Source organism: Phacochoerus africanus, chromosome 8 (genome assembly GCF_016906955.1).
Source record: "Phacochoerus africanus isolate WHEZ1 chromosome 8, ROS_Pafr_v1, whole genome shotgun sequence".
Classification (NCBI taxonomy): domain Eukaryota; kingdom Metazoa; phylum Chordata; class Mammalia; order Artiodactyla; family Suidae; genus Phacochoerus; species Phacochoerus africanus.
The window spans coordinates 105,701,521-106,854,953 of NC_062551.1; the positions used below are offsets into that span (position 1 = coordinate 105,701,521).

Sequence of the window (1,153,433 nt, forward strand, 5' to 3'; positions counted from 1 at the left end):
ATCTCACTTTTCACATTCCAATATCTCCCAGCTCTACCAACACTCTTTTATTTATTTATTTATTTATTTATTTATTTATTTATTTATTTACTGGCTATGCCCACAGGATGCAGAAGTTCCTGGGCTAGGGATAGAACCCACTCTATAGCAATGACCTGAGCCACAGCAATGCCAGTGCTGGATCCCTAATGCACTGAGCCATCAGGGAACTCCCTTTCATGGTATTATTGATGTCAACTAGGTTAATAATCCTTTTAGTCTCCACTAAACTGTATCATCTCTGCTGTCACTATATGAGTGATGAACCCTTTTAATTAAGTACTATACAACTTTAAGAGATTTTTTTTCAGTAAGCCTCTGAAAATGGTGAACCCTTATTCTGGATTTGGCTGCAAATATCTTTATTTTAATCTTACTCTTGATGATATTTTAGCTGAGTTGGGATCAGTAAATGGATAATAATTTTTGCTAGCACTTTGAAGATAATCTTTCTTTCATTGTTTTCTATTATCCAGTATTGTTGATGAGACTATTTTTTAGTTTGTCCATTACTTTGTATGTAGTGTCCTTTCTCTCTCATAACTCTCAAAAGTCCCTCCTGTTCTTAATATTATGCAACTTTTATTATAATATGTCTGGGTGTGTATTTCTTTTAATTTATCCTTCTCAGTTTGAGAGGTACACTCTTTTTTTGTCTTTTTAGGGCCACATCCTCAGTATATGGAAATTATCAGGCCAGGGGTTGAATCAGGCCAAGGGTTGAATCAGAGCTGCAGCTGCCAGTCTACACCACAGCCCACAGCAACATGGGATCCAAGCTGCATCTGCAATCTACGCTGCAGCTTACGGCAACACTGGATCCTTAACCCACTGAGCGGGGCCAGGGATTGAACCTGAGTCCTCATGAATCCTAGTCCGCTTTGTTACCACAGCCACAATGAGAATTCCTGTAAGTTACATCTGAACTCTCAGTACTATCTTCTGAATCATTTGTTCCCTCTTCAATCATGTCCAGTCTACAGTTTTTCCCATATATTATTTCATATTTTAATAATTATATTTTGCATTTCTGAGACTGCCTATAGATTTTTTCCATAATTTTCCTATCTTGACATAGGTAATATTTGCCTATTTTGTTCATAATTTATTGGTCTTTTTTATTTTTTTTAATTTTTTGTTTATTTATTTATTTATTTTTTTGTCTCTTTGCTATTTCTTGGGCTGCTCCCGCGGCATATGGAGGTTCCCAGGCTAGGGGTCTAATCGGAGCTGTAGTCTCCGGCCTACACCAGAGCCACAGCAACATGGAATCCGAGCCGCGTCTGCAACCTACACCACAGCTCACGGCAACGCCGGATCGTTAACCCACTGAGCAAGGGCAGGGACCGAACCCGCAACCTCATGGTTCCTAGTCGGATTCGTTAACCACTGCACCATGACGGGAACTCCCTATTGGTCTTTTTTTTTAAAGAAGATATGATTCATTCATTCACACTAATTTTTTGTGGTCATTACTATGTTTTAACTTATTATTTTGAAATAATTTCAAATTTACAGTAAATCTGCAAGAATAATACAGAGAACTTCTATTTACCCATTACTCAGATTCATCAATTGTTAACACCTTGCCACACTGCTTTATCTATCATCTACTATCTACTCTATTTAAATACACTCGTGATTTTTTTTTTGAACCATTAGAAAGTTGCAGATATGAGACAAAAACAAAAAAGTTCCCATCATGGCTCAGTGGTTAATGAATCCGACTAGGAACCATGAGGTTGCAGGGCCAATCCCTGGCTTCTCTTAGTGGGTTAAGGACCCGGCATTGCCATGAGCTGTGGTGTAGGTCGAAGACGTGGCTCAGATCTGGCGTTGCTGTGGCTCTGGCATAGGCGGGTGGCTGCAGCTCTGATTAGACCCCTAGCCTAGGAACCTCCATATGCAGCAGGTGCAGGCCTAGAAAAGACCAAAAAAAAAAAGGAAAAGTTGATGTTCCTGTAGTCCTGAAATTTTAGTGTGTATTCCCTAAAAACAAGGACACTTACCCACATGACCTTAAAACAATGATCAAATCAGGATATTCCTCCATTATTATACAATAATGCTATTACCTAATCTGTAGACCTTATTCAAATTGTGCAAAATGTCCTTTATAGCATTTTTTTTTTCTAGTTTAGGATCCAATCCAGGATCATGCATTGCATTTGTAAGATGCTTGCAAATCTTCAACCTTGAACAATTCCCCAACCTCACTGTAAAGTTTTTTAAGGACTTTTTCATAAAATTAAATTCACCTTGAATAAAATAATAATGCCAGTTGTGTAGAGGACAGTACAATGAACCTCTATATTACCAGTATCCAGTCAACAAAAATTAAAATTTTGCCTAATTGCCTTGTCTACATTTTTCCCTTTGTTTACCCATCTCTATTAAGCATCTCTAAAAATATACGGATTATTTTTTCTTATATAACCACAATGTTATTATTACACTTAACAAAATGACAATAATTCTTGGAATTGTCTATTATAGAGACTACAATCAAACTCCATATTAGACTATTACTCAAACATTTAAAAACTACAAATGTCTTTAAAATTTTTTCATTGCTATTGTTTTACTGTCTGTTTTGTTTTTTCTAGAATAAGGACCTAAATGAGATCCATATACTATGTTGAGTTGTTATGTCTCATAAGTTTTTAAAAAAATAAAGCAGCCCCGCCTTTCCCTTCCCTTCTGTTTTAAGGCCATTGACTTTAAGAAAACTAGGTAAATTCTTCCTGCTCTAAAATGTTCCATCTTCTAGAGTCATTGATTTGCTTCTTTTCGGCATCATTTAACTTGTTTTCCTTCATTCCCCTACCCCACATAATTATTTTCTCTCTCTCTTTTTTTTTTTTTTTTTTTTGCCCTTTAGGGCTGCACCTGGAGCCTATGGAGGTTCCCAGGCTGGGGGTCCAATCAGAGCTACAGCTGCCGATCTACACCACAGCCACAGCAACGCGGGATCTGTGCCGATTCTGTGACCTACACCACAGCTCACGGCAATGCCAGATCCTTAACCCACTGGGCAAGGCCAGGGATCAACCCCACAACCTCATAGTTCCTAGTTGGATTTGTTTCTGCTGCACCATGATGGGAACTCCCCCACCATAGTTCTTAGAAAAGAAATTAGTTCTAGGAGTTCCCGTCGTGGCGCAGTGGTTAATGAATCCGACTAGGAACCATGAGGTTGCGGGTTCGGTCCCTGCCCTTGCTCAGTGGGTTAACGATCCGGCGTCGCTGTGAGCTGTGGTGTAGGTTGCAGACGCGGCTCGGATCCCGCGTTGCTGTGGCTCTGGCGTAGGCCGGTGGCTCCAGCTCCAATTCAACCCCTAGCCTGGGAACCTCCATATGCCGCGGGAGCGGCCCAAGAAATAGCAACAACAACAACAAGAACAAGACAAAAAAGACAAAAAAAAATTAGTTCTAGAGGCTTGATTAGATTCCAGTTTAAGCATCACCAAGTGAAAGCCTATATACAGATATACAATTGCTTCTATCATTCCTTCTCTTATAGTTTATTCATCAAGGAATTTACTTGAGGAGTTCCCTGGTGGCTCAGTGGGTTAAGGATCTGGCATTGTCACTGCTGTGTTATTGGTTTGATCCCTGTCCTGGGGAACTTCTGCATGTTGCAGGTATGGCCAAAGAAAGAAAGAAAAATTTACTTTGAAACTGATTCTGTTATGAATTGCTAATATACTTCCAAAACTCAATGCTAATCCTGCCCCATTTCTCATAGATTTTATTATTTTTTTGCCACATCTGTGTTAGATGGAAGTTACTGGGCCAGGGACTGAACCTGGGCCACAGCAGCAACCCAAGCTGCTGCAGTGACAAGGCCAGATCCTTAATCTGATGCACCCATTTCTGGTAGTTTTTAAGGACTATTTACTAGAGACTTCTGGGGGCTTGGGGGGGGTGGTGGTCGTAGAAGCCACTTAATTCAATAAAAATGCTAAAGTTTATTGAAAAAAGAACACCATATTGTTAACAATAATCAACATGCTGTATATTAGATCCCCAGAATTACTCATCTTACAACTGGAAGTTTGCACCCTGATCAACATCTCTCCATTTTCTCCACCTCTCAGCACCTCAGCCCCTGGCAACCACCCCTGTACTCCGCTTCTCGGCTTTTTTAGATTCTATGTATACATGATAACATCCAGTATTTGTCTTTCTTTGTCTGACTTATCTCACTTAGCATAATACCCTCAAGTCCATCCATGTTATGCAGTTCCTGGTGGCTCAGCGGGTTAAAGTTCAGGCATTGTCACTGCTGAAGCCTGGTCTGCTGCTGTGGTGCAGAATCACTGGCCCTGGAAATTCCACGTGCCAAGTGCACCACCAAAAAGAAAATAAAAGGGTCCGTTTACCTTGTCACAAATGGCAAGATCTCCTTTCCCATGGCTGAATAACATTCCATTGTGTATTATAAACCCATTTTATTTATCCATTCATCAGTATATAGGTTGTTTCCATATCTTGGCTATTGTGATTACTGCTACAATTAACATGGGAGTGCAGATGCGTCTTCAAGATCCTGATTTCATTTCCTCTATACCCAATTTGTTGAGAGGTTTTTCTTTTTTTTTTTTAGGGTGCACCTGTGGCATATGGAGGTTCCCAGGAGGCTAGGAGTTGAGTAGGAGCTGCAGCTGCTGGCCTACACCACAGACACAGCAATGTGGGATCCAAGCTCTGTTTGCGACATACCACCACAGCTCACAGCAATACTGGATCCATAACCCACTGAATGAGGCCAGAGATTGAACTCGCATCCTTATGGATACTAGTTGGGTTCGTTACCTCTAAGCCACAATGGGAACTCCATGTTGAGAAGTTTTATCATGAAAGTTTGGTAAATGCTTTTTCTGAATTCATTGAGTTAATCATATAATTCTTATCTTTCATCCTATTAATATGGGTATCACACTGATTCGCATATGTTGAATCATCTTAGCATCCCCTTGGTCATGGTATATGACCTTTAAAAAAAGTTTTATTATAGTTGATCTATAACATTGTGTTAATTTTTGCTGTACAACGAAGTGACTCAGTTATACATATATATACTTTTTCATATTCTGTTCCATTATGATTTATCACAGGATATTGGATAGAGTTCCCTGTGCTGTACAGTAGGACCTTGTTGTTTATCCATCCTATATACACTAGTTTGCATTTGCTAATCTCAAACTTCCAATTACTTCCCTCTACCACTCCCTGCCTTCCCCCTTGGCAACCATAAGGGGTATATGATCTTTCAGTGTGCTGCTGAATTTGGTTTGGGAATATTTTGTTGAGAATTTTTGCATCCACACTCATCAAGGATATTGGCCTGCGATTTTCCTTGCAGTGTCCTTTTCTGACTGCTCTCCCAGCCTCTTCCTGTCCCCCAGTCACACAGCTCATGACTCAGTCTCTGGATGGAGTGAGAGGGAACAAGCCTCTTTGGCAGCATCCTGCACAGCTGGGGAAGCTGGGTGCTTGCTCACATGCTCTCGCTTTCCCCCATGGGAGAATTATCGGGCTGAGAAAGATCTTTCTTGGATTTCAGCTGTACTGCCTTGGAGTAGTGGTTAATGTCGATAGTCAAACCATTCCTCTTACCCTCTTCAATGCATCCAAACTTTTTTCTTTTTTCTTTTTTTTTACTCCAATGGTGTGCTGGAACGTCTCTGCTGGAAACCTGGACTTTCACAAAGGCACTCTCATCCATGGGTGATTGCTCAGACAATGTCTTTCAAAGGCTTTTGGATCACAGCTGAGAGTGGTTGGAATCAGTCTATAGGCCACACTGCAAGGTCTACAGCTGGAACTCAGATCTGTACACCTGTTACCTAAGATACAGGAGGGCAAGACACCTGCCAGGGCCCTTTGCTTATGGCGCTGGTTCCCACAGGTCCCCACAAAGACACTTTGGTCTGGGGATGGGATTCCAGATTATAGCTGTTGAGGAGGACATAAACAAGGGATATTTTATTCACCCATGATGCTCCTTTCCAAGCCCATAAAGACTTGAATCAGTTTAAATTCTAAAAAAAAAATCCTGTCTTGCAAATTCTGCTGAAGAATGTCTTATGCAGACCATGTGACACTGCCCCCCAGTACAGCTGACTGGACAAAAGCGAGCACTTAGGCAACCATTAAAGGGCAAACACTCTTTGGGCTGGCTAGTTTACTTTGGAATGGCTGGAATCAACTAGAGGAGGGCAGTCAATCAGTTGTTTGCAGGAATTTGAATTTATATTGAGAAAAGAAGACTTTAACAGAAAGGTTTGTGATAAATTGTTACTGGTTCACAATGATTTGTTCCTTTTCTTGGTTGTGACCATGGCATGCAGAAGTTCCCAGGCCAGGAATCGAACCCAGTATCACCAGTGGATCCTTGACCTGCTGAGTCACCAGGAAACTTATGTTTTCTTTCTGAGCAGAAAGAATTGCAGAAGTGTTAGAAAATTAAAGATAAAAATTAAAGAGCTCATGGAGTTCCCGTCGTGGCGCAGTGGTTAATGAATCCGACTAGGAACCATGAGGTTGCGGGTTCGGTCCCTGCCCTTGCTCAGTGGGTTAACGATCCGGCGTTGCCGTGAGCTGTGGTGTAGGTTGCAGACGCAGCTCAGATCCTGCGTTGCTGTGGCTCTGGCGTAGGCCGGCGGCTACAGCTCCGATTAGACCCCTAGCCTGGGAACCTCCATATGCCGCGGGAGCGGTCCAAGAAATAGCAACAGCAACAACAACAACAACTACAACAACAAAAAAGACAAAAAAAAAAAAATTTAAAGAGCTCAAACCAGCAACCTGGTAAGAATTAAGAAACTTATGTAAATACTAAATTTAGTCATTACAAAATTTCTAGTGATATTAAAAAAACATACTTTATCAAGTAATAAGAATTTGATTGCCATGTTTCAATTATTTTACTTACTGATATTTCTTTAAATGAAGGATGAAGAGGTTATTTGAAGCTGAAACCCCAAATAATGACATGACCCATGGTTGTTTTGAGCCTATGAAAAACAACAGTGGCTATTTTCCTTTCTAACCTGGAGTCCCTGGCCTCAACCCAAGCTTTTAGGAATGGTGGAAGGGTAGGGTTAAGGCTGAATTTCCATTTCCCAGACTTTCTTACAGCTAGAATTCTGAATGTGATAGTTTTGGTTGAACAGATACACCTATATAAGAAAGGCCAAAGTGAGGTGGAGAGTGTGCTACTGCCAGTAGATAAAGAGGGTCATGACAATGATTTTTCTGAGGCATTGTTGACAGAGATCCTATTGTTCAGACACAAAGTTTGTAAGTGGCAAGAGGAATGGTACAGAGCATCTAATGTGGTGTGGAGAATCAGCGGTGGTGTAGCTTCCTGATCACAACACTCTCCTGATCCTCTCCATGTTGGCATGTTTTGGGATTGAGTGGTTTCTTCAACTTAAAACAGAAGCAGGTCTCTTGATTGACCTGGCTTTGCAATATAGCATTTGAAGTCATTCCTGAGAGCTCTGTCAGTTCTCAACAATTCCACACTCAACATTTTGTTAAAAAAAAAAGAAAAAGTTCTCTCTTGGTAAAACTGTCACTATATGCAGATGACATGATACTATACATAGAAAACCCTAAGGATTCCACAAAAAAACTGCTCTATCTGATAAATGAATTCAGCAAGTAGCAGGATATAAGGTTAACATTCAGAAATCAGTAGCATTTTTTAACACTAAAAGTGAAATATCAGAAAGGAAATATTAAAAAAAATACCTTTTAAAATTGCACCAGGAATTCCTGCTGTGGTGCAACAGGATCAGTGGTGTATTGGGAGTGCTGGGACGCAGGCTTGATCCCTAGCCCAGCACGGTAAGTTAAGGATCCTGCATTACTGCAGCTGCAGCATGGGTTGAGACTGCAGCTTGCATCTGATTCTTGGCATGGGAACTCCACATGCCACAGGAAGGCCAACCCCCACCCCCCAAAAAACAATAAAAACGTATGAATAAACCTGACAAAGGAGGTGAAAGATACACAGAACTATAAAATACTAATAAAAGAAATTAAAGAGGATGGGGAAAAAAAAAAAAAAAAAAAAGGAAAGATATCCCATGCTCCTAGGTTGGAAGAATACTGTTAAAATGGCCACACAAACCCAAAGCAATCTACGGATTTAATGTATCCCTGTCAAATTACCAGATCTTTTTAGGCGGGGGGCACACCTGAGGCATACAGTAGTTCCCAGGCCTGGAGTTTCCAAGGCTTGCTCAGTGGGTTAAGGATCCAGTGTTGCTGCAAGATGTAGTGTATGTGACAGATGTGGTTCGGATCCAGTGTGGCTGTGGCTGTGGCTATGGTGTAGGCCAGCAGCTACAGCTCTGATTCAACCCCTAGCCTGGGAACTTCCACATACCACCGGCGTGGCCCTAAAAAGAAAGAAAAAAGAATAATAATAAAAAAGGAAGTTCCCATGTCAGGTACCAAATCCAAGCTACAGCTGTGACCTATGCCACACCTGCAGCAAGCTCAATCCTTAACCCATTGTGCTGGGCCAGGGATCAAACCCACACGTCAGTAGTGAACCAAGCTGCTGCAGAGACAATGCCAGCTCCTTAACCTCCTGCACCACCACAGGAACTCCCCCATGACATTTTTCACAGAAATAGAATAATCCAAAACTTAAATGGAATCATAAAAGACCAGAATTGCCAAAGCAATCCTAAGGAAAACAAGCAAAGTAGGAGGCATAACTACTCCCAGACTTCAGACAATACTACAAAGCTACAGTAATCAAAATAATGTGGAAATTCCCAGGTAGCTCAGTGGGTTAAGGATCCAATGCTGTCACTGCTGTCTCTGGTTAATCCCTGGCCTGGAAACATCTGCATGCTGTAGGTGTGGGAGGGTGGGGAGGTCCTCTCTTGCTCAAGCAAGTTCTCTGCATTTTACTGGATTCTAATACATTACACTGTAAGATATTAGGGTCATGGTGATGGGTCTGAGAAGGTAGTAAGGACACTGCCCAGGACTGTGAAGGGACTGAGTTTTCACCCTACTTGCAAGTTAGCCTGCCAGTTTCACAGATCCTGGATCAGAGACAATAACTTCATACTAACAGCACAGCAAGCAGCGTGAACTTCATGTCTCCAATCACTGTCCTCCAAGTTCCCCAGGGGCAAAGCAGAGTGGTCCAGGTGGGTGCTGAGCATGCAGTGGGTTAGCACTGCAGCAGAGGAACCCAAAGTTTAGAGTACCTGAATCTTTTATAATTAGCTCAGGCAAACCTGCCAACTTTTGCCATGAAGAGAGCTGTTGTTCCTTATTATACAATAGCAAACAAACCTGCCTCCTTCTTGAGGGAAACAAGACATCTTCCAAAGGTGTTCACTATACAGATCTCCTTGGAAAAAGATAGTGTGGAACAAAGGCTATCAAAGCCTCTGCTCTCAAGCTGTGAGAAATGCGAGAGACCCATGGAGAACTGTTTCCCAATGGAGACATTAGCCAACTTTTCTTTTCAACTGTAGCCACTCTTGTTTGAGAGCACAAACCAGGTTTTATCTTTTAAAAGTTCACTTTAGGGAGTTCCCATCGTGGCACAGCGAGAATGAATCCGACTAGGAACCATGAGGTTGCAGGTTTGATCCCTGGCCTTGCTCAGTGGGTTAAGGATCCGGCATTGCTGTGATCTGTGTTGTAGGTGGCAGATGCGCCTCAGATCTGGCATTGCTGTGGCTGTGGTGTAGGCTGGCGGCTACAGCTCTGATTAGAGCCCTAGCCTGGGAACCTCCATATGCCATGGTGCAGCCCTAAAAGGACAAAAAAATAAATAAATAAGTAAATAAAGTTCACTTTAATCTAGAAATTTAACAAACATTTGTATACAGTCAGGGACTAATTTATAGCATGGTTTCTATTCATCTAAGCCATGAGAAAACACCATAGCAGTCATATTAAAGGTATCCATCCATAAATTACTTTTATTTCTCATTAAATGAGCACAGAGTCGTTAGCATATTAATAACAGATATGTTTATTATTACATATCCATCAGTGCGGCTTTTAATACCACTTGAAACATGCATATCATCCTAGAGACGAATCAGTTTTCCAGTGCTTCTTATCTGATACACATTACTGCAAAGCCATTATAAATTACTGAGGAGGTATTTGGTTAAAAAAATAAACAATAAATCATACTGCCTACACATGAATCAACTCTTGGTATTGGACAAGAGTTTAACAGTATTTATCTGGTAATTCCTATGTTAACTGGAAAACATCACAGATGTATTGCCATAATTTTCTTTTACATAGGTGCAACCTTCAACATATTTTGCAGAGTTCTATAAAGTCATTCATTATTTTACCAGGTAGTTTGATACAAAGATTGTATTCAAATTATGAAAGTCCGACAAACTTCTAAATATTTTAAATTAAACCAATTATCAATGAAAAACCCACTGACATAATTTTTTGAAAATACGTTTTTTCAAATTTCTATATTTAGTCATGGCAGTAAAATAATTCTCTCAAATTAAGGCACTAAAAGGGCAATGCAACTCCCATCAAAAGTGTTCTAAGAATAATTTACATTTCAAACAGTGCATACATTTCTTATATGTTTGTTAACTTAATGTCTTTATCACTTAAAAACCACAAAGAAACACATTATACAATTACAGAAATGATGTACCCCACAAAATGCTTTTAAACTTGGTTCTTTTGTACAGTTAGTTCCTAATGTCTCTAGTAGTAAAATAACTCAATATGGCTTGGCAAAAATGCATAGATTAAATGTAATTTTTTTTTTCCTTCTCCCATTCCCCAATCTACAAACTTGCTGAAACACATACAGTATTTTGTAAAGCATAATGTAAATATTTATTTTCCATTAAGTCCACCATGGGCAATCAACAGTAAGGCTTTTAAATTCTACAGTAAGGGCACTGAAGTCAAGTGCCCTCACTGCTTTCTTAAAATAGTTTTGTATAGTCTTGCAAGAGCACAAAAACTGAAGTTATTAAAAAAAAAATTTCAGTTGTCTCATTTTGAGATATTTTCTTTACTCCTTCCATGAGCTGATCTTGATAGTGACGGCCATTCCACTTGAAAGTGAAAGTCTCTTCCTCTCATTCGTATGAGGAAAACTGGGTTCTATCATGATTGAAAGGCGTTTTCTTAGAAATTCAAAAAGGCAGCACCTTTTTAAAAAAATATATCTAGCTAAGCTTTCCCTCAATTGTACTTGCATTACATAGTAATAATTAATCTAATCTACCTGTAGGCAAACCCGCAATAAAGGAAAAAAACAAAACAAAACACAACAACCCTCAGTGTGCTTTTTGTGCCAAAGCAAAGACAGAATAACAGCAATCTTAACCCTGAAGCCTGTGATATTTGTGTCAAAGGAACAGCCTGTCTGCTCTGCATGGTTCAAGACGCCTGGTTTATCAGGTAGCATCTCACACAATTCCACAAGGCACTAGGTCACACAATTAACTGTTGAGAGAAAAAAAAAAAAAAAAGGAAAAAAAAATGAAGAAATACATTCAGTATAAAAATACAAAAAATAAAAACTGGAAGGAAAGGTACATATAAATAATAATTAACTAATACACAACATTTGGAAAACAGGAAAAAAGAAAAATACACTATTATCTCCTTTTTGCTTCTACTTTGTTTCAAACACATTTTTTCCCCCACAAAGCTCTAAAACAATTTTATTTATTTTTTCCTCTTTTTATAGGGCTGTACCTGTGGCATACGGAAGTTCCCAGGCTAGGAGTCAAATCAGCGGCTAGCCTTCACCACAGCTACAGCAAAGCCAGATCCGAGCCACGTCTGTGACCTACACCACAGCCCATGGCAACACTGGATCCTTAACCCATGGAGTGAGGCCAGGGATCGAACTCATATCCTCGTGGATACTAGCTGGTTTCATAACAGTGAACCACAATGGGAGCTCCAATTTTAAGGTTTTTTTTTTTTTTTTTTTTTGCTTTTTAGGGCCGCACCCGAGGCATATTAAGGCTCCCAAGCTAGGGGTCTAATCGGAGATACAGCTTCTGGCCTACGCCATAGCCACAGCACTGCCAGATCCTTAATCCACTGAGTGAGGCCAGGGATCGAACCTGCAACTCATGCTTCCTAGTCGGATTCATTAACCACTGCGCCACAATGGGAACTCCCAATTTTAAGTATTTTAGATTCAGCTTTTATCCTATACAGGAGAGCAATGACCCAGGACTCTACAGAATGGATATGACTCATTTCGAAGAATCAGATAATAAGCAAAGAAGAAACAGGATAAATTAAATATGGTTTTAAGCTTTCTTGGAAAACCTGGGTGACATTAGCAGAGTGGTAAATCAATGTTGGGTCTCAGTTTCCATATTCAAATGATCCTCTTGATGTAGGGATTACACTCTGGGGAAAGCTGGTATTTGGTATAGGAAAAAAAACATAGGCTTTAGAAATGGATGAAAAAAAATGCGTTCCAGGAGTTTCTGCTGGGGCATAGCAGAAACGAATCTGACTAGGAACCATGCGGTTGTAGGTTCGATCCCTGGCCTCACTCAGTGGATTAAGGATCTGGCACTGCTGTGGCTGGCCAGCAGATGTAGCTCTGATTCCACCCCTAGCCTGGGAACCTCCAATATGCCTCGGATGCAGCCCCAAAAAGCAAAAAAAAAAAAAAAAAAAAAAAAGAGGAGTTCAACCTGACTAAGCCACTAATTAGCTGTATGATCTTATGCAAGTTGCTTAATTTCTGCAAGCTTTTCATGTGTTAAATGAGAACTTAATGAGAATGAGATATCAAAACCACTCCTCAAGAAAGGGTTTAATTATGCCCTGCAATTGCTTATTTTAGCATATAAGTACTTTCAAAAAAAATTCCATCAAAACCAGTTAAACTACCCTTCCCTCTCCCCCCTCAAAAGAAAAAAAGGGTACTTAATTGAGGACTTTACTTGTAACACTGATAATACCAAATAATTTTGGTTTAAAAAAAAAAATGTATGCCAGCACAGTTCAAAATAAGATGAGCAAAGTAGTGTTTTTTTGTTTTTTGTTTTGTCTTTTTAGAGCCACACCCGTCATATATGGAGGTTCCCAGGCTAGGTGTACAATTGGAGCTGTAGCCACTGCCCTACACCACGGCCACAGCAACAAAGGATAAGAGCTGCATCTGTGACCTACACCACAGCTCACAGCAATGCCGGCTCCTTAACCTACTGAGCAAGGCCAGGGATGGAACCTGAATTCTCATGGATGCTGGTCGAGGTTGTTAACCACTGAGCCACGACGGGAACTCCAAGATGAGCAAAGTTTTCTATTTACATTAAAAAGAGGTAAGCCACAGTTGTTTAAAACATTAAGAGCTAAGTAGGTACCAAGTATATCACAATCAATGACAACAAACTTGATACGGAAAAAAATTAATACATTTATAAATTTTCTTAGCTTCTAACAGGAATCAGTAAAATAATTTGTAAAGTCATTTCAAGTCATATATAAATACCTAAGCACAAATGATGCCCCTTTATGGGGAAAAGAAGAAATAGGCTTCAGATTTTAATAGATATTATCCAATCACATACTATTAAAAAGGTTAACATTTCAATCCTTACCTAGTTTTTCCAGATGTATTTTTGACCACTTTTCGGAAAGACTGATTTGCAGTGGATCTTGTAGAAAGTGTTCGAGGGGATGCACGAACAAAACTAGATGGTGGATTCTTAGGGATCTTCTTTACTAAATGAGTTACCCATTTTTTTTGTTCATCCTGAGAACATGCTAAGAGCAGCATATCTCTTGCTGATGTTACATCATAACTTACTATTTTAAGGAAAAAAAAGACTACAATTAAAATCATATAATACCTCAAAGAGCCCTATCAAATTTTTCTTACAATTTACTATGCTTAATTAGGCTTGGACAATACCTTTTCTTAGTTCCATTAAGTCAGAAAATTTAAAAACATTAGCCATAAAATAGTAAAAAAATAAAGTAAAATCAGAAATCCAAAAAAACTGCAGAAGTGAAACAAATAAATGCATCTTTAGAACACAAGTTTTCTTAAAATCTTAAAATAGCTTTAGCCTATATTCTATATCCTTAGGTTGCCTCTGCTAAACTAGAAGACATCTGGTCTATGATAGGGCACACTGGTCCAGGCACTGAAAACCAGACAAAACAAACAAACAAAACCAAGGTGGAGGTCAAAACTTAAGGGGGAAATACAGTAAAACTCATCGATAGCCCCTCTTTCCAACTTATAATTATTTTTTTCTTTTTTTTTTTTTACTTTTTAGGAGCATACCTATAGCACATGGAAGTTTCCAAGGCTAGGGGTTGAATCAGAGCTATAGCTGCCAGCCTACACCTGAACCTTTTGGCAATGGCTTCTCAACACCAAAATGTTACTTCTTACCATCTCTTCTAGACTTGGTATAGGAAGTGCTACACCTGAAGATTTCACTGGGATTAATTCTCTAATTTGTTAAAAGTTGTAAAAATAATTTTCATGCCTTACCTTTACAAGGAGAAATTAAGTCCTCCTTCTTATCTAAGTGATCTCTGTGGCACTTAACGTGGCATCTTCGACATTCTAGGGCAGGGGGTGGCTTAAAAACATGCCAGAGAGGTTTGGCACAGGCCTCACAGTTGGCAGGAAAGTGGTAGAGGGTAGGGATGAACTCATGGCCTTTGTGGTTTTGAAAATTAGTTTTTTCAGCTTGTTGTACTGGTTCCATTTCTACATCTTTTCTACATTCACCTTCATTTGCATATAGTATCTACATTTGGGAATGGTAAACAAAAGATTAAAAAAATGTCTTAATCTGTACATACAAGGTTCAAATGCATGAAAGTATTGGTGTATTTACATTTACCTCACAAAATACACTTAGTACTTTGGTAAAGGATCTTCTAAAATTATAATTTTGGATTTTTACCTGGAATATCTTAGGAATTTCTTCAGTTTCAGCTCTATACACATCTCCTTGGGTTACAGGTCGAACATGAAACAATTTACTAAAATGAAAATAAATATGATGTAAGCCATTATGAAAATTCATTTAAAACAAAAGCCACAGATATTTCACTGAGGAGAACACAGAGATGGCCAATAAGCACGAGAAAATATTAGTCATCAGAGAAATGCAAATTAAAATCACAATTAGTATCACTATACCTATCAGAATTTCAAAAATAAAGATAGTAGTAATATCAAATGTTGGTGATGATGCAGAGAAACTAGATCATCACTTACAATTGTGGTAGAAATGTAAAACTGCAGAGCCACTCTGGAAAAAGAGTATGGCAGTTTCTTAAAAATCTGTATGAAAGCCTGTATATGAATGTTCATAGCTTTATTTACTTACTTATTTTCTTTTTAGGGCCACACATGCAGCATATAGAAGTTCCCAGGCTAGTGTCAAATTGGAGCTGCAGCTGCTGGCCCACATCTCAGCCATAGTAAGTGCAGGACCCCGAGCCACATCTATGACCTATGTTGCAGCTTGCAGCAACATTGGATCCTTAACCTACTGAGCTACTGAGCGAGACCAGGGATCGTAAACAGCAACCTCACTGACACTACATCAGATTCTTAACCCACTAAGCCACAAAGGGAACTCCCACAGTATTATTTTTAATAGGCCAAAATTGGAAAAAAACCTGAAATGGTTAAACTGTGGTACCTTCATATGATGGACTACTACTCAACCGTGAAGGAAAAACTACAACTTGGATGGACTTCAGGGGAATTACACTGAGTGAAAAAAGCAGATCTCAAATGTTACATACTATTTGATTCCACCTATATAATATCCACCTATATAATATCCTTGAAATGACAAAATTATAGAGATGGAGAACTGATTAGCAGTTGCCAGGGATTAGAGAGGGGAACAGAAAAGATGCTTCCTATGGCTATAAAAAGGCAATATGGGGAATTTCCTTGTGGCACAGCAGGTTAAGGATCTGAATTATCACTGCAGTGGTTTAGGTCACTGCTGCTGCTATGGTGCTGATTCAATCCCTGGCCTGGGAACTTACACATGCTGCGGTGCAGCCCCCGCAAAAAAGGGCAATATGAAGGTCCCTGTGATGGAACTATTCTGTATTTTAACTTGGTGATGGGGTAGTGGTAATATGAATTTATACATATGGTAAAGGCATACAGGTTGGAAAGGAAGCAGTAAAACTATCACTATTTGAAGACGGCATGATCGTCTGTGTAGAAAAGCCCTGTGGAATCCACACTCATATACAAAATCTCTGAAACTAATAAGTTAGTAGCAAGGTGAGTATTCAAGGTCAATATATATAAAAAGTGGTGAACAAAACACCCTCCCCCCAAAAAACTAATCTCAACCACTACGTCTTAACAAACAGAAAAACACACTTGAGATCAATCAGAACTTAATTATAAAAACTAGAAAAATAAAGTTCCTAGAAGAAACTTTCACAACCTTTGGGCAGGTAAAAATGTCTTGGACAGACTAGCAAAAGGCAATAATCCTTTTTAAAAAGTGATAAATTGGTCTCCATTAAAAGATACCATAAAGAAAATGAATTACCAAACCACAGATTAGGAAATATTTGCACTACGTATTACTTTATTTTTTTGCTTTTTAGGGCTGCACCCAGGCTAGGGGTTGCATTGGAGCTATAATTGCCAGCCTACACCACAGCCACAGCATTTCAGGATCCGAGCCATGTCTGAGACCTACATCTCAGAAACGCTGTATCCTTAACCCACTAAGTGAGGCCAGGGATCTAACCTGAATCCTCGCAGACACTATGTTGGGTTCTTAACCTGCTAAGCCACAATGGGAACTCCACATGAAAAGACTCTTGGGATCATTAGTCATAAGGAAAATATAAATTAAAATAATAAGACAGCATTTCAAATCATTAGAATAGCTGAAAGTCAGACACACAACACCAAATGTTGGTTAAGATATGAAACAGCTGATGGAGTTCCTGTTGTGGCTCAATTTTCAACGAACCTGACTGGTATCCATGAGGATGTGGGTTTTATCCCAGGCCTTGCTCAGTGGGTGAAGGATCTGGCATTGCCGTGAGTTGTGGTATGATTGTAGACGCGGCTCAGATCCTGTGTTGCTGTGGCTGTGGTGTGGGCCAGCAGCTACAGCTCCACTTCAACCCCTAGCCTGGGAACTTCCATATGATGTGGGTGTGGCCCTAAATAGACAAAAGACCAAAAAAAAAAAAAAAAGATATGAAACAACTGAAACATATATTACTGGTGCGTATAAAATAGTATAACCATTTTTGAGAACTATTTGGTAGATTTACACAGATTAACTCTATGACAAAGGATTCCACTCCCAGTATTTATCCATGAGAAACAAAAACTTAAGTCCACGGAAAGAATGTTCAAGGTGGTCTCATTTATAATTGTCCTAAGCTGGAAGCCAGTAAAATGCCTATCAACAAAAGATTTTTGATAAACAGATATATTCATTCAATGGAATATTACTCAGCAGTAAAAAGAATAATTGATAAATACAGCAAAACACAATGCTGAATGAAAGAAGCCAGGCGCAAAAGAGTACATACTATACAATTCCATTAATAACAAGTTCTAGAATAGACAAAACTAAATCTCAGTGACAGAATTTTGATAATCTTTTTTTTCCCACCTCCCCTGAGGAGGCACAAGTTAACTTTTTAGGGTGATAGAGAAATATTCTTTACCTTGTACTGGATAGTGATTATGTGAGTGCTTACAACTGTCAAAAGTCACTGAACACTTAAGACATATGCATTTTATTGCATGAAAATTACATCTCAGTTAAAAGGTGAAACAACAACAAACTCTTACCAGCGTAAAAAGTATTTAACTTAATTGAAAGATGGCATTCTTATTAATGTTTATGCATTATTCCACTTAAGTTGATCATTTAAATTTTCACAACTAATTTTTTTAAGTTGAGAAAGAAAACCAGTACTCTCTGGTGATTGCTCAATTCTGTTTACATTCTAACTATAACTGGTTCTATATTACAAAGGAATGGCAATGCTTCATTTTAATTTTACATTCCTCTGTAGCAACCATCACACTTCACTTTGAATTTGTATTTTACTGCATTTTTTTTTTTTTGGCTTTTAAAGTTTTACTGAAGTATAGTTGATTTACAACATTGTTATAATTTCTGCTGTACAAATATTGCATGTTTATTTTCCCTACTACTAGTCTGTAAGCTCCTTAAATATGGAATTGTCTTACCACAACCCCTGTAATAATACAGGCAGAACTGCTTAAGAAATGGTTTTACGAGTTCCTGTTGTGGCTCAGCAGGAATGAATCTGACTAGGATCCATGAGGACATAGGTTCAATCCCTGACCTTGCTCAGTGGGTTAAAGATCTGATGTTGCTGTGAGCTGTGGCAAAGGCCAGTGGCTACAGCTCCAATTTGACCCCTAGCCTGGGAATCTCCATATGCCAGGGGTGTAGCCCAAAAAAGACCAAAAAAAAAAAGATACATTTCCTTATTAACAACAACCACATAATTATATACTCTTAGAGATACTTTATGAACTTAAAGCCAACAAATATTTGAAATTTACAAAGAAAATTGTCTTTAGAATACATCAATCAGGTATGTTAAAATTTCCTTCCCACATGTAAAATAAGACTTTTTTTTTTTTGCTTTTAGGGCTGTGCCCGTGGCATATGGAGGTTCCCAGGCTAGGGGTCGAATTGGAGCTGTAGCTGCCAGCTTATGCCACAGCCACAGCAATGCCAGATCTGAGCCATGTCTGCAACCTACACCACAGCTCACAGCAACACTGGATCCTTAACCCACTGAACGAGGTCAGGGATCAAACCTCATGGTTCCAAGTCAGATTCATTTCAGCTGCACCACGACAGGAACTTCCCTAAAATAAGATTTAACATAAAGTTGTTATTTAAATTTTTTATTTATTTATTTTTTGCTTTTTAGGGCCGTACCTGTGGCACAGGTACGTTCCCAGGCTAGGGGAAAATTGGAGCCATAGCTGCCTGCCTACACCACAGCCATATCAAATCCAAGCTATGTCTGTGACCTACACAACCACTCACGGCAACAGTGGAACCTTAACCCACTGAGCCATGATGGGAACTCCAATAAAATGTTTAAATAACAAAGTCAAAACGAAACAGTAAGTCTAAAAATAATTGATTATCATAAGTGAACACCTGAGAGACTTAAAATTCAATAAAAGGCAACTTACTCAATGTCCAACACCATAGATGGATTGGATTGTTCCTTATCTTGTTCATCATTATAGAACAAAATTTTTTTGCTGCTTACCACAACATACTGAAATGAGAAAAAAGGGGAAGACATAGAAGAGCAATGTTAACTTGGATTAAAGTGATAAGCATAATACTTGCCACTCATGTCTGGATTATATTGTATTAATCTAAAAACAACAGAGCAGTTAATACAAGTCCTATGCTTTAAATATAAAACATAAAATATATAACAGAATATCAATTAGAAAAAATGAGGCATATGGCACCTGTTTCTTCCAGCCATATCGTTTGATATTTCCTCTATTTGGTATTGAAAGCCAACCTTCAATTCTTGATTCTAGAAGAAAAAGAATATATAGTAATCAGCCTTAAACTGTCACAAAAGGAAAGGCTATTACAAGCTGTCTGACAGCATGCAGCAACAGGCATTTGAACACATCTAAATGAATAAGTGCTATAATTTGCTCTTTCATGCTTCAATCACACAAATCAACTTTAATGGCCATACATAATATTGCAGAAAAAAATTCCAAGCCATTTTCCCCATAAAATTAAAATTTAGTACTCAATTATAAAAGTATGAAGTAACAACAATACCCTTAACAGCCAGGCAAGACTGGAATGGACTGCAGCTTAAATGGGATATGATACAGAAGACTTTAAATATCATTTAACATTCATATAAAAAGTACTTAGCAAAAAAAAAAAAATGCAGCAAGTGGAACAAATCAGAGCCATGATTTACACAAGAAAGAGCAAGCAAAAGTATAGACATATCCTATTACTCACAGAAGATAAGAATAGAAGATAAATAAATAGGGAATGCAGGCAGAATCAACTAGATATAAAGAATAAGAGACAAGCATTTTATTTGTTTTCTCAGTACAATATTCCAATAAACTTTTGGTAAAACACCCCTAACAATTTCAATGTGTCCAAATTTAGTTGGCAAGGGCATCCGTAATTCTAGTGCTAAGTCCGATTACGATTCTTATCAAACTAAAGAAGTAAATAAACCCCCTTAAATTTGTAGTACCAGAGTCTAATAAACAGTAAAAGAACACAGAACTCAGTTGGTAAAATGGTTATTTTACCAGTTTCTGCATACCAGAAATTCTCAATCAAAGCACTTTATAATTATTACTGTTTAAATACAATTAATGTCCATTAAAAATATCTCAGGGAAAAAGATGGTCCCACTTAGAATGATTATTTTATATGAGATTAAAAAAGAACATTTAATTGTTTTTTAAGATCTAATTATTTGAAACACAAAAGAAGAAAAGAAACCAACTTTAAGTAACAATGCTATTATGACAGATTCGTGGCTCAAATCATGACTCTAATGGGAATATATATTACCTTCCTCCACATCACTTGAAAGTTGTAAACCTTCCTTGCAATAACAATAGGTAACATTTACCAAACATTATTTGCTAAGTGCTTTACAAGCAATATCTCATATCCAATCCATGTATAATCCCATTCACACAGGATATTACATTCCTAAGAATATAGGGTAAGATAGGTTCTATCATCATCCTCTATTTACAAATTAAGAGACTAAGGCACACCAAGGTGAACCAAATGCCCAACGGTAATCAGCAACTGTTAAAGCTCTAGGGTTCACCTAGGCAGAATAACTTCTGAGTTTAAATTCCTAGAGTGCAAAGCTACTCTGTCCTTAAACAATCTTTGCAGGAGTTCCCTTGTAGCTCAGTGGTTTAAGGATCTGTAATGTCACTGCTCTGGCTCAGGTCACTACTGTGGCATGGGTTCAATCCCTGGCCTGGGAACCTCTGCATGCCGCAGGTGTGTCCAAAAAGAAAAAAATAAAAATAAAAACAAGCTTTGCAGTTAACTGAATCAGGAGTAATGTTCTGTTTCAACATCTATGTACTTAATATCCTTTGCTTTTGTTATTCTCCTTCATCCAAACTGTCGTTGCTATTACAGTGGAAGAAATAATGAAAAACTTCAGTTCAAAATGACCCCTCTCCCAACTCTTTTTATTTGCTGTTATTTAGTTTATTAATAATTAATTTGTTCCATTAGTCACTAAGTTTTGTGAGAGTGGGGGACTATGTCCAACACTACTTTTCGGTATACTCCAAGGTATCTGACTCCACAAAGTAGGCACCTGAGAAAACTTTTTTGATTATTTTGCAATTCTGCTTTTTTTCTGAATTAGCCAATTAAAGTCACCTATTATTTAAATAATGGTTGTAATTTAAAAGACAAAGGGCTATTTTATATTAAATAATATAAAGAAGGCTGTTAATCATTCACAAATACTCTATTTTACAAAAGCAAAAAAATTATTGCTAGGAAAATTTCCCTTCAGTGTGCCAAAAGTAGCAGCTTACTAAAACTTACTAAAACTGAATGATGTGAAAGCCTTTAAAATCTTGACATTTATACACTGTATATGCTAAAATATCCCTACTTCCAAGTTATTTCTCTATGAGAATAAATGTCAGATATATTTATGATTTCCAGCTAGGTTTGGATTTACTTGTCAGTGTTTTCTTTGAATATATTCACTGAAATATATTTTCAATGAAGTGTACGTTATGATTTTGTCATCTAATGTTCCTACGGAAATTTTATACATCAAAGGCATTTTATGAAATAAGCCCAACTTTATATTTGCTCTAATGTAAATAAGAAATTAGGAACTCAAAAAAGATGCTGAATAGATGCGAAGGTTTCTGCCAAATTGAAACAATAATATGGAGTTCCTTGGTAGCTCAGTAGGTTAAGGATCCAGCACTGTCATTGCTGTGGCTTGGGTTGCTGCTGTGGTGCAGGTTCAATCCTTGGCTCTGGAGCTTCCACATGACACGGGTACAGCCAAAAAGCCCTCCAAAAAACAAAACCCCTAATAATATTATAGGAGGAATATATATTAAAATAACATACTTAATATTCCTCCTGATAATTTCCCTTCAGAGAAACACGTAAACTAAAATCAGCGATAACTAAGAAATACACATTAGTTCCTTTTCTGTTTTCTTTACCTCTGTCTTATGTGCAATATGCCAGTTTTTAAAAAATATATAAAGACTTCCTTTAAAACCATGACCACTTATGACCTAAGTGGCAATGTGAAAGTATAATGCATTAAGGGCTATCTTTTACATCACAGACACAGAAATCACCTTCTCCAGATAAAAGAAATGTTGAGGCCTTCTAAGTCTAGATTATTATCAATAACATGCTACATAAGTACAAAAACAGATTTTATATGTTTATAGAGCAATTTTAACTTACAAAAAAATTGAGGAGTTCCCGTCGTGGCTCAGTGGTTAACGAATCTAACTAGGAACCACGGGGTTGCAGGTTCAATCCCTGGCCTCGCTCAGTGGGTTAAGGATCCAGAGTTGCTGTGAGCTGTGGTGTAGGTTGCAGACATGGCTTGGATCTGGCATTGCTGTGGCTCTGGTGTAGGCTGGTGGCTACAGCTCTGATTAGACCCCTAGCCTGGGAACTTCCATATGCTGTGGGTAAGACAAAAACAAAAACAAAAAAAACTTTATATGTGTATTACTGAAATATCAGTAATTGACTCCTTTATGCAACTTAGAGTCAAACTATAAGGAACTCAGTATCAAATATAGCCACTTTGAACATCAAAACTAACCTCTGAAGACTGCTGAAGTTTACTTAAACTACACACTGCCTAAGAAACAAAGTTTGAGAACCATTTCAAAATATTTAAATTCAGAAGTGCTATAAAAAAGAAACAAAATCAATTAATGCTCAAGAATTCAAATGCACTGATTCTCTCCACTCATTAATTAGATTTGGACAAAGTCAGAAACTCTTATATTCTTTTTTTTTTTTTGTCTTTTGTCTTTTGTTGTTGTTGTTGCTATTTCTTGGGCCACTCCCGCGGCATATGGAGGTTCCCAGGCTAGGGGTTGAATCGGAGCTGTAGCCACCGGCCTACGCCACAGCCACAGCAACTCGGGATCCGAGCCGAGTCTGCGACCTACACCACAGCTCAAGGCAATGCCGGATCGTTAACCCACTGAGCAAGGGCAGGGACCGAACCCGCAACCTCATGGTTCCTAGTCGGATTCGTTAACCACTGTGCCACGACGGGAACTCCAGAAACTCTTATATTCTTAAATACTTGAAAAAAGACCAAAAAATCCACCATTCACAGGTTTAAGCTACAGAGTCTAAGATCAAGCTGGCAGAAAGAAAATGGTGCAGATAATCCACAGGAAGTAAAGAATATTAACGGAGTGCTGATAACCAAATGTTCTTTCTCTATTTTTGCTTTTTAGGGCTGCACTTGCAGCACATGGAAGGTCCCAGGCTAGGTGTCAAACTGGAGCTGCAGCCGCCAGCCTACACCACAGCCACAGCAACACGGGATCCGAGCCGCATCTGGGACCTACTCGACAGCTCAGGACAATGCCAGGTCCTTAACCTACTGAGCAAGGCCACGGATTGAACCCTCATCCTCATGGATACTACTAGTCGGATTCGTTTCCGCTGAGCCACTATGGGAACTCCCATCAAGTGTTCTTAAGGCTTCATCTATTTTACATTCTTTTCAGATTCTTAGGTCAATAGCTCCAAAAGGACACAAAAAGAACAAGGAAAGTGAGCCAGTTATATCACATGAGTCTTTTTGTCATCTAGGCAACAGGCAAACCTTAACCCTAGGGGGGTGAGTTTTATATTTATACAGTCTGCTAAGGACACAACCTGGCATAGACCCAAAAGGAGGGTGAAGACATAAGAAAATGAAAATAATTTTAAGAACTTCAAAGGGCTAAGTCAGAAGAAGGAGTAACCATTTTTCCTAAGCCTTTGGAATTAGGAAATTTAGAGGAGCGATTTAATCTAGTTAATGACAAGATGCCTGCTGAGATTACAAAGGCTGAGCTCTAGATAAACAAGATAACTAAATAAGAATTTTTATACTGAGTGAGGAAATCTAAGAGAAATAAAGTCATAGTATCAGTTTATCTAACTAACAACTTAAATAACTTCATTGAACTAAAAATAATACATATTTCAAAAGGCTTTTATTTCAATTTTTTAACTATCAAAGACCTCCCCTTTTTAATCTGTCATTTAAATTCATTTATTAATTTTCAAACTAAGTAATCAATCATTATTTTCAAAAAAATCTTTAAGAGTTCCCACTGCAGTGCAACGGGATAGACGGTGTCTCTGCAGCGCAAGGACACAGGTTCAATCCTGGCCTGGCACAGTGGGTTAAAGGAAATAGGATGGCAGCAGCTGCAGCACAGGTTGCAATGGTGGCATGGATCTGATCCCTGGCCCAGGAACTCTATATATCCCAGGGTGGCCAAAAAAAAAAAAAGAAAAAATATATAATCTCTTGCAAATGAAGAATAGATATTAAAATTCTTTACAAATCTTTCTAGATATGACTGCAACATTTTATTTATTTATTTATTGCTTTTTAGGGCCGCACCTGCGGCATATGGAAGTTCTCAGGCTAGGGGTCGAATCAGAGCTACAGCTGCCAGCCTGCACCACAGCCATAGCAACTCGTGATCCAAGCCTTGTCTGTAAGCTATACCACAGCTCACGGTAATGCTGGATTCTTAACCCACTGAGTGAGGCCAGGGATTGAACCTGCACCCTCATGGATCCTAGTTGGGTTCATTAACCGCTGAGCCATGAAGAGAACTCACTGCAAAATTCTAACTTTATTTGCCAGAGAATCTAGTAAATGGTTGACTTAGTACAGATTTTCAAATTAATAGCAAAATATCTGACACAGAGGTAAAACAACATTGATAAAAACTAGCCATTAATTTCTACCTTTAATACAATAGTCACAATCTCCAAAATGAAAAGGCTCAGCACTAAGAGACCTCTATAAAATTTCAATATTGAGAACACAGTAATAGAGAAAAAGACTATAACTGGTCTCCTTTTATAGAAATGGAGAATGACCACCAGCACCTTTTTTTTCCCTGGCCACAGCTGCAGCATGTGGAAATTCCTGTGCCAGGGACTGAACCCACACCATAGCAGCAACCCAAGCTGTTGCAGTGACAACAGCTTTACCCATTGTGGATCCTTTACCCATTTGTGCCACTGTTCTTCATTTGGTTTGAACTTCAAAAACCTTAAAAGCAAAATCTCAGAAAATACACAGCCATTCTAAATTACATGCTCAGAATGAAGCCAGGAGAAATACTTTAAAATCTCTTTGCTGACTGACTCCAGCATAGATTTATTAGATCAGGTTTCTGAAATCTAAAAGTATTATCTCACCTAAGTCTGCCAGTCAAACCACCTGATGATGCTTGAGTTCAGCCTTCCTGAATAAGCCAAGATGAAAGATAACACTCATTACCTTCCTCTAAACTCATCTTTCAATCCAAATTCTCTAAACTGCATTCACCAATAATGGACCGTCTCTGAAAGGTTTAACCTAACACAGAGAAAACCAAGGCACACAGAACAAGACATTATAAACAAAGTTAAAGGGAAATGGGTGGAATAAAGACAAAAACCTTGACAGGATATTTAATCTACACAGAGTAAAAATTTCTTTATCTAAGTAACTCTAGAAATACCTTGCAGTTAATGAAGAGGGAACTAAACTACAATTTCAGTTCAACAAGTGAAAGAATGCAGACAAATGCTCGTAAAAGTCATATTCTTTCTTAACTGATGATTAAGTCATAACTTTAGAGAGAAATTCCAACAACAGCTCAAGCTAGAGCTCCTTGTTAAATCCAAAGTGATCCAATGATAAAGATGTGCACTGACACGATTCTTAAGATGGAGGAGGTTTCAGAGAGTCAAAAATAGGACAACAGAAGGAAATGAAAGAATTTCTGGGAGTTCCCATCGTGGCGCAGTGGTTAACGAATCCGACTAGGAACCATGAGGTTGCGGGTTCGGTCCCTGCCCTTGCTCAGTGGGTCAAAGTTCCGGCGTTGCCGTGAGCTGTGGTGTAGGTTGCAGACACGGCTCGGATCCTGCATTGCTTGGCTCTGGCGTAGGCTGGCAGCTACAGCTCCGATTCGACCCCTAGCCTGGGAACCTCCATATGCCGCAGGAACGGCCCAAGCAATGGCAAAAAGACAAAAAAAAAAAAAAAAAAGAATTTCTGAAGCAATGAAGTAAGAAATATTTACTCCCTGCCCTCGCCTTCCCAGATATCTCATTTGGGGCTGGTAAAGACACAAAAGAATGAGGGGAGGGATTACATGTAATACAAATAAGAACAGAATTCACTTCCTACTTTGAGTCCCACTTTCTTGCCAATAAGAATAATATACGTTTTTCTAAGTAGTCTACCAAGTTTCTTATATCAAATTCTCAAAAAACAAATTAAGATCTGTTAAAATAGAATCCTATCATATCAAATGTGCTGCTTCATAAATCTTTTTATGCATTATTCAGGAAATAGATTAATTAAAGTCTATCTTCAAGTTTAAGAGCATGTAAACAAAACTTCCAAGACCCTGAATAAAGAATATGTACATCATGGAAGTTCCTGTTGAGGCTTGGCAGTAACGAGCCCAGCTAGTATCCATGAGGATGTGGGTTCGATCCCTGGCCTTACTTAGTGGGTTAAGGATCCAATATTGCAATGAGCTGTGGTGTAGGTCGCAGACACAGCTCATATCCCATGTTGCTGCAGCTGTGGTATAGGCCAGCAGCTGCAGCTCCGATTTGATCCCTAACCAGGGAACTTCCATATGCCAAAGGTGCAGCACTAAAAAGCCAAAAAAAAAAAGAATATGTACATCAGGAGTTTCCGTTGTGGCTCAGTGGGTTAAGAACCCGATACAGTGTTTCTGAGGATGCAGGTTTGATCCCTGGCCTTGCTCAGTGGGTTAAAGGATCTGGCATTACCACAGGAGGCTCAGATCCAGTGTTGCTGATCATTAAAAAAAAGAAAAAAGAAAGAAATGGGAATACACAGTACATCAAATGTGTGTGTGTATGCCTTTAAAATTTGTAATTCATGGTTTAGTATTTATCACCAATTAACTTCTAAATTGAACCTGTAATATGGGTATTGCTCATCTCTGTTAAAAACCCATAAATGCACTGTAATTTATAACTACAATGAACCCAAGAATCAATCTGTGTTTGTTTTTTAATTGATTCTCCACTGAGGGGAAAAAAAAGAAAAATGAGGGAAAAGTCTGAAATCTTAGCTACTCACTTTTGCCTTTACTTGACTCCCTGGTCCCTTCTCTGCATCTCCGAACCCCTTTTATCTATTTCTCCAAATTTGAAGTTTCAAGTCTGATTGAAGTTTATCACTAAAACACTAGGTAAGCTTCTATATAGAGCCACTGTGGTCCTAATTATTTAGTTCTTAGTTTTAGCACAAAAATACATAAAACATTAACTAACTGCTACTAATGAAGACATGTACAATTTTTCTTAAATAGTGAGAGCTGTAGCAGCAGCTTTAACTTTCGCCATAGAGTTAGGTTGCTCAATATTGACTCATAAACTTCTTCAAGTTTCTCTTTAGGTAGAGCCACTCAAATATCTTAATAGTTTAAGACTGCTTATGACTGCTTTTATTCTATAAAATGCATTAAGCATACATATATCAGACTGTGGCTATTAAAAACATAAATTCCTTCTTAAGAATCCATGGACAAAATGACAGGGAGGTAGAAAACTCAATGAAAGAAACCTATGATGTATAAGAAAACCTGAATGAAATATAATAGGAATTTCTTACCTGGAAGGTTTCCATCAGTTTCATCAGCACTAGGAAAACTCGCAACACTTGTAGAATCCGAAAGGTCCAAAAGTTTCGCCCGCAATTGTTCAATATCACTCTCTTTGCTAGCCAACTGCATCTGAAGCTCATTCCTGTGTGTACATTCTTCTACCAATTGCTATTTAAAAAAAGAAAAGAAAAAAAGAAAAACCAAGATAAGGAATCAAGGTCAAATTTCCAACACAAAGACATTAAAAATTAATGTAACTATAGTAAAATAAGTAATCTAGAATTGCTAATACTAAAAATTTACTGTAAACTTCATCAATGTTTACTATCATAGATTTTTTTTTTTGTCTTTTTAGGACTGCACTTGCAGCATATGGATGTTCCCAGGCTAGGGGTCAAATCGGAGCTGTAGCCACTAGCCTGCACCACAGCCACAGCAATGCAGGATCTGAGCTGCATCTGAGACCTACACCACAGCTCACCACAACGTTGGATCCTCAACCCACTGAGCAAGGCCAGGGATCAAACCCAAATCCTCTTGGGTACTAGTTGGATTTGTTTCCACTGAGCCACGACGGGAACTCCATTTTTTTTTTTTTTTCATATAAAGCATCTAAATCAAAAAGCAAAACCCAAACTTCTATTAAAACAATAGAAAATGCTTTTATGGCTCCAAATGATACAGAAAGCTTCTCAGGATGGTAGACTCGTAAGTGGTGGAGTCAGTGCTTGAATCTAACTCAAACTAGGATCAGAGATCATGTTTTCAATTTTGTGCTATTAAGTACCACAAAATTGTTTGAGGAGTTCCCACTGTGGCTCAGTGGAAATGAATCCAACTTGTATCCATGAGGATGCAGGTTAGATCCCTGGCCTTGTTCATTGGGTCGGGGATCCAGCGTTGCTGTGAGCTGCAGTGTAGGAGGCAGATGTGGCTTGGATCTGGTATTGCTGTGGCTGTGGCTGTGGCCATCAGCTGTAGCTCCGATTCAACCCCTAGCCTGGGAAGTTGCTCTAAAAGGCAAAAAAAAAAAAAAAGAAATACAGAAAAAAATATTGTTTCATATTTTGATTTCAGAAGAATCCTGACTAGAGAAAACAAAAAAGCTATAATAACGTCAATTCCTTTATCCCAACTACAGTCAATATTATACCAGCCATATTTCAATTTCAACCTAAAACCAAAGAGCCAAAACCCTTGGTTGTTTCTCCAAAAGTAGCATCTCTAATCAAGCAGATGCTAAGGGATAAAAATAACTCAAGTTTTAGTTAACAGGCAACAGAGTATCTTTCTAGTTTTTTAAGATTATGGTTTAAATTAGAGCAACAGTAATCAAACTGTGGAGAATATAAACCTAAATATGCATTTTTATATTAAAAAAAACTAAACAGGATCACTAGACAATAAGTTTGTAATAATCTCAATTTAAAATAATCCTATAAGCACACGCACACAAACCTTACCGCTTGCATGTCATTCAATTCCTTCTGATGTTTCACGACCATCTGGTTGAATTTCTCTCTCTCTTGGTTGAGTTCAAGTTGTAGCTTTCGATTTTCCTTTTCTTTCTTTCTCAAATCCTGTGTATTAGCTTTCTTTCTATCAATTTTAAAATCTTTCCGATTCATTATTTCTGCCAACTTGTTAACAGCCTATTAAAATATTGGAATATCATTAATTACGATCTTTATTGTAGCCATCTGATTTAAATCTCCACTAAAAATATATTTTTCTTCAAAATTAAGGAGGAGGATTTTTTTATGTATGTGAAAATGAGGAGAACCTAACGAAGGTTGGGATATGATAACTGGTAGCACAACTAACTTTTTTTTTTTTAGGGCCGCACACATGGCATATGGAGGTTTCCAGGCTAGGGGTCAAATCAGAGCTACGGTTGCTGGCCTATGCCACAGCCAAGCAACTTGGAATCCGAGCCTCGCCTGCGACCTACGCCACAGCTCTCGGCAATGCTGGATCCTTGACCCACTCACTAAGTGAGGCCAGGGATTGAACCTGAGTCCTCATGGATACCAGTTGGGTTCATTAACCGCCAAGCCACAAGGGGAACTCCAGCACAAGTAAATATTAATAACTCATTGTTCAAATGTAAGACCCACATAAGCTTGCAAAAATCCACTTATTATTCAACAATTACTCAGCACTTATTATACTGCCTGTAAACACTGACAGGCACTAGGTATAAGGATAGAAAATATAGCTGTGCCCCAAAGGCATCCTCATCTGATGGAGGAGCAGGCATTATAGCAGAGTGGTAAGTAAGAAGAGGCAGGCAAGCAGGGTGCTATGGAAGCATCTAACTGGTCCTGGGGTACCTGCATTTGTATCTACATGCTTCTCAACAAGACAAATAGAGTTGGATAAGCAAAGTAGAAATGGTATTGAGGAGGTGAGCCAAGGATGACACTACAATTAGAGGAAATAGTACATAGGCAAAAGGCTCAAGGTAATTTTTTTCTTTTAAACAAGGAGAAAAGTAGGGGAACAGGGCACTTGATTAGGCCATACTGAGGCCCTTTTGGATGTGAAAGGAGCTGTCAATATAGTTGAGGCTAACCTCTTTTGCCAGAAGGAAAAAATATACTCAAAATGAGACAGAATTATTAGAAACATGTGAAATTACCTAAGTAAACTGCCAAGTACATAAGTCATGGTATACTTGTTCTCTGGTAGACTAAAAAAAAAAATCATAGATTTTCCATCAAGACAGAAAAAAATTCGTGACCACAATCATTTCCATGTAGATTAGATCCAGCATAGGATAAAGAACTCTTGAATAATTTTTTTAATGGGGTAATAGCTTGTAAACATGTATTTACTGTTGTTGTTGTTTGTCTTTTGTCTTTTCTAGGGCTGTACCCACGGCATATGGAGGTTCCCAGGCTAGGGGTCGAATCGGGAGTTGTAGCCACTGGCCTAGGCCAGAACCATAGCAATGCCAGATTTGAGCTGCGTCTGCGACCTACACCACAGCTCATGGCAATGCCAGATCCTTAACCCACTGAGCGAGGCCAGGGATTGAGCCTGAAACCTCATGGTTCCTAGTCGGATTCGTTAACCACTGAGCCACAACGGGAACTCCTGCTTTTTTTTTTCCCAGTAGTAATTCTAACAAGTTTATTACAAGGAAAATCAAATGCAAATTAAATATTGTGAAGAAAGTGAAAAGGCCTTGTAATATCACTTCTCAAAGACCACTTCTGCTAAAGCCTTCTCTTTTCTTTCAATCTGCTAAATGTCTGTCCTAGACTTTTCCTTATGTATAGTCTATTTTACGTTAAAAATGGAATTGTTGTACATTCTGTACTGCATCTTCTTTCCCCCAACCACCCCCTCTTTTTTGGCCACCCCACAGCAAATGGAACTCCCTGGTCAGGGATGAGATCCAAGCCACAGATGTGGCAATGCTGAATCCTTAACCCACTGTGCTAGGCTGGGGATTGAACCTGAATCCCAGAGCTCCCAAGAAGCCACAGCAGAAACTCTGCAACTTGCTTTTTAAATTTAATACTATATCATATGTCATGGTAAATACTGTTTCTGTGTCATTATATGTAAATTTACTTAATTTTTTTATTAAAAAAATTAAAGTATAGCTGATTTACAATGTTGTGCCAATTTTTGGTGTACAACAAAGTGACCCAGTCATACATGTACATACATTCCTGTTCTTGTATTATTTTCCATCGTGGTCTATTCCTACTTCATTAATTTTTAATGGCTCCTTTGCATCCCATTGTATGGATGTATCATTATTTATCGGTACTGCATTGATGGATAGTTAGGTTACTTTTATTTTTTTCACTTTTTTTTTGTATTTTCTAGGGTTGCACCTGCAGCATATGGAGGTTCCCAGGCTAGGGGTCTAATCGGAGCTGTAGCTGCCAGCCTATGCAAGGTGGGATCCGAGACGAGTCTGTGACCTACATCACAGCTCAGCAACACCGGATCCTTAGCCCACTGAGAGAGGCCAGGGATTGAACCTGCAATCTCATGGTTCCTAGTTGGATTTGTTAATCACTGAGCCACAAGGGGAACTCCTATTTTTTCACTATTAAAGATGTTACAACATTTTATTTCTACCTATTTCTTTTGAGCATTTATAGAAGTATTTATACAGGATAAATTCCTAAATGAGCAGACATTGGGTCACAGAATATGCACATTCAAATGTTTTATTCTGTTAAATTGTTCTTGTATGAATGAACTTTCCCTATATGCTTATAATACACAAGGCCGAGTATTCTAATTTACTAAAATGTGCTGGCTTGACTGTCAAAAATACTTATTACTTTCATTTTTTTTTTTTTAGGGCCACACCTGCGGCATATGGAGGTTCCCAGGCTAGCGGTCTAATTGAAGCTGTAGCCTCTGGCCTATGCCACAGCCACAGCAACTCAGGATCCGAGCCATGTCTGCGCCCTACACCACAGCTCATGGCAATGCTGGATCCTTAACCCACTGAATGAGGCCAGGCATCGAACCAGCAACCTCATGGTTCCCAGTCGGATTCATTAACCACTGAGCCATGATAGGATCTCCAAATCTTTCAAAATATCTTTACTAGTTCTTTTTCTCTTAAGTGTCCCCTAGTTTTTCTTTTTTCTGTTTGATTATCTTTTTCCTACTTACCAATGCTCTTTATATTTATCTATATATGCTGTGAATATTCTTCCTAGTTTATTTTTTTTTAACTTATGTTCTTTTGGACTTGAATTTTTATATAGTCAATGTCAATCTTTTTCTTCATGGTCCCTGTTTTGTTATTAAAGGGAAGTAAAACCTTGAGTGAAGGATTTTCAACAGATATTAAAAGATTGCATTTTTGGGAGTTCCTGTCGTGGCGCAGTGGTTAACGAATCCGACTAGGAACCATGAGGTTGTGGGTTTGGTCCCTGCCCTTGCTCAGTGGGTTAATGATCCGGCGTTGCTGTGAGCTGTGGTGTAGGTTGCAGACGCGGCTCGGATCCCGCGTTGCTGTGGCTCTGGCATAGGCCGGCGGCTACAGTTCCAATTAAACCCCTAGCCTGGGAACCTCCATATGCCGCAGAAGCGGCCCAAAGAAATAGCAAAAAGACACACACACACAAAAAAAGATTGCATTTTTGAAAGATTTGATTCTTGAGAGGGAGAGTAGATTAGTGGTAAGCAGCTATTAAGTAGAAAATATTTTACTGTAAAAATCAACTAAAGCATACAGTACCTCATTTAGAATTAAAACTACTGGATAACTTAGTAAAATGACAAGATATCAAGTTTTATTATAAAAAATTTTATCTAACTGCATCATTAAACACAAAGCAAAATGATATATCCACCCCTATTAAGTTTCTCACTCATTCTTCTCTCTTGACCTTAGTCAAGCATGTGGTTTCTCTTCATTAGGTTTTCCTACTGTCAATTACAGGTGTTATATACAATTTAAAACACATCCTTTACTAATCAGTTGATTAGATGAACTAGCTTTCTCAACTCATTTGAAATCCAATTTCTTGAATAAGTCGTCAGTATACACTGAAGAAAAAATATTACATTATTTGTTCTAACGAAAAGTATGAACCTTCTAACCTCAGTTTTAAGAAAAAGGACATGTAGAGTGAATACTAACTTCTGCATATATGATTCACAAGTATAAACACATGGAAAAGACTGAGAGCATGTATACCTGTGTTTTAAGAGTTCGTTCAGTATTGATATTCTTTTCAAAGGCGGCCTTAAGATTACTGATCTCCTCCTCCTTCTTCAATTTATATTCTGTCAACAAATTATATAAAATGTTATGTATGGCACTAATTAATTTCTGCCTTGAAAAGTAACAATGTCCTTAATTATTTAAGTTAATATATACTATATAATAACTTTCAGTGACTTCATTGAGATAATTTTTTTCTCAGCTTTATTGAGGTATAATTGACAAATATAATTTTAAGATATAAAGGGTACAATGCGATGAGTTGATGTGTGTATAATTGTGAAAGGATTCCCCCACAATCAAGTTAATTAACACATCCATCACCTCATCTTTATCTTTTTTTTCAGTGAGGGGTGGTAAGAATAGGTTCTACTAAGATAATATTTAAGGCTACAAAGCTACTTAACATATGGAAACAAATATTTCAAAAACCTAATGGACAACATAAATAGCTAAAGATTTACCTCTGAACTTGATTTAACATTATGATTTTTTAAAAATCCTACATACCTTCCTCTGCCTTCCTCATTTTATCAGTTAGCTCTTCATTTTCTTTTCTTAGTAAATCAATATCTTTGGTTAGCATGCTGTTCGTTTCTTCGAGCTAAACAAAGCACAGAAAGTTATATGTACGCTATATAGTCTCTTTGTTAGTCTCATATTAAAAGCAATAACCTTTAAAAAAAAATACTTCCATCTTCTATAGATGAGGACAGGTCAGACATTGCTTAATTATAAAAATGTCTGGGGGAGTTCTCATTGTGGCACAGTGGAAACGAATCCAACTAGTATCCATGAGGACGTGGGTTCAATCCTTGGCCTCACTTAGTGGGTTGAGAATCTGGCATCGCTATGAGCTGTGGTATAGGTCACAGACACAGTCTGGATCCCATGTGGCTGTGGCTATGGCACAGGCTGGCAGCTGCAGCTCTGATTCGACCCCTAGCCTGGGAACTTCCATATGCTGCCAAAAAAAAAAAAAAAAAAAGGCTGGTTTCCAGTTTAAAATATGTGGATATAATTAAACTCAAAATATTTTATTTATTTACTTTTGGCCACACCCATAGCTTGTTGAAATTCCCAGGCTAGGGATGGAACCTGTGCCTTGGCTGTAACAAGAGCTACAGCAGCGACAGCACAGGGTCCTTAACCTGCTGAGCCATGAGGGAACTCCTAAAGTATTTTAAAACAATTGTTAGCTTCCAAAAATTATTTCAGTGTGTGTATGTATACACATACATATACATATGAATGAAAGGAATAAAAAAAATGTAATGAAAAGAGAACAAGACTAGAAAGTAGGAAATCAGTGTTTTAGTTTTCTAGCTCTGTGACCATCAACAAGTCACAATCTTTGTGGGCCTCAGTTTCTTCATCTAAATGATGATGATGAAAATGACAACTTAAAATGTTTGATTGAGTGTTGTATAGCTGTTAGCATAAATGACACCATCGTGGACCCACACAGTTCCTTCTGTACTTCTCCAACACTATGCAGGACTATACTGTGCAATAAAATCATTTCTTTGACACTAAGAGCTTTGTAGTTAATATTCTTTAATAATCGTTAGGACCAGGTGGCCTCCATGCTCTGGTGGTCCTCAAATAATGATGAAGACCTTTGCTGATGTGTTCCTGGTACCTGTGAGATTAGTTACCCATTCATAAATTTTTTTTCTTTTATTATCTTTATTTTCTTTTTGGCTGCCCTGAGGCACATGGAATTCCCAGGCCAGGGATCAGATCTGAGCTGTAGCTGTGATCTAAGCTGCATCTGCAGCAATGCCAGATCCTTAACCCACTGTGCTGGGCCAGGGATTGAACCTATATCCCAGAGTGCTCCCAAGATGCCAGCAATTCCCTTAAGCCAAAACAGGAATTCCCACAAATCTTTTTTTTTTTTTTTTGTCTTTTTAAGGTCGCACCCATGGCATATGGAGGTTCCCAGGCTAGGGGTAGAATTGGAGCTTTAGCCACAGGCCCATGCCAAAGCCACAGCCACGCCAGGTCTGAGCTGCATCTGAGACCTACTCTACAGCTCACGGCAATGCCAGATCCTTAACCCACTGAGCAAGGCCAGAGATCGAACCTGTGTCCTCATGGATGCTAGTCAGATTCATTCCCGCTGAGCCACGATGTGAACTCCCCATAATGCACTTCCTGTCGTTTTTAAATACTTACTCCCCCATACCCAAGGTTAACTATAAAATTGTCCCCACGAGTTTTCATTGTGGCTCAGAGGGTTAAGAACCTGACATAGTGTCCATATGGACATGGGTTTGATCCCTAGCCTCGCTCAGTGGGTTAAGGATCTGGTGTTGCCATAAGCTGTGGTACTGGCTGGCAGATGCAGCTTTGATTTGACCCCTAGCCTGGGAGCTTCCATATGCTGTTAGTCCAGCTGTAAAATGATGCTTCCTGATTGTTGTCTGTGGGATCCCACTCCGTAAGTTACCCTATAATAAGTGAACTGATCCATTGATTATACAGAGCTGCCTAACTTGTTTTTCAGTCTCAAGATATCTTCTCAGTTCAATGAGCACTTTTTGTTCTCTCTGTCCTCCAAATAATTACTTTCATACTATATATTCAGCATTCTATTTATATTATTTCATTTAATCTTCCTAAGAATCCTGTGGAAGGAGTTCCTTTGTAGAACAGTGGGTTAAGGATCCAGTGTTGTCACTACGGTGGATTGGGTCATTGCTGTGGCCTGGGTTTGGTCCCTGGCCCAGGAACTTCCACATGCTGTGGAAACGGACCAAAAATTTTTTTTAAAAAATCCTGTGGAATAGGTATCAATAGGTATAATTTCTATTTTATAGATAAAAAATCTGATACTTGGAAAAGTTAAAGCAAACTGCCAAGACCAAGTAATTTCTTAGGCGCAAAGCTGGAATTTGAACCCAGATCTGCTTATACCAGAGCACTTGATGGTGGCTTAATCACCAAGAAGAAAAATCTCTGCAATTCTCCTTTCCAGCACCGTAATTTATATGCCAGTATAAATTTCAGAAATAGGTAATGGCTTTTCTATAACGGATTTGTAGATACCTACGAAGAATTGTTCATCCCAAAATGGTTTCTGGCCAAAAAATCAGCTGCAATTTATTAATATAATAAAGCAAATGGATTTAAGCTAAGTATTTCTTCACATAAAATATATTAAGATCTAGAAAGAGAAAAAGATCTAATACACTGACTAAGAACTTCAGGAGTTCCTGTGGTGGCTCAGTGGAAGCGAATCTGACTGCTAATCATGAGGACGCAGGTTCAATCCCTAGCCTCACTCAGTGGGTCAAGGATCCGGCACTGCCGTGAGCTGTGGTGTACGTTGCAGACATGGCTCAGATCTGGCATTGCTATGGCTGTGGTGTAGGCCAGGAGCTGCAGCTCTGATTTGACCCCTAGCCTGGGAACTTTCATGTGCTGTGGGTGTGGCGCTAAAAAGACAAAAAAAAAAAAAAAAAGGAAGAACTTCAATCATTAACAGTTGTTTTGGATTGTATAAACTATTTCATATATAAGTACAAGCTGACCATGTATAAGTAAATAGTCATGCACAAACACTTACCCAAACACTTTAAAATGTGACCTGATTTAAATTAATTTTAATCACATAACTTATCACACTTACCCGACTAACTATGTGATCTTTATCCGTAATCTCTTGCCTATTTCTTGAAGCAGCTTTCTTGCTTTCTTGAGTCAATTCAAAATACTGTTCTTCCAGAAGTCCTCGAGCTAACTGCTCAGACTCAGCTTTTGTTTCTGCTAGATCCAACTGAGTTGCAAGAGTTTCTCTAATAGATTTAAAAGAGAAATGAATATAAACAAACTCAGTTCATCTTTTTAACTTATTATGCTTAAAAACACAATTATATTTAAATAATAAAAAGAATTAAATATTCTCCTGCTTAAAATAAACTTTGCATCCATTACAAACATTCTGTAACAGTAATGAATTTAATCTCTCACACTTAGAAAAACTAAAAAAAAAAATAAAGGACACTTTAATCTTGTACCTGCTATTCTGCTTAACTAAGAAGAGGTTAATAAAACAATGGCAAGCAGTATACTCCTGAAAAGGAACTTCCTGGGATCAGGAATAAAAGGTAGCATTGCACCTACCTTTGAGTAAGTCTTTGGCTAGCAAATCAAGAGGCCAGACCTGAGCCCTTACCCTGTTCTAATTGGGTAGAACATTGGGCAAGTTCCTTATACTTCCTGGGGCTCAATTTAATCAAATATTTAGAATGATAGAATTAAACTACATTATTTCTGAGGTTCCTTCCAGCTCTGAAATTCAAGGAAATTATGAAGACTTGTAAACAGATTGGCAAACTACTATAAACTATTCTACGAGTGCTCCTTGGGAATTATACTTTAAAGCTTTTCAGAACTGACATTCAGAGCACAACCAGATCACACCAGTATGCCTGTACTCCCCAAAGAACCTGTCTTCAATAAGTGATCTTGCATGACTGCAACCTCTATACACAGTAGGTGCTCAATAAAATAAATGTTTACTAAATGAATGAATCACTTCCACCTATTTTCTACTAAGGGAGTATTACAAATAAAATTTTCTGTCTCAAGCATAAAGTAACTAAAAATAATGGTAATAATATTCATTCATTTGTCCAACAAATATTTATTTGAATGTTCCTATGTGCCAAACACTGTTCTAGGAATTAAGGTATACAGCGCTAACAAACTCCTTGCTCTCAGAAAGCATACATTACTGGAGTGAGACAATTTAAAGAAATGAACAATGTATGCCACAGAGAACAACAATGAAAGGAAAGGTAGAAGAAGCTGTGAGGGTGGTTAATATTTTATAGAGTGTGGTTACTATTTTATAGAGGTGATCAAGGAGGCCTCTCTGCTAAGCTGACAACTAAGAAAATACATAAAGGAAATAAAAGAGCGAGCCAATGTATGTATCTGGGAATAGTTTTAGGTAGAGGAAACATCTAGTAACAAATGCCTAAATGTTCTGAAGGAAGAGTGAGAGATGGGGTGCTGGGCAAGAAAACAATATTGCAAGGCTTTTTAAAACAATACAGGGATTTTGGCTTTTACTGAGTATTCTGTTTTTATTCTACTTTTAAAAGATCATCCTGGCTGTTGATGAAGATAAGACTAGTAGGAGAACAATGACAGAAGCAAGGATACCAGTTAGGAGGCAAGTGAAATAATCAAGATTGGAGATGATGGCAGTTTGGATCAAGTTGGTAAATGATAAAAGTGGTGAGAAGTGATCAGAGTCTGAATATATTTTTTTAGTTATAGCTAGTATTTATTGACAGATTGCATGTAGAGTATAAGAAAAATCCAGGATGATTCCAAGTTTTGGATTTAAGCAACTAGGAATAAGAGAATAATACTGACAGGAAAAATATGGAGAAGCAGGATGGCAAGGTGGGGGAACAAGGCATTTTTTCTGCACATGTTACATATAAGATGGCTTATTAAACACTCAAGTGGAGATATCAGACAGACAGCTGGGTTTACAAATCTGAAATTCAGGGGAGAACATACTTGTACACTGATGCAATTTAAAGCCATGAGGCTGTATGAGAACAAGCGCGGAGTGATCCCTTGGGCCCTCCAAACTTTAACAGTCTCAGAGATGGAAAAGGACAAAAGAGCAAAAAAGGATGGGGAACGTTACCAAGTGTAATAAGAGGAAAAGAGAGTTCGATATCACAGAAGCCAAGTGAAGAAATTTTATCAAGAGATTCTGACATAATCAATTATGTCAACTGCTGCTATTAAATAAAATTAAAGCTGAGAACTGACTACAGTTTTTAAGTATGAGGAAGTCACTGGTGACCTTGAGAAAGGTTATTTTGGTAGAGTAGGAAGGCAGAAGTCTTGAGTGAGCTTGAGAGAAAATGGGAGAAGAGTACCTGATGATAAACATTATGTCACATTTCAAGGAAATGTGCTACAAAAGGAAGCCCAAAAGCCAGGATGCTACCTAGAAGTGGATATGCAGTTAAAGAAAAGGAGGTTGGTTACCTTTTAAGGAGATGTTTACCTGTATGCTTAGACAATAATGGGAATGGCTACAGAAAGGAAAAAAAATGATGTAGCAAAGATGAGAGAGAATTATTGGAGTTGTTATTAAGTAGGCAGAAAAGGATGGGATTGAGGAGCTGTTTGGATAAATTCATGTAAATTTTGTCCATCTACATTAATCAGTGAGGCCCTGATCTAGGTGTTGTGGATATACAATAGAGAATGGCAACAAAAATAAGTTTCCAGGGAATTCCCTGGTGGTCTACTGGTTAGGACTCAGTGCTTTCTTTCTTGCTTGCTTTTTTAGGGCCGCACCCATGGCATTTGCTAGGGGCTGAATCAGAGCTACAGCTGCTGGCCTGGACCACAGCCCCAGCAATGCAGGATCTGAGTTGCATCTTTGAACTATACCACAGGACACAGCAACGCCAGATCCTTAACCCTCTGAGCAAGGCCAGGGATAGAACCCGCAACCTCATGGTTCCTAGTTGGATTTGCTTCTGCTGCACCACAACAGGAAATCCAGGACTCAGTGCTTTCATTGGCTAATTCTACTCTCCTTAGTTGTCATCTGGGGAATGTTACCTGAATCCCGTATGGTAAAATGAAGGATCTATCCCTTCAATATGTTCCAATAGCATGTTCTCAAACCCACCTACCTTAATTGTTTACTGACTAGATTCTGAAGCACTTAAATGTAAGAAACATAACATATTAATAATTTTATCACTGACACAAAGCACAGTACACAGCCTAATAGTGGGGATCAATATATTTATCTTTTTTTTTTTTTTTTTGGTCTTTTTGCTATTTCTTGGGCCGTTCCCACGGCATATGGAGGTTCCCAGGCTAGGGGTCGAATCGGAGCTGTAGCCACTGGCCTATGCCAGAGCCACAGCAACGCGGGATCCAAGCAGCGTCTGCAACCTACACCACAGCTCAAGGCAACGCCGGATCGTTAACCCACTGAGCAAGGGCAGGGACCGAACCTGCAACCTCATGGTTCCTAGTCGGATTTGTTAACCACTGCGCCACAACGGGAACTCCCTACTTTTTTTTTTTTTTTAAGGAAGTTCCCAGGCCAGGAGTCAAATCAGAGCTGCAGCTGCCGGCCTACACCACAACCACAGCAACACCAGATTCGAGCTGTAGTTGTGACCTATATGGTAGCTCACAGCAACACCAGATCCTTAACTCACTGAGCGAGGCCAGGGATCAAACCTGCAACCTCATGGATACTAGTCGGGTTCATTTCTGCTGAGCTACAATGGGAACTCCTTCATTCATTTTACTAACTAAAGTTTAAATTTAAATGGCTACAGGTGACTAGTGGCTACCATACTGGACAGTGCAACTCTAGATTTAACCATTGATTTGCAAGAAACACAGAAGGGCAATGAAAATGTTCAACTAACTAAAAAAATAAAATCGGCAAAATCATAACTGAGGAAAACTATACAGGACAAATGATTTAGTTCCGTCAATAAATAAATGTCTTGGAGTTCCCACTGTGGCTCAGCGCATTAAGAACTGGACATAGTGTCCATGAAAATGTGGGTTCAGTCTCTGGCCTTGCTCAGTGGGTTAAGAATCCGGTATGTGGCAAGCTGTGGCATAGGCTGCAGATGTGGTTTGGATCTGGTGTTGCTGTGGCTGTGGTGTAGGCCTGCATATGCAGCTCTTGACTTGACCTTTAGCCCAGGAACTTCCATATACCATAGGTGTGATTATAAAAAGAAAAAAAGACAAAAAATGTCAGGATAGTAATTACTCTAGTGTTGGGCAGGGACAAGGCCATAGCAGGAGCCGGGAGAGAGTGGGCTTCTGAGCTAGATAGCAAGGTTTTGTTCATGGGTGGTGGTTATAATGATATTTGTCATGTAATTCATAAAAGTGTACAGGTAAATTATATATTTGTTTACTTCAACCATAAAAGTTAAAGCTGTCTGTTCTGACACTAGCTATGAGCAGTTGTTAGACTTACATAGCTTTATAAGATTACCTCCTCATAAGGTGAAAAGCACAGATGCAATGGAAATGAACCTGCATTAGGAGTTCCTACTGTGGGTCAGAGGTTAACAAACCCGACTAGCATCCATGAGCGATCCCTGGCCTCGTTCAGTGGGTTAAGGATCTGGCATTGCTGTGGCTGTGGTGCAGGCTGGCAGCTAGAGCTCCAATTTGACCCCTAGCCTGGGAACTTCCATATGCCGTGGGTGCGGCCCTAAAACACACACACACACACACACACACACACACACACACGCACACACACAAAAGAAAAGAAATTAACCTGCATTATAATATTAAGGGGAAGACCTTAAATACCTTTACCTAATATAAAATAATGACTTGCATCAATTTATTTCTTCACCATAAAGGGAAATTTTAATCTAAATCTGGTTTGATTTGTTCTCAATTAGCCCAATAAGATTTACTATTCCACTGCCATGAGAATAATGGCACATCTACTCCATATCTTAAAACTTTAAGATGCTTTGCTACAGTACTGATACTTATTCTAAAGTAAACTGGACATACTTTTCATTTTGCAGTTCCTGTATTTTCTTTAAATTTTCTCTGTTTTTTTCTTCAATTTCTTCCTTAAGTTCCTTTACCTGGGTTTTATAAAGTGTCTGCAAAACAAGTGATAAGAAAAATTAAGTGTTTGTGGTGGGTTAAAAACCAGTTTGATAGTTTATTATAAAGTTAACACATGAGCCAACAATTCCAGTACCAAGTATTTACCCCAAACGAATACAAATATATATCCATACAAAGTCTTATATATGAATTTTCATTGCAGCTTTATTCACAATAACTCCAAACCAGAAAAAAAACCCAGATATCTATCAACAGATGAATTTTTAAAACTGATGTACTCATACTCCTCCACAACAAAAAGGAATGAACTACTGATATATACAACATGATAAATCTAAAAAAGGTTAAGCTGTGTGAAAGCAACCAGGTGCTAAAGAGTAGGTACATGATTCCACGGAGAAGAAATTGTGGAACAGGTGAAAATAATCAACAGGACAGAAAGTACATCAATGGCTGCCTGCAGATACAGCTGGGTGGAGAAGAAGGAAGGCCAGGAGGGAACTTTTTAATGGCGAAGTAAAGGTTTTATATGTTGATTGTGGTGGCAGTCACACAGTATACACCCTTGTCAAAACTTACCAACGACTCAAAATGGGTACAATTTATTACACAGAAATTATACCCCAAAGGTTTATTAAATACTACATTGATTTGGGAAAAACATTATAAAAAAAACCTAGCAAGCATAACTTATTCAAAGGTAGTTCAATTCTTGAAGTGCACAACGTTAGAGAAATCACTTCTCTTTTGGGTGATGAAGTGGGAGGTTAGGAGAGGTAGAAGAAATACCTATAAACAAGATTTATCAAGTGTTCTGTTAACTTATTACACAACACTGATTCTTATAAAATTCACTACCTTTTTTGTCAATTCCATCAACAAATATTTAATTCACTGTTAGGTGCTGAAGTTAGAGTAAACTTCCCATTCCATTTTTTTAAAAAAATCTTTTTTGCTTTTTTTTAGGGCTGCAACTGTGGCATATGGAAGTCAAATCGGAGCTGTAGCCTCCGGTCTATACCACAGCTAGAGCTGCACCAGATCCAAGCTGAGTCTGCAATCTATATCACACCTCATGGCAACACTGGATCCTTAACTCACTGAGTGAGGCCAAGGGCTGAACCTGCGTCCTCATGGATACTAGTCAGGTTCTTACTGCTGAGCCACAATGGGAACTCCCCAATTCTAAAGTCTATGCATTTTTTTTAAACTACCCTTTTTAGTTTAAAAGACAAGGAAAAAAAAAATAGTAAGGTCCAGCAAATAGCTGTGGAGAACTACTTTTATACTCTACATTTAATTATCTAAGAAATAGCACTTCTCTAGGGAAAAAAATACATTTCTATGGGAATGCAAATGAAGAATGATGTCTAATTTATGTAGTTTAAATGTTTACAATTTCTAAAATGAAATAATCCATTTTGCCTTTAGGAATCAGATTCTCTTTTCTCTGACTTCAATTCCTGAATTTTATGAGTAATTAATGAGGAGATTAAAAAAAATCAGATTTGAGAGCCTACACTAAAGAAAACCTTAAATTTGGTTTATAATAGCTTATCAAATTTAACAGCATCTAACCTAGTTTTTCACAAGCAATGGAATAAATCCTAACTAAAGACAGGGTAATATTTCATATTGTTTTTACAGAAGCAAAAATCAAGAATCCATAGGAACCACAAGTCATTTGACATCCATCTCAAAATATGAAGGCAATGAATGATTGTTCTGTGGAATCCTAAAGGCAAGAAGATGTACATGATATTATAGACCACTTTTAAGTCAGTACCACACACTTTCAATAATTAGGGTTAATTTACACTCAAGAAAAGGTTTTTTTCAACAATCTTGAATGTAAAAAAAAAAGGTTTTAAACATGTTCCACTGACAGTACAATAAGCCAAGAAGAAATATCCAAAAATAGAAAGTCACCATGTTTATTAGGAGATAAGCAGAAAGAGCAGAGCATGAAGCTCTTAATTGCGTTAAATTCTGTAGAGTTTTAATAGTGTCCAGAAATCTGGGGAAATCATTATTTCCAATAATGCTCACACTTGGTTTCTAAGGCATGTTTACCAGTGCAACTCAAACTCCATGCATTTGATTACAATGCATAAAGCTCACAAGAAAGGTGGCTGCCATCTAACAGTAATGGGGCAGCTAGGTATACATTAAGTTGACATGGCATGCCACAAGCTTGGCAACCAAAAGAAATAAACAAAAATTCAAAGGTTTCAACAAAGCCTCAAATCATTAGCCATAAATTTTGATCAACAGTAGTAGTGAAAACAACTTGGCCTGCATTAAACAAAAAAGTGATTTTTATGGAGAAAAAGTTTAACACGCATAAAGTGCACACAGAGGTAAAGGAGGAAAAGCTTTTTAAACATTAGTTATACCTAAACTATATGTAGTTATGCTTATAGATGTATGTATGTAGGCCACTGTAATGTTCATGCATGAACCACACATGATAATACTGGCACTTGAAACCACTAGAGTTTGCTACCAGATAGAGCCCTTAAAAAGTTTTTTTTTTTTTTTTTGGGGGGGTCACACCCATGACATGCAGAAGTTCCTGGGCCAGGGATCAAACCGGTGCCACAGCAGTGATAACAATGGATCCTTACCCCTCTAGACCACAGAGAACTCCAACAAAGTCTTAAATGTAGCTCCAGTTTGAAAGGAATTCTGGAAATACTTGCAAAAACAGTCATGTCAACTTAAACATGAAAATAGATTCAGAAATTAAATGGAGAGACTGGAGGTAAGAAAGGGGAAAAACCCACTTTATAATCATTTGAAAAAGAATCACATTTCACATAAAAAATCTAAATACGCTTTTTTTTTTTTTTTTGTCTTTTTGCTATTTCTTGGGCCGCTCCCGCGGCATATGGAAGTTCCCAGGCTAGGGGTCGGGTTCCCAGGCTAGGGGTCGAATTGGAGCTGTAGCTGCCAGCCTACGCCAGAGCCACAGCAACTCGGGACCTGAGCCGCGTCTGCAACCTACACCACAGCTCAGGCAACGCCGATCGTTAACCCACTGAGCAAGGGCAGGGACGGAACCCGCAACCTCATGGTTCCTAGTCGGCTTCCTTAATCACTGCGCCACGACGCGAACTCCTAAATACTTTGTTTTGAGTCAAGTTTTGAAACAGTCTATATGTTAAAAATGATTCTCACCGAGAAATATTGCTCTGCTTCAAGCTGATCTTGTAGCTCCCGCATCTGCCCTTCATTTCCTCTGTATTGTCTTCAGACAAAAGAGAAAACAGTAAACAAATGTTTCTATTTACAGTAGACTATTATTCTTTGTTTCTTAAAGTTGCTAAATTAAAAAAAGTTTACTAAAATGACTTCTGTTTAAAAAAAACATCATACCTCATTACACAGTATTATTACACTAGTTATATTTGGTTAGGCCACATTGTCTGGTTCCATGTTATAAAAGCTCCTTATAAAATGATACTATGAAAAGAAAAAGGAACCCTTTTCTACTGAAGATCACTTTCAGGAGCGTATTAATTGTAGGTTAAACCAAAATGCAAAAATAAAAGATTTTGGGGGTAAATTTTTATAGAGAAAAGCTTTCCTGAGGTCCATTTAAAATGTCTTACGTAGTAAGAAAACAATTAAAAATTAACACATTTAGTAAATGAGAATTATTCAGTACTATATTTTATGGTCAATTAAGCAGAAGGGTAGGGTGGAAATGAAAACTCAGAAAATAAGAAGGGAGGCACTAAAAACAACTGAAAGGAGGAGTAACACAGATAAAGAGGCGAGTACATGTAAATACATACATGAAAACACTGCTCACAGAGAGGAACAGGTTCAAAAAAACAACCCAAAGACAGCTATTCAATGATGAACAATTCCATATGTAGCTGCTGGGTCTTCATACTAGGTAGTAATAACCTTTTATTTTTAGCATATGATTGACAAAAAGTACTCAGATGAATGCTGAACAGAAATTATTTTGGGAGAATAAAACTAAAACACATTACCTGGTAAAAACAGTGGCTCTAAAAGGTGGAAAGAATTTTACCAATACAAACCAACAACATCAAAACTGACAATTTTATTCAAGAGTTATAGTGTTTAAATGAAGCTGACAAATGAAGTTATATATTTGGGGGAAATAAAATCACATAATTATGCATAAAATATGCTCAACTCCGATATTAAATTTCTGAAGCATGGCCTTACACAAATTCTCAAAGTATTGCTTTGTCTCTGTTTTGAGTAATCAGGCATATCACATCTCAGAATAGAAGAAAAGGACATTCTGTATTTTGAGATGGATCAAAGAAACAAAATAAAACGAACAAATTCAGGGTCATCAAGTCTAGTTCTAGTCTCTAAATAAAGAAACCCTGAACAATTCCTTCCATAAGGTACTAAATCCTTAATAAAAAGGTTATTTTTGACTTTCTTAATGCTGGTATGAAGAGACATGACTTTTGTGAATATGAAAATCATGAGAAAAATTTTTTCCACCATAAACAGACTTGTTGTAAAGTCAGTGGTCTTTTTTTTCTTTTTTTTGGTCTTTTTGCCTTTTCTAGGGCCGCTCCCTTGGCATACGGAGGTTCCCAGGACAGGGGTTTAATCAGAGCTGTTGCTACTGGCCTGTGCAGCAATGTGGGATCCGAGTCACACCTGCAACCTACACCACAGCTCGCGGCAACACCGGATCCTTAACCCACTGAGCAAGGCCAGGGATTGAACCCGTAACCTCATGGTTCCTAGTCGGATTCGTTAACCACTGCACCACGATGGGATCTCTTAAAGTCAGTAGTCTTGATAATGTCTGTTTTCCCTCTTTTAAAGGCCTGTATTTATTTAGTAAACCTGTCCTTCCAAGACCTCAATTTCCTTGCAAACTTTCTTTGCAAACACATTTTTAAATTTTTTCTAAATACTTTTCCCTAAGTCCTTCGTTCACATAATCTATACACACATAAAATAACAAACACATAAGCGAATGCTGAACATATAAAGAAATCATGAATGTTATTTCTGAAACTTACTTTGTAAGCTGAGCTAACTCAAATTCTAATAATCTTTTTGCTTCCAATAATGTATTTATTTCCTGTTTCATCTGCTTTTGTAAACCTTTTAAATTGTCTGACTCAAATGCTTGAGTCTTCAATTCATTTTGTAACAATAGTCGCTTATTTGATTCCTGCTCCAGTTGGAGGGTTAGATTCTTAACCTATGAATGAGAAAAATAATTGTGATTATAAATCTCTTAAATAATTATTAGACATTACTGTAAAGAATACTAATCAAGTACATTATAATTCCTTATACAAAAAGACTATTAGTATTCTAAAAAGTCTCCTCTGGTTTCTGCATTTATTACTGTAGAAATTTATCATTAGGTCAAATTAATTCCCAAATTTCAGATATGAGATTTTGGGTCAAAATAAATCTGGTTTCTTTGTACTCTAACCTGTAAGGAAATTTTTGAGTAGGTAACTTTTTGGGGGGACATTCCTAAATGGTATTTAAATTTACCTGTTCATTCAGAAATGTTTATGCTCTAATCTATAACCCTTTGAAGTTTGCAAAACAAATTGAGTATATATTTAACTCAACTTGAATACTTATCAACTGCTTATTAGATGTTAGGGCTGAAAAACTTAAAATTCTTTTTTTAAAAAAATTCTTATGTTTATAATGCTTTACGATTTACTGTTTACTTTGCTAGTCCAACCACTGGCCATTCTCTGAATCCTAATGTATTCCTCAGATCCTCAACCATGACAAACTCTCCATTACTGCACAGTTACTGCACGTGCTGGTCTTTCTTACCTTCATTTATTCTTTCTTACCTTCATTTATTCTTTCTTCAGCTCTTAAATGTCATACCCTTAGTGAGACCTTTACCTCTTGGACATGATTAGTCCTAACACTCTGGTATGTCCTCTTTAAGTATGTCATATGCTAGAAGTTACCATTTTAGTATGTCTTTCCCTTTGGGTAGTAAGTTCCGCAAATGTCAAGACCACAGCTATCTTATTCAGTATTCTAACTCCTAGCAAAGAACTAGGCGGATAACATGGTCAAAAGTTATATGTACATATGTATTTTTCTTTTTTGGGCCATACTTGTGGTATACAGAAGTTCCCAGGCCAGGGACTAAACCCGTACCACAGCAGTGATCACTTTTGTCTTTACTTAAAAAATGTTTCCTCTACCAACGCAGGCTTCTGACGTTCACACTACCGCCTTTTCAGGTCTTACTCAACCTATAAAATATAAGTGATGTCCTATTCCTACCTTGTGAAGGCTTTTTTCCTCATTAGTCTAGTCGTCTTCTCTAATTGACAGATGTGGACTAATTACTTTCAGTCTTACAATTTCTAAAGTACATATACTAATCACTAGGATATAATGTCACTTTATTTCCTTATTTACTGCTTTATAAATGTGTACCCTGTGTTTTCTATCAACCTAAATCAGACAAGACTCTGCAGTTTAACATTTCTTTTGAAATCTAAAAGCATTGATCTTCTTTAGGATTAGGATTAACCTTCTTAATAAAGAAGGTTTTGTTTTTGGCTGTTTTCTTAAAAAACAAATGGTCAATTTCTTCAGGGGAGGGGCTGTGACACTTCCATACAGTTCTACTGTCACAGTGCAAAATGGTATAGAACCTGTGGTGTGAATGTTCAATAACTATTTGAAGATGAAAATTCTAGGAGCTAGGGATCTAATGGTGACTTCACAGCAATGAACATATACAAATGGTTGTTTTATTCAAATCTCCACCATGTTGTTTAAATCATAGGTAATTTTCAGTCATTAACAATGATTTTCTCTTTCATAAGATGAACAAAATTAGTTCTTATTTTTCTTACTTCATCCTCCATTCTTTCTTTATTTTCGGTCAAATGCTCTAGTTTCTGCTGAGATTGTTTTAGATCAACGTCTAACATGGAGCACTGCTTCTCAATTTGAACAACCCTATTTTCAGCTTTCTCTCGAGCTTCTCTCTCTTCCTTAAGCTTTTTCTCCATCTCTGTCAAAGAAAAAGTTATAAACATTTAAAGAAAGACTAATTTAATACTTTTCACTTTTTTTTTTTTTGGTCTTTTTGCTATTTCTTTGGGCCGCTCCTGCGGCACATGGAGGTTCCCAGGCTAGGGGTCGAATCAGAGCTGTAGCCATTGGCCTACGCCAGAGCCACAGCAACGCAGGATCTGAGCTGCGTCTGCAACCTACACCACAGCTCACGGCAACGCCGGATCGTTAACCCACTGAGCAAGGGCAGGGACCGAACCTGCAACCTCATGGTTCCTAGTGGGATTCGTTAACCACTGCGCCACGACGGGAACTCCAATTTTCACTTTCATAGGCTGTGTAAGACACATTGGTGCCAAAGATCCTTTTAGCCTTGGGATCTTTTAGAGCTACTCTTTACAGAAGTTCTAACATTATGAATTATTTGTATATTGGGATCTCTAAAGGAAGAGAGTCATAAAAATATAATTAATCCTCCAAACCCAGCCCATGACCAATGATACGAAAGATTATTCAGTGCCATCTTCAGATCAAAAGGTGAAAGTATAGCTGGAAAAAAGCAAAGTATCTAAGGAGAAAAATGGAGGTAGTTCAGATAAAAGTAAAAAAATTAGGTTGTGGTTACTGATTTATACCTAAGCATTGTTCCAGAAAAGTTTCAGGAGGCTTAAGGCTGCGATACTAACTTTATCTTTTATTTTTTTGGCATCGCCTGCAGCATGTAGGACTTCTTGGGCCAGGGGACAAACCTGAACGACAGCAATGACACTGTTGGAGCGTTAAACTGCTAAGCCACCAGGGAACTCCCAAACTTTAATTTATGCAAATCCAGATAAATAAGATTCCATGACAGAATATTTAAGCATTATCAGAAGATACTAGTCTACAGTGAGGTTCCAGTTTTTTGTTTGTTTGTTTTGTTTTTTTAATGGCAGCACCTGTGGCATATGGAAGTTCCTGGGCCAGGGACGGAATCCTAGCCATAGTGGCGTCCTACACCACAGCTGAAGCTATGCTGGATCCTTAATCTTCTGTGCCGGGCTGGGTATCGAATCTGCACTGTCACAGAAACAAAGCTGGATCCTTAGCCAACTGCATCTGAGCAGGAACTCCCGTAAGGTTCCTTTTTCGACATATGTTAACTAAGGTTCTGGAGGTTAATTTTCTTTTCTTTCTCTCTCTCTCTCTCTCTTTTTTTTTTTTAAGGGCCACACCCAAGGCATATGGAGGTTCCCAGGCTAGGGGTCCAATCGGAGCTGTAACCGCCGGCCTACACCACAGTCACAGCCAATGCTGGATTCTTAACCCAGAGGCAGGCCAGGGATCCAACCTGCCTCATGGATGCTAGTCGGTCGTTTCTACTGAGCCACGAAGGGAACTCCCTGGAGGTTAATTTTCTAGGATCTTGCAACTCCTAAGTTGCATCATCAGGATTCAAACTTAATAAATCTGCTTTTTCACTTTCAGACTGTCCTCTAGGTGACAAAATAGAAACCATCAGAATGGAGTTTTCTGAATAATTCCCAGATTTCTGGCTTGGGCTCCTGGATATTGAACACCACCATTATCCATAACCATGATAGTATCTGCATTTACTGAGCTTTCCATGCAGAGGCATTTTAAATGCGTTTTCCAATCTAGTTTTTTTTTTAAATAGTCATAGGGTGGCTAAGAGGCAAAGCATATTTGTTGGATTACAAACCTGGGCTCAGAAAACTAAATAGCCATTAACCAAGACAGTAAGAACAGGGGTAAGAACAGATAAGACACATAAGATCACAAGTTTTCCTTTAAATAAACTGAATTTAAGGTGCCAGATGACACTTCCAAGTTACAGTAGGTTAAAAATTGAGTAGAAGTGAAGGAAAGGAAGACATCTTTTTAGAAATTTGGTTATAAAAGGATGGAATAAAAGAGTGGCAATCAGTAAGGATCACAGGTTGCTATAAGGCTTGTCTTATTTTGTTTTTAAGATGGGAGACACTTGTGCATGTTTACAACAACTAAAGATTCAGTAGAGAAAAAAAGGTTGAGAAGAAAGAAAAGAAAAAGAAATAATAAGTTCAGATAAGAGACTGGATCTGAGTACAGCTAGAACCTCTTAGTGAGGACAGGAAGAGAATCACCCTCCTCTAAGATGAGAGGGAAGATAATGAAGATGGGCAATGCGGTAGGACAGGCTAAGTTAGAGAATTAGCTTCTGAGAAGTTCACATCTTTGCTTTCGCAATTTTTTAAAACAGGAGAATGTTCACCTAAAAGCGAATGATAAATGCCATAGGAAGCAAGGAGAGAAAGAGAAGTTTGGAAGAAGAAAATGATGAGTGATTTACATAAAAAAGACAGCTCAGCTGAGGCTGGAGACAATATACTAGGCTAACATCCATCTGAAGAACTATCTGAAGTGATGCAAGTGGCTGGCTAGTCTGATCTAGGGTTGTATTCAGAGGTATAATACAGTGGAAATACAAAGGAATGAAGGAGTTGAGGGTACAAAGCAAGAAAACAGGTGAATTAACAGACAATGAATTCCAGACTAGATCTTGAAGAAAATAAAGGAACAGGCTGAAAAACTATGAGAAAAGAGAATCCATTGACTTTTATAGGAAGTAGAGAGTAGTAGAGTAAGGGAACTAGTAGAGTAAGGGAAACTATGATTTTTAAAAATGAAAGATCTCAAAAAAGAATAAAAGGAAAGCACCCTTATCCCAGATCCTCGTTTACAATTTCTAAGAGTTTGAACTGCTATAAAAATGAAATTTTAAACAAAATAAATTTTTGGTTGGCATTATTTAAAAACCATTCACGTAGAAAATATTAAAACTGACACTTACCACACATTGCAACAGACTTTGCTTCTTCAATAGATTGATGTTTGTCAGTTAAACGAGCTTTGGTTACTTTATGTTCATTTACCTCTTGTTCTAACCGCTGCTGTAATGATTTAAGCTTATAATTTAAATCTATTTCTAAATTATTCTTTTCCTATAAAATGAGAAGGAGAGTCATGAGATATGCTGTACAAAAGGCACATCATTAAACCTTACATTCATTAATATCTCATAAGAGATAACATATAAATCACATTGGCCTGAAATGTGATACCATATTTACTTAAATATTTTTATTCAGCACATAATTTTATTCTTTCTTGTGTATTTCACGCTATTTATACTGTCTTACTTTAAAAGTCACAATAAGCACATATAATTAAAAGCAAAATGTCACTTTTCTTTACCCCTCCACTTCTTTCCATCTGAATCACTAGCCATGGCTCATGGTAGGACAGGGTTTTGTTGAGGAGGTTTTATTGCGAGGATCAGAAATGAACAGGACATTTCTTCAGTTCATTTAAACATTTTGTTACCTTAAAAAAATTAAATCACCTCTATTTATATTCGCATCTATATTTAAATTTACCTTGCTCCGATAAAAGAATAAGTCAAAATATATTCCATTCCTGTTTGGGTGCTTCTACTCCTCATTTTTCATTCCATTTCCATATTTATACCAGACTTAGACATCAAAAAGCTAATCTGAATGTGATAAAACATGTCTAAAGGATCAGTTAAATGGTGGGATTTTTGATCATTTACCTGAGGATCTAGAAAACCTACAACATTTCAGGGAGGTATACTAAATCTGCATGTTATCTATTTAATCATTGTCTTAGCCAGGTAGGAACAAAGGCTAACCAACGGCATTTGTAATTGTTAAGAAAATTCTACACGTAAAGGACAACTACTTTATGCTCTACTATTTTGCTAACTTTTTTTTTTTCCCTTTTCTAGGGCCGCTCCTGCAGCATATGGAGGTTCCCAGGCTAGGGGTCTAATTGGAGCCATAGCCACCGGCCTACGCCAGAGCCACAGCAATGCAGGATCTGAGCTGCGTCTGCAACCTACACCACAGCTCATGCCAACACTGGGTCCTTAACCCACTGAGCAAGGCCAGGGATCGAACCAGCAACCTCATGGTTCCTAGTTGGATTCATTAACCACTGCGCCACAAGAGGAACTCCTATTTTGCTAACTCTTAACAACAAAATGGAAAAAGTACACATGGTCTACTATACACCGATCTTTTATTTTCCTTCTTCCTAACCAGCAAGGTTCAGGATCTTCATCTTATCCATGTACAAAAATATGGGGAAAAAATTCTATATGAAGAGGCACCTCCAAACCAAAGCAAACTGTGATGATCAGATAGTATCAGATATCTAATACCCCTCAAGGGAATAAACAAATAACACAATAAAAAGACCAAAATAAGACTCATGTAGATCTCCAAATACCAGCCAACCATAAAAACTTTTAGAAATGCAAATATATAAAGATTAAGAGTGAATACTCTTCATAAAACCACCTTATAATATATGATGACCAGTAAATGTGATCTCATAGTTGGTATGTTAAATCATTTACCTTTTCTGAATGATTAAGCATGTCTTGAGCCTCTTTTCTTTCTCCTTCCACTCTTTCAAGATTATGTTTGAGATGCTTCACCTCCTCTTGTAAAGATGTAATTCGAGCTACCAAGTGAGAAGAAAGTTCAAGTCATACAATCATTAAAGGAAATCTTTATTTTTCCAACATGATAATTAAGATAAAAAAGTTTTAAATCTCCTGACAGAAATTTATTATGTATTTTCTTGGTAGTATAAACAATAATTACAATATACAGTGATAAAGATATTAATTAGCTGGAGACCATCTAGTACATATTCTTCACTTTACAAATGGTCCAGAAATCATATCTGAGTGCTCTTTTCTGCCATGTTATTAAGGCCAGTATTTAAGTGCTGTGGTTTTTTGTTGTTGTTGTTTCTTTGTCTTTTTAGGGCTGCACCTGTGGCATACGGAAGTTCTCAGGCTACAGGGGTCGAATTGAAGCTGCAGCTTCCTGCCTATGCCACAGCAACATGGGATCAGAGCTGTGTCTGTGACCTACACCACAGCTGTCCCTGTTCCTTAACCCACTGAGTGAGGCCAGGGATTGAACCCGTTTCCTCACTGGATACTAGTTGGGTTCGCTACATTTGAGCCACAAGGGAAACTCTTAAGTGCTTTTTATGTGCCAGACATTCCGAAAAGTGTTTAATTACTATTAAACTTAATGAAGCCAACCTCCATTGTTAAAGAAACTAAGTTTTAAGGAATTCAAGTGCTCTAACAAAGCTTAGTCTTAACCCACCTGAGGCTCATGCCATGTATGTAGCAACCCACATAGTTAGAAACTCTCCACATTAAGATATGTTTTAGATTTTACAAGGTTTTTTGGAGGGGCTGTGCCTGCTGCACGTGGAAGCTCCCAGGCCAGGGAGTGAACATGCACCACAGAAGTGACCTGAGGTATAGTGACACCACCAGATCCTTAACCCCTCACACCACAGGGAACTACAGGTTTTACAATTTTTTTGTTTTTTTGTCTTTTTAGGGCCACATTCATGGCATATGGACTTCCTGGGCTAGGGGTCAAATCAGAGCTACAGCTGCCAGCCTATGCCACAGCCACAGCCACGCCAGATCCGAGCCAAGTCTACGACCTACACCACAGCTCATGGCAATGCTGGATCCTTAACCCACTGAGTAAGGTCAGGGATTGAACCTGAAATCTCATGGTTCCTAGTTGGATTTCTTTCCACTGCACCACGATGGGAACTCCCAGGTTTTACAATTTTTAATGCATAAGTACTACATACAGTCAAATTTAGCAGAGGCAGAATCTAACATACATGAATACATTTTCTAGTTCAAAAATAAAAATCTATTTTCTGATTTTGTGATTCAATGTAGCCTAAGATTTGACAGGGAAATGGATGAAGCTCTCTAAAGAACCAGGAAAAATTTTGTACTTCTTAAAGTTCAGTGTTTAATTTGCTGTACTTGCCAAAGTCTTCAAGCCACTCAACCTGCCTCTCATATTTTATTATTTCTGAAGCAGTTCTTTAATGAACAAATTAATAATAAATCTTTGGCACCTGATAATGATTGTCTGCTAGGCTAGTTCTAGGATCTAGAGAGAAATGAAACAATTTTATTTACACACACAGACAACATGGTCAGATAATACGGCATTCTGTTTATGAAGGAGTATGTTCATACAGAGAAAGAAACACTTGCTAATTTCTTTCAAATGGCTGAGCAAAAATATAGTGTATGTTGTGTTTGCATGGAGAGTTAAAGCAAATAAATGTAGGTGTTTAAATGTTAAAGTGACATTTATTTATTTATTTTGGCTGCACTCGCAGGATGTGGAAGTTCCTGGGCCAGGGATCGAACCCTGTGCCACAGCAGCGACCCAAGCTGCTGCAATACTGTCAGCTCTTTAACCCGCTGCACCACAAGGGAACTCTTAACATGCAATTAAAAAAAATGCTTCTTCTGGTATTTATAATAAATAATAGGTTTTAAAAAATCTGTAGAAAGATAGTAAATTCAGATTATACTGAATTTTTCATGCAGTTGGCTTATATAAACCAACTCCCAAGAAGACAAAGTAATGAACACATATGGCTTGAATCCATTAGTGTCCGAGTAACTATATAAAACATATCTTAAATACAGTTTATTTTCCTCATTTACTGTATTTCTAAAACACACTAAGAAGAAGTCATAACTTGTCTATGCGATACATGAAAGCAAAGAAGCCTCATGTACAAAAAAACAGTGGAAGGGATAAGAACCAAAATATCAGGTATCAAGCTAAATGGATCACAATAAAGATTCTTGAGAAAAACAGGGAATAATGTCTTCAGGATTTAATCAATGTGTTCGACAGGCCACAATAAACAGCAGTGATCATAAAAGAAAAAAAAAAAACAAACTGGAGTTCCCGTCGTGGCTCAGTAGTTAACGAGTCTGACTAGGAACCACCAGGTTGAAGATTCGATCCCTGGCCTTGCTCAGTGGGTTAAGGATCTGGTGTTGCCGTGAGCTGTGGTGTAGGTTGCAGATGTGGCTCGGATCCCGCGTTGCTGTGGCTCTGGTGTAGGCTGGTGGCTACAGCTCCGATTCAACCCCTAGCCTGGGAATCTCCATATGCCGAGGGAGCGGCCCAAGAAAATGGCAAAAAGACAAAACAAACAAACAAACAAAAAAAAACTGTGCTACATGAAAAATAAGAAAAGCAAGACCTCCTTCTCATTGGAAGACAGCATTTAAGAGTAAAAAGGCCAATCATTAAGTGGAAGAAGATTATGGTAAATACGTTTGATGAAGGACTAACAGCTAGGACTTATAAAAACCAATAAGAAAAAGGCAAACAATCCAATGAAAAAAATGGGCAAGGGAGTTCCTGCTGTGGCTCATCGGTAACGAATATGACTAAAATCCAAGAGGATGTCAGATCCCTGGCCTTGCTGAGTGAGTTAAGGATCTGGTGTTGCTGTCAACTGCAGTGTAGGTCACAGATGCAGCTAGGGTCTGGTGTTGCTGTGCCTGTGGTGTAGGCCGGCAGCAGCAGCTCTGACTCAACCACTGTGATTACTTGGAGAAAAAGGGGTTAGTGACTAAGAGGAGGTACAAGAGAACTTCTGAGCTGCTGGTAATGCTCAGTTTCATGATCTGGATTCTTTTTACACAGGAGGTTTATGCTTTGAAAGAATTTCCAGGTACATATTTAAAATTTTATTTTAACATGTACATACATGTTAAGTTTCAACAACAAAAATCCTCACTTTGAAAAATCTATGTATGTTAAAATCCCCACATATGAAATCTACAAACTAAATTTGAGGTACTTCAACTACATATAAAAATTAAAAATAAATGAATGGGCAAGATACATCATGAAAATACATATTAAGATGAAAAATTGTCATGGTCAGATGTATTCTATATCATTTATAGTAATACAATTCTAATCCAGTAAGAAGATACAGAAGTCATTAAACCTTAACACACCAAATAACACTGCATTAAAAATATACAAAAGCAGGGTATCATGTAATATCTACAGCTAACATCATACTCATAGACAACACAAAAGGAAAACTAACACAATTCCATTTATTAGAGCATCTAAAAGAACAAAATATCTAGGAAAAATTTAACCATGGAGGCATAAGACTTGTACACTGAAAATGAAACAAAACTAAGCTAAAATACCTGAAATGAATTTAATTTTTTTAATTAAAAATGTTTTCTTTTGGTTTTTTTAGAGCCACACCTACAGCATATGGAGATTCCCAGGCTAGGGGTCAAATTGGAGCCGCAGATGCCAGCCCATGACACAGCCACAGCAATGCCAAATCTAAGCTACATCTGCAACCTACACCACAGCTTGCAGCAATGCTGGATCTTTAACCCACTGAGCAAGACCAGGGATCAAACCTGCATCCTTGGGTTCTTAACCCACTAACCACAATGGGAGCTGAAATTGGTTTTAAAAAGATCAAAATAAATGAAAGTATATTCTATGTAATGGATTGGAAGACTTAATATGTTAAGATGGCAATACTACCCTAAGCAACCTATAGTTTCAATGCAATCCATATCAAAATTCACAAATACTGGAGAGGGTGTGGAGAAAAAGGGAACTCTCCTGCACTGTTGGTAGGAATGTAAATGTACAACCACTATGGAAGAAGTATGGCAGTTCTTCAGAAACCTAAATATAGAACTACCATATGATTCAGCAATCCCACTCCTGGGCATAATTCCAGATAAAACTTTCATTCAAAAAGACATGTGCAGGAGTTCCCGTCATGGCGCAGTGGTTAACGAATCCGACTAGGAACCATGAGGTTGCGGGTTCGGTCCCTGCCCTTGCTCAGTGGGTTAACGATCCGGCGTTGCCGTGAGCTGTGGTGTAGGTTGCAGACGCGGCTCGGATACAGCGTTACTGTGGCTCTGGCGTAGGCCGGTGGCTGCATCTCCGATTGGACCCCTAGCCTGGGAACCTCCATATGCCTCGGGAGCGGCCCAAGAAACAGCAAAAAAAAAAAAAAGACATGTGCACCCATATGTTCACTGCAGCACTAGTCACAATAGCCAAGACATGGAAACAACTCAAATAACCATTGACAGATGAATAGATTAAGAAGATGTGATATATATATACACATACACACACAATGGAATACTACTCACCCATAAAAAGAACAAAATAATGTCATTTGCAGCAACATGGATGGAACTAGAGATTTTTATACCAAGTCAGAAAGACAGATACCATATGATATCACTTATATGTGGAATCTAAAATACTGCACAGATGAACCTATCTACAGAACAGAAACAGACTCACAGACACGGACATCAGACTTGTGGCTGCCAAGGGGGAAGGGGAGAGAGTGGGATGGATTGGGAGTTTGGGGTTCATAGATGCAAACTGTTAAATTTAGAATGGACAGGCAATGAAGTCCTGCTGTCTAGCACAGGGAACTATGTCCAGTCACTTGTGATGGAACACGATAAAAATATGAGAAAGAGTGTATACAGATGTATGACTGGGTCGCTCTGCTGTAGAGTAGAAATAGAACAATGTAAATCAACCATATATATGAATGAAAAGAAACACTTAAAAAAATTCCAAATATCCTTCATGCAGAAATGGAAAATCAGATCCTCAAATTCATATGGAATTACTTGGAACCTTGAACAGTTAAAACAGTATTGAAGAAGAACAACAAAGCTGAAGAACTCAAACTTCCCAATTTTAGAACTAGTTATATAGGGCTACAGTGATCAAAATAGTGTGGTACTGGCATAAGGATAGACGTATAGACCAAGTGAATAGAAATGAGAATTTAGAAAGAAAACTGTGTATCTATAGCCAACAGATTTCCAACAGGGATGCCAACACCATTCAATGGGGGGAAGAAGTCTCTTCAACAAACGTTACTGGGACAAACAGATATCCACATGTAAAAGAATGAAATTGGACCCCTATATTATTACCAGATGTATTTGTTTTGAGTTAAAAATTGACTCTAATTAGGTCAAAGACCTGAACAAAGGGCTAAAACCACGTAATATTTAGAAGACACAGGGAAAAATTCATGATCATAGATTTGGCAATGTATTATGAGATGTAACACATTATTTATAAGTGTATGCACATGATATGTAGCATAAGCAACATATATTAGGTAACTGGACTTCACCAAAATTAGCTTTTGTACATGAAGAAAAATGAAAAGACAAACTACAGAAGGGGATTAAATATTAGCAAGTCATAAACTTGATAAGGTCTAATATCCAGACTATTAAAAAAGTCAAAAACAAAAAGATAGAAAACTCAATTAAGAAATAGACAAAGGACAAGAACACGTTTCTGAAACAAAGGACATGTTTCTGAAGAGGATACACAAATGGCAAAAAAAGCACAGAAAAGATGCTCAACGTCATTAGTCATTAGGGAAATGAAAATCAAAACCACCACGAGACAGGACTTCGTATACATTAGAGTGGTTGTAACCAAAAATAGTTAACTACCATGTATCAGCAAGAAGTTGGAGAAATTAAAACCCTTGTACATTGCTGGTGGGAATATAAAATGATGCAGCTATTGTGGAAAACAGTTTGGAAATTCCTCAAAAGATAAACACAAAATTACCACATGAGCCTGCAATTCCATGCCTGTGTGTGTGTGTGTGTGTGTGTGTGTGTGTGTGTGCGCGCGCGCGCGCATAAAAGCCAACTCAGATGTCTATCAACAGATGAATGGCTGAACAAATATGGTACATACCTACAAAAGATTACTCAGCCATAAATGATGAAGTACTGATATATGCTATAATATTGATGAATCATAAAAGTGAAGGAAGTCTGACTCAAAAGGTCACGTATTATATGAAGTTATTTTTATGAAGTACTCAAAATAGTAATTCAGAGATATAAAAGACTGCGGGTGCTAGGGGCTAGGGAGAAGAGCATATAGGGAAGGACAGCTTAATGGGTTAAGTCTTCTTTTGGCCTATGAAAATGTCTTGGTACTAGAGAGACAGGTGATTGTACAACACTGTGAAAGTATTGAATGCCACTGAATTGTACACTTTTAAGCTGTTAATTTTTTGTTATATGAATTTCACCTCAATATAAAAACATGCAAAGCAAAAGCTGTTAGAAATATAAAGGGTTATGAGAAAAAGCTACAACCATAGTGATGACTTTTAAAACATGTTCTCGGAATATCAAAGAGACAATAAATGAAGTCTTAAAAAACTGATTAGTTTGATTAGAAAACTGGGGAGTTCCCGTCGTGGCGCAGTGGTTAACGAATCCGACTAGGAACCATGAGGTTGCGGGTTCGGTCCCTGGCCTTGCTCAGTGGGTTAACGATCCGGCGTTGCCGTGAGCTGTGGTGTAGGTTGCAGACGCGGCTCGGATCCCGCGTTGCTGTGGCTCTGGCGTAGGCTGGCGGCCACAGCTCCGATTCGACCCCTAGCCTGGGAACCTCCATATGCCGGAAAAAAAAAAAAAAAAAAGGAAAACTGATCTATTGTTTTTCCTCCAAAAAACAAACCCCAAAATATATGAAATAAAAACATACAATTTCCAAATGCCCATGTAACAGTTAAAAACAAAACAAAAATGCATCACATTATGATATACTATTCCCTCAATCTATTTCTCTATAGACATGAAGTTTTTTTTTTTTCATTTTTAAAGGGCTATAAAAAGCAAAAAAGAATACGTCACAGAGATTGCACGTGGTCCACAAAGTCTAAAGTATGTATTGTCCAGTTATATTTGAGAAGTTATTTCCCACATATAGGAAGAAGTTTCTGCTTACTAGTGTACATGGAGGGCATGCAATGTGGAAGTAATTGTGACTTTACCAGAAGCTCAGCCTTCCAAACTATAAAAAATTTATACCCAGGGGATCTGAAATTTCTTAAGGACCATAAAAAATTAACATAAAAACTGTATGTGTGTGTGTGTGTGTTTTAACCACAATGCACCTTTATGTATATGTTGAAGCTCATATAAGTTTTGAATATTTTTTAATTTAAATTGAAAAATAAACCTTAAAGGACGTACTGAAAAAGGATAAACAACAAGTCATGCTATGAATTTTTCTTAACTTCACCAATATCTAAAAAATAGAGTCCATTAAAACCATTGTTGATGAACACAGGGATGGTCTCTTCTTTGAAAGCAAGCACTTCAAAGCTCAGTGGTATGTGGAAAAACACAGACTTAAAGAATTTTAGAGTTGAAATTTATAGGGGTCACCTAATCTTGGTTTATAGACAAAAAACAGATCAAGGAAGTGACTTGCATACAGCTGATAAACTGTATATAAAAAGGCCTAGAGAAGCAATTTAAGGAAGTCAAATACAAGGCTTTTCTAATACATATAATGAGGATACATTTCTTGGTTATATTCAGATCTATTTTAAGCTTAGTCCCTGAGAAATAAGATTACACAACACTCCTCAGTGAAGAACCAATGGCAGATCCTAATTTCTGTTTCTAAAGTCCAAAAACTGACCCTGACCTTTCTCCACAGAATTATAACTAATCATCAAGCCCCATGAGACCTCAAACTATGTTCACAAACTATGTTCCCATCCTGTGATTTGGGTTAAAATGGACTGACCTATCCTTTGCTTTTCCCTGAAAGATTTGGCAACTTCCATACATATCTGATTTGATTAGGTAGTATGGTAACTGTTGCTTATAGAAACAGAATATAGAAAAATATGTGAGAAGTGATTAAAGCCAGGCATCTTGCTGAAAACAAACTGACTTTAACTACCATGACCAAAATTTTCCTTTATTCACTGTTAGTTATCCCCAGTCTTTTCCCTTTCAGACTTAAAACCACTGCTGATATCTCTAGTCCTAATTTTTCCAAGTATCTAATTCTTTATTTGTAATGAGATTCTGTTTCCTCAGTTGACTTTCAATTTCTACACACAGTGCATAAGGAATTCCCAGGTTTTAAGAGTGATAATCTTCTGTAACTGGATTAGTTCCACTTTAAAGAAAGACTTTTATGAGTTGGGTACTTTTTCAAATTAAGTTTTCAGTAATCTGGCTATAAAATATAAAATAGTCATATTACCTATATCACAAGGGTACCTGTGAGAGTTAAGAAATTACAACTTGGGAAGTTCCCATTGTGGTTCAGCAGTAACAAATCTGACAAGGGTCTGTAAGGATACAGGTTCGGGAGTTGCCGTTGTGGCGCAGCGGTTAACGAATCCAACTAAGAACCATGAGGTTGCGGGTTTGATCCCTGGCCTTGCTCAGTTGGTTAAGGATCCAGCATTGCCACGAGCTGTGGTGTAGGCTGCAGACGCAGCTCGGGTCCTGCGTTGCTGTGGCTGTGGCATAGGCCAGTGGCTATAGCTCCAATTCAACCCCTAGCCTGGGAACCTCCATATGCCTCGGGAGTGGCCCAAAAAATGGCAAAAAGACCAAAAAAAAAAAAAGGGGGGGGGGGTTCAGTCCCTGGCCTCACTCAGTGAGTTAAGATCTGGTATTGCCATGAGCTGTGGCGTAGGCTGCAAATGCAGCTCAGATTTTGCACTGCTGTGGCTGTGGCGCAGGCTGGCAATTGTAGCTCCCATTTGATCCCTCATCTGGGAACTTTCACATGCCATAGACACAGCTCTAAAAAAGTAAAGAAAGAAATTACAATTTGATACAAATTGTCCTGAAAGAGAAAGAATGCTAATCATTTCCAGTATTACCAAGGTCATTTTTCTTTTCTTTTTTTAAAAATTGTAGTTGATGTACAGTATTATATAACTTACAGGTGTACTACAGTGATTCACAATTTTTAAAGGTTATACTCCATTTATAGTTATCATAAAATATTTGCTATATTCCTCATGTTGTACAAAATATCCCTGTAGTTATTTTATAACTAATAGTTTGTACATCTTAGTCCCCTATTCCTACATTACCCCTCCCCACATCACTCTCTAAACTGGTAACCAGAGTGTGTTTTTCTTATCTGTGGGTCTATTTTTTTGTTTGTTTGTTCTAATAATACCAGTTTGCTGTATTTTTCAGATTCCACATATGATATCATACAATATTTGTCTTTCTCTGTCTGACCTTTTTCACTTAGCACGATGTCTCCAAGTCCATCCACGTTGTTGCAAAAGGCAATATTCCATTCTTTTTTATGGCTGAGTAGTATTCCACTGTATGTATATATATGTGTGTGTATATACATATACCACATCTTCTTCATCCACTCATCTATTGGTGGGCACTTAGGTTGATCCCATATCTTGGCAATTGTAAATACCGCTGTTATGACCACTGGGGTGCATGTATCTTTCCCAATTAGTGTTTTTTTTGTGTGTGTGTGGGGGGGAATATACCTAGGAGTGGAATCGCTGGTCATATGGTAGTTCCATTTTTAGTTTTTTGAGAAACCTCCATACTGTTTTCCACAGTGGCTGTGCCAATTTATATTCCCACCAATAGTGTGTGAAGGCAAAGGTCATTTTTTTTGAGGATAACATAATCAAAAATATATTACCTTAAACTAAAAAATTACTTATGTGGCCATGCCTGCAACATGAGGAGGTTCCTAGGCCAGGGATCAAACCCACGCCACAGCTATAACCAGAGCCACAGAAGTGACAAGGCTGGATCCTTAACCCACTGAGCCATGAGGAAATTCCAACTTAAAGATTATTAACATAGTAAATTTTATGTTTTTAGCTACAATTAAAAATAAAAAATTTAAAAATTATCTTCCACTGAGAGACAGATAAACAAAATATGGTATATACGACATACACACACAATGGAATAGAATACAACCTTAAAAAGGAAGAATTGAAATTCAATACATGCCACAACACGGATAGGTTCTGAAGACATTAAGCTAAGTGGAATAAGACAGACAAAAGGATAAATATTGAGGTACCACTTTTATGAAGTAGTCAAATTCATAGAGACAAAAAGTAGAATGGTGGTTACCAGGGGCTGGGAAGAATGGGAAATGAAGAGTTGCTGTTTAATGGGTATGATGGAGTTTTAGCCTGGGATGATGAAAAAGTTCTGAAGATGGATAGTAGTGATGATTGCACAACAATGTGAATGTACTTTATGCCAGTGAACTGTATGTTTAAAAATGGTTGAAATAGGGAATTACTGTTGTGGCTCAGCAGAGATGTTGTCTCTTTAAGGATGAGGGTTTGACCCCTAGCTTTGCTCAGTGGGTTAAGAATCCAGTGCTATGGCAACTGTGGCATAGGCTGCAGCTGTAGCTCTACTTCAACCCCTGGCCTGGAGCTTCCATATGTCACAGGTCCAGCTACTTAAAAAAAAAAAAAAAAAAAAAGTTGAAACAGTAAATTTTATACCCATGTTACCACAATAAGAAATAAGTATTACCTTGTAGGTCTCCAATCATCTCAGAATCACGACCTCTGTCTCTTCTTTCAGCTTCTAATACAGCTTGCAGCTGGTAATAATCCTTGTCTGTTTGTGATTTTGAATTCTCTAAAATTCTATTTCTCTCCTGCAGTTCTCTGTTAAGGGACTCCAGCTGAGTAATTGACTTGCTCATCTCAGTGTGACTCTTCCTTAATCTTACAGCTGTGTCTGATTCTGTCCTAAGTAAGTCATTGGCTTCTTCTAGCTAATTAAAACAGAAAGCAAGAAAATAGGTTTTTTTACTATTACACAATAAAATTTATTTTAATTTAGATTAAAAAAAAAATCTCATTCCAAAATCTTACCTGCTTTTGTAACTGTGCCAGCTTCTCATTCGCAAGCTGTGAATTCTGACTGACTTTCTTTAAGTCTTCCAACTGATCCTTTAATGTAGAAACTAGAAAATGAAGGAATGATAAGTTTTCATAGAAGAAACATATACATCCCTTATTAAAAAATGAAATGATTTTAGGCCTTAAAAGTCAGCCATTTAGTTCCAAATTCCATCCTGGGAGTACTTTTATTTTGAACTTATCAAAAAGTAGAGTACTGTTTTACAATATAGAATGCAAAAACAGATTTGTTTCTACTGTCGTTATATTTCAAAATTTTTTTTTGGTCTTTTTTTTTTAGGGCCGCATCCTTGGCATATGGAGGTTCCCAAGCTAGGGGGTCCAGTCAGAGCTGTAGCCAACAGCCTATGCCAGAGCCACAGCAAGGTAGGATCTGAGCCGTGTCTACGTCCTTCACCACAGCTCATGGCAATGCCAGATCCTTAACCCACTGAGCCACAACAGGAACTCCAGTATTTCAAATTCTTTTATTCCCTTGATAAGGTTAATCAATTAGTGAAATGTTACAAAGCTAGCATTAGCATTATCTATTTTTAAATAGTGCAAATCTTTGATTAGTTGAATTATTTATAAAATGGTACCCAATGGTATATAGCACAAGTCTTCCTCTATATCATCTCCCAGTCCCTCTGCCTCTCCACCCCAGCGGCAACTATTACTAATTTCTTGCATATCCTAATATAGTCTATGTATCTATACTCTAATATATAAAAACGAAACTATAAATGTTTTCATATGCATACCTATACGCGCGTACACACACATATTTAAGCATATATGGACAAGCAATGTTATTTTAAATCTATACGTTGTTTTTTTAAAGATGTATTTTAGAGATTCTTTTACAACAGTTTATAAGATGCTTTTTTCTTTTATAAAATATATAGTATTCTATCATACAGATGTACTAAAATTTATTATATCACTGACTACATTTAATTTACTATTTTTACAATTTTAAACAAAGCTAAAATAGCTTTGTTTATATATCAGTGTGTATGTGCACAGGTGTACATAAAATAAATTTTTAGAAATGAAATTACTGGATCAAAGGGTGTAGGCAGCTATTTAAAAAAAAAAATTTTTTAATGGCCGAACCTGCAGTATCCAGAAATTCCCATGCTAGGGATCAAATTGGAGCTGCAGCTGCTGGCCTACACCACAGCAAGACAGGATCTGAGCATTTATGACCTCTGCTGCAGCTTGTGGCAACGCTGGATCCTTAACTCATCGAGTGAGGCCAGGAATTGAACCTGCATCCTCACGGACACTATGTCAGGGTCTTAAGCCACTGAGCCACAATGGGAAGTCCCAGAAAGCTACTTTAAATTTGCAACACTACTACCAAAACACATAAAATTCTAGTTTAGTAGTTCTCAGATGTGGCTGCTTGTTAGAAGTGCCTAGAATGCTTATTAAAAATACTAATGCCCAGCTCACATGTCTAGATCAATTAAACTACTCTGAACAATTATATGACTACAAATTGGACAACCTAGGAGAAATGGACAAGTTTCTAGAAACACATAGTACATCAAAACTTAATCAAGAAAATATAGAGGAATTGCATTAGAATTTCTGGAGTTTAGGCCATCAGTTTAAAGTTTTCAAGGAGATTACAATATATACTGAAAGGGAAAAAAAATTACTACTCTAGCTAAAATATTAACCTGACTTTAATATGTTATAAATTTATCTTAGGACATGGGTATTTGGGTTCATGAGGTGTTTTAGGACTGTGGTTTCAAAAATATATCAGGAGTAAAAAATATTTATATATATATCATAGGCACTAAATTTAAGACTACCTCAAGACAAAGATCTCGAGGATAGTGTTAGAAATTCCAGTGTACTTCAAGGGAACTAACAATTTACCTTCATTTTCTACATTCCTCCTCTTCTCATTTTCCTGTTCTGCTTTTCTTTGGTACTCATTAATTCTGTGCTGTAGCAACATTTTCTCCTTTTCGATCTGAGACAATGTAGATTCTAGATTTCTTCTTTGATTCCCCTGAAATTATGACAAAAGTTACCACTATAATTAATACTCTTCATTTATTTAGAGAAATACTCTGCTCTTTTTGAAAAAAAGTTACTTAACATAGATTTTCTACTTTACAAATCAGATAATACTTCCTAACGGTAACTTTCTAATAACAGAATTAGCTTGCCTTAGAAGAAAAGCGAGAATCTCCTTATTTTGACTAGATATACAAAAATTTCAGATTCTTAGCATCTATGAATATAAAAAACACCCTATTAATCTTATCAGATTGAATGTAATTTCATTAGTTTAAGATGAACAGATTGCCTTATATTACCAATATTTTGGATTATTTACATTCCTACATTTCAGATATGAATTACAAAAGGGATCAGATAATAATTACATATTTTATAATTAAATGATGCAAAACTCAAATGATACAAAATGAAACATTGTTCAACCTCACCAGTTCCTGTGTGAGGTCTCCCTTAATCACCTCCCTATAACTTGTCTAAGACTTTCCATGTATGTACCTACTAGTGCATGTAAAAGTAGTGAAAGAAATACTTATATAGAAAATGAAACTAAGGGGAAGGGAGGATTGAAGAAAAAAACACTTCAAATTTCACAACTTAAAAAATTTTACCTTCTGTTTCTGAGTCAACTATCAGTATCTCCCGCTTTTGATGATTCATTTTCAAGACTCCACAATGGAAAACCCTCAATAGTGTGTGCTTTTCTAGGCTTTCCCATCTTTAAGCAAAACTCAACCTTTAAATAAAAGATACTATCCGAGAGACATGGTAAAACTGACAGGGATCATCTAAAATCATTCTAACTTTTATCATTCTAACTTTTATTTTTTCATTTTAAATATTTGAAATAATTCTACATTTCAGAAGTTGCAAAGACAGGAGTTCCCGTCGTGGCGCAGTGGTTAACGAATCCGACTAGGAACCATGAGGTAGCGGGTTCGGTTCCTGCCCTTGCTCGGTGGGTTAACGATCCGGCATTGCCGTGAGCTGTGGTGTAGTTTGCAGACACGGCTCGGATCCCACGTTGCTGTGGCTCTGGTGTAGGCTGGTGGCTATGGCTCCGACTAGACCCCTAGCCTGGGAATCTCCATATGCCACGGGAGTGGCCCAAGAAATAGCAAAAAGACAAAAAGACAAAAAAAAAAAGAAGTTGCAAAGACAGTACATGTACTCTTCCACTAAGTTTCCCCTAATATACATAACAATGGTACAAAAGGAGAAAATTGGTATCAGTATAAAGCATGCCTTGCTCTTTTTTTTTTTTTTTAGGGCCTCACTGTTCCCAGGCTAGGGGTAGAATCAGAGCTGCAGCTGCAGCCTATGTCACAGCCACAGCAATGCCAGATCCCAGCCTCATCTGTGACCTATGCTGCAGTTTATGGCAATGCCAGATCCTTAACCCACTGAATGAGGTCAGGGATCAAAACTGTATCCGATATACTAGTCAGGTTTTAAAACCACTGAGCCACAATAGGAATTTCCAAATTCCCGCATGTCTTAGTTCAGTCATTTTATTTCATGTGCAACTACCACCATAATCAAGATACAGAACTGTGTCATCAGCACAACTATCTTCATCCAGTCACTACTTATTGCCACAAACACACCCCTCCCCCACTTTTCCCACCACCCATAGCCCTGGCAACCAATAACAGGAGGTCCTCCAACTGTATAATTTTGCCATTTGAAAATGCCATATTAGTGCAATCACACAGTATAGACCTTTTGATATTAGCTTCTTACATTCAACATAATACCCTTGAGATCCATCCAAGTTGCTGTATGTAACAGCAATTCATTTTCCCAGTCTATAGCTTATCATTTCGTCCTCTCATCAGGGTCTGTCACAGAGCAAGCACTGTTAGTTCTGATGAAGTCCGATTTATTGAATTCTTTTTCCTTATATGGATCATGTCTGTGGTATACTAACTCAAGTTGCAGGTCCCAAGGATTTCCCTTTAATAGAAGTTTTATATTTTTTACGTTCCTATTTAATAAATCTATCCCTTTTAATTTTTGTGTAAGACACGAAACTTAGGTTGAGGTTCATATCTTGGCATGGGAATACCTAATTATTCAAGCACAACTTCCTAAAAAGATCATCCTTCCTCCACTGAATTGCTTTTGCACCTTTGTCAAAAATAAGTTGGCCATAATTGAGGGATACACATCCATAGTTTTCTTTTCTTCTTTTTTGGCCATGTCCACAGCATGTGGAAGTTCTGAGGCAAGGGATTGAACCTGTACCACAGCAACAACCTGAGCAGATGCAGTGACAACACCAGATCATTAACCCACAGCACCTCAAGGGAACTCTCCATTGTTTTTTTTGTAGTACTATCTTTGATAGGTTTGGGAATCTGGGTAATTCTAGCCTCATGAAATTACTGGGGAATGTTCCCTTCTATTTTCTGGAAGAGAGTGTAGAATTGGTGTTAATTCTTCAAACACTTGGTGGAATTCTCTAGTAAAATCATCTGGTCCTGAAGATACTTCTGGGGGAGTTTTTAAATTATGAATTCACTTTAATAGTTACATGGGGCTATTCAAATAATGCATTTCACTTCATGTGAGTTGTAGTACTTTGTATTTTTGGAGGAATTAGTTCATTTCACACTTACATGTTTAGAATTGTTATTCCCTTAACTTTCTTCTTTGATATCTGTAGAGTGTGTAGGGATATGTCATTTTATTGCTGATAATGATCATTTGTATCCTCTTTCCTTTGACAATCTCGCTAGAGGTTTGTCAATTTTGCTGATCTTTCCCAATGGCTAGGTTTCTATTTTTGCAGATTTTTAAAACTGTTTTCTCTGTTTTCAATTCCATTGATTTCCGCTCTTTACTTTTCCTTCCCTGTCCTTGCTTTGGATTTATTTTGCTTTTTCTCAGTTCTTGAGGCAGGAGTTTAGATAAGTGATTTGAAACTTTTCATCTTTTAAAATGTTAACATTTGGTGTATAAATTTCCCTTAGAGCACTATGTTAACTGCATCCCACAAATTCTGATGCCTTATCTTCATTGTCATTGTTCTAATATTTTTTAAAGATGAAAACTTATAACTTTGAAGAATAACTTCATGAGATATAAGTAACAACCTAAAGTTTGAGACTTTGCTCTTTGGAATATTTAGAACTGCACTGTTTCGTTTCCATGTGCTTGTAGCCTTGCTTGATACCTTTCTATTATTCGTTCTAGTCTGGTGACATTTTGGTTAGAGAACACACTTTGTATGATTTTAATTCTTTGTAATCTGTAAAAGTTTGCTTAGGCTGTGGTCTATCTTGGTGTGTGTTCTTTGAATGCTTAAAAAGAATGTCTTTTGCTGTTGTTGGGTGGAGAGTTCTACCAGTGCTGAATGGATCCTCTTGGCTGATGGTGTGGCCGAGTTCTCCTATGTTTGCTGATTCTCTGTCTAGAGAGTGGTACTTAAAAAGTCTCCAACAGTCATTGCAAATTTGTCTATTTCTCTTTTCCATTTTTTCAGTTTTTGCTTTACATACTTTTTAGCTCTTTGTTTGGTGAATACAAATTTAGGAATGTTATGTCTTCTCAGAGGATTGATATTTTTGTCATTATGCAATGTCCCTCTCTGCCCTGAAGTCTACTTCACCTGATATTGATATTGCCATTACTGGCTTCTTTTTCCTAATGTTTACATGATGTATTTTTAACTTGCCTATACTGCTGTATTTGACAGCATATGTAGGTGGTAATTAAAAAAAAAATCTCTCACAACTGTCTTTAATTGCTGCTGCATTTAATTTAATATAATTATTGATGTTAGTTAAGCCCCCCATTTTGTTTTCATTTTATCCCATTTTCTCTTTTTTGTCTTTCTATAGGTTATATGTTTTTTAAAATTCCATTTGATTTATCTATGTTTTTAAGTGTATCTTTTTGTATAATGTTTAATCAGTGGCTGCTCTAGGTGTTACATTACTGCTATTGGCATATTACCAATTTGATTAAAATATAAAACCTTACCTAACTTTATTCCCATTCATAGTTATCTTTTTTAAAATTACTTAATGAATTTTATTACATTTATAGGTGTGCAACAATCATCACAACTAAGTTTTATAGCATTTCCATCCCAAACCCTCAGTGCATTCCCCCACCTCACAAGCTGTCTTATTTGGAAACCATTAAGTTTTTCAAAGTCTATGAGTCAGTATCTGTTCTGCAAAGTTCATTGTGTCCTTTTTTTTTAAGATTCCACATGTAAGTGACAGCATTTGATGTTGGTGTCTCATTGTCTGACTGACTTTACTTAGTGTAATAGTTTCTAGGTCCATCCATGTTGCTGCAAATGCCATTATTTCTTTCCTTTTAATGGCTGAGTAATATTCGGTTGTATATATGTACCACATCTTTTTGATCCACTCCTCTGTGGATAGACATTTAGGTTGTTTCCATGTCTTGGCTCTAGCAAATAGTGCTGCAATGAACCTCGGAGTACATATGTCTTTTCAAGCCACAGTTTTCTCTGGATAGATGCCCAGGAGTGGGACTGCTGGATCACATGGTAATTCTATTTTCAGTTTTCTGAGGAATCTCCATACTGTTTTCCACAGTGGTTGCACCAATTTACTTTCCCACCAACAGTGTATGAGGGCTCCCTTTTCTCCGTACCCTCTCTAGCACTTACTCTTTGCAGGCTTTTTGATGATGGCCATTCTGGCTGGTGTAAGGTGGTAGTCATAGTGGTTTTGATTTGCATTTCTCTAATAATGAGTGATGTTGAATATCTTTTCATGTGTTTTTTTGCCATCTGTATGTCTTCTCTGGAGAACTGTCCGTTTGTAATTATCTGAAATATTTCTTCTACATACATGGAGAACCACACTTGATAATGCTGTAATTTCTGTTTCAACTGTCAAATGTAACATAAAACACTTAAAGAGAAGGAAAGTGTATTTACTCATATTTTTACTCTGCTATTGTTTCTTCTTTTCTGGTATTTTAAGATTCCTTCTTTTATCATTTCCCTTCTCTTTAGAGAATTTCCTTTGGCAATTATTTTAGGGGAAATGCACTGGTGTCAGTTTCTCTTAGTTTTCCTTCATCAGAATATTGTGGTTCTCATTTGGGAAGAATGAGAATTTTTAGTTGACAGTTCTTTTTTTTTTTTTCCTTCAGCCCTTAAAAAAAGCAGTGCCACTTCCTTTGTTCCCCATGGTTCCTAAAAAGAAATCTACTGTCATTTGCACTGTTCTTCCCCTCTATGTTATGTCTTTTGTTGTATTTGAGATTTCTTCTTTGATGTTAGTTTTCAGAAGTCTATTGTGTGTCCTGGTGTGTATATCTTTGCGTTTATCCTTTTTCTGGTCTTGTCTTTACAGGTTAGTGTCTTTCCCCAATTTGTAGAATTTTCAGCCATCATTCTTCTGCCCCCTTCTTCTTCAGCAATTTCAATGACACAAATGTTAGAACTTTACTGCTAGAATCCTAGAGGTCAATGAAGCTCTGTCACTTTTTTTTTTACTGTTATTTAGATGAGGTAATTTTTATTGTTTTATCTTTTAAGTTCCCAGATTCTTTTCTTTTCTTTTTTTTTTTTTTGTCTTTTTGCCATTTCTTGGGCCGCTCCCGTGGCATATGGAGGTTCCCAGGCTAGGGGTCGAATTGGAGCTGTAGCCACTGGCCTACTACGCCAGAGCCACAGCAATGCGGGATCCGAGCCGTGTCTGCAACCCACACCACAGCTCAAGGCAACGCCGGATCGTTAACCCACTGAGCAAGGCCAGGGATTGAACCTGCAACCTCACGGTTCTTAGTTGGATTCGTTAACCACTGCGTCACAATGGGAATTCCCCAGATTCTTTTCTTTATAGCCTTTACTGTGCTGCTGAACCCATCACTTGAATTTATTTCAGTTATTATAACTTCTGGTTGGTTCTACTTTACATCTTTTATGTCTTTGTTAAAACTTTCTACTTCTTTGCTATAACTTTGTAATTTAAAATTTTCATCTGTTTCAGCTATGTTTGTAGTTGCTCACTGAAACATATTCACAATAACTCCTTCAGATCTGTGTCAGATAACTTAACCATCTGTATTATCTCAGTGTTGGTATCTGTCTATTGTCTTTTTTCATTCTGGTTGAGATTTTCCTAGTTCTGGTTACGATGAGTGATTTTTCTATTGAAGCATGGACATTTTTAGTATCGTACAATACTCTGGATTTTTTTTTTAAAGTCTTCTACTTTAGCAAGTCTCTTCTGTCACTGTTCTGGTGGGACCAAGGAGGTATTGCCTCATTTCTCTCAAATGGGGGTAGAAATCTTGGTTTTTCCACTTGGCTTTTACTGAGTGGCTCCTCATCACTGCCAGGTGGAAATGGGAGTTCTGCACTCCACTAGGCTTCCACTGATAATACCACGGCTGGGAGGAGGGTACCTGGTTACTGCTGCCTACATGACCTCCAAAGACACTGCAGTAGGAATGGGGGTTCATTTTTTCAGTGCTGAAAATGTGAATGATCTATTAGCCTCTTCTGACACTACCACAACAGGGAGTGGGAGGTGTGCCTTGTCCTGCTGAGAGGAAATGGAAGATTAGATATCCACATGGTCCTCAATGACACTATCTGGGGAAGCAGGGAGGCTTGTCACTGCCTAGCAGAGACGAAAAAAGTCCCTCATTGGACCTTCCATGACATCACCCCATCAGGGGGCTGGAAGTCTGGGCTCCTCCCTCAGTCTCTGCTGGTGGGGCAAGGGGTTGTATTTTTTTATGTTGTGTTTGGTGAGTAGAGCAGTGATTGTGTAAGTTTTCTGATTTGCTAGCCTGCCCTTTTCCTGGTCCTTTAGCTAGAGAGTGGCTCTTCTTCTCTGTGCTTATTGGTATTCCCAGATTGCTGGCTTCTCCAGCACGCAGTCTGGAATACCCGCTGAGGAAAGAAAATCCATAGTATTCATTACCGTGTCATTTCTGGAGACCCAAGTACTCTAGCTGGTCTGTTTTCTCTCAATCTTTTATAAATTTTTTATGTTTTTTAAATACTTAATGTCTAGAGGTCTAAACTGTAATTTAAAGCTGAACTCTCTTTAGTGGGAAAAATAGGGGAAAGCACTTTCATTCCATCTTTTCAGAAGCAGGACTATTTTAATTTTATAATTAAGATCTCTTTCTACCTTGAATTTGGAAAGCTGAATAACTTAAACCTAGCACACTTGATTTTTATGTGTTCTAGAAATGAAATAAAAAGTGGAGGATATGCAAAAAGGATTTCTTAAACACTTAGAGTCAAATATATAGTGCTATGCTAAGTACATATTGACTAAAGGCAAGTTGATAAAATATTATATATATGTAAATCTGCCCAGATGACTATATGTATATTCAAGGCTACAGAAAAGAGGACAAAAACAAAAAAATACAAAAAACTGCCACCATTGACAGATGCTATTAAGAAAAGAGAAAACTGGAGTTCCTGTCATGGCTCAGTGGTTAACAAATCCAACTAGGAACCATGAGCTTTAGGGTTCGATCCCTGGCCTTGCTCCAGTGGGTTAAAGATCTGGCGTTGCCATGAGCTGTGGTGTAGGCTGCAGACGCAGCTTGGATCCTGAGTTGCTGTGGCTCTGGCGTAGGCCAGCAGCTACAGCTCCGATTTGACCCCTAGCCTGGGAACCTCCATATGCTGTGGGAGCGGCCCAAGAAATGGTAAAAAGGCCAAAAAAAAAAAAAAAAAAAGAGAGAGAAAATTAAGATAGCACAAAAACCATCAGAAAAATTAAACCTAAAAAGGACAAAGGATGTATTCAATGAGAGGACTCTTGAAAGATATTTACAAGGTAAAAGGAATAAAAAAGTGTTATGTATTTGCAAACAAACATATGAATCATAAAATATTTAAACTGTGTTTCCCTGATAGTAAAAAATTTCTTACTAGGTTAACCATGGAAAAGATGAATAATCCTAAAATCCATATATTTCCCACTTGATCATATAAAATTATGTTACTATCAGTCCCTTTGAAATTTATTCTCCCCTGTTTCCTGCCTGTCTCTTTCTGCTCTAGTTCTAGATTCAATTTCTGATCTCTTATGCCTTTCTTACTTTTTCAACCATTAAGAACCACTAAACTGAAATTTAAGTATTAAAATTTCAAAATGGTTCTAGTATACAACGGCTCAAAAGAAACTAATGTATAATCTAATTTCACTTTAACCTGCAGCTCCCAAGTGAGGCTTCTGTCACAATTTTTTGGTTCTACTATGTATTGCAACCTATAAAAGTCAAATGTAATTTTCTCACAAAACAAAACAATCTGAAAGAGGAAAAGACTGTCAAAAAGGAAAACTTCTGGTTAGAAAACAAAAAATACCTCTTCATCCAATTCTTTCATTATCTTGTCTAGCTTTATGTTTGAAGTTCTGTAAAAACAAAAGCAATATAGATTAGAAATATGTTTATCTTTTATTGCCGGGGTGAAACACCGTATCACTTACTTTTCCATTTCGCTAAAATTTCTTAACTTTTTTTTTGTGCTGTGGATCCCTTTGGCAGTCTGGCAAAGCCTATGGCTTTTTCTCAGAATATTTTAAAAGCATAAAATAAAATACAAAGGATGAAAAGAAACCAAAATATTGAAATACAATCATAAACTAAAAAAAAAGTATGATTGGAGTTCCCGTTGTGACGCAGCGGTTAACGAATCTGACTAGGAACCATGAGGTTGCAGGTTTGATCCCTGCCCTTGCTCAGTGGGTTAAGGATCTGGCGTTGCCGTGAGCTGTGGTGTAGGTTGCAGACGCGGCTCGGATCCTGCGTTGCTGTGGCTCTGGTGTAGGCTGGCAGCTACAGCTCCAATAAGACCCCTAGCCTGGGAACCTCCATATGCCGCGGAAGCAGCCCAAGAAATGGCAAAAAGACAAAAAAAAAAGTGATTCACAATATATGTGTTTTATTAATTATTAAATCACAAGACCTAGCGGCAGTAATTTCAAAGTAGTACTGAGCATAAATGGTACTTAGAGATAACTAACAAGGACATTATAAGAAAATACTTGTGATTTCTACTGGTAATAAAAAAGTCGCAGCTACTGCTAGTAAGTGTGGATTATTGACTATTTTATTAATTAAATAAAACACTGAATTTCAGTTAAAAATTACAGAAAAGATTTACTTTTCTTGCCCAAGTTTAAGGCTCTTGAACTCCATCCACGGATGCTTTAGAAGTCAATGGATTCTAGGTTAAGGATCCTTGAATTCCCTCATGCAATACTTGCTACTAAACAAAGATTAGCCATTTAATATAAGATTAAGTACATGAAGGAAAAAGTAGCATATATAAAGCAGTTTATCACTTAGCAACTTGGGCAAAAATTTGAGAAACACTGAAAGTGTGTTATTCCATCACAATTCATTTCTCCTTCTGCCATATAACCCAACCCACAATACCAATCTGCTTCTCCTCTATTATCCCTAAGGAAAGGACATAACCTGGGATCTTCCATTCGTCTTCCTCCCTCCTTATTCTTATTTATTTGGATAAATGCTGCCTAATTAATCAGAGCCCCCCTTTTATTGCCACACCTGTAGCCTGCAGAAGTCCCTGGGCCGGGGATAGAATCTGAGCCACAGGAGTGACAACACTGGATCCTTAACCCACTGAGCCTTCAGGAAGCTAACAGAGGTCTTTCTTAAAAGCAATAGCTTTGATTCGCTTTTTTACTTTCAAGTTTAATAAATGTTAATGTCTTTTCATCACCCTTAGGATAAATCCCAAATTTCTTAGCTTTTCAAAGACAGTCTTCTTAGATTTAGACTCTGTTGATCTTCCCAGCATCATCTCAGATTACTCCCCAACCACACACACACACATTTTTAAATGATTATTGGCCAGTTGGCCATTCTTTTTTGGGAGGGGCCCCACTCAAAGCATTCAGAAGTGTCCCGGCTGGGGGTTGAACTTGCACCTCAGCAGCAACCCCAGCTGCCACAGAGACAATGGGTGATCCTTAACCTGCTGCACCACAGTGGGAACTCCAACTCCAAACCCTTTCTTTCTTTTTTTTTTTTTTGGCCTCTCCCTTGGCCTGTAGATGTTCCTGGGTGAGGGACTGAATTTATACCACAGGTGCACAATGCTAGAGCTTTAACCCGCTATGCCACGAGGGAACTTGACTTTGGTTATTCTTATTTCTTCCTTACATTGGTCCCTAACACCACCACTGCCACATTTGGCATTTGTCTTTCAATTTTAATTACAAAACCAGCTCAACAGTTATATAATAATATCTACCCATTTCTTCTCCTTATTTCTGTTTGATATTTAGAAATTCTTTCCAAATCCTGGGCTCAGGTATAATTATTTCCTTATATTAAAGAGCTTTTCCTTAAAAAGTTTGTATTATATGCTTAATATAATCTGTAAATATGCTTATTTAATCTGTAAGAAAGCATAGTCAGTGAGAATTTTACTTGTTTGCTCTTCCCTTGTCACAAACACAGTTTTTCCCTTTCCTTATTTTGGATACTTAACCTCTGTGTTACCTATTTTTTATTTATTCAATACTACCCACCAACAATATAATTATAAAACTTTATTACTTGTAATTAATAAGTAACTCACAGCATTATGCTAGGTTTTAAAAAATTATCTTACTCTTTCCATATTTTCATAAATATACAGGCTCTTTTTAAATTCAGACTGTGGCAAAAAAATTCTGAAACAAATACTACTCTAGAGAATCTCAGTGGAAATTAAAGAGTGTCTACATCAAAAATTTAGAGTTTTTTTTTCTTTTTTTTTGTCTTTTTTTTTTTTTTTTTTTAGTTATTTCTTGGGCCACTCCCACGGCATATGGAGGTTCCCAGGCTAGGGGTCGAATCGGAGCTGTAGCCTACGCCAGAGCCACAGCAACACGGGATCCGAGCCGCGTCTGCAACCTACACCACAGCTCATGGCAACGCCGGATCGTTAACCCACTGAGCAAGGGCAGGGACCGAACCCGCAACCTCATGGTTCCTAGTCGGATTCGTTAACCACTGCGCCACGACGGGAACTCCAAAAATTTAGAGAATTTTTTAATCTTCAACAACATTTACATTTTTAGACAATACCTTATTTAATGTAAACTAATTTGCCCTTTCTAACAGATAATTAAAATGGGAGAGAAAATAAATAAATCAGGCCCTACGTGAATATTCTTCACTGAATGTATATCAGTAGCAACCTTCATATCTCTGCCTTACTTCCATCTACTTTCAAGGGCTTATAGAGTGCAAGCTTTAAAATAAGCATTTGCTATACAACTTTTAATGTGAAAAACAAAGTATATTCTCACCTGCACTTCTGCTCCATTTCATCTTTTAATTGCATTTCATTATGCAGCTGTTCTTCCAACTTATAAATTGTTTTTTGCAAATTTTCCTGCTTTAATTAAAAACAAAACAAAACTCATTCTACTAGGAATATTCATACAGAATTTAAAAATATCAAGTTTATGTTACCATTTTACACTTGTTTACAAGGAAATTATCTGGCCCAATCTTACCATTTTCCTTTCTATCTGAAATTTTTATTATTAGTTGAACAGGCATTTTTTCCCCAGCACCTACTAGTATGTCAGGCACTGTAGCAGGCATTAGTAATAAAAAATTTAAACAAATTTGGTTCTGGAAGTTCCTGTTGTGGCTCAGTGATAATGAACTTGACTAATATCCATGAAGAAGTGGGTTCAATCCCTGGCCCCACTCATTGGGTTAAGGATCTGGTGCTGTTGTGGCTGTAGTGTAGGCCAGCAGATGCTGCTCCACTTTGACCCCTAGCCTGGGAACTTGCATATGCTGCGGGAACGGCCCTAAAAAGCAAAAAAAAAAAAAAAAGAAAGGTCCCTGTTCTCATAAGGCTAATAGTAGTTAAGTAGTGGGGCACAGGGGACTACGAGGGTGAAAAGAATCCATAAAAACTCCAATACATATACACAAAATATTACAATATCATGTGTTAAGTAATGATACATTTATATATAAGGTGTACTTGAAGGAGAAAAGAGGTCATATCTGATTTTGCCAGGAAAATGTAATGTTTTAGATGAGACCTACAAGAGGTATTTACCAAGCAGAGAAATGAAAGAAGTACATTTTAGCTAGAACAAATGAGTCCAAAAGTAGAGATAAAGAAAATATGACATATTTGGAAAATGGGAAGAAATCAAGAATAGGCAGAGCATAGAACATAATAGGAAGAATGAATCACATAAAATCTGAAAATGTGACAGGGATTATGATCCTTGCTTGTATGCAAAAAAGTAGTTGGGTACTTTAACCTAACAGCACTTAAAAAAGGGAAATGACAGGAGTTCCCGTCGTGGCTCAGTGGTTAACGAATCCGATTAGGGACCATGATGTTGCGGGTTCAATCCCTGGCCTTACTCAGTGGGTTAAAGATCCGGCATTGCCGTGAGCTGTGGTGTAGGTCGCAGACACGGCTTGGATCCCGTGTTGCTGTGGCTCTGCCATAGGCCTGCGGCTACAGCTCCGATTAGACCGCTAGCCTGGGAACCTCCATATGCCCCAAGAGTGGCCCTAGAAATGGCCAAAAGTCAAAAAAAAAAAAAAAAAAGGAAATGACAGGAGTTCCCTGGTGGCTCAGCAGGTTAAGGACCTGGTGTTGTCACTGTTATGGCTTGGGCCATTGTGGTGGTGTGGGATCCCTGGCCCTGAAACTTCTGCACATGGCAGTTGTGGGGGAAAAAAAAGAAAGAAGGAAAAAGAAAAGAAAAAATAAAATGGAAGGGAAATGACAGAGTATTATTAGCATTTTAGAAACACCACTTCAGTAACAATGAGGTGAACAGATTAGGAAGTTCCCACTGTGGCTCAGCAGTAACGAATCCGACTAGTATCCATGAGGATGTGGGTTTGATCCCTGGCCCTGCTCAATGGGTTAAGGGTCGGCACTGCCGTGAGCTGTGATGTAGGTTGCAGACGCAGCTCGGATTCCAGAGTTGCTGTGGTGCAGGCTAGCAGCTACAGATCCAACTCAACCCCTTGCTTGGGAACTTCCATATGCTGTGGTTGCAGTCCTAAAAAAGAAAAGAAAAAAAAAAGGTGAAAAGATTAAGAGAGCAGAGAAATTCTAGACAAGCAACCAATTAATAAGCTATTGAGACAATTCAGGCAAAAGCAGTACATAGGTACAACAGAAGGCAGAAGCTGTAGGAATAAACAACTGTCAGATAGAATGCAGAATTTATAACCCAGCAACTTGTTAGAAATAACAGAGTAGCGTTACAAAAGAAAGGTGACAGAAAAAGAACTGATGGAGAGGGGATGGAGAGAGAAGTGTGAGTTTAGCTCTGGCCTAGCTTGAGGTGTCTGAAAGACGTGCAGGAAGAGAAGAGTTCAGGTGTGGAGCTCAGAGGAACAAGCTGGACATGCATGAGATTAACTACAGAAAATGAGCAGAGAGCCAAGATCAGAACTACCCTGAGACATATTTAATAATTGAAGTGGGGCTAGGGTGGGGGTGAAAGGAGAAGGAGAGGAGATCCTGCAAAGAAGACTGAAAATAAAATCCAGAGAAAGGAAGAGAAAAAAAAAAAAAGGGAAATAATAAGAACATGAAAGTTCTCAAAGTTCCAAGGAGGAAGGACTAGTCAGTGTCAAATACACCAAAAAAGAAAAAATAAGATATGAAATGAAAAATATTCATATCTGGGAGTTCCCGTCGTGGCGCAGTGGTTAACGAATCCGACTAGGAACCATGAGGTTGCGGGTTCGGTCCCTGCCCTTGCTCAGTGGGTTAACGATCCGGCGTTGCCGTGAGCTGTGGTGTAGGTTGCAGATGTGGCTCGGATTCCGCGTTGCTGTGGCTCTGGCATAGGCTGGTGGCTACGGCTCCGATTCGACCCCTAGCCTGGGAACCTCCATATGCCACGGGAGCGGCCCAAGAAATAGCAAAAAGACCAAAAAAAAAAAGTTAAAAAAAAAAAACTCATATCTGGCAATTACAAAGTTGTTCATCAGCACCTCTGCTAAAAGGTTTTCAGGAAAGAGTTGAAAATTAAACTAGTTGACTTTTGTTCTAAGTTAACAGAAATAGTAGGTTCACAAATGTTTTCTTCTTTCCTTGCGATCTTACCAGAGTAAAAGATAAAAGCCATTGATAGAACCTTATGACAATCACTATTGCACAAGGGCAACCCAAAGAAAACACGATTCCACTTAATTATTTTTTAAGTCCTAATATACTTCCGATCTTACAGCTAAGTAATACAGTGAGAGCAGGTGACAGCAGCTCCTTATTGTTACCTTCTCTAGATCAAATGTGCTGTTAATTTTAAAGATTTCTTAGCCCCTATTATCTATATAACTTGACAATTAGCTCTACAGGGATGAGAATTTTAAAAAGAAAAATGGCCCTGACAGTTAACAGGTATTCACATAGTTCATTCCCCCTTCTCTCACTTTCCCTTCCCATCACATGTTCTCTTACACTTAAGAGTAACTATATGAAAGACAAAAAGAAGAATTCTATCAGTTTTTAAAAGTGATTGCTGCTGGAGTTCCCATCGTGATGCAGTGGAAACAAATCTGACTAAGGACCACGAGGTTGCGGGTTCGATCCCTGGCCTTGCTCAGTGGGTTAAGGATCCAGCATTGCTGTGGCTATGATGTAGACTTGCAATTGTAGCTCCAATTTGACCCCTAGGCTGGGAACCTCCATATGATGCAGGTTCAGCCCTGAAAAGCAAAAGAAAAAAAAAGTGATTGCTGCCTACTCCTAGTCTCAGAAACCTGTAGGCCTCAGCACACAAAGAGTTCAAAGAATGCTCTAAGGATGGCCAGATAATTATTTTTGGCATATTTGAAAGAAATCCTGGTTAAAAGAACCTTTTCAAATTTAAGCATGTAAAAAATTTTTTAATACTCTGTTTCATGAACATGAGCTATACAGACAATAAAAAGGACTCATGTTTCTAGTACTTACTTCCTACAGGAATTCACTTTTCAGTGGTCAATGAGATGATGCTCACTGCCCTGGGTATTCTCCATCTGCCTCCTCTCCCTTCCAGTCTTGAAGATCCAACCTCCACCCTTTTTTGCCTTGAAATCTATAGACTGCATTATCTGGGTTCCCTTGTCCTATGAATTTAAGGTTGGTTTCAGCCTACAGGGGACACTACCCAGAAATCAGTTGGGAGAAATGAAATATCCATCCTCCTCACACTCTTCTTGCCTTACTGTGGCTCTGGCAGTTTTCTGTGTTCTACGTTCTATGGTTGTCTTTCATAATTCTATACATTCTTTCTGAGCTGTGGTAACAAGACTTGACTCTCCTTGCCCTTGCAGACTAGAGGCAATGGCTTCTCATTGTTGTCAATCAACAAGCGCTTTAGCATCCTTTATTTATTGCTCACCTTGATCCTGCTCATTGCAGGAAGGGTAACAGTCCCTTCATTAAACTCTCTTCATTTAGTGAATGAAGAAACAAAATGTGATACATACGTATTACAGAAATGAAATTCTGATACGTGCCACAACATGCGTGAGCCCTGAGGACATTATGTTAAATAAAATAAGCCAGTCACAAAAAGTCAAATATTGCATGATTTCACTTATGGGAAGTACTTGGAACAGTCAATTCATAAAAGACAGAAAGCAGGATAGCAGTTACTAGGGGCTGGAAGGAGAGTGCAATGCAGAGTTTAATAGGTGCTAATATTTTAGTCTGGGATGAAGAAAAAGTTCTGGAGACGATGCTAGTGACGACTGCACAACAATGTGAGGGTATTTAATGTCATTGAACTGTATACCTAAAATGAATAAAATGGTAAAATTTTATGCTGTGTAAATTTTATCACACACAAAAAAAACTTTTTAAAATTTTTTGAGTGTGCTGTTTCCCAGTCAAGACCCTTACTGATTGGTTTATCAATGTATCGTTTACCAACCATCTCCACATACAATATCCCATTTGATATTCAAGCAAGAAATAAAACTGGAAAAGAGACAGCAGGTAAACAGTGCTATAAAAATTTAAATCATTAATTACATACTCAGAAGCAACACATGTTTACTTCGTATCATGCACACAAAATGCATTATCTACAAAACAAAAAAATAACAACAAGAAAATACTTACCAAGCTTTTATCCACATTGGAACTAGTTCTGTTATCGTTAGGATTTGCTGCAGATAAGTATCTGGGAGGAAAAAATTTTTAAAAGAAAACAAAAAAACAACTTCTTTAATATCCAGTAACAACCAGTAACAAATACTATATGCCTATTTTCTGTTCAGTATTGTACTTGCTCTGCTTTTAAGAACTGAGTGCAGGTTCATAATTCTTGCTTTTTTTTTTTTCAGGGCCATACCCATGGCATGTGGAGGTTCCCAGGCTAGGGGTCAAATCAGAGCTACAACTGCTGGCCTATGCCACAGCCACAGCCACACAGGATTTGAGCCACATCTGCCACCTACACCACAGCTCATGGCAATGCGGTATAGGTCACAGATGAGACTTATAGGTCACAGATGAGGCTCGCTCGGATCTGGCGTTGCTGTGGCTCTGGCATAGGCCGGCAGCTGTGGCTCCCATTCGACCCCTAGCCTGGGAACCTCCATATGCCACAGGTGCTGCCCTAAAAAGAAAAAAAAAAAAAAACAAAGGAAGGGTAGCTGTAATAACTTCAATTTAATCATTATTCCAAGAAATTCAAATATCTAATACTATTCTGATGGAGTATAATTTGATTAGAAGCACACTTTTTTTTTTTTTTTAGGGCCACACCCGTGGCTAGGGGTCAAATTGGAGCTACAGCTTTTTGCCTACACTACAGCCACAGCAACAGAGGATCCGAGCCGCATCTGCAACCTACACTACAGATCACAGCAACGCTGGATCCTTAACCCATTGAGCGAGGCCAGGGATTGAACCCGCAGCCTCATGGTTACTAGTCAGATTCGTTTCTGCTGTGCCAGAAGTACACATTTTAAAATGAATTTTTATCAAGTATATTTAACCCATCCAGTTAATGCTGCCATATAGTTCACTTTATATATTGCTATAGCATTTTGTTCAGATTTCTATCATGTAGGATATGCCAACCTACTATTTCTATCATGTGGTATTGTAAAATTTATCTATTTCCTCACTAGGACATAAGTATTTCAAGAGAAGGTATCTTATTAATTATTCTCCCTGCACCTTGATGCCGAGTATATACTTGACAAAGAGTAGGTTGTCAAACATGTCTGCTGAATGAATGAACGCCCAGCAACAAAAATAATATTAAATGTTTAACTTATATCTCAAGTCCTTTAGCTCATATTAAATGAAAATAATAGCTAACACTGAGTGCCTACTCTATGCAAAGCATTTTTCTAATTGTTTTACTGTGTTTTGATTTACCGAACCCTTACAATAACCTGCAGACATATTATTACTACCACCATCATTCTTCTTTTTGAGGAAATGAAGACATAAAAGGTGAAAGTTATTTGCCCAGTGTCACAGGGTATGACATGATGTAAAATAAACGATGGTGAAATCATTTAGTAGTCTGAGGGAGGAACTGCTTAATTTTTGAACAATTAAAAATTACAGGACTTTTGTAACATCAATATAGTGATGATAATGCTAAAAAATTTTGTTGTTCCAAAATGTGTTATAAAATCAGAATTCTTTGGATAACATAATTAACCAAAATATCAGTATTAACAGAATCTTTTGATCTATTAATTATTGTAACTTGAAGATATGTATGGTATCATTCAGCAAAGAATTTCTGAAAAACAATATCCTGACCATGGATGAGTATGAAAGAAATTAATATGAAATACTGGAAATACCATGCATTGTTGAAAAGTGGCATATTAATATATCGCTTTATATACCACTAAAGCTACTTTAAATGATCTTAAAGTGATTCTTAGCTATCCCTAAGAAAATATTATGACTACAACAAAATCAATATCTACTCCGAAAATCAATATTTAGCGTACTTACCTACGATTGCTATAATATGTAAATCCTACAAAAGGTAGTTGATTGCCAACAAAAGCTTTAGGTATAGGGAATGTTTCTTCATCTCCTTTATCTTCTTCCAAGTCATCAAAGTTACTTGTGTCAATGTCACTACTTAAATCAGGTACAACTGGTGCCACAGCTGAAAAACAGAAACAAAATTAGTAGTTCACTTCAAATTTAATACAAAGTGAGTCAATGATTCCATTAAAGCTACTAACGATTTCCCATATACAAATAACTTATAAACCACAAATTCAAAATGGGTTGAATCCTATTACAGTAAGCTTTACTAGAATTATTAACCAATGGGTATTGATCATTAATTACATAATTCTGTGAACTGATTATCTTCAAAGTCACCTATAATCATCATTTATACTTCAAGGTTAATTTGAATATTATAAGTCAAGCATGATTAAAAGATATGCAAAGGCAGTCAGGACTACAGAAAAGACTTTTCAGAAACTATGTAGCATAACAAACTGTACTCAAAGTTGATTAGTTTCAAAACAAGTATTTTGTCTGTTAAGGTCTCTACAGCAACTTAGAAATCAAAGTTACTTTTTAACAATCCTGGGTATAATAATTTGTTAATGAAATATTTCTACTCATCTAAATGATCAGTATTTCCCTACCCCCCAACTCAGTATCTCTATAAGATTAAGTCACAAAGAGCAAAGTATTTTTTTTAATTGAAATATAGTTGATTTACAATATTGTGTTAGCTTCTGGTGTACAGCAAAGTGGCTCAGTTATATATTTTTTTTCTCAGAGTCTTTTCCATTATAGGTTACTACAAGATACTGAATAAAGTATTTCGAATTATATTTTACCTTCCCTGAATTCAGTGATTAAGAGACAACTCAGTGAAGTATTTATGAAATGGCTGTTTGGAAAAGACAGCGGGGATACAAAACCTGAGCACAGAACCTTGTTTGGGAGCAAGACCCATATATACTTAATAATATAAAACTGTATGTGGCAATGCAAATCTTTATGACACTGAAGAAAATACCATATGAAACCATTACTCCTAATATCCCCTAATATCCCCTTTTGGAGCTTAACTATGCCACACAAAGTACATCTAAAAACAAATTTCAGGAAAAATATTTTTAGTTTAAAGATACAGGAGTATAATAAAAGTCACTGAAATCTTATCATTAACATATTCAGTAATTATCTTAGACACAGCCATCTCATTTTCCCTTAGAGAAAAAGATGAAGAACAAAATAACTGACCAAAAATAACTGACCTGGTTTTACAATCTTAACTTCTTATATAAAACAATCATTTTCTATTGATTGCCTATTCCAGGCAAGAAATAATTATTGTTATACATTTCAAATACAGTGAAATAGCAGATGAATTTGGGAATGAAACAATACATTTAAACAAAAGAAGCTGTAATACTAACAGTGAATGAGAAAAGTTTCCTTAAAGACCAAGAAAATTGCCTGACTAGACAGTTCTAGTTTCCCAATATTAATTGCCTAATTTATAATTTGTAAAACGAGGGTTAAAAAAGAGTTGTCCCTCCTTACGAAGTACATGGTTTTGGCATAAATTTTACTTTTAAACGGTGGTTCACAATCAGGGACAATTTTGGCCCTTGGGGGATATCTAGCAATGTCTGGGTACATTTTTGGTTGTCAAAATTGGAGGAGGCATGCTACTGACATCTGGTGGGTAGAGACCAGAGATGCTGCTTAACATCCTACAATGTTCTGGACAACCCACGCCAGAAATATTTCTCTGGTCTAGTGTTGAGGCTGAGAAAACCTGCTTTAAACTTAAAAATCTGATTTAGATTTTTAAAAGGAAGCAGAGCAAGTTTTGGTGAATTTTCTTTTGCTGTTTCAGGTGGATCTAGTCTCTTCATAGATGACATACCATTTCAGAGGAGTTTTAAAATGAGACAAATACTGGAGTTCCTTTGTGGCTCAGTGGCAACGAATCCAACTAGTATCCAAGAGGATTTGGGTTTGATCCCTAGCCTTGCTCAGTGGGTGAAGGATCTGGCATTATCATGAGCTGCAGTGTAGTTCACAGATGTGGCCTGGATCTGGTACTGCTGTGGCTGTGGTGTAGGCTGGCAGCTGTAGCTCTGATAGAATCCCTAGCCTGTAAACTTCCATATGCTGCAAGTGCAGCCCTAAAAAAAAAAAAAAAAAGAGAGAGAAATACTGAGATATAAATATGAGAAATCCTGGGAGAATTATAAATGTAATTATTTCTGATTCCTAATTAAGATGTTAAGACTTTACATAATACCTTATAATCATGCCAGAACTAATACGAAGATAAAACGAAGGATAAAGATAGCTTTACTGAATTATCAATATACAGTATTCCATTTTTTAAAAATTTACCTTTTAATAAGTAACTGGTAATAAAGGAATCATGTTTCATAAAAAAGAATCCAGCTGATTCAGCTGATGTTACCAAAAATGGTAGAGTGGGAGCTCTAAGAAGCTGCCCTTACACTGAAGTAACAAACCATTAAATCTGCAAAACTATCAAAACAACCTATTTTTTTTTAAATTCAGAAATCTAAGAAAAAACTTATAATAAGCAATGAAATGTTTAACGAGGTAAGAGGCTGCTAATTTTGGCATTTAAGGAGCTGTCATTAACTGCTGAGATAATGGAGAGGGGACATAAATGAGCACACATAAAGAACACAGACTTTAAAAAATAATTCAAAAAGTTACTAAACAGGAGTTCCCGTCGTGGCGCAGTGGTTAACGAATCCGACTAGGAACCATGAGGTTGCGGGTTCGGTCCCTGGCCTTGCTCAGTGGGTTAACGATCCGGCGTTGCCGTGAGCTGTGGTGTAGGTTGCAGATGTGGCTCGGATCCCGCGTTGCTGTGGCTCTGGCGTAGGCCGGTGGCTCCAGCTCCAATTCAACCCCTAGCCTGGGAACCTCCATATGCCGTGGGAGCGGCCCGAAAAATAGCAATAACAACAACAACAACAACAACAAAAGACAAAAGACAAAAAAAGTTACTAAACAAATGGATGGCTGGGGACTACAAATCAGCAACAACAGCAAATCCTACAAGGATGGAATACTGATTCCAGAGCTACAACATTTGGAGTTCTCTGGTGGCCTAGTGGTTAAGGATCTGGCGTTATCACTGGCATGGGTTCAATCCCTGGCCCAGGAACCTCCACATTCCGTGGAAAAAAGCAAACTAAGACAAAACCCAAAAAAGAGTTACAACATTATAGTCTCCAATATACAACAAAAAATTAGAAATCATGTAAAGAAACAGGAAAAGAATGGCCTATTTACAAGGAATAAAGAAAACAACAGAAAACCTCACTGGGAAAACAAGACTTTGGATTTACTAAACAAAGCCTTTAAATACATGTCTTAAATATGCTCTGAGAGCTAAAGGAAACAAAGAACTAAAGGAAACCAGGGCATGATACCTTAACAAATAGAATATATCAATAAAAAGATAGGAAAACAAATCAAATGTGAACTCTGGCACTGGAATGTACAAAAGCTGAAACTAAAAATGCACTAGAAAGGTTCAACAACAGATTTGAGCAAAAGAACCAGTGAACTTAAAAGATAGGACAGCTGAAATTGTCAAATGTGCCAAACAGAAAGAAGTAAATGGGGCCTAAGGGATTTCTGGGATACCATAAAGCTGACACACATGCACGCGCATACATGTGCACGCACGCGCTCGCTCTCTCTCGCTCTCTCTCGCTCTCTCTCTCTCTCTCTCTCTCTCTCTCTCTCGGAGTCCCAGGAAAGGAGAGAAAGGGGCAGAAATAATATTTAAAGAAATAATGGCTGGAGCTCCTTTGTGGTGCAGCAGGTTAAGAATTGGGCATTTCACTGCAGCAGTAGGGTTGCTGCTGTGGCATGGAACTTTCACATCCTGTGGGCACAGTGGGAAGAAGGAATGGAGGAAGGAAGGGAGGGAGGAAGTGTGAAAATGAGCCAAATCTACTGGAATATATAAATCTACACATCCAAGAAGCTCAATGAACTCCACGTAAGAACCCAGATCCACACCAAGACAAATTATAATAAACTTTCAAAAGACAAAGACAGAGAGACTATTAAAAGCAACAAGAGAGAAGCAACTCATAACATATAAGCGATTCTCAGTAAAATTAACAGCCAATTTCTAAGCAGAAACCTTAAAGGCCATAAGGTAGTGGAATAACAGTTAAAGTGTTGAAAGAAAACAACTTTCAACTAAGAATTCTATATCCGGAAAAATTATTCTTCCAAAATGAAGGAGAAATTAAGAGATATCCAGATAAAGAAAAGCTGAGTGTTTGCTGCTAATAAACTCGTCCTACAAGAATGTTTTAAAGGGAGTCTTCCAGGTTGAAATGAAAGGATACCAGACACTATTTTAAAGCCTTACAATCAAAGAACACCAGTAAACATAATTACATAGGTAAATGTAAAAGCCAGCTTTACTGTAATTTTATTCTGTAACTCCACTCCCCTACATCTAACTTAAAAGACAAATGCACAATAAATCTATGTTAATAAGCACACAATATATAAAGATGTAATCTGTGATAATAACAATATAAAGAAAGGGAATGGCTTTGTCTAAGAGCAGTTTCTTTCTTTTTTTGTCTTTTTGCCTTTTTCTAGGCTGCTTCCTGTGGCATATGGAGGCTCCCAGGCTGGGGGCTGAATTGGAGCTGTAGCCCCTGGCCTACGCCAGAGCCACAGCAACGTGGGATCTGAGCCACATCTGCAACCTACACCACACCTCACAACAATGCTGGATCCTAAACTCACTGAGAGAGGCCAGGGATTGTACCGGCATCCTCATAGATGCTAGCCGGGTTCGTTAATCACTGAGCCATGAAGGCAACTCCTAGGAGCAATTTCTGTTGCTATTGATAGTAAACTGTACCAGCTCAACCTAGATTGTTATCAAGTTAGAATGTTAATTATAACATCCAGGGTAATCACCATAAGAAAATGACTAAATAATTTATGAAAAAGGAAGAGGGATTCAAAACGAGAAAAAGAAATCCACTAAACAAAACACAAAAGGCAATAATGTAAGAATTGAGGAACAAAAAGAAAAAATAAAAAACTGAAAATGAAAAGGACAATGACAGAAGTCTTTCTGTGCAGTATTCACTTTAAATTAAAATGAATTAAAATGAATTAATTTCATTGATTGAAAGGTAGAGATCAGAAGAATAGATTTAAAAATTGATCCAATTACATGCAGTGTGCAGACTCACTTTAGATCCACAGATGTAAATGGGTTAAAAGGAGAGAGTTCCCACTGTGGCACGATGAGATCAGCAGTGTCTCTGCAGCACCACAAGGCAGGTTTGATCCCCAGCCTGGCACAGTGGGTTAAAGGATCAGGTATTGCTGTAGCTACAGCTGCATATATACTCCATATACTACTCGGTGGCCAAAAAAAAAAAAAGATATTCTACAGATAAAAGAGCTGAAAAGTAGCTATACTAACACTAGACAAAATAGACTTTAAAAGGGTCAACTCATCAAAAAGATACAATGATCGAAGTTCCCATTGTGGCGCAGTGGTTAACGAATCCGACTGGGAACCATGAGGTTACGGGTTCAGTCCCTGGCCTTGCTCAGTGGGTTAAGGATCTGGCGTTGCCGTGAGTTGTGGTGTAGGTTACAGATGCGGCTTGGATCCTACGTTGCTGTGGCTCTGGCGTAGGCCGGCGGCTACAGCTCCCATTAGACCCCTAGCCTGGGAACCTCCATATGCTGCAGGAGCGGCCCAAGAAATGACCAAAAAAAAAAAAAAAAAGATACAATGATAAACACATGCATTGGAGTTCCCTATGTGGAGTGGCTGGTTGGGAATCTGGCATTGTCTCTGTGGAATGCAGGTTTGATACCCGGCTTGGCACAGTGGATTAAGGATCTGGTGTTGCCACAGCTGCAGCTTGGATCTAATCCCTGGCTCGGGGACTTTGATATACTACAGCTACAGCCATAAAAAACAAAAACAAAAACATAAATGCATTCAGCAATACAGCTCCAAATTTAAATGTAAATAAACATATATAAAATATAAAAGAAACAACTCTATCAGATTCTTCAATAATCCACTTTCAGTAATGGTCAAAAAATCTAAATGGAAGATGAATAAGTAAATGAAAGACTTTGAAAGACTATAAACCAAATATAGATGTAGAATAAAATAAAATTTTAAAAAAGCAGTCAAATTGTAAACACATTCAATGTAACTGTTACGAAAATTCTGTCCTTCTTTGCAGACACAGAAAAAACCATTTGAATATTTATATGGAATCTCAACATATCAAAAATACCTCAGACCACAGCAATAAAGTATCTCAATAATGCAAGTCACAAATTTTTTGACTTCTTAGTGTGTACAAAAGTTATGTTAACACTATACTATAGTTTATTAAGTGTGAAGTAGCATTACGTCTAAAAAAAATATACAGGAGTTCCCGTTGTGGCTCAGCGGTAACGAATCCAACTAGTATCCATGAGGACGTGAATTCGATCCCTGGCCTCGCTCAGTGGGTTAAGGGTCCAGTGTTGCCGTGAGCTGTGGTGTAGGTCGCAGATGGGGCTCAGTGGCTGTGGCTGGCAGATACAGCTCTGATTTGACCCGCAGACTGGGAATTTCCATATGCCTCAAGTGGGGCCCTTAAAAAAAAACAAACCCCCAAACCAAAAAAACCCTTGCTAGCTCCTAAATTCTTTATTCATGAAGCCTACACTGATGATGTCTCCCATGAGAATGTAAAATTCTGAGAAGACGCTAGACCTAACTGATCCATGAACCTTAAGTAGTATATATGTGCACGTACATAATTTGTGGGTGTTTTTTTTGTTTGTTTGTTTGTTTTTGGCTTTTTAGGGCAGCACCCATGGCATATGGAGATTTTCAGGCTAGAGGTCTAATCTGAGCTATAGCTACTGGCCTACGCCACAGCCACAGCCACGTGGGATCTGAGCTGCGTCTGTGACCTACGCCACAGCTCACAGCAACGCTGGATCCTTAACTCACTGAATAAGGCCAGGGATTGAACCCGAAACCTCATGGTTCCTGGTTGGATTCGTTTCCACTGAGCCATGACGGGAACTCCATTTTGTTTTTAACAAAACTGAAAACTCACTGCATGATCTGACAGTTACCATCTTAAGTGTTTGCCACTAGCTAAAGGTAGATAATGGCAATATTTTATTTCAAGTGAAATCATGAATGGTGAAGTGCATTGCAAGTAACCATATATTATATTTAACACAGCATTATTTATTAATAATGTGTTATTTCATGTAATAAAAGTTATCATTTTGTCTTCCCTAAAATTTAACTGCTGACAAGTGAGAATTCCTTACATTTCTAGTCTATATAATCCTGAATAGTGAAAATCTTTAAATGGTACATGGTATTGCACAAGATCAGACTCGGGAGTCTTGTCATTTGCTAGCAGTGAGACCTAAAGCAAACTATTTAGGTCTTTTCTTTCTACTGTCTTTTATCTGTAATTTCCTGACATTTCTTTAATTCTATCTCGAGTGGAAAAAGTAATTTTACAATCTTAATATTTTGTGCATCTAAATTAAGAATGAATAAATCAGGAAGCTCACAGAAATTCTGCCAAAAACCCAGCTATTTTGTACCCTGCTCCCACCCACCAAGGAACAGATGGTGAAGATTAACTGCCATTATAACTTACAGACATGTAAGCAGTAAAATTACCAAAAGAACTTTTATTTGCAAAACAGTAAGAAATTTTGCCAAGGAAAATTAGAGAGGCCAAAAAAATTAAAAAGAATTATAACTGTTATATAACTATAAAAAACTTAGCAGGTCAGAGAGGCCAGTTCAGAATAAAAGTATTCCTGGTATTTTAGGGGTGGGAAGTAAAGAAGGGGTAGGAAGAGGGAAAGGGAAGGAGAGAACAATAAGTTCCATAGACCTCAATTTTACTTTCTTTTTTTTTTCACAATAAGCACAAAATAGGAGTGATTACGATTAGGAAAAGCTCTCAAAGTGTTTAAGTACATTAAATCTAAGTAGTCTATAGCAAAACCATGGATAACAATGTAGATCAAAAAAGGTACAGAAATGATAGCAATACTACTAATAAAATAACCTATTTATAGAAATTTCTTTAAGGTTCATTTGATTTAAATCAATGACATAATTCATTTTATTTACTTTTTCATAAATATGGTTATATTAAGTAGGTATAACAATATCAAAAAATGCCATTGATTGGGACATCACAATTCCACTAGACTATGAGGTCCAACAAGGAAGACCTTTTGCTGGTTTGATCACTACTATTTTCCTAGTGTCTGAAACAGAGTAGTGCTTGGCATATAGCAGGTGCTCAATAATGCTTATTGACTAGGTTGCCTCTTCTTCTAATTAATATAATATCAGTTTTTTCTTTTTTTTTTTTTTGGTGCACCTGCAGCATATGAAAACTGCCAGGATAGGTGTCAAACAAGAGCTACAGCTGCTGGCCTATACCACAGCCATAGCAACACAGGATCTGAGCTGCATCTGCGTCTGCGCCGCATCTGCAACCTACATCACAGCTCATGGCAACACCGTGACCCACTGAACAAGGCCAGGGATCAAACCCACATCCTCATGGGTGCTAGTCAGATTTATTTCTGCTGTGCCAGGACGGGAACTCCTGAATATCAGTTTTCATCACACAAAAGGAATTATACCTTCCCTGTTTTTTAGAGTGATTTATTATGTTGTACTTCTGTAGTTATTTATATGTTGCTTGACTTTGAAAAAGAAAGAACAGAAAAGATACTTTGTATTTTCTTCGGTCCTCTTTTAAAATTTCTATTTATAATCATATCTGTATGTTCTCAGCCTTCTGAAACTTCACTAAGAGCATAACTTGAATAAAAGTTTTTCAATGCAACTATTCATCATGTCACTCTACTCTGCCTTGCAACAGTTTCTCCTGCAGTGTAAAGACAATAATCATGTCACACTTGCATACGAAGAGGAGGAAGTTAACTATTAATAAATTCTCCCAAGGTCAAGCTGATCCTATAGCTTCTCCCAACAGCAGGTCACTCAGTGTTATTCTCTATAGCAGTATAATTTCTTAATTTGCAGACAAATTTCTTACTTCCCCTTTTCCCTTCTCAATTTTGTATCTTAAAACGATGAATGTACTGTACCTGAAGGCAATATATTGATTTCCTTTAAAATATCTGATAACAAGGATATGTCAATAATATTGGCAAACCTAACAAACCTTCAAAATTAGCAAGATTTCTCTTACCTGAAAGGAATCTCTCTCGAACTCAACTAGATAGGCAGATCTTAAGAAGAATACATAATTTGTAACTTGCTAAAATCCACACAGCTGAGCTCATTCTATTACTCTGTTCATTGTAGTTGCTATAGCAGGAAATTAGTGCCTGATATACACTATCCTTTCTCTGGTAAGCGTAAAAGAAAACAATTCCTGACATTTCAGCAAGGGAAAGATGAATTCTTGGCCTCCCAAATCCACAAAGACAATGGGAACTTTTCATGCCATCATGATTTTGATTCAGCTATGTTAAGTAAAGTTTTCTATGAATCATCACTTTAACTTTTCTTTAAATAGGTAAGTATTCTAAACTGAAAATTAACTTCTTGAACACTACAAATTTTTATTTCTCGATTGCAAGCTGCAAGCCTGATGGAATCAAGCATACCATAATTTCTTATATCCTGACACAAGTTAAATTCTGATAGAACCTCCTTATATTTTAGGTTTAGTAAAAACAAGAGAATATTTATTTTTCACAAGAAATATATTTTAATTTCATTACCTATTACTTGTCAACTTCCTCTACAATGAGATACTAAAGAATAAACAAAGAGCAATTCAACAAAGATCAAATATCACATCATGACTGCTGAGCCCAACTCCATTACATGTATATATGTCATTTTGGTATCTTGAATGGGACAGGAGAGAAGTAGCAGTACAATTTTCCCAATGTTATCAAATATTCTCTTTAACCATTAGCTAGATTAGGACAACAACTAAACAACATTTGTGTACTTTGGATTTTCATCAGATATACATATATGTTAACAAGAGAGTTCCAACAGACTGTTTACAGCAATTGCTTTCAAATAATCACTGCAAGAGAAAAGAACTTACTGTCTCGGAGTGTTTCCCAAGCCCACTGGTCATTTTTGAAGAAGAGATGTCGCTTGATTTCTTCTACACCATTTCGCCCTAATCTCACCTCCCTGAAAAGACAGGGAAGAAGAGTCATCAATGATTTAAGACACTATTACTAAACTTGTTCATATTTATTTGTGAACATAATGCTAAATCTGTGCAGGATGATAAATACAATTCTATGTCACCTTAAAATTATATTCCCAAGATAGGCGTCTAATGAGAGGTGTAGCTGCCAGCTTATGCCACAGCCACAGCCACATCAAATCCAAGGCACATCTGAGACCTACACCACAGCTCATGGCAATGCCGGATGTTTAACCCACTGAGTGAGGCCAGGAACCAAACCATCCTTCTCATGGACACTAGTTGGGTTCGTTACTGCTGAGCCACAACAGGGACTCCTATGACATAATTTTTAGCTTACATAAAAAATAAGATGAAGACTGAGAATATTAAAGATTTTTTTCTGAAGAAAAAAGACACAAAACCCAAAGCTTTATTGATACTCTATGCTTTTCTACTGACAACAGAAATCCAAATGAATCACTCACCTTGCTTCATTAGCCTAATAAACTTTCTAGATAGGTTTTTTAAAATATTGATAAAGGTATACATTTTTGCAACTGAGAACTTTACTTCCCACCAGGAGCTAACAAAAATTCCAAAAGATGTTTGAAATTTAAAATTTCCATTTTATTCTCTATTAATGCTTCTGACCAATCAAAACCCAATGACAACTAATTCTTGATATTACTGCAAAATTGAAAGCTTAAACAGGAAAAGTTACTCATTTTTGGCCTCTTCCGTAGGCAAAGAAATAAAATAGTTTAAATTGCGCCTTTAGCTGAGTTGGAAGAAGGAACTTGGTACCTTCTGTTTTAGTAGAATACTTACAAAACAACAAAAACACCCTGAATCCCAATTTTTTCACGAGTTTAAAAGATAAACTGCTTTAGATATAATGAGATATTTTAAAGAATCTTTCCCTGACTCCCACAGACTAGATTAGGGAACCTCTCCATGGGTCTATGGCCCACAGTACTTAGAGTACTTATCTCTCTGTACAATAAATGTCTCGTTTGCTTGTCTATTTCCCCCAGAGGACTATGAAGTAGTGAAGTACAGTGGCTGTGTACCTTGTTCATTTCTATATCCTTAGCACCTAACACACAACAGCTTTTATTCTATACTATATTTATATAGTGCTTATATTAAAATGCAAAAAATTAATTTTTAAATTTTTAAAAAACTCTTGTCTTTTTAGGGCTGCACCCGTGGCATATGGAAGTTCCCAGACAAGGGGTTAAATCAGAGCTGCAGCTGCTGGCCTACCCCACAGCCACAGCAATGCCAGACCTTTAACCCACTGAGCAAGGCAGGGGATCAAACCTGCATCCTCATGGATACTAGTCAGGTTCGTTACTGTTGACTCACAATGGGAATCCCCAAATTTTAAAAACTATATATTTCAGGCTCTAAAGGACATACTGAAGGAGGATAAATTAATTTTAACCAAAGTGAATCTGAAATTGAAACATCAACACACTAAGCCTCTCCACTACTTAAATTAACAATGTATATTAAACATTATCTTAGTAAGTCATCTGGTTCATATTTAAATTAAAAAAGTAAACCGGAATATGCCATTTCTGTTTCTAAACCATTTACGTGCATTTACATTTAAAAAAATGCTTCTTAAAACTGGAAGACCACATCAATAAAGGAAGGAGATAGGAAATATTACATACTTTTTAAATATACTTTGCAATATCCACTTAATTTCAACAAGCACATTCCATACATAATTAAATCCTTCCCCCAGCTCTACTGAGGTATAACTGGCAAATAAAATTTTAAGATATTTAAAGTACACGATATGGCAATTTGATATATGTACATACACACTGTGAAAGGACTCCTCCATCAAGTTAATCAACACCTCAATCACATCACATATTTACTTTTCTTTTTTTTGGCCAGAGCAAGAACATTCATTTAAGTTCTACTCTCTTAACAAATTTCAATTACAGAATACAGTGTCATCTCAAATGGCATCGACTGGAAGATGCATCATTATTTCTCTATCACTAGGAAAAAAGTTCCCAACTGATTAATACAAGCCATTAACTGTAAGATGCACTCTAATTATACAGATGTTAACATGTTAAAAAGAAAAACCTCAGACTCAATAAAGTATACCATCATTTTTATACCTAGAAACAGTTTTAAAATTTAGCAATGGAGGAAGACCATCTGGTCTAGTCATCAGAAAAGAATCTATTATCTCAATTTCTCAGGTAAGGCAAATGAGTTGAGACACAGAAAAGCCATCTAGAAAAAACTCATTAAAATTATATTAGGTTTCACTGAAATGAATGATTTGGGGAAGGGTAACATGTTTATTCCGATAGTTCAAGTATAGGAGCTCAGATATACACTTTAAAAATTGAGCAGCAGGAGTTCCCACTGTGCTCAGTTGTAACAAACCAGACTAGCATCCATGAGGACACAGGTTCGATCCCTGGCCTCACTCACTGGGTTAAGGATCTGGCATCACGCTCTGTGGTGTAGGTCACAGATGTGGCTCAGATCCTGAATTGCTGTGGCTATAGCCTAGGGTGGCAGCTGTAGCTCAGATTTGACCCCTAGCCTGGGAACTTCCATAAGCTGCAGGTGTGGGCATAAAAAGAAAAAAAAAAAAATTATTTACCTGTCAGTAAGGAAGGCACAAATAAGATTTTTTGCTTCTTTTGATATATCATTATCATCAGGGAAGGTAAGTGAATTTTTATGATTCATAATCTTACTGTAAGTTCCAACCAAAGAATCTGCATAAAATGGTGTATCACCTGACAAAGAGATGGGAAAACAAAAGCAAATTAAGATACATCTAAAGAAATCAGTTTCAAAGGAAAAGAGTCAATGTTATCTGTTTAAACATAATTAAATATACATAATCTAAACCTAATATATAAAAAGTAACACATCAAAAGCTTTTCCAAGCCTCTAAATAGCTTGTCAAAACACACAAAGTAGGTTTGGATTTGTCTGTTTCCCACAGACAAAATCAACACTGCTTAATGTAATATTTTACTAAAAGAAGCCAAGTCTAAGTTCAGATATGAACAACTATGTGAGAGGTATAAAAAAATCCTCCTTTACTTACCAACAAGCATTTCATATAAAAATACTCCAACTGACCACCAGTCACATTCTCGTCCATAATAACCATCGCCACCTTGAGACTTTAATACTTCAGGGGAAATATAATCAGGTGTTCCAACTGCTGTATCACATCGTACCATACCTTCCTAAAAATAGGTCAAATTTTCAATTAAGACAAAGTCTCAATTATTTAATACAAGTTTTTTCTTAATATAACCTACAGAACTCTAGGTCTTTGTGTTATAAAATATCCTATCAAAATCTAATGCAAAATTGACAAAAATTAATAAGCAGCTTAATCATATATACATATTATATATACAATACATTCATAATATATTTGTGTACATGTATATGGCTGCAGCAGCAATTTTTTTTAGTAATAATACCAGAAAGATGCACTATTTATTATACCCTCTAGTTGTACTGATATGATGATCTCATCTTAAATGCAGAGAATAAGTATATAAGCCAACGCAAGTATATTAAGGGGCTGATAGGATGAAATCACTTGTTAACATTAATATATAAATGCTGATTTTTTTTTTTACTAAAATAGTTGTTCAATTTAACTCTGCTTGAAACTGACAAGAAAACATCTAAGAACTGACTATACAAATATAAAATGGGGAAACATGTATGGGAAAAGGCATAGTAATGTTAAGCCCACTGCTATCTCTCTAATATTGCTTTATAACCCTCTCTCCCAAACAAACAAAAAAAGTTATATATACCTGTTACTTACTTTAGCTAGTATTAATACAACAGAATTATAGACGTTCACACAAAAATTCTGACAGTGTTTTCCTTTTAACAAATAAACACAACTTTCTGGCTTCTATGATAAGTTCCGAAGAATATAAACTGTTTCAACTTGAAAATAAGGCAGATAGTTGCTATTTCAGCTATGTATATACGTTCTTTATTATACTATTAATCTTCTATGATTGACTCCCAAAATAAGCAGTAAGAACTTTTACATGTTTAATAGAAGGCTAAAACACTAAAAATTATAAATATTACTGAAATCCAGTTTATAAAAGTCTAGTTTTTTTTTCCCCCCTTTTTCAATTTTATTTATGGAAGTCTAATTTTAACACTGGTATTAGTATTTAGTGACATTTAAACCAATTCCATTTACTAATAGTGGATTATTATAGAGTTGTTTTAAAAGATTTAGCAAATCTGGCAATCCACACTTCCCCTAAATAGAGAAGGAAAAAAATACTTATGAGTTACTAACACAACATTGAAACCATGGCATCTAGTTCAACAAATAAGACAAGGCACATTAATTCTGTGCAAGTCCAGATATGGTTAGTATATTCTTAAAACATGCTATTCTTAAAAAGCGTCTATCTTGAATTAGCAAAATTAAGTTAAAATCTAATTATTTAACCTTATTCATCTTCATACAAGTACCAAAATCTGCTAACTTCAAATGTCCAGATTTATCCAGCAGCATATTATCAGGCTTCACATCTCTGAGGAGGGGGAAAAAGGTAGAGTTATCTCTGAAACAGATCAGAAACTAATAAAAATTATATGAGGCAGTTATTTTGTGTCACATTTCCTCACTCAATTTAGATAAGGTCACCTTTGATGTATATGTGCTCTCTATCCATATCTATAAACTTCAGGGAAACTCTCTCCTATGTTAATGCCTCAAGAGAAAACATACAATATTCCTTTTTCTTTTAAGCAGAGTTTGATTCTTCCAAGAGGAAAATCAAATAATTTGAAAACAATCACAAAAAATATAACATTCAAACACACAAGATAGATAAATATATAAAAAGTAATTGAGGAGTTCCTGTCGTGGCTCAGTGGTTAACGAATCCGACTAGGAACCATGAGGTTGCAGGTTCAATCCCTGGCCTTGCCCTGTGGATTGAGGATCCGGTGTTACGTCAGCTGTGGTGTAGGTCCCATACGCAGCTCAGATCTGGCATTGCTATCTATGGCTCTGGCATAGACCATCAGCTACAGCTTCGATTCGACCCTTAGCCTGGGAACCTCCATATGCCATATGCCGCAGGTACGGCCCTAGAAAAAGACAAACAAACAAAACAAAACAAAAAAAAGTAATTGAAACACACAAGATAGATAAATATATAAATAACCCCAGAAGAAGGTCTAAGTCACTTCCATTTTTATATCCTTGGCATTGAGCACAGCAACCACACATAAAATTCAAGTGGCATTTACAAAACAAATGAAATTATTTTTCTAACAAATAAATATAATCAATTCATTAATTTAAAGCAAACTGACTTATATGTTAAAATCTGTATAAAAACCAATCAAAAGTCAATTAATTTGTATATAAAGAATTAAAAGTGTTAAAAACCAGCTTATAGATTTTACTTTTCAGGATACCATATAAAAGCTATAAAATCAGGTTAGGAAATATTTAAAAATACATTTATATCAACACTAAAATGATTTTTTTCCTCTTTTTTGGCTACACCTTCAGCATATGGAAGTTCCTATGACAGGGATCAGGAACTGAAGCTGCAACCTACGCAACAGTTGCAACCTAGCCAAAGCTGCAACAATGCTGAATTCCTTAGCCACCGGTACTGGGCGGAGGATGGAACCCTCACTGCTGCAGAGACAACAGTGGATCCTCAATCTGCTGCACCACAGTGGGAGAATGAAATGTTAAAACCACAAACTGCAAAGTTTTAAATTCTGAAATACCACTCATGTCATATGGGAGAATGGGTGGATTTAGAGTGGGAAATGCTAATCAATAAAGTGTAAGTGCTGATTTTTAGTTTCTCTTCTCTTTAACAAATGAGAAAATTTAAGGCATTTAGATCTTTACCTATGAATAAAACCCATGGAGTGGATTGCATCCAATGCAAGGACTACTTCTGCAGTATAGAATCGGGCCCATTTTTCAGGCACATCATAGTTGCTCATTAAGTTTACAAGATCTCCACCTGGCATGTATTCCATTACCATGTAGAGATAACGATCATCTTGGAATGCATAAAATAGCTAAACAAATATAAAAAACAAAGAAACAAATTCATTAAGATTAAGCAAAACTGCTTCATTTAAGAATTGTCTAAAATACTAATATAAGATCTAATTAAAATAATCAAATTGCAATAGGTTCTAAGCGCTCTTTAAAAAAAAAGGAAACAAACACAAATGTAAACAGTACAAAGACCTTTGCATATGCAAAGGAATTATTAACTGTGGTTATTTCTGAGGAATGAGATAGAGACTTTTTTTTCTCTAAACCTTTCTTTCTTTTCTTTTTTTTTCTTTGTTGGCCACCCACAGCACATGGAGTTCTCCGGCTAGGGATCAGATCTGGCAGTTGCAATCTATGCTGCAGCTGTGGCAGTGTTAATCCACTGTGCCAGGCGGGAATCAAACTTGTGCCCTGGTGCTGTAGAGACACTGCTATGCCACAGTAGAGACACTGCTATGCCACAAAGGGAACTCCTCTCTAAACCCCTTCTATACTAACTGAATCTTTTTTTGGTGGTGGTGGTGGGGGGGGAACCACATTCATGGCATGTGGAAGTTCTCAGGGCCAGGGATCAAACCTGCACTGCAGGTGCAACTATAATCCTTTCTAGAAGAGTATATGGGACTATACCTTACCTGACTTTTATACTTGCTACCTAGTCTGTGCCTGGATGCCTGGCAGTTGGCAAGTGCTTAATGAACATTTAATGAATAAAAGCACAAATTAACCTATAAATTGAGGATGTAGTTAACAGGGATTAACTGCCTTTCAGAGTTGTTAAAAGACTAGCAAATGTAAAAAGCACTTAGTACAACAGATGTTCAATAAAGAGTAGCAGTCAGTAGGAGGAGGTGCAGTAACAGTTAACAAAGAACCAGGAAGAGTAAGGTCCATTGATACGAAACTGGCAAAAACATCAGGCATAAATATATGATGAGACCAGGGTTGAAGTTAAACGAAGAGCAGATTTACAAAAGAACATTTTAAGTAAACATGACATTAGAATCAAGTTAAAATAAATAAAATAAGCCCTCTAGAAAAATTATAACTAATTTACCTAGGCACTTATGTCTTAAAATTCTTTTGTTTTTTTTTCCAATACTCTTGAGAAACCTAAAGCCAACACAATATTATTTGGAAGCCCAGCTTAACTTTTTTCCCTTCATCTCTCCCATTGCTTCCACTTCATAAATTAGAGACACACATAGGTAACTTTCCTCCTAGAGATGATTCAATAAAATTAAATTTTATGATTTTAAAAATAGTGGTATATTAGACACTTTTGTAATTGACAGTAACTTCTCTATTACTGTGCTAAAAACCAAAGTTTTTCAGATATTTTAAGTTACACATTAGTAGAGCAACAATGAAACAACAGCAAAAACATACCTGCACAACCCAAGGACTATTAGCAAAAGCCATGATGTCCCTTTCTTCCCAGAAAAAAGCAGAATCAGATCTCTTAATCATTTCAAATTTGCTGAGAAGCTTCATAGCATATACCTTCCTTGTGGATTTATGTCTTACCTTTAAAATGGAAAATGAAAAGTAATATTAACCTTTCATTAACACTTAAAGCTCAGTGTTTCCCAGAAGAATCTACTAAATAATTTTTTGGGGGCCACAACTGTGACATGCAAAAGTTCCTAGGCCAGGGATTGAACCCATGCCACAGCAGTGACCCAAGCCACAGCAGTGACAACACCAGATCCTTTAACTAGGCCACTAGGGAACTCCCTACTAAATAATTTCAACATCTTGTTAAACGACTTAACATTATTGGTCTAGCTATTTTAATTCTTTCTCTTCTGAATTATCACAATTAGACAATGTCAAGGCTTTCATTACCAGATGTAGCAATGTTAGGAAAAAAAAATCTTTATTCCCTAGATTATGGTCCACTTCCCCTCCTCCACCCTGCTATGTATGCTACTTTCTGTTTATAAAACTTACTGTGCCACAACACTTTAGAGAGTGTAATATTAACAATAAAGTTTTCTCTTCTGACGCCTGAAACCTCTTCCTTAGTCATGCCTGCTTGGGGAAAATATTTCACACTACTGCTCAAAAAACTCTAGGCTTTCAAATCCTTAGACAAGAATGTCTAGAGCAATTTAAAGCAACAATTTTATAAAAACAATTCTTGCCCAAATAATATATGTTAAATACACAAATGGATTTTTAAAAGTTTTTTTAAATCTCATTAAAATAACCTACCAATTGAACTTCTCCAAATGCACCTCTACCAATCACTTTCACTACTTCATAATCTTCAGCTTTCATTCGTAAATCTCTAATTTTATTTATTGTGTCTTTATCTGTATGAAAAGAAAAGTTTATAATTTTAAATCACTGAAACATTATAATTAAAACTGCTTATTTTACATTCAAGTTCTTGAGAAGCAATAAAAAACAAAAATGTTCACCAGGAATTATTTGATATATGTAAAATATAAAGTTGTAAAATAGAGAAATGTTCAGTGCGCTAAGAATTGTTTTAAATAAATTCTGGAATGACTTCACTCTAGCTATTAAAAGAGTTTTGTTAAAATCTGACTTACTAGAATGTCTTAAAAACAAGTATGGAGTTCCCATCATGGCGCAGCGAAGACGAATCCAACTAGGAACCATGGGGTTGTGCGATCGATCTGTGGCCTCGCTCAGTGGGTTAAGGACCCGGCATTGCCGTGAGCTGTGGTGTGGAGCGTAGACTCAGCTTGGATCTGGCATTGCTGTGGCTGTGGTGTAGGCCAAGAGCTACAGCTCCGATTCTACCCCTAGCCTGGGAACCTCCATATGCAGCGGGTGTGGACCTAAAACAGATAAAAAAGACAAAAAAACAAAAACACAACAAGTATTATACCACCAACACAGTGAGGATAATTAGTTAATTAGTTCCTGGTATTTAAGTATACATCTAATTTGAATTGAGGGGTCACAGGTAGATATTTTAGACTGATGAAATAAAGTATTTTTTAAAAGATTATTTTTTCTATTATAGTTGCTTTACAACTTTACGTCAATTTCTGCTGCAGAGCAAAGTGACTCAGTCATACACACACATGCACAATCACACACATTCTTTTTCTCATATTATCCTCCATCATGTTCCATTACAAGTGACTAAATGTAGTTCCCTGTGCTATACATCAGGAGAAATAAAGTACTTTTTATCAAATCAGTTTTGATGATCCTTTTAAAAAGATATAACTTAAAATATCAAACGATAAAAAATCATACTTATTACATTGTCTATTTGAGTATATTTTAACTTAAAACACACAGTGGGAATCATTGCAATTATTTATACAAACCTATCACACTACAAACTACAATAATTTACAAATCCCCACTGGATAGATATTCTAATTCCAAATTTGGTCAGAGATTAAAATAGGGCTATTTTAAACCACATGGGTCAACATTGGCATGAGATTACATGGAAAAGCTTCACATTTCAGAGCTGTACAAAATACAGAGCAGCTATTAAACTTAGGTTCTAGTTTATAATAAAACTTGCATATAATATGGTCTTTCTTTTAAAATGCACATTTAAACCTGTGTTTGTATACATTATGACTCATAAATGTGTTTGTATATATTATGACCCAAAAACACACGCAACAGAGAGCAAATTTTCACAAAGGGATAACATAAGTGCATTTAATTTGAGGTTACCTATTACAAGATGCACTAGTAAGATATAAACAATAATCAATTAATTTACTGCACAAACATTTATGTCAACCATACATGCTCTATAGTAATCACTGTAGATATATAAACATAACTTTAAAACACAGCTCCTTCTCTTACGGATTTCAAAAAAAAAAAAAAAAGAAAGAAACAAAGAATAATACCAAAAAATGCAATAAGGAAAATAAGCACAAGCACAGAGTTTGTGAAATATCAAGAATGACACCAAATCAAGACTGCCTGGGAGGGAGGTGGCTAGAAAAGGCTTTCTACTAGGGGTGACATTACCTGAAACAAGTCTAAAATGAAGAGTAGCAGTTAGTTAGCTGGGGAGAAGAAAAGAGAATATAACAGGCAGATGGGAAAAAATAAGCAAAGGCACAGCAGAACTGTACTGCTGGAGTGATCAGGTTTGTGGGAAGGACTGGAAGGAGAGACTGGAGAGCCCCAACTAATTAAGGAACTTGAACTTTACCTGTAGGCCAGTAGTTGTAAAATTATTTAATCATCAAAAATGTTTTTCACATGAAACTTTAAAAGCAATATGAAAATATGCAAATAGATAAAAGAAAAGTGCTCTACTTCAAGAGGGCTGTGGTTGTAGGAGGCGTCAGAGAAGGCTAGAGCCTCATCTACCTCATAAGCTTCCTTAATGCAGGCCTTGATCCTGCTCTATCTGTTGGGAACTGGAAAGAACAACTGGAAAACCACTACTATGCATTGGAAGCCATGAAAAGAAATAAGGTATGTAAACAACATAGTCAAATTTACATTTCAGCTAAACTACCCTTAGGAGTATGTAAGAGACAAATTCAATAAGCCAAGACTAGAGGGGGGTAGAATGTTAAGAGTATCGTAATACTCAGATGATAAGACAGTCCTGAACCAGGATAATGTATTATATAATAGCCAATGTGGTTGAGAAAGGATCACTGGCCCTAGTTACACCATGTTTAGAGCCATACCTAGGCTGTAAAGTTTGTAGTCTGAGTTCAGAAAATATCTCTGCTGCCAATTTGTACGGAAAGGGAGATCTTACTTCTTGTTTTAATTTCTGACAGTACAGGAAGTTACAAAGCAGCTCAACATTACTTATGATTCAAACATTAGTTGTTAAAATGAATTTATTAGATTTAATTTTTGCATAAAAGTACTGTCATCTTGTAATTTTTTTTAGGTTGAATACATTAAGAAACATTATTAAGTCTGGAACAAAAACTAATTTCCAAAGTTACTGTGCAATGATAATTCAATGATAGTTGAGAGTGGTTCTCATTCCAAAAAATTTTCATCCTGGTCCTTGTCTCAGTCAGCTCATCTTGCCATGCAAAATACCATAAGTTGGGTGGCTTAAAAAGACATTCATTTTCTCATGGTTCTAGAGGTTCAAAGTCCAAGATCAGGGGCCAGCATGTTTGGTTTCTGTTGAGGTCTTCCTGTTTCTTGGCAGCCAGCATCTCTCTATGTGCTCACAGGACCTCTTATGTGCTGCACAGGTAAGGACACTACTCCCATCACTAATCCCATGTCATCAGAATCCCACCTTTTTGACTTCATTTAACCTTAACTGACTCTTGCTTGGCCCTACCTCCAAATACAGTCACATTAGTGTGTTAGGGCTTCAACAGGTGGACTGGGGGCGGGGGTGAGTCAACACATACATTTTAGTCCATCAAAAAAAAAAAAATCAAAATGAAACGTTACCACTGTTATGTCAGTAACGTGTATGCAAAGATAAAAAGGGATGTTCAGCTTCAATTTGTCGAAAATTTACAGAACTGATAATAGCTAAGTCCATGATAATGCATGATGTTTACCAACTAATACTATGGATCAATAATGCACAACAGATTCATATACTTTCCAAGAAGTAGTTGCTAATGTGTAATAAAATGAATAACTTACATTATTAAAACACCTGTGTTTTCACAAGCTTTGTTCAACTAAGCCATTTTTTACAACATATGTAATTTTAACTACCATCACTTTTAACACATCTTAGCAGACTCCACTTCAAGCAGTACCTAGTGTTTCCTCAATTTCTTAAAAAATATTCTTGCCTTATTCGTTCCATGCACACTACCCACAGAAGCTAATTCTTCAATTATTTTGAACTCAGCATCGACTCCTCAAATAAACAAGAGTCAAGGAAAATCACTCAAAACTGTCTTGTTTTTTTTAATTGGCTTTTGTTGTTGCTCCCAATGTCCTCAATTCTTTGAGCACCTGTTCTAGCCAAAAAGCTAATAGTCTCAAGCAAGCTTTTCTCTCTAAATGCATTTGTTTTGCTGGCACAAAATTCACCATCAGTGAAGCCCTTTCCCTGCCTGGCTAACAAATATGCTACTTGTAAATTTACATAAGCCCACAGCCTCATTTTCCTTTTTTTTTTGTTGTTGTTGTTGTCTTTTTTTGCTATTTCTTTGGGCCGCTCCCGCGGCATATGGAGGTTCCCAGGCTAGGGGTCCAATCGGAGCTGTAGCCGCCAGCCTACGCCAGAGCCACAGCAACGCGGGATCTGAGCCGCGTCTGCAACCTACACCACAGCTCACGGCAACGCCGGATCGTTAACCCACTGAGCAAGGGCAGGGACCGAACCCGCAACCTCATGGTTCCTAGTTGGATTCGTTAACCACTGCGCCACGACGGGAACTCCCCTTTTTTATTTTTGTAAAGAAAATTCTGCTGTAATGAGATGCTCCATTTTAAGTTTTCTGGTTTCTTTGACTGTTGCTTTCCTGTGAGTTGGGATTATCATGGTGAGTGCTTATTCTGGTAATGTCAATGCATACTGTATTCTTTTAGCACAGCAATAGTGACACTGAATAATGAACACAATGCTTCTGTCATCTAACTTGATGAACTAATCCATACTTCATTGTGTCTCAAAATAACATTCGGGAGTTCCCGTCGTGGCGCAGTGGTTAACAAATCCGACTAGGAACCATGAGGTTGCGGGTTCGGTCCCTGGCCTTGCTCAGTGGGTTGACGATCCGGCATTGCCGTGAGCTGTGGTGTAGGCTGCAGACGCGGCTCAGATCCCGCGTTGCTGTGGCTCTGGCGTAGGCCGGTGGCTACAGCTCTGATTCGACCCCTAGCCTGGGAACCTCCATATGCCGCGGGAGCGGCCCAAGAAATAGCAACAACAACAACAACAAAAAAGACAAAAGACCAAAAAAAAATAATAACATTCGAAGTTCACTTTTCTTCTGATATCATGGGCATGCACTGGCAATGGAAAATAAATAAAATACTGTGGTATGGTGATACACGTGGAACACTACTGAGTTGTAATTACGTCACTGTGATTCACAGTATGCTGAGCAGCAAGGTGAAGCAATGACAATGCCATGTATGATTCTATCACAGCTACTCAACTCCCCAACTTGCGTTGTAAGCACAAAAATGGTGAGACAGTACATAAAAGAATGAGTTAGCTATGTCCCAATAAATATTTATGAACACCGCTGAGATCAGAATTTCATATAATTTCCAAGTCATGAAATATTCTTCTTCTGACTTTTTATAAATTATTTCAAAATATAAAAGCCATTCATAGCTCATAAGCCATCTAAAAAGAGGTGGTAGAGGAGTTCCCATCGTGGCGCAGTGGTTAACGAATCCAACTAAGAACCATGAGGTTGCAGGTTCGATCCCTGCCCTTGCTCAGTGGGTTAAGGATCTGAAGTTGCCGTGAGCTGTGGTGTAGGTTGCAGACTCGGCTCAGATCCTGAGTTGCTGTGGCTCTGGTGTAGGCTGGCGGCTACAGCTCCGATTCAACCCCTAACCTGGGAACCTCCATATGCCGTGGGAGCAGCCCAAGAAATGGCAAAAAAAAAAAAGGTGGTAGGCCAGATCTGGCCTGTGGGCTCTAGTGTGCCAACCCTGCACTAATGGTAACTCAGTTTCCCTCTGAAGACCCTACTTCCCCTACAGCACAACAGTAGTCCCCTTTACACACCCTCCCCCAACATGCTTTATACCCGACCCTGAAAGTGGGACAGGTGAACTCCACTGCCATCTCTATACACCCACATGAAATCTACCAGCTTTGAGTTTCATGTTTATTAGATTTTATCTGCTATTACTCCTCATTGTTGCTATAATCCTCAGGTCCTAACATCCCATTGTTAGACAATTTTAGTTCCCGGTTTACTGACTTTCCAATATTTTTCTTTTTCAAATTAAATTTTTTTTTGCTTTTTAGGGCCCCATCCATAGCATATGGAAGTTCCCAGACTAGGGGTCGAATTGGAGCTACAGCTGCTGGCCTACACCACAGCCACAGCAATGCTGATATAAGCTATGCCTGTGACCTACCCCCCAGCTCACGGCAATGCCAGATCCTTAACCCACTGAGTGAGGCCAGGGATTGAACCTGCATTCTCATGGATACCAGTCGGGTTTGTTACCACTGAGCCACAATGGGAACTCCCCAATATTTTTCTTTTTAATTCTAAGGATGTTAATATATCTATAAATGATACTTCTAATAACCTGGACTCTTTAAATGATCTTCTCCTCCACCTTATCTTAGCCACTGTTTCCAGGGCCACATATTAGACCTTGCCATTATCAGTAATTATAATCCTCCCATAACTTCAATTTGAAATCCTATACTGTCTAAGCACTCCCTCAGTTTTTTTTTTTTATATTTTATTTTTATTTTTGTCTTTTTGCTGTTTCTTGGGCCGCTCCCACGGCATATGGAGGTTCCCAGGCTAGGGGTCCAATCGGAGCTGTAGCCACTGGCCTACACCAGAGCCACAGCAACGCGGGATCCGAGCCTCGTCTGCAACCTACACCACAGCTCACGGCAACGCCGGATCGTTAAACCACTGAGCAAGGCCAGGGATCGAACCCGCAACCTCATGGTTCCTAGTCGGATTCGTTAACCACTGCGCCACGACGGGAACTCCTCCCTCAGTTTTTCTATGTCGCTCGGTACCTCACCGCACCGAAAGCTTCTTTTTCTTATCTACCCAGCTTAAATTACATGATCAATTATTACCATCACTCATCTGCATATACCTTCAATGCCTTGGCTCTTTTCTGCTTCATTATACTTAGTTTGGCAAAATCGTAATTCTAGTTAAATCTAACTCTATGTCAGCACCCATGCAGTTGAATATGTCTGGATAAACACATAAAATCTAGTGATTGACCCCACTTTAAATTTGTAATTGCAGGAGTTCCCGTCGTGGCGCAGTGGTTAACGAATACGACTAGGAACCATGAGGTTGCAGGTTCGGTCCCTGGCCTTGCTCAGTGGGTTAATGATCCGGCGTTGCCATGAGCTGTGGTGTAGGTTGCAGACGCGGCTCGGATCCTGCGTTGCTGTGGCTCTGGTGTAAGCTGGTGACTATAGCTCTGATTGGACCCCTAGCCTGGGAACCTCCATATGCCTCGGGAGCAGCCCAAAGAAATAGCAAAAAAGCCAAAATAAATAAATAAATTCATCATTGCAAACATAAAGCTTGCCATTAATTCTGTTGGCAATAATATATTTCCTTAGTCTATTCACTCTCCCACTCTACTAGAGACCATATTTCACATTTTCTTCTCTCTTCTCAAACCTTCTACAGCTCTCCCACTGATCCTCATTCATACTTAATGAAACTTGTTGGCTATTACCCTGAAACAATTAGAAGAACACTGCCATAGACTTACCACTAAATAGATGTATTTATATTTACACATTCACATTCAACCACAAGCATGTGCACTTATATATTTGGTCTCTTGACTTTTTAACAGTAGGAGAAGACTGCTATCTTACACCAATCTCTCCATCAATGATGTAGCCCTTTCTCACCAGATCAAGGACACTGCTCCAGCAATTCTCTCCTCTTTCTCCTATATCATTAAACTTTTCCCTTCCTAAATGGACTGTATCATGCTATTTTCATTTCTACCTTTAACAAAAAAACAATTCTTTTGATGCCAGTTCTCACAAGCCCCATTACCAACCCCTCTATAACAGAATTCCTCAAAAAGCTGTCTATACTCTACCTCTAAATCTTCATATCTGCTCATAAATCCATTCCAGGTGGTCTTTGCCCATTACCTTTCTTTCCAAACTGCCTGTCAAAGTCACAGGTGACCACCATGTTGCTAAACCCAACAACCAATTCCCAGTCCTCACCTGTAGCTTTTAACAGTTTGATCACTCTCTCCTGCTGTACTTTCTTTACTTCCAGGATACCACATGCCTACAACAATACTAACAATTTTTTTTTAATGTCGATTATTACTTCTCAGTTGCCTTTGCTGGTTCTTCCTCTTCTCTGAGATTTCTTAACACTGAAGCTTCTAAAGGCTCAGGCTTGCATGGTGTTTCTTCTTTATCTGCACACATTTATTTGGTGGGCTTAAAAAGCACTGACATGTCAACAACTCCTAAATTTTTATCTCTAGGTCAGACCTCTGTCTTAAACTTCAGATTTATATATTTAATTGCTTACACAATACATCCACTTGGTTAACAGACATCTCCAATTTAATGTGTCTGAAACTGAAGAGGTGTTTCACCCAAAGCCTCCACCTATGATTTCAACATTTCAGCTGATGGGTCAATTTTGCTTGGGGGAAAAAACCTAGAGGCATTTTCTTACACTCCACATCCTATCTTTTAGGAAAACATGCTGGCTCTACCTTTAAAATATATCTGGAACCTGATAACTTCTCACTCCCTACACTGTTACCATGCTGGACCAAGCCACCCTCATATTCTCTTTGGATTACTGCAATCACTTCTTAACCGATTTCCTGGTGTCTATCCTTGCCTTGCAATAGTATATTCTTAACACAGTGTGATATTCTTAAAACACAAGTCAGGTCATGTCACTTCTCTGCTCAAAACTCTCTAAAGTCTTGCCATCTTACCCAGAGCAAAAGTCAAAGATCTTACAATGGCTTACAAGACTCTACATGACCCACTCTCCCTATTTCCTTCCTTCTCTGACATCATCCTACTACTCTCAACCCTGCTTATTAACTCTCTCCAGCTGCAATGGTTTCCTTGCTACTATTCAAACTTGCAGGTACACTCCACTCTTATTTTGCACTGGCTGTTCCTCTGTATGCCATTTTCTTTCGTCAAACATCCACATGGCTCTCTCTCTCAACTTCTTCAACTCTTTACTCAAATGACACTTTTTTGGTGAGCCCTATCCAAGTCACCCTACCTAAAACTGCAAAGTGCTCAGAACTTCTGATCCTTCTTACAGTGTTCCATTTTCCCCCATAATAAATTATTAACCTCTTTATTATTTATAGAATTTAAAGCAAAGTAATACTTGCAAAATTATAAATGTGGTAAGCTTTTATTACTCTAAGATCAATAAGCACAATTGTGTAACCATCAGATCCTTTTAACAATTTCTGATTGTCAACTGTGTTGAGCCAGGCGATACTGACAGAAAGCTAAAAATCAGTGAAGTGAGATAATACCACACAGCCTAGTTAGTAAGGAATGAAATGGGCCAACTGAATCACAAATAAACACCATAAGTCTTGACTGGCCACTATCTAGCTAATCACCTCTGAACAATCACAAGTTAGAAAAAGAGGCAGTACAGAAAGGCTGTTAATTTAGTTCCAGAGTTACAAAAAATTTAAAAATATTTCAGTCACAGAGTTCCTGTCATGGCACAATGGTTAATGAATCCGACTAGGAACCATGAGGTTGCGGGTTTGATCTGTGGCCTTGCTCAGTGGGTTAACGATCTGGCATTGCCGTGAGCTGTGGTGTAGGTTGCAGACGCAGCTCGGATCCCAAGTTGCTGTGGCTCTGGTGTAGGCCAGCGGCTACAGCTCCAATTCGACCCCTAGCCTGGGAACCTCCATATGCTGTAGGTGTGGCCCCAGAAAAGACAAAAAAAATTCAGTCACATACAGACTCTTCAATCTAACTTTCTAAAGAGCAAACGGATGGTTTTTCTTAAGGGTCTTTAAAAAAAAAAAGTCACACTTTATACCCAATAAATTCTACTTCTAGGAATACGTATACATACAATGGGAGTATTAGAAAACATTTAAATTGTGTTGTTGAAGAATAATTACATAGAATGATGTTCAACATACGATGTTGAGCAAAGAAACAGTTTAAACTGCATGTGGTATATGAACTCAGTTTTCTAAAAACACAAATAAACACTGGTATATATGGACAGAAAAAGGCCAAGAGAAAATATACCAAAATAATAAAAGTCATCTTTAAGTATGGTGGAATTATAGATTAGATTATTCCTCACATTTTCCATACATTTCAAGTTTTCTATAATAACTCTGTTGGCTTCTAAAGAGAAAACAATATATTTTGCCACTTAAGAGCCTCGATTATAAAATGCATCATCTTATGTACCACTATAGATTCTAAAACACTTTCAGATGTTTAAAAAATGTTTTTAAAAATGACAGAATAGATAAAGCATGGTAATAAAAGCTATGCAAAATACACTATCTGTCCAATATACTGCTACTCTTTGCCTAAAGAAATTCAATATATGGAGTTCCCGTCGTGGCGCAGTGGTTAACGAATCCGACTAGGAACCATGAGGTTATGGGTTCAGTCCCTGATCTTGCTCAGTGGGTTAAGGATCCAGCGTTGCTGTGAGCTGTGGTGTAGGTCGCAGATGCGGCTCTGATCCCGTGTTGCTGTGGTTGTGGCATAGGCTGGCAGATGCAGCTCTGATTAGATCCCTAGCCTGGGAACCTCCATATGACACAAAAGTGGCCCTAAAAAGAAAAAAAAAAAAAAAAAACACCAATCTTGGATTTGGCAATGATATTTACATACAACACAAAAAGCAGAATCCACAACAAAAGTAAATGACAAATGAGACTTTACAAAAATTCAAAGCATTTGCTCTGTCAAAGACTCTCTTCTGAGTCTGGGATAGCTTACTGATGCCCCTTAAGTATGGACTGGACTCGTGACCAGATTCCAAAGAAAAAGGAACAGAAAGGAAGAACAGTAACTTTCCAAGAGAGAAGCCTGGCAGACACTATCTTAAAACAAGTGATAAAGGTTAATATTATCATTAATAAATCATGATGATATCACATTTCCCAGATATAATGTAATGAGAAGCGTATTTCATCTCTGTGGTACTCATTCCCCAAACTCATAATTGCAATCTAATTATGAGAAAACACCAGACAAAACCAAACTGTGGAAAGTTCTCCTAAATACCTGACAAATAACCTTCAAAACTGTCGAGGTCAAAAAAACTGAGAATGCTCACAAATTGGAGGAGACTAAGAAGACATGACAACTAAATACAATGTGATATTCTAGATTGGATTCTGGAACCCCCCAAAAAGGAGATTAGTGGAAAAATTGTTATCTAAGTAAAGTTTGTAGTAAATAGTAATATACCAATTTTAATTTCTTGGTTTTGTCAATGTACCATGGTTATAATAAAATGTTAACACTAGGGATAGCTGGGTAAAGGGCATACGGGAATCCCTGTACTATTTTTGCAACTTTTCCATGAGTTTATTCCAAGATAAATAATTTATTTTAAAAGAGAATGTTTAACATTTTTTTTTTGAAAATCTACCTGATTTAGTAATATTTATTTATAATAACTTCAAACAAGATTATATACCATCCTAGGTTATATTGCATAATATATCCAATTTTGTGGCTCCATTAAAAAATTCTGACTTTTATACAGAATTTTTTACCTTCTGGTGTAAAACTGTATTTTGGCAACATATATCAAAATGCAAACTGGATGTAACTTTTGACTCCACAATTGCCGAAGTTCATTTCATAGAAAGGAAGAGCAAATATTAAGTTGTATACACAAAAAATGTTAACTACATTTTTTGTAACAGCCTTATTTATAACAGTGAAAAACTGGGAGGGGACTAAGTGCCCACTACCACAGTAACAGCTTTTTAAACTATGGTACATTCATTCAAAGGAATATATGTATTCACTTAAAAAAATGTATTTTCCATAATTACTGACATAAAAAGATATTCTGCAACTTGTTTTTCACTGAACACACTGTGGACAGCTGCCAGAAATGTTCTGATTTTTATTTGGGTTGTTCTAACTTTTTGCTCTAACAACAATTTATATCTGCCATGATGAACATTCCTGTGTATTTGCAGAGCAGTTTTTGCAGGATACATTTCTTTAAGTAAGTATTAGGTTATGCTCATGAACATTACTAGTTTTAAAATACACTGTACAGGAGTTCCCGTCGTGGCGCAGTGGTTAACGAATCCGACTAGGAACCATGAGGTTGCGGGTTCGATCCCTGCCCTTGCTCAGTGGGTTGACGATCTGGCGTTGCTGTGAGCTGTGGTGTAGGTTGCAGACGCGGCTTGGATCCCGTGTTGCTGTGGCTCTGGCGTAGGCTGGCGGCTACAGCTCCGATTCGACCCCTAGCCTGGGAACCTCCATATGCCGTGGGAGCGGCCCAAAGAAATAGCAAAAAGACAAAAAATAAAATAAAATAAAATACACTGTACAAATGCCCTCCAAAATGAATAAACCGATTTCCACTCTCACTTAATTACTCACAAATTCTAAATATTATTAATTTTTATCTTTCAGATTGTGGAGATGGGGGGAGGGTGGTTATTTTAACCCATATTTCTTGAAATCTCAATGCATTTGTCCAACTGTTAATTGCTCAGTGGACATTTTAATTTTTTCTCCTTTATACTACACGATCAGTAGCTTTGCCCATTTTTAAATTGTTTTTCTCACTGACTGAAAGGATCTATTCATATATTAGGAATATAATTCTATCATATATGTTGGAATTTTTGCATGTTGTAATAAATATAAAGATTACTGACAAACACATAATATATGTTCCCATATATGGAAGTTCTCATATCATATATGTTTGTCAGTAACCTCTATATTTATTTTTCTTTATATATAAAGTTTTGATATGGAGAAAAACCTACCAATATTTCCTTTACAGTTTCTAACTCTGGCATTCTGCTTTAAAAACAAACAAAAAAAGCCATTCTGTACTTGAAGACTATAAATATAATACCTATAATTTCATCTGGTGTGTTTGGACTTTATATTGGTATATGTTGTGAAGTGGAGACTGAATTCATTTTCTCCACATATATGGATATCTAATTGTCTCAAAAAAAATTACTGAATAATCTACTTTTTCACCAATGACCTAACTGCTCTATTAAACTTACATCAAATGTTCATATAGTAAAAAAAAAGTATGCTTTTAGACTGTCTATGATGATCTACTGGTCTTATGGCCTTCAACAAAGTACCACTTTTGAGTATCCAGTTTGAAAAAATAATCCCAAAATATTATGACTGCAATCTGGCCCCCCGACCTCCAGAAACGGAGATACTTTCACTAAAGTGCTAGAATTACCTAACTACACAAGCCATTCATAGACTTCATAAGAAAACATGTAAAAACCCTAACACATTCAATACTTTCTGGTTGGATATGTCCCACATTAAGGCAGACTCTTAGATGTACCTTACTACTTAATTGTGGAGAAGGAAACATTCAATGCCACTAACCAAACAGTAGTTTTACTGGGTTTTCTTTTGGCCGGGGTGGGGCGGGGCCTTCCTGAAGCACGTGGAAGTTCCCAGGCCAGGGATTGAACCCACCCCACAGCAGTGACCAGAGCTACTATATGTAGTGACAATGTTGGATTCTTAACCTGCTATTCCACAAGAGAATCCTTACTTTTTTTTCATCACTTGAACATCTTGAAAATGGAATTGTATACTGCACAGTATATGATCATTATATCTATTTATATCCTCCTCTCAAGAAACTTATCTGCTTTATTTTTGGCCATGCTCACTGCACATGGAAGTTCCCAGGCCAGGGATCGAACCCCAGCCACAGCAGTGACAAGGCCAAGTCCTTAACCACTAGGCTACCAAGGAAATCCCCAAATTTATCTGCTTTAAATGCAGAAGTAGATTATATAAAAAATAAATATAAATTTTACTATTTCACAATTTTTCTTCCTTAGAATTTCCCCACAAGTGTAGACTTCTAACTACGTTTAACTTTATATTCAAAGCACATGAAAAGCATCTTTAATTTTATTACAGATAATGTAGTATTCATTTTTCAATAGTACAATACATGATTTTACAAGTGTAATGAGACAATCTTCGGAGAAATTAGTCAAAAACATTAAAATGAAGGCTCTTCTACAAAGCATTAAAACTTTTGATGTTTTGTTTGAATTATTGGTTTGTTGGTTTTATTTTATTTTTTTTTTATTTTGTTCCTTTTCCTTCTCTGGCTGCACCCATGGCATTTGGAAGTTCCCAGGCCAGGGAATGAACCCGAGCCACGGCAGTGATGATGTCAAGTCCTTAACTACTAGGCCACCAGGGAACTCCACAGTTTTAAATTCTGAATTAATTTTGTATGTGGTATGAAACAGAAGTCTAAAAGAAGTGGCTTACCTGTTCATTTTCTTAGCAGTGTCATTTGAAGAGAAAAAGTTTTGAATTTGATTAAAATTTATCTTTTTAAAAAAAAAAAAGTGGTTTGTGCTATTTGTGTCCCATCTAACAAATTCTGGCCTAAACAAAAGCACAAATATTTTCCATGTTTTATTCTAGAAGTGTAACCAGATTTAACTCTCATATTTAGCTCTATGATCTATTTTAAGTTGATTTATATATATTGCAAAGTAAGGCTTGAGTACTGAATTACCTTGTCAATTTTGTTGAAAATCAATTGACTATACCTATGGGTCTGTTTCTGTTCTACTTATCTATATATTTATTCTTTCATTTCATTATACTGCCTTGATCTTGAAATCCAATAGTGCCAGTCCTAACTTTGTTCTTATTTTCCAAAATTGTTTTGGCTGTCCCATTCCCTTGACATTGCCAGATGAATTTTAGAATTGATGGTCATTTTATATAAAAAAAAAAAAGCTTTAGTTTACATAGACTCTAGGGATAAATTAATTTGGGATCTCTTGACATTTTAATATTAAATTGTCCAATCCATCAACATTGGGTAACTTTTTTATGTTTTTAATTTCTCTCAGTAATATTAGTTTCCAGTTTATTCTTCCATGTATTTTCTCAAATTCATCCCTAAATTTTTCACGTTTTTGTTTCTACTCTAAGTGGTGCTTTATTTGATACAATGTCAATTATAAATTTTATATAGTGGTATATATGGTAATAAACTGCTTTTCATATATTAACCTTCTAGCCTACAAGCTTGTTGAACTTATTTAATTAGTTCTTATAGCTCTTTCTGTAGAATCATGAGGATTTTCTATACAGAAAAGCATGTTATCTAAATAAATAAAACATTTTTGAACCTTCAACTAAGTTTGAAATCCTAGTATAAACCCTACTTGATCACAATTTTTACCTGATGCTAGATATGATTTGCTAAAGTTTTTAATATTATTTTCTGTACTTTTCTCCAATCTAAAAACTAGGCTAAACTACATAGGTTTATCAGCCAAATAGTTTACTTTAGCTTTATGCTTTCATTTTATTTTACTTATTTCCACTGCGGCTACTGATGTTTATAACATATAAAGCAAACAATATTATGAAAGCAGCAATGTTGCATAGCAAAAGGAGTAACAGACTTTTAAAAACATATGTTCCAATTCTTGCTACCCTATTTCATAAAATCACACAGCCCCTACTTTGAACTAACAAGCATTTATTCTTTTGCCTTCCATCAAATAAGGAATGTTCAAGTTTCTCCATCTTTTTAGTTATTTTGCTATACTGTTAAGTAGAGAGGTGAAACAAATTAAACAGCTATAAAATTTTTCTGCAATTTCAGTAAGATGTGAGAAATTAAGAAGACTTTTATACTTAAAAAGTTTCTAATTCAGAATCTGGTAGCATATTTCAAAATAAAATTAAAGCTGAATAAATATTTTTATAAAAAAGAAAAAAAAAATCTGAGGATTTCCCACTATGGCACAATGGGATCAGTGGCATCTTGGGAGTGCTGAGGCACAGGTTCGATCTCTGGCCCTGCACAATGAGTTAAGGATCTGGCATTGTCACAGCTGTGGCTTGGGGCATGATTGTGGCTCGGATCTGATCCCTGGCCAGGGAACTCCTTATGCCATGCGCAGCCAAAAAAGACAAAAAAAAAAGAGAGAGAGAGAAACAAAACACACAAAATTGATAAGTAAAATTCTGAGGCAAAATTTCAAAGTATAGAAATGATAAAAGAAGTTAAAGACAAAGTAAAAAGGATTTGACTATTTAGAAAACTAAAATTTTTCTAACAAAACATACATAATCAAAATTGAAAGATAACACTAAAACCAACCTCTTGTCAATATGCATGGTTTAGGAACAGAGATAAAAAATGGAGTGGGGAGGATTTTATAATCTAAAATCTTACTATCAATTCTTTAAGATAAAAAGTTTGAAACTATTTCAGTAAGTTCTCTAATCAAATTTTAAATGATAGTATCTAATTTCAAAATCAAAAAAAGGTTTTTATAAAAGAACATTTATAAAACTATTAAATAAGCCACCTTTCATGGAGCAAATTCTCTTATCTCAGTGATAGGAGAGATTTTCATAGGTAATCAATTCTTACCTGCAGGTATTAAAATATAATAGCGAATTCATTTATAAAAGAAAAATAAAAGATAAATGTAACATTAATGAAAATCAATGTAAATGGATATTTATTTTAGCCATTTACATTTCATTGCCTTCTCTGCAAAACATTTTTTTTTTTGTCTTTTTAGGGCCACACCAGCGGCATATGGAGGGTCCCAGGCTAAGGGTCGAATTGGAGCTGTAGCTGCTGGCCTACACCACAGCCACAGCAACTCGGGATCCAAGCCATGTCTGCAACCTACACCATAGCTCATGGCAATGCCAGATCCTTAACCCACTGAGCAAGGCCAGGGATCAAACCCACATCCTCATGGATATAGTCGGGTTCATTAACCACTGAGCCATGACGGGAACTCCAAACATCTGCAAAATATTTTATAGATTTTCCTGATAAGCAACTAAACTGACTGAAAGTTTCTTACCCATTTCATCCTCATTTGATGTAGATATTATTGATGAAACAACCAGAGTAGACAGAAAGAAAAAAAGAAGAAAATGAATTATCTGTCATTATATACAGTCTGTTTTTAACCTCCATGAAAAAATTACTTACATCTGCTTAAAAAGTTGTCAATATTTTTGTTTTTTCTTAAGGCAGGAAAATCCAAATCATACACCAAAGCATCCAATCCATCCTAAACAAATAAACAAACAAAGTTAGTTTTTTGGCTCACACTATGAACACTTTTCTTCATAGTAAAGAATGAAAGAAGTAAAGAATAAAACATGCTTTAACATTTAATTTGCCCTCTCAGTCATCTTGCATTCATGTAACACCTTCTACAAGGTTACACAAATATTGGGAGAAGAGAAAATTTATTTTTAATTTCACAGAGTTTTCACCTTCTAACTCTCCCTGGCAAAAGAGCAGCAAAATCACCACAAATTGGCTATACTCGACTTCAACTCATGCCTTTTCCCCCATAAGGGCATGGACTTTTACTTTTCATTTTCCCTTAACTACTGCATTTATTTATTTCAGGCACTGATTTTTAAAAAAAACGGCAAATATCTATTTTTCTTTTTCCCTTTTTTCAGCAGCACCTGTGGCATATGAAAGTTCCTAGGCCAGGGGTTGAATTGGAGCTACAGCTGCAGTCTATGCCACAAGCCATGGCAACACCAGATCCAAGCCGCACCTACAACCCATGCAGCAATGTGCAGCAACTCCAGATCCTTAACCCACTGAGAGAGGCAAGGGATTGAACCAGCATCTTCACAGAGACAACACTGGGTTCTTGACCTGCTAAGCCACAATGGGAACTCCAAAAATGGCCTGTATTTTTTACTACAAATATTTTATAAGGCAGTAACTAAATATTAGTTCCTAAAATGTGAAGTTTTGTACAAAATAAACTCTGCATTTAGATACATTTTAATGTATTTTTAAAAATAAATATCTACAGTTTTCATAGGGGTCTTTTTCTTTCTTTGAAGCACTTTCCAGGGCAACCATTAGTAAAGGACAAACATGAGCTTTTACTTTTACTTTTTTTTCTTCTGGCTGCACTCATGGCATGCAGAAGTTCCCGGGTCAGGGGATGCACCCATACAACAGCAGCAACCTGAGCCACAGCAGTGATAATGCCAGATCTTTACCTTGCTGAGCCACCAGAGAACTCCTACTTTTAAGGGGATATTTAAATATTATCTAAGGAAGTGCAGGGCAACGCCAAGGTGGACCATTAGTGTTGAAGCAGAAATGCATCTATTCTGATTGTATCTTGTCATGTGGTAGAAGCAAAGGGAACATTCAGATAATCCCCCAAATCTTCATTTTACTTAGCTGGGGAATTCAGTTTGCTATAACACAGCCTAAGAATAAAAACAAAAACAGCAAAGGAAAACTTCTGGAGACCATGTGCAGTCATGTTCACAAAAGAATGAAGAACCCAAAGCCAGAGTATATACTGGCTTTATGCTTATTGTTAAAACAAAGGTGTGAATAACTCAGCTATTTTAGAATACTTAAAATATTCCCCTAGGAAACCAAAAGACCCAGTCAAATTTTAATAGGCTTTAAAATACATCACTGCGTAAGGTGGAAACTGACCATGGAGAAGACAACTAGTAATACTAATAACTGCTTGAAGAGATTAACCCACCCTATTACTGGCTTTTTGGAACTCAGAGGTTTTTTGCAGATCTGAAGAAAAATTTCCTCCACCGCACAAGTTCATCTATCCTTGAGATACATTTCTTAGAATCTCAAAAGCAATTTGAATATTTCTGTTAATTTTTACAGAAGAGAGATGAGAACTTTTACTTAGTCTAAATTGAAAACCAATTCAATAAATATTTGAATTCACTATTTTCTAGGAAAAGGTAAATTAAATATGAATATATTTTTTTAAAAACACCTTTGACTAGATTTTAAGTTCTTTAAAGCAGAAATCAGAGTTAACATCTCATTTTAGCCCATAGCACCTTGTAGAGTGTCTTGAACAAGTGGGCATAAAATGTACATTAAGCCAATAATTTTTATGCTCCATAGTAAAGGCATTATGTTACTCAAGAAATAATACTTTTCTTAGATTAGATACTAAGTTTCAGTGCATTGTATCACTCCAAAAAATTATAGATTATAGAGCAGTACAAATAATATTAGCTACACAAGAAAAATTTTTAGGCTGAATTCTGATAAAAGTTATCTGGGAAATACAAGTATTATTGCAATAATATCAATATATTATTATACTTTAAGAGCTCCTAGTAAATAGCGACTTCCAAAGATACTCTAGTTTGTTTTATCTATCTATCTATCTACCTTTGCTTTTTAGGGCTGCACCCATGGCATATGGAAGTTCCCAGGCTAGGGTTGAATTGAAGCTGTAGCCGCCAGCCTACATACAACACAGCCACAGCAATGCGGGATCCAAGCTGAGTCTGCAACCCTACACCACAACTCACGGCAAAGCTGGATCCTTAACCCACTGAGCAAGGCCAGGGATCAAACCCACAACATCATAGTTCCTAGTCAGAATCATTTTCACTGTGCCACAACAGGAACTCCCTTTCTAGTTTTAGAAGGGTAAGAACATCTACATTTATAACAGCTTAAATTGTTTTCTTATATCAAACATTAAAAAGTGAGGGACATGTATATTAAATTTTACTCACATGTTCTCTTCAGTAAATATACTGAAAACAACTGCCCCAATCTTACTCCAAATAAGTTTTTTTAAAGTTACTAAATGTTAGAAAGAAAAGAACCTCAAAAAATACCTTGTTTAATCACCTCATACCAAAGTCAAGGCCAATAACAATCAGAAATAGTAACCGACTTTTCCAGTGCCACACAGCTAGTTAGTAAGTAGTATTACAATCAAAACACAAACTCTTAGTCTAACAGTTACAGAAATAATATGACTATGATAAAAACATGATTTTAAAATCCTGGATTTCTTTAAATTGAAGTTAGATTGAAAAATAAACATGTATATTTAAATCCAAGATGTATTATTCAAAAATTAATAGAAAATCATATCATTTTTCTAATTAAAACTAGAAAGTACACTGGTTAAGGATCAAACCCAGTGTTCTGGTTCAAAACTATGTTTTCTTTTCTTTTCTTTTGTTTATGTGTGTGCATGTGTCTTTTTAGGGCTGTACTCACAGCAAATGGAAGTTCCCAGACAAAGGGTCCAAATGGAGCTGCAGCTGCTGGCCCACACCACAGCTATAGCTATGCATCTGCAACCTACGCCACAGCTCTCAGCAATGCCAGATCCTTAACCTACTGAATGAGGCCAGAGATCAACCTGCATCCTCATGTATACTAGTCAGGTTCATTACCACTGAGCTATAGCAGGAACTCCCTATGTTTTCTTTAGTACACCACTATTTACTCTTTTGCATGACCTTCCCTAATCTACCTATTAAAACACTTCTTGTATTAGAGTTATTTTTCACTTTAATCTTCATAGCTAGACTTCAGAATCTGTGAGTAAGCTAAGCCCCATAACTGAGCATGTTTTACTCATAGCGTGGCAGATACTGCTGGCTCTTTGACCACAACTATTTCCCCCTTCTACCTTCCTAATTCAACCCTGATTTTGTTCAGGTTACCCACCCTCCTCCATAAGATTATGAGTTTCCAAGGAAGGGAAGAACTTCCTGGCTCCAAGAGGTCACTTCTGCTTAGTTGAATCTAAGCCAAACATAGAGGCCTATTACTCCTGCCAGCGTTCATCCTAAATATGGGAACATGGTAATAATCTAGCAAATGAAAAGAAACATGTAGGAAAACCTACAGAAAGTCTTCTGGGGAAAGTTTCTTCTCTCTTGAAAGAGATACATGTAAGACAGTCTCCCTCTCATAAGAAATTGTTATATATGTATGTGACATCTTAAACAACAGTAGCCACCTTGTGACCTCAAGATAAGTTGGGAAGTGTCAAAGCCAAACAAAATGAGGACAACACAGACAAAGGATGGAAAGAACCTGGGTCTCCGATGATGTTTGTTGAATCACAGAATTAAACTCTCTGGAGCCTATTCTTCCTGTGCTTTCTTGAGGTAATAAGTTTTCCTTATGGCTTATCTGAATTTGCATTGAATCTTCTATTTCTTGTGACTAAAAGCATCCTAATTCAAACACTTTGTAAGGGTTCAATAAATGTCACTGAATGAAAATAGCATGAACTGGAGTTTCTGTTGTGGCACAGTGGAAACAAATCCAACTAATCATTAAGATGCGGGTTTGATCCCTGGGCTTACTCAGTGGGTCAGGGATCTGGCATTGCCATGAGCTGTGGTGTAGGCTGGTAGCTATAGTCCGATTGGACCCCTAGCCTGGGAACTTCCACATGTCATGGAAATGGCAAAAAAAGAAAACAAACAAACAAACAAACAAACAAAAAACAAACCCCAAAACAACAAATCCTGAGGCCAGGGGTAAGACAAGGGTGACAAAAAGTGTCACTCTTTGGTAAACGTTGTTTGTATAACTGGATAGCACTACAGGAGAAGAATGATTTTTGAGTCATAATAATAATAAAATGAATTCCAGATGGGTCAAAAGAATTCAACCACGAAAAAATAAAGCAACAGCATTTTAAAGAAAAAAAATATATATTTACATGTTACTGTTGGGAGGACAAGTCACATAACCTTCCTGAGCCTCAGTTTTCTCTTTTGTAAAATGGTGATGATAACTAACTACAACTCAGAATGAATTTCTGAGAGTTAAATGAGTAAAATACATGAAATGTCTGACCCTTAAATAGTTCCACTTCCCACTCTTTATTTCTCTAGCAGACATTTGAAAGTTTTACAAGTTAGTCTCACTATTGATGGAAATGACATAAAGAGGAAAATAGATGTTTAGTCATGTGGTCATAAAACCCTATGAGTAAATATTAGGTCATGATTGTTCAACCCTTCCCAGTGTAGCAATCCCATATGCAGTTTTAAAAATGTGTTGTTGCCTTTTTTTTTTTTTACATAAGGCATCTAACTTTTGCTTGACCATGGAATTCAATCATGCATTTGTTAATGGAAAACTAGCTGCTTCCATGAACTTTTTACTGTCACTAGGTGTCTGGACCTATCACCATATACTTTAATTTTACAGGAGTAGGAGACAGTATATGGATTTTCAATATCATCCATAAGAAAACTTATATGATTTTATCAGAGAAATAAAATGGGCAAGAAGGTATTCGCCTAGCATAACCTAAGGCATATACCAACAGAAGCTAAGAGAGTCAAGACACTAGGGTTGGGGAAGGGAATTCAGGCTTCCACTTTAATGCAGTGGAGAAGCTACATGAGGTAGGAAATGTCTATATCTAGCCATAAACTTAGGCAAACAATCTTGACTGTTATTCGACACTGTGAAGGTCTGTAAAATAATGAAGAGTAAGACTTCTCACTTCCTAAAGTCCATATTCTAGTACCAGGATTCAGGACCTTAACAGAAATTAACATTTCTCTACGTGCAAAAACAATTCACACGGAATGACAGTCAAAGCATGTAGTCCTTACTGTTCCTTCACTTAATTTTAAGATTTATCCAAGAAACCAAGCTACCCTCTACTTTCTACTTTTACAACATGTCCACCATATAGCTCTATCATCAATATAAGAACTGCAGAGGAGGAGTTTCCATTTTGGCTCAGTAGGTTAAAAACCCAACTAATTTCTGTGAGGATTCGGGTTTGATCCCTGCTATCACTCAGTTGGTTAAGGATCCGGCACTGCCACAAGCTGTGGCATAGGTCACAGATGTGGCTCAGATCTGGCATTGCTGTGGCTATGGCATAGCCCCGCAGCTGCAACTCTGATTTGCCCCTGAGCCTGGGAACTTCCTTAAGTCACAGTTGCAGCTGTAAAAAAGAAAAAAAAAAATTGCAGAGGAGTAAATATATGAGAGAAGCCAATCAATGTCAAAGAATTATAATAGATTCTTTGCTACTTACAGTTGAATAATGATAGTAAACCAGTTGCAGCTGTGTATTTTGAAAGAAGCTAGTTGTACTGGAGGAGTACTTTCACATAAGCAGAAAGACAGGCATAATTAACAAGTATAACATTTTACAAAAATCTCTAAAGAGTGGACATTGTCATATTTCTTAAGAAGTGGTATTAGGAGGGGGAAAAGCGCTGGTTGTGTTATCTCACAGCAGAGTTTAAGCAAAGGAGAGATAGAAGAAAATTATTCAACAAAACACTGATGCAAACTTTAGTCTTTGGATAGTTCTGAATTACAAAAGTAAGAATCCTGTGTAAAATATCATTTAGGATTAGAGCCATTAGTAATAACACATCTGCTATAAGGTATGAAAATATAATGGCACTAGCAAAGGAAAATATACTATGTATAAAAAAACATTCATTTTCAAGTAAAATTTTCAAAATCTAAATTGTTACTACTCTAAACAAGACATATTTTTTTGAGAAACCACCAACAAATCCAGTAAAACTATGGCAGTAAAATTAGGGCCTCTGAAAACCAAACTGCTTCTAAAACAGGGTGACTTTTTTTTTTTTGGACTACTGTCAAATGTTTGATGACAGAGGATTACCATTTAAAGAAAATATTTTTGCTACTAAAGCAAAATGTAAACTTGTTAGTAAAGAGATAAGGAATTTCTCAAAATTTAGTACTGATATGAAAATGAAAACAATTTCCTCAGGGAATTTTTAACAATTTATGATATTAAATACAATTAAAATTTGTTTAACCAATGTGACATTACTATATACCTGCCAATGTTCCCCAGGACAATTATAATACAAAAAATTAAGTATTCCAAGTACTTAGTAAAACATACAATAGCTCTTCCCAATCAACCTCAAACTACACCTTTCTAGCCTTTTATCTACATGTGTAAATCTAGACTTGAGCCATAGTGTGCTACCAGTCATCTCCCAAAAAGGCCACACTCATTCTACCCCACTGCCTTTGCACCTGCTCTCTTTTTCCAGCTGGGCTGTGAATATTTCTTATATTCAGACTGCCTCAAATGTCACTTTGTGCTGCCTTCCCAAAGACTCTGAGAAGACGTTAATAAACATCTTCTATGTGCTTCCTATTTCAGGAATTTCCATATTTGTTATATTATAATTATTTATTTATAAGTCTGCCTCCTCTGTAGGAAAACAGGATTAGTAATAGTAGTAGCAGTAGTAACAAAATACTTCCTGTCTCTGGCAGTTTACTGGTTAGTAGTTAGAAAAAAATAAATAATATAGATGCTTCGGTATTATAAGTAGATACTACATAAACAGAGAAATGACTGTTTAATCAGTTGGGGCTTCATAAAGGAAATGACAGTTGAGTTGATTCCTTTTTTTTTTTTTTTCTCTTTAACCATTTTTAAAAGTTAGAGTTAATTTACAATCCTGTGTTAGTTTCAGGTGGATAGCAAAGTGATCCAGTTTTATATACATAAGACTTATTATAAGACATTGAATACAGTTCCCTGTGCTATACAGTAGGTCCTTGTTGTTTATCCATTTTATATATTATCTGTTAACCCTAAATTCCTAATTTATCTCCCCTCTCCTCACTGCTATCCCCTTTGGTAACCATATATCTGTTTTCTATTTCTGTTTGGTTAATGAGTTCATGTGTATCATTTTAAAATTTTCCACATGTAAGTGATATCATATGATATTTGTCTTTGGCTGAAATCACTTAGTATGATAATCTCTAGGTCAATTCATGTTTCTGCAAAGAGTATTAATTCATTCTTTTTATGGCTGAGTAATATTCCATTATATATGTGTGTGTGCATGTACACACACACACACACCACACATCATCTTTGTCCATGGACATTTAGGTTGCCTCCATGTCTTAGCTACTGTATGCAAATAGTGCTGCTATGAATACTGGGGTGCTTGTTATCTTTTTAAATTAGTGTCTTCTTCAGATAATATGCCTGGAAGTGGGATTGAAGGATCATCTGGTAACACTGTTTTTAGTTTTTTAAGGAACCTCCATACTGTTCTCCATAGCGGCTATACCAATTTACATCCTCACCAACAGTGTAGGAAGGTTCCTTTTTCTCCACACCCTCTCCAGCAGCATTTACTACCTGTAGACTTTTTGATGAGGGCCTTTTTTTTTTTTTTTTGGTCTTTTTAGGGCCACGTCCGTGGTATATAGAGGTTCCCAGGCTAGGGGTTGAATCAGAGCTGTAGCTGCCCTCCTACACCACAGCCACAGCAACATCAAATTCGAGCCACAGCTGTGACCTACACCACAGCTCAGGCAACACTGGATTCTTAACCCACTGAGTGAGGCCAGGGATCAAACCCCAGTCCTCATGGATACTACTCAGACTTGTTAACCTCTGAGCCATGACAGGAACTCCAGTGATGGCCATTCTGACCAGTATAAGGTGATATGCCTCACTGTAATTTTGACTGGCATTTCTCCACTACTTAGTGATGATACTGAGCAACTTTTCAGGTGCCTGTTGGCTATCTGTACGTCTTCTTTGGAAAAATGTCTATTTAGGTCTTCTGCTTACTTTCTGATTGGGTTGTTTGGGTTGTTTTATTTTTTTTTTTCGGTGGGGGGGGTGGTTCTCAGGGCCACACTGTGGCTTATGTTTCCAGGCTAGGGGTCGAATTGGAGCTGGAGTCACTGGCCTGTGCCACAGCCACATGAGATCCGAGCCTTGTCTGTGACCTACACCACAGCTCACAGCAATGCCAGATCCTTAACCCACTAAGCAAGGCCAGGGATTGAACCCGTGTCCTCATGGATACTAGTAGGGTTCATAAGCTGCTAAGCCACAATGGGAACATCCTGGGTTTGGGGGGGGGGGTTATGTTAAGTTATCCAAGATGTTTGTATATTTTTGAAGTTGATTACTTTTGGGTAGCATCATTTGCAAATATTTTCTCCCAGTCATAGGCTGTCTTTTGGTTTTGTGTATGGTTTCCTTTGCTGTGCAAAAGTTTTTATATTTAATCAGGTCTCATTTGTTCGAGCTAATCTTTAAAGAACAGAATTTAAAAAGAATAAGATGGAGGTGGGGCAAGGCAATCTAGAGAGAAGAGAGGCACAGAAAATTTAGAGAATGAGAACAGGATGCTCTAGAGCTCCATGAGGTAAGAAGGAGGAGGTACAGGAAACAAGTGCCACAATTTCTGTAAAAAGTCACTATAGGACATTAGCAAAACGGTGGACTAGGAAACTCAACTCTTATTCCCCTACGGAAACATAAAACAAACCAAATAAATAAATAAATAAATAAAAACCAAACCAGAAGCTCTCTGAATCAACTTCGTAGGAGCTCAGGAAAACAAAGGTTTAAAGTAACCAAGGCCACATGGAATCAAGTAAAAGCTATATTCAAATGGTAGGAAAGTTTTGTGATATGTTTACTCACTATTGCCTTCCTCACTCTCAGAGTGGGGGTGGTCCAGTTGGTTCCCACTTTCCCCACCTTGAACAGGAGGGAATGGAACACTGTATATGTCTGTTCTAACCTGCCAGGTGGATGTCTGAAGGACCAAGGCAAGGACCTTGTCTCTGCTTTGTATAACTAAGAGTACTGGTAGAAAAAGCAGTAGAGGCATGGCTCATAAAAGGTACAGCTACAAACCCCATAGACATGTGAGCAAAAAGATTATAACAGATGTAAAACAGACCATGTAAGCCTAGAGGAGAGGCTCTCTGGGAAAATTTTTTAAAGTTCACTATCAACCTTAAATCTAATTCTTCTCACAGTGAAAGGGGCATAAATTAGCTTACAGTGGGTAGAAAAGTTAACACAAAAGGAACAAATGAAATAACGGCCAAAAGAATGAGAAAGATTAAAAACCTAAACTTGATGAAACACTGTTAAGGTAAAAAAACAAACAAACAAAACATATTTTTAGAAAAAAAATGACTGAGGCTCCAAAAACTGTAAGGACAGAATTAAGATACAAAATTGAGGGAAAAACCTTATAAAATAGAAAAAATAGGAGTTCCCATCATGGCTCAGCAGTTAATAAATCTGACTAGCATCCATGAGGACGCAGGTTCAATCCCTGGCCTTGCTCAGTGGGTTAAGGATCCGGCATTGCCATGAGCTGTGGTGCAGATCACAGATGAGGCTTGAATCCTGCGCTGCTGTGGGCTGTGGTGTAGGCTGGCAGCTGTAGCTCTGATTTGACTCCTAGCCTGGGAACCTCCATATGCCTAGAGTGTGGCCAAAAAGCAAAAATAAATAAAATAAAATAGAATAGAAAAAAACACTCCTATGTAAACAGTATCCTATCAAAAGGACATGGGGTCACATCCAACCTAGAACACTTAATAGTCACATGACCTTGAGTAAGTTATCTAACCCTTCACAGCCTCAATGTTCTCATCTGTAAAATACGGATAATAATAAGTACCACGTAGGGCTGTTGTGTAACGAAACTGATATATCCCAATAAGTTATAGAAATATGTTCACAGGTAATTTCAAAGAGGATGCTCCTATCACTTTCATAGTTTATAGATAGAGGAGAGCACAAGCTGGTTAGACTTTGTGAAAAAGTTCAGATGGTTCAATTTTGCTTTGGGGACAGAGTTTCTTTTTCAAATTCATTAGGGGAAAACCAAAACATGTCATATATTTAGTTAGTAGTACTAGGAAAACATTAAAAAAAAAAAAGAAAAGCTTAGTCAATTTGTAAATGGAAGTGAGAAAACCAAGCTTATTTTCAGCCAATTACACTTGACCAATAAAAAATGAAATGTACTTTTCCCTCCCAGTCTGAAACCTTTCATTGAGCCAAGAAAAGGGCTTGGGGAGTCTTTATTTTTCAGGGTCCTTTTTGCAACTGGGTTGGCACATGTCAAAGAGCCAAATTTATTAGTTATTTTAATAAACAATAGTGTGTGATCTTCACTATTTAATAAAGAGGAAAAGGATGCAAAGTAGTGCTTCCTTTCAAAGGCAGCAAAATGAATCACTTAGCATGTGTGTTTTTGTGCTTCATGACACCTTAATCAGCACTTTTAGTTACAACGTTGTATTTTTTTCAGAATGATTGTATTTTGCTGTTGAATTACAAAATAAAATAACTTTGTTTAAAAAAACCCCAAAACTTGGAGTTCCCATCATGGATCAGTGGTTAACAAATCTGACTAGGAACCGTGAGTTGCAGGTTCAATCCCTGGCCTCACTCAGTAGGTTAAGGATCCAGCGCTGCCGTGAGCTGTGGTGTAGGTTGTAGACGTGGCCCAGATCTGGCATTGCTGTGGCTGTGGTGTAGGCCGGCAGCTACAGTTCCAATTCAACCCCTAGGCCTGGGAACCTCCAAATGCTGTGGGTGCAGCCCTAGAAAAGACAAAAAGACAAAAAAAAAAAAAGCAAAAACAACTTGAGATCCTATTGTGACTCCACAGGTTAAGAAGCTGACATAGCATCTCTGAGGATGTGGGTTTGATCCCTGGCTTTGCTCAGTGGGTTAAGGATCCAGCATTGCCACAAGCTGCAGTGTAGTTCACAGTTGCAGCTCTGATCTGATACTGCCCTGGCTATGGTGTAGGCTGCAGCTGCAGCTCCAATTCAACCCCTAGTTGGGAACTTCCATATGCTTCAGGTGTGGCTATAAAAAGGAAAAAAAAAAAAGACCAACAGCTCATTGCTATCTTCTTAAAGTTCCTATACAAATTTTCCTAAGGCCAGACCTTGATTATAGCGGAAAAAAAAGAATGAACAGAGACTCAGAGACCTGTGGAATCTTAACAAGACTAAACACTTAAGTCACTGGAGGCTTAAAGGAGAAAAGAAAAATAATGGGACTAAAAAGGATTGAAATAAATGAAGGCTAAAAAATTCCCTAAATTTAACAAAAGACATAAACCTATATAGATTGAACAAACTAACAAGACATACTGTCAAATTAGAATTCTATATCCAGAAAAAACCAATAAAAAAAATCTCAAGTGACAAAAAAACTAAGAGATTTGTTACCAAGAGACCTATCCTAAAGACAATGGTGTAAGAAAATTTTTATTTATTTAAAAAAACTTTAATTGAAGTATAGCTGACATCATTATTAAAGGAAATTCTTCAAATAGAAAGAAAATGATAAAGAATTCTGGGATATCAAGAATGAATGAAAAAGTAAAAATATGGAAAAATACAATACACCTTCATTCTCTAGAAAGTTGAAGCAGAAAATTTTAACATTACCTGTTTCTCACTGTATGTAAGGAGATTATAAAGATGAATATATTATATACTAGCAGGGTAAAGGAATATAAAGGTGGTAAGATTTCTACACTTAAACTAGTAAAATGTCAACACCAATCAAATGTATAAGTTATCTATGTCCAATACTTAGAGTAACCAATAAAAAAGCTGTGCAAAAAAATACACACAAGGAGTTCTCTGATGGTCTAGTGGTTAAAAATTCAGCATTATCACTGCTGTGGCATGGGTTTGGTACCTGGCTGGGGAACTTTCACATCCTGAGGGCAAGGCAAAAAAACAAAAACCCACATACAAAAGCACTATAGGTAAAGAAGCCTGTTTTCCCTGGTTGGTTGGAAGAATACAATAAACATTCATTTTTAAATTTTAATTCTGGCATATAAGATTATATCATAAGCTGCCCAGGATAAAATCTGTAGCATCTACGTGTGTACCAGCCCACTGTGATACAGGCGTTTTGGTCTAAAGGGACTTTTTCAAAAGCTCAGTGACTCAAAGAAAGATTGTAAAGAGGCACATGCCTTTCAAAGCTCTCACACTTCTGACTGGAAAGGAATTCTTTCCTTCGAAGCCTCTCCAGCTTGTGTGAGCAGCTGGGGAAGTAAGGTGATGGTACTTCATTATGTGAAGACCCCTGAGCCAAGAATAACTCAAGTCTGAAGAGGCTTCCACAGGACGTCCAGCCCCTGTTCATATTCCCCGCAACACACACACAGGGAGGCAACAACAGTCATCAGTTGCTTTAAGAAGGGATATGCGGCTAGAATGGAAAGAGGTCTTAGCTGTAAAACAGCGGCTTGGACTTCCAGTTGCAAGAAAGGTCCTGAGGAGATAACATGTGACTGTAGTTAACAATACAGTATTGAGGAGTTCCTGTTGTGGGTCAGTGGTAATGAACCCAACTAGTATCCATGAGGGCATGGGTCTGATCCCTGGCCCCTGATCAGTGGGTTAAGGATCTGGCATTGCCATGAACTGTGATGTAGGTTGCAGATATGGCTAAAAGTAAATCTTAAAAGTTCTCTTCATATGTAACTCACTACACAAGCAAGCTAAAGAAGAAAAAAATCACATATCATGTGCAGGAAAAGTACTTGACAAAAATCTAACACCTATTCATGAGAAAAACTTTCAGAAAACTAGAAAGAAAGAGAAAAAAACCTATAATATCCCTCAAAAATCAAGAACAAGGCAAGGATGTCCTCTCTCACCACTCTTATTCGACACAGTACTGGAACTCATAACTGGCTCAATAAAGGGAAATAAAAAGCATATAGTTCAGAAAGAAGAAATAAAATAAAAAAGTCCGTATTTATAGATAATATGATTGTCTAAGCAGAAAAATCACAAGGGGCTACAGAACAAAAAAAAAACACACCTAGAAGTAATAAGTGAGTGCCATAAGGTCATGAGACATATGATCAACATGCAAAAACAACTACATTTTTATATATTAGCAATGAACATGATGAAATCAAAATCAAAAATCCATGCCACTTAATTTACTCAAATAAAAGAAATATTTAATCTAACAAAATATACATAGGACTTAAGTTAACAATTATAAACTACTGATGAAAGAAATTAAAAAAAAAAATTTTTAAGATGTAGGAGTTCCCTAGTGGCCCAGTGGTTAAGAATTTGGCATTGTCACTGCTGTGGCTTGGGTTTGATCCCCAGCCTGGGAACTGTTGCATGCTGTAGGCATGGCTGAAAGCAAAGCAGGTAAGTTCCTTGACAGGAGGATATAAATGGATATAATGACCATGTATCATGTAGTATACAACTCCCCTGCTGCTCCCAGCACAAAAAATGATCTAAATAAATGGAGAGATTTACGGTGTTCATGGATTGGAAGACTCAACCAAGTAAAGACATCAATTCTCCCAAAATTAACATATAGGTTTAATACAATTCCTAACAAATCCTAGCAAAAATTTTCTAGATATTGTAGATACAGGCAAGATTTTTCTAAAATTTATATGGAAAAGCAAAGGAACTAGAAAAGATAAAACAATTTTGAGAAAGGTGGAAGAAAAACTGTACCTAAGTTTAAGACTTACACAGCTACCACAATCAGGACAGTGTGCCATTCATGGAAGGACCAACATACAGTCCTTCTTTGGTATGTGCAGGGGATTGGTTATAGGACCCCTGCAAATACCTAAATCTGCAGATGCTCAAGTCCCTCAAATATAATACCATAGTGTTTGTATATATCATATGCACATCTTCCCATATACTTTAATTAATTAATTAATTGTCTTTTTAGGGCTGCCCCGCAGCATAGGGAGGTTCCCAGACTAGACGTGGAATCGAGCTGCAGCTGCTGCCCTACACCACAGCCACAGCAATGCCAGATCTGAATCCCACAGCTCATGGCAACACCAGATCCTTAATCCACAGAGCGAGGTCAGGGATTGAACCTACATCCTCATGGATACTAGTGAGATTTGTTTCTGTTAAGCCAGACGGGAACTCCACTCCCATATACTTTAAGTAATCTCTAGATTATTTATAATACCTAATACAATGTAAATGCTATGTAAACAGTTGTAAATACAATGTAAATGATATGTAAATAACTGCCCACTCTCAGCAAAAAGTTTTACTTTTTGAAAACTTTCTGGTTTTTTTCCCCCAAATATTTTTAATCTGCAGTTGGTTGACATCTGTGGATGTGGAACTTGTGGCTACAGAGGGCCAACCATTGTGATCAATGGAACAGAACAAAGAACCAAGAACTAGACCTGCGCAAGTATAGCCAAATGATTTTTGACAAGATGCAGAGCAATTCAATGAGTAAAGGTACTCTTTTCAAAAAATGGTGCTGAAAAATGGGATACCCATTAAAAAAAAAAAAATGAACCTCAGGAGTTTCTGCTGTGGCACAGTGGATTAATGATGTGGCATCTTTGTGGCAGCACCAGTTCAATTCCTGGCCCACCACAGTGGGTAAAGGATTCAGCATTGCTGCAGCTGTGGTGTAGGTCGTAACTGCAGCTCAGATTCAATTCCTAGCCCAGGAACATCCATTTGCCACAGATGCTGCCAAAAAAAAAAAAAAAAAAAGGAACCTCAATCTAATGTCACACTTCACACAAAAATTAACTCAAATTGGATCACTGACTTAACTGTTAAAATGTTTTGGAAAATAATGGTAAAATATTTGAGACCTACAACTAAATGAAAGCTTTTGAGACATGACACAAAGTATTATCCATTAATAATTCTGTTGATAAAATGGCTTAAAGACTTAAACATAAGACATGTTATCATAAAACTCCTAGAAGAGAACACAGGCACAACATTCTCTGACATAAATCATACAAATGTTTTCTTAGGTCAGTCTCCCAAGGCACAGAAATAAAAACAAAAATAAAACCTAATCAACCTTACAAGCTTTTTTGCACAGCAAAGAAAACGGTAAGAAAAACAAGACACCCTATGGAATGGGAGAAAACAGCTGCAAATGTTTTATATATTTTGGAGGGCTTAATCTCCAAAATATACAAAAGCTCATATAACTCAACAACAAAAAAACAACCCAATTAAAAAATGGGCAGAAGACCTAAATAGACATTTCTCCAAAGAAGACATATGGATGGCCAGTAGGCACATGAAAAAATGCTCTACACCGCTAATTATCAGAGAAATGCAAATCAAAACCCAGTGAGGTACAACCTCACACCAGTCACAATGGCCCTCTTTCTATAAGTCTACAAATAACAAATGCTGGAGAGGCTATACAGAAAAGGGAACCCTCCAACACAACTGGTGGGAATGTAAACTGGTACAACCATTATGGAAAACAGTATTGGAGGTTTCTCATAAAACTAAATATAGAGCTACCATATGATCCAACACTCCCACTCCTGGGCATATATCTGGACAAAACTACAACTCAAAAGGACACATACAGGAGTTCCCATCGTGGCTCAGTGGTTAACGAATTCAACTAGGGGTTCAATCCCTGGCCTTGCTCAGTGGGTTAAGGATCCAGCGTTGCCATGAGCTGTGGTGTAGGTTGCAGATGCAGTTCAGATCCTGCGTTGCTGTGGCTGTGGCATAGGCCGATGGCTACAGTTCCAATTAGACCCCTAGCCTGGAAACCTCCATATGTCATGGAAGCAGCCCTAGAAATGGCAAAAAGAAAAAAAAAAAAAAAGACACATACACCCTTATGTTCACTACAGCACTATTCACAATAGACAAGATATAGAATCAACCTAAATATCTATCGATAGATGAACAGATTAAGAAGTGTGACACATACACACAATGGAATACTACTCAGCCATAGAAAAGAATGAAATAATGCCATCTGCAGCAACATGGATGGAACTAGAGATTCTCACACTAAGTGAAGCAAGTCAGAAAGAGAAAGAAAGATATATGATATCACTTCTATGTGGAATCTAAAATATGGTATGGATGAACCTATCTATAAAATAGAAACAGACCCACAGATATAGAGAATAGACTTGTGGTCGCCAAGGTGGTGGTGGTGGGGGGAGTGAGATGGACTGGCATTTTGGGGTTAGTAGATGTAAATTATTATATTTAGAATGGTTAAGCAATGAGGTCCTACTATATAGCACAGGGAATATATCCAATCTCTTGGGAGAGAACATGATAGATGAATATGAGAAAAAGACTCTATCCATCTATCTATCTATCTATCTATATGTATAAATAGGTCACTGTGCTGCACAGCAAAAACTGGCACATTGTAAATCAACCGTTATTTTAATAAAAGTAATTTTTTTGATAAACTACTTTGTCAAAAATAACAGCCTTCAGAGTTTCCACTGTGGTGCAACAGGACTGGTGGCATCTTGTTGTCTTGGGGGCCTTGGGACGCAGGTTTGATATCCAGCCTGGCACAGTGAGTTAAGGATCTGGTGTTGCTGCAGTTGCGGCTTAGATCACAGCTGCAGCTTGGATCTGATGCTTGGACCAGGAACTCCATATGCCATGGGGCAGCCAAAAGAAAAACAAAAACAACTTTCACTTTTCAAAAGATCCAGGGAAGTGGATCAAAAGATCCTCTAGGGAAAAATTTTCGCAAACCACACATACAAGAATACTTGAAGAACTCTCAAAACTCAACAACCTGATCAGAAAATGGGCAGAAAACATAAAACAGATGTTTCACTAAAGAGGATATACTGATGGCAAATAGATGCATGAAAAGATACTCAATATCACTAGCCATTAAGTAAATGTAAACTAAAGTCATTATGAAATATCACTATACACTCCTTTAGAACTAATATGAAAAAAGTTACAATACCAATGCTAATATGGATGCAGATAAAATGGATCTCTCATACATTGCAAAGGGGTATGTAAGTATTTGCACTCATGGGCATTTATTTCAGAGAAATGAAAATGCTATATATGCAAAAACCTGTGGATGAATGTTCATTGCAGCTTTACCTCTAGTAGCCAAAAAAACCAAAAAACAACAAAAATTATCTTCAATAAATGAGTGGCTAAATAAATTGTGGTGCATCTATGCTATGGAGTAATATACCGCTATAAAAAGGAATGAATTACTAATACCTGCGACAACAAGGATGCATCTCAGGGGCATTATGTGGCATGAAAAAAAAATCTCAAAAGTTCATATACTGTATGATTTCATTCTAATAACATTCTTCAAGTGATAAAATTAGAGATGGAGAACAGATTAATGTTTCCAGGGGTTAGAGATATGAGGAGTGGGGGGATATGACTATATAGGAGTAACACAGGGAAATACTGTGGTGATGAAATAGTTTTGTATCTTGATTGTAGTTGTGGCAACAGGAATCTACATATGTGAAAAAATGGTATAGAACTATACGTACACATTGAACTAACTGCAATTTCCTAATTTTGATGTGGCACTATAGTTACGTAAAATGTAACCATTGAGGGAAACTGGGCAAAGGGTGCACTAGACCTCTTTGCACTACATCTGCAACTTCCTAAAAATCTGTTTAACTACTTCAAAACAGAAAGTTAAAAACACAGACAAATGACAGATGCCAATAGCAATATGATACATAGGTTGGAATTATCTAACAAAGACTTTTTTTTTTTGTCTTTTTGCCTTTTCCAGGGCCACTTCCCATGGCATATGGAGGTTTCCAGGCTAGGGGTTGAATCGGAGCTGTAGTCACCAGCTTACGCCACAGCCACAGCCACGCGGGATCCGAGCCGCGTCTGCAACCTACACCACAGCTCACAGCAACGCCGGATCCTTAACCCACTGAGCAAGGCCAGGGGTCGAACCTGCAACTTCATGGTTCCTAGTCGGATTCGTTAACCACTGCGCCACGACGGGAACTCCCTAACAAAGACTTTTAAAACAGCTATTATTAAATTTTCCTCTGGAGTTCCAGTTGTGGCTCAGCAGGTTAAGAATCCAACTAGTATCCATGAGGATACAGGTTTAATCTCTGGCCTTGCTCAGTGGGTTAAGAATCCAGTGTTGCTGCAAGGTGGCTGAGGTCAGAGATGCAGACTGGATCAGGTGTTGCTGTGGCTGTAGCATAGGCCAGCAGTTGCAGCTCCGATTAGACCTCTAGCCTGGGAACTTCCATATGCCCCAGGTATGGCCCTAAAAAAGAAGAAAAAAAAAAAGTTCCCTAGTACATATATAACTGAATCACTTAATTGTACAGCAGAAATGATCACAACATTGTAAATCAACTATACATCAATAAAACTTTAAAAAATGAAAAATAAAATAAAATGCTCCCCCAAATAAGGGCAAACATTCTTAGAATTAATGGTTAGATGGTATAAGGGGAAAAAAAACTAAATGGAAAATTTTAAATGGAAAAGTGCAATGACCAAAATAAAGAACATACACTCCATATACTTAATAGCAGCATAGAGATGACAGAGCAAAGACTCAGTATGCAGGCATACCTCAGAGAGAGTATAGTTTGATTATAGACCACCGCAATAAAGCAAGTCACGTAAATTTTTTGGTTTTCCAGTGCGTATAAAACTTTTGTTTACACTATAGTATAGTTTATTGTGTGCAATAAATTACATTATGTTCTTAAAAAAACAATCCATATGCTTTTATTTATTTTAAAATACTTTATTGCTAAAAAAAAATGTTAACCACCATCAACTGAGCCTTCAGTAGTCATGATACTAACATTAAAGATCACTAATCACAGATCTCCATAATAAATAGTGAAAAAGTTTGAAATACTGCAAGAATTACCAAAATGTAACACAAAGACACAAAGTGAGCAAATGCTTGAAAAATGACACCATTAGATTTGCTTGACACAGCACTGCCACAAACTTTCAATTTGTAAAAAAAAATGCAGTATCCACGAAGTGCAACAAAGCAAAATACAATAAAATGAAGTATGCCTGTACTTGAAGATACATCAGTAGAAATTATCTAATCAACAAAGAGAAAAAAAAATGGGGGGGAAGGGCCCACACTCACAGCACATGGAAGGGGTTGAATCAGAACTGCAGCTGCCAGCCTATGCCACACAGCACAGCAATGCCAGATCCGAGCCACATCTGTGACCTCCACCACAGTTCATAGCAACACCGAATCCTCAACCCACTGAGCAGAGCCAGGGATCAAACCCGTGTCCTTGTGAATACTAGCTGGGTTTGTTACCACTGAGCCACAATGAGAACTCCAAAAAGAAAAAAAAGTTTTTAAATGAACAGAGCCCCAGAGACCTGTGGGACAAAAACGGACAGGGGAACATTTGTGTTGTTAGCATGCCAAAAGAAGAGAAAGAGTTTGGGGCAGTAAAAATATTTGAAAGTTGAAAATCTCCCATATTTGCTACTGATTCAAGCTCAGTGAACCCCTAGAGGATAAACCCAAAGGAACCTACTTCTAGACACATCATAATCAAACGGCTGAAAATTAAAAACAAAGAAAATACCTTGAAGACAACTAGAGGAAAATGACATTACTTACAGGGGAAGAATGAATTGGATAACAGTATATTTCTCACCAGAAACTGTGTGAAACCTCTGAAAGAAGTGGAACACCACTTTTAAAGTATCGAAAGGAAAGAAGTGTCAATCTAAAATTCTACTGCCACTGAAAATCTCTTTTAGGGATAAAAATGAAATAAAATGAAATAACATCCTGATAGGAAGGAAAATATGAAAATTCATTCAGCTGATCTGCTGTTAAAAAAAAAAGCTACTTAAAAAACAACAACAAAAAAAACTCATGAAGGAAGTTCTTCAGAGAGAAGGAAAATGACAGCAGAAAGAAATCTGGAACAACAGACAAGAAAGAAGAAACGATAAATATCTATTCTTCTTCTATTGAGTTATTTAAAATATGTTTGATCACTGATGACAAGAAGTATAACATTTTCTGATGGGGTTTTTAATGTATGTATAGGTACAATACATTAGACAACTACAACATAAAGGGGAAGGTGAAGGGGCATTTATGGTGGTAAAGTTTCTAAATTCCTTGATAAATTCTAGCTTACCCATTCTAGATTGAAAAGTTGGCAAGTATCATATTTCAGTATATACAGAAATCCCTAGAACAGAAGCCACTAAAACAACAAAAGCTGAAAAATATAATAAAAAACACAACAGATTGGGAGTTCCCATTGTGGCTCTGTGGTTAATGAATCCGACTAGGAAGCATGAGGTTGTGCGTTTGATCCCAGCCTTGCTCAGTGTGTTAAGAATCCTGCATTGCCATGAGCTGCGGTGTAGGTCGCAGACTTCAGCTCATATCCCGCATTGCTGTGGCTCTGGCGTAGGCAGGTGGCTACAGCTCTGATTGGACCTCTAGCCTGGGAACCTTCATATGCCGTGGGAACAGCCCAAGAAATGGCAAAAAGACAAAAAAAAAAAACCCACAACAGATAAATTACAGTGGATACTAAAAATATATATAAATAGCCCAAAAGAAGGCAAGAAGAAGAAAACAGGAACGAGAGCTATAAAATAAGTAATAAAATGGGAGATGACCCCACAATACATTAATACTACATTAAATGTGAACAGTCTTAACACACTGACAGATCAACAGAATGAATTTTTTTAAAAAAATCATAACATGCTAATATCAACATTTTTATGAAAATTAATGAATGGTATTATTCTATATTTAAAAAATCATTTTTGTCTGGCTGAGTAGAAGACAGATGAACTCTCATATCTACTGCATTCAATCTGTTACAATACATTGTCTTGGTTGAACTGTGAAAATCACTTAGAGATGTAGTTGGAAAAGAAAAGCATTTTCACAGCATTTTCAGATAGTTGTGAAAATTTTTTGCTACTAAACCAAACTTGACAAGACATGTGGCTGTTTCTTTTGTTTTTTTGGGTGTTTTTTTTTGGCCACGCTAATGGCATGTCAAAGTTCACTGGCCAGGGGTCAAACTCCGTGGCACAACAACAACCCAAGACACTGTAGTAACAACGCCTGGATCCTTAACCCACTATGCCACAAGAAAACTCCTTAAAGGTTAGTTGCAATATAGAATCTGAAACTGCATCAATGACTTTTTTGCACTCTCTTTGCAATATTAAAATGTACTGGTCTATTTTGTACTTTGAGTAGATCTTTTACTCATGGATGATTTTATAATTTTTCTTTTAGAAAATCTAATTTTCACCTAAAAGCTCTAATTTTATTACTGACCACAAATCTTATCAGTTGTTTTCCAATCATCATACTTTGAAAGTTCAGTCAGCAAGGTCTTTTCCAACTGACAAATACATACATATACATATATCTATATATACACACACACACATATATATACATATACGAAGCCATAGACCGATACATCCTTCATATTCAAAGTAGAGTGCTTTGTGTACGTTACAAACTAAGTGAAATACATTTAAATTGAAAAGTATGGGGACTGGTAAAGAATGGGGTAGGAAGATGAAATATGTAGTAGCAGGGAAAAGATCTTGCAAAGTGTTTGACTAGGTTTGAGGGGTACAATAAGTTCTGCAGTATTTTACCTCAGAAGCAGTGGTCTACAACTTGACTAAATGAGGGGGTGGGAGTCTACTCTTTGATCAAACCTGCAGTATATTTACTGCAAGGTTCAAAAAGCTGTCCGATAAAACATTTTTGTTGGATTTGACATGCCTAGAAAGTGAGCATTGATAGGCAATCTAAGCCATGAAGTAAGGTCATCTGAAGTAGAATAAAAATTTTATACAGAATTGGTATAAAATATGGGATGACTTTGTGAGAATGTTAAAAAAAATAACATCTGCGTATTTGGTGAAGAGATTACTGTCCTATAACAGAACTGAATATTTATCAGGGGCCGAGGATGGGATAGAGGATTGACTGCAAAGAGGTATGAGGGAACATTTAGGGTAATGGAAGTGTTCTGTATCTTGACTGTGGTAGTGACAGTGGTTATACAGCTGTTTGTCAAAATTCCTGGAACTATAAACCTAAAAAAGATGAATTTTACCTTACATAAATTATACCTCAGTAAACCTGACTTTAATTTTAAAAAAGAAAAAAAAACTTACTTGGTGCAAGGATTAACGGTCCCATGACAGAACTAAAGGTTTGTTTGCTGCTGTCAGTAACATGGCCTTGCTTTTTAGCAGGAACAAGGTACTGGGGAGTTACAATGATGTTTGAGGGTAACACTATTTGGATTCTTCATCAGGTTTTATTTCCTGTCCACCCCACTAAAATCATATCAACCAATCAAAAGAAAACCAGTTTTTTCAGAAAATGCTCATTCTTTTTCATATAATCTGTTTTTTCTTTAAAAAGAGAGAAACTACTTTTTTAAAGTGGAATTAAGTTTTTTTTCTACCCAATCTTACTTCAATTTATTTTCCTCATAGCAGCTTCCTAAATGAAGCATATGCAGGAGGCATAGTGTCTAGCTACTTGGCAACAATCCAGTTCTTCCCAAATCTGGCTATGCAATCACTTAGGCCCTGTTAAGAATATAAATTTCAGCATACTATACCTCCCAACTCCAATTTTCTTATGGTAAGGCTGTGGTGAGGCCTGCAAGAATTTGTATTGGGTTTTTATGTGGTTGATCCAGGAAAAAGCATTTGGAAATCTTTCACCAAAAAGACTTATCATTAAGGCAAAGCAGCATACCAGCACCCTTTTGTTAAAGGACCACATGTTATGGTCTTAAGTTGGTAGTCTTAGGCAACTAGTTCACAATACTTACTCTAATGTCAGAGAACTTAAAATTTAATAAGAAAGTTATTTCCAGGAATTCCCATTATGGCACAGCAGCAACGAGCCCAACTAGTATCATGAAGATGTGGATTTGATCCCTGGCCTCACTCAGTGGGTTGAGAATCTGGCATTGCCATGAGCTGTAATGTAGGTCACAGATACATCTCAGATCCTACATTGCTGTGGCTATGGTGTAGGCCAGCAGCTATAGCTCCAATTTGACCCCTAACCTGGGAACCTTCATATGCTGCATGTGTGGCCCTAAAAAGCAAAAAAAAAAAAAAAAAAAAAGCACTTCCAAAAAAGGTACTATAACTTGGGTTTCTCTTAATGAGGAGACTCCAACTAATGTAGTAGATATTTGTTGTTTGGCTCTGCCCAGCATGTCATTTCCCTTTACCTTGGAAAAGAAACAACTCCAATTTCCATCCTTCTCTCATGCAACTCTAATACTCTATCCTGGAATAAGCTAACTCACTCCCAGTTCTTAGACTGGAGCACATGAGAGAGGCCTACACCTACCATCATACATTCTTCGCACCACTGTGATTGGTTCAGATATGGGCAAATGACCTGAGTTGGCCAGATAAGTTAGAAACCCTATTTGAAGGTCAGAAGAAAAGACTTTTTCTTCTCACTGTACCGAACAAATAGTCTTAAAAGCTAATGACAGGCATCTTACAACCACAAGGAGTTATGTATATGAGAAGTGAGACAATACTAAAGAAGCAGATTTGGAAAACCAGCTCCCAGTCACATCATTTGAGCCCTGAAAAAGGACATTCCTAAAGCTAGAATCTACCTATCAAGTACTCAGAGGCACTAAACATTCTTTGTTGTTTAAATTAATCTAGGTTGAGTCTTCAATCCTTTATAATAAAAAGACTCTCATTACTATAGATAAAAGGGAGCAGAATCTCAATGGGCCCTTAGCCTTCGATTCACTAAATTCAGTGGCTATTCCTCCACTACTTGTAAGAAGGAGGAAGGACAGGGCAGGGGACTGAGAATGAATGCTACAATTACAAATTCATTTAATTATAATAAATATTTACTCTAAAAGTACTTATAAAAGCTATATGACATTAATAACTTCTTCATGCTCTTCTACTCAAAAAGGTTGAGTTGGGTAATGCCAAAAGACCAGGTAACAACCTAAAGTGGCATACAGGAAAAAAGCCTGGGGACAGACCAGAAGAGCACAGGGCATGAGGGCAAAAAAGGACCAAGGGATAACCATTTATCACCAGCTTATACTACTGTTTTTGTGATGTTTCAAATCCTGATTTCTAGATGATTACGTTTAACACTTACCACCACCCCATGAAATAAACTATTATTAACTCTATTTCACAGACTGAGAAAACGGCTGTTGAATAGAGTTTAAGCGACTTATCCAAGATCAAAAGAAAGGGAAGGAGTGCTATAATGAACATCTGTGTGATAGTTTGCCCTGTCCCACTGCTCTTATTTTCCTGGGAACTGCCTCCCCATTCCACAGCACTCCGTGATCCTTATCACATTAGCTGAGGGGCAAGCACCCAAACTGAACCAATGCATCTTTTGCTCCAGAGTTCTGGGTTTGACACTCCAAGATCTAAAGTCTGTGGCTGAAGCTAAGGCTCTTAGATATAAAGCTCCAGTGCTCTGGGCAACCTTATTTTCCACAAATGACTAAAACCCATCTACAATCAGAGACAACGAGAGCACAAAGAAAGAAAAAGAGAATAAAGAGAGAAAGGTTTGCTTGCATTTGAGGTCCAGGTCTCAATTCTTATTGAAACTCAATTTAATCTTTACTTTTAATGAGATCTGGTTTCCCTGAATCTATAAATTCTTCTTTTCTAAGAAAATTTAAGTTGACTTCTAAGATGAATAATTGACAGAGTTTGATTTAATTCAGAGAGAAAGAATGGGAATGGGGGCAGGAGGAATAATCATTCACAAAAATCAACAACTAATAACTGCCCAGAATTACTAAGCCCTCAAGAAATTCTCACTAGAGAGGTTAGATTAGCACCTAAAACACTCATACGAGATAGTTCTGATCAAGTTCTAAACTACATGAGACAGATTATAAATACTACAGAAGTTCAAAACAGAAAATAACAATGTTAACATAGTTGTGGCTTATGTTAGACTATAGAGATGAGAAAATTGGTGAGGAGGACAGAACTCAAAGGAAAAGAAAGATAGGGCCTGGTAGGAAAGAGCAAGCAACATGCTATAGAAAGTGAGAAAATCTACGAGTTCTCTTGCAGCACAGCAAGTTAAGGAGGACCTGGCATTGCCACTGCTGTGGCTAGGGTTGCTACTGTGGCACGAGTTCAATCCCTGGCATGGAAACTTTCCATGCTGTGGGCATGGCCAAAAAGGAAAAAAAAAAAGGAAAAAAGGAAAGTGAGAAAATTTACTTGTAAGATACAGTTAGTCTGGAGAGTGGTAGGAATTAAGACTAAGTAAATAGGTATACTAAGACCACATGACAAAAAGCACTAAAACTGAAGAAAAAAAAAGATATATTATGGATTATATTAGCTAAATGCTAGGGTGTCCCACTAAATCCAAGAATACTGGGCTGAAAATTTAGACTTGTGTAAGGCAGCAATAATAGAAAGCAAAGATCAGAGTCAGGAAATATTTCAAATAAAGAATACTATTCTACTCTTCTCTCAAGTTGCCAAGTACCAGTATTTATAACTACAATGGAACCTTCATCAAATGTGTCACATAAAGGTAGAGCAAGGAAAAGCAGTAACTATTAACACCTGATGAAACCACAGCACTTACATATAAATTATTTAATCCTCACAATTAAATCTATAAAGCAAATGTTATCATGAATCTCATTCTGTAGATTAAATATATTCAAACTCCAAGAAGTTAAATAACTTGTCTAAGATCACACAACTAAATAAAAATTTGACCTGTGGAGTGGGGAGATGGATAATAATACACTTGGTCAACACAAAAGTCCTTTTTCACAGGATAAATTATGAAGACATAGAATAAAGACAATGATGATGATAATGACAGCTAACATTTACTAAATGCTGGGAATTATGCAAAGCATGTTATGTGCATTAGCACATTTAATATTTCTAACAGCCCTATAAGAGTCTATGATTAATCTTACTGGAGAATGAGGTATGTGTCTGAATACTAAAAAAGTTAAGAACTGTGCCCAAACTCATGAGGCTACTAAGTGCTTGATCTGACTGGGATTCAAAATCACAGTTTGACTCCAAAGCCCAGGCTCTTAGCCACTATGTTTCACTGCCTCCATGACTAAATATAATTGGAAAAAGAGGAAATACAATTAGGATGAGATAAGTAAACACTTTGAGTAGATGATAAAAATTAAGAGAAACATTTTCTTTGTCCTACTATTAAAGAAGTATTAAATTTAAAAAAAAAAATCCATGAACGAATAGAAGACCACGCTTTTCCCCACTCTCATTTGTCCCAGGGTACTGCACTATCTCTACTGATTTCCTTAAATATTGTCTATACCTTTGGAAAAAGTCACTTTCTTAAATTTCCCTTAAATACCCAATTTGTGCCATATCTAGCATACTAAGCCTCTAAAATACCCTACTGTGAAGAGTGGCAATTAAAAAGAAAGACTGACACATTCATATTGTAATTTATGAACTCTAAGCAAACTGCCCTATAGATGACGAAAGTTCTTAAAATCTTATGTTGTTAATAAATGTGAAAGGAATGATATAATAACCATTATTTTGTTTTCCCTAATAACACCTTCCACTAAAAAAATCATAAATGGATGGAACCATTAGGTGAAAGAATGATAAAGGATCTTACAAAGGAAGTTATTATAGCCTGCCATCACTTGAACATACGGATAAATCTTAGCATCACCAAAAGGTAGGTCAGCCATATATCCATGCCTCTTGATGTGATGTAAAGAAGATACAGAAACACTCTTGACTAAAAGGCTGAAATGGTTAAATCAAGCTTTTAGATATAACTACCAATTTACAGGAAATATGGAAAATACAGGAACAAGTTAAATGATATCACAAGAAAACCAAAAGAAAAATCCAGAATGTGAAACACTGTACAGCATAATGACTAGCTAGCTTTTTCAACAAGACAACTGAGGAGGGGCAGGTAAGAAGGGAGAAGGTTAGAGGAGATTGGGGGGGGGGGGTTGGAGAGACTGCTCTACATTAAAAAGAGACTTAAAGGAATTCCTGCTGTGGCTCAGGAGGTTAAGAACATCCTACTCCCCATCCCACCCACAAAGGAATTCCTGCTGTGGCTCAGGAGGTTGAGAACACCCTACTCCCCATACCACCCATGTGAGGATGTGGGTCCAATCCCTGGCCTCTCACTTAGTGGGTTAAGGTACCAGCACTGCCAAAAGCTGCAGCAGAAGTCAAAGATAAGGCTTGGATCTGGTATTGCTGTGGCTGTGGCATAGGCCTGCAGCTGCAGCTCCAATTCAACCCCTAGCCCGGGAACTCCATAGGCCATAGGTGTGGCTGTAAGAAAAAAGAAAAAGAGACTTAAAGACCCAACCAACAAAAGCAACATGTAGATTTTGGATCTAGATTCTAATAAAGCAACTGCAAAAAAAAAAGACATCATTTTAAACAACCAGAGAAATTTGGATATAAACTGGGAATTAATGGTTAGATATGATAATGGCCATTGTGGTAATGTGAGAAAAAAAATTTTTTTGCCTTTTTTATGTCCTCTCCTGTAGCATATAGAAGTTCCCAGGCTGGGGTTGAACTGTAACTACAGCTGCTGGCCTACGCCACAGCCACAGCAACGCATGGGATCCGAGCTGCATGTATGACCTACATCACAGCTCACTGCAAAGATGGATTCCCTGATCCACTGAGTAAGGCCAGGGATCGAACCGGTATCCTCATGGATACTAGCTGGATTCATTTCCACTGTGCCACAATGGTACTCCCCCAAAAAAGTTTTTAGAGAGATATTTATTGAAGTAGGTAAGGGTGAATGATAATATCTGGAATGTGCTTTAACATATTTTGGCAAGAAAAAGGGAGACTGATGAAGCAACTGTGACCAAATTTTGAAAATTACAGGACTGGAGCAATCAGATTCACTATACTACTTCCCCTACTTTCGTGCATGTTTGAAAATTTTCACTTATAAAATTACCAAATGAACCAAAAATCCATGTTCTTTCCATCTCAACCATAGTTTTCAAATTCTGATTTTGTTTGTCTGGGCATGGGCCCAGGTTCCATTTTTAACAATTCCTCAAGCAAATCTGGTAGAGACAAGCTACAGACTCAAATCTGAAAATTATACACTTACACTACTTTATCATAAGTCTTTAAATATACCCCATCTTAAAGAAAAGGCATGATCATCTCCCCTTCAAGCCTTACCCCTCATATCTGTTCATAACTTATCCTTTTCCTGAGACTATATATTCCATGAAGGCAGGGCTCTTTGTTATTATCCACCATTCTATGTCCCCCATGCCTGACAGAGTACCTAGCACATAGTACATACTAAATGAACATTTGTTGAATGAATGGACAGCAAAGAGAAAAAAATAAGAGTTAACTGCAAACCGCTATTTCAAGATTAGTTCAAAGGAACAACCTGAGATAAAATTTCAGTTTCTTGCCAAAAGTCAGCATAGGAAATATGGGATAAAGACTGTAAATAAGTTATGGGGATAACAATAAAATTAAAATTAAATAAAAATAAATGTAGGAATAAAGGGGATACACAGGCTAGCCTACTTTTAAAAATATAATACAAGAGGAGTTCCCGTCGTGGCTCAGTGGTTAACAAATCCGACTAGGAACCATGAGGTTGCAGGTTCAATCCCTGGCCTTGCTCAGTGGTTAAGGATCTGGCGTTGCTGTGAGCTCTGGTGTAGGTCACATACGCTCCTCGGATCCCGCATTGCTGTGGCTCTGGCTCTGGCCGGTGGTTACAGCTCCAATTAGACTCCTAGCCTGGGAACCTCCATATGCCGCAGCAGTGGCCCTAGAAAAGGCAAAAAGGCAAAAAAAATAAATAAATAAAAAGCAAAAAAAAATATGATACAAGAATAAGACAATCTCTCATCTAAGACATCAAACTTTGGAAATTAATTTGAACACTGAACTTCACACTGTTTAGAAACTACAATGAAAATGTGCTCTTACATTTCACAATTCCAAAAAAGGGAGGGCAGATACATTAGAAAAGTAAACTAGTACATGCATACATTTTAATGGAAATACAAATGAGTAACTCCATTACTACTTTCTCTGTTCCTATTCTTATACTTCAATCTCATTTAAGTTTTTAATTTCCCTTCTTAAATAATAAATCAATAACAGAACTTTTTTATGGGATTATAACAAATAAAGACACATAGAATTTTTAGAGACACAATGGACATCAGCAACTATATAGTCCAACTATTCACTGGGGAAACTGAAGCCCAGATAAGAAAAAGATTTACTTGGCTACACAGAGAGTCACCTGCAAAACACGGATATGCCAATGCTCTAAATGCCCAGTCTAGTGTACGTCTCACTCACTATACCATGCTAACAGGATATTTTAAAAAATATTTTACAGGAGTTCCCATTGTGGAACAGCAGAAATGAATCCAACTAGGAACCATGAGTTTGAGGGTTTGATCTCTGGCCTCGCTCAGTAGGTTAAGGATCTGGCGTTGCCTTAGGCTGTGGTGTAGGTTCCAGACCCGGTTCGGATCCCACATTGCTGTAGCTGTGGTATAGGCCAGAGCTATAGTTCCAATTCAGCCCCTAGCCTGGGACCCTCCATATACCGCAGGTCTGGGCCTAAAAAGGAAAAAAAAAAAAAAAAATTTCCATTGTGAAATGCACTAGTATCTGTTCGTCTTGTTCAGAGTAATCATCAGCTATGTTCTGGGCTAAACCCACATTAAATGGATGTACCTCTTTATTATTATTATTGTTATTATTATTATTGTCTTTTTGCCATTTCTTTGGCCGCTCTCGTGGCATATGGAGGTTCCCAGGCTAGGGGTTGAATCGGAGCTGTAGCCACCAGCCTATGCCAGAGCCACAACAATGCAGGATCTGAGCCGAGTCTGCAACATACACCATAGCTCATGGCAACGCTGGATCCTTAACCCACTGAGTAAGGCCAGGGACTGAACCCGCAACCTCATGGTTCCTAGTCGGATTTGTTAACCACTGAGCCACGACGGGAACTCCATGTACCTGTTTTTAGTGAAGATGGGAATGGAGGAGGGGAGCTACCAGACTATTTTCAGCAAGAGAACGCCATACGTAATATTTCCTGAATGTGGACCTTTCTGTCATGTCATAATAGAATCTCTGATTTTTACCATATAAACACAACATCAAAACTTATAATCATGAAATAAAATTGTCGTTATGCAAAATATAATCTAAAACCAGGAATTTACTCTTTGTTCATTACAAAATGTTATATGTGGTTCCTTCTTCTGTATTAAGAATATTTCTGACTCAAGAGATTAAATGAATGGCCCAATTCATGTCTCAGCTGTTACTCTGAGCCACCTCTCTATACACTCACAGAGTTCTTGTAGTGCAAAAAGGCCTATTTACAGAATAGTGAAAAGTATAAGATACACACAGAAAGCAAGTTAAAATAACTAAAATCTCTGCAAACCAACTCCCAACTGTCTTTTTTATCAATATAAACCTTTGGCACAAAGTAGGTATGTTAAAAATCATGACTAAATGAATAAATAGACTCCAAAAGCCCCTCCCCATTCTACTGAGCCATCAAATAGAGCCATCAAAAGGTCTCTATTTTCAGCAGCAATTGGCTTGGACAGTTCAATAAAGTACAGCTGGGTTATAAATTTACAAGCATGGTTTCAAGTGCCAAATAAATTATTCTGCACTTAAAGAAGACAATAAATATCAATTTCCAACCTAAGCACAGTGACTAGCATATAAAAGGAATACAATAAATATGACAAAAATAATAGTTACCAATTAACAAATGCTGTGTTATATACTATGATAATTACTTTGTCTATATTATTTAATCCTTATGAAAATCTAGTGTTACTATCCTTCCACTCTCCCAAAGTTGAAACAAGCTTTTAGAGATTAAAATAACTCACCTAAAACCATCTAGTAAGTACATGGCAGAGCTTACATTTGAATCCAAGTTTAGACCCTACACAAAGATTTGCTGAATGAATGAAGTAATTTGTTTAAAAAAAAAAATTGTGCAACATATTAACATCAAAACAGTCTGGTCCAAACTAACCAGATATATAACTGATACTGGTAACACCCATTAAGTCATAAATTATGAACACTGGCAAGTATATACCTTTAAGGCCCAAAGATTTAATGACCGCAAGTCTTTTCATTCCACCAACAGTAACCACAAATGTGATCAATTCAACTGACAGGACACACAGAGGGACTCTACAGCAATAATCCAGAATCCGGAATGCTTGCCACAATCTTTTGAAATAATCCAACATGTGACCTAGGGTTGTCAAGGCTAAAGTACACAACAAAAGTTCCAGTTGAGTTGAGGCACACTAGCAGTGTTAACAAAACAGGTAAGTTATGTGGGACAAGGCTTATTATTTTGGAATATTAGTAATCTAAGTAATAACATGACATCCAAGTAGAGCCGCCTAATAGCCAGTCAGATATTTAGGATTTAAAAATAAACAAAAAACACTAAAAAATAAATATTTGGATATCACGGGTATGGAGACAACAGCAGTTGAAGATGTAAGAATGAATGAACTCTCCAAGAGAGGTGAAGAGAAAGGTTAAGTGTTACAGGCCAAAGATTGAGGCTAAGAGAAAAAGTCAGTAATGAAAAGATGGGAAAGCACTAGATCAAGGAAGTCCAGAAAAAGAAAATTTAAAGAAGAAAACTTAAAAAACCAGAAATTTCATTTACATGTGCCTTCTACATTCTGAAAAACTGACTAATGAAAGGTGGTAGCAACAAAAGAAAGTGAATAGCAGAGTCAGAATTCAGTATGCACTGTGCAACAACTACTGGTTCCCTTCCCTCCATGCTACCCATTCATTGCTACAACTCCACCTGCTAAACAAAACAAGAAAAAAAAATGTTAACTGGCATCCTGAAGCAATGTGCTAAAGATGCTATAGTCAGATAGCAAGTCAGATTTCTTGTCTTTTCAAGAAATGTTATGTCAAACTTTAAGACAAATATATACCTAACTTTCCTACTAACCTACCTTTGTTTTTTCCTTTTCAATTTACAAATCATAAGCCTTTTTTCCTCTGGAAGAATTAACCTTAATTAAAACCCATCACTTACTGTTTTCAGAAGTATTCAAAAACACCGAGAAATTCTTAACAAGCCTGAGATAAAATAACCCTAAGGTTGAAAAAAAGTTGGAAAAAGGGAAACAGCTCTTGATAATCATTATAACAGGGACAGTAAGAGAACCATTACGAAGGACACTGGAAAGAATCTGACTTACAGACCAGAGTTGAGTAATTTGTATGTATGATTTAGGAAACAAGTGAATACTTACCATAATATTATCTTAGTATCTGCAGACTACTTTAGCATTGACATTTGCAATATGAAAAATGGGTTTAGTCTAGTTCTTAAAATAAATTGTATGTTCAAGGAAAGGTTAAAGAAGTCATTTATCAAAGCTTCTCTCAGCTACATTGTAACTATTAAAGCTCATCACTAGTATCTCAACCAAAAAAGCTGTTTTCTTTGTGGGTGAGGTGGGTTAAAAGACCTTTGCCAGAAAACTATTCTGAAACCAAAGGGTGTGGCAGCTTTCATTTCTAAAGAGTAGATCTAGGAGTTCCCGTTGTGGTGCATCGGAAATGAATCCGACTAGTATCCATGAGGATGCAGGTTCGATCCCTGGCCTCACTCAGTGGGTTGGGGATCCAGCAATGCTGTGAGCTGTAGTGTTGCCAGACACAGCTCGGATCCAGCCTGGCTGTGGCGTTTGCCAGCAGCTCTAACTCCGATTTGACCCCTAACCTGGGAACTTCCATGTGCCTCAGGTGCAGCCCTAAAAAGCCAAAAAAAAAAAAAGAAAGAAAAAGAAAGTGGATCTAGTCAAGTAAGTGGAGAATAAACATAATTTGACAACTTTGTTTTCTGAGATTTCAAAAAAAAATTAGAACTTGAGGTTTGCACATGGCACAAAATGCATACTCACTAAGTATCAGTTAAATAAATCAAGAAAGACCCAAAATAATAGAGAAAGGCAATCAATTTAAAAAGGGTATTGTTCCTACAATACATGAGATGTCCAAAGTGCAGATAAGGAAGAAAAGACTCACTGAAAAAGATGGAGTTGCATTCTAAATGGCTGAATGAATGAATGCTCAATGATAAATGTAAACTATCATGCAAAGAAAATTCATGCTAGATGCTGTAACCTGGAAAAGATTTTGCCTCCAAAGAAAAATGCAAGCTTTACCAACCTCAGATTAATATAACAAAATATCAACAGCTATCAATAAACAATTATGGATAGTTCCCATTGTGGCTCAGTAGTAACGAAACTGACTAGTATCCATGAGGATGGGGGTTCAATCCCTGGCCTCATTCAGTGGGTTTAGGATCCAGTGCTGCTGTGTGCTGCAGTGTAAGTCACAGATGTGGCTCAGATCTGGTGTGGCTGTGGCTGTGGCATAGGCCAACAGTTACAGCAGCTCTGATTTGACCCCTAGCCTGGGAACTTTCACATGCTGAGGGTATGGCCTAAAAAGACAGAAAAAAAAATTACGGAACTAAACGGAAAGGGGGAGGAGGGGTCTTGGATACTTGGCTGTTCCAACTCTGAGGCAATGACTGCCTGCCTACTTTCTTGATTCTTTCTCTTCGTTCTTTTCCCCTTTTATCATTATATCAGTTTCCACTTGTACCTCTGTGCAAATGGTTTTCAAATTGTTGCCTTTAATTATGAGCTCAGTTTCATGTCTCCAACAGTCTATAGATCACTTCTTTGTAGTTGTCCCACTATCCCCTCAAACACGAATCTAATATTAAATTAACCTGTTGCCTATTCTTCCCAAATGATTTCCAAATGTGATTTCATTATTTTCACCCATGTTTTCATCAGTCTCCCTATAACTCAGGCTTAGAACTGTTAGAATAATCTAACAATTTTTTTGGTTCTCTCTTCTCCCCAACCTTGCCGATCAAATTCCATTAATTCCTCATTTCTCATTATAATGCTTCAGTTTGGGGCTCCAATCATTTCTGGACTATTACAATAATTAAAAAAAACAAAACGAACAAAAAAACTCCCAATCTCTCCCCATCTCCAGTCTCTTTCCACACAACCCATCCTGCACACAACTACCAGATTCATCTTCTTCATTCATCCTGGCACAGTCTTGTTTATAAACACTTAATAGCCACAACATACTGAAGAAAATCTAAATTCTTTAACCTACCAGTCAAATCCCTCACACTCTAACGCCAATCTGTCCTTCCAACTTTATCTACTGTTCCCCTAAACACTTCCTGGCCAGTCACATTTCCACCCTCTATTCTTGTTATCTTTCACTCCCTCTTTGAATGTTCTCCATCTAAATCCTATCCATGCAGCATATAGCATACTCTGGCTCTCAACTCACAGAGAGTTCTTCCTTTCAATATACAAGAATGTATATTACCTATACCAAATATTTGAAATTTATCACATATTTCCTCTGTGAAGTGTTAGCTTTGTTTTTGTGTATGTGTATAAGATTAGGACTTGTTTTTCTAAACAGATTGGGACTTTTAAGGAAAGACTCCATGACTTATATTTCCTTGTATCCTCCACATTTCAATAAATTTGTGACGTTCCCAACAAATGAAGCTATGGCAATAGGGTAGAAGACAACTAAAAACAAACCCCACCAAACAACAACAAAAAAATCTACTAAACCCTCCTTGTAATGGAATAAGGAGATCAAAAAGCAATGTAAAATCACATATACAAGGAAACTGGACAAATATTAAATGAAGAATTAGACATCTTAAGAGTTACAGAGATTCTTCTTAGAAAGATATGTCCTAAATTCTTCCACTTCTCTCATTCGATAAAATGTTTTCAATTGTATTAAGCATTAACCCTCCTTTTTGTTTCTCAATATGAAGAGCATGCACAACGTGGGTGAGACATTTCAAACATAAAGCCCACAGTTTATTTCAGTCAAGGATGCTCAGAGTAACTTAAAAAGCTGTGGGGAGAAACTTTCATGTAGAACCATACACATTAAAAAACATACACAGGTATTTGAGAGTAACTGAAATGTATGTTAATTTTAAATGATCTACATCATTTCCCTGATTCAAGATGAGATTTTAAAATATTACTTCTCTGGAGTGGAATTATTTAGTTCACTTAATTCTAATCCCAAATATTGTGTACATCTAACACCTATCCCTGAGAAGGTTGTAAATCACTATTCATATACATACTCTTTGCAACCTTAGAGATTATATGGTTGTGCATGGACCAAAATAGAACTACTATATAACTTTTAGTTGTTCAGTAAAATAAAAAGAAAAACTTCCTTACAGATGGTTTCCAACTATTACTATTAGGGGAAATTGACAAAACTTAAGAATTCCAATTATCTACAATTAATTGTTCATGCTATAAACCACTGAAGAATTTTTAAAATCGTGTTTTGGCCTTTCATATCATAAAAACTTCTTTAGAATGTTTCAAAAGACATAATGTTAACAGGTACAACACTACCAAAAAAAGGGCAGTTATGATAAAATATCTGTGCAGGACTTCTGTAATCAACAATATTGTAAAAGACTTTAATGTGATGACCTATCATCAGTTATCTTGGATTTTTACACTTAGTAGTCCAGCAAAAAAGTTCCCTCAGACTCAAATCACCTATGACACTTTGGCTCAAAAATCACTTCCTCAATATAGATTCTACATTGTCACAAGTCTAAAAATTAAACACTTAAGGAGGTAAATCGCTGAAAATGGAAAACAGTCTTTTCCAATCTTACTGTCAAACCGATCAGAAAGATTAATATTACTAAAATCGCCAATCAACAAACTATACACATAGTAATAAGCTGGACGGGGTAACTATGATGCCTGCAAGTTTATTAAATGTCTTTTGTGTAATGATGAACTGAGTCAGAACTACAAGTTGAGAGAGTAGTTAGTACAATGATAAACAGGGCCACAGCACGAGATTTTAGTGGTACTCCAATATTCTTCACAAACACCACCAGATTTTGGTGTTTTCCACACCTGAATTTTTCTTTTGCCGATAACCAGACTGAAAGCAAGAGGAAGGAAATAAACAGAGAACCTCAGACAAGCAAAAGAGAACAGGGCTACTTACCAGCAAACAATCTGAATTCACTTCCGATTTGGGATCCCGCAGCAAGTTGTCGATTTTTTCAAACCGAGTCTCAAAACTGTCCCCAGTCGACATGTTGCTGCTACTGTGACAATACCCTCGTACCAGCACAAGCAGCGGAAAGCAATTTCAGCCAACTTCCTCCGGCGGTGGGTTCGCGGCCGCCGGGCGGAGGAGCCGGAACTCCAGGGTCACCAGGTGCGCGCGGTCCCCCTCCTCCCCCTCACTAAGGGGATCTCCGCTCTCCAGACCCCGGACCGGGGGCGACGGCGACCCACAGCCGCTCGGATGCCCAAAGTAGCATCCCACCCGGCAGCCCCTCACGACAGCCGACAGCGCCGTCGCCACCAGACTTGTCGCTCCAGGCAAATGCTTCAGCCTAGCGGGCCCCGGCCGCCTTGGCCATGTAGAGTTCCCGGTCCCGAGATGGGCAGGAGGGGGTAGAGAAAGAGAAGCAGGGTGGAGACTCCTCCGGGCAGCAGGGGAGGGAGAGGAGGAAAGGCGAAAGCGAAGGGCGGGTGCGGAGCCGTGCCAGCTGCCGCCGCCGCCGCCGCCGCCGCCGCCTGGGCCCCCGGCTGGGCCCGCTCCGTTCTGAGGCGCTGGAGGCGGTCTAGCCCTGCATCCCCGGCACCACTTGGCCCGGCCCGACGCACCGACCCGCGCCGGCCAAGAGCTGGTCCCCGCGGGATAGCTTCACTCTCCCATTTTGTCCTGGCGCTGCTGGGGCTGCTGCTGTGGCGTCCGGCGGGGCAGGGCGAGGTCGGTGCCCGATGGAGACTTAGGAGAGGACAGGCTGGAGAGCGGCCGGTAAAGGAGATGAGAGTCGGGTCCTGGCGGCTGCTGCTGGGGGAGCTCCTGGGAGGCGCTGCGGCCCCGGCTGGGGAAAGGGCGAGTCGCGGCGGCGAACGCTTTGGGGGGTGGGGCGAGGGGGGCCGTGAGGGACTAATATGTCCGCCTTCCTGTTCAAACAAACGGAGACCGCCGGCGTAGACTGCGCATGCGGGGCGCGGACGTTCGGAAGGGGAACCAGGCCTGCCTCGCGCGCGCGCGCGCGCGCGCGCGCACTCCGGCGCCTCCGCAGGGCCGGGCGGGGCTGGGTTGGGCGGGGCCGGACAGAAGGCGTGGCGCACCCCGGGCTCCGCGGGCGGGCGGGGTAGGCTGGCAGCGTAACCCTCACGCCGGCAGGGCTCTAGGGAGCCACGCAGCGCTCAGGAAGCGGCTGTGAGGGTCCGGGCTGGGGAGGAGCTCTTGCTGCCTCTAGTCGCGTCCTGGCCGCTGCCTCAGCTCCGCTTCCTCTGGGCTGCAACCGTCGGGTGAATTCTGGCAAGAAAGAAAGGGTGCCTGTTATTGTTATTTTGGAGCTAAGTGGGGTTTTGTTTTTGTTGTCGTTTGTTTCTTGTTTTAAGGGCAAATACCTTTCCGCCGGCAGGCATCAGCATTTTGGCACCACCGGTTTCAGGTCTTCAGTAGTACTGAGTGAACTCCACATGGTTTAACTCGCCTGTGCTTCCATGGGAAAATTACGAAGCAATGCAGTTCATAACCCTCCAAACCGAGCGTGTGTGTCAGGGGAGCATTAAAATATTGACTTCGGAAGATCTAGTCAGTGGAAGTCAAACTCAGTTTAGTTTAAAAAACAAGCCAAATAATAATTATAATCTCGTAGGAAAAATCCGTATTTTTAAGTTAATGTTACTAGTTGTCTCACACCATTGTAGTTCACTTATTGATGCGTAATCCTGACGTTTCAATTTCAAAACATTCTGTGAAACTTGGAATTGTGATTTTACCAGACCAAAGTAGAACGTGAAAATAATGGGCATTTCCTCTTAAATAAGTTGCGTCATTGACTGTACTGAGAGAGTGAGACTGTTCCCCAATCTGCTGATAAAGTTATGTTGCTCACTGCTTTCAGCAGGAAATCTACCTTAATTCGTATGTAATCAATCTTTAGTTTTGCTCATAGGTCAAATGAAGTATTGCCAGAAATAAAAAATGTAGATGTTTTATCCCATACTGGAAAATGCTACAGATGAACCAATTGTCTTTGTATGTAAAAATCACTGTGCAGCGTCTGAACAGTTCACCAACTTTCTGAAGTGAGTCAGGGTTTAGGAAAATGTTATATTATTTGAAAAATGTCTCTTTTTTCATTGCATTAGATACAAGAAATAGATGTAAAATCCACTGTATAAATCAAGATAGGAAGGAAGTCCTCACAAGAGTCATATCAAAAACAACTAGATGGGGAGTCCCCGTTATGGCTCAGTGGTTAATGAATCCGACTAGGAACCATGAGGTTGTGGGTTCGGTCCCTGACCTTGCTCAGTGGGTTAAGGATCCGGCGTTGCTGTGAGCTGTGGTGTAGGTCGCAGACAAGGCTCGGATCCCTTGTTGCTGTGGCTCTGGTGTGGGCCAGCGGCTACAGCTCTGATTAGACCCCTAGCCTGGGAACCTCCATATGCTGCAGAAGTGGCCCTAGAAATAGCAAAAAGACAAAAAAAAAAAAAAACCTAGATGGAATTCAGGTATTTCATTAAATGCTTTTGCAGTGACTTTTCTTGGTTCCAGTGTTTTAAGCCAGTCATGTGAATTAAATTTATTTTTAAGCGTAGGGCTTAAAATAAATCTGGCAGTTGCCTTAGAATAAATTTTCTAAACCCTGCTTGTCCTTTTTTATTACCATTTTTAGGTAGTCTTAGGAATTTTGTTTTTTTCTCAGAGAACTGTGAGCATTATGCTGCTTTCCACTTAGACACATGAAAAAATGCAGCTAAGACAATTCATGAGTGGCACTGAAAAGTGGGACTGAAAATCAATCTAGCAAAGCTACCAGAAATATATGTGAGGCCTGTTTTACTGATCCACAAGGCTATTCTGATTATTGTAACCTATGAGGTGTCTTTTACATTAAGATGGATGGACTCTGTATCAGTGTTTTTGTTTTTTAATAGAAAAATCCTCACCTGTAAAAGAGTAGAATCATAGGACATTAAAGTTCCTTTCCAACTTTAAAATTCTATTGTCTAATTGTTACTAGTCTCTTCAAAAGTATTGTGAATATCTGAGATCACACTTGAAGAATAAGTTAAGATCCTAAGTGCAATTGCAAGCTACTGATTCCATGTATAAATATAAGAATATAATATTATTATACATAATAATAGTAAGTGCTTACCATGTTTTAGGCACTATTTCTTACCTATCTCATTAAAACTTCAAAAGAACTCTGCTATGATTATCTCTACATGGCAGATGGGGAACAGGTACAGAAAGATATGTTACTTGCTCAAGGTCATGACAGGCCCAGATTGGAACAGTGACAGTCTGACTCAGCATCCCCAGTTGTAACTGCTGAGTATGATAACACTATCCAGTCTTAATACAATAACGAGTATTTACATAGCACAGATTTATTTATTTTTTTTCTTTTTTGTCTTTTTAGGGCAGCAAATAGAGGTTCCCAGGCTAGGGGTCTAATTGGAGCTGTAGCTGCCAGCCTACACCATAGCCACAGCAATGCCAGATCCAAGCTGTGTCTGTAAACTACACCACAGCTCACAACAATGCCAGATCCTTAACCCACTAAGCAAGGACAGGGATCAAACCCACAACCTCATGGTTTCTAGTCAGATTCGTTTCCACTGTGCCATGACAGGAACTCCTACATAGCACAGATTTAAATGATTCCGTATAAAAAAGGGAATTTTAAAATTTGCAATATAATCCCTATGATTACAGTCCCTAGAGAAAGATGTGAAATGATTTTAGCAAAATGTGAATAAAAAGGACCTTGACAAAGTTTAATAACAGCGGCTTGACTAGAGGTTCCCAAACCCCGGATCCAAGAACCAATGGCAGGAGTTCTTCTTGTGGCTCAGCAGCTAACGAAACCAACTAGTATCCATGAGGACGTGGGTTCGATCTCTGGCCTTGCTCAGTGGGTTAAGGATCCAGTGTTGCTGTGAGCTGTGGTGTACGTCACAGACATGGCTCAGATCTGGCATTGCTGGTGCTGTGGTGTAGGCTGACAGCCACATAGCTCTGATTAGACCTCTAGCCTGGGAACCTCCACATGCCATGGGTGTGGCCCTAAAAACCAAAAAGAAAGTGAAATGTACTTTCCTTAAGAAGTAAGTGGTACAATTTTTTTTGATGTTTTCACGTGGAAATTTAAAAATTACAAAATGTGCAACCCATGCAAATATATAAAGTTAGTTATGCTTTAATTTTTCTGGTTTTGGAAATTCAAACATCTGGAAATGTTTAGATGATTCCTAGAACCTAATGAAGTGACTGTGGTGCTGAAAGGATTTGAATGAGGTCTGTTTGGGAGAGAGCATGGAAAAAGTAGAAAGATTGGGGTGTAGACTTGTGTATAGTGAAAGACAGTTAAGTTGAGCATTCTTTTGCTTTTGGTTATTTGGTAGGAAATAGATTCCATTTAATGTTTATGGAATTTATTTCATAAACACTGATGTGGTAGCTAGCTTCCAAGGATGGCCCCCAATGAACCATGTCTCCCAGTATTCATGCCCTGCTGGAGTACCTCCCACATTCAGTCTGGGCTGGGACCTTGTGATCTGCTTTAACTAACAGAATGCAGCAAAAATGGCACTGTGCCAGTATCAAGCCTAAACTTTAGAGCTGGCCTGGCAACTAACAGTTTAGTGCTCTGGGAAGTCCAACTCAAATGAGATCACCATGGTGTGAGGAAACCAGAGTTGACTATCCACATGAAGAGATGAGTTGGAAGAAGACTGAGAAATCCAGCAAAGCTTGAGAACAGAGACTCCAGACTTAAGACTCAAATCGAGTTCATTCCAGCAGCACCTGGCCATTTGAAATGCCCCCAGATGACACCATATGCAACACAGACAAACTAATAACTCCTCCAAGCACTGCCCACACATCAGAATCATAAGCATATAATAACATGGTTGTTACTTTGAGCCACTAAGTTTTGGGGTAGTTTCTCAGCAGTTGGATAACAAAAACAGATTTCAGGGGAGAAAAAATTCATAGTAAAATATGTATATAGACATATATTGAGAGTTACTTTGTACCTTTTTTTTTTTGTCCTTTTAAGGCGTCACCCTTGGCATGTGGAAGTTCTCAGGCTAAAACAGCTGCTGGCCTACACCACAGCCACAGCAGCAGGGGATCCCAGCCGTGTCTGTGACCTAAACCACAGCTCATGGCAATGCCAGATCCTTAACCCTAAGCTGCTGAGCGAGGCCAAGGATGGAACCCACGTCCTAAAAGATACCAGTTGGGTTTCTTACCACTAAGCCACAGCAGAACTCCCTTTTGTACATTTTAATGTTACCAGTACAAGGAAGGGGTCCACAATGAAATTTTGTAAAGGAATAACAAATTAACTCATATTTTTTGTCTTTTTTTTTTTTTTTTTGCTTTTTCACGGCTGCACCCGCAACATATGGAGGTTCCCAGGCTAGGGGCTGAATTGGAGCTGTAGCCAGTGGCCCACACCACAGCCACAGCAACGTGGGATCCGAGCCACGTCTGCGACCTACACCACAGCTCATGGCAGTGCCGGATCTTTAACCCCCTGAGCGAAGCCAGGGATTGAACCCACATCCTCATGGATCCTAGTTGGGTTCGTTAACTGCTGGGCCAGGAAGGGAACTCCTGTCTTTCTTTCTTTTCTTTTTTTTTTTTTTGGCCTTTTTATGGCTGCACCTACAGCATATGGACGTTCCCAGACTAAGGGTTGATTCAGAGCTGCAGCTGGAGCCTATGCCACAGCAACGCCAGATCTGAGCTGCATCTGCGACTTCTGGATCCTTAACCCACTGATCAAGGCCAGAGATCTAACCCATATCCTCATACATACTAGTCTGGTTCTTGGCCTGCTGAGCCAACATGGGAACTCCCTTATTTTTTGTCTTTACTTCAACAAACCTCTGTACAAAAGGAATGTAAAAGCTTTTTAATCAAATTAAGGAACGCGTCCAAATTTTAAAAAACATTATAAAGTTATCATATTTCCATATAAACATTTTCACCTATATGTTTGTATTTTCTCAATTTAGTGCAATTGTCTATTCTGTCTTAAAAACATACCAAAAATTCAGGTAAATACTATAAACTACATATCAATTGTGATTCAGTGTCATAAATTGCATGTAATTTCAAAAATGCATACCACAAATGTGTTAAGAATGTTATGTGGCTAAGTTCCTATAGAAACTGTAGCTAACATTACCAAGAAAGTATGATACTTATGTTTCTTATAATTTTCCAAAAGGACATTCAATTTTTTTTTTAATGTAGAACAGCTTCTCTTGACTCCGAACAACTTTAGTAAACAAAAAGTTGTGAAAATTTAAATTCTGTCTTAAGAGGTTGATTTTAGATGATTACTATTTACCCCAAAGTAGTTTACATGTACGTATTCTTCTCCATCTGTGAAGTCAATCAGGAAGAATATGTTCCTTTACCTAGGAGTGCTCTTGAGATCAGCCAAGCTTTCCTTTTCCTTCCACAGAATATTCAGGCTTGGGAGTCACTGTAGTTGGACGTTTTTACATCGCTCCAGCCTTGGTGCTGCCTAGGCAGAGTAAGGGGTGTGGCATCTATCAAGGTTACCACAAGGAAAAGTTTAGGGCATGCTGTGAGCACACGGTGCCCTTAAGGGCTTCTCTTGACTCACCCTGGAATGTCTTCCTCTAACATCTGTTTTTTATTTCTTTGAAGCTGCTATTCCATTCAACTGAAAAATACTTGCATTGACCCTAGAAACAGAATGGAGAAATGGAAGGAAATAGATTTCTGTAAAAGTTACTTCTCTGCTCCAGGTTATCACCATCTTGGGGACCCTACTGTTACCGCACTCACAAGCTCAAGCATGTAAATGTCTGATATTACATTTTGTTGTTGTTGTTGTTGTTGTTGTTGTTGTTGCTATTTCTTGGGCCGCTCCCGCGGCATATGGAGGTTCCCAGGCTAGGGGTTGAATCGGAGCTGTAGCCACCGGCCTACGCCAGAGCCACAGCAACGGGGGATCCTAGCCGTGTCTGCAACCTACACCACAGCTCACGGCAACGCCGGATCGTTAACCCACTGAGCAAGGGCAGGGACCAAACCCGCAACCTCATGGTTCCTAGTCGGATTCGTTAACCACTGCGCCACGATGGGAACTCCTGATATTACATTTATTCCAAGGACGAGGGCTGTTATGTTTGTGGACCCCCTGACATGATGTATGCATGATCGCAGTAAGAGAGGAAAGCCCAGATCAAGGAGATAATAACAGATACATGTAGCTGGTCACATACTCTTTTCCATTTTTTGCAAGAGCCTCCTGTCCAAAATTCCCCCTTTTACCCATCAGCCCTCCACTGAGTCCCATTTGTGTGCTTTCTAGCCTACCGCTTTTTAGGTTCTTAGGTCTTCCTCTTTAGGGCCCTTAAATTGGTGAATTACCTTTTTTGGCAATGACAGTCTCTTCACTCAGTATCTACTTCCCCCTCTTTTTTTTTTTTTTTAATCACAGCTTTTATCACTCTTCATAGTCTCAACTTTAAGACTTCCACACCAAACACGTGGAAACAAAAAGTCTATTTTCTGACATTTCATAATTTTCCCTCCTTTCTATCATTTAAAGACCTCCTGAAATATCCTCCCTAAAAATCTCTGTAACTGGAAGAGAGGAACTAACTCCTCATGTTCACCCATCAACATATAAATATTACCTTTGTACACTCTATATTCTTTCTTAATAACCATGACCCTTTATAAACTTAACTCTTTTTTATCTGCAGACAATGTTAGTACTCTGCTAGTGGGATTTATACATACGCTCTTGTTTATGTATTCTTGTCATTGCTGCTTCATACATTCCCTAGGGCCTAGGCTAGGACTTTAAAAGCAATAATCATGTTTTCCTTTTCATTATAAAAATAGTACATGCTTATTTTTAAGATTTTTGGAAAATATGGAAAAGTAAGAGAACAAAATTCATCCATATTCCCACCACTAGATTACAATCACTATTGATATTTTTGGAGTTTTTCTTTTAATTATTTTTTTTTCCCCTGCAAAGTTTTGTTTTATACGCTATATGTACAATTCTTACATACTGTTTTTTTCAGCCTATATAATGATTTTTATAAGCATATTTACCTTAAAAATAACTTTTAATACCTGCATAATATTCCATTCCAGAAATTTACTGTAATTTATTTAACCATTATTCTGTTGATCCTATAAATATTGCTACTGTAAACACCTTTGTGCATAAATTTTTCTTTACTTTTTTTTTTTTTGTCTTTTTAGGGCCGCACCCAGAGCATAGGGAGATTCCCAGGTTAGGGGTCGAATTGGAGCTATAGCCACTGGCCTACACCAGAGCCACAGCAATGCCAGATCCCAGCAGCATCTGTGACCTACACCATAGCTCAGGGCAATGACAGATTCTTAACCCACTGATAGAGGAGGTCAGGGATTGAACCTATGTCCTCATGGATGCTAGGCAGATTCATTTCTGCTTAACCATGACGGGAACTCCCTAAAGCATTTTATTCACTGAAAATTATTTCTTTAGAAATGGTTCTCAGAGGTGGGCTAAAGCATTTTAAACACTTGATATATTTTGCCAAATTGTTTCTCAAATAGCAATGCAAGTTTACACTCCAACTACTAATGTTTATGTCCCTTTTTATCATCCTCTCCTTGGCACTGGATGTTTCATTATTAATATCTTAGCTCATTGTTTTATTAATTTGCCTATATTTGATTACAAGGTTGAGTATATTGCCATATGTTTGTTAATTAGTTGTTTTCTTTTTCTATTAATTAATTTGTAATTTGTGCCTATTTGTCAATTGGGCCTTAGAATTTTTCTTTTTGATTTGTATGACTGTATATATATATGTATATGTGTACATATGTATGTATGTATATATATATGTATGTCTTAAGGGTATAACTTCTGTTTTAGAATTAAAAATTTTTACCTTTTTTATGTAATTTTTTTTCATTATAGCTGGTTTACAATGTTCTGTCAGTTTCCTACTGTACAGCATGGTGACCCATTTACACATACATGTATACATTCTTTTTTCTCACATTATCATGCTCCATCATAAGTGACTAGACATAGTTCCCAGTGCTACCCAGCAGGATCTCATTGCTTATCCATTCCAAAGGTAATAGTCTGCATCTATTAACCTCAAGTTCCCAATCCATCCTACTCCCTCCCCCTCCCCCTTGGCAACCACAAGTCTATTCTCCAAGTCCATGATTTTCTTTTCTGTGGAAGGATTCATTTGTGCCTTATATTAGATTCCAGATATAAGTGATTTCATATGGTATTTGTCTCTGTCTTTCTGACTTACTTCACTGAGTATGAGTCTCTAGTTCCATCCATGTTGCTGCAAATGGCATTATTTTGTCCTTTTTTAATGGCTGAATAGTATTCCATTGTGTATATATATCACATCGTTCTAATCCAATCATCTGTCACTGGACATTTAGGTTGTTTCCATGTCTTGGCTATTGTGAATAGAGTTGCAATGAACATGCGGGTGCATGTGTCTTTTTTAAGGCAAGTTTCGTGCAGATATATACCCAACAGTGGAATTGCTGGGTCATATGGTAGTTCTAAGGATACTTTTCTAAGGTACCTCCATACTGTTCTCCATAGTGGTTGTACCAGCTTACATTCCCACCAACAGTGCAGGAGTGTTCCCTTTTCTCCACACCCCCCTCCAGCATTTGTTATTTGTGGACTCATTAATGATGGCCATTCTGACTGGTGTGAGGTGGTATCTCATAGTAGTTTTGATTTGCATTTCTCTAATAATCAGTAATGTTGAGCATTTTTTCATGTGCTTGTTCGCCATCTGAATTTTACCTTTTTTAATTTAAACATTTTGAATGTATTTTTGACAATTAAATACATACTTAAAAATTCTATGAAATCTATGATTTTTTAAAAGAATTTCTTTTATTATTTTTATGTTCAGAAAGTCCTCCTATCTTCCAAACATTTGATATATATTTCTATTTTCTTCTGTGTCCTTTCCCCCACCCTGTCATGGCTTGCTTTCTATATATTAAAAAAAATTTTTTTATTATAGTTGATTTGCCATGTTCTGTCAATTTCTGCTATATCTATATATATATTTTTAAATTCTAATTGATATGCATTTTGGTATATTGAATAAGATGAGAATCTAATTGTATTTTCTCAGATTGCTGAACAATTCTGTTAACACAGTTTATTAAATAAGCTTGCCTTTCCTTATTGATTATGTTATTCATTATCCCACATTGATTACAATATCTAATTATATTTATTCCTGAACTATTGTATTTCATTGTAGATAAAGTAATTCTACCAGTATAATAATGTAACTATTGTTATGTGGTGCGTTTAATAGCCCAGAAAAGCTGCTTTTCCTTTGTTACTTTTCTTTTAAAATAGTTCTTTTAACAGTTACTCTTATATATGATTTTTAGAATAATTTTTCAAGTACCTCCTCACTCTACACTCCATTCTATTACTATTTTAACTGAAAATACTTTAAATTTATAGCAATTTGGAAAGATCTTTATAACAGTCCATCTTCCAGTTCAAAAATCAGTAACTCTGGATTTCCTGTCATGGCTCAGTGGTAATGAACTCGACTAGTATCCATGAGGATGTGGATTCCACCCCTGGCCTTAGTGGTAAGGTGGTGTTGCCGTGAGCTATGGTATAGGTCACAGAGGCAGCTTGGATCCCATGTTGTTGTGGCTGTGGTGTAGGTCATGCCAGGTAGATTCGGTAGATTTGACCCCTAGCTCAGGAACTTCCATATGTCGTGGATGAGGCCCTAAGAAGACCAAAAAAAAAAGTAACTTTTATTTATTCAAAAAATTTAAAAAGATTTCTAAACAGAGTTTCACAGATTTTATCACCTAAGCAACACAATTTGTCACTGGAATTTTTTCTGGATATTCTAAAATTTTGGTTACTTAGTGAATAGGAACTGCATTCTGTACAAAGGCATATTATTGAATTTGATATATTTAATGTCTTTTACCAAGTCTTTTTGCTGAATTGCTGTAGGGCTTTTAAAATTTTCTTAATTGTTTTGAAACTCTTTTTTTTTTTTTTTTTGCTATTTTAGGGCCATACCCTCGGCATATGGAAGTTCCTAGGCTAGGGATTGAATAGGAGCTGTAGCCACTGGCCTATGCCACAGCCACAGCAACGCCAGATCTGAGCTGTGTCTGCGACCTACACCACAGCTCATTGACAATGCTGGATCCTTAATCCACTGAGTGAGGGCAGGGATCAAATCCGCATCCTCATGGATCCCAATCGGGTTTGTTAACTACTGAGCCATGAAAGGAACTCCTGTTTTGAAACTCTTAAATATATATTGATAACTACCATATTTCATTGAGTGTATGACATAATCGATTGTAAGATACACAGTAATTTTACATGCTATTGAAAGGAGGGAGCACTAACAAACTCTGGAAAACCATTGCTTCTGAGATGTATCTAAATTTTAGAAAGGTTAAGATGAGAAAAAAATACAAATTATAGATTTCTGAATAATGATGATTGGGCTTCTTTCTCACCAATTTCAGGTCTCACATCCATTTCAGGTCTTTGTGTCTTAGCCAGAGCAATAGAGGTAGATGACAGGCATCCTTGCCCTTTGCCAGTTTTCCACAAAGATAATTCATCTTTAAGTGCAATGTTAACTTTCAACTGAAATAAATACTCATATTTATCACTTTGAGACAGTATAATAAGATACCAGTGTACTGGCATCAGTCAAATCTAATTTCTTATTTGCTATATTTACTTTTATTTGCTTATCATTTTTCTTAAATTGTGTCACTTTTTAAATGTAAATTTAAAAGTAAATTAGTTTAAGATTAAGAAGGAACTCTTACATCATTATACAGGATGGAAAAAGAAAATCATTTCCCATAAATAGAAGGTAACCATAGCTTTTTTAAAAAAATAACACAAAACAAGGTTATAAATACTCTGTTTATGTACTGTTGCTTGCTTAAGACTCTGAGCATAATGCTAACTTTTATTTTTTTTTAAACTATATTAGTAAATATTAAAGATACATGCAAGACTGAAACTTGGAAGTAATCAGATTACAAAGAGAATTGAAATAATGTTCTCACTATAGTTAAAACTGTCTGAGTCACAGGTGAAAGAGTCTATCCAATCAGTTTTTGAAACTTTGCTAGGAATGTATTTCATATTTTATCAAATGTATATATGGCATGTGCATTTGGTATATGTTGAAGTTATTTTATAGCTTTTGTTTTATTTAAGTTAATGACTGATATTTGTATCCTATAAATAAGTTGCTATTATTATGTTACCCTGTAGCATAATCCTGGTGTAAACACACACGAGCACACACACACACACACACACATTCATTCTAAGATATAACGAATCCTATTTTCTAATAGTTTATTTAGGATTTTCCCGTTAGTATTTACAACTGTATTGCCAGGATTTTAGGGATTTTGTTAGAGTTGTTACAGTACAGAGAAATCAACTTGAGCCTATTTAAGCAAGAGAAGAAAGTCTAGTTGGACATCAAGGGGGCTGAAATCAGAGTTGAGAAGCGTAGATGACCCACTGATACACTCTCAGACTTGCCATCTCTGCTTTTTGCAGGCCTACTTTATTCTTTTCCCTATGTCCACGAACTGATTTTTTTCCTACGTCTCCTTCATAAAGCCAAATATAGCAACTTTGGCATCATATACATACAATGAATTTAAGAACTAACAGAGTTTGAGAAGTATCCCTTGTTCCAATCCATACTCCATAAATTTTATATAATTAATTTTTGAACAGTTAATATGTATATCTAACATATAAATCCAACAGATACAATATGGTACACAATAAAAAGTAATTTTTCCTCTCACCTCTGTCCACAAGCTACTTATTCCTTCACACAAAAGGCAATAGCTGGAGTTCTCCTGTGGTGCAGCAGGTTAAGGATTTGATGTTGTCACTGCAGCAGCATGGTAACTGCTGTGTCACAGGTTTGATCCCTGGCCCTGGAACTCCCATGGGTGTGGCCAAAAAAGAAAAAAAAAAAAAAAGGCAATGGCTATTCAGTGTCTTGACTCTTTCTTCTATTTTTTTCTTTTTACCTCGGTACCTGCAATATATGGAAATTCTCAGGCTAGAGGTCAAATCGGAGGTGCAGATGCCTGCCTATACCACAGCTACAGCAACACCAGATTGGAGCTGTATCTGCCTATACCACAGCTACAGCAACACCAGATTGGAGCTGTATCTTTGACTTATGTTGCGGCTTGTGGCAATGCCAGATCCTTAACCCACTTAGCTTGGCCAAGGATCAAATCCACATCCTCATGGACACAATGTCTGGTTCTTAACCCACTGAGCCACAACAGTAACTCCAGGAATAATTTTTTTCTTTCTTTTTTTCTTTTTTGGCTGCCTTATAGCAAGTGGAGTTCCCCGGCCAGGGATCAGATCTGAGCCATAGTTTCGACCTACACTGCAGCAGCACCGTATCCTTAACCCACTGGGGGCGGGGGGGTGGGGGGGCAGGGATCAAACCTGTGACCCAACACTCCAGAGATGCCACAGATCCCATTGCACCACAATGGGAACTCTTGAATTCTTTCCATAAGTGCTCAATCATTCATCCAAGCTAGGGGTCAAATCGGAGCTTCAGCTGCCAGCCTATATACCACAGCCACAGCAACACCAGATTTGAGACTCATCTGCAACCCACCTTGCAGCTCAAGGCAATGCTGGATCCTTAACCTACTGACTGAGGCCAGGGAAAGAAACTGCATCCTCGGGTTTTTAACCTCCCTAGCCACAACGGGAAATCCTGTATTTTAAATTTCTGTATTTGCTTCTAGTCCTTGTAGAGAATCTGTTTTCTTGCATTTTAATTTTTACTCATTTTTGAATGACCTAAAGTAAAACCTTAAATTATTTTATTTTTTTCTTCCAGTTTTATTAAAGGAGATTTCTTTCTTTTTCTTTACTTTTTTTTTTTTTTTTTTTTTTTTTGCCATGTCTGTGGCATGTGGAAGTTCCCAGGCCAGGGACTGAATCCACACCATAGCAGCAACCCAGCCCATTGCAGTGACAATGCCGGATCCTTAACCCAATGCACCACAAGAGAACTCCTCTTCTAGGTTTATTGACATGTAGTTGACATACAGCACTGTACAAGTTTAAGACGTGCAGGTAATGATCTAATTTCCATACATCATGAAATGATTACAATAAGTGAAACTCCATCTCATCTAGTATAGATATAAAGTTAAAAAAACAGAAAATAATTTTTTTCTTGGGATGAGAGCTCAGGATTTCCTCAAAACCTTAAGAACATGCAGTAGTGTTAATTACATTTATCATGTCATACATTACATTCCTAGTATTTACTTATCTTATAGATGCAAGTCTATACCTTTTGACTGCCTTCATCCAATTCAACCCCTGCCTCTGGTAAACCACAAATTTGATCTCTTTTTTCAATGATTTCGTTGGTTGATTCATTGGTTGGTTGGTTTTTGAAGTATACTTGACCTGCGACACTATGTTAGTTCCTGTTACAGAAAATAGTGATTCAATATTTTTATTCATTTCGAAGTGATCCCCATGGTAAATCTAGTTAGGATATGACACCATAAAAAGATATTACATTGTTATTGACTATATTCCCCACACTATACATTTCATACCATGACTCATTTAAAATGTTGAATAATTTTTTTTTCCTTTTTGTCATTTAAGGGCCGCACCCGAGGGACACGGAGGTTCCCATGCTAGGGGTTAAATCGGAGCTGCAGCTACTGGCCTACACCATGGCCACAACAACTCGGGCTCTGAGCTGCGTCTGCAACCCACACCACAGTTCACGGCAACTCCAGATCCCCAACCCACTGAGCTAGGCCAGGGATCGAACCCTTGGGTTTGCTAACCACTGAGCCTAAGGGAACTCCAAAAAAAACCTTAAGTAGTTTTAAAATGAAGACTATCTAAGTGAGATTTAGTATATCTTTAAGAGTGATTGTTGTCTTCACATATCAATGAGAACATGGATAGATACTGTATTTTAGGTTCATAAATCGTTGTCCTAAAAATTCATTAGATTTATTTCACTATCTCTTTTAGACTTAGTGCTATGGAAAAAGTAAAAGACCAACCTGTGTTTTGCTACTTTATAGTCAACATTTTCTTGCTTAGTTCTTGCAGGATTCTTTGTATATTTCTGAAACTCAAAAATTGCACTGGAATAATCTTAAGGATGGATCTCCTATAATTTTTTTTTCTGAAAGAAGGAACTCTTTTAAAGAAAGATTCAGGTCTTTCTTCACCTTACTGAAATTTTCTTATGTATTATTTTATTTCATATGCTCCATTTATCTCATTTTCTTCTTTCGGAGCATCTATTATTAATTAATACTTAGGATCTCATCTTTGTCTTCCTTATCTCTTTTTATTTTTCTTTGCTCTTTTCTGATACACTGATTTGATTTGCTGCAATGAGAAGTCTGCTATACATGGCCTCCAGAATGGATTTTGTTACTGCATTTAAAAATTTCGTTTTCCTTAAAGACTTTTTAGCCTATTTTCTTTTCACCTCAATCTCTTTTTATCTCATCTCAGTCTGTATTTTTTTTATCCTATTCTCTCTTTTTAATATGTGGTTTATATTTCATAGGCATGATCTTTTTTATTTTTTTGCTTTTTAGGGCCACGCCTATGGCATATGGAAGTTTACGTTGTTTATATTTCATAGGCGTGATCTTTTATTTTTTATTTTTTTGCTTTTTAGGGCCATGCCTACAGCATATGGAAGTTCCCAGGCCAGGTGTGGAATCAGAGCTGCAGCTAACAGCCTATACCATAGCCACAGCAACGCAGGGTCCTTGCTGTGTCTGTGACCTACACCACAGCTCATGGCAATGCTGGATCCTTAACCTACTGGGTGAGGCCATGGATTGAATCTGAGTCCTCATGGATACTAGTTCATAACCCACTGAACCACAATGGGAACTCCTGGCATGTTTTTTAAAAAGGTATATCTAGTAAAAGGCACAAATCTTAAGTGTATAACTCAGTGGAGTTTATATACATTTACGTGTATGTATGTTTACTGTGTGGATGCCAGCACATCGTTTTAGAACACTTTCAACATTCCCAAATATTTCCTCATTCCCCCTCCCCATAAATAGCTCACGAAGTTTAATTTATATTTGATTCCTATAACCATAGTTTAGTTCTACATGATTTAGAATTTCATAAAGATGAAATCATATAGTATGTAGTTTCTTTGTTTTTTATAGATTTGGGGGGCATTTTTTAATTGTACTAAATAAATATATTTACTTATTAAATTAATTTATTTAATATATATAACAAAATTTACCATTTTAACCACTTTAAGTATACAGAAAAGTAGTATTAAATATACTCACATTGCAGAATATTCATCACCATCATCCATCTCCAAAACATCTCATTTTCTCAAACTGAAATCCTATACCCACTAAACACCAATTTCCCATACACCCCTTCCCTCAGCCCCTGGCAACCAGTAATCTACTTTTCATCCCTATGAATTTGGTACTATTTATAGTACACGAGTGAAATACTATTTCAGGTACCTCAAATAAGTGTAATCATACAGTATCTACTTTTTCCTTTCTTTTTTTTTTTTTTTTTTTTGGCCATACCCACAGTATGTGGAAGTTCCTGGGCCAGGGATCAAACCCATGCCACAGTAGCAACTCACTGCTGCAGTGATGATGCCAGATCCTGCACGGAAAAAAGAACCATGATATCTATCTTCTTGTCTCTGACTTATTTTGCTTAGCATAATATCTTTAAGTTCCTCCATGCTGTGGCATATGTAAGAATTTCCTTCCTTTTTAAGGCTGAATAGTTTTCCATTGTACGTAAATACCGCATTTTCTTCATTCATTCATCCATTGATGGACATGTATTTAAAAAAAAAAATCTTCCTAAAATTTCTTCCCATTCCTGTAGTAAATATTAAAGAATTTTTTTAAGTTCTTAGATTATTTTTCTTGTCTTATAATGCAGAAATTTATTCCATAGTTCTCATTCCCTACCCCACCCCCACAGTCTCAACTTTGAGTTGGGAGAAAAATTTCTAGGCCCAGAGTTGAAAACATGCTGTTCAGAGTGTTGCTTTTTAGTTCTTTCACCATCTAACTTAGGTACTGATGGATTCTCCTTCTCTAATATTCTTCTGTGAATTGATACGCACAGGCCTTATTCTAGTTGTTACTGCTTAGCAAGTATTTCTTTTGTGAAGCTCTTTTGAAATGAAGTAGAATCACTTCCCAATTCTCTATTAGAAAGAGAATGTTTAACCGAGAGAATTTAACTATTTACTCTTCTTTAAGGACATTGAATGGTATGTGACAACTTTACCCCCCCCCCCCCCAGCTTTCACTGCTTTTAGGGCTCCTCTATCTCTACCTCTACCTGAAACTCTTTTTTTTTTTTTCATAATTGTTCAATTAAATTTTTCTTTTTTTCCTAATTTTTTCTTCCAGTATATCAAGATATAATTAATACACAGCACTGTATAAGATTAAGGTGTTACTTTACCTGAAATTCTTTACTTTTGAGAGGACTACCTCTTCCAAGGTCTTATTCTCTTATTTTAAGCTTTATTGTGTACTGGGCTTGTAGAAACTGAGCTGGTGGAGAGGGGATGTTAATGACAAGAAGGGTCACTGTAACCATTCAGAAATCTGTTTCCACACAGTGAAAGCCGTGGTTGCTTAGCTTTCTTATTAGTGAAGCTCTGTGTTCCCAAACCATGGGCAGTGAAGGGAATCAAGGCGAGGCATGACGCTGAGTTCTTTCTACCTCATTCACAACTGTGCTTTCCTCATTCAAAAGATGCTGTATGCCTCAGACATCCATTCTGTTTCTTAATTTGGCACGAACCAAAAATTTAATAATAGAAATACCTCCAGGATTCTTCTTTATGACTTTTATCCTTTACCTCAGGGGTGACTGTCCATTTTCATCTTTTTGTACTACTTCATAAATATTTAATGGAAGTTGGGAGATGAACCATTTTTTCCTGAATTCCAGTTTCTTAATGCAACTGGGAAACTGGCTTACTTTTCTGTTGAGCCACCAGTAACTAAAGTCTTCCAGTAAGGTTTAGGCAAAGATCAAGAGTATTCATAGATGAGAAAAGATGAACCAGCTTTTAAGAGTCACGTGAGTGATTACTCCAAAACACCAGAACCCCTTAGTGGTAGCTAGGCCTCCTTCACCACTTGGACCAGCGCAGGCTTCAGGGTGTGCCCAGGCAGCTTGTACCCCACTTTGTTAACTAGCACCCCTGCGTGTGGCTCCCTCCCCTCCCCTGGCGTGTGGAATGAGGCCTCGTGCTCCTACGGCACCCAGAGGATTCAGAGGGTATAAGCGGCGCTTTGTGAACACCTTCTGGATCTGGACTCCAGTCATCACAATTCCCTTGTAAAGGTTCTTCAGGTGGGGGTTATCATCTCTAATCTCTTCCTTTGGAACACACTGTGTCACCTCCAAGATGCAACTTCCAGCACATCCTTCAGAAGCCCTGAATGCCCTATAGTTTTTTGCTACCTCCACCAATTTTTGGCTCTTCTGCTGCAAGTTCTCAGTATCTGCCAAAGCTTGCTTATATTTTCCCGTGGTCTCTCTTGGCTGCTCTTCCAGCTTGACCTTCTCCTCCATGAGTGTCTTCTCTGTAGAGGGAAGATCTGTCTTCTGTTCATTCTGACCCATACCCTCGTCCGAGTTCTGGCCACTGTTCTTTTGTTTTGTAACTGAGAGACACCACTAAAGCCAGGAAGCTGCGCTATGCCAGGCTAATGCACAGAGCCACGGTCACTGCTGCAGCCATCAGCACTGCATGCACACCGAGAGATGAACTATTAAATGCCGTTGTTACTCAGCCATCCCTGAAGTGTAGGTCCAAGATTGTTTAATTTACTTTATACAACCTGGGTGTTATAAGACGCCCAAGGAAGAGTCTCTTCCTCACTGGCTTGATACCTTATGTATAATATTAAAATAATCTCTTTGGTTAAGTACTTGCCGTTCTCAAGAGCCTAATAAAAAGCGAATATTCTCCAAAGGGGTGAAACAGGTCGGTATCATCTTGGTTTGATAACTTTAAGTCATCAAGCAAAGTACTCTGGCAGTGAGGGAGTAAGGCACAAAAACTGGTAACAGACAATGTTACAATTTCCAGTATTCAGACAAGTACTTTAAATCAGAAGAGCAGAAACACTTTTACTGTTCTGAGCTTCCCATAATGCCCCCAGGCAATCCTGGAAAAGTCCTCAGTATTTCTTATCTAGAATATCTCGCCTGTCTTACAGCATGAAGGAGAAGAACTGGAAAGCACCATCTAAGACGCTACTGCTGATCAACCCAGGCTCTTTACTGTAAACTGGTGGCTTTCTATTTTTGTTTTGTTTTGTTTTTACTGATGCAAATCTCAGTTGTTATGACATCTTATGACACAGTCCAATAAGAAAAACAGATAAAAGTGGGCTGCTGTAATTGAAGCAGGGAGTAGTACCAGGGTGTCCACCCTCTCTCCACTACTTTTGGCTGGGAAAAGGCCCCATGGAATGTGTAGAGTTCTGAGTAGCATAATTTCTAAATCACTATCCTAGACATCACTAAAGGATGTTTGTGCAAACTACCCACTGAAGAAGAGTATGAGAAAGGGCATCAAGACATTTCGGCATAACTAGAATGCTTGAGCTCTGACTTTGTGTATTATTTTAAGAATACATTCGATTGGGATTGTCTATACTTAGCACTCTTACTCCCTCCCTACTCAGGCAACAACTACTGAGGGAGTTCCACTGGGCCATGCGATCATCAAGACATTACTCTTCCATTTCATTTTATATTTCTTTACAAACACCTTTAAACATTTTTTTTCTTACATCTAATATCAGGATGTGGCTTTCAATTCCAACCAAGTTAGAGTACATACACTATGGCCCATCTCACCTGTTGATTACAGTTAAAACTCTGGACAAAAAAACACAAAAATAATCACCTGAGGACCCTTAAGAGTAAATGAAATCAGGTGCATTGTGGAGTGGAGTCAAAACTTGAAGATGCAATACATCTGAGAATGAGTTTTCCAGTTTTCTCCTCTTTTCTCCTGTGGCTTTTCTCCAGGTACAGGCGCCAGGTGCAGAACTGTTCAGTAGCAGTGTTGCAGGCACTCTGAAACTCTATACAAAACCTCACCTTTTTGAACAGAACTGGGAAAGGGGGCCTCTGCAGGGAAGAGTATGGGTGGAATCCTGGTGAGAAGCAAGCTGAAGAAAAAAGATGTCTCAAAATTGTGTATGAGGAGTTCCCGTTGTGACCCAGTGGAAAACAAACCTGACTAGTATCCATGAGGACGTGGGTTTGATCCTTGGCCCCTCTCAGTGGGTTAAAGGATCCAGCATTGCTGTGAGCTGTGATGTAGGTTGCAGACTTGGCTCGGATCCTACATGGCTATGGCTGTGGTGTAGGCCAGCAGCTGTAGCTCCGATTTGACCTCTGGCCTGCAAACTTCCATATGCCATGGGTGTGGATCTAAAAAGCAAAAAACAACAAACTGTTTAAGAAACTAGACAAGTCCCTAGCTTACCCTTGAGCTGCATATGCATGGGACAGGCTCAAAGCAGCACAGCAAAAGCTTTGAGAATTGAGCTAAGATTTAAACCACCACCCAGGTCTTAGACTAACCACTCAGAGGTGTGTATGGTTGAACAGACCCAAAGTAGCATCAACAAAGTTAGGAAATTGAACTAGAATTGGAACCACGGCCCCCAGAAAGTGATTTTTGTTGTTATTGTTCTAACAATCTGTTTACTATTTATTTATTTCTACACAGAAACACCCTTCCCCCGCACACACACACACACACACACACACACACACACACACACACACACACACTGAGGAGGTTATCTGGTGTGTGTCACAACCTGGGGCCTGGAGTCTGAAGTATGAGTTACCCTCCTCCCTCATTTTCTGGCTTAGATCAGGGCATAGACCAGACAGAACTGGCATGTTCTTTTGGATACTGCATAGGGAGGGGGACCCAGACACACCCAGGAGGGTTGGTTGGCAGGCTGGGAGATAAATTCTCTGGATAGCAGCACTCTTACTTCAGAAGGGGATTGGGAGTTGGCTGGGAGTGTTGCGGGGTCAGGGTGGGAGAAGTTAATTTGATGGAAGAGTTATTTGTAGGTTTCAGAGAGAAATGAACCGAGTTCATTGATACTGGGTCATGGTATCAGCAGGGTCTGTAGACACTACTGTACATCTTTATTGTCGCAAGGGAAAGGTGACATAGGCATCATAGCCAAAGAGGCTCGCAGCAATTAGGCCTAGTACCCCTGCAGTGATTCTGGAGCGGCTTCCTCTCTCAACAAGGACAACAATGGAGGTGATCAGGTAGAGGATGGCTGCTATAAAGGCTCGGAAGAAGTCACTCCAAGGCCAATGAATGAATTGTATCTTGGTGTGCAGGTCACACATATAGACAACAAAGAAGATACAAGTGCAGATCAATTCAATCACCGACAGAGAGGAATATCCTGGTGCTGATGCACTGAAGAGAGTCAGAATTGACACGCACATTATAATCTGAGCAAAAAGGAGAATTCCCTTTTGGGTGCACAAGAAGTTGGTGCAGGTGGTCCAGCAGCTGGGAGCAGATGGGTGACGGGAATCTGCCATGGCATAGGCTGGAGTTCCTGGGGAAAGGGAGGATCTGCTTGCAGGTTCAAGGCTGGTGCACACCCAGTTGTCTTGTCTGTCGTCTAGAAAGTGATTTTAAAACTTGTAGGCTGAAGCTAACTGGTTCAATCACCTGCCAAAACAGTAATGATGATAATAATAATAACAATAACCATTATGAATATCACCCTTTAGAGAATTTTAATAGAATTCACATTTATACAATTTAATATTAAAAAGTCAAGAATATAATCCATAATTTTTTTTTTCCTTTTCTAGGGCCGCTTTCTGTGGCATATAGAGGGTCCCAGGCTAGGGGTTGAATCGGAGCTGTAGCCATTGGCCTATGCCAGAGCCACAGTAACGCAGGATTCGAGCTGTGTCTGGAACCTACACCACTGCTCACGGCAATGCCAGATCCTTAACCCACTGAGCAAGGCCAGGGATCGAACCCTCAACCTCAAGGTTCCTAGTCAGATTCGTTAACCACTGCGCCAGGACCGGAACTCCAATCTACAATTACTTGATAAGCAAAGAACCATGAAAGTGTGACCAGTTCTCAAGGGAAAAGACATAGAAGCCAACCCCAAGATGACACATATGTTGAAATTATGAGAGAAAGGCTTTAAAGCAGATACTACAATAAGCTTCATGAGGTAAAGGTAAATACACATGAAAGAAAATTAATATAAAGATAGGAGATCTTGCAAAGAAAATAAATTACAAAAATGAACAAAATAGTATAAAAACATACAATCTCTGAAATTTAAAATTCACTAACAAGCTCAATAGCAGAATGAAGATGACATGGAAAAGAGTCAGTGAACTTGAACACAGATTAACAGAAATTCTCCAATTTGAAGAACACAGAGAAAAAAAGATCAGGAAAAAACAATAGAACTTCAAGTCATGAGACTCTACAAAATGTCTAACATTTACAACAATAGAATCCTTTAAAGAAACTGGTGCAGAAAAAATTTTTTGAGGAAACAAGGGCTGAAAACTCCCCAAATTTGGTGAAAAACACTAACTTGCAGATTCAAAAAATTCATTGAACACAAAACAGTATAAACTCAAAGAAAACCATACCTAGACACATTATAATCGAACTACTGAAAAATGAATGTAAAGAAAAAAATCTTAAAAGCAACTAAGGAAAAGCAGTACCTCTATAGGAGAACAATGATGTTAGTAATGATGGATTTCTCATCAGAAACCACGGAAGCCAGAAGATAGTAGAACATCTTTAAAATGATAGGAAAAAAACTGACAACCAAGCATCCTATATCCAACAAATATATCCTTTAGGAATGAAAGAGAAATAAAGATATTTCTAGATGAAGGTAAACTGAGAGAACATATAGCCAACTGAAAGAAATGCTAAAGTAAATTCTTCAAACTGAGGGAAAATTATACCAGATGAAACCTTGGACATTAGGAATCAAAGAACAAAAACAGTAAAGTCTGAGTATATATAGAAAACTGGGGGGGGGGGGGGGGGGTTAATGCATGTTAAATTAAAATATATGATAACTATAATATAAAGTGAGGTGATTAAGGGACTTATATGATTGTAAAGCTTCTAAATATTAAATAGTAAAATATTACTCTAAGTATACTCTGAAATGTGAAGTATTTCTATTATATTATTTAGAGCAGCAGTTCTCTACTTGGAGTAATTTTGTGCACCAGAAGACAACTGGCAATGCCTAAAGGCAGTTTTGACTGCCATAATTGGGGAAGAGGTGCAACTGGTATCTAGTGAGTAGAGATCAGAAATACTGTTAAACATCCTACAATGCATGGGACAGCTGTCCAGAATGGATAATTATTTGGTCCAAAATAGAAATAGTACTGAATTTGAGAAACTCTTCCCTAGAAAAACCCAGAAAGAAAGAGGGAAAGAGGGAAGGAGGAGAGAGAGAACACCAAAAAAGCAATAGATAAAATAGAGTAGAATACTAAAACTATTCAAATTATTCTAAAGAAGGCAGGAAGGAGGGAACAAGGAAATGAAAAAAGCAGACAGAAAAAAAAAAGGAAGAAAGCACAGCAAAATAATAGACCTAAACCTAACCACACCAGTAATTACATTAAATGTAAATAGTCTAAATATACCAATTAAGAGATTGAAAATGGTCATTAGATTTCTAAAAAATCCACATGCTGGTTTCAAGAAACTCAGTGTAAATATAAAGACCTAGATAAATTAAAAGTAAGAGGATGGAAAAAAGTCACAAACAATAATCCAAAGGAAATTTGAACGGCTGTTTTAATATCAAAGTAGACTTCAGAACAAGGAATATTATTTAGGATTAAAAAAGGATATTATGGATTTATAACGTGGTCACTTTACCAAGAAGACATAACAATTCTAAACGAGTATGCACCTAATAACAAGGCTTTATATAAAACACATGTAGCAAAAACAAACCTTGACAAATTTAAATAAAATCATACAAAGTATGTTAATAGACCATAATAAAATTATAAATCAACAGAAACATATTTCTTTTTTAGTTTTACATACTGATGTCAAATTGTTTGATCACCAGATGCTGAAAAACTATCCTTTCACCATTGAATTTCTTTGTCATCTTTGTCAAAAATCAATCAATGGACCTATTTTGTATGAATGTACTTCTGGACTCTCTGTTCTATTCAATTGATCTATATGTTTATTTTTACCAGGACTACCTGGTCCTGATAACTGTAGCCTTATAAAAAGTTTAAATCAACTAGTTTAAATCAATTTCTATTTCAAAGCTGTTTTGGCTATTGTAGGTCCTTTGTTTATCCATGTAAATTTTAGAATCAGCTTGCTGATTTCTATAAAATACACTGTAGAGATTTTGATGAGATTAAATTACATCTATAGATCAATGAGGGAAGAACTGACACTCTAATAATATTAACTCTTCCAATCCATGACACATATATTGTCCACTTATTTGGGTCTTCTTTTATTTCTTACATCAATGACATGATTTTTAGCATGTATATTATCTACTCAAATATATCATATTTTTATACTATTATAAATAGTATTCTTTTCAAATTTTAATTTCTATTAGTTTATGCTACTTTACAGATGCACAGTGGATGTTTGTACATTGACCTTAAGTTCCATGACTTTCCTAAATTCACTTATTAGTCCCAGTAGCTCTTTTATACATTCTTAGGAATATTTTCTTTGTTGTCAGCCTAGAGAGAGAGATTTCTCTCTCTTTTAATCTGTATTTACTGGAGTTCCTGTCGTGGCACAGCGGAAATGAATCCAAGAACCATGAGGTTGCGGGTTTGATCTCTGGCCTCGCTTAGTGGATTAACAATCCATGCCATGAGCTGTGGTGTAGATCACAGATGCGGCTAGGATCTGGTGTTGCTGTGGCTGTGGTGTAGGCTGGCAGCTGTAGTTCTGATTAGACCCCGAGCCTGGGAACCTCCATATGCCACAGGTGTGGCCCTAAAAAAACCAAAATAAATAAATAAATAAAAATAAAATATATACAAAAAAATCTATATTTACTTTATTTCTCTTTCTTGTTTTATTGCTTCAACCTCCAGAACAGTATTGGATAGAAGCAATGAGGGTAGTCATCTTTTCCTTGTACCCATCATAAGGAAAACATTGTCTTTCACCATTATGTTAATTACAGGTGCCCGCTATTAAAATGGGGGCTTTTAAAAATTCTTGGCTTGATAAGCTTTTGAAAAATTCAAGTATGGATGTTTTTTTCTGTACCTGTTGAGATGATTGTGTGGTTTTTCTTCTTTATTCTGTTGATATAGTAAATTACATAGATTGTTAAATGTTAAAACAACTTCCCACTCCTTGGATAAACCCAACTTAGCATGAAATATTTTCCTTTTTATGTATTTATGGATTCAATTTACAAATGTTTTTAGAAGTTTTTTTTGTGTGTGTGTCTATGTTTATATTTCCTTCCTTCTTTCCTCCCTCCCTCTCTCCCTTCTTTCCTTCCTCCATTTCTTCCTTTCTTTTCCTTTTTTCTTTGTGTCACTATCATGGTAATGTTAGTCTCATATAACAAGTTGGGAAAGAGTCCTTCTACTACCATTTTCTGGTAGAGTTTGTGTAGAATTGTTACAATATCTTTAAATGCTTGGTACAACTCATTAATAAAACCTAAATTTTCTTTGTTGGAAATTTTGGGCCATAAATTCAGTTTCTTTAGTAGATAATCAGGTTATCCATTTCTTCTTGAGGGAGTTTTGTTAGTTTATGAGAATTGATCTTTTAATGGCCACACCTGTGGCATATGGAAATTCCCAGGACTAAGGTTTGAACTGGAGCTACAGCTGCCAGCCTGTGCCACAGCCACACCAATTCTTGATCCAAGCCACATCTGTCACCTACACCATAGCTTAAGGCAATGCTGCATCCTTAACCCACTGAGCAAGGCAAGGGATCGAACTCCATCCTCATGGATACTATGTCAGGTTCTTAACCTGCTGAGCCACAATGGGACCACCAGAATTGGTCTAGTTCATTTAGATTTTTATATTTCTGGGAATCAGTCTTTTTCATCATTATCTCCTACTGTCCCTGTAATATTTATATTGTCTCTAGTGATGGACCTTCTTTTGAGCCCAATACTGGTTGTTTACATCATCTCTCTTTTCTTGGGCAGTTTGGCTAGAGATTTATAAAATTTACTAATCTTTTCAATATTGCATAACTATCACCAGCCTCTATTTCTAGAACTTTTTCATTTTTCACTATCCCAAATAAAAACTCTCCATCCGTGAAAAAATAACTCTTCCTTCCCCTCAGCCCCTTGTAATCTCTATTCTACTTTCTGTCTTTATGAATTTGCCTATTCTGTGTATGTTTCTGATTCTTTAAATTTGTTAAGATCTGTTTTATGGTTCAGACTATGGTCTGTCTTGGTAAATATGCCATATGCATTTGAAGAAATTGTGTATTCTGCTGATGGTGGAATATTCTATAAATATAAACATGGTCAAGTTTTTCTTTTGTACACTTTTTTTTTGTCTTTTTAGGGCCACACCCTTAGCATATGGAAGTTCCTAGGCTAGGGGTCGAATTGGAGCTGCAGCTGCTGACCTATGCCACAGCCATAGCAATGCCAGATCTGAGCCCTGTCTAAGACCTACACCACACAGCTCCTAGCAATGCTGGGTCATTAACCCACTGAGCGAGGCTAGGGATTGAACCTGAGTCCTCATGGTTACTAGTTGGGTTCATTACCACTGAGCCACAGTGGTAACTTCTTTTATACACTACTGATATTCAATTGTTCTATTGATTCCCAAGAAAGAAATGTTGAGGACTGCATGTATTAATGTGGATTTCTCCTTTAGTTCTACTGGCTTTTGGTTCATATATTTTGAAACCTTATTTTTAGGTGCATACACATTTAGGATTGTTGCATTTTTTTTGATGACTTACTCATTTGTAACTATGTAATGCCTTGCTTTAATCCGTGCTAATACTTCTTTTTCTAAATCTTCTTCAGTATAAACTCTCCAGATTCATGAACTGGAAATACTCCATCTCACACTCTGCAGTCACATATCTTAATCTCATTTTGTCAGATAAGTATAGTAGTTTATATGTTTCCAAAAATGGAACTATTTGGCTTACAGAACAAGTTGAGAGCTGTGTAGTGACTGAAACATATGCCCTTCAAATATGAGGCAATCTCATATAAGCAAAAGAGGAAAATTTTAGAAAGCATTTTATGGTGGTAGTTGAGAAAGTTTATTGAATGAAATTTGAAATCCCGTATGGAATCTTTGTTGTACTTTTTTTCCTTACATTTTAGGATCTCTAGTCTGTTTCCTTGGCCTGTACTTCTCCCAAACTAATGTTCTAGTAAACATCAGTGGGACTGAGCATTAGAGTGACCCCTAATGCCAGAGTACACAGCCTCCCACTCCCTAAATGCCAACTTAAATTCCCGAGGGAGCCAGAATTGACTTTATCTCTATTTCTGGATCTTGGAATAGTGGAGAGTTTTGTTAGGTTGTTTTTAGTCCTAACAAGGCAGCACTAGTTATCATAACTTGCTGTTTCAATGGTGGAGAAAATAGTATCCTCTCATCACTATTTATGACTTGTTATTTCCCTGGCATGGGACTTTGAAAAGAAAAATGAAACATTACAAACCAGAAAACAGTTCTTACTGCCTAGAGAAAGGGAAAATTATCCTTGAGATTTGGCAGAAAAATTAAGTGATGAAAATGTGTAGTCTGAGTCTCAAATTTCTCACCTGAAATATAAGGATTATGATAATGCCTGCCTCAGATGGTTGTTGTGAGAAACAATAAGATAACTGATAAGAGGAGTTCTCTTGTGGTGCAGTGGGTTAAGGATCCACCATTGTCACTGCAGTGGCTTGGGTCGCTGCTGTGGCATGGGTTCAGTCTTTGGCCCCAGAATTTATGCATGCTGTGGGCACAACTGAAAAAAAAAAAACTGCTAAGAAATAACTTAATAAGCTGTAGGACCCTAAATATTAGTTATTAATATTGCTCTTTTTGCATGCTTCTATAAGATTTATCACCTTAAAACAGTTTTAATTGGAGAAGTTGATTCTTTCGCTTAGCTTATATTTCTTTCAAATTCCTTTTGTACTTTATGGAGAGAAGCAGCATTTCAGTAATTTATTTTCTTTCAGTTTTATTGAGATATACTTGACATATAGCACTGTATAAGTTTAAGGTGTATAGTATAATGATTTGACTTACATATACCACAAGCAAATTACTTTTGAAAGTCCATTTTTTTTTTTGTCTTTTTGCCATTTCTTGGGCCGCTCCTGCGGCATGTGGAGGTTCCCAGGCTAGGGGTCGAATCGGAGCTGTAGTCACCGGCCTACGCCAGAGCCACATCAACGCAGGATCCGAGCCGCGTCTGCAACCTACACCACAGCTCACAGGCAACGCCGGATCATTAACCCACTGAGCAAGGGCAGGGACCGAACCCTCAAGCTCATGGTTCCTAGTCGGATTCGTTAACCACTGCGCCACAACGGGAACTCATTATTCTTTATACTAATTCTTCTGCTTTCTATTTTAAACAAGATGATTCAATCTATCCCTATTATTTTCATGAAGCCATGCTCATTTAAAAGTATTTTAAGAATATATGTCCACAAGTAACACGGTACATCTTATCTTTTAAAGACTAAATTTGAAAAGCTAAAAATCGTTCCTCAGCTATTTCTAAAATACTTTGTCCCTAAAAACCAGTCTTCAGGTTCTCAAAATTCATATCCAATCATCACCAAAGCTCAAGATGTGTGTGTGTGTATATAAATATATATATCTGTTTTAGATAAGGCCAGTTGGAATAGTCTTACTGCGTAATCCACCTCTTTAGTCTATGCAAAGCATAAAGTCTCTGCACATAGTGTATGTGTTTTTTGAAATGTGAGGTTGACAAAAATAATTTTAATTTGCACAAATTACATCAATAATTCAAAGATTTTAGTGAGCTTCAGCATCAACTTTTTTTAGCATCATGTATCAACATGAACATGATTGTTTATAGACATTACAGGAAATAATGTTGAAAGCATAACCTGGAAAACTGAAAAAAAAAAAAAAGTTCTCCAAATCAGCTTGCCTATTTGGAATTTTTTTTTTTTTTTTTTTTTTTTTTTGGCTGAGGCATGCAGCAGCTTGATGTAGGATCTCAGTTTCCAGACCAGAGACTGAACCTGGGATGCAGCAGTGAAAGCACTGAATCCTAACCAGGGAATTCTCTAGAATGCTTTTTTTTTTTTTTTTTTGGCTGCAGTTGTGGCATGTGGAATTTCCTGATACAGGGATCAAACCTGACGGGGAAGCAACCTGAGCTGCTGCAGTGACAATGCCAGACCCTTAACCTGCTGCACCACAAGGGAACTCCTGGAATTCCTTTTTTTTTTTTTTTTTTTTGGCTGCACCCACTGCATATGGAAGTTCCCAGGCAAGGGATCGAATCTAAGCCACAGTTGTGGCAATACCAGTTCCTTAACCCACTGTGCTGGGCCAGGGGTTGAATCTGCACAGCGCAGAGACAATACCAGATCCTTAACCTGCCGTGCCATGAGAGAACTCCAGAAACACAATTTAAAACAAGGTCTCTCACATGCACCCGCATGTTCATTGCAGCACTATTCAAAATAGCCAGGACATGGAAACAACCCAAATGTCCATCAACAGAGGATTGGATTCGGAAGATGTGGTATATATACACAATAGAATACTACTCAGCCATAAAAAAGAATGACATAATGCCATTTGCAGCAACATGGATGGAACTAGAGAATCTCATACTGAGTGAAATGAGCCAGAAAGACAAATACCATATGATATCACTTGTAACTGGAATCAAATATCCAGCACAAATGAACATCTTCTCAGAAAAGAAAATCATGGACTTGGAGAAAAGACTTGTGGCTGCCTGATGGGAGGGGGAGGGAGTGGGAGGGATTGGGAGCTTGGGCTTATCAGACACAATTTAGAATAGATTTACAAGGAGAACCTGCTGAGTAGCATTGAGAACTTTGTCTAGATACGTTGCAACAGAACAAAGGGTGGGAAAAAAAATGTAATTGTAATGTATACATATAAGGATAACTTGATCCCCTTGCTGCACAGTGGGAAAAAAAAAGCTGAAAAAAAAATAAAACAAGGTCTCTGACTTTGTAGTCTGCTAATTTGCATATTTTTATATGTATTTGTGTGTGTCAATATACAAGTAAAGACTAATATTTTCACTTATATTAAAAGATAAAGCTGGGAAATTTTTTTCCTCTAGTATGTAGTTTAAGAGACCAAAGAATTATATAATTTTTAAGGTTTTCCAAAAAAATTTTTTTAAATTTCTTTTTGTCTTTTGTCCTTTTAGGGCCTTTTAGGGCATATGGCGGTTCCCAGGCTAGGGGTCTAACTGGAATTACAGATGCCAGCCTACACCACAGGCACAGCAATGCCAGATCTGAGCCACGTCTGCGACCTACATGGCAACACTGGATCCTTAACCCACTGATCGAGGCCAGGGATTGAACCTACAACCTCATGGTTCCTAGTTGGATTCGTTAACCACTGAGCCATGACGGGAACTCCGTTTTTAAAAAATTACATGGTCATTTTAACAGGTGTGTAGTAGTATCTCATTATTGTTTTAATTTTCAACTCCTTAATGACATGATGTTCAGCCTACTTTCATATGCTTATTTGCCATCTGTATATCTGCTTTGGTGAGTTGTCTGTTAAAAATCTTTTGCCCATTAAAAAAAAATCAGATTGTTCATTTTCTTATTGTGTAGTTTTAAGAATTCTTCGCAAATTTTGGATAACAGTCCTTAATCAGATAGTTTGCAAGATATTTGCAAATATTTTCTGCCATTCTGAGTCTGCTCATTCTATCAACATCATCTTTCTTTTTTTTTTTTTTTTTTGTCTTTTTGCCATTTCTTTGGGCCGCTCCCGCGGCATATGGAGGTTCCCAGGCTAGGGGTCGAATCAGAGCTGTAGCCACTGGCCCACGCCAGAGCCACAGCAACGCGGGATCCGAGCCGCGTCTGCAACCTACACCACAGCTCACGGCAACGCCAGATCGTTAACCCACTGAGCAAGGGCAGGGACCGAACCCACAACCTCATGGTTCCCAGTCGGACCCATCAACCACTGCGCTACGACGGGAACTCCCAACATCATCTTTCTTAGAGTAGAAGTTTTTAATTTTAATGAAGTCCAACTTATCAATTAATTCAGTTCATTCATCATGTCTTTGGTATCATTGTATCTAAAAAGTTATCACCATACGCAAGATCATAGGTTTTCTCCTATGTTATCTTCTAGGAATTTTGCATTTTACATTAGGTCTGTGATCCATTTTGGCTAATTTTTGTGAAGAGTGTAAGGTCTGTGTCCAGATTCATTTTTTTGCATGTGATATCCAGTTGTTCCAGTACCATTTGTTGAAAAGACAATCATTGCTCCATTTTATTGCCTTTGCTTTTTGGTCAAAGATCAGTTGACTATATTTATTTCTATGCTGTCTGCTCTGTTCCATTGGCCTATTTATCTGTTCTTCCACCAATACTAAACTGTCTTGATTATTTTAGCTTTATAGTAAGTCTTGATTAGCATTTTAGACCATTAACATTTAATGTAGTTATTATTATTTTAGGACTTGAATGTGCTATTTATTTTTTCTTTTATATTTATCTCTTTTTTGTTTCCCTGTGTTTTTTTTTTCCTGTTTTCTAATGGGTTACTTGAACATATTTACAATTCTATTATTATGTACCTGTGCATATATCACTTTGTATTTTTTTTTAGGTATTACCTTTTACATATGCACAACTTATCGCAGTTTACTGGTGTTGACAATTTATTAGTTTTAAGTGTAGAAACTGACAATTTATTAGTTTTAAGTGTGGCACAGGGGAAACGAATCTGACAAGAAACCATGAGGTTGCGGGTTTGATCCCTGGCCTCGCTCAGTGGGTTGAGGATCTGGCATTGTCCGTGGGCTGTGGTGTAGGTTGCAGATGCGCCTCGGATCCTGTGTTGCTGTGGCTGTGGTGTAGGCTGGCACCTGTAGCTCTGATTCAATCCCTAGCCTGGGAACCTCCATGTGCTGCATGTGCCACACTAAAAAGCAAAAAAAAAAAAAAGTATACTGTGCTTCTATCTATCTATCTATATCTATCTATCTATCTATCTATCTATCTATCTATCTATCTATCTATCTATCTCCTTATTATCCCTTGTATTTATTATTACTATTATTATTTGGGGGGGGGCCACATCTGCAGCATATGGAAATTCCCAGGTAAGGGGTCAAATCGGAGCTGCTGGCCTGTGCCACATCCACAGCAACACCAGATCTGAGCTGCATCTGCAACCTATGCCACAGTTTGTGGCAACACTGGATCTTTAACCCACTGAACAAGGCCAGGGATCGAATCCACATCATCATAGACACTAGTCAGATTCTTAACCTGCCAGAGCCACAATGGGAACTCCTACTATGCCCTGTTTTTAATATATTTGTCTTAAATATTTCCTCTATATGCATTAGAACCACATCATCAGTGAGACATCATCCCAGGTTTACCTGAGCAAATCAAAGTCTCCATTAAAAGAAGATGAAACATCAGAGGCTATACTTCTATTGGTCTGTTGCCTATGGGGGCCTACTGAGACCTGAAAGTGGTCCTACAGCTACAGATATCAAGAATATAGGAATCTCTGTCCTCCAATCTCGAAACCTGCCAACTACCTGAATGAACTTGGAAGAGGACTCCACGCCTCAGATGGGAATCATAACCCCAGCCAATATCCTTACTTCATTTCAGCCTCATGAGGCCCTGAGCAGAGGAACCAGCTAACCTGTACCTAGACTCCTGACCCACACCACTATGAGATCAATTTCATATTGCTTTAAATTGCTATGTTTGTGGCAGTTTATTACACAGCAATGAAAAACTAATACATAGTTTCTACTTTTGAACTTCATTAGGTGGAACTAGAGCAGTTTTCAGTCTAGTGCTAATTTTGTCCCATTACTGAAGCAAATCCATTTCTGTCCAAATTTTTGTGAATTACGAGGTTTTTTCACTCTGACAATGGGAATATAAACCATTTACATCAATGGATTAACTCCAGGGATTATTCCTTTTAATCCTTTTGGCTGTTCTTTCTCCAGCTCCAGGTGGTTTCCTCACATGAATCTCTTAGTGTTTAGCTGAAGACTCCAGAAGGAGTCTTTTCAGGTCTCAGGAGTTCGTTCTTTTGCAGACTCAGTACTTGTCCTTGAACACAATCCAAGGAAAATGGACGCCCTTGAGGCTCCCAGCTTCAGCTCCTTGACTCAGGAAGACAAGTGGACTCTTTCTGAACCATGGTCTGGAAACTCCAAGTAAGTTGAGACAATCATAGGGCTCATCTTACTTGTTTTCTATCTTACACCCATCACTGTCCTTTGTTATCTGTGTTTAACATCTTGAAAATATTTTATAGAATTTGTCTGGTTTTTCAGTTGGTTCAGGTGAGATGATAAATCTGCTTCTAGATATTCCATCTTGGCTGGAAGAAGAATTCCAATGCTACACTGTACACTTTTAAATCTTCTTTTCTTTGCTCATTGTGTTCTCTTTTCTATATTATCCACTTGGTGAACTCCTTCTCATGTCCCAAGGCCAGGTCAAATGTTATCTTCTCTATATAGCCTAGTGTCAACCTCCAGGAAGGAATAACCTCTTCTTTATGCTCTCATGGGTCTTACTGTAGCATATTTCTACTATCAGTTGCATCATATTTAACCCAATTGCTTAATCAGGTGTCTGATTTTCCTGTTGGGATGTGAAAGGAAGTGTTTTTCACTCAAAGGACAGTGCCTGTATCCCAACAAATCAGATGCATGCTAGGATGGGACTACAATGAAGAAAAGATATATTTCTTACCATTAGGGAATTCATAACTTGGGGAGAGGATATCCTTTCTGGCCAATAAGCAATCATGATGCCATCAGAGAGTGGTATGTACAAGATGCTGTGTATTGTAGGAAGAAACATCACAAAGGAGAGGAGTTGGCTAAACATTACAGAAGTGTTATGCCTCCATCCGGAACTTGGGAGCTAAGTAGGAATCTATACGTAAAAGGCTAGTTAAAAGAAATGCTGACCCATGTGGCTAGTGGTAACAAATACGACTAATATCAATGAGGACTTGGGTTTGATCCTTGGCCCCGCTCAGTGGGTTAAGGATCTGGCGTTGCCTGTGAGCTGCAATGTAGGCTGCAGATGTGGCTCAAATCTGGCATTCTGTGACTGTGGCATGATTCAGCTCCTAGCCTGGGAACTTCCATATGCTGTGGGTGCAGCCCTACAAAAAAATGAAAGGAAAAAAACTCCACACTGAGTAAGCAATGGGTCAAAATACAGGGAGATGTAGAGAACATGGTGCCTTTGGGTAAGGGTAAATAGCTTTTAGCATGGCCATTTCAATACTGTTTTTTTCTCTCCACCCCCACCCCCCACAACATGTGGAAGTTTCCCCACCAGGGATCAAACCTGTGCCATGGCAGTGACCTGAGCCGCTGCAATGACAATACCAGATCCTTAACCTGATGTGCCCAAGATAACTCCAATGCTGTTTTCTTTATTCGCATTCGGAAATGTTAAAGAAAAGTAAACCAAAGCCACTTTATCCCTCAGTATTTAGTGAGTGCCTATTGCATGCCATGTTTTGCTAGATTCTTAGGCTGTAATGATGAGCAAAAAGAGGATCACTCCAATCCTTGAACCTATGTAACTAATGGCCAACATCAACTGCTCTATTGCCTAATACAGACTGTATATGTAGAATGAAATAGCATCCAGTTATCTTACCAAGGCAGGCCAAGTAGTTCTTATGATGCAAAAACATGAAACATAAATTCCAGGTTGCATTTTTTTTTTCCAGCACACTATTAGTCCACTTTTCATCACGGTTAGCCTCAGCATCTGCCCTGTGCTTAGGGAATACAAACTAATGCTAATATTAGCTTTATCAGCACATAGGAATGAAGAGCAGAAGGAAGGAAGAAAAGAGGAAGGAAGGCAAGTTTGCTGCCCTTGAAGGCAATTAAAATATTTTTTTAACCTCCTGTTTTTGTATTATCCATGCTACTCTTTTTAATTGGTCCATGATATTTAGCTTAGCTTAGAATAATATTGAACAGACTCTGTTTCACATCCCTGGCTTTCTCTTCTATCTATAGAGACCTGTATTCATAGAAAGTGAGTTTCTCATGGGGAGTTATTTGCAATTTTGATAAGCAACATGGTTTAGTCAATGTAAAACAAATCTAGGAAGTTCCCTTGTGGCACAGTGGGTTATGGATCCAGTGTTGCCACAGCTGTGGTGCCGGTTGCAACTGTGGCTCAGGTGCGAACTCCCACATGCACTAAAACGACAACAAAAAATATGAAAGAATAAGGAATTTAGGGGGGTGGTTGAGGATAGAGGTGTTGTCCCTGTTACTAAAGAACTGCTATTTTCTCGGCATTGCATGCATGTTTCAAAAATATCTTAAGAGGATTTTGTAGATCATTTTTAAAAGGAGAGGGAGAAGAGTTTGATACTAACTTCTGCTCTGATCTCATGGAGATGCTTTTTTTTTTTTTTTTTTTGGTGTAATGTATTCTTCCTCAAAAGGGCAGAATCCAGGCCTGATGCAGTGTGAGAGGAGTTAGTCTGTTCTATAAACTGTTAGAGAGATTTAAAAAATAGGCAATCTAATTGACTCATACATGGCTCACAGCCATGTAAATGCTTGCAAAATTGCTTCTTGCGCATTAGTAGTGACCACAGAGAAGCAGAAGTAAAATGGAAGCAAGCAAGACAAGGACTCTTAGGAAATCTTTAACAGGACTTTAAAACTTTTGTTAAACTTTTGGTCTGAATCTTGTCAGTTCTACAACTGCCCTTTGGAAAATTAAATGCATTTAGATGAGCATACTGCAAGTCAACATTCACATACTTTGCCTGCAAAATAATACTTCTTTGGTGATAACTTTCATTTTCTACAAATACAGTGTCTTCCAGAATCAACTGCTGAAGAGAAAAAATTCCCCTCCCCCCCGCCCCCGCAAGAACTGCGGCTACATCATTATTAGGATATTTGTAATCTGCTTTAAACATATTACTAAAATAGAAGTTGACATAACTACTGAGTTTGCTGTTTACATTTAATTTAAGGTTTTCCTGAAAATAAAATATATTTGGGTGTTTATTTAAGCTATTAACCACATATAACTTTCTCTATATTCACTTTTATTTTTGGCCACACACACAGCATATGGAAGTTTCTGGGCCAGGGATCAAACCCAATCTGCAGCTGCAACCTATGCCACACTGAGGCAATGCTGGATCCTTAACCCACTGCAAAGGGCCAGGGATCAAACCCATACTGCCCCAGACACAAGTGGGATCTTAAATTAAGCCATTGCACCACAGTAGGAACTCCTACATTCACTTTTAACAAAGATTTTCTTTCACTGTCTTCTTCAAGACTCTCTGTCCTATATGATTGGCTTCACCTGGGATTATTTCCTAGGGTTCTTTATGTCTGCCAAAACTTACCTTACACACTCAGCATCATTTGTTTTTTCCTTGTCAAGTATACTTCAAAAAAACCTCATTTGTTTGTGCTTTTCTTTCACTAATTAATTAACATAATCAGCTGAAATATGATACCATTGGTTTGTAGTTTTAATCTCTAAATTATTTGGTTGGTCACCAACTTGAACATAGAGATTATTTCCTTCTGTAAGACCACATTCTAAAAGCCTAAGCTGTCATAATGATAACTATGTACTCAACATGTTCTTTGTTATAAACAATTATCTCCCTAGTTACCAAAGACATTTCTCAGGTATACATTTGAATTTTTTTTTTTCTTTTTAGGGCCAAGCCCACGGGCATATAGAAGTTCCCAGGCTAGGGGTCAAATTGGAGCTGTAGCTGCCGGCTTATGCCACAGCCACAGCAACGCTGGATCTGAGCCACGTCTGTGACCTACACCACAGCTCACGGCAACCCGGATCTTTAACCCACTGAGCAAGGTCAGGGATCAAACACGCAACCTCGTGGTTCCTGGTCGGATTTGTTTCCGCTTCACCACAATGGGAACTCCTCCATTTGAATTTTTAAACTCACTTTATAATTTGTTTCATCACTCTCCTTGTCAGTTTTTAAAAATACGAATTCACTAGAATTTTATATCATTTTGAGTCAAAATGAAAGATTGAATTTCTTTTAGCAACTAAACTAACAGCTAAAATTCATTATTAAAGTGATTTTTCTTTTGGCTTCTGGTTAATTTAGCTATGAAAATTTTTTACTTTTTAAAAAAGTTTTAAATTTTTTTGCCTTTTTTTTTTTTTAAGGGCCGCACCCGGGGCATATGGAAGTTCCCAGGCTAGGGGTCTAATTGGCACTATAACTGCCGGCCTACACCCCAGCCACAGCAGCTCGGGATCCAGGCCGCATCTGTGACCCACACCACAGCTCATGGCAACGCTGGATACTTAACCCACTGAACAAGGCCAGGGATCAAACCCACAACCTCAGGGTTCCTAGTCAGATTTGTTGCTGCTGTGCCACGACGGGAACTCCCTGAAAAAATTTTCAACGTTTGGTGTATGTGTGTATAATGACCCACTAGAATATGACACCCACTAATAAAAAGAGTTAAACTATTTTAAAGGGATAAAAGTTTTAAGTATTTAATTTTTCTTTTTTTTTTGCTTTTTTTTTTAGGGCTGCACCTGTGGCATATGGAGATTCCCAGGCTAGGGGAAAATCAGAGATGTAGCTGCTGGCCTATGCCACAGCCACAGCAATGCCAGATCTGAGCTGCGTCTGTGAACTACACCACAGCTCACAGTAACACTGAATCCTTAACCCACTGAGCGAGGCCAGGGATCGAACCCAAAACCTCATGGTTCCTAGTCGGATGTGTTTCTGCTGAGCCACGACAGGAACTCCTTAAGTTTTTAATTTCTTTTTATGCAATCATTATATAAAATATATAACTACATATAACTTACGTAATATATATATTATAATATATAATATATAAAACTATATAATATATAACTATATATATATATATATATGGTTTCTGCCCTGGCCTCATAAAATTTGCCCTTTATGCTATCTCATAGCTAGTTCCAATCATCTGAAACTTCCTATGGGTCTCTTGAGATATTCTGGACATTTTCCAGATCAAAAATCCTTTCAATCATTCTCACAGAACTGAGTAATTACAATTAAAATATGTGGGAAAAGAGAAGCTACCACATTCAAATCACATGCAAGGAAATGTTCTGTCCTCTTTCTATTGGTCTTTGTGGCTTCAAATATAGAGGCAGAGATCAAATGAAATTTGGGGAAAATACTATAGTTAACCCAGGAAGGTCAGGTGGGGGAGTGGTTGAGGTGGGGAGGGGCAGAGCTAAAGTAGGGCTTTATTCACTGCCACCACATTTTTCATTCTTCCTTTAGGAGAGCCAACAAATGAAGAAACATGTTTAGCCCACCCTAGAGGAAGAGTAGACGTGAAGAAATTTAACTCCTACATTTCTGACCTTTTAGCTTCCAAACCACTAGCTTCTTGGCAGAATGATTTGGTTTCTCCTCCACTTCCAAGTTTACATATACTAGCTTAGCTTTACTCTGGAACAGCAAGGCTGTCACTTAAGTCCTGTGGGTGAGCCCTTTACCTGTGTTGACAGAACTCCACGGGGCAGGCCAGGCAAATGAATCTGCTTGTTGCTAGGACACCAGGCTGTTTCCAAGGCAGCAGGCACTGCTGTTTGCTGTTCTCCTAACTAGCACTTACACCTGTTCCTTGAGAAATATGCTTGTTTTCCTTCATTACAAATCAAACACTTAGTGGGAAATAACATAATTTCATGGCTGCAACTTCTCTTTGTTTTTCCAGGAGTAATATTATACACCAAATACAATTTGATTTGTGGAAGGGAAATTCACATATCCATATAACACCTAAGTTTGCATACGTAATTAAATGTTTATATGATTGAGACATTGGCATATGTATTTTTAGCCTATCATGTGCCACCAAGGATGTGAGGCAATAAAATGTATTCTGAGGCCATCCCAACATTTGTCTTACATGAGCTCATGGGGTGACTATCTTTTCATGAATTTTTCAAAGATTACACACTGATGGCTTCCTATGGAACTCACCATATTCCCCTCTCCTTCTAGCATCTAATTGTCACAGAAATTGCCATCATGCTGCCTATGACTGCCAATCAGGGCTGGGACCTTGATGTCAAGGTATACAGTTTAAGGAGACCTTCACTTTCAGGGACATGAAAGTACCCTGTTGCCAACATTTACCCAAAGGTGGTACATACCTGTGTCAAGTGTACTGTGATTTGTGCAAGAACAAGTCTCGTTACTGATGAAATCATGAATTCCAGGGTTCCTAATCTCTCAACAAAGTTTTAACTCCCTCCTTCATTGCCTCCCCCATAATCTAAGACTAAAGCTAAGACTGTGGGAACCAGGCTGGAGAACAATTTGACAGACACAGCCTAGCAGACACATCCCTCTCCCCTAACACTGTCCAAACAGGATCCTTGGTCCTCCATGTAAACAAACTTCTACAGCTCAAACACTGCTTCTTGAAATACGCCCTCGTGTTCACCTTGGATTCTAGGTAAATAAGGTTCCAGTTCAAGATGAAACTAGCACATAATTTCTACTTTTTGGAAAACAGTTTCACTTGATACAGGATCAACCTAATGTAGCCTTAAAGGTTGTTGATAATTTAATTAGCATATCTATTGGATAACTGAGAGTTTGGCCAAATTGACAAGATTATACAACCAAACAGGATGGATTGCAAAGATATGATGACTCAGCATTACTTAAGAGAGACGAGATTCTTGCAAAGTGTCTCTGCATCACCTGAAAATACAGCTCAAAGAGTTTGCCTTCTTCTTGCCAGTCAGTTCAAATTTCAAACGTCTTATTCTGTAGGCTCACTTAGCTTTTCTTTCTCTGCTTCCATCAGGGGCAAGAGTTGCCTAGAGGCATCTGGACTCCTTTCCCAATACAAATAAGAGGTCCTGTACCTGTCGAGGAAGTATAGAAAAGGAGCCGACACTCCTTACGATAAGGGTTTATGATCTGAGTAGTTAATGCTGCTTCATCTGACTTTGACTTGACCCAAGATTCTCACCTGCTTCCTGTTAGCTGCTTTCCTAAACAGGACCACTCAAACCCAGGACATTCTAATTTAGGTTCTTATTATCTCCTGCCTATACACTACTGCCTCCAGTTTGTCTCACGCTGATGTAGCCAACATTATGATCAGATAACCTCCTATTCTCAAAAGCATGAACCAATTCCCTAGAGCAGAGGTTGACAAGCTACAGTGTGTGGATTAAATCTAGCTGCCGGTTTTTTTCTGGCATGTGAACTAAGAATGGTTTTTATATGTGAGTATGGGTAATGCATTTGTTCATACAGCATGCTAACTTTGAATCTTGATTAAGTAAAATGTGATTACTCAAAGGAATTTCATACATTAGGCCTCTATTACAAAAAGTAATAATAATAATTATTATATTTTGAATTTCATTATGGAAATTTGTTTTCTCGCTTGTATAAATTCTTACATAAGGTCCATGATTTTCCTCTTGATTCTCAAAGCCTAAAATATTTGGGGTCTGGATCTTGATAGAAAAAGTTTGCTGACCTATGCCTTGAGCACATTCAGTCATTCAAACCCTTTAGCCTGAGGCTTGAGAACCTGCATGATCTTCGCTCAGCTTCTTTACAGTCTCACCCTGGATCCCAATCGGTGCTTCCACTGACCTATTTCATGTTCTATGTTTTCCTGCCTGTTTTCTTGTTTTTTTGTTTTTTGTTTTTTCCTTTTGTCTTTTGTCTTCTTAGGGCCGCACCCGCGGCATATGGAGGTTCCCAGGCTAGGGGTCAAATCGGAGTTGTAGCTGCTGGCCTACACCACAGCCACAGCAACACGGGATCCGAGCCATGTTTGCGGCCTACACCACATGGCAACATCAGATCCTTAACCCACTAAGAGAGGCCAAGGATCGAACCTGCAACCTCTTGGTTCCTAGTTGGACCTGTTTCCGCTGCGCCATGACGCCATGACGGGAACTCCCCATGTCTGTTTTCTTTGTGCTATTCTCTTCCTCTGGAATCTCCTTCCTCTCCCATCCCCGAATATTAAAGTCTTCCCTTTTCGGTGAGTTTTTCCAAGATTTCCACTGTCTGATTGTACATTCTTCTTATGTGTTCTCCTATTGCACGATGTACTCAAGTATAATCAGCCATCAACTAATGAGGGTAATAGACTATATGTGTGTTGGGAACAAGAATGGAGGAAGAGAAGCTCCTGTTTTGGTTCGGCAGGTCAAGAATCTGACTAGTATCCATGAGGATATAGGTTGGATCTCTGGCCTCCCTCAGAGGGTTAAGGATATGGCACTGCCGAGAGCTGTAGTGTAGGCTGTAGACACAGTTCAAATCTGGCATTGCTGTGGCTGTGGTGTAGGCTGGCAGCTGCATTTCCACTTCAACCCCTAGCCTGGGAGCTTCCATATGCTGCAGGTGCAGCCCTAAAAAAAAAAAAAAAAAAAAAAAAGAATGGAGAGGGAGATAATGCAGGATGTCACAGTCAAAATACGGTTTGAAGTGGGTTTAAAGCAAACTTATTTGGCTAAGATTATACCTGGTGTACAGAGAGCACATTTATTACTTGCCTTTTCAGCAGCCATTCACCCACCTTGTAACCACAGTCTAATTTCTAGCCTCAGGTCACCTGATCTGAAAGGAAGGCACTCTAAAAGTAAGGTACGTGACCTTGGCTTAAGCCAATCAGAGCATTACATTTCCTTTGCCAAAGGGGTCACGGTGGACATATGACCTCGGCTGATCCAGAGTGAATCTTGGGACCTTCGCTTGGAATAATTGGAAATATGAAGTGGAAATATGCAGCCTCAGGCAACCATCTTGCAACCAGGATGAGAGAACCTCCCAAGAATGAAGTCAGGATAAAGGAAGCAGAGCCAGGAGTTCCCGTTGAGGTGCATCGGAAACGAATCCCACTAGGAACAATGAGGTTGCCGGTTTGGATATCTGGCTTCACTCAGTGGGTTAAGGATCTCTCGTTGCCATGAACTGTGATGTAAGTCAAATATGTGGCTTGGATCTTGCGTTGATGTGGCTATAGGCCAGCAGATATAACTCTGATTAGACCCCTAGCCTGGAAATCTCCATATGCCATGGGTGTGGCACTAAAAAGAAAAAAAAAAAGGAAGCAGAGTCAGAATTGGAGAGAGAAAAACAGAAAGCTGATAACATTTTTTGGTTTTCTGTATCCAGCCACGTCTGAAACTAGACCTGAAGTTTAGCTAGCTTTTTTTTTTTTTAAAATGATTTTTATTTTTTCCATTATAATTGGTTTACAAGTTCTGTCAATTTTCTACTGTACAGCAAAGTGACCTAGTCACACATACATATATACATTCTTTTTCTCACATCATGTTCTCACACATGTTTTTCTCACATCATGTTTCATCACAAGTGACTAGATATAGTTCCCAGTGCTATACAGCCAGGTCTCATTGCTTATCCATTCCAAAGGCAATAATTTGCACTTATTAACCTCAGATTCCCAGCCCACCCTACTCCCTCCCCCTCCCCCTAGGCAACCATAAGTCTGTTCTCCAAGTCCATGAATTTCTTTGCTGTGGAAAGGTTTATTTGTGCCATATATTAGATTCCAGATATAAGTGATTTCATATGGTGTTTTTCTTTTTCTTTCTGACTTACTTCACTTAATATGAGAGTCTCTAGTTCCATCCATGTTGCTGCAAATGGCATTATTTTGTCATTTTTTATGGCTGAGTAGTATTCCATTATGTATATCCTCATCTTCTTAATCCACTCATCTATGGATAGACATTTAGTTTGTTTCCATATCTTGGCTATTGTGAATAGTGCTGCAATGATCATATGGGTACTTGCATCTTTTTCAAGAAAAGTTCTGTCTGGATATATATCCAAGAGTGGGATTGCTGGGTCATATGGTAGTTCTATGTATAGTTTTCTAAGTTACCTCCATACTGTTTTCCATAGTGGTTGTACCGATTTACATTCCCACCAACAGTGCATGAGTGTTCCCTTTTCTCCACACCCTCTCCAGCATTTGTTATTTATGGACTTGTTAATGATGGCCATTCTGACAGGTGTGAGGTGGTGCCTTATAGTAGCTTTGATTTGTATTTCTTTAATAATCAGTGATGTTGAGAATTTTTTCATGTGCTTGTTGGCCATCTATATATCTTCTTTGGAAAAATGTCTATTCAGGTCTTTTGTCCATTTTTCAACTGGGTTGTTGGTTTTTTTTGCTGTTGAGTTATATAAGCCATTTGTATATTTTAGAGATTAATAAGCTCTTGTCAGCTGAATTGCTTGAAACTATTTTCTCCCATTCTGTAGGTTGCCTTTTTGTTTTTTCTTTATGGTTTCCTTTGCTGTGCAAAAGCTTGTCAGTTTGATTAGGTCCCATTGGTTTATTTATTTATTTTTAAAATTTTATATATATGTATTTTTTGTTTTTTTTGCCTTTTCTAGGGCCACTCCTGTGGCATATGGAGGTTCCCAGGGTAGGGGTCTAATCAGAGCTATAGCCGCTGGCCTATGCCAGAGCAACAGCAACACCAGATCCAAGCCATGTCTGCAACCTACACCACAGCTCATGGCAACACTGGATCCTTAACCCACTGAGCAAGGCAAGGGGTCGAACCCACAACCTCATGGTTCCTAGTCAGATTCATTAACAGCCATGACAGGAACTCCCATTGGTTTATTTTTGCTTTCATTTCTGTTGCCTTGGGAATCTTAACCTGAGAAAACATTTGTAAGGATGATGTCAATAGCTAGCTTTTTAAGTCCCCCCCCCCCTTTTTGATTAGCTAGTTTGGGTGGGGAATCTCTGCCACTAGGAAGCATAGGATCCTTATAAAAGAACACATTTATCAGTCTGTAATTATCATTCAAAAATATTGCAATGGAGTTCCCTGGTGGCTCAGCTGTTAAGGATCTAGCATTGTCACTGTGGTGGCTTGGGTCACTGCTGTGGCATGGGTTCAATACCAGGCCTGGGAACTTCAACATCCTGTGAGCATGGCCAAAAAATATTTCAAGACTACAAATACAGTTGCCTGGATGAAAGCATGCCATTAAATACATCATGTAGGATGTTGGCTGTGTCACAGTGTTCTTTTACTGCCATTCTCTTCTCTCCTAGCCAACCCTGCAAATCTCATGCAAAAGTTTACAAAATAAATTCATTAAAAAAAAACCCTAAAAACTAATCATTTGACCCCTTATCCATATGAAATTTAAGAAGACATTTATCTCCGTGCAAATTGGAAAGCGATGGGTTGTTACGGAAAGCGATGGGTTGTTACTAGGTTGACATATTGTGGCAGATACTGTAGTTCATAACAGTACACAGAGGTTTTCATTGATTCACCTTTATTTTTGTGCTTTTTAAGTATAGATATACACATATATATGTGTTGGGAATGTACATCTATATTTTCCATGTTTAATCTCAAACTGGATTAATCCTCTGCTAATTTATTGAGAATTAATTCTATTGTATAGAACTGGCCATAGGTAGGTGGCACATGGGAATAATTTAAAAATACCCTTAATATTAGAACTTGCTCTCCTAGTCTTAATGGTATAATAGAGGCTAGACTTACCCTCCCACTTTAAGCAGCTAGAAAACTGGATAAAACTTATAAAACAATGTGTTTTCAGAGAGTGGACAACAGGCAGCGCAGGACAGCAAGCCCTGAGATAAGGGAACAAATGCGTTGAAAGCCCAGCAGTAACCCCAGCTCACAGGCCACAACGTAGGGAGGAGGAACACAAATTGAGCCCAGTAGTGTCACTGAGTTGGAGCCAGAGCTGGGAGCTTGAAAACAAAGGAACTAAAATTTATGGGATGAAGCATCAGAGAAGAGCGAGCTGCCCAGAGAGAGACCATTGTGCTCAGAGATTTTCAGAGTCCCTCTGGAGATTTAGGCTGAGGGTGAGGAAACTACCAGGCAGAGGAAAGAGCCCTAGGAAAGAGGCAGGAAGAAAAATCCCTAGAGGATTATCTGTCCAGGGCTAAGAATAGTTCATGTTCCCATCAGTGCTGTTAAAGTCCTCAGAAGGGCACTGTCTCAGCAGTGAGGTCAAATTAGCCCTAGAGGCAAGGCTGTGATGACAGAGCAGATCAATGGGCGTCTGAGGCTGGGGGTAAAGAGGGAAATTTACTGCTGTTCTAAAACTGGATTGTGGTGATGAGTGTACAATCGTGGAAATTTACTAAAAAATCATTCAAATGTGCATGTCCAATGCGCATATTTTATCACATATACATTTTATCTCAATAAAACTGTTAACAAACAACCACCTTCCCTCCCCTGGCTCTGTGGACACCCCTATAGCACTGAAGGCATCTTCAAATATCTTTTATAATTGGTACCATGATTTGGGTACGTGAGCGTGTCTCTTACATTTGACTGTTAAGTTCATCAAAGGTAAGGACTGTATTTGACACATCTTCGTAATCTGTCAGCTGGGTTCCTGAAAATAAAAAAATGTTCAGTAAAAATTTGTTGAGAGTTTTATGACGTATTCCTTGCTTCCTGGATTTCTACCTTTGGCTCTTCCTTGCTAGCCCAGTTTTATTGTATCTCATATTCTCACACCACCAATACTAGAAATATAAAGCATATTATTATCATTTGCTCTAGAATTTTTTTGTACAGTGTTCTAATGAAAAGGCCCGTTAGAGATCATTGGACAGCAGGATCTGAGAGGCAGTCAAATTGAACAAGAGACAAGGACCAATTTGTGTTTCTTATTGAATTGGAAGTAATTTACACCATGCAAAAAAGAGGAAGTGAGAAGAGGATAGTGTTTTTCTAAATCTTACTGTTGTATTTACTCAAACTATTCCTTCTCATTTTCCATAGGCTACTTTAACTTTAAAAGGAGAAAAAAAAAAGTAAGACGGCCTTTTACCCATCTGATTTATGGCATAAAAAAAAAAAATCAAATTGTTTCCAGAAATCTGAAAGTCTACAAAAGAACACACCTTGCTCCAATCAGGTGTCAAAACAAACATCAAAAAATTCATAAAACCCACTTCAAACATAGTATTGCTCTGAACCAAAATTCTTGGGGAAAAATTAAAACTGAGAAAATATGAGTGTTCTACGTAAACAAAATTAAAAAATAGGGCATTATACAGAGTTCCCTTCATGGCTTGGTGGTTAACAAACCCTACTAGGAGCCATGAAGATGAGGGTTCGATCCTTGGCCTTGGTCAATGCGTTAAGGATGCGCCTTTGCCATGAGCTGTGGTGTAGTCACAGATGTGGCTGGGATCTTGGTGTTGCTGTAGCTGTGGTATAGGCTGGCAGCTGTAGCTCTGATTAGACCCCCTAGCCTGGGAACTTTCATATGCCATGGGTGCGGCCCTAAAAAGCCGGGGGGGCGGGGGGGGGGGGAAGGAAGGAGAAAAAAGTACAAATTAAGCAAATTAGCATCTAGAAAGAAGCTGAGGAGATGGAATGTCAGGGAAGATGCACAGGCACCTGAGATGAACCCACTGTAAACAAAGAGTCACTCTGATTAGAAGTCCTCTCCACAAGGATTACTAACTTGAGGTATTTGATCTGTGAACTTTGTGACAGTAGAAGTGACTGGTTACCCCACATTAAAATAACATTTAAACATAGTTTTAGAAATCATTCTGCTAAATACTAGTCATGGATCAGAACATGGGATGTATAATTTAGGGGCTGCTACCAGTGATACGTAGTGAAAGAATGCTTCTCAGACTCTAAAGAAATAGTTATTTTACCTCTTATGCATTGACTCATAATAAAAACCACCTCTAATTTTACTAGTGATCTGCTTTTATTTATTTTTTGGCTACACCCATGGCATGTGGAAGTAACCTGAGCCAGGCTACAGGATGGAACCTGAGCCACAGCAGTGACCTGAACTGCTGCAATGACAATGCTGGATCCTTAACCTTCTGCGCCTCCAGGAACTATGATATCTGCTTTTTAAATCTGGAAAAAAAAAAAAAAAAGATGTGGCTACATTAAAGTTTTCTTCCATAACCTGGAGAAGATCAAGAATCCTTCCTTTCAGCTCTCTGGACTTCAGATCACTTTTACCTTTTACAATCTTCAAGGTCAGCTGCACTCTGTATACATTATCTCAGCCATCACCATCTCCTCACTTTCTTTCCCTCATCTTTCCTGACTCAGTGGCTGCATTCTCATGCATGCTGGTGAAAATAACAACGTACAAGGGTCCACAAGAACATTTTGAAATACCAGCACTGTGTGAACTACTTATTTGACAGGTGTGACTGCTAAACAGTAAAGGCAATAAACAAGCAAACTCATGGAAGTGGGGAACAGACCTGGGGTTGCCAAGGGGAAGGGGTTGGGAAGAGGATGGACTGGGAGTTTGGGGTTAGTAGATGCACTGTTTGAGACCAGGGTAGTTAGAATTGAAGAGCCAGGCCTGCTATTAATAAACTTTTTTTTTTTTTTGCCTTTTCCAGGGCTGCACCCGCACATATGGAGGTTCCCAGGCTAGGGGTCGAATCGGAGTTGTAGCCGCCGGCCTACGCCACAGCCACAGCAACCGAGGGATCCGAGCCATGTCTGTGACCTACAGCAGAGCTAACGGCAACGCCGGATCGCTAACTCACTGAGCGAGGCCAGGGATTGAACCCACAACCTCATGGTTCCTAGTGGGATTCGTTAACCGCTGAGCCACGACGGGAACTCCCCGAAACTTAATTATGGGTACAACCACTATGGAACAGTATGAAGGTACCTCAGAAAACTAAATATAGGAGTTCCTATCCTTGCGCAGCGGAAGCGAATCCGACTAGGAACCATGAGGTTGTGAGTTTGATCCCTGGCCTCGCTCAGTGGGTTGGGGATTTGGTGTTGCCCTGAGCTGTGGTGTAGGTTGCAGACACGGCTGGGATGTGGTGTTGCTGTGGCTGTGGCGTATGCTGGCGGCTACAGCTCCGATTCGACCCCTAGCCTGGGAACAACCATATTCTGTGGGTGCGGCCCTAAAAAGACAAAAAGAAAACTAAATATAAAACTACCATATGATCCATCAATCCCAACTCTTGGGCATATATCTAGACAAAACTTTCATTGAAAAAGATACATGCACTCCTATGTTCACTGCAGCAATATTCACACTAGCGGAGACATAGAAACAACACAAATGTTCATTGACAGGTGAACAGATTAAGAAGATGTGGTACATAAACACGATGGAATACTACTTAGCCATAAAAAGAACAAAATAATGCCATTTGCAGAAACATGGATGGAACTAGAGACTCATATAAGTGAAGTTAAGTCAGAAAGAGAAAGACAAATACCATATGATATCACTTATATGTGTAATCCAATATATGGCACAAAAGAACCTACACACAGAAAAGAAACAAACTCGGGAGTTCCTATCCTGGCTCAGTGGTAACGAACCCAAGTAGGAACCATGAGGATGTAGGTTCCATCCCTGACCTCACTCACTGGGTCAAGGATCTGGACTTGCGGTGAACTGTGGTTTAGGTTGCAGACACAGCTGGTATCCTGGGTTGCTGTGGCTGTGGTGTAGGGTGGCAGCTATAGCTCCAATTCAACCCCTACCTGGGGACCTCCAGGGGGTTTTGCCCTAAAAAGCAAAACAAAACAAGACAAAAAAAGAGACTCTTAGAAGGGGAGAAGTTTGGTTAGCCCAACATTAGGTTGATACTTTCACATTATGAGTAACAATGATAGATTATTATCATGGCTGGAATAAAATTTTGCATCATGAAGAATTTAACTTTAGGGAGTTCCTATTGTGGCTCAGCAGTAACAAAGCCAACCAGTTTCAAGGAGGATGTGGGTCTGATCCCTGGCCTCGCTCAGTGGGTTGGGGATGTGGCGTTGCCTTGAGCTGTGGTATAGGTCACAGACGAGGCTCAGTTCTGGTGTTGCTGTGGCTCTGGTGTAAGCCGGCAGCTACAGCTGCAATTTGACCCCTAGACTGGGAACTTCCATATGCCACGGGTGCAGCCCTAAAAAGCAAAAAAAAAAGTATTTTAAAAAGTTCAAAGTTAATTTTTTATAATAACTAATAACATTGAATGATCTCAAAAAACCAATCAGTAAATCCAAATAAAGAAGACATAAATTAGCAATATCATGGTTTCATTACAGATTACAACAGTGATATGTTGGAACTACCTGTAGTTCCTGCTCAAGATAGCAAACTATGTACATGTCTTCCATCTCTACAAACTGAAATTGGCTATGGTCTGATGATATACACCATGGAAAATGGCAAATATTATAAATCGAGTGGGTTTTTCCAGACCACTGGTTTAGCAGCACATCACAGGACCAAAAAAAGAATTAAAAAAAAAAAACGACAGTAATTATAACAATTTTATACCAATAAACTTGACAATTTAAACAATATATTCAGATTCCCAGGAAAACAAAACTAAATTTGAAAAAGAAATAGAAATTGTAATAGTCCTATATTTATTAAAGAAATTCAATCTGTAATTGAAAATCTGTACAGAGCAATCTGTAAGGCCAGATGGCTTCTCCTCAAAATTCTTTTCTGAACAAAGAAAAAGTAGCACTGCTTTAATACAAACTTAAGATAGTAAAGAAGAAAAAAAGAATTTAATTTTACATATAGGAAGGCAAACTACAACTTTTAACTTTGCAAGACTTTAACTCTTAGATCCTTGAGGATTTGTGCAAAAAGTCACTTGTTGGTGTATTCTCAGGGGACTGCTATCTCTCTAGACTTTGTGATACCTTGTTTACTCATTCTTCAAGATCCAAATCAAAGAAAATATTTAAGTACAAGAATGTTCCTCAAAACATTACATACCATATAGAAAGTTGTAAATCCACCTAAATATCCTACAGTAGAGGACTAATTAAATGAGAGATAGTATTTTCCTATTCTGGAATACTATTTGGCTATCTTCACTGTTTCTAATAGTTAATGATATGAAAAATGCTCATGACATAATGTTTATTCAAAACAATAACTAATTCAATAACAAAACTGTATATAAAACGAACTCAATCCATACACCTGCACACTAAGAAATAACTGCAGAATAACAATGGTTTTCATTGAGTGAAATCATCAAATAATTTTAATTTTCTTTGAGAGATTTTTCTATATTTCACACTTTCTCTACAATGTATCTGCTGCTTTCAAAATTAAAAAGAAACCCAATAACCTATATTATAACTTTTTAAAGATCCAGATCAAATGTTTCCTCTCTGCGGCCTTCACCAACAGGTGTTAATTTCTCCCTCTCTATGTTCACATAACACTTGGTATATCAGCTCTAACCATTCACCACTCGGATCCAGAATGATCTTCCTAAAAAGTAAATTTTATGACCCAGTAATTCCACTCCTAGTGTACACCTAAGGGAAATTAAAACATATGACCATTCAGGGAGTTCCTGCTGTGGCTCATTGGTAATGAACCCAGCTAGTATCCATAAGGCTTCAGGTTCTATCCCTGGCCTATCTCAGTGGGTTAAGGATCCAGCATTGTGCAGAAATGGCTCAGATCTGGCGTTGCTGTGGCTGTGGCATAGGCCGGGGGCTGCAGCCAAATCCCTGGCCTGGGAACCTCCATATGCCACAGGTGTGGCCCTAAAAAGAAAAAAAAAAGACCATTCAAAAACTTGTACACAATTGTTCATAATAACCAAAATGTGCACACAACCCAAATATCCATCAATCAATGAACAGATAAATAAAATGAGGTATATCCTTGTATGGGTGGTAGGTAAACCACTGGAGGTCTCTATTTTAATCCCCACAATCTGTGAATATATTATATTAAATGGAAAATGGGGTATTAAGATAGCAGATAGAATTAAGACAGCTAATCAACTGATCTTAAAATAGGGAGATTATTCTGGCATATCCACCTGGCTCCAGTGGATAATCACCATAATCCTTAAAAGCAGAAGAAAACGCTGGAATTATGTAATGTCAGAAGGACTCAGCCTGCTGTCACTGGCTTTGAAGATGGAGCAAGGGAACTACAAACCAAGGAATGCAGACAGCCTCTAGAATCTGAAAAAGACAAGGAAACTGATTCTCCCCTAGAGCTTTGAGAAAGGAACACATCCCCTACAGCACCTTGATTTTAGCCCAGTGACACCAATATCAGACTTCTGACCTATAGAACTGTAAGATTATGAATTTGCATTGTTTTAAGTGACCACATTTGTGACAGATTGTTACAGCAGCAGTAGAAGATGAAAACAAATAGAAAATTATTCAACAATAAAAAAGAAATGGATACTGATACATGCCGCAATATGGAGAAACTTTGAAAACATTATGCTAAGTGATTAAACCTAATCACAGAGCATGACTCCATTTATATGAAATACCCAGAGGAGGCAAATCTATAGATACAGAAAAACTAGTGATTACTTACACTTGGGGTGAGGTAGAAGGTGGGGTGGAGTGGAAAGTGACTGTTAATGGGCAAAGAGTCTCTTTTTGGGGTAATGGAATGTTCTAAAATTGATTGTGATGATGGTAGCATAACTCAGAGAATAGGCTAAAAACTGTATGGTAGGTGAATTACATCTCAATAAAGTATACATATATACCCAGATCTATATGTAAATATACATATGTGAATGCATATATAGATACATATATGTATACACATATACATATTATGTGATGAAAAATCTTCAGGGTTTGGATAAAATGCAAACCTTTAAAACAGTACATACAGTGCTTCATTAGCTGGCCTCTATTTATCCCAGCTGTATTTCTTTCCACTTTCCAATATGTACCTGAATATCCACACGTACTAAATAATTTGCAATATTCTTCATGTTTGTACCTTTGCAAAAGTCGCTTTTATGCCTAGACTATACTTATCCCTCTTCTTCCTCCTCCTCTTGTTAGTTTTGCAAAGCTCAGTTTAACTTTCACTTACAAGAAGGTTTTCCTGCATCACCGCACAAGGTTAGGTTATGTACTCATGGGTAATTTCTTCTCAATTTGTCTGTCTTCTCTATTAAACTGTAGGATCCTAAAATCTTATGTCTTATTCTTATTAGCTAGTATAGGGTCTGGCACATGCTGGCAGTAAATTGATTCAACAATATTTACTGATGAATTGATATCTCAATGACAGTACTCCTTGTATTATATTATACATTATTAGTTTTTATCCTCATCTCTTCAATATATTGTGAGCTTCTCACCCTTATTCATCTTTGTATTCCTCAGGCAATGAAATCACAGGTATAGAATAGATATTTTATGACAGAGTAAATGGATGGATCTTATACTTAATCATTTCTAGGCACCTCAACAAATTTATCAGATATGACTATGCAGAAAAAAGTTAAGCCTTGGCTATTGTATTTTTTTCCTTTTTTAGGATACTTTTCTCTTTCTTTCTCCCTCCCTCTCTCTTTCTTTCTTTCCTTCTTTCTTTTTTCTTTTCAGGGTTGCACCTGGAAGTTCCTGGGTAAGGGATCAAATCCGAGCTGCAGCTGCCAACCTATGCCACAGTCACATCAACAATGGATCCCAGCTGCATCTGTGAGCTACACTACATCTTGCAGCAACGCCAAATCCTTAACCCACTGAGCAAGCCAGGGATCAAATCCGCATCCTCATGGACATTAAGTTGGGTTCTTAACCTGCTGAGCCACAACGGGAACTCCATTAATGGCTTTCTGAAAGCCCCCAAATGTATTTTTTTGAATGACAGACTATGCTTCAATGATATGATTGATTTAAATACATCATATTTAAATACATAAGTGTTTGAATATATGTTATACATTTATAAATATATTTATGTTATATATTATACACATATATTTATATATTTAAATATAATAAATATTTAAACATATGTTAATATGTATTATATTTAAATATATGATAACATATATCAGTAATTTATCTAATTCATAAAGAAAAATTTTATAATATGGAGAAATATAATAGGCTCCAGATGATTAAAAATCTCACACAGTTAAAGTAATTTAACAATTGAACATCTTTCCCCCAACACACACTGATTCAAAACAATTAGTCTTTGTTAGTAGGATATGATAGAATCCCCAGCAGCAAATAGAATTTGCTGGTCCATTATACTAACACAAAGGCTGTTAGAATGTGCGTGCCTGGTGAGTAGTAAGCACATTCAGGACATTCAGGGGTCAGGTGGAACAGTGTTTGTTATAAAGGCAGTCTCTAACAGTCTTTATTACGGAAGCAATAAATACTTTCACAGAACTAATCTCCATAGTCATTGTATCCCAGAGAGTGTATATCATTCAAATCTGAATGGCTACCCTTGGGTAATCAAATGTATTTTCTATATAAGATAATAATAAAATGTTAATTGTGAAAGTGTTGCAAGTGACAGTTGATTCAGGAACACTTATGAGAAATAACCATATATCCATTCACAGAAGAGCAGAACAGGGCACAGAAATGCTAAGTAACTTGCTCAAGTTCTCAGTAGTAAAAGTGGAAAAGTCCAAGCTGGTACCAAAGTGTTCTGTTGCCTGCATTTTTTCAAGATGTGCATTGGAGAGCCAAAGTCATATTGATCAAAGGATTATAACGACATCATGTCTATTGATTAAGGGTCCAGTGACCATCTAACTTAATGACATGAGATGCTAGAATAAATGGACAGTCCCAAATTTGGGTTTCACAGATATTTCTTCCTGACCTCATGGACTGAATCAGGCCACATCTCCTTGCTTGGCAATGGCACTGCTACCAGATATTCAGAAGTGGGCGATAGAGGCTTAAAGGAAGTGGCTTGTCCTTGAACAAAGTTCTTCCTCCTGGCTTTTTAGACTGGCTAAATTCATAACAGCTTTCAGAAAACTTATGCTAGTTTACTGAGTACTTACTGTGACCAGTCATTGTACATTTTACACATTTTATCTCATTTTGTTTTATCCCCACAATAATTCAGGGAAATGCATACCATTCCTATCATCACATTTTACAGATGAGGAAACTGCAGCTTAAGGGAGGTAAATAATTTGTTCCAAGTCATGAGGTACCAAGAGTTGGATGCAGAATTCAACCCCAGAGAGTAAGACTCCAGAGCCCAAGTTATTTATTCTCCTGCCTGTGAACATGAGAATTGTTGAGGCTATTCTATAATGAACCCTCACTTTCATGCCTTTCATCATCGGATCTAGCAGTTAAGACCTCCACAAAGGTTTTGCATGGTTTCAGACTAAAAAAACAAACAGCAAAAGTAATATATTCCTTTTGGATTTTAAAAAAGTCTGAGATTTAACATGACGATAGACTATTACTCAGCAATAAAAAGGAATGGACCACTTATATTTGCAAAAACACAAATGAATCTAAAAGTATTATGCTAAGTGAAAGAACCCAGATTCAGAGGACCTTATATAATATGACTTTATTTATATGACATTCTGGAATAGGTGAAAACTATAAGGAACCAAAATAAATATATATCAGTGGTATCTCAGGATTAGGGATGCAGGGAGAGGTTAACTACAAAAGAGAACAGGGAGCTTTTGGGGGTGATGAAAACATTCTGTGAACATTTGTCAAAATTCTCATTTTGTGCACCTAAAAAGGTGAATTTACTGTGCACAAATGATAATGCAGTAAACCTGGCTTTAAACAATAAATGAATAAATACAGTCTCTAATGCCGTTTTCAAATCTCCATTAGTGAGACATAACCATCAGTGAGTTGCAAACTCAGTTTTGGCGTTGTGATTGGCATTTTTTAAAAAGTGAAATATAATAGGAAATATCAGAGTCATTGCATACTGTAGAAAGAAAACTGTTTATGAAACATTTGCACTGGGGAAATGTATCAGGAAAACAGACATTCCCATTGTCAGTGTGTTTTTAACAGAGGGAATTTTAATACAGTCAATTGGTTGCACACATGATGAAAAAGTTGAGAAGCAAAATAAGGGAAGATGAGGCAATTCAGAGATCAGTAAATGGCAGAAACCATAACACCCAGGGACCCAGGGGCCCAGGGACCCAGGAAGGGAGCAGTGTAGCTGGGTCCTTGTAGTTGGGATTATCCAGGAGAAACTGAAATCACAGGGGGCCTATCTGGCTGGAGCTGGAACAAGAGAGGAAACTCAGCCACTCTCAATGATGTGCTACATGCAGAATATGGGGAGAATCTTCCCAGCTTTTCCATTCCTCCCACCCTCCAGTGTCATAGCAGGGCTGTGCATGGATGGGACCCAGCCAGAAGTCAGTACATAACCTAGAAGCCTCAGAAATACAGCCCGTCAGGATCAGCATCCCTGTGACACAGCAGAGGAAGAGCAAGAAATGGATTTGAGAGCAGATAGGCAAGGGACTCGTACAGCTAGGAAATAAAAGGTATTTCTGATTGACCATCAGATTTAAAAAGGTTTAAAAGACATTGCTTTAGAAGACAAAGCTATTCTCTATTTTATGCTATTCTCTCTTACAGAATAAAATAAATAAAGAATAAAATCACAATTTGATCATTAGAAGATGCCAAACTTTTGCCCTTTTTTGATGTGTTTGAAAAAGATAGTCTGAACTAACAAAGTTGAATTGGGAGACTAACCTACTTCTCCCATTGGCTTTGAAGTAGTCATACAAAAGCTTTTGGAGTTCCCAGCAGAAACGAATCCGACTAGGAACCACGAGATGGTGGGTTCGATACCTGGCCTCGCTCAGTGGGTTAAGGATCCGTCGTTGCCGTGAGCTGTGGTGTAGGTCGCAGACTCAGCTCAGATCTGGCATTGCTGTGGCTCTGGCGTAGGCCAGCAGCTACAGCTCTGATTAGACCCGTAGCCTGGGAACCTCCATATGCCACAGGTATGGCCTTAAAAAAAAAAGACAAAAGACCAAAAGAAAAACACAAAAGCTCTTAGTAGAGGAGATAATCTCCTAGCAGATGCAGGTGAAGTTTAAGTTAGGAAAAACAGCCTGGGGACAATGTATAAAAGTGGCAGATATGTAAACAAAGGAACCAAACATTCCTCTTTGATAATGTACAAGAAAAATAATGGTTAAAAATTGGCAAGCTGTCAGCAATTATCAATATGACCCCTTTGTAAAATTCCTGGATCCACAAAGAACAGTGGCCAAATTTCATCAACACTACCTATCCTGACTCTGAAGATGATTTGCTTCCTCTACTTCCAAAGCTTTGACCTTGAGTTATTTTGGGGTTTCTGATTCCAAGAAATGGTTCTCAAGGCTCTCTAATTGAGTCAGATCTAATGCTTAATCCCTTGTGTTTAAAAACATGCAGTGCTTACTTTTTGACTTTTTAATCTATAAGAGTTGTGCAGGGACACGATACTTCGATCTGTCCCTTTTCTATCTGGGCTCCTTCAATCAATCAGTCAATCAATCATTCAGTTATTTTAAAGTATGGTTTTGGTAATATTGTTTTAAACTCAATGATACCTCATGTGTCATTATCAAGAGGTTTTTTGTTTGTTTTTTGGCCACAGATGCAGCATATGGAAGTTGCCAGGCCAGGGATCGAATCCATGCCACAGCAGTGACAATACCGGATCCTTAATCATTAGACCACAAGGAATTCCGCAAGAGTTCTTTTTACTTTTTAACTTTTTTCTTTAGGGCCACACTCGCGACATATGGAGGTTCCCAGGCTAGGGGTTGAATCAGAGATGTAGCTGCTGGCCTATGCCACAGCCACAGCAACTCGGGATCCGAACCACATCCGCGATTTACACCACAGTTCACGGCAACGCTGGATCCTTAACCCACTGAAGCAAGGCCAGGGATGGAACCTGCATCCTCATGGATGCTAGTCAGATTCGTTTCCACTGAGCCATGATGGGTATTCCACAAGAGTTCTTTTTAAGGGCAATTAATATGTGCGGAAAGACTGGATGATGAATGGATAGTTGGGTGAATGGCTGGCTGGCTGGCTGGATGAGTGGAGGCAATGTGAGTCTCAGATCTACACTTCAGCCAGGCTGATGGAAGTCTTCAAAGCCAGATTCCTGATTCTAATCAAGGATGTAGTTTAAAGACCATCAGAATGCCACTGCGCTGCCATCTAGTGGTAGCTCAACCCACATAAAGGAAAAGTCCATGCAGAAAAGCTTGAATTCAAAATGGCAATGAATATCATAATTCTTTTTTTCTGGTTGCAGCTGCTTATAATTGCCTCTGCCTCTTTTCATCTGGATATCTTTTAACATTTAACCTTGACTGTTTAACACATGTACAAAAAACATTAGCAGCGTTATATCAATAGGTATTATCAGCTCAGGCACCATAGTGGGATAGGTCCTCCTTGATATGATAAATGCCAAAGATCTGTTTGTATTTTGAGACAGTCAAAATGGGCCCATGATTTTTTTAAAAAAAACATTATAATCACCTGCTTTCAAAGAAAAACATGATAATTTTAATGCTTTTGTACTTCAGTTTCATTTTGATGGTTCTCTTTATTTATTTTTATTTTTAATTTTTTTATTTTTTTAGGGCTGCACCCACGGCATATGGAAGTCCCCAGGCTAGGGATCGAATTGGATCTACAACTGAGGCCTACACCACAGCCACAGCAACAGAGGATCTGAGCCTCATCTGCAACCTCCACCACGGCTCACCACAATGCTGGATCCTTAACCCACTGAGTAAGGCTAGGGATTGAACCCACATCCTTGTAGATCCTATTTGGGTTTGTTAACCACCGAGCCACAAGGGGTACTCCTAGAATAATGTTTAATCAAATATCCTGTTTAAATATCCAATGCAGCCAAGTTGACACATGAAATTAACCAGGACATGTTCCTTGGCGAAGGCCTATTTTTATACTCTGTGCTGTGCTCTCAATGGACTCCTTTAATCTGTAGATTTATGTGCTTCAGTTCTGAGAAATTTTATTGAATCTTTTCTGTGAATATTTTCTTACACACTTTTTTTTTTTTTTTTTTTGCCCATGCCTGCTGCTGTGGAAGTTCCCAGACCAGGGATTGAAGCCATGCAGCACAGCAACCCCAAGCTACTTCAGTGACAATGCTGGATCCTTAACCCACTGCACCACAAAGCAAATCCCTTATACACATTCTTTGCTCTGTATTTCTGTATCTCCTATTATTAGGATTTTAGACCTTTTACTTGGGCCTCCAACATTCAATCTGCTTTTCTTATTTTTCATCTACTTTTACCTTGTTTTCTGGAAAATGTCTGTAATTTTTTCTTTCAGACTCTTTCTCAAGTGTTAATTTTTGTTATCATATTTTTAGTTTCAAGAGATTTTTCCTTTCCTTTGAGAGAACGTTCTCTTTTAAAACAGTATCCTATTCTTCTGTGTAGCAATACCTTTTCTTATCTCTCTCAAGATATTGATGGGATCATTTCTTTTTAAATTATAGTTGATTTACAATGTTCTGTCAATTTCTGCTGTACAGCAAAGCAACCTAGTTATACATATATATGCATTCTTTTTCTCACATTATCCTCCATCATGTTCCATCACAAGTGATTGGATATAGTTCCCTGTGCTATACAGCACAGAATTTCTTTTAAAAAGTGTTCTTTTCTCTTTCAAGGTTTATTGCCTCAAAGTTGCTTTTTTCTGTTTATTTCTTTGGTTTCTATCTTTCTCATTGGAGGCTTCCCTTAGATGTCTGGTGATTCTTGGCTGTTTTCATATCTTTCATATCTTAAAAAGCTGCTTGCATGCTCTGAGCAGGAAGCAGAAAGGTGGCACGTGTTGAATGTTACCTTTACACAGAGAGATCTGGCCAGATTTCGTAGTTAGGAACCTTCCCTATCAGTATGTTTAGATCTGTTGTATTAGGCTGGTCAAATTCCTCAAAGGAAACTTCCCCTCTCTTTTCTTAAGGACAGGACTTCTGGTTTGCTGATTAGGAGATGAGGCCAAGGTGTCTCGGGATGCAGATGTAGAGGTTTCCTTAATCTCTGTCATCAGTACTATATACTCTGCTTTCAGTCATGCCTGGTGTCCTCTGATTTAATCTCTCCTGAGGGCAAACCTCCCCAGTCTCACCAGGTCTTACCTGGCCTCACCAGTGGTGCAGCTGCAGAGCAGGGAGGAGACCTGGGCTCCAATTACTTAACAGACTCCCAAACTGATGATCCCTTTTTCAGCCCCTCTCCACCCCACTCCCCTGCTTCCACACGCTGCCACTACCTGAGCCCCTTGGAGACTGTAGTGTAAACTGGTCTGGATGTCAGCTTTCCCTGCTGCTGACTTAAGGTTCTGTTTTGGGGTGGTTTTATAAGCCATTTATTATCTCATCTGTTTTCTAGCTTCAGAATCTAGCTCTCAGTGCCTCCTCTTCCTTTTCTCTCCATCCTTGTGGGTTTGTGCCTTTATGACAATCACCTCACTGTTGTTTTAGTGGGTTGTGAGAAGAAGCAGAAGCAGGTACCCACTATCTTCACCTGAAAGGCTTCCTAAGGGATCTTTAAAAATAACTTGTTTATGAAGTTCCCGATTCATTTTAAAATTCTCTAAATTTTTTTAAAGTACAGAAGTCGTTTGTTTTCTTTTTTTAGTCGAACATAATTAACTTTGTGTATATGATTCTTTCCAAGATTAAGAAGTATTTTTCCCATAGTGAGAGTAGGTAAATATCTAGTTGGATCTGCCTAAAGTAAAATGGCCACATAGCCATGTGGGTTTTTCTTTTTTCTTCTTCTTTTTTTTTTTTTTTTTTTTTTTTTTGGCACCAGCTCCCCATCTTCTATTAGTGATAATATCCTAGCCCTCTTTTTAGAGTGTCTCCAGTGCCTTTTGGAATCCCAGCGATGGCATCTGCTCAGCCAAGGCCTTCCTTTTCTTTGCATGGCAGCTCTGCATGCCTCAGGCCTTTCCTGATCCCATCCATCTCATCAAAACCTACGTGTCCAGGGTCTTATTTCATTATCCTCTGCTCTTTCTTAGCTAACAAAAGGTACCACAAGCTATTTCTGAGGAACTTTATGTTCACGACTGGTTTAATCTTTACAACAACCTTGTGTGATTGAATTATTAGTCCCATTTTACAGATGAATAAGTTGAGGCTGAGAGGTTAAACTATTCTTGTTCAAGATCACAATACTAGCAAGTCCAAGATGGTCTTCAGCCTAACAGCTCTGAGCTACTACATACAGTCTCCCTCTACTAGAAAATATTTATTTTGCCAGCTCACACAATAAGACATTGAAAACTTTTAATGGTTATTTTTCAAAACAATGCTTTAAACTGAATAGTGAAAAATTCAAATACAACAAACGTTTTAAGCAGCAGGGCCTTTCACTGCCATTTAGGGTTACCTTCTTCCAGCCTGCCCTACAGAATGCAGCGTTGATTTGGCATTTTTAACACTGCAGTTAAAGATTAGAAAAATAAAGCCATCTATGACCATGAAAAGCTCTGTGGAAGCTACGTTATAAACCATAGCTGAGAAAGACTAGTTTTTTCAGCAGTGTATTTAGATATGTTGGCATGTTATTAGACACATACTTGAGCCCATTCTGCATTTCACCCCTGTGTTTTTCAATTCAAAGAAGGATTTTTATTCTTCATGGAAACAAATGATAACAATATCATAAGCTATCTTCTCTAGATTATTTCCATCTAAGGTTATATAAACACAGAGTATTTATGATTTAATACACATTTTTTATCCTTACTGGGCTAAGTTGGTTTCCAAGAAAGAATAACAGAGGATTCCAGATCTTCTCCAGAGATTCAGTATTATCTCTCCTCCAACCCAGAACACTCAGCTCTTCAAATCTGACACCAAGTTGATCAGATCCCCTACTTTCTCTCACGTACTTATTAGACTATCATGTGCATTGAATGTGACATCAAAATGAATAAGACAATGAGGCTCTCTTCAATGAGCTCATGGTCTGGAAAAGAGAGACACAAAACTATAATATAATTACAGGGAGTATCCATCATGGTACAGCGGAAACGAATCCAACTAGGAACCACAAGGTTGTGGGTTCAATCCCTAGCCTTGCTCAGAGGGTTAAGGATCTGGCATTGCCATGAACTGTGGTGTACGTTGCAGATGCGGCTTGGATCTGCTGTTGCTGTGACTGTAGTGTAAGCTGGCAGCTGTAGCTCCAATTTGACATCTAGCCTGGGAATCTCCATATGCTACGAGTACAGCCCTAAAAAGCAAAAAAAAAACAAAAACAAAACCAAAACAAAACAAAAAAACCCCAAACTATAATTTCAATGAAAATACATTAAAAAATTCATTCCTAGAGAGAGAATATGGATTTTTTTCTTTTATACCTGCAGACAAACAATGGAGGTTTCAGACTCCTCTGTCACTCCCTCCCAACCCCAAAACACAACCAAACCTGAATCTTCTCACATCTCTGCCTTCTCCTTTCCAGTAAATGACATTTAGGTAGTTTTTCAGGCCCCAAACTTCTGCTGTCAATGTCCATGCTTGTCCCTTCCTCTTTGCTCCCAATCCAATCTATCAGCGGGTACCACCGGTTCAAACTGCAAAACACATTCGGCAGTCAACCATTCCCCATTTGATGGCTACTCTGCAGATCCAGGAGCCATCATTTCTCACTTGGACAGCTGCAGTACTTCCCCAATGGATTCTGCTTCCACTTCTTCCATTTTTGCTCCATGACAACCTATTCTTCACAGAGCAGTCAGAGAACATTTTTAAAAGTGCACACCAGGTTGTTACAGCCATAGTGGTGTAAGATGGGGGTTGATCGCCCCCCATCACTAGAAAACTGGACAAACTATATCAGACAACTGTTTTCAGACATTAGACACCTGGCAGCACAGGACTATTATTTCCGAGACAAAGGAAACAATAAGGTGACCCCTATGGTTGTCCTGGTTACCAGAGGCAGTTTCCAGGCCTCAAGCAGACAGCACAAATCCAAACAGATCCTGGAGGTCTTACTGAAGTGAAGAGACAGATCAGAGTTTGGTGAGGCCAAGGCAGCTAGAATTTGTGGAGCACCGTTTTTTAAAAAGACTTTACTTTCCACACGAAAACACCTTGGTTCCCAGGTCACAAATCAACTGACTGTTTAAATGTGAGACTATTTCTCAGCTTTCAACTTCAGTTCCCTTTATCTATTTATCAATCACTACATCCTTATCATGCTGTCTTAATTTCACTCTCTCTCTAAACAGTCTTGTGATAAGATAATGTATGTCTTTGAGCTTCGTTCTTTTTCAGGTTTGTTTTGGCTATTCTAGGTCTCTCACATTTCATAAAATTTTTAGTGTCAGTTTATCAATATCTAGAAAAAAATCTATTAAGATTTTAGTTGGAATTGTGTAGAACTTACAGATCTTTTATAAGATTATTAGTGAATACTGTGTCTTTTAATCCATGATTATGATGTAACTCCATTTATTGTTTTCTTTACTATCTCAACTGTGTTTTGTATTTTTCAGTGTAGAAGTCTTGCACGAATTTTGTAAATCTATTCATAAATTGTTTATATTTTTGATGCTATTGTAAATGGTATTAAAATTTTTATTTTCCAATTATGACAATAAACAGAAATATAATTGATTTTTGTATATTGACCTAATATTCTATGACTAAAATTCAGGTTTTGGACCTACTAGTTTTTCTGTACATTCATTTTGGTATTTCTTTATAAATGATCATATCGTCTGTGAATAATGACAATTTTACTTATTCCTTTATATTCTTTAGTTTCATTGTGGTCAGGGCCCATACTTTGTAAATATCAATATTTTTGAAATTTCATGAAACTTGTTTTATGGCTTAGCAGGTGGCCATGTTGGTGGATGTTCCGGAAACACTCTAAAGATGTTTTCTCGTTGTCTCTGGCATTCATTTCTTCTCACAAAATATCATTTCCCTGATGAAATGCCATCATATACCACTGTTCCTCCATATGCAATGTTTTTCACTGATGGCTTTCAAGAGTCTCTTTATTTCAATAGTCTCTTTTTGATAGTTGAACTATGAAGTGTGTAGTTGTGATTTTCTTGTATTTATCTTGCTTGGAATTTGTTGACCTGCTTGGATATGTAAGTAGATTATTTCCATGAATTTTTTTTCTTTCATCTGTTTTTTTCTTCAGCTCTTTTTGGATCTTATTTGTTTTCTCTTTTCATTCAAAATGTGTAGAGATTTGGTTTAGTGTATTCACTAAACTTAGTGAACAAGAAAATTAAAAGCAGGAGACTTCTATTACTTTTTGTCTGCCCTGTATTCCTTCCTTTTTGGAATTGCCATTTTCCAACTCCATGTGACTTTTTAAAAATAAATTCATATATATTTGTACACCCATGTTCACAGCAGCATTATTCACTATAGCATAAAGGTGGAAGCAACCCAAGTGTCCATCAGCAAATGAATGGATAAGCACAATGTAGTATACGCACACGATAGAGTACCATTCAGCCCTAAAAAAGGAAGGAAACTCTGAACATGCTAGATCATGGGTTCTTGAGGACAACATGCCAAGCAAAATAAACTAGTCACATACACACACTACTGTGTGATTCCACTTATATGAGGGACCTAGAGTCATCAAATTCATAAAGACAGAAAGAATGGTGGCTGCCAGCAGGGAGAAGGAGGAGATTTTTTCATGAGGATAGAGTTCCAGTTTCACAAGATGAAAAGAGTTTTGAAGATGGATAGTGATGATGGGTATGAAACAATGTAAATGTACTTAATGCCACTGAATGGTATGCCTAAAAATGGTTAACATGGAAAATATTATGTGTAATTTGTCAATAAAATTTTTGATTTAAAAAAAGCCTAACAGTTGTCCAGCCTCCTTGATAGTCATTTTCAAGCTACTAGGATCATAGGTCAATTTGATGCTGAAGACTATTAGAGTCTCTAACAGGGCATAGCACTGTCGACATAAAGACACAGAGCCGGGACAGCTCAAACTCGGACCTCACTGAATCCTCACAGAGACCAGGCACAGAGAGCAAAGAGAAGTGACTGGTCCGAGAACGCACAGCCTCTAAGGAAAAGAGCAAGACCAAGGATGAGAATCCAGTCCTGGAACCAGAGCAATATCTCTGGAAGGTCCTTAGTCAGGCCTGGATAAGAGCCATCTCTGTGTCACCATTCATTGGCAAGGGGCCTGGCACATAGTAGGTGCCCAACAAAAATGTGTTGAATAAATGAAATGTGCTGAACTAGGTATGATATTTCCTCCTGAGCAGTTCAAGATTAACGAAGGAGTGTGGTGGTTTTGTGAAGTATCACCTTGGCTGCGGTGGAGGGGCTCCATGTCCCATAATTCACATCCTGAAGGTTTCCAGTTAGAAAAGACCACAGAGGCATGTCATAAGACATTTGGAGGACGGAGGCGAAACAGAAGCCACTTTTGTGTTTTCTTGCGCAGTCTGGGCAGGCTCGGCTGTAGCTCGCCCGCGCTATCTGCTGGCTCACTCGATTGACGCGGGGCGAGGCAGGGGCTGGGCTTGCAAACGCTCGCCTTTCCCTGCAGCTCCGTCAGCCTCCTGACGCCTGAGTGGATGTGAGTTAGCTTCCACAGAAAGATCACTGGCTTTCTCAGGAAGGACACTCTGAGATAGCGTAACTTTCAAGAAGCTTTCTCCAGGGAGGAGACCTTCCTTCCACTGGGCTTTCACAGTATTTGCTTCTATATCAGTATCTACATTCTTCCTTGTATCCAAGCTACTTGTTTTAATGACTAAAGTACGAGTTCCTGAAGGAAAAGTCCTCCCCACATGATTCTGAGAAGGCTATAATCACTTACGGCTTTCTCTTTACTGCTATTGGGACGTACCAGACCCAAGTTGACCAATCAGAATATTTCCTCCCTCTGGCCACCGCGATTGGCTCCAGTGATAAGTTCGGGATCAAAGTCAGCCAATCGGAATTTTCTGGAGGTCAGTGTGCCAAGGGAGGGAAAGAGGTTTGTTCTTTTTTCAATTGCCATTACCTTTAACATTCAAATTAATCCTACAATATATATTTTTTTCTTTTTTTGCCTCTGCGTGAAAATGAAGTCAATACAGTAAAGTAAGATTCAGACTTGGAGAGAGCCCACTGAAGACACGGTATTTGGATCCAGCAGTGCCTGGAGCCAGCCCATCCTCTGAGACGCCGGGTTATCTGGCAATGAAGTCTAACCCATGTCGCTTTCGGTAAAGTTTCTATTCCTTGCTGATGGAGTCCTGGTTAATATAGTTAAATAAACAGAACATGTATTTATTTGGTACTACAATAGTATTTATGTAAATAGACCTTAAAAAGCAACCTCTAAAATGCTAATCCTTTCAGGAAGCTGCTTTGATGTTGAAGAAATTGTATCCTTTCCTTCTAATATATTCTATACAAATCCAAACTCAAACTGCTATTTTTTTTTTCCTGCAAAGCATTAACGATGCCTTTTCTATCCATGTTCTTAATTTATACTGTATACCCTTCCTGGGCAATCTTATACACTCTCATTGTTTTTCAACCACCTCTATGCTGATGAAAGTAAATTCACATGGCTTGCTTAATCCTCTCCTCAAAGCTTCAAGAATCAGATATCCAATTGCACTTTACTATTTCCCAAGCACTTCAAAGTTAACCTGTCAAAAATGAATGAATCATCTTCCCCACTAACCATGCTCTTTTTATTTTAACTTAAAAATATTAATTGATGAACACACAATCTACCTGACCTCTAAAGGAAGGTGACATCCTTGACTCTTTGCCTTTCACCTTCTATGTACAATCAAGCCATCAAGGCAAACTATTGATTTTTGTCTTCCAATTTATTAAATGCATTTTCTCCTCTCACTACTACCATAATCTATTACAATAACATACAATTTTAGTCTCAACCTGCTCGCATCAACTTCCCCCAAGAACAGCCACAGCTCTGTCTGAATCACAGGGGTGTCTCTAGAGTGGCTTACCATTACATAGAAAGTGCAAACAGTTGAACTTGGGGCACAGCTGGAGCAGCTGAACTTGCTCCATTGTGATATTATGACTTGAATCACAATATCATGCTGTTACTTGATTTTCCTACCTTGACTCATACTACTATCTCTTTTGACAGCAATGCTCTTCCCACCCTTGTCATTTGTGACTGCTCCACTTTTCTTGAGTATCAGCTCAGAAAGTAGTTACTTCATGGTGCCACTCCTGAGTTTCTAGAACCAGATTAGAAATTATGGTCTATTTACCACTATCGTCATAACTACCACAGTGACCTTTTTCACTGGCTTCCCTCATTTGTTTTTGTGCTGCATTCAATGTATTGCAGGTGGGGTAAATTAATGAAAATATTAGTCAAGGTTACATATACTCCTAATAAACACTAGATGTCACCCTTTTGTTTTGTTTGAACACATGAACAGCTACTGATTCAGTCTCTTAAACTCGTTTTGTTGTTGTCGTTGTTTAAACGTCCACACCCTTGGCATATGGAAATTCCTCATGCCAAGGATTGAATCTGAGCCACAGCTGTGGGCCATAGCTGAACCTGTGGCAACGCAGGATCCTTTTAACCAACTGCCCAACTCTCAACATTATGAGTTAGCATCACCAGCCCAACTCATATTTGCTGACTATCAGAAATACATGGATTTCAAAAAGCATGTAATTAATTGCATTCCTTTGAAAAATCATGGAACTTCAGAAAAGATTGAACAAATTACCTTAAATTTTCTTCTAATCTTTTTGTTTTGTAGATGATAATTTTATTTTTTATTGAAGTATAGCTAATTTATAACATTATATTAGTTTCAGGTTACAACATAGTGATTGATATCTTTATAAATTATACTCAATTTAATGTTATTATAAAATATTGGTTATATTCCCTGTGCTGTGCATTACACCTTGTATCTTATTTATTTTATACCTAGTAGTTTTTACCACTTGATCCCCTTCACCTATCCTGGCCCCTTTCCTCTCCCCACTGGTAACCACTAATTTGTTTTCTGAACCTATAAGTTTGTTTCTGTTTGTTTTTTAGATTCCACATGTAAATGAAAACATACAGTATTCATTTTTGTCTGACTTACTTAACTAAGTTTAATACCCTCCAGTCTACCCATGTTGTTGCTAATGACAAATTTTCATTCTTTTTTTTATGACTAATGATTCCATTGTATATATATACCACATCTAGTTTATCCATTCACTTGTTGATGGATACTTAGGTTGCTTCCATATCTTAGCTATTGTAAATAGTGCTTCTATAAAAAGTGGGGTGCTTGTATCTTTCTTTTTTTAAATTTTATTTATTTATTTTTTATTTTTTGTCTTTTTGCCATTTCTTGGGCCACTCCAGCGGCATTATGGAGGTTCCCAGGCTAGGGGTCGAATCAGAGCTGTAGCCGCCGGCCTACGCCAGAGCCACAGCAACGCAAGATCCGAGCCGCGTCTGCAACCTACACCACAGCTCACGGCAACGCCAGATCGTTAACCCACTGAACAAGGGCAGGGACCGAACCCGCAACCTCATGGTTCCTAGTCGGATTCGTTAACCACTGCGCCACGACGGGAACTCCTGTATCTTTCTTAATTAGTGTTTTCATTTTCTTCAGATAAATACCCAGGAGTGGAATTGCTGTATAGTATGGTAGTTCTAATTTTAATTTTTTGAGGAAGCTTCATATTTTTTTTTCTTTTTTTAAAGGACTTTTAAAATAGTTATTTCCCCAATACATTTTTTTCTACTGTACAGCATGTGACCCAGTTACACATACATACACACATTCTATTTTCACACATTATCATGCTCCATCATAAGTGACTAGACATAGTTCCCAGTGCTACACAGCAGGATCTCATTGCTAATCCATTCCAAAGGCAATAGTTTGTATCTATTATCCCCGAGCTCCCCAACCACCCCACTCCCTCCCCTTCCCCCTCGGCAATCACAAGTCTCTTCTCCAAGTCCATGATTTTCTTTTCTGTGGAAAGGCTCACTTCTGCCATATATTAGATTCCAGATATAAGTGATTTCATATGGCCTTTGTCTCTCTTTCTGACTTACTTTACTCAGTACAAGAGTCTCTAGTTCCATCCATGTTACTGCAAATAGCATTATTTCATTCTTTTTTATGGCTGCGTAGTATTACATTGTGTATATATACCACATCGTCCTAATCCAATCATCTGTTAATGGACATTTAGGTTGTTTCCATGTCTTGGCTATTGTGAATAGAGCTGCAATGAACATAAGGATGCATGTGTCTTTTTCAAGGCAAGTTTTGTCTGGATAGATACTCAAGAGTGGAATCTCTGGGTCATATGGTAGTTCTATGTATAGATTTCTAAGGTATCTCCATACTGTTCTCCATAGTGGTTGTACCAGCTTACATTCCCACCAACAGTGCAGGAGGGATCCCTTTTCTCCACACTCCCTCCAGCATTTGTTACTTGTGGACTCATTAATGGTGGCCATTCTGACTGGTGTGAGGTGGTATCTCATGGTAGTTTTGTTTTGCATTTCTCTAATAATCAGTGATGTTGAGCATTTTTTCATGTACTTTTTGGCCATCTGTACATCTTCCTTGGAAAAATGTCTATTCAGGTCTTTTGCCCATTTTTCTATTGGGTTGTTGGCTTTTTTTGCTGTTGAGCTGTATAAGCTGCTTTTTACCATAGTAGCTATACCACTTTACCTTCTCACTAACAGTGTACTAGGGTTCCCTTTTCTCCACATCCTCACCAGCATTTATTATTTCTTGTCTTTTTAACAATTGCAACTCTGACAGCTATGAAGTGGTATCTCATGTATTTTGTTTTGTTTTTTCTCTTTTTAGGGTTGCACCTGTGGTATGTGAAAAGCTCACGGTCAGAGTGTCAGCTGCTGACAGCCACAGCAACGCCAGATCTGAGCCACATCTGTGACCTACACTGAAGCTTGCAGCAACGCTGGATCCTTAACCCAATAAGCAAGGCCAGGGACTGAACTTGCATCCTCATGGATACTAGTTGGATTCTTAACCCACTGAGCCACAACAGGAACTCCTTAAGATAATTTTTAATTTAATTGACATACAGCTGTGTCAAGGGAACTCCTCATGTGGTTTTGATTTGCATTTCCCTGATGATTACTTATGTTGAACATCTTTTCATGTGCCTACTGGCTATCTCTAAGTCTTTTTTTGAAAAATGTCTCTTCAGGTCTTCTGTCCATTTTTTGTGTGTCTGTGTGGCCACGCCAATGGCATGTGGAAATTCCCAGGACAGGGATCCCACCCCTGCTACAGCAGTCACAATTCCAAATCTTTAACCATTGGACCACCAGTAAACTCCTTTTGCCCAGTTTTTTTTTTTAATATTGAGTTGTATGAATTCTTTATATATTTTGGATAGTAACACTTTATCAGACATAAAATTTGCAAATATCTTCTCAGTAGGTTTTTTCATTTTGTTGATGATTTATCTCACTTGGAAAAAGCTTTTAAGTTTAGTTAGGTATCATTTGTTTATTTTTGCTTTGTTTCCCTTGCCTGAGGAGACAGATCCAAAGAAATATTGCTAAGACTTATGTTGAAGAGTGTTCTGCTTCTGTTTTTTTTTTTCTAGGAGTTTTATGGTTTCTGGCCTTACATTTAGGTCTTTATCCATCTTGAATTTAGTTGTGAGAAAATGTTCTAATTTCCTTCTTTCACATGTAGCTGTCCAGTTTTCCCAACACTACTTATTGAAGAGAGTGGATATTTTTACTTCCATTGTCATAGATTAATTGACCATATTGCATTGGTTTATTTCTGGGCTCTCTATTCTGTTCCATTGATATATGTGTCTATTTTTGTGCCAGTATCATACTGTCTTGATTACTGTTGATTTGCAGTATTGTCTGAATTCAGGGAGCATGATACTTTCAGCTTTGTTATTTTTTTCTCAAGATTGCTTTGGGTATTTGTGGTCTTTTGTGGTTCCATACACATGTTAGGATTATTCTAGTTCTGTGAAAAATGTCAGGGGTATTTTAATGCCATGTGTATTAAAGCTATAGATTGCTTTGTGTTGTATGGACATTTTAACATATAAAATCTTTTTTTAACAATATAAAATCTTTTAATCCATGAACAAAGGATATCATTTATTTGTATCATCAATTTTCTTCGCCAATGTCTTAAAGTTTTCCGAGTAAAAGTTTTTCACCCCCTTGGTGAAATTTATTCCTAGGCATTCTATTCTTTTTGATGTGATTGTAAATGGGATTGTTTTCTTGCTTTCTCTTTCTGACAGTTCACTATAGTGTATAGAAAAGCAATAGATTTCTGTATATTAATCTTGTATCCTGTGATTTACTGAATTCATTTATTTTATTTTTATTTTCATTTTTGTCTTTTCGAGGGCCGCACCCACAGCACATGGAGGTTCCAGGCTAGGGGTCTAATCTGAGCTGTAGCCGCCAGCCTATGCCAGAGCCACAGCAATGCAGGATCCAAGCTGTGTTTGTGACCTACACCACAGCTCAGGGCAACGCCTGATCCTTAACCTACTGAGCGAGGCCAGGGATTGAACCCGCAACCTCATGGTTCCTAGTCAGATTCTTTTCTGCTGTGCCACGACAGGAACTCCTGGGGTGTGATTTTAAAAGGTATTTTTTATATTCCTTTTCTGATATTTCCTTGTTAGTATATAGAAATGCAACAGATTTCTGAATGTTAATCTTGTGTCCTGTTACTTTGCTGAATTTGCTGATCAATTCAAGTAGTTTTTGTTTGGAGTCTTTAAGGTTTTCTATATATAGTATCATGTTGTCTGCATATAGTGATGATTTTACCTCTTCTCGTCCAGTTTGGATACCTTTGTTTGTCTGATTGTGTCTAGGACTTTCAATACATTGTTGAATAAAAGTGGTGAGAGTAGGCATCCTTGTCTTGTTCAAGATTTTAGTGGGGGAGTTCCTGTCATGGCATAGCAGAAATGAATCCCACTAGTATCCATGAGGATGCAGGTTTAGTCCCCAGCCTTGCTCAGTGGGTCAGCGATCTAGCATTGCCATGAGCTGTGGTGTAGGTTGCAGATATGGCTCAGATCCTGTGTTTCTGTGGCTGTAGTGTAGGCCAGCAGGTGCAGCTGCAGCTGCAATTCAACCCCTAGCCCGGGAACTTTCGTATGCCATGAGTGCAGCCCTGAAAAGAAAAAAGAAAGAAAGATAGAATAGATTTTAGTGGGAAGGCATTCAGCTGTTTTTATTTTTTATTTTTATTTTTTGCTTTTTAGGGCCACACCCATGGCATATGGAGGTTTCCTGGCTAGGGGTCTAATCGGAGCTATAGCTGCCAGCCTATGCCACAGCCACAGCAACGTGGGATCCAAGCCATGTCTGTGACCTACACCACAACTCACAGCCACGCCAGGTCCTTAACCCACTGAATGAGGATGGGGATCCAACTGCAACCTCATGGTTCCCAGTCAGATTCGTTTCCTCTGCGCCATGACGGGAACTCCGGCATTCAGCTTTTTTCCTTTGAGTATTATATTGGTTGTGGGTTTGTCATAAAAAGCTTTTATGATGTTAACATATGTTCCTGCTATACCCACTCTGGTAAGAGTTTTATCATGAATGGATGTTAGCTTTTGTCAAATGCTTTTTCTGCATCTATCGAGATGATCATGTGGTTTGGGACTTTTCTTACTGTGGTATATGACATTGATTTGTGTATATTGACCTCCATCCTTGTGAACTTGAGATGAATTCCACTTGGTCGTGGTGTATGATCTTTTTTACGTGTCCTTGGATTCAGCTGGCTAAAATTTTGTTGAGAATTTTTGTGTCTATATTCATCAAAGATACCAGCTTGTAATTTTCTTTTTTTGATAGTATCTTCATCTGGTTTTGGTATTAGGGTGATGGTGGCTTCATAGAATGTCTTTGGGAGTGTTCCTTCTTCAGTCTTTTGGAAAAGTTTAAGGATCATTTAATTTTTTTTAAGTATTTAAAAATATTTCCTATTTACAGAAAGACTCAAATTATATTCATTTTATTTTTCTTCTTAAACATAATAATCTCCCAGTTTACCAACTTTGTAAATGATTCTGCTCTCATCTAATTATTACGTTGTTTGAGATTTTTCTTGTTTTCTGAGGTAAGTTTGTATCACTATAAACTTCCCTCTTAGAGCTGCTTTTGCTGTATCCCAAAGATTTTGGATAGTCATGTTTCCATTTTCATTTGTCTCTAGGTATTTTTTAATTTCCTCTTTAATTTCCTTAGTATTCCATTGTTTATTTAGTAACATATTGTTTAGCCTCCACGTGTTTGTGTTTTTTGCATGTTTTCCCCCTTGTAGTTGGTTTCTAGTCTCACAGTGTTGCGGCTGGAAAAAATGCCTGACATGATTTTGGTTTTCTTAAATTTACTGAGGCTTATTTAGTGGCCCAGCATGTGATCTATCCTGGAGAATGTTCCATGTGTACTTGAAAAGAACGTGTATTCTGCTGCTTTTGGATGGAATGTGCTCTATATATCAAGTCCATTTGGTCTAATGTATTATTTAAGGTCTGTGTTTCCTTACTAATTTTTCTCACTGGATGATCTGTCCATTGATGTAAGTGGGATATTAAAGTCCCCTAATGTTATGTGTTACTATTGATCTTTCCTTTTATGTCTGTTAATATTTGTCTTATATATTTAGGTGCTCCTATGTTGGGTGCATGTTCATTTATAATTGCTATCTCTTCTTCTTGAATTGATCCTTTGATCATTAGGTAGTGCCCTACTTTGTCTCTTGCAATAGTCTTTAATATCTATTTTGTCTGATATAAGTATTGCTACTCTGGCTTTTGTTTCATTTCCATTTGCATAGAATATTTTTTTCCATCCCCTCATTTTCCATCTGTATGTGTCACTAGATCTGAAGTGAGTCCCTTGTAGATAGCATGTATATGGATCTTGTTTTTTTATCCATTCAGCAACTCTGCCTTTTGGTTGGAGCATTTAGTCCATTTGCATTTAAAATAATCACTGATGTGTATGTTCTTATTGCCATTTTGTTAAAAGTTTTGGATTTGTTTTTCTAGGTCTTTCTCCTACCCCTTTCTTCTTTTGTTCTCTTCTAGTGTGATTTGCTGACTATCTTTAGTGTTACGTTTGATCCTGCCCTTTCTTTTTTTTCTGTATATATCTATTATAGAGTTTGCTTGCAGTTACTTCTCACCTAAAAATTTGTGGTCATTCTTTTTTTTTTTTCTGTCTTTTTTTTTTTTTTTTCAGAGCCACACTGGTGGCATATGGAGGTTTCCAGGCTAGGGGGCGAGTTGGAGCTGTAGTTGCTGGCCTATGCCACAGGCATAGCAATGCCAGATCCCAGCCGCATCTGCACCTACATCACAGCTCATGGCAATGCTGGATCCTTCCACTGAGCAAACCAGGCATTGAACCTACATCCTCATGGATACTAGTCAGATTCATTTCCACTGGACCACGATGGGAACTCCAAAATTTGTGGTCATTCTTGATTTTTCCTTTTCTCTCTTCTTTTATATGGAAATCATTAACAAAGACTATTGGTTCTGCCTCCAAAATATATCTCTGATTTATCTACTATTTATCTCCTCTGTCACCACCCTGGTCACTGACCACACAGCCTTCTTGCTGATCTCCCTGCCCCAGCCACTAGGCACCCTCAACTCTGGGGAAAAAAAGACCAGGTCCATTCTAAATAATTCTAATAGTTCCCTTAAGGAACAACTCATGTAGAAACTTCTTGTAAATTTGAAATAATCTCAGTTAACATCCTGTAAAGAACTATGAAGCACTTTAGGTGACTAATCCTGGGAACATCACAGTTCCATCTCAGGGCTTCAAGAAAAGAGAATTTGATATTGCTATCTTTCTGTCAGAGTGGATGTTACTGACAATGTTCTTTTCTTTATTGTATTTTAAATAATCTGAACTGCCAAAATGGGGTTATATATATTAATGAAAGAATCTTGAAAGTACTTCTTTTATGGCAATAATGCTTTTTGTTATACAGAATGCAGCTTCTGTAAATAATTGAAAATTTCATCTGCTTATTTTAATCAAACAGTTCAGCCTCTTTGAAATTCATTTTGTTGGAGAACATATATTTGACGAGCCTCCAGTTCCAAGCTGATTTTTAGTGACTGAGTTAGAAACAGAGTAACATTTACTCCTTTCCTACTTTATAAGGTAATTTCTCCTGTAAGACCCCTAACATAGTAACACATAGGAGGGGTTAATCTGTTAAATTTTCCTGACATTTATTATTAGCTTCATTTAGGAGATCAAACTTGAGCCTGAAACTAAACATCATTTGTATTTTGTTGCCCAGCCTCAGTTGCTGCCCAACTGAGAATCATATTTAAAGGAATTGGAATGAAGTGTTCTTGTCATCTTCAATTTTCCTTTGTCTCTTAGGGTCTTCTGAGTCTGGTTATATTTTGCCATGTGCTTTGACTCAGTGTCTTCTTTCATTCTCAGTTTACCACAGAGAAGGAACATTAAACATATACAAACTATCTGAAAATAAGATATAAGCACCACTTTTAATGCATAGTGTTTTGTTCCCAAATTAAAATTGTTTTCTAATGTTTGTGTAAAGCTGTATAGACATATAGCTTTTTTTAAAAAAAGTTATTAGTTTATTTAAATCATGTAAACAGTATGCAGAGTTCCCGTCGTGGCTCAGTGGTTAACAAATCCGACTAAGAACCATGAGGTTGCGGGTTTGATCCCTGGCCTTTCTCAGTGGGTTAAGGATCTGGCGTTGCCGTGAGCTGTGGTGTAGGTTGCAGACACGGTTCGGATCCTGAGTTGCTGTGGCCCTGGTGTAGGCCGGCTGCTACAGCTCTGATTAGACCCCTAGCCTGGGGACCTCCATATGCCTTGGGAGCGGCCCAAGAAATGGCAAAAAGACAAAAAAAAAAAATCATGTAAACAGTATGCAATTTCCCACTCTCTCTCTCTCTCTTTTTTTTTTTTTTTTGGTCTTTTTGTCCTTTTAGGGCCACATCCACAACATATGGAGGTTCCCAGGCTAAGGGCCAAATCAGAACTGTAGCCACGGGCCTACGCCAGAGCCACAGCAAAGTGGGATCCGAGCCATGTCTGTGACTTACACCACAGCTCACAGCAATGCCGGATCCTTAACCCACTGAGCAAGGCCAGAGATCGAACCATCATCCTCATACATGGGTTCGTTAACTGCTGAGCCGTGATAGGAACTCCCTAGATATATAGCTTTTATCCTTAAGCCATACTCCAAAAATATTTTTTCCAATATTAGATAAAGGAGATAGGAAAAACTGTCCAGATTATGGTAGCCCATGTTATATACAGTCTTATCTTTGATACATCTTCCTTCTCTTAATATGTTTTTAATACTATTGGTTACCATTTTTTGAACATATTCTATGTGTTATTTGCTAAACTGGGCACCTTCTGTGTTTTCTCATTTAACTTATTTAGTCTTCACATCAACCCTATGAGGTTTTACTATTCTCCTTTACATTTGAGGAGACAGAAGTTAATGATGTTAAATAATTGCTCAGAGTCACACAGCCAGTATGTATGTAGCAGCACAAGGACTCAAGCACAATTTTTCCTGAACCCAAAGTATGTTTGCTTGTTTTTAACCACCCTGTATGTCCTTTTATGCCTTTTCCCTCAAAGTATTCTCAAGTAGATTATCATGTGAATAACTTACAATCTTCAAGTGTTTGGGAGATTTTGAATCTTTGGCAACTTCTGTCACTTTCAATGAGCTAGTCTAAAATATAATGAAACACGGAAGACTTATCTGAGTCAAGTGGACAGTTTTAGAAAGCACTTACCAAATTGTCTTTTAAAATACAAAAAAAGGGAGTTCCCGTCATGGCTCAGTGGAAAGGAATCTGACTAGCATCCAAGAGGACACAGGTTCGATCCCTGGCCTTGCTCAGTGGGTTAAAGATCTGGCTTTGCCGTGAGCTGTGGTGTAGGTCGCAGAGGTGGCTCAGATCTGGCATTGCTGTGGCTGTGGTGTAGGCCAGCAGCTACACCTCCGATTTGACCTCTAGCCTGGAAACCTCCATATGCCACAGGTGTGGCCCTAAAAAGACAAGAAAAATAAATAAATAAAACAAATTACACAAAAACCCCAACCAAACGTCAAACAAACAAACAAAAACCAAGACATACAATGCATTTCTCAAATTTAACCTGAGAGATTAAGTACCTTTTTGAGTACTAAAAAAAGTCCTTCCCCATTTTCTACAGTTTGTGCCCATGATAATTGACATAAAAGCTGGAATCTGGTAGATCACTCAATTTTTACTCTGAGGTCAGGAAGAATCCTGTAGATGTCTTAGAGCCTCACAAGGCTCCAGGGCTATTAGTCCTCTGATCAGACCACTAGGGAAAACTATGAAAGTTTAGATTGATAGATACACTGAAGGAGCAGCATCTCAAGACTCCAATATACTTAATGAGAAAGGACAGATGATCACAAGTGAAGTCAGTGGACCATGTGTAAGGGACCAAAGAGGTGCTATACTGAGGTGATATCCAAGTCAATTTATGGCTGTAGCTATCATCTTTTTTTTTAAAAAAAGAATAGAAACATAATGTAACTAGCAAGAGTTAATTCATTTATTTTATTTGCAGAATGTCACTCTTTAATTTCTGTTATTCTCTAGAGGTTTGCTTTACTTATTTTATAAATGTTGGATATTAGATGAAAATTTTACTGAAGACTGAAATATTGTCCATTTAAACTGTGACCAGAATTATAGACACATATAACCTACTTTTTATCCCTTATATTACCTCCAGGGAAAATGTTAAAATCAAATTTAAATTTTAACACTAAATATATCTTTTCTTTCCCACTATATTAGCTGTGATATTCAGTCATAACTAAAACAACAACAATAACCCTGGAAACTAGATTCCACAGAACTTAAAGGGAAATTCATTTTGTACTGAATATAAGACAAGTTAAATTTGGAATTTTAAATTATGCATTCTAAGGCAATAATAAGAACTTTTAATAACTATTTTGTGTTTCTAGTGAAACAAATTAAAAATACTCAATAACCATCTCAGTAAGAAGGAGAAACAAACTATGTAAACCTATAGGTCTTTAAGAAGTTAGAAGATTTTAGAGGGGAAAATATATAGGCTTAAAAATAATAGTTGGAACATTACTGAAGCTATTGAATGAGGATTTTAGGTTTCCTTTCTCCCCTGACCAAGCAAAGCAGTGCTATTAAGGGAAGTAACACCTATTTAAAGGATGTTAAGAAAGTAAAATTTTGTTTTGTTTCACACCACTAGCCTAACATTGCAGCATGAAGTTGGTCAGATGACACCTTTTGTAATTACGGTGGCAGATGCTGGTCTGTATAGAGTCCCAAGAAAATTCCAGGCTCTGGGCTTACAATCTTGGTTTCTCTTTGATATGGAGGGCTAGAGAATCCTCCCTGCCTGTCCCCAAACCCTTCATCTCACCATTCCTCTTCCAAAAGGCAGGTTCAGCAAAAACTCAAACTTTTCTTTCTTCTTTCCTTTAACCAACCTTATTTCTTCCAATTTCCTGTTTCTTAATTTGTAATCTATGTTTTATTTTACCATCTTAGTCTCCTTTACCTATGTTCTCTTTTATCCTTCTATTGTCCAAGAATTTTAACCCAAGATTTAATTGTTTAGTGGTTATAGGATGGGTTTTGCATTTAAAAGAGGATGTCATTTCTCATGCATATTACCTGTAAAAATCATGTGACAGCTATACTATTGGAGCCTATTGAACTTTACAGCTTAGTTTCAATCACTAACCACTGTTAAACCTTAAACACAGCATTTAGCTATGTGTTAAAAGCTAATTTACTTTTTTTTTTTTAAGGGTCGCACTCACAACATATGGAAGTTCCCCGGTTAGGGCTTTTATCGGATCTACAGCTGCTGGCCTATACCACAGTCACAACAACGTGGGATCCAAGCTGTGTCTTCCACAGCTTATGGCAATGCTGGATCCCCAACCCACTGAGCGAGGGGATCTAACCTGCATCCTCATGGATACTAGTTGGATTTGTTTCCACTGCGCCACAATGGGGAACTCCCGTAATGTGCTTTTTTAAATGCCTTCATATATTGGTTTCCCAATGTATATGACCTTTTTTAATGTTAATGTAGATTGAAGAAAATTTGTTGTTGTCACTGTTTTATTTGAAAATAGTATCGTGCAATGATAGGAGCTCTGAACACTGAGAGAAGGTACACCACAGTAATACTAAACAACAACAGCAGCAGCAGCAACAACAAAGGAAACAAGCCTGAGTACTTAAAGCTACTTGAAATAGCTTTGATTTGTGGAGACTGAGTATACACTCATTTGATTTGAATTTGCAAATGAATTATACTTTGAATCTGGCCCCAGCCTTATAACCCATTCTGCCTTATCTTTGCACAGAGCTCAAGGATTCTGGAAACAACAGCAGTGTGAAAACCAAGACTAGCACAATGACTGACAGTTTCTAGGGTTCCTTATGCTGCTAGGACGTTCCATTCAGACATGAAGATCCTTTAGGGAAATGAGTATGCTTATCATGATCTCTCCTTTTCTAGAAACTGCAGGTTATCGATTAAATTCTGACACATAGAATCATTTCATGATTTCTGAGGGTAATATGTCCTCATTACTGTGTCCTAGAGTCATTCTTCCATTCATTCCACAGGTATGTGTCTGATACAGGCACACATGATACAGATGTGACCAAGACACCAAATCTCTGATTTTACAAAAGGATGCATGGCTCATCCTCACCCTCTTAGAGCGAACCTACTCATTCTTTGCTGGAGAATCTTGTCAGAGCCATCTTGATATACGCTTGCAAATGTACTGTCACAATTTTGAATTATTTGAACCCATTCAGTTTGTTTCTAATCCTGCTTCCACAAAACAAAGTTATTTGGATGGTTCATTGTTTTCTTCAAAGATCTCACCTTAGAATTAATAATAATAGTGATAAGGTCTGATAATTAATTAGAACTTACTATATTCCAGGTATCATGCTAAAAATATCACACATATATTTTCTTGTTTAATCCTTAGACCAGTCTGTGAGGCATATACTGTTACTATTATCCCTCATTTTACAAAAAGGGAAACTTAGCCTTTGAAGGAATGTAAAACTTTGCCAAGATTGTGCCTAGTAAGTGGTAGAAAATTGAATTTGGATCTATCTGATTTCAAAGTTCCAATTTTTTTCCTATTCCCCTCTGTACTTAATTTAAAATTAGCATAGATATTTTTTTCTGTCATGTGAATCATTAACAGAACTGTTTAATCTTATATTTTAAAATATACTCTTCAGGGCTATCATTTTCATTTCTAGCCCTCTCCCAGGCCAATTTAACCAAATTTATTGATTTTTTTTTTCTTTTTAGGGCTGCACCTATGGCATATGGAAGTTCCTAGGCTAGGGACTGAATCAGAGCTGCAGTTGCTGGTCTGTGCCAGCCACAGCAACTCAGGATCCAGCCACATATGAAACTTACACCACAGCTTATAGCAACAGATACTTAACCCACTGAGAGAGGTCAGGGATCAAACCCATATCCTTATGGACTATGTCAGGTTCTTAACCCACTGAGTCACAGTGGGAACTCCTGATTGGTTTTAATAAACACCTTCCATTGTTTACCCACTTAATTAATGTGTGGCAAGTGGACTGTGCTGTCTGTCTTCTGGTCACCACCCTTCATATTATTATCTGGCTTCTAGCTTCCAGCTTCTGGTAAAATACAACTTGATGCTTTTTTGTTCCTTCTTTCCTTCCTCCCTCCCTCTCTTTTTCCTTCCTTCCTTTCTTTTTTACTTTTGAATGTGGAAGTTTCCCACCCATGGATTGAACCCAGGTCATGGCAGTGACCTGAGCCACAGCAGTGGCAACACCAGATCCTTAACCCACTGAGCCACCAGGTAATTCCAATATATTTTTCTCTTGAGGTGAGTGATGATCTCATCCAAACTGAACTTTTGATTCTAGGTTTTCTCTAATTAATAAGGCAGTTCTCAGCAAATTGGCATCTGACTTGTTAATGACTTACTTGTACAACTGTATCCATTTTACCATTCAATACTTCCAGGTTCTCCCGCACATGATATCCTGACTTTTCCCATGGTGACAGTCATCAAAGCTCATGTTCAGCTTGTGTCAGATTTCCTGAGGAGGGAGTGGGGACAGGGATTCTGACAACATCTGAAGAGAATATAAATAAGAGTGTTTGCTTCTGTAATGGTGAGTAAACATTAAAGTTAAATTACTGTTACTTTTTATAACTAGGTCATTCTGACTTATGACTAAATTTGTTTTCTATTTCAAGTTCTTCACCACATGAATGCCTTTATTCTTTTTAGGGCTGCACCTGTGGCATATGGAGGTTCCCAGGCTAGGAGGGGCCTAATCAGAACTTTAGCTGCCGGCCTATGCCAGAGCCACAGCAATGCCAGATCCGAGCCGGGTCTGAGACCTATACTGCAGCTCACAGCAACACCGGATCCTTAACCCACTGAGCGAGACCAGGGATCAAACCCACAACCTAGTCAGATTCATTTCCGCTGTGCCACGACGGGAACTCCATGAATGCCTTTATTCTTGAAGTTCATTGGGCTCTAATAGCACAGGAAACAAGAAGAGAATGTCTAATTTCATTAAGATCTTTTATAGTGCATTAATCAGCTCTTTTCAAATCTGCCTGAATCAAAGCCTAAGGAGAATTCTTTTGGCAATACTATTTTACTTCAAGGGATGCTTGCCATGGCTTCCCGGGTTTACATAAGGAGAATAAAAGATGACTCTTCATTCCCCTAGATGCCACATTTTGCCCATGTTTCTCCCATAGTGAATCAAAAATAAATAAATATAATTTAACAGCTCAGAAAGTTTATCTCATTTGAAAGAACTTTTATAATGTTCTAAATGACAGAGGAGATGGGACATGTTTACAGACATTGGCTATTTTTGCCTGTCCAGAATCATTTTCGCTTCTTTGGGAAACAATGTCTGAATTTTCCTTTGTAGTAATATTCCTGAACCTTTCTCAGTGGGCGTGTTCTGTATCCACGTGAGACCCTGCATCCACATTTTCTCAGGTCAAGGCATGACCATGTGACCCAGACCTAATTAATCAAAGTTGCTGTGATTGGTTCAAGAGTGAGTATGTGACCCTCTCCAGGCCAGTAAGAGTCAGCCTTGGGTCTTTTCTGAAACAATGGAGAAAAAAAATGCATTCTTTCTGCTGAGTTTACTAGGTCCTTCAAATGTAACTTCAGAATTGCCCCTGGTCACCTTTGCTAATACTGCCTGAGCTCATTCTCTCAGAGGAAGGCAGGGCTAAGAGATGAAGACTGACTTGTGATGATGTTGTTTAAGCACCTAAGTTCAAATATGTTTATAAGTTTTTTAAGTCCTGCTCTACCCATAGGTTCTTTATTTATATTGAGTATTAAAAAAAAAATCCCTTTTCCATTTAAGCTAATTTGAATTGGGATTCTGTCACTTGCAACCAAGATAATTCTGACTAATCCAAAGACTAAAGGTAGAAGGAATCAGAAGTACATGATAGAGTTAATCTGTTCTCCAGGAAATGATAGTCTGCTTAGAAAGGAGAGGCAGGCAGCACATGTAAAAATAAAGCGGATAATTAAATGTCAAATTATATGGTGCAGACTCTCAATGCTACATAACTTTAGAAAATACTTTCTCTGAAGTACCCGAGAGAGGAGGTAATGGAGAAGGTAGAAACTGAGCCAGCCTTAAAGGACAGAGAGGAACCTGAACAAGAGAAAAGGTCAAGGGAGGGAATTCCAGGTAGGAAAAGGCTGAAAGCAGAATACTGAACTGCAAGCAGTTCGGTTCATGATGAGAGTAGGGTAATGAGATCAGCCAGACTGGAGTGGCTGTAGTGTTAGAGGCCACTGACAGTAAAGCTGCAGAGGTGAATGGGATCAGGCATTGGCCTTGAATATTGAACAGAAAATTTGTAGTGTTGGGGAGGCAGCCATTAGGGAACCACTATATAAATTTGAATGGGTGATTATTAAACAGGAACATGTACCTGACAATGTTGTGAATGATGGGTAGATTGGGAATATGGGAGAGACTGAAGTCAGTGTGACTAGATTTGTAGCCACTTTAGAGGTTAAACATAAGAGATTGGCCAATTTCCTATTAGAAGGAGGTTTTTCATGGCCTTGGTTAAATTTGTTCATAGGTATTTTATTCTTTTTGATGCAGTTGTAAATGGGATTGTTTTCTTAATTTCTCTTATAGTTCATTTTTTGTATATATAAATGCAACAGATTTTTGTGTATTGATTTTGTATTCTACAAGTTTAGTGAATTTATTAGTCCTAACAGGTTTTTGATGAAGTCTTTATGGTTTTCTATATGTAATGTTGTCATCTATGAAGAGTGACAGTTTTCTTTCTTCTTTTTCAATTTGGATCCCTTTTGTTTCTTTTTCTTGCCTAATTTCTCTGGCTAAAACTTCCAATACTATATTGAATAAAAGTAGTGAGAGTGGGTATCCTTGTCTTGTTCCTGATTTTAGAGGAAAAGCTTTCAGATTTCACTATTGAGTATAATGTTAACTGTGGCTTGTTTCTTTATTTTAAAATACTTGTGGTTTACAAGAATGATGAGATGATGAAGAGTAAAGCATAATTAAATCCTTTTGAAGTCCTTGGTCAACAGTATAGCAACTATATTAAAAAAGCCAACTGAAATAAAATATAGTATTAGAAAACATCAGTACCTCAAGTCTTTATACCAAGATCAGAATGTTCTAAGGCTTATTAACCAGTTGGCTTTTCAAATATATAAGACAAATCACTGTGATTTGGTACCTGGTCTCCCTACCTCAGCCAGTTAAAGCCACAGAGTCCCCATCAAGAATTTCCAGCAGAAGAAAAGTGAAAGCAAATAAAACATTGTTAAAAGTAGGTTTAACTGTTATCTTTGAATTGTCTACTATCCACCCCTGCCTTTCAATTTCCACCAAACTTGTTCAGGTTCAGACCCTCAGAACCCTGCCCTGGGCTATTAAATTGGGTTCCTCCTTATTTCCTTGCCTTCTCTTTTCCTTTCCAGTCCAACTTACGTATTGCTGCCAGACAATCTTCCTAAATTACAGCTCAAATAATACCAATTCCCTGCTCCAAAAAGTTAACAATTTCCCATTGCCTTCCAAAAGCTTTAATGGAATTTTCAAGGTCATCCAAATGTATGTACTCAACTTCCTCCCCCCAGTCTCATTTCTCAGCACGTCTTGCTTGCACTGCACACTCTACCAAATCAGCAGGAGCATAGCTTTTCTGCCTGTCTGCCTTTACTTACACAATCTCTATACCACCACACTGATCTCTACCTACTAAAATCCCCCCATTTCCTTCCAGACCTGACACAAAAACTTTATAAAAAACTGTTTATCTCTAAAGGCTGTACCTTCGCTCTCCTTCTGTCTCCCATAGCTTTCTGTTTTAACCTCTTAGCACACACGTTGCTTTTAGTCTCATACGAAATAGCTGACTATGTCTCTTTCCCAACTTGACAATGAGCAATTTCAGGGCCTTGATTTTATTTGTTAGCCTCCATAGCACCAATACAAACTTTACTTTCATCAGTATTATACATGCATATAGTTGAAAGAGCCAAATAATTCTATAAGGCTTATTAGGAAAATTAGTTCTCTTTCATTACTTCCCCTCTCATCTAATAATGTTGCTATTTACCTCTGAATAATACTACTATTTTTAATGATTTTTTTTTCTAGTTTTTTTTTCTTTTTCAGGGCCACACCCACAGCATATGGAAATTCCCAGGCTAGGGCTCTAATTGGAGTTACAACTGCCAGCCTACGCCACAGCCACAGCAACGTGGGATCCAAGCTGCATCTGCGACCTACACCCCAGCTCATGGCAACGCCGGATCCTTAACCCATTGAACAAGGCCAGGGATTGAACTTGTATCCTCATGGATGCTAGTCAGATTCGTTTCCACTGAGTCACGATGGGAACTCCTGTCTAACTCTCTTAACACATTTGATATGCATCAGGTGTTCCATCAATTTAATCTTCTTAAGAAGCCTTCTCTGAACTCTCTGGTTTGTTTTAGTCTGTACCAGTTGTCATCTATCCTTGATAGGTAGGCATTATCTTGGGATTTTTTCATCATCATCATTCTGAGGATTCTGTTTGCCTCTCTATTGTGTTGGATCCTTTGTTTCCTATACCCGGTATCTTGTATGTTTATGATTTACCCCTTTGTTTAAGTGGAGTATATTCTCTAAGAGTTTTCTGAGAAAGAAGGCATGAAAGGTAAATCTTCAAGACATTGTATGAGTGAAAATGTCTTTATTTGCTCTTTCCCCTTAATTGATAGTTTAGGTGGACCTAGAATTATTATTTAGAAATAATTTTCCTTCAAAAATCTGAAGGTACTTCTCCACTGTCTTCTAGATTTCAGTGTTGTTGGGAAGTGTAAATCTATTTTCATTCTTTTTTAATTTTTTATTAAAGTATAGTTATTTATAGTGTTGTCAGTTTCTCCTATACAGCATAGTGACCCAGTCATACATATATATATATGTATATATACATTCTTTTTCTCATACTCATATATATATATGTATATATACATTCTTTTTCTCATACTCATATATATATATGTATATATACATTCTTTTTCTCATACTCATATATATATGTATATATACATTCTTTTTCTCATACTCATATATATATATGTATATATACATTCTTTTTCTCATACTATCTTCCATTATGTTCTATAATGTATATATACATTCTTTTTCTCATACTATCTTCCATTATGTTCTATCCCAAGAGATTGTATATAGTTCCCAGTGCTGTACAATAGGATATTCTGGTTCTTGATGCTTTGTATGTAACCTGTTTTTTTCTCCCCAACAGCTTATAGAATTCTCTCTTTATCCATAATGACATGCTTTTTGGTGAGTCTATTTTTATTCACCGTGTTGGGCCTTTTCAGTTAAAAGTTTTGTAATATTCATTTCTAGAAAAATTTTTGAATTCCTTCTTTGGTGACTTTTCTCCTTCCATTTTCTCTGTTGTCTTTCTGGAACTTCTGTTTGATATATGTTGGATGTCTAGGACTGGTCTTCTAGTTTTCCTAACTTTTCTTTCCAATTTTTCATTTCTGGCTTTTCTGCTTTTCTTTCTGGAAGAGTTTCTAAATTTTATTTTATAATTTTCCATTTAGATTTTTATTTATACCATCACATTTTTAACTTCCAGTAGCTCTCTTTATATCATCCCATTCTTTTGTGTATTCAATATCTTATCTCTCTGAAGATATTAATTCTTTGACATTTTCATCACCATGCATAGTTCTGTTTTCTTCAAGTTTCTTTTTCTGTTTATTTGTTTTGGTTTTTATCTTTCATGTTAGAGACTCTTCTCCAATATCTGGTGTTCTTTAGTTATAAACTCACATTTAAGAGAAGAGCACTAAGAAGCTGACAGGAGTCTCTGATCACATGGGTGCTCGATATAGGATGATCTGGCACTTGAGGAATCTCTCCATCAAAACCTTTATGTCTTTCCTCTTGGAGAAGTTTGCTTTCCCCAGAGAAGAGATTCTATTCACCTTCCTGGAGGGTAATTGCTTCACATTTTTGTTACAATAAAAGAAATTTAATTCTCATCATAGTTTATAATAAAAAAGTAAAATTAAATGCCACTGCTGCTGAATATTTTAGCTTGATATAATTTATAATTTGTTTATAATATAGATGCATAAGCACAACCCAGCTCTATTTATTTGTCCAGCCTCATCTCCTGCTAACCTTCAACCACATTATTTGCTTTCTCTATTCCTAGGATACTCTGTTTCTGCCACCCTCACCTTTAACTCAAGCATACTTCAGGTCTCAGTCTACATGATCTATTTCTCAAGAAATTTATCACTGCTTCTCTAATCTAAGTTCAGCTTCCCTGATAGATGCTTTCAGAGATCTCTGTATTTTTCTTTGAGGACACATATTATAATTGTAATCATGGTGTTCTCTGTATGTCTGTCTCCACCAACATATTTAAACTTGGCAGGTATCTTGATTACTTATGCACCATTTTTCTTTCTTTTTTTAATGGCTGTACCTGTGGCATATGGAAGTCCCCAGGCTAGGGGTCAAATTGGAGCTGCAGCTGCAGGTCTATGCCACAGCCACAGCAACACCCAGATCCCAGCCACATCTGCAGTCTATACAGCAGCTTGCAGCAATGCTGGATCCTTAATCCACTGAGCAAGGCTGGGGATTGAACCCATGTCCTCACGGGGACTAGTTGGGTTCTTAACCCACTGAGCCATAATGGGAATTCCCTTATGCACCATTTTATCCTCAGCACCCAGAAAAGTGCCTGGCACATAGTGACCACTTTTTTTATTTGTTAATCAACTACATGCATATGATTAATAACTTTCAGCCTAATAAGCCAAATTATTGGCCTGACTCTGCCAAAAGTGAAATGGAAAATTGAGCAAATTTATTTATAGACCACTAAAATAATAGTATATTAAAGGTAGTTTTTTAAAAAGGTAATAGCCCAATGAGTGAAAGTGTATTTGTTTACATATGTTCTGCCATATAGCAATCAAGAACTGGGCATCTTAAAGAATTAACAAATTGATGTTTCCTGAAACTAGAATGGACAGCCTACCTTCTTTGCCTCAAATCCTGTCTCTCCTTCAGTGTTCACTTACTATCCTATTTTCTTCACAAAATCTTCTTTTATGATCAAAACTCCTGGTAACTTTCCCCCTTCACTGAATTTCTGTTGCATTTAAAGTTCAAGGCCTCCAAGTCAGCACTGGATCATATAGAACACCCTGTACTGTTCACAGCTGTTTTCAATGTTAGTCTTATGTCACTTTTGGGGGAAACTTTAATTAATTAATTTTTAAATAATGATATTAATTTTTTCCATCATAGCTGATTTACAGTGTTCTGTCAATTTTCTATTGTACAGCGAGGTGACCCAGTCACACATACATGTATACATTCTTTTTTCTCACATTGTCATGCTCCATCACAAGTGACCAGGAGTTCCCGTCATGGCGCAGTGGTTAGCGAATCCGCCTAGGAACCATGAGGTTGCGGGTTCGATCCCTGACCTCGCTCAGTGGGTCGACGATCCGGCGTTGCCGTGAGCTGTTGTGTAGGTCGAAGATGTGGCTCGGATCCTGCGTTGCTGTGGCTCTGGCGTAGGCTGGGCGGCTACAGCTCCGATTAGACCCCTAGCCCGGGAATCTCCATATGCTGCAGGAGCAGCCCAAGAAAAGGCAAAAAGACAAAAAGACAAAAACAAAAAACAAGTGACCAGACATAGTTCCCAGTGCTATACAGCAGGATCTCACTCTTTTTAGATTTTAAATCCCTGGAAGGGAGGAACCATACCTTTATTCATCCTCTGTAACCCCACAGTGTTGATAGCAGTGCTGCAAACACAACACAAATTGGCTTGTTTGTGGGCAAAAACAATAAATTAATCTGACAATATTGGTCCATATCAATCAAAGATGTGTTTATAGCAAAAGGTATATTTTCTGGGAATAGTGGAGGACCCCACTTTGTGGCTACTTGGTTTGTTTAAACCTTTTTAGTACAGAGTTTGTCCTCTAACCAAATTTGGCCTGGATCACCAGTGACAGAGAAGGATAGGGAGTTTCCTTTTCAACATTTCTAGTATTGCCAGAAAACAGGCTAAAACCTAATTGGAACTATCTACACTCTGGTATCAGCTTCTTTTTGAGAAGGACAATTTAACTGAATGTCAGAAAAGCACTGCTTTGTACTTTTGGGGAATGTACTTAATCTGAAGCCAAATAAACAGAAATAAAGCCAGGCTTTCATTTTATTATTAAGGCCCATTTGATTGCCAAATAGATTTGGGGGATGACATGTACTTGTCTTACTGATTTGATGAAGTTCTCCCTGAATCACTGGAATGTTGGCGGGTTCAAGCAGTATCCTGTGAGCAAGGCAGCCTAGCTTACTGTGGGCCCCTAGACAAGACTGCTAAGAGGGTATTGCTGGCCATATAGGCAGAGAAAGAGGGAGTTCTGAAGGTAGAAACAAGGTGAAATGCTGGATTCCTTTTCCAATCTTTCAGGCTATTTTTCCCTACTCTATGCAACTAGTCATTTGGTCATTTAAAACTGTTTCTTGAGAATCTATCATGTGTCTAAGGTAACTCAAAGGAAAGTAAGAATTAATTCTAGCATTCTAGGAGCTTGCAATCTCTTTAGGGTGATAAGATATACACACGGGGCAGGTAAGTAGCAATAGATGACAGAATTTGATTACTTATTGATCACAGGGAAAATCACTGTGAATGGGAGTTGTCAGGGAAGATTTTGTGGGATGGTTGGAAACACTACTGAACCTTGAAAGAGATATTTACAGTGATATTTTCATAGCTAGGACATTAACAGGTAGGTAATTTACCCTCCCAAATAATTTAATGTACCTCAGATGCCTAGTTACTTAATATACACAAACTGATTTAAGAATCAGGGAAGACTGGAGTATGTAGTATTTTTCACCAAGGGTCTAGCTGCAGAAACCAAGGCAAGTGTACATTGTTTTTATCTATGATCACTGATAGTCTGTCTTTCTTTCTTTCTTTCTTTCTTTCTTTCTTTCTTTCTTTCTTTCTTTCTTTCTTTCTTTCTTTCTTTCTTTCTTTCTCTTTTCCTTTCTATGGCCATACTTTTTAAGGCATGTGGAAGTTCCCAGATTAGGGGTCAAATGGGAGCTGCATCTGCAGGCCTATGAGGCAGCTTGCAGCAACACTGGATCCTTAACCCACTGAGCGAGGCCGGGAATTGAACCTCCATCCTCATAGTGACAACGTCACATCCTTAACCTGCTACGCCACAACAGGAACTCCCAAAACAAAGTTTCAATAGGAAGAAATAATTGCAATTGATTTTAAAATAAAAATACTGTGTGGTGGAGTTCCCACTGTGGTGCAGTGGGTTAAGGATACAGCATTGTTGCAGCCATGGGGAAGGTCACAGCTGCAGCCTGGATTTGATCCCTGGCCTGGGAACTTCCATATGCCTTGGGTGTACCTGAAAAAGAAAACAAAATACTGTGTAGTTTACCTTCCGATGAGTCTCTCTAAGTAAATAAAGAACTGTTTCTTTAAGCCAACTAGTTTATCTCCAAACCCTCACTTCCTATAAAAATGAGGATAATGAGGTCTAGAGCACTGTTTCCCAAAGAGGTTCTGCAAAATGTTAATAAATGCTAGGCAATAAAAGGGCTCCATGATCATGGAAATTTCAGAAACATTGGGTTAAACAAAGTTGTACTGGCTTCTTAAAGAATTTCTTGAAGTCTTTAATATGATTATTTGAATTATAAGTTTTGAAGATAAGGGTAGATCATATACCATTTCCCAGACTTATTTGACTATTGAATACTTTTTTCATGAAATGCCGCATAGGTCTATGTTCTGGAAACTAAATTTGAAATAAGAATAATTTCAAATAAATAAAATTTCAAATAAATAAAAATGCTATGATTCTTCATTTGTACATTAAATGTGTATTTGTAGATCTATATGAAACAATTATTTTGCTAGAGCTAATATCACTTAGAATTATAAGAATCATATGACTTTTATACATTGTAAATTTAAAGAACATCTTCATTTTCTTCCTCAGATAATCCAAACCAAATTGTAGTTATGGGTAAATCTGTATGATACTAGAATACTGAAATTGTGCCAAGAATCTAATTGAAGCCCAATAAATTTTTTTGGTATTAATTTTATAGTCTCTTGATTCTCTAGTGTTTTCTCCAAAGATACTGCCTTAGAGACAACTTTTTTGTGCTTAAAATTTGTCCATTAAATGGGCGCTGCTTGCTATATGGTAGAAAATTACCTGATTAAAATAATGGTTAAAACTCAGAAGAGTTATCTTTTAACTAAATGCGGCCTAGAGCTTTATTTGTGGGTTTACCATCTGAGAACTGCTAAGGAATTGGTTTTTTTAAGAGACCAAAAAGAAGCCAAGTCACATTTGTTTGTTTGTTTCAAGAATCTGCAAACATTCCCTTTTACGTTAGAAAAAACTTACTCTACACTGAGATGTCATAGCCTCTGAAGTTTTTTAAGACCCCTGCTGATTGACCCTACCCTTGACCTTAGCTCCAAAGCCCAACTCTATTCTAGCATGCTGATATAGAGAATTTATTTATGTTAGCAGTGGGGAGTCAGAATTCCAGGAATATTCTTACAAAAAGCTTCCAAGATGTATTTACCAAATCTTCAACTCCACATGATTGGAGGCCTCTGCTAACAAATAAAGTGAATACGAGTGAATAGTATCAAGGGCTACGTGGATATTGGACCCAGAGGAATGTGAAAGAGTTCCACTAGAAGTGGCCTTTTTGATCATCAAGGAAATAATTTTAAAAGGCATATTTAAATAGCAGGTACCTTTTTGGTAAACAAGGTGTGGGGAGTGATCCTATAAGTAATTCAGGTAACATTTATCAAAGCATAGAGGCAGTCTTAGGGCCAGTTCTCCATTTGATCTGCCTGCCTCTATCTGTTGATTCCTATTCTTTCTCATGAATCCTGCTAATTTTATTATAGGATTATAAAGTGCAATTTACTATGCATTTTTATTTTTTAAAACACTTAAAATTCAAACTGAATAACATGCTCATTAAACATTTGTAAAATGCTAAAAATACAAAAAGGAAAAATTAAAATTACCCATATGGTACTAGCTAAACACAGCTACTATTAATAATTTTGTAAATTGTTTTCTTTGGGGAGGGGGCAGAGTCTATTTTCCTATGCTTTCAAAATATACTACTTTATTATAAGAAATTTCCCTATTATTTGATACATTTTCCTAAGATTTTACTACAAAAATTTTGAAGCATAAGAAGAGTCGAAGAAAATATTTTACTATGAACACACGTATTCTCATCACTTAGAGTCATAGACATAGTTAACATTTTACTACTAACGCTTTGTCGCATTTCTATCTATCCACCCATCAATCCATGTTATTTTTGATAGATACTAATTTCATTGATAGTCCTTGGAGTGAAATATAATTGTCTTTCAAATTATTTCCCTGGGGAGTTCCAGTCGTGGTGCAGCGGAAACGAATTGGACTAGGACTGGGGTTCAATCCCTGGCCTCGCTCAGTGGGTTAAGGATCTGGTGTTGACGTGAGCTGTGGTGTAGGTCGCAGATGTGGCTCAGATCTGGTGTTCCTGTGGCTGTGCTGTAGGCTGGCAGCTACAGCTCCAATTAGACCCCTAGCCTGGGAACCTCTATATGCCACAGGTGTGGCCCTAAAAATAAATAAATAAATAAGTAAAAAAATAGAAATAAAATTATTTCCCTATTTTTTACTAATTGCTAACTTCCCACTTTTCCTGTTTTACACAAGCTTTCATAGGAAGCATGAACTTCTATAGTTTAATCATAGTTTTTGGCTAGAGTACTAGAGTAGAGGAGTAAGACTGAAAAGATAGATAGGGACCATATTGTGGAAGGCTTTGAATACCAAGGAAATTACACCAAAATGTATTGTAACAGCTGCATTCTTGGAATAAGGTAGGTCAGACAATTATTAGGTAACTGACCCTGGAAAAAGCATTAAATTTTTCTGAGGCTCTATTTCCTTGTCTGTCAAGTGATGAGAGTATTACTTGTCTAGTGGGTAACTGTGAAGATTAAGTAACATGTAAGCACACTATCTCTATTTCATAAATAGAAGATTTCTCAAAACAATAATTTCATGAAAAATTTAGGAAAAATTCCTTGAAGGATTTACAGTAGTAGGACGGACAAAAAAAAAAAAAATGATCAGACTTGGATTTTAGGTGGCTTAATCTTGTAGAATTATGTGTGATGGATAAAAGTAATGGAAAAAATGTTATAGAGAGGTAGGTTTGATTCAGTTTAACAGAGATTTACTGACTATGCCTGAGACACAGCACTATGCTAGATGCCTTGGAAATAGAGTGGAGTGAGATTTTGACAGTTACCACAAAGGTTTTAATGGGTAAAACAATGATGTGAATGTGCTATACAGCTGAGCAGAATTCATCCATCGATCTGTCTATCCATCCATGGTCTATCTGATCTATTCATCTCCTTCCCTATACTACTCATGGTTCTAGATACCGAAGATAAATCATGGAAAAAACAGACAACAATCCTTGCCCTTATTAGTCCACATTCTAGTGGAAAAGACAGATAATGTACAAATAAATACTAAAATATAGAGAGTAATAAATACCTTGAAGAAAAATAAAGCCACGTGAAGGGATAAAGCAGTGTAAAGCAGTGATGAGGGTACTAGTTCAGACAGCCTTTGAGAATATGCTAAGTAGAGAACCAAAAAATACTAGGCAGAAAATGTGCTACTTGTTGAGTGAACAGATTTCTAGGTAGCACCAACTGAATGGCAAATACCTGAGAGGTGGGCTTGGAGGATCACTAGGGAGGAGAATAAATGTGACTGGAATGGAGAGAGTCAGGGAATGTGGTAGGGAACCAGGTGGGGCATTTAGGCCTTGGTAAGGGATTGGCTCTTGTTCTGAGTCAATGGGGAGTCACTTGGGAGTTTTGATAGGGGAGTGATGTGATCTGTCTCAAACTTTTCATTTATTTATTTAATACTTTATTAAAAAAATTTTTTTAGGGCCCCACCTGAGACATACAGAAGCTCCCAGACTAGGGATCTAATTGGAGCTACAGCTGCCAGGCTACACCACAGCCACAGCAATGCCAGATCCAAGCATGGCTCATGGCAACACTGGATCCTTAACCCACTAAGCAGGGCCAGGGACTGAACCCACATCTTCATGGATACTAGTCGGATTCATTACTGCTGAGCTACAGCGGGAACTCTTGTCTCAAATTTTAAAGGTGATCCCCTTGACTCCTTTGTGTAGTACAGACTAGAGAGAGATGGGAGTTGGGGGTGGGGATGGGGGGAGGACAAATGAGTGAAAACTGGGAGGCTGCTGTGACTGTTCAGGGGTCTCAGAAGAAGGTGGTAACAGTGTAGGGAGTAAGAACTGGTCAGACAGGTGCATATTATCAAGGCAGAGTCAAGATGATTTCTCTATGTATTGAATGTGGCTGGGAAAGAATGAGAAAAGTCAAGGATGACTCCAGATATCGACATAGAATGATAGGAGTATTAACTAATAGAAAAATGTTGGTTCATAAAAAAATAATAGAAATAGAAAAATATAAATAGAAAAATGTTAGTTAATAGAAAAATGAGCAAAGAGTTGTGGCAGCACATAAGGACAAGCAGTTACTTTTGACTGGGGTTATGGAGACAGAGTAGATGAGCACTGAAGGGTAAACAGCCTTGCTTTACCCAACAGGCAACTAGGGTGCAAAATTGAGGGGAGCTCTCACTCCCATGGTGGTGGAAATGTAGGGCTAGCACCAGAAAGTGGTGTCTTGTTACACTTTGCATCAGAGGAGACTTGTTTGCACTTAGTCCCTGCTCTGGTGCTCAAAGAAGAGTAACCTGGGCTGAAGAAAAGTCAGGTGCAAAGACAGGTGCTATAAGAAGTCCACTAAGATGGCTGCAATTCTTTGGACAAGAGGAATTAAAGGTGTTGGGAAACCAGAGAAGCTTCTAGGCTATAAGGCCCAGGCAGCTCCCTATCTTCTCCTTTCGTGTGTGGGGGGGAGGGGAGGAGCCCCAGGGCAGACTTCTTGTCTTTCCTTTTTTATGTTGTTATTGTCTCTAATCCTTTTGTCATTTTCTTTATAACAAGACTGACTGTAGAGTCTTGGAATTTCCATAAATTCCTTCTTCCTCAAATGCCCAAGGGCAAACAACCTGGCCCTTAGGTTTTATGGAATTTACCTTTAATCACTAAAGAATCTAATAAACATAGAGATAGTAGAAAGTTGAAAAAGTCCTCATATCCAGATTATGAAAAAAGCTCATACAACTTAATGTCAAAAAACCAAACAATCTTGTTTAGAATTGGACAGAGGTTCTGAATAAACATTTTTTCCAAAGACATACAGATCACCAATAGGTATGAGAAAAGATGTTCAATATCACTAATTAGGGGAATGAAAATCAAACCCGCAATGAGGTACTACCTCACACTTGTTCAAATGGCTGTTATCAAAAAGACAAGAGATGCTGGCATGGATGTCGAGAAAAGGGAACCCTTATGCCCTCACGATGGGAATGTAAATTGGTAAAACCTTTGTGAAAAACATTATGGAGTTTCCTCAAAAAACTCAAAATAGGACTACCTCACCATCCAACAGTTCTATTTCTGGGCAGTTACCTGAACAAGATGAAAATACTAACTTCAAAAAATATATACACTTTCACATTCACTGCAGCATTATTTAAAACAGGCAAGGTATGGAAACAATATAAATGCCCATTGATAGATGAATGTATAAAGAAAATGTGACCTATATTTATAGAAAATGGAATATTATTCAGCCAAAAGAAGGAAATCTTGCTATTTGCAACAAGGATGGATCTCAAGGGCATTATGCTAAGTGGAGTTAAGTCAGACAGAAAGACAGATACTATGTGATCTCACTTATATGTGAACTTTAAAAACAAAAACAGAAACACACACAAAAGATCCCCAAACCACCCCAAACGCAAAAGAACAAGCTCAAGGATTCAGAGAACAGATTCGTGTTTGCTGTAGGAAGGGCTTAGGGAGTAGATGAAATGGGTAGGAGTCAAAATATATAAACTTCCAGTTATAAAGTAAGTAATGTGGCTATATTAGTATGGTAATCTCTAGGTCCATCCACGTTGCTGCAAATGGTGTTATTTCATTGTTTTTATGACTAATATTCCATAAGCATATCATTTTTATCACTAACAACCTAGCCTGTAGGCCAAGGGAGACTATCAGAGGTAAGATGGAAGGAGAGGAGGAACTGATTGCTACATCACATGAAAAGAGTCTGTGACATAGAAGCTTCACTGTGCATAACACAATCTTCTTGAATGTCAAAAGCTAAAAGAAGACATGCTTATGGGGAAATGACATATCAAACTTGGTAAGAGTGCATTAATGACAAAAAAAAAATTCCACACACAGCTGAGACTGCTAAAATTCATTTTATCTTTTAAAAAATTGATAATTATTTTTTCTTTTTACGTTCCCTAATTCTTCTATCCCATACTATTCTTCAGCAAACAAAAGTAACTTCAAACAAAGACAAGTAATGGTAACAAGGAAATATCAGCATGGAACCTGTGTGTGTATAAAAAACTGGAAAGTTATAAATACATGAAAAGGAGCAAAGAAAAACTCGGCTTCTCAGAAAATCTACTGAAAGAAACATAAAAAAATCCCAACAACTAGTTTTGTATGGTCAAAAAGAAATTATAGATATCATGATCTTTTTATACAAAGTATTTAAAAAGAGATGCAAGCATGTAAGGAGGATGATATAAACTAAAGAGTTTAAAAGCCACTTAGTATAATGCTCCCAAGGTTCACAAATGGTCAGAATTTCCTTCCTTTTTAAAGCTGAACAATAGTTTATTGTATTGGACTTCCTGTCATGGCTCAGTGGTTAACGAACCCGACTAGGAACCATGAGGTTGCGGGTTCAATCTCTGGCCTTGCTCAGTGGGTTAAGGATCCAGTGTTGCCATGAGCTGTGGTGTAGGTTGCAGACATGGCTCGGATCCTGCGTTGCTGTGGCTGTGGTGTAGGCCAGCAGCTGTAGCTCCTATTAGACCTCTAGCCTAGGAACCTCCATATGCTGCAAGTGCAGCCCTAAAAAGACAAAAAAAAAAAAGTTTATTTTATTTATATACCACATTTATCCATTCATTTCTCGGACACTCAAGTTACTTCCAACTTTTGACTACTGTGAATAATGCTGCTATGAATAATGGGTGTAGAAATATCTTTGAAAATCTGCTTTCAATTTTTTTGTGTATATACTCAGAAGTAGAATTGTTGGATCCCATAACTAATTCTATTTTTAACTATTTGAGAACTGCTATACTGTTGTCCATAGTGGCTTCACAATTTCATATTCCCACGAACAGTGAGTACAATAGCGGTTTCTAATTTCTCCACAATTGTCAACAATTGTTATTTTCTGTTTTGTTATTGTTGTTGTCGTTGTTGTTGTTAGCATCCATCCTAAATTGGTGTGAAAACGCTTTGTGGTTTTGATTTGCATTTCTTTGATAATTGCTTGGTGTTGATCATCTTTCCATATGCTTGTTGGACATTTGTATGTCTTTGAAGAAATGCCTATTAAGTCCTTTACACATTTTTTGATTAAGTTTGTTGTTGTTGAGTTGTAGTAATTCTTTATATATTCTCTATTTTAACCCCTTATCAGATATAGGATTTGAAAATATTTTCCCTCAGATATTTTCCATAGGTTGCTTTTTCACTGTTGATTTTGTCTTTGATAAACAGAAATTTTAAATTTTAATGTAGTCCATTTTTTCCTATTTCTATTTCTGTTACCTATGTCTTTGGTGCCATATCCAAGAAATTACTGACAAATCTAATGTTATGAACCCCTAGGTTTTTATTTATTTATTTATTTTTAATGATTTTTTTCCATTATACCTGGTTTACAGTGTTCTGTCAATTTTCTACTGTACAGTAAGGTGTCCCAGTCACAAATACACATACACATTTCTTTTTCTCACATTATCATGTGCCATCATAAGTGACTAGATAGTTCCCAGTGCTATACAGCAGGATCTCATTGCTTATCCATTCCAAAGGCAATTAGTTTGCATCTATTATCCCCAAATTCCCAATCCATCCCACACCCTCCCCCTCCCCCTTGGCAACCACAAATCTGTTCTCCATGCCCATGAGTTTCTTTTCTATGGAAAGGTTCATTTGTGCCAGATATTAGATTCCAGATATGTGATTTCATATGGTATCTGTCTTTCTCTTTCTGACTTACTTCACTCAGTATGAGAGTCTCTAACTCCATCCATGTTATTGCAAATGGCATTATTTTTTCCTTTTTTATGGCTGAGTGGTATTCCATTGTGTATATATACCAAATCTTCCTAAATCAATCATCTGTCGATGGACATTTTGGGTTGTTTCCATGTCTTGGCTATTGTGAATAGAGCTGCAATGAACATAAGGGTGCATGTATCTTTTTCAAGGCAAGTTTTGTCTGGATAGATACTCAAGAGTGGAATCGCTGGGTCATATGGTAGTTCCATGTATAGTTTTCTAAGGTATCTCCATACTGTTCTCCATAGTGGTTGTACCAGCTTACATTCCCACCAACAGTGCAGGAGTGTTCCCTTTTCTTCACACCCTCTCCAGCATTTGTTATTTGTGGACTCATTAATGGTGGCCATTCTGACTGGTGTGAGGTGGTATCTCATGGTAGTTTTGTTTTGCATTTCTCTAATAATCACTGATGTTACGCATTTTTTCCATGTGCTTGTTGGCCATCTGTGTATCTTCTTTGGAGAAATGTCTATTCAGGTCTTTTGCCCATTTTTCCATTGGGTTGTTGGCTTTTTTGCTGTTGAGTTGTATAAGTTCTTTGTATATTTTAGAGATTGAGCCCTTGTCAGTTGCATCATTTGAAACTATCTTCTCCCATTCTGTAAGTTGTCTTTTTGGTTTTTTATGGTTTCCTTTGCTGTGCAAAAGCTTGTCAGCTTGATTAGGTCCCATTGGTTTATTTTTGCTTTTATTTCTGTTGCCTTGGGAGACTGACCTGAGAAAACATTTGTAAGGTTGATGTCAGAAATGTTTTGCCTATGTTCTCTTCTAGGAGTTTGATGGTGTCTTATGTTTTAAGTCTTTAAGCCATTTTGAGTTTATTTTTGTGCATGGTGTGAGGATATATTCCAGTTTTTTTTATTTACATGCAGCTGTCCAATTTTCCCAGCAATACTTGCTGTAAAGACTGTCTTTTTCCCATTGTATATTCTTGCCTCCTTTGTCAAAAATTAATTGACCAAGGTGTCTTGGTTTATTTCTGGGTTCTCTATTCTGTTGCATTGGTCTGTACGTCTGTTTTGGTACCAGTACCACACTGTCTTGATGACTGTGGTTTGTAATACTGCTTGAAGTCTGGGAGAGTTATGCCTCCTCCTTGGTTTTTGTTTCTCAAGATTGTTTTGCCTCCTCCTTGGTTTTTGTTTCTCAAGATTATTTTGGGTCTTCTGTGGTTCCATATAAATTTTTGGATTGTTTGTTCTAGTTCTGTGAAAAATGTCATGGGTAATTTGATAGGGATTGGGTTGAATCTGTAGATTACTTTGGGTAGTATGGCCATTTTTACAATATTAATTTTTCTAACCCAGGAGCATGGAATATCTTTCCATTTCTTTGAATTCTCTTTAATTTCCTTGATTAATGTTTTATATGTTTCAGCATATAAGTCTTTCACCTCCTTGGTCAGGTTTATTCCCAGGTATTTGATCTTTTTGGGTGCAATTTTAAAAGGTATTGTATTTTTGTATTTCTTTCCCAATATTTCATTGTTAGTATATAGAAATGCAACTGATTTCTGAATGTTAATCTCCCCAGGTTTTTAATTTGTGTTCTCACTATTCATAATTTTAAACTAATCTGAAATTGCAACTTAGATTTATTTTCGTTTAGAAAGATTTCTTAATCATCAAGTAGGTTTATCTTAGTTTTCTCTTTATAATTAATTTACAGCTTTCCAATTTTAGGGTAAAAAGCTATGGCCCATACCCCAGATTTCCATTCTTTAAAATTTGATAAGATTTTCTTTGTGGCTTAGAATATTTTAGCATTTGTATATATTCTTAGACTTTAGAAAAGAATGCAGGTGCTATGGTTTTATCTCTATGTACTATACATATGTTTTCTTGCTTTATCCAAATCCTCTCTTTTCTATTTATTTTTGGTCTTTATGATCTGTCCAGTTCTTAGAGAAATGTGTTAAAAATTTTAAATAAATTCTTCTTTTATTCCCATTCATTAGTTATTTAAATATTTTGGTGCTGTAAGTTTACACTTTAGAATTAGCTGATTAGGGTTTGAGGTTCATGTCTATCTACCACTGTGTAATAGACACTGAGAACACTTAATCTCTCTAAAGCCTAGTTCCTCATCTGCAAAATGGAAGTGTTAGCCACAGTCACTCCATAATGTTGTAAGGATTACTTGAGAAAATCTTCAGTTGAGTACTTGGCATGTAGTGAGTGTACAGTAAATGTTCACTGTTCTTCAATGTAAATTGGTTTTATTGTCCTACTTGATATTTACTTTTTAATCATGACTTTCACTTTGATTTTATATTGCTTCTTTTTTTGTCTGCATTTGTTTATAACTTTATTGACTTCACTTATTTTCAATCTTTCTGTGTCATTTTATTATAGGTATAATTTATAAGGAGAATTTAGTTAAATTTTCTTTTGTTTTTTTACTCAGAGGTTTTTGTCTTTCAATAGAGAAATTTAGCTCAGTTTATTAACATTAAGAATATATTCATACATTTTATTTTATTATTCTTTATTGCTTTTCCTCTTTTCTTGACTGTTGTAGTTTTAGTGATATTTTCTTTGCATATTTATTTCCTTCACTGTTTGAAAGTTCTACAACCAATTGTGGTCATTATTTTTAAATTAAAGAAAATCAAACCAATATATGCTTATAAATATCAAGGGAAAAAAGTGATCATTCTTTATGCCCTGTTTTCTTCCCCAAAGTGATGAGACTTTTCTTTTTCTTTTCTTTTTTCCCTGCACCACAGCAGCGACCTGAGCTGCTGCAGTGACGGTGCTGGATCTCTAACCTGCTGTGCCACAAGGGAAGTCTAAGTCTCATTTGTTTGTTTCTTTTTGGCTATGCACATGGCTTGTGGAAGTCAAGCCACAGCAGTGACAAAGCCAGAATCTTAACCCCCTGTACCATAAGGGAACCCCTAATGAAATTTTAACAGTTATAATCCTCTCTCCAGGAACCCATACCGCCTACCTTTGTTGAAATAAACTGGAATTTAAATCCTACATTATTTTTTATATTTTAATTTTTGCTTTCCTATGTAATAATCCTGTTTTAACATGTACCTTAGATTTTATAAAACCATTATCAATAATTATATTTCACTGGGTTTTTACTCTCCAGTATGTTTTGTATACCCTATTTTCCTTTTTACTGAGTTTTTATTTAATTGCAAGCAACATCAAAGATGTCAATTTAAAAATGGAATGCACACAGGAGAAACAGTATTAATACAGATAGTAGAAGAAAATTTAGAAGTATAAATGCAGTTCTTTTTGAACTAATGTTGTCCTTTCAAACTGAATACACACATTTACATTTCAGGAAATTTTTCTTCTGCTATCTGTATTAATACTGTTTCTCCAGGGTGCATTCATTTTTAAATTGAGATATAATTTACATAGAGTAAAATTCACCCTTTCAAAGTGTACTATCCAGTGGTTTTTATGTATTTACAGAGTTGTGCAACCATTACCGCAATCAGTCTTAGAGCATTTTCATCATCCCCCCAAAAAGAAACCTGTATCTGCTAGCAGTTACTCTCTATTTTTCTCCAAACTTCTTAGCCTAGGCAACCACCTATCTTTATGAATTTGCCTATTCTAGATATTTCACATAAATATAATCATATGATATATGACCTTTAATGTCTGGCTTATTTTACTTACAGTGTTTTCAAGTTTCATCCATTTTGGAGCATGTATCAGTACTTCATTTCTTAAAAATTACTGGGAGTTCCCTGGTGGCCTAGTGAGTAAAGGATCTGGCATTGTCACTCCTAAGGCTCAGGTCATTGCTGTGGCACAGGTTTGATCCCTGGCCCAGGAACTTCCCCATGCCATGGGTGTGGCCCAAAAAATTACTGAATAATATTCCATTTTATGGATAAACCACATTTTGGTTATCCATTCATTGGCTAATGGGCATTTACACTGTGTCCACTTTTTGGCTGCTATGGATAATGTTTCTGTGAACATTCATGTACAAGTTTTTGTGTGACTATGTGTTTTAAATTCTCTGGGGTATATATCTAGGAGTGGAATTGTTGGATTATATTATAACTAATTTTTTGAGGAACTGCCAAACTGTTTTCCATGTAAAATGGCTATACCACTTTACATTCCTACCAGCAAAGTATAAGGGTTCCAGTTTCTCCACATCTTTGTTAACATTTGTTATTACAGCTTTACAAAAATTTTGAGTCTCTTTTTTATTATTATGGAAAACTACGCATCACATGATATTTACCATTCCAGCCATTTTTAAGGGTAGAGTTTAGTGGCATTAAGTATTTTCACATTTTCGTGTATTCATCTTCATCCATTACCAGAACTTTTTTCATCTTCCCAAACTGAAACTTAACCTTAACCCTAACCTTAACTGTATCCATTAAACAATAGCTCCCCATCATCTCCTGCTCTCTCCAGGCTCCTCATCCCCAACCTAACCACCAATCATTCTACTTTATATCTCTAGGATTTTAACTATTCTAAGTGGAATCAAACAGTATTTGTCTTCTCGTGATTGGTTTATTACAATTAGTACAATATCACCAAGGTTCATCCACACTGTTGCATGTGTCAGAATGTTCTTCCTTTTTATTTATTTATTTAGGGCCATCCCTATGGCATATGGAAGTTCCCAGGCTACGGGTCAAATCAGAGCTGTAGGTGCTGGCCCACACCACAGCCACATCGACACCAAATCAAGCCACATATGGAAACTACACTGCAGCTCAAGGCGATGCTGGATCCTAAATCTACTGACCAAGGCCAGGGATGGAACCTACATCTTTATGGTTACTAGTCGGGTTCGTTACTGCTGAGCCACAACAGGAACTCCCCAAACAAGATTTTTTAAAAAGTTTTCTCCTGTCTCCTGCATTAATTCCATTTTAGTTCAGTGATAGCTGCTCTAATTTGTTCCTCTTCCTCCAAATCGTGGATCCTCTCTTTATGGTTAGTGATTTTTTTTATATGCTCATATTGATAAGTGGAGATCTAGATCATTTATCATCAGTAACTGAAATCCCATCTGGAATTAGAAAGACCACTGTTCAATTCCCCATGGTGGGTCTTACCCTCTGTGATGATAGTGGTAGGCTGTAGGTTGGTTTTCAGTAGAGAAACCAGTGAATTGGCTTTGAGAATGAAAGCAATATCTTGGTTATGGTGCACAGGCTGCTGAGCTACCAAGTCTCAAACCTTAAGTTGAGAGAGAAAGGAACAGAGTGAGGAAGCAAAGAAATCAAGTATTTGAAACTCTGTCCAGGAAAGAACTTTACATATGACTATTGGCACATAGAACTCAATGGAAGCAAATAAAAATGAAGTCTAGTAAGTGTTCGAGGGAATTATACAGCCAAATCAGCCACGAACCTGATCCTTAAATAATCTTTAACTGTAAAAGAAGTTGCAAGACTCATAACTTATAGCAACAGGAAATGGACTGTGAAAACTGTGATGTCTCCAAGGAGGGCTTACTTAGTTCCCAATGACCATATAGATATGACCATGGAGGATAGTGAACAAGGAAAGGCATTCCAGAGTGTGATGCCAAGGGCAACAGAACTTACTGCAAAAGGGTATTCATTCTTGAGAGCAGAACCAGGATGTAATCACAGAACTTCTCCCATCCTGAAGACAGAAGATCTTCCCAATAATTACTCTGAAGGATTCCATCATTTAAATGAACCCTGACTGCTATGAGTCTCACACTTTTCACTGAACTTGGTTCTAACACAGTGTATTTATGGAGATGGATTTGAGAATCACTGTTGTGGAGAAGAGAGGAAGGATTCATAGATGACAGCAGTTAACATTTTACAGGGTGCTAGGCACTATGCATTGTCTCAGTGTGCACAGCTACTCCCTGAGGTATATACTATCATGATGCTATTCTATAAATGGGGACACTAAAATGGAGTCAAGTAACTTTGTCAACAGTACCTAACAGGTAATCTTGGAGCCAGGATTCAAGACTATGAGGCCTATCTCCAAAGTGTTCACTCTTAACTCTGGGATATTTTATAATCACATAAGTCTACTGGGCATGATGAGGGATAGATAAACCTCAAAAAGCAGACAAGACACATACACAAACAAATTCAAGGCAAGGGAGTGTGTTGTCTAATAAAGGAGATACTGAAATTTTTCAAACTACCAGAATATAGATAGATCGCCATCACTGTTTTTTGTTTTTTTTTTTTCCCACCACCACTAACTTTTAACCTTCTTAGGGACTTGTTTTGTTTACTGATGAATCACCAGTTCCCACTTTACCATCTGGCTCACAGTAGGTGCTCAATAAATATTTGTTGAATGAGTGAAGAATGAAGACCAGAGTTCTGTAATATTAAAGTCCTTGAGCAACTGTGCCAAATTTACCTTTACATCTCTAGTCTAGTGTGTTTGGTGCTCAACAAATGGTCCTTGAACTAAACTGAAAGAAAACTGCACTGTGGTTTTATGTAAAGGCTGCTCATTGTTCCCAATTTCCTTATCTTTAAAATAGAAAGTCTTCCCCTCCCCAACTCTACAGGCTGAGTGAAGCAATGGGTTTTCAAAAGATTCTTTAACCTCTTGTGAGCTTAGTTCTTAGTTCATATTCACAGAGGTGAACTTGAAATCTCAGGTTTCTGGAGTTCCTGGTTGTGGCTCAGTGGTTAATGAATCGACTAGGAACCATGAGGTTTTGGGTTTGATCCCTGGCCTCACTCAGTGGGTTAAGGATCCAGAGTTGCCATGAGCTGTGGTGTAGGTCACAGATGCCGCCTGGATCCAGCGTTGCTGTGGCTCTGGCATAGGTGGGTGGCTACAGGTCATCAGCTACAGCTCCAATTAGACCCCTAGCCTGGGAACCTTCATATGCCAAGGGTGCGGCCCTAAAAAAGACAAAAAAAAAAAATCTCAGGTTTCTACTTTCTTTTCCACATGCTAATCAGCTGCACCTTTCTGTGTTGTAGTCGTTTAAAAACCACATTGATCTCATTCACTAAGCCAGTATTGTGTGCAAGATCCAGAACTGTGGCAATACAGCAGTGATTGAGAAAGCCATAGTTCCTGCCCTCATGGCACACAAAAGTGTTCCTATGAGTTTTAAAAGACTGGACAATAGGGATTTAATTGTAAAATTCCTTATGCCCACAATGAACCATATATATATATATATATATATATATATATATATATATATATATTTAATGGCAGTTGGGCATGTGTTCTCAGTGGAGGAGAGAGAGAAGACAATCCAAATCACAAACAAATGGCTTACTTTTTGCAACTCACAACTGAACTATGCCTTGAGTTATTTTCTGACAGTTCCAGACTTCCAGTCAATTCTTTCTGTATGGACTGAAAGAGAAAACAAAAAATGCATTTCTGTTCTTAAAAAAGAAAAAAGGCCAAGATGAGCAGACAAAATGAACTGACTTAGAGATCATGTGAGATCTACTTTAATTAATGCTGTCTCTAAACTATAATTGACAGCGATACCGTAACTACAGACTGATAACCAACCCGCCCGAGGCTGGGCACCGCTTCCCCACTCCCACGAACCTGCTGATCTACCCGAGGCTATACTGGCCCCAAAGGCACTACAGCTAGATCAGCCTTTCTCTACCTAGACTTCCGCCACGTCCAGCATGGAGCTGCTTCTTGCAGTGTGGGCGACTCAGTAAGGGAGTCTAGTCGCCTGTCTCTGGCAACAACGACAGTTTTAAAAAGTGGAGCGCCAGCTCTAATCACAAAGCCCCACCAGCTGTGAAAAGTGGAGCTACATCTGTCCCTATCGGGAGTCAGCATCTCTCAGGGACGTTTGCCCCCGCCGCGCCCGTCAAGGCGCTGGGCCCGCGGTTAGCGGCTGCCCCCCGGCGGGATGGGGGGCGTGGCCCTCTCAGTCTAGGAGGCTCGGAACTAGCGCCGCGAGCACCGGGGACTGGGGGTCCGGGGGACGTGTTCATCCAGGAGGTGCCCAGGGCTGCTCTGGCCCAAGCTCCTGGGTCGGTTTGGTTTTGTCCCCGTCCTGCCCCCGCCTACCCACCCTATCCCCCGTAAAGCAAAAGGCCAAGGCTTTTTGACCCACCGCCGCCCAGACCGAGTTCGCGCTTAGGGCCCTCTCGCCGCCAGCCAGCGGACAGAGAAAACAATCGCGCAACGAGGCGAGAGCACTCTGTGAACGAAGGCGGAATCGGCGAGAAAATCATTTTTCTTCTTGGCGGCGCGCGTCAGCCGCCCGGGGGGCAATGCTCCTTCCCAGAAGAGCCCCCGTCCACACCCCGCCCTCCACACCCCGCAGCGGCCACACACCACGTCACGGAGGCTGCGGATTTAGAAATGGAGGCGCGGCACACTGTGCTGAGGGCTGCAACCTGGGTTGGGGGCGTCCTCGGAGGGTGGGTAGGGAACCGTCCGCTCACTCCACTCCAGGAGGGCCGGGAGCCCTGAAGGGCCCTCGCGGGCGCCTAGGCGGCGGGAGGCCGAGAGGCGGGGCGGAGGGAGGGGGCGCGGGGGTCCCCGCCGCGGAGGTTCTGGGGAAGCGGGAGGGGCAGCACCTGAGGAATCCGCCTCCGGCCGCGGCGGCGGCCGCCTCGCTCCGCCCCGGGGAACTGAGCGCGCGGCAAGCGAGCCTGCCAGAGAGACGCCAGCCACCGGCGGCGCTAGCACCTCGGAGGAGGGCGGCCGAGCGAGCTGAGCGCGGCGCTGCGACCCGACTGGGGGTGGGGAGACGAGCCCCGGCCGAGGCGCGGGCCACCCCCGGTCCTCTGCCCTCGCGCGCTGCCAGGGCCAGGTGAGCGGCTGTGGGGATTCGGGGCGCGTGGAGGCGGGGAGGTGAGAGGTCGCCAGCCGGGCGCGAGCGCCCGCCTCTGTCCGGCAGGAGCTGCCCTTTGGCGGGTTGTGGACACCCTGCCTGCGCGGGGAAACGCAGCGGCTGACTTTTTCTGACGGGCTCGGAAGGCGGAGCGGGGGTGTGAGCGCCGGTGCGTCTGTGAGGCGAGGGCGGGCGCTGGTGCCAGCCGGGGAGCGGACACCTCACGTCAGCCGCCTGAGGAAACCCAGCCGGTGCGGTCCGCGCCCGGAGGCCAAAGGCCTGTCACCCCAGCTCTCGGCGCCGCCTTTGTGGCGGGAGCGAGGGACCGAGCGAGGCTGCGGCGCGGCGGAGAGAGCCCGGGACCGGTCCTCCGGGCCCGAGGGCCGCCAAGGGGGTCTCCCGGGCGGGGGGCCGCCAGGTCGAGAGGGGTGGAGGTGACGGGAGGGGATGGAGAGAGCTCAGCTGGAGGAAGTTGAGAGCTTCCAGCCGTGGCTGGGCGTTTGCTCAGTGTCCCTGGGCTCTTTCTCTCCACACCAAATGTCACTTGGTCACAAGCGCGCGCGTGTGTCCTCCATCATTTCCATTTTTCTGCGAGTGGCTAAGCACCACTCTTGCGCTGAAGGAGACACAAAGGGCCGTGTTGACAGCTGACCCTGACATAAGTGGACAGCGAGGTTCGGTGTGTGCCCTGGCCGGGGAGGGGGATGAGGAGGCGGTTTGTTCAAGTTAATCAGTTGCCTCAGTCACTCTGCCGTCCGAGCTCCATGAAGAGAAGCGATCCGTGCAGTTGCAGTTCCTCGCGTTTCTCAGTTAAATCGAGCCCACGTCAGGTCCAGAAACCGACTCTTTTGCGCAGGGACGGCTGCTGCCTCTCGCGGAGGCAACGGATCGCGGAGCAACTCCGCGATCGGCTCCTTCCCTCTGGGACCGTGACTGTTACAAGGTCCTTATCATTCCCACCCCGGCCATCTGCCCCGGTTGAGAAGATAGAAACCAAATTTTCATTTCTGCTTTTTACCCCTTTAGAGTTCCGCCTCGACCTCGCCCTTGAGGTGGGAGATCCCACTTCAATCTCATTTTAAAATATAGCCATTTAAATATGGGCAAGAGCTTGTCCACAAAAGGTTTTTGAATTAAATGCCCCCCTTAGAAACCTCTTTCCTCTATTCATTAAAACAAAAACAAAAACAAAACACTTTAAAGCCTGAAATTCTCTTTGAGTTTTGTGACTGTTTTGGTTCTTTTTTTTTTTTTTTTTTCCCGGAATATTTCTATGTAGTTTTACAAATTGCAACACCGAAAACATTTCATGGACAAAACAAATTAAATTGTTTTATCGAAAATAGTAATTGAACTACGTGCATGTAGGCATGTGTTTAAAGGGAAATTTTTAATGAACGAATATTGGAAAATTATATGCATGGGGTAAAAATGTCAAACAGCAGTGAAAAGTAAGCCCTCTATTTCCGACCCCAGACTGCCGATGCCCTAACCTCTTCCCCAGAGGCAACCACTCTTCTCAATTTATATCCTTCCATAAAGCCTTCCATTAGAATGGAATTACACTGTGGAAATAGTGGCTGAAAGGAACTGAATGTATAAAACTGAACTGTGTGTTAGTGGTGATGGCTCTTAATTTGATATCCACTTATGACGATATTAAACCCTTTTATTTGGTCTAAGGCACTTATCAGTTAAAGCGCTAAAAATCTTAGAACAAAGTATTCAGTGGAAAGCAGAACTATTAAAGTGTTATCTCCACCTCCTTCTATCACCAGTTCCTTTACACTTGGTTTTTATGACCCTTGTTGGATTTTTCCTCCATTTTGGAACTCTTTCTGAAGTAGAGCATGAAAATATAGTTTATTCTGTCCTGTGCAATGCATATCTTAAGACATTGCAATGACATACAAATACTCCCATTGACAAGAAATAATTTAAAATTTTCAATGGTATGGTAGAAATATGAAGGCCAAGTTTAACACATTTGTCACATCTTAGTTCCAGGCTTAGATTTGCCATAAACTAGCTAAGGAAGTAACTTTTTAAGATATGCTTTTGTTTCCTCCCAAGTTAAATAAATAAATTGAACCATATGGCTTCTGAGCATCCTTCTAACTCCAAAATTCTATGATTTTTTTGGTAAAATGGTGGTTCTGTATGCGTCCCAAGAATGGTGGAGGATAAGCCAGTTGGATCTGTGGCTATTAGACAGTGGAGTGACAAAAGAAAAATTCCTAAATGTTAGATTCATAAAGAAGTTAGAGGTGTTTAAACAACATTCCTGTTCTATGAGATTGATATCATTGGAGAACGGCTACTTTACTTTCCCACAAAATGTCTGTTTATGTTACTGATAGAGGCCAAACCCTGTGTTCATTGGGCCTCTGTGCATCACCTTCTATGGCTAAGGAGAGTGAATTCTCTTCACAGCTCACGGTACCATTTCTAGGGAAATTGCTTTTACCAAACTCTTACTTTCTTTTCGGTACAGTGGAGAGAGAGCCAATCCTAAACACTAGACCACCAGGGAAGTTTTCGGTACAGTGGAAATAAAATTCATGGACCTACTTCAAAGAGACTTGGCATAATTTAATTAGTAATTCTCAAAGTATTTAGAATATGAATACTTCTTATTGCCAAACTATTTTAGTTGCTTTAAGTATGTAAGTGTTAACTTAGAGATCATGTTCTTAGTAGGAAACTTTTCTAGTCTCTAAAGCACCTGCAACTATTGAGTCCTGGATGGGTGCAGGGAGCTGAGGAGTAATTTCAAAGTTATGAAAGTAAAAAGAACTAGTAGATTTAGTCACTATATATGAGCTCAATTAAGGGATTTCAAAAGTACACCATAAGTGGTGGTTGCAAAAATTATTCATGTTAAGAAGGAGCTCTCATATTTTAAAGCTTCAGAGTCACTAATAAAGAATATTATGTGATTAGTTTGAATGTCTGTAATATAAATAAATTATAGTAAAGTTTTAAAAATTGTTTGGTTGGGGTGATAAGAATATGAATTAGAAGGACAGATTTGTAAGAGTGCTTAATCTTGATTGACCAAACTAACAAAAACAAAGAAAATTAAATATTAATAGTGAAGTTCTTCTAAAATGGAATAGATTTTTTTCCCCAGCTTTCTTTCCAACCTTGCTGTATGAATATGTTTTCTTACAGGTGTCTTATCATTTTGCAGGTACATTTGTAGTCTTATTTTTTTCACAAACATTTTTCTATAATTTACTATTATTTGGAGTTAATTTATTGTGTCATAATTTACTTAAGCTCTTGTCTATTTTATGATTTTCCAGTATTTTAAAAAATATAATGACCATCCTTATGAATGTGACTGTCTTCTTCTTCTTCTTTTTAAAAAAAACCTTTAGAATTTCTTCCCTAGAGAGGCAGTGCAATGTAGTTCTAAATAGATTGGTTCTAAATTTAAAGGTTCAGTGTCCAAAACTTAGCTCCATCACTTACGGGCAATACTGAGCAAGTAACTTTTCTTCTCAGAGCTTTCTAATCTGTAAAGTGGGTATAGTATTAGCTCTCTAAAAGGTTAAGATAAAAAGCAGGAATGCATGAAAACACATGTAAATGGTAGGACTTGTTTTTATTAGGAGATTTCCCAATTTCTTATAATTTCCAAATTACTTTGCAGAAGGATTACATGAATTTATACTTCATTAACCATCTTATGTGTGTTCATGTTATTCTAAACATTTATATTATTGTGACTAATTTGATTGATGTAAAATTGTATTCCTTTGTTTTGATTTGTATTTCTTTGGTCTTGTGCAAAGTGGGGGATAGTTTTTTCAGCAGTATTGCTACAGTTTTCTATATGGTGTTGTGGAAATTTCATCACCTCAGTCATTTTGAACTAAACTATCAGGCAGGCAAATAGGACAGTTCGGTTACAACACTAATGCCTGAACCAAATTTTCCAATAGGTTCTTCTTTCAAATTAATTGCAGTTTTCTTGTAGTTTCAGTTGATGCTAATTATTATTATTATTATTATTGATCTTAAAATATAAAATATAGCTGTTTAAGTTAATAAATCATGTTATGTATCAATTTTGTTTAAGTGAAAATGCAATCTTCTCTTTTTTCCCCTTGAGGGGCTAATTTATAATTATCATTATTGTGATCCAATTTTGTGGATTTTTGCTAGGAATGCTTCTTAAAACTTGGAGGGAAAATTGGAGAAAGTTTCATGATCACTAATCATGTTATCTTTTGGCTACAAATGGATAATGAAGTTATATCCTCTGACTTGAGTTCTTATATAGTCGAGGTAATTTAGACTACACAAAAGCATGCCCTTGTAAGTTCTGGAGTTCCAGCTGCCCTGATATTTCTGGCAAACACACACCCAACGTGGATAACAGCAGCTCTTTGTGCTCCTGAGCCCCAGGAGGGCTTCCTATTGTGTACTCTTCCTTCCCTCCCATTCTTGACTGACTGGTGATAGCAACTCCTCCAAGTCCAGATGTGAAGCTCCCATAGGGACGCCTTTCTTCTACCCAATTCTGTATCTACCCCACCACCCACCCCTTCAGTACCTTTGCTTTTGTCCTATGACATAGAGAATTCACTATCTTTTCAAGGTTCTGGTTTCAGATATTATTTTTAATTTATCTCTATGCTTTATGAGTGTCTTCAACAGTCACTATAGCAGAGACTTCAGGCCCGATTAGCATAGATTAACACATAATCAGCACTGGATAAATGCTTGTTGCTGTGAACCTTATCTTGTATGGTCTTCTCTATTCCTGGGCATGGTTCTCTTTTTATTGTAAAAATAAAAAGCAAGCTCCAGTTGTGTGCTGGATTGTTGTGTTTGCCTGTATTACCAAGGTTAGGAGTTAAGAAACCTGCTTGCTCTGGCTCTTTTTACTTCTTGTGTGTTTAGAGGAGAGTCTTAACTCTTGTACCTTTCTTTTCTTCTGTTGAACAGGATTAACAATTAAAATACCGCTCTATCAACCTGCACAAAATTGTTATGAAAATAAAATGAAATAATTAATGTGGATATGTTTTAGGAAAAAAGGGTGTACAAAGTCATACTGTGTTGTCAGAATTACACATTATCACTATGCTTCCATGAGTGTTCGTATCTTTGAGAAGCCCTCATCTCAATGTGGAGCTGCACTTGGAGCTTGGGGTTAGATGAAAATTCTTGGGATCCCACCCAAACTCATGGGATGGGGCCTACTGTTCTTCAGTTTTTTTGTTTTTGTTTTTGTCTTTGTTGTTGTTATTTTTTTGTTGGCCAAGCCTGTGGCATGTGGAAATTCCCAGGCCAGGGATTGAAACCACGCCATAGCACCAACCCAAGCCACTGAGTGACAGTGCTGAACTCTTTACCCACTGCACCACAGGGAAACTCCTGTGTTTTGGCAGCCCTTATGATGCTGAACCACTGCTCTAAGGAGTAGGAAATGTCAACAACCACTAGAAAAGTATTCTTATGCTACTTAAATGTAAGTTATAAGATAATCCAGAAATATCATGACATCACTTTTGTGAGCTATGAAATGAAAATAAACTATTATCATTAGCTGCTCTTTGCCTTTTAATCTCTCAAAACTTAATTCAGAGCAGGAATTGTAAACTCAGGTGTCTTTAGGGGTCAAACAGGCAATTTGAATGAATGAAGCAGGCAATCTATAAAATTGTAGGAGATGATAAGTTCTGGTGGGCAAGAAAGCCTGAAGATGGCGCAATATCTAAGGGTCCACTGATTTTTGTCCTATGGGAGTTTGTGTCACCGTTGCCAGATCTTTTGATTTTCCAAGTAGAGCTGGAAATTCATATATTTACATGAATTTAAATGTTGACAGAAGTTCCTGTGTAGCACAGTGAGTTAAGGATCTGGCATTACTGTAGCTGTGGCACAGGTTGCAGCTGTGATGCTGGTTCGATCCCTGCTTGGGAACTTCCACATGCCATCGGTGTGGCCAAAAAAAAGGGCAACAATACCTTTTAGAGAAAACATTTGGACCCAACAAAACAGATAATTTCTGACTTCACAATTAATTAACATGGGTGAAAATATTTGCATTCGAATGAATATAATGACAGAAGAAAAGACCCCTTTAACATTATTAATAAAGAATTGCACATGAAAACCCCACAGACATATTTCAAGTTTCAGATTATAAAGATTTAGTAGATCAGCTGAACTAACTAGTAGACATCCAGTATTGGCAATGCAGTAAAGAAATGATTATTATCAGAGTTACCTGATGGCTCAGTGGGTTAAGGATCTGGTGTTGTCACTGTTGTGGCACAGGTTCAATCCTTGGCTGGGGAACTTTCACATACCACAGAAGTGGCCAAGAAAAACCCAAGAATTTCTTAAAAAAAGAAATGGTTATTGTTATACACTATAAAATGAAGGCAAATTATTACAACTGTTTTGGAGCAACTTGGCATCATGTATCAAGATTTCAAATTTCTGTACCTACCCTGTCCAATATGATAGTCCTTTGCAATGTGTGGCTATTTAAATTTAAATTAATTAACATTATATAAAACCAAAGATTCATTTTCTCAGTTGCAGTAGTCACATTTTAAGTATTCAGTTGCTGCATGTGGCTTGTGGCTGCTATTTAATTGGACCGTGACAATATGGAACATTTCTGTCATTGAAAAAAGCTCTTATGGACAGCTCTGGTCTAAACTCTGACTCAAAAATTTCCCTTGTAGGAATTCTTTTTTTTTTGTCCTTTTTTTAGGGCTGCACCCACAGCATATGGAGGTTCCCAGGCTAGGGGTCTAATCAGAGCTACAGCCGCCGACCTACACCTCAGCTCACAGCAATGCCAGACCCTTAACCCACTGAGCAAGGCCAGGGATCGAACCCACAACCTCATGGTTCCCAGTCGGATTCGTTAACCACTGCGCCACCCCGGGAACTCCCCTTGTAAGAATTTATAAGAAAGAAATAATTGGACAAATTCACAAAGGCGGATAATAAAAACATCATCTAAAACATTATTTTTGAGAATAAAACATTGGAAACAAATTAAGCATCGTGTTTTTACTAACATCTAGGTTGCAATAACTATCCACAATATACTGTTATTTGAAAATACGCTTATTGTAGAATGACTTTATTTCTTTGGATAGATAGCTTAGGTACTAGAGATTACAGAACAGTTTTTCTCTCCCAACAAATAATTGTAAGTACAGCAAAGCTTTTCCTTTTAGCCTCTAGATTGACTCATAGTATAGTAGGTTGACTCTCACTAAAGAACAAGCAGAGGCACTTGAGAACTCTCCAAGCTGCATCAGTATCAGCTGAGTTCCTGTTAGAAATTCAGTCTCAGATCCCACTCCAAGCCTCCTGAATCAGAACCTCTGGCAGGGCCCAGGAATCTGTGTATTAACAAGCTCTCCACTTCCTGCCTGTATCTGTGTCCTATCACTGAATCTCTTAAGCGTCATTTGTTTTATCTTGGCCAAGTGAGATCTCCTTGAACTCTATCCAGGCACCATTGTAAGTGCTTCAGAGGCTGCAGTGAAGAAAACTAACAAACACCCCTTCCCTATGGAAATCAAGCAATAATAAGAAAAAAATGAGTAAAATAGGTTGTATTTTAGTTAGTGAGAAGTGGTTGGGAGGAAACTGAAGCAGATAGGGACCTTAGAAAATGGGATGGGAGTGGGGATTCTCTCCAGTGAGGACCTGATAGGTGCGAGGAACTGAACCTTTGGGAGTTTAGAGGAAGAGCATTCGTGGTGGTCTTGGGAGAGAGGTCTGACAGAGGAGACCCCTGTGCTAGGAAGGAGAGGAGTGAGGGAGTGAGGGGGATTAGGTCAGAGCGGTAATCTAGATCTTTTGACTTCAAAATTCTTTGTTCTCTCTAGTGTATCACACTCCTCAAATTCTTTGGTTAATCAGTTTGTAAAGAGATCAGACATCCTTAAATTCACTGTTTTTCAGTGTGATCTGTCAACACCTGCCTTATTCGCCTGGGGTGCTTGTTAAATGAGGATTATTGGTCTCTTGACCTGCTGAATTAGAGTTGCTGGGGTGGGACCCTGGAATGTGCATTTTAGCAGTCTTCCCAGGTGATTTTTACGGGAACCACTCCTCACATTTATCATTCTATAAGTTTAGTGTTTATAGAGGAGGTGTGCCTAAAATTCTCACCACTGCCTGTGAAGATCACAATGAGAAAATGTAATCCATAGAGTGTCTTACTTCCTGCATTTTTATTTATTTATTGGTCTTTTGTCATTTTGGGGCCACACCAGAGGCATATGGAGGTTCCCAGGCTAGGGGTCCAATCAGAGCTGTAGCTGCCGGCCTACACCACAGCCACAGCAATGCCAGATCCTTAACCCACTGAGAAAGGCCAGGGATTGAACCTGAGTCCTCATGAATACTAGTTGGGTTCGTTAACCACTAAGCCACGATGGGAACTCCACTTCCTGCATTTTTAAACTGATTAAATCAACACTACTTATAGTAAGTTTGTGTGTACAACTCTATTGGAATATTCAGGGACTGTAAGACTATTGCCATAATTCCAACCCATATCAGAGGATTGGGGAACATTTTCACTTGAGGGTTCTGTCTTGCCCTCATCTAGTCTGCTCTGTTTTTTTTGGAAAGGGTGAATTTAAATGTATTGGATTTTTAAAATCATGTTCTTTTTTTCTTTTCCATCATCTCTTCCTTTCTTCTTAAAATCTAACTATCCTAGGTTGAATACCATTAATATTTTGGTTGCCATTCTTTTTAGGCATTCTATGCATATTTATATATATTCAGCAATACAAACAACTTTACATAATAGGGTAACTGTTTTTTAAAGAACTACTCAAGTCTTTTTAAAAATTCAGGGAAAATTTCTCTTTTTACCCTCCCTTTTCACTCCAACAATGTGGCCAATCTACTATTTATTTTGTCAAAACTTTTTCCATGGTCCTGTAACCTTATATATTTTGTATATTTTGATCATCTTATATATACGATCATATTTCATATATAAAGTTTCTTTTTTCACTTAATGAAACACAAAGGGTATACCTCTAAGTCAAATGATATAGCCCTTTTTTTTTAACTTTTTTAAAAAAGTTTTACTTGTGGTTTAATTGACAGGCAGAACACTGCGTATACTTCAGGGGTACAATTTAATAAGTTTTGATGTATCTATACACCCATGAAACCATCATCATAATCAAGATGAAAACTCCTGTATCACCTCCAAAGTTTTTCATGCGCTTTTCTAATTCCTCTTTACTATATATCTCTACTTCATAGCCCTTTCCAACCACTGACCTGTTTCTGTCACCATAGGTTAGTTTGAATTTCATATAAACTAAATTATATAGTTCTTTGGGGGAGTCTGGCTCATTTTACTCAGCATAAATGTTCTGGAATTGATCCATGTTGTTTTGTGTGGAGTCAGATGATATAGTTCTTATTTATTCTCTTAAATGACTACGTAATATTCTGTGGTATACATATTCCACAGTTAACCACTAATTTTATTTAAGGATATTTATTTTAACTAAACAAGAAACCAGAGGTGTATACTAAATGACAGACATATCTGATTATATAATTTAAAAACATTTTTGTAAAGCAAAAAAGAACTGTAAACAAATACCATAGGCAAATGATAGATTGGAAAAAAATCTCTACATGTTCAGGCAAAAGGCTACTTACTATCTTTGATGTATAAGGAACTCTTAACAAAATGATAATAAACTATTTTCTAAAACATGATTTTTTTTTTTTTTTTTGCTATTTCTTGGGCTGCTCCCATGGCATATGGAGGTTCCCAGGCTAGGGGTCGAATCGGAGCCGTAGCCACCGGCCTACGCCAGAGCCACAGCAATGCGGGATCCGAGCCGCGTCTGCAACCTACACCACAGCTCACGGCAACGCCAGATTCTTAACCCACTGAGCAAGGGCAGGGACCGAACCCACAACCTCATGGTTCCTAGTCGGATTCGTTAACCACTGTGCCACGATGGGAACTCCTAAAACATGATTTTAAAATTGTTTAAAAATGATATGACTAGATCATTCGCAGGAGCACAATTCCTAAAGGTCAATAAATATGAAAAAATGTTTAGTCTTATCAGTTCTTGGAAAATGCAAGTTAAAAATAATAGTAAGCTACACATGATACCTACTTGATATTAATATAGAACTTTAATACACGTTAAAATTTCCAGCATTAGCTTCTTTACTTTACTTTCTTACTTTAGCTTCTTTACTTTAGCTTTCTTTCACTGAAAATGTATGCTGCAACTCCTTTCTGTAAAATTATAGTAAAGCTATAAAATGTAATTGTTTTCTGGGGTTTTTCATTTGTTCAGAGAATTTGAGGGGAGATTGACTTTTATTCCCTTTCAGACTCAGCTCATGGCACAAAGGGTGAGAAAGAGCTTAGAAAATTGAAGTTTGATGTCAACTGTAGGATTCTTTATTCTAAATGACTCTCCTCCATTTGAAGATAGAAATTTTGGGATTTTAGAGCCAGGGAGAGGAAAACAGTGCCTCAGGGTTTTACTTGACTTCCCAAGGTTACTCAGCTACTCCTCTGTTCTTTCCGCTTTACTCCTGTTCTGCAGTGTCTTCTCCTACCTTTAACTGCAGCTTAATACAGAGAAACTGCATCTCAATACATTATTTTTACATTTTCAAAAAAGTATTGAATATACAACATTTATTTTTTTATTTAATGATTTTTTTTCCATTATAGCTGGTTTATAGTGTTCTGTCAATTTTCTACTATACAGCAAGGTGACTCAGTCACACATACATATATACTCCTTTTTTCTCTGAATATACAACATTTAGAGAAATTATATTCTTTAAGTTGTTTAGATTTTCAGTAGAAATAATAACATGAAAGAACAATATGAAAAATCAGGAAAGACACATATAACTTACAATCCTACTACACCTACAAAATGAGCTGCTTCCCAGTTTTGCTTCAAGTTCTTATCTATATGCATTAGTGATTTTGCAAATGGTAATATTTCATGAATATTTCCAAAATCTTTGGTAACTTTGACTTTCAGATCTTTTAATCTGGTCTGCTTGCCTCTATCTTTCCTTTCTTCTGATCTTTTTTTCATGCATGTTATTTTTAAGCCTTGAACATTGTTTTGTATCAGTCTCAACCTCAATCAAATGCCTTCAATGACTTCCAGTTGCCTACCTTAGCATTTCCCAGAGGGTGTCACCCTAAACATTAGTATTCTTGTCTAATGCTGTCATCTGCGTAGAAAAGAAAAAAAAAAACTGTAAATGTGTTAAACAGTTATTAATTCCTTATATCCCTCAAATATATGGGGAAGGAGAGAGGAGGGCAGTTCTAGGTCCTTGATGATGTTATCAAGGACCCAAGTTCTCTTGGTCATTCTCTACTGTCCTTAGTTTGTTGGTGTTTGTCTTCCGTCTTGTTCTTTCATTATACCAAGGTATCAGCTGCATACCCAAGCCTCACATAGCTTTAACTGGAGTCAGAAAAAGGTTCTTTTTCTTCTAGCTAAATGCCTTTTAAAGGATTTACCCACATGCATAGATGTACCAAATCCCACTGGCAAGAATTTGCCCTATGCTTATGTGTAAGCCAGTCAATGACAAAGAAAATAGAAATACCATGACTGGTATAGAATAATCAAGATTGACCTCTGAGCCTGGGGAAAGATCCACTCTCTGAGGTGAGCATAAAACACTGGGGTTTTTAATGTTGAAGAAGATCAGGAAATGGCGTGATTAGACAACTAGCAGTATGTGCCATGAAATCCAGTTTCCTCAGTTCCCTTCAGGGTTCTTCATGATCTGACCTCATGGTAATCTATTATAAAACCTCCATTTTAGACATGCCAATCACTTGTCTCTTTTGCCTTTCCCGTGTACATTCCTACCCATGGCTTGACACACATTTCTCTTAGAAATCACCTCCTATTAAATAGTGAGAGCTAGCTCTGGCTATTTAAATTAAAATTAATTAAACATAATTAAACATTTAGTTGTTCAGGCATACTAATTACTTTTTAAGAGTTTAATGGCTACATTTGGCTAGTGGCTACTGTATTGGACAGTGCAAGTATAGAATATCTCTAACGTCACAGCAGAAAATTCTCTTGGACAATATAACTGTATAGAGATTCTTGAAAATCATACCTATTATTTAATACAGTGTTTGCCAAACTATAGGCACCTATATCAGAATCAACCAGAGATGCTGTTTATTTTTTTCTCCCAGTTTTATTAAGCTATAATTGACATACAGCACTGTATAGTTTAAGGTGTACAGCATAATGATTTGACTTACATATGTCATGAACTGATTACCACAAGAAGTCTGGTGACTGTCCATTTTCTCATACAGATACAAAATTAAAGAAATAGAAAAAATTTTTTTCATTGTGATGAGAATTCTTAGGATTTACTCTCAACAACTTGCATATATAACACACAGTAGTGTTAATTATATTTCCATGTTGTACATTACATCCTTAGTACTTATTTATCTTTTTTAAATTTTTAAAAAATGATTTTTATTTTTTCTATTATCGTTGGTTTACAGTGTTCTGTCAATTTGCTGCTGTACAGCAAAGTGACCCAGTCACACATACATATATATGTTATTTTTCTCACATTATCCTCCATCATGTTCCATTACAAGTGACTAGATATAGTTCCCAGTGGTATACAACAGGATCTCATTGCTTATCTATTCCAAAGGCAATAGTTTACATCTATTAACCCAGATTCCCAGTCCATCCCACTCCCTCCTCCTCTCCCTAGGCAATCACAGGTCTGTTCTCTATGTTCTTGAGTTTGTTTGCTGGTGTTCTGTAGAAAGGTTCATTTGTGCCATATTTTGGATTCCAGATATAAAGGATATCATATTGTATTTGTCTTTCTCTTTCTGACTTACTTCACTTAGTCTGAGAGTCTCTAGTTCCATCCATGTTGCTGCAAATGGCATTATTTTGTTCTTTTTTATGGCTGAGTGGTATTCCATTGTGTATATATACCACTTATTTATCATGTAACTGAAAGTTTTTACCTTTTCATTGTCTTTATCCAATTCCCCCTCCTCTCACCCCCCCACCCACCTCTGGTAACCACAGATCTGATCTCTTTTTCTATGAGTTTGTTTGTTGTTTGAATAATTGATCTATAGTACCATGTTAGTTCCTGTTACAGAATGTAGTAACTTGATATATCTGTACATAGTGATGTCTCATTACCATCAGTCACTATACAGAGATATTACATATTTACTGACTATATTTTCCACACTGAACATTTCACATCTGTGGTTCATTTATTCTGCAACTGGAAGAGTGTGCTTCTTAATTTCCCTCAATTTCTTTCCTCTATCTTCCTCTGGCAACCACCTGTTTGTTCTGTCTATGACTCTCTGTTTTGTTATGTTCATTTATTTTTTATATTCCACATATAAATGAAATCACACAGTATTTGTCTTTCTCTTTTTGACATATTTCACTTAGTGTATAGTACCCTCTACATCCATCCATGTCTGCAAATGGCAAGTTTTCATTCTTTTTTATGGCTAACACTCCATTATATGTGTACATATGTTTACTCAACATATCTCCTACATCTTTTTTGTCTATTCTTCTATTGATGGACACTGAGATTGCTTCTATGTCTTGGCTGTTGCAAATAATGCTGCAGTGAACATAGATGTGCATACGCCTTTTAGTGTTTTTGTTTTTTGGTTTTATTAGGGCCACACCTGGGGCATGTGGACGTTGCCAGGCTATGGGTCAAATCAGAGCTACAGCTGCTGGCCTATGCCACAGCCACAGCAATGCCACCTACACTGCAACCTACACTGCAGCTCATAGCAACGCCAGATCCTTAACCCACTGAGCAAGGCCAGAGATTGAACCTGCATCCTCATGGATACTAATCAGGCTGGTTAACCCCTGAGCCAGGATGGGAACTCCTGTTTTTGGTTTTTTTGAAGACTCTCAATACTGGTTTCCCTAATGGCTGCACAATTTACATTCCCACCAGCAGTGTACAGTGCTCTCTTTTCTCCAAATCCTCTTATTTGTGGTCTTTTTGATGAAGCCATTCCAATAGGTGTGAGGTAATATCTCATTGTGGTTTTGATTTGCATTTCCCTCATAATTAGCGATGTTGAGCATCTATTCATATGCCTGTTGGCCATATGTAGGTCTTCTTTGGAAAAATGTCTATTAGTCCTTGACTATTTTTTAATTGGCTTGTTTGTTTTTTTAATGTTGAGTAGGAGTCCTTTATATATTTTGGATTTTGACTACTTACTGAATATAAGAAGATGCTATTTAAATGTAGATTCTGAGTTCTAGGAGTTGGCCCTAGGCCACTTTTAGGCCCCTAAGAGTTGAAGAACCACTGTGAGGTCTAGTTTAGTTTAATTTATTTATGGACATATACTAAATATTGAATTTTTCATTAATTTTCTCCTACTCTAAAATTTTTTGGCATTTGTAGTTTATATATATCACAGGTTTAAATTTTCATTTTAGGCATTTATACTCTCTATTTCAGAAAGCATTTTTTTTTCTGAATATTAGAGTGTAAGCCCCTTGAGAGGAGGTACTATGCATTTTCCAAAATGTCTGATACAGTGTTGGATACATAGTAAATACAAAGTATCAATTGGTTAATTACATTGTGCAGAATTATAGTCTACAGTCTATTTAGTTGGCAGTTCTTTGAATAGTCCCACTGTTGTCTACAGTATTGGAGATGAGAAATGGATGATGGTAAGGGTATTTCCACAATATTTTTCCTCAATTTCATTTGTTAGAAATAGACCTAAAAATTCTGGTTAGATTTCTAACAAATATTATATGATGATGTTCTCTATATATATGGTTTAGATTTGCAGCATTTTAAAAAATGGCTATTTGAAAAGTGCTCAATTCCTTGGTTCTCTTGTGGAATATAAACTAATCAAACCTCTGGAGCCATAGCTGATAGAAAAATTTTCTATTGCAACTAGAGAATCAAGATAGCCATCCTCCTCAACTTTGATGATTTAATAATCACCTGAGAATTGTTGGAGCAGGCGGTTAAGGTTTTGGTATGTGAGAGAATGACTAGACCTGTATCTTCACAAGTCGCAGCACACTGAAGCATCAAGTTGGACTAATAATAAACCAACACTAGTAATAGTAATGTTACTAGTAATGGTACCCATGAGCAGCAGCATCTCATTTAGGACTAATATAAGGACATGTTTCTCTTTCATTCTCCTGTGCATAATTTCATAGATTGTATTATTCTGTGGGTTGAAGTGAAAACAAACAACAATACTCTCTGGTAGGTTCCTTACCTGATAATGCAAAATCAATCAATTTTTTTTTTTTTTTAGAAATAAAATCTGTTTTGAGCAAATAACTATTTTCCTCTGAGAGGCTTGGTATACTTTTGATTTGAAGACAGTTGATTTGTAACTGGATTCCCAGACAGTCACATTTCTGAGATAACGGATCAATGCACCAAGCATGGTGCCTGGTACAAAAGAGATACCTCAGAAAATGTCAGTTCTTTTTCTTCATCAGAATTGCTGAATGACAAGCCTCAGACTTCATCAGAGAGTGGCAATTAGTATTAAAGGTTTTGCCTCCCAACTAATATTACCAAATTCTTCCTTTTCTAGAAAAGTTTGACCATGTAAAAATCACCTATCTCCCCCTTGTTCATATAAATGGTACAACCGAGGAGTTCCAACTATGGTACAATGGGATCAGCAGCATCTTGGGAGTGCTAGAATTCAGGTTCTATCCCTGGCCAGGCACAGTGGGTTAAGGATCTGGCACTGCTGCAGCTGCAACTTAGGTTCCAACTGAAGCTCGGATCTGATTCTTGGCTAGGGAGCTCCATATGCTGTGGGATAGCCAAAATGGGGAAAAAAAAAAAAGTAACAATCTAATGTTAGGTGTGATATTTTCATAGTATGTTGGTCAAAAGATGTGTAGGAATTGTTTGATATTGGCAGGTATTAAATGCACAATCTGTATCTAAAGCTAAAGCTCTGTTGGAGTCTGGAAGTGTAGTGTCTGGGTTATGGTATTTCAGATATTCTAAGTGTTTGAGGTTTTTCGCCATCATAGAGACTCCTGAGTCATTGGTATGCCTTATCTCAACTTCTGCCTCCAGAACAGGAAATATGACAGAACAGTGTAATACATCCCATAGTTGTGTATCTGGAATATCAGAGAGAGAGTGTGTATATGTTAGAGAATGTGTGTAGGCACAGAACATAACCTTTAATTGAAAATAACCGTAAAGGAGTTCCCGTCATGGGACAGTGGAAACGAACCTGACTAGGAACCGTGAGGTTGTGGGTTTGATCCCTGGCCTTGCTCAGTGGGTTAAGGATCCTGGTGTTACTGTGAGCTGTGGTGTAAGCTGCAGACACTGCTCAGATCTGGTGTTGCTATGGCTCTGGCTACAGCTCTGATTAGACCCTTAGCCTGGAAACCTCCATATGCTGCGGGTGTGGCCCTGAAAGGACAAAAGACAAAAAATAAATAAATAAATAAATAACCATAAGGATCTTTATGACCCATATACACTTCTCTGCATAGTCCTTTCCTGCTATGTAATAATCTAATCTATAGCAGAAATTGGTAATTTAACCCAATAAATTAATAAAAATTAATGTACACTACTTCAGGCATTGTACGTATGTGATTTCTAATCTTCACAACAGCCTTGTAAAGTATGCATCATGATTCTCATTTTTAAAGGTAAGAAAAACTAAGGCTTAAGTAAATTTCAAAGAGCTCAGGTAGATAATACATAGAAAAGTCAGAATTCAAACCTATGGCTGCTTGATTCTAAATCTTTGTTCTTTCCTCTCTGTCGCATTCTTGGGTACATGTCTTGTGACACAACTAGAAGGTAAGACCTGGATATCAGGAATTGTACTCTGTGGAAAATATTGCTGCTCCTGCTGAAGACAATGTAGATGGATGCTAAGGGACATATTAACGCTTTCAGACAACTAAAGGATCATTTAGTACTGTATTTTTGGGAAATATACTGTACCAAGGCTGTATCTTGGTTGGTGAGGAGTGTATTGGAGGTCAAGTCTTGGATTTACTCATCAGATTTGAATGAAATTTGTGTCTGGAAGTGCTTTTGTCTCTTTTGCTCACTACTCCTTCTCCACACCTAGAACAAGCACATAGTTGCCCCTCGATAAATATTTGTCAACGAATGAATGAATGACCTCTTTAGGGAACTGTTAGCTTTCTTTTGTGGCTGTAGAATCCATCCTTAACCAAACTTCTTTCAGATCTAAGTGACTGACTCCAAGAGAGCTGGGAGAAGGGAAGGAGATGGAAAACATAAGCTTTTCATTTTTACTGGCAGTACCAAGATGAGTTAGTGACTTCCAAAGCTAAGTTAGTAGCATTACCTTTTGAATAAAGGATGCTGATGAAGAAAATTAAATCCACAACAATACTGTGGCAGAGATGAAAGGAGATACATTTTATTTTCTCTTCTTTTTGAGTTTTAAAAAATGACGATGTCTTTTTAATCTTTCATGCATGTTCAGTTTATCATCATATTTACTTACAAATTTACTTACATAATTTAGGTAATATGGGCTTTAAATCTGTCAATAAATATTCTAGTTAATAAAAAATAATTGAAAGCCATATATTTCCAGGATAATACTGCATAGTGGAAAAGAACCATGGAATTGCTAGTCTGGAAAAAAAGTGTTTTGAAAAATGGGACAAATGTTCTGTATAAATATTACAGTTCATTTTGTTCATTTGATTTTAAATTGATAAGACTCTCCAAATCAAAATGCTATGAGCTTACTTTAGATACTGTTATATAGGAGGTTACCAGACATCTTCATGGTGTTTACCCTTGGGAAGCTAAAGTTCTAAATTTCACATATTGCAAACAGACACCATAATTCTATCTTAAAGTTTTTGTTCAGCCTGTACTGATTTTTTTAAGGTTTCAAAGTAATAATTGGCAGCAGCAATTGTAATGTAAAATTGCCTCTCAATTTTCATTTTGATAAACAGTAATTACTGCATCAGATACATTTATCACTTCCTTAAAAATGTTTTTTTTCTTCATAGATTTCCTGAGCAAGAAGTTTATATCCAGTGGGGGTAACAGAATTCTCCACTGGGCAGGAAATTAATAATAAAAGTCAACTTAATAAGTCTTTATCAAGTACCTATAATTAGGATAGTGCCTTGGAGAGAGAGAAAGGAAAATAAAGAACTATCCCTGACATTGGGGACGCCTACAGTCTAGTTAAGACAGTTGTGTGGCTTTAGATTCTTATCTAATTTTGTTTAAACTCTGTTTCCCAAATCGTTACTCATATAGTAAATGATTTATATAACATAATATAAAGGGTGTTATTTATTCTATTGCCAAGTACCAAAATTATAAAAAGAAATCAGTCGAACTGATATCTGGTGGAAATTTAATGTCCATTTCATTTTTAACTAGAAGGCATTTTTAACTTTGTTTATGAGGGATTGAATGTAGAATTTGAAACAGGGCTGGTGTTGTTAAGGAACTCCTGGTATGAGTCTCAGGTTTGTTAGTAGAACTTTATGGACATTAAGTATTCAATTCTTATCTCTCTCTCTCTCTTTTTTTTTTTTTTTTGGAGAACAGAAACTAATTTTAGTAGGTAAGCGCCTTTTGAGATGTTCTTTATGTGGTAAATATAAGGTATGAGAAATTATCATTTAGAGAGAAAATGAGTGAAAGCTTATTTTGGCCTTCAGTCTTAAAGCATATTTACTGTCATATGAGTAATACATTGCTATTTTACTAGTGCATATAGATTATATTGAGAAGTAATAAACATTTAAAGCATCAATCATAAAGCATTTTCTTATGCATACAATTCATTCTTTAGAAATTTGTTTCATGGGAGTTCCCTTTGTGGCCCAGTGGAAACGAATCCAACTAGGAACCATGGTTCATGTCAATTTATTATCAGTGAAAGCTATGCACACTCTAATTTGGCCCTTGATATAAGTTTCTTAGTATGTACACTAATAAAAAATAATAAGACTAATCAGTGCCATATTTATCATAAATATGTTGCCCTTTTTGCAAATGTTCTTTGAATTGAATGGAATTAAATTTTCTGCCTGATTTGTGTACCACCAGAGAAAGAAAGATATATGTTAAGGAAGGGAAGAAAAAGAGAAAAAGCAAAGACTTAAGGGGTAACTAGAACTCAGTACTTGCACATTAATATTTTAGCTTTAAACTCTGTTACTGCTTTATATTAGGGCTTATTAAAGAACAAGATCATAATTTAGTCTGCTAAATACTAACATGTTACACTTATGTAGTCATTGACTGTTGTTGATATAGGTTTTTTTTTTTAAATCTTATTTAAAAACTGATTTTCCAGAAACTTATATGCATGAAAAGTCTCTTCTGAGTCAATTTTTATCAGTAGAATTCTATTTTGAACTAACTGTTGAGAGATACTTTTCTCTTAACTCTTATATTAAGTTGAAGTATTAGCATGTAAATCCTATTGCAATGATGTATAAATAAAACTGACTGATTAAAAATAGTTATATAGGCACAGTTTTCTCTCTCCTAAGAATTAGAGATTTAAATCATTGAAAACATTCATGTGTGTGGGATGGTTATGACAGATTGTCCAGCTGTCTTTGTGTGTGTTTCATTTAAATGTAAATTTATCTTAGAGACTCTAAAGATGAGCTCAGAAGGTAGAGAATTTTAATTTGAATAGTCATTTTCTTTTTTTTGCATGAATAGTGAAATACATTTGTATTTTGCACTAAAGAAAAAAAAACTTGTTAAACAGACTCAGCTACCTTATTTAAAAGGTTTTTAATGGATTATTAATTTTTCTCAGCATTTTTTCTAAGATGATATAGTCATATTAAAAGAAAATTAATTTGTGCTCTATAAAAGCACATATGACAATTGTTCAACAATTTCCGGTATGATGCTGAATATTATTTTGTATTACAAGTTGCAGAAATACACTTCAAATAAATCTGAGATTAAAAAAAAACTACTGAAGTTAGCAGAAGCATGCTGACGTGTGTATCACACACACACACACACACACACACACGCACAAATATATATAAAGTACTATGTATGTATTTAGACTATGTTTTAAACCACTGCTGAAAACTCAGTCTGATACTGTAATTTTAACTCAAGTTCCAGGAACAGTTTCTGAGGACTAGTTTTTGGAAAAGTTTCCCTTTAAGATAGAAGACCAAGGTTTGAAACTCTGTTAGTTGGCTTCATTTTATACTTACTTGTTGGCATTGTGTGAGCTACCATTAATGTTGTCTTAATGATGGTTATTTGTGCTGACTTTAGCTGACTTTTCTACTTCCCTACAATAAAACAGACCATTTGTGTGAGTTGCTTTGATTGCATATTTTGAAGTCATTTTTGTCTTTAGCCATTGCATTACAGGCCTGTGATTATCTTGTGTAAAAAAAACAAACAAATAGACCAAAAACTCTTTGATCTCCCCTAACCTTTCTATATGTAAATTTTGGAAGACAGCACTGTGGCATACCAATAAAATGTACTCATTGACATTTCCAAAGTAAAGTCAAAGGATTATAAAGTTTAGTAAAGGAATTGCTATTTGTTGGTTGATAAAATTTACTTAAATCACATAAATGTAAGTACTTCCCAAGCAATCACTAATAGAGTCATGGGTTCTCTTCAAAGAAAAGAACTTTGTTTAAATCTAAAACCCTATGTTAGGAAATATGAATGAGTGTTTAATGAGAGAGCCTGAGGGTTTTTTTGTTTGTTTTTTGTTTTTTGGAGCATGCATGCAGCAAATGGAAGTTCCCAGGCTGGGATAGAATCAGAAGCGCAGTTGCTGGCCTACACCACAGCAATGCCAGATCCTAGCTGTGTCTGTGACCTACACCACAGCTCATGGCAACGCCAGATACTTAACCCACTGAGCAAAGCCAGGGACCCAACCCGCATCCTCATGGATACTAACCACTAAGTCAAAACGGGAACTCCCACCCAAGTTTTTATTTATACCGTTTTTAAATTGTATGTTTCCATAGATTGCTTGCAAATTATAAGACATAATTCTGCATGTTTTATTTTAATTAGTAGTTGCTCCTTAGAACTTAAAATTGTGTTTTACAGTACTCAATAGGGATGTGAAATGTGTATTTACAGCAGTACAAGGTCAGACACATTGGTTTATAATAAAAAATTGGTGATTACCTTTGTTGGTAGCCTGTCACTGGTAAAAAGTGTTCCTGGGTTACGAACCACAAGGCTCTGCAGGGTGATGGCCCAGTGGTCAACCTGTAGAAAATGAGTGTGACACATCAGTTTTCTCTGGATTCATTTCTGTTTTGTGTCACGGTTTGAGAAAGAAAAAAAAAAAAGATGAGAGCAAATCAGTATGAGTATCTTAAATCATTCCTCCTGCTAAAACTCCATGGCATGGCTAACGAACAGGCATTGAGTTTTCAGAGGTATTTTCCTTTCAATAACTGCTGCATCCTCTTTTAATTTTTTATAAAGACATTCTGTTTGAGTTAAGTAGATAGTGTTGAGGTGAGGGATGTTTTAGGTCATCCTAAGATGTTTTTACCTTATGCTCAGAATTATTACCTGGTAACCAAAAATGCTGCCTGAATCTCTTTCTGTAGTGCCAGGCAGGGTGGAGGATGAGGAGAATGAAACTTGAATCAGTGACCATCTGGCCCAGATTTGGCTGATTTCCTGTGCATTGCCCTTTGTTTCGGCCAGACAATGGATCGTTCCTTTTGCAGATAAGAACTCTGTTTGATGACTTTGTGCTGAATCAGCAGGTTTGGTTTGGGATTTCAAGCGTAGACTCATATTGAATCTTTTGTTCTGACATCACTAACTTTGTCTTCATTTATTATAAAAATATTCTTAAGGAGCTTTTCTATAAGTTTAATAGAGTGGCAGAATTGCAGACAAAGTCAAATTAAATAATTGAGAATGTAGCTTTCTGGTTTGATAATACCTATCTCAAAGATTGAAAAGTTCCTTGTTCTTAGCTTCCAAAATTATCTCTCCGATTGTGATTTTTGATGAATCCTTCTGTAGTCTTGTCTATGTCTGAACTTGAACCTTTGATGAATTAAATTTAATGTCCTAAATCTAGGCTAGGCTTTTATGATGTGGATATGTAAATGGTTAAGTTTTCTGTGACATCTGTTGCCATATATCTGCAAATTACATCTTAGGGTGTTAGAGCTATTTTCCGTACTTTAAATGCTACCTAATCATCACAAGACTGTTAAAAAGTGGTTACTGACTAGAATCAGGCGCTTTTGTTGCCCTGCCTTATAAGTAAGCCAACCATCAGCTATTGTAGGTTATCTCAGAAGCACTAGAGATCAGAGTGTGGTTAAGTGTCATTTTTCCAGAAGACAAGAGGAAATTTCAGTGCTACCATTTTGCTGTGTGGCCAAGAAATACAGACTACTCATTTTTATCATCTGAAGTTTTAAGAGGATTGTTGGCAGAGTTTAAGTCAACCTTTTAACTTAACTCATCTCTTTACAGCTGAATTGCTATCTAGCAATCCAATACAGAATTTTCTCCAGACAGCTTTTGCTGAAACCACTTATAACTTTTAAAATTAAGCATCTGACAAAAAGGAAATCTGATCTGCTTTGAGATCTAATCTGTAATTCTTTTGTGTAGATAAAGGAATGTTCTTTAGGTAGAATCAAGGGGACTGATCGTAGGCAAAAAGCTTCTTAATAGTTAGTTCCGCTGGGATCTAATTAAGTAGCAGATGGGACCACACAGCACAGTGCACTGTCATTTGATGTAATTAATTTTAGGTCCGCTTGCAGTGAAAATGAACAACGACAAATGGCACACCATCTTAGTTTGCATCCATATGGAGCACTGTCTATTCATATATGTTGCTCCTTTCTCTTTTAGATCTCTTTAATCGACTGCCTGCTCTATTTAAGGCTAATGGGGCCTTGGAATTGCTTGTTTGGTTTAAATGCATGGGTGGTTGGGAATATGAGAGCGTTATGGATGTTAATTGGAGTGGAATATTCAGATTTATGGAACTGGTTACTTAAATCACGGAATAGGTAGAACTAAAAAGCTGCAACGATAATACTAAAAAGCTGCAATGAAGACAAGTTCTACTTACTTTCCCCCTCTGCTTTAATCAGAGACTAGTTTAGGGAACTAGTTCGAGGTGGAGGGGAAGGTCTTATCCTTTTCTCCCCCTTCCCCCTCCCGTTCACCCTTTACCCCCCAACCTCTGACTCCCCTTCAAATCTCACGGAGGACTCAGAGTCTCCACAGAGGCTTCGTTGCAGATGCCTGGAAAGTTTACACTGCAGAGAGTTGTTTTGTTTGGCATGGCTAATCAGGAGCCAGGCTGGAATTGCTCGTAGCTGTCATTCAGGTTCTGTTTCAAAGTCCAAGGACCTGCTGGGAAAAACAAAAAGCTAATGAAAGCTGACTGTATTTAGGCCTCAAATCTGTAGAATCTGAAATGATGTCCTGACAGTGTATTCTTATTCTTCCACATTCTTGCCGTTACTAAGGTAACAGATTTTTTGAGGCTTTCCATCTTCATTGTCAAGTATTTGCTACACTTATTGTTGTTTTTCAGATTAGAGCAATTCAGATTATCTCCTTTTGAGATGAAGGAAAAGAGAAAAATAATGGAAATAAAATGTCTGAATCAGTTTCACCAAATGCTAGTTAGGATCAGTTTTTTGTCAACATCTTACAATTCTTAGATTCGTAACACATTTAAATTTAGGACAGGATCAACTTCCTCGGCTTTGTCAGTACTGTGTGTGTGAAAATCCCATTTCTATCATGTAAAATAGTAAATATTCATTTAATCACTAACAAATACGTTTTTATGAGAATAAAATACATACACACATACACACACACGTGTGTATATATGTGGGAGAGAGAGGTGGTTAGATACCCTGTCTTTAAGATTTTCCTTATTGAATAATGAATCAAATTATACAAAACACTGATGTGCTTGAATTCTTATCTGTAGACAAGAAAATTAAGTAACATGAAAAGATAGACTTTGATGAATATATTTGCCCCCCAAATTGGCCTTTTAATATTTGTTTTCATGGAATGTTTTGCCGTGGTGATTAGCACTCCTGTATATAAAAATGCTGTTGTTTTTATAATCAGGAAACCATTGGGCGCATATTATCTATGGCATATGAAATCAACAAAAAATAATTTCTTAAAGGCAAGGTGTTCTTTGGATACACTTTAGATTTGAGAATCCCCAGGGATGTTTCTCAATAGCATTATAGCCTTTATGAATCTTCTTGACAAGATGTTGACTCATTGAAAGATGACACAGTTTGTTTTTATAGGCTTATTCAAGTACTCTTTCCCTGTGGCAATAATTATAATATTGAAATGATCTAGTTTTAATACCGATCAGATCATAGCCCTCATTTGGTACTGACACAATGAAAGTCTAAATTCATGGGGAGAAGGTCTGGTTTAATTTTCTCTTAATGCAAGAGAGTGGGCAGCTGGCCAACTGGAGAAGAACCAGAAAGAGCCTGGAAAGAGAGTTGTTCAAAGAGTGTCAGAAAGCCCTTATTTTAATTTCTGTATCTTTGCTCATGCTGGCTTCCCAGCTTGGAATTTTATCTTTTTTCGTTTTCGCCTATTTAATCCTGCATTTATCAGGGTTCAGCTCAGGTCCTTCTTCATCCGTTAAGCCCTTGTCCACTTCTCTTGCTGTCCAGAGAGTAAGAGATACAGTATCCTAGCTGATCACAGTCTCTAAAGAATTGTAGTTTGGATATGTGATTAGGATGAGGAAGTTATGGAAGAAAATGACAAATGGAATAGACAGTTTGAAAGGGGCAAGTTTAATTCAGGGAAATTTAGAGACAAGACAGCTTTCTTCTAGGGCTGACCTGCATCTGGAATTTGATTTACTCTAATTACCTTTAAAGCAGTGGTTTGCTGTGGTTCTGCAGAGCTGCAGGCATTCTGGGCTGTGCCTTGGGCTGCAGGGGGTAGAGGAGATGGGGGTACAAGCGGATGCGCTAAGGGCTCCCTGCTGTTCCCAATGGAAGAGTTCCACTTTTAACTGCTTTATGTATTGGGTTTGTGTCTACTATTTCTTTTAAAGGCACATTGCACTGCTTAAAAGAATAAGGTTTTGAAAATCATTACTGGATAGAATAAAAAAATAGATGAGAGTTTTGATTCAACGTGGGATAAAATGTTTCAGCAATAAGAGGCTGCTTTTGTGAAATGTGTGAGTTCCACATGAAGTCAGAAGCTTAATGGCCCTGACAAGGATGGTGGAAGATTTCTGCTTACGGGGAGTTGTGTTGGGTCCTCCCTAAGTTTCTTGCAGTTCCCAGGCTGTGTGGCTGATTTCTTCTTTGACTGCCAGTATCAGATGACTTGGCACTTAGCTGTTCTCAATTGGTTATTTGGGTAAACTCCATGTCCCCATTAAATCATGAGGCTCCAGAGAGGAGGAACAATACCTTTGGATTCTTCAGATCCTAGCATAGATGTTGGGGCTCAGTAAATACCTGTTGATACAAGAAATAACTGCAAGAAGCACATGCTTGATTGCCTCTTCCAATTATAAAGGGAGATAAGGAAAGGCATTTGCAGGAATTTTTTTTAAACTATTGCTTTCTGCCCTCTAGGAATAGTTAGTAGAAATGACAGAAGAGATTTAAGATTAACATGTATGTGTGTGTGTGTATATATATATATATATTGGCCAGGAGGCCAGAATACCATTGTGTACTAACTACTGTGTCTGAAAAAGTGAATATGACCTCTGCCCTCTCCCTTCTCCTCTACCCTCCCCCCTGTGGGGGGTGCTGCTAACAGGTGAAACTTTGAATGTGGAAATCATGACTCTCCATACTGAGAAACTGAGACGTAGCAAGAGGGCGAAGTGAGATTTCCAGCTATCCCAAGCACAGATAAGGGGGTGCAATACAAAGCTCACATCACCAGCCTGGACTTCAGATTTTTTTATTTTTTATTTTTCCTCATGATTCAGTTGGTTGTGATGTTAGTGAGAGTAGAACTAAAGGGTATGAATTACAGGAACATTTTCCAGATGCAAGACTGAATCTAGTCATCATGATAGAATTGATAGGGGCAGGCAGGTACTTGATGAACAGTGTTATCTCAAACAGCTCTTTCACTCAAAGGAGAACGTCTATATTCTCTTTGTACTGGGTGGAAAGGACAGTGTCTCTCCCTACCCCTACCCTGCCATGCATGGCATATTGCCTTGTGCCTAGTAGACACTCAAGAAGTGCTTTTTTTTTGCCATTTCTTGGGCCGCTCCTATGGCATATGGAGCTTCCTAGGCTAGGGGTCGAATTGGAGCTGTAGCCACCGGCCTACACCACAGCCACAGCAACTCGGGATCCGAGCAGCGTCTGCAACCTACACCACAGCTCACGGCAATGCCGGATCCTTAACCCACTGAGCAAGGCCAGGGATCAAACTCACACCACTGAGCCATGACAGGAACTCCTCAAGAAGTGCTTATTTAATTGAGCTGAATTTTATTAAGGGATCTTTCAGAGCCAGATACCAATTGTAGTCCACACTGTAGCTGGTGTTATTCATCATCATTGCTGGAAGTCACCACTAAACCTCTACAAACTCTGTAACTAAGTTTCAGGATGACACATTTCATGGTGTTTAATATCTTAAAATTCAAATGGGGAATTGGGGAGTTCCCATCATGGCTCAGCGGTTAACGAAGCCAACTAGCATCCATGAGGATGTGGGTTCGATCCCTGGCCTCGTTCAGTGGGTTAAAGATCCGGCATTGCCAGTGAGCTGTGGTATAGGTTGCAGACAAGGATCAGATCCCTTGTTACTATGACTGTGTCATAGGCCAGCAGCTACAGCTCCAATTGGACCCCTATCCTGGAAACCTCCATATGTCACGGGTGCGGCCCAAAAAGACAAAGAAAGACAAAAATTAAACAATAAAACAAATGCAGAATTGAAAACACAAACAGGCTTATGAAAGCTCTCTGTCCAAGTAAGAATTCCAGCAATAAGGAAGGCTTGCCATACCTACCCAGGGATGCCTTCCTTAGGTAGTAGTTATAAATCCAGACTATGTGTGTTATAATGCTGATTGCCTTCTGGAGCGCAAATGTCGTAAACAGAAAGTTTGATGGAGGAATTCCCATTGTGGCTCAGTGGGTTAAGAACCTGACATTGAAATGAAATTGAAGAGGTCATAAAATCACTCCCTACAAGTAAAAGTCCAGGACCAGATGGCTTCACAGGTGAATTTTATCAAACATATAAAGAGGAATTGGTGCCCATCCTCCTTAAACTCTTTCAAAAGGTTGAAGAAGAAGGAATACTCCCAAAGACATTCTATGATGCTACCATCACCCTAATTCCAAAACCAGACAGAGATACCACCAAAAAAGAAAACTATCGCCCAATATCATTGATGAACATAGATGCAAAAATTCTCAACAAAATCTTAGCCAACCGAATCCAACAACATATCAAAAAAATTATACACAATGACCAGGTTGGGTTCATCCCAGGTTCACAAGGATGGTTCAACATACGCAAATCAATCAGCATCATACACCACATTAACAAAAAAAAAGTCAAAAATCATATGATCATCTCAATAGACACAGAAAAAGCATTTGACAAAGTCCAACATCCATTCATGATCAAGACCCTCGCCAAAGTGGGTATAGAGGGAACATTCCTGAATATAATCAAAGCCATTTATGATAAACCCACAGCAAATATAATACTCAATGGGGAAAAACTGAAAGCCTTCTCACTCAAATCTGGAACAAGACAGGGATGCCCACTCTCACCACTGCTCTTCAACATCATTTTGGAAGTCCTAGCCACAGCAATTAGACAAACAAAAGAAAGAAAAGGCATCCATATAGGAAGAGAAGAGATCAAACTGTCACTGTATGCAGATGACATGATATTATACATAGAAAACCCTAAGGACTCAACCCCAAAACTACTTGAACTGATTAATAAATTCAGCAAAGTAGCAGGATATAAGATTAACATTCAGAAGTCAGTGGCATTTCTGTATACCAGCAATGAAATATTAGAAAAGGAATACAAAAATACGATACCTTTTAAAATTGCACCTCACAAAATCAAATACCTCGGAATACACCTGACCAAGGAGGTAAAGGACCTATATGCAGAGAACTATAAAACTTTCATCAAAGAAATCAAAGAAGATGTAAAGAAATGGAAAGATATTCCATGTTCCTGGATTGGGAAAATCAATATTGTAAAAATGGCCATACTACCCAAAGCAATCTACAGATTCAATGCAATCCCTATCAAATTACCCAGGACATTTTTCACAGAACTAGAACAAACAATCCAAACATTTATGTGGAACAACAAAAGACCCAGAATCGCCAAAGCAATCCTGAGAAACAAAAACCAAGCAGGAGGCATAACTCTCCCAGACTTCAAGAAATACTACAAAGCCACAGTCATCAAAACAGTGTGGTACTGGTATCAAAACAGACACACGGACCAATGGAACAGAATAGAGAATCCGGAAATAAACCCTGACACCTATGGTCAATTCATCTTTGACAAGGGAGGCAAGAACATCAAATGGGAAAAAGAAAGTCTATTCAGCAAGCATGGCTGGGAAACCTGGACAGCTGCATGCAAAGCAATGAAACTAGAACACACCCTCACACCATGCACAACAATAAACTCCAAATGGCTGAAAGACTTAAATATACGACAGGACACCATCAAACTCCTAGAAGAAAACATAGGCAAAACACTCTGACATCAACATCATGAATATTTTCTCAGGTCAGTCTCCCAAAGCAATAGAAATAAGAGCAAAAATAAACCCATTGGACCTCATCAAACTGAAAAGCTTTTGCACAGCAAAGGAAACCCAAAAGAAAACAAAAAGACAACTTACAGAAAGGGAGAAAATAGTTTCAAATGATGCAACCGACAAGGGCTTAATCTCTAGAATATATAAACAACTTATACAACCCAGCAGCAAAAAAGCCAATCAATCAATGGAAAAATAGGCAAAAGACCTGAATAGACATTTCTCCAAAGAAGATATACAGATGGCCAACAAACACATGAAAAAATGCTCAACATCGCTGGTTATAAGAGAAATGCAAATCAAAACTACCATGAGATACCACCTCACACCATTTATTAATGAATGGCCATCATTAATAAATCCACAAATAAGTGCTGGAGGGGGTGTGGAGAAAAGGGAACCCTCCTACACTGTTGGTGGGAATGTAAACAGGTACAGCCACTATGGAGAACAGTTTAGAGATACCTTAGAAATCTATACATAGAACTTCCATATGATCCCGCAATCCCACTCTTGGGCATCTATCCGGACAAAACTCTACTTAAAAGAGACACGTGCACCCGCATGTTCATTGCAGCACTAGTCACAATAGCCAAGACATGGAAACAACCCAAATGTCCATCGACAGATGATTGGATTCGGAAGAGGTGGTATATATACACAATGGAATACTACTCAGCCATAAAAAAGAATGACATAATGCCATTTGCAGCAACATGGATGGAGCTAGAGAATCTCATACTGAGTGAAATGAGCCGGAAAGACAAAGACAAATACCATATGATATCACTTATAACTGGAATCTAATATCCAGCACAAATGAACATCTCCTCAGAAAAGAAAATCATGGACTTGGAGAAGAGACTTGTGGCTGCCTGATGGGAGGGGGAGGGAGTGGGAGGGATTGGGAGCTTGGGCTTATCAGACACAACTTAGAATAGATTTACAAGGAGATCCTGCTGAATAGCATTGAGAACTTTGTCTAGATACTCATGTTGCAACAGAAGAAAGGGTGGGGGAAAAATGTAATTGTAATGTATACATGTAAGGATAACCTGACCCCCTTGCTGTACAGTGGGAAAATAAAAAAAAAAAAAAAAAGAACCTGACATTGGGTCTGTATAGATGTGAGTTCAATCCCTGGCCTCAATCAGAGGATTAAGGATTCAGCATTGGCACAAGCTGTGGTGTGGTCTGCAGATGTGGCTCGGATCCAGTGTTGCCATGGCTGTGGTATAGGCCAGCAGCTGCAGCTCTGATTTGACCCTTAGCTGGGGAACTTCCATATGCTATAGATGTAGTGCTAAAAAGAAAAAATAATAATAAATAAAAATTTTAAAAAGAGAGGAGTTCCCGTCATGGCTCAGTGGTTAACGAATCCCACTAGGAACCATGAGGTTTTGGGTTCGATCCCTGGCCTCGATCAGTGGGTTAAGGATCTGGCGTTGCCATGAGCTGTGGTGTAGGTCATAGACGTGGCTCGGATCCTGAGTTGCTGTGGCTCTGGCGAAGGCCGGCAGCTACAGCTCTGATGAGACACCTAGCCTGGGAACCTCCATATGCCTCTAGGAAAAAAAAAAAAGACCAAAAAAAATTTTTAAAAGAGAAAGCTCATTGGGGAAGGGCTCTCAAAGATAGTCTAATACCCAGGTCTAGGCTACTGATGGAAAAGAAATTGGCTGTCCAGAGATACTTAAAGAGCAAAGCCTAGAACATAGGTTATTGCATTCCTGAGCTAAATGTTCATTCATAATGCTGAGAGAATGCCTTTATTCATTCTGTAAATTTTTCATAGTATTTAAGGAATGGCCATTCTTCTCACAGCTGTTTTGAAATTTGGGGATTATGCATAATTCTGAAAATGTTCAATATAGCCTTAAAGCTGCTAAGCATGTTTTAGGGCTTCAGCTAATAAGAGGGCACTTCAGGTGTCAAGAACATCACAAAGCTGCTTACATAATATATAAGATAATATCATAATGCCTTAGGCAACAAGTATCTTATGCTAATGTGGTGAGACTAGAACACCCATGTAAAAAAATTTTTAAGACAATTAGGACAACTGATTTGGAAATTGTGTGAAAAAATAAGTATTGTTTAAGCATATTAAAGCATGCTGAAGCCAATTTTTAACTCATTTAAGAGAATACATTACTTTTGAAGACTTTAATAAACCTTAGTTAAATGTGCATATTTATATGATTCTTAACCACAGTTCATTCTTAACCACAGATTCAATGTCAATCAATCAAGCAACATTGTTGAGTTATGCTAGGCAGCTCCAGAGAGCAGAAATAGAATCAGGATAAAAGTTTCACAGAAGAAGATTTAAGTACATAACAAGACAGAACTTAAATCATATTTTACCTTTAATTAATTAATTAATTTATTTATTTATTTTTAATTAAAAATTTTTTTATTTCCCCAATACATTTTTTTTCCTACTGTACAGCATGGTGACCCAGTTACACATACATGTATCTATTCTTTTTTCTCACATTATCAGGCTCCATCATAAGTGACTAGACATAGTTCCCAGTGCTACACAGAAAGATCTCATTGCTAATCCATTCCAAAGCCAATAGTCTGCATCTATTAACCCCAAGCTCCCAATCCATCCCACTCCCCCCCCCTTTAATTTTTAATTATACCAAAGAGCCTAATAGTTAAAATTAGGTCTTCTGTCTCCCAGCCACCCAAATTCCCTATCCAGAGATAACTCCATCTTCTTGGATAGCCTCCCTGACATGTTCTGGGCATGTACATGCATACAGGGAAGCATACTGAACACAGTTTGGTTCTTTGTACTTTCACTCACTTAGCTGTATTTTAGAGATTGACAAAAACCTTTCTGTTGACTAGTGCTCTTCAGCAGTGAAACAGACTGTCTTGTGATGTGGCTGAGAAGTGTCACCTAAGTGTTGAAGAAAGGCTGGAGGATTGGCTCTGAGGAATGTTAAATGGATTCCCATTCTGGGTGGACATTGGCAGTAGATGACCTCCAGGGATTCCCCTTCTTAAATTCTATGATATAGTTAAGTGCCTACTAAGTGCTAAGCACTGGGGTCAAAAAAGAAATATAATAAACATTATTCCAAAGAAGACATATGAATGACCCATGAACACCTAAAAAGATGCTCAATATCACCAGTCAAAACCACAGTGAGCTATCACCTCACCTCTGTCAGAATGGCTATTAGCAAAAAGATAGCAAATAGCAAGTGTTGGTGAGGATGTGGAGAAAAGGAAACCTCTCCTGCACTTTTTCTGGGAATATAAATTGGTGCAGCCACTGTGGAAAACAATATGGAGATTCCTCAGAAGTTAAAAATAGAACTGCCATATGATCCAGTAATTCCACTTCTAGAATTCCACTTTCTTCCACTTTGAAGAAAACAAAAACACCAATTTGAAAAGATATTTGCACTCCCTATGTTTATCACAACATTATTTACAATAGTCAAAATATGGAAGCAAACTAAGTGTCCATCAATAGATGAACAGATAAAGAAGATGTTTTATATATGTGTGTATATACACACACACACACACATATATATTTCCACTGGAATATTACTCAGCCATAAAAAGAATAAAATCTTGCCATTTGTGACAACATGGCTAGACCTGGAGGGTACTATGCTAAGTGAAATAAGTCAGAGAAAGACAAATATTATATGATTTCACTTATAAGTAGAACCTAAAAACCAAAACAAATGAACAAATGTAATAAAACTGAAACCGACTCATAGATACAGAAAACAAACAGGTGGTTGCCAGAGGGGAGGAGATGAGTAAAATAGACAAGGGAGATTAAAAGGTATAAACTGCCAATTACAACAGAAATGAATGACAGGGATGAAATGTACAGCATGGGGAATATATTGCATATATTGTAATGGGAACTATGTCAATAATACTCTCATAACTTTTTATGGTGACCATGGTAACTATACTTATCATGGTGATCATTTTATAATATATAGGTACTATGGAACTAAAATGCTATGTGTAAAGAAGTAAAATGTTGTAGGTCAGTTATATTTCAACTAAAAAAAGAACTATAAGGAACTTACATTTCAGTTGGGAAGACAAGCTGTAGTTCATATATACACCATCGGTGTAAATGTGAAAAAATTCTATAAGACAAAATTAATGATATTGCAGAGTTATATATACATATAGTTGTAGAATGAGCCAGGTAGAGGACAGTAAGTGCCATGAGTTAATTAAAGGGTCAAGAAGCCTGAGGAGGTAGGATTGTACCTGAGCGTTGAAGAGTTGCATTTGGATGGACAGGGAAATGCTGAGCAGAGTGGTTTGGCAGAGTTGTAGGAACACTTGAAAGTGAATGCAGGGCCAGTGGGTAGGACAGTATGAAGGTGGTGGAAGTATGAAGTCTATGGGGAATAGAGCTGTTGGGTTGAGACCATGTTGTGAAGCAGGTGAATTCCGGCTCTGAAGGGCAGCCCACATTTAGGGAGTAACAAGGGCCCACTCAAAGTTTTGGAACAGCAATGTGACAGTATTTTAGAAAAGTGAATGCATCCTATAGTATAAATATGGACTCAGGGTAAAACGGACCTGAATATTAGTCCTGGCGATAAAAGAGAAAGAGGATCAAAAAGTAAAATGAAAAGAGATACGATTGCTGATTGAATTTTGGAGTCAAGGGAAAGGAGTGAGAGACTGATGACTCCATGTCTTCAAGCCCCATTGCCTGGGGGAAGAAATGGTGCCATTAACAGAAAAAGGAAGACAGGTATCAGTATTTTGGGGGAGAGGGGTGATGAATTAGATTTTACATTAAGGTTAACACGATGCAAGAGATTCAGTCAAAACGGTGTAGTTGAAATAGTGGGACTAAGAAATTAGAATTGCAGATGACCCCATCCCCAACTCAGTCTTTTAGACCCAGATGGCCCCCTCCACAGTGCCCCATCTTCCTGCTCAAGGAAGCTGAACTCACCTCAGACTCAGTTTGAGTGGAAGGGAACTGTTTACTAGCAGCAATGTAATGGCCAGTACAGGGAGATGTGAAAATGAGTAGCCTTTTGTTATTTGACATGAACATTACATTTTATCTCTATGGAATGTGTTTTATCCTATTTTGACTGAGAGTCATTTAAATCCTTGATACTATTTCGGCTTGTTTGATTCTGAAAAAGAGGTTGAAGGTAGTGTTCTAGTGGGTTAACCTCTACTATAGTACTGCTTTCTTTACTGTTGTTAATAAATGTAACACTTACATTTGAGGAGTTTGAAATTTAGTGAACTAGTTTGTATCCTATGGCATAAATGTACACGCCTCTCTTTTAGCAGTTTTGACATTGAAATGTAGTTATCTGAAACTTCTGTAACATCCCAAGGGGGAAAGTATATGATATTTAAGGGTGAGGGATAAAGTGTATTTGCCCTGAGGAACTGGTGTAAACTCTTCTCTGTTGATAAGAGAATGTGAAAAAAGATCCTTGTATCCCCCTTTTTATTTACTGTGGTTCCCCAGGAGCTAAATCTGATGCTGAACTATATTGGTTTGTAATTTTTGTTTCTTCTCTTCTAGACCTGAACTTTCTCTTAACTATTCTGTTACACAGCATATATCTCTAATTATAAGACACTGTGCATCTTGCTGGGGGGAGAGAAGGTATAAATAAATTAAATGTGTTGTAACTATTAAACTAGTCTCAAAGGGTCAAGTCCATGTCCCCTTAGCACATGGGATAATTCCAAGTTCACAGTAGATACTAAAAAATATTTTGAAGTCTCAAAAAGGATTCAGAAAAGTCAGGGAGGCTATTTGAAAGGGAAAACTAGAGATGTTATCTTGAAAGAAGCGGCATTTATGCTAGACTGAGATATGAATAGAATTTCGACATGCTGGTGGTTTTTTTAGGTAAGGGAGTAGCACAAGCAGAGATGTGGAGGCAGGAAAATGTGGGGAAATGGGCTATGCTCTTGTAGTGGTGAGTAATCCATTTTGGAGAAGCATGAGGAAGGAAAATGGAGAGGTGGGAGGGGAGCCTGACTCAATACCAGGGTTAGGATTATCATCTGGGGCTATTACTTGCTCTTGTCTCTTTATCATCTTGTCTGGGCTATGGCTCCAGAGTCCACATGTCCAGGGTGAAAGAGTTCACAGGGACAAGAGAGCACACGACCACTACTGTCTTCTCTCATCCCGCCCTTGACTCTTAGTCATTGACTCTAATCCTTTACTTAAACCAACTTAGCCGTGATGTTATTTTAACCCTGTTTAAAACCCAAGCAGTCCAAAGGCTGGTGGACAATCTTAATCAAACTTTAGTTCACTTACCAGGAAGCTGTGAACATAAAACACACTTATACTCAGAGGAAGCAGGGACGCCCCCCCCCCCAAACACAAAAAATAGATTATTTGGGGGAGTTCCCTGGTGGCTCAGGGGGTTAAGGACCTGGCATTGTCACTGCTGTGGCTTGGGTCACTGCTGTAGCTCTGATCACTGCTGTGGTGTGGTTCAATCCCTGGCCCAGGAAGCATGCTACAGGGTGTGGCCAAAAAACAAACAAACAAACAAAAAGATTATTTCATTACTTGAAGTTTATGGGTGAAATATGGAGGGAATAAAGATAAAAGCTTTTATTTATTAAGCATTATATGTTAAGCACTCATCTTAGAACTTTATAATGATTATGTCGCTTAATCCTTATCACCATCCTTAGAAGCATATACTGTTATTATCTCCATTTTAGTAATGAAAAAAATGGACAAAACTTTAGTAGCATTTAAGTTCACACAGTAAATGCCAGGGCCAGGATGTGAACCCAGGCAATCTGACTTCAGAACCTGAGCTTTTAGCCAGTGCATTATACTGACTCAGAAGCACATTAAGAAAGTGTGAGTGATAAACATGTTGTTCTATATGCAATAGATGATGACAAAAAATTAGGAGTTAATGTTAAATTAATAGACCTTGATGTTTCAAGTTTCATGAACTGAGTGGCCATCGGACCACTGAGGGCTTTATTTTGTCATGTCAATGTTTAAATAAAAAATTATCTTTGAGGAGTTCCCTTGTGGCACAGCATTTTAAGGAGCTGGCATTGTCACTGTAGCGGCCCAACTCACTGCTATGGCTTGGGTTTGATCCTGGCCTGGGAACTTCCACATGTGGCAGGCATGGCCAAAAAAATAAAAAATAAATAAAAAATAAAAAAACAAAAACGAGAATTATCTTTGAAAGCCTTTAGCTTGGGTAAGCCCTTTTCTTGTCCTGAATATTCCATATCACCCCACATGTTTACGGCACTGGCAAACATGTTATGCCAGTATGTTATGTTAGTTCAGAATGTAGTTGTGTTAGTTCAGAATGTGGCAGTCACAAAAGTCCCCCTGAGTCAAAGAGAAGAAAGAAGGGATGAGGATGCAAGTCCCCTTTATCAGGAGAGGGAAACCGTTCCCAGGACCCCCTGCAACACACCCCTTAAGTCACCTTAGCTAGAACTGGGCTGCATGGCCAGCCCTTACTGCAGTGAAGACTAAATGGTGGGGAACAGGATTTTCATGTCGAGCTTAGACCAGTCAAAATCCTCACCTGGAGCTGTGTGCATTAGCACACCAACACAATTGGGGTCCTATTAGCAAAGAATGGGGATCCGCATTAGAAAAGGGACAAAGAATGTCCGTCATTGTGTTCTTTAAAATTCTGATTGACTATGTACTACCCTCATAATGGGATGATACATCAGAATGAGCAACCACTTTCACAAACATCCTCAGAATTTCAGCTGGCTTCCTCATTATGACTTCCTGACACTTCGGTCCATCGTGGAGAGGTTCTTGCCGTTGCTCAAGGATCCAGGCTCGTTCCATCTTGTTCAATTACCATCTTCAAATTCCATCAAGATTGCTCTGGAAGAAGGAGGGAGTATGGGGAAGGCACACAACACTTAAGTGTCTTGGCTGTCACATCAGGCACATTCCGTTATGAGAACTAGGAAATGTTGTTTGGCCATGTCTCCAGGGAGAGGAAGTGGGTTTAGTGAACCTCTAGTCATCTGCTGTCACTCTGAGGTTGAGTGAAATCTAGTTGTCATTGGAGACAGTTAACAATATAGATAAAGGCGTGCTTTACAAAGGTGAGATATATGTTTCTCAAGAAATTATAAATAAATGACATTAACTATCTTTCAATATTTCTTAAAGGGATTTCACTGAATATTCCTTTTTATAGAGAGTTAAAGTATGGAGAGTTAAAGTCTCAAGAGCATTATTTCCAAAAACCTTCCTGACCTCTCAAGACAGCAAGCAGCGAGGTGTTTTACTTCTCTTATGTGCTGCTCCTTGGCTGTAATAGCCAGTGGGCAAGTATCTCACTTGGCTGTAAACTCCAAGAGCGCACAATTCATTTTTCAATCACCAGGGTTTAATGCCAAGAAAGTAATCAGTTAACATGTAATTGAATGAATGATTGAATGGATAAATGCATGAATGAATATATTAATAATAGTAAAACTTCAAATCAGACTAAAGGGAGAAAAGGCTAATTTTGAATTCATGAAGATTTTGATTTATAAAAATATGTTTTTCTCTTTATGAGTATAAATGATCATTTGAACGAGCTGTTCACAAATAACATAGCATCTAGTTGTATATGGATGTTTATCAGGCAAAAATCTTAAATTTTTCTATAAATAGATTAAATACACTTGAATTTGAGTGGCCTTAAATTTCATATCTGTGAATAAGTTAGTGAGATTTTGGTTTCACTAGTAATATTCATAATACTATTTTAGTTTTCTGTTCATTAATTCAACCAATATTCGGTGAGTTCTTACTCAAACAGAAGACACTGATAAACGCACTAGTCTGTAATTACATAGCTATTATTATTATTATTATTACTTTGCTTTTTAGGGCTGCACCTGCAGCATATGGAAGTTCCCTGGCTTGGGGTCAAATCAGAACTATCTAAAGCTGCTGGCCCACACCAAGGCCATAGCAATGTCAGATTCCAGTCTGCATCTGCGACCGACACCACAGCTCATGTCAATGCCCGATCTTTTACCCACTGAGCAAGGCCAGGGACCCGACCCCATGGATACTAACTAGTTGGGCTCCTTACCTCTGAGCCACAATGGGAACTTCTGCATAGCTATGATTTATAATTAGAATGAGTGCTAGAAAGGCAAAGAGGTACAAGGAGTGCATAATATTTTATTTTCATTTTTTTCACTAAAAAAATATTTTTTATGGGAGTTCCTGTCATGGTGCAGTGGTTCATGGATCCAACTAGGAACCATGAGGTTGCAGATTTGATCCCTGGCCTTGCTCAGCGGTTGAGGACCTGGCGTTGCCGTGAGCTGTGGTGTAGGTTGCAGACGCGGCTTGGACCCGAGTTGCTGTGGCTCTGGCATAGGCCGGTGGCTACAGCTCCTATTAGACCCCTAGCCTGGGAAGCTCCATATGCTGCAGGAGCGGCCCTAGAAAAGGCAAAAAGACAAAAAAAAAAAAAAATATATATATATATATATATATATATATATATTTTTTTTTTTTAATGTCTGCAGCCATGGCAGATGAAAGTTCCCAGGCCAGGGACTGTATCTGAGCCACAGCTGCAGCCACACCCGATCCTTAAACCTGCTGTGCTGGGCTGACCTAAAACTCCACAACTCAAGTCCCTGCCGTGGGATTCTTAACCCACTGTGCCACAGCAGGAATTCCAAGAGTGCATAATTTATATTGGAGGAGTTCCCGTTGTGGCCCAGAAGAAATGAACCTGATTGGTATTCATGAGGATACCTGTTCTTTTCTTAGCCTCGATCAGTGAGTCAAGGATCTGGCGTTGCCATGAGCTGTGGTGTAGGCTGGCTTGGACCCCAAGTTGCTATGGCTGGGATGTAGGCTGGCAGCTGCAGCTCTGATTCAACCCCTAGCCTGGGAACTTCCATATGTTGTGGGTGTGGCCCTAAAAATCAATAAAATAAAATAAAATAAAATAACTTATATTGGAGACTCAAGGACATTTCTGAGGAGGTTGAAATGGAAAGGAAGAGTGAAACAAAGCTAGAGGAGAATTGAGAAAGAGCACCTTAGGATGTATGAAGTTTCTTGGGGGAATTGCTTGATGGTTGTGAGGACCTGAGAAGAAAGTCAGGGCCATTAGATTGGAGGGAGAAGCTGACAGGTAGGCACGGCCATGCCTCCTGGGCCTCAGGGGCCAAGTTAAGATGTTGGACCTTTGCTTTAATCCATTAGTTCAAGTGATTTAAAAAGACGAGAAGAGTTTAGCTGTTTTAGATAGCAGCAGACCCTGTAGCCTGAACTTTTAGCTGCCATAAACCAATAAAATATATAAATAAGGAAGATCATTCTAATCATGGATATAAAGCCAAACAACAAAAAAAAAGTTTGGTTTATTTGGCGTTCCCATTGTGGCTCAGTGGTAACGAACCTAACTAGTATCCATGAGGACATGGGTTTGATCCCTGGCCTCACTCAGTGGGTTAAAGGATCAGATGTCTCCATGAGCTGTGGTATAGGTCACAGACAAGGATCAGATCCCACATTGCTGTGGCTGTGGAGTAGGCTGGCAGCTGCAGCTCTGATTCATCCCCTAGCCTAGAAACTTCCATATGCTGCAGGTGCAGCCCTATTAAAAAAAAAAGTTTGACTACCTAGACATATATTTATTTAAACTTTCACATTTCCCGCAAATATCCAATATGAAAGATATAAATAAGAAAAAGAGTTTGGTAGTGTGTATAATAAAGTATTAATATTCTTTGTATGTAAAGCATTCTTACAATCAATAAAAAAGAACTAATCCTCCAAGAGAAAATGGTCTAGGGCAGGAGTCAACAAACTGGTCCTGGACTGAGTCCTGTCATTCACTTGCATATCATTCATGGCTGCTTTTGAGTTACAACGGCAGAGTTGAATCATTGTGACATCAAAGGCTGCAGTGTTTACTATCTAGCCCTTTCCAGAAAAAGTTCCCTGACCTCTGGTGTGGAGGAATATCCACTTTTGTTGGTCTTGAAGGACAAGAGGAAGTTTCTTCCATTCGGCTTTAGGTGGTTCGGTCAGCCTCTGGAGGTCCCTTTCTCACTTCCATCCTCTTATATTGAGCTCATCTTGGGATGAGTTATCAGACGTGAGTACCTGTGGGCATTTTGTTCTCTTGTGCACTCGTTGCTATTAGGTCAGCCTCCTGTTGACCTGTCTTTCTAACCTTACCTTCCTCTGCAGCCCCACCTCTTCCATGGGGAGCAAACTATGTAGAGTCTTCGGTGCTTTCAAGACATGTTCTCTGGCTTTCATCAGTGCCTGACTCTCCAACCATCTGCTTTTCTCTGCTCTTGCCATCCAGGTTGTTGACTTTTGCTAGAGAAATTCACGTAACTAGGGCAGTTGGTGATACAACTACATTTATCACCTCTTACCTCTACTAGGAACTTTGTCCTGAATTACTACATGACCCCACGTTGGTTCCTTCCCAAGTACATCTCATGCCTGCCTTGTCTAAACTTTCTTCTCTCATTTCACCATTCCTGTTTCTTTTTTAGCTCTCTGAAAGTGAACTTGTTTCTACATCACAGAGGAGAAAAAGAGGGCTTCATTCAGTGAATGCTGGATCCCAACCTCTTCAGATTCCTCAAATGAGGAATCCATTTATGATACCTTCTTCCTACTTTATTTCCAACATTTACTTCTAAACTGTTTTCTTTCCTATAGTTTAAACCTATTTCATCTCTGTTCTTCCTATAAAAAATGAAGGAAGGAAAGAATAAAGAGAGAAGGAAGAGACAGAGAAAAATGAGAGAAAGACAAAGGGGAGGAGGGAAGTAGGAAAAAGTAAGGAAAGAAAGGTAGAAAGGAAGCTTTTTAATGATTCTTTGGACCCTACGCTCCTCACTAACTGTCCCCACCCCTTTGCAGCTGAGCTTTTTGAACACCTGCTCCCTACTTGTTACCGTTACATAGCATCATGTGCTTTACCTTCCCATGAGGCTCATGAAGGCTGCCTGGCCAAGTTGCCACACAGAGAGCATCCCTCCCATCCCTGTCTTATTAGACTCATTTGAGCTTATGATACAGCTGTTACTTCATTCTTAAAACTTGCTTTACTTTCTTTGTTGATACTGCTCTCTTCTGATTTTCCTCTTTCTTTTCCCTCAAGAGCTCTGTGTGCTGCCGCTTATTTTCCCTCCTTTTAAGCAGCCTTTCCATCCTTGGTCCCCTCTTCTCTCCTAGGCTATCTCATTATCTCTTTGCTACTGACTCAAATCTCTGCCCCTACCCTGGACCTTTTTTTCAGACTCCTCAGTCAAGGGCCTACTAGGATATCCACATGCCTGGATGTCCTAAGATCACTGCAGACTGAACACAGCAAAATTCATCTTCCTGTCACCCCCTCATGCCATCCACACCATGCCATTCTCTCTCCATCACACTATGTGAACCACTGTGCCATAATCCTCCGTGACTTGTCTCTCTGCCCAGCTCCATTCTGAGCTTCTCAAGAGCAGGGACTACAACATAAAACATTCAGTTTTGTATTTCTGTGTTCAGTACATTGGGTTTGCTCAATAAATGTGTGACAGAGTGGAAGAAAGGAAGATGAGTGAAAACAAGAAAGGATGAAACCAGTTGAGGATTCAAGTGTTCCCAGCAAAAATCATGACTAATCAATCAGTAGACTGTCCCCTGAAATGAATTGAGGATGGGTAATTGGCTGAATGGCAAAGTGCCAAAAACATTCTCTTTTCCTAGGGCCCATTGATAAAACAACAAAAACTCAATGAGGCCTTTTGAAACTGATTAAACAGCTTTGACAGATGACTTTTTATTTAGTATTGAAGCCTTTTAGGCTTGTAAATTGTTAGATACGGAGCTACTGCAGTCTTTTCCTCATGAAGTTCAACAATAACCATCGAACATTTTATATTTAGCACTTAGCACTGTTTCATTTAGTACCTGAATTCTTGGTATCTGGCAGCACTGACAACATAGTGTAAAATGTTCTGAGTGTAAAATGTTCTAGCATCAAGTGTTCTTGGAATGTTTAAGTCAGAGTACTAATCCTTGAGCAATTTGTAACACCACCTATAAACAGGCAAGAGAGAACACTGGTCATATTGTATTACAAAGTAGAGGAATTATGCTCTTCAGGGATCAGATTTGAATTAATAAAGTGGCAATCAAAAGTCATAAAAAAAGATGTGTATACCTGAGGCCAGGAACCAATCAGTTGTATATCGTGAAACCCAGATTGTTTAATGCCAATAATAATGCTTTATTTTTCAAAAAAAGTCAATTCAAGACTTTTGGAAATTTGAAATTAATGAATCTGGAATATCCTAACAGTCACATTAGAATAGTAATAGTTCTTACACAACTGAACAATGTTCTATAAGGTAAATTATCTGCAGCTAACTTCATGTTTCTTTAAATTTTTTTGACAAATATTTATTATAAAAGTAAGTATTCAGAGTCTAAGTCTTCCATAGGGTAAAAAATTATCATTAAGACATTACTAAATCCATTATTTACATTAAAGTAATACCAACAATGCAATTTGCCTCATTACCTCAAACCCCTTCCTTTTTTCTTTTTTCTTTTTTTCCTTTTTTTACGGCTGTACCTGTGGCATATGGAATTTCCCAGGCTATGGGTCAAATTGGAGCTACAGCTGCCAGCCTATACCACAGCCACAGCCACTCGGGATCCCAGCTGCATTTTCGACCTCCACTGCCGCTTGCAGCAACACTGGATCCTAAGCCCACTGATCGAGGCTAGGGATCAAACCCATATCCTCATGGTACTAATTAGGTTCTTAACCTGCTGAGCCACAATGGGAACTCCAAACCCCTTCCTTGATTAAATAAAATATAACATTTTAGAAAGTTTGGGAGGTAGAGAAAAAGGGAATCTGTAATCCCAACTTCAAACAGCATTTTACAGGTTTTTTTTTTTTTTTTTTTTAGAGCCGCATGCGTGGTGTATGGAGGTTTCCAGGCTAGGGGTCCAATTGGAGCTACAGCTGCCGGCCTACACCACAGCCACAGCCACGCAGGATCTGAGCTGCATCTGAGACCTACACCACAGCTCACGGCAACGCCAGCTCCTTAACCCACTGAGTGAGGCCGGGGATCAAACCTGCGTCCTCATGGATGCTAGTCAAATTCGTTTCCATTGAGCCACGATGGGAACTTCTACAGTTTCTTCTATTATTAACATCTTGCATTCATGCAATATATTTCTTGATGAATAAATTTTATTTATGAATGAATATTGATACTTTATTATTAATTAAAGTCCATAGTTTACATTAGGATTCACTCTTTGTGTTGTACATACCTATGGGTTTTAACAAATATTTAATGCCATTACTGTATGGTACAGAAGTTTCACTACCCTAAAAATCTCCTGTGCTCCACTTTCTATCCTTGCTCCCCACAAGTCCCTGGCAACCACTGATGTCTCAGTAGTTTTGCCTTTTCCAGAATGTTAATATAGTTGGAATCATACAACTATATTATTTTCGAACTGTCTTCTTTCCCTTAACAATATGCATTTACATTTCCTCCATGTCTTTTTATAGCTTGTTATCTTGTTTCTTTTTAATCATCGAATAATATTGCACTGTAAGGGTGTACCTTTTGAAGAACATCTTGGTTACTTCTGGTTTTGGTAATTATGAATAAACCTGCCATAAATATTTGTGTGCACTTTTTTTGTGGGTGGAGCTAAGTTTTCAACTCATTGGATAAAGTGTATGTATTTCAATAACAATATCTACCTGTTATTGTTTTAGGCATGTATTCTCTTCTGTCCCTGAATATAGGAATGAAACAAATGTTTAAACACATTTTTCTCCCTGCAGTCTCCGATTTCTCCAGATTGCTTTTCATTTGTTTGTTTTTGTCCCTATCTTCTATGTCTGAGGTGTTCCTCAGTTGTCTGGTGATCCTGGTAGTTTGGTCTTCTTTAAGAGAAATGCCCCATAAAGCTGGTAAGAAGCTCTGATTCCATGGTGAGGCCTGCCACCTGTGGGCCATTTCACTAAGAAATATTCACTATTGGTATGTTAAAACTTTCGTCTTGGACTGGTTAGATTCCTGGGAGAAAAATCTTCTGACCTTCTCAGTTGATGGTGTAGGACTGGGTATCATCTTTCTGGAAGCTGGGTTGGAGAAGAGGTCTGGCAGTGGGTGGACTCAACTTTTAGTATAAAAAATGTTCACCTAATCCCTGTTTGCTGGCAGAATGGTACTGCCCCCCTCCCCCCTGGCACCCCCCTCCTCCTGCCACCAACTGTGCCTGTCCAACTTTTTGCAGATGCAAGAGATAGAATTACGTGCTTGGACTTGGGGAAGGGCTCTGGGGACTCATCTGATTCTTAAAAGAAAATTTCATTTAATCCTTCTGTTTCTAACCTCACCTTTATCCTCATATCTGGAACCTAACCTTGCAGTGCCTCTGGGGGAGGTATGTGGTTTACTGTGTAAACTGGCTGTTTCTAAAACTTGACATGAGACTCAACTTTCTCAATTCTGTGAGGTCATCTGCTTATCCATCTGCTTTCCAGTTCAGAATTTTTGTTGCTGTTTCTTTTGCTTCTGTTTTCTTTTGTCCTTATGATTTCAAGCCTTTAAAAAATCCTTTGCTATATTTTTATTTAAGTTTTGGCAGGAAGTAAAATTAACTGTATTTATATACTCTGCCATATTTATATGAAATTCCTGTATATCCTTTTTTAAAAAGAAGGTAAAACAAAAACCCCTCTCTATATGCAATAGATGTTAATTGGTTTAAAACATCAGAAAAAAATTTTAGTTAATATTATCTACTGATAATATTATGGACCACTGCATAAAATTTTGGTTCATGTCCGTTTTGACTTTTCTGTATGAATGTATAAACATGTGATTTATTTTTATAATTTTTTGTTTGTATCAAAATATAATTATTTTTATAGAGATAGAAAGCAGATCAGTTGGAGTTGGAAGTGGGGATTGGCTGGAAACATGAATGAGGGAAGTTTTCAGCATGATGGAGATGCCCTAAACTTGGATTGTGGTGATCATTGCATAATGTTACAAATTTACTAAAAATCATTTTATAGTATATAATCATAAATTTGCTTTAAAAATTCCCTACTAACCAACAAACAAAACAAAACATGGGTTTATCATACCACATATATCCCTGTTCACTTAAAAACTTGTTATGAACACTTTTCATATCACAAATTTAGAACTATGAAATAGAAATTATAAATGTATAACTAGCAAATTGTATTTCTCCTAGCTCTCTTCCTTTCATTTTGCAAAATATCATATAAAAATATCATATAAAATTCCAGTTCCATAATACATTTTTGCATTTCTTTTCCCATTATTGTTCATATACTTATATGTTGATGCATAGTTATAATTATTACATACAGTTTAGCAATGTGATTGTAAAACAGCATCCTGACATTTTCCCATATGTTACATAATTATTGTTGACAGTTACAAAGTACTCTACAGGGTACATGTATCATACAGTAATTATTATATCCTTATGTTAGAACATTTAAGCTCTTTCAAAGTTTATATTGTTAAAAATAGTGATATAATGCATAAATTTATGCATATAGCTTTTTCTTTTAAAAATTATTTATGGGAGTTCCCATCGTGGCGCAGCAGTTAACGAATCCGACTAGGGACCATGAGGTTGTGGGTTCGATCCCTGACCCTGCTCAGTGGGTTAAGGATCTGGCGTTGCTGTGAGCTGTGGTGTAGGTTGCAGACGTGGCTTGGATCCTGAGTTGCTGTGGCTCTGGCGTAGGCCAGCGGCTACAGCTCCAATTAGACCCCTAGCCTGGGAACCTCCGTATGCCACAGGAGTGGCCCAAAGAAATAGCAAAAAAAAAAAAAAGAGTGGCCCTAAAAAAAAAAAAAATTATTTATGGACTTCCCGTTGTGGCATAGCGAAAACAAATCCGACTAGGATCCATGAGGGTGCAGGTTGGATCCCTGTCCTCGCTCGGTGGGTTGGGTCCAACATTTCCATGAGCTGTGGTGTAGGTTGCAGACTCAGCTTGAATCTGGCATTGCTGTAGCTGTGGCATAGGCCAGCAGCTGTAGCTACGAATCGACTCCTAGCCTGGGAACTTCCACATGCCATGGGTGCAGCCCTAAAAAGCAAAAACAAAACAAAACAAAATTTACTTAGGATAAATTCTTAGAAAGCCTCTACTGCTCTTGAACTAAAGTAAACATAAATAACTTCAGAGAAAAATAAATTGGCTTTTGTATAATTCCTTTTTAATTTATTTTAGAAGATTGCATGAATGGTGAAACTATCATCTGTTACTGTTACCTTTTAAGTTGTTCTGTTATGGCTTCTGGTATTTTGCTGAACATACTTTTAAGATCAGGTATACTGATTTGAAGAAGTGAAGAAAGGCAGGATTTCTATGTGGAATAAAAAGAAGAATAGAACAGAAAAAAAAAAAAGAACGGAACAGCTGCAACAATCTCACAGTGCTTTTACTTTACTCAAATTTTCCAAATTGAAGGGGAGCAGTACTATTTGGGTAGCTCAGATTTCTCTGTTTATCATAAATAATTATCTGTATTTGGATAGCTCATCACCGGCTTGTAGCTGTGCTTTACTGAATGTACGCTGAGAAGCATTATTTAAACTAAAAACTTAGTTAAAAATTTTTTTAAATTAGCATCTGTGGATTACCCCTTGGCCACATGGAGAAGAGACTGGGCATTCTGGAGAAGCTCCAGGAGTTCTCAGCATCCACTGAAAACACCACACCCTTTATATGAGCAGGTACTCAGATCCCTTGAGGCAAGGAATCTGAGGGTTTTGTTCTGAAATGAACAGCCACCTGCAGCCTGACACTGTCTTTAGGACATTGTGTTCAACACTGCACGAGTTTGATGATAGGGCCACAGGAAGCCCAAGATCATGTGGGCTCCTGAGAAACACTGCGTGCCATCTGCAATTTTCATTGCACTTCTCTCTGTGCCATAACCAGGGCATGACACCCGGGACTTTATCATGAACACTTTAAAGGGTGATTGTAAAGATTATCCAAATTGTAAAATTAGCTCCTTCCTCGTTAACTACTTCTCTTTCTCTCCCCTCTTGAGTCCCTGAGTGACCAGGAACACCCAACATTAGGAGCAGGGAGCATTCCATTTCCTTCCCCGTTGTGTACAGTGTCCATTAATCTTTCACCCTCCATTTATTTAAAAATTTTTTATTAAAGTATAGTAGATTTATAATACTGTGCCGATTTCTGCTCTACAGCAAAGTGACCTAGTCTCACACATAGACACACACACACACACACACACACACACACACACACACACACATATATATATATATATATTCCCTTTCTTATATTATCTTCTCTCCTGGTCTATCCCAGGAGATTGGATATAGTTCCCTGTGCTATGCAGTGGGATCTCATTGCTTATCCATTATAATGATCTAAAAGTAATAATTTGCATCTAGTAACCTCAAACTCCTGGTCCCTCCCACTCCCTCCCCTCTCCCCCACCCCCTTGGCAACCACAAGTCTGTTCTCCATGTCTGTGAGTCTGTTTTCAACCCTTCCTACCCTAGATATTTCATATTTTCTTTTTATTTTATTATTTTCATTTTTCTTTTTTTTTCTTTTATATGGCTGCATATGGAAATTCCTGGGCTGGGGATCGAAACAGAGTTACAGCTGAGGCCTACTGCCACAGCCACAGCAACACTGGATCCAAGTCACATCTGCAACCCATAGCAGCTTATAGAAACACCGGATCCTTAATCCACTGAGTGAGGTGAGGGATCAAACCTGAATCCTCAGAGACATTATGTCAGGTTCTTAACCCACTGAGCCACAACAGGAACTCCCCATATTTACATTTTATATTTTCAAGGTGCATCCGTGCTATAGCATGTATCAATATTTCATTCATTTATATCACTAAATACTATTTTATTATTTTCCTTATCCATTCATCAGTTGAAGGATATTGGATTGTTTCCTTCTTTTGGACGTTATAGATAATGCTTAATGCTGCTCTAAGCATTCATATGCAATTTTTTATGTGAATGTATATTTTCAGTTTTCTTAGGTGTATACCTAGGGCTGGATTTGCTGGGTCATATGGTAATTCTATGTTTAACATTTTGAGGAGCCACCAGACTATTTTTCTAAGTGGCTACACCATTCTTTGTTTCTACCATCAGTATATGAGGGTTGCAATTTCCCCAACATTTGTTACTGTTTGTCTTATTTTAGTCGTCCTTGTGGGTATGAAGTAGTATTCCATTATGGTTTCCATCTGCAATTACCTAATAGCTAATGATGTTGACCACTTATTTATTTTTTTGGCTATTTAATATGTCCTCTTTTGGAGAAGTATTTGTTTAGATCCTTTGCCCATTTTTTGTTTGTTTGTTTGTTTGTTTCGTCTTTTTGCTATTTCTTGGGCCGCTCCCGCAGCATATGGATTTTCCCAGGCTAGGGGTCCAATCGGAGCTGTAGCCACCGGCCTACGCCAGAGCCACAGCGACGCGGGATCCGAGCTGCGTCTGCGACCTACACCACAGATCATGGCAACGCTGGATCGTCAACCCACTGAGCAAGGGCAGGGACGGAACCCGCAACTTCGTGGTTCCCAGTTGGATTCGTTATCCACTGTGCCACGACGGGAACTCCCCTTTGCCCACTTTTTTATTGGTCTGTTTGTCTTTTTGTTGAGTTGTAAGAAATCTTTGCATATTCTAGATGTGAGGCATTTAACACATTTATAATTTACAAATGTTTCCTCCCATCCTGCGGGCTATCTTTTCATTTTCTTGGTGGAGTCCTTTGAAGCATTGAAGCTTTTAATTTTGATAATGCCTGGTTTATCTGATTTTGTCATCTGTGCTTTTGGTGTCATGATTAATAAACCATTGCTTCATCTTAGTCTCAGAGATTTACATCTATCTTCTCCTCTAAAAGTTTTATAGTTCCAGCTCTTACATTTAGGTATATGAGCTATTTTGAGGTAATTTTTAGGTATAGAATAAAGCCAGGGTCCAACTTCACTCTTTGTATGTGGATGTCTAGTTGTTTGAGCACCATTTTTTTTGTTGTTGTTGTTTGTTTGTTTGTTTTGCTATTTCTTTGGGCCGCTCCCACGGCATATGGAGGTTCCTAGGCTAGGGGTCGAATCGGAGTAGTAGCCCCCCGGCCTACGCCAGAGCCACAGCAATGCAGGATCCGAGCCGCGTCCGCGACCCACACCACAGCTCACGGCAATGCCTAATCGTCAACACACTGAGCAAGGGCAGGGACCGAACCTGCAACCCCATGGTTCCTAGTCGGATTCGTTAACCACTGCGCCACGATGGGAACTCCTTGAGCACCATTTGTTAAAAGAAATTCTCATCCCTTGATTGAATTATCTAGGAACCCTTAGCACAAATCAATTTACCAGAAGCATAAAGTTTTTCCCTGGCCCCTCAGTTATGTTCTGTTGACCTACATGTCTATTTTATGCCAGTAGAGTACAGTCTTGATTACTATAGCTTGAGATTAAATTCTGACATTGCAAGTGTGAGTTCTCCAACTTTATTCCTTTTGAAGATTGTTTTGGCAATTTTTGGTCCCTTGAATTTCTAGGTGAATTTTAGGATCAATATGTCATTTTTTTCTAAAAAGCTAGTCGGGATTTTGATATAAATTGCACTGAATTTGTGGATCTCAAGGTCTTGTTTCACGTGGTTGCTTTGGGCATCAAAGCGGCATCTTATGAATCTGCCTTTCTTATTCCTCTCCCAGACAATGCAGTTATCATTGCCCTTAGTCCTGAAAGACAAGAAGAAAGACTCATATCAACATTCAGATAAACGTTAGCAGTCCAATGTGGTTTTTCTCTGCCTCAGTTTCCTCAAATATAAAACACGGTTAATAAGTGTATTTATGTCCACGGATGTTGTGAAGATTAGATGAAAGAATCCATGTGCAGTGCCCAGCAAGCACTCAATGCTATGCATCATAATAACAATATACTCCAAGGCATTTTGGCATCCAGCTGATTCTTCAGGTCCTTCATCCATTGGCCTCAGCTCTTACCACTGTCTCAGGTATGATCTGCACTCCAGAAAAACCTGCATCTATCTGATTCTCAAAAGCCCAGTTTCTTCCCACTACACTGACAGATGTTTGATGAATTAACCATAGAAAATAAGGGGGAATACTTAAATATGTAGCAAAAGGGACATTTTCCACTAAGAAAACTTTCAAGAAAAAAAGTGGCATTTCTAGTCTCCAAGGAAGTGGAGGATAAAGAAACAGCGTTGGAACATGTATTTTTTAATCCTTAAGAAATTCAGTTTCCTAATCTTGGCAGACTGGGATGATCATTATTTAACAGCCAGTCAGAGGCTGACAGATACAGGAAAACCTGGGTGTCCAATGAGATGAAGTGTTGGGTAGAGATTATGTGTGTTTATTTTATTATGATCTGAAAATACACATGTTCTCCCACTTGCAGGAAGAGTCTTCTCCCTTTAATACCCAACTAGGTCTGTGCCTCAGTCTAGCCCCTTTCCCAAGGGTCTGAAAACTGGTAGGTGATACATATTCTCTTCTGGCTTTGTCACCTTTCACTCTGGAATATAGCTCTGGGTTTCTGAACTTCTGATCAACTTAAAGAAGTTAATGTTAATATTGTATAAGCAAAGAATCTTGTTAATAGTATAAATGTAACCTGAACATTTCTTTAAGTACACTGTCCTTTTCCTCACATTGGAAATTTGACTTTTTACATTTGCTTTTTGAGTTAACAGCCGTACAATATAATACAATCCAGTGGTGAGAGAATGAATTTGCTTAACAGTTTCCAGTTTTTATAAAGGATATAATAGTTTTTGATACAATTCCTACAGACTTCAAGGAGGATGTTTATGGGTAATAAACTAATGAGGATTTTGGGGGGTGTGTATGTGTGTAAAACTCATCTCATGTTCATTTCTTCATTCTCCACCTCATCCTATTAGCTGTTGATGCCTTATCCATCCTTATCTCAAATGCACCCTATTCCATAAAGCCATCTAGACCCTCCCAGCTGGATGTGAGATGATCTTCTTTGAATTTCTGTATAAACGGAGGTTTATAAATCTCTCAGAACACCTACTAGATGTCACTTTGGATAACAGTTATTTGAGTACTTATATTATTTCCCAACTAGGTTATAAACTTCTTGAGTCTAGGCACTGGGTGTTGTTAATCTTGGTAAGTCCCTTGGTTAATCCCTCCTCCTCTAGTTCTTTGAGCATTCAGGGTGTTTAAATATCTTTGTTAAATGCAATTCTGGCTCAAGATAGAAGGAATTTGGCAAGATATCCACCTCAGTCAGCCGCCATTTTTGCACACTTGATCATAACAAATTTCCAATAGATTACTGTATTTGTTCTGTATACAAGTGCCAGGGTTTATAATTCTTGCAGAAGGCACTGGTGGAAGTCCTCCTACAGATAAGGAGATGATGTTGATGAACCTACACCACTGATAAAAAGAACAAACCAACTAGAACTTCCTCATAATGTTGTCCTTGGGGTTAGTTCAGTAGGAGCACTTACTTAAATATTTCTCTAACAGAAACAACTCATTAAGAGCATGAAAAAAGGAGTTCCCATTGTGGCTCAGTAGGTTAAGAACCACATAGTATCCATGAGGATGTGGGTTTGATCCCTGGCCTCACTAAGGGGGTTAAGGACCTGGTATTTCCATGAGCTGTGATGTAGGTCGCAGACGTGGCTCAGATCTGGCGTGGCTGTGGCTTTGGTGTAGGCTGGCAGCTGCAGCTCCAGTTTGACCCCTAGCTTGTGAACTTACATATGCCACAGGCTTGCCCCCAAAAAGAAAAAAAAATGTGGGGAAAAATCCCTTCGAGAATGCCTGGAAGGGGCCCTAAATGGATTAACCCTATATTAAATTCCATGCCATAGTAAGTTGTCATCTAGCAAGATTCCAGTGGGCAAAGCAACTAATACATGTATATAATAGATAATGATGTTTGCTCCTGTGGCGGAGTGAGTTCTTACAACTTAGTATTGCCTTCAGTGGTCAGATTACTTGGAACCCTCCATATTGGATAAGGAAGACTAGGAAAATAACATTTAATCAAGCAGGACTGTACATTAAAGCAATGCTTCTCAAACTGTGTGTAGTGAAGCACCAGTTATTCATTTTCCATTCAGGTAGACTAATAATTTTGTAAAATATGACAGGCATAAATAACTAGAAAAGATGAAATTTAAAAAGGCATAAAAAATGTAGTCTCAAAATGTCTTTTGAGAGCTGTACCCACAGCATATGAAAGTTCCCAGGCTAGGGGTCGAATCGAAGCTACAACTGCTGGCCTACGCCACAGCCATAGTAACATGAGATCCGAGCAGTGTCTGCGACCTTCACCACAGCTCACAGCAACATCGATTCTTGGCCAGAATCGAACCTGCGTTGTCATAGATGCTAGTCAGATTTGTTTCCGCTGAGCCATGATGGGAACTCCTAGCCCCCATTTTTAAAATAGTAGATCCAACAGACTAAAATTCTTCAGTCAAATTGCTGGACCACACTTTGAGTAAGTGTGACTTAGAGGGTGGGCTGCTCTGATGTGTCCACCTGGTGCTTGGATCACCTGTCCAAGGTGATTAGGAGATCTGTTTGACTAGAATAAATGCTCAGGGGTAAGAAAAGATGCTTGTGTCTCAAGGTGAGACCAGGCTGAAAATTGAGCCTAGTCTTCATTCTGTAGGATGAAATCATTTGAACAGAAAGAAGTCTATAATGTAATAAAAATGGTATCTTTGGAAAAGATTTTTATATAAGGGTAAAGTGAAACACAGTGAGACTTTCAAGAAAGTCATGAGAGTTTAAGCAAAAGATGAACAATAAATACCTGGTCCAATCTGAGACTACAGAGAGGAAAATGGAAGAGGAGCAGAAATATTTACTGACTCCCTATTATATACTAATTTCTTTTTTAAGGGCCACACTTGTGGCATGTGGAGTTTCTCAGGCTAGGGGTTGAATCAAAGCTGCAGTTGCCAGCCACAGCAACATGGGATCCGTGCTCTGTCTGCAACCCTCACCACAGCTCACAGCAGTGCCAGATCCCTAACCCACTGAGCAAGGCCAGGGATCAAACCTGCATCCTCATGGATACTAGTCGGGTTCGTCACCACTGAGCCACAACAGGAACTCCCCGTGTACTAAATATAGTACTAAGCTCTTTGCATAGGCTATCTCATTTCATCTTTACAACAATCCTGTTTAGTAGTACTATTAACCTCATTTTTCAGATGAGGAAACAGGCTCTAAAAGGTTGAGTAACTTGCCCTAAGGTCACTTTAGATGACAGGAGTGATTTTCACATGTTTGGAGTATGTAATCCAGAACCCAGATTTCTTGGGTTCTTAAATGAGTACCTAAATACAAAGGTTTTGGCAAATCTTGCTTAGCATTTTGGGCCATGGACTTGAGGATTATTACTGTCCTTGGATACCAGATAGTCTGCTAACCACTCTTTTCAGCACTTCAACTGTTTCTTGTCTAAATTTTTTTGTCTTTTGTCTTTTTAGGGCTTCACCTACAGCATATGGAGGTTCTCAGGCTAGGGGTCTAATAGGAGCAGTAGCCGCCAGCCTACACCACAGCCACAGCAACGCCAGATCCAAGCCACATCTATGACCTACACCACAGCTCACGGCAATGCCGGATCCTTAACCCATTGAGCGGGCAAGGGATAGAACCCGCAACCTCATGGTTCCTAGTCAGATTTGTTTCCGCTGTGCCATGAGGGGAACTCCCTCTTGTCTAAATTTTTAAGGGTTGGGCCTGAATCAAAGAGATAAAATGGTTTAATAAGAGTTACTTCTGAGGGTTTTAGTCATGGCTGGAGCAAAATAACCCTGTGAAGTAGAGTGAACCTAGAGAATATGCAAATGCTGGGCCAGAGATTCTGATTTCCAATTTTTAAGTGGCATTTTATAAATCTAATTCTGATCACATAGGTCTGTAGTCTCTCCATTGGGTGAAGTATTTTGCAATGGGTTCCTTGACTTTCCAGATAAGCTTACCCTCTAAAAGATCAATTCTATGAGACTTTTTGGGAGTGTGAGTTTTTTGTTTGTTTGAGAAGTAGAATAGAGCGTGTAGTTAGTCATACCTGCTGTTTTTTCCCATACCAGAACTTAGAACCAGAACTTGTACACATTGTTCTAAAGAGCTGTACCCTCCACTGCACTATTGGTACTCAGTCAAAGTATAACTCCTCAGAAGGAGAGGAAGTCTTTTGATAAAATGGAGTACAGAGTTCATTGCCATTTGAAATACATATTCCATAATACATGACCTAAATATTTTTAATTGTTTATTATCACACATGCATATCAACCCCATCATCAGATCTTCATTGAAATTATCTATTTTTCTTACATGTTACTAACAATAAATTTTAATGTAAAAAACAGACCCAAGGTGTTTGTTTCCTGCAGCAGCCAAGTACCTTTGAACTCACTCCCACCTTTAACAAGAAAAACACTGCCCTTGAATCTATTTTTGTACAGGCATGAAAGCTAAAAGTTACCATCTTTTCATTTGGGTAGAGGTGTTGATCTAATGAAGTGGAGGAAGAGGCTGTAATAGGTTTTAGCAGCTTTGTGATAAGAGAAAAAGAATATCAAAATCAACCTAAGCCTATCTGCATAAAATAAATTAAAAATTATTTCAGCTTATTAAAAGTTAGTGTAATATTATTTCCTTTGTTGCTGTTGTTTTGCTTTTTGTTTGTCTGTTGGTACATAAGACATTTGGGGTTGTGTTAACTGAAAATAGTCCATAAGGATTTTTTTCCCCTCAGATAAACAAGAAGACTATCCAGAAAAGCAGTCTTTTTTTTTTTTTTTTCCTTTCCAGTTTGGGGAAGGGGTATGTGTCTAACTGTGGAGCAAAGTTCTACAACCCCTCATTTCTCCAGTGAATGCATTTGTCCCACTGCAGGGCTGCAGCCAGATTTCTGCTTTTGGACCAAGTACCACTCCTCTGAGGTGACTAGTCAGTACTGCGTATTAATTAATGAATGGTGGTGAGCTCAGCTTTGAAAAATGCCAGTGGGGTTATTTCTTCCTTTTCAACAGTAAATAAAGATGAAAAGGCTACATTTCATATTAATTAAATATCATTGTTTTCATAGTTTGTCTCTGAGCATAACATCAGGAGATTTTTAAGAACTGAACTAAAAATATCTTTTTAATCCTTTTTTATACAGTTGACTTTTTTTTTTTTTGGCCTTTTTTAGGGCCCATCTGTGGCATATGGAGGTTCCCAGGCTAGGGGCTGAATTAGAGCTACAGCTGCTGGCCTACACCACAGCCACAGCAACGCAGGATCTGAGCTGCATCTGTGACCTACACCACAGCTCACGGCAATGCTGGATCCTTAACCCCTTGAATGAGGCCAAGGATAGAACCCAAGCCCTCATGGATTCTAGTCGGGTTCATTAACCACTGAGCCACAATGGGAACTCCACAATGGATACTTTTAGATAAACTCCAAGGAAATGTGAGAAGTTATATTTAAGAAAATCAGCTCTCCTCTACTTTTCTCACATTCTCTGGGTGACATTTTACCTGTCTTGAATTTAGTAGAGGGAATTACATTGTAAAATAGAACTTTGGATAGTATTTAAGAGGCTGCTTTTGCCCAATACGCATTATAGTACTTATGTAAATGGACAAGAATAAATCCCATGTAGTTTTTTTTTAATAGTGAAAAACAGTGAGGGATACAAAAATGTTTTGTTTACTTTTGCAGCATATACTTTGGGAGGTTGATAAAGTATAATGCCAATAAGGGCATGATGAAATGTCTGCTGTAAGGCATTTTATAGTCAGAAATAACATTTGAGGCAATGTTTCACAGTTTACAAAGTGATTTCCTTTAAGGTATTCTTCATAGCAACCCACATGAACTAGATATGACTATCCCCATTTTGAAAGGAAGACAGTTACATTATCTTTAACATCAATGATAGCCATGGCAACTAGGCCCTTTAATTAAAATAAGCATACACACCCATACACTATGTACGTCCCAAGACGACTGTCATGAGGATGGTGAGGGATCATGTGGTAGCAAGTCCTAGATGTACCAGAAGAGAGACATGCTTCTCACATATAAGGTACTCACTCCCACCTCTCTTGTTATTCTTCCTTCTCCCCAGGGGCAATGACTGTGGCCATTTTTCTTCCAGATTTCTTCCTTCCATTCCCAAGTCCATGCCTGGCAGGGAGTATGGTGGGTAGCCCTTGATTTAAGAGGCTTGCTTTGGTTTTATAAATTACTCCTTTTTATCACTGAGCCTGTGGGTCACCGTAATTGTTTTGGGCAGACTTAGCTTATAGTGACTTCCTCCTGACTGAAGAATTGAAACAAATGGCATGGATTTTGTAAGGTGGCTGTGCTTTCTTTCTCCTTCTTGTTCATCCTTCCCCGGCTGAGGATGAGAAGGTGAAGATTGTACATCATACCCATCAGTTAGAGATTGAGCTACCCAACCCACTGAGGGGACTTTAATTTACAGAAAGGAAACTGCTAACAGCTATCTCTAAATTACAATGGTGAAGATTTACCAGAGGGAAGCTTCGGTAAAATATGCTTTTTAGTCTTGTCCCTAATAAGTGTATGTACCTATTAGGGTATAATGTAAACTACCATTTTGCTGAAACCGGCTTACATAATAATTTTGTGCCGCTGGTTAACTCCAGTTTACTTTGCATTTAGTCTTGCCCTTGATTTTGCGTAAGAAGGGGAACACTGGTTTATCTGGACTGTGATAACCTGGATTATTTCCTGCTTTATCTAGGCAATTAAGTCAGAATTGTATACATTTGTCCATGGGTGATAGTTGTTGGTGGCATTCCATTACCATAGCAACAGGCTTCATTCTTGGTTGCTACTAATTGCCTCCAGAATTATGAGGGTAAGGAGGTTTTCCAGCTGACAGTGCACAGTGTTTGTAGAAAGTACAAAAAGGGCTCTGTCAGAGCTCTCTATTTAGAACCAACGGCTCGGGGGCCACAATGACTGAGATAGATGTGTTACAAGAACTTCCCAGTGACTGTGCCTGACTGTGGTTGCTGACAAATGCTATACTGCTACTTGGCTTCTGGGAAACGGAAAAGGTATTTGGCCTTGGAGTGTTTCTGTGGAAAGTATAATAGCATGAACACCTGGTTCCCTATCCTGCTTCTTCAGTCAACTGCCCAATGGGTCATTTTATTTACATTCCAGATGTAGCCAATAAAGAGAATGAGGTGGCTTCAGTGAATTCTAATGGTCATACCATATTCCTTTCAAGGATAAAGTAAGTCTTTTAGCTTTTATTTCGAATAACTTGCTTATATTTTGTATGAAATGGATGATTAATCTTGTGGTATTTAAACCACTAAGTGTGTTTTATCTTGATATCACAATATAACTGATATGGCTTATATCTAATGTAAATGTTACTTTGAAATATTTCAGTTTATATTAAATATATAAAATAAATAGTTTATATTAAATATTAAAATAAATATTTTAGTTTAAAATATGTTACTTTAAAATAATATAGTGCTTATCTTATCCCTTAACTGCTGGGCACATGGCTCCATTTCTTCTTCTAAATCATGATTTGGATATTTAAAAAAAAAGAAAGAAAAGAAAACCCCAGCTTGTTTATAATAGAACATCTCAAGTTTATGGTGAAGGTTTACTATAGTCTCAAGGTGTGTAACACTTCACAGAGTTGTACAAGTGGTATTATTAGCTGTCATTTAGATATTTTCCTTTGTGAAAGTGCTTTATTACAAGCAATATTTGTCCTACTACAGGATGTTTTTCCCAAGAAATTCATTCTCTAAAGGAATTCTCTATATCTTCCCACTGATGTTATTAACCCAAATGATTCCTAGGCCAATATTCTGTCATATTCTTCAGCCAGGTGAATCACGCGTCGTAATCTGGCTGTTTCATCTCCTCTCATGCTTGCCCAGGCTGTGCCTGAGTTGCACAGGGGACTTGCCTCATTGTTCTTAAAACCCAAGCATTCTCACATCTCAGTGACTTTGCACATACTGTCCCCTCGGCTGGCCTGGAATGCACTCCTGCTCCTGCTTTCCCAGACACTTGCCTGAGGAAAGCTGGGCTAGTTCCGCCTCAGTGTTACCTCTGCCGTGAAGCCTCCTCTGACTCACTGTCACCCCTGCTTTAGGATCACCTGGGACATTTCCCTGTTGGAGACATGTCTGTTTCACCATTACAAAGTAAGTGCTTTTTTTCTCTTTTGTGTTCCTAACACTTGATACAGTACCTGGTAGTCAGTATGTGTTAGATGAATGAATACAGGGTTAGAGAAAGCCATTATTTTTATTCTTTTTATCTTCCTTTATACTTCTAAAGGAGGGCGGAAGGGAGGGCCCCATGTTGTCTGAAGATACTGTGAACAGGATGGCTTTGTATAAACAACATGCTAAAACTGTGAATCAGCCAACTTTGGACAGAACTGTCAAGTAGGCAAAGTAGCTTGTCCCCTGGGTTCCCCTTGTAGGACTGAATTCATGCATGTCACTGGGGACTCAGATCTTAAAGAAAAAGAATAAGTTAAGTATAGACTACTTTGGGGCGTGAGGGGTGGGCTGTGGAATTTCTGGGGACCCTGAAACACCACCACACCCCATGTGTATAGCTCTTGCTGTGTAACAACACCAAAAGTTTGAGAAATTTATAACGAGTAGCAGAAGTCACACTTGTGCAATAAGAATCACTGGCCTACATAGTTTCTCTGAATACTCTCTAATATGAACTGTAAATGTTCTGATGGGTTTTCAGTTTCTTCCTCTCTGGGAAGCTGGTGGTGGCCTTTACTGAGTAGCCCTAGACTGTTCTCTGTCATGGTCTGGGTTAAACTCTGTGCCATGCTGACTTGCAAGGCTTTGTATTAGGCATGTCTGTCCCTTGCTTGAGAGCCTTAATTACAAATCAGAAAAAAGTCGAAAAGTCCTTGTCTTTTATGAATGTACATGCTCAGAGCAGGCTCCAATACTATGTCCTCACACCAGATTTCTGTAGAAGGCTGTCCTTCCTTTGCCTACTGCTAATTGTTCACATTTTCAGTTTATGGTGCTGCCATTTTGTGCCTCTTTCTTTTCAGTATTCTCTTGATTAGATGCCTTTTTTTCTGTGAGATGAGCATGCTTTGTGTGGTGTGGCAGCAGATGGAGTGTTTTAAGCTGTTTCTGAGGGAAGTGCCCCTTCCTATTTGGAATTCGAGTTGAAAGGGGATCTCGCATTGCATGGAACCTTAGTATGTCCCGACTGGCACCCTTAGACCTGCCCCAGTACCAACAGCTCCAAGGCACCCCTGTTTAACTCTTCTATTGGTAAGGTGGAGACAAGAGGACCAGAGAAGCTGTATCTGTACATGGCTGTAGCTTTGAAGAGTTTTATCTGCTGGGGCAGTTTTATGGTAAAATTTCCAAGGGCAGAACCAACAGGCTTTATAATACTGTGTCTGCTGGCTCTGTGACTGCAGACGTGATGACCTGGGTCTCTATATGCTTATAAAAGATACTGTTTATTTCATAAGGTATTCTTTTGTAAAGTGGAAACCAAAGCAAGCAGAAGTGCTTTCTTTTTTTAGATGTTTTAAAGTACCTGAATGATTATACTTCCAATAATAGATAGGTATAGTGTCCTTAAAAAACTTCATGTCATAGGCTTAAATAGGATTCTTTTCTGTCCTTTGAAAAATCATTACAGCTTCATCATCTTCATTTCTTATTACATCAGATGAAGGGAACATAGTCAATGAAAGGTCAGATATTTGTGTGGCATATACATAATGTCAAAGCTAGAAGTGTCCACATTAAAAATATATTTTGCTACTTTTGAATATATAAAGATTATAAGAAAACACCTCCAGGGTCTAATAATAGCTATTGCTGAGTAAGCATTAACTATGTGTTTCACTAATAACTCACTTTGTCCTCAAACCATCTGTATGAGGAATTGGGAATTAGAGAAGTTTAATACTGTGACATGGCTGAAGTCTGCAACCAGGATGTCTGAATCCAGAATCTGTTTCCTAATGGCTTGTGTTAACTGGTGACTAGAAACTGTAATAGAGGCTAAATAATTAATATCGCAAGCTCAATAAACATTTTTATAACAAGAACAAAAAAAAACCCTTATGGGCTTTAGAGGAAAAGGTGGAAGCAATAAATGAGAAAGAAACAAACTAGGGATGAATATGAATAAAGACAAGGTAGATAGAATGATTTACTTGAGAAACCTTGTTGGATGCTACCAGGATCAGTTAGGAACTCCATCCAAAGCAGTTTGCTGAGCTTGCTTGAAGAGGTCCTTTTCCCTTAATGGCTCTGTCACTTGTATAGAAAACTGTACTCCCAGTCAAAGGCACAGACAGTTCTTTTTAAAAGAGAGGTATGATTCATATACCATAAAATTTAAAAAGCATTTTAAAGTGAAGAGTTCAGTAGTTTTTTCTTTTTTTTTTTTTTGTATATTCACCAGGCCTCACAAACATCACCACTTGACAATTCCAGAACATTTTCATCACCCTAAAAAGAAACCCATTTCTATTAGCAGTCATTCCCCATTCCCACCTTCCACCAGCCTCTGGTAACCACTCATATTATCTACCTCTGGATTTACTTATCCTGGACGCTTCATATGCATACAGTTGTACAGTATGTAGCCTTCTATGTCTGACTTCTTTCACTGAGCCTATTGTTTTCAAGGTTCATCCTGATTGGAGCATGTATCAGTGCTCCAGTTCCTTTTAGGGCTGAATTGAGAAACATGGTTCTGGACCAGAAAGTCAATGAGCAAAAGACATTCTGTTACTTTATGCTGTGGAAAATTTTATGGAGTGGAATGAATGCCATTCTAGGCCAGGTCCTGAAGTTTGGTGACAGAGAAAGACCACAGGAATGTTAACTGTAATCATAGTTAAATGTATTGACTTGATGCAGTGAAGGAGAGGACATGGCAACGGGACTGTGGGACATCCAGAGAGATACGGGTCTCTTTGTCAGGTTTGGACTTGGCTGAGTGATTTTAGGAGGGACAAGGGAAGAGATGAACAACACTGGATTAGGTGGTATCGTGAAGCAGGGGCAGTTTAATACGTGGGTATCTCAGGGATCTTTGTTCAGGGTGGGCGAGGAACAAAGGAAGGCTGGGGAAGTCACAGGGGAGGAAGCAGGATTCCCCAGAATGGTCTTGCAGCCTGATCTGGCCTTGGGAGGAATTTTTTCTCTTGACCATGCTGTTGGCCTTGTCTGAGAATGTTGGAGACGTCACAGAGCTGATTTACACGCTCTCAGGGGAGAGGGATACACTCTGGTTCTGGGATTAAGGGACAAGTAGACTTGGCAAGATTAGGCAAGTAACTCACAACTGAACTACCAAATAAGACTGACCTTCACCCATGGTGGTGACATCCCTTCGCATAAAATCTTAATGGTCTTCTGGCAGAATAACTTTATGAATTTTATCAGAAGTCAAGGAATTTGACTTCTCAACCAACTCATATGAATAAGCACCTTTTATTCATTGCCTGCCTTGTGATGGCCTTCATGCTGGGAATTTGTATATATTTCCTCTGGTAGGTTTTAAAATTAATGAAAAATTAATCTTTCTCATGCAGTCAAATGAGTATGTGTAAACATGCCTGTATTTGTCGATACTGTCACACATTTTCAAACTCTCTGTAGTGAGTGCTAGGCTCTAGGAATAAACAAGGTGATCCCTGCCCAAGAGGTTGAACAGTGCTATTCAATGAAATATTCTGTGATGATGGCAATGTTCCATTCTGCGTGGCCCAATGCGGTGTTCACAGCCACACGTGCCTTTGGAGCACTTGAAATTGGCTCATGGGATTGAAGAACTGAACTTTAATTTTAAATTTATGTTTAATTTACTTAAGTAGCAAGAGTGGCACATGAGGCTAGTGGTGATGAGTTTGGACAGCATGGCTCTAGAAATGCACAAAAGAGGGAGTTCCCATTGTGGCTCAGCAGAAATTAATCTGATTAGTATCCATAAGGACACACATCTGATCCCTGGCCTGGCTCAGTGGGTTCAGGATCCAGTGTTGTCGTGAGCTGTGGTGTAGATTGCAGATGCATCTCAGATCTGGCGTTACTCTGTGGTATAGGCTGGCAGCTGCAGCTCTGATTGGACCCCCTAGCCTGGTAACCTCCATATGCCACAGGTGCGGCCCTAAAAAGCATAAAAAAAGAAACAAAATAGAAATGCACAAAGAAGAGAAAGAAACATAGGTGCTCACAATTCAGGGTGTGCTATGTACTCCAACACAGGTCCTTCCAGTGTGTTCTAGGGGCACAGGAGACAGCCTGGTGGTGGAAGTGACAGGGGAAGCACCAGAGGAGAAGAAGTAGCATGGAAGTGAGACTTTAAAATAAAATAGTAATAATAATTATTGTTATACTAATAATAGTATAAGAGAAGGAGGGGAGGAAGTTGAAAGGGTTCATTCAGGCAAAAGGCATATGTGCAGAAGCATTGAGGCATTAGACATAAGCATGCAAGTTCAGCAAAAGGTGTGTGGCTTGGTAGGGTCTAAGTGTAGGTCTGTAATATTACTGTAATGTTACTATGCTGTGGCTTGGCTTTGGTAATTAAGAACAAATTTATGGAGTTCCTGTCGTGGCACAGCGGAAATGAATCCGACTAGGAACCATGAGTTTGTGGATTCCATCCTTGGCCTCACTCAGTGGGTTCAGGATCCAGCGTTGCTGTGAGCTGTGGTGTAGGTCACAGAAGTGGCTCGGATCTGGCATTGCTACGGCTGTGGTGTAGGCCAGCGGCTGTAGCTCCAATTAGACCCCTAGCCTGGGAACCTCCATATGCCGTGGGTGTGGCCCTAAAAGGACAAAAGACAAAAAAAAAATTACCATTTTTAATACTTATTGTGTGGTATACATTGTTGGAGAAATGGCTACATTTATCGTTTAAAATAGATGCATGAGTTGCCCTTATGATCCCCGTTTCTCAGAGAAAACCAAGGCCTAGAAAGGTAAAGGAATTTGCCTGAGGACACAGTTAGTGGACAGTGTTAGGATTTGAATCCAGACCTATTTTACTTCAGAGATGAGTATCTTTATCAGTGACCCTCCATCTCTCAATTTCAGTTTTTCTCAATTTAGAATTGTGATGGATTTCCCTTTGTCTATCTTCTATGACTCATTCTTATTACTAGAAGCCCACTAGTTTTTTGTTTTTGTTTTTTAATTTTTTGATTTCATGTTGACAATGTTTCCTGGCCAAAAGACTGATATGAGATAGCCTATTCCATTAACTAAGCATTTCATGAACTCTGGTTTTGAAAAATACCTATACTGACAATTCCTTTCTTTATCTGTATATTTATGGCACCAGGAGCCTTTTCTATCCTAAAATGGAGTGGTTAGGGAATTAGTCTGTTAAATTGGAGGACTTGGTGCATTCATTCCCAAATTTGAATGGGCTCCTGTGACCGTTGTGCCCAGAGAATTCTTGCTTCCCCACAGGGGGATGGCTTGTTATTTGAGCCTCTCCACATCTTACCCTAAAGGTCATGACCCTGGGCTCCGGCTTCTTTCTTCCTTTTGGCCCTTTTCTAAGAGCAAATCTTAGTGACTGGATGGAAGCTTTGCTATTCTTAACTGAGAGATCTCTGCACCTGTCTGGCAGGCATGGTCAAGTCCTAAAAATCTCTCTTCCTGGCTGAGAAAGTACTTGTGCTCTATGAGCACTTTTTTGTTTTGTATTTTTCTCTACAGACACAAAAGAACGCACTTGCTGTCATTTGCTGAATTTCTCTGAAAGTGCATCCCAAAGTCATAGCGAGGTGAATCTAAAATTTGTACCTGCTGGGGCTTGAGCGTGTGAAGACGAGTAATAAACAGCACCTGTGTGGAACAGCACACACCCCACTGCTGATGCAGAACAGAGGATAAGGATGGGCTGGGCAGTGTTAGAGGGTTTGAGAGGAGGCAGCAGATACCCAGGGTTAGATACTTCACAAAGGGAAGGCCCACGTCAGGTCCTACGAGGAGGGAAGTGTCTAGTAGAGCAGAGATGGGGCAGAGATACAGGGTGAGGGGAATAATGAGAGAATAGCTTGGCTGAAAGATAAAATACAACTTTGTCTGCACCCTGAAATCACCTAGGGAGCTTTAAAAATAATTCTCCTAAAGATTCCGGTAGGTCTGAGTTGTAGCCCAGGCAGCTGGCTTTTAAACCTTTGGGGTGATTTTAATGTCCAACCTTGGTTGAGGGCCATTGCCACAGTCTCCTCACTCAGGGGAGTTCAGTCCTCCTACCAGAAGAGCTGGCCAGATCTGGAAGCTTCTTAGAATGCTGAATTTCAAGTCCCATCCCAGACTTGGTGAATCACAATTTTCATTTTCACAAGATCCCAGGTGGCCTGTATGCACAGTAAAGTTTGAGAAGCATGGCTGTAGAGAAAAAAATGAGAGATATGGTTGCAGAGGGCAGATTAGCTAACCAGATTTTCCTAGCCCTTATGCTGGGCTAGGAATGAATTCCAGGTGGGCAGTGATACTGTTTTGCCCTCAAGCCATTAAGGATGCTTGTACATCTTGTTGCAAGAAGTCTCTGGTTATCTATATGTGCTCCATAAATATTCTTGCATTTTCTCTGGGTGCCTTGAGGGAAAAAAGGCTGGGCAGCACTAGCTAAGGAGTTGGACTGCACTCTAACAGCAGTGGAGATCCCCTGAAGATTTTTTATCAGATGGTGTTATATGTACTATGCTGTGGTCTAGAAAGATTTTCCTGACAGAGGCATGTAGAAGGGACTGGCTGGGGGGCTATTCTACAATCTGAGAGACATGGCAAAGGACAGTCACAATAATTCCCACATAAGGTGAGAGAGGCATGGTCATGCTTAGGAATCTGTATAACATGTAAATACCTGCCCCCAAATCTTCAGGGCAAAGCTTGAAGGGAATTACAACAGATTCCTTTGTACCTTTTTAGAGATACCTTAAAACTTGCTGTTTTATTTTAGTTTATCTTTGTGTGGCATTCTCTCAAAGAGTCAGGAACATTTCTGTTGATTAAAATCTACTTGGCATAAATTAGGTCATAAACATTCAGCCCTCACTCTGCAGGATCCTCTAGTTCTTGGTGGGTGGGATCATCTGACTTGAGGGTTATTAGTGATTTCAAAGGAGAAAGGAAAACAATGATGGTCATCATTCGGTGAATAGGCAGCAAGGGAGAATTTCAGGAAATGGAAAGGTTAAAAGTCCAAGTATGAAAGGCTGACCGTTGTGGGGACTCAGAACAATACATTCTAGTTGGGACAACAGTTACAGGGGAACCTGTATATTCCAGGAGATTATTTTGTTTGGGAAAAAATGTTGAAAGTATCCATTTGCTAAGTTTCTTATTCTTAGAGGCCAAGCTAAAGTTGTCCTCTTCCGTGAATTCTTTCCTAGTCATCCCAGGTCATAGTTTGCTCTTTCTCTCTTTTCTTCTCTTATTTCCTAAAATGCTTTTTTTTTAAATTTTTATTGTATTGATTTACAATGTCCTGTCAATTTCTGCTGTACAGCAAAGTGACCCAGTTATACATATATACATTCTTTTTCTCATATTATCTTCTATCACTTTCTATCACAAGAGGTTGGATATAGTTCCCTGTGCTATACAGCAGGATTCATCACATATCCATTCTAAATGTAATAGTTTGCATCTACAAATGCCAAAATTCTTTGTAATGAGTCAACAAGCTTTGGGTTTTTTTAGTCCTGATATTTGAAAAGTACTACAATACATACTTATTTTATAATAATTCATTTGAGTTTATTTTATTTTTCTTATTTATGAAGGTATCCTATATCCCTCCACAGATTATAAGCACCTTGAGGACATAGACCATGTCTAATTCCTCTTTGTTGCCCCTGGGAATTTTTTACTTTATAAAAGTCAAAAATTAGCCATTTGACTTTATAAAGGTCAAAAATCTAGCTCTTCTTGGGGTGCTCATAATTGAGTGTACATGATCAAAAATAGTTTGCCATATACATTTTGTTTTCCAAGTTTGTTGATGTTTCCTTTGAAGAAAAAAAATATAGGGGTGGACAGAAGGCTGAAGAATCTTCAAAGATACAGTAAAAATACAGTGTGAATTTTAAACTATAGTCCGCAGTTTAAAATTAAGCCAAAAGAGTACCATCAGATAAAATCTCTTTTGTGCTTTCAGTGATTCATTTCAAAAGAGAAGATTTTTTTAAAATTATAGACACATAGTTAATTAGTAAGTAGTCCTGTTTTCCTAATCTTTTAATATGGTACCCATTTTTCTTAGTTGCTTTTCTCATCTTGCCATTTGGGTTTCTTTTTCTTGTTTCTTTCAGTTTGGAAGTCTTACCATTTGTTAGAGGAAGGTAACTCCTGATTATGTTTGTAGTCAAGAGTGTCACTAGTCATGTGGGTGTGACCCCCTAACACATTTAAACTGCTAGATTGTGTTTTATGGGAAATCTGTTGAACTTAAATTCTTCCACCATTTTAGTTTTAAATCATGACATGCTATTTTAATGCCTTTTCTTGGAATTAGGAAAACTAGTATTTGCCCACATTCAAAAGGGGTATATATTTTGAAACTCAGGATATTGAAAAATTGTCAGTGTCACCTAAATTTTGTGGGGAACAGGGAATTATTTCCTGTAGTCTGTCCTGGTCTTTGACATTATGGTAAAAAGAGGCATGTATTATATAGAGAAAACCAGACAGAGCTTGATCAGAAAGAGTAAAACTATTTTGCCAGAGTTAAATTTTTAAAAATATAACGGAAAAGCTTAAGATGGGAAAAACCTTTTAAAAGAATTCCTTAAGGAGTCAATCAGTAGTTTATATCCTTCAGAAATTTGTTGTGTTATAATAATGAACAGAACAAAAATAACCTATTTCCTAACATTAGCCTCTCTGCCTGCTGAGGTCATCAGACTTGTTAATGCAGTTTAGGCTGCCCTCTGTTGTGTGATGCTAATAGGAAATGGATCATTGCAGTTCATGGGGCCCTTAGCCATTTTGGTTCATGATAAATGGCTGACTTTAAGTGACATCCCTTCACTGATTTCCCACTATTCATCACCTGGAAGAATGGAACCCAAACATGAAGTTGATTTTGAAGTTGTCAAGAGTTTCACTGTGGTGTAAATCCATTGTAAGCCAAGGTTTTCATTGATTCAGGAAGAAATGGTATCAATGAAAACACTCATAAATGTTTTATGCTCCTATTTTTCTTTGATTCAAAAGCCAGTTTTCTATTTTATCCTCCTCTAACTTCTGTTGCCTCTTCCCTTTCCCCTCCCCCTCTCCAAACATTCTCAGGTTTTGAAAAGTCCCTAGATTTTTATCTTTGCAGATGCTTTGATGTAGTTATGTTGGGTTTTTTTCCTATAAAATCAGCTCAAAATAAGCAAAAAGAATGGAACATATTTTAATTCATATGTCTACCTACATGCCAGGAATTATGCAAAACTAGTACGGAAAACTTTTCCCTGCTATATTCTTGCTCTTATGCTATTTTCTCCCCTTTCTCATCACCTTTTCTTGAAATACTATCTGGAAATACCCCCTGTACCCCATCTCGCCCCCAACACAAACCATTCCTGAGTAGGGAGAGAAAAGGCTGCCTATCTGAATAAAGCTATATTATCCTATAATTAGGCTCTTGCTTTCAGAAAATTATTCTCCAGCTTGATTTCAGGAAGGCCTTTCTGGCACTGTAAGGGTTACCCAAGATCCAGCCATGCCTAACATATGCCTAAAGGAAGTTTGAGTCTTTCCCGTGTCTCTGTGTTTAGAATGTAAAGCCTGTATTTAATTCAGTAAGTGTGATGCCCTCCATGTTGTGGGCATTTGGAGAATGTTTGATAATCTGGCAGAACACTGTTCAGAAAAGAAAATATAAATGTTCTTGCAGGTTGTCTTAGAATCATTTAGTGCAATTGAAATAATTTGCCATTTATTTCACCGGTTCTTAATGGAATTTTAGCCTCCCTTATCTATGAGCATTGTTGGAGTGAGGGCGACAACAAGTCATTTTGTTTGCTTTGTAGAACTTAACAGGAGGAAGTGTATCCTTGGTTGCTGGTATCCTGGGAGGGAAGCCTGCAGAAACTCCCAGAGGCTGTCTTTTGACACAGAACATTTTAGTTCCGGGCAGATTCCCACCCCCACCTCCTGACCCCCCAAAGAACTTTAGGCCAGTGAATTGAAAGCATTTGAGGTGGCCAAATTCTTTTCATGCTCTAGAACCCCAGACACTGGTGAAATTTTCAGAGAAAGCCTAGAGGTGGTAGAACTGAAACATTAATGAGGTCTCCTTTGGTCATTTTTTTCCTATTGAAAGAATAGAAATAACTATGGGACCTGATTTCATTATGTATCTTAGATAAATCCTATCAGTCTTTTATTGCTGGTGGTGATATCTCATCAGAATGAACAAAATTTTTTTATTCTCAAATTTGTTGAACAAGGAATCACTAATTTGGAATACTTACTCCACATGGCTCAAGCCAATTACCAAATCTTTAAAATGGCCAGTTCTAATATTCTACGCTAATCTATTAGGACTATGTTGAAACATCTCCAGCATTTAATTTTTGGCTTGCTTCTGCATGGTGTGGCCAGTGCTGACATAGAGACTGGGTCAGGAGGATGTTGCTAAAGGGAGAACAGAGGAAGGGAGACAGAGAGGAGGAAACTTCGAGAAGGGCATGGACACCCTGGTAGACCACATACTTTTAAGAGCATTTACCACTTCTTCACTCTGCCACATGAAAGTGAACATTGATGGCCTTTTGCTTTCTTCCTTCTCTCTTCTTTTTTTTTTCTTCACCTCCCCTCCGCCATCTCTCTATGTGGGTATAAATATGTTGAAACTAAGGAAAAGCAGACTAGAACCTGAGATGTACAAGAATTTTTTTTTTTTAATTTTTTCCTTTGTTGTTGTAGTTGTTGTTGCTGTTGCCACCTCTTGGGCCGCTCCCGCGGCATATGGAGGTTCCCAGGCTAGGGGTCTAATCGGAGCTGTAGCCACTGGCCTACACCAGAGCCACAGCAACGCGGGATCCGAGCCGCATCTGCAACCTACACCACAGCTCACGGCAACGCCAGATCGTTAACCCACTGAGCAAGGGCAGGGATCGAACCCGCAACCTCATGGTTCCTAGTCGGATTCGTTAACCACTGCGCCAGAACGGGAACTCCAAGAATTTTTTTTTTTTTTAAGCAGGAGTGGAGTGTCATGGGGGTGGGTTTGGAAGGTTGGAGAAACACACCTCACCACCCAAAGGTTGTCTCAGGATTGAATTGCAATAATATACTTTTTTCAGGTAGGTGGACTTCATATTCAGAGGATTTTAATGATCACTTTCAATCTATGTTGCCAGCCTTTTGAATACAACATGTTCTTGAAGTCTAGATCTTCACATGGGCACTTTTAAAGTGAAACTTCAAGTGTTTATACACTGCATTCTCACCCCCTGGGTGTAGTTACTACCTTTTATTAGACTTGCACAGAAACCACCAAATAATCTCTTAGAATTAAACTAAAAGTAGAAAAAGAAGTTCCCAAATGGAAAATTACTGTGCTTTGGGAGGTTGTCGTTATTATTATTATTATTATTATTATTATTATTATTTTAAAATGTAGTCTGAGCAGGACTAAACTATTAAGCATAAATATAACATTTTCCAGGGACTTTCTAATTGGTTTTGAAAGTCTCACTAAAGAATAGGTTAGCTGTTAATGATCTCCTCTCTTCACTCACTGATTCAAAGGTGTGATGTTAGTTTTACCCTGTAGGCTGTAACTCTGCTTCTTTGCACTTCAAAAAGATCTAAGGTCACTGATTATGACTTTGCCACTTCCTGCCCTATTGATCTTACAAAAAGGGTCTTGTGGGGGTTAGACCTTACTGTAAAGAAATCAGCCCAAGTAAAAATTCTTCATATTTGCATGTCTATTAAATTCAACACGTTGGCTTTTCATTTGAACCTGTTTTAATGTATAATTTGTAAGGTACTACTTATTGAGACTTTGGAGTTCCATGTTTAGGAGCTAAAATGCTTTTTGCCTCCCTTTGCTCCCTTTCTGAAACCATGATGAATCATGTATTGAGTAAGATGTGTGGATGAATGTGTAGTTGAGTAAGAAAGCCAATCAACCAGGAGTTGAGATTGTATTGAGGAACAACCAGTCAGAAGTTGCTTATATTTCTATGAAATTCTATTGACCTACCCCCCCCCCAACAAAAGGCATTATTTACACCTTTTAGTCAGGTGCCCTTCATAGAATTTATTCTTCTTTTGATGTAGCAGCACTGGCAAGTCTTTTCTGAGGTTGCCTCTTCCTAGATATCATCTTTGAGGGATGACTGTGTTCAGACTTGAGCTAGCAAATCATACATCTGCTTCTGAATCAGTACAGCATTTCAAATCTTCATTAGCTAAGCCCATAGTCTTATTTTCCTGATTGTGGTATTCTCTGCTACAAGGAATTATCAGTCATACAGTTTTGGGTGGAGGAATACTTGAGCTAGGTTGGTAGGAACATCAAGTGAACAGATCAAAAATGATATTTCAGTTTTGGGTTTTATGGTTACTACCTCACACCATCCTGTGTTTTTCAGCACTTCAGTGTGTGAGGCACAGTAGCCTCCAGAGTAAATTTAGACACAGCCCCCACTGCTCTTGAGCCTATTTGTCTAATAAAATTTTTCATTTGGACTTTGTAAAAGTATGTCTGACCTCTGCCTAGAACTCCAGATACATACATACCGTTGTCTACTTTCACCTCCATTTGGATATCTAATCGGTTCTCAAGTATAATGTATATAAAATGCAACTCTTGATTCCTCTACAGCTCCACCTACCTCATCCTTGCTTTTCTCCTTTTCTTCCCCCTTTCAGTAAATGACAATACATAGTCACTTAAATAAAAAACCTAGGAGTTGTTTTTTAATGTTTTCTTTCCCTGAACATATCACCATTGAATTTGCCAGCAGGCCTGTCTCCAGAATAGGGGCCCTCATCTGTCCACTTCCCACCATATATATATACAGCTGCTTCTGAATCAGTATAGTATTTCAGATCTTCATTAGCTAAGCCCATAGTATTGTTTTAATGATTGTGGTCATTCCAGCTACCATATTCTCTTACTTGACTGCAGTGGCCTTCTCTCTCCTACTGTCTCTTCTCCATTGGAGCCAGAGTTATCCTTTTAAAGCAGAGATCATATCCTGTCTGTCTCAAAACCCCCATGGCTGGAACAAAATCACTCCTGGAACAAAATCGAAATTCCTTTCTCTACAAGGCGCTTCGTGGTCTGGCATCTGGCTACCTGGACTGTCTTATCTCCTATCATTTCCCTCTCACTTACTGACCTTCTTACTGAAGCATCCCCAGCTTATTCCCACCTCAGGGCATAAACCTTAGCTCTTCTCTATCCCAGAATGCTCTTTCCCCATAGCTCCACGTGGCTGACTTATTCCTATTGTTCAAGACCTACCTATCAACTCCTTACCTGCCAACTCCTCAGAGAGGCCTTCCTTGAATATTTCACCTAAGTTGTGCCTGACCCTCCCCTGTTTCTCTTCATCACATTACCTATTTTATTCTTAGATAAAAGATCACTAGCTAAATTTTCCTACTTATTTATTTACCTTTTTATTGTAATTCGCCATCTCCCCTAGAATGTAAGCTCAAAGAGGCCAGGAACCTTGCCTATCATATTTGCTGATGTACCCCCAGTACTTGCAACCCTGTTTGGTATGTGCAGTAGGTGCTCAGTAAATACTTCTGGTTGAATTCATGAATAAGCACATTTAGGTCCCTAAAAAATATAAGCTACTGAATCTGTAAATGTAAGGTAGGTTATATTTTAGTGGAACTACTCCTGCCAAATGTTTATGATAATTAAGTGACCCAAAGGCCAGGGAATGGACCTTTCTCTTCTGGTTATTCTATTAATTTGTGGCAAGCAAATGAGATTGGCCCTTGTAGTCAGTTGGCTTTTCTCTTGCAGTATCTTTGCATATAAACTAGTCATCATTTATCAGTTGTTCATATCTTTTATTTGCAACTTGCTGTGAGTGTTACATGCTTGAACAACAGTACAAAGTGTACTCCTTGCAGATAAGAGTCTGAAATTGTGATAAGTGCTCATTTTGACAAGAACAGCTTGCACTGAACAGGCAGTAGCCATGCATATGTCTCTCTTGAAAAAAAAAAAATCAAATTCCAGACTGAGTGTGGTAAGCAGCAATTCATTTAACTGTAAAGATTCTGAATATATAATGATTTTCCAGGAATCGATGACTATATAGATAAGGAACACTTGAATATTCATTTTGTGACTGTAAATCTTTGCCAGTCAAGTATAATATATCGAATGTATGCCTATGTTTAAGGTCAAAGAGAGGAGAAAACCAAAGGGTTTGTTTTTTTGTTTTGTTTTGTTTGCTTTGCTAAAAATGTCAATAGACTGCAGACCACAGACTCCCCAAAGTTAAAAGATGATAAAGATGTTTTGTTTTTGTTTCTTTTATTTCTGAGGTCAGAATCAGAATCCTTTTTAGCCTCTTCTCTCCAGTATTCCATTGTGTTATTTTCTGTCATTTGATGGATAATGTTTTCTTGTCCACTTTCTTAGGAAAAGTACCCGCCCTCAGGGTAAAGGGTTTTCTTCACTGACTTTCTTCATGAGGTTTTCCCAGTCCTCAAGTGTCTGTGTTTTTACTGCATGGCAGTAAGTTTTTTCTTATGAGTTTTGGGCACCTTTCCTTCCCCCTATTCTACTGACAAATCTCCACATACTGAGTTCTGCTATATTCTCTAACAATAGAGGCTTTAGTTATATGTAGCAATATATTATCCTTTGATCAGTTTTCCTGATGGGAAGAACCACACCTTCACCTCTAGCCAGGAGTCTGGAGTTGGTGAATTCGTGGCTGAACTTCAAGTCTGGAAGAATTAAGGTTCATAATTTACCTGTTATTTGAACTTCACTTTCCTCTTAATTAGGATTTGATTTTTGGCCTGGCTGAAATCCCATTTTTAATTTAGAGTGATAGACTAGATTTAATTTAGAGTGATTGTCCTAACACTCAGTTGCTGACCATCAATATGGAATAAGAGTTTAGAAGTGATTCTTTCTCATTATATCATGGAAAAATTGGTGAAGAGTTAGCATTTTACACATTTCCAAGACACCACCAGTTCAGGGATAGCTTGTTGACCTGTTGTTAAGGGAAACTTCCTTTTGCCCATCTCTTCTACTCTCTACCCTTCTTTACTGTCCCTCTCTATACCCCCTGAGGATTGCAGAAGGGCTCCTGTGCCCTCTGCCTTCCGCCAATGCCAGAGTCCCAGTAGGAGATCCTGGGGAGGGAGACTGAGGTCAGGCTAATTGCCCTCCTGGCTCCCTCCTCATGGGGTTGCCCTGGGCTGCCTGTGGCCCTCGACCTAAGGTCATTGTTCTTCCCTCTAAGACTTTCTCCTTTCAGGTTCCTGTAATCAATCCTGCCTCTCATCTCTTTCCTCCAGGACTGGTAACAGTGTTGCTGCCACCAGTACTGAATCACAACAGTATCTCCAACACTGTGTCCACAGCTTTGCAAGTCCCTTTCAAATAAGTCTCCACAGATTATCCTAATTTAAATGTTGCCTGTGGAATGGATTAGCAATGAGATCCTGCTGTGTAGCACTGGGAACTATGCCTAGTCACTTATGATGGAGCATGATAATGTGAGAAAAAAGAATGTATACATGTATGTGTGACTGGGTCATCGTGCTGTACAGTAGAAAATTGACAGAACACTGTAAACCAGCTATAATGAAAAAAATAAAAATCATTATATTAAAAAAAAGTAAAAATAAAAATAAAAAATAAAAATAAAATTTAAAACCCAGTGTTAAATACTATGGAGCAGAAGTTCCCAATTATTTTTGGTTTTAGGAACTCTATATAGGAGCCCAAAGAATTTTTAAATGAGTTCTATCCAGTGGTGTGCTGGTAAACCAGTTCTTCAAAATCAGTCTTTTTTTTTTTTTTTTTTTGCTTTTTAGGCTGCACTCACGGCATATGGAGGTTCCCAGACTAGGAGTCAAATTGGTGCTATAGCTGCCGGCCACAGCCATAGCCACAGCAATGCCAGATCTGTGACCTACACCACAGCTCACCACAACACCAGATCCTTAACCCACTGAGTGGGGCCAGGGATTGAACCCACGTCCTCATGGATACTAGTTGGGTTCATTACCACTGTTTTGCCGAAAACAAAAGTTTTGATTTGTGGCATTTGCTGATTTCTGTGGTATAAACTCCCACCATGGACTATTTCAAGCTATGAATAGCTCTCTGGCAAACTGATAGGAGCCAACTCCAACATATCACTGTAAATCTCTTGATATTTACCATATTTTACCATACTGATACTTAAAACTAAGATTTTAAAATATTTGTTTCATTTAAAAATAACAATAATCATTCATAACATGGTAATATAAATAAAAAATTTTTAAGGCCACATCTGCAGCATATGGACCCAGGCTAGCGGTCAAATTGGAGCTGTAGCTGCTGCCTTTGCCACAGCCACAGCAATGCCAGAATCGAGCTGCATCTGTAACCTGCACCACAGGTCATGGCAATGCCAGATCCTTAACCCACTGAGCAAGGCCAGAGATCGAACCCACATCCTCACAGAGACTATGTTGGGTTCTTAACCCAATGAGCCATAATGAGAACTCCATAAATAACATTTTTATGAAAAACAACTTTTCTAAAACAGGAATAAATTCGGTGACAAGAATATCATTGTTTTACATTTTTTATAAGTCCTTTTAATATCTGGCTTAATAGAAAAACTGAGTTCTCATATCTTCTTCCTCATTCAATCTATTGCCATATCCCATGTCGTGTAGCCTCTGGAAGACTCCACTATATACTCTGTAGAGAATGAGTGAAGAAAGATAAATTCTATCTTAGTATTATTATGAAAACAGTTTTGACCTTGCAGATGCCCTGCAAGGATCTTAGATGCCCTTAAGGGTCTCTGTAGGAAAAAAAAAATACACAAAATAAAAATTTTAAGGTGGAAATTTTAAATAGTAATAAAAGTCTGACAGAACACTATAAACCAGCTATAATAGAAAAAATTATTATAAAATAAATAAATAAAATAGTAATAAAAGTCAAAAATTTTTCCTTTTTTGCACTTCAAGCATTGTTTTGTATAGCACACTTCTTATTACAGACCTATTGCTGTAGAGGATGAAGATGGACATAAGGCCTTTGGGTTTGGGGAATAGAGGGCTTGTATTGGCAAAACTTGAGAAAGCAAAATCCATCAAGGTGCACGTATATAAGTAATGTTTACAAGGACTGAAGGGGGAGTGGTGGAGGGTGAGGAAGTCAAGACAAACTTCTCTAACACTCTGTGAGGGACAGGAAGACAATAATTTTCTTGGCCAGGCAAAGACTAGGTAGAAGAGACATTAGAAGCACTTGAAAAAGAATGTAATAATCAAGACACTAGAAAGAAGCTAATTAGTAATGCAAGTATTAGTTATCTTTGACTTTTCTCACAAGAACAAAATAAACAAAACAAAGTCCTTGGCACATACTTTGGAGACTGTCTGAGAACTGTGTTTTTATAGCAAAGTCGGGTGATGCAAATAGTTAATAGCTGCATGGAGCTTTGTTTATTCTAAGTAGGTCAGAACAAGTCATTCTAGTGGTTCTGAGTTGCCATGACCTAGGAGAACTGGCCTCTCCTTTTGCAGATAGGTACTCCTATTTGCAAATGAGCATATTTCCACAAATGAGCCATCGAAGAAGAATCCTTGGCAAGATGATAAATTGTGCCCAAGTGGCACCCACCCACCTGCCTGCTAAGTATTTCTTTCCCTTCTCCAGGCACATGTGCTGCTCAACAAGGGAACTTTATCCTAAAGATATTATGCTCAGCTAGATACTGCATAATCCCCAGAGAGGGCTCAGCCGATAACATGTTAAGAGGTCGAGCACGCACAGGCATTTACATTTTTGCTGACCACTCTCAGCGGGAGAGATTTCAGTAGCCAAAAGAAGACAACTCTGTTGGTAGAATTTTAGTGACTGAAAAAAAAAATGGAAGCCAGGCAGGTAATTGCCAAGGAAAACCATAGAGGCAAGGGTCTATCCCATCATTTGGGGGGAAGGGGTGGAATTTAACACATATTGTAAATTATGACGACAACAAACATATATTTTGTTCAGCACCAAATAAATGCCAATAACTGTGTTATGAGTGACTCATGTTACCTTACTTAGTCCATGAGAGAACCAGCAAGGTAAGTGTTATTATCAACACTGCAGAGGCTGGGGCTCTGAGAAAGGAGGAAACTTACACAAGGTTGACCAGCTAAGAGGCAGAAGAGGAAAGCAAATCCACAGACACAGGCTCTTCTCTCTTTTATCCGAGTTACAGAAGACAGCTATACCAGTGACCATCCAAGACTACAGAGCATTTAAGACATTTGTTTTTTGTTTGTTAAATTTTTTTTTTTTTAGGGCTGCACCCATGGCATGTGGAGATTCCCAGGCTAGAGGCCGAATCCGAACTATAGCTGCTGGCCTACACCACAGCCACACAACGCTGGATCCTTAACCCACTGAGCAAGGCCAGGGATCGAACCTGCATCCTCATGGATACTAGTTAGATTTGTTTCCACTGAGTCACAAGAGGAACTCCTGGTTTGTTAATTTTTGAATGTAATTTTATAACAAATTAATTGTGCCAACGAACAGTGAGAAAGTATCTGGGTTGTAAATGATTTCTCCCTTTTATCTTTCCTTTAACACTCCAAAAATACATCCATCAAACTTGGATCCAAACCACATTTCTTAGAATCTTCTGAAATTCTTGGCTCAGCTTTTGTCTTTTCCCAAAGCTAAATTACACTGTCATTGCCCCATCTTTATGGACAGTTAAAAAAATAGTGATGGCCTTTAAATTTTCTCTCTCTCCTCCCTGCACATGTAAGGGCTTTTCCTCATATATAGGAATTTTAATTTTTCAAGGAAACAAAATCACAGATTACCAACCTCTTGCTCATCCCATTGTCAAAAAGTAGGCAATTCTTTTCGCTGCCTGGCTGAGGCAGAAACATCAAAAGAATTTCTGCAGGAGGAATTGCTTGGTACACAGGAATTGTTTGTTTTGCCTGTTTGTCTTCTCTTCTTGTGTCTGCTATCAGTGATTTTTCACCAGGGTGGCTTAATTATTATGGTTTAAACTCCAAGATGCTACAGTAAAAGTGCTTCTACTCTCTGCCACAGTTTCTTTCTAACACTTGCTATTTACAGAACTCATTCTTAGAATCTCAAAGTGACAGGAGATGGTCTGGGAAGATTGGAATGGTCCCGTTGGCTTTGTCAAAGCTTAGGCGCGTGCACTTAGAGAATCAGTAAACTCCTTTTAGCCCAAATGATGAATTATTCTTCCCTGAACAATCAGTACCTGGTGCAAAGTTAATTGACACAGAGTAGGTACTTGATAAATGTTTGTTAAACAGACGAAAGAGCAACAGCTTGATCAAGATGTCAGCAGGAACACCAAAAAAAAAAAAAAAGACACTCGAGGCCAGAACACTTTACTTGTGAAATGGGGAAGAACGTATTGTACATTTATGACTACTCAGTATCCTCTAATCTCTTGTTTTATGGTTTATATCCTGTGATAATTAAATTCCTTTATTAAAGTATAGTTGATTCTCAATATTTTGCCAATTTCTGCTGTACAGCAAAGTGACCCAGTCGTATATATATACATTCTCTTATATTATCTTCCATCATGGTTTATCCCAAGAGACTGGATAGAGTTCCCTCTTCTATACAGTAGGACTTCATTGCTTATCAATTGTAAATGTGGTAGTTTGGGAGTTCCCATTGTGGTGCAATGAAAAGGATCTGACTAGTATCCATGGGGATGCAGGTTTGATCCCTGGCCTTGCTTAGTGGATTAAGGATCCGGCGTTGCTGTGAGCTGTGGTGTAGGTTGCAGATGCATCTTGGGTCCTGAGTTGCTGTGGCTGTGGCATTAAGTCGGTGGCTACAGCTCCAATTGACCCCTAGCCTGGGAATTTCCATATGCCTCAGGTGTGGCCCTAAAAATTTTTTTTTAAAAAGTAATAGTTTACATCTACTAACCCCAAACTCCCAGTCCATCCCATTCCCTCCCCCTCCCTCTTGGCAATGAAAAGTCTGTTCTCTATGTCTGTGGGCCTGTTTCTGTTCTGTAAATAAGTTCATCTGTGCCCTATTTTAGATTCCACATATAAGTGATATGTGATATCATATAGTATTTGTCTTTCTCTTTCTGACTTACTTCATTTAGTATGAGAATCTCTAGTTGCGTCCATATTGCTGCAAATGGCCTTATTTCATTATTTTTTAATGGCTGAGTAGTATTCCATTGTATATATGCACCACATCTTCTTTTTTTTCCTAGATTGTTAAAACTTTAGAATACCTTTTTTTAATTACTCAATGAATTTTATTACATTTATAGTTGTACAACAATCATCACAACCACATTTTATAGCATTTACATCCCAAACCCCCAGCACATCACCCCACCCCTCAACCTATCTCATTTGGAAACCATAAGTTTTCCAAAGTCTGTGAGTCAGTATCTGTTCTGCAAAGATGTTCATTGTGTCTTTTTTTTTAGATTCCACATGTAAGTGATAGCATTTGATGTTGGTGTCTCACTGTCTGACTGACTTCACTTAGCATGATAATTTCTAGGTCCATTCATATTGCTGTAAATGCCATTAGTTCTTTCCTTTTAATGGCTGAGTAATATTCCATTGTGTATATGTACCACATCTTCTTTATACACTCCTCTGTCAATGGACATTTAGGTTGTTTCCATGCCTTGGCTATTATACATAGTGTTGCAATGAACATTGGAGTATGTGTATCTTTTCAAGTCATGGTTTTCTCTGGATAGATACCCAGGAGTGGGATTGGTGGATCAAATGGTAGTTCTATTTTTGGTTTTCTGAGGAATCTCCATACTGTTTTCCACAGTGGTTGCACCAATTTATGTTCCCACCAACAGTGTAATAGGGTTCCCTTTTCTCCACCCCCTCTCACCCCTTACTGTTTGTAGACTTTTTGATGATGACCATTCTGGCTGGTGTAAGGTGGTACCTCATAATGATTTTGATTTTCATTTCTCTAATAATGATGAACATCTTTTCATGTATTTTTTTGGCCATCTGTATGTCTTTGGAGAATTGTCTGTTTAGATCTTCTGCCCATATTTTGATTTTTGTTTGTTTTTTTGGTATTGAGCTATAGAAGGTGTACCACATCTTCTTAGTCTGTTCGTCTGTTGATGGATATTTAGGTTGTTTCCATGTGTTGGCTATTGTAAATAGTGCTGCAGTGAACATACAGGTGCATGTATCCTTTTAAATTGTAATTTTGTCTGGATATATGCCCCCGAGTGGGATTGTTGGATCATACGGTAGTTCTATATTTAGTTTTCTGAGGACCCTAAGTGATGTTGAGCATCTTTTCCTGTGCCTACGGCCATATGTCTTCTTTGGAGAAATGTCTATTTATGTCTTCTGCCTATTTTTTGATTGGGTCGTTTGCTTTTTTTTTTTTTTTTTTTTGCTGTTGAGTGGTGTGAGTTGTTTGTATATTTTGGAGATTAAGCCCTTGTCAGTTGCATCATTTACAGGTAATTTCTCTATTCCTTAGGTTGTTCTTTTTTTATTTTTTATTTTTTTAATAGTTTCCTTTCCTGTACAAAAGCTTGTAAGTTTGATTAGGTCCTGTTTCTGTGATAATTTTAGGTTAGGGGTTGGCAGACTTTTCTTTAAAGAGTCAGAAATATTTTAGACATTCTAAGCCAGCCATATATGCTCTCTGTTGCAGTGACTCAAACCTTGCTGTTGTAGTTCGAGAGCAGATGTCCCCAGTATGAAAATGAATGTACAGAGCTGTGTAATAATGAAACTTTATTTTAAAAAACAGGCTGCAGGCTGGATTTGGGCCAAGAGCCATGGTTTGCCCGTTCCTGATTTTAAGGATTGAAATTTAACATATTGCTAAAGAATATCAAAAGATATTTTGTAGATGTTAACTAGATTTATTGTGGTAATCATTTCTCAGTATGTACAAATATTAAATAATTATTTTGTACATCTGGATGTAATATATTACTTATCAATTATTCCTCAACTTAAAAAAAGATAGTTTATGAGTCCGCTTCCTACCTTGACACAAAATGACCATGTATAAAATTCTTTAAAAGTAGGCATAGTCTCTGTAACCATTAACCTACAGGTCAGTGGAACTGGTGTGCAGGTGGAGGGTAGAGAGAGAGAGGTAGGGGTAGCCCTTAGAGAGATCGCCCATAAATCTAACCATTAGTTTTAAGATGTTGGATGTTAAGAGCTTATACCCTTTGACCTAGTAATTTTTCTTTTTAAAAAAATTTTATTGCAGTATAGTTGACTTACAATGTATTAGTTTCAGGTGTACAGCAAAGTGAGTCAGTTATACATATATAATTTTTCTGTATAGTAATGGACAAAAAGAATGGATATATATTTTTTCCCATATAGATTATGACAAACTATCAAGTAGATTTCCCTGTGCTAAACAGTATGTTCTTGTTAATTATTTCTTTTATACAGTGATGTGTATATGTTATTCCCATCCTCCCAGTTCCTCCCTCCCCCAACGCTTTCCCCTACGATAATCTGAGATTGGTTTTGAAATTTGTATGTTTGTCTCTGTTTTACAAACAAGTTCTTTTGTATCATTTTTATTAAATTCCATGTATAAGTGATATCATATTATATTTGTTTTTCTCTGACAAAGATAATCTCTAAGTCCACCTTTGCTCCTACAAAAGGCATTCTTTCTTTCTTTTTTATGGCTGAGTAGTATTCCATTGTATGTATGTACCACATCTTCTTTATCCATTCCTCTGTTGATGGACATTTAGGTTGCTTCTATGTATTGACTATTGTGAATAGTGTTGCAATGAACATTGGGGTGCATGTGTTATGGTTTAGAATTAGAATTATGGTTTTCTCTGATATATGTCCAGGAGTGGAATTGATGGATCATATGGTAGTTCTATATTTGGGTTTTTTAAGGAACCTCCATACTGTTCTCCATAGTGGTTGTACCAATTTACATTCCCAACAGCAGTGTAGGAAGGTTCCCTTCCAGTAATTTTCCTTCTCAGAGTATATTGTAAGAAGTAATCAGTAATGAAGGCAAATATTTATGCACAGATGTTCAATATATGTCATTTAGGAATCACTTAAATGTTCAGCATTAGAAGAATGGTTAGGTTATTAATGATATATCCACATGAAAAAATATATTTGCCACAACATTTTTTGGAACTCAAGGCAGGAGGAAAAGAATGGAGGCTTGCAAAGCATGTCTAAATATTTTAAAGCTATAAATCAAGCTACCAGACTGAATATGTTTCATACTCCTGTTTTGACATATATATCTTTTAAATGACCAGGATGGCCAGGCTTAAATTTAGAATTCTCAGACTCTTTGGAATTCCATGTTGGAATGAGGTACCATCAGTAGAGCCAGCCCCTGACTCTTCCTGGCTGTGTTTCAGTCCAAGAGGAGCCTTACCCACGTTTGTGAGGACACCCAATCTTCATATCCAAAGTCCAGCAACACCTGGAAGGCACAGTGCTATGCAGTCAGCCTCAGAGGACAAGCCTGGAGAAGAGGTCTCAGCAGGGCCTTTTAGTCATGGAATCTCAGGATTCCAAGTACCTCAAGAATGGTCTAGAAAGATGACACAGACTCTGTGTGTATACACACTCCCTTCCCTTGGACCCCTCGTCTTGTGGAAAGGAGTATATAGCAAGAGAAGGGCTGCAGCAGAGCTGCTGTGAAACACCGGATCCAGGGCAAGGGAACTTATTCCTGCTTTAAGGACAGTATTGCCCATTGCAGTGTCTAGTAAAAGGGTTTAATAAAGTGAAAAATATTTTCCATATGATTTTCTGTGAAAGAGGTTTAATAGTAAATGTGCAGACTGATCTCAATTATATGAAGAAAATATATACAAAAATGACTGGAAGAGAAAAAGCAGAATTAGAAGGAAACATAGTGACATGTTAAATGTAATTGTCTCTGAGTGCTGAGATTAGGGTGTTTTTTCTTTTAAGTACTTGAACTTTTTCTTACTTGCCATACAGCTCTTTTTCTCCTTATGGGATCACATCCCAATAACCCTAACCTACCAAGCATCGTAGCTTAGTCTAGCCTACCTTAAATGTGCTCAGAATACTTACATCAGCCTACAGTTGTGAAAAATCATCTGACACAAAGCCTATTTTATAATAAAGTGTTGACTCTCTCAATTAATTTATTGACTATTATACTGAAATTAAAAAAACAGAGTGGTTGTCCGGGTAGACAATGATTGCAAGCATTTTGGTATTTACCCTTGTGATCATGTGGCTGACTGGGAGTTGAGTTGGCTGCTGCCACCCAGCATCACAAGAGAGCATCCTGGAGGAAAAAAGGCAGGGGTGGGGGGAGTTCTCACTGTGGCTCAGCAGGTTAAGAACCTGACTGATATCCATGAGGATTTGGGTTCAATCCCTGGCCTCCCTCAGTGGGTTAAGGATCTGGCATTGCCACAAACTGTGGTATAGGTCATGGATTTGGTATTGCTATGGCTGTGGCACAGGCCTCAGCTGCAGCTCTGATTTGATCCCTACCAAGCCTGGGAACTTCCATATGCCACAGGTGCGGCCCTAAACAAAACAAAACAACAACAATAACAAAATAACAAGAGAGCATCCTAGGGCATACCACTAGCCTGTGAAAAGATCAAAATTCAAAGTATGGTATCTACCAAATGAATATCCCTTTTGCGCCATTGTAAAGTCAAAAATCTTAAGTGGAACTATTGAAAGTCAAGGACCGTCTGTATTTCCTAAAATGAGTGTGCTGTTGTGTTGATAAACAGGAGAAAAATAACATAAAACACTTTCTAAAATTTTGACCAAGTGTATTACAAAGGTAGCATAGTGCTACAATAACTGTTTTTCTTTATCATAGTTCTCAGGAGGCTAGAAAAAGTTATTTTTTACTCTTCTTTTTATATCTAAAATAGAATTTATTACTTTTATCCCCCTGCATTCCCACAGCACTCGGAAATTCCTGGGCCAGGAATCAAATCTGTGTCACAACAGTGACTTGAGCCACAGGAATAACAATGCTGGATCTTTAAAGCTAGGCAACCACTGTGATGGAAAAAATAAAAATCATTAAAAAATAAAAAAATTTTTTTAATTAATGAAGCTAGGCAACCATGGAACTCCCTTATTGCCTTTCTTTTCTTTTCTTTTCTTTTTTTAATATTGTACCAATATATCTACATTCGCTTTCTTGTACTATCTTCCATTATGGCCCATTCCAAGAGACTGGATATAGCTCCCTCTGCTTTACAATAAGACTTTATTGCTTATCCATTATAAATGTGTAATAGTTTGGAGGTGCCGTCGTGGTGCAGTGGAAACGAATCCAACTAGCAACCATAAGGCTGCAGGTTTGGCCTCGCTCAGTGGGTTAAAGATCTGGCATTGCCTTGAGCTGTGGTGTAGGTCACAGATGAGGCTTGGATCCTGCGTTTCTGTGGCTGTGGTGTAGGCCAGCAGCTGTAGCTCCAGTTGGACCCCTAGCCTGGGAACCTCCATATGCTGTGGGTGTGGTCCTAAAAAGACAAAAAAAAAATTTTATTCAATAAAAAAATAAATTCATAGTAGTTTGCATCTGCTACCCCAAACTCCCCATCGTCCCACTCCCTTCCCCCTCCCCCTTGGAAACCACAAGTCTGTTCTATATGTCTGTGAGTCTGTTTCTGTTTTGTAGATAGGTTCATTTGTGCAGTATTTTAGATTCCACATTTAAGTGATATCATATGGTATTTGTCTTTCTCTTTCTGACTTCACTGAGTATGAGAATCTCTAGTAGTATCCATGTTGCTGCAGATGGCCTTACTGCCTTTCTTCTGATGAAAATCTTATAATGAAGGATTTCTTAAAAATGTGTAGAGGGGAGTTCCCTGATGACTCAGCTGGTTAAAGAGCTGGTATCATCATTGTTATGGCTTGGGTCCCTGCTGTGGCACAGGTTTGATCCCTAGCCCTGGAACTTCCACATGCCATGGACATGGCCAAAAAAATAGGGAGAAGAAGGCAGTGTGGGACAGTGGGAAGAGAGGGTAGACCTTTTTTGGGTCTTATCCTGTTTACTAGCTCTGTTACAGCAGGGAAATATTTCAGCTTCTCTGAACTTCAAGTTCTTTTTTTGTAAAATGGAGATAATAATGGCTAAATCATAAAATGTTTGTGGAGAGGTAAAGTAATAGCATATGAAGAGGACTTGGTGTGCATTGGGCCATCGGTATTACTTTGCTGTCTGTACCACCCTTCCCCCTTTCTATGATTTGTGAACCAGGAGTAGAGCAGAGACAGATGTGCTCTTCTGAGGATGTCTGCAAATTAATGGGAAAGAGAACACATAAAGCACAGAATGATCAGCTAGAGAACAGTCTCCAAAGAAAAATCTAAGTACAAAGAGTGAAACTAAAATGAATGTGTTTGGAGGTGGAGGGAACCATCGGCAATTCGTTTCGTTTTCTTTTTTCTTTTTCTTTCTTTTGGCTTTTTAGGGCCACATCTGCAGCATATGGAAGTTCCCAGGCTAGGGGTTAAATTGAAGCTGCAGTTGCTGGCCTACACCACAATCACAGCAATATGTGATTCGAGCCACATCTTTGACCTACACCACAGCTCGAGACAATGCTGGATCCTTAACCCACTGAGCAGGGCCAAGGATTAAGCCCATGTCCTCATGGATACTAGTCAGCTTCTTTTCCGCTAAGCCACAGCGGGAACTCTGGCAATTCATTTTTTCTGGTTCTGGTGAGAGCTTCACCCAATAAATGATGTTTATGCATAGATGTGAAGATAACTTAGACCAGAATACTTAAACCCAGAACTCCCTGGAGACCATGACTGGGCTTTCCATGATCTTGAATACATTTATTAACTGGGTAAACAAGTACTCACAAGAGACACATATCTCTTCAAAATTCACTTAGAAGCTGGATGGAGAATGTAACTATTAATTTGACTGTAGAGTAACTTCCTGGCTATAGCCTGCTTATTTCAGTAAACCAAGGAAACATATATTTGTGACAAGCAAAAAGCAAATCGGCCGCCTTTAGCATTTGTGTTATTGGAGGCTTCCGCAAAACTGGGACATGAGCAATTTCCTTTTGTTCCAGTCATTGTCTAAGTGATGAAAGAGAGAGGTCTCGCTAAAATTACAGAAAATCAGAAAAGGCACAATATTATGTTTAGAATACTCTCAAGATTACAGCTGAAATTTGTCACCCAGATCTTTTTGTCTCTGCCAAATGGTACTGACTTATTTTGATGGTGGCTGAAGAGATGAAGCCAGCATTAATGGACAGAACACCAGGCACAAAGGTGATTATTCCTACCTTAGCCACATACTTTTGTGTTCTTGGGATTTTCTGAGCTTGCGTTCTCCCGTGTTAACTGGCAGTAACAACTACCTCTTGCTATTGGGCTTTTGTGAAAGAGAGTAGGCAGTGTTTCTAGAAGTTGTTTTAGGTTGCTAAACAGAGAGAAGAGAAATACAAAGTGTATTTACATCAGTTATTGCTCTGACTTTTTAAAATTTGTCTCACTACCATTTCTTAGCAAGTAGATAGTTTAATGAGATAGGCCTCTTTTTTCCTAATACATTTTTAAATCCCCTTATTTCAAGTTATATAATGTTTAAAAAAATTGTAAACTCATTATATAATAATTTTGTAATTGTAAAACAAATGTAAGTTTATCAATTATATTTCATGGGACTAAGAAACATGATCTCCTACTCACATTCTTTCCAGCTCTGAAGTGAAAAGCCATTGAGCTGACCTGGGGTGAATTTCGCCTTAACTGCTTATATCTGAGTAACCTTGGTTAAGTCCCCAACGCTGCTGATTTGTTTCCTCATATAGAAAATATCCTCATATAGAATAAATCACGTCCTCTAGGATTGGTATAAGGGTTAAATGAGATGGTACCTGTGATAATAGCCATTTCAGAACTTGGTATGTAATAAGTATTCAGCAATGTCTAGACAATCTTTAGATTTATCTGTTTGATCAGGCCACAGAAAAAGAAGGAAGATTAAAAATAAATAATAGTGGACTAGTCCTTAAATTCAAATAAAGACTCTGAGATCCTTAGGGTGTCTTATACAGTTTTTGGCCCTTTTCTTCCAAAATAGAGACAGCAGAATGACCTTAAAAGTTTTACTTTATCCTTCCTAGATTTGTTTAATTACATGCAAGATTCTTCCAAAGAACTGCTACTCTGACCTTAACAAAGCCACATCTATGGGTCAAAACATAGTCGTAATTGGTCTCTGCCTTCCAATACCTAAAATTTAGAAAACTCAAAATAATGTAAATCTAATGATTATGAAACTCAGATACTTTTTTTGTGTGTGTTATGTTTTCTGCCTTCATGAAGAGGGAATAAATGAGATGTCAGAGATTTATTCCAAAAACAATCTGTGGGATGTGTCAGATTCAGATTATAATGATAACTCTTTTGACCTCCTAAGAGTTACCAGGGTTCTCCACATGTAAAACATGCTCACCAGAAGTTCCTGTTGTGGCACAGAGGATATAAATCAGACTAATATCCATGAGGATGTGGGTTCAATCCCTGGCCTTGCTCAGTGGGTTAAGGATCCAGTGTTGCCGTGAGCTCTGGCATAGGTCACAGATGCGGCTTAAATCCTTTGTTGCTATGGCTGCGGTGTAGGCCAGCAGCTGCAGCTCCAATTGGACCCCTAGCCTGGGAACTTCCATATACCACGGCTGTGGCCCTAAAAAGAAAAAAAAAAAAAAAGCTCACCAGATGCCCATGGGTAGCACACTGGTAGCTGAATGATCATGGCTGTTATTCAGTAGCCCAACATTTCTCCTTCCAGGAATCATTCGTTTGTTCCTAAATATGTGTTTGCCAGTTGTTATTATAAATGCACAATTTAAATAGACATTAAATAACCAATGAAATATAAATAAAAGATAGTTATTGTTTCTATGAAAACTAGGTTAAGCAATTTGGATAGACTTGGTAAAGGTGACTTGCCAGAAATAATTCCTGCAGAAATAGGTTTGGTGAAGTTACTGTAAAAGATATTGATAGGAAGGATCAGAAAAATCTAGAAGTATTCTGGACCCATATTATTTCATGTTTCACTCTAAGATAGAAACTAGAAATTATAGATACTGCATTAAGGGTATGGTACATCAAAGGAATCTACAAACAATTGACTCACAACCCATACTTCATTCAAAGATGGCAAATGAATGGACATTTACATGTTTCAAGTTAAATGTACAAATAGATCTGTGTGTGTTTAAGTCTACACTTTATCAGTCAGGGTTCAGTTAGGGAAACAGAGCCACTGTGAATGTTATGTGAATAAGGAGTTTATTTTAGGAATTAGAAATTGCAAATGTGGGAGGAACTGGGAAAGGAGAGTTCTGAAAGAAAAGCAGAAAGAAGCTCATGGAGTCACTAACAAGTCATCCTAAAATACTGATGTGGAAGCCAACCATGGCTGTTCCTGAGGTGAGACTTCTCCTCAGGGAGAGGTCTATGGGGAACTGTCACCTCAGGGAGGCTGCCTCGGTGGAGCTGCAGCCAACCTCTGCAGGTGGCCCTGGAATCATTCTCAGACAGGAGTCAGGACAAAAAGCTAGAACAGAGGAGAGCAAGAACAAGTGAGGATCCACATTGGCACCTGTGACAATCTGTCACTGTTTCTGAGTGCAGCAACATGCCAAGGGTAGTGGCTGTTTCTTTACCCCCACCTCCCAAATCTCACACCAACATCCTCCCATCTCCCAATTCTAATCTAGAACAATAAAGAGAAGGAGATTTGGGGAAACCAAAGGTTAACCAAATTGACAAAGCCCAACCCTACACACCCCCCTTAACTGATTCTTTCAGTTAACCAACTAATCATGGGTCCAAGTTATTGGGATAAAGAGGGATTCTACTGTTGTTAATTCTACCATCTACATGGAAGTATGTTGATAAATAATGTTAGGAAATTATGCCTTAAGGTCTTATCATCTACTATTGTGTCTTCAGAATTAAGAGTCAAAAGTTGGGTTATTAGGAGATCCCATGGTGGTGCAGCAGAAACAATCCGAGTAGGAACCATAAGGTTGTGGGTTCAATCCTTGGCCTCGATCAGTGGGTTAAGGATCTGGCATTGGTGTGAGTTGTGGTGTAGGTTGAAGATGAGGCTTGGATCTGGCATTGCTGTAGCTGTGGTGTAGGCCAGCAGCGGTAGCTCTGATTCAGCCCCTAGTCTGGGAACCTCCATATACAGTGGGTGCAACCCTAAAAAAGCAAAAAAAAAAAAAAAAAAAAGTTGAATTATTAGATAGTTCTAGAGTTTGGAGTAATTTATCGGGTAGTATTTCCAGTTTGTTTGTTTTTTTCCCCTCTTCTCTTGGAAATCCCATGATGGCAATTAGCAGGAAGAGGAATATTTTTTAAAACCTCCAACCTTGACAAGCCTAGATAATATCTGTAACCCCAAACTGTAAGGCGAGAGAAACCACTCCAAATACAGTGAAGGTGGGACTAGGGCATGGGAAGATCCTTGTATCTACAGATCTGAAAAAAAGCTGGCAGAATAGTAAAGTAAACAGGACAGTCTTAAGTGTAAAACCAATAATTCTTTGTGTGGAACAATAAGAATGAGTGTGCAAGTTGATGCAAGAGCTTCCCTGGAGCTGGTTTGGCCTGAAAAAGAAGCAAGATTGTTGAGACTGCATATGAAATATCCAGAGATGCAAACTAATGTATTTGGAGTAGATAAGCAATGAGATCCTGCTGTATAACACGGGGAACTATATCTAGTCACTTGTGATGGAATGTAATGGAGAATAATGTGTGATGGGTCACTTGGCTGTACGGTAGGACTTGACCCTATAATGGAAAAAATAAAAATCATTTAAAAATTTAAAAATCAAATAAATAAAATAAAGTAATTTAAAAATACCAAAAAAGAAAAAAATGTCCAGAGAAATAACATTTGTATAGCCATCTTTGAACGAAGCAGAGTATGGAGTGGGGGGACTCTTATTTCGAATAGTCCTTTAATTACTGCTCTCTTCTGACTGAGGAACAGTTAAAGCTAATATAATATACACAACCTTGTGTTAAAGAATAAATTCCTTCTAGCTCAAACTATGATCCTAGTCCTTTCCCACATGAATATTCTCTAAATATTCCTAGAAAAACTCAAGAATGAATAATAACCAGGAGTTCCCGTCGTGGCGCAGTGGTTAACGAATCTGACTAGGAACCATGAGGTTGCCAGTTCGGTCCCTGCCCTTGCTCAGTGGGTTAATGATCTGGCATTGCCGTGAGCTGTGGTGTAGGTTGCAGATGCGGCTCGGATCCCGCGTTGCTGTGGCTCTGGTGTAGGCCAGTGGCTATAGCTCCGATTCGACCCCTAGCCTGGGAATGCCATATGCCGGGAGAGCGGCCCAAGAAAATGTCAAAAAGACAAAAAAAAAAAGAATGAATAATAACCAAAAGGGAAACTGCACAGAATATATACCAAGTTACAATCAGAAAAAGGGAGAAAAATGGCAGATGAAGAACACTTACAAAAAAGAAATGTTGCCTCAAATGAACATGTAGAAAGTGTCACCAAATAACTCATATATTAAATATATAAATAACTCATATATTAAATATACACATATATATAGTTTAAAATTTAATCACTGCTTAAAAACAAGTGCTTAAAGTAGAGATACAAGAGCCCAGGCAGCTGAAGAATAAATATGATAAAACTCAGAAAAGAAACAAAGGGAAAAAAATACTTTAGCAACAAAGTCCACCTTAAAAAAGAGAGAAATTCTGAAAGCATGGTAAAGAGGATTGAAAAGAGAAAGCAAAATGAAGTAACAATAAAGTTTAAAAGAATTACATGGAAAAATAATACATATGGACAACAGGCAAAATAAATCTGGTATCTGTATAACTACAATCCCTAAAGAAGATTTTTTTAAGGATGAAAAAAAATATTTAAAGATATAGTTTAAGAAACCTAAAGAAATCATTGATCAGCAGATTGAAATGTAACTTCCCAGCTTTTAAAAAATTAAAACACAATAATCAACATAAAGACATATCCTAATGAATGGAATGGATTTCAAAGATAAAGGCAAGAGGATTTAATTTATCTATAAGGATGGAAATCAAGTCAGCCCGAGACTTCTATATAGCAGTATTCAATTGTAAAATGTAGATGATATATATATAGAGATCAGGAGGGAAAAATTCTGTCTCCCTACCTCCAAATTTCACACTCAGACAAAATATTATTTAACCTTTAAATGTAATAAACAAACATTTTTAAACCTGTAAGGACTCAGGAACATATCTCCTAAGAGTTTTTTGTGACCACTGGTTAAACTGTCATAGGATCATCTGAGGTACATCAAAGCTGTTTAACTCTGGAAATAAGACTTTAAAATATCTGAGAAAAGAAATAAAATTTAAAACCTAACTGATATAAAAAAAAACTCAGGGTAAATGAGGAAGGAATGTTGTAGACTATTGAGGAACACTGACTTCCTCATGTTTTATAGCCAATGGTCAAAGATAGGATTCAAATCAAGAATAGAGGGATAAGTGTAATTTAAACTATGAAGGTAAAAATGCAGAAAAAAATATAATAAAATCAGGTGGAAGAGTAAAGACTGGGAGAAAGAAAAGAGTAGAAATATACTAAACTTGTCATTACTCACAGTGTGGAGTCAGTAGATGAAGTACAAAGAAATAGAAGATTAAATGTGATGAAGTTATAAATAACCAAACACAAAACACTTCAAAATTACCATAAAAAGCATACACACATACAGAAAGCAAATACAGCTCACATTGAAAGAGATTTTTTTTAAACCACACTTGTGACATATGGAAGTTCCTGGACCAGGGATCAAATCTGAGCCATAGCTGCAGTAATGCCAGATTCTTAACCTACTGTGCTGACAGGTTGGGGATTGAACCTGCACCACCACAGAGACAACACTGGATCCCCAACTGGCTGTGCCATAGCAGGAACTTCAAAACTATTTTTAAAAGAGAGAAACAAGAAAAATAGCATAATATAAAATATGATTTAAAGTTGAAATTAAACCTATCATGTAATTAATTCATTCAAGAACTGTTTTTTAGTATCCATACTATGTGTCAAGCATTGCTCTAAGTATTGACACATTTAATCCTCAGCATAGCTATTTAGTAAAGAAACTATTATTACCCACATTTTATAGATGAGGAAATAGAGCAACAGCAAGGAATAGTGACTTGCTTCCTAACTTCACCACTGATAAATGAAATAAATAGGATTTGCATACAAGTAGTTTAGTTCCAGTGCTTGAGTTCTTAACCACTATGCATTGCATCCCTAGATGCAGCTAAAGCAGCTTTCAGAGGAACACTCGTTGCCTAAAATGCATAAATTAATAAATGGAATAGACTTAAAATGAGTGAATTGAGCAACCAACTGGAAGTTAGAACAACAAAATAAATCCAAAGAAAGTATATCAAAGCGTAATAAAGGTAGATGCAGAAATAAATAAATTAGAAGACAAAGAAAGACAACACTAATAAAGTGATGCTGGGAGTTCCCGTTGTAGCTCAGTGGTCAAAGAATCTGATTAGGAACCATGAGGTTGTGGGTTTGGTCCCTGGCCTTGCTCAGTGGGTTAAGGATCCGGCGTTGCCGTGAGCTGTGGTGTAGGTCGCAGCTCGGCTCGGATCTGGCGTTGCTGTGACTGTGGTGTAGGCTGGCGGCTACAGCTCTGATTCAACCTCTAGCCTGGGAACTTCCATGTGCTGCGGGAGCGGCCCAAGAAATGGCAAAATAAATAAATAAATAAAAATAAAGTAATGTAAGAACTTGATCTTTGAGGGGGGAGTAAGATTTTTGATAAAAATGTTAATACAAAAAGAGGAAGAAAGTATAAATCACAAAATAAATGCTAAAGAGGAAACAATCACACACAAAAGAAGATTGGTTAAAAGAATCCTAAGAGATAATGTTGATCCACTACACAAATAAATTTTAAAATATGAATGGAAGGAACAACTGTATAGACAAATACGAATAATTAAAATTGACCTCAGAAGACAAAGTGTGCAAGCTCACCAGTCACACAAATAAAATAGAGAAAATTGTTTAAGAGCTCTTCAAAAAACATGAATTCCAGATTTTTCATGGGACAATTCTATTAAACTTCTAAGAAATGAAATTTTCAGTTACATATAAACTACTTGAAAGAAGAAAATATTTAATAAAATTCTTTTTGTGATGTTATCATGACAGTGATATCAAAACCCAGCAAAGACAGCACAAAATGGATAACTACAGGTAGTTCTAAAGCATTCCAAGAGAACAATGTAGTATTACCAAATGGAGCTTATTCTAGGTATTCTAGAATTTTTCAAAAAATTTTCTACATCAGGGAAATAGCATATAATTATTTCCTCAGATGTTGAAAAGCACTTTACAAATTCAAAGCGGCCCTTGGTTGAAAACACCTTTAAAAAAACCCACAAGAGGGAGATACTTCCATTGCATGATACACTATTCCTTTGCATGATATACTATGTGTCCAACCCCAAACCAGCATCATGCTTAATGGGGCAATATTAGAAACATTCAACATAAAAAATATGAATTCCAGATGTTCACTATTATTGACTTGATTTACCATCACTGTGGGTCTCTAGATTATGCAACTAGAAAAGGGGGGAAATATTTTATAAATAGGAAAAGAGGAGGTGAAACTATCATTTTTCATATGATGTGATTACCTCATAAACTTATGAGAATCAACTGAAAGCTGTGATAAACAATGAGAATTCAGGAGTTCCCGTCGTGGCACAGTGGAAATGAATCTGACTAGTATCCATGAAGATGCAGGCTCGATCCCTGGCCTCACTCAGTGGGTTAAGGATCTGGCGTTACCATGAGCTGTGGTGTAGGTTGCAGATGCGGCTCGGATCCCGCATTGCTGTGGCTGTGGTGTAGGCCAGCAGCAACAGCTTTGATTAGACCCTTGCCTAGGAACCTCCATATGCCCTAAAAGGCCCTAAAAGGACAAAAGACCAAAAAAAAAAAAAAGAAATTCAGAAAAATGGCTGAGTATATACTTTATTATTATTTGCTTTTTAGGGCCACACCACGGCATATAGAGGTTCCCAAGCTAGGGGCTGAATAGGAGCTGCAGCCGCCAGCCTACACCACGGTGACAGCAACGCCAGATTCTTAACCCACTGAGTGAGGCCAGGGATCAAACCTGCATCCTCATGGATCCTAGGAATCCATGAGCCACAAAGGAAACTCCTGAATATATACTTTAAAAGTGGAAATAAGTTGTGTTCTTTTATATGAATGTGAAAGCAATTAACTAGATGACATACTAGAAGAAAAGATATCATTTAGATTAGCAAGAAAAGGGGAAAAAAACCTACTTGGTATTAAACTTAAAGAGAAGTATACTTGATGTAGACCAGTCGTTCTGGACCTGACCAATTTTGCTCCCCAGGGGACATCTGAAAACATCTAGAGACATTTTTAAATGCCCAGTGTCAAGAGTGCTGAGGTTGAGAAGCTCTGATCTAGGTGAGAAAACTTTAAAATGCTGCTTAGGACTACAAAGGAAGGCTAATCATGGTCTTGGATAAGAAGTTCCAAAATAGTAAAATATAAAATTTCCCTAAATTAATATATACATTTAATAACAAATTATAAAATGATTTTTTTAACCAGAAAGGTGATGTTAAAGTTATATGGAAAGTGGGAGTTCCTATTTAGTATCCATGAGGATGCGGGTTGGATCCCTGGCCTTACTCAGTGGGTTAAGGATCTGGCACTGACTCCAGCTATGGTTTAGGTTGCAGAAACAGCTCGGATGTGGAGTTGCTATGGCTGTGGTGTGGGCTGGCAGCTGTAGCTCTGATTTGACACCTAGCCTGGGAACTTTCATATGATGCAGGTGTGGCCCTGAAAAAGACCAAAAAAAAAAAAAAGTTATATGGAAAACGAAGCAAGAAATTCAAAAAACATTTTAAAATAAGTACAATAATGGTGTATAGGACAATCTCAGATATTAAAACATGTATGAAACTATGACAAATATAACATTGAATACATTGTAAGAGACTCAAGCACATACTGAAATTCAGAATGCAATAAAGACCTTTCAGTTCCCATTATGGCTCAGTGGGTTAAGAACCTGGCATAGTGTCACTGAGGATGCAGGTTCAATCCCTGGTCTCACTCAGTGGGTTAAGGATCAAGAGTTGCCACAAGCTGCAGTGTAGGTCACAGATGTGGCTTGGATCCGGTGTCTGTGGTGTATGTAGCCTGTTTGGCCCCTAGCCTGGGAACTTCCATATGCCACAGGTGTGGCTGTAAAAGAAAAGAAAAAAGGAAGACCTTTCAAATCAAAGTGAGAAATTTGCACTATTCAGTAAATGGGCTTAAGGTAAATGGATGCAATTGGAAAATAAAATTATCCATGTTCTGTATCTTAAAAATAAATTAGAAGTGAATTAAATATCTAAGTACAAAAATTACAGTAGTAAACATGGGACTTTTTTTTTCTTCAAGTTAGAAAAGGACTTTTTAAGCTTGAAAATAAAAGAAAAATTGATAAATTCAAATATATAGAAATAAAAATTGTATAACAACATAGCTGAAAGCAGAAGATAAGTGATAAATTGAAAAAATGTGTAACATGTCACAGATAAAATGGCTTGTTTCCTTAATTTGTGAAAAGTGCTTCTATATCAGCCAACAAAAAGTGGGAAAATGGTAAAGAATATGGACAGACATTTCCTAGTAAGGAGCTTAAATGGTTCTTCAACTTGAGAGGATGCTTAACATCACTTATAATAAGAGGGATACAAATTAAAACTGCAGTGGGCTATTGTTTTTCCAGTTTGTTTTCTCATTTCAATATCCAGTGAAATCACGCTTGTTTATTTTTTCTTTCTTTTTCTCTCTCTCTCTTTTTTTTTTCTTCTTTTCTTTCTATGGCCATACCTGTGGCTTATGCAAGTTCCCAGGCTAGAGGTCTAATCGGAGCTTCAGCTGCAGGCCTAAACCACAGCCACAGCAATGCCAAATCCAAGCCACGTCTGCAATCTATATCGCAGCTGCAGCAACTCCAGATCCTTAACCTACTGAATGAGGCCAGGGATCGAACCAGTATCCTACCTGATCTTTATCCTGTATACTGGTCAGGTTCTTAACCAGCTGAGCTACAATGAGAACTCCTGTTGTTTTTTTCCCAATTCAATTCCAGTTGCATAATCAGAGTTCTAAAAGTTATGACCCTGTGCTAAATATGGTGAAACATACAGGCTCTCTCATGCATTGTTGGTGGAAATTAATATAACTTCTATGAAGAGCAATTTGGTGATCTCTAGCGATTTTTAAATGCACATACCCAGAAATTCCTCTTGCAGGAATTTATCCTACTGAGGTTTGAAATGGTTGTGTATACAATTAGTCATTGCAGCATTCTTGGTAATAGGCAAGAAGTGGATACTCACTAGTGAACTGGTTAAATGAATCATGGAATATGATTCAACCAGGAAAAAAAAGGATATGGAAGCACTTTATATTCTGATGTGTAAAAATGTCCAACAAAATAGTGTTTGTAGTATAGTACCATGTGTGTCAATACACACATACATTATTTAATTATGATATATGTGTGGCTATGTATTTATATTATAGTTATATTCCCTCTTCCCTCAGAAGCACAAACAAGAAACTGGTAAAAGTGGTTGGCCCTAGGAGAGGTATTAAATTGTAGACAAGTGGCTTGTCTGTGAATGTACATTGCCCACTAAACTAGTAATTTTTCTTTTTTTATGATTTGTATTTTTTCCATTATAGTTAGTTTACAGTATTCTGTCAATTTTCTACTGTACAGCAAAGTGACCCAGTCACACATACATATACATTCTTTTTTCTCACATTATCCTCCATCATGCTCCATCATATGTGACTAGATATAGTTCCCAGTGCTATACAGCAGGATCTCATTGCTTACCCATTCCAAATGCAATAGCTTGCATGTAATTTTCTTTTTAATTTTTAAGAGAAGTATAGAACCCACATCATTGGGAAGTAGAGTTGCCGATTTTTCCAGAGAATCATGAATATATAGATTATTAATTGTTTAATAAGTATAACTGTTGATTATTTGGTTATTGTCAACATCTTAGTTTGGGATCAAGCTATAGACTAGAACCACATTCTCCTAAACTAAATGGCTCCAGATTGTTTTGTATTTTAAGTTCTTCTTGTCGCCTTTTAAAAATCATTTTTCTATCTTCATGGTCAGTGTCAAACATAAAGCTTCACTTTTTGTTTGGTTTTCTTTTACTGTCATTGTCCTTGCCCCATCATTTCATTCCTATGAAATGTCTATCAAAAGCAAGGAATCATATAAGCAAACTTCTTCCCACTGTGTCTAAAATGAGAGGAAACAAGTTTCGGTGATGCCTAAGTGGCTCCCCTTGAGTGAAGTGTAAATACTTTCAGAATGTGAACTTTGTGCTGTCTGTTGGGTCTGTTTTTATACTTGTTTGCTTTCTTTTAGACACTGGATTGTATATCCAGTAGTTGATAATGCTGGGTCAGTGACCCCTAGAGAAAGAAGTTGTTACTGTATTCGAATTGTTGGAAAACTTGGGTGTGTACATAGGTAATGCTTCTTACAAATACTATTTAACAAAATGACTGTAACCCAGCACACTGATGTTCGGTTCACATTGACTGAACCTGCTGAAGAAGCACTGTATTACCCTATCATTCTGGACAAAAGTAAAATCTGCATTAGAGGAGTTCCCATTGTGTCTCAATTGTAACGAACCCTACTAGTAGCCATGAGGAGCGGGTTCAATCCCTGACCTCTCTCAGTGGATTAAGGGTCTGGTGTTGCCATGAGGTGTGGTGTAGGTCACAGATGTGGCTCAGATCAGGCATTACTGTGGCTGTGGCATAAGCCAGCAGCTACAGCTCCGATTTGACCCCTAGCCTGGGAACCTCCATATGCTGTGTGTGTGGTCCTAAAAAAATAAATAAATAAAAAATAAAAGCTGCATTAGAGAACGTGGTTTGTGGGAGGTTGAGTGAAGATGCATCTCTATTGCTATGATGTCCTGGGGCGGGTGGGGTGTGTTAAATATTGATTAAATATGAAAGGTATTGTTCATCTGCTAAAATAACAGGAAACTGGAAATTCGAGGTAACTGGCAATTTTTGTATAAACATCAATCAGAAAATAATTTCTGTTTCAACCCTTCCTAGTGAAAATGTGTCTAATTAGTACACTTTCCTGCTCCAGAAGGAAACCATACCTGACATAAACTAGTTGCCACAAATGAGGACTCCTTGTGGCTCCTGGAGTTACAGTTCTCAACAGCGTTTGTCACTACATCGTGGTAGAGCTGTGGATTATGATGACTTAATACACAAGACTAACTTTTCATCACTCTCAGGGTACTCACTGGGATTTGAGAATGATATTCAATAAAAATATTGGTAAGGGTATGTTTTCTTGATCTTTATTTTATGTCCAGTTTAGACATAATTTTATAGTTTTTGAGCTTCCCAATGTCACTTAATTAGTAGAGGAATTGTACTTAAGTCTTATCTATTTCTGCCCAGTTAGGCTAGGGAAGTTGCCATAGAGCTTATAAAGATAGTATTTGTTGTGGGAGTGAAACTTCTAGTCTGAAGTTTTTTGATAAAATAATTGTTATCAGGAGTTCCCGTCGTGGCGAAGCAGAAACGAATCCAACTAGGAACCATGAGGTTGCGGGTTCGATCCCTGGCCTCACTTAGTGGATTAAGGATCTGGTGTTGCTGTGAGCTGTGATATAGGTCGAAGACATGGCTCTGATCTGACATTGCTGTGGCTGCGGTGTAGGCCGGCAACTATAGCTCCAATTTGACTCCTAGCCTGGGGAGTCTACATATGCTGTGGGTGCAGCCCTAAAAAGACAAAAGACAAAATAATAATAATAATAAATGTTATCATAAGTTTATACAGATTGGCAGCTATTCTTCATCTTAGTTGGGCAAATAACCAAATGTCTTTTCGTCCCTTTCTCTTATGCTTAAACCTGGCTTAGACAGGAGTTGAATTAAGTGAAATAATGGCCACACAGCTCAATGCTGTATGGTATAGGATATTTTATTTATCATGCTGGCTTGTTGTGAAGGTATAGCCATATAATTTTTGGCCCTCAATAAATTATAATAAATTGAGAGAGTCCAATGATAAGTAAAACTACTTACTAAATGTCCTGAAACAGGGCATTATTAATATATTATGTATGGTAGAATTCTATGCTAATCTTCAAGGATTGTGTCATAGATCATCTTTAGCATATCATAAAGTGACTTGAAAAAGAGCAATGTGTACAATATAATACCTACACACAAAAAAACTAAACCAAAAAAAAAAAAAAAATCCCTAGGGAATAATAGGAAAAATGTTAAAAGAAGTTGTTTCTGCTGCAATTACATTTGACAATGAGCAACAAAAAGCTAAGAAATAGTGTGTGGCTTAAATAAAATAGAATTTATTTCTCTCTCACTTTTAGGATCTTCCAGGGGAAATAGTCAGGGCCTGAGATGATCCCAGGCTCTTCCCATCTTTTTTTTTTTTTTTTGTCTTTTTGCCATCTCTTGGGCCCCTCCCACGGCATATGGAGGTTCCCAGGCTAGGGGTCGAATCAGAGCTGTAGCTGCCGGTTCCTAGTCGGATTCGTTAACCACTGAGCCTCGATGGGAACTCTGGGGTTCTTCCCATCTTTTGCTCTGCTATGCATGGCTTCTATTCCTAAAGACACCTCAGGGTCCAACATAGCTGAGCGCTGGAGTGCCAGCCATCTGGTTCACAGCCCTTCCCCACCCTCAGTAGCAATTTTATATTCTTTTTAATCAAAATTAATGTTCTGAGTAATCATGTAGTATTGTGAGTAAACCAAATTGCTCTTCATTAAAATGTCATTAATTTGGTTTACATTTGTAACATGCTGGTTAATTGTTAATACAGATCATCTTTTAATCTGATGTAGATGTCCATAAAGCAATAACATCAGACTAGGACTGCTGCCACCTTCCAAAAAGTGTCCATGTTCTCTTTGGCCTGGACCTCTAATGTCTGAAGCCGATCATTAAGCTAGTTCTCCCCATTTAGAAACTTCCCTAGCAGTAAAGGAGACATCAACCAGCCTCTTGTTCCTTCTTCCTCTTTCTCCAAACGTGCTCTCATTTCCCATTTGGCACCCGTAGCCTTTTGGCAGATGTCTGCTCTTTTTTTTTTTTCTTTTTTTCACCTAGCTGTCTCATCCTTAAAGATGGGTCTAGCCACAAAACCCTCTGAGCCATTCAGTTCATGAAATAAACCATGAAATTTTGAATTTCTGGGGCAACTGTTAAAATTAGAATTTATAGTGGGTGTCACAGGATTCCCTTGAAAGGAATTAAAGGACTACCTTATTAAAGACAAATTGAAAAATGTTATTTTCCTAAGGTTTCAATCTATTCTTAGACTCTCTCAGGTGTTAGTGACAGAAGGCACACCAAAGGTCTTAAGGCCATCATATGACAGTCTATAAATGTATCAAATTAACATATTATACACCTTAAATTTACACAGTTGTATATAACATATATCCAATTAAAAGTTAACTAAAAACCCTCTGAACCTTAGGGTTCCCTGGTGGCTCAGCAGGCTAAGGATCTGGCATTGTCACTGCTGTGGTGCAGGTTCGATCCCTGGCCCTTGGGTTCAGCCAAAACAAACAAACAAAAACTGAACCCACGTTAAACCCATAAAAACACAAAAACAAAAACTAATTGATAAACTAATGCTACATAAGAAAAGAAAAGCACCTTCAGGTATTTTATTCTACAAAATCACATACATAGAAACCAGCACCTCCCCCTTTCCTGCTTCCTTCAAATTAATGGCATGACATTTACTCAAGTGCTCAAATGAGAAACTTCCCAGTTACCCAAACCTTCTCCTCCCCTCTTCATGTTCTATGTCAAATGAGGCACTGAACTCCATCTACTCAGCATCCCAAGACTTGCGTACATGGCATTGTAGCTCCAGTCTCCTTGTTGGCCTTCATTGTCTCCTGGACCATTTTAATTTTGTTGTTCCTCTTCCTGTTCCCATCCCAGTGTCTTCCATTTGGTGCCATGAATTATCTTTTGGAAAAATAAATTTGATCATATTACTATTTTGCCTAAATCTTTAAGGATGCCCTATATCCGTTCAGAGTTTTTTCTTTAAAAGCCTAATTGTCTTTCTTAACACAGCTTCCCCCTCTAGCTAACTTCTTGTCATTGTGCCTTCATGTGATCTATGACTCAGACACACACAGAGTGACACAACTGTTTGACCCCACAACTCTTTTCTGTGAACACCCCCCTTCTCTATCATGCAAACTCTTGCTCATCTTTGAAGTCCTAACCAAGTGTGGCCACCACCCTCATTCCAGTCTTCTTGAATACTGTGCACGTTCTCCCTTATGCTATATGCAGTTGCCACGTCAGTCCCTCTGAGTTGTGAGCCTCTGGGTGGTATGGTTTATTCACAAATTGTATCCTCAGCATCCATGGCACTGTTTGGCAATGACAGAAACAAATAAGTATTCATTGAATGGCATGGAAATAAAAACAAGTACAGAATGTACTTTGTGTATCCCAGTAAGACGCCAACCTGAAAACAGTGCCAAGACAACCAGGAAACCAGGTGGTAAAGCTGAGCTGGATGAGGCCAAACCAAGCACACACAGGCCTGCGGTGGTTCATATGGAGCCCTGAGAAATTGCCTGTTGCCAGCCCCCATGACACCTTATCCTGCCCTGTTCTTTGCTTGTCCTGCCTAATTTCCTCATTCATTTCTCTCAATAGCTTGAAAGTGTCCATTTAGCTCAATCTATTGGGTCTTCTCCTTAGTACCAAAGGTCACTGTATCATGTGTATGTGTGTGTGTGTGTGTGTAGATAAATTTCCAGAACTAGAGCTAGATGTGTCCACTTAGAGATTTGTATGAATGTGGGAAGAAAAAATACTACAGGGAATGAGAAATAATCCACTGCTTTCTATTGTTTGCCAAATATTAGGATTCACATTTAATTTTCTCAACATCCTGTGAAGTGTACACACCACTATTATTCCTACTTTACAGTTAACCTAGGCTGAGAGAGACTGAATTGTGTGCACCTTTGGTGGGGGGGGGCTTGAATCCAGTCAATGCATGCCTTAATCTAGAGGTGTTCTGTGATCATAATTAGTCTTAAATATTTGTAGTGGACCACATTACAGCTGATCCTCATCTTACAAAGATATCTCTGAAGGGCAAAATAATGAAATGTTTGTTTTCCCCTCAGTTTTTGTGAACACGGGTGGGTTTTGTTTTGTTTTAAGCTTTCCTTTAAAGGCTTTATTTTTTTAGAGCAGTTTTATATTTACAGCAAAATTAAGAGGAAGACATAGAGATTTCCCATATATACCAGTAGGTTTTTCTCATCAAGGATTTAACTCCAGGGTTCATTATAAGCAAGAGGATATTCCTATTGAACTTAGACTTCTTTATTTAAAGCAATTTTATTTATCAGTATTTTTTGTGCATATTGTTTACTAATGTCATATCACCATCCTTTAAAATTCTGTTAATAATTCCCAGCTCATGAACTTGGACTTCTTTAAATTGAAGTATAGTTGATTTACAATATTATATTAGTTTCAAGTGTACAGCATAGTGACTAAATGTCTTTTACAGATTTTACTCCCTTAAAAGTTATTATAAGATAATGGCTATAATTCCATATACTATACTGTATTTCCTTGTTGCTTATTTTTTTTATGCATGGTATTTGTGTCTCTTAACCCTGTATCCTTAATTTGCCCTCTGCCTTCCCTCTCCCCTTTGGTAGCCACTAGTTTATTTTCTATATCTTGAACTTGGACTTAATGTCAAGGACTTCATTGCTTTTCCACCCAGAGAGTACAGGAAGATTTGCCTTTCCTGCTCCTGGGCCCTACACACCTAGCCTTGGGCAGCACTAACAGCCTGTCACTCACTTTCCATTCTAACCAGTTAGCATTTGTTGATCTTGCTTAACAAGATGCTGTATGGTATATAACTAGCAAATAAAAATGATGAAGATTGATTCTTGCCTACTTTCTCTCCCCTCTTCCCCCCCAGCTCCAACACACACAATCTTGTTGCAAAGACAAGTTGTTCATACAAGAACTCTTATCCAACAAAGTGGAGCCGGCTGTTGGTGATGTGAGCCCTTGAAAGATCTGTGGGTCCTTGGCTGGTGAGAGAACACTTCGGAGCCCCCTCTGGGGCTTTGTGTTACTTTCATTACCAGCTCATTCTCTGCAGGCTTCCAGCTTCTTTACGGTAAACCCTAGGGTATATTCTGTATCCTAACTGCTTAGTCTTTATCCACAAGGATTTTCCTAGTCTTTATTCTGGATAGAGCTCTTTTTTTAAACTAGTCCTGAATATAACTCTGTAATTTAAGAAAAACCGAAATGAAGCTGCTCTTTGCAGACACGTGGGTCTTGGCTTAAGGACAGCTGCCAGTTATTTGCTCTCCTTTGTTGGAGGAGATAGGTCAGCTGGAGAAGAAGGCCCATGGTGGGTCGGGCAGTGGCAGCATGTCCTTCTAACTGTGCCCAGGGGAGTGCCAGTGAGCTGGGCCCTGGCCTATGGCCTGGCCTCACTGTTTGGGGATTGCAAGGATAAACAAATATTTTCACAGGGTGCGTCCAGAACTGAGTAGTCAAGGTCATTGTGGTGCAAACAGAACACATGGTGTCAGTGCGTCCTGGGGTCTGGGCTTAAGTGGCCTTTCTTGGCAGCATCTCTAAGGAACACAGAGCATGCTGTAATCTCTGCTGTTGATATTGGGTGGACTCTTTCAGCTTAGTGAGACTTCTAGATCTTTTTGCATTTCATGTAGTTTGCGTTGTAAGTTGAGCCAGACTTGCACTGTCCTTGACTGGGCCTCTGCCCAGGATACCTTGCTTCTCCGCTTGGAGCTGACTGCTGGTGCTTGTTTATTAGTTCCACCCAAGAAAGTAGCAAGTACTCATAAGGCATTTCAAATGGTCTTTGGTTGGTTTTCTTTCATAGGCCGGAGTAAGCATAGACATAACTACCTCTCGCTTTGAAAAACTTTACTAGAATGAGTCTGAAAAGAATTTTTTTAAGGGTGTGTTTGTTGTGCTTTTTTCTCTACCACACCTGATTTTTTTTCAGTTGGTAACTTTTGTGGTTTTGGAGGGAGTTCTTTCCAGGTAACCATGATATAGGTAAGAAGCATTGAGTGACTGTCAGGATAAGAAGTATCAGAGTTTTCTTGTTTTCTAATGGGATGTCCATCTACATCGAATATATAGTACACAATGTTTTCTAATAAATGTATACTATTGCATAGCTTTGGGAATTTCTTTTTTCTAAGTAGACATCAGGCTAACTCATCTGCAAAGTGTTTATCTGATTCAAAATCAGTGCCTTGTCATTAGCAAACTTCACTTACTAGTTTTAGTCAAGTCTAAGCTGCACAATGGTTGAATTGGTGACTATTATATTTGTTTAACTGCTGTAAAGTAAGTTTGCAACAATAGATGCTCACACTTAAATAGGCCTGCAGAGCACTGGGGCCCTATCAATCATGCAGAGATTTCCCTCCTGCTGTCCCTTCTGATGGACAATTCTGCTGATGTGGATATTCAAAAAGAAGGGATCAGGAAGAACAGATGATGGATAAAGACAATCTTCTGTCTCGAGAGGAAATCGGAGAAATCCTTTTAAGGAATTTCTTTGTCATGGTGTCAGAAGATTAATTATGCTCGTGTGAGAACAGCTTTCTCATTGGGTGAAAAGAGACGTTATCCTTCTGACTTGTGACAGAAGGTTTTCAAAGAAAGAGAGTTAAAGATTTCAGCTCTGAAATCTTCTTATTCTGTTGTCTTCTAAGTGTCCTCCAAGACCCTTGGATTACATCCATGACATTGTGACACTCAACAAGTAATTAATGAATCGGGAATTTTTGTTTCAAGCAACTCCTCCTCCTGTTCCTCATGCAAATCTCTTCAGAGTTCTGAATACCCAAATTTATGTGTCAGGTTTTAAAATAACATAGTAGTAGTATAAGTGATAACTTATTACAAGCTAGGAATGGCGTCTTGTTATAGGAACATAGAAGAGACACTGCAGTACAATGCAAAACTTGTACTACAGATTAGTAAACACACTTTTTAACAGGGCAAATAATTCTACAATCTAAAAAGGTATCCTGAAAAAAAATCAACTCTACTGTAGAATTTAATCTGACTGTAAATAGTGATACTGTTTAAGATATTTACATTCCTTAAAAGCTCTCTGAGCATAATGAATCAGTATTCAGAAAAACCTTTGAAAGTTAGACAAAATACATTGCATAAAATACAACACTAGTGGGCTGGGGGATGCACTGAGGGTTTGGGATGGAAATGTTATAAAATTTGGTTGTGATGATTGTTGTACAACTATAAATGTAATAAAATTCATTGAGTAATTAAAAAAGAAAAACTATAACGGTGAACTTATTTCAAATAACTTTATCTTCCAGATAACTGCAGCCTTGAAACTTTAAAAAAAAAAATGTGTTTCAGTGAAAGATTTTCCTAAAATACATACTTAACACTCTTTTTGAATAATGCAAATTAACTTACTCAGGGTCCTAGTTTTGTTGTTGTTGTTTTTGTTTTGTCTTTTTGCCATTTCTAGGGCCACTTCTTCGGTGTATGGAGATTCCCAGGCTAGGGGTTGAATCGGAGCTGTAGCCGCTGGCCTACGCCAGAGCCGCAGCAACGCGGGATCCGAGCCGCGAGGGTCCTAGTTATAAAGATCTACTGTTGGCTTGCACTGAAACACAGTGATGTCCTCAGTGACTGTTAAGTATTTAGTACAGCGCTATTTGTTTCTACACTAATGGTCTGAGCAGCCATATTTTTATTTTTGTTGTCCATTTTTAATAGATATGGAGTCTCTTCAAATAAATTATCACTTCTCCTTGGAATATGTGTGTCATGTTGCTGGTAAACTGCTCTTTTGCTTTATATCTGAGTGTAGCCTGTATCTATTATATAAGCCAGTTACATTCCTTCATTATATTCCTGTAAATTGTTAATTTTTCTCTTATTTGGGGTTCTAGGCTAGGTGGTTGAGGATTCCCAGGAGTCTGACTTCTGGAAGGAGGCATTACTCCATACACACACTGTATACACATGCACACACAGACACACACTTACTAATTGTATCAAATATAGGTACTGTGTATAAAGTATCATTTTAGAGGCTCTGTGAATATGTATCACCAGTGGTAGGCTTTTACATCTGAGTCTTAAGAACAGATCTACCGTGACCATCTCCCCTACCTTTCCTGGGGCCCCCAAACCACTGTTGTAAAATGGTAGCCACACCATAGTTTTAAATGGAAGTCAACTACTAAATTGAAAAAAATCTCTAAACTGAGCATTAAATACTAGCTGATGTTAGTAACTATAAGTTTTGTAGTAACTGTAGTAATTGTAGAACCAGATTCAGATCTTTGGGAGAATTTGTAGCAAAGACTAATGAGTGAGTTTTATCTTAATTCAAACTCGATAGTGATACTTAGGTGAATAGATTTAAGTTCACAATTTGGAATTCTTAACTTTCAACCAGGATATAAAATTTGATATATTAGCAATCTATTTTCAGTTTGAGTTTTTGAAGCTGATAAAGTGATGATTTTCTTGAGCACATATGTAGAAGAAACAGTTTCAGGAAATAAAAATCTGAGCATAGATACAATCCTTTTCTCCTTCCTTTTCTCCTTCTTTTACAAAGAATGAACATTTTGTGTTTTGTCTTTCTGACAGAAAAATCATCCTGTTATGCCACTCTTGCCCTCTTTTTTAACAGGATGAGTTAACCTTTGAGAGGGCTTTAATTGTTTTTTTAAATATTTTATTATAGTTGATTATAGTGTTCTGTCAATTTCTGCTGTGTGTAACCGAGTTACACACACACACACACACACACACATATATACATTCTTTTTTTTTTCACATTATCCTCCATCATGTTGTATCACAAGATAGGCTTTAATTAAAATTGGAGATAATTTATCAATGACATAGAACATCTGAAGGAAAAAAAAAACCACGGTTTACTAATTTTAAAAAATATATAGCCAGTTATAGAAAATGTTTCTCTCTTTGTCTGTCTGACCCTGCCATTAAAGGATAACAATCAATTCATCACCACCAGCTGAATGAATTCAATGGAAAAGAACTTCAGGTTTTCTCCTTCCTAAACCCTTGCTGAGTTGTTCTGGCAGTACATAAAAGTGGGTCATTTGTACCTAAAATACTTTACTGATGCTCCATTAATCTTAGTGAGGATGTCCTTTCTTTTTCTACAAGAAGTGGGGTGTGGGGATACTACGGGGGAGGAGAGGAGGTAAGCTTTAAAATAGATAGGTAGATAATAGAAAATGCCATGTAATATTTTGTAGCCTGGCCATTTATTTATTTATTTCTCTCTCTCTCTTTTTTTTTTTTTTTTGTCTTTTTGAGGGCCGAAACCCAAGGCATATGGAAGTTCCCAGGCTAAAGGGTCAAATCAGATCTGTAGCCGATGGGCTACCACAGCCACAGCAACGTCAGAACCGAGCCACGTCTGCAACCTACACCGAAGTTCACTGCAACGCTAGATCCTTAACCTCCTTAACCCACTGAGCAAGGCCAGGGATCGAATCTGTGTCCTCATGGATGCTAGTCAGATTCGTTTCTGCTGAGCCATGACAGGAACTCCTACCTGGCTGTTTAGAAAATGAATACATGCTTGGAATATGAGATTGCTCTGTGGTGTATTTTGTATTATTTATTAATAGCATATAATATCTTCAGCACTGAGAGGAATGTTTCAACAATTTGTGAAAAAGATAGCATATGTCTTTGCCTATATACCACAGAAAATCTTTAGTTTAGAAACAAATGGTGTGTTGGAACAAAATACTGTGAAAAGATAAGATGAATCAAAGACAAAAGATGTTTTTCTTTGGTTATTTTGTTTTAAATGTAAAAGCTCTATCACTGCTTCTTGTACATGAAGATTAAAAGGGAAAATAAAGTAAGATTTGAGAGTTCTCAGTTGTTAGATGTTTAAATTAATTTTGTGAGACCTAGATTAAAAGTCTCTGTAATGTCCTTTGTGTTTCCTAAAATAACTTTGTTAATAAGTTGTTTTCTGTGTAAACAGAGAGGATGCTAGATGAGCAAGAGGCTGCCTTGACCTCTCCTCTTGGTCCCCTCTTGATTGGCAGGTTTCAAAGATTAAACTAGCTATAGATGAGATGTAATCATTAGTGACTTGACTCCTTTCCAGGTCCCTCTAAAAACTGCAATAGCCAACTTTGTTCATTTGCTAAGAAAGAAAGAGAAGCTATTCCCTGACCAGTTTGGAAAGGGGAGCAGCCACTGTCTCCTTCCTTCTTACTGAAATAAACATGCTAAATGGAAAAACAAACGTAAGTTCTTCACATCTCGTACAAAGCTTCCTCCTTCATTGAAAATTCACATGCTCCCTTTTCTATGCCTGCTCATGCGAATCAGGTGTCTTCGTTCCTTCTGTAAAGTAACTTGTGTCACTGTAATAAGGAAAGACCCTGGCTGCTCTCACAGTCTAAGAACATCATTATATAGAAACAAAGTAAACGTCCTCAGCACTGGGAATGACATACGTTCCAGCCTCCCACATACGTGTTAGTAAAGTGACAACGATACAGCCAGAAGTCTTGAGTAAGCAGACAAATTCTGCCGGCTACCCATCACATTGAGTCAGGTTATTCTTATTTGTGTGTATGAACTTTACTCAGTGTGACTAATTTTTCTGTTTATTTTCCTTTATGGAATACACCAGCAGTGGCAACCCAGTGTAAGATATCACAGGCAGCTATACCACTATTTCTAAGGCACACTGGCATTTACTAACCACCAGCATACTACTAGTCATCAAGATTTATCTTTGCGGGCTCCTCGTAGGTCTTTCTACCCCCACCTCCACCCTCCTATGCTCCTGGACCACTTCCTGAGAACTCCTCTTCTTGCTGGCATTCTTTCTCTAATGAAATACTTTAATGATTGGTATATAGTAATATTGCAATTTTTTCTGTTCAACTCTTCAATGAAATAGCATCATTTGCAGACTCCTTTACCTTGGAATGCCACCAACTTGGTGCCTCTTATTCTCATAGTTGAATATTCCACAATGTTCTCTAAAAATATACTCTTTATCTAACACAGGATCCAATCATCATTACTTAAAGTTTGGTTAGAAGTCCTTTTGGAAGGAAAATTGGAATACAAAACCTAGAGCACTGGGCTTTTTCCTTTGGGTCCTAAACTTAATGTTTTATCCCAACAATTTCGATGAGGTTTTATGAGAACAATATTTCCCAGGACATTGCTGGGATTCTTTTGTTTGTTTTCAATGTTCCAATTGAATAATTTTGTAAAGATTTCATGGTTAAAATGTAGTGGATGAACAATGTTTATACTTTTTCTTTTTTTAATTAAAAAAAAATTGGAGTTCCCGTCGTGGCGCAGTGGTTAACGAATCCGACTAGGAACCATGAGGTTGCGGGTTCTGTCCCTGCCCTTGCTCAGTGGGTTAACGATTTGGCGTTGCTGTGAGCTGTGGTGTAGGTTGCAGACGAGGCTCGGATCGCGCGTTGCTGTGGCTCTGGCGTAGGCCGGTGGCTACAGCTCCGATTCAACCCCTAGCCTGGGAACCTCCATATGCTGCGGGAGTGGCCCAAGAAATAGCAACAACAACAAAAAGACAAAAAAAAATTGGGGGGAGTTCCCTTCGTGGCTCAGTGGTTAGCAAATCCGGCTAGGAACCATCAGGTTGTGGGTTCGATCCCTGGCCTCACTCAGTGGGTTAAGGATCCAGCATTGCGGTGAGCTGTGGTGTAGGTCACAGACACGGCTCGGATCTGGCATTGCTGTGGCTGTGGCATAGGCTGGCAGCAACAGCTCTGATTAGACCCCTAGCCTGGGAACCTCCATATGCCGCGGGTGCGGCCCTAGAAAAGACCAAAAAAAAAAAAATTTTTTTTTGGCTGTGCCCATGGCATGCAGAAGTTCCCTGGGCCAGGAATCAAATCCAAGCCACAGTAGTGACAACCTCGAATCCTTGAATCCTTAACTCCTTAACCACTAGGCCACCAGTGAACTTCTATAATATTTTTCTTTTTTCACTTTTTTTTTTTTTTTTTTTTTTTGCTTTTGCTTTTTAGGGCCATACCTGCAGCATATGGAAGTTCCCAGGCTAGGGGTCAAATTGGAGCTGTAGCTGCTGGCCTACACCACAGCCACAGCAATGCCAGATCCTTAACCCACTGAGCGAGGCCAGGGATCGAACCTGAAACCCCATGGTTCCTAGTTGGATTTGTTAATCACTGGGCCATGACAGGAACTCCTTCTCCCTCTTTTTTTATCCAAATAAGTGGTTTTCAAAACTGTAACATCATAAAATCAAGTGGGTTAGCATTGCCTATCTGGCAGTGCTTTCTGGGGTATTCAAATTTCAGATTCCTCAGTCCTTTCCTAAAACTAGTGACTCATAAGTGTCTGAGGAAGAAGATAAGGAGTATTCACAGTAAACATGTTCCTCAGTTGATTTTGTCTCAAGTTAAATATAGTCCACAAATGGGAATATCCATTCTATTCTTTTTTTTTTTTTTTTTGGTCTTTTTGCCTTTTCTGGGGCTGCTCCCGTGGCATATGGAGGTTCCCAGGCTAGGGGTCCAATCGGAGCTATAGCCACCGGCCTACGCCAGAGCCACAGCACCTCGGGATCCGAGCCACATCTGCAACCTACACCACAGCTCACGGCAATGCTGGATCCTTAACCCACTGAGCAAGGCCAGGGATTGAACCTGCAACCTCATGGTTCCTAGTCAGATTCGTTAACCACTGAGTCACGACGGGAACTCCCCATTCTATTCTTTTTTTTTTTTTAATTTTATTATAGCTGATTTACAATGTTCTGTCAATTTCTGCTGTATAGCAAAGTGACCCAGAATATATATGTGTATATATATATATATATATATTCTTTTTCTCACATTATCCTCCATCATGTTCCATAACAAATGATTCGATATAGTTCTCTGTGTTATACAGCAGGATCTTATTGCTTATCCACCTCAAATGCAATAGTTTGCATCTACTAATCCCAAACTCCCAGTCCATCCCTCTCCCTCCCCCTCTTCCTCCCCCTTGGCAACCACAAGTCTATTCTCCATGTCCATGAATTTGTTTCTTTTCTATAGATAGGTTCATTTGTGCCATATATTAAATTACATATATGAGTGATATCATGTGGTATTTGTCTTTCTCTTTCTGACTTACTTCACTTAGTATGAGAGTCTCTAGTTCCATCCATGTTGCTGCAAATGGCATTATTTTGTTCTTGTTTATGGCTGAGTAGTAGTCCATCATGTATATGTACCACATCTTCTGAAACTACATTCGTTGATGGACATTTAGGTTGTTTCCAAGTCTTGGCTATTGTGAATAGTGCATCAGTGAATATAGGGAGCACTTTTTCAATGAAAGTTTTGTCCAGGTATATGCCCAGGAGTGGGATTGCTGGATCATATGGTAGTTCTATGTTTAGTTCTCTGAGGTACCTCCATACTGTTTTCCTTTCTGTTCTTCCTCACTGTGACTCCTTACTTCTCATCACCATCTGACCAGACAAGTGATCTTCAGGGCCTCTCTGGGCCCCGCAGGTCAGCAGGACTGATTCATTCCACCTCGGGTTGCCTCTATCCATAGCTGTGATCACTTTTCTCCATACTCTTTCTTCCCATGGTTCTTCTTGGTTTCTTCACTTTATATCAAAAATAAAGAGCACTTTATCTTCCAACATCAGCTTACAGCCCTCAAATCCATTAGGAAGTTTCTCTCGAGGAAGATTTTCTCAGAGCAGATAATAGAATGAAAGGTTATAAGGGAGAGTGAAGATCATATTCCTGGATGAAAAATTGTCATTCTGGGTTGTATTAAATTCATGTTATTAGAAAAATACAGTGTTTAAAAAATGCAAATAGTAGAGTCAAAATGTACTTAATTGTGCCGAATGATGTAAGAATGAGGCAGGAATCTCATTTTCTTTTAGTCTGACTTCTGTAGTAAACCAGGAATAATATTTAAAATTGCTTTAAAATCTAAAGCAATTCTTCATGGGTGTCATTCTAACCTCAGAATTTTCTAATTAGGGATTTTTCCAATTTGTGTAAGTAAACTCATGTTTAACCAACCTAACCTTTGTTAGCTCTCTTTTGAGTTTTAATTAACAATTTTGATAATGGTTTGGACCATTTTACATATTCTCCTCTGTTGCTTTAGAGAACATAGTGTGACTGCTTAAAGAGCACAACATATAGGGTTTGAAGGATATAGATTTGAATTGCAGCACTGCAAACTTTCTTAAACAAGTTAGTCTTTTGGAATCTGTGTTCTCATGTAACAAATATAATAAGTATCTTAGAAAGAACTGTGAGGATTAAATGAAGTGAGTGTATCCAAGTTCCCCTTATAGTTCTGAGGGGTTGTTTAGAAATCTGGGTTTAAGTGAGTTGTTGGTTGCATGTCATGATGATTAGGAAACCTTTCTCACCTGAGGCTGGGACAAGATTTTTAGGTCTATTATTTTCAGGAATTTTTCTTTGACCAACTTAAAATAATTATGTTCTTATAAAGATCTAGAACCTAGGACATGTAATTGGGTTTCACTTTTGTTCTCACTGCCTTTTTTACCAATATAAGATACTTTATTAATGAACTCCAGAGGCAGCATGTCCCTCTGGCAATCACCCTAAGTGGTATGAGTTTGTTTGATTGCAATTTTTTATTTCTTCTGCTTGCTTCTAAGATCTCTTGCAGTTCAGCCTGTGCTCCTATCCCTACCCCCAGGAGCTGATGATAAAGGAATGTAATGTGGTCTCCACCAGGAGAACCTCTCAAATAGCGGCACAATGGGAAAAAAAAATTATTTCCGGAGTCAGAGAACATGTATTTGAGTACTTGGCTGGTGATAGTACAAAGATGAACTGAGATAATATACATGCATGAAAGAACTCTTTAGGCTTATTCTTCCTATGGTTAAGGATTTATATAAGGGTGGGTATGAATATTGATTGTATATCTAATATATGCCAGGTGCTTTGCATTTATTATCTTCTCTATCTTAACCCTATGAGGTAGGAGATACTGTTCCCATTTTACAGATAACTAGCCATGAGCCACTTGATTGTAAAGTAGCAGAGCATGATTTGAATCAGATTTATCACTCACCACCCTGCCTGTCTCTGTTGCATTGGTCCTCCTCCTGGAGGAGAAAGGGAAGGAGGAGATGAGAAAATGAAGGAGACTATCCATGTATGCACTCCACAGACAAGGAACCATCTGAGAAAATATGGTCCCTGGCTTGAAAAGGCTTATTTCTGCCACTGTCTTTGTGACAAAACTGAAAAGGCCAAAGAGGCCAGGACACAGACGAAGTTTTCTTCAATTGAGAGCTTGTGGGGGCATGGGTGGGGTGGGGGGTGATCCTCCTCTACCACCAACTTGGAACGTGGCTCAACCACAAGTCCCTTTACCTCCATACTTCTTTTTTCCTCTCTTAAACAAGAGTGATTGGCTGATTATTATGTGTGTGACTATTATAAACATTGTAAACCTTATTATAAGTTTATTACGATGATTATATAATTTTTAAACCTAGAAGAATAGAGAAGCCAAACAGCCTTTTGAAATTCAGATTCATGGACCTTTTCCAGAGTTTTTCCACTGGAACACAAATGAAGTAAAAAGTTTTCACCTAGCCTAAAAGCCTTAGGTGACATCAGCTCATTGAATGTAAACTGTTTGCTTCCTAGTCTGGGCAGCCTTGCTTATGACGCTATTAGTGTTTGACAAAACAATGGGAGTGCCTCTCAAAGGGAAAGTGGGAAAGTGGGAGTTAAACTATTTCTGTTCTTGGTGAGGGCTGATCATTGTGATCAAACAAAACTGAGGACATGTGATGAGAAATGTTTTTTTTTTTAATATTTTTTTTTATTTTCCCACTGTACAGCAAGGGGGTCAGGTTATCCTTACATGTATACATTACAATTACATTTTTTCCCCCACCCTTTCTTCTGTTGCAACATGAGTATCTAGACAAAGTTCTCAATGCTATTCAGCAGGATCTCCTTGTAAATCTATTCTAAGTTGTGTCTGATAAGCCCAAGCTCCCGATCCCTCCCACTCCCTCCCCCTCCCATCAGGCAGCCACAAGTCTCTTCTCCAAGTCCATGATTTTCTTTTCTGAGGAGATGTTCATTTGTGCTGGATATTAGATTCCAGTTATAAGTGATATCATATGGGATTTGTCTTTGTCTTTCCGGCTTATTTCACTCAGTATGAGATTCTCTAGTTCCATCCATGTTGCTGCAAATGGCATTATGTCATTCTTTTTTATGGCTGAGTAGTATTCCATTGTGTATATATACCACCTCTTCCGAATCCAATCGTCTGTCGATGGACATTTGGGTTGTTTCCATGTCCTGGCTATTGTGAATAGTGCTGCGATGAACATGCAGGTGCACGTGTCTCTTTTAAGTAGAGTTTTGTCCGGATAGATGCCCAAGAGTGGGATTGCGGGGTCATATGGAAGTTCTATGTATAGATTTCTAAGGTATCTCCAAACTGTTCTCCATAGTGGCTGTACCTGTTTACATTCCCACCAACAGTGTAGGAGGGTTCCCTTTTCTCCACAGCCCCTCCAGCACTTGTTATTTGTGGATTTATTAATGATGGCCATTCTGACTGGTGTGAGGTGGTATCTCATGGTAGTTTTGATTTGCATTTCTCTTATAACCAGCGATGTTGAGCATTTTTTCATGTGTTTGTTGGCCATCTGTATATCTTCTTTGGAGAAATGTCTATTCAGGTCTTTTGCCCATTTTTCCATTGATTGGTTTTTTTGCTTTTGGGTTGTATGAGAAATGGTTTTTAAAAAATAAAATTTCCAGGGAAAGCTTATCATTATATCTCAATTTCGGCTTTAGGATTTTAGGATCGTTTAAATGATCAGAACCACTTTTGCCCATTTGCTAATCTGCTATTGATAATGAGGGAGGGCAGTGGATCTTTAAATACCTTTGTACAATTTCAGACTGATTGATGGTCTGAACACTGAAAATGTTGAGTGGAGGCCCATTTGATCTAATCTTACACATATTGTCAGAGACCAAGTCTTACCAGACTTTCAATAAGTAATCGTTTCTATTTTACATCAGTGTTATTAGTCTTAACAAAATGGATACTTCAGTGAATAAAATGACAGAAAATATTGGAAATTATTAAATTTATTTAACGTAATTTCTTATCTGCCCCCCCAATAAAAAAACAAACCAACAAACCACAGCCTTTTTCACATAGAAGTTCCTTCCACATTTTAAAATTTAAGTATCTAAATCATATCTGAGTTTAAACTTTAAAAGTCAAACAAACATGTAAATTGATGGAAAGTGTTCAGGAAATTATATCATGGCCCACTGTTTTGCTTCTTCTCTTATTGGCCTTTCACACCCCAAAAGTGTTTCTTATTTTCTGTGTAAATGAGGTACCAATGTGGAAGAAAAATTTCTTACAATTGGAGAAATTTAAATTTCTCTAGTTGATATTTAAAGTAGCACCCATAAGTAGATGGTAAAATTGAAATGATGTGTACGACAAATTTTAAAGTCATTATAGGCCTTTAAAATGTCAGGGAGATTGAAAGGGAAGAGGTCCCTGAGACTGGTTCATGAATTTTGGTCGTGAACACATATTCAAGAATGTGTTTTTTTGATCATGGTTTTTGATCCCTGTTCTTCTACGCCTCGCTGCCTCAAACACAACTTAGGTAGAATAATTTTTTTCTTAATAATTGCACTTAAGTACCTGATGATCTAATGAAGACAATTTCTTAATGTGTCAAAATGAGTTCTTTGTATCTTACTTGAACCCTTTGTTGCCTTAAGCTAATCTGCTTTAGGGTTCTTAAATCCAGGCAGTTTACAATGCAGGCTCTAGCAATGGCATTCATTTGGAATGCTGCCTTTTGTTTACTAGCTTTCCCAGACCCTCTCGGCTTCCTTTGGTCATCTGGTGTCTTACTAATGTGATTGGTACTCCTAGGCTCTGCAGGTAGCCATGAGCCTTTATATGTGGGATTTACAATGGGACTCACCACCCTGGCTGCTAATGAAGGGAACCACGGGGATTTTGTTTTGTTTTTTTTTTTCAATCTGTCTTCCAAAAGAGTGAAGGAAAATTGTGTTCTGGATTCACTAATTCTCCTTGCTTTCCGTTGACTTTAATTTTTACAATTTAGTAAATAACTGTGGTGCAAAAATACAAATATTTTCTTTAGGAGTCAGAATGTTTCCTCTGCCAGCCCTTCATGCTAATCACTAGAATTGTTTATTATCGAACCTGGAAAGAACAAAGTGGGGTCTCTGTTTAAACTCAACCAACTGGCATTTCACCTTCATCTGTTTTTGTCTTTCAGGGATTTTTCACCAATTTGGTCGTTTTTTTTAAAAAAAGCAGAGGATTGGGAGCCTTGAATTCTAGTATCAGCCTTGCCATTTAGTACTTCTATAATTCTGAGTCACACTCTGATGATTTCTCATCTGGAAAAAAAAGGAAAGTACTACCAGAGTACACTTGAGATCCAAGATGATATTTCATATTCTATCAGCTTTCTTTTCTTTTTACTACCAAAGTGCTTTTTCATTTGATTCTTGGGTAAACCTACATTGAAAAACAAACTTGCATCTGATTAAATGTTTTAACCAGTAGCCAAAGCAATAGGTCAGTATCAGGCGTCAGTGTCTTCATCTTAGAGGTGATATGCTTTCTAGATTATAACCCAGTTTTATGGTTAGTGGGATTTATTTGCCCATTTTCCTATAGTGAAACCTGGAGCCCATGTTTTAACTGTATTTTATGAGGCAGTGGTTCTCAGATGTGGTTTAAAGGTCTCACAGGGGTCATGGAATCTTTAGATTTTAAGATGAGAAGAGACATCAGCAGTCATCAGGTCCAATCACTTGAGTTTTACTCATGAGAATTCTGGAGGCCAAGAAATTCTTAGTAACCCATCCATGGTCACAGAACCTAAAAAGCTGCCAGCGGGGCCCACCCAGACTCCAAAGACAAAATGGCACGTACCTGGGGAGGTGTCCTAATTATGTCTTAATGGAAAACAGAGAATGAAAGCTTGAGAGGAGGGACTGTTTATTCCAGATCTGAAAACTTAAAAATCACTGCTTGATATTAGATAGTTGGTTAGTTTCTACATTGAGATTTACAGATTAAAGTCAATCCAGGGGTTCCTGTTGTGGTTTATCCATAACAAATCTGACTAGAATCCATGAGGACTCAGGTTCGATTCCTGGGCCCCCTCAGTGGGTGAAGGATCCAGCATTGCTGTGAGCTGCAGTGTAGGCTGGCAGCTGCAGCTCCATTTCAGTCCTTAGCCTGGGAACTTCACATGCCTCGGGTAGGGCACTGAAAAAATGACCAACAACAAAAAACTTAGGAATTAAATCCTTAGAAATTGATGACAAATGACATGAGCAAGCAAATCAGGATGAAGCAAATCAGGTCTCTACCTTGCTTAATGAGGACATATTGTGCATGGGACAGTTCCTGCTCTTAAAGACTTTACAGTCAAACCTGGAGATAAACAAGTATACAGATAATGCTGTTCCTGGGAATAAAAATGATTTTTTAAAAATATGAGAGTTTTTCAGGTTTCAAAGGACTTTTTGAAGATTTCAAGGTTCAAAGGGGGAGATGGATGTAAATAGAATCTGATTTATTTATAAATAGGTGAAGTGTTCATTAGTGGGTAGATTCAGGGTACTCTGTGGACTCCTAGGCAAGGTCTTAAATCAGACTCAGAGGAAAGAAAAGAACTAGTAAAATAATGAAAATTTGGCAAGTTTTCCTATTCTCAAGTTAGTGATTGCTATGAGAGAAAATCCTCCAACCACTCAGGTTGATATCACTGTAAATTCATCATCTCTAACCCTAAATATGACTTAATTATATATTTGACTGCCCTTGATGGAGTCCCTCTCCTTTTTCTCTAAGCAATTATTTTGAATCTATTCTCTTCAAACCTTACCCAACTGCCCTTTTCTCAGCAGGGTTCTCCTCTCACTTCCAGGAGCCCCTGGAATTGCCTTGACTTTAGCTGACCTCTAAGAACTAGTGATGCCAAGCGCTTTATCTCCAACCCTGCTTCCCCCTAAATGTCAGATTCATCTATCAAATTACTGCTGGACACCTCCATTTGAATATTTCACAGCTGTCTCAAAATCAGTACATCTAAGATTTGAATGCATCACTTTCCATTCAAAACTTAATCAGACAAGACATCACCATCCTCCCCAAATTGCATTTTAGAAAAACTATTTTGGCTGGAACATGCCAAGTGCAGAAAGAATATCCAGTTAGGAAGGATGCAATAATGTAAATCACTACTGCTTGTCATAATACATTTTATGTAATTGCACAAGAGATAACATAGTCAAGTGATTTAGAACATGGCTTTGAGGAATTCCCTGGTGGCTCAGTGGGTTAAGGAGCCACCATTGTCATCACTGTGATTCTGGTTTAATCCCTGGTTCAGCAATTTCTGCATGCTATGGGCATGACCAAAAAACAGACAACATGGCTTTGAAGAAAGATGGATCTGTGTCTGATTCCTGACACCACTATTCATCACCTGGCCATGTGACTTTGAGCAGATTATGAAACTTTCTAAGACTGAGTTACCTCACCTGAAAAAATTGGGACAATAACAATATCTTAGGGTATTCCAAGGATGAAATGAGATATCACTTATGAAGCTTTCAGCACTGGTATCCCTAAGATCTATGAGGGCAAAGGCAATTTGTAGCTCATTCCCCATGGTATCTACAGACACAGAGAAGGTTCTCAATAAATATTTGTTAAATGAATACATGAGGTTCCAGCAGGCTGGAAATGAAGTACTGACAGTAGCAATGGAGAAAAGCACAGCAAGGTAGAGACCTGGGCTTCATGCTGATTTGCTTGCTCATGTCATTAGTCATCAATTCCTAAGGATTTAATTCCTAAGTTTTTCTCAGGTCTAGCCATCATCTGAAACTACCATAACTGCACCCATGCAGGCATCATGGTCTATCTCCAGGACCAGGATGAAAGTTTCTGAACATGCTCACTGCATGCAGTTTTGCCTTCTCACAATCCCCTTCCAGTCTGACATTAGAGGAATCTATTCAAAACTGAAATGTGGAACATGTCATTCCTTTGCTTACACTTGTTTGTGTGGCTATTTTTTATCTATAGGATCCAGTCTCACCTCCTCACACCTGGGCCTTCAATACATTGTATGTAATTGCATGAAAAAGAACATGGTCAAGTGATTAAAAACATGGCTCGCTTTCCTAGCCCTCCCTCTCTCCCACTTGGAGTCTAGTAATGACAGATTGGTCTTGAATTATACTGGGCTATTTCATGCTTTTGAAAGGTGCCTGCTTATTCTTTCAACACTCTTCTCTCCTGTATCAGTTAGGATTACATTTGTTCACAAATGACAGGAAACACTAAATAGCAAGTTAAAAGTTGATCCCCCCCACACACACATAAACATGGAGGTAATTGTCTAAGGCTGGTAAAGAATCACAGCTGTCGGAGTTCCCATCATGGCTCAGTGGTAATGAACCCAGCTAGTATCCATGAGGACATGGTTGGATCCCTGGCCTTGCTCAGTGGGTTAAAGATCCAATGTTGCCATGAACTGTGGTGTAGGTCTCAGATGCGGCTCAGACCCCGAGTTGCTGTGGCTGTGGCGTAAGCTATCGGATACAGCTCCTATTCAGCCCCTAGCCTGGGAATTTCCATATGCTGTGGATGCAGCCCTAAAAAGACACACACACAAAGAATCTCTGCTGTCACCATGGACCCAGGCTCCTGCCTTGTGGTTCTGCCATGTATGCATGACTTGCATCCTGTTCCTCTCTTCCTTCTCTCCTTCCTCTAGAATCTCATTGCTTTAGTCATCTCCTCTCTTCTGCATCATCACCTCTCCCTTTTTTTTAGGAGAGAATCCCACCCTACAAGCATCCCTCCATCTAATTACCCTGCCTTCCGACCTTTCCTAGCTGACAACTTATTTCCATCCTAGTTCACCACGCTACTTGAAAGAGTAATTGCTACATGTCATGGCACGTTTTCATTCTTGACCCACCTCTCTTACCTATTGAAACTGTTGACCACCTGCTATGTCTCCAAATCCTCTTGTCCCTTGGCCTTTACAACCCCATTGGCTCCTGGTTTCCTTCCTCCTGCTCCTCTCCGTCTTGCTTTGCTGGGTTTTCCTCTTCCTTTGTTGACACAGAAATGATGTTTCTCGGGCTTCCCACCTTGACCCTCTTACTCCACATGCTTTCTCTGCAGAGATAATCCCTAGGAAATCTCAGCAGTACTACTGTCACCTATCTGTGTGGCAGCTGTCTATACTCAGGGTCTGTCTGCCTGTTCAGTCCCCATTCCTGAGTCTTAATTTCTAGCTGCCTACTGAAAGGGTTCCTCTTCTTTGTTCCTTGTGCCTTGATTGTGGGCAGTCCCACACAAGTGGGATTTATTTATTTATAGTCTTTCCTATGTATACATTCATAAAACTGTATTTGTTACTGTCCATTTACCTACAATAAAACTATAATGTGAGGAGTTCCTATCGTGGCTCAGCTGTTAGCAAACCCGACTAGCATCCAGGTTTGGTCCCTGACCTCACTCAGTGGGTTAAGGATCTGGTGTTGCCATGAGCTGTGGTGTGGGCTGGCGGCTACAGGTCTGATTGGACCCCTAGCCTGGGAACCTCCATAAAGCCACAGGTGTGGCCCTAAAAAGACAAAAAAAAAAAAAACCAAAAAACCTATAATGTGAAAAGGTAATACTTGTCAAATAAGAAAGTCAATTATTTTGCAACTATCAAATGTTCGAAGTCAATAAAGATAGTATTAATGATGATAATAATAAACAGATGTAGGGCTTAAGGTTGCAGTATGCATAAAATTTTAAATAAGTTCTTGTAGAAAACTGGAAAATAGATAAGCAGGAAGAAAAAAATTACATCCTATAAACATATCACCCACTATTTACATTTTTATATAAATTTATATAAAATTTACATCATATTGTTTGGATTTATATCTTTAGCTCTTTATTTTAATAGGTTACTTATATAATTTTCCTTGTAGAAATAGGAATATATTGATTCATAATGTATTTTCCATTTCATATATTACGAACATATGTCTATGTCAAAAATATGCTTTTTTTTTTCTTGCTGCACCTGTGGCATGTGGAAGTTCCTAGGCCAGGGATGGAACCCGGGCCACTGCTGTTATGCCAAATCCTTAACCTGCTGTGCCACAAGAGAGGTTCCAAAAATATACTTCCTACAGCTTCATAGAGTTCCATTTATGAATGGATTTGTGAGGTAAATAAGACAATGTACATGAGGTGCATGTTAGGTACTGAATAAGTGGTAGTGGTTGTTGCTATTACTATAATGTGTTTAACTCTTCCCATGGATGGAATATTAGGTTGTCCCTCCTTGAGTGGGGGTATTAATGTTTTATCATATACCTAATATGCATTAACTCTTTTCATTAGCTAGAAAAAAAATTCTTTTCATTTGTTTTAGGTCTTGAATATATGGAAGTTTATATGTTCACTAGTCGCATCTATCAACCTTATTTATCATTTGTGATTTCCAGGCTTAGAAAGATAAATTCTAAGATACTATAATAAATCTTGGTACATGATAAATATCAGTGTAAAAATATTTAATTCTGTTTCCTCCTAGTTTTTGTGTGGTTTGATGTGGGTATGCTTGTAAATGTATTTAGGTATAGATATTTAAATTTAATCCTTTTCCTCTCTGGAATTTATTTTCAGTGTCTAATCAAGTTGTTTGTTAGCTGTTACTTTTTAAATTGTTAATCATGACTTCAGCATAATTAAATGAACGATTGTCCTTTCTCTCTCTCTTTCTCTCTCTCTCGCTCTCTTTTTTTTTTTTTTTTTTTTTTTTTTGCTTTTTAGGGCCGCACCTGCAGCATATGGAAGTTCCCAGGCTAGGAGTCAAATCGGAGCTGTAGCTGCTGGCCTGCACCACAGCCACAGCAACGCAGGATCCAAGCCACATCCGCGACCTACACCACAGCTCACGGCAATGCCAGATCCCTAACCCACTGAGTGAGGCCAGGATGGAACCTGCGTCCTCATGGATGCTAGTCAGATTAGTTAACCACTGAGCCACGACAGGTGCACCTGTTGTTTCTCTTTACTTCTTTATAATGCCTCCATTATCATATAATAATTCTTATAAAGTCTTTTTGGACTGTCACCAATGAGCTTCTCACTCGGTATTTTTAAATTACTAAAGTATTAAAACAATGTTTTTGAGTGTCTTTTATGTAGGAGGGCCCTACTATAGGTGCTGTGATTTCAGTAACAGGCAAAACCAGAAAAACTTAGTCCCTATTTTCAATGTATCTTAGAACTTAGGGAGAAAGACAAACTTTAATCAGTTGATCATACAAATTATATAGCTCAAAAGTGAATTAAAAGTTAAGGAGATAAATAAGGTTCTATGAGAGCTATTAGCAAAGGGCTGAGGAGATCAGGGAAGCAGTGCTTCAGCTGGTATCTAAAGGATGCGGGGAATTAACTAGGCAAAAGTAAAAGATAGAATGGGGGATAGAGGCAGAGGGAACATAAGTGGAAGTTTGGGTCAGTGTTGCTGGAGCACAGCATTTAGGGAGGGAACAGTGCAAAATAAGCCTGGAGAGATAGGCAGGGATATTTACAATATTGATTTTTATCCTCAAAGCAATATAAAGCTTCAAAGGTTTTTAGCAAAGAGTTGGCATGATTATATTTGCACTCTAATGCAGAGAAGTGATTGGAGGGTGCCAGAGAGGAGGCAAGGAGAGCAACTAGGGAAGCTGGTCCTGACTATTGGCAAGAGGCCTCAGTTCCTATCTACAAGGGCCACTCCACAGAGCTGCTTGGGTGTCTTTACAACATGGTGGTTGCCCTTTCTTACAGCAAGTGATTCAAGAGGTCAAGTCAAAAACTTCGATATCTTTTAAGACCTTGGAAATCCCATACTGCCACTTGTTTCATATTTGGTTGATTACCTAATTCAGTCCTGATTGGATGTGGGAGGGGATTACTTAGGAAGGGAGAATCATTGGGGCCATCTTGGAAGATGGCTGCCACAGACTAAACCCTGTGGAACTCCAACACTTCTTTGCTGGGTAGTGTATTATGGAAGTGCAAAGGAAGTTGAGAAGTAGCGTAGGGAAGGAGCAAAACCAGAAAGTAGTCAGATGAAATCCTGAGGAAGGAAATTTCAAGGAATATACTCAGAGGTCATGTTAGATGAGAACTGAAAAATGTTCTTTGGATTTAGTGGAATGGAATTAATAGCCAAAAGCTCTTTCTTCATACTATGACTTCACACTGATTTTTGATTAACCTCCCCAGTAACCTTTTTTGAAAATATTTTTCCTGTCTTTTCTTTGATACTCTTCCTTATGAATTTTGAACATTTTCATAACATCCCCCCCAACTTCTTGTAACTTTTATTGAAATTGTTTGTTGTTTTTTTTTTTTTTGAGAAACAGGTATTTTTGCAAAGATTAGGCTTCTCTTTTAGAAACTTAGTGTGTTTCTCTGTGTATAAATTTTCACTTAAATCACCTAAATAGAGAGTTCCTTATATGGCTCAGCAGTCACAAATCCAACTAGTATCCATGAGGATCCAGATTCAATCCCTGACCTTGCTCAGTGGGTCAAGGATCTGGCATTGGCATGAGCTGCCACCTGTGCCGTGGGTGCAGCCCTAAAAAGATACACACACACACACACACACACACACACACACACAGAAAAATCACCTAAATAAGTGTTGGCAATTTAAAAATTGATATTATCACCTCTCTGCCACTGAGATGATTCCTAGAGTTCCCTGGTGGCCTAGCAGGTTAAGGAACTGGCATTGTTGCTGCTGTGGCTCAGGTCACTGCTGTGGTGTGGGTCCAGGAACTTCCTCATGCTGAGGGCATGGACAATAAAAAAGGAAGGTGAATGGGATCTTTTCCTATTCCCCATTATAACCATAGTGTTTTCAATCTGAAAATGTATTACTTTTTTCCCTCATTTTATGGATAAGGAAACAGACCCGGGGAAGGCAGGTGACTTGGCTGCAGTGAGAGTATTGGGAACCACAGATCTTGAACATTCAAATCTTATTGTGCTACATTAATAGGAAGTCAAGTTGCTTACCCAGTCAAACCTTGCTAAATTTGTTAAATTTAATATTCCCTTAAGTATCATTTTTCTTTGTATCAGATTTCACAGTAATAGCATACATTTTGAGCACATCTCCAGTGTTTAGCATTGTCATTTTGAAATATAGTGTCATAACCTGATAAACTGCCTCTCATCTCCATTCCATTCTCCCAAGGCCTAATTCCTACCAGACAGGAACTATTTCTTGTTTGAGGTCTAAATAGACCTAACAATCTATTGCACTGGATAAATATTTAATGAAGATTGAATATTTCCTCTGTGGTGGATCAATTACTCATGTTGACTCTCTAAGGAAAGCTTTTTTTTTTTTTAATGTCATGTGATAGGTTAAGAAATTTGGGAGTTCCCGTCATGGCTCATTGGAAACAAATCTGACTAGTATCCATGAGGACGCAGGTTCCATCCCTGGCCTCGCTCAGTGAGTTAGGGATCCAGCGTTGTGTTGCCATGAGCTGTGGTGTGGGTCACTGATGTGGCTTGGATCTGGCATTGCTGTGGCTGTGGCGAGGCCAGCGATACAGCTCCCATTTTGACCCTTAGCCTGGAAACTTCCATATGCCAAGGGTCTAAAAAGACAAAAAAGAAAAGAAAAAGAAATTTCTTTTCCTGAATATTGTTGTTGGTGACAAAATTTGTTTCAGTGAGGTTTTTTTTCAGCTCATTTTTTTTGGTTTATATATGCAGATAGAATTTTTTTGTTACTTCACACGCATATCTGAGATTCATTGACCTGGTCATATACAATAAAGTCATTTGCTGTGCATGTTGGTTTTTTCATGATTTGTGGTGTTTGGCGCTCTGAAAGTGAAAAATATTTGCTAATGAAGTATAAAATAGTCATATATTTTTAATGGAAGAAAAATAATTTTTATTGATAAACACCTCCAAAAACATAAATAATTCTTTTATTTTAATTAACAAAAATTTGTACTTCTTGTATGTTTAGCTATCAGTCATATTTAATTTTATTCTTTTAAACTTCTCTTAATTTATATTAGGTTTAAATGAAATACATTTATACTGTGAAGTCTCTAAATTTATAAAGTTGTTGCAATAGCTTGAAAGTTTTCATCTTGTAAAACTAGAATAGCTTAGTGGAATCATTCATTTAGGGCAAGTTGCTGATGTGGCATTCAAATGGAATTTATCAGAATCAATTAGAAAAACAAACTCCTCTCATTTAAATGAAAACAGAAAACAGTAACAGGTAGGGAAAAGGGTACATATATTTTTTCATCTTCTCTGAACATATAAACATAATTTTGAAATAGAAAAAATTCATGCCTAGTGACAAAATAGTCTCCACTTTTAAGGAGTAGCTTCACTATTTCACATATGATAACTTCTGGAACCCGTAATTCAATTTAAATAACTGATGATGTTGTTCGGTGTTTATTTTACTAGAGGAAAATTGTGTGTGTGTGTATGTGATGACAGTTCTCATAGGTATTTGATAAGAGGTGTAGAATAAGTCAGTTGAGTCGTAGTGGTCTGATATCTGTTTTTAAGTTCTTTTTGACCCAGGAGTCTGTGACCTGTGAAATCTCCACATTTTTGGATTTGTTAAGATATTTTATAGTGCAGAGATTTAAATTTACATGAACATTACTGCAAGAAGTTGGCTGATGTAGCCCAAAAGTTACATACAAGTGTATATTGAAAAAGTTTAAGTTCTGACAGCAATCAACATGTGTGAGAAGAGGGAGGCTAATGTTAAGGAAGTTTCTTCTCCAGCTTATTACAGCAAAGAGAACCTGAAATTTAACCTGATATTTTCAATGTTCTAATTACCTCAGCAGCATTCCATGTTGTGAAAGCATCGCCAAGAAAATGTACTCAAATCTTGAGTTACAAACTGTTCTTACATTTGATTGGAAGGAACGTATGAGTTGTTTATAAGGTATTACAGATCCAAAGTGGCTCAAATGAAGGTCGAGACTTGGGGGAGGGTTCGAGTCAGGGAAGGGAAGCTTCCTAGACATTACAGCTCTGTCCAGAGGCCAAATGGGAGATAAATCACTGCTGGCCACCTCTCTTATTATTGAAATGGTTCAGCCCTGGGGTTTAACTGAAGGACTTACAGCGTTTTGAAGTGCAAATAGGATGGTGAAGGGTAAACCCTTTTAGGGCTTCATTTTGATGGATTTTTTTCCTGTGTGGATTTCTGGCACTGACTGTGATCTGGAAGAAGCCCTGAAAAAAGAAGTTTTGTTTTGTTTTTGATCAATCAGGCAATACGAACTTTCCACAGGGGTGTATTTTCCTGCATGCAATATTGATCCTATTGTGTTTAAAAGTAGATATTTTAATTGAGTCTTTTTTTGAGTTTCTGCAATGCAACTGTCATTTCAAGGTCATGTCTCTTTCCCAATATTAATGCCAAAGTTTTGGATCAGGAGTTTTTTCAGAGAATTACTTAAGGTCAGTGTTAAACAAAGTTGTCTAGTTAAAGATCAAGTCCATATTAGAACAAATCTTTTATGTATTAATAAGCAGTCTATAATTACTTAATTTTTTCCCCAATGAGTTATATAATTGTATATATTCGTTTCATTATTTTATGTGTTATATTTTTCCAGTATTAAAATAAAAACCAGAAATTCTGAGATTGTGAAGCATTCGTACTATTTTATTTGTACAGATACACTGAAGTGTTTGAGGAAATAAGGGAAACAAAAAATGTTTAAGAAAAAGATGTTGATTTACCAAGTTGAAAATTTTTCTTTTATCCTACAAATAATTCAAATGTAGGAGACAAAAAAGTATATTTTAAATTTTATGTTTTTCAAGTAAAATAGGGATGAAGAGTCATTAGTGACTCCAAAGAAAAATAATTGTATCTTAAGGGTTTTTTTGTGCAAAATTTTAAAGAAAAATTGAAATATTTGTATTAAAGAAATAATGTCATTATAAATGACATTTCTTCTTAAAAATAAGGTTAACAGAACTTTTCTTGAGCATTTAGCTCTTTATTTTAGATTTAACAAAGATATTTGTTATCATTCACCCTGTTTGAAAATAACGTATTTATTTAGCTGCAGCAGAATTTTGTGTTGCTTGAGAGCTATTATAAAAACAGGTTGTTAATCTTCATAATTGACATTGATCACACAATGTTCTTAATTGCCCTCCAAGTCAGTTTTTGTTTTTCCATTCTTCTAAAATTTCTCTTTACTGTATTTATCTAAATGTTGGTGTTAATTTAAAATTAAATTTAAATGCTAGAGTTTAAATTTGCCCTTTGCTGCATTAAGATTTTAAATAAGATACTTTAAAAAATAAAAACCAAAACCACAAAAACCTAGATGGCATCAAGCAGAGTCCCCTGCATCTACAGCATCCATGTCATTAGTTAGTTGCAGGGAGATATTAATATGACCTTTTCTTTGTTATTAAAAAAAAAGAGAGAGAGAGAGAGCTCTAGTCCTTCCCAGAATCCTCTTGTTAACTATATCTTTAACCCAAGCTGGAGGTTGTCTGATGAATGAATGGTGAGGGTTTTTTTAATGAGCTGACATATTGTTGACATTGTATCACAGGTTGCTTTTTAATTTCTAATGTGTATTTAATTTGCAAAGCATGCATATGCATTTCACAGCAGTAGAACCAAGCCAGCATTTCTGAGTCTAGATATTGCTTTATGCAGACAGGATGGGTCAGGCTTAAGGATGCTGTACAATGAATCTTAAATTTACTGAAACACATGTGAATGAATTTCACTTTGAATATTGTTGAATGAAAGAAGATACTCGAGAAAGCGCCCCCCCCCCCCCCCCCCCCCCCCCCCCCCCGCCACAAGAACTTCTCTTGCCTCTTGGCAAGTGAATTGCCCCAATATAAAAGCGTTGAGGGGGGAGGAAAGTGAGCCACAGAGTGAAAAGGCAATCCACAAATAATCACTCTTTTCTGCCTTTGATTGTGTCAGATTTTTTTTGTGTGTGTGGCAATTGTTTTCTTTTTCGCTTAGAAGAGGTTTATGGTCCAATGTCTGTCAAGTCAGCCCCTGTCTTAAGGTTGCAGTTGTATTTCTCTCTGGAGTTCCTAGAGGTGATGTTATCTTTTGTTCACTCAGCAGTGTGGTGGTTCCTGAGAGCATCTGTCACTTTAGGCATTACAAGATGGATGGGTCTCCAGTGAGCTGCTGGTTGAAGCAAATGGTGAAATTAAGAAAAGACAAGGGGTTTCAGGGTCTGCAGAGAGGACAGACAACAAGGAAATACTGTTAGAAATCAAGAGTAAGCTGAGCAATAGAGGAAGAGAGAGCAAAGATGGATCAGATGTCCTTTTATAAACGTCTTGGAAATCAGAGTTTTGGGGTGGCTACTGTGATCTGAAGGGGACATCTGCATCATGGTAAACAATTCTGTGCTTCGGATTTTCGAAATGTGTTTGGACATTTTTAAAAAGTGTGGGGAAAATGTTGGCAAATTATAATGATATGGAATGTTTTATATAAGGATTTTGCTATTTGGGGAAGTAGTCTTAAAATGTAAAGATTTAAAAATTCTTTAATCTGTAAAATTTTCTTTAGATATGTTTTTCTTTATGCTTTCTTTCCTCTTTTTTTCTTTCCTTGTAAACATTTGAGCATCAGTAGAAAATAAAATGTTTGAAAAATTTAAGCTACATAACTAACATCCTTACTGTTTATTGAAGCTTCTTTGACATTTTTACAGGGAAATTCTGAAAATTCTATGTTCCCGTCCTAGGGAGGCTAGGGACAGATATTATGTTAAGTAAGCTTCCACTTAATTTAATAGGCTCTTTAATGAGAGAAATATAATCATTATCGATCTGTGAGAACAAGGTAGAGATTTTGTATCATGTTTAGAAATTCACTTTGTTGGTGAAAGTCAAAATTTGTGAATCTCAGCTGATACAAAGTCCCTCCTGTGGAAGAGAAGGAACAGGAAGCAGGTTAATTGAGGAGTAAGAAAGGGGAAGTGGGGGTGAGTATGTGGTTGAAAAAAATGATTTTGTCAAACTTTTTGGCATTTGTCTATGAAAAAGACCATAGGTTGAAAGGCAAAGAAATTAAGATGATTAGAAGCTTTAAGCTATACAAATGGTGGAGTATCTTCCTTCTCTATGGGTGTAAATAATAGATGAAAGAGTAAGTGACAACAAAGGATCAGGTCGTTTAAGAGAATATGTGCAGCCTGAATAGGGGTCTGTGGCCCGGGGCCAAAGGTCTTAGCTTTGAGTGTAATTAGAAGAAAATACAAAAATGTCATTACTAGCAGGTGAAGTGTGCAGCACGTGGCCAAAAATTAGCAATTTTAGACTCTGGAGCTATTGGAATTGGATTACTGACTTTTTTAAAAATCATTAAGGTCCTTGTGGAGTCATATAGTTTCATTGGCAGTAATGCAGTTTGACCTTGCTGACCATATGGGGTAATTTTGGTTTGGATGTTGGGAGCAAGACTCCTCTGATTTAGAAAAAGATGTCTATTTGGGGGTGAGTGGGTGAGAAAATAAATGAGATTGAAAATCTGGGTCTTGTATTTTTAATTATTCTTTTGCTTGAAGACATTTTTCTGACAGTAAAAGAGGTAGGATATTTTTATTTCAAAATCTAAAATGGTTCTTTTCTCTTTCCTCTCTTTCAAGTTGGCATAAAAGGAGAATAAAATGAAAACTTTTTTAAGAAAATATGTGTTAACATTATTTTAAACATTTTAGTGTCGTGAGTATGCATTTTGAAATTAGTACATTCTTAGGAAAGTCCTCTTTTATTTTCTTTTTAGACACAGTAACAAAATAGAAATACTTCTAAGTTATGTATAAAAATAAATAATGATTCGTTTTTACTTGAAGCTTTATGACTATATTTCCTTTCTTTTTCATGCAATAGTTTATATTGACCATAATGTAGTTAGCATAGAGAATAATATGCACACTGTAATTTTCAACCAGTTATATATAACTATAATTATTTAGTTTAATTTTTTTCTAGGAATACACTACTCAAAAGGGTAGGAAACACTAGCTCTTTTTAATTTTGCAGGCTTTCTTACTTGGATAATATTAAAGCATTCATTTGAAAAAGTAGAAAAGTAATTTTAATCAGTATTAGTTGTCTTAAATTTTTGATAGTTCTTTGAGAAGATAAATTTTGGTCAAGCACCAGAGATTATAAAACTCAAACTCCTTAGTGTAAGAAAATTATCTTCCACTAATTTCATTCCCCCAAATAAAAATCATCTGGAGCTTAAGCATTATGGTGACTCCTGTCCAAAATGCAGACTAAACAGATTTATTTAATTTACATTTAGTGGAGGGAAATCCTAAGAACAGAAATTATTTTTGAGTGTATAGAATAAAGAGTGATCATTTGGGGAGTATTTAAGAAGGAGGAGTATCTGTATTTGCCATTTATGATATATATGGAGTTGTGTAAGACTTGGATAATCCATTTCTAATTGGAATTTTTGTTGAATTGTAAATATTTAAATTACTGTTTTGTGGAATATAATGCTTTTGGAAATTAATTCATGTCTTTACATATATATATTATTTTTTATGTTTTTGCAGGTACAAAAAAGCTTTAAACAAGTAAAATCTAGGCAACAGGCTCCCTGAAGTGTTGACAGCTCAACTTAATCATGAACGTGACTCAAAAATGTTAATAAATAAACCAAGGTATTGTACAATTATAATATGCCCCCTTTTCCAAAGTTTTCAAGATCAAAATAATTTTGGAATATATTTAGAATTTAAATAAAGCTGCTGTCTTTGGTAATTAAACTGGTTCCTCTACCTCCATTTCTTCTCTTCCTTGCTTTCCTCTCCCCTCCCCCATTCTCTCCACCAAAAAAAAAAAACAAAAAAAAAACCCAAAACGCTTTCTCAGCTTTAAGGTTTTTTGTTTTTTTTTTTCCTTACAGCAGCCTCTGGGTTATATTTCCCCGTATACCTAAACTAAGACAGTACAAATTCAGTTCTTGATTCTGCTTTGTTGATTGTTGTTTTATCTTTCAAGTTGTCTAATAAGAGAGACATCTAGATTATTGTCCTCTTCAGAAAAACCCAAACCATCTCTAATGATCACATATATTTAAACTTTTTTATCATATAATTAGGATCCTAAGATGTAGGTTTTAAAAGCTTTATAAACATTTTCTTTTTCTATTTTCGGAAGCCTTTTTATTTAGAAAAGAAAAAAGCCAATACTGTCTTCCCCCCCACACCGCCCTCCACCCCCATATCAAAGTAAATCAAAAGTTTGCTTAGAATTGAGAATTTAGGGATACTGTTTAAGGTAACTATGGTTTCTCAGGGCATAACCCAAGACCAGCTCCCTCCTTTTGCAAGTTACAACGTGCCTAAATAGCCTGGCATTTCCAAGAGAGGCCAAAGATCTTTTCCTTTTTTATGACCTGTTGTATCCTTTTGAGGCCAAAAAGAACAAGAGGGTCATTGCCACTTCAGCCCTGTCCCTGTTTGTTCCTTCATAGCGACTACACAGATCCTGAAACCTAGTATTGGCTTAACATTTGGGCCTGGAACATCTGGAAAAGGGCCTGAGAGGGAGCGGAGGAGACCCGAGAGGGAGAACTGTTGCGTTTTGTTACACCAGGTGCTAGGAGGAAGCAGCATTCCCCTTTTTGATATGGGAGGCAAATTCTGCAGGCCCTGGAGTTAGGCTTCAACAATTGAAGAGGTCAAAGGACAGCTGAGTGGGGTCAGTGAGACACCATGGGGTGTATTTTGTTACTTAGTAAAAGGAGCAGCCTCCTAAAACCTTAAAGGATTCTCTTGAAAATCTGTGTTGTGAAAAGGTTTTATGAGTCTCATGGCAAAAACTCCTGATTTATCTAAGGAATGCTTGCTTTTGTCTAATGGAAGGATAATCCTTACCAAATGTTGGCAACTACTATAAGAGTCAATATAGGTCTGAAAGAACAGTTAGGGTTTGAGTATACTTTGCTTTCCAAAATGTTTATCGTTTCAATGCTTGTCTCTCAGTGAAGAATTTTACAGTGTTGAAATATCACCTTTTTCTTTCTTTGGAGCAAAATGTGGCAAGAATTTGGTGAGAGGTGGGGTAGGGGTGGGGTAAGGAATGAGCTTACATTAATTTTAAAATTATTTTAACAAGCTTTTGACTGACTCTAAAGCAAGATATTATTAACTTTTAAAAACACCAAAACTTAACTCTAAAAAATTCTTTGAATTTATTTTTAACAAAAAAGGGGAATCAATGAAGTGCCATTTAGTCTTAGGATTACAGAAGTTCTTTTTTTTTTTTTTTTTTAATTTAGTCGTATATCATAGAAGTGGGTATCAGTTGATGAAGAACCTTAAACCTGGGGCTTCCCCCTACTGTGTTTCTTGTGCATTTTGTAGTAGTAAGAAGAAAATCAATGTCAGAGTCAAGAATAGAGAATAAGAAAAGCAAATAAAGAATTTTCTTTTTGAATGGAAATGGAGACAGAGGGGAAATTTGCCTGTGGTAAGAGATCTTTGCCACACAACCCATGACCTCAAGATACCACTTATGTGATTGAGGAGACTTTGGAAATGTATTGCTACCTGGCAGATAGGTAGCAAAAGGCAGAGGAATTTGGTGATATTTTGATGTTCAGTTTATACACTTTATATGTGTGTATAGAAGAGGAGTGTGTGTATTGCAACATGTATAGTAAGGGGGAAAGATAAAATGACGGCTAGTATAGAAGAGACTTTATTAAGCATTTTCGTGCTAATTTCTAACTTTACAGTAAGTTGGAATTACATGTGTGTGTATGAATTTTTCCAATTCTTTTAAATAATTATCCATTTTAAAGCCACATATACCTAAATGTAAGGCTTAGCTGTGCAATATGCTGTGTCTATTTTCTCAAGGTTAAAGTGCCTTTCAACAACTAATTCAGAAACTTGTGTAGTGACTGATAATTGCCTAGAGAAAACCCACAGCTGTTTAAGTAGCATTGAAATTGTGGCAAAACTGACAAATACAATTAGCAACGTTAATAAGATAAGAAGATGGAAAGTCAGGGGCAAATGACAGAGTGGAAAGATGAAGGTAGTAGGAGCAACACATCCGTTGAACAGAATGTTCATGGTGGCTTTGAATTGCCAGTGCTTTTTCTTTTAAGCTCAGCCCCTCTTTTACCAGCAGAAGGGTGTTTACAAATTAAGTAATTCATATATGCATGTTCAATCCTACCTTATATCTGACTTTGAAAGAAGACAGCAGTAGCAGCTAAGAAAACCAGTCAGATTTTGCTGATTCTAAAGCAACGATTTTCTTTGCAGTGCCTCTTAAAAATCAATTTTAAATGTATTTCTATTTGACTGTAATTACTGTGAGGGGGAATTTCTTTACCCCTCTTTGCACCCTTATAATTCTTATTAGTCAACCACACACATTACAAAGAAGACCAAAGCCCTGTTTCTAGATTTAGTGACTCAGTATTACCAAAACAAAACAAAAAATCTGCAGGTCTTTAATGTGTTCTTACTAATTATATTGATCTGGTTAATATTCATAGCCTGCTTTCCAAACAGCTTCTTAGGAAAATTAAATGGGGATAGGTAAATAAGAAAAATTAGGCGAATATTATATGGAAAATGATTAAACATCTGTGTTCTTCCCATTATGGTTTTTAAAGCATCCAATGAAATTTGGAAAATTATCCTAGTATCTTTTGAAATTCTACTCTGCAAATGGGAAATTGGTTTTTGCCTCTGGTGTTTTATGCAAATTTTAATGATTGTCGTGATAAATCCCCATAAGTTTGTTCTTGGAAACCTTGGAGACTCTGAACTGAGTGTGGCAGTCTTGATGGATGTGGTAAGCCACACTTTGGAAGCATTTCTGGTTATTTAATGTTTTCTGTTCTGGATTATTGACTCTTCTCCCTGTTGAAAAATTGGTCTCTGGTGACATGGTAGAGGTCACACGTTTCCTATTATTGTTTTGCTTCTTTGATCTAACACAGGGATTGCCTCTGGTAATTATACTAGTTCCAGAGACTCTTGACGAGATGTGTTTATTTTACAGAAGAATTTCTGGTATTTCAAGGAAGAAAGTAAAAATTTCCAGTAGTAACTTGTAACTCCTCGTCACAAAGGAAAAATAGCATTGTCCTTTATCTTTTAATTATGATACTTTTAATATAATCATTATGAAATGTATTGGCATATTACAGGAATTATTTCTATAGCAATTTAAGACATATTGCATATCTTTAAATATATTGGTAAAAAATTTTAATTTTAGAGTAAACTTTCTAAGGTTAGGTTTTTATGTCAGTACTTAAAATACTTTTGGCTTCAGAAACTGTCAAAAGAGAGTCACCCAGATTTAAATGTAAAGAACTATTTAAAGAAGTTGGAAATTTTGTATTTTAATCTGTTTGCATTCTCTAAAGATTTTCAACAAGGAAAATGAATAAAAATGAAATAGAACACTTTTGTTTTGAATGCATCATTAATTTTGTCCTTTTTTTGGAATGTGCTTGAAAAGAGATAAAATCTCCTCAGACCTGTTTAATGTGAAATTGGATAAAACACAAAAAAGTTCAATATATTCTTTTTTTTTTTTACTCAACTACAGTTGTAAACAAAATATTTTGCCCCAAGCGATTTCAATTTAATGGAGTCAGACAAATACTAGACCCAACTAATTATAATTAAGAGCAACAAATATCAGTTTAAAAGAATAAATTAAATGCAAAACGAGCACAAAAGAGAGAACTGTGACTATGTGCTTGCAAGAACCATGTTTGATTTCTTGGCCTAGTAGGTATACATTATCTATCGGTGAATATTTTTTAACAGAGAAAGGGCCGGTAAGCAGTAGTGCCTATAGCAAGTAATTTTCTTATACAAAGTCAAAGAATCTGATAGCTATAAGGGACAATAATGACTTGTATATATGATTATAAAATGTCTTAATAAATGAAATGTATATACTACCAAATACCAGCTTTTGGAACTTTTACATTTGTTCCTAGAATAATGCCCCCAAGTCTACTGCAGTGTCCAGCACATACAAGGAAGCACATCTTACTTTTCTTAGTATCTTCAATGTAGAACCAAGTTTTAAAAATAAAAGAAAAAAAACAGAGTTCCCATCATGGCGCAGTGGTTAACTTATCCGACTAGGAACAATGAGGTTGTGGGTTCGATCGCAACCCACAACCTTGCTCAGTGGGTTAAGGATTTAGCGTTGCCGAGAGCTGCTCAGATCCCGAGTTGCTGTGGCTGTGGCGTAGGCCGGTGGCTACAGCACTGATTAGACCTGGGAATCTCCGTATACCGAGGGAGCAGCCCTGGCAAAAAGACAAAAATAAATAAATAAATAAACCTACATATCACCTCTAACATTTACTGCGCATTTACTTTGAGCCAGGCACTACTCTAAAAACATTACATGTTTAGAAAACCTCATGGGTTCTCACAAAAGCCTATGATATCGATTGTATTACCCCATTTTACACATGAGAGATTAAATAACTCGCCAGTATTGCACATGGTAGTGGGTGCAGGATTTGAATTAAAGTCATGTGACTCCAGAGCCTGTGTGCTTAATCACTTCAGTAGTTGGATATCTATAAATGCTGCCTGGCCGGGTGGATGATTGTTAAATTTTGGAAAGTGAGTCACAACATCTGTATGGGAAAAGATAACAAAACAAAAAACCAACAAGTTGGAGTTCCCGTCGTGACACGGTAGAAACGAATCTGACTAGTATCGAGGACACAGGTTCAATTTCTGGCCTCGCTCAGTGGGTTAAAGATCCGGCATTGCTGAGAGCTGTGGTATAGGTCGCCAGTGCGGCTTGGATCTGGAGTTGCTGTGGCTGTGGTGTAGGCCAGCAGCTGTAGCTCCAATTTAACACCTAGACTGGGAACCTCAATATGCCTCAGGTGTGGCCTTAAAAAAAAAAAAAACTGACAAGTTATATGAAATTGTCTATGTACTGTTATGCCTGGCATTCAGTCAATCAATTGTGCCTTTTAAAAAAAATTCAAACCCAAAACAACCACACACACACAGATTGTATCATTTTCATTCTCACCTTTTTTTCTTTATCTTTCCTTCCCTCCTTCCTTCCTTCCTCTTCCCTTCCTCCCTCCCTCTTTCCTTCCTTCGTCCTCCCTCCCTTTCTTCCTTACTTTTTTTTTTTTTTTTTTAATTTTATGGCCACACCTCAGCATGTGGAAGTTCTTGGGCCAGGGATTGAATCCAAGACACAGCACGTGTGGCAATGCCAGATTCTTTAACCAACTGAGCTAGGCCAGAGACTGAACCCACGCCTCTGCAGTTAGGTTCTTAATCCACTGCACCAAAGCAAGAACTCCCTTTTCTTCTATTTTCAATAGCTTGGTTTAGTGAAGGAAAAAAACTAACATGGCCTTTTGAGTCTAAATTTGAATTCTAGTTCTGTCACAAACTTTGGCTCCTTTGCAGAAACTAGATCAGCCACTCTGTCCACGTGTCCCTCTTTCTGAATCTGTTTCCATGTGGTTTCATTTAACTTGGTCCTCCATCCCATAAATGAAAGTTTGCTCTAGAGTTTTGACTACATTTCTTAAACCCTTTGGCAGAAATTCATCCTAGGTGTTGTGTGTGCTTCATATCACCTCCCATGGGGAGGCACAGGGTGTCTCATTGCCTCACTTGTAGTGATTCTAAACTTTATCAGTGGTTCAGGAAGTGACAGCCTAATTCCTCCCCACCAACCTTTTATCTAATGGTTTCATTTACTCTTATTGCCTAAATGAATTTTGCATTAAGGGTTGCAAAGTGGTAGTTTTTTTGTTTGTTTTTTAGGGCTGCAGGTACGGCATATGGAGGTTCCCAGGCTAGGGGTCAAATTGGAGCTGCAGCTGCTGGCCTGCACCACAGCCACAGCAATGACAGATTCTAGCTGTGTCTGCTACCTACACCACAGCTCACAACAATGCCAGATCCTTAACCCACTGAGCGAGGCCACAGATCAAACTGCATCCTCATGGATACTAGTTGGGTTCGTTACCTCTGAGCTACAAAGGGAAGTCCCTCTACATTTATTAATTGAAATTCTTCATGGAAAAAATAAAAACTCTCTCAAGAACCAGGACTGCTTAGTTTCTTTGAAGTACAGGAAGACCAGGATAAATGTTTCATTATTTCCATTCCCTTTTAGTAGCATTCAATCAGGTGCTTGGTTTAGGGTTTGTTTGTTTTTTTTTTTCGAGGGGGGGGGGTTGTTTTGTTTTGTTTCCCAAGAGGAGTTCTGTTTTTCCTCTTGAGGAGCAAAATTAATTTGTGAGTTTTAATATCTTAAATATGCTTTGGTCCATTCCATTTATTCTCTTTTATGTTCAACCCTTCATGTTGTTTTCTGTGTCTTTTGACATGACCCCTTCATCTCTGATGGCTTCTTTACTTTCTGGTGCAAGGCTCACTGTGTGTACAGTCATCCCTCAATATCCAAGGGAGGATTGGTTCCACCATCTACCAGAGATACCAAAATCCACAATGTTCAAGTCTTATAGTCAGTCCTTAGTATCTGTGGTTCCACATTCACAAATTCAGCTAACCACCTAATGTGTAGTTCCTGATGTAGCATTTTGTGCTCCAGACCTGGAATTGGAGCCTTCAAGGAGTCTTGGTTCTTTTCAGCGGGAATGGTATTAGGAAACCACGGACCGAGTTCCCTTTCTGGCCCAGCAGGTTAAGAACCCAACATAGTGTCCATGAGGATGCAGGTTCAATTCCTGGCCTCCATCAGTGGGTTAATGATCTGGCGTTGTCACAAGCTGTGATGTACACAGATGTCGCTTGGATCCAGTGTTGCTATGGCTGTGGCATAGGCTGGCAGCTATAGCTCCGATTTGACCCCTAGCCTGGGAACTTCCATATACTGCAGGTGTGACCCTAAAAAAGAAAAAAGAAAAGAAACCACAGAGTATTGGGAAGTGCTTATTGTTATTGTTGTTGCTTCTGGGACTTTTCAGTAGACAAATCTTGGAACTACAAATTTGAAACCTAAAAATTTATATATCCCTATCTAGCACAACTTAATTTGCTGTTAAAACCAGGCAGTTCTAGGGTAGTATCTCAGATATAGTTCTTTTTCTTTTAGCATATGCAGTCCTCCCTGGGTATCCTCAGAGGATTGTTTCCAGGACCTCCCAGATATCAAAATCCCAGATTTTCAAGTCCCATGTATAAAATGGCTAGTACAATTGGCCCTCCATACCTGTGGGATTCTGCATCCTCAGATTTAACCAACTGAGGACTGATTTTGAGGTTGGATGTAGAAACTCACACATATGAAGGCCAACTGTACATGATTTTTTTAAAAAGTAGCAGTTTTCTTGTTCTTACTAGTCACAAACTATGATTAAGCCTTTTAAAAATATTTTTTCCTTATCATTTATCTTCTCCAAGTAATTGGTTTTAAAAGTCAACTTTTATTAGTAACCCAAGTGCAGTACCTTGAAAATATTTATACTTGGTCAAAGATCTTGTTGAGGGAGATGGTTGGACTAGTCCAAGTGTTTCAAACCTGGGGGAAAATATTTTGGAGTCTTATACTGGAAGGTGTAGTAAAAACACGAGATCTTAATGGAAGTTCTCAGTCTAAGCACTGGAATGAATTTTATTTCCTCTGGAATCCTGAAGTACCAGCAAGGTATGGGGGAGGGGAGTTCACTTCGAAGTTCTGTTGTTCTTGCCATCTTTTTGAGTAATAATTCCATTTATATAGCTATCAATATTTTTTAAAATTGAAGTATAGTTGATTTACCATGCCGTGTTAATTTCTGCTATACAGCAAAGTGATTCAGTTATACAAACATATATATATATGTTTGTATATATATATATGTATGCACACTTTAAAAAAATATTCTTTTCCATTACAGTTTATCACAGGACATTGAATATTGTTCTCTGTGCTACACGGTAGGAAGGATCTTGTTTATCCCCTCCATGTTTAATAGCTTATATCTGCTAACCCCAACCTCACATTCCATCCTTCTCCCAACCCCCTCCCTCCCCCTTGGCAAACACAAGTTTGTTTCTTATGTCTGTGGGTCTGTTTCTGTTTCGTAGGTAGGTTCTTTTGTGCCATTTTTTTGATTCCACATATAAGTGATATCATATCATGTTTGTCTTTCTCTTTTTGACTTACTTCATAATGTCTATTTTTAAAACTAGGAATAATCACAGAGTTAGAATTAGTTCAGTTGCTATATGATATTTTCCTTTTCATTTACTGTGTTACGCTACAATATTGTTAACTACTTTAAAAATTGAAAGATACCACTAAGAAAAAAGAAAGATCATTTAAAAACAATGCCATCAATAAATAAATACTAACAGTTTATTGTATGTACTTTCTAGCTTTTTTTTTCTTTTTTGCATAAATATTATCTTTACAAGAAAATATATTTATTAAATTTCTGGTAAATCCATATCGAATTAATATCATAATCTTTTTCTTGTGACTCCTGCTTACCTAAATTGTCTTGCCATGGATGGGGGAGGAGAGTTGAAATAAATTGAGTTAACTTTTTTTTTTTTTAGTTTTCTTTTTAGAGCTGCACCTGCAGCAGATGGAAGTTTCCAGGTTAGGGATTGAGTCAGAGCTGTATCTGCTGTAACAGCCACAGCAACACAGGATCCAAGCTGCATCTGTGATCTACACCACAGCTTGTGGCAATGCTGAATCTTTAACCTACTGAGGCCAGGGATCGAACCCGCATCCTCATGGATACTAGTTGGGTTCTTAACCTGCTGAGCCACAACGGGAACTCCAAATTGTGTTAACTTTTTAATGGTAACAGGGAAATATCTAAAATCTAGCACTTTTTTTTTTACACTGGTGTGAAAAGAAAGACAAAGGAAGATACATTTCTCAAATTCATTTCTTTTTATCGTTTGAGCTTTAGAAAACTTTCTCGTCTTTGCTAGATAAACTGTAATTTCTTTTAGAGAAGGGAAAATTGGAGGCAAATAGGAAGAATTGTATAAACATTCCTAATATTTGGGGCAGTTGATAATGTTTATGATTTCTAGATTTGCCGCATAATGAATTAATGAAACATGACTGCATATTCTAAAGTTAAGAACAATGGGGAGGAACGGGTATTGTCAAGAGAATTCTCCAGATCAGGAGACATGATGCAAATTGATCTGATGCTCTGGAGTCTAGGGCAGATCTGTGCTTCCCCACCTGTATGTGTGCAGAGCTCACCCTCTGCATCCATGGGTTCTGCATCCAAGGATTCAGTCAACCTACCCACTTGCAGAGCCAAGTGTACTAGTCTTTTCATATAAGGGACTTAAGCATTCACGGATTTTGGTATCCACCTGAGTCCTGGGACCCATTCTCCAGAGATTCTGAGGGGCAATGTAGTTATTCTTTGTGAAGTGCACTCTGTCACCTTTACCTTTAATCTGACATTTACAGTGAGGCTTGGGGTTTTTTTTTAATTGAGAGGAGAGGTGGTGTTTTTTATTTGTTCCGATTTTTTAAGTTGTTGCTTGGTTTTGTGCCTGTTAGTCCCATATCCTACTTTAAAACTGCCTTGTCAGCCTTGTCTGGCAGCCGTGATATGTGTAGACAAGCAAACCCAAATCTTCTCTTTTTTTTTGTCTTTTTTGCCATTTCTTGGGCTGCTCCCTCGGCATATGGAGGTTCCCCAGGCTAGGGGTCAAATCGGAGCTGTAGCCGCCGGCCTACACCAGAGCCACAGCAACGCGGGATCCGAGCCACGTCTGCAACCTACACCACAGCTCACAGCAATGCCGGATCCTTAACCCACTGAGCAAGGCCAGGAATCGAACTCATAACCTTATGGTTCCTAGTCAGATTCGTTAACCACTGAGCCACAGACAGGAACCCCCAAAAACCTTCTTTCTTAATTCTATTTATTTATTTATTTAGGCTTGGCAATTGAGTAGTATCCATTTACCCAATTAGGTTATTATTGTAGGTGTTTTAACAATGAAGGGCATCCATGATTAGATAGCCTGAGACAACTGCTGCTGTAGAAGACTGATTAGATTCCACTCCTGTCTTGGCCATTTCCTCATAGTATAACCTTGGGCAAGTTCCTTAACTCTTCTAGGCTTCAGTTGTCCTAAAAATGGGGGCAGTGATAGTACATTCCTGGTAATTCGTAAGTTCTCCATATTACTGTTTTATTATAATGGTTCAAAGAAGAATGTTCCCTTTCATGTTTCTTGGCAATCATGACGATGATGATTGCTACTGCCGTTACCACTAGACCATTACCAGCTATATCATCTGCCTGCTAGACACCTACCACGGTGCTATGTGCTTCACATATGACTGAACATTTGAAAAGTCAGAATATATATATATTCTGAAATCCAATCAATGCTTTAATGCTAAAAAGTCTTTGGGGGAATTAAGTACACAGGAGACAAGGAGAAGTTTTTCCTTTAACTACTGTACAACTAATTACTGCATTAATAATACAGTAATTATCAACCATGAAACCATTGACAAAAAGGAAATAAAAACATTACTGATCAAGTAGAAGCCTCCCTCAGTGCATATTGCTTCTCCTTTCTGTTTCAGCAGAAGAACTGAGGAGAGGCACCCCCTGTTTCCCCAGCTACTCTTCTCCTTACTGATCCAGTCCGGATTCCTAAAGCTACCAGTGATAGAGGTTCCCTGTTTTATTCTGCCCTCTTCTTTTGACCGTCTTTCTGCAGAGAAGGGGAAAGGCTAGAAATGGGGCACCAAACCAGGCTGATTTAATATTTTTAACTAGAATAATATTTATTTGATATATCTGTCGTATTGCTCCTTAAACTATGTATAAATGAAAGGGATTGAGCTTGTGCAATCTTCCACGTATAATTGGGCACGCCTTTATTCAGCCAAAAAGATCTTTTAGAGAATGTAAGTTTTCAGTGATGAAAGAAAGATAACTTGGTGAGTAGGTAATATATTAAGAAGAGGCAAGATTTCCAGGCATTTAGTGATCTGGAGAAAGGCTGACCATCCACCTTTGAAGTTATTCCATTATTTTCCATGGGTAAGAAATCCCATGGTTGACTGTACTAGTTCTTGGTATTTTTCTCCCTTCAGTGAGGAAGAAAGTTGAAATGGCTATTGGATTTTAACTTATGCATAAACTAGTAACACAGCATATTTCTCCTCCAATCTTTATCCCGTTCTGGTCATGTGTGGTTCTGTTGAAAATTAAATTGCTTTTTATTTTTGGCCATGTCCATAGCCATAGCATGCCTGGATTGAACCCATGCCACAGCAGTGACAATGCCAGATCCTTAACTGCTAGGCCACCAGGGAACTCCAAAAATAAATTGCTTTTGAGCTTTAAAAAAATTAAATGTTGGCGTTCCCGTCGTGGCTCAGTGGAAACGAATCTGACTAGCATCCATAAGGACTCAGGTTCGATCCCTGGCCTTGCTCAGTGGGTAAAGGATCTGGTGTTGCTGCAGGCTGCGGCAGAGGTCACAGATGTGGCTCAGATTCCTGAGTTGCTGTAGCTGTGGTGTAGGCCAGCAGCTACAGCTCACATTTGACCCCTAGCCTGGGAACCTCCATATGCCACAGGTGTGGCCCCCTCAAAATAAAGCCAAAAAAGGAAAAATTAAATGCTTATAGTTATAGTGGTGGGGTTTGTAGATGCTTGGACAAAACTTAGTGTATCAGGAAAATTTCCTTTGACAGGCTTTGTTGATTTTCTTTCACTTATACCACTTTTAACTGAGTATTATATGTATACCTTGGGGTATATATTTATTATAAGTAAGAACCTAGTAATTTATTTATTTTTAGTTTTAGTGGATATAATTGAAATATAATGTTGTATTAATCTTAGGCGTACACCATAATTATTTGACATATGACTAGGTTACAAAATGATTGCAACAATTAAGGTAACATCCATCACCTCACATAGTTATAGAATGTTTTTTTCTTGTGAAGAATAACCTGGTCATTTAGTTTTTTATTACCTACCAAGGGAAAGGTTGCCAAAATATGATTCCAGTTTTTCCTCCAAATCATAGGAATCTCTAACAAAACTTCGATAAATGAGACACTAATGGAAATCTCTGTATGCTATTCACTAATACCAGGAATCATGTAGGAAGCCTTCTTTTCTATATATAACGGCAGTCCAGGGCCACCAGAATCTCCTGTGGGGCTCATTGTGTGAATCTGGGAAACCTGAAAGGAGGGCTGTGATGTTCTCTGCATCGCCCCTTCTCTGCTCATGAGTCACCACCCCTGGATCTTGGCTGCCTTTTCTTGCTGAGCCTGATAAACACTCAGGTTCCTCTCAGCCTGTTCTCTACAGAGTCCGTCAGAGTTGGAGATACAGATGATATTTAATATCTATCCCCTCTCTTTGATGAGATAAGTGGGGCTAAGATATTCTCAAAATTGCCTTTTTTTTTTTTTTTAGAACTGTACCTGTGGCATATGGAAGTTTCCAGACTAGGGGTCCAATTGGAGCTATAGCTGCCAGCCTCTACCACAGCCACAGCAGTGTGGGATCCAAGCCACATCTGCAACCTACACCATAGCTCACAGCGACACCAGATCCTTAACCCACTGAGCAAGGCTGGGGATCAAACCCACATCCTTGTGGATGTAGTTGGGTTCGTTACCGCTGAGCTACAATGGGAACTCCTCAAAACTGCCTTTCTTGAAATGAGATTTACCCAAGTTGAACCCATACTCTAGGAGTGCAGGGTTTGTTGTCTGAGTATTGAGTGCTGGGTCTGACCTTTACCAGCAGAGTAATAGTGAGCAAGTCACTTGGCTTCTCCAAGCATCAGGTTTTTTAATCTGTGAAGTGGGAAGAGGTTAACTTGAGGAAAAGAGTTAAACAAAATAATTTTTAGAAAGTGCCTAATATACTGTCTACCCAACAGTTCTCAGACTTTTCATCTCATAAATGCTTTATACTGTTAAAAAAACAAATGTGGATTATATTTATTAGAAATTAAAAATGAGGATAAATTTTAAATATTTATTTTATTAATTTAAAAAGTAATAATAGGAGTTCTCTGATGGCCTAGTGGTTAATGATTTGGCATTGTCACTGCTGTGGCTCAGGTTTGATCCCTAGCCCAGGAACTTTTGCATGGCTATGGTCACAAAAATTAACAACAAACCTATTACATATCCACATTAATAACATTTTAAGTAAAATGACGATGTTTCCTTTAAAAAGTTAGTGAAAATAGTAGTCTGTCTGCTTCTGCATTCAATCTGTTGCAATATCACACATCATATAGCCTCTGGAAATTCCACTATGAGTGTATGAGAAAATGAGAATGAAAAAGGGAAATAATACCTGAGTAATACTTTGAAAAGAGTTTTGACCTTATGGACCCCAGAAAGGGTCTTGGGGACCTCAGATCATACTTTGAGAATTGTTGGTATGGCCAATACAATTAGTTATTATTGTAAAGATGATTGCTTCAAAACTTCTTGTTCTATACTTTCCTAAAGGGTCTCAAATAAGATTGTGATGAAAACTAAGCAAAAGAAATAACATTGTTTTTCAAATAAATACTGAAAATGCATGAACAAGTTCATTGAATTTTAAAAGGCTCGAATCTTGCTCTCAAGAATTTATCAAATATATTATCATAAAACTTTCATTTTTTTGTTCCAGAGAAGAATCATTTTGCTTCCTAGGGTATTAAGATATTAGTAGAGAGAAAAGTAATTCAATATTTACTCAGAAACCACTGCTGGTGTTCCTGTGGGGTTATGGCAGCCCACCAGTCGAAGAAGGTGTGGCTCCATTGTCACCATGCTGAGCTTCATGACTGACAGGTCAATCTTGATTTACTGGTTGGAGAACCTTGACTTAAAGCATTTATTACAGTTTGATTCTCCGATACAAGATCCCTTAAAGGGGCTTTTTGAAATGGGTTTGGACTGTAAAGACAAGAAGCAAAAGTGATAGAACAGATAAATTGATAAGTTGTCTTAAGAAATATAGGTAAAGGTCATATAGTTCCTATCTTAAGATAGATGAATATAGTTATATCAGCTACACATGTGCTTTGCAGACGTATAGCCCTCTAATGATATCAATTTCTCCTTTCTCTCTTTTTCTTTTGGGGGGTGGTGTAGACCATGGGGAATTCATATGCTGGGCAGCTGAAATCTGCTCGATTTGAGGAAGCTCTTCACAACTCCATAGAAGCCTCTCTCAGATGTAGTAGTGTGGTACCACGACCAATTTTTTCCCAGCTGTACCTGGACCCTGACCAGCATTCTTTCTCATCTGCAGGTAAGTTTCTCAATCCCACACGTTTCTAGACTCCTTTAAAAAGAAGGGGAATTCCAGATCTGGGGACCTGTGAAATAAGTGGGTTAAATGTTAGCTAATGCCAGTCTCCCTGTCCTCGGATATCTTTCAGAACTGCATTTTTCTTTGGGTTATTTTCCCACAAGCATCTTTTTTTTTTTTTTAATTAAATTAGCTGTGATTTATTTGCTTACCCAGATGTCAAACCCAAGGTGGAGGATCTGGATAAAGATTTGGTACACCGCTACACTCAAAATGGAAGCCTGGATTTTTCTAACAATCTAACAGTTAATGAAATGGAAGATGACGAAGATGATGAAGAAATGTCTGATTCGAATAGCCCACCAATTCCCTATTCACAAAAACCTGCCCCAGAAGGGTCTTGCACTACAGATGGTGGGTTTCCATTTTGGTGTTCTGTTTTGTTTGTTTTTTCTCTCCAGTTCCTCTAATATTGTCTGGCTAGTCTCCAGTCATTGCACAGGGTCCTCAAGGCTGGAAACCAGTAATTACAGAAAGGAATGAGGAATGATTATGCTCTCACTTGCATTATGGCCTGTGACTTCATAGCAGGTGTCTATTAAGAAAGACAAGCATTATCGCCCCATCTTATAGATGAAGAGACTGAGAATCTCTGAGATGGTATGTGGCAAAGGCAAGCCTAGACCTAGGTCAGGACTTTTTCAATGCTTCGGGTGCTTCCTGCAAGAATGCTACTATATTAGGAACGTTTCAAAAGTGTTCTTCCTACTTCTTTCTGTCCGACTCTCAAGACAGCAACAGGGATATCAGGTGTTTTATGTTACCTTTCCATTTATTTCATCCAGTGTATTGTTATCTATAGGTAATTAAAATGAACATATTTTGATAATCCCATTTTATTTATCTCATCAACCTTTTCTTCTGCCAAGGTATTAATGACACTTTTGAAATGAAAATCCTACATAAAACATTTTCAGCATTTAGTCGTCTTGGTAATGTAACAACGTAAATTATACTCTCTCCCCTCCATCTAGTGGTATACAGTACTGTTTTCTGACCATCCTAGCCTGATGTCTAATTAGTTCATAATTTGATAGTTTATAGCTTGTCCATAGCTCTTTCAGCTTGGCTCATTCTAAGGTAGTTCTAAGAGTCTGCTCACTCAGAGGCAGAACATCCCTGAAATGTTCCTTATGAAAATGACAGTGAAATAGGGCAATGAAGTGCCTGGATTTGTTTTAGCATACCACCTTTCCTTCGTGGGAAATCCTCTATTTACCTAAATCTTAAAGGAAGGTAAAGCTATTTTTAGAGGCAATTTAGATAAGCAGATACTTAACACCTGATGGGCTTCTGGGGGTTACCATTCAGATGTAAATTTTGGTTGCTAATTTCTTATGTAAATTATTGGAATAGTGTAGGTTCCTACCCTGCTGGGAGGCAGTTGATTGTCTAAAAGAGGCCACCAAATTTTAAGCCTCCCAATACTGCTTTGATTACTTTAGTTTGTGTTTACAGCTGTTTCAGTAAACTTTCCCTTCCCCCATTTAGATTACTCTGTAACCTTCAAGTTGGAGATAATTGGAGAATGCAAATCTGGTTCTGTGAAGTGAAAACCTTGGCTATTTTCTTAAGGGAATGCAGATGAAGTTTACAAAGTAGGACTCTGTACTGTGACTCCTCTTTAAAATCTTTTGCTTGAAAGAGTCTTGGTTTTAAGGCAGTATTTTAATATTACTCTCAGAAAAAGAAACTTGTTTAGGGGCAGGTTTGTCAAATAAATTGCTATCTGTGTGCCCAGTAATATATCTTTCTTTCCTTGCATACACTAAACAGGCTTATATCCTTCCTTCAGGTACTCTTTTCCAGGTCTTCCAATAGCCTCTAGAAGAAAGACCCTATCTTTCTTTCAGAAGTAGTTTAGATGTCATTTATTTAATTTTATTTAATTATTTATTTTTGTCTTTTTTGGGCCACACCCACAGCACATGGAAATTCCCAGGCCAGAGGTCTAATTGAAGATACAGCTGCCGGCCTACGCCACAGCCACAGATCTGAGCTGCGTCTGCAACATACACCACAGCTCAGGCAACGCAGATCTTAACCCACTGAGCGAGGCCAAGGATTGAACTGCGTGCTCATGGATACTAGTCAGATCCGTTTCCGATGAGCCATGACGGGAACTCCAGAATTAGTTTAGATGTCATTTAAAATTAGCCCACAAGGGAGCAATAAGGTTTCTTTTCATTTCATTTGAGGTTTTGAGACTTAATATTTGATCTTTATTGTATTTGTATTCTGACATATTTCTGATAGTGGGGAAATAGAACTTTGGATCCTGCAGATTTTGAAATACACTTAGATTTCATAGATTCTTTAGCTACTTCTTTACAGACACACAGCTTATTTTTAATCCTAAAAAAAAAAACAAAAAACCCTATTTGTATAATGTGTTTTTTTCCTTAATTGGGAATCCCTGATGACACATTTTATAAATAATTAGCTGCTCTGAATCCCAAGAATGAAGGTCTGGAGGAAACATACCAGATCCTTGGTAGGTGAGCATATTCTCAGAATAAGTGCAAACTGAATTTAGGAATTTCCCCTGATTTTGGAACTCTTTCTGGCCTTGGATCAATTTCTTCCTGATCCTGTTCCAGGACTCAGCCTTGCTTTCTCTTTCTCTCCTATTCTTCTTCCTCTTAATTAAATTGCCTCTATGGCTTATGTTAGTGACTAAATGGAAGACAAGAAGATAAAATAGGACATTTTAAAAATAGACTTTATTTTTTAAGAACAGTTTTAGATTTACAGAAAAATTGAGAAAATAGTATAAAGTTTCTATATATCCAAAAGTTTGCTATGTTGTTAACATCTTATATTATTAGTTATTTTAGTAATAATTAAAGTCCATAGTTTATTCAGGTTCTTTAGCTTCTACTCAGTGTCCTCTTTCTGTTCCAGAATCCTATCCAGAATACTACATTAGATTTAGTTGTCATGTTTCTTTAGGCTCCTTTTGGCTATAAGAGTTTCTCAGACTTTCTTTCTTTTTTGGCCATGCCTATGGTATGAGGAAATTCCTGGGCCGGGGATTGAACCCGCGCCTCATACTGACCCTAGCCACTGCACTGACAACACCAGATCTCTTAACTCACTGTGCCACAGGGGAACTCCCAGACTTTCATTGTTTTTGATAACCCTGATTATTGGTCATAGGGATTGTTAGTTAAATATATTCTAGGAGACTTTTACTGGTATTTGTCTCATGTTTTTCCTCCTGATTAGACTGGGGTTATGTGTTTGAGGAAGATCACAGTGGTAGAGTGCCATTTTCATCACCCTGTATCAAGGGTACATACTATCACCATGATTTATGACTGTTGATGTTGACCGTGATCACCTAGCTGAGACAGTGTTATCTCCACCCACCACCCCCACCCCACCCCGTCCTGTCTCCGGACTGTGGAATAAGTCACTACACTCAGCCCACACTTAAGGAATGGAAAGTTATGCTCCACCTCCTTGAAGGCAGAGTATCTGCATTAATTATTTGAAATTCTACTGCATGGAAATTCGTCTCTTCTCCTTCGTTTGTTAATTTATATAGGCATTTATTTATATTGTTATATTCATGGATATTTATTTTATATTTGGAATTATAATCTAATACTACTTTATTTTCTTGCTCAGAGTTTTCCAGTTTGGGCCACTGGGAGCAATTTCAGTTGGTTCCTGTGCCCCTTTTGTATATTTCCATCATTATAGGGTTTTTTTTTTAATCATAATAGGACACTTTCTCTTTTCATTTTCACAAGCACTTCTTGAAAAAAAATTTAAGAGGAGGACATTTGTTTCCTCTATGAGAAAACGTCCATCTCCTAGAATCCAATCATAATTTGATAATATTTCTTCTTGCCTCTAGGTGTCCTCATATCATAAGTGGGAAAACCTTCAAAGGCTGTAGTGTGGAAATCTACCTGTGCTTCTTAATTAGAGCAGACTGTGTAGTTTTCATTATGTCAGATAAATCACTCTGAAATCATCTTTCTTTCAGGGAAAATCCTGCTTTCTTCATATATTTTCCACACTGTGTTTTCTCTACTCCATCCCTGTTTAGCCCAGAACCAAAATTGTATTTTTCCCCCTTAATCATTCTTTGGCTGTGTTGCTTTGAGAAAGCTCATCAGAAATGTTGCTCTCTAATCACAGTATACCTTTGTGGCTTGCAAAGCCATGAATTTTAAGGATTCATCATTACTTGTGAAATAGGTGGGTGCTGACATGGCTGGCTAGGACTGGTGTGTCAAGTGCCTCCTAGGACTCAGCCTGGAAAGTTGGTGATGAGACTCAGCAAGGGCAGGCCAGGAAGAAGCAGGCCAGGAGAGGGTCCTACATCAGACCAGGGATGGTGGCACACTCTGTGAGTCAGAGTGATGTCAACAAGGACAAAGCAGGCTCTAACCTGGAGTCCAGAGATCTGGGTTCCAGTCCCAACTTCTCAGGTTGCTGGCTATTTGACTTGGGCTGTTTTCTTAACCTTTATAGGCCCTAGTTTCTGCATCTACATACTAAAGAGATTGGGGTAGATTAGTGTTACACAGTCTTTGCCTCACAAATCTCCCTTACCAGTAGGGAAATTTTGAACCCCTTAGGAATTTTTAGACTAATTGTCACTATATGGCATGTGATGAAGAAAAAGTTTTAAGTAGAAAGTATTTATTATAGATCAGCATATTAATATGCTCTTTGATTATTCTTGCATGAGAAAAAAGTATGCATTTTATCAAGTAATTATTTAATTTACTTTAAATGTTGTATAAGAAAAGCATATTTTGTTGACAAATTCAAAAATAAAATGTTATGCTTTGGGAGTGGGGTGAGGATGGGGAGCCAAGTGTATTTAAATATTTCCCACCTTCAAAAAAAAGTCAATACCCAAACTTTGATATTTCTGCATTTTAGAATAAAAGGATGTTCTAGTTTATTTTTTATTATTTTTGCTTTACACGATTAAAAAGTTTCAGGTTGCTGTTTGCAGAATTTCTCTGCAAATAACATACTGCCAAAATAGGTAGTTTTTTCCTTCTTACATGAAAAGTCAAATTAGATTACAAAATAACTAAAATTTTACCTTACATTTGCTTTTTCTTTTTTCTTTTTTTTTGGTGCCCTGGAAGATATTGGTTCATTTTATATAATTTTATAGTGAGTGGGACTAGGGTTGAATCTAACTTTGATATGTGGCAAAGAACATCTTAGGTACATTTATAAAATGACTATGTCCACCAACACAATCCACGTTCCCTGAGCTTCCCATTACTAACCAAAAGCCCATTATGAGTATAAATTAAGCAACATATCAATTCATGTGACTGATAATAAAAGCAATTTAAAATTGTGTAATTAATCAAAACAACACACTGATATGAGATTCAATCAAGTGAGTCCTGGGTTCACTTAGCTGATTTCCACTATCCCTATGTAGGTAGCATGGAAATCCCTCAGAACATTCTGTTTTAAAAATAGGATATTAGAAAAATTATTTGTTTTTAGAAACCTGATTCCTATATACAAGGTTCCATATAGCTCTGATATTCTAAAAAGCTTGTAATAATTTGCAAATTGGTACAAATTGGTACAAAGTTGTCTACTCTTTCTAATATGGAGTGAATGAAAGTTTTAAAAGTTTGCAGTACTACTTCTTAGAGACAGAGAAAGCTCCTCAAGCATCCTGTTTTCAATAGGTAATCAGTAGGTAACCATGAACATCTAATCACTGAATTGTCTACACCATTCAGAAAGATATTTCATGTGTTCTGCCTTTTGGAGAAAGGCAAAATAAACGTGCTGCCTACTAGAGAAGATATGTTTCTAGGTTTATTGTCTATACATGTAAATAATTTTTCTGGTTAGAAAAAAATAGTGCTCCTTTAAGGACTTTAAATGCCTCCTAGGTTTAGTATTTTAGAATTTCATTGAGAAAGTCTGTGTCCACTCCTCATGGTTTTAGCTCTAGATTACAATTTTTTGTAGCTTTTCTCTTGCCAAGTTGAGTAATAATGCTTTTCAATTGTTTTTATGTAGCAAACTTTCCATGTCATGCATCACTGGACATTATGGGACTCATTATATAACACCTTAGACAAACACTCTCACCTTTCTGAGCCTTAGTTCCTCCATATATGAAAAGGAGATAGTGGTACCTAGCTAGAGTTGTCAAGAGGATTAAATAAGATAATCTGTACTGGATCTGGCTTATGTTAAGTGCTCTATAAAATTTTAACTACCATTAATATTATCAACATCATCACCATTAATTCCCAACTTTCAAACCTGGAGTCTTTCTGCTTTAATGGAGGTGGGGACAGAGATATTTTTAAGAGTTCTGGGTATCTATAGGTTCTAAAAAATGTTTGTGAACAGATTTCATTATATAACTCACATGTATAAATGACTATTGTTCAAATAGACATAGATGACATTATGAATGATAAAATGCAGATTCATTTAAATTGTTAAAAGAATTCACAGTAACATTTTGGTATTTTTTCTCAATTCAGGAACATTAAAAGTTAAATAGGGATCTGCGAGCTTGAAATGGTTGAACCGTATTGTCTTTATCATTTTAGTCTTTCATTTATTGACTTTTCCAGTTTCATTATGTCTGCTTTTGAGTTTTAATGATACAGACCATACAGCAGATTCCTATGCACCACAGCTTCATACAATGTTTGGATGATATTTCCTTTTTATTTCCCTTTACTAGATGATGGCATTTGGTTAACATCATAATATGAATTGACACCGGGAGAGTCTAGCATGGGGTTCTTGCCTACTTGGTGTTAGGTAAAGATGGTGGTCTCCTCAGGTTTGTTTGTGAGTTAGGTATCCACCTTCCATCCTCCACAACTCTGAAACAGCATTTATTCATACTTTTATTCAACCACTTTTGGTTGCAAGTGATAGAAACCCAACTCAGACCAGCTTAGGTAGAATTAAGATAGTGGAAGAACTCCAAACAAAAGGTTTCAAGAGCAAACCATGGAAAAGGCAGATACAGCTGGGCTCAAGGATCCAAACACTGCCAGATCCCCTTGAGCCTCCTGTCTCTGCTGACCTAATCCTGTCTCTGCTGACATACATACCTGTCTCTGATGACATACTGACATACTCACAGGACAAGAAAAAGAGTGCCACAGAGGAAGCCAAGCCATGGTCTCCCTGGCTCCATGTTAAGAATCCTTAGGAAAAATTGGCCTGGTTTATGTCAGGTACCCACACCTGGACTGATCAATATGGCTGGAAAGGCATATTCCAGTGGCCCAGATTTGACCAGGTGCCAGCTCCTACTCAATTTGGAATATGACAACTGTCCAGGGCAATCACATAATTACAGTGCAAGGAGGATCATCTCCCAGAAGATGTAGAGATTGGTGCTTTGTAGCAGAGCATAGCTGTCCTCTGTGATGTTGTTTTATAATTGTCAGTTCCTTATACATTCTTCCAACTGACTACCAGTAATTTCTTAGAGGAAGATATATTTTGTTCAGCTCTATCTCCAGGCCCAGGACAGCACTTGCTGCAAATTATTTTCAATAAATGATGAAGTAATGAATTAACATAATACATTATGGTATACAAAGTGATTATGTCAGGTTTTCCATGTCTTATTATGTCTTATCAGGTGAAAATTACCTGACAGTTCTGAGTCTTAGTTCTGCCATATTCATTGATGATTCATCAAACTCTGAGCTTCACTCTTCCTATGTGAAATGGAGAGTGTCTATATTCTAGGATTAGCCCCATTTAGAGAAGTGAATATGCATTGAAAGTAAAAATACTATATCATAAAAAGTATGTATTTTTTCAAAGTTTGCTGTGTGTTTATCATTTGCTTACTTATGGATCACAAAATATACTCATTAGTGTTAGCTAAAACAGTTGGAAAGACCTCCACTTAGTGTCTTTTCAAGCTTTGCTCAGAGGAGCACATATTTGTCTTTTGGTTGGAATACATGGACTTTAAATTTAGTCCTTATGGGCGATTCCCACAGGGAAATCTGCTTTCTAAGTGGGAGATGAGGAGTTATCACTTCTCTAAACAATCCACTGTCTCATTTTCATCTGTTCTTAGGTTTTTGTCAAGCGGGAAAGGATTTGCGTTTGGTTTCTCTGTGTATGGAACAAATCGACATCCCAGCAGGATTCCTCCTGGTGGGCGCGAAGTCTCCCAATCTTCCTGAACACATCCTGGTGTGTGCTGTAGACAAGAGATTTCTACCAGATGATCACGGGAAAAATGCACTTTTAGGTGAGTGTTTCACACCTATAAAATCCTTCTGAGATAAATGAATTAAGATACAAGCTTATTTTAAATTATCACAGAACGGAGTACCTGTTGTGGTTCAGTGGGTTAAGAATCTGACATAGTGTCCACTCGGATGCGGTTTCGATCCCTGGCCTTTCTCAGTGGGTTAAGGATCTGGTATTGCTGCAAGCTGCGTTATAGGTCACAGATGTGGCTCAGATCCCAGCATTGCTATGGCTGTGGTGTAGGCCTGCAGCTGCCTCTCTGATTCAGCCCCTAGACTGGGAACTTGCATATCTCACAGGTGTAGCCTTAAAAAAGAAAAATAAACAAGTAAATACATAATCACTGAATTTTTTAAATCACAGAATTATTTGGGGACTATATAGCTGAGTTTAAGTGAAAAACTTTTTTTTTTTCATTTAGTAACTTAAAAGTTAGCTCTCCGTTTTTATTCATTCTCAAAATGTTCACCTTAATGAAGAGGCTTTTTTAAAACCAGGCATTAAAGGGCTGCATACAACTTATCAAACAATATTTTGTAAAACAAATGAAGATTCATACTTGACAAGATCATCGATCTGGACCTGATATCAAGTCAACTCTTAATTCACCTGTGGATTATCCACTTTGCAAGTTATTGGTAGCTTTTCCATACCACCCATTATTCTAAACTACATTTAATTGATGTGATTCTCACTTCATCTTTAGCATTAGCTCAACCAAGATAACTAGGAATATGCCTATGATGTAAAATGCATAGCTTTATCTCAGAATTGTTTTACTTTCTGACATTACTTTGAATCTGGCTTTTTTTCCTACAGCATAGCTTCCCTACATTACAGGAATAACAACGAGTGGATTTATTTTTTAATTATTATTCTTGTTTTTGTTTTTTGTCTTTTTGCCATTTCTTGGGCTGCTCCCGCGGCATGTGGAGGTTCCCAGGCTAGGGGTCGAATCAGAGCTGTAGCCACCGGCCTACGCCAGAGCCACAGCAACGTGGGATCCGAGCTGCGTCTGCAACCTACACCACAGCTCACAGCAATGCCCGATCCTTAACCCACTGAGCAAGTGCAGGGATCGAACCCGCAACCTCATGGTTCCTAGTAGGATTCGTTAACCACTGCGCCACGACGGGAACTCCTTTAATTATTATTCTTAATTGAAGTATAGTTGACTTACAACATTGCATTAGTTTCAGGTGTACAGCAAAGTGATTCAATATTTGTACTCCATTAAAAAGCATTACAAGATAATGGCTATAATTCCCTGTGCTGTACAATATATTCATGTTGCTTATCTATTTTGTACTAGTAGTGTGTATTTCTTAATCACATACCCCTAAGTAGCCCCCCCTTCCCTTTACCCGTTGGTAACCACTAGTTCATTTTCTATACCTGAGACTCCTATTCTGTTTTCTATGTACATATAAGTGATATCATACATTATTTGTCTTTGTCTGAGTTATTTTATTATGCATAATACCCTTTGGATCCATCCACGTTCTTACAAATGGCAGAATTTCATTCTTTTTTATTGCTGAGTCATATGTCATCACACACACACACACACACACACACACACACACACGCACATATTTTCTTTATCCATTCACCTGTCGATGGACACTTAGGCTACTTCCATCTCTTGGCTGTTGTCAGTAATGCTGCTTTGAACATTGGGGTGCATGTCTTTTCAAATTAGTGTTTTCACTTTTTTCAGCTATATACCCAGCAGTAGAACTGTTGGATCATGTAGTAGTTCTATTTTTAGTTTTTTGAGCAACCTCTATTCTGTTTTCCACAATGGCTGAACCAATTTACATTCCCACCAACAATGTGGGAGGGTTCCCTTTCCTCTGTATCCTTACTAACATTAGTTATTTGTAGACTTTTTGATGACAGCCATTCTGACAGGGGTGAGGTGATATTTCACTGTTGTCTTGATTTGCATTTCTCTAATAATCAGTGACTTTGAGCATCTTTTCATGTGCCTGTTAGCCATCTGTATGGAAAAATGTCTCTTTAGGTGTTCTGCCCATTTTTTGATTGTGTTGTTTATTTTTTTGATACTAAGAGGTATGACCTGTTTATATATTTTGGATATTAACCCCTTTTTTTGGTAATATCATTTGCAAATATTTTCTCCCATTCCATGGGGTGTCTTTTCATTTTGTTTATGGTTTCCATTTTACAAAAGCTTTTAAGTTTAATTAGGTCCATTTATTTATTTATGCCTTTGTTTCTTTTGCCTTAGGAGATGGATCCAAAAATATATTGCTACAATTTATGACAGAGTTCTGCCTGTGTTCTCTTCTAGGAGTTTTATGTTTTGGGTCTTAAATTTAGGTCTTTAATTCATTTTGAGTTTATTTCTGTATATCATGTGAGGAAATGATCTAATCTCATTGTTTTACATGTAGCCATCCAGTTTTCCCAGCACCACTTATTGAAGAGACTGTCTTTTCTCCATCATACATTCTTGCCTCCTTTGTCATAGATTAATTGACCATAAGTGCAGGTTCTTTATTCTGTTCCATTGATCTATGTGTTTGTTTGTGTGTCAGTACCATACTGCTTTGATACTGTAGCTTTTATATGTATAGTCTGAAGTGTTGGAGGGTAATACCTCCCACCTTTTTTCTTTTTTCTCAAGATTGCTTTGCCAATTCAGGGTCTTTTTTTGGCCTGAATGAATGAATTTTAGGATTATGAATTTTAGGATTATTTGTCCTAATTCTGTAAAAAATGTCATGGGTGTTTTGACAGAGACTAAATCTGTAGATTGCTTTGGGTAGTATGGGCAGTTTAACAATGTTAATTCTTCCAATCCAATAGCATGGGATATCTTTCCATCTCTTTGTATCATCTTCAGTTTCATTCATCAGTGTTTTATAGTTTTCACAGTATAGGTTTTTCACCTCCTGGGTTGAGTTTATTCCCAGGTTTTGGGGGGTATTTTGTTTGGTTTGGGGGTTTTGGGCTTTTTGTTTTGTTTTGTTTTGCTTTCTAGGGTTGCATCTGTGGCATATGGAAGTTCCCAGGCTAGGGTTCAAATTGGAGGTGCAGCTGTGACCTACCCACAGCTATGGCAATGCTGGATCCTTAAACTCACTACATTAGGCTGGGAATCAAACCCATGCTGCCACAGAGACAACATGGGATCCCTAATCTGCTCCACCATATTGGGAACTCCATGTATATTAGTTTTGTATCCTGCAACTTTGCTGAATTTGTTTATTAGTTCCAATGGTTTTGGGGTGGAGACTTAGGGTTTTCTATATAAAATATCATGTCATCTGCAAAGAGTGACAATTTGACTTCTTCCCTTCAATTTGAATGCCTTTTATTTCTTTGTTTTGTCTGATTGCTATGGGAAGGCCTTTCAATACTGTGTTACATAAAAGTGGCAAGAATGGCATTTCCTCCCTAGAAGAAAGGCTTTCAACTTTTCACCATTGAGTATGATGTTAGCTGTGGATTTATCATAAATGGCCCTTATTATGTTGAGATATGTTCACTCTGTACCCTTTTTTTTTTTGTCTTTTGTCTTTCTGAGGGCCTCACCAATGATATATGGAGGTTCCCAGGCTAGGGGTCCAATCGGAGCTGTAACCACCTGCCTACACCAGAGCCACAGCAATGTGGGATCTGAGCCACGTCTGCACCTACACCACAGCTCATGGCAAGGCCAGATCCTTAACCCACTGAGCAAGGCCAGGGATCAAACCCGCAACCTCATGGTTCCTAGTCAGATTTGTTTCCACTGCACTACAACGGGAATTCCTGTACCCATTTTGATAGAGAGTTTTTATCATGAACAGATGTTGAATTTTGTTAAGTGCTTTTTCTGTATCTACTGAGATAATCATGTGACTTTTACCCTTCCTTTTGTTAATGTGGTGTATCACATTGATTAATTTGCAAATATTGAACCATCCTTTTGTCCCTGGAACAAATCCAACTTGATTATGGTATATGATCCTTTTTATATGTTCAATTCAGTTTGCTAATATTTTGTTGAGGATTTTTACGTCTATATACATCAAAGATATTGGCCTGTAATTTTTTTTTTTTTCTGTAGTGTCTCTGGCTGGTTTTAGTATAAGGGCTAATGGTGGCCTCAAAGAATGAATTTTAGTGTGTTCCATCCTCTTCAGTGTTTTGGAATAGTTTGAGAAGGATACATATTATCTCTTCTTTCTATGTTTGGTAGAATTACCATGTGAAGCTGTCCAGTACTGTCCAGCTTTTGTTTGCTGAGAGTTTTCTTATTACAAATTCAGTTTCGCTGCTAGTGATCAGTCTATTTAAATGGTCTGTTTCTTCTTAATTCAGTCTTGGCAAGTTGTATGTTTTTAGAAATTTGTCCATTTCTTCTAAGTTGTCTAGTTCATTGGCGTATAACTGTAGTATTCTCTTATGTTTTTTAGCATCTATGTGATATAAGTTATTATTTCTCTTTCATTTCTTACCTTGTTTATTTGGGTCCTCTTTCTTTTTTTCTTGGTGAGCTGGCTAAAGGTTTGTCAGTTTTGTTTACCTTTTCAAAAAAAACAAAAAACAAAACAAAACAAAAACAGCCCTTGGTTTCATTGATCTTTTCTATTTTTTAAAATCTCCATTTTATTTATTTCCTCTTTGATCTCTCTGCTGACTTTGGGTTTTGTTTGTTCTGATTCCTTTTGGTGGTAGGTTAGGTTGTTTATTTTGAGATTTTTCTTGTTTCTTGATGAAAGCCTTATTGCCAGAAACTTCTTTCTTAGAACTGCTTTTATTGCATCCCATAGATTTTGGAGTGTTGTGTTTCCACTTTCATTTGTCTTGAAGTATTTTCTGATTTCCTCATTGGCCCATTGGTTTTTTTAGGTGCATGCTGTTTAGTCTTCACATGTGTGTTTTTTTCCCATTTTTCTTTCTGTAATTGATTTCTACTTTCATACTGTTGTGGTTAGAAAAAATGCTTGATATAATTTCATCCCCTAAAACATTTGAGACTTGTTTTTTGGCCTAGCAATGATCTATCCTGGAGAACATTCCATGTACACTTGAAAAGAATGTGTATTCTGCTGTTTTGTACTATCCTGCAGATATCTGTTAAGTCCAACTGGCCTTTTGCATTGTTTAAGACCACTGTAACTTTATTGATTTTCTGTATAAATGATCTATTCATTGATGTAAGTGGGGTGTTAAAGCCTCCTACTAATATATTATTGTTAGTTTCTCCTTTTTGTCTGTTAGTGTTTGCTTCATACATTTAGGTGCTCCTGTATTGGGTGCATATATGTTAATGAGTGTAATATCCTCCTTTTGTATTGATCCTTTCATCATTACATAATGCCCTTCTTTGTCTTTTGTGTTATAGTCTTTGTATTAAAGTCTATTTTGTTTGCTGTGAGTATTGCTACCCCCACTTTCTTGTAATTTCCATTTGCATAAAATATTTTTTTCATCCCCTCACCTAAAGTTTATGTGTGTCTTTAGCTCTGAAGTCTCTTGTAAACAACGTATAGAAGGGTCTTGTTTTTTTAATCCAGTCACCCTATATATTTTATGTGTGTCCAATTTTTTTATTTTGGTGAAAGACACATAAAATTTACCATCTTCATCATTTTAAGTGTATAATTCAGTGGTATTAAGTATATTCATTTTGCTATGTAACCATCACCACCATCCAACCACAGAACTCTGTCCATCCTGCAAAACTGAGAATCTGTTCCCATTAAACTGTTGTTCTCCAGGACCACCTCCCTCTAACCCCTGGAAACCACCATTTTTTTGTTTCTTCTTTTTTTAAAATCTGCCCTTTTCCCACATACTCCAGCTTCTGGAAACAACCCTTCTATTCTCTATTATTCTAAGTTTGGCTTTTGTTATTATTATTATTTTTCACCCTATGTCTTTTGACTTGGAGCATTAGTCCATTGATTTTTAAAGTAACTATTGGTAGATATGTACTTATTACCATTTTATTACTTGTTTTGAAGTTGTTTTTGTAGTTCTTCTAGTTCATTTCTTCTTTTTGCTGATTTCCTTGTGGGATGGTGATTTTCTTTAATAGCACCTTTATTTTTAGTTTTTTATGTATCTCTAATAAGCTTTTGATTTGTGATTACCATGGGGTTCATATGTGTTGACCTATAACTATATCTACTATTTTAAACTGGTAGTCATATAAGTTCACACACATTCTAAAAGATCTACATTTTTTACCATATATATATAGTCTTTTTGCCTTTTCTAGGGCCGCTCCCATGGCATATAGAGTTTCCCAGGCTAGGGGTTTAATCGGAGCTGCAGCCGACAGCCTACACCACAGCCACAGCAAGCGTCTGTGACCTATGCCACACTCACAGCAATGCCGGATCCTTAATCCACTGAGCAAGGCCAGGGATTGAACCCGCAACCTCATGGTTCTTAGTCAGATTTGTTAACCACTGAGCCACGACGGGAACTCCAATTTTTGTCATTTTTAATTACATGTCTTGCTGAGGGTCTCTTTGGGTTCATCTTTTTTTTTTTGAATCCTCTGTGCTTTCTCTAGCTGGATATCTGTTTCCATCTTCAGATTTAGAAATTTTTCAGTCATAATTTCCTCAGATAAATTTCTATTTCCTTCCCTCTCTCTTCTCCATCTAGGATCCCTATAATGTGAATGCTAGTATGTTTAATGTTATCCTAGAGATCTCTTAAACTATTTTCATTTAAATTTTTTTTCCCTTTTGCTGTTCTGATTGGGTGATTTCCATTATTCTATCTTCCAGATCATTTATGCTTTCTTCTATATCACTGTCTGTTATTTATTTCTTCCAAAGTATTTTTTATTTCAGTTATTGAGTTCTTTATTTCTGATTGGGTCTTTTTTATGTTCTAGTTCCTTGTTAAATCATTTACTGTGTACATTAATTCTTTTCCCTAATTCGCTTAACATTTTTATTACCAATGCTTCAAATTCTTTACCTGGTAAATTGTTTATTTATGTCTTAGTTATTTTTTAGGGGTTTACTCTTCCTCTTTCAATTTCCTGTCTTCATTTTGCTTAACATTTTCTGCCTCTGAAAGTAGATGAAAGAGTTACCTATTTTGGTCTTGAAGGAGAGTTCTGTGTCAGCATCCCTATATAGACTGCATATGCCCTATGTCTTTGGTGGGGGAGCTGGATTTGATGTGGATGCAAGTCACATCTCTCCTCAGGGTGTGCTGGCAGCTATCCCCTGGTTTGGTGTGGGGTTGGAGATGGAGGGGCTAGAGCTAAGCTGGGTGTAAGGGCTTACCTTCTGCTCAGTGGCCATCACCACCCTATCAAGGGCAGCATCTGATTCCAAATTGCTAGAGCAAAAGCCCTGAGGGTCAAGCCCATGCTGGCTCTGTTCCCTTTAAGCATGTTTTTTTTTTCCTCTCCCTGCACTAGGACCCTTTGCCCCAGATGAATGGAGTGCTGGAGCAAGTGGGGCCTGTGTGAGCTCTCAGCTCATTTAGGCCATGGGCAGAGGTCTGCGCAGGCACCCGCAGCTCCACTCAAATGCAGACTCAGGTGCAAGTCCCCTTTGTCCTTCACAGCTGTTCCCACTGCCCCCAGGCTCTGCAGCATAGGCATGGCCCATGTAGAGTCTCAGCATAAACTGGGGAGGTGGACTGTGGTAGAGCAGCCACATCAGAGATCTGGGGTGCTTCTGATGTGCTGCTCGGGCAAGTGCCAACAATGGCCACCACCACCCCTTTCAGACCCACCATGGGACCAGGTCACCTCTACATCCCAAGTTGTCCCACATTGTGACATGGAATGAGAAGGGCTGACACTTTCACTCAGCTTGGACAAGGGTGCCTGGTGAGGCAGTTGTGAGAAACCCAGCAGCCACTAGAGCAGAGCTCTATCTGCCTTGCGTTAGGGGCAAGCTGGTGTACCCACTCCTCACAAGTGGACTCCATGCTTCCTTCAGTCCTCCTATTAGTTGCTGTGGCTCTCCACCCAGCCAAGAGGGATTGTGTCCTCCACACAGGACCCTGGGACCATGGCATCCAATCTGTGGATCAAACCACTCACTCCACATGGTGGGTGTCCACGTGTAATCTCCCTTTTCCTCTGAGTCCCCTCCCAGGGACACAGGTCTCTACCTGATTGCTACAGCCTTGGTTGTACAAGAGTCCTGTTAGTTTTCAGTGAAAATTGTTCCACGTGTAGATGTATTTTTGATGTGTTCCTGGGGGAAAGTGAGCTCCACCTCATCTTACTCTGCCATCTCGATCTGAACCCCTTAAGTTATTTTTAATAATTAAAAAGACAAATAAGGAGTTCCCACTGTGGCACAGTGGGTTAAAAACCCAACTGCAGCCGCTCGAATCACTGTAAAGGTGCTGGTTCAGTCCCCAGCTTGGCACAGTGAGTTAAAGGATCCAGCATTGCTGCAGCTGCAGCCTAGGTTGAAGCTGCAGCTTGGATTCAGTCCCTGGCCCAGGAACTTTCATATGCCCCAGGTGTGATAATTAAAGAAAAAAAAATTAAGAAGGCACATGAAGTTTGTTGCTTTTTTTTTTTTTTTTTTTTTTTTGCTGCTGGGCTTATTTTTGTTTCTCAGAATTTCTTACTATGGAAAGAATCAGATAGAATCAGAATTTCTATCTGCCATGGATAGAATCAGATCTGTGTCTTTGGCACAATATCAGTAAAAATGAAAAAGAGAGAAGAGGGCAAAGAATTCAAGAATTGTATTGATTGTGGGTTGTGTGTGCTTAGTTTGATGCATTCCTCCTCATTACAGAGCATCTTCAAAAAGTCTAGAAATACATAGATCACTATCTCAAGTTAAAAAGTGACCCCGCACATGCTTTATAAAGGTTCCTTAAACTATGGTTCAAAGCTTTCTCTTGGATCATAGGAAAAGAAGTGGTGATTTTCATTTTCATAAAGCTCTTATTCTTAAAAAAAATCCTTTTTCTTTCAGGGAAATTGAGTAGATGGCTTAATATAGACACCTAATGGTAAAGGTTATACATTGGACTAAATTAGCAAAGAAGATCCAAGTATTCATTTTTTTCACTCATTCATTCAACAGTATTTGTTCCAAAGGTCATGTTAGGCTATGATATGGGGGCCTAAAGAATAAGACACAGTCCTTTCCATCACAGAGCTAACAACCTAGTTGGCTCTGGCAGAAACTTTGGGAAACTTCTTTTTAGCACTTTAAAAGTATCAATGTTTCAGAGTTCCCTGGTGACGCAAAGGGTTAAGGATCTGTTGTTGGTCCTGCAGTGGTTCAGTCCCTAGCTGGGTAACTTCCTCATGCCGCAGGCACAGCCAAATAAATGAATACATAAGTAAGTAAATAAAAGCATCAAAGTTTCACCAAATTGAGCAGTTCATATGTGGGTCTGACTACAGATAGAAAAATTGCTCATAATTCCTTTTAGGAAAGGACACAAAAAAACACTGTGAGAATAATACATTTTAAAATCCTTTTGGGGAGTTCCCATCGTGGTGCAGCAGAAACGAATCCAACTAGGAACCATGAGGTTGTGGGTTCGATCCCTGGCCTTGCTCAGTGGGTTAAGGATCCGGCGTTGCCGTGAGCTGTGGTGTAGGTCGAAGATATGGCTCACATCCCACATTGCTGTGGCTGTGGCGTAGGCCAGCAGCTGCAGCTCCAATTGGACCCCTCGCCTGGGAGCCTCCATGTGCCACAGGTGTGGCCCTTAAAAAAAAAATAAAATAAAATCCTTTTTGATCAGGAATATGAAAACAGAGATCATGGGCTTTGGAATTGGAAATGGGTTTAAATTACAGATTTGCTATTTAGCACTTTAAAAATTTGAGCAAGTTACTCTTCATCTTGATGTTTCAGATTCCTCATCTATGTAATACAGCCAGTAACGCCTGCCTTTCAGGGCGGTAAAGATCAAAGGAGATGATGTTTATAAGGTATTCATTAGCACAGTGCCTGGCATATAGTATTTGCTCTTTAAATGGTAATTATTCTGCCATTCTGTCATATTTATTAAATACCCTTACAGACATAGAACTTCATTTACTTTCTTTAGCCTTGTAAATGGATGTAATTTTTATTAACCACTTTTCTAAGTAAAAGTATAGTGCAACATAATGGTAAAAGTTTTTCTCAAGCACATTGAGATTTTTATATTTTCAGTACTGTATTGTCCAAGAGTTAATATTCATCCAGCATTTCCTATAATGGATGATTTTAGCATACTTTAGGATATACTGGGAAATTTTTTAAGCTTAAAATATTCTAGAATACCTGTGAATCCCAATATAAATTTGTTTCAATTTTTATATGAATTATACAGATTCCAAAGGCTATGAGGGAATTGATTTTAAAATATATTGATCCATGGAGTTCCCGTCGTGGCACAGTAGTTAACGAATCCGACTAGGAACCATGAGGTTGTGAGTTTGATCCCTGGCCTTGCTCAATGGGTTAAGGATCCGGTGTTGCCTTGAGCTGTGGTGTAGGTTGCAGACACGGCTCGGATCCCACATTGCTGTGGCTGTGGTATAGGCCGGTGGCTATAGCTCCAATTCGACCGCTAGCCTGGGAACCTCCATATGCCACGGGAGAGGCCCTAGAAAAGACAAAATATATATATATAGATATAGATATAGATATAGATCCAGTCAGCAGTCCATGTGCCCTAAATCTGCCATGCAATTGGAAGACCTGATTGCTAGAAAAACTAGAAAGGTAATTTGACTGTAAGAGGTGTTATTTTTTGTGATAGTGACAGCAAGAACTTTGAGCAGATAAAATCTCTCCAGAACCAAGACTAATATTAAAACCATACAGAGTTTTAAAAATGGACTGTAGGGTTCTAATTCTTTTATATTGTTAATTCTCATCATTAATGTGAAGTTTCTCTTCTTTGAAGATTATCCAGATTGATTAGTTTTCTTCCTCCTCACACTCTCTTGCTTTTCACTTCAGAAAACAGGTAGAAGAAAGGTAAAAGATAAAACCTAACCTCAGTAATTTGTTAATTCTAGTTTTCATATTTATCTGTTATGAACTACTTGGATTTATCAGATAAGCCTCATTTTTTTGGCACCGTCTCTATTTCATCTGAAGGTTCTGATTTTTGTTGCGTTTTGAGTATGTTGCATCTGCTCATAAGTCAGACAATTTTCCATCAAGGCATAACTATCACGTCAAAAAGTAAGTTCCATAGAAGCAGTGGTTTTGTCTTCTTTGTTTGGGGCTAAAAACCTGGTACCCACAATAGTGCCTAGCACTTAGTAGCAAATAGTTCTGGATGAATGGACAGGTGGATAGATGCATGGATTGAAGGACAGATGCATGCATGTATGTATGCATGCATGGATGCGTGGATGGATGGCTGGATGGATGAATTTGAATAAAAAGGGTTGGCTTTAGGAATTTGGCGAACTAGGCAGTCATTGACATCTTTCTTTCTTTCTTTCTTTTTTTGCCTACAGCTCTAAGTGATTGGACAAATGCTTTCAAATGCAATCTATCTCTTTGGGGAGGGAGGGTTTGGCCACACCTGTGGCATGTGGAAATTCTCAGGTCAGGGATCGAACCCAAACCACAGCAGTTAATGCCAGATCCTTAACTGCTAGGCCACCAGGGAATTCCTAAATATGTTTTAAATAATTTATGAAATTATATTAATGTTTACATTTCTATAAAGTGATGGTAATAAACTCATTTATATAGAATTCCAAATTTTATGTAACTGACCAGAGATTGTGACTATCTCTTGTTCACCACTGTTTTTCCAGCGGTTAGCACCAGACCTAGCATATAGGCAAGTGCTCAATAAATTATCATGCTAAGTGAAGTTAGACAGTGAGACACCAACATCATATGCTATCACTTACATGTGGAATTTAAAAAAAGGACACAATGAACTTTATAGAACAGATACTGACTCACAGACTTGGAAAAACCTATGATTTCCAAAGGAGACAGGTTGTAGGGTGGGGGGATGTGTTGGGGGTTTGGGATGGAAAGGCTATAAAATTGGGTTGTGATGATCATTGTACAATTATAAATGTAATAAAATTCATTGAGTAATTTTAAAAAGGAAAAAATAATAATAATTGTTGACTGAATAATAGTAAATTGATCTGCCTGTTTCTAAATTTTATTGATTGATTGTTAGCATTCTAAGATTGGGACATTATGAGGAATTCTATCTTTAAACCTGGTGGTCTTCTTTCTCTCCTTATATATCTTTGTTAATTGTACAAAAAATTGGTTTGGGGTTTAAAAAGTGTGTATTATTTCAACCGTGAATTTATTTTCCGTTAGCTATTTATATATAGAGGCATTGTTCTTATGCAATGTGAAATGCCCTCATTCCTTGTCTGTAATAAGGGAGACAGGAAAGTTGACTGCCAATCAAGTAAAGGCTGACCTCTTATCTTCCAAACCTTCCTCATTTCTTCTTTCCCTATCTTCTTCAAGAAGATCACTCAAGTTTTATTTTGTTTGATTAACCTGAGTAGAATTGTTTGCATGTTAAATCTAAATGAATAATAAACTCATTTGAATAAAGAGGGGTTGATTAGAGAGGAAATGGACCTCTCAGGTAACTGAGAAAAGCACAGGTGGAGCTCTTAGAAATTAGAAAGTTGACAATGCCCTGAATTTACACATCTCTGTCTGGGCTGTCCTATCTGGAGACCAGCTTCCTCTTCACAATTCTGTTTGTTCTCTCCCACACCCTAGCTGACATAACCCCAACTTGGGTTCCGATTTTACAAAACCTTAAATATCCAGGGCTCAGTACCACCTGACTGGGTCAAATAGTCATCCATAGTCTAGTCAGCTATGTGGAGTCAAGTCCACATAGTGGCTAGGGTCAAAAACCAGGGCCAGTAGGTTAAGAATGGAGTATGTAGGAAAGAAATAACAGACATCTATCTCTAGGACCAAAATATTTCATAATTTTATGTCAGCTATATTAATTCTATCATATGATACTGTCCATTCTATTTCCTTTAACCATTATCCTTTCAGAGCATATCCTTTTAGAACATTTTCAAATTTTTAAGTTATTTTCAGTCTTTCACCATTTTAAAATAACTACTAATTTTTTTTTGGTAGCTTTTTTTTTCTCTTGAATTATTTCCTTGAAATTAGGATGCTATCAGACCAAAGAGTGAATATTTCTATGCTTGTTATACGTAAAAATATTGTAACAATGTACAAAGCTACCAGTAACTTTGTTTTTCTTCCTTTCAGGGTTTTCTGGAAACTGTATTGGCTGTGGAGAAAGAGGATTTCGGTATTTCACAGAATTTTCCAACCACATTAACTTGAAGCTCACCACCCAGCCAAAGAAGCAGAAGCACTTAAAGTACTACCTAGTCAGAAGCTCCCAGGGTGTACTGTCGAAGGGACCTCTTATCTGCTGGAAAGGTAGTGTCTGTCAGCTTCTGAGAGGGAATGGTAAGGGAATGTGGAAGTTATGACATTGACAAGTGACCCATACAGGGTTCAGAATTCAGGTGTGGAATCGAACAATATCCCAAGTTAAGAAGACTATCCAAAAATGTAAAGCCCTCTGGCAGGTTACCTCACTCCTTTCTGTTTTTAACAGAAACTCCTCAAGTTTGGGAAAGTGTGTGTCTCCTTGCATATGTCTCCTAGGAGTGGGGAATGCAGTACCAAGAGGGAAAATGGACTCTTTCAAGCTCTTCTGTTATTTAGAGAGGACCTCAAAGTGTCAGTGTCCTGGTCAGACACTCTCTCTACTTTATGTGGGTTCTTTGGTAATTCTCAAGCATTTATATTTTTCCTTTCTTTCCCTTTTTTTTTTTTTTTTTTTTTTTTTAGGGTCGCACATGATGCATAGGAATTTCCCAGGCTAGGGGTCTAATCAGAGCTACAGCTGCCAGCCACAACCATAGCCACAGCAATGCGGGATCCTAGCTGCATCTGCGATCTACACCACAGTTCACGGCAACACTGGATCCTTAACCCACTGAGCAAGGCCAAGCATCAAACCCATAACCTCATGGTTACTAGTCAGATTTGTTTCTACTGATCCACAATGGGAACTCCCTATATTATTTTTCTTTTAGAACTAAACAAACTTTAGAATAAATAATGCTCTCTTCTTCTTTTTTTTTTTTTTTTTTTTCTTTTTAGGACCGAACATGCAGCATATGGAAGTTACCAGGCTAGGGGTCGAATTGGAGCTATAGCTGCCGGCCTACATCACAGCCACAGCAACTCAGATCCAAGCTGCATCTGCGACCTATACTACAGCTCATGGCAACACTGGATCCTTAACCCACTGAGCAAGTGCCAGGGATAGAACTCACATCTTCATGGATCCTAGTTAGGTTCGTTAACCACTGAGCCATGACAAGAACTCCAATGCTCTCTTCTTAATACCTAGGGAAAGACACTATTAGGTTGACGAAGTTTTGTTTCTCTTCAATTAGGAAGAACTTAACTAACTTATTTATAGAAATGAATCCAGTTGAAACCTCACATCTCCTGTGGTTGACAAGATTTGTCACAAGTTCTGCTCATTGTTTAATTAATGCCATAGAACATCTAATCCTTACTCTTTTGAGCAGTTTCTTAGATGCTGAGGTTTTTCCCTCCATTATTAATACTATATTGTTAAAGATAATGGAATAATTGTCTTTAATGTTTCTGTTTGTTGTTTGTGCAAGATTTTGGTCTGACTATGAAAAAATAGCATAATAAATCCAAATGACAACTGTAGAGTTGTCTCAGAGTCCTTCACCATAATTACTCTTGGTTACATTTGTGGAGAAATTATCTAACTCCTTAGGAAATGGCCACATGTTCTGAGCCAAGGATCATCAGAACTTAATGCTTGTGACCGCAGAATGATAAGCATGGTGGATTATCAATACCTTCTTATCCTGATAAAGTCTAAAGAATTTTCCTCTAGAAAAATCATTTTAAATGTCATGAACCCTAATAAAAGAGTAAAAGTAGGATAAGTATCACATCGCTGCCTTTTAACTGCCATTTTTTAACTTTTATTTTGGTTGTGTAAAATATTTTTAAGTTCTTATTTAGTGCTCAGTGACAATTCATCTTTCCATAACATTTATGAAATAATTTGTGATACAATAATCCTGGGTGGCGTCTGAAGCCTCACACTTACAGCCATTGCTACTCTGGAATTGGAATTGTATATATGTATGTATACATATTTACAAATATATCAATATACATATATGTATGTAATACAGGTAATGTGGAGATATCCTTCTCAGCCATAATATAGTAGTTCTTCATGGAAGGTTATAGAAGACTGTCCCTAAATTTTGCACATATCTGATAAACTTGGAAACTCTCTAAAGGACCCACTATAATTAACTTTGTCATTTACAACCATTTGTGTTTCTTTTTCACATGCTATCTTTAAAGGCTAAGATAATATATAGTATACTTTACCTGGAAGTTATAGCCCCACAGGTTGTCACAGTATTCACTTTCCACCAGAATCAGTACAAAGTAGTATTAAAATATTACACCAAAAAAAAAAGAAAGAAAGAAAGAAAAAAGGAGTTCCCGTCGTGGTGCAGTGGTTAACGAATCCGACTAGGAACCATGAGGTTGCGGGTTTGGTCCCTGCCCTTGCTCAGTGGGTTAACGATCCGGCGTTGCCGTGAGCTGTGGTGTAGATTGCAGACGCGGCTCGGATCCCGCGTTGCTGTGGCTCTGGCGTAGGCCGGTGGCTACAGCTCCGATTCAACCCCTAGCCTGGGAACCTCCATATGCCACGGGAACGGCCCAAGAAATAGCAAAAAGACAAAAATAAAATAAAATAAAAAAAATAAAATATTACACCAGAGATCCCGTTGTGGCTCAGTGGTTAACGAATCCGACTAGGAACCATGAGGTTTCAGGTTAAATCCCTGCCCTTGCTCAGTGGGTTAAGGATCCGGTGTTGCCATGAGCTGTGGTGTAGGTCGCAGATGCGGCTTGGATCCTGCGTTGCTGTGGCTCTGGTGTAGGCCAGCGGCTACAGCTCCGATTGGACCCCTAGCCTTGGAACCTCCATATGCCGCGGGTGGGGCCCTAGAAAAGACCAAAAAAAAAAAAATATATATATATATATATTACACCATAGCCTAATTAATATCAACTCACTTAAAATGAAGCTTGGTTATGGCCACACTCGTGACATATGGAAGTTCTCTGGCCAGGGATCAAATGTGAACCATACCTGTGAGAACGCCAAATCCTTTAACCAATTGTGCCTGGCCAAGGATCGAACCCACACATCCACAGCCACCTGAGCCACATAGTCAGATTCTTAACCCATTGTGCTTCTGCAAGAACTCCAAGAAAAAATTTTTTACTGGTGTATTTGTTTCTTGGGGCTGGCTACCAAGCATGGTGGCTTAAACAAATTGATTCAACTCTAAAGGCTAAACGTCTGAAATTTGTAGGTGAGCGCAGAGTTGGTTCCTTCTGGAGGCTCTAGGGGGACAACATGGTCCAGGCTCCTCCTGGCTCCTACTGACAGTCTGCTGTCCCTGGCATTCCTGAGCTGGTGGATGCATCACTCCGTCTGCCTCCATCTTCATGTGTTCTCTCTGTGTGTTCTGTCTCTGAGGACAAGTCATCAGATTTAGAATCTACCTTGATCTAGTAGGATCTCATCTTAGCCAGTTACCTTACCACCTGCAAAGACCTTTTCAAATGGTCACATTCTGAGGTTCCAGGTGGACAAGAATTTTGGGAAGACTCTCATTCAACTCAGTGCAACGAGTAATCAAAGAAACCCCAATTACAACAGCAGAATAGTGTCCTGGTGACTATCAAGTCTATAGGTTTTAAATGACAGCTGATGAGGAAAATAAATTCACAGGGCTGACTTAAAGCTCAAGGTGCTGGAGTTCCCGTCGTGGCGCAGTGGTTAACAAATCCGACTAGGAACCATGAGGTTGCGGGTTCGGTCCCTGCCCTTGCTCAGTGGGTTGACGATCTGGCGTTGCCGTGAGCTGTGGTGTAGGTTGCAGACGCGGCTCGGATCCCGTGTTGCTGTGGCTCTGGTGTAGGCCCTGGGCTACAGCTCCAAGAGACCCCTAGCCCGGGAACCTCCATATGCTGCGGGAGTGGCCCAAAGAAATAGCAAAAAGACAAAAACAAAAAAACAAACAACAACAACAAAAAAGCTCAAGGTGCTGCTGTTTTTTTCTCTGAAGAATAAACGTTTCTATAAAATAAAATAAAATAAAATAAAATAAAATAAAATAAAATAAAATAAAATAAAATGAAGCTTGGTGGTGCATGATCAGTGATCACCTTCTATATTGTCCACCTTTAATAAGAACTGAGAACGAGAGTTCCCATCATGGCTCAGTGGTAACAAACCCGACTATTATACATGAGGACACGGGTTCAATCCCTAGCCTCACCTCACTTAGTGGGTTAAGGATCTGGTGTTGCCGTGAGCTATGGTGTAGGTCTCAGATGCAGCTTGGATCTAGTGGCTGTGTTTGTGGTGTAGGCTGGCAGCTCCAGCTCCAACCCTGAGCCTGGGAACTTCCATATGCCTCAGGTAGGGTCCTAAAAAGGCAAAAAACAAAAACAAAAACTGAGAATAATATAGAATTCAAGAATTTCTCATTTTTCTCTTCTGCCTATAAATTTTTCTTCGCTTCTGTTTTTGGATATAAATTAACGTTGAAGGCAGCCTGGATGGACTCTAGGTTATTATTCTACATTTAAATCAATCCTGGACAGGAGGTTAACTGGTGCTTGAAAGCTTATTATGTTTTTATAAATTATTGATATTTTAGCCTCAGTCTTACCCATAAATCTAGCATGACTATATTGGTTATGAGTAATTTTTCTCCTGGGAACTAGTCTGTGAGGAACAAAAGTGAGATTGTTCTTTGGAATCATTTCTTTGCCTTTCAAACATGACATCTGGCCTTAGGAAAACAAATTGTGTTCACCAGCTCAGCTTGAACAGTCTGTTGGAGTCAGGGATCTGTTGCAGAAAGTGGCTGCCACTTAAGGAACAGCAGTTTACTTTAGAGATTTTCTTATGGATTGTGTCCCCATCACCTGTTTTAACAGAATATTCTTCTCCTCACATAATGCGATTATTACTCCTTTCTAGAATGTAGAAGCCGACAATCCTCTACCACTTGCCACTCCATTAAACCAAACTCTTCAGTGTCATCAAGTGTGACCCCAGAAAATGGCACAACAAATGGATACAAATCAGGATTCATTCAGACAGGTATGGGGTTATATTCTTTCGGAATTTCAAGCAGCAGATATATATGTAATGAGGGGCTTTTTGAACTTACTATTGGCTGGTTTGACTAGAGATCTTTTTCAATAGAGGTATTATTTGAGTTACTATTAGAATTAGAACTCAGCCTTGAGAAGGCTCAGTCTGTGGGTGACCAGGACCCCAAATCCCAGCCTTGCCCATGCTAGGCGAGACATGGGGAAAGGAACTGACAGCTGGTAGGGAATTTAGCTCAAGCACAGGACCTGTCTCTTGAGGAGTCTCACAGGAGACAATAAGTAGAAATCCAGACATGAGAGAAGTCTGATCATGGCTATCAGATAGCATGTATTGGAGACATACTCATGAAGACTGAAGTTCTAGGGTAGGGCTCCAGTAAGCTTGCTTGATGTTATAGGCATTATTACACCAACTTGGATGCAAGTAAGGTCCTCAGCAGGACTGAGGATCACAATGGAAGAATCTAGGATCAAGTTTCAGGTAGTACAAGATAGGGACTTGGGTACAAATAACCAGATAAAATTTTAGTGCCTGAAACTAGGTTACAGTATCAGAGCAGGATCAGCAGAATGGCTGATCTGATACTGAACAGATAAATTACTAGCCTAAGCTTCTGAAAATTCCTCCAGTATAGGGGATTCCACTCAGGACAGGGATAAGACTCCAGAGGAACTGTTTCCAGGCGGCTAAAGGGCTGGAGGGCTATAACTGAAATAATCACTGCAGATAGTATTGGAGAAAATCATTTAGAACCAGTCTAGGTTATATCTTAGGCAAGAAGAAAAGAATTTTCAAAGAATTTGTGGGGAGTTCCTGTCGTGGTTCAGCAATAATGAACCTGATTAGTATCCATGAGGATTCAGGTTTGATACTTGGCCTTGCTCAGTGGGTTAAGGATCTGGCGTTGATGGGCTGGTAAATCGTTTCTACTTAATTTCAAGATGGAAGTGATTATTACAATATGTTAGCAACAATTGGAGTGATTATAAAGCTAACTATATTTTGGGCACTTCAGCTGAATCCATTTCATCCTGGATTTTTTTTTTTTTTTTTTTTTTTTGTTTTAGGGCCCCCTGAGGCACATGGAGGTTCCCAGACTAGGGGTCTAATAGAAGCTACAGCTGCCAGCCTACGCCACAGCCACAGCAATGCCAGATCCGAGCCTCATCTGTGACCTACACCACAGCTCATGACAATACCAAACCCTTAACCCACACTGAGCAAGGCCAGGGAGAGAACCCACAACCTCATGGTTCCTAGTCAGATTCGTTTCTGCTGCACCATGGCAGGAACTTCCATCTGGATTTTAAAAGTCTAACTTTTGGAGTTCCCGTCGTGGCTCAGTGGTTAAAAAAAAAAGAACTTGGGGCTAATGAAATGCAGTTTTACAACCACAGCATTAAAACTGAGTATTTACTTCATTCCAACAAAAATTTACCAAGTGTATATTATGTTCTCAGGCCCTTGTCAGGTGCCATAGGCAGGGTTCCAGTACTTGGCTGCTGGCTCTGCTGATTTAAAAACCTCTTGTATAAAAGATAGAAGAACGATATGTGGAAATGTATTTTGAAAATGAATACTGCTCTGAAGACAGGAATTCAAGATTCAGGCTTTAGCAAAGTCTCCCACAGTTGCCTATGAAGAGACATAGGCAAGGCACTGATTCACAATGAACACAAGTTGCCAAATACTGTGCCAATATTCTCATGTGACCCTTGTTGGGGTGAGCATGGTCATTTGACCGTGAAATGAACAATTAACTTTAGGTGCTATCCAGAGAACTTAATGGACAATAATGCCTTTAAAAGTAAAGCTTTGTGTCTAAACTTTCTTCTTGACAAATTATGTTTATGGAGTCTTCAACAATTATTTTTCTTACATATGGTCAATATAATAGACTATAAGAATTTCACATTAGCCTGTGATAGTATTGCAAGCATTAGAGAATGCAGCATCTCCTGAGATGATAGATATTCATCCTTCTTTAGGAGATTGCCTTCTTAATCTTCCATCAGTAGCTGCCTATAATTAACATTTCTTGGCCTGCAATGTAGGTATACACATTGCAAAGTATTTGAAGAAGGGATTAATTTACTATTTACACAGCTTTGTCTCACATTCCACCTGCCAAGCTCTGGACATTCTGTTCTGGTTGGCTTGCCTCTTATCTTTTGCATATTTTCTTTCAACATATTTGTGTCACTGAGAACTCAAATTTCGGCCAATGATCCCAGTAAATAGTTTATGCTTTTGACTGAAAGTGGTTATGTAGTTAACTGTGTAATATGCATACACCAGGCACATTCATGGAATTCAAGAGTAGATTTAAAAAAAAACTTTTCCTAACCCAAGATCTTGAAAGTTTCTCTTCCATGTTTTTTTCTAAACGTTTTATTGTTTTATCTCTTGTATTAATGTCTATGAGTCATTTTGAGTTAATTTTTGGGTATGGTATGAGGTGAACATCTAAGTTCATCTTTTTGAATGTGGATATCCAGTTGTCCCAGCATCACCTATTGAACAGGCTATCATTTTGTCAGTAAATTTCATTTATCAAAAAATCAATTGGTTATAAATACAAGGATTTTCTTCTGGAAAAATTGATAAAATGGAACTCATCAAAATTCAAAACTTTTACACTTCAAAAGACAACATTACAAAAATTAAAAGACAAGTGATAGACTAGAAAAAATACTTGAAAAACATATATTTAATAAAGCTTTTGTATCCAAAATTTACAAAGAACTCTTACAATTTAGTAGTAAAATGACAATCCAAGGGGCAGAGCCAACCCTAAGAGAAAGCGTTAAGTGCTCAAAGTTTTCCCTTCCCTGCAACCTCTTGGCCTTCTCTCCTTTGCCTTCTGACCACATCCAGTCCAGGCCTTGTTATTTTGTCTCCATCCACCCCCCTCCACCACCACTCCCCATACAACTCCTCTGTCCCTGGTGACAGCCGTTTAGAAAACAGTTTCCGTTATCATTTAACTGACCCTAAATGTAGTTTGTTTGTCCCTTTCCTCTTTTGATTTGTCAAAAGTGTAGCCTTTAGCTGCTACACTTCCTTGAAATCAGAATAATAAAAAATTCCTCTAACAGGTTTTTATAAACTTAGTTTCTCATGATTATTCAAATTATTACTTTGGCAAAACAGTCTTCTTTTTCCAGATGTGGTGGGAACCCTTTGACTGGCAGATTTGCCTACTCCCAATGAGGTGCTGAGAACATGTAGGCTTTTCCTTTACACTGTCAATTCCTTGGGCAGGGGTTGTATCTTTGCCTTCTTCCCCTATTCTACCACCAGAGCCTAGCATAGTATTTGGCCTGCTGAAGAGGCTCAATAAACATTTGATGAATGAATGCATGTGAGAGAGAGGGATGAAGGCCAATGACCATATTCCTCTGAGACAGGGCCATGAATGTGCCTGTGAGACTTCTGTCTGCAAAAGAGAAAATGTAGCTCTTTAGCAAATATAAGGAAGAATGACCCATTTTGTAGAAATGAAGAAACTGTAAGTAATAATAAGGAAAAGTCATTTTTGCCAGTTACATTAGTCACAATATTTCATTCTAAGTGATAATACACAGTGCTGGCAAGGATATGGTAAAACTGACAATCTCAGGAGTTCCCATGGTGGCTCAGCAGAAACGAATCTGACCAGCACCCATAAGGACACAAGTTCAATCCTGGCCTTGCTCAGTGAATTGAGGATCTGGTGTTGCCATGAACTGTGGTGTAGGTTACAGATGCGACTTGGAATCTGGCATTGCTGTGGCCGTGGTGAAGGCCAGTGGCTACAGCTCTGATTCCACCCCTTGCCTGGGAACCTCCATATGCCGTGGATGTATTTCCTTAAAAAAGAAAAGAAAATTGACAATCTTAGACAGGCTGGTAGAGGTAAACAGTGATATGACCTTTTAAGAAAGCAATTTGGCAATATGTAACAGGACCATTAAAAATATTTATATTCTCTACTCTAGTAATCTTACCTCAGAGGGCATAGCCAAGAAAATAACCTAAAAGGAAAATCAAGATATTCACTGAAGTTATTCTTTATATTAACAAAAAAGGAGAAGCAACCTTTTAATATAGAAACAATCAAATAAATCATAGCATTCTCACACAACAAAGAGAGTACTGGGAGACCAAAACAGCTAAAGTTCATTGGACCAAGTACCAGAAGGAAGAGAGAGAACCCTAGAGTTGTGCAGGTCAGCTGAAATGTTCATAGTACTGACTGATGCATGCATGTGAGGAAACTACTCAAGGCTGGTAAAAGTACCATCCAGAAGAATTAGAGAGAACAGTGCCCAGCATTCACACAGGGCCAGGAATAAAAACTTTCCAAACTTGATGAAAATTATAAACCCACAGGTCCAAGGAGTTCAGTAAACCCCCAGCACAGAAACATGTAAAAAACCACAACAAAGCACATCATAATAAAATTGCTTAAAACCAATAAAATAAAGAGAAGATCTTAAAAACAGCAAGAGGGAAAAAAAGAGCATTAGGCACAGAGGAATTAAAATAAGCATGGCATTATATTTCTAATGGGAAACAATACAAATAAGAGAGAGGAGGAGTTCCCACTGTGGTGCGGTGAATTAAGAATCCTATGTTGGGGAGTTCCCGTCGTGGCACAGTGGTTAACAAATCCGACTAGGAACCATGAGGTTGCGGGTTCAATCCCTGCCCTTGCTCAGTGGGTTAACGATCCAGCGTTGCCGTGAGCTGTGGTGTAGGTTGCAGACGCGGCTCGGATCCTGCATTGCTGTGTCTCTGGCATAGGCTGGCGGCCACAGCTCCGATTAGACCCCTACCCTGGGAACCTCCATATGCTGCAGGAGCGGCCCAAGAAATAGCAAAAAAAGACAAAAAAAAAAAGAATCCTATGTTGTCTCTAGAGCAGCTCTGATCACTACTGAGGCATGGGTTCAATCTCTGGCCCAAGCACAATGGGTTAAGGATCAGGTATTGCCTCAGCTATGGCACCTAGGTTGACGCTGTGGCTCAGATTCAGTCCCTGACCCAAGAACTTCTATATGCTGTGGGTGCAGCCAAAATAAATAAATATATATATATATATGACAGAGGAGCAACATCTTTAAAGTGCTGAAAGATATGAACTGTCAACCTAGAATTCTGTACTCAGCAAAAATGCTTTTCAAAAATGAAGGAGTTCCCATTGTGGCTCAGTGGGTTAAGAACCTGGCTTGTATCCAAGAGGATGCGGGTTTGATCCCTGGTCTTGCTCAGTGGGTTAAGGACTAGCACTGCCACAAGCTGTGACGTATGTCACAGATGCAGCTAAGAGTTGCTGTGACTGTGGTGTAGGCTGGCAGCTGCAGCTCCAATTCAACCCCTAGCCTGGAAACTTCCATATGCCTCAGTTAAGGCCGTGAGAAAAAAATGAAGGTGAAATATATTTTCAGACATAAAAAATATGGAAGAATTCATCAGCAGCAGATTAACACTGTGAAAAAAGCTAAAAGAAATCACTCATGTAGATGGACAATGATACCAGATAGAAGAAAATGTCAATCTTTACAAGGAATTGAAAAGTCCCTTCTCCCTAAGATCAAAGCAAGACAGACATGTCTGCTCTTACTACTTCTTTTCAGTATTGTACTGCAGGTTCTGCAGATTCTAGCCAGTGCATTCAAACAAGAAAAAAAAAAAAAATCCAGTTTGGAAGAGAAGTAAAACTGCCTTTATTCATAGACAATAGATTAACTATGCAGAAAATCCAATGAAAACTACAAAAATGCTGTTAGACTTGAATTTAGCAATTGCAGGATATAAAATCAGTATACAAATACCACTTGTATTTTGATATATCAGCAATGAACTATCAGAAATAAGATTTTTAAAATAAATGCCATTTATAATAGCATGAAAACAAAAATATTTAGGGATAAATCTGATAAAGGATGTGGAATAACTGTGGCCCTGAAAACTAGAAAACCATGCTGAAAGTAAAGGAAACCTGAATAAACTAGAGAGATATCTCTTGTTCATGGGTTGAAAGACTAATCTTATATAAGATGTCAGTTCTCTCCAAACTGACCTATAGATTCAACACAATCCAACTGAGAATCTCAGAGGCTTTTTTTTTCCCTTTTGTTAGAAGTTGAGAAGGTAATTCATTCATATGGAAATGCAAATGACTTAAAATAGCCAAAACAACTCTGAAAAAAGAAAAAAGTGGGAAGGTTAATGCTATCTGATTTCAAGGATTATTGTAAGGTGACAATACTCAGAACAGTATGGTACTGTGTAAAGATATACTACAAATAGATATGCTACAAATAGATCAATAGATTTCTACAGAAAGGTCTAGAAATAAACACACATGTATGTACCTTTAACAAAGGCACAAAACAATGCAGCGAAGAAAGGATACCTTTTCAATAAGTAGTTCTGGAATAATTGGATATCAATATCCAAAAACATGCACTTCAATGCATATCCTCTACCATATCCAAAATAACTCAAACGGGCCAGAGATCTAAATGTAATACTCAGAGTTTCCATCGTGGCTCAGTGGTTAACGAACCCAAATAGTAAGTAACCATGAGGTTTCGGGTTCAATCCCTGGCCTTGCTCTCAGTGGGTTCGATCCCCAGCCCTGGAACTTCCACATGCGGTGGGCACAGCCAAAATAAATAAATAAATAGTAATGAGCTACTGATACTCATAACAACATGGATGGATATCAAAATAATTAAGGTAACAATTCACTTGAAAAGAGCCAGACAAATGAAAAAGAATACTCTATTATTCTGTTTGTATAAAACTCTAGAAAATGCAAACTAATCTAAAGCAGATCAGTGATTGTTTGGAGATAGGAGAGCAAAGGAGACACAGGAGAGAAGAGTGACAAGGAGTCACAAGGAGATTTGGAAGTGATAAATATGTTACTGTTTTGATTGTGGTGAGTATTTCACAAGTATATACATAGGTCATAACTTATCAGATTGTATACTTTGTGTGTGCAGTTTATTGTCAGTTACCTTGGTAACTGTTTACCTTGGTAAATCAGTTTAAAAAATCAACAGCATAAGAATAGGTTAGGAAGATATCTGATTTAATATTAATTTTAGGGAGAATTATGTTTTAATTATCATGTTTTAATTAAGTGTTAGTCCCATTGGATGACATAAGTAAATGATGCAGTCTCAGAGTGCACTAATGGAAGTATTGTGTCTTATTAGAAGGACATTAGTCTAATTGCAGTTTAATATGAAAATGGGTTCCATGTGCTTTACTCGAAAGTGAAGCAAATTATGTAGTCTAAGTTTAATACAGGTACCAAGGGCAAAAAGAAAGCTTGTAAAGATTTAAGTTCTCCAACGTCTGGAAAACCCTTAACAAAATTTAGCACAACAAATATTTATTGAATATCAGCTGTTTTCTAGGCACTTGCTAACATGTTCATTGCTACCATGAGGTAGGTTGTAGTACCTTTTTGCAGATCATGAAACAGAATCTCAGAAAAGGTTAGTATTTGGCAAAAAAAAAGTGGCAGAATCAGAATTCAAACGGCATATGGAGGTTCTTGCTACTTAAATGGCTACTTTTTTAGAAATTGTGTTTTTTGTCTTTTTTTTTGTCTTGTTTTGCTTTTCAATCCCAGTGATTTTCAGGCAGAGAGTTACCCAACTATTACATAAAGAGGATAAGGAGGAGTTCCCACTGTGGCTCAGCGGGTTAAGAACCCAACTAGTATCCATGAGGTTCAATCCTTAGCCTTCCCTGGTGGGTTAAGGATCCGGCATTGCCATGAGCTGTGGTGTAGGTCGAAGATGTGGCTCAGATCTGGCGTTGCTGTGGATGTGGTGTAGGCCGGCGGCTGTAGCTCCAACTAGACCCCTAGCCTGGGAACCTCCATATGCCGAAGGTGCAGCCCTGAAAAAGTAAAAAAAATAAAATAAAAAGAAATCATTGCTTAAACCAAAGTAATGTAGATTTATTCTTACATTTTCTTCTAAGAGTTTCATAGTTTTAGCTCTTACATTTAGATCTATAACTATTTTTGGTTAATTTCTGTATATGGTATGAGAACAAGATCCACCTTCATTCTTATGTGTTTGGATATCCAGTTGTCCCATAACCATTTATTGAAAAGATTGTTTTTATACATTGAATTTTCTTGGCACTCTTGTCAAAATCCAATTGCCCATTAAATGTAAGGTTTTATTTCTAGATTTTCAATGCTATTCCAGTGATCTGTGTGTCCATCCTTATGCCAATGCCACATCGCATGATAGTTGTATCTTTGTATGAAATTTTGAAATAGGTGTGAATCCTCTAGCTTTATTTTTTCTTTTTTGAGATTGTTTTGGCTACTCCAGGGTCCTTGCATTTCCATATCAATTTTAGGATTAACTTGTCAATTTCTACAAAGAAACCACCTAGAATTTTTTTTTTGTCTTTTTGCCATTTCTCAGGCCGCTCCCGCGGCATATGGAGGTTCCCAGGCTAGGGGTCGAATCGGAGCTGTAGCCACCAGCCTACACCAGAGCCACAGCAACACGGGATCTGAGCCGTGTCTGCAACCTATAGCACAGCTCACGGCAACGCCAGATCCTTAATCCACTGAGCAAGGCCAGGGATTGAACCTGAAACCTCATAGTTCCTAATCGGATTCGTTAACCACTGAGCCACAATGGGAACTCCCCAGCTAGAATTTTGATGCGCCTTGCACTGAATCTTTAGAACAATTTGTGATGAGTTGCTATATTAACAATATTAAGTCTTCTGATCCATGAGGATGGAATGTCTTTCCATTTATTTAGATCTTTAAAAATTTCTTTTAACAACATTTTGTAGTTTTCAGAGTGTAAGTTTTATACTTCTCTTATTAAATTTATTCTGAAGTAATTATTTTTCTGATGCTATTGTAAGTGAAAGTTTTATCTTAATTTTATTTTTGTGTTGTTCATTGTAAGTGCATAGAAATGCAATTGAGGGAGTTCCCATATTGGCTCAGTGGAAGCTAATCTTTTTTTTTTTTTTTTGTCTTTTTAGGGCCACATCTATGGCATATGAAGATACCCAGGCTAGGGGTCTAATCGGAGCTATGGCTGCCAGCCTATGCCAGAGCCACAGCAACGCCAGATCCGAGCCGAGTCTTCGACCTATACCACAGCTCACGGCAATGCCGGATCCTTAACCCACTGAGAGAGGCCAGGGATCGAACCCACAACCTCATGGTTCCTAGTCAGATTCGTTTCTGCTGAGCCACGACAGAAACTCCTCAGCGGAAACGAATCTGACTAGCATCCATGAGGACACAAGTTTGATATCTGGCCTTGCTCAGTGGGTTAAGGATCCAGCATTGCCCTGAGCTCTGGTGTAGGTCGCAGATGCAGCTCAGATCCAGCGTGGCTGTGGCTGTGGCTGTGGTATAGACCAGTGGCTCCAGCTCTGATTCAACCCCTAGCCTGGGAATCTCCATATGCCACAATGCAGCCCTAAAAAGACATATATATATGCAGCTGAGGAGTTCCCATCATGGCTCAGCAGTAACAAACCTGACTAGTATCCATGAGGATACAGGTTTGATTCCTGGCCCTGCTCAGTGGGTTAAGGATCCTGCTCTGAACTGTGGTGTAGGTCACAGATGCGGATTGGATCTGGCATTGCTGTGGCTGTGGTATAGGCCAGCAGCTACAGCTCTGATTCGACCCCTAGCCTGGGAACGTCCATATGCCATGGGCACAGCCCCAAAAAGACAAAAAAAAAAAAAAAAAGAAAAAAGAAAAAGAAAAAAGAAAGAGGAGTTCCCGTCGCGGCGCAGTGGTTAACAAATCCAACTAGGAACCACGAGGTTGCGGGTTCGGTCCCTGCCCTTGCTCAGTGGGTTGACGATCTGGCGCTGCTGTGAGCTGTGGTGTAGGTTGGAGACACGGCTCGGATCCTGCGTTGCTGTGGCTCTGGCACAGGCCGGTGGCTACAGCTCCGATTCGACCCCTAGCCTGGGAACCTCCATATGCCACTGGAGCGGCCCAAGAAATAGCAAAAAAAAAAAAAAAAGAAAGAAAGAAAGAAATTCGATTGACTTTTGTATATTGATCGTATTTCCTGCAACTTTGGCAAACTCATTTATTAGCTTTAGTAGTGTTGTAGTGTATTCCTTAGTATTTTCTTTTTGTTCTTTTCATCTGAATCATCTAATTTTATGTCTATATGAGTTAGGTAGGGCTGCCATGACAAAACGGCACAGACCAAGTGGCTTAAACAGCTAAAATTTATTTTCTTGCCGTTCTGGAGATTGCAAGTCCAAGATCGTTGTGAAACAGGGTTGTGTTTTCTGAGGCCTCTCTACTTGGCTTGCAGATAGCCAGCTGCCTTCCTGCTATCCTCACATGGCCTTTTCCCTGTGCCTGCACATCCGTGGTGTCTCTTCCTCTTCTTATAAGGACACCATCATAGTAGATTAAGTCTTCACCCTTATGACCTCATTTAATCTTAATTACTTAGGGACCCTATCTCCAAATACTGTCACATTCTAAGGCACTGAGGACTAAGGCTTCAATATATGTTTTGTGGAGACAGAGGAACAATTCAGTCCAAAATAAAGGCATGTAATTGTTCATAGTATTTCTCTATAATTCTTTTTATTTCTGTAAGGTTGCTAGCAATGCCTTCTTTTTCACTCTTGACTTTAGTAGTTAGCACCTTTTATCTTGGTCAGTCCAACCAGAGATTTCTCAATTTTGTTGATCTACTCGAAGAACAAACTTTTGGTTTTGTTGCTTTTGACTATTGTTTCTCTAGTCCTTACCTCATTCATTGCTGTTCTAGTCTTTGCTTATTTTGGGTTTACTTTGTCCATTTTCTAGGTTTTGTGGGGGTTTTTGTCTTTTTTTTTTTTTTTTTTTTTGTCTTTTTAGGACTGCACCCACAGCATATGCAGGTTTCCAGGCTAGGAGTTGAATTGGAGCTGTAGCTTTCCACCTACACCGCAGCTACAGCAACCCCAGATCCGAGCCTGTCTGTGACCTATACCACAGCTCATGGCAATGCCAGATCCTTAACCCACTGAGCGAGGCCAGGTACCAAACTTTCATCCTCATGGATGCTAGTCAGATTGGTTTCCACTGAGCCACAACAGGAACTCCTTCTTTTTCTAGTTTTTTAAGGTAGAGGTTAGGTTACTTATTTGAGATTTTATTCTTTTTTAATATAGGCATTTACAGCCACAGATTTTCCTCCAAATACTTTTTTAATAGCATCTTACAAGTTTTCAACTGTGGTGTTTTCATTTTTGTTTATCTTAAAGTGATATCTAATTTCTCTTGTGATTTCTTTTATCCATTGGTTATTTAGTAGTACCTGGTTTAATTTCCATATATTTGTGAATTTCTCAAATTTTCGTCTGTTATTGATTGCACATTTGATTCCAGTGAGGTTAAAGGATGTATTTTGTATGATTTTAATCCTTTTAATTTTATCAAGGCTTGTTTTATCACCTATGTCTAACCTATCCTTTCCCTGTGCAATAAAAAGGAATCTGTATTTCTGCTTTTGTTGGGGGAATATTCTGTTGATATCAGTTAAGTATAATTTGTGTATAGTGTTGCTGGAGTCTTCTATTTCCTTCTTGATGGTCTCCCTAGTTATTCTATGCATTATTGAAAATGAAGTACTGACATCTCAAACTATCATCATCAAATTGCATATTTCTCTCTTCCATTATGTCATGATCTGCTTTGTGAATTTGGGGCTCTGTTGTTAGGTACATATGTGTTTATGATTGATATGTCTTCTGTTTGTATGACCCTTTTATCATTATAAAATATCCTTTTTCTTCTCAAGTAATAATTTTTGTCTTAAAGGCTACTTTTTTCTGGTATTAGTATAGTCACACAAGGTCTCTTCTGGCTACTGTTTGCATTGTTATAGTGTGTTTTGCCATACAGAATTTTTTAATTGTAGCTGAATATATAAATTTTTGATGACATCTGGATATTGAGCAATAGTTTGGCTTTTTTTCCATTTTAAGGTGATAATTAACTCTCCCATGTTGTCTTATATTATTTCTATATCTCCAATTTTTAGGTTTATATCTTTGGTCCATTTGATTTTGTTTGCTACTTAGTGTAAGGTGTGGATCCAACTTAATTTTTTCTTACATATTCAGTTTGCCTTAGCACAGTTTATTGAATGGTTCATTTTCATTGATGCTTTGAGCTGCTAACTTTATCTTATACTAAATTCTCTTGTGTATTTGCATCTATTTCTTACCCTCTTTTTTGTTCCATTGTTCTGTTTATTAATGTCCTAGTACCACAGTATTTTATAGACTAAGGTTTTAATAATGTCTTATTATATCATCATGTTAGCCTCTTCTAATTTCTCTTATTTTTCAGAATGTTTCTTGCTATTCTTGTGTATATTTTTATATCAACATTACATAAATTCACCTACTTAAATATTCTAATAATTATAATTGTAATTCTAATATATCTAACCTGTTGGCATCTTTCTAGGATCATATGAAATTTATAAATTAACTTTGGGCGTCTTCTTTTTTTTTTTTTGTCTTTTGTCTTTTTTGTTGTTGTTGTTGTTGTTGCTATTTCTTGCGCCGCTCCTGCGGCATATGGAGGTTCCCAGGCTAGGGGTCGAATCGGAGCTGTAGCCACCGGCCTACGCCAGAGCCACAGCAACGCGGGATCCGAGCCACGTCTGCAGTCTACACCACAGCTCACGGCAACACCGGATCTTTAACCCACTGAGCAAGGGCAGGGACCGAACCGGCAACCTCATGGTTCCTAGTCGGATTCGTTAACCACTGCGCCACGACGGGAACTCCTGATTGGGCATCTTCTTGACATTGAATATTTCTACTCTGAAACATGGTGTGTCGACATTTTTTCAGGTCTATTTTCATGATCTTCAGAAATATTCTTTTAATTTTTAAAAATCTTTAATATGAAAAGTTAAAATACATATAAAAGTAGAATAATATAATGTACCTTTATCATGGACTTAGCACCCAACTTCAATAACTATGAACATATGGCCATATTATTTCAATCTTACTGCCTCTCTCCCCTTCTTTCTCAATATTTTAAAACAAATCCCAAATATTGTATTAAAAGTATTACTATTTTTCTTCATATAGTTGTGAACATTTTTATTAATCTTATTCCTAGGCATTTTATCCATTGGTGATTGTTTTTATATATGGAGTTTTATTTCTGTACATTGGCTTTTGTACCCTTTTGTAACTTTTAAAATAATGGTCTATGCTAATTTGAATTCACTGTTTTGAAAAAATCACCACCCTTCATAATTTGTTAAACAAATTTCACCTGTATACTTACCTAGACTGTTTGAAATAGGATAAAATTCTAGGTTTAAACTAGTGTAGTAAGCTACTTAGTCTTGCACCAAACAATATATTTGCAGCCTGAAACATGATGACCAACCTGTGTAATGACATGGCAAACTTACCTAGGATTCCTATTTTGTAAGTTCTCTGTTAATACCTAAAAAACTTGACCTGTCACAGTTTCTTGTGACTTTATAATGATGTGCGCGCAGTTGTTGATCTCCGCTCTTCCTGTCCACCTTAAAATCACGCCCTTGGAGTTCCTGTCGTGGCTCAGCAGTTAATGAGCCCAACTAGCATTCATGAGCACATAGGTTTGATCCCTGGCCTCGCTCAGTGGGTTAAGGATCTGGCATTGCCATGAGCTATGGTGTAGGTCATAGATGCAGCTGGGATCTGGCGTTGCTGTGGCTGTGGTGTAGGCCGGCAACTGTAGCTTCAGTTTGACCCCTAGCCTGGGAACCTCCATTTGCGGGTGTGGCTCTAAAAAGACAAAAAGGCCCCTCCCCCCCAAAAAATTAACTCCCTGGTGGTAAGTCAGGCCCTCAGAGAGGTGCATTAATTCTTCAGAGCCAGTAGGGAACTATTTCAATCTTTGGGGTTCTTATGAGAAGCACTGGTTAGATATATTAGGAATCGCATTGTGGACTGAGTACTAATTTTTTAGATAATTTTGAATGTAGCACCATCAGTATCCTACTCTCTAGAACACTGTGTTTGAATCTTGGAGAGTTTTAATGGTCTCTTTGACACTTTTCCTTGTTACCTGCCTATGCTATTCTGCTGGGGTGGAGTCAGGGATTTGGAGTCTGTCCTACTCATTTTGGAAAACTCTAATTGGCTTGAGTCTTCATCTCTCCCACAGCCTGCTTCTGAAGTGGCATGTGGTTTTTTTCTGGGCTGAATTATTTTGTAAGTCTAAATAGGAACTTTCCTTTTGGCTGTACAAAAAGAAAGTAAAGTATTACATAAGTAAAATTCTAGTGTAGGGGTTCTGGTTGTGGCTCAGCCGAAACAAATCTGACTAGTATCCATGAGGACACAGGTTTGATCCCTGTCCTTGCTCAGTGAGTTAGGGATCCATTGTTGCCCTGTGCTGTAGTGTAGGTTGCAGATGCAGCTCCAATTTGACCTCTAGCCTGAGAACCTCCATATGCCTCGAGTGCGGTCCTAAAAAAATAAATAAAATAAAAATTCTAGTTTATTCCAAATATTAAAAAACTTTCTTCAGAGAAACTTTCTTTCCCTGACATTGCAATGACTTAGATTCCATGACACTTTTTAAGTGGAAAATTCATCTGGATAGAGATAAATATATCTCACTAAAATATGGCTTTAGAGGAAACTGTGGCAACAGTTTTAATAACACACAGGATGATATCCTTCATGCCATATCATACGACTTTGACAGAGTTAAATGGCTTCCATTATTTAAGGTAATAAATAATACCAACCTTGAGTTCATATTGGGATTAAGTGTATTGATATATTTAAAGTGCTTAGACCCAACACGTAGTACCTGGTAGTAAGTGTTTGTTAAATACATAAAAGGAAAGTAAAACCTTAGTACAGAGAAATGGACTTTCTTAAAATAGGTCAAAGGAAAAATTGAAATTCTACAATCTACTCTCTCTCATCTCACTCTTGTTGAATTAACTTCCTTCCTGCATCTATAAATAGTTTCTAATTTGAACATCCTCTTTCATTTTAAAGATTCACCGGTTCTCAGTCCAGCTAATTCTGCAATCAATTTAAGTGGAGCTCAGGACCTGACCCGGAATAAGAATGTTGTGAAGCCACTGGCTTTGTCTTTGCAGGTTGTAGGGAAGACTTTTGCTGCAGGTGATGTTTCCCTCACTTATATTTCTTTGGTAAATACATAGTCTCTAAAAGACTTGTGTGAAATTTAATTGACAGTTTGGTAGAAGGAAACAGAAGCTCCTTCTTTGCCAGTTGAAAACAAAATTGGGGTTATCTACAATAACACATTATTATACAAAGCTTTGTGTTTTCTGTGTTATATCCAGAAGAATCAATGAATAACATTTACCTCACAGGGGAGACAAAGCATGTTTATTCTATTCAATAAACATTTCTTGGTTACCTGCTCTGATGAGGAACTTGAGACACAAAGATAAATAAGGCTTAATTCCTGATCTCTCATGTACTTGTAACCTACTTGAGGAAATAGACCTTTAAGAAGATATTTTCAGCACACTGCAGTAAATACATAATATCCTAGCAGAGTGCAGAGGAGGGGATTTTAGCCCAACATTTTAAGGAGTAATCAAGAACAGGTTCTTAGAGAAGCTTGGTCTTGAGCTATACAGAGATACTCACTGTACAAAGGAATGGGATAAAGACTTTTCAAATACAGGAAAAAGCAGGAACAAAGCTTGAATGGAAAAGGAAAGGAAAGAAGCAGCATGTTATACGCAGGGATTTCCAGTAGTTTGGACTCGTTAGGGCCATACAATGTAAAACTCAAGCTGTAGCAGGAGGTGAGCAAGAGGTGGACAAGGGAAACATCACAGGCGGTCAGGCTAAGAAGCATGGATTTTACTCTTTAACATATGGGACAGAGGAGTGACATGGTCTGATTTTAACTGAAGCTTCGGCAGCAAAAAGATAAGTGATGGGAATGCTAACTGTAGGTCCTTTCAATAATGGGAGAAATGAGGAGATCCTTAACTAGAGCGAAAATAAGTTGGAAAGGAAACGGACTGGCAAACTACTCAGGAAGTAAAATCAGCAGACTTGATTGATTAACATGAGCACGAAGCAGAAGAAGGGTTCTCAGTTGAGGTCTGTCTTTCTGGGCTAATGGTGATACCATTGCTTGGGATAAGCAATAAAGCAGGAGGAGCAGGTTTCCCAGGAGGAGATTGCAAGTTCAGTTTTGGATATGTTGAGTTTGAAATCCCCATGAGACATCCAAGTGGAGCTACTCAACAGTCATTTATTTATACACACAAAGCAGGACTAATAATATAAAGTTGAGCCACCAGCATATGGTTAAAATCAGCAGGGTAAACAGTACCAGTCAAGAAGAAATGTATAGTAAGACAAACTAAACTGTAAACTAAAGGTAAAATCCTAGAAAATTCTAGTGTTTAAGGAAAAGAAATGGTAAGAGAGACAGAAGAAGAATGAGGAGAAAGAGAACCTTTCGTTCTTGGAAATTTTCCAACAGCTGGACATCTTAATTCATCCAGAACACTGTTGTTCTTACTCTGGTCCAACAATTCTTGCAGAATCTGCCTTCTGGTTAGATTATAGACTGAAACAAACTGAATCCAAGTTTTTACAACATAAAAGAAAAAATTAATGAAATTATGGATCTTAGCAGAAATCATGATGGTTGCTAAAATCATTAAGTGAGAGCCTAAAGAACAACTTTATAACTTGAGGATTAGGCTAACGACTCTTAAACCCACTGATCAATCTTAACATCACAAGAAGAGAGAAAACTGGCCATTATAATGTGCCTTCTGATGGAAGAATACAGTAAAACTTATGAGATACTTGCCAAAAAAATCAAACTTGAATCTGAGCAAGCCTCTATATCTAATGATTAGTTTAGCAAATGGAGGAGATGTTAAATGACACCATGGATATCCAATAAGCAAAATCCAGAAAATGAGAGATTCTGCCATTGTTTTCAGCAAATTAATTGTAAGAAAGGAAAAGAAGGAGAATCCTACAGATTAGAAGTTTAAGGGATATAGCAACTGACTTCAAAGTGTGGATTTTTTTTGAACCCCAGTTTGAACAAGAAGTGTAAAAAGCCATTTCTGAGGAGTTCCCATTGTGGCACAGCAGAAATGAATCTGACTAGGAACCATGAGGTTTCGGGTTCAATCCCTGGCCTCACTCAGTGGGCTAAGGATCTGGCGTTACCATGGGCTGTGGTGTAGGTCACAGACGAGGCTTGAATCCAGCATTGCTATGGCTGTGGTGTAGGCAGCAACTGTAGCTCCAATTCGACCCCTAGCCTGGGAACCTCCATATGCCATGGGTACGGGCCTAAAAAAGACCAAAAGAAAAAAAAAATCTGAGATGATTGGGGGCAATTTGAATACTAATGGGATATTGGATATTAAGAAATTACTTATCATTATTCATTTTAAATATAAAACAATATCATAGTTATTTCATTTAAGAGTCCTTTTCTTTTAGAAACACATACAAAAGTATTTATGGGAGTTCCCACTGTAGTGCATTGGATTAAGAATCTGACTGCAGTGGTTTGGGTTGGTGCAGAAGCACAGATTCAATCCCCAGCCCAGCACAATGGGTTAAGGATCTGGTGTTGCTGCAGCTGTGGTGCAGGTCGCAGCTGTGGCTATAATTTGCTGCCTGGCCTGGGAACTTCCATTTGCCACTGATCCAGCCATTAAAAAAAAAAAAAAGTGTTTATGGATGAAGTGATCTGATAAATAAGTTTGCTTCAAAATAATCCAGAGCCCATGTATGTGTGTATGTGGAGTCAGGGGAAGGGGTAGGGGGTATAGATAAAACAAGATTGGCCACATGTTGATAAATGTTGAAGCTGGGTGGTGAGTACATAGTTAATATACTCTTTTCTCTACTCTTATATATGTTTAAATATTTCCTTGATACAAAGTTTTTTTTAAAAATTGTCTCCTCTTTCCATCCACCATGTCCAAAGACTTTACTGAACACTATTCTAAAAGATCTCTTGGGGTCCTGGAAATTATTTTTAGGTGACATTTCATGTTAATGAAGGTACTCTCCGATGGTTGTCATTGGCTTTATACCACTGGGCTGTCCCATGAGTGGATATCTTTGAATCCTAGAGTGTGAGGTCTGTTGTACGGTTGCACCATCACAGAAAGCAATATCTTGCCTCCCCAGACTCTGCTCTGAGAGGTTCCTCTTGTCTACTACAGATGCTGCTAATGGCAACAGTAGCCATGGAGGAAAGAGCAGTGCTTCTGGCTCCACTCCAGCCCGCCCTGGAAGTTACTCTTTGTCACCAAGACCTAGCTTTGCCTCAGGAGACCAAGGTACAACATCCAATCTTAGAGTTTTGAAAGAATGCAATTTAATTATGGAAGAAGTGCCCCAAAGGGTTTGTAATGATGAATTATCTGGCAGCACACTCACAGGTTTTCCTTAGTTTCTCATATCATGTTTTGAAAGCTTATGATTGGTATAAATAGTTATGATTACATATCTTGGTGATTGTACAAGAACAGGCCTATCTAGGAAATAGCATTGAAACACATGTATAAGAAGTGTCTTAAGGAGTTCCTGTTGTGGCTCAGCAGGTTAAGAACCCAACATAGTGTCTGTGAGGATGCAGGTTCATCCCTGGATTCACTCAGTGACTTAAGGATCCGACATTGCCGCAAGGTGCAGTCAGATCGACTATGCAGCTCGGATCTGGCTTTACTGTGGCTGCAGCTTTGATTCAACCCCTAGCCCGGGAGGTTCCATATGCTGCAGATGTGGCCCTAAAAAGAAAAAAAAAAAGGGTCTTGAAAAGCCATGGGCTTTGCTGACCAACCTCTCTGGTAAATCTGAGCCTTCCTTTCACTATCTACAAAATACGTATAATAACATACTTGTCCACCAATTTCATAGTCTTGTTGATAGAATAAGATGAAATAATTTGGATAATTGTAAAACAGCCTGCAGATGTTAGACAGTACTGTTAGTATGACTTTTTCTAACTTTATCCTTACCTTTAGAAAAGGTGACTTAGACTTTCTGAGTATAATATTAAAACTCCTCTGTTACTCTGGCTCCTTTCCTTTCTTCCACCACTAAAGACGCTCATCTTTCTTTTTGCCTTCAGCTACCATGTTCATTTCTGGGCCACCAAAGAAACGACACCGAGGATGGTATCCTGGGTCACCTGTTCCCCAACCTGGTTTAGTTGTACCTATTCCCACAGTTCGCCCCCTTTCAAGAACTGGTAAGATTTTGACAGAAAATGGGTTTTAAGTTTCCATAAACTAGCTGAGGTATCTCCTACTCTTGTTCTTTCCATGAACCCGTGAAGATAAATTTCCTTAACCATTTTCTCCAGTGCTATGCAGCTAATATTTTGTCCCCATCACATCTGCCTTTCCTACAAGCTCACGTACCATCACGACAGATGTTGATTCACCATCTGGCTTTATTTTAGCCATAGTACCAATAAACCGTTCTTTACATAGAGCATGAGACTATCAATCTGCCATCATAGAGCACAAATGAACTTGCTTTGCCAGTAGCGGTATTAAATGTATCCTCCTGTGCTCTAGTTCTTTATAGGACCTCTACTTATTTCTGATCTGGATAGTTCAGTCTGACTAGAATCCTTAAAAAAAACAACTGGCTGTCCTTTCTTATAACCAAGCTTTGGCCATTTTGTGCCTACAGTTAAGTATCAAATGCTTGCTGTATGAAACACAGAAAAATGTAAATATAACAATTCTAAGACAGAGATGGGGTTCTTTAAAATTTTGTTTGTTTAAAAGGTAGTTTTAAATGCTACATAGAAGTACTGTTTACACAAAGAATTATGCCAGTGTGTTACAGTGGTTGCTTCTAGAAAGTACTGATTAATGATGAATTTATCCTTTTTCTCGCTTTTCTATACTTTTCATATTTTCTCTAATGAGTAGATATGCCTTGATAGTCTGGGGCGGGGGAAGAGATAACATACATAACAGAATCCAAAAGAATGTATGTTGGCAAAATAACTAGAAGGAAAAACTACCAAAATGCTAAATAGTGTTTATCTCCAGACAATTTGATAATGGTTTTTTGTTTTTCTCACTTTCTTGTTTTATATAATAAACCGCAAATTACTTTACTAAAAAAAATTAGACTTACAAAATTTGCATATTAAAGTATTAACATTGTGTCGATTTCAATTGTATCTCATTTAGTCTTCCTGTCTAATCCTTCTTGTCAAACAACTTTTTTTCCAGAGTCCCTTTTATCTGCCCCAGTTCCACAGACTCCATTAACTGGAATTTTACAACCTCGACCCATTCCTGCAGGGGAAACTGTAATTGTTCCTGAAAATCTGCTGAGTAACTCAGGAGTTAGACCAGTAATCCTGATAGGTAAGGAAAGGAATTCCAAGTTCTTGTGTCTGCTGGAGTCCAGGAATGTTTCTCCATTTCATTGTGTATTTATTCATGTGTTCATGAATGTCTTCATTGATCCATCTATTAATTTTTTCAGCTTTTATTGGTCAGCTCCTTCATGCTATACTAAACATGTGACTAGAAGTTGGGAATAAGGCAAAGTCTTTTTGCCCACGAGAAGCACTGTTTAGTGGGGGAGTCTAGAGGTTCACAACCAAGAACTCCAAGAGCTCAGAGGAGAGGGAGCTTAACTCTGCCTGGAGGGGGTCTGAGAAGACTTCTCGGAGGTGATGTTCCAGCTGGGGAACTGAAGGGTGGGTGAGAGAAGATAAGGTGGGGAAGGGCTCCTTCCAGTCAAAGGGAGCCAAACCACAGAGAAGAGGAACACACTAAGCCGAGTGGGTCTAAGGGGCCCCACTCAGCAGACCCGGGCTGCCCCAGAGCTGCAGTTCTAAACCACAGCAAAGCATCTGTGAATCAGTATCTTTAAGAAGTCAGAGGTTCTCCAAGTTTCCATAAGCGGAGATGTGGAAATTTAGGGGTCCCTAGATTCTGGACTAATTGAGTGCCTTTCATACCCACATCAAGAGTCCCTTCATTTGGGGGCCAGCTTAGGCCAGAAGAAGACAGCCAGCTTTACCTTTGGGACTAAACAGATAAGGTGTTTCAGCCCACGAGGTCTTTACGGTATATCTGTGGGAGGTGTTATCTGCTTCTTACAGTTGGCTTGAGCATACTGACATGAGTGGTTTTGCTTTGAGCCCTGTTCTTTATCAGTCACTGCTCCTGGACCTATAGACACTGGGGGAATCCCAGTTGTTTAAATTCCATATAGTCAGGAAGTTCTTATTGAGCTTTTGAGTTGTGTGTGTAGTGCAACTAAGCCTTGGAAAGATACATAAAACATGGTGTCTGGCTTTTAGAAAGACTCACAGAGGACCGTCCTCTTCAACAAACAATGAAAAGAGGGTGTATTTTCAACACACTTTTTCCCTCTCTACTTCTAAGATGCTTGGAGGCTGTTTCCTGACATTTAGGAAGAGAACATAAAAAAATAGCTAAAATAGCAAAAAGATTAAGAACCTCCAAGAAAGTGCAACTGGCAAAATATAGCTATTGATCAATTTGAGCTTAGCTTAAATTTTTTAAAAGAAAAGCTCAAGAAGTGAAACATGTTATTATAGTTTGTTTTCTGACTTCCTATCTGAAAAGGAACTTGATTAGGAATTTTAATATGTTATCATTACAGTTTTACGAAGGATTCAGAGATGTTTTTTGCAAACTCTCATCAATCCTCTGTGGCAGAGATATAATATTAACATATCCCTTATATAATATGAGTACTAATATAATTTGACTATTTTTGCTTCCTTTTCACCTAATGTAATAAAAGGATAGAATTTAGAGCATTCAAGTAAAATTCCTAGGGTTGATGTATTTGAGTGATTTATTTGGCAGCCACCACAGAGGGCAGGGAATTTTGTTAAGCATCGTTGATCCTAGTTGAGCAAGTGTACCTGGTTGGACCTCAAAAAGAAATATTGAACTTTATTGGCTTGCTTCTATTGGGGCAGGCTATGGCACTTTACCCTATTTCTATGGAAATGTTGGTGACATTGTTGTGAGTCCTCTGCTGGTGAATTGCTACAAGATTCCACAGTTGGAAAACAAAGATTTGGAACAATTAGGGTTGACTGGCAGCCAGCTCCTGAGCGTGGAAAACATGATTCTTCTGACCATACAGTATCTTGTGCGGCTGGGTAAGCTATTTTCAATAATCATTTGATGGTAACGATTTTTATTGGGGTTTTTTGGTAACATACTTCTTTCCTTTCTTATCCATTTTCTCACATTTATCCCTCTCTTACTTTCCCTCTGTCACTTCTAACATTCTTTTTCTTCAACCGCATTCTCTATGGCTTTTCTCTTTCCTTTCATCCATTTCTTTCTACTCCTTTCCTTCTCTTTCCTGTCCTCATTTCTCTCAGATCTAGCCTCCCTGGTTTCTCGTTTTGTTTCTTTGGGTCTTAGAAGAGATAAATTGCTCCACCTAGTGTCCAGTCCCATGATAGTCCTAACATCTCCAGAGCAATTGTGGGCAGAACCTCTAAGGGCTGTGCCACCCTCCTCCTCCTGGGGAGAGTCAGGCCAAGCCACATTTCTGAAAGTGCACCTACAGTCTGGAATGCAAGTATAACCATTGCCTTAGACAATTATTTTCCAATTTTCCACCTAGCCTTTTTACCTTGTTTATCCTCTGTCCCCACACCCATTCGTTTTCTTCTCTAGCCACACCCCTTTGATGTGGTCCCATCCTGCTTCCCTTCACTGAGGTAGTAACTTGGACCTCCCTGGAGGGCTCTCTGGGCTTTAGGTTAAGGGGGATATATAGGTCATGAACCCTTCACTTCCTCTATCTCCTCCTGAGCCCCACAGTGGGTATATGCAGGTGCCCTGACAATACTGCAGTGGTTTCACAGCATTTACATTGCAATGACCTTTATTTTGCAAAGTGCAGTGGGTCATCTAATATGCAGCCTAATTATACACTCACTCCAGGGCTTCAAACCACTGATTTACTTAGGAAAGTGTTCAGGTTGTAAAATTGCACATTAAAAATTGTATCTGCAATCTTGTGAATTGTTTTAATGTTTTAAACTACTTTGGTGTTGGAGTTCCTGTCGTGGTGCAGTGGAAACGAATCTGACTAGGAACCATGAGGTTGCGGGTTCAATCCCTGGCCTCGCTCAGTGGTTAAGTATCTGGTGTTGCTATGGTTGTGATGTAGGCCGGCAGCTACAGCTCCAATTAGACCCCTAGCCTGGGAACCTCCATATGCCTCAGGTGCGGCCCTAAAAAGACACACACACACACACACAATAAAACTACCTTGGTGTTAAACAATTTTTTTAAAAAGGCTAAATAATGTTACACACACATACACACATCCCTTCAACTGGCCAGGTTCAGTCCTTGGTGCATTAGCTAGCCACAGGCCTGCTTTGGCATGGGCTTTTGACACTTACAAGGTTTCAGATAGCTCATGAGCCATTTTCATGATAAATCTAGGACTTGATAATCATTTTTATTAGTGGGTACTAAAACTATAAAAATCACCCAGGTCTGCAGCTCATTTGATGTCGTAATTTTAATTAATACATACTGATTTTGGAGTTCCCGTCGTTAACGAATCCGACTACGAACCATGAGGTTGCAGGTTTGATCCCTGCCCTTGTTCAGTGGGTTAACGATCGGGCGTTGCCCTGAGCTGTGGTGTAGGTCGCAGACGCGGCTCGGATCCTGCGTTGCTGTGGCTCTGGCGTAGGCTGGCAGCTACAGCTCTGATTCGACCCCTGGGAACCTCCATATGTCGTGGGAGCAGCCCAAGAAATGGCAAAAAGACAAAAAAAAAAAAAATACTGATTTTCAACTATGTTCCCAGATGAAAACCCAGATTCTAGATGCATCCAGAATCAGTGAAACAAGGCCACCTAAAGTAATGCTATTATAGCAAACCAAGCCTATCAGTACAGTATTTTTTTTCAATCCCAATGACAGTTTAAATAATCAAAGTCCAAGTTAATTAAATGAACTAAATGGTCAAAACAAAACATCTTCCCTTAAATTACTAAAAGTTCTTTTCTTAAAAATGGAACAATCTTGCAATTCCCTAGTGGCTCAGCAAGTTAAGGATCCACTCTTGTCACTGCTGTGGCTCGGGTCACTGCAGAGGTGTGGGTTTGATTCCTGGCCCCAGAACTTCCACATGCCTCAGGCAGCCAAAAAAAATTTTAAAAATTTAAAAAAATAACAATCTCCAATAAATCAGACAAAACTTTTCTCTGCTCTGCAAGACCAGTTCTCTCCAGTTTTACTTGCAACCAATTAATTATGTCTCTCAAAGTCCAATATAAAGAGTCTCATATTGGACTTTGAGAGGCATAATTAACCTAAATTTTGTACATTGGGATATCTCTTAACCTAAATTTTGTACATTGGGATATCACTTCTCCTCAACAACTAACTCTTTTGGAGTCCTTATTTTTATGTATTTGTTGCCTTCGGAAGTTTTGAATCTATGCTATAGATTATAAATAAACATTTAAAAAAGTAACTCCAAATCACTGTAAGGACACGTTTAATACTTGGATGGTTAAGTTTTCTGAAAGTAACTGAGAAGAAGAAAAGCAAGATTTTTCAGAAGGAACTATAGTCACTTTTTAAAAAATTAAATAAATAAATAGATAAATAATAATTTAAGAATAAAAAGTAATAATTAAGACATAAAATAATAAAAAATAAATCTGTTATTTCACAAGCTGGAAATCTTTTGAAGTAGATCATGAAATCAACAAATCCAGAGATTCTTGGAAGACTCCGAGTCTGTTGGAAACTTGTCTTCTCCTGTTAAGGTAGCTCTATCTGAAAAGCCTTCAGAACTGATGCCCACGTTACTGGATATCAGCTCTTGAAGGGAAAAAATGACTATTATCAAGCCTGTGAAAAGTGAAGAAAAGGCTCCTGCAATTTATAAAGGCTACAGAGGAAGAAGTGACAGGAGGTGATTGAAACAAGGCAATTTACTGAAAAAGTCTCTTACGTCATGTAAACTTTGGTACATTTCCCTCTATTTCTCAACTCCGAATAGTAATTCAGTCAAAACTTCATAAAAGTGAGTTTTTAGGCAACAGAGAATGCTATGAACATGTTGGATGCTTTATTTTCCCAGAATGCCTTTGTTTTTGGAATTGATTATGCTGCCTAACAGAGCAGGTTACTCCATCATGGTTGGAAGTGAGTCTTGTGGACACACCTGTTAACCAGCCTCTTCAGATTGTCTGTGAAGGGCAGTAGGGGACCAGAGACAGGCAGAGCTTTTGAGCTGTCACTTATTCTGCTAGAAGAAAACTTTAATTAGACAAGCACCCTGCCTTCTTCTCAGGCAGTCAGTAAATCTGTGCACGATGAGCTCACTACCAAGTGTGTACTTAGTGGCCACGAACCATGGTGCTAATTTGATAAAGCTAAATGAAGATCGGAAGCTTTGGTGGCTCCCAGGTGATAGGAAGGCATCCATCTCCCCCTCATAAGGGGTGGGGAAGGCACAACACAAACAGTGTAAGCTTGGCCACTTTTTTGCCCTCTCTCCACCTTATAGAAGAGAAAACTCTGTGAGGACTTGACTGTCCCACTTCTCTCTGACCTCCAACCAATCCTGGAGAAACAGGTTTTTTTCCCTATGGAAGTTGTTTGTTTTTTAATGTATAATATTTTATATAATGTTTCTTATCCTAAACATTACTAAACTTTCATTGTCCTACTTCCTAGAGAAGAAGGGCAGTGGGCCAAGGAGGCCATTTAAACTTCTGCTAGAGGAAGGAAAGATTTTTGACCCACTCAGGGTGTCTCCCTCTCATGCGGAAGTCCAGCCCCCTGTGCCTATATTCTTTTTTTTTTTTAATATATAATGGGTTTTTTTCCATTATAACTGGTTTAAAGTGTTCTGTCAATTTTCTACTATGCAGCATGGTGACCCAGTTACACAAACATGTAGAGATTCTTTTTTCTCACATTATCATCCTCCATCATAAGTGACTAGATAGAGTTCCCAGTGCTACACAGCAGGATCTCATTGCTAATCCATTCCAAAGCCTATGTTCTTTTGCAAGATGTTCTGAGTCTGTTTCCTGATCCAAGAAACCACAGACACCGAGAGGTCTTTATCTGTTTCAGGAGCCCAAGTTTCAAATTTCAGGTCCGCACAACAAAATAAATGATTTTGAGTAGCAGGAGTGAACGTAGTCTTGATGGTTTCAATTTTTTTTTTAATTCATGATGTTTTAGATTTCATTAATTTTTTTCAGTGTACAGCAAAGTGATTACATATATATATTCTTTTTCAGATTCTTTTCCTGTATAAATTGCTGGTTTCAATTTAAACTAAGTATAGGAATTCATTTGTCACTTAGATGTCAAACATTGACTTGCTTATTTTGTCCTAAAAACTGGTTGAGTTTCTAAAGAGAAACAAAATCCTCCTAATGCCAGAGACCATGGATCACCCATATAAACTCAGCCATAGCCATAGCCAAGGAAGAGAGCCAAAGGCCATACTAACAACCCAGAACCCTGGGGAATAACTAGATGATGAGAGTTTTCTCTATCTGGGGAAGGCGTGAAACTGCCTAAATATAAATTGGGTGTGGAAAATAATTAAACTTAATTTTCCTTGCGGACAGTATCCCATAGTTAGGGGTAGAAGCAATCCATTAAAATGTTTTCCTAAGATACCTGTGAATAAAATGAGAAATGAGTGAAGCCTGAAGCTGATTTTATACCAGTAGATTAGCTCCTTGAATCATTAAGTCATTAACTGTTTTTGTAATGCCAAGTTCAAGAAGTCAACAAAAATACCACCTTCAGTGACCATCTCCCAAAACTTACAGTGGAAATGATACTATCTCTGAGCCCATCCTCTTGAAAGATACCAAGAATAGAAGTCTGAATCTTTTTTTTTTTTTTTTTTGCCATACTGTGGCATGTGGAAGTTCCTGGGTGAGGGATGCATTTTTTTAAAATAAATAAATAAATAAATACACACACACACACACACACACACATCCATGTGTGTGTGTTTATATATTTTAATAAATATTTTATAAATATATTTTTAAATATATAGAGAGAGGGGAAAAGGAAGACAGAGAAAATAGAAGGTAATTTCACAATGGAAAATGGTTAGTAGAGGCTCTATACCTGAGGCCACTATAACTAAAAAGCTTATTTGCCAGTTGGAGTAGACTTCACACTGATGTGTGTGTTTGTGTGTGTATCTCTCTTTTTTAGCTGTGATTAAAAAAAAAATTCTAGCTGTAATTCTCTTCAATTTAGGTCCTGACCAGATACCTCTCAGGGAAGAGTTTGAGCAAATTATGCTGAAAGCTATGCAGGAGTTTACTCTTCGAGAGAGAGCCCTGCAGATGGAGGCTCAGTGCACACCCGTGTCACCAGGACAGCTGCCCTGGCTGGCTCGGTTAATTGCCAGCGTATCTCAAGACTTGGTTCATGTGATTGTGACCCAGAACTCTTTGGCAGAGGGTATTTCAGAGACATTGAGGACTCTCAGTGAAATGAGACACTATCAAAAACTACCAGATTATGTTGTGACAATTTGTGCATCGAAAATCAGAGGAAATGAATTTTGTGTGGTAGTATTAGGTGAGTAATTTTTAAAAATCCATTTATTCAGTTATCTGTCCATTTGAAAAATACTTAATGGGGTGTTTCAGGCATCCATGTAATTAATCTCTGGTCAAGGGCTCCAACTTGGGTTCTTCCTCCAAATTTTAACTTTTCCTTTGCTCCTCAGATCAGATTTGTGTAGCCCTTCGTTTGGCTGGTGTCCCTGTCAGCTGGTTGTGGGAGCATTATTTCAAAGCACACCCTTGTAACAGATACCCTTGTCTCATGTAACTTCTGTCCTTACAAGGTTTTGGAAATGTTACCCCTCTGGCATGTGATAAAGCCATTGCCACAGGTGCCTAAGCCAGTTAATCATATTTGCCAGGAACTTAGCTCATATATTCATATCTTCACTAAAGAGGATGTTTCATGTTATAACATTGACCCGAAAGAAAAGGTTCAGAGGAGTTCCCATTGTGGCTCAGCGGTAATGAACCTGGCTAGTATCCGTGAGGATGTGGGTTTGATCCCTTGTCTCACTCAGTGTGTTGGGGATCTGGTGTCGCCGTGAGCTGTGGTGTAGGTTGCAGACCAGGCTCAGACCCCAAGTTGCTGTGGCTGCGGTGTAGGCTGGCAGCTGTATCTCCGATGCTACCCCTAGCTTGGGAATTGCCATATTCTGGGTACAGCCCTAAAACAAAGAAAAAGGAAAAGTTCAGAAAGTTGGTACATTACAAAATGTATTTTTGTTTCTGGTGCTGATTTCCTATCAGGCACCATCCTGAGTTGCCATTTGGACTAAATTTTGCTTTTCTCTCTGTGAATGTCTTTCACATCTTCCTCGGAAAGGTGCCAAGCCCCCTCGCTTTCGCCAAACCCACCTACCTGTCTGTCCCTCTGTGACCTATATCTCTCACAAAGCTTCATCAGAAAGTGTAATGAATTCCTTTTCTAATTTTCATTTGTAAAAACAACATATGTTTATATTTTTAAGACCGACATTCATAATAGCCATGCAGACACAATTTTTTAAAGGCTTTTCACAGTCCTCCCCAGTCTTTTAAACACATGCGTGATATGTTTTCACAGTTACTGACATAAGGTATGTCATTTTTCCCCTTGATCACCTAACTTTGATATTATAAACTTTTCATTTCAGATAAAAGTTTGAAATTGTCCTTTCAGATGCTGTGTAATTGCCTACCTTTTTATGTGCCATCCCTTTCTTAGTCAGGTCCCTCTAGTTACATACTTTAGTTCTGTTTCCAGTCTCTGCTGTTATAAATCACGTCCCGGTGCACATTTGTTCACTGGCACATGGTCTCTCCCTCTGTTCTGCAGGTCAGCATCAGTCCAGAGCTCTGGCAGAGAGCATGCTCACCACAAGTGAGTTTTTGAAAGAAATTAGCTATGAGCTCATCACAGGAAAGGTCAGTTTCCTGGCATCGCATTTCAAAACCACATCATTAGGTGAGTGGCTCTCGGGTTCAGCAACACTGCCAGCCCCCAGCTGCCTGATTTTCTGAATTTAAATCTTTACCCGTCAAGGAGCTGAGTGTGGAGCTTAAGCTTGCCCGCTGACCTTCCTTCTATGGTTTCTTCTAAGCCTTTTGTTACTGACACAGCAAGGGGTTCAGGCACTAGGATGGGAGGCCTCCACTCCACCACTACTTTGTTGTTTGACCTTGGGCGACACTGCCTCCCTGGATCTCAGTTTTCTAATATGGCAAATGGAGATATAACGATCCCATCCTCCTTGCTCGAAGTATTATGGAGGCCGGGAGAGATGTGGTTTATAAAAGCATGTAAACTGTAAGCCCGGTGCAAACGAGGGCAGCTCTGGCTGCAGAGACCCTGCTGTTGGTGTGGCTGGGCGTAAATTCCAACATGAAAAGTGGGATGACTAGCAGATCTCCATGGAAACTCAGCTGCACTGCCCAACTCGGAGACTGATACAAACATATCATTCCTCATAACCTTCTTATCTCTGCTTGTGTTTTTAAATAGGAGATGACCTAGACAAGCTACTAGAAAAAATGCAACAGAGAAGAGGAGATAGTGTGGTGACCCCTTTCAACGGAGACCTTAATGAATGTGTGTCCCCTCAGGAGGCTGCGGCTATGATCCCCACGCAGAACCTGGGTAATGTCACCTCAGACCCAAAGGAGGAAACCCGACCTCAGGACAGTCACAAAAGCTAAGTCGTTCCGAGGGTTTTACGGTCTTGTTTTCAAGTCACAGAATGAGACAGGCCTTTCCTCATTATCTCTGTGATAAATCTGGCTCAAGTTAAAAATGTCTTACTCTGTGGCCTGCGTCCAGCACCTTATAACTGCTTCCTAGAATTAAAAGCAAAGCCAAACACTTTATTTTAAGCAGTCCCCCCCCACACACACACATCTCTCTCTCCCTTTCTCCCTCTCTCTCTTTTTTTTCTCTGAAGATTTGGGGTCCTTGGCATACTTTCCTTAGCTCTACCAACTGTGCCCTCAGCTCACACAGAGTGTTAAAGAACTTCTTGAAGGAATCTATAGTCTATGCAGGGCTCCTGGCTCTCCACGCCCCGCATTTACCTTCCAACATGCAAAACATACATTCTCAGGGAGATCAAGGCCTTCCTGGCAGCTGGAGCAGCAACACTGACATATCATCTGTCCTGTAATGAGTTTGTAGGGGACACGCCAAGGGGGACGGTGGCATCAGGGTTGAGAAGTCGGGTCACTAGATTGGGTTCCTTTAGGTTCAGTTTTTTCCCCAATTCCCTGTTGTATTGGGACAGTGTAAGACAGGACAGGAGTTCCCGTCATGGGGCAGTGGAAAAGAATTCGACTGGGAACCATGAGGTTGCAGGTTCGATCCCTGGCCATGCTCAGTGGGTTAAGGATCCAGCGTTGCCGTGAGCTGTGGTGTAGGCCGCAGACGTGGCTCAAATCCTGCTTTGCTGTGGCTCTGGCGTAGGTCCATGGCTACAACCCCGATTCGCCCCCTTGCCTGGGAACCTCCATATGCTGGAGGTGAGGCCCTAAAAAAAGAAAAAAACAAAACAAAACAGAACAAAGCACAGAAGAAGGGATGGATATGAAACAGAACTGTACAAGTGGATGCTGACAGCCTTGTGGCTCTCACTTGATATGAACACATCATGAATGTATGAGGGTGGCCTCAGCAGTGAAAGCATGGCTTGGCATCAGCTCCAGTGTAAAAACAAAGTCAAAGACAATACAAGTTTTTGACTTCTGGACATTATAGGGCAATAAAGTGATCATCCAGATGAATCTGGAATGTGTTATGCAAACAAAGTTAGAAATTCAAATTCTCAGAGTACTTACAGGTTCCCATGTATATATCCTCAATTCCCTGTTTATGAAACATAGCTCTTAATTAATTAATTAATTGAGATCTTGGTGATTATAAAAAAAATACTGTTTAAAGATACTTTTAGGTTTCCTCCAACTTCAAAATTTGCTAAGTTCAATTCTACAAAAGTTTATGCCACCCTGTGTGTTAGTCCCTATCCATCTAACCTGTGAAATGAAAGAAATAATAGCCTAACTACCGAAAGACAGATTTTAGTTTGATTGCTATTCTCTGTGGGTCAAAAACTATTTGGGCTATTATTAAAAGTTTCAGTTTGAGGAGTTCCCATTGTGGCTCAGCAGTAACAAACCCAACTAGTATCCATGAGGACGTGGGTTGGATCCCTGACCTCACTCAGTGGGTTAAGGATCTGGTGTTACCATGAGCTGTGGTGTAGGTCGAACATGTGGCTTGGATCCTGTGTTGCTGTGGCTGTGGTGTAGGCCGGCAGCTGCAGCTCCAATTTGACCTCTAGCCTGGGAACTTCCATATGCTGCATGTGTGGCCCTAAAAAGCAAAGAAAAAGCAAAAAAAAAAAAAGTTCCAGTTTGAGGCTTCTTTAGAGGTTTCAGACAGTGGGGAGACCCAACTGTATAAAGCTCCAACCACTGTCAGGGTACCACGGTGACTGGGGTGTGGTGACTACCATTTTTGCCTGGGCTGCACAGCAGTGTGATTTTAGAAAGCATCCACTAGCACAGGCTAAATGCACCCTTGTGTGTTCCAGTCAGACTTCTACATGTGTTCCAGATTTAAAAAAAAAAAAAAAAAAAAAAACAGCTCTTTAAAGAATCATTAAAAGGTCTCCTGTCCAGGTATGTAGCTAACTAAGGCTGTCTCTCATACGTATGTGTGTATGCACATCACGTGTAAGAGAGATTGAGTGCCTGGTTAGAATTTGTAATAAAAACCTACTGGCATGTTTAGAGTATCTGGGCAATATTTTTTCTAATATGTCACCTATTGAGTGGCCACCTGGCCCTGTCATGAGTCAGGTCTCTTCAGATAGTGCAGGCGTCAGCACCGGAGTTGACCACAGCCATCCAGACCTGCCAGGTCACAAGCACAGGCGAAGTGGAGTTAAGTGGGAAGAGAGGTAAAGTTAGTGTCGTGGGGAGGAGAATTTCAAACCACGTTGCCACTGACTTGCTGGAGAGGAAATGTTTACTGTGGTACCATCCAGAAAAGCTCAAAGGAACTCAAAATATTATGGTTATGGCATTGCCTCCTTCCCTGAACTGGGTCTGGGCTCGGGCACCTGACCTGTGCCCATAGTCCTAAAGGAACCTGGAAACTCTTCCCCGTTCCATAGATGAACCCTGGCTCTGGCCCTGAACGTGTGGCCTGTCCCCCCTTTCCCAGACAGGGGAGTGGTGTTGTGTTAGTGCTTTGTGAGATGATCGATTTTAAAATAATGCATATGTAAGACGACCACATTCACTCTTGAGCACGTGCTTTCAGCCAAGTTTTCAGGGAAAGTGGGCAAATATTAAAACTCAGTAGAGAGTGAGGATAGAAAATAAGGACTCTTGGTGACAGAGCACCATGTGTGTACTATATGTCCCTGGATGGATTCATAGAGGTCATCACAGAAGTGAATTAACTTGTTCTTATGACTTTTTTATTTTTTAAATTTTAGATTCAGGTAATGAAACCTTCCAAATTTATCAGCCGCAGCTCACCGTTGCCAGAAAACTCTTGTCTCAGGTGTGTGCTATAGCAGACAGCGGCAGCCAGAGCTTGGACCTTGGCCACTTCAGCAAAGTGGACTTCATCATCATTGTCCCGAGATCAGAGGTTCTGGTCCAGCAGACTCTTCAACGGATCCGACAATCGGGTAAGATGGACTTGCAAAGAGGACCCCACCTAGATGCAGCCTTTCGTTCCCTCTGTGTCTTTCTTTGGCTTAATCCAGAATTTATAGGACATTTCCATCCCTTTTCACATTAATAAGTATCATAGGAGTGCTTTAAATATTACTTTGAATTTATCTGTAAATGTTCCCTCAGTACTCTGAACTTTCTCCTCCTGAGTCAAGGATAAATCGATGTGCATGTTTGTCAATACCAGTAAGTCTGTGACTAGAAACTGGTCACTCATCTATGAAGAGACATTTCCTTAAGGCAAAAGGATGGGGTGATGTGGGGTCTGTGCCATCTGAACTCTGTCTGTGGTTCAGAGTGGGTCACTGTCTCCCAGGAGGACTCATGCATTTAGCACATGACCAACATATTTTCAATCTAGAAACCAGAACACCCCATGTCTACAATGAGAAACCTCATTGAAAAAAAAGCATGAAGTTAGAATTTCTCCTAATGACTTTAAGAGACTAATAGAGAGGAAAAAATATTTTTCCCAGAAAATGTAAAAAGGTAGGGCGTAAATATTTTAGAAGTTTGTGGTAAGCATATCCCTCTCAAACATAAAATTTGCTTAGAATTGCAAGAAGCAATAAGGAATTTAGAAAATAGAGACTGCTGAAAATGCTTGCCTTTGTGAACTAGTTTTGAAAAGGAAATTATAAATGTCAAGTTGTTTCTGAGTACTTTTGCTGGGGGAAAACACACACACACAGATTTTAACTGCAGAATAAATATTTTTGCCACAGTTAAAAAAAATTATTTTTAATATATTTGAAAACAAATAACAAGCAGAACATTTCAGAAAAGTTTAAAATATAGTTTAGGAGCTCCCATCGTAGCTCAGCGGAAATGAATCTGATTAGCTTCCATGAGGATGCAGATTTGATCCCTGGCCTCACGCAGTGGGTTAAGGATCCAATGTTGCTGTGAGCTGTGGTGTACGTCGCAGACATAGCTTGGATCCCGTGTTGGTGTGGCCCTGGAGTAGGCCAGTGGCTACAGCTCTGATTTGACCCCTAGCCTGGGAACCTCAATGTGCTGTGGGTGTGGCCCTAAAAAGGCAAAAATGAAATGAAATAAAATAAAATAAAATATAGTTTATATGTTCCTGAATGTCACACAGTGCCCCTTAGCATTTAGCATAGAGATCACCTGGGGATCTTGGTTAAAATGCAGATTCCCCTTCTGAGGGTCTGGGTGGGCTCCAGATTCTGCATTTGCAACATGCTCCCAGGGATTCCCAGGCAGCTGGTCCGTGGACCATACTTTGTTTTTGTTTGTTTGTTTTCAACATAATCAAAAAAAGGCTTATTCAAAACATAGAGTTCCTCATTTTTTTCATTCTTTAAAGTTTTATTGAAGTATAGTTGGTTTACAATGTTGCGATCATTTCTGCTGTACAACAAAGTGATTTAGCTGTACATGTACACATATCCATTCTTTTTTCAGATTTTGTTCCCCTATAGATTATCAGAGAATATTGGGTAGAGTTCCCTGTACTCTACAGCAGGTTCCCATTTACTATTCATTCCATATACCACAGTGTACATATGCCAGTCCCAAACCCCCCTCCATCCCTCCCCACCACTACCACTTTGATTAGCATAGCTCTACAAGAAATCTTTCATTGTTAGTTCCCGGTTAGGGCCAGATGAGCTGACTGACAACAGATTTTCCCTCTTTAATGTCTCTTGGTGGCTGTGGCTGACACCGTAAAGTCTTCCCTTGCTTTCTGGAGACTTAAGTGCCTGGTTAACAGTGCAGTCTTCGTTTTAGCCTCTAAAATTTTGAATGACAAGCTACAAAATGGCCTGCTGGAATTGAGTATAGGTGATTTAGCCAGGGAAGGTCAAACGCCTTTTCTCACAGCTCTACCAGAAATTGGAGTGAATTCAAGGCATCCTCAGCTACTGGTCATTCTGCATTCTCTTTCCAATCCCTCTACTGAGAGAAATGGATGGGCTTTCACACCAAGCATTATTCAGATTTTTGTTGCTTGTAGATTTTCCACTTCCTTCCTGTGGAGGGAACGTCTTCTCTTATAGGTGTTTTACTTGTACCAAATGGCATTTGTGGCCTTCCTACATTTGTGATCTGATACCCCAGTCATGCTTGAGCCAGGGCATCTTAACACCTGTTTCAAGTGGTGAAATCACCCTTGGTCAGCAGCTGTGCTCTCCCCAGAGCCTTTTCCTGAAATAACCTCTAGATGACCTGTTCTTTCTCCTTTCTTAATCAGTTCAAGACCCTAAATGAAACTGCATTTTTGACAGAGAAATTCCACTGGTCCCTCCTTTTCCCTTCTCAGTGCCCTCAGATCTTTCCAAGGTGAGGATTTTAAGATTATCATACCTCAAAAAGATACTGGAATTTGACTGGTTACATAAGCTTAGAAAAATCAGTGTTATAGACAGATTCAGAAAATTCAAGGCAAAGCACGTTTTTTAAATTATTCACATCTGGCATTGACATATACACTGGAATTTTTGCTGCAAAAATAATCACTTACATATATTTAAAAATGGTTTTATTGATTTTTATTATATAAAAAACTGTTATAGTTTCCTTTCTTTTGAAAAATAAAAGAAACAAAGTAGGAAATTTTAAACATTTATAATCTTACCACTCAACAAAAACCACTGTTAAAATGATTTAATATTGGAGTTCCCATTGTGTCTCAGTGGCTAACAAACCTGACTATTAACCATGAGTTTGCGGGTTCAATCCCTGGCCCCACTCATTGGGTTAAGGATCTGACATTGCCATGAGCAGGTCGAAGATGCAGCTCAGATCTGGCATTGCAATGGCTGTGGCATAGGCCAGAAGCTACAGCTCTGATTCGACCCCTAGCCAGGGTTCGACTCCTGGTCATGGGTGTGGCCCTAAAAAGACAAAAGACCAAAAAAAAAAAAAAAAGATTTAATATCTTCTCTGCCTGTGTCATTTTTCCATGTCATTAAAAGCTTTTGTAAGCGTCATTCTTAATGAATGTATGTGATATTCCATGTCATAACAACACCAAAATTTTATTTGCTTTTTTATTTGAATACCTTCATATTCTTGGAACACATAACAATCATAAAAACAGGAAGGACTAGAAGCATGAAAGTGTCAAGAGATTGTCCAGAGCAAAGATTTTCCACTCAAACAACTCTTGAAAGTCCATTGCCATGAAAACATAAAGGATCAAAAGAAATCATCTGACTCACTTTTCTTATATTTTGCATGTGAATCAAGGAAAGCTTCATTGCCTAAGGTCACAGAAGGCAGTGCTTTGGGGACAAGGATCGTTTCTTCATCTCTACGTGCCCGGTGCCTCGTTTCTGCCTCTCTCAGGCCTGGCACCCAAAGGGGTTTAGCTACCATTGGAAGGGAGAGGTGGGGTTGGAGGGACGAAGGGGTGGGATGGGCAGAAGGAGCAACAGTGTCCAAGTGCTTCGCTCTCTGGTTCCATTTGCCTTTCCCTAAAGGAAGCATCTCAGCATCCAGGCTGCCAGGAAAAGCACCAGGCAGGGAGAAGCAGGCAGCCAGGACATGCAGAAAGGCCACATCCTTGGCAGCCCTTGGGTGACTGAAAGAAAAAGGTGAAAATAGAAACTATCACATTGTTGCAGACTCAGCACCAAGACGAAGCATTTGATACCTCAACTCATTTTCTAATTAAGGAAGGGAGGGAGGGAGGAAAAGAAAACATTACAGAAAGAATTCAAAGGTTAAAAAAAAATAATAATTGAAGTGAAATGGGTTAAACATGTTTAAGTTTTCCCAAAATGAACTTGTAACTGCTGCAGTGATCAGTGGAGAAGCAGCATGAGGAATTTTTGGACTGTAGGAAGTACTTTGGTTTTAGTGTCACTTCTTTTCAAATTGATGTTGTAGCAAAATCCTTCTAATTCAGGAAGCCTCAAATTCTATAAATTAGAATATTAGGGTATTCGTGCAATCAAAATGCAAGCCATTTTCAGAGTTCCCTTATGGTACAGTGGGTTGAGGATCTGGCATTGTCACGGCAGTGGCGCAGGTTGCTGCTATGGTACAGGTTTGATCCCTGGCCTGGGAAACTTCCACATGCCATAGGTGCAGCCAAATAAATAAATCATGCAAACCCCTTTCTATTCAAAGTGGGGGGGATGAAAACAGGAAGGATTACAGACTATCTATATTTTCCTCCTCCTTGCTTTTAAAATGCTCCAGCAGATGGGAGCAGATGGAGTATCCAGGCAAGGAAGTTTCATGTGCTGATGGACAGACAGATTATTCTATCCAAAAGGACATAAGGAAGTTTTATGGCAGTGGTAGAGAGTAGGAAGGGAAGGGAAGAAATAGAGGAAGACGTCTTCACTTTCCAAACTATATTTTCTTGGTGTTATAAACCTTATACCTCCTTGTCAGTCCCCTAAAATGTCAGCAGTAAGGGCAGTGACTAAGGCAGCAGGGAGTGGGATCCCAGGGAAGAAACTTTTAGGAAGCCTGAGGTGCAGTAGGGAAATGCCAAAGATCCCTTCATACGAATGTAACTGGACAAGTGCCTCCAGTTAGCATTCGTTAAGTCAATTTCCAACTAGGTGGTAGCTGCTTGGTGCCCACCCCTAGTTTACAGGAGGTGCTGGCACCTGGTTTACAGGCTTCTCCGATCCCATCTGGGTAGTTTATCCCACCAGCTCCCAGCTTCTCTACCTTAAACTCTCATCCTCAGATCTCTGCTATTTGGAGCCACCTGCCCTCTAGACCATATCCCAGACTCTGTGGATCCTGGAATTGTACATTCCAATATCCCCAACATCAGACCACAGACTGCTTTGCAACATACACAGTGGAGAAAAAAAAATCAACCTTTCCAATCGATGCTTCATAAATTCTTTCTGGATCTTTAATTGGATCTCTCTCTCATTCTATTACAGATTCCACCATTTCACTCAAACTTCTGACCTCATCCTTCTCTTAGCAAATGTTCATGCCAACCACTTCTCCCGTCCCCAACCCCACCAAAGAAGAAAACTTCAGATAAAAACTTCTTCCTTCCAAACCTGGAAACCTCACTGCATCCACACCCATCTTTCCTATCAGTGAAAGACTGTCCTCCTCTGTCTAAACCTGATTCTCCCACCTTGCTCTGAATGCCATCCTCTCCCCATTCTCATGGACCTCACACTATTGATTCTCTCTTCTCTCGTTGCCACCTTCTGTTTTCTTCCCTCCCAGAGCTCATTCCATCAGTTTAAACCTACCCCACTCTCTCAAAACAAGTTTCTGTTAATCCTACCTAACCCTCCAGTTCATCCTCCTCTACTTAACTGTCAAGCTTGAGTTGTCTGTTGGTATCTCCATCTCCCAGTCCCTCAGCACCCTGCAAACTGGCTTCTACTCTCCACTCCCACCCTTGCAGGGCTCTCACCAGCGTTACCAACAGTGTTTTCTGTCCTTAGCTGAACTCTTGACAGCACAGGTGATTCCATTCCTCCCTTTAAACACTACAGCTCCTTTGGCTTCCGAGAACACCCTTGCCCACCTTCCTTCTGAGGGTCACACACGGTGCTCTTCTGCCCTCTGTGGTCCTCCAGCCCTGACACTCAAGATGGGGTAGTAGCTCTGTGTTTATTAATGATCTTCCTCTTCAGCTAGAAAGCAGATATTCTGGGTACATGTCCGTCTTGTCTGTTTTATAACATTCTGTTGAATTGAATTTTTTTTTTTTTTTGGCTTTTTGCCTTTTCTACGGCTGCCTCCATGGCATGTGGAGGTTCCCAGGCTAGGGGTCTAATCAGAGCTGCAGCCGCCGGCCTATGCCAGAGCCACAGCAACGGGGGATCCAAGCTGCGTCTGCGACCTACACCACAGCTCATGGCAACACTAGATCCTTAACCCACTAAATTGAATTTTAAATTAAAATATATTTTAAGAGGAAGATATAGAAGTAACCAATATTTAAGATGTGCCAGTCCCCAGGCAAAAACAAATTTTGTCATTAAAACCATGTTTCACAGAGTTCCCTTCATGGATCAGCAGTTAACGAACCCAACTAGGATCCATGAGGATGTGGGTTTGATCCTTGGCCTCACTCACTGGGTTAAGGATCCGGCGTTGCCATGAGCTGTGGTGTAGGTCACAGATGCAGCTCGGATCCTGCATTCTGTGGCTGTGGTGTGGGCCGGCAGCTATATATAGCTCTGATTCAACCCCTGACCTGGGAATTTCCATATGTGCAAGTGTGGCCCTAAAAAGCAAAACAAACAAACAAAAAACATGTTTCACAAATCTACTTTGGCCAAGAGTAGAGGCCTGAGATGAGCATGTGTCAGCTGTCTTTTAGTCCCTCAGGGGCCCTGAAGTTGTTATCTGTGTGTTCAGAAATCTGCTCTAGTGTAGGTCTAGTGCTGCTTCCCTCTTTGACCCAAACAAACAGACAAGTCTCACCAAACCCAATTTGGAGAATTCTTTCCTACTGGGAGGACAGAAGGGAGCCAGCCAGGCCACCAGAAGTCAATGGGACCACCAATGCAATGGGCACCAAAAGCAATGACCAGGAATTTTAACCTGTTGTTTCAATTCCCAGGTTATTTATTTGCGGAAAGGAAATGGCCAGGATGAAGGAATTCCCATTGTTATAGTACTTAAAAATTCAGCATACTCTAGGAGTTCCCGTTGCGGCTCCGCAGAAATGAATCTGACTAGGAACCATGAGGTTGTGGGTTAGATCCCTGGCCTCTCTCAGTGGGTTAAGGATCTAGCATTGCCATGAGCTATGGTGTAGGTCACAGACATGGCTTGGATCTGGTATTGTTGTGGCTGTGGCATAGGCCAGCAGCTGTAGCTCCAATTCGACCCCTGGCCTGGGAACCTCCACATGCTGCAAGTGCAGCTCTAAAAAGACCAAAAGAAGAAAATTCAGCATACTCTAATGGTTTCATATCTTCTTGATTTTCATTTCCTTTTTTTATAACAATAGTGATTTATTGTTTATATTCTACTTTTTATAATATGGATCTGAAGAGATTTCAGTAAGACCAGATATGAAAAACCCATAAAATTGCCAAAAAAATTAAATATGATTTTCATTTCCTTTTAAGCATTAGAATATTATTGCAAACCAAAATTTTGGAGAAATTAATTTAAGCCCAAGAGGGAATGAACATCTAAAACTGAGAGTAGTTTTATTTTTCTTTAGGTTATCTTCTTGATGGGGAGAACAAGAAATAAAAATTAGAGAAAAAAAATTAGAAATAAAATTTTTTTAAAAAAATTTATTTATTGAAATATAGTTGATTTACAATGTTGATTTAATTTCTGCTCTATAGCAAAGTGATTCAGTTACACATTTATATATTCTTTTTCATATTCTTTTCCATTATGATTTAATCACAGGATATTGAATACAGTTCCCTTTGCTATATAGTAGGACCTTGTTGTTTACCAGTCTACATATAATAATTTGCATCCACTAATCCCAAACTCCCAATCCATCCCTCCCCCATCCCAACATGGTAACTACAAGTCTGTTTTCTATGTCTGTGAGTCTGTTTCTATTTTGTAGATAAGTTCATTTCTGTCATATTTTTAGATTCTACATATAAGTGATATCATATGGTATTTGTCTTTCTCTCTATGACTTACTTCACTTAGTATAATAATCTCTAGATCAATCCATATTGCCGAAAATGGCATTATTTCATTCTTTTTATGGCTAATATCCATTGTATGTATGTACCATATTTTCTTTTTAATAAATTTTAATAAATGTTATTGGAATATAGGTGACTCACATGATGTGTTAGTTTCAGGCATACAGCAAAGTGAATCAGCCCTACATATACATATATATCCATTCTTTTTCAGATTCTTTCCCCATATAGACTATCACAGAGTATTGAATAGATTTTTCTGAGCTATTTAGTAGGTCCTTGTTACCAATCAGTTTTGTATATAGTAATGTGTATATGCCAGTCCCAAACTCCCAATCCATCCCTCTCTCCATGTACCACATCTTTATCCATTCATCTGTTGATAGACATTTAGGTTGTTTCTATGTCTTGGCTATTGTGAATAGTGCTACAGTGAACACTGGGGTGCATGTATCTTTTTAAATTATATCTTTCTCTGGATGTATGCCCAGGAGTGGGATTGCAGAATCATATGGTAACTCTATTTTTAGTTTTCTATTCAGTCTCTGGGGCAGACCTTGCTGATGCCCACTTTTTATTGCGGAGTTGGAAAAATATGAGGAACCTCTATAGTGGCTGCACAAATTAACATTCCCACCAGCAGTGTAGGAATGTTCCCTTTCTCCACACCCTTTCCAGTATTTATTTGTAGGTTTTTTAATGATGATTCTGACCGGTGTGAGGTAGTATCTCAATGTAGTTTCGATTTTCATAGAAATAAAATTCTTTATTAAAAACATAAAGGAATAATAACATTCGAGCCAGACCACATTGTTCTCTCCAAATAGGCAGTACAGTGGGGCCTTGAGTTGAGCACTGGGTCATTTTTACTGACACCTGGACATTTTAGATTTCCCTGGCCATTATCAGTTTTACTTGATACTCAGGCTGATGAGTTCCTTCTAGTGATGGGTTCTGGCCACTCCTTCAGACTTTGCACCTTCATGGCTTTGACACTGTTGCTCACGAGGTGTTGTGGACTCTGCACCTGTGTTCTTGGCTTTATTCCCCTTAAAGGCCATTAAGGGGAAAAATTGCTGTTTCCCCTTCAAAGTTTTTATAGGAATGGCCTCAGAGGGCATGATATTGTTTTTCTCTAATCCCATAAAGAGGAACTCAGGCCAATGCTTAAAACACACATGACTCCATAGGCTTCAGTAAACCAAAAGAGAATACAAGTGGCAATAGTCTAGCTGTTTGGAGTTCTGGCTGTCTGAAAAGATTGTTCTCCTGGTGCCTTTTGAGTTGGTTATTTCCATGGAGATGCCCACGATGGTGGCATCATCTATGGCAGCTTCCCAAGATTCAGATTAATCACCTTTAGGGAACACAGTGATTCCCAACCCCCAGTGACTCTGTTCTAGGACTCAACAAATTGCAAAATGTCATAAAAGAAGAAGAGTTACTGATGCATCCTAAGTTGCCATTCATGTTAGAAAGTAAGATTTATTATTCAGGTGGGCATGGCTCTAACTCTCTCGGTGCCACCATCAGTCTCCAGGGTAGACCTTGCTGATGCCCATTTTTTATTGTGGAGTTGGAAAAATATGGGATTTGCTCATGATTTACTAGAACATAAGCTTTTATTTAATCCTATAGAACTGTGATACACAAACTAAATTATCAAGAATATAGAAAGTGACTTTTCCCAGGCCAGCCATTTCTTAGCACTTCTGACCATCCATCCACACATTCCACCCCTCTGAGCATGTTTTTGAAAAACAAAACAAAACATGAGGGCAAAACCAGAAACTCATGAAAAATTGACTCTATATGAGGGGGAGGAGATAGGGATGGAATGGGTATACTTTTAGTATTGTTTTGTCTTTTGATCCTTAAAAATGAGTTACAGTCAAAAAATTAAATTAAAATAATGAGAAAAAAAACATTAAATGCTAACAAATAAATGAACCTAATTGCATATTAAATTTATAACATAACCACACACCAGAAAGAATTAAGCCAAAGATTTTTTTTTGAACACAGTTTTCTTATTCAGCACTCTCAATGTGATACATCATATGCTGAGAGCGAAAAGAATTACAAACAAATCTTGAATTTCAATAAGTATGTTATTGGAATTGATGATTTTAAGCTATTTTGTGTATATCACAGCATAGAGAAAATGAGTAGGTATTTGCTGAAAACCAGGATTGTCACATGAAGGAAGAGTTGTCACATGAAAATCTGTTCCTTTTAGATTTAAGAGATAGAGGAGTTCCCACTGTGGCACAGTGGGTTAATGATCCGGCTTGTCTCTGTGGAGGCACCAGTTTGATCCCCAGCCCAGCACAGTAGGTTTAGGATCCAGAGTTGCAGCATCTGTGGCATAGGTCAAAGCTCCAGCTCGGATTCAATCCCTGGCGCAGGAATGTCTATATGCTGTGGTGTGACTGAAAAAGATGAATGAATGAAGAAATTAGAGCTAGAAGTCTAAACTTAAAACTTGAAAAATATTAAATATTTATTAGCTCTGTCCACTGAAAAGTCTTTAAAACAGTGATATTTTAGTATCAAATGTGCACATTATCATCTATACCTTGCTTTATAAAAATCACTCCCCACTATCCCAGCTCTGAAGTGGGAACAGTCTGAAATCTTGGTTTGCCAGAAAGTGAGAAAGTACTCCAAGATCACTGGGGGTGTGTCAAAAGGCATAGAAACCACCTCGAAGGGGATTTTACTGTCCAGACTTGGTAATTTGAAGTATAAAATGGAATGATGGCAATGGATTGTAATCTTTGGGGGTTTTCTAAAGCCCATAAATCCATATATAATATTAAGAAAATAAAAGAGGCAAGAGGAGTGAGAGGGTGGGGGAGCAGGCTCTAGGGTACCAGCTAATAAATATAAGAAAATGACAGAATTAGGAAATCCCTGTTTTGCACTGCCAACGTAATTATTGAATCTGACAAGTATCATCAAAGGATACTGAAACCATTGGGTAAAATGTCATTCAGGATTTAATATTCACACAGTCTCAAAGTGTTATCTCATGTATTAAAAATTACAGGGAGAAAAAGGTGTCCTTACAAGGGAGAGATCTGGCAGAAGACACTACCGTATCTATGCGATCAAACTTTGCCGTCTCCAGTTATGGGACAGATTGACATTACGAACAAGGGGAAATATATGATGTCACCTATGAAGTATAATTGAGTCTAATCACAAGAACACTGTCAGGCAGATTTTGTGACATTCTGCAAAACAACTAGCCTGTATTTTTGAAAATATCAATGAAAAGACCAAAAAAAAAAAAAAGCTAGTCAGGCTGTTTTAATTATGCAGAATAAAGAGACATGACAGCCAAGTGCAGTGCTTTATTCTTGATTGGATCTTAGACCTAAAAATAAAAAATAAAAAACATAGCTCTGGGACAGTGAGTGAAACTCAAATGTGGGCTGTGTATTAGAGAATATTATATCAATGTTAGTTCCATTCTTTGGATTATAATAACAGTATCTTAGTTATGCAGGAGAATGTCTTTGCTCTTAAATACACATTGAGGAGTTCCCTTTGTGGTGCAGCGGAAACGGAAATGAATCCAACTGGTATCCGGAGGATGCGCGTTCGATCCCAGGCATCACTCAATGGGTTGGGGATCCTGCTTTGCCATGAACTGTGATGAGGGCACAGAGGTGGCTAGGATCCCACGTTGCTGTGGTTGTGGCGTCTGATTCAACCCCTAGTCTGGGAACTTCCATATGCCGCAGATGTGGCCCTAAAAAAGCAAAAAAAGAAAAAAAGAAAGAAAGAAAAAGAAATACACATTGAAGTATTTAGGAGTGAATATTATATGTTACTTCCAAATTATTTGGCAATAGCAACAACAATGAATAGAAAGTAATAAAGAGAAAAGGCAAATGTAGCAAAATATTAACAATTGATTAAACTAATTTATTGTACTAGTCTTTCAACTTTTCTATAGTTCAAGTAGAAAATGATGGGAAAATAGTTGCTGTGATTGATTCATCAGATAGAATTTAGTATATAATTAATATCTTCAAAAAGTTTCTAAAACATGTATGTAATTTGCCTTCCCCCTTTTTGAGAAATTTTAAATATTGAATAGATTAAATTTTTAAATTTTATAAAAGGTATTAAAAATCACAATATAGTGAACACCATTGTACCTATCAAAATAAGCAGCACCGGAGACATGTTCTCCACTCGACCCCCACCCCTGCATGCTAACATTCCTCTTCTTTCAAAGGTAATCATTATGCTGAATTTTGTGTTTATTATTCCCTTGTTTTATTTACAGTTTTGCCATAATGCATAACTCCTAGATAACATGTTGTTTAATTTTGCTGACCTTAAACCTTTTTGTAAGTGGAACCACTCTATGCATTTGCCTGTGATTTACTTTTTACACTCAACATTATATCGCTGAGGTTAATCCTGTTGTGCGTGTAGCTATAATTCATTCATTTTACTGATTTTTTAGTGTTCTATTACATGACTATACCACACATTTCAAAAATAATTTCTACTACTGATGGACATTTGGGTTCTTTCTAGTTTTTTATTATTTCAATAAAAAATAAATGTTTTTATTATTTATTATTTCAAACAATGCTGGTACTTTCTCTGAGAGTAGCATTGTGGTTATATACATTTTCAACCTTATTAAATAAAGCTAAATTTTTTCCAAGATGGTTGGTTATATCTACACTCCCACCAGCAATGCATGTGTTTCAGTTATGGTCATGGTTCATTTTGTTTTGTTTTTTAGTAATTTTATATCTATAGAAAAGTCAGAAAAAAAAATACAAGAGAACCAAAAGTGACATTTAAAAATAATTCAATTTATAATAGCATCAAAAATAATAAAATACTGAGGAATATATTTGACCAAAAAGTAAAATTATACTCTGAAAACTAGAAAAAAAATTGTTGAAAGAAATTAAGAAAGACCTAAATAAATGGAAAGATGTCCTATGTTCATGAATTGAAAGACAGTGGTTTTTTTGGGTTTTTTGTTTTTTTCTTTTTTGCTTTTGTCTATTATATGGGGCCACACACCATGGCATATGGAGATTCCCAGGCTAGGGGTCAAATCAGAACTGTAGTCACGGGCCTACACCACAACCACAGCAACACCAGATCCAAGCCACATCTGCAAACTACACCACAGCTGACAGCAACGGCGGATCCTTAACCCACTGAGCAAGGCCAGGGATCAAATCCGTGTCCTCATGGATACTAGTCGGGTTCCTTAACCTCTGAGCCAAAATGGGAACTCCAGGAAGACAGTGTTTTTAAGGTGGCAATACTCCCCAAATTGATCCACAGATTCGGTGCATTCCCTATCAAAAACACACTGGCTTCTTTGCATAAACTAACAAGCTGATTCTAAAATTCATGTGGAAATTCAAGAGACTCAGAATACCAAAGCAATATTTAAAAGAAGAATGAATTGGAAGACACTCACTGCCCCATCTTAAAACTTAATACGAAGCTACAGAAATTAGATATCATGGTTCTGGCATAAAGATAGACATATAAATCAATGGGATAGAATTGAAAGAGTCCAAAAATAAACTCTCCTATTTATGGTCTACTGAATTTTGACCAGGGTATCAAGACCCTTCAATGGACAAAGAATAATCTTTTTGACAAACAGTGCTGGGGCAACTGGATATTCATTTGCAAAAAAAATGAAATTGGACCTTCACCTCACAAACGAAAACTAAAACAGATCAAAGACCTAAATGTAAGACCTAAAACTATAAAATTCTTAGAATAAAACATAGGTATAAATCTTCATGACTTTGGATTAAGCAATGATTTCTTAGATATGAGTCCAAAAGCACCAACAATTTGAAAAAAGATAAACTGGAAACTATCAGAATTTAAAACATTTATGCTTCAATGGACACTATCAAGAAAATGAAGAGAAAACCCACAGAATGGAAAAAATTATTTACAAATCATTTATCTGATAATGGACTTATATCTGCAATATTTAAAGACTTATTACAACTCAGTAACCAAAAGACAAATAGCCTGATTAAGATATGAGCAAAGGATCGGAGTTTGTTTTTTGTTTGTTTGTTTGGCCACACCATGGCATGTGGAAGTTCTTGGGCCAGGGATCAAACCCGCGCCACAGCAGTGACCTGAGCCACTGCAGTGACAACACCAGCTCCTTAACCTACTGCACCACAGGGGAACTCCTAAAGTATCTGAATAGGCATATATCCAAAAAAGATACACAGATGGCCAGTGGACACAGGAAAAGATATGAAACACCACTAGCCAGTTGGAGAAATGAAAAACCAAATCCGCAATGAATACTACTTCACACCCACTAGGATTGCTATATGCAAAAAGAGAGACAGTAACACGTTATCAAATATGTGTAGCAAAATTGGAAGCTCATACATTGCCGGTGGGAATGTAAATGGCTTTTCCACTTTAGAAAACAGTCTAGCACTTGCTCAGGTGGTTAAACAAAGAGTTACCATATGATCTAGCAACTCTATTCCTAGATATGAAATGAGAGAGAAGTGAAAAATATATGTCCACACAAAAACCTGTACACAAAAGTTTATAGCAGCATTATTCATAATAACCAAAAAGTGGAAACAGTTCAACTGTCTGTCGTGTCCCTAATGAATGAATTTATAAAATGAGGTAGTCCATACACTACCTCACTTTTCAGCAGTGAAAAGAAATGAAGTATTGATGAATGCTAAAACATGGACGAAACTCAAAAACACAAGATCAGATATTGTTACGATTCTGTTTACATTAAATATCCAGGACAAGCAAACCTATACAGAAAGAAAATATATTGCTGATTGCTTAGGGCTGGGGGACTGAGGAGGGAATGGTTAAAGGGTATTGGGTTTCATTTGTAGGTCATGAAAATGTTCTAAATATTCACATGCAAAAAAAATTGTCAGACTTTCACCTCACTGTAGTGATTGTTGTACAACTGTGAACTTATTAAAAGCTATTGAATTTTACATTATATGGGTGAATTGTATGTGGACTGTATCTTAATTAAGCTGTTTAAAAAGTAGGGAGTTCACAGAAACCCTTTACCCACTTCTCTTAATTTGAGAACCTATGTAACCATAGTACAATGATCAAAACAGGAAGTCAGTTTAGGAACGATAGTATTAACCAACTGAAGACCTCACTAGATTTCCCTCAGTGTCAGTTTACTGTTCCAGGATCCAATCCAGGATCAAACATTGCATTCAGTTGTTGTTGCCTGCAATCTGGGACATTTCTTCAATTTTACCTTGTTTTCCATGACCTTTCCTAGTTTTGGAAAATAGTAGTCAGTTGTTTTGCCAAATGTCTCTCAATTTGAGAATGTCTGATGTTTTCTCACAATTAGATTGAGATTATGTGTTTTGGGCAAGAGGACCACAAAAGCGATGCTGTGAACATCTTCTTATTGGTGATGTTAACCTTGATCGTTTGACTAAGGTGGTGTCTGCCAGGTGTCTCCACTGTAAAATTACTATTTTCCTCTTTGTTGATAAAAATCTTGGGGAATACTTTGAGACTGAGCTAATATTCTGTTTCCCCTTAAATCTTCAACTAAATTCAAACGAATTTTAGCATCCATCAGTGGATCTTGCTTGCATTTATTGTGGTATTTGCATACTGGTGATTTTTGCATTTCTATCATTTTTCCTGAAAGTATTAATAGGAATTTAGTAATTGAATCTTTCTATAAAGAAGAGTTATTCCTTCTCCTTTGTTTATTTTTATTAGCATGGATTCTTCAACACTTATTTTATTCCATGGGTCATTTCTGATACTATCATTACTAACTTTGGTGCTTACATTTTCCAGCTTTGGCCATTGGGAGCTCCTTTGAGTAAGATCTTGTGTTCTTCACTTTTTTAAGACTATTTTTTTGAGAGCAGCTTTAAGTTCATAGCAAAATGAAAGGGAAAGACAGAGATTCCCCTTATAATTCCTGCCCCCCCCCACATACATATCCTCTCATTATCAACATTTCCCACCAGAATTTTTTTTTTTTTGGCATATCAGATAAGGTAAGGTACAATATAATTTCTTGGTTCTTCAGTGCTGATTATTGAAGAACCCATCCTTTGCCACTAATCTACAATGCGAGCTTATCATAAGTCAAGTTTTTATATGCAGGGGGGGTCTGTTTCCAGAGTTGTCCCATCCCCAAAACCACTATCTTGTGAATACAGGTCTATAATTCCTAGTCTCTGGTAAGGCAGATCGCTCCCACCTTTTCCACTTCAGGGCTGACTTTGAAATAGTCTTGGTTCTTTGCTCTGCCACATAAATTTTTTAAATGATTTTAAATTTTAACTATATTTTTATGATTTCGTTCTATTTAGGTCTTCTTTAACGTCACTAGTAGTTTCATCATTTTCTCCATAAAGGTCTTATATATCTTTTATAACATTTATTCCTAGACAATATTATTTTATATTATTACGAATCATTTTTTTAAAAAACACATTTCCTGGAGTTCCCGTCATGGTGCAGTGGAAACGAATCCGACTAGGAACCATGAGGTTTCGGGTTCAATCCGTGGCCTCACTCAATGGGTTAAGGATCTGGCGTTGCCGTGAGCTGTGGTCTAGGTTACAGACACGGCTTGGATCCCCACCTTGCTGTGGCTGTGGCGTAGGCTGTAGGCTGTAGGCTGGCAGCTGTAGCTCCAATACGACCCCTAACCTGGGAACCTCCATATGCCACGGGTGCGGCCCTAACCACCCTGTTTGCTGCTTGGCATGTAGAAATTGACCTAATTTTTATAAATTAATTTTGAGACATTAACTTAACTAAATTTGTATTAATTTAGTCAATTCATCTGTGGATTATTTTGTGTTTTCTACAAGACATGTTATTAGTAAATAGTAATCATTTTTCTTTCTCTTTTTTGAAGTAATTAGTGGTTCCATTTATTTCTAAATATAGTAGATGCATAAGCAATTTTTACTGAGTTGAAATAAAACACTTGTAATGATGCCATTAACACCTCTTGAAAAGAGACGCTTTGAAGGAAGAGACCATGTCCATTTTCGTTTTATATTTACTAAGGATAAGCTGTGAAAGGAGAAAGGACTTAAAAATGAAATATTCAATTATATTCTGTTTAAATTTTAATATACACTGTGTAAGACCACCAGCTTCCATGAAAAGATAAATAATGTATCATTAGACTGGTTGTAGACAGTTTTGTTTCTTACTTTCCAAGTTTAGGTTAAAAAAAAGTCAGAATATATAATTATAAAACCTGAGCTAGGTAGCAGAATATCCATAGGGAAAAAATTAGTAAGGAATGCACAAAAATGTTCACAGTGGCTTATTTTGAGTTAAAGAATCATGGATAATTCTTTCTTTTTTTAATATATCTCTATACTTTCCAGTTTTCCCAAGATGAGTATCTATCACTTTCATAACCAGGAAAGAAACAAAACTTAAAACTAAAAGCAAGTCTAAAACAAATTTAAAGGTAAGGATGATCTGCCAAAAATGCCCAGCTAGAAATAAAACAATCAAGTACCTCTGATGTGCCTGCTCCCTGCCCTTGCCCTCAAATATACCACCGCAGAGCCAGCTAGCTGCATAGTTACAGACTAAAATACCATGTTATGTCTAAGAGAATGACCTCAGAGATTCATGCGACTTTGTCTTTCCGTTAAGGGCATGTGTGGACCTGACCTATTAAAAGCGCACAATTGGTTTTCATTTCATTTGTTTTGAAATGTGATCAACTCTTAATTATCCATAAGATATATTTTTTCCTCTTTGTGAATTATTTATGGTCTTTTCATATTCAGAGACTCTTTTTTGTTCTTTTTCTTTTGTCCCTTTAGGGCCCCAACCACGGCACATGGAAGTTCACAGGCTAGGGGTCAAATCAGAGCTACAGCGGCCGGCCCACACCACAGCCACAGCAACTCAGGATCCAAGTCACATCCTCGACCTATGCCGAAACTCACAGCAACACCAGGTCCTTAACCTACTGAGCAGGGCCAGGGATCAAACTGGCGTCCTCATGGATACTAATCGGGTTTGTTACTACTGAGCCACGACGGGAACTCCCATATTCAGAGACTCTTAACCCTCACTACTAGTTTCTAAGGACATACTTAGGAGACATAGACTAATTTTCAACTGGTTCTACTTTCCCCATTTTACAAATAAGGAAACAGAAACCCCCAGAGATTACATAGGTCCTCTCTTTGTGCCTCTGTTCACTTCCTTTGCCCCAAAGGACTTGTCTCTCATTGTGACACTTGTCAAAAATATCCGCCTTCTCCATCATAAGCTCCATGAATGAGATTAAAATCTTTGTCCTGCCCTTCTGTGTATCCCCAGGCCTAGTACAGTACCTGACATAGTACCTGATACATAATAGATGTTCAGTAAATCTCTATCAAATGCTGAATAAATTTTATAAGCAATTTGCTTTCCAAAAAATCACACTACCTGCCAAATAAAATGCTTCATTGATTGCTTTTAGAAATATCCACAACAATATTTGACTACATTTGGGTGGAAATTAAAAACAATCTCTGAGTCAAGTCTCCTAATAAAAAAAGACTGAAAGCAAAATTATCTTCCTGTTCACCTTTTCTGGTATAATGAATTTTTCATATGGTAAAACATTTTTCCTATTTTTGTTTACACCATCTAGAACTAATAGTACTATGTCATCTAGATGCTAATTGTGTGTGGTCGTTAATTGAGCTGTTTTTACATAAAAAGAAAAACTAGATCAATGAAACTAAGTCAACGTAATTCACAAAAGTTTCTTAACTTGTGTATTTATTTTAATTTTAATTTCTTTTCCATATAGTTGGGGCTGGTGGATAGCTGATATTAGAGGCTAAATAGATATCCTTCAGCCCTTGGAGGAGCATATCTCACCCCCAAATATGACATATCTAACCCCAAATCAGTCTTCTGGTTCCTTTTGCTATTTAGAGGGTCATGGGCTTGAGTCACAAGACTCTCATTTCAGAGGGATGAGTTGTTTGCAGGGAAGGGGTGTTGTATATCCTTGTATGGAGCAATGTTTTTTTTTTTTTTCTAAATTTATTGAGCTATAATTAACATATTGTGTAAGGTGTAATGTAAGGTGACATTTAACGCATGTATATATTGTGAAATGTTCTCCACAATAAGGTGAGTTAATACATCTTTACCTCACATAATTACCATTTTGTCTCTTCATTTTATTTATTTATTTATTTATTTATTTTTGTCTTTTCTAGGACTGCACCCAAGGCATATGGAGGTTCCCAGGCTAGGGGTCTAATCGGAGCTGTAGCTGCTGGCCTATACCACAGCCACAGCAACGCCAGATCCAAGCCACATTTGAGACCTCTGCCACAGCTCACAGCAATGCCAGATCCTTAACCCACTGAGAGAGGCCAGGGATCGAACCCACAACCTCATGGTTTCTAGTCAGATTTGTTAACCTCTGAGCCACGACGGGAACTCCTGTCTCTTCATTTTAAAGCATGATTTGGGTGTTTTAATTATCCAACAAGAGCTGCATGTGCCTAGAACTGTTTTAGATGTTTGTTTGTAGAATTCATTTTATTGTAGACAGAGATAAAGATACAGTACTAAAGTTACCGTTTCTAACATTTAGAGAATATAGTTATCTTGAGTAATTCGTGTCATCCTACTAATTTGGTACCTAATCCAACATTTGCTGAGGGTACCTCATACTCTAAATACTGTGCAACATCATCACTGTAAGAAAAAAATTTTTTAAATAAAATACTACCTAAAAAAGCTCATGATCTACCAGTGGTATCTTTAGACATCACATTTTACTTTTCTTTTTTCTTATTAATAAATTTAGGGTAAGGAAGACTTATACAGTTATATCAATTTGGCCAAGAGCTATAGCCCAAAGCTTCATTTTTTTTTTTTTTGTCTTTTTGCTATTTATTTGGGCCACTCCCGCGGCATATGGAGGTTCCCAGGCTAGGGGTCGAATCAGAGCTGCAGCCACTGGCCTACGCCAGAGCTACAGCAACGTGGGATCCGAGCAGCGTCTGCAAACTACACCACAGCTCACGGCAACGCCGGATCATTAACCCACTAAGCAAGGGCAGGGACCGAACCTGCAACCTCATGGTTCCTAGTCGGATTCGTTAACCACTGCGCCACGATGGGGACTCCCATTTTTTTTCTAAGTGGCCTCTATAGGCTGTTAGCAAATCACTTCACATATAAGTTGCATTAATTAGACAGAGGTCTTGTACATTCAATTGCTCCTACTTAATGGATTAGACCAGCCCCTGTTGTTATTTGTTCAAGACGTGGGAGGTGGGATACGGTGTGCTAAAGAAAAGGAAATCTGATATTTCCTCCTCAAAATGGTGGCACAGCGGAAACAAATCCAACTAGTAACCATGAGGTTTCAGATTCAATCCTTGGCCTCAATTAGTGGGTAAAGGATCCGGCATTGCTCTGATCTGTGGTGTAGGTCACAGACACTGCTCAGATCTGGCATTGCTGTGGCTGCGGTGTAGGCCGACAGCTGTAGCTCCGGTTAGACCCCTAGCCTGGGAACCTCCATATGCCACGAGTGCAGCCCTAAAAAGAAAAAAAAAAAAAATTTGGTGGGGAACATGGAAAAAACTATCTGCTCTGTACACTTCTAAGTGTGGTGAGTACCCAGTATATCAATTGACACTGAACTTAAATTTGTCTTAGAGGTATGTATGGAAAAAATATAAACTCTTTTTTCTTCTTGGCAGGTGTCCTTGTAGACTTGGGTCTGGAGGAAAATGGGACGGCCTATCAGAGAGCAGAGAAATACGTGGTTCGTCTAGACAATGAGATTCAAACCAAGTTTGAAGTTTTCATGAGAAGGGTGAAACAGAACCCATACACACTGTTTGTGCTAGTTCATGACAACTCCCATGTGGAACTAACGAGGTGATTGCTTCCGAGTGAGCAAATACGATATTCCTTCTACAGCAGTAATGGACATGTCATAAGTTACTCAAAGGGTGGTGATCTGAAAGCCCAGGGATCCTACTAGTTGGCGTTTTCTCATGGACAACTTATTCCCACTCTTCCCTTGCTCTTTCAACTTTTCTTACCACTTTCATGTTGATTTTACTTTAACTATACTATGGGTGAGTTTGCAACTTCTTGTTAAGATCCAGTCTCACGAGTGCTGAGGACCTCAGCTACTTTGGGGAAAGAGTGGCAGCAAGGAGGTTGTGGCTGGTGAGCGCCTTGTGCTCCCTGCCTACTGCCTCCTCTCTCCCCTGTTCTCCTTTTTTCCTTTCCTTTCTTCTTTTCCTTCCTCTCCTGCTGTTTCTCCTCCTCTTTGCCTTTTCTCTGCTGTCTTCCCTTTAACAGGAACAGAGGTGCCACTTCAGTGATTGAGGGCAGATCTGAAAACTTCCACAATTTGCCAATTTAAATGAGACCATCCTGTCGCTCGGTGGGCCTACTAACAATAACAACAACAAAAAAACAGTATTTGTGGCGTGATGGAGTCAGATCAAATCACAGCAGTTGTCTGGTAGAGCGTATCTTTATTCTTATGAATTGAAAAAGGCAAATCTTTTTTTTTGCCCCAGGGCAAATTGTTGTCAGATATTGCATATCATGGTTTGTCCCCACCAGGTAGTGGGAGGGAAATTTCAGGCATCATCAAGCACTTATAGATTTTCTTTCCTCAGGACACGCTGAGGTTAGGCATCTGGAATTTTTTGGAGTTATGGTAGAAATGTTTGAATTTCAAAAACACTTGTTCGGAAGCCAGACTGTGTTTGGTACTCCACAGTCTGTGAAGCCTAGAGCTGTATGTAGGTGTAAAGATCTTGCTTAACTTGTTAGATTTGCAAGGAAGGATGGAATGAAGGAAAGGAAGGAAAGAGAAGAGAAATTTTGCCCACATCCTCTACAGTTACTGCTAGTGTCCCATGAGCAGAAATAGCTCACTGACTTTATATACCTCATCTTTGAAAGTATGGGGTAATTGCTATTAGGATTACACATTGGGTCTCTCTGTAATTAGGTCTCACGTGCATTGAGATCACTTATTTGACTGTGTGTGTGTGTGTGTTTGTGTATATGTGTGTGTGTGTGTGTGTGTGTGTGTGTATGAATGAATAGTTTTGAGGCTGCATGGCAACCTGGTACATCCATATTGAGCAGAACTGAAAATGACTCAGAAATATGAACATGTTGGTCATGAAGAGAGGGTGGGAGGAGCCCTCCCCACAGTCTCTCAGCCTCAAGGGAGGAAGGAGAGTGTATTACCACATCGGGGCTCCTTGAGGCTTCTGGGCCTCTCTAAGGGTATAGATGATTGCACAGTTAATAAGCATCATGCCTTGATGGAGCGCTCCCTCATTCAGATGGGCTTTCAAGCTGAAGTGATTCAAGGATTTAGATGTCTTTGGCTTGCATAACTGAGTTTACACTTTGGAGTGTATCAGGGACAAACTGAGAAAGGGAAAAAAAATCCCTGAAATCTATTTGTAAGGGGTAAGAAGGTCATTTTTGTTCTTCCAAATCAACTGTTAATTGCTTCTACTCTTGCTCCCAATGAATAAGAACTAGAAAAATAAGAGCTAAAATATTGCCTCCATCTAATCAGTTAAACTAGGAGGTTTTGATGTAACTTTCAATATTTCTACATCTACAGTGTCATTTCGGGCTCTTTGTCACATGGTGAACCTGGCCATGGATTGGCTGACAGAGTCATTAACTGCAGGGAGGTTCTGGAAGCTTTCAACCTTCTGGTGCTCCAGGTTACCTCCTGCCCATATACTCTGCAGACCCAACAGTCTCGAATCAGCACCAGCAACGAGGTTCACTGGATCCAGCTGGACAGCACAGTGAGTCTCTGCGCTACTCTCTGATACACAGACTTGTTTTCAGTTCCCAGGGGAGTGGAACCATATAATAAAATACAGTGATGATGGAAGAATTCAAAAGTATAACTAACACAATGCTTTCTCTTCTAAAAGTTCCATAGAATTACAATTACTTTTCACTGAAAGCCAGTGAATAGCATCCTCTATAAATTGAATTAGGTGGTTCTTTTTTTTTTAGGTTTTCATGCAGATATAAAATTGTCCATCCTGTAGTTTGTTCCCCCAAACGATGTCATCTGATATCATCACCAATATCCTGGATTAGCTTTATGCCTTTAAATGATTTTTTTTTTTGTCTTTTGTCTTTTGAGGGCTGCGCCTGTGGCATATAGAGGCTCCCAGACTAGGGGTTCAATCAGAGCTGAAGCCTCCAGCCTACACCACAGCTATAGCAATGCGGTATCTGAGCCACATCTGCAACCTACACTACAGCTCACAGCAATGCTGGATCCTTGACCCACTGAGCAAGGCCAGGGATCAAACCTGGGTCCTCATGGATGCTAGTTGGGTTTGATAACTGCTGAGCCACAACAGGAAATCTGATTTTTTGTGCCTTTAAATTATTAATTCCAATATAAGACTTGGAAATTTTATTGTTTTCTTGTTTTAGTCTTAGTGATCTATACCATTGTTTTTTGTTTATTTGTTTTTGTCTTTTTAGGATCATACCTGCGGCATATGGAGGTTCCCCAGCTAGGAGTTGAATCGGAGCTGTACCTGCAGGCCTACGCCATAGCCACAGAAATGCCATATCCGAGCCATGTCTGAGACCTACACCACAGATCATGGCAATGCTGGATCCTTAACCCACTAAGCAGGTCCAGGGATGGAACCTGAATCCCCATGGATGCCAGTCAGATTCATTTCCACTGAACCATAACAGGAACTCCCATGATCTACACCATTGTTAATTGCTTGCTCACTTCCCCAGCAACTGGATTTTTCCTTTTAATCAGTTCACAGACTTCTTGTTGAAACAGAGAATGATGGTACTGTTACTGTAAATTACTCAGTAGTATCACTTAAAGCATTGAGAATATCTCAACATTGTACATACCCAGGTCTTTATATTTTTTTTTTCCAGTCCCTAATTCTTAAAAAACATTTTCAGAATTTCCTTGTGGCACAGTGGGTTAAGGATCTGACATTGTCACTGCAGCGGCTCAGGTTGCTGCTGTGGCTTCGGTTTGATCCTTGGCCCAGTAACTTCCATGGCCAAAAAAAATATTTTCTATGGTCTATAAACTGTACACTAAATATATTAGCAAAGAAAAGAAATCAAAGTTTCATTTAAAAAAAAACAATAAAGGTTAGCCATTAAGCAATGATCCTTTGTTTAGAAATATTGACCTATTGGATATTTTTAGATAAACATGTTTAAGTAAAAGGTACTGGAAATGTCTTACGTAAGAATAACCATTGGAGTTCTCTGGTGGGGCTCAGCAGGTTAAATATCTGGCATTATCATTGCTGTGGCTCTGATTGCTGCTGCAACACAGGTTCAATCCCTGGCCTGGGAACTTCTGCATGTCATAAAAAGAATAACTATTTTTCAATCCAGTGCATTTCACTCTGTTATGAAGCAGGTAAGAAGACTTGGAGCTCCCCTTGTTGAGTATTGGTGTGTCCTTTGCAGTTAAGCAAGCATAGCTCCCTGATTCACACTGGCCCCACCAGTGTGGATGGGAGAACTTATGAGAACTTTTTCAGTGTGTGGATGATCACAAAGAGGTTGCTTTGAGCTTTCATGTTGCTGGTATCTTCTCCCCTACAGATATGTCCATTAATTGGGTGATCCAGGTATGGATGAGATAAGAGGCTGCATAGTTTCTTTGCTTCAGAACCCCAGGGCCAGCCTATGGGCTGCCCAGGTAGCTGTCCTAACATGGATTGGGACTGCCAACAGAACTGAGGAAAGGAAACTTTGTTTTTAATCCAACAGAGAGTTCTCCTATTGGATGTTAAGTTTAATATATTGTTGGTGGTGGGCGGTGGCAACTATCCTAATTTACCTGGTTCATTGAGTCTTTTCCAAACAGGATCACTCCAGGGACAGGTAGACAAGCTTATAGCTTCTGCCCTTTGTCTTCTCCTGAATGAAATAATAGAGAAAATAATATTCCTTAAAAGTCATTCCTGGAGTTCCTGTTGTGGCTCAGGGGAAATGAACCTGACTAGTATCCATGAGGATGAGGGTTCGATCCCTGGCCTCACTCAGTGGGTTAAGGTTAAGTTGCTGTGAACTGTGGTGTACATCACAGACACAGCTCCAATTCGACCCCTAGCCTGGGAATTTCCATATGCTGCACATGCAGCCCTAAAAAGCAAACAAAACAAAACAAAAAACAGAGAGAGAATTTCAAAAAGCCAAAGTCCCCTGTGGGCTGAAAGGAGGGAGGAGTGCCACCCATTTGAGAGCATCAGAAACGGTGACATGGAGGATGGAGCACTCAGGATGGGCCCTGGAGGAGAGGAAGGACAGAGGAGACAGCGGAGCAGCCACTCCTGGCAGCAGGCAGCTCCGGCAGGACAACAGAGGAGAAGGCATCAGGCACTTTTCAGAGAATACTTGGTGGGATGAAAAGAAACCTGGAAATACACATATGGAATCTCTGAGACCAGGCTGGGAAAGTGTACACTTGTTACACAGGCATTTTTTAGCAAGGGCATAGTATTACTGGAAATAGCAGAATATACATATTTCTTTTATTATTTGCATTCACAATGTTAGTGTACATTTGGATGAATTTTCACAAACTGAACACACCCATGGACCGCACCCAGATGAAGAACTAGAGCATTCCCACAACCCAGAAGCCAGGCACTCCCCTTACCAGAGGGAAACACTCTTCTGGCCTCTTACACTGTAGACCTAGTTCGCCCGGTTTTGAATGTTCTATAAATGGAATCATACAGTATGCACTCTTTTCTGTCTGGCTTCTTTTGCTCAATATTGTTTGTGAGATTCTTCTATATTTTGGATAAGTCATAAAACATTCACTCTTTTTTGCTGTGTACAGATTACACTGGGTGGGTTCCCACTATGGTGCAGTGGGTTAAGAATCCACTTGCAGTGGCTCAGGTCACCGTGGAGGTGTGGGTTTGATTCCAAGCCCAGAACAGTGGGTTAAAGGATCCAGCATTGCCACAGCTGCAGCTTGGATTCAGTCCCTGGCCCAGGAACTTTCCTATGCTGTGGGCATGGCCATAAAAAAGAAATTTTTTTTAAAGATTACACTGGGTTGGAGTTCACACTGTGGCTCAGTGGGTTAAGAACCTGACGTAGTATCCATAAGGATGTGGGTTCAATCCCTGGCCTTGCTCAGTGGGTTAAGGATCTAGTGTTGCCACAAGCTGTGGCATAGCTCACAGATGCAGCTTGGATCCTCTGTTGCTGTGGCTGTGGCACAGGCTGGCAGCTGCAGCTCCGATTCAACCCCTAGCCTTGGAACCTCCATATGCTGCAGGTGCAGCTGTAAAAAAGAGAAAAAAATGATTATGCTGGATGACTCACCACCATTCACGTATTCACCCTATTCATTTATTTCAAATAGCGCTACAATAAACATGCCTTTTGGTAGACATATGTATGTATTTTCGTTGGGTATGTATCTTGGAGTGAAATTGCTGAGTTCAGCATTAGTAGACACTAACAGGCGGAACTTTAAGGCAAGTTATTATCTATAGAGGCCAAGTCAAAGTGATTAGAAGGGGGGGAGATGAGTCATCTGGCTTTTCTGATAATTCAGGTTAGAAAGAACAAATACCTAAATCAGAATAGTGGTCTTGACAATAAAAAAGATGGAAGAAATCGTAAATTTTCTAGGATTTATTTCTTGGGGAAGCAGGAAAAGGCAGAGATATCTTTCAGATGATGCCTTTAACAAGAAAAGAGAAGTCAAGGGGAGGAGGATCTGGACCAAGTAAAGACTGGGCTGAGTGCACTGTCAGAAATGCAAAGCTGCAGTTTGGACCGGGGATTTGCAGTGAGGATTCGGGATATTTACAGAGAAACCAATCACTGAAGCAGCCAGCTGATGTAGATAAAATCATGGGAGAAAATAATGAAGAGAATGGCTAAGAGGATAGTGAGGCCAAGGACTGAGCTGTTTGGCCTCAGGAGTCCTTGGTGACCTTCCAGGGAACTGCGTCCACATAGCAGAGTGTTTGGCTGGAGGAAAAGCAGAGACAGCAGCAAAAGGACAGGGAGGGCTGCCACTCGGGGTCACTGAGAGGGCAGAACTTTGGGAAGGAAGTTTTTTTCAAAAGAAGGACATTTTTCCCAAAGATACAAGGATTTGATTAATCATATCATTTATGATTTGTGATACTTGAATAATTTGTGATAGTTTGTTTCTTTAGACTGACATCATTCAGAGTTTGATAACTTATTTTTGTTTTTGTTTTGTGTTTTAGGGCCGCACTGGCGGCATATGGAGGTTCCCAGGCTAGGGGTCTAATCAGAGCCGTAGCCCCCGGCTTATGCCTACTCTGATAACTCGTGTTTTAAAAGGTGGTCTTGGAGTTCCCATCGTGGCTCAGTGGTTAACGAACCTGATTAGTATCCTTGAGGACTCGGGTTCTTGGGTTCTCGCTGGCCTTTCTCAGTGGATTAAGGATTGGCATTGCCGTGAACTGTGGTGTAGGTCTCAGATTCGGCTGGGATCCCAAGTTGCTGTGGCTCTGGTGTAGGCTGGCAGCTGTAGCTCTGATTGGACCCTAGCCTGGGAACTTTCATATGCCATGGGTGTGGCCCGAAAGAAGGAAAGAAAGAAAGAAAGAAAGAAAGAAAGAAAGAAAGAAAGAAAGAAAGAAAGAAAGCAAGCAAGCAAGCAAGCAAGCAAGCAAGCAAGCAAGCAAGCAAGCAAGCAAAGCTTTTCCACTGACTCTGTGCCAAGTCAAGATAAGGAGGGAAACGAAAATGATTTCTTTTCATCCTGAAATGACTTCTTTGGCACAGCTGTTCAGAACACAACCAAGAACCTAGAAGGACCCAAACAAACTATAGATGTTCCCCAGTCTTTGCTCCAAGGCTCTGATATTTATAACAGATGTGAGGTGATATCTCCTTGTGGTTTTGATCTACATTTTCCCTAATGATTGGTGATATTGAGCACATTTTTCCGTGCCTGTTGGCTGTCTGTAGATCTTCTTCAGGAAAAAAAAAAAATCTATTTAGAATTTTCCTGTATCTGTTGGCCATCTTCAGAAAAAAACATCTACTCAGATCCTCTGTCCATTTTTTAATTGGATTTGGGGGGGTTGCTGTTGAGTTGTATGAGTTCTTCATATAATTTGAATATTAACTCTTATCAGAGAAATGATTTGCAAATATTTTCTCCCTTTCAGTCAGTTGCCTTTTCATTTTGTTTCCTTTGCTGTGCAGAAGTTTTTTTAGTTTAACCTAGTACTGCTTGTTTGTTCACAATTTTCTTTTTTTTTTCTTTTTTTTTTTTTTGTCTTTTTGACTTTTCTAGGGCCACTCCCACAGCATCTGGAGGTTCCCAGGCTAGGGGTCTAACTGGAGCTATAGCTGCCAGCGGACACCACAGCCACAGCAACGCCAAATCCGAGCCTCGTCTGCGACCTACACCACAGCTCACGGCAACGCTGGATCGTTAACCCACTGAGCAAGGCCAGGGATCGAACCTGCACCTCATGGTTCCCAGTCAGATTCGTTAACCACTGAGCAACGATGGGAACTCCTTGTTCACAATTTTCTTAACCTTCCAGGCTATTACAGTCCCCCACCCACCACCCACCCAACCAGAAAACAAGACACTGTATCCTGCCCTCACTGGTTTTGCTCTGTGTTTTGGATCAGGAGGACATGAACGGTGAGGAAAAGCTGTATTTCGGCCTAAATGAGTACAGTAAATCTCTTCAGTGGGGAATCACAAGCCCCCTTCTGAGATGTGATGAGACTTTTGAAAAAATGGTGAACACTCTCTTGGAGAGGTAAGTAAGGACCTTCAACCTTTTCTTTAGCTATCCTTGCATGTCTGAAATAGCTAAACGGGAGTTCCCGTTGTGGTTCAGTGGAAACAAACCCAACTAGTATCCATGAAGATGCAGGTTTGATCCCTGGCCTTGCTCAGTGGGTTAAGGATCCAGTGTTGCTATGGCTGTGGCATAGGCCAGCAGCTGTAGCTCTGATTGAACCCCTTGCCTGGGAATTTCCACGTGCCATGGGTGCAGCCCTAAAAAGACAAAAAAAAAAAAAAAAAAGCTTTTCATAAGATGACCTTTTACTCATAAGGGTTTTCTATGATCATCCAAGACCAACAAAGGAAACCAGCAACCCAGAGTGGGAAGTAGAACTACTTTCTGTGCTCTGAATTGTCTTCCAAGTAGGCTTCATAGTACACCTGGGGATGACATGGACAGAGGGAGATTTGCTTATTAAAAATGATTCCGGAGTTCCCGTCGTGGCGCAGTGGTTAACGAATCCGACTAGGAACCATGAGGTTGCGGGTTCGGTCCCTGGCCTTGCTCAGTGGGTTAACGATCCGGCGTTGCCGTGAGCTGTGGTGTAGGTTGCAGACGCGGCTCGGATCCCGCGTTGCTGTGGCTCTGGCGTAGGCCGGTGGCTACAGCTCCGATTCAACCCCTAGCCTGGGAACCTCCATATGCCGCAGGAGCGGCCCAAGAAATAGCAACAATAACAACAACAACAACAAAAAAAAGACAAAAAAAAATGATTCCTCTGAGGCCCGGCCTCCCCCACCACACACCCCACATCCCACACTTTTACATTTTCCTCTCTTCTCTGTCCATCTCAGGCAAGTACCCTTCGATAACGCAGTAAATATAAAACTTCACTATGAGAGATTTGGGGTGTAGACTGGAGAAGATTAAAAAACAATTGGATCCTTTAAGTGAGTTCACTTCCAAGGATCCCTCCTCCAGCCCCCAACTGTGGGGTTAAGGATCATGAATCTTGTCTCTTTTTTATTCCCCAATTCCAGGCCAAACTCTGGAAGAACAAAGGGTCTTCCTGTTTTTCCCTCTCTGATGCTGAGCCATAGATTCAAAGAATAGGTTGAGGCATTAGAATTTAACCTGCTAGAGGCCCCTCCCTGCCCTCCACCACAATATTCTGTCTGATCATTCAGTGATGGGGGCAGTTGGGCTCTATTAGCTCTGGCTCTAATTGATCACAAACCATCTATTTAATATGCTGCCCTATAACTTTGCTAAGAAAAAACAAAGAGAAATAAAGACAAGGACAGGTGACTGCATCCTACCCATTAGGCTATAATGCTGTGTCAGGAAAAGGAGCAGGCTTAGAGTAGGAATTTATATTTTCAAAGCTGTGGGATTTGAGAAGACTTAACTGACACTGTGACGTTAATCCTTTCACAGCACATGTGATCTTAGATTTCCAAAATCATCCCATGAGTCTCCCCTTTCAGTGTTCCCCACCCTCCTGTTCCGTCCTCCAGCTTGGAACCTATCTTTTTTTCCAGTAACCTCACTCGGAGTTTCATAACTCTTTTTTTTTTTTGTCTTTTTAGGGATACACTTGTGGCATATGGAGATTCCCAGGCTAAGGGTCAAATCAGAGCTACAGCTGCCAGCCCACACCAGAGCCATGGCAGCGCACCAGATCCAAGCTGCGTCTGCGACCTACACCACAGCTCGTGGAAATGTTGGAACTTTAACCCACTGAGCAAGGTCAGGGATCGAACCCACAACTTTATGGTTCCTAGTTGGATTCGTTTCTGCTGCGCCACTAAGGGAACTCCCATAACTCATATTTTAATGGATGATCCCATACACTCGCATAGCACTTTTGGAATACTTACAAACTGTAATTATAGTTTGATGCAAACATAACAGACGGGGGAAACTATTCAATTCTAAATTCAGAGCTCTTTCAGTATAAAATTTAATTACCCTTTGATCTAACTTTGGCTTTCATACATGGCCCAGCAAAAAAACATTAAGCCTTGGAGTTCCCTGGTGGCTTAACAAGTTAAGCATCCAGTGTTGTCACTGCTGTGGCGTCAGTTTGATCCCTGGTTCAAGACTTCTGAATGCTACAGGTGCGGCCAAAAACAAAACACTTAGCTTTAAACTTGAATCATCTGGGAGTTCGCCTTATGGCAGTAACAAACCCGACTAGGATCCATGAGAATGCAGGTTCAATCCCTGGCCTCGCTCAGTGGGTTAAGGACCCGGCATTGCCGTGAGCCGTGGTGTAGGTTGCAGACACGGCTCGGATCCCACGTTGCTATGGCTGTGGTGTAGGCCAGTAGCTACAGCTCCGATTCAACCCCTAGCCTGGGAACCTCCATATGCCGCAGGAGTGGCTCAAGAAATAGCAACAACAACAACAACAACAAAAGGACAAAAGACAAAAGTGGGTTAAGGATCCAGCATTGCCGTGAGCCGTGGTGTAGGTCACAGATGCAGCTCGGATTTGGCGTTGCTGTGGCTGTGGCATAGGCTGATAGGTGCAGCTCCAATTCAGCCCCTAGCCTAGGGACTTCCATATGCCATGGATGTGGCCCTAAGAAGACCTAAATCATCTGTGCTTACTTCCTTCAGCCCAATCACCCCAGGCTAAAAATAGCTATGATTTATTGAACTCTTAAAGGTTTTCTTTACTTTTCCCCAATCTACTAAATTCTTGCCACATAAGACGATGTTAGAGACCTGAATAAAATCTGCACTCAGCTCTGTCTTTGATCAGTCTGATGTTGTTGGGCAAGTAGCTGAATTTCTCCCAACCCTTAACTCAGCCTCCTTCTATAAGAATGTGGTGTGGTCAGAACCCAGGGCAGGTGTTCCCGTTGTGGCTCAGTGGAAACAAACCCAACTAGCATCCATGAGGATGTGGGTTCGACTCCTGGCCCTGCTCGGTGGGTTAAGGATCCAGCATTGCCGCAAGCTGTGATGTAGTTCACAGATGCAACTCAGATCCTGTGTTGCTGTGGCTGTGGAGTAGGCAGGTGGCTGCAGCTCTGATTCGACCCCTAGCCTGGGAACTTCCATGTGCCGCAAGTGTGGCCCTAAAAAGCAAAGATAAAAAAAGAACCCAGGGCATCTGTGGTCCTTTCCAGCTCTAAGTACTTCAAAACCACACTATTCATTTGGTGACCCTAACTAGTATTTGACCCTGGGCTTTTCCATGCAAGGCTGGTGGACCACTTGTTTGACTTTAAATAGAATTATAAAGTGGAGCAAAGGTGAAATCCTCCATGCTAGGCAGCTGCATGTGCCAGCTGGCAACCAGAGAGAGAGGCTCACAGACTCACCACCGTTCTGTAGGCTGCATAAGATGCTTGGCCAAGCTTGGGTCCGGGGCTTTGCTTTGCCGGTGCCTACTTTCTTAACCAGCACCTCTTCATGCCTGCAAGTGGGTCCTCTTTGCCCATTTGTATTCACCCTGCCACCAGGCCTGGCTTTCTGAGGAATAGCACATAAAGGAGAGATTTATTTTCTGTCTGCTCTGTAATTATAACAACTTCCAATTGGCAATCGGATGGAGGTGGAGGGAGGAGTAATTTTGGGGTGAGTCAAGGACACCCCTGCTATTTATTTGCTGGGCTCTCTTTACTGAGCAAGAGCTCAGGCTATAGAAGGCCGAACCACTAGGGGGTGCTATTTCTCCAGTCAGCCCCGAGTTTTCTCCAGTACCCACATGCATTTTTAAGGAATGATACTGTTATTGCTATGAGTGGAGCCGACCTCGTTAGCAATAATAATTACTTGTTTTATTCCTGATACTCCACAGACATTACATCAGTGTCTCAGTTTCCTTAACTGTACTCTTAAGTATCAGAAATAAGCTAGTAAGCATTCTAACCCAAAGCCACGAGCAAGAAGTTAGGACCCAGGGACGATCCATTATGATTCTGTCCACAGTAAACTGGAGCAGACCAGAGCTTCTCGAAATGTAATATGATACAGATCAGCTGCAGACCTTGTCAGACTGTGATTCAGTACATGTGGGATGGGGGGATTTGGCTGGTCTAACAAGCTCCCAGATGTTGCTGGGCGATCCTGCTGGTCCAGGAGAAGCTGGGGTCGCATCTATCCCAACAGGCATTGTGAGCTTGCCTTTTCCTCCTAGCAAGGTGGGCTCCAAGGTCATTCTAGAGCTGGAGCCCACCGCCCATCCCTAACTCCTTCCCCCCCACGCTTGCTCTGGGTTCCTACAGCACGGACCTCGCGGTCCCCGCAGGCCCGTCACCCGCATGTTAGTCCCTGTGTTCTGTTGAAGGTACCCCAGGCTGCACAGCATGGTCGTCCGCTGCTACCTTCTCATCCAGCAGTACTCAGAGGCTCTGATGGCTCTCACCACCATGGCGTCGCTCCGGGACCACAGCACGCCGGAAACACTCAGCATCATGGATGACCTCCTCAGCTCCCCAGGAAAAAACAAAAGTGGGAAGGGACACATGCTCATTCTCAGGGTGCCCTCCGTGCAGCTGGCGATGCTGGCCAAGGAGCGGCTGCAGGAGGTGCGCGACAAGCTGGGACTGCAGTACCGCTTCGAGATCATCCTCGGGAACCCAGCCTCTGAACTCAGCGTTGCAACCCACTTTGTGACGCGATTAAAGGTTAGCAAGGGACGGCCGTTTCTCCCTTTCTTTCTATTTTTTAGGACTCCCAGGTAGGTGACTCAGAGGCCTGAGTTTGACAGTTTTGCACCTGTGTCAGTGTGATCTTCAGGACAATATTAAGGCTAAACTAAGGGACACGTTCACCTTCATAGTGTATTAAGAGTCTGTCCAGCCCCCTCTTCAGCACATGCATGCAGTTGGTCTTCCATGCTCTCCAACTGCAGGTGCAAAAATTCGATGACCCAATTTCACCCCATGTTTATTGACCTTGTTCAAGATTCATCTAGCCCACGGCCATCTGTTTTCTCAGGAAAAAAAAAAAAAAAAAGGTAAGTTGTTCCTTCGGACCTCTGTGGGGCACGCCTTTAGTGTCAGCCACTCACTGATTGTTTTCTGTCCATCTAGCCTAGCTGTCTGCTCGTGACAGTTGGTAAAGTATTCTGCTTTCTCTTCAGTGCTCGTGTAGAACTATTCCTGCCCTCTTGCATGTGGATTTCCCAATGGTTTGCTCTTGCTTTGTAATTGCTTTGACCCCAAGGTTTGGGCCAGACTAAGGCACATCCAAGCCTCCTGCAGAAGGAATTTTGCATGACTAAGCACCAGCCCCCACCCCCTCAGCCTGGGACACACTGCTTTTCCTGGACCCCCTCCTATCAGGCATGGTGGGCAGGGGAGGATTCCTTAATCAACTAATCTAAGTACCTACCTCATGCCCTGCTCAGATTTTTCTGGGAACTTTTATAATCCAACATGTCTCAGCCATTAGGGAGCATGTAATAAAATACCTGAGTAAACATAGGTACCATCCTGAGCTAGGTTCTCTATGTCTGGGTTAGACCGACATGGTTTCTGCACCTTGCATACCAAACACTGAGCTAAATTTGGTGAAGGAAAACCTAGTGGAGTTCCCCTCGTGGCTCAGTGGTTAACGAATACAACTAGGAACCATGAGGTTGTGGTTTCGATCCCTGGCCTCGCTCAGAGGGTTAAGGATCCGGCATTGCTATGAGCTGTGGTGTAGGTCGCAGGCACGGCTCAGATCCCGAGTTGCTGTGACTGTGGCATAGGCTGGCGGCTACAGCTCCAATTTGACCCCTAGCCTGGGAACCTCCATATGCCACAGGTTCAGCCCTAGAAAAGACAAAAAAAAATTTAAATTAAAAAAAAAGAAAGACCTAGTTTGACACAAATTTTATGAAAAGAAAGCACATAGTCTTAGGGGATGATTATTCCTACCTGGGCTGAAGTTCCCCATCTGAAAAATGAGTTGGACTGTATGATCTCTAAGAGTTCTAATTTGGGGGTTATTATTTAGTGTTCATATAGCACTTTGCAAATGTAAACCTTCTTATTATAGTCTACTACCTAACTTGAGTAATCCAAAATGCAAACAAAATATCTTGTATAAACTAAATAGGTACTTGAAAAAAATAAATCTGTCTAAAAAATAGAAGCTCCTATATTTAGAGGCACTTGTAACATGTACATTTCACATATGGCTATATAGATACCATGTTCACAATTTTAAGAGTCATAGACAACCTTACAGCAGAATTCTTGGGATAATAACAAATGAGAGTCCTAAAACTCTTCTTACAGTATAATTCATTGAGACAACTTGAATAATGATGAGGAATCTGGAAAGGCAGATAGTCAGCACTCCTCTGTGAAGTCTCACACACCTGGTGCGGTGCCAGGAGATGGTCTAAAAGGATGCGCGTCAGCAGGGGCTTCTCTGGCTCGCCACTGACACTCCACAAGTGTGGCTACTTATAGAATCTTAGGTCACTTGTTCAGATCCTTCAGAAGTGCCAGTCTCTAAGTCAGTATGAATCAGCGGGTCCTAAATAATATACCCTTGGGCCAATGTTTGAAAACCACAGTCAAGACCTGAGGTTCTTAGCCTGGCTGCAGGCATATCAGAATCACCCACAAGGCTTCCAGAAGGCTTGGAGTGTGCCATACATAAAGAGGGTCTCAAGCAATTCCTTCTCAAAGGAGTTATATCCTATGAGTAGCTGCCAGGCACCAACTACACAAAGAGATTTCCATATTTTCAAAACCCTTTGATCACATCAATCCAGCCTTTTTTATATTCTCTTTTTGTGTGGAAATAAACATTTGAAATCCCTTTGGGATCTTCACCTTCTTAACAAGACTGCCACTTGCCACGGGGTCTCTATTTCACCTGTTCATTATAAATTACCAAATTCCTTTACCGCTGACAAGACGGCACCAGTATGCCTTTTATCTCTAGTCTTGGCTAAAATCCAATGCCTCTTCTTCCATTAAGTGGTCTTTTTTTGATACTTACCTCTATTATCCTTTAGGGATTGGGTTAACTTATAAGTGATAACAAATACTTTGGAAGGATACAAAGTTTAAATCTAAATAAATCAGTTCATTCAGAAGGTCTGTGAAGCTTTCATTCAATTTCCTTGGCCTTGAACCCCATATTATTCCTGAAGTCAATGCTCACTCAGTCTTTTGTGTTGTCTTTTTTTTCATTTTTTTTATTTTTTATTTTTTTTTATTTTTTTGCCATTTCTTGGGCCGCTCCCGTGGCATATGGAGGTTCCAAGGCTAGGAGTCTAATCGGAGCCATAGCCGCCAGCCTACGCCAGAGCCACAGCAACGCAGGATCTGAGCCGCGTCTACAACCTACACCACAGTTCATGGCAACGCAGGATCCTCAACCCACTGAGCAAGGCCAGGGATCGAACCCACAACCGCATGGTTCCTAGTCGGATTTGTTAACCACTGAGCCACGATGGGAACTCCTCTTTTGTGTTGCCTTAAATGCCTCAGCAGGAAAATCATCCTGAGGGCATGGCAGATCCATAGAAGAATGGCAGCTATCCATCATCAGAAGTGGCAATGTGACAGAAAAGCATTTTATAGTGGGTTTAGCTAGCTCTGATCAGTCCAGAGCAAAAAGTGGAATTTGTCTAATAATCTTTTGAAAGTAATCTCCTTATAAAACATAATATCTGTTACCCATCATTATAACTCAACCTCATTCTTGCCAGAATCATGAACTATATTCCACAAGACCCCAGTATCAAGGATATCCTAAGTCTAGTGTGAGGACTGAAAAGTAAAATGATTCCTATTTGCAGAATTGTTAGCTTTAAATTAGGTCATGTTCTGGTTCCCTTTGACATGAAAATATATGGCAAACCGAATTTGGAGGGATAAACTTTCTTCTAATATCTTAAAAAAATATTTTCTACAGATTGTTTTTCTAAGACATAGAAAGTCTCCCAAACTTTAAACAGATACGAAGATCCTCAGAGTTCTCCTTGGTACACAAATGTATAATGAAAGATTGGACAACAAGGTTCAAGTTGTTCTTCCAGTTTTACAAATTATATGCATTTTGTTTGAAGTACTTATGGGTATATTTATTTCTAAAGATTGGTTTTCCTAGACATCAACAAATCAGTAACCAATTCTGTTATAGCATATCTTGCTTGGTACATTTTTCTTTATCCGATTTTGGTTTTAGCAAAGGAAGTACCAGTCCATTTGAAAATAAAATCATATGCATTACTTAATACCTCACTCCTGAGTCCTTGTTCTCAAAAGCATTATCAGAAATGTCAGTTCATTTCTTTCAACTCCTGCTAGAAAGCTAATATGAAACATAGCTGGATGCTACACACTTCATAAATAGCATAAACCACCTTATCTACTTAAGAGATAGTTTGTTTTCTTCCAAAAGAGACAAAAAAATCTTTTCACTTTTGAACATCCTTCAAGTTGGGATTTTCTTTCTCCTCACTGATATATTCATGTTTTCAAAACTGATGTTCCATTTATTAAAGATATACATAAGTGCATATAGGTATATATAGGTTAATGTATATGAAAAGTTGGTTATACATGAAGAGTTTTTTTGAGGTTCTTTTATTAGTCATTTACAACTGAAATGGTCTTTTTCAGTCAGTCAGGCCCAAGAGTCTGTCCTTTATATGAAGAAAGTGTACCTAAGAGCCTTGCATCAGGTAGTTTAGGATTTCTGTAAGGTTTGCACCATTGATGGGATATTTCACGTTGTATTTTTCTTTGACATATGTGGCTATGCATGATATATACTAAGATCTCCTGTTTTATCCTATTGAGATAAAACAAAAAGCCGCATTCTTCTAAAGTGCTTTGTATATGCTTTTTATTTTTTTAATTTATTTATTTAGTATAGCTGATACAATGCTGTGTTAATTTCTTAGAGCAGAGTGCCTCAGTTATACATTTATACTTTTTTCATATTTTCTTGCATTTTGATTTATTAAGGAAAGGTAAGAGGGGTTTCTTGTCTTTTTTTTTTTTTTAGGGCTGCACCTGTGGCATATGGAGGTTCCCAGGTTAGGGGTCGAATTAGAGCTGTAGCCTCCAGCCTACGTACACCACAGCCACAGCAATGCCAGAGGTCAGATCCAAGCCACATCTGCGACCTACACCACAGCTCATGGCAATACTGGATCCTTAACCCACTGAGTAAGGCCAGGGATCGAACCTGCTTCCTCATGGACACTAGTCAAATTCGTTTCCACTGAGCCATGATGGGAACTCCTGTGTATGCTTTTTAGTAGCAATTAAAATATATGTACACACACCAACACACCTGTTGGAAGTCATTGGTGAGCACAGATGTGTAAAATGTCTAGACACAGAAACCTTTAAGAAGGTTTCTTAAAGGGTTTTAATTTTATCATATGGGTCCCTTTCTACAGACTTGGAGAGGAAATGAAGCAGAAGAGTGGATCCCTCGGACATACCAAGATCTAGAAGGTCTGCCTTGTATTGTGATCTTAACTGGCAAAGATCCTCTTGGAGAAACCTTTCCCAGGTACAATGAAATCATTAGTTCTCATTTTCCATTAGTTGCCCAGCTGAGCAGATGGTTAAAACTTGGCCGACGCTCACCCATTTCATCCACTTGGCAAGTGAGAAGAGAATTGTTTTATTCTGGGATATAAAAATTTAGCCTTCCTTGATCTTTCTTTTGATTTTCCACAGATCACCCAGCAATTTGGGGAATGGAAGGTAGCCACAGATGAGATGTGTTAACCCATCAAAGCAGAGCAGCCAGAGAGGCAGGGAGGAAAAGCATTGCCCCCATGAAGAGTTTTTTGGATGAAGTGTCTTGTTAATCTGCTGTTCCCTCAAGGATTAGAGATCGCTGGTAGATTGGACAGCAACAGCAGCAATAATCATAACATTCACTGCATGCTTACTATGTGTCAGGCATTGTCCTAAATGCCTTTCCTAGCTCGTGCCATTCATTCCTTACAATAAATGTATCAGTCCATCACTGTTACTCTATTTTGTATGTAGAGAAAATAAAGTGGCTAGCCAGAGGTCCTAATAGCTAAGAGATGGCAGACCTGAGGTTTAAATCAACCATTACCTGACAGAGAAACTCGTGTATTTGACCACTGTGCCGCATCCAGCCAGCTAGGTGCATAGGAACTTTGCATGCACGTCAGGACAGGCTCCCCAAAGGTATCATTACTTTTGTGCAGGTCTTTGAAGTATTGTGACCTCCGGTTAATTGATTCAAGCTATTTAACTCGCACGGCCTTGGAGCAGGAGGTGGGTCTGGCATGCTGCTATGTCTCAAAGGAAGTCGTTCGAGGGCCCACTGCTGCCCTGGACCTTAGTAGCAAGGAGCAAGAGAGAGCCACAGCCAGCGAGAATGACGCCGAGGAGCTGCTGATCGACCTGGAGAGGCCCCAGAGCAATAGCAGTGCTGTCACTGGAACCTCAGGTCAGTACTTTCTTTTCTTTTTCAAGGATCAAGGGCAGGAGTGAGCAGGGGTAGGTGTTTGCAAGCCAGAGGCATCTGCTGACACCATCAAGGCTTTCAGAGCAGCCTCTGGTGCTTCAGGCATCCCGTCCCGACCTCAGTTCCCCAGGAGAGATACTTGGAAAACATGACTGTGAGCAGCTACAAAATACATCCCTGGGGATACAGTTAATGATGAGCATGCTAATAGGCTAAATATAATAAATACATAGCATCCTCTCCAGCCACCACCATTTCCCCTAGTCTTTCCCACCCTGATCATCTCACAAATATCATGCATCTAATATTTGCACAAAGGCCTTCTTTTCCTTCCAGATCCTAAAGCTGTAAGTTTGTGCTAATTGGCCTAGTACCCGGCACAAAGTCTGTGTTTGAATGAATGAATGGGTGACTTTTCTAAGTAGTTAGTGGCAAGTGTTTGTACACTGAAGGCTACTCTTGAGCCACTGGTTGACGGGGATGATCCAGCCTGCAGCTTGTCAGCCTCTCATTGTGTTACTGTGTGGCTGATAGCAATGCCTGGCATCAATTTTCTGATAAATAGTATTAAGCAAATGCACTATTTCCTTTTTTTTCTGATTGTGGAAGTTACAATAATAAAGCTTAATATAGAACACTTCAAGAAAATAATGATAGAGAAGAGATTAGAAATGAAAACCTAGAAGTTCCCGTTGTGGCTCAGCTGTTAACGAACCCAACTAGTATCCGTGAAGATTTGGGTTCCATCCCTGGCCCCACTCAGTGGGTTAAGGATCTGGTGTTGCCGTGAGCTGTGGTGTAGATAGGAGATGTGGCTCGGATCTGACATTGCTGTGGCTGTGGTGTAGGCTGGCATCTGTAGCTCCAATTCAGCCCCTACCCTAGGAACTTCCATATGCCGTGGGTGCAGCCCTAAAAAGCAAAAAAAAAAAAGGAAAAGAAAAAAACCCACAACAAAGGGAACCATCATTTCCTTCTCCCTCATGTTTCCATCCTTGATGCACACACGAAAACACACACACATAATTTCATGTCCAAAAGCAGCACCAGTCTTTCTGTTCACTCTGTCAGCCATTATTGGATGGCTCCTTGTGGGAACTGAAGACACAGGTATCTGTCCTTCTGTAAGTGCCCCTTGGCCTGGAGGAGCATGAGGACTGTCCTGCAGGGTCTGCCCAGGTCACCTGAGCAGACAGGTGTCAGGGCTGCACCCCCCCCCCCACCCATCACTATGGCCCCAGAGGGAGCTCTGAGACCACGTCAGAATAAAGGGGAGAGGTTTGGAGGATAGTAAAGGGTAACAGAAGGAAGGGGGACTATCACATCCAGAAGCTTTTAGATACCAGCATCACTGGGGATGAGGCAAGGAAGATGTGGCTGGAGAGGGTGATGATGATGAGAGTTCACCTTCCCTCCTGTGGCTCTTTAATCAGCCTCACCCCAGGACACTGTGACCCACATGCTGCCCCCCCTCCACACGCACAACTCGGGGCCTCAGGGGGGGTCACTTTCCAGAGTGTTCAGGCATGTGGACTCAAGAGCCATGGAGAGAGAGGCAAGCTGTCACACAAAAAGTCAGATGAGCAGCAAAATGGCAGTGTCACTAGCCTCCTGTGACTGGCTGTTCATCTGGGATCTCCCAAGATTGGGATTTGACCCCATGCCATGGGAAGCACCAGTGTGAACCAGAGAGGCCTTCAGTCCTCAATGTAATGAGCTTCTGGTTTGTCCTCAAACCTGAGTGGCCAATGGACTAGAGGAAAACCTTTTTGAAGTAAACTGGCCGCATGTGCAGAGATCTCTGGCAAGAGCAACACCTCATGGGGTACGGATGTGCTCCCCACCTCCTACGGAGCCCTTTCCCATGATGCTCTGGGCTTCCATGGAAGTGGCTGCACCCTGAGGCGGCGGGGGTGGGGAGGGGAGAGGGTCTCCACATCCAGAGGCGTGGGGCAGGACACTTGGATTGGAACCAGTGTCGGTCAGGGTCCTGGAACAAATTGGCTGATGTCTAAGTGAGGTACCTGAGAGAGTTTACGAACTGGCGATGTAGAGAGACCGGGCAGGATGAGGAAAGGGGCAAGGAGGTGGCTGGGCCAGCCCAGGGCACACAGCCTGCCAGGCGGCCGTTCCCCTCACGGAGGAGGCCTGGGAGTAAGTGCCCACCTCCCGCCAGTGTCTCCACGGCCAAACAGAGGAAGCGGGCGGGGGCCTTCTGGACTTTCCCTCCAGTTCAGCATGGGTCACAGGGCGGGCATGCGGTGGCCTTGTCCGTGCTCTTTCAGGCTCCATCATGGAGAACGGGGTGAGCTCCTCCAGCACAGCAGACAAGTCCCAGAAGCAGCCGCCGACCCCCAGCTTCCAGAGCCCGGGCAACAGCGCGGGGCTGGACGAAGGGGTCTCGGCGGGCATCGCGGAGCCTCTGAAGCAGGAGTGCGACTCCCTGGGCCCCCCGATGGCGAGCAGCACGACCTCCAAGCCCTCATCGTCCTCGTCGGGACCCCGCACCCTGCGGTGGCCGGGCCCGCCCGCCGCGCTGCCCCCGATAGTGATCCTGTCCAAGGCGGCCTACAGCCTCCTGGGCTCCCCGAGGGCGGGTAGGCTGCCGGCCTCCGCGGCCCTGCTGCCGCACGCCGACGTGGCCTGGGTCAGCTCGCTGCGGCCGCTCCCGCCCCGGCAGGCGGGCGGCGAGGAGCAGTCGCGCTACTACCGCCAGTGGACCTCGGCGCGGCCGCACCACGCAGACTACAGCAACCAGCCCGACCCCGGCTCGGGAGCGCGCACCTGCCACCCGCGCCGCCTGCTGTTGAGCGGGCCGCCCCAGGTGCGAGGCGCCGCGGGGGGCCGTGGAGGGCGGGGGGACGAGGCCGTCGCCCCGAGGCAGGAGGCCCGCAGGGCCCAGGTGTGAACTCTCTTCTCTGTTCCTTCCCTCCTCCCCCAATTGAACGCATTGCCGTCAGGTGGGAAAGACCGGCTCCTATTTACAGTTCCTCAGGATCCTCTTCCGCATGCTCATCAGGCTCCTGGAGGTGGACGTGTACGACGAGGGGGAGATCAACGCCGGTGAGTCCCGCTCACTCAGACAAGATAGGTAAAACCAGGCAGCGCAGACATGGACCCCACAGCCGGGACGTCCCACGGCCTCTTGGAGGTCTACACCCGCTCGTGTGCAGGGTTATTGAGAGGTTAAAAGTCCTGAACCAGCAAATAGTTGTCAGTAAACTGTGGCCACGTTTTGCTCCCCGAGGTCGGGGTGGGCCCGGATTCTCTGTGTCCAGGAGGACGCCCTGTTAGGTGGGTTCGTTGCTCAGATGGTGAAACGGTTCAGGTTTAAGATTCAATTGTGGTGTTCAGAGCTTAAGGGGCCAGAGCTGGTTAGTCAGTTGACAGAGTTTTCCTGTAGGCTCCGAGTGAAGGTATATGGTGGATACTTTAATGAAAGGAAAATTCCGTGAGAACAGAACCCTGGCACCATAAACGACCCCCTCATACTGGTAGTAAGATGCAGGGGCCCAGTACTTGACAGAATATCCCCAGCTTCTCCACTTTGCCCCCTTCACAGCCCTTCCCTCCGGCTGTCACCTGTGGGGCAGCTCATCTCTACTGCCCAGCCAGCAAGGCCGGAGAGTGGCTATGAACAGAGGTCAGGCAGCATCAGCCCTGCAGCCAAGGAGAGTGTGGCCTCACGCTTCACCTCTGAGAACAATCTGTGTGCTGGAAGGGAACCAGGAGGGGCGGGTGCAGGGGAGAGAAAGAGTAGAAGTTCGTTCCAGGTTCCTCAAAGACGAGTCCAAAGAGGGGAGAGGCCTTGGCGTCTTCCATCTGATCAGCCCTTGGAAGCCTCCCCTCACTTGTTTTCCTCAGTAGTCAGGCCTACTCTGTGACCAGCCCAAGAGGCTCTTAGTTCAGAGCAAGACTGGGTAAAATTAGCCATATTTAATCATTTTACTGTGGCTTTTGGCTCTACTTCCATTCCTCACAGGTTCACATCAGTGATTCCAGGCACAGACACACACAATCCTATTTCCCCACCCACATCTCCAGGTTGGTGTCCCCAGCTGAGCTGTGCTGGGCCCCCAGGCTCACCACAAAGGCGACTCAGGGCTCTAACAGGGCCTGAAACAGCCAGGCTGCCGGGAGGGGGCTGGTCCTCAATGGCAGAGGCAAAACCAAGCAGACAAGGAGTGAGGGCCCCTCATATTGCTGACTTTACTCCCAGGCTCCTTGGTGCCACAGGAGAGACTCATGGCTTTCTGTTTCGCCTCAGATCCTGCTACAGGCCCTTAAGCTGTGAGAGTCAAACCTGGCTTTGTAATGAGAGGCACTATTAGTTTGGCTTTATTCCTCCTCCCTCCCTACTGCAGGTGAAAGCAGTAGTGCTCTGGAGAGATACAAAGATGCCTTTTTTTTTTTTGGTCTTTTTGTCTTTTTGCCATTTCTTGGGCCACCCCCGCAGCATATGGAGGTTCCCAGACTAGGGATCTAATTGGAGCTGTAGCCGCCAGCCTACACCACAGCCATAGCAACGCGGGATCCGAGCTGCGTCTGCGACCTACACCACAACTCATGGCAATGCTGGATCCTTAACCCACTGACCAAGGCCAGGGATTGAACCCACAACCTCATGGTTTCTATTCAGATTCATTAACCACTGAGCCACGATGGGAACTCCGCCTTTTTTTTAATGGCCACACATGCAGCATATTGGAAGTTCCCAGGCCAGGGATCGAATCAGAGCTGCAGCTGCCGGCATACACCAGAGCCATGCCAGATCCTTAACCCACTGAGTGAGCCAGGGATCAAACCCACATCCTCATGGAGATTACGTTGGGTCCTTAACCCGCTGAGTCACAATAGGAACTCCAGGATGCCTTTTTAAAAAAAACTAGATCCGTCGTGGCACAGCGGTTAACGAATCCAACAAAGAACCATGGGGCTGCAGGTTTGATCCCCGGCCTTGCTCAGTGGGTTAAGGATCCAGTGTTGCTGTGAGCCGTGGTGTAGATTGCAGACACGGCTCGGATCCCACGTTGCTGTGGCTCTGGTGTAGGCCGGCAGCTACATCTCTGATTCAACCCCGAGCCTGGGAACTTCCATATGCCACAGGAGCAGCCCAAGAAATGGCAAAAAGACATAATAATAAATAAATAACTAGAAAATAAGCTTTAACTTTTAACTGCACACTTTTTTTTTTTTTTTTTGGTCCACACCTGCTTCATGTGGAAGTTCCCGGACCTGGGATCAAACCTGAGCAGACAATGCTGAATCCTTAACCCACAAAGCCACCAGAGAGCTCCAAAATCATACTTTTAAAAAATTTAAATAACTTAAAATGCTCAGGGATATAAAAATAAAAAGTGCTGTGTTTAAAAGCTAATAGCTGTACTTCTAGTCTTGAGGCTTTTGATGGGGGAGGTTTTTTCCATCCTTTCTCCCTTTAAAGGTTGTCTTAAGCTTGATCTTATAGTTTTTTGTTATTAATAACAAATATCAGAGTTCCCATCGTGGCTCAGAAGTTAATGAACCCGACTAGTATCCATGAGGATGCACGTTCAATCCCTGCCCTTGTTCAGGGGATAAGGATCCAACGTTGCCGTGAGCTGTGGTGTAGGTCGCAAACGTAGCTTGGATCCCATGTTGCTGTGGCTCTGGTGTAGGCCAGTGGCTGCAGCTCCAATTCAACCCCTAGCTTAGGAAACTACATATACCGCAGGTTTGGTCCTAAAAGCCAAAAAAAAGGAGACAAATATCTATTGGACACATACCACGTGCCTGCCACCGTCTTAGCACTTCCAATATACCATTGGGAATCCTTACAACAGTCAGGGGACCCTGAGGGGTGAGGGTGCCTGAGGTATGAAATTATAAGGGGTGGGGTCTGGTCTCAAACCCAGGGCCCCAGGTTCTCAACCTGGATGCATGTTGGAACCACTTAAGGAGCTTTAAACACCATGACAGGGTCATGAAGGAGATTTGGGGCAGTGTGGCCTGAGCACAGGGTTTTACAAGCTCCAGCTGGTTCTAATATACAGCACACACTGTAAATCGTGCTCAATGAGCCCCTGAAATCACTTCAGCTGTCAGCGTCTGAGAATCCCACAACTAAAATTCTAAGAATTCAGATCATCTTAAATAAGATTTTAAGGCAATCTGGGGGGCTGGAGTGGGAGACTAGTTGATCTCATAGATGTGAGAGTTTGTGGATGGGGTGCAGAGGCTGATGATGGGCACCAGTGAGGGCAAGCACCTGCCCCTCTCCCCACAGCAGGGCTCTTAAGGGACAACTCTGGTTCCCACTGCCCTGGACAAGGGAGCTCGTTTTCCAGAAAGGCCTTTGTCCCCTCATGTGGGCTTTATGTTTCATAAAACCTTAAGCCCCTGACAGCTGGGGGGAGGGAGGGAGACCAGGCGGTCTGCCTGCTCTGTGCACTTTCTTCTTGTCCTAGATCACAGTGAAAGCAGTGAAGTGAGCCAGTCAGAGGGAGAGCCCTGGCCTGACATCGAGAGCTTCAGTAAAATGCCCTTTGACGTCAGTGTGCACGACCCCAAGTATAGGCTGATGAGCCTGGTCTACACTGAGAAGCTGGCAGGGGTCAAACGAGGTCAGTGCATGTGGAGCCCCGAGGTCAAGGGGAACCTAAGTCAGGGCAGGAGGCCTGGGACATTTTAATCTTTGAGAGCAGCTTCAGTCCTTCTCTTCTGCTTTTCTCTCGTTTTACACACACACGTGATCACCTTTTAATTTTCATACCTTCATCTCAGGGCATAAGTTACAAAGACCTAGCAAAAGCCCTCCTGGGGAGTGGGGGAACTTTCTTTCCAGGTGTAGATCTTCATGCACCTCACGAGAAGGTTGTTTTGCCCCTTTATACACAGAAGCAATAAAGGAATCTAAAGTTGAGGAGCCCCGGAAACGAGAAACTGTGTCCATGATGCTGACCAAGTATGCAGCCTACAACACCTTCCACCACTGCGAGCAGTGCCACCAGTACATGGACTTCACCTCTGCCTCCCAGGTGCAGCCCCCTTGCCCCTGCCTGTTACCTAATGGGGATTTTTATGTAAGAAATAAAAGGTCCCAGTGTCAAGCCCTAGACACTTATGTATGAGATGGGGCATCTCGTTTATAAGCAAAATGAAGGAAACAATTGATTAAGATGACTTTAGGCTTATTAGGATTACAGGCAGGAAGAGGGGAAGAGAAAAAGGAACTGATTTGTGTCTTAAGTCCCTTCATCAGAATGGTTACATTCGTCATGTTGAGATGAGAAAGTACCTGAGGAGTTTCTTCTGTGGCACAACACCATCAGCAGGGTCTTGGGAGCATTGGGATGCAGGTTCGATCCCACGCCCAACACAGTGGGTTAGGGACTCAGCACTAGATCTAATCGCTGGCCCAGGAACTACATGTGCCTTGGGGTGAACCAAAAAAAACAGTAGCTGAGGTGTTTATCTGTGATCCTGAAAAAGCTGGATATTATAGTATGTTTGGTGAAAGGGTCTTCCCCCTCCACTTTGGGTTATTGATGAAAAATGGCACTATTACCTACATACCTGTAGCATGCACCCTTTGAGGTGTGACTAAATCTGTTGATTTGCACAGACCTAGTTTCACCCTTACTTCAGTGTGGGATGGTTTTGACCACTAGGCATACAGAGGAGTCAGTGTTTGCTCTTTTGTTTGGAGAGAGCTGGGAACATAGAAGGGGAGCAAATACCCCATCGTATTTAGCTTCTTTTGGGCCAGTGCACCTTTAAGCACAGAAGAGGGGAAAGGCCAATGATGATAGTATCCAGCACCTCTTTGGGAAAAAAATTGATGTCACTTTCCCCACTTTATCCTCTTGGCTTTTATTATTTGGCTCTAAACACTCAAACAACTCCTCCTTCGTTGAGGATGTGCTGGGTGGACTCCCCCGTCCTTGCTTCTGCTCTTGAGGACCAGGTCTTCCTCTCTCCCCACAGCGTCCTAGCAGGGATTTACTAAATAACTGGATTGACTTTCTGCTCTTCTGATACAAGTTACCTTTCACATCCCACTTGTATGCTTGCGTTATTGAGACTAGTTTGAAATCAGCTCACAATTCAAGTGGGGATTGAATTCAGAGGATTCAAGCCCGCTGATCTATAAATCATAGGTTTTAGAAATTTCCTTCTTAAAAGTCCTCTATTTATATAGATTCTGTGCGATTATAGTATTCACCAAGTAGTACATTCCCACACTGGTGAAGCAGAATGAATGAGAATGTAGGGGAAGAATTACTATTTTATATATATATATATATATATATATATATATATATATATATATATATATATATATAAATAAAATAGTGCCTTTTAGGGCCACACCCGAGACACATGGAGGTTCCCATGCTAGGGGTCTAATGGCAGCTACAGCTGACCTACACCACAGTTCATGGCAATGCCAGATCCTTAACCCACTGAGTGAGGCCAGGGATCCAACCCACAACCTCATGGTTCCTAGTCGGATTCATTTCCACTGCAACATGACAGGAACTCCACAATATTATTTTTTAGATTGAAACTCTTGAGAAACTTACCTGGATTCTAGCTGCTGCTGAAAAGTGATGCTATCTTTTCATTAAGCCAAATACTGTCTGCATTGTAAAGACTTTTATGTAAATTATTCACTGAGGTGGGTTACTGAGAGAGCATGTGAACTCTCTAGCAATTTAAAACTCAGGCTAGGGAGTTCCCATTGTGGCAGTGGTTAACGAATCTGACTAGGAACCATGAGGTTGTGGGTTCGGTCCCTGGCCTTGCTCAGTGGGTTAAGGATCTGGCGTTGCCGTGAGCTGTGGTGTAGGCTGCAGATGTGGCTCGGATCCCGAGTTGCTGTGGCTGTGGCGTAGGCCAGTGGCTACAGCTCCAATTCGACCCTTTGCCTGGGAACCTCCATATGCCGTGGGATCGGATTAAAAAATGGCAAAAAGACAAAAAAAAAAAAAAAAAAGGCTAGAAGTTCCTATTGTGGCTTAGTGGGTTAAGGACCGGATGTCTCTGTGAGGATTTGGGTTCAATCCCTGACCTCACTCAGTGGGTTAAGGATCCAGCATTGCTGTGAGTTGTGGTGTAGGTCGCAGAGGCAGTTTGGATCCGATGTGGCTGTGGCTGTGGCTGGTAGCTGCAGCTCCAATTCCACCCCTATCCTGGGAATTTCCATATGCCACAGATGTGGCCATAAAAAGAAAAAAATAATGAAAACTAAAAAAAAGTTTAGATCTAATTCATTCATTAGCATGGATGAATCAAATGGTCTCTCCAAGAAGCCAGAGTTCAAGGCTAAACGACTATTCAAACAACTTCAGCTTCCAGTGTAACCAGGAGAGATGGGGCCACACAGTCATGTTAATGATGTCAGTCTTAATATTTTACATAGAAAAATGAGCCATTACTCTTCAACATAGTTTTGGAAGTCCTAGCCACAGCAATCAGAGAAGTAAAAGAAATAAAAGGAGTCCAAATTGGAAAGGAAGAAGTAAAACTATCACTATTGGCAGATGACATGATACTATACCTAGAGAACCCTAAAGACTCTACCAGAAATCTGTTAGAGCTCATCCATGAATTTGGCAGAGTCACAGGATACAAAATTAATACACAGAAATCGACGGCATTTCTATACACTAACAATGAAAGAGCAGAAAGAGAAATTAGGGAAGCAATCCCGTTTACCATCACATCCAAAAGAATAAAATACCTAGAAGTAAACCTACCTAAAGAGTCAGAAGACCTATACTCTGAAAACTACAAACCAATGATGAAAGAAATCAAAGATGACACAAACAGATGGAAAGACATACCATGCTCTTGGACTGGAAGAGTTAATATTTTCAAAATGACTATACTACCTAAGGCAACATACAGATTCAATGCAATCCCTATCAAATTACCAAGGACATTTTTCCCAGAACTTGAACAAAATATTTTAGAGTTTGTTTGGAAGCACGGAAGCCCCAGAATAGCCAAAGACATCCTGAAAAAGGAAAATGGAGCTGGAGGAATCAGACTCCCTGGCTTCAGACTATACTACAAAGCAACAATCATCAAAACTGCATGGTACTGGCATAAAGACAGACATATAGATCAGTGGAACAGGATGGAAAGCCCAGAATTAAACCCACACACCTACAGCCAACCAATCTATGACAAAGGAGGCAAGAATATACAATGGAGACAGGACAGCTTGTTCAATAAGTGGTGCTGGGCAAACTGGACAGCCACATGGAAAGGAATGAAATTAGAACACTCCCTAACACCATACACAAAAATAAACTCACAATGGATGAAAGACCTAGATATAAGACCAGACACTATAAAACTCTTAGAGGAAAACATAGGTCAAACACACTCTCCGACACAAAGGACAGCAACATCTTCTCAGATCCACCTCTTAGAGTAATGACAGTAAAAACAAAAATAAACAAGTGGGACCTAATTAAACTTAACAGTTTCTGTACAGCAAAGGAACTCTAAACAAAACGAAAAGACAACCCACGGAATGGGAGAAAATCTTTTCAAATGAAGTGACTGGCAAGGGATTAATCTCCAAGATTTATAAACACCTTCTGCAGCTCCATACCAAAAACACAACCCCATCAAAAAATGGGCAGAAGATCTAAACAGACAGTTCTCCAAAGAAGACATACCAGATGGCCAAAAAACACATGAAAAGATGTTCAACATCACTCATTCTTAAAGAAATGCAAATCAAAACCACGATGAGGTACCTTACACCAACCAGAATAGCCATCATCAAAAAGTCTACAAACAGTAAGTGCTGGAGAGGGTGTGGAGAAAAAGGAACTCTAGTACACTGTTGGTGGGATTGTAAATTGGTTCAACCACTGTGGAAAACAGTATGGAGATGCCTCAGAAAACTAAAAATAGAACTACCATTTGATCCAGCAATCCCACTCCTGGTCATCTATCCAGAGAAAACCACAACTCGCAAAGACACATGTACTCCGATGTTCATTGCAGCATTATTTACAATAGCCAAAACATGGAAACAACCTAAATGTCCATTGACAGAGGAGTGGATCAAGAAGATGTGGTACATATACACAATGGAATACTACTCGGCCATTAAAAAGAACGAAATACCAGCATTTTTAGCAACATGGATGGACCTAGAAATCATCATGCTAAGTGAAGTCAGCCATACAGTGAGACACCAACATCAAATGCTTTCACTGACATTTGGGATCTGAAAAAAGGACAGACAGAACTTCTTTGCAGAACAGATGCTGACTCACAGACATTGAAAAACTTATGGTCTCCGGAGGAGACAGTTTGGGGGGTGGGGGGATGTGCTTGGGCTGTGGGATGGAAATTCTATGAAATTAGATTATGATCATTAAAAAAAATTAAGATAGAGTTTAAACCTGAATAGATATGATCAAGAGACAGGAAATTATAAAGCTTTAATATAGAAAAATCCCATGCTGTAGGATATATTAATACATTTATTAAAATATAAAACAAAAAAAATTTAAAAACCCCTCTATTTTCAAAGAAAAAAAAAAAAGAAAGAAAAATGACATTCATTTGACCTGACCCACATAGAAGAGTTTTCCCCATCACTAGGCACCTTTGGGAATGTTTCCGTAGCAATATATCTTCTATGTATATTGGACCTCCTAGGACTGAGCAGTAGTGCTTCTAAGAACGTGGGAAGTGCAGGCAGTTTCAAGCAACAGGTACTTCCCCGCCCATGGACAGGCTGTTTAGGGGAAAGGTGCTTGGCTCTCGTGTCTGCAGCAGCCTCTAAAAGGTGAAGTTCTTGCCCCTCCAACCCTTTTGACACTACACGCACAGCAGGACCTGGCGGCAGGCAGAAGTTCAGGTGAGTTTGCAGGTCTTAACCTCAACAAGGGGCCAGGACGTTTGCAAACCACAAGCTTACACCCCCTCCCTGTCTCCTTTGCAAACACAGATGTCCGACTCCACCCTTCATGCCTTCACCTTCTCTTCGTCTATGCTGGGAGAAGAGGTGCAGCTCTATTTCATCATTCCCAAGTCCAAAGAGAGTCATTTTGTCTTCAGCAAGCAGGGCAAACACCTGGAGAGCATGCGGCTGCCCCTGGTTTCAGACAAGGTGGGTGAAGGTGCCTGGACATGAGGCCTGATGGGCCTCAGGTACTAGATCAGCTCTTCTAAGCCTCTTATAGCCAAGAGCGCTAATTTCTTTTTTGTCTCTGGCTTTTTTTTTTTTTTTTTTTTCCTCCTCTTTCAGCAGAATTTGAACGCAGTCAAGAGCCCCATCTTCACTCCCTCCAGTGGTCGCCACGAGCATGGACTCCTAAACCTTTTTCACGCCATGGAGGGCATCAGCCACCTGCACCTTCTGGTGGTCAAAGAATATGAGATGCCGCTGTACCGCAAGTACTGGCCCAACCACATCATGCTGGTGCTTCCGGGCATGTTCAATAATGCAGGCGTGGGTAAGAGGGGCCCCGGGGTGGGAGAAAGGGCTGGAAGGATACACTGAGCTGGATTCCCCAGGCAGGAACTTTCAGAGGTTCCCCAGCCTCTGGAGAGTATCTTGTCCTGTGGACCAATAGACTTTTGACTCTTCTTTCTTTCTTTCTTTAAATTCTTTTGCTTTTCAGGGCCGTACCTATGGCACATGGCGGTTCCCAGGCTAGGAGGGATCCAAACGGCATCTGCGACCTACACCACAGCTCACAGCAACGCCAGATCTTTAACCCACTGAATGAGGCCAGGGATCAAACCCGTGTCCTCATGGATACTAGTCAGGTTCATTATCACTAAGCCACAATGGGAACTCCTGACTCCTCTTTGCATTTTCATTTATCTTCATCTGCAGTTTTGCAGAATTTTTAACTTCTGAGGACTAGTAACCAAAGAAACCACTGGTACACTGAGCACCCCGGGAAAGCTGGGGCTCTGCCCAGGCTGGGCCACTGACGTTCCTCACTGCAAGCTGGCAGCAGGGGCATCACAGTGAGGAGGCTGGTCTGAGAGGAGGGAAGTTAGTAGTTTACACTCCAGTCTGGAGGGATCTGGATGGAATCTCTGAAGGTCCTCACTAATCCTAAAGGCACACTGCAAGTTCTCAGGGGGCCTGTACAGCTGGGGACCAGAAGCATCATCAATGTCCATGGCAGTCGCCTTTCAAGTGCCTGGAAGAAGTCTTTCCTGCTCCTCCCCACGGAGTTAAGAGCAGTGGCTGATTTCTCAGAGGGGCATGTGATTGCTGAGGGAACTGACAGCCACGGGAGGGGATGGAGGGAGCATCCAGAGCTCTGTCATTTACCTCCTGCAGGCAGGGAACCCACCCCTGGGCCCAGTATTCCTGGCTCTACTCTCTGGTCACTTCCTGTATCTAAATCACTTCCCATTGGCTTCTGTGAGTTTCTCACTCAATGCAGAGTCTCAGAAGGGCTGACCTTCATCAAGAGCTTTAGAGGGACGAACATCCAGCCCAGAGCTGGAGCAAACACAGAAGAGACCAGGTCTCTTTCCCATCTCTGCCTGATTTGCGCCTCTCCCTTCCTTCCTGGGTCTCTTCCATCCTTGTTCTCCCTTCCGCTCCTTCTCATGTCCTAAAAACTTTAGCTTGAATATGGGATTAAAATATTTTCCAAAACTTTACTTGTGGTAAAAAACACAAAATGTATCATCTTAGCCATTTTTGGTTTTTTTCTTGGCCACACCCACAGCATGCCAGTGTTCCCAGGCCAGGGATCAAACCCCAGCCACAGCAATGGCAATACCAAATCCTTAACTTCTAGGCCACCAGGGAACTCCCTAGCCATTTTTAAGTGTATATTTCAGTAGTGTTCAGTATATTCACATTGCTGTGCAACCAATCTCCAGAACACTCTTCATCTTGCAAAACTGAAACTCAGTACCATTCAAGACTAACTTCCATGTCCCTAGCTACCACCATTCTGCTTTTGGTCTTTGATTCTGACTACTTTAGGTACCTCATATAAGTGCAGTTCTACAATATTTGTCCTTTTGTGTCTAGCTGATTTCACTTAGCATAGTGTTCTGAAGGTTCATCTATGTTATGCATGTGTCGATCTCCTTCCTTATTTTTAATTGCCTTTTTAGGGCCGTACCCACAGCATATGGAGGTTCCCAGGCTAGGGGTCTAATCGGAGCTGCAACTGCCAGCCTACACCACAGACACAGCAGTGCCAGATCCGAGCCACATCTGCAACATACACCATAGCTCACAGCAACACCAGATCTTTGACTCACTGAGCTAAGCCAGGGATCGAATCGGAAAGCTCGTGGTTCCTAGTTGGATTCACTTCCACTGCCCCACGACAGGAACTCCAATTTCCTTCCTTTTTAAAGCTAAATAATATTCCATACACCACATTTTTGTTATCCATTCATCCACTGATGGACACTTGGCCTGCTCCTCACCTTTTGACTACTGTGAATAATGCTGCTATGAACATGGGTGTTCAAATCTCTTCAAAATTCTGCTTTCAGTTCTTCCGGTGATATCCCATAAGTAGAATTGCTTAATTACGTGGTAATTCCATTTTTAAATTTGAGGAATTGACATACTGTTTTTCATAATGGCTGTATCATTTTACCTACCTTCCAGCAATGCAGAATGGTTCCAGCTTCAACACATCTTCACCAATACTTGTTATTTTGAGATTTTGCTGTTTGTTGTTAGTAGCCATCTTAATGGGTGTGAAGTGGTATCTTCTTGTGATTTGATTTGCATTTCCCTAATGATTAGTGATGTTGATCATCTTTTCATTTGCTTGTTGGCCACTTGTATGTCTTCTTTGGACAAAGGTTTTTCATTGTTGTTGACGTGTAGGAGGTTATATATTCTAGATATTAACCTTCATCATATAAGATTTGTAAATATTTTCTCCCATTCCATAGGTTGCCTTTGCACTGTTGTGTTCTTTGCACAGAATTTTTAAACTTTTATGTGGTCCAGTCTGTTTTTTCTCTTGTTGCCTATGGTTGTGGTATCCAAGAAATCACTGCCAAAACTATCATCAAACTTCTTCCCATGTTTTAAGAGTTTTATACTTTTAGCTCTTTGATCCATTTTGATTTTTTATTTAGTATAAAGCAAGGGTCCAACTTCATTCTTTTGCATGTGGATATCCAGTTTTCCCAACACTATTTGTTGAAGAGACTATCCTTTATACATTGAATGGTCTTGGCACCTTTATCAAAAATCATTTGACCATACATATATGCAAGGGTATATTTCTGGGCTCTGAATTTTTATTCCTTTGATCTATATTGTCTGTCTTTATGCTACTACCACAGTGTTTTGATTACGCTAGTTTCATAATCAGCCAGGTGTGAGAGTTCTTTGTTGTTCTTTTTTTAGGATTGTTTTGGCTATTCAGAGTCCCTTGAGATTCCATATGAATTTAAAGATGGATTTTTCTATTTCTAAAAAAAAACTGATATTTTGATAGGGATTGTATTAAATATGTGGATTACTTTATGTGATACTAATGTCTTAATATTACATCTTCCAATCCATGAACATGGGATGACTCACCATTTGTGTCTTTAATTTTTTTTCAGCAATGTTTTGTACTTAGTATACAAGTATTTTGCCTCCTTGGTTAAACATTTATTCCCAAGTAGTATTCTTTTTGATGCTACTGCAAATGGAACTGCTTTCTTAATTTCCCTTTTAGATTGCTGTTAGTACACAGAAACATCTATTTTTATGAGTGTTCTTATATCTGCAATTTCACTGAATTCATTGTGTGTTAAGGTTTTCTACATGTAAGATCATGTCTGCAAACAGGTAATTTTACTTCCAACTTGGGTGACTTTTTATTTCATGTTCTTGTGTAACTGCTCTGGCTAGGATTTCCAGCACTATGTTAAATAGAAGTGGTAAAGGTAGGCATCCTCGTCTTTTTTTTTTTTTTTTTTTTCCCATTTTTGGTCACCCCAAGGCATATGGACCTCCCAGGCTAGGGATAAGATCCAAGTCAGTGTCAACCTAAGCCGTAGCTGTGGCAACACCTGATTCCTAACCCACTGTGCTGGGCCAGGGATTGAACCCACGTCTCAGCACTCCCAAGATGCCACCTATCTTGCTGCACCACAGAAGGAGCTCCATTCTTGTCTTACTCTTGATCTCAAAGGAAAGCTTTCAGGAGTTCCCGTCGTGGCGCAGTGGTTGACGAATCCGACTAGGAACCATGAGGTTGCAGGTTCGGTCCCTGCCCTTGCTCAGTGGGTTAACGATCCGGCGTTGCCGTGAGCTGTGGTGTAGGTTGCAGACGCGGCTCGGATCCCGCATTGCTGTGGCTCTGGCATAGGCCGGTGGCTACAGCTCCGATTTGACCCCTAGCCTGGGAACCTCCATATGCCGCGGGAGCGGCCCAAGAAATAGCAACAACAACAACAAAAAAAAAAAAAAAAAAAAAAGGAAAAGCTTTCAGCCTTTCACCATTGAGTGTAATTTTAGTGGTGGGCTTTTCATCTATGGCCTTTCTTATGTTGAGAATGCCAACTGTTATATACAGTGCTCTTGAAAGGTAGATTTCCTAAATCCTAGTATCGCCCTGATCTATGCAAACTGTTTTCCTGGTTCTTCCATAGACTTAATAGTTGGGTTTTTTTTTTTTTTTCTCTTTAGCCTTTTCATTACCTTCTACATTTTGTTTCATTTTAGGGTGGCCCACTCATAAAACCTGGCTAATTCCTGATGATCATCATCTTAATAATTGCTAACACTCATTGAGTACTTACCATGTGCCAGGCACTGTCCTGCGCACCATACAACAATACAATGAAGTAGATATTATCATCGCCTTCTTATAGGTGGGGAAGCCTAGGCACAGGGGAGTTAACTTGTTCACTGTCACACAGAAACTAGTGGAATCAAAATTCAAATCTAAGCAGCTTGGCTCCAGTCTTTTTTCTTACTATACTATATTCCTCTTTCACAAAAGCTGACCTAGGGAAAAGATACCAGTTTCCAGAATCTTCTTCAAAGACACTGCTGTTAATTTCCTAGAAGTATCTAAAGCCAGGGGCATAATAGTGGCATGCCCACTACTGCAGGCCCAGCTACCCCCACTGCAAGACATGCAAGTGGCTGCTTGTGAGATTACGAGGCTTTTATCATGGCGTTAAGGAACCAGTAATAAGTGTTTCTTCTCTGTGGTATCTTTTGTCCTACCAGGGAAACCAGGTCCTTGCAGTACTCCTCAAAGTGTAGTTTATGAATCACTTGCAAAGACATCTCTGGTTTCTGGCCCCTCATCAGATCTGCTAAAGTGAATCTCTGGTGGCAGGCTCTAGGAATCTGCGTTTTTTAAACAGACTTCCTATGGGGTTTTTTTGTCTTTTGTCTTTTTAGGGCCACACCTGCAGTATATGCAGGTTCCCAGGCTAGGAGTTGAATTGCAGCTGTAGCCACCAGCCTACACCATAGCCACAGCAACGCCAGATCCTTAACCCACTCAGCAAGGCTAGGGATCACACCTGTGTCCTCATGGATACTAGTCAGGTTCATTAACCACTGAGCCATGACAGGGACTCCGTGGATGATTCTTATCTACACTGATGTTTGAGCACCGCTGCTCTGAATATCTGGTTGACCCCCCACCTGCACAGTCACCATGTGAACAGGCAAGCTTATGGAGAGGATGTAATAAGCTGTCTGCAGGGCCTCAGCCAAGCCGGAGCAAAGGATGTACAAGCCTAGGTTATGTTGTCTTCTAGGTGCTGCCAGGTTTCTCATTAAGGAGCTGTCATATCACAACCTGGAGCTGGAGAGGAACCGCTTGGAAGAGCTGGGCATTAAACGCCAGTGTGTCTGGCCTTTCATCGTTGTGATGGACGACTCGTGCGTCCTGTGGAACATCCACAGTGTTGAGCAGAGCGGGTAATGGTCCCTCCTAAGCAGTTCTAGAGCGTGACACAATGCCATTAGGGAAGAAAATAAGAGAGGTGCTGCTTTCCAGAACAGAATGGCTGCCCGTGAAACTACTCTCACTAGCACTTTGTGGTGGCTTGGGAATTCTTTAGACATTCAGTATGCTGTTAAATTCTTGGACCATTTCTGCATCACAGCTTTGGTTTGCTATTAAAGTCTGCTGAAAGACACTGTGGTTTATTTAGAAAGTTCACTGGCTTCTGAATCAGGAGACCTGCTTTTTTAGTCCCAACTGCTTCATAACTATCTGGATGAAAAGGAAGTTATTTCACCTCTGTCTCAATTCTATCACATGTAAAATTATGTCAAGGCCAAAATCAGTGTTCTCCTGGGGCAGCGGTGAGGGGATCCACGAGGACCATGCAATTATGCTAAACTGGACAAGTCCTCTGCAATAAATGGCCCCAAATGTTCACGTCCCCATGAAATACTGTGCCAGAGGGTCTCTAGCCCCTTCCAGCTCAGTATCGTGATTCTGTGCCCATTTCCCCTGTGGCTTTGAAGCCAGTGAGGTTTTCAGATAGTCCTTTATTCTCCCGTAATTATCAGTACTGCGAAATATGCTCGTGCTTCTAAGCTCTGGCTACCCCTTTGGTTACCCTGTTCATTACTCACTTTGAAATGGGCCGGATATCACGCTTTGCCTTTAAGTGATCAGCCCCAACCCCAGAAGGCAGCTTCCTTAGGTGAGCAGTGACAGGCAGCATGAAAGCTGGCTTGACATCCTTTTCCATTTCAGGCTAATAGGAAGTAAATCAGCTTATCGTATCCTTCACAGATACCAATGTGTGCGTGTTCTTCCTACCTGACCCTCTCTTCAGTAACACTGGTTTATCGCTCATATAAATTAACTCTACTTTTCACAGACAGCCTGTGGAAACAGGAGTTTCCAGTAAGAACGTGTCCTTGAAGAGTGTCTTGCAGCACATTGAAGCGACACCAAAAATCATCCACTACGCAATCCTGGGCATACAAAAGTGGAGCAGCAAACTGACTTCTCAGAGCCTCAAATCCCCATTCTCTAGGTGCCACGTGCACGACTTCATTCTCCTCAACATAGACTTGACTCAGAATGTGCAGTATGACTTCAACAGGTAATCCTGGCACCAACTGTTTCTGCCCAGGCAGCCTCTGTAGTGTTTATGCTCCTGTCTCTGTGTCTTTGAGAGACTGAGGCTCTCTTTATATGGACAGAGAAAGGGGGATCACAAGCCCCAAAAAGTACCCCTTCATCACCCTTCAAACTGACCCAGACCCTTAAGAATAGATGCTGCAATGTCACATGCTTAGGAAAACATATCTTGGCCATCTCATTATTCAACAAGAACTGAAACACAGAAAATACTGTGATACCAACATATGTCAGTGTGGACCCATAAATCCATTCAAGATTAACCTTTCATCTACCCTCAGAACTCAAAAGGTAATTACTTCCTCAAATGTTAGCAAGACCCTGAGATCTGGATCCTGTAGGGAAAGCCCAGCTAGCCATGGCCGTGCCTCCTGAATAAATTATGTCCACATTCTGGAAAGTCTGAAATGGCCATAAAGTCCCTCTTATGTCAACCCCCACCCCTATAGCTATTAGGATATTCTGTAGTTAATTCACTTCTGTGTTTTAAATTTGGCCGATACTTCACCGGTTCACAGCCAGGATTTTAAAACTGTGGGGGCAGCTCTACACTTCTGTCCCACAAGAGTGCACAGAATGTGCTGTCCAGCTTCAGTTCAGGAACACCTGAGGCACTGCAGAACGTCCGGGACCTGTCACCTCACCTTCCCCTTCCTGAGTGGCTGGAAGACCCAAATCGGAGGTTCAAAGGCCAGTGTTAGGAGAGCCGGCTCCACGAGGGGAAAAGGCTGCTTCTGCTTGAGGCTGTATCCTGACTTCTGCCACACATTTCCCTGTGTGTAATCATGCTTGAGATGTGACAGGTAGTCAAGACAACCTATCTTTGTGATTATAATTTAGGTATTTCTGTGAAGATGTTGACTTTAACCTGAGAACAAACAGTAGTGGCCTGCTCATCTGCCGCTTTAATAACTTCAGTCTCATGAAGAAGCAAGTTCAGGTTGGAGGGCAAAGGGACTTTATCATTAAACCAAAGATCATGGTAAGTTTCCAAGCTTGAGTCTACTATTGAAAATAAGACAATGATCTCATTAGTATCTTCATTATTAGGTACTGGCATTAAGCACTTGCCACTTGTAGTAGTTTCCCTTACTTTGGACTCAGATAGAGCCAAACATCAATTTTGGATTTTTTTGTTTTGTTTTTGGCTGCACCCACAGCATGTGTAAGTTCCCGGGCCAGAAACTTGCACCACAGCAGCAACCCAAGCCACTGCAGTGAGCACACCCAATCCTTAACCCACAAGAGAACTCCCAAACCTGGATTTTGAAAACTTAAGAAAATTACCTTTCTTTAGACTTAAGGCTTAACTCCATCAAGGGGCATTCAACATTCTTGAACTGGCAAAGTTAACACTTGTACATTCTTCATGTAACACATCAGAGAAATATAAATCAAGACGCTCATGTGGTCTTTTGCCAGTTTTTTTTTTTGCAGATCAAAACCTGTTAAGGGTTAATTCCATGGGCCTACCCTCTTCTGTTTAAGATATTCACTGGTATCTAATCATTTAAAGCAATCATTCTAAGCTCCCCAGTGGAGCTTAGAAACCTCTCTGCTATGTTGTCTTTTTTTTTTGGGGGGGGGGGGATGGGATAGGATTTAACCCATCCACATCCAGCTGAGCTGCAAGAGGCTTCCTCTTGGCCCTCACAGTGTACCTACTAAATGTACTTTCAAAGCCACCTACTTTGCATTTGCTCCTGCCCTTGATGTGCCCAGGTGATGTTACATCCAACTGCACTATTTCCAAGGGAAGAAAATTTTGGTAGTTCCTGTCATGGCACAGCGGAAACAAATCTAAGAACCATGAGGTTACGGGTTCGATCCTGGCCTTGCTCAGTGGGTCGGGGGATCCAGCATTGCCTTGAGCTGTGGTGTATGTTGCAGATGCGGCTTGGATCTGGCATTGCTGTGGCCGGGGTGTAGGCCGGCAGCTGTAGCTCCAATTGGACCCTAGCCTGGGAACCTCCATATGCCACGCACGGGTGTGGTCCTAAAAAGACAAAAGAAAAAAAATTTCGGAACCCAAGAATGACAGGCTTACATTTGAGCCCAACACCTGTCACTGTGCTACTGCCATTCTTTGGGACTGTTGGGATGCAATGCAGTGTTTCCTTGCCAGTTTCACACAGAGACCAACACGTTGCCCATGACCATCTTGGTTCTGATTTCAGGTGTCAGAGAGCCTAGCACCTATCTTGCCCCTGCAGTATGTCTGTGCTCCAGACAGCGAACATACGCTACTGGCAGCCCCTGCACAGTTTCTCCTGGAGAAGTTCCTTCAGCATGCCTCGTACAAACTCTTCCCCAAAGCCATCCAGAACTTCAGGAGTCCCGTGTTGGCCATCGACTGCTACCTTAACATTGGGCCTGAGGTAAAGAAGGGGCTGGTGCTGTGCCTGACCTGTTCCATCCAGTTCTTTCCCATTTTGGATCCCGTTTGAAAGCCTAAGTGGAAGACAGACAAGGAGCAGAGTACACATTGGGGGTGATGGCACCCCCCATACACACCTATTCCCCTCCCCGGCCATAAGCCCATGGACCCTGCAAGCTAGCTCAGATCAGCTGCCCTGAGACGCCCACCTCGGTGACCTGAGGCAGAAATGGTTACTTGCTTCTCCCTCATGACATGAAGCAGACAGACCACAACTGCATGACATTTCTCTGTGAGACCGAGTTCTTCAGAGGCACCAGGGCTCTAGGCACTGTTTTAGGGGATGAGAGGAGCTCAATGACTGCTGAACAATTCAGGGGATCATGGGAGACCTTTTAGCTCCCACTCCTGGACTTTCTGCTTTTCTATTGTTTCTTTCTTTTTTTTTTTTCTTTTTTTTTCTTTTTGCCTATTCTAGGGCCGCTCCCACAGCATGTGGAGGTTCCCAGGCTAGGGGTCCAGTCGGAGCTGTAGCCACTGGCCTATGCCAGAGCCATAGCAACACGGGATCCGAGCTGCGTCTGTGACCTACACCACAGCTCACGGCAATGCCGGATCATTAACCCACTGAGCAAGGCCAGGGATCGAACCCGCAAGCTCATGGTTCCTAGTCGGATTCGTTAACCACTGAGCCACAACGGGAACTCCGTGTCTTTTTAGGGCCGCACCTATGGCATATGGAGGTTCCCAGGCTAGGGGTCCAATCAGAGCTCCAGCTGCCAGCCTACACCACAGCCACAGCAATACCAGATCCTTAACCCACTGAGCGAGGCCAGGGATCAAACCTGCAACCTCATGGTTCCTAATTGGATTCATTTCTGCTGCGCTACGATGGGAACTCCCTCATTTATTTTTCATTCTTTCCCCACTCTCCTCTGTCTCAAGTTCTCTATCAGTTTTTTCATTTGCCACTTGTACCTTTAGGCTTCTGACCACTGGTGACCTTCAAGATTTTAAGAACTTCTTCCACTAGGCTTCCCCATAGGATTATTTTTAATTTTTTCTTCTGTTTTACCCTATTTATTAACATATCTTCCTCAAAGAATTAAAATAGAGGATACACAGAAAGAAAGCAAAGGAGTTCCTGTTGTGGCTCAACAGTAACGAACCCTGGCCTCGTTCAGTGGGTCAATGATCCAGTGTAGTCGGCAGCTACAGTTCTGATTCAACACCTACCCTGGGAACTTCCATGTGCTGCAGGTGAAACCCTAAAAAGAAAAAGAAAATGACTTGCAATGGAAACATAACATTTTTATCACTGTTTCCTTCCAGGATTTTTTTTTTTTTTTAGGTATATGTTGACAAACACAACCTCCTAAGACTAAAATCCAACTGTATTCAATTTTCAAAACTCGTTTTTAAAATTGAACAGTGTAAACATTTTACATTCTCAATCTTACAATATCTCAGTAATCTGCACAGCAGGTTGGACAGTGAATTGCAGTTTTAGGAGCAGAAGGAACCTTAAAAACCATCAGATGTAAAAACTCCCTTTGGGACAGACATCCACGTAAGTTATACGTGTCTGACTCAGGTCTCCCAAGGCTGTCACTCCAGAATCCAGGGCTGCAGATGTCTGACAACACAGTCTCCAGACCACTGCTACTAACAGCACCTACACTCATTATGCACCTACTAAGTGGTTTCTATTATCCATTTTATTCACAAAACAGTTCTATGGACAGGCACTGCTATTACCTCTACAGAGACTTGCTCGGTGTCCTCTAAAATAGAGGAACCATATTTGAACATGAACAGTCTGGCGCACACAGTAAGCCACTACACCATTCTCAAACTCTAACTATCCTACACTTACTTAGCTGCAGTTTTTGTAAGTTATCTTTTGTACACACAAACCACGTAGAGCTAAAAATTTACATCCATGTACTACTGTGTGAAGCTTCTACCCAACTAAAAATTTACATATATCTAAATGAAACACTTACTAAAAATTTTTAATCTCATCAATAAGGTGATCTGAAAATTTAATCTTTCCTAAGTCTGACTTTTTGTGGAAGGTAGTTTTTAAACTTTTTCATCTTATAAAGACTATTAGGGAGTTCTCTTCATGACACAGCAGAAACAAATCCAACTAGGATCCATGAAGATGTGGGTTCGATCCCTGGCCTCACTTAGTGGATCAGGTTCAGGGAGCTACTGTGAGCTGCGGTGTAGGTCACAGAAGTGGCTCGGATCCTGTGTTCCTGTGGCTGTGGTGTAGGCCGGCAACTGCAGCTCCGATTAGACCCCTGGCCTGGGAACCTCCATATGCCACAGACGCAGCCTGGGAAAAAAAAAAGTGTTTCCTTTACCTGACCCTGAAATGAACAATTACTCATTCAGCTAAAGATGCAAAAGTTTCACTTGCTTTTGAAATGCTTGTGCTATTTCTGCTTGCTGATTCCAGGTGGCCATATGCTACGTCAGCTCCCGACCCCACTCCAGCAATGTCAACTGTGAAGGGGTGTGTTTCAGTGGACTCCTCTTGTACCTCTGTGACTCTTTTGTAGGTGCTGATCTTCTTAAGAAATTTAAGTTTCTAAAAGGTAAATCAAATTTAGTATCTTGCTTGTGAATGCTATCAGTTCCCACTGCACAAAATACAGAGGTGAAAGATAAAAAAGAACACTTTAACAATCATTTTGCCCGTAAACTGTATACTTTGCTTTAAACCAGGGCCACTGATTAGTTTGTTTTGTTTAAACAGGGGAGTTAGACTAAATGCAGATTAAGACAGTCAGATTGGAGTTCCCTTCGTGGCTCAGTGATTAACGAACCCGACTAGGAAGTATGCAGGTTCCCTCCCTGGCCTCGCTCAGTGGGTTAAGGATCCAGCGTTGCTGTGAGCTGTGGTGTAGGTTGCAGACGCAGCTTGGATCCCACATGGGATCTAGCATAGAGTGGTAGAAGCAGAGGATGCTGCTAAATATCCTAAAACAAAACAGCCCCCACAATATTATCATCTAGTCTGCAGTGCTGAGGTTGAGAGCCCCTGCTCTAGAGGGACACAGGAGACGTTATGACATGGGTTTTAAGAGTGGTCACCACAAGGGAAGGGAGGATGCTGTTGGGAGGTTTGTCACTTTACGCTCTTTTAAACTTCTGAATTTGTAACAATACTGTTTATTGAAAATAATAATTCTGATTGGTTACTTTATGTCGGCTGTCACATGTTGGTTTAGGTGATATAATCAGAGGGAGATAGTAAGACTCTGTATCACTTCAATCCCTGAGCGTAAGACACATTTCTGCTCTTCTCCTGAAGGTGCTACCCTCTGTGTCATCTGCCAAGACAGAAGTTCCTTACGCCAAACAATTGTCCGCTTAGAGCTGGAGGATGAGTGGCAGTTCCGCCTCCGGGACGAGTTTCAAACCGCTAACAGCAGTGACGACAAGCCCCTCTACTTTCTTACTGGACGTCACGTATGAGCTTTTGAAGAGACCAAAACTAGCAAAGGGATGCCTAGGTGGGGTGGGGCACAATTATTTGAGATTTTTTTTCCTTTAAAGTACAATCACTGTGGAGCAAAGTGCAACATATTTGTCTATTCTCCAAAGAACCCCTCACATATGACCCAGGTCTTTGGGGGCATCACTCTCCTTCAGTTCCAATTTCAGGACCTTAAATTCAGGTTAACTCCACCCAGGTAGTTATGCAATTATGTAAGCCAGGGTCTGCCCATGGGAGCCTGAGGAGATGCTTTGGAGAAGCAACATGGAGTCTGAATTATTTTTTCTACTACGCTAGGTTGGGGGAAACTGACTCGGCATTAGCCAGCCTGAATGTGTTACATGAGACTCACGCCGTTGGTGTGGATTCATTGAAGATTAACGTTTGAGGCCAGAACCCTCAGTTTCTCTTCAGATCTGTACTTTGGTACAGTATTACTCAGGGGTCTGAAAATGATAGAATGTAGAAGATACTTGTATTTAAAAAAAAAAAAAAGAAGTAGCTTTGTCTTTCTCTGTGCAGTGTTAGTTTTAAGATTTATAATCTTATATGTATTGAAACGTTTGGCAAAATTTCCACAGGAGTAAAAAGTTTACTATTTAAACTGAACAAATTAGTAAATGCAGAGCAGGCATTATGTGTATTTAAGCAGCTTCTCTTGGCTGAAGTTCTTTTGCTTTATCCATTCTTTAAAAACATTTCCAGTCTCTTAAGCACACCAAATCTATGAGAATAGGGAACAGGGATTAATCTTGTACATGGAGAACCTGACTCGGTAGATGAGCCAATTAAGCAGCTTTCAGCAGTCACCCACATCCAACCTGTTTGGTTGGAATTAAGCAGTGGGCACCAGCAGAGCTAAGTGGCAGGCAGGCTAAGGATTTGTGTGGAGTGGAACTAGTGTATTTCCTTTCCAAGACTAAAGCAACCTTTCCTTTAAAAGATACACTGAATGAACATTAGCTGCCTTATACTGATAATACCATAGAAATTGCTGAATGGGAAACAGAGCCATAGAAAGAGAGAGGCTGTTTTACTTAATCCTACCAGTGATGTAGGATTGACTCATTAAAATCAACAGTAGGAGGCATAAGTTTCTACACATTTCTTAGCTCATTATTTTAATCAAAAACATTTTTTAAAAAATTCTAGAACAAAGTAAGTCTATTGGAAGTTTACTCTAAATTACTCCAATTCTCATCATTAAATAATCTTGACATTTTTCTCACTAGCCCATTTTATCCCCACTTAAAACGGCCCTTTTTACTTGAATCTTATTTGTGGCCCAAACTACTGAGAGGGGCCTACTAAGCCCGTGTTTACTTAGAACAAATAGTGTTAACTGACCAGCTTTATTAGTTTGTGATAAGGAGGCATTTACAGCTAGTGAAAGATGGAATGTACTAATCTGAAGATGGTTTCAGATCTCTTGATTTTAATGTAACTATTCATGATGCTTTATATGTATCTTGAACAATTCCTTTAAACCCCATTTTTAATTGACTTTCAGAGAGGACCTGCTTTCTATATGCTTTAAAAATACTCCTTAATTTTAAGCACAACAGAATTTCTGGCAAAGAGGTATGTTCTGAAGCAGGCGAATTTAGATAAGAATGTATTTCAGTTGTTCCTGTTTATTGAAAAGGCCCAATGCAGATAACATCAAGAAACCCACCATCTGTGCAATAATATTTACTATATAGAGCAAAAAAAAAAAAAAAAGCTTGAAATAATCTTAAAACAGTTGTACCTGAGGCAGATGGCTTTTCAGTGTTTCTTCTGGCTTTATGACTTCACAGTCTAAGGAAAAACAAATTTTTTTTAAAGTAGTTACTTTAGCTACAGGGAGTCCATATTAGGTAAGGCTGTACTCTGAAAAGATAAAGTGATTATGATCTCTTAAATACTACTTAACTCTGAGGAAGAGAAATGCCAGAATAAAGCCCAAAGACCATCCCAAAAATGGTGGAGAATTCAAATTGACCTGCCTATTCTTTTCAATGTCTATCTTACCAAGGTTTGGGTCTTTTAAAACCAGCAGTTTAAAATCATCAGTATAACTCTTTTAAAGAATGTTAGGTCCTTCTCCTTTAAGGATAAAATTGCACAAGCACAGGACACCATGCTTAGTACTACATACCCTGGCGTGTCCCACTTCGAGCCTTGCCATCCCGGAGAATACTGTGGTGTGAATGTGCTCACTAGGCCTGCATAATAATTGACCTGGAGACCTGTTGAACCTGGCCATGATACGACAGTTCACACAGGTCAATACTGAATGTAAACTAAAATTACAATGAGAATTGTTGTATTCAATTTTTTTGGCTGTAATTTATGCAATTGCTTTTTTGTGATTTTTAGAAAAGGAGGCACCTGTATTACTTTATTACTGTAAAATTTTCTTAACCAAAATTTGGTGAATTTCACTAGCCAGTCTACCTCACATTTTGTTTATGATTCTAAATTGTCTTAAGTTGTGTCTACAGTATGTTCTTGTCCTTTCATTTGATTTTTGTGAATGTATTAAAATTCTCTCCCATCCTCCAAAAAAAGAAAGTTTGTTTTCTTTAAGTTTCTGGTATGTTCAAAAATGGAATGAGCTCCCAAGTCTGGCACTGTCCAAGAAAGGCTGGAAGTCCACTTGTCACAGGTTGGATGACTCTAAGATTGTACTATTCTAGCCTAACAGTCCAAGAAAGGGCTAAATAAATCTCTAGCTTATATACAAAGACATGTATAAAGTATCCACACACTACACCCACTTGTGGAGTGCCACATAATTACAGACAAGAGATCCAGAAATGATCATTAAAGAAACATATTCATGGTACATCCCCAATATTTTATAGATGGCAACTACACTCACCCTGGTGTCCCGAAAAGCAAAATTTTGGGATGGTAGAAATGTGTAGTATTACATAAGGTGTTACTCTCCAATTTCCTTTTTTTTTTTTTTGGCCTCGCCTGCAGCATACAGAAGTTTCCAGGCCTGTACCACAGTAGTGACAATGCCAATCTTTAACCCACTGAGCCATGAAGGAACCCTTCCAACTTATTTTACCAACTTTTGAGAATAAATTATTCCCCCCCCCAAAAAATGCTTTTCAGTTCTATCATATCAAGAGTGCTAAAATAGTTGTTTTTCTCGTGGCACAGCGTGTTAAGGACCTGGTGTTGTCTCTGAAGCGGCTCAGGTTGCTCAGGGTTTTGTTCCCTGGCCTGGGAACTTCCACATGCCATAAGCATGGCCAAAATAAAAAAGTGCTAAAATAATAGACTTTGATATAGAACCATAAAAACATTCTTCAGGGCCAAAGGCCCCTGGCTGGTACATTAGGAGGGGCAACAAATTTTAAGTATGATGACAGATTCAGGAGCAAGGAGAAACTGCCGGTGTTCCAGTGCATACTCCAAAGCAGCTGCCTTAGAAAGACTGCTAACTATGAAACTCTGACTGCTATACCTTCATAGTCAACCACGAACAGGTGAACAACATCCAAAGAACATTCTTCAGGCTTGTCTTCAGTCGTGGAAACTGGCCCTTAAACTCCCTCTAGGTCTAAGAATACTGATAAAACAATGAAACCCTGTGCTTCCCTGAAAAAAACTTACTAAATATGACTTCAGAGGAGTTCCCTCTGTGGTGCAGCAAGTTACGGATCCTGTGTTGCTGCAGCTGTCACACAGGCTGCAGCTGCAGCTTGGATTTCATCCCTGGCCCAGGAACTTCCATATGCCATAGATGCAGCACCCACCCCCCTCAAAAAAGGAAAAAAAATGAAGGGAAGGACCTCTGAGGTTAAGTACAAATAAGTTAAGGAAAGCTCTATGGTTGACTTTTCAACAACACAGCTTTCAGCTACACAGGTCCACTGACATGCAGACCCCCTCCCCCTCCAAAAAAAAGTATGTACTACAGTTCAAGATCCATGGTTGGTTAAATCCACAGATTGAAAGGGCTAATATGAAGAACTGATTGTAAAGTTACACCTGATTTTCAACTGTGGGGGGGGGGTTGGCGCCCCTAGCCCCTACGTTGTTCAAAGGTCAGCTGTACTTTAGTGACTATGACAGCAGATGCATTAAGTTGAAAGAAAGAGCAACATAAATAAGTTTTCTTACCACTTCTTTGTTGTTATAAAATGCAATCTTCCCTTTATCTGCCAGAAAGCCCAAGAGCCATGAGAACAGGTGGAAGCTGTATGTATGTCTACCGTCACTACCCCAAAAATCAGTTTAGTCACCTTAATCCCTGTGAAATACAGCTAGGCAGAAACATGGCTGTATTCCTACCCAGACCCTTAGCTGGGCAGCCATGCAAAGTAAGCAACAACAATTAAAATATCACTGCATGTCTACTGTACTTAGTGCTCTTTTGCTAGTCATACTCTTAGTAGATATACCAAGTTCACTCCTGCATGTTATGAACTGATAAAATAGTGATTTTTATAATGATTACAAAATGAAATAAAACCATTGTATGCCCATGCAGATAAAGGCAAAACCCATTAGATCTTGTGGTCCTGTCTACACTTTTGGTTCCTATAATGCCTATATCCTAGACATTTTATGATGGAACTACTATTCAAGGGTAGCTGAAAGAAAATTTATAGGCACCTTTATGTAATCAGCAATTAGAGAATCAACCTCTTTGGACAATGGTAGCCATTGGTGTTTACTCACTGTACCCACTAGTGCCTCCACCATTCTGTAGACTGCTCTTCTTTTTCTATCACCACTCCAGCCCTCACTTGCGGTGTGATGGTGTTGACGGTTCTGGGTCTCGGGTTCCACCACTCTCTCCTGGTTCTTCCTTGCACACGTGTTCTCAGATGTTCTTTGAGATCTTAAAAGACAGTGTTCCACACAACTCTCTCCTACGCTCTCGTTTTATAAACCCCAGGGTGGCTATCTCTTCTAAATCTTCAAATAACGAAACCAACAATTTTCCTTAGTTCAAACTTTTCCCACACTCTAGATCTATGTTTAGTTATACACCAAATAGATATCTCCATTTGGAGATTCTAGAACTACCTTAAAATTGTAACCAAAACTGAGCTCTCATCCTTCCCCATACAATCTTCCCAACATAATTTTCAACACACCCTTTTCAGTCAGTCTGCCCACTCAGTTACCCAAATCAAAATTACCGGAGTTCCCGTCGTGGCTCAGTGGTTAACGAATCCAACCAGGAACCACGAGGTTGCAGGTTTGATCCCTCGCCTTGCTCAGTGGGTTAAGGATGCGGCATTGCCTTCAGCTATGGTGTACATCACAGATGCAGCTTGAATCCCTGCATTGCTATGGCTCTGGCGTAGGCTGGCAGCAACAGCTCCAATTAGACCTCTAGCCTGGGAACCTCCATATCCCTCAGGTGCGGCCCTAGAAAAGAAAAAGACAAAAAAAAAATTACTCTAGATACTCCATCATGATCCTTCTCTGGTCAGTTATCAACTTCATCAATTCCTAAATTTTATCTTCTCCAAGTCTGACTCCTCATCTTCACCCACAGATCATAGATAGCATCAGTCTTCAACATCTTTCACCAAGACTGCTACTACAGTCTCTGAAGTATCTTTTCAGTTCCAGTTTCCTCACTTGACAACTCTACCTCATGGGGCTGCCACAATAATTAAAAAAAAAAAAAAAAAAAAGAGTTCCTGTCGTGGCACGCAGAAATGAATCGGACTAGGAACCATGAGTTTGAGGGTTCAATTCCTGACCTCGCTCCGTGGGTTAAGGATCCCGCATTGCTGTGAGCTGTGGGGTAGGTCACAGATGGGGCTCAGATCCGGTGTTGCCGTGGCTGTGGTGTAGGCTGGCAGCAACAGCTCTGATTAGACCCCTAGCCTGGGAACCTCTGTATGCTGCAGGGGCAGCTCTAAAAGGACAAAATAAATAAATAAATAAATAAATAATCCATCACTAAATATAAGGTATGACACATGGCACTCAAATGTTAGACATTATTAATAATTCTATTATTTCTATTCCTAGAGAAACAGCTAGACTGTAAAAGTTATTGAGGGGCTGTGTCTTTAATATAAACATGAAAATACTGTTTTCCTAGTAATGGTAACCTTTAAACCAACCAATAAATACATCCTCTCTAACCCCAACTCCCCTTGAGACTACCAAGTTTGGCTCCCAAAAGAGGCATACTATTTATTGCTTTATGAAAACTGGGGCCATATTATGACATTGACAGTATCTAGAATATTTACACTACACCCGAAAAACTTCACCATGTTTTTAAAAAATTACAGTTCCTGACAGGCAAATAATGAGACCAGGGATGACTAGAAGAGTCTCAAGCCCAAAGGGAAAAGCAGTGTCAAGAGTCAGACCATCATGATGAACCTGAGGACAATGGTTACACTGACTAATCATCCCAGCTTACAAGAGCAGAGTCTTACACCACTCTATTAATTTTAAAAGCACACTTAGGGGGATAATATATATAGAGGATAACATATACATATATCCATCTGCAAATCTTAGTTTAAAAGCCCTAATTTTTACCTGCTTTTAATTTCAGCTCATAAAATTACTCTATGTTAAACCATAGTGGTGCTTCTTTCTTGGGCCATGGTTGTTTCTTTGGAAACCAGAAAATTCTCACGTTAGGACCTTGTCTACTGAGATGTCACCGACATACTAATCCTTTGGCAAACTCATGAAAACCACCTTTTAAGAAGCCAGTATTTTAATCGTATTTCAAGGTAGCAAACCTAACAAACTCCCTGAAAAAAACACAATAACAACACACCATTATCACATTTATCACTTAGAAAAAGCTATCAAGTATTTTATTATTTTATTCTACAATTATATACAGGTCATAAAAGGCCACAGCAGTTTTTCAACATATAAACCCTTTAAAAGTAGAGGGCACTATGAAGGATAGACAAGTATCAAAATGAAGTCCAGTAATGAGGACATATACGCAGTGTAGTATTTCTGAGGAGTAACAAGCAGATACCAAGTCAATCATATTTAGCTTACAACTATTCCACAGGGTTTTTTATCAGACTCTTTGGGATTTGTTAACACCCTAAGTGTGCCAAATTTTCATTTATTTTAAAAAGTAAAACCAGAACAAAAGAATAATAAACTAAAGGGTCCCATTCTAATTCTAGTCATTTATAGCTCTCCAAAAAGGAAAGCCTCAGTTCTTTCCCACCTTCCAGTTCTTGCTGCCATCAGAATAGGAAAGAGTAAAATGGAAGAAAAAGCTCAATACTTCAAATTCTTCCTTGCTAATGGAGCTTTCCTTTTTTGTAAGAATTTCTTTAAAGTGTACTTCAGGCCCTTTAAGAATTAGCTGTGAATTCCTAAATATGTAATATCATACCCTCCTTTATTAATGATGCAAAAACACTGGTTTCCACTCTGGGAAAATACAATCTTTACAACTATAACTGGTATCAGCAGATCAATATAAAAAAATACAGTACCAAGCTACACTGGTATATTTCCATAATTAAGAACTTCAAAATATACTTATCACTGAGACCATAGTCCTTGCATTAAGTTTTCAGTCCACTATGAACAATTATCTGCTGCATGTAAACATGTCTAAATAACTATAGATAAAATACATCAATCATAAATTTCTGTAAAAGATAATAAAATATCTTCTTTAAAAAACAAAAACAACAATAAGCAATTACTGCATTTTTTCCAATTTTATGAAAATGGAACAACCTTATGGTTGTTGCCAGTCCTGAGTTCATTGTAATAAAAATGGCCCTAGTTCCTGGTTAAAGACAGCAACCAATCCATTCTCTTCAGTAGATGTCTTCTGATACTGTAGGCATGAATTTATTTTAGGTGCTATTTTGTCCATTAATAAAATTATATACCAGAAACTGACCGGTGCCACAGTACTGTGTTGCAAACAGTTTTCCATCTGGAGTAGGATCTGAGAAAGCAATTTCTTCTTTACTCAAATATGAGCCATATATAAAGTTACTCCTATTTAAAAAAAAAAAAACGAAAAGGGAGGGGGTGGAAAAGGGTAAAAAAAAAGGTGTTATTATTTTTAATCATTACAATTAGACCTGTCAAATACAATTTAAACAGAAAAACTTTTGACATAATGATTTATATTCTAGAAACTGTTAAAAATCACTGTTTTAGGGACTTCCCATCATGGATCAGCAGAAACGATCTGACTAGTAAATGTGAGGACACAGGTTCAATCCCTAGCCTCACCCAGCAGGTTATGGATCTGGCATTGTGGTGAGCTGTGGTGTAGGTGGCAGACACGGCTCAGATCCTATAGCTATAGGTGAGCAGCTATAGCTCTGATTGGACCCCTAGCCTGGGAACCTTCACAGGCCACAGGTGCAGCCCTAAAAAAGACAAGAAAAAAAAAATCATTATTTTATAAAAGCAACAATGGTTTTAAAAACATTTATTGAACCCCTTTTCATGATAAAAATACTCAACAACTCTGCGCCATACAATCCAGCAATCCCACTCCTTGGCATATATTGAGACAAAGATATAATTCAAAAAGATACATGTGCCCCTATGTTCATAGCAGCTCTATTTACAATAGCCAAGACAAGGAAACAACCTAAATGTCTAGCGACGGAAGAATGTACAAAGAAGGTGTAGTATGTATATGTATGTACATATATACATATACATACAGGGCAATTTGACAAGCAAAAGAAAAAGAAGCCACACTGGAAAAGAAGTAAAATTATCTCTTTTTACAGATGACATAATCTTTTATACACAAAAATCCTAAGTAATTCACAAAAGAATGATTACATCTAATAAAATTAGTTAAAAAGGCTGCAGGATATAAGACCAATATTAAAAATTAATTATGATTCTACACACTTGCAACGAATAATTCAAAATGAAATTTAGAAAAGTACATTTGGAGTTCCCATGTCACTTGGCAGTTAGCAAACCCGACTAGCATCCCTGAGAATGTGGGTTTGATCCCTGGCCTTGCTCAGTGGGTTAAGGATCTGGTGTTGCAGTGAGCTGTCGTGTAGGTCACAGATGCGGCTTGGATCCTGCGTTGCTGTGGCTTTGGAGTAGGCTGGCAGCTAGCTGCAGCTCTGATTCAACCCCTAGCCTGGGAATCTCCATATGCTGCGGGTGTGGTCCTAAAAGACAAAAAAAAAAAAGAAGAAAAGAAAAGTCCATTTACAGTAACAGTGAAAGAGTAATAAATACATAGGATTAAATTTAATAAAGAGGTGTAAGACCTGGAGTTCCTGCTGTGGTGCAGTAAGTTATGAATCCAACTGCAGGAGTTCCCTTCATCACTCAGCAGTTAGGCTGGCAGCTGTAGCTCTGATTTGATCCCTAGCCTGGGAACCTCCATATGCCATGGGTCCAGCCCTAAAAAGACAAAAGACCAAAAAAGAAAGAAAGAAAGGTCCTTAATAAATGGTGCTGGAACAACTGGATATCCACATGCAGAAGAATGAAGCTGGATCCTGCCTCACATCATATACAAAAATTTATTAAAAATTTATTTAAAAATTTATTTAAAATTTATTTAAATATAAGAACTAAAATTACAAATTATTGAAAGAAAATGTGTGGCCCTGGATGAGGAAATGGTTTCTTAGATATGACACTAAAAAAACAAGTGACAAAAAAAGATACATAATTTGGAGTTCAAAATCAAAAACATGTTACAACATGGATGATCCTTGAAACACGCTAAGTGAAAGAAAACAGTCACAAAAGGTCATGGGAATCAGTTTATAAAAAAATGTTCAGGAGTTTCTGTCGTGGCACAGCAGAAATGAATCCAACTAAGATCCATGACGTTGGGGGTTTGATTCCTGCCTCGCTCAGTGGGTTAAGGATCCGGTGCTGCCATCAGCTGTGGTGTAGGTCAAAGATGCGGCTCAGATCCTGTGGTGCTGTGGCTGTGGTGAAGCTAGCAGCTACAGCTGCGACTGGACCCCTAGCCTGGGAACCTCCACATGCCATGGGTGCAGCCCTAAAAAGTAAAAAGAAAAAAAATGTTCAGAATAGGCAATCTATTGAGATAAGAGTAGATTAGTGGTTGTCAGAAGCTGGGGGGAGAAGGAAATGGGATACTGGGTTGTTGAAGGATTTGTCCCTTTTTTTCTGGCTGCATGTTTCAGCTTGATATGAGACCTCAGTTCCCAGAACAAGAACTGAACCTGGGCCACAGCAGTGAAAGCACTGAATCCCCACTACCAGGCAACTCCTAGGTATTTGGGTTGTGAGGAGAGTGATGGGAATATCCTATGATTAGACAGTGGTGATGGTTACTCAGCTTTCTGATATAACCCAGTTAAGTGTCATACTTTAAAAAGATGAGCAAAAAAGCTACCCACTGAATGGGAGAAGACAGCTGCAAAAAATCCAACAAGGAGTTAATACTCCAAATACACAAAGAATTCATACAACTCAACACTGAAAAAAGACAAACAGCCTGATCAAAACATGGACAGAGAATCCACAAAGACATTTTTTTCCAAGGAAGACACACAAGTGGCCAACAGGCACGTGAAAAGATGTCCAATATCACTATTCAGGGAAATGCAAATCAAAACCACAATGTCACCTCACGCTGGTCAGAAAGGCTATTTCTAAATGAAAAAATAACAAGTGTTGGCAAGGAGATACTCCTACATGGCATGTGGAAACATAAACTGATAAAGCCACTATGGAAAATGGTATGGAGACTCCTCAAAAACTTAAAAATAATAACTACCATATGATCTAGGAATTCCACTCCTGTGTATTTACCCAAATAAAACAAAAACACTTAATAGAAAAGATACATGCACCTCTATGTTCACTGTAGCATTATCTACAACAGACAAAATATGGAAGCAAATTAAATACCCATCATTTTAAGAAGGTGTGGTGTGGGGAGTTCCCGTTGTGGTGCAGCAGAAACGAATATGACTAGGAACCATGAGGTTGTGGGTTTGATCCCCGCCTTGCTCAGTGGGTTAAGGATCCGGCATTATCGTGAGCTGTCATGTAGGTTGTAGATGCAGCTAGGATCTTGCGTTGCTGTGGCTGTGGTGTAGGCCATCGGCTACAGCTCCAATTAGACCCCTAGCCTAGGAACTTCATATGCTGAGGGTACAGCCCTAAAAAGAAAAAAAAAAAAGGTGTGTTGTGTGTACACACACACACACACACACAATGGAGTATTACTCAGCCATAAAAAAAAATGAAATCTTGCCATTTACAACAACACAGATGGACCTAGAGGGTGAAATAAGTCAAAAACAAATACTATATATTCCACTGATACATAGAATCTAAGAAACAAAACAATCGTAACAAAATAGAAAAACAGTTATAGATAGAGAAGAAAGATGTTGTTGCCAGGGCAGGGTGATGGGGGTTGAAGGTAGGGGGAGAAATAGGTTCAGGAGATTAAGTGGTACAAAATAAATGAGTCACCAGTATGAAATGTAAAGTGTAGAGAATACAGTCAATAACTATGTAATATCTTGGTATGATGACATGTCCTTAACTAGACTTACTGTAGTGATCATTTTGAAATGTATAGAAATATGGAAACACTATGTTGTATAATAGGAACTAAGAAAGTATTATAGGCCAATTATATATATACATATATATATATATATTTTTGGGGGGGTCTTTTCTAGAGCCACACCTGCAGCACATGGAGGTTCCCAGGCTAGGGGTCCAATCAGAGCTGTAGCCACCATCCTATGCCAGAGCCACAGCAACGTGGATCCAAGCTGGTTCTGTAACCTACACTAAAGCTCACTGCAACAATGGATCCTTAACCCACTGAACGAGGCCAGGGATCGAACCCACATCATGGTTCCTAGTCAGATTCATTAACCACTGAGCCACGACAGGAACTCCATATACTTTAAACTCATAAAAAGAGAACAGATTTGTGATTATGACAAGCAGGGGTTGTGAGAGGAGAAATGGGATAAAAGCAAACGAAAGGTACAAACTTCTAGTTGTAAGATAAATAAGTGTTAGGGATGTAACATACAACATGATAAATATTATTAACACTACTGTATATTATATATGAAAGTTGGTAAGAGAATAAATCCTAAGAGTTCGTTCGCATCACAAGGAAAAAAATTTTTTCCATTTCTTTAATTTTCTTTTATTTATTTTTTATTTATTTTTTTATTTTTTTTGTCTTTTGTCTTTTTGTTGTTGTTGCTATTTCTTGGGCCGCTCCTGCGGCATATGGAGGTTCCCAGGCTAGGGGTTGAATTGGAGCTGTAGCCTCCGGCCTACGCCAGAGCCACAGCAACGCGGGATCCGAGCCGCGTCTGCAACCTACACCACAGCTCACGGCAACGCCGGATCGTTAACCCACTGAGCAAGGGCAGGGACCGAATCCGCAACCTCATGGTTCCTAGTCGGATTCGTTAACCACTGCGCCACGATGGGAACTCCCCATTTCTTTAATTTTCTATCTAGGTAAGATAATGGACAGTCACTAAACTTATTATGATAATCATTTCGTGATGTATTATTTTAAGTCCAATCATTATGCTGCACACCTAAATTTACACAGTACTGTTAGGTCACTTCTATCTCGATAAAACTGGAAGAAAAAATAAAACTGTTAATTTTTTCTAAAAGATAAATTTTATGCTATGTCACTATCTCAATAAAGTGTTATTTATTTATTTAAAATGGCCGCACCCACAACATGCCGAAGTTCCCAGGCCAGGGATCAAATCCACACCACAGCAGTGCCTGAAGCCACAGCAGTGACAGCACCAGATCCCTAAAGTGCTGAGCCACCAGGGAACTGTAAAGTTGTTAATTTCTTTTCTTTCTATTTTTTTTGTCTTTTCTAGGGCCGCGCCTGTGACATGTGGAGGTTCCCAGGCTAGGGTCTAATTGGAGCTGCTGCTGCTGGCCTACGCCGGAGCCACAGCAACGCCAGATCCAAACCACATCTGTGACCTACACCACAGCTCACGGCAACGTCAGATCCTTAACCCACTGAGCAAGGCCAGGGATCAAACCCACAACCTCATGGCTCCTAGTCAGATTCGTTTCTGCTGAGCCACGATGGGAACTCCTGTTAATTTCTAAATGTTTTAAATTTTGCCAGGATATAGACTATTAGTAGAATGTTCATATTCTAATCTTAACAAGGTGAAATGGATACATAAGGATTAATAAATGAAAAAATTAGAAACTTCTGTGGTTTTTACAGGAAGCTTATAGTGGCAATCTCATTATCGAAAAGAAATACAATGACTATACTATTTTATGTTTTTATAAACTGGAACCATCTTATAGTTAGGACAAGACCTAAGTTTTACAGGATTTAAAGGAGGGACAATACCCTCTTTTAATGACTATTATTTAAGCAGCTGCATTTCCCAGGTTTAGTTCTGAAAGAGCTAAAAACAGACCTGCCTCTTATCACAAGAAGGGTGAGCAGATCTAAGCCCTTCTGGATCACCAATCACTGATTTAAAAAAAATAATAATAAGGAGGAGAAACCTGAAATATAGTAAAGCTCTAAGTATCTAGGATTTCATAACAATGATGGATTGTTCTGAAAGCTACACCTATAGTTAAAGTAGATATGGATTCTACGAATAAACAAACACAAGAGATAGACTTAAGAAACCTCATCTGGCATGATTAATTCCAACATCTTTCGCTAATCTTTTAGCAAAGATGCTTTACAGAGCAAAAAACAAACACAATTTTCTGAATCTTCTCTATATCACTGATTAAAAATCAAGCAATAAAAGAAGAAAACTATTAAGAGACTTAATTTACAGATAATTTTTTAATTTTTTTTCCTTTTTAGGGCCTCACATACAGCATATGGAGGTTCCCAGGCTAAGGGTCTAATCAGAATTACAGCTGCTGGCCTACAGCAATGCAGGATCTAAGCCACATCTGTAACCTATACCACGGCTCACAGCAACTCCAGATCCTTAAGCCACTGAGCAACGCCAGGGATTGAACCCCCTTCCTCATGGATCCTAGTCTGGTTTGTTAACTGCCGAGCCACAAAAGGAACTCCAACAAATAACATTCTTAAACTAGGAATTCCCGCTGCGGTGCAATGGGATCAGTGGCGTCTTGGGAGCGCTGGGATGCAAGTTCAACCCTTGGCCCAGCACAGTGGATTAAGGGTCTTCTCTGGCATTGCCACAACTGTGGCTTGGGTCATGACTATGGCTCAGCTCTGAACCCTGGCCTGGGAAACCTACTTGCTGCCAGGAGGCCAAAAAAAAAAAAAAAACAATTCTTAAGACAAATTTTCCTAAAAGCTAAATTCCCTGTACTTCTTTGGTTATCTTTAAAATTCTCCAACATTACACACAGTCTGAAACAGGTGGATTATTTTGGCCTAATGTCATCATTACAAATAAAAAAAATTAAAACATTTTAATAATATTTAATTACTAGTGCTTTCTTCCCCTTCAGATTAACATCACATGAAGATCCAACATTCTCATATCTCATAGACATTTTAAATTAATGTAAAGGTGGCACATTTAACATTAACTAAATGTGAATTTTTGTACTAAAACTCTGTTTCAATCCTAAATTACTGAAAACGACATGAAGGAGTTCCCATTTGTGGCTCAGTGGTTAACGAATCCGACTAGGATCTATGAGGTTGCAGGTTCAATCCCTGGCCTCGCTCAGTGGGTTAAGGTTATGTAGGTAGCAGACGTGGCTTGGATCCCATGTTGCTATGGCTCTGGTGTAGGCCAACAGCTACAGCTCTGATTAGACCCCTAGCCTGGGAACCTCCATATGCCTTGGGAGCAGCCCTAGAAAAGACAAAAGACAAAAAAAAAGAAATCAACATGAAAAATTACATATCAATTACCTTAGGCATTCAATCATGCGGGAAGCAATTTTCCTCCGACGCATCATGCTGAATACCCATATGCGACTGATCCCACAGATGGCAGGCTCTGGCAATGTTGAGCAGCACCAGGCTTTTTGCCTTTCAAATCTGACTTTTTCTTCTTCTGACCTGATAACTGGAAGTTTTTCTTCTATAACTCTGTAGCCCTACATGTAGGAAAATTGGGAGGAAATTTTTGAAGTGAGAAAATTATTAAGCAATTGTCTTATACTGACCTTAGTGAGGTCACTACTTTCATCTGGCTTCTTAACAAACTATGGGAACTACTTAGGATTTCATTCTCATTTTAGGAAATAAACAGACCTGGATCTGCATTCTAATCTAACTCACTAGTTATATAATCATTAGATCAAATTACTTAATTCGACTTTGGGTTCTTTACCTTGAAATTGGAAACCACCTCTTTCAGAGAACTGCTGAGAGAGTAAATAAGGTAATATATACAAATACCGTCCCATCATGACTGGCACAAAACAGAAACTCAATGTTAGTTTTCGCTACTGCCGTATTCTATTCAAAAGACCTGTTAATGTCACACCTGTTTCCATGATTGCTGCCATGTTTCGAGGGTTCCTAACTATGCAGGAACCAGGACTAGGAATGGCAGAGGAATCAAGAATTTAGAAAAGGCTTTTCTCCATAATCCCATCTCTCTAAAAAAAATAATAAAGTAACATTTTAAAAAACACACATCTCAGGAGTTCCCATCGTGGTTCAGTGGTTAACGAACCCAACTAGGAACCACGAGGTTGCGGGTTCGATCCCTGGCTTTGTTCAGTGGGTTAGGGATCCAGCGTTGTCGTGAGCTGTGGTGTAGGTTGCAGACGCGGCTCGGATCCCTCCTTGCTGTGGCTCTGGCGTAGGCCGGTAACCATAGCTCCAATTCAACCCCTAGCCTGGGAACCTCCATATGCCAAGGCAGCGGCCCTAGAAAAGGCAAAAAGACAAAAAAAAAAAAAAAAAACCATACATCTCTTGGAGTTTGCATTTGTGGCTCAGTGGGTTAAGGATCCCACATTGCTGTGGCTGTGGTGTAGGCCAGCAGCTGCAGCTCCAATTTGACCCCTAGTCTAAGAACTTCCATATGCAACATGTGCAGCCCTAAAAAGAAAAAAAAAAAAAAAAACCCACACACTATCTTCTGTCAGCCTCGTGGCCAAAAAAAAAGGACATGGCCAGCATGTAGGATACAGTACAAACTTAAAATAATTAGCTACACAACTGGGAGTTAATAAAAAACAAGCGACAGAGTTCCCATCGTGGCGCAGTGGTTAACGAATCCGACTAGGAACCATGAGGTTGTGGGTTCGGTCCCTGCCCTTGCTCAGTGGGTTAACGATCCGGCGTTGCCGTGAGCTGTGGTGTAGGTTGCAGACGCGGCTCGGATCCCGCGTTGCTGTGGCTCTGGCATAGGCCAGGGGCTACAGCTCTGATTGGACCCCTAGCCTGGGAACCTCCATATGCCGCGGGAGCGGCCCAAGAAATAGCAACAACAACAACAACAAAAAGACAAAAGACAAAAAAAAACACAAAACAAGCGAACATTACTGCACGGCTATTTTCTAATCTAAACACCACTACAAGTCATTTTTGGAACTATGTACAATAGAAATTTTAAAAATACAAGGGTTGGAGTTCCCATTGTGGTGGAGAGGAAATGTATCTGACTTGGAGGTTGTGGGTTGGATCCCCTGCCTCGATCAGTGAGCTAAGGATCCATCGTTGCCATGAGCAGACACCGCTCAGATCTGCTGTTGCTATGGCTGTGGCATAGGCTGGCAGCTGTAGCTCCGATTGGACCCCTAGCCTGGGAACCTCCATAAGCCACAGGTGTGGTCCTAAAAAGAAAACAAAACAAACAAACAAAAAACAAGGGTTTACCAAAGAACATTCATGTAAACAATAACAACCGACCAAACAAAAACACTGCAAGAAACAGTCAAAAATAAGACAGATGTCTGCAATTTTTCTAATGCTCAGTCATTTGCAAAATTTAAGAAGGCTCTGGAGTTCCCTTCATGGCTCAGCAGTAATGAACCCGAACAGTATCCATGAGGATGCGGATATGATCCCTGGCCTCGCTCAGTGGGTTAAGGACCTGGCATCACCCAGAGCTGTTGTGTAGGCTGTAAACACAACTTGGATGCTGAGTTACTATGGCTGTGGAGTTGGCCAGCAGCTGCAGCTCCAATTCAACCTGGGAACTCCCATATGCCTTGGGTGCAGCCCTAAAAAGCAGGAAAAAAAAAAAAAAGAATACTCTATCATAAAGCTTGCAAATATTTTTGTCACTCTGTGGAAATCTGAATTATCTATTTAATTTCCCTCATCTAGTTAAATTAACTTCATTTGTTTCAATAAGTAACTTTATCTAAAGCATGTCCCACCAAAAGGTGACACTTCCCTTAAGTGAGTATCTTACTAACAACCATCCTCAGGAGTAATATATCATCATCACTTCTCGGCCTCTCGGCTAAGATCAAGTGTAGGAGTAATAAATCATGCTAGTTGGAATGAAATTACAAAGGTGTGGGGGGAGTTTCCACAGTGGCTCAGTGGAAACGAATCTGACTAAGAACCATGAGGTTGTGCATTTGAGCCCTGGTCTCACTTAGTGGGTTAAGGATCCAGCGTTGCCATGAGCTGTGGTGTAGGTTGCAGATGTGGCTCAGATTCTCTCGCTGCTGTGGCTGTGGTGTAGGTCAGCAGATGTAGCTCTGATTAGACAACTAGCCTGGGAACCTCCATGTGCTGCATGTGAGGCCCTAAAAAGCAAAAAAAAAAGAAAAAGAAAAGAAAAGTTGTTGGGGGATAAGGACAATCCTTAAACACACAACACAGTTATTCAGTACACACTGAAAGCACTTTGGCATTTAGGTAAATCAAGTGTGACATTGTTGGTATTTCTTAAAAGTAGGGCAATCAAGACTCAGACATCTGTCAAAAGTATAAATGATAAAGCAAAGAATAAATCTGTTGGGACGGAAAGAGAAAAACAACCCACAAGATTTACACTATATAAAGTTAACTCAGTTACAGTATAGCAAGCTTCTATGAGTTAGTCATTCTATATCAAATTTCTATCTCCCAACTACCTTGTCAGTTATTTATTTAAATCAGTTTTGTTATTACAAATAGCAAAATTCATAAACTGCACAATTTCAGGTTGAAATTTTTTTGGGGGGGGGGTCTTTTTTTTTTTTTCCTTTTCTAGGGCCGCTCCAGCAGCACATGGAGGTTCCCAGGCTAGGGGTCGAATCAGAGCTGTAGCCTCCGGCCTACACCAGAGCCACAGCAACTCAGGATCCGAGCCGTGTCTGCAACCTACACCACAGCTCATGGCAACGCCAGATCCTTAACCCACTGAGCAAGGCCAGGGAGGTTGAATTTTTTTTAATGTAGCTTAACATACAGAAATTAACTCATGCAGATTTGTTTTCATTTTGTACTTTACTAGAAAAAAATTTTGTGACCAAACATACATTTGTAGGCAACTATTAATAAACTAAAAGATACCAACTAAACAGAAGCCAGATCCAATGCATAGTGAATTCATGAGCAAGAACTCAGCTGAAAAAAAAAGATGGAATTCACAAGAGGTATGACTCAAAGTTAGCATAACTAGGAAGTCCAGAATCTTCTGTTCTCAAATTAGTCTAACTTGGTTACTGCATAACTCTTATAATGGAAATATATCACTTTTACTGTGATTCCATTATTTGGTCTTTGTACAATTTGGCTCTTAAAATGCAAGCCAAGTCCTCATGTAGAGCTCACCCAAAGAAGTGGTGATCTATACTACAGTGGTGAGCAACTTTTCATAAAAGGCCTGGAAATAATATTTTAGGCTCTGCATATGTGGCCTCAACTCAATCTTTGTAATGTACAAGCAGCCAGAGTAAGCAAATGGGCTTACTCTATGTAAAGTGTTATTATTATAAAACTGTATGACTCCCTCAGGCTATTATTTGCCAACCCTTGATTTATTCCAGTGCTGAAAGGACTGAGAGAGACAGACATTAGCAGCCAACGAAGACACGTCCTAAACAAACTTGAATAGTACTTTTCATTTACAGAATTTTTACTGACTTGAGAAACGATCACACGCAAGATGCAACCTCAGTGAAATGAAGAATTAATTGCACACAAAAATTCTTGCATTCATACTCTTTCTTACATAAAATGTTAATAAATTTACCAGGATTAAACGCTGGATCCTTGGAGTTCCCACCGTGGCACAGTGGTTAGCGAATCCGACTAGGAACCATGATGTTGTGGGTTCAATCCCTGGCCTTGCTCAGTGGGTCAAGGATCCAGTGTTGCCATGAGCTGTGGTGTAGGTCGCAGAGGCGGCTCGGATCCTGCATTGCTGTGGCTGTGGCATAGGCTGGCAGCTGTAGCTCCAAAGAGACCCCTAGCCTGGGAACCTCCGCATGCCGCGGGTACAACTCTAAAAAATCAAAAAAACAAACAAAAAAATGCTGGATCCTTAAGCCACTTCGCCACAGGAAAACTCCTGTTATCCCTATAACTCTTTAAACACCAAACTACATATGACCACTCTTCAAAAACCATTTACCCTACAGCAGAAATTGACAGAACACTGTAAATCAACTATAATAATAAAAATAAATAAATAAAATTTGAGTTCAGAGGGGGGGAAAGTCACTTACCCATTGGATATGTTCTGCTATTAGGCAACCAACTACTTTTTTGTCATTAGAAATAAAGAGAAGTGTTTTCGTTCTAGAATAGCACATCAGTGGAGCCTGCTGGAAACCTAAATCATTATCAACCATCTCTCTAATCTCGTCCACCTGCCAAATAAAGAACAATATTTTTTAATAATGAAATAATAATAATTCTTTTTTTTTTTTTTTGGCCCTGCCTGTGGCCTGCAAAAATTCCTGGGCCAGGGATCAAAGCTGTACCACAGCAGCAACCCAAGCTGCTACAGTGACAATGCCAGATCCTTAACCTGCTGCACCGCAGGGAATTTCCCAAAAGAATTTTATATATGTAAAAATATACTATTTCAGGACAGTAAGTTGAATATATTATTCCAAGCATGACATCCTCTAAACAGTGCTTTTGAATGTCCTAATCAGTGACTGTTTTTCAAGCTCTGTGGGCCAATTTGCAAAATGAGGAAGGAATGGAGAGTAATGTAACATCCAGCAGTCTGGGAACAAGAGAAGTGAGAGCTCCTAGAATCCGCAATAAGAACAGTAAGGCTTCTCAGTAGAGATTCATGGGTTTGAGAACTGGAGAGATTTCACTGGAATCTTAGCCAGGCAAGTCAAGCCTTAATTAATACTCCCAAGCCTTAAATAGTACTCTCATGGATAAAATGGAAGTGAGCACAGAGGAAAGACATACATGTTTACTCCTTATCAACCATTTACAGATCAGACATCGTGCAAAGCATTTTATGAATATTATCTCATTTAAATTCAATACCTCATAGAGGTTTATAGTTTCTCACTTTGCAATTCAAAGAAATAAAATTCAAAGGTTAAGGAACTTTCTATGTCAGACATTGGACATCTAGAACCAAAAAGCAGGGATTTGAACCCACAGTGCTTCTTCCAGTTCACCTCATAAAATTGTGACCAAGGGCAAACACAGTAAGCTCAAACTTCTGTTTTTTTGTAGGTACTCAAACATTAGTTCCTTCCTCAGTTAAAAAATACTCTGGAAATAAAAAAAATACATATACAAAAAAAAAAATCTGCAAATGTTTAGTCCAATAAACATTCACTTGTGACACTAATTTTAAAATGCATATAACACCTAAGAAGGTTAAGTACTCATACCTCTGACATGCACAATACAATGTAATGATACATCCCTTATTCAGTGATGAAAATTCAAGTCCTCCTAATCCTGGAACAATATCCCACAATACAATTCCTGATTCAGTTCCTAAAAGCAAATGACTCATAATTCTTTTTGAACGGCCACACCCTCAGCATATGGATGTTCCAGGGCCATGGACTGAATCCAAGCCACAACTTCGACCTATGCCATAGCTGCAGCCAACAGATCCTTTAACCCGCTGAACCAGCACGGGGATCAAACCCATGCCTCTATAATGACCTGAGCTGCTACAGTCAGATTCTTAACCCATAGCACCACAGTTGGGAACACCTGACTCACAATTCCTTAGATTTTAATTTTTAACCTATTATGGGTTACTAACCAATAACATACTCAATTTTAGGTTGCTAAGATTTTGCCATGAGAAATTAAAATGAGGAAATTAAAATTTACTGAGGAGCCATGGTAAGAAATGTCTAGATGTCACATGCGGTGAAGCAAAGTACCCACTGTGCATTTCCAAATGATAACTGTTAGAATTCCAAAAATTCTATTTAATTTTCATTAATCAATTACTAATCCAAAATTACTTCAGCAAGTATTTGTTTTTATGCAAGGATCAATGTTTCAAGTAGAGATAGACGGCATGTTTATGTGTCATTCTAAATGCTACTGTCTATACTATCAGCAGTGGTAGTACAGGGAGTTATTTGACTATCTGGGATTGTTAATTCATATACATGATGTATCTGGGAAGTTAGAACCACAGGATAAACTTGTACAACTGATCCTTGAACAACACAGGTTTGAATAGGATGGGTCCACTTATACATGGATATTTTTCAACAGTAAACACTACGGTGCTACAGTCATGGTTCAGTCAAGATACAGTGGAACTTAGCACAATGATGGAATGATATATAGATTAACACCCCCCCCCCACAATTGCTGTTCAAAGATCAACTGTAATGTAAGTAGAATGTTAGCTATATTTTCAAATAACATCTTCAAAGTGTTTTTCTTCACCCTCTCTTACAGGTGAAGTATTCCTAAATTTAAAGAGGTCCAACTGTTGGACTTCCCTAGTGGCCTAGTGGTCAGGGATTTGGTGTCACTGTGGTGGTTCAGCTTCAATCCCTGGCCTGGGAACTTCCACATGCCGCCACTGTGGCAAAAAAATAAAGAGGTCCAACTATTAACCTAAGAAAATACAATACACTACTTTTCTTGTGTTTCTAGACATGTTGGACACACTCTAGTCTAAGGTTTTCAGATAAATAATTGGACCAATTGCTTTACATACAGTCTGAGGTACTTTTGAAAAAGCATTTGTGAGAAAAATATTTTGGGCATATGATCTGAAAATGTAATTAAGATATTGCTTAAAAATAAGTTTGTCCTAAAGTTTCCTGACTTTTAGGGTACTCTATAAAATGTTCTAGACTTCATTATTTCTCTGGTTCATTTCTCTGAATCCTATACTAGACTAAAACCTGGCTCACACTAGATTAGAGGATTTTAAGTTTTCTACATTATATATATATAAATCAGAATGTATCTTGCCTTTTATCTTAACATTATGATTACTTTGTGTTTAACTTAAGAATAACTATGATCTACTACTATTAGATCCCTTTCTGCAATAAGCTTTTATTTAGAAATCTGCCCTCAGAATTAAATGACATGTATTAATTTTAATGTTCTAAATAATTATGATTGATTTTAATTTTAATTGTTTTTTTGTTTGTTTGTTTTTGGCTGTGCCCACAGTATACAGAAGTTCTAGGGCTAGGATCAAACCAGAGACACAGGAATAACAACTTGGATCCTTAACCTGCTACACCACCAGGGAACTCCTTATTCTGATTCTTTTTTAAGGGCTGCAACTGCAGCATATGGAAGTTTCCAGGCTAGGGGTCGAATCAGAGCTACAGCTGCCAGCCTTCACCACAGCAAAGCCAGATCCAAGCCAAGTGTGAGACCTACACCACTGTTCACAGCAGCGTCCAATCCTTAACCCACTGAGCAAGGCCAGGGATCGAACCCATGTCCTCATGGATACTAGTGGGGTTCGTTACCATTAAGCCATAATGGGAACTCCCTTATTCTGATTCTTGAACTCACTCATGTGGCATTATTCATTACTATGCCTTCAATACCATCACTCAAATTATTGAGAGTATGAGATGGCAATCACTAAAAAGTCACCGCATAGATGCTAGACACACTGCAAAGTTGAAGCTTAATTTTTCAGTTGGGTTGTATTCTTTAAATGCTTGTTTTCAGAACTGTGTTTAAATACGCTCTGTAGCAGTATGTTATCCTCTTAAAAGTAGCTGTAAAATTATCCATTCTTCATGAAATTTCACTGGAAATTTACCTTTTTCAGGGCATATTTTGGGTCTTCAGGAAGAACCATTATTATCCTGCCGTCTGGATATTCAGCCAGTATTCTTTCCTTTTTCCATCCCTAGATTAAAAAAAAATGAATTTTATGTATCACATTTAATACATATTTTTATATAATAACAAAAATATATCAATGTTCTAAAAATTGCAAACATGGAAAGGTATGTGCTGATTAAAGTTTAACAAGACATGATAAGTCAGCTAATCTGTTAAGCATACAATAGGTACAATACAAGCTAATTTCTCTCTGCTATTCAGAGATCTAATACCACGAGAGGATTTCTAATTTACCACTTCTCATTTTAAACTAATTTTGAAAACCACACACCAAAAGCAAGCCCCTTACAGTCAGTCATTCCCAGAACCTAAAAGATAACTCTCCCAGTTTCTTGATTAAATAAATTAAAATCTTAAATTTCTTTGGAACATGGTTACCTCCACAAACAAACACTCATGGTTTTATGTCTAGCATGCCAAAGACCTCCAGGAGGTTTAAAATGAACTGATTCGCATGCAGTAGCCCAATATGTAAGGAATAGTTTTTATTTTTATTGATCACAACTATCAAAGTCACAAGAAGGAGACTATAAAAATATAACTACCTTCTAAGAATCTAATAGGGAAGGAGAGGCTACGTTGTGTGTATCTGAAGTTAAACATACTCAAAAAAAGAGGGGTAATAAACTCTTCTTCAGATCCACACTCGTGGTGATTAATGAGCAGAACCTGCATGAAAAAAAAAACAAAACAAAAGCCACTTAAATCTAGTAAGATGGGACTGAACCAGAGGTTAAAACTAGGAGCTTTGAAGTTATAAAAATAAGTACAGAAGGAATGAGCTTAACTGGTTGTTCCATTTGTCTTACCCAACCAACTTTAAATTAAAAGGCCTTTCAATAAGTAATATGTATTTGTATTAAAGAAAACCAGCATCTTCTTTCTGAGATTTGTCTGAGAATATTAAAGCTCAATGAAACCAAGAAAAAGGCAACTACATTGTTAAAAATACTATGGCAAGTCTGAAAGGAGGTTTATTTGCTTAATCCATAATGGTCTTTGGGGAGAGGGCAGGATCTTAGTTGGGCACAAAAGTCTAGTTACAAGCTTGGTATAAATAACAATTTGGATGAAAATATTTAAAATCAGAATTTGTTTAAAAAATAGAGCAACCAAAGGTAAAGTAAAATTCAGATAATTATAATTATGATCAGCAATGTGTTCCCAAGATTTGAAAAGAAAAAAAAAAGGAGCAGAAACAATAGTCACAGAAGTCATTTTTTTTCAAATTAGAAACTAAATCTGAATCTCATCCAGATCCAAATATAGGTAAACATGTTAAAAAGACATAAAGGATATCACTTCTTTTAAAACAAATTTACACTAATGTTATTTGGGGGAAGCTTTAAAAATAAATCTATTCTACATTAAATGAAAATGGAAACTTTTCATTCTACAAATTCAATGAAAGTTACAACTTACAACCAAATCATACTTCCTGAACTGAATCACCTAAAAATAATCCAATAAGCTATTTTCTTATTGTCTTTAAAAACAATACCGGTCTAATGTCATTATATTACACCATAGGTACTAGACAAATTATTTTTGCTTTTATTGGCTTTAATAGTACAAAACTCTCTTGAAACAAGTTGAGACTTGCATGTTCATGCAGAAGATTTTACAACTGGATTTGATATAATTTTTTTAATGTTTTAAATATGATTTTTTTCATATACATGTATAAGTAGAAACTGCAAAGGACATAGCATTGCTTAGGATTCTAATATTCATGAAGACAGCATATTTAAGTGCAAATTTTAGAGTTCTGGAGTAAAAATTCAGGATTTAAGTCCCTGTTCTTGGTAGTTTCTAGCTATATGGCCTCGGGCAAATCACTGGAACTCTCATTCTCTTTCCTGATTTAGGCTATGGACAAAATAGCTGTAATCACCTAGATCACTTAGTAGTTTAGAAGACTGTATTTAAGATGATTCCTCACACAGAATAGCCACTCAGTAACTCTTAGTAACTTTCATTCTACTTCCTAATGTAATCAAACTAAAATAATGTACTACTTTAAAAAAACACAATAAAGTTCCCCAAATCAAATACAACAATAAATTCAAATTGTGGACAAAGACGAAGGAACCAAGTTGGCTGATATCTATCAAATAAGATACCAAAGAACTTTTTTTTTTCGATTTTTAGGGCCACACCCGAGGCATATGGAGGTTCTCAGGCTAGGGGTTGAATCAGAACTATAGCTGCCAGCCACAGCAACACAGGATCCGAGCCACATCTTCAACCTACACCACAGTTCCCGGCAACGCTGGATCCTTAAGTCACTGAGAGAGGCCAGGGACCGAACTCGAGTCCATATGGATCTTAGCTGAGTTCTTTAACCACCGAGCCACGAAGGGAACTCCCTGAAGACACTTAAATGCCTCAACTGCAGTTAATGCTTTCCTAGAGTCAATAACCACACAATTCTCCTATCTTTAGAGACTTCAGATGAGATGAAGTCTCTCTGTTGCTTGAAACTGAGGCAGAGGTGGAGGTTCTGGGTAAGGGTAAATACGATTTAGGAGTTCCTGTTGTGGCACAGTGGTTAACAAACCCAACTAGGAACCATGAGGTTGCAGGTTCAATCCCTGGCCTTGCTCAGAGGGTTAAGGATCTGGTAGTGCTGTGAACTGTGGTGTAGGTTGCAGACACGGCTCGGATCCCGAGTTGCTGTGGCTCTGGCGTAGGCCGGCAGCTACAGCTCCGATTAGACCCCTAGCCTGGGAACCTCCACATGCTGTAGGTGCAGCCCTAGAAAAGACCAAAAAAAAAGGGGGGGGGGGGGGTAAATACGATTTAGATGAATAACCAATAGCTTTTTTGCAAAGATATAAATTTCAATGCAGTGCATTTACACCACTCCCTTTAGCTCCACTATATCTCTGCTAACAAGTAATATTTTCCAAAACTTAAATATTGTTAATCACCTATTGGCTGCTGGAAAGCAGAGAGCTTTACTTTCCTAATAGCAATCAATGACTATATTTCCGTCCCTTGCTACTGTAGTTACTCCAAACTTTAGAGTCTAAAGAAGGGAATGGCTTCTTCCTCTTTCCCATTTGAAGAAGTTAACAATTGAAAAGAAAATTCATTGAGTGGTAGACAAAATGATGTATACAACTGTCAAAATTTATTAACCAAACATTCAAGAGCTATGTTTAAATTTATATCCCAATTGCAAAAGTTCATACTAATTACTTTCATAAAAGGTTGAACAGAAATATCCATAAAAGAATACCCTGAGAAATAAGACCAACCACCAGCTTTTCCAAAAAATTATCAATAAATATGGCAAGGAGGGAATAAAACATTTAGAGGGGATGTCCTCCTGTGGCGCAACAGGATCAGTGGCATCTCTGCAGCACCAGGAAGCAGGTTCAATCCCTAGCCCAAGCACAATTAATTAAAAAGATCTGGTGTTGCTGCAACTGCAGCTCCTGCATTGGTCGCAACTGTGGCTTGGATCTGATCCCTGGTCTGGGAACTCCATGTGCTACAAGGCATGGGGGGGGGGGGGGGAGAAAGACTTAGAAGGAGAAGCCTTAGATTAAGAGATTTAAGAGCCATACCAACCAATGCAATATATGGACCTTAATTCAAACAGTATAGAAAATTGGAAGGTATTTGGGGAGCCTTCAAACACTGAGGGACTATTTGATATTAAGGAATTAACTGATTTTTTTAAAGGTGTGGTTACATTCTTTAAATCATGTTTATGGTAAAAAAAAAAAAGAGTAATCTTTTCAATTTTTAAAAATATACATTTTAGGAGTTCTCTTGTGGCACATCGGGTTAAGGATCTGGCACTGGCACTGCAGTGGCTTAGGTCACTGCCGTAGCGCAGGTTCAATCCCTGACCCAGAAACTTCTTTCTACATGTTGTGGCCAAAAAAAAAAAAAAAACACCATATTTTAAAATATTTACTAAAGAGTTCCCACTGTGGCATCGTGGGTTAAGACTCTGACTAGAGCAGATTAGGTCAGAGGAGGCATAGTTTGATCCTTGGCAGGGTGCAGTGGGATATAGGATCCAGTGTTGCCATACGTTGTAACTGTGACTCAGATTCGATCCATGGCCCAGAAACTTCCACATGCCTCGGGTGCAGCCATTAAAACAAATAAACGAACAACAACAAAAAACTACTAAAATGATAATGTGACACCTGGGTTTCACTTTTAAATAATTAGGAGGGTTGGATGAATGAAGATTTTCCATGAATTGTTATTTGTTGAAGCTGAGTGATGAACACATGGGGATTCACTCTTTGTGTGTGTGTTAAGTGGGGCTGGGAGAGTGTGTATTAAACTCTATTTTGGAGAATTCAAATCACCCATTGTCAAAACTGTGCCAAGGGCCCAAGCCTTGCTCAAATACCACTTATTTAGAAGTGAAAAATAAATGTAAAATGAATCCAATCAGCAGAGCAGTAAGACCTGAGGTTGGAAAAACAGTAACTACAATGGGGGCATAAAGGGGCTTCTGAGATGCTAGTAGTATTTCTTGCCACATGGGTGTTCATTTTGAGAAAACACACCATTGAGTTGTGCCCTCATTATCTGTGTACTTTACATGTTATATTTCAAGTAAATTTTTAAAATAATTACTAAAGGAATCTGAAAAACACACATTACTTCAATTGTAAGTCTAACAACTATTATATATTGAAAAATACATATGTTGAAAAAAATATAATCTATACCATCTCTTTTTAAAATATTAAGTCTTCAGAAACAAAAGTAAAATTAAAATTAGCTCATTTGAAATTTAGTCATATGCTCTTTCTGACAGTACCCAAGGCAGAAAGCATAAATAAACTGCAGAAAAACTGCATAAGAGAAACAAATTATAGACTCTCGAAATATATATATTTTACTGAAATGGATCCTAAATGTAAATATATATTATGCATATTTTGGAAGTCAGCAAGGATATACACCAAAACATAAACAGAAGTTACCTGAATGATTATTTTTTTTCTTTTAGCTTACCTATATTTCTTTTTTTCTACTTCAATAAATGGTATAATAAAAGTATTAATATACTTTACCCCCAAACAACTGTTTTTTAAATTCACATTTGGATACTTCTTTGCAAAAATAATCTTGTTATTAACAACAAAGATAAAGACGTGTTTTCATGCCCTTTCCAGGTACACCACATTCCCTGAACTGCCACAAGTTCAACCAATCCAGAAGCCCTCTGAACTGTGTGGTGGGTTTTCTGTTTTTTTGAAGTGCATCAGTGGGCTTTAAATGTCCAAAGAAGTGTAGATGCAGAGCACAGGAGGTATGGTAGAGTCTTAGTCCTACTCCAGAAATGAGGGAGAAATGAACACAAATCAGACATTTCCAACTGGCCACACAAGTCTGGGAGAACAGGGGGAAATACAGATTTAGATATTCATAACAAAATAAAATCAAAAATCAACCCCTCAGTCTTGTGCCACCAAAGGATTTGATATAGGGAATTCACTCACCATCCCAGATCCCACCCTCCCCTGTCAGCATCAAAATGAAAGCTGAGCACACACACTACAGGCATACGGAGGGAACATTCACCTGCCTCCCCACCAAGAATGGACTTGGGCGGGGAGGGGCGGGGGTGAGTTGGATGCCAAATCCCCCTAAAGCATCAATCCTACACAGGAGAGTTTTTAATGCGGTTTATGAAAATCAACAGCTCAATGAGCAATGATTCTCCCTAACCCCATCCCTGTCTGATCCACAGACAAGATTTCCCAGCACTCCTGCTGGAATCTCCTCTCACTAGCAGCTCTGCTCCATCTGGATTCCTGGCTTCATCACTAAGACTGACCTTCCACAGAGTTCCCCCAAAGCCCCTCTACAGCCTTTACCACCTCCATCCCTGCCCCCAACAAGAGGCTGTCACCATCCACAAAGTCACTTTCCTTCTCCACTGAGACCCAGCTCCAGAGTGGATGGCGGCATGGCCACTCATCCGGGACTAAAGCCTTTCTATGGAGCAGATGGCCAAGGGTGTCCTGGGTTTTTTGGCGGCATGATTAATTAAATCACTGGCCACTGGTAACAGAGCTCAACCTCCAGCCTCTCTCACCTCTTCAGGATCAGGGTATGAGAATTCAAAAAGTTTCAACCCTCTGTAGTTGGCTCTCCTGGCAAATGGTCCCCATCATTAGGTATGTCCCGTAGGCCATCTCAGTAATATAACATAAGATACATTCTCCCCACTGCTTAGGAAATTCCAAAAGTTTTGGGAGCTGTGAGCCAGGAACCAAGGATGAAGATCAAATTGTATTGTTTTTATAAATCACAAGCACTGAAGATGATTATCTGAGAGAACATATGTTTAAAAGTGAAGGGGGTCAATTTATTTCTGAGCTAAATATAATTGTACACACATTTTGTTGAAATTCAAATAAAACAGTAAAAACCTAGACTATTATTCACGAATCCTAGTGTCAACTCCATCACTTACTAGCTATGTGATTTCAGACAAAATATCCTTCTTTCTGCTGTTTTCTCATTTATATATTAATTATAACTACTTAGTGATTTGTGAAAAGAACTAAGAGGAGTTTAATATAGGTAAAATGTTTAGTGGAATTCCTGGTACATAGAAAGACCATAATTAAAGTCATTTATTACATTTATTATTTTTTCCTCCTAGATATAAAATAATTTGTATCAATTTATTTATCTCAAAAAAGTTTCTCTGGGAAGTTAAAAACATGATCTTTTTTTTTTTCTTTTTTTGGCTGCACTGGCATATGGAAGTTGCCAGGCCAGGAATCAAATCCAAGCCATAGATGTGATCTGTGCCACAGCTGCAACACCAGATTCTTAACCCACTACACTGGACAAAGGATTGAACCCTTGCAGCCACAGCCACAATGCCAGATCCCTGACCAGCTGCACAGCAGGCAGGAACTCCCATGAAGTTATCTTACATGTTGATTCACCTCAGCTTGAGGCATGAATGATACAATGTCTGTTAAAGCATAATAAAGCATAATGCTATCTGAAGTTAACCTTCAAATCTGTTAACTATATTACCCCTAGAGTATTTCAATATACACACCTTCACACTTTAAACGACTTAACCACTAAAAAGCAAACCAGCTTGCTTAACTTTTCATAGTTTGAAAGATAGTATTTATTCAGAGAAACATGGCACAGTGGTTTTTTAACTCTTAAGTGAGTGAGGAATCAAACAACACATGAGAGTTTAACTTTCATTTTTGAAAAATATGACCCAATTCTAAAGATGATACAGACTTTTCATTTTAGGTATGCTATGACTGCAGGATTTCCTCCAGGGTACTTTTCCTGTTCTCTGAAATATTTAAACTGAAGAGAAGCTAGAACCCCTAAAAATTTCTACTTCTCCAGTGAAACTATTTGTTTTGGTATATCCTATACCCTACCACAAGTTTTCTTTACTCTAAGGATGAAGCTAAGTTTTAGGATAACTAGGCTGCCAAGGCCTACAGTAAGATTTACTATCAATATAGACCATTAAGCTCCAAAAGGACCAAGATTTGGTTTGACACACACTATATCCCAAGCTCACAGCACTGAAAATTAAGTATACAACAAATATTTCTGAAAGGTTAGGGTGTACTTGAAGGACAAGACTATTTATGAAACCAAGAGCTTAATGCCTCTGTGTCTTAGTTTTGTAACCCATAAAAAAAAGAAAGAAAACTACTTCACTAAGTTACAGTGAATTAAATAAGGTGACACTTAACACTTAAAACACTTAATTACAGCTGACAGTATTTGGAAGGTAGAGAGGGGGAGAATGAAATCATCAAGGAGACCAACGTTGGAGTCCCTTCGTGGCTCCACGGTTAATGAACCTGACTAGGCTCCATGAGGATGTGGGTTCAATCCCTGGCCTCGCTCAGTGGGTTAAGGATCTGGTGTTGCTGTGAGCTGTGGTGGAGGTCACAGACTCTTGGCCTGAATCCTTCACTGCTATGGCTGTGGTGTAGCCCGGCAGGTGCAATTCCAATTCAACCCCTAGCCTGGGAACCTCCATATGCCGCATTTGAGGTCCTAAAAAGCATCCCCACCAAAAAAAAAGGAGACCAATGTCATTTATAAATGTTAAAATTAAAGATAAATGACAAAACATAAAAATATAGCTAATATGGAGTTCCCGTCGTGGCGCAGTGGTTAACGAATCCGACTAGGAACCATGAGGTTGCGGGTTCGGTCCCTGCCCTTGCTCAGTGGGTTAACGATCCGGCGTTGCCATGAGCTGTGGTGTAGGTTGCAGACGCGGCTCGGATCCCATGTTGCTGTGGCTCTGGTGTAGGCCGGTGGCTACAGCTCCAATTAGACCCCTAGCCTGGGAATCTCCATATGCCACGAGAGCGGCCCAAGAAATAGGAAAAAAAAAAAAATCACGTAAAAAAATATAGCTAATAAAAACTGGGAAAAGAAAATTTTACTAAAAACATTTATATATAGCTTGAGATATAGTTAAGCTATACATACGAAGCTTGATTTAAGCTGTGTTGGAAACACTGTAAAAGACAAAAGTGCTTAAATAGTGGAGAAGGAGACTGGAAACAGAGTAAGGAAAAAGGAAGCTTTTCTCATTCTATACCTTACAATACTGGAAGTTTCTACTTTCAGGTACACACACTGCCTTTTTTTTTACTTATTTATTTATTTATTTATTTTTGTCTTTTCTAGGGCTGCACCCACGGCATCCATATGTTCCCAGGCTAGGGGTCTAATCGGAGCTGTAACCGCCAGCCTATGCCACAGCCACAGCAACTCCGGATTCAAGCCGCATCTGCAACCTATACCACAGCTCACAGCAATGCAGGATCCTTAACCCACTGAGCAAGGCCAGGGATCGAACCCACAACCTCATGGTTCCTAGGTTGTTAACCACTGAGCAACAGTGGGAACTCCCACACATAGCTTTTATAAATCTTTTTTAAAAGATGAGTTGAAGAATAAAATACTTGAATGCCATTTTTTTAATTCACCTAAATTAAAATCTTTTTAAGGAAAAAAAATGTGAAAAGAACATTTTCTCCAAAATTGGGGACTGAAGAACAAATGCCCTTAAAAGAACATGTTAAAAGAGAATATATAAATGCTCTTTCTTGGGAATAATACAATAATGGTACACAATATAATTTTTTTCAGTAATGCCTTTAATAAGGCATTTCATCTGATACGAAAATACAATTTTTTCTTTTTGTCTTTTCTAGGGCTGCACCTGCGGCATATGGAGGTTCCCAGGCTAGGGGTCGAATCAGAGCTGTAGCCGCCGGCCTATGCCAGAGCGACAGCAACACAGGATCCGAGCCACATCTGCGACCTACACCACAGCTCACAGCAATGCCGGATCCTTGACCAAATGAGTGAGGCCAGGGATTCATTAACCACTGAGCCATGATGGGAACTCCAGAAGTACAATTTTTATAATTACTTTGGAAGGAACTCAATGATTGTTTACAGAGTAATCTGTTTTCAATAATTATGTTCCATTCCTATAACACCCTTACATGTATGGACATTTTTTTTTAATTATAATTTTCACCATTCCCTGAGAAAAACCTAAGTTCTAAGAAATAGTTTTCAAAAGAGGTGCTTAATATGTTCTGAATAGCAAAACATTTTCATGGGGAAAATGGTAGATTCTTAAAACTATTTGGAGTTTTAATAGCTTCTGATCAAGAAAAACAAAATCTAAAAAAAAGAAAAGTGATGAAATCTAGTCTATTAAAGTACCCCAATATGAAATTAAGGGAAAGAGTTTACGGCTTAGCAATTAGATATTTTAATACAAGGCAGTAACTTTTTTCTTTCTTTCTTTTGGGCTTTTTAGGGCCATACTCACAACATACAGAAATTCCCAGGATAGGGGTCGAATCGGAGCTGTAGCCATCAGCCTACTCCACAGACACAGCAATGCCAGATTGAGCCACATCTGCAACCTATATCACAGCTCACAATGCCGGATCCTTATCCCACTGAGCAAGGACAGGGATCTAATCCGAGTTCTCATGGATGCTAGTCAGGTTGTTAACCACTGAGCCAAGATGGGAAGTTGGAGGTAGTAACTTACTTAAATGATGTCCACTTAACTTGCTGGAAAGACCAACACTTACTTTTCCCTGAGTAAAAGAAACTAGTAGGTGGAGCACACTGACTGACTCTTCAACCAGTAAACAACTACTATGCTATCCCACAACTGAGTGACATGACTACTAATACTCATTTGTTTAGACTTGTTTATGCAAATTTATTATTAACACCTGCCAAGTGGGACCAGGAGGTATAGAGAGATTTGCATCCCTGTGGCATTTAGATTCTAAATGTCTGCTGGAGAGAGGTGCCTGATCCCAACTTTAAGACATTAAAAACCCAAATGTGGAGTTCCCTGGTGGTCTAGAAACCTAAGAATCTAACAATGTCATTGCTGTGACTCAAGTCACTGCTTTAGCAGGGTTCAATCCCCGGCCCAAAAACTTTCACATGCCACAAGCTCAGCCAAAATAAAATAAGATAAAACTAAAATTTAAACCCAACTTAATTTCTCATTAAATCTAAGAGATCAGCCCACCCCTAACCACAGCTGCCTGAAAGAACAAAGAGAAAGTCCTTGGGAGGAGGGCTGGGAATTATCTACTTTAGTCTCCAGTGTTCTTTTATATACAATATCCAATAAAAACTTACAAGGCAAGACAGAGATTCAAAATTGTCAACAGGTCAATTCTTCAACTTGATCTATAGATTCAACGCAATCCCCATGAAAATCCCAGCAAGCTCTTTTGTGGATACTGACACTGATTCTTAAGCGTACATCGATAGGCAAAAAAGCCAGAACAGCCAACACAATATTGAAAAAGAACAAAGTCAGGGAACTAACACTTGGACATCAAGCCCGTTGGGGCTCAGTGGTTAACGAACCCGACTAGGAACCATGAGGTTGTGGGTTCAATCCCTGGACTCACTCAGTGGGTTAGGGATCCGGCATTGCCATGAGCTGTGGTGTAGGTCACAGATGCAACTCAGATCCCATGTTGCTGTTGCCGTGGCTGTGGCATAGGCTGGCAGCTGCAGCTCCGATTGACACCTACCCTGGGAACCTCCATATGCTGCAGGTATGGCCCTAAAAAGACAAAAAAAAAAAAAAGACTTGCTATAAACCTAGAATAATCAAGACAGTGTGATATTGGTAAAAGAAGAAAAAAAGAGACAATGGAACAGAATAGAAAACCCAGAGATAGACCCACATATTCAACTGATCTTTGATAAAAGAACAACAGCAATACAATGGAAAAAAGACTGTCTTTTCAACAAATGGTGCTAGAACAACTAATTGCCCACATGCCAAAAAAAAAAAAAAAAAATTTAGACACAGACCTCAGCCTTTCACGAAAATTAACTGAAAATAGACTATAGACCTAAATGTAAAAAGCAATGCTATAAAAACTCCCAGAGGATAACAAAGGAAAAAATCCAGATGACCTTGGGTATGGGAATGACTCTTTAGATACAACCAAAAGCACAATCCATGAAAGAAAGAATTGCTAAGATGGACTTCATTAAAGTTTAAAACTTCTGCTATGCAAAAGACACTATCAAAAGAAGGTAAAGACAAACCTTAGGTGGGAGATATTTATAAACACTTAACTGATAAAGAGCTGTTACCCGAAATATACTAAGAATTCTTAAAACTCAAAAAAAAAAAAAAAAGAAAACTTGTTAAAAAACAGACCAAAGGAGTTCTCATTGTGGCTGAGTAGTTAATGAGCCCAACTAGCATCGTTGAGGACATGGGTTCCATCCCTGGCCTTGCTCAGGGGGCTGAGAATCCAGCATTGCCGTAAGCTGTGGTGTACGTCAAATATGCGACTTGGATCCCATGTTGCTGTGGCTGTGGCATAGGCCGGTGGCTACAGCTCTGACTGGATGGACCCCTAGCCTGGGAACCTCCATATGCCTTGGATGAGGCCTTAAAAAGACCAAAAAAAAAAAAAAAAAAGACCAAGGACTGGAACAGATGCCTCACCAAAGATACACAGATGGCAAATAAACATATGAAAAGATGCTCCCTATCCTGTCACCAGAGAAATGTAAATTAAAACAGTAAGATAAAAATGCACAACTATTAGAATGGCCAAACTTCAGAACAATGACAACACCAAATGCTGGCAAGAATTTGAAGGAAATACCATTCATTGTTGATGGGAATGCAAAATGGTACAGCCACTTTGGAAAACAGTTTGGCAGTTTCTTACAAAACTAGACATACTCCTATCACACAATCCAGCATCCACGATTTTTTACAAGCATTTGAAAAGTATGTCCACACAAAAACTTGCACATGGGTATTTATAGCAGCTTTATTCACAAATGCCAAAACTTGGAGGCAACCAAGATGTTCTTGGGTAGCTGAATAGGTAAATAAACTATGATACGTCAGGATAATGAAACATTATTCATCACTAAAAAGAAATGGGCTAGAGTTCCCATCATGGCTCAGTGGTTAACGAATCCGACTAGGAACCAGGAGGTTGCAGGTTCGATCCCTAGCCTGGGAACCCCCATGTGCCACGAGTGCGGCTCTAAAAAGACACACCAAATAAAATAAAATAAAAGCTTCAAGTAATTAAAAAGAAATTAAAAAAAAAGAAATAGGCTATTGTGAAAAGATATAGAATAACTTTAAATGCATATTACTAAATGAAATAAGTTAGTGTGAAAAGGCTACAATGATTTCAACTATGTAACAGTCTGGAAAAGGCAAAACTTTGGAAACAGTTAAAAAGATCAATCGTTGCCAGGGGTTGGGGCTACAGGAATGCAAGGATGAAGAGTGGAGAACAAAGAACTTTTAGAGCAGTTAAGCCATTCTGTATGACAAGAGTGGATACACGTCATTATTTTCAAAGCCCATAGAATGCACAACACCAAGAATGATCCCTAATATGAACTCTGGGTGATAATGATGTGTCAATGTACATTCATCAAATGTACCCTCTGCCGTGGAATGTTAAAGCATAAGTGGTGGCAGGGGTACACAGGAATTCCCTATACTTTTGGCTCAATTTCACTATGAACCTACACTGCCCTAAAATAAAGTCTATTTTTTAAAAAATCTTAACATGACCATAGTCAGAAATAGGCAATTACGATCCAAGATCAAGAGGGAAAAAGTCAATATAAGCAGGCCCAGTGTGACCCAAATGTCTGAATTAGCAGAAAAGAACTTTAAAATTGCTATTATAAGTACGCTAAAAATTTTAAAGGACAAGATAAACAAAATGTGAGAGAATCTGAGGAGAGAAACTGAAACTCTAAGATGTAAATTCTGTGATAGAAGGATCAGAAGCATTATTTTCATATAAAGAAAGCTGTATCTTAAAATCAGAAGAAAAACCACTGGTATAATGATCTATAATAACCTCTTACATCTTAGTAAGAAAAAGAATTAAATTGCTTTAAATATTTTTCTAAATGAAGAACAAACCATTTAAGCACCTAAATTCAGTCAGATATATAGCTCAATCTGTAACCTAGTTAATAAACCTCTTATTGCCACGATGATATCAAATTTGGGCTCCTTTACATATTCTGAAGTAATTACTATTAATTTTGTCTAACTTGCACAACACAATGTGTTCCATGTACCCAAAAGATATTTACACTATTAATTCCCAGTCATTTAAAACCAGCAAATATTAGAGTTGCCAGAGCTCAGAGAAATCTTCTGGTCTAATCTCATTTTATATATTTAGTTAACTGTCTTCCAAATCTATTTATTTATTGCCTTCCAAATCCCTTCCTTCCTACCTTTCCTTCTTTCTCATCTTTTTAGGGCTGCACCAGCAGCATATGGAGGTTCCCAAGCTAGGGGTTCCAATCAGAGCTGCAGCTGCCAGCCTACACCACAGCCATGCCAGAGCTGAGCCGAGTCTGCAACCTACACCACAGCTCATGGCAACACTGGATCCTTAACCCACTCAACAAGGCCATGGATTGAACCATCCTCACGGATACTAGTCAGTTCATTATCCACTGAGCCACAACGGGAACTCCTAATCTCATTTTTAAATGAGAAGACTGAGAAAACCACTTTTGTTCTGTGGCTTCAAATCAAAATCTGTTCTTTAACTCAATATATTTGTTGAGCCCTACTACTCATTGGCAGGCAGTCTATGTCCATTTTCAAAAATCAAAGCTTAACTCTTCTCACACATGAAACCCCTCTTCTGATCACTGCTCTACTAAAGTAATTATCACTTCTAAACTGCAAAGCTAATTTATTCCTCTTCTGCTTTACTAAAAGCTCAAAATACAGCTGGGGCTGAACAGGTTCCTTGCTTGACAATGTGGCTCAATAGTCTTGAGGGAGTTTCTCCTGCTTTCTCTTCACACCTTTAGGAAAAAAGTATCTTAGTTCATGAAGGGAAAATGAAGGTACTAAACCAGAATCCAGACTCCAGATGAAGCCTTAAGAGGCTCCTTCCTAAAGAGTTTCTAATAAGTCAGATAAAATACATTTCTTCAAATGGTGCCAATGAGGCTGATGGAGTACAACGAAGGGGCAGAGAAAGAGGGCATAGTACCATCATTCTCTCCCCTACCCCAAACCAGAGGATAAGGAAAAGAAAAATATTTCAGTCAATGAAAAATAAGCTCTGAGGGCATCAATTTTTACCATGACTGTATAATTATATATTATTTTAATCTTTTGAAAAGAAGACGTCAGCCATTTTTACCTATCATATATTATTACCACATTTAAGGGAAATTTTTACCTAAAGAAAAATTATTTAGCTTATTTTCTAGAGAATGTTTGATTAACATAAAGTAAAACTCACTCTAATTTACTCTAAGTAGAATAAAACTTTATTTCTATTCCCTGAACACTGCTCATTTAAAGCAATTACAGCCAGAGCACCAAATGACTTCTTTGCTATGTGCTTCTCTCCAAGAAACATACACAACAGATAAAACTGGCGTTTAAAAAAATTTAGATGTTTTGTCAAACACTTAAGAGTGCATAATGCAAAAAGCACAATATTAAGTTCCAATAAATGTTTCACATTACAACCCAAAGTCCAGGGCTATGATCACAGCAGAACAGCTTTAACAAAGGTTATGTTTTTATTCTCTCTCCATACACTAGAAAAGAATGCTACAATGTTTTAGAGGAGTTTCTATTTAAAATCTCTATATAATATTTACATTTGAAGAGAGCAAAAGATAAGAACATTAACCTTGATGTTAACAAAGGATGGCCAACTGCTAAACTCAATTCCTTCTCTTGAGCTTATTTCAAAAGTAAATAAAATAACCCATAGCTCTGTCCCATCAAGGAGGGTGGGGGTGAAGGGCTGAGGCAAGAATCAATCTTCCTTAAGTTGCTATATTGCTTTACAATTTTGCAAGAGCCAAAATTTGTTGAGAAGGTGATGACTCCACCTTGTTCCATAATCTCTTTTCCTTTTGGTACTGTGGAAGAGCAAAGTACATTACTTCCTAGTTGATCTCCTTATAGTTTGTCTCAGAAATTAAAAACTTCCCTTAAAATGAAGAATTAGGCCTTTTAAACCTAATCTTTTCATAATTTTAGGAAAGTGGTCACAAGAATCAAATAATGTAAATTGAGGAGAACACAAACTAACTTCTATCAGAATCATGTATGTAAACAAATATTTTTGCCCCAGAAGTTGTCTATAATTTAGCTACCTGATATTTTTCAAGTTGAAAGAATATTAATATAGTCAAAGTGGAAAAGTACAAATTTCAAATAACAAATCAGTATCTAGCTATAAATATTCTATGACCACACACCTTCAGGAGGGTTTATGTGTAGAAAAGCAGATGAAATAAGGAATATAAAGGATCACCATAGAAGGGAAGCAAAAAAAGAAAACCCCACCTATCTTGGGAAGAAGTAACTGAATAAACAAAAACATGAGTATGAACTCTTCAACTAAAGGTAAGGATACAAATTTAAAGCCAATGAGAATCTTTAACATTTGGTGCCTATATGAAATGAATTGGTGATCTCAGTTCAGATATCCTGGAGGTCTTATTAATGCGAGTGTACAATACTGAAGGTAACATGTAAAAATAAAAATAAATTCCATTTCAGAAATGGGTAAATGGCAGTTAAATTAATATTTGGACAAGACATTTGAAATGATTCTAAATTATTTAAAATTTTGCTACTTCCAGAAACAAATATTAAATAACCCGTTATGATTCAAATGTACATACATGAAAATATATACACTAAAATAGTTTTGCTTTTGTGGGATTTTTTTTAAGTATACTACAGATTTTGAGGTTTTAACAGTTAAGAATTTTTCTCTTAAGTTCGTTTAAAAAACTCACATGTTAGAAAAAATAATGTAAAGGAAATTAAAAACTATCTATTTGGTATAACATATATTACTACCGATCCCCAAATAAAAAGTTGTGCCAAGCTATAGTGAATATTAAACAGGCTTATCAACAGTTAATAATTATTAAAATCAAAGATAATTTTTTAAATACCCAAGTTGAAAAGCATTACTTGTTAAAGAGGTACAGTAACACTTTAAAAATAAAACATATTAAAAAATCCCACAACATACACCAGCCAGAATACATTTGCTGGTTTTTATGTTTGGCTTTGTTTCAAAGTAAGCCTGTATATATACTACAAGGGCTTTGTATAAATTCCTATTTCTTAAAATCAAAATTTTAATGACATTTAAATCTAGCAATTCATCTCTATTTATATGATTCTGAGTTTTAGAAGTCACGAATTCCACTTACCACATATTTGACAGCACTTATAAACTGGTTGTGGAAAAGCAGATGCTGTGTTTCATCTTCTGGATTTGAAGCTGTATAAAGCATGCCACAAACATTACAAGAAACTGCTCCAAATCTTTTTTGTCCTGCATCCTATTATAAAAAACAAACAAGTTTTTTTCCTCCTAAAAGAATTAATTCCAGAACATCAGCCTCTAACACTATAATGTGCACATATATTCACAAGTGTTTAAAATAAATAATACTCAATGCTGATAACAAAAACAGGTTAATCTTTGAAATCTATGTGTAATTTTATTAAGAATGTTTTCATTTTAGTAATCACTCACGCCACAGCATTTAATGACAATTAAAAGGAAATGATAAATATCCTTAATACTACAATCTTAGTTCTAAAGTCTCAAATAGCAAACACTATAATTAAGAACTAGCATGTACTATATATCTGTAACAATACTGCTAAAGTTTAGAAGTAGTAATGTTTCACAGACTTCTTAGTGTCTTAAAAATCTTTTCTCTAATGGTTTTGCTCCAATTATATTAAAGAATATTTGGATATCATCAGAAATTCCTGAGAAAAAGTAAAATTAAATATTTTCTACTTTCTTTACATCAAGTAAGTATGAAAGACTGATTATAATCACCGTTACTCCAGTAACCAATCAGCAGAATTACTTTTATTTTGCAAAACTGAAACTTTATACTCATTAAACAACAGTTCCCCAATCCCCCTCTCCCTCCCCAGCTTCTGAAAACTACTGTTCTATTCTATCTCTAGAAATTTCACTACTCTAGGTATCTTATATAAGTAGAATCATAAGAGTATTTGTCTTTTTATGACTGACTTCTTTCACTTAGCATCATGTCCTCAAGACTCAACCACATTATACCATGTATCAGAATCCCCTTCTTTTTAAGACTGCATAAAATTACACTGTATACATACACGCCACATTTTGTTCAGCCATTCGTCCAATTATGAACACTTTAGCTGCTTCCATCTTTTGGCTATTGTGAACAATGAACAAAGGTGTACAAATATCTCTTCAAGCAAGCAGTTTTCACAGTAATGAGTGAGCATTTACCGCAGTTTCCTCACTGGTAATGGAAAACCAGTCATACCTAACTCATACTTCTTTTTATAAGGCTTTACTTAGTTAATATGAGAGGAGCAAATAGAACCATGTATTAAAAAATACTGGATGCTATCAAGATCATTAACATCATCAACTCTTGACCAACACTATCCAATAGAAGTGTGATCCACAAAAGCATTTATTTATTTATTTGTTTGTTTATTGGCCATGCCCACAGCATGGAAGTTCCCAGATTAGGGATCAAAACCATGCCACAGCAATAACCAGAGCCACAGCAGTGACAATGTTGGCTCCTTATACTGTTGTGCCACCAGGGAACTCCCACAAAAGTAACTTTAAATGTAGTAGTAGCCATGTTAAAGAATTCAAAAGCAGGAGTTCCCGTTGTGGCACCGCGGAAACGAATCCGACTAGGAACCATGAGATTGCAGTTTGATCCCTGGCCTCACAGGGATCAAAGGGGTTAAGGATCCGGCGGTGCCATGAGCTGTGGTGTAGGTCGCAGATGTGGCTTGGATCTGGTATTGTTGTGGCTGTGGCACAGGTCGGCAGCAACAGCTCCTATTAGACCCCTAGCCTGGGAACTTCCATATGCTGAGGGTGCGGCCCTAAAAAGACAAAAGACCAGAAAAAAAAAAAAAAGTTAAACATTGGTGAAATATTTTACATCCTTTTTTGTACTAATCTTTGAAATGCATTACAGGAGTTCCCATTGTGGCATAGCAGGTTAAGAACCTGACATAGTGTCCAAGAGGATGCAGGTTCAATCCCTGGCCTTACTCAGAAGGTTAAGGATCCTGTGTTGCCATGGTTGTGGCATAGGCCTCAGCTGTAGCTCCAATTTGACCCCTAGCCTGGGGAACTTTCATATGCCACAGGTATAGCCATTAAAAAAAAAAAAAAATGAAATGTAGCATATACATTTACACTTAGAGCATACCTCAATTCTGACAAGCCACATTTCAAGTGCTCAACAGTAACACAGAGCTAACATACTGGACAATGCAGCTCTAGATCTACTTGTCTAATTCTTTTTTTCACTATCACACTGATGTGACAAGGGAAACATTATTAAATTCAATGAAACAACTTTTTCCCATACTATCTTCCTCAAAAATTTCTAGACAATTCTTACAAAATTATTCTTCCATATTAAAGTTAGAATAAATCATCTATACAAAAAAAATCCAATTATGTCAACTGGAACTACATTAAATGATACTATTACTTTGGATTCCTTCAGTTTTTATTACTGCACTCCTTTTTTTTTTAATGGCTGCACCCACGCCATATGAAGTTCCCAGGACAGGAATTGAACCAGCACCTCTGTAGCAACCTGACTGCCCCAGTCAGATTCTTGGCCCACTATACCAGAGGAGGAACTCCTCAACATAGATTTTTAATCAGTCAAAATATCTCCCTCTCCTTCCCATCTTGCTACCAAATTGTAGAGTACTTATATACTATTTCAAATTAACTGATGGTTTATCTTCATATAAAATATAGCTCCAGGAGTTCCTGTCGTGGTGTAGTGGTTAGCAAATCCAACTAGGAACCATGAGGTTGCAGGTTCGATCCCTGGCCTCGCTCAGCGGCTTAGGGATCTGGCGTTGCCGTGAGCTGTGGCGTTGCCGCGGCTCCAATCCCGAGTTGCTGTGGCTCCGGCATAGGCCGGTGGCTTCAGCTTCAATTAGACCCTTAGCCTGGGAACCTCCATATGCTGTGAGTGCGGGCCTCAAAAAGATGAAAGACCAAAAAAAAAAAAAAAGTAGGAAATGTGAAATAAATAAACTGTCAATCTGTTATAAATAAAACTGCAAGTGTGGAAATATGAATTTTTACTATTTGCTACAGAATGGAATCATGGGGGGTCGGTGGCTGTGATATCAAGAAGATTTCCATAATGAAGACTTGTAGTGACAAAAAGGCTCTTTAGGGAAAAAAAAAAAAATGAATGTATTCTTTAACAACGTTCATAAATAAGATGCTTATAATATTTCACCAAAAAGGTCAGTTGTACACTTACGATGATCAACTGTTTTTCATCAGCTTTCTCTGCTTCTTTTAGTTTCAAGTCTCTAGGAATTGTTATCTCCAAATGGGAATTACACTTAGGCCAAGAATGATTTGGCGGTGTCCCCCTTAAAAAACCAACCAAACAACAAACAAAAACTATTAAATTTTATAGATCCATATCACTTCAAATCACTGGTAGAAAAAAATAACTTACTTTCTCTATAATACTGACAAAGTTCAATTCCAGGGGGGATAACCTTTTAAAAACCAAAGAGAGGGAGTTCCCATCGGTGCAGCAGAAACAAATTCAACAAGGAACCATGAGGTTTCGGGTTTGATCCCTGGTCTCGCTCAGTGGGTTAAGGATCCGGTGTTGCCTTGAGCTGTGGTGTAGGTCAAAGAAGCGGCTCGGATCCTGCATGGCTCTGACATAGGCCCACAGCAACAGCTCTGCTTAGACCACTAAGACAACTAGCCTGGGAATCTCCATATGCCTCGGGCGCGGCCCTAAAAGGACAAAAGACAATAAATTAAATAAATTAAATAAATAAATAAATAAATACCAAAGGGGGAAACCCAAAGAATTAACTAATTTTCAACAAACAAAAACTGCAATACTTGCTACAGTATAAGCTTTAAGTTTTAGTTTTAGCAATTTAAATCACTATAGTTTGTCCCAAATGCTGTTTTCAATAATCAGTAAAGCAAAACAAGTCATATTTAATTTAATTCTGAAATTAAAGACAAAGAGAAAGCTTTTAATCTACTGAAAACACTTTTACATGTTGCTAATAACCGTATCATCAGGGTTTTGGGGGAAAGAGCATTCTCACACACTGATGATGCAGCGAGTATAAAAAGACACAACCAGGAGTTCCCATCGTGGCACAGTGGTTAACAAATCTAACTAGGAACCATGAGGTTGTGGGTTCTATCCCTGGCCTTTCTCAGTGGGTTAAGGATCTGGCATTGCCGTGAGCTATGGTGTAGGTTGCAGATGCAGCTTGGATCTGGAGTTGCTGTGGCTCTGGCGTAGGCCGGCAGCTACAGCTCTGATTCAACCCCTAGCTTGGGAACCTCCATATGCCACGGGAGAGTGGCCCTAGAAATGGCAAAAAGACAAAAAAAAAATAAAAAATAAATAAAGAGACACAACCAATTTGCAGGAATATTTGGTGATAGAGTTTAGGTATCATAGCTATTAATTTATCCTAGATATAGTCACATAAGTGGACAAAGATGTATGTGTTTATTGCAGTATATTTTTTGATAGAAATAAATCAAAACAACCAAAATCTCTATAAAGTAGAGAACTGCAGGAGTTCCCACTGTGGCTCAGTGTGTAAGGATCTGATACTGTCTCTGTGAGGATGGGTTTGACCCCTAGCCTTGCTCAATGCCACAAGCTACAGCACAGATTGCAGATACAGCTTGGATCAGCTGTGGCATAGGCCACAGCTGCAGCTCCAATTCAACACCTAGCCCATGAATTTCCATATGCCACAGGTGGGGCCATAAAAAAAAAATTCAAAAATAAAAAAATAGAGAACTGTTAAAAAAACAATGGACAATCACACAATAAAATCTACCATAGAATTTAAAAGAATGAGGAATGTACAAAAGATGCCCATAACACATTAGGTAAAAATAAATAAATACAAGCTACAAAATAGTATACATAGGCATAGAAAAAAATATAATGAAAAGGGAATTTGTATTACTCTTTCTGTGTGAAAAACTGAGTGTTAGTAGTATAACCTTTCAGGGGAAAAAAAATCCCCCCAAACTCAAATTTAACAGGTATAAAATTCTAAAGTTCTCACATTTATATTTATAATAAACTAACACCTTACCTGTTATCACTGGTCTTAGATGTTTGGTTATTGAATATACTGTGCTGTTTGGGAGCTGAACCTGTGGTTTAATCAAAAAAGCCAGGTTATGTATTAAGCTTTGTACTAGCTCTCCATGTCACGGTCAAAAATATCAAAAAGAAAGGAAAAAACTCAACATACTTAAATGCTTTATTTTTAATAAACAACATTTGATAAAATTAGAGCCCTCTTCCTAGAAGCCACAGTTCAGAGAAAAAGCAAAAGGCTTTAGAGCCACACAGAACTAATGGTAGATGAATAGTCTGCCTCTAATTTCACCAATAATGACCAGCACTGAATAATAAAGAAAATTGTTTAAATGCCTATATAATTATACTGTCTCTAAATGGGAATACATGAAAACATTTGTTTAAAATAAACTGTAGTCTCTGGAGTTTTAATCACATTAATAATCAAATAATGCAATAATCAATTTATATTTGAACAAATAAATGCATTTCTCGTACTCATACTATACTTCCCCTTCCCCTACTAAGAGCAAAAGTTAAATGATATGCAATAGAAGCATCTGAACTCAGTATTTTGCTCCAAGTATTCCTCTCCTTTAGAAGAATCAACAGAAATTACATATTTTCTATATCTCCTGATGCTTCATTTGACATAGCTGAACAACAGTTCAAATAATTTACCATCCAAAATTTTTCATAAGGTTACAAAATAAAGCTTTTTATTGCCTAAGTGAACAAACTGCAGCATTTAACTAAATCCTTAATTCAAAGAATTACTAAGATAGAAAACTGAGTAAGCATTAAAGATAAGACTGTGAAGTGGTAAAGCATAGTCATTTTTACTTGAGAAGTAATCTGCTGCAACTAATTTAAGCAATTCATTAAGCAACACTTTCTAGACCAAAAACAAAAGAATTTTTGGTAGGGAGTCAAAGAATCATGCTTAAGTACTTTAAACAAGGCAATCAACAGAAGCAATTCTCCCCCAAAGAATGGTCACAATCATGATAATTACACATTATGCTGAAAAACATAAGCACTGGTTAAAAAAAGAATTTAAGAGGCTTATTTGGTAGTGGATATAGTCTCCTGTTATACTGACAAAAATATCTCTGACCATTGTGAAATACAAATATTTTCAAAGTTATTACCTGGAAATTTATTCTCCCCTGTATCAACATTTGCTTGACTGAGCAGAGTTGAAACAGAACTAGTATTTTCCACTGGATTATTTCCAAGGTTGGATTCCAAACACAGGCTGCAATTCTAAGCATATATAATTCAAAACATTAATATTTCCTTTTATATTAACCTTTCAGTCTTATCCTAACACATCCAGTAAATTTTAGCACTATACTAAGAAAATCTAAGGTAATACTTTATACACAGAGTAATTCACGTAGATATGCCTTAAAAGTCTTAGCATCAACTCCTATTATTTCCTTTGAGGCCAGATTGAAAAATTTACCTAAGAGAAATATTCCCAGAGTTCCCACTGTGGCACTGTTCAATACAACAGCTACTGCAACATCTCACTACTGAGATGAGAAATGTGTTTAATATGACTGATTCGAGATTACAAATGAAAATAATAGGAGTTCTCTGATGGTCTAGTGGTTAAGACTCAGCATTTTCACTGTTGTGGCCCAGGTTCTATCCCCGGCCTGGGAACTGAGATTCCACATCAAGCCACTGCACGTCACAGCCAAAAAGAAGAAGAAAGAAAGAAACAAGAAAATCACACAAGATTTTGATGCATTAGTACAAAAAAAGGGTACACTCTATCAATTTTTAAAATTCATGATACCTCAAAGTGACAGTATTTTTACATCAGTTAAATAAAATATATTAACTTTACCAATTACTTTTCTCTTTTCTAATGTGGCTACCGAAAATTTTTAGACCAACTATGTGGCTCACATTATTGTTATACTGGATAGTGCTGATCTAGAACACCTTACAGCCTGTGTAAATTCAAGTAAGTACTTAAATATTAACCTCTTCCATGAAGTCTCCTCCAAGTTTTTCTATCCCTTTTCTCCACCTTCTCTGTTTTTCATACCCATATCACTTCCAATTTCGAATTGTTTTTTAATCTATAACTCAAGAGCAAAGGAGTTCCCACTGTGGTGCAGGGGGATTAAGAGTCAACTGCAACAGCTCCAGGATAGCTACAGTGGCACAGGGGTTCGATCCCCAGCCTGGCACACTGGGTTAAAGAATCCAGCATTGCTGTGACATAAGTTGCAACTGTGGCTCAAATTTGATTCTTGGCCCAGGAACTTCCATATGTCATGGTGCAGTCATTTAAAAAAAAATGAGCAAAGACCACTATTATATTTATCTTTGTACTCCCAAGAACTCCTAAATCAGAACACTGTCAAAGCAGATGTTCAATAACTACCAAAAGAAAATACTACAAAATCTATCAACATTAGCTATTTCAGAGAAATAGAAATGAAGAGGTAAACAATTACTTTATGTGTGTACAGGTGTACATATGTATCTATTGTAACATGCAACATTATTTTTGAACATTACATTTTTTAAGAATGAACTTTTTTTGTCATAACAAGCAGAAAAATTGGAGTTCCTGTCATGGCTTGGTGGTAATGAACCTGACTAGTATCCATGAAGCTGCAGGTTTGATAGCTGGCCTTGCTCAGTGGGTTAAGGATCCGGCACTGCCAAGAGCTCTGGTGTATGGTGCAAACATGGCTCGGATCCTGCGTTGCTGTGGCTGTGGTATAGGCCGGCAGCTGCAGCTCCAAATTGGCCCCCTAGCCTGAAAACTTACATATGTATGCTGCAGGTGTGGCCCTAAAAAGACAAAAGGGGGGGGGGGGGCAAGAAAAATTAAAAACAAGAACAATGACACATCGCTTATCTTCATTAGAAAGTCAGTTAAGGAGTTCCCGTCGTGGCGCAGTGGTTAGCGAATCTGACTGGGAACCATGAGGTTGCGGGTTCGGTCCCTGCCCTTGCTCAGTGGGTTAACGATCCAGCGTTGCGGTGAGCTGTGGTATAGGTTGCAGACGCGGCTCGGATCCCGCGTTGCTGTGGCTCTGGCATAGGCTGGTGGCTACAGCTCCGATTCGACCCCTAGCCTGGGAACCTCCATATGCCGCAGGAGCGGCCCAAGAAATAGCAAAAAGACAAAAAAAAAAAAAAAGAAAGAAAGTCAGTTAAATTACCAGTTTAAAAAACAAATGATGGGAGTTCCCACGATGGCTCAGTGATTAACAAATCCGACTAGGAACCATGAGGTTGCAGGTTCGATCCCTGGCCTTGCTCAGTGGGTTAAGGATCCGGTGTTGCTGTGGGCTGTGTGTAGGTCACAGACGCGGCTCGGATCCCTTGTTGCTATGGCTCTGGTGTAGGCTGGCAGCTACAGCTCCAATTGAACCCCTAGCCTGGGAACCTCCAAATACTGTGGGTACAGCCTTAGAAAAGGCAAAAAGACAAAACAAGCAAACAAACAAACACAAATCATGGAGAGGAATAGGACATGGAGCTCACCTCCCATAAACACATCAAAAAAAAAAAAAAAACCAAAAAACTACATGTAGAACAATGCAGAACAATTCACAATGAACATCTACTGAATGCTGGCAGAAGACCTGAGACTTCAGGGCAGGAAACCCTCCATATAACTGGATAGAACAAAAGGGAAAAAGAGAGAGAGAAGGGAAAAAAAGGAATCAGGATGGGCCCAGCACTCCTCAGAGGGAGCTGTGAAAGAGGAAAGGAATCTGCACCCTGGGAAGCCACCTAACTGATGGGAGTTCAACTGGGACTCAAAGAAAAGCACAGCATCTAGTCTGAGAAGGGCAAAGGAAAGAGAAAGCTGCACAGACAGTTGGTACTACCATCCAGCCCACCACAGCCTAAGACATTCAGGTGGGGGCTGGGTGCCGAGACTCAGTTCCCAGGAGACAACCGGGGTTGGCTGTATGGAAACAGAAGTATGCCACAACTCAGGAAGCAAGGGAGAGGGCCTGGGCCCGCCAAAGAAGCAAGGCACCACTGTTGGGGAATATTGGGGGAGGGGGGCCTGGACCATCATAGGAACTTCTTTCTCTATGCATGCACATGTTCTCAGGTGACAAGGCACGTTTTGCGTGGGCCACAGGGGCAGCAAATGGCTGCAGCTATCTCAGACTCCTGAGGTAGGAAAGGCCTGCCACCACTAAGGGTCCTGAGACCAGGCACCGCTTGCAGCCCCAAGTCACCTCAGGGGTTGCAAGTAGAAGGTCTTGAACTGAGCTCCACCCATTGCCCTCACCTCACTGAGCACTCAAAAGCCATGCCGTTACTGCTGCCAAGGACCCCGGGTACCGCTGCCATCTCCCATGGGTCCCCACCACCATCAAGGGCCCAGTGACCAAGTGCCACCTGCAGGAACCGCCCATTGCCCCCCACCTCCCTGGAAGCACACGCAGGCTGCGCACCATCACACCCCTATTAAGTGGATAATAGCCTGCAAACACTGAGGAAAGAGACAGTAAGCATCCAAACCAAAAGCAGCCCTCGTGCCAAAAAATACAGTAAGCCCTCACGAGAAACCCAGGGATCTTCCCACATATAAATCGCCCTCCCACACTACAGTAACTGTTTTCCCTAAAGTCAGAGTAAGAAAAATATAAGCAAAATGAAGAAGCACAGGAACCAATACCAGTTAAAAGAACAGAATTCCCCTGAAGGAGCAATGAAGCAGATCTCTGCAGTCTAACAGATTCTGAGTTCAGAAAGGAAGCACTGAAAATACTGAAAGAAATAAGAATGGATATCAATGGTAACACAGTTTACTTTTAAAAGGAACTAAACTGGAGTTCCTGTCATGGCTCAGCAGTTAGTGAACCTAACTAGCATCCATGATGAGGACACAGGTTCAATCCTTGGCCTCATTCAGTGGGTTAAGGATCCAGCATTGCCATGAATTGTGGTGTAGGTCATAGACATGGCTCAGATGTGGCATTGTTGTGGCTCTGGCATAGGCCAGTGGCTACAGTTCCAACTGGACCCCTAGCTTGGGAAACTCCATATGCCATGGGTGAGGCCCTAAAAGAAAAAAGACCCCCCAAAAAACTAAAAACTATAATGAGGAGCCAAGAAAAATAACAAAATTCATTTGCATAGACAAAAGCTGAGTTAAAGGCATTGAATAGCAGAATGAACAGTGCAGAGGAACAAATAAGTGACTTGGAAGATAGAACAATGGAAGTCACCCAGTAAGGACAGCTGACAAAAAGCCAAATGGAAAAAAAATGAACAGACTATAAAAGATCTATGGTATAATATAAAGCATGCCAATCAGTGCATAAGAGGGATTCCAGAAGGAGAAAAAAAAGAGGCGATCAAAAATATATTTGAAGGAATTATGACTGAAAACTTTCCAAATCTAAAGAAGGAAACAGATATGCACATACAGGAAGTACAGAAGCCCCCAAACAAGTTGAACCCAAACAGACCTACACCAAGACATATTATAATAAAAATGGCAAAAGTTAAGGATGAGAGAATTAAAAGGGCAGCAAGAGAAAAACAAAGAGTTAACTACAAAGGAACTGCCATAAGGCTATCAGCTGATTTCTCTACAGAAATGCTACAGACCAGAAGAGTGGCAAGATATATTCAAAGTTCTAAAGGGGAAAATTGGCTAGAATACTCTACCTAGAAAGATTATCAGTTAAAATGGGAGAAATAAAAAATATCTAAAAGAAAAAAAAAGAATTTCTCAGACAAACAAAAACTAAAGAATAAAGAAATACAGCAATACTAAACCTATCCTAAAAGAAATACTGAAAGGTCTCTCCTAAATAGCAAAGAAGTAAGAAGATGTGGGAAATCACAACTGGAAAGTAATCACTTAAGCCACCATATAGCTCAAAAAAAGAAAGAAAACTTATTTGTGAAAACAATGATAAACACAAAAAACAGCAAAAGGATAACCATGAAGATGCAAAAAAAAACCCCAAAATCATGAAATGTGGGGAAGGAGAGTAAGAAAATCTGGACTTTTTTTAGAATATGTTTAAGCCCATATGACTATCAGTCTAAAGCAAGCAGATATAGGAAGGTGTTAACATACCTGAAAAACTGGGAAACCACAAATCAAAAACAAACAATAGATTCAAACAAAAAAAAAAAAAAGAGGACACAAGTATAAAATAAAATCATTCAACCAAAAAAAAAAAAAAAGAGAGAAACAGAATCAACTGGAATACAAGGTTTAAAATGGCCATAAATACTTATTTATCAATAAAATAAGTACCTTAAATGTCAATAGACAAATGCTCCAATCAAAAGAAACAGAGTGGGAAGTTCCCATCGTGGCTCAGCAGTAACAAAACAACTAGGATCCATGAGGATGCAGGTTCGATTCCTGGCCTCCCTCAGTGGGTTAAGGATCTGGCATTGCCCTGGGCTATAGTATAGGTCACAGATGCGGCCCAGATCCAGAGTGGCTGTGGCTGTGGTGTAGGCCAGTAGCTATAGTTCCAATTTGACCCCTAGCCTGGGAACTTCCATATGCTGAGAGTGAGGCCCCAAAAAGCAAAAAAAAAAAAAAAAAGCCACAAAGTGGCAGACTGGATAAAAAAACAAGAGCCTACAATACGCCTACAAGAGACTCACCTTAAAGCAAAGGACACACATAAACTGAAAGTTTGGGGATGGAAAAGGATATTTCATGTGAATGGAAGTGACACGAAAGTGGGAGTCACAATACCCATATCAGACAAAACAGACTTTCAAACAAAAGCCGTAAAGAAAGATAAAGGACACTATTTAATGATAAAAGGGTCAATTTAAGAAGAGGATATTATACACATCAATGTATATACCCCTGGAGTTACCATTGTGGAGCAGTGGGAAACTAAGCCGACTAGTATCCATGAGGATTTGGGTTTGATTCCTGGCCTCATTCAGTGGGTTAAGGATCCAGAGTTGCCACGGTTGTGGTATAGGCCAGCAGCTACAGCTCCAATTTGACCCTAGCCTGGGAACCTACATATGCCTCAGGTGTGGCCCTAAAAAGCACAAAGAATGTGTGTGTGTGTGTGTGTGTGTGTGTCCCTAATATAAGAGCACCCATATACATAAAGCAAATGCTAACAGATATAAAAGGAGAAATTGATGATAATCAGTAACAGTAGGAGATTTTAACACCCCATTCATATCAATGGACAGGTCTTCTAGACAGAAAATCAGTAAGGCAACAGACATCCTAAATGACACAATAGAACAGCTAGACTTAACTGATATTTTCAGGACATTATATATAAAAAGAAAAACAGAATATACATTCAACTGCACATGGAATATTCTCTAGGACTGACCACATACTGGGGCATGACACCAACCTCAAAAAACTTAATAGCATAAAAATTATTTCAAGCATATTCTCTGACCATAATGGCATGAAACCAGAAATCAACCACAGAAAATTATATGAGAAAAAAATGACTACATGGAGACTAAACATGCTACAAAAAAAAAAAAAGTCAATGAAGAAATCACAAAGGAAATTAAAAAATACCTTGAAAAAAAAGAAAGAAATAACAAAAGTATTTAAAAGCAAAAAAAAAAAAAATCTTGAGACAAACAACAATGAAAACCCAACCATACAAAAAAAAAAAAACAAAAACAAAAACAAACAAAAAAAACCTCTTACCAAAGTGGGTACAGAAGGAACATATCTCAATATAGTAAAAACCATTTATGATAAACCCACAGCAAATACAGTGCTAAACAGAGAAAAGCTAAAGCCTTCCCACTAAAATCTGGAACAAGACAAGGATGCCAAATCTCAACACTTCTATTCAACATGATATTGAAAGTCCTAGCCACAGCAATCAGATGAATAAAAGAAATAAAAGGTATCCAAATTGGAAGAGAAGAGATAAAATTGTCACTATATGCAGATAACATGATAGAAAACCCTAAGGACGCCACACAAAAATGACTCAAAATGATCAGTGAATTCAGCAAAGTAGGAGGATACAAGCCTAACATTCAGAAATCAGTTGCGTTTCTTTTTTTTAAAATAATCCATTTGTTTTGCTTTTTCAGGCCACACCCACAGCAAGTTCCCAGGCTAGAGGTCAAATGGAAGCTGTAGCTGCCAGCCTACACCACAGCCACAGCAACCCAGGATCCAAGCCACATCAGCAATGTACACCACAGCTCACAGCAAGGCAGGATCTTTAACCCACTGAGTGAGGCCAGAGATTGAACCTGCATCCTCACAGATACTAGTCTGGTTCATTACCACTGAGCCACAACAGGAACTCCTCAGTTGCATTTCTGTATACTAACAATGAAATATTAGAAAAGGAATATATAAAAAAAAAAAACCTTATAAAATCACACCCCAAAAAATTAAAGACCTATGAATAAACCTGACCAAAGAGGTGAAAGACTTATATGCTGAGAACTATAAAACATTAATCAAGGAAATTAAAGAGGATTCAAAGAAATGGAAAGCTATACCATGCTCCTGGATTGGAATAACTAATATTGTTAAAACAGCTATAGTACCCAAAGCAATCTACAGATTTAAGGCAATCCCCATCAAATTAACCATTACATTTTTCACAAAATCAGAATAATCCAAAAGTTTATATGGAACCGTAAAAGACCCAGAATTGCCAAAGCAATCCTGAGGGGAAAAAAAAAAAAAACAAGCAGGAAGCATAACTCTCCCATACAGTATTACAAAGCTACAGTAATCAAGACAGTGTGGTACTGGTACAAAAAGAGGCATACAGGTCAATGGAACATAACAGAGAGCCCAGAAATAAACCCAGACACCTACAGTCAAGTAATCTTTGACAAATGAGGCAAGACTATAAATGGAAAATAGTCTCTTTAGCAAGTGGTGCTGGGAAAACTGAATAGTTGCATGTAAATCAATGAAACTCTCAACACCACGCAGAAAAATAATTCAAAAAAGGAGTTCCCGTCATGGCTCAGTGGTAATGAACGTGACTAATATCCACACTAACTCAAGTTGGATCCCTGGCCTTGCTCAGTGGGTTAAGGATCTGGCGTTGCTGTGAGCTATGGTGTAGATCACATACGCAGCTCAGATTCCATGTTGCCATGTCTGTGGCATAGTCTGGCAGCAGCAGCTTCAATTCAACCTCTAGCCTGGGAACCTCCATATGCTGCAAGTTCAGCCCTAAAAAGACAAAAACAAAAAAACCAAAAAAAAACCTCAAAACGGCTTCAAGATTTAAACATGACACCATAAAACTAGAAGAGAACATTAGCAAAACATTCTCTGACACAAACTGTACAAATGTTTTAGGTTAATTTCCCAAAGCAACAGAAATAAAAACAAAGGAGTTACTATTTTGGCACGGCGGAAACAAATCTGACTAGTATCCATGAGAATGTGGTTCAATCCCTAGCCTCACTCAATGGGTAGGGGATCCAATGTTGCCGTGAGCTATGATGTAGGTAGCAGACATGGCTCAGATCCCACATCCCTGTGGTGTAGGCCATCAGCTATAGCTCCAATTTGACCCCTAGCCTGGCAACTTCAATATGCAGCAGGTGCAGCCCTAAAAAGCAAAGAAAAAAAAAAAGAAATAAAAACAAAAATAAACAAATGGGACCTAAACAAACTTACCAGCTCTGGCACAGCAAAGGAAACCATTAAAGAAAATGAAAAGAACTTGTAGAATGGGAGAAAATACTTGCAAACAATACAACTGACAAGGGCTTAATCTTCAAAATATACAAACTCATACCATTCAATCACAAAAAAAAAGTCAAAAAATGGTCAGAAGGACTTTAACAGACATTTCTCCAAAGAAGACATGCAGATGGCCAGGAGGCACGTGAAAAAATGCTCAACATCACTAATTACAAGCAAAATGTAAATCAAAACTACAATGAGATACCACCCTGAGTGGTCAAAATTGCTTTTTTTTGGGTCTTTTTAGGGCCACATCCATGGCATATGGAAGTTCCCAGGCTAGGGGTCGAAACAGAGCTACAGCCACTGGCCACAGCCACAGCCACAGCAGATCCAAGCCACATCTTCGACCTACACCACAGCTCACAGCAACATCGGATCCTTAACCCACTGAGCGAGGACAGGGATTGAACCCTCATCCTCATGGATACTGGTCAGGTTCATTACCACTGAGCCAACAGGAACTCCAAGATGGCTATCCTTAATAAGACTACAAATAACAAATGCTAGAGAGGGTGTGGAGAAAAGGAAATCCTCCTACACTGTTGGTGGGAATGTAAACTGGTACAACCACTATGGAAAACAGTATGGAGGTTACTCAGAAAACTAAATATAGAACTACCATATGACCCAGCAATCCCACTTTTGGGTATATATTCAGACAAAACTGTAATTCAAATAGATACCTGCACCCTATTCACTGCAGCACTATTCTCAATAGCCAAGACATGGAACAACCTGAATGTCGGTCAAGAGAGGAATGGATTAGGAAGATGTGGTATATACATACAAAAAAATACTACTCAGATAAAAAAAAAGAATGAGGAGTTCCTATCATGGAGCAGTGGAAACAAATCCGACTAGGAACCATGAGGTTGCAGGTTCAATCCCTGGCCTTGCTCAGTGGGTTAAGGATCTGGCGTTGCTGTGAACTGTGGTATAGGTCACAGATGCAGCTTGGATCTGGCGTTGCTGTGGCTGTGGCGTAGGCCAGCAGCTGTAGCTCTGATTCAACCCCTAGCCTGGGAACCTCCATATGTCACGGGAGCAGCCCCTTAAAAAAAAAAAAAGAATGAAATAATGCCATTTACAGCAACATGAATGCAACTAGAGATTCTCTAGAGATTCTCACACTAAGTGAAGTTAGTCAGAAAAAGAAAGACAAATACCATATGACATCACTTACATGTGGAATCTAAAATATGGCCAAAATGAATCTACCTACAAAAAAGAAATAGACACACAGAGAGAATAGACTTGGGGCTACCAAGGGGGAAGGGAAGAGAGTGGGATGAACTGGGAGTTTGGGGTTAGTAGATACAAACTATTACATTTAGAATGGATAAGCAATGAGGTCCTACCATATAGCAGAGGAAACTATACCAGTCTCTTGAGATAAACCAGATGGAAGATAACATAAGAAATATATGTATGGAGTTCCCGTCGTGGCGCAGTGGTTAACGAATCCGACTAGGAACCAGGAGGTTGCAGGTTCGGTCCCTGCCCTTGCTCAGTGGGCTAACGATCCGGCGTTGCCGTGAGCTGTGGTGTAGGTTGCAGACACGGCTCGGATCCTGCGTTGCTGTGGCTCTGGCATAGGCCAGTGGCTACAGCTCCGATTCAACCCCTAGCCTGGGAACCTCCATATGCCGCGGGAGCGGCCCAAGAAATAGCAACAACAACAACAACAACAAAATAAATAAATAAATAAATTATTAAAAAAAAAAGAAATATATGTATGACTGTGTCATTGCCAGTCACGAAAGCCTATCAGATTCTTAGCCTTACCGACCATCAACGTTTTTCAGTACGGCTGAGATTAACACCATATAATAAAAAGAGCAAAATTACAGGCAGTCACAGAAAGTTTTCAAGTGATGTAATAAGGTTTCTTTTTACATTCTCCTACCTCCCCAAGTATAAATCAAGCTAGACTCTGAAGCCAGCCAATCTCAGTTTAAATCCTGACCCCAACACTTAAATGTTACTCAAATAAATGACTTCAATCTCTTAAGCCTCACTCTCCTCACCTGTAATATATGTGGATAATAGAACTCAGATTGTAGAATGTGGTGACAATTACATGCAGCTCCCCTTTGCCAAAAAAGAGGCAGTGTTCAGTAAACAAAAGGTATTATGATGGCTGAACAAAACATCCTAGTGTTGAAGGGAAGATCTCCAAGTGACGACTACAGTGTAAATTCCTTAAAGGCAGGAAACAGATCATCTTCTCTAGCCTCGTTGGCACAGTGTTTTATTTATTTATTTATTTATTTTTACTTTTTTGGTTTTTTGCCTTTTCTAGGGGCGCTCTCGCGGCATACAGAGATTCCCAGGCTAGGGGTCTAATCGGAGCCATAGCCACCGGCCTATGCCAGAGCCACAGCAACTCGGGATCTGAGCCTACACCACAGCTCATGGCAACGCCAGATCCTCGACCCACTGAGCAAGGCCAGGCACCGAATCCGCAACCTCGTGGTTCCTAATCAGATTCGTTAACCACTGCGTCACAACAGGAACTCCCAGCACAGTGTTTTAGATGCAGGAGGCACTACTTGAACTGATATGGTCACCACCACATTTCCTGATCATTCTGTGATACCAATCACATTGCTAATATCGACGGAAAAAGAAAAAGTTGGAAACCATCCTAAAGTACTTTAACAGGGGAACGCATAAATAAACCGTGGTATGTTCATTTATAGCAATTAAAATACCCATGTATCAATATCAAAATCAAGTTGCAAAATACATATATAAGATACATACAAACTATGTGAGCATTTAGGTAAACATTTAAAATACAAACAATGCTAAGTATTCTTTATAGATATACAGTCATATATACACAGCGAAGTCATGAAAATAAAAAACAAAAGCTCCACACCAATTTTAGGAGCATATTTAATTCTGGAGAGGTGAATAGGAAGCAGAGGGAAGTATGGTCTTTACATCTGTAAGGTACTTTTCCTACCTTAAAAGACCTAAAGTCAATAAAATGTTAGTTTTTGTCAAATATGAATGGCAGGCACAAGTTTAATTCTGGCCTCTGTAAGGAAACCATTAAAAAAAAAACAAAAAAGACAAACTACAGAATGGGAGAAAATAGTTTCAAATGATGCAACGGACAAGGGTTAATCTCTAAAATATACGAACAACTTATACAACTTAACAGCAAGAAAAGCCAACAACCCAATTGAAAAGTGGGCAAAAGACCTGAATAGACATTTCTCCAAAGAAGATATATAGATGGCCAACAGGCGCATGAAAAAATGCTCAACATCACTGATCATTAAGACAAATGCAAATCAAAACTCCCATGAGATACCACCTCAAAGCAGTCAGAATGGCCATCATTAAAAAGTCCACAAGGAGTTCCCGTCGTGGCGCAGTGGTTAACGAATCCAACTAAGAACCATGAGGTTGCAGGTTGGATCCCTGCCCTTGCTCAGTGGGTTAAGGATCCAGCTTTGCCATGAGCTGTGGTATAGGTCGAAGACGCAGCTCGGATCCCGTGTTGTTGTGGCTCTGGCGTAGGCCGGTGGCTACAGCTGATTCAACCCCTAGTCTGGGAACCACCATATGCTGCAGGAGCAGTCTTAGAAAAGACAAAAAGACGGAAAAAAAAGAAGTCCACAAATAACAAATGCTGGAGGAGGTGTGGAGAAAAAGGAACTCTCCTTCGCTGTTGGTGGGATGTAACTGGTACAACCACTATGGAAAACAGTTTGGAGGTACCTTAGAAAACAGAACTACCACATGACCCAGCAATCCCACTCTTGGGCATATATCTGGACAAAACTTTCCTTGAAAAAGACACATGCACCCGCATGTTCGTTGCAGCACTATTCACAGTAGCCAAGACATGGAAACAACCTAAATGTCCATCGACAGATGAATGGATTAAGAAGATGTGGTATATATACACAATGGAATACTATTCACCCATAAATAAGAACAAAATAATGCCATTTGCAGAAACACGGATGTAACTAGAGACTTTCATACTAGGTGAAATAAGCCAGAAAGATAACAACAAATACCATATGATATCATTTATATCTGGAATCTAATACATGGCACAAATAAACCTTTCTACAGAAAAGAAAATCACGGACATGGAGAATAGACTTGTGGTTGCCAAGAGAGAGGGAGAGGGAGTGGGATGGACTGGAGTTTGTGGTTAGTAGATGCAAACTATTGCCTTTGGAATGGATAAGCAATGGGACCTTGCTATATAGCACTGGGAACTGTATCTGGTCACTTGCGATGGAGCATGATAATGTAAGAAAAAAGAATGAATACACGTATGTGTGACTGGGTCACCTTGCTGTACAGTAGAAAACTGACAAAACACTGTAAACCAGCTATAATGGAAAAAATAAAAATCTTTATTAAAATAAAAAAAATCTGGCCTCTGTAGTATTCTGAGGGCGCGGGGGTTGTAGAACCAGAAAAAAAAAGGAAGTGCCCCAAGTTTAAGTTCTACATTTTAGTCATTCACTGTGAAACACTTTCTGTGGTTACAATTAATACAAAAAGGAAACCAGGTGTGTATTAAATGAAAAAGCTAGAATTCAAAAGGTTTATGCTTCACGTAAGTGAAAATAAGGGTGAAAATGAGGAAACCATTCATGTAAATGTGAGATCTCTAAAGGAGTCAGTAAATTCTATTACTCATTAGACTGAATTAATAAAACTCTTGCTAACAACTGAATAGAATTCCTTAATAAATGACTCTTCAGTCTTTTATGACATAATTCTTATGCTAAAATATGTTGTAAACACTTATTTCTTATCAAAGAGTACTCAGACACCTCTATGTACATAATGAAAGGAGATTACCTTATCTGGGGTTGATTCAAAAGAATCTTTCTTCTGGTTATCCAGCAGTTGGTCAGGAGGTGGCTTTATCTGATTATCCAAATGACAATTTTCAGGAGCCCTTTTTGTGGTTTTATTAATTTCAACCGTAATATCATTAACTTCCTCAGAATTAATTTCTTTCATTTCTTCCTGCTGGCAAGCTTTCTTTTTATCATCATATGATTTTGACCCTAAAAATGTACTCTGAGTCACTGGATGATGCATTTCTAACGGTGGTAGTGAAAAATTGGTTCGTAATAAGCCCAATTTAGGGGAAACTTGAGTGTCTAATTTATTCTGCTGTGCAGAATTAAATTTTGAGAGCTTAATTTTAGTCCAGTTTGAGTTCTTTTTAGTTGAGCTGTTTATTCCATTCAGTATACATTTCACAGGCTTTGTTTTTCTACTGGGGAAGAAACGATTACACTGAACATCCTGATTTGTTTCCTTCTGATGAAGTATCTGTCTTTCTATATTGGTCTCTTCCACTTTTATTTCTGTAGGCTTCTCCTCCTTTATATTTTCCATTTGTGAAGATTCTTTTTTTACCTCTACAGTATCTGACTCAATTTCACCAGCAATTTCTTCACAGAGCTGGAGAATGCTCCCTCGTTTGCTCTTTCCTGCTTGCTCCAGCTCATTATCTACACTTTGTTCAGGCACTGATGGCTGTGGACTTTTTTGGGGTTTTGCACTAGTATTCACTTGTGTATGAACTGACTTCTTCATCTCATTCTTTTTAGATACCACTGAAGTAGCCTTTTTTGATCTTTTTATCTCAGAAGTTGTTACAGGCACAGATTTTGTTTCCTCTTTTCTAGTATTCTTCTGAAGACACTTTTCAGATCCTTTTATGCACTGAGAACTACAAGTATAAGCTGTCTGAGGCTCTATTTTGCGTTTTTTTCCTTTGGGGGAATTTATTACTTCATTCATTACAGAATTTTCATCCTCTTTAGAATCCGAGTTTATTTCCAGTACTTTTCTTTTCACATGTTTCTGATTTGTTTTAACTTTATTAGATTTGCTTTGAGTATTGCTACAGTGCTCTTTCCTTGTTGATGGCAAACTTTGTTTAGCTGCTTGAACTTGACCATGAATTTCTCTACTACGCAGAGACCTTGTTGAAACCTCTGTTAACTGTTGTAGTCTTTGTGATCTCCTATTAAGCTGTTCATGTGATTTAGGGGTTTCATGCACTGATTTTTTCTGAGACAATTTCTTTTTTATAGAATCTTGTTGTGAATGTCCCTTTACAGTCACCATATTTTTATTAATTGATTTACCAGGTTTTTTATCACTGGATGCTGACCTTGTACTCATACATGTTCCTAATTCAGACTGATTTGTTTTACTTTTATTGGAAGAATTAACCAGTGATTTTACAGCTTCCTTTGGACCTGGTTTTTTTGCTGGAGTCTTTTGAGAATCTTGAATTTGTGTTTCTAGATTCTTATCTTCACTCTTTGTAATAGCACTAGAGGAATTTTCTTTTGATTTCTCCTGAATGGACATCATTCCTGAGTACGGTCCTCTTTTTCTGAGTAATTTTTGAAATTTTTGTGTTCCAGTAGGTGTAAATGCTGAATGTCTACTGTTACTACTGAAGAGCAGGTCTTAAAAATCAATTTTAGCTGATACTGATACACTTTTTCAACAAAAAATACTAGTTTGCTAAGATTTCTGTCATCCTTATGACATGAGAAAAGCTGGCATGAAGGCTAAAATATATTTGCTTTACTTTGGACAAGGTAATAGAAATTTGTGGAAATTTTAAACCTAATTTAAATTAGTTCTATTTTTAGAACTTTTTATGAAAAATGTTTCATTCAAATTTGATTCTTGTTAAATTTTCAATTAATATTAGTTTTCAGGCCTAGCCCTATTACTGAAGGAGTTATTTATCACTGACTTGTCTGTTTTGAAAAAGTTTTTGAAAACTTTTTTCTTCTGAAGTCTACAGTTACTGGACTTTGTTTCACTGGAAACATGTCTTACAGCTAACACGTTTCTCTCCTTGTTTGCTAAGTCTGTTGGCTTAAAATTCTTATCTAACCACTCCCGTTTAATAAAATACTCTATTAATAGAGATTTCCTTTTGTGCTGGCATTTCTGAAAATTAAAAAAAAAAATTAAATTTTGCACAATCTAAGAAATTTGGCAATACTAATACTACACAGAAACAACCATGATTTACATAAAATCTAACTTCTCTTTTTGAATTATTTAGTCTGTATACATAAGGCTAAGATAAAAGTATCCCAGGTACAATCTTACAAATAAATCAATAATCTGTCGTATATAAGCAAAGACTAGTGGAAAAATCAGTCTATTTCTTGAGGTTACTTACAGTTCCTTTCCCCCAAGACTGAATTGATCTTTCAGCCACCATAACTCATAAAAATTTGACAAAATCATTCCTTATAATTTCCTTTTAACACATTTCACAGCACCTAAAAGAAAAAATATTTTAAAAAAGAGGTATAAAGGAAAGATGTAATCATTCACCTCTCAAATCTATTACTATATTAATCTATACTCCATAATTTTAACCTGTTCTACCATTTGTCTTCAGAACTCAATTTATACACAGAACTTCAGTATTTCTAACCTGAAGTAAACTATGGTACATGCATCCAACGAAATACACTTTTCTATTTCATTGATGAAATCTGTTTTATGGTTTGTTTTTTTGGTTGTGCCCATGGCATGAAAAAGTTGCCAGGTCATGATGAAACCCATGACACAGCAGTGACAATGCCAGATACTTAACCACAAGACTACCGGCAAACTCCCATTTTATGTTTTAGAAAAAATTTTAAAAATACAAAAAAATTCATAATGCAGACATATCATGGTTAAGTGGTAAAATCCTATTTTAAGGAAAAACTGCACATAAATATCTATATACATAGAAAAACGGTAACACATAGTTAAAAAGGCAGGTTTAAACACACAGTATTTGCCTCTATCATGTGCTATCTACTAAAAAACAAAAAGCATTAAAACAAAACAAAACCCTACGCCTGAAGGACAAAAAAACGAAAGTGTAAATGATAAAAATAAACAGTATAGAAGCTACAAAGAAAGACAAAAAAACCTTCAGACTCAAGAAAAAACTTAATCCTAAACTAGAAGAGGAAACCAGAAAAACCAAGCAAGCAGCAGCTCTGCTTAAGCCACAGAATCCCTCAAGAAGCAGAAACTGGCAGTATCAGGAGATGGAGAGATGGAGGGGAAAAAAGGGGACTCAAAAAAGGGGAAAGAAAAATACACATACCACACACACACACACACACACACACACACAAACAGTGGGGGGAGAAAAAAGACTTGGAGTTCTCCTGTGGCTTAGGAGGTTAAATATCCAGTGCTGTCACTGAACTGGGTTCAGTCACTGCTGTGGTGCACATTCAATCCCTGGCCTGGGAACTTCCACATGACATGGGTGCAGCAAAAAAAAAAAGGTGCGTGGACCTCCCACCTGCCATTCCATGAACTGCTACCCAGAAGACTAGCCTGCATAACTCCCTAAAGACTGTATAAATCTTTGGAAGGAGTAAAACAAAAGGTCTTTAGTCTGGGGGCTCAACAGTCACAACTGAGGGAAGAAGAGAAGTATCATACATACAACAGAGGAAATAAGTAGCAGTGCACATACTGATTACTGAAACCCACTCCTTCTACCCAAAGCTCTTTGCCTACTCAGAAACCCCCAGAGAACAGGAGCCAAGCTTATACTTTCTAGGAAGGAAACTGAAAGATTAATTCCTAATGAATTCAACAAAACCAGAGAAAGGATCTAAAAAATACTGATAGGGCCCAAAGTCATTAAGCACAATCTCTCTGTCTCCGTCTATTTCTGTCTCTCTCACCCCCTCATTCACACCCTACAAGCTGGAGACTACCAGCCCACCCACCACCCAAAACACACAGTTTCCAATCAGTTTTTAGTGCATCACTTATAACCACAAGCAGATAAACAAGAATCACCATATACATGAAGAAAATCTAAAGCTTAAAAAAAAGAAGAAAAAAAAACAGGAAAGAAGTTGCTTAGAAGAAAAAAAGCACAAACTAAAAATAAGCTAATTTGGAGTTCTTGTCATGGCGCCGAAGAAATGAGCCCGACTAAGAACCATGAGGTTTCGGGTTTGATCCCTGGCCTTGCTCAGTCGGTTAAGGATCTGGTGTTGCTGTGAGATGTGATGCAGGCTGGCAGCTATAGCTCTGATTACACCCCCAGCCTGGGAACCTCCATATGCCTCAGGTGTGGCCCTAAAAGGCAAAAAAAAATTTTTAATAAAAAAATAAAAGTAAGCTAATTCATCCATGAAAAAAGTATATAAGAACATTCACAGTACAAAAAGGAACTCTTGAAAATTAAAAATTATATAAAAGAAATGAGAAAGTCAAAAGAAGCATCAGAAGATATAGAGATGTGCTATGGGAAGTCCCCTTGTGGCACAGTAGGTTAAGGGTCTGACATTGCTGCAGCTACAGCAAAGTTTGATCCCTGGCCCGGGAACTTCCACATGATGCAGGTGTGGGGAAAAAAAGAATTTCCTATGAAGTAGAACAAAAATAGCAAGATGGAAAATATGAGATAAAAAAGAAAAAGGATATCCATGGAGAGAGTCCAGTAACTGGAGCATTAGAAAATAGAGAAAAGGCACTGAAAAAAATTTAAAAATTCAATAAATTTTTCTAGAACTGAAAGACATGAGTTTCCAGATTAAAAGGGCCAAGAACATGTAGCATAATGGATAAAAAAAAATTTTTTTAAAGCTTATCATGAGGACAAAAAAGATGACCCTCAAACTTCTAAAGGGAAAAAAAATCTAGACAACATACTGAAGATTATGAATAAATATTACACCAACCTCTCAGCACCAAGAATAGAAGAGAGATAACATGGGAAATCTTCCACAACACTAAAAGAAAATTATGTCCAAAGTAGACTTCAATGCTCAAACAATTAAGGATATTTTCAGACATGTAGGGGGCTTCAAAAAATTTACCTCCCACAGGAGTTTCCATTGTGGTGCAACAGGATCAGCGGAACCTTGGGATTGCTGGGACCCAAGTTTAATCCCCAGCCCAGCACAAGTCGGTTGAGCATCTGGCACTACAACAACTGCAGCTTAGGTCACGACTGCAGCTAAGATATGATCCCTGGTCTGGGAACTCGATAGGCCACAGGGCAGCCAAAAAGAAAAAAAAAAAAATTTACCTCCCACATATCTAGGAGCAAAGTACACCACAAAATGAATGTTAAAATTAATCAAAAGAAGAGAAGAAATGAGGAGAGGGTTCAGAAGAAAAAAAAAAATGAAACAAGTAATGTGCCCTTACAGAAGTTCATATAGATAAACGAATTTTTAAAAATAACTGCTATTGAAAAAAATAATAGGAGAGTTCCCTTCATGGTGCAGCAGAAACGAATCCTACTAGGAACTATGAGGTTGCGGGTTCGATTCCTGGCCTCACTCAGTGGGATCAGCGGCATCTCTAGAGCACAGGGACTCAGGTTTGGTCCCCAACCAAGAACAGTGGGTTAAAGATCCAGCACTGCCTCACGTCACAAATGTTGCTCAGATCTGATCCCTAGCCCAGGATCCCCATGTGCTGTGAGGAGGCTAAAGATAATATAACTGCTATGGATAATACAGATATATATAGTCACTCTTGATTATCTACTCATGACAATAAAATGAAAACGTTGGCAGCTAAAGAACTGAAGATATTTTCAAATATATCTTTCTCAGTATCATCAACTTTTGGAGTGTACAAACAACAAAAATAAATATCATGCTGTGTAGGTGACACAAAAAAATCTTTCATTAAATTCAGCATGTATTTTTTTCCCAGCAAGTTGTTGTTTTGTTTTTGTTTTTAATTTTATGGCTGCACCCACAGCATATGGAAGTTCCCAGGCCAGGGAGATAATCTGAGCTGCAGCTGCAAACTTAACACAGGATCTTTAAAACCACTGCGCCAGGAAGAGGAAGAGGATCTAACCAGCACCTCTGCAGCAATCCATGCTCCTGCAGTCAAATTTGTAACCCAGTGAAACAAGGTGGGAACTCCAAGTGTTTTCAGTTTTTGTTTTTTTTTAAATGTTGCAAAGATGGTAAAATTAAGTAAGAGAAAGAAATAATATACAAAGAAAATTATTTTTTAAGACAATGAAGAGAAAAATTCAGTATGTGAATTCAATATGGTAAATTGGTAAAATAAAGATTAAAAATTCAAAAGCTTTAAACAAAGAACAATCACCTGAAATACATAGGGAAGAAAGTATCAGATACCAGTTACAGTAACATACACATACACAAGTCAACTTAAAAAGTAATTTGGTATATACACCTGCATCTTATATAATATTTTACATCAACATATCTCAACTTAAAAAAAATCAGAAAAAGTTGGAGTTCCTGTCGTGGCTCAGTAGTGAACGAACCCGACTAAGATCCATGAGGACTCGAGTTTGATCCCTGGCCTCATTCAATGGGTTAAGGATTCAGCACTGCCATGAGCTGTGGTGTAGATCGCAGACATAGCTTGGATCCTGCATGGCTGTGGCTGTGGTGGAGGCTGGCAGCTATAGCTCCGATGCGACCCCTAACCAAGGAACCTCCTTATGCCAAGGGTGCAGCCCTAAAAAGACAAAACAACAACAACAACAAAAAAGAAAACATAATGAGATACAGGTTGGACTTCTTGATATTAAAATACACCTAGTTATAATAATTAACAATTTAGTTTGGGGGTTTTTTTTGGCCACACACACAACATTTGGAAGTTCCCGGGCCAGGGATCAAACTCACACCACAGCAGCAAACCAAGCCACTGCAGTGACAACATCAAATCCCTAACCCAATGCATGACAAAGGAACTCTAACAATTTAGGTGTGGAGTCCCTGTTGTGCCTCAACAGTAACAAACCCGACTAGTATCCGTGAGGATGCAGATTCAATCCCTGGCCTCGCTCAGTGGATTAAGGATCTGGCATTGCCGTAAACTGTGGTGTAGGCTGGCAGCTGCAGTTCCAATTCAACCCCTAGCCTGGGAACTTTCAAATGCCTCAGCTGCAGCCCTAAAAAAAATAAAAAACAATTTAGTTCTAATATATCAATAGACAAAACATTAACAGAACAGATCAGAGACTCAAAAAAATGCACTCAAACACATCAGCCAATTTAGTCCATAACAAAGTATTAACTTCAATTACAGAAGAAAAGATTATTCAACAGTCAGTATGAGAACAACTGGGTAACCCTCTGGATAATTTCAGTTTAACATTGAGGTAATGTCCAAAAGAAATTAATCATTAAAAATTTAAACATAAAAAAACATCGGCGTTCCCATTGTGGCTCAGTGGTTAATGAATCCGACTAGGAACCATGAGGTTGCCGGTTCGATCCTGGCCTCGCTCAGTGGGTTAAGGATCCAGCATTGCTGTGAGCTGTGGTGTACGTTGCAGACGAGGCTCAGATCCCGAGTTGCTGTGGCTCTGGCATAGGCTGGCGGCTACAGCTCCGATTCAACCCCTAGCCTTGGGAACCTCCATATGCCACTGGAGCGGCAGTTACAGGCCAGCAGCTACAGCTCCAATTAGACCCCTAGCTTGGGAATCCCCATATGCTGAAGAAGTGGCTCTAGAAAAGGCAAAGAGACAAAAAATAAATAAATAAACAGGAGTTCCTGCCATGGTGCAGTGGGTTAAGAATCCAACTGAAGGGGCTCAAATCACTGTGTAGACACAGGTTTAATCCTGGGCCAGTACAGTGGTTGAAAAGGATCCAGTACTGCCACAACTGTGGCACAGGTCAGAGTTAAGTCTCAGATTCAATCCCTGGCCCAGGAACTTCCATATGCTGTGGGTGCAGCATAAACTTTAAAAAGAAAAAAAATTCACACATAAAAAAACAGACTAAAATGTGGGAGAATTTTAATATCTGTTTTCAGAGTGGCAAAGTCTTGTCACAAAATTCAAAGGTCAAGTGTGAGGGATAAGACCAGTGGAAAAAATGCTGTCAAGAAGTATCACCATAATAGAGATAGGATTAAGGTGACAGAATAGAAGGACTGGAGCTCACTTTCTCTCATAAAAAACAACAGAACTACAGAAATGCTTAACGACCTTCAACCAAATGGACCGGAAACTTCCAAAAAGATATCCCACTTTAGAAAACAAAGAGGAGGCCACATCAAGATAGCAGAAGGAGCAATTACGTGATATAAGCTACCTCATACCCGCCGAGTGGGAAGCCCTCAGACTGGAATGTAACTGCATCTCAGAGACCCACCTACAGGAGTGAGAGTTGTGAGCCCCACGTTCAATCCCCACGCCTGGGGATCTGGCATTGGGAGAAAGTACCCCCAGGAGCATCTGGCACTGAAGCCCAGTGGGGCTTGTGTGCAGGAGCTCCACAGGACTGGGGGAAACAGAGACTCTATTCTTGAAAGTTGCACACAAACTTTCACCTGCACTGGGTCCCAGGGCAAAGCAAAGGCTCCACAGCAATCTGGGTCGGACCTGACTGCAGTTCTTGAAGGATCTCCTGGGAAAACAGGGGATGACTGTGGCTGGTTGGGGTGGGTGGGGGGGGTCATTGCAGGCAAAGCTCTCGGGAATATTCACCAGTGTGTGTTCCTCTAGAGGTGGCCATTTTGGGAAAATCTGGCCCCCCTCTTCAGGGCTGAAAAGCACCAGGCCAAACAATAATCCAGGTGGGATCATAGCTCCACCCATCAGTAAGCAGGCTGCCTAAAGACACCCTAAGCACACAGCTGCCTCTAATCTCACCCAGAGACAAAGCCCCATCTACCAGTGGGCAGGCACCAGTCCCTCCCATCAGGAAGCCCACAGCAAGCCCCCTTACCAACTTCAGCCACGAGGTGGGCAGACTTTGGAAGCAAGAGAGGCAGAGTTCCCATCGTGGCACAGCAGAAACGAATCTGACTAGGAACCATGAAGTTGCAGGTTCGATCCCTGGCCTTGTTCAGTGGGTTAAGGATCTAGTATTGCTGTGAGCTGTGGTGTAGGTCACAGACACAGCTTGGTTCCAGCATTACTGTGGCTGTGGCAAAGGCCAGCAGCTGTAGGTCAGATTAGATTCCCTAGCCTGGAAACCTCCACATGGGTGTGGCGCTAAAAAGACAAAAAAAAAAAAGAGGTAAGAGAGGCTTCTACTCTATTGTCTGCAAAAAGGAGACCACACCAAAAACCTACAAAAATGAAAACATAGAGAACTATAACTCAGATAAGGGAACAAGAAAAAAAAAAAACAGAAAAACAGCTAAGTGATCCGGAGATCATCAGCCTCCAGGAAAAACGTTAGACAGATGATGTTGAAAATGATGCAAGACATTGGAAATAAACTGGAGGCAAAGACTGATAATTTAAAGTAAACACTGAGCAAATATATTTAAAACTTAAGCAAGTAGAGATGCAAATATAATACAATAACTTGAATAAAAAATTCATTAGAAGCACTCAATAGCAGAATACAGGAAGCAGACGAACGAATAAGCAAGGTGGAGGACAGACTAGTGGAAATCAATGACATAGAACAGAAAAGAGAAAACATATTAAAAAGAAATGAAGACAGTCTAAAAGAACTCTTGGACATTAAATACACCAGCATCCATATTATAGGGGTGCCAGAAGGAGAAGAGAGAAAGAGACAGAGAAAAATATTCAAAGAGATAATAGCTGCAAACTTCCCTAACATGGGAAAGGAGCCACTCACACGAATCAGGAAGCACAACAAGTACCATATAAAATAAACTGAAAGAGGAACACCCCGAGACACATATTAATCAAACTGACCAAAATTAAAGACAAAGAGAAAATAATGAAAGCAGCTAGGGAAAATAAACAAATAACATATAAGGGAACTCCAATAAAGTTATCGGTAGATTCTTCAGCATAAACTCTGCAGACCAGAAGGGAGTGGAATGGTATACTTAAAATGATGAAAGGGAAAAAACCCTCCAACCAAGATTACTCTACCCAGCAAGGCTCTTATTCAGATTTGAAGGAGAAATCAAAAGCTTTACAGACATGCAAAAGCTAAGAGAATTCTGCAACACTAAACCAGCTTTACAACAAATACTAACAGAACTTCTCTAGGCAGAAAAGAAAAGGCCACAACCAGAAACAAACCACCACAAATGATGAGGCTCACCAGTAAAGGCATATATATACAGTAAAGGTAGGAAATCATTCACGCACAAATATGCCACCAAAATCAGAAATCGTAAGAAGAGGAGGGTAGAATGCAGGACACTGGAAATGCACTTGCAATTAAGAAACCAACAACTGGGATTAGCAGAGAGAGAGGATTAAGATGGTGGAATAGAAGGACAGGAGCTCAACTTCTCTCCTAAAATCAACAAAATTCACAACTAAAGACTGAGCAATCTCCACCCAAATGGACCGGAAACCTTAAAAAAGATACCCTAATCCAGAAGAAAAAGAGGAGGCCACATCGAGAGGTAGGAGGGGTGATTTCGTGATATAAACAGCCCCATACCTCTGGGGTGGGAAGCTCCACAGACTGAAAACCAACTGGTTCACAGAGACTCACCTACAGGAGTGAGAGTTCTGAGCCCCACATCAAACCCTCACGAGCAGGGATCTGGCACTGGGAGAAAGAGCCCCTGGAGCATTTGGCATTGAAGGCCAGTGGGGCTTGTGCACAGGAGCTCCACAGGACTAGGGGAAATGGAGATCCCATTCTTAAAAGGCGCATACAGACTTTCACGTGCACTGGGTCCCAGGGCAAAGCAAAGTCTCCATAGGAATCTCGGTCAAACCTGACTGCAGTTCTTGGAGGACCTCCTGGGAAAACAGGGGTGAATGTGGCTTGTTGTGAGGGAAGGACATTGGAAGCAAAGCTCTTGGGAATACTCAGCAGCCTGCCTTTCTCTGGAGGTGGCCAGTTTGGGATAACCTGGCCCCACCCAAGTCAGTGGCACTGAGAAGCCCAAGGGCAAACAACAGTCCAGGTGGGATCACAGCCCTGCCCCTCAGTAAACAGGCTACCTAAAGACCCCTCAGGCAGCAGCTGCCTCTAATCCCATCCAGAGACAAAGCCCCATCCTCCAGAGGGATTAGAATCAGCTCCACCTACCAGTGGGCAGGCATCAGCCCGTTCCATCAAGAAGCCTACAGCAAGCCCCCATACTGACTTCAGCCACAAGGGGGGCAGACACCAGAAGTAAGAGAGACTACAACTCTATTTATCTGTAAAAAGATCACCACACCAAAAACCTATAAAAACAAAAAGACAGAGAACTATAACTCAGATGAGGGAGAAAGGAAAAAAACCCAGAAGATCAGCTAAGTGATAATGAGATTCTCAGCATCCAGGAACTTTAGATTGTTGATGCTGAAGATGAGGCAAGACATTGGAAATAAACTGGAGGCAACAGAGATGGATAACTTACAGGAAACACTGAACAGAGAGATACATGATACGAAACGTAAACAAGAAGAGATGCAAAATACAATAACTGAAATAAAAAACTCACTAGAAGCAGCTAACAGCAGACTACAGGAGGCAGAAGAACGAATAAGTGAGGTGGAGGACAGATTAGTAGAAATTATGGATGCGGAACAGAAAAGAGAAAAAAGATTGAAAACAAATGAAGAGAGCCTCAGAGAACTCTGGGACAACATTAAACGCACCAACATCCATATTGTAGGGGTGCCAGAAGGAGAAGAGAGAGAGAAGAAGACAGAAAAAATATTCCAAGAGATAATAGCCGAAAACTTCCCTAACATGGGAAAGGAACCACTCACTCAAATCCAGGAAGCACAACGAGTACCATATAAAATAAACCCTAGGATGAATACCCTGAGACACATATTAGTCAAACTAACCAAAATTAAACACAAAGAGAAAATCTTGAAAGCAGCTAGGGAAAAGAAACAAGTAACATACAAGGGAACCCCAATAACCCCAAGGTTATCAGCAGATTTTTCAGCAGACACTCTGCAGGCCAGAAGGGAGTGGCATGATATACTTAATGTGATGAAAGGGAAAAACCTCCAACCAAGATTACTTTACCCAGCAAGGCCCTCATTCAGATTTGAAGGAGAAATCAAAACCTTCACAGATAAGCAAAAGCTGAGAGAATTCAGCAACACTAAACCAGCCTTACAACAAATACTAAAGGAACTTCTCTAGGCAGAAAAGAAAAGACAGCAACAGGAAACAAAAGGCTCACCAGTAAAGGTATCTATACAGTAAAGACACGAAATCATCCACGCACAATTATGCCACCAAAATCAGAAATCATGAGAAGAGGTGGGTACAAATGCAGGACATTGGAGATGAACTTGCAATTAAGAGAACAACTTTAAAAAATCTCACATACCTATAGACTCTTATATCAAAACTTCAGAATAACTGCAAACCAAAAATCTACAGTTGATAGACAAACAAGGAATCCCTAGAGAAGAAATATATCTCATAGTAAATAAGTGCATAATCCACCATGAAGGGGGTCATTTGACATCATTCTTGGAATGCTGAAGTCTTCTTAGATCTGATTCTGATTTCCTCTCCATCAAAAAATTTATGATAATTATAATTAAATAATGCCACTGTACAATTAAATAATACAGTTCTACAATTGTATTATTAATAACCATTTCTCCCCATGGTACAATGTAAGGTCTATAATGTCTTGTTTATCACATCACCTAGAATGGTGTAATGCCTATACTGAAGAATCAATAAGATGTTACAAATTGTGAGGACATATTTATACAGTTACACTGTTTTTTAACCAATTTATGCATTTTACATTTTACTTATTTTCAGAGGGTCTATTATTTTTGTTATTCTTACCAGTTAAGTTATTCCTTTTATTATGCTACATAAAATATTTAATGATATATAAGGCTTTCTTTATAAATTTTAGTTGCATAATATACACAATTTTAATATAATGCTAATTTTTAAGAAAAGTTGAAATGTAATAGATAATACTAAATAGTAAAGATGAAAGCCATACAAAATGGGATAAAATATAGAATAAATTTCCTATTTGTCTCAGCATATTTTCCATTCCACTTCTCCAGAGGGAGTCACTTAATCTGTTTCTTAAGATCCATGATATAATAATCTGTGTGAACATAACTGTGTTTAAATATATGTATTTTATTCTGTAAAAAAAATAAAATAAAATTTCAAAAAAAAATGGATTAACAATGAGATTCTGCTGTGTAGCACTGAGAACTATGTCTAGTTTTTTATGACAGATCATGATAGTGGGTGAAAAAAAGAATGTATACATGTATGTGTAACTGGATCACCATGCTGTAGAGTAGGAAAAAAAAATGTATTTGGAAAATAACAATAAAAAAAGAAAAAGAAAAAAAAACAGCTTAAAACAATCTCATGTATATCTACATATACATATATATATATACATGTATATATATAGACTTCTATATCAAAACTGCAGGGTAACTGCAAACCAAAAATCTACAATTGATACACAAACAAATAAGAAAAATCAACTCAAATACAACACTAAAGATACTCATCAAACCACAAGAGGAAAGAATAAGAGATGAAAGGAAGACAAAAGGTCAACAGAAACAAATCCAAAACAGTTAATAAAATAGCAATAAGAACATACATATCAATAATTACCTTAAATGTTAATGGACTAAATGCCCCAAGCAAGACATAGACTGGCTGAATAGATACAAAAACAAGATCCATATGTATGCTGTCTTCAAAAGAGACACACTTCGGGGTTCCCGTCATGGCGCAGTGGTTAACGAATCCGACTAGGAACCATGAGGTTGTGGGTTCGGTCCCTGCCCTTGCTCAGTGAGTTAACGATCCCGGCGTTGCTGTGAGCTGTGGCTGGGATCCAGCATTGCTGTGGCTCTGGCGTAGGCCGGCAACTACAGCTCCGATTAGACCCCTAGCCTGGGAACCTCCATATGCCATGGGAGCAGCCCAAAGAAATTAAAAAAAAAAAAAAAGAGAGAGAGACACACATTTCACTTCTAGGGACACATACAAATTGAAAATGAGAGGACGGAAGAAAATAATCCATGCAAACGGGAATCAAAAGAAAGCTGGAGTAGCAATACTCATATCAGACAAAATAGACCTTAAAATAAAGACTATTTTATAAGAGACAAAGAAGGACATTACATAATGATTAAAGGATCAATCCAAGAAGACAAAAAAATAACAATTATAAATATATATGCACCCAACGTAGGATCACCTCAATATATAAGGCAACTGCTAACGACCTTAAAAGGAGAAATCGACAATAATACAGTAATGGCAGGGGACTTTAACACCCCACTTACAACAATGGACAGATCATCCAGACAGAAAATCAACAAGGAAACACAGGCCCTAAATGAAGCATCAGACCAGAAGGACTTAATAGATATTTATAGGACATTCCACCCAAAAGCAGCAGAATACACATTCTTCTCAAGTGCACATGGAACATTCTCTAGGACTGATCACATTCTGGGCCACAAATCAAGCCTCAGTAACTGTAAGAAAACTGAAATCATATCAAGCATATTTTCCGACCACAACGATATACGACTGAAAATCAACAAGAAAAAAACTGCAAAAAACACAAACACATGGAGACTAAAGAACGTGCTACTAAACAACCAATGGATCACTGAAGAAATCAAAGAGGAAATTAAAAAATACCTAGAAGCAATGACCACAAAGATACAACACTCCAAAACCTATGGGATGCAGCTAAAGCAATTCCAAGAGGGAGGTTTATAGACATACAAGCCTACCTCAGCAAACAAGAGAATAGATAAGCAATGAGGTTCTACTGTACAGCATGGGGGACTATATCCAGTCTCTTGGAACAGAACATGATGGAAGATGTTATGAAAAGGATGTATGGGAGTTCCTGTCGTGGCGCAGTGGTTAACGAATCCGACTAGGAACCATGAGGTTGCAGGTTCGGTCCCTGCCCTTGCTCAGTGGGCTAACGATCCGGCGTTGCCGTGAGCTGTGGTGTAGGTTGCAGACACGGCTCGGATCCCGCGTTGCTGTGGCTCTGGCGTAGGCCGGTGGCTACAGCTCCGAATCAGCCCCTAGCCTGGGAACCTCCATATGCCGCGGGAGCGGCCCAAGGAATAGCAACAACAACAAAAGACAAAAAAAAAAAAAAAGGATGTATGCATATGCATGACTGGGTCCCTTTGCTGTACAGCAGAAATTGGCACAGCATTATAAATCAACTATACTTTAATAAAAAAAAATTTTTTTAAAGCAAAAAAAAAAGGAAATATCACCATAATATATTCACCAGAAAGAAACCACAGACGGCTGGTATGATAATAGCAGAACACACACAAATTAAAACCAAATCAAAATAACATTTTCTACCCATCAGGCCCGCAAAAGATTAGGAAGTTTAACAACACAGCCTTAGCAAGGGTTTGAGACAGGTTACTCTGATGTTATTGCAGGTGACTGAATGTCTATGCAGGAAAATTTGTCAAAAAAAAAAAATCAATAGGAGTTCCCATTGTGGCGCAGTGGTTAACGAATCCGACTAGGAACCATGAGGTTGCGGGTTCGATCCCTGCCCTTGCTCAGTGGGTTAACGATCCGGTGTTGCCGTGAGCTGTGGTGTAGGTTGCAGATGCGGCTCGGATCCTGCGTTGCTGTGGCTCCGGCGTAGGCCGGCGGCTACAGCTCCGATTCGACCCCTAGCCTGGGAACCTCCATATGCCGAGGGAGCGGCCCAAAGAAACAGCAAAAAGAGACAAAAAAAAATCAATAAATATTATAAATGCTAAATTTCAAACAATTTCATTTCCAAGACTTTACAGATATACTTGCACAAATGCACAAAGACACAAATAAATATAAAATTCACTGCCACACTGTATAATCACAATAAAGAGGCTGAATATCCACAATAAACACCCATTATAAACCACTTTATAATTAATGATATTCATACTACTGAGCATCATGCAATCATGTCAAAGAAGAGATGAGATTCAACTCAATTACAGGCAAAATTCACACAGATTTTTTATTTTTATTTATTTATTTATTTTTTGTCCTTTTGCCATTTCTTGGGCAGCGCCAGCGGCATATGGAGGTTCCCAGGCTAGGGGTCGAATCGGAGCTGTAGCTGCCAGCCTATGCCAGAGCCACAGCAACGCAGGATCCGAGCCGCGTCTGCGACCTACACCACAGCTCATGGCAACACCGGATCGTTAACCCACTGAGCAAGGGCAGGGACCGAAACCCCAACCTCATGGTTCCTAGTCGGATTCGTTAACCACTCCACCACGACGGGAACTCCCACACAGATTTTTTATATGGGAATTGATGGCCTGACCCACCATGGCGCAATGGGTTAAGAATCTGACTGGAGGAGTTCCCGTTGTGGCACAAAGGAAACTAATCTGACTAGTATTCATGATGATGAGGGTTCAATCCTTGGCCTTGCTCACTAAGTTAAGGATCTGTCATTGCCATGAGCTATGGTGTAGGTCACAGACGTGGCTGTGATTTGGAGTTACTGTGGCGTGGGCCAGCAGCTATAGCCCCAATTCAACCCCTACCCTGGGAACTTCCATATGCCTCGAGCACAGCCCTGGAAAGCAAAAAAAAAAAAAAAAGAGAGGCTCGGGTCACTATGGAGGGACAGGTCTGAATACCAGAATGGCACAGTGGATTAAAGGATCTGGTGTTGTAGCTGCAGTGTAGCAGATCACAGCTGTTGCTTGGATTCAATCCCTAATGGGAACTTCCATTTGCCACAGGCGCAGTCATAAAATTTTTTAAGATTAAAAAATAAAACTTATGTGGAAAAGCAAAAACTGGAGTTACCGTCATGGCTCAGTGGTTAATGAATCCAACTAGGAACCATGAGGTTGCAGGTCTGATCTTTGGCCTCACTCAGTGGGTTAAGGATCCAGCATTGCAGTGAGCTGTGGTGTAGGTCGTAGTCAAGGTTCAGACCCCGAGTTGCTGTGGCTCTGGTGTAGGCTGGGGGCTACAGCTCAGATTAGACCCCTAGCCTGGGAACCTCCATATTCCACGGGTGCAGCCCTAGAAAAGACCAAAAAAAAAAAAAAAAAAAGGAAAAAGAAAAGCAAAAACCATGTACAACAGACAAAGTCCTCCCCAACATAAATTTGAAAAACTGATGCTATCTGATTTCAAGACTTATGATAAAACTACAGTAATCAAGACAAAGGGTCACAGATCAGTGGAAAAGAATTCAGATATAGACCCATACATTTATGGTCAGTTGATTTTCGGCCAAAGTTCCAAGGCATGTCCACGTGGAAAAGAAAAGTCTGCAATAATAGTGTTGAACTACTGAATATCCAAATAGGAAAAAAAAAATTAATATGGATTAAACACTTAAATGTAAGACAAGACACCATCAAACAGGTAGAAGAGAACACAGGCAAAACATTCTCTGACATCAACCTTACAAATGTTTTCCCAAGGCAAAAATAAAAGCAAAAATAAACCAATGGGACTTAATCAAACTGACAAGCTTTCACACAGCAAAGAAAATCATAAAAAAAAAAAAAAAAGACAGCTTACAGATGGGAGAAAACAATTTCAAACAATGCAACTAAAAAGAGTTTAATATCTAAAATATACAAACAACTTATACAACTCAACAGCAAAAAAGCAAACACCACAATGGAAAAATGGGCAAAAGACCTGAATAGACATTTCTCCAAAGAAGATGTACAGATGGCCAACAGGCACATGAAAAAATGCTCAACATCACTTGATCATTAAGACAAACGCACATCAAAACTACCATGAGGAGTTCCCGTCGTGGCGCAGTGGTTAACGAATCCGACTAGGAACCATGAGGTTGCGGGTTCGGTCCCTGCCCTTGCTCAGTGGGCTAACGATCCGGCGTTGCCGTGAGCTGTGGTGTAGGTTGCAGACACGGCTCGGATCCCGCGTTGCTGTGGCTCTGGCGTAGGCCAGTGGCTATAGCTCCGATTGGACCCCTAGCCTGGGAACCTCCATATGCCGCAGGAGTGGCCCAAGAAATAGCAACAACAACAACAACAACAACAAAAAAAAAAAAAAAAAAACTACCATGAGATACCACTCACACCAGTCAGAATGGCCATCATTAAGAAGTCCACAAATAACAAATGCTGGAGAGGGTGTGGAGAAAAAGGAACCCTCCTGCACTGCTGGTGGGAATTTAAAGTGGTACAACCACTATGGAAAACAGTACGGAGGTACCTTAGAAAACTATGCATAGAACTACCACATGACCCAGCAATCCCACTCTTGGGCACATATCTGGACAAAACTTTCCTTGAAAAAGAAACATGCACCCGCATGTTCATTGCAGCACTATTCACAATAGCCAAGACATGGAAACAACCTAAATGTCCATCAACAGATGAATGGATTAAGATGTGGTATATATACACAATGGAATACTACTCACCCGTAAACAAGAACAAAATAATGCCATTTGCAGCAACATGGATGAAACTACAGACTCATCCTAAGTGAAGTAAATCAGAAAGAGAACGACAAATACCATATGATACCATTTATATCTGGAATCTAAGATATGGCACAAATGAACCTTTCCAGAGAAAAGAAACTCATGGACATGGAGAACAGACTTGTGGTTGCCAAGGGGAAGGGAGTGGGACAGACTGGGAATTTGGAGTTAATAGATGTAAACTATTGCCTTTGGAATGGATAAACAATGAGATCCTGCTGTATAGCACTGGGAACTATATCTGGTCACTTGTGATGGAGCATGATAATGTGAGAAAAAAGTATACATATATGTGTAACTGGGTCACCTTGCTGTACAGTAGAAAACTGACAGAACGCTGTAAACCATGTATAATGGAAAAATTAAAATTATAAAATAAAAAAATTAAAAATTAAAATAATCAACAAAAATAATTTGAGACTGATCATAGACATAAATGTAAAGTATAAAATTGTAGAAGAGGCGTTCACCTTGTGGCTCGGTGGTTAATAAATCTGACTAGGAACCATGAGGTTGTGGGTTCAATCCCTGCCTCACTCAGTGGGTTAAGGATCCGGCATTGCTCGGATCCCAAGTTGCTGTGGCTCTGGCACAGGCTGGCGGCTACAGCTCAGATTAGACCCCCAGCCTGGGAACCTTCATACACTGCAGATGTGGCCCTAGAAAAGGCAAAAAGACAAAAAATAAAATAAAAAATAAAAAATTGTAGAAGAAAGGAGTTCCTGTTAGAGTGCAGCGAAAACTAATCCGACTAGGAACCATGAGGTTGCAGGTTCAATCCCTGGCCTCGCTCAGTGGGTTAAGGATCCGGCATTGCCGTAAGCTGTGGTGTAGGTCACAGACGTGGCTCAAATCTGGCATTGCTGTGGCTCTGGCACAGGCCGAGAGCTGTAGCTCCAATTAGACCCCTAGCCTGGGAACCTAAAAAGACAAAAGACTAAATAAATAAATCTGTAGAGGAAAAAAGGCAAAACTCTTTGAGACTCTGAGGTATACAAAGTTTTTTTCAGGAAGGACTCCTATTCATTCCACATAAATACCTGTCCAAATATCTTCAAAGCAGCATTGTGCACAATAACCAAAATCTGAAAACAATTCAAAAGTCAGGTGAATGGATACACTATGTGCTATATCAAGATAATTTTAAAAATTACCAATCAAAAGGAACAAACTGGAGTTCTTGTCATGGCTCAGTGGTAACGAACCCAATTAATATCCCTGAGGATAAAGGTTCAGTCCCTGGCCTTACTCAGTGGGTTAGGGATCAGGCCTTGCCCTGAGCTGTGGTGTAGGTCACAGACATGGCTGGGACCCTGAGTTGCTGTGGCTGTGGACAATTTGACCCATAGCCCAGAAATTTCCATGTGCCACAGGTGTGGCCTTAAAAAGACCAAAAAGGGGGGGGGGGGGGATGGGAGGAATTACTGGAACCATATGAATGAACTTCACAATCATAATACTGAGAGAAAAAAGCTAAACAAAGAGTAAATGATGTATGATTCCACTTTTCATTAATTTCTCAAAAAGGCAAACTTATCTACAGTAACAGAAAGCAGATGAGTCACTGCCTGGGGTCAGGAGTGGAGGGACAGATAGACTTTTGGATGTTACGGAAATGATCTGTATCTTGATTGTGGTGGTAGTTCCAAGAATGTGTAAATCTGTCAAAATCCACCAAACCATACATTTTAAAAGGGTGTAGTTTATTATACATAAATTATACTTTAATAAATCTGTCCAAAAAATAGAACTGTAAGTAACTGATAATGGACCTACAACTGACAAATAAACCAAATAAAGCTAGGTGAAGAACAGGGTGTACTTCCCTTTGTGTAAAAAGATAAAAGGGAGGAAAGGAAACATGTGCTTATTTATGCACACAATGTGTATGGAAAAGCACACAAGAAACTAGTAATAGTGAAGACTTCTGGGAGAAAGAACCATGGGACCAAGTGTCAGAAGTGTGAAAAAGCTTACTTCTCAGTATACCTCTTATTTTACCATGTAAACATACAACCTTTTCAAAAAAAAGTTATATTTCTCTGAAAATATTAAGTATATTTGGCACACTGGCCAATTATCTTCAAAGACATTAAATTACAACAGTATAAACCACTTACCTTACTGAAATGAAAATTACATGTAACTTTTTTTCTTCAGGTTGATGGATGATGCGTCTAATGAATGATGCTTCCTATTAACTTCCTTTGTATTTGGCTATTAACCTTAAATATTTCTAAAAAAAAAAAATTCTATAGCTATAGTAAAACAATCATTAAAAAACATGAGTACAAAAACAGTATTGTCTATTCACTATTAAAACAACAGACTTTTAGACTAAATAAACAACGGATTAGTGACAATTTTTCATTCTACATCAAAAATCACACAACTGCAATATGGTCACCATCTCATTTTTTACATGATATAATAGATTTGGTTCTTCTTCAAATAACTACTACCTTATACCCGCATTCCTACCTCCTTGGAAGGAGTTTATTTTACCTCCCAAGACGCTGAGCTTAAACCATATGTTTTTTTTGGCCTCATGATGGACAGAGCATACTTTCTTGCCCCCACAGCCTTGGCCATCTGATGATCTGGCCAATGGGATGTTAGCAGAAATGATGCAGAGGTTTGCAATATCTTTGTGCAGCTAGTCTTGCCTTCCTGTTACCTTTGCTATCACCACGAGAAGAATTTCAACAGGTAGATCCTCTCCCCTTCAGCCTGGGCCCCAGAAGAAACACAAACAGTAGAACTGAGCCATACCCCAAATGCAGTGCCAAGCCCAACCAACATGAGAAGCCCACTCACATCCACAGCTAAGCCTACCCTAAATCACCTAACCCACAGCAAACTGTACAGATGTATCAGCAAAAATAACTTCTGTTTTAAGCCACTGAATTTTTTTTTTTTTTTTTTTAAGGGCCGCACCTGTGGCATGTGGACATTCCCAGCCTAAGGGTCAAATTGGAGCTATATCTGCTAGCCTACATCAGAGCCACAGCAACTCGGGATCCAAGCCGCATCTTCGACCTACACCACAGCTCAAATCAATGCCGGATCCTTAACCCACTGATCAAGGCCAGGGAATCATGAACCCGTGTCCTCATGGATGCTAGCTGGGTTCGCTAACCACTAAGCCATGACGGGAACTCCTAAGCCATTGAATTATAGGACAATTTCTCATACAGTAATAACATAGTGTAGTTAAATTTTCTGGGAAGCCCCAAATGTATCCAAGATTAAGCCTCAAAGGTACAATAACTTGAAAAAACAGAAAGCTCATTTAATTTCCTTTATTAATAACTTTAGCACCAAGAATTCCTATTTTTAGAAAGATCAGGAGTTCCTGTCGTGGCGCAGTGGTTAACGAATCCAACTAGGAACCATGAGGTTGAGGGTTCGATCCCTGGCCTTGCTCAGTGGGTTAAGGATCCGGCATTGCCGTGTGCTGTGGTGTGTGGTCACAGATGCGGCTCAGATCCCGCATTGCTGTCGCTCTGGCGTAGGCAGGCCGGTGGCTACAGCTTCGATTAGACCCCTAGCCTGGGAACCTCCATACGCTGCAGGAGCGGTTCAAAAAAAAGGCAAAAAGACAATAAAATTAAATTAAATTAAAAAATGATCAATTACTTCTTTTCCTCTCAATTTCTAAATATTCTAATAATCTAATACAACATTTGGCAGTTGGGACCTATCAGAAAAAAAGTCAATTGATTTATTTCAAAAAAAGAAGTAGGAGTACCGTCATGGCTCAGTGGTTAACGAATCCGACTAGGTTGCAGGTTGGATCCCTGGCCTTGCTCAGTGGGTTAAGGATCCAGCGTTGCCATGAGCTGTGGTGCAGATTGCAGACACAGCTCAGATTCTCATTGCTGTGGCTCTGGCGTAGGCTGGCGGCTGCAGCTCCGATTCAACCCCTAGCCAGGGAACCCCCATATGCCGCGGGAGCGGCCCTAGAAATGGCAAAAAGACAAAAAAAAAAAAAAAAAAGTAAATGACCACCTGTACAGGTATGCTAAGGATCACTACACTTTAGTTTGCCCTATGTATTAAATCATCATTAACTTAGCATTATACAACTAATAACATCCCTCTCTACTAAATAAAACCTTGTAACAAGGGCTGAAATGCATTCACTCTCTAACCTGTTAAGAAATTGACAAGATTCCTCCACAACACAGCTAGCTTATTAACAGAATTCTAATGAAATCAATATTGGGACCAAAAAACAATCAAACTTAACGTAAACCAATCACTTTGGAAAACCCCCAATAACGTCTATGTAGAAAGATAATTTACAAGTTACATGTTAAAAAGTTCAGAGGGAGTTCCCATCGTGGCGCAGTGGTTAACGAATCTAAGAACCATGAGGTTGCGTGTTTGAGCCCTGGCCTTGCTCAGTGGGTTAACGATCCGGTGTTGCCGTGAGCTGTGGTGTAGGTCGCAGACGTGGCTCAGATCCCGAGTTGCTGTGGCTCTGGCATAGGCCGGGGGCTACAACTTCAATTAGACCCCTAGCCTGGGAACCTCTATATGCTGCAGGAACAGACCAAGAAATGGCAAAAAGACAAAAAAAAAAAAGTTCAGAGAATTTAAGAGTTAACAAATTTCCCAACAGTACTTTAAGATATATATACTCAAATTTTAATCATTAAAAAATATTTAGATTATACGTCACCCAATATACTGTTTAAAGTGATTTTTAAAAACCATTTTATAAATGAGATAAATCTGTGATAAGACCATAAAATTCACCTAGTTATAGTGTACAATTTAACAATCTTTAGTGTTTTCAAAGTTGTGCAATAATTGCCACTAATTCCAGAATATTTTCACCATCTCAAAAAGAAACCCACTATGAGTCACTCTATACACAGTCTTTTATGGGTGGCTTATTTCACTTATCGTAATGTTTTCAAGGTTCAAATAGGATTGTAGCATTTATTAGTAATATCTTGTTCTTTATGGCTAAATACTATTCCATTGTATAAATATACCACATTCTGTTTACCTATTTATCCACTGATGGATTGATGAGATGTTTCTACCTTTTAGCTAGGATGAACAATGCTATGAATAATCCTGAGTGAGCTTTTATGTGAACATGTTTTCAAGTTTCCCAGGTATATACCTAAGAGTGTAATTGTTGGGCCACATGGAAATCCTAAATTTAACTTCTGAGGGACTGTTTTCCAAACCAGCTATTTCCACATTTCTCCACATCCTTGGGTTTGTTTTTCTTTTGTTTTTCTTTTTAGGGCTGCACCTGTGGCACACAGAAGTTCCCAGGCTAGAGGTCATATCAGAGCCGCAGCTGCTGGCCTACGCCACAGCTCACGGCAACGCAGGATCTTTAACCCAGTGAGTGAGGCCAGGGATAGAACCCACATCCTCATGGATACTAGCCAGGTTCTTGACCTGCTGCGCCATAAGGGGAATTCCATCTCCACATCTGTTAACATTTGCTATCTTTTTCTTTTTAAATTTTAGTCATCCTTGTGTGTGTAAAATGGTATCTTACTGCAGTTTTAATTTGTATTTTCCTAATGACCATGTTGAGCATCTTTTCATGTGCTTTTTGGTCACCTGTATTTCTTCTTTGGAGAAATGTCTATATGAAACCTTTTCTCATTTTTAAAATTTGGTTATCTTCCTTTCATTACTGAAACAGTTTTTTATCTGGATATTAGACGCTCATCAGATGTATGAATCACAAATATTTTCTCCAATTCTACTGGTTGTTTTTGTTTTGTTTGGTTTTTTTTTTTTTGCTTTTTAGGACCACACCCGTGGCATATGGAAGTTCCCAGACTAGGGGTCAAATTGGAGCTACAGTTGCTGGCCTACACCACAAAAACAGCAACTTGGGATCTAAGCCAAGTCTGCAATCTACACCACAGCTCACAGCAACACTGAATCCTTAACTCACTGAGCAAGGCCAGAGACCAAACCACATCCTCATGGATCCTAGTCCGGTTCATTAACCACTGAGCCACAAAGGGAACTCCCTCTTTTCACGTTTTTGAAAGAGCTCTTTGATGCACAAAAGTTCTTAATTTTGATGAAGTCTAATTAATCTATTTTTTCTTTGGGTGCCTGTGATTTAGGTGTCATATCTAAGAAACTATTACCTAATCCAAGACTGTGAAAATTTACCCCTATGAATTTTACTGGTTTTAGCTTACATTTAGCATTTGATCCATCTTGAATTTATTTTCTATGTGGTGTGAGGTAGGGGTAAAATCCTCATTCTTTTGCATGCAGATGTCCAACTGAACAAGCACCATTTGTTAGACCATTTTTTATCCACTGAATTACCTCATCACTCTTGCTGAAAATCAAATGCCCACTGGTTTATCTCTGGACTCTCAATTCTGCACCACTGATCCATATTACCTTATGCCAATACCATAGTCTTGATTATGATAGTACTGTAGTAGGTTTGGGGTTTTTTCAGGAGGTATAATAGACATATTTTATTAGTGTTAGGTATACAACAGTTATTTTGATATGCGTTTACATTGCAAAACTGTCACAACAGGTCTTAGGTTTTATTTTGCTTTTTTTGTCTTTTGTTCTTGTGTTTTTTTGCTTTTTTTTAGGGCAGCACCTGCAGCATATGGAAGTTCCCAGGTTAGGGGTCAAATCAGAGCTGTAGCTGATGGCCTACACTATGGCCACAGCAATGAGGGATCTGAGCCACATATTCGACCTACACCACAGCTCAGGGCAATGTCCGATCTTCAACCCACTGAGCAAAGCCAGGGATCAAACCTGCATCTTTATATTGGTCAGGTTCATTACCACTGACCCAGGATGGGAACTCTAGGCCTAAGTTAATATCTGTGATCCTAACAGCAGAAATTAACACAACATTGTAAATCAATAAAACTTAAAAAAAATTAATTTAAAAATTTTTTAAATCTGTAATCTTAGTTATAAAAATTTTTTTCTTGTGAAAAGAACTTTTAAAATCTATTTTCAGGAGTTTACATTGAAGCACAGTGGAAACGAATCCGACTAGCAACCATGAGGTTTCAGGTTCAATCCCTGGCCTCACTCAGTGGGTTGAGGATCTGGCATTGCCGTGAGCTGTGGTATAGGTCACAGACGCAGCTCAGATCTAGCGGCGGCTGCAGGTCGAATTAGACCCCTAGCCTGAGAACCTCTATATGCCATGGGTGCATAAAAAACACAAAAATAAAATTAAAATCTACTTTCAGCAACTTATAAATATGAAACAAAGCATTATTAACTAAAATCACCATGATGTACATTACATCCCCGTGAATTATTTATTTTATAGGTGGAAGTTTATATCTTTTTAACTCCCCTTCACCCATTTCACCCACCCATGCGTCTGGCAACCACAAATCTGCTCTCTGGTTTATGAGCTTTTTTCTTCTTCTTTTGGGTTTGTTTTTAATTTTGTTATATGTGAGGTCACACAGTATAACACTGTGATTTATAAGAATATATGTTTGGTCAGATGTCCAAATACGTCATATATATTTGGTCTTTGCCCATAGTTCCTGGCTCATAGCTCACAAAGTCCTTGGAATTTGTAGAATTAAATGTTAAGAGTAATAAAGGGTCTTTTGTTATGTTAATGACACAGTTTTAGGAAAGCACCTAAGGATGAGAGCTAGGAGCCAGTGGAACCAACCTTTTGATTAGAGGGTTGGAACTCCCAAGTCCCACCTTTTAACAATGGGAGAGAGAAGGACTGGAGGTTGAATCATAAACCCCAAGAGGACAGGGTTCTGGAGTGCTTCTGGACTAGTAAGCAGAGATTTGGTTAAGGATCCGGCTTTGCCACAGCTGTGGGACCCCTGGCCCAGAATTCTATATGCCATGGGGTGGCCAAAAATGGAAAAAAAAAAAAATTACCACAGGGTAAAGAAGGCAGCTGTACATGACTGACACCTAAGCTGCTGCAACACAATGAAGGCAAGGAGGACTATTTCTAGAACCCATGGGATTCACTAGGGCATCTCCTGGAGCTTCTTTATTCAATACCTTGGTCAGTGGACAACAAAGAAGGGACCACCAAGTACTCAGTTTCCACAGAATGAAAATCCTCACCAAATTAAACTCATCCAGTCCAATGTTGGCATAAACCAACATGAAATAGGTAGATGAAGAAGATAACCTAACCACTATTATTTAATTTTCATGACCACTTGCAGAAGGGAGGCCCACAGCTAGCAGCAGCTTTATGTTCTTTTCTTACCTTCTGCTCCAACTTGTATGAAGGGCAAAAGGTGGTGGGAATGTTTTAAGTTGCAGGTGGAAAAAAAAAGAAAAATCACTGAATTCACATCACACACACCTTCCACATGATACAACAATATGATCTTAACAATAAAAAGAGAAAAATGCATCCTAATGTTCATCGCAGCACTATTAACAACAATGTTCATTGTTGCTGCAAGACATAGAAGCAACCTAAATATTCATCAACCGAAGACTGGATAAAGAAGTGGTATATACATATACATACAATGGAAAATTACTCAGCCATAAAAAAAGAATGAAGTAATACCATTTGCAGCACAACTGTGTAAGTCAACTATATTCCAACAAATTTAAAAAGAGAGAAAAATGTAGAGCAGACAGTACAAATAACACAAATTAACAGATTTAACCCTGAATATATCAGAAATTACATAATAAATCCTTGGACCAAATCCTCTAGATAAACTGATTATGAGACTTACTTAGAGCATAAGGATACAGAAAAGTTTAAGGACAAGAAAAAGAAATAAACCAGGAGTTCCCATCATGGCTCAGCAGTTAATGAACCCAACTAGCATCTATGAAGACGCAGGTTCAACCCCTGGCCGTGCTCAGTGGGTTAAGGATCCAGCGTCGCCATGAGCTGTGGTGCAGGTTGCAGACGCAGCTCTGATCCTGCATTGCTGTGGTTCTGGTGCAGGCTGAGGGCTACAGCTCCAATTTGACCCCTAGCCTGGGAACCTTCATATGTCTTGGGTGCAGCCCTAGAAAGACCAATAAATAAATAAATAAATAAATCCATAAACCGTGTAAATACTAACCAAAAGAAAGCTGGTATATCTACATTAACATCAAAATAAGAACCTCAAGACAAAAAGCAATATTAAAGGGTCATATTCTTTTTTTTTAATAATTTTTTTTATTTTCCCACTGTACAGCAAGGGGGTCAGGTTATCCTTACATGTATACATTACAATTACATTTTTCCCCCAGCCTTTCTTCTGTTGTAACATGAGTATCTAGACAAAGTTCTCAATGTTATTCAGCAGGATCTCCTTGTAAATCTATTCTAAGTTGTGTCTGATAAGCCCAAGCTCCCGATCCCTCCCACTCCCTCCCCCTCCCATCAGGCAGCCACAAGTCTCTTCTCCAAGTCCATGATTTTCTTTTCTGAGGAGATGTTCATTTGTGCTGGATATTAGATTCCAGTTATAAGTGATATCATATGGGATTTGTCTTTGTCTTTCTGGCTCATTTCACTCAGTATGAGATTCTCTAGTTCCATCCATAAAGGGTCATATTCTAATGATAAAAGCATCAATTGTGACAAGAATATAAAACAATTTCAAACTCCATGCACCTAAAAACGTGATCTGAAATTCCCAAATTGACATATATAGCCCCCTAACTGAAAGAACCACAAAGAAAAATATTTAAGTCCAAAATTGTAACTCAGAGATTTAGAAAACATCCCTCTTTGCAACTGACAGAAAAGGGAGACAAAAACACAAATGAACAAAACACCCCACTAATTATACAAAATATATGAACACAAGTAATTTTAAATTTGACTTAGCAAATATATACATAATATTATCCTAACATCTGCCAAATATATTATTTTCAAGCCACACATAGAACATTTCAAGTATCCCTAAATACAAGACCTAGGAGTTCTGTTGTGGCTCAGCAATAACAAAACTGACTAGTATCCATGAGGACACAGGTTTGATCCCTGGCCTCACTGGGTGGGTTAAGGATCTGGTGTTGCTATAAGCTGTGGTGTAGGTCTCAGATGAGGCTCGGATCTGGTGTTGCTGTGGTTGTGGAGTAGGCAACACTAGATCTATAGCTCTAATTCAGTCCCTAGTCTAAGAACTTCCAGAAGCCTGAGACGCGTCCCTAAAAAGACCAAAAAAAAGAAAGAAAAAAATACAAGACCTAAATCAGGTCTCCACAAACATCTAAGAAATGATACCAGAGTATGTTCACTGATCATGATGCAATGATACTAGAAATGTATAACCCATAAAATTCTAAGTAGAAAATGCCCAGATGTCTGGAAATCTTAAAATCTATTCTACATATACCATAAGAAATGACACTGAAGAAAATTACAAATTTAGAATTCCCTTGTGGCACAGCAGGTTAAGCATCCAATGTTGTCATCACAGTGGCTTGGGTTGCATCTGTGGCACGGGTTCAACCCCTGGCCCAGGAACTTCCACATGCCATGAGTGCAGTCTCCCACCCCACCCCCCAAAAAAAGGAAACCACAAAGTGGTGAACTTGTCCTACCGGCTATCAGCATTTACTACAAAAGCAGAGTAATAAGTAATGTGTGATACTGGATAGATAAATAAACCAATGGAACAAAACAATGACACATAGAGTACCCAGAATCAAGCTCATCTATATGGTCAACTGGTTTATGATATATAATACCACAGCTGGGAAAATAGAGTTTTATTAAAGAAATAGTGCTGGGACAACTGGATATCATATGGGTAAATAAGTGAAACTGGATCCCTACCTCATACCACATATTAAAGTCAATGCCAAATGGACTGATTATAGATATAAAATTTTAAAGACAAAACATAAAACTACAGAGGATTAATATGTACATATTACATTTTTTAAATCCTAAAAATTAATAAAATAATTAATCAAAGGAAAAAATGGACAAGAAATCTGAACAAGCTCATCACAAAAAAAAAAAAGGAGTTCCTTTCGTGGCGCAGTGGTTAACGAATCCGAGTAGGAACCATGAGGTTGTGGGTTCGATCCCTGCCCTTGCTCAGTGGGTTAACGATCCAGCGTTGCAGCGAGCTGTGTGTGGTGTAAATCACAGACGTGGCTCGGATCCTGCGTTGCTGTGGCTCTGGCGTAGGCTCCCCTAGCCTGGGAACCTCCATATGCCGGAAAAGCGGCCCAAGAAATGGCAAAAAAGACAAAAAAAAAAGAAGAGGAGAAGAAAAAGAAATCCAAAAGGGCAATAGAAAAACACTGCAATGGTCTAAAATTAAGTCTGAGAACACAAAGAATGTATTTGCTGCCAGCAGCAGTATTATTCGCACAAACACTTTGGAAAACAGACCACGAGAGTAACCAACCCACAATGAAATAGAATGAAGGATCCCAAAAGGAACCTTTAGGCTTGTGTGGGTAGGTTAGGGAAGGGATTAGACCTGATGTTTAAGTATGAAAAATATTACTGCCAGGCACATGATTTTTGAAGAAAAACTGCCCTAGTATCTTAGAAAATTAGGCAAAAGAAAATGAGGCTATTACTAACTCCACAGAAAAAAGAAAAGGGGGATACAGTTCCAGAAGAATGCTAAGCTTAGCAGTAAACAATATTTACATTACAACACCACTCACTGTTGCCTTACCCAGTAACTGAAATGTAACTTTAGGTATATGGGGAGGAAAGCAGAAGACAAATTCTCAATTAGGGAGGCAGAAAGTCAGTAACATCTGAAACTGATCAATCAAAATATGACAGTTATTGCACACCCCAAAACTAATGAGCTAGATACTAAAGAAAACAGCTAGGAGAGTGAAAGTGGTAGCTTGTAGAGAAAGGTACTGGGAGATGGGGGAAAGGGACAATACCATTTTAAGGCTTTTAGTGTTACTTTGAAAATTCTGAGAAAGTTCTCCAGTTTTAGTGCATTTCTGTCCACTTATCCTGGCATTCAACAGGTCTGCTTTACTGGCATATAAGGGTTTCAGTCTTTTTTTTTTTCTTTTTTTTTTGTGGCCGCACCCGAGGCATATGGAGCTGTAGCCATTGGCCTATACCACAGCCACAGCAAAGCAGGATCTGAGCCACGTCTGCAACCTACACCACAGCTCATGGCAACGCCGGATCCTTAACCCACTGAATAAGGCCAGGGACTGAACCTGCATCCTCCTGGATACTAGTCAGATTCGTTTCCGCTGAGCCACAACAGGAACTCCTCAGCCATATTTTAAACTTAGAATGCACAGTGTATTTTAAAATTTCACCAGAACTGAAGTTCTGAAAATTATTTACCCTAATTCACTCAACACATACATCAAAGAAAACGAGAAGAGATAGAAATATAAGAGAATATAATTTGATGGAGTTCCCGTGGTGGCGCAGTGGTTAACGAATCCGACTAGGAACCAGGAGGTTGTGGGTTCGGTCTCTGGCCTTGCTCAGTGGGTTAACGATCCGGCGTTGGCATGAGTTGTGGTGTAGGTTGCAGACTCGGCTCGGATCCCGCGCTGCTGTGGCTCTGGCGTAGGCCAGAGGCTACAGCTCCAATTCGACCCCTAGCCTGGGAACCTCCATATGCCGTGGGAGCAGCCCTAGAAATGGCAAAAAGACAAAAAAAAAAAAGAGAGAGAGAGAATATAATTTGAAATACAAAAAAATGTAAACCCACAGAATACTATTCATGGAGAGATTTTTACTGGATCATTAAATATCTGAAACTTTAACATATTAATAAGCGAACCCCTAATCTTGCCTCCTAAACCTAAAACTTCCAAAGGATTTTCCCCCTCATCTCAGTAAATGACACGTTCCTCTTTAATTGTTTAGAACAAAACCTTGGAGCCATCCCCAACTTTTCTCTTAAGCTTCATATCGACTCAATTCATTATTAACCCATATACCTTCCAAATGCATCCAAAATCTGACCTCCTAACATTACTACTACTCTGGTCCAAGCCACTGACCCTCAGCTGGATTTTTTTTTTTTTATGGCTACATCCATAGCATATGGAAGTTCACAAGCCAGGGATTGAATCCAAGTGGTAGCTGCAGCAACACCAAATTTTTTCTTTTTGCTTTTTACAGCCACACCTGTGGCATACGGAGGTTCCCAGGCTGGGGTCTAATTGGAGCTACAGCTGCTGGCCTATGCCAGAGCCACAGCCAGGGATCAAACCCTGGCCTCGATCAGCGGATTAAAGATCTGGCGTTGCCATGAGCTGTGATGTAGGTCACAGACGTGGCTTGGATCTGGCATTGCTGTGGCTCTGGCATAGGTCAGCAGCTGTAACCTCATGGTTCCTTCCTAGTCGGATTCGTTTCCGCTGCACCACAATAGGAACTCCCTGTTCTTGGTATTTCAAACATCATTGAAAACTTCTGGCAATCTTAAGGTAAAGTAATTCTGTCAGATTTACTGCAGAATCCAGCTCCATACACCTCTCAATTCCAAAATAATTTACTGAAAGAATATTCCCCCAAATAATACAAAGCACTCCTCAGTTCCATAAAACACTTGTGAAAATTCAGAAAGCTGTCTAACCAGCCAGGGAAAGATTCTGCTTCTGAGATCACAGGATAACTTTTCAGCAATACTGAGTCTGAACTTAGCACAAAGCAAAGACTGTAAGTCTACCAATACCATCAGACTTTTCACACTGAAGACCTTCAATTGGCACATATACAGTCTTAAAAGGTCCCCACAAATTATGCACATCCACCAACCAAATGCAAGCTCCTCCTATTGGTTATCTCTTCCTTTATCTTTCTTCTGACTCTCCTTCCACTGTTTTTTTTTTTTTTTTCCCTACGCCCGCACCTGCGTCATATGGAAGTTCTCGGCCTAGGGTGTTTTACTGGAGATGCAGCTGAGGCCTATCTATTAGATGCCGGTAGCACTGTGCCCTCAGTCTGACAATCAAATTTATGTTCAGACAATGCCAAATGGCCCCGTGTCCTCATGGGTACTAGTTGGGTTTGCTACCGCTGAGCCACAACAGGAAATCCTAAAACTGATACATGTTTTATTTAATAACTCAATTTTCTGATGAGTCTAAAACCACACATATATAATGTGTACGTATATGAATACATGCATGTGTGTGCATTTTTTTGGCGGTGTCCACAGCATGCAAAAGTTCCCAGACCAGGAATCTAACCTGCACCACAGCAGTGACGAGCAGTGACAACACAGGATCCCCAACCCACTGCACCAGAAGAGAACTCCAATCTAAAACTATGTATTTTATGGAGTTCCCATCATGGTGCAGTGGTTAACGAATCCGACTAGGAACCACGAGGTTGCGGGTTTGATTCCTGCCCTTGCTCAGTGGGTTGACGATCCGGCACTGCCGTGAGCTGTGCTGTAGGTTGCGGACATGGCTTGGATCCTGCATTGCTGTGGCCCTGGCGTAGGCTGGCAGCTACAGCTCCGATTAGACCCCTAGCCTGGGAAGATCCACATGCCGCGGGAGCGGCCCAAGAAATGGCAAAAAGACAAAAAAATAAAAAAGGAAAAAAATAAAACTATGTATTTTAGGAGTTCCCATCATGGCACAGTGGAAACAAATCCGACTAGGAAACATGAGGTATTGGGTTCGATCCCTGGCCTCGCTCAGTGAGTTAAGGATCTGGCATTGCAGTAAGCAGACACAGCTTGGATCTGGTTTTGCTGTGGTTATGGCATAGGCTGGCAGCTACAGCTGCAATTGGGCCCCTAGCCTGGGAACCTCCATATGCCATGGGTGCAGCCCTAAAAAGAGCAAAAAAAACACAAAAATAAATAAAAAATGAAACAATGTATTTTAAATACACCAATGATAGATCTTAAATTCCTTACAGAGAAATTATCTAAGTACTACGTTTCTTCTAAAATGGAACTGTATCTGTATTATAAGAGAAAACAGTATAAAAAAAAGAATGTACTATCTGCAGGGGGAAAAAAAGTTGAATTATATTTGCTCTTCTCTTACCCATCACTAAGGATGATACAACAGGAGTTCCCCTGGTCGCACAGTGGGTTAAGGATCTGGCACTGTCACTGCTGTGGCTTGGATTTGATCCCTGGCCCAGGGAATTTCCACACGCCCTGGGCCCAGCCAAAACGGGGGGGAATGATACAATAGAAATATTTCCTAATATAAAGTCCTTAAAACAGTTGCTGGAGTTCCCGTAGTGGCACAGCAGAAACAAATCCAACTAGGAACCATGAGGTTGCAGTTTTGATCCCTGGCCTTGCTCAATGAGTTAAGGATCCAGCATTGCCGTGAGCTATGGTATAGATGGCGGATCCCAAGTTGTTGTGGCTGTGGCAGAGGCTGGCAGCTGTAGCTCCGACTGGAACCCTAGTCTGGGAATTTGCATATGCCGCAGGCGCGGCCCTAAAAATACCAAAATAATAATAAGCTATAATAATTAATATTATTTATATAATAATATTTTGATAAAAAAAGCATAAAAAAGAAAAATTTTACCTTAGTTACTCCTGGTTTCACTTAACTACTTAGCAGCTGTAACTCCATATTACCTTTATCCCTTCAGCTAATAATTAAATTAATTCTAAACTATTAAAGTATTTACATTTAGGCAGTAGTTCTCAAAGTATGGTACCAGGATGGTGGAGACTTCAGAGACATTTTCATGAGTTCAAAATCATACATGGATCAAAGATCCATTCAAAGTGCAAAGAGAACAAAGCATTTTAGTGCAACATTGTCTGACAAGTATATAGATGTGGTTTCAGGTTCTACATTGCAACCAACATTTAAGAAATTGCCACTTGTTGAGTTTTGCCATAGAGTCAGAGAAAAATATCACAATTATCCAAAAATGTTGTTTTTCTGAATATAACGCAATGATCCTCACCCAACCCCTACACATTTTTAATGAAATGTTATATCAAATTATCTGAAAAGTATCTGAAAAGTACTCTTTCCAATACATTGGTGTGAAGCTGGACTTTCTTCACATGCTTCAACCAGAACAACATATAAAGATTAAATGCAGACACTGATAGAATTCAGCTGTCTTCTATTAGGCAAAAAACATTATAAAAAGATTTACAAAAATGTAAAATAGTTGCCATTCTTTCACTTTTTCTGTTTTGGAAAATAGTTGTTTTCCATCAAAAAACATTATTTATATTAACCTGTTATTAATTTATTAGTTATTTTTCAAAAAAGTAATATATTTAACTTCAAATATTGATTATCAATAGATATAACCCATATAAACAAAGTCATTTAGAATCCTATATAATTTCAAGAATGCAAAGGGATTTTGACCAAAAAGTTTGAGACCACTATATTAAAGTAATATTTAATACCCTATTTTTATTTATATTCTGAGTTTTTATCTCTGTGAATCTCACACATGCAACTTCATAAAGCTGAAGAGATATGGTATAAATCTTGCCTTCTTCAGGTGTAATATAATGCAATCAAGCATAAGATGTAGCTCCCACAAAAAAGGATAGTCAGGCAAACAGAATGATGTATTTGTCAAAAGTAGCCACAGCAGCTGAATATAGAACTTATGCAGAAATAGAGTCAAAGAACTTTCACAGTGTCAAGAAAAATGGATGCACAGAAAAACATTAAGGTCTGGGCTTCACAAAATTAACAGTCCTTAAGAGCATTACGTATGGTAACAATTTTACTAGCGTTGTTTCTCACTACCACTAAAATTCTTATCACTTGCAGTTGAGGTTATTCAAATAACTCTGTGTGTAACATAAATCTGCTAGCAAAACTTATGAAAAACACTTAACTCCATTGTAAAAACAATCCATCGTATATTGCTAATCTCCTTCATTATTAGAAAAATTAAAGTCACCTTTGTGCTATAATGAATTACCAAGCTATAAAAAGGGCCATCTAGCAAAAGGGGTTAATGGCATTCAATAAATTAAGGTCCTTTTTCAGTTCTTCTGTAGGCATAATTTATCAATTTAAATGCCTAGTATAAAATCTTGTTTGAGGCTGATATTTTTAAAAAAATTATTTTTCACTACAGAATTATCATACTAATCAATGAAAAATGACAGCGTATTTTCCCTCCCCAGGAACTACTAAAATAGGCAGAAGCTCATAAAGCAGGGCAAGCTTTATTCTAAGAAGGATACTTTCAAAGTCACATATCTGACCTAAGGGGCATATACTGCATTCTGCCTAAAAGTGGCAAGTGTCTCCGTTGCAGTTTTCTCATTTCCTCACATGCCCTGGGCCTGAATTTGCAGCTTCCAAATTAAGCACTTTTAAAGCACCTTTCATGCATTCTCACATCTAATTCCATCGTGAGTTTTTTTTTTTCCAAATTAAAAAAACTTCGCAGTTGGTGCCCCGTGTAAAGCAGAAACTAAAGAGCTAATCAGAAGAAGCTGAGTCAATACAGCATGGTTCACGACATTCAAAATGTTTTAAACTGAAATCCTGTTTTACCCAGTTTTTTAAAAATAATGTTTCGGTAGGGGAAAAAGCAAAGCACACCTACATCCTACTCTTCCACTAAGCAACATCCTTTTATTAGTTTCTGGAAAGGCTATTTATTGAAATACCACTTGATAATACTATTTAAATACGGTGTGTTGCAATTACTTCCTGCTTCAAGAATCCCTTTTCAGCTCTCCAAAAGCTTTACAGGAAACAAGGTTTACAGAACTTCTCAAACCTCAACGACTTAATGCCTTCTCCTTTCCCCGCCCCCTCTCCTGGAAAATACAGTACCTTTTGGGTTTTCAGAACTCAACCCCAGGAGGATGGGGGCGGGGGGGAGGTTGAGAGTGTGAGAGTGCTGTCCAATTTTTGGACTTACTATCTATCTCATTCTGCCTGAGTAAAACAAACCCCCGCTGCAAAATAATCTTACGAATAGTGATCAAAATCGAAGATCCAATTCCCTTCTGCTCGCATCGAGCTCTACAAACTTCTCTCGAGCCCTCAACGTATCCAATTTCTACTCCGGGGCAGCCCTACCCTGCGCCCAGACCTTCAAGTCCAACCAGAAACACTCTATGACCTTGGACCCGGGCCACCGCTCCCCTCCCGGGTTAAGGGCTGGAAACCAGGAGCCCCACATCCCGCCGCGCAGACTGCAGAGGCCGCGGGGTTCACGCGGGGTCAGTGGGTGGCGGCGGGGGCAGGGGGAGAGAGCCGTAGCACCGCAGCTCCGCCGGGGCTGGTGCGGCTGAACCTGGGAGACACCGGGCAGGAGAGACGCCGGGGGCGAGGGCCAGGCCCGGGCTACCTGCGGACGGGCGGGCGCCAACACCGCCCCGGCCGTCGTAATGGATGCACGCCACCTCGGGGCTCCGGAAGCCCGCGCGGCCGCCGAGAGAGCACCGGCCCGACCCGATTCTCAGCCACGGCCCCTCATTACCTGTGACCGCCTAGCGGGATATGGCAGGTGATGCGGCGACTAGGCAACCGAGACGGGCAGGCTGCCTGCCTGCCTCGGGCGACCGCGTTCTCCGAGCCGCCCACTCTCTACCAGGGGCGCCGAGAACTGAGACCCGAGGAGTAGGAAGAGGCGTGCGAGGCAACGACCCAGAGGGTGGGACAGGAAGGGGGAGAAGCGTCCGGCTCGCCGGAGGGGCTGGCAGCAGCGCTGCGAGGACGCCGGGGGCGCGACAGCGGGCGGCAAAGCCGGTGGGGAAGCTTGCGTACCTTCCTCACTCCTGGCAGAGAGTCCGACGCGAGCCCGTAGACCGCCTCACATCCGGGTACCCAGGGACGCTCAGCTGCTTCTGCCGCCACCGTCGCCTCTCCCGCGGCGCAGAAACGGCAAACTTCCGGCGACGACGGCGACGCCTCGCCCGTCAGATGGGAGTTACCTGGGACCGTCTTGGGCGCGCTTGCGCAACGCTCCTCTTCTGCTCGAACCGGCTCAGCTGACATGCCCAGAAGACGAAGATGGCCGCCACGCTCGTTGCGTGTCACGCAGTTTTTCACCCCGTCCTGGACGGCCGGGCGTCGGGGAAAGGCGAGCCCGCGTCCGAGCCCAGCGCAGGCGTGATGGGAGGCTTTGCGCGCACCCCGCGGGCGGGCGGGTGCCTCAACTGGGAAGCGGCGGCCGCTGGCCTTTCCCCGGATTGTCTGTTGGTATAAACCACCTCCACGCCCCCTCCCCCGCCCCCGTAGCGGTGGTGGTTTCTCTTGAAAAATCCCTCAGTATTGATTCTTTTGGTTGTAGGTACTGCTCTCTGAGAATAATAATTAACATACCTTTAATTTTTTTCTGATTTGCAGCATTATTTATTTAAATGACTTATTCCGACTTGACTCTGTATCTCATTGTTTTCCTTTTTTTCTTTTTAAAATTTTTTTTATTTTATAGTGATTTTTATTTTTTCCATTATAGTTGGTTTACAGTGTGCTGTCAATTTTCTACTGTACAGCAAGGTGATCCACTCACACATACATGTATACATTCTTTTTTCTCACATTATGCTCCATCATAAGTAACTAGGTATAGTTCCAAGTGCCTTTTCTTTTTTTAATTTATTTATTTATTTATTTACTTTTTTTTTTGTCTTCTTGCCATTTCTTGGGCTTCTCCCTCGGCATATGGAGGTTCCCAGGCCTAGGGGTCGAATCGGAGCTGTAGCCACCAGCCTACACCAGAGCCACTGCAACGCAGGATCCGGGCCGCGTCTGCAACCTACACCACAGCTCATGGCAACACCGGATCCTTAACCCACTGATCAAGGCCAGGGATCGAACCTGCAACCTCATGGTTCCTAGTCGGATTCGTTAACCACTGCGCCACGATGGGAACTCCTCTTTTTTTAATTTATTTTTATTATACTTGATTTACACTGTTTTGTCAATTTCTGCTGTAGACCAAAGTGACTCAGTTACACATGTACCTGCATTGTTTTTCTCACATTTTCCTCTATAATGTTCCATAACAAGTGACTAGATACCATTAAAAAACAAAACAAAACAAACAAAAAACAACCTATGGAATGGAGAAAATAGTTGCAAAGAATGCAACAGAGAAGGACTTAATCTCCAAAATACACAAACACCAACTCTTACAACTCAACACAACCCTGTTGAAAAATGGGCAGAAGACCTGAATAGACATTTCTCCAAAGACATATGGATGGCCAACAGGCACATGAAAAAATGTTCAACATCACTAATTATTAGACAAATGCAAATCAAGACTGCAATGAGGTACCACCTCACCCTAGTCAGAATGGCTATCATTAATAAGACTACAAATAACAAATTTTGGAGAGTATGTGATAAAAGGGAACCCTCCTGCACTGTTAGTGTGAATGTAAATTGGTATGACCATCATGGAAAACAGTGGGGAGATTCCTCAGAAAACTGTAGAACTACATATGATCCAGGAATCCCACGCCTGGGCATATATCCAGACAAAACTTTTCATTGAAAAAGAAAAATATGGGAGTTCCCATTGTGGTGAAGCGGAAACGAATCCGACTAGGAACCATGAGGTTGTGGGTTTCTTCCTTGGCCTCAATCAGTGGGTTAAGGATCCAGCATTGCCGTGAGCTGTGGTGTAGGCCGGCAGCTACAGCTCCAATTGGACCCCTAGCCTGGGAACCTCCATATGCCATGGTGCGGCCCTAAAATGACCAAAAGAAGAGGAGTTCCTGTCGTGACTCAGTGGTTAACGAATCCACCTAGGAACCATGAGGTTGCAGATTCAATCCCTGGCCTTGCTCAGTGGGTTAAGGATCCGGTGTTGCCATGAGCTGTGATATAGTTTGTAGGCAAGGCTCGGATCCAGCGTGGCTGTGGCATAGGCTGGTGGCTACAGCTGCGATTAGACCCCCTAGCCTGGGAACCTCCATATGCCGTGGGAGCGGCCCTAGAAAAGTCAAAAAGACAAAAGAAAAAAAAAAGAAAGAAAAAGAAAAATACAGAGTTCCCATATGGATCAGCAGTTAATGAACCTGACTAGCATCCATGAGGACTCAGGTTCAGTGCTCTTAGTGGGTTAAGGACCCAGTGTTGCCATGAGTTGTGGTGTAGGTCACAGACACAGCTGTTGCTGTGGCTCTGGCATAGGCCATTGGCTATAGCTCTGATTGGACTCCTACCTGGGAACCTCCATATGCCCAGGGTTTGGCCCTAAAATGACAAAGAAAGAAAAGAGAAAAAGAAACATACCTTTAATCTTTGACCTGGGCCAGTGCAAAGTAAAGGGGAGGTGATCCACCCTTCTCTCCTTCCCCAGAGCCTGTCTAAAACTCAGGGCCTCAGCTTCTCCTTACATACTCTCTTCCTTGGGCAGCAGTGTGGTGTCAACAAGAAATTGTGGAAATTTCCACCAGATTTAATCATGGTGAGTGTTCAGAGAAAGCCTCTTAGAAGACTCTAGATATAGAATCCAGGGCTCTTGTACTATGATCCTTGGCTTTTGAACACAAATTCTGTGCTACTCTTTGCGTTGCACAACTGTGGGGATGGGTAAAATGGTACTCTTGCCTTTGAGAATCTGGAGAGTGGTGATCATATGTGGGTTCTCAGTTCCTGCCCTTCTTTTTTTGAAGCCAAGTCCACCCAAACTGCAGACACAACTTGGATCTGGTGCTGCTGTGGCTGTGGCTATGGCCGGCAGCTGCAGCTCCAATTCGACGCCTAGCCTGGGAACTTCCATATGCCACAGGTGTGGCCCTAAAAAGACCAAAAAACAAAACAAAACAAAACAAAACAAAACAAAAACAAAACCATAGTAAATACTGCAGTAGTAAACAATCATCATCAATTGGTTGGTTGAATTGGAGGAAGTGGGACTGGGGACATGGAGGGGCCACGGTAAGTTATGCATGAATTTTCCACCAAGTAGAGGGTCTGTGCCTGTAATGCCAGAGTTTTTACAGGGTCAACAGCATACTTTAATGGCATGTGCCAAAAGGCTTAAGTTGGGGAAAAACTCAGGAGTAGACTTCAAACCTGGTTAAAGCTGGTTATCTACTAGAATATCTGGCCTATATTTGCCTTCACCTTTTTTTTTTTCCACTTTTTTTCCTTTTAGGGCCACACCTACAGCCTATGGAGTTTCCAAGGCTAGGGATCCAATCAGAGCTGCAGCTGCCAGTCTACACCACAGCCACAACAATTCAGGATCTGAACTACATTTGCTACCTATACCACAGCTCACAGCAACGCCAGATCCTTAACCCACTAAGCAAGGCCAGGGATTGAACCTGTGTCAAAATGGGTACTAGGCAGATTTGCAACCTGCTGAGCCACAACAGGAACTCCAGTAATTCAAATTTGATTTATAATTCATGTCTGCAATTTATTCTAGATTTGCTTTTCTAAAACTAAATATACTTAGCTATTTAAGCATGCTATGAAAATAGTTTGCTTTCACAGTACTGTGTTATAAACTTCAAAGTTGGTTCATTTGATTTTTGTTATCTATTAAAAAATAATCATGATCCACTAAATAAATTATCTTGCTTGACTGAGCTTTCAAGGATCATATAAGCATGCAGGGAAATTATCTTAGTAAAAAGAGAGGCCTCCATTCCTGAGAGCTCCTGAGGAAGTGGGTGGGTTGGGGGAGCTGTTATCGGTTCATCTTTTGCCATGTGAACATGCTAAAAACAAATGCTGTGGCCTAAATGATGCATCTTGGTGTTTGACATTATGGTTCTGTAAATTTGTGAAGTTCTTTTTCAGAACCCTACACTAAGCCCCTACTTGTAAATTTTTTTGCCACACTCAAAATTGTATATGTAATCTCCTGGATTTGTTTAAACTGTGTTCTATGCTGACTACAAATTGCAAGATGTACTTTTTTGCAATTCTCTTCATTAAGACATCTACTTCTAGGAATTCTCTTGTGGGACAGTAGGTTAAGGATCCAGCATCACTGCTGGTACAGTAGCCTACATCACTGCTGTGGTGCAGGTTCAATCCCTGGCCTAGGAATTTCCATATGCCACAGGTGTGGCCAAAAAAAAAAAAAAAAGACACCTACTTTTTTTTTTTATATATTTTCTAGGGCCACACCCGCAGCACATGGAGGTTCACAGGCAAGGGGTCTAGTTGGAGCTGTAGCTGCCTGCCTTCACCAGAGCCACAGCAATGCCGGATCCAAGCCATGTCTTGCAACCTACACCACAGCTCATGACAACACCAGATCCTTAACCCACTGAGCAAGGCCAGGGATTGAATCTGCGGCCTCGTGGTTCCTAGTCGGATTCGGTAACCACTGAGCCACGACAGGAACTCCTCTTTTCTTTTTTTTTAGGGCCACACCAGTGGCACATGGAAGTCCCCAGGCAAGGGGTCTAATCAGAGCTACAGCTGCTGGCCTACACCAAAGTCACAGCAATGCAGGATCTGAGCCATGTGTGTGACCTATACCACAGCTCACGGCAACACTGGATCTTTAACCCACTGAGCAAGGCCAGGGATGGAATCCTCAACCTCATGGTTACTAGTAGGATTTGTTTCCACTGCACCACAAGGGGAACTTCAAAAAGACACCTACTTCTAAAAACTAGTAATGGAATAGTTGTATTGCCATCAATGTCTCATTTTCTTGTTCCTTTTCTTTCTTATGACCAATCTAAATGCCTCTAACATATAAAACCTCTGCTAATGCCAAGAAGACAGAGTAGTCTCATTTTCAGACTGACCCTCCTGCTACCAGCAAGTAAGGGTTTTTCTTTGTTGTTCCATTCTTGCTAACCTTTTCTTGACAATTTAATACTTTTTTTTTGTCTTTTTTTGTTATTTCTTGGGCCGATCTTGTGGCATATGGAGGTTCCCAGGCTAGGGGTCGAATCGGAGCTGTAGCCACCAGCCTACGCCAGAGCCACTGCAACGCGGGATCCGAGCCGCATCTGCAACCTACACCACAGCTCACGGCAACGCCGGATCGTTAACCCACTGAGCAAGGGCAGGGATCGAACCCGCAACCTCATGGTTCCTAGTCGGATTTGTTAACCACTGAGCCACGATGGGAACTCCATTTTTTTTTTAATGCACATTAATGTTTGATGAGCATTGCCTCAAAACATTCAAGAATTCTGATGACCAAGGATGAAGTCCTGAGATACATATTAAAGCTGTGGTTTGGGAGATCACCTAGGCTAAAGGAGAAAGTATCCATGAAGAGACTAGGCTGAGGGTAAGCCGAGAAGCACTCCAGCATGTAATGGCTCAGGAGACAATGAGGCAGCCTAAGGAGACCTAGAAAGAGTCATTAGTGAGATAGGAATAAAACCAGGCATACTTGGCATCCTGGAAGCCAAGAAAGGAGCATGTCTCAAAGGAGAGTGTCTGTTTTGAATGCTGCTGAGATGTTGAGTAAGAGGAAGACAGAAGTTTGTATTGGGTTTTTGATCACCATTAGAAAAGCAATCTCAGGAGTTCCCGTCGTGGCGCAGTGGTTAACGAATACGACTAGGAACCATGAGGTTGCGGGTTCGGTCCCTGGCCTTGCTCAGTGGGTTAAGGATCCGGCGTTGCCGTGAGCTGTGGTGTAGGTCGCAGACGCGGCTCAGATCCCGCGTTGCTGTGGCTCTGGCGTAGGCCGGTGGCTGCAGCTCCGATTCAACCCCTAGCCTGGGAACCTCCATATGCTGCAGGAGCGGCCCAAGAAATAGCAACAACAACAACAAAAGACAAAAAGACAAAAAAAAAAGCAATCTCAGTGTATTTGAAGATTGAATTACAAGGTGATAAAAACAAGTTATAGACAGCTCATTTAAGGAGGTTTTCTGTGGAAGAAACCTGGTGGGAGCTAGAGCTGCATGAGAGGAGATTTTTTTTTTTTAAGACCTCACCTGCAGCAAATGGAAGCTTGAATCAGAGCTGCAGCTGAGGCCTACACTACAGCTACAGCAACACTGGATCTGAGCTGCATCTGTGAACTACGCTGCAGCTTGTGGCAACACTGGATCCGTAACCCACTGAATGAGGCCAGGGATAGATCCCACATCCTCATGAATACTAGTCAGGTTCTTAACCTTCCGAGTTCCCACAACTGGAACTACAAAATTTTTTCTTTCTTCCTTTCCTTTCTTTCTTTTTCCATTTTTGGCCATCTCCGAGGCATATGGAGTTCCCAGACCAGGAATCAGATCCAGCCTACAGTTGGAACCCACACTGCAGCCAGCTGTAGCAATGCAGGGCTGGACATCAAACCCGCATCCTGGAGCTGCAGAGATGCTGCCCAATCCTGTTGCGCCACAGTGGGAACTCGTTGCTTGTTTGTTTTTTAGATAAATTTATATGTTGATAGAAAAAATCAGTAGAGAAGGAGGAATTGATGATTCAAATTAGAAGGGGATCATTGAAGGAGTGAAATTCTTGAGAAAATGAGATGGGATCCAGACTACAACCAAGAGGAATTTGCTTTCCAAAGGAGCAATAATACTTCTATCGTTGTCACAGAAAGGGAAGCAGAAGGATGGCTTCTGTTTTCTAAAGGTAGGAAACGTTAGAGAGTGATTTGGGAGAACTGTAAAAGGTTTGAGATAAAGAGAAGAAAGAAGGTATGAAATACTTTGTGAGCTTATTAGAGAAGCATAACGATCTCTGCGCAGTGCAAGGAACCCTTTTGAGGTTTGTGACCAGAATTTAAAGTGAAAATAATCAGTTAAATTGTATGATTTTCTTCAGGCACATTAAGTAACACTGAGATACCTGGTGGTGGAGCATAATCCTTTGGGATTCTCCCATTATTTCCTTTCATTCACGAGAAAATTTGGTGCTACATAATACCCGGAGCCTTGTTATGCTCGCTAATAGGATTTAATTTCCTGAAATACTCTCTCTTACAGGAAGTTTCCTCCTGGATCGGCCCTAAACGCCCTCAACAGTTGCAAGGCACACCTCCTGCCGCCAGAGGCCGCACTGGCGCTACTCGCGGCCGGAAGGGAGAGTGGCCCAAGCGCAGCCTCGGCGTTTCCGCCGTGAGTGCGCAGGGATCCGCGCGCTCTTTACGTCGATCCCCGGGAGCAAGCGTTTCCGGTCATTCATTCTACCTGCGGGTCGGCCTCTGTGGTGGGGTTTTGTGTACTATCGGACCGAGAGGATGAAGCTCGTGAGGTGAGGAGGTGACCGAGCAGGGTGGGTACTATGAGGGGATGACCTGGACCGGGAGCGGGGGGGTTGAGCTGCCCGAGATGCAGGAGGCGCGAAAGCCGCGTGCGCGCGCGGCCTGCTAACGGCCTTCGGCGCCCGCCGCTCCCGCCCCATCTTGGTCGCGTCGCCGCGGGCACTCGACCAGGCTTCAGACTGGGTCGCCCAGGGATCCGCGGGTCTTCCGAGAGGTGGAAGGCCGGGCGGTGTTTTCCCATCAGGTGTCTTAGAGGCCTTAAAAGTACAGCGCTAGGCTCACAAGCTCTTACTTTCGGTGAGTTACAGACTTCCGTTTCTGTTAGAACGTTTCTGGCTTGTCTCAGCACTCAGGAACCGGCAAATGTAACTAGGTCCACGCTTCCTGAGAACATGGGAGACATAAAAATTGTACATCCTGCACAAGTAGTTTAAATTAATGCATATTTTTTAATGAAACTACCGTCACACTTAAAAGAGTACTTAGAAGCTGCAGGGGTTTATCTGGAGATAATGAAATCCAATTCCGAAGTATTTTAAATCAGGTATCAGGGATGGACTTCTGATTTCCTGAGGTTTTTTTTTTTTAATAGTGTTTTTTTCCCTCTTGTTGTTATTCTCTAGCCTTAAGATTATTCAACTTACATTTCCCTTTAAAATAGCCCTTTGATTTAGGAAAAACCTCTCAATATGGGGTAGAATCACTCTTCCTTACTTTTTGCCTGATTACGCAGATAATCGAGATTTAGTCTGTTTTATTTCTGTATTTAAATTTGGTCGATTAGTTGAGCCTGCTGAAGACTCGTTTACTGGTTGAGCTAATTCATCACAAAAACTACCTGCAAATAGATTGAGTTCTGATGTTTCTCCTTGAGGCTGAGAGCCTGGAACATAGAAGCAGAGGCTTTTACAACTCAGCCGGCAGTTATAAACTAGCTTAACTAGTTTATTGTCTGTTGAGTCAAGAATTGTCAATGTCGACCAAATAGTTAAGCACATGGAGTTCTTGGACCAGGGAACACATCCTAGCTGCATTTGCAACCTACTGGGCAACTGCAGCAATGCTGGACTGTGCCGGTGGGGATTGAACTGGGGATCGAACCTGCATCCCAGTGCTCCAGAGACGCCAAGAATCCCAGTTGTGCTACAGCAGTAGCCCACCCCACCCCCCTTAAAGAGTCCTATGTTGTAGTAGCGTTCGTTTTGCAGAGAAGATAGACAAGAAGATAGTTTGAGATAACATAAAAAATCCTCATTGTCATATTCAGGGTGGTGTTTGTAGAGAAGGCATTTAAGATTGACTTTTTGTCTATTTTTTTCCCTTCCAGTTTTATTGAGATGTAACTGGCCTTCAGCACTGTGTAACTTTAAGGTATATAACATAATGATTTTTTTTGGCCGTGCCAAAGGCATGTGGAAGTTCCCAGGCCAGGGATCGAACCTGTGCCATAGCAGCAACCCAAGGCTGCAATGACAACACTGGATTCTTTCTTTATTGACCAGCTGCACCACGAGGGAACTCCCACAGCATAATGATTTGATTTACGTACATCATAAAGAGTGTAGTGAATATCCATAATCTCATGTAGATATAAAATTGAAGAAATAGACAAAAAAAAATTTTTTCTTCTGATGAGAACTCATGATTTACTCTCAACAACTTTAATATATAACATACAGCAGTATTGATTACATTTATCATATTGCATGTTACATTTCTAGTTCTTATAACTGAAAGACTTTGTCCATTTTATTTGAGGTATAACTTTGAAGGTAAACATCGCAGAACTTAAAGTTTATTTTTTTTTTCTTTTTTTTAGGGTCACATCCACGGCATATGGAAGTTCCCAGGTTAGGGGTCTAATCAGAGCAACAGATGCCAGCCTGTGCCACAGCCACAGCAACGCCAGATCCAGCCGTGTCTGCAGTCCACACCACAGCTCATGGCAACGCCAGATCCTTAACCCACTGATCGAGGCCAGGGATTGAACCTACAACCTCATGGTTCCTAGTCGGATTCATTGCCGCTGTATCCCGACAGGAACTCCTGAAGTTTATTTTCTTAATGTCTGAATACTTGCCAGTCAGAATCTTAGTATAGGTAATACTCTTTGGAGTCTTTTGTCCCACTTAACGACAGTCCATGTTGTGACAGAATTTTCCTATAAATTTTTTTTTTTTTGGTCTTTTCTAGGGCCGCACCTTCGGCATATGGAGGTTCCCAAGCTAGAGGTCTAATCATAGATGTAGCCACTGGCCTACAACAGAGCCACAGCAACTTGGGATCCAAGCCGCATCTGTGATCTACACCACAGCTTATGGCAACACCAGATCCTTAATCCACTGAGTGAGGCCAGAGATTGAACCCAAAACCTCATGGTTCCTAGTCGTGTTCGTTAACCACTGCACCACGACAGGAACTCCTCCTATAAATATTAATGCTGTACTGAATCCTATTCTGTGTCTTAGACTTTAGAAGCAAAATTCCTAATAATTGGAGAATGTATTTTGCACTGGGAAAATGGGTTTTGTATAACTAGTTTGCTAGGCATCCAGTCTGAGCTGTAGCCAATGGCCTGTTCCACAGCCACAGCAACATAGGATCTGAGCTGCGTCTGTGACCTACACCACAGCCCACGGCAACGCCAGATCCTTAACCTACAGCAAGGCCAGGGATGCTAGTTGGGTTCACTAACCGCTAAGCCATGAGGGGAACTTCTTGACTTAGCTCTCTCAATAATCCTGATAATGTGATAAATTGCCAGGTTTTGGTGTTTTTACCTGTTTAATAAAAGTATCTCACTATCCTGTTATCTTGATTTTTTAATTTTTGTTTTTTATTTATATTTAAAAAAAATTTTTTTTGGTCTTTTTAGGACTGCATCCATGACATATGGAAGTTCCCAGGCTATGGGACGTGTCTGAATTCCAGCCACAGCGACTGGAATCCAAGCTTTGTCTGTGACCTATACGGCAATGCTGGATCCTTAACCCACTGAATGAGGCCAGGGATTGAACGTGTAGTAGATACTAGTTGGATTTGTTACCACTGGGCCATGACAAGAACTCCTGATTTTTGAATTTTTAAATAATGTGGCTTTGGATACTGAAGGATACCATTTTGTCCTATTATCTGAGTATTACCTGAATATCTAAATTTCAGTGAGTAGAAAAAATTCAGATAGTGAAGGATTCATCAGAAAATAATTTAGGAGTTCCCACTGTAGCACATAGGGTCAACACCTCCTGTGTTGTCTCTGAGGTGGCCCGAGGTCTCTGCTGAGGCACAGGTTTGATCCCCTGAGCAGTGCAGTGGGTAAAAAGAATCCAGTGTTGCAGTGAGCTGTGGTGTAGGTTGCAGATGCGGCTCAGATTCTGCATTGCTGTGGTTGTGGCATAGGCCATTGGCTACAGCTCTGATTTGACCCCTAGCCTGAGAACTTCCACATGCTGCTGCTGCATAGGTTGCAGCTTTGGCTTGGAATCCATCCCTGGCCTTGGAACCTACCATATGCCATGGGGGTGGCCAAAAAAGAAAGAAAATAATTAGAATCTTTTTAGTTTCTGCACTCAGATAACTCTGTTTCTCCTGCCCTCAATATACCCTCCCTACAACTCTAACCTATTCAGGCTCCCTTTTCCCCACCCATGGTTTTTACATTTCACACGATGAAATTCAGTGTACATTTCCTGAATTAGAAAAATATATACACCTGTGTAACCCAAACCCTTATCTAGATATTGAACTTTCCCAAACCTCACTTTCTTCAAGCTCTTTGTAGTCAAGTTCTGGTCCCATACCCCTAAAGGGAACCAGATTCTTCCAACATAGCTTAGTTTTGCTTACACTGGAATTACATATATTTGGGATCTTGTATGCATTCTTTTTGTGTAAAGTTTCTTTCACTTTGCGCTTTTTTTTTTTTTCCTTTGCTGCACCTGTGACATGTGGAAGTTCTTGGGCCAGGGAGGGAACCCTTGCCACAGCAGCAACCCAAGCAGCTGCAGTGGCAGTGCTGAATCCTTAACCCACTGCACCACAAGGGAACTCCCTCAGCATATTTTTGAGATTCATCCACATTGTGGCCTTTATCAGTAATTCGTACTTTTTACTCATAGATGGTGGGTTTTTTTTTTTTTTCTCCCCTTCTTTGCTGCCCCTGTGGCATGTGGAAGTTCTGAACTAGGGATCAACCCTGCACCACAGCAGTGACAATGCCGGATTCTTAATCACTAGGCCACCACAGTTAGTGTTGGTGAGGGTTTGCATAAATGAATTTGTTGAAGATTTGTATAAATGTCATAAAAACTGCTAAATGAGTTCCCATCGTGGCTCAGCAGAAACGAATCTGACTAGCATCCATAAGGATGCAGGTTCAGTCCCTGGCCTTGTTCAGTGGGTTAAGGATCTGCTGTTGCCGTGAGCTGTGGTGTAGGTCGCAGAAACGGCTCAGATCCTGCATTGCTGTGGTTATGGCATAGGCCATTGGCTATAGCTCCGATTTGACCCTTAGCCTGGGAACCTTCATATGCTGCTGGTGCAGCCCTAAAAATACAAACAAAAACAAAAACAAAAAACAAACACCTGCTAAATGAGAACTAAAAGTTACAGAAATGATTGATGTATGGCTCAATTTATGTAAATTTTATATATAAATGCTTGTGTTTGCACATAAAATGGTGTAGAAGAACATCTGCACATACATGGAGGAGGGTTAGAAAACAAGATTTAGGAGTTCCCGTCGTGGCGCAGTGGTTAACGAATCCGACTAGGAACCATGAGGTTGCAGGTTCGGTCCCTGCCCTTGCTCAGTGGGCTAACGATCCGGCGTTGCCGTGAGCTGTGGTGTAGGTTGAAGACGCGGCTCGGATCCCGCGTTGCTGTGGCTCTGGCATAGGCTGGTGGCTACAGCTCAGATTCGACCCCTAGCCTGGGAACCTCCATATGCCTCGGGAGCGGCCCAAAGAAATAGCGAAAAGACAAAAAAAAAAGAAAAAGAAAAAAGAAAACAAGATTTACCTTATTTATACATGTAAAACAAGTATAATTATAAATTGGATTTTTTTTTTCTTTTTTGGACACTCCACAGCATATGGAGTTTCCAGTCCAGGAATCAGATCTGAGCTGCAGTTGCAGCAATTCAGATCCTTAACCCACTGTGCCAGGCTGGAATTGAACCTTCATCCCACTGCAGAGATGCCACCTATCCCGTTGTGCCACAGTGGGGACTCCAATACTAATTATATCTTTTTTTTTTTTTTCAGTTTCATTGAGATATAATTGACATACAACACTATATAAGTTTAAGATATACAGCATGACTTAACATATGTTGTGAAATGATTATCACATTATCACAGTGAGTCCATCATAGTAAGTTTGTGCACATGACGCCATCAACTCATGTACACAAAAGAAAAATGTGTTTTTTCCTCATGATGAAAACTTTCAGGATCTAGTCTCTTAGCAGTTTTCAGATATACCACACAGCAGTGTTAACCATAGCCATCATGTTGCACATTACATCCCCAGTTTTACGTATTCCTGGAAGCCTGTGCTTTTTGACCACCTTTATCGATATAACTTCTTGATTTCAATTTTGCAGCTTATAGTGACTTCAAAATCTATATGCATGGATTGGAGGTTAAGAAGTTTGATAGCTTAGGGAATCAGAAGTGTCCAGGAGACTAAAGCTCAAATTGTTATGCATGTTATTAATAGGAATTGATGCAGGTAGTATTTATAGCAGATTTTCAGCATCTAGAAGTTTCACCTATGACATATGTTTTAAAGTGTTAAAAGTGAAAATTTTATTATTTCATTCCTACTGTCTTTATAGATTTTTGATGAAATTGAGTCATGAAACTGTAACCATTGAATTAAAGAATGGAACACAGGTCCATGGAACAATCACAGGTATGAATGTTGGAATGTGTTACAATTCTTTTACGTGCAGGCCAGAATTCTTTGGTTAATGAATGTTATGTAGTACAAATATAATTCCTTTTGTCTGGATTATCTCATTGACCTTATTACTTAAATCTCACCTTAAGTTCTAGTGCTAAGATCAAACTGGATTCCTCGGGTTCTTTTATGTTTGACTGCTGTTTTCCTCCTTTATGCTTTTTCTACTTTTGCCTATACATGTCCCCTGTAATATTGTTATCTTCTAATGTACGTATTACTTTTCTAGAATTTTGCGTCCCCTGTTAGATTTTAAGGTTCTTGAAGATAGAGAATGGGGTTTCCATGCCTGATTATCTTGGGTAAAAAGTATGTGGGAAATGGGGAGAGGGTGGTAAGCGAACCATAATTTTACCTAAGACAACACTACTGTATAACATTTTAGAGTATTTTCTTTCTTTCTTTCTTTTCCTTTTTTTTCTTTTTGGCTATGCCCAAGTAACGTGAAAGTTCCTGGGCCAGGGATCAAACCTGTGCCGCAGCAGTGACCCAAGCCATCACAGTGAGAGGGTCAGATCCTTAACCCACTGCACCACAAGAGAACTCCTCTTTTTTCTTATGCTTTTTTCTCTGCTTTGATGGTACTATATTCATGATATGTAGTTTCTCTGTGTGTGAGTGTGTGTCTTTTTAGGGCTGCACCTGCGCCATATGGAGGGTCCCAGGCTAGGGGACTAATCGGAGCTGTAGCCACCTGCGTAAGCCAGAGCCACAGCGACACAGGATTTGAGCTGCATCTTCGACCTACACCACAGCTCATGGCAACGCCAGATCCTTAACCCACTGAGTGAGGCTAGGGATTGTACCTGCAACCTCATGGTTCCTAGTCAGATTCATTTCCTCTGCAGCATAACAGGAACTTCTAGTTTTCTATTTAAAGCCACTGTGATTCTTCATTTACAGCTTTAAGTAATTCTTTAACATGTAGATTCAGCATCTGAGTGAAGAAGAGATATACATAGTATTAAACTGATACATGTGGGTTTCCTAGAACTTTGCAACACCAGGTGCCATGAAAGGAAATCAGTCTAGTGTAAGATTTTCATACATTCTGATCAAATTTGGGGGAATGTAATTTCTGTCCTGTTAAAATTCCATAATGCTGTATTTTGAGCTCTCTGCTATATAGCATGAGAGAAGCAGTGTTCTTCCTGCTTTTTAGGAAAATCTAGTGATGGGAGAAAGGCACAAAAACAATGCAATGCAAAGTTTGCCTTACATACAGTAAAAACTTAATAAATCATGTCCCAGGAAGAAAATTTCACTAAATTGGGGAGCAAAGCCTAGTAAAAATCCAATTCCCTTCCCCACTGTCAACTTCAGTTACAAATTTCTGTATTCTATATGAGTATGTATTTTAGTCCTCCTAATAGGGGTAATCATACTGTCTACCATAGGAACATGGAGGATTAAACTAAAATGCTTTAGTGTGCAGTTCCTGGAACCCAGAAAGAGGCTCATAAATCTTATTGTTTTCTCTCTCCTTATTGTATCAAGTACCCCCAATGAGGTGGACTTTATCAAAAGTATATTAATTTGGGAGTTCCCATAGTGGCTCAGCAGAAACAAATCTGACTGATATCCATGAGGATGCAGGATCAGTGCCTGGCCTTGCTCAGTGGGTTAAGGATCCGGCATTGCTGTGGTGTAGGTTGCAGATCTGGCTCCGATCCCATGTGGCTGTGGCTGTAGTTGGCCTACAGCTCTGATTTGACCCTAGTTTGGGAACCTCCATATGCCACAGGTGCTGCCCTAAAAAGACCAAAAAGAAAAGGTATATTAATTAGGGGAATAAAAATTAAAGGAGTCTCCACTGTGGCACAGTGGGTTAAGAACCCAGGTCCAGTGGTTTGAGTCACTACAGAGGCACAGGTTTGATCCTCAGCCTGGCACAGGGATCTGGTGTTGCTGTGGGTGCCTTACTCATGGCATATGGAGGCTCCCAGGCTAGGGGTTGAATCGGAGCTGTAGTCGGTGGCCTACACCACAGCCACAGCAGCACCGGATCCTTAACCCACTGAGCAAAGCCAGGGATTGAACTTGTGTCCTCGTGAATACTAGTCAGATACGTTTCTGCTGAGTCACGACCGGAACTCCGAGGGTGTGGCCATTTTTAAAAAAGTATATCCATTTTGGGAAAGAAGAGGACAGAGGATTTGTAGTAGTAAGTTCAGTAAATTTGAGGTGGATGTTGGGAGGGTTCATATTTTCTGGCCTTTCTAGGGACAGAAATTAATTAGATCTTTAGTTATCCCATTTATTGAAACATGCTGATAAAGGCTCCAATAATCAAGTATTCCTACTCTAATGCCATATATTCATCTTAGAAAACAATTGCTTTCATTTTGTAAAATCTCATACTAAAAATAATGGCTTAAAGGGAAAAGCTGTTTGAGGCAGACCACTCAAAACGTGTGCTACTTAGTAATCAAAGTATTAAAACAATAGCATCCTTTGTGGTTTTTTTGGGGTTTCTTTTTTGTATTTTTTTGCCTTTCTAGGGCCACACAGCATATGGAGGTTCCCAGGCTAGGGGTCTAATTGGAGCTGTAGCCACCAGCCTACGCCACAGCCACAGCAGCTCAGGATCCGATCCACATCTGCGACATACACCACAGCTCACGGCACCGCCAGATCCTTAACCCACTGAGTGAGGCCAGGGATCAAACCCACAATCTCTTGGTTCCTAGTCGTGTTTGTTAACCACTGAACCACAATGGGAACTCTGAATCCTTTATTTTAAAGCACAGTTTAAAAGACACAAGACATGTCACTTTCCTACTAATAAGGACAGTACTTAATAGGGTGTTTTTTTTTCTTTTTAGGGCCAAACCTGAGGCATATGGAAGTTTCCAGGCTAGGGGTCTAATCAGCGCTACAGCTGAGAGCCACAGCCACAGCAATGCCAGACCCTAGTTGCATTTGTGAACTGCGGCACAGCTCACAACAACACCAGATCCTTAACCCACTGAGTGGGGCCAGAGATTGAACTCAAATCCTCACGGATACTAGTCAGGTTTGTTTCCGCTGAGCCACAGCGGGAACTCCCTAGGCCTTAAACAGAAAGGAAGACAGCTTGGTGGAATGGGGTGTAAGGAAGTTAAGGAGACAGAGAACCACACAGTAAGCATTGCCTATGCTGATATGGGAGGAGGATACATAGGGATTGTCAGAATAAGGCGTGTGTACCGGTCTGGGTTTCTTCATGGCTAGCTGTAAGCACACATAAGTGCAAAACAACAAGTTAGGGAAAATCTAGTGAAGGAAAGATTTCTGATTTATACTGTCATCATTACCAGTTGTACTAAATTGTACTAATTGTACTATTATTGTATCATAGAAACTTGTGCTGTAGCAGAACCAGTACTCTTCTGTAACAGGCTACTGATTGAAGCTTGATAGTGTACTTTTTTGGCCAAGGCTCCAGCATGCGGAAGTTCCTGGGCCAGGGATTGAACCTGAGCTGCACTTGCAGCCTACACTGCAGCTGTGGCACCACTGGATCCTTAACCTGCTACACCACAAGGGAAATTCCTTTGGCTTGGTAGATTAAGTGATTGCCTTCATTATACTAATAATTGCCCTTTTTTCTCTCTAGGTGTAGATGTCAGCATGAATACACATCTTAAAGCTGTGAAAATGACCCTGAAGAACAGAGAACCAGTACAGCTGGAAACACTGAGTATTCGAGGCAATAACATTCGATATTTTATTCTGCCGGACAGTTTACCTCTGGATACACTACTTGTGGATGTTGAACCGAAGGTGAAATCTAAGAAGAGGGAAGCTGGTAAGTTTAAAGGATTATGAACATTTTTGTATATGGTGTGTTTGTACCCTAATACACTATTCACAAAACATGTTTATATTTGCAGACAACACAGGTTGTTTGGTTGGTTTTAATTGCCTGTACTTGCCGAAAGTACCTATAGTGTTTTATAGTTCCTGGTGTTGCTGTTCCTTTTTTTTTTTTTTTTTTGGTTTTTGTCTTTTTAGGGCCGCACTCGCGACATATGGAGGTTCCCAGGCTAGGGGTCTAATTGGAGCTACAGCTGCTGGCCTACTCCACAGCCACAGCAACACCAGATCTGAGCCTCATCTGAGATCTACACCATAGCTCATGGCAATGCCAGATCCTTAACCTGCTGAGCAAGGCCAGAGAATCGAACCGGCAACCTCATGGTTCCTAGTTGGATTTGTTTCTGCTGTGCCACAATGCACACTCCCCTGGTCTTGCTATTTAAAAGACTGATGTTGTTCTTACTTCCTGTCCCTTTGTGCATGGCCTAAAAAACACTTGATCCCCAGTGTTCTGACTTTTGCTCCGATCCACATTGCAAGTATTTTCAAATCTGAAATCTTTCTGCTTCAATATCTTTCAGTCACTGTTTTGGGATTTTTTTTTCTTGTGGGTATTTACTTTTTTTTTTTTTTTGGTCTTTTTAAGGCCACACCCTTGGCATATGGAGGTTCCCAGGCTAGGGGTAGAATTGGAGCTACAGCTGCCAACCTATGCCACAGCTGCAGCAATGCATGATCGGAGCTGTGTCTGCAACCTACACCACAGTTCACGGCAACGCTGGATCCTTAACCCACTGAGCGAGGTCAGGGATCAAACCTGCGTCCTCATGGATGCTAGTCAGGTTTGTTAACTGCTGAGCCACAACAGGAACTCCGGTGTTTACCATTTTATCATGAGTAGTATTTCAGAGGGAATTGGAGATAAGTGTGGTTAATTTCCTTGTTTTAAGAGAAGTCTTTGACTTATGTTATTGCTTTGAATGGTAAGACTAGGAAGAATGAGTAGAAATGTCAGGATTTTTAAAATATTCATAGATGTCCGAAAATGAAAAGTTCATTTGGGAGATGAGTTTTCTGTCACTGATATTCAGGTAGCCCTTAGGATGACCAGGTGATAGGAATATTGTTATTGGATTAAAGTATTTGGTTATGGTTGGATCAGATGACTTAAGATTTTGAAAAGTCATGAAGTTGTTACTTGATGTAATATATTTTAAACCTTCTTGATTTTGGACCAGCTTGCTTGGAATCTATTCAGTAACAAAAAAATCTGGCACATTGTGTTCATGTTCCGGTCCATTGAGATGATACCTCTTTCATCTTATGTGAAGATTCAAATCATTTGTATTTCATTTGTGGTGAATTTGAGGCATAATATAAAAAAAATATTTTAAGGGTTTGCTGTCGTGGTGCAACAGAAACATATCCGACTAGAACCATGAGTTTTCGGGTTCCATCCCTGGCTTCACTCACTGGGTCATGGATCCGGCATTGCTGTGAGCTATGGTGTAGGTCGCAGACAAGACTCGGATCCTGCATTGTGTAGGCCTGTGGCTACGGCTCTGATTTGACCCTTAGCCTGGGAACCTCCATGTGCCGCGGGTACGGCCCTATAAAGCAAAAAAAAAAAAAAAAAGAAAGAAATTTTAAACTTGACAATTTTCTTAGTAAATAAAATCAAATGAAACAAATATTACAGTTTTAGTAGGCTAGTGGCCCTTGGTTCTGCATGATAATGTGTTAGAAAGGGTGATTCTGAGTTAAAGTTTTCTTTTTTGTGTGTGCTGTTTGTGGTGACCAGGCGACATGAGCACAGAAGAGAATTTATCTTTGCTTTTATTTTCCCTCAGTTGCGGGAAGAGGCCGAGGCCGAGGAAGAGGAAGAGGACGTGGCCGAGGCAGAGGAAGAGGCGGTCCTAGGCGATAATGTCTCTCAAGATTACTGTTTCAAAGGGTGGTCAGACTTTTTTGTACAGCTTTTGTTTGTTTCTGTCAGTTTTTAATAAACATAAATGCAGGACAGAGTTGTCTATTGACTATATCAAATTGTTTTAATAGTTAATGTATATTCATGATATTAGCACAGTAAGAGCTAAACATTACTATGAGGCAGTCCCAAGATAATTCCATTCTTTGATCAGACTTTTAATTTTTTGAACTAAAATGTTTCTTTTATGAATATATATAGAATATACATTTTTTTTTATTTCACATTCTCTGATTATGTGCTTTATTGTTTTACCTTGACTCCATTCTGTGGAATCTTCCTACAAGTGGAGTAAGTTCTTTTTGGCACTTCAGAAACTAAAGTCCTATGGAATGAGGTTTAAAATTGATTCTCCTTTCCTGAGTTTTGTTTCATTGAAACTTAGGTTCTTAGTAAAAAAAATGATCGTCTTAAAATTCAGGAGTCATTGATTTTGTTGTCATTGTTAATGGTTTTTTTGGTTTTGTTTCATTTTTTTAAATGGGTGCTCAACAGAATGTAGTTTTGCATTCTCTTGAGTTGAAACTGTAAATAATGTTCCCTAGATTATTTGTTGTGAGCAATGTTGTGACATCTTAATTTGGAATGTACCTGTCATTGGCTTCGTTATCAAATATTTTTACAAGTAGTCCTTTAGGAACAGAAGGAAAAAGACCTACTTATTTGATAGCAAAACTGGATTCTTTCCAATCATTAATAAGGATTTTTAAAAATTTGTTTTAATTAGTTAAATTTAGAGAAAAATAGTGTATAGTTTCTTAATAAAGCTAACTACCACTTGTTTATATACTAAAGAGAGAAAAACCTAACAGGGTTAGGGTGAACTAAATCTATATTTTCATTTAATCATTTATGTGGGTTTGTTTAATGAGAAGACAATTTTCTGGAGAGTCTTATCTAAAAAGGAAGTTTAGGGAATTCCCATTGTGGCTCAGTGAATTAACCTGATATAGTGTCCTTGATGCGGGTTTGGTCCCTGGCCTTGCTCAGTAGGTTAAAGATCTGGTGCTGCTGCAAGCTGCAGCATAGGCCACAAATGTGGCTTGGATCCAGTGTGGCTGTGGTGTAGGCCCACAGCTGCAGCTCTGATTCAACTCCTGATCTGGGAACTTCCACATGCTGCAGCTGCAGCCCTAAAAGGAAAAGAGTAATATAATAAATGAAAAGGAAGTTTAGGTGTTGTATGGAAGGTATGTAAATTGAGAGATAAGAACATTTGTGTGTGGTGTGTATTTATGTGTGTGTCATTCTTTTCCATGTTCTGTTCTCCTATTGAACGTAAGCAGAAGGCAAGGGAACCCAGTGATGCATCAAGGTGGAGAGATTTGAAGGGCACAAACAGAAAAGTATAAGTAGTGAATAAAGAAGTTGACTGGAGCCCTCATGGAGCTTATAGGAGTTAGATATACATTTATACATAGTTGTACATTGTGAATACTCGATAATAAAAATACTTCCTATTGTCTTTTAAAAGCAATGGAAGCTCATTTTCATTTTAAGCTAAATGCCAGTGTAACAAAGGATTTTTAACTTTTATCTTGTGAATTTTTTTTTTTTTTTTGCTATTTCTTGGGCCGCTCCCATGGCATATGGAGGTTCCCAGGCTAGGGGTCAAATCTGAGCCGTAGCCACCGGCCTATGCCAGAGCCACAGCAACGTGGGATCCGAGCTGCGTCTGCAACCTACACCACAGCTCACAGCAACGCCGGATCGTTAACCCACTGAGCAAGGGCAGGGACCGAACCCGCAACCTCATGGTTCCTAGTCGGATTCGTTAACCACTGCGCCACGACGGGAACTCCTATGTTGTGAATTTTAACATGTAGATATTTACAGTGTGAAACCAGTGTAATAATACTGTTTAAATGTAAGGCTAAACCCTAGTAGGTACTAGATTAAATAATACGGTAGCCAGCTGCTGTACTAGCAAAAATGAGTTTATTTGAGAATAATCAGAGGAATTGGAATTTGGAACAGGCAAGCTATGGCAAACCATAGGCAAATCCAGAGAACCAGGAATGGAGCTTGCTTTTTATAGAGCATGGGGGTGGCAGACCTTGGGAAAGGCTCTAATATCCAGAGTCCATTGCAGGAAAAAGTTTCTCATTGGTTGAGTCATTAGTTTCTTTCTTTCCTTTTTTTTTTTAAGTAGATTTACAGTGTTCTGTCAATTTCTGCTGTATAGCAAAATGACCCAGTCATACATATATACATTCTTTTTCTCATATTCTATCATGTTCTATCACAAGTTATTGGATATGGTTCCCTGAGTTATGCAACAGGGCCTCATTGTTGGTCCATTCTAAGTGTAGTAGTTTGCATCTATTAACCCCAAACTATCATTCCATCCCACTTCCTTCCTCTCCCCTTTGGCAACCACAAGGCTGTTCTCCATGTCCATGAGTTTTTGGGTTTTTTCCCTATAGATAGCTTCATTTCTGCCATATTTTTAGATTCCACATATAAGCAATATCATGGAGTTTTTTTCTTTCTCTTCCTGACTTAGTATGAGAGTCTTGTTCCAACCATGAGGCTTACAAATGGCATTATTTTGTGTTTTTTTTAATGGCTGGGTACTATTCCATTGTGTATATATATATACATCTTGTTAACCCATTCATCTGTCGATGGACATTTAGTTTGTTTTCATGTCTTGGCCATTTGTGAATAGTGCTGCAGTGAACATGCACATGCGTGTGTCTTTTTCAAGGAACGTTTTGTCTGGATATATACTCAGGAGTGGGATTGCTGGGTCATATGGTAGTTCTACATTTAGTTTTCTGCGGTACCTTCCTGCTATTGTACCAATTGACATTCCCATCAACAGTGAAGGAGGGTACCCTTTTCTCCACACCTTTTCCAGCATTTGTTAATTTGATTTGTTAAGGATGGCCATTCTGACTGGTGTGTCGTGGCACCTCAAAGTAGTTTTTATTTGCATTTCTCTAATAATAAGTGATGAGCATTTTTTCATGTGCCTGTAAGCCATGTGGAGTGATTACAGTTTCTGATTGGCTTGGCTGTCCTTGGGCAGAGAGAGAGTTTTCTTCCTGCTAGACTGTAAAACAGTCATCACCTTCCTGTCAAGATGTAGGCCTGCATCTTGTTTGAAGTAATTAATGTATGGCAGGTTGTGAGTGCTCTGCTACAGGCCTGTCTCGCCTCCAGTTTGGTTTTTTGTTGTTTTTGGCTGTGCCAGGGGCATGCAGAAGTTGGCAGAGATTGAACCGGTGCCACAGATGTGACAAGGCCAGACTTCTAACCTGCTGCACAACCAGGGAACTCCTCCCAACTCCAGTTTTAGATCAACGTGCTTTAATTCCAGAAGTTTATTCCACTACAGGTCATTACTTCATTTTTATGTGAAAAGAAATTGTATGAAGAAAAAGCCTTTTGACCTGACTATCATTATAAAGAAGCACTGCAGCACAAATAGAAAAAAGACTAGATTGTAATACGCTTCTCTTGCCCACCCTTCTTTCCCCCATAAAGTATACAGGCTCTCAGTACTGCTGCATCTTGCACAATTTGGTATCTTTTAAAGCTTAAGCTTTTGATTGTGGACTTTTGGGGTTTGTTTAAAAGAATTTATTATGAGTTTAGATAGAAAACTGTCTGATATTGGTTGTTATTTAATGTGAAAATTCTTGTGGATCCAGATCCACAAAATAAGAGGTATACATTTGATGAGAAATTTTGAAGCATTTACTATTTTCTGTACAAGAACGTGGTAGTGCTCCATTTATCTGAGCCAAAAATTTATCTGAAATTTTCCTCTAAAAATTTATATATAGGATTTGTTTCTGAGCCATGACAGGAACTCAAGTAATTTTTTAGTAGTGTTTATCACTATGAGGGTAGAAGACCATTTGGAGTAGGTTAATGGGAATGTGAATTGAGAAACTAAGCAGTTTAAGATAGGTCAAGTATCTGGAGTTCCCGTCGTGGTGCAGTGGAAACAAATCTGACTAGGAACCATGAAGTTTCGGGTTTAATCCCTGGCCTTGCTCAGTGGTTAAGGATCCGGCGTTGCCGTGAGCTGTGGGGTAGGCCTGTGGCTGTAGCTCCAATTAGACTCCTAGCCTGGGAACCTCCATATGCCGTGGGAGCGGCCCTAAAAAGGACAAAAAGACCAAAAAAAAAAAAGTCAATCTTAAATTTTTTTTTTCTGTACTTTGATTCAGGATTTCATTTGAGAGTCCAAGGGATAAAAGGTTACAGACTGCTCACTATTTTTTTTTTTCCTTTCTTTTTTGGCTACCCCAAGGCATATGGAGTTCCTGGGCCAGGGATGAGATCTGAGCCACAATACAACCTACGCCACAGCTTCGGTAACATCTGATCCTTTACCACACTGTGCTAGGCTGAGGATGGAACCTGCGTCACAGCCCTCCAAAGATGCCACAGATCCCATTGCATCCACAGCAGGAACTCCTCAAACTTTTTTTTTTTTCTTTTTTTACAGCTACATCTGTAACATATGGAAGTTCCCAGCCTAGGAGTCGAATCAGACTGCAGCTGTCAGCTTGTGTCACTGCCACAACAACACCTGATCCTGAGCTGCATCTGTGACCTACACCACAGCTTACAGAACTGCCAGATCCTTAACCCACTGAGCGAGGTCAGGGATGGAACCGGCATGTTCATAGATGCTAGTTGGGCTTGTAACTCACTGAGCCACAATGGGAAATCTCTCATCATTTCTTAATTTAAAAAGAAAACAGGAAGTTCCCATCCAAATCCAACTAGGAACCATGAGGTTGAGGGTTCGATCCCTGGTCTCGCTCAGTGGGTTAAGGATCTGGCGTTGCTGTGAGCTGTGGTGTTGGTCGCAGAGGCAGCTTGGATCTGGCGTTACTGTGGTTCTAGTGTAGGTTGGCAGTTGTAGCTTCGATCAGACCCTTAGCCTGAAAACCTCCATATGCCATGGATGCAGCCCTAAAAAGCAAAAAAAGAAAAAAACAACCCCTTTTGTCCAAAACTAGAACAGTTCAGTCATTTATAGATAAATGAGTTCTCCAGACTTTTTCCGTAGAGGGCCGGGTAGTATGTATTTTAGGCTTTTCGGCTTCTGTCTTAACTATTTCACTCTGCTCAAAGCAGTTATAGGCGATAGTTAAGTGAATGGGCATAGCTGTGTTCCAGCAAAACGTTACTTACATAAGTGGGCTGAGGGCTCAAGTTGGCTTGCAAGTCATGGTTTGCCAACCACCAAGATACACTATGATGCCATTGCAAAAATGTGGGCAAGGGGAGTTCTTTTCTATCTGTTCTGGCTTGAATGATAACCAGCTCATTGTTTACATCTGGACTGGTAAGTTAAGCCTTTTTTTTTTTTTTGTCTTTTTAGGGCTGAACCTAGGGCATATGGAAGTTCCCAGGCTAGGGGTTGAATAGGAGCTGCAGCTGCTGAACCACAGCCACAGCAACTTGGGGTCTGAGCCACATCTCACACCAACACCAGATCAAGTTAAGCCTCTTTTGACATGGTCCTGATACGGTAAAGCTGCAGAACTGGAGGTAGATTTGGGGTGGTTTGGTGTAGGTCCTGGGAGTTAGAGTGAGGGGAATGGAAACCAACAAAACCCTCTGCTTTAAGTGGTTCACAAGGCCTTTCTGGCCATCTGTAAAAATTTTTCTCGGAGTAATCCATTTTATCTTCTAAATTTGCAGGTTTAATCTTCCTTGGTTCTTTATCATTATTTTTATTTAAAAAAAATTTTTATAATGATTTTTATTTTTTCCATTATAGCTGATTTACAGTGTTCTGTCAATTTTCTACTGCACAGCAAGGTGACCCGGTCACACATACATGTATACATTCTTTTTTCTCACATTATCATGCTCCATCACAAGTAACCAGATATAGTTCCCAGTGCTATGCAACAGGATCCCATTGCTTATCCATTCCAAAGGCAATAGTTTGCATCTGTTAACCCCAAATTCCCAGTCCCTCCCCCTCCCTCCTGGCAACCACAAGTCTGTTCTCCATGTCCATGAGTTTCTTTTCTCTGGAAAGGTTCGTCTGTGCCATATTTTAGATTCCAGATATAAGTGGTATCACATGGTATTTGTCTTTCTCTTTCTGACTTACTTCACTTGGTATGAGAGTGTAGTTCCATCCATGTTTCTGCAAATGGCATTATTTTGTTCTTATTTATGGGTGAGTAGTATTCCATTGTGTATATATACCACATCTTCTTAATCCATTCATCTGTTGATGGACATTTAGGTTGTTTCCATGTCTTGGCTACTGTGAATAGTGCTGCAATGAACATGCGGGTGCATGTGTCTTTTTCAAGGAAAGTTTTGTCTGGATATATGCCCAAGAGTGGGATTGCTGGGTCATATGGTAGTTTTATGTGTAGTTTTCTGAGGTACCTCCAAACTGTTTTCCATAGTGGTTGTTCCAGTTACCTTCCCACCAACAGCGAAGGAGAGTTCCCTTTTCTCCACACCTCCTCCAGCATTTGTTATTTGTGGACTTATTAATGATGGCCATTCTGACTGGTGTGAGGTGGTATCTCATAGGAGTTTTGATTTGCATTTTTTTTTTCTTTTTTTTGGCTTTTTGCCTTTTCTCGGGTCGCTCCCACGGCATATGGAGGTTCCCAGGCTAGGGGTCCAATTGGAGCTATAATTGCTGGCCTATACCAGAGCTACAGCAAAGCGGGATCCGAGCCGAGTCTGTGTGTGACCTACACCACAGCTCACGGCAATGCCAGATCCTTAACCCTCTGAGCAAGGCCAGGGATCAAACCCGCAACCTCATGGTTCCTAGTTGGATTCATTAACCACTGAGCCATGACGGGAACTCCTGCATTTGTCTTAATATAATCACTGATGTTGAGCATTTTTTCATGTGCTTGTTGGCCATCTGTATATCTTCTTTGGAGAAATGTCTATTCAGGTCTTTTGCCCATTTTTCTATTGTGGTATTTGCTTTTTTGCTGTTGAGTTCTGTAAGTTATTTGTATATTTGATAGATTAAGCCCTTGTCAGTTACATCATTTGAAACTATTTTCTCCCATTCTGTAATTTGTCTTTTTTTTTTTTTTAAGTGGTTTCCTTTGCTTTGCGAAAGCTTGTCAGTTGATTAGGTCCCATTGGTTTATTTTTGCTTTTATTTCTGTTGCCTTGGGAAACTACCTGAGAAAACTTTGTAAGGCTGGTGTCAGAGAATGTTTTGCCTATGTTCTCTTCTAGGAGTTTGATGGTGTCTTGTCTTATGTTTAAGTCTTTAAGCTATTTTGAGTTCATTTTTGTGCGTGGTCTGAGGGTGTGTTCCAGTTTCATTGATTTGCATGCAGCTGTCCAATTTTCCCAGCACCAGTTGCTGAAAAAACTGTCTTTTTCCCATTTTATATTCTTGCCTCCTTTGTTGAAGATTAATTGATGGTAGGTGTCTGGGTTTGTTTCTGGATTCTCTATTCTGTTGCATTGGTCTGTATGTGTGTTTTGGTACCAGTACCACATTGTCTTGATTACTGTGGCTTTGTAATATTGCCCGAAGCCTGGGAGAGTTACGCCTCCTGCTTGGTTTTTGTTCCTCAGGATTGCTTTGGCAATTCTGTGTCTTTAGTGGTTCCATATAAATGTTTGGATTTTTTTTCTAGATTGCTTTGGCAATTCTGTGTCTTTAGTGGTTCCATATAAATGTTTGGATTTTTTTTCTAGTTCTGTGAAAAATGTCATGGGTAATTTGATAGGGAATGCATTAAATCTGTAGATTGCTTTGTATAGTATGGCCATTTTTACAATATTAATTTTTCCAACCCAGGAGCATGGAATATCTTTCCATTTCTTTGAATCCTCTTTAATTTCCTTGATGAATGTTTTATAGTTCTAAGCATATACATCTTTCACCTTCTTGGTCAGGTTTATTCCCAGGTATTTGATTTTGGGGGGTACAATTTAAAAAGGTATTTATTTTTGTGTTCCTTTTCTAGTATTTCATTGTTAGTGTATAGAAATGTGACTAATTTCTGAATATTAATCTTATATCCTGCTACTTTGCTGAATTTGTTGATCAGTTGGAGTAGTTTTTTTTTTTTTTTTTTTTTTGTCTTTGCTATTTCTTTGGGCTGCTCTCGCGGCATATGGAGGTTCCCAGGCTAGGGGTCGAATCGGAGCTGTAGCTGCCAGCCTATGCCAGAGCCACAGCAACATGGGATCCGAGCCGCGTCTGCAACCTACACCACAGCTCATGGCAATGCCGGATCCTTAACCCACTGAGCAAGGGCAGGGACCGAACCTGCAACCTCATGGTTCCTAGTCAGATTCGTTAGCCAGTGCGCCATGATGGGAACTCCAGTTGGAGTAGTTTTTAGGTTGAGTCCTTAAGGTTTTGTATATATAGTATCGTGTCATCCACATACAGTGACGATTTTACCTCTTCTCTTCCAGTTTGGATACCTTTTATTTCTTTCGTTTGTCTGATTGCTGTGGCTAGGACTTCCAATACTATGTTGAATAATAGTAGTGAGAGTGGGCATCCTTGTCTTGTTCCAGATTTTAGTGGGAAGGCTTTCAGCTTTTCTCCATTGAGTATTATATTTGCTGTGGGTTTGTAATAAATAGCTTTGATTATGTTAAGGTATGTTCCCTCTGTACCCACTTTGGTAAGAGTTTTTATCATGAATGGATGTTGGACTTTGTCAAATGCTTTTTCTGCATCTATTGAAATGATCATGTGGTTTTGACTTTTGTTAATGTGGTCTATGATTTTGATTGATTTGCATATGTTGAACTGTCGGCTGTGATTTCTTGACTTCCTGAACCAAATTTTCTTGAGACAACTGGCCAAGGACAAGCCATGTTCTCTTCCTCTTAAGTCTTCTACAATCCAAGTTTTATGCCCCTGCTACTTCTGGCTGACCATTTTAGCAACAGAGAAGCATATGGTCACACCTTTTCTTTTCAGGAAAGTTGTAAGTGTACCAAGGTCTATATTGACATGCCTGTTGAAGCAAAGAATGATAAGAAAATTTTCCTATATGGTGTTTGGAGTTGTTTTGTTTTGATTTTTCTTTTTAGGGCTGCACCTACAGCATATGGATGTTCCCCAGCTAGGGATTGAATTGGAGCTACAGCTGCTGGTCTACGACACAGCCACAGCAATGCCAGATCCGAGCAGCATCTGTGACCTACACCGAAACTCACAGCAACAGCAGATCCTTTAACTCACTGAGCAGGGCCAGGAATCGAACACACATCATCATGGACACTAAATAGTATATCTTTACAGTGAATACCTCGAGACAATTTGTAATTGATAACTAAATTAACTGAATTGGTATAGAGAATTATATTTATGTCAGTGTTGGAAATATTTTGCAGTTAAAGTTAATATATAGAATAGCTCTAAGTACCTTTGACATTTGAATTAAAAATGGCCAAGTTTGGAGTTCCCATCGTGGCTCAGCACAAACAAATCTGACTAGCATCCATGAGGACACTGGTTTGGTCACTGGCCTCGCTCAGTGGGTTAAGGATCCGGTCTTGCCATGAGCTGTGGGGTAGTAGTTTGCAGGTGTAGGATTGGATCCCGTGTTGCTGTGGCTGTGGTGTAGGCCAGCAACTGTAGCTCCAATTCTACCCCTCACCTGGGAACCTCCATGTGCCACAGGTGTAGCCCTAAAAAGACAAATAAATAAATAACCAAGTTTGAGAGTTCCTGTCGTGGCTGAGTGGAAATGATTCCAACTAATATATATATATATATATATTTTTTTTTTGTCTTTTTGCCTTTTCTAGGGCCACTTCCCGCAGCATATGGAGGTTCCCAGGCTAGGGGTCGAATCAGCTGTAGCCACTGGCCTACACCAGAGCCACAGCAACACAGGATCCGATCCTACACCACAGCTCACAGCAACGCTGGATCCTTAACCCACTGAGCAAGGCCAGGGATTGAACCCGCAACCTCATAGTTCCTAGTCGGATTTTAACCACTGCACCACAATGGGAATTCCAATTCCAACTAATATTCATGAGAATGCGGGTTTGCTTCCTGGCCTTGTTCAGTGGGTTGAGGATCTGGTTTTGCCCTGAGCTGAGGCATAGGTCACAGACATGGCTCAGATCCCATGTGGCTGTGGTGTAGGCCAGCAGCTGTAGCTCCAATTTGACTCCTAGCCTGGGAACTTCCATATGCTGTGAATGTGGCCCTAAAAAGACAAAAAAAAAAAAAAAAAGCTTTCTTGAGATATAATTGGCATGTCAGACAATTTACCCATTTTAATTGGCTTTTAGTATATTACAGATTTGGGCATCCATCACCACCATCAATTTTATAACATTTCATTACCGCAAAAATATCCCATCCACCTTAGGCATCATCCTCCAATCTCTCCCATCCCATCCCCCTATAGCCCTAGCCAACTATTAACCAACTTTCTGTCTCTATAAATTTGCCTCGTCTCGGTATTTCCTATAAATGGAATCATAATGTATGATCCTTTGAAACTGACTTTGATTTAGCATGTTTTCGAGGCTCATCCAAGCTGTAGCATATGTCAGTACTTAAGTCATTTTTATTGCTGAATAATATCTCATGGTTTGAGTATACTGCATTTATCCATTCATCAGTTCATGGACATTTTGGTTATTTCCATTTTTGGTAATTTGAGTAATCCTGCTACAAACACTCCTGTACAAGTTTTGGTGAACATATGTCTTCAGTTCTTTCCTATACACACTCGAGTGGAACTACTGGATTATGTGGTTACACTTTTGCTAGACTGTTTTCCAAAGTGCCTATACTATTTGGCACTCCAGCCAATGACATGTAAAATGTATAAGGGTTCCAATTTCCACATCCTCACCAGCAATCATGTGACATTTGGATGTTCATACCCTGTGTTGCTGTTAGAATAGGAAATGCAATATCCATGTTGTGCCAAATTAAAGAGACTAAAGTAAACAATGTACATTCTGAATTTGTCGTTTTTTTTTTTCCTCCAAGCATATTGCTACGTTTTAAAATGTGACAATCATTATAATCACTATAACCAGGAAAGAATTTCCACTGGCATAAAGTGAGGCTGAAGAAAATCATCAGATTTTTACCTATGTCTCCCCCAGGATGACTAGTACAGAACATACCACACTAGGTCAGCCTGTCCAGCCTGTCCAGTCAGAACTGTAGCCACCGGCCTATGCCACAGCCTCAGCAATGCGGGATCCAAGCTGAGACTGCAACCTATACCACAGCTCACAGCAACACCAGATCCTTAACCCATTGAGCAAGGCCAGGGATCAAACCTCATGGATGTCCATCGGGTTTGCTAACCGCTGAGCCATGACAGGAACTCTACCATCCAGTACCTTGATAACTGGAATCGAATTCCAACAAGCTATTTGCTTCTGAAAACAAAACCTCCCTATCAGCTCTTGTCCCAAATCACTGTCAGAATTGCTCTTGTCCACTGGCTTCAGGGGAGAAGCAGGGCCTAGATGATGGGAACTGCTAGGCAGCTTAGACCACAATTGTCCTATGTTTATTATAAACAGCCTTCATAGCTGCAGAACTGGTCACTTGAGGATGGAGCTGTCCCTAAGACTTCCACTCTGGGGAACCTCTCTGTTCAATTTGATGCATTTGACAAAAGAAATCAACTGTCCCACAGCAAGGAATATTTTCTATCTAGAAGCCAAAATGAAATATGGAAAGGCAACTGACAAGAATTGCCAGTGCTGGAACTTCAGTTTTCTTTGTCTTTGAAACTGCGCAAGGCCCTGTGGGGCTCCTGGGCACACAAGATTTTCTGTCTCCCATTTTTTTCTGGGGGAATGGGCTTCAGCCTCCATGACATTCTGATAGGGATGGAGTAGGAACAGGTAGTTATAGAAGTCCCAATAAAGGATCATAGATAGGGAAATCTAAGGGATTTTGGGAGATCACTTAAGTTAATAAATTGCTCAAAAAAGCCATCAGAACAAGGCAGGCTTGCTTGACTAGCGGAAGTACGAGAATTGCCTCAAGTTGCCTCAGGTCGTTGGCTAGGGGATGGGGTGAGGCCTGTATTCAGATTCAGATTAAGGGCGAGAGTTTGAGGACCTCCCTTCTGCTGACTTGAGTACACACCTCACTGGATACCAAGGAGGAGCTACTACTCCCAGAAAGGAGTAGGCAGTCTTTTCCGACCCCCACTCCACTTGGATAATAAAACTGTAGCCCACTGGATCTTCAGGGCAGAGCTTCTGTGCCTGCCTGCTTGCATCTGTTACAAGCATCCAGTCCTAGTCTGTTTCTTGCCTATTACTTTCTCTCTCACTAAATTCCTTCTGCGCTGAGGCATGAAGAACCTGAACCTCAGCGAGTCCAGTCACCGGGTGAGTGATTCTAATTTAAAATCATGGATTCAAGTCCCAATCTGGGTTTAGGCTGGGTTAGAGTCTCAGCATGAGGGTTCAAGTCCCAGTCTGTGTTCTGGCTAGGTTCAGGCCATGAGTGCTGTCAGTTTCAATTTCCTGAGTTCCAAAAAGCAAGTTCAAACAGTTGCTAATCAGGGAAGGGTGGGAATCAGAGACAAGGGAGGAACAGTCAAGAGACAGTAGTGCAAACTTGGGCCAGGGGCCTGGTTCCTCTTCAAGGAATATATATAACAGCATCTTTGAGTTCTTCCACAGAACTGAAACTCCCAATAGGTGGAAGATGTTGATGAAGCATTCTTCATTCTAAAAGAAGGATCATCAGAACCAATCTTGGGACCACCTAAATACCAAATCTGAAAATGCAAGCTTTCACCTACCCTGATCTTATCAATGGCCCTATTTTTCACTCCCAAACTATAAAACCACCTCCCAGTCTCTCCCAAAGGGGGCACAGTCATTAAGACATTAGCCGGCTGTGGCCCCATTTGTCTGGCAAATCAATAAAGCTACCCTTTTCTCCTTCACCCAAAAACTCTGTCTCCACGTTTCTGTTCAGCACTGTCAGACAGAGGCCGAGTTTCAGCAACACCTTGAGCCTTGGCAAGGTTAATATTCATTTAGCAGCTACCTTTTGTCCAATAAGTACCTTTCAAATCACAGACTGATCTACAGCTTGTGCAATCTGAATCTGGACTCCAGAGTTCCTGTCGTGGCTCAGTGGTTAACGAACCCAACTAGTATCTATGAGGATATGGGTTTCATCCCTGGCCTTGCTCAGTGGGTTAAGGACCCAGCATTGCTGTGAGCTGTGGTGTAGATCACAGATGCAGTTCATATCCTGCATTGCTGTGGTTGTGGTGTAGGCTGGAATTGCCAGCTCCGACTGGATCCCTAGCCTAGGAACCTCCATATACTGCAGGTGCAGCCTTTTTGACAGAAGACCAAAAAGAATCTGGATTCAATTCTGCAGTTTTAAGATTTGAGCCAGGGGCCTGATATTTGTTCTTATTGGGTATTTCCCTTCAACTGTGCACAATAAAGCATATAAAAATGCCGTTTCTCTTCTTGCTGGAAATAGTGTACATCATCTGAGGGGTTTGGCCAAGAAGAATTTTAATGTTTACCAGTAGATTAAAGGAAACCAATAAACTTTCTTGGAGAACTGTATTACTCAGTGTTCTCCAAAGAAACAGAACTACTAGGAGGCACTTACACATACAAAGAAATTTATTATAATAAATTGGCTCACACAATTATAAAGTCTAAGAAGACCAGAGGTGATCAGCCCTCTCTAAGCTGGAACCCAAGAACATTCCAGTCTGAGCCCCAACACCTGAGAATCAATGATGTATGTCCAAGTCCTGAGAAATGGGGGAGTCAATGATGTAAATCCCATTCTGCAGGCAGAAGACAGATGTACAGATAAATCAGTCTGGCACACAGATTTCCCTGTGCAAACTCTGTCTTCCTCTGCCTATTTCTATTCAGCTCCTCAACAGATTGGATGATGCCTACCAAAATGGGCAGGGCCAGAGTTCCCGGCCTGGTGCAGCAGAAGCAACTCTGACTAGGAATTAGGTTGCAGGGTTGATCCCTGGCCTCACTCAGTGGGTAAAGGATCCGGTGTTGCCATGAACTGTGGTGTAGGTTGCAGACACGGCTTGGATCTGGTGTTGCTGTGGCTCTGGTGTAGGCTGGCAGTTGAAGCTCTGATTAGACCCCCAGCCTGGGAACCTCCACATGCCACAAGTGCGGCTCTAAAGAGAAAAAAAAAAAAAAAAAAAAAAGGCAGGGCTATCTGCTTACCTCAGTCTACCAACTCAAATGCTAATCTCACCCGGAAACATCTTCACAGACACAGCCAGAGGTTTTTTTTTTTTGTTTTCTTTTTTCATTTTAGGGCCACTCCCATGGCATATGTCCAAGTATTCCCTAGTGGAATTATATGCCACTTTCATTATGGTGGACCTTCCAAACATACACTAAGTAGAATGGTATGTTGGCTCCCGTCGTGGCTCAATGGTTAATGAACCCGACTAGTATCCATGAGGACGTGGGTTTAATCCTTGGCCTCGATCAGTGGGTTGGGGATCTGGCGTTGCCTTGAGCTGTAGTGTAGGTCACAGATGTGGGTTGGATCTGGCATTGATGTGACTGTGGCGTAGGCTGACAGCTACAGCTTCGATTTGACCCCTAGCCTGGGAACCTCCATATGCCACAGGTGTGGCCCTAAAAAAACAAAAGACTAAAAAAAGAATGATACATTGAACCCCCATATGGTTACTATTCACCTTCAATAACTGTCAACTTATGGTCAAACTTTCACCTATACCACTACCCATCTCCCCACCCTTAGCCCCCACTATGACCTGCTGACTTATTTTGAAGCCTATCTGAGACATTTCATCCATGAATGTTTCAAAGTGTATTCCTGAAATATAAGGGCTGTTTTATGGCATTATGTTATGCACAAGAATACTACCAAATATCTAGGCAGTTTTTACATTTCTCAAATTGTCTTATAAATGATATTTTTGCACTTGATCTTTTTTTTGTCTTTTTTTTTTTTTTTTTTTTTTGCCATTTCTTGGGCCGCTCCTGCAGCATATGGAGGTTCCCAGGCTAGGGGTCGAGTCGGAGCTGCAGCCACCGGCCTGCACCAGAGCCACAGCAACATGGGATCCAAGCCGCATCTGGGACCTACACCACAGCTCATGGCAACGCTGGATCCTTAACTCACTGAGCAAGGCCAGGGATCGAACCTGCAATCTCATGGTTCCTAGTCGGATTTGTTAACCACTGAGCCAGGATGGGAACTCCTGCACTTGATTTGATTTGTTACTCCTTTTTGGATTTTTCCTTGCAACTTGTAGTTTCCTGACTTTGCTGATTGGACCCCTAGGTATTATTTCACCATCATCTCTTGCCCCTGAATTTTCTGTAAGTTAGAGGTTTGATTGAATTGGATTAGTCTATTTCAAGTTTAATTTTTTGTCAATAAATTTTTATGGGTGGCATTCTTTTTTTTTTTTTTCTTGGCATACGGAAGTTCCCACGCTAGGAGTCGAATTGGAACTGCAGCTACTGGCCTACACCATAGTCATGGCGACGTGGGATTTGAGTCACTTCTGTGATCTATGCTGTAGCTTGGGCAACAAAGCCAGATCCTTAACCCACTGAGGGAGGCCAGGAATTGAACCTTCATCTTCATTAGGTCAGGTTCTTAAGCTGCTGAGCAACAATGGGAATTCCTGTTTTTTTTTTTTTTTTTAGGGCCGCACCCATGGCATATGGAATTTCCCAGGCTATGGGTCCAATCAGAGCTACAGCTGCTGACCTACACCACAGCCACAGCAACGCAGGATCCGAGTCGAGTCTACAACCTACACCACAGCTCATGGCAATACCAGGTCCTTAACCCACTGAACGAGGCCAGAGGTTGAACCCACAACCTCATGGTTCCTAGTCAGATTCGTTTCCACTGCACCACAACGGGAACTCCCTGTTTTGATTTTTATTCCTGTGCTCTTTGAAGCTTCTGAAGCACTATAACACAGCAACTGAGTTTAAATACTGGCTCTGCCCTTCTCTCTTGAACAAACTTTCTTTGTTTCACTTCCCTCATCCATCAAACATGAAAAGTGTTCTTGGAGGATTAAGATAACAAACATGCTTAAGGCACTGTGAATAGTATTTGGAATGAAGGGAAAGGGCCACAACAGTTATAAATTCCTTTCTTTAACCAGCCCTCAGAAAGCACAGGCTAATAAATACTAATTTCTGGAGTATTAGTACTTCAGTCACAGTAAGAGTACTTAATAATATCTTACATTTTTAATAGCACTTTGACCCATGGGAGTGAAAGTCCTGAGCCCCACATCAGGTTCCCACATCTGGAGATTTGGCATTGGGGGGAGGAGCCCCCAGAACTTTTGGAGTTGAGGGCCAGCAGGGCTTATGTGACATAGGGACTGGGGGAAATGGAGACTCCATTCTTGACAGGTGTGCTCTGGGTCCCAGGGCAAAGCAGAGACTCCATAGGAATCTGAGCCAGAACTGCCTGCAGCTCTTGGAGGATCTCCTGGGTAAACAGGGGGTGACTGTGACTCATTGTGGGGGAAAGACAGTGGAAGCAAATGTCATGGGAATAATCATCAGAGTGAACTCCTCTAGCTGTGGACATTTTGAAAAAGTCTGGCTCCACCCATCAGGGCTGAGACCCCCCAGGCCAAACAACAAACTAGGTGGGAACACAGCCCCACCCATCAGCAAAGACCCCTCCCAGGCACACAGCTGCTTCTAATCTCACCCAGTGGGAAGGCACCCGTCCCTCCCATCAGGAAGCCTGCAGCAGGCCCCCATACCAACTTTAGCCACAAGGGGGGCAGACATCAAAAGCAAGAGAGGCTACAACCCTATTGTCTGCAAAAAGGAGACCATACCAAAAATCTATATAAAATGAAAAGGCAGAGAATTATGATGCAGATAAGGGAACAAGAAAAAAAACCCAGGAAAACAGCTGAGTCATCTGGAGATTACCAACCTCCATGAGAAAGACTTTAGACTAATGATAGTAAAGATGATTCAAGATCCTGGAAATAAACTAGAGGCAAAGATAAATAAATTACAAGAAACACTGAGCAAAGAAATAAAAGATTTAAACATTAAGCAAGCAGAAATTCCCATTGTGGCACAGCAGAAACAAATCTGACTAGTAACCATTAGGTTTCAGATTCAATCCCTGGCCTCACTTGGTGGGCTAAAATCTGGCATTGGCATGAGCTGTGGTGTAGGTTGCAGACTGGGCTTGGATCCTGTGTTGTTGTGGCTGTGGTATAGGCCAGCAGCTATAGCTCTGATTTGAGCCTTAGCCTGGGAACCTCCATATGCCATGGGTCTGGGGCCCTAAAAAAAAAAAAAAAAAGATTAGGCAAGCAGAGATGCAAAACACAGTAACAAATAAAAATTTACTTGAAGCAACCAACAGAAGAATATAGAAGGCAGAAGAATGAATAAGCAAGGTGAGGACAGACTAGTGAAAATCACTGATGAGGAACAGAAAAGAGAAAAAAGATTGAAAAGAAATGAAGAAGTCCAAGAGAACTCTGGGACAATCTTAAATGCACCAACATCTGTATTATAGGGGTATCAGATGGAGAAGAGAAAGAGAAAGGGCCAGAGAAAATATCTGAAGAGATAATGGCTGAAAACTGCCCTAACATGGGAAAGGAATCACTCACTCAAATCCAGGAAGCAAAATGAGTACCATATAAAATAAATGCAAGAAAGAATACCCTGAGATACACACACATATATAGATTTTTTGCCTTTCTTTTTTTTTTAAGAGCCACACCCTCATCCTCATTATGTCAGGTTCTTAAGCCACTGAGCAACAATGGGAAATACTGTTTTCTTTTTTTTTTTGCTTTTTAGGGCTGCACCCATGGCATATGAAGGTTCCCAGGCTAGGGTTTGAATCAGAGCTACACCTGCCAGTCTATACCACAGCCACAGCAATGCAGGATCCGAGCCACATCTGCAACCTACACCACAGCTCAGGGCAACACCAGATCATTAACCCACCAAGTGAGGCCAGGGATTGAACCCAATGGTTACTAGTTGGATTTGTTTCCACTGTGCTACAACAGGATCTCCCCGAGACACATATTAATCAAACCGATCAAAATTAAAGACAAAGAGAAAATACTGATAGCAGCTAGGGAAAAGAAACAAATAATATAAAAGGGAACCCTGATAAGGTTATTGGCAGATTTTTTCAGCAAAAATTCTGCAGGCCAGAAGGAGTGACACGATATATTTACAGTGATGAAAGGGGAAAAACCTCCAAACAAGATTACTCTACCCAGCAAGGCTCTCATTCAGTTTTGAAGGAGAAATCAAAAGCTGTACAGACATGCAAAAGGTGAAAGAATTTAACACCACTAAACCAGCTTTACAACAAACACTAAAGGAACTTCGCTAGGTGGAAAAGAAAAGGCCACAACTAGAAAAAAAAAACATAACAAATGACAAGCCTCACTGGTAACAGCGTTTATATTGTAAAGATAGGAAATCATCCACACACGAATATGCTACCAAAACCAGAAATAATAAGAAGAGGGTAAAAATGCAGGATACTGGAAATGCAATTGAGACCAACAACATAAAACAATTTTGTATATACATAGACTTCTATATCAAAACTTCATGGTGAGAGATGGGATTAAGATGGTGGAATAGAAGGACTAGAGCTCAACTTCTCTCCTAAAATCAACAAAATTCACAACTAAAGGCTGAGCTATCTTCAACCAAATGGACTGGAAACCTTCAAAAAGATATCCTACTCCAGAAGACAAAGAGGAGGCCACATCGAGAGGTAGGAGGGGTGATTTCGTGATATAAACAGCCCCATACCTCCCAGGTGGGAAGCCCCACAGACTGGAAACTAACTGGTTCACAGAGACTCACCTGCAGGAGAAAGAATTCTGAGTCCCACATCAAACTCTCACGTGTGGAGATCTGACACTGGGAGAAAGAGCCCCGACGCATCTGGCATTGAAGGCCTGTGGGGCTTGTGTGCAGGAGCTCCACGGGACTGGGGGAAATGGAGATCCCATTCTTAAAAGGCGCATACAGACTTTCACGTGCACTGGGTCCCAGGGCAAAGCAAAGTCTCCATAGGAATCTCGGTCAAACCTGACTGCAGTTCTTGGAGGACCTCCTGGGAAAACAGGGGTGAATGTGGCTTGTTGTGAGGGAAGGACATTGGAAGCAAAGCTCTTGGGAATACTCAGCAGTAGAATATTCCTGAGAAATATGCTTTTCTCTGGAGGTGGCCAGTTTGGGATAACCTGGCCCCACCCAAGTCAGTGGCACTGAGAAGCCCAAGGGCAAACAACAGTCCAGGTGGGATCACAGCCCTGCCCCTCAGTAAACAGGCTACCTAAAGACCCCTCAGGCAGCAGCTGCCTCTAATCCCATCCAGAGACAAAGCCCCATCCTCCAGAGGGATTAGAATCAGCTCCACCTACCAGTGGGCAGGCATCAGCCCGTTCCATCAAGAAGCCTACAGCAAGCCCCCATACTGACTTCAGCCACAAGGGGGGCAGACACCAGAAGTAAGAGAGACTACAACTCTATTTATCTGTAAAAAGATCACCACACCAAAAACCTATAAAAACAAAAAGACAGAGAACTATAACTCAGATGAGGGAGAAAGGAAAAAAACCCAGAAGATCAGCTAAGTGATAATGAGATTCTCAGCATCCAGGAACTTTAGATTGTTGATGCTGAAGATGAGGCAAGACATTGGAAATAAACTGGAGGCAACAGAGATGGATAACTTACAGGAAACACTGAACAAAGAGATACATGATACAAAACGTAAACAAGAAGAGATGCAAAATACAATAACTGAAATAAAAAACTCACTAGAAGCAGCTAACAGCAGACTACAGGAGGCAGAAGAACGAATAAGCGAGGTGGAGGACAGATTAGTAGAAATTATGGATGCGGAACAGAAAAGAGAAAAAAGATTGAAAACAAATGAAGAGAGCCTCAGAGAACTCTGGGACAACATTAAACGCACCAACATCCATATTGTAGGGGTGCCAGAAGGAGAAGAGAGAGAGAAGAAGACAGAAAAAATATTCCAAGAGATAATAGCCGAAAACTTCCCTAACATGGGAAAGGAACCACTCACTCAAATCCAGGAAGCACAACGAGTACCATATAAAATAAACCCTAGGATGAATACCCTGAGACACATATTAGTCAAACTAACCAAAATTAAACACAAAGAGAAAATCTTGAAAGCAGCTAGGGAAAAGAAACAAGTAACATACAAGGGAACCCCAATAACCCCAAGGTTATCAGCAGATTTTTCAGCAGACACTCTGCAGGCCAGAAGGGAGTGGCATGATATACTTAATGTGATGAAAGGGAAAAACCTCCAACCAAGATTACTTTACCCAGCAAGGCCCTCATTCAGATTTGAAGGAGAAATCAAAACCTTCACAGATAAGCAAAAGCTGAGAGAATTCAGCAACACTAAACCAGCCTTACAACAAATACTAAAGGAACTTCTCTAGGCAGAAAAGAAAAGACAGCAACAGGAAACAAAAATTCCACAAATGACAAGGCTCACCAGTAAAGGTATCTACAGTAAAGACACGAAATCATCCATGCACAATTATGCCACCAAAATCAGAAATCATGAGAAGAGGTGGGTACAAATGCAGGACATTGGAGATGAACTTGCAATTAAGAAACAACAACTTAAAACAATCTCATATATATATAGACTCTTATATCAAAACTTCAGAATAACTGCAAACCAAAAGTCTACAAGTGATGCACAAACAAATAAAAAAACCCAACACAAATACAACACTAAAGATTGTCATCAAACCAGAAGAGGAGAGAACAAGAGAAGGGAAGAAAAAAGAGCAACAAAAACAAATCAAAAGCAATTAATAAAATGGCAATAAGAACATACATATCAATAATTACCTTAAATGTTAATGGACTAAACGCCATAACCAAAAGACCAAGACTGGCTGAATGGATACAAAAACAAGATCCATATAGTGGTTCAAAAAACCCACTTCACTTCTAGGGACACATGCAAATTGAAAGTGAGTGGAGGGGAGAAAATATTTCATGCAAACGGGGATCAAAAGAAAGCTGGAGTAGCAATACTTATATCAGACAAAATAGACTTTAAAATGAAGAATATTCTAAGGGACAAAGAAGGTCACTACATAATGATCAAAGGATCAACCCAAGAAGAAGATATAACAATTTAAAATATCTATGCACCCAACATAGGTTCATCACAATACATAAGGCAACTGCTAATAACCTTAAAAGGATCAATCGACAATGACACAATTACAGTAATGGTCAGACCATCCAGACAGAAAATCAATAAGGAAACACAGGCCCTGAATGAAGCATTAAACCAGATGGACTTAATAGATATTTATAGGACATTCCATCCAAAAGCAACAGAATACACATTCTTCTCAAGTGCACATGGGACATTCTCTAAGATTGATCACATCCTGAGCTACAAATCCAACCTCAGTAACTTTACAAAAACTGAAATCATATCAAGCATCTTTTCTGACCACAACGCTATGCGACTGGAAATCAACAAGAAAAAAACTGCAAAAAACACAAACACATGGAGACTAAATAACGTGCTACTAAACAACCAATGGCTCACTGAAGAAATCAAAGTGGAAATTAAAAAATACTTAGAAGAAAATGACAACAAAGATACAACACTCCAAGACCTATGGGATGCAGCAAAAGCCATTCCACGAGGAAAGTTTATAGCAATACAAGCCCACCTCAGGAAACAAGAAAAAGCTCAAATAAACAAGCTAACTTTACATCTAAAACAGCTCAAGAGAGAAGAACAGACAAGACCTAAAGTTAGTAGAAGGAAAGAAATCATATAGATCAAAGCAGAAATCAATGAAATAGAAACAAAGAAAACCATAGAAAAGATCAATGAAACGAAAAGCTGGTTCTTTGAAAAAATCAACAGAATTGATAAGCCCTTAGCCAGACTTATCAAGAAAAAAAGAGAGAAGACTCAAATCAATAAAATTAGAAATGAAAAAGGAGACGTAACAACGGACATCACAGAAATACAAAGGCTCATATCATAAGAGACTAGTATATCCAACTATATGCCAATAAAATGGAAAACCTAGAAGAAATGGACAAATTTGTAGAAAGGTACAATCTTCCAAGACCAAATCAAGATGAAATAGAAAAGATGAATGGACCAATCACAAGAACTGAAATTGAAACTGTTATTTAAAAACTTCCAACAAACAAAAGTCTAGGACCAGATGGCTTCACAGGTAAATTCTATCAAACATTTAGAGAAGAGCTAACACCTCTCCTTCTGAAACTATTTCAAAAAATTGCAGAAGAAGGGATACTCCCAAACTCATTTTATGAGGCCACCATCACTCTGATATCAAAACCAGACAAAGATACCACAAAAAAGAAAACTAGAGGCCAATTTAACTGATGAACATTGAGCAAAAATCCTCAACAAAATACTAGAAAACCACATCCACTAATACATTCCAAGGATTTTACATCATGATCAAGTGGGATTTATCCCAGGGATGCAAGGGTTCTTCAGTATCTGCAAATCCATCAGTGTGATATACTACATTAACAAACTGAAGGATTGAAAACCATATGATCCTCTCACTAGACATGGAAAAAGCCTTTGACAAAATCCAACACCCATGTCTGATAAAAACCGTTCAGAAAGTGGGCATAGAGGGAACCTACCTAACATAATAAAGGCCATATATGACAAACCCACAGCTAACATCATTCTCAACGGTGAAAACCTGAAAGATCTCCCACTGAGATCAGGAACAAGACAAGGATGTCCGCTCTTGCCACTACTCTTCAACATAGTTTTGGAAGTCCTAGCCACAGCAATCAGAGAAGTAAAAGAAATAAAAGGAGTCCAAATTGGAAAGGAAGAAGTAAAACTATCACTATTGGCAGATGACATGATACTATACCTAGAGAACCCTAAAGACTCTACCAGAAAACTGTTAGAGCTCATCCATGAATTTGGCAGAGTCACAGGATACAAAATTAATACACAGAAATCGATGGCATTTCTATACACTAACAATGAAAGAGCAGAAAGAGAAATTAGGGAAGCAATCCCGTTTACCATCACATCCAAAAGAATAAAATACCTAGAAGTAAACCTACCTAAAGAGTCAGAAGACCTGTACTCTGAAAACTACAAACCAATGATGAAAGAAATCAAAGATGACACAAACAGATGGAAAGACATACCATGCTCTTGGACTGGAAGAGTTAATATTTTCAAAATGACTATACTACCTAAGGCAACATACAGATTCAATGCAATCCCTATCAAATTACCAAGGACATTTTTCCCAGAACTTGAACAAAATATTTTAGAGTTTGTTTGGAAGCACGGAAGCCCCAGAATAGCCAAAGACATCCTGAAAAAGGAAAATGGAGCTGGAGGAATCAGACTCCCTGGCTTCAGACTATACTACAAAGCAACAATCATCAAAACTGCATGGTACTGGCATAAAGACAGACATATAGATCAGTGGAACAGGATGGAAAGCCCAGAATTAAACCCACACACCTACAGCCAACCAATCTATGACAAAGGAGGCAAGAATATACAATGGAGACAGGACAGCTTGTTCAATAAGTGGTGCTGGGCAAACTGGACAGCCACATGGAAAGGAATGAAATTAGAACACTCCCTAACACCATACACAAAAATAAACTCACAATGGATGAAAGACCTAGATATAAGACCAGACACTATAAAACTCTTAGAGGAAAACATAGGTCAAACACACTCTCCGACACAAAGGACAGCAACATCTTCTCAGATCCACCTCTTAGAGTAATGACAGTAAAAACAAAAATAAACAAGTGGGACCTAATTAAACTTAACAGTTTCTGTACAGCAAAGGAACTCTAAACAAAACGAAAAGACAACCCACGGAATGGGAGAAAATCTTTTCAAATGAAGTGACTGGCAAGGGATTAATCTCCAAGATTTATAAACACCTTCTGCAGCTCCATACCAAAAACACAACCCCATCAAAAAATGGGCAGAAGATCTAAACAGACAGTTCTCCAAAGACGACATGCCAGATGGCCAAAAAACACATGAAAAGATGTTCAACATCACTCATTCTTAAAGAAATGCAAATCAAAACCACGATGAGGTACCTTACACCAACCAGAATAGCCATCATCAAAAAGTCTACAAACAGTAAGTGCTGGAGAGGGTGTGGAGAAAAAGGAACTCTAGTACACTGTTGGTGGGATTGTAAATTGGTTCAACCACTGTGGAAAACAGTATGGAGATGCCTCAGAAAACTAAAAATAGAACTACCATTTGATCCAGCAATCCCACTTTTGGGCATCTCTCCAGAGAATACCATGACTCAAAAAACACATGTACTCCGAGGTTCATTGCAGCCCTATTCGCAATAGCCAAGGCATGGAAACAACCTAAATGTCCATTGACAGAGGAGTGGATCAAGAAGATGTGGTACATATACACAGTGGAATATTACTCAGCCATTAAAAGGAATGAAATACCAGCATTTTTAGCAACATGTGATGGACCTAGAAATTATTATGGTAAATGAAGTCAGCCATACAATGAGACACCAACATTAAATGCTTTCATTGACATGTAGAATCTGAAAAAAGGACAGACTGAACTTCTTTGCAGAACAGATACTGTCTCACAGACTTTGAAAAACTTATGGTCTCCAGAGGAGACAGTTTGGGGGTGGGGGGATGCACTGGGGTTGTGGGATGGAAATCCTATAAAATTGGATTGTGATGATCATTGTACAACTACAGATGTAGTAAATTCACTGAGTAATAAAAAAATAAAGGAAATGAAAATACGATCTCAAAGAGATACCCACCCCCACAAAAAAAACTTCATAGTAACTGAAAACCAAAAATCCATAATAGATATACGCACAAATAAGAAAAAGCAATCCAAACACAACACTAGTCATCAAACCACAAAGGAAGAGAACAAGAGGAGAAGGGAAGAAAAAAGACCAACAAAAACAAATTCAAAATAGTTAATAAGATGATAAGAACATACCAATCAATAATTACCTTAAATGTTAATGGATTAAATGCCCCAACCAAAAGACTGGCTGAATGGATATAAAAAACAAGACCCATATATATGCTGTCTTCAAGAGACCCACCTCAGTTCTAGGGACACATACAAATTGAAAGTGAGAGGATGGAAGAAAATAATCCATGCAAATGAATATCAAAAGAAAGCTAGAATACCAGTACTCATATCAGACAATATACACCTTAAAGACTATTACAAAAGACAAAGAAGGACATTATATAATGATTAAAGGATCAATCCAAGAAGAAAAAAAATAACAATTATAAATATATATGCACCCAACATAGGATCACCTCAATATATAAAGTAACTGCTAACGACCTGAAAAGGAGAAATTGACAATAACACAATAATAGCAGGGACTTTAACACCCCACTTACAACAATGGACAGATCATTCAGACAGAAAATTGAGGAAACACAGGCCTTAATTGGTACATTAGACCAGATGGACTTATTAGATATTTATAGAATATTCCATCCAAAAGCAGCAGAATACACATTCTTCTCAAGTGTACACAGAACATTCTCTAGGATAGACCACATTCTGGGCCACAAATCAAGCCTCAGTAACTTTAAGAAAATTGAAATCATATTGAGAATCTTTTCTGATGACAATGCTATACCACTGGAAATCAACAAGAAAAAAACTACAAGAAACACAAACATATGGAGACTAAACAACATGCTACTAAACAATCAATGGATCATTGAAGAAATCAAAGAGGAAATGTAAAAACACCTAGAAACAAATGACAACAATGGCAAATCCATCCAAAATCTACAGGATGCAGCAAAAGCAGGAAAAGCAGGGTTTTTGTTTGTCAGGGTTTTTTGTTTGTCTGTTTGTTTGTTTTGTCTTTTTAGGGCCTCATATGGAAGTTCCCAGGCTAAGGGTCAAATTGGTGCTGTAGCTGCCAGCCTACACCACAGCTACAGCAACGCAAGATCCAAGCTGAGTCTGAGACCTACACCATAGCTCACAGCAACACCAGATCCTTAAACCACTGAGTGAGGCCAGGGATCAAACCTGCGTTCTCATGGATGCTAACTGGGTTCCTTAACCACTGAGCCACAGTGGAAACTCCAAAAAGCAGTTCTAAGAGGGAAGCTTATAGCAATACAAGCATATCTTGGAAAACAAGCAAAAGCTCAAATAAACACACTAACTTTATATCTAAAGCAACTAGACACAGAACAGACAAAACTGAAAGTAAGCAGAAGGAAAGAAATCATAAAGATCAGAGCAAAAATAAATGAAATAGAAATGATGAAAACCATAGGAAAAAAAAATCAATGAAACCAAAAGCTGGTTCTTTGAAAAGATCAACAAAATTGACAAACCCTTAGCCAGACTCATCAAGAAAAGGACTCAGATCAATAAAATTAGAAATGAAAATGATTTGTTTCCACTGAACCACAACGGGAACTCCCAGCCTGGATATATTTATGTTTTGTGCCTAATATCAACCACTTCCACCACCTTTTTAGTTTTTTTGATTTTTTGTGTGTGTGCGAATGTTTTGTTTTGTTTGTTTCAGCAGTAGATTAAGAAGGACACATAGGGAACTAATGAGACACTATAGCACATGCATTTTTGCCTCCAGTGAGATTTGCTAAATCTCATGCTCACATTCTCCAAAGATATGCATCCTCCCCTGTTACTTTGAGGTGCTGGAATTTCACTTATACTACCCTCCTCCTTCTTTTTTTTTTTTTTCCCTCCTTCTTTGTAGCTGTAGGAAGTTGCCCAGAGGTCACTGAGACCTGAGGTTGAGACTGAAATATTCCCCTCGCCGAAAGTCAAGTTGGATGAAGGCCAAAAGTCAAGTTGGATGAAGAGTTAATTAACTGCAGGACTGAGGAATAATAAAGTTGTTACAGAAGGAAAATTATTTCTTTTTTTTGGCCATATCTATGGCATGCGGAAGTTCCCAGATTAGGAACTGAACCCAAGCCACAGCAGTAACCCAAATTGCTGCAGTGACAATGCCAGATCCTTAAACTGATGCAGTGTAAGAGACCTGCAGAAGGAAAATGATTTAAAATGATTTAAATGATTTGCTTTGCTCTCTCTTTTCTGTAACTTGGTTTATACATTCCTTTCAGAACCCTTTTCTTCCACCTGTACACATCTAAAAAAATTATCTTTATTTTATTTCATGTTTTGTCTTTTCAGGGCTGCCCCTGGTACATATGGAGGTTCCCAGGCTAGGGGGTCAAATCAGAGCTGTACCCACTGGCCTATGCTACAGCCACAGCCACACTAGATCCGAGCCACATCTGCAACCTACACCACAGATCAAGGCAACACTGGATCCTTAACCCTGAGCAAGTCCAGGGATGGAAATTGAGTCCTCATGGATACTAGTCAGATTCGTTTCTGCTGAGCCATGACAGGAACTCCAGGAATTATCTTTCCTTTAACATCTCATTTAAATATTACCTTCTTTGTGAAGCCCCTCTTAATCCTTACACCCATCATAATTATATATAGGATGTATCTCCTATATCCCTAAAGCACTTTGTGCATCTGCTATAACATTTATAAAAATCTACCTGGTAAAAGGAAAAGAATGTATGTATCTGAATTCACCATTATTGTGGTTCCCAGCCTAACACAAGTATATCCTGTACAAACCTGAAACTCAAATATACATTAATGATTACTAATATTTTATCTTTTTGAGCAGTATAGGACTGGACATGTCAATAAAGAAGCTTTAGAGGAGTTCCTGTTGTGGCACAGCCGAAATGAATCTGAGTAGTATCCATGAGCATGCAGGTTCGATCCCTGGCCTCGCTCTGTGGGTTGGGGAACTGGCACTGCTGTGATCTGTAGTATAGGTTGCAGACACAGCTCAGATCTGGCACTGCTGTGGCTGTGGCTGTGGCTGTGGCTGGCTGCTGCAGCTCCCATTCAACCCTTCGTGTGGGAACTTCCATATGTTGCAGGTTTGGCCCTAAAAAGAGAAAAAAAAAAAGGAAAAAGAAGAAGGAAAAAAGAGTATAAAAAGAACTATCTTGGGAGTTCCTGTTGTGGTTCAGTGGAAACAAGCCCCCACTAGTATCCATGAGAATGGGGGTGTGATTCCTGGCCCTGCTGAGAGGGTTAAGGATTTGGCATTGCTATGGCTGTGGCGTAGGCCAGCAGCTACAGCTCTGATTCCATATTCCACACGTGTGGCCCCCAAAAGCAAAAACAAAAACAAAGTATCTTTTTTTTTTTTTTGGTCTTTTTTGTCTTTTTAGGGCCATGCCTGTGGCACATGGAGATTCCCAGGCTAGGGGTCAAATGAGAGCTACAGCTGCTGGCCTACGCCACAGCCACAGCAATGCCAGATCTGAGTCGAGTCCGCGACCTACACCATAGCTCACGGCAATGCCAGATCCTTAACCCATTGAGCGGGGCCAGGGATAGAACCCACCACCTCATGGTTCCTAGTCAGATTCATTTCTGCTGTGTCATGACAGGAACTCCAAAAAAACCCAAAATATCTTAAATGAACTATTCTCATATCTTCCTCTGCCTCTCAGTTTCTGATATTTGTTAATATTTTTTTCTTTGATACATAAAATGTGATGTAATGGAAAATTTGCACATCTACGTAGTTTGAATATCTTGAGCTGAGTTTATTTAGGGTTTTTTTGTTTACCTTTTAGGGCCACACCCATGGCATATGGAAGTTCCCAGGCTAGGGGTTGAATCAGAGCTGCAGCTGCCGGCCTATACCACAGCCACTGCAATGCCTGATCTGAGCCACATCTGCAACCTACACCACAGCTCAAGGCAATGCCAGTTTCCCGACCTACTAAGCAAGCCCAGGGATCGAATCCGCCTCCTCAGGGATACTAATTGGATTCATTACCACTGAGCCACAACAGGAACTCCCAGGGGTTTTTTGTTTTGTTTTGTTTGTTTGCTTGTTTGTTTTTGGCTGTGCAGGCAGCATATAGAAATTCCTAGGCCAGAGATCAAACTCGGGTGCCATAGCAGTGACCAGAGTCACAGCAGTGACAATGCTGGATCCTTAACTGCTAGGCCACCAGAGAACTCCTGACTTATTTAGTTTAATATTTGCCTGTTTAAAATCTATTAGAATATAAATTGAAAAGAAAAAAAGAAAAAGAAATACCAAATGCTCTGAGGATTGGAGCAACTGGAACTCTCATAAATTCCTGGTAGGAATGCACACGGTACAGTCACTTTGGAAAATAGTTCATTAATTTCTTATATAGTTAAACATATACAAACCATATCACCTAGCAATTCCACTCCTAGGTATCTACGCAAAAGAAATGGAAAGCTTATGTTCACACAAAAACATGTATGTGAATGTTTATAGTAGTATTGTTCATAGTCACTAAGAACTGAAAACAGGAGTTCCCATTGTGGTGCAGTGGAAATGAATCCAACTAGGAATCATGAAGTTGCAGGTTCAATCCCTGGTCTCGCTCAGTGGGTTAAGGATCTAGTGTTGCTGTGGCTCTGGTGGAGGCTGGCAGCTACAGCTTCTATTGGACCCCTAGCCTGGGAACCTCCATAAGCCACTGGAATGGCCCTAAAAGGACAAAAGACAAAAAAAAAAAAAATTGAAAACAACACCGATGTCCTTCAACAAGTAAACGGATAAACAAAGCATGGTACCTCCATATGATGGAATACTACTCAAATAAAAAGGAATGAACTACTGAATCACACAGTATAGAAGAATTTCAAATGCATTTTGCTAAGAGAAAGACGCCAGAACCTAAAATGCATGGTTTCATTTACATAACACTCTAGAAAAGGCAAAAATCCCAGGGAGGAAATCGGGTTGGTGGTTGCCAGGGTCTATGGGGATGAAGAGTGTGGATTTCTATTAATCTGTGTCATGGGGGAATTAGGTGGTGATAGAAAGTTTGTAGTGGACATACAATTCTAAACATTTGTTAAAACCCATAGACCAGTTTACCACAAAGAATAAACTTTAATTTTAAAATCCCCACCAGGATGTGGAGAGAAGGGTGGAATACAGATAGTGACAAATGAATCTAAATGTGTTACAAAGGAGTCACAAAACTACCCTAAGTGCTCTAGCTAGTAAATTTGTTTCTCACAGATGTGTAGGTTAGACATTCTGAAACTATTTGGAATCTACTTTTATTCACATTGTTCAATAAATAAGTAAATATATGGTAGACAATCAGAGCCAGGTTTCTCACTTGGAGAAAGAAATTACAAATAAGGGAATTCATTCTGTGTGCCAACCTGAGAGTCAGAGGTATCAATATGGACTCATGTTTATTTACAGATGATAAATATAGACCATGTGTGATGCATTATAATTACACATAATTTTTTTTTTACTACCTCCATTGAAAGGGGTTACATGCAGTGGGACCCCAGTAACAATGAGCATATCTGGCACCCAGATCTTGGTTTTTTTAAATGCTATTCTTTAATAAGAAAAAAGAACCAGGACTCCTTAGAGAATTAATTGATTCCAGACTGGACATGCTTTAAAAATAAATAAATAAATAAAGCAGCATAGCAAAGGGACATAGAAACCGTTCAGAACCCCCAAGTTAAATAACATGAACAATAAAATAAGGATAGTGTTGAATTATAACCCAAAGAAAAAAAGAAAATATTCATGAGTCCGCACAGATGTCAATAACTAAACAAATAAAGAAATGGGATGGGTAGGGGAGAGAAGTAACAACATTTTTTTCAGAAGGATTCCATTTGTTTTTTTTTTTTTTTTGGCTTTTTGCGATTTCTTGGGCTGATCTCGAGGCATATGCAGGTTCCCAGGCTAGAGGTCGAATTGGAGCTGCAGCCACTGGCCTACACCAGAGCCACAGCAACGTGGGATCTGAGCCACGTCTGCAACCTACACCACAGCTCACGGCAATGCCGGATCCTTAACCCACTGAGCAAGGCCAGGGATCCAACCCGCAACCTCATGGTTCCTAGTGGGATTCGCTAACCACTGAGCCACGACAGGAACTCCAGGATTCCATTTATAAACACAGAAGGAATGTGAGAAAAAAATGACTATCAAGATACAATAGTATCTTTTTGTAGGCAAGATCCATTAATAAGTGGGAATAATTTTAAACAGAAGTGGGATATTTGCACAGTCTCAAAGTAGGCACCCTCCATCCCACCCCAAGATGTTACATAATTACAAAGGGAAAATTAGTAACTTCACTGTGGTGAATCCCGGCTGGTGCCACTGCAGCCAAAGGATCAAGGTTAACATCACCAAAGAGAGCAAAATGTACTTTTTTTCCTACCCTCAATCCCTTTTTTTTTTTTTTTTTTTGCCATTCCTGCGGTGTGTGGAAGTTCCTGGGCCAGGGATCAAACCTTTACCACAGCAGTCACCTCAGCCACAGCAGGGACGATATTGGATCCTTAACCCTCTGCACAACCAGAGAATTCCCCCAATGTGTTTTTGCTAGAGAAAGTTACATTAGTAACAAAATGTCATTTTGTTTTGATTTGGTTCATAATAGTAAATATCTTTTCATAGCAACATATTCCATTTCTATAGCACTTTAATAGTTCACAAAGCATTTTCATATATATATATATATATATATATACATATATATATATACATATACACACACACATATATATACATATATATATATACACACACACATATATAATCTCTTTGATCCTCATAATAAATCTGTAACCTTGATATTACATCTGCATTTTACAGATGAAGAAATCAGAGCCTGGAAAGGATAAAGTATTTGCTTCAGGTCAAATGGTGAATTAGCAACAGAGCCAAGAATCAGTCTCAAGTGTTCTGAATTCAAGCCCAAATTTCTTTCCCAAGAAATGATCTTAAAAATATTAGGAACTATGATTAATAATTATAAAGAGCTCTAGGAAATATAGAGAGTATTAGGCATTTTAAAGTTTCTATATTGATATCTTGTCTATAACATTACTCATATATTCTAGAATATATATCATGACAACATATATAATAGTTTATTCTACATCATGTTTCTCAAAGCGTCCCTTTAACTTTGATAAGAAAATCTAGAGGTTTCAAAGGCCATATAGAAGCACTTCCGTGTGGCATTAGAAGAAATAAACTGTAGTGAGAGCCCCAGAATTAAGCTATGCATGCTGCACTATGAGCTTGGAAAAATAGAGAAAAAGAATCTGAAACTTTTTGCCCAGAGGCAGATAAATTGGATATTTAAAATTTACAGAAACCAATTAGCAAGTTGACAGTTTGAAAAGAATAATGCTTTTTTGTGATCATTCAGATCTCTTGATATGCTGGTAGCCTGTCTATTCATATCCAGCTGCTACTGAGTCCTTGGTAATATAATCAACAATAAACTTAACTAGTACAGATGGAGCAGATATGATTATTGCACTGTTTGCAAAATATGGGTATCAGCATTAACTCTGGGAGGATGACAACATTTTATAGATGGTACAAATATGCAATTGTTTGGTAATAAATTAATACTGTGTCATTGTCTTAACTGACAGTGAAGCATTTCTTATTAAAATTTTCATTAAAATTGATTTAAATGTTCTGTCAATTTCTGTACAACAAAGTGACCCAGTTATACATATATACATATATATACACATTCTTTTTCTCATATCTTCCATCATGTTCTATCACAAGTGACTGAATATAATTCCCTGTGCTATACAGCAGGCCCTCATGGCTTATCTGTCCTAAATGCAATAGTTTGCATCTACTCACCCCAAACTCCCCATCCATCCAACTCCCTCCCCCTCCCCCAAGTCTTTCATATTTGATTCAAGTTATTACATTTATTTAAAAGAGATATTCAATGAGGTAAATTAGTTTTGTCAAATTCTTGCCTTTTACTTTTTTCAAAGTAATTCTCACATTTAGGTGGTTGGAGAATAGAGCCAGAAAAAGTACCTCTTAGTTTCAGTACTAATAGGGTCAAATAGCACGGCTGAATAATTCACAGCTTTATAATGCATATGACAACAGCATAAAACATCATTTTTATCATCATGAGGCCTTGAATATATAAACAGCATTCTCTTTGCTTAGAAACAAAAATTAAGGAGTTCCCGTTGCGGCACAGAAGAAATGAATCCAACTAGAAACCATGAGGTTGTGGGTTCGATCCCTGGCCTCGCTCAGTGGGTTAAGGATCCAGCCTTACCATGAGCTGTGCTGTAGGTCGCAGACATGGCTCGGATCTAGAGTTGCTGTGGCTGTGATGTAGGCCAGTGGCTGCAACTCTGGTTCGACCCCTAGCCTGGGAACTCCATGTGCTTCAGGTGTGGCCCTTAAAAAAAAAAAAAAAAAAAATTTAAAAGAAAAACAATAAAATCAATTATATACAGCAATTTTTACTGCATCAGTAAATATCAATGCATTAACTATTGATATTGATATCAACATTATATCACAGAAGTAACACCAGCTTCTATTCTATATCTTGGCCTACATGTAGAAAAAGTTAGGACCAAGACTGTCTTTTAAATGAGAACTGGAATTAAAATAGTATATTTCCTAAGTATGCCTTATCACCTGAACTTCAAATTGTCCTCACTGACTCCAAATTCAGTTCTAAGAAGTGTTTACCTTATGACTAGCACTTTTATAGGTTCAGGCCAACAGTGAGATTTTTAAAAATTACCATTCTGGAGTTCCCATCGTGGCGCAGTGGAAATGAATCCAACTAGGAACGAATTCATTTGTTGCGGGTTCCATCCCTGGCCTCGCTCAGTGGGTTAAGGATCCAGCGTTGCTGTGAGCTGTGGTATAGGTCACAGACACGGCTGGATTCCCCGTTGCTGTGTCTGTGGTGTAGGCCAGCAGCTGTAGCTCTGATTTGACCCCTAGCCTGGGAACCTCCATATGCCGCAGGTGCGGCCGTAAAAATAAATAAATACAAATTACCATTTTGACATCGAAGTCTGCAGGGGAAACAGACTGCCCTTTAAAATATTTTTATTTATTTATTATGTCTTTTTGTCTTTTTAGGGTCATACCCGCGGGCATATGGAGGTTCCCAGGCTAGGGGTCGAATCGGAGCTGCAGCCACCAGCCTATGCCAGAGCCACAGCAATGCGGGATCCGAGCTGTGTCTTCGACCTACACCACAGCTCACCGCAACACCAGATCCTTAACCCACTCACTGAGCAAGGCCAGGGATTGAACCTGCAACCTCATGGTTCCCAGTCAGATTCGTTAACCACTGAGCCACGATGGGAACTCCTGCAGTCAGGTTTTTAATCCACTGTGCCACAGCAGGAATTCCCCAGACTGCTTTAACAGATGTTCTGACTTGGGAAAAGGTTGTAAAAAATCCCTCCTTTCTTCACCCCTGATTTGTATGTAAGATGTACCATTATGTCAGCGTCAGGGCCTAAATTTCAAATATCACTAAGTATTCATTATCATTAATTAAAAATACACCTAATATGAGGCTGCCACTGTGCTGGCCGCAGGGGATAAGATGAAGAGCAAAGAACATATTTCTTGTCTTCAATGTGCTCAGTCTGCTGGAGAAAAGCAGAGAAGTAAAGAAGCTATTAACTAAGCTTGACACTGCCATAGACAATAGTGACTTTTTTCTTTTAACTTCTAGTAACTTCCAGAATTCCATGGTTTTTCAAACTGCAGATTGCAACACATTAGTGGGTTTCAAAAGTGCATTTTTTTTTTCTCTTTTTGCCCTTTTCTAGAGCCGTACCCGAGGCATATGGAGGTTCCCAGGCTAGGGGTCGAATCAGAGCTGTAGCCACCGGCCTATGCCAGAGCCACAGCAACACGGGATCCGAGCCACGTCTGCGACCTACACCACAGCCCACGGCAACGCTGGATCCTTAACCCACGGAGCAAGGCCAGGGATTGAACCTGCAACCTCATGGTTCCTAGTCAGATTCTTTAACCACTGAGCCACGACAGGAACTCCTCAAAAGTGCATTTTTAGAGTAATTTTTTAATTGATTTTTATTTATTTATTTTTTTGCCACACCACAGCATGTGGAAGTTCCCAGGGCAAGGACTGAACCCATGTCACAGCAGCGACCCAAGATGCTGCAGTGACAATGCTTAATCCTTAACCTGCTGCACCACAAGGGAACTCCTAGAGTCGTTTTTAAAAAGCACAAAAGGTAGAGAGGCGTTCTCGTCGTAGCACAGCAGAAACGAATCCGACTAGGAACCATGAGGTTGCCCTGTCGATCTCTGGCCTTGCTCAGTGGGTGAAGGATCCGGCATTGCTGTGAGCTGTGGTGTAGGCTGTGGTGTAGGTCGCAGACGCAGCTCTGACCTAGCGCTGCTTGTGGCTCTGGTGTAGGCGGGCGGCTCCAGCTTCAATTCAGCCCCTAGCCTGGGAACCTCCATATGTTGTGGGTTGGGCCCTAAAAGGACCGAAAAAAAAAAAAAAAAAAAAACCCCAAAAGTAGAGAGAAGAATGCAGTGAGTTCCGTACACCCATGGCCCAGATTTAAGAACTGAAAAGAGTTTTTCATTTTCTCTTAAAGAATGAAAATAGGATAGTTGAAAATAAAATAGATAAGACTAGAATAAGATGGGCTGCAAAATATGAGCAAATATTGCACTATGACTATTGCACATAGTAACTTTTGTTCTATAAAACTGTCTTCAGCAAAGCCCATTAACAATTCCCTGGAAATAAAAGTAGAAGCTGGGTAATAAAGTCTAAACTTTTTTTTTCTTCTTTTCCTTTGTGCTTAGTATAGTTCCCCTTGCTCGCAGGACGCAGCATTCAGAGGCGTCAAACCCCGCACTTCAGGCTGGAGTTCCTTGTGTGAAATGGCTGCGCCAGCACCTCAGCTGGGTGCGCTGACAGGCTGTGAGCAGAAGGCTGCACAGGACACTCAATCCAAGATGGTGGCCCCGGGCTGTGGGCAGAGACACCTGCCCCAACAGCACAGCCGCTGCTGTGCCTGCCTCGCGAGAACCTCGCCCCGCGCCCCCCCCCCGCCCCGCGCCCCCAGATCCTTATAAAGCAGCCCACCCACCGAGAGTAGGTAAAGTCTCTGTTCTTTAATAGAAGAATAAAACTTTCCTTTGCCTCTGACCCAAATTCAGTCTCAGCTCAAACAACACCAGGAAGGCAGACCCTTGTTGGGGACGGGCTGGGGACGGGCCTGTAGCAATACGTATGTGTGTATGCACTGGGTTTGAGATATTATGTATAGAAACTGCCAAAAGGGAAATAAAGGGGGAAAAAGCCAGTGTATCCATTTGTATCCCTACTTCAACAGCAATGCACTGGGAGTTCCTGTTGTGGTGCAGTGGAAATGAATCTGACTAGTATCCATGAGGATGCAGGTTCCATCCCTGGCCTTGCTCAATGCGTCCATGATCCAGTGTTGCCATGAGATGTGGTGTAGGTCAAAGACGCAGCTCAGAATTTATGTTGCTGTGGTATAAGCCAGCAGCTATAGCTCCGATTTGACCCCTAGCCTGGGAAATTCCAAAAGTCGAGGGTGTGGCCCTTAAAAAAACAAAACAAAACAAAAAGCAATGCTCTGGAAGGAAGCTTTGAATAAATGTTTTATGGCGACAATAATCAATAGAAACTGAGTAATCAGCTGGAAAAATTCCAGAATACACTTCAAATTGACTCTTCAAAATAGAGAAGAGGCTTACAAGGTAGTAGTTTCTTTTTTCTTTCTTTTTTTTTTTTTTTTTGCTCCTTAACCCACTGAGTGAGGCCAGGAATCCAACCTGCATCTTCATGGATACTAGTTGGATTAGTTTCTGCTGCACCCCACAACAGGAACACCCAATATTTTCATTCTTACATAAACCACTATTACCCAGCAGATGCTAAGGACCTACACTGTTCCATGCAGTATGCTAAGTGCTTGGGATGTAGACATATTGAAAAGATAGTCCTTCTTTCTCAGAGCTTATTAGTATTGGAGAAACAACTGTTGAGAATCGTTTACCCTCCGTGTAAAAGAATTAACGCTTGAAAATGCTCATCTCATTGTAACTAACATAACACACATCACACGCATGTATTGCTGTATTTTGTTTTTGTTTATACTGAGATAATACGTATGAACCAACAAATTGTTTTATTAGTTGATCAGAAATAGCTTTATAAATCAGTATATAAAGGACTACCTCATTATTTTTGCTCGTTATATTCTGTGAATGTGTCATAACTTACCCACTTTCTCACTGAGTATGTTATCCTAAATGTCCCGAGCAGCAACAAACCTATATATTTACACATCCTTGCTAGCTTTTCCTATAGCTATTCCTATCCTATAGGGTAGATTCTTCAAATTGGAATTGCTAAACATGGTTGCTTTTGTACTTTAATACTGTCAAATTTTTTGTCTTCCAAAAAATAATTGCTAGTTTACATATCCACCAATGATTTCGGTAACTTTCCCCACACTATCACCAACTTTGTATATTACTCATCCTGTATGTTATTACACTCACAATTTGATGGTCACAATTTTTTTTTTTTTTGGTCTTTTTAGGGCATATGGAGGTTCCCAGGCTAGGGGTAGAATTGGAGCTGCAGCTACTGGCCTACACCACAGCCACAGCAACTCGGGATCTGAGCCATGTCTGCAACCTACACCACAGCCCATAGCAACCCCAGATCCTTAACCCACCAAGTGAAGCCAGGGATCGAAACCACATCCTCAGGGATGCTAGTTGGATTCCATGACGGGAACTCCAATGGTCACAAATATCCCTGTTTTAAAAATTTTCATTTCCTAAGTTACTAGTGAGATTATTCACCTTATTTTTTAATTTTTTTTTATTTTTTGGTCTTTTTGTCTTTTTAGGGCCATACCCATGGCATATGGAGGTTCCCAGGATAGGGGTTGAATTGGAGCTGTAGCCACTGGCCTACACCACAGTCACATCAACGCCAGATCTGAGCCTGTCTGTGACCTACACCATAGCTCATGGCAAGGCTGGATCCTCAACCCACTGAGGGAGGCCAGGGCTCGAACCTGCAACCTCATGGTTCCTAGTCAGATTTGTTACCACTGTGACACAACAGGAACTCCCTATTCACCGTATTATAAACTTATTTTTCTTATGAGTGTCTTTTTTATATATTTTGACCAATTTTCAATCAGATATTTCATTACTAATTTTTAGGGGTTCTTTAGCTATTTGATATATTAGCCCTGTATATACTGCAAATATTTCTTGTTTGTTTTGGTCTTTTTAGGGACATATCCATGGTATATGGAAGTTCCAGGCTACAGGTCGAATCAGAGCTGTAGCCGCTGGCCTATACCACAGCCATGGCAACACGTGATCTAAGCTGTGTCTGTGACCTATACCACAGCTCACGGCAACACCAGATCCCTAACCCACTGAGCGAGGCCAGGGATTGAACCTGCGTCCTCACAGATATCAGTCGGGTTCATTACTGCTGAGCCACAACTGAATTCCTGCCATTTGTATTTTAATTTTGGTTATGGTGGTTTTGTAGAACTGAAGTTTTTTTTCTTAATCTTTATGTGAATGTATCTGTTGGTTTTGTTCTTTGTGGCTTCTCATTTTTATATTTTGCTTAAGAAGGACTTCTAATTCTAAAAATTATAAAAACCTTCCACATTTTCATTTGGACTTTTATAAATTAAAAAATGCTTCTCTCTTTCATCTAGCTGGAATTAATTTTTGTGTGAGCTACCTCGCCAGTTCTGACAATGGCCAAGGGGGACAATCTTCCTGATATAATTTGTTTAAAATCTATAAGATCAGCCCCACCTGAACATGAGAGTTATTACTATTGAATCGGAATGTATGCTGAAAGGAAAGAAAATCACTGGCATTATCAGTGCTTTCATTCTAGACACGGTTACAGGGTATCTACGAGAGTACATTAACACTAACTCTCCAAAAGGTGGCATTTTTAGTAAACAGTTCTGTGTTAATATACTTTTATTACATGGTTTTCTTAACGTGATACAAAATACATTTTTTAAACGGTGGAAATAGTAGGAAAAGATGTTGAACTATATGGAAGATATTGCTATTGCCTGGCTAGCCTTTCCCTTCTCCTTTGTCTGTCTCCACTGCAATTGGAAAAGTTTATATACTTGATTTCCCAGCCTCCCTCAAACCAGGGCGACCATTTGACACAGATCTGGCTGGTAGATACAAGCCAAGTCTTCTGAGAAAGCGTTCACTTTCCCAAAGGGGAAGATGTGTCTGGCCCCACTCCTTCCCTCTTTCTCTTCTCTGAATACAAATGTGATGTCCTGTGTCTAGAGATAACTAGCTACTCTGCCTGCTAGGGATGTGGCAATAGAAAGTGCTTGGGTCTCTGATGACCGTGGTAAACACCTACATCAGCCCTGACCTGCTTACCTGGAGACTTCCTGTGATGTAATGTTGTTAAATATTGTTATTCCCAAGTCACTGTTGCGAGACATTTCTCTGAAAACTCCATTTTGTCCTTCTTTACTTTATCCCATCTTCCTGCTTGAAAAACAGTCACAGTGCTGGTAAATGACTTAAGCTTAAGAACTGTTATGTGCCTAGAGGTCAGAGTAAGAGCTTAACCTTTTACCAGCTAAGTGGCTTTTAATATAGTAAAAGAACTTATATAATAGTAAACAAACCCTATATCATCCACCCACAGCCACTCCTCACTTGATCTCATCTAAAGAGCACAATAAAAGCGGTGTGGTTTCTTGAGGCAGGGCTCTTGGTCCCTGAGAACTTGAGTCCCCAGTTCCCACCTTTACTTAAGATAAATGTCTCTGTGTCTTGTTTTATGTTAACTTTTTTCCTTAAGTTCTATAGCACCTGTTCCTCAGCCCCACCCTGCTGAGCTGGTCTCAGCAACTGTTAGATGCATTTCCTACAGCTGAGTTTTTTTTTTCTTTTTAGGGCCGGCCACCACAGCCGTAGCAACACCAGATCCAAGCTGAGTCTGCAGACTACACAGCAGCTTGGGGAAATGCCAGATCCTTAACACACGGAGTGAGCCCAGGGATGGAACCTATGTCCTCATGGATACTAGGCGGGTTTTTACCACTGAGCCACAACGGGAACTCCTAGCTGAAAGAATTTTTAATTGGTATGAATGGCAGAAGCCCAATATTCTGGAAACAGTGCAACAAACCATTTTAATATTTCTTACTAATGCATTTATGAAATTATCATAAATTACTTTCTAAGGACTACATTTTTGTGGATAAAAACTCACAAAGGAGTTCCTGTGGGGTTCAGCAGGTTAAGGATCTGGTGTTGTCACTGCTGTGGCTTGGGTCACTGCTGTGGTGCAGGTTTGATTCCTGGCCCAGGAACTTCCACATGCATGAGACATGGGCAAAAAAACAAAACAAAACAAAAACAAAAACAAAAACCACCTCACAAAGAAATGATTTAAAATGGTACAATTTATTTAATATAATACTATATATGTTATATATGTATGCATATGTACTATTTTAAAAATAAGCATGTGAACTATAATCATTATAAAACATAAATCAGCTTTAATATTATCAGAGTAAAAGAGCATGTACAGAAGTCAGTCTAACATTGTTGCATTTGCCTTTCAAAGTTAAAATACATAAAAGATTCAGCACATTGCATTTTATCTTATTTTAGTTTGTAGGCTGCCATCATTAGGTATAAATACCCTTAGGAATGTGCCCACTTATAACTTACACTCAAACAACAAAAGTCTCCTTAACAATTATGAAAGGACAATATATCACCTAAAATAAGTAATCTAAAAAAATACTAGCCTAAATTAAAACCCTGAGGAATTAAAATCTTTTCATACAATAGTTTTGGTTAAGTGCAATTCCATGTTTGTACTACTTTACTTAAGGTCAAACGTGGTAAGGCATAGGAAAAATAAAATCTACGTAAGTTACCATCTAAATCTATATTTTATTTCTTGCTACAAAGTTGTTTCCCCCAAAAGTAGTTTTTGTATGTCATTCTGGACCTCTTTAACCCCTGCTGGCTTATTTGCTTTATATACAGTAGTTAAGGTTTGTGCACTAAGCTGAGCTACCTTCCTACAGTGGTTCAGACAAAATGCCCCAGAAGAACTACATACTAGAGAGTTCATGTCCGTGTTCAACCATGGCCTGCACAAACTGCTTGAAGACTCGATCCATGTACGTGGACTGCCTTGGCCAGATTCCCTCCAGAAAACCTATGTGACCTCCATAAGAAGTAAGGACCAAAGCGACATTAGGGTTTTGCTTAGCAGTTTCTATTGGAATAGCTTGATGAAAAATGGGGGAGGGGTCAGAGAAGGGAAAAAGAGAAAATATATATAATTATTACCAGTTGTTGTTTGGAAAAGTATACACCTTTATCAGTTCCAATCTCTATAAACTAAAACACCATTAAACAAACAAACATTTGTGGAGTTCCCATGGTGGCTCAGTAGTTAACGAATCCGACTAGGAACCACAAGGTTGAGGGTTCAATCCCTGGCCTTGCTCAGTGGGTTAACTATCCGGCGTTGCCATGAGCTGTAGTGTAGGTTGCAGATGTGGCTCGGATCCCACGTTGCTGTGGCTCTGGTGTAGGCCAGTGGCTACAGCTCCGATTAGACCCCTAGCCTAGGAATCTCCATACGCCGTGGGATCAGCCCTAGAAAAGGCAAAAAGACAAAAAACAAACAAACATTTGTAATGAGCATGGCTAATGGAGTAAGTCTGACTAATTTATATCAATCACCTATTTTTTTATACCAGTTCATGTTCATATCATTTCACATTATTTTTGGAGGAATCAATCCAAACCAAGTATTTAATCTTGACACAAAAGTATAGGTCCAGCTTTGTTTTGAGAAATTAATAATTCAAGAAATGGGAGTTCCCGTCGTGGTGCAGTGGTTAACAAATCTGACTAGGAACCATGAGCTTGCGGATTCGATCTCTGGCCTTGCTCAGTGGGTTAAGGATCCGGAGTTGCCATGAGCTGTGGTGTAGGTTGCAGACGTGGCTCAAGATCCCGAGTTGCTGTGGCTCTGGCATAGGCCGGCAGCTACAGCTCCGATTAGACCCCTACCCTGGGATCCTCTATATGCCGTGGGAATGGCCCAAGAATGGCAAAAAAGACCAAAAAAAAAAAGTAAAAAAGAAAAAAAAAAAATGGTGAACAGAGTTCCCATTGTGGCTCAGTGGTTAATGAACAAGACTAGCATCCATGAGGACGCAGGTTCTATCCCTGTCCTTGTTCAGTGGGTTAAGGATCCAGCATTGCCGTGAGCCGTGGTGTAGGTCACAGACGTGGCTTGGATCCAGAGTTGCTGTGGCTGTGGTGTAGGCCGGTGGCTACAGCTCCTATTGGACCCCTAGCCTGGGAACCTCCATATGCTATGGGTGTAGCCCTAAAAAACAAAACAAAAGAAACAAACAAAAAATCAAAAAACCAAAAAACCCAAAAAACTTTAAAGGACATGAATTATTTATTTTTATTCTCCCCCCAACCCTGGGTTAGAGCTCAAACAGTGAAAATGTTTTGATTTAGGATCTATAATGGAGTTTTCTGGTGGCCTAGTGGTTGAGGATTTAGCATCATAACTGCTGTGCTGCAGGTTCCATACTGGGACTGGGAACTTCAACATGCTGTGGGTACACAATGTGGGTTGTGATCTGTACTGGATCACAATCTGGTATGAGAAGGAGAAATGTCTGATTAAAGATACTGCTACATCTTATATCTCTAATTAAGATAACATGGTTGATGCAATAATTAGACCTTCACATCCTGGGTAGAGTCTTACAGGTAAATGAGTTCATTAAAGGTAAGATCTCCCTACCCCACACCCTTCCAACGAAGGAATGTAAACTAACACACTACAGGAGAACTGAGACCCTTCCAAGATAGAGCCACTGCTGGACCCAAACTGCCTGTTTAGATGATGCTCTAAGTTGGACCTCTCACTACATCCCTTGAAGAATAAAGCTAAAGACCTTAAATCAAGGCCTAGGAAGCCTAATCCTTGTCCTAAATAGGCCCTGAACTCATATCCTTATCCAGTCACACCTAAAAACCACAAACATCTATCTTGGGATCAGGTGTGAGAGCTTAAGGGGAGGAGCAGGTGAAATGACATACTATTTTTGCTTTTCCTTTTTCACCTCACATTAAGGACTTTGAGTGCTTCACTTGCCTCTGATGGGATTATTAAGAGCCCCAATTTCAGAAATTTCTAACACTGATAGTCACAGTCATATCAGAAGAACAAAAGGCTGGGCCATGTACCAGTCATGTGAAAGATACTGGCTGCCTGTGCTCTCAGAACACAGACAATTGTCCACTATTTCAGCGTGGTGAGATGATTTTAAGGGCTTGGGAAAGAATAAGGAATAGTTTAAACTTCAACCAAGTGGGTCAAGTTAAAAGCTAGGAAATTTCTATTGGTGGAAGAAGAGCCTGTGAAACATAAAAATAGATGGAGAAATACAAGACCTTGTTAATTTGATGAAAAAGGTTAAATAATCTCCACGTAATTCAACTGATATTAAAGTTCACAGTGTAATTTTCTGATTTGTAGTCAAAGACCAAAAGTCCCAGTCATCTAAAGCCACCTGTGATTTAGTCACAAATCATACAATAAAATGATATCCACTAGAGAGATGGTCAGTGATTTTTTAAAAAAAACTTTGGGGACTTTCTGAAACTTTGACAATACAATGTACTGTGTTTTTAGCCAAAATAATTTTTTTTAAATGAAATTCTTGGGAAAATGTTTTAAAAGAATTTAGGGGAGATGGGGAGTGGGGGATGTGCTGGGAGTGTGGGATGGAAATACTATAAAACTGGATTGGGATGATCATTGTACAACTATAAATGTAATAAAGTCATTGAGTAATGAAAAATAATTTAGGGGAGAAATAAGGAGAAAACATTTTATAAAAAACTTTGTGAAAATTCATTAGAAAAAAATTAGAGGTTAAGTCTACTTATATTTAAGTTACTTCTAGGCATCTTATATTGCTTTAGTGTATGAACACATGCACATACAGCTTTGTTACCAAATTCCATATTTCTTGAATTAATAGAGCTAGGAAGTTAAATTTGGCCATACTTTTATCCAGTATTCAGGGAGAAAACAGGCTGTTTCCCTTGAAAATGACCTTATAGTCCAAAGGTGCTATACTCATTGAGATATCTAAGTCTCAGTCAAGTTCTCCTCTAGATTAAAAGGAGAGGAAAATTCCAAAGCCTTCTGGATAAGAACTTCTGGAAGATAAAACAAGTGATGACAATGTATTCTAGAGGCCAAGATACTGTAACATAGTCTGTCCAAAGAACAGTTATTTGATAAGAATGAAAGGTTATAAAAAGTGAGAACAGGGAGTTCCCACTGTGGTGCAGTGGTTAACGAATCCGACTAGGAACCATGAGGTTGCGGGTTCGGTCCCTGCCCTTGCTCAGTGGGTTGACGATCCGGTGTTGCCGTGAGCTGTGGTGTAGGTCGCAGACGCGGCTCGGATCCTGCGTTGCTGTGGCTCTGGCGTAGGCCAGGGGCTACAGCTCCGATTCGACCCCTAGCCTGGGAACCTCCATATGCCGAGGGAGCAGCCCAAAGAAATAGCAAAAAGACAAAAAAAGAAAGAAAAAAAAAGTGAGAACAAGCAAAATATTTTTTGTCTTTTGTCTTTTTAGGGCTGCACCTGTGGCATATGGAGGTTCCCAGGCTAGGGGTCCAATAGGAGCTGTAGCTGCTGGCCTACACCACAGCCACGGCAACTTGGGATCCGAGCCACATCTGCCACCTACACCACAGCTCACAGAAATGCTGGATCCTTAACCCTGAGCAAGGCCAGGGATCGAACCTGCATCCTTACGGATGCTCGGGTTCGTTAACCACTGAGCCACAACGGGAACTCTGGGAACAAGCAAAATATTGAGAGTCATAATTTGTTCTGAGGATGTCACAGTAGACTAGATAAGGGTGTATAAAAATATGTAAAGTGATCTGAGATATTTAGACACTAAATTATGAGTGTCAAGTTTTTTTTTTTTTGGTCTTTTTGCTATTTCTTTGGGCCGCTCCTGCGGCATATGGAGGTTTCCAGGCTAGGGGTCAAATCGGAGCTGTAGCCACCGGCCTATGCCAGAGCCACAGCAACTTGGGATCTGAGCTGCGTCTGCAACCTACACCACAGCTCACGGCAATGCCGGATCGTTAACCCACTGAACAAGGGCAGGGACCGAACCCGCAACCTCATGGTTCCTAGTCAGATTTGTTAACCACTGCGCCACGACGGGAACTCCTCAAGTTCTTTTTTTATTTATCACAGTGGAAAACAATATATGACTGACATTTTATTTCTTATCCTTGTATTTTCCTAAAAAGAACAGTATTTTAAAGGTTCATTCATGTCAAATTGTATACAAAGATGTTAATTTACCATGACTGGGTGAAAAAACATCATCCACAGAATTGAGGCACAACACTGGAATCCCCACTGATTTCAGTCGACGATTTGGACTGGCATCAGTATAATAATCGTCAATTGTTCGGTAACCAAACATGACTGCTGTGAATCGCTTATCAAATTCTCTGATGGATTTAGCCTGAGAAGAAAAAAAAAAAAAAAAGATTACATTTACTCTTAGAATTGAAAGAGGAAATGAAAGGATGACATAAAGTTTCTCTCCTACCTTCATGACATGATCCATGTCAATTAGTTTCACAAACATATGCCGGTGCCTGGAACAAAAGAATTTCAAAAGTAAAACATTAAGGTCATTCCCATCTCAAACATACCTAAAACACATAAGTAACTTAGCACTAGGGCATAAAGTTGTTAATGAATATTTACTTAATCAGACATGAAAAGGATACATTGATATATGTCCTGAAGTTATTATTATTATTTTTTTGTCTTTTTGTCCTTTTTAGGGCTGCACCTGCAGCATATGCAGGTTCCCAGGCTAGGGGTCGAATCAGAGCCGCTAACCTATACCACAGACACAGCAATGCCAGATCCAAGCCGCATCTGCGACATACACCATAGCTCATGGCAACACCAGATCCTTAACTTAATGAGTGAGGCCAGGGATTGAACCTGCATACTCATGGTTACTAGTCAGGTTCATTAACTATTGAGCCATGACAGGGGATCTTTCCAGAAGGCTTTTTTTTTTTTTTTTTCTGTCTTTTGTCTTTTGAGGGCCACACCAGTGACACATGGAGGTTCCCAGGCTAGGGGTCTAATCGGAGCTGTGGCTGCCAGCCGACACCACAGCCACAGCATCGCCAGACCCGAGCTGCATCTGTGACCCACACCACAGCTCACGGTAACATCGGATCCTTAATCCACTGAGTGAAGCCAGGGATCAAACCCTCAACCTCATGGTTTCTAGTTGGGTTCATTTCCACTGAGCCATGACAGGAACTTCAAGGCACATTTTTTAAAAAGTACTTTTCCTTGTCAACTTTCAGGATAACCATGGTTTTCCAAATTAACTGCACTTTTTATTTAGAGTTTAAATTTGTCAATTCACTTAAAAATGCATGATAACAGTCATCAAAAAAATGAATAAAAACATCTCCATGTTCTTTGTTACCAAACTATTTAACTGTTAGAAGATACCTAAACAATTTTAGAAAAACTGATGCTAAGACAGCATTTTGGTAATGTTAAGAACCATGAGGGCTGAGGAGTTCCCATCATGGCTCAGTGGTTAAGGAACCTGACTAGTATCCAATAGGATGTGGGTTCGATCCCTGGCCTCACTCAGTGGGTTAAGGATCTGGTGTTGCCACAAGCTGTGGTGACGCACAAGGTAATCTATTGGGGTATAGAAAAAAAACACTAGAACATTTATGTATATTTTTAGCTTATACTTAACATCTTTTCCTTTTTGTATATGTTGACAATGGAAAGAATATTTTGGTGCAGTAGTTAATGCATATATTGCAAACATAAATATACATATACTAGCAGTCTTGTGGTTTAAAACTTTTTGCTGTGACATGTAATCCAAAAAGTTTAGAGATGGAGTCCCTGTCGTGGCACAGCAAAAACAAATCCAACTAGGAACCATGAGGTTGCAGGTTCTATCCCTGGCCCTGCTCAGTGGGTTAAGGATCCAGTGTTGCCATGAGCTGTGGTGTAGACTGCAGACTCGGCTTGGATCCAGAGTTGCTGAGGCTGTGGTCTAGGCTGGCAGCTATAGCTGATTAGACCCCTAGCCTGGGAACCTCCATATGCCGTGGGTGTGGCCCTAAAAAAAAAGTTTAGAGAGACATCAGGTGTAAAGATGACTTACTTATTAACAGAAGACTGGAGGCAAGTTGTCAAATAATAATTAAAAAGCAGCCAGTTCAGTGGTTTCTCCAATGATTCTGAGCAAGCGAAAGTGTTCCAACCAACTGAAAAAGTTGCAGCTGCCTTCAAAGGAGTTTTTGGTCCAATTTTGCCCAGGTAATTTAAAAGCAGCATTCTAAAATGAAGAAAAGCAGAAAACTCAGTGACGAATTTGTCCTCTCTCAAGAATCCCACCACTAATTGTGGACTTTACGGAGAAGAAAAATATAAACCAATGTTTAAGCCCTTTATCTTGGAAAACATGCAAATATCTTCATTCTTTTCTGACTTTCATCTACTTATCTTGCAGTCAGCTATAATGAGAATGTGACAAAGCATACAGTTATTATATAAGTATCTTTTTATAAATAAAATGTAAGAAAAATCCACCATAAGAGTGATTTTTTTCTTCTTTCCTAATTTTTTTCTTTTTGTCTTTTTAGGGCCACACCTGTGGCATATGGAGGTTTCCAGGCTAGGGGTCCAGTCGGAGCTATAGCCACCAGCCTACACCACAGCCATAGCAACTTGGGATCTGAGCTGTCTCTGCGACCTACAGCAGAGCTAACGGCAACGCCGGATCGCTAACTCACTGAGTGAGGCCAGGGATTGAACCCGCATCCTCATGGATGCTAGTCTGGTTCGCTAACCACCGAGCCACGATGGGAACTCTCTAATGTATTTTCTTTTATTAAAGTATAGTTGACTTACAATAGTTTGCCAATCTCTGCTGTACAGAAAAATATGGAAAGCTTCAAGAATGTTCACGTCATCCTTGGGCAGCGACCATGCCAATCTTCTCTGTATTGTTCCAATTAGTATATGTGCTGCCAAAGCAAGTACCCTTTTTCTTTTTTTCAAAGTGACATTAGGAATTTATTAAAATTTTGCAACTCCCTGGGCCCCAGCCTCCAGTTGAGTATTTAAGTTATTACGTGAGGGGTGTTTCAGACAATCTTGCTCTAAAAAGGGCCAAGAAGTAAATGTTTGGGGCTTTAGTGGGCCTATAATCTCAGTTTCAACTACTTAACTCTGGGACTGTAGTTGGAAAGCAGCTGTAGACAATACATGAATGAATGGACATGGCCATGTTTCACCAAAACATTCTATATGGACACTAAAATTTGAATTTCATATATTTTGCACATGTCATGAAATAGTTATTCTTTTGATTTCTCCAACCATTAAAGACTGTAATAACCATTCTTAGCTCTGGCACTGTACCAAAGCAGACAGCTGGCCAGATCTGGGCTTTGGACTGTGGTTTGCTAATCCCTGGCAGAGATGAAAGATCACAGGAGGACTGGTTTTCAAATGTGGCTGCACACTGGAATCAAATGAGGAGTTTCTGAAACTACTGTAGGAATCTGGGTCTCACCTCCAGAGATTCTGAGTAACTGGTCAGGGTGGGCATCCAGGTGCCCACGTATCCTTGCACCCGACAGCAAGTCTCCAGGGGCTCCTCGTCCAGAGTTAGACTGTCTGAATCATGGCAGTGCAACCGGCCTTTAGTGTCACTTGTTTTCTCTTCCTACCCTCCACTGCTATTTGTCCTTATCTCCTATCACACATTTCCCCCTTTTCCTTTTGTTCTACCAATTTTCCTGATTCTATTCTAGTTCTATTTTGGTAAGAGGGACAAGAACATAGTTTCATCTAATACTCACATCGGAAACCTAAGTTTGACATTGCCAACTAAGACAAAGGATGATAGTCTAAATTCTGTCTCTCATATTTTTCATTCTTTTCTTTTTTTTTTTTTGCCCACCTGTGGCATGCAAAGGTTCCCAGGCCAGGGATTGAATCCGCGCCACAGCAGTGACCTGAGCCACAGCAGTGATAATGCCAGATCCTTTACCTACTAGGCCACCAAGGAATTCCTCTATTCTTTATTTCTCTAACTGCCCAGGTTCTGAAATAGGACAAATGGGTACAAATTCCTTTTTTTTCCCCAACAAGAATGGCTTGCAAAGTGAATCTGATGAGGTTTTAGATTAAAAAATGGAGGAGTTCCCATGATGGCTCAGCAGAAATGAATCTGACTAGTATCCATGAAGATGCAGGCTCGATCCCTGGCCTCATTCAGTGGGTTAAGGATCTGGCGTTGCCCTGAGCTGTGGTGTAGGTCACAGATGCGGCTCAGATCTGGTGTTGCTGTGGCTTAGGCTACAGCTCTGATTTGACCCCTAGCCTGGGAACCTCCATATGCCACAGGTGCAGCCCTAAAAAGACACACACAAACAAAAAGATCAAAAATGGAAATTTCAGTTTTGAAAACAACTCTTCATAATGACTGCATTCTTTGTTTATAGTACTACGACTTAGCAAGCCATTTAGGGGTGATGCTTACTCTCCTGCAAAGGGATCATTCTAGGGTCCTGGTTTTGGTGGTGCCATTCTTTGGCTGGAGGTCAGAGATTTCCTTGAGGCTAGTATAATAGACAAATTGAAAGAGTTGGAAGCAAACCTCTCAGGAGTAGGAAGGACCAGGAGTAGGTATGACTGAGTAGGTAGGGGTATCTGTTGGTTATTATTCAGGAGCAAAATTAGGTCAAGATGTTTACCCCCAAAAGAGGCTGTAACACTTTGACAAAAAAAAGACTCCATTTTTCTCACCAAAAGAAAAAATATCATAGGAGTTCCTGTTGTGGCTCAGTGATTAATGAATCCAACTAGGAACCACGAAGTTGTGGGTTCGATCCCTGGCCTTGCTCAGTGGGTTAAGGATCTGGCATTGCCGTGAGCTGTGGTGTAGGTTGCAGATGCAGCTCAGATGCCATGTTGCTGTGTCTCTGGCGTAGGCCATTAGACCCCTAGCCTGGGAACCTCCATATGCCACGGGAGCAGCCTTAGAAAAGGCAAAAAAAAAAAAAAAAGACAGAGAAGGAAAGGGAGAGAGTGAGAAAATAAAGAACCCATTGATTAAGAGATTTAAGAGAGCTATCAATCTCAATATACGAACTTTATCTGGCTCTTGCCAGATAAACTTATAGCCAACAGACTAACAGGGAAAGGAAATACGGACTGAATATCTGATGGTATTTAGGAATTATTGTTAGTTTTGTTCAGAGGAAATAATGTATTATGGTGTTTTTCTTTTTTTTTTTTTTTGAGACCCCACCTATTAGTGATAACCTCTGAAATCTTTATAAATGATGCCTGAAATTTATTTAAAAATCATCAGCGTTGGGAAGGAATGGGGATGGGGGTTGGGAAGCAGGTGGTGATACTGACAAACAAGATTATCCTTGAGTTGATAGTTATTGAGGCCTAGTGATGAATATTAATGAGGGGGTCATTACATTCTTTTTTTTTTTTTTTTGGTGTTTTTTCAGAGCCGCACCTGTGGCACATGGGAGGTTTCCAGGCTAGGGGTCTAATGGGAGCTGTTGCTTCTGGCCTACACCACAGCCACAGCAACACCAGATCCAAGCTGAGTCTGCGACCTACACCGTAGCTCACGGCAATGAAGGATCCTTAACCCACTGAGTGAGGCCAGAGTTCGAACCCTCAACCTCATGGTTCCCAGTTGGATTTGTTTCCACTGTGCCATGACGGAAACTCATTATATTCCTTACTTGTATATTATTTGTTTGGAAGTTTCTATACCTTTTTTTTTTTTTTTAGGTCCCCACATGTGGCATATGGAAGTTCTTAGGCTAGGGGTCAAATCAGAGCTGCAGCTGCTGGCCTACGCTACAGCCACAGCAGTGCCAGATCCTTGATCCACTGAGTGAGGCCAGGGATCAAACCTGCATTCTCATGGAAAATAGTCAGGTTCTTAACCTGCTGAGCCACAATGGGAACTCCCTCTATAAATTTTTTGAGTGAGTTTACCAACTGTGGAAGACTGGAATCTGACCGACTCCAGAGCAGCATGGATTCCTTGGCTAGATTTAGTCTGGCACAAAACCCTTACTTGGCCCCAGGCACTACAGGCTTAGGGATTACTAGTCTGGAGCAGGGAGGGGTGCAGATGCTTTTGTCTGGTGCATTTCCAAAAGGAAAAATGTGTCGAGCTGTAAAATACATCCCCAAGTGGTAAGCCCACTTGGGAACGTGTCACAGTGCTAGGCAACTAGAAAGGGTACTTCCTCGGAACAATTTACAAGACATTAATATTCAACCAGCTGCAAAGGCTAATGGTCAAGTTCTGCCTGCAGGCATTGAGGCTTCAATTTGACATGAATAGGCATTTCCCAGGAGCTCCTGAATAGAGAATCTGGGCCTGTTTATGTAAGGTCTGGCCTTTAAAAAGTCAAGAATTTCTATGATTAAGGGAAAAAAGTTCAGCTGGCATCCTGTCCTTCTCATTAAGGGGCAAAGGAAAGGGAAGAGAAATATTGTCCTTTAAGCACAATTCACAGATTCTGCCTGGGTTTTCTGCACCGATTCAGATTTTTTGCTTTAGTAGGTCAAGTCAGACCTTCCATGCTAATGTAAGAAACGTATTCTTTTCTTCCTGATTTTATGTTTATCAGAATCCAAAAAATGGTGGTTAGAGCCAATTTTTCAGAGTCCATCATTTGTAAAGTTGGTCATTTTCAAGTAAATATGCTCCTAAGATGTTTTGAAAATTGAAAAAAGGGATTAATCAATCAAAATTAGGAAAAAATCATTTTCTCTCTCCTGTGTTGATTTTGGACAATTGTTTAGGTAATCTAAGCACAGCCGAGTGCTATATGACAAAAATTTTGGATTTTATCAAGCTCACTATTACTAGAACAGAAAGTTTAAACAATTACTAGTAGAAATGAGGCTAAATATATACACAGGATAAAAGTTTCCCAAAAGTCCCTATGCTGGAAGCACAAATTATAATATTTATTTGCTTAAAATAGCAGCTGGAGAAGGGGGTTACAAACAGAATTTGTCAGTTTCCAGGAGAGCATCCCAGAGCATCCAGCAACAAGACTAAACAAGACTAAACAAACAAGAAACACACCACCTGGGGGAAAAACTACTTTGAAGGCCTCTTCAGCTGGAGAGAGCAGTAAGTGATTATTTCAATGACTGGAGTGACGCAAGTCGCTGTACAAGTTTGGCTTCCTGAATGGTCCCAGAGAATGCGGTGGCAGGGACAGCTGGGAGCACACCAGGGACTCTGCAGTGAATGTGACTGCTGCTGAATGACAGAAATCAACTCTGTGGGGTTCAGACAACCCTTCAGGCTCACAAAACCCCAAGCACTCCAAGACATTGCCACAGATGTCAGTAGACAAGGAAAATATTAAAATCTACCTGAATTAATCCCCTCATTCATTGAACTACATATGGTGAAATATAAAAAAAAATCAAAGCGTTCCCATCGTGGCTCAGTGGTTAACGAGTCAGACTAACATGCATGAGGACACTAGTCTGATCCCCGGCCTTGCTTAGTGGGTTAAGGATCTGGTGTTGCTGTGAGCTGTGGTGTAGGTCAGGGATGAGGCTCAGATCTGGCGTTGCTGTGGCTGTGGTGTAGGCCGGCAGCTACAGCTCTGAATGGACCCCTAGCCTGGGAACCTCCACATGCCTTGGGTGTGGCCCTAAGAGACAAAAAGACTAAATAAATAAATAAATAATACATAAATAAAACCAAACATTTATATATCCTCATAGCTTATAGTCACCTGAAAGGGGGTCTCTAAGAACACTTCCCTCTTGGATAATTTAGAAAAGGAAAACCTTACCCTCCCATTGAAACCCCTGCTGCCAGGAATGGAGCAGAAGGGTACAGACTGTGTACGTGCTGAATGACTGTCTCCAAGTCTTCAGTGTTTGAACAACAGTAAGTCCTTGGTGTCTATAAGCAATAACAGGTAAAGCAGAGAAATTAAAATCGTGCGGTTAATCATTTGCATAAATGCAGAAATGTAAAAAAGAAAAGCTGTAAATATGAGAAAATGACCTTTGCACACCCTATGAGTCATAATAATTTATCATTTTCCTGTCTCGCAGTACACATATATGCCATTTAGAGTCAATACTATTCAAGCTGGCACTAACGAGAGACTGATCATACAAGGAAACCTTGACAGAAATTGGGCAAGACCAATATAAATGCCTTAAGTTAAACAAATATACAGTATCGTACTCAAATGTTATCTCTAAACAAGAACAGAGTCAATTTAGAAAGAAAAAGTGGAGAATCACATCTCTTTATAGAAAAGAAAGCCCAACAACTTATGCCTGCCAAAGCCATTCTTTTTCTTTTTTTGGTCTTTTTGCCTTTTCTAGGGCCGCACCTGCAGCATATGGAGGTTCCCAGGCTAGGGGTCTAATCAGAGATGTAAGCCACCGGCCTACGCCACAGCCACAGCCACGCCAGATCTGAGCCATGTCTGCCACCTACACCACAGCTCACGGCAACGCTGGATCCTTAACCCACTGAGCAAGGCCAGGGATGGAACCCGCAACCTCATGCTTCCTAGTAGGATTCGTTAACCACTGAGCCACGACTGGAACTCCCAAAGTAATTCTTATTTAAACACACAAACAAACAAGCAAACAAAAGAGGCTTTCCAGGAGTTCTCTTGCAGCACAGCAGGTTAGGGACCTGGTGTTGTCACTGCAGCAGCTCAGGTCGCTGCTGTGGTGCAGGTTCAATCTCTTCCACATGCTGCAGGTGTGGCCAAAAACAGACAAAAAAAGGCTTTCCAATAATGCCACACACAAAAAAATTAAATTGTGGCTTCTGACTGGAGAACTGTTTGCTCTGTCCTGAGTTCTGTCTACCAATGAAGGAGTGTGATTTTTCTGGCATTGCCTTCAATCTACATAAAGCAACATCCAGTCTGCTTTATTAATTACATATTTTCTTTTTCAAGAATATTTTCACATAGCCCCAGCTGCGCTACACTAAAAACCATACTAAAATACATAAAGCTGATTATGCCTCAATACAGAATGCACTAAAACAAATGGCCTTCATGTGAACTTCATCAGTAAGGGCTCTGTTTCCAGCAGAAAAGCTTCGCAGGTGCTTTGTTTGAGATCCAGGACAGAGGGCAATCCTGTTTTTGTGAAAAAGAGTGTGTTTGTGAATAAAGTTACGTGAAGTAAAATAACCAGACATCTATGACAAAGAGAGACATCTGGTAATATTACCCTAATAAAAATACTGAAACCAATTATTTGTACCACACTGACCATAATATTCCAATAAACTGTAATCAAAAGTTATGTCACTCACCAATCACTAATGAGCTCTCTGAGAAAGCTATAATTTTCAGAGATCCCTCCAACTAAACTCAAGTGTAAAACATTCCTATTGCCTATAACCATATTTTTGAGATCTGCAAATATAAAGCTTTCCAAAAGATAACTGTTAACCTGACAGTATTTGTAACATTTATTGAATAATTAAATATGTGTACACAAAACCCTGAGGAAGATCCTATTATACCTAAGAAACTGAGTTATTAAGAAAAAATTGAGTTTAGAGAGGTTAAATAACTTCTGCAAACTCCTGAACAGCCAATAAGTGACAAAGCTGAGATACTTCCAAAGATATTTTATGATTAAATGCATTTGAGTAAATAATTCAAAGCAAAATCTAAACAAACAATATCTACTACCACACAGATGCAGAATTTGTCACAAGAATTCAGGTGAAAAAGATCATCTTTATTTGGCATTGTTACTACATCTGGGTCTGCCGACACTGCGAGGCTTTAAAATTTGAGTTATTTATTGTCACCAACACATACTCTTGTTATGCAGGCTTCAATGAAGTATCTGTGTACATGTATGTACATACTCATGCACACACACACATGCATGAACATACACAGGGGACAAGAAAAATGGCCGATGGGAGATTATTAGGATCAGAGAATCTCAGGAACAGGAAGGACCACAACATCTGGTTCCTTATTTACACAAGGGGAAACAGGCTCACCAAGGTTAAGTCATTTGTCAGAAGTCACAAAGTAGCAGAGCCTGGATTTTAAGTTTGTAATTAGTTAACTAGCTCTTGTAAAACACTGGGATTCCATGAGATACTTCATAAACAAATCAATATCTGGTACCCTCAGATATGTTTCTGGTTCCCTGAAATGTTCTTTCAATGGGTTATGTTAAGATGGAAACTGATGATGCTGGTGTGGATCAGAACTCTGAAACGCAGCACATCTAGAGCCTTTCTGGCACAATGCGTCTCTAGCTGGCCACTCCCTTAGCTCCGAGATGGCTCCATCCTGTTCTCCTGCTGCTGCTGGCTTTCCACTTCCTGCCAGTTCCTGTCACTTTCCCCAAAACCTCAAATGTGAGAATTCACTTCCAAAAGTTTTGTCTTAAGCATTCATCTGCTTATGCTCTGGTCAATTCTGAACTCCTGGAGGTCTTGTCTATCTTCGCAGCTTTGTCAACCACCTCTAGGCTGTGACTAAACCTGAATCTCCAGTCTCTTCTTTCTGAGCTCCAGATGCAAATTCCCAAGTTCTAAAAGTCATGGTCTGCCAGTACTTCAAACTCAAAATGCCCCCAAATGCACTTTTATCTCTTCATGAAAACACCTAACTTTCCATTTTTCTATAAAGGACATCTATACATCCCTAATTAAAAGGGCAGGTGACACTGCCTTCTTCCTTTCCCTTAATGTAGAGCCAATCAACTGCCAAGCCTTGTAGCTTCTTCCTCCCCAGTACCTTTGCAGGAAACACAGGAGAGTCCTTTCTTACTCTAGTAAAGGCCTTCTATGTTAGATTTTCTCAGGAGGCCCCTGAGACAAAGATGTGCATGCAAGCAGGAAGCAACAGTGGGGAACTGGTGAGTGACTAAGGAGGGGCAGGAAGCCAATAATGTTGCCAGAAGTGGGCAGCTGAGTCTCACTCACTCCTTTTGGGGCACATGGGAAGACTGCATTGAACATGACTCAGAATTATCCCAACTGACTGGCAAGGGAGCTGGGTTATTTATCCACCAGTTCGCTTTCGCCATTGGGTGAAGGCTGTTCCTGGCACCCTGGTCTGCCCTGAGCACAGGCTCAGCAGAATGCTGTGGTTAGAGAAGTCCCCCAGTCAAAGAGATGGGAGTGTATGCAGTGTGAAGCCATTAGGTAGGCCAGCATGGGGATGGTGAGTGCCAAGGGGATAGGGGCGTGGAAGGGGCATGGTGCTAGCTGTCTCTGCTCCAAGGCCTTTATATCTCCCACCTGGGCCACTGCAATAACCTCTTACTTGGTTAACTCCTAGCCTTTCCCAAATACCATCATAATCATTCTTTCCACTCACCATCAGATTACTATCCCTAAAGAACACTTCCAGCTCTAATCTTGACAATGTTTTGGATTAAAATTCTTCATTAGCTTTCCACTGCTGACTGAATCACATGCAAAGTCCTCTGCTAAGGCCCTTCACGATATGCCAGGAAACCTTTCCAGCTCGGTGTTCTACTATTCCTCCCTATGTATGGATTCTGGTCAACGGGACACTGCTGTTCTCTTGCCTGCTAGGCCTCTTGAATATCTTTGCCACTTATGTAAACTTCATCTGCCACGCTGCCTTCATAGTCAACTATGCCTGTTGAAATTGTGCCCTGAAGAAACTGAGTAAACATCAGACAAAAGGTTAGACCTAGCCCCTGTTCTCCAGGATGCACAGCCTTTTCCAAATCCACCCCTACCTATCCTGGCCTGCCTGCTCCTTGCCTTCCCTATCTGTGTGAGGCTCTCTCCATTACTATGTTGCTCACCTCTATTTCTCTCTCTCTCTTTTTAAGGGCTGCACCCATGGCATATGGAAGTTCCCAGGCTAGGAGTCGAATCAGAGCTGCAGCTGCCGGCCTACACCACAGCCACAGCAATGCCGGATCTTTAACCCACTGAGCGAGGCCAGGAATTGAGTCTGCATCCTCATGGATAATAACCAGGTTCTTAACCTGCTGAGCCACAATGGGAACTCCACCTCTATCTCTAACAGTCAATAAATACTCATCCAGTTGAATGGAAACACACAGAACTGCAAGACCTGATTAGTAACTTGTATGCAAATTAGTAACCTGATATGCAAAACTCTGTGGTTCTGTCACACAACCTCTTGCTACTTGATGGGTACCAAGAGGAAATCTCATAGGCCTTCTTTCTTCATAGGACTTAAGTCCCATTAAAGGAAGAATTCACCTAGGATACACAGCAAAGATACCAATGGGGGTGATACACTGAATTGGTAGGCCTGGCAGATATTTTCTTCAGGTTTGAAGATATAACTTTATGATGGCTTTTTGGATTAAAACATGTATTTAATTCTCACTTGCTTAGGCTACTAATACAATCAGCAGCCATCCTATTGCAGTAATCCTTGCCTTATTTCATGCTTCCAGAACAGAGGTAAAGCCACACCTAATCACTAAGGGGAGGAAGGAAGGCCTGGGAGGATTCAGCTGAGTGATAAAACTCCTTTTATTTTACTTTAATTGATTTATTTTTGGAAGCAATCATGGCATGTGAAGTTCCTGAGCCAGGGATCAAACCCAGGTCATAGCAATAACCAGAGCCACAGTAGTGACAATGCCAGGTCCTTAGCCTGCTGAGCCACCAGGGAACTCCCCAAAAACGCCTTTTAGAGTGAGATGAGGATGGGAAAGGTATTCTGGAAAAATGCATAAAATCTAAAGGATAGATAACCTTCTAGCAGATGTTTGGGCATAGATACTTTATAAGTTAAACAGAATAATTTGATGATAATTACAAACCAGGATGGTCTGAATTGTTCAACTTCAACTATGATCAGAGAGAAAGAGTAGCAATTTGTTAATTATTTGAGAGGTTAGTTTTTCAAAAAAGCAATAAAGAGAATAATGAAGTGAAATTAATTTTTAATGTTTTATACATAATATATAAGAAGAATAAAGTATATATTTTATGTTTATCTATGGACTACATCTAATTTATCTGTTGATCAACTTCCCAAAAAGATTCCTCTCTCTTATTTTTGCTTTTTAGGGCCACACCTTCAGTACATGGAAGTTCCCAGGCTAGAGGTCGAATCAGACCTGCAGCTGCCAGCCGACACCACAGCCACAGGAATGTAGGATCTGAGCTGCATCTGCGACCTACACCATAGCTCATGGCAACACTGGATCCTTAGCCCACTGATTGAGGTCAGGGATTGAAACCACATCCTCAAGGATGGTAGTTGGGTTCATTACCTCTGAAATTACAATGGAAAACCCCAAAAAGATTTCTCTTTATCCCGAAAGAAAATTTTCTTGTCCTGATTAGAAGTCATTTATTTTAAAATGCAAATTTCATTAAAAATTTTTTTGATCTAGAAACAAAATTCACCCTGTTAATCAGGTAGCTTGACTCTCTAGCTATTCTGGGAGCAGATTAATTTGCTAATCTGCAGCAAAAGCTATAACCCAGGACCCTTCTCTTAATGCCTGCCACACTACCAATACTGAACCAGGCCAAATCCGAAAAACATTTTAGCTTTCTGTCCAAAAAAAAAAACAGGAAAAGGATGCAAATGTCTTTTTAAAAATAATTTACATTTCAATTTAACATTTACTTTATTATAATGTCTTGATAATTATCAAGAGCTTAGAATATTTTATCTTACAGTCTTCCTTATAATTTACTTCCTTACAGTATTTAATGATCTGTACTCAAATATTTGATAAAATGCTGCTTAAATGAACTCTATGATTCTTCCGTAGATGCAGGCTACCCCCAAAGGAATTATCCTTTTTATAATAGGACTAATTATGCTTTTTTTTTTTTTTGTCTTTTTGCTATTCCTAGGGCCGCTCCTGCGGCATATGGAGGTTCCCGGGCTAGGGGTCGAATTGGAGCTGTAGCCACCGGCCTATGCCAGAGCCTCAGCAACTTGGGATCGGAGCTGCGTCTGTGACCTACACCACAGCTCATGGCAACGCCGGATCGTCAACCCACTGAGCAAGGGCAGGGATCGAACCCGCAACCTCATGGTTCCTAGTCGGATATCGTTACCACTGCGCCACGAGGGGAACTCCCTAATTATGCTTTTAAACTGCTCTCTCTAGTGTGTTTTTTTGTTGCTGTGTTGTTTTGTTTCCCTTCCACCCACTCTCAGTCCAGTACCCAGAGAGCTGCCCAAAGCATTCTTAGGAAAATTGATCATATTTGCGGAAACTGAGTTTGTTAAATAAGAGAAAACAAAAGTATGCATATCTAAATAAAACTAGCACGTTAAGGAATCATCACTTCACCTACATTGATATAAAATGACCAAGTATCTAAATTTGCCTGATATTTGCTATTTAGAATAACCAACCACAAAACAAAGGGACCCAGGAAATCACCCGGCCAAGTCTGAGAGCAAGACAGCCTATGTGTCATGTTCCTGCCAACGTTCTAGAAGGCCGTGGCACATGCTTATGTGGTCAGGCTACACAGTGACACTGATAATGAGCACAGTTTGTGAGTGGCTTTGAGTAGGTCAGCCAGGCAGACGGGATTTCTCAGACCAGACCCCTAAGAAGTTGGGACTCCCCACCTCCTCAAAGTGGTTTTCAGTCCTTGCTGCCTATCAGACTCGCCAAGGAGCGTTAGGACAAATTATAGACACCTGACTCCACCTCAGCCCAAAGGAATCAGAATCTTTGGGGGATGGTGTCTAAGGATCAGTATTTTTTTTTTTTCTTTTTAGGGCCGCACCCCCGGCACATGGAAGTTCCCAGGCTAGTGGTCGAACTGGAGCTGCAGCTGCCAATCTACACCACAGCCATAGCAACACCAGATCTGAGCCACATCTGTGACCTATGTCACAGCTTGTGGCCATGCAATCCTTAATCCACTGAGTTAGGCCAGAGATCAAACCCACATCTTCAAGGACACTATGTTGGGTTCTTAACCTGCTGAGCCACAATGGGAACTCCAATCAGTATTTTTTCCAAAGCTTCCCAGGGTATTCTCCTGTGCAGCCAAGGATGAGAACCAATTACTGGAAGAGAATAAAGAAGCAGGGTGAGAGCTGAGCCAAGAGGAGACTGCAGTGACAAGAATGACAAAACTTACCTAGAGTGACTTGGGAAGAGGGAAATCTAGTTCTACTGGGATTCCTTGCAGTGCTCAGGGAAGTACTGCTAAACATCTGGCTTAAAGGAGCACCTGGCTCAGATGAAGCCTTCGAGAAATGGTGGTGAGCTATTACACTACTGTTATCATTGCGCCTCAAATTCTTCTTCTTCTTCTTTTTTTTTTTTTCTTTTTAGGGCTGCGCCGGTAGCATATGGAGGTTCCTGGGCTAGGGGTCAAATCGGAGCCGAGTCTGCGATCTACACCACGGCTCACAGAAACACCAGATCGCTAACTCACTGAGTAAGGCCAGGGATCGAACCTGTAACCTCATGGTTCCTGGTCAGATTTGTTTCTGCTGTGCCATGACAGGAACTCTGCTCCTCAAATTCTTTAATTATTTAAACATTCTTTTTCTTTTATTTGAAAATTGTGTTGTTGTTGGTTTGTTCTGTTCTATTTTTTTTTTTTTTTTTGCCAAGCCCGTGGCATGTTCCTGGGCCAGGGATCAAACTGGAGCCACAGCAGCAATCCCAGGCACTGCAGTGACAATGATGGCTCCTTAACCCACTGCATCACAAGAGAGCTCTGAAAATTGTTGAAACAGAGAACTGTACAATCCTTCAGGTACCGACAGCTGGTGTTACTGAACTGGACCTACAAGTGTCAGGAGAAGATTCTGAAGGATTCAGTGCAGGCTCACATCTCGCTACCAACCTTCCTGGGTTGTTCTGATGGGTAGAGGGAGGAGAGAGAGGTTATTTTGGGGAGCACTGAGGAAAGGGCAGACGTGGGTGGCACTCAGTGGTGTTTGGTAGGAAGACCTTCAGGCAGTGCCTGAAGGTGAAAGCCTGACAACTGAACTGTGCCCTCACTTGCCCTGGACTCTGTGCCCCTTCTCCCTCAGGCCATAAACGTCCCCCACCCTTCTGAAGGCCCCCTTCAGAACTCGGGGTCCAGGAGGGGAAAGAGCCCCACCTTCCTCCTACCCCATTAGCTTCCAAGGTAAAGCTAAGGTGGAAAAACTCAGTAGGAAATGATCGGATTTCACTTGATCCGAGTCCTTAATTAACCACCCGAGGAACTGGAGATGGAGGCAAGATTACTCTTTGAAAACCCTTTTTACCTCTACCCCCCAGCTCTGCAGCCTGACTTGACTTAAAGCCAGAGCTGAACCACAAAGACATCGAACAGTCCGAGTTCCTGCCCTAAGACCACTAATCAGTTTTATGACCTCAGGCCTGTCACCCCACTTCTGCAGAGGCGTCCTCATCTATTAAACGAGGTTTTTCGGATTAGAGGATCCCTGAGGCAGAGTTACTTAAAGGGCCAGTCCAGGGTGAGATAAGGGGCTGGTGTCAGAATGTAAATCAGCATCCTGCTCCTCTCACCACAAGGGCATTTCTATGAGAAAAACATAATCAGCTCCCCTCAGCCATGTGCCTGGAGCTGAAGTGGCTTTATATTTTCTTGCAGCCCCTCATATGGTCAGTGATTGGTGTCAGTTTGAGAAGTGGAAGTTGGCCCACAAACCACATTTGGAGCAGCATGGCTTTAAAGTATTTTCGGGCTTCTGTTTCACTGCCGCCCCCACCAGCCCCTCTCCACTTGCTGAACTGGCTCTAACTTGAACTGGAAAGTACCTGAAGGAGGCTTTTCTCTTTAACAGCTTTATGAGATATGGTTCACATACCATACAATTCACCCATTGCAGATGTACAATTCAGTGGGGTTTTTTTTCACTATACTCAGTTGTACAAATATATATGTTTTTTTTGCTTTTTAGGGCTGCCCTCACGGCATATGGAGGTTCCCAGGCTAGGGGTTGAATCAGAGCTGTTGCTGCCAGCCTACACCACAGCCACAGCAATGTCAGATCCAAGCTGAGTCTGCGACCTACACCAGAGCTCATGGCAACGCTGGATCCTCAACCCACTGAGTGAGGCCAGGGATCGAACCCGAAACCTCATGGCTACTAGTCGGATTCATTTCCGAGACACCACAACGGGAACGCCAGAGTCGTACAACTATTATCACAATTTTAGAACATTTTCATCACCCCCAAAAGAAACCCCCTACCTTTAACAGTCACCATCCTCCCCTCACCTCTAGGCAACCACCAATCTACCTCCTTTCTATCCCCACAGATGTGTCTATTCTGAATAATTCATATAAACGAAATCATACAATATGAGATTTTTGTTTGGCTTCCTTCACTTAGCATAGTGTATTCACATTGCAGCATGTGTCAGCACTTTATTTTTTATTCATTTATTTATTTTTGTCTTTTTTGCTATTTCTTTGGGCTGCTCCTGTGGCATATGGAGGTTCCCAGGCTAGGGGTCGAATCGGAGCTGCAGCCACCGGCCTAGGCCAGAGCCACAGCAACGCAGGATCCGAGCCGCGTCTGCAACCTATACCACAGCTCACGGCAATGCTGGATCGTTAACCCACTGAGCAAGGGCAGGGACCGAACCCGCAACCTCATGGTTCCTAGTCGGATTCGTTAACCACTGCGCCACGACGGGAACTCCTATTTCTTTTTTAATGCTGAATAATATTCTGTGCCAAGGCTGTACCATATTTTATTTGTCCATCTGTTTGCTGATAGTTATCTCAGTTTATCTTTTGGTTATTATGAATAATGTTGCTGTAAATATGTGTGTACAAGTTATTGTATAAACATACATTTTCATTTCTCGGGTACAAACCAAGGAGTGGAACTGCTGCTAGGTCACACCACAACTCAATTTTCAGGTTTCTGAGAAACTGCCAGAGTATTTTCCAAAGTGGCTAGGAGGGGGTACTGGTTGGGCTTGGGGGCATAGAAGTCTACATGACCTTAAACAGAAAAAGAGGGACCCCTGTGTAGCCTTCAACAAACTCAGGTTTGGCAGAGTTCTTTGTAAATTATCATTACTAAACCATGCTGTAAACATGATGGTCCACAAAGTAATCATTAATATTAGGGAGTTTGTGGAATTCCCGTTGTGGTGCCGCCAAAAAAAATCCGACTAGGAACCATGAGGTTGTGGGTTCAATCCCTGGCCTTGCTCAGTGGGTTAAAGATCTGGCGTTGCTGTGAGCTGTGGCATAGGCTGGTGGCTTCAGCTCCTATTGGACCCCTAGCCTGGGAACCTCCATGTGCTGCAGATGCAGTCCTATAAAGACAACAACAACAACAACACCACCCTGGATTCCTATCCTTGAAAACCAATCTGCAGAGAGCAAGAAAAGGCACCATCTACTTGGAGGGCCCCAAGAACTCTCGGGGGATATCTGAGGATCAGTCTACTGAGACTAGGACTCTTTCTTCCACAGCTAAGAGCTCCAGGCAGGCCAACGTGCATGCTTCTCATTTTCTAGTGAGCAAGGGTTTTGGCTTTCTCTCAATCCTGCAATGACTAATTGGAAATGAGGACAATATGTTGGTGGAAAGTTTCTGCTTTCTTATTCTGCTCTGCAGGAGCCACTGTAATCCTTACAAATTCTAAGTATATCACCATACTCCAGCAAATCTTTTACTTTTGCATTGCTTCCACTCCTAGGAGAACTCCTTAACCTAAATTCCATTTCACCTTTGCTAGCTTTTTTGGGTTAATTTCAGTCAAGAGTCAGTTTCTTCCTGTTTGATCTTTTGTTTTTTTTTTGTTTGTTTTTTTGTTTTTTCCTTTTTAGGGTTGCAGCCATGGCATATGGAAGTTTCCAGGCTAGGGGTCAAATCAGAGATACAGCTGCCAGCCACAGCCATAGCCACAGCAACTCAGCCGAGCTGCCTCTATGACCTACACCACAGCTCACGGCAACGCAGAATACCCGACCCACTGAGTGAGGCCAGGGATTGAACCTGCATCCTCATGGATCCTAGTCAGGTTCATTAACTGCTGAGCCACGAAGGGAACTCTGCATCTTTTGTTCTTTTTTATGCCTACTCTAAGGTCTTACTTACTCTGGGTCTGAGCTACATTAAATACTTTCTGGAACAAGGTGAGGTATAAATAAACATAAAGTTCCTCTAGTCTGAAACAATAATTGTCCATAGCTATAAGGCAGAAGGAAGAAGCACTGTCAAGGGGTCTACATATCAAAGCTAGCTCTAATAACCAATACTGGCATCTCATTTTTGTGATCCACTAGGGTACAATGAATTATGATTCATTTACATCCTTTATTTTTTAGAGTAGTTATTCTAAAAGGATATAATTATCATTACACTTGGTCATTGTTCTTTCCTTCTTTTTTTTTTGGCTGTCCCTTGACATATGGAGCTCCTGGGCCAGGGATCAGATCCAAGCTGCAGCTGCGAAAACACTGGATCCCTAATCCATTGTGCCGGACCTGTGATGGAACTGTCATCCCAGTGTTCCCAAGACCCTGCTGATCCCAGAGTGCCACAGCGGGAGCTACTCTTTCTTATTCTTTATTCTTTCTTAAGTTAGATTGTATTAGTGTTTATGATACAGATATTTGTACCAGTTCATCATAACTCAACCTAATGCACAAGACAACAGAGACCAAGCTAAAAGAACTCAAAGAATTCTTTAAAATTAAAAAGAAAAGGAGTTCCCTTTGTGGCGCAGTGGTTAACAAGTCTGACTAGGAACCATGAGGTTGCAGGTTTGATCCCTGGCCTCGCTCAGTGGGTTAAGGACTGGCATTGCTGTGAGCTGTGCTGTAGGTAGCAGACGTGGCTCGGATCTGGTGTTCTGTGGCTCTGGTGTAGGCCAGCGGCTACAGCTCCAGTTAGACCCCTCGCCTGGGAACCTCCATATGCCGTGGGTGAGGCCCTAGAAAAGACAAAAAAAGACAAAAAAAAAAAAGAACATAGTCAGCCTATCTGGGTCTGAAGCCAGGTTCTGAATTTCTTGGTGTGGGCAAATTCTTCACCTATTTGTGCCTCATTTTCTTCCATCTGGAAAGGGGGGGTGGTGGTAGTGGCTATGCTTACCTAAATCACTGGGTTGTTCCTATTTCTTGAACATTAAATATGGAAAGACGTAACTGATATATTCTTAGGACTCAATAATCATTAGATAACATTACCCATTGTTATCCCTCCACAAGTAAGTACTTGCTCTTTAATACCTTTCTCTTTATGCTGAAAGTTCTCTTATCCCCTCTGCTGGTTCCACCCACAGCCTTCAAGATCCAACTCCAATTTACCCGCCCTGTGATGTTCTCCCACCTCCTCCAGGTAGTTAGTTACAGCTCCCCTTTAAGCTCTGCAGCCTTAATAAACTTTCCTGTGGTTACACTTGGCACTGTATTATATATATCCTTATGTTTCTGACTTGCAACTTCCAAGCTCCTAAGTAGGGTCAGGATTGTGTATCATAATGTGTACATGTCTCACTCTACTGCCTTGTATGGTACCTGATTTAACAGGCACACCACACAGCTTGGCTGAAAGAACAGATCCTTGCCCCTCTCTTTATGGGACCGAATGGACTTTGCAGCATGTTGTGTTCTTGAGAGCCTCAGGCTATGTCTTCCCCATCTTTGTGTCCTGGAAAAACATAGGAGGACACTTAGCAGACAAAGTCTGCTCAAAAATGATTTGCTTAGCCCAGAGCCACAGTGACAAATTCAAATCTTTCCCCTAAGAGTACCTTCTGTCTGTCTACAAGATTTCTCAAGGGCTGGACTAAATAAGGAAATGTGAACCTTCACATCAAACTACTTATTATGAGGCCCTTCAGTAAGATCATAAACACTTTGTAACTTTAGCCTTTGAAATCGAACTGATTTTGGTTCCCTCCAAGACTTGTGCAAGCAAAGTGCAGTCACTGTAAAGCAAAGTGCAGGAACTCTTTTCCATGTACTGACTTTAGTGACATGATTACAAATTTTTACTCCCAGTATGACTCAGTCATTTATAGTCTTAATCATTATCTGTCTGTGACTCAAAAAAGTTTCTAGTTTGATAGGATTGCCTTTGACCTGTTTAAGTGCTGAGGGACTAACAGCTTAAAAGCTTTGAGAAACTCCCAGTGAGGGCATTAATTCTCGCTCCAACTCACAGGTTTAACTTCAGAGAGAGGGACAATTTTATAAGCGATGGAAGAACTTGAATCCTAGCAAATACTTTAGAGGTTAATGGGGAAAAAAAAAAAAAAAAAAAAAAAGCTGATTCAAAGCAATCTCTTTGGAGATCCTATTGTGGCTCAGGGGAAATGAACCTGACCAGCATTCATGAGGATGCAGGTTTGTCCCTGGCTTTGCTCAGTGGGTTAAGGATATGGTGTTGCCATGAGCTGTGATGTAGGTTGCAAACGTGGCTTGGATCTGGCATTGCTGTGGCTGTGGTTTGACCTCTGTCCTGGGAAGGAACCTCCATATGCCAAGAGTGCTGCCCTAAAAAGACAAAAATAAATAAATAAATAAATAAATAAATAATCTTTCCTTTATGTAAACTTTGGCAGGCAAATAGGCATATAACATGCAGTTCATCTGTTTCATGACAATAATAAATTTCTTAAGTAAAAAAAAGTATTACTATCCTGGTTAATTTGTTTTGTATTAGTTAATTTTTAAAGAAAATATGTTTTGCATTAAAAATAATGTAGATAAAAATCTACTGGTGCTAAAATGTAGAAGTATAAAAGTTATAAAACAAAGCCTTAATTTTTATAAAATCAGAAACATATTGCATGTTAAAATTTAAATATAAGATCTGGATGAACATAGACTAAGGAGATTCCTCTGGCTGTATAATTATGCATATTACAAGTTTCCTTTTATTTTCTTATCTTATTTTCCACAGTGAACTTGTATTGTTTATATAATGAGTTAAATGAAAGAATATGTTTTTGTTATAAAACTGGAAAATGATTCTTTTAAAAATTAAGCTGTTGTCAATTTAAATTTACTTACCAAGAGATTCTCCCCCGCCACTCCTCTGTTGTTAAAAACCACACATCTAAAAACCAGGAAAGTAATTTTTGTTATTTTTACACATGATTCTTACTCACAGGATAATATTAAAATCATCTTACCGACACTGTTTAGAGCACGAAAAGGTTCTTAAAATCAGTTCCAAAGACATGAGTATGTTTGACAATTTGATTTAAATGCATTAAAACACATTTCTAGTTCTCTAATTCAACATGTGAGTTCAAAATGGAAAACTGTTTATCAAAGTGATGTTAACTTTTCCTACCAAAAGCAGAATTTTTACAATTTCTTCCCTACATACATGTGTAGCCCTCCAAAGAGTATTATTAAAAAACAATTCTGAATACAAGTCAAACTTAAATGTTTTTGCCTTAAATTAAAAAAAAAGGTCCTCCACCTATTTGATTTATAACATTAATAAGTATCTATTCCTAACCTGAGAAATAGCTCTTGTTCCCTCGAGGTTCAGAGAACATGCAGATTGGAATTTTACCTCTGGTGAAAACATTACCAGCGGTAGAGCTGCAGGGAGCATGGCACCTGAGTGGGAAGGCTGGGCTCCCACTATGGTAGTGCTTGGTGTTCAGTTGACTTAGGGGAGGAAAGACTACCTGTGTGACCTATAATCCTGTTTGCTTATCCTGGGTCAATGGTCATACATGAGGGACTTTAAGGCAATGCTGGCTCACAGATAAGTACACAACAACAGTTAGCTAACTAGTAGCAATGGTGGTTCTTTACAAAGTCATTCTGCATTGAAAAAATACTGTCAGCCATAACCCCAGATACACATTTTTGCCACTCTCAAACAAAATCCTGACTTACGTCTGCATGGGTTCTCTCTGATCTGGCAAATCTATGTTCATGTTCATTAAAATCCATTTTGTTTTTGTCTATCTACTTTTGTAATCAATCAAGGCCATTTAAGGTTCTAATTCCCTTCCTTGGTTTTCATGATTTTTTTTTTTAGGGCCCTACCTGGGTTATGTGAAAGTTCCCAGGCTAGGACAGAATCAGAGCTGCAGCTGCTGGCCACAACCACAGCAATGTCGGCTAAAGGGCGTGTCTGCGACCTACACCACAGCTCACGGCAACGCTGGATCCTTAACCCACTGAGTGAGGCCAGGGATCAAACCTGTATCCTCATGGGTATTAGCTGGGTTCTTAACCCACTGAGCCACAACAGGAACTCCTTCATGATAGATTTAATGTAGAAGAAATAAATACAAAAAGCCTATAATTAAGAATATATGTGGGGCATTTCCTGGTGGTACAGTGGGTTAAGGATCCAGCATTGTCACTGCTATGGCTTGGGCTATTGCTGTGGCAAAGGTTTAATCCTTAGCCTAGGAACTTCAACATGCCATGGGTACATCAAAAAAAAAAAAAAAAAGGGGGGGGGGGAATATATGTGACAATTTTATATGTTCTTGAATTCCCTTCTTTCAGGGCACTGCTGATCGCTGTATGGGTTCTAAGCATGCATGAACTGACTACCTTAGTGAACATTCACGAGTGGGACTCTCTTCTCAGGGGATTTAGATTTCAATTCAGGATGTTTTTGCAAAGGAGTTCTTTTTTGCATCTGAAAAGTCATACAGGAAGTTTTATTAGGCCCAGCTGAAAAAAGAAAAATGTTTTAAATGTTTAAAATCTCAGAAATCTGATTTGGAAAAATGCTAGAAATATTACATTTATTGACTAATCAAAGATCTTAAATATATTATAAAAACATGCAGGAAACTTGGAGTAGGATCAGTGAGTCCTTAATTTTCTCTTGCTAAAAGAATGGCAAGACAGACAGCCACTTTGTGTTTACTTGCATAAGCCCCTAGGTAACATGGCTAGAGTTAATTGTGACCTTGAACAGGGAGGCTTCCCGTCATTCAGAAAAGAACCCCTTTCAGCACACACTAAGTAAGGATAAAAATGGCTTCTGGGGCAAGGTATCTTCATGTGACTGCCCCTGAGAGAACCAGTGAGGGGAAAGAAAAAGATGATCTGCAAAGTCAGGAAAAAGCAGCCTATACACCCAGGATTTTCTTTCAAACTGCAGACTGGGATATTTGGACTTTCCCTTAGGCAACTTAAGAAAAGTGGATCACAACTCTAGTACCTCTTGCTAGAGGAGGAACTGGACTGACCTCTCCATTGCCTTTGTTCCTGACAACGTTCAATCAGCAGCTGTCACCACTGTATACACTTCTAACCTCGGGAATGAGGCAGAGTGATAAGGGAGGATGAGGGAGAAAGCAGCTAAGGAGGAAGGTAGAAGGAGGCTGCTGGGTCCCTTTCTCCTACTCCAGTTGGTGGCAAGCAACTAGCAGCTTTCGTTTAACCCCTTTCCCACCCTGACCATCATCAGGGGATACTTTACACTTTTCATATAAAACTAAAAGAATGGATCTGAAACTACTATTCCTGAGATATTTACTAAGCCCCTGTTAACTTTATAACAACTCTCTCCAAATAATTTTTTACAATTTCTCCCAAGCAATTTTTTTTTTTTTTTTGGCCTGTGGCATGTGGAAGTTTCCAGGCCAGGGATTGGATCTGAGCCATAACAGCGATTTGAGCCACAGCAGTGACAACAGTGGATCCTTAACCCACCAAGTCACCAGAGAGCTCCTCTCCCAGATGATTTTAAAGGGTGTATATATGAGGGGAAGTGTTGTGTAAAACTTATTTTTCCTACCTATTTAACTATTTAAAATTTCTCCTCAAAACAGGGGAAATATAAAGAGAAGAAATACTAAATAAATTCTTGTGTTACGAAATTTCTATAACAGAACATGTTAACTAGGAAAGCAGGTGCCTTTTACTTCATGAAGGTTAAATAAGAGGTAGAGAGCTACCCACAGCACAGGATTTCTCAACCTTGGGTACTACAGACATTTCCGATCAAACATTTCTTTGTAGTAGGGCTGCTGAGAACCACTTATTTGATAAGGATTTTTAGGGGATTTTATCAGACAAATTTAAATACTTTCCAGGTTTAGAATTCCACACGTCTTTAAGTCTATGAAAGGAAATAATAATCAGCAAAGGGTGGAGTGAGAGGAATATTTAGAGATCACTTTGCTGATTTCAGATAATAATAACAGATACTACTTAGTGTTTTCTATGTGCCAGATCATCTTCAAGGCAATTTATATGAATATCAATATTGGAATGGCTCATTCATTCAGAAATTTATTAAACAAACCAGTTACTAAATTAAAGACTGAGTTAGAGCTTGTAGGAGAAAAAAAAATATATATATATATAAAGTTCCTGTCCTCAAGAACCTAATTAGGTTGAAAGGAAATGCATCATATTTTCAGTTGAGTGACCACAACAAAAGTGATGTCATGAGGCAGCATATATTTCAATGTTCAATGAGTGGTATAGATAATAGAGCCCTATGAGCTCAGGATGGTTAAAATCAGTAAGCAAAGGATTCATGAAAACAGCAGAGAGATCTTATGCCGAGACTCAGAAAATGGTAGACTTCAGCAGAAGGAAAATGTGGGATATAAAATGGGTTGAAGGGAGCATGTGAGCAAAGACATAAGGTAGAAATGTATAAAAGTTCCCGAGGGATGTGAAATTAGATCATGTCAGCTGAAACTAGTAGTTAGAATCCTACTAATGTGAAAATTCTATCATTAGTAGGATAATGATAGAAAATAAAGATGGAAAAATAGGTTAGGATCAAAATAAGCCTAGGGTTCAGAATGCCAGGTTAAGAAAAGATGACAAGGAAGTTCGGCTTGCAGAAATGTCATGGTAGATCCTGTTGGGCCAACCCTTCCATAGAGTAATAACTAAAAACTCTTGATGAATTATAAAGGCAATGGAGAACAACCAAAGCAGGCAGAAATGAAATGGGAGCTGAAAACTTGGAAGAAAAGATGGCATTGGATGAGTTTCTTGTTTTTACAGCTTTTAGCCTGAAGGGAGGCACCAGGTGGTATTACTCAGTAATAGATAAAGGTCAAACAGAAATGTTCAGTCTCATGGGCTTAAAAAACAGAAACCAGAGTTTGTTGCAACTACAAGGGTTAGAAAATGAGAGGGGGATTCTCAGAAAAGAGATAGAGAGGCGAAGTGCTAAATTCTGGTTAAAAAAACTGAGTCCAAAGCTCTGGCTGAGCCTTCTGTGTGGCAGACTCCAAGCAGTCCAACTAAGGATGGAAAACTGAACAGAGATTCCAGCAGCTGTCTACAATAGAGGAGACAGAGTTTGAAGTATGAGTTTAGCCAAATGTGCTGCCTGATAAAACAAACAAAAGTCAAAAATCAGTCTTTAGAAAATATATAGAAACTCTCTAGGAAAAGAGAACAGAATCCAGAATCTCTATAATGGATCATTCAAACTGTCCAAAACAAAATCCAAAATTACTAGACCACGAAGAAACAGGAAAACATGATCCATACTCAAGAGGTGAGATAACTGATGTAACTGATCCTGAGATGGTCCACATGTTAGAATTAATAGGTAAAGATTTAAAGTAGCTATGGAGTTCCTGTTGTGGTGCAGTGGAAACGAATCCAACTAGGAACCATGAGGTTGTGGGTTCAATTCCTGGCCTCAGTCAGTGGGTTAAGAATCCGGCGTTGCCATGAGCTGTGGTGTAGGTCACAGATGTGGCTCAGATCTGGTGTTGCTGTGGCTGTGGCGTAGATTGGCGGCTATAGCTCTGATTAGACCCCTAGCCTGGGAACCTCCATATGCTGTGGGTGAGGCCCTAAAAGGACAAAAGACAAATAAATAAAGTAGTTATTATAATTATATTTAGGGACAGAGAAGAAAATAAGCTTGCAATGAATTAAAAAAAGATGAAATATCAGCAGAGAAATAAAACCTATCAAAAATGGAAAATCGGGGAGTTTCCGTCGTGTCTCAGTGGTTAACGAATCCGACTAGGAACCATGAAGTTGCGGGTTCGATCCCTGGCCTTGCTCAGTGGGTTAACAATCCAGCATTGCCGTGAGCTGTGGTGTGGGTCGCAGATGCAGCTCGGATCCCATGTTGCTGTGGCTCTGGCATATGCTGGCAGCTACAGCTCTGATTCGACCCCTAGCCTGGGAACCTCCATATGCTGTGGGAGTGGCCCAAGAAATGGCAATAAAAGACCAAAAAAAAAAAAAAAGAAAAAAAAAGAAATTGCCACGGCTGTGTTCCAATAAAAAAAAAAAAAGGAAAATCTAGGAGTTCCTGTCATGGCTCAGTGGTTAACAAATCCAACTAGGAACCATGAGGTTATGGGTTCGATCCCTGGCCTTGCTCAGTGGGTTAAGGATCCAGTGTTGCCATGAGCTGTGGTGTGGGTCGCAGATGCAGCTCGGATCCCATGTTGCTGTGGCCCTGGTGTAGGCTGGCGGCTACAGCTCCAATTAGACCCCTAGCCTGGGAAGCTCCATATGCCGTGGGAGCAGCCCTAGAAATGGCAAAAAGACAGGAAAAAAAAAAAAGGAAAATCTAGATAAAATATGAAATATCTGAAATAAAACATTCACTGGATTTATAAATTGCAGTTCTAATCTCAAGATGAGAGAGAAAAAGATTTAGAAAAATGAACAGAACTTCAGTGATTTGGAGGATGTTATCAAAAGATAAAATACACATGTAATTTTGGTCCTAGAAAGAGAGAAGAGAAAACAGGGCAGAAGAATATGTGAAGAAACAATGGCCAAAATTTTTCCAAATTTGATAAAAAGCCACAGCTCAGACTCAAAAAGAGAAAGAAAAGTGATAGTGGATTAAGGAAACAAACAAAACCAGAAAACAAATACTAAAATGGTAAACTTTATATCGACCATATCAATAATTATATAAAATGTAATTGGACTAAAAACTCCAATTAAAAGGCAGAAATTATCAGACTGAATAAAAAAGCCAAGATCCAAACATATGGTATCTATAAGCAATACATTTTAAATATAAATACATAGATAGTTTGAAAGTTAAAGAAGTTGAAGTATAAGAAACATAAGAAGGCCAGAGTGGCTACAGTATTATCACATAGATATCACAAGGAGAAATAAAGGACATTTCACAATGGTGTAAGAGTTTATTCAGGCAGAGCTTCCGTGCCTGCTGCTTGCATCTCTCACAAGCGTCTTATCTTAATAAATCTATTTCTTGCTACAAAAAAAAAAGAGTTCATTCATACAAAGACTAAAGATCATAAATGTACTTATGACTAATAACAGAAGTTCCGAATACATGATGCAAAAATCGACAGAATTAAATAGAGCAATAGAATCTACAATCATAGTTGATTTTAACATCCTTTTATCAATGAGAAAAAAATTAGTAGGTACAAAGTGTATGAATGACACTCTATAACACTATGTCCAACAGCATAATACACGTTCTCTTAAAAAAATGATACCACCTAAAAAAAAAAGATACTACCTGAACATTTCCAGTCTCACTGAGGTTATAAAGGCATTAAGACAGATAAAAATAATGCATATACCTTTTTTTAGAATGTGAAGCATCAGAAATCAAACACATAATTACCAAGGATATATTACTGACTGTATTACATACCCAACTCCTGATTATCACGTGGCAATGGAGAATAGTGAAAAATAATTCATAATTCAAGAACCTCATTCTTCTGTTTCAACTCTTTGCCTATAAAATCTATTCCCTGAGTAGGAAACATGACTTGTTTTCTTGTTATGTCTTGAATTTCCCGGATAAAACTGAGTACTATGATATTACAGGTCTAGATTATCTTGATAGGCAACATTCATGGGATGTGAGGGTCTAGCTGTTCCCAAGTTAAGAGCCTGAGATATCCAAGGGTATAAAAAAGTAGTAAAGGAGACTATTCAAAAGTGACCAACATTTCAAAGAAACCTAACAAAAATCATACATTTTTTCTGCAGCAAGATTGTACAGTTGAATCATAACCCTGTTACACATTAACTGTCTAGTTCTGGTGAAACTACTAATACTGTAGTTCTGGTTTTGGTTGGTAAAATAGGGATAACAATTATATATATATTTTTCTTTCTTTCCTTTTTTTTTTTTTTTGTCTTTTCAGGGCCACACCTGCGACATATGGGGGTTCCCAGGCTAGGAGTTGAATTGGAGCTGTAGCTGCTGGCCTATGCCACAGCCACAGCAACGCAGGATCCGAGCCACATCTGTGACCTACACCACAGCTCACGATGATGCTGGATCCTTAACCCACTGAGTGAGGCCAGTGATCGAATCTGCATCCTCAGGGATAACTAGTCAGATTCGTTTCCGCTGAGCCACGATGGAAACTCTGATAATAATATATTATGGAATTGGGCACATATGAAATAAGATAACCTGTGTATTGCATCTAGTGTGGGGCCTATCATGTGGCACTCACCCAACAAAACTAACTTTAATTTCAGTGCACCAAAATGGTAATAATAATCATTTCTTGCTGATCATAAGCTTTATGAATTAAAAAAACCCCAAGTTAATATTTAATTAAATGCAGTTTTTTTTTAGGCATAATATTTCAAAACCAGTGGCCACAAGGGGAAAAAAGTTATCTCTAATGTGAGGAAGCTGAAAACCTTATTACATAACTAGCATAAAGAGTTCTCTTTCAGAGATCTCTTAGAACATTTTGTTGGAATCTTTTATTTTCCCAGTAGCTCTCCCATTTTCCATAATATTTACTCAGTTGCTTTCTTTCTTTTTTCTTTTTTGGCTACCCCGCAGTACATGGAGTTCCTGGGCCAGGGCTCAGATCTGAGCACAGTTGCAACCTATGCCACAGCTGTGAAAATACCAGATCCTTAACCCACTGTGCAGGGCTAGGGATTGAACGTGTGTCCTGTCAGTGCAGAGACACCGCCGCTGATCCCATTGTACAGTAGGAATTGCTCAGTTGCTTTCCAATGTTCTCACATTCTATCTTCCTCATTTGAATTCTAACTGGGTCAACGTTCGTCATATCTATTATATCATGCATACATTACGCATAGGATCATATTAATGCTGTCTTTATAACCCTATGAAGTATAGGTATCTTTACAGATGAAAAAAGTGAGGCACAGAATGACTAAATAATTTGTCCATGGATCATAAGTGGTATGTGACAGAGCTGAGATCTGAATCCAGGCAGATCTGACTCACTGATCCACCTAACCAGCTCACTATGCTGCCCCATGCTATCTAAGCTAGGAACATTAAAGTCTCTTTTTCCAAAGAAGATTGACGCTCTGGGCACAGAGTGCCCCTCACGTGCATGCCAGCAATGATAAAAGGAGCTTTATCTCTGAAAGTTTGTTAATTGAGGTATCATTTTCTAGAAGCATATCTTATAGCTAGTTCCCTAGAGAATAAGATCACTGGTCAGTATCCATTATAATTTTTTCCCAGAAATACCATTAAATAAACTAAGTTCTTCATTCAGTGCTTTCTAATATTTAGCATTATTTCATCTAGCTAGTCTCATGAGTAATCTGTTAACTAACTCTTTCTCAAAACTTTAAAAATCAAATTATTATGATAATGACAAAAATTCTTTTAGATAAAAACATTCTTGTATTAATTTAAAATAACTTCATATCTAAGATACTGCTTTTAGGAGTTCCTGTCGTGGCTCAATGGTAACAAACCTGACCAGTATCCATGAGGACTTGGGTTCGATCCTGGGCCTCGCTCAGTGGTTAAGGATCTGGCATTGCTGTGAGCTATGGTGTAAGTCGCAGATGTGGCTGGGATCTGGTGTTGCTGCAGCTGTGGTGTAGGCCAGCAGCTACAGCTCCAATTCAACCCCTAGCCTGGGAACTTCCATATGCCTTGAGTGTGGCCCCAAAAAGACCAAAAAAAAAAAAAAAAGATACTGCTTTTAGACTGGGGAGTAGTCAAAATTTGTCCTTTTGTTTCGCTGCCTGATTTTCCTTAGTTCAGCTTCCTCTTCCTTCCTCCCTCAGGAAGAGTCTGTAGATGACCCACCAGTGCACTCCCACTGCTTCAGGAAAAGCTAAATGTCACCTAATGCTTAGTTTCCACTGGTGCTGCTTCCCCTAAATAAATAAAATAAATAAAAAGCACAGGACCAAACTTCAAACTGGAAAGTGATGGAACATCTATTAAAAAATTTTTTTTTTCTTTTTAGGGCCTTACCTGCGGCACATGGAAGTTCCCAGGCTATGGATCAAGTCGGAGCTGCAGCTGCTGGCCTACACCACAGCCATACTAGATCCAAGCCTCATCTGCAACCTACACCACAGCTTGCGGCAATGCAGGTTCCTTAACTCACAGAGAGAGGTCAGTGATTGAACCTACATACTCATGGATACTAGTCTGGTTTTTAACTAGTCATTGTTCTTAGCTACAATGGGGTCTCCGTGGAACATTTAAAATTAGTCAAATGTTAACCACTTTAAAAATCCTCTCCCACTTCAAATCTCAGAGAGGTAAATGATGGACAATAGCATCCTGGCTACCAAGAGGCAGGCTCTGCAGTGAAGGACAGATTTTGATCCTGTCAAACCACATCAGAGAATCAGTGCTTTCTGTTAAGTATTTAAAAAAATGTGGCAAGAAGGACATTTCTTGAAACATAAGCCTACAATCTTGACAAATTCCTTAGTTGACCCCTTTGCCCTCTTTTGCTATTTCTCTTTCTCTGTCCAAAGAAATGTGTGACCCACTCCTGCTCTCGCCTCCTGAGATCATCTTTGCCTGCAGCAGCTGGGTGTCCTTCCGCATTACTCTACTGAATCTTCTCAAATTGTGCTTTATCCATCCTCGGCCTCCTTGCCCTTTTGTCTGCACCTGACACTGCTGACCTATTTCTTCCATCTATGAAATGTCTCTCTGGCTTTCTGATATTCCAGGATCCTGGCACTTGCAACATTCTGACCAGTCAGTGCTAGAGGTTGCCACTTATCTCCCATTATCCACCATCTCCTTCTTCCTCAGTAACAGAAGTGCCCAATGCAATTGGGCACATGGCGGCTCAAAATAAAGACTTCATTTTCGAGCCTCCCTTCTACATAAAGAGGAGCAGCCCCATGTGACAAAAGCAAAACTGGTGTGCACAACGGCTGGAAATCATCCAAGGAAGATGGTGCGTTCTCTAGTCTCCTTTTTTCTCCTTCTTGGGTGTTGGAATGCAGATGTAATAGCTGGAGCTGAGGCAGCCGTGGGTTATGAAGCACCATGATAAAACTTAGTTTCCTGACCCTATAGAGCCCTGGTCTGACTTCTTGGATTTTCACATGAGAGAGAAATAAACTTGTGTCTTGCTTGAGTCATTGTTATTTTGAGTTTTCCATCACTTGCTGTCAATCCTAGTCCTCTCTAGTGCATTTCTTCCCTATTACTGAATGTCACTTCCACTAGACTGTGCATATGCTCTTTGGGAATATAGGTTCTGATACTGTACTTTACAGTTCCAAAATACTTAATGACTGACCTAGATTCCAATGAGCTTATTAACACATAATTCTGTATGGGTCACTCTTTTTTTAATATTAGTTGGAGGTGGAATAAAATAGCAGATAAAATCTCTTAATAAAAAAGGTCAGAGGAGGCCTCACTCAGTGGGTTAAGGATTCAGCAGCACCAAGATGCAGATGGATCTGGTGTTGCCAGTGGCTGTGGTGTAGGCCCCAGGTACAGCTCTGAATCAACCCCTGGCTTAGAAACTTCCATATGTCACAGGTACAGTGGAAAAAGAAAAAAATATATATATGCCAATAAATAAAAGAGGTCAGAGTAAAATATGGTTTAAGAAGTTCTCAGAGTTACTGTTTTTCTTCCTGACTTTAGATGAAGTGCTAGAACTTAATTCAGAGAATGGAAAAAAGATTTAAGAAAACAGGATTTATCCTGGCATACAAAATGATATCTATCAGGCTATGTTACTGAATAGAATTTTTTTTTCTTTTTTGGCCATCCTGAGGTATATGGAGCTCCTATGCCAGGGATCAGATCTGAGCCACAGCTGTGACCTAAGCCACAGCTGTGGCAATGCCGGATCCTTAACCCACTGTACTGGGCTGGGGATTGAACCTTCATCCCAGCACTCCCAAGATGCCACTGATCTTTCCTTGCCACAGCAAGAACTCCCCGAATAGAATTAGAATTTTTAAGAAAGAAAACTTGGGAGTTCCCATTGTGGCTCAGCGGTACCAAACCCTACTTCTATCCATAAGGATGTGAGTTCGATCCCTGGCTTTGCTCAGTGGGTTAAGGATCTGGCGTTGCAGTGAGCTGCAGGTGTAGGCTGCAGACGCGGCTTAGATCCTATGTTGCTATGACTGTGGTGTAGGCCGGCAGCTGTAGCTCTGATTCAAGCCCTAGTCTGGGGAACTTCCATATGCCGCAGGTGCAACTCCAGAAAAAAAAAGGCAAAAAAAAAATCTTGAAGAAATAGGTGAGGTTTCTAACCACTTTTCAATCACATGGGTCCAGCTTATTAGAGGGAATGACTTTTTCTCCAGGCCTCTGGTTTCTGTGAGTGCTTCTCTCTAAATGTACTCCTGGCCGTTCCTACTTCTTCACGTGCTCTCCAGGAGATGAAGGACTTGGCTGATTGATACAATTTGGGAGAATAACTGGGGTTGTCTGGCTCAGCAATTCTCTTCTCCTCTCAGGGCTAAGTTTTTTCAGGGCATACACAGTGCACTCTGCCAGTGAGGATGGACTACATGCTGGCAGGCCAAGTCCTTCCCGTTCAGTTCTATTGACCTTTGACTTTTCAGCCTTTGCTCACAATTACCTTAAATGAACCTCAGCTTAGTTTCCTTTCACTATTAATTTTGAATGAGTGGACTTTTAACAGAAAAGTCGTGTGTCTTTGTTAGTTTTCAGGTACAGGGAAAAAAGATTCACTTAACAGTAACAACAGGAAACCCTTAGGTTTCATTTGACAATATGCCAGGAGTTAGGTTCTCTCTAATGTCTACATCTTAACTCACCAGTAGAGCATCACTGCTTCCCTGGTGACCTGACAGAATTCATGAACCTCCCAACATACTCAACCTTTACATAAGGTAGGAAACTTGGGCCTGAGTCAAGTGCACCCTCACGATATTGGGCTGTTCACATTGTCTATGAAACTAATGTCTAAGAGACATTACAATAATATCAAAGCATTCTTGCAAGGAAGCTAGATGTTTGTATTTCCTACATGGTAGGTTTGCTCATACTTGCTCTTTAAATTATAAAAAATGTCCTACTTTGCTCAGGGAATAGAAGGTCTAGGAAGGAAGACAGAAACCTTTCTAAATACCCACTTTGTTCAGGGCATGAAACCAAACACTTTACACATTCTAATTCATTTAAACTCTGTAGTAAGCAAGAAGCTATGATTGGGGAAGTTAAAAGTTAGTTGCACAAGGTCACTCAGTAAGTGCTGGCTCCAACATCAGAACCCAGACCTGGCTCTGAAGCCCATGCACACCCCTGTTCCCCATATTACATAACCTCCTGCAAGCCCTGTTACCTACTAGATCCAATGCAACAGTATCAGTGACATGGATCTGTTTTGCAACCTAAGGACTCAACCCAGTCTTGTGCCAAAGTCCCAGGGCATTTTTTATTGGCTGTCGGTGGTAGATTGCAAACACATTTAATAGCCTTACTTCCTATCAAGAGATGACGTCCGTATCCCTACCCTTTGACTCAGGGCTGACCACATGACTTTTGTTTTGACTATAACGTTGCAGAAGCAACATTGTGAAAGTCCTCAGCCTGGGCCTGAAGAAGTTCTTGCAGCTGTAACTTTTGGACTCTTGGAACCCTCTGCCAACAAGTGCACCTGAGATAAGCCTGATGGTAGATGAGAGACCATGTGGAGCTGAGATGAGTCACCCCTGCTGATGGCTCCCAGGCATGGCATTGTCCTGGCTGTGGACCACAAATGCACAAATGATCCCAGCCAAGACCAGAAGAGCCACCCAGCTGAGCTCAGCCCAAATTGCTGACCCACAGAATTGTGAGCAGAGTGCTGGTTGATTTTAGCTAATAAGTTTGGGGATAATTTGTTATACAACAATAGCTAACCCTCTCCAACCCGGATTCAAAGATTTCTTGCAGTTAAAACCAAATGGGAGTTCCCTTCGTGGCTCAGCAGTTAGTGAACCCGACTAGCATCCATGAGGATGCGGGTTTGATCCCTGGCCTCGCTTGGTGGGTTAAGGATCTGGTATTGCCATGAGTTGTGGTGTAGGTTGCAGATGCAGCTTGGATCCAGATTTGCTATGGCTGCGGCACAGACCAGCAGTTATAGTTCCGATTGGACCCCTAGCCTGGGAACCTCCATATGCTGCAGGTGCGGCCCCCCAAAAACCAAAAAAAAAAAAAAAAAACCCAAATGGGGATAAGCCCAAAGGCCATTGAGAAGTTTATTGACCACTGCTTATTCTACCTTCAAGTCCAGCGTCACTCAGCATTAGAGCTTCCTGCACCCAAATAATCTGGGTCTTCGAGCAGTGACCTAGTTCAGCCTTTCCCTCTCATGAGCCCCCTGTGGAAAGGACAATTTCTCACAAGTCTTTCCATCTTTTTACAGTACCCAGCACAAAGCCTTCCTTATACTGTACATTCTCTTTTTTTATTTATTTTTTTTATTTTCCCACTGTACAGCAAGGGGGTCAGGTTATCCTTACATGTATACATTACACTTACATTTTTCCCCCAACATTCTCAATACAATTTCTGAATTAAGAGAAGATATTTTAACCCTTAGGGAAGCCAGAACCTTCCAACCTTCCAGCACAGTGCAATGATAGCCATGGTAATAAACTCTGGCAGCTTTTACAAGTGATGGAAAAAAGACTTGCATACTGGTAACTCCAGGGTTTATGAGATACAGTCCTTGAGTTTCAACTACATTGTTTTTAAAAACACTTTCTAAGTCTTAGGACACAGTTCAGACCAAGTATAGAATCACCAATTTAAATATGTACAAAAGACTTTACGATCTGTACTTTTTGAGCATGACTAAGTTTTAGCAAAAAACTGGCATCAAGCCTCACATCTAACTGATGGGATAATGATGAATTCCTGCTATTTCTTGGTGCAAATTTAATTGGAACCATAATCCTGGAATACTCCAGCAAAGCTTCCAAGAGACTGTCACCTCTTGAACAAAATAGGCTTTATCTATAAAAAATCAGAGTCAACTTAGTAAAATTGAGTTAGTTCTTATGGTATTTTCTTCTTTATATCAAAACATTTTTATTAATATAAAGTCAACTTCAGTTTTTCACACAAACAAGTATTTCAAGCTTAAGAAAAGATACAACTCTATTTTAAATGCAACTCAGATTGATCCCACTACAATAATTACCATCAGCTAAAAAAGACTGAGGCACAAAGAAGCACAGTATCTTTCATAATGACTGTCTTTTAAATTTTAAAGCTGAAAGAGAAACTTAAAGTTGCAAAGTTGCTTGCGAAAATCAAATAGGATCTGGTGACCGAGCTGAATAATGGTTACTCAAAAACAGCTGTGCCATCATTAACCGGACACTAGCCATACACACCTGCAAACTCAGACAGAAAAAGCACAGATCACCTTTGGAAGAATAAGGGTGACCTACAAGTTGATTCTGAATATTTCTTTTTTTTTTTTTTTGGTCTTTTTTAGGGTCACACCCATGGCACATGGAAATTCTCAGACTAAGGGTTGAATCGGAGCTGCAGATGCTGGCCTATACAACAGTCACAGCAATGCAGGATCTGAGCCAAGTCTGTGACCTACACCACAGCTCACAGCAACACCCGATTCTTAATCCACTGAGTGAGGCCAGGGATCAAACCCGCAACCTCATGGTTTCTAGTCGGATTTGTTTCCGCTGCACCACGATGGGAACTCCCGAATATTTCTTACACTTGAGATCTGAGCAATGAGACAAGGTGAGTGGATACAGGGCTCAAATATGGAGGGTAACATGAGGGCCACTGTGTAGTCTCTCAGGGTTTGTAACTGCTATTCTCCACAGCAGTCGCTTCAGTGGGGCCTACTACATCTTAGACTTGGGTCCAATGTCAATTCCTAGGTGATTCTAATTTCATTCTTTCATTCAGGCAAAATCTGCTGAGTACCTAAGTGCTATTTCCTACGAAATGATTCAGTTATACATTTTCCTGAGAAAAGGACAGGAGGTAGAAGGGAAAAATAATAATGTAGGGAATTGCCTCATCCATGTGAGAAATAACAAGTGTTTCTGAAACAAACACATAGATATATTTAAGCTTCATTTAGAATGACTTAAGTGAAAAATAGAAGAAATCTTTCACTGGTACCTGTATCCCAACTCTTCACTAAGGTGGATCATATGAAGGATATATGATTCCTTGCTTGTTCCAGTGAGGCCGGGCAACAATAAGATAGTAGGTCTGGTGCTAGCATCCATATAACACTTACTGCTGTCATTATCAAACCAGTCCAGTGAAATCTGTCCTCCATCTGCAGTTTTAATAAGTTCACTAAAAGAAATAATTCAAAAGATATACTCATTAAGTGTCTCAAGTCATGTCTCAATATTAGTACATTATTAATACAATATAGGACATTATTTGGTCATCTCAAAATAATTTTTTTCCTTTTTTTTTTTTTTGGCCTGCACCTGAGGCATACAGAGGTTCCCAGACTAGGGGCCCAATAGGAGCTATAGCTACGGGCCTATACCACAGCCACAGCAACGAGGGATCTGAGCCGTGTCTGCAACCTGCACCACAGCTCACAGCAACAATGGATCCTCAACACACTGAGTGAGGCCAGGGATTGAACCCACAACTCATGGTTCCTAGTCTGATTTGTTTCCGCTGTGCCATGACGGGAATTCTGTCTGAAAATAATTTCTTCCAGCATTCACTAATACACACCTCACTTTCTTTCATCACAAGAAAATGTCATGAAACTAGTACCATAAAGCATTTCCAGCAACATCAGTAAAAGGTAGTACATAAAAATAAATTTCAAATTATTACAAGTATTCATTTTAATCATTTCCTCATTACTCTAAAACACCCAGCATTTAACCCCTATTTGACTGAGGTCACCCAAATAATTCAATAGGGAATTATGAATAAGTAAAATGCTGATATGATCACTGCTCTAGTTCTTTGACTCAATAATGCAGTCTCCTTACAGCATATGTTACAAAACTTGCTTCTTTAACATTTCAAAGTTACTTCTCACACAGTATCAATGAACTTGTCCCAAACAGTGCAAGTTTCGGGCAACAAAAGAAACTTCAGAAGGACTAAATGACTCAGGAAAATTAATAATCAGCACACTGGAGTTCCCATTGTGGCTCAGCAGAAACAAATCTAACATCCATGAGAATGTAGGTTCAATCCCTGGCCTCGCTCAGTGGGTTAAGGATCTGGCATTGCTGTGGTGTAGGTCGCAGACATGGCTCAGATCTGCTGTTGCTGTGGCTGAGGAATAGGCCAGCAGCTGTAGCCGGGATTTGACTCCTAGCCTGGGAACCTCCATATGCTGTGGGTGTCGCCCAAAATAGACAAAAATAATAATTATAATAGGCACCATTTAAATCTCCTGTTACTGATATATTCTGGGCCATATCTTTATCACCTCAAGGACACTGTCATCAAGAACCCGTTTGCTTATCAATATGAAGTCCTTTTACTGGGGTCCTCCAAATTAACTGGCATCCTTCTCACCCCCACCCACCCTCACCCTCAGCTCAAAGCTCATCCCCAGCTCAAAGCTCACCCCCATCTCACTCTCACCCTCTCTCATCAAAGGATGCAGGTCCTGAGGGACAGGTGCATGACAAATTGGAAAAGAGTAACCTCCAAACACTTCTCTCATCTTAGAAATAAACCACTTACATCAGAGCAACCTCCCCCAATAGTGAAAGGCAATATCTGAATACTTCCCTACAACTGTGTGCGGCAGACATAACTCCCATTTTCATTCCCCCTTTCTTTTCTGTATACTTACCAAGAACTGGGGGTATGCGAAAACCTGATTTTGAAGAAATGACCGAAAATGTAAATTTACGTACTTCCGGTACTGCACCAGGGGCTTGGAAGTGATGAAAGGTCTCAGCAGTGTCTGTCCTCGACTCTCCCAGCACCAGACCGTCGGGTAGTATGTTTCTGTTACCACAGGACAGTGGTCCTGAAGGAAGCGGCTAAAACTCTCACCCCCCGTCACCAGCTGGGGCTTCTGTGGGGAAAGCCAGTGTCAGTGAAGGGTCCGGAACAGAGTAAAGTTTCTGCCAACCGTAAACCAGAAACGAGCGCAGACTCGTCCCTCGCGCGCGATCCCTCCGATTACATATCCTTCTGGAAGCCCGAAGCAAATAATTCAAGCACAACGAACTTGAAAGTGGTTTATCAAGGCCCTCTAGGGAAGGCGAGAGTTGACATGCGGGAGTCATCCTCAAAAGTGCTGGAGCAGCTTAGCCGGGTGAGAGAACGGTGACAGGACCGTGCCGCCTGCGCGGAGGTCAGCAGGTCTGGCGCGCGCTCAAAAGACGCCCATCAGATGCCGAGGGTGAAAAGGGGAAAAACTCAGGAGCCGCAAGCTCGCTCCCCGGACCGCCACCGCCACTCGCCCCTGCCAGGGGCAGCCTCCAGCTTCGCCGATGCTGTCACTCCCGGCGAAGCCGCCCGCGGCCCTGCGCCTGGCCCCACGCCATCCCCTGGCTCACCTTCGCAATGCTGCTCAGGTAGTAGCAGGCGTAAGCGACGCTGAAGCCCAGGATCAGGGATAAGCCTACTCCCGAACCGAAGAAACCAACCCGGACTTGATGCTCCAGGTAGAGGGAAAGCTCCCGGGAGAGCATCCGTAGGTCCATGGCTAAGCGCTGCATGGCGCGGGGACCTCGGCGCGCCGGTCTTTCGGCGGTAGCCAGCCAGCCAGCCAGCGAGAGAATGAGCCAGAGCGGGCGCGGCGCCGTCAAGGACCCTAGACCAGAGCGTCTCCTGCCGGGCAGAGCGCGGCTTCCGCCAACGGGCGTGGCCCCGCGGCCCCTGGAGGCGTAGCCCGGCCCGCCGGACGCCGCCGGCTCCGCCCCGGCTTGCCCCGGGCCGCCCCTACCGCCAGCCACTCTGGAACCTTAAAGACTCGCGGTTCCGAGCCCGGCTACCGCGAGGCGTAAGGGGGTCTCTCCATCAGATTTCAAGCAGCCTTAGTGAACCCCTAAAGTCGGGAGAGAGCGGGTGCTACTTCGGAGAAGGAGATGGGCCCGGCAGCTTGCGTTCAGGGCGGGCACCTGTCCCGGTGACCTTGAACAGTTCCGCAAGGCGAAGCGGCTGGGTTAATCCTTATAGTAAACTAGCAGGTTTAGGGTGCCCAGGAAGTGTACTTGGTAGTTAAAGATTTGAGGAGTTAATGTCAAAGGTATGTTAGGAGGATGTACTACTAAGTGAAAAACCCCGACATCCCCCAGGAAGTTGTGTTGCCCTCGAGGACTATCAAAAGAGAAAAACGAGTCTATAAACATTCAACAGTGAGGACATTCATACTTGGCTTTGAATCTCTCTGAATCATTTAAGTAGTTGAGTATGACTTAAATGAGAAGTGGTTCCCCAAAATAAATGAGATCAAGAATAGAAACTGGGATTCAAAATTTTCGTGGTTCATTAATGCTTTGAATTTATGGACATAATGGAAATTCAGTTACCTAATGTAGGGACAAGAAACCTAGGCTTATTTATGGCAACCATGACTAAAGCCAGGAGATACTCACAGGCATCTAAAAGGATTAGAAGATTTAACAGGAGTTCCCGCCATGGCGCAGTGGTTAACGAATCTGACTAGGAACCATGAGGTTGCGGGTTCGGTCCCTGCCCTTGCTCAGTGGGTTAACGATCCGGCGTTGCCATGAGCTGTGGTGTAGGTTGCAGACGCGGCTCGGATCCCGAGTTGCTGTGGCTCTGGCGTAGGCCGGTGGCTGCAGCTCCGATTCGACCCCTAGCCTGGGAACCTCCATATGCCGAGGGAGCAGCCCAAGAAATAGCATAAAAAAAAAAAAAGATTTAACAATCTCTTATGAGTTACTCCCACCAAAAGGTACCAAGGGTGGCAAGGCTCAAATAAGCAAAAGGAAAAAGGCAAGAGCCTTAAAGACCATGCCGAATTTCACAGGATTGTAAATTAATGATATAAATTAGTGACAGGGAAATGGAATGGGCCAGAGTGAGCAATTTATTTTATTTGGCCATAGCCATATGGTTTCCAGTATCCAGAATAATTATTTTCACTGAGTCTGTTTTTTTTTTTTTAATCTGTAATTTCTGCTTTAGAGTTGTTAAGATGACTAAATGAAATAATGTATGCTAGCCTCCCCTTGAATGTAAGTATCTTTCACTGGCTTTTATACTTGAGTAAACCCAGAAACTCAAATGGCATTTGGTGGTTGCCATCCTTGACAATTTACATGCAGAATTCTTTGCAATGCCAGCACCTGCTTTCTGTCCTGGCCACAGAGATGCATGTGTATTTCTTTTTTATTTTTTCTTTTGAGGGCTGCTCCTGCAGCATATGGAAGTTCCCAGTCTAGAGGTTGAATTGAAGCTGCATCTGTGACCTATACCACACCACAATTTGAGGCAATGCTGGATTGTTAATCCACTGAGCAAGGCCAGGGATTGAACCCATATCCTCATGGATACTAGTTGATTCTTAACCCACTGAGCCACAATGGAAACTCCACATTTTGATATTTTTACTTCAAACTTAATCAAAATGAAATATACACATATCAGGAGTTCCTATTGTGGCTTGGCAGGTGAAGAACCTGACTGATATCCACGAGGATGCCAATTTCATTAAAATTCTCTGTATCTTAAAAAAAAAAAAGAAAAAAAAAGATGAGTTTCTGGTCCATAGCCCAGTCTGTACAGATTTATTGCTATAATCCTTAAAGCTTCCTTAGAAGTTAATTTGTGTTCATTAGATTCAGAGTATGGCAGCCAAGTAGTATCCATAATAGGGAGATAAATTAGCCTGCTTCCTCCAAGGTAACTGGAGTCACTTGGGAATACCTTCCTATGGAGAGGACTAATTTAGACTATAACCCAACTGGAGGAACATAAAGTTGATGCTTCTTCTTCCTGCTTTCCAAAGGGGAAAGCCAAAGACATATTTTGTGTAAGACAGAATGATATATAGACAGAAAGAAAAAGAAAGACAAGCTATCATATAGGTTCCAACTGAAATGGTTGAGATCAAAATTACCTTAATAGAACGTCTATATAATTATCCTTCAGGCAAAGATGCAACTTCTGATCTTACGTAGCTGGGAAGAGAAATATTTTTGGCCACTTTGATATCTGTGAAAACACCCTATTCTGTTAATTCCTAAATAGCTTGTTTACAAGCAAATGTACCCATAGTAGGCAAGTGTGGAGTGGTCATGTGAAACACTGCAAGGATCAGTGCTAAAATCAGTTCTTAAGCAAGGCAACTCATTAAAATTAAAAAAAAAAAAAAAAAAAGGAAAAGAGAATAGTATGTTCTTATGGTCTTAGCTGAATACCTCCAAACTTACCTCAAGTATATACTCACGCTTGTATGACTGATGGGATATGGTCTTTGAGGAGGTAGGAGGAGGGGAAAATGATACCAAACACAGGTGAAGGCAAGGCGCTTTCCTCCTTCATCAAAGATCACAACCTCTGGAGTTCTCGTCGTGGCTCAGTGGTTAACGAATCCGACTGGGAACCATGAGGTTGTGGGTTCGATCCCTGGCCTTGCTCAGTGGGTTAAGGATCCAACGTTGCTGTGAGCTGTGGTGTAGGTCACAGACGAGGCACGGATCCCATGTTGCTGTGGCTGTGGTGAAGGCCGGCGGCTACAGCTTCAATTTGACCCTTAGCCTGGGAGCCTCCATATGCCGCAGGTGCGGCCCTAAAAAGACCAAAAAGAAAAGATCACAGCCTCTGGCAGACAGAATTCTAAAATGTCCTCCTCTCAAGTTTCTTCCCCCCCGATGTTCAGGTTTACCTTGGAGATACTGTGTTTGGTTCCAGATCACTGCAATCAAGCAAGTATCACAGTAAAGTGAGTCACACGAATTTTTTTTTGTTTACCAGTGCATGTAAAAGTTGTGTTTCCACTATACTGTAGTCTATGAAGTGTATAATAGCATTATGTCTTAAGAAATTACAAATCTTTTTTTTCTTTTTTTTTTCAGGGCCACACCTGCAGCATATGGAAGTTCCCATGCCAGGGGTCAATTTGGAACTGCAGCTGCTGGCCAAGTCTGCGACCTATACCACAGCTCACGGCAACACCGGATCCTGAACCTACTGAGCAAGGCAAAGGATCGAATCCACATCTTCATGGATACTAGTTGGGTTTTTACTGCTGAGCCACAATGGGAATTCCAAAATTTACAAATCTTAATTGAAAAATACTTTAGTGCTAAAAAAGTTTATTTTTTATTTAAAAAATTTTTAAAAATTTTTGTCCTTTTGTCTTTTGAAGGCCGCACTCAGGGCATACAGAGGTTCCCAGGCTAGGGGTCTAGTCAGAGCTGTAGCCACCGGCCTACACCAGAGCCACAGCAATGCCAGATCTGAGCCATGTCTGCAACTTACACCACAGCTCACGACAATGCCAGATCTTTAACCCATGAGCGAGGCCAGGGACTGAACCTGCAACCTCATGGTTCCTAGTCAGATTCGTTTCCGCTGAGCCAAGAACTCCTATTGCTAAAAAAGTTAACCGTCGCCTGGGAGTTCCCATTGTGGTGCAGCAAAAATGAATCTGACTAGTATCCATGAGGATGCAAGTTTGATCCCAGGACTCATTCAATCAGTTAAGGATCAAGCTTTACTGTGAGCTGTGGTGTAGGTCAAAGACACAGCTCCAATTTGACCCCAGCCTGCGAACTTCCATGTACTGTGAGTGCGACCCTAAAACACCAAAAAAAAAAAAGGTTAACCATCACCTGACAAAGTGGGGTTGCCACAAACCTCCAGTGTGTAAGAGCACAGAATCTGCCAATGGCAATGAAATATTCGCCTGCACACACCCTTGCAAAATCCACTTTCCCTGAGTATGGGTGGGATGTGTAGATATGAAGGATGTCATTTCTGTGTTCATGTTACATTATATGGCAAAGGTGAAGTGATTTGTAGATGTAGTCAAGGTCTGCAATCTGTGAGTTAATCAAAGAGGAGGTTATCCTGGTTGGACCGACCTAATCAGATGAGCCCACAGGGGTCAGGCATGGGAGAGGTCAGAGATTCTTTCTTCTCCTGGCCTTTAAGAAGCATGCCTCCATAAAAGCTGCAAGAAACTGAATTCTCGGAATAACCACACTTACTTGGAAGAGGATCCTGAACCACAGACCATTGAGTGGAATGTCAGCAGTAAGTTTTACATAAATGCCCTTTATCATGGGGAAGAAATTCCCTTCTAGTTTGTTGTGGGTTTTCTGCATGAAAAGGTGTTGGATATTTTCAAATGCTTTTTCTGCATTAAATGAGATGATCATGTGGTTTTTTTCTCCCCTTCATCCTTGTAATGTGGTATAATTTTTTTTTGGTCTTTAGGGCTGCACCTGTGGCATATTGCAGTTCCTGGGCTAGGGGTCTGCAGCTGGGCTAGGAAGCTGCAGCTGGGCTAGGAAGCTGCAGCTGGCCTACCCCACAGCCATGACAACAGCAGATCTGAGCCACATCGGTGACCTAGGCTGCAGCTTGAGGCAATGCTGGCTCTTTAACCCACTAAGCCAGGCCAGAGATTGAAGCTGCATCCTCACAGAGATCCTTAACTTTCAGAGCCACATCGGGAATTCCATGGTATAGTTATTATACATTGAACCACTCTTTCATTCTGGGATAAATCCCTCTTGGTCATGATGAATACTCTTCTTACTGTGCTGCTGGGTTAGATTTGCTACTACTTTTTGGAATATTTTTTTAATCTATAGTCATAAGGGATATTGGTCTCTAGTTTCCCTTTTTGTGTTGGTTTTGTCTGGCTTTGGTATCAAGGTAATAGTGTGTCATAGAATGAGTTAGTAAATGCTTTGTTTTTTATTTTTCAGAAGCGTTTAAGAAGCATTGGTGTTAATTCTCTTTTAAATGTTTGGTGGAGTTCACCCATGAAGCCCTCTGGCCTTAGGCTTTATTTGCGGGGGTATCTGCGGGGGAGGGGTAGGAGGTAGGGGGAAGGTTTTTGATTTCTGATTGAATATTTTTACTTATTATAGGTCTGTTCTATTTCTTGAGTCAGTTTTGGTAGTATGTATTTTTCTAGGAGTTTGTCCATTTCATTTAGATTATCTAATTCGCTGGCACACAGATGTTCATATTTTTTCCATTTTTTAAAGCATTACTGAAATATAGTTGATTTACAATGTTGTGATAATTTCTGGTGTACAGCAAGGTGATTAAGTTGTACATGTACACACATTCATTCTCTTTCAGATTCTTTTCCCACATAGATTATCACAGAATATTGTGTAAAGTTCTCTGCACAGGTACCCAGTGGCCACTCATTCCATATACCTCAGTGTGCATGTGCCAGTCCCAAACCCCCAGTCCACTCCTCCCCCCAACCTGTCCTCTTTCATAACCATAGTTTGTTTTCAAAGTTTGTGAGTCTGTTTCTGTCCTGCAAATAAGCTCTTCTGTATCTTATTTTTAGATTCCACATATAAGTGATATCACATGATGGCTTTCCGATTCAGTCTTTTTACTTGCTATAGGTCTGTTCAAATTTCTCTTTTTTTTTTTTTTCCTTTTTAGGGCTGCACCTGAGGCATATAGAGGTTCCCAACTAGAGGTCAAATCGGAGCTGCAGCTGCTGGCTTACACCACAGCCACACCAATGTCAGATCCGAGCTGCATCTGCAATCTGCACCACAGCTCACGGCAATGCCGGATCCTTAACCCATTGAGCGAGGCCAGGAATCAAATCTGTGTCCTCATGGATGCTAATCAGATTCGTTTCTGCTGAGCCATGACAGGAAATCCTGCAGTCAGATTCTTAACCCACCGGGCCACAGTAGGAAATCCTATATTATAAATTTTTTCAAAATTATATGTAAATACATATTATTTATTTATTTTGTCTTTTTTTGCCTTTTCTAGGGCTGCTCCTGTAGCATATGGAGGTTCCCAGGCTAGGAGTCGAATCGGAGCTGTAGCCACTGGCCTACGCCACAGCCATGGCAAATTGGGATCCAAGCCATGTCTGGGACCTACACCACTGCTCATGGCAGTGCCAGATTCTTAACCCATTGAGCAAGGCCAGGGATCAAACCTGCAACTTCATGGTTCCTAGTCGGATTCTTAACCACTGAGCCACGACGGGAACTCCCATATTTATTTATTTTTTTATTTTTGGCCATGCCCCTAGCATTTGGAAGTTTCTAGGCTAGGTATCAAACCCACACCACGGCTATAACCAGAGCCACAGCAGTGACAATGCCAGAGCCTTAACGTGCTGAGCCACAAGTGAACTCCCATAAATACATATTTATTTATGTAGTAAATACATGCACTGTTTTGTTATATATGTATTATATATATTCTATGTATATGGTCAAATCTATATAACAAAACTTGTCACTTTAACCATTTTTAAGTATAAAAGTCAATGACATTTAATTACATTTACAATGTTGTGCAATCATCACCACTTCCATTTCTAAAACTTTTTCTTAGCCCCAAGAAGAAACTGTATAACCACTGAGCAATAACTCCTCAATCGCCTTTCCACCAACCCCTCTGATAACTTCTAATCTACTTGCTATCTTTATGGATTTGACTATTAAAGGTACCTCATATAAGTAGAATCATACAATATTTATCCTTCTCTCTCTGGTATAGTTCACTTATTATAATGTCTTTAAGGTTCATTCATATTGTAGCATCAGAACTTCACTTGTTTTTATGGCTAAATAATATTCCATTGTATGTATACACCACATTTTGTGTATCCATTCATTTGTTGATAAACACTTGGGTTGTTTCCTCCTTTTGGCTATTGTGAATAATATTGCAATGAACATTGTTATATAAATATTAGTTTGAGTGACTTCTTTCAACTTCTTTGGGTATATATCTAGGAATTGCTAGATCATACTGTAATTCTTGTTTTATTTTCTTTTTATGTTGTCAGAACATACATAGATAAAATTTAACCATTTTTTTCCTCCTTTTTTTTTGTCTTTTTGTTGTTGTTGTTGTTGTTGTTGTTGCTATTTCTTGGGCCGCTCCCTCGGCATATGGAGATTCCCAGGCTAGGGGTTGAATCGGAGCTGTAGCCACCGGCCTACGCCAGAGCCACAGCAACTCGGGATCCGAGCCGCGTCTGCAACCTACACCACAGCTCACGGCAACGCCGGATTGTTAACCCACTGAGCAAGGGCAGGGACCGAACCCGCAACCTCATGGTTCCTAGTTGGATTCGTTAACCACTGCGCCACGACGGGAACTCCCCTTTTCTTCTTTTTTTTTTTTTTTTATGGCCACATCCATGGCATATGGAAGTTCCTGGGCCAGGGACTCAATTCAAGCCTCAGCTGCAGCAATGCCGGATCCTTTAACCCCCTGCAATGGGCCAGGGATCAAACCCATACTTCTGCAGTGACCTGAGCTGCTGCAGTTGAACTCTTAACCCACTGCCCTACTGGGGGACATCCTATTTAATTTTTTTTGCTTTTTAGGGCTGCACCTGCGGCACATGTAAGTTCCCAGTCTAGGAGTTGAATTGGAGCTAGTGCTGCTGGTCTACACCACAGCCACAGCAGCATGGGATCCGAGCTGCGTCTGCAACCTATACCACAGCTCAGGCAATGCTGGATCCCAGACCCACTAAGCGAGACCAGGGATCGAACACGTATCTTCATGGTTACTAGTCAGAATTTGTTTCTGCTGCACCACAATGGGAACTCCTTAACCATTTTTAAGTGTACACTTTAGTGGCATTAACTAACTATGTTTGGATTGTTATGCAACCATCACCATCACCTATCTCTAGAACTCTCTCATCTTCCCATTAGAATATCCATCTCAGTGAAACGTCGTAAGTGTGGTAGAGCTTGGAGGTAGAGAAGTAACAGATAAGAGAAGATTTATACAGTTGAGCACTAGGAACGACAATGGGACTCACTGCCAGTTTGCAGTTTTTTCTGCGATGGAATGTCTGAGAGCGCTCAAAGGGGTTCACGGTAACATGCAGAGCTGCTGGAATTTATGTTGAATGTGTGAACACATGCCAACAGAAGGAGAAGGATTGCTCTCTCTCTTCTTCCTGGGAAAACAAAATGAAACACACCTAAGATTTCACAAGGGTCTTGTTACATCACTCAAGTTCTCACTGGTTGGTGAATCTCATTTGCGAGGACCAACAAAAAGGTGCTATATTTTGGCTTGGAGGAGAGGGGCTGGAATAAATTCATGGGGATGATGCAAGTATGTCTCAGTTCCCAAAGACAAATGCTGTCAGGCAAGGGGTGTGTGCAGGCTGATATTGTCCCTACTTCTCAGCAGAGTGTCTTCAAGAGCCAGCCTGGCACACAGGTCACATGGCCCCTAAAATTCTTGCATTTGACAAGCTTGGCCAGAGAAATGTATGCAGTGTCCTCAGACATCAACTTCTGGCGGTTCTCAATGCTAAGCATGCTGGAATATATTAAAAGGCAAATCAAGAACCATTATATGTACAAACATTGCTAACACCTTTGTCTTACGTGTGAAGAAACTGGGATCAGAGAAGTTAGGTGATTTGCTGAAGCACACAGAGCTAGTAAGTAAGCCTCAGTGGTAGTTACAAGGCTCCTGATTTTAGTGCTCATGTCGTCCTACCGTATTGTTTCTCCTCAAAATACTGGTGCTACCTAAAATGTCAGATGAGGCATTCCTGTCGTGGCTCAGTGGGTTATGAAACCGGCTAGTATCCATGAGGATGAGGGTCTGATTCTGGCCTCGCCGTGAACTGTGTTGTAGGTTGCAAACAAGGCTTAGATCTGGTGTTACTGTGGTGTTAGCTGGCAGCTGCAGCTCCAATTTGACCCCTAGCCTGGGAACTTCCATATACCACACCTGCTGCCCTAAAAAAAAAAAATTAATGTCAGATGATTTCCTCTAAATCTGTTTTGGAATACAATTTCAGCTTAAGCATTGTGGTATGTTCCAATGTGATCACTAATATTTATTTTCCGCAATGAATCTTGAGCATTTATTCTACTTTCTTTGGCACTGGTATCTTTTTTTTTTTTTTTTTTTTTTTGCTTTTCAGGGCTGCACTGATGGCATGTGGAGGTTCGCAGACTAGGGGTCTAATTGGAGCTACAGCTGCTGGCCCAGACCAAAGCCGAAGCAAGGCAGGATCCGGGCCACATCTACGACCTACACCACAGCTCATGGCAATGCTAGATCCTTAACCCACTGAGCGAGGCCAGGAATTGAACCTGCAACCTCATGGTTCCTGGTGGGATTCATTTCCGATGCGCCACGTGATGGGAACTCCGGCACTGGTATCCTTGCTTCTGCTGTTAGATCAGCTGCTTTGGTTAGAGCTGACATCACCTCTAATTTACGAGTCATGTGAAACCCAGACCTATCATGACCTCAGAGTTTGATTCAAAGATAGGTACGCTTTCCATTTGCAGTCACTGTCTTATAAGGAGGCTTTACTGAGACTGTTAGGAGAGGGCAGGGAACCTCTTTTCCACTGGAACTTCTAGCAGCGAGGATGAATGAAGCCAAGAGCTTGAGGCCACTTGGTAACTACAAAGGAAACCAAGAAAAGGAAAGGCAGAAATGGGAAATGAAGAAAATCTGAATCCTAATCTAATAGATTTCTCCTTTCAGAGAAGCCAATTTGAACTGCATTTTCTGTCTTCTGAAGTAAAGATTCCAACTAATATAATATTGTTTTTGTTGTTTAGGAAAAAATAATTTTAGAAAGGAAGAGGATGGACGTCACTAGAGAATAAAATTTTCACTTATAGCATCAAATTATGAGTCAAGAACTTGAATTAGGATTGCTTTCAGGTTCAAGTTACAAAACAACTAAGAAGAATGATCTAAAAACATCTTCAACAAAAAGGGTATTTAGGTCTTCATAAAAAAAGAAGTCTAGAAGCAGAGAAGCAAGGAAGTACCAGGGTTAGTTAACTTGTCAGTGCAACGATACCACTGAGGACCCAGAACCCTTGCTATGGGCGTGGACTGGGAAAAAGTTTGACTCTGAGACTTAGAATGAAGGCATTTGTGTGGATTCAGACAAATCTGAGAAACTTGAACCTCCATGTCCTCCTTAGATTCTCTTTCTCCATCTATTTCTCTTTCCATCTTTCTTCCAAAATTTTTTTTTTTCCTTTTTAGCCATCCAGTGGTATATGGAGTTCCAAGGCCAGGGATAAGATCCGAGCCCCAGCTGTGACTTACACCACAGCTTGCAGCAATGCTGGATCCTTTAACCCACTTGGTGAGGCCACGGACCGAACCTGCATCCTCAAGGAGACTATATTGGGTTCTTTTTTTTTTTTGTCTTTTTGCTATTTCTTGGGCCGCTCCAGCGGCATATGGAGGTTCCCAGGCTAGGGGTCCAATCGGAGCTGTAGCCACTGGCCTACACCAGATCCACAGCAACGCGGGATCTGAGCCGTGTCTGCAACCTACACCACTGCTCAGGGCAACACCGGATCGTTAACCCACTGAGCAAGGGCAGGGACCGAACTCTCAACTTCATGGTTCCTAGTCGGATTCGTTAACCACTGCACCACGAGGGGAACTCCTATATTGGGTTCTTAACCCACTGAGCCACAATGGGAACTCCTCTTTCAACTTATATTAAAAGTTTAGGACTCATAAATAAGTTGCAAAAATAGTAGATAGTTCCTGTGTGCCCTTAGCTCAGTTTTCTTCAATGATTAGTACCTTACATAACCACAGTACTTTGTAAAATGCAGGAAACTAACATTGGTACATTATTAACTCAGATACAGGCCTTATTCAGATTAGCCAGCTTTTACATGCACTTTTTTTTTTGAGTGTATAGTTCTATGAAATTTTATCATGTGTGGATTAATATAACTGACACCACCATCAGAATTCAGAACTGTTTCAACACCATAAAGAAACTCTTGTATTACCCATTTCCACCTGTTCTACCCTTGGCCACCATTGACCTCTTCTCTATAACTTTGTCATTTCAAGAATGTTATATACATGGATTTATACAGTATGTAACCCTTTGAGATCCATCTAGGTGGTTGTGTATATTTCATTCCTCTGAGCTTTCTTTGCCAACCCAAACGCTCCTTCTCCCCATATCTGAGGAGACTAGCTTTCTTTTATTGAAGGAAGACCCTATAGTGAATTCATCTGACGTCTTTCCTTGTCTGACTTGGGAGAAGAAATATTATAAGCTCCCCCAAATTGCAAGATTTCGCAAATTTATATTGTCAGAGACCTGAGAATATATGGGGAATGGATTGTACAAGTGCCTGACAAAAAAGAATGGAATTTAACATTGGGCTGGGATGAATTTATCAATATGGGAGCACTTTCCAGAGTTTTTGGACAAATGTGTAGTTTGGTTGATGAATGTGGCTTATTTTCAGTAGGTTAATATGCCAAAACTTCCCTAGTATAATTTCAAGGAAGGAACCTAAGAGCTTTAGAAGCAGGAAAAGTCGTCCTGAAGGAGACTCTTTTTGTTAAGACATTGAGAAATGCATCGATTGGTGGGGGTCACTAGCCTCTTTAAAAAGCTCATTGATGGCTGCCACCTGCAGGTCAGGGCTGATGGTGGGAGATTTCACCATTGAAATAGGTTCTTTGATTTCAAGGCCAGAATCACAGAGGTCAGGTGTCAGTCCTTAACTCCCAGAGACTAAGTGAATGTAGATAATAAAATGGGCAATGGGACCAGTGTGGCAGTCAGAATGTTTTAACTCACATAGATTTATGGCAGTGGCTATTAATCATAGTGCATTAAATAGATGAGCACCTCACTTAATTTTTTTTACATTAAATTTTTTTTTTGTCTTTTTGCCTTTTCTAGGGCCGCTCCCTCAGCATATAGAGGTTCCCAGAATAGGGGTCTAATTGGAGCCATAGATGCTGGCCGACGCCAGAGTCTCAGCAACGCAGGATCCGAGCTGCGTCTGCAACCTAAACCATAGCTCACGGCAACGCCAGATCCTTAACCCACTGAGCAAGGCCAGGGACTGAAACCCACAAACTTATGGTTCCTAGTTGGATTTGTTAACCACTGTGCCACGTCGGGAACTCCACATTAAAAAAATTTAAGTGCAGTTGATTTACAATGTTGTGCCAATTGCTGCTGTAGTAAAATTTTTTTTCTTGTATTTTGTCTTTTTAGGGCCGAAGCTGCGGCATATGGAGGTTCCCAGGCTAGGGGTCCAATCGGAATTGTTGCTGCCAGCTTACGCCACAGCCATAGCAACAAGGGATCTGAGCTGCGTCTGTGACCTACACCACAGCTCAGGGCAATGCTGGATCCTTAACCCACTGAGTGAGGCCAAGGATTGAACCCACAACCTCATGGCTCCTAGTAGGATTCGTTTCCGCTGTGCCATGGCAGGAACTCATGCAGTAATTTTTGATTTATATAATCAGAAAACCTCTAGCTCTGGTAGGCAGAGACCTGAGTCACCACAGTGAAGAGCCATGCTGCAGCCTTTCACCCACATATGCCAATAAAGTATCATTCATTTACAATGTGCCAATTTCTCCCATACAGCAAAGTGACCCAGTCATACATATATATACATTTTTTTCTCATCCTCCATCACATTTTATCCCAAGAGATTAGATATAGTTTCCTGTGCTATAGTTATTATTCATTCTAAATGTAGTAGTTTGCAATAGATGCCATTTTACAAGTCCTTGAATAAAGAGGAGGTTGGGTCTTCTTGAGAGAGCCCTGTGACATAGCCAAAAATGTATCCTAGAACACTCCCTTTTTTTTCCTCCCCTCAAAAAACCAGCAGCCATTTTCCAGAGTGAATGGGCACTAGGGAAAGGAAAATTGCCCTTTTAGAAATTCCTATATACTAGCAATGAGTATGCCAACCCTTGTGGGCACCCAAGAAGCCACCGGAACCCACTGGTCAGAGTGGTAGCTTATGGAGGTCACATGGTAAATCCAGTTTTGGCTCCAGTACACTGTACAATGATTTCCAGAGTTAGTTCCCTAGTTCCTGAACGCACAATTGGAGCATACTTACTTGGCAAATGGAAGAACATGTATATTGGCTTCCTGATCTACGGAGTGAAACATAATAGCAAGAAAGTCCAAATGGAAGTCCTGTTAACTGCTCTTCTTCATCAAAACAATAAACCCAAAGCAAATCACCTCCCTAGGGCACCTGCAGAGATGAGTGCCATCACTGTTGAGAACAGTAACAGCCATACTTATTTTTTTATTTTCTTGCTGTATTAGTTTCCAAGGGCTGCTGTAAGAATGTATCATAAACTTGGTAGATTAAAACAACAGAAATTTACTCTTCTTCAGTTCTGGAGGCCAGAAATCCAAAGTCAGGGTGTTGTCAGTGCCATGCTCTCTCTTTGAAGGCTTCAGGGAAGAATCTTTCCCTGCGTTTTCTGGGTTGCTGGCAATTCTTGTCATTCTTATCTCAAATCTCTACCTCTGTTGTCACATGGCCTTTTTTCCCTTGTGTCGGTGTATCCAAATCTCCTTTCCCTTCTCTTGTAGGACATTAGTCATTGGATTTAGGGCGCATTCTATTCTAGTATGACATGATCTTAATTTACTTAAATCTACAAATTTTTTTCAAATAAAGTCATATTTGCAGCTATCAGAGGTTATTTTTTGGAGAACATAATTCAATGTGCAACACTTTTTTTTGTCTTTTGTCTTTTTAGGGCCGCAACCATGGCATATGGAGGTTCCCAGGCTAGGGGTCTAATTGGAACTGTAGCCGCTGGCCTACGCCACAGCCACAGCAACATGGGATCCGAGCCGCATCTATGACCTACACCACAGCTCACGGCAACACCGGATCCTTAACCCACTGAGAAGGCCAGGGACCGAACCCGCAACCTCATGGTTCCTAGTCGGATTCATTTCCGCTGAGCCATGATGGAAACTCCTCAATGTGCAACACTTGTTATGTATAAAACCAATTATTTTCCAGATTATTTTTTATTGAGGTGTAACTGACATACACTATATTAGTTTCAGGTGTACAACCTAGTGATTTGACATTTGTACATGTGGCAAAATGATCATCACAGTAAGTTAACAGCTGTCACTACACACAGAGGTGTTTTTCTTGTGATGAGAACTTTTAAGATCTACTCTCTTGGCAACTTTTAAATACGTGATACAGTATTATTAACTATAGTCATCATGGTGTATGTTACATCCCTATGACTTATTTTTTTTTGTCTTTTTGCTATTTCTTTGGGCCGCTCCCGCAGCATGTGGAGGTTCCCAGGCTAGGGGTCTAATCGGAGCTGTAGCCACCGGCCTATGCCAGAGCCACAGCAACGCGGGATCCGAGCCGCGTCTGCAACCTACACCACAGCTCATGGCAATGCCGGATCCTTAACCCACTGAGCAAGGGCAGGGACCGAACCCGCAACCTCATGGTTCCTAGTCGGATTCGTTAACCACTGCGCCACGACGGGAACTCCCCTGTGATTTATTTTATAACTGGAAATTTGTACTTTTGACCTCCTTCATCCAATTTGCCCACCCTCCAATCACTGCCTTTGGCAACGACAAATCTATAAGCCGTTTTTTTTTTTTTTTAAATTTCACATATAAGTGAGACCATACAGTATTTGTCGTTCCATTTAACTTATTTCATTTAGCATAATGTTCTCAAGATCCATCCATGTTGCCACAAATAGCAAGATTTCATTCTTTTATGGTTGAATAATATACCATTGTGTGTGTATGTGATATATGTGTATTATAATTTCTTTATCCATTCTTCCACCTATGGACTCTGCCATTTTATATGAGGAGTGTTGGTTGTTTTTGAGACTTCTTTCTTTTTTGTCAGTCTAGCAATACATCACCTGTGGCATATGGAAATTCCAGGGCCAGAGACTGACTCTGAGCCACAGCTTCGACTTACACCACAGCTGTGGCAAGGGCAGGCAGGGCCAGGGTTCAAATCTGTGCTTCTACAGAGACCTGAGCTGCTGCAGGTGAATCTTTAACCCACTATGCCACAGCAGGCACTCCTGTGGTTAACTAGAATGTAGATTACAGAGCATCTAGGAGGAACTGTGGTTGAACCGGAAATGGAATTAATATCTCCCAGATATGGATATGGTGATGAGTGGGACTTTGTGCCATCTCTTTTTGGGGAGAAGGTGAAGGTATCTTCATTTTAAGTGAAGTAGTTGCATCCTGTCAAGCAGATGAATGATGTTACTCCCTTGTTTCATGGAAGTTTAAGTATAATAGAAGGGTGAGAATGGTGCTGAGTACCCACAGGGTAGTCTGTTCTTTTTACTTGTAGGAGACTAATGGGAGACCAGCTGATGACAGGCGAAGCCATTTTTTGCTTTTTTCTTCTGATGGAGCTTCAGGCAGCATCCGGGTTCCTACTCAAACAGGGCAGTTCCAGGGACTGCAGTAGCAGAGTGTGCCCTGCAGTCATGGAGTTCTTTGGCAACAACAGCAGCATTCCCACACCAGCAGCTTCAAGGGCATGGTGATTGTGGGTCCTAGGTAACATTATTTTTTCTTCTCTTCTTCTAGTCCCGAGGACTAGGGTTTTCCAGGACTTTCTAACCTTTTTGCTCTTGCAGTCCTTCTCATGCTTTTGCCAACAATTAGCTGCATTCAATTCCTTCTGTTTGAATATTTATTTATTAATTTATTTTGCTTTTTAGGGCCACACCCGAGGCATATGGAAGTTCCCAGGCTAGGGGTCTAATTAGAGCTACAGCTGCTGGTCTAGGCCACAGCCACAGCAACACTGGATCCTAGCAGAGTCTGTGGCCTACACCACAGCTCATGACAACGCCGGATCCCCAACCCACTGAGCAAAGCCAGGTATCGAACCCACATCCTCATGGGTATTAGTCAGATTTGTTTCTGCTGAGCTGGGACGGGAACTCCTGTTTGAATATTTAGAATGGCTTTTTTTTTTTTTTGCTTTTTTATGGCTGTACCCACAGCATCTGGAAGTTCCCAAGCTAGGGGTCGAGTCAGAGCTGCAGCTGTGGGTGTGCGTCACATATCCTAGCTGCATGGGACCTACATCACAGCTCATGGCAATGCCGGATACTTAACTCAATGAGTGAGGCCAGGGATCCTCATGGATATTAGTTGGGTTCGTTACCACTGAGTCACAACTGGAACTGTTGAGAGTGGCCTATGCTTTTTTTTTTTTTTTTGTCTTTTTGCCTTTTTCTAGGGCCAATCCTGCGGCATGCAGAGGTTCCCAGGCTAGGGGTCCAATCGGAGCTGTAGCCACCGGCCTACACCACAGCCACAGCAACGCCAGATCCAAGCCGCATCTGTGACCTACACCACAGCTCACGGCAATGCCAGATCCCTAACGCACTGAGCAAGGCCAGGCATCGAACCGGCAACCTCATGGTTCCTAGTCAGATTCGTTAACCACTGAGCCACGACGGGAACTCCTGGCCTATGCTTTTTTAAGTGGACACTAGCTGATACACTTTTCTTCTTGGGCACCCAGCTAAGTTACCTTTTTCTCCTCTTTCAGTTAGATGTTGCTGAATTCTAGATGATGGAATGTGACTGAGTGGAATGCTATTTGGGGCCAAGGCTTTGAGAAATAAGTATGCCTCCCTCTGTATTTCTTTCCCACTTTCTTAAACTAGACAATGATGACTTTAGGGGGTGGTGGGACAATAGCATAAGTCTCTCAATCACCATGTGGAAGAAAGCATTAGGCTATCATATGAATGAGGAACAAAAGTTGTATCTGAGCCTTTATGTGTTTTGGGGTCCATTACAGTAGACAGTGTTACTCTAATAAAGTCACTCTCCAAATATTGGACATTTTTATAGATTCTAAAGCAGACACAGATTCAGTCATAGTGTAGGATAGTAGATGAACGGCAAAATGACTTCATTTCTGAAGCAAGGGTTTATTTTTTATCTTACTTATGGTTGGAATAAAAATCTTACCAGCTTCCAATGGCCCTAAATGTTTCTGATCAAATGGGCAGATAAGCACACATGTGTTCAAAATGACTATGTTCTAAGCATGACAGACACATGTATAATTTATACATTAATAAGTACACATTTTAGAAGTACATGTTCAAAAATTTTGTACTGAAAGGGTGTCTGATCAAAAATATTTGGAGACGATTTGCAAAGTGCATTAATTTAAGGGTCCCGAAATAGACTTAGCAACATGATAGTGTTTATAAATTCACAAGGTATTTAACGAGGGGATGGATGGATAAAAGAGTGTTTAGGAGTTCCCATCGTGGCGCAGTGGTTAACGAATCCGACTAGGAACCATGAGGTTGCGGGTTCGGTCCCTGCCCTTGCTCAGTGGGTTAACGATCTGGCGTTGCCGTGAGCTGTGGTGTAGGTTGCAGACGCGGCTCGGATCCCGAGTTGCTGTGGCTCTGGCGTAGGCCGGTGGCTACAGCTCCGATTCGACCCCTCGCCTGGGAACCTCCATATGCCGCGGGAGCGGCCCAAGAAATAGCAACAACAACAACAACAACAACAACAAAAAGACAAAAGACAAAAAAAAAAGAGTGTTTAATATACAGAAATTCATCCAGTGTTAGATGGGTTATAGTTCTACCTTATTTCTTAATTTCCTCTGTAATACTGGACACAATGCTGGCTTCATTTTCTTATCAAATATGAGGAATAGGCTAATTTGATTAATTGTGCTCAGTGGTACTCCAAAGATTTTGATGAGTTTCTGTATAGCCCCTGCAAAGACAGGAGGAAGCGAAGACCACAGGCAGGTTCCGGCCTTGCTATGTTGCTTCATCCATAGAGAACCTATTTCCTGTTATAGGTCATATGTACAGAGTAAGAACAGAGGATTTGTTAAGCGGGTGTGGAGGGGAGGGAGGAAGAAAAGAAAACCACTGGGCTAGATCTCTTAAGATCTGTTTCCATTTTAAGGGCAAATAAAATTCAAAGTTATTATAACTAATCTCTAGTATTGAGAATAAAAGCCTACCTATTAGATGTCTTCATAAGTATAAACTCCTGGGTGAGATGAACACAATCAAACTTATCAAAACCATTATCAATATGCTGAGTTTGATGTAAAATGTAAGGTTGCACTGTTAAGAATCTTGGTGTGTTTTTTTTGTTGTTTGTTTGTTTGTTTGTTTGTTTTTTGTCTTTTCTAGGGCCACACCCATGGCATATGGAGGTTCCCAGGCTAGGGGTCTAATCTGAGCTGTAGCTTCTGGCCTACACCAGAGTCACAGCTCTGCGGGATCCAAGCTGTGTCTGTGACCTATACCATAGCTCTTGGCAACGCTGGATCCTTAACCCACTGAGCGAGGCCAGGGATCGAACCTGCAACCTCACGGTTCCTAGCCGGATTTGTTAACCACTGGCTGAGCCACGATGTTAAGAATCTTAACATCTCAGCTGGCCTCTTCTTGAGTTAACTTTCTTTACAAGGTAAAGCACAGTATAACTTGCCCAGTGGCTATATATTTTTTAAAATATTTTTATCAACTTATTAATGCATGCGGACAACTTAATTAACAAGAAAGGAAGCCAGAAAAGATCCCAGAGAGAGAAGAAAGAGTTGGCAGAGCAGGAATAGCACATTTTATACTTCCAAGATGAAAACACTTTAAAATACACTAGATATTTGGCTGGACTTTTTTGGTTTTTTGGCTGCGCCTATGGCATGCATTAGTTCCTGGGCCAAGGAATGAACCTGTGCCACAGCAGCGACCAAGATCTTTAAACTTTAGGCCACCAGGGAACTCCCTGGCTGGCCTTTTTTTTTTTTTTTTCCTTCAAGGGCTGCACTTGCGGCATATGGAAGTTCCTGGGCTAGAGGTTGAGTTGGAGGTGCAGCCGCAGGCCTATGCCACAGACACAGCAACACCAGATCTGAGCCACATCTGTGACCTATGCTGCAGCTTGCAGCAACACCAGATCCTTAACCCACTGAGAAAGACTAGGGATTGAACCCATATCTTCACAGACACTATTTGGGTTCTTAGCCTGCTGAGCCTCAATGGGAACTCCTGGCTGGCCTATTTGGAACAAACATGTTAACTGTTTATAGTTTCCAAAATAAGCTCTATTTGGAGTCCCCATGGTGTCGCAGCAGAAACAAATCCAACTAGGAACCATGAGGTTTTGGGTTCGATCCCTGGCCTCGCTCAGTGGGTTAAGGATCCGGCATTGCTGTGAGCTGTGGTGTAGGTTGCAGACACGGCTCAGATCTGGCGTTGCTGTGGCCCTGGCGTAGGCTGGTGGTAACAGTTCTGATTAGACACCTAGTCTGGAAACCTCCATATGCCGCAGGTGTGGCCCTAAAAAGACAAACCCCCTCCCCCCCAAAAAACCCAAAATAAGCCCTGTTTCGCCTTTGGGATTCCATACTGGTATTTTCCTATTTTATTTAATATGAAAAATTAAGAACATTTAATTAATTTCACTATATAATAATTCACGGGTTCCATTTTACACACCCTTTCTTTCCAACTGAATATTTCCTTCTGCTGAATATTTGTATTCTTTGCTTAATTGACTCTCAGGAAAAACAACAGTATGCTAACAATGCATCCGTGCTGGGCTGTGAACCAGTGTTTTTAAATCCTACACAAAGTCATTTAAGTAATAGCGGCCAGAATCCGCTCTTACGGTACACTTATTTTCCTTTCAGGGTTGTATTTTGCTATGGGGGGGGGTGGAATTATTTAATGGATGGGAGTTGTTATAATGGGCAAAGTGCTTGTAAATCTCTTTCCCAGGAGCTTGTGCTGTTTGGAGTCTACTTGCCATCCTGACTCTGCACAAAAGCAAGACACACATCATTCATCACCATTCTGCTCAGCTTAAAAACACATCCCTAATCACATACTGCGGTCTGAAATGCTTTCAATTTACACAGACAAAAATACAGATTGCCCATAATTTGTCCTATTCCCCGCCCCATTAAAAAAGAAGACTAAAAGGACATGTAATCCCAAATTCCACCCAGCACACCCAGGTACACAAGAATTTGAGGAAAGCCTGACCTCACCAGAGGGACCCAGTTTCAGCAACCCGGGTCGCATCCGGATCCTCACTTCCTCCAGTTCCACCTCCACCGCGGCCTGAGGGAGTTCCTTGCCCCGCCCCTTCCCTTACAGCCAATGGGGTGCGCCGCACCACCGGTCCACGACTAGTCCGGGGAGCCACCCCTCCATCGCCTCAAGCTGGGGTGGATGTCTACCCCCCTTTTTTTCCAGGCCGCGCGCATGCGCACTGTCATAAAGCCGTGGCGAGACGCTTAGGGATCAATTTTCCTCTCCTTTCTCTCCCCAGTCGCGCGGATCTCCAAAGCCCTTCCATCCTACTGTTGCTGAGAAGTCCCCTCCTAATCTCTCAGAGAAGGTGCTGCTCGGTCCTTGGGTGCTCCAGTACCCGGATGTGGAGCCGCTCTCGCCGGGCAGGGACTCTGTGGAGGGGCGGAGCGCGGCGGCGTGCGCGGGGGCAGAGAGAAGGGGGCCCCTGGGCCCGGACGCTAGCCGGACGCCGGGAGGTACCATCACTGCCCACGGGGGAGGAGGCGGCGCCGGCGCTCGGGCGTCCACCCTGGAGCAAGGGCCTGGGGGAGAAAACAGGCCAGCAGTTAGGCTTGCTCTCCGCCGACCGCGCCGTCTCTCCCGGGCTAGCCTCCCCCGGCCCCCCGCGCTCCCTGCGCTCCCGGCCGGGGGAGAGCGTGGTTTCCTGGCTTCCGTCGCTGTAGCCCGGTCCGGGAGCCCGGAGGAAGCGGGGGAGTCCCCGCCCACGGCCCCCTCCCCTCTGCCCGCCTGCCGCCGCCGCCGCCGCCTCCGAGCCGCTGCAGTCGGGCCTCCAGTCCGAGCGGGGGGCGCGGCGGCGGCGGCAACGGCTGGGGAGCGGCTGTGGGCTTGGCGGTGACTGCACCGCCGCCCCCGTGAGTTATTCCCACGTTCCCCGGGGCTCGCTGCCGCCCCCGCCGGCGCCGAGAGTCCGGCCGGGGCCCAACTCCCTCACGGGCCCTCCGGCGGCAGCGGCGGCGGCGGCGGCGGCGGAGCCCACCGCTGGGGCCCCGATGAGTAACTCCAGGAATAACCGGGTGATGGTGGAAGGGGTCGGCGCCCGAGTAGTGCGCGGCCCGGACTGGAAGTGGGGGAAGCAGGACGGCGGCGAGGGCCATGTGGGCACGGTCCGGAGCTTCGAGAGCCCCGAGGAGGTGGTGGTGGTGTGGGACAACGGCACCGCGGCCAACTACCGCTGCTCCGGGGCCTACGACCTGCGCATCCTGGACAGCGCGCCCACCGGTAAGCGGCGGCCACCTGGCCCCCGGCTTGCGCGCGTTGGGGAAAGGGGGAGGCCGGGGAGAAGTGCGTCGCGAGGCTTGAACGCCTCGCCCTCAGCGCCGGGCTGGAGCGGAAAGAGAACGAGTCAAAAGAATTTTAGGTTCTTTACCTGGTAAACAAAAACTTACAGAGAAGACCCCTCCCCCGCCCCAATTCCCTGCACTCAATTCGCAAGAGAAAAGGTGGCAGCAGCCTCACCGGGATGCTTTCAAGCCTGAAGACACAAAGCATCGGGAAAACAACAGACACTTCCCCTCCTTCTCTAGGGAAGGGATCTGGAGAGGCCTTTCTAACAAGCCATTGAAATTAATCAGCCACCGAGTGATAAATGTCCGAAGGGAGGCTTGCCTTGCCATATGGTGCGTAGTTGATGGGTTACAATTGCCGAGGGGCCATTGGTACCTCAGATTTGTTGAGATGCCCTCCCCCTCCCCCCAACACCTAAAAAGACTTGGAGTTCAGTAGCTGAATGCTACTTGGTACTTTGTGCAATGATTTTTCATCCTCAATGTTTCCTCGTATATATTTATACCAACGAACGGAAAAAGTTTAAGCTGTTGAATTATATCTTTGTGTTAAATACTCTGTTCAAGTGAAAGATAGGTATAAGGGACACCTGGTATGTATATGTATTTTAACATCTCAGTTCATATGTAAGTTTGTATCAGAGACTTATCCATTAACACAGCAGTGAGTCAGTGTCCTTGATTCACCAAATTTCAGGGAACTGTTTGTTATTGACTCTTTAATATAATATGATAGACTGAAAGCCTCCTCTCATAAAATAATTTACTTGAATTCATGTTCACATAGATTTATCCTTGATACTTTGTTCAGTAGGAAATAGTTCAAATTTAAAGTTTGAAAATTTTCAGGAGTTCCCATCGTGGCTCAGTGGTTAACGAACCTGAGTAAGATCCCTGAGAATGCGGGTTCGATTCCTGGCCTCCTTCAGTGGGTTAAGGATCCCGCGTTGCCATGAGCTGTGGTGTAGGTCGCAGACGCAGATCGGATCTGGCATTGCTCTGGCTGTGGCATAAGCTGGCAGCTGTAGCTCTGATTGGACTCCCAGCCTGGGAACCTCCATATGCAGTGGGTGTGGCCCTAAAAAGCAAAAAACAAAAACAAAAACAAACCAGAATGCTTAAATAAGTTTATTCTGAAGCTTTAGGATTGAGTTTGGCAAACTCTAACAAATCCTGAAATAGTTACATAGTTATTGTTAGCAGCAATAAAAAGGAAATTAACACAAGACAGTGCAGATTTTGAAAAAATAGTTAATAAAATTATGTTTCTTAGCTGTATTTTAATTTAATTTATTTTTTTGGCCATGTCTGAGGCATGTCGAAGTTCCGGGCCAGGAATTGAACCTGTGCCACAGCAGCGACAGTGCTTAACCCACTGTGCCACAAGGGAACTCCTCTTATCTGGGTTTTCAAATGTTGAAGAGGATGTATGTGTAGAAACAAAAGAAAAGGCTCAGCAGTACAAAAGAGGTTGCCATGTTACCAGTTTCTTGTGTGTTCTTACAGAATACTCTATTCTTTGCAAGCATGTGTATTGTAAATCAGCAACCCTTTTAAAGCACAGATGGCAATAAAGCACTATATTCTCTTCTGCACATTTGTTTCTTTCTTTTTTTTTTTTTTTGTCTTTTTGCTGTTTCTTTGGGCCGCTCCCGCGGCATATGGAGGTTCCCAGGCTAGGGGTCGAATCAGAGCTGTAGCCACTGGCCTACACCAGAGCCACAGCAACGCGGGATCCGAGCCACGTCTGCAACCTACACCACAGCTCACGGCAACGCCGGATTGCCGGATCCTTAACCCACTGAGCAAGGGCAGGGACCGAACCCACAACCTCATGGTTCCTAGTCGGATTCGTTAACCACTGCGCCACGATGGGAACTCCTGCACACTTGTTTCTTAGATTAATAGCACATATTGGTGATTGTTCCATGTTAGCACATATAGGTCTATCCTATTCTTTTGTAGCTGCATAATATTCCAGTGACTGGATGCAGTATTTGTTTAACCAGTGTTTTGTTGATGGGCATTTATACCGTTTCTTTTTTTTGTTTGTTTTTTTCCATTTTTGGCTGCCTTGCAGCATATGGAGTTCTTAGGCCAAGGATCAGATCCTAGCCACATTTGCAACCTGTGCTGTAGTTGCGGCAGTACTGGATCGTTTTAACCGGCTGTTCTGAGCTGGGGTGCTGATCCCTTTGCACTACAGTGGGAACTCCCAGACTTCTTATTTACAATGATGCAGTGAATAAATCCTTGTACATATATCCTTGTGCATGTGCACTAAGTACTTCAGAAGTGGAATTGCATGTCAAAGGGTAACATATTTAACTTTTTGGCAGATGTTGACTAAGTGCCCTCTGAAAACATTTTACCAATTTACCCTTCTAGCAACACTGTGGGGCATGTACCTGTTTCTGCTTACTCTTAAAATTTTATCATGTTGGCTCAAGCTAAAGTTTGACCACAGCTCAATAATTTGGAGGCATCTTGGGATCAGTAATTGTAGGTTTATGGGGTGTTTTAAATATCTTTCCAGGGTAAAGGTAAAGTGCAACAAATCCTGTACTACAGCAATTTTTTAAGGAATATTAATGCTGTCGTTATGTTTTTTAGTATGGAGTATATCTGTCATATAAATAGTTTATATTATGTAAAAATAGGCATTTTTCAGAGGTTTTAAAATCTTAGTTTAATTTATAAGGTAATTTTACATGTTATTTAATGTTTTTTGCATAGCAATTCATCTTGTTTATCTGATTCTGTTGGCTAAATTTTAAAAGCACTTCTGGAGAAAATGTCAAGCAAATAAAGCAAGAAAATAAAGTTTCTTCAAAAGAAAACCTATGGGAGTTCCCTGGTGGCTCAGTGGATCCACAAGGATCCCTGTGGCATATAGAAGTTCCTGGGCCAGGGATTGAATCTGAGCCACAGCTGTGACCTACACTACAGCTTAGGCAATGCTGATCCTTAACCCACTGTGCCACAGAACTCCAGAAAAATGTGTTTTTATTTAATGCATTAAATAAATGTGTATTTATTTAATGCTTGGTTTTTGGTCAGTTGATTACAGAAAGAGTGGAGAAAATGAATTTGGGTTTCATATTAAAGTTCTTTCCACCCCCTCCTGAATATAGATAACGAAAGTTAGAGGTATAAGTTTAACAAAACCTGCTTCTGGTGTTGCTGACTGTTTTGGGGCCAGTTCTTTGTCCTTTTCAAGCAAAGAGTACTTCCTAGGTCATGTGTGGACCAGGTTCAATTGAAGGTCTAGAAATGCTCACTCTGGATAAAAAAGTGAAATGAATTAATAACCCTCAGCTTTTCTTTTCTGAGGTTCCCTATTTCTCTCCTGATCTGTTTCTAGAACTATAGGAGAAAAGAGTATTATCAGAGGACAGAGCCCTAGGAAAAAACAGGACTTGTGCGAACAATGTTTGGTGAATAGGATGCCAGACTTGGAAAGGATAAGATATTTGTGAGATGTTTTTTACTGATGGCATCTGCAGGGAAAACTTGATTTTCCTACAGATTCTTTTGTTTGTTTGTTTTTTGGTCTTTTGTCTTTTTAGGGCTGCACCTGAGGCATATGGAGGTTCCCAGGCTAGGGGTCTAATCCGAGCTGTTGCTGCCAGCCACAGCTACAGCAATGGCAGATCTGAGCCATGGCAGATCTTCGACCTACACCACAGCTCATGGCAACGCCAGATCCTTAACCCATTGAGCGAGGCCGGGGATCGAACCTGCAACCTCATGGTTGCTAGGCAGATTTGTTTCCATTGCACCATGACGGGAACTCCTGGATTCTATCTATTTTAAAGACTTTGTAAAATGCCTTTTCCTTTTTATCTTCATCTACTAAAACCATGTTTTAAATGATGAAAGTCTTTCTAGTTTTAAAATTCCACACAGCTTGGTTGAACTGAGGAGCTCAAGGAATCAACTTGAAGAGCTCAAGAAATAGTTACCCCTTTGTCAGTACTTCTCAGACAGAGAGGAAGCACACAGATTACCTAGGAACCTTTAAGAGTGCAGATTCAGATTCAGTAGGTATGGTATTCAGCAAGAGTATTTCTAAAAGTCCTCAGATGATGCAGATGATGCTGGCTCATGGATACACTTTGAATAGCAGGATGCTTGTTTGTTTGAGATGTCCACAGTCTTTATTGTCTCCTTTTCCCCTCAGCTGATTCCAAGTCTTCATTGTATGTCAGTAATATATGTCTCATAGAGATTGACATTACTGAGTGGGGAGAAAGGGGAAAATAAAGGAACATGAAACAGCTTTCTAATGTATGTATTTGTTTGCATATATAATGCTGTCCTAATATATAGATTCTAAACTTTACTGCATTATCCCTCTGGTTGGATTAGATGTTTCTTTGGGGGTATATTTCTAGGAAGCTGTCCACTAGGGTCTCTCCTCCACCTACTTTAATTGCTGGTCAGTGTGATCGAAGTGTGCTCTTGTGTTTCTGTCTACTGCCACAGGCATGCTATGCTGTAATTGTCTTTTACACTAGATTATGAGTTTGAGGGGAAAGGGTGGGGAGAGAGAGAGAGGGAGAGAGTGTGTTCCTTGTATCTCTGTTTTCTAGCAAAACCATGGCTGTGGGTGAATATTTTCTGAATGAAATAATCTTTTCAAAGAGCTTTAGACTCATTTGATCTGATGTTAGATAGATATCCTAACACAGATAAAAGGAAACTAAGGCTTGGAGAGAGGAAGAAACTTGTCCATTCAGATCAGGTGAATGGCAGGTATAGGATTAAAGAGTCAGGCCTTGCTTTTCTCCATCATTCTCTCTTCCACTTATAGTATAGTAGTTCAGAAATAATTACCATTTATACTGGTTTTCCTGAGGGAAAATTGACTAGGAAATTGAAATCAATTTAAATGGTTTATTTTAGTTTGTGATATTGTTATTTGATTAACTTAAGGTAACACTATGGTCGGACATTAATGGTTTTCTGTTTGTGTATCCAGTATGTAACAGGTAGTATATTGTACATAATTTAGCCTCCTTTAAGGAAACATACCTGTCCTATTTTAGATCTTATGCTGTCAGAGTAAGTAATTGAGCTGCACATGAGGCGGTCAGTTCTCCAGCTGGTCAGCCTTTACTATCATGGTATTGTTTTTTTACTTTATTGGGGTTCTTAATTTTTATGTTTTGTTTCAAACAGTGGCTCAAAAGCCCTCTCATCCTGGGCTCTTGAAGCCAGGCTCTGACGTTGGCAGAAGATATGACATGATCATATCTACTAAACTATCATATCCTACCCAATATTCAAATTACTGAAGTCTCACCTTATTTATAAAGTTTCTTTTGTTTTATGACATAGAAAAATTGGCCTATTAATATTTATGCAGAAAATTACATTACCTGGTGTGAAAGAAAAATTTCAGTTAGAAATTGGATGACAGCTAGTTAGCTTTTCCTTTATCTATAAAATAAATGAATTAGTCAATTTAAATATAAATTTTCCTCTAACTTTGAAAATTTGATTTGACATTATAGAGCTAATAACTCTTCATACAGCTAACTCACAGCTAACCTGGGAAATAGAAATTAAAAGAGATTTCACTCCATTCATTTGATACATACTAAAAATATTATGTATTGATAAAGAATATTGGGAAATCAACAACTCTCAAGCTGCTGGTGGGATTGTAAATTGGTACAACCACTTTGAGAAGCAATTTGGCAACATTTTGTAAACTTCAAATATGCATATACCCTGCATTAAAATTTACTTCTAGGAGTTCCTGTTGTGGCTCAGCAGTAACAAACCCAGTTAGAATCCATGAGTACGTGGGTTTGATCCCTGGCCTTGTTCAATGGGTTAAGGATCCAGCATTGCAGTGAGGTGCAGTGTAGGTCACCGTTGGGGCTCAGATCCTGTGTTGCTGTGGCAGCTGCAGCTTTGATTCTGCCCTAGTCTGGGTACTTCCATATGCTGCAAGTGCAGCCCTAAAAAGCAAAAAAAGAATTTACTTCTAGTGTTATATTCACAAGATTCTCAAGCACAGTCATAAAGAGGTATGTATAAGTAAGTTCATTACAGTATTGTTTATAAAAGCAATAATTTGGAAAGTAATGAAAATTTATATGTAATGAGTATGTTATGTTGCATGACTCCCATACAATAAAATATTAACAGTTAAAATAAAAGAACTGGCCTATATGTACCAAAGATATGGTGAGTGCAAAAGTAGATTTCAATGAAATACTGTAGATAATGCTTTTTTTTTTTTTTTTTGTTCTTTTTGCTATTTCTTTGGGCCGCTCCTGCGGCATATGGAGGTTCCCAGGCTAGGGGTCGAATCGGAGCTGTAGCCACCGGCCTACACCAGAGCCACAGCAACTCGGGATCCGAGCCGCGTCTGCAACCTACACCACAGCTCACGGCAACGCCGGATCGTTAACCCACTGAGCAAGGGCAGGGACCGAACCTGCAACCTCATGGTTCCTAGTCAGATTCGTTAACCACTGCGCCACGGGAACTCCTAGATAATGCTTTTTATGTGAGTTTGAAAAAAAGACTAAAGCTTTTTTAATGGAAAATATGTAGAAAAAGGATAGACACTTAGACTGAAAGGATTTAACCTTGGGGTGGTATTTTGGTATTTTGCTTCTCATCTCATCAAAATATTTATATGTTTTTATATAAGAGCAATGTGATTTTTCTTCATTAGTATGTTAGTAAATCAAGTCTGAGTCAAAATTTGTTTTTTTTTTTTTCATTCTCGGTTTTGTTGGATGCTTTAGCTTTCAGGATACCTGATAGAGATAGATAATAGATCCAAAGGGAGGAAGTGCATTTCTTCTTCTTCTTTTTTTTTTTTGGTTTCTTTTAGGGCCGCACCCGTGGCGTGTGGAGGTTCCCAGGCTAGGGGTCTAATCAGAGCTGTAGCTGCCAGCCTACACCACAGCCACAGCAACACCAGATCCTTAACCCACTGAGCAAGGCCAGGGATTGAACCCGCAAACTCATGGTTCCTAGTTGGATTCGTTAACCACTGCGCCACGACAGGAACTCCACATGAGTTTAGTTTTTTAAAAAAATGTAGGGAGTTTCCATCATGGAACAGCGGAAATGAATCCAACTAGTATTCATGAGGATACGGGTTCCATCCCTGGCTTCGCTCAGTGTGTTGGGAATCTGGCATTGCTGTGAGCTGTGATGTAGGTTGTAGACAAGGCTCAGATCCCATGTTGCTGTGGCTGTGGTATAGGCCAGCAGCTGTAGCTCCTTCTGATTTGACCCCTAGCCTGGGAACTTCCATATGCTGTGGGTATGGCCCTAAGAAGCAAAAAAAAAAAAAAAAATCTTCTAGAGGGAGCATACCACTAACAACCACTTTTCATTCCAGAAAAGGTGTACAATTTGGGAATGCTTATTTCGTAAAAAAAAAAAAAAAAAAGTATGGAATTCATTCTTAATTTTGACAAAGCACTTTGTCTCAAGATAATTAACATGTTTTGTATCATTAGAACAAATTCCACAAGTCTGCTTAACTGGGTACAAAAAGATGCAGCATGTCTTCACTAGAAGTGAGCATCATTGTGAGGCCCTAATACTCCAAAACCCCCACCTCAGTACACCTGTATTCTGTGTGTGATGTGTGATTTTTTTGTGGGGGCCCACCGAGGGTGCTGGTAGTGTACAATTAGTAAACTAATTTCATTCTTAGACTTTTTTTTTGTCTTTTTTTTTGCTATTTCTTGGGCCGCTCCCACTGCATATGGAGGTTCCCAGGCTAGGGGTTGAATCGGAGCTGCAGCCACCAGCCTACACCAGAGCCACAGCAACGCTGGATCCGAGCCGCGTCTGCAACCCACACCACAGCTCACGGCAACGCCGGATCATTAACCCACTGAGCAAGGGCAGGGACCGAACCTGCAACCTCATGGTTCCTAGTTGGATTCGTTAACCACTGCGCCACGACGGGAACTCCCATTCTTAGACTTTTTTAGGCAAAAAAGGTAAACATAAAAGTTTTAATAGAAGTATTTAATCCTTTATTCAGTATACTTGGGACTGAGTTCCTAAACTTTTGGATTTTATAGTATTTTGCTGTAATACAATGTGTTTGCCATTCACTTCCAGGTCCACAGCACCACCCTGTTGTCAGATACACTGATATTTCTGCAGGAAGCATATGAATAATTATACTAAGGGAGTAAATAAAGACTATGTGCCTCTTCTTTGGGTCAGGATTTACCATTAAGTGAGTTTGCTGCTCATTCACAGACTATCTTAGAGTTTTGGAATTTTGGATCTCCAGATGAGATTGTGGGTTTTCTTCTTGCATTTCAGAGGATCACTTCTATGTTTCCCAGGTCATGTACCTTACTTTGGAAACCATTGCACTGAGTCACCAGGCAGGAGGAGCTTATGCATTTTAAGTATCTGTAGGAACTTTTTTAGAACATTCCTTCTCATTCTCCTAAGCCCATTTCTTTACTCATGTACTTTGGTGTGCCCCATCCCAATTTACCTTGCCTTTTTTAACCATCATGTTTGCATGACAAGGATTAAACCATTTCCTGAGATGGAGCCCTATGACCACAGTAACAGTTTTTATCTTTGCCCATGGATAAGTGCTATGTAATTATGAAATAGTTTGCTACCTTAGTTATCTTTAAAACTTTGTTTCTGAGGGAGAATGGCTCTTAACTCTGTAAGCAACTAGCTTATAAATGAATTTGTAGAGCCACCTAAGAGAAAGTGAGGTTTAAATTAATGGTGGAGATAATGGAACACAGCAGGTAGTCCAGACATCCATTTCTGGCTTTGGAGTACTTTTGGAAGCTTATTTACTTTTGCAGATGCTTGCTGTGGTTAGGATTAGTTTATATTCTCCTGATAAGAGTATATGCTATGGCTTTCTCCTGGGGTGGGATTATCTTCTTGATGATAATTTTGTTCCTAAAAAGGCAAGAAACAGGGTGAAAACTTTTTTATATTAAAAAAAAAGTCATTGGGTTTTAGAAATTTTGCAGGGCTATTGATGATAAGCCATAAAAGCTTAGGATTGTAATATTTTGCATCATGATGCTTTGCTCACCCCTCTTCCTTGGTCTCTTCATGGAGTAATGGAAAAGGTACTAGGTTAGTAGGGAAATTAAGGTCTGTATTCATTTTGGATTTTATCACGTGGGCTGGTTAACTAGGGGAAATGGACTAAAATTTATTGAGCTCCTTCATGTGTCAGGAACTGTGCTAATAAGCTTTTTACATACTTTATCTTATTTAATCCTCATGAAAATGTTATTTGATAGCCTTCATTTTACTGATAAGAAAACAGCTATGAGGAATGAACTAACTTACCCAAGATGTCATAAGTAATTAATTGATGGTGGAGATTCAAATCCAGGTTTGTCAGACTTTTTTTTCCTTCTTTGTAACATTAGTCTCTTTGAACCTTAATTCTTCACCTGTAAAATTAAGGTGTGTAGATCCAGGTACATGTTTGCTTCTAAAATGAAATAATGAATTTTTACCTACTAGCAGGAAAAAATAAAGTGGATAAAATTCTCATTTTTGTTTGACCTCATTAATTTTCAACTCTTGTGTAACAAATGCTAAAATAAATATATATTACTAAAATTGCCAGTTGTATGCCTAATTTGACACCTTGTTTCTTTTGTTTGGACTGTGTGAGGTATGATTGTAAGTTTATTATGCAAGCTTATAATAGAGTAGCAGAGGCTGCAAAAATAGAGGAGAGAATAACTTGTCCAACAGAAAAGATATGATGAGGGAGTTGTAGGTTTGGGGTGAGATGCTTTCAAAGACATCTCCTTAACTCATTAACAATAGTCTGCTGGAAATCGATGGTTTTTCACTCTACTAAGCTATTAAAATTAACTGAGAAGTAGATAATCTTTTTAGTTTTTAAAATGTATCTCTTTGAGATTTATTCGAATATATCAGAATTGGATTTAATAACTTATATCTTGAATCCATTAGGCTGAATGGGAAACACTATGGCCTAGATATGTAATTATTCTTCACCCTGGTAGAATGAAGAGCATAAAAGGCCAAACTTTGTAATCAGACTCGCATAGGTTTGAATTTGGGCCTATTCAATTCTATTCAATTACTAATGTGTGACTTAATAACCTCAGTTTCTTCATCTATAAATGAGAATAAGAATGCCTACCTTCTAGTGTTGTTGGGAAGATTAAATAAAATTTATGTGAAGCACCTAGCTTGCTACTGATTTAAATAGTGGCTAGTATTATTAATAACAACAATCTGGAGTTCTCTTGTGGTGCAGTGGGTTAAGAATCTGACATTGTCACTGCAGCAGCTTGGATTGCTGCTGTGGCATGGGTTCCATCCCTGGCCCGGAAACTTCCACGTGCTGCGGGCTTGGCCAAAAGAAATAATAACAATCTTATTTTCATTAATTAACTGCTTCTCAAGAGTAAGGAATGTGGAGTATACTAAGCAACTGGAAGGTCACAAAGGCCTTGCCCTCATTAGGAATTTTAATTATACTTCAGCCAATTTCTTTCTTTCTGTCTTTTTTTTGTCTTTTTGGGGCTGTACCCATGGCATATGGAGATTCCCAGGCTAGCGGTCTAATTGGAGCTATAGCTTCGGCCTACGCCACAGCCACAGCAACCCGAGATCTGAGCGGAGTCTGTGACCTACACCACAGCTCATAGCATTGCTGGATCCTTAACCCACTGAGCAGGGCCAACGAACCTGCAACCTCATGGTTACTAGTCAGATTCATTTCCACTGCGCCACAACTGGAACTCCATAAAAAAGTTTTAAAGTTACATAGTGTTTAAGATATCCAAGTAGATAAGTGATTCATAAATAATTGTATGTATATATATATATAATTGTATCTATCTATCTATATATATACAAATAATTGTGTGTGTGTGTATATATGTGTGTATATATATATATATATGTAGCATTTCTAATATCATTGAAACAGTCTGTGTCCTTCCTAGTTTCATTTCCTTCCTCTCCTAAGGTGTAACCACTGTCTAGAAGTTAGTAATTCCCATGGATTTCTTTATATAGTACTTGTTTTATTCTTGTGTAATTTTTAATTCAGCATTATTATGTTATTATTATCATTTATTATTTAAAATTCAGCATCCATATGGAATTGTGTGTATCTTGAACATTCATTTTAAGTATTCCATTGTATACCTAATACATGTTTTCCCTCTCTTGTTAATGAATATTTGTTTTCTTTTGCTATTATACAAAATGATAATTTAGATATTCCTATTCCATGCTGAAGTGCTTTATCTATGAACTCCTTGTAATGAGAACCTTCTCTTTTTCAATCATCTTTTCTCTCTAGAAATTTAACATTTTTCTTAACTAAATCAGTGCTTTGTGAATTGAATTGTTTTTCATGACTCTCTTAAGAACTTGTGATTATTGATCTCGGCTAGCATGTTTTACTGTTTTCCTGAATTTTTCCAACAAAAAGGCTTAAGCTGTCTACATTCTCTAAGTTACTGAATTTAGATGAGATGTCACTAAAATGAAGAGCAGATGGTCATTTGAGTATTAGAATGAGTCAAAAGCTATCATCAGGTGGTTCGTTTAACGGTGGCAGATGTCTTCATAAAGCTTTTAGCAAAGTGAAAGAGCATTAGCTCTCTGGGGCAATGTGTTATTTTGTAGGAAGGAGAAAAAGCACTAATTGGCTTAGGGAATTAAGTTTTATGAAATTAAAATTTTAAGGAATAAGTCTTGTCAGGGCTAAGTAGGTTTAGACTGGAGGGAGTGGTTTTAGATGAGAATGAATTGGGCAGGTGTAGTAAGAGGAAACAAAAAAGCTACCAAACTATGGGATCTGTAAACTGTTGGACTTGTTCATTTAATGCTCTTTCTCTTTAAATATTAACTTTTGTTTTAAAGTCAGTTAATTGGATTTTCATTAACAATTCTGTACTGCTTATTTTGGTAGTGGAGTAGGTTGCTTTGTTTACTTTTTTTCAATTCTCAGTGTTAGTCTGTTTCACAGCTGTTCAGTAGCTTTGTTGGCATTTGAACTGTGAGAACTAAGAAAGGATTTGGATGTGCTTTTGTGTGCATCAGTGGTTTTCCTGAAGTATTCTTTTCTACCATGAATTGTAGAAAGCTTTTTTTTTTTTTTTCCAGTTGTCATTAAGTGTTGAAATGTTTCCATCTAAAGAAGGCCTGTAATGGCTCAGATTATGAGCTCATGAATGTGTCAGTGTACTTTGTGGAAAATGAATTTAGAGCTGAAAAATATATAAATTAGGGAATAACTGAAAACTGGATTTTTCTTTTTTTGGTCAGGAGGGGAGTTGGGATACATTTTCCCTGTGCTTTTCATCAATCTACACTCATTTGAAGAACTGTGCATATAATTTATGATACATCACTTAGTGTGTAGTAGATAGCAGTTTGTTTAGTACATTTGACTTTTTGTGATGACATAGGAAACCAATTTGAGACCTTGTTCAGAAACTTAACCATTATGGACTTTTACTATTAACTGCTATTTGATATGAGTAATGAAGTTTTCAGTCATTGGTGCTTTCTTGTGGTAGGGACATTAGACTCTGACTTGAGGCACATGGCAGTGAAGAGTATACTTAGGTTAGGCATGTTTTCTTTACGTAAGCATGGAATAGCTCAGTTACGGTAAGAGTTAAAAGAAAAACTTCCCAGTAGCAGCTAGATACCACACTGCTAAAGTAACTGAAAGTTGGTTTCTGTAAATGTGTGTTTTGAGTTCCTTATGTCTTTACTTTTAGCTTTTATTTTTAAAAACTTTTATTTATTTATTTATTTAGTCTTTTTAGGGCCACACCCATAGCATATGGAGGTTCCCAGGCAAGGGGTCGAACTGGAGCTGTAGCTGCTGGCCTATGCCACACGCCACAGCAACGATCTGAGTCACGTCTGCGGATCCTTAACCCACTGAGTGAGGCCAGGGATCAAACCTTTGTCCTCATGGATACTAGTCAGATTCGTTTCCGCTGAGCCATGACAGGAAAAGTAGCTTTCGTTTTAAGTATAAGTGACATATACCAGCATTTCTGATGCTTATCCTGCTTATTAAATGCCCCTACTCACCCTGCTGCTTCCTAGAATTCTCAGTGTCAAGAATTTGAAACACCACAAGGGGCAATCCCATCAGCACATTTTGGGGGTTATCTTTCTAGTTTTTCTATGTACGTGTACTAATATGTTTTTTGCACATGTATTAGTATATGTGCACATGTATTCTTTGCACATGTGTTAATGTTATCTATCTGTCTGTCTGTCTGTCTGTCTGCTTTTTTGGGCTGCACCCACGGCATAGAAGCTCCCAGACTAGGGATCGAATCAGAGCCCTAGGTGCTGGCCTACACCACACCCGGCAACTCCGGATCTGAGCCAAGTCTGCAGCCTACACAGCAGCTCATGACAACACTGGATCCTTAACTCACTGAGCAAGGCCAGGGATCGAACCTGTGTCCTCATGGATCCTAGTCATGTTCCTTAACTGCTGAGCCACAACGGGAACTCCATATAATGTAATTTATTTACCAAAGTGCTATACTGTAATTCTTTGCAAACTGCTTTATAAAATAATAGTTTACCATCTCAGTAGCATTTTGTCTACAACATGGTGTACTGACTGCATAGAATTTTCCTCTGTGGATTACCTTAATTTGTACATAAATAGCCCTATATTTTCAATGTCAGTTATGTTAAATTTTTATTCACTACAGATAATTTTAGTATCATTGGATCTACTTTTTAAAAAATTTGAAGGCAGGATCAAAGTCTTTTGAAGCATTTGAAACATTTGCAAGTACCTTCCAGAGATTTTACCAGTTTATAGTTCCCTGTCAGTGCACTCTGTCTCTCTTGACACCATCTTCACATACACTGACATATGATTTTTTATTATTTGCCAATTCAAGAAGATAAAAATTGATATCTCGTGTTTTCTTCTTAGAATTATGAAATTAATATACTTATAATAAAACTAAGCAACTCAGAAGTGTATACAGAAAAAAAAATGTGAAAATGCCCTCTTCCGCCTCTGTGTACCTCAACCACTGTAAGAGTTGGGAGGAGTTTTCAAATGTTCTTTGTTTATACATGTCATGTGTGTGTGTGCTTTCATGGGTGTGTGTTTGACTTCTAGGCTTTGTGTCATGCTCAGAGAAACTTTACTCAGAATTGTAAAATGTGGTGTTTATTTTTTTTTCTAGTATTTTTGTAGTTTCCTTTTTTCATATTTAGCTCTTTAATTTATATTATTTTTGATATATTGTACTGCAAAGAACTATAACAAAGATTGTAGCTTATTTTTAACTTGCTTTATTCTAGTTACAATGGTTATATGATAAAGTACCCCGAAGCTTGGTGTGTGTGAAGCAGTTTATATGTTTAAGGCTTCTGTGAGTCAAGGATTTGGAGAGACTTGGTGGGGAATGGCTTGTCACTGCTCCACAGTATCTAAAGCCTCAGCCAGAAGAGTCCAACCGTGGAGGGGCTTGTACAGCCAGGCTTCCTTGGGCATCTCTGTCTATACCTCTTTGTGGCCTCTCCTTGTGGTCTCTCCTCTGTGCAGCTTCAGGGGAGTCGGATTTAGTGCTAAAATACAAGGTGTGCAGGGCGTGCATCCTGGGGGAGGGAGAGAGACAGACAAGTGGCACAGAAGTCATATAGGGTCATTTCTGCCACCTCATGTTTACTGAGGCAGTTGTAAATATCTCTCCAGGTTCTATGGAGGAGGAAAACAGACCTGCCTCTTGCTGGTCACTTGCCGTTGTATTATTCTCAGAAGAGCACTCGAAATGGAATTAGATTGGTGGTTTTCCTTATAATCTGCCATACCTTTCCTCCATTTTAAGTATACACTTGGTTTTCTAGGAATGTAACTGGTGTAAATAAAGCTGAGATATAGCTGTATTTCAGTATTAAGATCGATGACTTTTAAAAAACTCATATGGTGATCTTTCCATTTTTTTTTCAGTCTTTTTTTTCTAATTTTAATGATTTTTATTTTTTTCCATTATAGCTGTTTACAGTGTTCTGTCAGTTTTCTACTGTGCAGCAAGGTGACCCAGTCACACATACATGTATACATTATTTTTTCTCACATTATCCTGCTCCGTCATAAGTGACTAGATATAGTTCCCAGTGCTATACAGCAGGATCTCATTGCTTCCATTTTTTTAATTAAAAGTTGCAATTTTATGAAAATTTAAAATTCATTTTAGCAGCCTGTGTCAGACAATTATGACAGTTCTTTGGAATCTTTGTGGGTAGGTTTTGGAATATACTTAAAAATACTGGTATACGAGCTAGAATAATTTATCTTTGTAAACTTTTGTTTGTGTTGGGAAATAATAATTACAGGAATAATTATGAAATTTTATTTTTAAAATGGATACTATACAGAATTGACTATATATTGATTTAAAGCAAAATGTAGTAAATTCTTAGTAAGCCATGGGATGATAAGCCAGGTTGTGGATTATTTAGTACTTTAAAAAAATCCTTATGTAATTGAAAAACACCAAACAAATCCTTTCCTGTGTATTCATTTATATAGCCTGAAAAGGAAGAATAGATGAAAATTGCATTTCATTCTTTTGATTTATATTCTAAAAAACTGAAACATACAGTACTATTGAATGCTGATGTTTCTGAGTTGTGCAGCTATAAATTTTTTTTTTTGTCTTTTGTCTTTTGTCTGTTGTTGTTGTTGTTGCTATTTCTTGGGCCGCTCCCGTGGCATATGGAGATTCCCAGGCTAGGGGTTGAATCGGAGCTGTAGCCACCGGCCTACGCCAGAGCCACAGCAATGCGGGATCCGAGCCGCGTCTTCAACCTACACCACAGCTCACGGCAACGCTGGATCGTCAACCTACTGAGCAAGGGCAGGGACCGAACCCGCAACCTCATGGTTCCCAGTTGGATTTGCTAACCACTGCACCACAACGGGAACTCCTAAATTTGGGTTTTAATTTTAGTTTACAGTTTGTTAAACTAGTGTATAATTTCTTTTGGGCCTGTGGCTGATGATAATTTTCATGATTGATAAGTCTAATTAATTAGCCATAGGACATAAGACAGAATGAGAAGTGGTAGATGAGCTACTGGTATATAGGGCTGCCTTGCATGGCTATTGTGTCCACTGTTGCTATTCTGATGTGAAGACGAAGGAACCGAGAGGACAGGCAAAGCTGCAGGGAAGCCATAGCTCTGGGGAAAAACCGAGATAAAATAGTAATTAGAGAATGGCAGTGGAGAAGTTGGGTAATTTGTTATATGCCATCTCTGGGAAAATTGAGAAACTTATTAAGCTCTTTAATTTTTCCTTGGGATATGTAATGACTTTTTTTTTTTTTGGATGCACCTATAGCATACAGAAGTTCCTGAGCCAGGAATTGAGCCCTCACCACTCAGAGACAATGCTGGGTACTTAACCTGCTGTGCCACAGCAGGATCTCCATGATGGCTTTGATCACTAAATAGATGACTAGTATATTTAGTACATCTATGTTAAGATTAAGTGCAGTGTAATTCGTTATATTTGCATTTTGCTTTAAAGCCTTTCAGAGTATGTTTCTCTCTGTTATATCTCTTTAGCTTTATAGTGTCCCTCTCTGTATTGTCTTAGCCTGCTTGGGCTGCCAAAACACTCTACCACAGACCAGGTGACTTATTTTTTTTTATTTATTTATCTATTTATTTTGTTTCCTTGTTTATGTAAAAATGATTATATTTTACAAAATTAAAGTATAGATGATTTGTAGTGTGTCAATTTCTTCTGTACAGCGCAGCAACCCAGACTGGGTGATTTAAACAACAGGAATTTATCACATTTCTGGAGGCCGAGTAGTCCAAAATCAAAGTAGTGGCCAATTTGGTTCCCTAGTGAGGACTCTCTCCCTGCCTTCCTGCTATATCCTCACTTGGCAGAGAAAGAGAGACCTTGGTTTCTATTCATTCTTCTTAAAAGGACACTACTTCCCATCATGGGGGCCCAGCCTTATTGCCTCATCTAAACCTAATTACCTCCCAAAGGCCTCACCTCCAAATATCATCACACTGGAGGTTAGAGCTTTAACTTACGGAATTTTTTTTTTTTTTTGGTGGGGGAAACTCCCAGTCTATAACAGATAGGAAAGTAAGTATTTTCTCAATTTATAGATGAGAATCTTGATCTTATACCTTTGTTTTTTCCATTTAGTGCAACAGTTTAAATATATAGGACACAAGTCATGTTTTATATATATATATATATATATCTATGTTTTCTGTCTTTTGTCTTTCTAGGGCTGCACCTGCGGCATATGGAGATTCCCAGGCTCGGGGTCTAATTGGAGCTGTAGCCACTCGCCTACACCATAGCCACAGCAATGCAGGATCTGAGCCGCGTCTGCGACCTACACCACAGCTCACAGTAACGCCAGATGTTTAACCTACTGAGCGAGGCCAGGGATTGAACCTGCAGCCTCATGGTTCCTAGTCAGATTCGTTTCCACTGCACCACAACGGGAACTCCTATTTCATTACTTTATATGCTTTATAGTGGTACTTTTATAGTTCTAATATCTATTTCATCTATCTGTGTGAACTTTTTTTTTTCTGTCTTTTTGGGGCTACACCCGTGGCATATGGAGGTTCCCAGGCTAGGGGTCTAATTGGAGCTGTAGCTGCTGGCTAACACCACAGCCACAGCAACGCCAGATCCGAGTCATGTCTGCAACCTACACCACAGCTCACAGCAACGCCGGATCCTTAACACACTGAACTAGGCCAGGGATCAAACCTGGGTCCTCATGGATACTAGTCCGGTTTGTTAACCACTGAGCCACGATGGAAACTCTGTATCTATGTGAACATTTTTAGTAGAGGTTATATTACCAAGTGCTTATTTTCTCTTGTTCCTTAAAACACACACACACACAAAACTCAACTATAGTATATTATTTCCTATTAAACTGGGTATTGTTGATGGGGAAGTTTTTAGTACCTAGGAATAAATGCTTAAGTTAATTGATAGTTTGTTTCTGATGTAATAAGGATAAAACTGTCTTTGCTTTTGAAATTATTTACCTGGAGAATAGGTTCACATTCTTCAAAAGCTTTTTGTGTGCTTGAAGTCTGACATATCTACTTGGTGGTAAAGGATTCTTTGTTTCTCTGGATTGAACCTAAGTTTCGGTTTGTGGATGAGAGCAAGAAAAATGCTATTGAGAAGTGCTTTTACTAATGAAACAAAAGGGATAGAAATTAATTTGTCTATAATTTATACTGATTAAAATATTCACAATTTGTTATCTTGAAATAGAACATTTGAAATGTTATTTCCTGCTTTATTGAAATAATTTGTAAAATGGTGTGTTCTTTTTTTTCCCTTGGGGAATAATATTCAAATAAGTAACAGTTGTAATGAATGTAAGCGTGTATTTCTGTTTTAATAGGCATCAAGCATGATGGAACCATGTGTGATACCTGCCGCCAGCAACCAATCATTGGCATTCGATGGAAATGTGCGGAGTGTACAAATTACGATTTGTGCACAGTTTGTTATCATGGAGATAAACATCATTTAAGGCATCGCTTTTATAGAATTACTACACCAGGAAGTGAGAGGTATGGGAATCAATTTTTTTCTCCAGTTGCAACTTCTTGTTTCTATCAAATTCTTTATATCATTCAGCCTTAAAAATAAGATTAGGAAGTAGCTTCTGACAGCTGGTTTAGTCAGGAAGAAGCAGATAGCAGGCTCAGTGTGGACAAGGCCTACCACATAGTGAGAAAAGAGCTCTGTGAAGATGGAGCTACATGTGTTTTTTCCAAGGTAGTCTGAGCTATTCTTTCTCTAGTATGGAGACTTGGCACTGCTCAGTCTTTAGAAATGCAAGGGTGGCCCAAGAAAGGCTGATTGTTTTCTTCTGCATATGCAGTCTGTTCTATTAACTGCTGTCAGATGAGCATTAGAGCCCATTTATTTATTTATTTTAATTTTTTTTGTCTTTTTTAGGGCCTCACCCGCGGCACATGGAGGTTCCCAGGCTAGGAGTCTAATTGGAGCTGTAGCTTCTGGCCTATACCACAGCCACAGCAATGTGGGATCCGAGCAGCGTCTATGACCTATACCACAGCTCACAGCAACACTGGATCCTTAACCCACTGAGCAAGGCCAGGGCTTGAACCTGCAACCTCATGGTTACTAGTTGAGTTCATTAACCACTGAGCCATGATGGGAACTCCTAGAGCCCATTTATTGCAGCAAGAGGCATTTATTAAGACTGCAGAGCATTAAGACTATACTTGTGTAAATTTGAAGATAAGTAAGACATGGTATTCCTAAGGAGTTTACAGGCTAAGAGATTATTTGATCATCAGTGATTATCATGTGGTGTTTCTGACTGTGTATAGAGATAGTATTGAGTGTCTTATGAGCAAAGAGAGAGGGGTGTTAATTGCAAATGAGTGCAGAATTTCAGGTGATTGAGTTTTGTCATGAAGATATTGCTAATGCGTAAGAGCAAGAATCAGGTCCATGAAAGGGAGCCAACAGGAATAATAGAAAAATGGATTTTGATGTCAGACTGCCCTGGTTCAAATCCTGGACCTGCTAATTATTAAGGGAGTAATTTTCAACAAATTATTTATTTTTGTCTTTTGCTTACAGTTTTTAAAGTTAGGGTATAGTTGAGACATGCTGAAAATGAATAAAATAGTGAGATAAAAGTAGAACAAAAGAATAAAAGAAAAAAATCTTTTTGATTTTTAGAAATGAGAAAGATGTAGAAGAATAAGGGGTAGAAAGCCTTGGAGAACCAAGCTGGTCTAGATAGTTGAGTATAAAATCTTTTTCAAGGTCCGTAGGCTTTTGTAGGTATGCACTACTTTTTAAAATTTTATTTTATTTTATTTTTTTGTTTTTTTGCTGTTTCTTGGGCCACTCCAGTGGCATATGGAGGTTCCCAGGCTAGGGGTTGAATTGGAGCTGTAGCCGCTGGCCTACGCCAGAGCCACAGCAACGCGGGATCCGAGCCGTGTCTGCAACCTACACCACAGCTCTCGGCAACGCCGGATCGTTAACCCACTGAGCAAGGGCAGGGACCGAACCCACAACCTCATGGTTCCTAGTCGGATTTGTTAACCACTGCGCCACGACGGGAACTCCTATGCACTGCTTTGGAGACAGTTTAGTGTATGTCAGATCCGGGCCACTTGACATACACAGTGCTCTGAATTTTGAACAGTTGGAACTTTATAAAACCAGGTGATTTCACAGAAAACCAGGTTTTTGAATTATTACCCAACCTCCCTCACTCCTCTAAAGACTTTCAACACAGAGCCTGCATTTGTTCCTGGCGGTAGTTGGCTGAAGCACGGAAAGACTTGTACCCTTTATACAAATCATGCTCTTGAGGTCAAATGCCATTTACCATTTGTCATTGCAGGGGTGCTGTCTTCCTTCCTTCCTTCCTTCCTTTCTTTCTTTCTTTCTTTTTTTTTTTTTTTTGTCTTTTCAGGGCCACACCCGAAGCATATGGAGGTTCCCAGGCTGGGGGTCCTATCAGAGCTGTAGACGCTGGCCTACACCACAGCCACAGCAATATGGGATCTGAGCTGTGTCTGCGACCTACACCACAGCTCACGACAATGCCCGATCCTTAACCCACTGATCGAGTCCAGGGATTGAACCCGCCACCTCATGCTTCCTAGTCGGATTCCTAGCACAACGGGAACTCCTGGTGCTGTCTTTCTTAAGCCCTCAACTGCCTGGCAGTTGTAGGGTTTTGAGTTTGCTACCTCTAAATCAGTGAAGAGTAAAGTGATACCCTAAAGTATTGATTCCATTCCAGTTTAACTTGGGCAGATTTACATATCTCTTTGGGACACAGTTTCTTCATTTGTAAAACAAATGTAATGAATAACAATACCTTCTTAAGGAGCATAACAGATTTTACACCTCTGTTAGTGCTTTTATGTATAGGAAAAGGGAAGTATATATTAGCCATTATTATTATTCCAGCTACAAATGTCTTCATTGTCATAACCTATGGAATGTGGATGGTATTCCTGAAACATACTGTTATATAGTAGTAACCAGAACAAAGAAAAATCTTTTATATTTTCAAAATAAACTTTTCTATAATGTCATTTTAAAAATGTTCCTGTTACCTATTTTTATATAAATTTGAAAATAAATGATTTTATTTTTAGGGTTCTGTTAGAGTCTCGTAGAAAATCTAAGAAGATTACAGCCAGAGGGATCTTTGCAGGTGCCAGAGTGGTACGAGGAGTGGACTGGCAGTGGGAAGATCAGGATGGAGGAAATGGACGTAGGGGAAAGGTAAATATTTTTTTAAATTTATCATTGTTCTAGAATATTGTATATTTAGTAGATTTTTATCACTTATCAAAGTTCTTGGCCTGTTTTTTTTTTTTTTTTTTTGCTTTTTTAGGGCTGCACCCACGGCATATGGAGGTTCCCAGGCTAGCAGTCTAATCAGAACTACAGCTGCTGGCCTACACCACAGCCACAGCCATGCCAGATCCAAGCCGCGTCTGTGACCTACACCACAGCTCACGGCAACACCGGATCCTTAACCCACTGAGTGAGGCCAGGGATAGAACCCGCAACCTCATGGTTCCCAGTTGGATTAGTTTCTGCTATGTCATGATGGGAGCTCTTTGGCCCATTTTTTTTTTTTTTTTAATTTTTATTTATTTATTTTTTTTGTCTTTTGTTGTTATTGTTGTTGTTGTTGTTGTTGCTATTTCTTGGGCCGCTCCCGCGGCATATGGAGGTTCCCAGGCGAGGGGTTGAATCGGAGCTGCAGCCACCGGCCTACGCCAGAGCCACAGCAACGCAGGATCCGAGCCGCGTCTGCAACCTACACCACAGCTCATGGCAACGCCGGATCGTTAACCCACTGAGCAAGGGCAGGGACCGAACCCGCAACCTCATGGTTCCTAGTCGGATTCGTTAACCACTGCGCCACGACGGGAACTCCTGGCCCATTTTTTAATGCCAAAAACAGTTTTTAAAATTTTCATTTTTTTTTTTTTCCTGTAAGAAAAGACCTTTCCTGCTCTGTTGTAAGTATTGGCTCAGTGAGAAGGATTTTGGGTAGATTTTAGCTTTCCACCATTAGGCCTCATATTGCCATTCTGTTGCCCAGCATGCCTTTCTAAACATCCTGTTTGGACCAGTCTTCCATAAGCAGTATCTCAAGCTCTTGGCTATCTTGTTTTTAAAATTTCATTTGAATTTACTTGTTTTGTATTCCATTCTCTCAGAGACCTGTTTGTGAGGCCTAATAGACAGCTACTTTGTTATCTAGTCCATTTAGCTCTTTACCCTTTTTGGGTGGCATGTAGAGCTGTCTGGCGTCAGTTACAGCAGTTGTTCTGAAGGAATTGTGAATGGTCCCTTTAACTGGGTGAGATTGCCAGGGATATTAGGGTAAGTGGGTGTTGGTTTTATTTATTTTGGGTTGCATATTGCTTTTGCTGATTATGCCGTCATTGATTCAGTCAGTCAACAAATACAGACTGTACTCTCTGTGTTTTGCTAGATGTACTGAAATGAATAGTATTTCACATTTGAGACTTAGCTGTTAATCACTGTCAGTTCCACTGTTAACCTTTTTCAAAGTATTGTTTTTAGCGTTAAGGAATGATGATTTTAAAGTCTCTGTCATCTGAGGAACTCTTCCTACAGGTTCCTCTTTTGTAACAAGATTCTTTAGATTCTTTAGAATTTAAGATTTTTAAACATTTTTTCTAAATTCAGAGAATTGTTACACTGATTTCACTTTAAATAGTAAGGTTTAATTTTAATGTTTGAAAACCACACAAATATTTTAGCCTTTATATTTTTAAGTGCTTTGATTTTTATTGAGAAAGCAATACTTTTTTTATAATTTAGTAGATATTTATTGAACACTTATGTGCAGGATTCTGTTCCAAGCATAAGAATTATAGGAATAAACAAAAGAGGCAAAGGTCTACTCTCCTGAAACCTATAATTTATTTTATTTTATTTTATTTTATTTTTGTTTTTTTTTTTTAGGGCTGCACCTGTGGCATATGGAGGGTCCCAGGCTAGGGGTCCATTCGGAGATATAGCTGCCGGCCTATACCACAGCCACAGCAACATGGGATCCTTAATCCACTGATTTAGGCCAGGGATCAAACCCCCATCCTCATGGATCCTAGTTGGGTTCTTTAACCACTGAGCCACAACAGGAACTCCAGAAACCTGCAGTTTAATTAGGAGAGCTAGATAACCAAAAGTGTAAATCTAAATTCTGTGACTGTAGTGTAACATGTGGACATGCAACTGGTGTCACCTATGAGCTTGTAGAAGTATAATGGGTCCCCTTCTGCCTGGATTTTCTAAATTTAGGACTTTGATTTTAACAAGATCCCTGGATCATTTAGGTACACATTAAAGTTTGAGAAGCACATTTCTAAAAAGAAAAATAGACTGGTGTGAATTTGGGAAGGATGTCTTCTGTAGATAGATAGAGTGCTGTGGGGACATGCTTGGCAAACCAGTGGCAGAGAAAAGGTGCCCCTTTGGGAGTGGGCGCAGAAACAGCCTTATCCCTGGGTGTAGGGTCTTGTTAGGCAGAGCTGTCAGACTCTACTCTTCTCCTTGGAGAGACCCTTTCTGCAGTGAACAACTTATCCAGCCATTGATAGCAGTCCTGTGTCACATGGGATGTATTAAACATATGTTAAAGTTTGAAGAAGAGTAGTAAAATGAAAAAAGCAAACGTTTCCCCCACTATACAGATTAAAAAATAGAATGTTATAAATACCTTTGAGAGCCTTCTGTTTACCCTTTCCCAGTTGCAACCTTCCATGGTAACTGATTGCTGCTGTCATTATTCCATTGTTTTTCTTTTTTGTTGTATGACTTAGTGCTGTGTCCTCTACATGTAGGATTTGATTTTTGAGAAACCAGGTAGCAAGCACAAAACTAACTATTGTAAGGACAGGGCAGAATTGCCACTTTTAGACAAAAGCTCCCAGGAGAATATAAACTGAATCCATCTCTGGATAACCTGCTATGCGACCCTGGAGGTTTATGAGTTCTTCTGGAGTAGTCAGTAGGCATGGTCGTTAGTAAGTCCTGGGAAACACAGAGCTACACACAGGACATCAGGCAGGGCAGAGGTATGGGCCAGGTACTGGGCACTGGACAGGAATATGGTCAGAGGACATGAGTTACATGCATTTTTTGCTTCTAAGCTTGCCATGGTACTCCTCAGTGTTTTAGGAGTAGGTCAAAACAATATTCTGTAGGGTGAGACGAGAGCCAGCTGATTTAGGGGATGGGAGGGGGAGCGGAGAGAGGGAACCTCATCATTACATAGTTCAATAAGCCAAGTATGATTGGGAATTTGGATTAGCTTCACTCAAGCAGTGTGTCCTTAGGTTGATAAAATGATACAGTGGCAGTGGGGATCTTGGTGATAAGAGCCTTTAGCATGTCTGGCCTGTGAATCACGTGGCTGCAGTTTGGAGAGATTGCCCTTGGTGCCTGGTGCCCATCATCATCCTGGAAGCTCCCTCTGTGGGTGCCTCTGCCTCTTTCCTGGTACATCATCCTGCTTACTCTGTCCTTTGGTGGAGTTTGAATTCTGATAACGTCTTTTCAAAGAGTGCACAAGATGTAAATTTTAGTATTTTCAGTCTAAAATTTTTTAACTTTATATTCTTCCTCACAGTTCATTTTATGGTCAGAGGGTTGGAAAAATTCTGTCTTATCAGCTTTTGAAGACAATTGCTGCTAAAGTCTAAAGCCACATAAATGGAATTTTCTGGATTTTTGTTATATTGGCACTTTTTTTAGGGGGTTGAGAAGCAGGCATTCTTGAAGCTTTGATTCATCAATATTACATTTTTGGTTTGTTGTGATTTATATACTTGTTACATTTTAAGAACAAAGTGAAGAAAAAATAAATGAAACCATCTTGCACATGTGACTGAATGAGGGAACTTAATATAAGAGGAAGTCTTCAGGGTAACATTGTATAAGCAGGGTTGAGATGAAATGTAATTTTTATTGTTTGACACTTTTTTTTTTTGTCTTTTTGCTATTTCTTTGGGCCGCTCCTATGGCATATGGAGGTTCCCAGGCTAGGGGGCGAATCGGAGCCGCAGCCCCCGGCCTACGCCAGAGCCACAGCAACGTGGGATTCGAGCTGCGTCTGCAACCTACACCACAGCTCACGGCAATGCTGGATCCTTAACCCACGGAGCAAGGGCAGGGACCGAACCCGCAACCTCATGGTTCCTAGTCGGATTCGCTAACCACTGCACCACGACAGGAAGTCCTTGTTTGACACTTTTGACCCTGTGTGTGAATGGAGAAAGTTTTTAAATCCCCCCCTTTCCCTTCAGTGCTGGCTGCTCTGTCCCGGTCTGTTAGTATAACTCATGTGAGCAGTGTGTAGTATATTCTTATCTTTTTTTTTTCCTTGAAGTTCAAGATCCCCACCCCATTCTCATTACTACATGTACTCAGTCCAGGCTGATGCTGCAGTACTGACGCAATCTGTGGCCCATCATGTACAATGATTTTTTGCATAGTGGCAACAGTGTTAACACAAAAGTAAACACGTCAAGTGTAGACTTTGGCAAACATGATGTAAGGATATCATGGAAGTGTATAGTGTATTCTTAACTACCTATGTTAATATTTTAAGATTGTTTTTGTTTTATAAATACTTTTAAGTGTATGTTAATTGTTTCACATAGATACACAGATATATTTCTTTCTTTTTATAATGATGAATTTCAAACATACACCAGAATAGAAAGAATAGTGTAACAAATTCCCATGAACTGAACATCCAACTTCAAAAATTTTAAAAAATGTCTTTTGTTTGTTGAAGAAACCAAGTTCTTTGGATTTGGCTGATTGATTCTTTATGGCATTCTTTAACTTGTTCCTCTAACCTTTATATTTCTAATAAATTATTTGTTAGATGTAGAGAATGATTAGATTTAGGTTCAAGTTTATTTTGGCAAGAGTACCTCATCAGTGGTGTGTGTATTTTCACATCAAGAGGCACGTAAAGTCTCCTAGTGCTCCTAAGATTGAGCACTGCAGGTGTTGTCAGTTTGATCCTTTGCAGTTTCCCAGCAATCTTTTACCTAATGGTTTTAGCAGCCATTCCATACAGATTTTCTTTTTAACCTTTCAAAAAAAATTTTTATTGAAGTATAGTTGATTTACAGTGTTGTGTTAATTTCTGCTATATAGTAAAATGATTTAGTTATACATATATATACATTCTTTTTCATATTCTTCTCTGTTAGGGTTTATCACTGGATATTGAATATAGTTTCCTGTGCCATACAGTAGGTCTTTTTTCCTATATATAATAGTTTACATCAGTTAATCCCAAACTCACAATTCATGCTTCCCCCTTGGCAACCACAAGTCTGTTCTCCACGTCTGTGAGTTTGTTTCTGTTATGTATATAAGTTCATTTGTGCCACATTTTGGATTCCTCATGTAAGTGATATCATACGGTATTTGTGTTTCTGTTTCTGACTTCACTTAGTATGGTATCTCTAGTTGCATCTTTGTTGCTACAAATGATACTATTTTGTTATTTTTTATGGCTCAGTACTATTCCATTGTATATATGTACCACATTTTCTTTATCCATTCATCTGTTGAAGGATATTTAGGTTATTTCCATGTCTTGGCTATTGTAAATGGTGTTGCTATAAACACAGAGGTGCATGTACCTTTTGAATTACAGTTGTTTTTCTGGATATATGATTAGGAGTGGGAATGTTAGATCATATGGCAATACTACTTTTAGTTTTTTTAAGGAGCCTCCATACTGTTTTCCAAATGACTGTACCAGTTTACAGCCCCAACAAAAGTGTAGTAGGATTCCCCTTTCTTCATACCCTCTCCAGCATTTGTTTTTTGTAGACTTTTTAATGATGACCACTCTGACTGGTGTGAGGTGGTACCTCATTTTTTTTTTTTAGGGCCAATCTCATGGCATATGGAGGTTCCCAGGCTAGGGATCCACTGGCTGACACCACACCCATAGCCATGCTAGATCTAAGCCAAATCTGCAACCTACACCACAGCTCATGGCAATGCCGGATCCTTAACCCACTGAACGAGGCCAGAGATTGAACCCACAACCTCATAATTCCTTGTTGGATTCTTTTCTGCAGCTCCGCAGTGGGAACTCCTCATTTTGATTTCGATTTGCGTTTCTCTCATAATTAGTGATGTGGAACATCTTTTCATGGTGCCCATATTTCTTTTTTTAATAATGATTTTTATTTTTTCTATTATATATAGTTAGATATTTCTTTTTTAGTTTTCATTTTTTATTTATTTACTTTTTGTCTTTTTAGGGCCACATATGTAGTGTGGCATCTGGAAGTCCCCAGGCGAGGGGTTGAATAGGAGCTGCAGCTGCTGGCCTATACCACAGCCATGGCAACACAGGATCTGAGCTGTGTCTTCCACCTACACCCAGCTCATGACAACGCTGGATCCTTAACCCACTGAGTGAGGCTAGGGATGGAACCCTTGTCCTCATGGATACTAGTTGGGTTCTTAACCTGCTGGGCCACAGTGGGAACTCCCTGCACCTATTTCTTTCTTTCTTTATTTTTTTTTTAGGGCCACATCCGCAGCATATAGAAGTTCCTAGGATAGGGGTTTTGGAACTCTGGCTGCCAGCCTATGCCACAGCCACAGCAACTCCAGATCCGATCCATGTCTGTGACCTACACCACAGCAATGCTGGATCCCTAACCCACTGAGCGAGGCCAGGGATTGAACCTGCATTCTCATGGATACTAGTCAGGTTTGTTACCACTGAACCATGACATGGGAACTCCTGCACATATTTCTTAGTCAGAATTGAAAGTATGAAATTAATATAGTTATTTTCTTATGCCTTCCATCTTATTTCCTCCTCAGTGAGCCAAATCAATGAAGGAATTTCATTTGGTGATTCAGAGCTTGAGTAATGAACTTGCTTATTTTCCAAATAATTTGAAATTTAGGATGAATTCGACTTAAATAAAATTCATAGTCTTTTTAAAAAATAGTTGTTCAAATGCTTTTTTGTCCCCCTCATGAAAACACAGACTTACTTAATCTAGCATTGAATTTTTTAAAATAAATGAAGCAGAATCTGATTTTATTATAACTGGAAGGGAGTTTTTGCTAAAATTTATGCTTCACTTAGAGTGTTAGAAACTCTTGCTTTGTAAGGTTAATAGTGGTTAATTGTGGAATCATAAAGCAAAGCAAGGGAGGGTAGGATTAATGAGAGACACAGGGGCTTGAAGAGCACTGATAATATTCTTTTTCTCAGTCTGGTCTTCATTTCGTTATTTATTTATTTATTTATTTATTTATTTATTTATTTATTTATTGGCTTTTTGCCATTTCTTGGGCTGCTCTCACGGCGAATGGAGGTTTCCAGGCTAGGGGTCGAATCGGAGCTGTAGCCACCGGCCTACGCCAGAGCCACAGCAACGCGGGATCCGAGCCTCGTCTGCAACCTGCACCACAGCTCATGGCAACGCTGGATCCTTAACCCACTGAGCAAGGCCAGGGATCGAACCTGCCACCTCATGGTTCCTAGTCAGATTCGTTAACCACTGCACCACGACGGGAACTCCCATTTAGTTTTTTATTCTTTAAAGTTTACATACATTTCTGTAATGCATTTATTTAAAAACTAAAAAGAATAAATGGACTCATTTACTAACAGTTTGAAACATCTTTCAGAAAACTTATCATCTCTACAAAAGCACCATAAAATACCTAGCTTGCAAAACTCTTTCTTTAGTACAAGATGAAAAAAGAAGGATCATTACATATTTTATTTGAAATAGTAGGCATGATGTTACATGCCTTAAAAATGACATGTAACATCACCCTGGCATTCTAAGTTACTGTGAAGGCTGGTTGATTATAAGTGTCAAGATAAAGAAAACGAGAGTTGTGCATGTGCAGCTTCCCATTCTCAGCTGTAGACTGGTTCACTTGAGAATACCCAGGTTTAGTGCTCATTGTATATCATTTTTGTGTAGTTGATTCTTGGCCCTAAAGGAGTAACAACTCCAGTATTTTTTTTGTTTGTTTGTTTAATATTATATGGTCTTATGAATCAGTCTGGTGGAATGTGGGGCCTAGAGACTCTGACTGGGTTTGTTATTGTATTCATCGTGTTTTAGTTTAGATGGCCTGCTTTTTGGAGCAACTGAGGGGTACTTCTTTGAACATGGCCTTTGAGCCTTGTGCTTCTCAGCTTTTAGCTGATTTAGTTGGTTTAGAGAGCAACTTGAATCATTCAGAGTATTTAGTCAAAGATTTAAAATGTTTTATCAAAGCATAGGCTTAAAAGAATACACTGTCGTTAGAAGGAACCCTTTAAGAGTAAAGATTTAAAATTTTATATTGAATTATATATTTTTGGGTAATCCATCACTGTAATCACTAAGCCTCCCAATTTAAAATTTATACAGTGGTTTTAGAAATTACAGTATTCTGGAAAAATGTCTCTAGTTCAATTATATGTTAGAAGTGATGTGCATTTGGCAAATACATTATTTTTCATGATCGTGTTTACACAGGATTATAACTGAAATAACTTTTAAGGTTTAAATATAATTAAAAGAACCAACCTCTCCTCTCCCCCTTAAAATATTTTTTTTCTCAAAAAATTCCCTTAGGTAACAGAAATCCAAGACTGGAGTGCATCAAGCCCACATAGTGCAGCATATGTTCTCTGGGATAATGGTGCTAAGAACCTTTACAGAGTTGGCTTTGAGGGCATGGTAAGTGCAAGAACCACACAGATGAAAACATGGGATGAGTGAAAGAAGGGAATAAAAATAGCCCTTACTGTATTCTTTTATTGTTTTCTTTTGTCTTCTTTCTTTGTCAGAATACAGCCATCCAGATCATGATCATGCATTGTGTGGGAACATCTGTAAAGTGAGAATTTAATACAATAGATGTTAAAATTATTTTTAAGGAGTTTTTCCCCCTTTATTTATTTATTTATTTATTTATTTATCTTTGGCCACATCCACGGCACACGCAGATGTTCCAGGCAAGGGATCAAATTAATGCCACAGAAATGACAATGCCAGATCTTTAACCCACTGACCCACCAGGGAACTCCCTTGTTGTATTTTTGGAGTAGAGTGTTGATAATTGAAAATGACTCTCCTAGAAACACTTTGAATTACTTAAGTGGTTAAGGAGAGTAATGGCAGTTTATTCAGTGGATTGCCCTATATTTCTGCATGTGATGGATCATTGTTCAAATTCTTACCATAGCTTCTTAATTTATAGAGTATAATTAAATATTATATTAATGCCAAAATATTAATGCTTTTATAGCCTTTCCCTCTTGAATACATTTTTCATTCCAAGAATTCTTTTTTTAATGATTTTTATTTTTTTCCATTATACTTGGTTTACAGTGTTCTGTCAGTTTTCTACTGTACAGCACAGTGACCCAGTCTCTCTCGCAAACACACACACACATATTCTTTTTAAAGAATTCTTAAATTTCATTTTTTCCCACCTATTTTATGCTCATTAAGAGGGGGAAAAATATCCCACTGTCCCTTTGCCTTAGTTTATTCCATTTATATGTAAAAGTTGGAGTTTCTGTTGTGGCTCAGAAGTAATGATCCTGACTAGTATCCATGGGGACGTGGGTTTGATCCCTGGACTTGATCAGTGGCATTGCTGTGAGCTGTGGTGTAGTTCACAGTTGTGGGTCAGATCTGGCATTGCTGTGGCTGTGGTGTAGGCCAGCAAGTACAGCTCTGATTTGACCCCTAGCCTGGGAACCATATGCTATGGGTGTGGCCCTAAAAAGACAAAATAACAAGTCACTCTGTGAATCTAAACAGACACTTTATATGCCAGTTTTATAATCATATATAACATTGGTATTGAGTTTTTCATTATTATCTTCATGCCACTCCTTGTTTTTATTTTTAATTTTATTTTTTTGCTTTTTAGGGCCGCACCTTGCGGCATATGGAGGTTCTCAGGCTAGGGGTCTAATCGGAGCTGTAGCCACTAGCCTATACCACAGCCACAGCAACGCAGGATCTGAGCCGTGTCTGCGACCTACATCATAGCTCATGGCAACGCTGGATCCCTAACCCACCGAGCAAGATCAGGGATTGAACCCAAAACCTCATGGTTCCTAGTCGGATTCGTTTCTGCTGTGCCATGACTGGAACTCCTTTCCTTGTTTTTAAATTGTAGATTTTTTTAGAATTCCAACTGATTATTAACTTGCTTCAAAATGAAGGCTTACATGCTATGTGTGCTCAGGTACTTCATGAGCAGTATGTGTATAAATCAATCCCATTCTTTCTTGAAGAGTGAGTAGTACTCCTTTGTGTGGTTATGCCATTGTTTACATAAATGAGGTTTCTATTGATGGGTTTCTGGGTTGGGTTTTTTTTTTTCCATTGTTGCGAGAAGTGTTTCAGTAAGCATCCCTGTGGATGTCTTTGTATATTTATGGGTATATTTCCTTAGGAGAGATTCCTAGAAGTGGAATTGTGAGGTTAAAGTATTTCTTTAAAACAACTTGACCCATGTCTCTTTGGCTGGGATTGAACTAAATCTGAGCATTAGTTGTAAAGGAGGCTGTAAAAGAGACTTGGGTTCTATGTGTGTTTATGCGTATGTAAAAGGAGCTCCTTTCCTTAATAGGTAAGTATATACTGATCGATTTGTGTGTGTGTGTGTGTGTGTGTGTACACATGGTACTATTAGGTACTTTTTTTTTTTTCCTCAAGGCCATACCTGTGCCATATGGAAGTTCCCAGGCTAGGGGTCGAATCAGAGATGCAGCTGCCGGCTTACACCATAGCCACAGTAACTTGGGATCCAAGCCTCATCTTCGACCTAGATCCCAGCTCACAGCAATGCTGGATCCTTAACCCACTGAGCAGTCCAGGGATCGAACCCACATCCTTATGGATACTAGTTGGGTTCGTTTCTGCTGAGCCACAACAGGAACTCCCCTATTAGGCACTTTCAGTGAAATCTGTTTCTGAATTTTCAGTCACCCCAAAGATTGCTCTTCTAAATACGTATTTTCTGTACGTTTTATTATACTACAACTGCTCCCCATTCAAATACTTGTAATTTCTTATAAAAGTAAAGTGGGAAATAACTTGAATTAACCAAGTTATGGTGAAGTGAGGACTAAAAGGTAATGTAAATAGAAAATTAACTAGACAAGGAATCAAAAGTCTGGATTTAGTTCTTTCCTTTTCTCCTTTTTGGCAGTTTAGTTTTGGATAATATCCTTTATAAAATGAGTCAGTATCTGCCTTGTATATCTTATAAGATTGATTAGAAAGATCAAATGAATGGAGCTCTTTCTTGGTGGGGGGTGGGGGCACACCTGCAGCACACGGAAGTTCCCAGGCTAGAGCTCAAATTGGAGCTGCAGCTGCCAGCCTATACCACAGCAATGCCAGATCTGAGCCTTGTCTGCAATCTAGGCCACAGCTCACAGATATGCCAGGTCCTTAACTCACTGAGTGAGGCCAGGGATCAAACCCATATACTCATGAATACTAGTCGGGTTCATAACCCACTGAGCCACATTGGGAACTCTTGGTAAAAGTATTTTTGAATTGGATGTGTTACATACTTTTGAAACACATGATTTTTGTTTTAATCCTTTTTATCAACATTTGTTTTTGAAGTATAATGGTAAAGATCTGGGCATTTTGATTTTGGACTTTAAAAGAAAGCTTAAAGTATGACTTATCTGAAGATCAAGTTTATAATTTTTGATGATGGTGTTTTTGGTAGCAGTGTTTAGTGTGACTGTTGACCAGAGCCACTCTTGACTTATGCTGACGGACATTTTTTCCTCTTTTAGATATTGAGTTATACTTGAAGTTTTCAAGGGTGAATTTTTTTGGTTTCTTTTCTTTTCAGTCTGATCTGAAGTGTGTCCAGGATGCCAAAGGAGGTTCTTTCTACAGAGATCACTGTCCTGTGCTAGGTGAGTTATTAGTCTAGAGAAAATTACCTAATTGAGCTTTAAAAATTTTAGTTACCATTAAAGCTATTTAAAGACATGTACTTTTGATTTCATTTTCGTTTTAAAGCATTTGTTCTTTTTTAAATGATTTATTTAGACTCTGAAAGAGTTGTCATGTCTTGAGAATTGATATACCATTTACATGACATACTGTACTTGAGACTTTTGTCTTTTAACCATAAACTTATATTGTTGAAAAATTTTGTGTTAGATTACCAATGTTATATCTCTTACCTTACTGAGAATAGGATCTAACACTTTAATGCTTAAAAATTCCTCAAAATTTCTGTAGAATTCCTTTGAAAGTATAAGAAAAGCGCCAAGAGTAAAATAATATGGTGAATATAATTTAATGTATCATTAAAATAAAAAAAGAACAAGAAAAACAAAATTGTTTTCATTTCATAGATTCTTCGTGATTGCCATAATGAACATTTACCACATTGTTCTGTTTAAGCCTTTAATCTCTGAATGCTTTCCTTTCTTATGTGAACTCTGTGTTCTTTCCAAATCATTGATTTGCCTTATTTCCCCAAAGTGCTGTTTTCTTGTGGCATACCTTAATTTTTCACAAAAAGAGAATGTAGAAGAAAATCTTACAGTTTTGATGAGATCATCTCTTTCTCTTGCTTTCAGAAACTTTCCTGTTTTGTGTCTTGCCTTTACAGGAAAAGTGTAGACTCAACATACACATTTAGGGTCCCTCAGCATAATGTTTTATGATCATGAATACTTTATCCCAGAAGTAGCTTTGAAAATAATCACAGATATGGGCTTTGAAATATTTAAAGATGAGCTTTAGGCAAAAATCACAAGAACCATTTGGTGAATAATAATATGAGGAGCTTTTTAAAAAAGATTTTTATTTTTTCTATTATAGTAGATTTACAGTGTTCTTTGAATTTTTGCTGTACAGCAAGGTGATCCAGTCATATGTGTATACATATATATATATATATATATATATATATATGTGTGTGTATGTATGTATGTATATTCTTTTTCAGTGTATATATGTGTATATATATATATATATACTGAAGGGGTATATATTTATGAGGTGACCCAGTCATACGTAAATATATACACAAGGTGACCCAGTCATACGGAGAGTCACATTACTCTCCGTCATATTCTACAACAAATGACTAGATATAGTTCCCTGGACTATATATATATATATATATATGTATAGCAGGATCTCATTGCTTATCCACTCCAAATGCAGTAGTTTGCATCTACTAACTCCAAACTCCAAGTCCATTGTACTCCCTCCCCCTTGGCAACCACAAGTCTGTTCTCCAAGTCCATGAGTTTGTTTCTTTTCTGTAGATAGGTTCATTTGTGTTGTATATTAGATTCCAGATATAAGTGATACCACTTGGTATTTGTCTTTCTCTTTCTGACTTACTTCACTTAGTATGAGAGTCTCTAGTTCCATCCATGTTGCTGCAAATGGCATTATTTTGTTCTTTTTTTTATGGCTGAGTATCATATTCCATAGTGTATATGTACCCCATCTTTTTTTTTTTGTCTTTTTGTCTTTTTTAGAGCTGCACCCACGGCGTATGGAGGTTCCCAGGCTAGGGGTCTAATCAGAGCTGAGGCTGCCAGCCTATGCCACTGCCACAGCAATGCCGAGCTGAGTCTGCGACCTATGCCACAGCTCATGGCAACACTAGATACTTAACCCACTGAGTGAGGCCAGGGATCAAACCCACAACCTCATGGTTACTAGTTAGATTTTGTTAGCCACTAAGCCACGATGTGTACCCCATCTTCTTAATCCATTCATCCATCAGTGGACATTTAAGTTGTTTCCATGTCTTGGCTGTTGTGAATAGTGCTGCAGTGAACATACAGGTGCATATATCTTCTTCAGTGAACGTTTTGTCTGGATATATGCCCAGGAGTAGGATTGCTGAGCCATAAGGTTGTTCTATATTTAGTTTTCTAGGGTACCTCCACACTGTTTTCTATAGTGGTTGTACCAATTTGCACTCCCACCAACAGTGAAGGAGGGAACCTTTTTTCCACACCCTCTCCAGCATTTATTATTTGTTCACTTATTAATGATAATGTTGGTCTTTCTGACCAGTGTGAGGTGGTACCTCATAGTAGTTTTGATTTGCATTCTCTAATAATTAGTGATGTTGAGCATTATTTCCTGTGCCTGTTAGCCATCTATATCTTCTTTAGGAAAATGTCTATTAGGGGAGTTCCCGTCGTGGCGCAGTGGTTAACGAATCCGACTAGGAACTATGAGGTTGCGGGTTCGGTCCCTGCCCTTGCTCAGTGGGTTAACGATCCGGCGTTGCCGTGAGCTGTGGTGTAGGTTGCAGACGTGGCTCGGATCCCGCGTTGCTGTGGCTCTGGCGTAGGCCAGTGGCTACAGCTCCGATTCAACCCCTAGCCTGGGAACCTCCATATGCCGCGGGAGCGGCCCAAGAAATAGCAACAACAACAATAACAACAACAACAAAAAGACAAAAGACAAAAAAAAAGACAAAAAAAAGGAAAATGTCTATTAGGTCTTCTGCCTGTTTTTCAGCTGTGTTGTTGGTTTTTTTGCTGTTGAGTTGTATAAAATGTTTGTATAATTTAGAGATTAAGACCTTGACACTTGTATCATTTGAAACTATTTTTTCCCCTTCTGTAGGTTGTAATTATATGAAGAACTTTAGAGAAAAAAATTCTAGGGCTGACTTTCATATTTTTTAGTTAGTTGTCCTGGCTCTTCACAAGGTCATCCAGGCAAAAGGGTGATTATCATCAATACCCAGAACTTTGTGTTCTGATAGGTAGTTGCCTAGTCTTCTATAGATTCTGCTCCTGTTTAGTCATTGTTGTAAATTATTATTTCTGTGTTTGAGTTTGATGTTTCTTTTCTTTCTTTTTTTAAAGCTCTCATTCTAGAATTTGATACAGTATATCCTCAAAACATTTTAAGATTAGATGGTAACTAAAACTCAAATATCTGGGACTTTTCTTGTTTAAAACAATGCAGTTGCATGTCATTGTGGTGGTTCCTTTTCCTTTGTCAACTCTCTCTGCAATTACAGGTGAGCAGAATGGCAACAGGAACCCTGGTGGATTGCAGATTGGTGACCTGGTCAATATAGATCTTGACCTAGAAATTGTACAGTCTTTACAGCACGGTCATGGAGGATGGACTGATGGCATGTTTGAGACTTTAACTACAACTGGAACTGTTTGTGGCATTGATGAAGATCATGACATAGTAGTACAGTATCCAAGTGGCAATAGGTTGGTGATATTTCTTAATTTTCAGTAATGATAAAGTTACCATTATACTAACTATAAAGAAAAGAGCCTTAAAGAAAGGAAATGATGAGGTGTAATAAAGACTTCTTACAGCTAGCTCTTAGTAGATGAAAATCCAGAATATATTGCTAAAGTGGAGGGAAATAAGAACTGTGTGTGTATTTATATGAATGTGATTCAACGTTCTGTGTACTTTTTCCTTTAGGGAGCTGAGTACACTGTATCAGTATTAGGTCCAAGTATAGCTAAAAACTCTGTGTTGGTATTGGACTCTATGAGTCTTCCCTGAATAAGGAAGATAACAATAAAACTCCTCTGGCCTATATCTCCAGCACTGACACCTATACACACACCAACCCTAATCACAGTGTAGAATTAATTGCATGCATTTTCTCACTTCTATAAACTTTGTACCCACCACTCCTTCCATTCAGAATGCCCTTTCCTCCTTTTCTACATCTTTCTCTGGATTAACTCCTCTGCCTCCTATAAATATTCAACTTTTATGCTTATTTCCTCTCTCCTTCCACTCTCCCTGGTATATGCATATGCTGTTCATCTGTAGGTCTCCTATTTTCTGTTAAAATTGTTATTTATTTTGTCTCTGGATTTCAAGTTTCTTGAAGACTGGGCCCGTAGCTTTTATTTATTTGTCCCTAGGGGCCAAAATATATCCAATTTACTAGTATGTTTATAGTATTTTAAAGAAAAATCAGTAGTTAAATTGAATAACTGTCAAAGCTTTATTACTGAACTGTACATAAAGAAACTATTTGAGGTTCTTTAGGGAATGGATTTTATATGGAATAAGAAAAATTGACACTAAGTTTCTAACCAGATTATAAAATTAGCTCTAATTGTGTTCAAATCTTTTTTTGTGTGTGTTTGAATCTTAAGGATACACATGATCATATCAAGAGATGCAGAAAAAGCATTTGACAAAATCCAACATACTATATTATAAAAATGCTAAATAACTAGGAACAGAAAAATTTCTTGAAAAACCCACAGCTAATAGCATACTCAATGGTGAAAGATTGAATACTTTCTTCTTTAAGATCAGGAACAAAACAATGTCTGCTCTCCGCACTTCTTTTCCATATTGTGCTGAAGGGTCTATCTGGGGCAGTTAGGCAACAAAAAGAAATAAGATGAAGAAATAAGAAAAGGGAAGAGGTTATGCTATTTCTGTTCATAGTGACGTGACCTTGTGTATAGAAAAATCTGGAGTTCCCATTGTGGCTCATCCATAATGAACCCAACTAGTATCTGTGAGGATGTGGGTTCGATCCCTGGCCTTGCTCAGTGAGTTAAGGATCTGGCTTTGCCATGAACTGCAGTGTAGGTTGTAGATGCAACTGGGATTTGTTGTTGCTGTGGTGCAGGCTGACAGCTGCAGCTCCAATTTGACCCCTACCCTGGGAACTTCCATATGCCTCTGGTATAGCCCTAAAAAGAAAAAAAAAAAAAAAAAAAAAGGCCCCCCCCCCAAAAAAAAAGAAAAAATTAAGGAATCCACAAAAAAACAGAATAAATGAATTCAGCATATTCACAGGATCCAAGAACAGTGTAGGAAAATCAGTTCTTTCTCTGTGCGCTAGCAATGAACAATCTGAAAATGAAATTAAGAGGAGAATTCCGGAGTTCCTGTTGTGGTGCAGTGGAAACGAATCTGACTGGAAACCATGAGGTTGTCGGTTCGATCCCTGGCCTTGCTCACTGGGTTAAGGATCCATCATTGATGTGAGCTATGGTGTAGGTCACAGATGCGGCTCGGATTTGGTGTTGCTGTGGCTGTGGTGTAGGCCGGCAGCTGTAGCTCTTGTTAGACCCCCAGCCTGGGAACCTCCATATGCCGTGGGTGTGGCCCTAAAAAGCAAAAAAAAAAAAAAAAAAAAAAAGAACAATTCCATTTACAATAGCTTCACAAAAAATAAAATACCTAGAATAAATTTAGCCCAAGAAGTATAAGATTCTGTACTTGAAAACTATAAAACATTGTTGAAGGAAATTAAAGATGACCTAAATAAATGGAAAAACATTTCATGTTTATTGATCAGAAGATTCAATATGGTTTAGGCTTGCCATAATAAATTACCACAAACAGTGGCTTAAAACAACAGACATTTATTCTTTCACAATTCTGGAGCCTGAAAGTCCAAAGTCAAGGACTTGTTGGCAAGACTTGTTCCTCTGGAGGCCCTGAGGCAGAATCTGTTCTGTGCCTCACTCCCAGGCTCTGGTGTTTACTGGCAGTCCTTGGTATTCCTGGCTTGTATATGTAGCACTTATTTCTCTGCCTTTGTCTTCGAAACAGCCTGAATAACTCATCTATCACGATGACTTAAAACATTTTAATACAGCTATTTGACTTCGTCTATCCAAATTAAAAGAGAAACTCCTTCAAAACAGAGGACCATGTCGTCTTTGTAATTCTAATGCTAATCACAAGGTCTAATGCAGGATAAAAATTTAATAAACTGTTGTTGAGAAAAAAACGGGAGAGTGATCATTTCAGTTGGATAAATCAGAGAACACTTAAGAGAGAAAATTACATTAAGTTTGAAAGATGCAGTTTTCACCTGGGCAGGGAAGCCCTATTATAGACAAAAGGAACTTGAGTAAATTCTACTGTGTTCAGGCAGTACTTAGGTCTAGTAGTGTGAGGGTGAGGCAAAGGGCACTGTGATTGATAAGACTGAGAACTTTGTGTATCTGATTTTTATTCTAAACTGATCAGAGGCACTTCTTTGTGGTTGTTTTAATAAGAAACGTTTACTTACATGGCATGGGAATTTAGTTTGTAGGTTTTTGTATGTTGTGGCCTCTCAGAGCCTTTCATATGCTAATGACCATTAGTAAAATGGTGGTGGGTGTGCCGGAATGTAAATGCTTATTTCACTAGGAACCTTCTTTCCCTGGAGTGCCCTGTGGGTCTAGGGGAAATGTGTTATACACTGTGGTACAACTATTTGATGGAATATCAAGTAGTCAATAAAATGGTGATTAAGAAGATGGCATCAGCATAGAAAAATGCTTAGTAATAGGAAAGAAGAAACGGAGTCCAAATGTGTTTTGATATAATAATTATGATTATGTAATAACCATACATGACCAACTAAAACTATGTATTTTTATTCACGAAGTTGCCAATGGAATGGGAAAACAGTATGCTCTTTGTAGAACAGTTTGGTTTTAACAGTTGTAAACAAATATGTACTTTGATTAGGTAATTCTTTTAAGAATCTCTAATGAAGTGCTGACCCCCATGTGCACAAAGATGTATATCCAGGGATGTTCTTTGTAATATTGTTTGTAATATAGTGAAAATTGAATAGTCATCAGTAGGAGAATGGTTAAGTACATTTGTGTATATTGATGCTGTGGAATACTCTGAAGCCATCAAATTGAAGTAAGTAGATATCTATCTGTTACATTGAAAAATAAATCTTCCAAGATGCATTCTCTGACAAAAAAGAAGTTATAGAATAATATATATGTATGCATATTGTGATCCCATTTATGGAAAAGAAAACAGCTCTCACTCTCTTTTATAACTCTCACTCAGAAGATCTGCAAGGCTATGTAGTGGAGTATTAACTCCATTAACTGGTGTCTAGTGAGGTGGAGAATGGTAATCCAGGTGTATTTGTGTGAAATGGGACTTTTGCTTTACCTGTTTCTAAACTTTTAATTTTTAATGGTAAGTGTGTATTACTTTTATAATAATTTAAAAAAACATGTGAATGAGAATAAATATAGACAGAAGTGTATCATATTCGGGTGGTAAGATTATTCATGACTCTTTTCCCAAATTTGTATGATAAAATTGTAAAATCATTCAGAATGTCATTGCAAATGTGTTAGAAGGCTTTTAATTGATGTATTAGAAGGTTTTTTCTCTGCAATGGTTAGCTAAGAATGTTGTGCTAAAATAAAGTAAACTTACTCCTTTTGAATTTTTGCTCTGACTTTTAGGTGGACCTTCAATCCTGCTGTTCTCACTAAAGCAAACATTGTCCGAAGTGGGGATGCTGCTCAGGGTGCAGAAGGAGGCACCTCACAGTTTCAAGTGGGGGATCTTGTTCAAGTTTGTTATGATCTGGAAAGAATTAAACTTCTACAAAGAGGACATGGAGAATGGGCTGAAGCTATGCTCCCAGTAAGTATATATAAAGTAATTGGGACTAGGAATTACACCATGCTAACGTTTTTTTTTTGTTTTGTTTTGTTTTTTCCAGGGCTACACCTGCAGCATATGGAGGTTCCCAGGCTAGAGGTCTAATTGGAGCTGCAGCCACCAGCCTATGCCAGAGCCACGGCATAGACCTGAGCCACGTCTGAGACCTACACCACAGCTCACAGCAACACCGGATCCTTAACCCACTGATCAAGGCCAGGGATCCAACCCACAACTTCATGGTTCCTAGTCAGATTCGTTTCCACTGTGCCATGACGGGAACTCCGATGATAACATAGTTTTTAAGACTTTAATTTTATCGAGGTTTTTTTTGTGTGTGTGTTTTTCTGGGGCTGCACCCGCAGCATATGAAGGTTCCCAGGCTAGGGGTCTGATCAGAGCTGTAGCCACCAGCCTACGACACGGCCACAGCAATGCCAGATACGAGCCGAATCTGCGACCTACACCACAGCTCAGGGCAGCGCTGGATCTAACCCACTGAGCAAGGCCAGGGATCGAACCCGCAACCTCATGGTTCCTAGTCGGATTTGTTAACCACTGAGCCATGATGGGAACTCCAAGACTTTAATTTTAGAAACTCAATTAGCATAATCCTTTGAGAATTGTACCCTTTATTGGCAGCTTGGCATATGTATGCCTTTTATTTTCTAACTTACTCCAGTTAGATTAGCCTGGGAAGGGTTTTTTGATAGAGCTGTTAGTGGAGAATGTAGTGTTGGAATGAGGCAAAGAGGCTTCCTGATACTTAACCCTAGAATGAGAGTGATGTGCTCACCCAGTCACCAGCAATGCTGGACCACTGCTGCTTTCCTCACTTGGGGGCCTGCTTCTCTAAAACTTAGGCTGGAATAGCTGCTCAGATGTGTGCCTTCTGAGGCAGCTTTGCTCCCAAAGAGCTACAGTTTAGTGTATTTATTCATTCAATACATCAGATTTCAGCAGCAAATAATTTGTTCTGGATTCTTTTATTTCTCCTTCTCTTTCTCCATCTTCCCTTTGCTTCTGTCCTCCTGTCTGTCCCCTTCCTTCTGTACTACCTGTTCCATCCTGCCCCCCCCCCCTTGCCCTTTATCCTGTCCTTCCACCTTGCTGCTTTCTCCTTTTCAGCCCTCCGCTTTGCCTTCTCCCTGCTCCTGGGCCCTCAAGTCCTATTAAGTACCTGCTTCCTGTCCCATATACATCCGCTCCCATCCGTCCTCACATCCCATCCCCTCCACCCTCCTGTGCTGTTCAGTCCCCTGACGTGGTCAACACCTTTTCTCTTCCTATCCAGCCCCAATTCTTCCTCCATTTACCGTCTGTCCCCTCTGGTCCTGTCCAGTCTCCCTTTCCTATCCTTCATAATGTCCTGTCCTTCCATCAGTCCATTCTTTCCCCCTGCCTTAGTTTGTCAGCAGATGTCTTAGCACAAGCAATATACCTGTTAGCCTTTAGAGATAAAGTAATGAACATAAAAGAAGAAAGATCTGTTATGGTGCTTTCATTCAAAGACATTTTGTAGGAGTTCCCATTGTGGTGCAGCAGAAACGAATCCAACTAGTAACTATGACCTTTCAGGTTCGATCCCTGGCCTTGCTCAGTGGGTTAAGGATCTGGCCTTGCTGTGAGCTGTGGTGTAGGTCACAGATGCTGCTCAGATCTCGTGTTGCCGTGGCTATGGCATAGGCCAGTGGCTACAGCTGTGATTCAACCCCTAATCTGGGAACCTACATATGCTGCAGGTGCAGCCCTAAAAAAGGAAACAAACAATGACATTTTGTAATTTACCCATGCTTCTGACATTTTTTATTGCTTTAGTTAAGTATTGAATAAGTGATAATTGTATGTGTTTTTTGGGACTATATTTTAGGATCTTTTATTTTTCTCCAAGAAGTTGACTTTAATGTAATCCCTCTTCGTTGTGTTTGTTTTTGATATTAAAGTTGGTTAAAATAGGCGTTCCCGTCGTCATCGAGCAGTGGTTAACAAATCCGACTAGGAACCATGAGGTTTCGGGTTCGATCCCTGGCCTTGCTCAGTGGGTTAAGGATCCATTGTTGCCATGAGCTGTGGTGTAGGTCACAGACGTGGCTTGGATCTGGCGTTGCTGTGGCTGTCGCGTAGGCCAGTGGCTACAGCTCTGATTAGACCCCTAGCCTGAGAACCTCCATATGCCGCAGGAAGCGGCCCTAGAAAAGGCAAAAAGGCAAATAATAATAATAATAATAATAAAGTTGGTTAAAGTAGTTTTAACATACTTCAGGCCTCATGATAGTGTGGTGTTATTTAAAATGTCATTTTTCCGGCATTTTCTAGGAGCTACATATACTGTTTTAAGTTTTTTTTTTTTCCTTTTCTTTCTTTTTTTGGACCACACCCATGGCATGTGGAAGTTCCTAGGCTAGGGGCTGAATTGGAGCTGCAGCTGCTGGCCTTTGCCTTAGCCTTGTATCTCGGATCTGCAGCTTATATCACAGCTTGAGGCAATGCCAGATCCTTAACCCACTGAGCAAGGCCAGGGATTGAACCCGGCAGCCTCCTGGATACTGGTTGGGTTCTTAGCCTGCTGAGCCACAACAGGAACCCTTAAGATTTTTTTATGGTAGAGATATTTTTGTTTTTTCCCTTAGCAGTGACACTGTATAACATCTTTTTTTTTTTTTTTTGGTCTTTTTGCCTTTTCTAGGGCAGCTCCTGCGGCATATGGAGGTTCCCAGGCTAGGGGTCTAATCGGAGCTGTAGCTGCCGGCCTACGTCAGAGCTACAGCAACGTGGGATCTGAGCCTTTCTTCGACCTACACCACAGCTCATGGCAACCTGGATCCTTAACCCACTGAGTGAGGCCAGGGATCGAACCTGCAACCCCATGGTTCCTAGTTGGATTTGTTAACCACTGAGCCACAGCCAGAACTCTCTGACACTGTATAACATCTTATGTATTGCCGAGTGCCTAGTTATTCTAAGCCCTGTGCTGAATGATGTACATGTACATACTGAGAGTGTGCTACATATATATGTATACACATATGTACATAAACATACTTTATTTGTCTCAGGAATATTATAAGTAGGTCCTTATTTTATTTTCGTTTTTTAAAGTTTTTTTGAAGTGTAGGTGATTTACAATGTTGTGGCATCCTTATTTTAAAGATGAGAAAATCAGGAGTTCCTGCAGTGGCACGATGGGAATAGCAGTGTCTTGGGAGCGCTGGGATGCAGGTTCTATTCCCTGCCCAGCACTGTGGGTTAAGGATTCGGCATTGCTATAGCTGGGGCTTAGGTCATAACTACAGCTCAGATCTGATCCTAGGCCTAGGAACTACATATTCTCTGCTGCGGGGCGGCCAAAAAAAAAAAAAAAAAAAATCAGAGCTAAGGTGGTGAACTGGAATTTGAATCCAGATCTGATTTACTTCAAAGTCTACCTCCCATTTAAGCTGCTGTATAAATAAAACCTCTAGATAAATTTCTAGAGGGCAACTCTGGGATTCTAGTAGTGGTGATACAGATTTAAATCTTCTCAAATCCTCTTGATAAAAACAGTCAACAACTAGATTAGTATAACCAAAAAAGCTGCAAACATCAAAACCAGTTAATCTTTGAACCCTAAAATGTGAATGAGTAGAGGTAAACCATTGACAGCTACTGGGTCTGCATCTGTTAGTATGGCAGCAGAGAGAACTAATGGAGCATCAGATGGACCTGAGAACAGGGGAACTCCTAAAGAGCTAATGAGTATTCATTCATTGGCTAGTGTGGTATGTTGATATGGTAACAACAGCTGAACCTGGGAAGGCTCTGGTAGACCCCAACTTGGGGTGAGAGTAACAGGTCCATGCTAAAGTCTGAAGGGCCTGGAGTAACTGGGGGAAGTAAACTGAGAATTAACCAGCCAAATCTCCCTTCCAAAGCAGAGCCCTCCATTGAAGAGAAAGTGCTAGGAATAGAAGCCAGTTTGTATTAAACTTTATATTAAACTATGTTATCTTAATAGTTATGTTTATACCAATACCCATATATATATATACACATACACACATATATATATATGTGTATATATATATATATATATATATATCCTTATTCCTTCTTAAATACATATAGCCTCTTGGTCCCCTGGCATGTATACAGTATTGGAATTAGTCATTCATATGTTCTTCACCTTACCCTCCAGGGACAAAGGAGAGTAAATCCAGGTAAAATTTGTAAGGGATTCATGGTCAAAGCCCCATATACTGTTATTATTGAAAAAAGAAGAGTTCCCATTTCCCATCGTGGTTCAGCAGAAACGAATCTGACTAGTATCCGTGATGATGCAGGTTCAGTCCCTGGCCTCACTCAGTGGGTTAAGGATCTGGCATTTCTGTGAGCCCTGGTGTAGGTCACAGATGTGGCTCGGACCTGGCCTTGCTGTGGCTGTGGCGTAGGCCAGTGGCTATAGCTGTGATTCAACCCCTAGCCTGGGAACCTCCATGTGCCACAAGTGCGGCCCTAAAAAGACCAAAAAAAAAAAAAAGAAAGAAAAAAGATAATAAGGAATAGAATAACTTCTCCATTGATGGATGAAAGTACACCAAAAAGATATGCACAGAAAACTAAACCTCATAATTCAGAATGAGCTAAAAAATTAGGAAAGTGAGGGGAGTTCCCTGATGGTCCAGTAGCTAGGATTTGGCACTTTCATTGCTGTAGCCTGGGTTCAATCCCTGGTCTGGAAACAGAGATCCCATATCAAGCCACTGCATACCACAGCCAAAAAACAAACAAAAAACCCCAAAACAAGTAAAAATGAAGAAAATAATAAAAGATGTGAAAGAATGAAATAAATCATAATTAGAATCAAGGTGTTGGAACTTAGGGAAATTTTTTAAAAGATTATTTCAGAAATGACGAGTAAGCTGGAAGCAACACAGAGCAAATGAATACAAAAGATGATGCCTTAAGTGAAATAGAAGGTAAAAAGTAGGAAAAATTTTAAAATCAAACAAAAAAAGTGGAGTTCCCACTGTGGCTCAGCAGGTTGTGAACCCAACATGGTGTCTGTGAGGATGCAGGTTCCATCCTTGGCCTCTCTCATTGCTGCAAACTGCGGCATAGGTAGCAGTTGTGGTTCAGATCTGGCATTGCTGTGGTTGTGGTGTTGCTGTGGCTGTGGGTAAGGCATTTCTGATTTGACTCCTAGCCCGGGAATTTCTGTATGCCGCAGATGCGACCATAAAAAGAAAAAAAAAAGTATTTGAGAGGTGACAAATATAGAATATCTATGTATTAGGGAGGCCTTGCAAAAAGGAAAGAGCAGAAACCAAAGTAATGGACTATAACAAGTACTAAAGTTTGTGATTCTAGGAAAGTTTTCCTGAAATTGAAAAATTTGAAACTGAACATTAAAAGGGCATATTGCATACCTGGGAAAACTGACTCATAAAACCAAACACTGAGCCATATTCTGATAAAATAATTGAATTTTGAAGAAAAGAAAAAATTCTTTGGGTATCTAGTAAAAAAGACCAAGTTATGTATAAAGGATTGTTAAGAAAAAAAATATGGTCTCAATGTTTTATGCCAGAAAACAATGAAGTAACATTTATTTAAGGTACTTAAGGAAAGAAAATATAAGCTAAGCATTTTATGTATAACTGAACTGACCTTCAAGTCCTCTAAAGTTTATAGATACTATGAACATGTAAGACTCCAGAGAATCACTCCCCTCTGAGCCTCTTCTGAGTAATCTGTCAGAGAATTAGTCTCAAACAGCCAAGATGACTGAAGAGATGTCAATTGAAGGACTGGTGGTGATCATTAAATACACATTTATCTGTTGAACTAAGACTAAATAATGGTTATAGAGGAGAATTCATAGTGATTGTGTGTGTTCACAACTTAAAATACAACTGTCGCAAACTGGGGTAGAAATGCAGAGGGGATATGGAAAATTTAATAAGCTCTTTGCATTTATTTTTTAATTGAGACTGAATACTGTTATTTAAAATTGTAATTTTAGGGGAGAAGAAGGATAAGGTGAAGAACATATGAATGACTAATTCCAATATTGTACATGCTAGGGGATCAATAGACTATATATATATATATTTTTTTTTCTTTTTAAGAGGGAATAAGGATATATATATATGGTTATTAGTGTAAACATTACTATTAGGATAATTAGTTTAATATAAAGTTTAATACAAACTTTATATTTAAAAAAGTAAACAATGGAAGGATTAACTATAAACTTAAGGTGTTTGTATTTAGAAAGGGAATATAGTGTAGGGACAAAGGTAGAAGGGAGATATCTTCGAATATGTCTTGTTTTTCAGATTTGATTTGAAATCACATGTATTTTATTCAATTAGAAAACAAAATTAAGTTCAAAAGGAAAAGGAAACTACTGAAAGTGGAAAATAAAATGAAAGAAATGAACGTAAATGTGTTTCCTGTTGGTATAGCCATATAGAGGAAATTCCAAGTGATTTCTAAACACAGTTATTTGTCTTTGTATCCTTATAGAAGGACTGTGCCCTTGAGAACTGCATGAAAAAAGAAATATTTAACAATTTTCAGAAATATATTTTTTGTGATAGTGTTGATATTGTTGAGATTGTTGTGTTTGTAATATGACAAAAAACCAAATGAGTAGTTACATGAAAATTCTGATTCTGTTATCCCCAATGACTGTGAGAACCAGAATGATCAGAGTGGCAAAAAGAAGATACAGATGTGTTAGAGAAGTGGTTAAGTAAAAACCCTCTAGTCTTAAATTTGAATTGGCAGAGTGTTTAAACCCCTGACTTATTTTATCTTTGTTTCAAAACAAACCCCCTCCCCCCAACTCTCTAGCTCTGTCCTTGATAAGACCTGGACCCAGTAACCGTTCCAGTAACAGTAACCAACTTCGGTGCCCAGATAATGTCTTGAAATAGCCTTTCCCTCTCTGAAGAAGCAGGGCTCTTTGGAGAAATGGTGAATTACAGCTCTTTGGCAGGAAGTGACCAAGATGAGGCTCATACCAGATAGCAAGGAAACTATCAAAGATTTTAAGGTGATGTTAAAAAGATCTAGCAGCCAATTTGAAGGGTTTCTTACCAAATACAAAGACAGATAACCTATTAAACTATACCATTTAGCAAAATTCAGATCAGATGAAACTTAATAGGACAAATAACACTGTTTCTTCAACAAATAATTTGCAAAGAAAAAATGTGTAGACTTTATTTGGAACTTGATTTAAACAAACTAAAAAAAAATCATTTGTGAGGCAACTGGAAATTTGAACACTGATTAGTAGTTTATGTTATTTTAGAGTTATTGGTAGTTTGGGATGGACTGATAATAATATTGAAGTTATGGTTTTTTTTTTAAAGAAGAGTTTACAATAACAAAATAATACAGGAGGGGAAATGGGTTGGGAAAACCAGATTGGCCATGAGCTAACAAATATTAAAACTGGTTGATGGGTATATGAGGATTTAATGTATTATTGTCTGTTTTTGTGTGTTTGAGATTTTCTATAAAGAACATTGAAGGAGGAAAAAACAAAGAATACAGCCTAAGAGTTTGAGGTGATTACCGAAAATTCTAAGTGAAAATGTCTAATTGGAATTTAAAATTTGTGTGTGTTGGGGGTGAGGAGAGGGATAAACAGGCCTAGAGTAGTTACTATATTTTGAAGTTGTTGGAAACAGGATGAATTTCCAAGAAAGTAGGGTAAAGAGCTAAGGAATAGCATTTTGGGAGAATGAACAGATTTAGGGATATGAAGAAGGAAAAGGAGTCCAGAGAGTGGAGAAAGGGGAGGAACGGGCAGAAAGACAAGACTGTTATCCAGAAATCCAGGGAGTATTTTCAAGAAGTTGAGGTTGATGCTGTGGAGAGGTCAAATGAGAAAACAAGTTTAAGGACAATCTCCTCTGTGTTAGGAAATAGATATTATCACTATTCTTCACCAGTTTTCTAGTGTTGTTATTGGTTATTTCATTGTGCATAAGAGAATGGGTTTGGGGCCTGAGTTTGAAATGGGGCTAATAATATCACATAACGTTCAGGGTTTTACACGTTAGGTGAGTCAATACATAGAACGCTCTTAGAACAGAACCTGCCATATGGTAAGAGCTGCTGCTGATTGTGTTTTGTACCTCATTGCTCTTCCTATTCCCTGCATTTACTAAGCGTGTTATTTCTACATAATTCTGTTTTGAAATCAGATTTGATTCCAAAAAGGATTTAAACATAGATGTACTCTTTGAGCCCTTTTTGGTTTAAGTTGTCTTTTTCAGAAATCAGATTTTATTTTTTTAGGCTGGATTCATGATGGTTTTGGACTACTTGAGTTACAACTTCTCAAGAGGTATCTTAGATTAAAAAAGAAAGGTTGGAGTTCCCGTCGTGGCGCAGTGGTTAACGAATCCGACTAGGAACCATGAGGTTGCGGGTTCGGTCCCTGCCCTTGCTCAGTGGGTTAACGATCCGGCGTTGCCGTGAGCTGTGGTGTAGGTCGCAGACACGGCTCGGATCTCGAGTTGCTGTGGCTCTGGCGTAGGCCGGTGGCTACAGCTCCGATTAGACCCCTAGCCTGGGAACCTCCATATGCCGGGAGAGCAGCCCAAAGAAATAGCAAAAAAAAAAGACAAAAAAGAAAAAAAGAAAGGTTATATCAAAAAGGAGGATTTTGTGAGCTTTTCTGAATGAGGCAGATTGTCATGATTGTTTTTATATTCTTGTGGAATATTTAAGAGAGAGATATATAATATGAAAATATTTTTTAAAGATACTCTATAGCTTGTAGTTAACAAATAACCCATTTGAACATGATTATCTTTTTTTTAAAATTAGGAATGAAGTAAAATTAATACTTTAAACATGTAAAAACTGGTGATTGATTTTTTGATATATACATTAGACTTGGAAACATGAACTTAATTTTTTTTAAAGACTTTAGGTAAAGTTGGCCGAGTACAACAGATTTATTCAGACAGTGATTTAAAGGTAGAAGTTTGTGGAACGTCTTGGACATACAATCCCGCAGCAGTTTCCAAGGTGGCATCTGCAGGATCAGCTATAAGCAATGCATCTGGTGGTATGTTTTGTTTCATGTTTCTCTGAAAGTAATGTGGTTTACACTAGAACCTTCCTAATTTTCCAGCTCTCATATACAGATAATGTTGTATGTGTTCTTGGTTTTCTCCCAGGTCACATAAATTCACTGAAATATTAACTACCTTTTAAGTTTTCGCTAAAGTTTTCTTTTTCATACGCTTCACAACTATGTTCTGGCTGAGGCATGTCCTGGAAAATTTTCATAAACACGTGTTTTTTTCTTGGACGTATCAAGGGCTTCTCCAAATCAAATCAGAGATGTTTGGAATTCAGTATTCTACTCCTGAGTCAGAACTTTTGTTTTCTGCCAAAGAACCATCATTTTCTTAGACTGCTTTATTTTCTTTTTATTTCCAACATTATTGCTAGCAGATGGCTTTCTTTTTGATGTTTTTACATGTCAACTATACTTTTTCTCTAGTCATTAAATGAGTTATACGTGCCACAGTGAATAGAGAGCTGTGTGTTGAGATATGAATACGCTGGATGCTGAGGTGAACTCATGCCCAAAGTCTTTCCTTCTTATACTCCAGCTTTGTGCACACTCAGTTCATTCTACAAATTAAAACTTACTGAATGTATATTACTGCCATCCGGAAAACGAGATAGAACCATAACTGTGAACATTAAGAAAGTAAAGGAAACATTGGGTAACCTCCAGTTTTATTTTGTACCGCTTTCTACTTCCTCAGCTTCTGTCTCTTCTTTCCTGCTGTAATTTGCTAATGTGTTTGAAGTTTAAATCATGTGGTATTTATTTTTACCTTGAGATTAGATGGCATCATAGTAGGCTGACTATAGGTTGACTCTGTACAATTCAAAAGAGTGAAGCATGGTTAATATCCTTTTCTCAAATAATGTGGACTTGGTGTTGGTCCTCTACCCCACTTTGTGATTTCTTTGCTTTCTAGTAAGTAGATCCAAGAGTTAAGGAGTAGAACTGAGTAGATTCCCTACTGATAAATGCTATTTAGAAAAAAAAAACTTATGAAAGGGTTTATATAAACACATCCCTATTTTTTTCTTGTTTTAGTCAAAACCAATCACTTGCCTTTGAAGTATATTATTAATACCTAGAGCTCCATCTTTAACTAAATGTTGGTTTGTCCATAAAATATTTCCACAGATGCTATAAAGGTTATATTTCTTTTGAATAATAATCTTTTTAAATTTTTTTATTTCTCAATTTTTACATTTATGATGAATACTAGTCATTGATCTGTTGATCTGTAGCATTGAGATCTAAGAGTCAATATAATATGCTTAAGATCTGAAAGGCAATTGTGTCATTATAACACTTCCATTGCAGTGTGTTCATATAATATTTTGGTATGACACCTAAATCTTAAATTATAATTTGTATGTAATGCTCTTCTTTTTGAAATTTTAACTTGAAATATATGAATTAGAATAAACTGGAAATACTTGTGGTCTTGAATTTAATGCAGCTTTATATGGTAGTAATTATAACTTGCATGGGTAATAGCACAGTACAAAATGATATTAATGATAGAAATAATAAAAAAGGAAAAGTATATATTATAGGCATATGGGTAATGCTTGTCTGTTAGTAGTTAAGGATTGAGATCCTCCTATATTAGCTTTATTTGATGCTTTACAGAAAGACTCTCCCAACTCTTGAAGAAATTATTTGAAACCCAAGAATCTGGTGACCTCAATGAAGAATTAGTTAAGGCTGCTGCCAATGGAGATGTTGCTAAAGTGGAAGATTTGCTAAAAAGACCAGATGTGGATGTGAGCATTTTAAAAATTATTTTGAAGCATACACAAAAACAGAATAGTGTAATGAACCTTAAACTTCAGCAGTTATTAAGATTTTGCCACCTGGGCTTCATCTGTTCCTTCTTCCCTGTTTTTCTGTGATATTTTAAAAAAGACACCAGACATCATTTCTTCAATGTGTATTTCTAAGTGATATTGATGTTTTAACACTGTGACTTTTTAAAATTTTATGATTGACAAAATTTACATCAACTTAGGTCAGTCACTGACAAAATTTAGGTCAAGCATAGGTTTTTGAGTAGTTAGTGTCCTTTTGGGAAATTCAGTGAAATTTTCTCATGTAAATACATTTAATCTAAACCTTTTCCCTCTTCTCCCTGTGAAAGTTGACTGTTCCTTAATTTAGTGCGGGCGAGTTAGGGGTTTTGCATTTTGTAAATGTTAATAGTTTATGTTGTAATTTCATCATTCACATAAGCCCTATTTTAAATGGGTCCAGAATTTAAATTTTGGGGAATTCCTGTTTTGGCTCAGTGGGTTAAGAACGCAACATAGTGTCCCTGAGGATGGGGGTTTGATCCCTGGCCTCACTCTGTGGTTAAGGACCCAGTGTTGCTGTGGCTGTGGTGTAGGCCAGCAGCTGTAGCTCTGATTTGACTCCTAGCCTGGGAACTTTCATATGCCATAGGTGTGTCAACAAAAAGAAAAAAAATTTAAATTTTGGTTCTTTCTTAGTTGTCCATTGGCTTTGCCCTTGGTACTTTTCTGGCACCAGTGTGATACCAGTGCTGGGGAAGAGACTGTACATTGAGTGTAAGTTTGGATCCTTGTCACTGTGTAGCAAGGGCTTTTGTTGCCACATCTTTGCATGTAAGTATGTAGATAGTTATAATTATAAGGTAAAAAACATCTTGTTTCTATGAGCTTATGTGGCATTTTAGGTTTTCTAGAGAGAGATCAATTGCAGCAGCACAACAGTGATTTCCTAATTGCATGTGAGCTCTATCACAAATAATTTGTTTCAGATATTAAAGTACCAGATGTTTTTTGTGTTTGGAAGGTAGAGTCAGACCTCTCTTATATTCAGTCAAGCAGATTTACATTTTATTGTACTTAATTTTTTTCATTAATCTTTTTCATTGTTTTTTTAAAATGTCATACATTCTCAAAATTTAAAGGAAAAACTAGCTCTATAAGGTTTGTTATGAAAAACAACATCTCCTCAATCTTACTTTCCTTTTCTTCAGAGACAACTATTTTCATCTCTTTCAGCCAATTTTTCTTCATACATTTACCTCCATATCTTTCAGTAACATACTTCTATTGTTATTTCTCTCTCTCTCTCTCTCTTTTTTTTTTTTTTTTCTTTTTAGGGACACAGCTGCGGCATGTGGAGGTTCCCAGGCTAGGGTCGAATTAGAGCTACAGCTGCCGGCCTGTATCACAGCCACGGCAATGCCAGATCCCCGACCCACTGAGTGAGGCCAGGGGTTGAACCCACGTTCTCATGGACACTAGTCATGGACACTAGTCATGGATACTAGTCATGGATACTAGTCAGATTCGTTTCCGTTGCACCACAACAGGAACTCCTGTTGTTATTTCTTGATTTTTGTTTTAGGAGTTTTGCTTTTTTTTTGTCTTTTTTTTGCTATTTCTTTGGGCCGCTCCCGTGGCATATGGAGGTTCCCAGGCTAGGGGTCGAATCGGAGCTGTAGCCACTGGCCTACGCCAGAGCCACAGCAACTCGAGATCCGAGCCGCGACCTACACCACAGCTCACGGCAACGCCGGATCGTTAACCCACTGAGCAAGGGCAGGGACCGAACCCGCAACCTCATGGTTTCTAGTTGGATTCGTTAACCACTACGCTACGACGGGAACTCCTGTTTTGCTTTTTTTTTATTTGATTGAAGTATTCTTCATTTACAATGTTGTGTTAATTTCTGCTGTACAGCAAGTGATTCAATTATACATACATATGTGTACTCGTATATATTCAGTTATATCTATATAATGTCTAATATATATTCATTCATATGTTCAGTTATTCATGTTTAGTTATACATATATATGTGTATTCATATGAATATACATTCTTTTTTGTATTCTTTTCAGTTGTGGTTTATCACAGGATGTTGAATATAGTTCCCTGTGCTATGCAGTAGGACTGTATTTCTATGTATAATAGGTTGGTGTCTGTTAATTCCAAACTCCCATTCCATCCCTTCCCCACCTTGGCAAACACAAGTCTGTTCTCTAAGTCTGTGAGTATGTTCCTGGCCGAGGGATCAAATCCATGCCATGGCAGCAACCCAAGCCACAGCTGTGACAACTCCGGGTCCTTAACTCGCTGCACCACCAGAGAGGTCCACAATTAAGTTTTAAATGGGAATAAAATTCATGGTTAGATATCATTTCTTCAGAATAATCCCATTTTCTTCCAGCATTCAGAATTGCTGTTGAGAAGACTTATTAAGCCGTTTTGATTCCTGATCCTGCATGGGAGCTGTTTTTTCTGTCAAGCATGAAGATCTCCTTTTTTCACCAATGTCTGAACTTGTACAGTGTTGTGCCTTGATGTGGATCTGTTTTCACCCATTGCTTTTGATGTTTGATCTTTTTATTTTAGAAATCATGTCTTTCATGTCTGGAATTATTGATGATTTTTTAATTTTAGATTTTATTTTTAGTGCAGTTTTAGGTTTCACAAACTGAAACTGAGAGAGGTTCAGAGATTTCCCATGTATTCCCCCAGTCCATACAAATGCATAGCCTCCCCCATTATCAACATCACTTGCCAGAATGGTACATTTGTTTACTTAGGATGAACCTATATTGACATATCATAATCACTCAAAGTCCATAGTTTATCTTAGGATTCACTCTTGGTATTGTGCCATCTATGGGTTTGTACAAAAGTATAATGACATCTATCATTATAATATCACATGGAGTATTTTCACTGTCCTAAATGTCTTTTGTGCTCTACCTGTTCACCTCTCTTTCCCACCCTACCTCTGGCAACCACTGATGTTTTCATTGTAGTCATAGTTTTGCCTTTTCCAGAAAACCGTATAGTTGGAATCATACCGTATATAACTTTTCAGCACTCATTGCTTGATTGCTCACTTCTCTTTAGTGCTAATTAATATTTCATTGTCTGGATATACCACAGTTGATACATTCATCTATTGAAGGACATATTGGTTGCTTCCAAGTTTTGTTAGGAATAAAGCTGCTGTAAATGTCTGCATGTAGGTTTTATGTGGACATAACTTTTCACTTCTTTAGTTAAATGCTAAGGAATGTAATTACTGGATCATATAGTGAGAATGTGTTCAGTTTTGTAGGAGACTGCCACACTGTCTTCCAAATTGGGTGCGCCACTTTGCATTCCTACCAGTACTATATGAGAGTGCCTGTTGTTCCATATCCTGCCACCACTTGGTGTTACCAGTGTTTTGGATATTGGCTAATCTAATAGGTGGCGATGGCATCTTGTTGTTTTAACCCCTGATGACATATGATTAGAGCATATTTTCCTATGCTTATTTGGCATCTGGGTATCTTCTTTAATAAGATGTCTGTTCAGGTCTTTGGCCCATTTGTTAATGGGTTGTTTTCTTAATTTTGAGTTTTAATAGTTCTTTGTATTTTATATATATAAAATACATACATACATATATATATAAAATACATACATATATATATATATATATATACATACATATATATATATATTTTTTTTTTTTTTTTAGGGCCACACCCGCAGCATATGAAGATTCCCATACTAGGGGTCTAATTGGAGCTATAGCTGCTGGCCTACGCCATAGCCACAGCAACTCGGGATCTGAGCCACGTCTTTGACCTACACCACAGCTCACGGCAACACTGGATCCTTAACCCACTGAGCGAGGACAGGGATCGAACCCGAAACCTCATGGTTCCTAGTCGGATTTGTTTCCGCTGTGCCAGGATGGGAACTCCTCTTTATGTATTTTGGATAACAGTACTTTATCAGATATGCCTTTTGAAAATATTTTTTTCTCAGTCTGTGGCTTGTCTTCCTATTACCTTGATATTTTGAAAAGCAGAAATTCTTTTTTTAAATGATTTTTGTTTTTTCCATTATAGTTGGTTTACAGTGTTCTGTCAATTTTCTGTTGTACAGCAAAGTGACCTAGTCACACATTCACATACATACACATTGTTTTTCTCACACTATCCTCCATCACGCTCCATCACATGTGACTAGATATAGTTCCCAGTGCTGTACAGCAGGATCTCATTGCTTATCTATTCCAAAGGCAATAGTTTGTATCTGTTAACCCCAGATTCCCAGTCCACCCCACTCCCTCCCCCTTGGCAATCACAAGTTTGTTCTCCAAGTCCATGAGTTTCTTTTCTGTGGAAAGGTTTATTTGTGCTGTATATTAGATTCCAGTTATAACTGATGTCATATGGTATTTGTCTTACTCTTTCTGACTTCACTTAGTATGAGAGTCTCTAGTTTCATCCATGTTTCTGCAAGTGGCATTATTTTGTTCTTGTTTATGGCTGAGCAGTATTCCATTGTGTATATATACCACATCTTCTTAAATCTATCCATCTGTCAATGGGCATTTAGGTTGTTTCCATGTCTTGGCTATTGTGAATAGTGCTGCAGTGAACCTGCGGGTGCATGTGTCTTTTTCAAGGAAAGTTTTGTCTGGATATATGCCCAAGGGTGGGATTGCTGGGTCATATGGTAGTTCTATATTTACTTTTCTGAGGTACCTCCATAGTGTTTTCCACAGTGGTTGTACCAGTTTACATTCGAACCAACCGTGCAGGAGGGTTCCCTTTTCTCCACACCCCCTCCAGCATTTGTTATTTGTGGGCTTCTTAATGATGGCCATTCTGACTGGTGTGAGGTGGTATCTCATAGGAGTTTTGATTTGCATTTCTCTGATAATCAGTGATGTTGAGCATTTTTTCATGTGCCTGTTGGCCATCCCTGTATCTTCTTTGGAGAAATATCTATTCAGGTCTTTTGCCCACTTTTCCATTGGGTTGTTGGCTTTTTTGCTGTTGAGTTGTATAAGTTGTTTGTATATTTGAGAGATTAAGCCATTGTTAGTTGCATCGTTTGAAACTATTTTCTCCCATTCTGTAAGTTGTCTTTTTGTTTTTGTTTTTTGTTTTTTTTTTGCCTTTTCTAGGGCCGCTTCCATGGCATATGGAGGTTCCCAGGCTAGGAGTCTAATCGGAGCTGTAGCCACCAGCCTGTGCCAGAGCCACGGCAACGTGGGATCCGAGCTGTGTCTGCAACCTACACCACAGCTCACGGCAATGCCGGATCCTTAACCCACTGAGCGAGGCCAGGGATCGAACCCACAACGTCATGGTTCCTAGTCGGATTCGTTAACCACTGAGCCATGATGGGAACTCCTTTTTACTCCTTTTTTTTTTTTTTTTTATGGTTTCCTTTGCTGTGCAAAAGCTTGTCGGTTTGGTTAGGTCCCATTGGTTTACTTTTTTTTTTGTCTTTTTTGTTGTTGTTGTTGTTGCTATTGCTATTTCTTGGGCCGCTCCCATGGCATATGGAGGTTCCCAGGCTAGGGGTCGAATCGGAGCTGCAGCCACCGGCCTACGCCAGAGCCACAGCAACGCGGGATCCGAGCCGCGTCTGCAACCTACACCACAGCTCACGGCAATGCCGGATCGTTAACCCACTGAGCAAGGGCAGGGACCGAACCCGCAACCTCCTGGTTCCTAGTCGGATTCGTTAACCACTGCGCCATGACGGGAACTCCGCCATTGGTTTACTCTTGCTAAATTTCCGTTACTTTGGGAGTAAAGAACAGAAATTCTTAATTTTAAATGAAGTTTAGCTTATCAATTATTTCTTTTTATTTTTCCATTTTTTAAAGTTTAACTATTTCTTTCATGGATTATGTCTTTGGTGTTGTATCTTAAAAAGATATTACCATATGCAAGATCATCAAGGGCTTCTTCTATTTTATCTTTTAGGAGTTTTATTATTTTGTGTTTTACATTTACATCTATGACCCATTTGAGTTAATTTTTGTGAAAGGTGTAAGGTCTATGTATAGATTCATTTTTTGCATGTGGTTCCAGCACCATTTGTTGAAGAGACAATCTTTCCTTCGCTGTATTGCCTTTGCTCCTTTTTTTGGTCTTCTTAGGGCCACAACCACGGTATATGGAAGTTCCTAGGCTAGGAGTTGAATCGGAGCTGCAGGTACCAGCCTACACCGCAGCCAGAGCAATGCCAGATCCAAGCCACACAATGGCAGGTCCTTAACCTACTAAGCAGGGCCAGGGATCGAACCCATGTCCTCATGGATACTAGTTAGGTTTGTTACTGCTAAGCCACAATGGAAACTCCTGCTCCTTTGTTAAAAATCACTTGACGATATATCAGAGGCTGTTTTTGAGCTGTCTTTTTTTCCATTGTTCCATTTGAATATTGTTTGGCCAGTACTGCACTATCTTGATTACTGGAGCTTTGTAGTAAGTCTTAGATAGTGTCAGTCCTCCAGCTTTGTTCTTCTCCTTCAATACTGGGTTAGCTATTTTGGGTCTTTTGTCTTTCCACATAAAGTTTAGAATCACATTGTCTGTATCTACATAATAACTTGCTGGGATTTTGATAGGGATTGCACTGAATCTATAGATCAGTTTGGGAAGAACTGACATCTTGACAATATTAAGTCTTCCTATCCATGAAGATGGAGTATCACTCTGTTTCTTTAGTTCCTTGATTTCATTCACCAGAGTTTTGTAGTTTTCCTCATGTAGATCTTATACATATTTTGTTAGATTTATACCTAAGAATTTAATTTGTGGGGATGATAACGTAAATGCATTGTGCTTTTTTTTTTTTCATTTCCTTGATTATTAGTAATGTTGAGCATCTTTTCATGTACCTGTTTACCATCTGTATGTCTTCTTCGGAAAAATGTCCATTCAGGTTCTCTGCCTTTTTTTTTTTTTTTTGTCTTTTTAGGGCCTCACTTTCTGCATATGGAAGTTCCCAGGCTAGAGGTTGAATTGGAGCTATAGCTGCTGGCCTACGCCATAGCCACAGCAATGCCAAATTTGAGCCACGTCTGCTACCTACACCACAGCTCACGGCAACTCTGGATCCTTAACCCACTGAGTGAGGCCACGGATCGAACCTGTGACATTATTGTTGCTAGTCAGATTCATTTCTGTTGAGCCATGACAGGAATCCCCCTCTGCCTGTTTTTTAATCAGATTTTTTTTTTTTTTTTTGCTATTGAGTTGTTTGAATTCTTTATATATTTTGGGTATTTGTCCCTTATCAGATATATAATTTGCACATATTTTCTCCTATTTGGTAGGTTGCCTTTTCATTTTGTTGATTATTTCCTTTGCTGTGCAGTGGTACTGTGTTTTTAATTTCACATTCTACTTGTTAGTATTTAGGAACCCAATTGACACTTTTGTATTAATCTCATATCCTTCAACCTTGCTATAAATCACTTATTAGTTCTAGGAGTCTTTTAGTCCATTCTTTTGGATTTTCTGCATAGATGATCATGTCATTTGTGAATAAGGACAGTTTATGTCTTATATCTCAATCTGTATCCTTTTCATTTCTTTTTCTTGCCTTACTGTATTAGCAGGGAGTTTTAGTATGATGTTGAAAAAGTGATGAGAGAGGACATGCTTGTCTTGCACATGATTTTAGTAGGAAACTTTGGAGTTTCTCACCATTGATTAGTATATCAGATATGCTAGCTGTAGTTTTTTGTATCTAGTCTTTATCAAATTGAGGAAATTCCTTGTTTACCAAGTTTTTATCGTGAATGGGTGTTGGATTTTGTCAGATGATTTTTTTGTATCTACTGATAATGATCATGTGATTTTCCTTTTTAACTCTGTTCATGTGATGCATAACACTCAGTTTTGAATGTTGAACCAGTCTTGCATATCTGGGATAAATCCCACTTGGTTGTGGTGTGTAATTCTTTATGTACTTTTTGGGATTTGATTTGCTAACATTTTATTGATGTTTTTGCGTCTGTGTTCATGAGAGATACTGGTCTGTAGTTTTTCTTTCTTGTAGTATCCTTGTCTGCTTTTGGTATTAGGGTAATGCTATTTTCATAGATTGCTTCTATCCTCTGAAAAAGATTGTGGAGAATTGGTATAATTCTTTAAAAGTTTGGTAGAATTCACTGTTAAAACCCATATAGGCCTGGTGCTTTCTGTTTTGTAAAGTTATTAGTTTTTTATTTAATTTGATATAAACCTTTTCAGATGGCTCGTTTCTTTTTGTATGAGTTTTGGCAGATTATATATTTCAAGAAAGTGGACCATTTTCATCTAGTTTATCAAATTTGTGGGCAAAAATATTCCTTACTGTCCTTTTAATGTCCAGGAATTCTGTAATGATATCCCCTCTTTTGTTTCTGATATTAGTAATTGGTGTCCTTAACCATCTTTTATGGTTTTATGGATGGGAGTGAATGTGCTGGGATTAAGGAATTGTACTTAGGCTTGCATATGTTATGGGTAAGTTATGCATTTACACAATATCTAAAGTGAAGAAAAAGTTGGAGATTACTCCTTCATAGTAGAACAGCTATGTGTAGCTACCCTGGTAACTCATTTATGTACTTACTCCTCATGGTAGTTTGTTTACAGTTGGTATTTAGTTATATTCATTGAGTTGAATTTATTTATACTCTAGTAGCCCATATCTTTTCTAAAGGTTTTCCATTCACTTCATTGCTTTTTTATTCATTGGAACAGACTCTGAGATTTAATGATTCAAATAGACACACATGCACAAAACAAATATAACTTACTTCCCTTTGTCCCTTCTTCCCTCCTTCCCTTCCTTCCTTTCTGTTTTCAACTTTGCGAGTTCTTTATAACTCTTTGAACAATGGAACTTTCATCTTTCTAAAAAACACTTGCACTTCTCCCTAAATTAGAGAATTTGGTTTCTGATGACCTATACTAGGATATACAGAACATCAAATTAAATTGTTCTCATAGAATCACACAGTTTGCCGGATTTAAACCTATACTAGATGTATAGATTGGCTTTTTCTGATTCGTAACATTTCTTCATCTTTTTTTTTTTTTTTAATTTAGGTAAATGGACAGTGTGCTGGTCACACAGCTATGCAAGCTGCTAGTCAGAATGGACATGTTGACATTTTGAAGTTACTTTTGAAGCAAAATGTGGATGTAGAAGCAGAGGTAATTAAACTAAGCTTTAAAAATATCTTAAGTAAAAATTAATGTCCTAGATGGTATTTCTATGAGATGGATTGTTTTCATTTTGAAATTTAATATTTTCTTAAGCTCTTCTGATTGAAAAGAAAAAATTGGCAAGAGACAACTTGAAGAAGTCCCCATCATGGCATGGTGGAAACGAATCTGACTAGGAACTATGAGGTTGTGGGTTCGATCCCTGGCCTCGCTCAGTGGGTTAAGGATCCAGTGTTGCCGTGAGCTGTGGTAGAGGTCGCAGACGAGGCTCGGATCTGGTGTTGCTGTGACTGTGGCTTAGGCCAGCAGCAACAGCTCCGATTTGACCCTCAGCCTGGGAACCTCCATATGCCGCAGGTGCGGCCCTAAAAAAAAGACAAAAGACAAAAACAAACAAAAAAAAAGAGACATCTTGAACCATTTTATGTCTTTCTGTGATTCCTTGATATTCCAGGCTTAATTCTTAGTGGAGATTTCTGAGTTTCCCTTTGCTATGGTAAGACCTCTCTGCCCTTGGGAGCCCAGTTGGCTTTAGTCACAAACCATACTGGAAAAATGGAGGCAAGAGGAGTATAAATCATGTGGGGCAAAACTGTTCCTGATCTGTGACACTCAGAGACCTTTCTTTGCTCCCCGAGGGCACCAGTAAATTAGAATTTATTTAGTCTCAATGTTTCTTGACCCTAATGTGGGCTTTTGAAGATTTTGCAGTGCATGTGTATCACTCTATGTGTGTATAAGTGCTTAATTTAACTTAGAGTATATTCTTATTAAAGGAGAAGTAAGGAGTTCTCCAGTGGTCTAGTGGTTAAAGATTCAGCATTGTCACTGCTGTGTGGCTCAGATCTCTGCTGTAGTGCAGGTTGGTTAACTGGCCCAGGAACTTCCACATGCCACCAGCCTGGCCAAAAAAAAAAAAAAAAGAAGAAGAAATAAATGGTTTTTATTGTCACTGGGATTTCATTGTAGGGCTAGCATGAGGGATGACTTTTGTTATAATTAACCATAACCTAATCATTTAAAAATATATCATAGGAATTCTCACTGTGGCACAACAAGATTGGCTGCATCTCTGCAGCACCAGGATGTGCAAAATTTTGGAGACATATATTTGAAAAGAGAAGTCTTAACATTAGTTTTGTTTTTATTTTTCCTATTATATGTATCAAGTTGTTGGACAGCTACGAAAGATCCATTGGTGTTGTAGCTATAAATAAGTCATCTTTGATGTTGGAATTTTCTTTTGCCTAAAGCTTGAATTTTAAATTAGCACATTAGTCGTCTCTAAACTTCATGCTAGTTTTATTACCGTGATGTATTTATGAATGAGATTATATTATTTGATTTTGCTTTTACAATAGTAATTTTTAAGTCATACTTTTTTTGGTCATTAATTTAGGAACCTAATATTTGTTATAAATTCAGTGTTTTGTAAATAGCAGGCATTTGCTTTATTTTATTGTTGTAAAATGATCTGCGAAATGGGGTGAAATTCCCCGAGTTGAACATCCCACTTTTTAGTTTAATGAATTCCAGAAACTACAATAGCAACAACTACTAAAATATTAACATCTTTCTGATGAAAGCTAGTAAGGTGAGAGCTTGAAAAATGAAAAATCTTTTGCCTGATTTTTTAATTTTAAATTTAATTTTATTTTTTGGAGGTTCCCAGGCTAGAGTTTGAACCGGGTCAGATTCATTTCCCTTGAGCCCTGACGGGAACTCCTGATCGATTTTTTTTTTTTTGTCTTTTTAGGGCTGCATACGCATCATATGGAGGTTCCCAGGGTAGAGGTTGAATCGGAGCTGTAGCTGCCGGCCTGCACCTCAGCCACAGCAATGCGGGATCTGAGCCATGTCTTGAGACCTACACCATAGCTCACGGCAACGCCAGATCCTTAACCCACTGAGGGAGGCCAGGGATTGAACCTGTGTCCTCATGGACCCTAGTCGGATTCATTTCTGCTGAGCCACAAGAGGAGCTCTTCCTGCCTGATTTTTTTAAGTGTATTTTTCTTATTCACAATTTAATTACTAAACCTGACATCATGAGTCTATCCATAAATTTGTTTCTAAAGACTTGTTCACGTGAGAGGTTGTGTAGAATAGAGATTCTATTGAGTTCCTGTCAAGGCTCAGTGGTTAATGAATCCGACTAGGAACCATGAGGTTTCGGGTTTGATCCCTGGTCTGGCTAAGTGGGTTAAGTATCTAGCGTTGCCATGAGCTGTGGTGTAGGTCACAGAAGCGGCTCGAATCCCGTGTTGCTGTGGCTGTGGTGTAGGCTGGCAACTACAGCTCCAATTCGACCTCTAGCTTGAGAACCTTCATATGCTGTGGGTTTGGGCTTTAAAAAAAAAAAAAAAAGAAGTATGAATACAATTCATTGCCTAAGACTAAAAAATCCATTGTAGTTTTATATTTCTAGAATGTAAGAATAACATTATCTGTCATAAACAGCAATGTAGTTTGTTTAAAACAGTGATTCTCAATTAGGGACATTTTTGTCCCATAGGAGACATTTTTTAGAGTTTTTTTTTTTGTATTTTTGCCTTTTCTTGTTCTTGAGCCGCTCCCGCGGCATATGAAGGTTCCCAGGCTAGGGTCTAATCGGAGCTATAGCCAGTGGCCTATGCCACAACCACAGCAATGGGGGATCCGAGCCGCATCTGTGACCCACACCACAGCTCATGGTAACGCCGGATCCTTAACCCACTGAGCAAGGCCAGGGATCGAACCAAGTCGGATTCGTTAACCACTGCACCACAACGGGAACTCCCTCTAGAGATATTTTTGATTGTCACAATTGGTTGGTAGGGAGCAGGGCAGTTTTGCTGGCATCTAATTGGCGGATACTAGGGTGCTACTGAAACCTCCCACAATATACAGGACAGTTCCTACAACAAAGGATCGTGTGATTCAAAATGTCAGTAGTGTTGAAGTTGGGAAATTCTGGTTTAAAAGATGGAGAAAATGATTTTGCAAATGCAGTTCAAGTTGTGATTCATCATGTGCTAGCTTGTTGGTAAATTGATTTGTTGCTATTAATATTTTTATTATTGGAAATTTTTTTTTTTTTTTGCTTTTGTCTTTGTTGTTGTTGTTGTTGTTGTTGCTATTTCTTGGGCCGCTCCCGCGGCATATGGAGGTTCCCAGGCTAGGGGTTGAATCGGAGCTGTAGCCACCGGCCTACACCAGAGCCACAGCAACGCGGGATCCGAGCCGCGTCTGCAACCTACACCACAGCTCACGGCAACGCCGGATCGTCAACCTACTGAGCAAGGGCAGGGACCGAACCCGCAACCTCCTGGTTCCTAGTCGGATTCGTTAACCACTGCGCCACGACGGGAACTCCCCTATTATTGGAAATTTTAAACATTTATAGAAATAGAATAGTATAGTGAATCTTGTGTACCCATTACCCTACTTTGTTTTCCTTTTCTGGCTTATTTTGTCTTATCTGTACCCTCTTACCTCCCGTTTCCTCCAGTGAATTATTTTGAAGCAGATCCAGATATCATATTATTTCATCTGTAAATGTTTTAGTATGTATCCTAAAAGATCAGTGCTCTTTTCTAAAAACTTTATTATACTTAACAATGATTTTTTAAAAATCTAATTTTATTCAAAGTTTTGAGGTTAAAGAATAAAGAGAGTAATAGTCTGTATCCTTTCATTTTTTTCATCTTCATCAGGAAGTGGGCTCAGCATAGTACAGATCACAGTTTGCAATCTATAGCCTACAGGCCAAGTCCAGCCCTCCATTTGTATTTTTAAGTATTATTGGAATACAACATACCCATTCATTTATTTTATTGTATCTGGCTTCTTTTATGCTATAGCTGCAGAACTGAGTAGTTGTGTAGTTGTGACAAGAGATATAGCCTGTAAAACCTAAAATATTTACTTTCTGGCTCTTCACAGAAAAGTTTGCTGGCCTCTAGTATAGATGACTATTACAGGGGTTTTTTTGGAGTGTTGATTTAAGCTTTTATCCAACTACATTATTTCATATATATTACCTTTCAAATATGTAATAAGGTTACATTTTTTCCCTATTTCTTTGTCTTAGGGAAAATTCAGCTATTTTGGAAAGTTGTACCCTCAGTACAGTAGGGTTACATTGTTTGCTTCTTAATGTATAGGTAAAGACGCCGAGGACTGTGAGATCTTAGGTATGTTGATATAGTTGAGCTAATTTTTGATCCTCCAGGGACTCAGTATTTTTTCCCTATGATGAATATAATAAGTAAATATGTGAAGGATTGAATGAAAAAAGTTCAGTTTTAAAAAGTGTGTTCTTCACGATGTTTTTCAAATACAGTGCAAATATATACTGAAGATAGCAGCAAACTTGAGGTGGTTTTATTATTTAAGCTTAACAAAAATTGTTTTGAATAGAGAATATTAATGGTAGGGAACAATACTAGACTTTGTCAGAAAACTCAGTTTTAATGGTATTACTGTCCAAAATGATATTGGGCACAAAGTTTAATTGGTATAAGCCTCAGTTTCCTCATCTGTGCTAATAACTTGAAATAAATAAGACATCATTTATAATATAGAACACAATGGGAATTTAAGGTATTATTACCTGTGTTGGACTGTTCTTTTTTTTTGGGGGGTGGTTTGCACCTGTGGCATATGAAAGTTACCAGGCTGTGGGTTGAATTGGAGATCTAGCTCTTGCTGCACAGCCAGAGCAATGCAGAATCTGAGCCTCATCTGTGCCCTATACCACAGCTCATGGCAATGCCAGATCCTTAACCCACTGAGTGAGGCCAGGGATTGAACCTGCATCCTCGTGGATATTAGTTGGATTCATTACCATTGAGCCACAACGGGAACTCCTGTTTTCTGTTCTTATTAAATGTTTCTTTCCAGCTAGTAGAAGTTAGATAGTACAGTTTCTCAAAAAACAGTTGCTAATTCTGTCTATTCTTCTGTCTGGTTAATGAAAACAAAACTGTAGAAACATTTTATTTAACTGTAATCTGAAAAGGAAAGGGCAAGTAGGCTTCAAGGACCGGTCAGTTTAAAACAAGCCAGGACTCACAATAATAACCTCCAAAATGGCTCTAGGAATTGGTATACATGGTTCCTGGGCATTCATATTAATTCAAGTTGTAACTAGAGACTTTCCCACCACCCTATCCCCACACTTTCCCCCGCCCACCAGAATACTGGCACTATTAAAAACATGGGATATCAAAAGAAAGATTTAATTTATAAGACCCAGAAAATAGTCTTTATGGTCCCTTTTATAGGGAGGTAAACTGCAATCTGAGATTGCCCAAATGAAAAAAGCTTAGGTTTTGAAAGGGGACATAGCATAGTTTTATAGTCCTCCCTTATCAGTAAGTTTATTTTGTTGCTCAGTTTGGATCTTAAGAATTATTTTTGATTCCTCTCTTTTTTGTTTTTTTCCTTTCTGTATTCCTCATTTGGCCTACCACTAAATCTTGTTGGCTCTTTAAAATATGTCCAAAATTTAAATAGTTTTCAACCTTCCTGCTGCTACCATGCTAATCTCCTCACCCTTCTCATACCCCACATATCTTAATGGCTTTCTCTCTCTTTTTCAGATATTTACTGAATCCGTCCCTGAGAGGGGACATCCCTTGGCTGTCTTATCTAATCCTTCTTCTCTGCTGTATTTTCTCCTTGACAGTTTCTACTACCTAACATTTATACTTTATTTACTTATTTTGTTTAAACTCTATGAGGGCAGGAACTTTATCTTGCCCATTGTTGTATCTCTCATGTCTAGAACAGTCCTGAACTCGTAGTAGACACCTAGTAAATACTCATTGAATGAATGAATGAATGAATGAACCAGAATACACCATTTCCAAACATTATGTTTAACTTTTAAAATCAGAATAGCAGCATCTTGATGAATTGAGCTTTAAGGAAAATAAGATGAAGTACAATATTGTTATATTTGAGAATAATAAAATAGCTGAATTAATTTGCTGAAAATGTCAGTGGGCTCAGGAAATGTTTAATTTTATTGAAGGTAAAAATCATGATGGTTACAAGAAGATTCTGGGACAGTGGCAGCCTAGGAAGTACTAGGAATTGAACTGACAGACTCTTTCTGATGTAACTATTTTATTTTTATTTATTTATTTATTTATTTATTTTTGTCTTTTTAGGGTCATACCTGTGGCACATGGAGATTACCAGGCTAGGGGCCGAATAGGAGCTATAATTGCCAGCCTACAACACAGCCACAGCAATGTGGGATCCAAGCCACATCTGCAACCTACACCACAGCTCACAGCAATGCTGGATCCTTAACCCACTGAGTGAGGCCAGGGATCAAACCCGCATCCTCATGGATACTAGTCAGGTTCGTTAACTGCTGAGCCACGAGGGGAACTCCTGGGTCTTGTTGAAGGCTTGCTATTTCAAGGGAAAGGCTTGGGGGTTAATTGTGGTTAATTTTGGTTAATTTCAGCTCTTAGCTCAGCAGGAGCTATCCATACCCCTACCTCAAGCCATACAGGCAGCCATGTATGTGTTCTTAGATCAGCTTGCAGGGTGGGTAATAAGAATCTGGTCCTACAAATATCAAGATCTGTGTTCTGATCGCTAATTGCTGCTTCTTATTATGGAGATGCAGATACAGAGGTGGGCAGTCATTGTTGTTTAGGAAGCAATCCCCATGGTGACCACAAAGAAAACAGTTATAGAATATACTAAAAAAGAAATGAGAAGGGAGTTAAAATGTTTCACTACCAAAAAATCAACTAAATACAAGAGATGTGATGTAGGAGTACGAGAGCGGAAAAAGCTATATGGCATGTAGAAAACAAATAGTAAAATGATAGATTTTCCTTCTCAGTAATTACTTTAAAATGATTAAATTCCAAAAGACAGAGAATGGTGGAATTGATTAAAAAATGTTGAAACATTTTTTAATCAAATGTTTCACAATTGATTAAAAAATGTGTGCTGTCTTTAGGAGACTTATTTTATGCAAAGTTACCAATATGTTACTTGTATTTTGCCACAATAAAAAAAAAAAAGCCATTAAAAAACGTGATGTGGGGTGGGGTGGGGAAACCCATGATTGTTATTAAGGCATATTAAAGGATTCAAAAATAAGGGGAAAAAACCCATGATTATTATTAAAGTGAATTAAGGATTCGATTAAATACCTATTTTGGTTCTTTCTAGTTAGGAGGTACTATGATACATCCTGAGAATAAAAATAATTAAGACATAGTTAGAGCCCCCAAGAAGCTCACAGTCCAATAAAAACAACATATTTGGAAACAAATTATTATTCTATCATGTGATAAGTGAGATGACAGAAGATATAAACTAATTTTGTGAGAGTCAGGGAAAGTTTCATAGGAGAGAAGCTGAGTATAAAAAATGTTTCAGTAGCGATTTTCTAAGAATCATAAATACATGTTACACTTCTTTAAATGGTTCCTGTTTTTATTCAGTGAGTGTTCATAGGTTGATGTTCCCTTTTATGGCGGGGGGCAGGTACACCTGTGGCATATGGCAGTTTCCAGGCTGGGGGTTTAGTTGGAGCTGCAATTGCAGGACTACTGTGCAGTCACTACTACACCGAATCTGAGCTGCATCTGTGACCTGTGTACGCCACAGCTTGCAGCAACTCCAGATCCTTAACCCACTGAACGAGGCCAGGGATTGAACCCACATCCTCACAATGTTGGGTCCTTAACCTACTGAACCACAGTGGGAACTCCTATATACCCATTTTTAATGGAAGGAATATCACCATATAGGCTTAAAAAATAGATCCAGGTTGTAGGTTAGGAAGATCTTAAATCTAAGATTCTGAAATACTGAAATGTGTTACTAGTGAGGTTAAGGATATACACACACACAATTTTTTTTTTTTTTTTTTGTAAGAAGCTTTTTTTTGGAGTTCGTGGCACAGTGGTTAATGAATCCGACTAGGAACCATGAGGTTTCGGGTACGATCCCTGGCCTTGCTCAGTGGGTTAAGGATCCAGTGTTGCCGTGAGCTGTGGTGTGGGTCGCAGACACGGCTTGGATCCCACGTTGCTGTGGCTCTGGCGTAGGCCAGTGGCAACAGCTCCAATTCGACCCCTAGCCTGGGAACCTCCATATGCCACGGGAGCGGCTTTAGAAAAGGCAAAAGGACCAAAAAAAAAAAAAAAAAGCTTTTTTTTCTTTTTCCCTAGAATGTTTAAGTATAATGCTGCTCAGAGGCACAAGAATTGAATCTTAAATCTTTCCTTTGGTAATTTGCCAGTTACTTTATGATCAAGGTTGAGAGGTAGCAAAAACTCCTAACCTTATTTAGCTGGAATATTAGTAAAGTAGAAGTACTCCTGAGTTGTGGTTTCCTACCTTTTCAATAGCATATAAATACTACTTTATATAAAACATAATCAACAGGGGCCTACTATATAGCACAGGGAACTCTATGTTCTGTAATAACCTAAATGGGAAAAGAATCTGAAGAAGGATAGCTGTATGTATATGTGTAACTGAATTACTTTGCCATACACCTGAATCCGACACAACATTATGAATCAGCTATACTCCAGTACAAAATAAAAAATTTAAAAAAAAGTATGTTTGTCAAATTGTTTTAGACTCCTACATGAGCGGTTTTATTTTTAATGTCTGTTTGAGAAGATATGCAAAGACCAAAAACTATTTTGAATTCAGCATCTGTTTTGAGTGAATTACTCGTTTGTTTTAAATATATTTAACCACAATGGTCCTTATCTCAGTTATCTTTGAAAAGTAGTTCAGATAAGCCTGAGTGCCATATGGATTTTCATACTACTTGCAAAAACTAGAGTCCACCAGGGGCTACTGTGGGTTTGAGAAAGTCTGAGAGTATTCCTGCTTGTGGATGTGAAAATTTGAGATGTGTATGAAATAAAGACAATACTCTATACTACCCGTCTTCATCTGCACCTAGCAAAGTAGTGAGACTTTTTTATGTGGACTGTGTGTATTTATGGTGCAGTAAAAGAATTTTTTAAAGCAATTTCTTCCATTTGAAAAAAATTTGAACAGGCGAAAATCTTTGCAAATGAATCCACTGACAAGGGATTAATCTCCAAAATTTATAAACACCTTCTGCAGCTCAATACCAAAAAAACAAACAACCCCATCCAAAAAATGGGCAGAAGGTCTAAATAGACAGTTCTCCAAAGAAGACATACAGATGGCCAAAAAACACATGAAAAGATGTTCAACATCACTCATTATTAGAGAAATGCAAATCAAAACCATGATGAGGTACCACCTTACACCAGCCAGAACGTCCATCATCAAAAAATCTGCAAACAATAAGTGCTGGAGAGGGTGTGGAGAAAAAGGAACCCTAGTACACTGTTGGTGGGATTGTAAATTGATGCAAACACTGTGGAAAACAGTATGGAGATTCCTCAGAAAACTAAAACTAGAACTCCCATTTGATCTGGCAATTCCACTCCTGGGCATCAATCCAGAGAAAACCATGACTTGAAAATGTTCATTGCAGCACTATTTGCAAGAGCCAAGACATGGAAACAACCTAAATGTGCATCCACAGAGAGTGGATAAAGAAGACATGGTACATATACGCAATGGAATATTAGCCATTAAAAGAAACAAAACAAAAGGATTTTTGCAACATGGATGGACCTAGAAATTATCATGCTAAGTGAAGTCAGTCAAAGAGGAGAGGTTGGGGGGTAGGGGGATGCTGGGGGTTTGGGATGGAAATTTATAAAATTGGGTTGTGATGATCATTGTACAACTATAAATGTAATAAATTCATTGAGTAATATAAAAAATAAAATTTTAAAAAAGTAAAAAAATTTAAGCAATTGGATCTTTTTCTACTTCTCATCTCCTTAGATATATGCCTATTACTGAAGGTGAGGCATACCTACTGATTCCTCTGAAATAATTCTTGAATTATCAATATATGGAATTATGCTTGGTTGTGTTTCATTTTTATCTTTAAGTACTTAAATTTTTTCTATTCTTATACCGAAAAATGTATGCTTACTAGCTAGAGATAACCAGTTTTAACATGTTGATATGTTTCTCTTAAAATTAGTTGAGATCACACTGTTGGGCATTCTTTCTTTTTTAAATTACTCAATTGTTAGTATAATGTTTATGCCATTAAAAAGTCTGTGTAAAAATTTTTAAATGGAAAAAACTTTATGTAGTTGTATCCTGATTTAACATTTTTCTAATGTTGGCTTACCATCATGGCTGATAAATTAGGAGTACTGAAGAATCAGACTACTACTGATATAACCATTGGTCCGGTATGTGTGTGACATAAAACAATACAGGTCATTTATCTTTGGAGCTAATCACTCTTCAAGTGAATTTCTAGTTATTTTGTTGGCTCTAATCTGTTTTCCTCTCTAATGTGAATCTGTTTCTTAATTATTAGAGCTTCAAGGTTTTTTTTTTGTCTTTTTTGTTGTTGTTGTTATTGTTGTTGTTGTTGCTATTTCTTGGGCCACTCCAGCGGCATTATGGAAGTTCCCAGGCGAGGGGTTGAATCGGAGCTGTAGCCACTGGCCTACGCCAGAGCCACAGCAACGCGGGATCCGAGCCGCGTCTGCAACCTACACCACAGCTCACGGCAACGCCGGATCGTTAACCCACTGAGCAAGGGCAGGGACCGAACCCGCAACCTCATGGTTCCTAGTCAGATTCGTTAACCACTGCGCCACGACGGGAACTCCTTATTTTTCTTTCTAAAATATTCACTGACTCGGATTTAAATGCTGCTACTTAGGATAAAGATGGAGACAGAGCTGTTCACCATGCAGCTTTTGGAGACGAAGGTGCTGTTATAGAAGTGCTGCACCGAGGGAGTGCTGACCTGAATGCTCGAAACAAGCGCCGGCAGACGCCACTTCATATTGCTGTCAACAAAGGTCACCTTCAAGTGGTGAAGACTTTATTGGACTTTGGCTGTCATCCCAGTCTTCAGGTAAAACCCGTAAAGAAATATATTCTGCAGATATTTCGAGGATTCTATTAAATGGAAATACTGGGTTCCGTGGCAAGCATTTCTTTATCAGTTCTTTTTTTTCATATGGTCAGTTGTAGTAAATGGTACCAAAGTATATAATGTCATAAAATTGGCAGCTATTCCTTTTCATTTATTTTTTAGGGCTGCACCCGAGGCATATGGAAGGTCCCAGGCCTGGGGTCAAATTGAAGGTATAGCCTCTGGCCTATGCCACAGCAATGCCAGATCTGAGCTGCGTCTGTGACCTATTCCTTCTTGGAAAAGCCTTTTATAAGAAAATCAGGGGGTTGAGAATGGGGACTTCCTTGTAAAAAATATCAGCTATGAGTTGATTTAACTTTATTGATCATGACAGTGAGCTTCAGTATTTCATAATAATTATTACTTCAGAGGTATCTAAATTATTATTATTGTCATTATTTTTGCTTTTTTGGGCTGCACTTGCAGCATATGGAGGTTCCCAGGCTAGGGGTCCAGTTGGAGCTACAGCTGCTGACCTACACCACAGCCACAGCAACGCTGGATCCTTAACCCACTGAGCAAGGCCAGGGATCATACTGCAATCTCATGGTTCCTAGTCAGATTCATTTCCTCTGTGCCATGAGGGGAACTCCAAGAATCTAAATTATTTTAATTGTCACTTAATTTATCTTAGAGTCTTGGTCCAGTCATTAATCTAGTCTTGGAAGATTTTCAGACTTGGACAGTATAGATAGGGTTTTAGGATTGATTTATATAGTAGGACCTAATTTTTGAAAGAAGAGTCACTTAAATGATTCTTCTCATCTAAAGTTTTGGCAGTCAGGTGAATTAAAGTGGATAGACCTCAGAGAAGTAATGAAGAAGAACAGGGGTAATGGGACTGAGGGTATGAGAAGAACTGAAAAAATCAGATTTTGTTCAGCTAGGTGGTTACTACACACTAATATTTCTGAGGTGCATCCATTTTGGCACTGACAGAGTTTGGAACTGACAGCTTCTAAGTGGATAGCTGAATTGGAGGATGGGAGAGGAGTTGAAGGTGTTATTCTGTTGAAGGAGCCAGAATTTATACCTGCTAACATTTTTTTTTGTCTGAAATGGGAGGCACAGTCATCTTTTGAGAGTGAGTGGGGAATGGTAGGTGTAGAAGGGGTGATTTAGAAGAATGATAAAGTTTTGGAATAGGTCCTGTGGGATAGAGAAGGCAGGATAGATCAGGGCCTGTAGAAGCTTCTTTTCAACCAGGTTAATTAAGAGCCTGTCTCAAACTAAATTTCAGTGCCACCAGATAGGATAGAAGTTGGATTGTTGGGTTGAATTTGTGTTAGGAATTTTTTATGCAGGTGGATGAATATATATCTGAGATGGGCAAACTTTTTCTGTGATGGTTCAGGTATTTTGGTCTTTCTTATGATTTCTATCACAGCTCTCCACTGCTGCCATTGTAGCATGAAAGCAGCCCTAGATAATATGTAAATGAAAGTGTGCAAGTGTGTTCCAGTAAAACAGTTTACAAAAGTAGGTGGAAGACTGGATTGGGCAACTGTGGTATATGCCATTGGTTTGGCTATATATGGCTTTCCTGAGTATAGTATTTACAACTGTGAAATGAATGAGGTCTAAATTACCCATTTATCCAGATGACTTATATTGAATAAAAACTTAACTGCTAAATTGTTGATTAGTGAAAAAAAATAGCCAGCTTGAGAAAAAGGTAGACTGAGACTGCCAAATTTTCTTTTACGTTTGTTTCACTTTGAGTTAACTAGCTAGTTTCCTGCCCTTTAAAAACATTTAGATTAATGATTCTCAACTGTGACTGTACAACATATTCATCTGGGGAGCTGTGATGGGCAACTGCTGATGCCTGGTTCTCACTCTCAGAGATTCTAGCTTAGTTGCTCTCAAGAACATCCTAGGTATCAGAATTTCTAAGAACTCCTCACGGATTCTAAAGTGCAGCTAATGTTGAGAATCACTGACTTTTAATTCATTACTGTGGGGCTCCAAGACTGCTGTAGGTTTGGTATGGAATTTTAGGGTAAAACAATTAATGGTAGGAATGTGGTATGGCAGGCCATTGGAAGCTAATGAATTTTTAATGAGTTGGAAGGGCCTTTTCCAACTCATTAAATTTTATTATTTTCTGGGTTATATCTGAGGGTGCTTCTTTGATTTTATTTTTCATTTTCTTTGGAAAGCTATAGCATGTTTATTGTGTTTTCCATCTAGATTAAGTAGGAATTTCTTTAAGTGAGGCTAATTTTCTCATCTGCATTTTAAAACTTAACATAGCGTATTCTATTTGCAGTTGTTGGATATGGCTTCTGTTTTTGTTTCTTTGTTTAGTAGGTAAATATAACAATATTACACACAGTGATTTAAGAACTAATGAAAATCTTTTTAAATTAAAAAAAAAAAAGGATTCTGAAGGTGACACCCCTCTTCATGATGCAATAAGTAAGAAACGTGATGATATCCTGGCAGTTCTTCTGGAAGCTGGAGCAGATGTTACCATTACAAATAATAATGGATTTAATGCACTACACCATGCTGCACTAAGAGGAAACCCCAGGTAAAGATGTCACTTTTTACTGTCTTATATGCAATTTTAAAATATTTTCAGAGTTCCCACTGATTAGGAACCATGAGGTTCTGGGTTCAATCCCTTGTCTCCCTCAGTGGGTTAAGGAGCTGGCATTGCTGTGAGCTGTGGTGTAGGTTGCAGATGCAGCTCAGATCTGGTGTTGCTGTGGCTGTGGTGTAGGCTGGCAGCTTGTAGCTTGGATTCGACCCCTAGCCTAGGAATCTCCATATGCTGCAGGTGCAACCCTAAAAAGCAAAAATAAATAAATAAAGAAGTTTTCCTTGTTCTGATAATGATGAGGAAATAATTTTGGCTTATTTTAATCTTTTAAATAATTTTAAGTTCTGTGGAAATTATGTCTTCATTAGTTTTATATGGGGTTTTTTTTTTTTACCTAAAACTAATACAAGTGTTATGAAATGACTGTTTAAATATATATTAAATACAGTTATAAAGTATCAGGAATCCCCAGGGTTCCTCCACGGGCACAGTGGGCACAATGGGCTTGGCGGTGTCTCTGCAGCACCAGGTGGTAGGTTCGATACCTAGCCAGGCAAAGGATCCGGTGTTGCTGCTGCGTATGTCCAAACTGGATCTCATCCCTGGCCCGGGAACTCCATATGCTGCTGGGTAGCCAAAAAAGAAAATAAGAAAACAAACAAATAAATAAATGAAGTATCAGGAATACTCACTTACATTCTAAAGATTTAATTAAAATGCATTCCATTTTGAGATCTGTGCTTCAAGATCATTCTCAGGTGTCCTTTAACGCCATGTTATCTGTTTGTAGGGTAATTTTTTTTTTTTTAACTTGTGGCTAAATAACTGTTAAGTTACCTAATTTCTTATAAATCATATAACTAGCTATATAAACTTCTAGTATAGATGTTCCTCAACCATTGTTTATAATAACAGGTGGTCTACTGAAAAAAGTGCCCTGGTTAATGTTTGAGAAATAACTTGGGGAAGTCATAGAATTCATAAAGGATCTGCAGAGTCCCCCAGAAAAGAAAATGCTTAGCTTCACTTAACCTAGAACTTTCTATGAATGAATATTTTGGAACAACTTTATCTTGAGAAGCATTTTAGAAAACTATGTATTAGAAATGTCTTCTGTTTATAGTTTAATCAAGCCTACATATATATTGACTAAAGGAGATGTTTATTTAGAATTTTATTTTGAAAACTTGATCTATCGTAAATGTAAAAAATTGATATATAATTGACATATAACGTTAACTTCAGGTGTTACAAAATAATGATTTGACGTTTGTACATATTGTGATCACCACAGTAAGTTTATATACAGCTACAGTTTTTTGTATTTCCTTGTGATGAGAACTTTTAAGATCAACTCCCTCTGCAGCTTTCAGATATACAGTACAGTATTATTAATTGTAGTCATCATGAATTCTTATTCTTTGCTCCATATTGCATTTATACATCATGTTTCCTTCTAGGTTTTTTTTTTTTTTTCCTGCAGTTTTTTTAGTTTCTTAGTCTCACCACTAGAGGGTGAACACAGAGAACAAAAGGATTTTATTGTGATTGTTTGTTGGTACCCGGAATAATAGGTACTAATCTAAGATGAAATAAGTGACTGTATTTTAGGTTATGTCTTGATTTGTTTTTTCAGATTTTAAGTATTTGAACACTTCAGACTTTGGCATTGTAAAGAGACAAAATAGTATTATATATTCCCTGCCTTTCAAATGGAAAATGATAATGATAGCATTTACTACAAACAGGCCTCTACTGAGTATTTAACATGCATTATCTCATTTAATCCCTTGAACAGCTTTTTAAAGCAGGTGCTGTATCCTCATTTTATAGACAAAGAATATGAGGCTTATAAAGAGATGAATTGACTTATTCACGATCATGCAGCTGACTAGTAGAACAGCTGGAACTTGAGCAAAGTTTAGTTGATGTTAGAATCCTTGCTTTTAGCCACTTTATATTATGTTCTCTATAGTATGGCCTATACATGAGGCAAGACTGGAACACATGGACAGTCAATGATTTAACTAAGGATGTTTTAGTATATCAGTCCCACTTTGTGTCTCCTGAGCCTATCTTTCTAACTTTATCTCCCACTAATTTAAATCCCTCTGCCTGCCTTGCCCTTCAGCCCTTATACTATTCTCTCTTCCTAAAATTATCTGCTGTCTTCAGTAAATAAGCATTATCATTCATTAAGGTGCCAGTATCCCTCTTATTTTTCTTAACCAACTTTCTATCAGAGAGCCTAGATCTCATCATTGAAATTATTTTCTGTTTACCCTATGTTTCCTTGTCCTCTGTTCTAGTTGCAATTATAATCTGCTTCATGCTGTCCCTTAGAACGTGCATTTTTATGTTTCTGTTAAAATTGTGGGCGTGAATATTTATTTGTGTATCTCCCATGATGCCTTGACTATAGTGGGAATATAATACATGTTAGTCCCCACTATTATATATATATATATATATATATATATATATATATATATATATATATATTCTGTAGAGAAGCTATCAGGAATTCAAACAGAGCAGTTCAAATTAGGATGATCAATAAGAGATTTTATTGAGGGAGTTTAATTAGGTTATAGTATTTTCAAATTATAGAGTTTAAGACAGACTGAAATTTGAAATATGGAGAAAATGAGTAACTTTTAAATATATTGATTTGTTTAACTTGATTGAGAATAGGCATAGTATATTTAATAATGTTATTAAGCCTATACAAGGAAGAAAAAAATACTACTTCTGTTTCTTCAATTCCTGAGAATTCCCCTGGAAGTTTGTAACAGTAACTCCAACTAGCTACTGAGTGTCAGGTGACATAAAAAAAGGAAAGAGGAGTGCCCCTTGTGGCTCAGTGAGTTAAGGACACTGTCTCTGTGAGGGTGCGGGTTTGATCCTGGGCCTCACTCATTGGGTTAGGGATCCAGTGTTGCTGCAAGCTGTGATGTGGGTTCTAGATGGGGCTCAGATCTGGTTTGGCTGTGGCTGTGGTGTAGGCTGGCACCTGCAGCTCCAATTAGACCCCTAGCCTGGGAACTTCCATATGCCTCAGGTGTGGCCCTAAAAAAAAAAAAATCGAAAAGAAAAAAAACCTTCCATTCTACAACAAAGTGGTGGTGCTTTTCGATAATGGTTGTAATTGGAAGTTGGGTTATTTTGGGTTTCTTTTTTTTTCCATATCAAACATTGTATTCTTAAAATTGGCTTTTCTCTCCTGGCAGAAGGAACCATTTTTAGTGTACTCAAAAAAAAAAAAAAAAAGAAAGAAAAAAAAAGAAAAGTCTTCTTGTTTTAAAACTAAGGAAACAAGTTTGGAGAGGTAAAATACCTGCATAAGTTAAAAAGTAGCAATGCTTATTATCTTGTTTCTTTTTTATGTAAAGAATTAAAAGATTAAAGTCTTAGGTTCAGGGTCAGAAGAATGAGATACTTAAGGTTTAAGTTTGTCCACAAGATGCTCTGCCAGTGTCAGCATTTCCTTTCCCACCGTACCTATCAGTGTTCTGGTTAATAGCAGTGGAATACATGCTAATCCTGTAGAAGGTAGTGTCTCAACATTTCTGGAGTTTTGTATGTTATATTTTTCCTTAATTTAAAATATGTGTGTGTCCTTGTGAACCACACTGGCATTCCTCTTGTGGTTTCAGATGGTCTTCCCAGATATTTTCTTCCTTTGAAGGAAGTTTTATATTTTAAAAATTATGTGGCATAGTTTACATTTCAGTACCATTTCTTTTTTGAAGGTTAAGTGATTTAATACCAAGACCAAAAGTAAGTAAAATAATTTTATTTGAAATACTTAAGTCATACACACATTTTTCATAAGGCTTTTTATAAGCATCATTTACCGCTATGACTTTTCCAAGTAGAATTAATAGTAACAAATTATTTGATTTGTTATAATCTGAATAATTTAAATAAGTTGAAATTATTTGACATGTGATTGATACTGATAAATGAAAATGCTGGCTTGTCCTGTAGTAATCAATGCATAGCTACAGCTGGTTGAAGGGGACCAAATCCATTGAAGAGGCGATTTGGTTCCATTTTACCAGCTCTAGCAAAGCATTGCAGTGCTGCTAGTTTGGGATCCAGAACAGTTACAGTGTTTTTTATTTGTAAAATTATGGTTATGGACCTTGTACAGATGTTAAGTGATTGTCACATTAGTACTTCAGTCATTGAATGTAAAATTTACTATTTTGAAGGCATTTTCCTCACTATTTCCTACTCTAGTAGCGCAGAAGTCTTTACCCTTTGATGCATTATTAGTGCGTTAAGGACTTATCGATGAACATCTTTATTTTTAACACCTTAATTCTTAAATATAGGCAGTAACCTGTTTCAAAACCAACACCATTTAAAAGAGCAAATAGACCTTGATGTATTTCAGAGTAATATTTTCTGTTTATCTTGGGCAGTAAACCAAGTAAACAAAATAGGTTAGGGAAGAATACTGCTAGCACACTTTTCTATCACTGCTGCTTTTTTTTAGTATATTCTTAAGGACTAGCAACAAATTGCTGACAGGGGGTCAAAGAATGAGTGGCCTTAAGAAAGTGGAAAGTACCTCTGTCCTTTGGTTTATAAACAGATCACACATATATTCAATGTATTACTTAGACTTGTGTTGAAAGGAACAGCTGTGTGTAATAGCTTATTTTTTGTTTGTTTGTTTTTGCTTATGCAGTGTTACTAATCATGGTTAACAATGTAACTTTAAAGATCTAGTTCCTTGACTGAATTCTCTGTCATTTTGGATACAGATTGCCTAGTTACTTTTCATTATCAGCTTAATAATACATTGACTTGTGGTTCGCAATAATCGTGTCCTTGAGTATTAAAATTACCATTAAAACTCAGTAAAGCAGTATAGTGTAGTACTGGGAAGAGATCTCTTCTGAAAGTTTGAGCAATCACAGTTTGTCTATAAGGTAAGTGCTTTCAGTGAAATATAAATAGTTAACCGTATTGAACCAAACTGGGAGAAGGTCAACACTAATTCAGGCAATATTCAAACAATTCTCATATAAAGCATATTCTGCATCTGTTGGTTGGTATCATGCTGGTAGTGAAATTAATGTAACTATAAGTCTTTCCGTCATTTTTACTAATAGAAGTGAAACAGGTGTTAAATTGCCTGGACTTAAGTGCTGAAGATAGCAATAAAACTGGCTTCTATTTTTACTAGTTATATGGGAGTTGTTCAGCAGATCCAGTTGCTCAAGTGTGCTTTTGGATGACAGTTCAGTTTCATATACTGGCCATATCGGGGCAAGGAAAGGCCATGGAAAAAAAATAGTACAGCATTTGATAATGTCAGCATCTGTTATCCCTGTCAGAGAGACAGTTGAAATGTTTGAGTTACACCAGTGTCAGCAGATGCCCGGAGTTTAATATGTACTCAGTTAAAAATGAACAGCTGATCTAAGTGATGGATGTGACATTTTAGAGTGATTTAAAATACTCTTAGATATATTAAGCTAAACTTGTAAGCACTAGAATCAGTATATAAATTACTTTTTCAAATGAATAACAAATGCTGTCATTTTATTTTCTAAGGATTATATATTTTTAACATTGTAGTGGTGAGGTTCTTAGTTGATGGGGTGTTTTAAAATAATTAAAAACTTTTATACCTGTAGAATGATAAATGTAACTGTTCATTATAAAATATGGGTATGGTAATACCCTTCGAGTAGCCTTATAGAGGAAACTCTACTTTTGGGGTATATATTGTCAGGTTTTGGTAGTTAGAGCACGTACAGTTAAACTTAACTGTAACATGAAGCTTTGCCATTCTTTCTGTGGATAATCTGAAAGAAAGGCTATTCTTGAGTAAGTTAAGCTTTGAACTGATTTTTTTCTTTGTAGAATTTTTAAATTATGAACTTTCTGTGATTTCTAATAAATATGTAATAACATGTTACCATATCTAAGTCATTCTCTCATTCTTCATAATTTGCTGAGAAAATGAAGATCATCTTTTGACAGTTATATAGTTGTCTTTTTAAATAGAGAGAAAATTAACAATTGATAGATAACCTTATGGCAATTTCTATTCAACTGTGACACAAAAACTTCTAAGTATTATTATGCTTTTTATACATGTCTGAATACTCCAGTCAAAACAAAACTTTTAGTAATAAATCATTAAAATATATGAATATTAGTATTACTTTTTTCTAAGTTCTTAAAACAGATACTAATAAATTAAGAGCTTTACCATTTATAATTTGATATTAATATGTATATTACACAGAATTTTACATAAAATACAAAAAAGTATTTTGATATCTAGCATACCAGAAATAGTAGGCCTATCACGTTTATAAAAGATTTAATTGTAATTGCACAATGCCAATAAAAGATGGTTATTCTCTCTGTATAAATTGGTTTCTTGACTATAGTGTTTTCATTTTATGTGCCCTCTTTGGAGAAAGCAAATTCAAGAGTAATATAGATAATAAATTAATTTATTTTAAATATTTGGAAGTCTGTTACCAGTGAGCTGTGTTGACTTATAGTTGTTTCTCAGAATGTCATTTTTCATGAATAAATCATATGTCTTGATTTATTCTAAGTACTTACCTAGTATTGAAAGTAGAGACTGGATTAAGGACCTGATAAACTTGAGAAGTACAAGGACCACTTTTTTTCTTTTGAGGGCAGAGTTTTACTTAAAAGATAGTCTTTTAAAATTATAACTATGTTTATAACTTTCAGAAAAGAAAACCCAAAACAATAAAACTTGCTTCAGAAATTCCTCTAATATTGTTAAATTATAAATTTATCAAAATAGAAGAATAGCTGTTAAAATGTAAATGAAGTCAGCTTTTGTTATATTTGTTTTTCTTAACAAATCAGTCAGCCCCACTAATGTGATACATTAAGATCAAATTGTGGAGACAGAAAATAGGCCATGGGTATCAGTCATTCTTTTTTGCTAGCAATATTGTTTTCTCTTTTGTATTCAACTTTTAATCATGTTGGTGCTTAATTTAAAATTGTGAAATATAGTATACTTTAAACTTAAAAGACTTTAAAGAAGCCTCATGGTAATTTTAAATCTACTTCAGTAGAACTTTTTTTCTTCACAAAATAGAAATCTTAACATTTAGTTTCCATCTGTAAGTAGTAGGTACTTTTTTTCTGCTGTAGTATTGCCAAAGGTCATCTCTTTGATATTAGGTTAATTTGTCATAGAAAGATCATTCAGATGGCTGCAGTTTAGTTCCCTCTTGGCGGTTTATTGCCTACCAAAAATACATACTTCTTTACATTCCATAGCATTGTATGTTCATATGGGTACATAAAGAAGTATGTACTCTGAGTAGGTAATATTAAGTTGGTAGCTGTAAAAACATGAAATGTTTTATTTTCTCATTTGTTAGTAAAGCATTTATCTTACTGATGGAGAGCAATGGAAGATCATTTGCAAAGACTGTCAGAGACTAATAAACATTATAACAAATTTACCTGAGGCATGAGAGTAGTGCCATTTATGGTTCCTTGTTCTTGGTGGACATACACTTCTAAACATTGACCAGTTATCTGTTGAATTTTGTCCTGGTTTGGTTCTTTTTTCAAGACATTCATAGGGTTTACAGAGTGAGGATTTACAGAGTGTATTTCAAAAATTGCTAAGATCGGCCTAGTGTTTCTTCATAGTCTTCAGAGCAAATTTCTTCTTATATTGCAGTTTGCTTCTAGATCCTACAAGTAGACATGAATTAATTTGATGCAAAATTTTTTTTTTTTTACAAACTAAACATCTTATTAAAAACTTAACAGTTAGCCAGTTAGTACTTCTGATATTTACTCTAAAGTTGAAATGACAAGGAGAAAAAACAGATTTTTTTAGAGTGTGAATGAATTGAATTTTTAGAGATGAATTTTCTGGGTTTTTTTTAAGGTCACAGATCATGATCATTTGAAAACTTTGTTGTTCCCTTTTTTATTGGTTACTTACCTGAATTTTGTACTTTAGTGCTTCTGTTTGGGTTAAATATAAATTCAGATAGATGTATTAGTGTCTAATTTTAGTGAGTTCAGTTGTTTTGATCTTTGATTTTTTAATTTAATATAAAGGATAAGTACCAGAACAATCAACTTTTCCAAAATCTCACTTAAAAGAACTGAAAGGTATTAGCCTGTGAGCAGTTGGGTTTTAGCTTGATCATTTAGCATAAAAAGAAATATAGTTGGTCAGTTGCCTTTTATTATTGTGATCTTAAAAGGTTATTTTCAAGGAAAGCTGTGAGAAATTTAAATTTGAGAAAGGAGAAAAAAAAGGCATGGGAAGTAGAATTTCTGTTGCCTGTGATAAAAAGCTGGTGCAGTTTCTATAGAGCAAATCAGAATGTAGCAGTAGATAGCCCAGTACTATAGCAGTTTCAGCAGTGCAGCGTTAGAATTTCACCATGCACATTTCTGATTTATTTTTGTGCCCAACTATTAGAGTAAGCATTAAAAAGTATTTTGTAATCTTCCAAAGTTTCTTGATTGACTAAACCTTGAAATAGTTAATAGTTTTTAAAAGATACTGGATTGACTAAACCTTGAAATAGTTAATAGTTTTTAAAAGATAGTATACTTTGAAAGCAGAATGTGATTTACTTGGGATGCAAAATCACCATTTAATTTGAAACAATAAAGACTAACTCTTTAATAAGGTAAAAGGCAGGAATGGATTTGTACAAGTTTGAGATCTAGAGTTATCGGTCATGATATTTGAACAACGTTCTTTTTTTACACTACATAAGCTCTCTACTTGAACTGTGAAATTAGGTTGTGCACAGATAGAATTTAACAATGAAGACATATATCAGGTCAATAATAGGTAAGCATGCAGAAAGTCAGAAAGTCGTAAGCATCCTTAAAAGTATAGGCCTATGGTGCTCTGTTACCTGTAAGCTCAGTGTCATGCGGCATTAGCAGGAGGAGAGATATGACCTAGAGAGTCACATCGGCAGCAGCCATCTCATCTTGATTCTTCACTCTATTTGCTGAATCAGCGCTTCTTTTCATGAGTCGGTGAAGTAAGAGGGAAGTATCAGTGAACACAGGACCTTACCTTTTAAGATAAATTTGAAAAACAAATGAACAAAAATAAATCAGCCTTCTTTTCCTTCTCCCTTTCCTTATCCTAAAAAAAAAAAAAACCCTGCAATAACATTAAATCAGCATTGGCCATTTGATGTGGATGTCCTATTACTAATATTGTACCTTGTATCTGCTTATGGAAAGTTAAGCAATCAAGGAAGTTTGCTCCGATAGCCAAAAAAAAAAAAAAATGAACCTCACTTATTTCTCAGATAGAATGCTTCAGAATTGGGGGGAAAAGTTGCAGAAGAGGTTAATTTTATAATCTAAAAAAGCCAAAAAAACCCCCAAAAAACAAAAAAACCCAAGACAAAAACCAAAACACACCTCACTCCCCCCTCCAAATAACATTCACCCTCTTTTCCTTTGCCCACCAGAATACATTGGGTTCCTCTGACTTCTCAGGAAATATTCTGCATCTTTCTTGCTGTGAGATTTTGTTTGTTTGTTTGTTTTGTTTTTAGTTTCCAGGATTAAATGGTAGATCTGCATTGAAGCTACCTTGTCATATCCAGAGGTCAAGTCTGCAAGCAAGGTCAGAACTTCCACATGGTCACTACAGAGATTAACTTATATTCTTCCCTCAGTGGCCACAGGCTGAACTGTTACAGCTTTATAGGCAGCTAAGCATTTGAAACATGCACTCCCAGGCAAACAGGCTCTCTTGTGCCTCTCTCTTCCCTGACCATATTTAGTCAACCATAGCAAAAAATAGTCTCTCAGCTGTCGATTGTCGATCCAAAAGCTGAGGAAGCCTCTATCTTGCTTTCTGCCTATTGATTGTTCATCCTGCAGTCCAAACACTGCCTTGCCATTTGTCCTGCCCTATTATTTATTTATTTTTTTTAAAGCACTGCCAAATAAAGCGGTCTCATGTTTCCACTTACATTTCCCACATTTTCACTGAGCTTGCGCTGAGACTAAGGAAAGCCTGATGCGGCTGTCACTATACTTAGAAGCACTGCAGAGAAAAAAGAAAAGAGGAAAAAATACTGCCCTGGCTAGTAGCAGGACAGTCTTAGGACAGATAGGGAACACGTAAAATGCCTCTGCCAAATATATTTCATAATGTGATTTTTTTTCGTTGGTAAAAAATCTGGATAATGATATTTTACATAGCTAAAAGCCTGAGGGAATTTTGTAGTGTTACATTTACAGCTGGTTATTGGTATACATTCTTTTGAAATTTAATGAATAACATTTGATGGAAAATATGTAAAAATGGTAAGTAGAACCTATATATTGAAGGTGGAGAGAGAGCACTAAAGTAGAAAAAAGTGTGTAAATGAAATCTTGGAAATGCTACTTAAAACTTCTAATTCTTTGTCAGTTTTAGTAAATTTTTTTTGTAGTGCTTAGGTGAAAAATAGGGTCTAGAATGCTTTTAAGTAATTATATACTTTTATATTGAAACTGTATACTTACATAATTAAAATCATTTTATTGTTAATTAAATTCTGTTTTATTTTCAAATGTGAAGTAGTTTTTTTTCTCTTTTACATTGCCTTCTGTAATTTTCTGATATAGCATTTAGGCATGATCATTTCACATTATGTTGCAAAGGAAAAATACTTTTGCTTTAAAATTTAATTGTATATTCACCATAAATTTTAATATTGAAATTTATATTTTAACCAAGCAGAAAAAAATAACATCAAATCCAACAAACCTATAGAGATACAATTTAAGATCTTACAAATCTAAGAATGCCCAAGAAAAAACCAGCTATACCTTTGTTCTTAGTTCAAATATAGTCTCTTCAGTACTGATTCAGTTAAGAATGAAGAAAAACCATTATCGCTTTTCTCAGCTCATTCTCCTACACAGGAAGATTGTCCTTGACAGCCTTTTTGTCTTTGGCATTTAATAACATAGCAGTTTAATTACTTTGGATGGCTGTTTTAAAACAGTGGCATAAAGAGTACTTCTGTAGGTACTTGACAGTTTTAAACCACCAACTTTCCTAGATATTGAAATAATTTTAGACATACTGTGAGAAGATGACACATGTCTCAGAGTATGAGGTGGGTTAATTTTTCAGCTTTCTAAATTACTCCATATTTGCTGACCATTTTGTAGCAGTGAAACTGTCCTCCAAGCCCTGCACATAAACACTCACATAATGTATGAAGGGCTGGGCACTCTTCCTGACCCTTTTAAATTTTCATAACTGACCTAGGAAATAAGATTTGTGGTTCTTCTCACATTTTATAGATGAGGAAACTGAGGCATAGAAGATAAGTAACTTGCTCATGTCACCAGCCATTCAATTCGCTGGTGCCAGAATGTGAACCCAGGTAGTTTGGCCTCAGACTGAAATCATCACCACCGCGCCTGCTGCTGCTCTGGTTTATAAAAATGAAATCAGTTAGGGAATGGATCCTTGGGGACTGGAACATACACCAAAAATGTAGCATGTTACTAAATTCTTGTCTCAGTATGCTCAGAAAGATGGTTGTTCGTTTGATTATTTCTTTCTTCATTCCATTCAACAAAACTTTGAACACCTTATAATAGCTGCATAAGGCAGGTATAAAGATAAGTAAAATGGGTGTCCCTGGCTTACATCATAGAAGGGAAATGGGGCTTGTTGGTTATTTAAGAGATTATTTTATTTTTATTTTTTCATTTTTAAAACATGTATTTATTTTTAATTGTTATTTCCCCAATACAATTTTTTTTCCTAGAGATAATTTTAGTTGTCTTGTTTTAAGAACGATTGAGGACTCACCTGTACAACTCTTCTACAGCCTGTATTGTCACTGCATGTCACTCTCATTTTGAGCTAAGTTCTACTACATTACCAGATTCCTAGTTAATGGATTTAAATTAAATTAATGAACCTTTTAATTATGATTTCTGTCAAAAAAAAGTTAGTGGGAAAAAACTAAAGCACACACACACAAGAATTAAACATTTAAGTCCTGTCTGTTTATCACTGTAAATAGATGAAAGAAATAAAAACATCCATATTCATTTGCCAAAGTGATTTTCACAGATAGCAGTTTGGTATATTACCCTCCTACACTTCTTATTTCCTTCCATTAGTTAGCAGTGTGTATTGAATAAAAATGTGTTGAGACTGTTACATACTAAACTGCTTTTAGGTACCCTAAAGAACTGCTTGGGATTCATCAGTTTTCTTAATAAGTTCCTTTATGGATTCTGGACATGCTTTATTTGAGGGATTGTTCATTGACTCAGCAAGCATTTATTGCACACCAAAAATGTGCTATAATGCCAGTCTAATGTCTTTTTGCATCAAATAATGCTAATATATAAGGTCTCCTCAGTTTAGCTACTATGTTTTGTTTGGAAAAATGTTGCCTATTTGAAGAAAGATTGCAAAGCATAGCAGGCCCTAAAAATGGACCCAGTGCCATTTGATTGTTACATACCAATGCAAACAGCTGCTTGTCCCCTCTGCTTCTTAGAACTCATTTGTTCATCATTCAGCAAACGTTTGAGTATTACCATGTGCCAGGGATTATGCTAGGCACCACTCTTAGTTGTTCTGGAACTTAATGCTTCTTTGGCACTATTCACAAATGCCTGCTTAACTGGTAGTAAGATCTTATCCTTAAACCATCCATGTCCTTAACCTTTTGGAAAACAACCAGATTGAGAAATAAAGAAGAGTGTTTGGATGTTAGGGCAACTGTCTCCAAATCTCATACTCTGTTCTGCAAGTGAGAGTCTGTTGGCTTAATAAAATTATTGATTTATTGAGTTGGTTCTGCACTTATCTCAGCAACTCTATGGGCCTGAGTGCTTGTAGCATGACTGCAGTATCCTCTTAATTAACTAGGGTGCTATAGGGCACAACCGACCTTCATAGTTATATTGTGGGTTCCTCAGATTGACTTCCCCATGGGAAGAAGGGAGACAGGCCACTCACAGCTGCTCTGGATGTGAGAGTGAGGGGACCAGGGACTGTCTTTTTTTTTTCTTAGCTCACCTTGCAGGCTGGGCCCAAAGATTGGCACTTTTCTGAATTTTGAATACTATGAAATGATTAGATTTGTGTGGAGGTGGTATAGAGGATAGAATTGGAAGGGGGCTGTTATAAATGTTCAGAGAAAAGGTAATAAAAGCATATCTAGAATATTGGGACCCATGGGAAAGAATAGTTTTAGTTTTAAAAGGGAAAATCAAACAGAACAAATTGAATGTAGGAGTAAGAAGGGAGTAAAGGATCTAGAATGATTCCCAGGCTTCTGACTTCAGTGGCTAGTTAAATGGTAATAATAATAACCAAAATCAAGAATACAGGAGGAGGAGCTCCTGCCATGGCACAGTGGGTTAAGAATTCAACTGCAGTGGCTCAGGTTGCTGTGGAGGTGCATGTTTGATCCCTGGCACAGCACAGTGGGTTAAGAGGGTCCAGCGTTGCTGCAGCTCTGGCTCAGATTCAGTCCTTGCCAGAAACTTCTACACGCTGCAGGCGTGGCAATAAAATTTTTTAAAAATTGAAAAAAAAAAAAAGAATACAGGAGGAATTCTTGGGAAGGGGAAAAGTGAAATTTGTGTGTAGATTATAGGTCTGTAATGTTAGAGTTACAACAACACTATTTTATTGAGTTTTAGAATCTGTACTAAAAGATTTCACCTACATTATCTCATTTAATTTTTTTATTATTAGAGTCCACATATTAGTGCTCTCGTATGGTATTTGTCTTTCTCTGTCTGACTTACTGTACTTGGTATGAAAATTTCTAGGTCCATCCAAGTTGCTACAAATGCCATTATTTCATTCTTTTTTATGGCTGAGTAATATTCCATTATATACACATGCACACACACACACACACACACACACACACACACACACACACACACACACACACACACACACACACACACACACACACACACTACATGTTTACCCAGTCCTCCGGGTTTGTTTTTGTTTTCTTTTTATGGCTGCATCTGCAGCACATGGAAGTGCCTGGGTCAGGGGTTGAATCAGAGCCACAGATGCAACCTTACTTTATTTCTTTTTTTTTTTTGTCATTTGTCTTTTGTCTTTTGTCTTTTTGTTGTTGTTGTTGTTGTTGTTGCTATTTCTTGGGCCGCTCCCGCGGCATATGGAGGTTCCCAGGCTAGGGGTTGAATCGGAGCTGTAGCCACTGGCCTACGCCAGAGCCACAGCAACGCGGGATCCGAGCCACGTCTGCAACCTACACCACAGCTCACGGCAACGCCGGATCGTTAACCCACTGAGCAAGGGCAGGGACCGAACCCGCAACCTCATGGTTCCTAGTCGGATTCGTTAACCACTGCGCCACGACGGGAACTCCCTTACTTTATTTCTTATAGCAATCTTACATTTTGCAGAGATTTCTATGGAAATTTTGGTATTAGAGATGAATCATGACCATTTGTTGCAGGTAGAGATATGAGATAGAAATATGATGATGAGAGTGTGTAGTGGGGGCTTCACAGGGCTTTTTAGATCCATAGAGATGACCAACACTAATTAACATTAATAAAGAATGCCAAATTACTGTTTACAGGAAGAAATATTCCTAAATGGGTTATGGTACTTATACCAGCTGATCAGTAGATTTCTTTTTCTCTGGGGGCAGGGATGGGGGTGTGGGGAAGAAATCTATGAAAAGCCAAGTTAAAAAATGGAAACAAATTGGTGAGCAAGACAGCTGGTTGGATGATCTTAACAGACAGTGTCATCAAACTGTGATGACTTTGCATATGATGGTGTACTGAAAACTGATAGCATTCTCCTGATTCTCCTGGAGGGTAAATTAGAATACTGGGGTTGTTTGTCATGGAACTTTTTTTATGGATAATGCTGGTGATACACTGACAAACTCTTTTTCTCATTTTCTCCAGGCTTTGTACAAACCGTTTCTTCACTCTCTTTTTAACCAATCATTATTTTCCAGAAAAAGACATAATTTTCATCTTTTTTATTATAATTCCATCCTGGTGATTTTTCATTCATTCATTCACTTATCCCAATTAGACTTCTGGATCTTCTCTTCTACAGATCTTTTTTTCTTTAGCTACACATTTGTTTTATTTACTTAATTGACTCTTGTTTGGTGTATTCACCTCATTTGCCAATATGACATTGTTTCTATGGAAAATCAGAAATTACCATTTCTTTTTAAAATACATTGTGTTTGGACTTCCTGATGTGGTGCAGCGAGTTAAGAATCTGACTGCAGTGGCTTGGATAGCTGTCGAGGTGCAGGTTCAATCCCTGGCCTGGCACGGTGGGTTAAAGGATCTGGTGTTGCTGCAGCTGCAGCTTGGATTCAGTTCCTGGTGCAGAAACTTCCATATGCTGTGGGTGCAGCCGTAAAAAACAAAAACAAAAAACATTGCATTTATTGTAATAATATTAATGAGTTTAAATTAAAGGGTTTGGATTAATCCCAAATTTCTTTTATTTTTAAGTATATTTCTTTCTTTCTTTTTTTTTTTTTTTTTTGTCTTTTTAGGGTTGCACCCACAGCATGTGGAGGTTCCCAGGCCAGGGGTCTAATCAGAGCTGTAGCCACTGGCCTACATCACAACCACAGCAATGCCATATCGAGCCGCATCTGCGATCTACACCACAGCTCACGGCAACACTGGATCCTTAACCCACTGAGCAAGGCCAGGGATTAAACCTGCAACCTCATGGTTCCTAGTCAGATTCGCTTCTGCTGCGCCACAACGGGAACTCCTTAAGTATATTTCTTAATGTTTCAGGATTGTGAGGAAAAAAGATTTTAATATGGGTATTCTGCAGTATAATTTATAACATTTATGTATGTGGGACTAATTTATAGAAGTTTATTCTGAAATAAAAACTTCCTGAAAATTTGAATTTTGCATTTTAATGTTAGGATATGATATACTTTGTAGAATGTGATCTGAAAGGGACTAGGGTTTTTGTTTTTTTTTTGTTTTTGTTTGTCACTCTCAACAGTAGCCTGATATGACCTTTCTCTTGTTCTGATAGTTCAGTTATACATATTATGCTAAGAGAGGAAAAAGCAAAAAGACACAAAGCAGTGAGAGTGCAGAGAGGCCATAGGCTTTCAAGAATGCATACATATTTGTTTGTTTTTAAATGCCTTGGTAACTTTCTGAGCCATTGGTTATTCTTTCTTAGAGTCCTCAGCTTTCCTTACCTTGTTCATTTGTGAAATGCAAGAACAAGTAAGTGAAAACTATTAACGCCCTCTCTTATCACCATTTCTCTCAACACATTTATATAACCATTTTTCTTTATATCAATAACATGTTTACCTTATTTAATGATTACATTTGTCTTTAATAAAAGTTTTTTTCACATGATTTTAAATGATTGCATCTTTAAAACTCTCCAAAAGAATCATAAAACTGTTTCTCACATGGTCAGGTGTGTAAAGTAATAGATAATATGTGGCATTAGCATCACGATTATGTCAAATCCAAACACTCCATAGTATATAGTTGTACTAGTACTTTTCCCCCATTAAGAATTTGAGCCACGGTGGTTAACGAATCCAACTAGGAACCATGAGGTTTCGGGTTTGATCCCTGGCCTTGCCCGGTGGGTTAAGGATCTGGTGTTGCCGTGAGCTGTGGTGTAGGTTGCAGACACAGCTCGGATCCTGCGTTGCTATGGCTGTGGTGTAGGCTGGCGACTACAGCTCGGATTTGACTCTTAGCCTGGGAACCTCCATATGTCATGGGTGCGGCCCTAGAAAAGACAAAAAAAAAAACCTCTGAATGAGGAGGTTTTGAATCCTTATAATTATCAAAAATGAACTAAAACAGGAATCTTTAGCTTTGTATGAGGTCAATGAATGGGACTTTAGGGTTTGGGGCTCCCTCCAAATTGTATGTAAAGATTCTTATTTTCAGAGTTCCTACTGTGGCTCAGCAGTAACAAACCCGATTAGGATCCATGAGGACACGGGTTCATTCCCTGGCCTTGCTCAGTGGGTTAAGGATCTGGTGGTGTTGTGCACTGTGGTGTAGGTCACATATGTGGCTCACATCTGGTGTATCTTGCTGTTGCTGTGGTGGAGGCCAGCAGCTACAGCTCCGATTCAACCCTAGCCTGGGAACTTCCATATGGGGCGGGTATGGCCCTAAAAAGAAGACAAGAAAAAAAGTATTCTTATACGCATTTCCATAGGTTTCCGAGAAATCTATCACCCATGAACAGTGATTGTAAACTTCAGTAACAACCACTGAAGGGTGTTTTTAAGTTTTGATTCTCAGTATCCCTTGGGTCATAAACCTGTTTAAAAATCCGATAAAAGCTATAAACTTCAAAATTTGAGTACAATTTTAGAGTTCTTGGATCCTCCAAAGCCTGTTCTCAGGTGTCTCGGACTGCCTACATGGGATTCATAGACCACTGCCATTAAGGAACCATGTTCTGGGTCACGTTAGGCCTTAGTCTCATTATTTTAGAGACATACAGTATTATTTACACATATTCTTACTCTGCAACTTCAGATTGTTTCTCTATATGTTTATAATTCTCTATTTCAAATTTTCACTCATATTTATTCCCTTAGGGAAAAACTACTCCAGTATGTATCTTACTAGTATTTTCTGCCCTTTTATACTGGCACAGTTTTAAAAGCTGTTTTTTTCAGTGTTTACTGCCTTTTTTAGGTGTAGGGGAAGATTCAGTATCTAATCAATGTTGCCTGTGCCAAATCCAGTACTCTTTACTTTGGTATCTTAGATCTCAGTCTTTTTTTTTTTTTAAACCAACAATTAGTGCATAGATATATTAAGGGAGCGTTTTTCCAAATTATGAGTTTTCCACATACCACGTTTATGTTAAAAGTTACTGACTTATGGTAAGAAAAATTGCTTCTGATTTTACATTCCTTTTTGAGGGGTAGGCTAGCTTTTTCTTTATGAAGCATCATTTCTTGATAATTAGTTCCCCTGATCTTTGATGGTTTACTCTTGGGTGCTCATTAGGATAACATTGTCTTTTTTGCTTTGGAAATACTTTGTTACCATACCTTAAATTTTAAATATTAGATTATGGTGACCATTTTGTGTGCTTTGTTATCAATTGGATTTAGCATTGCTAAATAACATGTATTACATTTTAAAATGCAGAGTTCATGCCAGCTAAATAAATTTGTCTTAATTATCACTATTTTTCCCACTTAGTTGTTGTTACCTGGTCGTGCTTTATCAACTCTTTCATTAATACATACAATTCCTTTTGAACCTAAGAGATTCCACAAAGCCAATATTGTGTCCTGATTGGAGTATATTTCTTTCACCTTTGGTTCTTTTTCCTCTCATGGTGTTTCCCCTTTGTAGCACTTCCATTCTGTTTTTATTCTATTCTCCAAATAGCAGTAATTTGTTTACCTCTTAAAATTATCAAAAAGCTATGCATTTAAGATTCAGAAATTTTGAATTTCTGTGTGTTTTTAGCACATACTTTTCTTTAAAGAGGAATATTCATTTCATTATAAAAGTTTCTTTTGAATTATTTTCTGAATAAAATAATAAAATATTTAATTAAATATCAAATTATATGTAAATTTGACTTTCAGTGCAATGCGTGTTTTACTATCTAAATTACCAAGACCATGGATTGTGGATGAGAAGAAAGATGATGGTTATACTGCTTTGCATCTGGCTGCCCTTAATAATCATGTAGAAGTGGCTGAACTGTTGGTACATCAGGTAGGAAAAGCAGTTCAATAATTTTAACAATATGGGGTTATTGCTATTCATTTATTTATTCCTTCATCCACTACTTATTAATAGGTTACAGTAAAATCACATGATGATGTAAATTCACATATGATATGAATTTAGTCTGAAATGGAGGGAGGTAGAGTGTGTGTGTGTGTGTGTGTGTGTGTGTGTGTGTTGGGGGAAGAGGGGTGAGCTCTGGATCCTTGTCTCCAGTATTTCCTCTGCGCAGTCTTCCTGGATTGGTCCAGTGAAATGGACATCAAGTAAAAGGGATTTTCCAGAATTGCTGCCACTGTTGTGGAAGAATCAGCCATAGGACCAAGCTGGTGTGGCCACTCGCCACAGGTAACACCAGGCTGCAGCCAGGACCTGGGATTCAGTTCATGACTACTGTTGGACCCCTGGAATATGTGGTTGGAGAGCAGCACAGGCCCATGTTAGTCATTTCATTCATCTCAGAAAGAAGATGCCTCTACATTTTTCTGAGATTGGATTTGAGGAGGAACCTATTTATTGTAGTTTTTTAATGTTTCGGTATACAGCAAAATTTTTAAATGCTTCAGTCAAGCAGATGCCATAGAGAAGCACTGAAGTTACCAAAGAGTTATTTGTGATCCCTGACTTCAAGGAACTTACAGTCTAGTTAAGAAGATGAGACAGCAGAAAAATTTAGTAGTTAGTACATTATGTGTAATTAGGTCTTAGGTCATAAGATAGATGCTGCAAAAACTATAAAGTTTAGATAAAGGAATAATTCACAAGTTTAGCTACCTTTCCTCTGCCATCATCAGCCTTTATTAATTCTCCTAGAAATGTTATTGTAAATTCCTTTTCATCCAAAATCCAATTGACTGACCTTAAGCCAAACCACATTGTCTTGGTTATTGTTGCTTTATAGTTAAGTTTTGAAGTCAGAGTAAGTCCTCTCTAACTCTGTTCTTCTTCCTCTGAACTACTGTAATATTCTAGATCTTTTGAATTTCCAAATACATTTTAGAATCAGATTATTAGTTTCTGTTAAAAATCTTTAGGGGAGTTTGCTCTTGTACATAATTAGATTTATCTTTAAGTAATTTCTTGACTCTTATAAATTGTCATTTTAAAATTTCAGTTTCTTGTCATGTATTGCTAATATATAGCATTGCAATTTTTGTATATTTCCCATGTATCCTGTGACCTTCCTTAAAGTACCATTGGTCATTAGGAAAACAGAAATTGCAATGACAGTGAGATGCTATTAATCACCAACTACAACAACTAAAATTAAAAATACCAGGAAAACCAAGTTTTGATTAGGATGTGGAGCAATTAGAATTCAAAAATATTGCTGGTGTGTTTCAAGGTAGCCATGTTAAAAAGCAATTTGGCACTTTTCCTACAAAGTTAAACATATATTCAGCCCAGTAATCCCACTTTTAGGTATGTATCCAAGAGAACTGAGGGCACATTTTTACACAAATGTACTTACTAAATATTTGTAGCAACTTTATTTATAATAGCCCTAACCTGGAAGCATATCAGTTGTTCATCAACCAGTGCCCAAATAAACAAATTATGGTACATCCATACAATGAATACTACTTTGGAAAATCCAAATGATGAAAAAAGTTCAGGAAACTTAAAAAGGAGATTCCCTCACTCTCTGGATTTATATTGAGAACAGACGTGATAAGAAAACACATAAAGGAATATAAATAATAAAAAATAAACCAGAAACTCCTATTTTCCAGAACATATCATAGCATCACAGGAGTTTCAGCTCAGTCTGATGCTCCAAGCAAGTGCACAGGTGGAAATATCAGAATTGTGACCAAAGGGCATGAATGCTTCTAAGACATAAATAGAATGATAAAGTTTTTTTTTTGAATCTGTAGCGCTTTATTATATTTAGTTGTTTTTTTAAATTTTAGGCGTTGTGTTAGATATTTTAACATGCTATTTTTTTTAAGCCTCACATTGACCCTGTGAAATAGCTTGTGCTGTTACCATTTTAGAGCTGAGGAAATAGGCATGAAATGATAAGGTACTTGCTTAAGTTCACAAAGCTCAGAGCTGACAACCCTTGAACCTGGGTCCACTGACACTAAATTTAGCACTTTTGCTTCCTCAGTCCCTTTTCTCTGTCCTTGGCTTTGGCTGTTGTCATGTAGTTCTCTGTCTTTCCCAGGACCTGGTGGGACTTTGATCTTTTCCTTCAGTGAGTACTTGTATGTACTGATTAAGCATTGACTTTTTACCTTCCAGCAAAGTTCTTTTTCACTGAATGAGAGAGAGCTTAATTATGCAGCAAGAGGAAGTGACCTTATTAGGTCATTAAAAGAAATCTAAATCCAGTATGATGACTCATTGATAATTTCAGTAAACAGTTAAAATGAGCCAGTTATCTCCATTGCTCTATAATGGAGACTGAAAGGGAGTTGTGTTTGACTCTGTACTTTGTCCTTTAACTATTCGTAGATGGAATTATCATAATAAAAACATTTTAAAGTTGCTGTTCTACTTCAGAAGGTTTGCTGTAGCACCCACTTCTTCCTTTGTTACGGGTATCTGCTACCACGTGAGAACAGTGTCCCAGCAGCTAGGGCGCCATGGTCAGCAGTGTCCAGTGTTGTTATCAATTCCTCACAAAGCTGCAGTTTTATGTGCCTCTCTCCTGTCACCTTTAACCATGGAAGCTCTGTTCTTCTTCAGGGTAACGCAAACCTGGATATCCAGAATGTGAACCAGCAGACTGCCCTACACCTTGCTGTTGAGCGGCAGCACACCCAGATTGTGAGGGTAACGTGTCTGCCAAAGCGAATCTTTGCTTGTTAAGTGCAATATTGTTAGATTTCTCAAAAGGCGTGGTTAGATGTAAAAACTGTGATGATTTTCCGCTAACATTTTACATCAGTTGGGTAGAGAGTTTTAATTTGTACTAGAGAAAATCTTAAAACTCTGATAATCCAAGTTTTTTTAATTTTGTGACCAGATTTGTAAATTCCCAAAATACTTAATTTCAAGAACATATAAATTTGTTTTTTTATAAAGTACACTCACTTTTTTTTTTTTTTTTTTGCTATTTCTTGGGCCGCTGCCGCGGCATATGGAGGTTTCCAGGCTAGGGGTCGAATCAGAACTGTAGCCACTAGCCTACGCCACAGCCACAGTAACGCGGGATCCGAGCTGCATCTGCGATCTACACCACAGCTCACGGCAATGCCGGATCGTTAACCCACTGAGCAAGGGCAGGGACCGAACCTGCAACCTCATGGTTCCTAGTCGGATTCGTTAACCACTGCGCCACGATGGGAACTCCCCTTTTTTTTTCTTTTTTTTTTACTTTTAATTTTTATAATCGAGAGTAAACCAGGATTAAAGGTTTTGAAAGATGTAACTGTTTAAAACTTGTTTGTGAAAGCAGTGATTCCTTTTTTTTTTTTTGGCTGTGGCTTGCAGTGGCTTGATGTGGGATCTCAGTTCCCAGACCAGGGACTGAACCAGGGCCACAGTGGTAAAAGCACTGAGTCCTAACCACCAGACCACCAGGGAATGCTGATTTCTTAAAGTTTGGAGGCTGAAACAGCAGCAGCAGTAGCACTGGGACTTTGGTAGAAAAGTAAATTCTTGGCCCCATCTCAGACCAACCAAATCAGAACCATCAAGGGTGGGAATTAGGAATCTATGGATTAACAGGCCCTCCAGGTAATCCTGATGCATGTTCAAATTGGAGAAATTGTCCTAGAGCGACATAATGTGTAATCTTTTCGAAACAAAATAAAACAAAACAGTAATTTGACAAGACAGGTAAGACCATATGCTCGAGATTAATTTCTGTGTGTGGTGTTTTTCTAAAACCTCTGATAGCTGACAGAACACTGTAAACCAGCTATGATGGAAAAAATAAAAATCATTAAAAAATAAATAAAACCTTTGATAGCATTTGTAGAAAGGATTAGGGGGCTTTTTAAAGCACCATAAGCAAAGATTTATATTTACTACTTAAAATATTGATTGAAATATATCAGTTATGCATTTTCTGTAAGAGCTTGTAGTTTAGCAAACACTTCACATTTACTACTATATAAAATTCCTCTTGAGAGTTCTCTGGTGGCCTAGTGCTTAAAGATGTGGTGGGTTTGATCTCTGGTCTGGAAACTTCCACATGCTGCAGGCGCAGCCAAAAAATTAATTAATTAATAAAATTTCTCTTGCCAAAAATTCTTTATTTCTCTGATATTTGGATTTATAACCACACATTTGGAGAAAATTGACCAAAGAGAATTGAATAAATAACTTGTTTATTTATTTAAATAATAGAATTTTGAACATTATGATTTGATCCTATTGGAAATACTTAAAATATCCCAACTCACATACCTGAAATTAGGAGGAAAAAAAAGTCCTAAATTTCTCTTAGTTATCTTGATCTTAGAAAAGACGAATTAACAAACATTGGTTCTCATTTCTTTCTGCTTTCTCTAATTTGATATATTTGGGTAATCAGGCACATTGTAACTTGCAAGGAATCACAGGGGGGTATAAGTAGCAAGCAGAAACATAAAAAAAATTAAGCTTTCATGGCAGCCCTATCAGGTAGGTCAAGGGCTGTCACACTGTTGCTTTAGATGTAATTTATCATGGGTGGAATAATTAGCAAAGTGAGATGTTTTTCTCTTTTAGCTTTTGGTCCGTGCAGGTGCCAAATTAGATATTCAGGATAAGGATGGGGATACACCTTTGCATGAAGCCCTGAGGCATCACACTTTGTCTCAGCTGCGTCAGCTTCAGGACATGCAGGATGTGGGGAAGGTTGATGCTGCCTGGGAGCCGTCCAAGAACACAGTGAGTCAAGATAATCTTTTACCTCAGTACCGGTGGGGCATCTTTCAATGCAAGATCTTATATTTATGGCTAATTTAACCTGCAACTGATAAAATATTTTATCAGCTATTTGTGGAAAATAGTCAATACTAACTATATTGTTTCAGATTTTTACTAGAAGGTTTTTGGTTCTCCTTTTGTAACCTTAGCCATTCAAACAGGAGTGTTGTGGTGTCTTGTGGTTTAATTTGCATTTCCTCATGACTGCTGGTGTTGAACATCTTTGCATTTCCTAGTTCATCACTCACAATATTTGATGAAGTGTCTGTCCGAATCTTTTGTTCATTATTTTGTTGAGCTGTTTCTTACTCTTGAGTTTTGAGGGTTCTTATTATAAACTGAGTATAAGTTCTTTTTTTTTTGTCTTTTTGCCATTTCTTGGGCCGCTCCCGCGGCATGTGGGGGTTCCCAGGCTAGAGGTCAAATCGGAGCTGTAGCCGCCAGCCTACGCCAGAGCCACAGCAGCGCGGGATCCGAGCTGCGTCTGCAACCTACACCACAGCTCACGGCAACGCTGGATCTTTAACCCACTGAGCAAGGCCAGGGACCGAACCTGAAACCTCATGGTTCCTAGTCGGATTCGTTAACCACTGCGCCACGCCGCGAACTCCACTAAACTGAGTATAAGTTCTTTAGCAGATATGTGATATGCACATACTTTCTCCTGGCCTGTAGCTTATCTTTTCATTCTTTTAACAGTGTTTTTGGAAGAGCAGAGGTTCTTAAATTTAATGAAGTTTGATTTACCAGTTTTTTCCTTTTTATTTGTTTGTTTGCTTATTTATTTATTAGTTGATTTAAAATGTTGTGCCAGGAGTTCCTGTTGTGGCACAGCGGAAATGAATCTGACTAGGAACCATGAGGTTGCGGGTTTAATTCCTGGCCTCGATCAGTGGGTTAAGGATCTGGCGTTGCTGTGAGCTGTGGTGTAGGTCGCAGATGCGGCTTGGATCCCGAGTTGCTGTGGCTGTGGCGTAGGCAGGTGGCAACAGCTCCGTTTAGATCCCTAGCTTGGGAACCTCCATATGCCGAGGGTATGGCCCTAAAAGGACAAAAAGACCAAAAAAAAAAATGTTGTGCCAGTTTCTTTCGTACAACAGTGACTCAGTCATACATATACGTTCTTTTTTATATTATTTTCCATTATTGTCTATCCTAGGATATCAGGTTTTTTCTTTCATTGTTTGTGTCCTGAAAAATCTTTGCTTAATCGATGGAAACTAAGGTTTTTCTCCTAAAAATTTATGAAGTTTTAGCTATTACATTTAGGTTTGGGGTTCATTTTGAATTAATTTATATATATATATATATATATATATATATATATATATATATATATAGTACGAGGTATGAATCAAACTTTTTTTTTGCGGGGGGGTGGTTTGCTTGTGGATATCCTATTGTTCTAGCCCCATTTGTTGAAAAGAATGTTTTTCTGTTGAACTGCCTGTTGTGCCTTTATCTAAAGTCACAGATAAATTATTTTCTGTTTATGTCTTTAGCTATGTGATGCCAACTTGATTACTGTAGCTTCATAATAAATGTCGAAGTCAGTAATATAAGTCCTCCAGCTTTCTTCTTTTATTCGAGTTGTTTGACTGTTCTAAATCCTTCACCTTTCCATATGAATTTTAGAATCATTTTAAAGAAGGCAAAAGGGTTCTAAGACCAAAGTGTTTCAGAATTTCTGCCTTTTTGTATGACCACGGGTAATAACTCTAACTCCTCCGTGCCTTGTTTTTCTCATTTTGAAATGAGGGGAAGGGTGTAACTACCTCCATGAGGTTGTAAAGATTAAAGGAGTTAATTCATGGAAAGTACTTCAAATAGTTGTTGGCCCATTATAACTGATCCATAAATATTAACAATTATTATGACTATTTTGAGATAAGATGTTTGAGTCAGTAGCTAAGATGACAGCAGAACCTGATTTGTCTCCTTCTCCACTTTGCGGCTCAATTCCTAGTTCTTGGTTCTTTTCTCAGTTGTCTTTCCCCTTCTTGTTTTAAGTTGGTTGCTAGCAGCTCCAGAGCCAAATTGAATATAAAAGGGAGTGCTTTTTCCTCAGTATTTCAATCAGAAGTCCTTTTCTTGAGTTTTATTGGCCTCAGTTGACCTGGTTTGGGTTAACTAATCACATAGATGAGCTGGATGCCTGAGTGGTTTGAGTCACCCTCCATTCATCTCTCAAGCTGGAGAGTGGGTCAGTCCTCCAACCTTACCTGAGGAGTCAAGGGGTAGGTGAGATGAGGGAGAGGATAGGTAGTAGGACTGCAACTCAGAGCTGTCCACCACATTGCTGCAGTCTGTAAGTTCTTCCCAGACATGTTTTTTACACATACATATATATTCACACATAGATACATACATATATATGCAAACACACATATTTGGTGATAATAATTGATAACAGATTCCTAAAGGAAAAGTAACAACTCTTTTCATTTGATTTCAGTTAATAATGGGACTTGGTACCCAGGGAGCTGAGAAGAAGAGTGCAGCATCTATTGCCTGCTTCTTGGCTGCTAATGGTGCTGACCTTAGCATTCGAAATAAGAAGGGTCAATCACCACTTGATCTCTGTCCTGATCCAAGTCTCTGCAAAGCACTGGCAAAGTGTCATAAAGAAAAAGTCAGGTTTGTATTATTTATTATCATAAAGCCTGATATTCTGTACATAAAGTATCATGTGGTTTTTACAATAGAAGACTTGATTTCTTAAAGAGTCTTTGTCTTTGTACTTCCTCTGTCTTTATGTTTATCCTTTTTTTTTTTTGTCTTTTTGCCATTTCTTGGGCCGCTCCCGTGGCATATGGAGGTTCCTAGGCTAGGGGTCTAATTGGAGCTGTAGCTGCCAGCCTATGCCAGAGCCACAGCAACACGGGATCCGAGCCACGTCTGCAGCCTATACCACAGCTCACAGCAGCGCTGGATCATTAACCTCCTGAGCAAGGCCAGGGATCAAACCTGCAACCTCATGGTTCCTTGTTGGATTCGTTAACCACCGTGCCATGACGGGAACTCCTATGTTTATCCTTTATATGTTAAAATTTTTCCTGGAGATAGCATGTCTTTAATTTCATGTTGTATTCTCTTCTTTATTAAATATGATGCTTTATGCATAATACGATTGAAGAAACTTTTCTAAACCAATCTGACCTTTTTGTGCTGCAGTATGTTAGAGAATCTATCTATAAGAAAAAGTCTCACCAGTGAAATTTCTGGGGTTAATGTTAAATGTATTTAAAATTTTAATAGACTCTTCCAAATAGAAGCAGTTTACACACTCACCAACAGGGTGTATCTCACAAATTCTGCAATAATTCTAGTACCCTGCACAATTCCCTGATAGGCAGTCAGTAATTATTAACAAAAGATTGAAAGAATAAAGAAGTGAATGAACCAATTCCTGATGGAGTTTTTTCTGAAAGTGATCATTTTACAGGTTGTCTTCTTTTCTAAAGGTAAAATGTCAGTGATTTTAATTATTTATGATATCATTGGATTTCTTACTATGAAATATTATAGACATACAAAAAGGTACATCTCATTAGTTTTTTTTTTTTTTTTTTTAGTGATTTCTTGGGCCACTCCTGCGGCATATGGAGGTTCCCAGGCTAGGGGTCGAATCGGAGCTGTAGCCACCGGCCTACGCCAGAGCCACAGCAGCGCGGAATCCGAGCCGCGTCTGCAACCTACACCACAGCTCATGGCAACGCCGGATCGTTAACCCACTGAGCAAGGGCAGGGACCGAACCCGCAACCTCATGGTTCCTAGTCGAATTCTTTAACCACTGCGCCACGACGGGAACTCCTCATTAGTTTTTTATCCAGATGATGCTATACCAGTATTATTGCCCTTTATCCCTGGTTCTTGTCATTAAACCTTTCAGTAGTTGTCCCTGGACCTTTGTGCTTTCTTTCTTCTCTTATAATTTATGTATGGTGATGAAATGACATCTCTTTGGGATTCATACATAGAGCTTTGTTACAGGGAAATTAATATAATGAGATATATCATTTCTCTTTAATTTAATTTTTAAATTGTGTTAACATATTGTGTAAATTCCTGGTGTATAGCAAAGTGATTCCATTATAATATGTGTATTTTAATATTCTTTTCATTATAAGTTATTATAAGATTGAATATGGTTCCCTGTGCTATACAGTAGGACTTTGTTGTTTATTTTGTATATAGTAGTTCATAGCTGCTAATCTCAAGTTTTTAATTTATCCCTCTCTCTCTTTCCCCTTTGGTAACCATAAGTTTGTTTTCTATATCTGTGAGTCTGTTTTTGTTTTGTAAATAAGTTCATTTGTATCATATTTTAGACTCCACATTATCAGTAATATCATATGATATTTGTCCTTCTCTGACTTACTTCATTTAGTATGATAATCTCTAAGTCCATCCATGTTGCTGCAAGTGGCATTATTTCATTCTTTTTATGGCTGAGTAGTATTCCATTGTATTTAGAGGCATATACATTTCTTTAAGTGTATCCTTAGGGAGCACAAAAGTCTGTTAGAGAAAGACAAAAAGCATCTAAAATATACATAGTGGAGTTCTCCGCTGTGGCGCAATGGGATTGGCAGTGCCTTGGGAGCACTGGGACACAGGTTTGATTCCTGGCCTAGCACAGTGGCTTAAGGATCTGGCATTGCAACAGCTGCAGCTTGGGCCACAGATATGGTTCATATCTGATCACTGGCCCAGGAACTCCATTTGCTGCGTGGCGGCTAAAAAAGAGAAGAAAATAAATAAATAGTTTATATATATATATATATATATATATATATATATATATATAGACACAGTGATTCCTGCAGTAGTAACTTTAACTTGGGGTATAAAGGAAAACCACTTTGTGTGAGCACATGTGTTCATGAGTTTCTGAGGACTGTAGTGGAAAGGGAAAAGAGCCCCTTTCTATGGCTCTGGTTGGTCATGTCTATGTCTTATGTGTGTGTGTGTGTGTGTGTGTGTGTGTATTTATAAATGTGTTCTGTCTTTCTGTAATAGAATTTTATGCTCCTTAAAGACACACTTAAATGTCAAAACAGCAGCTGCAGTGACATATTTTCCAGAGTGCCTTTCAGTTGTGGGGGACTCTGATGATGCTTCATTCTGTCTGTAGTTAGGATAACTAACATGAACTCTAGTTAGGATTTTTGTTTTATTCCTGTGTCCTCTGGCTTCCTCAGCTGATTCTCTATAGATGAAATAACTTCTGAGTGAAACTGTGTTTATGTTAATTTTCTTAAACTAGTGTTTTTCTTTGTTAGAAGAAGATTCAGCCTTTTCCATTGGGTGAGGATTTGTTCATTTGAAATTTGAATAGTTCTAGAAGTATGTAAAATGCAGAGAGGTATATAAACAGAAAAATATGTAGTATATGGTGTTTCATATATAGATGTTAAAGCCTAATTTTAATATATCCAAAGCTGTTTTTTTTTACATATACTAATGATACTCTAGATGTTTTTTTCAAAAAATAATGAATTTGTAATACAGATATTCTGATAGGCTTGATTAGAAATATCTTCTTTTGTTAGTGGTCAGGTGGGTTCTCGAAGTCCATCTATGATTAGTAATGATTCTGAAACCTTAGAAGAGTGTATGGTGTGCTCAGATATGAAGAGAGATACTCTTTTTGGCCCATGTGGACATATTGCTACCTGTTCTTTATGTTCTCCTCGAGTCAAGAAATGCCTCATCTGTAAAGAACAAGTTCAATCCAGGACAAAGGTAACATTTTTTTTTAAATGTAGTATTTTATTTTATGAAGTTCTTTGAGACTACAGCTAATGTTAATTAAGATGCTGTGTGTTTATTTTAATTTGTTCTTCATAAGAATCATCTAAATATAGGAATTTATAATTTAAATATTCATCATGATGCCAATTGAGATATGTAAACTGTAGTACTAGTTAAAAATAAAAGTAACCTCCTATTTCATTTTCATAGTCCCTTATAACCTAAAGATGTATTTAATTCCACTCTGTGTTGTAGCTACTTTTATACTGCACGTTTTTGCATGGACTGTTTTCTATTGTATTCACCTTTGTAAAAGATAAATTGATTTTTTTCAGTAGAATGTCACACATTCTGGATTTATTTAATTGTTTTATCGTGGCATTCTTTAATTTTCTGTGTCCTCTGTGTTTCTGTAAACTGGAAGTTGGATATAATGGCTTGATTAGGGTCAACTTAGACATTTTGGGCAAGAAAACCTGATAGATGATGCTATTCATTTCATATTGTATCTTCCCATTTGGCACATAAAGTCTGATCATCCTGTGATTCTTGATGGCCAGATTCTGAATCTGTTCTGAGCTTTCTATCTGATCTGATACCTTTTGCTTTTTGAGAAGTTGTATTATTGTCTGGGTTTCTGGTTTCCTTCTTTTTCCATGCAACTTAGTGCTTTCTCATAAGTGTACTATCTTAATCATTTTGATTTACTGAAGTACTTGATTTTTTTAGATTTTCCTGATATGTGTGTATAAAGTACTATTTAAATTTCTTACAAAAGCTTTCTTTCAAGGTTGAGTATCTTAAAAAATGTATTGATTTTCTTTGGTTTCATTTATGAAGTTTATGTACTCTTTTCACTCCCTTGTTTTGATTCTTTTCATTTTTCTCTTGATATTTCCTAAGCTATTCATTAACCTTCATTAATTAGAAAGGAGCTGGCACTAATTCTCATGAGAACTAGCTGGCAGTGACTTAAAAGGTGAAATCTTGCCAGTGTTTCTTACGTTTTCATAGGATTCCTTCTAAGGCTATTTTTTTTTTTTTTGGTCAAAATGAATAATATATCATTGGTAAACTTTTTGACACAGGAAAAAGTTCAAGGAAGTTATTTTTGGACAGGAGATACTGGAGTAATAGTACATGTGTAGTTGTTTAATCTATGTGTAAAGGTGAGATGCATGTACTGACAGTACTTGTATGCCAGGCACTGTGTTGGCATTTTATATGCGTTGCATCTATGTCACCTGTGCTTTAATTAATTAATGTGGGTCACTCTTCTTGGTATTTATAATTCGCTTTAGTTACCTGCTTACAGAGTAACATTTTGAGAAAGAATGTGAAAGAATAAAAATGTAAACCATTCTCTTGTTTTTAGGTTGGTCTGTATGTTCTGCTTTTGTGCCGGAAACTTTTTGTTAGATTAGGCTTTATTTCAGAAATCTTTATTGAGCATTTGTTTTGTAGCCAAGACAGAGATGTATATGATAATTTCTTGCTAAAAATTTGTAATCTCTTGGCAAATTATGACTTAAGTTAAAAGTCATATGGGATATCATAGGTGCTTTAAGAGATGTAAAGTGAGTTTGGAGTCCAGGTTGTGACACGCAGAGTCTCATAGCCCTTATTGGTCATCTAGTTAAGTCTGGTATTTACTTGGAAAAATCAAAGCTCAAAGAAGTACACTGATGGTGGATTGTCAGTGCAGTTCTCTTGATTCTTAAGTCCCTATTCTTTCCTTTGTGTTATGACGCACAGACAAAATGAAGAACTACATCTGCAAGGAGGGTGGACAGAATAGGAAGGTAGAGAGGAAGGAATATGTTGTTCTTCCTCTCTAGACCAGTTCTGAAGCTAAGAATCAGTAAGCCTCTGTTTGTATTTTAAGTTAACAGAATTCTCAAGCCTGCAAAAGTATGAAAACTTACATACCCACCAGACAGATGTCCAGGTTGGTTGCAGAGCCTTTGAACATGAAGAAATAGTGACCCCAAGTGGTTAAAGAGTCATGTACATCCTCACTGAAGATAAATATGAAACTAGTATTTGGAGGGAAGGAGAATAAACAAGTTTGGTTTCTTTAGCAATTAATGAAATTCAATAACATTATGAACTATTGTTAACCATTCTTACCAAATTGACAAAAATAAACATAAAAAAAATGCTAGTCCGGAAAGTGGAAAACGAGGGCACTCTTTTAACACTGCATTTGGCTGATTAAATGCGTTCATGTTTTTTGAGAGACCATCCTGACAACATATAAACCTTTACAGTAACACTCCTGGGAATGTAACCTGAGCAAAAAAAAATCCAAAAGGGGAAAGAGTTGTACTTACAAGGATTCCTTCTTTAAAATAGAGGAATGGCTAGGTAAATGATTATTAAATTGGTTTGCGAGATTATTCTTAACTCTATAAACAATTCAGATGCATAGATGGTTGCATTGGAATAATTTTAAAAACCAGCACATCTTTCAAATAGTGAGGAGAAGAGAATTATTATGTATTAGCCACTGATTTTATATTAGGCATGGAACTAAACAAAGCACTTTACACATGATATCTAATTGACTCTTTTTTTTTTTCATTGTCGCCTTTTAATGTTTGGCCAGTGTTTTAGCACATACAGTTCTTAAAATATTTATATGAAAAATGCTGTGTACATACAGATGGCTACAGTAGTCAGAGTTTCACCTCCCTGCTGTCATTGCCTTGAGACTTGCCTGTCTGTCTAACTGGTAACATTTGGGCTTTTCATTTCTTCTTTGACCTAGATTGTACCTACTTTTCTGTGTAGCTTACTAGCCAGACAGATAGTTGACTCACAGTTCTTTGAAGGACTAGCCATGGTCCTTCAGCCCTTATAAGAGAGGAAAACCTTTGTTGAGAGCTATGAAAAATTAGTAGTACCTACCTCCAGGCAATGAGTCCCTCATTTCCAGGGTCTTTGTATTTCTGCTCCCCACCCCGTGGTTCTGGTGGTGTACTGCTTAGTGTTTAAGGTTTGGGTTTCAGCTTGGTATACTTGAAGGTGACCATTCCCTTTATTGTAGTCTGACTTTGAATAGGTCTAAAGATTGGATGTATAATCCCGCAGTTGGAAAGAACACCGTGGTCTTGCCTCCTGTACGCTGTAGGAGACTGAAATTCATTTCTTTTAACTGTTTTGAATCGATTAGGTCAGAAACTTAACAGATATCAGATTTGTTTTTCACCATTCCTTAGATTTTATTAGTTACCAAGTCTTTGTAAAAATATTTCTCAGAACTCTTTCTACTCCTCCATATTGCTGTGTCTTAGTTCAGATATGCCCTCAGTATCTCATACTTAGAGTCGTTCAAGGATGTGCTTGAATAAAGGCCACCTAACTCCTCTCCATGTCTCCTAATTGACTCTTTACCACCTTGTGAAAAAGGATTGTTCTTTATTTTTCAGACTTTTAAGAAGCTGCAGCTCAACAGTGTTAGATACTTTGTTAATATCAGAGCTGGGATTGAACCCAGGGATAGAAAGATCCTGACCAGCTGTGTGTTACTGCTTCCCACTAGGTTCCCATGAGTGTATAGTTTCTATGTACATAACAAGGTCTAAGTTGGGAAGGTCCGTAGAGAGAGTGTGTGCAATATTTGGTTGTTTAGGTGAAGTGTTGGTCATCATTTTTGGACAGTAATGTTAAATGACACAAAAAGGGGAGAATGTATGTCAGAAGGGAGGCGCATCAATGAAAAACAGATAAGGAGCCAAGGGCAGTGGACAGCTGGGATAGAATTCCTCAGATGTGGGATAGCTGAACAATACCCCTGGCTAATTTGGCTAGATTTTTTAAAATCAATATTAGTAATCTATCTTAGTCATCAATACCCCTGGCTAATTTGGCTAGATTTTTTAAAATCAATATTAGTAATCTATCTTAGTCATTTTAAAAAAATTTTTCTCTCAAAAGTATTTTTAAAAAAAAGAAAGAAAATTGAAGTCTAGTTTGGTCTCCCTGACTTCAGAGAAAATGGAGTTTTCCTGTATCATTCTTTCAGACAGGTAGGGAGAATAAAATGGAAATAGAACATGTTTAGGTGGAGTATTTAAAGACATGAAAATGAGTAACCAAGAGAGTAGAGCACAGGGGAGAAGTGTGTGTTAAATTCCTCTGTGGGGAGGTGCTTCCTTATGGAGGAGAAATACATCGGGATACAGAAGGCACTGTTAAAGTCACTGGATTTATTTGTAGATGTTCACACTTGTGCTGTAACTTCTTTTTTGCAGATTGAAGAATGTGTGGTATGCTCTGACAAGAAAGCAGCTGTTCTTTTTCAGCCATGTGGACACATGTGTGCTTGTGAGAGTAAGTAGCTCATACAAAACTTCCTCTGAATTATCATAAAAATAGAAAGTGAAACAAATTGTATCTTTGGATTTTTTTTTTTTAGTACCTCATGAGCGGAAGAGTTGGTGGGCTTTTAGGACCCTCTAGTTGTTCTCTGTTCAAGAATGTCACCTCTTTCCTACCTCAGTCCCTAGTGTTAGGGAACTGAATGTGCTGCATTCTACCACCTCCGCCTTTTATTTCATTTCTGTGACTGCAGAATGATCTCTCCTCACACACAGGAGAAATCATTGCCAAAAATGAATGTTGAAATATTTAGTCTAGCCTTTTTTCACATCTTCATTAGCACATCTTCATGTCTTCACCTTTATGTTGTCCCTCTTGTACACTTGCCCTTTGAACCACCGCAGCAACCATAGGGCGGCAGTAGTGTCTGGCTTTCTTAACCTTTCTGTGTTGAGAGCTCATAGAAATCTTTTCTTTGTGAGGATAAGTAACATTAAAGTTTAAGAGAAGTTTTAAACTTTGCTTTTGCATGTCTCCTTTGTTCAAGTTAATATACTTAGTATTAATATTCTGTTCTTTTTACTTGTCAATGAAGAATTTTAAACAAGTTTAACAACTTACACTTTACTTGAAGGGGCCCAAGGTAGGTGATCCCTGGTGGGTGGCTCAGAGATCCAGGTTAAGAATCTGGTGTTGTCACTGCTGTGGCTCAGGTTGCTGCTGTGGCTTGGGTCCTATCCTTGGCCCTAGAACTTCTACATGCTGTAGGCATGCCCCCCCCCCAATGAGCCCAAAGTAGAGCATGTTTTTTACTATTAGGAAGTAGTTCAGTCATTTAGGTGCTGGGTTTTAATATAATATTTGACCAGAGTAACAAATTGTACGATAGATTAATCCCATTGACACAGATTTGCTTTCAGCATTGGTGTTTTTTTCATTCTAATCAGTAGCCCGTCAACTAAGAAAGGATCAAGGTTTTCTACAGTAATGTTCTGCTATAAGTAATTGTTTCTGTTTACCAAAGACTGGTATAATGGCTGTTATCACCTGTCAGAGGGCACGAAGAAAGAGAATTCTATCATAAGCAAAAAGAGCTCAGGTTTAGTAAGTTTTCATAGCCCAGGGGTTAGCAAACATTTTCTGTAAAGGGTCAAATAATAAACGCTTTTGGCGTTTTGGACCACATGATTTCCCTAGTAACTACTCACCCCTTTCCAAGCATTCACTTCTGCATTTGTAGTGCAGAAACAATCAGAGATGACAAGTTAAAAAAAAAAAAAAATGAGTGGGACTGTTTTCCATTAAAACTTTATTTACAAAAACAGATGACTGGGTTTAGCCAACAGGCTGTGGTTTGCTGACCCTATCATAGACCATAGTGATGCCTACAGAGACATGAAAGCTGGTTATAGTTAGCAGTTGATAACACAGATTCTAGAGCCTTAAATGTAGTATTTTCCCCTAGGAGTTTCCCAAAGCTTTTACATTATTTTTGCTTTAAAATAAGAGGAACAGCTAACTTTACTGAGCTCTTAATTAATACCAGGCATTTTGTCTTAATCTCTTGAGTATCTCATTTATTTTCACAATAAGAAGTAGATTGTTTATTTTAATAGACACATTCGTAAACATTTATTTGCTAGGGAAGATGAAGTTAAGATGGAAAATATCCCTTTCTCAAGGAGAAACTGTGCAGTACAGCAGTTAGTCCAGTCTGCACATCAGAGTAATGTTTGCAGAGTATTACAGCCCTGAAGCGTGTAAGGTATCTGGAGTTTCCGTCATGACTCAGTGGAAAGGAATCTGACTAGCATCCATGAGGATGCAGGTTTGATCCCTGGCCTTGCTCAGTGGGTTAAGGATCTCCATGCCATGAGCTGTGGTGTAAATCTCAGATATGGCTTGGATCTGGTGTTGCTGTGGTTGTGGTGTAGGCCAGCAGCTGCAGTTTGAACCCTAGCCTGAGAACGTCCATGTGTCTCGGGTGTGGCCCTAAAAAGAAAAAAAAAAAAAAAAAGAGAGAGAGAGTAAGGTTCCTTAACAGCTCAGAAGGAGAAATTGTATCCCTTTTGAAGGGCTGAAGAAAGATTTTATGTGAACAATGTGACAACCTAACTTAATAGTTAAAAGAATTCAAAATAATTATGGTTACGTAGTATATACTCAGGCAATGAAATTAATCCTTTAAATTCAAGGAAAGAAAGATCTATGCTCAGATTGAAGACAAATTCCAGACTAGATATCTACTAATATTAGCTCCTACCTAGTGCTTCTTGCCTAAGCCAGCATCAGACCATTTCTTTTTAGGCCTCAGCACAAAATCAGCTTTGACGACAATTCTCTGGCCAACTGGTATAAACACTGTTGGGAATATATGATCCCCTTGACCATGGCAGTGCTTTTGTGCTTTGTTAAGGCATATTATCTTGTTACAAGATAGCTTGCCACAGTTTTGTTATTTTTCCTGTTTTTGAAATGACTAAAATACTTGGCACATAGCCTAAGATATGGACTAAACTTTCATAATAAATGCTAATGGGGAAGAATGTTGGGCACTAGGAGTGTTATTTTATTATTACTCTTTTTAGTGCCTGCAACATACAGAAGTTCCCAGGCTGGGGGTCGAATTGGAGTTGCAGCTGCTGGCCTATGCCACAGCCATAGCAATGCCAGATCCGAGCTGCATTTGCAACCTATGCTGCAGCTCACAGCAACACTGGATTCTTAACCCCCTGAGTGAGGCCAGGGATCAGACCCATGTCCTCATGGATTCTAGTTGGGTTCTTAACCTGCTGAGCCACAATGGAAACTCCTGCTAGGTGTTGTTTTATAATTTGTTGTTGTTGTTGTTGTCATTTTAGGGCTGCACTGGTGGCACATGGAGGTTTCCAGGCTAGGGATTGAATTGGAGCTGTACCTGCTGGCCTACGCCACGGCCACAGCAACGCTGGATCCTTAACCCAATGAGTTAGGCCAGGGATCGAACCCATGTCCTCATGGATGCTAGTCAGATTCATTTCCTCTGAGCCACAATGGGAACTCCAATTTTATAATTAATTAATAACTTTAGATGTAATATTAATAATCCAGAACATAGATTTGTGCCTGATATTTTTTCTTGGAATAGGGAAGCAATCTACTGATATATAAGTATTAGAAAGAGTCCATGTGATAATTTTTTGGTATTTTCCTGACTACTGCATTAAAAAAGCAGTCACTTAGCAATTTCCTTGTTAGATTACATCAATTTGGTAGAAAGGAAATTATTCAAAGTTTTATGTAAGCACCCTTCTAATTCTTGGAGTAGTTAAATTTATAAAGGATATCTCCCTCCTTTTTTCTCAAGCATTAAGATCTTGAAATATTTATGTTATATATTTTTTTAAAAACTTAGAACCCCCCTCACAGTTTATTCTAGTGTAATAGAAAGTGTCTTTATTTCCATAATGATGGGCTAATCTAGAGGCTACCAATGAAAAATTACACTCTTAAATTGATAACATTTTTTAAGGAGATAAATTATGTTATTGATATAACTTACCTAATGTTTATCTTAGTGTTAAATTTGAGTTACAAAAAATGAGCCGAGGAAGGCGACCCTATTCATGTCCTCTTTTGTGAGACGTGTCCTGTTGCTGTTTCCAGACTGTGCTAGCCTGATGAAAAAGTGTGTGCAGTGTCGCGCAGTAGTTGAACGAAGAGTGCCCTTCATCATGTGTTGTGGAGGGAAGAGCTCAGAAGATGCCACTGATGACATTTGTAAGTGCGTTTTCTTAAGCATTTTCTTATTTTGCTTTCTTGTTGGGACTTTCATGGATATCTTTTCTCATAGTACAGTGTCTCCTTGCAAAACATAAGGTATGTGTCCTGAATCTACAAGGAATAGGTAGGGTTTTGTTCTTGTTATATAATAAGAAACGTGAAATTATATTTTTCTATCTTGCAGTATGATTATAGAACTTTAAACATTAGGCTTTTAAGAAACCTCCGTGTATGATATAAAGAATATTATTGCATTCTTACCTAACTAAATTTGCTGGCTCTTTTTAAGATGAAATTTAGTGTGCTTCAGTGGAGGAAGACATCATATTGTATATTATTATTTTCATATTATGCAAGTGTTAACCTCATTCCTTTATGTAACAGGTTTACCTGTTGATGTGTTTGAGTATTCTATGGAACAGGAATTATTTGTGACAGAGTAACTGTAGATAAACTGAAATGTAACCAAGTGAACAAGTAGAAAGATGAAGAGTAATTATTTACCTTCAACCTTTTCAGTGTAGTTGACCCTTGAACAAGGCAGTTTGAACTGCGAGGGCCCACTTATACTCAGATATTTTTCTGTAGTAAATGCTATAGGATTACATGGTCCGCAGTTGGTTGAACCAGGGAATGTGGAGAAATAGTGGCTATGGAGGACCAACTATAAGTGGTTGTTGATTTACCCTTGAGTTGTTCAATGGTCAGCTGTAGTACAGCTTTGTGAAAATACTTTTCATCTTTGCACTAGACGTAAGCTGGTTGGTCTCTTTGATTTCTTTGTTTGGATGAGGAAGAACATTAGTGCAGCCACTTGCGCCCGGGCCTTCTTGTCATTATCACAACAGGGCAGAATAAAAATCCCAGGGACAGATTAGCTGGAGTAAAAGACCAGGAATCTAGAAAGTAGGAAAAGTGAAATAAAAATTTTTTCTTCATTCAGGAGATCATGAGCTTTCTTTTGTGGAGTTCCTAATCTCAGATCAGTAACAACAGGGAGAGCCTTGGAAAACCCAAAAGTCTGCCTGTAGGTTATTGTCTAGCTGAGCTTAGTGTAATTAGAAGTTAATAGGTAAACCTGTTCCTTTTTGAAGATTATAAATGAGGGCATATAACATTAATGTCGCTGCCATATCTGTTGTCCACATGTGGGAAAAAATTTAATAATAATAGTCTTGTCTTTTTAATAAATAAAACCATTAACTTTAGAAATTAAAAAACCATTTTTCAAAACAGTCAAAGCATTAAGATTCTTTATCTGTACTATAGCAAGTGGAAATATTCCAGTGTTACAAAAGGATAAGGATAACACCAATGTCAACGCAGACGTGCAGAAGCTGCAGCAACAATTACAGGACATTAAAGAGCAGGTAACAGCGATTTCTTCATGGTGAACAATGATTCAAAGAATGGTATTTCATCTTTTTCTGTAAAAGTACTAGTGTTTTCTGTAGTGAGCATGTATCATACTAGTGCATCATTTGTAGTATTTGTATATTTGCAATAGGCAAAATCTTATTAGAAGATTTCAGTAGCCCCTTTACAAAATAGGAAACACACCAATGACCAATATGCAACATGAAAAAATGGTAAACTACAATGATGTATCTTTTTCCACCTATCAGATTGAGGGGAAAAATGTTAGAAACTGTCAATGTCAAGTGTTTAGGCAGAACACGTAGCAGCCGTAACTCTTACAATGCTAGTGAGAATATATATTAAAAACACTTGAATAGTTTGTCATCATTTCATAAACCTAAAAAGGTAGTTCCCATTGTGGCTCAGCAGTTAATGAATCTGACTAGCATCCATGAGGACCCAGGTTTGATCCCTGGCCTTGCTCGGTGAGTTAAGGAACCAGCACTGCCATGAGCTGTGGTGTAGGTTGCAGACGCGACTCAGATCTGGTGTTGCTGTGGCTGTGGTGTAGGCCAGCAGCTACAGCTCTGATTTGACCCCTAGCCTGGGAATTTCCATATGCCGTGGGTGCAGCCCTAAAAAGCAATAAAACTAAAACAAACAAACAAACCTACAAAGGATATATTTGGGGATGCAACCTTGGAAAAAATAATCACACAGATGGTATTTAAAATCAAGGAGAGTATTTTTGGCTGGGGTGGTTGGGAGGGGGCATGAGAAGTTTCAAGAGTACTGATAACTTTTTTTGGTGATCTAAGTTGATTACATGCATTCGATCAGTTTGTGAGCTTTTATTACATTGTACACTCATGATTTGTGCACATTTCTGTATAGATATTTCAATAACAAGGAGAAAAGGATACACACACACACACACACACCCATACACCCATAAAGAAAAGCAAGGGAAAGAGAAATGAACACAATTCAGAACAGTGGTTATCGGGGAAGGGTGGAAGAGTTCATACCGAGGGGCCTCAAAAGCACGGGTGGAATTCCATGCTTTACACTGAGTAGTGGTTATATTGTTCTCTGTATGGTATACATATCAAAGAAGTACTCCTTTATAGCTACTTAATATTTAATCAAAATGGCATTAAAATAAAGAAGTTACCTAAAACTCGTAGCTATATGGAACATAAGAAAGTCTTTTTTCCCCCTTATCTTACCATTTGACCCAGCAATTAATTCAAAGAATTGAGCAGCAGGGGGTGTTATTTCTTAGTGTGGCAATCACATCAGTGTTGCTGTGCAGTTGTTAGAGTCATGCCCTTGTCTTTTCTATCTGGATTTATAGGGAAGTAACATAATCAATAGATAGTGGCCCAGGATAACTAATGATCTTTGGGATAATTCATTTAGAATTAATTGCATATATTTAATAGGAATTTAAATACCCATCTGAAGTGATGAAAACTACGATTAGGCCAGTTTTTCTTCTGAAATCCAGCATCTTGTAATACTTGTTGTGTAGTAAGTAAAGATAAAGATAGATTTATAAGTTCTTAATGTAGAAACATATTTAGCTCATCTGATATGTATAAAAAAATGGGGGGGGGGTCTTTTTAGGGCTGCACCAAGGCATATGGAGGTTCCCAGATCAAATCAGATCTGTAGCTACTGGCCTATACCATAGCTCATGGCAATGCCAGATCATTAACCTGCTGAGCAAGGCCAGGGATCAAACCTGAGTCCTCATGGATACCAGTCAGATTCGTTTCCACTGAGCTGTGATGGGAACTCCGATGTTTTAAAATTTTGAAGCCCCTTAGAATCTCAGTTCAATTTCCATAAGATACTTAGAGAAGGATAAAACTGATTTTTGGACACATCTTCTATGAAGAGCTTTTTTTGTCTCATAATTGTGAATTAGAATTGTTCTTATAGTGAATAATGACATTTATTGAGCATTATAAAATAGGATCGTAAAAGAATAATTCAGCCCTACCTTTGTCCAAAGTTTACCATTTGAAAGAAGTTTTTCTTTCTTAAATAATCTTCATTACCATATTTCATCACTAAAGTATTTAAACAGTTAAAACTCATTTTCTGTGGAATGTTAGAAATTCTTTCAGGGACCCCTTCAGGGTCACCCAGAGAAAGCATCTGAATAACTCTTTTTAAGTTTTAAAACTCTAATCTTTCTATTACCTCAATGTCTCTTTAAAAGACAAAAGCTAATTTTATGTACTATTAAGAATATATTAATCTAAAGTAACTTAACCTGGGCTGCTGAGATGTGTTTACTTTTGGAACTAAGAATTTTTTTTTTTTTGTCTTTTGTTGTTGTTGTTGTTGTTGCTATTTCTTGGGCTGCTCCCGCGGCATATGGAGGTTCCCAGGCTAGGGGTTGAATTGGAGCTGCAGCCACAGGCCTACGCCAGAGCCACAGCAACGCGGGATCCGAGCCGCGTCTGCAACCTACACCACAGCTCACGGCAACGCCGGATCGTTAACCCACTGAGCAAGGGCAGGGACCGAACCCGCAACCTCATGGTTCCTAGTCGGATTCGTTAACCACTGCGCCACGACGGGAACTCCGGAACTAAGAATTATTAATTAACTATAGTGAAAGTTACAGACCTCTTGAAAGTTTAATGGAAAAGAAACTATTTTAATAAGCTTCTTTGGCTTCTTAAAATTAAAACATGATTTTTCTATAGTTTTGCTTCTCAAAACTTTAAGATTAAATGTGAAAATTACTTTGGAAGAATGGAGCTAGCATGTTCGACTGCAGTTCCTTTTTTCTGTTTTCTTCGCAATGATTTCTGGTATTGTCAGAATTGGTAGCTACATTTTTATATAGGCTTTAGGCCTGGTTTATTTATCTGGACATTCTTATTTATTTCATTTCTCTGTTATTTGGGAAAAGTATAATTCAGAATGAAGTGTTATGATATATTAAGGTAAAAGGTTTTTATAAATGTAAAATACAGTTTATAAGTAAATATGTGATTTTCTAGAAAATTTCACAGAACTATACAGCTGCATTCTTCCAAGATGAAAAAGTTTTTATCAGTATGTAACTAAGGTTAATTAAGGGGTCTACATTGACAGCAATGCAGGGCAGCATCAGGTTTATAAGCAAGAGCTCTGGGGCCTCGTGGACCTGAGTTCACACTGTGGGTTGCCTTGGGAAGTTTTTAACTTCCTTAAGCCTGAAGTGGGAGTGATTTAGGACTGAGATTGTATCCCATGTAGCGTAGTGCTTGGTTCTTAACAGGATTTCCTCACTGCTTCCCTGGGTACATTGTGTTATTTTCATACAAAAAGAGCATGCATAGAGTACCTAGAGTTGGAGAATCTGTTTCAGACTGAATGGGGCTATTTTCATCCATTTCCTATTAGATTTTAGCATTTACATTCTAAATTTTATTCACTATTTGCTTTTTGTAATATTTATTTTATGTAGTACTTTTTCTACTGACCTGACAGTACAGCCAATATTTTTGTTTTATAAGGATATTGGAATTATTTAAAATTTTTAAAGCAATAGATTATTTGACTAAAGCAACAAAATTAATGATGTTACAAAATTGTCACATACACTTTTGAAATAGAAAATATCTCAGCATTTATTATGTTGTTATCTCATATTCCAGACAATGTGCCCTGTGTGTTTGGATCGTCTGAAGAATATGATTTTCCTCTGTGGCCACGGAACATGCCAGCTCTGTGGAGACCGAATGAGTGAATGTCCTATTTGTCGAAAGGCTATTGAACGAAGAATACTTTTGTATTAACTAAAAAACTTGATGTGTTTTGTTAGCTAAGGTATTTGGTCATGAGATCTTAGTGAGCTTTTCAGCTAGTTGGATGTTCTAATGAATTAATTTTTAATATCATAGTTTCTTTACTAGAGTGTAATAAGACTGTAAATGTACCAGAACAGCAACAAAAAACTCTATGAAACAGTATTTGAAGCTGTGTTTTTTGTTTTTTTTCCCTTTCAGTTTGAAACATCAAATCCATGTAATTCATAGGTAATTTACCTTTGACCTCTAGGGGGAAAAACTCCTTTAAGGATCTCCTGTTATTTTTTATTTATACTGAATTTTCTCTTACAGCTTACGTTAGTTAGCCCTCAAAAGATTCACTTTCTTATGATCATCCTTCACTTTATCATGATTTCACACAGTGAATTGACAGAGATACTCAAAAAAATCATGTATCAAATGAAAAGGGCAAGTCAAACCATTATGTCACATATATTAAATGATAAAATGATAGTCATGTTCTGCATGGTTTAGGGAATACTGAAAAGAGGATTCTTTTTTTAAGGTAACATGAAGTTATCCAAATGATTGGTTCTGAATTCTTAGAGTTAATGGTAACAGAATGAGAGAATAATGACTTTGCATTTAACTTATTTTCTGGATTCAGAGGAAAATTATTTAACTTGAATCTAATTGCCAGTTTCAGAATGACTGATAGGCATGAAAAGGAAAAATAAGCAGTCATAGTGGGGAACTGACGGGGAAGGGGGGGAATTATCCAATAAAATAGTACCTATTAACTGACCATTACCAGTTGCCTTTCTTAATTTATACAGTGTTTTGTTCAGCCAGCTTTAAAAAAGAAAAAGTCTGTGAAAAATGTGCCTCAGTTTCCCCTGTGGTTACTTATCCAGACTTGATCTGACCAGTGAAATGATACTGCTCTCTTTGGGCCTCTGAGGTTCCATTTAGCTTTTCTAATGTGCTAAGTAGTGGTGCCCAGGGACCTGAGGAGGGTCATGCACTGTCCTCAGGCAGTGGTGGTCTTTCTGCAGTATCTGTTCATTTTGCCAGCATTACTGATTCTACTTTCATCATAGGCGTCACTCCCATTATCTCTCAGATACTATCTCTCAGATTCTTACTATGAAGAAAACAGTCTCTCTTTATACTTAATGATGAAGATTATTATTTTAACTTCCAGCAATATCCAAGATGTAGTAAATAACTGTTGGTAAATAAGTTTAGAAAGAATGACTAGGACATTTACAGAAATATGTCTGCTTACCTGTTTTTTTTTTTTTTTTTAACTCAATCTTTGACTCTAGGACATCTGATAATTTTTTTTCCTCCTTTGAATGAGTAATCTTTCATCATCTAGGATGAATATACACATAAATAAGTGTTTTAGGGTTCATAACTTCCAGGTTATAGAAGTATCAGCTGTTTACAATAGTATCTATTACATACTATCTAAGTTTACTCCTAAGAATAGTTACCTTTTCTCTTACCCACTTCATTTTTGGCTGCCCTACAGCAAATGAAACTCCTGGGCCAGAGGTCAGATCCAAGCTGCAGTCATGACCTAAGCCTCAGCCGTGGCAATGCGGGATCCTTAACCCACTGGGCTGGGCTGGGGATAGAACCTGCGTCCCAGTGTTCCCAAGATGCCTCTGATCCTGTTGTGCCACAGTGGGAGCTCCAGGGTGGTTAACCTTTTTTTGTAGTTTTTCCCCTCTCCTTTGAATCTGGTTCTTGTTTCAGTTTTTCTGCTCCAAGAACTAAATTTGAAAGTACAAAGTTTCTAGCTCTCAAAACATTATTTTTCTGGCTATTTAATGGCAGCTGGCTTTGCAAGTCCTAGTGAAAACAATGGTGTGCTTTGCTGGTTGACGTTATAATCTCAGTAATTCCATATTTGTGCTTAGCTGATTAACTTAAAAGTTTTTACAAATTTTAAATTTGAAAATTTGTATCGACTCTACTCAGTTATCTAATAAGGGGCCGCTGGGGCTGTTTTTTTAAGCCATATTTTAAAGTTATAAAAAGATGGAACATCTGTCTGATGATGTTGACATAAAGGAACAGACGATTTTCTTTCATATTTGAAAACAGTGTAAGTCAGGATTTTCCTTTTCTTCCTGTGCCATAGGCTGCCCATCTCTTCTCCGCTAGATCAGCTTGTGAGGAGCGAGCCTCTGGCTGCTTCATGCATAGTTTGGCCAACCAGAGTATTGTATGGTCAAGAGTTCTGCCTCACTCAGACCCTTGTTGTTTGTCTTCTGTGCTGCAGTGAGTGCTTAAAGTTGTATCCCTAAAAGGTAATTTCATCTTCCAGACTAGTGTATTCCCTCCGTATAGGAGTTCCCGTCATGGCTCAGCAGAAAAGAATCTGACTGGTACCCATGTGGATGCAGGTTCAATCCCTGGCCTTACTCAGTGGGTTAAGGATCCGGCGTTGCTGTGGTTGTGGTGTAGGCTGGCAGCTACAGCTCAGATTCAACCCTTAGCCTGGGAACTTCCATATGCCGCAGGTGTGGCCCTAAAAAAATAAAAAATAAAAGAATTAATAACATAGACTATTGCAGAAGTCAAAGTCACTATAAATGTAGTGCTGTGTGCTTGTGGATTGCCTTTGTTTGTACCACTTTGAAATTTGTTTAAGTGAATAGAAAATGATTCTCTGTTGATGTTTTCAAGCCCTTGAAAAATTATTTTAAATTTTTTGGCAGGTTTGTGAGAGAATAAGATTAAGAACTTGTTTAAGTGACTTTCCTCTAACTGTGAAACTGCTACCTCTTATTATATGTCTCAGCAGTGCTTTCCCAATTAGGATGTTTCCTTGTCATTATCATCTCTTTATCTTGTGCCTCAAAAGAGTTTTTGCTTTTCCTAGAATTACTTAAAAATTACATTCATTCATAGAAAAAAAAACATATTTATTGAGCGTGGGAGGCTAGATACACAACATTGAAAAAATTGTCAGGGTTTTGGCACATGCAGAATTTATCATGCAACCATTGGATATTTGAAGTGATCCCTTCAAAAAGAAGGCATCTAAAGATCCTGATAACATATCTTCCTAATACTTGGAGGAATTGTCATTGATAGTATTCAGATTCCCTCTCTGTACCCCCTGACTCCTACCACATTTTCTCTTTTTTATTCTTCTAACTAATGTTGTCAGCTTTGTTACCCAGAACATACATACAACCTACCAGATGGTGCTATTCTAGTAGTTTTTCTTCACATACTTTAACATTCTTACTGCTTATACTATATACTTAGATATTTAATTTTGTTGGGAGCAAGAAAGTTTTTCAAGAGAAGATCATTTTGTATTAGTATAGGAATATTATATTACACATGTGTTTTAGTTTAGCTGGCCAAATTATGCTTGGTTGTTTGTAATTTTAAACATTGCAAATTGGCCGTCTAGCTACTGAGGCATAAAGTTAATTGATAATGTTGAAAATAACTTTCTTAAATTTATAACTTTGATGGCTTCAGCCTATGAGAGCATTTTAACATATTGCAATGCATGCTGCTTAAGATTTAGGTCCAATTCAAATTTAAAAGCTTGCTGGGTCATTTTTACATAGTAGAAATAGACTCTCTAGTTATGTGTTGCCCAATTACTGTTATTTATTATGAATTTGGGGCCCTCTTGGACAAGAAATTATTTAAACTTATGAACTAGGAGAATTGGTGATGAGGTTGCACAGGGAGGACAGTAGGGATTGCAGAATAAAAATCAGGTTTTGAGTTTAGAGAAAAGAGGTCATGTCTATTTTATTAATGTGGTAAGTGTAGAGAGTAGACTTAATTGGATAAAGGGTCTTTCAGCCAGTTTTTAGTGTAGTTTAATTGACAATTGCTTTGGAAATTATGGACTTTAATAAGTCTATAATTAGACTTGCTTATAGCTTGCTTAAAAACAAAATCCAAAAAGAAAAGCACTTATCTTCTCAGAGCATCTAAAATATTTTATAGGAATAATTTCTGTAAAAATCGAATTTTGGAATAGAATATTTTGCATTTTTTTACTGTGGTAAAAACATATAACATGAAATTTACCATCTTAACCAGTTTTAAGTGTATAGTTAAATGATGTAAGTCTATTCACATTGTTGTGAAACATCTCTAGAACTTTCTCATCCTTGAAAACTTGAAACTATACCCGTTAAGCAACAATCCCCCTCTTTCTCTTCTGCCAGGAGGAATAGAATTTTGATTAAATGTAAAACAAGAAACACCTGAATATCTCCAGTGTTTGTGTTGCAAGATCTGAAGTTATGGTAAACATTGAGTTCCTAAAATTTGAAGGAGATAGAATTTCTTCCCTCCCTCCCAGTTATCTTCAGTCATAATTGAGTGGATTTCAAATGTCTATTGATTAGAAGAGCTTGTTATTTCATTTTGAGCCAGAGGGGAGAAACATGTTTTAAACATTAGAATTAGGTTAACTCTGAATTTGTACTAAATTGGAAAAGTAGCAGATCTTCACAAATTATGTGTGCCTTGTTGAAAATGTTACTTGTTTTTAAGTCTGCTTGTAACTGTTTCAAATATTTTTTTTCTGACCTATTTTATTTGCTTGAATATTATGATAGGAATGCTTACCGATAATTACTTGATAATCGTATATAGCCTTGGAACTTTAACATTTATATAAAGCTATACAGTATTAATAATTACAGCTGTACTTCTTTAAAACATTAAATTTGAGGAAAAACTATTTAATACTGTGTCATGTGTACATTGCTTTGCTACAGTGAGAGGGAAAATTTTTTAGATTGAGCCTCAATTTGCTGATAAATGGTCAGTAGTTGGTGAAACTAGAGTATGAAAATATAAACTAGATAGTAGAACTGATGAATGAAAAGTTGTAAGTTGCTACATCAGCATTTTCTATCTCCCTCCTTTTCTGTCAGAGTATTACTTTTCCAGCATGCGTTCATATTTGTGAGCTAAGAAGGAGATGGGAATCTGAGGTTGAAGTTGTGATTATCTTGTTGAGGAAGCTAGTATGTACAAGAAAGGTGACTTCCCACATCAATTTGGTGCCTAAATCTGTAACTACAAGTTACAATGATGCTTACAAAATGTATAAGAAAGATAATATTGCTGAATATTTTACTTTTTTTGTGAAGTCTATTTAATTCTGTTTCATAAACATGACTTCTTCTTCCCAAAAGCAAAATGGTGTTGTGATTTTCTATAAAATAAATGTGCCATTTTGTCTGAAATCTGTAATTTCAGGAAGCTATTGAAAGTTCTGACTCAGGGCTTTTTAAGAGTTTAAGCAATTGTTAATTATATTTTGGAAAATTCATCTACATAATTCTTCAGTGCCTTGAAAGAATTATAAACTTGGCAACACTACTAAAACTTTACAGAAGGTGGTCTTTAGTGTGTGTTTATCATTACACACACATTCATAAGTCGTGTTACTTGTGTTGTAATAATGATACTGCTTGTGTGCTGGGTTTGGGTAATTCTTTCTTTAAAGGAATTTCCTTAGATTTGCACTTGAAATTTGTTTTTTGTTTTTTTTTAAAAAATGAGTTATTTATGGCCATGACACTGTTACCAGGAAAGTACTTGTTAAGTCATTATGAAAAGTCATGTATAAGTAGCATCTGGAAAGAGGAGCTAGAGTTCATACAGTTTACTATTTTAGTATAAAAGGAGAATCTGTTTGGTAAACACAGATTGTCTTCCTCTCAAATGAAAAAAAAAAAAAAAAAAAGACCTTTTGTTCAAGTGATTTGGTTAATAAATAACCAGAATCACGAAGTGCATGACATTTTAAATGGTAGTCTTACTTAGACCGAATCCCCCCAATCAATACTCTTGTTACATTCAGTATGCTTGTGTCTTTCTAAATGCAGTATATTCAGCAATAGAAGGTGGTTTAATTGACTTACAGCTTTGTTTTGCTTTGTATCTTTCTAGTGTTTTTTAGCTTTCACTTAATTAGGTTTAAAGTCTTGTTTGTGAGTATAGATTTTGTATGACAAATGATTCTTGCTTATTAGCTTTTGTTTAAAGAATGCGTAGCAAGAGCTAAGCTTTTAAAAATGAATGCATTTACCATTAATAAAGCCTGTGATATTATATAATGCTTTTCTCTGATCTTTTGAAAATGTTCTTTATAGATGTATACATGAATTTTGATTCTTGCAGCATTTGAAAACAAATCTCATATATCAAATCTTTTATTATTGGGAAGGAAATTATCACATCTTTGAGAAACAAGAAAAAACATCTCCAATTCTATATAAGACGTAGGTGCCTGCATCTAGAAGGAAGGCTCTCATTGCAGTTGTTTACATTTAAGGTACCTCTATATCTCTAGGGCCAAAGAAGCTTTTCCTATTATAACACCTCATATTCTTTCAGGATGAAGAGATATTGTGAAAGTAGTCTGAATAGCATGAACTTGATAGAAAACAGATCAACTAGTCATGAAGATTCAACTTCTATAAAAAGTTTATTACACTTCCCAACTCAGATGTAGATTTCATTTTCAAGAGGTATACATTTTAAAACAATGATTTATTTGACTTTGTTAGCATTTTGTGACTAAGTCAGTAATTGAAGGGTTTGGGGGTTGTTTTATTTTTTAGGTTAATAGAAGCACTTGTGAAGTTACTGAAAAATGGTCTTGTGTTAGTTCAAAAAATTACGTATGTATATCTCCTATGTTTAAGAGGGAAACCGTCTGAAACAAAAATCTTTTAAAATTGTTTATTTGAAAAAAGCATATGTATTCCAACTTTAAAATTGTGAATTTATTTTTGGATAACCTCTACCTGTATTTTGGGGAGTTATTTCTGTTGCTGTATAATTAGGTATTTCATGGCAATATTTTTTATTAAATTGAAACTCTGTATAGGTTTTGAAAATAAAGCCATTTTAGAAAATGTGATTTTGCTTTTTTATCATTGGTATTATTCATCCTTCACAGGAGTGAGAATTATTTGTTAGTCTTACAGTGTAGCATTTCCTGAACTTACTAATAATGGAAACTTTTAAATGGTAGATGTAGAGCATTTATAGGAGTTTATAAGATAGAATGAGTGCATGGATTAAAGTAGAACCCAGAAATGATCTCTCAGGTAAATTGATTGCTGAAGAATGATCATTTGACTAATAGTTTTTCTCTTTATAACAAAACTAGTTGATAAATTTATTTTTATTTTACGGATAAAAAAGTGATAAACATGATATGAAAAAATTAGACAGGACCTGGAGCAGTGACCATCAGACAGTCCATGAATTGATGTCATGTCACTGAGACAGCACTGGGCAGTGCTGCCTCTGCAGTGATGTTTTAACCAAATGTAATGCATTCATGCTTAAACTGCTGCTTCATACCAAGTCCCCACACTCTGAGATACAGCAACTTTCTGAAAGGCAGATTTTCAAATCAGTATAAACATTATTTCTCATCTATTTAAGACTATTTATTAATCATACTTTCTTTCTCCTTTATTTCCACAGAACACCAATTAATATCTTGAGGGGAACATTGACATACAGTTTGGAAAAAGCTTTTATAGGTGAGATTAACCCTGAAAATAGGGAAACAATCAGATCAGAGAGCCTTTGACTACTGACCATGGCCAAATCATAGTGAAGAAAGTCTGAAGTTCAGAAAGGTTATATGCCCTTAATATGTATGTTATAGTATAAGAGTATTGTGGTAGTTTCCTATTGCAACTGTGACAAATTGCTGTGAATGTAGTGGCTTAACACAATAGGAAGTTTGGAGGTCAGAAGTCTGACATGAGTCTCCTTGGATTAAAGTCAGGTTGTTGTCAGGGTTGTGTTCCTTTCTGGATGTTCTTGGGGAGCATCCATTACCTTGCTCTTTATAGCTGCTGGAGGTGGCCCACGTTCCTTGGTCTCATCCATCTTCATCTTCTTCTGCCAGCAATTGCCAGTTGTGTCTCACACTAAATCACTCTGACATTGCCTCTTCTGCCTCTAAAGATTTTCCACTTTTAAGGATCCTTGCTATAGCACTGGGTCTATCTGGATAACCTCTTTAATTTTAGTTGATAAGCATCCTTAATTCCACCTGCACCTTTAATTCCCTTTTTCCATGTAACGTAACATATTCATAAGTTCCAAGGCTTAGGACATAGTCATATTTTGGGGGAAGGGGTATTATTCCCTCCAAAGGTATAGATGGCCCGTATTTATATATGTTCTACATGTTGAGAATATATTCCCAACCTGTAGATTTAGAGAACTAAGATTTCATTGCAGGGTTATCTTAAATCTACTAAGATGAACAGAAGTGTTATATAGGAGTTCCTGTGTAAGTGTGGGATTAATCTCAAAGGAAATAATTTGCTCAAAATTCTCAGTGTTTCTAGAGGAAAGTGTTCATGATATCCCTGGTTTATGAAAATGCTGATGTTTTACATGCTGCTTCTTGTTTTAATTTTCTATCAATAATCTCATCATTACAGTGGCTCAGTTACCATATATAGGTTTGGAAGATTCTGAGTTTTATATCCTAAGATTCTTATTTGCAGCTTAATCTGGGCATGTTTTAATAGGTATCCAGACTCCTTAAACCTAGTATGTCCCAACCTCAAACCTAGTATGTCCCAACCTTAAGTTGACTATTTCCAGTATACTCGTGTTAATAATAGTATTGTCTTTTTTATCCAGTTTCTTAAACTAGAAACTTCAGTCATACTTGACTAGCTATTTTTTTTGCCGCCTGAAGCATGTAGAAGTTTCAGGGCCAGGGATCAAACCTACATCATAGCAGTGGCAATGCTGGATCCCTAACCCGCTGAGCCACCAGGAAACTCCATACTTTTATCACATCTAATATTTGCTGGATCCTGTTATTGCTTATTTGGAACTATCTCTTGAGCTTAGTCCTCATCTTCACTTCTGATGCTTTTATCAAGGACTCGCCAGCTCTTCCTGCATAATTTCAGAAGTGTTCTACTTGGTCTCACTACAACAGCCCCTTCCCATTTCAGTCCTGCCCTTGCCATATTACCCTAGTAGTTATTGTCCTTTAAAAACAAGTTTGGGGGTTCCCGTTGTGGCACATTGGTTAATGAATCTGACTAGGAACCATGAGATTGTGGGTTCTATCCCTGGCCTTGCTCAGTGGGTTAAGGATCCAATGTTGCTGTGAGCTGCGGTGTGGGTTACAGACACGGCTCGGATCCTGCGTTGCTGTGGCTCTGGCGTGGGCTGGTGGCTACAGCTCCGATTCGACCCCTAGCCTGGGAACCTCCATATGCTGTGGGAAGCGGCCCTAGGAAAGGAAAATAAATAAATAAAAAATAAATAAATAAAAACAAGTTTGGACTTACGGTTTCCAGTCAGGCATGTAAGGAGCTTGGAAGTTGACACCCCTGTCTTAAGGGCAACGAAAAAAAAAAAAAAAAACCTGAACAACCAGAAAATTAATATCTTTTTGATCCCACCAGAGATTTGAGGTCATGGGATGAGCCATTGCTCCAAAAAGAGTAGGCAGGCAGATAGAGTCACAGCTTCATAAAGCAGAAGCCCAGGTGCTTGAGACCACTGCTGAACCCAGTGCTAGGATAGGAAACTCTAAACTGTAATTGTTGAGTTGCTAGAGACTCACTGTGGACAAACTTAAAACTCCAGAGTGATCCCCACACTTTTGTGAGTTTCACCACCAAGAGGACTGAAAGATTCTCAACAATGAAGATCAGAGAAAAAGCCCCCTGTGCTTCTGGTAGGGGAAGGGAGGAAGTAACCCAGAACATTCCGTTAAACTTAACGTCCTGACCTTAAGTGAAACTATTTTGCCAGAGCCTAACTGACAAAATACTCAACCCCAATCCACTCCAGGCTTCTACTCGGGGGAAGGCAGATAACCAACTCTAGCACACTGGAGACTTCTTGGTTCACTTAAGAGGGAAAGACTACTGAGAACCATTGGTGAAGGTGACACTCTGGGGCAGAAGCTCACTAAAATTTTGAGACCTTATCATAGAACTATCAAATATTTTCTTCCCCCAGCATCTTACCACCACATCAAGAGGGCTCCTGTGTAATAACAGGACAACTGAAATAACAGGACAACTGAAATAACAGCAGATTTCAGACCTTCTTCTAAAAGTCTCTAGAGAAGCTCAAAGACAATAGTGGAGACAAAAACAAGGACATGGGATGAAATTTTAGCCTCTAGTACAGCCATAGCAAACAGTAAACATGGCCTAACTCCTAGATAAGGGCTCTAATAGAAAAAGTAAACAGCATCCAAAAAGATAGGTAATGTAGACAGAGAGATGCAAACTCTAAAAAAAGGATCAAAAGTAAATACTAAAGGTAAAAACACTTAACAGAAATGAAGAATGCCTTTGATGGGCTCATCAATAGATTGGACATGGCTGAGAAAAGGATATTGAACTTAAAGATGGGTCAATAGAAACTTCCAAAACTGAAATGAGAGAAAAGAAAAAAAAATGGAACAGCTATCCAAGAACTATGGGAAAATTACAAAAGCTATAACATATGTTTAATGAGAATTCTGGAAGGAGAAGATAGAAAGGAACAGAAGGAATGTTTAAAGCAATAATGACTGAGAATTTCCCAAAATTAATGATAGTCACCAAACCACATATGAAGGAAGCTCAGAGAACACCAAGCAGGGTAAATACCAAAGAATGATATATGGCCATATCATACCCAAACTGAAGATGAAGAGAAAAATCTTGAAAGCAGCCTGGGACGGGAGCTTACCTCTAAAGGAGCAAGTGTGTTATATTGGACTTCTCTTAAGATACCATTCAAGTGAGAAGAGAGTGGAACATTATTTAAAGTGTTGAAAGAAAAAAATATATCAATCTAGAATTCTATCTCCAGTGAAATTATCCTTCAAAAGTGAAGGAGAAACAAAGACTTTTTTTTGAGAAATAAAAATTGAGGAAATTTGTTGCCACTAGACTGACCTTGGGAGAAGTGTCAAAGGAAGAGTTTCAGAGAGAAATAAAATAATATTGGTGAGAAACTCAGTTCTATCAAAGGAAAACATAAGAGAAGGAATAATGGAAACAAATATAAAAGAAGAGAAATCGCACAGTATTTTCACAGATGACCATAGAATTCTGAAATTCCTAACAGACAGCTAGAAAACCCCACAGATCTTGGAGATTAAACAAACTTGCAAATAATACGGCTGGCAGTTTCAAATGTAAAAAATATTTTGGAATAAATGAAAATAAAAATACAAATTATCAAAATTTGTGGGATTCAGTGAAAACAGCTCTTAGAGGGAAATTCATAGCATTAAATATGTGATTAGAAAATAAGATCTAAAAGGATTAAGTTTCCATCTTAGGAAATGAGGGAAAGAAGAAAAAAAATTAAATCCGAAGAAACCAGGAGAAGAAAAACAAAATTAGAGCAGAAGTCAATGATAGTAAAAACAAGAAGTCAGTGCAGAAAATCAAGGAAACCAAAAGTTGGTTCTTTGAAAAGATAAATAAAATTGATAAACCTCTGGCCAGGTTATCTAAGAAAAGAGAAGGCACAAATGACTAATATAAGAAATGAAAAGTTGCTAAAATTACAGGTTTCATGGACATTAAAAGGATAGTAAGCAACCCTATGCCCACAAACTAGATAACTTAGATGAAATGGACCAATTACTTGAAAGATAAGATCTTCCAAAAATCACACAAGGAGAAATAGATAATCTGAATAGCTTTATACAAAAATCGTACAGCCAACATCACCTTAATATTTAGAAACTAGATGCTCTTTCCCTTCAAGGTTGAGAATGAGGCAAAGATATCCCCTCTCAGCACTCCTATTTAGCCTTGCACTGAAGTCCTAGCTAATACAGTAAGAAAAGAACAGTAAGTAAAACTACACACACTGGGAAGGAAGAAATAAAATCGTGTTTGCAGATGACTTGATAGCCTATATAGAAATTTCCTAAAGAATTGACAAGAAAACTCTTGGAACTAATAGGCAGTTGTAGCAAGGTTACGAGATATAAACTTAACTGCTTTTCTGTGAAACATAAACAATGAAACAAAAATTAAAATTTGGGATTTAAAATAATATCATTTACATTAGCACCAAAAATCCTGAAATACTTGGGTATAAATATAACAAAATATGTACAAGATCTATGTGAGGAAAACTATAAAACTGATGAAAGAAATTTTAAAAGATCTAAATAAATGAAGATTCCATGTTTATGGATAGAATCAATAGTGTAAAGATGTCATTTCTCTTCACCTCCTCTAAAGATTCAGTGCACTCCCAAATTAAAATTCCAGCCAGTTATGTTATGGATATTGACAAACTGATACTAAAGTTCACATGGAAAGGAAAGACTCAGCCAATACAATACCGAAGAACAAAGTTATAGGACAAATACTACCTGACTTCAAGACTTGCCATAAAGCTAGTAATCAAGATATTATGTCAGCTATATCTCAATTTAAAAAAAAGTGATCAAGACAGTGTGATATTATCTTTGCCTATAAAAGAATAGGCAAATGGATCAATCAAACAGCATAAAGCCTAGAAATAGGCACACACAAATATAGGTCAACAGATCTTTGACAATGGTACAAAGGCAATGAAATAGAAAAGAACATATCTTTTTAAGATACGATTCAGAAACAACTGGGTATATACATGCAGAAAAGAAAATCTAGATATAGACCATACACATTTCACAAAAATTAACTCGAAATGGATCATAGAGCTAAAAATGAAATGCCAAAATATAAAACTTCTAGAAGATAACACAGGAGAAAACCCAGGTAACCTTGTGCTTAGTTATGAGTTTTTAGATACAATACCAAAAGCATGATACATTAAAGAAAAGATCGATAAGTTGGACTTTAAAATTAAAAAATTCTGCTTTGCCAACCTAAATGTCCATCAATAGAGGAATGAATAAAGATGTGGTACATATATACAATGAAATGTCATTCAGCCATTAAAATAAGAACAAAATAATGCCATTTGCAGCAACATGGATGATGGACCTAGAGGTGATCATACTGATCGAAGTAAATCAGACAAAGACATATCATTTGATATCACTTATATGCGGAATCTAATAAAAATGACACAGAATAACTTAGTTATAAAACAAAAATAAACTCACGGATTTCAAATCCAACCTTATGTTTACCATAGTTGAAACCATTGTGGGGGAGGAAAGAATTAAGAGTGGGAATAACATCTACACACTACAAAGTACATGATTGATGAGAACCTGCTGTATATGTATAGCACAGGAAAATCTCAATAGTTTGTAATAACCTGTATGGGGAAAAAAAGGATATATTTGTATGTATGACTGATACATTTTGCATACACCTGAAACCAATACAGCAATATTCCAATAAAATTAAATAAAACAAAAACTGCTTTACAAAAGACACTGTTGAAAAAATGAGAAGATAAGCCACAAACTGGGAGAAAATAGTTTAAAAACACATCTTACAAAGGGCTTGTATCCAAAATGTACAAAGAACTCTTAAAACTCAGCATTAAGAAAGCAAAGAACCTAATAAAAAATGTGCAAAGAATCTGAACAGAAATCTTACTAAGGAAGATATTACATGTGGCAGACAAATATACATGTTTCCAGTTATCTTGGGTATATAACTAGGTGGGAATTAGATCATATGGTAACCCTAAGTTTCACCTTTTGAGAAACTGCCAGACACAAAATGCCATGTATTTTCTGATTCCACTTACATGAAATGTAATAGGTAAATCCAAACAGAGAGTAGATTATAATGCTTGCCATTGACTTGGGGGGAGGGGTAAATGGGGAATGACTGCTAACAGGTACAGGGTTTCTCTGGGGGGTGGTAATATGTAATATGTTCTGGAATGAGACAGTGATGATGGCAGCACAACATCTAAGAACCACTGAATTTTACACTTTAAAGTGGTGAATTTTAATGGTATGTGAATTGTATTTCAATTTTTAAAAAGGGAAAGAAATAAAAGACCATTAGTGATCCGCACAGCTCTGCTCCAGGAAATGGGGTTTGATTTGAGAGTGAAAGCATCATCTTAACCTGTCCAACCTGTTAACCAGGATTTATTTAGTTCCCACCCCCTCCATCCCAGCCATCAGATGGTTCCTCTCCTCCAGGGTTATCATAGTGAAGCGGCCTTTGCTTTGACACCATGTATTTACTCATAAGACCTCCTAAAAGAAAGGCAGTGACTAATTATTTCTGATTTATTTCATTTATAAATAATAAATGGCTTGTTTACTTTATTGAGTTGATCCTTAGCAACTTCCAAAGATGACTGATATTTTTTAATATTACAAATTTGTTTAAAAATGATTTTAATTTTTTCCATTATAGCTGGCTTACAGTATTTTGTCAATTTTCTACAGTCCAGCAAAGAGACCCAGTCACACATACATATATACATTTTTTCCTCACATTATCCTCCATCATGCTCCATTATAAGCAACAAGATATAGTTTCCAGTGCTGTACAGCAGGATCTCATTGCTTATCCATTCCAAAGGCAATAGTTTGCATCTGTTAACCCCAGATTCCCAGTCCATCCCAATCCCTCCTCCTCTCTCTCCCCCTTGGCAACCAAGTCTGTTCTCCACGAGTTTGTTTTCTGTGGAAAGCTTCATTTGTGCTGTATATTAGATTCCAGTATAAGTGATATCATATGGTATTTGTCTTCCTCTTTCTTACTTCATTTAATATGAGAGTCTCTAGTTCCATCCATGTTTCTGCAAATGGCATTATTTTGTTCTTGTTTAGGGCTGAGCAGTATTCCATTGTGTATATATACCACATCTTCTTAAATCTATCCATCTGTCAATGGGCATTTAGGTTGTTTCCATGTCTTGGCTATTGTGAATAGTGCTGCAGTGAACCTGCGGGTGCATGTGTCTTTTTCAAGGAAAGTTTTGTCTGGATATATGCCCAAGGGTGGGATTGCTGGGTCATATGGTAGTTCTATATTTACTTTTCTGAGGTACCTCCATAGTGTTTTCCACAGTGGTTGTACCAGTTTACATTCGAACCAACCGTGCAGGAGGGTTCCCTTTTCTCCACACCCCCTCCAGCATTTGTTATTTGTGGGCTTCTTAATGATGGCCATTCTGACTGGTGTGAGGTGGTATCTCATAGGAGTTTTGATTTGCATTTCTCTGATAATCAGTGATGTTGAGCATTTTTTCATGTGCCTGTTGGCCATCCCTGTATCTTCTTTGGAGAAATATCTATTCAGGTCTTTTGCCCACTTTTCCATTGGGTTGTTGGCTTTTTTGCTGTTGAGTTGTATAAGTTGTTTGTATATTTGAGAGATTAAGCCATTGTTAGTTGCATCGTTTGAAACTATTTTCTCCGATTCTGTAAGTTGTCTTTTTGGTTTTTTTATGATTTTCTTTGTTGTGCAAAAGCTTGTCGGTTTGATTAGGTCCCATTGGTTTATTTTTGCTTTTATTTCTGTTGCCTTGGGTGGCTGACCTGAGAAAACATTTATAAGGTTGATGTCAGAGAATGTTTTGCCTATGTTCTCTTCTAAGAGTTTGATGGTGTCTTGTCTTATATTTAAGTCTTTAAGCCATTTTGAGTTCATTTTTGTGCATGGTGTGAGGGTGTGTTCCCGTTTCATTGATTTACATGCAGCTGTCCAGTTTTCCCAGCATCACTTACTGAAAAGACTGTCTTTTGCCCATTTTATATTCTTGCTTTGTTTGTCAAAGATTAATTGACCAAAGCTGTCTGGGTTTATTTCTGGGTTCTCTATTCTGTTCCATTGGTCTGTATGTCTGTTTTGGAACCAGTACCACATGATTACTGTGGCTCTGTAATATTGCCTGAAGTCTGGGGGAGTTACGCCTCCTGCTTGGTTTTTGTTCCTCAGGATTGCTTTGGCAATTCTGGGTCTTTCATGGTTCCGTATAAATTTTTGGATTGTTTGTTCTAGTTCTGCGAAAAATGCTATGGGTAGTTTGATAGGGATTGCATTTAATCTGCAGATTGCTTTGGGTAGTATGGCCTTTTTTTACAATATTAATTTTTCTAACCCAGGAGCATGGAATATCCATTTCTTTGAATCCTCTTTAATTTCCTTGATGAATGTTTTATAGTTCTCAGTATATAAGTCTTTCACCTCCTTGGTCAGGTTTATTCCCAGGTATTTAATTTTCAGGGGTGCAATATTAAAAGGTATTATATTTTTGTGTTCCTTTTCTGATATTTTATTGTTAGTGTGCAGAAATACGATCAGTTTCTGAATGTTAATCTTGTATGCTGCTACTTTGCTGAATCGTTGCTCAGTTCGAGTAGTTTTGGTGTTGAGTTCTTAGGGTTTTCTATATATAGTACCATGTCATCTGCATACAGTGACAGTTTTATGTCTTCTCTTCCAATTTGGATACTTTTACTTCTTTTGTTTGTCTGACTGCAGTGGCTAGGACTTCCAATACTATGTTGAATAAAAGTGGTGAGAGTGGGCATCCTTGTCTTGTTCAAATTTTAGTGGGAAGGCTTTCAGCTTTTCTCCATTGAGTATTATATTTGCTGTGGGTTTGTCATAAATGGCTTTGATCATGTTAAGGTATGTTCCCTCTATACCCACTTTGATAAGAGTTTTTATCATGAATGGATGTTGGACTTTGTTAAATGCTTTTTCTGCATCTATTGAGATGATCATGTGGTTTTTTACTTTTCTTTTGTTAATGTGGTGTATGATGTTGATTGATTTGCATTTGTTAAACCATCCTTGTGAGCCTGGGATGAATCCCACTTGATCGTGGTGTTTTTTACGTGTTGGATGGATTCCTCTGAGTAAAATTTTGTTTAGAATTTTTGCTGTATTCATCAAAGATATTGGCCTATAATTTTCTTTTTTGGTAGCATGTTTGTCTAGCTATGGTATTAGGGTGATGGTGGCTTCACAGAATGTCTTTGGGAGTGTTCCTTCTTCTTCCACCTTTTGGAAAAGTTTAAGGAGGATGGATATAAGCTCCTCTTTGTATCTTTGGTAAAATTCACCTGTGAAGCCATCTGATCCTGGGCTTTTGTTTGCAGTATTATAAATTCACATATTTAAACAGTTTGTTTGTTTCAGTTTATTGCAGTTATTATTCTCTTTGAAGCTCACATTGTCCCATCTTTGGTCAGTGGAAAGTTATTCAGATTCCCTCCTGAGTTCTAATTGACACAAACCTGTTCATCCTTGAGAGCTTCCTCACTTTCTGAAATGATAAGATTTCCATCTCGTCCTGTACATTTTCTGTACAGACCTGGAATAGAACTTTTCTCCAAGGTGTCCTGACTATTTAGTGATAAATGACATATAAAGGCGATAAGGCAATGTCAGTGCTTTTGGATTGGTTTTTATTTCCTGACCTTTTCAGTGGAAAGAGCTAGGAACATATTTAAGAAAAACTAGACCATGTGTTCAAACTGAACTTTCTAATTCAAATTCAGGATAATTGGTTATTTAGCCTCATTGATTGTATATCTACATGTCTTTTCAATTATTTAATAAATATATTTGCTTTTTATTGCATAAGCACAATGTTTTCACCAACAATATAATTTGCAGAAACAGTTAAAAAAATTTTTTTATAGTTCTTTCTAATGTTGGAGTATTTCCCACTGGGGATGTTTTACTCAAAGTTCTGTATTTTACAGTCCTTGGAGTAGCCCTCTCTGTGTGATTATGCTACCAACTGGGTATACAGTTTTACTTTCATTTTTGGATATTAAGAATTGCCTTATTCAGTTTCATTTCAAATTATGTAAAATATGTACATTTTTCCAAAATCAGTTCCACAAAACAAGATGTATTCTTCCATTCCTGTCCCTTCCAACCTCCATTCCCATGTAAATAATAATTATAAAATAATTACATAGTTATTAATTTAATAATTAATTTAAATAAAGAAATTAAACTATAAATAATATGGTTTTTAATAATTATAAATAATTATGGTTTATATACCCTCCATTATTTTAATTTACTTTTTCTACTTTCTTTTTTGAAAAAATTTTATTGGAATATAGTTGACTTACTGTGTTGTGTTAGTTTCAGGTGTACACAAAGTGAGTCAGTTTACATATACATATATCCATTCTTTTTCAGATTCTTTTCCCATATAGGTTAGACAGAATATTGAGTAGAGTTCCCTGTGCTATACAGCAGGTCCTTGTTATTTATTTTATTTATTTATTTAGTCTTTTTTTAGGAACCAATTATATTGGTTCCTCCCTTTCTAAAAAAACACAGGTATGCATACTATGCCGGAGGTCTTTACCTAACCTCTCACATTTTAGTAACAATGACTTTTACTATTTATTTATTTATTTATTTATTTATTTATTTATTTATTTATTTATATCTTTTTAGGGCCACACGCGTGGCATATGGAAATTCCCAGGCTAGGGGTCAAGTCAGAGCTGTAGCTGATGGCCTATGCCACAGCCACAGCAATGCTAGATCTGATCCGCGTCTTCTACCTATACCACAGCTCACGGCAATGCCGGAGCATTAACCCTCTGAGCAAGGCCAGGGATCGAACTTACTTTCTCATGGATGCTAGTCAGATTCGTTTCTGCTGAGCCACGATGGGAACTCATATTTATTTTTTTTTAACAGCTGATATTTATTGAGTTCTTCTTATGAGCCAAGAACCATGCCGAATGTGTTACCCATGCATCATAATCCTCTAACAACTCAATAGTGTTGATAGCGCTAGTGGCTCTGACTTTGGGGTGTGGAAATGAAGGTTTTTTTTTTTTTTTGGAATGACTTCTAATACTTAATTACATAGAATAACTTTTAAAATAAATTGCTCTGTAGAGGGAGACAAGGAAAGGAAAAGTAGAAGTTATCATTCCAGAGCTGAGGGGCCTTGGGAGCGTGGCCTGGAAAGTCTACTTCTGGGCCGCCCTGGCTTGGTAAGGAGGGAGGTCAGGGTTGCCTGGAAAGTTGTGGGCATCATTCCAGGGCTCTGGCGAAGTTATCCTAAGCCAGGCAGTTTGGTTTCCTCTAACCCAGTCCCTCCAAGTTCAGCATCTATTATCCTTCAGCCTGATCTCCTCTCCCCTGGGAAGAAGGAAAGAGCAAGAAGGCGTCACCCCAGTGTCTCCTGTGGGGGAAAAGCACTGCCACCATGCTGTCCTGCACCTCCTCTCCATCTCATTATGTCCCAGGAATCCTGAGGGCTTGTTATTTCACAACATAGGAACCTCAGACTGTAGGTTGGAAAAAATAGGAATCATCTCCCTCTGGTTTCAGCAGAGTATTTACCTCTGTGTGGGACCTTAGGCATTTCCTATGTGAAGGTGAAGGAAGACACACCGTCCTGCTGGCCCCACTGGGGAGGGCAGGTGGTGTTCTCTCTGCCCCCACCTGGAATTCTGCTTGCACAGGGGAAACCAAGCTTCCTGAACAAGAAGTGTTTTCTATCTGTGTGTGTGGTCAGAGGCTGTCAGACCAGGCCTCAACTGAGGAAATTGTTCATTAAAGAGAAACCTCTAATTTTTTTTCTCTTTTTAAGGGGATGTTCTAGGTGTGAAGTAACTGCCTAATAAATGTCAAGACGGTGAGTAAATATGACATTCTTTTGCATCAGGATAGCAACATAAGCACTTATTGAGTACCTACCACACACATCGTCTGATTCCGTCACTGAGTTTCATTTTACCTGTGAGGATGGGGAGGTTCAGAGAAATTCAGCAAATTCCTCAGTTTTCCATTTAGTTAGTAGCTGCACTAGGGTTCCAACATTAGTTTTCTTTTTCTTATCTCCCCTCTCTCCCTCCCTTCCTATCTTTTTTTTTTTTTTTTTAAACCACAACCTGATATTGCACACCTGCCTTTGATGGGAGCTCTGAGGTCTGTCAGGAAAAAAGGTGATGTGATAATTGACTGTCAATGAGAGTTTCAAGTTGAATGGGAAGAACCCAGGCGGTTAGTAACATACCTCACCTTCCCCCTTCTTGAGTTTTTCCCTGAAGGATTGTAGGAAAAAAAAAAATTCCCTGGACTGGTGTCTTCCTTGGTGCACCAACTCCCCTCTCCCACGAGGGGTCAGTAAAATCCTCTTAGTGACCTGAAGAGCTGCTGCTGCCATTAGGACTCCATGGCTTAGCCCTGGGGCAGGGGGATCTTTCTGCTGTTGGAGGGAGCTCTGCCTTTCACATACTCTCTTTCTCATGCCTCCTTCTTCAAGCGGAATTCATCTGACACCTGCACCCCATCCCCACGTTACCTTCTGGTGTGAAATGGATGAAATGAACACAAAGCCTTAATTTACTCTTTTCTTTTAAAATAGTGTTTCAGTTAACAATGACTGAAATAGGAGTTCCTGTTGTGGCACAGTGGAAACGAATCCAACTAGGAACAATGAGGTTGTGGGTTCAACCCCTGGCCTTGCTCAGTGGGTTAAGGATCCGGCGTTGCTGTGAGCTGTGATGTAGGTCGCAGATGCAGCTGGGATCCTGCGTTGCTGTGGCTGTGGTGTAGACTAGCAGCCATAGTTCTGATTCAATCCCTATCCTGGGAACCTCCATGTGTCGCAGGTATGGCCTTAAAAAAGGAAAAAAAAAAGATTGAACATAAAACAGGGTTACAAATTATTAAAGTTCTATGTTTTGTAATTGTTGTATCTAAGTATTCAGAACAAGAACTGACAGGTCTAAAGCACTAATCATACATTTAACATGTATGAAGTACCTCCTAAGGTGTGGTGGCTCATTCTTCCCATGGCATTTGAACCCTGGCAGTCCAGCTCCAGTCCCTGACCCTAGTCTGTAGCACATAGCCTCTCGACCAGACAAACAGAAATCAGTGCCTTCCATGGTTCTGGCAAAAGAGGTATTCAAGTTAATATGGACATTCAAGATCAAGGTTTTTGTGGGGCCTGGAGCTTATATAATTTGGGATGTCCTCTTTAGGAAAGCAATAGAAAATCACGAATACAAACGTAGACATTAAAGTAATTCTTTTTTTTTTTTTTGGTCCTTTTGCCATTTCTTGGGCCGCTCCCATGGCACATGGAGGTTCCCAGGCTAGGGTCGAATCAGAGCTGTTGTTGCTGGCCTATGCCAGAGCCACAGCAACGCGGGATCCAAGCCGGGTCTGCAACCTACACCACAGCTCACGGCAACACTGGATGGTTAACCCACCAAGCAAGGCTAGGGATTGAACCTGCAACCCCATGGTTCCTAGATGGATTCGTTAACCACTGAGCCATGACAGGAACTCCAGTAAATTTTTATTTAGAATGAGAAAAATAAATCACAGCAAATTGCAATTAGGAAAAAAGACTACAAATATTTCCAAATCGGGGATGGGGGGAGCATATTTTTATTAAGAAATCCCTTTATTGTAAATGCTTCCCCCCACACACCCCATCCCTAATATCTTGACTGGAGACCAGGCCATTTTGACTAGGTGTTAATAACTAAATCTTTGGCTTACCATTTACATGTCCAATGATTGGAAGAATTTTTCACAGGCCAGCTTCCAGTTGCCTTTATTGCAAATGTTTTTTCTCCCGCACGACCCATGTATGAGGGAGCCATGGGACACTTGTATCCTGACGGACCCTCTTGGCCCTGCCTTCTTTCATCACACCACCAGGCAGGGAGGGGGAGAGGCGTGGTCCTAGAAGCCATGTCCATACCAGGCTGGCTTAGCAATCACTTCAACATACAGAGAAGCCACCACAAGCCATGTCGATGTCTGCCCTTGACACAGAGAAGCAGAAGAAAAGTGGGAGTGCAAACACTAAGTAGTCTTCACCAATTGCCCTTGAAATACATGACTTTTAGAGTTCCCACTGTGGCACAGCGGCTTAAGGATCCAGAGCTGCTGCAGTTGCAGCTCGGATTCCATCCCTGGCCGGGAACTTCCTTATGTGATGGTTGCAGCCAAAGATGGGAAACAAAACAAAATATTACTTTCACCTATTTTACAAACAATGTGACCCTATGAACACACTCCGGGACCCTTCCCCGGGTTTGGGAGGGGCCTGCATGAGGGCCTGTGGCTCAGGCCTCTTGAGGATTAGGGGAAATGCCCCCAGACGTCCTTACAGAGCTAACTCAGGCCTGGCCTTTCTGTGGCTGGAGGGGAGTGTGCCAGCAGATGGCAGAGAGTCACCACCGCCTGTTGCTAGCAAGGACACCATCTCCATCTAGTGACAGGATCTCTCCAACAGCAGGCAGGCCAGGCACAGGATCACAGGTTTCCCCATTACCCCCAATGTTGCAGTCTTTTCGAGGATAAAACGCAATAGGGAAGGGTGGTATCGTTATATCAGTAAGAAAGATCAAGGGACAGCGGGACAAAAGTGCCTGTGCAGCAGACACCTAACAACATGCAGCTTTCTCGTGTTAGCCACGTCCCTGGGGACCCGGTGCAGATGGAAGCCTTGCTCATCCCTCTCCCTTGGCCTGAGAACTTCTCCATCCAGGGCATGTCCTACACTCTGCCCCCGAGCCCCGGAGCCTTCCCAGGAGGGTCAAGATGGGGATCTCTCCTCTATCCCAACTCCTACAAGTTTTAACAGTTCCCGCCACAGCTATTTGTTAAGGACCTATTCTGGGTGAGCCTTTGGTTTAACCTCAGGGGTTTGCTTACAAAGCATTTTATGTGAGTCCCATCTCTGTTGAGCCAAATTATAAACAAATTGATGACAGGGACCAGGATTTCTTGCCGGCCTATCGCAGCTGTGGGCATGTCAGCACTGGATAAATACTCAAGTGATTGATGCAGGTCCGTCTCCTCTCTGAGGACCGAACCTCTTGGCAGCTTCCTCTGAGGAGACTGGAGGCTCCCTAGCCTGGTGGAGAAGGAGATAAAGTTCCCTGAGGGATTCTAATGGGGTCCCCTACCCTCGCTGTGGGGCTCTCTCACACATGGTAGCTCAGATCGCAAGCAACTTTTCTTCTCCAGGGAACTGGTTAGAGGCTTTGATTTTTGCAAAATGGTCTTCTGAATCTAGTGACTGCCACCCCTCGCCCAGGTTTCTTTTTCTTCCTTTTTTTTTTTTTTTTTTTTTTTTAGGGCCACACCCATAGCATATGGAGGTTCCTAGACTAGGGGTCAAATTGGAGCTGTAGCTGCCACCCTACACCCCAGCCACAGCAACACTGGATCCAAAACACATATGTGACCTATGCCGCAGCTTGTGGCAACACAGGACCTTAACCTACTGATCAGGGCTGGGGATTGAACCTGCATCCTCATGGATACTAGTTGGATTTGTAACCCACTGAGCCACAATGAGAACTCCCCAGATTTTTTACTCAAAGCTGGATCAAGCCCGGTGTCTCCTAATGTCGTGAGTACGTCTGACCTTCTCTTGTCATGTGTCTGTCCGGGGAGGCATGGGCAGAGCGACTCAAGTCTCACCCTGACCTGGTTTCTGGTCCTCTGTCCCCTTGCCTCCTCGCCCTGCTTTCCTCCTGTGCTTAGGACCCTCCAAAGGCTTTGCCTCTAACCTGGGAAAGAAAACAGAATCCCTCCATGGTCCAGGCCCCTGGCATCCTCCCACCCCAGCCTCTCACTGCCTCCTTTTTCTTTCCCAAACATGCCACCCACTTTTCTACCCCTGGGCCTTGCATCTGCTGTTCCCTCCACCTTCAACGACTTTCCCATGAACATTCACAGGGCTCACCCCTCACTTCCTTCAAGCATCTGCTCAAATGTCTCCTCACCAAAGAGGGCTTCCCCGACGACTCTGAGTGTAATAACCAGTCCCCACCCTTTCTTACCCTGGTCCCCTCACTGTACCATTTTTCCTTGTTCACTGTTTTTCTCCCCCAACCAGAACATAAATTCTGTGAGGGCACAGCCTCTGCCAATCTTGGTCATGATTGTATTCCCAGTGCTCAGAACAGATTCTGACACATCCTAGCAGGCATCCATTAAACACGTGTTGAAAGATCAGATTAAGTGAAATAATATGTGAAACTGCTTCATAAGGAGATTATCAAAAGTAAGTTGTCACCAATGCAACAATCGCTAACAATTATCGATTATTTACTACTGCCAATCACCATGCTAAGAGTTTACATCTCATTAAATTTGCACAGCACCAAGATTCCTATTGTCGTTTATGATTTTTAGTCAAATAAACTGTTTTCTTAGTAACTTGGGCCCTGATAAGGAAGAAGGAAAACAGAGTTACCAGTTGGTTAAAATGCTGCAAACCCACACCTGGAGTGACTTGACCTTTTTTTTTGTCTTTTTGCCTTTTCTAGGGCTGCTTCCGCGGCATATGGAGGTTCCTAGGCTAGGAGTCCAATTGGAGCTGTAGTTGCCGGCCTGCGCCAGAGCCACAGCAACACGGGATCCGAGCCACGTCTGCAGCCTACACCGCAGCTCACAGCAACGCCGGATCCTCAACTCACTGAGCAAGGCCAGGGATTGAGCCCTCAACTTCATGGTTCCTAGTTGGATTTGTTAACCACTGAGCCACAATGGGAACTCCTCATTTTTTTTTTTTTTTAACATGACATTGTGATGTCTAACTTGTGTTTGTTTCCCCAAACCAATTTCTCTGAACTTGGCTGGGCTCTGCGTGAGGACAAGACATTGGGGAAAGTAAATGAAGCCCTTGAAAACATGTTGGCCTGTCATTTTCCTTGCGCTTCTCCCCCCCCTGATCCTCTAATAATGTTCTTGCTGGGGAAAAGGACATAGACAGAACTCTGCCAGCAGGCTAAGAATTCTTGGTCTGAAGAAGCCTTTGAGGTCATCAGCCTGCTCCCCTTTTTTTGATTTTCCAAGGAGGAAATCCAGCCTTCAGGAAGCCATTCTCCCAATGGGGTGGCATTACTTTTCTTAACCAAACTCTTTGTCCAAAATCAGAAGACGAACCATACACATCACCAATACACCTTTAACTTGGCCGGCCACTTGATGGTTTTAAGGGACAAGGGGCCATGCCTGCTCTATTTTTGCTGACTTCTTCCTACAAAACTGACACCAGGTGTTTGACATCCATCCCTTAAAAATTATTTGGGACTCTGCTATTCTCTTAAGTGATACACCGGTGTCTTTTCTGATGACAGCAAAGTAACAGCGTGCTCAGCTAAATGAAGAGCTGGAGTTTCACCACATGGTATAGAGATATGTTTTCCAAAAACCTGCTGCCAGAATCTATCATCACAAATTTGAAACCCCAGCTTGGTGGGGGAAAGTATTCCTGAAAACACTTGGAAGCCATGGGCAAGACAGTTTTGCTCAGAAGAGTGATTCAAAAACATTCTTCACCCTTGTTTTCGAATTGTCTAAGAGAGGGAAGGCAGCGTTCTAATACTCCTTTCTTTTTCTGTCATGTTTTATTTCAAATTAGCACTTGCCATTGTTTTCACGGAATAAATGAAAACAATTATAAAATGGATTCCATGTCTTTCCAGAGTTCTTTCAGATTGTCAGAAACAGGGAAATATCTTAAAATTTCCCATGAAACGCCCACATCAGCATAACAGGTCAGTACCATGCAGTGCCATGCCATTGTGCATTTCCCGGGCCTCTCACTCAAATAGTATTTTAAAAAGACATTCCGAATGCACTCTGGTGCCAAGAGGTTGCTGCCTAGATATTCTGTGATGATGATGAGCAGCCTTCTAAGTGCATGTGCTGAATTTGGGAAACATAACACTGAAGCACATAAAGTCACATGCCAGATCTCACATAGCGGCCAAATCACATCCGCCCCTATCTCTCTGAAGGATCCTTCCCCAAAATATAGGCCTGGCACCTTGCCCTGAACGGCAGCCAACTGGACATTAGCAGACCAGGGTAGAGAGGGAAATCCAGATACATTCCCCTATAAATCTCAGCCAAAGCCAAATCATGATTGTCCGAGCTTTTGGGCAGTGGGGGAGGGGTGTCCAGGGCGTGAGTAGGTAGAATTTGCAGATAAACTCAAATCTCATTTTAGGCAATCAGAGGAAAAATAATTTCCAAATTCTCTGTTTTTTAAAAATTTAATTTCCGAGTTCTCTCTTGCCCTTTTTTTTTTTTTTTTTTAATGGCTGCTACTGCGGCATATGGAAGTTCCCCAGGCTAGCGGTCGAATTGGAGCTACAGCTGCTGGCCTACACTACAGCTCACAGCAATGCCAGATCTTTAACCCACTGAGCGAGGCCAGGGATCGAACCCACATCCTCACAGATACTAGTTGGGCTTGTGACCGCTGAGCCACAAAGGGAACTCCCCAAGTTCTCTGCTTTTGAATGCACTGAAGAAAGGTGTCACAAGTAACAACTGTTATACTCAAAAAGTCTTTTTAATCTAATCAGTTTGCTTTCTGGCTGAGGTGCTAATGAAAGGGAAAATAGCCAAATATGGTACCCAAGCAGAGTTGGAAAAGCAGAGAGGGCCCAGGAGTTACCAGACTGGAAAATGAGTTTTCAGGTAACTGAGAGTTAACCACAGTACTGATTTCTTTTGCAATTACTGAGGAGTTAGCTTCTACCTTGTAAAGGGCACAAGCCAGCTGAAGAGATTAAAGTTTAATCTAGAGGTTCACATCAATATCTAAGTGCCTCAGGTCAAATGCTTTAATCCTTGAGTAAGAAATTGTATATTTAAAAGTCTGACACTATATACACACATACAGCTAAATGCCCTGAACACTGCCCATCAGGACACACAGCTTAGCTAAGAGGAGTTACATTAAGGAAGACAAGTAGGGCTGGTAGGAAATAGGGATGGGAGGAGTTCCCTGGTAGCTCAGCAGGTTAAGGACCTGGTAGTTGTCACTCCTGTGGCTCAGGTTGCTGCTGTGGCATGGGTTCTACCCCTGGCCCTGGAATTTCCTCATGCTGTGGGCATGGCCAAAAAAAAAAAAGAAAAAGAAAAAGAAAAAAAAGGAAAATAGGAATGGGAACAGGAGTAGGGACAAAGGGGCAGGGGGTGCTTTTAAAAGCTTTTTTGTTTAAATTTAAATTTTTATTTAATTTTATTTTTTGTCTGTGGCATGCAGTAGTCTGATGTAGGATCTGTGCTCAGACCGGAGAATGAACCCAGATCACAGTGGTAAAAATGCTGTGTCCTGACCAGTAAACCATCAGGGAACTCCCTGTTTAAATTTAAAAAGGAGAATATATTCCTGTAATAAACAAAATATCGTTGTGAAAGTGGAGTGTCCTGAGTCGAAGGGTCTAGAGTGCAGGAATGTGTCCTGCAGGCCCAGGTCCCAGGCACATCGATGCATTTGTGCCAACCTAGACCAAAACCCTCTTTCAAGTCTTGTTTTTTTTTTTTAGTTATCTAGCTGGGGTTATTTTATTTGATGAGAAATAAATCATTTACAGTATTCTTTGTGATTTGACATTTATGCAATTCTTACAGTATGATGGTGCTTTAAATTACTTCCTTTTCAATACTCTTGAAGACATAGCTTTCCCATTTTGTCACAGTAAAGAATTGTGACAAAAAAGGTGAAAAGTACCTTTTCAAGGACTTATAACAGCACAGAGCTAGCAAAGGGTAGAAATTGTTTATGATTTGGGGTTCTTCATGATGTATTGCTTTTCCCAAAGTCTTTACTTTTGTAAATCTGGCTAAGTCTTTCATTTCCTAAATGTTCCATGGTCTAAGGTAAAACCTCATCACTAGTCAGGCCTGGGGACAGAGGAGTGGAGAGGCAGGTTTTCCTTTCTTCTGGGGTCTTTGGAGCAAAATTCCCCCTGGCTCCCTCTGGGTTCCGTGCTCGGGACTGACTCAGAGGCCCCAGTGTCACAGTGACCAGGGTGATATTAGGGACTGGGATGAGTGTTTGCAGTTACCTTTTGTGGGGACAGAGGATGACCAGTGCAGGGATGCTTTCCACTGTGGGGTCTATGAGATAGACCTTGAATTTTTGGAGGGGCAAATTGACACGTCTCATTTCTTGACAGTGTGGATTTGGCCTTCTATCTCTCCTAACCCAGCTCGAAACTGGAATTGATGTTCCTAGACAGGCCAGCAATGCTTAGAGGGTTGGAATAGACTGAGTTGATATATTTTCTCCTCCACTAAGTGGTCTCTATTTTCTTTTATGAATTAAGGTTTAGAATAATAGAACAGCAGTGATAATATGCAGAGGAGGTTATGCCAGTCGAATGAAGGTACATTTTCATCATCATCCTTTTTTTGCTGTTGTCGGCCCTTTGGAGGAGAGAGAATCTCAGTGGAGAGAGGCTTTGACAGGTACAGTATAACTTATCAGGCTTTCAAGTCACTAGCTGAGGTTAGCCTTAGTTCAGATATGTCAGAGCTGTCAAAGGCCAGCCCTGAAATCTGTAAGACATTACAGTCTGAAACCCCAGTGAGGATGGCTGAAGGTCTCAGTGGGAATTCCACACACAGAAAGAGTCTGGAGTATCTCCACGCCTGGACCTGACCCTTGATAATACTTGGAGTTTGCTTTTTGGGGGGTTGTTGCAGGATTACTAAATTCCGTGGGTTTTTGTTCTTTTGGCTCCTGAAATTGGTCCATCGCACCTCTGGGACAATTCATCATCACGTAGGGAGGGGCGGGATCACCTCTTCAGGGCCCACCCCTGGGGCCGCTGGGGGATTAGAGATTAGCCTGACACAGTCCTCCCCGTTAGCAAGGCAGAGAACGGCTGCATGAAAGCAGAGATAAAGTTTTCAGACGCCTTAAGTTGTCAGTGCTGGTCTTAGAGATGTTAGTGGAAGCCAACTAATGGTAACAAAATGTACTTTCTGAAACGTGGCTTCTTTCTCTAGCCCCTTCACCTCAACGTGAGAAAATTAAATATTCCCCCAAAGAGGCAGCAAAATAAATCCTTCCATGGAAAATAAATGCGATTCAGAATTGGAACTTTGGGCCAGATTTACCATGGTCTTTGGCCATGATGGGGGTGGTTAACACACAAGGTTGCTGGGAGCATCATGTAGAGGCTTTGCAGTCTATAATGAAAAATCCCAGTGGTGGTTTTTTTTGTCTTTTTAGGGCCACATCCGTGGCATATGGAAATTCCCATGCTACGGGGTTGAATCTGAGCTGCAGCTGCTGGCCTACACCGCAGCCACAGTAACGCAGGATCTTGAACCCACTGAGCAGAGCCAGGGATTGAACCTGAGTCCTCATGGATACCAGTTGGGTTCATTGCTGCTGAGCCACAACGGGAACTCCTGGTATAGGATCTTACACGATGAAGGAACCTGGAAAATTACTGTCTAAAACCAAAAATATCTACCTCTCTAATCCAGCCTTGTGCTTGAGGGGTAAGGAAGGAGATTGGGTTTCCCTGGAATAAGGCTCAATGGAGAACTTTATCTTACAAATCCTATGGTGTGACATGATGGGTTTATTTCCTGCCTGCATAATTTTGGCTTTTCTACAGTCATTCTCTTCTATTTATTTTTTTTTCTTTTTTGCTTTTTAGGGCTGCACCCACGGCATATGGAAATTCCCAGGCTAGGGGTTGAATTGGAGCTGCAGCTGCAGGCCTACACCACAGCCAAAGCAATGGCAGATAATGAACCATATCTATGACCTACCCTGAAGCTATGGCAATGCCAGATCCTTAAGCCACCAAGCGAGGCTAGGGATCAAACTGGCATCTTCATGGATACTAGCTGGATTCTTACCCTGCTGGGCCACAGTGGGAACTCTGAATTCCTGCAGTTTTGGTGATGATAGGAGATTGCCTCCAAGGCAGCTGGGGTTTTAGCTGTTCTGCCACATCACCCTCAAAACACCTCCAGGGTCATCACATTTCAGGCTAGTTTGGGGTTTGGAACATATTGACGCAGTAACAATGTGTGTAAGATTATCACTGATAGAACCAGAATCATTGCCTTAGTATTTATTAGTTTTGTCACTTGACATGCTTTTCTCTCCTTGTGCATAAAATCCCTTAAAAAAAAAAAAGGCAAGTAATATTAACCATAGTGGTGTCATGGGAATGTAGACTGATGACAAAGTGATGGAAAACCACTTTACACATATAAAATTCCACGCAAATGTTCAAGGGAAATTGCTGGCGTGGAGCGTGGGCTGGGGTAGACCTCCAAAGACAGGTTATTATCCTAAAGGCCAATTTCCCTAGAGATGACCTTGCTTCCTATTTATCTCCTGGGTTGAAAGAGCTTGGTTCTTTTGCAAACTCAACCGAAGATACAAGATACAAGTCCCTGAGTTTCACAGAGGCCAGGTGTTTTCCACAGAGTGGCAGAATTCCCCAGCTGAAGGACTTCCTTCCCCCCCTGCTCTGTGGGGGCTCCAGGCTACCACCCCGGCTCCAGGTTACCGCCCTGCAGGAGGCATCTGAGGGGTCTGACTTTGCCCTCTGGGGAGGCATGGCTAATGTGAGGGGAAAGGTGAGGGGAGAGGAGGGGACATTTTATTGTCGTCTGTGTGTTGGAGGTAATTGTGAAAACTGATATCTTAGTGATGTAGGAAATAACCTACTGTATACTTTGCCCTGACCTATAGGATAACCCACTGTAGTAATGAAATAGTATCAAAAATTGGGGGAGGGGCGCTTAGAGGAATATGGAAAGACGCTTTTTTTTTTTTTTTGTCTTTTTGCCTTTTCTAGGGCCACACCAGTGGCATATGGAGGTTCCCAGGCCGGGGGTCTAATCGGAACTGTAGCCACCGGCCTATGCCAGAGCCACAGCAACGCCAGATCCAAGCCGAGTCTGTGACCTACACCACAGCTCACGGCAACACCGGATCCTTAACCCACTGAGAGAGGCCAGGGATCGAACCTGCAACCTCATGGTTCCTAGTTGTATTCGTTAACCACTGAGCCACAACGGGAACTCTGAAAAACACTTTTTTTTTTTTGGGTCTTTTTTGCCATTTCTTGGGCCGCTGCCATGGCATATGGAGGTTCCCAGGCTAGGGGTCTAATAGGAGCTGTACCCATCTGCCTACACCAGAGCCACAGCAACGCGGGATCCGAGTCGAGTTTGCAACCTGCACCACCGCTCACAGCAACACCGGATATAACCCACTGAGCAAGGGCAGGGATTGAACTCGCAACCTCATGGTTCCTAGTCAGATTCGTTAACCACTGTGCCACAACGGGAACTCCTGAAAAACACTTTTTAATGGAATCTTTTCCTCTTAGACCTGGAAGATAACTGAAAGGTCTTTCAGTCCCACTGTCTCTTCTTTTGATTGAAGAAGGTGAGGCCCAGAAAAGTTACAGGCTGTCCCCAAGGGTTGCCAGTTAGTTGGAGAAGGCTAGGGCTGGAACCAGGGCCAGGAATCCCAGCTCCGAGCGGTTTCCCCTCTTGCGCAAGAAGTGGATCCTCAGCCTGCCTCCTGAATGGATGTCCTCTCCACTGTTTTGCAGAATTATAGCCTCTCCCACCGAAGGCATTGGCTGCCACAGCCTGTCGGGGGCGCTGTGGGCTCTGGGCTGGGAAGGCTGGCGGGCAACGGGGATGGGACTGAAGAAACCAGTAGCGACTGGGTGTGCGGAGCATTAAAAGAAAGGGCCAGAGGAACCAGACTTGAAGCTTATTAGAAAAACCCCATGGCTCCCTGTTCTTAGATGTCTTTACCTTTCATGCCTTTATGATGCTGGCGGAAAGAAAACCAGAGCTGGCCATTCAAAAATGCTTTAAAACTGGCCCTTTGGAGTTCTCTGTGTTTGCAGACATAAATGCTAAAGGTCACTAGGGCTTAAAGCACTCTCCTCTCCAGCATCTTCCTCACCCCCAGTTGCCAAAGTTGGTTTGGGAGAAAGTCTCCTTCCAAGAAAACCAGGGAGAGGGGCCTTGCTCCCATCTACCCACCCCACTACCCTCACCCCCAAATAAGCCAGCTGCCCTGAGCGGTGGCTTTCTGAGGCTCGCTGTGCCTAGCGGGCGACTCTGGGATGGGGGGTGGCTCTGTCACGGCTGGTTGCTAAGGCCGGCGCGGACTCCGGGCCTGTTATCAGGAGGAGCACAGTTTAAACAGGCCTTATCGCTGTGTGTTCAATCAAGGTTTATGAGGGCTGATAAAGATGTCACCTAGTTGCTTTGTGGCTTCATTAAAACTCTATTCCCTGATGGGATGGAAATGCAAGGGCGTTCGTTTAATTTTATTTTTTTTAACATAATTTTGGGAATAAACACATGTTGTTCTTGTGTTCAGTATGGTGCTTGTGGATGAGCCCCTGTGTCGTCGAATACATTTGTGCCCCGACAAGGCGGGGTGGGGTGGGGGCCATCCTCTCGGGCCAGCCCCCCCCAACAATACACCAGGCGTTACCAACACCACAGTCTTTAATATCATATGTTATCATAATTGCTCACTTAATAATTCAGTAAACATCGCTACCTTTGGCTGAGGGGCACCCATAAGCCATTGTGTGCTTTTAATTTTGTGTCCTTTTATGTTACTGGATCATTGTAACAAAAAAGATGTTTGCGTTCGTCTTTTATTTTAATAAGAGATTTCTAACCAAATGTGTTTGACATCGTCACTCTTTCTATGCGTTTTCCTCTTCTGTTAGAAAGAAAAAAAGTAAAACAGCCTGTGTTACCTTTATTCACATCCAACTGGATATAAATAATCAGGGCTACAAAAGTGTAAAACAAGCATAAGAAGTAGTCCCAGCTCAGAAGAGCTTTATTATTGCTTCTCCTCAGACCCAAACATCGGCCCAGAACTTGCACATAGAGCATCTCATGGCTCATTTCAAGTATTTTCTTTTTCTGTCTATTACTAAGGCAGAATTGCAGAAGGTAAGAAATGTTTTAACTTTTCATGTCTCTCCTGCCCCCACTTCCGGTTTAAAAAGTGCCATTGTATTTTTATTTTTACTTTAAGTTGTGGTGAAATACACACAACAGAAAATTTACCATCTTAACCATTTTGAAGCATACAGTTCAGTGGCATTAAACACCTTCACACTGAGCAACCATTACCACCATCCACCCCAGAACTTTTTTAAAATCTTGCAAAATTGAAACTCTGTCCCCATTAAACACTAATTCCCCATTTTCCTCTCCCCTTCTGTTCCTGGTACCCACCGTTCTACTTTCTGTTTTTACGAGTTTGTTTATGTTAGACACCTCATAGAAGTGGAATCATGCAGTATTTATCCCTCTATGACTGGCTTATTTCTTTATCATAATGTCTTATGACTGGCTTATTTCATTTATCATAATGTCATAATATCATATTCATCCATGTTGTGGCATGAGACAGGATTTCCATTTTGTGTAAGGCTGAATAATATTCCATTGTATGGATAGACCACATTTCGTTTATCCATTTATTCATTGATGGATGTTTGTGTTGCTTCCATGTTTTAGTTACTGTGAATAATAATGGTTATTGTGAATTCTATCTGTTTAGTTATTGAGGTTTTATAATGAATAATGCTATGTACATGGGTGTTTAAAATATTTGTTCTAGGGAGTTCCTGTCGTGGCGCAGTGGTTAACGAATCCGACTAGGAACCATGAGGTTTCGGGTTCGGTCCCTGCCCTTGTTCAGTGGGTTAACGATCCGGCGTTGTCATGAGCTGTGGTGTAGGTTGCAGACGCGGCTCGGATCCCCCGTTGCTGTGGCTCTGGCGTAGGCCGGTGGCTACAGCTCCGATTCAACCCCTAGCCTTGGAACCTCCACGTGCCACGAGAGCGGCCCAAGAAATGGTAAAAAGACAAAAAAATAAATTAATAAAATAAAATAAAATATTTGTTCTAGTCTCCGCTTTCAGTTCTCTTGGGGACCCAGGATTTCTGGATCATCTTATAATTCTCTTTGTACTTTTTCGAGGGACCATCATACTGCTTTCCTTAGCAACTGCACCATTTTACATTCTTACCAGTGGTACTCAAGGCTTCCAATTTCACTGCATCCTTGTCAGCAGTGATATTCTGGTTTTCTTTTGGCTGCTACTGAGCCATGTGGAAGTTCCTCAGGCAGGGACTGAACTGGTGCCACAGCAGTGACTTGAGGTACAGCAGTGACAGGCTAAAATCCTTAACCAATAGGCCAACAGGGAACTCCTGTTTTTTTTTTCTTTTCAGGGCCACACCCACGGCATATGGATGTTCTCAGGCTAGGGGTCAAATCAGAGCTGTAGCTGCTGGCCCACACCATAGCCACAGCAACTGAGCCAAGATCTGAGCCATGTCTGTGACCTACACCACAGCTCACGGCAACGCCGTATCCTTAACCCGCTAATCAAACCTGCATCCTCATGGATGCTAGTCAGATTCATTTCTGCTGAGCCATGATGGGAACTCCCTATTTTCTTTGTTGATAGTAGCCATCTTAATGGAGTGAGCCCATACCTGCTATGGACCTGATATTTGTCCTCTCCCCTACCCCCAAATTTGTATGCTGAAACCCTAAGTCCAATGGGACCTTTAAGAGGTAACCAGGTCATGAGGATGGAGCCCTCGTGAATTTTAGTGTTCTCATAAGAAGAGGCCAGAGAACTGGCTTCCTCTCTTTTGGCCATGTGAGGATCAGATGAAAAAGCAGCCATCTGCAACCTAGAAAAGGACCCTCACTGTAACCTGACTATACTGGCACTCCGATGTTGGACTTCCAGCATCCAGAACTTTGCAAAAGTATTTGTTGTTGATGAGCCACCAGGTCTGTGGTATTTTGTTACGCTAGCCTGAGATGACTAAGACCATGCTTTGTTGTAGTTTTGATGTACGTTTCCTTAACAGTTACTGATGTTGAGCATCTTTTCATGTGCTTGCTGGGCATTCTTCATATCTCCCTGCCTCTTGATAGCTCTGCTTGTGCTCACTGAGGGAGATTTTTTCTTTTTTGCTAGCAGGCTGCATGCATTCTGAGACATTCTGAACCTCTCTGCTGCATGGTGACCACTAAACATGAGTATTGGAGTTCCTGTTGTGGCTCAGTAGGTTAAGAACCTGACTAGTATCCAGGAAAAGGTGGGTTTGATCCCTGGCCTTGCTCAGTGGGTTAAGGATCTGGTGTGGCTGTGGCTGACAGCTGCAAGTCTGATTTGACTCCTAGCCCAGGAACTTCCATATGCCTTGGGTATGGTCCTAAAAAAGCAAAAAACAAAACAAAACAAAACCCCAAAACCGTGAGTATTGTAGGGATAAAAAATCACTTGTGGAGTTCCCGTCGTGGCTCAGTGGTTAACGAATCCGACTAGGAACCATGAGGTTGCGGGTTCGGTCCCTGCCCTTGCTCAGAGGGTTAAGGATCCGGCGTTGCCGTGAGCTGTGGTGTAGGTTGCAGACACGGCTCGGGTCCCAAGTTGCTGTGGCTCTGGCATAGGCTGGCGGCTACAGCTCCGATTCAACCCCTAGCCTTGGGAACCTCCATATGCCACTGGAGCGGCCCAAGAAATGGCAAAAAGACAAAAAAAAAATTACTTGTTTTATTAATTTCAGTATTAAAAAAATAACCTGTGGACATACCTCTTCTGCACTAGAGGGTCAGACTCTATATAGAGACTTTTCTTCTCATCTTAACTCACAAGGCAGTTCTTGGAAGCACTGGAGGGAAAAGAACCAAAGTCAAGTTTATAATGAAGAGGGATGAGAAGATGGCCACCGGGGTGGGAGGGAGTGGGGGGGGGGAGAGGTTGAGAGGTGAAAGGGAAGACTGGGCAAGGACCAAAGGGAGAAGGGAGGGGGAGGCTACTCTCAGATTCAAATCCCAGGAAAGGGAGATCTCCTCTTGGAGAGGACTGGGGGGGAGTTCGTGAGATTTTTGATCTGATGATGGCTGCATGCTCTAGGTCCTTGGATAAGACTTGTTCACTGTCTTAGGTTGCATATCCCCAGGAACAGGCACTGAAATGAGGATTTGAGTCCAAGCGGTTTGTCCGGGAGGAGATCTCGGAGGGTGGAGAAGGGCTTCGGAGAAGAGAAGGAAGCCACTCTCAGGTGTGTTTGAGACACTCCTCCTGGGGCAGCTGGACCTGGAGCCTCTGGGGAACTCTGGAAACCCACGAAGAACTGCCTCAGGGCTACTCCCTTGAAGGACAAGGAAGCTGAGCTTCTTGTCCTCTGCCTCTCTCTGTCCTTGGCCAACAGCTACTCCCAGGGGTGTGAGCATCCCATCATTTGGGGGGCCTGCCCTGTGAGCAGGTACAAGCTGGGGCAGGATACATCAGCAGACACATGTTGGAAAGCAGAGTGTAGGGAGCAATGAGTGTGGCGCTGACGGCATCTACTACACTTAAAACTACTCAATGCTTCAAAGACGTTTTATTCTATTATTACTATAATTATTATTTGTCTTTTTAGGGTCACGTATGGAGGTTCCCAGGCTAGGGGTCAAATTGGAGCTATAGCCGCCAGCCTATGCCACAGCCACAACAATGGCAGATCTGAGCTGCCTCTGCGACCTACACCACAGCTCACAGCAATGCCGGATCCTTTAACCCATTGAGTGAGGCCAGGGATCGAACCTGTGTCTTCATGGATGCTAGTCAGATTCGTTTCCACTGATCCACGACGGGAACTCCTATTATTATTTAATCATATTATTTCTTTATTATTTCAATTTCTTTTTTTTTTACATTTTTTTTGCCACACCCACAGTGTACAAAAGTTCCTAGGCCAGGGATCAAACCCCCACGAAGCACAGCTGTAACCAGAGCCACAGCAGTGACAATGCTGGATGCCTAACCCAATGAGCACCAGGGAACTCCTATTTCTATTTCTTTATTATTAATATTTTACTGTAGTCGTCAGTTCTAAGGTAGACCCCTCCCTCCCCCTGTCCATTTTAATACTTTTTTTGGGGTCTTTTTAGGGCCGAACCTGAGGCATACGGAGGTTTCCAGGCTGGGGTCAAAATGGAGCTGTAGCCACTGGCCTACACCACAGCCACTGCAACATGGGATCCAAGCTGTGCCTGTGACCTACACCACAGCTCAAGGCAAGGCCAGATCCTTAACCCACTGAGTGAGGCCAGGGATTGAACCTGCAATCCTCATGCATACCAGTCGGGTTTGTTACCTGCTGAACCACAATGGGAATTCCCTGTGCTGTTTTTTCAAGTTAGATTTTTCCAGTTGATTATCCTTGGTTTGAATCAGAAACAGGCACACTTTTTTCCTTTCCTTCCTTCCTTCATTCTTTTCTCTTCTCTTCTCTTCCCTGCCCTGCCCTGCCCTTCCCTTCTCCTTCCTTCCTTCCTTCCTTCCTTCCTTCCTTCCTTCCTTCCTTCCTTCCTTCCTTCCTTCCTTCCTTCCTTCCTTCCTTCCTTCCTTCCTTCCTTCCTTTCTTCTTTCTTTCTTTCTTTCTTTCTTTCTTTCTTCTTTTTTCTTTCTTTCTCTTTTACAGGCCTTTGAGGGGATTTTGCCCTCAGGGTCTTAGTTTTTCAATTCCTGAAGAAGCACTATGCTATTGATTTGCATAAGATGATGCTCTTTTATTCTATAACTTTGTTGATGTCTCTTATTTTCATGGTTTTGTTGACTATTTTGTTAGTTTTTTTTTTTTACATAGATGATCATCTGCAAATATTAGCATTTTTGTATCTACCCTTTTCCTTCTAATTCCTACTACTTTTTTTTTGCTTGTAGGGTTGGGCAGGACCTTCACTGTAATAATGAACAGCTATAGTGATAGTGGGCACCCTTATCACATTCTTATCTTAAAGGGAACATATCTCAAGTTTCTGTCTTAAGTGTATGTTTACTGAAGACTGATGTATAACTTTTAAAAGTTCAGAAATTTTGCTTCTATTCCCAGTTTGCTAGAATTTTTAAGAAAAATTATGTGATTAATTTTATCAGAAGCTTTTTCCTTCATCATTTAAGATAATGCTGTTTGCTTCCTATAGCCTGTTAATGAGGTGAGTGAATTTGATAAATTTCCATTTGTTAAATCACACTTGCATTCTTGGAATAAACCTTATTTGATCAAGATTCAGGAGTTCCCGACATGGCATATCGGAAATGAATCCGACTAGGAACCACGAGGTTTCGGGTTCGATCCCTGGCCTTGCTCAGTGGGTTAAGGATCCCTCTTTGCTGTGAGCTGTGATGTAGGTCACAGATCTGGCATTGCTGTGGCTCTGGTGTAGGCTGGCGGCAACAGCTCTGATTAGATCCCTAGCCTGGGAATCTCCACATGCTGCGGGTGCTGGTCCTAAAAAGAGACAAAAAGACAAAAAATAAATAAATAAAAATAGGAGTTCCCGTCGTGGTGCAGTGGTTAACGAATCCGACTAGGAACCATGAGGTTGCGGGTTCGATCCCTGCCCCTGCTCAGTGGGTTAAGGATCCAGCGTTGCCGTGAGCTGTGGTGTAGGTTGCAAACGCGGCTTGGATCCTGCGTTGCTGTGGCTCTGGCTTAGGCCGGCGGCTACAGCTCCGATTCAACCCCTAGCCTGGGAACCTCCATATGCCGTGGCAGTGGCCCAAGAAATGGCAAAAAGACAAAAAAATAAGTAAATAAATAAAAATAAAAAAGAGAAAGAGAAAGAGAAAAAAAATTTTTAAATTAAAATGAAGTTTAAAAAAAAGATTCAGTTAGCTGTTTAAGATTTTTATGTCTACATTCATAAGTGAAAGTGACCTCTAAGTTTCTTTTCTTATCATGTCCTTATCTGATATTAGAGTCAAGATTACACTTCCTTCTTGGTTTTTAAAATAAAATTTGTTCCGTTATGCTTTCCCTGGTGTTTTGATTTTTTTTTTTTTTGGCTTCATCCGAAGTATATAAAACTTCCCCGGCCAAGGATCATACTCTCGCCACAGCAGTGACCCAAGCCACTGCAGGGATAATGCTGGATCCTTAACCCGCTGCACCACAAGAGAATTCCTCCTCAGTTTTTTGAGTTGAATTCTTATCTCATTTGCTTATAACCTTTTTTATTTTCTTTTTCTTTCTTTTTTTTTTTTTTTGTCGTTTGTTGTTGTTGTTATTGTTGTTGTTGTTGCTGCTATTCCTTGGGCCGCTCCCGCGGCATATGGAGGTTCCCAGGCTAGGGGTTGAATCGGAGCTGTAGCCGCCGGCCTAAGCCAGAGCCACAGCAACGCGGGATCGGAGCCGCGTCTGCCACCTACACCACAGCTCTCGGCAACGCCGGATCGTTAACCCACTGAGCAAGGGCAGGGACCAAACCCGCAACCTCATGGCTCCTAGTCGGATTCGTTAACCACTGCGCCACGACGGGAACTCCTCCTTTTTTATTTTCTGATAAATGTGTTTAGAAATATAAATTTCTTTCTAGTGCTCCTTTAGCTGTGTCCTCCAAAATTTGACATGTGCTTCTGATTTAATTCTAAATATTTTTAATTCTAAATATTTATATATTTATATATTTATTTATTTATTGTTATTTTAGGGTGGTACCTGGGCATATGGAAATTCCCAGGCTAGGGGTTGAATTAGAGCTACAGCTGCCAGCCTACACCACAGCCATAGCAATGTTGGATCTGAGCTGCATCTTCAACCTACACCACAGCTCACGGTGACACGGGATCCTTAACTCACCGAGCAAGGCCAGGGATTATACTGGAGTCCTCTTGGATAGTGGTCAGTCATTACTGCTGAGCCACGTCAGGAACTCCCTAAATATTTATTAATCTAAAACTTTAAAATTTTGCAGAGTTCCCGTTGAGGTGCAGCGGAAACGAATCTGACTAGGAACCAGTGGGTTCGATCCCTGGCCTCACTCAGTGGGTTAAGGATCCGGCATTGCCACGAGCTGCGGTGTAGGTCACAGACGAGGCTCGATCTGGCATGGCTGTGGCTGTGGTGTAGGCTGGTGGCTACAGTTCCAATTAGACCCCTAGCTTGGGAACCTCCATATGCCACGGGTGCAGCCCTAAAAAAAGCAAAATAAATAAATAAATAAAACTTTAAAACTTTGCAAAAAAAAGTTGCAAAACAGTATTACTTTATAATATGATTTTTGGGTATCAGTATTTATAGTCTTTTAAAGGAAATACATTTTTAATTTCTAATTTTATTACATTATGGTTGGAGACAGAATCTATTGAGGCTACCTTTATGGTCTAATAAATAGTTTTCTAAAGGATATGAATGTCTCTGTAATTTGTTTATGTATTCTTCTACTGATAGACATGTTAGTTTTTTCAAATTTTTGTAAATATAAAAAATACTGCAATAAATATCCTTGAATCTGTTATAATGAGTACAGTCCAAAAAGACTCAAAGAATATATTAAAAGATCGAAAGACTGTATTGCAACCTGATATGACATACAAGTAATATTTCAATTCAAGGGGAAAACATGATTTATTTAATAAATGATGCTGGCATAATTTACAGTTTTTATATTGAACAAAAAGTCATGTTCTTTTCTTACATCATGTATAGAAATAATCTCTATCTACAATGACTTAAATGTAAAAAATTAAAATGGTAGGAGAAAAGTTAGTAGAATATTTATATAATTTCAGTGGGGGAAAATTTTAAGACATTTTTGGAAACCTGGAAATAATAAAGAAAAAAAAGTGAGCAAATTTGAATGTATAAAAAAATGTCAATGTTTTGTGTCTTCATATGACACAGATAATGCTAAAACTTTTTCTGTATGTCATCCTAAGGTCAAATAAATGTTAAGTTCCTGGATTTTGTCTGGTGAGGACTGGCGAAGTCTTATTACAAAGTTGACATAAGTATATCTGTACATAACTACACCTAACTATATATCTCTACCTTCATAACTATAATGTTGTTGTCACGAGATTTTGTTCTAATAATTATGTCTCTTGAAATCACATCTCTAAAGTCTTGAAATTTAACAGGCCCTATAAAATCATTCTTTATTGGAGATCATTGTGAGGGAAAAGTTTACATAGTTCATACCACTCCAAGTTCTCAAATGTTTATATATATGTGCGTGTGCCGAAGTTTCTTTTTTTTAGAGAGGATTTTGGGAATTTCATTAAATGAGTCGTGGAGGTGGTATGGTGGCTGAAGAGAATTGGAGAGTAATTTGAGTTCTTTCTTTTGTTTGGCATTTAGGTAACAGACTGGCATACAAATATTCTTTTAAAAATGGACTTTGTTAATAGGTACCAGGTTTTTTCTTTGCTCTGATTAGTTGTAAATGGATCAACAAAAGTCTCACTTTGCCCCACTGGCATAATAAGGGATCATTTTCTCTTTTAAATCTTTGGAAAGACATTTATTGCCCTAATTCACTAAGATCAATGGTTATGAATTAGGATGTTTCCCCCGATGTTAGGTTTATAACCAGAATCTCATTTAATCAGGAAAAGATGATCTAGTTCGAGTCCAGTCTTACCTGTCGATGAGGACATTGGGGCCAGAGGGGTTAAGTAACGTCTCCAAGTTATGAACAGCAGAGCTGGGACCAGAATCTCCTAGCTGTTGTTGTCCTGATGGTAAACCAGGCTGCAAACGACAGGAGGCAGAAAAAGACTAGTGCCAAAGGCATTGTCGAAAATACGCTTAAATTGGGAATACAACTGTCTCCCTAAAGATTTCATACTGTCCTAATATATGATATTTTGTGGGCAACAGTCACTTCCTGACACTTTCTTTTGCTTTCTGGGCTAGTGTCTGCAAGGCAACATCCCAACTGTATACATCTGGGTCCTGACACTTCCAATGTCCATGTTTGGGAGCATTTGGAAAATTGTTGAGTGAGTAGATAAGGGCAAGAAGAAGTGACTTGTAGAATTTGATTGGATAGCATTGAAAAGAGGGATGAATGGTTTTATACATTTGTGTTGACTCTTTTCTACATGAATCATTAAAGTACTTAATTTCAGTAATATAATAATCCTAGTAGAATGCACTTGGGCTTCTGATTCAAGGTTAATTGTGGTTTTCTCGCACATCAAGTTCAAAAGGCATAAAACAGAGATGAGGGAATGGGAAAAGCAAGTGGACCCGTTTTTTAGAAAAGAGAGTTGGCTGTGAAGACTAGTGGGGGGATAATTTAGACTCGGTTTGCATGGGGTCTAGGAGGAAGAATTATATGAAGCATACTGGGTCTCTCACAAATGACTCCATTCTTTCTCATAATGATATATATTGGTCAAAAGTTCTCAAACTTGGAAGTTCCTGTTGTGGCACAGGGGAAACAAGTTCAACCAGTTACCATGAGGTTGTAAGGAGGATCCAGTGTTGCCATGAGCTGTGGTGTAGGTTGCAGACACAGCTTGGATCTTGTGTTGCTGTGGCCGTGGCCTGGGAAATCTCCCTTCATATGCTGCAGGAGCGACCCTAAAAAAAAAAAAGAATACAATCCATGGCCCAGGAATTTCCATATGTCGTGGATGTGGCCATAAAAATAAACAAATTTTTATTTTTTATTTATTTTTTGTCTTTTCTAGGGCCGCACCTGAAGCATATGGAAGTTCCCAGGCTAGGGGTTGAATCGGAGCTGTAGCCATCGGCCTACACCAGAGCCACAGCAATTCAGGATCCAAGCTGCGTCTGCGACCTACACCACAGCTCACAGCAATGCCAGATCCTTAACCCACTGATCAAGGCCAGGGATCAAACCTGCAAACTTACGGTTCCTAGTCGGATTCGTTAACCACTAAGCCACGACAGGAACTCCAAATTTTTTAAATAAAATAAAATTCTTAGCTTGGTAGCAGCCCCTGAATGCTTCACCCGCATCTCCCATTGCACTCTTCTGGATGGCCCCATCCTTCATTCAACCATTCATTCAGTAATGAATGAATGTATGCTTATAGAAAGCCCACTGTGCACCAGGGGATGTGCTGCATCCTTGGATGTCATGGGAACAAGACAGTGCCTCCTAAGGAGGAGGACAGCTGGCCATGGCCATTCATGCTGATCCCTCTTCTGGTCCCTACCAGGCATTCAGTAGAGCAAATCCAAACCACATACCCTTGAACAATTAACTGTTCACCATGTGTCATAACTTCATGTAATCTGAAGTAAAAAGATCCTTTTTTTCTTATTTGTCTTTTAGGGTCGCACCTGTGACATATGGAATTTCCTAGGCTAGGGATTGAATCAGAGCTGTAGCTGCTGCCCTACACCACAGCCACAGCAATGTGGGATCTGAGCCTCATCTGAGATCTATACCACAGCTCATGGCAATGCTGGATCCTTAACCCACCGAGCAAGGACATGGATTGAATCTGTGTCCTCATGGATACTAGTTGGGTTCATTACCACTGAGCCACAATGGGAACTCCCAAAAGATCCTTGTTTTTTTTTTTTTTAAACCTGAGAAACAAAACAAAACAAAAAAGAAAATAAACAAACAAAAAGGTCCTTGTTCAACACAGTTAAGAAATGAAAAGACAAGCTACAATGGGGGAAAAATATTTGCAAATCACACACCTGATAAAGGACTTGTATCCAGAATACATAAAACGAATAAACCCATTTAAAAATGGGCCAAAGATCTGAACAGACACTTTACCAAAAAAGATGTAGGATGGCAAATGAGCACATGAAAAGGCATTATTCACCATTAGTTATTAGAGAAATGTGAAATAAAACCACAATGAGATATTACACCTATTGGAGTGGCTAAAAGTAGAAAACAAAACAAAACAAAAACCATGATAGCATCAGCTACTAGCGAGGATGGGAGGCAACTGGAACTTTTGTACATCACTGGGGGTATGCAGAACAGGGCAGCAACTTTGGAAAAAGTTTTGCAGTTTCTCATGAAGTGAAATATATTTACCATACAACCCAGCAATCATATCTCTAGGTATTCACTCAGGGGAAGTGAAAACTTACATTCACTCAAAATCTTCATGATTTTGATTGTCCCAAAGTGGAAACAAAACTCAAATGTTCTTAAACAGATGAATAGTTATACAGACTGTGGTATATCCACACCATGGAATATTACTCAGCAAGAAAAAGAAATGAACTTCTGATGTACACAATAACATGGAGGAATCTTTTTTTGGCAAATTGCTTTTTTTCATTGTATATAGTTGTATATTTCTCTCCTTTTTTGTCTCTTAAACATTTTTTAAATTGAAGTATAGTTAATTTACAATGTTGTGTTAGTTTCAGGTGTATAGCAAAGTGATTCAGTTTGTGTGTGTTCTTTTTCAGATTCTTTTCCATTATAAGTCATTACAACATATTCAGTATAGTTCCCTGTGCTATACAGTAGATCCTTGTTGCTTATCTACTTTATATATAGTAGTGTGTATATGTTAATCCCAAACTCATAATTTTTTCTTGGCCACACCCCTGGCATGTGGAAGCTCACAGGCCAGGGATCGAACCCATGCTGCAGTTGTAACCTGTGCCACAGCTGTGACAACTCCAGATCCTTAACCAGCTGTGCCACAGGGGAACATCCCCAAACTCCTAATTTACACCCCTCCATCCCCTCTAGTAACCATAAGTTTTTTTTCTATGTCAGTGAATCTATTTCTATTTTGTAAATAAGTTCATTTGCTTCATTTTTTTAAGATAACATGGAGAAATCTCAAGTGCATTATACTAAGTGAAAAAAGCTAAGCTTTCAAAAACTATGTACTGTGTGATTCCATTGGTTTGACTTTCTGGAAGAGGTAAAACTTTGTGTACAGAAGACAGATCAGTGGTTGCCGGGGGCTGGGGAAGGCAGATGTGGTTGACTACAAGGGGCCAGGGGAAGGACTTGGAATTGATAGAAATATATATATATATATATGCACACACACACATATACACACATATATACATATATATATACATATACACATATATATACATATATATATTGTTGTTGTTGTTTAGGGCCACACCCACAGCATATGGAGGTTCCCAGGCTGGGGATCTAATCGGAGCTACAGCCGCCGGCCTATGCCACAGCCTAAGCAACATCAGATCCGGACCTTGTCTGTGAACTACACCACAGCTCAAGGCAACACCGGATCCTTAACCCACTGAGCGAGGCCAGGGATTGAACCTGCAACCTCATGGTTCCCAGTCGGATTCATTTCTGCTGCACCACGACCTCTTTCATTGTTCTGGATTTCCTTTCTTTTCTCTGGGATTTCTGGTCTCTACTGAAGAGTCCAGGGAAGAGTGCAAATGTCACTGGCAGGAGAACTCCTTATCCCTTCACTCTTCTGTCCCAGTGCCTGATGTCACTCCTGAGTGTTCTTTGGGAACCCTGAGCATCTAACCCATGGCTCCTTCGGCTGCAAGGCTGAGTAGACAGCTCCAATGGCATCTTGATTCCAGAACAAGCAGCTGATTTGACTTTTCTTTGAATATGCTTTCTGTTTTCTGGGGTCCAGTTTGATTTTACCAGGTTTTAGAAATCAGTACTAAACAAACAAAAATATAATTCTAACCTAGAGAAATGCATTGGTTAAACCTTTCCCACATTTCCTAGGCTCTTTCTCAATTAAGATGAAACGAGGAGGGGGCTACTTTTTGGACTTGAAATTATTATTTTTGTTTTAATTCTCTTGCTTTATTCAAGAATAATTTTAATCCGGAGTTCCCACCGTTGTGCCGTGGGTTAAGAATCTGACTGCAGCGGCCCAAGGTGCGCATTTGATTCCCCTCCGGGAATAGTGGGTTAAAGGATCCAGCGCTGTTGCATCTGTGTCTTGGATTCAATCCCTGGCCCAGGAATTTCCATATGCCATCAGTGTGGCCATAAAAAATAAATTAATTTTTTTAAAAAAGGATAGTTTTAATGCATTTTCTCCAAGCTGAATTTTAGCATTTCCCAAGATGCATTTGGATTCAGTTCCACAGAAACAAAGTATTTCCAATCTTCATTCTTTCTATGTTAAAATAGGACTCCGATTTCTCTGTGAGCATAAATAAGAGTGTTCACTGTCCAGAGCAGCACAGAAGAGAAAGCCGAGGGGCCTCCTTCCGCCCCTTCCCAATTTAATGACGAGAGTGGGGTTGGGGTTGGGGGCAGAGGCCAAGACACAGCGTTTCCTGGAGCCCTGAGCCCTCATTGAAGCAGCTTTCGAGCACTTTCCCTTCCTGCAGTGAAGGCCAGCATTCTTTCACCATTCCACTGCTGACCCTGCTGCACAGATTAATTTATTTTTCCTGAATCCATCTTGTCAAAAAAATTCCAGGGCCAGGAACTGAGCTATTTCCAAATCAACCTTTCACCCTAGCATTTCCCAGTGATGTTCTTAAGAGACTGAGAAATGTGATTTGTTTCAGACCAGGTGACTCGGCTTGTTGTGGGTAAGTCTCCTGCAGCTGCTGCCTCGAGTGGGCCACTCGGTGAACCAACGTTGATTTCAACTAAGTCAGTGAGATGGCAGCTCCCCGTGAATACACCAGGTGCTTTCAAGAACATTCTTACTGGTCCACATCTTCCCAGTCTCAAGGCCAACTTTGTCCTATCTTCTCCAGGCCCTGACTTCTCATGGGTGATGGATTATTTCCCTCTAAGGTTTAAGCTCCTAATCATATAGCCTTGGAAACCTCACACAGTGCTCAACATATTACCTGCCACATCCATTTGCTCACAGATGCTTGGGGACAGTTCTGACAGATCTAGGAGCACAGATCTAATTTGTACACAGGTAGGTGCTGCCCTTGCTCACAGATGCTTGGGGACAGTTCTGCAGTCCTTCTGAAGCTTGGAGCTGTGTCATCTCTCTAGGAGCATGGATCTAATTTGTATGCAGGTAGGTGCTTCTCAGCCTTAGAGGCCCTGAACGTTCTGGGAGTTTTGGCTGAGTGCGTCCAGGTTTTCACCCAAACGACCATGACCTCCTGGCTCTGTCTGTCTGAGGACCCACAGCAGATGTTCTTGTTGTCTTTGCCCACTTGAATCTGTCTCTGCCTCCTCCAGTTTCACCATCACTGACTGGTATTGATACTGATACTGATACTGGCAGCAAGAGAACTAGGATGCAGCTTAACTGGTGTGGATTCTGCAGCCAGAGCGCCTACGTTTATGTTCTGTCTCCGCTTCCTACACATGTGACCTTGGGCAGTTGCCTGAGTGTTTGTGCCTTCGTGTCTCATTTGTAAAACAGGGAAAATAGTCTCTGTTTCATAGGGGTGTTGTGAATAAAGAATAAATGTATGCAAAGTTCTTTGGCCATGACTGTGGCACGTGTTAGTTCCCGGGCCAGGGATCAAACCTGCACCACAGCAGTGACCTGAGCCACTGCAGGGACAATGCTGGATCTTTAATCCACTGCACCATGGCAGAACTCCAGTAAAGTTCTTAAAAATGTCCTATCTTTTCTATTGTTATTGTTGGTTGTCTAACTACCATTTAATGAATGCTTAAAAGTGTCAGGTACTTTAAGGGCATCTCACATATTTTATTTAAATCTTTATAGAGAGACCTTGTGATTTGAATATCCTTACACCCATTTTGATTTTTTTTTTAAGGCCACACCCACAGCATATGGAGGTTCCCAGGCTAGGGGTCAATTGGAGCTGTAGCCTCGGCTATGACCTATACCACAGCTCACAGCAATGCCAGATCCTTAACTCACTGATGGAGGCCAGGGATCGAACCTGTGGCTTCATGGATACTAGTCGGGTTCGTTAATGGCTGAGCCATGAAGGGAACTCCCTTACACCCATTTTAACAGGAAAGGAAACTAAGTTTCGGTAACTTAGATCATTCTACTAATATTAGTGGTAGAGCTAGCGCTCAAACCAGGGCTTGCTTGCATTGGGATGAAGCCTTGCTCTTAATCAAGTAGCTAATCCCTCTTTTCACATTAATGTGGTTAATCATAAATGTGCTACATTCATTCTGGCAGCTAACTTTCCTTTTAATCTGGATTTGGATTTTCCCCTCACTGCTTCCATGCCTTCATGTCTCCCCTCAGGGGTAGTAAAATATCTTGCCAACATCTTGGAGAGAACTGGGAGGTGAGACAGCCACCTCTATCACAGCTTTTGAGATCTTCAGGATGGCTGGGTACCTCAGAGAGCTAGGCTGCCTGGGTTGGGGGAAATCTTGGATGGCAGAGGAGATTTTGTGGTTATTCTTTTGTTTTTATTTCTGAATTGCTCCCTGTGACTGGTTAATCAAGTTTGCTAGAGTTGAGGCTACGGACGTACCTGATCTACTTCCACCGTCTAATTAGCTGTGGTGGCTGACACAGGTCCAAGAGATCTGGGCTTGAATCTTCTTCTGCCTTACTGGATAAGCAGAAAGTCATTAAACATCTATGAAATCCTCCAAAAAGAAAAGAGTAACACCTGAATGATCAGGTTTGGGAGGGAATTAAAAATATATATGTGATGGCTTTTAGTAGGCCCTCTGTTAAGCATTTCTTTCAGTCTAGAGCCAACAAGTATTGGCAAGACTTTTACATGAATGAATAAATAACAGAAAGGCTTTTTTTTTTTTCTTTTTTTGTCCATGCCAGGGACTGAACTTGTGCCATAGCAGTGACAATGCCAGATCCTTAATCACTAGGCCAGTCAGGAACTCCCAGAATGTTTTTTTTCCCCTTGCTTTTTAGGGCCTCACTTGGGGCATATGGAAGTTCCCAGGTTAGGGGGTCAAATCGAAGCTTCAGTTGCTGGCCTACACCACAGCCACAGCAACTCGGGATCCAAGCCGCATCTTCAACCTACACCACAGGTCATGGCAATGCCAGATCCTTGACCCACTGAGCGAGGCCAGGGATTGAACCTGCATCCTCATGGATACAGTCAAGTATGTTACTGCTGAGCCACAGTTGGAACTCCCCAGAAGGGCCTTTTTAATGTATCAACTCAACCCTTATCACTAAATAGAAAACGTTCTGTGCGTGTCCTCCAGACCCGCATTATAACTAAGCACTAGCCAGGCCCTTGCCTGAAGTACATAGTCATCCTCTCAACTTCCATGTAAGATAGGGATCATCTCCATTTTGCACTTAAGAAAAATGAGGTTCAGGGAAGTGGTTTGCCCAGGGTCATAGGGCTGATTGATTAGGAGGGTCAGGATTGATCCCTATGTCATCCTTCTGGAAAAGGGAAAGCACGAATATCTTTGGTTCATTCATTCACCCCATGTTTATTGATCTTTTGCGATGTGCTTGGCACAGTTTTAGAAGCTGTGTGTACAGTACAAAGAAATAAATGTGGGAACTTATACTCTAACCAAAGAAAACATTATGAAAATATTATAAACTTACGAGCCTGAAATGTGCCCATCCCTCACCTTGTCACTACAAAACGCTTGGAAATTCTGCATAAAATATACAGAAAAAAAAAATTTAAAGCAGATGTTTATTTTTTAGTTAAATAATTTGAAAACAACAAGATGCACAGAAAAGTTAGACGTCCAGGATAAGTAATTTTTCCCCTGAACCATGAGAAACAAACTTCCTGACCTGATGCCCTAATACCCCTAAATACTTCAGTATTTAGACCAAGAAATTCTCCTGTATAATCAAACCACAACCATCACCCTCAGGAAATTAATCTTAATACATTGCTACCATTACCACTTGAAGTCTCTGATGAAAAGGCAGGTCACAAATTACTTTGGCTTTAGCTGGGATGAGAACCCGAAGTTCTACTTCTGGCCTAGAATTAGAGTGACAAGGAAATTCCTGGCCACCTTGAAGATCTGACTCTCTTCTCCTCCTCCTCCTTCCTCTTCTTAACTGAAGTAACACTGGTTTATAACACCATATAAGACTCCTTTGTGCAACATTGTATTTTTACTTCACTGTACACTACAGTGTCCTCTCCACCCAAAATTTAGTTTTCCTCCATCCCCATACAGTTGTTCGCCTTTATCCATTCCAGCCTCCCCGCATCCCTTCCCCTCTGGTAGCCATCACTGTGTTCTCTGTATCCATGTGTTTGTTAATTTGTAAAAGTTTTTTGCTTTTCAGGGCTGCGCCCTCGGCATATGGAAATTCCCAGGCTAGGGGTTGAATTGGAGCTGTAGCTGCCAGCCTATGCCACAGCCACAGCAATGCCAGATGTGAGCCACATCTGTGGCCCACACCACAGCTCACGGCAATGCCAGGGATTGAACCTACATCCTCATGAATACTAGTTGGATTCGTTTCTGCTGTGCCACAATGGGAACTCCTTGACATGTTTGTTATTTTATTTTAATTTTTTTATTCTTTTGTCCTTTAAGGCCACTCCCACGGCATATGGAGGTTCCCAGGCTAGGGGTCGAATCGGAGCTGTAGCCACCGGCCTACGCCACAGCCACAGCAACTTGAGATCTGAGCTATGTCTGCAACCTACACCACAGCTCATGGCAACGCCGGATCTTTAACCCACTGAGCAAGGCCAGGGATCAAACCTGCATCCTCGTGGATGCTTGTCAGGTTCGTTAACCCCTGAGCCACGATGGGAACTCCTCGACATGTCTGTTTTTAAACAGAAATGCTTAAATTGTAAAATGAGCTCATAAAAATGTAAAGGAAATCCCCAAGATCCAAAAAAAGAAGAGGAACTGAAAAGCAAAGTGGTATAAGTTAGTGCTGACTTTTGGGCTCTCCTGGGGCTGGAGGGTGGGGATGGCGGTTTCTCTAACCTAGAAGCATGGCTTTTCATGCCCAAGGATTAGAAGGATCTGAGACCTGCTTATATCTGGGACACTCAAAGGACCTCACCCTCAGTAAAATGGTGACGTAGAGGAGGGGAAATTAACCTACCCGCAAAGTAAGACAACAAGGGAACATGGCCTAGAATCCAGGTGGAATAAGTTGTGCCTGAATCCATAACAATAGGTCCCTCACACGGGTTTGGGGTTTGAATTGAAACTACCCATGTGGTCCAGGAGCACCCCCAACTCTCAAGCCAACTGACTAACATAAACATAGTGCTTTCTTGGGAGTACGAAACAGATCTGAAGGGAGAGTCCATCAACTCAAGCTACACGGGGTTTATACAGACAAAGCCCCCATAGAGTATGAGCTCACCCCCCACGCACACCACACCATGAGCCAGCATCAGCATCCACCTGGAAGATGCCACAGAGTAGCAAGAGTTTGAAGATTCAGTCGAACCTTAAAGCCTGAAGTGACCTGGGGCTGGCTGCAGTGCACAGGCTGACATCCTCAGCATGGAGAGCTGGCTGGTCTTGGCGAGTCATAAGGCTTAAGGATGAGTGGAGGTGGAAGTTTTGTTTAGGGGGTCAGCGAAAGAGAAAACCGAAATATTAAATTAAGGTCAAGTTGTGAAGGACTTGGAAGGTCTTACGAGGAGAGGTGATAGGATGAAAGTTTTATTCTTTTATTTTTAAAAAAACTATAGTTGATTTAGGGAGTTCCCGTCGTGGCTCAGCGGAAATGAATCTGACTAGCATCCATGAGGACGCAGATTTGATCCCTGGCCTTGCTCAGTGGGTTAAGGATCTGGCATTGTCGAGAGTTGTGGTGTAGGTCACAGATGTGGCTTGGATCCCGGGTAGCTGTGGCTGCGATGTAGGCCGGCAGCTGCAGCTTTGATTGGACCCCTAGTCTGGGAACCTCCATATGTCGCAGGTGTGGCCTTAAAAAGACCAAAAAAAAAAAAAAAATTATAGTTGATTTATAATGTTGTGCCAATTTCTGCTGTACAGCAAAGTGACCCAGTCATACATACACATAACTTTCTCCTATCATTCACCATCATGTTCTACCTCAAGAGATTGGACACATGTTGAAAATATTAAAAGAAATCTTCCCAAAATATCTGCTGATGTTTAGAAAATGTGAGGAAGGAATTAGAAAGGAGGGCCAGGACTGGTATCTGGTGGGACACATGGCAGGTTGGGAAAAGGGATGGGGGAGGAATAGCCTGACTGTGAGAACTGCAGGAAAGTACCCCTTTATTTAATCCAGAAGTTTCAAACTGTGTCCTGTAGTACAGGGTACTCCTCTGAGATGCCTCAGGGGGCCCACCAGGGAGAACGGGTTGCTTATTTTATTTCATGCATTTGGCCCCACATAAGTTTTATTTGGAAAAAAATAATTTTGCAAGCTTGAAAAAATTGTGAAGTTCTAAAATTTCGTATATATATAATTTTTTAAAGTAAAGAAGTAGGCTCATATCTTAGGTGAAAGCTCATCCTAGGTGAGGCAGCCCTGAGATCCTGTAGAGGATCGTGTACAGTTAGGTACTTAATACATAATCTTAGGAGAAGACTGTGATAACAATTGGTCAGCCCCTCCAGATAACTCTGCCTAGCATATTGACAGCTTTGCAGAGATCATCCCCACCCTCTCAGGTCCTCCAGGACCTTGGCAAAATCAAAAGGAGACCTCACATGTGGTGACACCTGCCCAACCACCCAAGGACTGGCCAGCGTCAAAACTAGGACTCTGTTGGAGTCCCCATGTGGTGCAGTGGGTTAAGGACCTGGCATTGTCACTGCTGGGGCTCAAGTCATTGCTGTGTCATGGGTTTGATCCCTGGCCTGGGAACTTCCACATGCTGTGCGTGTGGCCAAAAAACCAGGACTCTATATCAGGAAATGGAGGGAGAGGGGAGCTGTGTGTTAGAGGTGACACGCGTTTAGGTGGGGAGAAGTTTCCCTTCGTCTGGATGAACCATCTTTTCTCCCAGCTGCCTGGGCCGTCATTTCCACGATGCGGCCAGGGGAAGGCCAAGCAGTTTGAACGGGGGCAGAAGGAAAGGTACGGGCCTGCAGGAGTTTCACGCTGGGAGTGCCCTCATCCAGCTTTGTCAGGCCCTCTGCAGAGGAGGAAAACTGAGCAGGGACACTTGGGGGCGGGGGCGGCGGGGAGGGGGGGGGGGCTGGAGTTGGGTTGAAATGGCCAGAAGATGCAAATTGGCGAATAAACATTAAAACAAGGAGGTTCAGCTTAAGCTCTGACAAAGGACAAATTGCTAATCTAACCTCCCTGCCAGGCCGGCTGCCTCAGTGGAACAAAGGCGGCTTTTAAAGTTTCTGTTTTATTTGTAAACTGACAGCGCCCTTCAGTTAAATGGATTTACTCTCACCTGCCTCCGAGGGAGAGGGGAGGTGGCGGCTAATCCTTTCTTTTTCGGCTTGGCTCAGGGAAAACCGTCACCTGATCTGACCAGGAAAGGCCTTGGAGGATGTGCCACACTTTAGCCACTTTAGAGTAACTGCCAGGTTGCTCGTCAACAATGGGCACAGTGTCTGAAGGGAGAGGGCTGCGGACTGGGGGCCTAGGGTTCCTTCCTCTCCAGGTTCCCAGGGCCGGGCTCAGGCCTTTGAGGGAAACTGTCAGCGCTCTCAGTGGGGGTCTGTCACCAGGCTCCTAGTTAGGGAGGCAGCCTCTCCCCCACTTTCCTCCATAGGGCTGTTGCCCAGGCTCAGTGCCACTCATTCATTGTCCCAGCTGACCTGCTGGAGGACGGGAGGACATTCTGGCTGCCCAAACCCAGCCACCCAGGAAAATCACCGAGAAGGCCCGTCTCCGCAGCCTTGGCCTCCACTCCCGGCTCATCATGTCACGCTGGCCCCTGTCATCACACTTCCTCCACCTCAAATGTTGAGGCGTTCCTCTGGCTGGCGTATGGTGGTCCAGCGACCCCTGGGGAAGGGGTCCAGTATTTTTCTCTAGGAAACACCTCCCTCAGACCCATCCCGCTGCTGTTACTCACTGGGGAACCTGCTCAGGTGTTGGGACCAGAATCCCAGGGGTCTCCCCATCCCAGGACCCAGGGAGGGGGGAACACAGATCATCTCCAGATGTTGTTCCCAATGCCCCAAACCAGACCTCCAACAAAGGGGTGATTTCAAATATAGACTCAGAATCAAGCAGGAATGAGTGGGATGTAGGCCAGTCGGGCCTTTGAGCTGGGGACAGGTGGCTTTGGGGCCCTCCCCTACTGTGCCAGAAGCTGCAGCTGCTTCAAAGAGGAGCAGGGGCCAAATGCTGTGCCCTCCTTTGATGTGAGGCATCGAGGCAGAGCCTCTGGGTCCCAGTGTCGGACCGATGTCTTAAAGCTCAGAAAGAATCTTTTCTGTGGAGGCTCAGATACCTGTTTCAAGGCACCAATTCCTAGGCTTTGGCCTGGGGCCTGGTCTCCAGGGGACAGTCTGCAGTAGTGGAGGGTGGACAACGGGGCTGAGCTGATGTCTTTCTTGGTTTGGATCCGAGGCTTAGTGCATCAAGGCTCCTTTCTTCCAGGGGCACTGCCTTTGCTCCACTGTCTTTTTTAGTGTCTACACCTCCTTTCTGTATCCACTTCACCCTTTTCCATGCATGCCCTGCCCCTGTAACTGCTCTAGTCCTCAACTCCAGGACCTCTGAGTGGCCAAATCCAGGGGCCCTTCCCAGTCTCCATCTGAGTGGCTATCTCGCCCTTGGCTTCTCTGTCCCTGCCTCCCCTGACCCCACAATCTCTGGGGTCCCCCCTCTGCTCCTCACCTGGCTCCTACGCATCCTTCAGAGCTCACTTCTCGAATGGAGCTTCTCGGAGTTCCGATGTGGCTCAGCGGTAACAAACCCAGATAGTATTAATGAGTACGAGGGTTCGATCCCTGGCCTCGCTCAGTGGATTAAGGATCCGGCATTGCTGTGAGCTGTGGTGTATGCAGGTCGCAGACATGGCTTGGGCCCTGTGTTGCTGTGGCTGTGGTATAGGCTGGCAGCTAAGGCTCAGATTTGACCCCTAGTCTGGGAACCTCCATATGCCACAGATATAGCCCTAAAAATATAAAAAATAAAATAAAAGATAAATTAAAAAAAAAAAAGGAGCTTCTCAGAGAGGAATCTCCTGCCACTTCTGTGTCTGCCTCAGGCCCCAGATACGTTCTCTCTCTCATTCTCTCTCTGTACCCTCTTCTTTCCCTCCATGTCACCTCAATTTGTGATTAGCTTCTCTTTATACAGATTAACTCTCTGATTCCCCTTTCCTGACTCAACTCCTTGGGACACCACGTCATGTAGTTCAGACTCACAGCACACAGCAGACAATAAACATTTGTTGGGTGAGTGAAGGACGGATGAACACTTACAAGGTACTATGTGTGATGCTAAGCACCTAGTGGCATTTGTGTGTGTGTGTGTGTGTGTGTGTGTTTGCCTTTTTCTAGGCCGCTTCCTGTGGCATATGGCGGTTCCCAGGCCTAGGGGTTGAATTGGAGCTGTAGCTACTGGCCTACACCACAGCCATAGCAGTGCCAGATCTGAGCCACGTCTGCGACCTATACCACAGCTCATGGCAACACCAGATTCCTGACCCACTGAGCAAGGCCAGGGATTGAACCTACAACCTTATGGTTCCTAGTCGGATTCGTTAACCACTGCGCCATGACGGGAATTCCCCAAGTGGCATTTTTTTAATGTGTCTATATTTTTACCCTTTTAAGTGTCCGTATTTATCCCAATCTGTGTTTTAAGGTTTAGAAGCTATGGCTTTAGGCTTCTCACCATAACTAGATGCTCCAAGTGAGGGTCTACTCATGAGGCTGGCAGGTGCAGTGCTTAGAATGAAGGCTCTGAGTTCACAGCCCAGCTTTTCCACTTCCTCATTTTGTAAGCTTGTTTTTGTTTAATGTCTTTCTCATTGACTAGAACGTTTGCTACAATATGAGATGATAATGCTAGTTTTTGGTATTTTTGGGTTTTTTTTCTGACTTTAATGGAAAAGCTTTAAATAAAATGTTGGGCTGTATGTTTGAGATAGATGTTCTTTGCTCTTTAAGAATGTCCTACTTCCCCAAGTTGGAAATCGAAAGAAAAGATTTTTAGCATCTCTTGGGATGAACTTTGTTTATTAAAAAGCAATGCAAGATTCCATGTTAATAAATTTTCTAATATTAAACCATCTGGATAACCCTAGGATAAACACTATTTGGACATGCTAATCTATTATATGATTTACTGCTTTAATTCGATACTCTAAGACTTCATTTAGAATTTCCTCATCTCTATCAGAATGATCTTTCTAAAATGTAAATATGAGCAAACAGTTTCCATTTCAGGTTTGCATTATGTCCTAGGCTTCATCTCTACCACATGTTCTGGAACCAACTCTTCTCACTGCACTTAACTCTTCTTTTACCACCTCCTCCACCCTACCCTGAAACCATTGCTCCTGCTTCTCTGCATACCTCGTCCTCTTTCATACTAATGTACTTTCAAAAGGCTGTTTTCTTTGCCTGAAAAGCACCCTGATCCCCAAGTCTGCTGGCAAAGTCTTGCTCATTCTTCAAGTCTCATCAGAGGTCCCGCCTCCAGGCAGCCCTCCTCCTTCTCCCCCCCAGCAGAGTTCCTCATTCCTTCTGCTGTGCACTTCTAACTTCCCATTTACATTACAAATTATTTGCTTGCAAGTCTTCCTTATCCACTTGCCGGATGGCTTCCCAACTGGGATTTGAGCATCTCAGGGGGCAAAGAAGAAGATTCATGGTGGGGAAAGGGAAGAAAATGTTATAACTTCTATTTATATTGTTTATCGCTGCCTTTCACATTTATTATGTTTTATTTATGTGTTATTATTTTGTATATTTATATAAATATAACTAGGTTTTATTATATATGCATGTATATTTTCACATATATACACACATATACAACAGATCACTATTACATGTGGTAGGATTTGTATTTGATTTATAAATAATTACATTTACATAAACTGGGGTATCTGCTCAATTTTCTTTTTTTTTTCTTTTTCTTTTTCTTCTTCTTCTTTTTTTTTTTTTTTTTGTCTCTTTAGGGCCACATCCATGGCATATGGAAGTTCTCAGGCTAGGGGTCGAATCAGAGCTGTATTTGCCAGTCTACACTGCAGCTCACAGCAATTCTGGATCCTTAACCCACCTAACTGGGCCAGGGATCAAACCTGCATCCTCATGGATACTAGTTGGGTTTGTCATCACTGAACCACAATGGGAAATTCTGCTCAATTTTCTTTCTTTCTTTTTTTTTTTTGTCTTTCTGCCTTTTCTAGGGCCGCACCCGTGGCACATGGAGATTCCCAGTCTAGGGGTTGAATTGGAGCTGTAGCCGCTGGCCTACGCCAGAGCCACAGCAATGCGGGATCCGAGCCGCGTCTATGACCTACACCACAGCTCACTGCAACGCCAGATCTTTAACCCACTGAGCAAGGCCAGGGATCGAACCCGCAACCTCATGGTTCCTAGTCGGATTCATTAACCACTGCGCCACGATGGGAACTCCTCAATTTTCTTTTTAATTGATGCAGCCAATGATTAAAAAACTCTGTTGGAGACCATTACACTAGACAGCGTAGAGTCCTTGAAGGTGGAGCTCTGCTTTAACCTCAGCTGAACCAAGATATATGCCTTAATATGTATCTTGAAATTATATATATAATATAATAAGATAGCAATATATAATGTATAATAACAATATGTAATAATAATAATAATAACAATAATTTTCCTGTACTGATGGAACATCCCAACTTGAAGAACAAATACAAAATGTGGGGATTTCATCCACATCTGTGAATTTGCTTTTGTTAAGGTGTATTTAGGTACCTCCTGTACTTACATTTCATTCTTTGAGACTTGACACAGGCATGAGTTTACACATACACATGATTTCCCACATGTTTTTCCAAGAATTGCTAGACTTCTTTTTCCTTTTCCTAAAAAAAAATTATTGGAGTATGGTTGACTTATGATGCTGTATTTTTTTCAAGTGTATAGCAATCACTTGTATGAAATTTCCAGCTCCTGAGACAGGATGCCAGATATGAAATATAGAAGCTTGTCTCACAATTGGAACAATCTCTCCTGGGGCCAATCTGAAGAATTATTGCAGAAGGTGGTGCTGGAGAGTCTCCCTGAGACACTGTGCCCACAAAGGACAGCAGAGGTCTGAGGGATGGGCTGACCCAAGACCACACCCTGACCCTGCCTCCCATCAGTAGTTTCAAGGTGGATAGAACACCTGACATCTGTAAAAAGAGGAGGGTGCCACCTCTACCACTGAGCCACGGTAAAGATTAATTGAGACAGAATGTGTGAGAGCCCCTGACATGTGGTGTTGGTGTGCGCATTGGTTAAGATGCGTTCAATTGAAAGCAGAAAAAAAACTAACACACACTGGCCACAATAGCAAGAGATTTTATTGCTTTGTGTCATTGAAAACTCAGAGGGTAGGCTGCAGGGTTGTTTAATCTAGTTGTCCCAGCATGTCATCATGGCCCTCCAAGATATTGGTCCCATCCCAGGTTGTCACCCTCCTTCTTGAAAGGAGGGTACCTTCGCTGTGTATACTGCATACTTCCTCATCACAGTCAGAAAGAAAGAGAATGTGTTTTCCTCAACTATAGATCCAAAACTCAGGGCTTCCAACTAATGAAGCCGTATCTGGTCATGCGCTTTCATCCCCTGAACCAGTGGCTGTGAAATGCCAAGTGTTGATAGGCTTGGGTCTGCATTGGGTGCTTATCCCTCAACCAATCAGTGTGGCAAGGGAGATGAAATAACTGACTGGTTCCAACCAATCCGGGCTCACACCTTGAACTGGGGGTGGGTAAATCCTTCCCAAACGTCATGCCTGGAAGGGAATGGAATTCACTGCCAGCAAGATGCCCATAGGATTACTGCAGCGGGCGCCCAATAAATATTGTTATTGATCTCATCGATAATGAAATTTCCACCTTCTGGAGATTGTTTCCCTGAGGATACTACCGAATAGTTCCCCCTTTAAATAGTAACCCTTTCTTTTGGGTTCTAAGAAATATTACATTGCTTTATTCAGCCCTATCCCCTTGTCATGGATCCACATTCTTCAAGTGCTTCTTCAATGAATTTTAAGTGGACTTTTATGTCACAGCTGGCTGAGCTCCAAAACTGTCTTTTCCATGCAGGTGGTGATAGTGATGGTGCTGTCCTCATCCATCTGAAGTAGAAAGAGCCAGCAGAAATTTATAGGCCATCCTCCCGTTGGACTACCACCCAACCGGCTCTTGGGTCTTTTATCTCCTGGAGTTACCCTCTGTGGGCCAACTCCACCAAGTGAACATATTACGTGCATTAGATGTGAGGCATCCCCGGGGGCTTTGAAAGAGGATGGACATGAAGCAAAACCACACGCAGACATTTCAGCTGATGAATGACCCACGGATGGGCAGGTCCTGCCAGTTCCCGCTGAGCTCTGGGAAAGGGGTCAGGAGGCAGAGTGAAGCAGGGGGCAGCTTTTCAACTTCTCTGCCTTTGCAGCTGCCACCTGAAGGTAATAATACTGCCAGTGGGGATAAGAAAGAAGCCTGTTGGCTTTGGTTTGTGCAGATCTGGTTCAATCCCTGAGAAGGGTAATAATGATCGCTTATTTATTTATTTATTTATTTATTTATATATATTTTTGGTCTTTTTGCTATTGCTTGGGCCGCCCCTGCGGTATATGGAAGTTCCCAGGCTAGGGGTTGAATCGGAGCTGTAGCCACCGGCTTACGCCAGAGCCACAGCAACGCGGGATCCGAGCCGCGTCTGCAACCTACACCACAGCTCACGGCAACGCCGGATCATTAACCCACTGAGCAAGGGCAGGGACCGAACCCGCAACCTCATGGTTCCTAGTTGGATTCGTTAACCACTGCACCACGACGGGAACTCCTATTTATTTATTTGTACAAGATTTTTGAGTCCTTTCAGTCATGTATCTTTATCCAACAAGACTTAGAGCTTAGCATTTGCTCTGGAGGTGCATAGAAGACAACTTGGGTTATGTTGCCCCTGACATCTTTCACACCTCACAGGACAGTGAAAGTTTGCCATCTGTGGTTCATCCTCCCACCTTCACCCAAGGGATTTAGAAGATTTATGAGGAGGGCTCAGGCGGTTAAGAACCTGATTAGTATCCATGAGGACGAGGGTTCGATCCCTGGCCTTGAGCAGTGGATTAGGGATCCAGTGTTGCTGTGAGCTGAGCCATAGGTTACAGATGCAGCTCAGATCTGGTGTTGCTGTGGCAGTGGCATAGGCTGACAGCTGCAGCTCAGATTTGACCTCAAGCCTGGAAACTTCTTCCATATGCCACAGGGGTGGCCCTAGAAAGAAAAAAAAAGAAAAAAAGAAAAAAAAGAAAAGTTCCATAGGAGACAGTTTGGGGGATGGGGGGATGCGCTGGGGTTGTGGGATAGAAATCCTAACAAATTGGATTGTGATGATCATTGTACAACTATAAATGTAATAAATTCATTGAGTAATAAAAAAAAGAAAAAGAAAAGAGATTCAGATGGGGGAAAAAAAAGAAAAGAGAAAAGAAAAGACTTGTAAGATGTGCGGTGTTTTCTGAGCGGGAAGCCTTGATAAGGAGGTTCTTGGGCAAGATTTTGTTCTGGAGGGGACAGAACATTTGTGGCTGTGTTAGTTTCTGACAGCTGTTGAAGCATAAACTCAGTGGCTTAAAACACATGTATTTATTATCTGACAATTTGGCAAGTTAGACGTCTTCCAACAGAGGTGTCAGAAGGGCTGTGTTCCTTCTGAGGCTTTAGGGGAGAATCGGTTGGCCTGCCTTCTTGCCTTCTAGAAGCCCGCATTCCTTGGCTCCAGGCCCCCTTCCTCCATCTCTGAGGCCCACCCTTTTGCACCTTCAAGTCTTTCTCCCTGACCTTTGCTTCCATCACCATTATCTCCTTTCCTGACTCTGACCTCACTCTCATAAGGTCCTTTGCGATTACATCAAGCCCACTCCAGTAATCCAGGATAATCTCCCTATTTTATGGTCATTAACTTGATCACATCTGCTAAGTCTCTTTTGCCAGGTAAGATAAGATACTCACAGGTTTCAGGAACTGGAATGTGAACATCTTTGAGGGCCATTATTCTATCTACCATAGTAAACTAGTTTCTCCTTCTCTTCTGCCTGATCTTTATTTTTTCCTTTTATTTTATTTATTTATTTATTTATTTTGGCTGTAACTGTGGCATGCAGAAATCCTCAGGCCAGGGATTGAACCTGCGCTAGAGTAGTAACCCAAGTGACAATGCTGGATCCTAACCCACTGAGCCACCAACCAGAGAACTCCACTTTTTTCTCTTTTAAATAAATTTCGTGCAGTGGAAACGAATCCATGAGGGTGCAGGTTCCATCCCTGGCCCCGCTCAGTAGGTTAAAGATCTGGCATTGCCATGAGCTTGGTGTAGGTTGCAGAAATGGCTTGGATCTTGCATAGCTGTGGCTGTGGTGCAGGCTGGCGGCCACAGCTCCGATTTGACCCCTAGCCTGGGAAACTCCATATGCCATGGGTGTGGCCTTAAAAGGCAGAAATAAATAAATAAAATTAAAAAAAAACCCAACAACTGTTGGTAAAGATGTGAAGAAATTGGAAGCAGAGTATATTGCTGTAGGAATGTTAAATGGTGCTGCCACTGTGGGAAACAAGTTAAACATAGACTTGTCATATGGCCCAGCAATGCCACTCCTAGATATGTACCAAAAGAATTGAGTGCAGGGACTCAAACAGATACTTGTACATGAACGTTCATGGCAGCATTATTTACAATAGCCAAAAGGCCTGTCAACAGATGAATGGATACACAGAAAGCCATATATACCTACAATGGAATATTATTGAGTCATAAAAAGGAATGAAATGTTGAACCATGCTACAATGTGGATGAACTTGGAAAACATGCTAAATGAAAAAAATCTGCACACACACAAAAATCCAAATATTGTACGACTCAGTTTATGTGAAATATTCAGAATAGGTGAATCCATAGAGATAGAAGCAGACTGGTGGTTACTTGGATCTTGGGCACAAGGCATGGAGACTGATTGCTTAATTGGTACAAAGGTATTTTGGGGGGTAATGGAATATTTTGGAACTTAATAATGGTGGTGGTTGTACTGTATTGTGAATATAGTAAATGCCATTGAGTTGTATATATATATATATATTTTTTTTTTTTGCCATTTCTTGGGCCGCTCCCTTGGCATATGGAGGTTCCCAGGCTAGGGGTCTAATCCAAGCTGTAGCCACCATCCTACACCACAGCCACAGCAATGCGGGATCTAAGCTGCGTCTGCAACCTACACCACAGCTCACGGCAACGCCGGATCCTTAACCCCACTGAGCAAGGCTAGGGATCGAACCTGCAACCTCATGGTTCCTAGTCAGATTCATTAACCACTGAGCCATGACGGGAACTCCGAGTTGTATATTTTTAAATGGCTAATTTTATATGTGAACTTGACCTCAATTTTTTTAAAAGGAAAACGATAGGCAGTTCCCTGGTGGTGCAGTGGTTTAAGAATCTGGCATTGCCACTGCTGTGGCTCAGGTAGCTTCTGGGGCGTGTGTTTGATTCCTGGCCCTGGAATTTCCGCACACCATCAGGGCAGCCAAAAAAAGAAAAAGAAAAAAACAAAGAAAAGCAATAAACAAGGAATACATTGAAAAAAATCTTATTCCTCCTGCTACCATATCTGCCCGATTTTCCTCCACTCATATAAGGAACTACTTTACTTGGTTCCTTGTGTAGCCTACCAGTGATTCTTTATGCAGAAACAAGCAGATGTGAGTTATATTTCCTATAGTTTTGTCATTTCAAGAGTGCTATATAGGAGTTCCCATTGTGGCACAGTGGTTAACGAATCTGACTAGGAACCATGAGGTTGCAGGTTCGATCCCTGGCCTTGCTCAGTGGGTTAAAGATCTGGCGTTGCTGTGAGCTGTGGTGTAGGTTGCAGACGCTGCTCGGATCCCACGTTGCTGTGGCTCTGGCATAGGCTGGTGGCTACAGCTCCTTTTAGACCCCTAGCCTGGGAACCTCCATATGCCACGGGAGTGGCCCTAGAAAAGGCAAAAAAAAAAAAAAAAGAGTGCTATATAAACAGAATCATATAGTAGTATATAACTTTTAGAGACTGGCTTTATCCACTTAGCATAATTCCCTTGAGACCCATCTAAGTTGTGTGTTATCAATGGCTCATTCTTTTTATTTGCTGAGTCATTTTTCAAGGGTGTGTGTATGTGTGTGTGTATATATATATATTTATTATCATATATATATTTATTTAACCATTCACTGGTTGAAGGACTTTTAGGTTGTTTCCAGTTTGTGAGCAGTTATGAATAATGGTGATAAAACTATTGTACAGGTTTTGTGTGGACATAGTTTTCAAATCCTTATGGTAAATGTTACATTTTTTTAACTTTCATCCTTTCCTATACCATTTTGTTTCAAGAGAATTCTTTTCTTTTCTTTTTTTTGTCTTTTTAGGGCTGCACCCACAGCCTATGGAGGTTCCCAGGCTAGGGGTTGAATCGGAGCTGTAGCTGCCAGCCTACGCCACAGCCACAGCAACTTGGGATCTGAGCTCTGTCTGTGACCTGTACCACAGCTCATGGCAATGCCGGATCCTTAACCCACTGAGCAAGGCCAGGGATCAAACCCAAGTCCTCATGGATGCTAGTTGGGTTTGTTTACCACCGAGCAATGACAGGAACTCCTCAAGTGAATTCTTATAACACAGAACATAATTTGGTCACTAAAAAAAGCCATTCTGCCAATTGATTTGTTCTGACCAGTTACATTTAATATAATTATTTATATGTTTGGATTTTTATAATAGCTACTTTAAAGTCTTTGTCAGGTAATTCCCACCGTGTCATCTCAGCATTTGGGTTGAGATTTTCCTAGTTCTTCATATGATGAGTAATTTTGTACCATATTCTGGATATTTTGAATCTCTGGGTCTTATTTAAATCCTATGGAAAATGTTGATTTCTTTGCTCTACCACTTGGGTTCAGCCAGCAAGTTCCAACCAGCCTTCTGTGGGCTGTGGTTTCTCTGTCAGTTACACTTTCAAAGTCTTTGCAATGCTATTCAGACCCTTCCGGCTCGTGTGCCACCTGGTGGCCAGTGTGGGAAGTGGGTGGTGGCCCATCTGGGTTTATAGTTCCATCTCCAAGCTTTCTGGTATACTATTTAGGGTCAGGCTCACACTTGTGCCACTTAAGGGTGAGCCCAGGTATTTATAAACAACTTCTCCAAGTCACTTCCCCAAACTCCTTCCTCTCTTCAATGTCCCCAGTACACTGTGGCTTCTGGGTTTCCCTTTTCAGACCTCCAGACAGAAGAAAAACACAAAAGAAAAAGGAAAATTCTCCCACATTAGATCTCTTTCCTGGTCCTTGAGTCAGAATCAGAGGGTTTCTCCTGGAGCCCACGTCCACCATCAGGCTACCTTATGTCCAGACTGGACAATACTGAAGCAGACAATGTGATCAACTCACCCTTGGTTCAGAGGTACTTTGAATCTTGGTTTTCCTTCCCGATCCATCTGCTACTGTTTACAGAATCTTCAAACTGCTGCTCCATGCGTTCCTCCCAGCTAGGAGCTGCATTTGGTAGGAGAGATGGGGTGGACTGTGTTTATTCCTTCTTACCTGGAATTCGGGGCTGAGTTTCAAATCACATAGTTAATTTGATTAACAACATTTTAATGGACATTTGGTCTATTCGTCTTGCCTTTTATCTATTTACTTATTTTTCGGCCGCACCCACAGCAGGCAGAAGTTCCAGGGCCAGGGATCAAAACTGCCCCACCAGTTGGGACCCAAGCCACAGCAGTGACAACGCTGGATCCTTAACCCGCTGCGCCACCAAGGAACTCCCTTCCTGTCTTGTAAATTTCAGTGTTTCTGACAATTCTATTTTCCCTTATTTCTTCATAACAGTGGTTCTCAACTTGGTTTCTCATTAGACTCCCCAGTGAGATTAAATAAAATATCTTCACGTCTAGGCTATATCCCAGACAAATTAAACAATCTCTGGGAGTAGGACCCAGGCATCAGGCATCATATGTTTTCTTTGCTATTTTATGCTCTTTACCATGTTCCCCAATCCTCTGAACATGTTCTTCCTAGAAACGCCATATTTCATTTAATATTGTCACCATCTGCCAGACTCTCAGGTAAGATATTTCAGAGTGGAACTGAACTCAGGCTCCAAGCCCTGCCCATCCAGGCTTCTCCTCATCCGGACCCTGCTGAGAAACGTCTTCAAATGTGGCCCCACCCTCATTCCCTTACATCGAGCCCATTTTCCATCGGGTACTGGCACAGCCTTGTCCTCAGATGCCCTCTCATTGGTCTCTGTCTTCGTGGCATCTCTCACGGGCACCCAGGGATCTTCCCAAAGGAAAAAGCCTCTGTGGCACCTCCTTGCTCTCAGTATGGAGCCTGGACTCTTAGCCAGGGGCACGAGGCCTGCCATCCTGGGCCCCAGACCCCTCCCCCTCACTCTTCTCTCATCGCATGTGAACATTCCAGAGTCACAGTGTAGACCTTGAAATACTCCCGAGACATCATGCCTTCTTTTTTTTTTTTTTGTCTTTTTGCCTTTTCTAGGGCCGCTCCCGTGGCATATGGAGGTTCCCAGGCTAGGGGTCCAATCGGAGCTGTAGCCACCTGCCTACACCAGAGCCACAGCAACTCGGGATACGAGCCGCGTCTGCAACCTACACTACAGCTCACGGCAATGCCGGATCCTTAACCCACTGAGCAAGGCCAGGGATCGAACCTGCAACCTCATGGTTCCTAGTCAGATTCGTTAACCACTGTGTCACGATGGGAACTCCTTTTTAGAGCTGCACTTGCAGCACATGGAATTTCCCAGGCTAGGCGCTGAATTGAAGCTGCAGCTGCTGGCCTACACCACAGCTCACGACAAGGCTGATTCTTAACCCACTGAGTAAGGCCAGGGAGTGAACCTGAGTCCTCGTGGATACTAGTTGGGCTCGTAGCATGCTGAGCCACAATGGGAGCTCCCTCATGCCTTCTTCTTGTTGTTCCTCCAAAAATGCTCACCCTTCCCCTTGATACCGCCTCAGCGCTTCCAAGTCGATTTCATTGCTGGTTTCTCTGTGTTTCTCCAGCTTTAACTGAAAGTGTCTAAGGGTGTATAAAAGTACTTAATAGTGGCCACGAGTGTGTAAAACTCCACTGAGTGGGCTCTCTGTTGGCTCAGTGGGTTAAGGACCTTGCGTTGTCACTGCTGTTGTGCAAGTTTGATCCCTCACCCCGGAACATCCACATGCCACATGTGTGGCCAAAAAAAAAAAAAAAAAATTAAAAAATTCAACTGCACCAGTTCCCTTCATGGCTCAGCAGTTAATGAACCCAACTAGGATCCATGAGGATACTGGTTTGATACCTGGCCTTGATCAGTGGGTTAAGGATCCAGTGTTGCTGTGAGCTGTGGTGTAGGTCACAGACCCTGCTCGGATCCTATGTTGCTGTGGCTGTAGCTCTGATCTGACCCCTAACCTGGGAACCTCCATATGCTGCAGATGTGGCTCTAAAACAAACAAAACCCACTCCCCTGCAATCATGTTTGCATGACTGTCATCCTCACTAGACCGGGAGCATCTTGAGAGTGAGAACTTATGAATATTTGTCTTTCCAGGGAAGAACACAGGCCTTGAACTCAGAACAGACCCTCAATAGACATTCAAACAAATGAATGAGTTTATAGCAAAAGTAGGCCAAGGGCAGCAGCTTTGTGAGGTTAGGGAAGTGAAAGAAAGAGGATGAAATGTACATGTTAAAAAAATACAAGAGGAGTTCCTGTTGTGGCTCAGGAGAAAAGAACCTGCCTAGTATCCATGAGGATGGGGATTCGATCCCTGGCCCCACTCAGTGGGTTAAGGATCCAGCATTGCCATCAGCTGCAGTGCAGGTCGGAGATGCAGGTCAGATCTGGTGTTGCTGTGGCTGTGGTGTATGCCGGCAGCTGATTTCACCCCTAGGCTGGGAACTTCCATGTGCCCCGGGTGTGACCCTAAAAAAAAAAAGAAGAAAAAAAAAGGCAAGAATACAAAATGGAATGAGATCACTAAAGTTTCTTAGCTAAAAGAGAGTAGTCCTTTCTGATTTAGGTGAAGCTTTTGAAAAGCCTCTCGGATGTTTTCTTATCTGAAGGAGATGCTAGGGAAATAGAATAAGTTATAAAACAGGTATAAACTAAAACTCTAAGAGGCTGAGGAAATACCTCTGATGTGGGAAGCAGCAGTATCTTGCCATATTTAAATTCAGTTCCCAGCTCATCATTTGCTGCTGTTTGAACTTGGGCTAGTTAATTAACCTCTCTGAGCCAGAGTTTTTAACCTGTGTAAGGAACACAATATTTCCTAATTTATGGGATTATTTTGAGGGTTGAATGAGTTAACACATATTTCTGGCATGTAGTTAAGGGCCTAATAAATAAGTAAGTGTTATTTTTACTTTCTGGTGATTTAGGGAACAAGTTGGCATGAGTAGATGGAAAGCTCCTTGGAGAGCGAGCCTCTGGTTCCATAGCTCTGAAGTCCAGGGATGGACTGACAGGCCGGGGGTCCTCCTCTGGCTTTGGCCATGGCTCTTGGTCCAGTTGGACTACTCCTTCACTCGAAGAGCTACAAAGCTGACCAGTATCCAGCACGGTCCTTCATACAGGGAAAGACTTTCTCATCCAAGTGTCCTTGACACCTGAAATAACAGAGCAATAACTTAACATGTGTATCTGGACAGGCCCAATTTGCCAAGGACATTCTAAAAACTATACTGCTGGGATTCAAAGAAAATTTCCTGCTTATTCTAAAGGTCTATGAAAGTGCTACCTTGTAAATTTATCTTAACAGAAATAGCCAGACTTGGACATGTCTACTCATAGTATCTGAAATATTCAGCCACAAAGTTCACGGGCTTACATTTCCAGCATACAGCAATGATTATTACTTTTTTTTTTTTTTTGCTTTTTAGGGCCACACTTGAGGCATATGGAGGGTCCCAGGCTAGGGGTCTAATTGGAGCTGTAGCTGCCTACCCCACAGATGCAACAACGCCAGATCCGATTGGTGTCTGCAACCTACACCACAGCTCGTGGCAATGCCGGATTCTTAACCCACAGAATGAGGCCAGGGATTGAACCCACAACCTCATGGTTCCTAGTCAGATTCATTTCCTCTGCACCCCGACGAGAACTCCTAATTTTATTTTTACTAATGGATCATCATCATTCACCACTTGTGATAATTACGTTCTCTGATAACTGAAAAATACTGAATAGCTCAATAAAATAATCAAATCAAAGCAGTCAATGTCCCTGAAGACAATCTTACTGTATCTGTCCACAATCTCTCCTCTTAGCGGGCAGGCAGAAAGAACCTCATCTTGGAGTTCCCACTGTAGTGTAGTGGGATAAGACTCCAACTGCAGCAGCTTGGCTCACTGCAGAGGTGTGGGTTTGGATTTAATCCCTGGCCCAGGAACTTCCATATGCTAGGGATCCAACCCATGCCACAGCAGTGATGACACAAGATCCTTAACCACTAGGCCACCAGGGAACTCCCCCACTGTGACTTTCAAATGCAAGGTAATTCCCCAGTTCTCAGGCAGCAATACATCTGTAGGAAGGAATGGAGGACAGACTTGACAATGCATTCAGAATGTATTGGCAGATGCCACTGTAATGTACATCTAAGTGTGTGTGTATGTGGGGGGTGTATACAAGGGAAGCAGATATCTTTATTTCAAATTAGCAAGTCAGTCATGAGTTAGAGCTCCATGCCATGGATGTCTTTAGATGGCCAGACACACAGATAATCAAGGCACAGATTAACTCAATCTGTGTAATAATATATAGCTCTCGGCGTATATGGCCAGATCGCAGTGGTGAAGCATTCCCGCGGCATATGGTAAGCTTTAGTCGAAACCTTGCAGGGAGAAGAGTGGAATCCCCATCAGACGTGCAGAGAACATGTGGTTGATATTAGAGCGCATTCGCCCCTTGGGTCCCTGCGACTTGGCCGGTTTTTTCTCCTTTCCCAAGACCAGCTCAGGACTGGCTTCTCTGCATTGGAAAAAAAAAAAAAAAAAAATCCAGGGAGTTTTTTTTTAAAACTGTGCAGCAGTTTAAGGATCTGGCTGACCCCGGTTGCTGCTGTGGCACAGGTTCAATCCCTGACCTTGGAACTTGTGTACGCTATAGGTATAATCAAATCAAATCAAATCAAGATCCCTGGGTCTCTTGGAATTATAAGTACTTTTTATAATTTTTGTGATTAATTAAATTAAACAATAGCAAAATGCTTCAAACTGGGAGCGAAGAGGCTAGATTCTTGTCCCCAATGAGTGGCTTTGAATGTGTCACAGTGTCCCCCTCAAGGATGTGAACTCAGAGTTCCCATTGTGGCTCATTGTGGGTTAGGAACCTGACTAGTATTCATGTGGATTTGGGTTCAATCCCTGGCGTTGCTTGGTGGGTTAAGGATCTGGTGTTGTGGTGAGCTGTGTTGTAGGTTGCAGATGGGACTTAGAGTTGGCATTGCTGTGGCTATGGTGTAGGCCAGCAGCTGCAAGTCCAATTCTGCCCCTAGCTGGGAACTTCCATATGCTGCACATGCAGCCCTCAAAAAAAAAAAAAGGATGTGAACTCGATATTTTCTTTTTGTCTTTTTAGGGCCGCACCCAAGGCGTATAGAGGTTCCAAGGCTAGGGGTTGAATTGGAGCTGTAGCTGTTGGCCTACACCACAGCCGCAGCAATGTCAGATCCGAGCCACACCTGCAACCTACACCATAGCTCATGGCAACACTGGATTCTTAACCCACTGAGCAAGGCCAGGGATTAAACCCTCAACCTCACGGTTCCTAGTTGGATTCATTAACCACTGAGCCACAACAGGAACTCCAGAAATGGATATTTTCTGAACGAGCAGCTCCGGCTCTGAAAGCAGTATCCTAATCATTAGATCAGAAAGAGTGAAGCTCCCTGGCCTTGGTATTTGAATTCTCAGGCTCTTTACCAAAATGAGCTACTGATGTTTGATCTCCCTGAGGAGCAGAGGCCACCAGGCAAAACTTTCTGACTTTCCTACCCTGACACACACCTCTCCCACGTCCCTCCTCCCAGCTGGACAAATGTCCTCCATCATCTTGAAAGCTGGCCTGTGCTCCAGGGCAGGGCTCCTCAGAGCACCTGGGGATCTTGTGAAAATGCAGATTCTATTTCCAGTGGTCTGGGGTGGAGCCTGGGATTACATCAAGAATTTAATTTTAGGGAGTTCCCATTGTGGCTCAGCAGGTTAAGAACCTGACGAGTATCCATGAGGATGCAAGTTCCCTGGCCTCGCACACTGGGTTACGGCATTGCTGGGAGCTGTGGTGTAGGTCTTGGATGTGGCTTGGATCTGGCATTGCTGTGGTTGTGCTGTAGGCCGACAGCTACAGCTCTGATTTGACCCCTGACCTGGGAACTTCCTTATGCTTTGGGTGAGGTTGTAAAAAGAAAAAATAAATAAGTAAAGCCCACATTTCCTTAAAAAATATATGTGTGTGTGTGTGTGTGTGTGTGTGTGTGTGTAAAACATGTGGTTCACCTGAGAAATGGAATTTAAAACTATAGAATCCCACAAACCAAAATCAGTAAAAGGCTATGGAAATTGTAGTTAGGAGTGGGATTTGAAATAACATGGGCATTATTTTTTAAAAATTTTTTATATTTTGTCTTTTTTTGTACTATTAGAGCCATGCCCACAGCATATGGAGGTTCTCAGGCTAGGGGTCGAATCGGAGCTGTAGCCGCCAGCCTACGCCAGAGCCATAGCAACACCAGATCCGAGCCACGTCTTTGACCTACACCACAGCCCACAGCAATGCCGGATCCTTAACCTGTCTGAGGCCAGGGATCAAACCTGAAACCTCATCGTTTCTAGTAGGATTCGTTTCTGCTGTGCTCCCCAATATTGGCATTATTGAATGACAGATGGTATTATGCTGTCATAGTGGCATTTGCTTGGCAGTTATATCCTTTTCTTGGGGATCAGCTATTACTGTTCGTGCTTCTCACCCCACAGTCCTCTCTGAGGATTTGGGGGAGAGCATACGGAGGAGTCAGTGAAAACTCACAGCTTTTTTTAGTTTTTGTTTTTTTAGGGCAGCACCCACCCTAAAAATGTTCCCAGGCTAGGAGTCAAGTCGGAGCTACAGCTGCTAGCCTACACTGCAGCCACAGCCACGCCAGATCTGAGCCTCATCTGCGACCTACAGCACAACTCACGCAGGATCCTTAACCCACTGAGCGGGGCCAGAGATCAAACTTGCATCCTCATGGATGCTAGTTGGGTTCGTATCCATTGAGCCACAACAGGAACTTTGGAAAACTCATAGCTCTTAGGTCATCCTTTTGGATGCCATGGTCAGGTGGAGTGGTCAGGTACAGAAGTCCCCACCTTCAGGACTATGGCTTCACTGACAGAACAGCAAGTTTAACATTTATGCTTATTTCCTGAGAGCAAAGCAAGTTTGGTCTCTAAGGTTGCACCCATATTTGTACATCAACTCCATATGAAATTGGCTCCCCGCCCCATGTAAATACTCCATTTCTACATTGGCTGATGGCTGCTGAGGATGGAAATGATCTATTAGTAAATGATTATAAAGTACTTGCCTAATCAAAATGAGGGCTCAATAACCCTTTGATAAGGCTGGGCTGAGGCAGGAACTGGTCACTTGGACCCAGCTGGCCCTTTGTGAGGACTAGCCTTGGCAGGAATCCACGTGACAAGTGCTGTCTGTGTCCCCAGCAGTCCACACTGATTGGATGTACGCCTGGTCTGAGCCCAATGCAAACTGTGCAGAACTCAGAAAGTGCATAGTCCTTGGCTAATGATGCTACCCAGCCCTTTGGTCTGTTTTTACTAGCTTTTTAGAGAGGCACAAGGTAGTGTGTGCATTGGAGAAAAACAGTTTTAAATGATTAAAAACACTTCACCAAACAGATCTTTGCACATGCATGTTCATAGCTGCACCTTTTACAATTGCCAAAAGTTGGAAACAATTCAAGTGTCCATCAACAGATGAATATATAAATAAGATTTGGTATATATGCACAACTGAATGTCATTCAGCCTCAAAAAGGAATGAAATTCTGATACATGTAAACATAGATGAATCTGGGAAACACTTTGCTAAGTAAAATAAGCCAGACACAAAGGGACAGATATTGGACGGTTCCACTTCTATGAGGTACCTGGAAGAGTCAAATTTGAAAGTGGAATATTGGTTGCAGAAGCTGGAGAGAGGGGAGAGTAGGAAGTTAGTGTTTAATGGGGACAGAGTTTCGGTTTGTAATGAAGAAAAACTTTTGGAGATGGATGATGATGGTGGTTGTACAATGTTGTAAATACTAAATGCCACTGAGCTGTGCACTTTAAAATGGTTAATTATATGCTATGCATATTTTACCATAATAAAAAAAAAAGTGTACAGAATTTCCCTGGTGGCTCAGTGGATTAAGTATGCTGTAGCATAGGTTTGATCCCTGGCCCAGGAACTTCCACATGTGCCTCGTGCCTGGCCAAAAAAAAAAAAAAAAAAAAAAAAAGGACGTACATGACTCAAAGAATTTCCTTTGATGATTTCCATTTAAAGTTAGGGGAAATCCTGAGTTCCCAAAGTGGCTTAGCGGTAATGAACCTGACTATTATCCACAAAGATGGGGGTTTGATCCCAGGCCTAGCTCAGTGGGTTAAGGATCTGGCATTGCTATGAGTGGTGGTGTAGGTTGAAGATGCAGCTTGGATCCAGCCTTGCTGTGGCTCTGGTGTAGGCCGGCAGCTGCAGCTCTGATTAGACCCCTAGCCTGGGAACTTCCATATGCCTAAAAAGTGCAGCACTAAAACGCTAAAATAAATAAAACAAAACAAAGTTAGGAAAAACCAAAGACTTCATTTTCAATTTGAGCTTCCCCTTCCCTTTGCCTCTTGATGGCTCATGTCCACACTGGGTGGCCTTTGACCCAGTGCCCAGGAACTAAGTCAGAGGCAGGTCATCCTGACCTCACCTCGTCTGTGGCCAGAGACAGACTGACGTCAGGTGTTGGCAGAGCAGAAAGGAAGGAGAACAGGGGAAAAGGCCTCTAAGATCATAAAGAAGAAATTAACTGATCATGAAAGAATGACAGCAGCTGGTAGATGCAACTGGAACAGATCTTGGGAAGGACAGGAAGTGATCCCTCTGGATCCAAATGAGGCTGCTCTGGGGGAGGCTTTGTGAGGCTCCTGGAAGCAGCAGCCCCCGAATGGGCTGAGGGTGATTTGTGATGCTGAAAATGGTTTGGTCCAGAGCAGAGCTGGGAGCCGCCACTTCTGGAAGCAGTATGCTCTGTGCTTTCCATTTATTTGTCTCCTCTTGAAATTCAATCTATTTCCTTAAAAGAACTGGGCCTGCAGTTTCCGATTATAAGTTGGAAGATTTGTGTCTACGTAGGTTCTTTCCTCGCTACTCAGAAACCTCTGGAAATTTGTTTCCTAATGGCTGGGGGGCAGAGCTAAAGTGATCTCTTCCATTGCCAAAGGACTTGGGCAGTAATCTGAACTTGCTATTCTGCTCTCAGCGGAAGGGACACCAAACATTTAGGTGCTGAGGGCTCCTGGCAGGGCACTGTGGAAAGTGCGGGAAGCCCCTGGCACAGGGCACTGGGGATTTGCTGCTGTGGCAGGTAGCGAGGCAGGAAAGGGGGAGATTTTGACATTCCAGCCCCATTCACCTCCTGGTGTCTCTAGGATGTCACACTCAGACTTTTGTTGAATTCCTCTATGAAAACCAACCTTTTAGGATTCCGTGTGTCCCTCCAGCCCCGTCTCCTGGCAGGTGAACATCAGTTTCCTTGAAAAATGTTTCCCCTGGAATTTCCATTTCAGGCACCAGCGAGGCTTACTTAGACCACAAACAACCCAAGAGAAGCGTCTGCAAAAGACACAAGCAGGCATTTCATAGAAAATAGATTACGTGTGGCCAAGATCCATTTAAAGAGATATCTGGTACTCACAGTGGTTAGCAAGATGCAAATCAAATACACTGTGACACCATCTTGCATCCTTCCAGTTGGCAAAAGTCAAAAAGTCCAACATGGAGTTTCCATTGTTGTTCAGTGGGTTAAGGACCCAACATTGTCTCCCTGAGGATGTGGGTTCAATCCCTGTCCTCGTTCAATGGGCTAAAGATCTGGCTTTGCTGCAAGCTCAGATCTGGTGTTGCTATGGCTGTGGTATAGGCTGCAGCTCCAATTTGACTCCTAGCCCGGGAACTTCCATAGGCTGCTGGAGCAGCTGTAAAAAGAAAACGAAAGTCAGTACTAAATGTTGGAGAGGCAGCAAATCTAGAGAGAGAGCTCTAAGGCTTGGCTAGTGGGAGTAATTCATACAACCCATTTGAAAAGCTGAGTGGTATTGTTTCCTAAAGTAGAACTTTTACAGACTTTATGACAAAGCAGTCCCACTCCATGGCATGTACCAAAGAGCAATTCTTGCATAACAACAACAACAGTAACAGTAAAAAGGCATGCACAATAATGATCAAACAGGGAGTTCCCATCGTGGCTCAGTGGTTAACAAATCCGACTAGGAACCATGAGGTTGTGAGTTCAATCCCTGGCCTTGCTCAGTGGGTTAAGGATCCGGCGTTGCCATGAGCTATGGTGTAGGTTGTTGACGCGGCTCGGATCCCGAGTTGCTGTGGCTGTGGTGTAGGACGGTGGCTACAGCTCGGATTAGACCCCTAGCCTGGGAACCTCCATATGCCGCAGGAGCGGCCCAAGAAATGGTTGTGGGTTCGATCCCTGCCCCTGGTCAGTGGGTTAAGGATCCAGCGTTGCTGTGAACTGTGGTGTAGGTTGCAGATGTGGCTTCAGTCTGGTGTGGCTGTGATGTAGGCCGGCAGCTGTAGCTCTGATTATACCCCTAGCCTGGGAATCTCTATATGCCATGGGGGTGGCCCTAAAAAGCAAAAAAAAGAGAATGATCAAACAGTCCTGTCCACCAGAGCAAAAAACTGGAAACGTCAGGAGAGTAGACGAATAAATATTACAGAGCAGCCCAATGTATGAACTTAACAATATATAGCAAAGTGAATAAATCTTTGAATATTACTAAGTAAAGAAATAAGTTCCAAAATATTACAAAGAGCATAATACCCTTTTTTTATAATTAAAAATAAAAGTAAAATATATACCTTAAATATACATATACAGATCTTCCTTGAGCATCATTAAGTCAGGGACTATCTACAAAGTCAACACAACTATTTATAAAGGGGAGTGAGAATGTGGTTAATAGAGGATCAGGAAATCAGGAAAGGTGATGAGGGGTCATCGGGTTAAATGTGGTTTATTGTACAGTTGCTTGCTTTTATTTTGGGCGGTGGGTTGGAGGGTTCGAAGGTGTTTATTATATTGGCCTGAGAACATCTGCAAATTCCACTCATCAAGATTCACTTCTCTTTGCTTTAGGCATCCTTACCTTACATTAACATGCACATAGGGAGTTTCTGCAGTGGCTTAGTGGGAACAAGTCTGACTAGTACCCATGAGGACAAAGTTTCGATCCCTGGCCTCGCTCAGTGGGTTAGGGATCCAGAGTTGCTGTGAGCTGTGGTGTAGATCACAGATCTGGCTCGGATCTGACATTGCTGTGGCTGTGGTGTAGGCCCGCAGCTTCATCTCCAATTTGACCTCTAGCCTGGGAACTTCCATATGCTATGGGTGCAGCCCTAAAAAGAAAAAAAAAATTAAAATAAAACATGCAGGGAGTTCCCGTCGTGGCGCAGTGGTTAACGAATCCGACTAGGAACCATGAGGTTGCGGGTTCGGTCCCTGCCCTTGCTCAGTGGGTTAACGATCCGGCGTTGCCGTGAGCTGTGGTGTAGGTCGCAGACGCGGCTCGGATCCCGCGTTGTTGTGGCTCTGGCGTAGGCTGGCGGCTACAGCTCTGATTAGACCCCTAGCCTGGAAACCTCCCATATGCCGCAGGAGCGGCCCAAGAAATGGCAAAAAGACAAAAAACAAAACAAAACAAAACATGCAAATAGTGTAACCACGGGAGCAGCAAAGTATGATGTATGAGTCTTAAATGTGTTTTCAGAACCATTTCAGCTGTCTTACCCTGTGTCTCTCCACAGATTTATGTCATTCCTTGTAACAGCTGTGTAGATTTACCTGCACCATAGTTGATTTAACTTTATTCTTTCACTGTAGGCATTTAGGTTCTTTCTAGCTTTTGCTTTTATAAAAAGATATTACAGGAGTTCCCATTGTGGCTCAGCAGTAGCAAACCTTACTAGTATCCATGAGGACGCAGGTTCTATCCCTGGCCCTCTTCAGTGAGTTAGGGATCTGGTGTTGCCTGTGGTGAAGGTGGAAGATGTGGCTTGGATCTTGCACTGCTGTGGCTGTGGTGTAGGCCGGCGGCTGTAGCTCTGATTCGACCCCTAGCCTGGGAACCTCTATATGCCACAGGTTGGGCCTCCCTGCCAAAAAAAAAAAGTATGTCATGGTGGGTATGACTGGCTATGGTAGGAAGCCAGCTTTTTATGTTTTTTTTTTTTTGTTTGTTTCCTCTGAGCTGGCCCCATAGGAGGAATGGTTCTGCGAGCAGGGGCCAAGGGAGAGTAATGCTCACCTCCTGACCTTTAACCTCTGCCCCCTGTGTCCCAGTTGGTAAGGGGCAGAGGCTTGGTGCTTCCCTTTGGCAGCAGTAGGGGCACTGTCTTCCCATGGCGTCCCCTCTGCCCCTGGTCACCTGCAGGGTCTTAGAGCCAGGAACCAGTGTAAGCACATCTCCTTCCCTGTCTCAGTGGATGCTCTTGGGATTTGTGAAAAGGCCTTTGGGAGGAAAGGTGCAAACACACCTAGGTCCACACTTACAAGTATAACTCCATAACTAATGGCTCTGGAATAGAATGTCACAATGTCAATAAAAACTTCCTCCCTCATTCAGAAACTACACATCTCTGCTTTGGGATTCAGACTTTCCAAGATGAGGTTTCAAGCCTAAGGCAACACTTGCCACCTCCGCCCCAGCACCCCCACCTCCCCTGCCTTGTGCCCCCAGTGTCAGGAGGTAACTGTACCAAATGAAACATAAAGCGGCAAGACAAAAATAACTGGAGAAACTGTTAAATTATAACAACATACTTTATATCCTCCCTGTTTCTTACTCTATCCAACTGTCCTAAAAATAGAATGTGCCAAAAATAGAAACTACCACTCTCCTTACATAACTAGCTGCCCCCCCTCCCCCGCCCCAAGCTGTGGGGACCCTGAGTTCTCTCTGCTCAGTGCTCCCAGATGCTCTGTCTGTAGATAAGCCTGCCTGAGATCTCACTGCTCCCCTCTCTGCCTCTTTCTTCCCTTGCTGTTTCCAACACCCAGAAGCTCATGCTCATTCATTTGGCTGTGTTTCGTCAAGGCCCATTTACCACACCGACATGGAGTTTTGCCTCTCTTAGGGTAAGGTTTTATTAAGATTTGGGGGCAATTATCTTCAGTGCTGCCTGGTGGTTCTGCCTGACGGTCTCTCCTGGGCCTTGGTGAAGCCCTAGCTCCTCCTGCAGGTTTGAGAGCATGGCTGGTGACGACCCACCACCACTCTACCTCTTGGGCTCTGACATGGGGCAGTGGATTCTTCGCTGTTGTTTTATCCTTTCAAAATAGAGTGACTAGAAATTACGGCACTTGGTTTTCCTGCTGGTATAGAAAACTATAATAATGCCCAAAGTCAGGATGTGGTTGTGTGACCCCCCTGGGCACCACATAACCCTTGGCAAGGTTGACGCACAGGCCACCGAGCTGTGTGGTGGCTTCTCAGGCCAGCTTGGACCTGATGGGGCCCACAGTCTTCTTCCTGAATGACAGTAGCTTCTGCCCTGTGACACCAAGAGCCACAAGCAGGTTGTTTTAAAGATAAATTACACACCAGGGCCAGGATTTGAGAACCATTTTTCTAAACTCGGAGGCCTGTGGTGATGGAAGCGTGGGGTGAGGGCTTGTCGAAAGAGATTTAAATTAGGTCCAGAGATGGTCCAGACATGTCATCTCTCTTGCCTGTTAAAGAAGGTCTAGAGATGATCTGGCCTCAGGTATAACAAGGGTTTTAAGAAGGAGGTGTCATGTAGGAGGACTTTGAGTGGCATGGAAAAGCAGTGGGAATTCTTTGCTATTCAATATCACCTCTATGAGCATAAAAGCCCAATATGATTAGCAATAATTCAGAATAACATTAAGAAAGTAAGCTTGATAATATGGTTACATTTTACATTTAATACCAATCGCATACAACTATAACTTTATGCCTTAATCATTTCAAGATTATAGTTTAAACGAGGTAAGTTACAAGGATGTAATATGATATTGAATGCTTCCGTGCCCCTGGTATTTGAGGGCTTAATATTTATTACTACATTCAATCCACGAAATAGTCCTATGAGATAGGCAATACACCTTACCCATTCTAGGGGTTCCCTGGTGGTTCAGTGGGTTAAGGATTCGGTGTTGTCCCTGCTGCTGCTCTGGTTATTGCTGTGGCTCAGATTCGATCCCTGGCCAGGGAATTTCTATAGGCCACAGGCATAGCCAATAAATAAGTAAATAAATGAATAAATAAAAATGTACTCATTTGACACGTCATGCACATAGTAAAAGTCAATATATATAAGCATAATAAAAATAATAAAATGAATTACACTCATTTTGTGTTTATTGTATTCAGGGAGCTAACCTAAGCAGCTTTATTATTTCATTTACTTCTCCTCATCCCAGGAGGTAGATATTGTTATTCCCTCTGTTCTATTTAACTTCTCAACTAAGACAGAAGTTAAAAAACATACCTAAGTCCACCGAACTATTAAAAGGCTGAGGCTAGGATTTGAAATATTAATACATGGAGTAAATCAGAGGAACCTTGATTCTTCTTTTTGTTTTTTTAAAATTATTTTCATTTTTTCCATTATAGTTGGTTTACAGTGTCCTGTCAATTTCTGCTGTATAGCAAAGTGACTCAGTCAAACACACACACACACACACACACTCTTTTTCTCACATTATCCTCCATCATGTTCCATCACAAGTGACTAGATATAGTTCCCTGTGCTATGCAGCAGGATCTCATTGCTTATCCACTCCAAATGCAATAGTTTGCATCTACTAATCCCAAACTCCAAGTCCATCCCACTCCCTCCCCCCTCAGCAACCACAGTCTGTTCTCCAAGTCCATGATTTTCTTTTCTCTGGAAAGGTTCATTTGTGCTATATATTAGATTCCAGATATAAGTGATATCATATGGCATTTGTCTTTCTCTTTCTGATTTACTTCACTTAATATGAGAGTCTCTAGTTCCATCCATGTTGCTGCAAATGGCATTATTTTGTTCTTTTTTATGGCTGAGTAGTATTTAATTCCTCTTTGTGGGTAAAGAAAATGATTTCCTTTCAATTTCCATTGTATTCATAGATACATAAGGCAAAAACACTACAAGTGAACATTTTATGTTCAAGGGAGCTGCTCTCTATCTTCAAATGACCTGCTGGAAAGTAAATCACATTTTCCTGCAGGAGCAATGGTGTCACGAAGGCCCTTGCTCTTGGCCAAGAATTTCACATTGAATAAATCAAACTGATGACCAATGATACGGTAGAAGAGCAGAACCAAACAATGAAATTATATTACTCCAAAGTCAAAGGTTTTTTGAGCTCCAAGGGGCCTCAGAAGCTATATAATAAGTAGATTCAAGATTTTTTTTAAAAGCAGAAGAACTCTTTTTTCAGCAAAATCTTATATTAGCCCCCCCTGTACAGAATAGATAAAAAAGGAGCCAGGCCATTTGTACAAGATGGGGGATTAAATATACACATTTATATAAAATAGATACACTTGTGTGTAAAACATACATATGTATTCTATATCACACTATACAAATTTATATTTATATACACTTGCTATGTGTATAAAAATATACATACATATATAATAGGTATTATATATTGCATCATATATTAGTAATATGTATGTATGTACGCACACATATATATGGGCACACATATATATATATACTTGTTATGCCTTGAGCACCTCTCAGGGGAAACAAAGAAATGGCTTTGGGAAGTGGGTTGTGTTGGAGAGATCCTTACATGCCACTCCATTCCTTTATACTGTCTGAATTTTTAAACAACATACACACATAAATATATCTAATAAAGGTGCTTTGCTGTGTTCTTTCTCACTTCCTTCCCCTTGGAGCTCAACGTTGCTGGCTACTTCAGCCCTGGAAACTGCCAATATGTACTGAACCCTTAAAGCTTCCTCTTTCCTGCTACTGAACCAGCTGTGGGCTGCAGGCACAGGAGTTCCTTCACCAGGCCTTCTTTCTCATCTGAAAAAAGAAGATACAAAGCACATATAGTTGCTGGGACAATTAAAAGGTCTGTAGGAGTTCCCGTTGTGGCTCACCGGTATCCATGAGGACGTGGGTTCAATCCCTGGCCTTTGTCAATGGGTTAAAGGATCCAGCATTGCTGTGGTTGTGGTGTAGCTCAGCAGCTGCAGTGCTGATTTGATCCCTAGCCTGGGAACTTCCATATGCTACAGGTGTGGCCTTAAAAAGACAAAAAAGAAACAAACAAAAAAAGAGTCTGTATACAATAGAAATATAAGAGGAACCAGAAATGTGATCCACATAGCTAAGTTCAATTTTTTTCTTTCTTTTTTTTTTGTCTTTTTGCCTTTTCTAGGGCCGCTCCCATGGCATATGGAGGTTCCCAGGCTAGGGGTCCAATCGGAGCTGTAGCCACCTGCCTACACCAGAGCCACAGCAACACGGGATCTGAGCCTCGTCTATGACCTACACCACAGCTCATGGCAACGCCGGATCCTTAACCCACTGAGTGAGGGCAGGGATAGAACCTGCAACCTCATGGTTCCTAGTTGGATTAGTTAACCACTGTGCCACGACGGGAAGTCCAATTTCAATTTTTTTTTTTAGTAGTCACTTTAAAAAATAAGACAGGAGTTCCCGTCATGGCTCAGTGGTTAACGAACTCAACTAGTATCCATGAGGACGCAGGTTTGATTCCTGGCCTTGATCAGTGGGTTACGGATCTGGCGTTGCCGTGAGCTGTGGTGTAGGTCGAAGACGAGGCTCGGATCTGGTATTGCTGTGGCTGTGATGTAGGCCGATGACTACAGCTCTGATTTGACCCCTAGCCTGGGAACTTCCAACTTCAGCCCCCAAAAGCACACACACACACAAAAAAAAATTCAATTAAAAAAAAGAAAGTGCAAAAGTGACCTATTAGGAGAGTTGGAAATTTTTAAATATTTTCTGTTTATGTATTTAAAAAATTCTGTATTGTTAAAAAAAGAGGAACCAGTGAAATTAATTTAATAATAGATCTTCTTGGCATTCTCTTGTGGCATAGCAGGTAAGGATCTGGCATTACTACAGCTGTGGCATACATAGGTTGCAGCTGTGGCTTGTATTTGATCCCTGGCCTGGGAACTTCTGTATGCCACAGGTGCAACCAAAAATAATGATAACAATGATAACAGGTTTTCTTTAACCCATTGTGTCCAGCATGGGATCATTTCAACATGTAATTAATATAAAACACAATTACTGAGAGAGCCTACAAACTGAATTGTTGAAATCTTCTGAGATTTAACAATCTCAATTCAGAGTCATTACAAGTCATTACAAGTGCTCCATAGCCTGGATATACATGCTTAATAAACAACTGCTACACCCTCTACAATTAATGTTGCAGATTTGTGTGTGCGGTTACACTTCCCCCTTCTCTGATGACCTCTTGCTTCTACCTTAAGACCCAGCCACCGGCCACATGCCTTGGAAGGTCTTCTTGAGACATCCAGTCCAGACCCCTCCATCTCCATTGTAGATACTTTGTTTATCTTAAGAGACTCTAAGCTCCTTAAGAATTATGACCCACTTTTTGTTCTTTATAGCCCTGGGGCACATGGGAGGGACTGAATAAAGTCATTTGAATGAATAAATATCATTTGAATGAATAAAGAGTTGCATGCATACTCCTTTGCTTTGATGGCAGGGTGGTTATGGACTGCTTGTTTGTTTCTCTTTCTTTTTGTCATTTAATTTTTATGTACTGGTTGGCAGAGCCCGCTCCCTCTTCCTTCTCAAACTTCCTCACTTCCTCTCAAGGTCATTTCCCCAAGCTGGGCCTTGTTGAAGAGAAGTCCAGATAAGAAAAGCAAGTGTCTTCATTAAACCGTGGGCCCCGCGGGAGAAATCATGAAACGTAAGCAGAATCACCCAAATACCTGAATACCTTTCCTGAATTCTGTTGCTTATGTATTATAAACCTTTGTGAAATGGAGAGGCAGCTTCAATCTCCGTGTGGTTCAGGAATTTGAGCCCACTAGTTAAGAAGGTTTATGAAGACAGGGGTGGGGGGTGAGGGTGTAGGGGGTGAGGGTGGGGGGTGCCAGGGAGAGCGGGGGGAGGTGCTTGACTGAGTGTGAGCGTTCTCCCCCCCCCCCCCCCGCCCCCGCACGCAGCGTATGGGGGGAGGGGCGATTTAAGGGGCAGTGTCGCTGCCTCCTTTGCTCACATTCCTTTATCAGGCCTCTGTAGCCCAGTTCTCACACTGTTTCTTTTCCACTTGGTTTCTGCCCCTGAGAGGGGAGCTGAGGAACGAGAAGGGATCCCGAAGGCATTGCGACCCAGGGCTCATTTTCACCTTTTGTCCAAACCCTGTGTCAAGTTTGGCGACCACAGGCCCCAGCGCATCCACGTCTCCTGTAACTTTAAGGAGCTGCAGTGTTCCTGCGTTTGATGTGTCTTCACTTTAACACAAAGCACACCCGGGCTGGTTAATGATCATGAACTGTCATGGCAGCCACTCTGCAAAGGTGACAGTGATGGATGGGGCCTGCCGCACGGAGGGAGGTGGCTGGGTGCAGGGGCAGAAGGTTTATTTAAGCCAAGGCTGATAATAGAGGGGGCTTCTCAGTCACCCACCAGCAGGACTCTAATGGGATAAAAGGGGAGGAGAGCCCTCTTTCTGCACTGCCCTCGGAAGGGACAGTTCTCCCCTCTCCTCATCTGGTCCACCAAATAAAAGCATTCTTTGGCGATTCGGATCTATTTGAAATTTCCTGGGAGGGGGTGGGGAAGAAGCCTATTTCTGTGATCAACCTTGTCATCGTTCTTGATTTGGCCTCATTTAGCTAAAAGTCCATGTTTGCTGGACTCAACCATTGGAAAATGGTGTCCTGAAAGGCAGTGTTGGGCTGGGCCTGTGTATGATTGAATCCAAACCTCTGAATAGGCTTTATCCCTTGGGATTAGCACTGACACTGTGAATAGAAGTACAGAATTCTATATGTCAATCACTTCTTAAGTGACTAACTGGGAAAATAGCTATGAAAAATTTTTTAGTAAAATTCTTATACCCATCCTTGCTTTTGAATTTATTGATCATCATTTATGGATCATCCCTCCATCCAGCACCCAGAGTAGGGACAACATCTATATTTTCTTTAGGTAAATATCAAGACATCACTATCAAGTGTAAACCTGCCTGCAGTCCCAGCAGACAAGCCACACGGTGATACTCAGAGGTTAGAAGCCAAAGCTTCCCTCTTGCCTCACATGTGGCTGATTAAAAATAAGCTCTTAGGGAATGGACTGACCACAGAATCCCCTCCTTTGGAGATACCAAATTTGGGTTACCTGAGGACCTTTAATCTCCTAGGGAGAGATGGGCTCTCAGGGACCACTGATAATTCTGTAGTGTGAAGGCTAATGCCTGATGGAAATGTTTCATTGTCTCTCAACCTACTAAATTTAGCAGCCTGTGGCCCCTCCCCTTTGCTGAACAGCATAAACATCAGGTTTTGGTAAATAAACTCAGGCTATCATGCAACTGTCCCCCACGCACTTAAGCTGTGACTGACAGCTCACTTGGGAGGACCTGGAGTCTAGAGACGAAAATTTTGGGTGCAGAGGCTCCGAGGTTCCAAGATAAACAAACCTGTCGGTGAGAGTGACCAGAGTGTTAGGTCAGTCCAAGGGTCACTTATAGGTCATCCCGCTGGGAGCCTGGTCTCTGCTTTGTGTTTATCCTGGGAGGGGAAAAGCAGGAGGGGCTGGGGGGTCGAGGGATGGTCTCAATTGGGGAAACATCCCTGGCCTGCTCATCAGAGCCTTTGGAAGAGAGGCAGTGCCGAGCCCTCTCTGAGTAACCCAGGAAGAGGCTTGAACATAGGCTTCTACATTTTAAAATTTAAAAAAATTTTTTTATTGGAGTTAATGAACAAGTTATTTGGGAGATACAGATTACAGGATATGTGGGGCCCACTCACCTGAGCTGCAGAATCAGCTAAGGGGATTTTCAGAGCCTGGAGTGAGTTAAGAGTTTACTTTATGAAATTGCGGCAGTCAAAACTAGAAAATTTGAAGAAATTGGAAACTTTTCTTTTTCCTATCCCTTTTCTAGATCTTACCAATTTTCTTGGAAAATATTTCCTCAGTTTTACTTTCCTTACCAACTGGGGGCTTTTTAAAAGAATGATCCTAAACTTTCTTTTTTTCCTGTGCAAGGCCCTTAAGATTGATAGAGAGATGAAAGTGGGGATATGTATTATGACCTCCTTAGTTGATATTTAGCAGACCTTCTTCACCTTCCCATAATTCCCTCTGTTTACTCACCTTCCAATTTCCTCTCATTTGGAGGAAAATCTGGCACAGGAGAAAGATGTGACATCAAATGATGGACATTTAGAACTGATGGCACTTTTGTGTTTCAAGATTTCAGATTAAAAAGTCTTTTTAATCCAAGATTCAGTTGCATTCTCTGAAAAAGAGCCTTTCTTATCTAATAAAAAGTCTAAAGGGGAGTTCCTTCATGGCTCAGTGGTTAACGAACCTGACTAGGATGCATGAGGACACAGGTTCAATCCCTGACCCTGCTCAGTGGGTTAAGGATCTGGCATTGCTGTGAGCTGCAGTGTAGGTCACAGATGAGGCTCGGATCTGGCATTGCTGTGCCTGTGTCATAGGCTGGCAGCTGTAGCTCTGATTCGACCCTTAGCCTGGGAACTTCCATATGCTGAAGGTATGGCTCTAAAAAAAAAGTCTAAAAGGCCAGTGTTTTTAGATAAACATAATGCTGAAAGTAGTAAAAACAAACAAACAAAAAACTTCTTGGGGATATTGGTAGACAGCATTTAATTAAACTCAATTTACAAAATATATAATACACTAGAGATGCATTTAAAGACATGTATAAAGATGCATTTAAAGTACATGTAGAGATCGATGAAAATATACAGTTAAAAGAACTGAAATCCTATGGAGTGTCTATGACCACACTGAACCAAACTAGGAATCAATGCCAGAAATGTAACAGGAGAATCCCCAAACATTTGGAAACTAAACACGAAGAGAAAATTCTCTTTTGAAAATCACAGGGAAAACAAATAAATATATTGAGCTGAATGAAAATGAAAATATAATGTATGAAAATTTGAGGGATATGGCTAAAGCAGTGCTGAAAGGAAAATTTATAGCCTTAAATGCTTACATTAGAAAAGAGGAAGGGGGAGTTCCTGTCGTGTCTGAGTGGTTAACAAACCCAACTAGCATCTAGGGAGATGAGGGCTCAACCCCTGGCCTTGCTCAGTGGATTAAGGATCCAGCATTACTGTGAGCTGTGGTGTAGGTTGCAGATGTGGCTCAGATCCTGCATTGCTGTGGCTTGGTGTAGGCTGGCTGCTACAGTGCCGATTTGACCTGTAGACTGGGAACCTCCATATGCCGCAAATGTGGCCCTAGAAAGACAAAAAAAAAAACAAACAGGAAGGGAAGCTGTAGTATAGGTCACAGCTGCAGCTTGGATTCATCCCTGGCTGAGGAACTTCCATAATGCCATGGGTGCAGCCATAAGAAAAAAAAAGAAAAGAAAAGAAATACAGGTTTAATGTAATTCCTATCAAAATTCCAAAATTCTAAAATTTATATGGAAAGACAAAGGAACTAAAATAGCTAAAACGGTTTTGAAAAAGAAGAGTAAAGTAGGAAGAACCAGTTTACCTGATTTCAAGATTTACCTAGCCATAGTCATCAAGAGTGTATGCTTTTGGCAGAGATAAGCACATATGTCAGTGGAACAGATTAAAGAACTCCGAAATACACTCTAACTACTTTTTGACAAAGGGTAAAATAAATTCAATGGAGGAAAGATTGTCTTTTCAATAAATAGTAATGGCACTATTGGACAATGACAGGCAAAAAAACCCAACCTCAGAGTTCCTATGGTGGCTCAGCAGAAACGAATCTGACTAGCTCCATGAGGACACAGGTTTGATCCCTGGCCTTGCTCAGGGGGTTAAGGATCTGGCATTGATGTGAGCTGTGGTGTAAGTTGCAGGTACAGCTCAGATCTGGCTCTGCTGTGGCTGTGGCATAGGCCAGAGGCTGTAGCTCCGATTCAACCCCAGCCTGGGAACCTCCATATGCAGTGGGTGTGGCCCTAAAAAGACAAACAAACAAACAAACAAACAACCCCCCCCAATCTCATCTTGTTTCATACTTTGCACAAAAACTAAATCAAAATTGGCATAGGTTTCAATAAATAAAAATTTTAGGAAAAAAACCTTCAAGATCTAGGGCTAGGCAAAGAGTTCTTGAACTTAACATCAAAGGCGTGACCTATAAAAAATAAACTGTACTTCTTTAAAATTTAAAACTTTCCTGGAGTTCCTGTCATGGTGCAGTGGTTAACGAATCCGACTAGGAACCATGAGGTTTCGGGTTCCACCCCTGGCCTTGCTCAGTGGGTTAAGGATCCGGCGTTGCCATGAGCTGTGGTGTAGGTTGCAGACGCGGCTCGGATCCTGTGTTTCTGTGGCTGTGACATATGCAGCTGTAGCTCTGATTTGACCCCTAGCCTGGGAACTTCCATATGCCAAGGGTGAGGCCCTAAAAGCAAAAAAAAAAAAAAAAAAAATTAAATTTTCCTTTATGAAAAGTCATACAAGGGAGTTCTTATTGTGGCTCAGCAGTAATGAATCTAACTAGTATCTATGAGGATGTGGGTTCCATCCCTCGCCTTGCTCAGTGGGTTAAGGATCCAGTGTTGCCATGAGCTGTGGTGTAGGTTGCAGACGTAGCTCGGATCTGGCGCTGCTGTGGCTCTGGCGTAGGCCAGTGGCTACAGCTCTGATTAGACCCCTAGCCTGGGAACCTCCATATGCCATGGGTGCGGCAAAGAAAAAAAATAAAAAATAAAAAATAAAACAAAAAAAACCCCCTCTAGACAGCAAAAACACCAAATGATCCAATTAGAAAAAAGACAAAAGATAAGTCGTTTCATTGAAGAGAATATGCAAATAAGCATATGACAAGATGTTCAATGTTCTTAGACGTTAGGGAAATACAAATTAAAGCCACAATGAAATATCACCAGACACCTATCAGAATAGCTAAATACATGGTAGTGACAACACTATTTTTCCTGGTGACATTGTGCAGGAAACCAAAATACCATGCTGGTGGGAATGTAATATGGTATAGTCACTTCGGAAAATAGTTTGTCAGTTTCTTAGAAAACTAAATATGAAGTGACTTGGCAATTACATTCCTGGGCCTTTATCCCAGAGAAATGAAAACTTGGGGTTCACACAAAAGCCTGTACATGGAGGTGGAGGCGGGGAGGGATAAATTAGAAGGTTGGGACCCATATAAATACACTGCTATGTATAACATAAATAACTGACAAGGACCTACTGTATATACTCAATATTTTGGGAAAAGAATCTAAAAATTTGATTCTGAAAAATGAAAAAAATCTAAATATATATGTATATCTGAATCACTGTGCTGTATACCTAAAATAAACATGACATTGTAAATCTTCAAACAAACAAACCTATACATGGATGTTTATAGTGACTATATTCCTAACAGCTCTCAAACAATCCCAATGTCCTTCAGCAGATAGCAAGTTAAACACTTTGTGGTACATCCACATAATGGAATACTACTCAGCAATAAAAAGAAACAGTTGATTCACACAACTACTTGGATGGATCTCAAGGGCAATATGCTGAGTAGAGAAGAAAAGCCGTTTATCACAAAGTTAAATACTGGAGTTCCCGTCATGGTGCAGCAGTTAACGAATCCAACTACGAACCATGAGGTTGTGGGTTCAATCCCTGGCCTTGCTCAGTGGGTTAAGGATCCGGTGTTGCTGTGAGCTGTGGTGTAGGTCACAGAGGGGGCTCGGATCTGGAGTTGCTATGGCTGTGGTGTAAGCCAGCAGCTACAGCTCCGATTGGACCCCTAGCCTGGGAACCTCCATGTGCTGTGGGAGCAGCCCTAGAAAAGACAAAAAAAAAAGTTAAATAGTTCATGATTGCATTTATGTAACATGCTTGAGATGAAAACATTGTAGAAATAAAGAATAGGTTACAGAGTTCCCACTGTGGCTCAGTGGTAAAAAACCCAATTAGTGTCCATGAGGACTTGGGTTTGATCTCTGGCCCCGCTCAGTGGGTTAATGATCTGGCATTGCCGTGAGCTGTGGTATAGGTCACAGAATTGGCTTGGATCTAGTGTTGCTGTGGTGGAGGCTGGCAGCTGCAGCTCTGATTGTTTCCCTAGCCTGGAACTTCCACATGCCATGGGCATGGCCCTAAAAAAACAAACAAAACAAAAAACCCCAACAAACAAAAAACCAGGTTAGTAACTACTGGTGTTAAGGAGGTGACGGGGTGGGAGGGACGTGAGTGTGGTTCTAAAAGGGCAGCAGGAGTGCTTCTTGTGGTGATGGATCTGTTCTCTGTCTTTGTTGTAATGTCACTGGGGTGATGTCAATATTCTGATTGTGATACTGGGCTATAGTTTTGCACGATGTCACCATTCAGGGAAGTTGGGTAGAGGGTGCACAGGATTCTTTTGTATTCTTTCTTACAAGTGCATGTGAATTCACAATTATCCTAAAAGTTTAATAAACATATTTTTTTTTCTGTGTTATCAGTTTTTGGAGCCTAATATCTTTAAATATGAGCTTGCTTGGTATGTATATTTTAAGTAGGTAATCTCTCTCGTGTGTCTGCTCTATTCATAAAACCTCTCATCCACTCCCTCGGTCTTAATTTTTTTCGTTCATAGAACATGTATGGCAAGTGGATCTGAGCAAGGCTGGGAGCCACACACTGTCCCATCTCCATGGAATGCCATTAAGTCAGCATTGCTCCTCCTGGATTCACAGCTCTCAGGTATTGTAGAAAGGAAACACTGACATCTGATTTAGATTCCTGTGTGAATTTGTGACAATTTCAGAGGGTCGGTTTTGGGGTTTTTGAAAAATCTGCTTCCAAATTTGCAACCCAAGTAGCTTTGAAAGGTGAGATGAGCTTTTGTCGATGAAATAAGATAGGCTTGTATCGGGATGACTCTCTGGCTTCTTCCTAGATGTTGCTCTTGAGATCAATGAGCTTTTCAAATGACATGGAAAGCCAAGAAGCCCTTTTTTTTTCTTCTCCTTTAGGGTTTTGTAGACCACATATATTAACTCAAAAAATATGGATGAAAATGCAAAGGATAGGTAGATGGAGATTTCATTTTTCTGTCACTCCTCCTATCAAAAATGGGTTTCTCAATACCTACCTTCAATCCTAATGATTCTTACTATGAACTTCCTGGATAAATCTGGGCATCTTCCGAAGTTATGTGCCATATTTCAGTATATATGCGTTTTTCTAGAGAGAGTCAAGAAATTCTCTAAGCCTCTGACTCAGAAAATATAAGAAATTTTTCTTGTCTTTTTTTTTAGGGCCACACATGTGGCATATGGAGGTTCTCAGGCTAGGAGTCTAATCGGAGCTGTAGCTGTGACCTGCACCACAGCCCACAGCAACGCTGGATCCTTAATCCACTGAGCGAGGCCAGGGATTGAGCCTGCGTCCTTATGGATACTAGTCAGGTTCATTACCGCTAAGCGATGACGGGAACTCCTAAGAACTTCTGTTTTAAGGGATGAAGGATCAAGGAGAAGTAACCAAAACTAGAACTAAGTGAGGAAGAGCCTGTCCAGAGCCAGATTGCGGAGCAACGCCCCCCCCCCCATCTCCCCTGACGGCAGCCTTCAAGGACCCACCCAAAGGGCTTCTTCCTTAAAAAGCTTTCTCTGATCTGTTTACCTCTGTTCAGCCAGAAGTCATGTCTTCTCTGAACTTCCAGTGTCCTTGTTTGCTCCTCTCTTAAGATACTTATCACTTTCTATCACACGTGAGAGTCTAGACTTCTCCTTTCTTACCTATTCCTGTACTGTTATGGATTTGGGGTAAGTAAATAACAGTAAATGTTTGGTGGGTGAGTAAATGAATTGTAGTGGTACCCACCACGCTGTCCTTACAGGTTGGCTGGCAGCCTTTGCAGAAATGGCCTGGAGAGACTTGGAGGCCGGAATGAGAGGTTCTTATTCTTTTCAAGTCTGGGCATGAGTGGGCTTTCATGTGATGTGGGCCACCCAGTGGGGAAGCTGTGGTCAGTCCCTCCACAGGGAACCTGTGGGTCTCCTAGGTCCAGCCTGGCTGCAGAACTGAAAATGTCCCCTTTCCCTGTCCCATTTGTCTTATTTGGGAAATACTTTAAAAATCCCACCAGTTCCCTGATTTCACTTTCTCTGTAAAGCAGGTCCGCTCTTTGAAAGGAGGGTGGGAGTGGGACGTGGATTTAGGGGCTCAGGTGTTCCGTTCCAGGGGAATTTGCCCCATCTTCCCACAGCATTGCCTCTAGCCTTGGTCCTGCATTCTTGGCTTTTGAAGAGGGGAGGCAACCCCCTCTTATCTGGGATTGGCTGCTTAAACAAACACAATGTGCAGGTATGTCCTTTGGAAACTTGGCCTGGGACACTTTACCAAGTGTCTGCAAACATTTCGATGCACAAAACTGCCCACAGTAAATGCAGAGCCATTGTCTTGCCTGAAAGTGGCTGGGGGCGGGGGAAGGTGGTGAGAGTGGGGCCCAGGGAATCCCTCAGCTGGGGCCCTGGGCTGGGGAATTGTGCTGCTGTTTGTTTAAACAACCAGAGTGTAATTGCAATTGTTTGAGATGCCCAAGATGTTTGGGAAAGTGGGGGAAGGGAGGCAGTTTCCTCTGGGGAGAGAGTCACCAGCAGGGACTTTGACGGGTGGCTGGCTGGGTGGTTGTCAGCCTCCTGATTGCAGAGCCAGTGGGAAGGGTGGTCCTTTCGGCCTAACAGTGAGCACATCGGGACCCGGGTCAATAGGTCGGACCTCAAAGTCTACAAAATATGAAAGCTTGCACTTGCAAGGAGGACAGGATATAAGGAATATATAACTTAATGCCAGGTATCTCTCTTTAATCATAACAGTTCAAGGGCAGCACAAACATGGAGATATTTGTTTGTTTGTTTTCAGATATTATTTTTTACAATCTCATAAAAATAGTTGCAATGACATACCCAGGTTTCGGCAAGGACACATAAGAATATCGGATGAGGAATTACTCAGGTGTGCTTACTTCATCCTCAGGTCGCAGAGGGGCAATTTGGGAGTATTTGACCGACCGGCTGATCCAACTGTCTGTGTTTTATTGTAAAGATCATACCCTTTCCTTTGACCTCGGGTAAAGGACAGAAAGCCTTAAAAAATGAGAAGAATTTGGGAATTATAGAAGGCATCTCGGCAATGCGGGGCCTGGCCAGCGCCGCCCTGAGTGATCAGGCCTCACGTGAACTATTCTCCCATCAGAGGCATGTGGGTTTGGGGGAGACTCCAAAACCAAGTGTGATGACTCATGAGAGATGCTTCCCACAGAAAGGGTTAGAAAAATTACAAAGTTCCAGCTTATGTTATTTTATTTTACTACCACTGCAAACCTGTAGCATTACTTGGCAGAAAAAGACAATGGCTCAAAGGGGTGAAAGGTAACTTGCCCCTATGACCCAGAGTGAAATGGTCAAATCCGAACGTGGATTAACATCCCACTCCTGGGCATCTAACCAGAGAAAACCGTGACTTGAAAAGATACACGTACCCCAATGTTCACTGTAGCACTGTATACAATCTTCAAGACACAGAAACAACCTAAATGTGCATCGACAGAGGATAAAGAAGATGTGGTACATACACACAGTGGAATATTACTCAGCCATTAAAAGGAAAGAAATAACAGCACTTGTAGCAAAATGGATGGACCTGGAAATTATCATGCTAAGTGAAGTCAGTCAGACACTGAGACACCAACGTCATATGCTATCACTTATATGTGGAATCTAAAAAAAGGACACAATGAACTTCTTCTCATAGATTTTGAAAAACTTATGATTTCCAAATGAGACAGGTTGGGGGTTTGGGATGCAAATGCTATAAAATCGGGTTGTGATGATCATTGGCCAACTATAAATGTAATAAAATTCACTGAGTAATTAAAAAATTTAATTAATTAAAAAGAAACTGACTCACTTTGAAAAACTTAAGGTTACCAAAGGAGATAGGTTGGGGGGGAGGGATGGGATGGGGATTTGGGGTGGAAATGTTGTAAAATTGTGTTATGATGATGGTTGTACAACTAAAAATACAATAAAATTCATTGGGTTAAAACAAAAATCCTTCTGTTCTCAAAACCCTTCCCACTTCAGCAGCACCATCCTCTAAGTATCCCCCCCACCAAAGAATGAAAATGTCGAATTCATCAGCACAAGTTAAAAAACAAACTCACTTTTGATATGTTAATGGAACATCACACGAGCAGGCCTTCTGCTAAATAAATAAGCATTGAGGAAAGGATAGAAATGGTACTATCTGAAAACCTACTATCTATTGGTGGATGGAGGGCTCGTCACCTTCATTTTAAGATGGCTTTTTGTTTTTGTTTTTGTTTTTGGCTTTTTAGGGCTGTAGCATATGGAAAATTCCCAGGCTAGGGGTCAAATCGGAGCCGTAGCTGCTGGCCTACATCACAGCCACTGCAACCCTAGATCCGAGCCACATCTGTGACCTACACCACAGCTCATGGCAACACTGGAGCCTTAACCCATTGAGCGAGGCCAGGGATTGAACCTGTGTCCTCATGGATCCTAGTTGGATTCCTTACCGCCGAGCCGTGATGGGAACTCCTGGCTACTGTTTTTTGAGATTGCCCTTTATACTTCCTTAAAATAAAGTTAGAGCCAACTATTTGTAACAGATTTCGCAGAGCAACACCTTACTGGAGACAATGCTCTTTCACTGTTAGCATGAATGTCTAAGGTGAAAATATCTTTGAGAAGTTAAACAAAAATTCATCGTGGTATTTTGATGAGTACTTTAAAACATGGCTTTCAGACAAAAGGGCTTTCTATGCTTCCTGAGCAACTCGGTTTTGTGCAGACGTGAGGGTCGCTGCTTTTGTTGCTCTGGGTGGCTGGTATCATTTCATGGGCCCAGGGAACCGCAAAGCAAACAGTAGTGTGACAGAGCACAGAACAGCCGCTGTTCTGAATCCATTTGGCAACTCCATCCTCCTCGGCTCTAAGAGCTTCTCAAGCTGTGAGCCAAAGCTTTTCAAAACCAGACCATGACCACGCTGGTTTCAGTAGAAGCTGGGAGCTTCTTGTAGCATTTCAGGTCTTTGCTGCCGGAAGGCTGCCTGGCCCCAAACACTTGAAAATGAAAGGTCTCAGTTAAGTCAAGGGAATATTGACGATACAGATTAAAGTAAATTTAGCGAGACTGGCGCGAGGGTGCTAGAGAGTCAGACTCAGTCTTGTTATCAATCTGTGCAGTTTGTAAAGGATGTGGAGGGTGAGTCTTGGGGACTTAAGAGGGGCTGGGACTCTGAGAGCCGTGGTTGGGTGGGCCCAGCTGGCCTCCATCTGTGCCACAGAGATCCCCTGGGCACCAGGAATGCACCTTCCACTGGCCAAGCTGGGGAGCTCAGCTGTGATGGGTGAGCCTGTCTTTCTGTTTCTTTTCCTCCTGTGAAAATGGCATACTGGCTCATTTTAGAATAATAATTTTTCGGGAGTTCCCATTGTGGCTCGGTGGGTTAAGAACCCGACTGGTATCCATGAGGATGAAGGTTCAATCCCTGGCCCCACTCAGTGGGTTAAGGATCCAGAGTGGCTGTGAGCTGTGGTGTATGTCGCAGATGTGGCTCAGATCTGGCGTTGCTGTGAGTGCGATGTAGGCTGGTGGCTGCAGCTCCCATTCGACCCCTAGCCTGGGAACTTCCATATGCCGTAGGTGTGACCCTAAAAAAAGCAAAAATAGTAATAATAATAAATATTTTTTTTTTTTTTGCATGCTACTGTTCTCATTAAGGTGAACGTGGATCCTTCAAGATTAGGACATTTTTCCTAGATTAGATTATTCTTTTAAAGGATGCCACCTCCTCCTCCAGCCCCCATCCGAACTCCCCAAATTATAAACTCCACACACTCGAAAGGTTTAAACTTTGTTGGTTCTAATGATGGCCATTTACAATTGACAAATATGTTGAAAATGGGCGTTTGTTTAGAAGTGAAAACAATGTGGCTGGTCATAAAAGTTTCTATTTATTTTAGGCTGGGTAGTTCACTTGTTCAGGGGAGGGTGGCGCTTGTCAGCAGACAATTAGATTTAGCGTGACGTGTGTAACACATTTCATGGCTGAAGACTGAGTCGAGACCAATGTCTGCAGCTCGGGAAGAATAATCACCATTTTAATGTATTCAAATTCTTGCACTGAATAATCACAAATTGTAGCTTAGGGAGTTCCTGTCTGGGCTCAGTGTTAAGGAACCTGAATAGTAATCCATGAGGATGCCAGTTCGATCCCAGGACTCGCTCAGAGGGTAAGGATCCTGTGTTGCTGTGCCTGTGGTGTAGGCTGGCTGCTGTAGCTCTGATTTGACCCCTAGCCTGGTAACTTCCCTATGCCACAGGTGAGGCCCTAAAAAGCAAAATAAAACAAAGCAAAACAAAAAACAAAACAAACCATATACTTAAATACTCTGTTTCACAATTATCAGAATATATACTGATATATGAAAATTTTCTTAACCAAGAGGACTCAGATATCTGGCTGGAGCGACTGGGTAAGATGGTGATGCCATTTTCCCTAGAGAGGCCCTGGGAAAGTTGTGTCATGTGTTTATTCTGTCTTGATCATTTCCCAAATATCCTGCTCCTGTCATTAGTGAGCATTTTCAAAATGATTAAGGAAATTGGGAGAACAAGTTGGAGTCTATATGCACGTGCAAGTCACTGCTTAACACCGCTTGATCTAGATTCAATGTTTAAGGGTTCAAATCCCACTTTCATCACTTACTACCCCTGTGATGCTGGGCAAATGGATTTATCTTTCTGTGTTTCAGTATTCTAACATATCAAATAAACACAACTATAGATTTAAATAAGATCATATAAATAAACTCAGGTGCTGAGCATACAGTAGATGCTCAGTAAACGAAAGCCAGGTTTATTAGTGGTGGTAAAAGTCATAATAGCTCTCCTTGGGATCAGCTCAGGGGACAATCTACGAGGCCATGGTAGGTGTGTCCTGATGGGCAAACACAGCAGGAGGGAAGCTTAGTACAAGTTCCCAAATGCTGCCTGTGGCTATGAAAAAAACCGGAAGCAAGAAGCTTTGATTGTGGAAAAACGGTGGGCTGGGCTGGACCAAGAATTTGGAGCGAACTCTCTGAGCCTTCATGTCATGTTTTGTCAAATGGGGATTAGAAAAGTGTCTGAAGGACAGAGTTGTTGTGATGGTAAGTAGTGTAATTATGCAAAGTATCCCACTTGGATGGATATCCAGGAAATGTTTGTTTTCTAAACAGGGTCTGAAGGGTGTTGAATAAGAAATCTTTGAAGGCTCCTGAGCCTGGAGGCCAGGAGCAGCCTTTGAAAATCCACGAGGAAGCAGCTGGTCACTCCATCCTGGCCACAGAACTTTTATCCAGGTAGGCCTTTGGTCCTTGTGCTTTATTTTTTTACTTTTTATTTTTTGGTCCTTGTGTTTTAGAGGCTGGAAACCCAGACTCTTGGGCCCATTGTTCTGAGAGGTCTTATGCTATTTGTTCATAAAATCTATTCACAAAAAAGACAAACTGAATATCTTTCACCCCTGGCTCATGTTCCACAAAGAGGAGAAGTGTCCTGCTTGCAGCAGCTGGTGGCTCTGCCTGTCCTTGCTCCTCTCTGGCCCCTCCCGAAGGTGCTGGGCAGGGAGTGGTGGCAGGTCCCTGGGAGAGGCCCAGTGTCTCAGCCTCTTCAGCCCCGTTTGGACTTGGTCCCTCCCCCTCGAATGCCAGGCAGGGCCCAGGAAGGCCCTGGGACAGGCTTGTCCCTGGAGAGCTTGCCACCTACTTTCCCTATCCTACCCTTGAGGACACCCTGGACACGGGGCAGCTGACCAAGTGTCCTCTTGGCCAGCTCTGGGACCAGGATGTGAATTGCCACATTGAAAATAACCTGTGAGTCAGAGGGGGCAGGTGTCTGTCACCCCACCCTCCTCCATGCCATTAGCACCCCCTTCCCCTAGTTCTTTCATTCATTATCATTATTATTATTATTACTCTTTTCCTTTTTCAGCTGCACCTATGGCATATGGAGGTTCCTGGGCCAGGGACTGAATTCTGGTTTGAGCTGTGACCTACATTATAGCTGCCGCAACACCCAGTTCTAAACCCACTGTGCCACAGTGGGAACTCCATTTGTTATTATTTTTAAGGAGGGTCAACAGAAAGAATACTATGAGAAACAATTATTACGCCTAAGTTACAGACAGAAATATCTAACACTCACACAGGCATGATTTTTCCCGTTTTTAACACATTGAATGAAGCCAGGATCCAAAGCCACTTTTCCTGACTGTAGATGCCCTGTTTACTATTTGTCACCCTGCCTGCTGCCTTTCCTAAGCTGCTCCCCTGCTGTATGGCCTGGCTTGCGAAGACCCCGAGGTAGTCAGTCCTCCACTTGGCAGGCAGCCCACCCAAGCTTCCTTTGCTAGGCTCCTGGGTGGGTTTGGGATGGGGGGCGGTGTTCCACCCTCTCCTCTCCAATCCTCCCTGTGAACACCCTGCCTTTACGCCCCTGTTCCCTGGGCCTTTGTCTGGAACACCATTCCCTCCACATCCCATCAGTTCTTTAAGTCCCAGCTGCAGTCCTGTTCCTTTGGGCTCTGATGGCCTCTAGTCTGCTCGCAGGGGAGCGCTGCCCATTGGTAATCTTTGTGTATTCGCTGCTTTACCTTCTGAGTTTTCTATTTAATTTTTATCTTCCTGGACCTCCTCTCCACCCTACACACATATTCCAACTCGATTGCAGGGCTCCCCCAAAACCTCCCGTGTCGGACCACCTATGGCTGCTACAGAGGCGTCTCTCCTGGGAGCAGCCAAGGCTGCATCCGCCTCTCGCTGACTCAGCAGCATCCTGTTCCCACTTGGTGAGACGGCAGTGACTCACCATCCAGGATCCCCATTATCCACACTCCTACTTTCACGATTCCAATTAGTTATGAAATACCTGTCTTTGTGAGGCTCTCTGTGGGACTGGGTTGCTCGAGGAAAAAAGGTGTTAGAGTCAATCAGTTTAATCAGTAACACACGTAAAGTGCAGCACTCCAAGGGAAAACTCTGCAAAGGCCTCCCCGGGGTTTGCTCCTAATGAAAGGAACACGCCTCCCCTACAACAGGTGCTCAGCCTTCCCTACTCACACCTCCAGACTTCATGTTTATTAAGTGCTGACGGCGTGCAGGACTGAAAGTTTCCTCTTGCCACTGATGTGTGTTCAGGTTACTGCAATAAGATGGGCCATTAAACACCTTCGATAGCATTCCACACAGACGTGCATATACACACAGATATTTATATGTCTTTGTCTATATTCTTTTTAGCTGAAGTCAGGAAGGGCTGGCTACTTGCAGATCCCTCTCCGGCTACTCACTTGCTCTAGGACCTTGGGTCCTTCTCTTAACTTCTCTTAGTCCATTTCTCATTATAAGATGTGGGCAGTGTGCCTTCCTTGAAGGGATGTTGAGAGGCAGAATTGAGATAAGGTGTATGGTCAAGGACCAGCTTTTTGGGGAAGCTTGTAAACATACAGACTCTTGGGCCCCATCCCAGAGCTACAAATTAGAATCTGCATTTAGGAGAATGTGCATTTAAGAATCCGAGATCATATGCCTACACCTCAGGTCAACTCTTCAAGAATCCCTGTCCTCAAGGAAGGAATAATCAGTGTATGGATCTCTGTGGAGTGGATAAGAGCATTCAAAGAGTTCTTTTCAGCTCTTTTGAGGTGACTTTGGATTCAGAGGGGTGTTGGTTGGAATTTTTTTAAAATTAGAGTATAGCTGATTTACAGTGTTGTCAGTTTCTGCTGCACAGCATAGTCACCAATCCTTTTTCTATATGTTCCATCATATTCTAGCCCAAGAGACTGGACATCATGCCCTGTGCTGTACAGCAGGACCCCACCGCTGATCCATTCTAAATGTAATAGTTGGCATCTACCGACCCCAAACTCCCCGTCCATCCCACTGCCTCCCGCAACTGGGTCTTGATAATGATCAGAGAAATAGCCTTGGTGGCAAACAGAGTCTGAGACAGGTCCAGACAGAGGTAGGCTCACCAGAGGGGGAAGGGGACCTTATGTGGACTGTTGGTGGAGGGAGAATTTAGAAAGGTGGGAAGGGCATGGGAAGGGCTGTAGTGCCTGAGCAGGAGGAAGAGTTCTTTGAAGGCTTTGGGGGCAAAGAGAGGAGAGACAGACAGAAATCAGGCTACTTACATAGAATTTGCTAGAGTAAAAGCGTTGATAAAAGTTGTAAAGTTAGGAGTTCCCATTGTGGCGCAGTGGTTAACGAATCCGACTAGGAACCATGCAGTTGCGGGTTCGATCCCTGGCCTTGCTCAGTGGGTTGAGGATCTGGTGTTGCCCTGAGCTGTGGTGTAGGTCACAGATGTGGCTCGGATCCCGCGTTGCTCTGACTCTGGTGTAGGCTGGCAACTACAGCTCTGATTGGACTCCTAGCCTGGGAACCTCCATACGGCGTGGGAGCAGCCATAGAAAAGACCAAAAAAAAAAAAAATTATAAAGTTATGCTGTGTAGCACTGGGAACTATAGAACCATATCTAGTCACTTATGATGGAGCATGATAATGTAAGAAAAAGAGTGTATATGTATGTGTGACGGGGTCACTTTGCTGTACAGCACAAATTGACAGAACACTGTAAGCCAGCTATAATGGCAAAAATCATTAAAAAATTGTAAAGTTATAGACATTTATTTAAAATATTAAAATGTCAAAACAATATTTAACATTAAAACCATGGTTCTATTTGTATTTTAAATATTATATTATTAAATATTAAAATACAAAGTATAGAATTACATTAAACTCAATCCAACATGATATATTCACTCATACAGGAGATAGAAACAAAGAAGAATTATGATCAGTTTAGAATAATAGGTGTTGGGGCTGGAAGGGAATTTTTGGAATCATCGTTGGTCTAATTCTTTCGGCCCCTGAAGTAGATAGTTTTAGGATTTCTCACAACTGCCACATGAAGTGTGATCTAGATTGAATGATTCCTCTCACTAAATATTTTTTGCTGGGCTGTGAAAATGAGAAAATAAAAATGCCCAAGTTCTAGGTTGTGATGAATACCCAATGTGGCAGTGCGTGGAAGGTGCCTAGCACAGGCCTGATCCCAATTAAATAACAACACTTACACATAGTTTTATCACAGCTCATGACTGGCAGGAGGTGGAGAGGAGAAAATAACCATCAATACCACTACCAGTATTAATAAATATTGGGAATTCCCGTCGTGGCGCAGTGGTTGGCGGATCCGACTAGGAACCATGAGGTTGCGGGTTCGGTCCCTACCCTTGCTCAGTAGGTTGACGATCTGGCGTTGCCGTGAGCTGTGGTGTGGGTTGCAGATGCGGCTTGGATCCCGCGTTGCTGTGGCTCTGGCGTAGGCCGGTGGCTACAGCTCCGATTGGACCCCTAGCCTGGGAACCTCCATATGCAGCAGGAGTGGCCCAAGAAGTAGCAAAAAAAAAAGACAAAAAAAAATTAACATACTAAATTTGAAATTCAAGGAGTTGAATAATAATATATTTCTTTCTTTCTTTCTTTCTTTCTTTCTTTCTTTCTTTCTTTCTTTCTTTCTTTCTTTCTTTCTTTCTTTCTTTCTTTTTTTGCTTTTAAGGCTGCACTTGAGGTATATGGAGGTTCCCAGGCTAGGGGTTGAATCAGAGCTACAGCTGCCGGTCTACACCACAGTCACAGCAACGCAGGATCTGAGCCACATCTGTGACCTACACCACAGCTCATGGCAACGCCGGATCCTTAACCCACTGAGCCAGGCCACGGATTGAACCCGCAACCTCATTCGTTTCCACTGTGCCACGACAGAAACTCCTGAATAAATTTCTTTTTGAGGGAATTCCTGTTGTGGCTCAGCAGTAACAAGCCTGACTTGTTATCTATGAGGACTGGGGTTTGAGCCCTGGCCTCATTCAATGGGTTAAGGATCTGGTGTTGCTGCAAACTGTGGGGTAGCCTGTAGACAAGGCCTGGATCTGATGTTGCTGTGGCTGTGGTACAAGCCGGCAGCTGTAGCTCCAATTGGACTCCTAGCCTGGGAACCTCCATATGCTGTGGGTGAGGCCATGTAAAAAAAAAAAAAAGTTCTTGTTGAAACCAGCCTGGATAATGGTGATGATGGTTATAATAATCAAATCAACAATAACATCAATAACATGACAATGATTATAATGCCATACATACCAACCACAGCCAACTTTAACTGTACTTAATACAAGCCAAGCACTTAGTAAAGCACCTCACTTGGATTATTTCATTTGATTATTTCATCTGATATATGTTGTTGATGGTACTAACCCCAGTTTATAGATGAAGGAACTGAGGCCTAGAGAGAGAGATTAATAATTGGCCCAAGGCTCAGAGCTTTTAAATGGAGTTGGAATTTGAATCCAGACCAACTGTTCCATCAACTGCATTAGCCCCATGCTAAAAAAACCAGTGAACGAAATGTTCTTTCCATTGGGTGGCAACATATGTCCGTGCTGTTGTTTTTCTGGCCTTATTCTCTCATATATTTCAAAGAAAATGTATTGCTGCAAGCTAAGGAAGAAAGAGCAGCTTGAAGACAGAAAAAAGGAGCAGAGGAACATGTATTAACCCACTGTGCGCTGGGCCGACTGCAGTCATGTGCGTGAACTCACCAATGCTCCTGGTTCTCCGTGATGTGACCGACGTAGTTGGGGTGGGGTGGGGGAACAGCGGAGCCTCAGAGGGGTTCAGCTACTTGATCAGCTTTACAAGTTCGTGAATGAAGGAGCTGGGAATTCATCCTGAGGGCAAAGTCCAAGCAAGCCTAGAAAACACCTGAATTCATGACTTGATTTGTCCCCCAAGGAAAATCACACCCCTTCCAATTTCCCAAAGTCCCTAAGATTTATTTCCACTCTCAAACTCCTCCATCATAAAATCTACACTCGGAAGAAGCTTCTCCTAGAATTGCCTGAAATCCTATCCTGGAAGGGCACACAGGTAGAGCTCCTTTCTAGAAGTTTTTTTTTTCTTTTTTTTTGTCTTTTTAGGGCTGTACCCGTGGCATTTGGAAGTTTCCAGACTAGGGGTCGAATCGGAGCTACAGGTTCCGGCCACAGCCACTGCCACAGCCACACCAGATCAGAGCCATGTCTGTGACCTACACCACAGTTCGCCATAATGATGGATCCTTACCCCACTGAGCGAGGCCAGGGCTTGGACTCGAGTCCTCACGGATACTAGTCGGCTTCCTTACCTCTGAGGCACGACGGGAACTCCAAGAAGTATTTTATTTTTGACTTGCGGTTCATCCCTTTCCAAGAAGAATTTCAGGTAACTTACAGCTAATCAGCTGAACTGTAAAAGAATGGGAAACTGAGGTAGGAAAAACCAGTTTAGGTTAGGAATAAGGTTAGTTACAGAAATGTAGGCCAGTGGGCCCCGAATCAGGTGGGGTGTTCTGTGAGGCAGCTTTCATTGAACTGGAAGGTTGATTACACCCAGGGGAGATGATTAGCAGAAAAATCCAAGTAGCTTCCAGGGGGAGCCCTCTTACATCCATGGGTCACATGAATTATATAGCAATTGGGGTTATTTCAAGGCATCCACTGGATCTTCGACCTAAAGTCTGGGGTGGTTTGGGGCCCTCCGTTTGTCTGGTAGGTCTCCTGACAAGATGAGGGTTTGGCTAAAGAGCCATAGGCCTCCAGTTGTGTAAGCAGTTCTTAAGTTCTTACTTCCTTTCTTCCTGGGTACCAGTTGGATACGATGAGTCCCGAAAACACGTTTTCTTTGTAATGTGCTCTCTCTGGTGACCTGGAGGGAAAGGCACAGCTCTTCAGCTCTTCTTTGAAGGCTCATCTCCAAAAAGATGGAACTCCCAAGCTCAGGGGAGAGGGGCCCGCCCGCCCGCCCAGAGTGCTCCCCTCAGTTATGGCTATCGGAACAATAGGGCAGGAATCAGCCTCCATCACCCGGGCTCCACCCTGTGTCAACAGCCCTCACAAACAGAGGGGCCCTGCAGCAGCCTTTGACACCACCTGGTACTGTACACTGGAACCAGCTCCCATGCTGCACAGAAAACAGGTGCTGGCCCTGTTCCGATGGTGGCCGATAACGCCGCGTCTCCAGTCAGGGCGCCATTGTTCTGTCCCTCGGCCCCTCCCCTCCTCCATTCCAAGCAGCCCTGATAAGTTGGTGCACGGGGCAGGCTTGTGTTTGAGTTGGGGTTGTCAAACCCATTACTCAAAGGGAGGACGTGGACTTGCTTTGGGAAGGGCAAACGCTGGTCTTAAGGCGTAGGAGAGAATAAAGATGATTTATGATTAACTCAGCGGCCACACTGTTGAGGCTGGTCTCACTGACCGCTGTTTGAGTCACGGCTCCTTTGTGCCGTTGGTGTGTCTGCATTGAGGTGAGTCAAGAGTGACCGCAGAGAAAGTCAGGCAAGGGATTAATGTCTGATGGGCATTAGGGCAGCCCTGCATGTTGTCCCCGAGGGAAGAAAAAAAGGGCTCTTTGATTTGACAGGGACCCATTAAACCTGCACTACCTGAACAGGTCTAAGTGGGTTAGATCCTGTGGGTGTCGCTGGAGGCGTAGGGAAACTTCTCTGTAAGAGTGTTTGAGTGAGATAATATTCCCCTTAACTCTCTCTACTATCAGAACTTTAGGCTTGGGAGCTCCCATTGTGGCTCAGTGGTAACAAACCCACCTAGTACCCTGGGACCTGGGTTCTATCCCTGACCTTGCTCACTGGGTTAAGGTTCCAGTGTTGCTGTGAGCTGTGGTGTAGGTTGCAGATGTGGCTCAGATCTGGCGTTGCTGTGGCTGTGGGTGTAGGCTGGCAGCTGTAGCTCCGATTTGATCCCTAGCCTGGGAACTTCCACATGTCATGGATGTGGCCCTAAAAAGCAAACAAAAACAAAAACAAAAAAACCCCAAAAACCAAAAAGCCCAAAAAACAAACAACAAAGAACCCCCCCAAAACAGAAAACAACTTTAGCCTCCTCTATGACCTTTCAGTAGGAGTGAAGAAGAAGAGAAAAAGAGTGTTTTTCCTGGTACCAGCTGGTGTTAGGGCAGCAAAGGGTTGGGAGCTGGCAGAGGTGTGGAGGTTGCCTGGGTGAGTTGCCAAGAGCCTTGGGACTCTCACATAGTTTTTTCTGTTTTGGCCTCGTGGAGGATGTTAAAGTTTAAAGAGTTAATTTTCCTAAAGAGTTGGCAAGAGGGTAAAACGTGTGAACACATTAAAAAAAAAAAAAAAAAGCCTAAGTATTACACACAAAGAACGCAGTGTTATTTCGCTTGAGCCGACCACAACTCTGTGAAGCTGACAAGTCAGACGTTAATGTCTTCAGTTTTAATTTGAGTAAATTAAATCCCAGGAAAGCCAGGGTGCCCTTCCAAAGTCACACAGCTGGCAAGGAGCTGAGCTGGGGGCAGGACACAGCTCTCTGAGGGTCAGCCTGGCTGGGATGGCAATGATACAAAATTTAGAAGGAAACTTAGGAAAGATAAGAATTTGACTTAAAATTTCCTTTATCTTTAAGAAAGTGACCTGGGCCACAAATGTAACAATGCCAGATCCTTAACCCACCGAGCCACCAGGGAATTCCTAAGCTGTAACTTTAAAAAATTGCGTTTAGCATTCCAATTTATAGCACTTAACTTTGTTGCTGATATTGATCATAATTATTAATGCTAATACTAGTAGCTGTTTAAATTGTCCTTTATCAGTTAAGATGTTAAATAGGCATTTCTCTAAATTAAAAAATCTTGACATGGAAATATCTTACACATGAGAACTACCAACTTTTTCTCTCCCTGGAGTCCCCCACAACAAGAAGTATTCCCTGAATGGGTGTGCTCTGCTCTAGCACATGGAGTGCGTGTGTGCACACGTGTGTGTGTGTGTGTATAACTTTCTTCAAGTTCCCAAGTTTTAAGATGGAATTCAGAGTACCTTTGCCTTGAAAACACTTTAACAAGTTAATTTCCCAGGGTAGCCTTTGTAATTTTACTTCAACCATAACTTGTAGTTAAAACATCATGATGTGCCAAGAAGTCATTCCCAATATTATAAGTATTTTATATTTTTATATTTTTCATTGAAAAGTCATATGAAATATTTGGGGACTTTATTAAATAGGCTTTATGAGCAAGTACCAGGACCTGAAGTCTGTTTGTAACACTGTTTCTATTACAAGAGGTGTTAGAGGTTCCAAACAGCCAACATACTCATTTTAAAAGCACGACTAGAGTTCCCTGCAGTGCAGTGAGTTAAGCATCAGGCATTGTCACTGCAGCGGCTCAGGATACTGTTGCGGCAAGGTTTTGATCTCTGGCCTGGGAACTTCTACATGCAGTGGGCACAGCCAAAATAAAATAAAATAAAATAAAAAGATAAGAGCTCCGACTGATTATCACTAGTAGTCTATGTAGCTGTCTGTACTGACTGTACTGCTGCCTCTGAAGACTAACTTCCCTTATTACAATTCTCTCTGATACCCAAGTGTATTATTAAGCTGGAGTGTGCTAACATTTATGCTAAAAGATAAACAACAGGGACACAACATTTTAAATCAACAAAAAATAAAAATTCAGGGAGTTCCCTTTGTGGCTCAGCAGTTAATGAACCCGACTAGGATCCATGAGGATGAGGGTTCAATCCCTGGCCTCACTCAGTGGGTTAAGGATCCGGTGTTGCCATGAGCTGTGGTGTAGGTCACGGATGAGGCTTGGATCCCTCGTTGCTGTGGCTGTGGTGTAGGCCAGCAGCTGCAGGTCTGATTCAAACCCCTAGTCTGGGAACTTCCATATGCCACGGGTGTGGCCCTATAAAGCAAAAAATAAAAAAATTAAAATTAAAGTTAGAAAAAAAACACACAACCAAGATACACAATAGGAAAACAGATCAAAATGGAAAAAGACATGGAAGATTTCAAACTCTCTGAAGTCTTGGTTCTGTGCTCTTGGCGTCCTCTCTTCTAATTTGCCATTACTGTAGACACCCACCCCAAGCCCTCCCTGTAGTCCTGCATCCTCTGAAAGTGAACAGAAGAAAAGACTTCCCAGGGGCCTTGCACATTCAGAGTTCCGGGGGCTCGGAAGCCCTGCGTGTCAGGCATGACCACTCACTCCTCCATCTACCTGGTGACCCTCAACCTATCAGAGAAGAAGAAACACAGTGTGGTGGTTGTGAAAGAATTGCTATTCCTATCGATACTGATATCTAATTATTTGTTGTGTTTGGATTTGTGAACTCTACGAATACAAGTACTGGCTCTAGTATAACAACAAATGGTTTAGGTGTATGTGCAGAGCTTACTTGCTGCTCTACTTTTTTTTTTTAAAGGCCACACCTTTGGCAGATGGAAGTTCCTGCACTAGGGATCAAATTGGAGATGAGGCTGCAGAACTACGGCACAGATTGTGACCAGGATGGATCCTTAACCCACTGAGTGAGGCGAGGGATGGAACCCGGATCCTCATGGATACTAGTTGGGTTCTTAACCCACTGAGCCACAACAGGAACTCCTAATTTTTGCTGTCCTGAAAAAATTATCTTTATCCTAAAGATGACCTAGTTTATAAGACCATCCAACATTTTCTTCCCTTTTTTTTCTTATGGCTGCACCCATGGCATATGGAAGCACCAGGGCTAGAAATCAAACCCAAGCCTCTACAGTGACCTTAGCTGCTGCAGTTGGGTTTTTTTTTTTTTTTGTCTTTTGTCTTTTGTCTTTTTAGGGCCGCACCTGTGGCATATGGAGGTTCCCAGGCTAGGGGTCAAATCCTAGCTACAGCTGCCGGCCTACACCACAGTCACAGTCATGCAGGATCCGAGCTGCGTCTGCAACCTACACCACAGCTCACAGCAACGCCAGATCCTTAACCCACTGAGCAAGGCCAGGGATTGAACCTGCATCCTCATGGATACTAGTAGGGCTCATTAACCACTGAGCCACGATGGGGAACTCCTGCAGTCGGATTCTTAACCCATTGAGCCATAGCAGGAACTCTTTCAACATTTTATTCTTGACTTTCTTACTTCATTGAAGAATACAGTATTTACAAGTTAAAAAATTTTCCTTGGCTGCATCAATGGCATATTCCAGGTCCAGGGATCAAACCGGAGCTGCAGTAGTGACAATGCCAAATCCTTAACTGCTAGGCCACCAGGGAACTCCTGATCTGCTATGATAGACACTCTATATTTGAATTTACATTTAAGACCAAACGCCTCTTTTGTTATCTTAAATATTACTTTGGATAATTACTGCTGTGATTTGTTCATAGGAGTCCATGTAACTTGCAGAAGAATTATGTCAGAACTTTTTTCAGTTGAATTTATTTTCTGTGCTTTATTTATATTTGGGTTTTTGAGACTTTAAAGATGATCAGCCTATGTTCATATACTTTTTTTTTTGTCTTTTTGCCATTTCTTGGGCCACTCCTGTGGCATATGGAGGTTCCCAGGCTAGGGGTCTAATCGGAGCTGTAGCCACCGGCCTACGCCAGAGCCACAGCTACATGGGATCCAAGCCATGTCTGCGACCTACACCACAGCTCACGGCAATGCTGGATCGTTAACCCACTGAGCAAGGGCAGGGATCGAACCCGCAACCTCATGGTTCCCAGTTGGATACGTTAACCACTGCGCCACGATGGGAACTCCTCATATGCATTTTATAAGGAACAATAATTATATTTTATGGCCTTTGTGTGACTTTCCCAGTGCCTGCACTAACACTGCAGCAAAGGGGTACTCAAAAATATTAATTGTTGGAGATTTGACTGTATGTTGGAGTCCTCTCAACGTGGTGGTTTTCTCCTCTTCTGCTGTGTAGACTGGATTTCAAAACCAGGAATCAAATTTATGTAGCTGCTGACATCTGACTTGAACAAATAAATAAAGGTCTGAATTATTGCTTCACCAGCTAACTTTAGACCTGGATCCATCTTCCCATCAGAATGTTCCCCTCTGCTTTCTCTGTTAGCCCCACCCCCATTGTGATCACTCTTTTCCTTTTATTGTTGCAAACATGTTTTCTCATACTTGTGGGCCAAGAGTCTATTAATTAGGAGCTGGTCTGGAGGCCCCTATGGGAGCTTGTTTGGACTCTACTGGTGAAATATTCTCACTCAAGCTGATTCATTATGTGGCCAGGGGCCAATGGTTCAGTTTTGCTGCAGCCTTTCCGTGAAGGAGCCTGAGCCTGGGACCAAAGAGCACGGCTGGCTTTTGGCTCTGCCGAGCCTTCCTCGTGTGTTTGTAAATCTTTTGAGCTCTGCAAGTAGCCCGGCTTGTGAGATTGCTTAAGCGCAGATCTGGAAGTCAGCCACTCTCAAGATCTGATTCTTATTCCTCATCCAGACCCGAGTGTATCCATTTATAAAACAGTTGTTAATATTAGTTGCCTCCCAAGGTCCCAAATCAGGGACCTTTCCTATTGGCCGCTCTTTGGGGGCTACGCTTGTGTGGAATAACTTCTCTTTCTTCTTACAAATCTGACATTTCAAGGTCTCTCCAATCTGATTCCAACCCAGTTCTTCCTATTTTCTTTCTTTCTTTCTTTTTTTCTTTTTTTCTTTTCTTGTCTTTTTAGGGCCTCACATGAAGCATATGGAAGTTCTTAGGCTAGGGGTCTGATCACAGCTGCGGCTGCCAGCTTGCACCCCAGCCACAGCAACGTGGGATCCAAGCTGTGTCTGCTATCTACACCACAGCTTGTGGCAATGTTGGATCCTTAACTCGCTGAGAGAGGCCAGGTATCGAACCTGCATCCTCATGGATACTAGTTGAGTTCCTAACCTGCCGAGTCACAACGGGAACTCCCAGTTCTTCCTATTTACATGCTTCTATTCTTTGCTCTGTCCCAAAGGGACTTTGTACTATCTCTTGATACTGCTCTTCTTTCTGGCTCAAAATCTTGACTCTGGGTTCTGGACATACTCTCCAGGAAATGCCTTCTAGAACCACAGGCTGTGGGAGACAGAAGGAACCAGGAGCATCAGAAAAGTTTCGGGGAGTTTTGGCGGAATGCTCTGGGACAGTGGGGTCACCCTCAGATCTCTCACTGCTCTTTGAGGGTTTTTCTTAGCACGGTACAACAAGCCACTTTGGGATGTGCTATTACAAGCGACTCTGCATTTTCTTCTTTTGTGTATGTGTCTTATCTGCACGCCCCCATCATGCTATGACTCAAAACATTCTATGCTTATGTTTTGAAACAATGACTCCTGAAAGAAAAATATTTCCTCTCTAGAGAGGACCAGATCTTTAATGTATTAATGACGTGAAGGTGATATTTAAAAAACCCTTTGGAATGAAGGGTGAAAGGGCCTTTAAGCAAACACTCAATAATGGAAAAATCAATGAAAATGTTCTTAGGAAAAGAAACTGGCCAATCTGTCTTTCTTTGTGAGTCTCACATTTCTTTGCTCAAGCAGCTTGTCTCCCATTTGATATTTGCAACGTCTGCCATTGGAAAATGTAACATTCAGACGGCAGAATAATTAATGACTTTTCAGCTTTGTCAACCACTTGCCTCATCTGTCAATGGATTTCCATGTTACTTTGTTTGTAAAGATTACATCTATACTATTGAGAACATTTTATTTTTTTTACTTAAAACATTTTTTAAAATTTATTTAAATTTCTTTTTTGGCTGCCCCCACAGCAGTTGGAAGTTCCTGGGTCGGAGATCAAATCTGAGCCAGAGCTGTGACCTATGCAACAGCTGCAGCAATGCTAGATCCTTAACTGAGTGCACCACAGTAAGAATTCCCTGGTGAGCATCTTAGATGGTTATCCTGTAAATATTAAATCACTGGTTAGATTATTTTACTGAGCCTTTATACAACAGTTTCAGATGCAGCTCATGACCTAGGACAGAGACAGAAGAAGGCATAGACGCGCAAGAGGTATGACATGAATTTGCAAATGGTGGACATTAAAATGGACTGAATATCTGAAAACAGACACTTCACTGCAACTGCAGGTTGGGTGCACTAACTGGCACCATTAATCTCCAATTCTGGCCTCAGCTTTGCTGATACCATACCAGACTGACAATGAGCGTTAATTATAAGGACATTCATGTGTGTGCAAGGCTATTCTTGTTGAATGTAAAATAGCAAAATTTCAAAATAATATAGATGTCCATCAATAAGGGTGAGTTAAACAGATCGTGGTACATCTACACAGTAGAATACTATGCAAATGTTAAAGGAAAGAAAGAGCAAAACTTCATATATTGATATGAAAAATTTCTCAAGATATATTGTTTAGTTAAAAATTAAAAAGTATGCTCACAAGGCGAGGTGTAGTTCTCAGATGCAGCTCAGATATGGCATTGCTGTGGTTGTGGCATAGGCTGGCAGCTGCAGCTCTGCTTTGACCCCTAGCCTGGGACCTCCCATATGCTGCAGGTGTGGCCCTAAAAAAAAAAGAAAAGGAAAAAATAAAAAAGTAAAGAAAAAAGCAAGATGTTGATCAATGGGTATAGTATGCAAACTCTTGTGTAAAATAAACCAAGTGCCAGGTATTTGCGTATATTTGTGTGTGCATAGAGTAATTCAGGAAGAAAACACAGGAGGCTAATACTGATAACCAGCTGTTTGGGGGAAGGAAATTGAAAGATAAAGGTGGAAGGGAGACATTTTGCAGTGTGAACCTTTTTGTAGGGTTGGCAACTTTGCTGTGGGTCAACTTTGCTGAACTACATTTCCCAGAATTCCATCTCCCCACTCCTGTTAGAGTAGGTGCCCAAAGAGATTACTGTGGGAGCTTTGGAGGGTGGAAGGGAAGCAGAAGATGTTTTGTATCTTAACACTCTGCTGTTTATCTGCTGGCCACCCTTGTTGGTGTGGGGCAGCAGCTGGAGCCGCAATGAATCATGTTCCCTTGGATCCTTTTTCAGCTTTTCTAACTTCTGTGCCGATCTGAATCCTATGTTTAGCTATGTGCTGAGGGCACCAGCTTCTCCTGCAGGACACCACCATCAGAGGCCACAAGAACTGACACACGTTTCAGTCCATCTTCATGGGTTCTAGCACACCCTTGTGGGTTCCTGCTTATCCTTGCTCTCCCCCACTTTATATCCATCTTCCTGTAGACCTCAAACTCTACATCAGATGGAATGTCTGACAAAGACTACTTAACCAGCTCCTGCAATCGTGCATTGCAAATTCTTTTGTATGTGTGTATTTGTGTGTATGTATTTCTTAATGGGTCTGCCTTTCTAATTGGACCCTAATTCAGAATTGTTAGATTTTTCAACATGTTTGGGTATTATCAGTTCAAACAGTAAATAAAAATTTAAAACAGAGATGTAACCATCAGAGATGGTTCATGTTCAGAGTTGAAGGAAGCTAGCCTGGTTGGGGACGTTTGAAGCTGCTACAAACTGGGAAAGTCACATATGGTAGGGTTCATATGAAGTGTAGACTCTTCTAAGAGAAAAAATGAGGCTCCAGGGGAGGGATAAATTAGGAGGATGGGAATAACATATACACACTGCTGGATATATAACAGGTAACTGGAGTTTCCTTGTTGAGCAGTGGGTTAAGGATCCCTTGTCATTGCAGCAGCAGGGTTGCTGCTGTGGTGTAGGTTTGATCCCTAGCCTCGGAACTTCCACATCCTGCAGGAATGACAAAAAAAAAAAAAAATTAACAAGGGCCTACTGTACAGCACAAGGAAATCTACTCAATAGACTGTAATGACCTATATGGGGAAAAAGAATGAAGGTATGTGTATATTTAACTGATTCACTTTGCTGTGCACCTGAAACTAATTCAACATTGTAAGTCAACTACACTCCAATAAAATTATTTAAACAATGGGGCTTCAAAGAATGCTGTTATGTTCTTATGATAGCAAGTTGACCATGATGTGCATAGGTGTGATTTTTTGTTTTATCCTGGTTGGGGTTTGCAGAAATTCTTGGATATGGAGTTGACTTTTTCATCAAACTTAGGACATTTTTGGCCATTCTATACTCAAAATTTTTTTCTCTCCTGATCTCTCTTTTAGAATTGGGATTCCAGTTACAGGTATGTTAAATCACTTGATAGTGTTCCACGGGTCATGGAAGCTTTGTTGATGGTGTTAAGTCTTGTTTTCTTTTTGTTCTGTATTGATAGCTTCTAATGACCTGTTTGGAAGTTCTTTATTTTTTGTTTTTTGGGGGGGTGGGGGGGTGCACCTGTGGCATATGGAGTTTTCCAGGCTAGGGGTTGAATTGGAGCTACAGCTGCCGGCCTATACCTCAGCCACAGCAATGCAGGATCTGAGCCGCTTCTGCAACCTACACCACAGCTCACAGCCACACTAGATCCTTAACCCACTGAGGGAGGCCAGGGATTGAACCTGAAACCACATGGTTCCTAGTTGGATTCGTTTCCACTGCACCATGACAGGAACGCCCGGAAGTTCATTAATGCTGGCGATCTAATTATTCACTGTCTTCCATTCCTCCTTATTCACACAAGACCTCTTCTTTCATGTTAATAGAGACAAAAAAAAAAGGAAACAAACACATAAATATCTAATTACAGAAATAAACTTGAGGGAGAAAATGAACACAATGCTGGAAAAGAGAGTCATTGGCAGGGGTTGGGGGAGGTATTTAGAGAGGGTGGCCAGGCAGTGCCATTGATGATGAAACTTGGCCTCTGAAGAGGAGAAAGGGTGTTTGAAGACCTGAAAGGAAGCTGGTAAGTCTGGAGGGAAGTGGACAAGCAGGAGCTGCTGCAGATGGGATTGCACAGGTGGGCGAGGCCAGTCCTGCAGGCAGTTTTCAGGCAGCAGAGATCTTGAGATTTTATCTGAAGTGCAAGGAAAGCCATGGTGAGTGGGGGGGGCAGAGGGAATTTAAGCTCAAGAGGGACATCTGTGGTCCTGTCTTCTAAACCATCAGTCTGCTGGAGTTCCCTGGTGGCTCCGTGGGTTAATGATCCAGCATCATTACTGCTGTGGCTCTGGTTTCGATCCCTGCCCTGGGAACATCCTCATGCCTCAGGCGTGGCCAAAATAATAAAAAAATCACTGCCTGTTTTGTGTAAAATGGATTAGGGAGTGCAGGGAGGAGTCAAAGCAGGGGGACAGGCAGAGGGCTCTTGCAGCAGTTCAGGCAATTCAGGTCGGGTGGTGGCAGCTTTGGAAGTGGAGAAGCAGGTGCAGTCGGCACTTCTTTGGGCAGTATACTAGACAGGATTTGTGCAGGATGGACTGTGAGGAGAGAGTGAGAAGGATGCACGGATTTTTGGACACTGCACCCGGGGGTCTGTGGTTACCCCACTCCCCACCCCCACAGCTGTCATCTGAGATGCTGGTTTCCTTGGGTTGGCTGTCCTAGAATGGGCCCCACACATCTGTGTGAAGGGTTGGGAAGACTCTCTAACGCTTAGGCAGGAAATGGGGGTTTGGAAAAGAGGTCTGCGCTTACTTCAGGGCATTGCTAATTGTAATAATTGTTGTGGTGGAAAGATGGTAATAATTAAAATGATGGGAATTGCCATCGTGGCTCAGCAGAAACGAATCCGACGAGGAACGATGAGATTGTGGGTTCGATTCCTGGCCTCGGCTCAGTGGGTTAAGGATCCGGCATTGCTGTGAGCTGCGGTGTAGGTCGCTGACACGGCTCGGATCCTGTGTTGCTGTGGCTGTGGCGTAGGCCGGTAGCTGTAGGTCTGATTGGACCCCTAGCCTGGGAACCTCCATATGCCTTGGGTGCGGCCCTAAAAAGACAAAAAAAGACAAAATAAAATAAAATAAATAATGACGACAATGATGACAGCCAGCATTTGTTGGGTGCCTACCACGTACCAGGCACACCCAACTCCCTATGAGAGGGTGGAGGTTCTGGACCTAAATTTCGAGGGAGCAGGTAGATAAAGTAGGTTGGTGGCCCCAGATGGCTCTAGGATTTATGATCTTTCCCGTTCTACTATTTAATCAGCTCTGGCTGCAGGGAGACGAATTTTGCCTGAAATTGCCAGCCAGCACCTTTTGGGGTATGAAACCAGTGAGGTCAAGTTCAAATTCAATCAGTATTTGAGCCAGAGCTTAGCATTTTAGTACCAAAATGAAACACAATCACCATCGCCAACATCATCAACAACCAAAGAGCAAAAAAAGCCTCCGAAATTGGAAAAGGGCCTCTGGTGGCCAGCCTCAGAAGTGAGGGTCCCCGTGGAAGAAAGCACAGGGCTCCACTGGCTCTTGCTGAGCTTGTTACTCCTCTCATGTCAAGTAACTGCCTCCCGCTCTCTTCCTTCCCAGGATGAAGATGAGTCAGCTTCCAAACCTTCAGCTAGGAGATAATCATGAACTGGCCTGCACCTCCTGGGGGGGCCCGGGCTCTGACACAGGAGAGTCTGGGACTCCCTCCCCGCCCCACCCCTGCCCCAAACTTGGAGATGGTGAGTCTGTACGTTTTTAATTACAGGGAGATACCCTTATCTCTGGCCAGGTCTTTGCTCCATTAATTTACACCTTCCCTTATCTTTTGCATCTATTGTCTCTTTGCAATGACAGGTCTCCTTCTCAGAGGTGCTCCTGCGCTGTCCCTGGGTCTGAGCCTGTCCTTCGGCTGACCCCTCGGGCAGCCTCATTTGTCTCCCTGCCAGCACTCCCTACCCCTGACCCTGTCCAGGCCCTCTTTGATCTCCCCTGGCCTTCCTCTGCCTTCACCTAGAGCTCTCTCTCCTTTCTCTGTTTTAGGCAAGGTCCCTGCCCCGTCCGGGAATTCTCCTGACTCCAGGAGACAGAGTTTCTGGGAACAGAGCCCCTTTGTCCCTCCAATAGGATGGGAAGTTGTAGCCCAGGGAATAGGGCTTGGGAACACAGAAGCGGCAGGGCCTCTAGGGCCCTGAAAGGAAAGGAAAGGGGCTTGAAACAGGGAGGCCTTTAGCTCACACCTTCCACCAGCAGGCAGACGTGGGGGCACCTATTGTGTGCCAGGTGCTGTTGAAGCAGTTATGACAGGAAACCAGAGGAGACGGGAAATCTCCTCCCCTCCCCCCACCTCCCGATCCCAGACACAGAGAAGGAACTTGGCCTTGGTACGCGGAAGCTTGCTTGGGCACCCAGAGGTTGATCCCTTGTGGCCTGTGAAGAATACCCAACTCCTTTTTTTTTTTTTTTTCCTGGCTTGGCTTGGTTTTGTCCTGCATTAGCCCTCATGCCCTCTTGCTAACCTCTCCTGTTCCCATCCTCCTTGGAAGGGTTAGTGTTGAAGCCTGTAGGGATTTCCATGCCTCCCTTTCTCTCTAGGTGTCTCTTCAGTCTGGAATTTCTCTCTGAAATGCCAGGGCTGGGCTGGTCCTGGGCATTCTGCCACCTCCAGCACATTGAAAAAGAAAGTCTGTCCTTCTGTCACCACCCGTGTTTGCTGTGCCTGCAGGGGAGGGGCAGGCTCTCCAGCCTGATGGAGGGAACCTTCCAGTGCCCAGGGTGGGGGCCAGCTGCTGGCTATGTGAGGAAAGCCAAGCACTGGTTGGGACCCCCGAGGCCTGCTGGGTGGCTCTTGGTAGCATCCCAGTGTTTGTTTGCAGGTCAAAGTTTCAGATAAAAAACATCTGGAGGAGTTCCCGTTGTGGCTCAGTGATTAATGAACCCAACTAGTATCCAGGAGGATGCGGGTTTGATCCCTGGCCTCACTCAGTGGGTTAAGGATCCGGCATTGTCATGAGCTGTGGTGTAGGTCTCAAACGTGACCTGGATCTGGTGTTGCTGTGGCTGTGGCATAGGCTGGAGGCTGCAGCTCGGATTGGACCCCTAGCCTGGGAACTCCATATGCTGTAGGTGTGACCCTAAAAAGACAAAAAGGCAAAATGAAAAAATCAAAAACATCTGGAAAGATACATGCACAACTGTCACCAGTGGGTGCCCTAGAGGAGGCCTGTGCAACTGGGGGCTCGGGTCAAGGGGAAGGGAGGTGCAGGTCTTTGAAAGGCCTCTAGCTTTGGTTCTGCATGAGCTGGGGGCCTCAGGAAGGTTTTGAGTAGAGGATTGACACAGTCTAACTTAAGTTTTTTTTTTTTTTTTTTTTTTTTGCTTTTCAGGGCTGCACCCCTGGCATGTGGGAGTTCCCAGGCTAGGGCTCGAATTGGAGCTACAGCTGCTGGCCTGCCTCCTCGCAGCCACAGCAATGGGGGATCCAAGTTGCATATGAGACCTTCACAACACGGGATCCTCAACCCGCTGAGTGAGGGCAGGGATCAAACCCACATCATCATGGATACTAGTGGGGTTCGTAACCTGCTGAGCCACAAAGGGAGCTCCCTAACTTGAGTTTTAAAAGAACTGCTCTAGTTATTAGAGAATAGACTGAGAGGGCCTTGGGAGGAGGGGGCATTTTGGTACCATAGGAGGGTGATGATGGCTTGAAATAGGTGGTGACCATGGACATGGTCAGAAGGGGTCAGATGCTGGGTCTATTTTGAGGAGTGGGGTGGACATGTTTTCTCATGAATTGGATATGACATAGGAGAGAAAGAGAGAAGTCGGGAATGACTTTGAGAGCTGGGCCTGAGCATCTGGAAGAATGGAGCAGCCGCGTGCTGAGAAGACAATATATAAAACCATTTCCTGCACCAAGTCTGCATCCTCTGCTGACTCTGCAGCAACTGCAGTCATAAAGGGATGGAAGGAGAGAAAGCACTTCGGTGCCTGGCATGGGGCCTCATGCATTGTCAGCGAGCACTATGGAAGCAGTGGAAAAACATAAAGAAGAACAGAAAAGGAGAGCAAATATTTACCTAATGCTATGTGAAGAGATCTTGGGTTTCTGAGGGCCAAGGACACTATAGTTTGGGTCAATGGATCAAGGAAATGTTGGGGTCAGTATGAACATGCAGAATTCCTGTGGGTTCTCCTTTTGGTGTTTGGTGTCTCTAATTTCATTTAAAAAGTTGTAAAATTGGAGTTCCCGTCGTGGCGCAGTGGTTAACGAATCCGACTAGGAACGATGAGGTTGCGGGTTCGGTCCCTGCCCTTGCTCAGTGGGTTAACGATCCGGCATTGCCGTGAGCTGTGGTGTAGGTCGAAGACGCGGCTCGGATCCCGTGTTGCTGTGGCTCTGGCGTAGGCCGGTGGCTACAGCTCTGATTAGACCCCTAGCCTGGGAATCTCCATATGCCGCGGGAGCGGCCCAAGAAATAGCAACAAAAACAACAAAAAAGACAAAAAGACAAAAAAAAAAGTTGTAAAATTGTCATAATAGGATCTACTACCAACTGCTTATCACAGACGTTGTAAAGATAAATAAAATGCTCATTTATATGCGTGTATGGTTCTGAACAAATTCTAGGATTGATGGTGTATAAAAAGCAAGGTATTATTCTGGGGGTGGGGACACCTCAGTTAGCCATCTTTTCTTTCTTTCTTTCTTTCTTTTTTTTTCTTTTTTTTGTCTTTTTACCATTTCTTGGGCCGCTCCATGGCATATGGATTTTCCCAGGCTAGAGGTCCAATCAGAGTTGTAGCTGCCGGCCTATGCCAGAGTCACAGCAACGCAGGATCCAAGCCTCGTCTGAGACCTACACCACAGCTCACAGCAACCCTGGATCCCTAACCCACTGAGCAAGGCCAGAGATCGAACCTGCAACCTCATGGTTCTTAGTTGGATTAGTTAACCACTGAGACACGATGGGAACTCCAAGCCAGCTTTTCTTTTTCAGCAAACTTAGCTACTTCAGCTATGCTTGAGGACAAAGGAGTCAGCAAAGAAAGGAAGTCCACTAACTCTCAAGGGACTTTCCAAACTGAAGAGCTTCATGGATCCTCACTCAGAGCCTAGGAACTCTTAGTTTAGAAACATTTGTAACTGACTATAAATGTCTGGTAGACCAGGCCAGAGGAGCAGTTAGGAGAGTAGAGTGGTGCACAGCATGAGTCCTGGATTCATCCAGCATAAGTTTCCCTCTTGCCTCCAGCTGTGAGAAGAAGGGCAAGGTGATTTTTCTCTAAGCTTCTGTGTCTACATCTGTAAATGGAGGATAATGGTGTACCTGCTTCATACGGGAATAATTTCCTTATTTAATCCTGAGGTGCTTAAGACAGTGTCAGGTATATGGTAACTGCCTAATAAACAGCTATTAATATTAGCATTAATAATTAATATCAATATCAGCAACAAATTAAGGGCTATAAGTTGGAATGCTAAAAGCAATTTTTAAACGTTACAGCTTAGGAATTCCCTGGTGGCTCAGTGGATTAAGAATCTGGTTCAGGTCACTGCTCTAGCACAGGTTTGATTCTAGGCCCAGGAACTTCTGCATGCTGAGGGAATGGCCAAAAAGGAAAAGTTACCCTCCTCTCTTCTCCGACATCCTATGTGTGGTTGAATTAGTTCCTCACCATGTCTTCTCACAAGACTTTCAGGATCAAGCAATTCCTGGCCAAGAAGCAAAAGCAGAATCATCCCATTCCCCGGTGGATTTGAATGAAAACCAGTAATAAAATCAGGTACAACTCAAAGAGAAGACATTGGAGAGGAACCAAGCTGGGTCTCAAAGGAGCCTCCCCAAATGAGGTGGTGCACGTATTTGTGCTGTGTGGGGCCACTTGCTTGCATTTCACTACAGCACAGCCGCTGTTGACTGTATCAGGAAATGGGTTCACTTTATGTTGTTGTTTCTCAGCAATAAGTATGTGAAGGTCTTTGCTGGAAAAAAAAAAAAAGTTACAGCCTAACATTGATAGAAAGAGGCAAAAAAAAATTATAAAAAGCTAAGCATTAAAATAAAAAATAATAAATGTCAGTGTCAGTGTAAAGGAAACTAGATCAATGCAGTTCTACAGCACTTGGAGGCGTCATATTGTATAATTCTTATGTAATTAATAATACCCTGATTCACTCAGGTAATGTTCAGGCAGGGAAGCAGTTGCACACTGTGTTAGAAGGCATATTTTCACTGAAACAAAGTTTGTAAACCAATAATAGCAAATAAATGAAACTTCCTTATTTGAAAATTTCCCGGGATTTACTCCAATGATGACCCGAAAAATTATTTACACACAGACATAATTGTTTTTGGAAAAATGCATTTGAATACATCATAATATCCTTACATATAAGCCAATGACGTTGTCGCTCTCTCTCTCTTTTTTTTTTTTTTTAAGGTCTTTCTAGGGCCTCACCTGTGGCATACAGAGGTTCCCAGGTTGGGGGTCCAATTGGAGCTGTTGCTGCCGGCCTATGCCACAGCCACAGCAACACCAGATCTGGGCCGCGTCTGTGACCTACACCGCAGCTCACAGCAACGCCAGATCCTTAACCCACTGAGCGAGGCCAGAGATCGAACCCACATCCTCACGGATACTAGTCAGGTTCGTAACCCACTGAGCCACAACTGGAACCTCCAAGTCATCTCATGTTTTAAATATGTTGAATACAGAAATCTTAAAACTTTATACAGCTTCCAATGAAATGGGCAGAATGAATAGAAGTGGGTGGTGAATAAACATCTCAGGATGTGTGTAGAGATAGAACCGGTTAGAGGCAATGGGTTTTCAAGTACATTAAAAACACACACACTCACACACACGATCACATGACATTTATCTCAAGAAAACATTTTTATCAAATCACAAATTAGGGTCTATCAGATGAGTACAGACATCCTCAAGGGGGTAATGGGATAGAATATTTACATGATAGAACTTCCTTGTACCACATCCTTGCCTGGTGTGGCTCTTTCCCATTATCTGGGTGAACCGGGCTTCCAAGGGCCAAGCGGTCCCTCCTAATTGGGCTCTTGGGCTTATTTCTTGCTCTCTGGCCAAAAATTCTCTTCTGACCCCCAGGCAGGGCCCCTGTCGGGCTCTGTCAACCAAACAACCACAGCTCAGTTCTTTTGGGGCTGGTGGGGACACATCTCTTTCCTCTTCAAATCCCAGCTCCTGCAAAGAATTCTGTCCTCATAGGCTCTCCATAAACTTTGAATGGGACTGAATCAGCAGGGCTGAGAATTAGTGGCCTTCCCTCCCTTCCTGAGCCACCTGGGTTAGGGCCTCCCAGAGAGCCCTCACCCCGACGCCGGCTGGCCCTGCAGATGGCCTTATCCTGTGCCCCGGGGAGAGGGGAACCAGGCTGGCAGCCTGCTTCCCCCTGTGGACGTGGGGCCTGGCACTGAGGAGCATCCAGCCAGGCCCTGTTCGAAGGCCACAGATCCAGCTGAGCACATGTGGATTGCCCTGAAGCAGCGTTTTCCCAAGGCTCAGCTGTGCTAATTATTCCTTCCCCTTTGGGTGCTAAAACCTTGGACTAGAAAATGAAATCAGGGAAGGGGTGTGGAAGGACAGAGGGGAAAGGAGCAGTTACAAGCAGAGCAAGGTCACCCATCTGTGGATGCTGTCCCCACTGCTTATCGGTGACGCCACCAGCCCCAAGGTCCCGTCTCCTTGTTAAAACAGTTGAATCACCTAAATGATAAAATTAACTAAATTCCGGCCTTCGGCCTTAGACATAACAGAGCTCGCCTTGATATTGAGGCGGCCCTATGGCGGGTGGCTCTGCTCCTCCCTGCAGCCTGAGAAGGAGAGGCTGGTGGGACGCCCCAGAACCGGCTGCCTCCTGCACGGTGGTCCGTCTGAGGGGCAGGCGATAAATTATCCCACCTGGACCGTCAGAAGTGAGTCTGCAAGGTTCTGTTTCCTGGGCAGGTGAGAGACAGAGCTGCCGGCTCCTGCTTTCTGACAGGCTTTTGACAATGCCTCGTCATTCCACACCTCTGCAGGGGACAGGGGGAGAGCTGGCCAGGCTCCTGGAAGCCAGGAAGCCAGGAAGCCAGGGTGCCTTGAAGACTGTGATCTGTGTACCCAGAGGAGACACCGAGAAATGCAGGGGCAAACTCTGCTCTTGACAGAGGGGCAGGGCTGGAAGGGTAAAGTCCCGAAGATTCCAGGAGTCGTGTGATCCTGGGCAAGCCACTGAGTCTTAATTTCTCCAGCGGTGAAAGAGGAAGAGTGACCACTATGTCCTAGGATTTAAAGGTTCTAGCACCTGCTTGGCATATTGTGGTGCTTGATTAATGGTGGTGGTTCAATTATTCCTAAAAAACCCATTAGATAAATATTAATGCAACCACCAAAACCAAACCAAAAAGTTAAAGCAGGGGCAAGGCTGAGGTAGAGAGCTCATCATATTTTTAGGGGATTCCCTGGTGGCTTAGTGGGTTAAGGATCCCACGCTGTCACTGTTGTGGCTCAGGTTGCTGCTGTAGCGTGGGTTCCATCCCTGGCCTGGGAACTTCGACATGCTGCGAGGAGCATGGCCAAAAAGAAGAAAAAAGAAAAAAAGAAATGCCTTCAAATTTTCAAAAAACACAGAAGCATAATAAGTGCTATTATGTACTTTCCCTTTCCCTCCGCATCTTCGTTGACATGTAACTGACATACAACATTGTGTAACTTTGAAGTGTAGAATGTGATGATCTGACAAATGTATATATGGTGAAATGATCACAATACAGTTAATTGACATCTCCATCACCTCACATACATCACCTGTGTGTGTGTGTGAGTATCTGTGTGGTGAGAACATCTAAGATCTACACTCTTAGCAACTCAGAGTATATAACACAGTATTGTTAATTAGAATTTCTGTGGGGAGTTCCCATCGTGGCGCAGTGGTTAATGAATCCGACTAAGAACCATGAGGTTGAGGGTTCAATCCCTGCCCTTGCTCAGTGGGTTAAGGATCCGACATTGCTGTGAGCTGTGGTGTAGGTCTCAGATGTGGCTTGGATCCCGCGTTGCTGTGGCTCTGGCATAGGCTGGCAGCTACAGCTCCGATTCAACCCCTAGCCTGGGAACATCCATATGCCTTGGGAGCGGCCCAAGAAATGGCAAAAAGACAAAAAAAAAAAAAAAAGAATCACTGTGCCATGATTACATCTCCAGAACTCACTCAACTTAGGTACAAAGGGAAGTTTGTACCCTTTGACCAATGCCCCCGCCCCTATAACCACCACTCTACTCTGTTTCTATAACCTTTTTTATTTTTATTTTTTGTCTTTTTAGGGCCGGTTACCAGGCTAGAGGTAGAATTGGAGCTGTAGCTGATCCCAGCTGCATCTGCGACCTACACCACAGCTCACAGCAATGCCAGATCCTTAACACACTGGGCAAGGCCAGGAATGGAACCTGTGTCCTCGTGGATATTAGTCGGGTTTGTTACTGCCGAGCCACGATGAGAACTCCCAAACTTGACTTTTTTAGATTCTGCACATAATTTATCCTTTTCTGTCTGACTTACTTCACTTAGTATAATGCCTTCAAGGCCCATCCATATTATTGCAGAAGGCAAGATTTATGAAATAAATAAATAAGAAGAAAACATTTTTCAATGTAATGATACACCTTGGAGATCAGGTGAAATCAGTACCTGCAGATCGGCCTCGCTTTATTTAATCTTTTTCTTTTTTTCTTAATGGCCGCATCTGTTCCCTGGCCAGGGACTGAATCAGAGGCACCGCTGTGACCTGAATCACGGGTACAGCAACACCGGATCCTTTAACCTACTGCACTGGGTCAGGGATCAAACCCGTGTCTCCCCAGCCACTGGAGCCGTTACAGTTGGATCCTTAACCCACTGTGCCACAGTGGGAACTCCTGCTCATTCTTTTTAAAAAACGACAACATGATAGTTTATTACATGAACCTCTATTGAGTGATGGGTGCATGTAATTTTTGCTATGTCTGACCTTGTCACCATATTTCTTGAGGCACATACATCAGTATACCTGTAGCCTTGTACTTTCCAATGCCTTAATTATCAACGTGGTTGCAAATATAGAAGGCAGACTCTGCTGAAAGGGAGAAATAGCATAATTAGTGGGCAGAATTCCATGTCTGTCTCCACAAACTAGCATCTATATAGCCATATATATATGTGATAGCTATCTTTGATATATTGAGTACCGACTATGTGCTAGATACTGTTGCAGATATTTAGGATCTATCAGTGTATAAAACCAACCAACGTCCCTGCCTTCATGGAGGCAATGAACCAGCTGGGGAAGATCGATACCAATAAACATGATAAATAAGGAAGTGACACCGTATGTTAGAAAGAAATAGTGCTGTGGAAAATGGGGGAGGTTGCAGATCTGGGTAAGGGGGATCTAGAGTCCAGGTGTGACCTTGAGTTTCATGATGTATTTTTATGATTTGAAGCACAGCACTTCATGACCAAAGATACTTCATTTGGATTGCACAGAACTCAAATGAATGGAAAGTTCTCTACTTGGCCAGGTCTACAGACTCTCACTATCCTAGCTACCCTCTGCTGGGAAAATGCCAGGATGCCAGCATTCCACTTAAAATGTGTCACCCACAGGGCGGGACAGGGCAGCTGTAATCTTGCAGATGGTGACATCATACTGTTGTCACAGATGAGAAACTCCTAGGGCAGTTGTTTTTTAGAAATACCTGTTAAGCCAAGTTCTCCTCATTCTGTTCCCCTTAAACTCATAGTCTTCAACTTTAATCTGGGACTTTTCTGAATCTTTTCCCTAATAGTTTCCTATTTTATAGTTTCCTATAGTAGTTTTAGTCCATGTTTCTATTCTGTACAGATGCTGAATCTCAGTTCTTGTTTGGTTCTGGAAACTTATCCCTCCCCACCCTTCGGCGCCCCAAACTGATGAGTCTGGCATTTATTCTAAGAGTTATAAATAGGGATCACTGAAGGGCTTTGAGTAGGGAAGTAGGGGGCAGGTTTGCCTTCTAGAAATATCACCCAAGGAGCAAGGGGGAGGATTGCTTAGAGGGATGCACAGTGCCAGGGAGGAAGGCCAGTTTTACTGTGGAGAGGAGAGTGGGTGAAAGTGGTGAGCGGTGGGGTAGAGAGAAGAGGGTGGGCAGAGGCCAGGTAGGGGATGGGAGGAAAGTGCTGGGGCACTGCCTCTCCCCAGGGAGGGACTGGATGAAGCCTTTTACCAAAATTAAGACTATGGTGGAAGCACATTTTAGGAAGAGGTGGATAGGCTGGACTTTGGGTATGATGATGGTGAGAAGTCTGGACCAGATCCAAAAGCTGCTTTCTTCTGGGTCGGGGGGATGGGTCTGGCCTGGGGACTTAGATGTGGGAGTTATCAGCTTCTTGGGGGAACCAGGAAGGGTACGTGCATGAAAGCAGCGTTCAAGGGCTGCCATGTGAAAGAGAATGTAGATGCGCCCTGTGCAGTTCCTGAGGCCAAAGCTGACCCTGAGGATGGAAGACATAGGGATGTAGCTCTTAGGTCAACAGCAGAAGTTTCTTTTTTCTTTTATTTATTTATTTTTACCACGTCCAGGGCATGCAGAAGTTCCCAGGCCAGAGGTTGAACCTGAGCCACAGTAGCAACGAGAGCCGCTACAGTGACAATCCTAGGTCCTTGAGGGGCTGAGCCAAAGAGAACTCTGGGAAGAACTTTTTTTTTTGTCTTTTGTCTTTTAAGGCTGCACCCGTGTCCTCATGGATGCTAGTTGGGTTTGTTAACCACTGAGTCATGACAGGAACTCCTGGGAAGAACTTTCTAATCGGACAGTCACCCTCCTATTCCAGGTCATGGCTGACAACCACTTGGCACCAAGGGGGCAACGAGGGCAAGACTGCTTCCTGCTGGCAACGAGCTCATATGCTCCTGGGAGATTCTACAAGCGAGATGACCACTGAACGGACTGTGTGTCCATAATGTGCTCAGAAGAAGCAAATGTCAGCGTGAACTGGAAAGGAAAAAATGATGACACTCACTTGGATGGGTGATGAAGAGGTGATCCCCTAAGATCTGTGGAGTGGGCCAGGTGGGCAAAGGCTCTGAGAAGGCCTGGAAGGCAGGGCTGGGGGGACCAGCAGGTGGTCAGCTTACAGCCCAGTTGGGGCAGGCCACTCCTCTGCCTGGACTCCTCTCAAGGCTTCTCGTCTCTAGAGGAGCAAGCTGGGGTCAGGGATTAAGAGGCACAAACTACTATGCATAAAATAAATCAGATACAAGGATATATTGTACAGCCCAGAGAATATAGCCAATATTTTATAATCCGACTAGGAACCATGAGGTTGCGGGTTTGATCTCTGGCCTTGCTCAGTGGGTTAAAGGATCCGGCGTTGCAGACACGGCTTGAATCTGGCGTGCTCCACATGCCGAGGGTGTGGCCCTAAAAAGTGGAAAAAAAAAAAAATCTACCCCCAAAGTCTTTCAACATAAACACAGGTGCTTTGCTGGGAGGGCAACACCTGATGTGGGGGCTCTGCGACTGCCTGTGGGGAAGTGATGGCGCGAGGAGGTGATGGTGTGAGGGACTCCATCAGAACGTGGATGATAGGGATCCCTTGTGGCATGGTGGATTAAGGTTCTATCTGTGTTGTCACTGCAGCAGCAGAGGCTGCTTGGGTGATATGGGTTCAATCCCTGGCCTAGGGACTTCCACATGCCGAGGGCATGGCCAAAAATAAGTAAATAAGTAAAATAACATGGAAGAACTTTCCCTGAGATGGAGCAGCCACAGGCCCCATGCTCCCGCCTCGTGACTCTTTGCTTTGCCACCAAGATGAGGTTGGGACAAGGGAAGGTGTCAGGATGCATCTCCCAACCTTCATTCCTGTATCTCTGACCTGTGGGTCTCCCCTATCCTTTCAGAACGGAGGAACGTGTGGGCTTCTCCTCCAGGGAGCTCTGGGACATACCTGTGAAGGGTGCCAGCAGTCTCTGCAGGTCACAGAGCAGGGGCCCACCTGGTGGCCTCGGTTAAAAACCCATGCTGTTGTGATAACTCCCTCCTCTGCCTTGTAATGGTCATATCTGCACAGTGGATTGCAAGTTTTTTTGACGATGGGCACCAGGTCTTAAACTGGGATCTTCTCCCTGGCCTCATCAGAGTTTCAGGCACATGCTAGAAGCCTACTAAATACTTGTTGAAGTGAATTCCCACCTTAGCTGCAAGAACAACAGTTTCTTGTTAACTTAGAGAAACTGGGCTTTTTTTCCCCCCCCTCAAAGGAAATGAATATACCCCAAAGGGAGAAAAGGACAGGTCTGCCACGGAAAACAACACGCCTCAGGTGGGGGCGTGCTTCTGCTCTGCCCTTCCAGATGCAGGCAACCTAGGAGGAAATATAGGGTGAAACAGATCTATAACAAGGTGATCTTTTTACATTTTTTTTTTCTTTTGCCCCAACCCTGAGCTGTGCACTTGAACAATCCTGGTTTCCGGAGAGCAGGCTACTGTAATGATAATCCAGGAAGTAAATTGCCCTTTGAAAAGCAAGGAAGAAACCAATCGACTAAGTATTTATTTATATTTAATGCTTCAGGGCTTCTGTTTTCAGCTTTGAAGAGTTCCTGGCAAATGCTCCTTGAAGTCATTAATCCTGGGGGCAAATCTAAATGTCTCCCGGGCTGCTCCCAATCCCCGGAGCCTGGCACCCTCTGTTTATAACCAGTAGGCTTTCCAGAAAGACAGGAACGTGGGGAGGGAGGGGCTTGTGGCAGAGAGGGACAGAAGAGGAAGCAGATCTACTCTGAGTCTGTGCTGGAGTCTTTGGTCGGAATGCCTTCTCCAGGACGGATTGCTGTGGTCTTTTCACACGGGCTGACCTGCCCACAGCCTTCGTTTGCCCTGAAGTGGGCCACTGGCCCTTTGACTCTCTACCCCTGTCTGCCTCTGGCTCCTGTCTGGGGATTTCTGCTGAGTGGCAGCAGCTCTGGCCCAGCTCAGGGTGACTGGCTTCAAAAGCACCCCCTCCCTTTCTTTCTTTTTTCTTTTTTTTTTTTTTGGAGTGTGTAAGCAATCTTTGCTCATGATAGAAAAATTAAAAACTGCAAATAATGGAGTTCCCATTGTGGCTCAGCAGTAATGATCCTGACTAATACCCATGATGATGTGGGTTTAATCCCTGGCCTCGCTCAGTGGGTTAAGGATCTGGTGTTGCCGTGAGCTGTGGTGTAGGTCACAGACGCGGCTTGGATCCCGTGTTGCTGTGGCTGTGGCATAGACTGGCAGCTGCAGCTCTGATTCAACCCCTAGCCTGGGTACTTTCATATGCCACAGGTGCGGCCTTAAAAAGCAAAAAACAAAAACAAAAAACTTTCAAATGAGCAGAAAGGAAAGAAATCCTAAACATGATTCTCTCAATGATAATCATGCTTCCCACATCTTATTTATTTGTATATACACCTAGACCTATGAGCAAAAACATATTATTTATGCATAATATTTTATAGCCTGTTTCCCTTTAATAATATTTTATTATAGTTCAGTAAATATATACCGAGACCTTTTTTTTTTTTCCTGGAGTGGAACCCTCACCACAGCAGCAACCGGAGCCACTGCAGTGACATTGCCAGTACCTTAACCCACTGAGTCACAAGGGAACTCCTTGAGAGTTGTTTTTAAAGGCTGCATTGCTTATCACTGAATGGCTGTATCAAAATATATTTAACTAGTTCCCCTAGTTGGTGATTTAATGGCTACATTTGTTTGCTGGGGCTACTGTAACAAAGCAGTGGAGACTGGGGACTTTAACAGCAGGGTTTGTGTCCTCATGGTTCTGGAGGCTGGAAGTTCCAAATGAGGGTGTCAGCAGGGTTGTCTTTTACTGAGGCCTCTCTCCTTGGCCTGTGGATGGCTGCCTCTCCCTATATCCTCCCACGTTCATCCCTCTGTATCTGACTGTGTCCAAATCTTCTTGTAAGGACACTAGTCCTACTGGATTAGGGCCTACTCTAAGGACCTCACTTTAACTTAACTACTTCTTTAAAAGAAACCCCTCTCCGGAGTTCCCATCAGTGGCTCAGTTGTTAACGAATCTGACTAGGAACCATGAGGTTTCGGGTTTGATCCCTGGCCTGGCTCAGTGGGTTAGGGATCCGGCGTTGCCATGAGCTGTGGTGTAGGTCGAAGACAATGCTTGGATCCCTCGTTGCTGTGGCTGTGGTGTAGGCCGGTGGCTACAGCTCCGATTAGACCCCTAGCCTGGGAACCTCCATAAGCCACAGGAGGGGCTCAAGAAAAGGCAAAAAGACAAAAAAAAAAAACCAAAAAAACCCTCTCCAAATACAGTCGCACTTTGAGTTTCTGAAGGATAAAACTGCAATATATGAATTTTGAGGGACACCCTTCAGCCATTCAATAATAGCTACTACTATTATTATTATTTTTTCTTTTTAGGGCTACGTGTGCAGCCTATGGAGGTTCCCAGGCTAGGGATCAAATAAGCACTGTAGCTGCTGGCCTACGCCACAGTCATAGCAAAACAGGATCTGAGCCAAATCTGTGACCTACACCACAGCTCACAGCAATGCTGAATCCTTAACTCACTTAGCGAGGCCAGGGATTGAACCCACATTCTCATGGATACTAGTTGGGCTGGTTACCACTGAGCCTCAACAGGAATTCCTATTATTATTTTCTAATGGCTACTATTTTTAGAAGACTTACTATGGGCCAGGAGCTGTGCTGATTGCTTTACATGTGTCATCTCAATTAATCCCTTAACAACCCTAAGGTGTAGGTACTCTTGTTACCTTCATTTTGCAGATAATGAAACCGTGGCACAGAGAGGTTCAGTAACTTTCCTGAAGGTCACACAGCTAGTAAGGCATGGAGTTGCATTCAAGTCAGCCAGTTCAGTCGAGTCTGTACTTTTAGACATTGTGATACCCTGATAAATTATCATCTTATAAATTACCCTGATAAATTATCATCTTGTAAATTTACTATTACTTCCTGAACATTTATTTGATTCCCTAGCATAACATATCAGGATGAATGTGTTGGAGAATTTTCAGCACTTTTAACACAAAATTACCCTCCTCAGATCTTGTCCCATTTACATTTCCAGCAGCAGAGCTCAAGAGGGGCTGCAAAGGCAAATCTCTGTTGTTGGGTTCAGATCACCTGTGAGGGCGGTGGGCTGGATATGTGCTTGTGTGTGTGCGTGCACGTGCTGAGCTACTGAGCCTCCTTATGAACTTAAAAAAAAAAAAAATCATTTGTGCTTGTTTTGTCCTACCTAAGACTTTTTTGCCCAACTCAAGGTCACAAAGATTTTCTCCTGTGTTTCCTTTTTTTTTCTTTTAGAGCTGCAAGTGGGGCATATGGAAGTTCCCAGGCTAAGAGTTGAATTGGAACTATAGCTGCTGGCTTACACCACAGCCACAGCAACGCCAGATCCTTAACCCACGGAGCAGGGCCAGGGATCAAACCTCATGGATACTAATCAGATTCATTTCCACTGAGCCACGACAGGAACCCCCTCTGCTGTGTTTTCTTTTAGAGGTTTCGCAGATTTATCCTTTATGCTTAGGCTCATGATAGTTTTAGAGTTCGTTTTTTTATAAGATGCGAGGTAAGGGTTGAGGGTTTTTTTGGCTGTGACTATTCAACTGTTTCAGCTCTTTTGTTGAAACATGGAAGTGTCTTGTGACTCCTGATACTTGATAAATCAATAAAGAATGTGAATTATTTCTGCTGGAGCCAAGAGGGGATGAGACCTGTAGGCAGCTGCTGAGAGGCACCAGCTCCATAGAAGTCCGCTGAGCTCAGCATCCTTCCTCTCGATAAACACTCAGGCATGACCTGAAGGATGCTGAGAGGGAGGACACCCACTTGGAATGTCTTTTGTGGCTTGCTAATGATGGCACCTGAGAGCCAGCAGCATGAGGGGTGGTTCTGGGGACCAGTGTGGGATCCAGTGATGGCATCAGCGCTGAGTGAGAGTGCTATATTGGCACCCTGAGTGGCATGTCAGCACCCCACCAGTGCCCTTTCCAAGCTCCCGGAGTCACATGCAAATCTGCCTCTCCCTTGTTCAGATGGAGACTCCGAGGCTGAGAGAGGCCAAGGCACTTGTTCAAGGTCACGCCACAAGTGAGTCCCATGGGCCCTGATTTGGTTTCCTGCTGATTGAACATCCAGCTGCCTCCAGGCCCTCCACCAACAGGATCTCAGCTCCTCGAATTTGCTGTGTCTTCTCCCTCCCGCCCTTCACACCCTCCCTACTTCCAGCTGCTCTTGGTCCTGAGTCACCTCCTTGGTGATGTTTTATTACCAATCACCCCGCCACCCAAATAGGAAACCAGGAAGCCACCTGACATGCCCTCCCCCCACTGCTGCCCCCCTCCTGCACCAGATCAGCACCAAGCTGAACAGCATCCTCCTTCTCGACCCCTCTTAATGGAATGCCTTCCTCTTTGTCCCCTCTTGGAGCTCCCTGGGTTCAGAAAGTCACCCTCTCTCATCTGGAGTTCCCGTCGTGGCTCAGTGGTTAACGAATCTGACTAGGAACCATGAGGTTGCAGGTTCGATCCCTGGCCTTGCTCAGTGGGTTAAGGATCCGGGGTTGCCGTGAGCTGTGGTGTAGGTTGCAGATGCGGCTCAGATCCCACGTTGCTGTGGCTGTGGTGTAGGCTGGCGGCTACAGCTCCGATTCGACCCCTAGCCTGGGAACCTCCATATGCCTTGGGAGCGGCCCAAGAAATGGCAAAAAGATAAATAAATAAATAAATAAATAAATAAAGTCACCCTCTCTCATCTGGACCTTTGAACTGTCCTCTCAGCTGGCCTTCCTTCTCCCCAGTTTGAAACTAAATCTATTGCCCGTACCACTGCCAAAGCGATCTTTCCAGAATGTGGATGTGATGAGGTCCCTTCTCAGCTTAGAACTCTCCCATGGCTCCGTGTTGCCTCCCTGATAAAGATCAGATGCTCCAGCCTGGCACCCTGGTCCTGGCATTAGCTTGGGCTACACGCCCCCTTGCCCCTTGTACTTTAGCAATAAAGGTCTCTTATTATCCGTCTGCTTCTCCTGTATGACAGCAATCTCACCGTAACAATGTGTTTACACACCTGTCTTCCTCACTGGACTGCGAAGGCCTTGAGGGCAGGGGCCGTATTTGCCTGTTGAAGCACCTCGCACGGGGCCGAGGCTAAAGTCATTACAGTCACTCACTTGATCAACAATTGTTTCATGCCCACCATCCTATGGCGGATTTATAGCAACTATTAGAATGTCTTGTTGTCCTTTTGCCAGAGTTGCTTTTTTTTTGGCCACCCAGAGACATATGGAGTCCCTGGGCCAGGGATCATATTCGAGCCGCAGTTACAACCTATGCCACAGCTGCAGCAAGCCGGATCCTTAACCCACTGTGGTGGGCTGGGGATTGAACCTGCAACCTGGTGCTGCAGAGATGATGCTGATCCTGTTGTGCCACAGCGGGAACCCCTCTCTTAATCATTTTTGAGGCATTCCTGTCGTGGCTCAGTGGAAATGAATCTGACTAGCATCCATGAGGATGCAGGTTTGAGCCCTGGCCTCGCTCAGTGGGTTGAAGATCTGATATTGCAGTGGCTATGGTGTGGGCCTGCAGCTACAGCTCCAATACAACTCCTAGCCTGGGAACCTCCATATGCCATGTGTGTGGCCCTAAAAATACAATAATAATAATAATAATAATTTTCAACCACAGATCAGGATGCCCATACTTTAGGAGAGTCCTGAGTCCTGACCACCCTAGGTCTATTTCCACAGTGGAGAAGGGTTGTCAATTAAAATGCCAACATCTGAACCTCTTCAGTGAGAATAATCCTCTTTCGTGCTCAGTTGATCATTTCACTCTCTGGAAAATGTGGTAGATTGAGTGACCAAGCTCTGGGGAGTCTTTCTGACAAAGCTTGGGTGGGTCTTTAAGGCTGCTGTGGGAGGAGGCTGAAGAGATGGATGATGAACAACTAGCTTGTCCCAAACAGAATTCCTTAATTTCCCACCATCTCTCCACCCCGTCCAGGCTGCTCCTGGGTACCTGAGGTCAGAAAATGGCATCATGGGGATGGCCAGTCTCCTCCCTGGCTTTCCTCCCCTCACACCCGATGTTCCAAGCCTCTTGGAACTTTTTTAGTTCACCCCTAACCTTGTCATAACTTCCTGCTTTTGCATGTGTCATGCAATGTGCCTGTGGCCTGTAATGAGCTTCCATGTTACTTCTGGCTTGGGCGGCTCTGCATATATCTTTAGGGTGTGTATGTGTTTGTGTGTGCTTATATGTGTTTGTGTGTGCAAGTGTTTTTACCCTCTTTTTAATTAATTATTTTTTTTTTAGGTCCGTGCCTGTGGCATATGGAGGTTCCCAGGCTAGGGGTCGAATCGGAGCTACAGCTGCCAGCCTACACCACAGCCACAGCAATGCAGGATCTGAGCCATGTCTGTGACCTACACCACAGCTCACGGCAATGCCAGATCCTTAACCCACCGAGCGAGGCAAGGGGTTGAACCCACATTCTCATGGATACTAGTTGGGTTCATTACTGCTGAGCCATGAAGGGAACCCCCTACATTTTTGTTTTTATTATTTATTTATTTCTTTAGGCTGCTCCACAGGCATATGAAATTTCCGGGCCACGGATCAGATCTGAGCCACAGTTGCAAACTAAGCTGTAAACTGGGTCAAAACCAGATGCTTAACCCATTGGACCAGGCTGGAGATCCAACCTGCGTCCCAGCACTCCCAAGAGGCCACTGATCCCATTGCGCCCCAGCAGGAACTCTGTTTTTACCCTCTTGATCCTGCTCATATGTCTCCTCATCTATGGAATTTTCCCAGCTCCTCCTGGAAGAATCAATCCCTAGTCTCTCTTTTCTGGGACGGCTCCATGGTTGGGATTCTCTGTCTTTACGTTTCTCCGCATAAACTGTGGGTCTCCAAAGCACAGGGATTGTGTTTTCTTTTTTGTGATAGACAGCCCCTCCCCCCACCTCCCAGCACAGTTAGTGTTAAAGCCACTCCCTCCATCTCTCCGTTTCCTCGTTCATTCACTCAATCAGCTACCACTCTGCTGGTATCTGGTTTCCAGACCGACCTCCCAGACCTCCCACCCGTTCAGGGACTTCGAAGACAACACTCCTTTCTGGGGGCTGGCCAAGGCTAAAGTCTGAGCTCCTCCCTTGTTTGCCATCAATGCCCCTGAATTCTTTTCCAAACTCCTCCTTGTCCCATTTCCTTCCTTGAAATGCCATTGTCTCTCCTTTCAGAGAATCTCCCTGATGTGCTCTGAGGGCCAGGTTTTTTTTTTTTTTTTTTTTTTTTTTAGGGTCTCAGCTATGGCATATGGAGGTTTCCAGGTTAGGGGTCAAATTGGAGCTATAGCTGCCAGCGTACACCACAGCCACAGCAACACGGGATCCGAGCTGCATTTGGGACCTACACCACAATTCACTGCAACTCGGGATTCTTAACCCACTGAGCGAGGCCAGGGATTGAACCTGCATCCTCATGGATGCCAGTCAGATTTGCTTCAGCTGAGCCATGACAGGAGATTCAAGGGCCGGCCTTTTGGAGATGGATCACTGAAATTTTCACAAGTGAACTTCCCCATGGTGTCCAAGGCTGGGGTTTCCCCATCTCATGGGTGTATCTTTTTGTTTGTTTGTTTTTTCAGCAATGTCTCTCTTCTCAAAAATGGATAGGAGTTCCCGCATGGCTCAGTGGTTAATGAACTCAACTGACATCCATGAGGAGGCAGGTTTGAACCCTGGCCTTGCTCAGTGGGTTAAGGATCTGGCATTGCCATGAGCAATGGTGTAGGTCACAGGCACAACTCAGATCTGGCATTGCTGTGGCTGTGGTGGAAGCCTGTGGCTACAGCTCCGATTCAACCCCTAGCCTGGGAACCTCCATATGCTGCGGGCGAGGCCCTAAAAAGACAAAAGACACACATACACAAAAAAGGATAACTAGTCATCTGAAGAGTGAGAAAGTCTATGTAGAGGTTAAGTCTGGGGTAGAATGAGGCTGATTTGAGAACCAGGAGAAAAGGAGATTCTGAGGCCAGCAGGAGGGGAGGGCAGGAGTGGGGAGTCCAGCGGCTGCTCCGAGGTCACAGGGGATTTGTTCCAACAGGTCGATGCCACCCTTCCCATGTCCCCGATCCTGTTCACCGCCCAGCCCAGACCTCAGGACAAGGTCACCACCATCCCCTCCCCCGCTTGCCGCAATCTTCCACATCTGTCACCCACCTGTCACCATTCTGCCTTTGGTTCTTCGAAATATGTCTAAGATCGGCCCTTTCTTTTTGTTTTCTTCTTCTTCTTTTTTTTTTTTGTCTTTTTGTCTTTTCTAGGGCCTATCCCGCGGCATATGGAGGTTCCCAGGCTAGGGGTCTAATCAGAGCTGTAGCCGCCGGCCTATGCCAGAGCCACAGCAACGTGGGATCCGAGCCACGTCTGCCACCTGCACCACAGCTCACAGCAACGCCGGATCCTTAACCCACTGAGCAAGGCCAGGGATCAAACCTGCAACCTCATGGTTCCTAGTCGGATTTGTTAACTACTGCGCCATGACGGGAACTCCGATCGGCCCTTTCTTTTCCAGCCTAATCTCTTTCCAGCCCCGAGGCTGATCTCTCTCTGATTGGTTCTGCCTCTGGCCAAGTCCAGTCCTCCAAATACACCCCTCCTGGGCTAGAGAAATCTTAGCACCTCTGGGACTTTTGGGGTGTGCTTCCTTCCCACGCCACACACTGGGCACCTACGCCATCCTGGAGGAAGCCCATCACTGCAGCTTCTGGAACTGTCTCAAGCAGCCACCCCCTCAGCTGCTTCCCCTGCTGCCCAAGACCCTGCTGCTCTCCATGCACCTGCATCCTACCTCCCGCCCATGAGCCTCTCCAAGCCACCCTCCTCTCTCCTCCTTCGCTGGCATATGGAACATGCCTGCCATTGCTGTGGATTGTCGACATCCTTCTCTTGGTTAGAACTGTATTGTTTCAGGGAGTTCCTGCTGTGGCCCAGTGGGATTGGCGGCCTCTCTGAAGTGGTGGGACACAGGTTTGATCCCCCAGCCCAGCACAGTGGGTTAAGGATCTGGCTTGCTGCAGTTGCGGTGTAGGTCGCAACTATGGCTGGGGACCTCCATATGTCATGAGGTGGCCAAAAAAGAAAAAAAAAAGAGAGAGAGAGAATTGTATTGTTTCAACCAAAAGCCTTTGCAAAATTCACAGTGCCGTGTGATCTGTAACATCAATTGCAAAGACCCAAATGGAACGATGTTAAAGCAAATTTAGCATGAGGTGGTTTCAGATGATTCTGCGGTGGTTAGTTTTGCGCCCCAACGTGCCTGCAGTGGCTGGAGGGGCATTGAGTCTCCCACAGTGAGACTCAGGGCCGGGCTCAGGGGGGCCACTCGCTGAACACATCTTAATTGATTTATTGATTTATTCATTCTGCCTTCAACAAATATTTATTTACTGCCTGCAGAGAACTCCCAAGTAGACTTAATTCTCTGCCCAAACTGCTCTGAAATTCAACGAAAGCCACCCAGCGCCTGCCTGAAAGGACTCAGACAAATGGCAGCAGCTGGAGAACAGGCTCGGCTGCCTCCAGCTCCCCTGGGCAGCGCCAGGCCCTGCGGGCTGTGGGTGCGGAAAGCACACTAGCTGCGTGCTGTTTGCTCAGCCATAACTTTCCTGAAGCACATGTCTGTTGGTGAGAACTCGGCCTGAAAAAGTCAACAGAAGGCTTCTGGCTGCTTCTCAGGCTGCTGATGCCCTTAACGCAGATCCAGAACTTCCTGTCCTCGGTGTAGCGATTTCACAGCACAGGGCGTCCTGGCTGGGCCTCCCCCACCCGCGGGCCTGCGGTCACGGCTCGTGCTGGTTGTCTGGCCTTCCTCGAGGGAGGGCTCTTGGAAACATATTTCTAAAAGGTGGCCTCCTCCAGCTCCTGCCCTTCCCCACCTGGCTGCAGCATCCTGGGGCTCAGGCCAGAAGCCACACGTGAGTGAGGAAGCGGGCAAGTGGACTCTGAGGGCCACAGGGGGGCTTCGGAGGCAAAGGAAGGGACGAGTGGGAATGTTTATTGGCAACAGAAATGAGCACGTATCTCTGGTTCACATGGAAAGGCTTGGTCAATGATTACATATTTTTATTATTTCCTTGGTAAAAATTCTCTTAAAAAAAAAAAAGAAAAAAAGAAAAAAACAGAGCCAGAGAGACAGGAAGCTTGGTGTTTCCCTGGATTCTAGGCTCTGTTCAGAGTGTTTTTTGCAGCCATGTTCATCCATTTGAACTCTCTGACTTCTGAGCTGGGCTCAGGGTAGGGAAATCCGCTGGGAGGCCTGAGGCTGGCAGACCTTGGCCTGGAAGAGGGTCTGAGCCGAGCCGGAGGGAGGTGGCAGCCCAGCAAGGTAATTCTCCCAGCCTCCAGATGACAAAGGTTGCATTTACACCTGGCCAGGAGGTTTAATTATCTACCATTTCCAAACACAGCAGGCTAACAACCGGCTGGGCTGAAAATCATAAATTAAAAAAAAAAAAAAAAAGTCACCAACAAGAGGCAGTATAAGAGGAAGAAGGGAAGAAGTGGGTCAGTGTCTTTGCTGGAGGGGCCGCTGGGTGGGGGCCCCCCGGGGTGAGAGGCCCTGGGGGAAGGCTCTGGCTTGGGGGGGCATAGGTGGGGCCAATGGGGTGGGGCATGTGTAGGGGCTGTGGGTGGGGATCCTTGGTGAGGGCCCTGGCAGAGGGGGCATGTGGGGCGTGTGGGAGGGTGTTGGGGGGGGTGGTTGGGTAGGAGGGCTGAGGATGGGGGCCTTGGCTGGTAGCCCCTGGGTGAGGAGCCATGGGTGGGGAGCCCATGTGAAGGCCCAGGGCCAGAGGCTGAGCCAGTGCTCTGCAGACAAGCACGAGTGGCCAAGAGCCCCAAGGGAGAAGGGCCACCCACCCCACAGGCTTTCTCCCAGTGGCTTGAGATCTTCCTTTGGAGGTTTGCAGAGGGTGCTGGGCCGTGTCGCTGGCTCTCCCATGCCCTTGCCTTCTCATTCGAGGAAGGCCAGCTGTCTTTTGGTCATCAGATCGGGCAGGCTGGCATAAGGTTGCCCACTCCCCACCTAGTGCCAAACCTCAGTTCCACCGCTCACCCATGGCTTTGGGAAGAGAACTTCAGCTCCCCAAACCTCAGTTTCCCCAGCTGTGAAATATGGACGGTTAACTGTCCCCGCCTCATAGGGTATTGCCAGGGTGAAATGAAATAATCTGGGTGGTTACTTCTTGGAACCGTGCAGTTCGGGGGACCAGGGGTCAACAGTAGCTGTTGATGGACAGTGGCTGAGCTTAATGTGTGTGAACCAAAACCAAGATGAATTTCCAGGTGGGAGGGACTTGGAGGTGGTGTGCCCGTCGGGTGTGGTGACACGTTTATCTTTCAGGCTTTGCTTCGAGCACTGCACTGAGAGTGAGTCATAGATCCTCACCGATGAATAGGATCTTCATAATAAAGTTTTTATTTTGGATGAAAGATCAACCTTTTCGGTGATCAGCAGTAAATATTACTGAATGTCTGCCCTATCCATGACACTTGGGGCCATGCAGGGGACGTGGCAGAATTGGAACCAGGCCCTCCTCCCTCAATAAATTTACCATCTTGATAGGGGACAAGACATACATGTAAATAGATAACTAACAACTCAAGATAACATATGTCAAATGCCAAAAGAGTTGTCCGGTAGACAAACGTATTTGTGTCTTATCTTCCACTTTACTCCATGAAGACAGAAACCACATCTGTCTTGTTCACCACGACATTCCCTCTGCCCACATGTGCATTATCGCTAAGATGTACTGAACATTTCCTATGGCCCAGACAACTTTCTAAGCTCTTTCTAGGCATTAACTCCCCTAGGCTTACAATACAGGCTATAATGGAGATACTAGCAACAGCCCATTTTCAAGATAAATAAAATAAGGGCGTTCTCATTGTGGCTTTGGTGCCTTACCAACCCAACTAGTATTCATGAGGATGCGGGTTCGATCCCTGTCCTCGCTCAGTGGGTTAAGGATCCAGCATTGCTGTGAGCTGTGGTATAGGTCGCAGATGCAGCTCCGATCTGGTGTTGCTGTGGCTGTGGCGTAGGTCAGAAGCTGATTTTGCCCCTAGCCTGGGAACTTCCCTCTGCCACGGGTGCAGCCCTAAAATAAAAAAGATGAAGAAAATGAGGCACAGACAAATGGAAAACTTGCTTTTGCAATGTCAGACGCAGAGGAGACTGCTGCTCTCTCCTTGAGCCTAGCCTGTGCCTGGCACAGGAGATGGAAAAACACATTTATAGTGGGCCCCCAAACATCCAGACACTGTGCTGGGCTCTCTAGTTGAATTACCTCACTTCATCTTCACAAAACTTCCAGCCGGAGGATCTTGTGCTGTTCACGTGAGGGAGGAAGAGGGTCAGGGAAGCCAAGGTCATGCCCAAGTTAAGGACTGGCAAGGGGCACTGCCTGAGTTATTCCTGCACCAAGGGACTGCCTTGGACCAGGACAAATGTTTGGAGTTCAGACAACGGGGGTGATGAAGAAAGTCTCCAAGAAGGAGTGTATGGATTCTCCAGAAAGAAGCAGATTCAGATCAGCAGGGAATATGAGAGAGAATGGAAATGGGGTGGCAAGGCTACACAGAGGGCTTGTCGGGGGCTTGAGCCAGCATGGGTCCTCAGGGAATGATATATGCAGGGCCTGGGACCTTGAGAAAGGTAGATCAGGGACAGACTATAAGAGGACTTGAGTGCCACGCAAAGGAGGGGAGATCCTGAAGGACCAGACTGCAGAAATAAGCTGGCCACATTTTGAGGGCTTAATGTTTCTGGATTTTTAGCCAGGTCCAAACATTTGATAAGCCTGGCATGGTCTTCAATTTCTTCAAGCTATAGTTATATTGAGTTACACAACATCTTTAATCAAGGCCACTGGAAAATTACACAGAACATTTGTTTCATATGGCGTGGGAAAATTTTCAAGCCTGGCAGAAAAATGCCAGTGTCCTCCCTCCCTCCCTCCCTCCCTCCCCCCCTCTCTGCTTTTTGTACTTTTGTTTGTTTGTTTGTTTGTATTTACTTTTTAGGGCCGCACCTGTGGCATATGGAAATTCCCAAGCTATTGGGACACCAATGCCAGATCCTTAACCCACCTTGTGGGCTGGGGATTGAACTGGTGCCTCTGCCAGATCATTAACCCACTGAGCTACAGTGGGAACTCCTATTTGCTCTGTTTCAAAGTCAGAATCTCACTCAACATCCTGACCCCTCTCCTTGTTAGAGGGAAGCTGGGACTGGGGATGGAGGCAGGGGGAGGAGAGGGCGGTGACAGGAAATAAAGACTCCAAGGAGTTCCCATCATGGCACAGTGGAAACAAATCCAACAAGGAACCATGAAGTTGTGAGTTCGATCCCTGGCCTTGTCCAGTGGGTTCAGGATCTGGCATTGCCGTGAGCTGTGGTGTAGGTCGAAGGTACAGCTCAGATCCTGCATTGCTATGGCTGTGGTGTAGGCCGATGGCTACAGCTTCGATTTGACCCCTAGCCTGGGAACCTCCATATGCCGAGGGTGTAGCCCTAAAAAGCAAAAAAAAAAAAAAAAAAAAGACTCCAAGACCGTTTCTTGCTCTTCTGTTGGAGTTTCTTACTTTGCTACGTTTTCTAGACCTTTGGAAAGTTTAAGAAAATACATGTAACTTTGGTGTCTGGCAGTCTATACTTTGAAGAACTGTAACTAAATTTTGCCAACATCAAGTCAGGAGACAGAGGAGCTGGTATTTAGCTCTCTAATTTAGTATATAACTCTTTGTATTTTTTTTTCTATTCATTTTAGGAAAACACTTTTTTTTAAGGAGCAAAGGCAAAAACAGTTCCTTAAATTACACACACACACAAATTAAGAGGTCCTTTATAGCTATTGCAGCATGCTCTCTCGCGGGTCCCAAGCCTCAGAATACTAAAGTCTGAGGTAGACACGGTGTTGACTGTGGGTCATGTGAGACTTACAGCGGAGGAGCAGACGCCTCCGAAAATATGTTTGGGATTTTCCTCAAAACTCTACATCTTTTCCAAATGGATATTTGAAAACCTTTGATTGAGCAAGCCAGCCTTCTGGTTTTCCTGTCCTCTGACAGGATTCAAACTAAGTTGGCCACCCACTGATATGAATCTGTAAATAGACTAAATCCTCCCTTTGAACACACTGGTCCCTCACTCGCTATCTTATGAAAATGTTTGGGGGATGACAACATCAGAGGCTCGGCAGAGACGAGTGTGTCTGCCCTTTGCTAAGGACACCTGGAAGGCGACGGGTCTCTTGGAGAGGCTGGGAGCGCCAGGAAGCACAGATCACACATTAGGCCTGCTCAGATCTGGTTCCATGACCCCTTCCTATCACTGCTTGTGCACAAGTGTGTGTCTGTGTGTGTGGTGGGGGCGGGGGGGGGGGGGGGGAATGCTGATTCCGGAGAGATCTATACTTCCATGTAAACTTGTGACTTGCAGTGGGATAGGAGAAACGTGGAAAATAGAATTTTTAGAAATATTATTTTTAGGATTTCCCGTCGTGGCACAGTGGTTAACGAATCCGACTAGGAACCATGAGGTTGTGGGTTTGATCCCTGGCCTTGCTCAGTGGGTTAGGGATCTAGCATTGCTGTGAGATGCAGTGTAGGTCGCAAAGGCAGCTTGGATCCTGTATTGCTGTGGCTCTGGCGTAGGCCGGTGGCTACAGCTCCGATTCGTCCCCTAGCCTGGGAACCTCCATATGCCGTGGGAAGTGGCCCTAGAAAAGGCAAAAAAAAAAAAAAAAGAAAGAAATATTATTTTTATTGAGCTGTAATTGACATATAATATTATGTTCGTTTCAGGTGTACAACAAACATAATGATTTGATATTTGTGTATACTGCGAAATGATCACTACATCCATCACCACACACAGTAACAATTTTTTTCTTTTTGACTGTACCTGAGGCATGGGAAAATTCCTGGGCCAAGGATCGAACCTGTGCCACAGCAGTGAACTGAACCACTGCAGTGAAAATGCCAAGTTTTTTTTTTTTTTTTGGGCCGCACTTGTGGCATATGGAGGCCCCCAGGCTAGCGGTCTAGTCAGAGCTGTAGCTGCTGGCCTACACCACAGCCACAGCAATACGGGATCCGAGCCACGTCTGCAACCCACACCACATCTCATGACAATGGCAGATCCTTAAACCACTGGGCGAGGCTAGGGATCGAACCTGCATCTTTATGGATGCTAGTCAGGTTTGTTTCTGTGGAGCCATGTGGGGAACTCCTCTACTTTTGTTCTGAATCCTGAATTGACCTTGGGATTCTAAAAGCTGCAAATCCAATGGAGGTGGCTGTCTTTCTAGCAGGCGGTGAGCTGTCGTGGAGCAAAAACAGCACAAGGGTGACAAGGAGTTGGTGAGATAGTTGTGTTGGAGCCAATTCAGGCTGACTTGCTTTCTGTTTACCTGATGATTACAATAGGGCTCCCCAGAGTTTATGAATTTGAAGCGAAGATTGAGAAGTAATTTGCAAAAGATGTCATGGCTGCAGAAAAGTGGGGAAATAATCAAGTTGGTGGTATGGGAGTCTGGAGAAAAGAGGCCACCTAAGCTAGGAGCTCTCTGAAAGTTTTCTCCATATTCAATCTTTAGCATTTCTCAAGCCCCCACCAATCGCTATTTCCTATCTGCCTCTACATTTGCGTCCTTGTGCCAGCAAAGTTGGGCTTCAGCACAATACTTAAGGCTCTAGGGTGAGACGAGGTTTGAATTCCAGCAAAATAACCTCTCTAAGGCTTGGTTACCTCAATTGCAAGTAGGTACAATAGGACCCGTTGTTAAAGTAGGTGATCCAAGCAAAACGCTTCGTGCTGTGTTGACACTAATAGGTGTTCAGGGCTGTAATCATTATCATTACCCACTATTGAGGAAGTCCTGAGTCTCAAAGGGAGTTAATGTTCCTCGCTCTTCCAGGGAGAGTCAGAGAAATTCAAACTACACCCCAGCACACAGGGACTGTCCTGCTGCCCAGGCCTGAGCCCCTCATAATTCTGCCCACATCATAGTGAGCCAGGAACTATGAAGGAAGGTGAAAAAAAGTCTTTGACTGTTGAGGTAGACTCTCCCCCCTTTTATCTGTTATCTATTACTGTGTAACATGTCAACCCCAAATGGCCTAAAACAATAACCATTTTTTGGTTTTTGTTTTTATTTATTTATTTATTTATTTACTTTTTTGTCTTTTGCCTTTTCTAGGGCTGCTTCCCGCAGCATATGGAGGTTCCCAGGCTAGGGGTCTAATTGGAGCTACAGCTGCCGGCCTACACCACAGCTCACAGCAACGCCGGATCCTTAACCCACTGAGTAAGGCCAGGGATCGAACCTGCAACCTCATGGTTTCAAGTCGGATTCGTTAACCCCTGCACCACAATGGGAACTCCCATATTTTATGTTTTTATTTTTTGAATTATTTTTTATCAAAAAAAATTTGTTTTGTAAATTTATTTATTTAGTCTTCTTAGGGCTGCACCTGTGGCATAAAGATGTTCCCAGGCTAGGGGTGGAATTGGAGCTGTAGCTGCCGGCCTATACCACAGCCACAGCAATGCCAAGTCTGAGTCACATCCTCAACCTATGTATGTCCCAGCTTGTGCAAGGCCAGATTGTTAACTCACTGAGCGAGGCCAGGGATCAAACCTGCATCCTCATGGATAGTTGTCAGATTCTTAACCCACTGAGCCACAATGGGAACTCCAATAACCATTTTTGTTTACTCATGATTCTGTGGGTTAGCAATTTGGGTTGGGCTCAGCTGGATGGGTCTGCTGGTCTCTCCTGGGTCTGTTGGTGGGTTGGTGGGGTGAGGGGTCTCTTCATGGGGTCTGTCCATCCTCAATAAGGCAAACCTGGGCTCTTCACAAGAGAGCAGTCTTCCAAGGAGGCAAGAGCAGAAGCTGCAAGCCCTTTTGGAGCCTCCAGTTGTACATGGTTCTTTTGCTGCCATCTACCGAAGGCCTCTTCCGATTCTGATTGTGGGTAAATAGGCTCTTATTGGGGAAACACAGTCAAGTCCTCTTACAAAGCGATGTACATACAGGGGTGGGAGAAATTTTCATGCCCATTTTTGCAAATCATATACCGAAGTCCACCTCTGACTGTAATCAGTCACATCCTTCTTCCACAAAAAACACGTCTCCCTACAGGAGTCATTCCGATATGGCATTAGGTTTGACATTCAGGATCTAGTCATTAAAATTAAGTCCAGGAATTTCCGTTGTCATGCCTCAGGGGTAGCAAACCTGACGAGTATCCATGAAGACACGGGTTCAATCCCTGGCCTCACTCAGTGGGTTAAGGCTCTGGCGTTGCCTCAAGCTGTGGTGAGGGTCACAGACCCAGCTCAGATTCCATGTTGCTATGGCTGTGGTATAGGCCGGCAGCTGCAGCTCCAATTCAACCCCTAGTCTGGGAACTTCCATATGCCGTGGATGCAGCCCTAAAAAGACAAAAAAGAAAAATTAGGCCCAGATCTGAATGAGCCTCTTCTGGTGCCTCATAAAACACATCAAAGTATGTGTATGGGGCAGAACAATGCAGAGAACTTGTATTTGTTTTTTCTTTTTTTGGCCACACCCACATGTGTGGACGTTCCTAGGCCAGGGATTGAACCTGTGCTGCAGCTGCAACCTGCACTAAGGTGCAGCAACACTGGATCCTTAACTCACTATGCCACAGTGGGAATGCTGAGAACTTGTATTTTTAGTTTATAGGAATCTGGACCATTCTGCCCCTAAACATAAAATGATGAGAGAGAAACCAGACCACCACTGCAGGCACTTCCATTCAGAAAAGGAAAGAACTGGAGACACATAGCCATCACTGGTACAGGACAATGCTAAAACCCAGCTGGGTAAGTGTTTTCAGGTCCCTCTACTATAAGGCAGGGAATTTTCCTGATTAGAACCCAGTTCTGCTCCTTGGAAGTGGTTCCCTAGTCCATTGAGGTCTTTGACTCATAGTTCTGCCCTCTGGGCTCTTGGCTCCCCACCTCCAAGACGTTATTTCTTTTTCCTTAAAAATTGCCCAGGTTTGGAGTTCCTGTCGTGCTGCAGTGGAAACAAATCCCACTAGGAACCACGAGGTTGTGGGTTCAATCCTTGGCCTCACTCAGTGGGTTAAGGATCTGGCGTTGCTGTGAGCTGTGGTGTAGGGTTGCAGATGCGGCTCGGATCTGGTGTTGCTGTGGCTCTGGTATAGGCCAGCAGCGACAGCTTCGATTGGACCCCTAGCCTGGGAATCTCCATATGCCACAGGTGTGGCCCTAAAAGAACAAAAAGACCAAAAAAAAAAAAAAAAAGAAAGAAATTGCCCAAGTTTTCACCTGAAAAAACTTCTCTGCCGGCTTCCTGCCCATAGAAAGTTGGGGACGCAGAAGCCTATTTTCATTTTGAAGACTTTGTCCCTTTTCGTCTAACATTGTATGATTCCTTTAAAATCTGTGGATCTCCACTATGTCAGATTGCAGTCCACTCCAGTAGATAACATCTCTTTTACTTTAGGCAGCAAGTCAAGAAGCTCTAGGAAAATACCTTTAAGATGTGCAGAGCTCTTTTGTCCAAATGAGAGGGTCTCCTAGGTTTTTGGAGGTATCGACAGAAGGTTTTTATCTTTTCTGGAAGCCATTGCTTACTCTGAGAAACTTTTGCCAACTGAAGAGATGTGGGGATGAAAAATTATTTTCTTTTTCAATCAAGTACAGAGTAGGCCTTCCACATGCATTCCCTCTAAGTTCTACTTGCAGACTGAGTACTCCTTTAGCTTCTCTCTCTGTCTCCAAGACAGAATCTCTTTACTCAGATCCATAGTTCATTAGGCATATTTTCTATCTTCCATGTTACGGCAGGCAACATGTGGCCAGTTGTTCCCTTGCTACAAAACACAGATTACCTTTTCCCAGCCTCCTACAACAGTTTTTCCTTTTTTTTTAGGGCTGCCCCTGCAGCATAAGGAAGTTCCCGGGCTAGGAGGTGAATCAGAGTTACAGCTGCCGGCCTATTCCACAGCCACAGCAATGCCAGATCCCAGCTGCATCTGCAACCTACACCACAGCTCATGGCAATGCCAGATCCTTAACCCACTGAGCAAGGCCCAGGATTGATTGAACCTGTAACCTCATAGATACTAGTCGAGTTCCTAACCTGCTGAGCTACAATGGGAACTCCCTACAGCAGTTTTCTCCCTGCTTTTCTAGTGCAGTTAGTCCACTAGCAGTTTCTTTATGACTTTTCCAGTCTCTACACTTCATCTGGTCCTAAAGCAAATACCACATATTTTAGGTTAATTATGGCAGCACCCCCATTTCTTTCTTTCTTTCTTTCTTTTTTTTTTGTCTTTTTGCCATTTCTTGGGCCGCTCCCACGGCATATGGAGGTTCCCAGGCTAGGAGTCGAATTGGAGCTGTAGCCACCAGCCTACACCAGAGCCACAGCAACGCCAGATCCGAGCTGAATCTGCGACCCACACCCCAGCTCACGGCAACACCGGATCCTTAACCCAGTGAGCAAGGACAGGGATTGAACCCACAACCTCATGGTTCCTAGTTGGATTTGCTAACCACTGAGCCTCGATGGGAACTCCACACATATACATTCTTTTTCTTCTATTACCTTCCATCATGTTCCATCACAAGTGATTGGATATAGTTCCCTGTGCTGAACAGCAGGACCTCATTGCTTATCCACTCCAGATGCAATAGTTTGCATCTAATAACCCCAAACCCCAGTCCATTCCACTCCCTCCCCCTTCCCAGCACCCCACTTCTAATACCAAGTTCTCTATCAGTTGTTTATGAATATATAACACGCCTGCCCCAAATGTAGTCACTTTAAACGATAACCATTTATTTGCTCACGATACTGTAGGCCAGTAATTTGGGCTCAGCTGGGAGGTTCTTCTGTGGGTGTCACCTGGGGTCACTCAGGACAGCAGCCAGATGGCAGGTGGGCTGGGACTGGCTGCTCTGTGACCTCACTCACATGCCTAGAACCGGTGTTGGCTCCAGCCGGGCCTCTCTCTCCCCATGGTCTTTCCTCCTCAAAGAGACTGGCCTGAATTTCTTCCAAGGGCAGAATCAAAGAGGCCCAGAGAAGAAGCTGCAAGGCATCTTGAGGCCCAGGACCAGAAGTCATAAATGTCGCTTCTACTATATTCTACTGGTCAAAGCAGGTCACAAGGCTGGCCCAGATTCAAGGGCTGGGGAAATGCACCTCACTTCTCAGTGGGAGAAGTGGCAAAGGCACATTACAAAGGGGGTAAAACAGGAATGGAGGAATCATCTCAGCTTTTTTTTTTTTGGTTTTTAGGGCTGTACCCACGCTGTAAGGACGTTCCCAGGCTAGGGGTAGAACTGGAGCTGCAGTTGCTGGCCTGTCACAGCCACAGCAACGTGGGATCTGAGCTGTGTCTGTGACCTACACCACAGCTCATGGCAACACCAGATCCTTAACCCACTGAGTGAGGCCAGGGTTTGAACCTGCATCCTCATGGATCCTAGTTGGGTTGGCTAACTGCTAGCTGTGATTGGACCCCTCACCTGGGAACTTCTGTATACTGCAAGGGCTGCCCTAAAAAGAAAAGAAAACGAAATAATATTCACCTTTCCCTCACAATTCTACGTATCACATAAAACATAATTCCTCCTCATATTTATTAACCTGCACACCAAGCTCTGAGCTTCTTCCACTGTTTGGTTCCCCACCCGCTGCCTCAGCTAAAATGTTCAGGCTTGTACTCATAGTCAAAACCTCTCTGTGTGGCTCCCTACTCCACACCTTTCTCATGAAAAGCCAATAAAAAGGTGAAGCCTGGCTCTAGTAAATTCTCTCTCAGGTGTACCTGTCTATTTTTCATAAGAGTTCTACACACACAAGTCACTGTTTAACTCCCCAGGTATTTTACTGTCTGCTGTCTTAGTCACTTCCAGCATCCTGGGAATAAAGTTGGGGGTAGGTAAGAATGACATCCCTCCCATTCTGCCCAGTGTCTGGCTCAGTTTGAAAGAAAACTAGCCATTTCTGATTCCACATCGGCTCTCCTATTGGAGTTAGAATGTGGATAAAATATTATATTCAAATGCTACTTCAAAGTTTCACAGATACTCTGATCATCATAAAGTTTTTCAGTCTACCAACTGTTGGTAAGGCCAGCTTACACAGTGAAGCTATTTTCTTAAGGGGTAAAAATAAATTAGCTGTGACGATTAAAACTATTTATAAGAGTTTTTGCCTGGCTCAGGAGGTCAAGTACCCAGCATTGTCACTGCAGTGGCTTGGACTGCTTCCGTGGCATGGTTTTCATCTTTGGCCTGGGAACTTCTACACCTTGGGAGTGTGGCCAAAAAAATATGTATATATTTATAAGAAAATCCTCTTCCATAAAACTTAAGTGACTTCAAACCTTTAAAAGTGACCAGAGGGAGTTCCTGTTGTGGCGCAGTGGAAACAAATCCAGCTATTATCCATGAGGATGCTGGTTTGATCCCTGGCCTCGCTTAGTAGGTTAAGGGTTGGGTGTTGCTGTGAGCTGTGGTGTAGGTTGCAGACGCAGCTCAGATCCTGCATTGCTATGGCTGTAGTGTAGGCTGGCAGCTGTAGCTCCAATTCAACCCCTTGCCTGGGAACATCTATATGCCACGGGTGAGGCCCTAAAAACCAAAAGAAAAAAAAAACAACCCACAAAAAACCAGTGACCAGAAATCAAGTGGGAAATTTGAAACAGTATAAGGGAACAAGGGAAAAAGCCCGTTTGACTGTATATTAGCTATTTTGCAATGTTTCTCCAAAAAAGGAAGAAAACCCCTGAGCACTTTCTATCCCAAACAGCCTCAACGATGCTGTTTTTCTATGCATCCTGACTGTCCTTGGTCCCCATTCCCAGCTGCTTTCGGTGACCCAAATATCTGTTTACTTCCAGAAGAAACATGTAAAAGGAAACACTCAAGGGCACCCCTTTCAACATTGACCTTCACAAACATTGAGGCTCATGCAACTCTGCTTCTCTCTGCTAAGAATGGACCAGAAGCCCAAACTCTGTAAGGGGCCACAGAGGAGGCAACTGGAGTGAGAATGATTTGAAAGTAACCCTTGTGCCCTGTTACACCTCTACACAGCTCTACACAGCTCTAAAAAGCAAAGAATTTGATTCCCTGTAGGTTTGAATTCGTTTCTAATATTTCCCAGGCAGCTGTACTGTGTGGACGAAGTGATAAGGGACAGTCTGGAATCAGAAGCCTGGCTACCTGGCTTAGAATCCGGGGTCACAGGACTTCCCGTCATGGCTCAGTGGTTAATGAATCTGACTAGGAACCATGAGGTTGCAGGTTTGATCCCTGGCCTTGCTCAGTGGGTTGAGGATCCGGCGTTGCTGGGAGCTGTGGTGTGAGTCACAGACACGGCTCGGATCCCACGTTGCTGTGGCTCTGGTGTAGGCCAGCAGCTACAGCTCTGATTAGACCCCTAGCATGGGAATCTCCATATGCTGTAGGAGCAGCCCTAGAAAAAGGCAAAAAGACCAAAACAAAACAAAACAAAACAAAAAACCACCCTTTGATGGATCTGCGCCTGCAAAGGGAATATTACTGTGTTAAAATATCCAGTCAACTTTAAGGGGTGTTGTGGAGAGAGGTTTTGTTTCCAGTAAGTGTCCTTGCTGAGAAAAACTCCCATTTCCTGGGGTATAAGATGAGACTGTATCATCATTAGAATAACCATAAAATGGTGTGTATAATATGTAATACTTTAGGGCCCTCCTTGAGGAAAGAGCCCACATGACTCCATTTTCTTAGGCCTCCACCCTCCCCCACACACCTATTCTTCTATGAGCGATCGTTATTGCTTATGTGCAAGGGCTTTCGAGTGAGAAACAAGTTTGTCATCACTCAAGCTCTGTGACTTTTCAGCTGGTCTCAGTTTCCTATCTTTTTTTTTTTTTTAGGGACACACCTGCAGCATATGGAAGTTCCCAGGCTAGGGGTTGAATCGGAGTTGTAGCTGCTGCCTACACCACCGCCACAGTAGTGCGAGATCTGAGCCGTTTCTGTGAACTACGCTGCAGTTCGCAGCAATGCTGGATTCTTAATCCACTGAGTGGGTTTCAAGGATCGAACCCACATCCTCATGGATACCAGACCAGCTCTTAAACCACTGAGCCTCAGCAAGGAAACTCCCTCAGTTTCCTCATCTGTAAAATGGGTATGGAGTTGAATGTGCACATGATAAGAGACAAGTAAAATGCTTAAGAGTTGGCTCAATAAAATTTATTATTATTATTATTATAAATGTTTCTCCTAATCTCAGATCATATTTTCTGGACCGAAGCTCTGTGAAAGTGGGAACTTATCTCCCTCCTACAAAGGTCTTTTATGATAATCAGTAAGTGGCAGTTGATAATATAATGATGACAGATGCTAGAAATTCTGGAATTTTTTTTGGAAGGCAGAACAAGAAAAATCCTGGCCTGGAATGGCCCAGAAGATCCATTCTGAGGCCAAAAGGGAAGTAGAGATGTGGAGGAAGTCTGTGCTTTCCATTTCCAAAAAAAATCCCTTTGTCAAGAGCCCCATTCTTGATCAAAGGGAGCGGTTTATTACCTGATTCCTGTTACTGTTGAAATTCAGCTCTATGATATCATATTTAAATTTAATTTTTTTCAAGATCCCATTTTCTATGTGGTCAATAATTAATGTTAATAAATGAGCTCATTAAAAAAAAAAAAAGAAAAGAGGAGTTCCCCTAGTAGCTCAGCGATTAACGAACCCAACTAGCATCCATGAGGATGTGGGTTCGATCCCTGGCCTTGCTCAGTGGCTTAAGGATCCGATGTTGCCGTGAGCTGTGGTGTAGGTCACAGATGCGGCTCAGATCCTGCGTTGCTGTGGCTGTGGTGTAGGCCGGAGGCTGCAGCTCTGATTAGACCCATAGCCTGGGAACCTCCCATGCTGCGGATGAGGCCCTAAAAAGAAAAAGAAAAGAAAAGAAAAGAGCCCCATTCTTGGCTTTGCCCCCAAGTTGCTGGGAAAACCATCTGCCTTCTTCCTGGTCCTGGTTTCCTCGTTTAAAAATTGTGAGGTTCTTGTGAAGGTCTTTCCTTCTGAAGTGCCTGCGGAAGGTCCCAGATGGAGCTGGTTGCAGCCTGGTCATCCACTAGGCAATACTGGAAAGGAAACCAAATAGCCCAGATGAGGAATTTCCTTTCAACAAATATCTTGTAATTATGCTGATTTTTAAGCCACATAATCAGTCTAAAAGCAAATCCCATCTCAATGGAATTTATAAAAGGATTAGGAAATGGAGAATAGAGGGGCATGTTAGCAAGCCCATTTGGTTTAATTTCCCTTCCTCCTTGACTATTTTTTAGCTGAATGGGGTGGAGAGCACAACCCATTCGCTGGCTTCCACGCCTGTATTTAATTTTCTCTATTCCTGGCTGGCTAGGATCTGACCTACTTTTAAGAGGCTCATCCCTTCAGTCATGATTCTGAAGGAATATGACTAAAGAATGTCTTAGAAGTGGTTTATGCTGATCTCTGAACATCAAGAAAGACGTAGGTGATGGAAAGGCTAGGACTCTTAGACTCTCAATCCAGAAAAAGGTTATTCCTCCCGCTGACTCATGTTCTAGCTGTGGGCTTGGAATCGAAACCCATTTACTGCTTTGCTCTCTTATTTTTGTAGACGACTGGACATTCCAAAGAATCGAAGCGGTGCCAAATGAAATCCTGCTCAATCTGAGCAGCACTGAGACAAATTCATACTTTTGTCATAGTGGGTTGTGGAGATTAAATGTATAAACCAGCGCTGCTGTCGATTTCGCCAATGTCGGCCACATCCAAACCCCCTCCCTGAGATTTGGTCAAACTCTGGGTCGTGTTGTCTATACAAAAATAAGACAGTTTAAAGGGGACAATTTCCAGCTTCTCAACTTTGACCTTTGGCTTTAACCTTGCAAAAGTGAGAAGATCGGAGATCAATTAATTTTAAAATGGTGCAGACATTTGTGTAACTTTTCAAGGTGTTTCAGCACCTTCACAGATGAGAAATAAATGTATTCTGATGGCCCTTCTCCGAGATAGGGCCTCTTGGCATACTGCTTTTTCATGTAACTTTTTCATGTACGCTTTATAATGTTCAAACTTCAACTTAAATTATCTCAGTAAATTATAACTTTGATGTTGTCTTCACAATTTTTTTTTTCTTTTCGTTTAAGGCATATGGAGGTTCCCAGGCTAGGGGTAGAATTGGAGCTGCAGCTGCCGGCCAACACCACAGCCACAGTAATGCCAGATCTGAGCCACGTCTGCAACCTACACCACAGCTCAGAGCAAAGCCAGATCCTTAACCCACTGAGTGAGGCTAGGGATTGAACCCACATCCTCAAGGATACTAGTCGGATTCTGAACCCCCTAAGCCACAAGAGGAACTCCTCACTTTATAATATCTTAATTGCTGGCCTTCCAGTCTCTACTCTGTTGGTGAATTTAGGGCAGGAAATGTCTCTGTCTTTGTTTCTCTGATGGCCTGGAATTGGTGCCTGACATATATGGAAACTTGATAAATGTCTGTCATTTATCAGGAAACAAATAAGCATTGAATTGACCTTATTAGGCAGATCCCAAAACTTACAAAATATTTTATAGATACCGCAATTTTTGCTTTTCAATATTTTGGTGTAGATTAGAATTTTGACTACTCCTGATAAGGAGAATTAAGAGATTTTGTATATCAAACCATTCAGTTCTCCTTAGACAATTGTTGTCAATTCACTCGGATCTGAGTCTTGGAATCTTATCAATCAACAAATATTTGAGTATCTATCATGTACCAGACACTGTGCTAGGCACTGTAGGGGGATCAAAGAAATACAAGAGCCCAGCCCTTCTTGCAAGGAATTTATAACTTTGTGGGAGGATTGGCTTCTCTTTGTCTACTCAAAGGTCTTTCCATGGAGTTTATAGTACAGATAATAGTCATCAGGGTGGGAAGGATCATGGCTTTTTTTTTTTTTTTTTTTTCAGAAAGTTGTCCAATTGTCCATTTAGGGTCTTATATATCAAGGCCCTCAGCTATGGCTGGTTAGGAAGATGAGCATATCCTTTAGAAGTTAATTCTCCAGATAAATAAGAGGGATACTGCAGAAGCCTACATCCCACAAAATGCAGGAGATGGGCAAGTGTGAAGAATAGTAACCCTTTCATCTTCAAGGCAGGAAAAAATATTGCATGGGTCCAGGACAAACAAGCCATAAATTTCAGGCTTGAGCCCCACCAGAGCCCCCTCCTAAATACGGCCTGAATCAAGGCTGTTAGGACTGAGTCACTCTGGAGTCACAGGACATGAAAGAGAAGCTCTCTCCACAGCCGGTGTCAGCCTTCAAGCTCCCTGGTGGCTGGCGCTGTCTCTTCTGAATCCAGCTTAGACGCTAAGGGGTCCAGCATGGGAAAGTGACAAAGAAGCTGAAAAACCAATAGTGACCCCCAGTAACGTCTCATACACTGGGGGGACCAGCGGCCCCCTGGAGCCAGAACTTGCTAGCTGTAAACCCCTCAGGGCCAGATCGAGAGAAAGGAGCTGATTTCTTTGGGGTTCTGTTGTTTATGGCTAAGTGTTTGGTCTTTGGTCTTAGGTCTATGGGCCTGTAAAGCTCTGGCCCTTAGAGATTACAAAGAGAATTCCTTTGGTGTGGCCAGACGCATCCTCTGTTTCTCTTTATTTTCTTTTCAACGTCTTAGCTTTTCTATGCTGACGGTGTCAGAAGTTATGTAAATGGTTTCGTAGGTTCTGAACCTGTATGTATTTTAAACAATGACAGCCAACATTTATTAAGTGTTTTACTCCTGCCAAGCACTGTTCTAAATGTGACAGCCTGAGTGGTAGGTACGATTGTTATTGCTATGCCCATTTTACAGAGGAGAAAAAAATGAGACACAGAAATTGAGTCTGGCTGGTAAATTGTAAAACTGGAATTTGAACCTAGGTCGTATGTCTCCAGTATCTGCCCACAAAACTAATAGTTGCAATGCTTTTTGTTTTTATTTTAAAACATTTTTAAAAAATTATAGTTGATTTATAGTGTTGGTGCTTTTTAAGAGTATATTGGCCAGGTTTATATGCAAAAGAAAGGAAAAAAGGAGTTCCCATCATGGCGCAGCAGAAACAAATCCGACTAGGAACCATAAGGTTGTGGGTTCAATCCCAGGTCTTGCTCAGTGGGTTAAGGATCTGGCATTGCCATGAGTTCAGGTGTAGGTCGAAGACCTGGCTCGGATCCGATGTTGCTGTGGCTGTGATGTAGGCTTGCAGTTGTAGCTCTGATGGACCCCTGGGCTGGGAACCTCCGAATGCCTCGGGTGCGGCCCTAGAAAGCAAAATAAATAATAAAGAAAGAAAGAAAAGAAAAGAAAAAAAGGGGAAAAAAAATCAAAATGGTTTGAAGCTTCTTTCTGAAGGTATCCTTGGAGACTCAAATTCTGAATATACAAATCCCGAAGGGTCTGATAGGTCACTTCTTATGTTCCTGTCCTTATGTCCCAGCCTCATATCCCCAGATGCAACCCAGTAGACATGCTCACAGAAACATAGAGCCCACCTCCACTGAGACTGAAAGTGCATTGGTGTGTGTGTGTGTGTGTGTGTGGTGGCGGGGAAGCAAATGAGATGTCACACACTAGGGGACAGGATAAGTCAACGTTGGTGGATATAAACAATGACATTCTGTCTTTTTTAGATTAAGGAATTTGATATAGACACACCAGCATGTATTTAAAAAGCATACCGTTGGTTAAAAGAGTAAGATATAGAACAAAGTCTCCAATCTTTCCATCATTAAAATAAATTAAAAATATATACACAGGGGAGTTTCCATCGTGGTGCAGCAGAAACAAATCCGACTAGAAACCATGCGATTCCGGGTTGGATCCCTGGCCTTGCTCAGTGGGTTAAGGATCCAGCATTGCCGTGAGCTGTGGTGTAGGTCAAAGACGTGGCTTGGATCCCGTGTTGCTGTGGCTGTGGCGTAGGCCGGTGGCTACAGCTCCAATTAGACCCCTAGCCTGGGAACCTCCATGTGCTGTGGGTGTGGCCCTAAAAAGGACAAAAGGCACACACAAAAAAAGAAAAAAAAAGTACACTGGGAGTCTGTGTGGTGTGGCGGGTTAAGGATCTGGCGTTGTCACTCTAGCGGTTGGGGATCGCTGCTGTGGTTGGGCTTGGCTCCCTGGCCCAGGAACTTTCACACGCCATGATGTCCCCCCCGCCCCCCCGCCCCCCGACGTATCCTGGGGGCTCACTACTAGGACTTTAGAGATGTTAAGATATTGAATAATTGGAGTTCCCTAATGGCTCAGCAGGTTAAGGATCCGGCATAGTCCCTGCTGTGGCTCGTGTTGAATCCTTGCCTGGAACTTCCACATGCCTCAGGCACTGCCAAAAAAAAAAAAAAAAAAAAGAGAGAGAGAGAGAGAGATTGCGTAATTTGGCAGTCAAATTGAGAATACTCATGAACACCTCCATCACAGTGTCCTGGCCTGGGAGTGATGACACCAGGAGGCGAGAGAACGTGGAGGGCGCCTGGGCCGGCCCACACGGTGTTCAGAGGAGGGTAGAGGCCTCGGAGGCCGGTGGGCTAGTAGGAGGGGTGGAGGGCTGGAAGAATGAGAACGCAGGGTGTGAGCAGAGACTGGGCATAGACCCCATGGCCGAGAGTGGCTTATTCAATGGCAGCCCTTTTCAGATAAACAGAGAACGCGCATACCCGCCCCCCCCCCCTCCGCTGCCCCCTCTCCCCCCCATACCCCCCACTCCTAAGACACACATTCACTTCTCTAAAGTGGGCGGGCTCTTAGTTATCTTACGTGGATCTCCATTAGCTAAGATTTTATCAAGCTTTTCTTTCTGTAGTTATTATTGGGACAGCAATAGGCATTTGTTTTCATTCCCCCCCACCCCACCCTATATAAAATTATCATACAAACTATGCTTTTCAAGTTTCATCCACCCCTCCTCCGAAGTTCAGAAACTGCCTCCAGCTGCAGCCATCTACCCCAGACCATTGATTGCAAAATAAGTGGTGTGGGTGGGGGAGAGATAAGCTCTCCTGGAAAGTAGGTTAGAGCCAGATAAGAGGGCCTTAAATGTTGCTAATGTACCTGCTACTGTAACTACCCCCACCGGAGGCACAAATTCTTCTTAAAAGAGGTGGGCAGAGAGGGCCATTTAAGGGCACACGGGAGTCGGGAGCCCACCTCTGTGGGCCCCCTTTAGCTCTCGGTCCTTGTTGGTTGGGGAGGAGGGATCCAGATGTATAAAAGAATTTGATTTGGTCAACCTTGAGCCTGAAGAGTTGGGAAGCTGGTTTTCTTGCCTCTGCCCACTGGATTTTCTTATTCTGGAAAGCCAGAAGCAAAGAATTCTTCCCATTCTGCAAGCTCCAGAATCCCTTTCCTTGAAGAGGAGCAAAACTTAATGTCTTTGGTTCTAAATTGGGTCTCTAAGTTGTACCTCTAAGTAGGATAGTGGAGAGAGAGGGAGTTCTCCTAGTCACTTTAATATTGCAAATGGCAGAATATAAAAATATAGTTACTAAAATTTTGCTTTACAAAATTTGCCTAAAAATTAATGCATTGAGCCGGGATAAGATACATATGACTAAGAAGCTCAAGTCTTTTTTGCTTTGCGCTAGAATTGTAACTACCCAATGTAGTGACATTGGTCACTGATGCTGATTGCAAAGGAGTATTTTTTCTTTCTTTCTTTCTCTCTCTCTTTTTTTTTTTTTGCTTTTTAGGGCTGCACCCTTGGCAAATGGAAGTTTCCAGGCTAGGAGTCTAATTGCAGCTGCAGCTGCTGGCCTACACCACAGCCACAGCAACACAGGATCTGAGCTGTGTCTGTGATATAACCCATATCACAGCAACGCCAGATCCTTAATCCATTGAGTGAGGCTAGGGATCGAACCCGCATCCTCATGGATACTAGTTGGGTTCATAACCTGCTGACGCACAATGGGAACACTAAGAAGCATTAAAAAAAAAAAAATTTTTTTTTTTACTTTTCTTGGTCCTTTCTGTTTCTATATGCATTTTATTTTATTTTTTTTTAGGGCTGCACTAGAGACATATGGAGGTTCCCAGGCTAGGGGTTGAATCAGAGCTATAGCTGCTGGCCTACGCCAGAGCAATGCCAGATCCGAGCCACTTCTGCGCCCTACACCACAGCTCACGGCAATGCCGGATCCTTAACGTACTTGGTGAGGACAGGGATCGAACCCGCATCCTCATGATGCTAGTCAGATTCATTTCTGCTGAGCCATGATGGGAACTCCTAAGAGGTATTTCTTAATAAATGCAGTTTGTTTGGTAGACAGGATCTTTAGTATATGGAATCCATGGAATAACAACAACAACAATAGTAATAATAATACAAAGTAGTGGATGAACAAAGATTAGGATCTCTTATTTTTAAAAGTTTGAGTAATTAAAAGGAGAATCAAATTTTGCCAAGCAAGAGGGAATAAGGATATAGGAGAGTGGCAGAAGCCCGGCAGAGTGCCTTCTATCCAAAAAAGAGCTGCAGTCAAAACCACATCAACTGGGAGAAAGGAAGGCAAGGCAGAGGTGTTCTGCCACTCATTTCTGATTCTCTTTTAGTGAAGGTCAGCTTTTGCAGCCATCCTTAGGAAGAGTTCTGAGTCTTCATTAGGCTTCCTATCCAAATTTGCTGTTAGTTGGTACCTGCCCATTGATGCACATGTTTCCAAGATCAAGCTAAGCAGCTGAAACCTCCCTCCCCATTCCTGCCCCCACTCTACCCTCAGCTCAGAGAAGCCGAATTCAGGTTGGCTCTGTCCAAAGCTTGATATTTATTCTCACTCAAAAAAAATTTTCCCCTTTGATCTTTTGCCTTTTTAGGGCCGCACCCAGTGGCATATGGAGGTTCCCAGGCTAGGGGTCGAAATGGAGCTGTTGTTGCTGGCCTATGCCAGAGCCACAGCAATGCCAGATCCGAGCTGCATCTGTGATCTACACCACAGCTCACGGCTACACCGGATCCTTAACCCACTGAGCGAGGCCAGGGATCGAACGCACAACCTCATGGTTCCTAGTTAGATTCGTTTCCGCTGCGCCACAACGGGAACTCCTCAATTTTTTTTCTTTTTTTTTTTTTTTTACTTTTTGCACTGCACCTGAAGCTTATGGAAGCTTATGGAAGTTCCTGGCCAGGGATCAAATCTGAGACACATCTGCGACCTATCCCACAGCTGTGGCAACACCAGATCCTGAACCCAGGGCTCCAGGCCAGGGATCAAACCTGAACCTCTGCAGTGATCCAAGCCGAGTATAGAGGTTCCCAGGCCTGGAGATCCCATCGTGGCTCAGTGGTTAATGAACCCCACTAGGATCCATGAAGATGCGTGTTCGATTCCTGGCCTCCCTCAGTGGGTTAAGGATCCAGTGTTGCCGTGGGCTGTGGTACAGCTCAGATCCCTCATTACTGTGGCTGTGGTGTAGGCTGGCAGCTATAGCTCTGATTCAAACCCTAGCGTGGGAGTTCCCTTCATGGCTCAGTGGTTAACGAATCCGACTAGGAACCATGAGGTTGCAGGTTCGATCCCTGGCCTCGCTCAGTGAGTTAAGGATCCGGCGTTGCCGTGAGCTGTGGTGTAGGTTGCAGACACGGCTCGGATCCCACGTTGCTATGGCTGTGGTGTAGGCTGGCAGCTACAGCTCCAATTCGACCCCTAGCCTAGGAACCTCCATATGCCGTGGGAGCAGCCCAAGAAAATGGCGAAAAGACAAAAACCAAAAAGAACCCAAAACAAACCCTAGCCTGGCAGCTTGCATATGCTGAGAGTGCAGCCCTAAAATAGCAAAAAAAAAAAAAAAAAAAAAAAAAAGGAAGAAGTTCCCAGGTGTGGGACTGAATCCCAGCCACAGCAGCCATGGCACAGAGACAAGCTGTATTATTAACCCACTGCACCACAGCAGGAACTCCTATTCTCATTCAATTTTGATGTTGAGAAAGACTCTTTATCCACCTATTTTCTCATCCATTCATTCAACAAATGTCTTTGTGTAAGGTATTGTTGGGTCCTGGGGACATCCATCTCTGAGCTCAAGGTCTATGAAATTGATGATGCCCTAAATGTTGCACTACCAGCTCAATGGCAGTGATGAGGTGGATAATTCTGACACTAGTTCTGAAGAGCTACAATTAACCAGTGTCTGCTTGGTGGTTTGAAGCCTCCTAAACCAAACTGGCTAGCAGAGGAGCCTACCTGGGGCAGGCAGGCAGGCAGCTATGGGGTGGAGGGTGGCTGGGGACTGGTGAGTCTGTAGTCAGGACTAACAAGTTTTTTTTTTTTTTTTTTAATTAAAAAAATGTTTTACAACATCACCCATGGCATATGTAAGTTCCCTGGCTAGGAAATGAATCCGAACTGCAGCTGTGGCAACGCCAGATCTTTTTTTTTTTTTTTGTCTTTTTGCCTTTTCTAGGGCCACTCCCATGGCATGTGGAGGTTCCCAGGCTAGGGGTCTAATCAGAGCTGTTGCTTCCGGCCTACACCACAACCGCATCTGCAACCTACACCACGGCTCACAGCAACGCCAGATCCTTAAGCCACTGAGCAAGGCCAGGGATTGAACCCACAGACTCATGATTCCTAGTCGAATTCATTAACCACTGAGCCAAGACGGGAATTCCAACGCCAGATCTTTTAACCCTCTGCCCGGCTAAAGATCAAATCCATACCTCCACAGAGACCTGAGCAGCTGGATTCTTAACACACTGAGCCATGGTGGGAACTCCAGGGTGAACTAGCTTTAAAGAAGCAGTCTGGGGAGTTCCCATCGTGGCGCATCGGAAACAAATCCGACTAGGAACCATGAGGTTGTGGGTTCGATCCCTGGCCTCACTCAGTGGGTTAAGGATTCAGCATTGCTGTGGGCTGTGGTGTAGGTCACAGACGAGGCTCGGATCTGGTGTTGCTGTGGCTGTGGCGTAGGCCGGCACCTGTAGCTCCAATTAGCCCCCTAGCCTGGGAACCTCCATATGCCGTGGGTGAGGCCCCAAAAAGCGGAAAAAAAAAAAAAAGAAGAAGCAGCAGTCTGGGCAGGGTCACCCTGAAACAATGGTCTCTCCCAAAGGTGCACCTCCTCACAGCTTTTGCTCACACCCTTGGATATGGGCTCCTCCCCTCCTACTCCAGGAAGCATCCTAGTGGGTAGTACTCAGGAGACCAGAGATCCAAGGGTCCTTTGACATCTTGCCTTTGTCCCCTTAAGTCCCCACAGTCTAGATAACTGAGCTCCTGACAGGAGTCACCTGCCAAGAGAGCAATTGCCTGTGCTGCTGGGAGGCTCAGAGCGGGCTTCCTGGTGTCAGCTAATCCCAGTGCTTCCCAGAAGGCAGTGAGTGAACGTCGATGCACTTGACCGAGAACAAATCCCCGTCAGCTCTCAGCCGTAGCCAATGGGCCGGCCCGCCCGGAGGCTGGAAGAAATGTGCTGCTCAAGGGTGAGGAGGAAGGAAAACAGGGGCCCCATTGAGGACGGACCTAGCTAGCTCCCCCTTTGGCACCTAAAATGGTCAATTTTAGCTGATCAGCTTCATTTCGCAACTTGGTTATGTGATTCCCCAGCATTACCTCTTATCTCTAAACCGAGGTGTGAAAACAGAACCGGCTTGGCAGAGACGGGCTGCCTAAAGGAGGGTCTTTGTGTGAAGCTCAAGGCTTGTGGGGTGGAAAGGGACAACCCCCATCCCCCCTGCCTCCACTCTGCTATTTGTGCTTCCTTTCATTCAAGGGGGACCAGAGGCATGTCCACCTGCATAAAAAAAGGAGCCCCTGTCCAGAGGAGAGAGAACCCGCGTGCCACAGGGCGAGGGCTTTGGCCTCTGCCTGGGTGAACCTCCAGCCCCAAGTGAATTACTCAAATAGCTCATGGAGGTTTCCAAATGTGCAGTAAGGCTTGGGCACAAGTACGCAGCCCGCGCTGGTCACCACCTCTTGGGAGGGAGAAGCAGGGTGGCGCCATGCCAGCAGGCTCACAAAGCAGTGTTGTTAATGCTCCCTCCGATGCTCCTGTGTGGCTTCATCCGAGCAGAGGAGGATCTGTTTACGCCGACTGGCTCCTATTGATTCTTCTGGGGGAGGGGAATTACAATGCTGGCCTCTGTTAGTCTCTGGAGTGTGATGGAAGCCCTTGGCCAAGGCTTGAGGGTGTCCTGTGATTCTGCTTGGTTGGGGTGATACTGAATTACACCCCTGGAGGGTGAGCTCATGCCTGGGCCTCAGAAAACAAGTTTCTGACTAGATTTGGGGCTGAGGAGAAACTTCAGGCATTGGATTCCTCCAGAAGCCCATTGTCTCCTTGTGATGACTTGAGGGCAGCGTTTCTCTGAGTTGAGTCCCTGGAAAACTGGGGGTCCGAGAATTTATCAAAAATATCCATGACAGGGAGACCAAAACACCTTTCTCCCAAATCGCTTTAATCACAGCCATGGTCTGTTGTGTTGACAAACTCCTCCAGTTGTTCTGCTAAAGTTTGGTTTTAGCCCCCGCCCCCCCTACCTCCATCTCACCCTCGAAATGCCCGTGAGCATTTCAGCTCTTTGTCCTGCTAAAGGGATTACAAACTGAGAAGCTAGGTCAGGAAGTAGGGCCGCAGGTCAGAGAGGACCCCAGGCCAGCCTACCCAGGCCTTCTGGAATCTCCACCCACTTTCTGGCAGGGGCTGTCCTCCGCCTGGGGCCCTGCCCTAAGTTGTACTCCTTCTCACATTCTCATAGGACTTTCTTCCAGCAGACTGAGGGGTCTGGTACAGCTAGTCCTGGTTGTCCTTCATCAAGGGCAATTCACAACCTTAGTAAAGTCAGTATCTCCCCCTGTGACCTAAAGTGAACCCTTTCCAGAAACTCACGTCTTTCTCCCTTGGCCCCTTCCTCACAGCCCAGTAAGGTCCAGCACCACATTTCTGTCTTGCAGGGTCTCCAGTTTGGCCAGAGGGTCCCTAGCTGAGTCCCTGTAGGCAGAGCTGCGGGACCTCTCAGCCTGCTTTCCCAGCCGAAAAGTTTTTAAATACTTTCTGGGAGTTCCCATCGTGGCGCAGTGGTTAACGAATCCGACTAGGAACCATGAGGTTGCGGGTTCGGTCCCTGGCCTTGCTCAGTGGGTTAAACGATCCGGCGTTGCCATGAGCTGCGGTGTAGGTTGCAGACGTGGCTTGGATCCCACGTTGCTGTGGCTCTGGTGTAGGCTGGTGGCTACAGCTCCGATTCGACCCCTAGCCTGGGAACCTCCATGTGCCTCGGGAGTGGCCCAAGAAATAGCAAAAAACAAAAAAATAAATAAATAAAATAAATAATAGTTTCTGATCATTTTTGAGAAAAGTCCTTTCATGCCCTTCAGAGTCTTAAGGGCCTGGCACCCACTTCTCTCCTTCTCTCCTTATCCCATGCAGCTCACAGGCTGAATTTCTCCAGGTAATTTCTGCTCCAAGTCTCTGGCTGTCTTATGCAATCCTGCAGCCCCGCACGACTGTTCTCCTGAGACCAGATCTGCCTTTTCTTCCAGTCTGAGTCCATGAGGATGGGCATGGCGCCTTATTTGTCTTTCTATCCCAGCACCTTACAAAGGAGGCAAAATACTGGTGCCCAGGACTTGTTTGCTCAGTCATTTTATTTTGTTTTATCAAAAAAATATTTTTGGAGTTCCCATTGTGGTGCAGTGGTTAACGAATCCGTCTAGGAACCATGAGGTTGCGGTTCGATCCCTGGCCTCACTCAGTGGGTTAAGGATCTGGCGTTGCTGTGAGCTGTGGTGTAGGTTGCAGACTCGGCTCGTATCCTGAGTTGCTGTGGCTCCGGCGTAGGCCAGTGGCTACAGCTCCAATTAGACTCCTAGCCTGGGAACTTCCATATGCCTCAGGAGCAGCTCAAGAAATGGCAAAAAAAAAAAAAAAAAAAAAAGACAAAAAGACAAAAAAAAATTTTTTTTTTTGAGGAGTTCCCATTATGGCTCAGTGCTTAATGAATCTGACGAGGAACCATGAGGTTGCAGGTTCGATCCCTGGCCTTGCTCAGTGGGTTAAGGATCTGACGTTGCTGTGAGCTGTGGTGTAGGTCGCAGAGAGCTGGGATCCTGCGTTGCTGTGGCTCTGGCGTAGGCCAGCAGCTACAGCTCCAATTCTACCCCTAGCCTGGGAACCTCCATATGCCGCGGGAGCAGGCCTAGAAAAGGCAAAAAGACCAAAAAAAGAAAGAAAACTGATAACGTTCTGTCAGTTTCTGCTGTACAGCAAAGTGACCCAGTCATACAGATATCTATATTCTTTTTCTCATATTATCTTCCGTCATGTTTCATCACAAGTGATTAGATATAGTTCCCTAGTCATTGTAAATAGAAATCTTCCCCATATGCATTAGATAGACCTTTTTTTTTTTTTCTTTTTTCTTTTTAAGGCCACACCTGCAGCATATGGATGTTCCCAGGCTGGGGGTTGAATTGGAGCTACAGCTGCCGGCCTACACCACAGCCATAGCAACACAGGATCCAAACCACATCTGTGACCTACACCGCAGCTTGCAGCAACACTGAATACTTAACTCACTGAGCAAGGGATCGAACCCACATCCTGACAGACACTAATGTCAGGTTCTAAACCTCCTGAGCCACAATGAGAACTCCCTAGATAGAGCTTCTTTAACAAAGCGTTCTTAGCAACATGTAACCGGTTTTGGTCGGCTCCACTGTTTTTCTGACACCTTGGTTGAAAGTGCATGGTCTGGAGTCCTTGTGCTCCAGACTTGGAAAGAAAAGCATTTTCGGAGGGCATTCTTGTATTAACTAACAGCTTTTTAAAATGAATTTGATCAGAGTTCCCGTCGTGGCGCATCGGAAATGAATCTGACTAGGAACGATGAGGTTGGGGTTCGATCCCTGGCTTCACTCAGTGGGTTAAGGATCTGGTGTTGCCGTGAGCTGTGGTGTAGGTCACAGATGTGGCTCGGATCTGGCGTTGCTGTGGCTGTGGTGTAGGCAGGCAGCAACAGCTCCGATTAGACCCCTAGCCTGGGAAACTCCGTATGCCAAGGGTGAGGCCCTAAAAAGACAAAAGACAAAAAAAAAAGAATTTGATCAAAAAATTCTATTTCTAGGATTCTACCCCAAGTGTAGTTCTTGAGAACAACATATTGGGAGTTATGGTCAAAGGACCCAGGGAAATTTATGTCACAGAAAATGACGTAAATTTTCATAAGAATGTAGACTTGTATTTCTGATGTGGCAGGATGTCCATGGCATTAGATGAGAAAGTGAGTTGGAGAAAAATTTGATCATCCTCTAATATCTGCATGTAATCTTTGTGTCTATAGGAAGGGGTCAGGAAGGATACACATCCAATGGAAGACTGTTCATACCTGGGAATGGGATACAGAAAGGGTGGAAGGAATTGTCATTTTTCTATGCTATTTCTTGGAGTGGCTTGAGTGCTGAATTACCCCAGCCCTGCGGGGGTGGTGTGGAGTAATGGAGCTTAAAGCAACAATGTGATTAGCACTTCTACGACTGATTTTTCTCTACCTCCTGTCTACTTTGTCAGAGGTCACTGACCTGCCTGCACTGTATTTATTTTATTTTATTTTATTTTATTTTATTTATTTATTTTGTCTTTTTGCCTTTTCTAAGGCTGCTCCCACGGCATATGGATGTTCCCAGGCTAGGGGTCTAATCGGAGCTATAGCCGCTGGCCTAGGCCACAGCCGCAGCAATGCAGGATCCGAGCCGCGTCTGTGACCTACACAATATCTCAGGGCAATGCCAGATCCTTAGCCCACTGAGCGAGGCCAGGGATCGAACCCTCAACCTCATGGTTCCTAGTCGGTTTCGTTAACCACTGAGCCACGACAGGAACTACCCTGCACTGCATTTAAAGAGGGTTTTTTTTTTTTAAATGGAGGTTTTCTAAGAAGTAAAGTCATAGCCCATCCGTGGGGAAAGTGATGGTGAATTCCCTGCCATGACCCAGGAGTGGCCGGGGTGGGTCTGAGGCTGAACAGCTTGTGTTTGAGGTGCGGTGGGCTCTGCAGCAGCACACTGTTCTTGGCACGTGCACTGTCAGAGAGAAAGTCGTAATCTGGGCTCATGTGCAGGTATGTGCTGGGGGAGGAACCAGAGAAACACCAATCATTGTGCTTATTGTGTTGGCCCTGGGCAAATCCTTCAGACAAAAGTCTCCATCAAAGCCCACGATTGTATTCTCTCTATGAAGCCTATGGATTAGAAAAAAATGAATTTGGAATTCCCGTCATGGCTCAGTAGAAATAAATCTGACTAGCATCCATGAGGTCTCAGGTTCAATCCCAGGCCTTGCTTGGTGGGTTAGGGATCCAGTGTTCCCGTGAGCTGTGGTGTGGGTTGTAGATGCCGCTGCGATCTGGTATGGCTGTGGCTGTGTAGACGGGCAGGTATAGCTCCGATTCGATCCCTGGCCTGGGAATCTCCATGTGCCGAGGGTTTGCGACTAAAAAGACAAAACAAAAACAAAAACAAAAACAAACTCTCAGAAGTTCTGACTGAAGCTCAGGTCACTACAGAAGAAGAAGTTTCAATCCCTGGCCCTTCACAGTGAGTTAAAGGATCCGGTGTTTCCACAGCTGGGTCAGTTTGCAGCTGTGACTGGGATTCAGTCCCTGGCCTGGGAATTTATATATGCCAAGGGTGCGGCCATAAAGATAAATAAATAAATAAAATAAGAATAAAAAAATAAAACAAACAAAAAAACCCCAACCTAAACCAAGACAAAAACTCTCCCTTTTCTTCGCTGTGACGTGAAAATTAAAGCTCACAGGAGTTCCTGTCGTGGCTTAGCAGAAACGAATCTGACTAGCAACCATGAGGACGCAGGTTCGATCCCTGGCCTCACTCAGTGGGTTAAAGATCCGGCATTGCTGTGAGCTGTGGTGTAGGTTGCAGACTCGGCTCAGATCTGGCATTGCTATGGTTGTGATGTAGACCAGCGGCTATAGCTGCGATTCGACCCCTAGCCTGGGAACCTCCATATGCCTCCTAAAAAGACAAAAAAAAAAAAAAAAGTTCACAGATAATAAGTGATAAAAACAGGTCTAGCTGTATCCAAATTTCACGCACATTATCACTCCACCGCCTAACCCCATGGACCTTGGCTGACTGACAGTGAGAAACAGAGCCAGTTACTGCAGCCACAATCACATGTGGATTCAGGGGAATTTAAGGGTCTTCAGGATATGTCTGTTTGCAGGTGCTTCCATAAGGCAGAGGCAGTGTGGTAAGAGCACAGACCTTGCAGGCTGAAGAGCTGGGTGGAATCCTGTCTCTAACTCAACAACGTGCGGGCAAGTTCCTCCCTGAGCCTCAGTGTTGTCATCTATGAAGTGGGACAACAGCCCCTATCTTGCAGGGCTGGCCTATTACAGCACAAGACAGCAGTGGGGGATTGGATTCAGACACCACTTTGTGCCCTATAATAATGAGCTATTTTGTTACAGAGCAGCAGAGCTGACCCACCCTTTCATGTGCATTTGCTCCTCTGAGCCCTTGAGCTCTGTCCCTCCTCCCTTTAATTGCGCTGCTTCAGGCAAGAATTGTTTACCCTCAAGACTCTGCTTTGTCACTTCCATTTGCACCTGCAACCTCAGGAATCTGATTTGGACCCATCACTAAGCGGGAATTGCTCTGGCCAAGGTCACCTAAGACCTGCTTGGGGCAAAATCGAGCAGATGCTTTTCTGTCCCCGAGTTACCCGAGTCCACAGTGACAATTCTTCCCTGGGCGTCTGGTCTCCCTCTCACCTGGTTTTCTTCCTGCCGCTCCACACTGCTTCACCCACCGTCCCCTTCACGGGCTTCTCTTCCCCTATGGTCCCTTCCGTGCAGTTGTTTTTTGGTGTCTGTCCCAGACCCTCCTCTCAAGTCCCTTAATATCTCCAAACCCCACCAATCTCTCTGCACCCAGCAGGCAAAGTCACCCCAGAGCTGACCCGGTCGTCCTCTCCTCCAGCAAACCCACCCTTTGCTCTTAGGTTACAGACCACTGTCCCCTCAACACAGCCAGCAGCTCCTGCCACCTGGCTCCTGAACACCTTGCAGACCTCATCTCGTCCCAAACCACCTTCCAGTCCCAGTTACAGATCATTTCCTCAGGAAGCCATTTCTGATACCCCAGGCGGGGTCCCTCTGGTTAGATGTCTTTCTCTGAGCATCATACATTTCCTTCCCAGCACTGATCAAGATTGTAATTAACCACCTGCACAATCATTTGATTAACACTTTTTTCCTCTTTCTTTTTTTTGGCCACCCTGTGGCATAGGGATTTCCTGGGCCAGGAATCAGATCCTAAGCCGCAGCTGAGGCAATGCTGGATCCTTAACCTACTGTGCTGTACTGGGGATCAAACCCGTGTCTCTGCACTCCCAAGACGATGCTAATCCTGTTTTAATATTTTATTTTATTTTATTTTATTTTATTTTATTTTATTTTATTTTATTTTTTTGCTTTTTAGGGCCACACCTGTGGAACATGGAAGTTCCAGGCTAGCGGTTGAATCGGAGCTATAGCTGCTGGCCTACACTACAGCCACAGCAACACAGGATCTGAGCTGCATCTGTGACCTACACCAAAGCTCATGGCAACCACAGATCCTTAACCCACTGAGCAAGACCAGGGGTCCTCATGGAGACTAGCTGGGTTTGTAACCGCTGAGCCACAGTGGGAACTCCTCCAGCTGGATCTAATGTGCACCACCGAGGCCTTTGCTGCTCCTTCTGATGGAAGGTCCTCTCTGTCCGACCCAGCACCTGCCTCAAAGATGCCACTTAGGAACTTCTTTCTCAAGGCACCCAAATCCAGATGATCCTTTGTGTGATCCTAGGTGACGCTCTGTTTGGACCACTCTTACGATAGCTCACGATGGTTGTTTGGGATGGACATCTCTTACCAGATCATCAGCTTCTGGACGCCCTTTGGTAGCATGGATCAGAATGCCCAGAACATTTTGGGCCTCAATTAAGTAGATTGAATCCATTGAGAATCTCAGCTGCCTTTGAATTCCTGTGGGTTGTCAGAGACTTAGATTTTTTCCCTCATCTATGCTGGGCTAAGAGGCTGCACCCTTATCTCTCCTGCCCTAATTCATCCTTCATGGCATGGACCACACTGACTGAAGGAAGTCCAGTTGGGCACAACCATTGATTATAGGATTGTTCTGAGGGCCTTAGAATGCACATAGGATGGTTCAGGCCAAAAAATATGCAGATCCTAAAGCAGTAAAGTGAAAATTGTCTTGCGGATAGGTTGATCAATTGATGAATTTCATAGACTTCACCCTAAAAAAAAGTTTCTGCAAGTCACCATTGCTTTGGCATCTAAATCTTCCTTTTTCAAACTCAGAACTGCCTGTCTTACCCCTAACCAGTTTCTACTGCTCCTCTTTCAATATTCCATCTCAACAGACCTCTAGCTATGACCTATGTACATTTTTGTGCCTACTGTTTCCTCACACCCTTCCCTGACCTGGATTGGATTTTGAGCTATCATTGAGCAAATCCTACTTACCATTCAAGGTCAAATTCAAATGTCAGCTCCTGGAAGTCCTCAGTCAGAGGTGACCTCCTTCTCATGCGTGCTTCTGAAATACTTATACTGAAAGTATTCTGGGCTAAGAGGCTGCACCCTTATCTCTCCTGCCCTAATTCATCCTTCATGGCATGGACCACACTGACTGAAGGAAGTCCAGTTGGGCACAACCATTGATTATAGGATTGTTCTGAGGGCCTTAGAATGCACATAGGATGGTTCAGGCCAAAAAATATGCAGAATACTTCTGAAATACTCTCCAACCATTTAATCACTCATTCATTCAGTAAATGTTTATTAAGCATCAAATACATGCCAGATTCACTTCTCTGTGGTCTCATTCTATATCATATATATATATTTTTCTTTTTAATGCTGCACCCTAGGCATATGGAAATTCCCGGGCTAGGGGTTGAATTGGTGGCCTACGCCACAGCCATAGCAGTGTGGGATCTGAGCTCTGTTTGCAACCTATAGCACAGCTCATGGCCGCCGCGGATCCTCAACCCACTGAGGGAGGCCAGGGATTGAACCTGCATACTCAAGGATCCTGGTAGCCTTCCTTAACTGCTGTGCCACCCAGGGAACTCTGATATATCATAATTATTTTTGTTTTATCTTCTTGAGGGCAGTGGCTGAATCTTGTCCCTTTCCCTCTCTCTCCTCTGCCCTCCATTCTAAGAACAGGGCTTTCCAAAGGGTCACAAGCAATAAGAATGCATTTGACCAAATGGGGTCTTATTAATGTTAAATGGTCTCAATCGTGTGAACTAGGCATGGATTTTCTTCTGGATAAAAGTATCTATTTTGATCGATCAAGGCTCTGTAAGTAAGTATGTCTATGGAAAGTTGGGAAATGACTTCAGAATGAGAGGAAGCCTCCAGTTAGAGCTTGTCACATGGTGTCCCCCTCCAAATTCTTCCAATTGACTTTTCTTTTTCTTTTTCAGCCACCCTAGGCATAAGGAGTTCCTGGGCCAAGGGTCAGATCTGAGCCAAGGTTGAGACCTACAGTGCAGCTGCACTGGATGCTTTAACCCACTCTGCAGGGACAGGGATGGAACCTACATCCTGGCACTGCAGAGATGCTGCTAATCCCGTTGCACCACAGGGAGAACTCCCCAACTGATTTTATAATGGGTGAAAAAAAAAGTCTTCTCCCTCGTTGCTTCCTCGGCAGCTAGGAAATGAATAATTTGGCAAGCGATCTTCGTTTGCAACCCTGCTTTTTCCTGCCAGGTGGATGTTCCGCGTGGACACACGGGTGCAGATGCTCTGATCGAAGCGGCTGGGGCACTCCCGCTTTGAGCGAGTGTATGAATGGAGGGTAAGAGCCGACCTTCATGGATCTATCCCCGGGGCAGCCGAAATTCCCCTTAGCTCTCTCGCCAAACATCTCCCTTGAACTTCCTCTGCTGGTCTTTCACGACACCTTTCGTTGGCCACCAAAGGCAACTCCGGTAAGGTGTCTGCTTCTCCGGTAAGGTGTCTGCTTTCCCGGTGACCAGGTGAGATCTGCTGTTGCGGTTCTTGAGAACTAGTTTGGGATTTTTCTAATTCTTTTTTTTTTTGTCTTTTGTCTTTTTTTGTTGTTGTTGTTGTTGCTATTTCTTGGGCCGCTCCCACGGCATATGGAGGTTCCCAGGCTAGGGGTTGAATCGGAGCTGTAGCCACCGGCCTACGCCAGAGCCACAGCAACGCGGGATCCGAGCCGTGTCTGCAACCTACACCACAGCTCACGGCAACGCCGGATTGTTAACCCACTGAGCAAGGCCAGGGACCAAACCCGCAACCTCATGGTTCCTAGTCGGATTCGTTAGCCACTGCGCCACGACGGGAACTCCCGGATTTTTCTAATTCTTAGGAAGGACTCCCAAACCCATTTCCCTAAACATTAGTTGCAGATTTAGAACACCACAAACCCAAGCCCCACATCCCATGCAAGGTCTGTTTCAGGTTTACAAGGTCAATTTCCCAACGTGGAGAGTGCTTTCCGCTCTCAGGGACATGTCAAGGACAAGAGAAGGAAAGATCGAGAGACACACATAGCAAACCTATGACCAAAGCTGGGAGAAATGAAGGTGGCTCTACAGAAGGGCAGCCTTCAGGTGACTTTGAACACAAAATGTAATTTCTGTGGGAAACAGTTTTTACAAAGTCAAGATGAATTGGTGTGTTAGTACAAAGATCTTTTTTTTTCCTTCCTTCTACAAATGATCAAGGAAAATGGATTTTTAAAATGTAAACATTCTCTTGTAGTATTTACAGCTTCTCTAATGTAGGGGGACAAAGGTCCCGGAGTTTAAAGTAAAAAAGCAGGCCCAGGGAGATAAGAGTTCTTTTACAGTTTGATTGTAATCTAAATATAACAGGAAAATCACTCTCTACATAAAGCACTGTGAAGGATAAATATCTGGGTGCGATTATTACGTCTTTCCCCCTTTTTCCTTCCTTTTTCTTTCCTAGAAGTTTTCTTTGTCTTGGAGAAAAGCCTTTCGTGATGAAGACAAATGGTTAAATGAAAAGCCCGTGTTGGGCTTTGCTGATAGAAGGTTTGAGGAAATGATTTGTTGGGGCCGAGAAGTGAATAGATGAAATGGGAGCCCTCAGCGATCACTTGCTTCAATCCTTCATGTTACACGCAAGGTACGGAGCGCAAAGCCTCATCTCGAGATAGTTCGGGGCTCACCTGTGTCTGGAGACGTGAGGAACACACTTAATTCTCCAGCGACATGATGCTCTAGGAAAAGCCCCTTAGGAAAGAAATCCTTTGGTTACCTCCTCATGATCTCTCTTGTCTGTCTCTATTGTCTTTGCTGATGGAAAGTCTGTCCTTGGGGGAAGGTTGCCATTCCCCCCAGGCTGTGCAGTTTAACCTCGAGTGAACTTGGGCTGTGCTGAGTCTCCCTCTATGGTTGAGCCCTCAGAGGTGTCCTATCTTTCGATTTTGTCCCTCGTCGCCCAAAGTGTCACCCCAGAGGAGAGTGTTGGGTGAGCGTGTGGGGGCTTCCGGCTCACGAACTCAGTGAGGCAGGCAGATGTCTGCTCCACTTGGCTTTGGGGCTGCTGATGGCCCTTGGCTGTGTCCGCTGGCACCAGCTGCCACCCTCAGCCTCCGTTAGTGCTGTCAGCGGGGCTCTTCTGAGAAGGATGAGCCCCCTTGAGCCAGGAACGCAGTGGTGAGTTTGGCCATGGGCTCCCTCAGGGATGGGGGGAGGGATGCGGGGGCCCAGGCTTTGCCTGGACTTCCTGCAGCCATTCTTCCATAGCTGCTCCTCATCCTGCCTGCCCCCATAGGGCTCTTGGGTGACAGTCACCATGTCCCATTTATCTCTCCATCTTCATCTGTAACGCAGGGTGAGTATTTCATAGATATTTGTGCAAGAAGTGATGTTAACTGGACGTTCAAGTCTGGAGCAATGAAACAAAGCCAAACCATATCTTCCATTTCAATCACCTAGTAAGAAGCAGTCACTGAATCCTCCTTTGGGAGGTGGGGGGTGCAGCCTCTGTTCTCAAAGAGTGTCCAATTAACAAATAGGACACATGGAGTTGAGTCAGTCAGTCCAAATGTGCTCACCAGTGGCCTTGTGATGGGACTAAACCCTCATCTTTGCTGGAAGGGCACTGGGAGAAAGTCAATGAACTCAAAGTCATCTTGGGTATTGTTGTTGCCTCAGGTAATGTCCAGCTGGTGCAAGGAAATGTGTAGGTGAGAAGTAATGGTTGGTGCAGTCATTCTTGGTTTAACCACACACTCATGTATAAACTTTCAGCATATGTCAAAGAATGTCTCTCCTTGTTTTCCAATCAAATCGCTTGGTGTCTCAGATGCTCTTTTCCAAATTCTTCTATTGGTCATGAAGACACCGACTTGTCTCCTCCTATGAATAATCTTCAAGAAATTGTCTGGGAGTTCTCATCGTGGCACAGTGGTTAATGAATCTGACTAGGAACCATGAGGTTGCAGGTTCAATCCCTGGCCTTGCTCAGTGGGTTAAGGATCCGGCTGTGAGCTGTGGTGTAGGTCGCAGATGCGGCTAAGATCCTGTGTTGCTGTGGCTCTGATGTAGGCCGGTGGTTACGGCTCCAATTAGACCCCTAGCCTTGGAACCTCCATATGCCGCAGGAGTGGCCCTAGAAAAGGCGAAAAGAAAAAAAAAAAAGTTGTCTGGACAAGAGTTTATGTTGTCCTGGAGAAACTACTCTTTACAAGAGATATGTTGTGTGACACCAGCAGCCAGGCTCACACAGCAAGTCTGGAGCCCCAAAGTATAATGTTTTCCCTAAGAAAATAAACAATGGGTGTAAAATATGTTTTAGAAAATGCACCCCACTGCCCCTGCAAAATATGACTGGGCAGAGAGCAATGTCTGTCCTTGCCCTCCAGCTCTCAAGGAGGGAGAATCAGGCCAGGGGAGGGGGGAGACTTGGCTTTATTTGCTCAACATCCAAGGCCAGACTGTGCTCGTGACGGTCCCAAATGCGGCCGTGAATAGCAAGTGTATCACAAGGGTTCTCAAATATGAAAGTGGGGTTGGAACAAAGAGCAGGCACCAGACAGACTTCCTCTGTTAAAGATTATCCAATGTGTCACCTGGGTGCCAACATTCCCATAAACCCCAGCAGCTCTATCTCACCGAGGGTAACTGAATGGCTTTGAAACCCTGCCCAGGACCTAGTAGCATTCCATCAAACGACCTCATCCCAGGGGAATGAACTTTATCTCTAAGACTGTAAGTGTGTTTATTTGAAAGATGATTTACCACGCTCAACAATGACCATTTCCTAAATTAAACCTGATCGTTTGTTGTAATTATGCATTTCACAATTTCATCAGGAGAAATATATGAACTCAGGGTAAATCTCTCTGGATTGGCTTTTTTTTTTTTGGTCTTTTTAGGGCCACACCCATGGCATATGGAGGTTCCCAGGCTAGGGTTGAATCAGAGCTGCATCTGCTGGCCTACACCCCAGCCACAGCAATGTGGGATCCGAGCCACTTCTGTGACCTACACCACAGCTCATGGCAACACCAGATCCTTAACCCACTGAGCGAGGCTAGGGGTTGAACCCACATCCTCACAGATCTACTCAGGTTTGTTACCACTAAGCCATGACGGGAACTCCTGGGTTGGCTTTTTAAATGAGTCTTCAGACTGATTCCCAGTTCAGGAGAAGCACAGAGAGGAAGGAAGAAACCAGAACCAATTCCCTGGTCAGAAAGGCAAGTTAGAAGAACCTTCCTCCCAACCTCAGCCTCATCTTCCTCCTTCCAGATCCTAATTCCTTGTCTCTCTGTCTCTCTCTCTCTCTCTTTTTTTTTTTTTAGAAAATTGAGGCTGTCAAGGTCCATGATTTATGAGAACACTTGTCTCCATTTTTCCTTTGCTTAAACCCATAGAAGAAGCCAGTCAGTGGTAGTGACTGCACCGAAATCTCAGGAGGGCCAGACCCCTCACCAGTCACTCTCTTGTCCCTTTAGTGGTAACTCCAGTGGTTTCCAACCAGAAAGTCTGCTTCTGGGAAGAGAATGACCCACAATTCTTGCTGGATTTTGTTCCCTTTGCTCCACTTGCTGTAAGGTTCTTACAATCCCATGAAAGGATCTGGACTAAACCACGAATACCATTAGAGAGTAAATATAAGACAGTAGAATTCCAAATGAGAGTGGAGACTTGATGGATGTGGATATGCGCTGAAAGGCTTCGTGGAGAGAGTTGATCCTTGAGCTCAGCCTTTGAGAGTAAGTAGGGCTGGGGGAGTTCCTGTCATGGCTCAGTGGTTAATGTACCCGACTAGTATCCATGAGGATGCTGGCCTTGCTCAGTGGGTTAAGGATCTGGTGCTGCTGTAGCTGTGGTGTAGGCCAGCAGCTGCAGCACTGATTCGACCCCTAGCCTGGGAAATTCCGTATGCTGTGGGTGCAGCCCTAATAAAGACAAAAAAACCAAAACCAACCAACCAACCAAACATGAGTGAGTAGGGTTTAGACGAGCGAGGAGGGGGTGTTCTAGATGAGGGCAATGGCACACCATCCATGGCAGGCACATATAGCTGCATTGTGACACTTGTAGAAACATGGCAGAGTTGGGTGCTTTCAAAAGTAAAACTGAGGCGTCCCATCATGGCTCAGCAGAAATGAATCTGACTAGCATCCATGAGGATGCAGGTTCAATCCCTGGCCTCACTCTGTGCCTAAAGGATCCAGCATTGCTGTGGCTGTGATGTAGGCTGGCAGCTGCAGCTCTGATTCCACCCCTAGCCTGTGAACCTCCATATGCTGCAGGTGTGGCCCTAAAAGAAAAAAAAAAAAAAAGTAAGGAAAACTGAAAAGCTGTACTTTTGGAATTGGGGATCGGGTCTTGGTTAAGAGCTGGATTGGTGAAACATGGAGGCGCTTTCCAGCTCTAAAATACATGGTACCTTCCAGACACATAGATGCGAGTGGGCACTGAATGTCCAATGGACATCATGGTGACCTGAGGTCACTTACTTTTCTTTAATTGAGGTCACTTATTACAGATGGCAGCGAGGACCGAAGGGTCAGACGCAGCCAGGAAAAGATGCTGGCTCTACTCTTACAAGCTTGGGTTCATGACTTAACACCCTTTATAAAATGGGAATAATGATGCCCTCTTTCCAGAGTTAATCTGCAGGAAAATATGAGGTAATGCATACAATGCCAGGGGCTCCATAAATGCTAGTTTCCTTTTCTCCTTCCTGTTTCGCTCTTCTGATGGGGTCTCTCTCCTCTTGTCTTTTATTTTGCCTGGCTGGAACTTCCTCTCTCTCCTCCCCCACCCACCCCACATTGTCCCTGGGCTCCGTTTGAAGGGCCCAAGTGTGTGTACGGAAAGATTAAGCTGTCCTTCTTATAAAGGAGAGACGTATTCAAAATGGGGCACATCAAAAGTGAACGTAGGTGACAAATGTTTATATTTGGAAAGTGCTTCTGCTTTGATCCTGGCTTCTATTTTTTGAGAGCTTGACAAATGTGCCCTCTGGGCCTTGGCTTCAAACCCCCTCCGTCAGCAGAGCACTTTAGAGGAGGAGGAACTCATTTGATCCTGCACTTGCTGTTCCTCCTGGGCCAGGAGAGCTGCATTGGGAGAAGAGGCCTCTTCTTGTCTCTGCATCGCAGCGCCCCGCCTGGCATGGCCGAGGGCCGCCTGCTCCCCTCAGGCCTGGCTCCCAGGGCTGCAAAGCCAGGGGCGGTGGAGGCGACCCCGGCTTCCTGTTCCAGAAACTCTGGAGTGGACCTGCCCTCATGAATGGGTCCCCGACTCCTCTGCCTCCCTCCTCTGTTAGGTCACCCGAACCTCTGCTGGACAACCTCTGACCCATCACTGGGGAAGGTGCCAGAGGTGACTCCCCAAGGGGAAATTCCTCAGGGGCAGCCCGAGGGGCGCTGGAATTCAGGGGAGAGTCTCCATTGGAACCCGAGTTCCATGACTTTTGGGTGTTCTTGTTGAGGCTCAGTGGGTTCAGAGCCCATCTAGGATCCATGAGGATGTGGGTTTGATCCCTGGCCTCACTCAGTGGGGTAAGGATCTGGCGTTGATGTAAATTGTGATGTAGCTCACAGACACAGCTCAGATCTGGTGTTACTGTGGCTGTGCTGTACACTGGTGGCTGCCACTCCTATTCAACTCCTAGACTGTAACCTCCATATACTGCAGGTACGGCCCTAAAAAGAAAAGAAAAGAAAGAAAAAGAAAGAAAAAAGGACTGACTTTGCCAGGGTTTTTTAGACTTTTTAGAAGAAAGTCTTGTGTGTATGTGGTGTTTGTTTGTTTGTTTTTTGGCCACCCCCAGGCACATGGATTGCCAGGCCCAGGGGTCAGATCCGACTTGTTGTGACCTGTGCCACAGCTGCGGCAACACCCTGAACCCACTGTGCTGGACCAGGGATCGAACCTGCGTCCCAGCACAGCAGAGGTGCAACTGATCTTTTGCTTCACAGCAGAAACTCCAAAACGTCTTGACAGGATTTAAAGAACGTGTTCAGGCCCCATGTCTCGCCCAGTTCCTGCAGGAGGTTACAAAATGACTGAGTGTGTGAGAAGGTTCAGCAGAACAGAGGTGCCCACCGCTGGTGCCGGTATTCAGGGCCCCAGTCATGGGGAAGCCACTGCCAGCTGGGTGGAGGATTTTCACTGGAAGGTCTCCTTGTCCGTAACGTGGTTTCTTTCAGTCCAGACCAATTTCTTCCTACTTTTGGATCTTTGAACTAAAAATGGGACAGAAGTTCACTGAGATGCTATTTGCTACTCCTGCCAGAGTGAGTGTCCAACCAGCAAATGCAGGACCTGCCCTGGCATTTCCTATAGCGGGAATCCTTATGTAGGTGAAGGTGCAGCTCCGAAGCTGAACAGGGGACATTGAGGCAACCAAGATGTCAGCTTCGACAGGCACCCCCCAGTGCTTCAGGCTGAAGGGGTAGAAGGAGGTGGCATTACTTGAATGTGGGATGGTCACCTAGCAGAAGTGGGACCACAGTGAGCCCATCTTGCAGGAGCCCGAGCTGGAGGCGATGCATCCTTTACGGGCAGAGGGCAGGGAGCGGAGAAAGGCTCATCTTCCTCCCCATCTCCCACTGGAACCTCTCACTGGCTGATGCTGAACCCAGACAGAACGCAGTGAGATCCTGGGGAGCACAGTCCGCAGGGGTCAGCCACTGTCTCCACTCTCAAGATTCAGGGCAGAGCAGGGGGACGGTGAGAAGGCACTTTGGCTCCAGTGTTCAGAAGCCTGCTTTGGGACTTCCTCCTTCCTGGAAAACCAGAAAGCCAGAGGACATGGGAAAAGGCCAGGGTCCTGGAAAGAGATTCTGCCAAGCCTGTGCTAAGTGCAGATAAAGCAACACCCCTGTGAGGAGTGTCCACCAGGCACCACTGTTCCCACAGAAACACTCATCCCTAAATAACTGCTGCAGCTCCCTCACCCATCACCGCCATCCACGCCCCTGTTCTCAGAATGGTTGGCTTCGGCAGGTGACATTTCCAAGAATGCTCTGGCTGGGATTAGCAGGTTATGAATTCCCCCAGGGGGGTCACTGAGAAATGTGACTCTTGTGTGCCTTGATAACTAAGAGGCATAATTGTTTGGCTTCCTATGGCAAATCCTGGGTTGTGGTGATATTTGGGGGATGAGGACATGGTCAGTTCTGGGAATCTGCAGCCTATTCCACATCTCTTATTTGATTACTCTTATGCAGCTCTACAGAAACCGCCTGCTTTCTTATCTCGATGCATCCTGTGTGTGAGGTGTGAGAATATATTTATTGAGAGGTTGGGGGGGGGCATGGGTTGCTAAGCAACCCTCTGGACTTGCAGAGCTGCAGAGTTTACACTCCTGGGTCACGTTGGGAAGATTTCTTGCTGCCCTGGACCTCTGGTCCCTCTCTTTGGCCAATGGGAGTTATAGATACTTCCTAATAATCCCGCCACCCTCAAACATGCCCTCAAAAACACACTCCCCCACCCAGGATTGTGGAAGTTCCGGGGTCGGGATCAAACCCTCACCACAGAAGCAGTCTGAGCCACAGCAGGGACAACTCCGGATCCTTAACCCACTGTGCCACCAGAGAACATCCAGAAATACTTTAAATAGAAATTGCCTATGGGAGTTCCCGTTGTGGCTTCGAGGTTAGAGAACCTGACCAGCATCCACAAGGACGTGGATTCCATCCCTGGTCTCGCTCAGTGGGTTAAGGATCCAGTGTTGTGGTGAGCTGTGGTGTAGGTTGCAGATTCGGCTTGCATCCCTCGTTGCCACCAGCTACAGCTCTGATTTGACCCCTAGCCTGGAAACCTCCATATGCCATGGGTGCAGCCCAAAAAAGACCAAAAAAAAAAAAAAGAAAAGAAAAGAAAAAAAAGAAATTGCCTATAGAGTTCCTGTCGTGGCTCAGCAGGTAACAAACCCGACTAATACCCACGAGGACGAGGGATCCATCCCTGGCCTCGATCAGTGGGTTAAGGATCCGGCATTGCCATGAGCTGTGGTGTAAGTCACAGACATGACTCAGATCTGGCATTGCTGTGGCGTAGGCAGGCGGCTACAGCTCTGATTCAAACCCTATCCTGGGAACCTCCATATGCCACAGGTGCGGCCCTAAAAAGCAAAAAAACAAAGAGAGAGAGACACACAAATTAAGGCCACAATATGATCTTGTTTTTGATACCTATAAGGTTGGCAAAGATAAAAGCAAAACGAAACCCAGAAAATGTAATGCTGGTCATGGTAATAATAATACTGATGAGAGAGATAGCAGGCTATAATACTCCTCATGGAAAAGTAAATTGATATGCCCTTTTTGTTCTAAAGAGATTTTATTTATTCATTTATTAGTCAGTAATTATCAAGTTCCTACTATATCCAGACATATTTTTAGGTGCTGGGAGTCATATAAAATATGTGGGATATGCCCTTTACAGAGGTTACGATTTTTTTTTCTGTCTTTTCATCTTTTCTAGGGCCGCTTCAGCGGCATATGGAGGTTCCCAGGCTAGGGGTCCAATTGGAGCTGCAGCTGCCGGCCTACGCCACAGCCACAGCAACAGAAACTCTGGGCTGTGTTTGTAACCTACACCACAGCTCACGGCAACACTGGATCCTTAACCCACTGGTCGAGGCCAGGGATCAAACACGCATGCTCAGGGATCCTAGTCGGGTTTGTTAATCGCTGAGCCATGACAGGAACTCCCCAGGATAAGAGAATTTTAGGATCTTGTGAGTAAAAGCCATCTGGCTGAGGCATGAGAGACTTGGGGAGAGTTGAGATAAGTCCCAAGAAGGCTGGATGGGGAGCTAATTATAAGAGAGCCCTGATACGAAGCCAAAGAGTCTGGGCTTCATTCTGCAAATAATCAGAACAATGGAGATTCATAAGCAGAGGCATTATTAAGAGCTAAGATTGCGGAGTTCCCGTTGTGGCTCAGCGGTTAACGAATCCGACTAGGAACCATGAGGTTGCGGGTTTGATCCCTGGCCTTGCTCAGTGGGTTAACGATCCGGCGTTGCCGTGAGCTGTGGTGTAGGTTGCAGACGCAGCTCGGATCCCGCGTTGCTGTGGCTCTGGCCGGTGGCTACAGCTCCGATTCAACCCCTAGCCTGGGAATCTCCATATGCCGTGGGAGCGGCCCAAGATATAGCAACAACAACAACAACAACAACAACAAAAAAGACAAAAGACAAAAAAAAAGAGCTAAGATTGATGTCTAGAGTAAGAAAAAAGTGGTAGATGAACCCACACACACACAGATCCTGGTTTCTAAGACCATCAATGTCCAGGAAAAGGAACTCCAGTCCCTTGGAGAAAAGGCTGATGCTAAGGCTGGGGCAGGGAAATACGGCCTGAAGCATCCTGCCGTGCTGGAAAAGGAAATGCTAAAATAAAAAAACCCAACACAAAACAATAAGGTACATCATAGGGACATGAGACCCAACCTGAGGGAACTCCCAATGGCCAAAGCTGGAAGAGTTTGAGCAAGAAAATAAATAATGCAGTACTGGATTATAACCCAAAGTCTAAAATAAATATCCATGAGTCCCTACTGATAAAAGTAAATGAGGAGTGGAGTTCCTGTTGTGGCTCAGCAGAAACAAATCTGACTAGCATCCATGAGGATGCAGGTTCGATCCCTGGCCTCGCTCAGTGGGTTAAGGATCTGGCATTGCTGTGAGCTGTGGTGTAGGTCACAGATGCAGCTTGGATTCTGCGTTGCTGCGGCTGTGGCGTAGGCCAGTGGCTATAGCTGTGATTCAACCCCTAGCCTGGGAACCTCCATAGGCCGTGGGTGCAGCCCTAAAAAGACCAAAAAAAAAAAAAAAAGGAAATGAGGAGAGAAGAGGCAAATCTCTGTAGGAGATTTCTAAATAATTTACATAGATACTTCTGCCAGGAGGTGGAGCTAAGGTCCCCTCAGGGCCTCTCCCCACCTTGAGCGGGGGGCTGTGGTTAGTGACTTGCTTCCAAAGGGCAGAGGAGGGAGGGGCAGTAACTTCCTCAGAGGCGGAATCTAGCAAACACTACCTTGGCTTGGTGACCAAGGTCAATATCATCAGCGATAAGTCATGTTTAGCTTGCACCTTTGATGTGATGCGGTGAGAAGGGCACTTCACATTCACGGTGGTCTTACCCATAACTGCATAATCGTCAGGAAATGATCAGATAGACCCAAATTGAGAGACATTCAACAAGATACCTGACTCGTACTCCTCAAAATTGTCAAGGTCATCAACAAACAAGAAAAGCCTGATAACCTGTCGCAGACCAGAGGAGACCGAAGAGCCTTGAGGACAAAATGCAATATGCTATCCTGGACCCAGTCCGTGTCTTCTCAGCCCCATGCCAGGCAACTCGTCTCCCCCCCCCGCCACACACACACACGTTGGGTCCACGTGAAACGCTGACTGAACAAGTAGATGAACGATCCTCCTTTCTTTCTTGCAAGCAGCTTTGCACTCTTCTTTTAATCTTGCCATGGCCCTGAGTTGTGGGGAGACAGAAAGTCCATTTTGCATGAAGACATGGAGACCCAGTGATCTCAGTGAATCATCCAGAGTGACACAGCTCCAACTGAGACAGGGCCAGTGCTGCCCACAGCCTCCTGCTTCTTCGTCAGGGCTCTGGCCTGCAGACAGGAGCCATTTTCTGTGTGAAATAACCAAATTACAGTTAAAGTAACAAATGTTGGCTAAAACTCTCCTGAGACGATTGATTAATTATGGAATTTCCTAAGACAAGTTAGTTATGGAACTTGCTACCTAAGAGTAGCATCGAAAGTATTTGACAATTGTCTGTAAACTTCCCCTGAAAACACATTTTCAGAAATGATGTTAAACCCTCCGTAAGACAGAGAAGGAGTGAAACTCAGCCCATGTTTTGGTGTTAAACTTCTCTTGCTATCTGCTCCTTTTCCATTTTCCTTCCTTCCTTCCTTCCTTCCTTCCTTCCTTCCTTCCTTCCTTCCTTCCTTCCTTCCTTCCCTCCCTCCTTCCTTCCTTCCTTCCTTCTTTCTGTTTTTTTTGGTAATCAACACATAGATACCAGAAACAGTATGTCTAGGATGAGGAACACAATTGTCTTTGATTTAAGAAGTATTAAAAAAAAAAAAAAAAAAAGCCCCAGGAGTTTCCATCATGGCGCAGTGGAAGCAATCCAACTAGGAACCATGAGCTTTAGGGTTCGACCCCTGGCCTCGCTCAGTGGGTTAAGGATCCAGCATCGCTGTGAGCTGTGGAATAGGTCGAAGACATGGCTCAGATCTTGCATTGCAGTGGCTCTGGCGCAGGCCAGCAGCTGTATCTCTGATTGGACCCCTAGCCTGGGAAGCTCCATATGCCAAAGATTAGGCCATAAAAAGCAAAACAAAACAAAACAAAACAAAAAAACAAATGAAACAAACAAACAAAAAACAAAGAAAAAGCCCCAAACCTGGAAGATAGTTTGAGGAAATAAAAGTGTTAAGCTCGTGTTGAGAGGTCATCAGTGGTTCTAGTTGTCTACAAAAGGGGAACTAATACATCCTTGTTATAAGGAAATGCAAAAGGAGAACCATTCTGTGGCCATGCCCTGGAGGGCAGCAGAAGGGCTAGCACTTATAAAATAGAAGTGTAAACAAAATCAATCAGTCACCATGGAAAAGTGTGAAGTATAAAGGAGGTGGAAAAGAAAAGAATGAAAAAAATTTTTTTCTTTTTGGTGCTGCACTTGTGGCATATGGGAGTTCCCAAGCTAGGGGTCAAATCAGAGCTGTAGCTGCCAGCCTACACCATAGCCACAGCCATAGCAACTCAAGATTTGAGCCACATCTTTGACCTAAACCACAGCTCACGGCAACGGCAGATCCTTAACCCACTGAGTGAGGCCAGGGATGGAACCCGAAACCTCATGGATACTACTGAGACACAATGGGAATGACATTTTAATGCTTAATTTTTTTCTGAAATGAAGTTTTTAAGTAATATTACTTTATATATATGAAACTTTTTTCCTTGATTGTGGAAACCTGATGTGGTGGTAGAAAATTATATTCATTTGACTGACCTAGGATTTGGGGACAGTCAGGGCTGTGAAATGAACACTCAACCAAGGATGGAAATATAGAAAGGCTGATACACTGTGCTGTGTTCTGGAAGGTGATGCTTTCCCTCTGCCCTTCTGTTGGCTCTTTCTCTTCTCACTTAGAGAAGGAGATCTGAGGAGAACCCCCTCCCCCCGCCCCGGGTCAGGAGGGTCACTTCCTTACCCTCTGGGCAGGACAGAGGCTTACTGATGGGTTCATTTGTGGTTGTTTAAAGGAGAGGGGGCCTGAATGGAAGCTATGGAGGAAATGTTAAGTGTAAACGCTATTAGAAAAGATGGAGTTCCCATCGTGGCTCAGCAGAAATGAACCTAACTGGCATCCTTGAGGATGCAGGTTCGATCCCCGATCCTCACTTAAGGATCTAGCATTGCTGCGAGATGTGGTGTAAGCTGGCAGCTACAGCTCTGATTCGACCCCTAGCCTGGGAACCTCCATATGCCTTGGGTACGGCCCTAAAAAGATTTTTAAAAAAGAAAAGAAAAGACAGTTAAGGTGATTTAGCGAAATGCTGACTCAATTCAAGACTCAGATCAAGACCCTGGAGCCCCCCTTCTCTCCCTGCATTCTAGAGCTGTGTCTGGGTGCATGTGAACACTTTGCTCAATGGGGTTGGGTTGAGGGGGATTAGTACCCCTGGGTCCATTCTGAGTTTGCTCAACAGGCAACATCATTCTCCTGATATCAGGTTCCACTCCGAGCCTGTATATATAGGCATCCTCATGGATCCTAGTCAGGTTCATTAACCACTGAGCCACAAAGGGAACTCCGACTCACAAAGCTTTTGAAAAAGTCTCTTTGGACCAAAACACACACTGGGCTGGTACACAGGTAGACGCCACTGCTATCATCCTGGGCAGCTTAGGATATAATTTTGGGTTCCAGAACTAAAATTTTAAAATGGTGGTTCATCATATTCTTCCAGCCAAATGGAGGAAACAGGCTTCTTTCCACGAGTTAGATTTTATTTTCTTGTATCTTTTTTTTTTTTTTTTAAACTCTGGATGTTTGAAGTGTCCTATGTGAAATTCACCTCTGATGAAAGTGCTCTCAATTGAAAAAGTGGGGAGTTCCCGTCTTGGCTCAGCAATAATGAACCCGACTAGTATCCATGAGGATCAGGTTTGATCCCTGGCTTCATTCAGTGGGTTAAGGATCCAGCGTTGCCATGAGCTGTGGTGTAGATCGCAGATGCGGCTCACGTCCCGTGTTGCTGTGGCTCTGGTGTAGGCTGGCAGCTGTAGCTCCAATCTGACCCCTAGGTGTGGCCCTAAAAAGACAAAAAAAAAAAAAAAAAAAGAAAGAAAAAAGAAAAAGCGGAAGATAATGTTAGAAACTCCTCTACTTCACTGAAGTCTTCCTGAGCTTTCCAGGCTTCCGCAACCACCAAACAGCACAAGAAGAAAACACCTCCATATCCTCGTTTCTTGACATTTAAACCCGAGTCCCTCTGGGATGATTTAGGTCCGGTTTAACAGTCAGAGACCTGGTCTTCCTGGAGGTCTCAGAACTCGCCAGAAACGAGGCTATTGAAATACTCGTGCCAAAGTACTGTCAAGTTGGGTTAGAGATCAGTTATCTTGAGCAGAAAATCCTGATAAAAATTCTCGAGATTTCAATCCTCTAGACTTTACTGCAGAACGGAGTGGGTGGGGTGGGAGGGGTGGGTGGGGAAGGGGTAAAATGTTGTGGGGTGGGTAAAAGAGAAATCTCCCCAGTAAGTTAATTTAACCTTCCAGAATTTATTAACCTCCTCTTGGTTGAAGTTCTAACCTGAGAGCTGCATCTTCCTCAGGAATATGCCGGACGTAGGAGTGGGCGGGGTGGGTGGGGCGTTAGTCATGGGCTCCTTATCACGGAAGCTCAGCATTGGGCTGGGGTGGGGTGGGGGGGCTCTGTATGCAAGCTTCTTGGGATATCTGTCTGCTTGATGTTTGGACTTTGCATTGTTCTCCATGGAGATTGCCCCTTCTGCCCAGCTCCCCTTTTGAGTTTCTGTTTTCAAATTCTTCTGGAAATAAGACCCCCAGAGGTGGCAGGCAGCTGCAACATCTTGACAGCTTGCTTCCACTTCCTCTCAGCCAGAAGACCATGGGGGCAAGACCGGTGGTCACCTGCCCAGCCCTGCCCCGTGTGGCTTTGTTGGCCGAGGCGTCTGGCCAGGGCACCTCGGAGGGGCCACAGAGGTGAGTCAATGTGGCCCATGTAAGCAGGACCCTTTGCGGGTTACTCAGCATTTCCCATCTTCCACTACACAGGACAAAAAGGTCAGGGCTTCATGACAGAATTCTCTGTGTCCACACCCCTGAACTCCCCTCATTGCAGCTGCGAAAGTCTCAGGAAAGGACTCTGGTTCAGGAATTCTGTGACTCTTGTGGGGACTGTGGCACAGCTCCCTTGCTGACTAGTTTTATGTCCATGCTGTGTGGAGGTGAGGGGTCAAGACAACAGGGCCAGGGAGAGTGTTTGAGATCTGGGGACCCGGCACCGGCCAGCTGGGCCAAGGAGAAAGGCGCTGGGCAAAGGCAGGGACTGTCCCCTCTGGAGCCTGGGGAGGGGCCTGGGCAGGACGCAAGGTGCCAAGTTGAAAGGGGGTTTTCATCTTCAAGCAGAAAGCACTTAGCAGCCATCTGAAGGATCATTAGGAGGAGGGGGAGAGATTATGCCAATTAAATCGAGACAATAGCATCTTGTTTCCCCTGCAGTGAACCCTGATAAAATTGCCTGTCCAGGGGAAGGAAAGTATTTCATTATTGTACCTTTGAAAAAGGATAATCCTTTCTGTATTTCCTCCCTGGGGGAGGGTGTCCTTTGTTCTTGTGCCTCTGACCCACAGCTACTCCTCACCTTTAGTTTCGGGGGAGAGAACTTGGTAGTTTAAAAAAAAGAATGGCTGTGGTATCTGCTGGCAGCTACAGCTTGCTTCGACCCCTAGCCTGGGAACCTCCATATGCCGTGGGTGTGGCCCTAAAAAGACGAAAGACAAAAATAAATAAATAAATACAATTTAAAAATTTTTTTTAAAAAAGAGTGTGATTAAATGTTCTGTGAGACAAGGCAGGACCCATCCCGGGGACTCTGATCCATCAATCAGGGCTGACACCGTGGTGATCTCACAGGCCTCCCCTTTCGGGTGGGGGTCCCTGCCCAAGGGCTTCCTGGTGGGCCCTGCAGAGCTGACTAGGGGTGGGTGGCAGGTATCCTGAGCACAGTGGACACGAGTCTCTGGAGATGACATTTTAGATTCCAGGGCTACTGGTTACCACTCTGATGACCTTACTCTAGGACAGAAAGCATAACGCAGGGAGTCACTGCTTGCAACAGAATCACAAAACTGTGAAGGGGGAAGGATGGCCAAGCTCACGAGCCCAGTGTCTCCGTTCTGCAGCAGATGACACTGAGGCACGAGGCTCTACTGATTGAGTGACTTTCTGGAGCTGGAATTACACACTGGCTGATGGAGTCCTAGGTGCTTGGTAGCCAGCCCATGGCGCTGTGGCCAGATGGTGCAGGCTCCAGGAGTGTTTGAGAACAACAGGGGAGATTAGAAACCCCGCCTGTCTGGGTTCCCCAGGTCACTGTGTGCTCAGCACAGTCAGGAAATTTCAAGTATCCTTTTCTCAGCCTTAAAAGTTGTCTTAGGGAGTTCTCGTCGTGGCGCAGTGGTTAATGAATCTGACTAGGAACCATGAGTTGGGGGTTCAATCCCTGGCCTTGCTCAGTGGGTTAAGGATCTGGCATTGCCGTGAGCTGTGGTGTAGGTTGCAGATGCAGCTCAGATCCTGCATTGCTGTGGCTCTGGCATAGGCTGGTAGCTACAGCTCCAATTAGACCCCTAGCCTGGAAACCTCCATATGCCATGGGATAGGCCCTAGAAAAGGCAAAAAAAAAGGTGTTTTAAGAGTTCGCACAGCTTGATAAGGGTCCAGCATTGTCTCTGCAGCAGCTCACTTCACGGCTGAGGTTCGGGTTCAATCCCTGGCTGGGAACCTCCATATGCTGCCGGAGTGGCCAAAAAACCCCCAAAGTTGTGTCCCTCACTGAGGACGAGAGCCTTCCCAGCCTTGAGTGAGGAATGTCTATTTCTCGGTGTCCTCTGTCCCCAGGATGATCCTTTCTTTCAGATGAAATGCAAAACCCTTACCTTATCTTAGACAGGGAAGTGGCTGAGACCATCTTTTCCAGAGTCTGGTCATCAACTTAGCGTGGTCCTAACTCCAAAGGAATGGTGGTAATCAGGTTTCAGACCAGAAAGCTGATCCTCACTCTGCCGGAGAGGACATCCTGTTACTGCATTGGGGGCGGTGGCTTTCCTGGGGGACCTGATCACAGTATCTGTGCCAGTCTTCACTGGGGTGTGAATGGCCAGAAACTTTGATTTTAGGATGAGCAGTAGGCTGGGGAGTTTTGATAATACTAGCAGGGATGGGTTGGGAGGAGAGGCATGGGGAGGGAAGGGGGATACTGGCCTGGTCCTGGACTAAGTCTTTTGGGAAGAAAATGTACTGGAAATGGTAAATGGTAGTGAGATGGGAGCAGAGCTCAAAGAAATGAGCATCTAACAGCAGATGTTCTTGGAGCAAGACAGACATCTCCAGTACCGCTCAGCCCTCAGTACTTTAGACATGCTGTGCATGTTAGAATTTGGAGAGTATTTTGAGCCTTCCTAGGGCATTTATTCTTGAGCCTTTCTTACCAAAACTCCCACCAATTTGTCTTTAAAAAAAAAAAAAAAAAGGTAGGAGTTCCCATTCCTTAGTGGTTTTTGAACCTGACTAGTATTCATGAGGATTAGGGTTCGATCCCTGGCCTCGATCAGTGGGTTGTGGTGTAGGTCGCAGACAAGTCTCAGATCCTGCGTTGCTGTGGCTGTGGAGTAGGCCAGCAGCTGTAGTTCTGGTTAGACCCCTAGCCTGGGACCCTCCATATGCTGCAGGTGGATACCTGAAATCTCAGTTTTACTTGGAGTTAAGAATAATTTTGATATTTTCGATGTTAAGAGGACAGTAAACGATAAAAGACTGAGAAATCTATACTGCCAGCAACTTCCTGATCCCCCTATCAGTGCAGAGGTAGAGCAGAGGGACCCAATACAAGGGAATGCAGGAGAGCGTAGGAGCACTGCAGACAGGGTTGCAGAGCTGGGGAGGAACAGGTGCAGAGTTGCCTTGCCTTGTCCTAGCTGTGACCTCTGTGCTCCTTGGACTTCTCCAGGAGAGAGGCCAGCAGGACCAAGAGGGAAGGGGAGAGGGCAGGGTGCAGCTGGAGAAGGGCTCTTAGAGTCATTTCTCAGCCCCTCCTGGCACAGGAAGCAGCAGAGGACCAAGCTGCTCTGAAATATGGATGGTGTGGTCACCCCTCATTAGAAACCTGAGCAAGGGCCAACAGCCTAATCAGACCTGATTGTTTCTCCAAGCAGATAGAACTTTTTTTTTTTTTTTTTTTTTTGTCTTTTCTAGGGCCGCACCAGCTGCATGTGGAAGTTCCCAGGCTAGGGGTCTAATTGGAGCCGTAGCCGCCAGCCTACACCATAGCCACAGCAACTCCGTATCCGAGCCGTGTCTGTGACCTACACCACAGCTCATGGCAATGCCAGATCCTTAACCCACTGAGCAAGGTCAGGGATTGAACCTGCAACCTCACGGTTCTGAGTCAGATTCGTTAGCCACCGCGCCACAATGGGAAATCCTAGAACTTATTTTTTGAATTGCACAGAATTCCAGGGTGCCTTAAATCACCAGATAAAAAAAGCTGTTTTAAAACCCCAAAACAAAAGTTCCTGCTGAGAGGCACAGAGGGATGGGCAGTGTCTCTGCAGCACAGAGACACAGGTTTGATCCCCTGTCCCGCACAGTGGGTTAAAGGATCCTGCGTTGCCCCAGCTGTGGTGTAGATTACAACTTCGATTCAGATTTGATCTCTGGCCTGGGAATGTCCATATGCCTGGGGCGGCCAAAAAAAGAAAAGAAAATAAAACAAAACAAAAAGGAAACAAACCCCAACAACACATCAGTGCAGTGCGCCACCACCAGAACCATCTTTAACCCTCTGCGCTCTGGCATGGAACTAGTCTGCAGGAGGTGAAAAACCAGCCTTTTCTTATTTGTGAAAGCACTCAGCAATCCAGAAATAAACATGGCAGCCGATGTGGATTTGAGAACTAAAGGATATCTTTCAAGTCTAATAAATGTGATAAAAATAAACAACGCCCTTTCATAAATTTAATGGAGCATGGCTCTGTGTTTATCTTGTGTCATGTACTCGAGATTACCCCACTGGAAGAAGAAAACACTTGATTAATGTGGGGAGTCTCTTCTGTGATCTGCTGTGGTTGCAAAATATTTTTCTACTTCCTGCCATGCCCTTTTTTGCTTCTCTAAGGAAGTTGTTAGTGGTATACTTTATAATAATGAAAATGTGGCAATTTTGAGTGAGAAAATTCACCACATTCCTGAGTCACAGCCATTCTCCCATTTGGTAGTTAGTTTTAAAAGTTTAATGTGTTCTTTCTGTTCTTTTCTTCCATCCTGTGGCGGATGAGTTTTACTTTGGGTGTTCATGACACCTGAGAATAATGACAGCAACAATAAATACACCTACTACTTATTGAAGTTCCAGACAAAGCACTCTCTAGAAATTATTTAGCCACACAGTCCTGTGAAATGAATCCTGTTATGATTCCCTCTTTGCTGATGGGAACCTAAGTTTTTGAAGTGAGGTCTTTTGCTCAAGGTCATACAGCAATTAAATGGTGGGCAATGGGGTTTAAGACCAGTTCTCTCTAACTCCTATTCTTACTGGAATGACTATGTCCGTGTCCCATAGGACTGAGGCGTTGAATGAAGCCTCTTATTGAGCCCGAATATGATAAGAGCATTGTTCAGGTATCAGACACTATTCTAGGCACTGGAGATAGGGGACCAAAGCAGACAAAACCCCTGCCCTTCTGGAGGTTATATTCTAGTGAGGCCAGTGAGATGAGCTATCAAATCAACAAAATAAATGATCGATTATATACTAGGTAAGTGCTAAATATGATGAGGGGAAAAATAAATCAGGACATGAATATAGAAAGCATGAACACAGGGAGTGCTGTTTTATTTTATTTTATTTATTTTATTTTATTATTATTTATTTGCCTTTTAGGGTGGCACCCGCAGCATATGGAAGTTCCCAAGCTAGCTGCAGCTACTGGCCTGTGCCACAGCCATAGCCGCAGCCACACTGGGTCCTTAACCCACTGAGTGAGGCCAGGGCTTGAACCTGCATCCTCATGCATACCAGTTGGGTTCATTACTGCTGAGCAACAATGTGAACTCCAAGGGGGTGCAATTTTATTTTTTTAAATTATTTTATTTTTATTTTTGCTTTTTAGGGCTGCACCCACGGCATATTGAGGTTCCCAGGCTAGGGGTCGAATTGGAGCTACAGCTGCTAGCTAACACAGTAACACCAGATCCGAGCCGTGTCTATGACCTACACCACAGCTCAAGGCAATGCCAGATCCTTAACCCACTGAGCGAGGCCAGGGATCGAACCCACCGCCTCACGGTTCCTAGTCAGATTTGTTCCTGCTGTGCCACGACGGGACCTCTCAAGGGGGGGCAATTTTAGATAGAAGAGTCAGGGAAAGCTTGGTTAAGGTGGTGAGATTTGAAGAAAGAGCTTAAGGAGGTGAGGACGTGTGTTGCAAAGGCCCTAAATTATGGCTGTGCTTGGCATGTTTCAGGAGCCAAAAGAAGACTAGGGTGGGGGCAGAAGTAGCTGAGAGAGAGGCAGGCAGTAGATGAGATGAGAAAGGTCCTTGGAGGCTGGGCGGCGTACGGCTTTGTAGGTCCTACACTCGTTCATCATCATCCTTGGAGGATACGTTCCAAGATCCCCCCCCGTGGACACCTCTAACAGTGGAGAGTGTCGAACTCTATATATGTCACTTTTTTCCTGTGTACATACAGCTTTGATACAGTTCAATTTATAACTTAGGCACAGTAAGAGAGCATCCGAATTGCCAGTATCCCTACTTTTGTGCTTGGATGCCATTATTAAGTAAAATCAGTCACCTGAATATAAGCACTGTGGTAGTGTGACAGTCATCTGCTAACTCAGAGACGAATAGGTGGGACAGAGTGGGATTTCACCCATCACACGGTCAGAATAGTGGGCAATTGAAAACTTATGAATTGTTTATGTCTTATGAATTTAATAGTTAATATGCTCAGACCACAATGACCTTGGGTAACTGAAACCACTGAAAGTGAAGGGCAGATGAGGGGCGCCAACCGTATGGGAACATCACTATTTACACAGAATGTGGTGTGGACTCTATAGAGGGTTTTGAGCAGAAAAGTGACCTGCTCTGACTTATTAATTAATTAATTAAGGTTTTTTTTTTTTTTTTTAGGAGTGCAACTACAGCATAAGGAAGTTCCCGCGCTAGGGGTGGAATCGGAGGTGCAGCTGCCGGCCTACACCACAGCAACACCAGATCTGAGCCACATCTGCGACCTATACCACAGCTCACAGCAATGCCGGATCCTTAACCCACTGAGTGAGGCCAGAGATGGAACCCACATCCTCATGGATACTGGTCAGGTTCCTTTCAGTTGAGCCACAATGGGAACCCCTGACTTAAATTTTTAAAAGGATTCCTCTGGCTGCTGTGTGAGGTGGACTCAGGAGGGACAGGGTGGAGCCGGGGAGCCTGGCTAGGACATGCTGGCAGTAAACACAGCATGGATGATGGTGGCTTGTCCCGGGGCAGGAACAAAGGTGGGGATGGCTAGCGGACCAGTTCTCAGCATAAACGGAGGTGGATGAGAACTTGCTGATGGGTTGTGGGATGTGAGATAAAGATAAGTGTTGGACTGTTCCCGTTGAGACCCTGTGAGGAGTTAAAACACAGTGACTTAAAATCAAAATGGAGATGCATTTTCTGTGGAAGACACCAAAGAGAGATGAGGAAATAGGTGATTTATAAAATGGGCTCCTGTGAATAACTTTTACTCCACGAAGTGAGTTCATTGCCAAACAGGAGACACTGAAAGGGGGCTTCTAAGAGTATATGGTGGATGCAGATTGACCGGAGGTTCTCCTATGTGATAGAAAAGTCTACAAAGATAAGATCTTTTCCTGTCTCTTCTAGAAAGTATCTTGTCTAGCCCAGCCTTGAAGGAAGAACATTTGTCACAAACCCTCATCATGCAGGAACCTACAATGGTGCCTGAATGGGGCCAGGGCAGTTAGTGGCTCCCAGAGAATATTCTGAGGGTGAGGGTAGGTTCTGAGATATGCAAAGCCCACCTGTGAACAGAGATAGGCTTATCAGGCCAGAATCGTGTTGGTTCTCAGAGGAAGTAGGGAACAAGGAATGGGGAAGGTTTACGGGTGGCAGGAATGGGGTAGAAGGACCTTTATCTATGTTGGGAAGTCTAATCCAGAAGCCATTCAATGCTCTAAAGGCCAAGGCATGGAGGTCATTTCCATGGATCAAGGTAGTTTGGGGATTGGGAAATTAATCAGGCTAGAATTTCCGGGAAAGCCTCTTCTGTCCCCACCCCCACCTCAACTACCAGAGTGTTGTAGACTCCGACATAGATTTTATTTTATTTTATTTTATTTCGTTTCATTTCATTTCATTTTGTTTTGTTTTGTTTTGTTTTTTGTCTCACCCATAGCACATGCAAGTTTCTGGGCCAGCGATCAAAACCCATGTTGGATCCATAACCTACTGCACCATAAGGGAACTCCTAACGCAGATCTTTAAAAGCAATCTATTTCTTTGAGGGCCTGGGGAGAATTTCCTGAACTTCGTGGGGATAATTGCCAAACTCTCATGTCCCAAGAGTAGAAAACTCTGGGGAAAACCAGTGGTCTGTGGTATAAGGATAATCGTAGCTCACTTTTACAGAACACTTGCTAAATGCTGGGGGCCATGGCGGCAACTAAAGGGCATTTTCTCATCTAACCCTCACACCATCTGAGGGCACAGGTGCCCTTGTTATCCACATTTTGCACGTAAAGAAAGGGAGTCTTGGAGATCCAAGTAAACTGCCCAATCTCATCCAGCCAGTTAGAAGTAGATCTGAGAGCCGAGCCTCTAACCCGCTGACCCTAAAACCCGTCTGCAGGCAGAGGACACACCAAAAGGAGGCTGGAGGGCTTTGCAGGGGGAATTGCTTTTCCCGATGTTCCTAGAAATGGGTCACAAAAGGCTGAAAGCCAGTTAACCCTGATTTCAAATTTAGGAATAGTTAGTTTTCTCAACATTTGACTCAGAAAGAAACACCGCCCCTCTTCCTCCTTGAAGTAATTTAATTTTCACATTATATTTGAAAGGAAGTCCTCTATTTACCTAATGCTTTCCTGTTCAGTCCTTTCAGGCTATGAATCTTTCATATTTTATATACACAAAGGTGACTTTTCCTTCCTTGAGTGACCAACGCTTATCAGCCCAAGCAACTGATACTGAGCTCATAAATATGTCAGTCCCAGCTCAGTCTCGGCCCTTCTCCGCTCTGAGCGTAATTCTCCTATGACAGTTCTCCTCCTCCTCTCTTTTCCTAACCCCGTGGAGATTGCACTTGTGTCTCCCAAGCACCCTCGAAGTCTGTTTTGGTTTCACTCCCCATCGGCAAGTATAAAAATGACTGACTGTTGCTTACACACCAAAGCCATTTCAGCAGAAGCCTGCAGACAATATAAAACAAGGCCCGTGGAGCCAGCGCCTTCCGATTCCAATTAAATATTTCCTGTGAGTCGTGCCAATTGTGCATCTTGGAAGAACATTTGAAAGCAGAAGTTTGAACTCACGGGGACCCCATTGCCTTAAAAACCTGTTTCCTGTTTGACAAGATTTTACTAGCAGGAGCAAAGTAGCACATTCAGCAACAAAAGACATTGTCAATGGTTCAGAGATGCAAAGGCGATGATTTCCTCTCGCAGTGCCCACCAGCACGGCCCCGATGAGTTGCAAATTTCCCTCTTCCAGATAAATCTCTCTGAACATTAGACCCCTATTGCCAGGGACCCTAATGACATTTCCAGGATTACAGGAAATATTTGCTTATCTCACTTCTGTCCATCCTACCCTACGCTGTCTTATAAAGTTTGAAAAGCTTTTCAAGACAACCTCACAGTGGTCATTGTCTCCCTTGTACAGGTGAGAAAAATAAGGCTCAGGGTTGATCCATTACTAAGGTTTGTATGTGGTTGTCTAGGCTGCCAGGGACTCAGTGTTCCAGGTGTCACACGTGTCCTGACTTTGCAAAAGTTACTAACGCGCTTGCCGTCTCTTCTTCCCAATCCCTAAGACAGGGGTAAATGGCAGCAGGAATTTGACATTATGGATTGGAAAGACCTTTAAGTTGATCGTAAGAAAGGAACCATGATAATCACAAAGTATTGTTGTTATTACTTTAAACATCATCACTAGAGTTCCCTGGTAGCTCAGCAGGTCAAGGATCTGGTGTTGTCATTTTTGTGGCTCGAGTTGCTTCTGTTACCCAGGTTGGATCCCTGGCCGAGGAACTCTTGCATGCCACAAGTGCAGCCTATATATGTATATATATAAATTATATATATTTTATGATTTTATTATATAGTATATAATTATAAACTATAATAATATAAATTATATATAATTATATGTTTTATATGTATATTATGGAGGTACCTCAGAAAACTAAATATAGAATTATCATATGACCCAGCAATCCCACTCCTGGGCATATATCCAGACAAAAATTTCATTGAAGAAAATACATGCAGGAGTTCCCAACGTGGCTCAGTGGTTAACAAACCCAACTAGTATCCGTGAGGGAGTGGGTTTAATCCCTGGCCTTGCTCAGTGGGTTAAGGATCTGGCGTTGCTGTCAGCTATGGTGTAAGTCGCAGACGTGACTCAGACCCCATGTTGCTGTGGTAGTAGCTGGCCGGCAGCTACAGCTTGGATTCAAGCCCTAGCCTGGGAACCTGCATATGTCATGGGTGCAGCCCTAAAAATGACCAAAAAAAGATAGAAAAAGAAAAAGATACATGCATCCTTATGTTCATAGCCACACTATTCACATAGCCAAGACATGGAAACAACCTAAATGTCCATTGACAGATGAATGGATTAAGATGTGGTATATTTACACAATGGAATACTACTCAGCCATAAAAAAGAAAAATAATGTCATTTGCAGCACCATGGATGGTACTAGAGACTCTCAAACTATGTGAAGTATGTCAGAAAGAGAAAGACATATGTCATATGATATCAATTATATCTGGAATCAGTGTATGGCACAGATGAACCTATCTACAGAAAAGAAACAAACTCATGGACATGGAGAACAGACTTGTAGTTGCCAAGGGGGAGGGCGTGGAATGAACTGGGAGTTTGGGGTTAGTAGATGCAAACTGTTGCATTTGGAGTGGATAAGCAATGAGATCCTGCTGTATAGCACTGGGAACTATACCTAGTCACTTGTGATAATATGAGAAAAAGAATGTATACGTGGTATGTGTGTATATGCATGTATATATGTGTGTGTGTGTGTGTGTGTGTGTATGACTGGGTCACTTTGCTGTAGAGCAGAAATTAATAGAACATTGTAAGTCAACTATAATAAAAATGAAAATCTTTTAAAAATAAATTTAAAAATATGTAAAAATATATATATCATTATTTTTTAAATTACCTTAGTTCTGGAACTCAAAGCACCCATGATCTGATCTGGTCCCAGTCTACTAGTATACCAGTCTTTTGTCTAGTCATGACTCACTCTTCCTACTCCCCCATCTCTGTCTCTCTCATGTGCACACACGTGCACACACACACACACACACACACACAGGCTACCCCCTTGGTAAATTTTGCCCTCTGACTCTTTGTCCACATGGTCTTTCTACCTGGGACACTCAATCGTCCCTCCCGTGGTCCCCCTACCTTCAGGAGGCTGTCTCATCCTGCTTGGGGATCAGGCTGGTGGACTACAGAGGTTAGTATCACAACTTGAAGCTTTGCGTGTGTCCTCATTGTGGCTTCGGCAAGTTATTTAGCCTCTCCAAGCTCATCTTTAAGTTGGGCTAAGACCCTTTACCTCACCATAATGTGACAACTAAATGAAACCCATGTGACCCCCCAGGGCCCAGGATAAGCACAGAATACACTAGAGCCCCCACCTCCCATCCGCTGGGCTAAAATTCTGTCCCTCCCTTATGCCACGAAGGGACTTAGCCTGTACCTGTCTGACAACAGTCACCAAGTTCTAGCTTGTGTTGTTGACCCTCCTGTATGACTTTGCTGCCTGAATGAGATCGTAGGCTCTTGGAGAGCCAGGAAAATGTTGACTTATTTTTGTGTCCACCATTGTCCTTGACTCCCAGGAAGTTCTCAGTGCTATTGATAGAACTCCAGGAATGTTAGGGACTGGCTCTTCCGGAACTGCTTCCCTTGTAGGGTGGGTTTGACTAACACTCCTGCCTACCTTGCAGGGCACAGCTCAGCCCTAATGGGGGTGGGGGGTGGGGGGCAATGAGCAAGCATTCCAGCGCTTCTTCCAAGGCTCAGCCTCCAAACTGCCTGCTCTAACCCCGTCTGCTTTGCACAGATGTAACCGTGAACTTTCTGTGTGACCATGTGAGTAAATTTGCTAAAGTGAGATTCAAGCATTCATTTAATAAACTTACAATATTGATACTTTTAATGGATAGGTCTATTGATACTTTCAATGGATAGGTCTACATTCTTTCGACCTCTTACTCATGTGATTTTAATCTCATGAAAATCATGAGAGGTGGCCTCCCCCACCCCCATTTTGCAGCACCGTGAAGCTTAGATAATACTTGTGATATCCTGTGCTAGGTTCTAGAGGTATCCATTAGTGACAGACACCATGTTCCTGTTTGGTAAAATCACACAGCAGTGGCAGAGATAGGCAAATGGATCAATAAACGCATTGTGAGGCGCATATACTAAGTTATCAAGTGGGGACACAGAGAGGAGAATGACATTTTTGGGAATGAGAAATTATGAGAAAACAGATCTTATTCGAACAGAATCCTGAAGGATGAGAATTCAGGGGACAGATAAAGGGGAAAAGGTAATTCTAGGAATAGGGAACAGTGTGTTCAAGATCAAGGAGGAAAGAACAGAGCCGATTGCAGCTGCGATAGAAAGAGGAGGTGGAACAGGCTAGGACAGTACTCTGTGCCATGCCAAAGAGCTTGGCCTTTTTTCTGTAGGCAATGGGGAGCCATCAAGAGCTGAACATAGGGGAAATTACTCTGGTATTTTCTTTTTTCTTTTCCTTTTTTTTTTTTTTTTTTTTTGCCACACCCATGGCATGCTGATGTTCCAGGGTTAGAGATCAAACCCGCACTACAGCAGTGATGATGCCAGGTCCTTAACTACTAGGCCACCAGGGAACTCCACTCTAGTGTTGTCTGATGATTCACTTTGGAGGTCATGGAGCAGGAGGAGATCATGAAGATGCTCTGAGTAGGAGTTCCTGTCATGGCTCAGGGGGTTAAAAACCCAACTAGTATCCATGAGGTTTCGGGATCCATCCCTGGCCTTGCTCATTGGGTTAAGGATCCAGTGTCGCCATGAGTTGTGGTGTAGGTCGCAGATGCGGCTCGGATCCTGTGTGGCTCTGGCTGTGGTGTAGGCCAGAAGCTATAGCTTTGATTTGACCCCTGGTCTGGGAACCTCCACATGCCATGGGTGTGGCCGTAAAAAAAAAAAAGAAAAAAAAAAGCCCTGAGCCATAAAGTTCTATTAGCATTGAACGCTATTCTAATACAAATATAAATTATCATCATCATCATCATCATCATCATCACTTCTGGATATTAGCAAAATTAAGCTTCTTCCATTTCTTCTTTTTTTCCCCCCTGCTTTTTAGGGCTGCACCCACGGCATATTGAAATTCTCAGGCTAAGGGTCAAATCAGCTATAGCTGCCGGCCTCCGGCACAGCCACAGCAAAGTGGGATGCGAGCCGTGTCTGTGACCTCCACCACAGCTCACGGCAATGCCGGATCCTTAACCCACTGATGGAGGCCAGGGATTGAACCCGAGTCCTCATGGACACTAGTCGGATTTGTTTCTGCTGAGCCACAAAGGGAACTCCTAAGCTTCTTCCATTTCAGTGCTTATTTCTTCTTTGGATAAAATTGAGAGGAAATATGCTGTGTAGCCAAAACACTTCCTGATAGGGGCAAAAGATCTCAAAAAACATTCCTTTTGTGGAATGTTTTGGCCCACAGTATGGTCATTGTTAATCATTTGCTTGACTCTATTTCACTCGTTAGTGGAAATACAGTGTGTCTGAGGGGATCTCTTAGGACAGTTTCCCGGCATGCTCTTTCCCGAGAGTCCTTCCCTAGACCTTGCTGCAAGCAGAGCCCTTTGTAGCATCCAGCCAGCCTGGCCCAGCCCCATGAGCCCCAAACAAGTATATCTTCAGACACATACTATGCAGGCGTGTGTATTTTGTGCATATGTATATTTAAAAATAGGGATGGAGAAGAATACGGAATTTGGGGGAAAAGATAATTGAGCATCATTGAGCCCAAAGTTTCCAGAGCCTTCCCTTGACTAGAGCAGCCCAGTTCCTGCCCAAGCAGAGTCCTGGCTGGAGGGCCCATGTGTAACCAGCCTGCGCAGCCCAGGGAGGGCCTGGGGCTCCTGCCCCTATTGGTCCCCTGCGGCTGCCTCATGTGACCAACCCTGCGTAGGAAGTGTCCTTGAACAGCTTTTTTCTTTCTTTCTTTGTTTTTTTAAACAGCACCTGACCGATTCCATGTGAAATGTCCTTAACGTAGTGAGCTCACCAACAGATGGTGCTGCTGGGGCCGGTCCCTGTACAAACAATCTTCTCATCCTCGGCAGGGTTGGCTCCTCTGGCTTTCCAAGCCAGGCTTTTCACGTTCTTTCCATTTTCAAGGATTGAGGTCTTGCTCTTTTGCACCTTCTTGCAGGGCCCTCCGAGGGAGGTCATTGTGTGCAGTAGAGCAGGCGCTCCCTGGGAAAGGGATCTCCCCAAGGTCACCCAGGTGGGCTCGCTCTTCCTTTGTGGCCCCCACCTCCAAAGCCCACCTTCCCTTTGTGTGGCCTGAATAGATCTGAAGAGTCAGAGGATTCTAGAGGCTTCTTCCAAGGACACTAGGCATTGGCTCTGGATCAGTGGAGCTTCCAGAATCTTGGAGTTCTGCCCCCAGCCCGATGTCATTTCATGGTGGTAGGTAGGTCTGACGCAGGCCCTGTGACGTCTTCACGTGGGGAAGAAGGCCTCGGGTGACTGAGCCCTGGGCTGGATGATGCCCCAGGTGTGGTGCCCGTGGAGGTGGTAAGTCCTGACCCTGATCTGCTCCTTTGTACATCTGCCTGGGTCTGCAGGGTCTCGCTTCCTCCTGAAATGGAGAGAGGAGGGCCCAGGGTGCTGGAGAGTCTCCCAGAGAAGCGGGGAGGGCAGCAGCGGAGAAGTGCAAGAGAGCATCACATCAGGCACGGGGGCCGCTCCGCCAAGAGTTCTGAGATGCTTCTGAGAAGCTGTAAGAGGCCTGAGCCGGGTTCTCTCCTTCGGTGCAGGCAACTGGGTGTGGATTCTGGCGCCAGGAAGTACATTGGAAACCTTGCTTTTCTACTAATGGGCCTCAGTTTCCTCTTCTATAAAGTGAAATGTGCAGTATCTTTCCCGCAGCTGGCACAGGCATGTGTACTCCCATCCCTGGGCCTGGCTCCCAGCCTTTGGAGATACGGACAAGACTGTCGGGTGAGCTCCAACCACCGCTGCTCTGTCCTGCAGCTTTACGAGGCCGAAAGGACTGGAAGGTCATCTGGTCAGCTTCCCGCACTTGGTAAGCACTTGGCTAACCTGTGAAGGAAAGTCAGCATCCTGTCTGAAATGGGTACCAAAGACGAGTGTGGAGGGAGAGGGCTGAGCAGGCCTGGGTGATGGAGAGCGTCTGTGTGACACTGATGTTCCTGCTGACACCCATCTGCTCTCCACCCTCCCTGGGACCACACGTCAGAACAATTACCCTCACCCTCCTTCAGGCTTCTTTCCCATTCCTCAGAGTCCTTTTCCTCAACCGCAGGGCCTTCTTTTTTTGGGTGTACTCATTTAATTCATTTCATGTGAGGCTGTGATCATCATCAAAACAGAGTGAATTAAAAGTCCTTGAACTTGGAGTTCCTGTTATGGCTCAGTGGTAATGAACTGACTAGTATCCACGAGGACCTGGATTCAATCCCTGGCCTTGCCTGTGGGTTAAGGATCCGGCATTGCTGTGGCTGTGGTATAGGCTGGCAGCTGCAGCTCCGATTTGACCCCTAGCCTGGGAACGTCCATATGCTGCAGGTAAGGCCCTAAAAAGAAAAAAAGTCCTTGAACTTGAAAGGAAAATATTCTTAGTAGCTATGCACAAAATATCCTCTGAACTGTAGTTTCTCACTGTATGTTGATATGCTTTGAGAAAACAGTCTCTCTTTAGTATTAAAAACATATTGATTGCTGAAATTCTCATGTATTAATCATTAACTTACCTTATTAAAAACTTTCAATTATGGGAGTTCCCGTCATGGATCAGTGGTTAACGAATCCAACTAGGAACCATGAGGTTGCAGGTTCAATCCCTGGCCTTGCTCAGTGGGTTAAGGATCCGGTGTTGCCGTGAGCTGTGGTGTAGGTCGCAGACGCTGCTCAGATCCTGTGTTGCTGTGGCTCTGGTGTAGGCCAGCAGCTATAGCTCTGATTAGACCCCTAGCCTGGGAACCTCCATATGCCATGGGAGTGGCCCCAGAAAAGGCAAAAAGACAAAAAAAAAATTTTCGATTATAGTTGATTTGCAATGTTCTGTCAATTTCTGCTGTAGAGCTAAGTGATTTCGTCATATGTACATACATATACATACATTTCTTTCTCATTATTTTCCATCATGTTCTATCACAAGTGATTGGATATAGTTCCCTGTACTGTCAAGCACTTTAAATGATCTTACTTAAGCCTCATAATAACCCTGAAATGCAGGGTTTCCTATCTCCATTTTACAGGTGAGGGAGTCTAAGGCATAGACAGGTTAAGTAATTTGCATGCCAGTGGTGAAACTTAGAGGAGATTTGAACTCAGGCCTGTCCAGTTCAGAGGCCCTGCTCCTCCTTCGTGTCACCCCCTAACCAGGCTGAACACAGCAAAACCCTGGTCAGGTGATGTTTTTATGGGGACATGTGGACACAGGTATTTCTCTGGCCCTCAATATCCTCAAATGGGGCTAAATTAGATTCTTCTTAAACCATTTGCAAGACTTAAAAAAGTATTATCTATGTAGTCTTCCATCAGTGTTGATTGAAACACATTGTATATATCCAAAATGATAAACAGACATTAGTTGGGATGGGCATGGCCCAGATAGGAAAGGGAATAATACAATGTTGTGACTACAGTAAGCTGCATTTAAAGTGTTCACTCCTGTAGACTTTAGCCATACACCTATTGTCAATTTTTGGTCACATTAAAAATACATTTTTGCAAAAGTAGAATTTGGAAGTTCCCTGGTGGCCTAATGGTTATCGATCTGGCACTATCACGGCTGTGGTGCAGGTTCCATCCCTAGCCTGGGAACTTCTGCATGCTGTGGGTGTGGCCAAGTAAATAAATACATAATAAGCCAGATGGAAATGTTCTAAAATTAGGTTGTGATGATGGCAGTACAACTATAAATATAACAAGATTCATTGACTTTTTTTTTTTTTTTTTTTGCTTTTTAGGGCTGTACCTGCGGCATGTGGAAGTTCCCAGGCTAGGGGTCGAATTGGAGCTCCACCTCAACGCAGGATCTGCGATGTGTCTGGGAACTACACCACAGCTCACGGCAACAGCGGATCCTTGACCCACTGATTGGGGCCAGGGATCGAACCTGCATTTCTCATGCACACTCGTCGGGTTTGTTTCGGCTGAGCCACAATGGGGACTCCCGAATTACTTTCTAAAAATTAAAAAAAAAAATTCGACTTTTCCTCAGGTGTGTATTTTCAAGGGTTTCTGTTTACTTGGAGGATTACAGGGTCCCCAGGCTGGTATTAAGCAGATGTTTAGCAGTATATTTGCACAGGCATCTGCTTTATACATGTGTTGGGCATTTCCCCAGATGTCGGAAATGCACAGTGTTCTGTGCATTTCCTAAACGACGCTATGACGTGCTTTGTATGAATTGCTGCCACACTTGTTCCATCTAGAGTTATCTGGAACATTTGGGGCCCCTTGATTTTTATGAGCAAATGAAAGAAAACCATTGCTGTATCTAAACCATAAAAAGATAGCAGGTGAGACAGCCCAGCCCAGTAGTGAGGAGATTCCTGCAGAGTTTTCTGCCTGCCACAGACACACTGGAGGTGGCCCTGTGCCTGGAATAGCTGGCATCCCCCAGAGGGGCATCCAGTCTGAAGTGTGGGGACCTGCTTTCCCCAGAGAAGCACCAAGAGGATCTCAGAGTTAGTGGACTTCTGTCATTAAGCTCGGGGGAAAACCACACAGACACATACACACACAGACACACAGACATACACACACACAGACACACAGACACACACACACACAGTATTAACACACTTGGAGTGCCAAAGAAAATGGGAGTGAAATCCTGACGTTTCTCTCTCTGCATTTGAATTCCTACCCACAAGGCAGCCTGGAAAGTGAAAATTCTGGGGCTCCAATATTTTACTTAATTAATGATGGGGCACCCAACTATTACGGAATGGTCCTGTGTATATAGATTGTAGGGCTTTATATTCCGTAATGATGGGCATGCTGGTCCAGGAGGCAAATGTCCTGTGCTCCTCCAACCCCCTCTGGCTTAGTGTTTTCTTCTGAGGCATCTTTCCTCCTTTTGGTTCAGAGTTCCCTTGCAGCAGAACTCAGCTGTAAGAATATTTACTTAAAAAAATAACATTTTCTTTTTCTCTTTTTACAGCCTCACCTGCAGCATACGGAAGTGCCCAGGCTAGGGGCAGAATCAGAGCTGCAGCTGCTGGCCTACGCCACAGCCATGGCAATCCCAGATCTGAGTCACATTTGAGACTTACGCCTCAGCTCGGAGCAATTCTGGATCCTTAACCCACTGAGCAAGGCCAGGGATTGAACCCGCATCCTCACGGACATTATGTTGGGTTCTTAACCTGCTGAGCCACAAGGGGAACTCCCAAGAACATTTTCTTAGGAGGGAGGAAGGTGGCAGGTGCTCTGCACCCTGCCAGGGATGGCTGCTTCTCTAACATACTGGCTCCAGGATCAGGAGGGAGTTTCCAGAAGGTACTTACTTGAACACACAAAGTGTATGGACTTCCTTGCTGCTCTTTGATCAAATATCTTTAAAAGCCTTATTCATAAATAGAATGATTAATAAATAGAATGGTAGGTTTGGACTAGTGGTTCTCTGGCTGCCAGAATCATCTGGAGGACTCAGAATCTCAGGGCTTTCATAGTTCCTCCGAAAAATTGAAAACAGAGGAAACAGTGATCCTAGCAGGCTCTTTCTTTCTGAGACCACCCTCCAATATTTCACTTGCTCTTAATTAATGTTATAGGAGCGAACAGAAATAGAGCAAATAGAAATGTGTCCCATCTCTCTCACCCCCACCCGCACCTGCCACTCACTGATCGTGTTAGGAGACAGAACTTGGCACCGTGTGTGCCTGATGACACACAGCCAGTGTGCGCTGCTCTGAGGCATCAGGCGTAGCACTTCCCTCAGCTGACGCTTCTTCCTGCAGGCTCTTGGGCAGGGCCATTTCTAACCCAGCCCTTCTCCCCATCTGCACACCTGCTTCCAGTCTTTTCCATGGGAAGGAAGGTCGAGAGCAGGAAAACGACTCCTTTCCCTTGCACAAGCCATCTCAGGGATGGAAGTGGGATTGCCTAAGTGTCATTCTGTACTTTGCCACAAAAGAAAATAGAAGCCAGGAGGATTCCAGCGGAGAAGGGGACATTTCTGTGATGGTAATGACCATCACTGCCTCCTGGCTGAGAAGGAATTTCCAGGGACGATGACTGGAGAATCAGAAGTAGGGAAAGCTGGGGTCTTATTTGTTGTTGTTGTTGTTATTGTTGTTGTTCTTCTTCTTCTTCTGTGGCCGCACCTGTGGCATATGGAGGTTCCCAGGCTAGGGGTTGAATTGAAGCTTCCGCTGCCAGCCTACACTACAGGCACAGCAACACCAGATCCGAGCTGCATCTGTGACCTAGGCTGCAGCATGTAGCAATGCTAGATCCTTAACCCACTGAGCGAGGCCAGGGATGGAACCCGCATTCTCACAGACACTATGTCAGGTTCTTAAACTCCTGAGCCACAGTAAGAACTCCTACTTGTTCTTCTTGACTGTGGATTTTTAGGTGTGTCTGACTTGTGTTTCTGCAGAATAAGACATAAGTAAAAAGAAAGGGACGGAAGGGAGTTCCCGTTGTGGTGCAGCAGAAATGAATCTGACTAGTATCCGTGAGGATGTGTGTTCGATCCCTGGCCTTGCTCGGTGGGTTGATGATCTGGCATTGCCATGGACTGTGGTGTAGGTCACAGACGTGGCTCAGATCCCGTGATGCTGTGGCTGGGGTGTAGGCTGGCAGCCATAGCTCTGATTCTATCCTTAGCCTGGGAACTTCCATATGATGCCAGTGCAGCCCTAAAAAACAAAAAACAAAAGGAAAGGAAATAAATTAGGTCTTGAGAGAACTAGAGACTCAAGTGATTTTATTTGTTTTAAAATTAGTCCATCAAAGAAGACAACAGTAAGGGGAATTTAACCCTGTACACCACGGGCTTTCTGACCAGCCTTGTTTGAGTGGCGTTTTAGCTGCCTAGGAAGGTAGAGCATCTGGAATACATGGGGAAACACTCTTTCGGATGGGTTTAGGAATCCAGTGTGGGTGGTTTTTTTTTCACTCTAAAACATATTTGTTGTCATCCCTCTAGGTAGCTGTAGTGTGACAAATGTCTTGGTGGTAATGTGGTAGAGGAAAGCCTGAGATACAGACTGCTTAGCGGACAGCATTCACATCACTTTGTTTTTGTTTTTTGGGTTTTTTTTGGTCTTTTTGTCTTTTTAGGGCCACACCCACGGCACATGGAGGTTCCCAGTATAGGGGTCTAATCAGAGCTGTTGCTGCCAGCCTACACCACAGCCACAACCACGACAGATTTCAACCGTGTCTGTGACCTACACCACAACTCACAGAAATGCTGGATCCTTCACCCACTGAGCAAGGCCAGGGATCGAACCTGCAACCTCATAGTTCCTAGTTGGATTCATTTCTGCTGCACCACAATGGGAACTCCAGTCATTCACATCACTTTGTAAGTGTAGGTCCAACAACAGAGGGAAGGATAAAGGAGGTGTGATACAGGAGTTTCCATCGTGGCTTAGCAGTAACTATCCCTACTAATATCCATGAGGACACAGGACCATGAGCTGTGGTGTAGGTTGCAGATGTGGCTGGGATCCTGGGTTGCTATGGCTGTGGCATAGGCCAGCAGCTGCAGATCTGATTTGACCCCTAGCCTGGGAAGTTCCATATGCCAAGGGTGCAGCTCCCCCCCCCCCCAAAAAAGATGTGGTACATATATACAATGGAATACTACTCAGCCATAAAAAGAACCCAACAATGCCATTCGCAGCACCATGGATGCAACTAGAGATTGTCATACAAAGTGAAGTAAGTCAGAAAGAGAAAGATACAACATCAAATGCTATCACTTGCACATGGAATCTAAAAAAAGGACACAATGAACGTCTTTGCAGACCAGATACTGACTCACAGACTTTGAAAAACTTATGGTTTCCAAATGAGACAGGTTGGGAGGTGCGGGGACGTGTTGGGGGTTTGGGATGGAAATGCTATAAAATTTGGTGGTGATGATTGTTGTATAACTATAAACGTAATAAAATTCATTGAGTAATTTAAAAAAAGAAAGAGAAAGACAAATACGATATGATATCACTTATATGTGGAATCTAAAATATGGCAAAGTGAACCTGTCTACAAACAGAAGCAGAGTCACCGACAGAGAACAGACTTGTGATTGCCAAGTGGGAGGTGGGAGAGAGGGGAATGGACTGGGGGTTTGGGGTGAGAAGACGCAAACTATTACATCTAGAAGGAAGAGACAACAAGGTCCTACTATATAGCATGGGGAACTATATCCAGTCTTCTGGGATAGACCATGATGGAAAATAATATTTAAAAAAAAGAATGTGTGTGTGTGTGTGTATGACTGAGACACTCTGTTGTACAGCAGAAACTGGCACTGTGTTGTAAATCAACTATACTTTAGTAACAAAAAATTTTGAAAAAGAAAGTGTAGGGCCTTTAGGAGGATCTAGTTTAAGTCTCACAGAGGACAGTGTCACACCCTGGCTGAGCCAGGTCATTGACAAGTTTCGGTCTGGTCACACTTACAGAGATCGCGGAAAAAAAATTTTAGTTCAAAACAAATGAAAACAAACTTCAGCATGGCTTCAGCAAGGAATGCAAAAGGGCGGCAAAGGCACAGGGGTCACGTGACTTTCCAGCTTCCGAAGTCTGCGCTGGTGCTTTGTGAATATTTAGGTAGGAAGGAAGGGTTTGGTCTGGCTGGAGGGGAGACCAGAGGAAAGAGGGGAGGAGCTGCCCGTTGCCCTGGGAACGAGGGAGGGGAGTGCAGCACCTCCTAGGCTGGGGCGGGGGGGGGCCCATGACAAGATCCAGGTATGGGCATAGGTTGGGTATCCCTGAAACACCTTACGAGCTCCAGGGAGGGCGTTCGTCCTACCTGAGCCAGACAGGGTGCTTGTGGATGTGGGTAACCACCTCCGGGCTGCCCAGCACACAGCATCTTCCTCAGACACTTTCCAGATTCAAAAAATGAATGTTTCAGAGAGGAATTAACACATCTGGGGTTCAAAATCAAACTTTGCTCTAACCTTTTTTTTTTTTTTGTCCTTTCTAGGGCTGCACTCATGGCATATGGAGGTTCCCAGGCTAGGGGTCGAATCGGAACAGTAACCACCGGCCTTCGCCAGAGCCACAGCAACTCGGGATCCAAGCTGCGTCTGTGACCTACACCACAGCTTACAGCAACGCTGAATCCTTACCCCACTGATCGAGGCCAGGGATCAAACCCACAACCTCATGGTTCCTAGTTGGATTGGTTAACCACTGAGCCATGACGGGAACTTCTGCTTTAATCTTTTAAACATGGAAATTTAAAGAACTGTATCCTTGTGATCATGGATGCAGGAGGAAGGTAGACTTGAGACTCTCCATGGGGAGTTCCCATAAGTGCTTAGTGGGTTAAGAACCTGACTAGTATCCATGAGAATGAAGGTTCAATCCCTGGCCATGCTCAGTGGGTTAAGGATCCAGTGTTGCCGTGAGCTATGGTGTAGTTCGAAGACCTCGCTTGGATCTGATGTTGCTGTAGCTGTGGTGTAGGCTGGCAGCTGTAGCTCTGATTCAACCCCTAGCCTGGAAACCTCCATATGCCGCGAGTGCGGCCCTAAAAAGGAAAAAAAAAAAAAAAAAAAAAGAAAAGAAAAAAGCCAGGATGTATACAAATGTAATCATTCCAGCTGAATTAATCCATCAGTGTAGTTCTTTAAAAAAAAATTTAAAGGAATCTCCATGGATGGTCCCATGTTCTCATTCCCTATTTTATGGTTGGAAACTGTAGATTTAGATGCTTGGGAAATAGTGTAAGGAAACCCGTGAGGCTCTCTGAAGGTTTAAGGGAGGGGGAAATAGAACAAAACAGAATGACTGTGTTTCCTAGCTGTTTCCAAACACCCTCCATGTTGTGTTACACACACACAACTTTCCAGGTCAAGGATATTTCCCAGAGTTATGAAGTAATGTTGGAAAGTAATTGTGTCCTTGTAAAACAACTCCATTCAAAAGAAGAAATAAAAATACCATAGAGGAACGGCAAAGGAAGGAAGCTGGGCCTTGTGTCCAAGCACAAATGGGCGAGATTAGCATGATTAAAAACCACTTCTAATGGAACAGCGTCTCACCACACATCCAAATACTTCATTTCCACTGGTTTCCTCCTCAAATATTGGATCCTCTAAGTCATTTCTGGAAGGAAAACTTGGAGTAGATGAATCTAAATTCTTGTAAGGTCCTGGTCTCATGTTCAGCCGAAAGCTCTAATGTGTCGAGATCGGTAAGAACCACGAGATTGTGGGTTCGATCCCTGGCCTTGCTGAGTGTGTTAAGGATCTGGCATTGCCATGAGCTGTGGTGTAGGTCGCAGACACGGCTCCGATCCCGAGATGCTGTGGCTGTGGTGTAGGATGGCAGCTGTAGCTCTGATTTGACCCCTAGCCTGGAACCTCCATATACCATGGATGTAGCCCTAAATAGCAAAAAAAAAAAAAAAAAAAAAAAAAAAAAAAAAAATCAATAGGAGGTTCCTGCAGGGTCCTGACTGGCTGTTTCACGTTTGACCAGCGGGGATCTCACCCAGCAGCCTGCCCTTCTATCTGCTATTTGCTTTAGTCCCTCTGGCTCCCAACAGTCCCAAACAGTGACTCTGGGCTTGCTGAAGCATCTGAATGTCATGGCAGGTGGGTGACAACCCAAGGAAAATGGAGAAAGCCAAGAAGCACACAGTTCCCTGTGACAAGTGTCCTTTTGCTTTAGAGACTCTCTCTTCCATTCACAGTATTACCTCCTGAGGGCTTTCCAATGGAAATTTATTTTTATTTAAAAAATTTTAAAAATTCTTTGGCCATGCCCATAGCATGTGGAAGTACCCAGGCCAGAGATCAAACCTACACCATCCCAGTGACAACAATGGATTCTTAATCTGCTGCTCCACCAGGGAACTCCTCCAGTAGAAGCTATTTAAATTTTTGTTTTCCAATAATAAGAATAGAAACTCCTTCTTCATTTCAAATGGAAAAAAAATCAAATTTTTTCCCTGGATATTTTTCCTTCTACTTTTTACATTTTGTGATTTCATCATTGGAGTCTAATATAATTAGTTTTTAAATATAGATTTTATTACTGCATTATTTTATTATTTATTTCTCATTATTTTAATGAGAAATAAAAGTTTAGGAAAATAGCAGTTCCCACTGTGACTCAGTAGGTTAAGAAGCCTATATAGTATCCATGAGGATGTGGTTTGATCCCTGGCTTTGCCCAGTGGATTAAGAACTTGGTGTTGCCTCAAGCCATGGCGTAGATTGAAGATTTGGCTTGGATCCAGTGTTGCTGTGGCTATGGTGTAGGCTGGCAGCTGTAGCTCTGATTTGACCCCTAGCCCGGAATCTTCCATATGCCAAAGATGCATCGGTAAAAAGGAAAAAAAAAAAAAAAGAAAAGAAAAGGAAAAAAAAAGATAGGACAGTATTAAGAAGGAAACATAAGAAGAAAAATGTCACAGATATTTCCACCAATCCAAAGATCTAAAACAGTATTTTGAGGCCAGCTTCAAATTCTGGTTCTACCACTTATTGGCTTTCCTATGTCTCAGATTTTGAGGGGGCGGGGGTTGGCCACATCAATGGCATATGAAGTTCCCAGCACCAGGGATCAAACCCATGCCACAAAAATGACAACGCTGTATCCTTAATTGCTAGGCCACCAGGAAATGCCTCAGTTTCCTTATGTGTAGGATAGAAATAACACTCACCAGAAAGAATCTCTCTATATTAAGACCTGATGAGAAAATTAAGGTAGCACTATAGTTCCTGGCACATAGTAAAGGCTCAGTAAATACCTAATACTATTCTCATTAGTGTTTAGCAGAATGTGAGGCTAAAAGGGGATAGGTGGGGGAAGGGAGAGATGCACTGGGGTTTGGGACTGGCATATGCACACTGAGGTTTGTGGAATGACTGGCCAACGGATACCTGCACAGAGAACTCTACCCAATATTCTGTGATAATCTATATGGGAAAAGAATCTGAGAGTGGATGTGTGCACATGTACAACTGAGTCATTTTGTAGCACAGCCTTGTCAATCAGCTATACTTCAATAAAACTGAAAAATGGTGGGGAAAATAAAAGAAAGAAAGCACGGCTGAGTTCAATAGAACAAAGCTCGAAATTTCACTAGGTGAAATTTGAAGCAGTTTGATTTCTCAGCTGTTCTTCTGTGGCTACTACAGACACCAACCAGAGACAGCTCACTACCTGGGGACAGGAATTGTATTAGGAAGGGCTTGGGGATACGGTGAGGGCCAGGTCAGCTGGCCATCACCATTTGACAGTAAGTAAAAGAGAAGAGATAGGGTTCCCTGGAGGCCTGGTGGGTTAAGGATCTGGTGTTGTCATGAGGTCATTGCTGTGGCGTAGGTTGATTTCCCGGCCTGGGAACTTCCACGTGCCACAGGACAGCCAAAAAAAGAAAAAGAAAAAGAAAAGAGAGCGAGAGAAGAGGAGGTTGAGTCCTGGGGCTGAGGATTTCTGAGATGTGAGCAAATATGTACTGTGAATTCTTAACTTCTCAAGAGACGAACATTTCCAGTGCTCCCAGTCTCCAAAGTGGGGGTTCAGGGGTGTGGTGGTGCTGGGATGGCCAGATCCAGGCTGTCGGTGGCCTTGACTTACTCAGATTAGCAGCTACAGCCTGGTAGCAGATGGCTCTGAACCTGAGAAAGCGATCCCTGGTGTGGAGGGCTGGGGAGCGGGACAAGGTGGCCACTTTCCAGGGTGGGATTTGCTGCGCCCGTGGCCGTTTGCAGAGCAAGGCTTCTCGGGGTGGTAGGTGGAGCTCTGCATCTCAGATTTTCACTCCATTTACAATGTCCTCATTTAAGCCTTCCTTGGACAGACCCCAGGCTGGGGAGGGACCCATCCCCTGACGGAAGCTGGGATATTTTACTGAATAGTCATGGCCCATCCCTCTCCCGCCCCCTCCAAGCCACACTCATGCCAAACTGTACACCTCTAAACACTTCAAAGCCTTTTAGGACTGTTGTTCTTTAGAAAGGACTAAATGCATCAAACTTAACACCCTAGGTGCTGTGACTCAGAAATTTAGTGACCCCTTTTCTTTCTTTCTTTCTTTTTTTTTTTTTTGCCTTTCCTAGGGCTGCTCCTGCGGCATATGGAGGTCCCCAGGCTAGGTCCCCAGCCCCAATCGGAGCTGTTGCTGCCGGCCTATGCCAGAGCCACAGCAACATGGGAACTGAGCCGTGTCTGTGACCTACATCATGGCTCATGGCAACGCCGGATCCTTAACCCACTGAGCAAGGCCAGGGATCAAACCTGCAACCTCATGGTTCCTAGTCGGATTCGTTAACCACTGAGCCATGACGGGAACTCCTAGTGACCCCTTTTCAATTCACTTTTTTTCCTCTTCTTTGTAAAAGTCTTTTTCTTTTTTTTTCTTTTTAGGGCCACACCCACAGCATATGTAAGTTCCCAGGCTGGGGGTCAAATTGAAACTGTTACTGCCAGCCTACCACAGATTTGTGGCAATGCTAGATCTTGAACCCACTGCGTGAGGCCAGGAATCGAACCGGCATCCTCACAGAGACGATGTCAGGTTCTTAATCTGCTGAGCCACAACAAGAATGCCTCCTCAACCTTTTTTTCTGGAAAAATGTCAGGCCTGTATAAAAGTTGAAAGGACAGTACAGGGGACAGTGTGGTGTTCTTCCCCTGGGCTCACTGACTGGTCCTGTTCACGTTTACTGAGCATCCGGTTTGTGCTTGGCAATGGCAGGCTTTGGATGAACAAATATGAGTGAGTTCCACTTCCTGAGCTCAAGCTGCTCAGGGCTTATGAGAAAAGCATAAAACAAAAAACTATACTATGGCCCAATCATGGTGACATCCAGGGAAGTATGTTCCGGGCAAAGGAAACACATGGATAAGGCATGGGACAAGGACTAGAAGATTTGGGGACCTGCCACTCAGTGATGGAGTAAGCGCAAGATCTGTCCTCAGAGTGAGCCAGCTTTGGGACATACTGAAGCTGACCAGCCTAAAAGGTCTTTTTGTGGGTTTTTTTTTTTTTGGTCTTTTTGCCAATTCTTGGGCCACTCTCGTGGCATATGGAGGTTCCCAGGCTAGGGGTCTAATTGGAGCTATAGCTGCCAGCCCATGCCAGAGCCACAGCAACTCGGGATCCGAGCTGTGTCTGTGACCTACACCACAGCTCACAGCAATGGCAGATCCTCAACCCACTAAGCAAGGCCAGGGATCGAACCTGCAACCTCATGGTTCCTAGTCATATTCGTTAACCACTGAGCCACGACGGGAACTCCCAGCCTAAAAGTTTTAAGCCTAAAATGTTTTCTGAGAATTCCTGTCTCGGCTCAGTGGTAATGAACACTACTAGTCTCAACGAGGATGTGGGTTCGATCCCTGACCTCGCTCAATGGGTTAAGGATTTGGCATTGCCATGAACTTCAGTGTAGGTTGCAGATGCAGTTCAGATCCTGAGTTGCTGTGGCCGTGGTATAGGCCAGCAGCTGCAGCTCCAATTTGACCCCTAGCTTGGGAATTTCCATATGCTGCAAATGTGGCCTTAAAAAGACAAAAAATAAAGACAATAAATAAACGTTTTCTGAAATTCATAAAGAAGTTTCCTATGCTTTGCGGGAGAAATAAAAGGAAAATGGTTCCCAGGGCTGGTGTCTGTCAGAGATCCTGCCTGAAGTTTCTTGGAGTTGCTCTGTTGATGAGTCAGATCTGAAGGCACCTGTCTGGGGACCCCTGGCCTTGGTGAGATCTTTGGGGCCTATCTTCTGGCAATACCTTGCTTCCCATTTCCTCAAATCCATCAGAAGTGAGCCTTGTAGTATATAATTCCCCTAAATTGTTACAATTAAATTTTGACTGAAAAGAGATGAAGCCCTCATTACTTATTTGAAAAGAACTGAAAGATGACATTTGTATCCTTCAAGTATCCAAATGTAAGAAGACTTCTTTTTTTTTTTTTTGTCGTCTTTTTTGCCTTTTCTAGGGCCATTCCTGCAGCATATGGAGGTTCCCAGCTAGGGGTCTAATCAGAGCTGTAGCCACCGGCCTACGCCAGAGCCACAGCAACACAGGATCCAAGCCAAGTCTGCGACCCACACCACGGCTCACGACAACGCCGATCCTTAATCAACTGAGCGAGGCCAGGGATCGAACCCAAAACCTCATGGTTCCTAGTTGGATTCATTAACCACTGCACCACGACGGGAACTCCCAAATACAAGAAGACTTTTAAAAGGAGGCAGGACTCATTTCTCCTTCAAAGGAGAATAGCATCTCCTCATTTTTCCAAATGGCTCTAAAGGGATTGATGGCACGGGATACTCGTGGCTGCAACGTCTCATCTCTGGGGAAGATTCAACTGCTTTTCTTATATTGCAATCAAGGGGACTGAATCATTGCATGCAGATCCCTATTTGCTTTAACTATTTCATTTAACACCTAGGAAAACAACACATCAGGGCTGAAATCTGTGACCTCCATCCCCTCATCTCTGATATCTAAGTTTTTATTTTTATTATTTTGCTTTTTAGAGCTGCACCTGTGGCATATGGAGGTTCCCAGGCTAGGGGTCAAATCAGAGCTGCAGCTGCCAGCCTGAACCACAGACACAGCAACGCAGGGTCCGAGCCATGTCTTCGACCTATACCACAGCTGACGGCAACGCCAGATCCTTAACCCTCTGAGTGAGATCAGGGATCAAACCTGCGTCCTCATGGGTACTTGATAACTAAATTTTATATTGTAGGAAGGGCTGGTTAACTAGCTTGATTTGTGTAAATAAACAATAGACTTTTTCTTGGTGTCTTTCAAGTAGGAGGGTGTTGGTTGTCTCACTTTAGGAGGGGCTGTGGCAGACAGCATGACTGGGGTTGCTGGGAGAAACTCCATTCTTTCTGCTTCCAGGGCCATAAAGAAATTCAGTGGCACTGGACTTGCTGGATAGGACCTTTTCTTTGCAAAGTGGAGTCCACTTTGTCTGTCAGCCCAGTGTCTTGCTGGTCACAGCAGAGTCGAATCACTGGGCAGATGGCAGCTACACATCCACACGTTCCTTAGCATAAGAGTCTCTGCTGAAGGCTCCCTCTCACGTGATGTGGCTCCAGGCAGCAGAGTGACTCCGGGCAGGAAGAGATAGAAGCCTTCCCTAACGAAAGATATGCTAATGAATCCAGACCCAGCACTGTTCCCTTGTCCTTTACTCCCTGACTGAGGACTGCAGCACACCAGGAAAGGGGAAGTTGCCCTTTACATTCAAAATAAAGGAGGAGTTCCCCTGTGGCTCAGCTGGTTAGGAATCTGCTAATTGTCCGTGCAGTGGCTTGGGCTGCTGCTGTGGCATGGGTTTGATACCTGTCTCCAAAACGTCCACATGCGCTGGGTGCGACTGAGATAAAAAATAACAAATAAAAGAAAAAACTCCCAAAGGGCTTTTTGTTTGCATACCTTCATATCGAATGCTATTCAGAGAGCAGCTGGATGATTCCTAGCAGTTTTGGGATCAAAGACTTAAACAATTGACATGTTTGAGGGTCTGTTCTTTTTATTCTGTTTTAATTTTTTCCTAGCTGTCCGGAGATGTAATTTGGCATATAACAGTGTATACATTTAAGGTGTTCAATGTGATGACTTGATACACATATGTATTGCGAAATGATTACTGCAATAAGGTTAACACCAGCATCTCAAATAACTACGTTTTTTGTGTGCTGAAAACACTTAAGATCTACTCTCTTAGCAACTTTCACGTACACAGTGCAGTATTGATCATTGTACTCACCAGGCTGTGCATTAGATCCCCAGAGCTTTTTCATTTTAATGAGGGTAGTCTGTGTTTCCAGCAGCAAATACAGACATTTAATGATACCTTTCTCCAAATAACTTAAAATCTTACTAACACAAGGCCCACAGAAGTTAGAAGTGATGTAGTGGGTGCTGGAGGAGGTCAGAGGAAAGTCACAATAGTGACGGCAGGAACAGTCTGAGGAAGCTTCCTGGATGACAGGCAATGAGCCAGCAGGCTTAAAACCAACAAATGTTACAACACATAAAACATGTGGGAAAGGGTCTGGAAGATATGTACCAAAATGTTTAGCTCTGGGGAGGGTATTGGAATTGAGTATGGGTGGCACTAAAGTGGACATTTGATTTTGATTGTCTTTAGGTACTGCTGGTAAATATTTAAGAAGCAACTCTGTCTCTCTTTCTCTCTCTGAAAAAACAAACAAACAAACAAACAAAAAGCTATTATAGTGTCCCATGCAGTGCTTTCCATGCTATAAATGTTTCCACTATGGCTAATTTCAAGCAACCGAAGTAAGATCAACTAGCTCACAGGTTCTTGGAAATTTAACAATTCAAGCAATTATTATGTGCCAGGTTCTGAGTCAAGTGCCGGGGCAGATGGAGAAATGATTATGATGCAAACCTTGTCTGCAAGACAACAGAAATACAGCGGGGGAGCTAAGTGAGGAACTAGAGGAAGAAGAGATTAACTTTGGCAAAGTATGGGGAAGGAGGAGAATCAGAGAAGCTTCCCCGAATGAGCTTTGAAAGATGGAATAACAGTTAAGTAACGAGAGGATGGGAAAAGGCCCCAAAACATGGAAGCAAGTGATACAGATTGCTCACTTTGCACTAGATGATTGTCACAAAATGTACGATGAGGCCAGAAAAGAGCTTTGGGACCATACTGTCAAAGATGACGAATTTCACTGTGAGGTAACATGAGCTGACAGATTTTCTCTTTTTGGCATTAAAAATTTAATTAATTAATTTATTAAAAAATTTTTGTTATAGTTGATTTACAGTGTTCTGTCAATTTCTGCTGTACAGCAAAGTGACCCAGTCATACAAACATACACATTCTTTTTTTCATATTATCCTCCACCACATCATGTTCCATCACAAGGGATTAGATATAATTCCCCACGCTAGAGCTGACAGTTTTTGAGAAGCATCAGGCAGTAAATCTGATGGCAGTGTGGAGACTGAACTATAAGATGAGCTATTTCAAACAGGATAGAATGAGGGCTGCAATTAAGGTGATACAGTAGGGACAGAAATGGGATTGACCCAGGAACCATTGATGAGGAAGAATTAACAGGGCAATGGATTGGCTGAAATAAGTGGCAGAGATGGGTTGCTTGAAGGTATTACCCAGGACTTGAAAAATGATCATGCTGCCTCCTGTGGGAATGAACGACTTCATCAGTAAAGAAGGGAAGTATTTTCGAGAAACTATAAAGATTAGGACTTGGGAGTCCAAATGGCCATCTATTTTGTATCTTACTAGTGACATTTAAGTTCGAAGGTCTGAGACTTGAGTGACAAGCGATGAAGATGGTTTTATTTTACCATATTTGGATTTATGGATCTGGAATCTGGACAGTTACATTATGAAAGTGATGCACTTTTGATTTAGGATGGAGGACATCTCACCAAATTGGGAACTTAATAATTAACCCAGGAGTTTGCTGGATAAATAATAATTAGTCCACAGAGCTTGAAAAGGGGATAAGGAAGGCGGTGGGGAGGAAAGCACCCAGGTTAACCTGTGAATCAGTTACTCTCAGGAGTAATAGGCATCATGTAGAAAAAATAAGGAAGCAAGAGGTGCTTGGTGATTCATGTGAGAAACCAGGTGGGAAGGAGACCAGAAAACTATACGCAGGGCCTGAGCTGTCTATGTACAAACACACAGAGCATAGGTAACAAGCAAAGTGAGCTTGAGATGGTAACACCAGGAGTAAACAGAGGATCTCACCGAAACCTTGTAGATGGGACTAAAGATTGATTTTTTGTTTCTCGTGTGTGTGTGTGTGTGTGTGTGTGTGTGTGTGTGTGTGTGTGTGTGAGAGAGAGAGAGAGAGAGAGAGAGAGAGAGAGAGAGAGAGGGGGAGAAATCAGATCTATGCCCATTCAAAAGAAGCATAGTTAAGAGATGGGAAGGTGTGTATGGTAGAGGAACTAAGTGGAAGCCTACTGAAGAGCATGAAGATGAATATTTAGGAGGAAAGGATCAGAGCATTCAACAATTACTATACACCATTTGGCCAGAAAGTAACAGGGAAACTATTAAACATCAAATTTGTGTAAAACATTAAGATAAAATCCTTTTAGAGAGTTCCCATTGTGGCACAGTGGAAACGAATCTGACTAGGAACCGTAAGTTTGAGGTCCGATCCCCTGGCCTCACTCAGTGGGTTAAGGATTTGGCATTGCCATGAGCTGTGGTGTAGGTTGCAGATGAGACTCGAATCCTGCATTGCTGTGGCTGTGGTGTAGGCTGGCAGCTACAGCTGATTCGACCCCTATCCTGGGAACCTCCATATGCCAAGGGTGTGACCCTAAAAAGCTAAAAAACAAACAAACAAAAAACCCCAAAAAGATAAAATCCTTTCAAAATTTTTAATGGAAAAATCTTTTTTATTTTTATTTTTTGGACACACCTATGGCATGTAGAAGTTCCTGGGGCTGGGGATTGAGCACCAGCCACAGCAGTGACCTGAGCCATTGCAGTGAAAATGCCAGATCCTAAACCCACTATACCACAAGGGAATTCCTTTAACGGAAAATCTGACCTGATTTCATGAACATAACTTTTTTATGTCCATTTTTATGTTTGAAATAGCTACATGTCATTCCCAACAAAGACTTAAAAAAAAGTTCTCTTGAAATTCTCAATAATCTCCATCAAGACAAAAATTTCTTTGTAAAAGTGGATTAAAAAAAACTAAAATGTTTTAATAAAGATGTTTAAATATATAATAATTGAGACTAGCAAAATCAAACAGTACTTTTTTTTTCATTGACAAATATAATGTTGCAATTCATGTGGTGAGGCACACAGATTCTTTATGGTAGGAAGATACCCTTGTTTGCTCACCCATGGGGCTAACCACCTAGCTAGGTTAACAACCCCCTATAGCCAAGGATCATGAGTCTCCAGAAAAGGGGTCTGATAAAAAATTCAATATCAGTCTCTAGAGAGTGTCAGGCCAAAGGCATGTTGATGCTTTCAGGTGGTCTAATCTCATTTGGAACCATCCCCCTCAGTGCCTGGGGATGTTTTGGGTTGAATTGTAACACCCACTGCCATCCCCACCTTAAATTCCTAAGTAGAGGTCTAACCCTCAGGATGAGACCTTATTTGGAAATAAGGTCTTTGCAGACATAATCAAGTTAAAATGAGGGCGTATTGGATTAGGCTGGGTCCTAATCCAATGACTAGTGTCTTTTTTTTTTTTCTTTTTCCTTTTTTGGCCACACACTTTTGGTGACCTGGAATAGAATCTGAGCCCCAGCTGCAGCAATGCCAGATCCTTAAGCTACTGGGCCACAGTGGGGACTCCAATAATGTCTTTTTAAGAAGAGGGAAATTTGGGAGTTCCCGCCATGGCGCAGTGGAGACGAATCCGACTAGGAAACATGAGGTTTTGGGTTTGATCCCTGGCCTTGCTCAGTGGGTTAAGGATCCGGCGTTGCTGTGAGCTGTGGTGTAAGTTGCAGACACGGCTGGAATCTGGCATTGCTGTGGCTGTGGTGTAGGCTGGAGGATGCTGCTCCGATTCAACCTTTAGCCTGGAAACCTCCATATGCTGCAGGCGTGGCCCTAAAAAAATGACAAAAGACAAGAGGGAAATCTGGACACAGAGAAACTTATAGAGGGATGGCAATGTGAAGGACATAAAGAAAAGGCTGATTGTTGTGCCGAGGAGAGAGGCCTGGACCAGAGCCCTCCCTCCTGGTCCTTAGGAGGAACCAGTCCTGCCCACACCTTGATCTTGGACTTCAGGCCTCCAGACTGTGAGACAATATATTTCTGTTCTTTAAGTCACTCAGCCCATGGGGTTTTCTTTCTTTTTCTTTTCCCTTTTTTTTTAGGGCCGCACCCATGGCATACGGAAGTTCCCAGGCTAGGGGTCGAATTAGAGCTACAGCTGCCGGTCTACACCACAACCACAGCAATGCAGGATCCTAGCTGTGTCTTCAACCTACACCTCAGCTCATGGCAACACCAGATCCTCAACTCACCGAGAGGGGCCAGGGATCGAACCCGAATCCTCAAGGATGCTAGTCAGATTCATTTCTGCTGCGCCACAATGGGAACGCCTGATGGAGCTTTCTTATAGCAGCCCTAGTAAACCAGAATAGAGCTTTGTTCCCAGAGGAGGGGGAGCTGCCGAGGACCAGGCAGCAGCTTAGAGTAACAGCCAAGCAGCAAGCGAAATTTCAGCCTTACGGAAGGAATGACAGTGGAAAAGAGGAATAGAGGCAATTGCCCTAGTGATTCTGGGGCAAACTCAGGGAAGTTAAAGCTGCACTCAGGGGCTTTTCTAGGACTCACCTCCTAAACGTAAAAGATCTGACATCAGGAGTTCCAATTGTGCCTCAGCGGTAATGAATCCAACTAGCATCCCTGAGGACATGGGTTTGATCCCTGGCCTGGCTCAGTGAGTTAAGGATCTGGTGTTGCTATGAACTGTGATGTAGGTCTCAGTTGCAGCTCAGGTCTGGTGTTGCTGTGGCTGTGGTGTAGGCTGGCAAGCTGCAGCTAGGATTTGACCCTTATCCTGGGAACTCCCATATGACACATGTGTGACCCTAAAAAGGCAAAAAACCAAACAAAAATTGCATATAGGAGGAAGAAATTTTGTATTAGGTGAATTTTCTGGTGATTGGTATTTTGGATTTGAAAGTGTTGCTAATACAGCTATGGTCATACCAGCTTCCTTTCCTTAGGGAGCTGGTATTCAGAGTTAGTTGACCAATGTGACAACAAGCATCCACATTGGTTCACACAATCACGATGTCTTGTGAACTCTGAGTGCCTCAGCCCAGCCACTCCTCCTGACTGGCATTATGTTTTATTTTTTAAGTCATTTTGTGTCCCTGGTGTTCATCCCCATGCCTGGCACAAATGACTGGGTAAATATTGCTTCCTGATTTGCTGACCCACAGACCTCACACCAGGGTCAACCTAGGCCTTCCTGAATTCCAGGAATTTTTTTCTTTCTTTCTTTCTTTCTTTTTTTATTTTTTATTTTTTTGCTTTTTTAGGGCCACACCTTCAGCATATGGAGGTTCCCAGGCTAGGGGTCTAATGGGAGTTGCAGCCACCAGCTGACACCACAGTCACAGCCAACACAGGATCCAAGCTGCGTCTGTGACCTACACCACAGCTCACAGCAATGCCAGATCCTCAGCCCACTGAGCAAGGCCAGGGATCGAAGCTGCTCATTCGTTAACCACTGAGCCACAACAGGAACTCCAGGATTTTTTTTTCTTATTTCAAAAATAATGTACACTCATTTCAGTCATTTGCAAAATAGAGAAACCCATGCCCACACAGAAGAGAATATACAGCTCTTCCTATCTCACCAGCCTTAGAGATGATGATACCATAACCATAAACATTTCTCCATTTATTAAATATTCTCGGATATCCCGCTGTGGTGCAGCAGAAATGAATCCGACTAGTAACCATGAGGTTGTGGGGTTGATCCCTGACTTCTCCCAGTGGGTTAGGACCTGGCATTGCTGTAAGCTGCAGTGTAGGTCACAGATGTGGCTTGGATCCTGTGTTGCTGTGGCTGTGGTGTAGGCCAGCAGCTGCAGATTTGATTTGACCCCTAGCCTGGGAACTTCCGTATGCTGTGAGTGTGGCCGTAAAAAGCAAAAGAAAGGAGTTCCTGTCATGGCGAAGTGGTTAAAGAATCCGACTAGGAACCTTGAGGTTGTAGGTTCGATCCCTGGCCTTGCTCAGTGGGTTAAGAATCCGGCGTTGCAGTGAGCTGTGGTGTAGGTTTGGATCCCACTTTGCTGTGGCTCTGGTGTAGGCCGGCAGCTACAGCTCCAATATGACCCCTAGCCTGGGAACCTCCATATGCCGCCGGATCGGCTCAAGAGAAGGCAAAAAGACAAAAAAAAAAACCTCTAAAAACATGCTTTTTTTAATTTTAAAATTTTAATTAAAATTTTATTTATTTATTTATTCAGTTATTGCTTTTTAGGGCTGCACCCTCAGCATATGGAAGTTCCTAGGCTAGGGGTCAAATCGGAGTTGCAGCTGCTGGCCTATGCCACAGACACAGCAACGAGGTCTGAACCATGTCTGCGACCTACACCACAGCTCATGGCAACACTGGATACTTAACCCACTGAGTGGGGTCAGGGACCGAACTAGCATCCTCATGGATACTAGTCATGTTTGTTACTGCTGAGCCACAGTGGGAACTCCCCAAAACATGTTTTTAGTGGCAATAGAATAGTCCATTGTGTGGATGTGCCATGTTTAACCATTGCCTCGTTGTGGGTCATATAAATTCTTTACAGCTTGCCACCATTGGAGATGAAGTTGTAATGTTGCACAATACACTCTCTGGCTATTAAAGCTGATTATCCAGTTACTTTCCGAAAGATTATATCCATTTAAGTCCATTTGCGACTGCTTCATATATTTTAAATGCTGACAGTTGAGAAATGAGAGTTTCGAAACAGCTCCTTTCTATTTAAACAGCCTCCAGTGAGATGAGAGTGAACTAACCTTTTCCTCCAGAGTTAATGCTGGGCCTCTGAGAAGGATAGGGTAAATCACGGGGGAGTGGATAATTTGGAAAACATTCCTGGAAACCACAAACTGAATTGAGGAGAGAAAGTTTGCCTTAAAAAAAAAAAACTGTATGCAATAGATCGACGGGGCAATGATACCCCAAATTGAGCGATAATAAAACAAAATAACTAAAGACGTTAGGCTGATTTGTGTCCTTGGATTCATGACCTCCAAATAAAAATGAGTTTCTTTTTACAAAAGATAATATCATGCTAATGTAAAGGAGAAACTATTTGGGGGAGGAATCAGTCAAAAAGAGAATACTTTAAAAAAAATTAACTTTTCTGGGAGTTCCCATCATGGCTCAGCAGTTAACGAACTTGACTAGCATCCATGAGGACTCAGGTTCAGTCCCTAGCCTTGCTCAGTGGGTTAAGGATCTGGCATTGCCATGAGCTATGGTGAAGTTTGCAGATAAGGCACGGATCCTGTGTTGCTGTGGCTGTGGTGTAGGTTGGCAGCTACAGCTCTGATTGGACCCCTAGCCTGGGAACCTCCATATGCCTCGTGTGTGGCCCTAAAAAAAAGAAAAAAAAATCACTTTTTTGAAGACTTTATTTCGAAAATAAATGATTTCAGAAAATATTTCATAAAGAATAAATTTAGAAATGTCCACCATGGCACAGTGGGTTAAGAACTTGACCACAGGAGTTCCTGTGGTGGCGCAGCAGAAATGAATCTGACTAGTATCCATGAGGATGTCGGTTCAATCCCTGGCCTCGCTCAGAGGGTCAGGGATCTGACATTGCTGTGAGCTATGGTGTAGGTTGAAGACACGGCTCTGAACCGGTGTTCCTGTGGCTGTGGGGTAGGCCGGCAGTTGCAGCTTTGATTTGACCCTTAGCTTGGGAACTTCCTTATGCTTCAGGTGCAGCCTTAAAAGGCAAAAGTAAAGTAAAATAAAAAATTAAATTAAAAAATAATAAAATAAAGAAAAAAAAAAGCCAGAAAGAAAGAATATATTTGTTTAACTCAGAAAAAAAGCCTTTATTTTTTCAAAAGTAATACATAATGAAAGCCAAAAATGTCAAAAATGATTTGCCATTATCTGAAAGAGAATTCCATTCTGGTGCTTGTCTTTTTCTAAGAATGGATATTCCACCTCTGATACTGCAGACTAGGTGTCTTCCTTGCTCAGTATCTGCTGCAGCTGAGTTCCTAAATATAGCATGCATACATCTCTCTTTTTTTTGTCTTTTTAGGGCCGCACCCGCGGCATATGGAGGTTCCCAGGCTAGGGGTCGAATCGGAGCTGCATGCCAGATCTGAGCTGCATCTGTAACCTACACCATAGCTCACAGCTATGTGGAGTTTTAACCCGCTGAGCAAGGCCAGGGATCAAACCTGCGTCTTCATGGATAGTAGTCAGACTCGCTTCCGCTGAGCCATGACCGGAATTCCACATCTCTTTATTAAGTGAGTGTTACAAATGACTGTGAGCCATTACAAGCATCTAAACCATTAGTATCACAATACAATAGCTTCACTCTTTTAAATTTAACACTTACTAGGACAGTTTATTTCCAGCCCTCCACTTCCAGTCAAGCAAAGTCTACATGACTTGGAACTCTGTGGAAAGCTCTAGAGAATGAGGCCTGGGCTCCAAGCCAGGCTTGCAGTGGGAAACCAGCATTTTAGGATCGGGGTTTTGGAGTACAGTGGGAGCAAGTCAGAAATCAATCTTTATGTGGGACAATTTTGCTGAGAGGCCTGAGTAATCGACCCTTTTTTATTCTACCTTTGTGTTTTCATTGAATTTGGTGAATTCAATTTTAGCTTATTTTCCAATCACAAGCCTATTCATTATATTTTATAACTTCGTGGCTGAGATGAACACTGTAACCACTGTTAGTTAAAAAGAGGGTTTTCTGTAAAGAGCTGGGTTTATATAATTTTATTAATATGAGAGCAATTGGGAAAGCAGGAATAATCCTACTTTCTTAGTACATTTCTTTAGACAGCCTCATGGTTAACCTTGAAATTTTTAGTGCATGGAGTTCCCATCATGGCGCAGCAAAAACAAATCTGAGTAGGAACCATGAGGTTGTGGGTTCGATCCCTGGCCTTGCTCAGTGGGTTAAGGATCTAGCTTTGCCGTGAGCTGTGGTGTAGGTTACAGAACATGGCTCAGATCTGGCCATGGTATAGGTCATGAGCTGTGGTATAGGTCAGAGATGCGCCTCAGATCCCGAGTTGCTGTGGCTGTGGGGTAGGCCAGCAGCTGTAGCTCTGTTTTGACCTCTAGCCTGGGAACTTCCACATGCTGCACCTGCAGCACTAAAAAGCAGAAAGAAAAGAAAGAAAGAAAGAAAGAAAAGTGGATTCAAAGCCATGAGAGTTTCATCCCAATGCATGCTGGGAAGTCAGTGGGTACCAAAGACACTTTGTTAGAGGGCAAAGCGTGAGTCATATTCCTAGAGCCCTTGAGTTGCCCTCAGACAAGGAAGTGGAATGAAGAAGATGGAGGACATGTAGCCACTTCTAAATGATGTGGGGAAAGTTATAGCTTTCTATTGATATTTCATTTTCTAGTTGTGGTGGTAGGTCCTAAAGATCTAAGGCGAAGTGAAGGTCTAGTAGCTGGGATTTGAGACAGAGTGGCGATCTATGGCTTGGGGCCTCTAGAGGATGGGAGTAGAGGGCAGTCTAGGATGACAGGGTCGAACACTTGTGTGCCTGACCCTGCTAATCTAGCTTCCTTAGCTCCACCGTGACACGTACTACCTTCCTCCAGTGGCTGGGGCTGGGGTCAATGGATAAAGATGGTTTAGTGGATATTGTTGGTTGTCTATGCATTTCTCCCCTTTACCCATCTAAATGGGCCCACATTTCTGTTCATGTTTTTAGTTTTTTTCCAGGGCTGCACCCTTGGCATATGGGAGTTCCCAGAGTAAGGGTTGAATTGGAGCTGTAGCTGCCGGACTACGCCACAGCCAGCACAATGTGGGATCCGAGCTGCCTCTGTGACCTGCACCACATCTCATGGCAACGCCAGATCCTTAACCCACTGAGCGAGGCCTGGGATTGAACCTGAGTCCTCATGGGTACTAGTCGGTTGATTAACCACTGAGCCACAATGGGAGCCCCCCACATTTCTGTTTTAGTTTACATCATCACCAATGTTTTTTTTTTTTTTTGTCTTTTTGCCTTTTCTAGGGCCGCTTCCCGTGGCATATGGCGGTTCCCGGACTAGGGGTCGAATCGGAGCTGTAGCTGCTGGCCTACAACACAGCCACAGCAATGGTGGGATCCAAGCCACGTCTACGACCTACACCACAGCTCACGGCAATGCCGGATCCTTAACCCACTGAGCAAGGCCAGGGATCGAACCCACAACCTCGTGGTTACTAGTCGGATTTGTTAACCACTGCACCACGATGGGAACTCCCACCCATGTACTTTGAAGGGAGATGACCTCAACCTTAACTCTTGGTTGGTTTACCCCAATCAACTCATTCCATCCCCAAGGAAGGTCATTAGTTCAGGGTGGGCATAGACTTACAGGGTCCAAATAAGGTGAATTTCAGGACTCCTGCTTGGAATCCAGTTATGGGGGTTTTCTCTCTCTTCCTCTGGATGCCAGAATTCTTTTGCCACCTGAGAGAAGTGATCTGAAGATGGGAGAGATACATGCAAGGGCATGGCAGAGAAATGGAGCAGGAGACCCTGGATTAAACTGACTCTGAAATTCCAGTTACATCAATACACGAATGTTCTCATTGCTCAATCCAGTTAGAGAAGAGTTTCTGTGTCTTATATCTAGGCATCAAATTGCCCATCTCTAGGGGCTGTGTCTTCCTTCTGATATGTAATGAATGGTGGCCAATTGCTACTATTAAGCAGGAATGTGGATTAAATGGTATACACTTGCAGTGAACAGTACTAGGAAACAGGAGTTGCCCCGGTGGCTCAGTGGGTTTCAAACCTGACTAGTATCCGTGAGGATGCAGGTTTCACCCTTGAAACTCAGTGAGTTAAGGACCTAGTGTTGCTGTGAGCTGTGCTGTAGGTCGGCAGCTATAGCTCCAATTCGACTCCTAGCCTGGGAACTTCCATATGCCGTGGGTTTGGCCCTAAAAAGTAAAAACAAAACAAAACAAAAAGCAGTACTAGAAAACAATACTGTTCAAGTATACAATTTTTTTTTTGTCTTTTTTGTCTTTTTAGGGCCGTATCTGCGGCATATGGAGGTTTCCAGGCTAGGGGTCTAATTGGAGCTGTAGCCACTGGCCTACGCCGAAGCCACCCCAATGTCAGATCTGAGTCACGTCTGTGACCTACATCACAGCTCATGGCAACGCCGGATTCTTAACCCACTGAGTGAGGCCAGGGATCACACCTGCAACCTCACGGTCCCTAGTCAGATTCATTTCCGCTGTGCCATGTTGGGAACTCCCTACAATTTTTTTTTTTTTTTGGCTTTTTGCTATTTCTTTGGGCTGCTCCTGAGGCATATGGAGGTTCCCAGGCTAGGGGTCGAATCGGAGCTGTAGCCACCAGCCTACGCCAGAGCCACAGCAACACGGGATCGGAGCCGTGTCTGCAACCTACACCACAGCTCACGGCAACGCCGGATCCTTAACCCACTGAGCAAGGGCAGGGACCGAACCCGCAACCCCATGGTTCCTAGTCGGATTTGTTAACCACTGCGCCACGACGGGAACTCCCTCCCTACAATATTTTTTAATAGTGAGGTAAGAGCTCTAGCCATCTTTTATTCCATTATTTCTATGAGAAAATCTGCTCCCAGTTCCAAATAAGCAAGATACAGGAAAACTTTGGGGGGGATTTCCTGGTGGTCTAGCACATTAAAGATCCAGTTTGTCTTTGTGGATTAGATTATTGCTGTGGGGTAGGTTGAATCCCTGGCCTGGGAACTGCATGCTGTGGGCATGACCCCCCCACCACCACAAAAAGGCTAAACTTTTGAGGACCCTCTGGGTCTCAGATTTCTCACAAAGGTGTAATATTAGATGAGGTTTAAGACATCTTCTTGCTTTAACATTAATTTTTAAAGTTTTTATTATTTATTTATTTATTTTTGTCCTTTTTTGCCTTTTCTAGGGGTCTAATCAAAGGAGCTGTAGCCGCTGGCCTACGCCACAGCCACAGCATCACCAGATCCGAGCCGCGTCTGCGACCTACACCACAGCTCACGGCAACGTTGGATCCTTAACCCACTGAGCAAGGCCAGGGATCGAACCCGAGACCTCATGGTTCCTAGTCGGATTCGTTAACCACTGAGCCATGACAGCAACTCCAAGATTTTTAAAAATTATAGTTGATTTATAATTGCTTTATCGTTCTTGATTGTTACTGGTTCATTTGAGTAAATTCAAGTGAGTCCCTGTAACAGGGTGGCATTTTTATACAATATGGCATCTGACAGTTGTGTATTTGCCATTCTGAAAATTGTATCTTGTTTGTTTTCATGGCAGTTGAGGGTTTGCCATCATTATTTGAACTATTTTTTTGTTGTCTTTTTAGGGCAGTACCCATGGCATATGGAAGTTCCTAGGCTAGGGGTCCAACTGGAGCCGCAGCTGCCAGCCTACACCACAGCCACAGCAACGTGGGATCCGAGCTGAGTCTTCGATCTACAACACAGCTCATGGCAACACTGGATCCTTAACCCACTGAACGAGGCCAGAGATTGAGCCCACGTCCTCATGGATACTAGTCAGTTTCATTACCGCTGAGCCACAACAGGAACTCCTATTTGAACCATTTTTGAAATTCTAGCATAGTGCTCACATCTTACCTCTAAAATTTATACACGGAATATTTTATTTACTATAGTGAACTCATTTTTTTGATTTGTCAGTTACATGGGGACCTGAGAGATCCAAACAGGCTTTATTTCTAAGAAAAGCAAGTAGTAATTATCTCCTTCCTCATCCATGTAAGTAAGTCAAGGCAGGGACTTTTTCTAAAAGTAGAGATATTTGTCATCTTAGATGGTTTCAACACAAAAATGTAATGGGTTCATGATACTTTATTGTTTTTATTTTTATTTTTTAGGGCTACACCCGTGGCATATGGAGGTTCACAGGCTAGGGGTCAAATCGGAGCTACAGCTGCTGGTCCCTGCCACAGCCACAGTGATGTCTGATCCGAGCCACCTCTGCAACCTATACCACAGCTCAGGGCAACATCAGATCCTTGACCCACTGAGAGAGGCCAGGGATCGACCGTGCGTCCTCATGGATGCTAGTCAGGTTTGTTTCTGCTGCACCAAGACGGGAACGCCCATAATACTTTAGATTCAACATTTAAGTTATAGATTGAAGTACAAGTGATTAAAAAAACACAAATCAGGGGTTCCCATTGTAGTTCAGTGGAAATGAATCTGACTAGTATCCATGAGGACAAAGGTTTGATCCCTGGCCTCCCTCAATGGGTTGAGGACCCGATGCTGCCATGAGCTATAGTGTAGGTTGCAGAGGGGGCTTGGATCTGGTGATGCTGTGGCTGTGACGTAGGCCAGTGGCTACAGCTCCCATTCCACCTCTAGCCTGGGGACCTCCATATGCTGCAGGTTTGGCCTTTAAAAGAGAAAAAACAAACAAAACAAAACAAAAACAAACAAAAAAAACCCACAAGTGATCATGTAAGTGCAGAGAGTGCCTTGAAATGAAAAGATCCATACTTGGAATCATGATTAGGTAAAACCTACTCTCTATATAGAGAGAGGTGGCAGGTGATGGCCTACCTGAATGAAATGTTACTAAGACTCCACCCCCAAATCTCTGTGCTCCAATGTTTCCATGGAAACAACCTCTTATGGGCCAATTAGCTCATTCGCTCCCAGCAGCACCTGACGTAGGTGAGCCAGTGGCCACCTGTTTGGGTTGTCGGGAAAGGGAGGAAGGGAAAGACTGAATGTGGGGTAACTGCTGGTTACACACTGGGAGTAGAAATGAGACTGAAGACACCTGACCTATCTCATAGCTTTGCCTTGGGCTTTCCCTATGTATCTCAACTCAAAAGGTGTTAATCGATGTCATTTCCTCTCTCGAGTTTCAGAGGGTATAGATTGGAAGAGGCCTTCCCGCCACATCATTCCAGTTCTTTGCCCTGTTGTCCTTCACATACGGTCACCTACGAAAAAGTCTTACCAGGATCCTTGCATGTGGTTGGGCGGTGGCTCTGTGGGCAAACGAACCGCTGTTTGGGTGCTGCTTCGCTCCCTTGAATGAATTAGGGTTAAGTGTAGAACTAACACCTATTCCATGAAGCCCTGGTTTGGTACTTAAAGGGAGGAAGTGAGAGACAAACCTTTTTTCGCCTCTTCCTCATGGCCAGCCCACATCCCTGTATCAGTGTGAGAGATGAGGCAAATAAGAGAAAATAGGGCACTGACGTTTGCCCTCAATGTTTTACAGAAGAGGTATAGTTGAACAGGTGTGGGTCTGAGACAGTGCCATGCATCTATTTGGGGTGTTTCTAATTAGGTAGGATGTTTTACAGTGACTTTTTTTTTTTTTTTGCTTTTTTAGGGCTGCACCCACGGCATATGGAGTTTCCCAGGCTAGGGGTCCAATCAGAGCTATAGCTGCCAGCCTACACTACAGCCACAGCAATGCAGGATCCAAGCCTCCTTCTGCAATCAATACCACAGCTCATGGCAACAACAGCTCCTTAACCCACTGAATCAGGCTAGGGATCAAACCTGCAACCTCATGGTTCCTAGTTAGATTTGTTTCCGCTGTGCCACACCAGGAACTCCTATAGTGACAGTTAAAAAAAAGAAAAAAAAAGGATTCTGTAGGGCAGGAGTAAAGTTCTATAGTATTCTTGAAAGGTGCTCCAACTTTTGTGGTAATGGGTGAGAATGTTTGAACTTCATCTCTTTGGCACATCTTGCCCTGTTTCCCATGTACCAGGGAGGAAGGACCATGGGGCTGATAGGTGGTTTTCTTCAGATAGGGCACCAGCTCTCACACCATTGAAGAGGCATGTCCCCACCACTGAAGAGAAATCTACACTACCCTGAATTACACAATGGAAATGTAAGTGGCTAGGGGTCGAATCAAGCTGTAGCCACCAGCCTGCGCCACAGCCACAGCAACGCCGGATCCGAGCCATGTCTGCGACCTACACCACAGCTCATGGCAATGCCGGATCCTTAACCCACTGAGCAAGGCCAGGGATCGAACCCGAAACCTCATAGTTCCTAGTCTGATTCGTTAACCACTGCGCCACAACTGGAACTCCTGATTTTAAATAATCCCCAATGGGAAATATCTGACCTTCTTAAAGGCTTTTTCTCATCTCTTTTCTTTATGTCTTTGATCTCCTTCCCACCTTTTTTTGAGGTCTTGTATGTCCTCCCTTCCCCTGTAAAGGTGGTCTGAAGTGGAAGTTTGTGTGTTTTTTTATTTATCAAATGGTTCAAACAGTCTGCATGTTGAGCCAGACACTCTTCTAAGTATTACATAAATATTAACTCATTTAGTCTTCTCTAACATTCTTTGAGGGAGTTACTGTTCCTGGAACCCCCTTTTTACAGATGCAGAAAGTGACAAGTAGAGATGTTAAGGAACTTGCATAAGGACACACACACACACACACACACACACACACACACACACACAGACACACACACAGAAAGTGTGTGAGCTGCAGAGCAGAGCTGGGATTCGAACCCAGACCTCCAGCTCTCAACCTCCATGCTAGCCACAGAGCTGAGGTGTAGGCAGATTCCACGCCTTCCCACCAGCTCAACCACTGGGCAGACACTTTCCCATTCACCAAGCCTTATTCACTTTTGACCAGAGCAAGCTGAGCGCTCTACAGAAAGGTGCCTTTGAAATGCAAAGGCTGACAGCTTTATTTGTTGATCCACACTGTGGTTTTTGGCCAGAGCTGGCTGGGTCCAGCTATGTGGTAGTCCGCCTTTCAAAATGGTGTAATATTCACACTGTTTGTGTTGGATAATTGCATGTCTTTAATTTGTGGTACTGTAAACATAACAGTAACCTAGATCAGGAGTAGCCAAAAAAAGTTATTTGATATCTATTGTCAAGCTTCTATTTTTATTCATTGCTATAGAAGTGGTTATCATTATGGTCAGGGAAAAAGCAACATCGTAATATACACGACTTGGTGTTTCCCGACTAAACAGGTAACAAAAAATGCCTTCTGAAGAACATAGGCAATAATTCGGCTTTTCCCCTAACAGGTGAATACAGTTTCCTCTTGGATATTATCAGTTTAGCTTTCTTTAGAATGTGAATTTTATTTTATTTTTTGCTTTTTAGGGCCACACTTAGAGCATATGGAAGTTCCCAGGCTAGAAGTCGAATAGAGCTGCAGCTGCTAACCTACGCCACAGCTCACGGCAACGCCAGATCCTTAACCAAGGCCAGGGATCAAATCTGCATCCTCAAAGATACGAGCAGATTCGTTTCCACTGCGCCACAATGGGAACTCTAGAATACGAATTTTAAAGGGGAAATTTTTTTTCTTTTTTTTTTGCTGCAGAAGTTCCGGGGCCAGGGATTGAACCTGTGTCACAGCAGTGACCCATGCCACAATGGCGACAACTTATCCTTAACCTACTGAGCCACCGGGGAACTCCAAAAGGGGAAAAAATTGTAAAAACCTTTTTTAGTTCATAAAATTGGAATAGTTATATATATATATATATATATATATATATATATATATATAACCCACTTGGAGTTCCTTGGTGGTGTAGCAGGTTAAGGATTTGGTCTTGTCACTGCAGCAGCTGGGTCACTGCTGTGGTGTGAGTTTGATTCCTGGCCTGGGAACCTCCACATGCCTCGGCTTGCCACTGCACTGCCCCCCCACCTCCCGCCAAAAAAGACTTACTTTAAGTGCTGCTTACCTTAGAAAATTCTGATAGTTCCAGACAAATGAAAACATTGATTCATGTAAAAACAATTACTTGTGTAACTGAGTTACATGCATTAAATATGAAGTTCTTGTGTCATCACAATATTGGAAATAAGGGCATTCACGGTCAGTGGTTGCTTTTCGTCACTGTTCCGTCTTTTAGTTGACTTATGACATATTTATAGGCAAAGAATAGATTATTTAGATAGTATCTTCCATCAGAAATTTCAGTGGTTTGAAAACTTGAGCCTAATTTAACAGCTCAGTCTTGAGAGATGAATCATTCCTTTTGTTTAGCCCATTGGTATAGTATTTAGATTAACATATAGGTTTGTATTTAACCTGATGGAATCCAAACAGCCAGAGCAGACATATGTTAATGGTCTTTCTGGGGCCCTGACAGAGCTACAGAGGGAGGGAGGACTTGAGCCATTAGTTTGTGATTAATGTTGGCAGGCAGTAATATTTCTACCATTTTATGGATGGAGCAACTGAGGCACTGAGAGGTTAAGTGGCTTGCTCTGGATCGACAGGAAATTCATGGAAGCCGACCATGATTTTTTATGCAGTTGTCACCAGTTATAACACTTGCAAGTTACCATTCCTGTCCCTGCCCACAGGCAGGTTACAAACTGGAAGTTGGAACTAAGCTCAGGGGATGTTTGACATCATTTTCTAGGGAAAGAAAGCTACTAAGTTTCCCTTTGACTAAGAGAGCTGACCTGGGGGCTGACATTCCCTAGTGATCCACCGGTCCTGACCCTGCTGGCTCTCTGCTGATTCCCCATGGCTTCTGTCCATGAGGATTCAATCAGCCTGGGGACCCCTGACCAGGGTGGGGGGCAGCAGGACTGTAAATCTGGGAAGGCTGCAAATATTCAGGGTCTTGAACTTTATCAGGTTTGAATGTGTGATTGTGAAAGTAAAGAGCAGAGAAATGACAGCACTCAGTAAATTAAACGTAGAGAAGATCAGGACTGTCAAAAAGAGAGAAAAACAGACTCTGGGCACAAATCTGGCTGGAACTTTGCATGGAGAGGTAGACTTTTATGTCTGCTTCCTGAAAACCAAACCTCTTTCCCTGTCGTTTTATCTAGAGAACAGTATTCTTTGCTATGTCCCATGCATTCTGCTTTTTAGTTTTTATTACTGAGGTTTAGATCTTGCTTTAGAAGACAAGATACTGTAAAAACAAAAAAAAAAACAAAACAACAACAAAAAAAACAGAAAGAAAGAAAATCAGTTGGAAGAAAGTCTGGAATGGTCTATCAATAATGGGTCCCCTAGCTTTTCACACATCTTTTTTTTTTTTTTTTCTATTCTGTAACAAAATGTGATTACTGTTGAATAGGTCTCCTGTATATAGAGCAATACCAAATTGAAAGGTAAAAAGTACAAGAGTAATTAGATGACCAGGTCAACTTAATTCGTTCTTGCCCCCCTTATATCGAACGCCAGTCCTCAAGGTTGCTTTCCTTCCTGGCCCCACTTGTTAATTCATTTCTCTCCGGCCAGAAGGACATTCCCAGGGAAGGGTGCTGCTGAGGACTGGGGTTCTCTTCTAGGAGCAGAGGACCATCCTCAAGATTATTATCTCTGTCCTGTAGTCTGCATTTGCAAAAGGAACAACAAGGAATTCTTCCTTTTCGAAGGAACCCAAACCAGTAGAAAGATCTATGCTTGTCTTGCTCACCGCCCTTTCCTACCATAATATGATAAATAAAATCTTCACGGCTTGTACAGAGAAAAAGCTTGAGACATTTGGTGAAAGGTGAGGCTCAAAGTTGAATGAGTGCTCAAAGAAATTCTTCCCTGGGAATTAATTAGCTCTGGGAACACCCAAGAAATTGATATTTGACGCAGTAGGTGTGAGTCTATTACAATAGGTATTGGTAATAGCTGTTCACACATGGTGCTTGCTATAGTCAGGGTACTCTTAGTCCTTCACACCTAAGAAATCTTTGAATCCTCTCAACAATCCTGATTGTTATCAACCCCATTTTACAGATGAGGAAATTGAGGCAGAGAAGTTAGGCAACTCGTCTTGGTCACCCAGCTGAGAAGGGGTGGGGTGACAATTCAAACCCAGGAAGGCTGGGCTCCTCGGAATGCCATCCTTGCATGAGCTAGAGTAACCCCCCTAGCTCATTGTGAAACCTAGAGGAAAATCTCAGCGTGGGTACTTTTCTAGAGAAGGAAAAAAGGGCTCAGACATCTCCCTCCATCTTGGAAGTTGTCCGTGGTACTTTGCCTAACTGGCTCTACAGAAGTGCCAACCTTCTAGACTGTAAACACTTCAAAGCTACTAGCTAACTCTCCTAGTTCTTTGTGCGGTACATACTCAGTACTCTTGGGCAAGTGCAGGAAACTGGAGGACAGCATATGGGTAGACAGCCTTTTGGTCTTAATTCTCTGCATATTTGCAACATAGCTGAATGGAGAGGTCATATTTCTGGGTGGCGAATGCAGTAATTTTTAAATTTCTTGGGCATTTTTTTTTCTTTAACTGATTCAAGGGGTTGGGCGGGGGGAAGCATTAGGTACTTAGCAAATCTCCAAAAGCCTGTATCTCCTTTTTGTCTGCTTCTCCAATGCTCTTGCCCCACCAGAAAAAGAAAACCAGTAACCAGTCTCTGAGCTGAGACAGCTTTGGGGCAGTGGTGTGTGAACCCTAACTCTAGAACTGGCAGTGCTGAAACACCTAGTGATACCTGCCAAACCCAGAGAAAGCTCAGCTTTTGTCTGTCTAATGGGATGGAAATTTCTGTACCTCTCTCACCTTCTTAAGAACATAAATGGTCCCTTTCTGTCTGATGCTCTGATTTTTCCCATCTCTGGAAGCTGGGTAAGGGGTAAAGATTAGAGAAGGTGGAGGATTTGGAGTTCGCCTTATTTGGAGGGGGAGATGAGAAAAAAAAAAAAAAGAGTCATCTTTAACTTCTGGAGTCCAGCATGAAAGGACAGACAGAAGCCGAAGATGCTGGATTGTTCTGGAATTCAAAATCCTGCCCCCAGCATTGCCAGAGAAAAACAGATGGAGTAGGCAGTAGTTGTGGGACGAGGCCCCACAGCAGGGAAGCTAAGGGGGTCTCATCTGCTACCCACAGTCTCCTATCCTGCCATATTTCAAAGCGGTAGAAAAGGCTTAAGTGGGCCTGGAGTATGAAGGATACTCCATCTACTTAAGGAAGGAGAAGAAGGTCAGTGCAGGAAACTGAAAACATGGCATCTGACTCCCCAAGCCCACTTTTCAGTCCTGGATCAGGAAACTGGATATTCTCTGCTTCATCTTTGGTGAAAAGGAAGGATCACTCTAGGGGCCAGGGCTTCAGTCCAGCTGGCAGCTCTAGGCTTTACATAGTGATGCCAGTAGTAATTAATAATAATAACAATAATAAATACCACTCTTCATAACCAAACTCAACCTCAAGGTGACTGAATATCTGGACTGCTGCCTCCCACCTGAACCCTCCTGATTAGCCTCAGAGGGATCCAAATGCAGGATTCCTTCCACCCACCAAGTTCTGACTGAGGTTCCAAAGGTCTGCTCCCCACCACCGGAGATGGGGAGTAACAATGCCCCTCAGCAAAACCACCCGGAGGGGGGTGGTGGGTTGGGAGGTTAGGCGTGATTTGGCTTTGCAGTCTTATTCAGTATGAGAAAATAATTAAAATGGGAGGTAATAAGGATCCCACTGAGTTTTTTTTCCGCCGAGGGCAGAGGGCTGGCTGCTCTGGGAGTTTGGCTCCAGCAGGAAGGGCTCCCGAGACCCCAGGCTTTGGCACTCCCTGGCCGGGCGGCGGCTGCAGGTCCCGCCGAGCCCATCGGAGATCTGGGCGCCAAGCGGGGATCTCAGGGTGTTGGGACGCAAGCAGGACGCGGGGAGGGAGGCCGGCGCCGGTGTGGAATGTCTTTATCGGGATCCGAGAGCCACAAGCTTCTCCTTCGCTTCTTTAAGCGATCACGGAAAGACACCTTTCGATCTTTTGTTCGACATCTTGGCCCTTAATAGCTAAATTTATTTGGTTTAAAGCGGCCTTGGGAGAAGCAGGGAGGGAAAATCTTTCGTCGGTCATTGGGTGGCCTAGATAACAAGCTTTAAAAGAGAGAGGGAAGAAGAAAGTAAAAAGGTTAATGGATGAGGGGAGGGCTGGAAGGCGCCCAGCGTGGGGCTTTTACAGCGACCCTCCCCCGGCCGCCCCCTTATCGCGGCCCTAACTTACCCGCGGCGGACGAAGTACATTAAGTCACGTAAACAGCGCGCGGACAGGAATGCCACCGCGGTGACCTTTCGCGCGCCGCCGCAGCGAGCCCACCTCCGCGCCGAACTGGCGGCCGCCGGCGGCGCGCGGGGTCGGCCCGGGGCTGCGGGGCCGCGGGGCCGGGTCCCGATCGCTACAGCCCGGCGTGGGCGCTGCGTGTTCGGGAGCCCGGTGACAGGCTGCGGGCAGTGGGGCGGAGAGCCAGGGCACGCGGTTGGGGCGACCTCTAGGCTGCGCATTTTCAGTGCTTCCGCCGTCACCACCTGACGTCTCCAAGGAGCATTTTGGGGTTTTCGAGAATTACAAAAACAAAACAACAGTTTCCCCAACCCCCCCCCCCCTCCGTCAGGACTTTGGGGGATGGCCTGTGTTGGACTGACAGCCGGTCCCGGCTAGTGGGCCTGGGCGCGGGCGCGGGCGGGGGCGGGGCGCGCCGAGGTGACCCCGTGCCCTTCGGCCAAAGTGTCCCCGGGACGGGAAGAAATATAAGCACAAGCGAGAAGGCCCCATAAATCTGGTTTAAAAAACCCCACAAACCTCTCAAGTTAAAACTATATTTTAAGTCAGAAATGTTATGTAATTGTATTCTTTTTCCTCCTGCAACGTCGCTGGAGCACCCAGGAGCTTGGTGAAAGGACAACAGGATGAGATTAGGTTTGGGGAAGAAAAGCGGATCATGACACGGGTCCTCGCCCGAGTCTCGCTGCTCCGCCGGAAGCGGCGTACAACTTGGTCCCCAAACACCCGTCCCCGTTTGGCCGCCAAGCCCCCGCCTCTTGCCCTATTGGCGGCTGGGTTCGGGCTGGATTCGAATCGCGAAGCGCGGTGTGGCGCGCGCGGCCCAAATAAATCAGCCCTGGAGACAGGCCGTGCCCGGGAGCCAGCCCCCCTCGGAAGGTGAGAAGGGCCGCTCGGGAGGCAGGCTCGCTCCGGAGGGACCACTTCTTGGGTCTAAATAGTCCCGAGACAAACGATTTCGTTCCATATTAGCAAATCACCGAAGAAGAGAGGGGCGGAAGGAAAAGAGGAGGAAGAAAAGAAACGGGAGGAAACACGAAGAAAACTTCTAAGCTTTCCACCTGGAACACTATGGGGGCCTTCGCCAGCTCTTAGGGTGCACTTCTTCCTCCGCACCCCCTCTTCTCCTCGCTTTCCGGGACCAACTGAGGCGCTCAGGGAGATCACAGCCCCGGGCCTGGGGCCGGTGAAGGGTGGCTTTGAAAATGTGCCTCTCCCTGGGGGTGTTGTCCCCGGGGCCAAAGCCGATGCGCTGGGAAAATTGCAAACTGGACGAGTCAGGCAACCTGGCTTTCCGTCTGAATAAACTCCACGGGTCAAACAGTTTTGTTTTATTTTGAAGTTAACTGACAAGAAAAAAATTTCACTATCCATTCTCTCCTCTGGTTGGAAAGCCAGTCTAAAAAAACCAAAAAAACAATTTGTGAGCCTGCAAAAGAGCAGGCAATTACCTCCCTGCCCCCATCTTTGTTTTAAACAAGGTTAAAAGGGACTGGGAATCTGGAAGAGTGAAGAAGTGCCGGGACCCTTCTCGAATCTTAGAACCCGCACATTGTGGAGTCGGTCGGCGTCCCGGCGCTCACCTCTGTCCCAGCGGCGCCGGGGCCCGCGCACCCTCTCCCGGGTGTCAGCTATTGTGCAGGGAAATTCACAAGGACAACCTCGTGCTTGGCAAATATAAAAAAACACACACGCAGCAGGAATCAGGTTCGTGCCGGGGCTCGGTCTTCTCTGGGCTCAGGCTTGGAGGCCGTTCACAGGCTGGACTCTTACTTAGCCAATTTATTTGCTAACTTGTCTTCCTTAGACAGCATCTCGCTGAGATATGAATTAGAAAAAGATAACTTCGCTTTCGAGAGCAAACCATAGAAACATTTAAGAACAATTGGACTCAAAGGAAATCAAATGCCCACAATCTGTCTGTAACGGCTTATAAGTGAACTTCTGCAAAACTCAGTCTACGTAAAAATTTGGTCAGCACTCACGTAGAAACCAAAAGAAAGGCATTGGAAGCCCTGGTCGGAGTTGAGTGGACGGCGGACGCCGGACTATCTCTTCTGGTAGATGCATTCAATCGAATTCAGGTTAAAATTTAAAGTCCCTGGATCCTGCTCCAGTCGCCAGTCTCCGTTCCAGAGTTTTCTACCTTCAGTCTTTACGAATTGCGGCCACGCTGAAACTGGGAGCCGCCGCGGTGATTGGGGGAGGCGAAGAGGAATGTAATAAAAGTGACTAAATTGGATGAGAACGGTTTATGGACCTTCTCGGTAGCAATTTAAAATTCAGAAGTGTTTAACAGCTATTTACAACGAAGAATGAAAAAAAGAAAAGGAGAATCGTGGACTTCCTCGATTCTGCACCTTCCTCCCCCGCGCTGCCTGGCCCTGTCCCCTTGTCCCCCAGGATACACAGGCTCACAAGTCACAGTTACATAGAAAGGAAACATTTAGCCATGACTTCTCACAATCTCTCCAAACTCTTAAATTTTATTATGTCCCTACCTACCCGGGTTCAACTCTACGCAACTCTCCCTTCCCCAACTGACACACACACACACACAGACACACACACACACAGACACACACACACAGACACACATGCGCGCGCGCGCGCACACACACATACACACACACACAGCCCAAAGGCTTTCAGGGAGACTGACCTTTAGAAAATCATTTACTTCGATTTACCTGGAAAAAAAGTGTAAAAATCCATTCCTACAAAACAACTCCTCCTGCCCTAGTTAAAATTTTCGACAGCCTTCTGGGGTCACAGCTGTCGGAAGAAATCCTTTTTGTGAGCGTAAGGGAGCGAGACATACATCACGGCTCCTGCCGAGGAAGAACCTGCGGGCCGCGCGACTCCCTGCTGACAGATCGGCGCTGATAACCCCGCGACGTTCATTTCCAGTCCCTTTGCCGGCGAAGGACCGTATCAGTTTGTACACAGTTGTGATAACCATTTGGAGGGAGCGAAGAAGGGGTGTGTATGTGAGGGTGGGGGTGGGGAAGTGGTATTTAGCCCTGGAACCAGGGAAGGTGACCCCCTCCTCTTTCCAACGACTTATATGTGACTTACCTGAAGTTCTCCAGGGAAAGCTCAGAGCAAACAGGACACCAGAACTCGGAGAGCGCGACTGGCCTAGTAGCCCTTGTCCCTTCTGCGCACCTCGTGGACTAACCTTTACGTACACCAGGGCCCCGAATTAAAAGTTCTCAGAGATTAGCTGGGGAGTGCCGACGTGTACCTCCCGAAACTTCCCAGGAATTTAGTACCGTTTGTAAAAAGCGGAGCAGAGATAGGGAGCTAGGCGCTCTAGTTCCTTCTTTCCTACATCACAGGAGACTAGACCCCCGACGGCCACCAGGACCTGAGCCCCAAGGTCTCGAGAAGAGGTCGGGAAACTCATACACAACTACGGAGCAAAAAGTTCATTTAATGTGGAGGCAGCAGTGGGGGAGACCAGCGGAGGAAGGCACTTTCCCCGCACATTCTGAGGGCTCGCTGACCCCCGAGATGGCGCGTCTCTCTCGCTGCGGAGACAGCGTTGGACTATGCTTAGTCAACCCTGCCAGCGCCTCCCCCCCCCCCCCTCCCCAGTATGTGTGTAGCTGGGGGAGGAGGAATGGGTGTGGGTCGCCAGCCAGGTCAGGCGTTCTGCCACCTCTGCCCCTCCCCCGGCGTCCCCGGGATCTGCGCCCCCTGGGTGGACTTGCTCTTAGTCCTAGGACCGTGCTCGCAGCTCAGCCCACACCCGCAGGCTGCGCGGGGCTCATTGTCTGCCCAGGCAGCGCGCTCCCCTCCCCCCGCCGCCCGCCTTCCCCTCCCCACCCTCTTTTCTCTCCTCCCCTCGTTCCCTCCTCCTCCTCCTCCTCTTCACCTCCAGCGCCCAGCTGCTCGCAGAGCGCAGTTCCGACCCACAGCCTGGCACCCTTCGGCGAGCGCTGTTTGTTTAGGGCTCGGTGAGTCCAATCAGGAGCGCAGGCTGCAGTTTTCCGGCAGAGCAGTAAGAGGCGCCTCCTCTCTCCTTTTTATTCACCAGCAGCACCGCGCAGACCCCGGACTCGCGCTCGCCGGCTGGCGCCTTCGGCCTCTCTCCACATTCGGGAGCACACTCCTCCACCGCTGTTCTCCATGCGCTGCGCCCACCCCAGGTTCGGCTGCTACCTCCCTTGCTCGAGCACCCCTCTTTCTTCCTCTGCACCCCCCACCCAACGCAGGCCCCTCGGCCTCGGCTCTCCGGCCCTCTGCGGGCCGCGATCGCCTCCAAGGGTGTCTATCTTATCCACTCCTGGCAGGCCGTGGCGGCTCCCAGGTTCCTGGATACCGCGGACTAACTTCTGGTGTCTTTTCCTCTCTCCGAAGCGCTTATCTGCGCGCACCCTTATCTCCGAGTTATCTCGGCGCAAAGGGGCGGGAGCCGGAGTCAGGCGCGCAGAGACTTCTTTCGTGCTATCTAGCCTGGGTCTGTGTGTGTATTAATTTTAGTATGGTTATCTCCGATGAGCCGAAACGATTTGGAAAAGCAGCCCCACAGAGGCCAGCTAGGCTGCGTTTGGCCTCCCTCCACCCCCTCCTAGTCTCCCTGTCATTCTTGCTGCTCTCCCTTTTGGGGTGGCTTCGTCTCCAGGGCGGTCTCAAGTCCCCATTTCATCCCCCCCCTCCTTTTTTCCTCCGCGCTCCGCTCCACCCTGCTACGTCCATTCCGGAACCGTCTAGCCTTTCCGCGCCTGGGGATGACCGCGGGGTGGGCCGGGGTGGCCCAGCAGGCATGGCCCAGCCGGCGTGAGCGCACGCATCGGTGGCTGCGGGGGCGAGCGGTGTCTAAGGTGTGCGGCGCCACGGGGACGCGGGTTGGGCATGAGACTTCGCACTGCCTGTGCCCTGAAGGTCCGAGACTGCGGTCTCCGCCCAGGCGCCCCACCTCCCTGGGCTGGGTTGCATTTCTCTCTGGAGCTTGCGTTGCGTCTCGTCAGCGCAGTCCGGGAAGCTCTGGGAGAGCCAGTATGGGAGAACTCGGTGGTTTCGTTTTCTGGGACAGGTTGCTTTCCCTGCGCTAATGATTTTCAAGCGGGCAGCCTTCACACTGAGGCATTCCCTGCGAGGGAGCCCTCCGTACCGGGGCGTAATAAGGCAGCGCCGACACGCACAGCTACTTTAACAAAAGTTCCTTTGTGTGCCATCGGCCGGGAGGGAGCCACTTCGGGGCGGAAGGAAAACCTTGGTCAGCCTCGCAGTCACCCCTGGGATCTGGCGCGCGTGTGGATGGAGGATGCTGCGAAGGAGGGTGGGAGGGGAGGGCGAGGGGACCCTGGCGGTGCGGGAGAAGGAGAGCGGTTATCCTGGTTCTGGGAGGACCTTGTGGCTGCTGAGGAGGCTCCATGCTCCTCTCTTTCCCCACCCCTAGAACCTGGGCCGAGACGGGATCTTTGAGTAATCTCATTAGCTAGAGAGGGGAGTGGAAGTGAGAAGGGCAGCATGCGCTTTTGATAATTCCTTTTTATTTTTTCTCCCTACCCTGCCTCCCTCCCCACCCGGTCTCAGGAGCTAGAAGTCAGCTTGGAGCAGCGCGGGACCGTGGATGGCCTTGACTGACGGCGGCTGGTGTCTGCCAAAGCGCTTAGGGGCCGCGGCTGCGGACGCCGGCGACTCCGGAGGCTTTCCAGCGCGGGAGCCCTCTACGCCGCCTTCCCCCATCTCCTCCTCTTCCTCCTGCTGCTCACGGGGTGGGGAGCGTGGCCCCGGCGGCGCCAGCAACTGCAGGACGCCGCAGCTCGACACGGAGGCGGCGGCGGGACCCACAGCCCGCTCGCTGCTGCTCAACCCTTACGCCTCGCATCCCTTCGGGGCTCCTCACGGACCTTCGGCGCCCGGGATCTCTGCCCCCGGGGGCGCCCTGTCGAGCTGGGAGGACCTATTGCTCTTCACTGACCTCGACCAGGCCGCGACCGCCAGCAAGCTGCTGTGGTCCAGCCGCGGCGCCAAGCTGAGCCCTTTCGCATCCGAGCAGCCGGAGGAGATGTACCAGACCCTCGCCGCCCTCTCCAGTCAGGGGCCCGCCGCTTACGACGGAGCGCCCGGCGGCTTCGTGCACTCGGCGGCCGCGGCTGCAGCGGCCGCAGCGGCGGCTAGCTCCCCGGTTTACGTTCCCACCACGCGCGTGGGCTCCATGCTGCCAGGCCTACCGTACCTGCAGGGGGCGGGCAGCGGGCCCGCCAATCATGCGGGTGGCGCGGGCTCGCACCCCGGCTGGCCACAGGCCTCAGCCGATAGCCCCCCATATGGCAGCGGAGGCGGCGCGGCGGGCGGCGGGGCGGCGGGGCCGGGCAGCGCAGGCTCGGCCGCGGCGCACGTCTCGGCGCGCTTCCCTTACTCGCCCAGCCCTCCCATGGCCAATGGCGCGGCTAGGGACCCCGGGGGCTACGCAGCTGCCGGCGGCGGGGGCGCGGGCGGCGTGAGCGGCGGCAGCGGCGGTGGCCTGGCGGCCATGGGCAGCCGCGAGCACCAATACAGCTCGCTATCGGCCGCGCGGCCGTTGAACGGGACGTACCATCACCATCACCATCACCACCCAAGTGCCTACTCGCCCTACGTGGGTGCGCCGCTGACGCCCGCATGGCCTGCGGGACCCTTCGAGACCCCGGTGCTGCACAGCCTACAGAGCCGCGCCGGAGCCCCGCTCCCTGTGCCTCGGGGCCCCAGCGCAGGTAAGGGTCGCGCAACCGTTCGGGGGTGGGGGCCCGAGGCGCCTAGGCCTGGCTGGACGGGGGGGGGCGGGGGGGGCGGCGTTGCGGAACGCGGAGCAGCTGCTTGACTTGGGCATTCCTGTCTGAATGCCCAGAGTCTGACAGAGCTGATGTGCTGCTTCTGTTTTGCGAAGTGTCTTAGTGCCATTCCAGGAGAGAGTCTAGATGCTCAGATGTAGCTCATTGTCTGGGAAGACGTCCAGGGACCTGATGAATAGCGAATGGGGTGGGCAGTTGGAAAAAATGAAAAAAATGAGCCCAGGAGGGAAACGGACAGAGCCGGAGCCTGGTGGCAGACTCTAGTTTGCGTGGGCGAAAGCGTGAGGCTCCATTTGCGGGGTAATTTCGGGGAGTTTTCTGCATTTCATCCTCTCCTCAAATGCAGTCTCACCCAATTCAACCCTCCAAAGGTTGGGAGTCGTGTGTGTGTGCGTTTTCCTCAAGGAGAGTGTTTTAAAAGAGCTCCAGAGTGGAAAAGGACCTAGTTGGCATTTAGCTCCCTGGCCCTCAGTGAGAGGGAAAGAAGAGAGGTCGGCTTTGTGATTGTCTGGAGGCGAAAGCTGGTGGAGGGGCCCTTTGGCTTGACATCAAGTCCCCAAGTGTCTGGGTCTGTTGATCCCCCTCCCTTCCTGTGCCTGCCAGGCTGGAACCCGGGGTCCTGGGGCACCCACACTCATTCTCCAGAGTTCAGGCCAACAAGTTTTCAGTCTCCACTCTCACTCATGCTTTCCATTCCAGTGTCTGGGGGCAGTTTGGAGTGAACTGGGAAAACACAATTGTCAAAATACCTGGAAATGCCCCATCTTGAAAAGTGTTTGTCCTGCTCAAGCAGGGAGGGTGTGAACTGTTGTTGGCTGGCCTGATCAGGGCGCCTTGGCTCTTTTCCCCAGCAGCGGCATTCTGGGTCCTTCTTGATGCTTTCAGAGGTCTCTCTTATGGGTATTTAACCTGTTTGATATAACCTGACAGCCTCCTAAGACCGGGGGAAAAAGTCTTTTTTTTTTTTTTTTTTTTCTTTTTGAGGGGAGATGAGGGAGTCAAAGAGGAGGCAAAGACAAGGAGACACACATCAGCCTTACCCTCCCGGATGCTCTCACCTCTGGTCTGGGCTGTTTTGTGAGTGCCACCACAGCCGCCCTCCGTTTAGGGACTGCAAGTCTTTTAGGGTCAAGGGAGGTGTTGCCAACCTTGTGTTCCCTGGCAAGCTGGGAATGATAGTGGCCTGAAGGTGAAGGATCTGATTTGAGCCACCCTCTCAGTAACATTGGGCTCAGAATTTCCTCTCCTCTCCCTTGTCCCTGGCTGGCCTCCAGGGCCATCCTGATGGCCTGTGGGTCCCGGTGCAGAGTGGGGGTAAGGAGGGGCCCTGTTGAGGTGTGGAGCTCAGCACTGTCACCTTTCTTGCTGCATAGGGACCCACGTCTGGCTCCTGGGGGGCAGAGAGACAGGGAGATGAATCTTAAAAGGACGAGGAGGGGGTGGTGGTTAGGGCGTGAGGCTTTTGTCAGTCAAGAATCCAGCCGGGAATCTGAAAGGTTGTGTGAGTTGGGTGGGGGGCAGCCCTGCCTGCTTTGCGACACACCTTCTCGTGACCTCCACCTCCCTTTGCTCTTTTCCAGCGTTTCACAGGACAGAGAGGAGAAGCAGAGAAGGAGACCTAGTCTATGGATGTTTGAAGTCTTTGGTTCTGTGAGGGAAGTCCTTTGAGAGATTTAGTGCAGACAAGTGAAGAGTTTTTCATTTTAAACTTTGTCTATCCTTCACAATTTTTTTTTTTCACTTTCTAGGTAGGACACTGCAGAGTTAGAAAAATTTCTGATAGACCCAGAGCATTTTTTTTTTTTTTTAAAGAAAAGGGGTTTGTGAGCACCCAGGTTTTGCATAAAGAGTCTTTAAAAAAAAAAAAAGAAGGCAGGAAGCTGCTGGGAATAAGCCCGCCTGGGGAGGGGGCGGTTTTGGTGAATGACCCTAACTTGGCTGATCCTCATTTATGCTGGAGAGACCTCAACCCCCAGTCCCCCTCCCCCCCCCTGCCCCGCCCCCCAGCTTCCTAAACTCTGCTTCTCCACTTTGATTTTTTTTTTTTTTAACAAACCGTTTTTTGGAGACACTCTTTAATTGATTGGAGCAAACAGCAGGACTAAAACCTGAGCCCTGTGCTTTCTCCACTGGCACAGTGCAGGGGGGTTGGGTGGTGGTGGGTGCTGGGAACCTGCTCCATTCACCTCTCCCAAGGGCTGGTGGTTTTGGGTGGGTGAGTAGGTGGGGAGTCCTGGGGTGAGCTCTGTCCCTGGGGTGGGGGGGGGGAGGGAGCAGTGTCCTCCCAGGCTCTTGCTGAGCTGGGTTCCATTCTCCTCCTGGGATGACATTTTGCCGGCCATTCCCTTCTCCCCTGAGTCTCTCACTCCCCAGGGGCACCCCAAACAGCCAAGTTGGGAGAGAGGATGAATAGGGGGAAACTGGTGAGTGAGCATCCCGCGCAGTCAGATGTTGTGATTTCCGAAAAGTAGCGTTTTTCTTATTTTAGTGATAGGATTGCAGCTACCAAAGGAGGAGTGGGGGAAAGTACGGAGGGAACTGAAGTTAGAGATTTTGCTTCATTAAAAAGAAGCAAGCTTCGTAAATTTTATTTATCTGAAGTTTTGTCTCTGGGTTTTCAGCTGAGTAGAGAAATTTTTACCTGGGGCGTTCACCCTGTCTTCTCCTGGGGAGTCTTTATTGTTTCCAGCCCTGGAGAAGGAGGCCAGGCGTAGGGCCGGGTTCTCCAGGGAATGCCCCACTTCTCCCTGGAGAGGGGCTCTGATAGGTAACATTTTAAAGTCAACAACAAAGACAAATACCTTGTTTAACTTCAGTGTCCTTGAAGTCCTGAGCATTTTACTGATTACCGTAGTCAATAGTGGCTTTTAGGGCGGAGAAGAATAAATCTTTGTGATGTGTTGTAAGTTGCAATATCCCCAGGACAACTTTGAACTGGAGTTCTGTGGGATGCTAGTTTCTTTTAACCTTATTTCTTGGGAAGAAAGCCTCATTTGGCAGTTCCCTCTGCAGAATAGTTACCTAAATATTAATGGAATCAAAGATTTTGGTATGCCGGAATCGCATTTAAGTATCTTTACAAAAGTTGATGGTGGACACAAGCTGTAAACCGCTTGGAAAAGCGAAAGAATAGAAGGTTTTGCTAGCACACCGTACTCTTCAAATAAACTCTAAAGTGTATGTTTATTTACTTCGAAAATGGATTCAGAAATGTCCCTTAAAGAAAGCCAAATTGTAGCAGTCAAACTTTCTATGATCTAAATAGATAAAATAACTCTAAACAGGAGGTAGTTTTAAAAGTCTATTTTAAAAGTACTTAATAAGTACCTATCTCATTGTCAATAATTATTTATTCATATTTAACTGGAAGTAATAAATGTTACAACCACTCACTCTAAAGGCTTTTTTTTTTTTTTAATTAGCAAGTTTAGGTTAATTGTGAACTCTGGAACACTAACCAAATAGCAAAATGACAAAGCTTGCACAAATCAAAATTTTAGTGTAGGAAAATAGGAAGACCTTTTATTTAGCACTGGGACAGTCCTAGGAATTTTCTGAATTGATAAAGCATCAACCATTTATAAAGATTTTGTAGATTGGAGCAATTAGACTCATGCTGAAATCATATTTTAATGTTTGGTTCTTGTGGCATGAAAATCAAACCTAACATTTATCTCATTAATCTTGGTGTCCTTTCCCCTCTGAGGAGACCTGAGTCCGTTTCTAATTAACTGGCAAAAGTGCCCAAGAACAGTATTTTTAATTTCACTTGTTCTTTTTTATTAAGGAAAAGGAAGAGTGGTAGAGCAAATATTTTCCAAAAATTACTTGCCATAAAAGTAAAGAAGGCAGCCTCCTTTTCCTTTTTTGGGTTGGGGTAGGGGTCAGTGATCACTGTTAATATTGCAAATCTTGCTAGGGTTCGGCAAGTGGCATAATGTAATTAATGATGCATTTCAGTTTTGAAAAGCTTGGGATGAGCCCTAAAGGAGAGGTCAGGGGCCCCAAACCGACCTCCCCAAGGCTCATCTCAACTCTGAGGCCCTTGGAGACAGAAGGCAGATGATTTGAGCAGGGTTTCCAGCTCTGTCTCCGACTTTCCTGGGGTTTTCACTGGGTGATCCCAGGGGTGCAGATGTACTGGACAGATAATTGGTCAGCAGATCGATCGCGATGAATCGACAGCGGACTGTGGAGCAGAGATCGGCGGGAAGGGCGCGGGAGGGCGCGGGAGGGCGCGGGGACTCGGGGTGCTGGGGTGTCGGGGGAGCCTCTGGGAGGGGCGGGCGCGGCCTCACTGGCCTCTTCTCCCGCTCTCGCCGCAGACCTGTTGGAGGACCTACCAGAGAGCCGCGAGTGCGTGAACTGCGGCTCCATTCAGACGCCGCTGTGGCGGCGGGACGGCACCGGCCACTACTTGTGCAACGCCTGCGGCCTCTACAGCAAGATGAACGGCCTCAGCCGGCCCCTCATCAAGCCGCAGAAGCGCGTGGTGAGTGCGAGCGCCGCCCTCCCCTGCGGCCCGGCCCCGAGCGGCGCCCTTCCCGCGGGCCCGGGGTGTCCCCACCCGTTCCGCCCGGGCCCAGCGCGCCTCACCTCTCCCCGCGGGGGCGCCCGGGGAGGGCTGAGCGAGAGGGACCAAGCTGTGCGCTCGGTTCCCGCACGTCTCAGCGCCCACCCTCTGGCTCTGAGGGCAGATTCGTCCCGAAACCAGCTACCGGGGAACCGAGGCAGCCCTCTCCCCAGATTTGCACCTAGAGAACGACGTCCTTAAGTGGGGGGGAAGGAAGGTGTCGTGTGCTATCATCTTTTTTTTTAAAGTACCCCCTCCATTTCATCTCTCTAGATGTAAGTGCAGTGAAATAATTTTGGAAGTAGATACAAGAAGTGAATAATGTTGATCACCTACTAGGAGAAAAACTGAGTATACCGCCCCAGGTCAGGTGAAGGGAACATTTTCCATTGTGGACTCTCTGTCTGGTTTGGATTTCATTCTTGAAAAAACCATGCTCCTTTGTAACATTTCCCCCTCCAATGGAATATGACCACAGCGAACCCACACTCCCTTTCTCCCCGCAGGCTCGTCCTGGATCCCTTTGATTTTTTCCCTTCTACCTCTGGGTCCCTTCCACCTCTTCTTGGAGTTCAGACTAGTTTTAGCTCCAAATTCCATCCCTCTTTTGGATTGTCCTTGAGTCTGGTGAAAAATTTATTTACTCTAACCTTTGTTATTTTGAAATCTGGCTGTTCAGAGAACTACATAGAACTTGAGGGGGAAAAAAATGCAGACTGCACGTTTTTCTCAAGCAGAGGATTTTCACCATCCTTACATATTTCACTATGTTTTCAATACAGTGAGAATTCTGATTTTCTTCAAGGATTAATCTCCTATTGTCATGTGTGTTTTTAAGAAGGAGAGGGTATTTACTGCTGTAGTGATTAGAGAATATAAATGAAATCCTTCACAAACCCTAAGGAAAGGCTAACATTTGTTTAGTGGAGCCCTCATACTCTAATACCTTTTAAAGTAAAATATTTTACAGTTAGATGCCAGACATCTTAAGTATCTAAGTAATTTATTTAATCGTTATACTCTAATTAGCAGGAACAAATGCTACACATGTTGTTTGTGTTAAATAGATTAGAGAGAAATTGCATCACAATGTAAGTCTGACACCTTAAAGAGAAGCAATTAGTTTTATGGTTGTTTTGTTTTTAATGCATTTAAAATAAAGTGGCCGAGGTTAATTTAATGAGTGTATGTGCCTTAAACTTGTTACAGCCTCCCACAGCTTAAACTTTTCTTCAAAGGGTGTCCTTAACTTCAGTGCCTGACTCCCTATGGTTTTCTTTTTTCTTATGTGCATCATATTAAAAAAGAAAAAGTACTGGCTGGAAAATATTCCAAGGATCTTCCTTGTTTCCATATATTAGCCAATGTATGAACAATGAAATTATTATCTTTTTGGAAAGGCACATTGAGCGGAATACTAGCTGAGCTCAGAAAAGTAACATTTTCTTAAGATTGAGCAAAAAAAAAAAAAAAACTGGCAGAATAGTAGCCATTTAGGTTCGAGTGGCATTATAAATTTGATCTAGTAATATCCATTATTTAGGTAGTAGCATTAGTTTTGTGCACTTACCAGTAAAAATAACTTAGCAGACTCCCCCCCGCCCCCCAGTTTTTAACATCTCTGAATCTGTTAGTTTTCTTTCTGTGTGGCAGGTGTCTTGGCAATGACCAAGGTCAGCCAGTGTGCTTTGTAAATGGGTTATAAATGATTGCAATTGAAGGGTGTGTCTATCAATTAGTTCTCCTTGTGGGCTTCTTATTTATGGTTTTGCTGGATATAGGTTAGTTCTCAGAAATAGAATGTTGAACCCAAGTTTGTTTAGCCAGCAGTACAGAACCAATCACTGTGAATTTGAACTTGTAATTCATTGCAAAATAAGAGATTTATGGTGTAACTTGAATTCCTTGTCAATGATGAATATAACTGAGATCACTTGTTACAAGGAACTTTTATAACCCACTCACCTTCATTTCACATGTTTATGGGGACAGACTTCACTTATGATCTGCAGTTGACAGTCATAAAGTTCTTTGTTATAATGGCAAATTCTGATAACAAGTTTGCCTCACGTTGGCTCCAAATTCCACTGGAAACTCATAAATGACCTGTTAGAAAATGAACCTTCCTGTCCCTGGTTTACTGATTTCACATTTATGAAGAGAAAGGAGTGCTTGCCTGGGAAATTATTTTCTTTTAACCGTAAACGGGGGGGGGGGGGGGGGGGGGGAGAAGCCCTGCTACGTAAGATTTTGCATGTTTTCATTGTTTTAACAAAGTAATTTCCCAAATAGCCCAGCATGTTCATTTCAACCAAAAGTCAAATTGGTTCTTTCTTAGCACCGACTTCTTAAAAAATGTAGTGCTAAGAGGCTTCCCAGTGTCTCTTTGGTTTTTCAACTTGTCCGTGAAGGGTATGCTGCAGTAATAGGACAGGATGTGAGTTGTAAAGGCAAAATTCAATTTTAGCTTTTAAATTTGCTAGCAAAGAACTTGGAAATTTGTCTGTTAATCTGAATATTCATACATGCTCAATCTATGCTGTTTGTAGTCCATTCCTTATAACTTCTTTTCTTAATCGTCATGGCTAATTTCCCCAATTCTGTACCTTTCAACTTGCTTTGGTCCCTGGATTTTCCCCATAGCTGCTGCTGCTGCTGCTGCTTTTTTTTTTTTTTTTTTAAACTGAAGCCACTGCACAGTTTTTTAGTTGCCTATCTAGGTTATTTAAAAACAAATTTAGATTTTTGCCTTTCTAAGTAGGAACTTATTCTAGCTTAAATTCCCCCTCTTTATAATCCACAAAATAATTTAGAGGAAATAAATGCCATTTAAGGATGTGATGGATATAAAAGGAACATAGAAATCAGAGTGACAGTGCCTTTTCTGATAATAGTATTTAACCCTTTGTATGAGCCAAAGTTGAGTACTATACTGACAGGGTAAATAAAACAGCACTATCACAGTATGTAAGACCATGCCAGTACAATGCTGTAAAATTTCCTTATCCTTTGTGAAATGGATAATAAAAATTCAGGCAGTAGGCAATCATGGTAATAATTAGTGGGATGTATTAAAATATATTTCTTTACAAAACTTTTGTACATTTTCCAAAAGCCATTACTATTAATATCTATAGGCCCTTCTACAGTTTCTGGCTTATTCCTCTGCACATATCTGAGAAATAGACCCGATTATCTCAGTTTTCTGGTGAGGCAGAGACTCCCCAAAGCCACTTAACACGCTGGCCGGTGGTTTGTGACTGCGTTTCATCACTCTTGTTTCTCAGACCTCTGACAACAGTTGAGTACAATCATAGACCAACATGGTAACTGCTGTGATCTATACTAATAGGCTGGAGCAAATTGAATGTATTGGATGGGGCACCCGATGGGCCAGGAAGGTCAACTTGATTACACTTCAAGGTTTTTTTTCTTTTTCCCCAAGGGACCCCTTGTTGATAATAACCAGGTACATGCTTGCTGATGGCAGGGTATATGTATGTAGCATATACATAAAAATCACTTCTCTCTGTACATTTAATGTGTTCTGCTTTCTAGCCTTCCTCCCGGCGGCTTGGATTGTCCTGTGCCAACTGTCACACCACGACCACCACTTTGTGGCGCAGAAATGCTGAGGGCGAACCTGTGTGCAATGCTTGTGGACTCTACATGAAGCTCCATGGGGTGCGACACCTACTCTGCTCATGTGTATACACGTTCGGTGTCTCGTTTATGCCTGGTCTCAGTCAAATCAGCAAAGGAGAGGGCGTGAAAATGAAAAATCTCATTTTCTATATGCATGTTGGTGAAGCTAGGGTCCTGTTCATTATAATAGAAACTGTTATCTTGCATACCAGTCAGAAACAAAAAAATGCTACCAATTAAACTGTCTTACACATCCATGGTAAGACATTCCAATTTTAGAAATACTAAAATGTGGGAAATGGGAATTTTAGACTTGACAATATGGTAGTAAACCTTAAAAAAATAACTGTATACTTAAAGAGTAAAAAAAAGCATGGAACCAACTAGAAATGCACAATACCCATTTATATCTTAACTTTAAAAATTTATTCAAATTGTATTCATAATCAAATTCATTTACAGAAGAGAAATAATATGTTTGATAGCTCTGGTTATTAGAAAAATTCTACATTTTAAGTAAGCACAAGATATTATAAATATGTCAATTAAAAAAACAAGGGTCACTTTGCTATACAGCAGAAATTGGCACAACATCGTAAATCAACTATACTTTAATAAAAACTAAAAGAAAAATAACCTTGGCCTATGTAGGAACAGAATACATGATCTCTTTGAAATAAAACTTGTATTCAGTGCCTTTACTCTGTAATTGGGAAGTTGTTTAAAACAATAAACATTAGGTTGAAGGAATAAATTCTCCCTGGCAAATCACTCCATTTTTTTCTGGAGGAATCTGCATTTGATGGGGAAAGTGTCGTCTTTGTGCAGTTAGAATCTATGAAGTATGTATAAAAATTGGATTGAAATTTGTGCCAAGTTCTTTTAAATGAGGGCTTTCAGTACTGATGGTGGGTCTTTAGTTAGTTTGGTTTTTCTTCAATATAATATTTATTAGACTTATGGCCTATGTGAAAAATTTTTTTAGGTGCCTCGACCGCTTGCTATGAAAAAAGAGGGAATTCAAACCAGGAAACGAAAACCTAAGAACATAAATAAGTCAAAAGCTTGCTCTGGTAAATATAACAAAATGCTATTTGACTGTAAAGTATATGCCAACCTTAGCAGTAGAGTATATGTATATTTATGAGCTTAATTTTGACTGTTGCAGGTAATAGCAATAATTCTGTCCCCATGACTCCAACTTCCACCTCTTCTAACTCAGACGATTGCAGCAAAAATACTTCCCCTACAACACAAACGCCAGCTTCTGGGGTAAGTGTTAAAACGGTATAGATGCTTTCTATGTAGTGAGTTGCTCTCTGTTATATTATCTCAAATTTTATCTTATCTGGTAGTTTAATAATCTAAACCAACAGTTCAGTTTAGTTAGCTGAAACCTAAGAATAGTTTTTAGAGGAAATTACATTTAAATGTCAACAAAATGACAAACTCAAGTACTTCATAAACCTCTTAATTAAGATCTATATCATTTTTTTAATGGTTAAATTAGCCCACGTAAAAGCAAGACTTTTTGGCTTGAAGTGCTTTAAACTGTTTTATTTCCAGGTTTTTGTCTGCGTTGATATATATGTATATTTCTAACGTAGGTCAGAAAAAGTACCAGCTCAGTGGTTTCATACATCCCAGTGCTCCTGGCATTTAAATTGCTCTTGCTTATCCTGTCAACTCCAGCCTTCTTTCTTCTCTCCTCTCTTCCTTCCTTTTTTAAAAACAATCATCTCCCCAAAGCAAAGCTCATCACAATGTGGTCACATGCTGCTGTTTCCACTGATCTTCATCTAATTGTCCTCTGCTGGGCTGGGCAGCCTTGGCTTCGGACGAGTGCACCTTGAGGGCGCTCAGGCTGATATTTCAGCCTTGCGAGCAGTTTGGTTTGTGAGTGATTCCTGCGCCCGAGGACAAAGATGCCAGGGTCTTTGTGAAGATCACAGACTTAGTTTTAGTAAAGCTGAGATTGAAACTCAGCTTTTCCCAAGTGAAGAGCACGTCCCCACCCTAGTATTTCCCAGGTTTACCTGGAATGCCCTTCAGATCCAGGGCAGGGCCTGGGCTGCAGCATTTCACGAATGCCCTGGGTGATGCTGAGACTAGCTGAGGATGAAATGCCAGCATTAACATCCCTACAGTTGTTTTCTACATTTAATTTTGCTTTATTTGGGGGTACTTTGAAATACTGCAGACTCCTGGGCCCCACCCTGGATTTTCTGAGTCAGAGTCCCTGGGGGTGGGGCTTGGAAATTTGTGTTTTTGAACAGTCACCGCCGCAGGTGAAATTGAAACTACTGCCCTCAGGGTGTCTTTGAACTGGGAACTGCGGAGCTGGTTTCTTTCGGTCGCATTTTTACTGGCTTAAACAAACAAAAATTAAACACTGATTTTTTTTTTCTTAAAACAGTATTTAATATTTTTCTTTGTCCTCTGACTGAAACTCTTTGGGGGCCTTTTCATTAATGAACAGGTTTTCCAAGGGGAAAAAACCCTTCCGTTTTTGTTTGTTGCAGACGCAGGTTCTTAAAGAAGGTTTCTAGTCTTTATATAGGTGAACCCTGGTGAGTGACTTTTTGACTGGAGGCTAAGATGTAATTTAGGGTCTAAGGTGGTAAATAAAAGTTGCTTGTGAGGAAATGAAAAGATCAATACTGTTTGCAAATAGTGTTTATTATGCTCCAAGCCCTCAGCAGCAATTCTGTGGCTTCAATGAGGCAAAACAATGTCTGGTTTTCCAAATCGTTGAGGGGTCAGTGTCCGTGTCTATCAACTGCAAAGTGAATGGCTGCCAGCCCCAAGTCACTTTTGATGATGCTACAGTCTAAGCTTAGCAGGGCAGAAGCTACATTTGAATGACAAATGGCACAGAAATAGAGATATTTTCCCAATAATGGGCTTTGGGGCCATAGTGGGTGGCGTCTGTTTTGCTCCCGTGGTTTTGTGATGTAAAATTTCAGAATTGGCCATTTGCAAGTGCAAGTCCAATCAGTTTTGCCCCTCAGGGGAGGAACAATACAAAGGCCTAGACTGGGTCTGGCCCAGGCATGTCTGGAGGAAGAACCTGGGCGGTCCTGCAGCCGGCCCTAGGGCAGCTTTGGTATCCGGGCATCACTCACTTGAGACACAGCCTGCCAGGGCGCCTCGCTGGCCAGTGCTTTCGGAGGAGTGTTCAGTTCCTTACCGGAGGCCAAGAGGCAAAGCGATTGTAGTATTAAAAAGGAAAAGTACTGTCAAAAGTACTTTAGAGATTGGGGGAGTTGGAGAGCAGCTTCCCACAAGGTTTTCTGCTCCAGGCCCTCCATCTCTCCCAGAGCCTGGGAGGCCCCCTTGGGAACCAGCTGTGGGAGCTGCAGACAGAAGGGGCAGTTCTCCGAGCCCAGATGGCCTCAGAAATGCTCCCCAACAGCTTTTCCCAAAGGTGGTGGGGTTGCGTGGAGGATTGCCCACCATCCTGTCCTCCCCCCAGCCCCCATACCCCCTTTCCTGGCATTGGCTGGCACCTGGGCTTGTGGGTTTTCTCCTCATGATGAGCCCATCACTTATGCCCCTCTTCCTCAGTGCCTACCTGACTATTGCCGGGAACCGTCTGCTGGCTGCCTTTGGAAACTGTCCTCCTCCAAGAGTAATTGTAGTCAGTGGTTTCCCAGGAGTGCCACTGTATGTCTGCTGGTCCCTTGGCACTTTCCAGACCCTTCTCTGGGCCAGCTGATGCTTCCGGCGCTGTGGTCAGCTCCGCAGCTGAGGAGCTGGGACCAGCCTGCTGGAGGCATTACCTGTGAGCAGCTGGCAGAAGCATTTGTGAAAGGCGGCTGTGTTGACAAAGATGTGTCATTATCCCATTTGGGTTCCAGTTTATGACTTGAGGGAGGCAGCTGGTGTTGTGACCCAAGTGCATGTAGGATTCTGTGAGGTGAGGGGGATGTGATATCTGCATGGCAAGGTTGAATCTGGTACCTTCCTGGGCTTGGCGGTTAAGCCTCCTACGACAATGGGTCCGTCTCTCTGATCTCCAGCGGCCCCTGTGACTGACAGGCTAGAAACGAGTAATGCAGGGTTGCCCTGGGACGGCCCTGGGACTGCCGAGCTACAAAACACAGGGTGATCTTAGGCTCACTCCCAGGGGAACAAGGAAACTGGGGCCATATGTTCTGCTTAGAGATATAACTGCTCCCCACCCCCTTCTTAATTACTGTGAGGAGCTAAAGCACGAAAGTTGGAGACCATATCAAACTTGCTGTTTTAATTCTTAATTTCCCTCTGAGAAATCAGCTGGAGAAGGTCACGAGTAGGCATTCCTAGCAGGCTTCTTTTATTAAGTTCTGACGTCCCTGCCCTGTCTGTGGGTGCCAGGTCAGTGGTGGCACCAAATCAGCATCATGACCTGGTACCTGAGCAAGCCTGGCTGGAGCCGAGGGTTCTGTCTAAGAACAGGCAGACCCGTTGCTACTGCTGCGCTGCCTGGCATTACAATAGCCCCTGTCTGCTCCTTTGGAACATTTTACAAATTATTGCAGTAAATGATTTCTTTGTTTTCATTTATATAATACTGGCTCTTCGCTAGACATTATTTTCATATTTCTTTTCCTTATTTTCATTATTTTATTATCAGTTTCTTGTATGGAATTCTTTGTTTCTTAAGTAATATGTTGAACTTAATTTTTGATACAATTGATTAATTTTTGCCACTTTTGAACTTAAATTTTCTCCATCTTTCATTCTGTTTAAAGTTTTCTTGTAGATGTAGACTTACTGAAAAAATGTGTATTTAGTTGATCTAAATGGACCTCAGATTTCCTTGATATTTGTATTCTCTCTGGACTGTCAGAATAATTTAAATCTTTTCTTGAATCCCATTTATTGACTGAGTTAAGTTTTATGGCATTGTTGCTATTATTGGGAGGCGTATATGATAACTTTCTATTTTAGCAAGTTCTCAGTAAGATTTAAGATATATTTCTATCCCTCTTATGACCTGTAACTAAAAATTGGTTAAACTGGAGGGTACTTTACATATATAAAAATGTATATATATTCATATATGTATGTATTATATAGCATATAAACTTTATAACTCAATCCCTAAATTGTGTAGATAAAAGGCATTTCTCTTAATTTCCCTTGGGACAGGGAGGATTAATTTGGTGGTAAAATGAACACTAAGACAATGTCAGAGAATAAGAAATCACTGAACAGGAGTTCCTGTCGTGGCACAGCAGAAACAAATCTGACTAGGAACCATGAGGTTTTGGGTTTGATCCCTGGCCTCACTCAGTGGGATTAGGATCTGGTGTTGCTGGCTGCGAGCTGTGGTGTAGGCTGGCAGCTACAGCTCCTATTGGACCCCTAGCCTGGGAACCTCCATATGCCATGAATGTGGCCCTAAAAGGACAAAAGACAAAAGACAAAAAAAAAAAAAAAAAAGAAAAAAGAAAAAAAAGAAAAGAAAAGAAATCCCTGAACTTATCGGCCTGCCTCAAAGTAGTTCTATAGATAATCCTTCAACAAAATTAAAGCTACTTAAGTTCATATTAAAATTGCAAGTATAATGTTGACGTCATTAAACATGTAATGTTGAAATAAACAGAGACGAAGTATATCTGACTAGCCCTTGCCTTTTATGGTCAGTGTTCCATTTAAGAAGTATTGCAGTATTGGAGGCCCTGTTTACTGAGTAAAATAAGGTTCTGGATGGACATCAGATTGGTTGCTAGTGGTGGGAGCCTGTAGGTTTAGTCCATTCTCACTGTTGGTCAGATTTGGAAGTGCTTTAAGTGAGCAACAACGTAGGAGTTGAAAGTATGGAGCCATGAATTCTGACAGCAGAGTTGCAAACGGCAGAGGAGAGGAGATTTGAATTCGTTGTGTAGGGTTTTTGCCAGGGGGAAAAGTGGAATAGAGGCCCCCATCTTGAGGAACACAGTTTTAGGAATTCAGTGTGGCTGAGTGGAGGGTAGAAAAAGCCAAAGGCAGGCGATGAGATGGATAAATTAGGTGAAAGGCCAATATTTAAGTGTTTCAAGTCAGTATTAGGTCAGCCTTAAGTGGGGCCACACTATATGTTCATTTCTAAATGACGGACTTTCTCTAACACCCCATGCAGTGATGAATGTGTTCATCTCTGTGCTGCAGTCCAACAATGAATAAGTTCTTAACCAGGAGTATGCTGATAATTGTATAAACACATACAGGCATGCTCCTGGGTCTACCTTTTACAAGCAGGGTTTCCTCTCACAACTGGTACGGAAAACCACTTCCTTGGAGCTAGTGGCCTCAGGACTTCGAAAGTTTAGCTCCTAGTGTCTGCCTGGTGACCCTTCGGAGAATGGAATGGCGTGTTGGTGATAGGAATTCGTTTTCCTGGCCTTTGTGGTTTGTTGTTGGTGACAGACAACATCCATGAAGAGAACAGGCAGCCTTGGACTCCTGTTCATCTCAGATACCTCTCTGGCTGGCTCTCTGCCTTGGGTGGGGTCTTACCCACTTTGGGGGGTCCTTTTCTGGGTATGAAGTAGATATTTCCATTGCTGCTGCTTTGATCCTTCTGGGATGCTGTGGGTCTAGAGAGACTACTGCAATCACTCCTTGGTAATCACAGCGACCTTGTCAGAAGAAATAGCTCTGAGCTGCGTGGTGCTAAATCTTGTACTAAAAGTGGTTTGAAAGAATTAAGTGCCTGTAGCTGGGCACTGATTGAGGGACTGATGTTTGTTGCGATTTCTGGATGTCTTTATAGACATCTCTGAAGAAAGGTTAAGTACTTTGTAGGTTCATATTTAAAATTCTTTTTATAGATTTCATTTTATAGGTTAATATTCGCATCCTATGATGAAAATTGGAAAACATCACTTGAGTTGCCTCTTTCTTTATGAGCAAGGTTATAGTCTACTGCTTTTTTTTCCTCCAAGAAATTGAATCAATTTGGATTTACTATGACATTGTGATTGGTCACAAAATAATAGCTTCTATTAGTAACTCTTCCTTTAATAGTTAAATAGACGACAGGAACATTCACGAAGGATTTCCATCCAGTATGCATTGCTTTCACTTGGCAACTTGACTGAGAAGAAAAGATTCGGGGGTGGGGGGAGGGAGGAAAGGAGTCTGGGGTTACCAGGGACACACTGCTGTATAGAAAATAGATCAACAAGGACCACTTGGAGAACACAGGAAACTGTACTCAGTATCATGTATATTGGAAAATAGACATTATGTATATGTATTGGAAAAGAATATATTTACAATGGAAAAGAATCTGGAAAAGATACATATATGTATGTATGTATAACCAGATCACTTTGCTGTACACCTGAAATGAACACAAGCTTGTAAATCAACTCTCCTTCAATAAAAAAAAGAAAAAAAAAGAGGTTCACCAGGCTGCCTGCCTCTTACCTCAAATATTCCACACACATCTTTAGGGTACCTGAAAGCCAGACATTAATGGATTAGTCCTGCAATTAGTCATCATATGGTTGCTTTGGGGGAGTTTTCTTTTCTTTTTGTCCTTTTAGGGTTGTACCTGTGGCATATGGAGGTTCCCAGGCTAGGGGTCTCATCAGAGCTATAGCTGCTGGCCTATACCACAGCCACAGCCACAGCCATGCAGGATCCAAGCCGCGTCTTCTACCTACACCACAGCTCATGGAAACTCCATATCCTTAACCCACTAAGCAAGGCCAGGGATCCAATCCTCCACCTCATAGTCCCTAGTCGGATTTGTTTCCGCCGCGCACACGATGGGAACTCTGGGGGAGTTTTCTTATTTATGAGATAGTGGATGAAGGCAGGCAGGGAACTAGCTTCTGTCAGGTGACTTTTATGTGCCAGGTGTTTCGTGTACCTTTTAAATTCCCGATTATCACTCTACAAATGAGGTGTTTTTATTTCCTTTTTCCATTTGGGGGAGTGAGACTCAGTAAGAATAGGTCCAAGGCTATGTACCAGATTTAGAGGCTGGATTTGGACCCAGGTCTGGCAGAGTCAGAGCCAATGTTGTTATTACTAAGGCACACTGGATTACTATATGATAGAATATGTGATGTTGAAGTCTTTAGAGAGAAGAAATAACATTTCCTCAAAGAAATCTAATTTTGGTTAGCTATTTCAGTATCAAATATAGCCATGAAAATAACATCTGAAAAGTGATTTGCTTATAACCAAACATGTAAGGAGCATTGTATACATGAATTTTCTTCTTAAACGTTATACTTAGTGATATAATACTTTATAGTTCTAGGGCTTTGCTAGTTGGATAATAGAAAAGATAATAGGTAGTAAAGCTTACTGTTAATGTGAAGATAAAAAGTCTCCTTTAAAATGAGAGTTTTTGTGTGGCTTAGCAGGTTAAGGACCTGGCATTGTCACTGCAGTGGCTTGGGTTGTTGCTGTGACTGACGCAGGTTCGATCCCTGGCCTGGGAACTTTGGTGCAGCCAAAAAATGAAAAATAAAAAAATAAAAAATTCTCCCTTAAAATATGAAATACAGATTGTGGTACTAAAATCCTCCTGATGGTGTTATTTAAACCCATACACACTAAGTGCTAGTTAGTTGGAACTTTCGGAAATGTCCCACTTGCCTTTGATTTTTTTTACAAAATCATTAAAACTGCATTTCTTAAGAGGCAAGTGTCCATTTTCTCCCCAGAGTTTATAGTCCAAGATATTTTTTGCTAAATTAAAAAAGCAGAAAGGCATTAATCTCCCATGAGGGTCTGTGAGCGTTGCATTTAGGTATTATTATCGCCTCATTTATAAACCAGGATCCAGAATGACTCCAGAAGGTCACAAACCAAGCCCGCATTGAAGCCCGGGCTGGAACCGACGTCTCCCACCGCTCCCAGGGAGTCAGCCAATCATCACAGTTATTAATATCCCACTTGCCACTTGCTGCAGGCCATGAACATAAATATTTTGTTGGCATTTTATCTTCATGCTCCTTACGTGCCAGGCTCCCTTTCTTCTTTCACAGCCCCTTCTAATAACTCACTCACGTTCCTTGTCTGACCACTTTGGCCTTCGCCACGAAAGTCACACGTCACCCTGGCAGGGAATGTTGAAGCGTGTAGAGTTCGCATACTTTCACTTTGCTCTGAAGGCCTTTTCTAGACTTCAGTCTTTTTTTCCTTGTGCGTGTGCGCGCGTGTGCATGTGTGTGTGTGTGCACGCGCGCGCGTGTGTATGTCATGGGGAATGGTGAGTAGCTAGAAATACATTTGCTATATTAATATCCAATGACTCTATGTATACTGGGAAACAGTAAAACCGTATTGCTCTGTAAATAGTTTATAACAAATGTGGCCACCCAATTTATCACAGGACTGTGGTTTGTTTAATAAGTGACTCATTATCACAATCTAAAAGCCAGAATTCTAGGTAATTTAAGTGTAAGCAGAGTGTTACTCATCTTTTCATATGACCTCAGGTTAGAAGGCTACATTTAAGAATACAACCTTGCTTTGTGGATTACAGATACTTTGCAAACCCTCCCCTGCTTCTATAAGAATATACAAAATTGTCACAAAACATGAAATAACGTTACGGGAAGACGTGGCCAAATTTTAAGAAATCTGGCTTAGAATGCTCTGAAATGTTATTGCTAAATGAATCTTCGAAGAAAATGAATTCCTTTACTGGAACAAAAGTAATTTATTATGCATTTCATGGGTGTCTGCCAAAAGAGTTACTAGCAATATGAAGATCTAATGGATATGAATTAAATACAATCTCTTAGCTCTGCGTTTCGACCTATCTGTTAATTGTCTCTGAAATTTCAATAACTTTAAAAAGCATCTCCCAAGACAGGTGTTGACATATGTGATCATTCATAATTCAGCTACCTGTCTTGGTAGGATAGCAGAGACTGTGAGCCAGAGCATGAAGAGATTGTTTTACTGGCCTCAAATTTTAAGAAAAGTTTGAATAAATATCAGGTGTTGATTTCAATGTCCTGTTGGAGTCTTTGGGGTAAACAGTTCCAAGTCATTATCTGACAATGTCTAAATGATAATTTATGTGCTGTACTGCCCCTTTGGGTAGTTTTTAGCAAGGCATGGCTTCTCCAGAGCTGGTGCACATGCTCTAGAATTGTATGTTTATCCTCTTAAACACACATACTTCTAATTTAAAGCTCTCATTAGGTTTAGTCACTTGATTCATGGTGAAGCCTGAATGTGGTCTGAAGTTTTTTCTCGGGGCTTCTCAGATTAGCAGCTAGAAGGAAACAGTCAGGCAGCCCGGTGCTAGCCCCAGCTCTATGTGTGACTGTAGCAGGCTGCCAAGGTTTTGTAAAGCCTCTGTTTTCCTCCTCCTACTAAAGGGGAAAAGTAATTTCTACCATCTGGTCCTTAGGAGTAGCCTAAGTGGGAGATGCCTGCTGACCACTTTGAAGCTGAAGAATAGCACTGTTTTAAATAGGACTTTGGACATTAATAGCAATGTGCTTTATTTGCATGGCATTTTTTTCATCCCAAGGCACCAATCCTTTCTTTCTTAATGCAGGGGGTGGGAGTGGATTTAGAGATATAAAGCTATTGTGTCAAAGTTACCATATTTAATTACCTTTATTTCCCTGATAGCAACAATTTTTCATTCATTATGATTCTTAGCACTTCATACTGCTTTCTTGTAAATGCGGCTTGGTTGTTGGACCAGGTGCAGTTTTTCTAGTAGAGATGGCCAGACAAGGATGCTCATCCAGGCTCCTGAAACCGCCCCCTCCTTTAAAATTTTTTTTTTTTTAATTTTTAGGGTTGCACCCATGGCATATGGAAGTTCCCAGGCTAGGGGTCGAATCGGAGCTGCAGCTGCCGGCCCATGTCACAGCCACAGCAACTCAGGATCTGAGCCGCATCTGCGACCTATGCCACAGCTCGCAGCAATGGCAGATGCTGAATCCACTGAGGGAAGCCAGATCGAACCCGAATCCTCACCTAAAAAGCCAGTTTTTAAAAGTTAGGTTCATAATCCACCCGGTTTTAAATCTTGCTTCTGGATCTTTTAATCACTTATTTGAATAAAGTCATCTATTTTGACTCATGTCAGAAGATAAATTTTTTCTTTAGTATGCTAATGACTTCAAGTTGTGGGCCAGACCCTTTTCCCTGCAATTTATATTTGTACATCAGTATTTTGCTGATAATCCCAGAGGACTTATAAACTTCGGACTGTGCCTTTATCACAGCATGCTTGCTGTTTGAGTGTGTACAGATGCTTAAAACGATTTGCTTCTTTGCCCAGAGTAGACTATGTGTGTAGAATAGTTCTTTCCCTCCTTGAAAAGAGCAGCATCCCGGGTGTGGTATAAACTAACTAGCTGAGGCCCAAAGGGCCAAGAGAGGTCAAGGGGGCAGCCAGTGAGCTCTCCTCAGTAAGGAATTTCCTTGCTGATTTACAAAAAAATAAACTATTCTGCTGAGCTCCGAGTTAGGTCATCAGCTGGGGTAACCGTGCCTCTCTCTTCTTGAGCTTTATTGAGCTGTTTGGGAGAATTAAGGCGTGTGGTTGTGATGGATGGTTTTCACTCCTCCTGGTGGAGCGGGAACGTGTGTGTGTGTGTGTGTGTGTGTGTGTGTGTGTATGTCTGGGTGTATGTGTGTCTTCCTAGTGTGACCTTCTCAGCTGTCATTAGGCCACTTTTGTGTCTGGTCCTATTACCTCCATTCAAACTGAAATGACCATGGTTTTTTAGAGTAGAAAAGTTAAGGTTCATTGAAGGTGTTTCTCTTTTGTTGGGGCTGACACTTGATTTTGTGTGTGTGTGTGTGTGTGTGTGTGTGTGTTTAGGGCCGCACCTGCAGCATATGGAGGTTCCCAGGTTAGGGGTAGAATCAGAGCTGCAGCTGCTAGCCTACACTACAGCCACAGCAATTCCAGATCCAAGTGGTGTCTGTGACCTACACTACAGCTCATGACAACGCCGGATCCTTAACCCACTGAGCAAGGACAGGGATCGAACCTGCAACCTCATGGTTCCTAGTCAGATTCGTTTCTGCTGAGCCACGACGGGAATTCTGACTCTTGGTTTTTAATTTTCCCTTCGGAGGAAGGCTGCTATCCAGCATCACCAGGGTCTAACCTAGAGGTTAGGAAAGCAGAGAAGAACTTGGCAGTGAGGCCCTCCCCACCCCCCACCCCACAAACTGGAAGCACAAACTTGGACCTGTAGGAAGGACAGATCAGAGGCTGTGGAAGCTGACTGCCCGGATCTGAGCTGAGGAGCCAGTGTGATCACTTCAAAGCCCTGTGCCCTGGGGCTGGTCCCTGGGCCCAGCCTGCCTGGGGTGCCCAGTTTTGTTTCTCCAGACTTAAGGCAGCCTTGAGAGGGATGGATTGCACGGCAGCTCAAGCACACCCCAGCCGGCTCCTTCTTGGTTTTCTTCCTCAAAAATGAAATTTATTGCTTATTCACAAGCCAGAGAACCTCTGCTATTCTTCTGGAAGGGCTCTGTCCTTTTAGGGTCCCTTGGCTCTCACGTGTCGCTTTTCCAAAGCTGCCGTGTGGGTATCTCGGGAGGCCGTCTCTGGGCCTGCCTATTATGGGATGTGGTGAGTAAAGGCAAAGCAAGAGCCAACACTGTTGGTGAGCCAGACCCTGCTGGGCATGGATGGTCCGAGTTCAGAAACGCCTGACTTTTCAGTTACAGGTTGGAAAGTGAGCACAGGCTCATTGTCACAGGAGAGCAATCTGGGTGATCTGAAAGATGAGAGCGTCACAGGCCAGTGGCGCTTTTCCCTGTCTGCGGCAGCGAGTTGTCCTGAAGTCATTTATTCCTTTAAGAGGGAGGAATCCAGCCAGTTGCTCCCATCTAAGCTGGGCTGCTTTCGGTGCTAAGCCCTGGCTGGGTCGGGGCTGATAACACGTTCTCTCAGCAGGAAGTGCCTCCATTTTCAGTAGTCTCTGGGAGGGTGGAGGGCCGATAAGCTGTGAGTGGAAACACAGACCAGATTTCTGCTCCACCCTCCTATTGCCCTTTGATCAGAGAAGGAGCCAGGACCTCGCCTGCCTGAGCTGCCTCAGAAAGGAGGAAGGATGGCTCCGCTGTGGGCGTTTGGAGCTCTCCCCTGCTTTTGTTCAGGAACTTTCTGGGGATTAGGCTGGTTTAAGTTAGTGACGTGCCTGCTTTGGCAATGTTGAGATGTCTGCAATCTCTGATCCTTTCAAGCATTTAACTCGACGTGGGAAAAGCTTGACCAGTTGACGCTGATACTCGTGTGTGTGTGTGTGTGTGTGTGTGTGTGTGTGTGTGTGTGTGTGTGTGTGTGTGTGTGTGTGTGTGTGTATTACGGCCCTGGACCTACTTGCTCGGTCCAGAGTCATAATAAGTTATTTCTGATCGTCTCCCCTCAGTTGAACTGATTCTCCAGAGGTGGCTATGGAATAACCCCATTGAGGGAAAGGCACTTAAATGAACCATATGACAAGCCATATTTCTTTCTTTTTTGTTTTTGTCTTTTGTCTTTGTAGGGCCGCACCCACGGCATATGGAGGTTCCCAGGCTAGGGGATGAATCAGAGCTACAGCCGCCGGCCTACACCACAGCCGCAGCAATGAGGGATCCAAGCCCTGTCTGCGACATACCCCATAGCTCATGGCAACGCCGGATCCTTAACCCACTGAGCAAGGCCAGGCATCCATCCCGTGTCCTCATGGATACTAGTCGGGTTGTTGACCACTGAGCCACCAAGGGAACTCCGACAAGCCAGGATTCTTAAGGAGACCTGTGCAAATTCTAAACTTCTGCAGTTAGAACGCCGGTTTCGAGAGCTCAGGTTACACTGATGAAGCCACCGTGGACTGCTTTTGCTGTATTCACGTACCTTGGAAGCATGTTTCATGCATACACGGCTGGCTGGCTTCCAGCTTATGGAGGTGACTTTAGGGGTGTGTGGGGACCTCTCTCCACTGTGACTCCTCCCTATATTTCATGCTTCTTTATGCCTCTGTCCAGGCTGGTTCATTTCTCAGGTGCTGGTGCCTCCTATTTCTGGTGCTAACATCTACTTTTTTAGACTGAATTGTGCCCTTCAGTTAAAACATTCAAAAGGAAGGAGTGGATGGCTAATAGTTTGGGCCCTCTCAGAAGGCCCTCTGTCCCCCACCCTGTACCTCGGTTCCTCTGTGATACTTTTGCATGTGCCTGGGTAAGTCGTAATTATGAACCTCATTAGAATTTATATCCTGCTGCTTTTCACTTAACATTGCATTGCAGGGTTTTTTTCCATTTTGCTACAACATCTTACTATTTTTTTTTTTGTCTTTTTGCCATTTCTTGGGCCACTCCCGTGGCATATGGAGGTTCCCAGGCTAGGGGTCTAATCAGAGCTGTAGCCACCAGCCTATGCCAGAGCCACAGCAACTCAGCCTAGCTGAGTCTGCGACCTACACCACAGCTCACGGCAACGCCGGATCGTTAACCCACTGAGCAAGGGCAGGGCTCGAACCCACAACCTCATGGTTCCTAGTCGGATTCGTTAACCACTGCGCCACGACGGGAACTCCCATCTTACTATTTTTGATAATTGTGTAGAGTGCATTCAATGGATGTCCCTTGCTTTCCCGAACCATCCCCTATTGTTAGACAGTAGAGGGACTTCCCATTGTGGCTTAGTCGGTTAAGAATCCAGCTAGTATCCATGAGGATGTAGCTTTGATCTCTGGCCTTGCTCAGTGGGTTAAAGGATCTGGCCTTGCCTCGAGCTGCAGTATAGGTCACACATGGCAGCTGGGATGTGGTGTGGCTGTGGTGAAGGCCTCAGCTACGGTTCCAATTCTACCCCTCGCTTGCAAACTGCCCTATGTGGAAGGTTCGGCCCTAAAAAGAAAAAAAATGGCATTAGATTATCTCCATGGTTTCCACTCTTCTAAGTAACTCTGCAATGGATGTCTTCCTGTGGGGAAGCCTTCCCTCCCTTTGAATTCTTTCCCTTTTAACAAGTTTCCAGAAATGAAATGACAGAGCTAAATAGGGTATAAAGTTTTTTGTTGTGTTTTGTTTTTTAAGGCCACACCGAAGGCATGTGGAAGTTCTCAGGCTAGGAGTCAAATCGGAGCTACAGTTGCCGGCCTACGCCACAGCTGTAGCAATGCAGGATCTGAGCCGTATCTTCGACCTACACCATAGCTCACGGCAACACTGGATTCCCAACCCACTGAGTGAGGCCAGGAGGGGTTGAAACTGCATCCTCGTGGATGGTAGTCGGATTCATTTCCACTGCGCTGTCATGGGAACTCCTGAGTATAAAGTTCTTGATGGCTCAATTAATTGCCTTCTAAGGTGTGCACCAGAATATAGCCCAGCCCAGGACAGGGGACCGGGCTATCAGTCCCATCAGATCTCTCCATTCATGATAATCTCATTATTTGTCGAGAATTAAAATTTTAAATAATTTTTTGTTGATGTATGATGTATGTACGTTGCAGCATTTCAGGTTGAAGTACTATGTCCCCATTTAGAAATAAGGCCCTGGTGGCTCAGCGGGTTATGGGTCGGGCACTGTCTCTGCAGCAGCTCGGGCTCCTGCTGAGGCACTGGTTCAATTCCTTACCCAGTGCAGTGGGTTAAGGATCTGGTGTTGCTGCAGCTGTGGTGTAGGTTGCAGCTGCGGTGGTTTGGATTCAGTCCCTGACCAGGGAACTTCCATATGCCGTGGGTGTAGCCATAAAAATAAATAGATAAAAAATAGGGTTCTCAAACCTTGGGCACAAGTATGGCTCTTTTTTCTTTTTTCTCTTCTTTTCTTTTTGGGCTGGACCTGCTTCATATGGAAGTTCCCAGGCCAGAGGTAGAATTGGAGCTACAGCTGCTGACCCACACCACAGTCACAGCAATGCCAAATCCGAGCCATGTCTGCAACCTACACTGAAGCTCACAGCAACGCTGGATCCTTAACCCACTGAGTGAGGCCAGAGATTGAACGTGCATCCTTATGGATGCTAGTTGGGTTCTTAACCTGCTGTGCCACAGCAGGACCTCCTCTATTTTTCTTCTGCCAAACTCAGATGTTACTTTTGATTTCAAATGAGCTGATGTTTTTTCTTAAACTCACCACTCAAGTAATTTGGGATTTGCCTCCTGTATAGCTTCACATTCTTGTCTGAATAAAAGAGACAGTAGGTATTTCAACCATAGCTTTTGAGACTGTTGTTCAGGTATAAGGCTAATATTCAAGGTGTTAAGATTTCTTTAAGGCAGCTTATTTTAAAAACAGCCTGTGAGCCTTTTAAGGGGCTGCAGAAGCAACTGGTTGTTTGCTCAGAGCTGTCAGGAATGGTGAGATTTAGGTCATTGTTGAGATGGTATTCACTTAACCTCTGGTTGAATTATTAGGGCTGCTCCCATCCGGTGATGGCAGTAACTTACCTGGAGATTCGATGAGGGCCATGATTCCTCACTTTAATAATAATGAAAATGTTCTAATGGTAGCCTATGTGTGTGTAGTATTTTTCTTGTCAGACACTTTTTAGGGCCACACCCGCAGCATATGGAGTTCCCAGGCTAGGGGTCCATTCAGAACTCCAACTGCCAGCCTACACCACAGCCACAGCAACCCGGGATCCGAGCCGTGTCTGATCTGCACCACAGCTCATGGTGACGCCAGATCCTTAATCTACTGAGCGAGACCGGGGTGGAAGCTGCAACCTGATGGTTCCTAGTCCGATTTGCTTCTACTGCACCACGATGGGAACTCCTTGTCAGACACTTTTGCAGGGGTTTAATACACACTAATTTTTGCAACAGCCTCCTTGGGTGTTGGTGCCTCTTTATTTCTACTTTCTGGGTGAAGAAACTGAGGCACAGAAAGTTCTAGGTCAGACCCAGCTTCTCTCTCCCAGAGGCTCCTCTGATGTACTGCTTAACATCCTTCCCTTTGCGCTGTCCTGTCTGGTGAACGGGCCTCCCCACATCCTGCATGCTGCCAATTTTGAGCACCCTTTCCTCACCACCAACAATAGCTTCCCTTTATGGAATGTTTACCACGGCAAGGCATCCTGACGCTTCTGCAAACATTTGCTCACCCAGTTGTCACAAATAAGCTTGGGGTAGGGCCAGTTTCCCGAGGAGGTGGGGCACAGGAGGGGACAGCACCCAGTGGGTGGCCGAACCCAGGGAGAATTTGAAAGCCCAGGCTGTCCTGTCTTGCAGGCTGCCTGTGGCCACCTCCAACATCCTTTTTCCTCTGCAGTTCCTTTACAGACCTCTTTGTCTATTAACTGGTACTTTTTTTCCTTTTCTTTTCTTTCTGATAGTTATTAACTGGTCCTTTTTTTTCTTTCTTTTTTTTTTTTTTTTTTTTTTTAAGGGCCGCGCCTGTGTTGAATGGAGATTCCCAGGCTAAGAGTCGAATCAGAGCTGTAGCCGCTGGCCTACACCACAGCTGCAGCAACACCCTATCTGAGCCTCGTCTTCTGTCTACACCACAGCTCACGGCAACGCTGGATCCTTAACCCACTGAGTGGCCAGGGATTGAACTGGCGTCCTATGGATACTAGTCGTGTTCATTACCTCTGAGCCATAAGGGGAACTCCTTTTTTTTATTATTATTATTAAAAAAATTTGAAGTATAGTTGATTTACAGTGTTGTGCTAGTGAGTGTGTGTGTGTATCCGCGAGTAACCTGGGAGAACAGTTCCAGACTTGTAGTCCAAGTGCCTGGCTTTCAGAGGTACCTTGCAGTGTTGCTTGTTGCTAACTGGTGGTGAGCCCTCTGCTGTCTCAGGGCTTCTGGCCATTTTTGTCGGGGGTGGGGGGGTTGCTTCCTGGGGCAGTCCGGGCCCCCTCTCCATTTCAGGAAATAGCCCTTGCTGTGGTAAAGTCCAATTTAGTCAGATAAAGGCAGATGTGCTTTTTACTGGGAGTAGGTAGATGAATAGATGGCTGGTGTGAAGCAGCTGTTTTAAGGGAGCTCACTCTGTCACTCTTTTCTGAAAGACTCTCTAATGGAATATTATCCTTTTGTTTATTTCTTTGGGAGTTAAATCTAGATCCATGCTGGAGTTCCCTGGAGGCTCGGCAGTTTAAGGATCTGATGTTGTCACTGCTGTGGCTCAGGTCACTGCCATGGGGTGCATTCACTCCCTGGCCCTCGAACTTCTGCCCCCCCCCCCAAAAAAAAGACCCATGCTGAGTTTGCTTATAGCAGTGGTTCTGAGCTAAAGGTAATCACCACCTGTAATGAAATTCATAGCTTTAGTGGGACGGGATTAGTTCATCAATTTCAGAATTTTCACAAGGATCGATTTTAAATTTTAGACAAGTCAATGAGCTTGTGAAACTTGTTTTTTAGGCACCCAGAGCCTTTATGTGTCTTTAAGTTTGTGTTATGTAAAAGGAGGTGTGAGTTGGCAGGGGGAGATGGGCACTGTTGTCATGGGATTTTCACAAACCTTTCATTTTTGCTGGAAAGTGGGGGGATTGGTCACCTGTGGAGTGACCAGATTTGGTCTGTCCAGCCGGCAGGAAGTTGGGGTGGGGCAGACACGAGTTCCATGGTCAGAGCTCCTGAAATCCTGTCTCCCAGACAAACACGGTTATTGTGAGGATTAGAGAGAAAACCAGATCTTCTCCGGGAATGGGTGGGGCCACGTCTACTTCCAGGACCCCAAGCGGAGCCACGGGGGCTCTGGGAACCTTCCATTCGCCTCGCTCTGTGTCTGGTGCCCAGTGTTTCTCTGAAGTGGATGTAACATCAATTTGGCCAGACAGCTGGATGTTTTAAGGATTTCATGGGATTGTGTATGTAAAAAAGGAATGCTTTGAAAAGTTCAATATGTTCTACCTGCATCAAAAAACAAGTGTCTGGTAGTTTATGGAATGGAACCCTGAAAGCTGGGAAGAAATAATTGGCTTCAGAGCTTGTAGAAGGAAAAAAAAGCATGATTACAATTTGTGATTATGGCTAGATTTAAAAAAAAAAGTCAAGTGCAACTGTTTTCTCAAATCGTAGTCTAAACATGATTTTAGTTATTTTGATTTGATTCTACTAAATTATATCATGTTTGCTTTTTGGTCTTGCTTATTTGGATGGATGGAAGGAATGAATGAAACAAGAGAAAGGTGACCTTTGTGTTAAGAAATAATTGCCACGATTATGACAGATAGGGGATATTAGCATTTTCTTTATCATGCGGTCTGCTTCAAACACAGCCTATTCTTCTTGGAACGAATTAAAGTCCATGTATGCATGGGTTAATTTTCCATGAAGTCAGTGCTCAAAAATTTCATTTATCAGGTCTTGCTGAACTATGTATCTTTCCTTTTTAGACTTTGATAGAACGGCTGCGCCCAGTGGTTCTGCTGTGTGTGTGTGTGTGTGTGTGTGTGTATGTGTGGTGTTCTGCATTTTCTCTTGCAATGATTAGATTGTGTGGGCATCCTTAAGGCCTGTTTACCTACGTGGTGTGGTTTGTTTCAGTGTCAGATCTGAGAGTTTGGCACTTTGTGCAAATGGGTTTCCTCCAGTTCTCCTTTCCTACCCGTGTCCAACTGCTCGTCTTGCCGGGTGGTTCCTACCCTGAGTGAATGATGTGAACAGGAGGTGTTTTCTGAGAGCTGAACCCGCCAGTGTTAGGACTGTGTTACCGCAGCACCCGGCGAGCAGCTCTGCTGGCCTCACCATCGGCGCACTTGTGCCCACATGTTTACCTAGGGGAGCCAAATGACACATTTATGGTAACTGTCTCTTCCCTTCTCTCCATCCCCCTCTTCCACCAGGCAGGCGCCTCGGTGATGCCTGGCACGGGGGAGAGTGCTAATCCCGAGAACAGCGAGCTCAAATACTCAGGTCAAGACGGGCTGTACATAGGCGTCAGCCTGGCCTCGCCGGCTGAAGTCACCTCCTCGGTGAGACAGGATTCCTGGTGCGCCCTGGCCCTGGCCTGAGCCGGCCTCGGGGAGCGGGAGGCCACCGAGGCCCCCATGACCTTCACCGATCTCCTTGTCATGCAGTCCAGACTGGGCCGAGGATGCTGATGGGACATTTTCCTCTGACACATGATTTCTGTGCCTTTATTTGAAAGAGAAGAATCTCCCAAGAGGCTCGCTCTGTCTTACCACCCAGGCCCCGTCTTGGAGACCCAGAGAGAAGACGGAACTCATCCCCGTGGAGGGCCGCCGTGGCGTCCACAGTACGCCGCCGCCTCCCTGGCCACCGCCACGGCCACTTGCAGGCAGCCTGCCTCTGGGTGGACCAGAGATGTCCAGCGTGCCACTTCCAGAAACCGGGACTAAGACCGGGGCCATGCCCGCTAAGGAATATTGAGAGAGATTTTTTAAAACAAGGGTTTTATGCATATTGCCCCAAATCATGTGCTTCTTCTGATCAGCTTTGGTTATTCCCGAATTTCTCCGTACCTTTTCCATGCCCCAGATTCCACGTGCGTTCATGGAGAAGACCATTCGTTTGGTACACACCTCTGGAGGCTGAGTCGGTTCAAGAGCGCTCTTGTCAAAAGTATCACCCAGTTTGCAGGACTGCACCGTAACTGTAACATACACTGTGACTGATGTTTTTTCCAAGTTCACATTGTGTGACTGATCTGAAGTCAGTCTGAATTTGTAAACAGGGTAGCAAACAAGATATTTTTCTTCCATGTATACAATAATTTTTTTAAAAAGTGCAATTTGCGTTGCAGCAATCAGTGTTAAATCATTTGCATAAGATTTAACAACATTTTTTATAATGAATGTAGACATTTTAACTTAATGGTACTTAAATAATTTAAAAGAAAAAATGTAAACTTAGACATTCTTATGCTTCTTTTACAACTACATCCCATTTTTATATTTCCAATGGTGAAAAGAAAAATATTTCAAGAACAAATCTTCTCTCAGGTAAATTGCCTTTATCCATTTGTTAAGAATTTTGTACAAGAACACCAGGATCTCCCCTTTATTTTACTGTGGAACATGTGCTGGAAAAATGGCAACAAAACTTTACTACCTAACAGATAACATTTGTAAATACTCTAGGCATCTGTACACACTATGATGACGTCTTTATAGTGTGACTAACCCACAAGCAGGTTGGTTTACGTTAATTTTTTTTTTTAATGGGATGTCATATGGAAACCTGTTTCACCAGAGTTTTAAAAATAAAAAGGGTTTTTTTTTTTGTCTTGTACAGTGAATTCCTTCCCTTATAGTTTCATTTTGATACTGTATGTGGCAATAGTTATTCATATAAAATAAGTGCATGTGATGTTTGCAAATTGCCTTATGGCTTTCCTTTCAATGAAATGTCCTTTTGGAGCTGTTTGATACCCTGATTCATTTGAAGTTGGCACGTGGGAGCCAAGTTACGACTTTCAGTTTGCATTGGGGACAATTTATAAGTGAAAAGGACCCAGTATTATATGATATTATCTGCAATTATAAGCATTCTATTTAAGACGAATCCTTAAAAAACATTTAAAAAAAGTCCAGAGTTTCTTTCCCTCTGAAGGAAATATACTCTGTAGCCCAGAAACAGAATGTTTTCCACGGAGTTCCCGTCGTGGCTTAGTGCTAACGAATATGACTAGTATCCATGAGGACTCAGGTTCGATCCCTGGCCTTGCTCAGTGGGTTAAGGATCCTGCGTTGCCATGAGCTGTGGTGTAGGTCACAGACGCAGCTTGAATCCTGCATTGCTGTGGCTGTGGTGTAGGCCAGCAGCTGTAGCTCCATTTCAATCCCTAGCCTGGGAACTTCCACATGCACGAGGGTGGGGCCCTAAAAAGCAAAGGACGAAAAAACTCAGAATGGTTTCCTTTCTATTTCTTCCCTTTTTCAAAGTGCTACGGAGTTGCAACGCTCATCTGAGTTTGAAGGGTTTACACTCAGCAGAAGATATATAAAATGATTTGAATAGCCTCTTTGTTTTTTCTGCATGGATTTCAGGAGATCGGTAGGCTGTTTCACAACATAAAACAATGGCATTTCATTTTCAGTTCAAATGCCTCATAAACAAGGTGCATTTTTCATGTTCTGATGATAGCCGTTGTATAGGGACCAGCCTGAATCAAGAGAAGTCTTCCTTTGTGGTCAGGTGGTGCTAGAAGCCAGCCTCAGGCCTGGGGAGAGAGAGAGAGAGAGAGAGAGAGAGAGAGAGAGAGAGTGTGTGTGTGTGTGTGTGTGTGTGTGTGTCTGGGGCAGTCAGTGAAGCTCCCTTACACCCTGATACTGTAGGGCCAGGACAGTGGTTAAGAGAACTGGGTCTGGAGTCAGACCACTGCTCTGTGTGGAGAGCTCTGTGACCTTGGGTAAGTTATCCAATTCTCTTACTCCTCATCTGTAAAATAAAGCATTAATTTATAGGATTAAGTGAGATAACCCGGGTCTAGAATGGTGCCTGGCACATAACCAGCATTCAGTGTTACCTTGACTTTGAATGGGGTGGTGTGAGCTCTTAGGACAGGGGTGTCTTGGCTCCCCTACTTGGGGTGGAGTCTCTGAAGTTTATGGACTGAGTCTGCTGTCCCTTGGCTTACCTGCACTTTTGAACACAGCTGGGGAGAGTGGGGTGAGGGCTCTGTCCCCCGCCCCAGCCCAGGTGGTGGCAGAGATGGATGCTTCAGAGATAGGAGTCTGAGTCCGGCTGATGGGGGTATAGAACAGAGATGGTCTGACAGCAGAAGAAAATTACCCCCACTGACTCATCTTTTCCACCTTCCTCCTCTTACGGTTCTCATTATGTTGAGTGCTTTCTGGTGGGTTGGGAGATGTTAGAGTTAATATGCTTTGATTAGAAAATGAATTTTTCTTATTGGATCTTTTTTTTCCTGGGGATGGTCTCAAATATCGCCCCTTCTAATCCTAAGACGCCATTGGGTTCTACAGTGCCTCTTTTTTTTTTTTTTGAAAACACCAGGCGGAAAGAATTCATGAAATAAATTACAAGGGGCAGAAAGAGGAGGAGGGGGCTTCTCGTAGCCTGTCCTAACACAATGCACTCCACTAATCTGGGCCTTTTTGACGATAACTTGCTTACCTATAACTGTACAAAGCAGAAGTTCGATAATTCCAAGTAGGCAAGTTCAGCACCCTTCCCCCAAAGCAGAACCTACAAATACCAAGTCATTTTCTCAATGGGGAGTACATTTAAAGAAAAAGTGCACCTCGGCTTAAAGAATCCTCAGACCCGTTACCATGCATTGCAGGATTTATGTTCTCTGTCACCCAGGCTGATTTTAGGCCATTTTACATAACTGAGGGCTCTGTCTGGGTCTCTCTTCAGGGTCAATTCGTGTTGTTTTCCTGTGTCTATGGGAGGGTCAGGAAAGCAGAGGGAGCCATTCATTTTCCCCTGCAAATAAATTAACTTCTTGCTCATGGGAAATGTTTTCCCCAGTCCTTGGAAATTTGGATGTAATTTCAGATCATGGATAAATCCGCTGTTGGGAGGGCAATACAGCAAATCTTTGGCAATGCCATCTTCTAAGCTGCTTTCAATTTGAGGCGGTGTGATGGCTTCAGTGTGTTAAGTTCTAGGTACTGGCATTGTCCCCAGCTGTCTTTGGACCCTGATGACTCTGGAAAGGAAATAGGTGTGAGTATCGGGAGAGGAAGGGAGGGTAGGGGTTAAACATTCAGAATAAGGCAGCTCTAATTAAAATGCGTTTTGTTTCTGGGTTGAAATAGCAAGTCAGTTTGGCAACTCTGGAACTTTGGAAGCTCTGATGAGCCGTCAGATAGAAGTTTGATTCTTTAAAAGGAGAATCAAATATTCATAAATTTGTTGGGCTGGATCTTTCCAAAGTCTTGGGGGTCTGTGGGTAAGAACTGGGTTCCTGCAGTTCCTGGCTTGTTGAGGCCTTGGGATGAATTCTGTGCGGCTGAATCTTTAGCTGGAGCTGGACCAGAGCAGACCTCTCTGCTATGGTCTCGGGTGTCTGTGGGGAGCTGACGGGTGTCAGGGACAAGGTAAAAACTGTCTGTATGACCTGCAGACAGAGGAAAGGCATTGAGTGGTGTTTGCAGGGGGTGCAACTGTTAAGATTTCAGACTAAGAGCCTAAGTAAATTCTTAAGAACTTTGAATAAATTATGGTTGATCATTCCAAATAGCTTTGAAAAGAAAGGATGCTGGAGATGCAGATCTGGGTTCACGTCAGATGCTCTGTGGCATTGCCCAGATGGGACCTGGAGAACTAGCAGACAGCTGGCACGTCACCTTCCTGCTCAGTAGCCTTAAGGGGAAGGGATTATTCCACGGTGAGGTCACTATTTTAAAGAGACACTTATTTTGCACAGGGGCTTTTTTTTTTTTTTTTTTTTTTTTAAGAATGGCTAAAATACAGTGAGTAGAGAAGAAATAACATTTCATTAGTAGAAGAGTTTCTGTTTCAGTCACCAGTGGTCCCTGTGGTGAGCTGATTATCTAGATGTCGCTGAGCATTGGAGCAGGTCATTTCCTCTCGCTGGACCTCAGTCTCCACAGCAACCATAAAATGGAGAAATCAGGTGGGGGGGGGTGCCCCAAAGGTTGCTTCCATCCACCTTCGATCCCCATGGTGCAGTGTAACGAGGTGATGGTGGGTCTGTGGTCTGCTCTGAACTCCCTAAGTCCAAGTCCAGGGAAGCCAGGGGCGAGGGTGGGGTGGGGGGGGTGGGGGGTGGGGTGGGGGTTGAAATATCCTTTGAGCTTTCTTGCTGTTCCCTCACCACCTCGGGATTTTTCTCCAGAGGCCGAGTTCTCCTGTTGCCTTAGGGGATGGTGAGGGTGAGAGTCTAGGTCCTGTTCACGGACATGGGGGCTTTGGAAGAGGTGCCGCCACCTCCTAAGGACAAACTGGCAGGGTTTGGGGCTCCTGATAGAAAACTTATACAGTGATACAGACCCAGACCGGAAAATGGAAATGTCTGGCTGCTGCGCCGTCCACAGAACAAGGAAAAAACAGCTTTGCTTTGCTTGGCCCATTGCTTTAATATCTTGTAGTCGGTTTTTTATTTCTTGGAAACAATCAGCTTTTCACTGTTTGCCTTCTGTGTCTTCTCTGTAGCCATTACAGTTTTCCTCCCTGTCTCTCCACCCCCTCCCTGGGTTTACCCATGTTTGGGGGAGCATTCTTTTCCTTGAATACTCCCAAGATTGGTCGGAAATAATAATAGCACCTATGTACTACGTGCCAGTTTCTATACCAAGTGCTGCACATATATTGGATTTATCTGATCCTCATACCCATTGAAGGAGGTGAGGCTGTGCCCATTTTACAGATGTGTCTGGGGAGGCACAGAGAAGTTAAGTCTCTTGCCCAAGGCCACACAGTGGCAGAGCTGGGATTTGAGCCCCTGCGGTCTGGCTCCAGGGCGCATGCTCGTCATTGCTCCACCATCTTGTTTTTTCATCTCGATTTAAAGGGGAAGAGATTGAAGGACAAAGAGGGGGAGCCTGAGCTGAGACTGGAGGCTCTGCCCTTGCCGTCTCCCCCAGCATCTCAGAAATACGCAATTGTGATTTGCAACACAGGTATGCCTAAATTGAAGACACTTAGTAAATGTATACATTTCTTTTCATCCTCGGTTTCTTCAAACCACAGAAGGTGGTGGCTGCGTAGTTGTTAGCTGGGAAGTAGTGAATTTGGAGATGTGCTGTCCTTGTGCATTTTACTTCTCTCCTTTCCATGTAGCCTCAAATAAGGCCTATTGTGTGCTTACCTAGCTCAAAAGATTAGGGTAAAACATTTTGCAAAGTATAAAAAAGCCGATGAAATGATTAATAGTGGTTAAAGCTGAACACCAGAGAGAACAAGGAATCCTTCATTGTGGTGTAAACTCTTGGTTTTGCCAAATAATTTTTTTTTTTTTTCAGGAAAACCATGTGCAAGATTTTGGCAATGAGTCTTAGACTTTATCTTTTTAAACAAGTGTTCATTACTGCTTACATCAGTAAGCTATTATTATTGCTGTTATTATTTTGATAAGCTGCATTTCCAGTGATGTTTTCTGTCGGGCCTCTTAAAATTCTCTGCACACGTGTCACACAGAGTGTTTGTTAGAATCTCAGCCCCTGCCTCCTTCCCCAGGGAATGTGATGCTGCAGGTCCTGGAAGGCTGCAGGATCTGAAGTTGGGGGGGACTTTCTGTTCATTGACATTTCTTGAAGAGTACAAAATTGAAAAGTTATAAATGTGAATCCAGTGAAAAACAATTGCTCTTCTCTGCCTGTTCCATAGCTACTCAGTTCCTGTCCCAGATACAACTTTTTATTTCTTGTATTGATTATACGCATTGGCTGATTGTCCATGCATACACAAGCATATACATTCAATTTTTTAAAAGCATGTGGTAGCATAGTGTACACATTGCTTTGTGTTTTGCTTTTTTCACTTTGCATATCTGGGTAGTTCATTCTTTTTTTTGTTTGTTTGTTTTCTAGGGCCACACTCACTGCATATGGAGGTTCCCAGGCTAGGGGACCAATCAGAGCTACTGCTGCTGGCCTACACCACAGATACAGCAACACAGGATCCGAGCCAAGTCTGTGACCTACAGCTCCTGGCAACTCCAGATCCTTAACCCACTGATTAAGGCCAGGGATCGAAACTGCGTCCTCATGGATGCTAGTCAGATTTGTTTCTGCTGAGCCACAACGGGAGCTCCCGGGTAGTTCATTTTTTAATCGGTCTATTAAGAACATTTGTTTTCGAAATTTGCCATTCAGGCAGTGTTGCAATTTATCCCATATCTGTGTCGTTTCACTTATATGCAGAAATGTTTATGAGTTTCTAGAAGTGGCATTATTGAGTCAAGGGGTAATCTGCTTTTACAATTTTGATAGGCATTGGCAAATTGTTCTTAGAGGTTTTTCCAATTTGCACTCTCCTGAACATTTTTTTTCTTAGTCAAATGAGTCTGTTATCAAACCATCTGGTTTTTGTTAATTTTGTTTCTCTGAGCTTTGTTTTGCATTTATTTTACTGTGACTGAGGTTGAACATCTTTTCTTATGACTGGGAGTCGTGTGTAGTTCTTTTAATGTGAACTCTTTGCCCAATTCTGTTCATATACTTTTTTTTCTGTTCATATTCTTTATCTGTTTTTTTCTACTGGGTTATTGGTCTCATTGATTTGAGAAGGTTTTTGAATATGAAGGAAATTAGCCCTTTGTCTGAAATATACCTTAAAGGTATTTATTCCTGGTTTTGCATTTGACTTTGTTTAAATGTTTTTTAAAAAATCATGATCTTTTTTAAAAAGGTAATTCAATTTATCAGTTTCCCTTTTATGGTTTTGAAATTTTTGTATCATATTTAGGAAAACCTTTTCCACTGTTAAGATTTTTTTTAAGGAGTTCCCATCATGGTTCAGCAGAAACGAATCTGACTACCATCCATGAGGACACAGGTTCAATCCTGGCCTTGATCAGTGGGTTAAGGATCTGGCGTTGCTGTGAGCTGTTCTGTAGGTTGCAGATGCAGCTCGGATCCTGTGTTGCTGTGGCTGTGGTGTAGGCCGGCAGCTACAGGTCCGATTGGACCCCTAGCCTAGGAACCTCCATATGCCGCAGGTGCGGCCCTAGAAAGACCCCCCCCCAAAAAAAGATTATTTTTTTAAAATCTTATGTTGTCTTCTAAGATGTTTGTGGTTTTGCTTTTGAGGTTTACATTTTGTTTTCATCTGGAATTTTGTTTTTGGTTGTTTGTAACATGTAGAATATACATATATTTGACGTAATGTTTTTCCAAATGGCAGTCTAATTGTCCCAGCACCATATCCTGAATCCATTTACCTCCCACTGATTCAAAAATGGGAATTTAAAAAACAATGTAGATTCTCATATGCATATGTATTCTTATATAAATTCTTATGTGGATATATATTTAACATAAATTTATATGTACATGGGTTTATTTCTGGATTTTCCTATTCTGTATCAATAATCTATCCATGATTCATATCAAATTGCTTTGACTATCACATTATGCAATATATTTAGAGGGCTAGCCTCTTCTCATTAATGTTTTAGAAAATAAGAATTTGATTACTATTTTTGCTTATTTATTTTTCTATACTTTTCTATACAAACTTTAGAACCAGTTTGTTCAGTTTATTTTTTATTTATTTATTTTTTGCTTTTTTTTTTTTTTTTTTTTTTAGGGCTGCTCTTGTGGCATATGGGAGATTAGCAGGCTAGGGGTCCAATCGGAGCTACAGCTGCTGGCCTACACCACAGCCACACCAATGCGGGATCAAAGCCGGGTCTGCGACCTACACCACAGCTCACGGCAATGCCATATCCTTAACCCACTGAGCAAGGCCAGGGATCCAACCCGAAACCTCATGGTTCCTAGTCGGATTCATTTCTGCTGCGCCATGATGGGAACTCTTTTTCAGTTTGGAAAAAAAAACAAAAAATGCATTGAAATTTTTTTGGAGTAATGTAAAAATTTTAATTAACTTAGGGAGAATTGATATCTTTATTTTGTTGTCTTCCTGTCCATGGTGAGGTGTATCTTTTTATTTGTTTAAATATTTTTCTGTGTCCCTCATTAGCATTTGAAACTTTCTTTCTTTCTTTTTTTTGGGGAGTTTATGGAATTTCCCAGGCTAGGTGTCCAATCAGAGCTGCAGCTACCAGCCTACCCCATAGCCATAGCAACATGGGATTCGAGCTACACCATAGCTCACAGCAACTCTGGATCCTTAACCCACTGAGCAGGGCTGGGGATTGAACACTCATCCTCATGGATGCCGGTCAGGTTCATTTCTGCTGAGCCATAAAGGGAACTCCTGAAACGTTTCTTCCTGTAGATCTTGTGGATGTTTCTAGGGAGGTTCATTCCTAGGTGTTTCACACTTTTTGATGTTATTTGAACTCTTCTAATTGATCGTTAGATATATTAAGCTTCTTTTCCAGAAGCATTCTGAATTTTCATATCTTTTTTTTTCAATTGATTCTCTTACATTTTCAATTTCAATGTGCACTGCTTGTTGGTGGCTTGGATGTTGGTGGGAAAACTCTGCTCTTGGCATTGAAAGATTAAGGAAATACCTAAGTGCCCTTGTTCACTTAAATCATGGAGTCATATAACTTTCGAGATGGAAGGGACCTTGCTGAGGTCCTGCTGAGAAAACTGAGTCTTGAGAGGTTAAGTCCTGTGGATCAGCATGGAACCCAGGTTTCCAGCCTCCTTGCTCCATGGTCTTGGCTCTGGGCCAGGCTGAGAGGTCACTGAATGAAATTTGAGAACCGACTACTGTGAGCCAAAGTCTGGCCTTTGGCAGAGGCTGGCAACGTCTTACAATTCTGAGCATTGCTTCTTTCATCAGTTGAGGCATTAACAAGCTACTGAGACTTGGGGCAATCCGGTTTTGCAAAGACTGCATATATCCCCAAAAGCCAGCTCTGAGCTACCTCCAGGGAGCAGCACAAATGACCGTTGGTCTCCAGTGAATCATCAGGCTGCATCTGCTGTAATAAATGAAAGCATTGTGAGAGCAGGAAATCGGGACAAACACCTCCACTTGCTAACCCAAACAGCTTCCCTTTCTGAGCCCCTGGAGATCAGTTATCACCAAATGGAGAGATAGACTCTGCAAAGTTTTTGCAGGCCTCACAGCTTGTAAATAAGAGCCTGCATTCTTCATGCGCCTCTCTTGTTGAATCTGGCAGAGGGGAGATCTCTGTCTCCAATCAGCTGGGCAATGATCAGTAGCTGGGCTGGCCAGGCAAGAGGGATGACTCCAGTCAAATGGACTTTGTAAATCTAGCATACTTAATTCAGGGCACAGTATATTTTGAGAACACGAGGCATCTTACTCATGGAAGATCATGCTGGGAGCACCTGCTGTGTATTTCCTATCACTTATAAAGCCAAATACCAGTTGGTGTCTGTAGAACACAGGACATGATTACACAATATTTAACATGTCTATAACACTTATCCTGTTTACTCTTTTTCTTTCTTTCTTTTTTTGGCCTCCTCCATAGCATGTAGAAGTTCCCAGGCCAGGAATCGAACCCGTGCCACAGTAGTGATCTGAGCCACAGCAGTGACAAACCTGGATCTTTAACCCACTGAGCTACCAGGGAAGTCCCTGTTTACTCTTTCTTACACACTTAATATTCTTTGTACTTTTACCAGGACTTCCTTTATAAATTTGTTTTAATTTTTAAAATTATTTATTTATCATTATTATTATTATTATTATCATTTGCTTTTTAGGGCTGCACCCGTGGCATATGGAAGTTTCCAGGCTAGAGGTCAAACTGGAGCTACAGCTGCCAGCCTACGCCACAGCCACAGCAACGTCAGATCCGAGCCTCATCTGCAACTTACACCACAGCTCACGGCAGCACCAGATTCTTAACCCACTGAGCGAGGCCAGGGATCAAAACATGCAACCGCATGGTTCCTAGTTGGATTCATTTCTGCTGCACCATGGCAAGAACTGCCTTTCTTGAAAAAAAAAAAAAAATTCTATTCTTCTGTTTACATTTTGTCAATGACTTGAGTCTACAACAATCATTTTTTTTTTCTTCTTTTTTTGTTCTTTTGTCTTTTTAGGGCTGCATCCTTGGCATATGGAGATTCATAGGGGTTGAATCAGAGTGACAGCTGCTGGCCTACACCATTACCAGGGCAAGTGGGATCCAAGCCATCTCTTCGACCTATACCACAGCTCACAGCAACGCCAGATCTTTAATCCACTGAGCAAGGCCAGGGATCGAACCTGCAATCTCATGGCTCCTAGTCAGATTCCTTAACCACTGAGCCACGGGAACGCCGAGAGAGATTCTTTTATTTGGAGACTGTAGGAAGGCTTTGGCTGGTGTTTAGATGTTGGATCCGGGCAGTGGAGGGAGCTGCTCCCAGTTCAGCCTCCCTTCCTTGGCTTCTTTGAAGCATTTGACATTGTGGCCACTCTATTTTTCCTGAGGCCTCCCCTCCTGACTTTCATGATATTATAGATAAATCAGGGGTGTGATGAGGTGGAAAGACTGTGGACTTTGTCATGAAAACATGGGTTTGAATACTAGCTCCAGCTCTGTGGCTTGACCGGGTTACTTAACCTGTCCAGGCTGTAGTGTCCTTCAAAAAGGAGTGCAGTATTACCATCTGATAGCCCGTCATCAGCCTTGAACTCAACTTCGGCTTCGTGAGGGGAGGGGCAGTGTCTGCAACCCTGGCCATGGTGCTGGCACGTGGCCTTCGCAAGATAAATACTCACTAATTTAGTTGTTTTCTGCTTCCCATATGCAGCCTAGAACAACATCCTTCACTCATTCTCCATCTTTTGGTTAGAATTCTCCTGTCATGGCACAGTGGAAATGAATCTGACTAGGAGTGATGAGGTTTCGGGTTTGATCCTTGGCTTTTCTCAGTAGGTTAAGGATCTGGCGTTGCCGGGAGCTGTGGTGTATGTCGCAGATGTGGCTTGGATCCTGCATTGCTGTGGCTGTGGTGTAGGCCGAAAGGTGTAGCTCCGATTAGACCCCTAGCCTGGGAACCTCCATATGCCACGGGTGTGGCCCTAGAAAATGCAAAAAAAAAAAAAATTCTCCAGAGAAACAGAAACATGTGTATATGTTTATGTAACTATAAGTGTGTTTCTCTGTGTATGGGTCTCTCTCTCTCTCTCTAGGTATTTATTTTAAGGAATTGTTTCATTCGATTATTGGGGGGGGGGGGGCTGGCCAGTCTGGAATCTGTATGGCAGGCCAGCAAGCTGGTGACTCAGGTTAAGAGTTGACATGGTTGGAGTCTTTTTTTTAGAATTCAACTATAGTTGATTTATGATGTGTTAATTTCTGCTGTACAGCAAAGTGATTCAGTTACATATATACAGACATTTAAAAAAATTTTCTTTTCCATTGTGCTTTATCACAGTATATTGAATTTAGTTCCTTGTGCTATACAGTAAGATTTTGCTGTTTAGTCACTGTATAGCTTGCATCTGCTACTCCAAACTCCCAGTCCATCCTTCCCCCTTCCCACTCCCCTTGGCAACCACAATTCTGTTCTCTAATGTCTGTAAATCTGTTTTTGTTTTATAGATAAATTCATTTGTGTCATATTTCACTTCAACATATAAGTGCTATCATATGGCATTTGGTTTTCTCATTCTCACTTACTGTACTTAGTATGAGTCTCTAGTTGCATCCATGTTTCTGTAAATGGCATTGTTTTTTTCTTTTGTATAGCTGAGTAATATTCCATTATATATCTGTACCACATCTTCCTTCTTTTTTTTTTTGTCTTTTTAGGGCCACACCTGTGGCATATGAAAGTTCCCAGGCTAGGGCTGTAACTGGAGCTGTAGCTTCCAGCCTACACCACAGCCACAGTAACTTGGGATCTGAGCTGCATCTTTGATGTATACCACAGCTCATGGCAATGCCGAGTCCTTAACCCACTGAGCAGGGCCAGGGATGGAACCTGAGTCCTCATGGATACTAATCGGATTCGTTTCTGCTGTGCCACAGTGGGAACTTCCCCCATCTTTTTTTTTTTTTTTTTTCTTTATCTGTTTGATGGTGGAGTCTTGAGTCTGACTTCTGTGGCAAGATTTCTATGTTGCATTCCTTTTTTTTTGCCACACCCCAGCATATGGAAGTGGAAGTTCCCAGACCAGGGATCAAACACATCCCATGGCAGTGACCCAACCTGCTACAGTGACAATGTCAAATCCTTAAACCACTGGGCCACAAGGGAACTCCTATGTTGTATCCTTTATTTTTTCTTTTCTTTTTAAGGCCTCATCTGTGGCATATGGCAGTTTCCAGGACAGAGGAGTAATTGGAGCTACAGCCACAGCAACACCAGATCTGAGCCAAGTCTGCAACCTACACCACAGCAATGCTGGATCCTTAATCCATTGAGGGAGGCCAGGGATCAAACCCACATCCTCATGGATACTAGCTGGGTTTGTTACCACTGAGCCACGATGGGAACTCCCCTATGTTGTCTTCTTTTTTTTTTTCTTTTTGTCTTTTTGCCATTTCTTGGGCCGCTCCCTCGGCATATGGAGGTTCCCAGGCTAGAGGTCGAATCGGAGCTGTAGCCGCTGGCCTACGCCAGAGCCACAGCAACTCGGGATCCGAGCCGCGTCTGCAACCTACACCACAGCTCGCGGCAATGCCGTATCGTTAACCCACTGAGCAAGGGCAGGGACCGAACCCGCAACCTCATGGTTCCTAGTTGGATTCGTTAACTACTGCGCCACGACAGGAACTCCCCTATGTTGTCTTCTTGAGGAGGACTTTTTCTTTGACAAACCTCAGTCTGTGCTCTTAAGGACTTCAGCTGATTGGATGAGCCCCACCCGCATTATAGAGGGGAATCTGCTCCACTCAGTCTATGGTTGAAATGTTAATCACACCTAAAAAAAAAAAAAAAAAATACCTTTGCAGCAACATCTAGACTGTATTTGACCAAACACCTGGGTGCACTAGCCTAGTTAATTTGAACCATAAAGTTAACCATCAAATCCGCAAGCTTGGCCATTGAGCCTTAGCAACTAGGCCTCAGTCTAAGGTTAAAGGGCTTATTTGAAGTGGACGTTGCGATGACTGAGCTTAGAGGGGCCTAGGGGATCTGTTAGAACTCACTCAGGATCAGTATTCTGTGTTGGCTATTGCTTGAGGACTTTCTCCGGGTTCTGACTGAGGAAGTTTTGTAGAGGGGAGCTGTCCTGCAGTGCAGGAGCTGCCTGTTTCCATCCCCTCATTTCTGGGCTCGGCTCTTACCATCTGGCTGTGTGACCCTGGGCGAGTCATTGGGTGATTCTGGGCCTCAGCTTCCTTGCCTACAAAGGGAAACATTTAAACCTGATGCACTGTAAATTCTTTCCTCACTTTTC

General features: G+C 40.6%; 8 protein-coding genes, 2 long non-coding RNA genes, 1 other non-coding gene and 1 pseudogene across 22 annotated transcripts; 4 read left to right on the forward strand and 8 right to left on the reverse strand.

The window, feature by feature from the left end:
* Window positions 1–10,043: 10,043 nt before the first annotated feature.
* On the reverse strand, window positions 10,044–158,025 carry ROCK1 (Rho associated coiled-coil containing protein kinase 1). Of its 2 annotated transcripts, none has more exons than XM_047793875.1 (33): window positions 156,978–158,025; window positions 120,318–120,399; window positions 103,675–103,775; window positions 102,847–102,984; window positions 101,299–101,474; window positions 99,868–99,952; window positions 98,470–98,614; window positions 98,014–98,152; window positions 95,277–95,368; window positions 85,093–85,252; window positions 83,227–83,287; window positions 78,422–78,510; window positions 75,457–75,505; window positions 66,975–67,110; window positions 65,052–65,143; window positions 64,705–64,951; window positions 53,815–53,921; window positions 52,225–52,375; window positions 49,229–49,389; window positions 47,393–47,577; window positions 45,543–45,612; window positions 42,300–42,394; window positions 37,369–37,534; window positions 34,242–34,335; window positions 33,705–33,793; window positions 29,485–29,673; window positions 28,030–28,189; window positions 19,577–19,647; window positions 19,286–19,374; window positions 14,991–15,069; window positions 14,570–14,831; window positions 13,665–13,872; window positions 10,044–11,532 (listed from the first exon to the last, which is right to left on the reverse strand). In XM_047793875.1, exons 1-33 carry the CDS (start codon window positions 157,068–157,070, stop codon window positions 11,529–11,531), a joined length of 4,065 nt encoding a protein of 1,354 aa, XP_047649831.1. In that variant the 5' UTR covers window positions 157,071–158,025; the 3' UTR covers window positions 10,044–11,528. The 2 variants fall into 2 exon arrangements, with proteins under 2 accessions (XP_047649831.1, XP_047649832.1); XM_047793876.1 differs by having other exon boundaries at window positions 52,225–52,324; window positions 156,978–157,337.
* Window positions 158,026–175,307: 17,282 nt separating this feature from the next.
* LOC125133361 (grpE protein homolog 1, mitochondrial-like) lies at window positions 175,308–177,145 on the reverse strand (annotated as a pseudogene).
* A 1,195-nt stretch (window positions 177,146–178,340) lies between these two features.
* LOC125134499 (proteolipid protein 2-like) lies at window positions 178,341–263,086 on the reverse strand. 5 transcript variants are annotated; one of them, XM_047793877.1, is made up of 5 exons: window positions 262,818–263,086; window positions 261,784–261,863; window positions 237,527–237,678; window positions 202,920–202,989; window positions 178,341–178,927 (listed from the first exon to the last, which is right to left on the reverse strand). In XM_047793877.1, exon 5 carries the CDS (start codon window positions 178,792–178,794, stop codon window positions 178,381–178,383), a length of 414 nt encoding a protein of 137 aa, XP_047649833.1. In that variant the 5' UTR covers window positions 178,795–178,927; window positions 202,920–202,989; window positions 237,527–237,678; window positions 261,784–261,863; window positions 262,818–263,086; the 3' UTR covers window positions 178,341–178,380. The 5 variants fall into 5 exon arrangements, 4 of the variants coding, with proteins under 4 accessions (XP_047649833.1, XP_047649835.1, XP_047649834.1 ...); XM_047793879.1 differs by lacking the exon at window positions 237,527–237,678; XM_047793878.1 differs by lacking the exons at window positions 202,920–202,989; window positions 237,527–237,678.
* On the forward strand, window positions 263,067–531,724 carry GREB1L (GREB1 like retinoic acid receptor coactivator). Its single transcript, XM_047793881.1, has 34 exons — window positions 263,067–263,298; window positions 393,735–393,842; window positions 408,304–408,463; window positions 408,680–408,877; window positions 416,601–416,777; window positions 429,997–430,173; window positions 434,882–435,004; window positions 450,078–450,206; window positions 453,278–453,394; window positions 454,189–454,308; window positions 455,312–455,449; window positions 457,048–457,233; window positions 462,365–462,691; window positions 463,997–464,125; window positions 464,663–464,797; window positions 467,652–467,849; window positions 488,270–488,450; window positions 490,180–490,372; window positions 496,236–496,369; window positions 500,643–500,982; window positions 505,719–505,834; window positions 506,511–506,755; window positions 509,059–509,597; window positions 509,734–509,836; window positions 513,220–513,375; window positions 513,650–513,789; window positions 518,736–518,897; window positions 519,039–519,243; window positions 524,513–524,675; window positions 525,593–525,820; window positions 526,699–526,840; window positions 528,036–528,236; window positions 530,703–530,841; window positions 531,561–531,724. The coding sequence occupies exons 3-34, from the start codon at window positions 408,307–408,309 to the stop codon at window positions 531,722–531,724; spliced, it is 5,862 nt and encodes a 1,953-aa protein (XP_047649837.1). The 5' UTR covers window positions 263,067–263,298; window positions 393,735–393,842; window positions 408,304–408,306.
* LOC125134502 (uncharacterized) lies at window positions 477,897–499,912 on the reverse strand. The gene is made up of 3 exons (XR_007136654.1): window positions 499,675–499,912; window positions 492,424–492,503; window positions 477,897–477,925 (listed from the first exon to the last, which is right to left on the reverse strand). It is a non-coding gene; the product is annotated as an uncharacterized LOC125134502 (long non-coding RNA).
* A 6,793-nt stretch (window positions 531,725–538,517) lies between the features above and the next one.
* ESCO1 (establishment of sister chromatid cohesion N-acetyltransferase 1) lies at window positions 538,518–628,775 on the reverse strand. 4 transcript variants are annotated; one of them, XM_047793884.1, is made up of 12 exons: window positions 628,460–628,593; window positions 611,923–612,038; window positions 593,598–593,700; window positions 591,227–593,359; window positions 577,827–577,941; window positions 576,686–576,746; window positions 574,843–574,957; window positions 571,720–571,851; window positions 554,840–554,929; window positions 551,313–551,456; window positions 546,598–546,785; window positions 538,518–539,723 (listed from the first exon to the last, which is right to left on the reverse strand). In XM_047793884.1, exons 4-12 carry the CDS (start codon window positions 592,763–592,765, stop codon window positions 539,576–539,578), a joined length of 2,532 nt encoding a protein of 843 aa, XP_047649840.1. In that variant the 5' UTR covers window positions 592,766–593,359; window positions 593,598–593,700; window positions 611,923–612,038; window positions 628,460–628,593; the 3' UTR covers window positions 538,518–539,575. The 4 variants fall into 4 exon arrangements, 3 of the variants coding, with proteins under 3 accessions (XP_047649840.1, XP_047649838.1, XP_047649841.1); XM_047793882.1 differs by lacking the exon at window positions 628,460–628,593 and adding an exon at window positions 628,173–628,453; XR_007136655.1 differs by lacking the exons at window positions 538,518–539,723; window positions 546,598–546,785; window positions 628,460–628,593 and adding exons at window positions 555,471–555,594; window positions 628,173–628,453 and having other exon boundaries at window positions 551,324–551,456.
* A 6,934-nt stretch (window positions 628,776–635,709) lies between these two features.
* On the forward strand, window positions 635,710–647,640 carry SNRPD1 (small nuclear ribonucleoprotein D1 polypeptide). Its single transcript, XM_047793886.1, has 4 exons — window positions 635,710–635,845; window positions 641,695–641,771; window positions 645,418–645,609; window positions 647,471–647,640. The coding sequence occupies exons 1-4, from the start codon at window positions 635,832–635,834 to the stop codon at window positions 647,545–647,547; spliced, it is 360 nt and encodes a 119-aa protein (XP_047649842.1). The 5' UTR covers window positions 635,710–635,831; the 3' UTR covers window positions 647,548–647,640.
* A 40,435-nt stretch (window positions 647,641–688,075) lies between these two features.
* ABHD3 (abhydrolase domain containing 3, phospholipase) lies at window positions 688,076–732,800 on the reverse strand. The gene is made up of 9 exons (XM_047793888.1): window positions 732,504–732,800; window positions 731,853–732,016; window positions 730,120–730,302; window positions 714,846–714,891; window positions 700,666–700,778; window positions 694,956–695,129; window positions 693,342–693,390; window positions 693,089–693,254; window positions 688,076–688,938 (listed from the first exon to the last, which is right to left on the reverse strand). The coding sequence occupies exons 1-9, from the start codon at window positions 732,663–732,665 to the stop codon at window positions 688,760–688,762; spliced, it is 1,236 nt and encodes a 411-aa protein (XP_047649844.1). The 5' UTR covers window positions 732,666–732,800; the 3' UTR covers window positions 688,076–688,759.
* LOC125134722 (U6 spliceosomal RNA) lies at window positions 695,732–695,836 on the reverse strand. The gene has a single exon (XR_007136734.1). It is a non-coding gene; the product is annotated as a U6 spliceosomal RNA (small nuclear RNA).
* A 21,224-nt stretch (window positions 732,801–754,024) lies between the features above and the next one.
* MIB1 (MIB E3 ubiquitin protein ligase 1) lies at window positions 754,025–877,358 on the forward strand. Its single transcript, XM_047793887.1, has 21 exons — window positions 754,025–754,269; window positions 772,793–772,964; window positions 775,554–775,683; window positions 784,083–784,187; window positions 787,345–787,411; window positions 790,513–790,717; window positions 794,714–794,897; window positions 803,844–803,988; window positions 805,630–805,763; window positions 814,889–814,996; window positions 825,783–825,980; window positions 828,428–828,579; window positions 847,245–847,377; window positions 850,084–850,170; window positions 852,055–852,216; window positions 854,711–854,892; window positions 857,812–858,004; window positions 862,270–862,348; window positions 865,982–866,095; window positions 867,368–867,468; window positions 871,120–877,358. The coding sequence occupies exons 1-21, from the start codon at window positions 754,041–754,043 to the stop codon at window positions 871,258–871,260; spliced, it is 3,021 nt and encodes a 1,006-aa protein (XP_047649843.1). The 5' UTR covers window positions 754,025–754,040; the 3' UTR covers window positions 871,261–877,358.
* Window positions 835,414–838,467, reverse strand: LOC125134508 (uncharacterized). Its single transcript, XR_007136657.1, has 3 exons — window positions 838,207–838,467; window positions 837,510–837,676; window positions 835,414–836,316 (listed from the first exon to the last, which is right to left on the reverse strand). It is a non-coding gene; the product is annotated as an uncharacterized LOC125134508 (long non-coding RNA).
* Window positions 877,359–1,108,527: 231,169 nt separating the features above from the next.
* Window positions 1,108,528–1,140,773, forward strand: GATA6 (GATA binding protein 6). 4 transcript variants are annotated; one of them, XM_047793889.1, is made up of 7 exons: window positions 1,108,528–1,108,797; window positions 1,110,188–1,111,350; window positions 1,115,754–1,115,920; window positions 1,119,560–1,119,685; window positions 1,120,632–1,120,719; window positions 1,120,815–1,120,918; window positions 1,139,366–1,140,773. In XM_047793889.1, the coding sequence occupies exons 2-7, from the start codon at window positions 1,110,225–1,110,227 to the stop codon at window positions 1,139,531–1,139,533; spliced, it is 1,779 nt and encodes a 592-aa protein (XP_047649845.1). In that variant the 5' UTR covers window positions 1,108,528–1,108,797; window positions 1,110,188–1,110,224; the 3' UTR covers window positions 1,139,534–1,140,773. The 4 variants fall into 4 exon arrangements, with proteins under 4 accessions (XP_047649845.1, XP_047649847.1, XP_047649849.1 ...); XM_047793891.1 differs by lacking the exon at window positions 1,108,528–1,108,797 and adding an exon at window positions 1,108,839–1,109,472; XM_047793893.1 differs by lacking the exon at window positions 1,108,528–1,108,797 and adding an exon at window positions 1,109,508–1,109,684.
* Window positions 1,140,774–1,153,433: the final 12,660 nt, after the last annotated feature.

Excerpts from the sequence above, each read along its gene's own strand:
- LOC125134499 (XM_047793878.1), bottom strand. The coding sequence starts at position 178,794 with ATGGCAGATTCCCGTCACCCATCTGCTCCCAGCTGCTGGACCACCTGC.
- SNRPD1 (XM_047793886.1), top strand. Across the intron at positions 641,772-645,417 it reads GGTCCATGGAACAATCACAG|GTGTAGATGTCAGCATGAAT; the intron begins GTATGAATGTTG and ends TTTTCTCTCTAG. Across the intron at positions 645,610-647,470 it reads ATCTAAGAAGAGGGAAGCTG|TTGCGGGAAGAGGCCGAGGC; the intron begins GTAAGTTTAAAG and ends ATTTTCCCTCAG.
- MIB1 (XM_047793887.1), top strand. The coding sequence starts at position 754,041 with ATGAGTAACTCCAGGAATAACCGGGTGATGGTGGAAGGGGTCGGCGCC. Across the intron at positions 790,718-794,713 it reads CAGTATCCAAGTGGCAATAG|GTGGACCTTCAATCCTGCTG; the intron begins GTTGGTGATATT and ends TCTGACTTTTAG. Across the intron at positions 828,580-847,244 it reads GCACTAAGAGGAAACCCCAG|TGCAATGCGTGTTTTACTAT; the intron begins GTAAAGATGTCA and ends TTTGACTTTCAG.
- ABHD3 (XM_047793888.1), bottom strand. The coding sequence starts at position 732,665 with ATGCAGCGCTTAGCCATGGACCTACGGATGCTCTCCCGGGAGCTTTCC. Across the intron at positions 730,303-731,852 it reads CCCCTGGTGCAGTACCGGAA|TGAACTTATTAAAACTGCAG; the intron begins GTACGTAAATTT and ends TATTTCTTTTAG. Across the intron at positions 693,391-694,955 it reads CTCCAGTCTTCTGTTAATAA|GCACCGGCATATGTTTGTGA; the intron begins GTAAGTCATCTT and ends CTTTTGTTCCAG.
- ESCO1 (XM_047793884.1), bottom strand. The coding sequence starts at position 592,765 with ATGATGTCCATTCAGGAGAAATCAAAAGAAAATTCCTCTAGTGCTATT. Across the intron at positions 574,958-576,685 it reads TCTAAGACCAGTGATAACAG|GGGGACACCGCCAAATCATT; the intron begins GTAAGGTGTTAG and ends TGGTTTTTTAAG. Across the intron at positions 571,852-574,842 it reads ATGAAAAACAGTTGATCATC|GATGCAGGACAAAAAAGATT; the intron begins GTAAGTGTACAA and ends TTTTTATAATAG.
- ROCK1 (XM_047793875.1), bottom strand. The coding sequence starts at position 157,070 with ATGTCGACTGGGGACAGTTTTGAGACTCGGTTTGAAAAAATCGACAAC. Across the intron at positions 120,400-156,977 it reads TGAATTCAGATTGTTTGCTG|GATGGATTGGATGCTTTGGT; the intron begins GTAAGTAGCCCT and ends TTATTTGTTTAG. Across the intron at positions 64,952-65,051 it reads TGGCACAGTTACAAAAGCAG|CTAGAAGAAGCCAATGACTT; the intron begins GTAAGATTTTGG and ends TGTTTTAATTAG.
- GREB1L (XM_047793881.1), top strand. The coding sequence starts at position 408,307 with ATGGGGAATTCATATGCTGGGCAGCTGAAATCTGCTCGATTTGAGGAA. Across the intron at positions 416,778-429,996 it reads CGGGAAAAATGCACTTTTAG|GGTTTTCTGGAAACTGTATT; the intron begins GTGAGTGTTTCA and ends TCTTCCTTTCAG. Across the intron at positions 509,837-513,219 it reads CGAGGGGGAGATCAACGCCG|ATCACAGTGAAAGCAGTGAA; the intron begins GTGAGTCCCGCT and ends TTCTTGTCCTAG.
- GATA6 (XM_047793889.1), top strand. The coding sequence starts at position 1,110,225 with ATGGCCTTGACTGACGGCGGCTGGTGTCTGCCAAAGCGCTTAGGGGCC. Across the intron at positions 1,111,351-1,115,753 it reads GCCTCGGGGCCCCAGCGCAG|ACCTGTTGGAGGACCTACCA; the intron begins GTAAGGGTCGCG and ends CTCTCGCCGCAG. Across the intron at positions 1,119,686-1,120,631 it reads TCTACATGAAGCTCCATGGG|GTGCCTCGACCGCTTGCTAT; the intron begins GTGCGACACCTA and ends AAATTTTTTTAG.